The sequence below is a fragment of the Schistocerca americana genome, chromosome X (genome assembly GCF_021461395.2).
Source record: "Schistocerca americana isolate TAMUIC-IGC-003095 chromosome X, iqSchAmer2.1, whole genome shotgun sequence".
Classification (NCBI taxonomy): domain Eukaryota; kingdom Metazoa; phylum Arthropoda; class Insecta; order Orthoptera; family Acrididae; genus Schistocerca; species Schistocerca americana.
Window position 1 is genome coordinate 948,901,223 of NC_060130.1, and position 1,153,433 is coordinate 950,054,655.

At 42.3% G+C, this 1,153,433-nt stretch overlaps 3 protein-coding genes, 7 non-coding genes and 1 pseudogene across 13 annotated transcripts; 3 read left to right on the plus strand and 8 right to left on the minus strand.

Moving 5' to 3' along the window:
* Positions 1–7,834: 7,834 nt before the first annotated feature.
* On the minus strand, positions 7,835–7,909 carry Trnas-cga. The gene has a single exon. It is a non-coding gene; the product is annotated as a tRNA-Ser (tRNA).
* Positions 7,910–8,737: 828 nt separating this feature from the next.
* Positions 8,738–8,812, minus strand: Trnas-cga. Its single transcript has one exon. It is a non-coding gene; the product is annotated as a tRNA-Ser (tRNA).
* Positions 8,813–9,339: 527 nt separating this feature from the next.
* Positions 9,340–9,414, minus strand: Trnas-cga. Its single transcript has one exon. It is a non-coding gene; the product is annotated as a tRNA-Ser (tRNA).
* A 226-nt stretch (positions 9,415–9,640) lies between these two features.
* Positions 9,641–9,715, minus strand: Trnas-cga. The gene has a single exon. It is a non-coding gene; the product is annotated as a tRNA-Ser (tRNA).
* A 226-nt stretch (positions 9,716–9,941) lies between these two features.
* Trnas-cga lies at positions 9,942–10,016 on the minus strand. The gene has a single exon. It is a non-coding gene; the product is annotated as a tRNA-Ser (tRNA).
* Positions 10,017–10,242: 226 nt separating this feature from the next.
* Positions 10,243–10,317, minus strand: Trnas-cga. The gene has a single exon. It is a non-coding gene; the product is annotated as a tRNA-Ser (tRNA).
* A 106,638-nt stretch (positions 10,318–116,955) lies between these two features.
* On the plus strand, positions 116,956–284,523 carry LOC124556420 (solute carrier family 22 member 7-like). Its single transcript, XM_047130378.1, has 12 exons — positions 116,956–116,997; positions 126,158–126,396; positions 135,219–135,446; positions 159,522–159,679; positions 187,316–187,484; positions 217,260–217,481; positions 250,822–251,036; positions 251,985–252,172; positions 268,993–269,128; positions 269,798–269,937; positions 270,333–270,391; positions 284,202–284,523. Exons 2-12 carry the CDS (start codon positions 126,161–126,163, stop codon positions 284,521–284,523), a joined length of 2,073 nt encoding a protein of 690 aa, XP_046986334.1. The 5' UTR covers positions 116,956–116,997; positions 126,158–126,160.
* Trnas-uga lies at positions 171,689–171,763 on the plus strand. The gene has a single exon. It is a non-coding gene; the product is annotated as a tRNA-Ser (tRNA).
* On the minus strand, positions 222,542–222,659 carry LOC124556914 (annotated as a pseudogene).
* Positions 284,524–368,748: 84,225 nt separating the features above from the next.
* On the minus strand, positions 368,749–923,317 carry LOC124556828. Its single transcript, XM_047130843.1, has 14 exons — positions 923,268–923,317; positions 871,017–871,103; positions 806,899–807,100; positions 803,576–803,647; positions 688,009–688,678; positions 673,282–673,344; positions 566,816–567,041; positions 461,787–461,971; positions 418,945–419,107; positions 411,083–411,262; positions 401,294–401,614; positions 395,416–395,603; positions 387,803–388,126; positions 368,749–377,797 (listed from the first exon to the last, which is right to left on the minus strand). Exons 5-14 carry the CDS (start codon positions 688,405–688,407, stop codon positions 377,372–377,374), a joined length of 2,475 nt encoding a protein of 824 aa, XP_046986799.1. The 5' UTR covers positions 688,408–688,678; positions 803,576–803,647; positions 806,899–807,100; positions 871,017–871,103; positions 923,268–923,317; the 3' UTR covers positions 368,749–377,371.
* LOC124556829 lies at positions 625,374–736,440 on the plus strand. 4 transcript variants are annotated; one of them, XM_047130844.1, is made up of 3 exons: positions 625,374–625,505; positions 728,632–728,782; positions 736,130–736,440. In XM_047130844.1, the coding sequence occupies exons 1-3, from the start codon at positions 625,406–625,408 to the stop codon at positions 736,335–736,337; spliced, it is 459 nt and encodes a 152-aa protein (XP_046986800.1). In that variant the 5' UTR covers positions 625,374–625,405; the 3' UTR covers positions 736,338–736,440. The 4 variants fall into 4 exon arrangements, 1 of the variants encoding a protein (XP_046986800.1); XR_006968703.1 differs by lacking the exon at positions 728,632–728,782; XR_006968704.1 differs by lacking the exons at positions 625,374–625,505; positions 728,632–728,782 and adding an exon at positions 625,743–625,857.
* Positions 923,318–1,153,433: the final 230,116 nt, after the last annotated feature.

A 1,153,433-nucleotide genomic window follows, 5' to 3' on the forward strand; every position in this document is an offset into this window, starting at 1 on the left:
TAATAAATCATTAACAAAATTGAGGTTTATGTATTTTACTCATTTTCTGTTAATGAGAAAACAAAAAAAGTTAAATCTTCCTAACAAGGAAACAAAAATCAATATTAATATTGATTATGGTTGGATTCACACTTACAATACACCACTTTCTATGACCTTTGATGTTATTCAGACAAATGGACCGAATTTTTCACCATATAATTGTAAATCGAATGTTAATCTAATAGATAATTATGTGCCAAAATTGGTTGATGCTATTACAATTACAAAAGGAAACAGTATTTTATCCATAATAGAACACCTATTTATTTCTTCATCAACATTTATTTGATTAATTTCATCTCTATCAAATGAATTAACAATGGAAAATCATATTCTTAACAACGATTAAATTAAAAACTAACAAATGAAGCACTTTATCCATTAGAATTGTTTGGTGGTTTTTAAATGATTAAAAAGAAATCATTTGGGAAGGAGATTTAGCAGTAACTTTTTGGTGGTCAAGAAAAGATCAAGAAGATTCTATTTTTCGATGAACTACTGATAATGATAATAGTACACTTCCACAAGAAGTTAAAATTGTTGTCAAAAGTATGGAAATTCATGTTCCCATTGTTAAATGTGAATCAGGATATTTGCTTGAATTAGAACAAGAAAGACTAAAAAATCCAAAAATGCTAATTTCTTGCTTTGAACTACAGCCATCTGAATTTGCTGGATAAATGGAAAAAGAAATTTTGAACTAGGTATTAATAATTATTGTACATAGTTGTGCTGAATTTGATATGCCTTACTAGATATTAATAATTATTATCAATAGTTGTGCTGAAATTGAAATGCCTTACTTTAGTTATGTTGTTTTCCAAATTAATCGAAAAAATTCTTCTTCTTTTGATCATGTTAAATTAAAAATATTTGTGTAAAAATGGAAGTTATAAAGTCTTTCTTCAAGAATTATGGAATCTTGATCCCCAAGATAACTTTTTAAAAGCTTATGATGCTTTTACTAAATGTTCAAATGTGTGTGAATTCTTAAGGGACCAAACTGCTGAGGTCATCAGTTCCTAGACTTACACGCTACTTAAACTAACTTAAAGTAACTTAAAACTCTGGACAATACACTCACCCAGCCTGAGGGATGCTTTTACAGATTTTAAAAGACTAACACAATTAAATAACGATGTAAATGTAAATCCATACGATTCCATTCAAAGACACCTTATCTGTGGCATAAATATTACTAGAAGAATGAATGTTTTAACTACTTGGGAAACAAGTATGAAATTATTTGAAATTTTGATGAAAATATACCAGGTTTTGCAACTGTATATATGATTATACATGGAAAATGATTTGAACTTATGATTCACAATATAGTATTTTAACTAAACTTTTTAAGTGCCTAATTGAATAAAAAAAATTAGAAAATTTGGAGTTTCTAAATATTAAAACGTTTCGTCAAACTTTTTAAGTTTCATAAACCTAAATTTTCAAGAGTTTGAGCAAAGGTTTTAATTTTTGAAAACCTAAATTTTAAAATTTTCGGTTTCAAAAATTTTAATTTTTAATTTTCAAAAATTTTAAATCTGAATTTTTTCTATATAAATAAAAGCAAAACCAAATGAGTATGAACGACTTTGCTATTAGTCTATTGGTGGTTATGCAGAAGTGTTCACTAAATTATCAGACCTGAGAAAAAGTAAAACTTGTTGTAATGGTGACCAGAATGGTTGTAGGGTTGAAGTGATGGAAAGCGTGATGGGACCCGCAGAATGGCCCGCGAACAACGACACAATGGGAGAAGACAAACACGACCAACATAGGACAGAACAAACAACAACAAGTGCAAAACAATGGAGGCACAAGAAAACCTAACAACCATGTCCACTTGTACACAGAACAAGAAAGTAAATAAGCTGTCTAAGGTGAGGCGATGTGTCGGAGACGTACCCAAGGTTAGACTGGCTGGCTGAGCAAGAGGCAGGTGCTTAAATACTCTATCAGGGGCGCCGCTATTGGCCACTGGAACCACGTGTTCCACTGTGGCGCCCTCACAATAAATGCGGGCCAGGAGGTGTGCGCCGCCACAGCTTATGGCGCGATGGTGCAGAGACCTATAGGGGTCTTCGACTTCCATGACGTCTGGTCGGGATTCAAATTCTGCAGCGCGCGCTACCAGAAATCTTACAATATTTCAAATTCTGAAATTTTGCCAACTGAGTATGGAAAAAAGTTTTATACTTTTAGACAACAAACAAAAATATCTCTTCCACATTGTTTTACTAAAATCTTTTCAGAAGGTGAAGATAAATTAGAAATAATTTCTGGATTAAAATTTATTTATCGATGTAAAAGACAGAATAAAGATCGTTAGAATCATGTTATTGAATTTGCATAAATTTTAGAATTTTTGCTTTCTTAAATTTAGTTTCTTGAATATTAAATTTTAATTGAATAAATTTGTTTCTTAAGTAAACGAAGGTTTCGTTTGCTGATACATAAATTTTTAAATGGGCGAAATGACAAAAATACAATCTTGGTTTCAAATCGAAAAGTCTTTTAAAAGCATGCTCTCTGCGCTACAACTCTCATTTATATACTACTCTTGTTCCAGGATACACACTCTTTGTTTGCATTGTTTCTGGGGTACAACATGCCATCATACACCCGTTAATGTGTTACATTTCCTCTTGATTAGCACTCGCTTTTTCTCTTCATTTTGCTCTCTCCTGATGTTCATTATCATTCTTTGTGGCGCTCCTTCATGTGTAATCCCTTTTATAAGACAAATACTATTTTCTCTCGGCTGAGGCAGTGTTGATTTGTTCTCCAGTCCTAAAGAAAGATGTCATAGTGCATCCAGCACTATTTGTTGCACGCTTTGCATGTAATAAATACCAAAATCAAATTCTTGCAGAGCAAACATCCACCTCCTCGGTCTCCTGTGCCGAAGCGTACATGTTAACATAAAAGACATTGTCTTATGATTTGTTACAACCTCTGATTTTGGCTAGCCACGAAGTACCTAAGCTTTATGAATCCAAACACTACTGCAAATGCCTGCTTCTCAGTTGTGGAGTACTTTTACACATTGGCATTTAATACCTGATTACCTAAGCCAATAGTTTTTATCAGTTCTTTCCCATCTTCCTTTTCCTTTTGATATAAGTGGACGACGAGATCGTAACCAGATGCATCACAGCCTAGGTAGAATGTTTTCGTTATATCTGGAGGGCCAGTACTGCAGCATTACAGTTTTTGTTTTATTCTCTCAAAACCTGTCATACATCCTACCTTCCAAGGCCAAGTGTTATTTTTGTTCAATACTATATGCAGCACCTCGCTATTTAAATTTTGTTCATCAACGAACCGACGGTAGAACCTGCAGAGACCAAAATGCTCTTTAACTGCTACCTATTTCTTGGTGTCAGAGTACCTCTTATGGCTGCCAACTTTTCCTGGTCGTGTTCTATCTCTTCTGGTCCTATACTATGTCATAGCAAAGGTACCACTGGACTTCCAAATTCTAATTTTTTGAAAATTAAGCCTTTTGCCTGCAAGTCCACATTTTTCTAATATTTTTTAACGTCTTTATGTGTTCATCCCATGTTTCATTGGCTATCAATATATCATCCATGTAAATGGTAATTTTTCTCAACAACTCTTTTCATAGTACTCAGACCAGTGTACTGATTAAAGCTGATACCAACACTTTCAGTCCAAAACGCAGCACTCTATATTGATAATGTCACCATTCTTATAAAAAAAGCTGTATCTGGCCTCGATTCTGGGTCCAGCAGAACTTGACGGTATCCAGATGTTAAATCTAGGCTATTAAATATCCTTGATATATTTAAGTTTTGAATTAGTTCGTCTATGCTTACTGGTTGATCCCTTTCTGGTTCAAATACTTTGTTGGCTTGCTGTGCAACCAACGCAAGCATCACATTTCCATTTTTCTTTGCTAAAGGGCTATTGCGCTGACTTCGAGTCCTCTCTATTATTCCTGCATTCAGCATTTTTGCAATTATTTTTCTACTGCTTCTTTCCTGGTGCGTGGAATTGGATTAGGCCGCTTTAAATATGGTTTATGAGGCTTTATTTTTATACAATATGTGGGCATTTAATTATCCTCGGCCTTGTTTCAAAAGGCCTTCCTCAATCTTTCAATTAATAGGAATAGTTGTACAGCTGCTACAGGGGATAGAATAATGTCTGAAATAGCCCAACAGAAAAAACGTCGTTGGACTGGCGGGATGCCAGTTCAATACTATGTAGAGTATGTGAAAGACCTTGCCCCTCTTCCAGTAGCAGTGTGCCACAGGTCTCTGGAGGAGCGAAGTGCTCCTGATGTTTGCAAAAATTATGGATAATTCCCATTTTAAAAAATGGTCTCCTAATAGACGTACAAAACTATAGGCCAATCTTTCTGATGTCGATCTGGTGTACAATTTTGGAACATGTTTCAAGCTCGCGTATTATGACGTTTCTGGAGGAATGTAGGAATGAACATGGGTTTCAGAAGCAACAATCGTGTGAAACCCATTCATTCTCTTCATCCATGAGACCCATAAAGCAGTAGATACAGGTGTCTAGGTAGACACAGGACTTGCAGGAAGTGTTTGACACAGTTCTGCACAGCAAATACACAACTGAAAGCAGAGCTACAGTGCAGTTAAGTGCAGTCACACTGCCTGGAACTCATTCATAGACTACCTGCACAACACGCTGGTGTGTCAGGGTAGCCAAGATGATAGGCTTTACCAAACCCTTTTAACCCCCACCCCTATGAGAACTAGATGGATTAGACAGAGAAGAAAGCGATTTAACTAAGTCATGCCCAGCTAAATTACGGTACGGACACCTTAATGGCTGCAAGTAAACTTCGCTAGTGTTCCCCCAGAACTTGGACAAGTTTGTAGTCTAACAACCGACACTTTTAACGTACTGTCAAGGTTCCTACTGCTCAACATGGCCGTAAGAAAATGCAGAACAAGAAAGCAAACAAATATCAGTCACTCACCACACCGTTTTATTACAAACTACAACTTGTAGCTGTTGACCTCATGTTGGAGCTGTGTAGATGGTCAGCTGCTGTTGTCCTAGATGTGTGGATGTGGCATCAGGCATAGACATCTCTACCACTCGCAACCACTCGCTGACACCAGGAGTCCAGTCCCAGACTCCTACAACAGTCAGGAAAGAGCTGGGCAAGATGTGGCGGCGAGGTCCCAGTTACTCTCGAGAGCACCAAGAAAACGTCATTAACAATAACACAATTGTTAGGCAGTAACACAGGATTGTCTTCCAAAGTTCCATGCCTCAGCTGGGCAGGTAAAGCAGTGCCTCCTCAGCAGTGGGAGGCCAGCGTGCACTTGACTTGCAGTATTTTCAGCACAGTGAAGTGTCGTGTGCCAGCTGGTACATCACGTGGCAGGCGTCGAACTGCAGACTCTGGCAGCCTCCAACTCTGTGTATCGATCTCCAGACTGCTCTCATTGAAGTCGAAGACTTGCATTCAGGAGATCCTACCCTCTACTGCTGAACCCATGTGTCTCTTGGGTAACCTTGCTTCTCCCATGCGTGTAACATGACTCCACCATCTAAGACTGTTCCCCGTGACTGCTATTTGGACACCCTCCTGCCATTGTTCCCATCTACTAGTGCCTGCAATCATCCGAGCTACTTTCATATCCGTAACCTCAACCTTGTTGATAAGGTAACCTGAATCCATCCAGCTTTCGCTCCCATACAACAAAGTTGGCCGAAAGATTGAACGGTGCACAGATAACTTAGTCTTGGTACTGACTTCCTTCTTGCAGAAGAGAGTAGATCGTAGCTGAGCGCTCACTGCATTAGCTTTGCTACACCTCGCTTCCAGTTCTTTCACTATATTGCTATCCTGTGAGAATATGCATCCTAAGTACTTGAAACCGTCCACCTTTTCTAACTTTGTTCCTCCTATTTGGCACTCAGTCCGTTTATATCTCTTTCCCACTGACATTACTTTCGTTTTGGAGATGCTAATTTTCATACCATAGTCCTTACATTTCTGATCTAGCTCTGAAATATTACTTTGCAAACTTTCAATCGAATCTGCCATCACAACTAAGTCATCCGCATATGCGAGCTGCTTATTTTGTGTTCACATATCTTAATCTCACCCAGTCAGTCTATTGTTTTCAACATATGATCCATAAATAATATGAATAATAGTGGAGACAGGTTGCAACCTTGTGTCTTACCCCTGGAACTACTCTGAACCATGAACTCAATTTACCGTCAACTATAACTGCTGCCTGACTATCTATCTAAAGACATTTAATTGCTTGCAAAAGTTTGCCTCCTATTCCATAATCTCGTAGAACAGACAATAACTTCCTCCTAGGAATCCGGTCATATGCCTTTTCTAGATCTATAAAGCATAGATACAATTCCCTGTTCCACTCATAACGCTTCTCCATTATTTGCCATAAGCTAAAGATCTGGTCCTGACAACCTCTAAGAGGCCTAATCCCACACTGATAAGACACTGGACTCGCATTCGGGAGGACGACGGTTCAATCCCGCGTCCGGCCATCCTGATTTAGGTTTTCCGTGATTTCCCTAAATCGCTCCAGGCAAATGCCGGGATGGTTCCTTTCAAAGGGCACGGCCGACTTCCTTCACCGTCCTTCCCTAATCCGATGAGACCGATGACCTCGCTGTCTGGTCTCCTTCCCCAAACCAACCAACCAACCAACCCACACTGATTTTCATCCAATTTGTCCTCAACTAATACTAGCACTTTCCTTTCAACAATACCTGAGAAGATTTTACCCACAACGCTGATTAAAGAGATACCTCTGTAGTTGTTACAATCTTTTCTGTTTTCGTGTTTAAAGATTAGTGTGATTACTGCTTTCGTTGGATTGCAACTGGAACAATTATTTCCACGCGTAAGTGAAGCTTAAATGCAGTTATGTCAACTATTAAACTAGTAATTCCATGGTTCTTCTTTCCAAACTCTACAGTTATTCAGTAGTCAAGTAAAACATCAGAAAAATGACGTGTAAGTAGTAAAAAACCGATTCATCTCATTTTCTCACTCCTGGAGCGATCTGCTGGGACGAACATTCGTGGACCAATAAGTTACTATAAGAAAAATCTGTGAGCTGGCGGTCAACTCCTGAATCGAAGGCACCCAGTTCTAAACTCGGCCGTGCGTAGTGGCCACGATGTTAAGGCGCCATGTCACGGACTGCGCGACCTCTCCCGCCGGGGTTCGAGTCCTGCCTCAGGCATGGGTGTGTGTGTTGTTCTTAACATAAGTTAGTTTCAATTTGTTGTGACTTAGCAAGACAGCCAAGTCACAATGAGAGGAAGCCGAAAGGCACGCGTTAAGCTCACGCAGATTGGCGTGAGGTCTGGAACAGGACAATGTCTTGAGAATTGCAATAAAGTACGAAAATCTTGTAATACTTAACTTTAATCCATAATCGGTGTACATCGCTCTTGTACAGATATAATCTCCATTTTTATATACACTGGTAATGGCGCCTTGCTAGGTCGTAGCAAATGACGTAGCTGAAGGCTATGCTAACTATCGTCTCGGCATATGAGAGCGTAGTTGTCAGTGATCCCCTTCTGGCAAAGTCGTCTGTACAACTGGGGCGAGTGCCAGGAGGTCTCTCTAGACCTGCCGTGTGGTGGCGCTCGGTCTGCAATTACTGTCAGTGGCGACACGCGGGTCCGCCGTATACTACCGGACCGCGGCCGATTTAAAAGTTACCACCTAGCAAGTGTGGTGTCTGGCGGTGACACCACAAAATTAGTTTAAGTAGATTAAAACTGTGTGCCCGACCGAGACTCGAACTCGGGACCTTTGCCTTTCGCGGGCAAGTGCTCTACCAACTGAGCTACCGGAGCACGACTCACGCCCGGTACTCATAGCTTTACTTCTGCCAGTACCTCGTCTCCTACCTTCCAAACTTTACAGAAGCTCTCCTGCGAAACTTGCAGAACTAGCACTCCTGAAAGAAAGGATATTGCGGAGACATGGCTTAGCCACAGCCTGGGGGATGTTTCCAGAATGAGATTTTCACTCTGCAGCGGAGTGTGCGCTGATATGAAACTTCCTGGCAGATTAAAACTGTGTGCCTGACCGAGACTCGAACTCGGGACCTTTGCCTTTCGCGGGCAAGTGCTCTACCAACTGAGCTACCGGAGCACGACTCACGCACGGTACTCACAGCTTTACTTCTGCCAGTACCTCGTCTCCTACCTTCCAAACTTTACAGAAGCTCTCCTGCGAAACTTGCAGAACTAGCACTCCTGAAAGAAAGGATATTGCGGAGACATGGCTTAGCCACAGCCTGGGGGATGTTTCCAGAATGAGATTTTCACTCTGCAGCGGAGTGTGCGCTGATATGAAACTTCCTGGCAGATTAAAACTGTGTGCCCGACCGAGACTCGAACTCGGGACCTTTGCCTTTCGCGGGCAAATGCTCTACCAACTTAGCTACCGGAGCACGACTCACGCCCGGTACTCACAGCTTTTTTTCTGCCAGTACCTCGTCTCCTACCTTCCAAACTTTACAGAAGCTCTCCTGCGAAACTTGCAGAACTAGCACTCCTGAAAGAAAGGATATTGCGGAGACATGGCTTAGCCACAGCCTGGGGGATGTTTCCAGAATGAGATTTTCACTCTGCAGCGGAGTGTGCGCTGATATGAAACTTCCTGGCAGATTAAAACTGTGTGCCCGACCGAGACTCGAACTCGGGACCTTTGCCTTTCGCGGGCAAGTGCTCTACCAACTGAGCTACCGGAGCACGACTCACGCACGGTACTCACAGCTTTACTTCTGCCAGTACCTCGTCTCCTACCTTCCAAACTTTACAGAAGCTCTCCTGCGAAACTTGCAGAACTAGCACTCCTGAAAGAAAGGATATTGCGGAGACATGGCTTAGCCACAGCCTGGGGGATGTTTCCAGAATGAGATTTTCACTCTGCAGCGGAGTGTGCGCTGATATGAAACTTCCTGGCAGATTAAAACTGTGTGCCCGACCGAGACTCGAACTCGGGACCTTTGCCTTTCGCGGGCAAATGCTCTACCAACTTAGCTACCGGAGCACGACTCACGCCCGGTACTCACAGCTTTTTTTCTGCCAGTACCTCGTCTCCTACCTTCCAAACTTTACAGAAGCTCTCCTGCGAAACTTGCAGAACTAGCACTCCTGAAAGAAAGGATATTGCGGAGACATGGCTTAGCCACAGCCTGGGGGATGTTTCCAGAATGAGATTTTCACTCTGCAGCGGAGTGTGCGCTGATATGAAACTTCCTGGCAGATTAAAACTGTGTGCCCGACCGAGACTCGAACTCGGGACCTTTGCCTTTCGCGGGCAAGTGCTCTACCAACTGAGCTACCGGAGCACGACTCACGCACGGTACTCACAGCTTTACTTCTGCCAGTACCTCGTCTCCTACCTTCCAAACTTTACAGAAGCTCTCCTGCGAAACTTGCAGAACTAGCACTCCTGAAAGAAAGGATATTGCGGAGACATGGCTTAGCCACAGCCTGGGGGATGTTTCCAGAATGAGATTTTCACTCTGCAGCGGAGTGTGCGCTGATATGAAACTTCCTGGCAGATTGAAACTGTGTGCCCGACCGAGACTCGAACTCGGGACCTTTGCCTTTCGCGGGCAAGTGCTCTACCAACTGAGCTACCGGAGCACGACTCACGCCCGGTACTCACAGCTTTACTTCTGCCAGTACCTCGTCTCCTACCTTCCAAACTTTACAGAAGCTCTCCTGCGAAACTTGCAGAACTAGCACTCCTGAAAGAAAGGATATTGCGGAGACATGGCTTAGCCACAGCCTGGGGGATGTTTCCAGAATGAGATTTTCACTCTGCAGCGGAGTGTGCGCTGATATGAAACTTCCTGGCAGATTAAAACTGTGTGCCCGACCGAGACTCGAACTCGGGACCTTTGCCTTTCGCGGGCAAGTGCTCTACCAACTGAGCTACCGGAGCACGACTCACGCACGGTACTCACAGCTTTACTTCTGCCAGTACCTCGTCTCCTACCTTCCAAACTTTACAGAAGCTCTCCTGCGAAACTTGCAGAACTAGCACTCCTGAAAGAAAGGATATTGCGGAGACATGGCTTAGCCACAGCCTGGGGGATGTTTCCAGAATGAGATTTTCACTCTGCAGCGGAGTGTGCGCTGATATGAAACTTCCTGGCAGATTAAAACTGTGTGCCCGACCGAGACTCGAACTCGGGACCTTTGCCTTTCGCGGGCAAGTGCTCTACCAACTGAGCTACCGGAGCACGACTCACGCCCGGTACTCACAGCTTTACTTCTGCCAGTACCTCGTCTCCTACCTTCCAAACTTTACGGAAGCTCTCCTGCGAAACTTGCAGAACTAGCACTCCTGAAAGAAAGGATATTGCGGAGACGTGGCTTAGCCACAGCCTGGGGGATGTTTCCAGAATGAGATTTTCACTCTGCAGCGGAGTGTGCGCTGATATGAAACTTCCTGGCAGATTAAAACTGTGTGCCCGACCGAGACTCGAACTCAGGACCTTTGCCTTTCGCGGGCAAGTGCTCTACCAACTTAGCTACCGGAGCACGACTCACGCCCGGTACTCACAGCTTTACTTCTGCCAGTAGCTCGTCTCCTACCTTCCAAACTTTACAGAAGCTCTCCTGCGAAACTTGCAGAACTAGCACTCCTGAAAGAAAGGATATTGCGGAGACATGGCTTAGCCACAGCCTGGGGGATGTTTCCAGAATGAGAGAGTGAAAATCTCATTCTGGAAACATCCCCCAGGCTGTGGCTAAGCCATGTCTCCGCAATATCCTTTCTTTCAGGAGTGCTAGTTCTGCATGTTTCGCAGGAGAGCTTCTGTAAAGTTTGGAAGGTAGGAGACGAGCTACTGGCAGAAGTAAAGCTGTGAGTACCGGGCGTGAGTCGTGCTCCGGTAGCTCAGTGGGTAGAGCACTTGCCCGCGAAAGGCAAAGGTCCCGAGTTCGAGTCTCGGTCGGGCTCACAGTTTTAATCTGCCAGGAAGTTTCATATCAGCGCACACTCCGCTGCAGAGTGAAAATCTCATTTTAGCTTAAGTAGTGTGTGAGTCTAGGGCCCGATGACCTCAGCAGTTTGTTCCCTTAGGAATTCACACACCTTTGAACATTTTTTCAAAAACTCGGTGCGGGTTCTTACTCCACACCTACCCAACGTCTTTTCTTCTTGTGTTATAATTTCGCATCAGAATCTTCAGACAACCCAGATTTATATTCTATACTTGTGGCTGCCTCCCTGCGAATTCTGTGCAATTTTTGGTCTCTGAGATTGGCAATTATTACATCAGAGGCACCATCTGTACACGTTTATGTACAAGCTTCCACAAAGGGGACATCCTGAGTGACTTCCGGGGTTGGGAGCTGGTTTTCGGCTTGCACTACGGAAGGAACGGCTGTCGCACCTGTAGAGGTCCCCGTAAATGAGCAAACCTGTATGTCAAACGAGCCCTTGTCTAACCTCGGATTTGTCAAACAAGCCTGTACACGTACAAACATAGGTTGTCAGCTTAACCTCGAAGTAGACGCTGTTTGTGTTCGTGAATATTTTGACAGCAGTGAGAGTGGCCACCAAAGCCGTCCTGGAACTGACTCTGGTTCTCTGTTTAAAGAAGAACAAGACACCGGTCCAGCGAATGGCTTAAAATGAGAGAGAGATTTACCCATGAAAATCTGCTAAAGGAAATATTACTCTCACAAGGGAACCTCACCATCGCACCCCCCTCAGATTTAGTTATAAGTTGGCACAGTGGATAGGCTTGAATTACTAAACACAGATCAATCGAGAAAACAGGAAGAAGTTGTATGGAACTATGAAATAAAAAAGCAAAATATACAAACTGAGTAGTCCATGTGCAATATAGGCAACATCAAGAAGATTGCGAGCTTAGGAGCGCCGTGGTCCCGTGGTTAGCGTGAGCAGCTGCGGAACGTCAGGTCCTAGGTTCAAGTCTTCCCTCGAGTGGAAAGTTGAAGTTTTTATATAATCAACTTCGCTCTCCAAAATTCCAGGACATGTTCAGATTTGCTTGGACATATGCAGGATTTGACGGTCTACACACGGAAAAATTTGAAAACGTTAAAAACATATGTTTTGACAGAGCACAGAGAAAACTGTGCGACTGTGAAACTGTTGCATTCATTTGTTACAGTTTATCTGACAAACTCTTATGTTTTCATCACTTTTTTGGGAGTGATTATCACATCCACAAGAAAACCTAAATCGGGCAAGGTAGAAGAATCTTTTTACCCATTCGCCAAGTGTACAAGTTAGGTGGGTCGACAACAAATTCCTGTCATGTGACGCACATACCGTCTCCAGTGTCGTATAGAAGACATCAGACGTGTTTTCCTGTGGAGGAATCGGTTGACCTATGACCTTGCGATCAAATGTTTTCGGTTCCCATTGGAGAGACACGTCCTTTCGTCTACAAGTCGCACAGTTTTGCGGTGCGGTCGCAAAACACAGACACTAAACTTATTACAGTGAACAGAGACGTCAATGAACGAACGGACAGATCATAGCTTTGCAAAAATAAAGAAAATAAACTTTTTACTTGAGGGAAGACTTGAACCAAGGACCTCTCGTTCCGCAGCTGCTCACGCTAACCACGAGACCAGGGTGCTCTTGACCTCACAGCGTCCTTGATGTTGCCTATTATGCTCATGGACTACTCAGTTTGTATACTCGTATTTTGCTTATTTTTTTCATAGTTCCACTGTGTCCAAAGAGTCTGCACACGAACCGAGAAAGATTGTCAGTTTTATCTTACATATGAAGCGGACTCTTTTCGGGTATTATATATTTTGGCACTAGTGGGAATGGCTACAAATGCAGATAAGGCATTTCTAACATTGACTCTGTCACTTTGAAGAAGAAAACAAGACACTGGTTCAGGGAATGGTTTAAAATAAGAGAGGAGTATACACACAAAACCTGTTAATGGAAATTTTACACTCAGAACCTGATGATCACATCAAATTTCTGCGGAAGAAGAGTGAAACTTTTAATGACTTGTTTAGAGTTACTTCGCCCTCACACTTAAAAAGATGATATATTTATGCGAACATGTATTCTCTTCTACTTGCTCCTCTAATAACAGTTCATTAAAATACCACAACGCAGTAATATACGGTCCACGGTCCACATCGTCCGTGGAAGAACGGAAATTTCGATTTCTTTTATTTAATTGCACCCCCGCTTGTGTGTTATGCTAAAATAGTGATTTTTTCATGACCTCTTCGTGCGTAATATATGGATGGTAAAAGATGTGATACCTCTACAATTTTGGTAATTGTGGCTGCTATTTTATTTTTATCCTTGATAGTAGTTCTCATAGCTTTGGGAACCTAGGATACTCTGAGGTAAATTGTAATAAAACAGTTTTTCACTAAATCTATGCGGCAAATCATCGACACAAACAACGTCCGTTATATTGTCAAACTTACCGTCAATCAAAATCTCTCGCAAAAACGTCAAATACGCTTTATGCTTGAGAAGCACGTCAAACAGGACCGTACATATGTGGCAAACATAGTTAAGTTTGACAAAACGTTTGCCCGTTTACGGGGGCTTAAAACAGGCCTCTCTGCTTACATCGACTGGTCAGCTAGTGGCGCAGACGAAAATGTAACTGCAGTCAACTGCTGGGAGGTGACGGGCGCTGCCGGTCTACTTGCGATGGCAGTTTCATGTGTCGGGCTTCTTGCGCTGCAGTCGTTCAGACCACGGCTGATTACCTCAGCAGCATGTGTACGGCGTGAGCGGTTAAGTGGGCCGCGTCGTCGCCAGGCGGCAATGGGCCACGCCGTGCACTCGGCACGTACGTCACCACAAAGTCGCAAGCACAGCACTTTATCAGCTGGCTGTCGCGGATCACAAGTGCTCTATAGCCTGTAACACTGATGAGTGACAGGATGAGCTTTGTGAAATTAATTTTCACCTTACGATTGCAGTTAAGTCCAGGCAGTGGAAAACCGCTACCCCACTTCTTCTCAAAAACTGAAAATACACATCCACATGGACTAAGCGGCCATTAAAATTGCTACACCGAGAAGAAATGCAGATGATAAACGGGTATTCATTGGACAAATATATTATACTAGAACTGACATGTGATTACATTTTCACGCAATTTGAGTGCATAGATCCTGAGAAATCAGTACCCAGAACCACCACCTCTGGCCGTAATAAAGACCTTAATACGCCCGGTCATTGAGTCAAACAGAGCTCTGATGGCGTGTACTGGTACAGATGCCCGTGCAGCTTCAACACGATACCACAGTTCATCAAGAGTAGTGACTGGCGTATTGTGACGAGCCAGTTGCTCGGCCACCATTGACCAGACGTTTTCAGTTGGTGAGAGATCTGGAGAATGTGCTGGCCTGGGCAGCAGTCGAACATTTTCTGTATCCAGAAAGGCCCGTACAGGACCTGCAACGTGCGGTCGTGCATTATCCTACTCAAATGTAGGCTTTCGCAGGGATCGAATGAAGGGTAGAGCCACGGGTCGTAACACATCTGAAATGTAACGTCCACTGTTCAAAGTGCCGTCAATGCGGACAACAGGTGACCGAGACGTGTAACCAATGGCACCCCATACCATCACGCGGGTGATAACGCCAGTATGACGATGACGAATACACGCTTCCAGTGTGCGTTCACCGCTATGTCGCCCAACACGAGTGCGACCATCATGATGCTGTAAACAGAACCGGGATTCATCCGAAAAAATGACGTTTTGCCATTCGTGCACCCAGGTTCGTCCTTGAGTACACGATCGCAGGCGCTCCTGTCTGTGAGGCAGCGTCAAGGGTAACCGCAGCCATGGTCTCCGAGCTGATAGTCCGTGCTGTAGCAAACGTCGGCGAACTGTTCGTGCAGATGGTCGTTGTCTTGCAGACATCCCCATCTGTTGACTCAGGGATCGAGACGTGGCTGCACGATCCATTACAGCCATGCGGATAAGATGTCTGTCATCTCGACTGCTAGTGATACGAGGCCGTTGGAATACAGCACGGCGTTCCGTATTACCCTCCAGAACCCACCGATTCCATATTCTGCAGACAATCATTGGATCTCGACCAACGCGCGCAGCAATGTCGCGACACGATAAACCGCAATCGCGATAGGCTACAATCTGACCTTTATCAAAGTCGGAAACGTGATTGTACGCATTTCTCCTCTTTACAGGAGGCATCACAACAACGTTTCACCAGGCAACGCCGGTCAACTGGTGTTTGTGTATGAGAAATCGGTTGGAAACTTTCCTCATGTCAGCACGTCGTAGGTGTCGCCACCGGTGCCAACCTTGTGTGAATGCTCTGAAAACTCATTTGCATATCACAGCATCTTCTTCCTGTCGGTTAAATTTCGCGTCTGTAGCACGTCATCCTCGTGGTGTAGCAATTTTAGTGGCCAGTAGTGTATGTTCACGAGGAACTTCGAAAGTCAGTTCGAATACTGACTCGGTACGGAGAACCATCCATGCACGCGACCCTTTCACTTATCTAATGTTCCCTTCCACAAGTTCGAACTTCAAGATACCTCCATACTTTTCTACAATACTGTTACACAATTAATTATATTTTAATTTGACATAAATGACAGCGGCAATCTGTGACACTACAATACCAATGATATGGCCAAAGGAGATTTCTACCGTTTCAGTGGCAAAGTGAAGAATTTTGCGCGAACCAGGCTTACAACATTCACTACTGAACGATAACTTGTTGGTGTCTCTATAAGTCATCGTATTCTTCTTCAAAAACGATACACAGAAAGATCAGTCATTATCCTCCAGACGGCACTAAGTATCAGAAATCAAACAAAATACAACACTCACAGTATACAGCTAGAAACTGCAACTAGCGAAGTAAGCAAGCTTGCCTCGCGAGGAACAGCCACAAAGAGCTCCGCTGAGCGACTGCTCGCCACAACAGCTCGAGGCAGACTGAAGCTAAGAAGGCAGCAGCTCCCAGTCATTGTGGTCTCTCAGCGCAACGTTGCTTATAAGAACAGTTGTTACTTATGGGAAGGGCGGCACTCTGGGAGTTCAAAAATTAAATTTTCTCTCTCACTGGATCATCTGACATCAGGATTAATGCAGCGTAAGTCATCGAAGTGGAAAGGAGAATGCCAAGTGAATTTAGCGGGCCGATTCAGGACCACAGACGAAAGTAAATGCACTATCAGAGGGTTGCCAAATATTTGAAACTACATTACCAATTCTTATTTGTGCTATGTAGCGAAATGTTTGTCATGCTCGTATTACACGGGCTCTCAGAGGAGAAGCGCGAGGGCGTTTGGTTTTTATGCAGCGTTATCCCCTGATACTTTCTAATGTTTATTTAAGGCATTCAGTTAGATTTAGTCAAGAATTCCTCATTTTTTTAGCTTTCCAGTGTGGAAGGGCTGTCTCTTCTCTCACCACCACACTATCGTATATAAATATGTTACAATCAGCTCCACTCAACAAATACACTTAAGACACAACTTTCACCCACCACGAGGAAATGGACCATTCAGTGTGGAAGAAACTTCCGTATTAGGCGACTCAAGCTACCCCTCCGGGTCTGCCAGTCAACAATGTCATAGATCTCTTTGTTTCTTCGGATTACAATGTCATGTACAAAAGATTAACCATAAACTGTTGGCGCTCAGGAGTGGCATATGCGACTTATCCTGTGTAGGTCAGTGACCGAGGCCAGATACTACCATCCTGGCAACGCATAGATTTCGACAAAATCGACAGTGCTGGGTTCGTTAGCGGAGCTAACTTCAACTAACCAGGAGTTTGAGAACATATCTAAGACAAGAAAAACTATTGCCGTGCATTTCCGTCAAGTACATGGTAAGTACCAAGTGGATACTTGATGTCCGGCCAGAGTGGCAGAGCGGTTCTACAGTCTGGAACCGCGCGACCGCTACGGTCGCAGGTTCGAATCCTGCCTCGGGCATGGATGTGTGTAATGTCCTTAGGTTAGTTAGGTTTAAGAAGGTCTAAGTTCTAGGGGACTGATGACCTCAGAAGTCCCATAGTGCTCAGAGCCAAATTGATACTTAATGAGTCCCAATTTTCACAAGCCTCAAGTAATGCAAGAGAGGGCTCTCTGTCAGATGGAATAACTATGTTTCGATCTTATATAACACATCAGCCTGCTGTAGCAGAACTTCCTGCAGTGTTTTCAACTGTGGCTGCTACGCTAAAAATTGCACTAACTGATACTTCAACTGATATGTGTGAAGTCTGTAGTAGTATACGAGGGCAGTTCAATAAGTCATGCAACACATTTTTTTTCTGAAACAGGCGTTGTTTTATTCAGCATTGAAATACACCAGGTTATTCCCCAATCTTTTAGCTACACAACACTATTTTTCAACGTAATCTCCATTCAGTGCTACAGCCTTACGCCACCTTGAAATGAGGGCCTGTATGCCTGCACGGTACCATTCCACTGGTCGATGTCGGAGCCAACGTCGTACTGCATCAATAACTTCTTCATCATCCGCGTAGTGCCTCCCACGGATTGCGTCCTTCATTGGGCCAAACATATGGAAATCCGACGGTGCGAGATCGGGGCTGTAGGGTGCATGAGGAAGAACAGTCCACTGAAGTTTTGTGAGCTCCTCTCGGGTGCGAAGACTTGTGTGAGGTCTTGCGTTGTCAGGAAGAAGGAGAAGTTCGTTCAGATTTTTGTGCCTACGAACACGCTGAAGTCGTTTCTTCAATTTCTGAAGAGTAGCACAATACACTTCAGAGTTGATCGTTTGACCATGGGGAAGGACATCGAACAGAATAACCCCTTCAGCGTCCCAGAAGACTGTAACCATGACTTTACCGGCTGAGGGTATGGCTTTAAACTTTTTCTTGGTAGGGGAGTGGGTGTGGCGCCACTCCATTGATTGCCGTTTTGTTTCAGGTTCGAAGTGATGAACCCATGTTTCATCGCCTGTAACAATCTTTGACAAGAAATTGTCACCCTCAGCCACATGACGAGCAAGCAATTCCGCACAGATGGTTCTCCTTTGCTCTTTATGGTGTTCGGTTAGACAACGAGGGACCCAACGGGAACAAACCTTTGAATATCCCAACTGGTGAACAATTGTGACAGCACTACCAACAGAGATGCCAAGTTGAGCACTGAGTTGTTTGATGGTAATCCGTCGATCATCTCGAACGAGTGTGTTCGCACGCTCCGCCATTGCAGGAGTCACAGCTGTGCACGGCCGGCCCGCACGCGGGAGATCAGTCTTGCTTGACCTTGCGGTGATGATGACACACGCTTTGCCCAACGACTCACCGTGCTTTTGTCCACTGCCAGATCACCATAGACATTCTGCAAGCGCCTATGAATATCTGAGATGCCCTGGTTTTCCGCCAAAAGAAACTCGATCACTGCCCATTGTTTGCAACGCACATCCGTTACAGACGCCATTTTAACAGCTCCGTACAGCGCTGCCACCTGTCGGAAGTCAATGAAACTATACGAGACGAAGCGGGAATGTTTGAAAATATTCCACAAGAAATTTCCGGTTTTTTCAACCAAAATTGGCCGAGAAAAAAAATGTGTTGCATTACTTATTGAACTGCCCTCGTATTTTCATATACATTAGCACTGCTCGCAAGAGATAGTACAGAGTGGAATTCTAGCTCAAACTGCGAATAAGCTTTGCATAGCTTGGCACAAGTTGCTGAAGGTGGCCAATACTATTTCGCCTAATGACGCAGCTGCGCGAATGGCGTATACGGCTACGAGACGCTCACTCAAAAAACTGTTGAAATGTGTGTGAAGTTCTGAGGGACCAATCTGCTGAGGTCATCGGTCACTAGTCATACTCACTACTTAAACTGACATATGCTAAGAACAACACACACACCCATGCCCGAGGGAGGTCTCGAACCTCCGGCAGGAGGGGCCGCGCAGTTCGTGAGACGCTCACTCAGGCTCACACTGTAGTGTAGAGAGCGTGAAGTTTCAGTATTCGCGAGGATGATGCGCTTCCTTTACTAAAAATCTTAATGTCGTATCGCATTGTTGGCTGAGATATCGCACGGAGTGTGTTCCACCACCTTCCGGACAAGGTGTTCCACTGAGCAAATTGGCCCCTTTCGTTGAGGATATGTGAGAATTGTGCGTATATATTTATGGAGTGTAGATGCATGTTATGCATGCGTGTATAGTGTAATGTTACGTTTGTGTTGATTGATGATGATACAGTCCATCCTCTCGAATAGCACCAATGGGGCCCTCAAGACTAACGTCCCATTCGACGGACGGACCACCATCTATACTGTCGCATGCCCTCACTTCATGAAACACTGCCGAGATGTTTGGAATTTAGCCCATTTCTTCCTAGAGTTGCGTACACACGACACGAAGTTTTCAGTGTTCTTTTTTTCTTTTTGTTATTCACGAAGTGTTAGACTAATTGTGAAATATAAAAAAAAAACTCGACAGTGAATGCTTTTTAACACATAGATTATGAGTTTTGTATAATAAGTTAATTCTGACTGTATTTTGTGGAGAAGAACATCCATTTGCGTGTCGCACCACTGGGAAGAAGTGGGTTGATCCAGGACATTGTTGCGAAGACTGGTGATTTGGAATTTTACCCTACCACATCCCCTACCCTTGACGGCCAAATACTGCAAGTGAAAAATTCCTCCACCACCTGGAATCGACCTAGTTTACCTGCAAGTGGAGCACCGCCGCACAGGCGTGTGTAAGCGACCTCGTGTATGGAGGTGCGTGCTACCTCTGCTTCTCAGTACAATTCGCACTGTGGTGTGACGTAGTGTAGCTAGCGACCATGTCTCCTTAACCATGTGATGGTGAACGAGTACCGCTCACGTGGATTCTTTGCGTGGAAACCATTCACAGATGTACTCAGAGCTAGTATCACAGAAGTTAGTCGTAATATTGTTAAACTGATCATAGTTACTAGGAAAAGCGAAGAGACGACGGAACTCATTTCTGTGATCTTCAGAATAGGAGAGGCTGGTGATACAGCGTCCATATTAGTTATCAAGTAGGGTCTCCTGTTGTGGTCCCCGATCAAGTTCACAAATGCCAGTCAAGAAATGTATCCTAGTCCACTTTGTAGTGCAAATATCCAAACCATGTTAGAAATAAAATTTGTAATGTACGTGGCAGATTTATTATGTTTGACACTTGTTAAGCCTTTTTCTGCTTATAACTGCAATATGTAGCGTATTGTAAATTATAAGCAGAGAGTTGTAAATAAATCTGAGGTGACTAACTAAGTATGATTAAAAGATAAAGTCCGTTTCACTATCCCGTGACCGAACCATTGGACTGCCTGCAGACAGAGAACTGCCTTTCCACACTGCAACAGCCCACTCGCCGTCTTTTTACCCCCGGGAATGTTCTCATGTACTCATTTTATTGCAGGCTGAATGGATCTATGGACTCCTGGTGGGATGGGTACGAGTAAATACACATTTACACTACTGGCCATTAAAATTGCTACACCACGAAGATGACGAGCTACAGACGCGAAATTTAACCGACAGGAAGAAGACGCTGTGATATGCAAATGATTAGCTTTTCAGAGCATTCACAAAAGGTTGGCGCCGGTGGCGACACCTACGACGTGCTGACATGAGGAAAGTTTCCAACCGATTTCTTATACACAAACAGTAGTTGACGTACGTTGCTAGGTGAAACGTTGTTGTGATGCCTCGTGTAAGGAGGAGAAATGCGTACCATCACGTTTCCGACTTTGATCAAGGTCGGATTGTAGCCTATCGCGATTGCGGTTTATCGTATCGCGACATTGCTGCTCTCGTTGGTCGAGATCCAATGACTGTTAGCAGGATATGGAATCGGTGGGCTCAGGAGGGTAATATGGCACGCTGTGCTGGATCCCAACGGCCTCGTATCTCTAACAGTCTTGATGACAGGCATCTTATCCGCACGGCTGTAACGGATCGTGCAGCCACGTCTCGATCCCTGAGTCAACAGATGGGGGCGTCTGCAAGACAACAACCATCTGCACGAACAGTTCGCCGACGTTTGCTACAGCACGGACTATCAGCTCGGAGACCATGGATCCGGTTACCCTTGACGCTGCGTCACAGACAGGAGCGCCTGAGATGGTGTACTCAAGGACGAACCTGGGTGGACGAATGGCAAAACGTCATTTTTTCGGATGAATCCAGGTACTGTTTACAGCATCATGATGGTCGCATCCGTGCTTGGCGACATCGCGGTGAACGCACATTGGAAGCTTGTATTCATCATCGTCATACTGGCGTATCAGCCGGCGTGATGGTATGGGGTGCCATTGGTTACACGTCTCGGTCACCTCTTGTTCGCATTGACGGCACTTTGAACAGTGGACGTTACATTTCAGATGTGTTACGACCCGTGGCACTACCCTTCATTCGATCCCTGCGAAAGCCTACATTTCTGCAGGATAATGCACGACCGCATGTTGCAGGTCCTGTACGGGCCTTTCTGGATACAGAAAATGTTCGACTGCTGCCCTGGCCAGCACATTCTCCAGATCTCTCACCAATTGAAAACGTCTGGTCAATGGTAGCCGAGCAACTGGCTCGTCACAATACGCCAGTCACTACTCTTGATGAACTGTGGTATCGTGTTGAAGCTGCATGGGCATCTATACCTGTACACGCCATCGAAGCTCTGTTTGACTCAATGCTCAGGTGTATCAAGCCCGTTATTACGGCCAGAGGTGGTTGTTCTGAGTACTGATTTCTCAGGATCTATGCACCCAAATTGCGTGAAAATGTAATCACATGTCAGTTCTAGTATAATATATTTGTCGAATGAATACCCGTTTATCAGCTGCGTTTCTTCTTGGTGTAGCAATTTTAATGGCCAGTAGTGTAAATAAACATCAGTTTTAGTGAACCATATTTTTAAATCGGACGAAAAAGTATAAAACAATTTCTCAAAGCCTCATACAGATTCCTGACCCCATAGAGTTAGTCCTAAGAATGCGTGACTGCAAATTGTTAATAGTTATGAACATATTTATAAGATTTTAAAACCTGGTTCATATGCAAGGGAAAGTAGAAAGTGCGTTCAATAAGCAATGCAACCCATTTTTTTCTGAAAGCAGGCCGGTTTTATTCAGGAATCCAGTAGACCATATTATTTCTCACTCTTTTGACTACAGAACCCTATTTTTGGACAAAATCTTCGTTCAATGCCACGGCGTTACGCCACCTTATTGGGATGGTCTGTGTGGTACCACTCCACTGTTCGACGCCGGAGCCAACATCTTGCTACATCAATAGCCTTCTCATCATCCACGCACCTTTGATTGGTACAAAGAGATAGAAGGCGGAAGGTTCGACATCAGATCTATAGGGTGGATGAGGAACAGTTCAATGAAGTTTTTTGAGCTCCTTCCGGGTGCGCAGACTTGTGTGAGACCTTGCGTTGTCGTGGAGAAGAGAAAGTTCGTTTGCATTTTTGTGGCGACAAAGTCGTTTCTTCAGTTTCCTGAGGGTACTACAACACACTGCAGAGCTGATCGTTGCACCATGAGGGAGGACGTCAAACAGAATATCTCTTTCAGAATCCCACAAGACTGTCGCCATTAATTTACCGGCTGAGCGTACGGCTTTGAACTTTTTCTTCAGAGGAGATGTGGTGGAGACTCTGCATGGATTGCCATTTTGTTTCGGTTCGAAATAGAGAACCCATGTTCATCGCCTGTGTCGACAAAAAATTGTCAAATTGTCACGATCGGCGCGCGGGACTAGCCGAGCGGTCTCAGACGCTGCAGTCATGGACTGTGCGGCTGGTCCCGGCGGAGGTTCGAGTCCTCCCTCGGGCATGGGTGTGTGTCTGTCCTTAGGATAATTTAGGTTAAGTAGTGTGTAAGCTTAGGGACTGATGACCTTAGAAGTTAAGTCCCATAAGATTTCACACACATTTGAACATATTTTTTGCCACGATCAGCCTCGTAACTTGCAAATAATTTCGCACAGACGGTCCTTCGTTGCCCTTTATGACCTTCTGTTACGAGGCGAAGAACACTGCGGGCAAACACGCGTGAGCACTCTATCTGGCAGACGAGTGTGTCTGCACTACCAAGTTGTTCAGCGAGGCGCAAGATTGTGATCCACCGATCAACTCGAATGAGAGTGTCTGCACGTTCCAGCATTTCAGGAGTCACAGCTGTGTGCGGCCGGCCGGCAGGCAGCAGATGTGAGGAGGTTGCGTGACTTTGTTGTCAGACGCCTCGCCCGACGACTCACTGTGCTTTTGTTCACTGCTAGGTCTACGTAGGCATTCTTGAAGCACCTATGAATATCTGCGATGTCATGGTTTTCTGACAAAAGAAGTTCAGTGAGAGACCTTTGCTGGAACGCACCTGCGTTACAGACGCCAGTTTGAAGGCCACCTATAGCGCCGCCACCTATGGGAACTTCAGGGGACTGTAGGGGATGTAGCGGGATTATTTCACCACACAACAAATTCCGCACTCCCGCTCAGGCTGCAGAGAGGTACGGATCGCTGTTGTCGCTGTTGCTGCTCGAGATGTCGGGACGCGGAAGGGGACGTAAAGCTGCAGCCCTGGCGGAGTTTTCTGCTCACGCTAGCAGGAACGTCCGGCAACCGGAAGAAGACTGTAGCGCAGTGCTTTCACTGCCAAAAGCTTGACCACGGCGCCAAGCATTGCAGCGGCGCAGTCTCGTGTTTGAAGTGTGCGCGAGCACATGACACGCACGACTGCAAGAAGGAGAAGGATGCTCCTTGTACCTGCGACTACTGTGGCGGTGCACACGCGGCGAACGCCCGTTCCTGCGCCTACAAGAGGAATTGGCGCGGACCGGACAAGAAGACGACGCAGAAGCAAGTGGCCACCACACATGAAGAGGTGGTCTCTTGTACAGAAGACGTCGTCTCCATGCGTCTAAATGACGCTGTACAAGAAGCCATGTCCGCCTTCAAATCCGCCATGGCGTAAGAGCGGGCGGCCATGTTGGCGGAACTGGGCGAGGCTCGGCGTCAGATTGCTGCGCTGACGCAGGAACTTCGCTCAGCCAAAGAAGCCTCCGCCACCAGAGAAGACGCCGCCACCCAGACGACTCCTGCACGAGAGAGAGAGTTCGCAACGGTGGCCACGCAAACCGACGAGCCTGCCAAAGGGGAGGCGACACAGCAAAAGGACACCGAAGCAGCTGCACAAGAGGAAGAAGAGTGGGAAGAAGTACCATTCCTCCCGCTTCCGGACTTGTACAGCGCAAGTGCTGTACTGAAGAAGATTGCTAGTTCGCTTCGCGACGGTACATACCCCCACCACAAAAATCCCAATCCTTTCGTCCCACCAAACAATCCAACACCGACACTGCTACATCATGGACTTGACTATCCAGAAGGTCATATTGGACTCTCCAGGAAGGATTATGAGCTAATTAATTCCTACCCTGTCTTCGCTACCCTGCAGATGAAGGGTCTAATCTGTTCTGTGTACAACGGAGAACAACTGAAGACAGAATATGCTACGTATCAAACCAACACCGAGGAACAGTTCTCAGTCACCAGTAAGAAGAAGAAGAAAAAGCGTCACATCGACAAGAACAAGAAATAATTATCGGCACTCCTTGCCAGTTCCAGATATTATCAAAAATTCCAAGAAAGAAGTTTCATCCAGATTCTTAGGGGAGTGAAGGCCAACAGGCCACAAACTTCCACTTGAACTTCCTCACAGAGAGGAAAGTCAAAAAAGGAGCAGAGAGGACAAATTCCGCAAATTTTCAGTCGAAACTGGTCCTGAAAAAAAGCGTTGTATTACATACTGAATGTCCCTCGCAATGAGGTGAACTATTCACACATCAATTATGTCTTGTATGTGGCAAATGTTTTTCGTTTTAAACCTTACAAGTACTTTTATAGCTGTTAAAATTCACAATCAACAATTTTTATAACCATCCGTATGGGGTTAGTAATTTGTATGGGCTCGAAGAAATTATTATATACTTTTTTAGTCCGATTTAGAAGTGTGGTTTATTGAAAATTAGTTTCTATTTAAATAATTTTCTGCCTTGTCGTCTTGTGCGTGACAAATTTTTCTATTGATTCCAAATATTTTGATGAGATTACAAAAGAGACATTCTGGTTTATCTCAGTTTCTCTTCACCTGAGTCAATCAATATTTTGGTTCTACCTACATATATCTCACGCAAAGACCGTGTAGGCAAAAATTAGAAAGATTCGAGCTCACGCGTTGGCTTACCAGCAACTGTTCTTTTCGCTAACCATTAGCGACTGCATCAGGAAAATGGGAAAAAGCCAGTGCTACTCAGAGTACCATTGGCCACACACCAGATACGAAAGCGAATTAATATTACATTGTCATCCACTTGTGAGCTATGGTGAAAGGTCGGAAGTCTCTGGGTCATCGGGAAGTTAATTTAAAATCAGTTGCCAAATATATACCGAATTGAAAAACAGACAAACAAGAGAGCGTCTGTACGAGCTATGCCGCAGTCTGCTAAGCACAGCCATCGTGCAGGAACCCCAGTTGGACAGGAGATGCCCTGCGTTATGTTTCGTCACCCAGTTTTTTCACCCCGACGGCTTTCCTCTCACAGGTAGTTCTGATTACCCCCACACTACTGTAATATAATCCAGGTCTGAGCTATGTTTAAAAATTCAGATCTTTACCTCATCGGTTGGCAGGGCATATTCTGAGGCATCAAGGGATCACCAATTTAGTATTGGAGGGCAGTGTGGAGGGTAAAAATCGTAGAGGGAGACCAAGAGATGACTACACTAAACAGATTCAGAAGGATGTAGGTTGCAGTAGGTACTGGGAGATGAAGACGCTTGCGCAGGATAGAGTAGCATGGAGAGCTGCATCAAACCAGTCTCTGGACTGAAGACCACAACAACAAACAACCTCATCGGGAAGTTAGATTAAAATCAATTGCAATACTTGTACCGAAGACGCAGAAAGACAAGAAAGCGACCTATTAAAAACGTGGTAAAATCCCATCCCCTGCCTGCAACTGAAATGGGGAGTCGAGTGGCCCACCAGCTAGACCACTACAGGCACAACTAAGTATAATCCATGGACGCAATTGAATGCAAGTCATACATGTTGCGAAGATTTGTGACCGCTATAATGAGTTTGGACGTTCTACTGCGCAAATTATGTAATATGCACATTCGGGTATTTTTTACAGTTAGTAAATGAATGGATATCTCACAAATCTATACAGTGTAGAAGATACTACAACAGTGTTTTCCGGAAGGATGTGTACATTTTTGATTATATGAAACCCCGAAAAACAACGCATTTTCGCTGATGAAATGACACATACAGCATGATGGCGTTCTCTTCTCTGTATGCAAATGCATGACCGAGTAAGTCTTTCCACCACTGCAAAATGTTTCAAACAACGGATAGCTTTCTTGTTACTGTACATTGTCTTTAGATTGCTAAAATGTGAGTTTCATTGCAAGTTATTTATTCTAGATTGATTTATCAAACGAATGGTGAAGTAAAATCTGTAGCACAATCCCTCAAGTGGGTATTGGCCTGGCTGTATGTACAGAGCACTAGAAGGGGGCAGGTACACAGCACAGGTCCCCAGCTACCTTTCGCGTCTGGGAAAGTTGCCCTGCATTCATTTGATAACATGCTCAGGCGACCTGGGGTGCCCTGGGAGGACTGGAACGTTGGCAGGGTCTAATTCCCTCCCCGCTAGATCATTGCTTATTTCACACTACAGAAACTGTTAAGCACCAGTGAAAAGAAATGTATCATCATCTGCCATTTCTCGGGCGTAAATACAAGTAAGAGATAATAATCACGTCTGGGTTATCAGCCCGAAATACCAGTCATACTCAAGTTGCTTCTGGAAATACTGATAATCCTTTGTGTTTTGTTGCCGTCATCAATAACTATTGATGAAGTGAATATCTCACTAGAATAATATGACGCCGCTCTGTTATATTTAAACCATTTTGTTAGAGTTCATACTCATCTTTCTCCTCCGAATTCGAATATATTTTGTTGATTACCATTTTTATAGACTGAAATTATCGTCATAATGACTCAGGGCCCGCACAGAAATATTTAGGCGTCCATTTTTCTACATGATATTCTAGAGCAGAACTGTCAATAAATAGTCTGAAAGACTATGGACCTTTTGCCAAGCACTAAGATGTGAATTTCAGAATACTCGTGTAGATGCAGAAACCGACATTTTCGATTTCATATGCTCACAGAGCAGTTTGTCTCAGTGGCTCTGTGGTTAAGTGCTGAACTACTCACTCATAGGTCTGGGGTTCGAATTTTCGTCAGTCCTCTGATTGTCATCTGTCACTTATCAATTCTTTCACATATGGCGATATTTATTATGTGGAAAATTACGAGGTGCATAACTGACTGGGCAATAATTTCAAATTAGGAGGAAGACCAGGACACACCATCTCCAATACGATCCTGGCTAATAAAGCACCACGGTTGTTAAACTGACCTTAGGGTTGACAACAACATTGCTTTTTAACACTTTTTATTGGGTCGCTTTCTTGTCTGTCTATGTCGCTGCTTATTAGGTACAAATTTTGCAATTTGTTTCAAACTAACTTCCTGATGAACTAGGTACTTGAAATTTTGAACTTACTCAGAACTGAATGGCAGTGCAATACTATTACGTCCCGGGATAGTATCCCTGGCGTGCACTAAAATTTAGTCCAAGTTCTACCTTTCCAGCTCCTGGAAGCCAAACCACCTGTGCCAGTGACCGTAGACTGCCAGCTAGGAGGAAATGCTGAGCCAGTTGTGGTAAACACGGAGGCTATCACAGCATGCGGAACGACCGAGAGCCCAAGTCTCCCAGGAAACATAATAACATCACAGAAGCCGAGAGATACCGTCATACTAGTGACCGAGCAGAGTTTCGTAAGGAAGGTTAGGAACAGTGCAACAATATGTACTCAAGTGTCGAGCCAGCGGAAAAGAGACTCTGAAAGGTGAAGTTGTTAAAGTCTGAAGTCACTAGGAGAGCTGAGAGCGAGAGAAAACCAGGAAACATGATGTCATAGGCATCATCACCACCACAGGGCACATGGGAAGCGCAAACATAAATACCGCACCATTCTTAACAAATGCCTGATTGCTGAGTGCTGATTACCGACTAGTCAGTGCTTAGTCTGAGCCCTTGTGTCAGCTGTCCCATGTATCGAACCACGAGTCTGGCTGGAAGGGCACTGCAGCTGCTAGACGCACTGTCAACTTCTGATGCGACGCTGGTGGGGCGTAAAGGCCGCACATCGTCGTCTCCGGCATTGCCTCAGGCTGTTGTGGACGGACCGACGCCCTTGCCTCCTCCTACCGTGATGTGCAATGATGCAGGGGATAGACCTTGACTCCATGGTTGTGCCTACCGACGCTTTTGTGCTTGACCATCCGGCTCCCCAGGCGTCTTCGGACACTGAAGACCACGTGCGCAAGCAACGGTCGCCGAAGAGAAGTCGGAAACGGCGGATCGCCCCTTCAGACACTTGCAGGACGCAGTCTCAAGACGATGAGGTTCACAACTCTCAAGATGTTCCCCCGATGGGCAATTCCGTGGTGGAAGCACAAGCCTGCCCCCGTCTGAGGTGCAACCATCTTCGCATGCGCCAGGTGCAGTACCTATGGACGTTGAACAGCAGCTGAGCCAGCACCACTCTTCCACCGCCGATGTGACGCCGCCTTCGGACTCCACAGGTACTCCACTGGACGCACACTTCCACGCACCTTCGAGTGGACTGACGATGTAGACGACGAAACACCCACTGTTGTGACAGCAGCGAATGTTGCTGCTCCAACCCACGACTGCTAATCTACAGGGTTACTGGATGGGGATGTGCATCCTGCCGGGACAAAGTTCCTGTTCGCTGCTGCTCTTCGTGCCTCCATGAGTGTGCCAGTAGTCCCAACTCCGCGACAAGCCTACATGATTCGCTCCATCAGTGCCAAACAACATCATTGGCTGAGGGGGTCGGACCTCGATGTTGCCCTTCTGCAGGAAGTTCGCCTAGCGACGTTTCCCGATATCTATGGCTATGTTTCTTATCTCACGCCGTGTGCTGACAGTAGCAGTCGGACGGCTGTCTTTTAAAGGAAGGCATTGAGGTAGATGATGTAATTTATCTACCATCTTGCTGTTATTTCCACCGTGTCCGAATCATCAAAGTTTTCGCTCCCTCGGACACGGCCAAGCGATGGGAACGGTCGGCATTCTACTCACAAGGGAACCTCCCCATTGCACTCCCCTCAGATTTAGTTATAAGTTGGCACAGTGGATAGGCCTTGAAAAACTGAACACAGATCAATGGAGAAAACAGGAAGAAGTTCTGTGGAACTAGGAAAAAAATAGGCATGATATACAAACTGAGTAGTCCATGTGCAAGATAGGCAGCATCAAGGATATTGAGAGCTCAGGAGCGCAGTGGTCTCGTGGTTAGCGTGAGCAGCTGAGGAACGAGAGGCCCTCGGTTCAAGTCTTGCCTAGAGTGAAAATTTTAATTTTTTTATTTTCAGACAATTATCAAAGTTCAGGCACTCATACAAAATCAACTTCGATCTCCAAAATTCCAGGACATGTTCAGATTTGCTTGGACATATGCAGGATTTGACGGTCTACACACGGAAAAATTTGAAAACGTTAAAACATATGTTTTGACAGAGCACAGGGAAAACTGAGCGACTGTGAAACTGTTGCATTCATTTGTTGCAGTTTATGTGACAAACTCTTATGTTTTCATCACTTTTTTGGGAGTGATTATCACATCCACAAGAAAACCTAAATCAGGCAAGGTAGAAGAATCTTTTTACCCATTCGCCAAGTGTACAAGTTAGGTGGGTCGACAACATATTCCTGTCATGTGACGCACATGCCGTCACCATTGTCGTATAGAATATATCAGACGTGTTTTCCTGTGGAGGAATCGGTTGACCTATGACCTTGCGATCAAATGTTTTCGGTTCCCATTGGAGAGGCACGTCCTTTCGTCTACTGATCGCACAGTTTTGCGGTGCGGTCGCAAAACACAGACACTAAACGTATTATAGTGGACAGAGACGTCAATGAACGAACGGACAGATCATAACTTTGCGAAAATAAGGAAAGTAAAATTTTCACTCGAGGGAAGACTCGAACCAACAACCTTTCGTTCCGCAGCTGCACACGCTAACCACGGGACCACGACGATCCCGAGCTCAGATTATCTTTTATGTTGCTTATCTTGCAGATGGACTAGTCAGTTTGTAAATTTTGCTTATTTTTTCATAGTTCCATACAACTTCTTCCTGTTTTCTCGAGTGATCTGCGTTCAGTGTTTCAAGGTCTATCCACTGTGCCAACTTATGACTAAATCTGAGGGGGGTGCGATGGGGAGGTTCCCTTGTCAGAACAGGTCGCTCCTTTTTTTTGTGGGCCGCTTCGACCATATTATTCTTAGCGGCAACTTCAATTCTGTATTATCCAGGAGGACCAACATCCTCATTTCACTACATGCCTGGAACTCAAGCTGCTTGTGCATGAACTGAAACTCACCGAAAAAAAATTCAAATGGCTCTAAGCATTATGGGACTTAACAATTGACGTCATCAGTCCCCTAGACTTAGAACTATTTAAACTTAACTAACATAAGGACATCACACACATCCATGCCCGAGGCAGGATTAGAACCTGAAACAGCAGCGCGGTTCCGGACTGACCGCTCGGTCACAGCGGACGGCTGAACCTCATCGATACTTGGGACCGCGTGCATGGTGATGGACCTCGACATACGTATATCACCAGCCATTCAGCAAGTGGTCTTGATCATATCTACGTTTCCCAAGAAATCGTAACTGCCACGCTTGACACTGAATTATGGCCTACCGCCTTCTCCGACCATATCGTCTACGTTTGCATTGTTTCGCTCCAGAGGCAGAAGGTGTGGGGCGGTCGAGGCCTATGGAAGCTGAATATCGCCCATCTTAAGGATCCGAAATGCAGGCAGGTCGTAGAGACGACTTGGAACAACTATGAGAGACGCCTTCTAGCGTATTCTTAAACACCGTGGTGGTGGCTCGACGGCTTTACGTCGGTCGATGATGAATTATGCTCGCGACAAAATGCTGTGGCAACGACATACCATGGAATAATATTGCACAACTCTCCGTGAACTCTCCAACTATGCCCCCTCTGTTCAACGACTGGTTGAAATTCAATGGGTTAAGGCGAAGATAATTTCTCTTATGCGTCACCACCTTGAAGGGACACTAGTACCAGCAATATGTCACGATTGTGTACTAGAAGAACCCCCGTCCTAGCATCATATTATCCGAGGGAAGCATTGGTGTCGGAGAAAGCTGGTCAATGCCCTCGACATGCCACATGGTCGCCAGTTGACGTCTCAGAATTATATCGTAAACGCCTTTGTGGATCGCTACAAACAGTTCTATACAGCAGAGGACCAGAACATGACTGCAACGACTGATGTCCCCCGTTCCTTGACAGGTACCCTTGACGGGGCTGGTGCTGAGATTCTTACAGCGACAATTACGGCTGATAACCTCGCGATGCTGTTCATAAGGGTGCGGTGAACAGAGGCCCAGGTCCCGATGGGTTTCCGCTGGAGTTTTACCGCACGTTCCACGACATCAGGGTCTGACTCTAGACTGCGCTGTATGAAGAACTGATGACTTCTGACCTTCCCCTCCCACCAGAATTCGTAGAAGGCTTGCTTATCAAGATCCCCAAGCCATCGGGAGATCGGGGAGTTGGACATTATCGGCCGTTGACCATGTTAAATTGTGACTTCAAGTTTTTACCCGGGTTCTTGCCGCTCGCCTTCGGCGCGTAATCCCTCAGGTCATTTCACTGGATCAAACGTGCTTAGGTGGTGACAGTAACATTCAGACGGCACTAAGCGATTTCCGTGACGTAATTGCCCTGGCCACGACCTGCCGCAGCAACACCGACTCAAAGGAAGGCCTCGGCGCTTGTTGGTGACGTCACGTCAGCTAGGCACGGCGAACGCCAGGTCTGTTGCAGGCAGAAACGCCTGGGCGTGCTTATCACTATAAATCTCTTATTTTTGGACAAAATGATAGGTATTGTTTTGGATTCTGCACTTTTATTTAGATGAAAGATTTTCTTACTGTCGTAAAGCTACAAATGAAGATCATAGTTCTGTATTACTGAATCCTGTCGAAACAAACGTAGATCAATATGACAAGATGCTTTGCCCCATAGCAAGCTTCACAAATTTTACATTCAAGTAACTATATTTACTTGATCCATTTTGTTATCGTAACTTACCCCAACCCCCTTACAATGAACTCATTTCTTTTACTTATTTATTTAGTTTCGTTTGACATCGTCACTGGAAATGTGAACTAATTTACATGTGTAAATGTCCAACTGTTGTCAGTCATTAGATTACAGTCGTTTTCAACGAACGGAATTCTAAACGGGAAACAAAATAGCTTCATACATCGAAAATACTGCTCTGAGCGTGTTTTTTAGGAAACTGACTAGTTTGAACCTGGGACCTGTTGCTGGTAAGGAGACGCCAGACCACACATGACATGTAGAGTTCAGAAGAGTTCAGTGAGACTAGCGATGATATAACCAAATACTTAATGATTTCAGCGTCAGCTCCACTGCACTCCCTGTAAAAGAATCTTAATACTAACTAAATTTAGTGGAAGGGGTTCAAGGATTTCCTATTTTTAGTTAGCTGGTAAAATAACGTCGAAAAAGCAGTTAAGTTTACCATTGGAAATTTTATTCTACTCACAAAACATTGTTTATAAATTGCACTATTGATGAAAGGAAATGTTTTAATACAGGATGATAAAAACCAACTGCGTTCAACAAAAATGTGAACGAATATTCCCTGAATGGGTTTCCAAGTTCTACAATGGATCGAAGGATGACCTATGCCATATCACATCTATAATCTAGGTTTAAATTAAGTTTTACAAAAGAGAAAACTATCAAAATGGTCTACAGTGACCCTCAATTATCTTTAATTACATATCTAACTTGTCGTAAATTACAGTGGCTGATGTGGCTTCTCAATAATTATATAACAGAAAAATCATCGCGTTTCAGATTTTAACTTACGTAGCAAATGTGAATACCATGAGCTTTAATTGACGATCGACACTAGTATTACGCAAAACGGGGGTGTAACAGATGAGTCTTCTGCAGTTCTGAGTGAAGCTTTATGCACTGTTATGCGGCATCGCGTGCGTTCATTACCTTGTCGTTGGTTAGGCAGTGTCAGGGGGCGTCTGTTCAAATGGCTCTGAGCACTATGGGACTCAACTGCTGTGGTCATAAGTCCCCTAGAACTTAGAACTACTTAAACCTAACTAACCTAAGGACAGCACACAACACCCAGCCATCACGAGGCAGAGAAAATCCCTGACCCCGCCGGGAATCGAACCCGGGAACCCGGGCATGGGAAGCGAGAACGCTACCGCACGACCACGAGATGCGGGCGGGGCGTCTGTCGGCACAGCTCCACGCACCTCACCGACTCAGAAGCAACTCTCTCCTAACTTCTCCTTACTACAATTTACCGAAGTTGGTTTAAAAAAAAAACTATCTGGCTGTGTTTTCATCTGACCAACCAGGGTCTCAATGTTAACCTTAAGCTCCGCCTACAAAAATTCTGTCTATCCAATGAGAAACGTTATACTTTTCTTGGTGGGGCAATGTTTTTAAAGTTTGCAACGTAACAGAGACGCGAAAAAGTCTCACGCTAAAACTTGCAGCTGGTGTGGCCCTTTTAGTGTTATCGTAAGAAAACTTGCGGCTGGTGTGGCCCTTTCAGTGTTATCGTAAGATCTATACTGTTCTTCTGGGGGGCTCTAGCTTTTAACATGGGCTGGGGGGTGGCCCTGGCGGTTAGCTGGCGACGTGGGTGTCCGTCCCTTATCGTAGGGCCTTATAGCTTAACACGGTTCTGCTCTCAGCTTCTGTTCTCGTTTCTCCCCTCGGAACTGCGTCTGTCTCACGGTGGGAAGGTATGACATGCATTTAGGCATTCTTGTGTTAGTCTGTGGTATTCCATTTGCTCACTTGTTACTCGTATTACTTTGGTTAATTTAATGTCACGATTTATTCGGAGCTATGTGACATACTACTGGATTTGCTTATCATGTCAGGGTTTTCATGGAAGGTGTTGGATTTGCCTGACACCTTACAACATTAGAAAAGATAAACATTCCCTTCTTGCAACTGAAAGGAGAAACTTTACAAGATAAAAAAATTTTATTTTATAAAACAAGTATCTCTCTTTTGCCTCTTCTTCTGTCCCCCACCGCCCTTCCCCAACGTGTACAATCGCAAGATATTTCATTAACATTCAGTTCTCCTCATCCCATAGTCAACCAAGATACCTAAAGAAGAGCACCAATATGTTCACAGTTTCTTGTAAAAGCAACCCAGTACAAACGTAACTTCCTCAGATTTACAAATAAGGTAAAGAAGCACGAATTCTGTTGCTGCTGGACCATGAAGTTGTTTTTGTATGCCAATCCTTAAAACAGATGGAAATTTAAGTTCAGGAGTACACTATTTGTTAAGAAGTGTAATGAATTGCACAATTAATTGATTGCAGAAATCTCTCAGAACAATGTGTGTTGGTCAACTACCGCCAACAGTTTCACCTTTTCCTGTGTCAGAGAGGGAGACACCACCATTATGAATATGCCTGCAACAGACCTGGCGTTCGCCAAGCCTAGCTGACGTGACGTCACGAACAAGCGCCGTGGCCTTCCTTTGAGTCGGTGTTGGCCGCAGTCGCGGTGCCTTAGTGACAATATACTTCGACCACGCCTTTGATAGAGCGAGCCATAACTTTTTTGAAAACGTACTCCGACGCATGGCCTTCCCGCACAGATTTATACACATCACCTTGCGGCTCCTCCGAGGTGCCACGTCGCGAGTGCTGGTCAATGGCCGTTTGACGGGCCCTATCAATATCGTGCGGTCGGTCCGTCAAGCATGTCCGCTGTCGATGCTCCTTTTCGCCATCGACATTTGAGCCACTGTTACACGGTTTGAGAAGCCGATTGACAGGGATAACAATGAGGGGGCGTGCTTTCATGTGCCGCGCCTATGCAGATGACGTGGTGTTCTTGGTTCTATCGGAGGATGAATGCGAGAGACACTGGCATGGGTCGACCAGTACGGGACTGCTGCGGGTAGCCGTGTGAGCCTGACGAAATCCAGTGGTATATTCGTAGGTAGAGGTCTTCCAGCAGAGAGCGTGGCTCCATTGCCATTAGTGGACAAGCTCAAATGTTTGGAGATCACCTCTATGCGTGATATACAGCACACAATCTCATTTAACTATAAACGCCTTTCGCCATCGACATTTGAGCCACTGTTACACGGTTTGAGAAGCCGGTTGACAGGGATAACAATGAGGGGGCGTGCTTTCATGTGCCGCGCCTATGCAGATGACGTGGTGTTCTTGGTTCTATCGGAGGATGAATGCGAGAGACACTGGCATGGGTCGACCAGTACGGGACTGCTGCGGGTAGCCGTGTGAACCTGACGAAATCCAGTGCTATATTCGTAGGTAGAGGTCTTCCAGTAGAGAGCGTGGCTCCATTGCCATTAGTGGACAAGCTCAAATGTTTGGAGATCACCTCTATGCGTGATATACAGCACACAATCTCATTTAACTATAAACGCCTGTTTCAAGCTATTTGCGCGAACTTTCGTGGCAACCTCCTGAGAGCATTGGACATGATACAACGGGAGGATTTTGTTAACACTCATCTAGTCTCGCGACTACCCCACTTAGCAGAGATTTTACCGATACCAAAGGCAATGGCACACAGGCTGCAGGCGGCGTTCGGCTAATTTGTAAGCGAGGGTCTTATCTTAAAAGTCTCTACGATACGCTGACACTTCCTCCTCGAGATGGCGGCCTCGGCCTCGCCAACGTCCAAGCGAGAGCAGCTGCCCATTATGTAAGTACGATGGTTAAATCGTGGACCTGCCGGCGAACCGGATTATCGGGAAGCCCGATTGAAGATCTGGCCCCTCCCTCTCGAGTAGCACCCATTGCAGCGGGCCATTACTCTTCCTTTCTCTCACACGTCAGGACCTTCTCCATCGAATACAGGTATGTCCATGCCGACTTGCCTAGTACCAGGAACCATACGGCACGTGGTGTCTACCGCCTAATGATGAGAAATCATGCTCGGAATGTTGTGGAAAGCCGGTTTCCTACGATCGCATGGAACGTGGTTTGGCGTTTCTGTGCACCATGTCCTCCTCGACACGAGAGCTCATGCTACCTGGTACCTAGTCGTTAATAGAAAATACGTGACACAACTTCGACTACATGCCATAAAAATGACAGATTCGCCGTTGTGCCCTCGTTGTCACACGCTTGATATTGACGAACATCCACTGATGTATGGTTCTTATGCAGAGGTGTGGCATCTGATTCAGAAGATACTTGCCTTTCTTCTACATACAGCTCCCCATGCCATTACACCTAAATCACTTCTATTCCCAGATGAGACTTATTTCCCACGTATGAAGACCAACGCTGTGATCTGGATAAAAGGCCTCTCGCTCTCTTATTTGTTCCTTGATTTTTGGACGTTGCTGCAAGATCGCTTTACTTCTCTCGTGAACCATCCGCGATACCGTCAGTACTACACAGCTCTTTGGGTAGTGCCTTCTTCGATCCTCCCCTGCAGCTGGGGTGTCCGAGTTACTGTATGAGAAGGTGATTTCAGTGTGATCGTTTAATACCGGGACTCGATCCAATGTACCGGCCAAATGGAATGTTCTTTGCGAAGACGTACCTGGAACATGCCTGACTGCCTTGGGATTCAGAGTGCGTCTACCCACAAGTTGGCGAGACGTGGATGTCATTTTGTTTGTTCTGCCAGGAGGGCGTTTTCTGTAATTCCATTTATTTTCTGTTTGTTATTGATGCTAATTACACATCATTATTTTTCGCCTCCTCTGTGAGCTAAAAACAAAAAACAAAAACAAAACAAAACAAAATATTTGGTATGATGCATGATCTGAAAGAAAAAAGTCGGCAGAGCACTTGCTCGCGCAAGGCGAATGTCTCGAGTTCGAGACCATGTCCAGCCCACAGTTTTAATTTGCCAGAATGTTTCACATCAGTGAACACTCGTCTGCAGAGTGAAAATTTCATTTAAGAAAATTACTTGTAAAATTGTATGCACACACCTTCCAAAAGGACCAGAAACCCAATTACAGTTTTTCTCGTGAACTCTCTGACTTAAACCTGCAAATGAAAGATGTCTGGAAAGTAATATATCCATCTACTGTCAAGTTCACGTTATTTACCAACATGTGAGCAAGCGCTCTGGACAGAATATATGTAACACGCAATCCGGAACGAAGTGTTTCTTCTGATGAAGTAATCCCAGCTAGTTTTACAGATTATTGTGCAGTGAAATGTTATATTACACTGGTCAAACAGAAAACGTGCTGGCGGCGTGATCACTGGAAGCTGAATGATACTATACTCGACAACAACAAGTTACAAGAGTGCGAACAAATTATTTGAGGAAAGTGTCTTAGAACACGTCCCAAGTATAAATCTGATATCGACTGTTGGAAATTGGTTGCAAAGAAGAAGTTAAGGTCTACAATGATAAAGTGTGGGAAAGAGACGTCTTGTTAAGCAATAAAAAAAAAATTTAAAAAAATGTTCAAATGTGTGTGAAATCTTATGTGACTTAACTGCTAAGGTTTTCAGTCCCTAAGCTTACACACTACTTAACCTAAATTATCCTAAGGACAAACACACACACCCATGCCCGAGGGAGGACTCGAACCTCCGCCGGGAACAGCCGCACAGTCCATGACTGCAGCGCCCTAGACCGCACGGCTAATCCCGCGCGGCAGCAAAAAAACGCCATAGAATTTTTCTATAAGTGTCTCAGCAAGCGCTACAATCAACCTACGGTTTCCACTGCGATCAAAATGGAAATAAAAAAGATCAAAGCGAAACTAATAAATTTAAAACGAAACAGTTTGAGGGTCTAACAATACGATCTAAACCAAAAACGACACAACAATATACCATCTGCTGAAGCTCGCAAGGAACAAGAGGAAATCCTTCACCAACAAAATGGCGTTTCGAAACATCATCTTGCTGGAAGAGCAATGCGACATAATTACTGGGTTGCAAAATCTATGGGTTGCATCAGTTCTTCTCCAAAATGTACCGTGAAACTGCCTACGATGAACGCTCTGTGGACGAAATGCTTGAAGGGATGAATGAGAGCGTCTCACAAGAAAAGAACACGGATCAAAAAAATGTCTCTGAGCACTATGGGACTCAACATCTGTGGTAATAAGTCCCCTAGAACTTAGAACTACTTAAACCTAACTAACCTAAGGACATCACACACATCCATGCCCGAGGCAGGATTCGAACCTGCGACCGTAGCGGTCGCGCGGTTCCGGACTGAGCGCCTAGAACCGCTAGACCACCGCGGCCGGCAAACACGGATCTCGTGACACGTTTCGGTAGTAAGGATCTATTGGAAATGGTAGTTGATACGGCTTCGAAGAAAACACCTTGTCCTTATGGTTTACCTGCTGAATTTTGTAGAAAATTTTGGCACATTATCGGCTGTAAATTCACATATATTGTAAATGAAGTATTAAATGGCGAGCCAATTCGCAAACAATTTAAAGGGTATCAAATATGTCAATAAAAGAGGCCCATAATGCCTGTTCATAAGCGACTAGAAGCTCATAGCCCGTGCCACCAAATTACGTGTAGCGACATTTCTGAAGCGCATAATTAGTAACGAGCAAACCTGCCTACCAGGTCGCAGAATCGTCGCAACCGTAAGCGAGTACGGAGACGTTATCGCAATTTTTTCTTCGATAAAGTTAAAAGGAGGTCTAGTATTTGTCGATTTCGCAGAAGCGTTTGGCTATATGAGTCATAAGTATCTGTTCAAAACAATGATTAAAATGGGTTTTTCAAACAGATTCCTGTAAGTAATGGGAAACATGGTGAAAGGGATGGCGAAGAAAATAGTTATTAATGGCCAGTGTACAAAACAAATCAACATTCAAAGAAGGATCACATAAGGAAGCCCACTGACGATGTTGTAGTTTGTGATAGGTTAGAAGAATGGATAAGAAGATACTTGAAAGGTGGCTTGATACTTGAAACCATCTTGGGTACTCAAAAGTTAGAAATGCCTATGCTGACGTCTTAGGTGTGATAGGCCTCAGGAGCCGCGCTCAGCGAGACCAAAACTTCTTTGCTAAGCTTAAGAGGTTTCGCAGTGGTGAAATTAAACTGGATAAAACAGATCAATACAAAAATTCGAAGCAACACAGATCCTTAGGCATCGTCTTCCTTAGCTCCCCGCTTAAATTGAATGACGTAAATTAGAAGACAATGTTTCGTAATATTAGATCCGCAGCAAGAGAAAACAGGTGCAGAGACATAAACGTCTTGCAGAAAGTTCAGTTGGTTAATATTACTATCCTAGCAAAGGCCTTTTATTTAGGACAATGCTTGCCAATCCCCAAAGGGATAGCGAAATCGATTATGACTTAACGACGTAGTTATATATGTCAAGGGCACATATTCCGTGTCACTTCTCGTGTTTTAACACGAAAGATGGGTGACGGAGGCGTAGGTCTCACAGATATTCACAAAAAAAAACAACAGCCTTGTATTTAAAGGTAAGTTTAGAGTTCACTGAAAATATCTGGACACCATCACTACAGCATTGCTGAAAGTGACAGAGTCTCAATCCACCAAAAAATGTTGCATCGATCAGTTCTAAATTAAAACATGTAGAGCAATTTTACATCGAACTAATTTACATCAGAGTCAAGCAAAGAAATCAGTCAGACGCAAACAGTCGTTCGATCGTGTAAGCTATGATGCAGGATATGAAACTATACAAAATACGAGGTGCATTCAAGTTCTAAGGCCTCCGATTTTTTTTCTCCGGACTGGAAAGAGATAGAAACATGCGCATTGTTTTAAAATGAGGCCGCGTTCATTGTCAATACGTCCCAGAGATGGCAGCACCGTACGGAAGATGGAATTTTACCGCCAGTGGCGAGAATGAGAACTGTTTTAAATACTTAAAATGGCGACGTTTTCCTTACTTGAACAGCGTGCAATCACTCGTTTTCTGAATTTGCGTGGTGTGAAACCAATTGAAATACATCGACATTTGAAGGAGACATGTGGTGATGGAGTTATGGATGTGTCGGAAGTGCGTTTGTGGGTGCGACAGTTTAATGAAGGCAGAACATCGTGTGACAACAAACTGAAACAACCTCGGGCTCGCACAAGCTGGTCTGACGAAATGATCGAGACAGTGGAGAGAATTGTTTTGTGGGATCGCCGAATGACTGTTGAACAGATCGCCTCCAGAGTTGGCATTTCTGTGGGTTCTGTGCACACAATCCTGCATGACGACCTGAAAATGCGAAAAGTGTCATCCTGGTGGGTGCCACGAATGCTGACGGATGACCACATGGCTGCCCATGTGGCATGTTGCCAAGCAATGTTGACGCGCAACGACAGCATGAATGGGACTTTCTTTTCGTCGGTTGTGACAATGGATGAGACGTGGATGCCATTTTTCAATCCAGATACAAAGCGCCAGTCAGCTCAATGGAAGCACGCAGATTCACCGCCACCAAAAAAATTTCGGGTAACCGCCAGTGCTGAGAAAATGATGGTGTCCATGTTCTGGGACAGCGAGGGCGTAATCCTTACCCATTGCGTTCCAAAGGGCAGTACGGTAACAGGTGCATCCTACGAAAATATTTTGAAGAACAAATTCCTTCCTGCACTGCAACAAAAACGTCCGGGAAGGGATGCGCGTGTGCTGTTTCACCAAGACAACGCACTCGCACATCGAGCTAACGTTACTCAACAGTTTCTTCGCGATAACAACTTTGCAGTGATTCCTCATGCTCCCTACTCACCTGACCTGGCTCCTAGTGACTTTTGGCTTTTTCCAACAATGAAAGACACTCTCCGTGGCCGCACATTCACCAGCCGTGCTGCTATTGCCTCAGCGATTTTCCAGTGGTCAAAACAGACTCCTAAAGAAGCCTTCGCCGCTGCCATGGAATCATGGCGTGAGCGTTGTGAAAAATGTGTACATCTGCAGGGCGATTACGTCGAGAAGTAACGCCAGTTTCATCGATTTCGGGTGAGTAGTTAATTAGAAAAAAAATCGGAGGCCTTAGAACTTGAATGCACCTCGTAGAACATAAATTTCAAGACAGAATTGGAAGATAGTCTGGAAAAACTTTTCAAAAATTTCTTGTGAAGCGAAATAAAGGATTCCTGATACAGAATGCTAAAGAACGTTATAAATAGCAATGACAGACTACATTCAGTTGGTTTACGCAACATAACTTATGTCAAAACTGCAGATTCACAAGCGAAATTTATATAGTTATCTGGAAGGATATCAAAAGAAAAATAGCTTTCATTAAAAGAACTGGTGGTAAATATGCAGTAATATCTGAATTGTTGGTTTGTGATCAAGTAGCATATCAGTACATGAAAAACAATGCCATTGTGCTGCTTCACAGGACGTATGTCGATTGTATCATTAACAAGAAACAGGTGACAGCTTGGAGGAATACCGGACGTCCATCGAAAAAGAGTTCATAGAGACTGTCCATTGAAAGTTCATAAAACACAATGTGGAACTAAGCTGAACATCCTTTTTCAAAAGACGGTCGTAGGATAAGAAACATATAGCTCCACATTTTTACTGCGAAGTAGTGCAGAGGTGACGGCAACAAGCAGGGGGCAGCTGACGAGGGCGAAGTACCGTGGTGGTTTTCTGGTAGCCGTGTAGGCCTCAACATAACTCTGATACGTTATCCCTCGTACGAGCGTCAAGTAGCTACTGCAACGTTTTTATAAATGAAACTTGAAGAGAATTCTCAGATGGAAATCAAAACCGGAACTAAGAGTTGGACAATTCAATAACTGATACATAAATAAATTATGAAGAAGGAATTTTTAGTTTCAGTTCTAGTGATTGATTTCATTTCAGTTTATCGTTATCATGACAGAGAAAAGAGAACTTTTTCTACAAATGAAAGCAGTTAATTCGATTTAATTTCATTTTACCATACTAATGTCAGAATAAGAAGTAATATTTATTTTTCAATAATGGCGGAAGATCAGTTCTGAAGGAAAGAAATTTCAATGCCTTTGTAACCTCCCCTTCACTTATCGACCTTAATGACAGTGAAAAATTAAACAGCGTGTACATAATGGAAATTTGGGAAAAGCAATCGTCACTGAAGTTAATCTGTCGGTAAAGAGGGAGGAAGTGTTACATCTAAATGAAAGGAAAAATCCAAATGAAATTGGCGTAAATTAATTTTGAAAAAGGGTGAAGTTAATAAAGAAAGTAAATGTGCGGTCGTTACGTTAACAATTAACTGGCGCTAATGAGATATTTGAGATTTGGGGAAAATTACGGTCGCCAGTCCTATGGACAACTACTATAATAACTGAAAAAGAAAGGTTAATGCACATTTAATTAGCACTAAAAGCGTGGCAACTGAAGGTTGACACGTGCTGTGTGAAAACTGAATATTTGTCAGAAGTAATAAATTTCGCTACACTCTGACTTAATTTAGCAAAAGAATTAATAAAACCGGAAAATTGAGAGTTAATTTAGTGATTGAAATTAATAGTAAACTTTGTTTCTGAAGCACTACGAAATTAAATAAAATAAGGTTAATCTTGGGATAGCTCAACAATCATCTCAAAAGCAACTTGAATCTACGCAGTTTAGAAATAAGAGATTTAACTTTGAACTTGAATTAAATGATTTTGAACAATTAACAATAGTAAAATTTAGTACGTACCAAGCTGAGCTGCAGTCACAGGTAAGCTAAAATATGGTAACAAAACTCGCACTCTTAATTTGTGCTTGTGTAATCTACATATAGTTCTGTTTGTTTATTGTAGCCAGCTATGAATACTTTAACTGACCTTTGAAATTAAAGCAGTGAATTGGAATGATATCACTTTAATGCTGGCGTTTGAATTTCAACGACACTCGGGTTCATTTCAGAAAAGGAAGGGACCCTGCTTGGTAATGCCATTGGAACAATGTGCAACAAAGGTTCATGCTAAGTTGCTGTATTTTAGTGATGCAAATGGAACAGTTTGAAAAGCTGAGGTCTGCCATACAGTTCTAAAACTTAACGTACTTTCAGTCTTCCTTGTTGGTTGATTGAATGTTTGAAGTCGTCGATCGAGGAGGTGGCGACAATCGATTATTGTCGGCCGTCGCTGTTGCAGAAGCTGGATGTTGGCGCACCTTCCTCTTGACACGGTCACCTGGCGAAACGGGTTCTTGATGTGTGCCAGCTAATGTTTCCCATCCGCAACTCCGTGCCAGAAACTATGATACGCCGTGCCAGAAACTATCACAGCAAGTCGAGCGCAATTACATGCTGCCAAACCCCGAAAGCGCAGCAACTCGCGGGAGCGTCACTCAACACACCTGCTCCACCGCCCTACTCCAGCCAGACTCTGCTCTGCCCTCGCTCCACGGCAGAGTTAACACTACCCAAGATCCTAAACACTTCGGTTCTCTACACAACCTATCGATGTAATCGTTCGATAGCATAGTTTTCCCTAGGCAAGACCCAGCGTAAAAATACAAATAATATTTACAAAACAAACCAATTATACATCGACACACACACACACACACACACACACACACACACACACACACACACACACACATATATATATATATATATATATATATATATATATACTGTAAAACAATTACAATATATAAAGACACAGAAATGTCATTTCTTCAGGTAAACAAAATAAGGACAAATTTTATAGTACAACAGAAGGAAATAGGAGGATATGCATTTCCGGCGTTACACCTTCTCAAGAATTTTTATGTTTTACCTATGCAACCAAGGAAAAACTGGAAGTAGAAGAGGAGTACTATTATGCAGAAAAAAACAACTTTTCTTTTAACTTCAGATATCTCATTGTTTTTAAAGACAATGAAGTCGAGCCCAGAAGGAACACATGGCGAGAGCAAGGCGGGTCGGAGGAAGAAGGCCTTAAAAAAGTGGTTCCGCACATGTCTTGCGATACAAGGGCGGTGTGAGTAGTCAGTTCCATGTGCACTATGGGCCAGTGTATTTTAGGTTCTTATTTTTCGTTTTATTTAATGGAGCTGCAAATCCCTACACGAAATTCTTTAACGATATCTGAACATAACCTTTACACATCAAGTCTTCTCACAAGCTAGACTCCGTAAGATGAGTTAATGCTCATAGGTATCTGCTTTGCATATAATAAACTGATTCACTATACAAACGTCCCTGAAGAACTTCCACTCGACCGTCAACGATAAGAATTTCAGTTTTGTTCGTCACATAGGACCCATACGTCAGGGGAGTAGCTAAATCTGTGTAATAGCAGTTAGGAATCCCTGTAAACATTTGCTAACACCGTCGTTATCAACTGCCTTCCACTCTGGGTAGCTTCAAAAATTGACAGTTTGGTTAGCCTAAATCTAACTCAATACCTGAAACATCACTTTCGATCAGCGTTATGTTCTTTATGAATCCTTACGTGAACCTCAAACTGTGGGGTGTACCTGCGTTGCTATAGACTATAGATGCAAGGTATTCACACAGTTTATCGCATACATTTACCGTAAGAAATCACACAATGACAGTAAAACGCATTACACCACAGTTACTCACTGTGGCTTCACGAAAACAAATGTATTCCTGACCAAAAAATTGCTTGAATAACCGCTTCCAAAAGAAAAAGAAACGAAATATAAAGCGTTACTGATAACATCAAACAATGAAGTGTGGTTTTCTAGCTAGATAACAAACTATAAAATTAATTTTGAGCGATACTCATGTCTTTCATTTAGTGTAATCCAGTATTCATCATATTAAAACGGATCGCCTACCTCCATTGCTATCGAGCGTTAAATGAAAATCGCAGACATTTTTTGTAGAGCATCATGCAACAACAGTAAACCATTTTTTACTATACAGAGCGAAGGGTAAGGGGGCGCTGCGCTGCCGCGGAGTCGCTACCGGATTCCAGCAAATGGACCCTGGAGAGCTGTGGCCCACGTGGCGTTCCAAAGCAGACAGTCTACCGAAAAATCTTTCGCAAAAATGTTATTGGATGAAAGTGTCATTTCCCGTGTGTCATAGAGTAAATTACACTGCAGCTGTTCTACCAGTACATTCAGGACTTCAGTATTCAGACGAAAGGCGCTGTACAAATTTAGGCAACGAACGGCTTTGACCGCGAGACATTGCATTCAGATGAAGGGCGTCTTACCGCTTTTTTTATTATTTTTTTTTTCGCCACGCGCATTACCGCCCTTATTTTCCCCTCTAGAACTCTTCCACTTTAGGCGTTGGCCCTTAATACCCATACTACCCCACCTATCTAACATACAAGTAAAACCAGTGTCTAATGCAACCTACCACTTTCACCCAAAAAACTAACTAGGACGGATTGTTGCCACCACTTCGTGCTCCGGCCACGAACAAAAATGATCGTTTTGTTAAAAAAATTAAAAAGGAGGGAAGACAAGACTGCAATGGTTTTTATTTTTTGTTTATTTTTCTCTTTTTTGTCTTCTTCTGAGGGGTGTCCGTGGCAGCCACACGGTAGGGTATCCAGGCCGTCTTCTCTTTTGTCGAGAGTTAAATACCCTGTAATTACCGTCGCTGTCTCCCGTCAATCAATCCTGTGCTATACTTTCAATCTCTTCTTACACACTATGAGGCGTAGCGCCGTATACCGATCCTGCCTTGGAGGCGGTTAAGTGGGAGATGTGTCTCAGAGCTGGATGGTGACAGATGGTGACGCGAGACTGGACGCGCACGTAGCAGCCGATAGAGGACAGTATTGGATAGGGGACCGTGATTTGGTTTCGAGTGTGCCCACTATAGTGCACTAAAGTAATAGAATGTTTTTCATAAACTGTACTAGTACTTTCATAAAGTGTTATTAAGTCTTTTTGTGTATGTAAAATGTTATAAATGTGTTTTAGCAGTATGAATGATGCGTGAGTATGGTTTAAGGTGAATATGAAGATGATTGGGGAATGAGATTTTCACTTTGCAGCGGAGTGTGCGCTGATATGAAACTTCCGAGACTCGAACTGGGGACCTTTGCCTTTCGCGGGCAAGGCAAAGGTCCCGAGTTCGAGTCTCGGTCCGGCACACAGTTTTAATCTGCCAGGAAGTTTCATATCAACACACACTCCGCTGCAGAGTGAAAATCTCATTCTGGAAACATCCCCTAGGCTGTGGCTAAGTCATGTCTCCGCAATATCCTTTCTTTCAGGAGTGCTAGTTCTGCAAGTTTCGCAGGAGAGCTTCTGTTAAGTTTGGAAGGTAGGAGACGAGGTACTGGCAGAAGTAAAGCTGTGAGGACGGGCCGTGAGTCGTGCTTGGGTAGCTCAGTTGGTAGAGCACTTGCCCGCGAAAGGCAAAGGTCCTGAGTTCGAGTCTCAGTCCGGCACACAATTTTAATCTGCCAGGAAGTTTCATGAAGATAATTGTTTAACGAGTTATGTAGTGGGATTTAGCGTGGAAACAAATCGAAGAAGTATGGATGCGGACAAAGGGGATTTTTGTAGAATAGATTTGTAAAGTAAGTTTATGGTAAAGGGAAAATTAATTCCGGTATAAATAACAACAGTAACTAACTTTATGAATAAACAAACCTATAGCATATTAGATAATTACGTCGGTAAACAGTGCAGTCGTTAGGTTTACTATTTTGCGATTGGCTATTGATGAAAAGCGCGGACTGACGCGGGAGATTGTTGTTTTGCTATTGGCTGTTGAGTAAACTGACCAATGATAAAGCAATATTCTTATCGTGCCTTTCTCTACTGGTAGAGAAGACTTAGAGTATTCTAGAGAGGAGTCGGTGCCTAGCCGTGGAACAGTTCGGACGTGTGCAGTACTAGTTCCGATGGAAATGATAAGTTGCCGGATATAGCAGTGTTTCATACATCGAAAGTGTTGTAAAGTGACGGCATAATTATTCTGATGGGTGTGTAGAAATTTCGGAATTTTTAAGTGAATTTTGTGACGAGAAAAGACATAAATTCCGCGTGGCGTATTGAGCAGGTCGGTGGCTAAAAACTGTGACTGCATTAGGTACCGACAGACTTAATATTTGTCGAGCATTCTTAATCAAAAATAATCCGAATTTTTGTAGCTATTACATTTTCGGGAAATGCAACACCATACACTTGGTAACGTGAGTGTAAGGGATCGTGAGTGACTGACTGTGTTAAGACTAGCACGGGCTTGGCAGTGATACTTATTCACCTAAGTTTCAGAATATATTAATTAAGGACAAAATTTCCAACCTTTCATTTCGTGTGAAAACTTTCTCCCGAAACGTAGATTAGTGACTTTAATTGCAGCCTGGTTCACGTTGAAGTACAGTAGGTTTCACTCGGCTTCCCTACTGCTGATCTGCTGAGACAATGTTCACAGGTAGGTGCAGGTTCGTCGTAAAGGGACGGAAGGGACCGCGCCGCAGCAACTATACACCCCAATCCTCTGGAGGGTGCGCAAACATCGACCTCAAGTAATTAGCAAAGAGCGAACCATACGACGCCTTACACCATAAAACAGCATAGTTTCTCGTTAAATAGTGCCAAAAATCTACCAATTCTGCAGCGCCCTCACTAAAAATGTATGACAATGTCGCACTTTTAACTCATACCGTGGCATTGTGTCGAGTAACACGGAAGTAAGTGACGTCAGGATGGACCACTTTGGCGGGCTGTACGGACTGAGGCGTCCGTCACAGCAACAATGCCAACATGCGCCGTGTGAGGAGCCAACAGTCGGCAGCTGTCTCACAAACGAAACTGTGCGCGTCAGTGTCGACGGCGCCGTATCTGAGGCAGAGAGCGTGCTCGGCAAGATCTATAGTGTATAAAAGTTGTCGGGTGTGGAATTTTTCAGTTGTTGTCACATATCACAGTTCCCTTACCGCGGTGGTAAGGAAAGGTGAGTGTATGTATGTAACTCCACACCTGCTTCGAGCCAACCGCCGGTTGTCAGCGTTCAGTCACATTAGCAGGTGGTGTCCGTTGAAAGTAGCGGTAGAGGTCCTTGGTTCTGGGCGCCCACGTGGTCGGTAGGACATCTGTGGTGTGCGTACTGCAAGACCTTCAGTACACACACCACCAGATTATTTGACTTGTCGCTCTAACGAAGTAGGCGAGTGTCAGCAATATGTCTCGTGGTCTTATCAGGGCGTGTTTATCTTCTGCCGTTCGGTCAGACGATAGAAATGCCACTTGCACGCTTAGAGTAGCAGATTGACGGTGACCAACTTTAAACAGAACTTGATTCATTTTCACACACATTTATTAAAAGAGTAAAACGCATAAAAATTACTTAACTTGGTTCTGGATGCTATTTACAATTGAAAATCTGAAGTTCCTTTGGTATTGGTACGTTAATCTTATTCTCACATATATCTCTGATACTTGACAAAAGTGTCTATACATTTATCTTCGTGGCTGTGTACAGGAATATGGTAATCTTATTAGGCGCAGACTGAAACTTGACTATAGACTGGTACAGATTAATGTAGAACTCGCACAGACTGGTACAGACTAATGCAGACTGGTGCAGACTGGTGCAGACCAAATGCAGACTGACCAATCGGAGGTCTGTACACTCGTTATAATACCTCGCGCGTTCATGTATCACTGCACGAGTGTGATCCACGAGGAGAAAAGGTTCTACTTTAGCAGCCATCTCATTGGCTGCGTTACATATTAATACACGGATCGGCGGAAGCAGAATTTGGTCCGTCTCTATGGCAGCGCCATCTCGTAGTGCGGAGACGGACGAGCACTGGGCCTGTGCTGTTGTGCTTAGTAGGGCGCGCTCTAGTGGGAAAGTTGTGTACGCGCTGACTACGCGGAACTATGTACACAACAACATCCAACAGATATCTCGTGTAGAACAGATAGATGCGAATGTGATGTGGTGTGGCTGCGCGATATGTCCAATAGGAATTGGCGGCGGGAGGGATTGAGGCACCACCTCCTCAATCAGTTTACCAGTGAGGGTGTCCTTGTCCGAAGCACGTAGGTGATGCGTCATCCACATGCCATATTTTGCTCGTTCATCATGCCAATGGTGCCCACATGTGTGGGCAACGTCAGTGTCTCATAACGAGTCTTGAACACTCTAACATCGCTGATAAAATGACCAATGGCCGCCTGGAACTTGGCAGCCACTGTAGCGGGCAGTGTGAGAACGTGTGTATAATGATTAAGTTTCAGGGCGAGATAGACGTTCACAAAATATACCCTCATGATGAAGTCACAGTCTCGAAAGGTATGAAGATGAACTTGCGTGCGGATGATACTGATTAGTTTGCCATACAGAGGTGCTGCTGTACGCTGCACATTCTCGTGTAAGGTCACTCCCACACAGTTTATCGCCAGGGCCTTGATTATGAGCACTGGCGTACTGATAGTTAGTCCACTGCCCACAGCCATGTAGTGCGACCTCCGCAGTTTGATACGGCTGCCGGCAACCTCGCCATAATGCTGAAGCTGTACGATCGCCGTACAAACATCTTCTGGCGACCTCGCCAATAAAACTGCATCGTCCACATAGGCACAACATTAAAAATGCACATTGAAGAGACGAACAAATGCTGACGTAGACTATAAAGTGCAGGTTCGACGGCGACGGAGAAGAGAAAGGTTAACAGAGGGCAGCCTTGTCCCACTGTGTGCTCAGTAGTGAATGATAGCGAGTGGTAGCCAGCGACCAGTTCAGTAGCAGGGGCCCCGTGGATTAGACGGAGAACCACACTAGCCGATACTGGGGAGACGGACCTGATTTCTCTAAGCTAGCCTGCAAGAAACCGGTGAACAAGTGGTGTAGGTCAACCGCCTCGAGGGTGCCTTTTAAACGACACGGTGACATGAGCGCCACCACATCTCTTAACGCCACGTGTATATTACTGCCTCCCCTCAGACATCTTTGGTCGGCGTCAATGGCATCCTGGACAGTAGCAAGGAGGTGAGCACGAAGTATGCGTGTGAACAGCTTCTAATACCAATCCACTTACGTCAACGGCTAGAAGTTTTGCGATTTGCACCCTCCGTTCGGTTTTGGCACAGGGATTACCATGCTCTCCAAAAATTCGGGGGGGGGGGGACGACTGATCGAGTGAACATCCGCTGCACACGTGCTGCCGTACTTCCCCCATCAGGTCAGAATAATAGGTGCTATAAAATGAAAGTGGAAGACCATCAGGTCCAGGAGATTCATTTCTCGCGCCCTACGACGGAGCTACGAGCGATTCTTCCAGCGTGACGGGCTCTAAAAATGAGTCGTCTCCTTGTGCCCTTCCCGAAGGTGTCAGGTTGTGCAAGACGTCCTCAACGTCATTGTCAGGCCGTTGACGAACCAGATGTAGAGCGCGATAATAATCTGTAATGACACGGGAGATGGCGGTGTGTGTGCACGTTGCCCGTCCGCCGCAATAAGTGCCGTGATGAGTCGCCTCTTACGATGTCTCCGTTCTCTGACGATGTGATAGAGAGAAGCACGTTCATCTGGGATGGAATCTTGAAGTGTTGCTCGATACTACGTGCCTTCCAGTTTGGCCGCCGTGATCTGCAAGAGCCGCGCCCCTGTACAGTGGACGGCCGTTTGGCGCTCCGGTGAAGAAGATCGCGACGCTAGTTCCCTTAAGACTATATAGCAAAATTCAGTGGTCGAATGTGGCCAAAGCGCTCTGTCTCGCCCGTATGCCATGAGCGTGCAATGAATAGTTGGTTTGGTGAATGTCTCCACCATCGTGTCACAGAATCATAGGGACGACGTCGTCGTTCAGATTTGTGCCAGAAATCAACGACATCTAGACTGCCAGCCTCTTCCTAGAGAATGTTGACTTTAAGAGTCCATGGTCATCTACTACAGCTTGTCTGCTGTCGCTGCAGGTTCACAGCGCAAAGGAAGGCCTGATGGTCGGTGGATGTGGTGAGCCACAGCTCGGCACCAATAGTTGCTGCCCAAAGAGCTCATGAAACGTAAATCATATCCAGCCTGCTGGCCAAGTGGCTAGTGAAGTACTTATACCCACGTCGTTCGGCGCGGATGATTGTCCGTGTATCATGAAAAGCTAAGTCCCTGACCGTTCGATAAAGGGCCGGACACAGAACATGGTGAGGGATCTGATCATCAGGGCGTAAGACGCTGTTAAAATCTTCGCCCACCACTAAGTAATCTGTGGCACACTGAAACAACGAAGCCATCTTGGTAGAGTAATAGACTGATCGCTCACGATGCCTCACAAGGCAGATCACGCCGACGTCGAGGGCAATAACTCGCGCTGATAGCAGATATTGATTATCTATTGCTTCTATGCCATCATGTATTAGTACGGCCGTATACCACCCCCACCATCTGTAGTTGGGTTGCCATAAGAAGTTTATCCATAAATATCCAGGAGCAGGTCAGGCTTCTAACAATACCACCACTTGCAAAGTAGGTTAGAAATCAGATTAATAATGTTATTCACGCAGCATATGTTCGCTTTATCGGGCAACAACAAAGTTATTGACTGTGGATGGTATCGTCAGAAGATTATTACAGTCTCACAGAAATGAATACACACAAGAACCATATCACTGCAATATTTCGATACATCGGAGTACCTATACATTAATAAAACCAAGTGTGAATATTGTCACAAAAAATTTGTCTGTTACTTCGCAGAATAGTAGTACGATATTACTGCTATCGAGAACTGGGGTTGGAGTGCCATAATGGTCACGTGAATAAAGAACCATTACAGGCTGTACCTCTTGATGAAGGAAGACATCAATGTCCGCTGCCTGAATAATGTCCATTAACAGCTGAATTTTGATCGTGGAATTAATGCTATTGATATTGACTGTACCTATCCGATATATCTGAGTCATTGGGTAGTAAAAAGAGATGTCCTGCAGTCGCTTGAACCAGTGAGTGCGAAGTCACCCCTCTGACCGTCCCTGTCACCAGCGACATGCATACAAGTATCAGTGATCGGCCGAGATACGATATCCGTCCAATGGTCCGCCTGCCGTGGGCATCAGGTGGTCTCTCGAGTCTGACATCGTCCTTTCCATCTCCAGATCAGACAGCCATTCACCGAGCTGGAGGTGGGGTACGCTAGGCGATGGATTACGTCCATCTGGCGTCTTAGCCACAACATCGCCAGGGAGCTCGTCAGTGGGTGAGAATCGTCAAACTGTCTTCGTCTTTGGGCGGTCGTTGCCATTGTCGAACCAGGAACCGCTGCAGTGGAGTTCACTGCCTGAGATTTGTAGCAAATAAGTTGGATTGCTTCAAAAGGAACTGCCACAGTCACTCTGTGATCACTACAGAGAAAGACGATTTTCGCTTGGACAATACTTCTTTAAATGAAACTAATGAAATGCATTAAAACAAAATGAATGGATCGATGAAGGCGAAATCTGTAAATGTGCAAAGACATGAACTGAGATCAGTGCGAACTTTGTTTGTGTCGGGGGTCAGAAAATGTACAGGTTGAGGTCACTGCTCGCAAAGATCAGGATATCCGGCTCAAAGTTCCGGTCACGACGTATTCACACCATTAATCGCTGTATATAAAACGTGTGCACCATTCTGCAAGTTTCATTTTCAGAAACCTTTTAGCAGAACTTAAAAATATGAGGGCTGAACCGCAGCTTATCAAACCAAAGCTGAAAGACCCCCTTCTGACACCGTCATTGTATTCAGTATAGGAGTTCCTCCTAATAATTTACAGCCTGTCACTGTAACATAATATTTACTGTATAAAATATTGTACATCATTTTGGATTTTTTAAATTTTGTAGTCTGGTTTTCTTGGTTTTTAAATTTTCTTGAAAAAACGCTGACAAGAAGAAAGGACAGGCCGGTAGAACATCCGTTAAGACATCAGGGAATAACTTCCATGGTACTAGAGAGAGCTGTAGAGGGTAAAAACAGTAGAGGAAGACAGAGACTGGAATATATCCAGCAAATAACTGAAGACGTAGGTTGCAATTCGTGGCGGGCCACATCAAACAAGTAAGACGTCTCATTACTCAAAAAGCTATCTGTGAAGTACGAAATAACTCGTTACACGAAGAAGTAGCTTTGGGTCACATCGTCTCACGGACCCCGTACAATTATGAAACTAACATATCTTTACGAAGTGCGTGCGGAAATTGCGAATACGATTGCACAATGCTTATACGATTTAATAGCAACGTATGAAAATTTGTGCCAGACCGGGATTCGAACTGGGATTTGGCTCTTTACACGAAAGGTCGCCTTAACCGCTTTCGCTATCCGTGCAAAACTCACGGCCAGACCCAAACTTCCATACGTTCCAGTGTCTACGTCCACACAAATCCTATGATTCCTGCTCATAGAGAGACATTGTTTCGCTCGTCAGATTGCCTTGCTTGGGCGTGAAATACAGTAGGGCAGTGTCTGTATTTTACAGTGTTTGTACAGTACGATGCAATGCATACAACGGAACATTGTATCAGACTATACAGACACTGCAAAATGCAAATGCTGCACTACTGTAATATAACTTTGTGTAAAACCAAGTTAAAGAAGAGCCTGTGGAACAATCCCTCTTAAACTATGGAAGAAACGATTTGTTGTAATAACAGAACCTCGTGTTCCACATAATACTGGAAATTCCTGTTAATTGTCTGTAAACATATCAGTTTTAATCTAAGAAGAAAACTCATAACTGTTGGTGTTCTTTTTTATTTTTATTCTATTTATTGATAATATTCCTGTATCGACTCTTTCCAAACGACTTGTTTGCAGATGTGTATCTGCACACCGTAGTTAAGTGAGAAAAATTGGTGACTGAACCACCATCCTTCCTCTTCTTGGCGGGCAAGTCCTGACGATGAACGGTAGGGTTCGAACCGGCTACCTACATCTACATCTACATACATACTCCGCAATCCACCATACAGTGCGTGGCGGAGGGTACCTGGTACCACAACTAGCATCTTCTCTCCCTGTTCTACTCCCAAACAGAACGAGGGAAATATGATTGCCTATATGCGTCTGTACGAGACCTAATCTCTCTTATCTTATCTTTGTGGTCTTTCCGCGAAATGTAAGTTGGCGGCAGTAAAATTGTACTGCAGTTAGCCTCAAATGCTGGTTCTCTAAATTTCCTCAGTAGCGATTCACGAAAAGAATGCCTCCTTTCCTCTAGACACTCCCACCCGAGTTCCTGAAGCATTTCCGTAACACTCGCGTGATGATCAAACCTACCAGTAACAAATCTAGCAGCCCGCCTCTGAATTGCTCTCCCTCAATCCGACCTGATAGGGATCCCAAGCGCTCGAGCAGTACTCAAGAATAGGTAGTATTAGTGTTTTATAAGCGGTCTCCTTTACAGATGAACCACATCTTCCCAAAATTCTGCCAATGAACCGAAGACGACTATCCGCCTTCCCTACAATTGCCATTACATGCTTGTCCCACTTCATATCGCTCTGCAATGTTACGCCCAAATATTTAATCGACGTGACTGTGTCAAGCGCTACACTACTAATGGAGTATTCAAACATTACAGGACTCTATTTCCTATTCATCTGCATTAATTTACATTTATCTATATTTAGAGTTAGCTGCCATTCTTTTCGCCAATCACAAATCCTGTCCAAGTCATCTTGTATCCTCCTACAGCCACTCAACGACGACACCTTCCCGTACACCACAGCATCATCAGCAAACAGCCGCACATTGCTATCCACCCTATCCAAAAGATCATTTATGTAGACAGAAAACAACAGTGGACCTACCACACTTCCATGGGGTACTCCAGATGATACCCTCACCTCCGATGAACACTCACCTCCGTTTGGAACGCCATCCCACAAACATGAGGTCTGAGGTGGTGACATCGGATACGCAGACTGCTGTAGGAACAGGAATGTAATGTCCTCCAAGAGATATGCGCAAGCCGATGCCTCTTTGTTAATTAGCCTGTAAACGGGATTATTAAGGGGCTCCGGAACACCCTATACTTGCAATGTTGAAATAACGCTTATAAATTACATCTTTCATCACAAAGTATTTGAGGTAGGAAGTTGAACTTTTTACAGATTATTTATTGGAATGTGGGCTACAACTTAACACAGGGATTTTACAAAATTTTAGTTTAGTTATTAAAGACGATTTTTTTTCAATTGTAATGAAAATTCACAACATTTTTTTGCAATTTTTTATTTACATATTCAAAAATATACAGTTTTTTGGAAAAAGGCTGTGTTAAATTATGCAGCAGGTACTGTGTAACATTTACTGAAAGTTTGAAACAAATATGTTTGGAAGATTCTTAGAAAACATGTAATTAGTATGAGAAAATAAAAGTTTTGGGAATCGAGCGACAAAGATTGGATTAACTTTTTAGTGTATTCCAGGTCCATAGGATGGATTATCTTCATCCTCTACAAACTCCTCCTCCAGCTTCCTCTTGTTCCTCCTCTTGTTTACTCTTGCTTGTATTTCTAGACTCTTTACAGCCCTGTCTGCAGCCCGAAGGCGTTCCTCGTCTAAAGCAAGCATCGCTCGTTGTTGTGTTCGTAAATTTTCCTACCATTTTCTTCAGTTGCAGTTACTGCAACACTGTTCCAAAAGGTGGTCATGTATGAACACTTATCACATTTCAGTTGTATTTCACTAGCAAGTCCTACGTGCTTTATTATGGAGAGTTCCAGACCAACTTCACTACAATGAATACATCTTACACAGTTTGAAAAAATTCCTTTGAGAACCGACATATCAAATATTTCGTTCACATCCGATTCGCCCATAAAACATTCATAGTTTTCACTCATTGAACCAAGCTTCTTCTGTGAAGTATTTTCTTTCCCACTTTGACTGCTATGGGCAGGTGTACTTGAGAGGTTAGGTTCACTCACTTGGTTATCGTCTTTATTGTTTACAGTAATAACACATACCTTTGGCTTTCCAACATTTCTCCTTTTCTTAAAAGCCTTCAGAGGATTTCTAATAACTTTACTTTTACTCATTATTATACTTCAACAAAACAGAGACTCAAGAAACAGAATTAATTACGAATATTTTCGAGATAACGACAGAGTAAATAAACATGAAACAATCGAGAATCACACCAGCGATATATATATTGAACCATCACAGGTTAGCCACAACACATACTTTATCTCACATCACTAAAATGTACCTGATGAACACGGACGTTAATAATAACACCATTTGACAGCAGTTCAACAGCGCCACAGTGGGTCACGCCCATGTGGAACACATTTCAAAAAAAATTTAAAAATAGTTGTAGTCTTCGGAACTGAATAAATTATATATCTATTAAAAGGTAATAGTCTGCAGATTCAGAAAACGCAAAAAAGTAAAAATTGAACTTTTCATGATTTTGAGCCTTTCCGGAGCCCCTTAATAGCTCTGATGTTACGTGTTAAAGGTTTCACGTTCGATGCAAATTAGTTATGGAAGATAAGTAAAGAAGCGATAGTACTGCCTCAAATTACGGCACTTCTCGGTATCCCTACACATATAACGAGCCTATTATCGTGTGTTCGGTACCGGTTTTTAAGGGGACATTATAGATAGTAGGCTTCTTGGAGATATCACAGGTAGGACACAGCAATGAAACGCTAGGTAAGACACTGGCCTGCGGATAGCAAAGCTTACTGAACACAAGCCGAGGAGACAGCATCGGGGTTCGCAGACGCGCTCTTAGTGAGTAATATACACTTGATGAATATAAAGAATACTACGCTATGTTTTACCTTCAGATTCACCATCAAATATCCTTCGGTAAATCAACCGCGTTCTACTCAATCTCTCAGTCTGGAAGTCCCCACATAGACACCTATTCACTTCAAAGTTGCGCGAAATCGACAGGAAGGAAGGTTACGGATTAACGTGGTGTTGACTACCCATGTGACTACTAGAGATGAAGCACATGTTCATTTTGAGGAAGGATGGGGCGGGACAGAGAAATCGAACGTGTTCTCTTCAAATGAACCACCCAATGTACCCGTTCATTCTACTCCTCATTACATTCGTCATATTTCACGGATTCGGCAAAGAGAAGTCTCTAGCATTTGGAAAGAAGTCAAGAATGCACAGTTTATTTGTGTTCCATGGAATGGAATGACTCAGCTTTACGAATGTTGAAATATTAACGTGCAAATATCAAATATAACCTGATATATTAATGTAGAGTTTCTTTGAAGGCACTACACATTGGAGTAGAATGAGTTGTCCAACAGAAAGCTGTTTAATTCAGACATAATCCACTACATTGCCTACAATTTAACGTGCTATGACAAGTTGTTGAATAGACATCTACACATGTATCGACTCGGTTCTGTACTAATGATAAATCATTTAAGTCTCTGTAGAGAATTGTCATGCTTTCTTTTGTGTCTGTAGCTGGTAAGAGGTGGCGTGGTCAGTTAACCATAGAACACTAAAGGGAGGGAAATGTAAAATTGTTATACTAACAATCTTAGTTTTACTATTCCACGTTTCATTTAAAGGAAGTCGGCCGGCCGGTGTGGCCGAGCGGGTCTAGGCGCTTCAGTCTATAACCGCGCGACTGGTACGGTCGCAGGTTCGAATCCTGCCTAGGGTATGGATGTATGTGATGTCCTTAGGTTAGTTAGGTTTAAGTAGTTCTAAGTTCTAGGGGACTGATGACCTCAGATGTTAAGTCCCATAGTGCTCAGAGCCATTTGAGCCAAAGGAAGTCGTAATTTATAGTGTATGCACTACTTAATAATTACAATTGGCTCCAGTGGTATGTCACATACAAAGTAAATACAGAATGTCCTGTTTTACAACTTATACTGACAATACTAGTTTGGCGGAAACCGTGAATTGGTACCAAATGCAATTGCAAATTTTATGAGAGTTTAGTAATCTAGGTTTAAGGTCGAGCGACAAACATTCGATGGTGGTTTGAAGGGAGATGCCCAACATCTGACCGTGAGATGCATTCGCAATAACTTTCAACTGAACAACTAAATCGCACGTTCTTGGTGTGGTGTCACCGCCAGACACCACACTTGCTAGGTGGTAGCCTTTAAATCGGCCGCGGTCCGCTAGTATAAGTCGGACCCGCGTGTCGTCACCATCAGTGATTGCAGCCCGAGCGCCGCCACACGGCAGGTCTAGAGAGACTTCCTAGCACTCGCCCCAGTTGTACAGCCGACTTTGCTAGCGATGGCTCACTGACAAATTACGCTCTCAATTGCCGAGACGATAGTTAGCATGGCCTTCAGTTACGTCATTTGCTACGACCTAGCAAGGCGCCATTATCATTTACTATTTATCTTGTGATGCATGTACCGTCAAGAGCGATGTTCACCAATTATGGATTAAAGTATTCCAGAAGCTATGTACCTTTTTTGCTAGTCTCAAGACATTGTCCTGTTCCAGACCTCACGCCATCCTGCGTGAGCTTTACCGCGTGCCTTTCGGCTTCCTTTCATTGTGGGTTGGCGCTCTGGCCAATCCACAACACTTGGAACTGATGACACAGGCACATGTCCATATATTGCCATGAAAAGCATTTCAGTATCTACATCTAATGCATGGCATGCATGTTCTGTTGTATTATACAATATGTGATCTGAGCATTTGGTTTCATCAAATGCTTATTGTCTTCTTGAAGCAGTTTAAACACAGAATTATGCTTCCAGTGATTTGCATTTGCATTATCGCCTCAGTTTACAGTGAGGTTTTTTATATCTACTTTATGAAATTTCAGTGAGCACTTGATTACACTTTGAAAACCATTAGTTGTCTCATCAGCCTATACAGTGAAGTTCAGAAACCTATTTCTTATTACCCTTTCAGTATCAAAATACCTTACAACTAGACGAACATCTTTGTGTTTTTATGTTTGGAGGTATCAGCTGCAATGGAGAAAAAGTTGTTTGATTTAGAGGGATCTTTCAAGACATCAGCGATAATGACCTTGCTGTCATTATCAAAATATGTGAGTAAATTTGAGGACGCCTTCACTTCTTTTTCGTTCCTGTTATGTACATCTATGAAAGAATGTTGGCTGCAGAGTACGCGAAAGAACTTGCCCTCCTTCTATCACCTTGTACCGCAAGTCTCTAGAGGAACAGAAGGTTCCAAATGATGGGAAAAGAGCACAGGTAGTTTCAGTTTTCAAGAAGGGTCGTCGAGCAGATGCGCAAAACTATAGGCCTATAACTCTGACATCGATCTGTTGTAGAATTTTAGAACATGTTTTTTGCTCGTGTATCATGTCATTTCTGGAAACCCAAAATCTACTCTGCAGGAATCAACATGGATTCCGGAAACAGCGATCGTGTGAGACCCTGAAAGGGTGCAGTACCGCCCGACATTGAAAATAGGTACAACATACTTCATTATTTTTGTCAGAACAACACATTTTTTTGTAAAATAACTCAATTTCAATTAATACAGCGAAGCCGGATACCAGTGTGGGAAAGAATGACAATTTATTTATTTAATTGATCACATGTGCACTCTCACAAAGTAAATCCCTACATCCAGTTTGGTGAGATCTGTGAAGTGAATGAATGTATGGTGGTCTGCTAACCGCAGATAGTGAATGTGAATATATGATCATCTTTGAGACGATCCTTTGGCCACCTTTGGTGGGACCAAAGAGATGAAATTTACCTGATCTTTGAGCGCCTGAAATGTGGCTGATCAATACGGTAGCAAGGTGCTCCCCTACTTCAGCAGAGGTGCGAGAGGACCTGCAGAATGGCCATGTTTCGGCACTCTGCCGCTGGATCTGGTGCTGTTAAGACCTGTCTTAGGTGTGCTTCGTAAAGACAAAGGAGTGGAGACATGGTATGCATGTGGAATATTTAAGAGTAGTTTGAAATAATAATTTCTCTATTTCAGGAACTTTTGCGGGGAGAATTAAATGTCAGGCAGGTAATATTAATGGGATCGTAGTAATCTTCGGAAGTGACCAACAGTCACAATGAAACCACATGTAGCAATAAGTCGAAATACTTCCGTGGGCTTAAGTCAAGCTGAATTACTAGCGTGTGTACTATAAGTTGAAATATTTAAGAAATAGCGTGTGCAGAATTTGAAATTAGAGGCGAGTATTTCCACGTGGTGAGTACTGTGTGAGTCTCAATCTGTGTAAGAGACAAAGGATAAAGAGAAGTACTCGTCCATGGTATCAGTTGAGGACTCGCGTGTGTGATGAATATGCTCTTAATATTACTTTGCATGTTATGTTTCCGTGTGACGCTTGATTCAAACTATAATACTCTGAGAGAGAAGCAAGGTGAGTCAGCCGTCTATCCAGCAACGCCACTTGGCTTGCATTGCACAGGAAGACGTGCATAAATCTCCAGAGTTCATAGTAGGAAAGCAGAATTACAAAGTGGGGCAGTGTCGTGTGAAACTGGGATAAATACTAATTGGAGTGGGAAAGCTGAAAGTGATAGTGTTGTGACTATTTGCTGTGTTGGCAGAAGAGCCAACACCGTGTTGCTAGATGAGGCCGAAATGCACGCGTTTAATTACACGCAGACTGGCGTGAGGTCTGGAACATTACAAGGAAATGAGAACTTAGAAAAACGGACGCAGTTGCTGTAATACTTAACTTTAATCCATAATTGTAGAACATCGCTCTTGATGGTACATTAATATGCTCAATATAAATTGGTAATGGCGCCTTGCTAGGTCGTAGCAAATGACGTAGCTGAAGGCTATGCTAACTATCGTCTCGGCAAATGAGAGCGTATTTGTCAGTGTAGCATCGCTAGCAAAGTCGGCTGTACAACTGGGGCGAGTGCCAGGACGTCTCTCTAGACCTGCCGTGTGGTGGCGCTCGGTCTGCGATCACTGACAGTGGCGACACGCGGGTCCGACGTATACTAGCGGACCGCGGCCGATTTAAAGGCTACCACCTAGCAAGTGTGGTGTCTGGCGGTGACACCACACTATTTATTGTATTGTATTCCATGTTGTAGTGTGGTGTATGTCATGTAATTTGGGTATGTGTGGTTTGCATGGGGGAGTAGCAAGGTACTTTCAAAAGATTAGTGGGTTATGCTTGTTCCTTCAGTACCGCTCGATCTGGAGGAAAGTTTCTTGATGATGATTGTGAGAGTCGAAGTGTGAGATATAATAAAAGATCCACCATCCTATCCATAAAGTGCACTGTAGCGTTAAATAATTACGAGACCATAAGGTAGAGAATCACCAATGTAAAGCCATGCCCACTGGGAGGAATTTCTCATGCGTTATTGTTGTAGGTTATAGAATTTGTGTGTTTAGGTTATAGAATTTATCGGAATAAATAAGATAGTGAAAAGAAAAAGATTGGTGGACTTTCCTTTCGAATTGTATGTTGTCATGATGTCCCGAATTTATAATGTGTGCGTCATTCATATTCAGTGAGGTGGCCACGTGTTGATAAAAGCCGTTAAATAAAAGACAAAAAGAAAATGTGGTATTGCCAGTGCGTAGTGAACAGTCAGAGTTCTGTAAATCACTGATAGTCAGATGTGCGTTTCCGTTGCGTATTATTCATACAGGAGGATAATTTGTAACTTAATTGTGAGTACGAGAGTTCATGTTACTCAATAAATAAGAATGAATCCACTCGCTTGGCAGACCACTCATCTTGCAGGCCTGACCGCTTGATGCCACAGTATGAGCAAGGCATGTGGGTACCTCTCAACCCAACTCGCTTTATTTGTTCATGAGACCCAGGAAATATTAGATACAGGTTCCCAGGTAGATGCTATTTTCCTTGACTTCCGGAAGGCGTTCGGTACAGTTCCGCACTGTCGCCTGATAAACAAAGTAAGAGCCTACGGAATATCAGACCAGCTGTGTGGCTGGATTGAAGAGTTTTTAGCAAACAGAACACAGCATGTTGTTCGCAATGAAGAGACGTCTACAGACGTTAAAGTAACCTCTGGCGTGCCACAGGGGAGTGTTATGGGACCATTGCTTTTCACAATATATATAAATGACCTAGTAGATAGTGTCCGAAGTTCCACGCGGCTTTTCGCGGATGATGCTGTAGTATAGAGAGAAGTTGCAGCAATAAAGGAGGTGGCTTACAAAACACTCGTTCGACCTATACTTGAGTATTGCTCATCAGTGTAGGATCCGTACCACGTCGGGTTGACAGAGGAGATAGAGAAGATCCAAAGAAGAGCGGCGCGTTTCGTCACAGGGTTATTTGGTAAGCGTGATAGCGTCACGGAGATGTTTAGCAAACTCAAGTGGCAGACTCTGCAAGAGAGGCGCTTTGCATCGCGGTGTAGCTTGCTGTCCAGGTTTAGAGAGGGTGCGTTTCTGGATGAGCTATCGAATATATTGCTTCCCCGTACTTATACCTCCCGAGGAGATCACGAATGTAAAATTAGAGAGATTCGAGCGCGCACGGTGGCTTTCCGGTAGTCGTTCTTCCCGCGAACCATACGCAACTAGAATAGGAAAGGGAGGTAATGACAGTGGCACGTAAAGTGCCCTCCGCCACACACCGTTCGGTGGCTTGCAGTGTATAGATGTAGATGTAGTCGATATTGCTCTTGTGAGGAATGTTGAAGTTACGTTTACACAGCAAACAGTAAGCTTGTGTTAGTGATCTGAGAAGTATGTAATGTAACGAGTGGGACATGAATGTGTCTGTAATAGATTTTCGGGAGTCATTGTTATTTCCGTGCCTTACGTACACCATAACTGCTGATCGGTACGAAGCGAGCGCATCCGTGGGTTTCCAGTACTGATCGAGAAACAAGTAGGCCTAAGCATTCCCCCTCTCACAACCCCTCTAGACGCGTAGGCTGTCGCATTCTTTCTCCACTCCTCGCACTGTCTTGAGCCAAAGCGTCTTATTTCCGTAGAAGCATGAACAGAAAAAAAGGCGACATGTCGAAAATAGTATCTGTTATTATACGAAAATGTTTCCAGATTTGTCGATCACGGATTTTGAACTATCGGTAGTACTTAGTGAGATTAGTATTTATAACAGTGATCACTGACGAAATATACAGGAGAACGAGCCAGTCAATAAGAGAGCCTGGACGACTGAAAAAAATGCTGTAGTACGGGAGATTCGGGTAAAAACCTGAGAGTTGGTCGCGCTAGCTTATGGGCTCTCTGAACTTTTATTAAATGGTCGAAACATGAGCTTATTTATTTACACTAGAGACAAAGTAATGGAAAACTTACATAAAAAAGTCTCTTGGCTGTCTGTTACGTACTAGTGTAATGGTTCTCATACACTAAAGAGCCAAATTAACTGGTACACCTGCCTAATATCGTGTATGGCCCCCGCTGGCACGAAGAAGTGCCGCAACGTGACGTGGCATAGAATCGATAAATATCTGATGTAGTGCTGGAGGGAGCTGACACCCAGAATCCTGCACGGCTGTCCATAAATCCATAAGAATACGAGAGGTTGGAGATCTCTTCTGAACAGCAGTCATCCCAGATGTACTCAATAATGTTAATATCTGAGGAGTTTGGTGGCCAGCGGAAGCGTTTAAACTCAGAAGAGTGTTCCTTAAGTCACTTTGTAGTAATTCTGGACGTGTGTGGTATCGCATTGTCCTGTTGGATTTGCCTAAGTCCGTCGGAATGCACAATGGACATGAATGGATGCATGTGATCAGACAGGATGCTTACGTTCGTGTAACCTGTCAGAGCCGTATCCAGACGTATCAGGGGTCCCATATCAGTCCAACTGCACATGCCCCGCACTATTACAGAGCCTCCACCAGCTTGAAAAGTCTCCTGCTGAAGTGCAGGGTCCATGGATTCATGAGGTTGTCTTTATACCCGTACACGCTCATCCGCTCGATACAATTTGAAACGAGACTCGTCCGACCAGGCGACATGTTTCCAGTCATCAACAGTCCAATATCGGTGTTGACGAGCCCAGGCGAAGCGTAAATCTTTGTTATGTGCAGTCATCAAGGGTACACGAGTGGGCATTCGGCTCCGAAAGCCCATATCGATGATGTTTCATTGAATGGTTCACACGTTGACAACAGCTGAAACTGTTGAAATCTGCAGCAATTTGGGGAAGGGTTGCACTTCTGTCACGTTGAACGATTCTCTTCAGTAGTCGTTGATCCCATTCTTGCAGGACCTTTTTCCGGTCGCAGCGATGTCGGAGATTTGATGCTTTACCGGATTCCTGATATTCACAGAACACTGGTGAAGACTGCCAGTTTCGCTAGCGGGATGAAAGCAGAGCTCACCATCTGCAGCATCGTCGACAGGACTGACTGCGGACCTTTGGTACAGAGCCGAATGGAGGGTCTGAATCAGAGGCTGAGACGGTTCTGCGACCGTGTGGGCTGCAGATTCCTCGACTTGCGCCATAGGGTGGTGGGGTTTCGGGTTCCGCTGGATACGTCAGGAGTCCACTACACGCAACAAGCGGCTACACGGGTAGCAGGGGTTGTGTGGCGTGGGCTGGGCGGTCTTTTAGGTTAGATGGCCTTGGGCAAGTACAGAAAGGGCAACAGCCTCAACGGGTGCGGGGCAAAGAAAGGACATGCGGGGACCAAGCAGCAATCGGTATTGTAATTGTCAACTGTCGAAGCTGCGTTGGTAAAGTACCGGAACTTCAAGCGCTGATAGAAAGCACCGAAGCTGAAATTGTTATAGGTACAGAAAGCTGGCTGAAGCCAGAGATAAATTCTGCCAAAATTTTTACAAAGGTACAGACGGTGTTTAGAAAGGATAGATTGCATGCAACCGGTGGTGGAGTGTTCGTCGCTGTAAGTAGTAGTTTATCCTGTAGTGAAGTAGAAGTGGATAGTTCCTGTGAATTATTATGGGTGGAGGTTACACTCAAAAACCGAGCTAGGTTAATAATTGGCTCCTTTTACCGACCTCCCGACTCAGCAGCATTAGTGGCAGAACAACTGAGAGAAAATTTGGAATACATTTCACATAAATTTTCTCAGCATGTTATAGTCTGAGGTGGAGATTTCAATTTACCAGATATAGACTGGGACACTCAGATGTTTAGGACGGGTGGTAGGGACAGAGCATCGAGTGACATTATACTGAGTGCACTATCCGAAAATTACCTCGGGCAGATAAACAGAGAACCGACTCGTGGAGATAACATCTTGGACCTACTGATATCAAACAGACCCGAACTTTTCGACTCTGTATGTGCAGAACAGGGAATCAGTGATCATAAGGCCGTTGCAGCATCCCTGAATATGGAAGTTAATGGGAATATAAAAAAAGGGAGGAAGGTTTATCTGTTTAACAAGAGTAATAGAAGGCAGATTTCAGACTACCTAACAGATCAAAACGAAAATTTCTGTTCCGACACTGACAATGTTGAGTGTTTATGGAAAAAGTTCAAGGCAATCGTAAAATGCGTTTTAGACAGGTACGTGCCGAGTAAAACTGTGAGGGACGGGAAAAACCCACCGTGGTGCAACAACAAAGTTAGGAAACTACTGCGAAAGCAAAGAGAGCTTCACTCCAAGTTTAAGCGCAGCCAAAACCTATCAGACAAACAGAAGCTAAACGATGTCAAAGTTAGCGTAAGGAGGGCTATGCGTGAAGCGTTCAGTGAATTCGAAAGTAAAATTCTATGTACCGACTTGACAGAAAATCCTAGGAAGTTCTGGTCTTACGTTGAATCAGTAAGTGGCTCGAAACAGCATATCCAGACACTCCGGGATGATGATGGCATTGAAACAGAGGATGACACGCGTAAAGCTGAAATACTAAACACCTTTTTCCAAAGCTGTTTCACAGAGGAAGACCGCACTGCAGTTCCTTCTCTAAATCCTCGCACAAACGAAAAAATGGCTGACATCTAAATAAGTGTCCAAGGAATAGAAAAGCAACTGGAATCACTCAACAGAGGAAAGTCCACTGGACCTGACGGGATACCAATTCGATTCTACACAGAGTACGCGAAAGAACTTGCCCCCTTTCTAACAGCCGTGTACCGCAAGTCTCTAGAGGAACGGACGGTTCCAATTGATTGGAAAAGAGCACAGGTAGTCCCAGTCTTCAAGAAGGGTCGTCGAGCAGATGCGCAAAACTGTAGACCTATATCTCTGACGTCGATCTGTTGTAGAATTTTAGAACATGTTTTTTGCTCGAGTATCATGTCGTTTTTGGAAACCCAGAATCTACTATGTAGGAATCAACATGGATTCCGGAAACAGCGATCGTGTGAGACCCAACTCGGTTTATTTGTTCATGAGACCCAGAAAATATTAGATACAGGCTCCCAGGTAGATGCTATTTTTCTTGACTTCCGGAAGGCGTTCGATACAGTTCCGCACTGTCGCCTGATAAACAAAGTAAGAGCCTACGGAATATCAGACCAGCTGTGTGGCTGGATTGAAGAGTTTTTAGCAAACAGAACACAGCATGCTTTTATCAATGGAGAGACGTCTACAGACGTTAAAGTAACCTCTGGCGTGCCACAGGGGAGTGTTATGGGACCATTGCTTTTCACAATATATATAAATGACCTAGTAGATGCGGCTTTTCGCGGATGATGCTGTAGTATACAGAGAAGTTGCAGCATTAGAAAATTGTAGCGAAATGCAGGAAGATCTGCAGCGGATAGGCACTTGGTGCAGGGAGTGGCAACTGTCCCTTAACATAGACAAATGTAATGTATTGCGAATACATAGAAAGAAGGATCCTTTATTGTATGATTATATGATAGCGGAACAAACACTGGTAGCAGTTACTTCTGTAAAATATCTGGGAGTATGCGTGCGGAACGATTTGAAGTGGAATGATCATATAAAATTAATTGTTGGTAAGGCGGGTACCAGGTTGAGATTCATTGGGAGAGCGCTTAGAAAATGTAGTCCATCAACAAAAGAGGTGGCTTACAAAACACTCGTTCGACCTATACTTGAGTATTGCTCATCAGTGTGGGATCTGTACCAGATCGGGTTGACGGAGGAGATAGAGAAGATCCAAAGAAGAGCGGCGCGTTTCGTCACAGGGTTATTTGGTAACCGTGATAGCGTTACGGAGATGTTTAATAAACTCAAGTGGCAGACTCTGCAAGAGAGGCGCTCTGCATCGCGGTGTAGCTTGCTCGCCAGGTTTCGAGAGGGTGCGTTTCTGGATGAGGTATCGAATATATTGCTTCCCCCTACTTATACCTCCCGAGCAAATCACGAATGTAAAATTAGAGAGATTAGAGCGCGCACGGAGGCTTTCAGACAGTCGTTCTTCCCGCGCACCGTACGCGACTGGAACAGGAAAGGGAGGTAATGACAGTGGCACGTAAAGTGCCCTCCGCCACACACCGTTGGGTGACTTGCGGAGTATAAATGTAGATGTAGATGTAGAAATGGTCGTACTGGAAAATCCCCACTTCGTCGCTACCTCTGTGATTCTCTCTCCCATTGCTCGTGCGCCGACTATAGCACTTCAGACTTACTTACATCTTGATAACGTACCATTGTAGCAGCAGTAACTGATTTAACAACTGTGCCAGATGCTTGTTGTCTTATATAGGCGTTACCAAGCACAGTGCCAATTCTGTCTGTGAATACGCAAGCCTATACTAGTTTCTTTGGCGCTTCAGTGTACAATCATTGAACTGTAGTTACAATAACACTTACTGGAGAGAGCGTGGCTCGCGCTGGCTTGCTGCAAATGTGTCTTCTTCCGCAGAGGTGTGAGCGGCGCGGCGTGTGCTGTCGACAAAGACACCGTCAAAACTGCTTTGCTCTCGCCACCCCCTCCAAATTGCGCACAGCCACATAGTCTAGGTGCGGTGTTTTAGGTGTGAGCCCCTCCACGCTCGCACAAGCATGGTGACCAACTCAAAAGGTCTACTGTCACCTCTGCATTGTTACGTCTGTGTAGGGTTACCCATTAATACGGGCCCATCTGGGTGATAGAAATGGTCGAAAAAGCTCGACAGAGTCAAGCTTGAAAGAAGAGCGGTTCGAAGGGCAGAGGGAAAAAAGTGCCAAGGCAAGTGCCATGGGAAAAACAATCTCTGCGACAGTATCAGGTTGGGTAGTAAGGGCAGTAGCGGTTTCTTGCTATCTGTGACAGATCGTGCAAGGTAAGGTTATGTTAGCAATTGGGTATCATACATCAGTACCATAGAATCAATGCCAGATTGTCGTGGAACGATCAGTCCTGTCGAGGAGGTGAGCGCTGCTGATGCTGGGCCGACGATGTCTCCTGGGCCAGCTGCTGCTGCTGCTGCTGCTCCTGTAACATAGCCATGTTTTTTTTAGGTTTGTCAGTTCGATGGTCCTGAAGGAACTGGCGGTGTGATATGTGTTGGGGGTTTGTTTATGAGTCGTGTATGGCTTCCCTGCGATTGCCAGTTCTCGTGGCAGAGGCTCAGCTAGCAAGCTAGTCAGTGGCTGCTGTGCGGGGGCTCGCCTCATTGTGTCGTTTGCGTAGTTACGAAGTTACCACAGATGGTTAGTCCCTAAGGAGTGTCTTTGGGCGCTTGTGTTTCCATTTATGGTTGTGATCGTAGTTGCCCAGGTGTAGGATGTGAGGATTGATCGAGTGACTTGATTTGTACAGTCGTGTGGGGAGCGTTTGAATACCTCCTGGAGAGTCTCCAGTCGGTATTCTCGGTGAAGGTCCGCTGTCCGTGTTTATCGGGGAGCACTGCTTATGATACGTAATACCTTGTTCTGTATTTTCTGGAGGCGGTCTAGGTGTGTGGAGGCTGCGTATCCCCAGACAGGAGCTGCGTATGTCATCAGCGGTCTAAGCAGTGTCATGCATAATGTCCTAGACACCCTCCTATTCGGTGTACTATTGCTGTTGAGCGTAGGATAGAGTTGTTTGAGCCTCGCGTTTGCCCTGTTGGTCATGTATTGTATGTGGTCCCGTCCAGCCAAACACCGAGGTATCTGACTTTCGCAGTGAAGCGTATTAGGCTTCCAATTTTGGTGTTTGCGCAGTAATTTCGGCCTGCGAGTGAACAGAACTGCCTCGCACTCGTCGACGTTTACTTTAATACGCCACTTCTCCAACCAAGGCTCAACAGTTCTGAGTGCTGTCTGTAGTCTGTTATTAATGTTTGACGGTTTCCAGTCTTGCGCAAGAATGGCTGTGTCATCCGCGTAGATGGCAACCGTCGTGTTTTGTGTCGTTGGAATATCATTAAGGGGCTCCGGAACGCCCTATACTTGCAATGTTAAAATAACGCTTATAAATTACATCCTTCCTCACAAAGTATTTGAGGTAGGAAGTTGAACTTTTTACAGATTATTTATTGGAATATGGGCTACAACTTAACACAGGGATTTTACAAAATTTTAGTTCAGTTATTAAAGATGACTTTTTTCAATTGTAATGAAAATTTACAACTTTTTTGCAATTTTTTATTTATATATTCAAAAATGTACAGTTTTTTGGAAAAAGGCTGTGTTAAATTATGCAGCAGGTACTGTGTAACATTTACTGAAAGTTTGAAACAAATATGTTTGGAAGATCCTCAGAAAACATGTAATTAGTATGAGAAAATAAAAGTTTTGGGAATCGAGCGACAAAGATTGGATTAACTTTTTAGTGCATTCCAGGTCCATAGGATGGATTATCTTCATCCTCTGCAAACTCCTCCTCCAGCTTCCTCTTGTTCCTCCTCCTGTTTACTCTTGCTTGTATTTCTAGACTCTTTACAGCCCTGTCTGCAGCCCGAAGGCGTTCCTTGTCTAAAGCAAGCATCGCTTGCATTTTCTTCAGTTGCAGTTACTGCAACACTGTACCAAAAGGTGGTCATGTATGAACACTTATCACATTTCAGTTGTATTTCACTAGCAAGTCCTACGTGCTTTATTATGGAGAGTTCCAGACCAACTTCACTACAATGAATACATCTTACACAGTTTGAAAAAATTCCTTTGAGAACCGACACATCAACTATTTCATTCACATCCGATTCGCCCATAAAATATTCATAGTTCTCACTCATTGAACCAAGCTTCTTCTGTGAAGTATTTTCTTCCCCACTTTGACTGCTATGAGCAGGTGTACTTGAGAGGTTAGGTTCACTCACTTGGTTACCGTCTTTATTGTTTACAGTAATAACACATACCTTTGGCTTTCCAACATTTCTCCTTTTCTTAAAAGCCATCAGAGGATTTCTAATAACTTTACTTTTACTCATTATTATACTTCAACAAAACAGAGACTCAAGAAACAGAATTAATTACGAATATTTTCGAGATAACGACAGAGTAAATAAACATGAAACAATCGACAATCACACCAGCGATATATATTGAACCATCACAGATTAGCCACAACACATACTTTATCTCACATCACTAAAATGTACCTGATGAACACGGACGTTAATAATAACACCATTTGTCAGCAGTTTAACAGCGCCACAGTGGGTCACGCCCATGTAGAACACATTTCAAAAAAAATTTAAAAATAGTTGTAGTCTTCGGAATTGAATAAATTATATATCTATTAAAAGGTAATAGTCTGCAGATTCAGAAAACGCAAAAAAGTAAAAATTGAACTTTTCATGATTTTGAGCCTTTCCGGAGCCCCTTAATGTAGAGATTAAACAAGAGGGGCCCTAGCATGCTACCATGGGGTACCCCTGCTTGGATAATATGTTGTGTCGATTGTTTACCCAGAATGTCAGTGTTGAAACATTGTTGGTGAGGTATGAGTGTGCGAGAGATACGAGTCCGTCGGGGAACCCAGCGTCCGTGAGTTTGCGGATGAGGCCATTGCGCCAGAGACGATCGAAAGCTTTCTCGATATCAAGGATCACTGACCCAGTTGCGTTGTTCGTGTTGTAGCCGTGTGTTATGTACTCTACAACTTACAGTAGTTGTGTTGTTGAGTGGTGATTCCTGAATCCGAATTGCTCCGGGCGCAGGGTGTCATTGCAAAACCGAGTGGCTCGAAGTCCGTCACTGACGTCAGTGTGAACAGGAACGAATGCAACAGCAGCGGTTGCGTAGATTGATCTACAACAGGATCACAATAATCACGAAAACGAAGTTAGTTTCGGTGCCGTTTGTGGGTGCCTCTTTCGCCACGAATGGTGCAATGAGCTCGCCCAGTCGTGTCAGTGACGGTGACAGACTGCAAGTTGTGAGACTTGTTACAGACATGATAGAAAACTCTGACCTTAGTGCGAAAATTTGTTGTAAAGTTGGCATCTGAGACAAGTTGGCAAGTGCGGAATAGATGCAGCGAAGTGCGATGATGACGACCATGTAATAATTCAATCGGCGAAGCAAGGTGAAAGGGCAGAGTGCGATAGGCGCTGTGAAACAACAAAGCATTTTCCCCTCGAGTGCAGAACACGAAGTTTGGACATCTAAACCCTGAAAGTACGATCGCAGTTCGATTGTAACTCCCATTTTGTTACCAATATGATTGAAATCACAACGGCCGCGTGGATTAGCCGAGCGGCCTGAGGCGCTCCAGTCATGGGCTGTGAGGCTGGTCCCGCCGGAGGTTCGAGTCCTCCCTCGGGCATGGGTGTTTGTGTTTGTCCTTAGGATAATTTGGGTTAGGTAGTGTGTAAGTTTAGGGACTGATGACCTTAGCAGTTAAGTCCCATAAGATTTCACACACATTAGACCTTTTTTTTTTTTATTTTTTTATTTTTTTTTTTTTTTTTTTGAAATCACAACGAGGAAAACTGCGGACCGTGATCCGAAACAAAAGACAATACCGAGTGCTTTTATAGCGCTACCGCTAATTGAAGTCACTAGAATGGAAAACGGAAATCTACTGTATGCATCGATGAGATGATAACCAGCGAAATCAGTATGGATTCGTTGTCAACAACCGGCAGTTGGAAGTTCTCTGTTCAATCTACTTATCAACATTGGGCCACAAGAATGCTGGTGCGCTAGCTGTCTAGTTTTAACGATCCCCAAATATCCTCTATAGGGGTGGACAAAAATATGGAAACACCAAAAACACAATTCATTATCATGCCTAATACGATGCAATAATCTCTTTGGTAGTCGTCTCGGAACGGATAAATAAAGGGCCTGTATGGTTTCTAAAGGAATCTTACACCATGGTTCCTGCAAAATAGAAGCAAGTTCAGGTAACTATCATGGAAGTGGACTCAAAAAACCGGTCCTGGAGGATACGAGCTGTGTGAACACGCACTCCATCATCTTGGAAAAAAGCATCACCATTGGAGAATGTCAGCAGTTGTAAACAGTGTGAAACAGGGATCATCCGACCAAGTTGCTTTCTTCCACTACTCCAAATTCTAGGTTTTATGGCTTTGGTTCCACGTTTTCCTGTTACTGCCATTTACATCACCTATGAGCAGCTTTGGAATTGAAGGTAGCCCTGCAATTCCCTGCTTGTGGAGCTCCCTTCGCTTTGTTTTGGTGCTGACAGGGTCCGCGAGTGCGACATTCAGTTGTGCAGTGACTTTTATTTTTCGTCGCAAACCTCTTCAATGACCGGCTGTCACCATCACTTAACACACACTTTCGTCCGCATTGTAACTTAGCGTATGATGTTTTTCCGCTTTTCCTGTATGCGGTATAAATCTTCGATACGATGCCTCTTGTAAAACCAAACGCTTCTGCTACCTTGCTTACCGAAGCACCAACGATTTTCCCATGTTCGAATTCATTTAGCTCCTACAGAATGCACGCACAACTACACAAAACATTGTTCTGACCACGACAGGCACTTGTAACGTATTGAGGACACTGCACAGGACCTGTTCGTGATAAAATACAACAGCATAATTGCAGGGTTGGCAAGCGTCTGAATTTACGTTCAAGCATGAACTTCTTGCGGTGTTCCCACATTTGTATCTAGCCCTGTATGTACGAGGGTCGTTCAATAACTAATGCGCCACATTCCTTTTCTCAGGTCGTATTTATTGTTAAGAGTCAGTTTTGGTGACAGTAAACATCAACATGTCTTGTCTGTGTCCTGTTTTTCTACATAGTCTCTATCACGTTCTGTGGTCGTATGCTAACGTTGCGGAAGAGCATGTATTCCCTGCTGATAAAAGCTCTTATCCTGTAGGAGTAGGCATGTTTTCAGTACATGACTGACACTCTAGTCATTTTCAAAGTGTTCTCTGTAGAGAATTCTTAAGCGGCCCAAAGAGATGGATGTTCGTGGGTGCCAGGTCTGGACTGTAGGGTGGATGAGGCAATGGTGTCCAACCCAATTTGGCGATGTGTTCCCGGGTTCCCAGACTTGTGTGCGGGCGTGCATTATCGTGTTGGAGCAAGGTTTCTGTTGGATTCTTGTCCGATCGAACACCTCGGAAACGGTTCTTGAATTTATTCAGAGTCTTCACGCATGTCTCTGAATTGATGGTTGACCCTCTTGGCATCACATCCACGAGATTGACGCCATCACAAAGTAGGAAGACTGTCACCATGGCTTTTCCGGCAGAGGGGGTCGTCTTGAATTTCTTCTTTTGTGGTGAATGATGATGATACCACTCCATGGTCTATCTTTTTGTTTCCGGCGCAATGTGGTGCATGCAGCTTTCGTTCCCCGTAACGATCCGTGACAGAAAGGCCTTTCCGTCAGTTTCAAAACGCTCCAACAATTCAGATGAAATAGCCTTGCTTTGAATCTTGTGGTCCGCTGTGAGTATTCGTGGAACCCATAGTGAGCACATCTTTGAATATCCAAGAGTCTCGATCATTGCAGACGCACTTCCAATGCTGACCGACAACTGTACAGTCAATTGTTGAGTTGTGATGCGCCGGTCGGCACGAATAATCGCATCCGGCATCCGCACTATTCATTATGTCTGGAGCAGTGGTTGTGACGGGACGTCCCGAGCGTGCTTCATCATGGATTTTGTTTCTGCACTCCTATCAACTGCAGCATCGCCATACACTGCACAAAAACGTTTATGGATGTTCACCACGGTTTCTCTTTCTGCATACAAGAATTCAATAACAGCACGCTGCTTGTAATGTGAGTCATAAGTAGACGCCATTTTGGCGCTGTACTGCGGCTCTGCCGTCTGCCAAAACGGTTCGAAACTTCACCGGCACACAGAACAAACATCAAATTTGAAGCACCAACAAGGACGTTTGCCTATGTATATTAATGGCTTTCTTTAAAAGAAATGTGGAGCATTACGCATTGAACGACCCTCGTAGAAGTTTCAAAACATGTGCTGGAATTATGCGGGAATCATGACTAGCGTTTGTTGATTAGGAGTATGCAATAAAATGACATCGTTCTGTAGAGAAAGTTTGTCGCGATGAGCATAGTATTTTGGTACTAATGCATCTGAAAGTAATTTCCGATTACGAGGTCGACCCATCTGAATATAGTAGTTAAGCAACCATAGTGATTGATCCTGTTTAGCAGCTTGTGCGATCCGCCGACAATCAATATCAAAAGCGTGCAGTGCTTGCAAATGAGAACGATCAATTTCAAAACAAGAAGCTTCAGCTGCATCAAATTTCAGATCGCTTCCAATAAGTAGGCGTGATAGGCGCCTACGCTTGCACGCTCTTGCCGTAGGACGATAAAGAATTTCGTAATATGAGTAGTAATTCGAAAGGAGTATGAAAAACGTTGCAGCTTCTGAGATGTACAGTCTGGTACATATTTCGTTGGATGAAAAAGAGTAATCAATTGCTTATCATCGGTTACGAGAGAAAAAATTCTGGGATGATGATACTTACGAAATATCGTGATTCCATATATAACATTTAACGCTTCCTTTTGCAGCTGACTTCACTTGACTTGGGTCTTGTCGAAAGTTTCAAACAGAAATTCTGCGGGGTGTTCTGTGTTTCCAACCTTGTGAGATAAGTCTGCCCCTTTTTCCCTGTGACGATGCATCAACTACAAGCACCACCGGTTTCTGTGAATCGAAAAGAATAAGACATGGGCGACTAAGAGATGTAGTTTTCAACTTCTGAAATCGTTGATCGCTTTCTCCAGCCCATTGGAAAGGAACAGTTTTACGCCTGTGGCGATGCAACGGGCAGAAATTTGAGTTGCATTAGGAAGAAATTTAATGTTATAGGTAAGTTTTTCAAGACCCGTTGTTACTCCTGTAGTAAGAAGTCCTAAATATTTTATTTTGGTGTTGAAAAATGAGCATTTCTGTATATTGCATTTGAGTTCAAATGGTTCAAATGGCTCTGAGCACTATGGGACTCAACTGCTGAGGTCGTAAATCCCCCAGAACTTAGAACTACTTAAACCTAAGTAACCTAAGGACATCACACACATCCATGCCCGAGGCAGGATTCGAACCTGCGACCGTAGCGGCCGCGCGGTTCCAGACTGTAGCGCCTAGAACCGCTTGGCCACTCCGGCCGGCACTGCATTTGAGTCCTGCGTCAGATAAAACCTGAGGAAGAGATTCTAAATTTTTGATATGCTGTTCTGGTGTTTGTCCGAATACATTGATGCCATCCAAATAATTTAAGCAAGACGGAATTTTGGATTTCACTTGTTCGAGGTTGCATTGAAACTACGTAGGTGAGATACGCATCCGAACGGAAGGCACTAGTGTAGTTACAAGGCAACTTGTGTATTGACCACATTTTTTTGGGTTTGCTTATCCAGGGATGTTGAAAGTAATTATTAGCTAAACCAAGGTGATTCATAAGCTCCTCGATAGGTGGAAGTGGTTAAGCGTCATTAAGTGTTTGAGCATTAACTGTGGCTTTAAAGTCCGCACAAAACCTGATTTTCCAGATCGATTTTCTAGTCATAACTAGAGAAGATGCCCACTGAACTGCATAAATGAGTTTCAAAACACCAGTTTGTTCTGATCTGTTGAGTTCAGAAGCAACTTCATCGCAAACAGTGTAAGGTACCGGAAGTTCCCGATAAAATTGGTTTTGCATTGCCCCTGAGCGTAATGAGCACTTGAAAATTCTTTAGATGCCCCAATGTGCCATTGAACGAATGTCCATATTTTTCACACTCGATGAATGCTAGCATGGCAAATTTGAGAATCGATAGAACCCATTTATCCAGGAAACGTACCCGTAGCGACTTTGATTCATAATCAAAACGCCTTCGGTCCCGGGTTCCATCCCCGCCACTGCCTAAGTTTTGATAAATAATCAGCATTGGCGGCCGAAGACTTCCGGTATAAGAAGTCAGCCTCATTCTGCCGACGGCCTTGTCAAAGAGGGCGGAGGAGCGGATAGAGGTTCAGGGCACTCTCTTGTCCTAGGGGTGGGAAATTGCCCCTAAAGGCGGAAGAATCAGCAATGATCAACGACATGAGGATGCAGAAGGCAATGGAAACCACTGCATTAAAGACACGTAACGTGTATCCACAGGACATGTGGCCTGTAATAGAAGAAGTGTCATGATGATCTCTCCATTGGCAAAAGATCCCGGAATAGTCCCCCATTCGGATCTCCGGGAGGGGACTGCCAAGGGGGAGGTTACCATGAGAAAAAGATTGAATAATCAACGAAAGGATAACGTTCTACGAGTCGGGGCGTGGAATGTCAGAAGCTTGAACGTGGTAGGGATACCAGAAAATCTGAAAAGGGAAATGCAAAGGCTCAATCTAGATATAGTAGGTGTCAGTGAAGTGAAGTGGAAGGAAGACCAGGATTTCTGGTCAGATGAGTATCGGGTAATATCAACAGCAGCAGAAAATGGTATAACAGGTGTAGGATTCGTTATGAATAGGAAGGTAGGGCAGAGGGTGTGTTACTGTGAACAGTTCAGTGACAGGGTTGTTCTAATCAGAATCGACAGCAGACCAACACCGACAACGATAGTTCAGGTATACATGCCGACGTCGCAAGCTGAAGATGAACAGATAGAGAAAGTGTATGAGGATATTGAAAGAGTAATGCAGTATGTAAAGGGGGACGAAAATCTAATAGTCATGGGCGACTGGAATGCAGTTGTAGGGGAAGGAGTAGAAGAAAAGGTTACAGGAGAATATGGGCTTGGGACGAGGAATGAAAGAGGAGAAAGACTAATTGAGTTCTGTAACAAGTTTCAGCTAGTAATAGCGAATACCCTGTTCAAGAATCACAAGAGGAAAAGGTATACTTGGAAAAGGCCGGGAGATACGGGAAGATTTCAATTAGATTACATCATGGTCAGACAGTAATTCCGAAATCAGATACTGGATTGTAAGGCGTACCCAGGAGCAGATATAGACTCAGATCACAATATAGTAGTGATGAAGAGTAGGCTGAAGTTCAAGACATTAGTCAGGAAGAATCAATACGCAAAGAAGTGGGATACGGAAGTACTAAGAAATGACGAGATACGTTTGAAGTTCTCTAACGCTATAGATACAGCAATAAGGAATAGCGCAGTAGGAAGTACAGTTGAAGAGGAATGGACATCTCTAAAAAGGGCCATCATAGAAGTTGGGAAGGAAAACATAGGTACAAAGAAGGTAGCTGCGAAGAAATCATGGGTAACAGAAGAAATACTTCAGTTGATTGATGAAAGGAGGAAGTACAAACATGTTCCGGGAAAATCAGGAATACAGAAATACAAGTCGCTGAGGAATGAAATAAATAGGAAGTGCAGGGAAGCTAAGACGAAATGGCTGCAGGAAAAATGTGAAGACATCGAAAAAGATATGATTGTCGGAAGGACAGACTCAACATACAGGAAAGTCAAAACAACCTTTGGTGACATTAAAAGCAACGGTGGTAACATTAAGAGTGCAACGGGAATTCCACTGTTAAATGCAGAGGAGAAAGCAGATAGATGGAAAGAATACACTGAAAGCCTCTATGAGGGTGAAGATTTGTCTGATGTGATAGAAGAAGAAACAGGAGTTGATTTAGAAGAGATAGGGGATCCAGTATTAGAATCGGAATTTAAAAGAGCTTTGGAGGACTTACGGTCAAATAAGGCAAAAGGGATAGATAACATTCCATCAGAATTTCTAAAATCATTGGGGGAAGTGCCAACGAAACGACTATTCACGTTGGTGTGTAGAATATATGAGTCTGGCGACATACCATCTGACTTTCGGAAAAGCATCATCCACGCAATTCCGAAGACGGAAAGAGCTGACAAGTGCGAGAAATATCGCACAATCAGCTTAACAGCTCATGCATCGAAGCTGCTTACAAGAATAATATACAGAAGAGTGGAAAAGAAAATTGAGAATGCGCTAGGTGACGATCAGTTTGGCTTTGGGAAAAGTAAAGGGACAAGAGAGGCAATTCTGACGTTACGGCTAATAATGGAAGCAAGGCTAAAGAAAAATCAAGACACTTTCATAGGATTTGTCGACCTGGAAAAAGCGTTCGACAATATAAAATGGTGCAAGCTGTTCGAGATTCTGAAAAAAGTGGGGGTAAGCTATAGGGAGAGACGGGTCATATACAATATGTACAACAACCAAGAGGGAATAATAAGAGTGGACGATCAAGAACGAAGTGCTCGTATAAAGAAGGGTGTAAGACAAGGCTGTAGCCTTTCGCCCCTACTCTTCAATCTGTACATCGAGGAAGCAATGATGGAAATAAAAGAAAGGTTCAGGAGTGGAATTAAAATACAAGGTGAAAGGATATCAGTAATACGATTCGCTGATGACATTGCTATCCTGAGTGAAAGTGAAGAAGAATTAAATGATCTGCTGAACGGAATGAACAGTCTAATGAGTACACAGTATGGTTTGAGAGTAAATCGGAGAAAGACGAAGGTAATGAGAAGTAGTAGAAATGAGAACAGCGAGAAACTTAACATCAGGATTGATGGTCACGAAGTCAATGAAGTTAAGGAATTCTGCTACCTAGGCAGTAAAATAACCAATGACGGACGGAGCAAGGAGGACATCAAAAGCAGACTCGCTATGGCAAAAAAGGCATTTCTGGCCAAGAGAAGTCTTACTAATATCAAATACCGGCCTTAATTTGAGGAAGAAATTTCTGAGGATGTACGTCTGGAGTACAGCATTGTATGGTAGTGAAACATGGACTGCGGGAAAACCGGAACAGCAGAGAATCGAAGCATTTGAGATGTGGTGCTATAGACGAATGTTGAAAATTAGGTGGACTGATAAGGTAAGGAATGAGGAGGTTCTACGCAGAATCGGAGAGGAAAGGAATATGTGGAAAACACTGATAAGGAGAAGGGACAGGATGATAGGACATCTGCTAAGACATGAGGGAATGACTTCCATGGTGCCAGAGGGAGCTGTAGAGGGCAAAAACTGTAGAGGAAGACAGAGATTGGAATACGTCAAGCAAATAATTGAGGACGTAGGTTGCAAGTGTGCTACTCTGAGATGAAGAGGTTAGCACAGGAAAGGAATTCGTGGCGGGCCGCTCAGACTGATGACAAAAAAAAAACCACTTTGTCTTGAATATCCAAACCAAAACTTCAAATGTATCCACGCCAAAAATATTGGACTAAAGCTTGACTGAACAATCATGAATGGCACTAATGCAGTTTCTTTTTTATATGCTGTATCCATAGTGCCAGCCCCGAGAACGGAGATTCTTTCGCCGTTGTAGGCTGCGAGGTGCAGATACGATTTGTGTAGCTTATGTCGCGTCGCAGCATAGTTTCCCTACACCAAATTGTTTGCTTTTGGCTTCGGTGTTAACTTGTTTGTCAACCTTTAGCGGAGATAAGAAGGAGAAAATCTCCTTGGTTGGGATGAGTCTTCAACTACGACACGTTGATTATTTTCATGGAACTAGTAGAACTGATCTGATGAAGTAGCAGTATATTACATGTAGTCAATTCGTTTACTGTTGTATCAACACATTTGTTTACTGAAGTGTCAGGCCAAAACCCATTAACAGAATGCCAGATGCTTTCAATAATCACTAGGAAGAACCTGTAACAGAGACGATGCTATCACTGCCACTCGGTCTGCTAACTACTGGCTACTTAGCCTAAATCATAAAGCATCAACTCTTTGAAATAACTCACTATCAGTCTAGTGGCACTTGCCCTGTAGTACAAGAGACAAGTAACAAGCAGTAATTTATTCCTGCTATTCGCCGAAATTCCTCTAACTTAGTTCTTTTAGAGAGAGAGAGAGGCAGTCGCTCTTCAGTTCTATTCCAGTAAATACTGCAAATTGCTATTTAGCTTGCAGTTGCCGTGGCGATGGCGAGGTGTCAAGTGTACTGCTTGCAGGAGTGTTTGACCAGCCTCGAAGAAACAATGTTCAGCTGAGACTTTCCGGCGATTCGTTGTCATCTTATAGAATCGGGTGTACTGCCGGTGTTCCGCGTCTTTCCAACATGATATTTCGGCGTGGTAACTTGGCATCTTCACTGGCGGTAACGAATAAGATGGCCAGACTTATTGAGACAACAATAACGACGACCGTAATCCGAAGACACACAATACCGGTGTAGTTACCTACCCTACATCCACCTACCTTAAGAAGATTTTGGTACCAAATGTGGGAAAGCGTGTCCACCAGATCTGCAACTAATCGGACTTCGTGGAACGCCTCGAAAACCTACGAATCTCGAACACAGACATCATCTCCAGCTTTGATGGTGGGTCTATTTTCACAAGGTTGCCACTTCAGGACACACTCGATTTAATCAGTGAGAGGTTTGACAGAACTCTGCTGGATATTTTCAAGCATTTTTAACATCGACTTACTTCCTATATGGAGGCCAATTCTTTGAACAGGCTGAAGAAGTGGCGATGGGTAGCCCATAATCTGCGGTAGTGGCAAATGTGTTTATGGAGAAATTCGAGGATTAGGCATTGCCTACTGCTGCCCACTACCCTACGTGTTTCTTCATATATGATGATGAGACATTCGTCATCTGGCCAATTGGCTAGGAAAGACTGGGCAAGTCCCTGGACCATCTGAAATCCAGACACCCCAACATTAAGTTCACTATCGAACTAGAGAATGATGGTCAACTCCGATTTCCGGATGTCCTGGTGAAAAGAAAGGCAGACGGCACTTTAGGCCACAGTGTGTATAGAAAACCGACACTCGCTGGCTTATATGTGCAGGCCAACAGCTCTCATCACCCAGCACAAAAGAACAGGATGCTAAGAACACTTATACGCTCTTCAGTCCGGAACCGCGCTGCTGCTGCCGTCGCAGGTTCGAATCCTGCCTCGGGCATGGATGTGTGTGATGTCCTTAGGTTAGTTAGGTTTAAGAAGTTCTAAGTCTAGGGGATTGATGACCTCAGATGTTAAGTTCCATAGTGCTTAGAGTCATTTGAACCAACTTGTACGCCGAGTCAAAACAATCTCCAACCGAAACAGCTTGACAGAAGAGTAAGAACATCTACTGTAAGTGTTCGCAGACAACGGAAACTCAACCAGGGACATCCTAAAAGCGCTATATCCCACCAGATGACATGATACAACGGGAGAGGAGCAAGAAGAAGAGACTGGGAAGATAGCTTTTTTACCGCATGCAGAGCCTATATCTGCTAAGATCAGCAGAATCGCGAAGAAACACAAATCAGAAGTGCGTTCTGACAGCCAAACAAGATCAGGATGCTCCTTGGAACTGTCGAGGATGATCTGGGATTAAGAAAACCTGGTATCTATCATATACCATGTGAATGCGGTATGTCTTACATCGGTCAAACCACCACAACGGTTCAGATAGTTCTAATGGCTCTAAGCACTATGGGACTTAACATTTGAAGTCATTAGTTCTCTAGACTTAAACTACTTAAACCTAAATAACCTAAGAACATCACACACATCCATGTCCGAGGCAAGATTCGAACCTGCGACCGTAGCAGCCGCGTGGTTCCGGACTGAAGTGCCAGAACGGTTGACAGAAGAACTAAGGAGAACTAAAGACACACTAGGATACTACAGCCCACTAAATCAGCAACAGCTGAACATTGCCTGCATCTTGAACACATCATGATATATAACAAAACTAGGATCCTGGCTCAAACCCCCAGATTCTAGGAAAGTGTCATTACTGAGTGTATCGAAATCTAGGTGGCGGAGAACTTGGTCAACAGGAAAGCAGGACACCAGATCAGTACGGCGTGGAATCCTGCTTTGGAATTATTACAGAAACAACTGAAGAAAGTTCCCTTCGCCTGTAATGAACCTTAGACGACAAGAGACGAAATTAACAGGATGAAACCTTTTATGGAGCACCAGGAGGCAACTACCTTCTCGGGAAACAGCCACTGTGGTCACAGACCAGAAAGGAACAACATGAACCACTTGAAACCTCAGGCATCTCACCACCTGGAAGCAGACATACGACAGAAATCCAGACGGCAGCCACTGCCGCGATACATTGCTGCAGCGTTCGCGGACATAATACACTGTTGGCCATTAAAATTGCTACAACAAGAAGAAATGCATATGATAAACGGGTATTCATTGGACAAATATACTATACTAGACCAGACATCTGATTACATTTTCACGCAATTTGGGTGCGTAGATCCTGAGAAATCAGTACCCAGAACAACCACCTCTGGCCGTAATAACGGCCTTGATACGCCTGGGCATTGAGTCAAACACAGCTCGGATGGCGTGTACGGGTACAGCTGTCCATGCAGCTTCAACACGATACCACAGTTCATCCAGAGTAGTGACTGGCGTATTGTGACGAGCCAGTTGCCCGGCCACCATTGACCAGACGTTTTCAGTTGGTGAGAGATCTGGAGAATGTGCTGGCCAGGGCACCAGTCGAACATTTTCTGTACCCAGAAAGGCCCGTACAGGACTTACAACATTCGGTTGTGCATTATCCTGCTGATGTGTAGGGTTTCGCTGGGATCGAATGAAGGGTACAGCCACGGGTCGTAACACATCTGAAATGTAACGTCCACTGTTCAAAGTGCCGTCAATGCGAACAAGAGGTGACCGAAACGTGTAACCAATGGCACCCCATACCATCACGCCGGGTGATACGCCAGTATGGCGATGACGAATACACACTTCCAATGTGCGCTCACCGCGATGTCGCCAAACACGGATGCGACCATCATGATGCTGTAAACAGAACCTGGACTCATCCGAAAAAATGACATTTTGCCATTCGTGCACCCAGGTTCATCGTGGAGTACACCATCGCAGGCGCTCCTGTCTGTGATGCAGCGTCAAGGGTAACCGCAGCCATGGTCTCCGAGCTGATAGTCCATGCTGCTGCAAACGTCGTCGAACTGTTCGTGCAGATGGTTGTTGTCTTGCAAACGTCCCCATCTGTTGACTCTGAGATCGAGACGTGGCTGCGCGATACGTTACAGCCATGCGGATAAGATGCCTGTCATCTCGACTGATAATGACACGAGGCCGTTGGGATCCAGCACGGCGTTCCGCATTACCCTCCTGAACTCACCGATTCCATATTCTGCTAACAGTCATTGGATCTCGACCAACGCGAGCAGCAATGTTGCGATCCGATAAACCGCAATCGCGATAGGCTACAATCCGACCTTTATCGAAGTCGGAAACGTGATGGTACGCATTTCTCCTCCTTAGACGAGGCATCACAACAACGTTTCACCAGGCAACGCTGGTCAACTGCTGTTTGTGTATGAGAAATCGGTTGGAAACTTTCCTCATGTCAGCAAGTTGTAGGTGTCGCTACCGGCGCCAACCTTGTGTGAATGCTCTGAAAAGCTAATCATTTGCATTTCGCAGCATCTTCTTCCTGTCGGTTAAATTTCGCGTCTGTAGCACGTGATCTTCGTGGTGTAGCAATTTTAATGGCCAGTAGCGTATGCAGTTCCTACAGCAGCCCGATGCCGCAGGAAGCGCGTTGTAGGGGCACAACCCAGAAGGGCAGGAGATGATACGCCCACGAGAGAAACCAGCAGCGATGGCGAACAGCATAAGAAACGTCTAGACCGTTACGATAGCGCTAGGAACGCGACTGGATGGAGCGGACCATATATGGAACGCCATGGAACGGTTCCTCTCCTCTCTCCTTTTCCGAAAGGAATTCCCGAGTTCCTGTTTCTCGAAGTATCAGCGCTTGGTGCTCTTCCTTCCTGATCGGTGATGCTACGTATTTCCACTGCCGGTCGGAGTGGCCGATCGGTTCTAGGCGCTACAGTCTGGAACCTCGCGACCGCTACGGTCAGCCGGCCGAAGTGGCCGTGCGGTTAAAGGCGCTGCAGTCTGGAACCGCAAGACCGCTACGGTCGCAGGTTCGAATCCTGCCTCGGGCATGGATGTTTGTGATGTCCTTAGGTTAGTTAGGTTTAACTAGTTCTAAGTTCTAGGGGACTAATGACCTCAGAAGTTGAGTTCCATAGTGCTCAGAGCCATTTGAACCATTTGAACCGCTACGGTCGCAGGTTCGAATCCTGCCTCGGGCATGGATGTATGTGATGTCCTTAGGTTAGTTAGGTTTAAGTAGTTTTAAGTTCTAGGGGACTGATGACCTCAGAAGTTAAGTTCCATAGTGCTCAGAGCCATTTGAACCATTTCTACTCGAATTATTTTGCTTGTCGTTTCTGTGTAGCGATTTTGTCCTACTTTTCTAGCAGTGTTCACCATAGGGTGCTATTTATAATAGGGGTATTGACTTTAGATTACGATCGTCGTTATTGTTGTCTCAGTAAGTCTGGCCATCTTATTCCCTATCGCCAGTGAAGTCTTTTCCCCAAGGTGAGTATGGTTTCATGCCACCGCGGAAAATAGACGCAACGGGCGCCGACGTAAGGCAGGACGCAGACATATACCACCACTAGAAACGACTGCAGCCGGAGTGGATGGCATGGTGAACACCAGACACCGCCCACGCCTAAATATGGGACCCAGCCAGCTTGTCGACCAGTGCAGGAAACAACCGATGAAGGCGCCAAGTTACGGCGTCGGAATATCGTGTTGGGAGAACACCGGTAGCACACCCGTTGCTGTAAGATGACAGTGTTGAGCTGCTTTGAGACGTGTTATCTGCGTCTGATATACTGTTTAACTTCCCCCTCTCGCTGTCTTGCGTATCAGACCCGGCTCATTTCTTACATTATTATCTGACCTGTAATTAAAATTATTAACCTTTTCTGATCTGACATGTAAATATTAACATTTTCTACGGCCATGACACTTAGGGTGTCCCAATCGCTGGCATGTATTCCGATTAGAGTTGCGCCTCACCAAAAGTGCCACAAACTATGATCCTGTAGTTTTGGGACACTGTATAAATTACACAGTAAATAGCAGGATTACCGGTTCTATGAAAGCATTGGTAGGAACTGGAAGACGACGATCTTCTTTGTTTTTTCACATAATTAGAACCACACATCATTCAGTGTTAGTCCACGGTGTATTTTATATCCTTACAGAATACAACTTGCTTTTTATAAGTTATTTTATCACGTAACTTCTGTACTTTTATGTAATCAAAGCAATTACTTCGATGCAAGTACAGTTCACACGCACAAACGTTATATATAGCCAGAGGAACTGGTATAGGCGTGAGTATTTAAATACAGCTATATGTAAAGAGGCAGAATACGGCGCTGCGGTCAGCAACACCTACATAAGACAAAAAGTGTCTGACGCAGTTGTTAGATCGGTTACTGCTGCTACAATGGCAGGTTATCAAGATTTAAGTGAATTTGAAGGTGGTGTTAAAGTCGGCGCACGAGCGATGGGACACAGTATCTTCGAGTAGCGATGAAGTGTGAAATTTTCCCATACGACGATTTCACGAGTGTACCGTGAATATCAGGACTCCGGTAAAACATCAAATCTCAGTCATCGCTGCGACCGGAAAAAGGTCCGGCAAAGACGTGACCAACGACGACTGAAGAGAATCGTTCAACGCGACAGCAGTGCAACCCTTCCGCAAATTGCTGCAGATTTCAGCGCTGGGCCACCAACAAGTGACAGCGTGCGAACCATTCAATGAAACATCATCGATATGGGCTTTCGGAGCCTATGGCCACTCGTGTACCTTTCATGACTGCACGACACAAAGCTCTATGCTTCGCCTGGGCCCGTCAACACCGATACTGGACTGTTTATGACTGGAAACGTGTAGCCTTGTCGGACGAGTCTCGTTTCAAATTGTATCGAGCGGAAGGAAGTGTAAGGGTATGGAGACAACCTCATGAATCCACGGACCCTGCATGTCAGCAAGGGATTTTTCAAGTTGGTGGAGGCTCTGTAATGGTGTGGGGCGTGTGCAGTTGGAGTGATATGGGACCCCTGACACGTCTAGATACGACTCTGACAGGTGACACGTACGTAAGCATCCTGTCTGATCACCTGCGTCGATTTATGTCCATTGTGCATTCCGACCGAGTTGGCAATTCCAGACACCCCACACGTCCAGAATTGCTAGAGTGGCACCAGGAACACTCTTCTGAGTTTAAACACTTCCGCTGGCCATGAAACTCCGCAGACATGAACATTACTGAGGATATCTGGGATGCCTTGCATCGTGCTTTTCAGACGAGATCTCCAACCCATCGTACGTTTTTGGATTTATGGACAGCCCTGCAGGATTCATGGTGTCATTTCCCTCCAGCACTACTTCCGACGTTATTTTGTGCTTGGGAGGAGGACGACAGTTCAAACCCGCGTCCTGGTTTACGTTTTCCGTGATTCCCCTAAATCGCTTCAGGCAAATGCAGGGATGGTTCCTCTGAAAGGGCACGGCTGACTTCCCTCTCCATCCTTCGCTAATCCGATGGGTCCGAGGACCACGCTATTTGGAACCTTCCTCCCAAATGAACCAAGCAAACATTTGTACGTAATGTAACGTTCATCATGATCAAAGGGAAGAGTTTCCTATTGTTACTGGTAAGTGCGTAAATTGTTTATGAATAACAGAAACACGTTTTATATGAGTAACAGGCAAGAGAAAATCTATAGATAACAAACATGTTCTGTAGGTTATCTGGTCCTTTATATATCCTCACTCAGTTTCTAGAGAGTTCACCGCTTCCGGTTTTTAGGGAAATCTAGTAAAACACTGATGCATACGTAAAAAAAGGCGATCGTTATGAAGCAACGAGGTATGGTGGTGGTAAGTTCCTATGGGACCAAACTGCTGAGGCTATCGGTCCCTACGCTTATACGCTACTTTGTTTAGCTTAAACTAACTTACGCTAAGTACAATACACACACCCATGCCCGAGGGAGGACTCGAACCCCCGACAGCGGGATCCGCGCGAACCGTTGCAAGTCGCCCAAGACCGCTCGGCTACTACGCGTGGCAACGAGGTGTGCAACACACCTGGCGTACAGATAAGGCAGTTGCAACCTTAACTGGCATACATGAAATGTATGGCAGCTGCGAATAGAAACAACTATCATCTATATAATGGGATGACGACAATGAAAATTTGTTCCGAACCGGGACTCGAACCCTTATTTCCCGCTTATCGGGAGCAGTCACCTTATCCATAGGCTATCCAAGTACGACTCACATCCAAACCCAAACTTCATTATGTCATCAACCATGTGTCTACAAGCAGCACTAGTACATTCATTATGTATATTTCCGTGCAGGATAGACATATTAATTGTAAATCGCTTGCCCGATGACGGTGGATAAATACGAAATGCATGCATGTCCAAAGGAACACTGCATCATACTTCTGAACAACAGAGGCACTGCAATATCGTATTAACTGACCAACGCTACTAGGAAAACTAACGTTGTCTACCCTTTCTTAATTATAGTCTACAATAGCCTACGGTTATTTTACAACATTAATTCTGATTAATTTATGTGAGTGAAGCACCAGTTTAACTGAAATGGCATAGTTAGATTGTAAATCTGTAAGAGATTAATAGTAAGTGGTTATTCCTCTGAATGTCAATGTCTGTTCTGACTTTTATTTTTGAGTGACAGACCGTTTTGGCCGGCCGGTGTGGCGCTTCAGTCTGGAACCGCGTGACCGCTACGGTCGCAGGTTCGAATCCTGCATCGGGCATGGATGTGTGTGATGTCCTTAGGTTAGTCAGGTTTAAGTAGTTCTGAGCCATTTGAACCATTTAGACCGTTTTGGTATTTGTGTGAAGAGAGTTAATTTGAATGAGCAAGATTTTGCACTTTGCATTTTGCTTTGCGGTACTTGCACCTGCATCTATGGTTTCTGTGACTATTGCCAGGAGGAGCAGGTGACGATTCAGAATGTGGGACTGCACTGATTTCCATTTTCTCCGTTTTAGACTAATGTGAGATACAATGTGCTTTGTGATACTTTTGCAGGCACACATGAGGTCTGTGTACTGACTTACGACAGTGTCGGCATTCCGCTCTGCGGAAGAAGCAGTGCTTGCGTTCATGGGTTACATAGCACTTAAACCAAGACTTTGGAACCCGTAAACTAGCAGCAAAACTGGCTGGCTCGTCTACTGCTTGCACTACTGCTTGGGCCGTTATCAACATGTGCTACATGGGGTGGGCCCACTTAAGGATTATCTATGGTCAGCGTTGCAATAACAGGCGCGTTCAAGTATAGAATGATTGACGACACGTAAGAAAAAATTTGAAACAAAGCAGCCGTTACGTGTATGTGTGACTCAAAAATTCGGCTTCCTCATAGAGAAGAGTTTAGAATTCTTACTCGGAGAGCAATTTTCGACAGAAACAGAAGACGCACACTCCTAAGCATGGAAAAAAGAAAGAACGTCGTGAGCCACTTGAAATTTTGTAGGTTCCATCCGGATTTTATATTTCACCCAGTCCTCTTGTTTTGCATCAGTGGAATGAACAGGAGTAGGCGGTACCTGGCCGCCGGGATTCTGTGCTTCAGTTATATTTTATTGCTGGGCTAGTAGTGCATCCAACAGTCTGCTAATGCTCAACAGTAATGTCTGTATTTGTCGACTCTGAAACTGAATAAATACAGTGAGTGATGGCTATCCATCCTTTGGTTGCCATTTTATACAGAAAAGTATACGAACTTCGATAGAATATGAATACATTAGAAAATCAGACAGTGAGATTCAATTATTGTCTGAAACTGCTGCAAGGAAAAAATGTGTTAATTTGATCACAGATGATGATTAATATTGTTCCATGCATCCACAGTGATCACATAATCATTGCAAGAATTGTCTGTAACGTCCATAGTTGATAAAAGATGCCACTAGCAGTAGGACAACAAGGACACCACCCACTCTGCATTGTTATCAAATTTATTTAAGATGGTGGATTCAAGATGACGGATATAGATGTGACAACGCCACAATGACGTCATGGCGGCAAGTTCAAATTTTGGAGGGAAAATAGGTCAATTGGGCTGCCTCCACAGCCTAATTTTTTTTTGTTACATTAATATATTTTGTTACATTTTAGTATATCATACAGTCTTTCGATTTTTCACATTAACAAAGCCGAAATTATATTGTCTGCACAAAATGAAAAATCACGTCTGATCACATCACAGACATACATCCGATTGTCTCACTCAGTGGAAATAACAGTATCCCAAAGGGTTTACAATTTTTCTTGACAAATGAATTTCTATTAGTTTGTTATATTATTCTTTTCGATTATTATTTCATAAATGAATACAGAAGTAGACATAGTAACCAGTACAGTATTGCATAATTAATAAAAGAAATTTTAAGTGTGCCAATAGTTCATTATTTCAAATGTTTCTAAAAAAAATAGCTTTAACTGTCCATTCAGAGCTAGTACCTATCGATTATAACATCGAGACTAAGACTTTTTAAAAAGTAATTCATTATCATACATTTTAGCTTGAAAAATAACATACTGTGTACAAAATTATATGGAAGTTATCAGAGAAGCAACTGAGATATTGCTGACCTGTCGAAATATCGAAAAATAATATTGGTATTGACAACTATTGTTGAAGAGAAGTAATGCTAGAGGAGGATGTCCCATTACACAGAGACAGAGAGAGAGAGAGAGAGAGAGCTTTGCACACGACAACGCAAGAATATTTAAACAATTACACATTTCATTCCAAGGAATACTGGCACCGCAACACTTGGACACAGACTCTAAAATAAAATCGTGGCACGCTTGTGAAACCGTCCCAGAGGCACTTTCGCGTGCTTTTGTGGGAAGTACATTTGTCTTCGATAATGAGCTGCTTCAGGAGAGGAAGGTCAGGTTAGTGTACTTTATTTATTTTGGTTGGGAAACAGACGGTAAAGGTCGGTCCTAATTACGTAATTAAACTTAATTATCGGACCTAATTACACAACTATATGCATAGTACTACACAAGGACCGCCTAAAATCGCAATACAGTTCAAAAATTGATTACACCACACAACTGGTATTATTCTGCAGGGAAAAAATTTCACAGTGTCATTCGAATCTAGAGACAGACACAGTCAAACTCTACCCTTAACCTACAAGGTGCAGGGAAGCACGTTGGGGTGTAAGGAACTATCTTTATTCTTTTTGGCGGGAACTAGGTTAAACTGACGAGACGCTGGTGTTGGCCAGATGGGAGTTTAGAAAGTGTATTACCTGTAAGCATACACCTGAGGCCAGTGGCTATCGTTGTTTGATGTCAGAGTTCGCTATAGACGCCTGCTCAAAAATCACCCTGCAGCCCAGGTAATCGAAGACAATAGATGATACCACAAATCATGGAAAAAAATGCACCACTGTTCTAATTACACTTCGAAATTGTCGTGAAAAAACCAGCGCTCGTAATAAACGGGTCATAATGCAACACATGTACTGGAGAAAATCGTCGTTCAAAAGAGGGCAGAGGGGACTGTAGTTGACCACAGCTGTTTAATTGTAGACTATGGCACGTCCTATTTTACCAGTGCAGTGCTATATCATTCAAGCGTTTACGAAACAAATCGTGAGAGCCCGTCTCGCCCTGCGTAGGGAAGAGATTGAAATTTTGTTTGACGATATCACCGCAATGAAAAAGGAAAAAAGAAAGAAACGCCTGTCAAGAATCATTCTGTGGTACTCTAGCCATCTTTTCTTTCACCCTCCAGGCGACACGTCATTGATTCCAAATTGATAGGCTAATCAATTAAATTGATCATGAGAAACACTTTGCATGGAGAATAATTTTTATGTCAGTAGTCGGATTAGGGTAAATCGGGGTGATATGGTGAACAAAAAATTTGGGCCTCGTAGAAGGCAATAAATTGTTTATTTAAACAAAATAAAAACCCTCTCCTTTCACAAAATACATAAGTAACACATTAACAGTATCACATCCTCCTTAAGGCACTACAAAAGTTTAGAAAAATACTTATTTTTATCAGTTTCACCATTTCACCCTTTGGGTGAAATGGTGAACTTATTTCCCCTGCTTTTTGCCACATACGTCACACATAGATTCATATTTTGAACTGTCTTCATGCAGCCAACGTTGGCAGCTAACACACTTGATCCAATCCACATCCTTTTTAGTGCAACTGTACAGTTCACCGCACCCTACACAACAACACCCTTCATCATCTGCGTAGTCATCATCGTCTTGCAATAGGATATCCAGCGACGAGTCGGATTCGGTGTCAGAGGTAGACGCTTTTCGTTTCTTGGGCTGCTTCTTTTTGATAATTCCTTTGGTAGTCTCTTTGGTTACGGTTTTTCCTTTGGTTACGGTTTCTCCTTTGGTCCTCTTTTTAGCATTTACTCTACTCTTCACTGACTCATTTTGTCGTTTAGTGTTTCGCAGGTTGTCGATGTTTTCTGTAGAAGTCAAAACCTCAGCTACAGCTCAGGACTTCTTCTTTGCAGATGCAACTTTATCTAGGATAGGTATCGGCGAAATATGGTCCAAGAGTTTTCCAGGGGTTATTTGAGATTCTCTTGTTGCCACTGTCGAGGTCATATCTGTTGCTTCTGATGAAGACTGCATGTTTTCCTGTGGATTTTGCGCCCGTTGCGAACAGCCCAGTTGTGGTGAAGCTTGTATGTGTTCAAGTCCCTGATCGTTATCTACGTCTGCAGTTGCTTCTCCCAAGGGATTAGGTATCTCCTGCCAGTGCGAACAATTTGGTCGAGGTGAAGTAGGTCTGTTTTCATGTCGTTCGTTGTTTTCCTGATGTTGATCTGAAGCTAATGTTAAAAACGCGTATTCGGGGATAACATCAGGATTAAACGGGATGATTCCTGTGCTTCTGAACCCCGATATTGCATTCTCTGTCATAGCTGCTTGTACCCATGCCTTTGTAAGCAGTCCGAACACTAGTCTGGAAATTTTTCTATTTGGATTCATTTTAATGTACTAATCGCAAGCATTGAAATAATAGGATTTCAGAGCTTTAAAAAATTCTCTGTCTAGCGGCTGCAGGTAGTGTGTGGTGTGACTGGGCACACAGAGCAAAATTATGTTTTTTTCTTCTGCAAACTTTAACGTATCCACGCTGCTGCAATGAGAGCTATGTTCGTCCAAAACAAGCACGACTATTCCCTCAGGCTTCCTCGGTGCAAAATGGTTCCTTAGCCACAGAAGAAAAATATAAGTTGTTACGTACGCCGACTTTTGTGACATGAAAATCGTGGAACCCCGCGGCATACCGTCCTTGTACTCGGCCTTTCCATTTTTTCCCTTCAAAACACAAGCTGGGGGTAAAACCATGCCCTCTCCATTGCAGCAAGCGATTACAGATATGGTTTCACCCTTTTCACCGGATGTTATCGCTGGAACGCTCTTAGACCCCTTTGCTGCCAACACGTAACCTGGTCTATTATTCAGCTGAAGTCCGGACTCATCTATGTTGAATATATTTCCCGGCTTATCAAGGAGGTTATGCTCTACCAAGATGGTCTGCAGCAATGAAAAATAGTCTGAAACGTTTTTCATACTTAAAGCCCTTTACCGTGCTTGTGAAACTCCTTCCGATTTGCGGATTGAGAGTTCCGGATTTCTTTTTAAGAATAAATGTAGCCAGTCCGTTCCAGCAATTTCCTTTTCTCGGTTAAATTTCTGATGTTGGTTATATTTCTCAGCTAGTTTATAAGCCATGGTACGTACTTCTGTACTTGTCGGTGCAAATCCGAAGTTTTGTAATTTTATGATATGTATTACCAACTTTTTCTCACATTCTTGTATTAGTACAGGCGGCCCACCCAAAGGTTTTTTCGGAAAAGCGCCCGATTGCTAATCGTCTCTTCAGCGTTGACCATGGAACGTGAAACTCCTTTGAGGCTTTATTCAGGCTCATTCCATTTTGTACCGCTTTTACGGCATCGTTAAGTTGGTCCTCTGTCCAATCAGCACGGCTGGATCCTTTTTGTCTTTTGTAAAAAGTAGGCATCTTTGCCTGGAACGATGGCGGTAGTTAGAACATTTACTTTTTTAATCACTGACTAACCAAACTTTATTCGCAAAAAAAATATATATATATACATATATACACTCCTGGAAATGGAAAAAAGAACACATTGACACCGGTGTGTCAGACCCACCATACTTGCTCCGGACACTGCGAGAGGGCTGTACAAGCAATGATCACACGCACGGCACAGCGGACACACCAGGAACCGCGGTGTTGGCCGTCGAATGGCGCTAGCTGCGCAGCATTTGTGCACCGCCGCCGTCAGTGTTAGCCAGTTTGCCGTGGCATACGGAGCTCCATCGCAGTCTTTAACACTGGTAGCATGCCGCGACAGCGTGGACGTGAACCGTATGTGCAGTTGACGGACTTTGAGCGAGGGCGTATAGTGGGCATACGGGAGGCCGGGTGGACGTACCGCCGAATTGCTCAACACGTGGGGCGTGAGGTCTCCACAGTACATCGATGTTGTCGCCAGTGGTCGGCGGAAGGTGCACGTGCCCGTCGACCTGGGACCGGACCACAGCGACGCACGGATGCACGCCAAGACCGTAGGATCCTACGCAGTGCCGTAGGCGACCGCACCGCCACTTCCCAGCAAATTAGGGACACTGTTGCTCCTGGGGTATCGGCGAGGACCATTCGCAACCGTCTCCATGAAGCTGGGCTACGGTCCCGCACACCGTTAGGCCGTCTTCCGCTCACGCCCCAGCATCGTGCAGCCCGCCTCCAGTGGTGTCGCGACAGGCGTGAATGGAGGGACGAATGGAGACGTGTCGTCTTCAGCGATGAGAGTCGCTTCTGCCTTGGTGCCAATGATGGTCGTATGCGTGTTTGGCGCCGTGCAGGTGAGCGCCACAATCAGGACTGCATACGACCGAGGCACACAGGGCCAACACCCGGCATCATGGTGTGGGGAGCGATCTCCTACACTGGCCGTACACCACTGGTGATCGTCGAGGGGACACTGAATAGTGCACGGTACATCCAAACCGTCATCGAACCCATCGTTCTACCATTCCTAGACCGGCAAGGGAACTTGCTGTTCCAACAGGACAATGCACGTCCGCATGTATCCCGTGCCACCCAACGTGCTCTAGAAGGTGTAAGTCAACTACCCTGGCCAGCAAGATCTCCGGATCTGTCCCCCATTGAGCATGTTTGGGACTGGATAAAGCGTCGTCTCACGCGGTCTGCACGTCCAGCACGAACGCTGGTCCAACTGAGGCGCCAGGTGGAAATGGCATGGCAAGCCGTTCCACAGGACTACATCCAGCATCTCTACGATCGTCTCCATGGGAGAATAGCAGCCTGCATTGCTGCGAAAGGGGGATATACACTGTACTAGTGCCGACATTGTGCATGCTCTGTTGCCTGTGTCTATGTGCCTGTGGTTCTGTCAGTGTGATCATGTGATGTATCTGACCCCAGGAATGTGTCAATAAAGTTTCCCCTTCCTGGGACAATGAATTCACGGTGTTCTTATTTCAATTTCCAGGAGTGTATTAACTAATTTTTAAATTAACTATTGTACTGAGACGTCGGATAAAACAGATTATAACTCTCGCATGGGATAGAAAACGCTAACATTTCATGACTTGTCAAAAACCCTGGTTGGGATGTACCTAAATAAAAGCTTTACACTTTACACATAAGAAAAGTCCTTCACAGAATCACACCTGCCCGAGTTCATCATTTCTCCCATTTTTTGCTATGGGTGAAACGGTGAATGGCACGGCAAGAAGTTCAAAACACTGGATGCAACGATTTCTAGGTTATGTAGTACATAAGCAGTATAAGAAGGCAGAATATGTCAAAAAATACCCCGCGGACTACGCTACATGAAGTTGGGTTGGGTTGGGTTGTTTTTAGAGAGAAGACCAAACAGCGAGGTCATCGGATTAGGGAAGGATGGGAAAAGAAGTTGGCCGTGCCCTTTCGATGGAACCATCCCGGCATTTGCCTGGAGCGATTTAGGGAAATCAGGGAAAACCTAAATCAGGATGGCCGGACGCGAGATTGAACCGTCGTCCTCCCGAATGCTACATGAAGTAACTGCCTCAAATGTATGCAGCGTATAAAAATTATTTAGCATCGAAAACAGTTTTGTACAAAGTACTTACGGTTTTTAAAACGGAGCTGGTTTTCAACACGTGCACACCGCACAGATGATCAGAGACTGTTGGCATTCAGACATACAGAGACATATGTTTAACCAGTAAAGAATTAAAGCAATTCACCATTTCACCCGATTCACCATATCACCCTGACTTACCCTACAGTCACGAGATAGGTCAAATGGGAATCCATGGAGGGAAGACGATGTTTTTTTCGAGGAACGCTATTGAGAACTGACATTTGAAGCTGACCACAGAGGGATTCTACAGTCCACAACATACATTTTGTGTAAGAATCGCGCTATTAAAAACACCATCATAATGACTAATTGTAAGGATCCCATACAGCAAAAACTCCAGCTCTGTTTTTTAGACAATCCCTCTGCATCTTGAAACTGCACCTGTCTCTGCCCCGCCATCCCTGCAGATTAGTCCATGTGATCATCCCAATTTAAGTCGGAGCTGGATGGAAGTCAGAGAGCGCTATATCTAAGACCTTCTGCATCCCGTGGAGAAATAGAAAGAGCTGAGTTAATGCTACAGGACTGCGTTTTGACCACTCAGTGGAAATGGGAACATGTTGGCGTTACCATGTGTAAGGCCAGCGCCATACAAAGCTTTCCCCCTGTCTTCTTTGTAAAATGTAGGCATCTTTGCCTGGAACGATGGCGGTAGTTAGAACATTTACTTTTTTAATCACTGACTAACCAAACTGTATTCGCAAAATATATATATAAACTAATTTTTAAATTAACTATTGTACTGAGACGTCGGATAAAACAGATTATAACTCTCGCATGGGATAGGAAACGCTAACATTTCATGACTTGTCAAAAACCCTGGTTGGGATGTACCTAAATAAAAGCGTTACACTTTACAAATAAGAAAAGTCCTTCACAGAATCACACCTGCCCGAGTTCATCATTTCTCCCATTTTTTGCTATGGGTGAAACGGTGAATAGCACGGCAAGAAGTTCAAAACACTAGACGCAACGATTTCTAGGTTATGGAAGTCAGAGCGCGCTATAACTAAGACCGTTATTTCTCCACGGGATGCAGAAGGTTAAAGCGACAGGACTGCGTTTTGACCACTCAGTGGAAATGGGAACATGTTGACGTTACCATGTGTAAGGCCAGCGCCATACAAAGCTTTCCCCCTGTCTTCTGATATATCGAAAACAAATATAGTCTACATGCCGACACTGACCTTATGTGGCAATCCTATTAAATATACAGGTATTGCTTCAGTGGAGCAGGTGGCTCGTGATCAAAGTCCCTTCCACAGACCAGTGTAAAGCTTCGTCACATGTACTGTAGTAGGACCATATCCCATAGACTATCTGATGTGTTGGCAAATGTGCCAACACCTTGTAGATACAGGAGGCCGAAATGCACGCTATCTAACGCAGACGGGCGTGAATTCTGGAACAGGATAAGTAGTGAATTCTAATAAGAAAAGTATGCAGCTCCTAGAATACTTATCTTTATTCCATCCTTGTGGTACATCGCTCTTGATAATACAAATAATTCTATCTTCAGATACGGTTAATGGCGCCTTGTTAGGTCGTAGCCATGGACTTAGCTGAAGGCTATTCTAACTGTCTCTCGGCAAATGAGAGAAAGGCTTCGTCAGTGTAGTCGCTAGCAAAGTCGTCGTACAACTGGGCGAGTGCTAGCCCGTATCTCGAGACCTGCCTTGTGGTGGCGCTCGGTCTGCGATCACACAGTGGCGACACGCGGGTCCGACATGTACTAAATGGACCGCGGCCGATTTAAGCTACCACCTAGCAAGTGTGGTGTCTGGCGGTGACACCACACTATCAAGCACAAGAGAGGGTCCCTGTGTTGTTGTTCGATACAGTGTTTTTTTCTGCTGTATGACATCCAAGCAGTGCGTGAATATAGTTACATACATCGCCATCATTTTTTTTCCATGACTTCGAGATTTGTTTCAGGTGCGAAACTGACATTAACACATCTCGATCCATTGGCTCTCACAGAAAACTGGCCATCACATGGTGTAAATTATGCTCCTGCTGCTTCCACAAAACTCACAGGATGGTTGAAATAAAAGAAAGAAGCGGTGTTTCTTATTTACAAAAAATGCGGAAGACATCGCAACATATGGAAACTGGTAGAGTTTTGTGGCGCTGAGGGGCATTTCCAAACAGCTGTCTGAGGGTGATTGATGACCTCTAAATTTAAAGTCATCTTTCACAGCGACGACATAGCAGATGTCAAGGTGTCCCGGTACGATTGATCCGTCATGTTGCAGTCATGAACGCCATAACTGTTTCGATGCAGCCCATCCTCGGAGGGTATTGCTCCCAGCAAGACTCTCTCTCCATGTCAAAGAAGTGATGTCAGTCAGTCAGTCATCAAGTGGTAATCAACGGCGTACCAGAGGACGGATGGGACGGAAAGGACGCTGTCTACTTACTGTAATAAGAACCACAGTTGATAGTGCAATCAATTTTGGCAATTTTACAAGTGTTTCTGTAATTACAGCATTAACGAATGAGGCAGCAGCTTGCTTCCCAATTTCTGTATCATGTATGTCTGTGTCTGTGTATGTGTATGTGTCGCAGATGGCTACCATCACCCATTTATCCCACTGGCGAATTGAACTTCGGACATAGAACACATCTCTGAACGATATGCGTGTGGATCCACCTTGTAACCCCATCTCAGACGTGACGTATTGTGGATACGTCTCTGAACATAGCTCTGAATATAACGCCCAGCGCATCCACTTTCAAACCCTATCCCAGACGTGGCATATTGTGAATCTGCATCCGAAAATCGCTCTAGATGTAACTTGTGACGGATCCACATTCGGACAATCACTCGGGCTACTCCGGGTAATGGGAACCATTTGCGACACATACACAGACATCCATAAAATAGAGCAAAAGCACTGCATCTGTAGAATATGTGGTTGGCGGTGACTGCATGCATTCGAGAACAGTGCTGTAGTATGTCATCTGATCATAAAAATAGTACATTTGCACAAGGTGTTGACAACTGTACTGCATTTACGAGCAATTTTAGAATACGAAGCAAAAAGTGCCATCATGATCCTATGGGCAGAGGTGACATAAAATCGATAACATTACGAAAAATGAAAAAACCATCTTCCTCTAAACTGACATGGATCTGCGTTAAACGATGATGCAAAGTGTATGGAGTGATCAGTTGAGAGGGGTTGTGGCGAGACATTGCAGGGAAGCAGCCTACTCACGCCGTAGTAAATTCACATCAGTCTTTCCATTGTGTGCCAGCCAGTCCGCTGTAACTAGCTCTGACGTCATAAATCTTGCGCAATACTTTTAAAATCAAGTGAATAACCTGAAACGGTTCTAGCATGTCAGGAGTAACACTAAATTAATATGTGTTGAATATCAGTTCGATAACTTTAACCATTTTCGAAATTTGGACGTTTTTCTGTAAAAATCATTGGCGCAACAGAAAAGAGCTAGAGACTTAAAAATTTATATTTAGATTCCTTTTTCATAATAATGTAATAGAAACAGTACTTTGCATCTCACAAATTAAGATTTTAGTTGAAATTCATAATTTTCTGGTTTTTGTCTTAAAAATTAAGGAAGCAAGATAGATTAAGTAGGCTAATGAATAGGGCTAGGATGTTTATATTTAAGTTGAATGGAGATCCGCTATAACCATAAAGATATGAGAAGTTTCATTTGAATAACTATAAAACTATAGCGATAGCGTATCTCCAAAGGGCAAGTTCAGAGCTCGTCTACTGCGTGCAGTGTAATTAAATTAATTCTCTCGCCAAAAATATTTAACTTAGCCACGTCAAACTTTTATTATGATTACTTACCTGTGTGCTGACTGGACATTTAAATTGAGAGCTTCATCTGCCACCAGCAAAGGAAGCGATGATTTATTCAATAACTTGAAGTGGTGCATTACTAGCCCAGCGGCTAGTCGGGAGAGCAAATTTGATCAGGCGTTCCCTTAGTCGTCCGCACCGCGGCTTTATACTGTATATAAGAACGCTGCGAGAGGAAGCAAGGCCCCAGTTCTCTCCAGATGCTGTATAGCACACCATCTGTGTCGGGAGTCGCGTCGTGTCGGTATCATTGCTATAAACAGCCTCGGATGCCGTATTAAGTTACTTGGGATACGCGTAACCATGAAATCATTTTCGAGTGAAGTGTTAATTCTGGGATGACTTTAATTATCGATCTTCAGTTTGCGTATGTCGTATTTTCACGTGCCGCCGCGGGACAGACATTCTACCATTATTTAGCGTGGCGTTTGATGAGCATTATCATCAAATTATGGCGAGCATTCACTTAAACATTTAATTTGGACAGTTATAGTTGCATCAGCGCATTAGACTCTGAACTGCTCTGTTAGTCAGAGTGTGTGGATTCTTCTTTTTTTTCATCTGTGACTTTCAGAATACAGAATTTTTTTTTTTTTTTTTTTACACAATCGTTCTTTATTATGAATCCCGGACAATCTCCTAATTCCTCAGAGCTATAAGCTGTAGCTATAAGTGTATTTCTCAGATGAAGTGGGCAGTAGGAATTCTAATTACAGGCTTCACGTTTTGCTAATCACTTTCTGGTTGTCAAAATTGTAGTTGGGGAGAGCCAGTGTTGAGAACGGCAAAACAACAGCATAAATAATAGGAACACTTATATAACAGTTAATTCCACCCGCCGCTCCACATATGGTTAATCGGCCGGGAAATGCATCTGCAGTGTTTCTACATTCAAACATTTATACAACAGTAAATTTCCACCAGCCGCCCCACAATATCCTTTAATGGTAGACTGATGATGCATATTAGGAAAGGGGAGATGTTGCTGCATGACATTTATCATGCATTTAACCATTTTTCCCGTTGTTCTCTCGCGGTGTATCAGTTACGTGGTATAATCTGCGATCGACTAGTATACAATTACGTGTTCTGTAAGTGTGACTTACAAGGGGAGGCCGCCAATTGTGAAATTCAGATTCGATTCGTGCTGCGCATAATAAAAGCTCATGGCCAGAGGTGTAATGTGGCAAAGCACCAAAACGCACTTCGCAGCCGTTGTCGAGAAAATCGACAGTTAAAAGAAACCGTTGCGGTGAAATACTCTCTACGATCAATAATTTTCTACAACGTCGTAGCGTAGCGGTAAGCGCTCTTGTTCGAAATCCGAAGGTCGCCAGATCGAATCTCGAACCATGCAACCTTTTTTTTTTTTTTTTTTTTTTGGAATTTGTTTTTTGTAATTCAAATGTGTATACACACACACACACACATTCCCGGCATTCAGTTGCAACAATTATGCATATAATAAGTTGTTGAAAGTCGTTTGTCGTGGAAAAACTGGCGACTTCGAACATCATTATGTTTTCCGCAAACAAAGTTGTATTTCACAAATGTTATTAATTGTCTTCATAATGTTTACCACGTATAGTTAACGTAAGACGTAGAAACGATATTCCGATACGACATGAACATGGTGACGCATTCGTATACGGCACAATATTCAATCACGATGTCTGGACGAGTCTTGCCTCTTGTTTTCGTATGCCTCCCAGAGTCCACAGGTACGTTTGGACCCAGAGTACAGAAGACAGTCGACGAGTACGCCAAGAAGTATACCAACGTTGTTATTACATCCTCCAAATCCGGTAAACTAACAACGGGTTTGTTCATGGACTTCTTGCGTAATGCTTTGCAACCATACGTACAAAAGAGAGAATTTCTCCTTCTGATCGACTCTTGGGGTGGGCAAGCGAACCCGGCGTTATACGATGAGATGTTCCAGGACGATAAGAAGTTTCCAACGTGCACTATATAAGTCATTCCTCCAAAGAGCACGCCTCTCGTCCAACCGTGTGACGTGTATTTTTACCGCCAGGTAAAAAATTTGATCAAGCGCCTTCAAAATTGTGCATTTTTAATCGAGCGAAACCGTGACATCAACTCCAAGACGATTGTATAAAAATCCATCCCGTCTTCCACCACCAATTGTCTTCTCCGATTTTTGCCGATATGATACGATACGCGTGGTATGCATCAAACCTGTCGAACGATACAACAATTTTTCAGAATGTAAATCAGGTGTGTTCCCCAACAGACAATTTAAAAGACAACTGTTCTTGTCAAAACGCATCGTTTATCAGATGTGCTCGAGGTCGTGCTGTTTTCTGCTTTCCATGTTTCTATGATAACTATCACTCTGGTTCGTGCGATACTCCAGATACTTCTGGTCACTAATTGTTAATTATGTGCGAGTGTATACCGAACTTTTCAATAAATTGTATCCACTTGAATATTATTTGTGATATTGTGTTTTATTTCAAGTATTACGTTTCCACAACAAACGACTTTCAACAACTTATTATATGCATAATTGTTGCAACTGATTGCCAGGAATATATATATATATATATATATATATATATATATATATATATATATATATATATTTACTTACTTATCGCGAATGGACCCAGAAGGATCACGCAAAGCTTTCTGACGTCGTTTCTTCCATACTTCTTTCATTCGTTCTCCATGTTTTCTTTTTCTTTCTTCTGTCCATTTTGTTCCTGGTCTCTTTAGTGCTTCCTTCTCCGACAATACAATCCACTTTTCCACCTTATTTCTAAAAGTTTTTCTATCTTTGACATCTTTAAGTTCAATATTTGCTTTTTGTAAATCTAATTTTACTTGGCTAATCCATGGTGTTGTTGATTTGACTTTTTCTATGTAAGTGAGAATTCTGTTGGTGAGTCGTGTGGGGGGAAGTCTAGTGACATGTCCATAAAATTTTAATCTTCGCCTTCTTATGTCTGCTGCCAGGTTTGATATAGTTTCTGTGGTTATATATATATATATATATATATATATATATATATATATATATATATATATGTGTGTGTGTGTGTGTGTGTGCGCGCGCGCGCGGGTGTGTGTGTGTGTGTGTGTGTGTGTGTGTGTGTGTGTGTGTGTGTAGATCTGAATTACAAAAATCAAATAATAAAAAAAATTGCATTGCGCGAGATTCGATCCGGCGACTTTCGGATTACGAACCCGAGCGCTTACCGCTGCGCCACGACGCTGTAGAAAATTATTAATCGTAGAGAGTATTTCACCGCAACGGTTTCTTTTAACTGTCGATTTTCTCGACAACGGCTCAGAAGTGCGTCTTGGTGCTTTGTCACATTACACTTCCGGCCATGAGCTTTTATTATGCGCAGTATGAATCGAATCTGAATTTCACAATTGGCGGCCTCCCCTTGTTAGAGCACTGTTTACCTGCAATCAGTAATAGCAAACGTCTCCATGTCACAGTCATCCGTGGGCTTCCAACGCATGTGTGATGATGAAACATATCCATCAATGGAAAACCTGTTTCGGCCCCTTCGGCTAGACGAACGAAGATGTATGCTATGTATTCCATTTCTCTGTCACATCTTGAACGTAAATCGAGCCTCAGTTTCATATAGGTACGAAGCGGCTGTTACAACAATTTTCATGTTCGTCCTACGCAAAATGCATTGAAGAGGATCATTAGGGAGGGGGCAGGACTTTTTAGTAGGTTTGTGTATAAAATGCGCAAACATTCTCGTAGAAAATCAAACAGCACATGAGTATGTCAGCAATATGACCATATACATATGAAAACTGTGGAAAAAATATGGGAAATGACATAAAATCGGTAAAATTCGAGGAAACCTGGTATAATCACGAAAAATTGACGCGAGATACGTAAAAATTGAGGGAAGTAGCATGAAATATGTAAAACTGCGAAAAGCTAGTAAAATTATGGAAACTGACTGAGAATACTTAAACTCAGAGACAAATACCATGAAAAGAGGACTGAGCAAGATCAATAGCATTGTGTGTTCTGGTGAAAGAGAGTAGGCTGATGTTACATACACACCTTAATAGTGGAGAGAGGAGGCATTCTAGAGATGTGGCATCAAGGCGAAACGGCAGTATTATCCTGGTTCAAATGGCTCTAAGCACTATGGGACTTAACTTCTGAGGTCATCAGTCCCCTAGAACGTAGAACTACTTAAACCTAACTAACCTAAGGACATCACACACATCCATGCCCGAGGCAGGATTCGAACCTGCGACCGTAGCAGTCGCGCGGTTCCGGACTGAAGCGCCTAGAACCGCTCGGCCACCGCGGCCGACAATTGACGCAATCTTGTATGTGGTACTCGCAAAGTAGTGGAGGGGTGGTTTAGCGATGATACAGAAATTTAGAAGCACGCTGCCGCCTCGTCGAAATTACAGAAAAACTTGTAAGATTGCTAAAATTGAGCGCACTATCAACTGTGGTTCTTATTGCAGTAAGTAGACAACGTCTTTTTTGTCCCTGCCGCGCGGGGTTAGCCGAGCGGTCTAGGGCGCTGCGATCATGGACTGCGCTGCTGATCCCGGCGGAGGTTCGAGTCCTCCCTCGGGCATGGGTGTGTGTGTTTGTCCTTACGATAATTTAGGTTAAGTAGTGTGTAAGCTTAGGGACTGATGACCTTAGCAGTTAAGTCCCATAAGATTTCACACACACATCCTGTGTGTATTGTGGAAGCAGCAGGAGCGTAATTTACACCATGTGATGGCCAGTTTTCTGTGAGAGCCAATGGATCGAGATGTGTTAATATCAGTTTAGCACCTGAATCAGATCTCGATGTCGTGGGGGAAAAACAAAATAATGGCGATATACGCAACTGTATTTATGCACTGCTTGAGTGTGTTACAGCAGAAAAAACACTATATCGAACAACAACACAGGGACCCTCTCTTGTGCTTGATAGTCTATGGGATATGGTCCTACTGCAGTACATGTGACGAAGCTTTACACTGGTCTGTGGAAGCGACTTTGATCACGAGCCACCTGCTCCACTGAAGCAATACCTGTATATTTAATAGGATTGCCACATATGGCCAGTGCCGGCACACAGACTGTATTTATTTTCGATATATATCAGAAGACAGGGGCACGGTAATATCTTATCGAGTTCTCTAATGGATGACGCTAGCGGAGTTTTATACTTCATAGGTTTTCTCTGTTTGATAGTACAAAATAATGATGTGGGAGAGAATATTTGGATGACAGACATGAATGCACCTTGAGAGACGCAGATCTGCTTTACACTGTAGTACCTGTATGTAGTTTGAAGATGTATCCCAATGCAGTACCAAAATCCTCGTCCTACTTCCATTCCTATTTGATGTGGAGTCTTCCTGTTTTTTCCAATGAGAAACACCACCGTTACTGCTCTTACTAACTTTACCACTACCTCGTGTTGCAGGGGAAAGCTTCGTTTGGCGCTGGCCTTAGATATTGTAGACGGTTGGAGGAGAATTGACATCATATCCCCATTTCCACTGAGTGGTCAAAACGTGGTCCTATTGCACTAACTCAGCTCGTCCTGTTTCTCCATGGGATGCAGAAGGTCTTAGATATGACGCTCTCCAACTTCCGTTGAGGTCTGACTTAAATTAGGACGATCACATGGACGAGCCAGCAGGGATGGCAGGGATCAGACTGAGGAGCAGTTACAAGATGCAAAGGGACTGGGAAAAAAAAAAAAACGGAGCTGGAGTTTTGGCTGTATAGGGCCCTTAGCAGATAGGTTCGAAAAAGTAACTCGTTTCAAGACATCAGAGTACCAAGAATATGATTTACAAGTGGCTGTAATGATTAAAAGACGTCTCTACAGGATCCAACGCAAGTATGTGGTTGAATGGATAGACTTGATTCCAAGTCACAGACAGCATTTCCCGAAACGCTATCAGTGATCCGTGTGTGCCTGTAGCCTTAAGACCGCTTTTAATGCAGGGTGACTGTAACATAGTCATTATGATGGAGTTTTTAATAGCGCAGTTCTTACGGGAAATATATATTGTGGGCTGTAAAGTCACTCTGTGATCAGCTTCAAATGTCAGTTCTCAATAGTGCTCCTTGAAAAAAAACATCGTCTTCCCTCCATGGATTCCCATTTGTCCTACCTGGCGAGTATAATCCGACTGCAGAAAAAAAATTATTCGCCATGCAAAGTGACTCTCATGATCAATTTAATAAATTAACCTATCAATTTCCAATCAATGGCGTGCCGCCTGGTGGGTGGAAGAGATGGCTAGGGTACCACTGAATGATTCTTGACAGACGTTTCTTTTTTTTTTTTTTTTTGTTCTTCGTTGTGGCGCCATCGTTTAACAAAATTTCAATCTCCTCCCTACACAGGGCGAGGCGGGCTCTCATGATTTGTTTTGTAAACGCTAGTATGATATAGCATTGCACTGGTAAAATGGGACATGCCATAGTCTACAAAACAGCTACGGTCTATTGAATTATACTTTCGTTGTTGCCGAAAGTAAAATTATTGTGTTCTTTCTGACACAAGAGCTAATGGCATGAAAGGTTGTATTAAAAAAATGGTTCAAATGGCTCTAAACACTATAGGACTTAACATCTGAGGTCATCAGTCCCCTATACTTAGAACTACCTAAACCTAACCAACCTAAGGACATCACTCACACCCATGCCCGAGGCAGGATTCAAACCTGCGACCGTAGCAGCAGCGCGGTTCCAGACTGAAGCGCCTAGAACCGCTCGTCCACAGCGGCCGGCAGATTGTATTCTCTAATGTTATTTCACGGATATGAAATGCTTGTAACACACAGGTGTCTGAAAGTTTATTTACGGACAGGAATTTGAACGCGAGAGACGCTCTCAGGTAGTGTAATTTATCCATCAAGCGGAAAGAAATTCCTTAACATATATGTTTTTTCACTGGAGTTTAAATTCTCGGTTTTTCTTTATTCTAACAACGGTTTTGGAATAACGAGGACATTCTGTGGTGATAGGCCGTTTTAGCATCAAAATAGTGGAAGTTTTTTTTCAAGGTTTTAAGCAGGGTGGACATGTCTCTGCTGATCATGTGTAATCAGTGGCGGTGCACTTCGTTGGATGTCGCAAAATATTGAGATGCGAATTGTATCTTGCAGCTTAACATAAAAACTATACCGATTTTGCTCATAAAACTAAAAGAAAATGGACTCCGCCCACCCAAAGTCTCGAATGGTTTTCTTTTCCTTTTTTTTGTATGGTTGGTACAGACGCAATTAACTACCGGGTTCGTGCATAAGATCGTAATGAGAGGCACCCACATGCCTTGCTCATACTGTGGCATCAAGCAGTCAGGCCTGCAAGATGAGTGGTCTGCCAAGCGAATGGACTCATTCTTATTTATCGAGTAACATGAACTCTAGTACTCACAATTAAGTTACAAGTTATTCTCCTGTTTGAATATTACGCAACGGAAACGGAAACGCACTTCTGACTATTAGTAATTTACACAACTCTAACTGTTCACTACGCACTGGCAATACCACATTTTCTTTCTTATTTAACGGCTTTGATCAACACGTGGCCATCGCACGGAATATGAATGGCGCACACATTATAAATTTTGGATATCATGACAACATACAATTCGAAGGAAAAGGCCACCAATCTTTTTTCTGTTCACTATCTTTTTTATTCCGATAAATTCTATAACCTAAACACACCATTACATTTTCTACAACAATTGCACATGAGAAACTCTGCCCAGTGGGCATGGCCTTACATTGGTGATTCTCTATCTCATGGTCTCGTAATTATCTAACACTACAGTGCACTTTCTGCATAGGATGGTGGATCTTTTGCTATATCTCACACTTCGACTCTCACACCCATCATCACGAAAATTTCCTCCAGACCGAGCGGTACAAAACGAACATGCATAACCCACTACCTCTGAAACTATCTTGCTACTCTCCCATGCAAACCACACATACTTAAATTACATGAAATACACCGCACTGGCAACATGGAATACAACACAAGGAATAGTCAAAACGTTATAATCACATCACTTTCAGCTTTCCCATTTCAATTAGTATTCATCCCAGTTTCACACGACACTGCCCCACTTCGTAGCTTTTCTTTCCTACTATGAACTCTGGAGGATATATGCACGTCTTCCTGTGCAATGCAAGCCTAGTGGCGTTGTTGGATAGACGGCTGACTCACCTTGCTTCACTCTCAGAGTATTAGAGTTTGAATCCAGCGTCACACGGAAACATAACACGCAGAGTAATATCAAGAACATATTCGTCACACACGCGAGTCCTCAACTGATACCATGGACGAGTACTTCTCTTTATCCTTTGTCTCATACACAGATTCAGACTCACACAGTACTCACCACGTGGAAGTACTCGTCTCTAATTTCAAGTCCTGCACACGCCATTTCTTAAATATTTCCAACTTATAGTACATACGCCAGTAATTCAGCTTAACTTAAGCACTCGGAAGCATTTCAACTTATTGCTACACGTGGTTTGGTTTCATTGTGACCGTTGGTCACTTCCGAAGATTACTATGATCCCCTTAATATTACCTGCCTGACATTTAATTCTCCCCACAAAAGTTCCTGAAATAGAGAAATTATTATTCCAAACTACTCTTAAGTATTTCACATGCATACCATGTCTCCACTCTTTTGTCTTTACGGAGCACACCTAAGACAGGTCTTACCAACACTAGATCCAGCAGCAGAGTGCTAAAACATGGCCGTTCTTCAGGCCATCTCGCACCTCTGTCGAAGCGGGGGAGCACCTTGGTACCGTATTGGTCAGCCACATTTCAGGCGCTCAAAGCTCACGTAAATTTCATCTCTTTGGTTCCACCAAAGGTGACCAAAGGGCCATCTGAAAGATGACCATATCTTGCACCTTCACTATCTGTGGCTAGCAGACGACCATACATTCATTCATTTCATAGATCTCACCAAATTGGGTGTAGGGATTTATTTTGTGGGAGTGCACTTGTGATCAATTAAATAAATAAATTGTCATTCTTTCCTACACTGGTATCCGGATTCGGTGTATTAAGTGAAATTGAGTTATTATTACAAAAAATATGTTGTTCTGACAAGAATAACGAAGAATGTTGTACCTATTTTCAATGTCGGGCGGTACTGTACCCTTTCAGTAAGATCACAACTTTTTCCATAAGTTTATTAAAGGTTTATTAAATACCACAGATACACGTAACAAAGGCTTTAGTCATCAGTAATACGTTCTCCTTCAGTACGGACAGCAGACTATCAACGCTGGGGTAACTTTTCATTTCTGCGGCTGTAGAAATCACGTGGTTGTGAGTCGAAGAACTCGTCCACCCGTGTTCGGTTCGCATTTACATCCAGAAAGGAAATCCAAGATTGTTTTATAGGGAGCGGGAAAGGTGAATATCTGAGGGTACAAGATAAGATGAATAACGTGGGTGCGGAATGACTTCCCAACTCAGTTCTTGTATATTGTTTTTTGTCAGTGTAGCAGAATGCGGGCGGGCGTTATCGTGGAGTACCACCACTCCACACAGTCTTCCTGGTGTTGTTGTAGGACTGTGTCTGCAAGACGTCTCTGTTGTTGACAATAAATGTCAGCAGTGACGGCTACACAGCGGGGAAGCAATTCGTAGTACACCACACCGCTGCTCAAAATGGTTCAAATGGCTCTGAGCACTATGGGACTTAACATCTGAGATCATCAGTCCCCTAGAACTTAGAACTACTTAAACCTAACTAACCTAAGAACATCACACACATCCATGCCTGAGGCAGGATTCGAACCTGCGACCGTAGCGGTCGCGCGGTTCCAGACTGAAGCGCCTAGAAGGGCTCGGCCACACCGGGCGGCACACCGCTGCTATTGCACCTGATGCATAACATTATCTTTTGTGGATGCGTACAGGTCTTTGTATGGGGAGTTGCTGCATTGTTTGGGCTCAGCCATTCCTTTGTTTTCCTTATGTTAGCATAAAGACACATTTCTCGTCACCAGTAACGATACGGGATAGGAACGGTCGGTGTTGCTCACGAACCAACTGATGACGAGAAAGCTCAGGTGCACATATGGCCACCTACTGATTTTTGTGGTTTTGGCACGGATGGTTGCTTATGTACTTGACGTGGGAATGGACCATTATGGGTCACATTTAACCAAAATTATCTCTTGTTAGATAAATCTGACTGAGTTCCAGTTTGAGGTAAATGAAAATATGATGTATTTTTAAGCTTTCGTTCGCATAATGTGTTCACCTAACTCCAATATCAAAAAAGTTTTATGTATGTCGAAAATTCTGTAACATCGTCAGAAAACGCATTTTCATAAATTTTCCGTGTATCGACTTAATAATTTGTTGCCGTACATAAAACTAAAATCGAAACGTAGTGCAGCTCTTCCAGAACACACTGATGCCAGTTCCACTCTTGTGCTTTGAATAGTTTGCCTGTTTGAGCGTGTTTAGTGAAATACAAGGTCACGTCTGTGTTCTGTGCCGGACGCGGCATACGACAGGCTCAGAGAACCTTCTCAAGAAGGAGCTGAGGTACTGAAGAACTGCATCCTCAGAGAATGTGCTTCAGATATTTTATTCATACGAAATTGAAAACTATGTCACAGAATGTACTTTCGCTTTGAGATTCTTCTCTGGATAAAGTTCTTTTTTTCTTTCTTACGACTGATTATCATAGATATGACGAGCGAGTTGGCATGTCAATAAGTAAAACAGAGGCGTTTTTGTTGCGGCGAGATCTTTTCATGAAATTTTAGTCCCTAAAGGCTCGTTTACACTGGGGCAGCGTCTTGCAACATTGTGGCATGCAACGGAAATGTGGCGTGTGTCGTCTTGTGGCATGCTACAAGAGGCAACATCTTGCGACATGTTGCATGCGGCAGGTTAATTTATTTCAAAGCACAGTATTTGTGCCTTACTGAGTCGGTCTTGCAGGAGAATGGACGGTAAAGTGATTGCGGCGGCTGCTTACCTGGTCATCGCACATTCAGCTAACAACGGAAATCAAAATAAACGGGAAGGGAAACGATGGTGGAAGAGAAGAATATTTAAAGAAGGTGCACAAACTAGTATACAAGATACCTAGCAGCAGATGATAGAGCATTATTTAGTAATTTTACGAGAATGTCCAGTGAAGACTTCAATTATTTACTGCCGTTAACGACACCTCTTATTCTAAAGAAAGATACCAATAGCCAAGATAGTATTTCACTAACAATTCGATTGGCCATCATATTACGCTTTTACCCACTGTGGATTCGTACAAGTTACTAATGTGCTTATTCAAAATATCATATTCTGCTATTTCCCTTATGTAATTACGGACTTTTTCGGGCACGACGTACTGTCTAAAATGCTTTCGGAATAATGTCGTCGGTTTTCAGAGTGTTAGGGAGCCAATGTTATTTAAAGTTGAGAATATTGAAAAAGTTACAAAAGCTTGTACGTATCTCCACCATTTTTTAAGGCGAAGTGCAACGTCCAGAACCATTTCTTCATCTCCAAGTAGTTTGGACACGAAAGACGTAGATAATGGTGTAATTACTCGTGGAGAGTGGAGTGAAGCTACTCGCAGCTATACCGGTTTAACGAATTTACCAAAGGTATCTCGCAGACCTTCCAGTGGTGCACAGGCAGTACGAGAGGAATTCAAAGAATATTTTTTATGACACCACAATGGAACGTTGAGTGACGCGACAGACTACTGTTTATATTTATCTATTACATACTGGAATGAATTTGGTAGAAGGTAGTATGTGTAGCCTATTCATTACAACGATTTATTGGGACTTCACAAAAATACAATAAAATTTCCTATTTTACTAATATACTTACTGATAATTTTATGGTCATGGATTGATATACTACAGTATTCAGTTAAGAAATACTAATAGTTATTGAAATCGGGACATTTACAATTGAGCTGTCCATTCCTGCACGTGGTTCACTCACATCTAGAATGGATTTTAATGATTCATACTTACGAACTTTTTTTCCGTATTAGGCGCTGAGCTTTTCTTTTATTCGTCACTCGTGTGTGTTCGCAATGAACTGCAATTCTCAGATTTTTAATCTTATTCCTTACAGCGTTCTCACCGATTTCTTATTTTGAAGCGCGATTCCGTATAACGTCGCTTTTCATTACATTATTTTTATAATTATTATTACTTTCACGTAAGTTCACAAAATCTCAGCTTGTCTGTAGTCCTCTATGAACGCTAAATACTTCTCGTTCGACCTCCCCATATTTTACAATTTACCGCTGCCGCACGAACCCTCTCAACTAGGCACCCTGCGGCAGCTTTACGACAAGACGCACGGTGTCATCTAAGCCGCATGATTCAAGCGAGAATGTGCGTCATGTGACATGCGGCACTGTTGCATGCCACAGTGTTGCAAGATGTTGACCCAGCGTAAGAAATGTTTAACTTTCTCCTCCGATTGCGAAAATATTTTGTTGACATCCACCTACAAACGGAGAAATGATCGTCGTAATAAAATAAGAGAAATCAGAGCATGCACGGAAAGATTTATGTGTTCGATTTTCCCGCGCTCTGTTCGAGAGTGGGACGGCGGAGAATCTGTGTGAAAGTGTTTCGACGAACCCTCTGCCAGACACGTAAGAGTACATTGCAGAGTAGTCACAGAAAGCATTTGACTCAGCTTATTGTCAAAAGTACGATCATATGGGGTTGTTGTTGTTGTAGTCTTCAGTCCAAAGACTGGTTTGATGCAGCTATCCATGCTGCTACATCTTGTGCAAGCCTCTTTATCTCCAAGTAATTATTGCAATCTACATCCTTCTGAATCTGTTTTAATGTATTCATCTCCTGGTCTCCCTCTACGGTTTTTGATTTTTACCCCCTCCCCCACCCCCTCCGGCTTCCCTCCCGTACTAAATTGGTTGTCCCTTAATGCCTAAGAATGTGTCTTACCAACCGATCCTTTCTTTCTAATCAGGTTGTACCACAAATTTCTCTTCTCCCCAGCTGTATTCAGTACCTACTCATTAGTTACGTGATCTACCCTCTAATCTTCAACGTTCTTCTGTAGCACCACATTTCAAAAGCTTCTACTTTCTTCGTGTCGTAGCTGTTTATCGTCCATGTTCCACTTCCATACATGGCTACACTCCATACAAATACTTTCAGGAAGCGCTTCCTGACACTTAAATCAATACTCGATGTTAATAAATTTCTCTTCTTGAGAAATGTTTTTCTTGCCATTGCCAATCTACATTCTATACTCTCTCTACTTCGACCAACATCTGTTCTTTTCCTTCCCAAATAGCAAAACTCATCTACTGCTTTAAGTGTCTCAGTTCCTAATCGAAGTCCCTCAACATCACCTGATTTCATTCGACTACATCCCATTATCCTTGTTTTGCAGATTGAACAACATCGGAAATAGGCTACAACCATGTCTCACTCCCTTCTCCATCACTGCTTCCCTATCGTACCCCTCGACTCTTACAACTGCCATCTGGTTTCTGTACCAATTGCAAATAGCCTTTCGCTCCCTGTATTTTACCCCTACCACCTTTAAAATTTGAGTGTATTCCAGTCAAGATTGTCAAAGGCTTTCTCTAAGTCTACAAATGCTAGAAACGTAGGTTTGCCTTTCCTTAATCTTTCTCCTAAGGTAAGTCGTAAGGTCAGTATTGCCTTACGTGTTCCAGTATTTCTACGGAATCCAAACTGATCTTCCCCGAGGTCGGCCTCCTTCCATTCTTCGATAAAGGATTCGTGTTATTATTTTGCAACTGTGACTTATTTATTAAACAGATAGTTCGATAATGTTCACACCTCCCTTCTTTGTACTTGGAATTATAATATTCTTCTTGAAGTCTGAGGGTATTGCGCCTATCTCATACATCTTGCTCACCAGATGCAAGAGTTTCGTCATGGCTGGTTCTCCCAAGGCTGTCAGTAGCTCGAACAGAATATTGTGTACTCCTGGGGCCTTGTTTCGACTTAAGTCTTTCACTGCTTTGTCAAATTCTTCCCGTAGTGCCCTGTCTCTCACTGCTTTGTCAAATTCTTCCCGTAGTGTCCAATCTTCCTTCTCATTTTCATCTACGTCCTCTTCCATTTCTATAATATTGCCCTGAAGTACATCTCCCGCGTATAGAACCTCTACATACTCCTTCCACCTTTCAGCTTTCACTTCTTTGCTTAGGACTGGTTTCCCATATGAGTTCTTGATATTCGTACAGGTGGTTCTCTTTTCTCCGAAGGTCTCTCTAATTTTCCTGTAGGCAGCATCTATCTTACTCCTAGTGATATATGTTATCTTGGATGGAGAGTCATCGTCATATGTTGGAGTAACTTCGGGTGAGCTCCAGGGAAGTGTGTTGGGACCCTTGCTGTTCATATTGGACACAATATTAATAGTAACATCAGGCTTTTTGCAGATGATGCAGTTATCTATAACGAAGTACTATCTGAGAGAAGCTGCATAAATATTCATTCAGATCTTGATAAGATTTCAACATGGTGCAGAGATTGGCAATTTGATTTAAATGTTTCGAAATGTAAAATTGTGCACATCACAAATCGAAAAAAAGAAACGTAATATCCTATGGTGAGTGAGTCGCTGTTGGAATCGGTCAACTCATACAAATGCCTGGGTGTAAAGGTTTGTAGGGATATAAAATGGAATGATCACATAGGTTCAGTTGTGGGTAATGCGGGTAGAAGACTTCGGGTTATTGGTAGAATACTGGAGAAGTGCCACCGGTCTACGAAAGAGATTGCTTGCAAATCATTCGTGTGACTCATCCTAGAATATTCCTTAAGTGTGTGGGACCTGTACAAGAAAGGTCTAACAAGGGGTATTGAGCGTATACAGAGAAGGGCAGCACGAATGGTCACAGGTTTGTTAAATCAGTGGGAGAGTGTTACAGAGATACAGAAGCAGCTTGAAATGATTACTCTAGGGATAAAGTGTAACCTCATACTTATTACTCACACAGGGATCGTGAGGATAAGATTAGAATAATTACTGCACGCACAGAGGCATTCAAACAATCATTCTTCCCGCGCCCCATACGTGAATGGAACAGGAAGAATGATGTGTTGGCAAATGTGCCAACACCTTGTAGATATAGGAGGCCGAAATGCACGCTATCTAACGCAGACGGGCGTGAATTCTGGAACAGGATAAGTAGTGAATTCTAATAAGAAAAGTATGCAGCTCCTCGAATACTTAACTTTTATTTATCCTTGTTGTGAATACAACGTTCTTGTTGAGACATTTCATATGATCACTATCAAACTATGTAAGGCTAATGGCGCCTTGCTAGGTCGTAGCCATGGACTTAGCTGAAAGCTATTCTAACTGTCTCTCGGCAAATGAGAGAAAGGCTTCTTCGTCAGTGTAGTCGCTAGCAAAGTCGTCGTACAACTGGGGCGAGTGCTATTCCGTATCTCGAGACCTGCCTTGTGGTGGCGCTCGGTCTGCGATCACACAGTGGCGACACGCGGGTCAGACATGTACTAAATGGACCGCGGCCGATTTAAGCTACCACCTAGCAAGTGTGGTGTCTGGCGGTGACACCACAAAGAAACCCAAAGTACCGGTACAATTGGACACACCCTCTGTCATGTACCTCACGGTGTTTTGCAGAGTCTAGATGTAAACGTAGGTGTAGAATTTGTTTATGCGCTATGTCGCATGTTACGTCAGTTTATATAAACAACACCAAAATATTAATAATCCTATTGTTGCCTCACAGATTACGGTATAGTCAAATAACGTCTTAGTTTAAATTACACACAAAAACACTTAGTTAAATATTCTGCCTTTTGAAAAACATTATACCAAAGAAGCAGAAAATGTAAGTAAATTTACCTTTTTAAAAAAAATTTCTGACAACCATTTGATGATTAAAATAACTCCACGAAACAATCGAAAACTTGGGAACTGGCTCCGGAAACTAATTATCTGCCTGGACTTCTGCTTTTTATGCTTTCTAGTGTGCACGTCTTTCTTGGCGCCGGCGTTTGAAATATTTTCTGCCGTCCAGCGGGACCGCATTAACCCGCTATCCGCATGCAGTTGGAAATGTGTTTTGTTTATTGTTTGCATTACTTAATTGTAGAATGCTTGGTGCAAATACTGTACGTAGAACGGTATACTGCGTTTACCAGTGTTGTCGTTTTTGTTTACCGTTGTTTCAAGTATTTCGATGCAGGGCATAATTTGTATGTAAAGATGATTGAAGAGTCTCACGCAGTTCTACGCTGTACTTTTCTAAGCTGTAATTTGCACGATTCTAACAGAAAAGAACCTGAATTTTTATTTTATATTTCCGTAGCATACAATATTAGGAGTTTTGCTGTCGAAATTATACAGAAAAAACAATATGAATGGAGTGGACTGTCGTATATGATATCATTTCTAAGAGTCTGGTTAAGTAAGAAACATTCGTCGGTCATAATCGATGACATTATTGTATGGAAGTGTGTTTCAGATACACTATGTGATCAAAAGTATACGAACATCCCCCAAAACATACCTTTTTCCTATTAGGTGCTTTGTGCTGCCACCTACTGCCAGGTACTTCATATTAGCGACCTCAGTAATCATTAGACATCGTGAGAGAGCAGAATGGGGCGATCCGCGGAACACACGGACTTCGAACGTGGTCAAGTCATGGGTGTCACTTGTGTCATACGTCTGTAAGCGCGATTTCCACACTCCTTAACAGCCCTATGTCCACTGTTTCCGATGTGATAGTGAAGTGGGAACGTGAAGAGACACGTACAGCACAAAAGCGTACAGGCTGACGTCGTCTGTTGACTGACAGAGCCTGCCGACAGTTGAAGAGAGTCGTAATGTGTAACAGGCAGACATCTATCCAGACCATCACACAGGAATTCCAAGTTACTATGACAGGTGGGAGGTGAGAAAACGTGGATTTTATGGTCGAGCGGCTGCTCATAAGCCACACATCACGCCGGTAAATGCCAAACGACGCCTTGGTGTAAGTAGCGTAAACATTGGACGACTGAATAGCGGAAAAACGTTGTGTGGAGTGACGAATCACGGTACGCAATGTGGCGATCTGATGGCAGGGTGTAGGTATGGCGAATGCGCGGTGGACGTCATCTGCCAGCGTGTGTAGTGCCAACAGTAAAATTCCTAGGCGGTGGTGTTATGGTGTGGTCGTGTTTTTCAAGGAGAGGACTTGCATCCCCTTGTTGTTGTGCGTGAAATTATTACAGTGCAGGCCTACATTGATATTTTAAGCACCTTCTTGCTTCCCGCTGTTGAAGAGCAATTCGGGGATGCCATCTTTTTAACACGATCGAGCACCTCTTCATAATGCACGGCCTGTGGCAGAGTGGTTACACGACGTCGACAATAACATCCCTGTAATGGACTGGCCTGCACAGAGTCCTGACCTGAATCCTATAGAATACCTTTGGGATGTTTTGGAACGCCGTCTTCGTGCTAGGCCTCACCGACCGACATCGATACCTCTCCTCTGTGCAGCATTCTGTGAAGAATGGGCTGCCATTCCCCAAGAAGACTTCCAGCACCTGGTTGAACGTATTCCTGCGAGAGTGGAAGCTGTCATCAAGGCTAAGGCTGTGCCAACACCGTATTGAATTCCAGCATTACCGATGGAGTGCGCCATGAACTTGTAAGTCATTTTCAGCCAGGTGTCCGGATATGTTTGTCATAAAGTGTAGATAAATTCCATCAAGTACTTTGCCATGCAGTAGTGCTAGATCCCTCAGAAAACTGTCTTTGAATTAACTTTTGTTCTTGTGCATAGACGTAGAAACTTATTCTGAGAAGGGAGTGTCTTTAGAAACTTCTGTATAACACATACAGAGTGGTTCCCCACTATTCATCCAAAAATAATATAAATTCCTGCAAAATCCGAACATTCATCCTTCATACTGTCATGAAAAAGAAGTAAGCAAAGCAACTCACGTCGAAAAAGAACAACATGGTATGTTTATGCTGCTAACAGGGATTAACTAAATAAAAATTTGGGAAAATAAAAGTGTTGTAGAGAACTTCGACTCGCATCATAACTGTAATGCAGGCAGCGTAGCTCCTTAACTAACATGCATGTACCCCTCTCTCAAAACATCATCAAATGGAAATGTTTGCTTTTATGTTACGACATACAGTCCTAGATTATGATAAGCAATTAATGTATGTCTTAACACTACCGTATTGTTGTTTGACAACAGTTATATAAAATAACTGAAACCTGTCAATGGAAAAATGAAATGTTTAAGTGGATCTGGTTGATGTTTCTTGTTCTTGCCATACGTCTACAAGAATTTCACAACATTATAAGGCTAATAATGTGAAACTTTGGCATATTTAGTGCACTGCATGACAGCATTGCTGACAAAAAATGTAAACTCGTACTGTTTTTTGTAGGTCGTAGTGTGCAACACTTAATTCCTTGTCTTAACGTATTTCAGGAGATTCTGTTCCAAATTCCTGAATTTTTAAGTCAACGGTTGGAATTAAAACAAGAGACAGTGTCAAAATACGTATGTGAATATGATCTGTTACAAATGTAAGGGGCAAAACCCCATCTTAGGAAATGAAACCTTTTTAATATTGATATGTTTACACCAGTAGAGCAGTTTATATTTTAAAAAGGTGGGAGAAATCTTGTTCTTCACTGTGACGCCACAGTGCCCGCAAGTAGCAGAGTGGGTTGGTTGCTTGTCAAAATTTACAGCTGCCCCCCCCCCCCTTCGCCCTCGCTGGGTGTGCCCATGCTCTGCAATCAAGGCACGTAGTAGTAGTAGTAGTAGTAGTAGTAGAAGAAGATCTCTTTTTACAAGGATATGGGACATGTCAAAGTATTTCCAAGTTTAGACCAATTTAAAATAAGCTAATTTGATTACACATGAATTTACAGACTTCGTGTTGGTCTTACTTCTGCTATGCAATACTTTTTTTTACAAATAACTTATTAAATAGTGTAGTGCCACACTGCTCCCTCATATCTCACTATGTCACTGCACAGACTATAGACGCATTGTTTGATAACACACACACACACACACACACACACACACACACACACACACACACACACACACACACACACACACACACTCTGGTGATCTCTGGGCCATTTTCTGTACCACAACTTCCCATTTGCTATCCTGAAAAACTGAATCAGCATCCCTCTATAGTGAGTGAGATGCTGAGCTCAGAAAGAGAAAGAGGTGTTAGTATTGTGCAATGTGTAGCTTGGGGGTAAGTTTTTCTAGAAAAGGAAAAAAGAAGGAAAAAACATAATGTGAAGCTGTTATGTGGAATGTTGGATGTTCTATAATGAGTATTATTATTTCTTTGTATAACCTTTCTTTACCAAGCTCCTTCTCTATTTTATCTAAGTAATCGTTCAATGTATAAAATGTATTGCATAACAGGTATTTTTTAGCTGCCTTTTTAAATAAGTGTATTTTAGAAATTTCTTTTATCTCTTTTGGTAATTTATTGTACATTTTCATTCATTGGTAGAAAATGCTGTTTTGAGTTTTATGTTTATTTCTTCCTGGCAAATGTAAGTTGAGTGTAGCTCTTGTTCCATGGTCATGGACAGAACTGTTTGTGCAATAATTACTGATGTTATTTTTGATGTGTACAACTGCCTGGTAGGCATATTCACATGGAGTATTTAAAATCCAGTGTTTTGAACAAATATTTACAATGAGCTCGACTATTTTTGGTTATGATTCTTATGGCTCTTTTCTGGAGTTTGAAAATTGTGTTCATATTTTGTGTATTTGTTCCCCAGAAAAAGAATGCCATAGCTAAGAATGGAGTGTACATATGAACAGTATGTAACTAAAGGACACTGCATGTTACACACTGATGATAGGATTCTAAGGGCATAACATGCTGATGACATTCTGTTTGCAAGTACCTTTTTATGTTCACACCACTTTAACTGAGAATCAATATTCATTCCTAGAAATTTCATTGGGTGTTAGGTTGTTATTTTCTGCCAAAATATGCATTCTGCAAACTAGTTAAGGTTGGAAATGTAAGGATACCATGATCAATAGTCTTACCAATAGCTACCTGGCAGCATGCACTAACTGGCAAGCCTTAGAGTCTAGAACTTTGTTGTTTAGTGGCTTTTCCAGTCGACAGGGCATTGTCATGTCATGCCAAGAGTGATAGTTAGTATTAATCATGTGAAGGGAGTAGTGGGGCAAAGTCAATCTAGTGACCATTTACATTAGTTAGTATGACATTTGTGTGTGTGTTGTGTTACGATCTTTTTGGAAGAACTTGTGGCACTGCCTAGTGGAGAAACAAGACACCATTTCAGAACATGGTTTTGAATTTCTTCTGTCTTGTTTCTCCACTAGGCAATGCCACAAGTTCCTCCAAAAAATCGTAACACAACACACACATACAAATGTTATACTAACTAATGTAAATCCACTCGATGATGGAGGTTTAAACCTTTGAAACGTGTCATGGAAATAAATAAAACTGTGAAAATGTTCGTATCTGTGGATTTTTCAGAGTGAATCAGGTTTGGAATTTTAGTTTCATCAAAGTGAATGGGTTTGATATATTTCGAAGTTAAATAAACTATGTGCATCCCAGAACAACAATTTAATTTCCTATACAATTGTAGCTGCTGGAAGTCCCTCCCTCAAAGTCAGATAGCAAATCCTTAGGAACATGGTCAGGTCACTTAAAATTATTGGTTGGAGGAGAGCTTACATTGGTCACTCTACTTTTTATTATTTTCATGTTGTTTTTCTTGTTGAAAAAAAACTCTGTCCTTAAGACAGAACAGATCATCCAAAAGTAAAAGAACTAACTGCATGAATGTGCAACAATTCACTAGTTTCATAAAATTTGGAGCCTGAAACATCACTGTAGGTGAAGGAAAACTGTTTGATGAATACTTTTGAGTGAGTAAACATCTGGATTGTAATAACCAATCCAATATTAGTGTCAGTGAAAAATGGCAGGAAATTTTTCCACATTTCTTGCAGAGAATGGTTGTGTCTAGGAGAAACACAAATTTGGTTGAGTTTTATCAGACAATTCCAGGTTCCAAAGCACCTGTAGTTTGTTTTCAGAAATAATAACGTTTCAAGACATGAAAAAATTTCAGACTAATCTCAAAAAGAGTGAAAACACTAATGATAATAAAAAATGTGTTTGCCAAACTCTTGTGTGTGTATTTCCAATGGGTAGTTGATAAGTAATAAAAAAAAGCTTCAAAAGAAAATACATAAGCCTTAAAAGGCTGTTTAAGTGTCAACAAGACTACCCCATCAATTCCAGTTTAAAACTTGTAACAGTAGCATGCTCAGTAATGTTACCAATCTCCAATTTTGTTGAAATATAAATAGTATTATGCCCGTATAAATCAAACATTCAATGATGTACTGATTTCTACGTTTTTTGGATTTTTTGTGCAAAAAAATCTGATTTTGCCTAAAAATTACATGATAGCCCTTATATTGCAGTTTGTTATATCACTCCTTTCATGTCATGCAAAGAAAACTAAAAACATGTCTCATTAACCACTGACATAAATTTTCTGATTATCCACAGGATGTCTGTAATTAAAGTTCCAGTTTCATAACACTGTAGAAAGGCATCTACTGCCATTAAATTTGGGGAGCTTGTTGTTGACACAGGGGGAAATCACATGGAACAAAAACAATAGAAAATAAAAAAGAAATTAATCTGAATTTGACCAATACATAGTGCTGTAAGCATCAGAATACACACCTGAGTTTACCTTAAAGACAACCAACACAGCTGTCTCTATGGAGGATCATGCACTGCTGGTAAAACTCTTACAGTAATGGTGACTTGTGCCATTGGCCTGGAGAAGTTGTGGACACTCAAGGGCATGAAAAAGACATTGGTCCATTGTCTGCTAAATTAAAAAAGACAGGCTCTTTTAAAGTGCAGTGTGGCAGAGAGAGGAAAGAAGTTGATCCAGTGTCATTTGCAGTGTGCAGTGTGCAAACATACAGTGTATGAGGAATTGCCTGAACGTTGGACATGCCTGTGAGCACAGTGTATAAAACCCAACAAAACATTTTGCATTGCTATCCATACAAAAGCACACATGTTCAAGTGTTGCTTCCTCTGGCCTGCCAGCATCACAGATGTTCACTCTCGAATATCTTGTTTGTGTGGAAGTAGACAATGAAAGGCCATGGAACACTCAGTGGACAGACAAAGCCCATTTCCATCTCCAAGAACATATCAATATGCAGAACTGCAGAATATGGGCAATGGAAAATCAACACATACATCAACTGGTACCACTTCATCCTGCAAAACTGACTGTGTGGTGCTGGTATGCGGCACCATTTATTGTACGGCTGTATTTTTTTAGAAGATAAGACCTGTGGGTCTTGTCGCTTTACTAGCAATCATCATGAGACTCTTTTGCACACCAACATCATTCCAACCCTTCAACAGTGTGGATGTGTGAGTAGGATTATTTTTATGCAAGATGGCACTCCTCTGCACATTGCACATACAGTGAAGTGACTGCTGCATAGATATTTCAGAAATGCTAGAACTTTGTGGCATAATTTCCCTACCCGGTCATCCAGAGCACCTGATCTTAAACTGTGTGATTTTGGCTGTGGGTTTTTCTGAAAGATGCTGTGTTCAGTGCTCCAATTATGAGCATAGCAGAACTGAAGGCAAACATTGTGCAATGTATTCTGAACATGACACCTCAAGACATTCTGATCTATTGTGGAACATGCTGTTTCTCATTTTCAGCTTGTGTCAGAAAACAGTGGACAGCATATTGGACATTTCTTTTGCTAGTCTCGTGACAGTTAAAAACCAATGTCATTTTCCTTTTTCTGCACTTTTTGTCCCAAGGACAATTAAAAACCAATATCATTTTTCTTTTTATGTGGCTTTTGGCCTCAAGGGAATTAAAACCCAATTCTTTCCATCCACTGTGGTACAGTCTTGCTGTGGTGGGTGGGCTTACCTAACAATGACACAGCTTTTGACTGCCGAACTTGTGCAGTCATGCACATGGAACAGTATGGATGGTGTAATGTGCATCTCAAACTGTAGCCACAATATTTTCACTCATCTGTCATTTGTAGCTGATCCCATTTACATTAAGATGCTTACAGAACTATCTACTGGTAAAATTTTCATTGAATTTTTTGTGTTCCATGACATTTTCTCCTGCATCAATAATATGCTGTTCAAATTTGCTACCATTCTGAATGGTGGTTCTCTTTCTACAGCATTTTGAAACTGGATCTTTAATTATGGATACCCTGTTCATTCCTTGATGGAAAATTCCTATTAGATATATGATAAGTAGTAGTTTACTGTGAATAGGCCTCTGTTACAGACATAGGTAAACAATTTCCTTTAAAATTACCAATAACATTGAATAAATATTATGCTACTATGGAAATATAAAAGAAACAGCAGCTATTTGATATGGCTGAGCAAGCAGCTAGTGCAAGTGCAAATATTGTTAAATTGTCTAGTAGTAGTTTACTGTTAATACAATGTAAAAATCATGTTTTTATAATGTTCTTGTTTTTAGTTTATGTACATTGACTTGTTTCACATTGCACTTAACTCTTTGAAGGATCTGTGGGGCACAATGAAGTAATTATTGTCACTTTACACTATTTTGCATATAATTTTTATAGATTTTCCTTTCTTTTTTTCTAAAAGTTTAATTTGTATTATTATTTTATTCATTATTGCAGCAAGAAAACGAAATTGGTAGGTAACTGTAATGTCCTTTATTCTCTTTTATAATATTTTTGCAGGGAAGTCCTCTCTCATTCTTTTAGTAATTCTTAAAATAATGTACTGTAAATCATGTTCCATGTTTTAGAGTTTATACTTGTTGGGGTATTTAGCATTTACAGAAGGAAGTATTTGTGCAAATGTATGGAAAGTGACCTACCAGCCTCAAACACTTCTTTCATGATAACTGAGAGAAACTTCCCAATTTCTGTTTACTGAGTGGGAATTAAAATATGTCTGCACTTAATTTCTCTACTGATTAAGGCTTTAGTATGTATCTATTGTAACAATGTGTTTCTTTATTCTTTGCACTATTTTGATTACTTCACTCATAAAAAAGAACCAAAAATTTTACCTGATAAAAGTTGTATGAGAAGTTTGTTGTCATGAAAGAAATATTTCTGATGAAATGCAGGAAGTTAAAAGTGCACACTGTAAAATCTACCAAAAGAGCAATTGTATTGATAGAGTAGTTCTAAATTTGCTGTCTCTCATAGTAAAGCAAGAGCCAATAGTGTGAAAGTTTCATGGACACTGTGCAAATACTTCCTCCCCTTTAATCAGGTTATTCACATTCTTATCTCCTCTTCATGAATGTTCATGTTCAAATGCTATTAACAGGTCTCAGAAGTACTTTTACTTAATATTTCACTTGCCCACAACTATTCCCTGGCATATATAAACTTAATTATTAAACATGTGACTTCATATCTCAGTGGCTATATATTAATCTGTAGGCCTAGATGCAATCCCTGAATGGTATCAAGAACCTTATCTGTCATCCAAGACAGTGGCACTGTATCTGTCACTCGAGTGGGAACACTACCTTGGTGTCCCCCAACTGATAATGATGTTAGGCTGACTAGTCACAGAAAAACACATTTGAGTAACAGATTAGCTTTAAGTACAAATTAATAATTAGCTTGGTGGTGGATCACATGCTTAGCCTTTGGCACCCACTTCGAGCCATCACCTGAGGACTGTGCATGAGCTGCCTCTGTCATTTATTGTGATTTTCACCTCTGGTAAAGTTTGGCAATGTGAAAAACATTGCACTGCACCACAGTGCACATTTAACTGTAGGTCCCTCTATAACTAGCTGGACAAGTCAGTTCAGACATAAGGAGGAGGCATGGGCATACCACTTCCCATAGGATGATGCCTAGTAAAGTGCATAAGTTTTCAAACCAACCATCGGGCTAATAACAGCTTTACCTTGTTGCTTATTTACTAAACAAAAACATGGGACATAGTCAAGAGATATCACCGGACAATAAGATACTAATTCTAGCATACATAGATGAACTCACACCCAGGCAATCCCCTTATACAGGTACTGAAATTCAGAATCAGTTTGAGGGAAGCTGGAACATACAATTGATGAATAATGACTAGTACTTACAAAAAGTTGTCACAAAATCTCAAAACTGTTTTGCCATCACTGTTATTCTCCTTGTAATTGAATATACCAGATGTCTCTGGTTTCTAATAGCTTTCATTGCTGTTTTACCTTCCAATGCCAAAAACTACTATCAACATGAATATAAAAAGTACTTGCATCTATTTGCGTTCTTTGCCTGACAGCGAAATTATATGAACAAATCTAATTCATGTATAATATCTCAGTTAAGTGCATTGTATATGTAGTAGTAAAATGAAAATAAGACTGATGGGAAAAAGTAAGCAAAGTGTTCATTATTTCAAAAGTAATCACAATAATAGTTAATAAATTTATCCCAGGGTGAGACAAGATGGTCAATACCTTCATGGAAAAATGTTTGCTGTTACCCACAGAGTTGTGACTGTACCTAGACATGTACCTCTTTGTCTGAAGCAAATCAGCAGCCATAAATGTTCTTCTTCAGGGCTTTGAAAACATGGAAATTGCATGGGGAGAGATTGCGACCCTATCGAGGAAGTGCAAGTGCTCACATGTTACCAAGGTTGTTTCAACTACACTGCAGAAATTTTGCTGGAAGCCCTTACACATCCTCCATACAGTCACAATCCCTCCCCCCCCCCCCCCCCCCCCCCCCAGTGACTTCCATATTTTTTGAGCCCTGAAGATAGACATTCATAGCTGTCGATTTGCTTCGGATGAAAAGGTGCATGCCTAAGTACAATCATTGTTTATTAGGTAACCATGAACATTTTTCCATGAATTCACTGGCTGTTTTGTCTCGCAGTGCGATAAATGTATTGGCAGTTATGGTGATTACTTTTGAAATACTAAACAGTTTACTTACTTTTTCCATCTGTCTCCTTTTAAATTGACCCCCCATTATAGGTAGTACATAAAAATTATAAATTCGTACTTTTAATATGTCTTCTTATTAATAAACATAGTTTTCTAATAGTTTTGACTTATGTTCTGTAATAAATCATGCTCAGACGTGGGAAATGTCCTTCAGAGAGAGAGAGAGAGAGAGAGAGAGAGAGAGAGAGAGAGAGAGAGAGAGAGAGAGAGAATGTGTGTGTGTGTGTGTGTGTGTGTGTGTGTGTGTGTTTGTACTCTAGCTCATCAAAGGATTTCTTTCAAAAGCTACCAAGTTTCATTCTCTTTTGTGTGTGCCTGTTGACAACTCAATGCTTAGGTTGTTTGATGAGTGATACTCTTTATGCTTACATAAATATATATATTTACAACACTAGAACATCAAACTTTAAGTGAATCTTAACTGCTGTAATTTTGTTTCTGCCTATTCTTTTCAAAATTTCCCATGGTACTATGTCATTTTTGAATTTTTTATCATCAGTAATTTGAAACTGTCCTATTTCATACAGCACATAATTAGTTTTTGAGTTTTGATTTCTGATTTATTCTGTATAATTATTTCATTACATAGAGTCCATACAAGTAAAATATGTTGCATGTATCTGAAAATTGCTGAGATATTGAATAAAATACCATTTGGACAAACAAACATTATATATAAGTTCTTGTTTTGTAAATTGCTGTCACATTTTGTTGATATATCTAAAATTGAATAATTGATTATTTACTGGTTACATTGAATTGACAGGACATGGAAGAGACATTCCAGAATGTGAAGTTTGAGGACATTATTGATCAGATAGGTGGCAATGGAAAGTTTCAACAACAACATAACATAATTTTCATATGTTTATCTAGCATTTTTATGGCAATGGTAATCTACAGCAAAATGTTAGCTATTACAATTCCTGATCACTGGTGTTATGTACCAGGAAGAGAGGAGGCAAATGTAAGCACAGACATCTGGAAGAACATGACAATTCCTAGGCAAGTAAATAAAAACTTTGATTGTTAAAATGTAGTAGTTTTCAAAAGTATGTTAAAGTTTTGCATCATGATGAAAAATTGCCAAGAATCATTATTTTATTAATAATTAAATAATTAAGGGAGTGGTATTGACAACTAATGAAATTATTAAGTCACTGTATCATGAACAGGCACATGAGCAAGACTAGGAACATTGCTAGCTTTCAGAGGAACCCTTCTTCTGATCTATAGAGAACATGAAGTAAAAAGGTAATGCAGAAGACATAGAAAATTACCAGCCCATTTCCCCACTGTCAACATTCTCAAAAGTAATAGAATAAATTCAGAAAGACAATTTAATGAGTTAGCTGAATAAATACATTCTTTTATGTGAATCCCATTTTGGTTTCCAGAGTGGTAGAAGTACAGAATCAGCCATACTAGAATTCACAAAAGTGGTAGTTAATGCTCTTGACAAAGATGAGTGTGTCACAGGCATATTTTTAGATCTTTCTAAGGCTTTTGATACTGTTGATCACAGCTTCTTATTAAATAAGCAAGAAGCATTAGGAATAAGAGGAGTACCTAATAACTGGTTCTGATCATACGTAGCTGATAGGGTTACAAAGATTACATATAACAAACACAGCACATAAGTCTAAAGGTTAGTAAAACACATATCAGGGCCAAAATATATTAATATAGATAGATTTTTAGGATATAATTTTATGTTCAGTACTGTTCTTAATACACATCAATGACTTTCATTCTAGTCACACAAAACCTCCATCGTACAAACCATGTTTTTATCATTGGTATAAAAAAGCCTGAAATGTGAGACATACAAAAGTTTTAGACATACATATTCAGGAGTATTTGAAGTGGGAGATACATCTTAACACTCTAAATAAAAGACTGAGTACACTTATGCTTATAGAATTCTCACTCAAAACACAAGATGCGCATTGGTGGTGACAATGTACCACACCAAAGCCACTAACGATGTACTGCATAATTTTTTGTGGCATTCCACACTCAGTAAAACACATTTTTGTTTTGTCTCCTATTTGTTGTTATATAATTGATATCTTTCCTTTACAAATACTATTATTCTATGAACATTAGATGAATTTTATTGTTCTTTTTATTGGTATTTTCAAATTTTTGTGCATTTTGTGCATCAATCATGTAATAAATACTGATGACGAGTGACTTATTGCATGAACTTAGATACTACTGGTTGTGACATCCTGTTCTGTTTATGAGTGAAAAATCAATACTTTCTGTTTTGACTGTTGTCAGGTATCCAGTCAAAAAAATTAAAATAAAACAAAAGATTTTTCTAATATAGCACTGTTTCTGTTCTATAAAAGACTTTCTGAATACGTAAAACAAATGTTACTTAAAATTTAGTTGTGTGAATAGATGCTTAACTTTTAATTTGCCTACTCTTTTTCTCGTACTATGTAGTACTGTAACTTTTTTGACTTGTGCTTCAACAGTAACTGATAAACTTATACTATAAGAATTTCTACCAACTTACTTTCACTCTTTTGCTTATGTTTAATATAACTGTATCTATATTTTGACTTGTCGAATATAAGTTGTCTATGATGAAACTGGACCAATAAAAATTAGTCAGTCTTTGTGGTCAACAGACTATTTTGATGGCTTTATGTACCATAGCAGGGGGTCTAAAATGACATATCATTTTGTTTTTAGGTAATTATTGCTTCATAAACCACGATGTTATATAAAATTTGTATCAGGACCATATCACATTCATTTGTGGGTTTTGCTATCTTGGTGCCATGTTTTTAAATTAATACAAACCATACATTTTTGACATTCTTTTAAAAAGTACTAAATATGCTGTTTTAGACTGTTGTCAGGGTAAAATGGCATAGGAGTAAGGAAAGTAAGAAATGCAGACAAACATTAGATATTTGATATATTTAATATATAAGTAGTTAAGAACAAATAAAAGATTATTCTTGAAATAATTCTATAGCAGTATCGGTTAAGGTTTCCCTGTTCAGTTGTACAAAAAGTGAAGACCGAAAGTCGAACTAAAAATATTAATATATGAGACAACAAAATTAGTTTCCTTTTTGAAAAAGTAATTATCACCAATCCTATCTATTTGCAGACATCACAAACAAAAAATTTTATTCTGTGGCTTACTCTAGCACAGTGCGTACTCACAAATTACACTACTGACACCTTTACCATTGTTCTATGGGTTTTGCATGTGAGTATAATTCCAGGCAGGTCAAACAGTGACAATCTTTGGAAACATCACTGTTGTCACCTAAAAGGTCTTTTTCATACAATATTTATTTTCCAAAACAGTTTCCTCTTTGCTTTTTTTCTTTGCAGTGCACTATTCTTTTTCGCATTTCTCATCACCTCTCTGTTGAAATTGTTTTACATAGAGGCTACTGGTGAGTACAGTAGGTATAAATTTTTTTTTTTTTTTTCTTTGGAGTGCATCTCCAAATGAGCTGGAAGGAATGGGGCTGATGTCCGTCACTGCTACGTGAGTGGGAGTCACATTCACTTCCACAGCTTCATTACCTCCCTTTCCTGTTCCAGTCGCGTATGGTGCGCGGGAAGAACGACTGTCTGAAAGCCTCCGTGCGCGCTCTAATCTTTCTAATTTTACATTCGTGATCTCCTCGGGAGGTATAAGTAGGGAGAAGCAATATATTCGATACCTCATCCAGAAACGCACCCTCTCGAAACCTGGCGAGCAAGCTACACCGCGATGCAGAGGGCCTCTCTTGCAGAGTCTGCCACTTGAGTTTGTTAAACATCTCTGTAACGCTATCACGGTTACCAAATAACCCTGTGACGAGACGCGCCGCTCTTCTTTGGATCTTCTCTATCTCCTCCGTCAACCCGATCTGGTACGGATCCCACACTGATGAGCAATACTCAAGTATAGGTCGAACGAGTGTTTTGTAAGCCACCTCCTTTGTTGATGGACTACATTTTCTAAGCACTCTCCCAATGAATCTCAACCTGGTACCCGCCTTACCAACAATTAATTTTATATGATCATTCCACTTCAAATCGTTCCGCACGCATACTCCCAGATACTTTACAGAAGTAACTGCTACCAGAGTTTGTTCCGCTATCATATAATCATACAATAAAGGATGCTTCTTTCTATGTATTCGCAATACATTACATTTGTCTATGTTAAGGGACAGTTGCCACTCCCTGCACCAAGTGCCTATCCGCTGCAGATCTTCCTGCATTTCGCTACAATTTTCTAATGCTGCAACTTCTCTGTACACTACAGCATCATCCGCGAAAAGCCGCATGGAACTTCCGACACTATCTACTAGGTCATTTATATATATTGTGAAAAGCAGTGGTCCCATAACACTCCCCTGAGGCACGCCCGAGGTTACTTTAATGTCTGTAGACGTCTCTCCATTGATAACAACATGCTGTGTTCTGTTTGCTAAAAACTCTTCAATCCAGCCACACAGCTGGTCTGATATTCCGTAGGCTCTTACTTTGTTTATCAGGCGACAGTGCGGAACTGTATCGAACGCCTTCCAGAAGTCAAGAAAAATAGCATCTACCTGGGAGCCTGTATCTAATATTTTCTGGGTCTCATGAACAAATAAAGCGAGTTGGGTATCACACGATCGCTGTTTCCAGAATCCATGTTGATTCCTACATAGTAGATTCTGGGTTTCCAAAAACGACATGATACTCAAGCAAAAACATGTTCTAAAATTCTACAACAGATCGACGTCAGAGATATAGAAGGGAGGCAAGTTCTTTCGCGTACTCTGTGTAGAATCGAATTGGTATCCCGTCAGGTCCCAGTGGACTTTCCTCTGTTGAGTGTTTCCAGTTGCTTTTCTATTCCTTGGACACTTATTTCGATGTCAGCCATTTTTTCGTTTGTGCGAGGATTTAAAGAAGGAACTGCAGTGTGGTCTTCCTCTGTGAAACAGCTTTGGAAAAAGGTGTTTAGTATTTCAGCTTTACGCGTGTCATCCTCTGTTTCAATGCCATCATCATCCCGGAGTGTCTGGATATGCTGTTTCGAGCCACTTACTGATTCAACGTAAGACCAGAACTTCCTTGGATTTTCTGTCAAGTCTGTACATAGAATTTTACTTTCGAATTCACTGAACGCTTCACGCATAGCCCTCCTTAAGCTAACTTTGACATCGTTTAGCTTCTGTTTGTCTGATAGGTTTTGGCTGCGTTTAAACTTGGAGTGAAGCTCTCTTTGCTTTCGCAGTAGTTTCCTAACTTTGTTGTTGTACCACGGTGGGTTTTTCCCGTCCCTCACAGTTTCTCGGCACGTACCTGTCTAAAACGCATTTTACGACTGCCTTGAACTTTTTCCATAAACACTCAACATTGTCAGTGTCGGAACAGAAATTTTCGTTTTGATCTGTTAGGTAGTCTGAAATCTGCCTTCTATTACTCTTGCTAAACAGATAAACCTTCCTCCCTTTTTTTATATTCCTAGTAACTTCCATATTCAGGGATGCTGCAACGGCCTTATGATCACTGATTCCCTGTTCTGCACATACGGAGTCGAAAAGTTCGGGTCTGTTTGTTATCAGTAGGTCCAAGATGTTATCTCCACGGGTCGGTTCTCTGTTTAATTGCTCGAGGTAATTTTCGGATAGTGCAGTCAGTATAATGTTACTCGATGCTCTGTCCCTACCACCCGTCCTAAACATCTGAGTGTCCCAGTCTATATCTGGTAAATTGAAATCTCCACCTAAGACTATAACATGCTGAGAAAATTTATGTGAAATGTATTCCAAATTTTCTCTCAGTTGTTCTGCCACTAATGCTGCTGAGTCGGGAGGTCGGTAAAAGGAGCCAATTATTAACCTAGCTCAGTTGTTGAGTGTAACCTCCACCCATAATAATTCACAGGAACTATCCACTTCTACTTCACTACAGGATAAACTACTACTAACAGCGACGAACACTCCACTACCGGTTGCATGCAATCTATCCTTTCTAAACACCGTCTGTACCTTTGTAAAAATTTCGGCAGAATTTATCTCTGGCTTCAGCCAGCTTTCTGTACCTATAACGATTCCAGCTTCGGTGCTTTCTATCAGTGCTTGAAGTTCCGGTACTTTACCAATGCAGCTTCGACAGTTGACAATTACAATACCGATTGCTGCTTGGTCCCCGCATGTCCTGACTTTGCCCCGCACCCATTGAGGCTGTTGCCCTTTCTGTACTTGCCCAAGGCCATCTAACCTAAAAAACCGCCCAGCCCACGCCACACAACCCCTGCTACCCGTGTAGCCGCTTGTTGCGTGTAGTGGACTCCTGACATATCCAGCGGAACCCGAAACCCCACCACCCTATGGCGCAAGTCGAGGAATCCCACACGATCGCAGAACCATCTCAGCCTCTGATTCAGGTCCTCCACTCGGCTCTGTACCAAAGGTCCGCAGTCAGTCCTGTCGATGATGCTGCAGATGGTGAGCTCTGCTTTCATCCCGCTACCGAGACTGGCAGTCTTCACCAAATCAGATAGCCGCCAGAAACCAGAGAGGATGTCCTCCGATCCATAGCGACACACATCATTGGTGCTGACATGAGCGACCACCTGCAGATGGGTGCACCCTGTACCCCTCATGGCATCTGGAAGGACCCTTTCCACATCTGGAATGACTCCCCCCGGTATGCACACGGAGTGCACATTGGTTTTCTTCCCCTCTCTTTCTGCCATTTCCCTAAGGGGCCCCATTACGCGCCTGACGTTGGAGCTCCCAACTACCAGTAAGCCCACCCTCTGCGACCGCCCAGATCTTGCAGACTGAGGGGCAACCTGTGGAACAGGACAAGCAGCCATGTCAAGGCGAAGATCAGTATCAGCCTGAGACAGAGCCTGAAACCGGTTCGTCAGACAAACTGGAGAGGCCTTACATTCAGCCCTCTGGAATGTCTTTCGCCCCCTGCCACACCTTGAGACGACCTCCCACTCTACCACAGGTGAGGGATCACCCTCAATGCGGGCAGTATCCCAGGCAACCACAGTCTTAGTCCGATCGGGGGATGCGTGGGACGAGCTGGCCGTCCCTGACAAACCCCCATCCGGACCCCCACAGTGATGCCCATTGGCAACAGCCTCAAGCTGTGTGACCGAAGCCAACACTGCCTGAAGCTGGGAGCGAAGGGATGCCAACTCGGCCTGCATCCGAACACAGCAGTTGCAGTCCCTATCCATGCTAAAAACTGTTGTGCAAAGAATGTCTGAACTAATCTACAGAGAGCAGAAACAAATCGACAAAATTTAAACGGTTATTAAAATACAAGATTGCCTAGTAAATGCAGTAATGCTGCTACTTGCGCGCTGCTGACACACTGCTCGGCAGCGAAAGGAGACTACGCGATTTTACACTATTTAGGTACTAAAACGCGATGCTACAACTCTCAAATACTATAATACGCCCAGAATTTATGAATTAAACAATGCAAGTACCAAAAACATGCAAAGAAATTAAGAATTAAACTATGTAACAAATGAGTGAGCTAGGAGTATATGACTTGCTGCTGCAGCTGCTTATCCAACGGCGCCAGGGAGCACATTATTTCTTCAAGAATTGAAAAGAATTTTTTTACAACAGGTTTGTTAAAACCTGCAGCCCTAGGTGCAGATGTTGCCTCAGGTTTACGTCGGCTAATGTCTAGATTTCACTTTAAGAAGCAAGCAACCCAGTCCCACCCAGCCATATTTTTGCTTGTTGAATCTGTGCTCAATACAGATTTTCTCACTTATTTGAATGCAAGTTGTCTCACCTCCTTCATAGTTGTGAGGTAATGGGCGAGTTGTGGTGCCCTGAAAATATTCTATGTTCGGAGTTGGCGTGGCTGCATGGGCGGCTCGGCAAGCTGGGGCTCGTCATCAACTGCGTGGTGCCGAAAAGTAGCCGGAGCAAGGGGGGTAGCTCCAGGACATGGCCCAGGCTGACCGTGTGGTTGGGAATTCCATGTTGACACTGTGTCGAGGAAGGTGCTTTGTGTCTATGAAGGAGATTTGTATGCCAGTAGTGCCAAAGCTGGTGAACTTTGTGAAACAATAATGGCAGACATTTCACAGTTCATGTAAAAATTAATAGTAGCCAGAGGAAACATCATACCTCAAAAAGAAACATGTACATTACCATTATTTGCACAACGATTCTGATGGTGTAATCAGATTTTCAATATCTTTATTAGTTTAAAGTTTAGTATCTGACGTAGAATTTCCAAAATCTAAATGGTTCATTCAATTTTGTCAATCAACAAGTCTTTAGGAAGCTATTAGTGTAAACCTAAATTGGTATGAATTACAGGCATGTAACATGAATAGTACATGAGTTATTGGAGGTCAAAGTGGCCAATTACTATTGATCGTGTCGGGCCATAAGTACTCCAAAATTACACAAGAAAATGAGAGCAGCATGCTTATAAATATATATTTATTCGTCTACGTCTTTGTTTATATCTAATATATACTATTCATCAAGAAATTGGTCATATATTTACTGTGTTTTAGAAAGAACATTAACATTAAGCTTTATGTCTGAAAATGTCAGTGCTGCAGATAATGATCTGATAAGTTATTCAGCTCACTTTTCCAGCATCTTAGGGATATGGGTTTCCTAGCACCTCAAAAGGTAAACATTGGAAGGCCTCACTCACATCTGAGATGGATTAGCATTTGGACAAAAATCGTGGAACAAGTGTAAAAGAATAAGCAGCAACAGAAGGAATGAGTCATCCTCTTGTCTGACAAGGCTAGGTTCACAAGAGATGCTGTTAGAAACTTTCATAATTAATGCGTGTGGGCGACTAAAAATCACCACACATTTGCAGAAAAGGGGCATCAGAACCATTTCTCAGTTACCATATGGGTAGGAATTCTTGGTGAGATGTTAATAGGGCTGTTCATGCTAGTGCAAAGATTAAATGGGGCTCATTATCAGGATTTTCTCATGAATGTTTTGCCTACCATGCTGTAGAATATGCTGTGTAAGCTATGACTGTAGATGTGATACATAGACAGTGGTGCACCAGTACATTTTGGTAACAATATGTGTGTAACTCTGATGTTGCAAATTTAAGACAACTGGATTGATAGGGCGGGCTCCACAGCATGGTCTCCTTTTTCACAAGGCCTGAGTCAACTATACTTTTGGTTATGGAGAAACTAGAAGGAATTGGTCAGTACCATTCACGATAATGATGTGCAGACACTGCAGGATCACAAATTCTATGCATGCCAGCATGTAAAACAACAGCAAGGCCAACTTGAAAAGCTGCATGATTCCTTATACTGAGGAGCATAAGGTTGCATTACAAGAGATGAACACCAAATTGATAATCTCCTCTGAAAAAGTCTTCAGATCTCAAAAAGTATCACTCCCAGACATGTGTTTATTGCACTCAATTTTCTTGTTTCAATGAGTGCTACAGCCTCTTAAAATATGTCACACTTTTCTGATCATCCTCTGTATCCTCTTCCTCCTGCTATTTATTCCAGGCCTGCATAGCATGGACAGTGGAAGCACAGGATTGACAGCAAGAGGGAGGGGATATATAATATGATTCACAGAAGACACTAAGTCATCAGGACCACCTGAGGATGCCAACAAGTCAGGATGCTGAAATATTACCCTTTCTGTAGAATAATACTTGGTTCAGTACCTGAGAATATTCATAAACCAGCAGAATCTAAAATAACACAATATTTACATTTTTAATGATGCATTATAAGCTATTCATTCTGCATCTTTTATAGAATAAACTTATTTCATGGCATAACTTGTTTAAATATTCTTGTTGTCATTAAGGAATGGAGAGACCTACAGTAAATGCCTCATGTACAACGATTCAGATGAAAATAATGAGACAATTCCATGCATTTATGGCTGGGAATATGATGACACTTGGTTCTCCCTCACTGCTGCATCACAAGAAAACTGGGTGTGTGACAAAGCAATATATGCTCATACATCACTTTCACTGACCCTCTTGTTCTCAACAGTTATTGGAATAGCATTCTTCTATATTGGAGATAGGTTAGTAAACTGGGGTATTTCCTCACTACTAGCCTTAGTTCACATATTAAGAAAATAACTGAACAGATTTTCCAGCTTCATAAGTAATGATGATTATGTGGATTGCTCACAATGTGATGTGAACAACATTAGCACTGGTAAGTTTTGTCTTATCATGTAATGATACAAATAATCAGCAAATATAATCACACAATGCTCTGACACTTTTAATGAAGACTAACAACAGACTACAGCAAAAGATACTTGCTTACAATGGTGTTCATTTGAATTTCATATCTATTACTTGTTTCTGTGCATGTTTATAAGTGTATGGCTCTCTGTGGTAACAAAGTTTCAGCAACAGCTGCCAGAGAACTTTATTAACAACTCACAATTCACGCTACTTATTTATTTACTGTTTGCCATAGTAACCATTCAAGTACATCATTTTTACATATGAAATAGGACAAATCAGAAGCAATACAATTAATTTACAATTACGGTAGTTAATATATTAACCTAAAAGTTTTTAACACGCATCAAAGTAAAAAGTGGAATAATACATAATGATAATATAACAAACTATATTTTGGAACTCGTATTTATTTATTTATTTATTATTATGTTCCGGAAATTCAGGGGTGTAGCAGAGACAGTGGTGAAGCAACAATTCTTGATACTCCAAAAATTCAGAGACATAGTAGAAGCAGTGAGCAAGCAACATTTTTTTCAAATTTACTTTAACTATATTGAATGTCAGTATGTGTTTTGAATAAGGATGAATGTGATTATATGAGAACTCCAATGCAATTCTGTGTAAATTTTTACTTCTATTTTTTTGAAAATTATTGAAAACCCCAGAAAAAATAATTCTGTACACCAGGCTTTACTATTAGCAGCTGCAACATCTATGAGTGCATGACTGATTTTAGCACCAAATGGATTCTCACAGAATCATTTGCAGAATAATTATTAATTGCTTACATTGTTGAATGTCTTTACGTCAATACACTGTGCACAGCTGAGGCTGCTTCCCATAAACATTGTCATTGCATTCAAAATGTTAAATTTTAATTACGATTTGTGTAGTTAAGGGATAACAGATGTAGTCTCACCACTCCCCTCTCCCTCCTGAACTATGGATTTTGATAACGTGAGGTGACTTTCCTGTTAGAATGATAAAGACTGTTATACTGTAGGTATATGCTGTTGGGGTATCTGTGAAGAGATGAGACTAACCTGTGATTCATGAAAAAGGAGCAACAGCCTGTGCAGTAATTACAGGGGAGACAGTGTGGATGACTGACTGATCTGGCCATGTAACATTAGTCAATGTGGCCTTGTTCTGCTGGTACTTTGTATGGCTAAAAGCTAGGGAAAGGTACAGCTACACTACTGGCCACTAAAATTGCTACACCAAGAAGAAATGCAGATGATAAATGGGTATTCATTGGACAAATATATTATACTAGAACTGACATTTGATTACATTTTCACGCAATTTGGGTGCATAGATCCTGAGAAATCAGTACCCAGAACCACCACCTCTGGCCGTAATAACGGCCTTGATACACCTGGGCATTGAGTCAAACAGAGCTTGGCTGGTGTGTACAGGTACAGCTGCCCATGCAGCTTCAACATGATACCACAGTTCATCAAGAGTAGTGACTGGCATATTGTGACTAGACAGTAGCTCAGCCACCATTGACTAGAAGTTTTCAATTAGTGAGAGATCTGGAGAATGTGCTGGCCAGGGCAGCAGCTGAACATTTTCTGTACCCAGAAAGGCCTGTACAGGACCTGCAACATGGAGTCGTGCATTATCCTGCTGAAATGTAGGTTTTGCAGGGATCGAATGAAGTGTAGAGCCACGGGTCGTAACACATCTGAAATGTAACGTCCACTGTTCAAAGTGCCGTCAATGCGAACAAGAGGTGACAGAGACGTGTAACCCATGGCACCCCATACCATCACGCCGGGTGATACGCCAGTATGGCAATGACAAATACACGCTTACAATATGTGTTCACCGTGATGTCGCCAAACACAGATGAGACCATCATGATGCTGTAAACAGAACCTGGATTCATCCGAAAAAAATGACGTTTTGCCATTCATGCTCCCAGGTTCATCGTTGAGAACACCATCACAGGTGCTCCTGTCTGTGATGCAGCATCAAGGGTAACGGCAGCCGTGGTCTCCAAGCTGATAGTCCATGCTGCTGCAAACATTGTTGAACTGTTCGTGCAGATGGTTGTTGTCTTGCAAACGTCCCCATCTGTCGACTCAGGGATCGAGACGTGGCTGCACAATCCGTTACAGCCATGCAGATGAGATGTCTGTCATCTCGACTGCTAGTGATACGAGGCTGTTAGGATCCAGCACAGCATTCCGTATTACCCTCCTGAACCCACCGATTCCATGTTCTGCTAACAGTCATTGGATGTCGACGAACGCGAGCAGCAATATCGCGATACGATAAACCGCAATTGTGATAGGCTAAAATCCAATCTTTATCGAAGTCAGAAATGTGACGGTACACATTTCTCCTCCTTACACGAGGCATCACAACAACGTTTCACTAGGCATTGCTGGTCAACTGCTCTTTGTGTATGAGAAATTGGTTAGAAACTTTCCTCATGTCAGCTCGTTGTAGGTGTTGCCACTGGTGCCAACCTTGTGTGAATGCTCTGGAAAGCTAATCATTTGCATATCATGGCATCTTCTTCCTGTCAGTTAAATTTTGCGTCTGTAACACATCATCTTCATGGTGTAGCAATTTTAATGGCCAGTAGTGTATTATTGGTTCTGAGGGCAAGCAGCTCTTCTGTGTGGTTAAATGATTATGGCATCCTCTTGGGTAAAATTTTCTGGAAGTAAAACAGTGCTCCATTTGTACCTCCAGGTGAAGAATACTCAGGAGAATGCTGTCAACTGGAAAAACAAACTGGCATTCTACAGGCCAGAATGTGGAATGTCAATACCTTAATTGGGTAGGTAGGCCAAAGAATTTGTAAAGGGAAATGGGTAGGCTGAAGTTAGATACTGTGGAAATCAGTGAAGTATTGTGGCAGGCAGAACAGAACTTCAGGTTAGGTGAGTGCAGGATTACCAAAAAGTACAAAGCCAAAGAGGGGTAAGGCAGGAATAGGTATAACAGGAATGAAAGTAAACTTCTATGAACAGCATAGTAAACATATTATCATAGCCAAGATAGACACACAGCCAACATCCACCACAATACTACATGTTTATATGCCAACTAGCTTGACAGATGAGGAGATTGAAAGAATGCATGATGACAAAAAGAAATTATTCAAATACTTAAGGGAGATGATAATATATTTGTGATTAGGGACCAAAATCTGATAGTCGGGAAAGATAGATGAATAAAAATAGCAGCACAACATGGACTTGGGGGGAAAACACTGGAAGGTTCCAGACTGAATATACAATGGTAAGACAGAGACTTTGAAATGAGGTTTTAAACTGTAAGATATTTTCTGGGACAGATACAGATTCTGACCATAATTTATTGGTTATGAATTGTAGGTTAAAAGTAAATAAGTGTTTAATAAGCAAGTAAATTAAAGATATAGGACCTGGGTAAATTGAAAGAAACAGAGGTTGTGGGGCATTTCGGAGGAAACATTAGACAATGACTGACTGAAACAGGAGAAAGAAATACAGTGAAAGATGAATGACTTATTCTGACAGATGAGGTAGTGGAAGTACAAAGGATCAACTATATAAGAAAAGTCCTAGTAGAAATCCTTGGATGACACAAGAGACATTGTATTTAATTGGCAAGAGGAGAAAATATAAAAGTGCAGCAAATGAAGGTAGTGAAAGGGTATACATATGTCTAAAAATTGAGATTGTCAGAAAGTTCAAAACGGTTAAGCAGAAATGGCTTGAGGACAACTGAAAGTCTGTGGAAGCATGTGTAACTAGGAGGAAGATAGATGCCACCTATAGGAAAATTAGATACCTCTGAGGAAAAGAGAAGCAACTCTATGATTATCAAGAGCTCAGGTGGCAAGCCATTGCCAAGCAAAGAAAGGAAAACTGGAAGATGGAAGGAAAATGAAGGAGGGATGGATGTATATGCCATGCAGGATTAGCCGAGCGGTCTAAGGGGCTGCAGTCATGAACTGTTCGGCTGGTCCTGGCGGAGGTTCGAGTCCTCCCTCGGGCATAGGTGTGTGTGTTTGTCCTTTAGATAATTTAGGTTAAGTAGTGTGTAAGCTTAGGGACTGATGACCTTAGCAGTTAAGTCCCATAATATTTCACACACATTTGAGCATTTTTGAAGGGATGATGAGGGAAATGAACCTGACACTACTATTATATAAAGGTAACTGGAAGAAGAGGGAGGGGTGATATGATGCTGCAAGAAGCATTTGATAGAGGACTGAAAGGCATAAGTCAACACAAGACCCTTGGATTTGAATACATTCTTTGAAAGTTGTTGTGATCCTTGAGAGAGCCAGCTATGGTAAAACTATTCCACCCAGTGTGCAAGATATGTGAGACAGGAAAAATACTTTCAGACTCAAGAAGAATGTAGTAACCCAAATTCCAAAAATGGCAGATGGTGACAGTTGTGAAGATTACCAAATATTGGTTTAATAAGTCACTCTTGCAAAATATTGACAAGAATTATTTACAGAATAATGGAAAAACCACTGGCAGACATACTTATATGACATTTTTAGATCTGAAGAAAGCCTTTAACAATGTAGACAGGATTACACCTATTGAAGTGCTGAACGTAGCAGGGGTACTTGCAGGGAGTGAAAAGTTCTTTACAACTTGTATTCATTTATTTATTTACATGTTTAGTTCCATAGGACCAAATTGAGGAGCAAATCTCCAAGGTCATGGAACGTGTCAGTATATGAAATTACAACATAGAAGTAATAACAGATAAAAATAAAATGTTTATGAATCCAAAAAAAGTCAAGTCATAAGTTAAAATAAACACAATCAACAAAACATGAATCAGCTTAATTTTTCAAGGAACTCTTCAATAGAATAGAAAGGAGTGACCCATGAGGAAACTCTTCAGTTTTGATTTGAAAGAGTGTGGATTCCTGCTAAGGTTTTTGAAATCTAGTGGTAACTTATTGAAAGTGGATACAGCACTATACTGCACACCTTCCTGCACAAGAGATAAGGAAGTCCGATCCAAATGCAGGTTGGATTTTTGCTGAGTATTAACTGAGTGAAAGCTGCCTGTTCTTGGGAATAAACTAATATTGCTAACGAGAAATGACAGTAAGGAAAATATATATTGAGAGGCCAATGTCAAAATACCCAGACTCATGAACAGGGGTCAACAAGAGGTTCATGAACTTACACCACTTATTGCCTGAACTGCCCATTGTTGAGCCAAAAATATCCTTTTTGAATTGGAAGAGTCACCCCAAAATAAAATATCATACAACATAATCAAATGAAAATAAGTAAAGTAGACTAATCTTTGTGTTGATCACTCACTTCAGATACCATTTGAATAGTAAAAATGACAGCATTAAGTCTTTGAACAAGATCCTGAATGTGGGCTTTCCATGACAGTTTACTATAAATCTGAACACCTAGAATTTGAACTGTTTAGTTTCACTAATCATATGCCCATTCTGTGAAATTAAAACGTCAGGTTTTGTTGAATTGAGTGTTAGAAACTGTAAAAACCGAGTCTACTGTGATTTAGCGTTAGTTTATTTTCTACAAGTCATGAGCCTATGTCATGAACTGCACTATTTGAAACAGAGCCAATGTTGCATACAACATCCTTTACTATCAAGCTAGTGTCATCAGCAAACAGAAATATTTTAGTTACGTGTAAGACTAGAGGGCATATCATTTATATAAACAAGAAACAGGAATGGCCCCAACACTGATCCCTGAGGCACCCCCCACTTGACTGTACCCCACATCAAAGCCACTCTCAACACTGTGAATAATGACCTTTTGCGGTCTGTTGCTAAAGTAAGAGTTGAACCAACTGTGAGCCACTCCCCCTGTTCCACAATGGTCCAACTTCTGGAGCAATATTTTGTGATCAACACAACCAAACACCTTAGTTAAATTTAAAAAAAGATATGGCTAGCATTTGAAACTTTTTGTTTAACACATCCGGTACCTCACAGAGAAAAGAAAATATAGCATTTTCTGTTGTTAAACAACTTCTAAAGCTGAACTGTACATTTGATAGCAAATCATGTGATAAAAAATGATCAATTATCCTTACACACACGGCCTTTTCAATAACTTTAAAAACACTGATGGCATAGAAATAGGTCTAAAATTGTCTGCACTGTCTTTTTCTCCCTTTTTATAAAGCAGCTTAACTACTGAGTACTTTAATCTATCAGGAAACTGACCATTCCTAAAGGAAAAATTACAAATATGGCTAAATACAGAGCTAACATGTGCAGCACAGTACTTTAATATTCTGCTAGGAACTCGATCACATCCATGAGAGTCCTTAGTCTTCAGTGATGTAATTATCGACTCAATCTCCCCTTGTCTGTATCACAGAGGAGTATCTGAGACCTCACACTCGGAATGGCATTTTCCAAGAGAGTTATATGATTCCCTGTAGAAACTAAATTTTTATTTAATTCACCAGCATTGCTCAGAAAATGATTGTTAAATACTGTACATATATCTGATTTATCAGTAACAGAAATATTTTTACTACAAACTGACTTAATATTGTCAAACATGTGCTGCTGACCAGACACCTCCTTCGCAACTGACCATATGGTTTTAATTTTATCCTGTAAATTAGCTATTCTGTTTGCACACCACATACTCTTTGCCTTCTTAATAACATTTTTAAGCAACTTACAGTACTCTTTGTAATGGGCTACTGTAGCTTGATTGTGACTACTTCTAACATTCTGGTATAATTCCCGCTTTGACTACATGATATCCTTATCCCACTAGCCAGCAACTCAGGCTGCCTTTTACTGCTGGTACCCCATTAAGTTTGTTCTAATAGAAAGCAACTCTCAAAGAGTAAGAGAAATGTGTTAAGGTAAGCATTATGTTTGTCATCCTGCCACTCTTGTTCCTTGATAAGGTTTAAAAAACTGTCTATTGCTGTTGGATTAACTTTCCTACATAGTTTGTAATTATATCTGACATTTGTTTGGGTACAAAAGCCTTTTAGTGTTAAAATTTGTGCATAATGGTCTGTAAGGCCATTCACCCTTTTACTAACAAATGCCTGTCTAATAATGAAGAGTGAATAAAAATATCATCTATGGCTGTGGCTGTGCTACTGTTCCCCTGCACCTTATTTGGGAAAAACACAGTCTGCATCAGATCATACGAATTTAGGAGTTCTACCAACATTCTCTCTCTCTCTCTCTCTCTCTCTCTCTCTCTCTCTCTCTCTCTCTCTCTCTCTCTCTCTCTCTCTCTTTTTCACCATCATATACAAAATTTATATTGAAGTGACCACATATAATTGATATATTATGTATTCTGGTACTTCCTATAAACTGAATCAAGAGCCCTCTCTAGCTCGATCAGAAATGCTCTGAAGTCAGAGTTAGGGGACCTACAAACAACAAAAGTTAGAAGTTTAGTTTCACTAAATTCAACTACTCCTGCACAACATTCAAATACAGTATCTGTTCAGTGCAGTGCCGTGACATGTCTATGGACTCAAATGCAATACTGTTTTTTATGTACATGGCCACACCCCAACCCCCCAAGAAACTGCTTGAAAAACAGCCAGCTAATCTGCATCCTGGTAAAGGAAGCCTCTGAATATTCAAATTATTTAAGTGGTGCTCTGATATACCAATAATTTTAGAGCCAACATCTGTAAGCAGTTCACTAACTTTACCTCTAATACCTCTCATGTTTTGATGAAATATGCTAATTCCTTCTCTACCTGGATACCTGACCTCCTCTGAAGGTGATCCCTTAGTTAGAGGGACTTCCTTTAAGCAAGTATACCTATCATCAGACTAAAAAAGATTCTGCTATAACACCAACTACTACAGGAATTTTCCCACCACCACCACCACCACCACCACCACCACCACCACCTACTACACTGTCACCTACAAGCACTACACGCCGGAAGCGGCTACAAGGGTAGCGGAGTATGTGTGGAGTGCACATGGGTTTTTTTAGGTTAGATAATTCCCTCCCTAGGCCCGACAAGACGCCTCCTGAGACGCGGCAAGGTAGGAGTAGGCAAAATGCAACAGGGAATAACAATATTAATGTGCTAATAGTAAACTGCAGGAACATATTAGACCTTCTGGTGACAAACAGACCCGAACTATTTGAAACAGTTAATGCAGAACAGGAATCAGCAATCATAAAGCGGTTACGGCATCGATGACTTCAGCCGTAAATAGAAATATTAGAACAGGTAGGAAGATTTTTCTGTTTAGCAAAAGTGACAAAAAGCAAATTACAGAGTACCTGATGGCTCAACACAAAAGTTTTGTCTCAAGTACAGATAGTGTCGAGGATCAGTGGACAAAGTTCAAAACCATCGTACAATATGCGTTAGATGAGTATGTGCCAAGCAAGATCGTAAGAGATGGAAAAGAGCCACCGTGGTACAACAACCAAGTTAGAAAACTGCTGTGGAAGCAAAGGGAACTTCACAGCAAACATAAACATAGCCAAAGCCTTGCAGACAAAAAAAAAATTACGCGAAGCGAAATGTAGTGTGAGGAGGGCTATGCGAGAGGCGTTCAATGAATTAGAAAGAAAAGTTCTATGTACTGACTTGGCAGAAAATCCTAAGAAATTTTGGTCTTATGTCAAAGCGGTAGGTGGATCAAAAGAAAATGTCCAGACACTCTGTGACCAAAATGGTACTGAAACAGAGGATGACAGACTAAAGGCCGAAATACTAAATGTCTTTTTCCAAAGCTGTTTCACAGAGGAAGACTGCGCTGTAGTTCCTTCTCTAGATTGTCGCACAGATGACAAAATGGTAGATATCGAAATAGACGACAGAGGGATAGAGAAACAATTAAAATCGCTCAAAAGAGGAAAGGCCTCTGGACCTGATGGGATACCAGTTCAATTCTACACAGAGTACGCGAACGAACTTGCCCCCCTTCTTACAGTGGCGTACCGTAGGTCTCTAGAAGAGCGTAGCGTTCCAAAGGATTGGAAAAGGGCACAGGTCATCCCCGTTTTCAAGAAGGGACGTTGAACAGATGTGCAGAACTATAGAGCTATATCTCTAACGTCGATCAGTTGTAGAATTTTGGAAGACTTATTATATTAGAGTATAATGACTTTTCTGGAGACTAGAAATCTACTCTGTAGGAATCAGCATGGGTTTCAAAAAAGACGGTCGTGTGAAACCCAGCTCGCGCTATTCGTCCATGAGACTCAGAGGGCCATAGACACGGGTTCACAGGTAGATACCGTGTTTCTTGACTTCCGCAAGGTGTTCGATACAGTTCCCCACAGTCGTTTAATGAACAAAGAGCATATGGACTGCCAGACCAATTGTGTGATTGGATTGAGGAGTTCCTAGATAACAGAACACAGCATGTTATTCTCAATGGAGAGAAGTCTTCCGAAGTAAGAGTGATTTCAGGTGTGCCGCAGGGGAGTGTTGTGGGACTGTTGCTATTCACAATATACATAAATGACTTGGTGGATGACATCGGAAGTTGACTGAGACTTTTTGCGGATGATGCTGTGGTGTATCGAGAGGTTGTAACAATGGAAAATTGTACTGAAACGCAGGAGGATCTGCAGCGAATTGACGCATGGTGCAGGGAATGGCAATTGAATCTCAATGTAGAAAAGTGTAATGTGCTGCGAATACATAGAGAGAGAGATCCCTTATCATTTAGCTACAAAATAGCAGGTCAGCAACTGGAAGCAGTTAATTCCATAAATTATCTGGGAGTACGCATTAGGAGTGATTTAAAATGTAATGATCATATAAAGTTGATCATCGGTAAAGCAGATGCCAGACTGAGATTCATTGGAAGAATCCTAAGGAAGTGCAATCCAAAAACAAAGGAAGTAGGTTACAGTACACTTGTTCGCCCACTGCTTGAATACTGCTCAGCAGTGTGGGATCCGTACCAGATAGGGTTGATAGAAGAGATAGAGAAGATCCAACGGAGAGCAGCGCGCTTCGTTACAGGATCATTTAGTAATCGCAAAAGCGTTACGGAGATGATAGATAAACTCCAGTGGAAGACTCTGCAGGAGAGATGCTCAGTAGCTTGGTATGGGCTTTTGTTAAAGTTTCGAGAACAGTATATTTCTCCCTCCTACGTATATCTTGCGAAGAGACCATGAGGATAAAATCAGAGAGATTAGAGCCCACACAGATGCATACCGACAATCCTTATTTCCACGAACAATACGAGACTGGAATAGAAGGGAGAACCGATAGAGGTACTCAGGGTACCCTCCGCCACACACCGTCAGGTGGCTTGCGGAGTATGGATATAGATGTAGATGTAGAGAAGCTTTGCCAGCCTCCCCTTCCCATACCTATTGAGGTGCAGGCCATACCTAGTGAAACCAGATCTACTGATAGACTCAAATGGCACCACTGAAAAGTGACCCACAGCCTCTGCCATCAGTGCCCCTTCCAGCCCCATGTTAATGTGCCTAACAGCCACATTAAGATGAGGCTGATCATGGCACTGAAACAGTTGCATGAAATGCATGTTAGTGCCACCAGTTGGAGTGGCTGTCTTTACCAGGTAAGCACCTACATTACATTCCCTGTCCCTATCAAGACTGTTCCCTGTTCCACCTACTATCACTACCTAATCCTTCTTCGTAAAATTCCTACATAACTCCCCCATGTTGTCAGTCACGTGAGCCAACCCTGCACTAGGCTTCACAATGCTGGTGACCTGGTACTCACTCCCCAACACTTTCTGCAACTGCTGGCCCACACCTCTACCATGTGAACTACCTAGAAGCAGAACTTTCTATTTTCTGTTAGACTTTGCAACTGACCTAGGCCTCGTAACTGCTGAGGACTGCTGCATGTTTCCTACACTTACAGCCATAAGAGGCTCCTCTCTACTCAACTCTGACAGTTGGTCAAATATATTGCATATACACAAAGTATACCAATCTCCTCCTCCTAGCTGCCTTCTTGCCAACTGCCAGTTCCCATTCCCCACCACCATTCACCCTCCTCAACCTATCTAGTTCCTCCTTTGCACATTGGAATTGCACCTGACGGGCACAGATCTTACACTCGGCTCCTGCTCCGCTATCAACTTATTTCTACTACAGATTCTGCATTCCCAGGAGAAGATCTCGCTAGAAGACCCACTGTCTTTCCCACTGCATTCCCCCCAATGAAAAAACTTTAAACAAATCCCACACCATAACCCACACTTCTCACTCATGGTAAAATTTTACAGTTACTGAAAAAACTATATGTCTACATTACATAAGTTCATTTACACCAGTAGAACTATTTATAGAACTAACAATAGCGGTCTCAAAATTCTCTCTCTACTAAGAAAGCAACTATTTCTATTAATACTACTAAAGCACAACTAATACCTATACCAATAATACTTCACAAAATTATTAGCTAAAACCAAAAATTCAAGTGGCCACTGGAACACTCAATGAAGTTAAAACACTGAATGAAAATTTTACTGAAATATTTCACTAGAAACAATAAGAAACATCAGCTGAAAACTATAGCACAAAATTTACTAAACAATTTAAACACACAGAAAACTGCAGTTATAAAGAGCACGAGGATATGAAAGGGAAGCAATAGTTGAGAAATGAGTGAGAGGCAGAGTTGAAGTCTACTCCCAACATTATTTGGCCTGTGCATTGTGCTGTAGTAAATGAAACCAAAGAAAAATTTAATGAGGAAATTAAGGTTTAGGAAAAAGAAATAAAAATTTTAAGGTCTACGAATGGCAATATAATTCTGTCAGAAACAGCAAAGGACTCATGAGAACAGCTGAATGGAATGGATAGTAATTATAAAAACTCTAAAACACAAATGCTGGTATGGTGTTGATGGACTTTCAAACAGAATTCTAAAAAATTGTTCCATCTTCCCAAGTAACATACTTAATTATACATGTACTGCATCACTGGCACAGGGGGTTTTTCTAAACAGATTAAACTATTCAATTGTTAAACCTCTTCATAAGAAAGGTGACAAGACAGACTTAAACATTTATCATCCAGTTTCCTTACAGACATCTTTTTTGAAAATATTGAAAAAGTAATGTTCTCAAAAGTAGTCTCAAACTTAAGTAGAATAAATTACTTAGCATATCATAGTTTGGATTCCAGAAGAGTTGTTCAACTGAGAATGCTATTTATACAGTCACTCATAAAACAGTAAATACTTTAAATACTAAAATATCATTAGCTGGTATTTGTTGATCTTTCCACAGCATTTGACTGCGTAGATGATGTTACTGCCTTAGAAAAACTCAACTTTTATGTAACTGATGATTTTATGCACAGCTTGTTTGAATCATAATTAACGGACAGAATGCAGAAAGTTATCATGAATAATTCAAATAATGTTAAAAGGGGAGAAAATTTTAGTGACTGGGGTAAATCACCAAGGGAGTACTACAAGGTTCAGTTGTGTTCCTTACCCACACTGCTGAGAAAAAAAATCGTACACCATTTTAGATTTTTCCACCTCGCTCCAGATTTATTGTTGTAACAGTGCATATGGTGTAAATGATATGATTACATTTACAAATCAGTGGCACAATAAATTACAAACACTAGTGAAAGGATTCATAATTAAAAATCATGTCCTTATTTTTGTAAAGTCCAGGGTGTCATCATAAACTGCAGTGACTTCAGTGTAATTATTGTCTTTGACTAAAAGTGTCATTTACATTTGCCTCATTGTGTATTTCTTTCATTCATCTTATGTACTACACTGTAGCAGTTCCATCTCTGTATGGTCCAAGTATCATTCAGCTGTGTTACTTGACAGTGACACATTATGCAGAAGGTACTTTCATCCTTAAGTTTTGCACAATAGTGTAGGCTATTATACTTATTTATCACAGCAGATCAGCAAGTTACGTAAACTATGGGAAGCTTACCAAAATTCAAAAGTGGCAGTAGTCAGCATAATAACTCAACATCACTTCATCCGACTGATGACATAGTAACTTTACTGACAGAAAATTTGTCCATGACTGACTGACACTGGAGTTTGCATAATGAGTGATGAACAATAACTGATTAACGTAGATATCCATATTTTGATTACTGGGCACCGATTAACTTTGAAGTTTACATAACAACTAGCTAGCATGAAGAGACTGCTGCAGTGTACTCAATTTTTAATTGTGGATGCACATATTACAGAAATTACAAAATACTAAAATATAAATTAAAATATACAAAGATACAATAGGCAGTGATGTGTGTATCACAGACATTACAAAACATTAAAACATAAAAAAAGATACACTGTGCAAGAAAGTAAATGTGTTTAACCAATAGCTGTATCCTTTTAACCCTGGAGTGGTTACGCAGTATCTGACAGATGCCAGCTGCACTTCATTCTCTCACTGTTGTTCAGCCAATGTACTGAGGGACGTGTGGTGGCATCTACCTTTCTGTTAACTAAATACAGACGTATTCAGCTCATCAACATTGCATTAGTCACTGTACAGTGTTGGAGAGAAGAGCATGTTTCCAGAGCTGCATCGCTGGAGTCTACCAGATGCCACACGACCTTTGCTGCTACTGAAGGTATATATTACATTTTTATTTAATGCAGTAGTTTTTAATACTTCTTAGTAACAGGTGTTGCTAACGGGTATTTTTTTACCTTCAGATCCAACATGAGTTCATAGAAGACCTACAGTTTGGAACATGAATGTGATAGGCAAATTGTACTCCGACTCTTGTTCGAGGAAAATGATGAATCAGATGATGAGTTTGATATTTACAGTGATGTGGAAGAAGACAATGTGGAAACAAGAAGATTCAAACACTGAGTAAGGTGTTGGCTCCAGTGACAGTAACAGTGATGATCATGTTGATGAATGTTTTCTAGGAAGAAATAAGTCCACAAAATAGTCAAAAGTTTTCCCCCACGATATGTTCGTACTTGATGACAAAACATTGTTACTCATTTATCAGCAGTGAAAGGAGCCGCTAAAAATGACAGATCACTGCTGGAATGTTGAGAGTTATTTCTCAGTAGTGGATTACTTTCTAATATTGTTCATCACACAAATAAAAAGATTTCTGAAGTACAGAAAAATTATTTCAGAGAAAAGGATGCTCAACTGACAGATGTATCTGAAGTAAAAGCTCTGTTATTAATATTGTATTTATATGCTTCAATGAAAGATAACCATACTAACACCCAAGATATAGGGGCAGCCAATAAAATGGGAATTGAGTTATGTCGTCTAATAATGACTGAAAAACAATTTAGGTTCCTGTTGTATTGCTTGGGGTTCGACAACAAGGATATCCTAGAGGAAAGGTAGAAGGTGGATAATTTAGCCCCCATACGTGAGGTGTTTTCTTCTGTTGTGGAAAATTGTAAAAATGCTTATTCTGTTGGGGAGTAGTGTACTATTGATGAAAAGCTGGAAGCTTTCAGGGGGCAAGTGTTTCTTAAGACAGTGCATCCCTAGCAGCCAAATAAGTATGGGCTGAAAATATTTGCTTTTGTGGATGTTAGGATGTATTACACAGCCAACCTGGAAATTTATGCTCCTAAGCAGCCTACAGGTCCATTTGCAGTTAGCAAAAAACTAACACATGTTGTGAAACATCTCACTAATGAGATCTCAGGAACTGGACGTAATATAACTGTAGACTACTGGTTCACATCATTAGAATTAGCTGATTACTTGCTTCAAAAGAATCTTACTTTGGTAGGAGCTATGAGGAAGAATAAATCTGAGATTCCACCAGAGTTTATGCAAACAAAAAACAGGGAAATAAGAATAACACTGTTTGGATTTAAGAAAAACTCAACTTTAATGTCATATGTCACCAATAAAAACAAGATGGTTCTGATACTATCCACAATGCATCATGATAATGCAATTTATGCCACTTCTGGTTATAAGAAAAATACAGAAATGATAACATTTTATAATGCAACCAAATCAGGAGTTGATACTGTCAATCAGCTATGCGGCACCTACAATGTATCAAGAAAAACCAACAGATTACCAACGGCGATTTTTTTTTTTTTTTTTTTTTTTTTTTTTTTTTTTTTTTTTTTTTTTTTTTTTTTTTATGACATGATGAACATTGCAGGTATAAATGCCCAAATAATATACCATGCAAACAACAGCAGTGCTCATGACCAGGTGCAGTGAGTTTCTGAAACTTCTGGCATGTAATCTAGCTGATGATTACTTGCGTTCACATTCCCAGTGCTTATCGCTGCCAAGAAATCTCAGACAAGATATTTAGAACCTTTTTCCAGATGCAGCTGCTGTCCAACCCAGAGAAGAGGACCAAAGCTCAAAAAGACAGAGTTGTTGTGAATGTGGTCCTTCAAAAAACTGGTACACCAAGTACAGATGCTGCAGCTGTAAGAAATTTTTGTGTCACAACATGTGCAGCAAGTATACACTGACTGCTGAGAGTAGTGCTCACTGAATGTGATATTTCTGTTATAATTTGTACAACGCAATTTACTAGTAACATTTTCATACAAGGACTGTAATGCAAGTTTTTGAAAAGTGTATGATAGTTTTTCCCCTTTGTGATGAAAGGCATTAAAAATTATGTAATGTGACAGTCAACAGTTTTGTGATGCACATTTATACTTAAAAATAAGAAAAATAAAATATTTTCCATTGGTCATAATGTACTCATCTCTTTTAGAGTACTTGATTAGTGCTTTTACAAATATAAACTTGAACAGATTGAACTAAATGTACATTGTTGGCGAAATAATGCTTAAGGCATCTGAGAGATGCCACGCGACCTACAATGAAACGATATCCCACGCGACTACTGCAGGTTTTAACTGGTAGAAATGATGTGCACTGTTTCATGAGAGGGAAGTATTAACATGCACTAGAGCTACCAAAGCCCACCAAGAATTTTCTGGAAAGCTACATTTTATAATTTGGATATTTTGTTGAATCATATTATTTTCTAAAGTTGTACATTTTGCAGTGAGAAAAATCAGGACTATAAAATTATAACAGTAGATTTGGGAAAGGTTTAAATTTGAAGCTTGGAGCATTCTGGAATAACATTATTTTGAATACAGGTGTGTATTGAAACACAATATTTTTGGAAAAAGTAAAATACTTTGTTTGAAAAATAAGAACAAGGACCTTCAATCGAGGTATATCAATGTTACAGTGGAGAATTATTAAATGAGTTGAATTTTAATATTCACAGATGTTGTAACTCTAGGATATTTCCTTGAATAAAATATTTCTACATGGATTATTTACATTGTTATCATCAGCAGTCAGTAAATTATACTATGAACAATAACTTTAAAAAATAAAAAATAAAAAAAATATTGGCATCAGGAGTGGTATAAGGACAATTAGAATTATCCTATCTCATGCTATTATACTTCAACTTGTGCATTAATTTAGTTTCATAAATACCTTATGCCACCTTCAATTCTCTGACTGGTCGCTACAAATCCTATGTTACTGTTATTCTCCTCATGGCACAAATGTATGCAATAAGCATAACATGTTATACTCACATTCAATCATCTTGTAGACAGTTGTTTAAAGAGTTCATTATTTCAACTACAACCTCACAGTACATATTTCATCTCATAAAATATATTGTAAATACTGCTTTAAATTTCAGAACATAATAATTAAAATCTCCTTTTTATTCTTCTTCTTCTTCCTTGCGTTATTGTTATAGGGATTATGGCAAAGTAACAGACAGTGGATGGTCAGGTATCCATCCTGATGCTGTGACTCCCCTCAGAATAGAATCTGTGTACCCCATTTGTCTGCATGAAGAGTAAATCTCATGTTCATATGTGAGAACACTTTCTAAATCGTGGCATAATGTGTATCTGAGGTAGGACAAGGGTTGTTGTTGTGGTCTTCAGTCCAGAGACTGGTTTGATGCAGCTCTCCATGCTACTCTATCCTGTGCAAGCTTCTTCATCTCCCAGTACCTACTGCAACCTACATCCTTCTGAATCTGTTTAGTGTATTCATATCTTGGTCTCCCTCTACGATTTTTACACTCCACACTGCCCTCCAATACTAAATTGGTGATCCCTTGATACCTCAGAATATGCCCTACCAACCGATCCATTCTTCTAGTCAAGCTGTGCCATAAATTTCTCTTCTCTCCAATTCTATTCAATACCTCCTCATTGGTTATGTGAGCTACCCATCTAATTTTCAGCATTCCTCTGTAGCACCACATTTCGTAAACTTCTATTCCCTTCTTGTCTAAAGTATTTATCATCCATGTTTCACTTCCATACATGGCTACACTCCATACAAATACTTTCAGAAACGACTTCCTGACACTTAAATCTATACTCAATGTTAACAAATTTCTCTTCTTCAGAAACGGTTTCCTTGCCATTTTATATCCTCTCTACTTTGACCATCATCAGTTCTTTTGCTTCCCAAATAGCAAAACTCTTTTACTACTTTGTGTCTCATTTCCTACCCACCCAATATTTATCTAGTTCGATGTGATAATCTACCTGAAAAACCACATCCTGGCTGGCTGGCTCACCAGCCCTTGTCATTAACTCGTGAGGGGAATCCAGTCTGGGCAAGGCTCACTACAATAGTAGAAGATTAAAAGTACCTTCACTGTTCTTCATTAAAATTTTGTTTCGCTTGAAAATAAGTGAATAATGTTTCTACTAAACTTTTTAATCAGTTACCCAACATTAAATACCCGACACATAACAAAGTTGAATTTGAGAGTAAACTGTTAAATACCTCCTGGACAATTCCTTCTATTTTGTAGATGAATTTTCATTAGAAACTTGTAGCTTATTTAGTGCAAAGGTGTTATGGACTTACTTTTGTTATTAAAATAAATACTGTTTTCTGTTGTGTGAACACATCTGTACATTGCCAGTGTGCAGCCACACTTAACTACCAATTATGTTAATAGTCTGCAAACTAACTCACTCCACATAATTACAATATATCATACAAAATGGTAACATGAATAGAGCAGCAAAATTTGTGTTCCTTAGTTTGATTTCCAATCTTTCCAACACAAGATAATTATCTCTGGTTGTTCTGGTTATGTAAATACATTAAATTAATGTGAAATAATATTACTTTTTAGAAAATATGTGAAATAAAATATAATCTCTGTTTCACAGGTAATAAACTAAGTAAGTGGTGTAGACTTTCCTATCAACTCTAGAACTTCAGCATTAGTACATAGATTATTAAAATCTTAATTTACTTCACTCTTGCTGAATCATCTTCAATTATAATGACTTTTTATATTCAAAATATGACACAGTGTTTAATGACACAAATAACTAGTATTTATTTTGTCAGTGGCTTGATAAGAAACTGCCAGAGACATACAGGTAAGCATAATTCATGTTGCCATTGGCTGCGTGCCTACAGTGGTTCTCATTAACATCTCTGACAAGTTCAATAACAATTCACTTGCTCTTGCAGCTATATACACATAAAAACATGCTCAGAGACAACATATAGATAGCCTACTGTACACAGTTTTAATCTGCCAGGAAGTTTCATATCTGAGATGCCGTGCCAGCTGCTGTTCAGAAGAGATCTCGACCTCCTCATACTCTTATGAATTTGTGGATAGCCCTGCAGGATTCATGGTGTCAATTCCCTCCAGCACTACTTCAGACATTAGTAAAGTCCATGCTATGTCATGTTGCAGCACTTCTGCATGCTCACTGGGGCCCTACATGATATTGGGCAGGTGTACCAGTTTCTTTGGCTCTTCAGTGTAAAATGCCATGCATCTGGTGGAACAGTAGTCATGAGGCCTACTATGAATTGCTTACCTGAGGTGTAACCATCACTGCTGACATTTACTGTCAACAACTGAGATGTCTTGCAGATGCTATCCAAGAACAACGACCAGGCAAACTGCATGAAGTGATGCTACTCCATGAAATCGCCCGTCCCCTTTCTCCTAGAGGGGGAAAAAAACTATACAGAAGTTGGGTTGGGAAGTCATTCCACACCCACTTTATTCGCCTGATCTTACACTCTCAGATTTTCACCTTTTTCACACTGTATCAAACAACCTTTCCTTGCATATGAAAATGCACTGCAACATAGCTCAACAAGTTATTTACCTCAAAACCATGTGATTTCTACGGTCACGGAATTGAAAAGTTACCCCAGATTGATAGACTGTTGAAAATAGTGAAGGAGAATATATTATTGATGACTAAAGTCACTGTCATGTGTCTCTGTTATGTTTAATAAACTTATGGAGGAATGCTACAAACTTATGCACCATAATGAGAGTTAAATATTGCACTGGGACACACTTTCACTAGAGGCCTTAGTTTTCGAGTTACTCGAGAAAAATGAACAAAATATGCATTCAAATTCACCTACACACCCTCACACACCTGCAATGGTCAGGATATTGGTATGTCGATCATGGCACTCCCTCCTACCTCTGCACAAAAATTTGCAATTTTACGAATTATTCACATTCAACCCTTTTCGGTGTTCATTGACTGGGCTTATTGTACCGACAGCTCAATCAAGCACTTACAAATTGTGAAATTGACATTTGTGTAAATTTTTCCTAACAATTTTGTGAATTTTAACAGCGTACAATAAACAATAACGTTGTATTCATCAGGCCTCTTGACTACAAGAATACTGTGCTTGTAAGGGTTAAGTTTGGATCAAATTGTCAGTGTAAGTAGTTTTAGCATAACATTTACAAAAGTTGTTTTTCTTTCATTATTCTCAAGGGCCTGTTTAAATCAAGAATTTTAATGGAGTAGTTGACTATGTTAGTGGCATAATTGCCCATCAATAGAGACCAAATATTATCAAATACTGGGAACAGATAATGCAGTCAGATATTTTTGTACAGTGATAGGAGGGTGTGCCACAAATAATATAATAGAAATCCTGACTAGTGAGGGATGAGTGTAGTGATGGAGGTGCATTTGAGGGTAACTTGTCTACATTTTTCTTGAATAATTCAAAAATCATGGCCCAGCGAAAATGTATCCCAGTACAAAATTTAACTACATTAAATTTCCTACGAGAAGATCCTGTTCATTCCTTCTATAGGTCAGATAATTTGTGTGTAGCAATTCAGAGAATATGAAAATATTCCATGTGGGATTTGATCACCAGATATAACATTGTGGGTTTCATAAACTGAAATTGCTAATGGCAGTGGGATCACCCTGTATAACTATCATGCTGTGTTTATGTTCTACATCTACATCTACATTTGTACTCCACAAGCCACCCAACGGTGTGTAGCGGAGGGCAATTTACGTGCCACTGTCATTACCTCCCTTTCCTGTTCCAGTCGCGTATAGTTCGCGGGAAGAACGACTGCCGGAAAACCTCCATACGCGCTCGAATATCTCTAATTTTACATTCGTGATCTCCTTGGGAGGTATAAGTAGGGAGCTACACCGCGATGCAGAGCGCCTTTCTTGCAGAGTCTGCCACTTGAGTTTGCTAAACATCTCCGTAACGCTATCATGCTTACCAAATAATCCTGTGATGAAACACACCACTCTTCTTTGGACCTTCTCTACCTCCTCCGTCAACCCGATCTGGTACGGATCCCACACTGATGAGCAATACTCAAGTATAGGTCGAACGAGTGTTTTGTAAGCCACCTCCTTTGTTGATGGACTACATTTTCTAAGGACTCCCCCAATGAATCTCAACCTGGTACCCGCCTTACCAACAGTTAATTTTATATGATCATTCCACTTCAAATTGTTTCGCACGCATACTCCCAGATATTTTACAGAAGTAACTGCTACCAGTGTTTGTTCCGCTATCATATAATAATACAATAAAGGATCCTTCTTTCTATGTATTCACAATACATTACATTTGTCTATGTTAAGGGTTAGTTGCTACTCCCTGCACCAGGTGCCTATCCGCTGCAGATCTTCCTGCATTTCGCTGCAATTTTCTAATGCTGCAACTTCTCTGTATACTACAGCATTATCCGCGAAAAGCAGCATGGAACTTCCGACACTATCTACTAGGTCATTTATATATATTGTGAAAAGCAATGGTCCCATAACACTCCCCTGTGGCATGCCAAAGGTTACTTTAACGTCTGTAGATGTCTCTCCATTGATAACAACATGCTGTGTTCTGTTTGCTAAAAACTCTTCAATCCAGCCACACAGCTGGTCTGATATTCCGTAGGCTCTTACTTTGTTTATCAGGCGACAGTGCGGAACTGTATTAAATGCCTTCCAGACGTCAAGGAAAATAGCATCTACCTGGGAGCCTGTATCTAATATTTTCTGGGTCTCATGAACAAATAAAGCGAGTTGGGTCTCACACGATCACTGTTTATGGAATCCATGTTGATTCCTACAGAGTAAATTCTGGGTTTCCAGAAATGACATGATACGCGAGCAAAAAACATGTTCTAAAATTCTACAACAGATCAACATCAGAGATATAGGTCTATAGTTTCGCGCATCTGGTCAACGACCCTTCTGGAAAACTGGGACTACCTGTGCTCTTTTCCAATCATTTGGAACCTTCCGTACTGCTAGAGACTTGCGGTACACGGCTGTTAGAAGGGGGGCAAGTTCTTTCGCGTACTCTGTGTAGAATTGAATTGGTATCCCGTCAGGTCCAGTGGACTTTCTCTGTTGAGTGATTCCAGTTGCTTTTCTATTCCTTGGACACTTATTTCGATGTCATCCATTTTTTCGTTTGTGCGAGGATTTAGAGAAGGAACTGCAGTGTGGTCTTCCTCTGTGAAACAGCTTTAGAAAAAGGTATTTAGTATTTCAGCTTCACACGTGCCATCCTCTGTTTCAACGCCATCACCATTCCGGAGTGTCTGGATATGCTGTTTCGAGCCACTTACTGATTTAACGTAAGACCAGAACTTCCTAGGATTTTCTGTCAAGTCTGTACATAGAATTTTACTTTCGAATTCACTGAACGCTTCACGCAGAGCCCTCCTTATTCTAACTTTGACATCATTTAGCTTCTGTTTGTCAGAGAGGTTTTGGCTGCGTTTAAACTTGGAGTGGAGCTCTCTTTGCTTTCGCAGTAGTTTCCTAAATTTGTTGTTGTACCGCGGTGGGTTTTTCCCGTCCCTTACAGTTTTACTCGGCACGTACCTGTCTAAAACGCATTTTACGATTGCCTTGAACTTTTTCCATAAACACTCAACATTGTCAGTGTCGGAACAGAAATTTTCGTTTTGATCTGTTAGGTAGTCTGAAATCTGCCTTCTATTACTCTTGCTAAACAGATAAACCTTCCTCCCTTTTTTTATATTCCTAGTAACTTCCATATTCAGGGATGCTGCAACGGCCTAATGATCACTGATTCCCTGTTCTGCACATACAGAGTCGAAAAGTTCGGGTCTGTTTGATATCAGTAGGTCCAAGATGTTATCTCCATGAGTCGGTTCTCTGTTTAATTGCTCAAGGTAATTTTCGGATAGTGCACTCAGTATAATGTCACTCGATGCTCTGTGCTGAATGGTCCTTTTAATATTATAGATCAGCCTGAAACATGTGTCATCATTACTCCTTCAAAAGACTAAAGTATATATCTAAACATTTATTGTGCATATTAAAATGGTCTTTGTAGAACTCTGTAAAGGCAACAACAGAATTCTGTTCTGCGAAAATTTTAACACTTTTTTTTATACTAACTAGTGTAGTCATAGATAAATAGTAATTTCTACTTTTAATTTGTGTACCAGAGCTATATTCACAACAAAATTACTGAGACAACTATTGACAATGTGTTTATAAATTTGAAATAAAGAGACTAAAATGTTGGTAAATGTAATATAATAATTATCAGTTTTTGTTGATATAATTTTCAACTTAGCACAACAAAGTTAAGATCACAAGTTCATCATAGTTTGAAATTCCAGAAGGTCCTCTTCAATGAACATGTTCCAAAATATTTAAATGTAAAAAATGACCAAATCACCCTGTTTAAGATCTGTTTATAGAATTTGGCTGCATTAAAATTGGCATTATTTTGCAAGAACTGCAATTGTATAGTTCTGAATGTAGAATTAGTAACTGTTTCATGCTATGTTTAAATAATAGGAAGGATCGTATTAAACAGTACCCTCAGTTTTCACAGTTGGTGACAAATTATAACTGGCATTTCAATGTGTATTGGTTTTCTGTAGATATGCCATCATTTAGATCAGCCAAATACATGGTACATACAATTTTGAATCTCATGTTACGTTTATGATACAAGTACTGTGAGTGTAACTGTTGATTATCATGATGAAATTGTCAAGAAGTTATCTTAAAGGGCATGTTTTCAATTTTTAATGTCATTTCGTTTAATATGTTATGATAATTTGCATGACGAAATGTACATTGACGATAATATGCAGTGGGCATCCTTTAACATCATGCAGCCAGCAGTTTAAGCAAATGGTACTTTTTTAAAACAGATTTCCTAAATTAGAGAATGTGGTGTGATTTTAAATATGCTGTCAGAGAAGCAAAAGTTGTGGCTAGTCAACTCTGTACATATAACAGAGATGCCAATGTAATGAAAATTTAATTCAGTACAGAAATGAAATGAATAATCTATATTGGTCTTAAAATGGTAATATTTTAGTGGCTATACAAGATGTTGAAAACATCACTATTACTACTACTACTACTACTACTACTACTGGAATATTCATTTGGTTAAACTGATTCTTAATGTTGTAGTGTTTGTAGAAGATGTTTACTCTTCAAGTGACAATGTTATAGAGAGATCATATCAGCTGGCGATCCAAGTGTTTTTTCCATATATTTAAATAAACCAGGCTCTTATTTTTTTATTTAATGCAAAGTCTTATGTTTTGGCAAAACATTGTTACTTCAGTATAAACTTGGTCATGCAGTTACATGTTCACAAAATGTACTTCTTTTTATAGGTTTGGTAGGAGAAAGCAATACATTTTCAGCACAAGTCTGGCAAGCATATGCCGAGGAGTGCTGCCATTTATAGTTTCTGTATATCCACTCTTTATTGCAGCATCAGCAGTAGCTGCAGGAGCTGCAATGCCTGCTACAGAATCTGCCCTTGCTATTGGTGAGAACAAAATAATTATTCCAAATATTTATCTCATAAGACTGAGACATAAAAGATCTTACCCATACTCTAAGCTTTTCGCATTTTGTTTTTATTTAATTCTCTGTATAGTCTTATTCAGTGGTGTATCCAACCAATAATTCTGCTCCTGTCGAACCTCCCAATTGTTAGCCCATCTGACCTAATGAATTCTCAGGCTGACTGTGCACTGCAGAGGGAAAAAAACACAGACTGATCTTTTCACAAGCTCAGCCACCCACCAGCTTATTATCTGAACAGCACTGTGAAATGGGTTTGCTAGTTACTTTAGCCTGTTCTGTGTTGTGTTCTGCATCTGTTTTCAATGCATATCTTTGTAGTAACCAAGTAATACACAAAACCAATCCAAATAACACAAATATGGCTTTATTCATAGACCTCTGAATCCACAAATAATGAGACACAGAGCAACAGATGTAAGCAGTACATCTGGATGAACATAGAGTGAGTTATTCAGTGCTGCTCCATGCATGTATATGTGTGTGTCACTGGCAGATGGCACAGCAGAGACTTTGTTGCATGTGTACCTCCCACAGGCAACCTCCAGCAGCTGACCTGTGCTGATGTTGTTGGCAGCCAACTCAAGCACACACATGCGGTGACACCACACTTGGCACACTCACACACAAGTGCACTAGTAGCAGGATACTGCACACCTCTCTCTTGTGCAACGTGGGTGCTCAGGTGACAGATGAGACACTGATGGCCTGGTGAGAGAGACATCCATCACATCTGGAGTGGCGGCAGCCAGTTGCTACAGAGGGGACTGGATGATGTGCCAAGCAGACACCAGAGCATAGGACCAGAGTGTGTGGGGATGCAAGCACACCCAAAGATGGTGGACATATGCTGCACCCTATGACAGCACTGGAGAGGAGGGTGCCATCACCATCTCTCTGTTGTCATCAGCAGGCAGCTCCCAGTGAGGAGATGGGGCTGGACCCACCGGCAATGATAGCTCAGACGATGATGGTGATGGACCAGTGGAGGGCACCTGACTGGAACAGCAGGCTGTGGCAACACATTGAGGTCAGAGATGGAGTGGCACACAGCACCAGGTAGCTAGCACTCCAGGGTGCCGCACATGGAGGAGGCAGCCAAAGTGATGGAGATGCTTCACAACAGATGACGATGGGCTTGAGGCAGAGGGTGACAGGGTAGTGTGCAGTGACAGGGCCCAAATCTGCAAACCAGTAGCTTCCAGTAGGAAGTAGGGATGCAACTGATCAAAGTTGCATACCACCAGCCCATCGGTCTTGTTGACATCCCAAAGATGGTGTTCCCAGCAGTGGACAACAGTGGCTGGTATCTACTTGGGCCGGTGACCAAAACCTTGCCCACACACTCGTGATCCCGGCATGAAATGGCCAGACAAACCTGACCACAGCAGGAGTGGTGCAGGCTGCAGAAGGTATGGAGGAGCTTGTGTAGCTGCCAGCGATGATGCAGCTCAGCTGGGCTCCACTTCCCCATAGGATGAAGCAATAGGTGCTCAGAAAATGGAGGAGTGTTGTCTCTCAAAGAATCCAAAACAAAATTTTTCATTTGGGACTTGAACATATGCACTAGTCATTCTGCCTCACCATTTGATTGAGGGTGGAATGGTGGAGTTGTAACACGATGAATTCTGTGGTGGGAACAAAACAATTTAAAAGAGTGAGAAACGAACTGTGGCTAATTATCAGAAACTAAGGTACCAGGCAACCTCTCAATAGAAAAACCCTAAAAAGTGTATGAATTTTGATTTCAGCAACATTGATACACACCAGAGAATGTAAGGAAACCAGGAAAATGCATCCGCAACCAAGAGCCAATAGGAATTAAAGAAGGGACCATCAAAATCCACATGAATGTATTCCTATGGCTGGCAGGGAGTTGGCCAAGGGAACAGGGATGCCTTGTGAACCAAGGAAGTAGGGGGGTTAAACAAGGAAACAAATGGTTCATGGTCAGTAATAATGTGAAGCTTGGAGCCATACAAATAAACATGAAATTTCCAGAGAGCATAGATTATGGCAAGAGCTTCTTTTTCCACCTCAGAGTAATGCTGCTTTGCAGGAGTGAGAGATTTGGAGGTCAAAGCAACAGGTTGTCCAGAGTTGTTGACATATCGGTGTGCAAGGGCCATGCCAAGGCCATACTGTGAGGCTTCAGTCACCAAAACTGTATGCTCATCCAGAGAGAACATAGCTAAACAAGAGGCCAAGAGTAGTTTGTATTTCAACAATTGAAAAGCACATTCACAATACAGGCTCCAGCAAAAAGGTACATTCTTGCATAACAAAGTATGATATGGGTGGGCCAATGTTGCCACCCCAAGAAGGAATTTATGATATTAGGCTATCTTTCCTAGAAAGGCCTGAATCTACTTTGTGGATGAGGGATGAGGCATAGACATAACAGTGGAGATGTGGTCTGGCAGAGGGTGAACCCCATCTCAAAATAAATAATAGAAGGTTGAAAAAAATTGAGATTTTGTGAGATTACACTGTAAGCCTGTGGACTGTAAGACAGAAAACAAATTGAGCAAATTTGTAAATTTTTCAAGCGATCGAATGTGGAGGAGCCGATGACAACAATATTATCCACATAATTAATACAGCCTGGTACAGGCATAGTCAATTGCTCTAAAAATCATTGGAAAACAGCAGAGGCACTAGCCACACCAGAAACAGGGGCTAATATTGATAGAGACCAAAAGGAGTATTCAGAACTAGAGCTATCGGAGACTCTTTGTCCACAGTAACCTGCAGATATACTTCAGACAAATCAATTTTGGAAAATTACTGCTCACCCAATATTTTCATCAGAAGTTCCTCCTGGTGTGGAAGAGTATATGTATTCATGATCAACTGTGCATTGACAGTAGTATTTAAGTCACCACAGAGGTGAAATTTCCCTGACATCTTCTGAACTACAACCAAACAACCATTCATTAGCCATAACAGGTTTCATCATCCCTTGAGACTTGTTTATTCAAATCTGCTTTGGCGTGATCTTTGAGAGCAACAGGATTATGATGCGCATGACAAAAATGAGGTTGAGTCATTGATTTCAAAGAAATATGAGCAGAAAAATTTGTAGCTCATCCTATACCTCTCAAAAATAAGTCCAGAAACTCCTCACACAGTGTTTCCAATTGAGAGTATGGTAGCTGATCAGATCCAAAGTGAACTGTGTCGGTGATAGAAAATCCAAATGCCTGAAATGCGTTCATCCCAAACAAGTTCTCAACACTGGCACCAACAAACCACCAAAATTGTAATGGAACGAACCATTCACTCGTAAGAGACAGATACTGTAATTTGTCCCAACAGCACAATGTTCTGTTTGTTATAGCTGATCAGCTTCCGCATGACCAGTGTCAATGGCAGTGAGCCTAATCTCACATAGGTTCAATAATTCGATAACGTCATTGCAGCACCTATGTCAACCTATAGCTGGAGCACGTGGCAAAAACACTTAACTTGATAAACAACTTGGGAGAAGTCACAAGCAGTAGAGTCACACAGTTTACGTCCATGTCCATATCCTGAGCAACCTTTGGTGAAGGACACTTGGAGGTGATATGGCCTTTCCTCTGGCAAGCATTACAAATAGCTTGGTGCTTAAGGCATGCCAAATATTCATGCGGGACAAAACAGAAAGGACAAGATGTCAATGGATAACACTGATGTCACGGCTGCTGGGGATGGCCTTGGTCTGCTCAGTGGGGAGCCTGCATGTTTACCATTGCCACTGCTGCTTCTTCAAACAAGTTATCTGTCATCCTAGTGGGCACACTTTGTAACACTGCTGCTACACTACCCCAAACTGCAATTTGGTCACCTGCTGCCCAAGAAATTTCCAAAGATTGTGCTATTTGCAAAACTTCTGCCAAGGGGGATTTTCACAGAGTAAAGCCTTCTGGAACATTTTCTTGTCAGGAGGTAACAGATAATTGTGTCATGCACCATAGGGTCTGCATAAGAGTCATTATGGATATCAGTATTAATTGACATGTATGGCTAAGGCCATGGATTTTGGCTGCCCTGGCCCTGTATGACTCTTTTGGTTTCTTGCAGCATCGGTAGACTTCAACTTGTGCCACTATGACATGCATTTGTTTGTCATGGTAGTTCAACAAAAAAAGCACACGTGATTGAAAGTAATTGCTGCCAGTTCTTGTAAAGCAGCAAACTGACACAGCACTTATACATTTTAGGTGTAATCCATGAGAAGAAGAAGGCCTTGCACAAATTAAAGTCTGTCATGCCAAAAGCCAGCTGTCTGAGTTTCTTTTTGTAAGCTTCCCAATCCTCAGCTGAATCATCATATAGAGGAAAAGTTGATGGATGGAGCAGTGGAATGGTGCCCTGTCTGTTGATGTAAGCTGATGAAGTGGTCACTGCCAAAATAAGTTGTTCAATCAGGGTCAGCAGCACAGCGTCCACAATGACAACCTTTGATGAAATCATTCTTAAAGAATGGAAACTGTTCCAAACCTCTCACCAATCATTTAGTGACCAAGTAATACATGAAACCAATCCACGTAACACAACTAATTATATATATATATATATATATGATAGATCTGCATGTGATTATCTTCAGAAATTTTTTCCTTCAAACCATTCATAGCTGTTGCCTCTTATCATTCTATTATTTTTATGGCATTGTTATAAATGATTATATAGGATTTTGGAGATTAGATGTTCCTCTACCTGCAGCACATGACTGCTATGTAAGTTACAAATCACTTGTTTTTCACACTCCACTCCTTCAAAAAACTGCCACGTATCTAAATTTTGTTTTCACGTGTCTAAACATTATTTATTTTCTAATTTCAAATGAAATTATAGGATAAAATAGTTGTCCAGAAACTGCTTCATTCATTTCCTCATCGCCTTCTATGGCAACACCATATAGATACCATGAAGAAGCATACTAGTTGGAAGCTCTGATTTACTCACTAGTTAATTGCATCAACTAATTAAATATACTCTGGTCAAATGACTGCCTACTTCCTCTGCTCAGGCTGGTGTTTGATTGCTTATCAGCTCTTACCAGTGTACCAGTTATAACCTGAGAGAGAGCACTACTTGAAATCTGCTGATGCTTGCCAGTTGACCAGATCTGCTGACTAGCTCTACAATGTTTATTACACTGAGTGTGCATTACATTACCTAATTAAAAGTACCCAGAAATCCTAATTTAATATGGAGTTGACCACTAGATGTCATGAGATGTGGACCCCTCCATATAAATGAGACATGGAGTATTGTGTTGTCAGTAGAAAAGCAGTAACAGCAGAATGAGTCAGTCAGGAAAGCCCAAAGACTTTGACTGTGAACTAGTAATTGGATGTCACCTGAGTAACAAATCCATCAGGGACATTTCAATCTAGTAATGCTGTTATCAGTATCCCCACGTTCTGATTCCACAACTGTTTGTTGAGTTAATGACAAACTGCTCCTGTTGCTAGTGAAAACTTTATTGAGTCCACTACTGATTTCAGCCTTTGTATTGGGCCAATTACAAGTGGTTCTGAAAACTGCTTTAATGCGATGGATGTATAAACCTTGCATGAAAAAAAAGAGAGAAAACAGAGTTTACCTATGACTAATATAAGTATAAAACTTACATTATGCTGTAGAAAAGTAACATCCAATGTTACGTGCCCAATCGTATAATGACGAATGTGGGTGTGCCGAGATTATAAGGATTGTGAAATTAATTACATTATAAGTATCCTTTGGGGTTGTGAGGATGTATGTCTTGGGTATATTCAAAAAATCAATATTGCATGTTTTACAAATGAAAGACTAAAAATAGCTTTTTTGATTAAAAAAAAGTGTAAAATAAAAAGTTTAAGATAGTTGCAGTGGATGGTGCATCCAAATCCAGTGTAGAATTTCATACTGTTGTACACAAAAGTTGGACCATAGAGAACTTTAGAGGTCATTAGCATAGTTTGGATGCATCATGGAGTACTTACAGAACACGTTTATAAACTTGTAGATACAGCTATGAATTTGTGAATTAACTTTAAAGGAATTTATAAACATCCAGGCAGGTGGAAGATGTCCAACAAACAAGTGCTTTTAAGTGTGCATTGCTCATTGAGCAACTTTTGTTTGGATCTTTTAGGTGTGTGTAAACTTCTAATTCTTTGTATGAAGGATTACAAGGTTGTTTTCGATATTGTGCACTGTATGACTCTCTTGTCTTTTACATGTTTCAAGTCCGAGTGTGGCCTCAGTTGCCTGACAGCAGTCATTTGTGTGTGTGTTGCATTTGCATGAGTGTGTGTTTATTGTCTCATTTTGATGAAGAGCTTACTGGCCAAAAGCTATTTTTGTGACAGTCTTTTTGTTGTGCCTATCTGTGACTCAGCATCTCTTCTAAATGGTGAGTAGCAAGTTTCCTTTTCACAATATTGTTACATCTTTCAAAGTCATTTTTCTTCCTGAATCATTCCACCCTGCTCAGTATGAAAAGGTCTTCTTCCATTCTGCAATAAACAGGCTCCTTACACTGCCACTACATTTAATAAAATAGAAAAGGAACTTAACTGGTTATGAAACACAGCCCAAAATATTGTCTATAACAGTATGATCATTGGTGAAAGTTTTAGTTTCACAATGTCTTAAAGGAATTCATCTGACACAGATTGAGTTGCTACATAAAAAACAATTTGCATTGCTTGCTTTCTATGGTCATGTCTCATGCAGGGTAAGTAACCTTTCTAGAAACATATTTTACACATTGCACATGAATCTCAACCTTCACTCTTAGGTGATTTAATACATGACATTAACATAACACAAGGCTTCCAGAATGAAGGCAAAAAAATGCAGTCATTGAGCAATGTACACTTAAAAGCACCAGCTTCTTGGACATCTGCCACCACATTATTGATAAATTCCTTTAAAGGTAATCTGCAAATTATAACCATACATAGAAGCTTGTAAATGTGCTCTGAAAGCAGTCCATGATGTGGCCAATCTACCCTAACAGCCTCTTTTGGATGCTAGAAAACTTAATTCTACACCTGATTTGGATGCCCCATCCAGTGCAACCATTTTACACTTTTATTGAACCAAAAAAATCTATTTTTAGTCTTTTATTTGTAAAACGTGCAATATAGAAGTTTTTAATATATCGGGACATAAATCCTCTAAACCCTAAAGAATACTTATAATGTAATGAATTATATAATCTTTATTACCTTGACGCACCCATGTTTCCCATGATATCATTGGACGTATAACATTGGACATTATTAGTCTACAGCATAATGTAGGTTTTATACTTAAGTTATACATATTTAAGCCTTTTTTCATCTTCTATTATATACAATGTTTTTATATCTGTCACATTTGAGGCAGTTTTCAAAATCACTTGAAAATGGCCAAATATAAAGGCCAAAACCAATAGTGGACTCAGTAAAATTCTCAACAGCAGCTGAAGTAGTTTTTCATTAAGCCTTTAAAAGCTACCAAAGTTGTGTGTTGGTTATGAAGTGGAAATGCGATGGAACATCTGCAACTAAACCAATAACAGGTAGTCCTCATGTACTGATGGACAGGGATTGTCAAGCATTGAAGAGTATGGTTGTTGAGACATTCATATCGATATGATGTCACCAAACACCAATATTGCAGCAAATGCGCTTCCTGGTAGTGTAGTAATAGGGCATGCACCATGCCAAGAGATGATTTTAAGTTGGTGTGCAAGCATGAAAGAGGCAAGAATGGACTCTTGGAGGATAACTGGAAAAAGTCTAAGAGCAGTCATGGCCATGTGAATGCTGCATACCCACATTGACATAGATGGGTATGGAAAGACAGCAAGGCTAGCAGTCTGAAGCTGGTGAGAAATGGATATGTGTTTACACAGGAGGACATGGCATGTTGTTGCTGGCCTGGAGGTCATGTGTGGAGGAGCAAGTATGTTGTTGCTGTGGATTGTGGTGGCTGCCTTCATCCTCTGTCTGTTCAGATAAATAGTGAACTTCCATTTCTAACTGTTTTAAGCTTAGCTTCATTGTGCTGAGTTCAAATGAAACTCACTGACTGTGCACCAGCATAACAGCAACTCTCTGTGGAAGCTTATTAATCAACTAATATACTGAACTGAAGGGACTCATACAGCACAAAAGTGTACTGGCCGACCTCATCTGTTGACTGACAGAGACTGCTGACAGTTGAAGAGGGTCGTAGTGTGTAATAGGCAGACATCTATCCAGACCATCACACAGGAAATCCAAACTGCATCATGATCCACTGCAAGTACTATGACAGTTAGGCGGGAGGTGAGAAAACTTGGATTTCATGATTGAGTGGCTGGTCATAAGCCACACACCTTGCTGCTAAGTGCCAAACAATGCCTCAGTTGGTGTAAGGAGCATAAACATTGGGCGATTGAAAGTGGAAAAACATTGTGTGGAGTGACAAATCATGGTACACAATGTGGCAATCTGATGGCAGGGTGTGGGTATGGCGAATGCTCTGTGAACATCATCTGCCAGTGTGTGTAGTGCCAACAGTAAAATTCGGAGGCGGTAGTGTTATGGTGTGGTCATGTTTTTCACAGAGGAGGCTTGCAACCCTTGTTTTTTGCATGGCACTATCACAGCACAGGCCTACATTGATGTTTTAAGCACCTTCTTGCTTCCCACTGTTGAAGAGCAATTTGGGGATTGTGATTGCATCTTTCAACATGATTGAGCACCTGTTCATAATGCACAGCCTGTGACAGAATGGTTGAACATCAATAACATCCCTGTAATGGACTGGCCTGCACAGAGTCCTGACCTGAATCCTAGAGAACACCTTTTCGAACAACTACTTTGTACCAGGCCTCACCGACCGACATCGATACCTCTCCCCTGTGCAGCACTCCATGATGAATGGGCTGCCATTCCCCAAGAAACCTTCCAGCACCTGATTGAATGTATGCCTGCAAGAGTGGAAGCTGTCATCAAGGCTAAGGGTGGGTCAGCACCATATTGAATTCCAGCATTACTGATGGAGGGAACCATGAACTTGTAAGTCATTTTCAGCCAGGTGTCCAGATAATTTTGATCACATAGTGTACTTACAATTTCATCTGCAACAAATTGTCACAAAGAAGCACCTGTTGATACATGAGTGATTGCTTTGCCATGAGGCACACGGGTACACAGGTAGCGGAGGCTGTGTGGCATGGACTGGGCAGTTTTTTAGGTTAGAAGGCCTCAGGAAAGTACGGGGTGGGCTGCAATCTCAAAAGGTGCATGCCAAATACAGGACGTGCTTGGATCAAGGAACAGTCTGAATTGTAGTTGTAAGTTGTTGTAGTTGTGCTGGGAAAGTCCCTGAGCTTCAAGCGCTTATAGAAAGCACAGAAGCTGAAACCGTTATAGGTACAGAAAGCTGGCTAAAGCCTGAAATAAGTTCTGCAGAAATTTTTATGAAGTCTCAGACGGTGTTCAGGAAAGATAGAGTAGGCAGAATTGGTGGTGGAGTGTTTGTGTCTGTCAGTAGTGGTTTATCTTGTAGTGAAGTCGAAGTAGATACTCCGTGCGAATTGGTATGGGTGGAGGTTATACTTAACAGCCGAACTAAGTTAATAATTGGCTCCTTCTAATGACCCCCAGACTCCAATGATATAGTTGCGGAGAAGTTCAGAGAAAATTTGAGTCTTGTAACAAATAAGTACCCCACTCATACGGTTATAGTTGGTGGGGACTTCAACCTTCCCTCGATATGTTGGCAAAAATACTTGTTGAAAACCGGTGGTAGGGAGAAAACATCTTCCGAGATTGTCCTAAATGCTTTCTCTGAAAATTATTTCGAGCAGTTAGTCCACGAACTCACACAAATTGTAAATGGTTGCGAAAACACACTTGACCTCTTAGCCACAAACAATCCAGAGTTGATAGAGAGCATCATGACTGATACAGGGATTAGTGATCACAAGGTCGTTGTAGCTAGGCTCAATACCGTTTCTTCCAAATCCACCAGAAACAAACGCAAAATAATTTTATTTAAAAAAGTGGATAAAGTGTCACTAGAAGCCTTCCTAAGAGACAATCTCCATTCCTTCCGAACTGACTATGCAAATGTAGACGAGATGTGGCTCAAATTCAAAGATATAGTAGCAACAGCAATTGAGAGATTCATACCTCATAAATTTTTCATTTGCATCTACCTCTGTAATAGGTTCCACAACGAAACATTGTCTTGAAATTTGGTAGAAAATCCGAAGAAATTCTGGTCATATGTAAAGTACACAAGTGGCAAGACGCAGTCAATACCTTTGCTGCGCAATGCCGATGGTACTGTTACCAACGACTGTGCCGCTAAAGCGGAGTTATTGAACGCAGTTTTCCGAAATTCCTTCACCAGGGAAGATGAATGGAATATTCCAGAATTTGAAACACGAACAGCTGCTAGCATGAGTTTCTTAGAAGTAGATACCTTAGGGGTTGCGAAGCAACTCAAATCGCTTGATACGGGCAAGTCTTCAGGTCCAGATTGTATACCGATTAGGTTCCTTTAAGATTACGCTGATACAATAGCTCCCTACTTAGCACTCATATACAACCGCTCGCTCACCGATAGATCTGTACCTACAGATTGGAAAATGGCGCAGGTCGCACCGGTGTGTAAGAAGGGTAGTAGGAGTAATCCATCTAACTACAGATCTTTATCATTGACGTCGGTTTGCAGTAGGGTTTTGGAGCATATACTGTATTCCAACATTATGAATCACCTCGAAGGGAACGATCTACTGATACGTAATCAGCATGGTTTCAGAAAACATCGTTCTTGTGCAACGCAGCTAGCTCTTTATTCGCACGAAGTAATGGCCGCTATCGACAGGGGATCTCAAGTTGATTCCGTATTTCTAGATTTCCAGAAAGCTTTTGACACCATTCCTCACAAGCAACTTCTAATCAAGCTGCAGGCCTATGGGGTATTATCTCAGTTGTGCAACTGGATTCGTGATTTCCTGCCAGGAAGGTCGCAGTTCGTAGTAATAGACGGCAAATCATCGAGTAAAACTGAAGTGATATCAGGTGTTCCCCAGGGAAGCGTCCTGGGACCTCTGCTGTTCCTGATCTATATACGAGGTGTGGCTAGAAAAAAACCGGACTAGTACTGGTGAAACAATAAAACAAATGCAATAAGGCTGAAAGTCGCGTGGCCTGTCACGTGACTCTCCCTCCGCCTACTGCTCGAGTTTCATCTGCCTCCTGCACTCAGTCTGCCCGTGGCGTCTGTTTTAAGTAGTTGACGTTTTGTCTGTGCGTCGGAAAATGTTGAGTGTACAGAAAGAACAGCGTGTTAACATCAAATTTTGTTTCAAACTAGGAAAATCTGCAAGTGAAACGTTTGTAAAGCTCGGTAGCTCAGTTGGTAGAGCACTTGCCCGCGAAAGGCAAAGGTCCCGAGTTCGAGTCTCGGTCGGGCACACAGTTTTAACCTGCCAGGAAGTTTCATATCAGCGCACATTCCGCTGCAGAGTGAAAATCTCATTCTGGAAACATCCCCCAGGCTGTGGCTAAGCCATGTCTCCGCAATATCCTTTCTTTCAGGAGTGCTAGTTCTGCAAGGTTCGCAGGAGAGCTTCTGTAAAGTTTGGAAGGTAGGAGATGAGGTACTGGCAGAAGTAAAGCTGTGAGTACCGGGCGTGAGTCGTGCTTCGGTAGCTCAGTTGGTAGAGCACTTGCCCGCGAAAGGCAAAGGTCCCGAGTTCGAGTCTCGGTCGGGCACACAGTTTTAATCTGCCAGGAAGTTTCATATCAGCACACACTCTGCTGCAGAGTGAAAATCTCATTCTGGAAACATCCCCCAGGCTGTGGCTAAGCCATGTCTCCGCAATATCCTTTCTTTCAGGAGTGCTAGTTCTGCAAGGTTCGCAGGAGAGCTTCTGTGAAGTTTGGAAGGTAGGAGACGAGGTACTGGCAGAAGTAAAGCTGTGAGTACCAGGCGTGAGTCGTGCTTCGGTAGCTCAGTTGGTAGAGCACTTGCCCGTGAAAGGCAAAGGTCCCGAGTTCGAGTCTCGGTCGGGCACACAGTTTTAATCTGCCAGGAAGTTTCAAAGAGCTAGTTGTGTTTCACAAGAATGATGTTTTCTAAATTCATGTTTACTGTGTGTCAATAGAGGTTGAGGGAATATACAATAGTTGTAGGTAAACAACTAGAATTCACTCAGATACAGATTTATTCACACTTAGCTTCTACACAGATACAAGTCCGGAGGCTAACTGCCGTTAGCGTCCAACATCCTGCCCAAAGCCCTCTCGTCAAAGATAGCACACTTGCTTGCTTCGTCAGCTGGCAGGTGGAGAATCACCTTGCCAGAAGACCTAACAAAGGCATGCAAATTGCCACACGCAGCAGTTCTGCTCAATTTAAAGCGGCGCACCACACAAGATTCTGTACTTCCTCCCTCAATATTGTCACACGCGAGTACCACACACACCGTATCGCCATCTACGACAACAGATAATTTATGTATGTCATCAGGGTGCACATGTGTTGTGAATTCTTGGATGGCACCTGTACGAGCAATGGTAGGGAGGCAGGGAGGTGTGGGAAAGCCATGGCAGGGGGAAGCATCTGCTAAGAGGGGGGTGGCAGGTGCACTGGACTGCGCAGGACACAACTTCGGGTGATCAGCTGACAGACGAGGGAGCATGACCGAAGGCAACGAGGAGCCAGCGTGGATTGAACGGCGTGACAAAGAGCTGTCACACGAAGATGGTAACACAATGGTAGAATCCGAGTGGTTGGCAGTTCGACTGCGAGGGCTGTGAGGAGTGAAGCCCCGAAAAGATTGTCCACTCGAATTAGATGAACGCGGAGAAGGAGCAGTGCTCAGCAGAGAAGCACGCTGTGGGGAATCAATACCCGAATGCATGGTATGGGAAGATGGATGGCCGCTTGAAGCAGGAGTGGGAGAAATAGGGGCAGAATCAGGGAGGTTCACCTGAGGCTCAATGACAGCTGGTTTCACTCGGTTGAGTGAGACCGTGGTTACAGAGTCTTTTATGAGGAGATACATGTTATTCTCAGAGCGTTTGACGACCTTGTAAGGACCTGTGTAGGGCGACTGAAGCGGGGCTTTGACTGAGTCGTCTCTGAGAAAAATGTACTCACAAGAGTCTAGCGTGCGCGGTAAGTACACGCGTGGAGGTGTATGAGCAGCCAGAGGTGGCGGCTGAATTTTGCTGCAGTGCAAGCGCACCCCCTCGAGAAGTGAAGGAAGTTCAGAGGGCCGTGGAAGTGGGGTGGGAGTGACTAATTCTCCAGGCAAAACCAGAGGTTGGCCATACACAAACTCGGCTACGGAACCCTTGAGGTCTTCCTTGAAAGTCGCACGAAGGCCAAGAAGCACAAAGGGCAGTGCCTCTGTCCATAGTGAGTCATGGCAACGCAGGGCAGACTTTAAGGTGCGATGCCATCGCTCGACAAGCCCATTGCTTTGGGGGTGGTATGCAGAAGTATGAATTTTGACAGTACCACACATTTTACATAAGTCAGAGAAGACTGAAGACTCGAATTGTCGCCCCTGGTCAGTGGTGAGGTAAACAGGTGAGCCAAATCTAGAGATCCACGAATCTAAGAATGCTCGACTTACTGTCTCAGAGGTAATGTTCGGAATAGGCAAAGCCTCAGCCCACCGAGTCATCCTGTCAATAGCTGTAAACAAGTAACGGAAACCCTCGGAGGGGGGGCAGAGGGCCTACGAGGTCGACATGAACATGGTGAAACCGGCCTGGCAGTTGGGCAAAACAGCCAAGGGGTGGAGAAGTGTGCTTGGAAACTTTGTTCTGTTGACACAACATGCATGCCCTTGCCCAAGACTGACAGTCACGGCGCATGTCTCTCCAGACAAACCGTTCAGCTACCAGACGGGTGGAAGCTTTGACACCGGGATGTGCTAGTGTGTGTAGTTTTTCAAAGACCTGGCATTGAAGGGGCTTAGGAATGAATGGCCGCAACGTACCAGTCGATTCATCACACCACACTAAGTCAGATATGCCAGGGAAAGTAGAGCGTACCGGTTGGAGAGAGGAGCTGTGGTCCGAAATTAACTGCATGGTATCGGGGTCTGCCGATTGCAACCGAGGTAGGTCCGTTAAGTCAATTAAGGTTGTGACAGCACCAACATGCGAGAGAAAATCGGCGACCACATTGTCCGCTCCTCGGATGTAGCGAATGTCATTTGTAAATTGCAAGATGTAATCAATGTGACAAAAGCGTCGTGGGGGCGGATCAGCCGCAGGATTTTTTATGGCAGGAACCAACGGCTTGTGATCAGTGAGCACATAGAAATCCCGTCCCTCAACATCAGTTCTGAAGTGTCTTATGGCCTCGTAAACTGCAAGTAATTCTCTGTCGAATGCTGAGTATTTCTTCTGCGCATTGTTTAGCTTTTTTGAGAAAAACTGCAGGGGGGTCGTAACATCGTTGTGTGTCTGACTCAGTACTGCGCCGATAGCATTGTCACTAGCGTCAGTAGTGATAAACATTGTGGCGTCCGCTCGTGGGTGAACAATAGTGACAGCGGAGGCCAACAGCTGTTTGAGTTCGTTAAATGCCTTGTCCATGTCTGGTGTCCATGGTACCTGGCGGGTGCCAGAAGTTTGTGGGCCAGCGAGAGCATCTGTGAGAGGAGCCTGCACTGCAGAAGCGGCTGGCAAATGTTTCCGGTAATAATTACCTGTTCCGATGAACCTGCGTAATTCCCTATAGGTCTGAGGGCGTAGCATCTTGAGAACAGGCTTGATCTTGTCCTGTGGTGGTGTCAGACCATCCGATGACACAACATAACTTAGGAATGTGACGGATGACTGGTGCAATTGAGTCTTTTTATTGTTCAGTTCAATACCAGTGGCTGCTAAAATATCTGTCACAACTTGAACATGCTCCTCACTCTGTTCCAAAGTAGAAGCAAAAACCAATATGTTGTCCATGTATACGAAACAAAAGTCTAGATGGGATAAAGTTTGACTGATGAAACGCTGCCACATTTGGGGGGCATTTTTCAACCCAAATGGCATAAATTTGTATTGGAACAGCCCAAAGGGAGTGGTTATGGCAGTCTTTTCAATATCCTCCGGAGCCATAGGAATCTGATGAAATGCGTGCTTACAGTCCAAAACAGAGAAGTACTTTGCACCTGCGAGTGCATGATTGAACTCTGCAATGTGTGGGACCGGATATTTATCAATGATGGTGCAGGCATTTAAACGCCTATAGTCTCCTACCGTACGCCAAGTACCGTCTTTCTTTTGGTCAAACAGGATAGGACTAGCCCAGCTACTGGAAGGAGGTTCAATTATTCCCTTTTGTAACAGATCGTCCAATTGTTCTTTTGCAATTTTCATAAATTCCGGCTTGAGGCGGCGTGGGCGTTGTGATATGGGCAGCCCATCGGTTAGACGTAACCGATGAACTGTGCCATTAGTGACTACTGCAATACGTGGCGCGGCACGACAGTCAGATGTCCGTGAAGTGGAGCAGGCAGTGGCGGACAGGCCAAGCTGTGGCGCTGAGGGCACGGAAGTACAGGTGTGCCACCCGCTCATAGGCTGCGTAAAGGCCGCACACGTGTTAACATGGGTGAGGTTGGGACACTGGTTCTTGGTAGTGGGCCGTGCCGCTACGAGCACTGTAGGCACGAGTGGGCATGGCCAAACAGCAGATGGCCATAGTTCATTGCCACGAGCTTGGCAAGTTAATTGTCCATTCGGAACGCAAGGAGCATGAGCACTCGGGCATACCCTATCATTACAGAAGGGGGTGCTGACACAGTTTACAGAGTTCACAACATTGTCGTTAACGTGCGCGGGCGCGGGAACACCAGGTTGGCATGGACTGGCCTTGTCTGTAGCCGACGAGTCGTCTGCTTGTAGTGCCGCAAGGCGTTGTTGTGTGGAGGCCAACTCGTGGTGTGTGTCGCGGAGATGCAGCAGCATTTCCGTACGTTCCATCTGCAACTTCGAAGACTTGGCGCACTCCACTAGCCACTTGTTTGTCCAAGATTGCAGCTCCAAGGATAGGTTTACACACTTCTTAGCACAGCACACATGTTTGGTGTTAGCCGAACTGTCACTCGACGAAGCAAAAGGAATATGTTTGTTAAGGGGGAGGAGGGGGGGGGGGGGGTAAAACACAGTATTTTGCACAAAATCTAGTGGCAACTGATAGTGCTTGAGGAAATCAATTCTGAGAATAGGTTCTTCAATTGTTGACACTAGAAACGTCCACTCCAGCTTGCACTTGGGCGAAAGTTTCACTGTATACAAAGTGGAACCCGAACACTGTAGGGAAGACAAGTTCACTGCACGAAGTACTATTTTGTGTGGTTGCACTTTATTGGTTGCTAGGCGAACCGGCAGCAAAGAGACGTCTGCGTCAGTGTCTACCAGAAAACATACACCTGATCGTAAATCGCGAACATAGACTCGACCACACTTACTGTTATTGTCCGAAACAGAGTGCAACGTGGGATGGTGCCCGTTGTTTACATCGCAGGAGGTGGCACCGTAGCCTGCCTGTGGTTGGAGTTTGGGTAAGAACACGGTGACTGGCATTTGCGAGCTTGCTCCCCGAATCTCGCGTGGAAGAAACAGTAAGGTTGGGCGGGCCTGTGCTCCTGTGGGTAGTTGCTAGGTGATGGAGTATGTGCCCCAGAGTCTTCCACAGAGGCCGATGCACTGTCGTTGCGGGGAGTTGAAGGTGCAGGCAGGGTGGCTAGTTTAACAAACTTGTTATTAGCAGCACCAGACAAGGGTGTGGCGTCAGAAAGCATCTTAGTGTGGTCACGTCCAGAATGCAGTGCACGGAGCTCACGTTGCCTGGCGGAGTATGCTCTGTCGGCGGCACGTAAATGTTCATTTACTGGCCTATCTTCATACACAGAGGTTGCAGTCTGGACAGGCAAAGGGAGCTTTTCAGTCGAGATTTCTGCGAGCGTGTCATCAGGCATAACTTTCTCATCGACGAGAAGACGGATGCACCACCACAGCGGGGACGGAGACCTGTCGCCGAGACGCTCTTCGTAGATGAGCTGTCGCACATTTTCTCTCCTGGTTTTAGAGACGCACTCCAGTATCGTCTGTTTCGCCACAGCATACTTCCCTGCTAGGGGGGGTGCTTTGACCAGATCGTAAATTAAATCGACGCGGTCGTGAAGATGGTTCATGAGGCAGGCGAAGTGTGCGTCGTCGTCCAAAGCACAGACATTGAATGTTTGCTCAACCAGGCTATACCAGAACTCCGGGTGAGTGGGTTTGAAGTCTGGTAATTTTGGCAGATTTGGCACTGCAGTCACTGCGGATGTGCGGCTATTACTTCGGACGGAAGTAGAGCATGCAGAAGATTGCGAGGCCGAATTATTGGCGTCCCGTAATGCGGGAATCGCGAAATTCACTTGACGCCGGGGGGCGGCTGAGAAGCAACGGACGCTCGAACGGTGTGAGGCTCGTAGTCAATATGTGCATTCTCATTGACGTGGTAGCTCGGAGAGAAGCCACAAGTGCTTAAGTACGACAGTGAATGTCCATTATGCACACAGTATTCACTCGACCGTGAGTGGTGGGGCTGGTTGTAGATGTCGGAGTAATTTCTGTCCAGCACAGAATTGTTGACTTGATTACAGGCAACACAAGGATCCCACACACGTCCACTAGGATGCACACTCGGTGTGATATTTCCTGTTTGGCGAGCATTGAACACCTGTTGACTAGCCGGCGCGGAAGGATACACACGTGGTGGGAACTGATTCGAGTTTGAATTTACTACTGGATTTTCCAAAGTAGCACAACCTCGCTCGATGCCACGAACTGTATTGAATTGTGTGTTCGACACAGGAGTAGGAATGTTCCGACCAACACTCTGTGGAGAACACGTGGGAAGGTCCAGGCTAACAAAGCCAGAGTCCACGACCGTTGGTGGTTGGAAGAAACTGGCGGCACTCGATGAATCCCACTGCATGTTCTGGCTGAAGGATTCCGAAGATTCTTGCAGCATGTCCACTACGACGGCAGGAGTGCTGGAGAGATGTTGCTGGAATCCGGGCGGTGGTGAATGCTGAAAGGCCATTGTCTGTAGCTGAACAAAGGCCCTCGCGATCGCGGAGAAACCCGACACGCTAGGCGCGTAAATAACCTTCGGGCGGTAACTCGGACGTGTATTACACAAAAACGGGGTCACCAGTGAGGGAATATACAATAGTTGTAGGTAAACAACTAGAATTCACTCAGATACAGATTTATTCACACTTAGCTTCTACACAGATACAAGTCCGGAGGTTAACTGCCGTTAGCATCCAACATCCTGCCCAAAGCCCTCTCCTCAAAGATAGCACACTTACGCACAGAACAAATATCGATATTTATGGCGCTCTATGCCACAAGGTAATTCATAATGTTCAAACATAATATAGGTTCCAAAATCCTGCTGCATATTGACGTTAATGATTTGGGCCTGTAATTTAGTGGATTACTCCTACTACCTTCCTTGAATATTGGGTGACCTGTGCAACTTTCCAGGGTTTTGAGGAATGTACAAGGATAATTACCAACAGAATTACAGTTGGTAGCTAGGCTAAGCAGCCAGGTCAGTTTTAATCACTGTGGGCAAAGCGAGCATGATTAATAGTTCTGCTGCAGGTTGCTGACTGCCATTTTTAGACACATTGTAAATCAAGAGGTTGTGATAGGCTAGCACATGTGTGGAAATTCAGGAGTACAAAATGCATTGTCTGCCACAGTTCAGGCAATGGTCATTTAAAATTAGCTGTGGACAGAGCATCTCGTGTTCCCACCATACCTGGTGGCAGCAGCTTCCAACATTGCTCTGTGTTTAATGAACAGCATTTGAGCAATTGTGAAGTGGCTCACCATGGCTGCATGTTGCCTTTAACTGAGCAGTAGCAGATGGGGCAACACTGTAGCATCAAGTGATACATGGCAACTATCAAGTAATTTTAAATGAACTATAAATATATTCTGGTCACAAGAACTTGACCACTTGTCGCAGAGGATGCTGGGAGTGTTATTTGTCAGTAGAAGTCGGAATTAATCATTTTAGGAGCAGTTACCAACCTATGCAATCTAGCAGAAGATGGAATTCCATTATTACTAGCACACATTTGTTATATACATTGAAGAGCAGAAAATAACTGATGTGCATAAGAAAAAAAAATTAAATAAATTATTGTATCTATTGGAGCAAGCTGTGCAGCCTGCAGCTGCATACAAGAGTCATAGCTGCAGAACTATAAAGAGAATTCTGCAGTCTGGCTGTAATAATAGAGTACTGTACTGCATTTGAAGATGACTGTCTCTGTAACCTGCCAACACAAACCCTTGTTACTTCTGTGTGTAATTTATACCATAACTACAGATTGGTACAAGATGGACCCATCAGTGGGTTGCCAGCCCTGGCCAACAAACACTCCCCACTTGTGCCTGAGATAAGCTGCCTTCTTTCCATAATAGATGATTTGTGCCGTACTTCTCATTTTTACTCCAAAAAATATTAGTAGGCCTATAATGCTTTGCCATACGTATGCAACCTGTAAAAAGAACAAACTCTTGAAACAGCATGTTCTGAGTCATAACTTGTAAGCATGGGATGTTGTTAAAGTCATTAAGTGTGGCACCCCAAAGGTATATCTTTACTAGGATTATCATACATCTTTCACTACACACGTGTAATAAAAAATTAATACATAAAGGAGAAGACAGAATCCAGCATGGCAAATCAAGGGCATCAAACAACTAAATTACAAAAACGCGAATTATTAAATTAAGTACTGGTATTTAACTAAGGGACAGGTGCAAACCAATGTTAGAACACACCATTGGAAATTACAAATGATTTATGCACTTATACCATTCAAAGAGATGATGAACAAAATACAAATTCATTTCACTGGCAGTTTTTTCAAATTTGTTCAGAAACTTTCTCTTGTTTTGTTGGTAATGTAACTTGGTATTCCCTCTGGCTCATTTGTTATCAAGTCTTCGAAGGAAGCACTTGAAATATGAAATCACAACTTCCAGAAATTGATGGCTCCAGTATGCCTAAGTCAATACATTTGAGTGTCTATACATGAGGTGCGTATGGGACCTGCAGATGGCATATTGAAATGCTGAAACTGGTGTGTTTGTTGTGTTGTGGTGTTCAGTCCTGAGACTGGTTTGATGCAGCTCTCCATGCTACTCTATCCTGTGCAAGCTTCTTCATCTCCCAGTACTTACTGCAACCTACATGCTTCTGAATCTGTTTAATGTATTCATCTCTTGGTCTCCCTCTACGATTTTACCCTCCACGCTGCCCTCCAATGCTAAATTTGTGATCCCTTGAAGCCTCACAACATGTCCTACCAACCGGTCCCTCCTCCTTGTCAAGTTGTGCCACAAACTCCTCTTCTCCCAAATTCTATTCAATACCTCCTCATTAGTTATGTGATCTACCCATCTAATCTTCAGCATTCTTCTGTAGCACCACATTTCGAAAGCTTCTATTCTCTTCTTGTCCAAACTATTCATCGTTCATGTTTCACTTCCATACATGGCTACACTCCATACAAATACTTTCAGAAACGATTTCCTGACACTTTAATCTATACTCGATGTTAACAAATTTCTCTTCTTCAGAAACACTTTCCTTGCTATTGCCAGTCTACATTTTATATCCTCTCTACTTCGACCATCATCAGGTATTTTGCTCCCCAAATATCAAAACTCCTTTACTACTTTAAGCCTCTCATTTCCTAATCTAATTCCCTCAGCATCACCCGACTTAATTCTACTACATTCCATTATCCTCGTTTTACTTTTGTTGATGTTCATCTTATATCCTCCTTTCAAGACACTGTCCATTCCATTCAGCTGCTCTTCCAAGTCCTTTGCTGTCTCTGACAGAATTACAATGTCATTGGTGAACCTCAAAGTTTTTATTTCTTCTCCATGGATTATAATACCTACTCTGAATTTTTCTTTTGTTTCCTTTACTGCTTGCTCAATATACAGATTGAATAACATCAGGGGACTAATGACCTCAGCAGTTGAGTCCCATAGTACTCAGAGCCATTTTTGAATAACATCAGGGAGAGGCTACAACCCTGTCTCACTCCCTTCCCAACCGCTGCTTCCCTTTCATGCCCCTCGTTTCTTATAACTGCCATCTGGTTTCTGTACAAATTGTAAATAGCCTTTCACTCCCTGCATTTTACCCCTGCCACTTGTCATAGTTTGAAAGAGAGTATTCCAGTCAACAATGTCAAAAGCCTTCTCTAAGTCTACAAATGCTAGAAACGTAGGTTTGCCTTCCCTTAGTCTTTCTTCTAAGATAAGTCGTAAGGTCAGTATTGCCTCACGTGTTCCAATATTTCTACGGAATCCAAACTGATCTTCCCCAAGGTCAGCTTCTACTAGTTTTTCCATTCGTCTGTAAAGAATTTGCGTTAGTATTTTCGGCTGTGGCTTATTAAACTGATTGTTCAGTAATTTTCACATCTGTCAACACCTGCTTTCTTTGGGATTGGAATTATTATATTCTTCTTGAAGTCTGAGGGTATTTTGCTTGTCTCATACATCTTGCTCACCAGATGGTAGAGTTTTGTCAGGACTGGCTCTCCCAAGGCCATCAGTAGTTCTAATGGCATGTTGTCTACTCCCGGGGCCTTGTTTCAACTCAGGTCTTTCAGTGCTCTGTCAAACTCCTCTCGCAGTATTGTATCTCCCATTTCGTCTTCATCTACATTCTCTTCCATTTCCAGAATATTGTCCTCGAGTACATCGCCCTTGTATAGACCCTCTATATACTCCTTCCACCTTTCTGCTTTCCCTTCTTTGCTTAGAACTGGGTTTCCATCTGAGCTCTTGATATTCATACAAGTGGTTCTCTTTTCTCGAAAGGTTTTGGCCCAAACTCTTTGTCTTTAAATATGTCTGCTTGTGTCTGTATATGTGTGGATGGGTATGTGTGTGTGTGCGAGTGTATACCCGTCCTTTTTTCCCCCCTAAGGTAAGTCTTTCCGCTCCCGGGATTGGAATGACTCCTTACCATCTCCCTTAAAACCCACATCCTTTCGTCTTTCCCTCTCCTTCTCTCTTTCCTGATGAGGCAACAGTTTGTTGCGAAAGCTTGAACTTTGTGTTTGTTTGTGTGTCTATCGACCTGCCAGTGCTTTCGTTCGGTAAGTCACCTCATCTTTGTTTTTATATATAATTTTTCCCACATGGAATGTTATATATATATATATATATATATATATATATATATATATATATATATATATATATATATATATATATATATATATATATATATATATATATATATATATATATATATATATATATATATATTTTATTATTCTATTGTTACACAAGTTTCACTTGCTATCAACACAATCGATTTTTCAAAACTAAAGAGACACAGACAATTAATATTTCACAAACCAAAGCATTTTTTATTAGTTTTGTCATTTTGAATAATTTTAGATAAGTGTGATCATAATACTGCATCAAAAGATTCATAATGTGAATTTATTGTGAATCATTAGTAGTGTATTTTCATGTTCTATGGATCACTTTCATGATAAATTGCAATTATGTGGAATGAGTCATTTTAAGTTTGCATCACAAATTGTTTTGTAAATCCATCCACATGCTGGTCGTATATAAAGAAGGCATACAGATACGAGTTAGTAATTCCTACCCACCACCTTTTACACATTACAATAATAGAAATTCTTCTATGGAATAGAAGTTTGTTTTCAAATTTTATTTTGCTATCTGTCAGATTTTTTGCATCACTGGGTAAGTGATCAAAGATTTTAGTTGCAGCAGGGTGCATCCCTTTTTGTGCTAAATACAACCTTAATGTGCAGTAATGAATGTAACTTTTTGTTCTGGTATTGTAATTATGTACATCATTGTTCCCTTTGAACTGCTATAGAGTATTTACGAGAAACATCATGAGGGAATAAATATACTGCAAAGCAGTAGTCAGAATGCCCAACTCCTTAAACAAGATGATTGTGGGTGAGCACCACATATTATTCTTACAGCACATTTTTGAACAACAAAGACTTACTTTCTTAAAGATGAGTTACCACAGAATATTGTATGATATGACATTATTGAATGAAAATATTCAAAATATATAAGCATACTGATTTGTCTCTCCTCATGATTTTAAGTGATTCTGAGTGCAAACGTGGCAGAACTGAGTCATTTTAGCAGTTCCAAAAACTACCTTTTCTAGTTTAAATTTGCATCAGTATGGACACCAAATAATTCTGAAGTTTCCACCCTTTTATTATTTCCTCGCCATGTGCTACACTTATCATTAGTGTAGTACCTCTAGATGTGCAGAACTAAATATGTTGTGTATTTCTAAAATTAAGGGTAGATCATTCACATAAAATCAGTGAATTACACTTTTAAGGACATTGTTTGCCATTTTTTCTGTTTCTGTATGTATGAATGCATGAATTGATTACAACACTACTGTCATATGCTAAAAGAACTATTTTTCCTTGTTGTACACTAAGGAACATTGAAAATATCACAGAAAAAGGTGTGCAATTGATTGAAATTAAATTTATTAGACTTAATTATACAGATGAGAGATTCACTTGATCCCAAAATCAAGACAAGTAAACAAAGACAGTGAGTACAAGCAGAAAAATACAGTGTAACATCAATAATATGTTGGACCACCTTGTGCTGCAATACATGCCATAACATGGTCTGGCATTGAGTTGATTAGATATGTAATATCATTCTGAGACAGGTTGATCCACAAATCTTGAACAGCCACCTCCAAATCGTGCACAGAGAGATACTGTCACATCTGGCATTTCAGCTGGTTCCACTCATGTTAAGTCTGGAAAGCAGACCGGTCATGGAAGAGTTGGAAGTCTTGAGCAACTTGAGCTGTATGCAGACAAGCATTATCTTGCTGGAAATGTGCCCCTGGAGTCCATGCAGGGAAGATCCCACATGGGGTCAAATAATGTCATCAACATAACAATGACCCAGTAAGGTTCCACATACTAAAATTAGAGGGAACTGGCTATCATATGATGTAGCACCCCACACCATTAATTTAACTGTGTGGATGGTGTGGCATGCAACAGAATGGGTGGAACTGTACTGTTCAGCAGGTTGCCTCCATACTTTTATGCAGGTATCACATACCCAAAACAAACAAGGTCTCACGGTACTTATCTGCAAAGTTTCATGTTTACACTTTTCTTCTCTCTAGGTGTGCTGTTTTCAATGTTCCTAAGTGTTTATTAGATGGCAGATTGTTTACATAAATGAAGAACAATAGCAGGCCAAGAACTGAGCCTTAGGGGACTTCATATGTGATTCCTCCCCAATCAAAATCATGTCCCAAGACTACATAAGTTGAATTATTAAGTACAACTTTCTGCTTTCTTTTGGTTGGATGTGACATCATCCATTGGTTGGCTATACCATCAATGTAAATGGCATTCCCAGAAAAACAACACTTCTGAAAGCCAAAATGTGGTTTACTGAGGATATTATTGTTGCTCAGCTGAGAAACTATTGCAGAATTAATTACAGTCTCAAAAGTTTTGAAAAATGATTTAAGTAGTAAAACAGGTTGTTAGTTATTGACATCTTTCCTATCACCTTTCTTAAAGATGGGTTCAACAGCATATTTGTCTCTCTGGAAAAATGCCTTGACTTGCTGATGCATTACATATTTCTTACAAGATTAGGCTTATTGTATTGGAAGAAATATTTAGCATTCTGTCTGAAACAACATAAAATTCCGATGAGCTTTTATTTTTAAGTGAATATATAATTTCCTAATTTATGAAGAAGAAGTTGGAGACACATTCTCATGATTAAATTTTCTGAGAGTTGCTTTTTCAACATATTGTTGTTCTGTACTTTGCAAAAAAAAGGAGGTGTGTTGAGCAGTTTCAATAAAAAGTCTGTTAATAGATTCCCAGACTCTTGTGATCAGATAATGTATATTATGATTGTTGTTTCACTTTACAATAATACTTACAAACTTGCCTCCTATTTCTTTTGATCTGTGTTCTGATTGAACTGTCTAGTGTTTCTGTCTTCCTGTTTGCATATATTAATCAAGATGAATAAATCTTTGTTATTAAACTGAAAGATATAATATTTATTTGTTGGATTTTCTCTTGGCATTTTCAAATATTTCTTAGTATTCAGGTTGTAGATCAGATACTAATTCATTTATTCATTTTTAAGAGACTAATATTTGTTTTTATTGTCCTTAATAAGTTCATACCATATTTAACTGCTATTGTTTTTACTAAAAGACACACCTCACAGAAACAGGAGGCACAGCACATGAGCTACAAGAATGAAAAAATTGGAATTAATTATGCAGTGTCTAACAAATATTAAAACTGATAAGTAATTACATAAGAATTTAAAAGTCTCTAAAATTAATACAATTGTAAAAACGCAAAGACAAATATTGCAATTGACTATGACATTTCAAATAAATTCATTATCTAGTGACAATTACTGTCAGAGACAGTAGAAGGCCAAAGATGAACAGTTCTAATCTTTTACACCACTTCAGTAGAGGGGACAGAGTTAGAAGTAAAGATCAGTTAAGAGAAAAAGTGGAAAGAATTATGCACTTAATAAATAGAAAATAAGGATAAATGAGTGGCAGTGGAAAAATAAAAATAGAAGTAAGTAAAAGAATAAAAATTATAAAAATAATATACACTGAAGAGCCAAAGAAACTGGTACTCCTGTTTAATATCATGTAGCACTCCCACGAGCATGCAGAAGTGCCACAACGTGAAATGGCATGGATTTGACAAATGTCTGAAGTAGTGCTGGAAGGAATTGACACCATGAATCCTGCAGGGCTGTCCGTAAATCTGTAAGAGTACGAGGGCCTGGAGATCTCTTCTGAACATTTTGCAAGGCATCCCAGATATGCTCAATAATGTTCATGTCTGGAGAATTTGGTGGCCAGCAGAAGTGTTTAAATTCAGAAGAGTGTTCCTGGAGACACTCTGTAGCAATTTTGGATGTGTGGGGTGTCCCATTGTCCTACTGGAATTGCCCAAGTCTGTTGGAATTCGCAATGGACATGAATGGATGCAGGTGATCAGACAGGATGGTTACATACATGTCACATGTCAGAGTTGTATCTAGACATATCAAGAACCCCTTATCACTCCAACTGGACCTGCCCCACACCATTACACAGCCTCCACCAGCTTTAACAGTCCCCTGCTGACATGAAGGGTCCATGGATTTATGAGGTTGTCTCCATACCTATACACGTCCATCTACTCAATACAATTTAAAATGAGGCTCGTCTGACCAAGCAACATGTTTCCAGTTACCAACAGTCCAAAGTCATTGTTGACAGGCCCAGGCAAGGCATAAATCTTTGTGTTGTGCAGTCATCAAGGTTACACAAATGGGGCTTCAGCTCTGAATGGTCATATTGATGATGTTTCATTGAGTGGTTCACAAACTGACACTTGTTGATGTCCCAGCATTGAAATCTGCAGCAATTTGTAGATGCGTTGCACTTCTGTCACGCTGAATGGTTCTCTTCAGTCATGATTGGTCCTGTTCTTGAAGGATCTTTATCCGGCCTAACTGATGTTGGAGATTTGATGTTTTACCAGATGCCTGATATTCACGGTACTCTCATGAAATGGTCGTATGGGAAAATACCCACTTCATTGCTACCTCAGAGATGCTGCATCCCATTGCTCATGTGCTGTTTATAGCACCACGTGCAAACTAACTTATATCCAGATGACCTGCCATTGTAGCAGCAGCAACTGATCTAACAATGCTGCCAGACAATTGTTGTGGTATATAGGTGCTGACAACTGCAGCATTGTATTCTGTCTGTTTACATATATCTGTATTTGAATATGCATGCCTGTACCAGTTTCTTTGATGCTTCAGTGTACAGTCATGAGAAGGTATAAAAATAAAATAAAATAAAAATAAATTAGTAAATGACGAAGTAAGTAATTTAGAAAAATTATTCATCTCTAACATGTGAGCTTTTGTCACAGGATCATTATTACTTTATTTTTCTATTATTTTATTTATCTATACGTTTCTTTTTCCTCTCACTATCTGTTCTCCTGGCTTTCTGTTTCTTAACTGCATTATTCTTCCCTCTTGGCATTACTTTTTGTGTTTTAATCTGTCTCATTTCTCAATAACATCTCTTCCAGCATGTCTGAACTGAATCTGGCATAGCACCTACAGATGTTTAATTATTGACCTCCTGCTTTCTCTGATACTTTCTCCTTCATATTTACCACATTTGATCTGAGTATTCTGTGTGCTCCCACAGCCATATCCCACAAAAATTCCTTCTTTAATCTTCACTAATACACCTTTCCTACCTGAAGAAAGGAGTAGTAATTGTGTCACCTGATAATGAGTATTTACCAGGTTTTATGTGTCCCACTAATTTTAATGACTTTCTCAGTTGAATTTTCACTATAACATTATTTTTTGCCTTATAGATGATTTAGTTATGGTTTACTTAACATTAAACTTCTCTATTTTCTTTGTTTCAGGAATAGAATTATGTGGCGTCAAACATCGATCAGCCAACAACTTTAGATCGTGTCTTTGTTTTGCTTTTGGATTTATCACCATAATATTGCTAGCTTGGCTTTTGAGAAACTGGATTTATTTCATTCTTATTACAGCAGTTTTGAGCTGCATCCCATTATTGTTTGTCAGGTAATGTTAAAAGTTTGTAAAATAGAAATTTATTTCCTAATATTCTGTTAAACAAGCAGAACATTGAGAAGTGGTTATGAAAATTGGGAATACGTTGATAAATGGAAAACGAAGAATGCAAAATACCATCAGATTACGTTCATTACTTAAGAATGAACCTAAAAATTGCAGTTATGCTGGACCAGTTCTCGAACCCAGATTTTCCGCTTGTCGCAGGGGGTTGCCTTAACCACTGTGGCTATCTGAGAATATGCCAATATGTCAATTTGTCCTGGTGTCTATTCTCCTTTTTGCTCACGCTATGTTACCGTGATTACCATGTGGGGTAAGATAATGTTTCCTTTCATCATTACCTTGCTGTAGCATGAAATACTGCAGTGTTGTGTCTGAGACACTGTGTTGATGATCAACAGCAGCATTCAGTTAATAATGGACTTATCAATTGGGATTATGGTTTTGCATCACCTGTAGAATATTTCAAAACAAGTGTAAATATTTGCCAGAGCAGGACTCAAACCCAGACTTCCTGCTTGTCGTGAGCTGTTGCCTTAACCATTTCAGCTCTCTGAACATGCTTCCAGCAGCAGCCCGATCTCCATTTGTCCTACTGTATTCCACAAACCATTCATAAACTTGACTTTTAGAGTTGACAGTGTAAAGTCTAGGTCCTTTATCATAAAGAAAAGTGAGAAAGTATCTTTACCCATGCAAACCATGAATTGAATGAGTCCCATTCATATCAGTATGAATAATCTCTAATGTTTATTTTGTTTTGCTTCTATTGTTTTCAAAATGTAAAATTTGCATTTTATTTTCAGTAGAAATGTTACTTCACAAACTTTGATTCTATATTGGTTGGCAATCCACCTCCTAACTGATGTTTACACAACATATTCAGATTGTTAAAATGTACATTTCCAAGTATATGATGCTATTTCTGCTTTACTGACATAGTATCCTTACTACCCACACTATTAACATTAATCTCTTTCTTATAAATTCTACTTGTCATTTTGTACAACCTATGTTCTTTCAAAACACTCACAAGTAAATTATTGTCCTTAAAAAAAATCAGATATTGCATGCATAATAATTTTGTTTTTCAGCCACTTTAGCATAACTAATCGATTTTCTTTGATGTAAAATACATTATAAACTGGGATATAACTAGCTGTGTCTCCTGTTTTTGTATCTTCCAGAACTTTATCATCCATATAACTTACATCCACAGAGTCTTTTAAAGTTACGCACTCAGAAACAGAATTGTCATTATTAGCAATGCGATTTGTGCAACCTCTGTCTAATAACCAATTAATGTGTACATTGTTACCTGGCTCAACATTATTACATGTCACTGTAGGTTGTACCTCTGTTACAAAGCTGCTTATGCTTTTTTTGTTCTCCTGATATCCTGTGTGTCTTGGATGATGTCCACCTCTGGAATGACACTGTTTACTTCAACCACATGACCAGCTGTTTTTATCCCCACTACCCTGCTTACTTTTCTCAGATTCATGAAATGCATTGGATTTTGTATCCTCACTTCCATTCTTGCCTTTTAAATCAAACACTTTAATTTTGCTTTTAACACACAATTCTGTTTGATTCGTTCCCGGGTTCGATTCCCGGCGGGGTCAGGGATTTTCTCTGCCTCGTGATGACTGGGTGTTGTGTGATGTCCTTAGGTTAGTTAGGTTTAAGTAGTTCTAAGTTCTAGGGGACTGATGACCATATATGTTAAGTCCCATAGTGCTCGGAGCCATTTGAACCATTTTGATCTTCTTTTTTTGAAACATTGATCAAGTCCCTGATTTATCTCAAAGATTCTGGCAAGTTCTCAGGTTGTTGTTTAACTTCTCCCTTTCTGCTACTTTTGTGCACTCTAATTTTAATTCATTCACTTTTTTCTCAAAAATAATGAAGAGTATTGCCATATAAGAATTGTCTTTAAATCTCAGTTTGTCCAATTTGTTTCTGCAAGCAGTTTACAGTGCAGTCCATTCCTCTAAGTATAATTTGTTGAACTTTCTCATTATTTCAAATGCAGTTTCCTTATCTCTCATGAATTCTAGTTGCTCGTTTGAAATTGCTCCACATATGTAGTTCATTGCAGTCAGATTTTCTTCTTCCCAAGTATTCTCCTTGTCCATGTTTGTTTTTACTCTTGAAAACGTTTAACATTTTGTCATTTTCACATACTTGATTTGCTGTTTCCCATTTCCATAATCTTCTCTACCAAACACTGGTATCTTGGTGTCAGCTACATCCAGTTTTGCAAAACAAACATTTTGCATTACAGATTTCTTTTTTAGTTCATAACTTATCACTTCATTTTTGAATAAAAAATTCCTTTTTATTAAACAACTGTACTCTGCTACCTATTAATAGTATTTGTTAAATAAAAGTTAAATACAATGTACATCTCTCTTTCTAATGTGAACTCATGAATGGCAAGGAACTGACTGATTGTTTTGTGTCTGTGTGTATATCCCTCTTGATATTGTTGATACTAGCAATATAAATGTACCACATTCTAACACATTTAATGGCTTATGATGGTTCTGACCTTGCTGCTAATACTGCTCACGAGCCATTGCACAGTCCACAAATCGCCCTCCCCCTCCCCCTCACCCTCCACCCACAGAGCATAACTTATTGCTCCTATTTGTCTGTGCTGCCCTACCAATCCTAGTGGCTTGTTGTGCTACCTTTGCAAAGTGTATATTCATAAATGTACATTTAGTATTCCTGGTGATATCATTAACCTTACACTCAAAGTAAGTATGCTGATCATTTTGTACCTCACATTACATGTCTGGCTGAGGAATAAACAGAATTTAAATAAAAGTTAATCTACATGACAAAAAATGCACTTAAAACTAAATTATGCTATTTATCCCTATCGTATTCACAATATTACACTCTACATGCAAATAATTATTATGGTTTTATTTAATGTAGCAACCAAAATTGTTACTGGCCTCACTCGTTTGGCACTATGGCCAGAATTAATCATATATATGCTACTTATTCTCATCGTTAATTAAGTATAATGTCTGATTCATGCCTCATGCTTCAGTTAAAGGGGGTATCAACCATAGGTTGTGTTGCACACACACATTATTGTGGATGAGTTTCTTGTCTTTCATCTGAGTTATCACTGGTTTCCCTACATGCAGGGTTTTTGGAGTGCAGATGAAATCTTAGTCATGCTGCACTCATCACATTGATGTGGTGAAATTGGTGTGCTTGTATTATTTGTATAATTTATTCCACACGTTTACAGAAAGAAGTAATTTTGTTACTCCCAAACTGTGCCATTTTCTGTGGAAAGGTGCCACATTGGCATTTATCTTTGGGAGTTCCCAGTCTCTTAATCATCACTCTTCAGTCCTTTGACTGCTGTACTAGGGAGGATAGACTCTGCTCATGCCAACAGAGTGTTCTTCACCTATTAAAGTTTTCGCAGCCCTGTTGGCACTGAAGCGTAAGTGTAATCTCACAGGCTCATGTAGGAATTTTTTAAAAATTAATACAAAATCTTTAAATACAAATCACTTGCATTTTTGATAATAGGATAAAAGACTGGAGTTGTTGGCAATACTTCTACAGAGTTAGAAATAGAATTATTTTGTTTAACTATCGGCTGTGCATTCTTTAAACAGCTTTGATACTGGGTTCCACTTTTGTGGGTGGATTTACAAGCAAACATATTTAACCAATGTTTTCTAACAAAGCCCACCAAAATTGCTTTAGAAAAGATTTTGTATTTGAAATATTTTGCTAACTAACAGGATTTCTCATTAATGGTTCAAATGTGGTTACATCCTACTAATTTTACAATCTCTGTTTCATATGAGAACCTTATTTTTGCACATTAATATTCCCTATACTATGAAATTTTGGAAGTAGTCAAAGTTTCTTTTCTGGGCTGCAGAATGAGGTATTAGTATATTTTAAGTGCAGATGGTTCTTCTGGATTTTAAATATTGAATATTTTCTCATGTACCAGTATAATATTTCTGTATATCATTTTAATCAATCAGATGTGAGTCAAAATTTAAACAATAAGGAGTTTGAATAATAACTGTTGTTTAAGAATTTTTATGCTATTGCAAATACTATGTAGACACTATATATCAAAATTGGAGAATAGTGTAATGTGTTTATTAGCAGTGATATCAGAAGAAGTAGGGTTGTTCTATCTTCCTCAGTAAATGCTTTTTTATTCCTTATCCTTCACTGCAACTTTTGTCTATCAGCAAAAATATTGATAAATTTTGATCTCTACAAGTATTGTCGCATTTTGTGGTTCCTTATAATATATGGCTTGCACTTATTGTTGTGCAGTGTTTATTTTATACATTTTAAAGTTTGAAGGCGAGTCTACTGAATGTATATGGCATGACAGTGGTGATGAGAAATTGGTTACAGCTTCATTTTGTATCTACATTTTACAAAATTACAAGTCTTTTATTTACATTACTACTCACTTTTCTAGAGAAATGATACTTAATGGTATGTTAATACTATTTTATCATGGACCATAAAATTTCTCTAGATTAGTTAATCTATGATTTGATTCATTTATTTTTATTCTTCAAAGCCTTTGTTGTCCTAAATGTTTTGGTTTATCTCTTTCTTTTAAAACTGTGTACCTACATACAGTTTGTGCTTAAGAATCTACCCTTTAAACTTTAGCTAAGATACAAATAAAACATTCATAGCTAGGTATCTAGGGCATCCCAGGAGCAATATGCAACATATGCAACATATTTGGAAATTGTTATTGTGATTTAAATATTTGAAGCTGAACATCATCAGTTATTGTTTGTGTCATGCATATCTCAAAGATGTTTTATAGTACATGCTTATGGACATCAATCTTTATTTTAATTTCATTAATGTCACCATAGTACAATTAGTGTTTGTACACATGGAAACATTCCAGCTGATTATTACAGCTCCACTGAAATATCCAGGGTCATTCGACAGTAACTGTAAGACTTCGTAGGTGTAATGTATACATAAAAATAAAACATTAAATAAAGTTTATTCTGAAATGGCTTTATTTTAGAGTTATGCAACACATTAGAGATCACAAGTGCACACAAAATTAATTTATCTCAGAAAGCAAGGACACAAACGGAACTGAAATTCAACTCAACTGTTTACTGAATACAGTGGTGTGCTTGACTCCTTACTGCACTCAGAATGTTGCATACTCTGTTCATCTCATTCTTCACAGTGGCACAGCTATTTTCAGTTGGCTGCTGTAGTTGTGCTATATTCTCAATTCCAGCACCATACACAAACTAATTGAGATGATGCAAAGATAGAAGTCCGGGATGTTAAGTTCCAGAGATCTGGTGGGTCAAGCAACTGGTCCTGCATGACCTACACACTTATTGGGATAAAGAACTTTGACATACCCTCTTGTCTCCTGACTGAAATGAACAGGTACACCATCAACAAAGCAACATCAGTCAATATTCAGGCAAACACGACATACCAATAGCCTCTGCGGGCTCATGATGTTGAGGTGGATGTTCGGGTCAGTTACACCAAACAACACCTTATTATCAGGAGTTCATTTATTCACCTCTTTACACAAACAAGGCTTACAAAGAACTGGATAGTGGAACTGCACAAAGATAATGTTTAGCTTAGTTCAAAGACGATACTCAGATCGATACTGGTGTCGACCTCGAAGAACGGCAGTGGAGGGAGTGGTCGGAGCGTTGTGAGCCACGACAGTGAGTGGCGTGGTCGTCACCTGAAGGGGGATAGAAGCGTGCTCGACCTGAGCAGGCTTAAGTCTGTTGGAGAGACTGTAACAGCTGAATCTTTTATCTGGATGTCATAGGTGTTGGCTGAGTCCCATAGAACTAGGTACGGGCCGGTATATGGAGGTTGGAGGGGAGCACGGACAGTGTCATCTCGGTGCATGACGTATTCGTAATTGTCCAGAGATTTCGGGATGTGAACCTTACGGTGGGAGTGGCTGGCAGGCAGAGGTTGATGAAGTCGCATCTGACACGGTCCACGAAGGAAGGTAGGTCAGAATGAGGGAGAGAAGCGGAAGGGCTCACATGTTCACCGGGGAGAACAATGTTCTGGCTGTATAGGAACTCGGCTATTGTGCCCTTGAGGTCTTCCTTATAGATCACACAAATGCCGAGTAGCACAAGGGGAAGGGCCTCCATCAGTGTAGAGTCGTGGCATCGAAGAGCTGCCTTCAAATTGCGGTGCAAGCGCTCAACTAGCCCGATACTTTGCAGGTGATATGATGTGGTATGGATGCACTGGATGCCGCAGATATTACAAATCTCGTTGAATGGGGCTGACTCAAATTGTCTGCCCTGGTCAGTCGTGATGGTAGCTGGACATCCGAAACGCGATAGCCATGACTCGATGAAAGCTCAAGCAACAGTTTCTGCCATAATATTAGGGAGGGGGACAGCCTCGACCCAGCAAGTTGCCCCCTGCGGGTTCAGGGGTTAGAATAGGCCCGTGGTATTCCTGCCTGTCGTAAGAGGCGACTAAAAGGAGTCTCAAACGTTTCGGCCTTATGTGATGGTCCCCTGTCGGGTTTGACCTCCATATCTCAAAATTTTCCGAAGAGCGAGCCGATTGGGGAAGGGCGCCTTACTTGGTGCATTGTGTCCGTGTTGTGTTGAGAACTTTCGCCATCTTATTCGTCGTTGCATTGCAGTCTTGCCCGCTCTCCATCGCTTGGGCATGGATGCGCTCCTGCGTGCACTTTCTGACAAGCACTGTGCAGGGCCATTTTCTGCACTGATGACGCCCATGGACCACATGTCACCTAACATCCAGCACGGTAGCCAGTCCGTTGTGGTGGGGCCGCCATGTACCCTCTTGGTTGTAGCCCCCTGACAACACAGGGATCGCTCTACTGATGCCTGCGCCGTTCACTCCCCACGTATGCCAAGGAGTAGATGCCCATCTCCCTGGGGCATCAGGACTCCCGGCAATGGCCATCCTGCCAGGTGGCTATTGCTGTGGCTGGGTGGCGCCCGTGGGGAGGGCCCTTGGTCGGAGTAGGTGGCATCAGGGCGGATGACCCGCAATGAAGCGTGGTACATCATCTCTTGCTGGCGGCCAGCCGCCAGCAGTCTCTAAGCGTTCTCGGGCTCAATTTAATGCTCAGAAGTACGATCCGAAAACGTTCCCCTCCCTGGCCACGCCGTGGGAAGAGCGTAAGTCTCAGGATGGAGGTAACAGTTATTCGCCCCGATTCTTAGTTTGCACGAGAGCTGATGGGGAGTCTTTTCTCTCCACAAAGCCTCAGTTCTTCGTCGAGCATTTAGAGGACAAGTTTGGGGAGGTGGAGGGCTTGTCTAAAATGCACTCTGGGTCAGTACTGATACAAACGGCATCCTCCGCCCAGTCCCGCAGGTTACTTGCTTGTGACAAGTTGGGGGATGTTCACGTTTCTATTACACCACATAAGAGTTTAAATATGGTCCAGGGTGTTATTTTCCATAGGGATCTCCTTTTGCAGTCTGATGACGAGCTGCGCGCCAACTTAGAACGTAGAGGTGTTCATTTCGTCCGGCGCGTTCATCGGGGTCCGAGGGACAATCAGGTTGCTACCGGTGCCTTCATCTTGGCCTTCGAGGATGATACGTTACCGGAAAAGGTCAAGGTGATGGTCTACCGATGTGACGTCAAGCCCTATATCCCTCCCCCGATGCGGTGCTTCAAGTGCTGGAAGTTCGGCCATATGTCTTCCCGCTGCACTTCCAGCCTCCCATGTCGCGATTGCGGACGCCCATCTCATCCCGATACTCCATGTGCCCCGCCTCCCATCTGCGTCAACTGCGGGGAGCACCATTCACCTTGCTCGCCTGACTGCAAAGTCTTTCAGAAAGAGCGCAAAATCATGGAATATAAGACCCTGGACCGGCTGACCTATACTGAGGCCAAACGGAAATATTACAGACTCCATCCTGTGAGAATGACATCTACTTATGCAGCTGCTACAACAACTGTGCTAGCTCCATCAGTTTCGAGACTTCCAGCCAGCTCGATAAGCAGTAAGACTCCTCCTGCCCCCTTGCCCGTGGGGGGCTCTACCCAACCGGTTGCTCCTGCACCACCTACCTCAGGAGCAACCTCCTCCCACCTGTCGGGGACGTCCATCCCCGCTTCTCAGCCGGAGAAGCGTCTAACTTCTTCGGCTACTCTCGCCCGTAAGAGTTCCCTTGGGACCCTCCCTTCCCAGGGTTCCACCAGCGGGAATGATGACTGCCACCAGTGGCATAAGTCCTCACCAGCGGCCGGGCGTAGGGCTTCACGATCCTCCTCTGTCCCGGAGACTGAATCGGTGAAGCCTTCCCAGCCGGTGAAACCCAAGGTTCAGCGAGAGAAGTCCAAGAGAAAGACCTCTAAGGCCAAGGAACTTGCGGTGGCACCAACCCCACCGCACCTTTCGCGCTCTGCGTCTGAGGATGAAGTCGAGATTCTAGCGTCCGCTGAGGACCTTGATCTCGCTGGTCCCTCAGACGCCATGGATGCCTCTCGTACGGGTACTGAATCGGTGGCAGTGAGTGAACAAGCGGCGTAAATTGCCTTCCCAGTCCTTTCACGCCTTTCTCAGCCATGGACAATACCATCCTCCAGTGGAACTGCGGCGGTTTTTTCCACCATTTAGCTGAGCTCCGCCAACTTCTCAGCCTTCGCCCTTTCTTCTGCATTGCTCTCCAGGAAACTTGGTTTCCAGCGATGCGAACCCCCGCCCTCCGTGGCTATCGGGGTTATTACAAGAACCGAGCAGCTTATGAAAGGGTGTCTGGTGGCGTCTGCATATATGTCCTTCACACTCTGCACAGCGAGTCTGTCCCTCTCCAGACGCCTTTAGAGGCTGTCGCTGTACGCGTATGGACGCCACAGGCTATTACCGTCTGCAGTCTTTACATTCCACTGGATGGTGATGTCTCGCAGCATGTCCTGGCTGCACTGGTCGCCCAATTGCCGCCGCCTTTCTTGCTATTGGGCGACTTCAACGCCCATAACCCTCTGTGGGGTGGGTCAGTGGCCACAGGTCGAGGCGCCATCGTTGAACATTTGTTGTCGCAGCTCGATCTCTCGCTGTTAAATGATGGCGCCTTCACGCACTTCAGTGTGGCGCATGGCACCTACTCCGCCATTGACCTTTCCATCTGTAGCCCTAGCCTCTTACCGTCTGTCCAATGGAGTGTGCATGACGACCTGTGTGGTAGTGACCACTTTCCGCTCTTTTTGTCACTACCACAGCGTCACTCTTCTGGGCTCCCTAGCAGATGGACTATGAATAAGGCTGACTGGGATTTGTTCTCCTCCACTGCCGCTTTTGAGCCTCTCTCTACTGATGACATTGATGCGGTGGTTCAATCTGTCACCACCGGCATCGTTACTGCCGCCGAATCTGCCGTTCCCCGTTCTTCTGGGTCCGCTCGGCGGAAGGCTGTGCCTTGGTGGTCGCCTGAGATCGCTGAAGCGATTAAAGATCGCCGGCGGGCGCTCCAGCGTCACAAGCGACATCCCTCCTTAGCCCACCTTATCGCCTTCAAACGGCTGCGTGCGCAGGCCCGCCTCCTTATCCGCCAAGGCAAGAAGGAGTGCTGGGAGCGGTATGTGTCCACCATTGGCCTCCATGTCACTCGCTCGCAGGTCTGGGCCAAGATTCGACGCGTCTACGGCTATCGGACCCCTGCCAGCGTCCCTGCGCTCTCACTGAATGGAGCCGTTTGTACCGACTCCGACGTCATTGCAAATCGCTTAGCAGAGCATTTTGCTATGAGTTCCGCTTCTGCGAATTACCCCCAGGCCTTCCGCTCCATTAAAGAGCGGCTGGAACGTCGGAGCCTTTCGTTTCGCAGCAACCACCCGGAATCTTACAATGCTCCATTCAGTGAGTGGGAATTTCGCAGTGCCCTAGCTGCTTGCCCTCATACCGCTCCTGGGCCAGATGGCATCCACTGTCAGATGCTGAAACACCTTTCAGTGGACTGCCAGCGGCGCCTTCTCGATCTTTACAACCGTCTTTGGGTCGAAGGGGAGTTTCCGTCGCAATGGCGGGAAGGCATTGTCATCCCCGTTTTGAAACCTGGGAAGACCCCTCTGGAGGTGGACAGCTACCGTCCCATTAGCCTCACCAACGTTCTTTGCAAGTTGCTTGAACGGATGGTGAGCCGGCTCTTGCATTGGGTACTGGAGTCTCGGGGCCTTCTGGCTCCGTCTCAGGGTGGGTTCCGTAAAGGCCGCTCCGCCACCGACAATCTGGTGAGTCTGGAGTCGGCCATCCGTACTGCTTTTGCTCGCCGTCAGCACCTGGTCGCTGTCTTTTTCGACATGCGGAAGGCGTACGATACGACATGGCGTCATCACATTCTTTCTACGCTTCATGGATGGGGTCTTCGGGGTCCTCTGCCGATTTTTATCCGCAATTTTCTGTCGTGTCGTACCTTCCGCGTGCAAGTCGCGGCCTCGTATAGTTCCTCCCACGTCCAGGAGAACGGTGTGCCACAGGGCTCTGTTTTAAGTGTCTGTCTGTTTTTAATAGCCATTAACGGGCTTGCTGCGACCGTGGGAAATTCTGTCTCCGCTTCCCTGTATGCTGACGACTTCTGCCTTTATTACAGCTCTACTGGCATTACAGCTGTTGAACGTCAGCTACAGGGCGCTATCCGTAAGGCGCAGTCTTGGGCTGTAGCGCATGGGTTTCAGTTTTCGGCAGCCAAGACCTGCGTTATGCATTTCTGCCGGCGCCGAACAGTCCATCCTGAGCCGCGGCTTTATCTTGCCGACGAACTCCTTGCTGTGGTGGAGACCCACAGGTTTTTGGGGGTGGTTTTCGATGCCCGGTTGACTTGGCTGCCTCATATCCGGCAGCTGAAACAGACTTGTTGGCGGCATCTAAACGCTCTGAGATGCTTGAGCAACACCCGCTGGGGCGCCGACCGCTCTACACTGTTGCGGCTCTACCAGGCGTTAATCCAGTCCCGTCTGGATTATGGGAGCCTGGCATATGGCTCAGCATCCCCATCTGCGTTCCGGGTGCTGGACCCGATTCTCCACAGTGGGATACGCCTTGCCACTGGTGCTTTCCGCACCAGCCCTGTGGACAGCATACTAGTGGAGGCAGGTGTACCTCCACTGCGGTTCCGACGCCAACGTTTGCTGGCCGCTTATGCTGCCCATGTTCTAAGCTCGCCCGGGCATCCAAACTATCGCCTCCTGTTCCCGCGGTCGGTCGTCCGTATGCCAGAACGTCGGCCCCGGTCTGGTTGTACAATAGCGGTCCGCGTCAAAGAGCTTCTCTCTGGGCTCCAGGGTTTCACTGTTCCACCTCCTTTCCGGGCTACTTTGCATACACCCCCATGGTGTGTTCGTCGCCCTAGCCTTCGGCTCGACTTGGCACAGGGCCCTAAGGACTCAGTCCCTCCAGAGGCCTTCCGCCGCCGCTTTTATTCCATCCTGGCCACGTATCAGGGCTCTGGTGTTGTTTACACTGACGGTTCGATGGTTGCTGGTCGTGTCGGATATGCGCTCACTCTAGGGGACCTTTCCGAACAACGTTCCTTGCCGGATGGCTGCAGCGTTTACAGTGCTGAACTGGTCGCCATCTTTCGTGCCCTAGAGTATATCCGCTCCTGCTCAGGTGAGTCCTTCGTTATCTGTAGCGATTCCCTGAGCGGTTTACGAGCTCTCGACCAGTGTTTCCCTCGTTCTCGTTTGGTGATGGCTATCCACGAGTCTCTGCATACTCTCGCCTGTTGCGGCCGCTCTGTGGTCTTTGTGTGGACCCCCGGTCATGTCGGTATCCCGGGTAACGAACATGTTCACCGCCTGGCGAAAGAGGCCACCAGTAAGCCATCTCTGGACGTTGGCCTCCCAGAGGCTGATTTGCGGGCAGTCTTCCGCCGCAAAATCTTGGCGCTATGGGACGATGAATGGCGCGAACTGCCAATGCGCAATAAACTCCGTGCTGTCAAGGAGACGACGGCTGTGTGGCGGTCATCCCTGCGAGCCACTCGCAGGGACTCAGTAGTTCTTTGCCGGCTCCGCATTGGCCACTCCTGGCTGACACACAGTTATTTACTGCGCCGGGAGGACCCTCCTGTATGTCGCTGTGGGGCAGCTTTGACAGTGGCCCACATTTTGCTGGCCTGCCCCCTTTTAGCTGTGGTCAGGCAGACATTTGCGCTGCCTGCTACGCTCCCTGCCCTTTTAACAGACGAATCCACTATGGCTGACTTAGTTTTACGTTTTATTCGGGCAGGGGGATTTTATCATTTACTCTGAGTGTTTCTGTTTTATTTTATTGTTTTGTGTTGATTCTGGCCTTTGTCCTATGGTTTTACACTGATTTTTTAATGTGTTTCTAAGTGGTTGGCCTTTCCTTTTTTATGTCTATGGTCGGCCAACCACCGTCACACTCTGTGTGGTTTTAGTTTGTTTTGTCTTGTCTTTGTCTCAGTATCTCTTGTTCTGTATCGTCTGTGATCTCTTCTGTTACTTGTTTTTATTCTCTGTGGGCGTTCTTTGTCTTTGGAAAAAGGGACCGATGACCATGGCAGTCTGGTCCCTTTAATCCCCCAAACCAACCAACCAACCAACCCAGCAAGTTGTTCGGCCGATAGACGAGAGGACATAACGAAAGCCTTTAGAGGTGGGGAGAGGACTGACAATGTCAATGTGGATATCTTAGAAACGCCCAGGAGGGATCGAAAAGGCTCCGAGGATGGGTGAAGTGTGCTTGTGTACTATGCAACATTGGCATGCAATACAGGAGCGTGCCCATTGCTGGCAGTCCTTGTTGACATTTCTCCACACAAAGTGTTCCGCAACGAGGTGGGCGGATGCACAAATGCCGGGCGGGTTTGTAATGGCCGCAGCCAGGGGCTTGTGGTCCGTTAAAACGTAGAAAGGGTGTCCCTCAACGTCAGTCTTGAAATGCTTGATAACTTCATAGACCGCGAGCAACTCCCTGTCAAAAGCAGAATATTTCCATTGTGCGTTGTGAACTTGCGCGAGAAGAACTGCAGAGGCGAAGTCTGGCCATCGATTGTCTGGCTAAGGACAGCGCTGATGGCAGTATTGCTCACATCTGTGGTGATGAAAAGCTGTGCATTGGGATGAGGATGCGTGATGTTGCAGGCCTCGGCAAGAAGACTTTTGAGGGCGGTGAAAGAGTCAGTCATAGCAGGGGTCCATGGAACAGTCCAAGATCCAGAAGAGTGTGTGCCTGCCAAACCTGAATCTCCGCAGCCCTTCATTCATGAAGCATTGCCAGGTCTGGGTTGCGTTTTTCAGACCGAAGGGCATGAATCGAAACTGAAATAACCAGATTGGGGTGGTGATTGCTGTCTTCTCGATGTCTTCAGGTCCCATGGGGATCTGGTGCTAGGCCCATTTGCAGTCAATGACAGAGAACGTGGTCACACCTGTGAGGGAACTGGTAAAGTCGGCAATGTTGTGTATGGGGTAGGTGTCCATAATTGTTTGTGCGTTTAGTCGATGGTAGTCTCTGCACATGCACCAGGACCCGTCTTTCTTGGGTGCCATATGTCTACATCTGCATCTATACTCCGCGAGCCACCTTACGGTGTGTGGCGGAGGGTACTTATTGTACCACTATCTGATCCCCCCTTCCCTGTTCCATTCACGAATTGTGCGTGGGAAGAACGACTGCTTGTAAGTCTCCGTATTTGCTCTAATTTCTCGGATCTTTTCGTTGTGATCATTACGCGAGATATATGTGGGCGGTAGTAATATGTTGCCCATCTCTTCCCGGAATGTGCTCTCTCGTAATTTCGATAATAAACCTCTCCGTATTGCGTAACGCCTTTCTTGAAGTGTCCGCCACTGGAGCTTGTTCAGCATCTCCGTAACGCTCTCGCGCTGACTAAATGTCCCCATGACGAATCGCGCTGCTTTTCGCTGGATCATGTCTATCTCTTCTATTAATCCAACCTGGTAAGGGTCCCATACTGATGAGCAATACTCAAGAATCGGACGAACAAGCGTTTTGTAAGCTACTTCTTTCGTCGATGAGTCACATTTTCTTAGAATTCTTCCTATGAATCTCAACCTGGCGCCTGCTTTTCCCACTATTTGTTTTATGTGATCATTCCACTTCAGATCGCTCCGGATAGTAACTCCTAAGTATTTTACGGTCGTTACCGCTTCCAATGATTTACCACCTATGGCATAATCGTACTGGAATGGATTTCTGCCCCTATGTATGCGCATTATATTACATTTATCTACGTTTAGGGAAAGCTGCCAGCTGTCGCACCATGCATTAATCCTCTGCAGGTCCTCCTGGAGTACGTACGAGTCTTCTGATGTTGCTACTTTCTTGTAGACAACCGTGTCATCTGCAAATAGCCTCACGGAGCTACCGATGTTGTCAACTAAGTCATTTATGTATATTGTAAACAATAAAGGTCCTCTCACGCTTCCCTGCGGTACTCCCGAAATTACCTCTACATCTGCAGATTTTGAACCGTTAAGAATGACATGTTGTGTTCTTTCTTCTAGGAAATCCTGAATCCAATCACAAACCTGGTCCGATATTCCGTAAGCTCGTAATTTTTTTTACTAAACGTAAGTGCGGAACCGTATCAAATGCCTTCATGAAGTCCAGGAATACGGCATCAATCTGCTCGCCAGTGTCTACGGCACTGTGAATTTCTTGGGCAAATAGGGCGAGCTGAGTTTCACATGATCTCTGTTTGCGGAATCCATGTTGGTTATGATGAAGGAGATTTGTATTATCTAAGAACGTCATAATACGAGAACACAAAACATGTTCCATTATTCTACAACAGATTGACGTAAGCGAAATAGGCCTATAATTATTCGCATCTGATTTATGACCCTTCTTGAAAATGGGAACGACCTGCGCTTTCTTCCAGTCGCTAGGTACTATACGTTCTTCCAGCGATCTACGATAAATTGCTGATAGAAAGGGGGCAAGTTCTTTAGCATAATCACTGTAGAATCTTAAGGGTATCTCGTCTGGTCGGGATGCTTTTCCGCTACTAAGTGATAGCAGTTGTTTTTCAATTCCGATATCGTTTATTTCAATATTTTCCATTTTGGCGTCCGTGCGACGGCTGAAGTCAGGGACCGTGTTACGATTTTCCGCAGTGAAACAGTTTCGGAACACTGAATTCAGTATTTCTGCCTTTCTTCGGTCGTCCTCTGTTTCGGTGCCATCGTGGTCAACGAGTGACTGAATAGGGGATTTAGATCCGCTTACCGATTTTACATATGACCAAAACTTTTTAGGGTTCTTGTTTAGATTGTTTGCCAATGTTTTATGTTCGAATTCGTTGAATGCTTCTCTCATTGCTCTCTTTACGCTCTTTTTCGCTTCGTTCAGCTTTTCCTTATCAGCTATGATTCGACTACTCTTAAACCTATGATGAAGCTTTCTTTGTTTCCGTAGTACCTTTCGTACATGATTGTTATACCACGGTGGATCTTTCCCCTCGCTTTGGACCTTAGTCTGTACCAACTTATCTAAGGCGTACTGGACGATGTTTCTGAATTTTTTCCATTTTTGTTCCACATCCTCTTCCTCAGAAATGAACGTTTGATGGTGGTCACTCAGATATTCTGCGATTTGTGCCCTATCACTCTTGTTAAGCAAATATATTTTCCTTCCTTTCTTGGCATTTCTTATTACACTTGTAGTCATTGATGCAACCACTGACTTATGATCACTGATACAATCTTCTACATTCACGGAATGGGCATAGACCAGCTACTGGCAGAGGGTTCAATGACACCGGAGTTTGGAAGTTCAGAAATCTGATTTTTAAGGGCAGAGAGGCGCTCGGGACAAAGTCGACGTGGTTTACTGGAGATCGGGGGGCCTGGCGTGAGGCGAAGCTTGTGAACCGTGCCGTTGGTGATGACGGAAATGTGCCGGCGGCACTGGGGGCTGTTTCTTTACAATGTGTGGCGGGTGGGGCAGGTGAGGCGTGGTCCTGGTGTTCGGAGACACTCGGCGGATCCGACGGGAGCTGAGGCGGCGAAGTGTCCCAGGAGTCAATGTGACGAGATGGCTGCCGGCCCGAAGCAGTGGAACCGCGGTCGGGTCAGCTCGGTAGAGTTCGTGAGCCATTAGTGAGTGCATTGTCGGTGGGCATGGCCTGTGGCAGCACGGTTGCGTGCTAAGCGCTAGGTGCGAGTGCACTGTCTGTGTTGTCAGTGGCGGTCACACAGCAGCGCGCAGGAGCCAAAGTTTTATAGTTTGAGGTGCTGTCCGTGAGGGGAGGGGTAGGAGCTGTCAGTTCGGAACACGTCACGGTTGTCACGTTGTCACGCAGGCGCACTCGTGTCCAGCCGAGTGTCAAATGCTGCGTTGTTAGGGGGGTGTGGTCCTGTGGAACTGTCAGTATACGTTATGGTAGACTTGATAGCACAGTTGCGAGGGGTAGCGGGATGTAAGCACACGGAGGCTCGATTGCTGGGACTACAAGTAGATTTGGCGCACTTACTGACCTTGCTTTGCCCTTGCTGCATTGTCTGTAATTCCTTTGCTGCGTCGGAGAGCTGGAGCTGAGTTTCGTAGAGCCGGAGGGAGAGCTCAAAGTTTTCCTTGAGTAGGCGAGCGACATTTTCAAGCTCAACAAGGCACTTGTGCATTGTTTCTTGTAACGTCGACAGAGACGAGTATGTATGGATGAGATGAGCCCCGACCCACGTGTCACGGGGGGTTTTGCTCAACGGAGCACAGGGGAAGTGAGTTTTGGACGGGTGATGAAACACGGTGTTTCGCACTAGGTCCGGTGAAAGTTTGTGGTGTTGCAAGAAGTCAATGCCTAGTATAGGTTCCTCAATATCGCACACTAAAAAAGTCCACTCCAGTTTGCAGTTTGCGCAGAGTGTGACGACATGGGAGATTGAACCCAAGCATTGTAGTTTAGTTGAATTCACGGCTTGCAGTGAAGTATGATGAGGGCGGATGTTCGACGACACTAAGGACGTAGGCAGCAGCGAAACATCAGCGCCTGTGTCCGCTAGGAAAAAGTATCCCAACGAAATGTCTTTAATATAAAGTCGTCAGTAATTTCAGATTGTTCCTGGACAGAATGGAGCACTGGGAGGTGCCTGTCATGTTGTGCGCAGGAGGCAGCACCCGGACCTACCTGCGATTAGCATTTTGGAAGCAGCAGGGTGGGTTGCAGTTCCGTGCCCTCTCACCAAACTGTGTGTGGAAGTAACAGTATGGGTAGTGCGGTTGCATTTCCTGTGGAAAGTTCGTTGTCAGAGGCAGTGGCCGAGGTTCGGTGGTCGCAGCAGGTTCGGTTGCAGGAGGGGGTGTGTCCATGGGCGGAGCTGGTGACGTCCCAGCTGCTTGTTTACTGCTTCCCTGAGCGAGCGGAACAGTCGGTACAGTATGGCGCCGTCCGCGTGATGCAGGGAGGCTGCGGAGGTGCGGGCTGTCCAGAAGCACAGTGTGGAAAATGATGTCGAACGTCGGACGGAATGTGTGAATGTTCACTGTTCATAGTCACTCCACTCAAAACGGTGTGCGGATAAGGTGAATGTCGTGGCACAAAACACTGAGATGTAGCAGTAGGACAGAGATGGAGGTCAGGCACAGATAACAAGTTATTGTTCCTGTTGCAGGCTGAGGTATCGAAGCAGGAAGGCATGTGTTGATGCTGAACCGAGGCAGGCGCGGGTGTGGTCGGATGCTGAGGAGGTTGATCTGTGAACAAAGCGGTTCCGGCCACATGGCAGGAATCTCCGTGGTACTGCACGGATTGCGGCATGGCAAATTTTTGTCCTGGCGGTGGTAGGTTGTCCAACGAAGCATTTGCAGAAATCGGCATTGGTCCCGCACTGCACGGAGATCCGTAAGAGGTAACTGCACCGTCGATGAGGGAGGGCACATGTGGTGGGAACAAAGGCATTTGATAGCTGGAGTCATGCACACTCCTAACCTCACTTATTGTTGCAGGCTCGAAAACGTCTGTCGATATTGGCGTAATCGTCGAGTGAGAGGCATCGTGTTGCAGTCCTGGCAGGTGTACATCGCCCGCAACACGATGCATGTCGATTACAAAATCCGGCATTAGGCATTGGGCCAAAGCCATTGTTTGAATGTTTTGTTGATGTGATACACGTGAAAATAACCGATGCGTAGGCCGCGGACACAGTAAAACAGCAAAAACAGAAGACGTTACAACTCGGGGTCACCAGTGAGATGGAGTTTTGGGTCAGTTATACCAAACAACACCTTATTATCAGGAGTTCATTTATTCACCTCTTTACACAAGCAAGGCTTACAAAGAACAGGGGCCGCGGTGGTCTCGCAGTTCTAGGCGCGCAGTCCGGAACCGTGCGACTGCTATGGTCGCAGGTTCGAATCCTGCCTCGGGCATGGATGTGTGTGATGTCCTTAGGTTAGTTAGGTTTAAGTAGTTCTAAGTTCTAGGGGACTGATGACCACAGCAGTTGAGTCCCATAGTGCTCAGAGCCATTTTTACAAAGAACTGGATGGCAGAACTGCACAAAGATAATGTTTAGCTTAGGTCAAAGACAATACTCAGATCGATACTGGTGTCGACCTCATCGGTACCACAATGTAATTCCTACCACAAATGATATTATGTGTCATAAATTGGAAATAAAGCATTTTCAGAAAAATCTGTATTTCACATTTTACTCTTGTTTTGATTCATACAGTACATCCATGAAGTGTGTGCAGTTACTTTTGAATTATCCTATATATGTTAACAGGTAAATTTTTATTGTGGACAGTGTTGAGAATGATGAAATAGGCTACTGAACAAGTGTTGTGTAATTATGTGTTGGTGAAGGTATCTCACATCTGCACATGTGTGCAAGGTAGGATGAAGTGGCTAAAATGATCCAGAAGTCTGCTGAGCAAACCATAGTGATGACAACTTAGAATGAAAATCCTTTGTGGATTTATAAGTGTTATGCAGCACTGCAAAATTATGAACAGAGAGAACTTAGGCATTAAGATTTTATCCATTTAAAAAATTTAGAAAGTGTATGGCTAAAATATTCAGAAATGTATCATAAAATTATGAGAAAAAGAAACTGCCTGATAACATTAAGTAATAGACTAAAATGTTCATTCAAAGTTTAAAAAAATTGATTGAGGAACTTGAGCAATGATGAGATAATTGCTTATATCTTCAAAGAAAAAGTGAACATGATACAGAATTTTAATATATCTTTAAATGGTGTTCTGGATAGAGAAAAGTGTTATAACCCTCCAAAAGTACTCCAGATATCAGTATGTTGTTGATATAAAGTAAATGAAAGCTAATAAAGAAACAAAAATAAATTATTAGAAGAAAGAATGAGAACAGGAAAGCTTTTGAAGATACAAAACTCAGTGCAAACTTAAAGTATGTTGATAAAACTATGGTGAAACCTTTGAAATACTCTTTGTAGACAATTACATAACATAACATAACATAATAAAACATAACCCCATATGTTTCATGAGAGATGTTAAGACTTACAGAAGAAGGATGTTGAAAAATATGTTAATAACTAGAAATCATGTCCTTTACTACTCATGATAGAAACATATCAAAGGAAATGCATACGTCTAAAAAATGAGTCTCATGGAAAATGCAAAATGACTCAACAAGAATAGCTAGATGACAAATGGAGGGCTGTAGAAGCATGCATGACTACTGGAAAGGTAGATGCTACCTATGAAAAGATCAGAGAGACTTCTGGGGAATAGAGAAGAACCTATATGAATATCAAGTCCTCAGATGGCAAGCTGGTACTTGTAAAGATAGGAAAGCTAAAAGGAGGAAGAATTATATGGAGGACCTGTTCAAAGGAAGCAAACCTGAGAACAATATTATGGAAAGGGAAGAGGAAGTAGGCTGAAGATGAGATGAGAGATATGATACTGTAAGAACAAAGCTGGCAGTGCACTGAAAGACCTAAGTTGAAACAAGGATCCCTGGAGTATATGGGGTTTCTTCAAAATTTTTGAGATGCTTGGAAGAACCAAGCTTGACAAAATTATTCCAAGGTGTGCAAGATATGCAAGGCAGAGGAAATATCTTCAGGCTTCAAGAAGAATGTATTAATTCCAGTTTCAAAGAAGGCACATGCTGACAGGTGTGGATACTGCTGATACATCAGTATCCCAAGTCATGACTGTATTGACATAAATTACTTGCACAATAATGGAGTAACTGGTAGAAGCTGAGGTCAGGAAAGGTAAGTTTGTGGTGCAGAGAAATGCAAGAACACATGATGCAGTACTGACCCTTCATCAATAGACTAAACTCTTTGAAATTTTGAAGGCAGCAGGTATAAAATGAAAGGAGCAAATAGTTACTTACAACTTGTTCAGAAATCAGAGTGAAGCTATAAGGGTAGAATGATGTGAAAGGGAAGAAATGGTTGCGAAGGAAGTGAGACAGAATTGTAGCATATCCTCAATGATATTCAATCTGCACACTGAGCAAGCTATAAATCAAAACTGGGAGAAATATGGAAAGCAATTAAAGTTCAGAGAGAAGAAACAGCGAAGTTTGCTAATGACACTGTAATTCTGTGAGACATGGCAAAGAACTTGGAAGAGTTGCTGAACAGCTTGGATTATGTCTTGCAAAGAGATTATGAGATGAACATGAACAAAAATAACACAAGGATAATACAATGCTATAGAATTCAATCAGATGATTCTAAGGTAGTTAGAATAGCAAATGAGACACTAAAAGTACTCAATGAATTTAGTTATTTGGGCAGCAAAATAACTGATGTGGCCAGAGCAGAGAGAATATAAAATGCACACTGTCAGTGGCAAGAAAAGTATTTTTGAAAAAGAGAAATTTATTAATGTCGTATATAAATTTATATGCTAGGATGCTTTTTCTGAAGATATTTCTCTTGACTGTAGCCCTATGCTGCTCAGACAAGAAAAGGAAAATGGATATGTTAGTAAGGAGATTGATCAAGCACTCCATCAACAAGGAGAAGAGGTCAGATGAGCTGAGCGTTAATGGCTGCCATCTAGAAAACCTTTTCTCGCATTCATTAATAAAATTATGGATTGTGCTGGCAAAATCTTGGCCAAGTATAAGGTTGAACTGATCTTTATGCCCACCAAGAAGAGTAATGAATACTTAAGAATGGTAAAAGATCCACAACACTGCTTAGGAACAGCTGGGGTGTAAGAAGTTCCATGCAGTTGAGGACAAGTGTATATTAAAACCACAAAAAGAAGTGACAGCATCTGCATAGCTGAGCACAAAAGGAACTCACACCTGGCACATACCAAAAAATTGGCTTTAGCAGAACGTGTTCTTCAAGATGTACTAGTTTAACAGTCTTTTGGTTGTGCCTATCTGTGACACAACATCTCTGCTATATGGTGAGCAGCGTTCTATCCTATTTATAATATGGTCAAGAAGGTTTGAAGTTAGATAAAATATGGATGTTGACTTGATGTCAACAGAAGGGCAATCAATTACTTTTAATCAAGAATGATGATACCATCCAGACATAGTCACACAGTTGGCATCACGTGATGTATTATGGTGTCCCCTCTGCACTCTATAAATGTGAGAACCCCTCAAGCCTTAGTGGCACTAGCTATTGTATCTCAGAAAAAGTCCCCCACAGCTGGAGATGAAATGTCAGGAAGCAGTTTTATACCATCAACCATGCCCCCTCAGCCCAGAAGTTTTAACTGACAAAGACACCAGCTGTAAAAGCCTACATTGTAGGATTAAATGTCTCTACAGGAAAGATACGTCAGTTTAGGTTCAGAAACTGGTGAGACTGTGCAATAACAAAGCTCAACAACTGTGTATGCTCATTATCCTGGTATTACACTGCTGGGGTATTGCAACAGTTCCAAAATTTCTGAAGGTGATGAGAATGTTGCACTTGGCAAAAGCTAACTATGTTTACAACCACATGGAACCAGCAATGCTATGGGAATGGATCCACCAAACATGGTGAGAAATGGTGCCAACTAGCAGTAAGTTGTTATACCTCAATTTATACATCAGTAATGCATTGCGGTGTTGTGACTAGAATAAGGTGGATAGGGTAATGCTCAGGACTACGGAACTCGTTGCAGAAGTTTTAAATTTCAGATACAAGAAATCATTCACACACAAGAATCATACAAACATACTGTCATTTGACCATTGGACAGACTTCTGTATGGATGACATAGTAATAAGCATCCCTGGCATAGAGAAACAGCTGAAAGATTTGACAGAAAATAAATCACCATATCTGGATGGAATCCCAGTTTGATTTTACAAAGAGTACTCTATAGCATTGGCCCCTTACCTAGCTTGCATTTACCATGAATCTCTCACCCAGCACAAAGTCCCAAGCAACTGGAAAGAGGTGCAGGTTACTCCAGTCTATCGAAATGAAAAAGAATGTTCCCGCAAAATTACAGTCCAACATCCCTAACTTCTGTTTGCTGCAGAATCCTTGAACATATTCTCAGTTTGAATAAAATAAACTTTCTTGAGACTGAGAAACTTATGTCCACAAATCAGCAAGGTTTTAGAAGGCATCACTCATGCAAAGCCCAGCTTGCCCTTTTTTCACATGATATACTGCAAACTATGGATGAAGGGCAACAGGCAGATTCCATATTACTAGATTTCCGGAAAGCATTTGTCACAATGCCCCACCGAGCGGGGTGGTGCAGTGGTTAGACACTGGACTCGCATTCGGGAGGACGACGGTTCAATCCCGCGTCCGGCCGTCCTGATTTAGGTTTTCCGTGATTTCCCTAAATCACTCCAGGCAAATGCCGGGATGGTTCCTCTGAAAGGGCACGGCCGACTTCCTTCCCAATCCTTCCCTAATCCGATGAGACCGATGACCACGCTGTCTGGTCTCCTTCCCCAAACCAACCAAGTCACAATGCCCCATTGGAGGCTTGTAATGAAGGTACAAGCATATGGAACAAGTTCACAGATACACTCCTGGAAATGGAAAAAAGAACACATTGACACCGGTGTGTCAGACCCACCATACTTGCTCCGGACACTGCGAGAGGGCTGTACAAGCAATGATCACACGCACGGCACAGCGGACACACCAGGAACCGCGGTGTTGGCCGTCAAATGGCGCTAGCTGCGCAGCATTTGTGCACCGCCGCCGTCAGTGTCAGCCAGTTTGCCGTGGCATACGGAGCTCCATCGCAGTCTTTAACACTGGTAGCATGCCGCGACAGCGTGGACGTGAACCGTATGTGCAGTTGACGGACTTTGAGTGAGGGTGTATAGTGGGCATGCGGGAGGCCGGGTGGACGTACCGCCAAATTGCTCAACACGTGGGGCATGAGGTCTCCACAGTACATTGATGTTGTCGCCAGTGGTCGGCGGAAGGTGCACGTGCCCGTCGACCTGGGACCGGACCGCAGCGACGCACGGATGCACGCCAAGACTGTAGGATCCTACGCAGTGCCGTAGGGGACCGCACCGCCACTTCCCAGCAAATTAGGGACACTGTTGCTCCTGGGGTATCGGCGAGGACCATTCGCAACCGCCTCCATGAAGCTGGGCTACGGTCCCGCACACCGTTAGGCCGTCTTCCGCTCACGCCCCAACATCGTGCAGCCCGCCTCCAGTGGTGTCGCGACAGGCGTGAATGGAGGGACGAATGGAGACGTGTCGTCTTCAGCGATGAGAGTCGCTTCTGCCTTGGTGCCAATGATGGTCGTATGCGTGTTTGGCGCCGTGCAGGTGAGCGCCACAATCAGGACTGCATACGACCGAGGCACACAGGGCCAACACCCGGCATCATGCTGTGGGGAGCGATCTCCTACACTGGCCGTACACCACTGGTGATCGTCGAGGGGACACTGAATAGTGCACGGTACATCCAAACCGTCATCGAACCCATCGTTCTACCATTCCTAGACCGGCAAGGGAACTTGCTGTTCCAACAGGACAATGCACGTCCGCATGTATCCCGTGCCACCCAACGTGCTCTAGAAGGTGTACGTCAACTACCCTGGCCAGCAAGATCTCCGGATCTGTCCCCCATTGAGCATGTTTAGGACTGGATGAAGCGTCGTCTCACGCGGTCTGCACGTCCAGCACAAACGCTGGTCGAACTGAGGCGCCAGGTGGAAATGGCATGGCAAGCCGTTCCACAGGACTACATCCAGCATCTCTACGATCGTCTCCATGGGAGAATAGCAGCCTGCATTGCTGCGAAAGGTGGATATACACTGTACTAGTGCCGACATTGTGCATGCTCTGTTGCCTGTGTCTATGTGCCTGTGGTTCTGTCAGTGTGATCATGTGATGTATCTGACCCCAGGAATGTGTCAATAAAGTTTCCCCTTCCTGGGACAATGAATTCACGGTGTTCTTATTTCAATTTCCAGGAGTGTATGTGAGTGGCTCAAAGACATCTCAAGTAGCAGAACCCATTATGTTGTCCTTGATGGTGAGTGTTCATCGGAGGCAAGGGTATCATCAGCAGTGTCCCAGGGAAGTGTGGTAAGACTGTTATTTTTCTCCATATACATAAATGATTTGCTGGACAGGGTGGGCAGCACTCTATGGTTGTTTTCTGATGATCTGCAGTGTACAGTAAGGTGTCAAAGTTGAGTGACTGCAGAAAGATACAAGGCGACTTAGACAAAATTTCAGTTTGTGTGATGAATGGCAGCTAGTGCTAAATGTGGAAAAATGTAAGTTAATGCAGGTGAGTAGGAAGAACAAACCTGTAATGCTTAGAGGCAATGTGAGGACTGTGGTGGGGAAGGTGAATAGTAAATTTTGGTTTTTTGAGAGAATTTTAGGAAAGAGTGGTTCACCTGTGAAGGAGACCATGTATAGGATGCTGGTGCATCCTATTCTTGAGTACTGCTCAAGTGTTTAGCATCTGTACCAGGTGAGATTGAAGGAAAACATTGAAGCAATTCAGAGGTGGGCTGCTAGATTTATCAGTAGGTTTAAACAATGCATAAGTGTTGTTGAGATGTTTTGGGAACTCAAATGGGGAATCCTTGGAGGGCAGGTGACATTCTTTTCGAGAAACACTGTTGAGAAAATTTAGAGAACTGGCATCTGAAGCTGACTGCCAAGCTATTCTACTGCCACCGACATACATTGCACTTAATGACCATAAAGATAAGATATGAGAAATTAGGGCACATATGGAGGCATATAGACAGTCATTTTTCCCTCACTCTACTTGTGAGTGGAACAGGAAAGGAAATGACTGGTAGTGCTAAAGTGTACCCTCCACCATGCAACATACAGTGGCTTGCAGAGTATCTGTGTATGTGTAATAGGCAGAAGGGGAAGTCTGATGGCTTACAGAAAGGCAGATGTGAAACATCAGTCACTGAAAATTCTCAAACAGTTTTTAACTTGTCTGAGAGAGAATTAACCAAAGAATAAAATTCCGTTCTATTGAAAGGAGGTAATTTTGCCACTAAAGTTTCCCACAGAGGACATTATAGCCAATGTGGAAACAGGAATCCATCTGTTATCATCACAATCTGTTGATGAATTAGGACAGAAAAGGCCAGAATATTATGGAAACTGAAGCCACCTATCAGTAATTTGTCTCAATCACAAAAAAGGCAGAGATCAATGCAGGTAAGTGCATTGTTGTACGTACAGCTGACAAAAGTAATGGCACACTTTTGATGAAGAGCGTATGACTCACCAAAGTTTTCTTTGAGACAAATTGTCAGTGCCATAGGGTCTCCAACCCATGAGATCGTCCAATATCTTGCCTCTGTGCAGGTAGAGCAGACAGTTACAATAAAAACTCTGTACGTTTTCTTGAAACACTGAGGAAAATTATGTAAGCCAATGTGATATGCTTGTCAGCTTTGATATAGTGTCCCTCTTCACTATCGTTCCTGTAAACAAAGCTATTTCATTCAGATATTTTTCCAACTGACGTAGCTGCTTTATTTAGCCACAGCCATACCACAACTTATTTCCAGTACCACAATTAATTTTATGAACAAATTGATAGGGTGGCTATGGGCAGCTCTCTTAGTCCAGCTGTTGCTGATTTACACACATCAAAAAAAAGTTTTGCATTACCCAGTTCCCAGAACTCCTGAAGATAGACGTTGACTGTCGATATTGTATCACAGAGACAGTCCTTTTGGCTTGTCAACGATGTCACTAAACCCACCCAAAGATGTAAACAACCATGCATGAGCAGCTCTTATTAGACTGAGGGAGTCCGACAGCTGATCAGTTCCAGTCGTTCCACCAGGAAGGAGGTATACGGCTTGTGTTGTCTGTAGTTCAACCATGCCTAGATGGTCAATACCATGGTTTGATTGCATCCAAATTGTTACTTTGTACCAGGAATGGCTCTCAACAAGGGAACGACTGGAACTGATCAGCTGTCGGACTCCCTCAGTCTAATAAGAGCTGCTCATGCATGGTTGTTTACATCTTTGGGTGGGTTTAGTCCAACTTTGCAACCATGACACCGTGCAACACAGTACAGATGGGCCCAACAACATGCCAAATGGACCGCTCAGGATTGGCATCACATTCTCTTCACCAATGAGTGTCACATATGCCTTCAACCAGACAATCGTTGGAGACGTGTTTGGAGGCAACCTCGCCAGACTGGAAGCCTTAGACACACTGTCCAGTGAGTGCAGCAAGATGGAAGTTCCCTCCTGTTTTGGGTTGGCATTATGTGGGGCCCACATACACTGCTGGTCTGTATGATATGTGAATTCCATCCTCCGACCAATAGTGCAACCATATCAGCAGCATATTGGTGAGGGATTCACCTTCATGGAAGACAGTTTGCACCCCCATCATGCATCATCTTGTGAATGACTTCCCTTAGGATAATGTCATCACTCAACTAGAGTGGCAGGCATGTACTCCAGATATGAACCCTATTGAGCATGCATCGGATAGATTGAAAAGAGCTGTTTATGGATGACATGACCCACCAACCACTCTGAGGGATCTACGCCTAATCACTGTTGAGGAATGGGACAATCTGGACCAACAGTGCCTTGATGAACTTGTGGATAGTATGCTATGGTGAATACAGGCATGAATCAATGCAAGAGGATATGCTACTGGGTATCAGAGGTACTGGTGTTTACAGCAATCTGGACCACCACCTCTGAAGGTCTCACTGCATGGTGGTACAACATGCAATGTGTGGTTTTCATGACCAATACAAAGGGTGGAAATGATGTTTGTGTTGATCTTTATTCCAATTTTATGTACAGGTTCCAGGACTCTCAGAACCAAGGTGATGCAAAACTTTTTTTTGATGTGTGTATTTATGGAGTCCTTCAAACAGCAGACACTGCAAACAGCCAGTAAAAGACAAGCTAAGTGGTACTGCTAGGTGAATGACACATTTGTAGTATGGACTCATGGTGCAGAGGTGCTGGTTGTCGTGGTGTATCTCAATGGTATTAACCCAAAGGTACAGTTTGTGATGGAGAAAGAGAGCAAAGATCAAGTTAATTTTCTAGACGTTTCCATAATCAAATGGGTGGATGGAGCTCTGGGCCATAATGTAAACAGAAAGGATACACACACTGATTGATACCTCCATAAGGAATCACACCATCACCCTATTTAAAAAAAAAAAAAAAAAAAAAAAAAAAAACAGGTGTCATTTAAACTTTGGTGAACAGAGTCAACAAAATGTGGTAGCCAGTTTATTTGCAGGGTGAATTACAATCACTTACAGTTGGCTTTCAGAAAAAATGGATACGCTGGTAAGCAGACTGATCAGGCACTACATCAAGCAAGAGAAGAAGTTGGAAGTACTGAGCAACAATGGGTGCCATCTGGAAGAGTTTTTCTCCTGTTCATTAATAAAATTATGGAATGCATCATGAAAATTTTTGGCCAAGTATAGGATCGAAATAATTTTTAGACCCCCAAGAAAATCAATGAACGTTTAAGAATAGCAAGAGATGGACAGTTCCCTGTAGCAACACCTGGGGTATATGAAATTCTGTGCAGTTGAGGACAATTGTATACTGGAACCACAAAAAAGAAGTGTCAACACCCGCATAGCTGAACACAAAAGAAAGTGTTGTCTGGGACATGCTGAAAAACTGATTGTAGCAGAACATGTTTTTCAAGATGAAATCAAATTAACTGAGATGAGTATTTTAGCAAGGACATTTTATTACAATACATGCATGTATAGAGAAGCAATAGAGATCCATAAACACCATAATAATTTTAACAGAGAAGAAGAAGAAGAAGAAGAAGAAGAAGGTTTGAAGTTAGATAAAATATGGGTGTTGACTTTGTGCCAACAGAAGGACACTGGATTATTTTTCATCAAGAATGATGATGCACTCCAGAGATAGTCACAAAGTCGGCATCATATGATGTATTGATGTATGGTGGTGTCCTGTATGTGCTCTATAAATGAGAGAGCCCCTCAACCCATAGTGGTAGTAGCTGTTTTAGCATGGAAGATGTCTCCTGCAGTTACAGATGAACCATCAGGAAGCAGTTTTATACAATGACCATGGCCTTTCAACTCAGAAGTTTTAAATGAAGAGATACTGAACAGTTGGCTTTCTTTACACAGTCACTGAACACTATAAATTTCTGATAGCTCATATCAGTATGTAGATGTTCGTGTTACTGACACATGTTATCACAGTGAATGCTGCCCTCCAACTGACTGCTCAATGTCAAGAGGGGGTATATAAAGACAGACATGAGGATAATTTATGAATTCAGGAATTACGTTTTTCTTGTTATAGTATAAGGATCACATTTAATAGTGGTGTCCCTCTTTTAATTCAAGAAATAACTTTATTTAATTGTGTGACAGTTATTTATAAAAATATTAAAATTCAATCTACTATATGACTGATGCACTATATACCTGCGTGATGGATCACCAGTGTTCATGTAAAGTTATCAGCTTCATTATCTAAGGGAGTAGAATGGTATAATATGTGGTAAATCCATCTCACTATGTTTCAGGCTCCATTCTCAATATTTCTTCTTGTTGAGGTCCTCAGTCTAAAGCCTGGTTTATTACAGCTCTCCACACTCGTCTATCCTGTGCAAGCCTATTCATCATTGCATAACTACTGCAATTTTTAACTTGCTGATGGTAGTGGAACTTGCCTCCCTCTGCAATTTGACTATCTACAGTTTCTCCTTCACCAAATTCACAATTCCCAGATGCATCCAAATGTTTCCTAGCAACTAGTTGCTTCTTTTAGTTAAGTTGTACCTTTTTTTTTTAGATAAATGGCAAATATCTCAAGAAAACACTACATAACACTTAAATTTATATTAAATGTTCTTTTCAGAAATGATTGTTGTGGTAAAGCCAATGTGCATTTCACATCCTCTTTACTTTGGCCATGATCAATTATTTAACTGCTCAAATAGCTAAACTCATCTGTCACTTTTAGCATCATTTTTTGTAATGTAAATCCTTCAGTACAACATGATTTCATTTAACTACATTGCATTCTCCTTGTTTTGCTTTTGTTGATATTAATCTTATAGCTTCTATTTAAGAACATTACCCATTTTGTTAAAGTGACCTTCCAAGTCCTTTTCCATATCTGACAGAATTACAATATTGTCAGAAAACTGCAAAGTTTTATTTGTCCCTAAAAATGCTTTGTTCATTTTATTAATTGACCCAGTGACCCTTATGGAGTTCTAGGCTTGTCTTAGGATACATACATTACTATACACTAAAACCTCCAAAATGTATTAAAAAACAGATATTTTCATTGTACAGGTACCTACCAGAGTCTCCACGTTGGCTTGTTGCCAAAGGATATCCAGAGGATGCTCTTAAAGTGCTTCAGAAAGTGGCTTCAGCCAATGGCACAGCATTGCCAAATGATACCCACACCAAGCTAAAATGCTTGTCTGACCAAAGAACAGAAAAAATGGGTTTGAAGACCTTATTTGTGAACAGAGTGTTGTTTAAAAATACACTTCTTCTCATTTGGGACAGGTATGTGAAGTACTCTTGTTTATAATATTCTCCCTTTTAAATATACAATCTCTCTCTCTCTCTCTCTCTCTCTCTCTCTTTCTATCTCTCTCCCCCTCTCTCCCCCCTTCCCTACCTCCCTCTCCCTCTCCTCCCAACATGAAAAAAACTGAAACACCCAGACAGTTTTGTCAGATGTCAGCGTAACTTTATACACATATATACCATTGATGGGTATGTAAAAGATTAGAGCTGCAGTTCTCTGTGATGGCAATTATGGCCACTAGAGTTCATTAGCGTTGGCCATGTTTAGTGTTATCACCAGGCCTGTTATGGAATATAAGAGGCATGGGCAGTGTCATAAGTTGAAAGGGGATCGTGAAGGACACAGCGATGCCACATACACATGTGAAAAAGAATTATAAGCACCTGACAGGGTTTAAAGTTGTATCATTCTGTGGCTCCACTTGGCCATCTGGTTGAATAATTCAACATCCAGATTTTTGGGGCATTTTTATATGACAGTGGCTTGATGTTAGACTGCATGGGAAGCAGAAGGCAGACATACTCATTGTTAAGTTTCTTGTCAACCATGTTTGACCACTATAAAGGAGGGTAACTGTAAATTGCACCAAGCATACGGTAATCCCTTCATATCTACACCGTCCATCTGAGAACAAGTAGTGGACTCTCTGCAATATTGTGTGTAATCACACACCATTGACCAGAGACTATCAGCATCCAGAGTTGGAAATTAGGTGTAGGCTACCATTACCACCACTATACAGTTGGATGTGTTAGAAGTGGTGCCATGATTAGGGAACATGGACTGTTGATGAATGGCATTGCGTTCTGTTCGATGATGAATCACAGTTCTGCACTACCCTGGCCATCATCGACAAGCACTGTGGCAACTTGGGGATGATTCCCATTCTTGTAGTGTTTTGGGGTGGTAGAGTGGTGTTACTCCTGTCATTGTGGCTTGGAGAGCCATCAGGTATGACTTCATATCAATTCTGGTAGTGACTAAGGGATCTCTGATGGTACAACAGTATGTTTCAGACATCCTGAAACCTCGTGTGTTACCTCTACTGTGACAGTATCGTGGAGCAATTTTTCAGCAGAAAATGTTTGCCCACAAATGGGATGAACCAGATTATTGTTGAGATACACCTACAGCCAATGAGTTCCGCAGATGTGACCCCAACAAAACGTGGTTGGGACAAGGGTGGACATCAACTCCGCCCCAGCGCTAGTACCCAGGTTATCGTGGCAACAACAGTTGTGGACCAGTTTACTTCAGGAGAGGGTACAATGGCCTTATGATACCATTCTAAACTGAATAAATGGATGCATTTGGGCCAGAGGCAGTGCAATGTCACACTGATGTGGGCTCGTTCTGCCAATCTGACTCAAGTTTGTAATTTCTGGAATAACATCACATACCTTCTCAACCCATGTACTTCTGGGTGCTCTGGGCTTGGAGATCATCTTTGTGAATAAAGTGTTGTTTAAAAATACACAACTTCTTATTTGGAACAGGTATGTTAAATATATTTATTTATAAGACTTCTATAAACACTTGTTATGATATCTGTTGAGCTTGGAGCTAAACACAGTCAAATGCATGTGTAATATTGAATTAAAAGTGAGAATATATCAAGAAAAGAATTCCTGAGCAGTATTGGCAGTTGATGATGGGGCATTTCTTTTCTTTATTTACATTAATAACCAAGGTAGCAATGTTTGCTAATACGCAAGAATTTACATTAAGGCTAGCAGCTGCACTATGTAGTAATCAAGAAAAACAACAGTGAATACGTAATGTGAAAACTTGGTAAGCAATAGTTCGACTGTGTATCTTTGAAAAATTTATTTTATACAGTTGTCAGGAAACATTTTAACCCCAAATCTTTCAAAAACTAATCTTACTCAGCTTAATTAGTTCTTGGTCAAAGCATTAGCTGCTGTCACAGTAATCACAAAATATTTCTGCAAGGCATTTGCTTATCATCTTCAGGACCTGCTATATCTGCAATACAGTGGCAAGCTAATATATATATATGATGGTTCAAAAGAGAAGTATAGGCACCTGGAGGAGGGGATGGACTATAATGTCCTTTAATGGAAAGTTGACATACAGAGCGGCTTGTGCTCCAGTAATGAATCGTAGACAGTGTACTGAATAGTATATGTAACTTGACCACAAGCTACAGACTCTTGCTTATGGACCTGAACAAGTTATTAGTGGTCAGCCTGGGTGTGCTGTCTTAGAGATCCTATCAGTATGTTTTAACTGAATTTATTGTTCTGTAAATAATGGTGTCTTAGTTCCAACTGTGATGGTCCACACACTTTGGTCAGCTGTTAGCTCTTTCTGATACTGAACCAACACAATGATGTCAATAACTTTTTTCTGTCTACTAGCATGTAAACTCATTCATCTTGTTCTACTATCTTTGTTTATGAAGTCTGCACCAACATTTTTAAGGTCTATAAAGTAAGGACTGCATAAAATTTTGCTGGGAGGGACAGACTGTTAGTATATAAAGCTACTCAAATTGTTGAATGTTTGTGTAGAATGAGGATTGCACGCAGTTGAGTTGAAAGGGTCAGATAGGTTGCAGTAATACTGTTTTCCTAAGAAATAATTTATACCTTCATTACAGCACAGGACCAGAGACAAACAGTAACATTGGTTTAATATTAGTAAGGAAGTAGCTATACGAGGTGCGACAATAAAGTAATGAGACTGATGTGAAAAAAAATTGTTTAGTGTTTTAGTCAAGTTTAGTGTTGTCTCCTTCAAAGTAGTTCCCTTCTGCCATTGATGGTAACATTTCTGGAACTCATCTTCTGTAATATCCTCCAAGACATTCATCACAGCTTTTTGGACATCTTGTGTTGTTTGAAAATGGTATCCCTTGACACCCATTTTGACTCTTTGAAATAGAAAAAAGTCACACAGAGTGATACCTAGTGAAGAAAGTGGCTGTGGTAGTATTGACATTTGTTTTGAGGTTAAAAATTGCTGTACTGACAGAGCAGTATGGGATGGTGCATTATAGTGATGCAGAATTCAATTATCAGCAATATTTGCACGGACACACAGAACTCTTTTACGAAGTTCAGCTCCTCTTCAATCATTTTCACAGATAATCTTTGATCAGATTGTACGAGTTCACACATCCTGACCAAGTTGACACCCATTCGTGAGGTTGATTGTCGTCCACTGCCGTCTTCATCTTCAACATTCGTTCTGCCTTCACTAAACATTTTATGCCAACAAAAAACTTCAGCTATTGACGTAAACTCCTCTCCAAAAGCCTTCTGAAGCTTACTGTAAGTTGTCGAGGTGCTTTCACCCAATTTAACGCAAAAAGAAATGGCATACCATTGCCCAATATTATGCGGTTTCATTTCCATGACGAGAGAGACAAACACATATTAACTTATTACAGCACAACTCACGACTGAGCTGTTGCATCGATGTGCCACTTGGACTAGAAGCAGCTTGTAGATGAAGGTCAAAGATATTGTGCCTACACAAGCCTACAGAGTTGCCACATCTTGCAAAGAAAATCAGTCTCATTACTTTATTGTCGCACCTCATACACATAGCTACTTATGTATTCTGTCCCCTGCTGGGAAAAATTAAATGTACTATTGGTCGCAGAATGTAGTTAAGAAACTAGTTGCAGACCTGCTCATCTGCTCATTTTACTATATTGCAGGGTATTTTCCTAGGGACTATTAAAAATAATGTTTCATTTTATAAATATAATTCATATTTGTGCAATTATCTTCCTACATTTAATGATTCTATAATATTATATTGTACTGCACCTAAACAGAGTGAAGATCAATGACTTGTTTACAAATATCTAATATTCCCCTCACTACAATCTATGGAATATTAATGTACAGAAAGTTCTGGTTGAAAATTATTAATTATTTAGGAATAAAGGAGATGACTCACCAAAAGGCAGAAATGCTGCATTATTAACAGGCACACAAACAAAAGGTAAGGGCTTGGCTAGCTTTCAGAGTACACTTCCTTTTTGTAGCTATAGCAAAAACATAAAACATGCGCACACACACACACACACACACACACACACACACACACACACACACACACACACACACACACACACACACACTTACTCACATGCACACTCCTGTTTCTGTGCTCAGCTGACTGCCAGCTCTTTACTGGTAAAAGAGCTGGCAGTCAACTGAGCACAATGGACGGAGACAGTTGTATGCATGTGAGTGAATGTATGTGTATTTGTGTGCATGTTTTTGCTACAGCTAGAAAAAGGAAGTGTATTCTGAAAGCTGGCCAAGCTCCTTACCTTTTGTTTTTATACCTATCAATGACACAGAGCTTCTGCCTTTTCTGAGTCATTTCCTTTATTCCTAAATAATTCATAAGCAACAGAATATGATTTGTAAATAATTCATAAGCAACAGAATATGATTTGTATCCTGCAGTGTAGATGCTGAGACATTTGAGCATGCCTCACATGCCACATCAATGCTTCCGTGTACTAGGTGCAAACCCCTAATTTTGCATCAAGTGACCCATAATCACTAAGCAGAGCATAAAGCCACAAATAGGCAGATATTAATTTTTAAAAAGTGGCTACCAGAATGGAAATGTGCAAATCTGTCAACAACTTCAGTAGCAAAGTCTGTTTTCCTGATATTTTGATATTGTTGGTGGCACAAAAATTAGTGTCTTGATGACACAGGAACTGAAATGAGCAGTATAAAAAGGTAATATGAAATTATGTCTTGTGCGTTCCAATGCAGTTTCACAAAGGCAGAACAAATAACTCCCCTCTGTTCAATACCACTGGAAATGGAAATTCCATCTACAGGCACTGGCAGACCCAGCAGTACCTACCAGCTGCCATGTCATCCTCAGCCCACAGGCATCACCAGATGCGGATACGGAGGGGCATGTGGTCAGCACACTGCTCTCCTGCCAGTATGTCAGTTTCTGAGACTAGAACCACTACTTCTCAATCAAGTAGCTCCTCAGTTTGCCTCACAAGAGCTGAGTGCACCCCGCTTGCCAACAGCGTTCAGCAGACCAGATGGTCAACCATCCAAGTGCTATCCCATCCCGACAGTGCTTAACTTTGGTGATCTGACGGGAACCAGTGTTACCACTGAGGCAAGGCCATTGGCACATTCAATACCACTGCTGCTGCTAAAATAACAGCAATGTTAATCAGTACAATATTTTTACAACTCATGAATAGAGAGAGAGTGGTAGGGAAGCGTGGAGGGGATGAGGTCTGCTTATGACATAGTGGCACAGGAGGGGAGATACTGTCTTTACTGTGAGATCTTATGAAGTGTTACTGTGGATAAATTGTATCAGCAGCATATTATGGACATATCACATGCTAGAGGAGGGCAGTTATTCTGCATTACTTGAGGCAAGGCATCCAGGATAAGACTAATAATTCTTGTTGACTGCTTGCAATGTGGGGGTTGGAGGGTGGGTGGTGGGGAGCAGCGAGGGTGGCGAGAGGCTGGGATGAAGCAAAGAATGGTATTAAACAGGGCAACTTGCAGACGTGACTTGCACTAAAACAGTGTTGAAAAGTGACTAAAGTCACTAGTTATTCTGTTATCATGTGTGATAATCTTTAAAATCATTATTTCATTAGAGTGACTGACAAAAGTGACTATTTTTGTTATCTTCTTTGCCTGTTGCTTATGATGTACACTAAGATAACAGAAGTCATAGGATAGTGATACGCACATATACAGATGGTGATAGTATCACATACACAAGATATAAAACAGTGGGGCATTGGCAGACCTGTCATTTGTACTTGGGTGATTCATGTGAAAAGGCATCCAACTTGATTATGGTTTCATAATGGGAATTAACAGACTTCAGAGACAGAATGGTAATTGGAGCTAGACAAATGGGACATTCCATTTTGTAAATCATCAGAGAATTCAGTATTGTAAGATCCACGGTGTCAAGAATGTGCCAAGAACACAAAATTTCAGTGATTACCTCTCACCACTGACAACACAGTGGCTCATGTGTTTCACTTACCTAGAGCAGTGGCGTTTGTGCAGGGTTGTCAGTGCCAATAGACAAGCAGTACTGCATGCAATAAATGTACAAACCAATGTAGGATGTACAATGAACATATCCATTAGGACAATGTGGTGAAATTTGGTGTTACTGGGCTATGGCAGCAAATGATCAACACGAGTGCCTTTGCTAACAGCACAACATTGCCTACAGTGCCTCTCCTGGGCTTGTGACATTATTGGTTGGACTCTAGAATGGAAAACTGTGGCCTGGTCAGATGAGTTCCAATTTCATCTGGTAAGAACTGATGGTGTGGTTCAAGTGTGGTGCATGAAGACATGAACCCAAGTTATTAACAAGGCACTGTGCAAGCTGGTGTACACTCCATAATGGTGTGGGCTGTGTTTACATGGAATGGACTGGGTCCTCTGGTCCAACTGAACCAATCATTGATTGGAAATGGTTATGTTTGACTACTTGGAGATCATTTTCAGTCATTCATGGACTTCATGTTCCCAAAAAATAATGGAATTTTTGTTTGAAGAACATTCTGGACAATTTGAGTGAATGATCTGGCCACCCTTACCACCCGACATGAATTTCATCAAATATTTATGGCACAGACTTGATCAGTGACTTCATGCACAAAATCCTACACCAGCAACACTTTCACAATCATGGATGGCTATTGTGGCAGCATGGGTCAGCATTTCTGCAGGGGACTTCCAATGACTTGTTGAGTCCATACCACATCAAGTTGCTGCACAATGACAAGCAAAAGGAGGTCCAACATGATATTAGGATGTATTCCATGACTTTCATCACCTCACTCTATATATTTAGTCCACATTCCATTACATACTGAATATCATCCTCTGTGACTACAGTGTTAGTCATTGATACTCAGTGCAGCATTATTTAAAATGACACACCACATGAACCAAATTCTCCTGCAAATAGTTCTTCTTGGGTTGTCTGCTTCAGTTTAAAGAAAGTACACATTTAAAGAGCTCAATCCTTCCTTTTAGCCAATTAAAACACTCCATTTGAAACTGAAGTAAAATATTTAACAAAAAGATCTCTATAAATTGTAATTCCAGGACTTGCCTCTTTATGAGAAATGAATTGGTTCAGAAATGGCTTATACAATGTCAAACTCAAACTTTACTACACAACTATGAGGGTATGATTATAGACAAGCTTTCTATCCCTATGAACAGATTGCCAAATTCATGTTCAGTGGCAAATTTGACTTACCAGTTGCAAAGAATGCTGCTCAGATTGACTTTGTCAACTTTTACATCTTCTTTACAACACATGCCGTTTGGATCTTCCTGACACAGTGTAACACTACTGTCTCTCAACTCCAGTGGAAAATATACTTTCTACATCCCAGAACCCTCTTAGTCCAACCTCTATTTAACCCCGCCATCAATTAGTTTCTGCTGCCTTTCTAATATCTTGGGTCTGACTTTCCCTAATCCACAATTTTTTCTTTGTGATCCCCATTTACCTTTTGCTATTCTCTTCCATTTTCTTGTTTCCAAGCTACTGATCCCACATTATTTTCTGTGAAAGGTGTCTATGGCAATGCATTTCTATGCCCCTCTACACCAGACACTATCACTGCCTATTATGTATGCATATATTTTTTCATTTTCATGGTAACGGTTCATGCCAATACATGTGTATGTACATATGTTCATACATACCATAATGTGATCATGACACAAACTCTGGTAAGGAGAACATAGAAATAGGTATACAAAGTGGTGAAAAGTAACTAAAAAAGTTGAAAACAAATAAATGTACAGGTCCTGATGGAATCCCCACATACTTAGCTTGCTTCTATTGTGAATGTCTCATCTGGCAGAAACTCCTAAGTAATGGGGGAAAAGTGCTGGTGAGTCCTGTATATAAGAAGCGTAAGAGAGCAGATATGTAAAATTACACACCAATATCCTTAAAGTTGGCTTGCAGAGGAATTCTTGAGCATATTCTGAGTTCAAATATAATTAACTTCCTTGAGAGAGAAAAGCTTATACCTACAAATCACATGGATTTAGCAAGCACTGTTCATGTGAAAACCAACTTTCCCTTTTCTCACACAATATCCTGTGAGCTGCAGCTGATAGGCAGTGGGCAGAGTCCACATTCCTAGCTTTCTGAAAAGTATTTGACACAATGCCACACTGCAAACTTGTTACTGAAGGTCCTACCATACGGAATGGTTTCTCAAGTATGTAAGTGTCTTGAAAACTTTTCAAGTAATGGAACATAGTACATTGTCCCAGAGGTGAGTGTTCATCAGAGACAAAAATATCTGCTTCATTGACCAAATATTATTGACATAAAACATAAATGTGACAGGGAGAGAACCACTGAAATAGTTGCAGTTATTGAGGTGGCTTGCTTGCATTATACATTTAGTATCTTGAGTATGAAGATGATGGTTGGCAATACTGTTAAAAATTCACATCTTGTGCCCTAACTTTGAACACGAGTCTAGTTCTTAATCCAGTGAATGATAATGAATATAACTAGCAGAATGTCCAGTTGGGCTCTTCTGGGCAGTGACTGTAGAAGTCGTGGTGCTATCTTGATGCACAGTACTGATACTGTTGAACTAACTGTTCACACACTTTTCCATGTTCACACACTCTTCCTGAGTGGAGCCATGTGTCCGCTTACATTTGCATTTCCAGATGATTTTCCACATGGGAACTATTTGTGTGACATAACAGGAATTACAATGCAGTCCATGTTATGTGCGACTTCTATGGTTTCCGACCATACTATGTTGTGCCTCTCTAGAAGCTGGTCTTGTCATGTCTCACCCTCTCTATGTGTGGCTGCATACATATCTTCTGGTGGACACATCATCCCTCCCCTGAATGATGTGGAGAGGGGGTGTGAAGCTTCATACTTGCAGACACATGAATTATGCTAGGTGCCCTCATGTCACTACCCCTGGCATTCATCCATGACATCTGAGGAAACTATACCCAAAACCTGAATGAGGGAGCAGCCAGTTAAGCTGATCTCCCACATCAACATCCATATCTTCATCTGTGGGATAAGCTGCAATGACTAATTCTAAATGGACATTATGGACTTACTACTGCTGGTGGTGATGTTGCGGTCCAATGATGGATGCCATTGAAGAGCCCCAAAATGGCTAGCTGCACCAGAGTTGTGCAAGCCCGTATAAGGAAACAGCTTAGTGGTGCTCGCTTCTGATGTATGTGCGTGTTGCAGCCTCATTTGGTTTCTGTCTCAGGTTGTGACATCATTATCATTTTGGTCTCTCTATATTATGGGTCTGAGCTCTTGTATCACTTCCTCTGGTGCCCATGATTTCTTTCTATTTTTGTGTATGGTAATGAGTATCTGATCACTGACTTTGAAAAATTTTTTTCTTAATTGTTGTGTCTGCATGGTCTATGGGTGCATGAATGACTTGAGTATGGGCAGTAGAGTCCAGTGCAGTCTGCCATGCAATTTTTCTTCTAGTGATTTTGTATTATGTTGGGTGGCTCTGTACTGGGAAAAAAGTTAATAATCCGTTATCCTTATTGTACTGCCATGGTGAGCTTTGTCATATGAAATCTGAATGTCCTTAAAAATCTTTCAGCAAGGCAGTTTGCTCTCAGGTTAAAAGATGTGGTTTTGAAGTGTCCTGTGTCATTTCAATCACATAATAGTTTGAACTCCTGGTATGAAACTACTGATTTTGGCAACCCTTCAATGACAACCTTTACAAAGCTTGGAATGTTTTCAGAGAAGTTACAGGTGATGTTTGTATTACATATGGTAATTTAGAAAACTCATCCATGACAATTAGCCACTAACTTCCAAAAATGGTCCAACATAGTCTGTATGTGAATGTGGCAAGGATTCTGATCCCTATGGCCATGGAAAATCTTGCTGCAGGGGAGCTGACTGGAATTTTTGGCATAAATGTGGTTTAGCCCACATCACTTCTACGTCTTTATCTACATCTACATCGTTACTCTGCAATTCACTCTTAAGTGCTTACCAGAAGGTTCATCGAACCATTTTCATATACTACTTCTCTACTATTCCACCCTCGAATGGCACATAGGAAAAAGGAACACCTAAATCTTTCTGTTTGAGTTCTAATTTGTCTTATCTTCTTATGATGATCATTTCTCCCATGTAGGTGGGTGTAAACAAAATATTTTTGCATTTGGAAGAGAAAGTTGGTGACTGAAATTTTGTAAATACACTCCTGGAAATGGAAAAAAGAACATATTGACACCGGTGTGTCAGACCCACCATACTTGCTCCGGACACTGCGAGAGGGCTGTACAAGCAATGATCACACACACGGCACAGCGGACACACCAGGAACCGCGGTGTTGGCCGTCGAATGGCGCTAGCTGCACAGCATTTGTGCACCGCCGCCGTCAGTGTCAGCCAGTTTGCCGTGGCATACGGAGCTCCATCGCAGTCTTTAACACTGGTAGCATGCCGCGACAGTGTGGACGTGAACCGTATGTGCAGTTGACGGACTTTGAGTGAGGGCGTATAGTGGGCATGCGGGAGGCCGGGTGGACGTACCGCCGAATTGCTCAACACGTGGGGCGTGAGGTCTCCACAGTACATCGATGTTGTCGCCAGTGGTCGGCGGAAGGTGCACGTGCCCGTCGACCTGGGACCGGACCGCAGCGACGCACGGATGCACGCCAAGACCGTAAGATCCTACGCAGTGCCGTAGGGGACCGCACCGCCACTTCCCAGCAAATTAGGGACACTGTTGCTCCTGGGGTATCGGCGAGGACCATTCGCAACCGTCTCCATGAAGCTGGGCTTCGGTCCCGCACACCGTTAGGCCGTCTTCCGCTCACGCCCCAACATCGTGCAGTGGTGTCGCGACAGGCGTGAATGGAGGGACGAATGGAGACGTGTCGTCTTCAGCGATGAGAGTCGCTTCTGCCTTGGTGCCAATGATGGTCGTATGCGTGTTTGGCGCCGTGCAGGTGAGCGCCACAATCAGGACTGCATATGACCGAGGCACACAGGGCCAACACCCGGCATCATGGTGTGGGGAGCGATCTCCTACACTGGCCGTACACCACTGGTGATCATCGAGGGGACACTGAATAGTGCACGGTACATCCAAACCGTCATCGAACCCATCGTTCTACCATTCCTAGACCGGCAAGGCAACTTGCTGTTCCGACAGGACAATGCACGTCCGCATGTATCCCGTGCCACCCAACGTGCTCTAGAAGGTGTAAGTCAACTACCCTGGCCAGCAAGATCTCCGGATCTGTCCCCCATTGAGCATGTTTGGGACTGGATGAAGCATCGTCTCACGCGGTCTGCACGTCCAGCACGAACGCTGGTCCAACTGAGGCGCCAGGTGGAAATGGCATGGCAAGCCGTTCCACAGGACTACATCCAGCATCTCTACGATCGTCTCCATGGGAGAATAGCAGCCTGCATTGCTGCGAAAGGTGGATATACACTGTACTAGTGCCGACATTGTGCATGCTCTGTTGCCTGTGTCTATGTGCCTGTGGTTCTGTCAGTGTGATCATGTGATGTATCTGACCCCAGGAATGTGTCAACAAAGTTTCCCCTTCCTGGGACAATGAATTCATGGTGTTCTTATTTCAATTTCCAGGAGTGTAGATCTCGACTTTGTTTCAGTGATTGCCACCCCAACTCACATATCCTATGAGTGACACTTTCATCCCTAACACAAAATGAGCTGCCCTTCTTTGCACTTTTTTGATGTCCTCTGTCTATCCTACCTGGTAAGGATCCCACACCACTCACCAATATTCCAGCAGAGGATGGGCAAGTGTAATGTAGGCTGTCTCTTTAGTGGGTTTGTCGCATCTTCTATGTGTTCTGCCAACAAAGCGCAGTCTTTGTTTCGCCTTCCCCACAATATTATCTATGTGGTCTTTCCAATTTAAGTTGCTTGTAATTGTAATTCCTAGGTATTTATTCAAACTGACAGCCCTTAGATTTGTGCGATTTATCGTATACCCAAAATTCATCGGATTTCTTTTAGTACCCATGTGGATGACCTCACACTTTTCTTTGTTTAGTGCCAATTGCCGCTTTTCGTACCACACAGAAATTCTCTCTAGATCATTTTGTAATTGGAATTGATCATCTAATGATTTTACTAAATGGTAAATTACAGCATCATCTGCAAACAATCTAAGGGGGCTGCTCAGATTATCACCTAGATCATTTATGTAAATCAGGAACCGCAGAAGGCATGAAACTATCGTGCAGAATGCCAGATATCACTTCTGTTCTACTCGATGATTTACTGTCTATCACTACAAACTGTGACCTCTCTGAGAGGAAATCATGAATCCAGTCATACAACTGAGACAATACTCCATATGCACGCAATTTGGTTAATAGTCACTTGTGAGGAACGATATCAAAAGCCTTCTGGAAATCTAGGAATATGGAATCAATCTGAGATCCCTTGTTGACAGCACTCATTACTTCAAGGCAATAATGTGCTGGCTGTGTTGCACAAGAATGATATCAGTTTATTCATCTATGCCTTTTGAAAATCAATGCTCACTGGCAATGAATGCAGTACAAAAGGAAGGTAGGAAGACAGGGGTTAATGTTTGGTTGACAATGAGGTCATTAGAGATGGAGCACAAGCTTGGATTGTGTCAAAGAAGGTTGAAGGAATCAGCTGTGCCCTTTCAAAGGAACCATCTTGGAACTTTCTGGGAGCAATTTAGGGAAATCATGGGAAACCTAAATCTAGATGGTCAAATGTGGGTTTGAGCCATCTTCCTCCCAAATACAAGTTCAGTGTGCTAATCACTGGGCCACCTCACTCAGTACATTTGATACATATGATACCCCAGTGGCACTGATGTAGCATTTTGTGGAAGTGGCTATCTATTTGGAGGGAATTGTGTATAGTTTTTTGTTATTACTACTACTACTACTACTACTACTACTACTACTATTATTATTATTATTATTATTATTATTATTATTCTTTTTTCTTTATTTTATGAGTAGATTCTCTTTCATTCCAGTCAGGTATTGCTGGCTGCTGTGGGACCACTCCCATGGCTCACACTCATTAATTGGCCAATGTTGCTAGCCTAGCAAAGTTCTAACAGTTGGAGATTGCTGATCAATAATGAGAGTGTAGGATAATGATCACATGAGACCTCAGCAGAGGGAAGCAGAGTGATGGTTCCAAAATGGATGCTTTCTCTGCAACCATCTCTTAGCCTTCAGCACGCCTCCTCCTGTACTCTCTACATCTACATCTACATCTACATTGATACTCCGCAAGCCACCCAACGGTGTGTGGCGGAGGGCACTTTACGTGCCACTGTCATTACCTCCCTTTCCTGTTCCAGTCGCGTATGGTTCGCGGGAAGAACGACTGTCTGAAAGCCTCCGTGCGCGCTCTAATCTCTCTAATTTTACATTCGTGATCTCCTCGGGAAGTATAAGTAGGGGGAAGCAATATATTCGATACCTCATCCAGAAACGCACCCTCTCGAAACCTGGCGAGCAAGCTACACCGCGATGCAGAGCGCCTCTCTTGCAGAGTCTGCCACTTGAGTTTATTAAACATCTCCGTAACGCTATCACGGTTACCAAATAACCCAGTGACGAAACGCGCCGCTCTTCTTTGGATCTTCTCTATCTCCTCCGTCAACCCGACCTGGTACGGATCCCACACTGATGAGCAATACTCAAGTATAGGTCGAACGAGTGTTTTGTAAGCCACCTCCTTTGTTGATGGACTACATTTTCTAAGCACTCTCCCAATGAATCTCAACCTGGTACCCGCCTTACCAACAATTAGTTTTATATGATCATTCCACTTCAAATCGTTCCGTACGCATACTCCCAGATATTTTACAGAAGTAACTGCTACCAGTGTTTGTTCCGCTATCATATAATCATACAATAAAGGATCCTTCTTTCTATGTATTCGCAATACATTACATTTGTCTATGTTAAGGGTCAGTTGCCACTCCCTGCACCAAGTGCCTATCCGCTGCAGATCTTCCTGTATTTCGCTACAATTTTCTAATGCAGCAACTTCTCTGTATACTACAGCATCATCCGCGAAAAGCCGCATGGAACTTCCGACACTATCTACTAAGTCATTTATATATATTGTGAAAAGCAATGGTCCCATAACACTCCCCTGTGGCACGCCAGAGGTTACTTTAACGTCTGTAGACGTCTCTCCATTGATAACAACATGCTGTGTTCTGCTTGCTAAAAACTCTTCAATCCAGCCACACAGCTGGTCTGATATTCCGTAGGCTCTTACTTTGTTTATCAGGCGACAGTGCGGAACTGTATCGAACGCCTTCCAGAAGTCAAGAAAAATAGCATCTACCTGGGAGCCTGTATCTAATATTTTCTGGGTCTCATGAACAAATAAAGCGAGTTGGGTCTCACACGATCGCTGTTTCCGGAATCCATGTTGATTCCTACATAGTAGATTCTGGGTTTCCAGAAATGACATGATACGCGAGCAAAAAACATGTTCTAAAATTCTACAAGAGATCGACGTAAGAGATATAGGTCTATAGTTTTGCGCATCTGCTCGACGACCCTTCTTGAAGACTAGGACTATCTGTGCTCTTTTCCAATCATTTGGAACCCTCCGTTCCTCTAGAGACTTGCGGTACACGGCTGTTAGAAGGGGGGCAAGTTCTTTCGCGTACTCTGTGTAGAATCGAATTGGTATCCCGTCAGGTCCAGTGGACTTTCCTCTATTGAGTGATTCCAGTTGCTATTCTATTCCTTGGACACTTATTTCGATGTCAGCCATTTTTTCGTTTGTGCGAGGATTTAGAGAAGGAACTGCAGTGCGGTCTTCCTCTGTGAACCAGCTTTGGAAAAAGGTGTTTAGTATTTCAGCTTTACGCGTGTCATCCTCTGTTTCAATGCCATCATCATCCTGTAGTGTCTGGATATGCTGTTTCGAGCCACTTACTGATTTAACGTAAGACCAGAACTTCCTAGGATTTTCTGTCAAGTCGGTACATAGAATTTTACTTTCGAATTCAATGAACGCTTCACGCATAGCCCTCCTTATGCTAACTTTGACATCGTTTAGCTTCTGTTTGTCTGAGAGGTTTTGGCTGCGTTTAAACTTGGAGTGGAGCTCTCTTTGCTTTCGCAGTTGTTTCCTAACATTGTTGTTGTACCACGGTGGGTTTTTCCCGTCCCTCACAGTTTTACTCGGCACGTACCTGTCTAAAACGCATTTTACGATTGCCTTGAACTTTTTCCATAAACACTCAACATTGTCAGTGTCGGAACAGAAATTTTCATTTTGATCTGTTAGGTAGTCTGAAATCTGCCTTCTATTACTCTTGCTAAACAGATAAACCTTCCTCCCTTTTTTTATATTCCTATTAACTTCCATATTCAGGGATGCTGCAACGGCCTTATGATCACTGATTCCCTGTTCTGTACATACAGATTCGAAAAGTTCGGGTCTGTTTGTTATCAGTAGGTCCAATATGTTATCTCCACGAGTCGGTTCTCTGTTTAATTGCTCGAGGTAATTTTTGGATAGTGCACTCAGTATAATGTCACTCGATGCTCTGTCCCTACCACCCGTCCTAAACATCTGAGTGTCCCAGTCTATATCTGGTAAATTGAAATCTCCACCTAAGACTATAACATGCTGAGAAAATTTATGTGAAATGTATTCCAAATTTTCTCTCAGTTGTTCTGCCACTAATGCTGCTGAGTCGGGTGGTCGGTAAAAGGAGCCAATTATTAACCTAGTTCGGTTGTTTAGTGTAACCTCCACCCATAATAATTCACAGGAACTATCCACTTCTACTTCACTACAGGATAAACTACTACTAACAGCGATGAACACTCCACCACCGGTTGCATGCAATCTATCCTTTCTAAACACCGTCTGTACCTTTGTAAAAATTTCGGCAGAATTTATCTCTGGCTTAAGCCAGCTTTCTGTACCTATAACGATTTCAGCTTCGGTGCTTTCTATCAGCGCTTGAAGTTCCGGTACTTTACCAACGCAGCTTCGACAGTTGACAATTACAATACCGATTGCTGCTTGGTCCCCGCATGTCCTGACTTTGCCCCGCACCCGTTGAGGCTGTTGCCCTTTCTGTACTTGCCCAAGGCCATCTAACCTAAAAAACCGCCCAGCCCATGCCACACGCTCTCCCATCCTACTGTGCAGTTCAGTCTTAATAGCCCCCCTCAAATGTTTGGAATCTTCCCCGGTGTGCCCTCTGTATTCCTAATCATGAAATATACCACGTTACTTGTCTAACAAATATGTTCCCTGTTCTTAAAAGCTACCAGATGTTCACTCCTCAGCCTCAGCTTCCCATTCTGTACATCTGGTGTCAGTCAGTGGGATCTGACCCATGTTATGGTCCAGAAACAACCTATATTTTTGCAACTGGATGCTGCCATACACACAGTGTCACAGTTAGGTGAGAGGCTTGGCTGTGCCTAGTGATCGTCCCTTGATGCTGTGGTGTATGAGCCTATTTATTGTACCAGGTGCATTTTGTCTTCATTACCCACTAACAACAAGTGGGCTGAGAGCCATGAGATGCTCTTCAGTTGCTGGTCCACAGCAGCCATGTCCAGATGCCATTACTGAGATGCTACCTGCCTGCCCTGCCATGCCGAGTGGCACCGAGCAAAGTCCAGTCAGAGTGTCATGTACTGCACTTATGTTGCAGTGCAGCCTGCTTGACCACAGCCCTGCTGCGGACGCACCTGCCACCATTGCACCCTCACTGGTGCATGATTGGATTGAGAAAAGTCCCTGAGAACACTGCCCCGTCTGCTGCTGTGCGGGTGGTCCAGGTGATCACACTGCCTTACAGTCTTGCTATTGCACAGCCTGTTTGATGGCCATTTAGTCGACACTATGGACCGTGCTGTGTGACACGAGTCACACTGCAGCCTCCAAGCCCACCCATCAGTGCAGTTGACTGCTGTGCACATGCCTGCTCTACCTGAGGTTTCTATATTCAGTGCTAGGGGCACCCCATGCCTTGCTTCCATTGTAGCCAGCCCCTGCAGTCAACCGTGCCACAGCCCTACTGTCACAAATTGCTGCACCCAATGTAATTGTTGGCATGCCAAATATTGCAGCCACAGACTCATGAATGACAAAACTGTCTTAGACAATGGCAGGGTAAATCATTGTCTTTGCAGTAGTTACTCATTAGAGTGGAACATTTGCTCTGTTTTGCAATATTGCATTAGCAACCTTATCCCTAATCCATAGAAGAATGCCCATCACACATGCACACAGGGAGAGAGTGGTGCAGGGGAAGGTGGTAGTGAAGATCATTTCAAAACTTTGCAACAGTGTGTTGACACACTGGTGCGTAAAACTTTTGACTTAGAGGAGAGATTAGAGTAGTTTTACATGTTAAAGGAAAATGTGGAGACTCAGGCTACTGCTGTGGGGCCCAGAGAAACTGAAAGTAAGACTGCTGCTGTCCCAGAGTTTAGTATAGTGAGCAGCTTCCCTGCTTTTATTGTCATTCCTTCTTTCTGAGGGAACTCTCCAAAATTTCTACAAAATACCTGTGATGTTTGTCACATGTGCTTGTGGCTGGAGGATTTGCTGTTAAATGTGGCATGCTTAAACTTTTCAGGTGGTGTGCTTACCTATGTAGAGTCACTTGATGCACTGAAGCATGCCAAAAAGGCTGAAATTCTTGCATGGATGTTAACAGAGAAGAACACAGACAAGAGAATCATCAGTTATTATTGCAATAAGCTAGACGCTCTTCAGCAGAGGCTGTGGAAAGATTTTGAGGCAGACAACAGAATCCAGATGATTTCATGTTGTGTCTATTATATTTTGGGAAGAGACGCAACACATAATGATGTCTTACTAGAAGAAGCTGAAGTTTGGTCAGTCATTATATTTACCTAAAATATCAGTCATAAAATCAGTGGTGAAATGAAAGTTACATCACTCTTCCCTTTAAATGAAGCAGTCCATTCAGTGCCACTGCACAAGGAATCAGGCTTTTGGATGGGTCATACTGCCAATGTTGAGCCCCCTACTGCCACCATTGCTAAGAAATTGATCATTTGGGTGCTGACTGCCCTCAGTCACAAATTAGAGCAAATTATGCCTAGGACAGCTATCAGAAAATAAGGACCGTAGGAGAGCAAATCAAGAAAACAATAGGGGAGCAGTAGCAGCCATCTCTCTGTATTCCCAGTAAGATTCTTAAACCCTGTTAAATTTAGTGGCCTAAAAGAAGTGGCAGACATGATTGTATTGGGAAAGATGCAAAGATGAAAAGTGAGAATTTTGGTTCATAATGGTGCTCAAGTGCATAGTATTCTTATCCCCTGGTGATAAGCAGGTATTAAAGCCTTCCCACTATAGCATCAGTAGTTTAGGGGCTGAAATAATTAAGCATGTAGGAACTTGGTATGTCATATAGGCAACCGATGGGAGGGCATATGGATTTGAGGTGGCATCTTTGATGAGGCAAGGGCAGGGAGGATTTTGATGTCATTCTGAGGAATGACTTTCTTCACTGTTATCAGGTTGTGATTGACTAGCAGTCACTAACTGTCTGATATGGAGAATTAATTCACCATTTTTCCAGTGACAGCACTACATAGATGAGAGAAACAATAGAAAACAAGTCTGTTCCTTGAGTGACTACTGAACCATGTATCTTGGTGTTAAAAGCCATAACTCCTGTAACTATATGTGGTGCTATTGGAAGGGTTCTCTGAATGACAGCCAAAAGGAACTACTTTTCTGGTCAACCTGCTCAGCCAGAATGAGATTCTTGACAGTCTTCAGGTTCATGTTGAATGAGGCCTTTGTAGCGTGGAAACTGTGAATAGAAAAATGTGTATCCCAATTTGCCTAGAGAGAGATTTTCTTATAACACATGAAATTATGATGGCTAGTATACAAGAGATGGAAAGAGAAAAATTCCAAAGGGATAGTAAACAGAGTCATTCCCATGAGAGAAGTTTATACAATCCCACCACTCGTTAGGTACTATTTGCAGGAGAACTTGTCCCATTTGTCTGAATCAAACTGAAGTATCCAGTATTGGAAGAGGTAGCTTGGTTGCTATCTACGGATCTAGTCTACCACAAAATGCTGACTGGAAATGCTAGGCTAATAGCACAAAAACTCTACTAAATATCATATCACTTTTAATCAGTTGTGAAAGAAAGTATTCAGCAACCACTTGATACTGGAATCATACAAGCTTACTCTAGTCCCCAGGCCTCACCTACTGTACTCATTCCCAAATGTCAGTTAATGGTGATAATTCCTATCACCAGTAAATAAAGTCATCACCTATCTACTACCTCATATGGCCAATACTTTTAATAGGTGGGGGAATTTCAAATATTTTACTATCCTGAATGTGAAATCAGGCTATTGTCAGATTCCTATTGTGCCCCAGGGTAGGCTGAAAACTGCTTTTGTAATGTCCCCTACACTATACAAATTTTTGAGCATGCCTTTGATTTACAAAATGTGTGCTCCAAATTTCAGTGATTTGCTGATTTGTTGTTAAGGTGTGTTGCTAGTGAATCCATATGAAAAAATTGATTTTTTGTTTTTCGTCTTAAAACAATGTTTAGTGTTTTTTGAATAATATGGTAGTTAAAAAATTGAATTGGACATTGGGAAGTTGTTTAAAAACCAACTCAATGATCTTGTGCAGCCACACGTTTCCTCTGCTTTCACACATCAGATGTTGTCATTGGACACCTGTTTGAGCAAAGAATACTATGCAACCATTTTTTGAGTTGGTGGCCCTGTTACAGGATACACTTTGTGTTGCTATTGCATTTTCTCTTATGTATTTTTGGTTTCCAAGTGTTGATTTGCTTATAAACTTGTGTGTAGTTTGAGTTGTTACTAATCTGATATTCGTGGAGGTTATAATGCCTCCAGAAAACTGTTTTGGTAGTGGAAAATGTAAGTTTTATGGCAATTTGTTTATTGTGCCTGATTGCAGATACTGTGTAAGTACAATTACAAACTGACTGGATGTTAGGTTGACAGGAAAACATGTGCAACTAGTGAAGTTTGTGTTCACCATCACTCCCTGCCATTTGCAGCTTTAGATGCAATGAAGCCTATATACAGGGGCCTGTGTAACAGTTAAATCTTGTCATGGTACTTACAGAGAAAGACAAAAAATGTGAATGAATGTTGAACCAATTGATATTGCCTGCCAAAAACAGTGTTTGTTGGATTCAGAACTATGAAATTAGGTTTGTTGAATGCCATAATTTGTTTTAAAGATGATGCAAGTAGCATGTATCAAGTTCTAGAGTTGCTAGAAATATATTATGGGCTCAATATGAGACAATCACTGGTGGCAATTGATTCCATGAGAGTGGCTGCAGCTGAAAAGTGGAGCCTTGAGATAACTAAAGTTATTAGGATACCAAGGAGGAAAACAAAAAGAAGGAGAGAAAATGAAAACATGTAAACCAATAAGATTATGCAATGGGAATGTGTTAGCAACAACAGACTGTGTCTTAGATCAAATATAGCTTTGAATTGAATTTTCCAAGAATTAAAACGTCTGACATGTTTATTTTGCACTCAAAAACCTATTTGAGGTAACAATCTGAAAATTTTTGGATATTTCAGGATATTATTTGGAATGAAGTAGACTACAGACATTAACATACTATCAACAGCAAGAAAATAAATACTGATTAATTATTTAAAAAAGCAACCTTGATTTTGATTATCAGATGTAAATATTTCTAGAATAATAACTTGAGACTGAAATGACATTATTGTAGTCCGCTTTTTAGACAGACACATTGTTAATGTGCACTTACAATTTCAAGCCCCTAAGTGAAATAGTCATTCAATGCATAGCTTCCAAGTATGAACCGGCAAATAAAAAAGGTAATTTTCTGATCTTCACAAAAATATTGTAATAAAGTCAATGTGATGACTAATGTGATTAATTTTACGTCAAAATGTTCAGCAAGAAATACTCAAATTGTCCTACAAGTTTCATTCTACTAAGAGTTCACTTTTTTTTATTTATTTTTTTATTAGAGTAGTGTAAACTTTAGTTATTTAGGCATTCACAGACAAGTCACCTTAAGGGGTTCAAAGCCAGTTATGTGCTTGGTTTATTTAGATGATATTACTGTATTTTATGAAAGATGGAAAAACAGGCCAAATGACTAAGAGGCATATTGTCACAACTGCAAGAGGTACATTTGAGACTGAAGTTTTAGAAATGTTCTTTTGCAGAATTGCAGGTTCAGTACTTTGGTTATATTACCAGTTTTGCTGGATTAAAACCAAATCTGCAGTTAACGGAAGCAGTAGACAATTTTTCTGTGCCCACCAACATAAAGAAATTACAGAATTTTATCGGTCTAGTAAATTATTATCATCATTTTGTCAATAATTATGCTACAGTAACCAAAGCCTTAATGAAATTGTTCAAAAAAGCCATAAATTTGGGTGGATTATGGAATACAAGACTCCAGTGCAACAGGTAAAAGATGTCTTAACAAGTTCTTCCTTGCTGATACACCTTTATTTTGGGAATCTACTCCCAGGGCCTTGTTTTGATTTAAGCCTTTCAATGCTTTGTCAGATTCTTCATGCAGTATCATATCTCCCTTCTCATCTTCCTCTGCGTCCTCTTCCCTTTCCACAATATTGCCCTCAAATTCAGCTCCCTTGTACAGACCCTCAATATACTCCTTCCACCTTTCTGCTTTCCCTTCTTTGCTTAGGACTGGTTTTCCATATCAGCTCTTGATATTCATACAGTTAGTTCTCTTTTCTCCAAAGGTCTCTTTAATTTTCCTGTAGGCAGTATCTATCTCACCCATAGTGATATAGGCTTCTACATCCTTACATTTGTCCTATAACGATTACTGCTTACTGAGCGAATATGATTATGAAATGTGTCATTAGCTGGGGAAGCTTCATCAAAAAGCAGATGGTTTAAGTAGGAAGGTCTGTGTATTGCAAGCACATGAAGTGCTTATTGCAGAACTGAAAGCAGCTCAGAGACAGGATTGAGAATATCAGCAGTATGCCACCCTCTCCAATGTTATACCCAATGATGATGTTATTTACCACAAAACCCCACTTGGGATCCACTTAGTGACACCCAGAGTGCTTCAACAATGGCTAATATCCAGTGTTATGATAGCATGCAAGCCTGCCATAGAAGAAAATTTGTCACTAATGCATGAACTGTCACATACTACTGATGGAAAAATCATGGCCTGATGAGAATCATATGTGCTTGCCTTCTGTGTGCCAAAAGAGCACAGCAAATGTGAGCACAGATTCTGCTGCAAACTTTTTCAGAAGCTTCTATGCCCTTTAAGATTGCAGCATTAGATGCTATGAGACCCTTCCCACAGAAACAACAAGAGAATAAATAAATTCTATCATTTATTTATATTTTTTAGCAGTGCCTCATTTTGGTAATATTTGCTGATATGGTGGTAGAAACCATAGTAAAGGCCTTTTTGAATCACTTAGTATTATCGTTCGAAGTTCCGACACCATTCTGAAGGAACAAGGAACATGTTTTACGTATGCCTTATTTTTACATGTGTGCAAGTTGTTGAGGATTAAGACATAGAGAACCACACCCATCCAACTTAAAGCCAATCCCCATGTATAATGTGTTTGTAAGACTATTGTGAAGATGTTATCTTATTATGTAAATAACACATATAAATACTGGGATCAATATCTGCCATACATATTGTCTACTTATAACAGCAGAATTCACAAACCAATGGAATATGCACCTGTGAGGTAGTATATGGATGCCTAATGAGCTTTCCCTTTGAATTCAGTAAGTTACCACCAAGTGTTGCTTTGAACAAAGTGGAATGTTTAGCCCAGCTGCTTCAGATGATTTGGAGGAATGTCTAGAAAAGTGATTTCAAAGCAGCAAGGAGACATATTCAGAGAAACAACTAAGGTGTAGTGTTACCATCCTACTGACAGGGAGATGATGTTCTGTTGTGAAACCTGCCAATGAAAAAAAAGTAAAAAAAAAAAAAAACCTAAATAGCTTTTTCCACCCAATGAAAGGCCGTATCAAATGACATATTTGACATATCCAGTGAATGTTGAAATGCAGTTGACTGACTGCTCTGTGGCTATCCGTTTCAATAGACTGAAACCTAATCACAGGGCCACCATGAGACAAGTCCATTGTTTTGATTCAATTCAATTCAATTTGTTATCATCCATTTTATCATATACATGATATAGAAATTCTCATATAGAAAAAGAGAGAGAGAGAGAGAGAGAGAGAGAGAGAGAGAGAGAGAGAGAGAGAGAGAGAGAGAGAGAGAGAGAGAGAGAGAGAGAACATGATTTATATTTTTAACAATTAAGGGAAATAACGTGTTCTTAATTGCACTTTACACATCTTGTCTTATTTTTACGTGGAAGATGAAAAAAAATGCACAGTTTATACAAAAATATTAGTTAATGGAAATAACATTTTCTTAATTACACTTCAATATTTTCTTAATTACACTTTACATATTTTGTCTTCTTTTTACATGCAAGTTGGGAAAAACGAAGGTTTATGCAGAACAATCAAAAGATGAGCACTATCTGTTTAGATAGCAAAGAAATTCATAAACATTATAGAAACTTTGACCTAATAAGAGCATCTTTAATTCTTTTTCAAATATATGTAAGTTTTTTATGCTATTCATTTCTTTTGGCAAGGCACTGAACATTAATTTGGGTAGATACATCACACTATTTTGGCACAGGAACTTTGAATGTATGTTTCTATGGAAATCATGCCTGTTTCTGGTTTGATAATCATGTACTTCACTGTTTAGAGAAGAGAATTCTTGATTTGCCTTCAGGAAACATACTGATTCATAGATGAATAAACTACGGAGGTTCAAAATTTTCAACTCCTTAAAGAGTCCTCTACAGGGATCTTTGTAGGAAACACCCTTCAGAATATGAATAGCTCTCTTTTGGAGCTTAAGACAATACCATATCTTAGATTACTATGTATGTAAGAATAGTAAGCTCATAGTACTGTTTCAGAATTGCAGTTTTCTTTAAGTTTTCTTAATATATAACAGCATTTACTAAGCTTTTTATTCAATATGTTTTCCCCATCTCAAGTTATTGTCCAGCCATACACCAAAAATTTTGTATAACAAGTTTGTTTTGTCTGACATTTCCCAATCTCAACTCTTATATTATTTTTTACTTTGTTCCTTATGTGCCTAAAAATCATCCAAGTGTTTTTTTGTCATTTATAATTAAGTAATTGTCCTTGAACCATTCAGCTACTTCATTTATTGTTGAAGTTAAGGTTTCTTGTAGGTCAGCTTCACTAATTCCCTTGATAAGAAGGCTCATATCTTCTGCAAAAAGTGCTGATTTTGCTCTTGTTGGATGGTTAGGAAAATCATTAATAAAATGTAAGAAGAGCAGAGAGCCTAGAACAGAGCCCTGGGGTACACCACAGTTGACTTTCAGATATGTTGAGTAATATTTTGTGCCATTATGTATTATTTCAACACTTTGATATCTGTTGCACAGATACAATTGAAACCAGCTGTACACTTTTCCACATACTCCATAGAAATACAGTTTCTCTATCAAAATATCATTGCTGATGAGGTCAAATGCCTTGTATAGATCTAAAAATATTACAAATTTTAAGTCCGCATTATCCATTGCAGTTAAAACCTATTCCAAGTAGTGATATACAGCTGTTTCTGTAGACCTGTTTTTCTTGAACCCATTCTGTGCATTGGTTAGAATTTTGCATTTGTTAAGGAAACTCAACAGTTTCTGTGCTGCCACCTGGCCGAGCCAACGCATGTAGATGCCAAGACTACCACCTGAGACATGAGTATGGCCTTCTTTTTGTGCATGAACTTATTACATGGAGAGCTTATGGTCTCCTAATGACATGTATTCAGTTGTGAGACTTTACCCTGAGCAGTTCAGTGATTTCCAGTTGCTAACACATTCATTAGGAAGTTCTGAAATTGAAGTGTGAGTTCTAGGTTTAGTTTTATTGCAGTAAATTGTCCACTGTTGGGCTGTGCATAAATGAACAAAATGTTGTTAAAATTAAACCTAATATTCAATAAGAAGGTTGGAACATTTTCATTGTTTAAATGTATTTTGATCATGGTTTGTTTTTATGTGGGAAACTTTGGTCATAAGCACAAAGTGCATTTACCTTGGTACCACACATTACTTTTTGTGATACTTATGTCTACCTTTTGTCTTTGTGAAGCGTCACCATAAAGTTCTGTTGATTGTTTACAACTTCTTTATATATCAACCCCATTGCAAAGATGGATGGCTATGAGCCAGGAAGGTGCAAGCAGGTGATGGATGTGAGATGATATCCTATGATGATGATGATTAGTGTTTTAGGGCGCACAACAACGAGGTTATCAGCGCCCGATGATATCCTATGAGGATTCACAGAAAAGCAGCTGTAGAGGTAATAAGTTCTCTACTGAAGCAACTGTGCTGCATAATATACCTGGTCAGTGACCAGCTGGCCAATGAATTCTATGGGGCCGGCTGCTTGCACACCCCATGATGCTGACATGGATCCTCCACTGAATGGCAACAACTATGTTGCACAAGGCAGCACAAATCCTGGGCCAGCAGTGTGCACTTGATGATGGTGTCTCTGCTATGTCCCCAGGCAGTTCATCATAGTGATGGATGGCCATCATGATAATATGCCCATCCTACAATGGTGGAAGACAGGTGACGTGCATGGGGTGTGACCCATTGCCCCTGGGCAGCAGACGGCCATGCTGCTGGAGTCGACCTGGGATGGCCAACTGTGCTGTAACACTAAGGCTGGGTGGGGAGGTGGGGGGGGGGGGGGGGTGAGAGGGGAGGAGGTGGGGGGGATAGGGGAAGGGGGAAGTTGGGAGGGTGAGAGGGGAACCTAGTTCATAGAGTTGTTTCCGTGTCGTGACCTCAAATCTGACTTCTACTGGCGGGTCCATGTGGCAACCTCATCCAGCATCTTGGCAGGGCTTCAACAGAGAATAATTTCATTACAAAATGTTTAGTACTTACAGGCAACATCGGGCTTCTTGTTATGCATATCACCACTATCAGTAATGTATCTTAAAACACTACTGCCACTGTCAGTTAGGAAATCTACCTTGTCCTTTGCTGCACAAGTCTGCACAGCACCATTGCATTCACTGTTTCAGCAAGCATCACCCTTGCTGAATTATTAAAGTGACAACATCCCACACTCACTTGATGTCAGCACTGCTGCAGTCAATACAACATTCAGGCTAATGCTAATATGCCCATATATGGTTGGTACCCTACATTACCCATTTCAATGAACAACACCTGCTCCCCAGAGTCAACCCTAAAACCAGTTTCATATGTTTTGTATTACTCTACGTGTTTGTAAACAGAGAAATTTATAAAAAAAGACAACTGACAGCTTTCCCATTTGTGTTAGATAGCACATCATATCTTGCTATGCTGCTTATTTTATCTTTATCTATGTGTCTATTTATTAGCCTTGTTTTGTGCATCTGGAAATTTTAACTCCATTGCTAGTCCCATTGCTCCCATTTCTCTTAACCCTTAATTTACATTTTTCCACATCCACAGTACAATGTTACAGTCTGACTCTCCCTCTTAGGCCCTATGGATCCATTCTACTGGAATCGTGACTATTGATCGTTTACATTGACCGTCGGCTCTCTGTCTCAAAAGAATAAATGCTATGCACAGCAGATTTAGAGCCTCTGTGGCACTTGGTATTGTGGCACTAAAAATAACTGTCCTGCACTGTTGTTCTTCTCTTGACTGCTCTATGTGCTGCATTAACTGTTGAGGTTATACAGCTTGATTTAGAAATGTTATATTCAGTGCTGGCAATAATTCCAAAGGTACATCTGGCCAATACAACTGTTCCTGTGAGATGTTCACTTGTGTGATTCCTATAATCATGGTTGGCAGATGAAAGGTTGCAATGTCATGTAGTCCTATTGATTAGTAACCCATTTCCCTTAAGTTCAGTCCATCTGATCTCTGTGAGCTCCCATTGCTCATAAAAATCCACCACTATTACTATGTCATCACGTTGTTGTTGTGGTCTTCAGTCCAGAGACTGGCTTGGTGCAGCTCTCCATGCTACTCTATCCAGTGCAAGCTTCTTCATCTCCCTGAACCTGCTGCACCCTTCATCCTTCTGCATCTGCTTAGTGTAGTCACCTCTTGGTCTCCCTCTATGATTTTTACCCTCCGTGCTTCCCTACAATACTAAATTGATGATCCCTTGATGCCTCAGAATGTGTCCTACCAACCGATCCCTTCTTCTAGTCAAGTGCACAAATTCCAATTTTCCCCAGTTCTATTCAGTACCCCCTTATTAGTTATGTGATCTACCCATCTAATCTTCAGCATTCTTCTGTAGCACCACATTTCAAAAACTTCTATTCTCTTCTTGTCTAAACTATTTATTGTCCATGTTTCACTTCCATACATGGCTAAACTCCACACAAATACTTTCAGAAAGACTTCCTGACACTGAAATCTATACTCAATCTTAACAAATTTCTCTTCTTCAGAAACACTTTCCTTACCATTGCCAGTTTACATTTAATATCCTCTCTACTTCAACCATCGTCAGTTATTTTGAGACCCAAATAGCAAAACTCATCTACTACTTTAAGTGTCTCATTTCGTTATCTAATTCCCTCAACATCACCTGATTTAATTTGACTACATTCCATTATCCTCATTTTGCTTTTGCTGATGTTCATCTTACATCCTCCTTTCAAGTCACTGTCCATTTTGTTCAGCCAGTCTTCCAGGTCCTTTGCTGTCTCTGACAGAATTACAATGTCATCAGCAAACCTCATAGTTTGTATTTCTTCTCCATGGATTTTAGTTCCTACTCTGAATTTTTCTTTTGTTTCCTTTATTGCTTGCTCAATATATAGATTGAATAACATTGGGGGTAGGTTACAACTCTGTCTCACTCCCTTCCCAACCACTGCTTCCCTTTCATGCCCCTCGACTCTTATAACTGCCATCTGGTTTCTGTACAAATTTTAAATAGCCTTTTGCTTCCTGTATTTTACCCCTGCCACCTTCAGAATTGGAAAGAGAGTATTCCTGTCAACATTGTCAAAAGCTTTCTCTAAGTCTACAAATGCTAGAAATGTAGGTTTGCCTTTCCTTAATCTATCTTCTAAGATAAGTCATAGGGTCAGTATTGCCTCATGTGTTCCAGCATTTCTACAGAATCCAAACTGATCTTCCCCAAGGTCAGCTTCTATCACTTTTTCCATTCTTCTGTAAAGAATTCGTGTTAGTATTTTGCAGCCATGACTTATTAAATTGATATTTCGGTAATTTTCACACCTGTCAATGCCTACTTTCTTTGGGGGTTGGAATTATTATATTCTTCTTGAAGTCTGAGGGTATTTTGCCTGTCTCATACATCTTGCTCGCCAGATTTTTGTCAGGGCTGGCTCTCCCAAGGCTATCAGTAGTTCTAACTGAATGTTGTCCACTCCCGGGGCCTTGTTTTGACTTAGATCTTTCAGTGCTCTGTCAAACTCTTCACACAGTATCATATCTCGCATTTCATCTTCATCTACATGCTCTTCCATTTCCATAAAATTGTCCTCGTGTACATCGGCCTCTATATACTCCTTCCACCTTTCTGCTTTCCCTTCTTTGCTTAGAACTGGGTTTCCACCTGAGCTCTTGATATTCATACAAGTGGTTCTCTTTTCTCCAAAGGTCTCTTTAATTTTCCTGTAGGCAGTATCAATCTTACCCCTAGTGATATATACCTTTACATCCTTACATTTGTCCTCTAGCCATCCCTGCTTAGCCATTTTGCACTTCCTGTGGATCTCATTTTTTTAAATTCAATATTTCTTCTGTTATTCAAGGATTTCTACTACCCCCTCTTCTTTTTACCTACTTGATCCTCTGCTGCCTGCACTATTTCATCTCTCAAAGCTACCCATTCTTCATCTACTGTATTTCTTTCCCCCAGTCTTCTCAATCATTCCCTAATGCTCTCCCTGAAACTTTCTACAAACTCAGGTTCTGTCAGTTTATCCAGGTCCCATTTCTTTAAATTCCCACTTTTTGCAGTTTCTTTACTTTTAATCTACAGTTCATAACCAATAGATTGTGGTCAGAGTCCACATGTGCCCGTGGGAATGTCTTACAATTTAAAACCTGGTTCCTAAATCTAAATTATATAATCTATCTGAAACCTTCCAGTGTCTCCAGGCCTCTTCCCTGTATACAGCCTTCTTTCATGATTCTTGAACCAAGTGTTAGCTATGATTAAGTTATGCTCTGTGCAAAATTCTACCAGGTGTCTTCCTCTTTCATTCCTTACTCTCATTCCATATTCACCTAGTACATTTCCTTCTCTTCCTTTTCCTGCTATTGAATTCCAGTCACCCATGACTATTAAATTTTTGTCTCCCTTCACTACCTGAATAATTCCTTTTATCTCATCATACATTTCATCAGTCTCTTCATCATCTTCGGAGCTAGTTGGCTTATAAACTTGTACCACTGCGGTGGGCGTGAGCTTCATGTCTACCTTGGCCACAGTAATGCATTCACAATGTTGTTTGTAGTAGCATGCCCGCACTCCTATTTTTTTTATTCATTATTAATCCTACTCCTGCATTAACCCTATTTGATTTTATATTTAATACCCTGTAGTCACCTGACAAGAGGAAGTCTTGTTCCTCCTGCCACCGAACTTCACTAATTCCCACTATATCTAACTTTAACCTGTCCATTTCCCTTTTTAAATTTTCTAACCTACCTGCCCGATTAAGGGATCTGACATTCCACACTTAGATCTGTACAATTCCAGCTTTCTTTCTCCTGATAATGATGTCCTCATAAGTGGAGTAAATCCAATGAAAACCTGCTTGCTGGAAATGCAGTTTGGATTCCATGATATCCCTCAGACAAGTCTCTCATGTCTGCCTAAGAACAACTGTACTTTGCATGTGCTCAGGCTTGTTTTTATTCTGCTGGTCAGATGCACTATAATCCCTCCTTTGACAATGTTGTAACTCCTCCATCATTATTGGATGCCTGCTACCATCTTCTGAAATTAATAATATTCTGTGAATACTCACCTGTACGAATTTTCCATGAACTCCCCACTTTACTGTGCATGTCTTCTTGTTACTGGGAATCAAATTAGAATATACAATGGTGCTCAGTCAGTTTCCACCTCTACCGATGCTACATAGTAGTAGAAGGTTAACTTTTGTTAACTGTGTTGCATGATCAGGCATAACTCAGGTGATATCTTGCTCTGTGCTTTCTCTAACCATGACAAGTACTGTTCAGGTGAAAACATGAAACACTGCTATGACTTCCATTCCTTCCAGTCTGGCCCTCAATTATTTCAACCTGATGACAGGGTCTAATATCACCCTTCCTCACTCCTCAGATGGCTGCTGCAATAGCAAGCCCATTCACAAACAATAACAATAATACACTCCTGGAAATGGAAAAAAGAACACATTGACACCGGTGTGTCAGACCCACCATACTTGCTCCGGACACTGCGAGAGGGCTGTACAAGCAATGATCACACGCACGGCACAGCGGACACACCAGGAACCGCGGTGTTGGCCGTCGAATGGCGCTAGCTGCGCAGCATTTGTGCACTGCCGCCGTCAGTGTCAGCCAGTTTGCCGTGGCATACGGAGCTCCATCGCAGTCTTTAACACTGGTAGCATGCCGCGACAGCGTGGACGTGAACCGTATGTGCAGTTGACGGACTTTGAGCGAGGGCGTATAGTGGGCATGCGGGAGGCCGGGTGGACATACCGCCGAATTGCTCAACACGTGGGGCGTGAGGTCTCCACAGTACATCGATGTTGTCGCCAGTGGTCGGCGGAAGGTGCACGTGCCCGTCGACCTGGGACCGGACCGCAGCGACGCACGGATGCACGCCAAGACCGTAGGATCCTACGCAGTGCCGTAGGGGACCGCACCGCCACTTCCCAGCAAATTAGGGACACTGTTGCTCCTGGGGTATCGGCGAGGACCATTCGCAACCGTCTCCATGAAGCTGGGCTACGGTCCCTCACACCGTTAGGCCGTCTTCCGCTCACGCCCCAACATCGTGCAGCCCGCCTCCAGTGGTGTCGCAACAGGCGTGAATGGAGGGACGAATGGAGACGTGTCATCTTCAGCGATGAGAGTCGCTTCTGCCTTGGTGCCAATGATGGTCGTATGCGTGTTTGGCGCCATGCAGGTGAGCGCCACAATCAGGACTGCATACGACCGAGGCACACAGGGCCAACACCCGGCATCATGGTGTGGGGAGCGATCTCCTACACTGGCCGTACACCACTGGTGATCGTCGAGGGGACACTGAATAGTGCACGGTACATCCAAACCGTCATCGAACCCATCGTTCTACCATTCCTAGACCGGCAAGGGAACTTGCTGTTCCAACAGGACAATGCACGTCCGCATGTATCCCGTGCCACCCAACGTGCTCTAGAAGGTGTAAGTCAACTACCCTGGCCAGCAAGATCTCCGGATCTGTCCCCCATTGAGCATGTTTGGGACTGGATGAAGCGTCGTCTCACGCGGTCTGCACGTCCAGCACGAACGCTGGTCCAACTGAGGCGCCAGGTGGAAATGGCATGGCAAGCCGTTCCACAGGACTACATCCAGCATCTCTACGATCGTCTCCATGGGAGAATAGCAGCCTGCATTGCTGCGAAAGGTGGATATGCACTGTACTAGTGCCGACATTGTGCATGCTCTGTTGCCTGTGTCTATGTGCCTGTGGTTCTGTCAGTGTGATCATGTGATGTATCTGACCCCAAGAATGTGTCAATAAAGTTTCCCCTTCCTGGGACAATGAATTCACGGTGTTCTTATTTCAATTTCCAGGAGTGTAGAAAAGCCATACATTGTTCAATACAATCCTACACATATGTAAACATAAAAAAAGCAATCCTTGACCAACACCCTGCATTTTCTTGATCTTAACTAATACCATACTTCATGCACAGGCTCAATCATGTCTTCTTGTTGCTTCCTCTGATTCCTTGCCGGCCGGAGTGGCCGAGCAGTTCTAGGTGCTACAGTCTGGAACCGCGCGACCGCTACAGTCGCAGGTTTGAATCCTGCCTTGGGCATGGATGTGTGTGATGTCCTTAGGTTAGTTAGGTTTAAGTAGTACTAAGTTTTAGGGGACTGATGACCTCCAGAGTTAAGTCCCATAGTGCTAAGAGCCATTTGAACCATCTGATTCCTTCTCCCCATGTTTTTCATTGGCTCTGGCCTTGAAACTCCTGGGATCAACTCTGGACTATCTTGAAAAGGTTGTAGACATCCAACAAGTACTACCACAATTATTGTTGGCAAATGAAGCTTCACATTGACAGGTGAAGTTGTCTCCACCATCTGATAGGGTCCTTGGTACCTTGTGATGAATTTCTTCATCTTCCCTTTTGGCATGTAAGGACTAGATAACATCATGCATTGTCCTACATTACATTGTGGTAAACTTGCACATTCCACTGATTGCTCCTCTAACATCTTTGTTTCCCCATTTCTACTCATTTCCATAAGGCTCATACCATTATTGTGAAGTCACATACCAACTCTCCATCTTTACTGTAGAGTCACTGCATGCATCAGTGTGCTTCTTCAGATTCTAAGTCTCAATTACAAGGGTACAAAAACCAGGGATGGGTCCTTTTTTCCCATTTTGACTGCAGGTCATCATATAAATAGGAAATTGTACACCTGATAAACATTGCATTTAAAGTTCAGTGAAACATGCTCTTCTGCATTTAAAGGAACCATAAAAGGCAACAGTCACAGTGCTTTAACATACATTCAGTTTACTGTCTGACTGGACTGTTTTGCTATCACAGTTTGACCATCCTCTTCAGAAAAATCATGTTGTCTTTGTGTATAAGTTATCAAAGACACTTAGCAACAGCTCACTGTGAATTCTCTTTATTAAAGAATGCTAAAATATAAACAGTAATAAATCTGGCGAGGTACATAATTTTATTGACTGAATGACATGAGTTGAATACTCCTATAATGTGAAAAGTTTACTTTCCTTGTTTACTGCTGGACTACTGAGCTTATTTTTGTATATACTATAAATCAAATGTTTCAAATAACTGGTAGCACTCTGAGGTTCTCATTTATATTACACTGTTCTGTTACAGGTCAGCTGCAGTATTTACTATGCTTACTCTGCTGCTGAGTGATAAGACTTTTGGAGGAAATCCTTTTGTTCCTTTTATTGGACAAGCATCTCTTCATATACCAGCCATAAGTCTGTCCCATTATGTTGGCAACAAATTTGGAAGAAGATGTTCACATTTATTTATAGTGCTAACTGCTGCTATTGTATCCTTCCTTACTGTCTGCTCAATCACAGGTATAGTTTAAAGTACATTTTGTCTGGTGAATGAATGTTTGAACAATGGACATGAACAAGACAGGTGTCCCTCCATCATAAAAAACTTGTACAATATGTGTATATATTTTGCAGCTACTTCATTGCTTAAGATAATTTGTTTCTCATGTTGTTGTTGTTGTTGTTGCTGTTGTGGTCTTCAGTCCTGAGACTGGTTTGATGCAGCTCTCCATGCTACTCTATCCTGTGCAAGCATCTTCATCTCCCAGTACCTACTGCAGCCTACATCCTTCTGAATCTGCTTAGTGTATTCATCTCTTGGTCTTCCTCTGCGACTTTTACCGTCCACGCTGCCCTCCAATGCTAAATTTGTGATCCCTTGATGCCTCAAAACATGTCCTACCAACCGATCCCTTCTTCTAGTCAAGTTGTGCCACAAACTTCTCTTCTCCCCAATCTTATTCAATACCTCCTCATTAGTTACGTGATCTACCCACCTTATCTTCAGCATTCTTCTGTAGCACCACATTTCGAAAGCTTCTATTCTCTTCTTGTCCAAACTAGTTATCGTCCATGTTTCACTTCCATACATGGCTACACTCCATACAAATATTTTCAGAAACGACTTCCTGACACTTAAATCTATACTCGACATTAACAAATTTCTCTTCTTCAGAAACGCTTTCCTTGCCATTGCCAGTCTACATTTTATATCCTCTCTACTTCGACCATCATCAGTTATTTTACTCCCTAAATAGCAAAACTCCTTCACTACTTTAAGTGTCTCATTCCCTAATCTAATTCCCTCAGCATCACCCAATTTAATTTGACTACATTCCATTATTCTCGTTTTGCTTTTGTTGATATTCATCTTATATATTTTTCATGTAAATTACTCAAAACATTTCTCTTTTTTGAGTAAAGAAAAAGCAACAAAACTAATAAAAGTGTTACTTCTGCACATTGCAGTCTCTTCACCACAGTGGGTGATAACTACCAGCTCTCTGTTTATTCAGTTCTGTAATCAAGCTTCGCTGTCACTCACAAACTTACAGAGCATGGAGATACATCCAACATGTGTTAGACAAACCAGTGTGGCCATGGAATACATGCTTTCAAATGCCATTAGTTGTGTGGCTCCATATGTCGCATATGTGGTATGTATACAGGAGTTTAAATATTTACACTTGATAATAAGATAAAGCCCTATTAAATGTTATGTGAAAGCCTTTTTTTCTGGGTTATGAAAAGTGAATCAATATACATTTATATATAAAATCAAAGATGAGGTGACTTACCGAACGAAAGCGCTGGCAGGTCGATAGACACACAAACAAACACAAACATACACACAAAATTCAAGCTTTCGCAACAAACTGTTGCCTCATCAGGAAAGAGGGAAGGAGAGGGGAAGACGAAAGGAAGTGGGTTTTAAGGGAGAGGGTAAGGAGTCATTCCAATCCCGGGAGCGGAAAGACTTACCTTAGGGGGAAAAAAGGACAGGTATACACTCGCACACACGCACATATCCATCCACACATACAGACACAAGCAGACATATTTAAATATGTCTGCTTGTGTCTGTATGTGTGGATGGATATGTGCGTGTGTGCGAGTGTATACCTGTCCTTTTTTCCCCCTAAGGTAAGTCTTTCCGCTCCCGGGATTGGAATGACTCCTTACCCTCTCCCTTAAAACCCACTTCCTTTCGTCTTCCCCTCTCCTTCCCTCTTTCCTGATGAGGCAACAGTTTGTTGCGAAAGCTTGAATTTTGTGTGTATGTTTGTGTTTGTTTGTGTGTCTATCGACCTGCCAGCGCTTTCGTTCGGTAAGTCACCTCATCTTTGATTTTATATATAATTTTTCCCACGTGGAATGTTTCCTTCTATTATATTAATATACATTTATAGCTTTACACAGCCATAAAACATACAAATTTAATTAAAATATTTGAATATTCATCATATATTGCCATAAGCTAAGGCATACAACACAATGTGGTTAGTGGTCAGCAGTGTAGGTTGGCATGTGACTAGTTCAAGTGTTGCCATTTCCAACCTGCCCTTGAGCACCTGTTTGTATTTAAAATTTATCATTTCTGGAAAGTTCTTGAAATATTTTATCTTTATAATGTTTTTATGTTTTGCAATATTCTATGTTTGTGTAAATACCAGAATTCTGGAATATTCATTGAATGCATAAATATTTGCACTCTCCATCCAGGAGGTCAGTTCTATTCTGGCAGTATACTGGTGTTAGTAATAAATGTGCTTTCCCACACCAAGTGTTGTACTTCATTTACAATGCTGCACTCAGATGCGGACTTGATTGTTGTTTGGATGTGTCATAGTTTGATGGAGATGCCATGTACCTTAAAACAATCACTTCATTATGGCTACAATTTGGCAATGTAAAAGTCATCACCTACACAATCAGGAATTGGAATACAGTACATCATTCCTAAGCTCTCTATATTCAGGAGACAGATGGATTCAAAAATGGCAGTAAGTCAGTTGCATATTCCACATCTATCCATGTTTCCCAGAGATGCTGATCAGGACCCAACAAAATGGCTGAAAGGAGTTTGTGAGTTGACATATACAACAGGTGAGATGACATGATGTATTTGGCAGATGTGCACTTTCACTTGGGTGGCACAACCCAGCAGTGGTTTGAGAATAATGAAGAGAAGCTCAATAACTGCAACAAGTTTCTAGTCAAACTAAATAAACTAAACAAGTAGTACCAAGTCTGCTTAGTGGAAGAACTATTGAATCATTCATACAAACAACATTGTACATAAAAAAGGAGCAAATTTTACAGGAAGAAAAAAAAACACAATTTTTTCCTAACCTACTTGGGCTTTCTTGATGCAGGTGGGGTATATCAGGTAAAACACCATTCTTCATATTATTGTAACAGCTATTACACAGTTGTTAATGTTGTGTTTGAGAAACCAGTAATCCATATGCGATTCTGTCATTTAGAGCTGATTGAGTTCAAGTATCACAATGTGCATTGTCCACGTCAATAAGTAATTGTCACCATATGACATTGTCTTTTGTTGTCAGAACTGTTTAACTTTTAATGGTCTGCTCAGTGTTCATCTCCTTCACTGAGTCACCAACTGTGGGAACATTGATCCAGTTTAAGACCTATGCACGCATTATACAAAAAAACAAATGAAATTTATTTAACCCTCTATTGCTCATGCAGATGACACATGATTTTCCCACTCTATTTTGTCTGAGTGGGCTGGACTGCGTTTGCACCATTTTCAGTATCTTTCTGTTAAAAGTCCATCTGTTAATTTTACCTATCATTGGCTTTCAGTTATGCAACTTGCATTGTTTATGAAATGTTATTGTAGCCTGGAGCACACTGATCATCCACGTGAGCACTGTCCTACAGTTTAAAATGAAGTGGAGCTTGTTACTTCACTGCTTTTGTAGATTCAATACAATGTTCATGTGCATAATTGTAGGTGTTTCTAAACTAATTACAAGTAATTTACTTTTTACCTAGAATACTTACCTACAAAAAGTAAATATTCTCTATACTTCTAGTTTGTGGAATAATGTCAAAAATAAAAACTCTTAAGCCAGAGATCCTGACATATGGCAGGAGGCATGAATGGTTGTAAGAGCTGAGTTGTGAAGATCCTTACTATGATACTGCTGACTCAGAGAATGCATACTGTGTGCATGAAAATGGCCATGATCCAGGAACAGCATAGGAAGTGTCAGAAAATCATGAATTTGAATCACAGGAAGAACTAATTCTAGAGGACATATATCTTTTATGTAAAGACAGAAGAGCTAAAGTGATGAGAAATAAATATACTACCAATGTTAGAGTAGGAGTTTTTAATGTTCTTATGTATTTACCTCGACTGAAAAATGAAGATTGTATAATAAAGACAGAAATAGATATTACAAAGCTAACTTCAATGAAAATATAACATCCATTATTGCAACTTGTACTAATATTTACAACAATCAAGTTCATGGAAATTTTTCTAGGGAAAGGGATGCTAAAGAAATTTGATGTTATAAAGATCAGGACTTAATTGGTATGTAATATATGTGTGGCGGCTCTCTGAGATGTGCTAGAATGAGTTTATCAGAGTTGTGAGATCTTGAATCACACTATCTGTGCAAGAGTAAAAAGTAATTAAGGTTACACTTGAGATGTCTCAGGTTTGACAGTATCCTTGTCAGAGGTGTTCGCAGAGAAAATGATACATTGGCTGCTGTCTAGAGGTACTGCAGCATTTACTAACAATTGCCAAAAATATTTATCACCTAGAGTATACCAACCTGTATTTGTGTCTTAAATGTATTGTATTTACATCTAAAGAAAACACTTCTAAAATCCTTCATATATGCCATTGAAAGTGTCCAGATACACCATTTATGTTGTGAATGACACCTGTCATCCATGCAAGTAACCTTCTCAGGAATTATCACATGTGTAATGGAGAGTTAATACTTGAGCAGTATATGCAAAACAAATCACAGATTGTGATCAGGTCTGAACTAAATAGAAGTACAAAGACCACTGAGAAAAAAGGTTAATAAAGTCAAAGATGTCACCTTTCTCCTTCAACAGCTATGTTCTACTCTCAGATTCTGTCATTGCCACAATATTATTGAATGAGAACATGCTAAATAAATTAACTTTCTTATTTATTTCTCCACAAAATTTGTAATGATTCAGTGTGCAAATTTGGATGAACTAAGCTGTTTTAGGAGCTCCAAAATGTGAACCTGGAAGTCGTTGAAGTGCGCCGGGTGTCGTACTGGGCGTGCTGGTCGAGCAGCAACAGGTAGGCCGGCGGTTTGTGGGAGGAACGGAGTGACAACAACGATGTCTCCGGTGGGCGTGGCGGACACACGAAGCGTGTCCATGTCGACGTCAGGCGAGAGGGGAACACATTTCACCAGGTGTCAGGGAATGGCGGAGTTTGTGTCATGAGCACTGGATGAAGGGAAACACATGACGAACAGTGTGTCATCACGTAGTATTATGGAGATGTCATGGATTATGTCCGGTGGGACAGGCACAAACACCTCGAGCGAGGGCACGTTCAAGATGGGGGGTCATGAGAAACCTCGACAGGGCGAGGCAGGCAACAGGGGAGATGTCGAAGGGACTGGAGAAGGGCCCGGCGGTGAGGGCGTGATCATAGGTAAGCTCGATCTGGGGAGCATGTGATCACTCAACGGAGTGCATGAGACCGGAGTAGAGGATGAGGTCGGAGAAGAGCTTGATGATTGGAGCTGGAAGTCACTCAACTGAGTGTATAAGTCCGACATGGAGGGAGTGGTCGGAGCGTCATGAGCCACGACAGTGAGTGGCGTGGTCGTGGCCTGAAGGGGGGTAGAAGTGGGCTTGACATGAGCGGGCTTAAGTCTGTTGAGAGAGACTGTAACAGCTGAATCTTTTATCTGAATGTCATAGGTGTTGGCTGAGCTCCAGAGGACTCGGTACGGGCTGGTATATGGGGGTTGGAGGGGAGCACGAACAGTGTCATCTCGGAGCATGACATACTCGCAGTTATTCAGAGAATCATGTCGGGGTCACCAGTGAGGTGGATGCTTTGGTGAGATACACCAAACAATACCTTATAATCAGGAGTTCATTTATTCACCTCTTCACACAAGTAAAGCTTACACAGAACTGGATGGCAGAACTACACAAAGATAATGTTTTGCTTAGTTCAAAGATGATGCTCAGATTGATACTTGTGTCGACCTCATTGGCGCCACAGAGATAATTCACAGAAAACCACCTAGTAATGCTTAATCACTTATTTTGTTGCTTTATGTATATTTACATTGATTACGATACTGGTGCCACACACTTGAAGTCATCAGCAGTAGACCCAAAGGATGACCTTAGCAATGTTGGGCTGATACGATTCATAAAGACCCAAAGGATGACCTTAGCAATGTTGGGCTGATACGATTCATAAAGACCTTAAATGCATGAACTTCCACCCAGATACAGCCCATGATAGAGTGCAATGGAGATAATGGACCCATGTAGCAGATCTCGCAGGCACGCTGGACAAACACTGAAGGAAAAGAAGAACACAATACTGGTGCTATTGACCAAAAGAACTAATTCTGCTTGCTGTGTAATAGATAGGAGATTGTTTATACATATTAGAAAAAACAGTAGACCTAAGACAGTTTTGTTGCATCTGATATGTGATTTCTTCCCAAAGAGAAAAATCTCCTTTCCTTACATTGGTTAAACTATTAAGTACAATTAGCTGCATTCTTTTGGTTATATATTACATTATCCATTCATTGCCTATACCCTCAATCCCATAAAATTGCATTTTATCTAGGAGAGTACTGCGATTCACATGGTCAAATGGCGTAAATACTTCACAGAAAATGCCAACAGGTATTAGTTTTGTTCATTAAAGCTTGTAAAATTTGGTGAGTGAACATGCAAATGGCATTCTCAGTTTAGAAACTCTCCTGAAATCAAAACTCTGATTTGCTGAAAGTATTATTGTTGCTCATTTTGCAAAATGTCAGTAGTAAAACAGGTCAGTAGCTATTAACATCTTCCCTGTAACCTCTCTTATAGAGGGACATATTTTAGGAATGGCAGCAATTATTACTTGGTAACAAGTGTTTAATACTCCATTGGAAACATCATCGAATTAAGATGAGCTGTTATTTGTGGGATAATATATAATTTTCTTAATTTCAGAAGGAGAAAAAGAGGTGATAACCCTATGATTGAATCCTGCGTGAGATATAATAAATTCTAATGACTTAAAGAATCTGCCTTCTTGAAAGGACACGTTTCCCCCCCCCCCCCCCCCCCCCCCTGAAACATATTTTACCAGAGTTGTGGCATCCTCAGTGGATTTTTTCCTTTCTTTTTAGTGTTTCTGAAACACATAGAAGAGCCAATTTGAAAGTAATGAGCAATATTTTTTAAAATTTTTAATCTTTATTTTTTTATATAAACTAAACACAGTATCTTAGTATGCATTCTTTCTGTCACTTTACGACATTGTCACCATTTCTTTACACACAGTTTTTCCCATCATTCTGTAACTTTGAAAAATACTCTTATGATTGAACTCTATTCCAGCTTCCTGAAGACACTTGTGCACTGCTGTCTGATCATCTCATAGTGTTGGCCTCACATCTTTAACAGATCCAAAAAGATGGTAGTCAGAGGGTGCCAAGACAGGACTGTGGGAGGGATATGGAACAGTTTCCAACCCAAATGTCCTGATCTCATTCACAGTGGCATGAGCAGTACGAGGACACGTGTTACCATGTTGTAGGATGATCATCTTCACAGGACATTATTGACAAAGCACAATGTATCTCCAAAAGTGTCTGGATGTAGTGGGCAGCATTTATAGCTTGTCCAGGTTCAAGAAATTCAATCAAAATGCATCCCTGTACAGCCCAGAAGACAGTGCCCATATCTGTCCTAGATGATGGCAGTGTCTTCAGTTTCTGTTTTGATAGTGAGTCCAAGCAATTCCATACTATTGTCAGGCATTTTGTTTTATATTAATAATGGTGGAGCTACTTTCATTTCCTGTCACAATAATCACCAAAAATCAACCACCTTCATTTTGATATCTTTGAAGAACATTTTTGGTGATGGTTCTACCCTGAAGTTTGTGGTCTTTGGCCAATAAACATAGACCCAACAGGCACAAGATAACTTCAGCTTTGAATGATTTCTTGCACTCCACTGTGTCCTACTAAAGCTTTACAGTTATTTTGTACATTTTGACATACCTGTATGTCTTCTCTAATGAGCTCTTCAACTCTTTACTTGTTGCATTCTGTGAAGGCAATTCAAGGGTGACTGCTTTGATGCTCAACTTCGATACTTTTGTTTCCATCTTTGAAATGTTTCACACATCTGCTAAGACTGCTGGGACTCATGCAGACATCTCCATAGGAATACTGAAGTCTGAAGTGGAATTCAATGACAGCACATTGTCAAAACAAGACATCATTTTCCAAAATTTTTGAGAAGGATGATGTATTCTAGAATCTTAGCAACAATAATATACTCAGAAAATCACAATTTCAGTTTCAGGACAATTGCTCTACAGAAAATGCCATTTCATGTTCACTCACCATATTTTACAAGTATTAAACAATATGGTACCAGTGTATTTTCTGCAACCTATCTAAGGCCTTGGAGAGCACGAACCACAGTATTCTACCAGATAAATTGAAGTCTTATGGGATTGGTGGTATAGCCAACCAATGGATAATGTCATACCTAACCAAAAGAATGCAGAAAGTTGTGCTCAGTATGAATATAAACCAGGACATAATTCTGACTGGAGAGAAATCAAGTACGGGCTTCCCAAGTTCCAATCTTAGGTCACAATTGTTCCTCGTATATGTTAACAATCTTCTCCTAACACACAACAAGCAGAATCATTTCTTTTTGGAGATGACACTAATATTGTAACCAATCAAAGCATACATACCGAAACAGAAAAAATGGTGAACAAAGTTCTTAAAATTATCATTGACTGGTTTTCTGCAAATGGTCTCACCTACAATTTTAAAAAGATGCAACATACACAGTTCTGCACATCTAGAGATACTACACCAGTGATAAGTGTAACATGTGGTGAGGAAATAATAAATACTGTGGAAACTTCAGAATTCTTAGATGTCTATATTGATGAGAATTTAAATTGGGAAAAGCACATTTTGGAACTCATAAAACAATAAACCTTGGCCATATTTGCACTTAGAGTCACTGCAAATCTTGGGGAGAGGCAAATCATTAAGTGGGAAAATTTTGCATATTTTCATTGAATAATGTCATAAGGAATAATGTTCCAGAGTAGCTCATGTTTAAGGAAAAAAAGTCTTTACTACTCAGAAATGTAAGAACAATATATGATGCTTGCCCTTGATTGTTTTGTAGACATCTGTTTAAGGAGTTAGGCATTCTGACTACTGCTTCAGAGTATACTTATTCCCTCATAAAGTTTGTTGTAAGTAATCCATTAAATTTCAAAAGAAACAAAAATCTATATAATTACAATACCAGAAGAAAAAATTACATTCATTACTCCACATTAAGAATGTCTTCAGCACAAAAAAGAGGTGCACATTGCTGCAACAAAAAATTTGTTCACTTGCTCAGTGATATAAAATGTCTGAAAGGGAACAAAGAAAAAATGAAAAGAAACTTCTTGACAACTCCTTCAATTCTGCAGAATAATTCTATTACTGTACTGTGTAAAAGTTGGTGGGTAGAAACTACCAACTCACATCTGTGTATCTTTTTTTCTTTAAAAAAAAGTTATGAAATGTTTATCATGTAACCATATGTACAAATTAATTTGCAATGTGAATGTAAGATGACTTGTTCCACATAATTATGATTTATCATGCAAAATGATCCATGGAACATAAAACTAACTATCTTTGACATCAGCCATTTTGGAAGTACTGACTGTGGTCACATGATATATGCTAATTTCTGAAATAATGTGCATCTACTTTGTTTTTAAATAAATTTTCTTAGTACCTTTGAGAAGCTTTTATGGAGTTCAACTGCTGTAGGATCCTTACTTGTTCTTGCCAATAGATACAGTTCCTTTTTCCTCTCACAAGATACTTTAATCCCTATGGTGATCCATGGTTATTTACTTTGCTGTTTAATGTTGTTTCTGACTAGCTTATGTTAAAGTTGTTTTCAAATAATGACATGAATTTATCATGGAATCTATGGGTGGGTTTAGTGACATCTCTGAACAGTCAAAGGAACTGTGTCTGTGATACAGTATCGACAGTCAACGTCTATATTCAGGATTTCTGGATACTGGGGTGATGCAAAACTGTTTTTGATGTGTGTAGAAGGAAAAAAGTATTGGCATGCTCAGTAGTGTTAACACTGATCATGTTCAAATATCACATATTGTGTAAACTGGCCCATTCCAAATCATTTTGATGAATCATTCAAATCCCCTATAGAACGTTTAACCAACTGTGGGGCTGATGGAATGGGCTTTTGCAAGTACCTAGTGAATCTAATGGGGGCTGATGGCATAGGAGTGGCTTAATCAGTTGATGTCAATGTTATCAGTGTCAGTTAAATGGCATATAACAGTAAGGAACTGAGTCATGTACTCCTGTTGCCAGAACTGCCAGGGTGATAAAACCCTCTCATAAGAGGGCAGTGGTCAGTGAAGGTGGTGAAAGGGCATACCTCAACTGAGGGGTGAAGTACTACACTGCCTCATAGAGGATGAGCAGTTCCTGCAATGATTGTGAGGGAAGCAGACCGGTAGGTGTGTGCCAGAAGGGCTCCATTGATGAGGTTGTACTTAGCTCTCTTGGAACTGGGAGGCTCCATGGGAGGGGTTTCTTACCATTTGCATGCTCACCTGGCAGTCTGGCAGTGCAATAGTGAGATGTTCCTGAACAGAGACTGCATTTCTAAGGAGGCAAAAAAAAAAGAAGAAGAAGAAGAAGAAGAAAGCCATGCTTAGGAATCTGTGAAGCTCTTTATATATCATAGACTGTGGAAATTCAGAGATCATGCTGACTTTCTCAGGCGTGGATCATGAACTGGAAGTGGAAATGGTGTGCCCTAGGAATTCAATCATGTCTACCTGGAAAACACATTTTTCTAGGTTGAGAATGGCACCTGCTCTTTCCAGGTAGCCAAAAATTTCCTTGGAAGTGCTCACATTGTTCTGCCACGTCTTGGGAGTAGTGAGGAGTAGATAAGAATATTGTCCAGCAGGTAGGCAAAACAGCCTGGTGTGCCAAAGAGCACACTGTCTAAGAAATGTTGCTAGGTTTGTTTAGCATTAGGGAGAGCTGAAGGTCAGGTAGGGGCCTTTGAAGAGGCCAAAAGGCATGATATTGGCTATCTTATTGACCTCCTCCAGTGTGAATGGAATGTGTGAAAGGTTTCACATAGTCTGTCTTACTAAAGATGATGGGGCTGGAAATGTCATCACTATAGCTGCATAAGATCAGTGTGTGATAATGGTTGGGGATAGGTCTCATATGGAGCCACCAATAATCACCCCTACGGTGCCTCCAGATCATGTCCTCCTTAGGTGCTAAATGATGTGTGGAGGACTAATAGTGTTTGGATGGGTGGAGAGTTCCAGTGGCAATGGAAGTCTTGATTTCTGCCTGTGTAAATGTGTGCTTGTCTGGTGGGAGTGAACTGGTGGGCTGGGAGTGATTGCAGTGTAGCGCAGCATGTCATGAGTTGCACCTCACGGTGAGCAGTGTGGGAAGGTGGGGGGGTTCAGTTGAGGAGCAGGACTGCAGGACTTGGGAAAGGAGACTGGTGAAAGAAAGTTGTTTAAGGGCAAGATGAGCAGTGGATCAGGAATGGGGGGGGGGGGGGGGGGGGCGGCTCTGTGGAGAGACCTGTCAGGCCATTGATTAGGTGAAGTTGTGTGAGGTTATGGGGAAGACTGAAATAGGATATAAAATTTGGACTGAAGATTGGATTGCTAACATCAGGCAAGGAGAAAGTCCAAAGAAACTCCTGACATAAGTGGCAGTCAATGTGATGCATGTAGGGACTGTATGTAGTGATGATGGAACTGTTTGTAGTGGTTAGGAGGAAAGAGGAGGAGGGGTCTGGGCCAGGGCAGGAGTTTGCATGGGAAGATGGACAGGTCCCAGGTAGTGTCAGTGAGGTAGTGATTTGTGAGATGGGGTTATGGTGGTCATGCATGAATGGGTGCTGGAAATTGCTGAGCAACCAGGTGTCTACTGCTGGTCACGGGCTGCATTTCAATGCCATGAGAATGGCCATCTGATATTAACGGCATCACTGGCAGAGTGGTTGTGGTACCAGCACAGACATGCACCATGGAGGTCCCTGTGGAGGAGGGAAGCACAGTCACATGAGATGCAGGACTGGTGCAGGTTGGGGGGCAGAAACAGTTGGGTGCGAGCAGGTGAGGGCAGTAGTTAGCAGTTAAGAATTTACTCTTGCTGCTCAGACATGCCATTATTTGCACAAGGTCTGGCTGTGCATCCTGAGTTGCAGGCTGTTGGGGCACCACTACAAGTTGCACTTCTGGATGGCTGAGGGACTAGTTGCTGTGGTGGTGGGAGGTGGCTGGAGGAGTTGGTGGGGGGGCAAGGGTAAGGGGACTGGGTGGCAGTTGCAGCTGGCAAGCGAGTGGTCGATGGATTGAACACTTAGTCTGCTATAATGGTGGCAGCATCATTGCCTGTATGGTTGTGCATGGCATTCACTGTACAGATTTGTGGCAGGCAAGCAAGAATTCCGGTTATGGAATAAAAACTTGTTGAGCAAGACATGGGGTTTGGCTAAGGCATGCAGGTGCTGCAGGAATTGGGTGGACCTCATGTTGAAACACTCCTCCAGAGAAAATAGTGCCAAGGAACACTGCCATTTGGACAATGCCAATTGCATTATTAACTGCTTTTTTATAACACGGTAGATGTTGGGCTACAGAGGGCTGGTGATGATGGTTTGACACTCTGCTGTGACAGCAGGATAGAGCTTAGCAATAATATGGGAGAACTTTTTGTCACTCATTATTCTGGACCCAGCAAAGGTTAGCTTGGCAGAGAAAAACCACAGGTGTTATGGTGCATAGAAGTGGGCAGAAGCTCTGTTTGACTCGTGGGTTGGTGATGGGACCTGTGCCTGAGGCAAAGCAGCACTCAAGATTTGTGCAAACTGAGTGAGAAACTGATTTAAAGTGGATGCCTGAGCCAGCAGTTTGGACAGGCTGTGTGCAGGGACCTGACTTGACAAAACAAGTTTCCCCGCAGACAGCATTTCTGGGGTCAGTTCATTGGATGGCTTTGCAATGTAAATTGCATCTGAGGCATAAGTATGATATGAATCTGACTGGGAGGGAGAGGAAAGAGATGTATGTCTGGCACTCATGAGAGTGCAGGCACATGGTGGAAATAGTGAATTAACACCACATGGAGCTTGTGAAGCAACACAGATATGTATGAAGAGTAGCCAAATGGGGAGGGTGTGCTACATGGCGCATGTGAGAAATGGGGACAGTAGAAGGGGGGCACTTGAAGTCCAGGTCACCAGTGTGGCAACACTGGCAATGCACATCACAGCTGTCAGGTGAAGGAAATTAAGGGGAAAAGAAGAAAAAGTTAGGAAATGACATGGAACACATGTTTCAGTGAAGAAATAAAAAAGCAGAGGGGAAAATTTTTGGCAACACAAACTATTTATTAATGTAGACACTAATACATTTCATTTAACAAAAGCAAAAGGGGAATATGTGATCTGTTCACAATTTAGGTGTGATTTGCACAGCAAAGTTTATCAGTTTATCAGAGCTGGTACAGGAATGAACATACATTTAAAGTTCATAGATGGGAGCCTTCACTAAGATTCACACAAAGTCTGAAAGCTCATCATAAACATTAAAAGTTTGTCTCTAGCATAGGCAATGAATAAAAGTAAAGGGGTCACTGTGGTAATGCACCATCATACACAAATGGAGATATAAAGTTGCATTATAACTAATAGGGATAGTGCTTGAGGGTGCTCGGTGGTAGCACAAAGTAGTTCGACATACAGGGCATGTACAAATGTTACAGGACGTTGAATTTGTGGCCTCCAAAAACTGGAAGGCAGCTCTCCAAAGTATCTCAAAAAAATGAAAGAGCCATAAATGCTGGATTGTGACTGGCCCTGTTTGGGGAGCTATGCTCTCATAAACTATCTACCAGAAATTATGTACAAGGTTATCTCACACAATTTGTCCATGAATAATCATAATACAGCAACTCCTAGGTTCTTGTGGAAAGCATTGATTCACGTATTTTAACGGTGGTTCCCAACAGAAGACAAAAGAAGCATTTGTGTGGATACTGCATTGACCATTCATCACTCATGCATGTTGAAGAATGCTTGCCTCACACATGGATGGGAATTTGGGGCAGAAGCAGTGGTAAGCAGATTGTGGTAGTGGAGGAAAAGACATTCCAGTTGGCACATGTCCACTATGACATGGATGCTCAGAAGATTGTCCAGGTGTAATTGCAAGGGAAGAGTCATCTGCTAGGGCAGACTGGTGGGCTTCGTGAAATTTCCAAATTTACTGATGCACCACAAGATAGAAAGAGAAACACAAACAGTTTTTCTCACAATTATTCGGTGTGAATACTAATCACACATCGAGTCGATAGGTGAGCTGTACCGAAACCTTGATCACTGTGTCAGGAGTAACTGTTACAATAACACTGTTTCTAAAGTTGGACAGATTGGCTGGCATTGGAGGCACATACACATGATCATTTCAGATCATGTGCGAATGTGGAGGTCATGCATAAAATGCACCCAATCCACCTGTCAGATACATCGGATACAACGTCGTTTAATCAGCCGCGTACTGAGTTATGCCAGTGAGACGGTGCACCACCTTGCTCCCAAATAAAGATGTGTTGTTCAGCTTCTTCCCATTGAGGCACAGGCCAAAGCTGTAGCACATCAAGATACGAAACATCAGTTACAGTTGATTCACCAAAAAAGAAAGGCCCATAATCTTTTCGCGGGGATATTTCTTGGGGCTAGACGTGAAAGACTTGCACTCATCCAACACGTTTTTCAGTCACTCTTTGTCATTCCATACTCTTCCCATTGCACACAGGTATACAAAAAAACTGTTTGAGATGCTCTTTCATTTGGTGTATTATTTACAATTGTAAGTTGAACGTAATAAATGCTACAATGCCTAAAACTGATATGTTCATTTTGAAACACCCTGTATAGTTGGATATTGCTGTTGAAGTGCATCTGCCAATGCTGGAAAAACAAAACAAGTGCAGAAATAAGCAGAACTGAGAACAAACTCCCTAGACACAGACTAAAGTGAGCATTACTGTTGTCAACATCAAGTAATGCAATTTAATGCAACAATTTGTTTTTAGACAAAACACAGCACTTACCTTTGACATTTGCACTGTTGTGCAGATATTTTCAGTTCAATACAGATACAAAGATAAATTAGGGGAAGAAATCAAAGGAAATGCAATTAGTCTGCAATTAGCTACCAGAGATCATCCTTTTACCAAGACTCAGAAAATATCCCTGAGCAACTTCCAAAATTTCATTGATGGAGTTCAGATTCATCCTGTATAAATTGTTGGTTATCAAATAAAACACAGTACATTCATTTCTTTACTGCACAAGACCTGACTACACCTTGAAATTAACACGAGAGTGAATTTATAAATATTCTAAATTCTTGGGTGTAACAGTATGATAAGAATTTGATCATCTTTTATTTCTGAACTCTATAACTTTTATGTAATAGACAATATCAGAGCTCTGGAGTAACCCATCTTTAAGAAAGAAAGTGTTTATGCACAAAAGGATGTAAGGATGTAATACAAGTAATATGTGGTGTCTACTCTAGAGCCTCTTGTAGACAGCTCTTTAAACAGAAAAGAATTAAGATTGCAATTTAACGTCCTATTGACAAGGTCTTTAGAGATGGGCTAGGGTATACTGACCATAATCTTGTAGCACAGTTAATACTTTACGAAATTTGTTTTGCACTATAGCAAGAGATCACAACTGTGATCCATGGAACATGCATATAATTAAACTAAATTAAAGTAAATTGCACATTTTCATGAGACTGTGGTTCATATTGCCTGCAAATCTCTCAAGGTAAAAGTGAATTATTTTGTCTGTGCAAACTATAGAGCCTTTCTGTTCCTTTTTGCTAACTCACTTGTTTGATTTTGATACTTGTTGCTATAATTTTTTATCGTAAGTGTGTATATCTTTATGAATATTCAATCTCCTTAACAGGGTAGTACTGGTTACGTGCCAAGCTACAAAATCTATAAAAATGTTACACTCGTTGCTAATGTCAATCGTTCAACTTACTGCCTCTCAAGTTTCCTGTCATAAATTTTATTTTAGCACAGTAATTTTGTTTTAAAATAGCATTTGCTATATTCATTATTTTGTTCAGTTTTAATACAGAATTTTAGTGTTAAAATTTTCCTTAAACAGGGTGAGAGTTTCCACTTCATGACATCTCCTTTGACAACATTATCATAATATGTTAAAACATGCTCTGTTGAGTTGTTGTGTGTATGTACAGTTCTAATGACATTTGCACCACCCAATCAGAAATGTAATCAATACACGTATCAGGCTTAACATTAAGAACACAAATGATGGTGACTCCAAAACAAGCAGATGATAAATTTATTCAATAAGAGAAAAATTTAAGGTAGCTCAAGGGCTGTCTTCATAGTCTCCAGCTGAATGCAAAAGTGAGCAATGAACTTGTATGATGATCAGGATTCTGTAGCTAATTTGAAAAAAAGCTGAAAGAGTAGGAACAACAGCAAGTTATCAAAATGCAGATTAATAAATAATGAACTCTGAATAAAGCTAGTATAAGTTTCACACAATTCAATTTTGGCACTGATGACATGTGCTGGACAGTTCATGCCAAAAATTTCTCTTGATGACAGTATAGAGAAATTAAACCTAGTATTCACTTGTCTTGATCACAGAAACAGGAGTTGTGCCGTGCATAACAGCTGACAAAAGAGGAGAAATCAGGCTAAGACTGCATTGGGTAGATATCATGAAAAGAGAGACAAATCTGGAAGTTGCTGAACTGGTATAAACATGGATGGAATTTTAATTTCTGAACTGAAGTAGACAAAGATGATATTACACGCTTCACAGAAAAAGCGAGAATAATTCTCAATTGCTTCTCTTCAATGTTTCCTTTGATCATAAGATACAAGAAACCATGTCCCACAATTTGATCTAGATGTACATACTTACTTCTTTATTAGTCTCTGGGATTTCTGATTCATGATTATTTTCTCAGTGAAGATTTTGTATAGGGATAGATATTTTGATATTGTATTCTTCTGAGAAGAAGATTTTGATTAAGTTTGTAGAAAAAATGAGAGTACTAATTAAAAGTTATTTCATTGTAAACCAAAAGAAAAATACAGAGAGACAGAATATATAAGGGCTGATCAAAAAGCTTCCATTTGAGGGTGTTGCTGCAGTGTATATGCAATTTTGCATGATACTGATGTGGGTCTATAAGCACCGATCTGCAGGCAAGGAATTGTTGTGCAGTCATGCCTTTCAGACATGCTTGTGGTAAATGCAGAAACGTGAACATTGTTACCAAATGCATCCAATCATTACCAATGTGCTGTTATTCTTTTCTTGGCTGGCAAAGAACAAACATCAGTAGCCATCCATCTGAGAATGAAGAATCTGTATAGACAGCATGTCTGTCAGAAACCACTATTATGGAATGTTGCACCAAGGCATGCTGCTGATTCATGATAACGCACATCCCCATATCACAAATTTCGTAATGCAGAAGTTATACGAGCTCAAGTGGGAGACACTTGAGCACCCACCCAATAGCCCTGATCTCTCTCCATGTGATTATAATGCCTTAGGTCCCTTAGAAAAGGCCATGAAGGGTCGACAATTCCAGCCAGATGAGGATGTGCAACAGGCAGTTACAAACATCTTCATGTAGCAGGACACAAAATTTTACCAAGTGGGTATCTTCAACCTGGTCTGTTGGTGGGCTGATTGCCTCAATGCTTTGGTGCTTTTGCCTGATTAGCATACCAGTTGTGGATTGTACAACCTTCAAATGGAAACTTTTTGATTGTCCCTTTAATGTCAGGGATATTTATAGTCTTTTTGTTAATGAGAAAAAAGTTTTAAAATTTACAGCTCTCTCAACTATAACATGCAGTTATCAAAGTCCAACTCTGTGAATTAGCTTTTTTGAGACATGCAAATTTCTTCTTTTAACATTTTTACTATTTTTTCATTTTAAAACATATTTCCCATTTACAGTATCTCTCACCATACAGCTTAGTGAAAAACTGTTGTCATGTCATATCCTAATACATAGTAATATTAGTTATGGGTTTTTTTTCTTTCTCAGGGAACAGAAATTGAGCTCCGCTACATGTTTGGTATACTTGGAACTACAATGCTTTTTGCTTCACTTTCGATATCATTTCTGCCAGAATCTTTGAATCAGAAGCTTCCAGAAACAATAGAGGATGCTACTGCATATGGTCAGAGGCAGAAATATTGGAGACTTTCACAAAAGAAACATTGTGAAATAGAAACTGCTAACTTACGTTCACCTGATCCTGCAAGCTGACAATTTTCATACAAGAATTGATCTTTTACACTGTGAAAAATTTCAGAGTAACATTTCACACTTATGTTTTGCATCTTATCATTACTTCTTCACTGAGGATCCATATGCTACCAACTGGATCTTTAATTGAAAACAAGACATAGCTTAAAATACACAGAGAAAACATCAGTGATGAAATCAGCACAGTGAAGTTACTATGTGTAAAAAGGAATTTATTGCTCTCTTGGTAACTTCTGTTTAGGTGATCAAAGTCTTAGAGTAAATTACTGTTTGGATTAGCATCCCTAGATCTGGAGTGAAATGAAATATGCTGACAGTTTGTGTCACAATGTAAAATATCCAAACAACTAAAAGTATGTGTTTGTGATTGTTTAGTTAATCTCTCACTTATCAAGCTTCTAGGAAAATGTTGAAATAAATAAATTCACCATTTCAATATTTTTATTTTTGATTGAGATTGTAATTGACAAAAATTAGTAAATATTCAAGGAATATCTATATCAAGTGACAGAATATATCCATATTTTATGTTGGAATGGTAATCTATATCTTATTTATTGACACATTTCTCCATCCTCAGAATACTCTTCCAATTCAGTCAAGGCTGCTGTCAAGAAAGATTGTTCAGTATACAAAGTGAAACAAGTTAGTAGAGTTTGCAAAGAAACTGACTTGGAATTGGATACCCTCTGTGGTAGCACACTTCTTTATCACACAAAGGTGAAAATCTAATTGTATGTGTAATGGTGTTTGTTCACTGATGCACACAACACTGTATTTTGGTTGACAAGTACACACACATTTTATTCATATGAAGTTCAGTTATTAATTGTGGTGACCAGTTTTTATACTATGAACAATCATTAGCACGAGTCTACAGGCTAACACATGCAATTACAATGACAAGTAACTTGTTCCATTGAGCCACAAAGCCAATATTCCTATTTATATGAAAATATCAAAGTTCTCATTTATTATGACACAGTTCAAATTTAGCATAGTCCTTAAGTAATTTGTTACAGCTAATTGTACGTAGGCAGTTCATTTAAGTAAGTCCATCACATGAATCACTGACTCTAGCAATATCTCAATCAAATGATAATGACTGTCCACAGTTCTTGTTTATGACGTCACATTATGCAATGTTCATTTATTCAGGTCACAAAGATTACTTGTAAGTAATTAAACATGAAAGCTATTGAGTTTCATGGTGAATGGAGTGTGTATTTTCTTGAACAAAATATACATAATTTTGGTGTGAGTCAAACAAAGAGAGTGCCACAGGTGTTACCTGCTCACTTCTACATCACGGTCTGACTATTCTGAGTGATTTTTGAGTACTTACAGACTGACATAAGAAGAAACAGTTATTATGAAAAGTATGTAACACTTTGAAATATGAACAGGTTGGAATTTAATGTTTTTGATGTACTACAAAAATCAGTAAAATTCTGGATTACAGAAAATGTTGGTGGTTCAAGTTAAAAAAATATTTGGACACCATTTTTTCTGCATTATTATTCCCTGTGTTTACATGACTGATTGCCATATTGCAAAAAATAGCAAATTATGTGAAAGTGTTAATTAGTAACTTAATTAATCAATGCTGTATATCATTTTGTACAGAATACAGAATACTCCTCCGGTCAAAGAAAACCATCATAACAACCTGGAGAGTAGTGTGCTGACCACACTCCCCTCCTATCCACATTCTCAGCTGAGGATGACACGGCGGTCAGACGGTCCCGATGGGCCACTAGTAGCCTGATGACAGAGTGCTTTGAAACACTTGATACTTCTTTGATTTGTTAGCAAATGTTATCCTGTTATTTCCATTGGCCATTTGTCTGGCTTGTGTTACAAGTTTGTTGTGTATTTTGACCTATAAGTATTCTTGGGATTTGGCAGAGTGATAATTTTTTTAAATTGACAGTTTTGAATTATTGCTGCTGTGATATGTTACTTTAGGCATGTATTTCTTGTCAAATTTTGAAGATAGAACATGTAAATGGTAGAGGCTTTGAGCACAGTTATCACTAAAAACTCTAGCCATAGGATCTATTGACTGAAAGGGACTTGTAAGAATAATGACCTTAGTATCAAATATAATTTCTTACCTGTTGTTCAAGTTGTTGGTGAACATATGTTCATAGTATTTTTTTAAAAAACTGAGGCAACAATGGTGATAATTAAATTTCAGGCTATGTACATTTATTATCACAATCTCACACATTATGACTAGCTTGCAGTTCACACTGTTCATTATTTTTCACAGAACTATATCAGTAATGTGCATAGACTACTTGAAATCCAACCTATTAATACAAATGGTGGCTAATATCAGTTATCTACATCTACATTAGATAAATAGCTGTGACTTGATGATGACTTGAGTGCTTAACAGAGACTCTCACTTATGCAAGCTTAGTAGTCACTGACTGCAGCATTTTCCTTGGTGCCTATTTAATAAAAGCTCACACAATAAATTTTTTACAAATTATTCACAATATCTTAAAACACTGACTAATTAGATATTCAATAATGACATAAAACATGGGAACTATAGGCAATTCTCATACACGTTTTGCAATTCAGCTATTTCATTAACTATTGGCAGTGTGTCTTTAAATGGTTTTAGTTTTCGATTCAAATTTTATGGGCAGGTTTTTAAAAATGGACACTTCTCTCGTGTTTTCTAATAAATCCCTCCAAGATTATCCCAGAAAAAATCTTATATTTGAAATACACAAGCTTTATGCCTTGCCTAGGGCCCATCAATACCAACACTGGACTCTTGATGACTGGAAACATGTTTCCTGGTCAGACAAGTCTCATTTCAGATTGTATCAAGCGGATGGACGTGTACGGGTATAGAGAGTGTGTGAGCCATTCAACAAAACATAGTCAATATGGGCTTCTGGAGGAGATGACATAAAGCTTTATGCCTTGCCTAGGGCCCATCAACACCAACACTGGACTCTTGATGACTGGAAACATGTTTCCTGGTCAGACAAGTCCCATTTCAAATTGTATCAAGCGGATGGACGTGTATGGGTATAGAGACAATCTCATGAATCCATGGACCCTGCATGTGAGCAGGGGACTGTTCAGGTTGGTGGAGGCTCTGTAACGGTGTGGAGCTTTTGCAGTTGGAGTGATATGGAACCCCTGATACATTTAGATATGACTCATAGAGGTGACACATATGTAAGCATTCTGTCTGATCACCTGCATCCATTCATGTCCATTGTGAATTCTGATTGACTTGGGAAATTACAGCAGGATAATGGGACGTCCCATATGTCCAGAATTGCTACAGAGTGGCTCCAGGAACACTATTATGAGTTTAAATACTTCTTCTGGCCACAAAATTCCCCAAACATGAACATTATTGAGAATATATGGGATCTCTAGCAACGTGCTGTTCATAAGAGGTCTCCAGCCCCTCATACTCTTACATATTTATGGACAGCCCTACAGGATTCGTGGTGTCAGTTCCCTCCAACACTACTTCAGACATTAGTCGAATCCATGCCACATCATGTTACAGCACTTCTGCATTCTCGTGGGAAGGGGGGGGGGGGGCTACACAATATTAGGTGGGTGTACCAGTTTCTTTGGCTCTTCAGTGTATTTCATTAACTAACAGTTTTTCCCAGTTGTATACATTTTATCAACACAACAATTAGGACTCATGAATGGTATTTCTGGGTTTCTGAGCAGTTTGCACTCTATGCTTTGAAAAATCCATGTTTCTTATGACAGTGGTACCTTTTAACAATAATATTTGACAAACAATGAAATTTTAACAAAGACAAAATGTTCTTTGCATACTAGCAGGTCAGAATTTTAAGTGCATGTAGGTTTGCTGTTTCTTAAATTATGTCTATCATGTAGACACAAACATACATTATCAGTCTTCTGCATCTGACTCAAAAATTGATAGTATATGTTCTTATCAATGTGATAAATATAAATTAAGTATCAACTGTAGAAGAATAGTTGAACATATCAACTCATATTAATCCTAATTGTTTAATATTTCCTTAAGGAAAATGCTTTTGTACAGAATACTTCAGAGGTAAGTTACAGTTTGAACAATAAGGATGAAAAACACATCTTGTAACAGCATTTTGATATTTTATACAAACACTGTAATCGGATTAGATTAGAAACAGAAAGAAAAACACCAACAATACAGGAAAAAATAGATTTCTACTTAGAGTAAAGGTGGCATATTGAGTTTTAGACAGGCACAATTAAAAGACATTTACATAAAAGCTTTCAACAACAGCTTTTGTGAAAACAAGAAAGAGAAACATGTGTCATTCATTTACGCAAGCAAGTGCCCCTCAGGCCTACATGACTGCCAGCTCTGACAGCTTAAACTGAGCTGGTCTGTGCTGGCAGCCATGTGTGCAATGAGGTGTGCTTGCATGTGTGAATGAATGCTGGGTCTTTCTCTTTCTTGTTCTAACAAAGACTGTGGCTGAAAGCTTATGTGTAACTGTCTTTTAATGGTGCCTTTCTGCAACTTACCATGTCATCTTAATGGGAAGCAGCAATCTATACTGACCTGGAGTTTCCATTGTTAAAAATAAATACATATTATTTGAGTTACCTTATATTTCATCAGCCCAATCAGTTTATTGTCGTCATCAGTACTCCTGTTTCCCAGGTGCTGGTAGAGATCCTCTTTCAACTGTTTCTATATTTGCACGGCTTTCCCTCATGGATCATAGACCAAAGGAGAGCACTTTCAGTGACATCCTTCTTAACTGTGTTGATATATCCTCCCCTCGGCTGTCCATCATGTCTTTTCCCATTTATAATATTTTAAAGAAATTTCTTGTCCATCCTGGTTTCTTTTATCCATGTCACATAACCGTACGGTAATAATCTACACTGGTGGAGCGTTTTCAGTAGACTGCATTTTACACCTACATCCATTATGATCATTTAATAACTTATCATTTTTGTTTGCCTCACCATAGGTCTACCAAACTTCATTTCAGCAGCTTGGATTTGGTAATTCTCTCTCTTTATCAGAGCACAAGTCTCCAGTGATTAGGTCAAAATGCGAATACACAAGGGGCATTCAATAAGTAATACAACATATTTTTTAAAAGCTAGTTGGTTTGATCTAGGATTTCAATACTCCATATTTTCCTCCACTCTTTTCGCTAAAAAAAAACTTTTTCGTTTTTTAATGCCACCTTATTGGGAGAGCCTGTTTGCCCTCATAATACCACTCTGCTGGTCAATGTGAGAGCCAACATCTTGCTGCATCAGTAATGGTACCACCATCCATGTACTGTTTTCTCCAGAATGCATATTTCATTGGGCCAAACAGAGAGAAGTTGGAAGGTGTGAGATCTGGACTGTAGGGTGGATGAGGAAGAGCAGTCCAATGAAGTTTTGTGAGCTCCTCTCAGGCCCAAAGACTTGTGTGAGGCTTTGTGTTTTCGTGGAGAAGGAGAAGTCAGTTTGCATTTTTGTGGTGACAAAGATGGTGAAGCCATTTACTAAATATCCTGAGGGTAGCACAATACGTGCCAGAGGTGACTGTTGTACCACGTGCAGTACATCAAACAGAATAACCTGTTCAGAGTCGCAGAAGACTGTCACCAAAATTTTACTGGCTGAAGGTGCAGCTTTGAACATTTTCTTGGGCTGCCATTCTGTTTCCAGTTTGAAATGTTTCATTTGTTTGAAAACAAATTGCCACGATCATGCTTGTAATGCACAAGCAATTCCACATAGATGCTTCTTCATTGTTCTTTAGGGTATGCTGTTAGGCAGCAAGGAACCCAACGGGCATGCACCTTCGAGTACCCCAACTTGAGGATGAGTCTGTTAGCACTACCAACAGAGATGTCCAGTTGTGTAGTGAGGTGTTTTATTGTTCAATTCAATTCAATTCAATTTTTATTGTCACATAGCATGCCTTATACAGCCAACGATTGTAACATAGGTGACTTGTCAGTTTTACAGTATATATAATAATACTAAAAATAGACAATAAACTAATAATATATATGGTATAACATCTTCAAAGAGGTATTTTAATTACAATTACAATGCATTGTTGCCATTCATGAAATCTTCTACACTATAGTAACATTTATCTTTCAGATATTTTTCCACGTCTCTTTGGTGCCTTTTATATTTAACTTATCCCTATCTTTCCATATTTTATTTACAAATCTCATGCCCATATGGTATGGTGTTTTTTCATATGATATTAAATGGTGGGTAGGTAACATGTAACTCGTTCTATATATAGTATCATATTGATGCAAGAAGAAGTTGCCCTCAAAAAGTTGTGGGTTTCTTTTCATGAAAATGAGAGTTTCATAGATATATATGCTTGGAATGCTCATTAGATCTAGTTTTACAATGTTGCTTTAGTTTTGCTCCCACCATTGCTTGGACGATTCTTTTTTGTAGTCTAAAAGATCTAAATAAATTTGTCTTTTCAGACCCCCAGAAAATTATACTATACCTAATGAATGAAACAAAATATGCGTTATATACAATTTTTCTTACAGCTGAATCAATAATACTATACAAGATATTCATAATATATACAATGCTATTCAGTTGACCCAGTATGTTGTCCACATGGAGACTCCATAACAGGTTTTTATTGACTAATATGCCAAGGAATTTGACACAGTCTGCAGTCTCTAATTTGTTCTCCAAATACCTTATTTTACTTATAGACTGTGCAGATTGTTTTGTGGTGAAATGAACAATTTCTGTTTTTGTAAAATTTAATGTTAAGTTATTGTTTTTGACCCATGCCTCCACTTCCCCAAGTGTTTGTTCAATATGACAAATTAGGTCTACCTCATTTTTACAATAGACTACAGCTATTGAGTCATCTGCATAGAGGATAGTATCAGACTGGACCTGACATGGCATATCATTAATATAATACAGAAATAGTAGTGGCCCTAATATTGAACCTTGTGGAACACCTAATTGAGTGTGTTTCCTGCCAGAGAGAAATTTCTTGCCATTTATGTTAATAAGTACTCTTTGTTTTCTGTTTGCCAATTATGATGACATCCAGCTAAGAGATTTGCCTTGAAAACCATAATGTGCCAATTTTTGGAGAAGCAGGTCAAGATTTACTGTGTCAAAGGCTTTCGACAGGTCACAAAAAATGCCTGTCACACACATTCTATCATCAAGACATCTGCTGACTTTTGTGACTAATTCATTTATTGCAAGGATTGTGCTGCGGCCCTTTCTGAAACCATGTTTATTGCCTAAGATAATGCTGTTAGATGAATTGTCATTTTAGGTCTGATCAGATGCAGCTCTTTCAAATAATTTTGAGAAAATTGGTAACAGTGAGATTGGCCTATAGTTGCCCAATTCATCTAGTTTGCCTTTTGTATGTATGGGTCGAACTTCTGCATATCTTAATTGATCTGGGAACATTCCTTATCAAAAGACTGGTTGATTATGAAAGAGAGTGGATATGCAATACTGTGATGGACTATTTTTATTATTTCAGTGGGGACCTCATCCCACCCTGCAGATTTTGAATTTTGTAGGTAGACTATGATTTTGATGACATCCATTGATCACCTTGAATGAGAGTGCCTGCACATTCTAATATTGCAGGAGTCACAGCCAAGTACAGCTGGCTGGAACACAGGAGATTGTACAGGTTTGTGCTACCTTGTTACAATGATGATAGATGCCTTGCCCAATGATTCACCATGCTTTTGTTCATTGCCAGGTCTCTATAGACACTCTGCAAGTGCCTATGATTATCTGCATTGTTCTGGTACTCTGCAAAAAGAAAATCAATGACACCTCTCCGCTTGGAATGCACCTCTGTTGCAGATGCCATTTTGAAGGCTGTGTATAGAGCCACCACTCAGTGGAACGACATGAAACTATTGGGGCTGAAGTGGGAATATTACATGATATTCCGCAATGAATTGTGCATTTTTTGACCAAAATTGGCTGAGAGAAAAATGTGTTGAATTACTTATTGAATGCCCACCATAGTAAGTAGTGAAAATAGTTTTGGTTTATGCAGTTCTGGTTATCCTGCAGTATCTGGTTACTTGATTCTAAAACTGAGCAGCTTTATGGGCATGGTTTAGAACTTCACTACAAGTACTTCCCAAATATCCGGTATGTTGTACATTCTCCAGTGGTCTTCCACTCAATTGTATTTTGGGCTGTCCTTCTCTGCTAACCTTTTACAGTCTTTAATTCCCTAACAATGAGACCGAACTCCTCATAATGATTGTTCCATATATTCAGTTTCTGTTGGAGCCCAGATCATAACATCATCAGTGAACACCATTACTTTCAGTTCGTGTCTATACTGCTCTTTCAGCTTCTTTAAGTGTTACATGATGTTACAGTGTGCTGCACATGCTGGGGGATGAGTAATGGTGGTGACACTGGAGGACCTAGGTGAATGCTGTTGACAGTTACAAATGACTTTTGTTGATGTCAGTACATGACAAAGTCAGGCAGACATGAGTCTCCCCCTTGTCCGTGGCTGGTGCTGATGAATGGATGGAGGCTTCTCGCTGCACTTGCTGAACCAGTGCCCTGCATTGGTGAGGTTTGTGGCCTTAGGAGGCCTTGGCCATTGATATCAGTCATACTACATGTTGGGCTGCAATGGCATTCCATTGCAGGAAGGGCTCCTTAGCTATGCACATGGTTGCAGATGCAGTATGTGGAGTCTGCTGCATGTGGGTTTCAAACCACTGCCTTCCAACAGGAATCAAATGGTGGCTGGCACTGTGGGACCAAGTCCCACTAGGAACTCAGCATCAGTGGTGGCAAGCAAGAATGGTAGTTTAGCAGAGTTTTGTTACCAAGTCCTTTGAAGTACGTAGTGGTGATAGCAGGCACTGCACAATCTCGTACCCATAGCTGCTGCTTTTGTAGCTGAGTCAACTTGCTGTATTGTGGTGGTGCTGCTGGTTTCCAACAATGAGAAGTGATCCTTGCCTTAAAATCTGACCGTGTGAGGTGGCACAGTAGCTAGCACACTGTCCCCCATTCAGGAGGACGACGGTTCAATCCCGCATCCAGCCATCCTGATTTAGGTTTTCCGTGATTTCCCTAAATCGCTCCAGGCAAATGCCAGGATAGTTCCTTTGAAAGGACACAGCTGACTTCCTTCCCTGTCCTTACCTAATTCCCTAATCTGATCAGACTGATGACCTCGCTGTCTGGTCTCCTCCACCCACCCCCCCCTCCCCCGCCCCCCCTTAAAATCCGAACTTAATTATATGCCTCCAGCACCTATTTGTTTCACTAAAAGTGAAAATTTGTTTCTGTCCATAGACTGGGTTGTGGCACTGCACTGCCATTTCCTACTGAGAAGAGTCAGCCACTTGGTCCATAATTTGACCAGTCTTCCACCATTACCTCTTAGTCTACAGTTGAATTCAGTTATTACTAAATCAGTTACTCTTATTTACTAGACAACTATTGCACTCATCCTAAACTTCGCAAACTACTTTCCATCCATTGCTTGGGAAATACAATCCAAGGAATTCAATTTGTCCCTGGACCAGGGCTTCGAACATTGCATTGTCTCAGATACATAAAGGCTAAGATGAACAGTCAGACTCACTACTGTGCTAGGAACTGTGACACTTAAGTCGAGATTACCCAATGTCTTTGATCTAGATACTGACTTACATGCTGCGACAATTGATCTACTGTGATTCATCCCTCCTTCATGGCTATCATCTGACTTAGCAAATTGTTCAAGTTGGGTTCCCAGGTGATCATCTGGCCAATACAGCTGTGGTTGTGTTATATTTAACAGAGTCACTCCCATCATAGTAGCTGGCAAGTGGAATGTAGCCACCATAATATCATACTTGATCCTCTTGATCAACAGTCCACTACCCTGTAACTCTAAACATTTTGCTCCCATGAGTGTCCCTTGTTCATAGAAACTGGCTGTCACTATCACATTGTCGTATGCTGAGTATATACAGTGTAAACCTTATCCCTGAAAATACGGTTTTGATTCAGTCACCTCTTTTTGACATGGACGTCCTTCCATTCTGCCTCTGAATAACTTCCTGACATACGCACTTCCACCTATGGTGGCTCCACATGCCGGGCATATGGTAACCATCCCCTTTCAGCACTGCTGAAGCTCACCCTAGGTCATCACCACATGTTGATCCCTGTCTTCTGCTACTGACCATACCCCCTCTTCTCTCACTTGCACAAACTTCTCTACTGCTGTTAACTTCACTGGATAGGTTTTCACTGCATAAAATTTGAATAGCACATACTAGCTCATTACTGGTAGGCCCACTGACATGTACACTCACGCGTTATTCATCGTCACCTCAACTGCTGTATCATAGTGGTAGAATGGCAGGTTCTGGCTGCCCAGCTTGACTACTAGCTGCAGTTGTGGTGGCAATTCTTCCTGAACCTCCCTTATTCCCTCCAAATATTGCTCAGGAGCAGCAAGGCCAGATTCAACTGCCCATGAAGCACCTGATGCACAGCTTCCTGTAAGTTTGTCAGCTCCACTTTTGAATCCCCAGTGCTATTCGCTAAAGACTGCAACAATCTCCTCAGTGTTATCCTCACATGTGGCACCTGTATTCATGCTTGTACAGCTTCCATATCTTGATTCAAAGAACTAGGCAAGGCCTTGGCATAATGCATAACTTCCTTGATGAGCTGCCGAAGCATATGTATGTCATTTAGCATCCCATGCTCAAGATTCATGATGAACGTGGAATATAATTCCACTGTTTTTCCTTTCACCTCAGCCAACACTTTTGTGACTTCTATAGTTCCATTCAATCTATTCATGTCACTTGTGTCTGTTGTCTTGAAAAAGGTCTTCAGTATCCCACCTCCCGCATCTATCCACCCCTTTTCACCTTTCTAGGCTCACGTACCATTCCGACTGCTGGCACTACTCTGATTACCTCCTAAATCTACTCTTTCAATGTTCATATGCTCTGAGTAACTTCCTGTGCTTCTTGGCGACCTCTCTAAGCACACCATTGATAACTGCTAACTGCCACACCCCTGAGAATGCCTCTTCAAGCGTCCTTACCTCATTCCATATCTCCAAAATACTAAACACTAAGCTCATCTATGAATTATTGTTGGACAATACTATGTCCTGTTGCCTGAAAAATACAATTCCTCTGTCCAAATGAATATCCTGCAATGCTCCCACTCTGCCTCCGATGTAGGGATACAGCACAACACACACTAGGGTATTTCTCTTCTAGCCCTCCAACATATGGTAACCTGAGTACAAGGACCATTGTATCCTTCCCGCCCCTCAGAGGCCCACTGTCCCTAGCAGCATGTCTCCACATCCCATAAATAAATCCTAACATAAATCTTAACCAAAACAATGCAACCACCCATACTATACAGAAAAGAAAATGAAAGAAAAAAGAATCACAAATAATAATTCATAACGATTACTTCATAGGTGTTAATGCACATCAAGCATGAGGTGTCTGAACCTCCTCCTTTCATTGTCCATCCCTTGGTTTCTTCTTCCCTAGGTCCTTCCTTATTTTCATTCCCACGTCCTGTGGAATCACTTCCAGCACACCTTTGAATGGTCATAAATGACCAGCATGCACAGTTGCTGACCTTGTAGGCAACTGTAGCTTGGCAGTTACTTGGTATGAGGCCTAGTATTGTGTTACAAACTTATTGTTTTCCTTCAGAGTAAAAGGACTGGTTAATATCACCGACTCTCCCACTCCTTGCTGTGGCAATGTTCGCACATGCTTCACTGCATCCTCTTGTTTTTCCAGCACCTTTGTATTTGCACACTTGACCCTTCTCCACGCTTACTCAACTTTTATTTTGAATTTTTGGACTGACTCGTGCTTCTGCCCTCCTTTAGTCTACTCATATTGGATGGTGATGGCATCTCCTTTCCATACATCACCTCAACTGGCAAAAACCCTGTGCTAGTGTGTTCTTTGGAGTTGTATGCACTCACTACAAAGCTTAAATATGTGTCCCAATTCGAATGGTGTGCATTCATGTAATGACCCAGCATTTTTCCAATCATCTGGTGAGCCCATTCTGTCATTTCAATAGCTTGAGGATGAAGTGGACTTGTTCTTAATTTTTGTACTCTTAGTAACTGATACAACTCTTGCATTAGATCTAACATGAAGTTTGTCCTCTGCTCAATAATTATCATTCCCAACAGCTCAAACTGCAGTATCCACCTGTTCACTAATGCTTGTGTGATTAGTTCTGCCTGTCATTCTGTCATTGGTACCATCTCCACTTAAGAAGAGCAATGATCTATTATGATCAACAGAAAACAATTACCCACTGATGTCTAGGTGATTAGTCTAATACAGCCACCCCAATAAAACCAAATGGTTCTGTTGTCTCTAACAACCTTTTTAAAGCACCTGTTTTTGGTTCAGATCTGCCTGCTGCGCACACTCCATGTAATTCCTAACATACTGATCCATATTACCCTTTGTACCTCTTCACCAGTATTTCTCTGCCACTCTCTGATTCACTGCTCTGCATCCAATAAGACCTGATTGTGCATTGCACATAACACCTCCTCTTTCAACACCACTGGTACAATTACCAGTGGGCCTTATTTTGTCTCTCTGCACAACAAACCACCAGGCACGCTCAACTGCTTCTGCTTGCTGTACTTCTTACATTCCTCATTGTTGCTCTGTGCAGACTGCCACTTGTCATTTATTCACAGGTTTGTGGTTTATTTCATATTCAAATTCACTGAGTTTCAATGTCCACCTTGTCAATCTGCTGGATGGGTCCTTCATATCGAAATACTCCTTCAAAGCAGCAAGGTCTATCACTAATTTAAATTTTCCACCATATGCGTAACACCGAAAATACACTACTCTTAACACCAAGCTAAGCATCTCTCTCTCTCTTTCTCTCTCTGTGTTGTGAGTGATTCCTATCCAATCACTGGAAGTACCTTGATGCAAAAGTGGCAGGAAGTTCCTGACCACCCACTTCTTGATTTAAAACACACCGAGGAGCATAATTCAACCTCTCTCTGGCAGTCTTCCAAACAAACAAAACCAACACCCTTTGTTAACAACTGTGTAAGTGGCCATGCTATATCTGAAAATCCCCTCACAAATTTCTTATAACCATTTATGAAACCAAGAAAAGATTGCACTCCTTGGTTGCTCGTGGTATTAGAAAACCTTGTATTGTTTGTACTAACCTCACATCCACCCTCTAACCATACTTGCTAATGATATGGCCCAGATAGTTGACTTCTTCCAACACAAAGTGACATTCACATTCTCCCCTGCTACATGTCAAACAGGTTGCTCATAACCTCTTGAATATTTCCTGCAGACATTGTCTATGCTCTTGTACATCCCTAGAAAAACTATTATGTCATCAAGATAGACTAGACACTGCCATGATTTCAAATCTTTCAGCACCCTTTCCAGTAACTGTTGGAATTTTGCTAGCCCATTCTTTAACTCAAAAGGTATCCTTACATATATTGGGAACTATCCTACAGTGCAGAAAACTTTTTTTTTTTTTTTTTGAGGAACTTCTAATTTTACAAACAACCTTACCTACTTATGTCAGTCAATGAGTGAAGATCCTCTACAAATGCTAACACATCCTCAAACACCCTACCAGAGAAGGGAGGGACAAGGTTAGCAACAGCTTGATCCCCTCTTAAATTTTGTGTTTTCAATATTTCTACTTCAACACATTTCTCTAACAAACTATTATGTGAAATCACCTCATCAGCCCTCAGATGAGCTATATGATGCCCTAATGATTCTATAGTCTCATCCCTGGTAACACACTGTGTCTCAGGTTTTGCCATTGCCTTATCTTTACTCATTTTACGTCTCAGTGAAACAAGGAGAAACAAAAGAATTAATATAGTTAAAACACTTTCAAACTACTTTTATTACTACCCTACTTCCTGTGACGAATCATGATCCACCTTGATTTATGACATTGCCTAGCTGTATGTCCAAAACAATTACAAGTAAAGCAATTCATCACTACTGATTGACAACAAAGGGCAGATTGCCCAAGTTAATTACAGTGACAATGGAATGGTCCAGTCTGTCATGTGAAACCTACCCTGAAACTTTTCACTCAGGAAGGATACACTGAAAAAAATGCATTGTCAAAATTTTAGCTGCTAAGTTGCACTGCAAATATTTTAAAAAAAGTGTTAAATTTACTCATTTTTGTCACACTAAGAACCACCTATAACAGCAGTTTGTATAGCCCTCCCCCCATAGCATGCAAAGCAGCAGATAAGCAGTTGCAACTGTGACAAGACAATGTAGAAACATGTAGCATGAAACTCAAAGTGCACACACACAAATTTTAAGCACTTAAACCATACCAGAAATGTCTCAAATCATTAATTTACTGAATAGCTTTTAGTTCATTTTGACAGCTAAACTGTTGCAGTTGTAATTGTTAAATAAGTGACTAGCAGAAGAAAGAAAATCAAAGCAGTGTATTTTGTTACATTAAAGATGACTTTGATCAGTTGAAACTCTGATTTTTTGACATTAAATATTTTATAACAATTCCTGTAGCACAGTTTTTATGATAATTTTTGAATAAAATATCTTTTACTAAGAATAAAACCATTCCTTGTTTATTTACTGTAATCACCACAAAAATGCAAAGTATTTATATGATGATGAAAACAAACATTTTCCTCACACCAAGTGCACCTGATAAAAGAAAAATTAATGCATTGAGACACTTGACACTGATTATTAGTTTTATCTAGACAGAACTGAAATGGAGTAAGACATGGTCATAGCTGTTGTTCTACATATTGTGTTGCATACCAGGAACACTTGATCAAATTTGTAAAATGTGTTGATGCAAAGTGACAATGCAGAAACGATTGAAGTTTATGTTTAATTAGGTGTAAGTGCAGTGGGAGTGTACAGTCTGAATTGCTTCAGGTGCCGACACATTCTGTGCATACCTTTCTGTGTTAAACCATACAGCAACACCGGAAATGCCAGGGCTGCTTCCATGTCAAACTTGGGCATCGGTTCTGGTGATGGTGCTCACAGTGCTGGTGATACTGGTATGAGCAGTTGCTCAGGAATGGGTCACGGAATCACTGATGAATGTGTCAGAAGCAAGAGAGGAACTGCTGGTTCAGAAGCTGAGGATGGATGCCCTCGTCCACATGGAAGTGGAGAACCACCAGAAGCAAGTGATGTGGATAGGCTCCGAGATGATGGTGTGGCATCAGAGGATGCTGGGCAGTCCATATGAAGGTGAAGCTGATCATGGTGCCTCAAGCAGAGGCTGTGCTCCATGCAGATGTTGCAGAGACACCACCCATGGCATCTGGGGCAGACAGCTGGAATTCATTAAGGGTCACATTCGAAAACACACACCCATATAGCCACACCCAGATGGAAGATGCACAATGGCTGAATGAGTTGATGTCCAGGTGGAGGATAAAAGAGGTGTAGTAGTGTCATCAGCTGGAAACCATGGAGTAACTCCACCAACCTCTTCATGCCGAATGACATGAAAGAGTACAAGGAGGGAAACCATTTTAAGGCAACATCAAATGAAGAGTTGGCAACATACTTTTTCACCTGAGTTTTTAATGTTCACATTAGATGTTTCTCCTCACCATTAGAATCTGGGTGAAATGGCAGGGCAAGGATGTGAAGAATGTCATGCGATTCGCAAAATGCTGCAAACTCTTGCGATGAAAACTGTAAACGATTATCATACGTTAACATGACGGGCAAGCCTTCAGGTGGAAAACTTTTGAACAAGGCTGTGATGGTGGCAGTTGTGAATGTGGAAAAACAATGAATGACATATAGAAAACAAGGATATGCATAAACTACAAACAGCCAATAAGCATTGAGAAAGTGGCGAGTGAAATCCACATGTATAAGGTCCCATGCATGCAACAGCACTGGCCAAGGAGACAACGATGCCCAAGGAGCTGCTTGGTGTGTCACACACTGTGAACAGGAGGCAACCAAGTGGGTAATGTCACTGTCCAAGCCTGGCCAAAATGCTTTTGTGCCTGATACACCCCAATGATCTGCATCTGATAAACAGAACCTCCAAATGAAGCACTGAGGGGATCACTACCCTTGGTCCACAAGATCTATGTCTGAAAGAAAAACACCATCCACAACAGAGGATTCATGTCAATAGATGTAATAATTATGGAGGGAGTCATACAATGAGAAGGTAGTGAATCTGGCCAATTATGTTTTTCAAACGTTATGACCTTCCACAAAACGAGATTCAAAGCTACTACCTTCACAATCTGTGTGCTTGTTACAGGAAAGCCATCAACTGTCTGCTGTGCAGTGACATGAGTGTGGAAACAAAGAAATTCCTCCTGATCAAATCCTGGGTCCCAACCAGCCAGCAGGTGGGACAAAGCATCGGCATTTGCGAGCTGATTCATAGAACAGAAATGATTCTCGTAGTTATAACATGAAAGGAAAAGAACCCAATATTGAATGTGATATGCTGCTTTATCTGGTAATGAACCAGAAGCACTGAATAAGGAAACCAATTGTTTGTGATTGGAATGTGGTACTATAGTGATAAACATGGAATTTCTTCACAGTACACACAACAGTCAAAGCTTCCTTTTCTATCTGAGAGTACCTAGTTGAGCAGGAGTCAGCATTTTTATGGCATAATCAGTAGGCCAGTTGAAGCCATTGGGATATCTATGAGCCAGACGGACCCCGATGTATACTGCTGTATTGTGAAGTGTCCGTCGCAGCAGCCAAGTGGAGATCTGGTTGGTACATCACTAAGCAGGGTGCAGACTTCAACATGGTCCTAAGGGCAGAAAACACAGTTTCACAACCCAGCAATCAGTGAAACTGAGTCCCTTTCTGCAGAAGTGCATGTAACAGCTGTGCTATTGTTGCTGCCCCAGGCAAAAATTTATGGTAGTAGGCGACTTTGTTGAGAAAAACCTGAGGATGTGGAACTGACATAATAGCAGAGATGTGTTTATTCAGGGCCTTGAAACCCCTGTGAAAACTTCAAACCCAAGATAAATGGTAGAAGGTTTAAAAATCTGACATTTTTCTAAATTACACTTCTACATCTACATCTACATCTACATCCATACTCCGCAAGCCACCTGACGGTGTGTGGTGGAGGGTACCCTGAGTACCTCTATCGGTTCTCCCTTCTATTCCAGTCTCGTATTGTTCGTGGAAAGAAGGATTGTCGGTATGCTTCTGTGTGGGCTCTAATCTCTCTGATTTTATACTCATGGTCTCTTCACGAGATATACGTAGGAGGGAGCAATATACTGCTTGACTCTTCGGTGAAGGTATGTTCTCGAAACTTTAACAAAAGCCCGTACCGAGCTACTGAGCGTCTCTTGCAGAGTCTTCCACTGGAGTTTATCTATGATCTCCATAACGCTTTCGCGAATACTAAGTGATCCTGTAACGAAGCGCGCTGCTATCTGTTGGATCTTCTCTATCTCTTTTATCAACCCTATCTGGTATGGATCCCACACTGCAGAGCAGTATTCAAGCAGTGGGAGAACAAGCATACTGTAACCTACTTCCTTTGTTTTCGGATTGCATTTCCTTAGGATTCTTCCAATGAATCTCAGTCTGGCATCTGCTTTACCGACGATCAACTTTATATGATCATTCCATTTTAAATCACTCCTAATGCATACTCCCAGATAATTTATGGAATTAACTGCTTCCAGTTGCTGACCTGCTATTTTGTAGCTAAATGATAAGGGATCTATCTTTCTGTGTATTCACAGCACATTACACTTGTCTACATTGAGATTCGATTGCCATTCATTGCACCATGTGTCAATTCGCTGCAGATCCTCCTGCATTTCAGTACAATTTTCCATTGTTACAACCTCTCGATACACCACAGCATCATCTGCAAAAAGCCTCAGTGAACTTCTGATGTCATCCACAAGGTCATTTATGTATATTGTGAATAGCAACGGTCCTATGACACTCCCCTGCGGCACACCTGAAATCACTCTTACTTCGGAAGACTTCTCTCCATTGAGAATGACATGCTGTGTTCTGTTATCTAGGAACTCTTCAATCCAATCACACAATTGGTCTGATAGTCCATATGCTCTTACTTTGTTCATTAAACGACTGTGGGGAACTGTATCGAATGCCTTGCGGAAGTCAAGCAACATGGCATCTACTTGTGAACCCGTGTCTATGGCCCTCTGAGTCTCGTGGACGAATAGTGCGAGCTGGGTTTCACATGACCGTCTTTTTCGAAACCCATGCTGATTACTACAGAGTAGATTTCTAGTCTCCATAAAAGTCATTATACTCGAACGTAATACGTGTTCCAAAATTCTACAACTGATCGACGTTAGAGATATAGGTCCATAGTTCTGCACATCTGTTCGACGTCCCTTCTTGAAAACAGGGATGACCTGTGCCCTTTTCCAATCCTTTGGAACGCTACGCTCTTCTGGAAACCTACGGTACACCGCTGCAAGAAGGGGGGCAAGTTCCTTCGTGTACTCTGTGTAAAATCGAACTGGTATCCCATCAGGTCCAGCGGCCTTTCCTCTTTTGAGCGATTTTAATTGTTTCTCTATCCCTCTGTCGTCTATTTCGATATCTACCATTTTGTCGTCTGTACGACAATCTAGAGAAGGAAGTACAATGCAGTCTTCCTCTGTGAAACAGCTTTGGAAAATGACATTTAGTATTTTGGCCTTTAGTCTGTCATCCTCTGTTTCAGTACCATTTTGGTCACAGAGTGTCTGGACATTTTGTTTTGATCCACCTACTGTTTTGACATAAGACCAAAATTTCTCAGGATTTTCTGCCATGTCAGTACATAGAACTTTACTTTCGAATTCATTGAACGCCTCTCGCATAGCCCTCCTCACACTACATTTCGCTTCGCGTAATTTTTGTTTGTCTGCAAGGCTTTGGCTATGTTTATGTTTGCTGTGAAGTTCCCTTTGCTTCCGCAGCAGTTTTCTAACTCGGTTGTTGTACCACGGTGGCTCTTTTCCATTTCTTACAATCTTGCTTGGCACATACTCAACTAACGCATATTGTACGATGGTTTTGAACTTTTTCCACTGATCCTCGACACTATCTGTACTTGAGACAAAACTTTTGTGTTGAGCTGTCAGGTACTCTGAAATCTGCTTTTTGTCACTTTTGCTAAACAGAAAAATCTTCCTGCCTTTTTTAATATTTCTATTTACGGCTGAAATCATCGATGCCGTCACCGCTTTATGATCGCTGATTCTCTGTTCTGCGTTAACTGTTTCAAATAGTTCGGGTCTGTTTGTCACAAGAAGGTCTAATATGTTATTGCCACGAGTCAGTTCTCTGTTTAACTGCTCAAGGTAGTTTTCAGATAAACCACTTAAAAAAATTTCACTGGATTCTTTGTCCCTGCCACCCGTTATGAACGTTTGAGTCTCCCAGTCTATATCCGGCAAATTAAAATCTCCACCCAGAACTATAACATGGTGGGGAAATCTACTCGAAATATTTTCCAAATTATCCCAGAACTATAACATGGTGGGAAATCTACTCGAAATATTTTCCAAATTATCCTTCAGGTGCTCAGCCACAACAGCTGCTGAACCAGGGGGCCTGTAGAGACATCCAATTACCATGTCTGAGCCTGCTTTAACCGTGACCTTCACCCAAATCATTTCACATTTCGGATCTCCGTCAATTTCCTTTGATACTATTGCACTTCTTATCACTATAAACACGCCTCCCCCTTCACTGTCCAGCCTGTCTCTGCTGTATACATTCCAATCTGAGTTTAGGATTTCATTACTGTTTACGTCTGGTTTCAGCCAACTTTCTGTCCCTAGTACTATATGGGCGTTGTGACCATTTATTAATGAGAGCAGTTCTGGGACCTTATTATAGACGCTCCTGCAGTTTACTATTAGCACATTAATATTGTTATTCCCTGTTGCATTTTGCCTACTCCTACCTTGCCGCATCTCAGGAGACATCTTGTCGGGCCTAGGGAGGGAATTCTCTAACCTAAAAAACCCCCATGTGCACTCCACACGTACCCTGCTACCTGGAGGACATAAAGAGGGTTCAGATATTTTGTAAATTTTCCTCAGTGGAGGCACCAGAAACTACAATGTCATCCAAATAGTTTCCACAACCCAGCACAGATGCTGTAAGTTGTACCAAAAAATGTTGAAATTTGCAGGAGCACTGGTGACTGCCAAAGGTAACCGAAAGTATTGGTACAGAACAAAGGAGATATTGAAAGCTAATATACGTTGTGATCCTGTCTCTGAAGAGAGTTGTAAATAGGTATCTAACAAGTCAATTTTTGAGAAATATTGACCACCTGATAAATTTGCAAAGAGCTCGTTGGTGTGTGGTATCAGGTATATAATCACTGTAGATTTTATGTTCACAGAAACTTTAAAATCTGTGCAAAGGCATAACCAGCCTGATGGTTTCTTTACTATAAGTAAGGAGGTAGAACATTCACTTGATGCAATAGGCTGAACAATTCTGGATTCTGTGATGTGATTTAATGTATCATTGACTTGTTCCCAGAGTGCCAGCGGAACTGGATGGGCCCAGTAAAAACGAGATTGAGCAGAAGGTTTCATAGTAATGTGCACTTTAAAACTGTTGGCAGACCCCCAGTCCAGGAGAGAGCAAACAGGATAACTCAGAACATAATGCATCTAACTGTGTATATGGCACTTGTACAAAAACTAAGTTCGCTTCCTCTGAAATAGTAAAATTAAACAACTTAAAATCATTCAGTCCAAAAACATTCTCTGTACATGCATTATCTACAACAATAAATGTAAGTGACCAGACCACTGACTTGAGTCACTGGGGCAGAGAACTGGCCAAGAATAACAATACGCTGTTTACTGTAATTTACTAACTTCCTAACACAGGAAGAAGTGGAGGGGAGCCAAAGTCCTCATAGGTTTCTGAGTTTAACAAGGTTACCACAGCGCCTGTATCCACCTGCATGTGCAGAACTTCATGAAAGACCATAACATCAATGGAAAGTTTGTTTGGCACAATAGAAATAGCCGATACAAAGCTTACCTACATCTCCGCATCCGGATTGTTGTGCTGAATTTTTGTGTTACACGCAAAAGCAATGTGACCTTTTCTGTTGCAATTATGACAGGTAGTCCAGCATTTTTGGCATTTTGAGTGCTTATTGTTAGCGAAACAGTAAGGGCAGAACAGAAGTGTGGGATGCATATGTTGCTGTTTACTAGCCTGTTTAATTTGTTGGTGTGGCTGCTATTGGCAGTGAGGTCAGCTGTCCAGACACTGTGGACTGTCGCAATTATGTCTTTGCCCTGTGAACTATCTGAATCTTATTGTGAAAGAGTGGGTTAGATTGCTGATGCCGCACACTATGACTCAATTCGGTTACCCACACCTTGTGACACCTCAAACAGCTGTGCAACAGCTAAAACCTCAGAGAGGGATGGATTTCTACTATAAGGGGCATGCTCTTTTACCACAGGATCTGGAGCTAAATGATGGTAGCATCTGTTACCATATGGTCAGAATATAGCCCTTCATGCACGTCAGACAGAAAATGACAATCACAACTTAACCTATACTGTTCATGTTGTGGTTGGCAAGAGAGCCAACACTGTTTTACTAGAGGAGGCCGAAATGCACGCGTTTTAGCTCACGCAGGCTGGCGTGAGGTCTGGAACAGGACAAGGAAATTAGAATTTAGAAAAACGGAGGTAGTTGGTGGAATACTTAACTTTAATCCATTAATGATGAATGTCGGTCTTGACGGTACATGATTCACAATATCAATAGTAACTGATAATGGCACCTTGCTAGGTCGTAGCAAATGACGTAACTGAAGGCTATCCTAAACTATCGTCTCGGCAAAATGAGAACGTAAGTAGGCAGTGAACCATCACTAGCAAAGTTGGCTGTACAACTGGGGTGAGTGCTAGGAAGTCTCTCTAGACCTGCCGTGTGGCGGCGCTCGGTCTGCAATCACTGATAGTGGTGACACGTGGGTCCGACGTATACTACCGGACCGCGGCCGATTTAAAGGCTACCACCTAGCAAGTGTGGTGTCTGGCGGTGACACCACACTTCAGCCAACCATGCTCGACAGGATTAATGTGGTTGCTTCCAAAAGTGGTAAAATTCAACCCGGGATGCAATAACATGAGTGCACTTACAGTAGTATTTTGAAAGAAGTTCATGCATTTGGTGAAACATTAAAGAAGATGGATCCTGCATAGGAGCAAGTTGACATAGGACTTGATACATTCTTGGTAATATCCATGAAAGGAACAGGGCATGACATAAAATAGCATCAGTAATCCCAAAAAGCTTGAAAGTGTTGTCACAGACGTTTCTCATTTTTGTCTCATTCCTCAATGGACTCACCATATGTAGAAAATGGAGGTGGACAAACCATGAGGGCCATGAAGGGCAAAACAGCAGGAGACACAGAATGAGTAGCATACTGACTAGAGAAAACAGAAGCCAATGAAGGAAGTATCTGAAATTTGCACAGAGAACAGGACCACACTTGTTGCCAGTTATGTTGTAATTAGGTAAAAGTACAACACAACCAGTAGACTGAACACACCTTTATTCCATGGAAGTGTTAACAACAGCTTGAACACAGTACTAAAGTAACAATCCACAAGAACCAGTTACATACACAAGAGCTGTAGCAATGAACACAGAGAACTGAGGCTGAGTGCAGCTCACCTCACAGCTCAGCTAGTCTTGCACACACACACACACACACACACACACACACACACACACACACACACACAGAGAAGTGGGAAGCCCTCTCGGCAGACAACATACCACTGCTGCACGCATAGGCTTTCGAAAGTATGTGTACGTGTCACTAGTTACAATATATGACATAGCTCCATTCAGCAACACTAAACAGTCCTCCAAAGTAGTACGTTCAGTCAACGATTTAACAATTGCAAATTTCAGGGAAAGCCTACAGCAGTTAGACTGGGATGAGGTGTACCGTGAACCTGATGCCAATTTAAAATATAATTTATTTCATGACACTTTTGTAAATGCATTTGAAAACTGCTTCCCCAAGAAAATAGTTAAATATACTCGTAAGAAACCTTGTAACAAACCATGGCTTACTAAGGGTATAAAAATATCTTGTAACCGGAAAAGGGAACTGTATCTGACAGCAACAAAGAGTAGTGACTCAGAAACTATCAAAAATTATAAAAACTACTGTGTTATATTAAGAAAAGTTATTAAAAAATCCAGGAGTATGTGTATCATGTCTGAAATCAGCAACTCTGATAATAAAATTAAAACAATTTGGAATATTATTAAAAGAGAAACAGGTCAACCAAGAGCAGAGGAAGACAGTATTACCATCAAATTGAATGAAAGCTTTACGAACAAAAAGTCAGAAGTTGAAAATATTTTTAATAATCATTTTCTAAATGTTGTGGATATAGTAGGATCCAGGTGTTCATTAGAAGACGCTAGGCTGTTAATGGAAGAGGCCATACCTATGCAATTTGATACAATTAAAATCTCACCCACTTCTCCCTCTGAAATTAGGAAAATAATAAACTTGCTTAAAAGCAAAAACTCACATGGAATTGATGGCATTTCCAGCAAAATACTAAAAGCTTGTTCTCAACAGATAAGTAAGATTCTCAGCCACCTGTGTAATAGCTCTCTGGAACAGGGCATTTTCCCTGATAGACTGAAATATGCTATTGTTATACCTTTGCATAAAAAGGGGGATAGATCTGATGTCAACAATTACCCTCCAATCTCCCTTCTAATGGCTTTATCCAAAATTTTTGAGAAAGTAATGTATTCAAGAGTAGCTTCACATATCTGTAAAAATGAAGTACTAACAAAATGTCAGTTTGGTTTCCAGAAAGGTTTTTCAACAGAAAATGCCATATATGCTTTCACCAGTCAAATTTTGAATGATCTGAATAACCGAACACCACCCATTGGGATTTTTTGTGATCTCTCAAAGGCTTTTGATTGTGTAAATCATGAAATTCTGCTACACAAGCTCAAGTGTTGTGGCATGAGTGGGACAGTGCACAAATGGTTTAATTCGTACCTAACTGGAAGAGTGCAGAAAGTTGAAATAAGTAGTTCTCGTAACATGCAAAGATCAGCACATTCCTCAAACTGGGGAACTATCAAGAATGGGGTTCTTTGTTGTTCTTATTATATATTAATGACTCGCCATTCTATATTCATGAAGAGGCAAAGTTAGTTCTCTTTGCTGATGATACAAGTATAGTAATCACACCTGAGAAACAAGAATTAACTGATGAAATTGTCAATACTGTCTTTCAGAAAATTACTAAGTGGTTCCTTGTAAATGGACTCTCACTGAATTTTGATAAGACACAGTACATACAGTTCCGTACAGTGAATGGTATGACGCCATTAATAAATATAGACCTTAATCAGAAGCATATAGCTAAGGTAGAATATTCCAAATTTTTAGGTATGTCCATTGATGAGAGATTAAATTGGAAGAAACACATTGCTGATCTGCTGAAACGTTTGAGTTCAGCTACTTAAGCAATAAGGGTCATTGCAAATTTTGGTGATAAACATCATAGTAAATTAGCTTACTACGCCTATTTTCACTCATTGCTTTCATATGGCATCATATTTTGGGGTAATTCATCACTGAGAAATAAAGTATTTATCGCACAAAAGTGTGTAATCAGAATAATAGCTGGAGTCCACCCAAGATCATCCTGCAGACATTTATTTAAGGATCTAGGGATATTCACAGTAGCTTCTCAGTATATATACTCTCTTATGAAATTTGTTATTAACAACCAAACCCAATTCAAAAGTAATAGCAGTGTGCATAACTACAATACTAGGAGAAAGGACGATCTTCACTATTCAAGATTAAATCTAACTTTGGCACAGAAAGGGGTGAATTATACTGGCACTAAAGTCTTTGGTCACTTACCAAATAGTATCAGAAGTCTGACAGATAACCAACAAGTATTTAAGAAGAAATTAAAAGAATTTCTGTATGACAACTCCTTCTACTCCATAGAGGAATTTTTAGATATAAATTAAGAAAAAAAAGAAAAAAAAACAAAAATATTAAAAAAATAAAAATAAAAAATAAAGAAAAACAAAAAAACACAAAAAAATAAAGTTGTTATATCAACTTAAGTATGTTGTAAAATTAACCTAATTATGTCATGTATTGGAAAATTCGACTCGTTCCACATCATTACGAAATACCGTATTCATGATCCATGGAACTAGTATTAATCTAATCTAATCTAATCTACTACAGTTTAACTATACTGTTATGCTGAAAAACTGGAAGTGGCAAAGTATTATCAGAAATTATACAGTCCACCAATTTTCTGGGAAATACTTTACACTGATGAAAAATAGTTTTATCAAACAGATGAATCACACTATTATTTCTGTGTGGAATCAGCATTATATTAATATTGTTTTTGTTGTCCTCCGAAAGACAGAGGTGTCATTATGTCCAGACCAATAGTCCAACTAAGGCAATGAATTATTTTCTGTTATCGGTAAGAAGGTGTTTCGGATGTGACATCGAAAATTATTCTCTCCCATTTTTTTCAGGTTTTGCTACTTTGGTTGCAAGATTTTTTCCGTAAACAGTTCTTTTTTAGTTGTTGGTCCTAAACTGGCTTGATGTTCCTGAAGCCAGATATGAATCTAATACTTATCACTGGCATTGTTGTATTTGACTGCACAAGCGACATTGTCTTTTGTCAGCTCAATATGGTGAAGTGTGGTTTGCATGCAGTTTTTGCACACTTATTGGCTCTATTCGCAGCATCTTACAGGATAGCAAGGAGCTTTGTCTTCATGTCAGCTATGAATTTCTCTAAGTATTACTTATTAATGGCATCTGATTTACATGTTTACTTTAGGTAGGCTTCAGAATTTTGTGATTTCCTTTTCTGTATAATTTTCTGAATCCATGTCACCAGGTCAAAGAAGCCTGGAATCAGTAATGTTCATCTCACATGCAATTCAGAGTACCCGATCTCATACAACCACCTCAGTAATGGCCTATTGACTCACATGAGCAGTTCTAAATCTTCTAAATAATTTTTCTTTCACACTTCTGAAAGTTTCATTTTGGTGCAAACTTCATGTAAATCTTTCTTCCATATATATGTCATGTTGAGTTATTATGAAACAAAACCAGCTTTTCACACTGCTGAAGTTTAAGTACTTTCTCCTTCCTTCATTTAACCAAAAAATTTACAGCCCTTTCCTTATCACTGAAAGTTATTGCTGTACATGTTTTGTGTGGGATTGGAAGGTACTCTGTTTTTGTTCTTGACTTTATTACCACAACAGTAATCATTCAAACTATAATTCATGGTATCATCCAAGTTATTTCCTGTTTCTTCTAATGTTTCCACAATTTACAACAAAATGCCAATACCATTCAAATTAATGTCCAAGAAATTACCTAATAAATAATACATATGCACACCATTCAGATTGGGACGGAGATTTAAGCTTTGTAGTGAGTGCATACAACTCCAAAGAACACACTAGTACAGGGTTTTTGCCAATTGAGGTGATGTATGGAAAGGAGATGCCATCATCATCCAATATGATTAGACAACAGGAGGGCAGAAGCACGAGTCAGTCCAAAAATTCAAAATAAAAGTTGAGGAAGTGTGGAGAAGGGTCAAGTGTGCAAATACAAAGGTGCTGGAAAAACAAGAGGATGCAGTGAAGCAAGTGTGAACATTGCCACAGTAAGGAGTGGAAGAGTCGGTGATATTAACCAGTCCTTTTACTCTGAAGGAAAACAATAAGTTTGTAACACAATACTAGGCCTCATACCAAGTAACTGCCAAGCTACAGTTGCCTACAAGGTTAGCAACTGTGCATGCTGGTCATTTATGACCATTCAAAGGTGTGCTGGAAGTGATTCCACAGGACATGGGAATGAAAATAAGGAAGGACCTAGGGAAGAAGAAACCAAGGGATGGACAATGAAAGGAGGAGGTTCAGACACCTCATGCTCGATATGCATTAACACCTATGAAGTAATCGTTACGAAATATTATTTGTGATTCTTTTTTCTTTCATTTTCTTTTCTGTATCATATTGGTGGTTGCATTGTTTTAAGATTTATGTTAGTTAGGATTTATACTTATGGGATGTGGAGACATGCTGCTAGGGACAGTGGGCTTCTGAGGGGAGGGAAGGATACAATGGTCCTTGTACTCAGGTTACCATATGTTTGGGGGGCTAGAAGAGAAAAACACTAGTGTATGTTGTGCTGTATCCCTTCATCAGAGGCAGAGTGGGGGCATTGCAGGATATTCATTTGGACAGAGGAATTGTATTTTTCAGGCAACAGGACATAGCATTGTTCAGCAATAATTCATAGATGAGCTTAGTGTTTAGTATTTTGGAGATATAGAACGAGGTAAGGACGCTTGAAGAGGCATTCTCAGGGGTGTGGCAGTTAGCAGTTATCAATGGTGTGCTTAGAGAGGTCGCCAAGGAGCACAGGAAGCTACTCAGAGCATATGAACATTGAAAGAGTAGATGTAGGAGGTAATCAGAGAAGTGCCAGCAGTCGGAATGCCATGTGAGCCTAGAAGGGTGAAAAGGGGTGGATAGATGTGGGAGGTGGGATACTGAAGACCTTTTTCAAAACAACAGACACAAGTGACATGAATAGATTGAATGGAACTATAGAAGCCACAAAAGTGTTGGCTGAGGTGAAAGGAAAAACAGTGGAATTATATTCCACGTTCATCATGAATCTTGAGCATGGGATAATAAATAACATACACATGCTTCAGCAGCTCATCAAGGAAGTTATGGATTATGCCAAGGCCTTGCCTAGTTCTTTGAATCAAGATAAGGAAACTGTACAAGCATGAATACAGGTACCACATGTGAGGATAACACTGAGGAGATTGTTGCAGTCCGAAGGGGATAACACTGGGGATTCAAAAGTGGAGCTGACAAACTTACAGGAAGCTGTGCATCAGGTGCTTCATGGGCAAATGAATCTGGTCTTGCTGCTCCTGAGCAGTATTTGGAAGGAATAAGGGAGGTTCAGGAAGAATTGCCACCACAACTGCAGCTAGTAGTCAAGCTGGGCAGCCAGAACCTGCCATTCTACCACTATGATACAGCAGTTGAGGTGACGATGAATAACGCGTGAGTGTACATGTCAGTGGGCCTACCAGTAATGAGCTAGTATGTGCTATTCAAATTTTATGCAGTGAAAACCTATCCAGTGAAGTTAACAGCAGTAGAGAAGTTTGTGCAAGCGAGAGAAGAGGGGGTATGGTCAGTAGCAGAAGACAGGGATCAACATGTGGTGATGACCTAGGGTGAGCTTCAGCAGTGCTGAAAGGGGATGGTTACCATATGCCCGGCATGTGGAGCCACCATAGGTGGAAGTGCGTATGTCAGGAAGTTATTCAGAGGCAGAATGGAGGGACGTCCATGTCAAAAAGAGGTGACTGAATCAAAACCGTATTTTCAGGGATAAGGTTTACACTGTATATACTCAGCATATGACAATGTGATAGTGACAGCCAGTTTCTATGAACAAGGGACACTCATGGGAGCAAAATGTTTAGAGTTACAGGGTAGTGGACTGTTGATCAAGAGGATCAAGTATGATATTATGGTGGCTACATTCCACTTGCCAGCTACTATGATGGGAGTGACTCTGTTAAATATAACACAACCACAGCTGTATTGGCCAGATGATCACCTGGGAACCCAACTTGAACAATTTGCTAAGTCAGATGATAGCCATGAAGGAGGGATGAATCACAGTAGATCAATTGTTGCAGCATGTAAGTCAGTATCTAGATCAAAGACATTGGGTAATCTTGACTTAAGTGTCACAGTTCCTAGCACAGTAGTGAGTCTGACTGTTCATCTTAGCCTTTATGTATCTGAGACAATGCAATGTTCGAAGCCCTGGTCCAGGGACAAATTGAATTCCTTGGATTGTATTCCCCAAACAATGGATGGAAAGTAGATTGTGAAGTTTAGGATGAGTGCAATAGTTGTCTAGTAAATATGAGTAACTGATTTAGTAATAACTGAATTCAACTGTAGACTAAGAGGTAACGGTGGAAGACTGGTCAAATTATGGACCAAGTGGCTGACTCTTCTCAGTTGGAAATGGCAGTGCAGTTCCACAACCCAGTCTATGGAAAGAAACAAATTTTCACTTTTAGTGAAACAAATAGGTGCTGGAGTCATATAATTACGTTCGGATTTTAAGGGGGGGGGGGGGGGGCGGAGGCGACCAGACAGCAAGGTCATCAGTCTCATCAGATTAGGGAAGGACAGGGAAGGAATTCAACTGTGCCCTTTCAAAGTAACTATCCTGGCATTTGCCTGGAGCGATTTAGGGAAATCACGGAAAACCTAAATCAGGATGGCTGGACGCGGGATTGAACCGTCGTCCTCCTGAATGGGAGTCCAGTGTGCTAGCTACTGTGCCACCTCACACGGTCAGATTTTAAGGCAAGGATCACTTCTCATTGTTGGAAACCAGCAGCACCACCACAATACAGCAAGTTGACTGAGCTACAGGTTCGAGACTGTGCTGTGCCTGCTATCACCACTACGTACTTCAAAGGACTTGGTAACATAACTCTGCTGAACTACCATTCGTGCTTGCCACCACTGGTGCTGGGTTCCTAGTGGGACTTGGTCCCACAGTGCCAGCCACCATTTGATTCCTGTTGGAAGGCAGTGGTTTGAAACCCACATGCAGCAGACTCCACATACTGCCTCTGCAACCATGTGCATAGCTAAGGAGCCCTTCCTGCAATGGAATGCCATTGCAGCCCAACATGTAGTACTACTGATATCAATGGCCAAGGCCTCCTAAGGCCGCAAACCTCACCAATGCAGGGCACTGGTTCAGCAAGTGCAGCGAGAAGCCTCCATCCATTCATCAGCACCAGCCAGGGACAAGGGGGAGACGCATGTCTGCCTGACTTTGTCATGTACTGAAATCAACAAAAGTCATTTGTAACTGTCAACAGCATTCACCTAGGTCCTCCAGTGTCACCACCATTACTCATCCCCCAGCATGCGCAGCACACTGTAACATCATGTAACACTTAAAGAAGCTGAAAGAGCAGTATAGACACGAACTGAAAGTAATGGTGTTCACTGATGATGTTATGATCTGGGCTCCAAGAGAAACTGAATATATGTAACAATCATTATGAGGAGTTTTGTCTCATTGTTAGGGAATTAAAGACTAAAAGGTTAGCAGAGAAGGGGAACAGCCCAAAATACAATTGAATTGACAACCACTGGCGAATGTACAACATACCGCATATTTGGGAAGTATGATGGATTATAAGAACTTCACTTGTAGTGAAGTTCTAAACCATGCCCATAAAGCTGCTCAGTTTTACAAACAAGTAACCAAATTCTGCAGGATAACCAGAACTGCATAAACCAAAACTATTTTCACTACTTACTATGGTGGGCATTCAATAAGTAATGCAACACATTTTTCTCTCAGCCAATTTTGGTCAAAAAATGCACAATTCGTTGTGGAATATCATGTAGTATTCCTGCTTCAGCCCCAACAGTTTCATGACGTTCCACTGAGTGGTGGCTCTATACACAGCCTTCAAAATGGCATCTGCAACAGAGGTGCATTCCAAGTGGAGATGTATCATTGATTTTATTTTTGCAGAGAACCAGAGCAATGCAGATATTCATAGGCACTTGCAGAGTGTCTATAGAGACCTGGCAATGAACAAAAGCATGGTGAATCATTGGGCAAGGCATCTATCATCATTGCAACAAGGTAGCACAGGCCTGTACGATCTCCTGTGTTCCGGCCAGCTTCATTTGGCTGTGACTCCTGCAATATTGGAATGTGCAGGCACTCTCATTCCGGGTGGTTGGTTCAAATGGCTCTGAGCACTATGGGACTTAACATCTATGGTCATCAGTCCCCTAGAACTTAGAACTACTTAAACCTAACTAACCTAATGACATCACACAACACCCAGCCATCACGAGGCAGAGAAAATCCCTGACCCCGCCGGGAATCGAACCCGGGAACCCGGGCGTGGGAAGCGAGAACGCTACCGCACGACCACGAGATGCGGGCATTCCGGGTGGTCAATGGATGTCATCAAAATCATAGTGTCCCTACAAAATTCAGAATCTGCAGGGTGGGATGAGGTCCCCACTGAAATAATAAAAATAGTCCGTCAAAGTACTGCATATCCACTCTCTTCCATAATCAACCAATCTTTTGATGAGGGATGTTTCCCAGATCGATTAAAATATGCAGAAATTCAGCCCATACATAAAAAAGGCAAACAAGATGAATTGGGTAACTATAGGCCAATCTCACTGTTACCAATTTTCTCAAAAATATTTGAAAGAGCTGCGTGTGATCAGATCTAAAATCACAATTCATCTATCAGCATTATCTTGGGCAATCAAAGTGGTTTCAGAAAAGGCCGCAGCACAATCCATGCAATAAATGAATTAGTCACAAAAGTCAGCAGATGTCTTGGTGATGGAATGTGTGTGTCAGGCATTTTTTGTGACCTGTTCAAAGCCTTCGACACAGTAAATCATGACCTGCTTCTCCAAAAATTGGCACACTATGATTTTCAAGGCAAATCTCTTAGCTGGATGTCATCATAATTGGCAAACAGAAAACAAATAGTACTTATTAACATAAATGGCAAGAAATTTCTCTCTGGCTGGAAACACACTCAATTAGGTGTTCCACATGATTCAATATTAGGGCCACTACTTTTTCTGTATTATATTTTTTTAATTGCAGATCTGAATTTCAGCTAACAATGCAGCTATCGTCAATGCATCACAGGTAGTCATGCAGACTCAATGTAATTATTACAACACATATTCCTATATAACAGAATCTTGCACAAGCATTATTATTAGTAGTAGTAGTAGTGGGCTCACGCCTCCCTGACTCAGCCCCAGAAGTAGTGAAAATGTTATGGCTGTTATGATACTTAATAATAATTATACATTGTACACCACATACTTTCCTTGCAAGACACTTTCTCATTGCAGAATGTGCAGCTGTCGAAATACTGGCTGTTCTCAAAGATGTCACCCAGATGTTTTCCTGTAAGTTAATTAAACAATGTGAAGATATTTAAGGTACGTGGTAGGGAACTCTGTCTTTATAGTACTTCTCCTACAAGAAATTTCTATAAGTGAAATAATGAAGAATGTGGTAAGATCCAAATCACATAAGAATAAGAAGTAAATGTGAAAGGTATTTAAGAAAATAAATATTGACTATAGTAAATGATGAGCTCTATATGCAGAGGCTAAATTTAATTTATTTATGTAGAAGTTACAGCACTTAGGTTGGAAATATAATAGTATACTGTTTTCTAAAACTGCTGTAAATGCTCTTTCTGATTATTGTTGGCTTTCCTCATTAGGAGTTTGAATTTATCATAATGTTTTGTGTTAATGGTTTCTCATGTTGATTCACAATGGAATTTTAACTATGCGTATTCACTTGTATGAAAGCAGACTTCAAAGTGACATGAAACTTTTTTAATTTTGTGTAAAAATTACTCATTTTGATAATAGTGAGATTAATGTGGTCTTCAGGGATAGCTCCCATCCATTTTACTGGTTCATTGTAATGGTGGAATGTAGACTGTTTTACTAATTTAATAATGTAGTTATCAGTAAATACCCTTATGTAAATTCAAACAGCTACCATGTTGAACAATGAACTGTGTGATAGTTAGGACATTTATACATATTTATTAATGTAAGTTTTGATTTTCTTCTGTTTGTTGTTTATTGCAGTCAGATTATGGACACAAAATTATAGTGGCACTGCCAGAAAAAACCACCCCAAGGATTTGTGAGCAATGGTGGACAAGTTAAGTGAGAATGGAAGACAGAATGAGCTAATTCACACATTAAGTGAATTCAGACACATGTAAGTGAGAAAGGAGGAACTGAGTCCAGCAATAAATAAAGTCAGGCTAGTACACTCATAAAGTTTCATGTCATTTTGTCAAATATAATGTAAAAATACTTTATGTAAAAAAAAAAAAAAAAACTGTCATAATCTGTATAATTTTGTACAAATAATAATGATGATTATGCTTGCAGTACATAATCTGTAATATGTGAAATAGTGACATGGATCTTAGTTCTTTTATTTTCATTTCAAAACTGCACTATATTCAGTTCAGTAATATCTGATGTATCATCTTATGTTCCAACAGAGGTAAGTGTCTTTGAGGTTTTCTTCATTCGATTATCCAGCTAGCTACCCCCAGTAACTACCTGCAGTTAGTTAGATGATGTGGTTAGGTGCGAGGTTTTAGTGAAACAAATGGGCACTGGAGGCATATAATTAAGTCTGGATTTTAAGGCAGAGATCAATTCTTGTTACTAGAAACCATCAGCACCACCATGACATCAGAGCTACATTGAACAATGAGATGATAGGGCTCGGCCAGCAGCAGCCATGGGTTTGAGACTGGGATGTGCCTGTTGCCTGCACTAAGTATTTCACAGGACTTCGTGGCATAGGCCTGATGACCTGCCATTCGCCCCTGTTGCCACAAATGCTGAGTTCCTAGTGGGACTTGGTGCCACAGTGCCAGCCACCATCCAACTCTTGTCTGAGGGCAGCAGGTTGAAATCTGTACACAGCAGATTCAGCACACAATCACCGCACCCATGTTAGGATCCAAGGAGCTGTTTCCCAAATGGACCACCATCACAGTGCAACATGTAGTGCCACAGGCATCAACAGCCATGGCCTCCAAAGGTTGACAGCCTCAGCAATGCAGAGCACTTGCTTAGCAGCTATGGGTGGAAGTTCCCGCTCTTTCATCAGCACTACTGAGGGCAACAGGAAGAGTTGTGCCTGCCCAAGTATGTCATGTACTGAAGTCAATAAAAGCGTTTGTAACTGTCAACAGCATTTCACATGTGCCCACCAGCCTGTCCCTACCACTCATTCATCCCTCAGTGTCCAGATCATGCTACAGATTGGTGCCAGGGGTGCCGACTTCACCACGATCAGCAAGAGAGTGGATGCCACCCCTGCAGTGTGACATCAAAGCTACAGCCTGTGGTATCTTTATTAGGGTGAGGGAGATTATTTTTCCTTTGTGTGATTACTCTTATGGGATCAATGTGCAGGTGGTATGATTATATGAGGGTATCTTTTCTGAAGTCAGAGGAACCAGTGGACTTGTTGCAGTTTAGGGGTAATGGTTTGTACCTGTGTGTTATACTCACAAGGGAATGGTGCAATCTGACACAAGAAAACCTGCCCTAAGAATTTTTATATAGGAAGAATACACCAAAAGAAACACACTGTCAAAATTTTAGCTGTGAAGAGACACTGCAAGTATTTTAAAAATGTTGAAAGTCAAATATTTTTTACTTGCCAGGTGGCTACAGCTGTAGCAGACAGCACATGTACCACGTGGTAGTCACATATCCTTGATTGATAGCACTTCGGTGAACTTATAAGACAGCACAACATGATCTCTATTTTTAAAGCTAATATCCATTTCCATTGATAGTTTCTCTGGTATAGTTGTTCACAGTTATTATTTACTCAAATTTCCAACTCACTTAATATCTGCAATAACAACCAGTTTCCTTTGCAGTATTGCCAAGTGTTAATAAGTGAGATAAAACTGAATTAATTTTGTTTGTGATTTCCTGTTATGGTCTGCACCTCAACAGGTATGGAAAGGGGAGGTTGGCAATGCTTATAGGTGACAGCATAGGTGGGGGTGGTGGGACCACTCATGGGAAAATTCCGGTAGTTGTGGGTGTTAGAGCTGTACCTTTTTTAGATTGAAGCCAGCTGACAAGTATTCCTGCTTAAGGGAAGTCTCTCTAACAAAGAAACCACTTTCGACAAAGCTTAGGTATCCGGTTAATGAGGGAATTAGTATATTTCATCAAAACATACAAGGCATTAGAGATAAAGTTAGTGAATTACTTATAGATGTTGACTCTGAAATTATTGGTATATCTGAACACTTCTTAAATAAGGAGATAATTCAGAGGCTTCCTTTACCAGGATACAGGTTGGCGGGCAGCTTTTCTAGGAGCTCTTTGCGGTGTGGGGGAGTAGCCATGTATGTGAAAAACGGTATCCCATTTGAGTCAATTGATGTTTCAAAGTACTGCACTGAAAAGGTGTTTGAATGTTGTGCAGGTGTGGTTAAATTTAGTGGAGCTAAACTTGTTACTATTATTATTTATAGATCCCCAGACTCCGATTTCACAACATTTTTGCTAAAGCTAGAGGAGGTTCTTGGTTCACTTTATAGGAAATACAAAAAGTTAGTTATATGTGGTGACTTCAATATAAATTGTATAAGTGATTGTGCAAGGAAAAGGATGCTGGTGGACCTCCTTAATTCATATAATCTTATGCAAACCATATTCTTTCCAACAAGAGTACAAGGGAACAGTAGAACAACCATAGACAATATTTTTGTTCATTCGTCATTACTAGAAGGGCATTCTGTTAGCAAAATGGTGAATGGCCTTTCAGATCATGATGCACAAATTTTAAGTCTAAAAGATTTTTGTGCTGCAACACAGGTTAAATATAGTTACCAACTTTTTAGGAAAGCTGATCCAGTTGCTGTAGAGACTTTTGTAAACCTTATCAAGGAACAAGAGTGGCAAGATGTTTATAGTGCTGATACAGTAGACGATAAATATAATGCTCTCCTCAAGACTTTTCTCATGCTCTTTGAAAGTTGTTTTCCATGAGAACGTTCAAAACAGGGTACTAGCACAAACAGGCAGCCTGGGTGGCTGACTAAAGGTATAAGAATATCTTGTAGAACAAAGTGACAATTATATCAAAACATTCGAAACAGTCACAATCTAAATGCAGTAGCCCATTACAAACAGTATTGTAAGGTGCTTAAAAAAGTTATTAGGAAGGCAAAAAGTATGTGGTATGCAGATAGAATAGCTAAGTCTCAGGATAAAATTAAAACCATATGGTCAGTCGTAAAGGAAGTGGCTGGTCTGCAGAGACAGGTCGAGGATATAGAATCAGTGCGTAGTTGGAATGTCCGTGTTACTGATAAGTCGCATATATGTACAGTATTTAATAATCACTTTCTGAATATAGCAGGTGAACTAAATAGAAACCTAGTCCCAACAGGGAATCATATAGCGTTCGTAGAAAAAAGTGTTCCGAGACTGTTACCTGAAATGCTCCTCCATGATACTGACAAGAGGGAGATTGAGTTAATAATTAAATCACTAAAGACCAAGAACTCTCATGGATATGATGGGGTATCTAGCAGAATACTGAAGTATTGTTCCATGTATGTTAGCCCAGGACTTAGCCATATCTGTAACTTTTCCTTTAGGAGTGGTCGGTTTCCTGACTGATTAAAGTACTCGGTAGTGAAGCCACTTTATAAAAAGGGAGACAGGGATAATGTTGATAATTATAGACCTATTTCTATGCCATCGGTGTTTGCTAAAGTTATCGAGAGGGTTGTATATACAAAGTTACTGCAGCATTTAAATTCACATAATTTGCTGTCAAATGTACAGTTTGGTTTTAGAAATGGCTTAACAACTGAAAATGCTATATTCTCTTTTCTCTGTGAGGTTTTGGATGGATTAAATAAAAGATTGCGAACGTTAGGTGTTTTCTTTGATTTAACGAAGGCTTTTGACTGTGTTGACCACAAAATATTACTGCAGAAGTTGGAACATTATGGAGTAAGGGGAGTAGCTTACAATTGGTTCGCCTCTTAGTTTAAGAACAGAAAGCAGAAGGTAATTCTCCGCAATATTGAGAGTGGTAATGATGTTCAGTCCCAATGGAGCACTGTTAAATGGGGCGTTCCCCAAGGATCGGTGCTGGGGCCACTGCTGTTTCTTATTTATATAAATGATATGCCTTCTAGTATTACAGGTGATTCAAAAATATTTCTGTTTGCTGATGACACCAGCTTGGTAGTGAAGGATCTTGTGTGTAATATTGAAACATTATCAAATAATGTAGTTCATTAAATAAGTTCATGGCTTGTGGAAAATAATTTGATGCTAAATCACAGTAAGACTCAGTTTTTACAGTTTCTAACTCACAATTCAACAAGAACTGATATTTTAATTAGACAGAATGGGCATGTTATAAGCAAGACAGAGCAGTTCAAGTTCCCAGGCGTACGGATAGATAGTAAGCTGTTGTGGAAAGCCCATGTTCAGGATCTTGTTCAGAAACTAAATGCCGCTTTATTTACCATCAGAACAGTATCTGAAATAAGTGACATTTCAACACGAAAAGTAGCCTACTTCACATATTTTCATACGCTTATGTCATATGGTATTATTTTTTGGGGTAATTCTTCTGATTCAAAAAGGGTATTTTTGGCTCAAAAACGGGCTATTCGAGCTATGTGTGGTGTAAGTTCGAGAACCTCTTGTCGACCGCTATTCAATAGTCTGGGAATTCTGACATTGCCCTCACAGTATATATTTTCTTTAATGTCGTTTGCTGTTAGCAATATTAGCTTATTCCCAAGAGTTAGCAGCTTTCACTCAGTTAATACTAGGCAGAAATGAAATCTGCATGTGGAATGCACTTCCTTGACTCTTGTGCAGAAAGGAGTGCAGTATTCTGCTGCATCCATTTTCAATAAGCTACCACAAGAACTCAAAAATCTTAGCAGTAGCCCAAATGCTTTTAAGTCTAAACTGAAGAGTTTCCTCATGGCTCACTCCTTCTATTCTGTCGAGGAGCTCCTGGAAGAGCTAAAAAATTAAGCAAATTCCAGTGTTACATTCGTGATTTTCTTTATTTAAACTAACGACGTGTTGCCTCAATATGTTTCTTATATTTCATTTTATCTGTTTCTACAATTGTGTTATAATTTCATGTATTGACTCGTTCCATGACCATGGAGACTTCTCCTTAATGTGGTCCCACGGAACAATAAATAAATAAATAAATATGCTTTCTAATAGTTTCTGTGTTTATGCAGGCTCCAGAATTTCACAGTAATGTGGAATTCATTTAATGTTTTCAGTCTTACAAAGATTAAATATGAAGAATGTGGTATGCAGCCAAAACCATTTATAATTTCCTATATATGATCTTGGAGAGTATGATATTTTGTTGAAACAAATCAAACCATTGATGTGTGGGTTTCTATCTGTCATTTTTAATGTTGTTCTTTTTCCACAAATAGTTAAATTTTATCTTGGTGTTGTGATCATGTACACCACCACACTGGATAACTTCTGTTGATTGATTCATAAAATATGTAACTAATTTGAATATGTACAGAGAATATATTGTTTGGTTTTTGTGTGGGACAAACATTTCATGACATCAATCTCTATGAATAATCCCATGTCTAAGTCTTATTGCACTTTCTGCAGCAACAGTGTACTTCTTAAGTGTACATCAGCTGCACAGCCACATATTTCAGCCCCACAATTGAGGATGGAGTAAATTGTTCCATAATATACTATTCTCAGTGTTTGGTTAGGAAATGTCCTTACAAGCTGGCTGACAAAACATAAGGCATTACTGACTTTTCCACATAAAAAGTAAATCTGATTTGTCCTCCACAAATTTTTATCAAGATACGTGGCCAGGAATTTACAGCTTCCATTTGCTGTTGTTGAGATCTTATGTACATTATTTACAATGTTGTGGTGAGAACTGCCTGTTTAAATGCCAGTAGAAGATTCATAGATGGATCCTCAATACAATATGACTCCTGTTTTTTTAAGTAACCTACTGTTTACCATGTCAAATGCTTTTTCAGGTCCAAAAACACATCTGTGGTCTGCATCCTTTGACCCATCAGATACTAAATTTTATGGAAGAACTGTGTAACTGCTGTGGTTGTACTTTGTTCTTTTCTGAAACGATGCTATGAATCAAGCAGTTTGTGTTGTGCATGAAAAAGGTAGATATCTGGGATGGGATGATACTTTCAAATATCTTACTGCAGGTGGGAATTAAGCATATTGGTCTGTAGTTGGAGATATCTTCCTTGCTTCTCTTTTTGTACACTTGTTCCAGTACACTAATTTTTAGAACAGTTGGATACATGTTTACTCTGATGCTGCAGTTAATCAGATAGGTAAGAGGTTTAGAGATTCCTTTTAAGCACACCTTAGCAATAGCACTGGGTATGCCATCCCATCCTGATGAATTTTTTTCTTTAGTATGTATATTGCCTTGCATACTTCTTGCTCATTCACTCCCACAAATTCAAATTCAGTGCACCAAGTGAGGTGATATGGAGTCTGTACCTGTGCATCCATAATATGGGTTGACTAGTCAACAGAAATGAAATAGTTATTAAAAATATCACACTTAGTATTTGCCGCTTTTACAATGTTACCATCATGTCTTATGCTGAATGGTTCCATGTTCATTTTATTGGGACCTTTGCAGCATTTATCAGTCAGCTTCCAAGATGCTTTACTTATTTTGTCAGCTTGTGTCTATTCGTTTTGCTGTTAACATGCTTCCTCATGTTTGCAATTTCAGTTTTATGACATATACAATGAACATATCCATTAGTAAATTTGGCATGAATGGGCTAAAGCAGCAGACAACGAATGTGAGTGCCTTTGTTAACAGTACAACATCACCTGCAGCACCTCTACTGGGCTCGTGACCACATCAGTTGGACCCTTGGAAACTGGAAAACTATGGCCCAATCAGAAGAGTTTTCAATTTCAGTTAGTAAGTAGGGTTCAAGTGTGACACAGGCCCCACAAATCCATGGACCCAAGTTGTCAACAAGGCACTGTCTAAGCTGGTGGCGGCCCCATAATGGTGTGGGCTTTGTTTACACGGAATGGACTGGGTCCTTTAGTCGAACTGAACTGATCATTGACTGGAAATGGTTATGTTTGGCTACTTGAAGACCATTTGCAGCCTTCCTAGGACTTCATGTTCCCAGACAATGAAAGAATTTTTATGGATGAAAATGTCCCGTGTCACCAGACCACAATTGTTTGCAATTGATTTGAAGAACATTTTGCAAGGTTTGAGCAAATGAACTGGCCATCCAGATCACCCAAAATGAATCCCACTGAACATTTATGAGACATAATTGAAAGGTCAATTCATGCACAAAATTCGGCACTGGCAACATCTTTACAATTGTGGATGGCTATAGATGCAGCATGACTCAATATTTCTGCAGGGGACTCCCAGTGACTTGTTGAGCTCATACCATATTGAGTTGCTACACAACACCAAGCAGAAAGGAGGTCCAACGTGATATTTGGGTGTATCCCATGACTTTTGTGACTTCAGTGTATACTAAGAGCATTAGAACCAGTCTGACCAACTACACAACTAAGTCTATCCATAAACAACATTACACCAGCATCTGGTGGCTGATACACCCAAAACACTTCATGCTTCAGTAACTTAAGGTCATTACTGTGGAACGCAACACCTGCCATTTTGAGTGATCCTTCTTCGTGTGGTGCTCAAGAAGGAAAATTTTTTCAGCAGCTATGTCATTAATAACACAAATTGCCACACCAACACCTTTACGGTTTTGCCTACAATAACAATTTGCTTGTAAGTAACCTTCTAATGTACAATATATTATGTCACTGGATTTTAGTTCATGTTCAGTTATTATTAATACATGTGGTGAATGTTCCTCTAAGAATATTTACAATATGTCTAGTTTGTTTTTGAGATATTTCACATTTAAGTAAATCAGCTTTAAGGTTGTTATCCAATCCTGGCGATTTTCCATCTTGAGTGAATCACATTCATTGAAGTTGCACTGTTTATGGTAACCTATTACAAAAACTGGATTTTTAGGAATATCTGGCAATGACTGATCACTTATTTCACAGCTTAGCTTTTCTTCGAGTGACGGGGTCTAAGGCATATACGAGGTGCGACAATAAAGTAAAGAGACTGATTTTCTTTGCAAGATGTGGTAACACTGCAGACTTGTGTAGGCACAATATCTTTGACCTTGGTCTATAAACTGCTTCTAGTCCGAGTGGCACATTGATGCAACTGCTCAGTCGTAAGTTGTGCTGTAATAAGTTAACACGTATTTGTCCCTTTCGTCACAGAAATGGAACCACATAATGTTAGAGGAAACGGAAATCAATCCAGAATTGTTGAACCATGTTATCACTGGTGATGAAAGGTGATTTTTTCAGTATGATCCAGAGATATAACACCAAAGTTCGCAATGGTGCTCGAAGGGCTCACCCAGACCAAAAGCTCACATGTCAAAGTCAAAAGTGAAATGCTCGCTTGTGTGCTTCTTTGATTCCAAGGGAATTGTTCATAAAGAATGGGTGCCTCCTGGACAAACAGTTAACCAATATTACTACAAAGAAATTTTAGAAAGACTTCGTAAAAGAGTTCTTCGTGTCCGTGCCAACATTGTTGATAATTGGATTCTGCATCACGATAATGCGCCATCCCATACTGCTCTGTCAGTACAGCAATTTTTAACCTCAAAACAAATTTCAGTACTACCACAGCCACCTTATTCACCAGATATTGCTCCATGCAACTTTTTTCTATTTCCAAGAGTCAAAATGGCGGTCAAGGGACACCATTTTCAGACAACACAAGATGTCCAAAAAGCTGTGATGAGGGTATTGGAGGATATTACAGAAGATGAGTTCCAGAAATGTTACCATCAATGGTAGAAGCACTCAGGAGACAACACTAAACTTGACTAAAATGGTGAGCAACATTTTTTACACATCCGTCTCATTACTTTATTGTTGCACCTCGTATTTAGCTACATCCCTGAACAATAATATTGTGGTTCTTTATCCTAGAAAAAGTCTCATAGTTGTAGTGCAGAGCATCTGGATCCTCTTTATTACTATCTCTGTTGCACAGTCCACTTATGTGGGAAATTAGCTTGGCCTTTACCTTACCATTTACGTGGAATCCATTTCCTGCATTTTCTTCATGATTCATTTTACTTAAGTCTAGCAAATGTACATAGCTAAACTTAACATACAATTCACAAAAAGTGATTGCTTTGAACATGTACTTTCAAAAATGTATTTTGATAGGTCTTTTTGATGACTGTCAGCATCAGAGAGTTCTTTTTTGGCTCTTTATTCAAAGTTTTATCATTTACTTTCTGATTTGCCTATGTTTGATGTATTACCACAGTCAGCAGCTAGTGCTGAGAATCTAGTTGATAATGGTATCACTGGGGCTGTAGTTACATCAAACTATAAGAGGCCTCTCAAATAAATCAGGTCAACTGCTTACTAACATTAATGAAAGGACTGTCCAAGTAATGCACAGATATTGTGTTTTATGGAGAACTATGTCACTAATAAGTGGGCCATGACAGCTATAGTAAGTTATAAATTAGTAATCCACTATTTTAGGAAAAATATGGACAAAGACTGAGTAGCAATTTATGTTAAAGGCATTGTAACATACATAGCCACAGACATTAAGAAATATTGTGTAGAGTAACATTTTGAACCATGTGCAGCTGAAATGAAATGGATACGTAATTAATAATAGCACTTACTATTTACAGTCGTCTTTAGGTGATAAAACATTGATACATTCTATGCAACTTATGTTTTCAGTGTTGCAACCCAAAACAAAAGGTGTTGTAGTTTTAGGCAATTTTAATGTAAACTCTCTGACTTAAAGTAAAAGTAAAGGTAACCTTACAAGTGTGATGACCATGTGTAATCTAATGTCAGTAACCAACTTTCCCATCAGAATTACATTTGAGTTCCAAACTGTGGTAGACAATGTATTTCCATACATTAATAGATGCTGAAACTTCAATGTGAGTTAGGTTATAAATGTTAGTTTACATCATGATGGGCAAGTCCTGACTCATTACAACATTAGTCTGTTCAAAAAACAATCTCATCAATGTAAATTCATAAAACTAATGAACAAAGAGTAAAAGAAACTTTCAACCATAAGTTGCAATAAATGGATTGGTCTGTACTACATAGTCTTGATAATGTTGTTGATAAATTTAACTATTTTGTAAATGGATTTTCCGCTCTTTTGAAGAATCTTCTCCAGAGAAGTATGTTGGGAATAGTGCTTCCAGTTCTGTAAGTAAGCCTTGGTTTACAAAATGTATTAGACAACCATGCAGAACCAAAAGGGATATTTGCATTGCAAATAGAACATCTTAAGATGTAGAAATATGGGAGCACTACAGACTACATTGTAAAATTTTAAAGAAATTAATGCAGAAATGAAAAGTAATTTATTATAAGAAGAAGATATACAGTTCTAATAATGAAATAAGAACAAGCTGGAATATTGAAAATTAGAGATAGGTACAAATGCAAACAAATACATACAACTGAAAAAATCAAATATGTGGAAAACTCCAAATGTGTGGCTGAGATTTATAGCAGACACTCCTTCTCAGTCACTCAGGAAACTGGCTGTAGGCCCTCTGTTGATGAAGTCATAATTCTATGCCAATCTGCATACTCCTACATAAAAGCAGAAATGCACCTTAATCCTGTCTCTGTAGACGAAATTTAAGAAAAAAATCTACCATATGAGTAAAGAGTAAAAGTTCTGCAGGGTTAGATAATGTATCTACTAATTTATTGAAATATTCTTGCTTTCAGATAAGTGTCATCTGTGTCTTATTTTTAATGTTTCACTTGAACATGGCATTGTTCCATAAAGACTTGGAGTATGCCATTGTGAATTCCCTATGCAAGAAAGGTGATAAAACTCAACTCACTAACTATTGCTCTATTTCTTTGTTAATAGCATTCCATAAAATTCTGTAAAAATTAATGTGTACGAGAGTTACTGAACATCTCATGAAGAATGGACTTCAAGCAAGAACCAATTTTGGCTTTCTAAATGAATGTTCAACAGAAGGTGCAATATATGCACTTTCAAATGAAGTCCATGAGTCTCTAATCAAGAAAATGATAGCAGTTGGTGTCTTCTGTAGTTCATCAAAAGCTTTTGTCTGCACCAATCATCATATTCTCTTGCAGGAAGCAAAATTAGTTGAACTAACTGGCATTGCGGGTAACAGAATGCAAGTCTGTCTCCAGGACAGAAACAAAAATGTAGTGTTACACAGCTCAGGTGGGGCATGTAGTAGCTCTGCTCAATCCAAATGGAGTTCTGTCAGATGGGGGATGCCCCAGGGCTTAATTTTTGGGCCACTGTCATTTGGTCTTTATAAATGATCTAGCATTATGGGGAAACCTCCCTCTTACATTTACTTTATTCACTAATGATACCACCATTTAATGAGCAGTAAATCAATTGACAGATGTGAGGAATCCATTAACTATATGTATGTATGTATTAATCCGGGGACCTAGAAACGATGGAGAGGCTTTGTCCCACCATAGCCTCAGTGGTTCACAACCCCACAACAGGCCACAACAGCCCTCCCCACACTGAACCCAGGGTTCTTGTGTGCTTTGGACCCCAGTGGACCCTCCCCCCCCCCCCCCCCCCCCCCCCAGGATAGTCTCATACCAGATGAGTGCAACCTCAAATGTTTGCATGGTACAGTTATTATGGTGCATGCATACATGGAAACGGTGTTTGCGCAGCAGTCTCCAACACAGTGTAACTGAGGCAGAATAAGGGGAACCAGCCCACATTTGCCGAGTTAGATGGAAAAACCACCTTAAAAACCATCCACAGACTGGCTTGCACACCGGACCTCAACACTAATCCGCTGGGCGGATTCGTGCCAGGGACCAGCATGCCTTCCAACTCGGGAAGAAGCACGTTATGCCGTGCAGCTATCCAAGCAGTCTATTAACTACATACTATTAGATATGATTAATTGGCTCAGAGCAAATGGTCTCTAACTAAATTCTAGTAACACCTACTGCATTCCCTTCTGAACAAAAACAGAAAAAGAGAGAGAAATAACTGTGCCCTTTGGAAATCAGCTAATAGAAAGATTGGAAGTAACTAAATTCTTTAAAGTGCAAATAGATAGGGAATAATAATTCTTCTTTTATTTTGGGCCTCTGAGGTATAGGCCTCTTCTCAATTTGGCTTATGTGTTTTCAGTAGATATGGAGAACCTAATATTGTAAAAGCAGTGTACCATGGTTAATTTCATTCACTAGTCGAGTATGGTATTATTTTTAAGGGACATCTCACTAGAGACTTCTGCAGATATTTTCAGATATTACTTCAAAACATATAACATCATCTGCAAAAAATATTAAATAAATATTAACATTGTCTGCAAGACCACTAATAAACAGTATGAATTGCATGGGTCTCTACACACTTCTCTGGGGCACACATGAAGTTACTGCGATATATATGTTGACGGCTCTTCATCCAAAACAAATGCTGTGTCCTCTCTTCCAAAAATTCTCAATCCACTCACAAATTATTGTTTGATGCCCCATGTTGACGGCTCTTCATCCAAATCAAATGCTGTGTCCTCTCTTCCAAAAATTCTCAATCCAGTCACAAATTATTGTTTGATGCCCCAAATTTTATCACATTATCATTAATAAGCACTGATGTACTACTGAGCTGAATGCTTTATGGAAGTCAAGAACACTTCACCCATCTGGATACCTTGTCAGAGGCTGTGTGTAGTGTGAGAAAAGTGTGAGTTAGGTTTCATATGACAAATGTTGTCAGAGAACATTATAGTTTATGTAGAAGAATTCATTCTTTTCAAGATACCTCAATACATTTGAGCTCAAAATACATTCAATGATTTTAAACAGATGGATGTCAATGATACTGGATGGGAGTTTTGTGGATAACTTCTGCTACCCGTGTTGTTGATAAGTAGGAACACTGTGCACATTTTTTTCCTTGAGGAATCTAAAGTATATTAGTTAAACAAAGGTTTAACCCAGATTTAAATCATGTGTAGGGATTCCATTGGGGTCTAGGATGTTTTGAATTTTGTGATTTCATCTGTTTCCCAATAGTACTGACACAACATTAACATCACCCATCTTTGTAGTGGTGACATAGTACCCTAGACTTTCCTCTGGAGAGAAACATTCAAAAACAAATTTCAGCATTTGTGCTTTTGCTTTCCTGGCCTTAGATTCAGTGTCATCAACAATAGTGCTTAAGATGGGGTGAAGAAGGGTGGGCGGGGGATGAGGGAGGGGGAGAGGGGGGAGGCAGGCTTTTCTGAATAGAAAAATAGTTGGTACACCACCGGTCACCCATGAGTGTCTAAATGTGTTATGTGTTATGTAAAGCTGAGAAAGTGGAAGTCACATGATTACACTCAAAAGTTCTGATAAAAAGCATAGCATTGTAGATGAGAAAATACCTGAAACAGAAAAATAACTGAAACAGAAAATTACAACAAGGAAGAAAACACATAGAAAATCCGTTTAAACAACAGTAATACCAAAAATGCTAGGGAAAGTGAAACTGGAAGCAAATACATCAGTGTGTAAGTTGGTGAAGAAGAATTGATTGGTGATTGGAACTGAAGATATGTTCATCAAAGTTCTGAGCTACTGCTGTTGGAAGTAAAAACACAAATCGTCTGCTTGATGAAGCCAACACAAGATTCATAATTTTATGTAAGCAGTTTTTTTTCAAGAATATATTATTGTATTGTTTTATTGATGCTCTTTGTTATTCATAGACAAAAGATACAAACTGATACTAGACAAGTCAGTTGTTATGAGATGATGATATTGGGCAACATGACTTGATGTGATGATTATAAGCTGTACATTTATTAACAAATAATCTAAGTTAAACTGCATAAATCATTAGTAATATTGTTTTATATTAGTGTACATAAGAACAAATCATTAGAAATATTGTTTCATATTAGTGTACATAAGAACAAATATAAAAGAAATTATTCAGATAGTGAATGGAGACGAAAATTTAATAGTCATGGGTGACTGGAATTCGAGAGTAGGAAAAGAGAGAGAAGGAAACATAGTAGGTGAATATAGATTGGGCCTAAGAAATGAAAGAGCACAACTTAATCATAGCTAACACTTGGTCCAAGAATCATGAAAGAAGGTTGTATACATGGAAGAACCCTGGAGATACTAGAAGATATCAGATAGATTATATAATGGTAAGACAGAGATTTAGGAACCAGGTTTTAGATTGTAAGACATTTCCAGGGGCAGATGTGGACTCTGACCACAATCTATTGGTTATGAACTGTAGATTAAAACTGAAGAAACTGCAAAAAGGTGGGAATTAAAGGAGATGGGACCTGGATAAACTGAAAGAACCAGAGGTTCAAGGAGGACATAAGGGAACAATTGACAGGAATGGGGGAAAGAAATACAGTAGAAGAAGAATGGGTAGCTTTGAGTGATGAAATAGTGAAGGCAGCAGAGGATCAAACAGGTAAAAAGATGAGGGCTAGTAGAAACCCTTGGGTAACAGAAGAAATATTGAATTTAGTCAATGAAAGGAGAAAATATAAAAATGCAGTAAATGAAGCAGGCAAAAAGGAATGAAAACGTCTCAAAAATAAGATCGACAGGAAGTGCAAAATGGCTAAGCAGGGATGGCTAGAGGACAAATGTAAGGATGTAGAGGCTTATCTCACTAGGTGTAAGATAGATACTGCCTACAGGAAAATTAAAGAGACCTTTGGAGAAAGGAGAACCACTTGCATGAATATCAAGAGCTTTGATGGAAATCCAGTTCTAAGCAAAGAAGGGAAAGCAGAAAGGTGGAAGGAGTATATAGAGTATATAGAGGGTCTATACAAGGGCGATGTACTTGAAGACAATATTATGGAAATGGAAGAGGAAGTAGATGAAGATGAAATGGGAGATATGATATTGCGTAAAGAGTTTGACAGAGCACTGAAAGACCTGAGTCGAAACAAGGCCCCCTGGAGTAGACAACATTCCATTAGAACTACTGACAGCCTTGGGAAAGCCAATCCTGACAAAACTCTACCATCTGGTTAGCAAGATGTATGAGACAGGTGAAATACCCTCAGACTTCAAGAAAAATATAATAATTCCAATCCCAAAGAAAGTAGGTGTTGACAGATGTGAAAATTACCGAACGATCAGTTTAATAAGTCACAGCTGCAAAATACTAACGTGAATTCTTAGCAGATGAATGGAAAAACTGATAGAAGCTGACCTCGGGGAAGATCAGTTTGGATTCCGTAGAAATGTTGGAACACGTGAGGCAATACTGACCCTACGACTTATCTTAGAAGAAAGATTAAGGAAAGACAAACCTATGTTTCTAGCATTTGTAGACTTAGAGAAAGCTTTTGAAAATGTTGATTAGAATACTCTTTTTCAAATTCTGAAGGTGGCAGGGGTAAAATACAGGTAGCAAATGGCTATTTACAATTTGTACTGAAAGCAGATGGCAGTTATAAGAGTCAAGGGGTACAAAAAGGTAGCAGTGGTTGGGAAGGGAGTGAGACAGGGTTGTAGCCTATCCCTGATGCTATTCAATCTGTATATTGAGCAAGCCATAAAGGAAACAAAAGAAACATTTGGAGTAGGTATTAAAATCCATGGAGAAGAAATAAAAACTTTGAGGTTCACCGATGACATTGTAATTCTGTCAGAGACAGCAAGGGACTTGTAAGAGCAGCTGAATGGAATGGACAGTGTCTTGAAAGGATGGTATAAGATGAACATCAACAAAAGCAAAACGAGGTTAATGGAATGTAGTCGAATAAAGTCGGGTGATGCTGAAGGAATTAGATTAGGAAATGAAACACTTAAAGTAGTAAAGGAGTTTTGCTATTTGGGGAGCAAAATAAGCGATGATGGTCGAAGTAGAGAGGATATAAAATGTAGACTGGCAATGGCAAGGAAAGTGTTTCTGAAGAAGAAAAATTTGTTAACATCGAGTATAGATTTAAATGTCAGGAAGTCGTTTCTGAAAGTATTTGTATGGAGTGTAGCCACGTATGGAAGTGAAACGTGGATGATAAATAGTTTATACAAGAAGAGAATATAAGCTTTCGAAATGTGGTGCTACAGAAGAATGCTGAAGATTAGATGGGTGGATCACGTAACTAATGAGGAGGTATTGAACAGAATTGGGGAGAAGAGGAGCTTGTGGCACAACTTGACTAGAAGATGGGATCTGTTGGTAGGACATGTTCTGAGACATCGAGGGATCACCAATCTAGTATTGGAGGGCAGCGTGGAGGGTAAAAATCAAAGAGGGAGACCAAGAGATGAATACACTAAGCAGATTCAGAAGGATGTAGGCTGCAGTAGGTACTGGGAGATGAAGAAGCTTGCACAGGATATAATAGCATGGAGAGCTGCATCAAACCAGTCTCAGGACTGAAGACCACAACAACTACAACAGGAACAAATACTTAAATGTGCATACATGGACAACTATACTTATATTCTTCTTAAGAATTTATAATAGTTATTTGAGTTAAGAAACAGAACACACTTTTACCATTATTACAGTATCTTAATGATCATTTCATATAGTGCCAATTTTTCATTCAAAAGACAGAAATTTACACTACATCATAATACTCTTCTTATGGATTTACAGGGTTTTCATAAATACAAAAGTAACCTTTCACTGTGAAAAAGTTAAATAACCTACAGCTCGGAGTGCAGTATATCTTCAAGTTTTCCTGCCAAGTTCTATGAAGAAAATATTGATATATGCTGGCAACAGGTTGTATTACTTGCTGTTATAGCTAGCCAACATTTCCTGAAAGTTAAGGAACAAACACCCTGTCATTAATGTAACACCATACACAAAAGTCCATTGGGGTTAAATCAGGTGATCATGGTGACCAGGATATTGTTCTGCCATTTCTAATCCAAGTAGGCACTTTCCTACAGAGCGACATGACAATTTCACAATGATCAAGTGATGGCATGCCATTTTACTGTAAAATAAATTCTATGCCTATATTATGTTGTAATTGAGGCATCAGAAAATGTTCAGTCAGGTCTACGTATGACATGCCATTTATAGTTGACTTGGCTAAAAAGAAAGGACCGTAAATCTTGCTACAGCTTACAGCACAGGAAATATTTACCTTATGCAAGCTCCATACATGTTCAAGTATGTGAGGTCTTCTCTGCTCACCCCACATCTGAACATAATGTCAGTTCACTTTGCCACAGATATGGAAGGCAATTTCATCACTCAACACAATTTTATTAGAAAATCATCTTTAGGCTGCATTTCATTAAACATTTCTACACAAAACTCAGCTTGTTTTCTTTGTCACTTTCACCTAAAGCTTGCAGCGGTTCCAGTTTGTAGGGTTTGAATGACAGGCATTTCCGTAATAGCTCTCCCACTGTACAGCTAGGCATGTTCAATTCTAAGCTGGCATGTCTCAGTGATTTACCCAGACTATGAATATAAGACTGCCGAACTTGTTCAACTGCTATGCCAGAGACTGCTGGCCAACACTGACCCAGAGTCTTACGTGATACGCAGCCAGTTTTGGTGAAAAAATTGTACCAATTAATAGCAGTTTGTCTTTGAGGTGATAGCTTGCAATATTTAGTCCTGAACTGTCTCTGAACCATAGTAGCAGATTAGTATTAATGAAAACATAAACAACAGTTTTCAAGCTCTGTACTGTTATATGACTCCATGATGACTGTTGGAATAACTCATTCATGCATGCCACATAGTGGAAACATCAAGAACTAACAGTATTAGGTGAAATACACTCCTGGAAATTGAAATAAGAACACCGTGAATTCATTGTCCCAGGAAGGGGAAACTTTATTGACACATTCCTGGGGTCAGATACATCACATGATCACACTGACAGAACCACAGGCACATAGACACAGGCAACAGAGCATGCACAATGTCGGCACTAGTACAGTGTATATCCACCTTTCGCAGCAATGCAGGCTGCTATTCTCCCATGGAGACGATCGTAGAGATGCTGGATGTAGTCCTGTGGAACGGCTTGCCATGCCATTTCCACCTGGCACCTCAGTTGGACCAGCGTTCGTGCTGGACGTGCAGACCGCGTGAGACGACGCTTCATCCAGTCCCAAACATGCTCAATGGGGGACAGATCCGGAGATCTTGCTGGCCAGGGTAGTTGACTTACACCTTCTAGAGCACGTTGGGTGGCACGGGATACATGCGGACATGCATTGTCCTGTTGGAACAGCAAGTTCCCTTGTCGGTCTAGGAATGGTAGAACAATGGGTTCGATGACGGTTTGGATGTACCGTGCACTATTCAGTGTCCCCTCGACGATCACCAGTGGTGTACGGCCAGTGTAGGAGATCGCTCCCCACACCATGATGCCGGGTGTTGGCCCTGTGTGCCTCAGTCGTATGCAGTCCTGATTGTGGTGCTCACCTGCACGGCGCCAAACACACATATGACCATCATTGGCACCAAGGCAGAAGCGACTCTCATCGCTGAAGACGACACGTCTCCATTCGTCCCTCCATTCACGCCTGTCGCGACACCACTGGAGGCGGGCTGCACGATGTTGGGGCATGAGTGGAAGACGGCCTAACGGTGTGCAGGACCGTAGCCCAGCTTCAAGGAGACGGTTGCGAATGGTCCTCGCCGATACCCCAGGAGCAACAGTGTCCCTAATTTGCTGGGAAGTGGCGGTGCGGTCCCCTACGGCACTGCGTAGGATCCTACGGTCTTGGCGTGCATCCGTGCGTCGCTGCGGTCCGGTCCCAGGTCGACGGGCACGTGCACCTTCCGCCGACCACTGGCGACAACATCGATGTACTGTGGAGACCTTACGCCCCACGTGTTGAGCAATTTGGCGGTACGTCCACCCGGCCTCCCGCATGCCCACTATACGCCCTCGCTCAAAGTCCGTCAACTGCACATACGGTTCACGTCCACGCTGTCGCGGCATGCTACCAGTGTTAAAGACTGCGATGGAGATCCGTATGCCATGGCAAACTGGCTGACACTGACGGCGGCGGTGCACAAATGCGGCGCAGCTAGCGCCATTCGACGGCCAACACCGCGGTTCCTGGTGTGTCCGCTGTGCCGTGCGTGTGATCATTGCTTGTACAGACCTCTCGCAGTGTCCGGAGCAAGTATGGCGGGTCTGACACACCGGTGTCAATGTGTTCTTTTTTCCATTTCCAGGAGTGTAAAACCTGAAGATATACTGCATTCAGCGCTATATCAAAATTTCTGTAAGTTATTTGTCCTTTTCATAATTGATGGTAGCTTTTGTAAAACTAATTGAGAAACACCTTGTAGAATAATTAAACCAGTTAAAAAGGTAAAAGGATGTTTACAGCTCTCACAACATCTTGATAAACATAGTTTACAACTTCAGCTTTTGCACAAAGATCACAAATTTGAAAATTAAAAGGTATTCATATTATATTAGATCATAACAAAAACATGTTGTATAACATTCTACATCCTTATGCTGACAAATATTAATTTACCCTGAAAAAAAAAAGAAAATAAAAAAAATTACTGAGGAGGTAGGTGAGCGCAGATGCTTTCAGTTTCACAATTTGTTATGCAAATTTTATATGCTCAGGTAATTTATCATATATTTCCTTCCCTCTTGGAGTGAACTATTCTGCCAGAGGGTTGTACTGTCCTAGTCACATGCAGGTCTTTTTTTTTAAGTTGTATGCATGAAGGTCTTCATTTATGACTGTTAGATGGTTGACATGATCTAACATTTTCTATATGAAGCCAGAAAGTACCTTTTGCTAGCAAGTAGCTTTGTATGAAACTGACCAATTTTTGTAGTCTTCCCTCAGTATCACCACTCGTTATCACCACAAAGCTGAAAATCTAATTGAGTGTGGGATGACATTTGTTTATTGATGTACATGAAATCATAATTTTAATGACATACACACACATTTTATTCCATGTGAAGTTGAGTTATTATTATGGTGAGAAATGTTTACAATATAAACAGTTGTTGGCATAATTATCCAAGCCACAGATGCTATTTGTTAGCTCTCAGGCTGTTGACTGACTATTTCATAACTGATATGGTCTTATAAGTACCAGCATAGGAATGAACTGCAATTTTGAAAACTGCATAATGTTTTGAAATGTATCCAAGTTATAATTTACTGTTTTTGGTGAACTATAAGAATTAATATGATTTTAGTTTATAGAAAACATTGCTAGTCAGCAATTTAGAAAAATACATGAAACTGTTATCCTTATCCCATGTGAATCCCCTCATTTGCACGAACAAGTGCCATATTGCAAAACTTATTACACTATACAAAATTATTAATTACTCAGTTATTTAATTAATGCTGTATGTCAGATGGTACAGAAAGATTGAGGTAACAAAATTAAATAGTCGAAGTCCAGATTCTAACATTAGTTGTGATGAAATCTGTGATGGAAATTAGCAATTGCCAGAAACTTTGATGTTGATTATTGTGTAACATAATCAGTTTCCAGTCATTTAAAACACTTTACAGAAATGTGGGAATACAAAAGTTTTGAATGCTGTAGTTCACCCATCTGAAATATAAAAGTATTAGCTCATATGTAGCAAACTATTGTGTTAAATTTAAAAAACTCCAACTCTTAACTAACAGTCCACTAATGAAAACTAATTACATCAGAACTCTTTAAATAATAATCTGAATAATAAATTTAAATTAAATTAAGTTGTAAAGAGATTTTTATGTTATTTTCAGAAATTTTCAGAAAAATTTGCACAAATTAAAAGAAGAATATGAAAAATGGGGTCTTGTCATAAACACATCTAAAACAGAATATCTGAAAGTGGGAGAATATACTGTTAATAACTTGCAGCTCAGTTCTGATACTGTTACAGGGTGTCATAATTTTAAGTACTTGGGAGTGACACTGTCATCCAATGGTAGAAGTATGGATGATGTAAACAATAAAATAGGCCAGGGCAAACGAGCCATAAAACAACAAAATGGTATTCTCTGGAACAAAAACATAATGCGCAGAACAAAACATACCATCTACCACACAATTATTGAAAGAATCACAACATATGGTGCAGAGTTGTGGGAACTAACTCAGAGGCAGAAAGATCGCCTGCTGGCTGTCGAGATAGATTTTTGGAGACGGAGTTGTGGATACTCCAGACTTGACCATAATAGAAATAATAGGATCAGAGAGGCTACAAATGTCAAAAGCACAATCCTAGACTACATAGAAAGGAAGCTCCTACTCTGGTATGGTCACTTACAGCGTATGCCAGACACAAGGTGGCCAAAACGGGTATGGCAATGGACTCCACAAATAAGGAAACAACCTTCAAAACCTGGTAGCTGATACATCACAATCAACATTAGGGACATATGGAGAGTCATCTGAGGATACACCAGATACTGTAGTGGCTACAACCATTCACATCAGTATCAACAACAATTTCAGCACTGACAAAACAAGCAGCATCTACACCAAATTGAGTAAAAAAAATTAACATAATCTGCAGCACAAACAGCAGTGGTAGAAGCAGCACCAATTACAGCAGCTGTAGCAGCAACACCAACAGTAGTGGCAACAATAGTACCATCAAAAAGAGGGAAGAGAGCTAAGGTAGAAGAAACAGTCAGGTGTTATGGATAAGTGCAAAACAGTGCCTCCTCTCCACCTGAATAATTTTTTAGTCAAAGGCAGCAGTAGGAAGAAACCCATAAGGTAAGTAACTGTAGTGTAAAACACTATATAGCTCCTTGGCAAAATGTTCATTTGAAAGGAATAACAATTTGATTCAAAAATTTGTTATCTGAACATTCAAGGAATGAATGACAAACCATTTATTGTAAATTATTTTTGACTCAAGAATAAGTCTGATATTTTTTGTTTGGGTGAACATTTGTCCACTGAGAGTGAACGTACCAATCTATGTCGACCTACCACTCAGTTGCTCTGTTATTACATTTGATTTAATTTTTTATGTGAAGGACAGAACTTTGAAGCTGCTGGTATAGTTGTTGATAGTCTTTAGTTAGGAATAATATCCTTGTACAGATCACATAAGTTATCATCTGCATTTTTTTTATTTTTTTTTATGGGATAGTCTGTTAGCTGAATTTAAAGAGACTAGTTGGATCCATTATGACATTGTAATAAGTGGGGACCTGAATGCCAATTTTTATGTAACAGCACATAAATGTAGTCTCACAAAACTGAAAAATTTACTAAGACAGTGCAATTTACTCTCTATCCATAATAGGCTAACAAGAAATTCAGCTTGCCTTGACAATATTTTCATCAGTTTTAAAACTACTGAAGAATCCTGTGAAGTGACAGTGTTTTTATTTTCTTATCATAATTCTGTATCTTTAAATTATGTAAGAAGGCTTCCTCTTGATAAGAGTAACTATGCCTGTCCCAAACATTGTCATTACTAAACCTGTCACTAAAGGAAAAAAGTCAGGCTTTGTAGAACTCTTGCTGAGAGAGACTAGTTTGGCCAATGTTACAGTGACACACAATACACTTCAAGTAATGATTTGCCAGCAACCATAATATTTGATATGGTTTTTAAATCGTTTTTGATACAATTTGATGACAACTTACCCATAAAGAACTGCTTCAAAACCAAGGTCCCAAACAAACAAAATCAATGGTACACTAAACACCTGCCAAATCTGAAAAATTAAGTTACATTGTTGTACAATATATTTAATTGTCTGGAGACTGGCCACGGCATATTAGCCTATGTTGTATGTAGGAATGAGTATAAAAAAACCATAGTGGAAGAAAAAAAAGCACACAATTGCAGCAGTATTGAGAATTCCATCAATAAGTGCAAAGCTGCATGAAAACTAATAAATAATGTTGCCAAAAATGCAAGAAAAAAAATTAATATCAGTCCACAAAAATTCAATGGCAGCTGAAGAAGTAGGAAATGCTATTACCAAACTTGGTATCAGTTCATCAAAGCTACTTTCAAAAATTTATTTGTATATCATCAACAAAGACAAGTATGTTTACATTCTCCAAGCTCTCACCTCATTTCATTCTAAGAGTAATAAAACAGTTGAAATCATCAGGCACCATAGATGTATATGACTTGTCTTGCAACATGCTAAAGAAAGTAATCAGTTGTATTGTATACCACTTAATGTATTATATAAACAAGTGCATAACCAAGAAATATTTTCCTGATGAGCTTAAAGTGTCTAGGGTAATTCTAGTGTACCAAAAGGGAGATATAGACTCACCTTCAAGCTACACGCCAATTTCCATAGCTACAGTTGTCTCTAAAGTATTTGAATGTAATATTTACCAACAGTTATTTGATTATTTTGAAAATCTAGGTATAACTAGTGATCATGATATGGCTTTAGGAAAAACTTGTCAACAGTTGATGCTATAGACTCTGTAGTCAAATATGCTTTTGGGTGTTTGAGGACAAAGGCGTAGCTAAGTCAGTTTTTGTGACTTAAGCAAAGCCTTTCACTGTCTATGGCATACATACACAATTACTAGACAAAACAGACTTCTATGGCATCTGAGATGGCAGCCTTAAATTATTAAAATCTTATCTACAGAACTGTAAGAAAGTTGTGTGTGTTGGGAAATAAATTTACAGTGTACACTGATCAGATAGAACATTATGACCCTCTATCTCAAAGCTGGTATGTCCACCTTTGGTACAGATAACAGTGGCAATGCATCATGGCATGGAAACAATGAGTTCTTGGTAGGTTGCTGGAGGGATTTGGCACCACATCTGCACACACATCACCTAATTCCCATAAATCTCAGGGAGGGGATCAATGAATTCTGATGCCACATTCAGTCACATCTCAGATGTGTTCAATCAGGTTCAGATCTGGCAAGCTGGGGGGCCAGCACATGAATTGGAAATTGCCACTGTGTTCCTTGAAACAGTTCATCACACTAATGACCTTGTGACATGGCCCATTACCTTGTTGAAAAATGCCTCTACCATTGGGAAACATGATCATCATGAAGGGGTGCACGTGATCTGCAACTAGTGTATAATATTCCTTGGCTATTATGGTGCCTTGCATGATCTTCTCTTGGCCATGGATGGCCACATGAATGATCCCCAGAACATAAAGGAGCCACAGTACAGGCGTCAAGGAGAAGTTGCCCTGGAAGATGATAGATTCTCGTCCTCCCATCATCATGATGAAGAAGGTATTGGGACTCATCAGACTATGCAATGCTCTGCCTTTGCACCAATGTCCAGTCCCAATGGTCAAGTGCACATTTCAGTTGTAGTTGCCAATGTCGTGGTGTTAACAGTGGCACATGCATTGGTCAACAATTGTATTCTGCCCAGCATTGGAATCTGATATTAATTCCACTGCAGTTCGCTGAATGTTTTGTTTTACCAGTCTGCCCCACCTACGACATCCAACATCTATAATGAAGAGTTAGCCACCCAACCCCACAACATCTGGACATGGTTTCATCCTGGTTCTGTCACATGTTGAAGACACTGACCACCGCACTCTACGAACACCCAACAAGCCACACAGTTTCCAAAATTCTTGTGCTGAGCCTCCAGGCCATCACAATCTGCCCTTGTTCAAACTCAGATAGATTGCATGCCTTCCCCATTCTACACATGGACAGCATGCCACTGATACTACATGCACCATGCATGTGTCTGACTAGCATTCATTCCTTGCCAGGTGATGCTGGTATCTCCTGGTTGGTTTTATATCAGTAGTAGGCAGATGGTCATAATGTTCTGGCTGATCAGTGTAGAACAAATTAATGTAGGTGTTGGTCCTTTATTGTTCCGAATAATGAAAAATGACCTGCCATAATTTGTTAAACCTAGTACAGTGCTGTATGCTGATCATGCTACCTTTCTTCACAGTTTCGATGATTTTAGCAGTCTTAAAACTTGTGCTTCAAAGACAACTGATCAAACATACAATTTGTTTAAAGCAAATGGATTCTTGCAGATGGTTTTTAGTCTAAAAGACAAGCTTCCATCAGATGATCCAAGTTATGTTAAGTTTTTGGGGTATATTTAGATGACGAATTATCATTGGGTCAACCAGTACCAGGTGATTGTAATTAAAATTAAACTTTCAAACTGCTGTAGAAATAACACCACTGGTCAGAACGACAACAAATTGCAATGGAATATTATCAGAGAAGGGGAAAAACGTATGGGAAAACAGAAATAAATAGTTGCAAAGTGTTGTAACAGATGGTGCTGCAAGCATCATAATTTAATAGTGGTCGACTACAAATGATAAATGAATCATACAACAATGGCTAAGATGTATGTTTGACATTTAACAAACTGTACTACCCATTGTGCATGGGTGTATGGCTGTGATACTGTTAGTTACATAAGCCCATCCATCATGGCAAGATCATATCACATCAGATGAGAAAAATCAGCTTTTAATTGTCCTGAGGCCAAAAACCACATAAAAACCATCAACTACATAGGTTTTTAATTGCCCTGAAGCCAAAGACCACATAAAAAGTATCAATCACATTGACTTTTGATTGTCTTGAGACCAAAAAAACATAAAAAGCATCAATCACATCAGATTTTAATTGTCCTGAGGCCAAAAAGCACCAATAAAAATCAAAACAGGTTATTAATCTCTGGGTGACTGGCACAAAACATGTCCAATATACTGTCCACCATTTTCTGTACAACTGATCAAAGTGTTTCTGTGGTCTCGTTTAGAATGTATTGCTCAGTGTGTGCCTTCTACACAGCTAAGTTTGCAGTCGGAACACTGACCACAACATCTTTCAGATAGCCCCACAGCCAGATCTCACATGGACTAAGATCAGGTGATTAGGATGGCCAGGCTATAGGGAAATGTAGTAGTAGTAGTAGTAGTAGTAGTAGCTTTATTCATCCATAGATCTCTTTTTGCAAGGATATAGGACATCTCAAAGTATTTACAAGTTTAGACCAATTTAAAATAAGCTAATTCGTATACACATGTATTTACAGACTTCTAGTTAGACATAATCATTAGATTTACTCCTGGTATAGAATATTTTTCACAAATAACTTATTAAATAATGTAATGCCAAACCATTCACTCATATCTCACTATCAGTCATTGCACACACTATACACACATTGTTTCATAACACTTCACTGACTACACACACAAACACACTCTCTCTCTCTCTCTCTCTCTCTCTCACACACACACACACACACACACACACACACACACACACATACACACACACACACACACACACACGCACACGCACTGGTGATCTCTGGACCATTTTCTGTACCGCCACTTCCCATTTCCTATCCTGAAAAACTAAATCAGCATCCCTCCATAATGAGTGAGATGTTGAGCTCAGAAAAAGGAAGAGGTGTTAATATTGTGGTATGCATAGCTTGGGGGTAAGTATTTCTAGAAAGAAAAACAGAAGGGAAAAAAAACATAAAGTGAAGGCGTTATGTGGAATGTTGTATGTTTTATAATCATTATTATTATTATTTATTTATACATTTTTTATCAAACCCCTACTCTGTTTTATCTAAGTATGTAAATTTATTGCATAACAGGTACTTTTTAGCTGCCTTTTTAAATAAATGTATTTTTGCAATTTCTTTAATCTCTTTTGGTAATTTATTGTACAGTTTTATCCCTTGGTAGAAAATGCTGTTTTGAGTTTTATGTTTACGTTTTCTTAGTAAATATAAGTTGAGTCTATCTCTTGTTGCATGGTCATGCACAGAGCTGTTTGTGCAGTAATTACCAATGTTATTTTTGATGTGTATAACTGACCGGTAAATGTATTCACATGGAGCAGTTAAAATCCTCAGTGTTTTGAACAGATCTTTACGATGAGCTTGACTAATACTTTTGGGTATTATTCTAATGGTGCTTTTCTGGAGTTTGAAAATAGTGTTCATATTTTGCACGTTTGTTCCCAAAAATAAGAATGCCATAGCTAAGAATTGAGTGTACATATGAATAATATGTAACTAAAAGACACTGCATGTTACACACTGGTGATAGGATTCTAAGGGCATAACATGCTGATGACATTCTGTTTGCATGTACCTTTGTGTGTTCACATCACTTCAACTGAGAATCAAAATTCATTCTCAAAAATTTTGCATTTGTTACTCAGTCTATAGAGTTGACATCTACATTCAATTTAACATTGTCGTTTTTCCTTTTCAAACTGAAATTCATGACATTAGTTTCTTTATGTTCAGTGTCACTTTATTGCTTATTGACCAATCATAAAGTTCCTTGAGAGTTTCATTTGCTTTCTCAGCAAGGATTTCTCTTGTTTTCTCAGTCATCAGTGAAGAGAAGTTTTTCACCATGAGTAACACTATTGGGAAACTCATTGATGTATATCATAAATAGTTTCGGTCCTAATATGCTACCTTGTGGAACCCCTATATTAATGTATTTTGGTTCTGATAAGTGTTTTACTAAATGTTTAGATCTATTTGAAATGTGTGTTATCTCTACTCTTTGTATCCTATCTGCTAGGTATGACTGAAACCAGTCATTAGCTACCACTCTCCTTCCTAATGCTTCTAATTTATTTAATAGAATCTTGTGGTTGACTGCATCAAACGCCTTAGAAAGATCCAAAAATATGCCTGTGACACATTCATCTTTATCAAGAGCATCAAGTACAACTTTTGTGAATTCTACTGTGGCTGACTCTGTATTTTTACCACTTTAGAAACCAAACTGTGATTCGCTTAACAGATTGTATTTATTCACGTAATTCATTAATCTGTCTTTCATAATGGCTTCTATTATTTTTGAGAATGCTGACTGCAGGGAAATGGGTCAGTAATTTTCTATGTCTTCTGCATTACCTTTCTTAAGCAAAGGTACAAGTCCTGGCTGTTTTAACTGCTCTGGAAATGTCCCTGATGTGAAGGATTCATTTATATTAGTTAAGGAGCCTTGTATAATACCTATGCATTGTTTCAGTACACACATTGGTACTTCATCTAAGCCTACTGACTTTTTATGTTGTCATTTTTGAACAGTTTTATTGACTTCATTCTCTGTGTCTGGAGGTAACATTATTGTATTTAGTGCAACATTATTTACAGGTGTTATATTTGTTTTGGTGAATTTTGCTGTAACTCTGCAATACTTGAAAAATGCTCGTTTACATAGTTTTTTGCAGCAATCAGCACCTTCCTATAGATCTTTTTGTATCTCTGATGGAAATTTAAGAATTCTGGATCATTGCAAATATTTTTAATGGAACTGAGGTGTAAGTGTTTCGGAGAACTTCTTAATACCTTCCGTTATACATCTGTTTTTGTGAGATGTTGATACAGGCAAGCATACTTTTGAAAATGCATTTAAACATTGTGGAGAATTTAAAGAGTTTCATATTCACAGTGGTTCCCTTATACACTTCATCCCAGCTTTGTTTTTCTAGTTAGACTGTGATCCTGCATTGAGACAGCCATGGCGAATGTCGCAGACATGAAAGGAGGAAAAGCCATTTATCCAGCGTGTTTATACCAACTTCAATGGATTGTGTGCATGACAGGTGTTTTTATTTATATATTCTGAGAGATACAGCGCCATTTATTGATCTATTTTCACATTATGTTTTCCTTCTGCTGTATGTTTGCCCGCTTCTCTGATAATATTCAATTGCAATTTGATGTCATTCTGACCAGTGGTGTTATTTCTACAGTGTTTTGAAAGTTTCAACATAAATTATAATCACCCTGTATATTAGTGGTAAGTTCTCAAAAGAAATTTATCTATTAAGGCGATTTAGGGATTGTGTACCTTAAATATATGTCAGAGCACCATATAGATGTTTTAATTTATACAAAGAAGAAGTTACCAGAAGCACAGCACAGAGAAAATATGAATTGTCACAACGCAACAAACAACAGAGCCAAAATCACTTAACAGCTGCAAAATCATGGGACACAAATTAATTAATAAGCTTCCACAAACTGTACAAGATTTACCAGAGCAAGCATTCAAACAAACGCTGCGTGGCTGGTTAGTAGCCAATCCATTCTATGATATAAAGGATTTTACCAACTGTGTCATAAAACTGTCATGTTACTAACTAGCCTTTTATTTCTTTATAACTTAGCAACTATGTTATAACATGTATGTGACATTGCCTATTGATACAGTGGCCTAATAACAATAAAATTATTATTATTATTATTATTATCATTATTATTGACACTATTATTATATGTCTGGAGATAAATGTATCAAAAAGAAGATTACACTTTGTGAAGAAAATGATTATTTTTGGGAGTAGAAGAACATATGACATGTGAAGAATCCAACTGCTTTGTCAGAAGTTTCCCAAAAGGTTATCTCATATCTCAGTAGCAATTCTACTTGGGCAAATATACACATTTTAGTATTTGACTTAATGTTCAACCAGGTAGTATTTTGGGGTAAATTAGCTATGGTATTTAATTTTTACTAGTATAGTTTGTGTTTGTGTGTCCCATTTCAGGTTGTCCTGAATCTGCATCCCTATATGATTACTAGAGTTTACAATCTGAAATGGCTCAGTAAACAAATTTGTGACAGAAGTAAGTTGGTACTTGTTTTGAATAAGTTGCTCAAATTTAGATGGCATAAACTTGAACAGAATTAACAAGTATATTGACAGTTTTTTCTATATTTATGTCCAGACTGTTATTGGAAAACCATTTTTCAGCAAAAGATACACATGAATTAATTTTCTTGCATAGTTTGTTTTTGCCTTTGGTTTTACTCTACAATGATATCTGTGTCATCAAAAAATCTGACTTCCTTTGGATTGCACTGGAGGACTCAAGATCATTTGTCCTAGCATGGAACCATAGTGTGCATAATATTTAATATTTTGCTCTTTTGAATAGTACACTGGCGTGCGAAAGTTGTGGACAAAGGTAACTTTTGTATGATGTGTCACTGTCAAGGTAACATAGCTTGATGAAACTTGGACTAATAAATAGAAAATACTGAAACAGTACTGTACAGTACAGAAGGTAACTGAAAGAGATACTTCGTGAGATGAAGAATTGTGACGCTTTTATATGAAGACAATAATTACACTGAAGTCACTGCAATTTATGTTGGTCCCCTGGACATTACAAGATTTAGGACATGGTTCTTTTAAAGCGTGTACAATCACTACAAAGGCAAATCATGCTCTGCAATGCATTTCCATGATGGTTACAAGGATGGTAACGTGTTCTTCATTTATTTATTTATTTATTTATTTTCATAGAGTCAACAAAGATGATGACTTTTGCAATTGTCACTTTAGAATTCCTTGTATAATATAAACAAAATGGGTAATTTACATAAATTAACAAAACTGCAATACAAGCACATATAAGAGAATCTAAAACCACAAAAGTAGGTATACAACTAAAATATGTCTAATTTCTAATAAAACCAGAAAGAATACATGTTTTCAAGTGAAAATTCAGATAGTGAGTATAAATAGTACTTTGTCAGGAATAATTTAAGTTTTCCTTTGAAGATATTTCCATCATGTGCACATAAATCTTTTGGCACTTTGTTAAACCAGATTTGACTACTGATGTATGGGCTGTAATCTGTTATTTTTTGATTAATTCTTTGCCTAAAGTAGTTGTTTTTCTTGTGGTACACCGCCCCACATCATAACACCTGGACTACCAAAATGATCATTTTGACAATGCTGGATGGACTTTCATGTGGCAAAAGGTGAGAACATGTAATGCACCCTGGAACATTGTTGACCATAATAGTTTTGGGGCAGTCCAGGTTTTATAGTGTGGGGAGGTTTAACATTGTGTGGGTGTACTGACCTTCAAATCTCTGAACATGGTTATCACTGGTCAGTGTTATTGTGACACTGTACTCCTTCTCCTTGTATGTCTGTTCACAGGTGCATTTGGCTCTGACTTAACTTTTATGGATGACAATGTGCATCTGCATCAAACAGCACATGTGCAGGAGCTCTTGGAACAAGAGGGTATTTAGCAAATGGATTGGCCTGCCTATTCCCCCAACTTAAATCCCATTGAGCTTGTGTGGAATGCATTGGGCAGACATGTTGCAGCATGTCCACATTCACCAACGATCACCCAGAAGTTGTGAGATCCACTGGTGCACAAATTGAGTACCCTACCACATGAACTCCTTACCAACCTTATGGCCTTCATGGGAGTACATTGCAGATAATGATTTCTCATCTCTGGTCATCTCACATTCTATGAATAACAATGTTACATCTTTTGTGATGTCCATAGGACCATCACAAATTGCAGTGAGTTCAGTGAAATTATTATCTTTAAATAAAAGTGTCATTTCTGTTTGTATCATTGTGTACTTCTTTCAGTAACCCTCTATACTATACTGTAGCAGTTCTTTCTATCAATGGTCCATGTTTCATCAAGCTATGTTATTTGGCAGTGACACATCATGTGAAAGTTACTTTTGTTCTTAAATTTTGTGCACCAGTGTATAAATGCATATTATTGTTCTCTTTGAGTCTCATTTCCACTCTCTGTTGCTTATTTTCTAGATATAATTTAATCCACTGTAGTGTTAATCCTCTAACACCTAAATTTTACTGTTCTATCAGTAGCAAACTATGAATTATCAGATCAAAAACTTTTGTAAAGTCAAGGAAGGTTGCTGATACACAGGCACGTAGCCCTTCCTATCTAGTGTGGTTAACACCTCATTTCAGAATGTGACTATACCACTTTCTATGGATTTCAATTTCCTGAATCTGTATTGTGTACCACTAAATAAATTCTTTTTTCTATAAGAATTATTTGTCTTTTGCAGACTGTTTTCTCCACTATTTTGGCAAAATATGACAATAGGGCTACGTGCTAACAGTTCTTTACATCTGTTTCTTCCCTTTTTGTATAAAGGTGTTACTTCTGCCAGTTTCCAGTGGTTATGTAAACAGTATCAAGAAAAGCATAATGAAGATAGTTATACACAGAAGTAGCAACAGGCATCATCAACAGCAGGCATAATAAAAATTGTGTTGAAATAATCTCTGAACTCATAAAAATAGCATAATAAAATGAATTGTATTGTATTATATGTTAACCGGGGGCCTAGAAACGATGGAGAGGCACCGTCGCCGCCACAGCCTCAGTGGTCCACAACCCCCACGATGACTACCGCAATCCACTTCGCCACTCCACCACCCCTCACTGAACCACTCTTTCAGGGTTATTGTATGGTTTGGCCCCCGGTGGGCCCCCCCAGGGAACATCTCACACCAGACGAGTGTAACCCCTATGTTTGCATGGTAGAGTAATGGTGGTGTACGCGTACGTGGACAATTGTTTGCGCAGCTATCACTGACATAGTGTAGCTGAGGCAGAATAAGGGGAACCATCGCGCATTCACCGAGGTAGATGGAAAACTGCCTAAAAACCATCCACAGACTGGCCGGCACACCAGACCTCCACACAAGTTTGCCGGGTGGATTCATGCCAGGGACTAGGTGCACCTTCCCAATCCGGGTAATAAAATGAATAATGTAATATAAACTTGTCTACAATTTAAGAAATAGATGTATCTAATATGAATCTTCATGTGAGACATCCTGAGAGAACACACAATGACTGATGAGACATTTGAGGTGGCAGCACTTAAATAGAGGATCTCATTACATGTCTTAAAATATACATCAAATGGTGCCGTTGTGGCAATCTCTCTGAATGTTTCATACAGCAGTCTTTTTTGTTTAGGGATAATTGTGTACCTGAGATAATCCAACCATTGTTTTCATTATTTTTATTATATTATTTTTTTCTGGAGGGGAATCAAATTTTGAAATAGTAGCAAAAAGTCCTTAAGAAGTTATCAATCTTTTATTGGTGTCTTTCTTGTGACATAACTGTTCCCACATTTGCCTTCCCAGAAAGTACAGAAAATCTGGTCTGATTTTGTTCATTGAAGCACCTAGTACCACAGGCAGGTTTACAAAATAACAGTTATCAAGTTCCATGTTCCATGTGTTGAAAGTTTCTGAGTTGAAGTGTGGGGTTGTGATAGTAAATATCTGGGCAACAGTAGTGGAGGATGTGTTTGTGATTCATGTTGCCAAATTTATTGTAGGTTTTAAATTGAAAGCTAAGAACAAATTAAGAAAATCATATTATTGCTTTGACCCACTCAGGAAGGATATGTTGAAACTGCCACATACAATTATATATCTCTTTCTTTCTGTTAGTCTCTGAAGGGACAATTCAATATTCGTAACAAGATACACTTATCACTTCGTGGGGCTATATGAAACCATCTTACATCTACTTTTTCATTTATTATTTCAATTCCTAATATTTCTATGTTTTGTTTCCTGTGTGTTCCTTCTGAGAACTTGTAGGTACCTTAACAGATTGCCATCAAAATTGATAACAAAACTTGTATTATATAATTTAAACCATAGTAATACAATGTTCCTAATATTGTGTCTGTGGCACTGTTTTTTAAAAAAAGAAAAAGACAAATATATTGTCTAGCCATTATGATGAGAAAATTGAAACATAACTATGGGCATTCAGATGTAAATTACAAACAAGACACAGATTGTACCATAATATTGATATCCTTCCTTGAAGATAACTGCCCATTTATGTCCTTGTCTACATTTAATATACAGTGAACCTAATAATTTCTTTGTTTCCTAATATTTGTCATAAATATTTTTATCCTTCAAAATGTATCAGTGTTATATAATTTAATTCCACATAAAATTTTTATATTTCCATGATTTGGATCAATGTAAATAAAAATGTACCTTTATAATGCATTAACAATTATATGGGATTATCCATACTTTTTGCTGTATGATAATCCAGTCAATGACCACAGTGCCACCTGGTGGTTGTACATGGTGGCCACTGTGTTTACACCACTTCTCTGTCAGTGGTAGACATGAACACTTATACAGTTATTTTTGTGTTTGTACATAATAATTTTATGTTTGACATGTTGGTTTGTATTGATCTTCAAGTTAGTGGATAGTGTATACGCAATGTGGAATGAATTGCAACACTGATAGACAGCACATTGAAATATTTTAAAGCATAAGGTATGTTGGTTATCTTACAAGAAAATTTACTACATTATGGTATCATACTTGTGTGATATTTTCCTATCACTTTCTGTTCATCCTCTTGCAGATCTGATGATGACAGTATAGCTCTCTCAAGACTGTTCATCCAGTAAAATACTTTTTAGTGATCTTGGCTTGTAAAGTTTTCTTCAGTTACCAGAAACAATGTTAGTTGTAGTTAATCAAAATATCCACGGGTGTGCTGCCGGTCTATAGTGTCCAACGGGCACAATATTTCGGCGATCATACATGTCGCCGTCATCAGGTGAACTGACGGACTGAGCTCCTGTGAATGTGCCGGCACGGAGATCCGTACGCTATGGCTGCTGAGAGGGAACTGGGTTCGGTCGCGGCGGCGGCCGATTTAAATACCCTCCGCCCGCGGCGCGCTCCCTCCGCCGTCCGCACCCCGCGCCACTGTCGCGCGGTGGAACAGATTGCGACGGCGTCTGAGATGACGTCGGTGTGATGGCTCTGTCCGCCGTGGTCGTCACAGCTATACGTTTGCTCGATTTACTCTTGATTAATCCAATCGCTGGTTCCCAAGCCTTGCTAAGATTATAGCCACAGTCACGGTTAATGAGGTCGTCTTTGGTGCGAATTTCGATGGCCTCTCTAACAAGGCTGTCCCAGTATCTCGACGTCTGTACCAGAATCCTCGTGCAGTCATACTCCATGGCGTGATTTTCCGACAAACAATGTTCAGCGACCGCCGACTTGCTCGGATACATCAGTCGAGTGTGCCTCTGGTGTTCACGGCATCGATCCTTGACGGTACGCATCGTCTGACCAATATACGACTTGCCACATTGACACGGAATCTGGTACATGCCGGCCTTCCTCAAACCGAGGTCATCTTTGGTGCTCCCTACCAGTGCACGAGTTTTATTTGGAGGACAAAACACAGTTCCGACCCGGTGTTTCTTCAGAATGTGGGCGATTTTCCCCGAGAGTGCGCCTGTGTATGGAATAAATGCAGTGCCTACCTCCTCCCTCGTGACACTATAGACTGGCAGCACACCCGTGGATATTTTGATTATCAAATACGCCGGGAGAAACTCAAGAATCACATTAGTTGTAGTTGGTTGTTCATTGATTCATTTATGTTCAATAAATACCAAGTAGGAGAAGGATCTCCAGGCATAGTGAATGAGTCAAAACATACTTTAGTAAAACAGAAGTAACTCATAGAAACATAATTTATATATTGTACTGACAATAAACCTGCACTACTTTGTTTATAGTATTTATGGTTACATCTTTTAAATTTAACCTAGTAAATTAACATAAAAACTACTAGTTTGAAGGAAGCTGCTGCTTTCTGAGTTATTGATAGGGGGGTTTTCACAAGGCATGGCCAACACCTCAGTAGGAAAGGGAAGGGTAAACTGGCAGGGTTGTTAGCGAAATCCAAAAGGGGGGGATACTAATACACATGGATGTACCTCTTTTTTAGACTAATATCAGTGTCCAATGAGAAGTTCAGGCAGGCAGCTGCTAAAGAGGTCCAAAACTCACAAGATTCTCACAACAGGAAAGTAAATAATAATGTTACCATATTTAACCAAAATATTGGTGGATTAAAGAAAAAAGTAGATTCTCGCAAAAGTAAAGTAAAAAATAATGTTACAATTTTTCACCAAAATATTGTCTGAAGAATAAATTAGATGAGCTCCTGGTTTGTTTAGATGACATTGAATCTGATAATGTAATAGATATACTATGCCTGTCTGAGCATCACATTGTGTCTGATATGGAAAAGGTAAATATCAGTGGTTATAAACTAGTTGCACATATGAGTAGGTAGAATAAGGTGAGAGGAGGAGTTGCTATATGTGTCAAAAGTTATCACTGTGTAAAAAGCTTAGATACAAGAACGTTTTGTCTAGAGCAACATATAGAAGCATTTGCCTGTCAACTTAAACTTAAGGAGGGCTCTTTTAGAATTGTATCAGTATATAGGTCCCCTTCAGGAAACTTTCATTTACTTCTGGAAAACTTGGATGCCATGTTGCACTATCTGTCAGATAGGGGAAAGCAAATTATTATTTGTGGAGACTTCAATGTTGAGTCACTGAAAGAGGGTAATAGGAAGAATGACGTGGAAGTGTTGTTCGGTTCTTTCAATTTGACATCTGTCATTAATTTTCCTACTCGGGTAGTAAAGGACAGCAGCACATTGATGGATAACACTTTTATAGACCTAGATAAGTTTAAAAACATAAATTCTTGTCCTGTTGAGAATGGCCTTTCTAATCATGGTGCTCAGCTAGTTACAGTATATGACATAGCTCCATTCAATAATTCAAAACTATCCTCAAAAGTTGTGCATTCAATTAATGACTTAACAATTAGAAATTTCAGAGAAAATCTTCAGCAGTTAGACTGGGATGAGGTGTACAAGGAACCTGATGCTAATTTAAAATATAACTTATTTCATGATACACTTCTAAGGGAATTTGAAAACTGTTCCCCCAAGAAAGTAGTTAAATCTAATTATAAGAAACCATGCAAAAAACCTTAGCTTACTAAAGGAGTAAAAATATCTTGTAATCACAAAAGGAAACTGTATATAACAACAAGAAATGACCCAGAAACAGCTAAATGCTATAAAAACTACTGTGCTACATTAAGAAAGGCTATTAAAAAGTCCAGAAGCATGTGCATCATGTCTGAGATTAATACCTCTGATAACAAAATCAAAACAATTTGGAATATTATTATAAAGGAGACAGGGCAACCATGAGTACAGGATGACGGCATTACCATCAAAGTGAATGCTAACTTGACAAACAACAAGCCAGAAGTCGAACACATTTTGAATAATCATTTTTAAATGTTGTAGAGAAAATAGGATCTAAATGTTCATTATAAGAAGCAAGGCAGTTAATGGAAGAGACCTTACCCGCACCATTTGATACAATTGAAATTCCACCCACCTCTCCTTCTCAGATTAGCAAGATAATAAACTCTCTCAAGAATAAAAGCTCACAGGGAATTGATGGCATTTCCAGCAGGATAATAAAAGCTTGTTCCCAAGAGATGAGTGGGATTCTTAGCCACATATGTAATAGCTCTTTGAACCAGGGTATTTTTCCAGATACACTGGAGTATGTCATTGTTAAACTACTGCATAAAAAAGGGGATATGTCTGATGTCAACAACTACTGCCCAATCTCTCTTCTGACTGCCTTATCCAAATTCTTGAAAAAGTAATGTATTGTGGAGTAGCTTCACACCTTTGTAAAAATAAAGTTTTCACAAAATGTCAGTTTGGTTTCCAGAAAGTTTTTTCAATGAAAAATGCTATATATACTTTCACTAATGAAATATTAAATGCTCTGAGTAACCGGAAGTCAACTGTTGGGATTTTTTGTGATCTCTTAAAGGCTTTTGTTTGTGTAAATCATGGAATACTTCTAGATAAGCTCAAGTACTGTGGTATGAATGGGAAAGTGCTCAAATGGTTTAAATCATACCTAACAGGAAGAGTGCAGAAAGTTGAAATAAGCAGTTCACTTAATATGCAAAAAACTGGTGATTTTTCAAACTGGGGAACAATCAAGAATGGATTAATGACTTGTCATTCTGTATTCACAACGATGCAAAGCTGGTACTTTTTGCCAATGATGCAAGTATAGCTATCACACCCAACAGACAAGAATTAACTGGTGAAATTGTAAACAATGTTTTTCAGAAAATCATTAAGTGGTTCTCTGCAAATGGGCTCTCATTAAACTTTGACAAAACACAGTACATACAGTTCCACACAGTAAATGGAATGACACCATTAATAAATATAGACTTTGATCAAAAATCAGTAGCTAAGGTAGAATATTCAAAATTTCTAGGTGTATGCATTGATGAGGTGTTGAACTGGGAAAAACACACTGAAGATCTGCTGAAACGTTTGAGTTCAGCTACTTATGCTATTAGGATCATTGCAAATTTTGGCAATATACATCTCAGTAAATTAGCTTACCATGCCTATTTTCATTCTCTGCTTTTGTATGGCACCATATTCTGGGGTAACTCATCATTGAGTAAAAGAGTGTTCATTGCACAAAAGCATGTAATCAGAATAATTGCTGGAGCTCATCCAAGATCATCCTGCAGACACTTATTTAAAGAGCTAGAGATCTTCACTGTAGCCTCACAATATATATATTCACTTATGAAATTTGTTGTTAACAATCCGAATGAATTCAAAAGTATTAGCAGTGTATATGGCTCAAAACTAGGAGAAAGGATGATCTTCACTACTCAAGGTTAAATCTAACTTTGGCTCAGAAGGGGGTAAATTATGCTGCCACAAAAGTCTTTGGTCACTTACCTAATAGCATCAAAAGTCTAACTGATAGCCATATAGCATTTAAAAGGAAATTAAAAGAATTTCTTAATGGCAACTCCTGCTACTCATTAGATGAATTTTTGGATATAGTAAGTGGGTAATGTCCAACCCCCACACAAAAAAATAAATAAATAAAATAAAATAAAAATTAAAAATATTTGGTGTCATGTAATATTTTGTGTAATGTAATATCTTGTATAGACACCTTTTATTAACATGACACATTCCACATCATTACAAAGTGTCATATTCATGATCTATGGAACAAGTACTAATCTAATCTAATCTAATATATATTCACTTGTAACAGGGCTCTGGGAGATGGAAACCAGCTTTCGAAACCCAAACAAACCTTGGATCCAAAAGGAAACAAGAAATCGTACATAAACTTCTTCACAACTTAAAAAAATAATAATAAAAATTTTGTACATTATTAGAGAAGTAGAACAAAGCAAACATCAGTTAAAAGGTAATAATATAATCTTTAGTGACTTATAGGGACTCCATGCAGCACATGAAACAAATGGTTGTTCTGCAGCTGCATTGTATCTGAAGCTGTTTAGTAGAGAATGAAAGTGATTATCACTGTAATAATAACTGTGGAAACAGATCATATCCTCGATCTCACAGGATATCAATTAATGTTTATGAAAATTTAATCAACCTGGAAGAATAGTCGGAATGAATCTAGTCTTGGAGGTTATACAGAACAGTAGACCAGATATAGGTGGTTAAAAGTGTAGAGAAATAGTTCTCAGCATTTTTCCTTATGTGACTGTAAAGTATAGTAGACACAGGATAGGTGGATAAGGTAGAAATTTGAAATCAGGTGCCAGCACACCTCAACAACATCAAAGGGTGTCAGTCCTAAAGCTTCAAGACTGGGTTAATAAAAAGTAGGTAAATGTTAACTTTGTGATTTTAATGCTTCAGGTGCTCCATATAGTCTACCCTCCACTCAAGTACAATGCACAGAACATTCATACAAGCATGTGAAACTTCCATAAGTATCCTTCTCTTGAGTGGTGTTCAACTCATGCACCACATTGACTTGAATGTTGGTTGTGTCATCAAAGCATTGAACCTTCATGTGAATATCTGCCCTTCATCATTTTGTGATACTTTTTTTATTAATAACACCAAGTTTCATCATCCATGATGCCTTTTTCCAGAAAAGAATTGTCTGTATTCTGCATTTAAATCAAGTCATGGCAGGCTTCCACATGTTGTTATTTTTGTTTGGGGGCTAAGTGTGCAGGGTAAACTTTGCCCACAATTTTCTCTTCTTCAAAACATTCTGAAGAATGTCCTGAACACTTGATTTAGAGATGTTGCTCCATTGAAATTTGTGATACAAAGATGTTGACACACTATGGCTGCACATCCATTAGTTAACAAAGCCTGATCACAAGCGCCTTGTTGAAAGCACATCTGTTGTTTACAGTTGTTAGTTGAGGCTGTCACTGTAGTTACTGTACTGGAATTGCTTGTATGCTAGGTTATAAAATCATTCTCAGGATTTTTTGAATGCATGGTGTAATGTTGACATGTGAATGAGTTTGTGGAAAGGAGAATGAGCACTCTCTGAGAAATGAATTTGTCTTATGTTTTGATTCATATAAGTCATACAGATAAGATAATGATGCAAGTGTAAAAACAGTGGATAGAAGAAAATGATATGAACTGATCAGCTACAGGGAACAGGCTACCCACACTGACCATACTGTCATAATGAACCATACAGCTCAATTCTGGAATGCTTGAATAGATGTTGACCAGTCTGCACCGATGGTTTTATATCATTTGGTATAGGCTGGACTGGTGGGACACATTCCATTGCATTAGCTTTCATTTTCCAGAAACCACAAATGCCTCAGACCACAGAAGATTTGTTAATACTGCTGCTGGAATTCTGAGTGGCAGACTTCCAGCCTACTATCTCTTCAATCTACCCTACAGTAATGACAATGTCATGTGCTGGATACCAAAATGTTGGACACAGTGAGACAGCCTGAACTCAGGGAGGGCTTAGAGCATGCAGTTCCACACACTCTGTTATTCAGCACAACATTGTCTGTCCACATGTGGTGACAAATATGCAACAAGTATTTCTTGACCTACCTGTATACCTGAAATTTCACGCATTGATCTTTTATGGGATATTGTTGGTGAGTGACTTTTTCAGCATGGTACTTCCATAGACAGTGTGGTTCCTTTGTGGACTCATATTAACACAGCATAGTGAAATCATATACATTTTATTTTATTATTTATTTATTTACTTTCAAGTTCCAGGGATCCTTGAAATGAGTGAATCACTAGGATGTAGAATGAGTCAGGTTGTTACAATAATAACATGTAGGCCAAATGGTTATGACCCTTAGGCCGAGTGGTTCTAGGCACTTCAGTCGGGAACCGCGTGACCCCTATGGTCGCAGGTTCGAATCCTGCCTCGGGCATGGATGTGTGTGATGTCCTTATGTTAGTTAGATTTCAGTAGTTCTAAGTTATAGGGGACTGATGACCTCTTATGCTGAGTCCCATAGTGCTCAGAGCCATTTTGATTATGACACTTACAGTCTAAACCATATGTAAACATATACATGGAAAGCTATGTCCAAGTGTTCAAATAATAACATGTATTATAGTAATAATAATTGTCACACAAACAAATCACAGGGCTTACATTCTGATTCATATAAAAAAACATTCTGTCAACAATTGATATATCAATCCTACAGAGTCAGTTCTTATACAAATGCTTAAAATTTAACACATTTCGCTAATTATTAGACAATATCAAAAATTTCCTGTGAAGAACATAAAGACTTATCCAGAAGATGAAGTTTAAGTTGTTTTTCTTTTTTTTTTTTTTTCTTTTTTTTTTTTTTTTTTTTTTTTTTTTTTTTTTTTTTTTAAATTCATATTCCGAATGACTAATTTGACATTAATTGGAAGTTCGTCCACTTAGGATCAGACAGACGTAACTACATTTTTGCCATTTTTGAGTTGTTAGTATCATAATGTACACAGAATCAAGACCTACGTTATGATAAAACAAGTGTAACTCTATCTTATGTGGTGTCTGTTTTAGTTTTCAATGTATCTACATTTTACAAAAAATAGCAAAGATCAGACAGATGGAAGAGCTGATCTGTTTTTAGACCACTGGATGCAGTGTTAATTTGTGAAACAGATTGGGTCTTATGTTTCTCTGACCCTAACAGAACTGTTAGGAGTTGCTTTTTCTTGCTACTTCTCTTTAGAAGCATTGTCGCCATCACTCTGTGACAACAACGAAATGCGACTTCCTGACAAGGAAGATAAATACTGGTTCAGTTATGAATGGGTTTACAAGCGAGTAGGAGCGCTATGGAGTCCAGAGGAAGACGGATGGTGAAAATGTGCCTGGAGAAGGAACATAATTTAATGGAATGTTGTAAGTATTAGAACCTGTTTCTTAGTGTATATATTTCGGTAGTAAGTACTATAATAATAATAATGACTATTATTGTTATTACAGCTGTTGTCATTATTATTATTATTATTGCTATTACTGCTGTTGTCATTATTATTATTGTTTATATTCACAGCTGAGGAAGAACGTGATGTGGAGATGCTCAGGACATTCATTGGTCCAGATACAGATGATGATCCTTCCTATAAACTGGGCAACACTACAGATTCTGGTGAGTATCCAAACGATTACTAGACACTATAGCAGTTCCAGTTAATTTTCTATTCCCTTCCTCTGAATACCTGTCACATTATTGTTACAGACAGCAGTGTTGAATGTGCAATGTCCCTTGTAAAGAATGTCACAAAAACTGCTGAGGTTGCAACTAGTGCACAAGTAAATCATCACAACCAGGATGGGGAAATTGCAGATGACAATGCTGGTACTGAGAATAGTAACAAAACAAGAAAATGAAAAAGGGTAGCAATTAAAGAGAAATGAAAAAGAAATCAAAGAAAAATCAATCGACAGCATGGTAGGGCATATATTTCTAGAAAGAATTCCAAAGTTCCTGCAAGAAACGTGAAGCCAAGAGATTTCTCTAAATGTCCACAACAGCACACCAGTAAGTTTACTGAGCAAGACAGACAAAATATCCATAGAGTCTACTGGGATCTTGGATCAGTTGAGCTACAAAGGCAGTACCTAAGTAAGTTAGTGGAAGCAGAAGAGAAACAAAGTGTGAGGACACAATTGGATAACTCACAAAGGAAGAGGACCAAGAAATTCTATCTAATAAAGAGATCTGATAAGATTCAAATGTGTATGCAGTTTTTTCTCAAGACATTTAGCATTTCTGAAATCTTTGTAAGAAATACTATTCAAAAAAGAGATGAACATTATGTAATTGAGAAAGAGAGAAGAGGATGTCAGGAAACACATTAAGAGATTTCCTTACTTCTTCATTACAAGAGGAAAGGATGTACAGCAGATTATTTATCTGCTGATATGAGTATTAAGATAACATATGAGTTATATTGGGAACAACACTATGAGGAAGGAAAGACAGTTGAGAAATTATGACTGTACAGGGAAGTATACACAAAGGAATTTAATCCAAAATTCCACAGGCCACGAAAAGATATGTGTGATAAATGTTTAAGGTTTTCACACCTTTCAGCTGAGGAAAAGGAAGACAAAGATTTTGAAAGTGAACAGGAAGAGCATTTGAAAAGGAAAGAAATGACAAGGGAATTGAAGAACATTAAGAAAGAAAGTGCAAGAAAAGGCAAATCTTTACTAGCTGAATTTGACTTACAAGCTGTGCTTTACTGCCCTAAAGTGAATGCAAAGGCAGTATTCTATAAAAGAAGGCTCTCCATGTGCAATCTCACAGTTCTTAGTGTAAGAGAAAACAAAACTGATTGCTACATGTAGGATGAGACAACAGCAAAAAGAGGGTCCACAGAGATAGCTTCATGTCTGTGGGACTTTTTGAAAAATCATACACAAGGAAAACCAATAACCTTGCTTTCTGATACAGGTGGGAGCCAGAGCAGGAACACCAACATGAGCACTATGTGTTTGCATGCAGTGAATACGCTGGACATTCCAATGCTTTTTTGAGCCTGGACATTTACAGATGGAAGTAGGCTCAGTGCATGTGAGCATGGAAAGAAAAAGTAAACATGTGAATGTTTTTGATCCCATTGGCTGGTATACATTTGTAAAAATGACCTCCAACAAGTACATAGTGACGGAAATGGGTAACACTCAAATTTTAGATTTCAACCAGCTTCAGAAGAAAATAGTTCAGAATAGGAAAACTGCTGAGAATGGAGAAACTGTGAAATGGATTAAGATTGTTTGGATGAAATATAGAGAAGATCAGCTTGACATGATGTTTTTCAAGTATTCCTATGAAGATCATGACTTTCAAGTTTTGCACACCAAGAAAAGACCTAGCCTACTAAATTCTTCAAATTCAGGACCTGGAGACAATACTCTGTTCCCAGCATATGACAGTCCTCTGTGCATAAGTAAAGAAAAGAAAAAAGATCTTATAGATTTATGTAAAAGGGTATTATACCTCCGAGCTATGACACATTACAGGGACTCAATGCTGCTAACAATTTAGAAAATGTGGAAGAATGAAAGGAATAAGCTTCATATTTATTTTCGGTTTTTGTCTCCTTTATAACTTTTGCTAGTTCATCACCTTACCTATTTCATGTAAACCAATACTTTTGGCTCATTTAAATGTCTGTATCGTATTATTTTTGAAACAGTAATCCACAAACAGAGAAACAGGTGTGAGGGAGCAGTGTGTTTCATTAAAATGATTTTTATTATGTTTGTTATGTGGAGATTAAAAAACAAGAACATTATTTCTGTTACCTGTAAATTATTTATTGTAAATTTGGTGTTACTGCATACAAATAATACAAAATGAAAATAATAATGGCTTTTATGTATTCTCCATCACAGACTGATAATAAACTTCCTGAAAAACAGTTCTCTTGCTTATAGTACTCACTGACAGCACTGACACACATTCCCACAGCTTATTCCCTATAATCTGTATTTTTAAAGACATTATTAATACAACTGCAGTAATCTTTAATGTGATAATCCCACTTAAAGTTGCATATTATTTGTTTGACATTCATATGTTATACAGCAACAGCCATTAAGTTAAGGATCGGGCAAACTTAACTATGTGCATAATTTCATTAAATATTTCATTAGTGTCCACCAAGTGCCTAGAATATATAACACCTAGTAGAAAACAAAAGTCAATGAATAATACTTTTGGTTTACCACAGAAAGGTTTGTGAAAAACTGAAAGAAAGTATTTTATTATCCTCATAAAGATCATGTTTACTTCTTCTGTCATAATCATGATATTCTCTGCTTGTTAAGTAAATTGTATGATTATTGTTCACAAAGCACATTAGTGAAAAAATGTACTGGCATGGCATAGTGAAGATCCCCAGCTGTTTGAACAAATTTTTTAAAGAGAGTGACATAATATTTAAAGGTGATGATTGTAGTACTTATACATAGGGGCTCCACATTATTCTGAATTCTCAAACTCAGAGATCATATACAGTTATGCAATTATAAACATTTTTGCTCTCTCATATACCTAATGTGTGGTATACAATTATGTTCAGTTACATCTACCATTCTCAATGTGGCAGTTTTTACAAAATACAAAGTGATTCAGAATTACGTCACCACACAATTGAAATGAGTATATATGTATGTACCAAATACATATTTTTTCAAATTTAGCGTGGAATAATTTCTGTATTTTACACACGATGGCAACTAATTTGAGACCACAAGTAAATTACTAATTCTAGCAACCGTCATTTAAATTTATTTAAATACACATTTTAAAAGCTGGATCAGATTCATTATATCAGTGGAAACATAATTTTTAATCACCCTGTATTAACATACAAAGCTTTCACAGAGACTTTTATTACATTTTGCAAAAGCTGCTTCCACAAAGACACACAAAACATTATACCAATAGCGACAGGTAAACAATGTGGGTAATGCGAGGAATCATAATCTCATGGAAAATAAAGTGGGAACTGCATCAGAATCTATAGAACTATCAAGGACCATTTGCACTACATCATTACAACAAGTACTGTAAGATCTAAATAAATGTTATTGGAGAAGCTAAGAGTGCGAGCTCTGCAAGTAGGACAGATAAATCTCAGACTAAAATCAAACGGATATGGAGTGCAGTGAAGACACCATCAGGGAAGCATTCATGAGAATAGAACCATAAAGGTATTACTGAAATGTACAAAGCATTTATTGATAATTTGTGTTCTGCTATAGTGAAGCTAAATCAAAACTACTTGCACAACACTAATTATGAAGATTTCAAAAGAATTTTTTTTTTCAGTTTCATAAGGGTACATGAAAGATGCAACTAATGGAGGCTAATAGCAAGGAAAGTAAGGCACTTATTAAGCCTCCAAAGTGCAACAATCCATACAGATATGATCAGACTCTAAGAAGTATAAAGAAGATTTTAAACTTCCTTCAAACAGTGTGACGGACCAGAAAGCAACTCTGAATCCTCCCATCTTGGAAGGAGAGGGCGGTGGCAACTTCAATGTTCTCACCTATCAAGCTACCCATTCATGACACACAATGTGCCTTAAAAGACTCAGTCCTGCTGGTACTTCTCTCCTGCCTATCAAAGTCTATGGAATTTCTTCTGCACGTCTGTCTGCTTGACCACCACCACCAAGGAAAAGGATTTGTGCATCTGACATTAGTAGTGTATTTACCCATACAGGTAACTACATGTATTAACACAACCACTTCCAGAAGGGTAGGTACATTGGTCCCAGATCTAATCTGCCTGGCAGTTTAATGACAAGGGATCAGTGTGCCAGCCAGCATGGATGTAGTTTTTAGGCAGATTACCACATTCCACTAGGTGCATATCTACATCTGCATGATTATTCTGCAATTCACAATTAAGTGCCTAGCAGAGGGTTCATTAAAACACCTTCAAGCTATTTCTCTGCCATTCCATTCTCAAACAGTGTGCAGGAAAAAAGAACATTTTAAACTTTCTGTCCAAGCTCCGATTTTTCTTATTTTTTATGATGAGCATTTTGCCCTGTGTAGGTGGGGGGGGAAAAAAAATTTTCATACCCTGAGGAGAAAGTTGATGGTCATGAGAAGGTCCTGCTGCAAAGTAAAGTGTCTTTGTTTTAGTGATTGTCACCCCAATTCACATATCATATCTGTGGCAATCTCTCTCTTCATTGAACTTTTTCAATGTCTTCTGTCAGTTCTATCTGATCTGGATACTATACCACACAGCAACCCCAAAAGAAGGCAGATAATCATAGTGCAAGCAGTCTCTTTAGTAGACCTGTTGCATTTTCTAAGTGTTCTGCCAAAAAATCACAGTCTTTGGTTTGCTTTCCACACAACACTCTATATGATCATCCCAATTTAAGATATTCATAATTGTAATCTCTAAGCATTTAGTTGAATTTACAACATTCAGATTTGTGTGATTTATTGTGTAACCAAAATTTAGCAGCTTATTTTTGTTACTCATGTGGCTGACTTCACACTTTTGATTATTTAGAGTCAGTTGCCACATACTGAACCATACAAATATCTTTCCTAAATTATTTTGCAATTCATAGAATGATGGCTTGCATGACCAGATGACACAGCTGCTGGTAAACCTTTCAGGCTATGAGGTTGTGGTCTAAGAAACTCTTCTGTTCCTGACATTTCATCCAGGACTGTGCTGGACATCCTCAGAGGCACTCCTCCACTGAGTCTTGCTGACTGACTGGTCGGACATCTGAGAGTGACATATGTACTGTAGGAAATGGGGTATAGCCAAAGAAACATGTGATGAGCAGAGATAATCCCTGTCTAAGATAAAACTTAACTATTGATTGCCATCTTGTCAAAGATAAAATTGTCTAGTGATTCTGCAGAGCTACTCTCCATAGGTCACTATGTTTCATTGCCTCCTCTTTCCTTTTAAAATCATCCTGATACTGACCAGTCAGTCGGCAGGACTTAACAGAGAAGTACCTCTGAGGATGCCCACTGCAGTCCTGGATGAAACCTCAGGAACAGAGGAGTTTCTTGGAACATGACCTCACATCCAGAAAGGTTTATCAGCAGCTATTTTGCAATTGGTTTTGATCACCTGATGACCCTATGAGATTGTAAATGCCTGCATCATCTGCAAACAATCTAAGAGGGCTCCTCAAATTGTCACCTAAAATATTTATGTAGATCAGGAGCTGAGGGCCTATAACACTTCCTTGAGGCTGCCAGATATTACTTCTGTTTTGCTCAATTACTTCCTGTTAGTTACTATGAACTGTGACCTCTCTGACAAGAAATCATGAATCCTGTTGTACAAATGAAATAATACTCCATTGGCATGCAATTTGATTAGAAGTTTCTTGTGAGGAACAACAACAACTTTTTTTCCGAATCCATGTTGGCTGTTTGTCAATAAATCATTTTCTTTGAAGTAATTCAAAATATTAAAACACAGTTTATGTTCAAAAACCCTACTGCAAAATGATGTTAGTGATATAGGTCTGCAATTCAGAGCTGGTTCCCAGGGCTGGTTTCAATGTTCCACCTCAGATATGGGCTACAATAATGTTTAGAACACTTTATCACACTTGCACATAAAATTTACTCTATACACAGACTGAGTGCTCTGCTTCTGTTCTGGGGATGGGCGGGAGACATGACCTTAGTTGTTTGGTCTCCTTGAACACACACTTACCATCAGCAGTAGTATATTTTATTTAATTAATTTATTTGTTTATTTGTCCATACAAATCTCTTTTTCAGTACATATATTGTACACAGGATATTGGACAGAAAACCTTTCTAGTTGTTGGTTTTACAAACATGAAACACACCTCATTTAAATTTTTATAACAAATTGGATCTATACAGTTAATAACACTGTTCGACATGGGTTCTATTTCTTATATTAAAGTATTTGCTTCTAGACCATTTTACTGTGGGAAATTCAAATATGTAAATAAAATATCGTTGTCAGGGATACTTTTTATGTAATATGTATATATATGTATATTCACAATTCATGGCAAACACAGAGACGTTATAGAGAAATACGGGTATGTTGCCGCATCCAGTAGTGATATAACGTGATAATTTCTTGTGCAACAGCAGGTGGGAAGAATCAGACATCATTAGGTTATCCCCCGCCACACCTATGTCATTAAGACCACCTGAAACATCTCATTAACTCGAACGGCGACAGCCAGTTGCTGCCTCGGCAGTAATGCTTCATGCCTCCTAGGGGTAGGTGCATCGAGTTTACAACAGTGGTGTTAGCCGCAATTTGTGTCAGTATTAACGAGTGGGTGTTTTGGCTGACAAGTAACTGTCTGTCATATTTCCGAGCACGGTTGAATTTTTTAGTTCCTGTGTGTAAACTGATTGAGCTTGGTGCTGAAGTTAAAACGACTACTTGTTTTTACACATCAGTGTTCCTCTAGTTCCCTACTATTAATTTAATACAGGTGTATTACCAAAGTGGTATTTTTAAATTTGCAGAAATGCCACGTCGTCGTGGATGTCTATATAAGTCGGACAACTTCTGCTACATCTGTGGGAAGTTCACTTTTGCCAGAAATAGGAAGAAAATTTCTTCAGTCATAAAGAAAGCATACAAACATTACTTTGGAGTAGAGGTAGGAGACCAAGATAAAGAATAGGCACCACATTTCTGTTGTGCTACTTGTTACTGCAAACTAATTCAGTGGTGGAAAAATAAAGAGAATGAGAATGTGGCATTGTTTGCTGTTCCCATGGTGTGGAGGGAGCCTAAGGATCATGTTACTGATTGTTATTTCTGTCTAACAAAAATTCAGGTTTTTACAAACAAAGAGTCAAAGAGGCACATTGTTTACCCAGATCTGCCTTCAGCGAGAATGCCAGTGCAGCATTCCGACAACCTTCCAGTACCTTAAAGAGCTCGAGGTCAAATTCCGAGTGACAGTGAAATAAGTAGTACTGAAGAAATCACAGATGATGATTCTTTATATCACTGCACAAGCGAGTCATTGCCACATTTGTTAACACAGGCAGATTTGAATGATTTAGTACGTGACCTAGGACTAAGTAAACAAAAGGCGCAGCTGCTTGGTTCAAGATTATAAGAGTGTAATCTACTGCACCGAAGTACTAAAATCAGTGAGTTCAGGCCCAGAGAACATGCCTTTATTTCTTATTTTTCAACTGACGAAGCACTGACATTTTGCAGTGACGTTGCTGGCCAGATGAAAGTGCTGAACTTCCCTTATATTTCACAGGAGTGGAGACTTTTCATAGATGCATCGAAAACAAGTCTGAAGGGTGATTTGCTCCATAATGGAAATAAAATACCCTCTGTTCCAGTAGCTTATGCTAGTTTGACAAAAGAGAATTACGAATTCATACAAAGGATGCTAAATTCATTAAAATACAATGAACACAAATGGAAAATATGTGCATATTTCAAGGTAATTGCTATGGTACTGGGAATGCAACAAGGCTACACAATTGGTATGCCTATTTCCTTTGCGAGTGGGATAGTCGAGACAGAAAATCTCACTACGTGAAAAAGAAATGGCCTAAGTGAAGATGGAAAGTTGGTGAAAAGAATGTACAACGTGAAAGTCTGGTAGCTCCTGAATATATACTACTTCCACCGCTTCACATCAAACTTGGCCTGATGAAACAATTCGTGAAGGCCATGGATCCAACAGGCTGTGGGTTTGCATATCTAGCTACCAAATTCCCCCATCTTTCAGCTGCACAAATAAAGGAAGGTGTTTTTGTGGGCCCACAAATCATGGAGCTGCAGAAAGATGCAAATTTTGAAGGATATTTAACTGATGAAGAAAAAACCGCATGGGACTGTTTTAAGATGGTGTCGGGAAACTTCCTCGGAAGAAGAAGAGCTACTAACTACAAAGCAATGGTGAAGGATATGATCAAAGCATATCAGGATTCGGGGTGCAATATGTCTTTGAAGGTACATATGATGGACTCTCATCTGGACTGCTTCACAGAGAGTTGTAGTGACGTATCGGATGAACATGGGGAAAGATTCCATAAAGACATTTCTACCATAGAAAGACGCTATGAAAGGAAGTGGGTACCTTCTATGTTAGCAGATTATTGCTGGAATATCATTCGAGAGAAGAAAGATTCACAATACAAGAGAAAAAAGTTATGTGCATTACAAGGCAGTGGCTCATTGTTTGTCAATTTTCTGTAATTTCTCATGTCAAATAAATGCTTCAAAGTGTATACACAAAGGTTACTGTGTTAGATGTTAGATCCCACCCTCCATTAATGTGATGAACTTATAACATCATAAAGATGTGCATTTGTTTGTCGAATTTCACCTCACGTTTGCTGCACTATATCAGAAACTGAAAAGAGAAATGAAATTGCAATTACTCATAAACTATCCCTGACAGAAAAAAACCAAAAACAGTTTTCAATTCAGCACTCAAAATACAACTAGGATCACAATATTTTTTATCAGAAATAGAAAAAAAAGTTTTTTTTTTTTTTTTTTTTTTTTTTTTTAAATTACAAATTTTATTAAATACTGTACACTTATAACTAGTTCAAGAAGAGATTTTATATGTCTTGGTAATCTGTTGTATATTTTTGTTCCTGCATGATATACACCTTTTTGGCATAATGTGGTATTACAATGATTAACATGTATGTCACTGTCTGACCAGGTACTGTACTCACAGACAATTTTATTTTGAGAAAAAAGGTTTTCCTTTTCTCAGTATATTTTTTTTGACATGCATGACTACTTCCAGTACATAAATGCAGGGATGGGGTAAGTTCTTTAAATCTTTACAGAAAGGTTTGCATGATTTACTGCTGATCACTTGTTTCATTATTCTTATAATTGCCTTTTGTTTGCTGAAAACTGTTATGGTTTGGTGTACATTCCCCAGAGAATGATACTTCAGTATTGAATGTAGTAGTATTGTGGCAACGAATTCTTACTACATAGCTTACTTTTGCTAGTTTTGAATTTAGGGATGTGATATGAGAGCCTCATTTAAGCTTTCCCTGGATACAAATCCTAAGAAATTTAGTTTCAGTGACAGCACTAATAGTTTGGTTATCTGTACATATTGTCATGTAGAAGAAGGTGTAATTAGATGAATGACGAGCACTAACTTCACTTAACGAATGTTTGTTCAGCACTTGCACATGCAAGAGTATGGAGTGAACTGCCTCCAGCCTTTATATATATACAGCTACAGAACATTCCAGTACAATGATTCTTGACATTTGTGAATACTTCTTGAATCTACTCGAACTGAATACAGAATTAAAATTGTAGTCCAGGTGAGTTTTGAACTCATGACCCTTCATGCAACAGTTTAGTATCATAACCAGTACCCCATTGTGCTACTCAGCTTCTTGTGCAACATTGCTCCTTCTTTAAGTGAACAGCATCCCAGTGTTACATCCTCCTAGTCTGGAAATGAGTCATTGGTCCTGCATACTCCGACTCCTGATGACTGATTCTCACCCAGGTGGTGATCTGAGAACTTCTTTTGCTGCCACACTCTTCATCACCTTTCCGCTTGTTCCTGTCGCTGGAGCTTCAAATATGTCCTGGGTTGCAGGATCCTTATAGGGCTTCATTCAAAGGACGTGGACCGTATCTCTAATCTTTTGTCGTCTTGTGTTGGGGTCAAAATACTCAACTTCATAAGTAACATCAGACAACTGTCTTACAACCTTATAAGGTCCAAAGTAGCGCCTGAGGAGCTTCTCAGAGAGACCATCCTTCCAGACAGGGATGAAGACCCAAACGAGGTCACCAGGCTGGTAGACAACAGGGCGATGGCTCACGTCATACCTTCAGCTATCATTTTCTTGAGCCTGCAGTGTGCACAGTTGAGCTAACCGCTAAGCTTCCTCAGCTCTGGTTAACACATGGCCAATGTAGACGTCATCCATGTCATCAGGACATAACAGAAACACAGTTTCCATCATCATAGTCATCTCACACCCATGCACCAGGAAAAATCACATAAATCCTGTTGTGTCTTCTTTGTGGTGTTGTAGGCAAACGTCACGAAAGGTAGCACCTCATCCCAGTTGCTCTGCTCAACATTGATGAACATTGATAGCATGTCGGCCAAGGTCTTATTAAGGCGTTCAGTAAGCCCATTAGTTTATGGATGGTAGGCAGTCATCTTGTGATGAGTAATGTTGCACTGACGGTTTATCTTTGTCACAATATTTCCCTTGATCCATAATTAATGACCTTGGGGTACCATGTTTTAATGCAATGTCTTCCACAATGAATTTGATTACCTCGGATGCTTCGGCTGTTTTCATGGCTTTTGTAATGCCATAGCATGTCAGATAATCAGTGCAAACAATAATCCATCTATTGCCACTAGCAGACTTTGAAAATCATCCAAGGAGGTCAATCCCAACATTCTCGAAAGGCATTTCAGCTGGTGGAATTGGTATGAGTTGGTCAGGTGGTTTTTGAGGAAGTGCCTTTCTCCTCTGGCACTCTCGACAGTGCGACACATAGTGACAGACACTCCTAAATAAACCTGGCCAGAAAAATCTCTTGTGGATTCTATCATATCCAAGACTTTGAAAAGGTGTAGAACTGTTCCACCTAAGTGAAAATATTGACATAGATTTCCTGTATGAGTAGTTTAGCAGCCATCGAGGTTATGTTAGCAGCAGTGTGAACAAAGATGGTGATTATGTTGCAAACTGAGTTAAATTCTGTATCTGAGCAAGGTGTACCAAATGTTTCCAAGGGGTAAGATTTTTGTTCAGGATCCATAGCTCCATTGTCTTTGTAGAGCAGATCTTGTCATTTATGAAGAATAAGTGATGTGACACATGAAACAAATGTTCAACAGATTTAATTAAGGCAGAATTCCAGATGACAGGGAACTTTGAAAGCATGATCTGTTCATTTATCAAAACATGCCAAAGTTCAGTGAAATTCAAATAGATTCAGTCTGGATCTGACTGGCTGGCCCTTGAAAGTGATAAATATACACTCCTGGAAATGGAAAAAAGAACACATTGACACCGGTGTGTCAGACCAACCATACTTGCTCCGGACACTGCGAGAGGGCTGTACAAGCAATGATCACACGCACGGCACAGCGGACACACCAGGAACCGCGGTGTTGGCCGTCGAATGGCGCTAGCTGCGCAGCATTTGTGCACCGCTGCCGTCATTGTCAGCCAGTTTGCCGTGGCATACGGAGTTCCATCGCAGTCTTTAACACTGGTAGCATGCCGCGACAGCGTGGACTTGAACCGTATGTGCAGTTGACGGACTTTGAGCGAGGGCGTATAGTGGGCATGCGGGAGGCCGGGTGGACGTACCGCCGAATTGCTCAACACGTGGGGCGTGAGGTCTCCACAGTACACCGATGTTGTCGCCAGTGGTCGGCGGAAGGTGCACGTGCCCGTCGACCTGGGACCGGACCGCAGCAATGCACGGATGCACGCCAAGACCGTAGGATCCTACGCAGTGCCGTAGGGGACCGCACCGCCACTTCCCAGCAAATTAGGGACACTGTTGCTCCTGGGGTATCGGCGAGGACCATTCGCAACCGTCTCCATGAAGCTGGGCTACGGTCCCGCACACCGTTAGGCCATCTTCCGCTCATGCCCCAACATCGTGCAGCCCGCCTCCAGTGGTGTCGCGACAGGCGTGAATGGAGGGACGAATGGAGACGTGTCGTCTTCAGCGATGAGAGTCGCTTCTGCCTTGGTGCCAATGATGGTCGTATGCGTGTTTGGCGCCGTGCAGGTGAGCGCCACAATCAGGACTGCATACGACCGAGGCACACAGGGCCAACACCCGGCATCATGGTGTGGGGAGCGATCTCCTACACTGGCTGTACACCACTGGTGATCGTCGAGGGGACACTGAATAGTGCACGGTACATCCAAACCGTCATCGAACCCATCGTTCTACCATTCCTAGACCGGCAAGGGAACTTGCTGTTCCAACAGGACAATGCACGTCCGCATGTATCCCGTGCCACCCAACATGCTCTAGAAGGTGTAAGTCAACTACCTGGCCAGCAAGATCTCCGGATCTGTCCCCCATTGAGCATGTTTGGGACTGGATGAAGCGTCGTCTCACGCGGTCTGCACGTCCAGCACGAACGCTGGTCCAACTGAGGCGCCAGGTGGAAATGGCATGGCAAGCCGTTCCACAGGACTACATCCAGCATCTCTACGATCGTCTCCATGGGAGAATAGCAGCCTGCATTGCTGCGAAAGGTGGATATACACTGTACTAGTGCCGACATTGTGCATGCTCTGTTGCCTGTGTCTATGTGCCTGTGGTTCTGTCAGTGTGATCATGTGATGTGTCTGACCCCAGGAATGTGTCAATAAAGTTTCCCCTTCCTGGGACAATGAATTCACGGTGTTCTTATTTCAATTTCCAGGAGTGTATATTTTTTGTGTTCTTTAGATTTGTACTACTGCACTATTAATATTTTGTGCACTCCAATAAATATATGGAAGGGCTATGTACTTTTTGTATGATACATGTGTATATTTTAGTTTTGAAAATATTGTTATGAACAGATAATGAGCTGTCACACCTTTCTTCACTTAAAACTTCCAGGCTGATATGCCATGGTCGATGTATATCTGACTGCAGGAGACATCCTCCGAGGTAAAGCGGCGAACCAACACCCTAGACAAAAAAGAGTTGTAATGAAAACCTCGGTAGACAGGCCATACAAAATTTGTGAACCTGTTTATTTAAAAGATGTGATTGAACATCCATGGTCAACTTTCGTGAACAATGGCTATTCTAGCAAGGATATAGATCGAGCACTTCATTCTAGGCAGAGAATCAGGAGCAACGACAAACAACAGTTGCCCAAGGGCATGGTTTTTCTCCTATTCATTAGTAAGGTCACAGATCACGTTGGGAAAGTTTTAAGCAAGTATGGGGTGGAAACTATTTTCATACCCACCAGGAAAATAAAAGAATGTTTAAGATCAGCAAAAGATGCATGACACCCTTTGGCTACACCGGGGGTATATAAAATTTCTTGTAGTTGTGGACAGGTTTCTATCAGTTCCACAAAGATAACTGTGAACACCCCTTGTGTTGAACATAAGAGGAACTGCCGCCTGCATCACATGGATAAATTGGCTGTAGCAGAGCATGTTTACCAGGAAGGTGATCATGAAATAAAATTCAGCAAGACAAGCGTCATATCTAAAACATCGCATTATTATGCACATATGTATAGAGAGGCTATCGAGATTGATAAACACTGTAATAACTTTAACAGGAAAGATGATTTGGGTGTCAATGTTGCACCACAAGTGTGACGATCGATTACTTTCAATCAAGAATGTTGTCATTACCAAAGACAATCTCATAGCTGATGCCGTGTGATGAACAGTGGTGCCCTCTGTACTGCCTATATAATCGGCACTTCCTCGAGTTCTCTTTGCAGTTCTCCCCTTTACCTCAGAGGATATCTCCCGCAGTCAGAGACGAAATGTCAGGGGAGTTTTATACATCAACCACGCACAGCCTATCAGCTGGGAAGTTTTAAGTGAAGACAATACTGGCTGTGAAAGCCTACATTGTATGTCACTCCTTTGATTTTACAAAATCATGCAACCTTAGTATTTATATGGTTTTGACAATGAGGATCTAAGTTAAACACAACTCTAAAGTCAGTTGTATTGTTAATACAACAAACTCAGATTGATGTATCTTCATAGATCATAATAGAAAACATTCATTATTACCACACAGTTCTGTTAATGACATTACAATCACTTCAGCAGACCTGGAAACAACGAAATGAATACAGGATTAACTGCTTGCTAAGTCTGATTTAAAGTATCTTGGAGCCATAAAGTATTATCTGAGATCTGAACTTAATCAAATTAATAACAAAATCATATTATGTGAAGTCATTGTGTCAGAGAACTTTAGACTAATTCAGAACAGATTATTACAAACCAATAAGGACTTGACTGATAAATGAAGACAATTAGGTTGTAAACACTGCAGAAGACAACACTCCAAATCCCTTCAGTGAACTGATTGGTGCTGTGATGTAATCAGTGTGCAGACACTGGTGGATAAACCAAGAAGTAGTTATAAAATAACAGAACAAAAGGCAAAATGTTGAATTCTTGATTCAAATGTTCCTTTTCAAAGGAAATTCAGGTAATTTTGTCATCTTTTAGTGCTCATACTGATGAGAAGGTGACTCACGTAATGAACAGTGTTGGAGGTTTAGAAAATCAGCCTCAGTTATTAAAATCCAAATGGACTGAGGGCCATAAGTAGCAACTGTTGAGTTCTGTACAAAATCTGCAAGTGAATTATCTCATTTCATGAACCTTGCATAGAGAGAATGTCTTGAGCAGTGATATAGTCCTGTGATAGGAAAAAGAAGTAGTACTGATCTACATAACCCTATATTATTCACATATATTTATAGCTCAACACTAGAACAAATTCTGATTTCAAACGTTGTGACTTACTTGCAACAAAATAACCTTCTTCAAGGAAATTACCATTGAATCTGAAAACTTTAATTATGCAGAGTTCAACTCATTCACTTTACACATGATCTCTCCAGTGTCATGAATAGGGGAAACCAAGTCAGTTTGGTTTTCTAGACTTTTGAATGGCTTTTGATTTAGTGTCACATCAGTGCCTTCTAGAGTAAATATAGGCCTATGGGAGAGCTTATCAGGTTAATGACTGGATCAAAAATTTCCTCAGAGGCAGGACACAGCACATGGAGCATCATCCATAGTCACTTAAACGATATTTGGCATGCCCTGGAGGAGTCCCATAGGACTGTTGCTGTTTATGTTACAGGTTAATGACTTCACTGATGGTATACCTACCAGTTGCAGTTTCAAGTTGTTCATAGATGGTGCTGTTATGAGAGTAGCGCTCTACCAAACCTATAATTTGGTAGTTTTGGTACATTACATAAATGACATAGTAAATTTATTATTACCAGTAGCGGTGGCTACTGGGAGCTGAACCGCACAATAACCCTAGGTTCGGTGTGGGGCGGTGTTGGGGTAGGTGGACTGCTGAGGTCTATTGTGGGGTTGTGAACCACTGAGGGCTACAGCGGGGGATGAAGCCTCTCCATTGTTTCTAGGTCCCCTGTTTGATACACAATACATAAAGAAGTGTTTGAAAATGTTTACATGCATTTGTGACTGGTGAAAGAGTGTAACAGAAATTTTGATTCATTTTAACTTGCAGACACACAAAGAAAGGCATGCATCTCACAAGAAGCTGCTTAGGAAACTTCAGGAATGTGTTTCAGGGCAGGATCTATGCATACTCTACAGCTTCCTACACATATATCCCGTAGAGATTGTGGGTATAAGGACTGATTTTACAAAATGTGGACAAACAACAGGAAATGATCATTTAGAGGATAAAAAAATCATGGGAGCATATGGCCATAAATGTATCTCAATTGAAGTATACCCACTTGAAGTTGTAAATAAAAGATCTTTGACAATGTAGGTTTCAGTTATTGAAAGCACGCAAGGCAAGGGAGAATATTCTATCTCTGCTAGTGTTATAGTTCCACACTCAAGACGGTAATAATGCTGCACATGATTTTGGCACACTCACACACTGGTACTAGGGGACATCTGCTTCACTTTGTTACTGACCCAGTCTGCATCGTGTAGTGCTGTGCTTTAAGAAAGTTAATGATATTAAAAATGTCTTTTTGAAATGCAAGATGTAACTGAATTTTACTAACTTTGTAAATGCTTGCCTCATAAATTGTAGTCTGACACCTAAGGAACACTGCAGTCTAAACTATGTGCTACTCAATGAAGAAACATTTTAAATGTGTCTCTGCCTTCTTATTCAAATTTTGGTGAGGATACCATTTAAACAAATGATGTTAAATCAGGTTTTACTTTTATATACACATTTATAAACAAAAAAAGAAAGAAAGACCAGAAGAGAACTTGAATTTACTGTGAAAAAGAAACACAATGGGAGGGAATTAGATCTTAAATATGTAAGTCAACTGGAGCAGCTATGATAAGACGTTAATTAAAATTTTACTTGAGCTTAACAGTGAAATTTGAAACGTGATTCATTCAACTCATAATGCACAATTTTCAAATCATCTCATTTGATGTGTAGGAGGCATCTCAAGATTTACAATAAAGAACTTTTTTTTTTTTTTTTTTTTTTTTTTTTTTAAACAGATAAAAATCAGATGAGGCTAAATTGGGATCATATGGAGGATGATTGATGACAGGGAGCCCAATGTGTCAGATTGTTACAGATGTCACAGCACTCATGTGTGGTCTGGCATTATCATGCTCTACGAGATGATGCTCCATGTGTGGAAAAACTCATTGAATTCATGCTTTCAGTTTTCTGAGGATGTAATAGTACCTGTTTCTCATGCACTGACATAGTTACATTGCACATCTCCCTGTTACATGCTGAAATTCAAAGCCCTCTAGCAGTAGGGGGTTGCTACATGTGTCAGCAAAGTGAGAAAGTTGGTTAAGTAATATGCATGACATGTAATACCTGACCCAATATTGAGAACAGAATAAAAAATTTGGAGACAGTACTTTTCAGCACACCCATGTATACAAGTTTCTGAGATACTGCCACATAAACATAAACTACAGTTTCCAGTAGACAGAAATAAGATGTATACTTACCTTATTCAAAATATGAAACTGCCCTCAATGAGTTCTTCAACTGGATGATAACACTTTTCCACCAGACGAGGAAAGAGTAATCTTTTCAGTGAACCAGTCTCAGTGTTAAAAATATTACTGCCATTTGTTTTACTGTAAATTTCTGACCCCATCTACACTTTTATCTGAGCATAGAGTTTCAAATGGTGTATCAGGAGTTTCAAATTCTCTCTGTGGTAAATGCTGTAGTTGTGGTCAAAATGAAAATAGTTTAGTGTGTACTAATCTTTATATATGAATAACAACAAGTGATATATGAGGGTCACTCCAAAAGAAATGCACACTATTTTTGTAAAAATACAGTTTTCATTCTGCATGTGTGAAAGTTTTATGGTGTGTAGATACATCCTTCCCGCTTGTTTTCAAACTTACTTCAACCTGTTCCCGTGAGTAGTACCATCACAGCATGTCTTCAAGATAGCTGGTACACTTGACATTTGTCAGAAGCAACATGCTGTCATAGAATTCCTGTGCTGTGAAAACGAGACAGTGGGAAACATCCACAAGAGGTTCAAAAAAGTGTATGGAGACGCTGCTGTCGATCACAGTACAGTTAGTCGGTGGGCAAGCAGGTTATGTGATGAAAGCGGGCACGGCAATATTGAGGATTATCCTCAGAGCAGCAGGCCTCGTACTGCGCACACTCCAGACAATGTGCAGACAGTTAACGAATTGTTGACTGCTGACAGACACATCACAGTGAATGAATTGTCACGCTATGTTGGGATAGGAGAAGGAATTGTTTGTAGAATACTGAAAGTGTTGGCGTTAAAAAAGGTTTGTGCCAGATGGGTTCCCAGCATGTTGACAGTGGCTCACAAAGAAACAAGAAAAATGGTATGCAGTGAACTTTTGGAACAGTATGAGAATGATGGAGATGAATTTCTTGGAAGAATTGTGACAGGTGATGAAACATGGCTCCATCATTTTTCACCAGAGATGAAGAGTAGCATCACGCAAATTCACCCAAGAAAAAAAAAAATTCAAAACCACACCTTCTGCTGGAAAAGTTATGGCTATGGTGTTTTTCGATTCCGAAGGACTCTTGCTTGTGGACATCATGCCAAGTGGAACCACCATAAATTCTGATGCATATGTGACAACACTGAAGAAACTTCAAGCTCGACTGAGACGTGTTCAACCACATTGGCAAAAGCAGGATGTTTTGCTGTTGCATGACAATGCATGACCACATGTCAGTCAAAAAACCCTGGAAGTGATCACAAAACTCGGATGGACAAGACTGAAACACCCGCCTTACAGTCCTGACATGGCTCCATGTGACTATCATCTCTTTGCGAAACTGAATGACTCTCTTCGTGGAACAAGGTTTGATGATGATGACTCCCTTGTGCACGCTGCCAAACAGTGGCTCCAACAGGTTGGTCCAGAATTTTACCGTGCGGGTCTACAGGCACTGGTTCCAAGATGGTATAAGGCAGTTGAGAGGGATGGAAATCACGTGGAGAAATGAAAATATTGTTCCTAAAGGATGTATCTACACACTGTAAAAGTTTCAGACGTGTAGAATAAAAGATGGATTAAAAAAAAAAAAATAGTGTGCATTTCTTTTGGAGTGACCCTCATATGTAAAGAGAAGGAATAGATAGTATGCTACTATCTTGCATGAACTACTAAGTTCATGCACATGAATGGATGTTTTCTTTATGCTTAGTACAAACTCTAATTGAACCAAATACCTTTTTCAACTGCAAAACTTATTTATTTCACAATTCAGTTTTCATCTTTTTTGTACGATGTTTCCTCTTATAAAGCAAAATGTAGATGTGTTAATAGGCAGAGAGTTTCATACACTTTTTTCACGATATATTTGTAAAACAGATTAATATATAATTTGGAACTGCTTAAAATAGATAATTTACTTTTTAGTCACTGTTTAAATTTTTTATATTTCTTTAAACTCATAAGTGAATGAAGATCTTGTAGTTCCCAGCTACTGTATTGAAGCTGCATTTGTCTATGACACAGTTGCAATGAATCTGCTGTGAATGTGAAGCAAATTTACATAACACCTCTCATAACAGTTCATAGAAAGAAAGTGTTGCTCAGTGTTATCAACACATAAAATATTTACATCCGACAGGTGTGAGCAGTCTCAGTATATTTCGATGGTATCCTTTGAATTTATGCACATTTAGCACCTCTCTGGTTGTAATTTGGCAGACCACTTCTGACTCTCACAACAATGGACAGACTATGTTAGGCAGATATGCTGTATTGTAAGTTGGGTTGTACATAAAGGAATGGTAATCAAACACTTTGTCCATCATTTTCAGAGATAGCCTCAAGTTGAAATCCTTCATCCCTTGCAGTGGCTTTAATGTGAGAGTGGTATAGCATATGTTGTGTGTGCTACACTGTATATTTCTTACCATTATATCAGAAGGACTCCCCATCTAATGAGCTGCATATTTCAAATATGTTGAATCTCACACGTACTTATACTTACCTGTGAAATTCAGAAATATGTGGTCCTCCCACACTCCTTTAAGAAGTAGCTAAATATCTGAAAGAAAGAATCATAATTGTGGGGAGGAATGGACAATGGATAATAGCATGAAGGGACTTTATAAGGCAGCATACTCTAATGTCAGTTGGGTTGCACATAAAGAAGTGGTGGTCAAACACTTTGTCCACCATTTTCAGAGATAGTCTTCAGCTGAAATCCTTCATCTCTCACAGTGGCTTTAGCATGAGTGAAGTATAGCACATATTGTGTGTGGTAACTGCAAATTTCTTGCCATTACATCAGAAGTGCTCCTCGTCAGATTAACTGAATATTTGAAATATGTTGAATTTCACAAGTACTCATCCTCCTCTATGAATTTCTGAAATACATGGACTTGCTACACTACTCTAAGAAGTGAGTAAACATCTGAAAGCAAGTGTCATAATTGTAGTGCATTAAGTTTTACAAACTACAGCCACATCATAATATTAAAGATAAAATCTTGAGCTTTGTGCTTCACATAAATCAGGCTGTGATCAAGCAATTTTTATTTTAAAATTGTATCCTTTTTTTTGTTTCCTTATTAAAATTGTTGAGGTTCAAATTTTACTCCTTGGCTTCTATAGATGTTGCTATACACATATTTTCAAATCAATTGTCAGTAGTTCTGGGTTATTCTTTGTGCAGTAAGTTGCAAATGCAAATGTTCTGTAATTATGTGCCATGCCTGTATTGTCAAACCACATCACAACAAAACTACATGCCTAAGGCTATCACTTTTGTCTTAAAGGTTGAGACTATTAAATGCAGTCCCTCACCCTCAGAGTGCCATAATTAATTTTTAATCAATGTCTTATATATTACATACAGCCATATATGCATACTATGTTTTGTAACACTGTGATGTTACCTATAAAAAAATGGGCATACAGTACAAACTTTTCTGGACAGTGTTTACATCCCTGTTGATTTTTGTTCCTAGGGCATTAGACCACAGTCTAAGGCAGGCTTGTTTATAATGTGGCTATGTGAGCACGAGTTCCTGGAAAGTGAGTGCTAGTGTTTAAATGGAGTTGTTAGACTTCATGTAATGGGGGGGAAGTGTGAACTGTGCACTGTATTCAGAGGCATGGAAATAGAAATGCCTTGTGGCTAGGACCTACCATTAGGTAGACCATTCACTTGGTGCAAGTCTTTCGAGTTGATGGATGATTGATGACAGGGAGCCCAATGTGTCAGATTGTTACAGATGTCACAGCACTCGTGTGGTCTGGCATTATCATGCTCTACGAGATGATGCTCCATGTGTGGAAAAACTCACTGAATTCATGCTTTCAGTTTTCTGAGGATGTAATAGTACCTGTTTCTCATGCACTGACATAGTTACATTGCACATCTCCCTGTTACATGCTGAAATTCAAAGCCCTCTAGCAGTAGGGGGTTGCTACATGTGTCAGCAAAGCGAGAGGAGAAAATCTCCGACCAAGCTGGGAATTGAACCCAAGCTGTTAAGCATGACATTCCATTGTGTTGACCACTCAGCTACCAGGGGCGGACTTCAGAGGCATGATAATGCGTTAGAACTCGTCCTAATCATGATCTTACATGTTAGTTGCTGATTTTCAATTAAATTTTAAATAGAATTTTGATAAACATTTTTGTATGATTAATAACTTGAATACAATGTATTAATAAATTAAATACAATGTATTGTATGACTAAAAAAAAAAGGTCAGTTAGTTTCCAGAAGTCATTGTATGTAAGCAAATCTTTGACACTTTCTTAATACCTGTCACTTAGTATACATATAAATGTTATGATTTATATTGGAGGGCATCTTTTTTTTTAAAAAAAATAATTCTTTATTTTGGTGAAGGATATATAAACCTTCTGAAAATTGTGTTTCTGTCTTCTAGCAAAGCTGTTATTTTTATAATGTGCCTAGATACAATTTCCGTTGCTTGCTTTGTGATGTATATTGGTAAATCAAAAACCTCTAAATTTCTTGAAGGAGCAATTGCAGCATCCAAATACTAATGTTTTACACCACTATTTGTTTTTATTTCCCTTTATCAAATTCTGAAGCATGGTTCTAAAATATTATCCCAGATCTTTGAATACATACCTAAATGACTGATCATAAAGATGAATGAGAGTTTTGTATGTGAATTTTAATTTGTTTGGTGTCCATAAATCTAAATTTCAAGGCTTAAACTTTTGTGTGTAACTACACAAAGTTTGTTTTTGTGGCCACTAAATTATTTATGGAAAACATGTGTAGATATGTTACATTATAGTATTGTCCTAACTTTGTCTAGTGGAGCTGTAATGTGTGTGTCATTGAGGAACATTAATACAGGGTTATTACAAATGACTGAAGCGATTTCACAGCTCTACAATAACTTTATTATTTGAGATATTTTCACAATCCTTTGCACACACACACACACAAACTCAAAAAGTTTTTTTAGGCATTTACAAATGTTCGATATGTGCTCCTTTAGTGATTCGGCAGACATCAAGCCGATAATCAAGTTCCTCCCACACTCGGCGCAGCATGTCCCCATCAATGAGTTCGAAAGCATCGTTGATGCGAGCTCGCAGTTCTGGCACATTTCTTGGTAGATGAGGTTTAAACACTGAATCTTTCACATAACCCCACAGAAAGAAATCGCATGGGGTTAAGTCGGGAGAGCATGGAGGCCATGACATGAATTGCTGATCATGATCTCCACCACGACCGATCCATCGGTTTTCCAATCTCCTGTTTAAGAAATGCCGAACATCAGATGGAAGTGCGGTGGAGCACCATCCTGTTGAAAGATGAAGTCGGCGCTGTCGGTCTCCAGTTGTGGCATGAGCCAATTTTCCAGCATGTCCAGATACATGTGTCCTGTAACGTTTTTTTCGCAGAAGAAAAAGGGGCCGTAAACTTTAAACCATGAGATTGCACAAAACACGTTAACTTTTGGTGAATTGCGAATTTGCTGCACGAATGCGTGATGATTCTCTACCGTCCAGATTCGCACATTGTGTCTGTTCACTTCACCATTAAGAAAAAATGTTGCTTCATCACTGAAAACAAGTTTCGCACTGAACGCATCCTCTTCCATGAGCTGTTGCAACCGCGCCGAAAATTCAAAGTGTTTGACTTTGTCATTGGGTGTCAGAGCTTTTAGCAATTGTAAACAGTAAGGCTTCTGCTTTAGTCTTTTCCGTAAGATTTTCCAAACTGTCGGCTGTGGTACATTTAGCTCCCTGCTTGCTTTATTCGTTGACTTCCGCGGGCTACGCGTGAAACTTGCCCGCAGGCGTTCAACCGTTTCTTCGCTCACTGCAGGCTGACCCCTTGATTTCCCCTTACAGAGGCATCCAGAAGCTTTAAACTGCGCATACCATCGCCGAATGGAGTTAGCAGTTGGTGGATCTTTGTTGAACTTCGTCCTGAAGAGTCGTTGCACTGTTATGACTGACTGATGTGAGTGCATTTCAAGCACGACATACACTTTCTCGGCTCCTGTTGCCATTTTGTCTCACTGCGCTCTCGAGCACTCTGGCAGCAGAAACCTGAAGTGCAGCTTCAGCCGAACAAAACTTTATAAGTTTTTCTACGTATCTGTAGTGTGTCGTGACCATATGTCAATGAATGGAGCTACAGTGAATTTATGAAATTGCTTCAATCATTTGTAATAGTCCTGTATTTGTATCTACTAATTTATTGAATTAGATTGGATCCTGAACTGGACTTCAGTGGCTCATGTAAGTAGAGATACCATACCCAAACCTGAAGTTTGTATTTTATCTACACTGCCGTCTGTCTTGAGTATCCAGTCTTTTGAATTGTTTAATAGTTCATAGAAGCAAGAGGAGCTTCCAGTTTTTGCAGTACAAAATAAGCAGACAAAATGTGCACATAGGTCTTGTAGTATAGTTTACTTATAATTTCATTAGATGCACTGACTAGAGCTGTATTCATATGATATTGAGAAAGCATAATTGTGAAAGATTAAAAGAGTCATTTTCTCTGATGTGGCCATGAACCCATTCTCATGGAAATTTATCAAATATTCTGCAGAAAATATCAGGTGAGATGAGTTGTTAAAAGTAAATTGCCTAATTGTCCCTATTTTATCAGTTTGATTTATCTGGTACAAGCTTCACGCTGTTGGGGAATACGATGAGTTTTTCTGACACAATTTCAGCACTCATCATACCCAGAATATCCGGTATTTTAATGGCATTCATATCATCACCTTTACTTGAGAGGCCACTAAATATGAAGATCCTGGATATTTTTGTTCTGTGAGCAACAAGAGTTGTGTAATGTATACCAGTAGAGCAATCCATTCAGTTTTCAATTTGATTTGATCCCTCCAGAGAATATTTTCATAAGCAAAATAGATAACTGTACAGTTTATATATTCATTTGTTTATCAGTTTTAAGAAATTTGTTTATCAGTTTTAAAACTTGCTAAAAGTCCACAAAAATGTCTATGTTGAGTAAATCTGAAAACTGAGTACATGGAGTGACTGGGTATGATGCTTTCTAAATTTCTTTATATGTTTGACTATATGCTCACAAAATAACTTCCAAGTCAAATGACTGAATAGTTTTTGATACAGGGTTCATATATGAAAAAGTTGTTGATACAGGTTTTCTGTTCCTTTATAAATAAATTCTGAGTTACACATTTGTCAGACACAGAAGACAATTGGAAGGAAATGAGTGGAGTTATCTAATGAAGCAAAAGGAGTTATGGAAATGAAAATAAACATTTTTTTTCATGAATTGTCATTTTAATGTTTTCTTTGCATCATTATACGATTTCAAAGTTTCTATTAAACTTTATTACATTTAAAGACACACACACACAACAGCACAGGATAAAACATATCTATTACTTTAATGTCAAGAATTTTATATGCAAACTCTACCAACTGCAGGTTTGAAATGAAACATTTTGAGACAGTTACTAAAACAAATTACACAGATATTCTGAAGTTATTTCTATGGTAAAATAAACAGCAATGCAGAATGCAGTCACAGTGGTGGGAAAGTAAATATGTCTCTCCACAAAATGCACACTTACAGAGCTGAAAATAAATGCGTTGGCAAGTGACAAAATGCATACTTTAACAGAATTATAAGCAATTCCAACATTTTCATTCCATACTTTTACAATGAGGGATATTTTAGGAACCTGTGAACATGGCTTTCAGTCTAGTAACAATTACCAATTTTTTATACTTCATGGACTTGAGAAAAAGTATTTGCTCAAATTCTACAACTTCAATGTTACTCTGGAAAACATCATGAAGATCTCAAATTTCCTTCAAACTCGAACTTTGACTTAACTTTATATGGCAGTGTTAGTGGAGTGTTTTGCAGTCTGAAGGTTAAGGCTAATAAATGAGCAAATGCTAGACAAAATTGTATTTTTATAATAAATAATGAGATCTTTAAATGAACATCAAATAGTGAATGTAGGCTCAAATTTCAGTACACAGAATCTTCATAAAATTGCAAAGAAAAAAATGGGTAATGTCATAACTCTCTGAATGAAGACAGATAAAACAGTGATCAATTATTTATTTGTTGTCCAATATAGCAGTGTACTGTATCAATCTGTTAGCATTAAGTATTCTCATGCTTCTTGTTTCTTTAAATGTTATGAATTATTGGAAGCTAAGTTTTTGTTAAAACTGCAGTGAAAGAAGTGGTGTAAAATCTGTGATATGACTTGTGGTAATTTTATATTTATGTTTTAATGACTGCATGTATAATTTCAATAAGAGAGGATACCTACAGATTTATAAGTTTCACAGAAGTAGATTTCAGTTATCGGCTAATAATTTTGTAGATGTTGTAGCACAATCAAGAATTAGGAATTACATTTTTCAGCACACTTGTTTTGAATACAAAACACTCCACAGCTATTAAGTTTGGAATTTAGCTACAAAATCAGTTTCTCTACAACCACAAAACGATTGTCTTTGAGGTAAATGCTTTCTCATTTGTCAGCCCATACCCAATCTTCCTTATGATAACTTATCCACATTTGTTAAATAAATATAAACACACAGTATTGATTGCTGCAGAGATTACAAACAAATTCAGTGAGACCATTTAAACATGCATAAAACTGTGTTTAGGTAGTTGTTTAGCGAGAGAGAAATAAAAAGACACTCTCAGCAACATTCATGTTTTTGTGCACAACATCAAACTCACACATACAGACATACATGCTCACACTCTTATAAGCTAAAACAAAAATATCTAATTTGTAAAAGGCATCATCAATATTACAGTGATGAAAATAATTAGTTACTGAATAACTGTAATAATAATGTCATAATAATAGTGTCATATATTGCAATTATCACAATTGTAATAATTTTTACACTAATAGGAACTTAAATTAGAAGTAGCCAAACAAGTGTTTCATGGATCGTTATGAATTCTAGGAATGATTGTAATGGCATGATATAACAAAATAAAATTCTGTTGATCCTCAGTGTTTCTGTCAGAGTCCATGTTCTATAAATTCAGTTATTCCCAAATTACAAAATCGCATGTACTATACATAAACCAATAAATTTTGCATGAAAACTGGTGAATACAAAGTTGCAGTTTATTAAATTTCTGTAATTTTTTGCACCCTAACTCATATAATTCCATACAAATACAGACTTTGAGGTAATTTCAGCAACTGCATACATTTAGGCTATTTTCAAGAAAATGTTGGAGAAAATTAAGATGTAAAAATAAATATTGAAGTGTTTTAATGTAACAAAAGTCACTTTTATAGACTTTTAGCAACATGTATGAGTTTTGCTTTTTGATTACAAAATATTTATTTTTGTTATCATATACTTCCGATATCAGATGAATGTATATACAATATAATTTAAATAATTCTGTATATCGAATTTTCAAGCATTTTCTATGCTAGAACATTTATACAAATTAAATCTGATACAGTGTTAAAGTGTATGATACTGGTATGACTGCTATTTTTAAAATATAAATCACTATTATAGTATAATAGTGCAAAGTTCTTTATAAAGGAACATATCTTTTTATTAAATTTACCATGAACAAGCAGTTAGCAAAGCATTGTCATATGGATCCAACAGCTTTTTTTATAATTTCATCATGAGGCACAAAATATAGTTTCTTCCCCCTTACTATTTCTAATGACATAATTATAAAACACTACATCCACACTATAGTACATGTTAGATAACTATTTTTCACGTAAATTTTTTTACATACCGTAGCATTATCAATATTCTGAATTTTAATTTTTTTTGTTTAATTTACAAAAGAAACATAATGTGTTTTCCCGGAACTGCTTCATAGTGAATGAAGTGGCTTTGGAGTGGAGTGCAGCATTGATGGATCTTATGTTATGAAATCATACCAAGAATCAAACGACCATTCCTTTCAGTTTTGCTATTATAGGCAGAACACAATGATTTCATGATAAAATACATCAGTAATTACAACCTTATGTTTTAAGCATTAATAATGATGTTGATGGTAATAATAACAAATATAATAGTGACAATAATAAAGTTAATTGTAGTAGTAGTAATAGTAATAATAAAAGTAATAATAGTGATAACCATGAACAGTAATAGTAGTAACTGAACATCATACAGTGAATATAACTATCTGGCATTGTTAAGTGTGATGTGTCTATAACGTTGAACAATTAACTAACGGCATACAGTTACTGTTAATCATTTCTCCAGAAAATTATCAACTGTATAATGTGTAATGATGAACTGTATTAGTTAAAACTATTGACTACAACATTCTGTAAACTATAATTATGGTATGGCATGTTAAAAATGTTGGAAGCAAAATATTATTTGATTAGTAACATGGGTATTACAGTAATAATTCTGGTAAATAATCAGGAAATACTGAGAGGACTAGGTCCAAAGGACATTTGTACCAATTATACAATTCAATTTGGGCCCCACATTTTCCTTGCAAATCTGTATATTTACATAATCCATCTTTATTTCTCTTATAATTTGCCACAGAGTATTGTGTACACAGAAAACTATATTTATCCATCATTATAAACTGCTAAAAATGGTTCTTGCAAGATGGCCAAGGAAGTACTTTGGAGCAAAGGAAGAAGGTATGTACTTTATGATTTTTTTAATAAAAGTCTTCAGAATCACAAGTGTCAATTTGTAGTCTCAACAGAAAAGCAGCAGTCAATTTAATTTCAAATGATGCAGCATAGCAAACAGCATGTTTCTTTTGCATGGCAGGGTACTGAATACTGCATGCTCATTTTGTATTTAGGAATGTTCAGTCAAAACTACTGGTTAAAATAATGTGTATCAAAGGGAGGAACTGAAGCTGTTGCAGAATTAACACGCAAAAGGGATAATTATATTCGTTTTATTCTCATTTTATAAGAGGCATCTTGACATCCACTGTCTGATAATTCGTAATTTTACTGTAAATGCATCAATATACTGTCAGGTACAGCCCTTTCATAAAATATAGACAAAGGAGCTCTTGCTATGTAGTGTATACATTCGATTCTGTACAGTGCACTTTACCATACCTGATTGTTCAGTTAATAAGTTGCAGATCATTTCAGAGCTTTAATGGTGTTACATACTGCTACAATTTATTGTTGTGTTTAACTCACTAATGATAAGAAACTATGTCTCAATAGAGCAAAATTGTTTCATTTTACCTCTCATGCTGTCTTTGATCAGAAGCATTGAGGCATACTAACTGCAACAACTGATACAAAATTCTGAATTAATGTGGCAAATTAATAACTGAAATAGAGATAATGACTATGCTTAATACATGAAAAGAAAACGTTAAACACTTTAACTCTGTACTACATATGTATGTGCCTACTTTGATATAACATGCATTAAAATCTATCCTATTTATATGTTAATAGCAATATTGAAATAGCTGTATATTATGTGTACATATAGCCTAACTATTTTGTCACCTGTGTTATGCAATTCTGTGGACAGTTAACAAGTAAACTTAAATACATATTAAAACTGTAAGAGAAATATTCTTATCTCTAAGTGCACCTAAAGGCACACTCCAATGGAACACTGTAAAAACATCCATATGGTTTATCCAGTTTTCTTTGGTGTAATTTACAAGTAAAATGTGGTTTGCTTTAGTGGTCATCTGCATGTCCACAAATGTGGATGTGAATGAAGTCTGATGAAAGAAAACCGTTAGATACGAGATATTTTAAAATTAATTTTGCTCGTGTTTGAAGGACTGTACAAAAATTTGTATTCAGCAAAATCATTTCTCTGAGTGTCACTAATCAAATTTCAGAAAGTATATTACTTTAACGAAGAACCAAAATAGACACAAATACCTATGAGTTATATAGATGGGATGGTAGAACTTTTTAATTTATTCAGTTATAGTAAGTGATTAATTGGCTCTTAAGAGCAAAATACTTAATAGAACTGGACTCGTTAGTCCTCTCAGTTTTTCCACATTTCAGTGTAATACATATTATAAATGTTTAAACAAAGAGCTTGTTATGTGGGTCATAACCTCACAATCCTGTTGAAATCATGCAATGATTGAATGAAACATGAGAGATGGGGCCATAATCTGCCACAGATCAGTACTTCTTGATCAAGCATCTGCTCTGGGTACAGGAATGATTAAATCACGTCTGAGAGCAGTACACAATTGAAGGCATATATAACATTTAACATTTTTATTTTCTGAAAGGTGTCAAATGAGTATTTATAACAACCTACAGTTTAGCTGAAAGCACTAGGACTGTAGATAATAAAATTTAAAAAATGATGTGTAAAATTAGATTAATTGTGATACTTCAGTGCTTTCATAGGCAATCAGCATATCTTGTGAAACGCCTGTAACATAAATGGCATTACAAACTGGCTCAGAGAGGTTTATAAACCATAACAACCCAACTCTCTTGCCTCTTCTGTGTTCTTTTCCATCTCTACAGCTTCATTCTTTCATAGTACATGGTCCAGAAACATAAATCTTACAGAACTACATTTTTATGTTTTTTATTTTTGAATATTTTGTTACTCCTGCAAGTTTAAAAATGGACACTTTACATTACTCAGTGTAAACTGGGTATAGATAAATAAAGAATTTCACAGTATTAAACAGAAAACCAACAACAAGTGAAAAACTTAAACCATATAACTAATACATGACTTAAAACTTAATAGATAATTTATTTTCTTTCACATATTACCAATTTCGATACACATGTAGGCCAGCTTTGACAGGATATATGCTTTCATATTGGGCCAATAACATACAATTTCAAATTTATGTTCTTAATGCTTAATTGCTGAACAGTGAAATCTTTACTATGTATTCACTTTAAAGAAATGTGTGTTCCTTTAAGCACCAAAAACTAGGTTCCAACTTGGTAAAATTTTCAAAATGTACACAAATTATTTTAAAATATTCAAATACAGTACACTGTAGATAACTTTTAAAGTTTCTATTGCAAATTGTGATATTTATGTGTTACACACATTTGCCAGTGAAATCAACACTTTAATGCGTGTGTTTGGCTATTGATTACATAAAAAGTTTCCAACTCTATGTATTTCAATGCTATTGCATTTTAATTATGTATACATACAGACACATACATATTGGAGTAAATGTATGTATATATATGCACTGCTAATAAGTAATTATTTTTGTTGAGAGAAGTTTCCACATGTAAAACAAGTTGAACTTGTGTTGCAGTGTGGACTATTGCAGTTTTGTGGAACACAACATTTTAGTAGGTTCACATAAAATGCGTGTTTAATAAAAATTATGTATTGCACATTGAGTGTTAAACTCAGTGTGCATCTGGGCTATTGCAAATTGTGATATTTGAAATACAAGTTATCCATAACTATGCCAGCTTCAATCCTTGACATGCATGTTGACAACTTCCTGACCTTTCATATTTGTTGCTACTTTAAGTGACATTTATTATGGACAGCCTGCTTATGTGAGTATGGGTACACGAAGAATGTAGAACTCAATCGTGTATTGGGCTATTGTAATTCAGACTGTATATGTAGCCATACATCAACAAATATACAGTTAATGTGTTACATGCTGTGATACATAAAGTAGCAGACTTCTTATGTATTTGAATGCTATTCAGGTATGTGTATTGTGGATCTGCACAAGAGTGTAGCAACATCTTGTGCAGTTGGGCTATTGTACATTATGTCATATCAATCTGTTAAGTATCATACATATACATTTAGAGTATTTACACTCTGTATTATATATTTTGTAACTATTACTTTTACAAAGAGAGTTGTTTAGTGTATGTGGTACATATCGAGTGTCAGACTCGATTATGTATTCGGGCTATTGCAGAATAAAATACTGTAAAATGTCAGCAGTAAATGGATACATTCGAGTGTCAGACTCGGAATGTATTTGGGCTATTGTAAATTATTGTAAAACTGTATTTCCTTATTTGTAGTATGGTACGCCTGAGTGTCAGACTCAAACGTATTTGGGCTATTGTAAATTATACTGTTTTGTATAACGATTATCATATATAATACATAACATGAGTGTGTGACTCAGAATGTATTTGTGTTGCATTTTATTTAAAGAATGTAATTTGAATATTTTTACTAGAATACATAGCATTTCGCTCAGGGCCCTCAAATGTTTTGAGTTTTAAGCAAGAATATAAGGATACCGGTAGTATTTTTTCCGTTATTCTAGAACAGTTGACCTACAAGAAACCCGAATTAGCTTCAAATATGCAAACCACTACATATTACTCGGAGAGCTGCCGCACAAACTACAGTTTGGGAAATATTGCAGTGACTAGCTGTAACAGCTTACATGTTCCAATAAAATTTATAAAACTGTACATATAATTAAATAAGCAGAAACAGAGATTCAATATTTATAGGTGAAACAAACAATTATGTGTCAACTTGTCAGCTTAAAACAATTTTGCAAATCTACATTAGAAGATAAATTTGATTATCGTCTTCTCATTAAACTATATACAAACTAACAAAGAATTAATATTATCTTTGGTCGGTGTAAAGAATAGTTATATTAAATTAACTCCAGTTCAGACTGTATCTGATACGAAACTTAAACAAATTTGAAAAGAAACTACTACCTAATTAACAAAACCGCTTCACAGTATTGCTTCTTCCAATTGTTCAGTTAGCCTCGGTCACATTTTCTCAAAAACTACTATCGGTACCATTATATTGAAATTTAGTACAGGCCGAAAATTTTTACAGGTATTTTTGAATATGTTCCAGCACGTAATAAAATAGCTGTCGCGGTACCTACTCCTCCGTCACGGCAGAACACGACTCGAGCAACGGGTACCGGGAATCTATTCACTCGGACAACTAAATTAACGGGAAGTGTGCAACTCGACCTATAACGTACGTGTCGAAGGAAACAAATTTTTACTGTCGACAGTTGTTTCCGGACGATGTGCCGCGAACGAAAGATGACTTACACGTAATAGGACTGATACGAATTTCCACGATAAAGAAAATTACAGTTTACGAATGAGGTAGGGAACGCAGTAGCTTTATTTTATTACGCGTGGAAAGGAAATCGATCGATCCGAAGAGAGGGGATTTGTTCGAACAGATTTTGAGCATATTTAGAGGGAGATTATGTGTATCGACCAACTAAATATTATATGCAACCCAGTGTCAAAACTTTACACTACTATGTCCGTATGAGACGCGATGCAAGGTATCGAACTGCATATACGGATTTCAAATGGTCTTTATAGCAAATAACTACTCGTGTGGCACTGATTATAAAAAGTTACAGTTAATAATTACACGCGGAAGCGGCGTCTCGCGTGGAGACGAAACTAAAATTCTGCGCACCTAACGATCGTAACGATTTTGTACAAAACGGACAAAAAAATCCGGCGAATACAGCAACCTGGCGAGTTATAACAACTCGTAAGCAATTATTGTACAAGAGATTCACATTGAGCTCGTCAGGCGACCGTAACGGGAGGTGGCCGCGTACGGCGCGCCCTTACGGTCGTCTGACTATTCCTACGAAAAATATCCGGTATCACGCTGTACATAACCACTCGTACTGGTAGACTCGAAAACAAAGGAAAGCTGCGCTCGAACGCAGAGGAAGCGAAAACATTGGGTCGCGATTTCGCGAGGTTGAGCCGACTCTAGGAGAGAGGGCGGGTGCTCGCGGAAACGTAAGGCTGTCTATCCTAGCTACGAAATTACGATCACAGCCGACGTATACTTCCAGAAACTGAAGAGCAAAACAACGAGTACGTACAACGAAAAGGAGGAAAGGAAGGGGCAAGTGTGCAGTCTTTACGAACAGGAGATACTCGCCGGCTGGGGCTGGGCTGGAGGCCTAGGGGTTGGCGCCGCCGGCCGGGCCCTGCGCGTTGACGAGCGAGAAGCCGAGCGCGCGTGGGTCTCCGCCGTGCAGCCGCAGGGCCTGCTCCAGCCGCTGCTCCTGCAGCCGCAGCGCCTCGCTCAGGTCGGGCGACAGCTGCTCCTGCTGCTGGCCGTGCACGCCGTGCTGGCCGCCGCCGCCGCCCCCGCCGCCCCCGCCATGGTGGTTGAGGCCGGCGGCGGGCCCGTTGTGCGCCGCGTGGCCGCCGGGGCCCGGCCCGCCCCCGCCGCCCCCGCCGCCGCCGCCCATGCCGCCCCCGCTGGACGACGCGGCCGCCGCCGCCGCCTGGCTCACGGCCAGCCGCAGCGCCGCCTCCGCCTGCGAGCGCAGCAGCGCCTCCGCCTGGTGCATGCGCAGCGCCGCCGCCTCCGGCGACGAGGCCTGTTCCGACACACACACACATTACTTCCTCTGGCTCCTCTGCACAGTATTCGCAAAAAGGAGACACGCTGATACAGTGCAACACTGCTCCTATATGTACAGGGTGATCAAAAAGTCAGTATAAATTTGAAAACTGAATAAACCTCGGAATAATGTAGATAGAGAGGTACAAATTGACGCACGTGATTGGAATGACATGGGGTTTTATTAGAACCAAAAAAATACAAACGTTCAACATATGTCCGACAGATGGCGCTTCATCTGATCAGAATAGCAATAATTAGCATAACAAAGTAAGACAAAGCAAAGATGATGTTCTTTACAGGAAATTCTCAATACGTCCACCATCATTCCTCAACAATAGCTGTAGTCGAGGAATAATGTTGTGAACAGCACTGTGAAGCATGTCTGGAGTTATGGTGAGGCATTGGCGTCGGATGTTGTCTTTCAGCATCCCTAGAGATGTCGGTCGATCACGATACACTTGCGACTTCAGGTAACCCCAAAGCCAATAATCGCACGGACTGAGGTCTGGGGACCTGGGAGGCCAAGCATGACGAAAGTGGCGGCTGAGCACACGATCATCACCAAACGACGCGCGCAAGAGATCTTTCACGCGTCTAGCAATATGGGGTGGTTGTAATAAAACCCCATGTCATTCCAAGCATGTGTATCAATTTTTACCTCTCTATCTACATTATTCCGTGGTTTATTAAGTTTTCAAATGTATACTGACTTCTTGATCACCCGGTACTTTATTAACTTCGGTGTAGGACAATGGACAACGATGCTCTAGATATCAATTAAAATCCCCCAGTCTGACTAGAGAGGTTTCCCTCGGTCATTAGGCGAATGCCGGAACTGAAAAGCTCATCCAAAAGTTTCCCGTCTAGAATTCCTTCAGCCCCACTCCCAGCCTGTTGGGACGTTTGTCTGACGAGGGCCGAGTCCTACAACAGACTACGCTGCTAAGAGCTCCGAATGAGAGGTTTAAAACGAGAAAAAATAATAAATAATAGAATGGGTGCCCTCAGCTCGTCGAGGATGAGACTCCACAACGTTCTTCGGGTGTTTATTTATGCATTGACGTTACAGAGTGACCTGCGGCCTTGATAATATGGTGGGTTGTTTACTGATAAAAAGTAGTAACAGAGCTGCAGAGATTGCCTCCTCGTCTTATTCTGCAGCTTCTCACAGTGCTGTTTTTTTATTCTCTTTTACATAATTACATTGTTAATTAAAAACAACACACGTCATACATAAAGTAAATTTTAGAAAAGAAAAATAAATTTTGCTACGTTCTTAAGAAGAAAATAATAGGCGGCAGAAGAGAGCTAGATAATAAAAGAGGTCCCTTTATCTGTCTGTTTCAAGTGCGAGTGCTTCGGTAGACACTTAGAGACTGTTTCACCTCAGTTAGCATATTCTACTTTACTATGGTTACTGCTAAATACAGCCGCGCCGAGTGGCCGTGCGGTTCGAGGCGCCACGTAACGGATTGAGCGGCGACTTCCGCCGGAGGTTCCAATCCTCCCTCGAGCATGGGTGTGTGTGTTGTTCTTAGCATAAGTTAGTTTAACTAGTGTGTAAGTCTAGTGACCCACGACCACAGCAGTTTGGTCTCTTAGGAATTCACACACTTCTTTGCTAAATATATGTGTGACATGAGATTAGCTGTACGTGGTTTGTCAGTATGAAGTTTGTTACTGCAATTAGTTTCACCAATGCCCGCCGCATAAGCGGTAGAGGAGCCTCGGGTATGCTGTATCCATTCGAAGCCACCCATTGGTGATCAGATGTCGCAGAGCGACCACATTGTGTGGTTTCGATTGTTACGTTTCACCCGTTATCGCAAATAGACCCAGAAACTTTATATGGCGTCCATATCGGTGATTTGGCGGCTCAGTGTGCGTGACTATCCGTCAAACGAGTAGCGTATGCATACAGCCGTGTGAAAATGGTTGTTACCATTATGGAAGAAGGGAGTGTACACAACGAACTCATTGTGAAGATTTAGCAGACAGGGCAACATTTTGTCACCGACAATGTTGATATAAACAGCGTGTCTCACTTTCACGGCACTGAGAGGGTACAGCTCACTGTAAGGAAAACATCGCCAAAAAGTCATAGGCCCAGCTCCGACCTAAACTACACCCTCCACGCACCGCGGGTTAAACGTCTCATCTGTGCACTCGACACTTTGCGTCGTCTGAAAAGAGGCAAAATCACGATTCGTCGGACAACTCTATATGCATCCAGTCAGCTAGTGGCCAGTTTCTCTGTTGTTTGGCTCGTTGAAGATATGCAGCTTTACGTACTGATGTGACCAATGGCCTTTTGCGAGGCACACGACGCCGAATGTTCCTTGCATGCAGTTCCCCTGTGGAATTTTCGCTAAGAAACTCGTCTATATGGGCTTACATCTACTGACAGCAGCAATTTATGTAGCATTTCGCGGGATTGTCACCGGTAAGGCGTGACACTTCGGTCCCTGTCGATTAGGACGTTGTTTCGAGCGCTGTTCACACACGGCTGCGAGGTGTATATCATCCCTTGGAGACGTGTTCTACAGTCCGTGTTAGTAGACCAGCAAACTAGGCAAGTTCACTCAGGGTGGGATCATAGGCACATCCAAACACGACATCTCTTTTCTGTCGTTCTGTCACGTGTTCGCGTCACCTCATCGCACTGCGCCGATTCCATATACAAGATTAGCTCGGCATGGCTTACGTCAGTTTTAGAGGGTAAAATGACCGCCCGTTGACAGTTCTGCACAATCTTCAAGCGCCACACTAGTATTTCGGACGTTGAGTCCGCATTCAGAAAGATTATATAAATTGACCTGGACCGACAGTTGAAAATGTGTACTAGAACTAGGATTGTAAGCTGGAGATGTTGCTGTTAGCGCACAGTCACTCTGCCATTACCCTGCCTAACCACGCCTCTTCGCCTGACCCTAATTCTTAATGTCACTAGATGCACCTCCCAGATGTCTATTACATGTTCTGCCACGAGGCGGAAACCTTTGGATAATTTATCCAAGAAATATCAAACCAAATGTTTACGTGAGAGCAGGTAGGGTTGTTCTGAACGGACGAATATGGTCAGTGTATCACGTGCCCAGGGCCGGTTCGAGAACGTTTTTCCACACAAATGACTTATCATTTGGCGCTCCCCTCCCCTACCCCTCCCTTTTCCCTCGCGCACTTTCACTAATTGCGATACCCACTGTATACAAATATTACACTTGGGCGTCCCTCTCGGCTTGGCTCGCCGAGCGGCCTTTACTAATGATGATATGCCCTGTATAGAAATGTAAGACTTGTGGCATCTTGGCGCACCAAGCGGTGACACGTGTCACTTGCGCCTTAAGCCGACCCTGCGGATGCCTCTTTGATAAAAGTGTTCGTTAGAGAATTAACAGCACCGCTGAGAATAATCGTCGTAGAGAAAGACGCGATGTGGACATCACACATGAATGCCGAGTAGGACAACCTATGCGCGAGCGGAGAACAGTAAACCGGAGTCAGCCGTGCGGTATTAGCCGAGCGGTCTGGGCGCTGCAGTCATGGACTGTGCGGCTGGTCCCGGCGGGGGTTCGAGTCCCCCCTCGGGCATGGGTGTGTGTGTTTGTCCTTAGGATAATTTAGGTTAAGTAGTGTGTAAGCTTAGCAGTTAAGTCCCATAAGATTTCACACACATTTGAACACAAACCGGAGTCAACCAGGCCCGAGTGTGTCACAAAAGTTCGGCGAAATCTGCTGTCCGTGGAGCTCAGAAGCAGATGCGCGGCGTCTGTTCCCCATGCTAGCTACGCTGTATCGGCAGAAAAGATACAAATTTTCTCAAGAGTTTCGACAATGGATGTTACCGCTTGGCGACTGGTGGTCTCTTGCGACGAATCACGCTTTGTAATTCATAGAACAGTTGAGAGAGCGTCTGTTCCCCATGCTAGCTACGCTGTATCGGCAGAAAAGATACAAATTTTCTCAAGAGTTTCGACAATGGATGTTACCGCTTGGCGACTGGTGGTCTCTTGCGACGAATCACGCTTTGTAATTCATAGAACAGTTGAGAGAGCGTCTGTTCCCCATGCTAGCTACGCTGTATCGGCAGAAAAGATACAAATTTTCTCAAGAGTTTCGACAATGGATGTTACCGCTTTGCGACTGGTGGTCTCTTGCGACGAATCACGCTTTGTAATTCATAGAACAGTTGAGAGAGCGTCTGTTCCCCATGCTAGCTACGCTGTATCGGCAGAAAAGATACAAATTTTCTCAAGAGTTTCGACAATGGATGTTACCGCTTGGCGACTGGTGGTCTCTTGCGACGAATCACGCTTTGTAATTCATAGAACAGTTGAGAGAGCGTCTGTTCCCCATGCTAGCTACGCTGTATCGGCAGAAAAGATACAAATTTTCTCAAGAGTTTCGACAATGGATGTTACCGCTTGGCGACTGGTGGTCTCTTGCGACGAATCACGCTTTGTAATTCATAGAACAGTTGAGAGAGCGTCTGTTCCCCATGCTAGCTACGCTGTATCGGCAGAAAAGATACAAATTTTCTCAAGAGTTTCGACAATGGATGTTACCGCTTTGCGACTGGTGGTCTCTTGCGACGAATCACGCTTTGTAATTCATAGAACAGTTGAGAGAGCGTCTGTTCCCCATGCTAGCTACGCTGTATCGGCAGAAAAGATACAAATTTTCTCAAGAGTTTCGACAATGGATGTTACCGCTTGGCGACTGGTGGTCTCTTGCGACGAATCACGCTTTGTAATTCATAGAACAGTTGAGAGAGCGTCTGTTCCCCATGCTAGCTACGCTGTATCGGCAGAAAAGATACAAATTTTCTCAAGAGTTTCGACAATGGATGTTACCGCTTGGCGACTGGTGGTCTCTTGCGACGAATCACGCTTTGTAATTCATAGAACAGTTGAGAGAGCGTCTGTTCCCCATGCTAGCTACGCTGTATCGGCAGAAAAGATACAAATTTTCTCAAGAGTTTCGACAATGGATGTTACCGCTTGGCGACTGGTGGTCTCTTGCGACGAATCACGCTTTGTAATTCATAGAACAGTTGAGAGAGCGTCTGTTCCCCATGCTAGCTACGCTGTATCGGCAGAAAAGATACAAATTTTCTCAAGAGTTTCGACAATGGATGTTACCGCTTGGCGACTGGTGGTCTCTTGCGACGAATCACGCTTTGTAATTCATAGAACAGTTGAGAGAGCGTCTGTTCCCCATGCTAGCTACGCTGTATCGGCAGAAAAGATACAAATTTTCTCAAGAGTTTCGACAATGGATGTTACCGCTTGGCGACTGGTGGTCTCTTGCGACGAATCACGCTTTGTAATTCATAGAACAGTTGAACGAGGGCATGTCTGGCGAGACACTTGGAGAAACACCCTACTGGATGAACATTTCAGCTGCGGGAATCTCTTCAAGCTGCGTTACGAATCACCTTCATTCGAGTACGATGACTGCCTTCCTTCGTGAGAATAAAATGTTTCAGTGTCTCGAGTGTTCGAAACTGGTTCGAAGAACACATCCATTAGCCACGAAGGCGATTTCACCTTTGCGATATAAGCGATTTTATGATATATTCCATTCGCGTATGGAGCAAAGCAAACGTTACTGTCTATAAGCGTAGACGAGCACCCCAATTTCTCCTATCTTATTATCGTGATTCCTATGGGATACATGACGGCAGCAGACTACCACTTCTTTAGTTTACCCAGCAGAATTTCACCAGAACAGAGTGATCTTTCTTCTAAAGTTCCATTAACGTTCCTTGAGGACCTCTGTTGCACTTTCGTTAGTTGTTTATGAGCTGTTACGATCCTGGCATCGCAACTCTGAATCCGCTATTCTCTATAGTGTCAATGATTGAGGATGTTTTTGTTAGGCAGGACGCAGCTTATCATTGTCAGAAATGGAAGTAACTTCAGGCGTCCGCGGGTTAGTGTATTGTAACACTTGCTGCTCATTTACACACACCAAAAAAAGTTTTGCATCACTTCGGTTCCGAGAGTTCCGGAACCTTTACAGAAAATTGGAATAGAAATCAACATAAACATCATTTCCGCCGTTTTTATTGCTCATCAAAACCACACATTGCATGTTGTACCACCGTGCAGCGAGATCTTCAGATGTGGTGGTCCAGATTGCTGTACACACCGGCACCTCTAATACCCAGTAGCACGTCCTATTGCACTGATGCATACCTGTATTCGTCGTGGCACACTATCCACAAGTTCATCAAGGCAATGTTGGTCCAGATTGTCCCACTTCTTAACGGCGATTCGGTGCAGATCCCTCAGAGTGGTTGGTGGGTCACGTCGTCCATAAACAGCCCTTTTCAATCTATCCCAGGCATGTTTGATAGGGTTCATCTCTGGAGAGCATACTGGCCACTCTAGTCGAGCGATTTCGTTACCCTGAAGGAAGTCATTCACAAGACGTGCACGATGGGGCGCGAATTGTCCTCCATGAAGGCGAATGCCTCGCCAATATGCTGCCAATATGGTTGCACTATCGGTCGTAGGATGGCATTCACGTGTCGTACAGCCGTTATGGCGCCTTCCATGACCACCAACGGCGTACGTCGGTCCCACATAATTTCTTCCCCCCCCCCCCCCCCCTTTCCCCCAAAACAGCAGGCAATCTCCACCTTGCATTCGCTGGACAGTGTGTCTAAGGGCTTCCTCCTGACCGGGTTGCCTCCAAACGCGTCTTTGACAATTATCTGGTTGAAGGCATATGCCACACTCACCGATGAAGAGAACGTGATGCCAATCCTGAGCGGTCCATTCGGCATGTTGTTGGGCCCATCTGTACCGTGCTGCATGGTGTCGTGGTTGCAAAGATGGACCTCGCTATGGATGTCGGGAGCGAAGTTGCGCATCAAGCAACCTATTGCGCACAGTTTGAGTCGTAACACGACGTCCTGAGATTGCACGAACAGCGTTATTCAACATGGTGGCGTTGCTGTCAGGGTTCCTCCGAGCCATGATCCGTAGGTAGCCGTCATCCACTGCAGTAGTAGCCCTTGGGCGGCCTCAGCGAGCCATATCGTCGACAGTTCCTGTCTCTCTGTATCTCCTCCATGTCCGAAAAACATCGCTTTGGTTCACTCCGAGATGCCTGGACACTTAACTTGTTGAGAGCCCTTCCTGGCACCAAGTAACAATGCGGACGCGATCGAACAGCGGTATTGACCGTCTAGGCATGGTTGAACTACAGAAAACACGAGCCGTATACCTCCTTCCTTGTGAAATGACGGGAAGTGATCGGCAGACCCCCTCCGTCTAATAGGCGCTGCTCGTGCATGGTCGTTTACATCTTTGGGCGGGCCTAATGACATCTCTGAACAGTCAAAGGGACTGTATCTGTGATACAATATCCACAGTCAACGTCTGTCTTCAGGAGTTCTGGGAACCGGGGTGGTGCAAAACTTTTTTGATGTATTAACGATATTGCAGACAGTATTAATAGTGACCTCTGACTTTTTACATAAGACACAGTTATTTATAATGAAGCACTATCGGAAAGATAAGATTTGAAAGTGGTACAAAGGTTACCAGCTTGTTTTAAATAAACAGAAATGTTCCGTGCAGAAAACACAGATTAGAGTATCCTTTACCGGTTCAATGAAACAAAGAAAAAGTGATTAAGGCGTCTGACTTGAAATCAGATACCTTCTGGGTAAAAAGAGAAAAAAATAGAAATAAAGAAACAGGAAACTGCCAGGCTGCGGATCCAAAGGTCTCGTGTTGGATGCCCGGTGAGTTCTACGATTTTCATCTATCACGATGACTTCTTTCACCTCTGGCAATGTTTGTCGACTTGGTAAAGGCCGAACTGCACCGCGGTTCTCCTATAACTGGCTGGATACGTCAGTTCAAATGTGGAGGAAGGAAACGGTATACCATCTGCCACTGCCTTGTAAAGTACTGTGGTGTTCACACCGACCTTCCGATTGACGTAACCTTTACCTTGTGGGTACAATATCAATAAGACACAACTTGTTATTAGTGAAATGATACAAGTATATGTATGTAGCAATTTCTGAGGATATGAAATAGATTGATGACACAGTTGTAGGTATAGAAGGTGACAGACTTCGGTTTATTCGAGGAATACTGGGAAAATGTGAAAAATGTAGTCAGTCTACAGAGCAGATTGCTTACAAAAAGAGTCCTGTAGGACGTCCTAGAAAACTGCACAAATGTGGGGGATCCATACCAAACAGGACTAACAAGAGATATTGAATGTGTATGAAAAAATGGGGCCGCACGAATGGGCACAGGTATGTTTGACTCTCGGAGCCGGCCGGGGTGGCCGAGCGGTTCTAAGCGGTACAGTCCGGAACAGCGCGACCGCTAAGGTCGCAGGTTCGAATCCTGCCTCTGGCATGGATGTGTGTGATGATCTTAGGTTAGTTAGGTGTCAGTAGTTCTAAGTTCTAGGGGACTGATGACCTCAGAAGTTAAGTCCTATAGTGCTCAGAGCCATTTGAACCATTTTTGACTCTCGGGAGAACGTCACTGAGATGCTGAAATAACTGTAAAGGCAGATTCTCTAAGATAGACACAATCTATCCCGAAAAGGCTTACTTACAAAATTTCAAAAACAAATTTCAGGTAACGAATCTGGGAATACACCACAGTCCCCTCCGTACTGCTCCTGTAGGGATGCCGAAGACAATATTAGAGTATCTACATCTGCATGATTACTCTGCAATTCACATTTAAGTGCTTGGCAGACGGTTCATCGAACTACAATCATACTATCTCTCTACCATTCCACTCCCGAACAGTGCGCGGGAAAAACGAACACCTAAACCTTTCTGTTCGAGCTCTGATTTCTCTTATTTTATTTTGATGATCATTCCTACCTATGTAGGTTGGGCTCAACAAAATATTTTCGCATTCGGAAGAGAAAGTTGGTGACTGAAATTTCGTAAATAGACCTCGCCGCGACGTAAAACGTCTTAGCTTTAATGACTTCCATCCCAACTCGCGTATCATATCTGCCACACTCTCTCCCCTATTACGTGATAATACAAAACGAGCTGCCCTTTTTTGCACCCTTTCGATGTCCTCCGTCAATCCCACCTGGTAAGGATCCCGCACAGCGCAGTAATATTCTAACAGAGGACGAACGAGTATAGTGTAGGCTGTCTCTTTAGTGGACTCTTTGCGTCCTGCCAATGAAACGCAACCTTTGGCTCGCCTTCCCCACAATATTGTCTATGTGGTCTTTCCAACTGAAGGTGTTCGTAATTTTAACACCCAGGTACTTAGCTGAATTGACAGCCTTGAGAATTGTACTATTTATCGAGTAATCGAATTCCAACGGATTTCTTTTGGAACTCATGTGGATCACATCACAGCGCGCGCAGAGGCTTTAAGCAAACATTCTTCCCATATTTCGTACGGGAATGGGACTGGAAGAAGTCCTCATTAATAGTACAACTGGAATACTCTTCACAGAGGATTGCAGAGTATTGATTTAGATGTGGAAACCTCGCACAGCAAAGGGGAGAAAGAGATAATAGAGAATAGAGTGTGTAAGGAGGGGTACTGTCATTGTTCCTTCGAGAAATACAGGAATGGAATGGGCAAGAAAATGGAAAATATTGGTTACGTGTCCTCTACACTTGCACTGTACAGTGGCTTGCGGAATATTTATGTAGATGTATACTAACTGAAATTCTAAGCCGGCCGGGGTGGCCGAGCGGTTCTAGGCGCTACAGTCTGGAACCGCGCGACCGCTACGGTCGCAGGTTCGGATCGTGCCTCGGGCATGGGTATGTGTGATGTCCATAGGTTAGTTAGGTTTAGGTAGTTCTAAGTTCTAGGGGACTAATGACCTCAGAAGTTAAGTCCCATAGTGCTCAGAGCCATTTTTTTTTTTTTTTTTAATTCTGAAAAGCCCCGATTGACAGACGTCAACCGTGTCGCGAATGGCTACTAAAGAAGTTCCGAGTAGCAGTGCTTACCTGCTGGTGGTTGTGGTGCGGCTGGTGGCCGGGATGGTGGTGGTGGTGGTGAGAGTCGACGCCCATGGACTGGCGCATGGCGGCGTCCATGGAGCGCATGGAGTCGGCCATGGATGCGGCGCGCATGGCCATGGCGGCGGCGTGCTGCACGTCTGCGGGCGGCGTGCCCGCCGCGCCCGGGGGCCCTCCGCCGCCGGCGCCGCCCCCGCCGCCCCCGCCGCCGCCCCCGCCGCCGTTGGCGGAGGAGACTGGCGAGGCGAGCCCGGTGGCGCCCATGCGCATCGCGGCGGCCAGGTTGACCGCCGCCGCCTGCACCGCGACCGCCTGCAACACCGGCCACTCGTCGCTGGTAGGAGCCCGCTGCGACAGGACACACACCGCTGCGGCTCGCCACTCCCACACTCTGCCACTGGTTTCCACAAATCAGAGCCAAGTCTGCTTCCTAAACCACACCGAGTAGCCGGATACCCGGACTACGACCCCTGAGAGCCGCTCGCGAACATACTGAGAAGCTTAAGCGCCACTCCTTATTTGGAAGTGCCTGTGGACCTGTAAGACTTAAATCCCTCGAGAGATTCCCGAACGAATTACTGAGCCTCCAAACGACAGGAGATTGCCAGGGGCGAGCACTCGAGATCTGGAGCAGCCAGAACCGCGTTGGCGGGGGCTCGGTATCAGTGGAAGCAAAGGTGATCTAGTGAGGCCTTATAGATGAACCAGTAAACCCCCTATTCTTAAACACCCTCGCATGAAACAGCTTCGAACGTCTGATTACTTTAGAAATGAGTTAATGTGTTAAATATTTGTTTTTAAGCGTATAATAGAGAAAAGTTTAGGAAATGTTTGAAATTATGCTTAACGTTTGTTGGAGGTCGCTAACTGCTTTCATTATGAATGAATATAGTCTGGATGATTTGGACTCCATTTTAAGTAAAAGCTTGTTTTTCACACAACTCAATGTTTATGACTTCATATCTTCTAAACTTCGTTTCGTGCAATGATATAATTTTGCAAGTACATTCTGATACATGTAGATACTATCTGAAGAGCGAGTTGCAAATAGAGTTCGTAGTAAAGAAGTAATAAATTAAAACCTCATACCTAGTGCTGAAGTTTTACCGCGCATAAAGTTAGTTTTCGACACTTCTAAATGTTTATGACGTCATATATGCTGAACTATGTGTCGTAAAATGATTTAATTTTGCATGTACATTCAGTGGTATATGTGGAAACTGTCTGCAAACTGTGTTGGGAATAGATTCCATAGTAAAGAAGAAATAAGTTAAAATGTCATGCTGAAGTTTGACTGCATGAGCAAAAACGAAGTAAGCCATAAACTGTCTTCCTTTCATCATCTGCGTGGGGTGTCACCGAGAGCGAGTTTCGTAAAAGTTTGAAATTATGTGTAAATTTTGCTGGAAATCGCTAAGTGCGCTCATTCTCAAATACTGGATGAATAGAGTCCGGGTATTTCTGCACCGTCAGTTACGCTGTTTCAACACAAACACACAGTTTCTAACTCTAAAACTTGTCTTATTGTGTTAAACTTTTAATATATGGTTATATCTCTTAATGAATATATTAAGGCAGAGTATTAATTTCGGCCAATAATGACGCCAAATACTGAAAATTAAGTTTTTTTGGCCCTGAAAACTGCTAGACAGGCGACCTTCAACTGTTACCGGCTTCCGAGATAGCGGTTTAGTAATATAGATAAGACGAGAGATGTGACTCTGGCGGGTATCAGGATATGGAACATCTCCTGATCTACACTAACTGTCCCAGTAAATGTACACTCGATGAATTACGGTGGTTAAACAAGAAAGCATGGGCGCAGCTTAATTATAGGCTTAAAAGGTTTGATTTCTGGTCACGTAAAAACAAGATAAGTTGCAAAGCAGGGAACAGACAGTTAGAAACTGTGATAGCCATCGCCCAGGCACCACTTGCCGATCGAGCTGCGATCTACGACCGTTGGTGGTTTGCAGGCAGCCCGAACTCGGACAGAAATAAACGCTTTTTCGCCACTCGGAAGGAATAGTGTCACGATTCCTTGCCTTGCTGCTGCCAACGGAATGGTTACTGCATCCAGACATGTACTCTACTCTCAACTTTCACTGCTCCCCCCAGATCCTCGAAAGCCTCGCTTTCGGCAACCTGTATCCTGAGCTACTTTTTAAAGTTCCCTCACATAGTCAGACATCCAAAACACTTTCCCTGCTCCTATATCTGCCACTACTCCGTGCAACACACCGTTTTCTGGTAGCACCTGTGCGCTCGTCCAGTTGTGAAAGCCCTGGATCGATTTCCGGGACCCGGAGGAAGTAAGTTTTCGTCCTGCCTTCTCTAAACCCTACTAAATGGGTGGCTGTCCGGGTCGTCTGTACTGTTTCCAGCGCCGAGTGATTTGGCCAGGATGGCTGGTGTCTCGACACCTCCTGTGCGAAATAAAATTGAAGAGCCCTCGCAGGAAACAGTTCTTTGCTGACTTCTATTAGTGGTAACTGGAAATGGCTAATTGAAAGATTAAATTTTGTTCTTGAGGCTGACTGGTCGAAAGGCGTGAATGTCAAAATAATTTCTTGGAGAGGTTTTGGACCTCGCGAAATGGGGAAATCGACCGGCAGCCTTCTTAGAGTGCAAAAGGCATGTTTCGGTGCCTCTGGGCGCAGATAGTGTCGCGAAGTGGGTTTCGAAAGTCGGTAGTCATGATCCTCAGCGATCAGAAACGGTGTTCTCCCTGTGCGGGAGGTTTCGAAAGAGTTCGGTAGTACGTTCCAGACGATGGGCATCCCAGGAGCATACTACCGAAATCTCTCGGCGAAGTTATGTGCGGCTATCAAGATGAGGTGTTGCGGGAAGCTCCCCAAGGGCGTGTTTCGGTTCTACGACAACGTCCCAATTAATTCTGCACAGGACGCAGCAACACGTGCTGCCTCTTACGGCTATCAAGTGCCCCTCCTTCTTCTCACATGGCACGTAGTAACTTCACCGTCTTCTCTCATCCCTCAGATATAGACAGGTATCTGCAGAGTGACGACGAGATGCTTTTCGTGCTCGCACGTTCCCCGAACATCCAAAATGCAGACTTCTACAGTCAAAGCCTGCACGGAGTTATCCATCGTGGAGAAAAAATGTGGCGCGTGGAGGGGTGAATACACAGATAAGGACTAACATAAGCAGCAACTTTCATGGCTGCAGCCTGATTTGTGCAAGGTGGCAATTAGAACTTTATCATTACCCCTCGTACTTCAACTTGTCAGTACTAATAACACGGTAATTTTAACTTCGCCCATGCACCGTGTGTTGCTCTCGCTTCATGTTGATTTATCTGTTTTCTTTTACACATGCAGGGTATAGAATCTGGAAGGGGAAATAATCCCCTCACAAATATTTTCGAATGGGAACCTCGTGTCCTAATCCTGATAAATAAATGCGCAGTTACGTCGAGTTGTTGCAGCGTGAACTTCACAACGGCTAAATAACCGAAATTAGAATTCTGCGGAGTAAACATTTTAATAGTTAGGGGTGAAAAAATGTCGTTGGTTAGATATTCAGCGAGGCTTTGGACCCGGTACAAAAGAAATGCATTTTTTACTTTCGTAAATATGTCCTAATTTGAAAATGATGGCCGCATTGAATCAGTCCGTAAGGGGTACTCTTAGGGTGTAATTGTCCACTAGCGGGGTTGCATGCTCTTAACTTGTCACAAACAACTTGTTTCACTGAAACTGACCTTTCCTATTACTTTTATGTCATTTAATAGTGTCTACAACTGGGCTCAGTTTAATCACATACTAAATGTTTTTAGTTATACTTATTTTTGCAACTTCTCTTTAATTTATGGAAACCAGTGTTACTTTCTATCGTACAGTGACTTACAATTCTAACCTTCTTATCTAGTAGAATTATCGCTACTGTTACAAGTCAAACTTATTCAAAGGACAGAAAAGCAGATATACATCTGTGAAATGAAGGACAGAATGCAAAGAAGAAATAGTAGTGGAAATCTTACATCATGCTTGTCTCACAGTGTTTTACGTTCACATTCGTTGTAAGCCACGGTTTTGATCCGCTCTCTGTGTTTTTCTACATTTTGTTCAGTTTCCCGGCAAGATCAGAGATCATAACAATTATTTAAATTCCCGTGACTCAATGACGAGTTATTTTTGAAGAACTGTATGTTTACCATATATTCTTTATTTTCTACCTGTTTCGGTCGTTGCGAACATCTTCATAGGAAGGGAAAAGACTGTACATTAGATGGATACGGAGTTCAATTCTCCTTTGGATAAACTGAAAACCATCAGAGTTGAAATGCATATCCATCTGATGGACAGCTGTTGTTTCTTCCTGTGAAGATAGTCGCTACGACCGAAACTGGTAGAAAGTTGAATCAGTTCTTCAAATTCCTGATAGCTGTATAGGGTCACCTTATGAATTATTTTTGTTTCCTGTAAGATCTTTGCGTATCGCAGATTAAAGAAATGTGCGAGAAAAATGATCTTATTAGCGCTTTGTCCAACTAATCGTCTGGCCATATTCGTCTCCAGTAACTCGTTAAGGAGCTACATTTTAATTTAGTTTGAATTACGCTGTCTGTCGCCTGCCTCACAAGCAAGCACACACACACACACACACACACACACACACACACACCAGCCTCTCCTCTGCCGTGTGCCGCACGTGCACAAATCTAATGAAAGGGTCGTCCTTGTTTCGCTAAGAACAAACACTCGTGCAGCACGGCACAACTTGCAACACTGATAGGCGTTTCGAAAGGCGACCTTTGACCCGGGAGACGCATTGCTGTAATGAGAGGGCGCTAGCCACACGCTACTCGTCCCTTATCGAAGGGTCAAGGTCCGGTAGCCGTCGCTGTTTACTGTTTACCGTCCAGCCTGAAAATATCATCCCTGCGAAACAAAAGGAATTCCCTGGAACGCCACAATTGAGTATTAGCCGACGCACACCTCATGGCTACACACTTCTACTGCTAGATATAGAATGAGGCTGTGCAAACAGAGATAGCTCGAAAGGAGTGGAAGTTATAGTCATTAAATGGCACGTCGAACAAAGATAGTTTGAAGTTACTTCTCATAGAAAATAACCTAAAGTAATCACAAAATTGGGAACAATTACATTTTACTTAAAATCAATTTTCAAAATAGGGTACAGTTTGGCATGTTACCTAACACAGGAATAGAAGAACTACTGTTACAAATTTAGAGTAATGATAGAGTAAATAAAAAAAATACAGTGCCTAAAAAAGGAGATATTTCTCTAGGGGACGTGGTTGCTAGGTTAGTGGATGCAGAAAGGCGTGTTTTAGTGCAAGATCAGCATCGTTCAAGATACACGGTGAAAGGAGTTCATCAGTGGTCAGCGGAGGCTCTTGTAATTAAGTCTGGTGTCAGCTGGTTGCCATGCTGCGTCATAGATTTTGCCAAGTTCTGTACCTAAACATGTTTATTGTAATTTCACCTCCGTATGCAGGAGCAGGCTGGCAGCGATTTCGATGAATTTAGAGATCGCCTGCTTCATTTTAGTTCAAGTTTATCAATTTTGGAGCTCCTGCCAGGTACACTATCCACGGAAGTGCGCTCTTCTGGTTAGAAGAATCTGCATCTGCTTGCATATTCCGCAAGTCACCATACGGTGCGTGGCGGCGTGTTTTTGTATCACTGCCAGCCGATCCCGTTCCTGTTTCACTCGCAAATGGAGAGAGGGAAAACCGACTATCTGTGCCCTTCTGTTCGAGCCGTCATTTTTCTCATCTTATCTTCACAGCCCTCGAGTGAAATGCATGTCGGTGGCAGTAGGATTGCTCGGAAGTCTGTCGCAGATGCCGGTTCTCTAAAATGTCTCAATACTGTTTCACAAAAAGAACGCATTCTTCTCTCCACGGATTCCCATTTGATTTCGCGGAGCATTTCCGTAATACTCGCACGTTGATCGAACCTAACGGTACCAAATCTAACTGCACGCCTCTGGCTCTGAACACTATGCGACTTAAATTCTGAGGTCATCAGTCTGGACGCCTCTAAATTGCTTCGATGTCTTTCTTTAATCCGACCTGTTAGAGATCCCAAACACTGGAGTAGTACTCAAGAATGGGTCATAAAAGGGTCATGTATGTGACACCAATATTACAGAATATATTTACTCCGGATATGTTCTTTTAATAACGATTCCAAATTTCCAAAGCACAAATCAAGCATACGGGAACGGAATTTAAGGCACTGCGTTCTTGCAGGGTGGAATGGCCTGCTAGCCCGCTGTCTGCGGCTGGAACCTCAAACCAATCGTCACCCACATTTTCACGGCTTTCGAAACCGTTGGCTGAGTGCCAGGCGTCTTCAGTCAATTTCGACAGTCCTTTCTCAACATATCCAATGTCTGATTCAATCCTGAAAGTGGAAACCTTAGGAAGTTACGGCTATAAAACAATGTGCCAGAAATTAAAGGTATTACAAATGGAAAGCCTGTCCCTATTCTCTCATTTTCTTCTACCTCTTTGGTATTCAGGTCTCTAAAGGGAAAAAAGTGTCCGATTCCCATTTTATTATATACAGAAGTTTCTATTCGTGTATTTAACAATTCTTCGAAATTTGTAACAGAAGTTCTTTCCACGCATCGTACAAGGTTTCCCTAACATTTAGGATCAACCTTTTACCCATGGTGGACGATCCTAAACTACTAATGATTGGAAACCAACATTTAGTTTTTTTTCGTACAATTTTCACACGTGTAGCTACTAGAAACTGGCCAAAGGAGCAAACGCCATTCTCAACGTAATCAACATATAGAATTGAAAAACATCGCTTGAGGCCGGTACTCGCGCACTTCGTTTACAATAAGAGCGTACTTTCTGCTTCACTATTACTCGCCACGCTATTTCCTTCGGAGCGTGCATGACAGGCGGTTATTGATGAACCTTCTCCCACATTATCCAACACCATCCCCTTAAATTCTACTGTCGAGAATCTTGCTAGCTCTCTGCTGCTTCACTGCTCCGATGTATTTATTCGGAGCAATATATTTATTTGGTGCAATATATTTACTCCAACCAGGATGACGTCGATGACGAAACTGTTCTCCGTAAAATCATTCCGCTTTCCGAGACGGCACTTCGCAGATTCCCATATTAAAAGCGTGTCTGTAACGAGCAATGCTCCATTTTCGACAAATCGCTCTGAGTTGTAAACGGTGGAGAACACCATGGACTCGTCACGGACTATTTTCTACTGCTTTTCGAGGTAGCACAATGGGCGTCGATTCCACAGCCAGTTGTTTATCATGCAGCATAAATTGTTAACAAATATCTGCATCTGCTCATTCGAGATCTCTTACTGCCCAGAATATCCAATTCTGACCACTGGTAGACTACTTCAAATAGCCCACTTCCATCTGTATAATGTTGGGACACGACAAATTTTACACCAAGGACGACAGCAGGTCGTCACGGAGCATAAGCGGCAGGATTCAAAAAATTTATGTCCTGTCTGCTTATCGTGGAAGGTCCCATGTTTGTGTAGGCATCGTCATCGCCACAACCATGCACTAATTTCTACAGGCAGAAGACAAGCAAAGACATGGCCAGGCTACTGTACCTGCGGCCCGACGGCAGGACTGGCCACGCCGGACTGCCCCACGATGGCGGCCATGGCAGCCATGCGGCTCGCGTTGTGCAGGTCTTCACCGTAGCCTGTCATCTGATGTAGCCCGTTGTTGGGCCGCAGCAGCTCGCCCAGCTTTCCCGGCCCGTTGTTGTTGTTGTTGTTGTTCAGCAGCCCAGGACCTGTAACCACCATAGCACTCACATCTAGGGCAAATGCAGTCCGCCAAAGCTCACCAACTGCTACCGCCTATCGTTGAGCTGGATAAGTTGGACCAACCAACCTTTATTGTTGTTGTTATTCATCAACCTAGAAACAGGAACCAACCAGCCCCTTATATCCAGAACAAAAACAGTTGCCAGTCATCTGTTGCAGCCCATTGTTGGGTAAGCTGCTGAGTTGCCTAGCTTGTCCAGCTCATTGTTGTTTTTGTTGTCGTTTCGTCATTTGTTCTGTTTTGGATTGGATTGTCTGGGGGAGGAGACCAGACAGCGAGGTCATCGGTCTCATCGGATTAAGGAAGGACGGGGAAGGGAGTCGGCCGTGCCCTTTCAGAGGAACCATCCCGGCATTTGCCTGGAGCGATTTAGGGAAATCACGGAAAACCTTAATCAGGATGACCGGACGTGGGATTGAACCGTCGTCCTCCCGAATGCGAGTCCTGTGTGCTAGCCACTGCGCCACCTCGCTCGGCGTTCTGTTTTCCGTCGTTCCTTAGTTGCTTAAAAATTCATGGAGGTATGTTCCGTCTATGAAACTAAATGAAAGGAAGTTTGTTTATTGCCAGACTCCCTTCTTTTTACTTGTGAAGCATCTTCAGTGGTCTGTAATACATGCTTCTTTGTATACATATAACAAATGTATTATTACGCAGTAGTTACAACATGTTACTATGTTACATTTTGTGATGTTTTTCTCTTGTTTTTCAGATTAGAATCAACTTTTGTGGCAAAAATTTTGTGAGGTGAAATTATCGCCCGGTGCTACATTTCCAGTGCAGTTAGCCCAGATGTGTGGTCCTGGAGACGTGTTCATTAGTCCCCTTGCTCCAGCTGGCAGATTTACGGCGCTTTTTCACCCCCATTTGTTACAATACATCACTTACATCACTTGCACTTTTCGTTTTGTGATCAACACGTGTGTGTTTACGGTGTGTAGCGTTACCAACGGTCGCTGTGTTTACACATAACAAAATACACACACACACACACACACAAAACAAATGAAAAATATCAAACCACACAAACAACAAAAAACAAAACACCAAAGATAAACACACAGTGACAGTTGGAAACACTGTAAACACGTATGTTGATCAGAAAATTAAAAGTGCAAGTGATGAAAGTGATGTGTTGTAACAAATGTGGGTGAAAAAATGCCGGACGTCGGCCATCTGGAGCAAGGGGACTAACGAACACATCTCCAGGACCACACATATGGGTTAACAGCACTGGAAATCGTAAGTAACAACGAACGACAAATCCACCTCATGAAATTTGTGATACAAAAAATTGATTCACATCTGAAAAACAAGAAAAAGTGACAAAATGTAATATAGAAAGTTAGTGTAACTACTACATAGTACATAAATTATATGTATGAAAATAAACATCTATTACAGGCCACTAAAATGGCTCACAAATAAAAAAAGCGAAACACACATGACAATAAACAAATTGCCTTTCATTTAGTTAGATAGACGGAACATACATCCATGAATTTCTTGTCTTTATTCTTGTTGTTGCTGTTGTTAGCAGCCTGGGACCTGCAACCGCCTGACCACCTACATCTAGAGCAAAAGCAGACCGCTACGGCCTCCCAACTGGTGCCACCCTCTGCTGGACCACAGCAACTCGTCCAGTTCCCCCGTCCCATGCTGTCTTTGTTGTTCGTGTTTTCGTTGTAAGGGCAACCACGGACCTTCAACTACTCGAACGCTTATGTCTAGAGGAAAAGGAGTATGTCGTAGGCCACCATCTGATACAACCCATTGTTGAGCTGCAGCAACTCACTCTTCTAGCCCAGCCTATAGTTGTTGTTGTTCTTATCTAGCAGCACTAGTTTTTCAACCACACAAGCATTGACATCTAGAGAAAATGTAGCCTGCTGCAGCCTCAGATCTTGTACCGCAATCTGTTAGAATGCAGCGGCTCGTTTAGATTGTCTGGTCCACTGTTGTTGTCCCATTTGAGCAGCTCGCGTCCTGCAGCCACATGAGCACTGACATACATTGCGAAGACAGTGTGTTGTGGTCCATCGTCTGCTGCTGTACACTGTTGGGCTGCAGCTGCCCACCCAGTTTGCCCTCCCTTTTGTTACTGTTGTTGTTCAGCATCCCGCTACCTGAAACCGGGATACGTCCAGTTATATCCTCAGGGCACCTTCACCATCCTCGTCTACCCAAAAGTTCCTTCCAAACCATTGGTAAGAAAAGCAGAAAAACCCCATCTCTGATATGTTGTCTGGCAAAATGGTGACGAACATTACAAGTCAAACACTGGTGGAGACGTTAACGGTGGACGCCACGAATAGAGTGACAAACGATGGTCTTCATCGCCCTGTGGACTGGCGCCTGCAAGACATTACAGAGACATGAAGGGAAAGTAGGCTCCCCGTTTTTCGAGATGTAGAGCTGGGCACTCAAGCGTCCAGTGGTAATCGTATTTTGTGCAGGTGGTGGCCGACAGGTCTTAAGTATTTGCAAGAAGTCATATATGAAAACACGAAGAGCTTGTGATAAAGTTATTCTTTATTTGCAACTGGTTTGGGTGATCAGATCTTCAGGTATGATAACATTATTTAAAACAGTCTAAATGGCAACGTCCTTAGTGTGGTGTCAGATCAAATAAAATCCATCTTGCTTCAAGTATTAGTTGCCATCAATAGTAAAAAAATTAAAAAGTCAGCACTAAAATTTAGCAACACAGTTAATCAGTCTTCAGATGCTGTTGGACTCACGTTCCAGAAGTTCTGTTTGGACGCACTCTACAGTATGAAAATGTCATGTTTTCCTTCTTTCCTTCAGCAAGAGAGAATATAAGCTCACCGGACAAAATATTAGTTGCGCAGTCACACGCGCCGGCCCGTGTGGTCGAGCGGTTCTAGGCGCTTCAGTCTGGAACCGCGCGACCGCTACGGTCGCAGGTTCGAATCATGCCTCGGGCATGGATGTGTGTGATGTCCTTAGGTTAATTAGGTTTACGTCGTTCTAAATTCTAGGGGACTGATGACCTCAGATGTTAAGTCCCATAGTGCTCAGAGCCATTCGAACCGTTAGTCACACGCGACAGATCGGTAGGAAGCAGCTTCTGTGTTTGGTGGTATCGAGGCACACTGTCGAACGGGTGAACAAGGAATAGGGTACCGTTTAACACAGTGGGCGTAATAATATCCTGACCGACAGCGACCGGAGACGAGTGTTACGTGTTGACAGTGACAATCGGTTTCGATCCCGACGGGAAAACCGGCTGCCAGTGACTGGAGTTCGATCTTAACCACCTTCCGAGTGATCACAGCGAAGGGAACAGCATTAAATAGACGTATGAGGCCGGGTACCTCGCAGAAGGCCATTTTTCACACCGGAACGTAAAGCTGTTCCTTGTCAATGGGCCGAACGACACTGAAACCGGACAGTAACTTACTGGAAGAATGCAGTGTGCGCTGACAAGTCACGATTTTGGCGCTTCTCAAATGATACAGCCGAGCGGTCTAAGGCGCTGCAGTCATGGACTGTGCGGCTGGTCCCGGCGAAGGTTCGAGCTCTCCCTCGGGCATGGGTGTGTGTGTTTGTCGTTAGGATAATTTAGGTTAAGTAGTTCAAATGGTTCAAATGGCTCTGAGCATTATGGGACTTAACTTCTGAGGTCATCAGTCCCCTAGAACTTAGAACTACTTCAACCTAACTAACCGAAGGACATCACACACATCCATGCCAGAGGCAGGATTCGAACCTGCGACCGTAGCGGTCGCGCGGTTCCGGACTGTAGCACCTAGAACCGCTCGGTCACTTCGGCCGGCGGTTAAGTAGTGTGTAAGCTTAGGGACTGATGACCTTAGCAGTTGAGTCCCATAAGATTCCACACACATTTGAACATTTTTTTTTTTCATATGATACGCTGTGTCAAGTGCACCCATGTGGCGTTTAAATCACGCTGTGTGGAGGTTTCAGTTCATGTCGTAGCTGTTTATCTACTGTTTTTGGAGAGTTTTTCGTACCACGACTTGGCTCACTCATTCACGATATAGTGAACAGGAACAGAGATATTTATTTCGACCGTTTCCTCGACATTTTCGTGATGTGTATGCTGTGCGAACTCCCGTCTTCCAAGATAACAACACCCGTGTTCAGAGGACTGCATACACTCACGTTTGTGGTTTGACGAACTGTGAGGCACCCCACTGCACTACGGGTGGCCCGCTAGATCACCCGATGTTCAAATGTGTGTGAAATCTTATGGGACTTAACTGCTAAAGTCATCAGTCCCTAAGCTTAAACACTACTTAATCTAAATTGTCCTAAGGACATACACACACACACCCATGCCCGTGGGAGGACTCGAGCCTCCACCGGGTTCAGCCGCTGCAGCGCCTTAGACCGCACGGCCCACCCGATGTTAATGCCACAGGAGATGTCTGGGACTATTTAGGACAGCGGGTGAAACGTATCAGTCGACTTCCTCCCAGTCTGCCAGCTCTACGGTATCTAATCGTTCCGATTGCCTTCTACATCTACATCTACATCCATACTCCGCAAGGCACCTGACGGTGTGTAGCGGAGGGCACCTTGAGTACCTCTATCGGTTCTCCCTTCCATTCCAATCTCGTATTGTTCGTGGAAAGAAAGATTGTGGGCTCTAATCTCTCTGGTTTTATCCTCATGGTCTGTTCGCGAGATATACGTAGGAGCCGGCCGCTGGTGGCCGAGCGGTTCTAGGCGCTTCAGTCTGGAACCGCGCGACGGCTACTGTCGCAGGTTCGAACCCTGCTTCGGGCATGGATGCGTGTGATGTCCTTAGGTTAGTTACGTGTGAGTAGTTCTAAGTTCTAGGGGACTGATGACCTGAGATGTTAAGTCCCGGCCGGCCGGAGTGGCCGAGCGGTTCTAGGCGCTCCAGTCTGGAACCGCGCGAGCGCTGCGGTCGCAGGTTCGAATCCTGCCTCGGGCATGGATGTGTGTGATGTCCTTAGGTTAGTTAGGGTTAAGTAGTTCTAAGTTCTAGGGGACTGATGACCTCAGTTGTTAAGTCCCATAGTGCTCAGATCCATTTGAACCATTTTTTTGTTAAGTCCCATAGTGCTCAGAGCCATTTGAACCATTTTTTTATACGTAGGAGGGAGCAATATACTGCCTGACTCGTCAGTGAAGGTATGTTCTCGAAACTTCAACAAAAGCCCGTACCGAGCTACTGAGCGTCTCTCCTGCAGAGTCTTCCACTGGAGTTTATCTATCATCTCCGTAACGCTTTCGCGATTACTAAATGATCACGTAACGAAGCACGCTGCCGTCCGTTGGATGTTCTCTATCTCTTGTATCAACCCTGTCTGGTACGAATCCCACATCGGTGAGCAGTATTCAAGCAGTGGGCGAACAAGTGTACTGTAACCTACTTCGTTTGTTTTAGGACTGCATTTCCTTAGGATTCTTCCAATGAACCTCAGTCTGGCATCTGCTTTGCCAGGTTAATATGGCTTACCTGAAGAAAAGTGTGGGCTCTCTTCCTCGCCGAAGTGAGGTTGGAGTGTAGTTACACGGCGTCTCCTCAAGCGACTAATTTTTTCGTCCAGTGAGCTTATTACCATTGGGAGTTAAACGTATAAAAATGGAAGAGTGCACAGCTAAGTTGAAATAGTATTTAGAGGCTGGAGTACGTACCTGTGGCGGTGCCGGGCTCGGAGCCGGTGGAGGAGAGTCGGCCGCCGCCGGACGAGGAGTCGGACTGCGCCGACGGGCTGGCGCACATGGAGCTGGGCCCGCCCGCGGCGCCGGCGCCGCCCCCGCCGCCCACGCCGGGCACGCCGACGCCGACGCCCACGCCGCCCAGGCCGGCCAGGCCGCCGGAGGACGCGGCGACGGCAGCCGCCGCCAGCAGCGACTCGCGCTCGCGACGCTCGGCGGCCGCGCGGCTCAGCACGTACTGCGCCGCGAACTGGTGCTTCGGGTCCATGCGCATGTGCTCCATGTGACTCAGCAGCCCTGCGCAGTCAATAATATTGTGTCAGTTTTTTGGGTGGGCATCACTCTTCTTGACAGGTTTGACGCGGCCTGCCTCGAATTCCTCCCCCCGTCTCAGAGCAGAACTTGCACCCAGAGTCCACAGTTATTTGTAGAATGTATTCCAGTACCTGTGTTCTACAGTTTTTGCCCTCTACTGCTCCCTCTAGTACCGTGGAAGCTATTGCTCCCCCGTCTCAGAGCAGAACTTGCACCCAGAGTCCACAGTTATTTGTAGAATGTATTCCAGTACCTGTGTTCTACAGTTTTTGCCCTCTACTGCTCCCTCTAGTACCGTGGAAGCTATTGCTTCCTGTCCATTCCTCTTGTAATGTGTCTTGTGTTTCCCACATTTACATCTTCTCGTCGATTCTGCGGAGAGCCTTCTTATTTCTTATCAGTCCACCTAATTTTCAGCATCCTTCTACAGCATAATACCTGAAACCTTTCGTTTCTCTTCTTTTCCAATTTTCCCACAATCGATCATTCACTTCCATAATATGCTGTGCCCCAAAATTACATTCCCATAAATTTCTTCCTCAGTCTAAGACCGATATTTGATAAGCACGTCGATAAAAACTTTATACTGATGAAGATGTAATTAATATAGTCTGTTATATAAACTGAAGGTAGGTGAAAGCCCGAAACGCGTCTTTCCACAAAAAAATGATATACGAAAAAAATTTCTCCTTGCTATAGTTCTTAAAGTAACTGAGTCCACATCCTACGATATAAACTACGAATAATATGGATAAATTAATGTAAACATCTCTGTCGTTTCACAACACGTTTTCGCACTATAATGTTCTTTTTTTTCCTTCCTCGAAAACCTTACTCCAAAGCTCTGCCATGGATAACTCCTCTCGAACAGGCTATGAAGGCCCAAAGGTACCGACCGGCCGCCGTGTCATCCTCAGCTTACAGACGTCACTGGATTTGGATATGGAGGGGCATGTGGTCAGCACACCCCTCTCCCGGCCGTATGTCAGTTTCCGAGACCGGAGCCGCTACTTCTTAATCGAGTAGCTCCTCAGTTTGCCTCACAAGAGCTGAGTGCACCCCGCTTGCCAACAGCAATCGGCAGACCGGATGGTCACCCATCCAAGTGCTAGTCCAGCCCGACAGCGCTGAACTTCGGTGATCTGACGGGAACCGCTGTTACCACTGCGGCGTGGCCGTTGGCGGATAATACCAATACCAACATTTCATCTCCTTTGCCGTTGTCATTGTAATCCTGTTCAGAGACAGCAAAGGACTTCGAAGATCGGTTCAAAGCATTGGATAGTGTCTTGAAAAGAGGTTATATGACGATCATTAGCAAATGTAAAACAAAGACAATGGATGTAGTCGAATTTTGTAGATGTGGGTGTAGAATTAAATTAGGCGATGCTAAGGGAATTATAGTAGCAAATGAAACCCCAGATTTTGCTATTTGATCACAAAACTAGCTGAAGATGGCCGAAGCAGTGACGTTAAAAACGTAGCTTGGCAATAGTGGGAAAAGCGCTTCTGGAAAAGAGAAATTTGTTAAGATCGAATATAAATTTAAGCGTTAGAAAGTTTTTTCTGAATGAATTTGAAGTGTAGCCTTGTACAGAAGTGAAACGTGGACCACAAACACTTCAGGCCAGAACAGCCCACAAAGAGTAAAATGTAGCACAAGTATATGCTAATGAAACATCTCTGTCGCTTCGCAACACATTTTCGGATTTTTTTTCTTTTCTGGAAAATCTTACAACAAAGTTCTGCAATGGATAATACTGCCGACCATTCTACAACAAAAGCCGTTTTAGATGCGATGGATGCTTACCTCAAGAAGGTCCAAAAAAACTTTGTCAAAGATGTGACCCTCCCCCATGTGCCAAGTTTATCATTCTTTCCATAATCTTACGTAGCGTATCAATGATTCTACAAAAACTTTTGCGCAACCAGAAAAAATGTATGAAACAACTTAATTGCTCACAAAGTGGACAATGAATAGCAGCACATTAAATCACTTAAAGTGGTCTCATTTCTCCGATAAGATGCAATTTTTGAGCAAATTTTGTTCCTCTTTCATCGTCTTATACATTTGAATAATGTGGTATATTGGAACTAAATGTCCTACCCTCAAAGGTGGGCTATAACTGAGGCACCATCCTTTTCACTCCATATAACCGCCGCTTTGTTCTGTACATTGAGCAAGTAGTAAAGTAAAACAAAAAGAAATGTGGAAAAGAACTTAAGAGTCAGGAAGGAGTAATAAATACATGGATTTTTGCCGTTGTCATAGTAACTCTGTTTAGAGACGGCCAGGGACTTTGAAGCGCAGCTCAATGGAATATATGAGTATGGTAACCCCGAAAGAGCCTGTAAGATGAATATCAACATAAGTAAAACAAAGGCAGTGGAATTGGAGTGGATGTTGACGAATTATATTAACAAATAAAACACTAAAAGTAACAGATGAGATCTGCTATTTGGGTAGCAAAATTACTATGATGGCCAGAGTAGGAAGGATGCAGACTGGCGCTAGCAAGAAAAGCATTTCTGAAAAGGCGATATTTGTTAATATCGAATATAAGTTTAAGTGTTACAAAGTCTTTTCTGAATGTATTTGTCTGGTCTGTATTGATGAATGGAAGTAAAACGTGGACGATAAACAGTCCAAACAAGAAAAAAATAGAACCTTTTGCAGTACAGAACACTCAAGATAAGATGAATACCTCTGATATCTGATGGCTAGGTACTGAATTTGAAAGCAAAGAAATTTATGGCACAATTTCACTAAATGAAGGGATTGGTTAACAGAACGAGTCCTGGGGCATCAAGGAATAGTCGGTTTGGTAATGGAAGGAAACCTGGGGAGGGGTCAAAACATAAAGGGAGACTAAGCCTTGAGTACAGTAAGCTCGTGCAAATAGATGTAGGTTCAAGGAAGTATGTAGAGTTGAGCAGGATTGCACAGAATGAACTAGCGCGGAGAGCAGTTTATGGTTTGATAACCACAACATTCTCTTTCTGGATTCAATATCACACTGATTTTTCAGGCAAGCAAATGGGAGGTTGCAGACAAAAAGTACAGGACAAAAATATGGAAACTACAAAAACGCAACACATCATGATCAATACGGTGTAATAAACGCGTTGACATTCAAAACGGCGTCCAAACATCTCGAAATCATTCTTCCTGCAAAATAGTGGAAAGCTCAGAAAACGATGATGAAGGTGGATAGGGATCACGAAACCTTATTTCCAAAGCAGACCACAAAGGCTGAATAATGGTTAGATCAGGCGAGTGTAGTGGCCACAGGAGCTCATCCTCGAGCTCACAATAGCAGTCCCGGACGATGCAAGCTGTGTGAACAGGTGTCCTGTATCCTTGGAACACCGCATCAACACCGGGGAGCAAACAATGTACCATGATATGGAACTGATCATCCAGAATGGTCACATAATCTTTAACAGTAATGTATCCTCGCAGAGTAACCATGGGGGCCATGGAACAGTACGATATGGCTGCCAAAATCATCACCGAATCCCAGGCATGCTTCACTCTTGGGGCGTAAAGTCGGCTAGAAGTTGGAAACAGTGTGAAGCAAGTCATATTCGACCAAATGAAGTTCTTCTACTGCTCCACAGTCCAGGATATATGACTTCCGAACCACGTTGTCCTGTTACGAGCATTTGATCCACAAATGAGTGCATAATATCGGAGTTAAGTGAATTCTAAGGTGGTCAAATTGTTGGTTTACGTATGGTGGATGCTTCCGTAGCCAAGGTAGCCGAAGTATTTGTTATTTCAAGAGGCGCCGTATCGAATATTTATACCGCATACAGGGAAAGCTGAAAAACAACATCCACTAAGTCACAAAGTGTGTGTTGAGTGATCGTTACAGACGGTCGTTGAAGAGGATTGTGACGAAAAATAAGAGGACATTAGCTGTAAAAGTCAGCGCAGAACAGAATGTCGCACTCGTGAACCCTGTCAGGAGCAAAAGAACACGAAGGGAGCTCCATAAGCAGGGAACCGCAGGGCGAACTAGAATCTGGGATTCTAAGGCTAAAAGATTAAGAAGGGGCAGAAAAGGAGATTAGCCACAAACATGACGCCAGAATTGAGATCTATGTAGTAGACCAAGTGTAGTAATTATGCTACATTGAAAGCAAAATACCGCATGACGATCGAAGCAAGGAGGATAGTAGAATTAGACTAGAACAAAGAGGGCATTCCTCGCCAACAGAGGCCTCAAGAAAGAAATTTATGACCATGTACGTCCGTAGTACGGCACTACATGGAAGTGGCTCATGGACTATGGGAAAACCGGAAAAGGAGAGAATCGCCGCATTTGAGACGTGGTCTTACAGGGGGATGTTAAAATTATTTTGATTGATAATTCCTACGCAGAACTGGTGAGGAAATTAACACACAGAACACTTCAACCAAAAAAAAAGGGAATAGAATGATAAGACATGTTTTAAGAAATCAACAAATAACTTTCATAGTGCAAGGGAAACAAAGCGTCAAGCAAAGGCCACGCCCTTAGTTCTAATTTCTATCATTATGCAGTGGGAATGGGAATTCATAGGGAGTATATTTACTTGTATACGATTCACTAGAATCCTAATACTGCTCACTACTTCGAATAGTGGTCATCGTCCGCTTTCACAGCATACAACTAGAATTTTTAAGCTATATTTAAAGCACGCTAGTCTTTATAGAACCACTCCCAATTCTCACGAGTTTTGAGTATTATTTTCGCTTAATACTACATGTTTTTGAATTTGTGACTGACTTCAGAAATTTTAAAATATGGTTATCTTTGGCAGATTTCTGAGTTCTTCCTTTTTTAAAACTTGTCTACACATTAGATGATGACTCCATCTTCCAGTCATGTGTGGAATCACTTTAGAAAAAAGATAACTAAACTGCAAAAAAATGTTAGATACAATCACAACATTATTTATGTAAACATTTGAATATAAATCATCAAGACATTGATTTAGCTTCCAAGCCAGAGAAAAACTCTCCTATTAATGAATTCTTCGTCCCTTCTTGGTGAAACAGTTTTATATTTAAGGCTGAAAACCAAAACAACTGCGCTTTGCTGCATTAATATTTGCTGATTACGAACCAGTTTTTGGCTTAACAGGCGACCACCACTTCAAAACGCAGTTGCCGTTTCCAGTGGTCACCGTCAGACTGTCTAAACGCATGTACTGCAAGCGGTGACGTAACGTTGTCGACATAACATACACTCACAAAGCAACGGAAACATTACATCACCACCTGCAGCACATGCATTTACACAGTCTGACGGTGACCACTGGAACAGTTTTTAAATATATTTGTGACTGTTATCGCAAGGGTGTAAAAACGAAGACTATAGGCAAGACAAGGATGCAAGATTTTGAAATGTCGTGCTACAGAAGAGTACTGAAGATACATGAACGATTTAGGTGAGACTCTCAGCAGCCCTCTGAGATTGTTTGTGGATAACACTGTCGTTTACCATCTAGCAAAATCATCGGAAGATCAAAACTTATTACAGAATGAGTTAGTAAGACGTCTGCATGGTGTGAAAAGTGGCAGTTGATCCTGAACACTAAAAGAATGTGAGGTACGTCACACGAGTGCTGCAAAGTCTCGTTAAATTTTGGTTACTCGACAAATAACTCAAATTTAATGGCTATCGGTTCAACTAGACAGCGAAGGATTACAGTTACGAACAACTCAAGTTGGAACCATCACACAGAAAATTTTGTGTTGAAGGCGAGCCAAAGACTGTGTTTTACTGGTAGAGCACTTATAATGTTCGACAAAGCTACTAAAAAGACTACGTACTCGACTCTTGTCCGCTCTGTTCTGCAGTACCGCAACTCTTGTGCAGTACCACAGTGTCCGAAACGACCCTTACCAGATAGGATTGATGGATGACTTCGAAAGGGTAACTCGTTTTTTATTGCCACGAAATAGGGGAGAGATTGTCATAGATATGGTAAGCGAGTTGTGGTGCCAGCCATTACCACAAATACTTATTCCTTTTCCCTAAATTTCAGTGATAAACTTTCTCCTTCGACTGCCACAATACGAGGGCGTGCTGAGAAGTAATGCTTCCGAATTTTTCATGTGAAAACTCTAAAAGCTTTTTAAGCAAAAAAACGTTACTAACATTTTACATCTTAATTCTTCATGTCTACAAATTTTCAGCCCTCTGCCGCTAGAGGGCTCCGAATTGTATCGTGTAACATGGCGGTGTGTAACGTATCTTTAACGGTGTCTGAGAAACAGCGTCCTCTAATCGAGTTTCGAATTCGAAAAGTTCTTCCACAGATGAAGCACACTCTCCTTCAGCATAACAATGCCAGACGACACACGAGCGCTGCGACATCTGCAACAATCCGATTCCTTGGGGTCACTGTCATTGATCATCCTCCACATAGTCCCAAGTTAGCCCCATACGACTTTCATCTGTTTCCAAAACTTAAGGAACGCCTTCAGAGCGATGAAGCAGTGCAAATAGAGGTGAAGTTGTGACTCCTTCAACAAAGTCAGGCATTCTACAGTGACAGTATCAACAAAGTGGTCTTTTGTTGTGAGAAACATTTTTGCCGCCATGGTGACTATGTTGAGAATTAAATATCTAGACTTGAAGAACCAGAGATGCAGAATGTTGATAAAATTCTTCTGTGTTGTTGACTGCATTGTCAGTATATAAAACTGTGCAATGTTTCGGCCATTATTGCAAGTGTCCTTTCTCGCGGCTTTGTGCAGCTCAGCAGAAAGCCCCGAGGAAGACCACTTGCAATAGTGGTCGAAACGTCGGAAAGTACCGGGTGATCAAAAAGTCAGTATAAATTTGAAAACTTAATAAACCACGGAATAATGTAGCTAGAGAGGTAAAAATTGACACACATGCTTGGAATGACATGGGGTTTATTAGAACCAAAAAAAAATAAATAAACACCTCATATTGCTAGACGCGTGAAAGATCTCTTTCGCGCGTCGTTTGGTGATGATCGTGTGCTCAGCCGCCACTTTCGTCATGTTTGGCCTCCCAGGTCCCCAGACCTCAGTCCGTGCGATTATTGGCTTTGAGGTTGGTTGGTTGGTTGGTTGTTTGGGGAAGGAGACCAGACAGCGTGGTCATCGGTCTCATCGGATTAGGGAAGGATGGGGAAGGAAGTAGGCCGTGCCCTTTCAGAGGAACCATCCCGGAATTTGCCTGGAGCGATTTAGGGAAATCACGGAAAACCTAAATCAGGATGGCCGGATGCGGGATTGAACCGTCGTCCTCCCGAATGCGAGTCCAGTGTCTAACCACTGCGCCACCTCGCTCGGTGGCTTTGGGGTTACCTGAAGTCGCAAGTGTATCGTGATCGACCGACATCCCTAGGGATGCTGAAAGACATCCGACGCCAATGCCTCACCATAACTCCAGACATGCTTTACAGTGCTGTTCACAACATTATTCCTCGACTACAGCTATTGCTGAGGAATGATGGTGGACATATTGAGCATGTCCTGTAAAGAACATCATCTTTGCTTTGTCTTACTTTGTTATGCTAATTATTGCTATTCTGATCAGATAAAGCGCCATCTGTCGAACATTTTTTGAATGTTTGTATTTTTTTGGTTCTAATAAAACCCCATGTCATTCCAAGCACGTGTGTCAATTTGCACCTCTCTATCTAGATTATTCCGTGATTTATTGAGTTTTCAAATTTATACTGACTTTTTGATCACCCGGTGTATATTGAAAATATGGTCAAGAGCACAGAAGAATTTTATTGACAATGACAAAGGCCGCCGAAGCCTACGCTTACAAAGCTGTAGAATGTTAATAACATTCGTTTTATTTAAAACGCTTTGAGAGTTCGGAGGCGTTACTTTCCAGCATGCCCTCGTACTTCGTTGACTCCCACCTATACAGGGTGTTACAAAAAGGTACGGCCAAACTTTCAGGAAACATTCCTCACACACAAATAAAGAAAAGATGTTATGTGGACATGTGTCCGGAAACGTTTAATTTCCATGTTAGAGCTCATTTTAGTTTCGTCCACCTACGCTCAATGGAGCACGTTATCATGATTTCATACGGGATACTCTACCTGTGCTGCTAGAACATGTGCCTTTACAAGTACAACACAACATGTGGTTCATGCACGATGGAGCTCCTGCACATTTCAGTCGAAGTGTTCGCACGCTTCTCAACAACAGATTCGGTGACCGATGGATTGGTAGAGGCGGACCAATTCCATGGCCTCGACGCTCTCCTGACCTCAACCCTCTTGACTTTCATTTATGGAGGCATTTGAAAGCTCTTGTCTACGCAACCCCGGTACCAAATGTAGACCGAGCGAGGTGGCGCAGTGGTTAGCACACTGGACTCGCATTCGGGAGGACGACGGTTCAATCCCCTTTTCAGCCATCCTGATTTAGGTTTTCCGTGATCTCCCTAAATCGTTTCAGGCAAATGCCGGGATGGTTCCTTTGAAAGGGCACGGCCGATTTCCTTCCCAATCCTTCCCTAACCCGAGCTTGCGCTCCGTCTCTAATGACCTCGTTGTCGACGGGACGTTAAACACTAACCACCACCACCAAATGTAGAGACTCTTCGTGCTCGTATTGTGGACGGCTGTGATACAATACGCCATTCTCCAGGGCTGCATCAGCGCATCAGGGATTCCATGCGACGGAGGGTGGATGCATGTATCCTCGCTAACGGAGGACATTTTGAACATTTCCTGTAATAAAGTGTTTGAAGTCACGCTGGTACGTTCTGTTGTTGTGTGTTTCCATTCCATGATTAATGCGATTTGAAGAGAAGTAATAAAATGAGCTCTAACATGGAAAGTAAGCGTCTCCGGACACATGTCCACATAACATATTTTCTTTCTTTGTGTGTGAGGAATGTTTCCTGAAAGTTTGGCCGTACCTTTTTGTAACACCCTGTATTGAGAGAAACGTCCATCATGATGAAGTAAGAGGAAGCAGAGTTCGCATGGGAAGAATTAGGCGTCCACTTCTCCCACGCTCTATTGAAGAGTGGAGCGGTAGAGAAATTGTGGCCCTATGAACCCTCTGCAAACACTTGACAGTGAGTTGCAGAGTAATCGGGTAGATGTAGTTTTAGGTTATATGGGTAGATAGAGTAACAAATCAGGAAGTACTAAACCTGACTGAGGAGGGAAGCTCTTTATAGTAAAACTTTCCCGAAAGGGAGATAGATTTATATGGTACGCCCTAAGGGATGAACTGATAGTTAAATTTGTAATGGTGAGAAACGTGTGTGGCAGGGAGGGAGGTAAAAATTGTAGATGGAAACGCAGGCTTGAATGCAGAAACCAGCGGATGAATAATGGGGTAGTTATGCAGATAAAAAAAAAAAGCACCAGGTGGTCTAACATCATACCAGCTTCGGAGGGCTGACTGGTACAACAACAAATGCCGAGCTGGCGTGTACTCACCGGACTCGTGCGTGAAGACCGCCTGGCAGACGGAGCAGGGCCACATGCGCAGCGAGGTGGTGAACTGCGACGTTTCGGGGTGGCAGGCGAGGTGCTTCCTGAGGCTGCCCTCGTTCACGTAGTGCTTGCCGCACACGGGGCACGGGTGGTTCGCTGTCCTCCGCTTCGCTAAGTACGGATCGGCACGGGGATAAGCGAAAATAAACCAGGTCAATGCAGAAGCACGGGTTAGAGCGCCAACATACATACTTAAGAAAACACACACACAGCCCTCAACCACAAAGCGGAGACCCAGGACAGGTTACTCTGCAATCTAGAAAGGCGTGCATTAGTTTAAACATTTTCACTCTTTGCTCAAGCCATGAGGTTACAGCAGGAAGCTAACTTTCTTGTTCTTCCAGCTCAGTTCTGCAGCGAAAGGCACGGAGAAATCGTTGCATCGCTAAAGAGAGAATGGAAGAAGAAAATGAAGAAGCAAAGTAAAAGAGAGCTTCCAGAGTCGAGGAACAGCGGCAATGTAATTTGATAAAGATAGTCGAAGATGTACACGTTCCAGTAAGGCGAACAGTTCTGAATCTAAGTTATTGCTGAACTGATCTGGACACCTATAATGACACAGGATATCTCAAGTAACCGGTCAAACCACCAAAGAGACATCCGATTTAACTACATGTTAACTAGGACAAATGTAATCGTAGCCTAAAAAAGTATTGTCAACGAGTACAGTAACAACTACATATTGACCTTCGGCTCCAGCTTGGTAACGCATAATGATTTCAAAATCTTTCACACGGAGTAAAGTTTTCAAAATATGTTACTACCCAGCACACTGGTAAAAAAAGTTTGTTTGTATTCTGAAGGAAAGGTATCGCGAATCATAAGCGACAGAGCACTCGCTTGGAAACGCTGATTATTCGTGAAAAGTGAAATTCGATGACCGATGATTTTCTCCATTTCTATTTTGCCTAAAGTCATTGTTCTCTCTCAAAGACTCGGTACGTTAACTAGGGCGATCTTCCTTGGGGGAATATTACAAATTGTCATTAAAGTGATAATCTTGTGTTAGTGCACGCTCGCCTGTTAGTACAGAAGAGCACGTTTAGTGTGCCGGCCGCGGTGGCCGTGCGGTTCTAGGCACTTCAGTCCGGAACCACGTGACTGCTACGGTCGCAGGTTCGAATCCTGCCTCGGGCATGAATGTGTGTGATGTCCTTAGGTTAGTTAGGTTTAAGTAGTTCTAAGTTCTAGGGGACTGATGACCTCTGATGTTGAGTCCCATAGTGCTCGGAGCCATTTGAACCTTTTTGAACGTTTACTGTAAACACCTCTTTTTATATCTTGTCATAGTGCATGCGCTCATCAGGTAACTCGTAAGTGTCATTTTGCGACAGGTTATATCTCACTGCTACTTTTGTCTTTGCAGTATTTATCACTGTACCTTGTCGATGTTATTAATCTGAATGTTCCACAGAAAAATAATTTGCGGTGAGGCGGGAGATGTCAAAGGTTCTAAGCATATTTATGCTGAACAAGAACTGTGATAGTGAGGGACTTTCGCGAGCGTGCTTGTTTTCTAACAGCCACTAAAAAAAGGGACTGAAATGACGATGGGTAATATAAAAACTCCCATATGCGGAGGCAGACAGTGTTCTTACGAACGAAAGTCTACCATTGCCTCTACGCTTATTTAAAAAAGTTATTGTCAACAGAAACTCATTCGTGCCCTGTGCCCTGTTTTCACAGTGCGCTGTTTTCACGGTGACGGTTTACATATTGGACATACACGTTCTTCCCTCCTCAGTGCAAGATCGTATTTTTTCCCATTCACTCATTCCGATGTAATTTGCTGAAGACCGCAACATCCGCAAGTGAAACATCCGTCGGGTCTCCAGACGAGGTGAAACAGGAAATAAGTTCCGCGCTTCATTTAAAAGTCCATTCCAGATGTTTGGGAACAACTTTCCAAGAGAAAAGTCAATAGCTTTCACGATAAAATGAATAAAAGTTGTTTTTAAAAATCAGTTTACTATAGGAGCCGCGCAAAGTTGGACCGCAGAGAGGCTTTCAAGTAATCAAGCGTAGTCCGGGCAGCCGGCGCTGCTGCTCTAAGTGGCGAGTCGAAGCCACAGAAAAGGAGCGCGCTCCTCCGATTAAAACGTGGAATCTGCAGCACAAATAGGTTCCTTCCGGTAACATCTTGCCCGGCCACGAGAAATAGGCTTCTGGAATGTTCATATTAACGTCGGCCTTCTCGCTGGAGCCCGTACCCGAGGAATTTGTCAATCAAATAACAGCACCAGCTGCGCATGCGAGACACCCTTTAATATGGCCAACCTACCCTGCCGGCAACCGCATACACAGAAGAGATTCTTCTACGAAGGTAAACAACGACTGTTAGGGCATTCATAACTAACACAGTGTGGGGATTCCTAGTTGTTTAAATTGCCATGTTTCCTACGGAACATGTACACATTTTACTCGCCTACGTTATGCTAGTGAACACGATTTCCTTCTTAATTATCCTTCAGCACTTCTAGGAGCATTTGTGTACACAAAAGTAAAGTCGAAAAAGAACGAATTGTTACTCGGCAACTGCGACGTAGGGACTTCGGAAGGCACTTGGACGTGAAACACATAAAATTAAACATAACAGGGAGAATATCTTCGCTGGAAATTTGTTCGATGGAAACACATTAAACATACACACTCTGGCGGCCACAGTCCCCAGAGAGCCCGCGGCACGAACTATCTGCAATAAACAAAGATTAGGAAATACAAAATATGGAAAACATCGAGATATTCTTACAGAACAGGGAAGAGGTTTTGATGAGCTTCCGGTGCACTATGGAAGGCAAACATTGCAACTGATTATGCAGTTTTATTTTAAACGGCTACTACAACTAGCCTACTTCCGTATCTTCAAGATTATTTTTTAGTATAGTGATATTTCCCTTTGGTAAGGCAGCGCGGTCTCAGCCCCTTGTCGGAGGTTGGAGTCCTCCCTCGGGCATGGGTGTGTGTGTCGTCCTTAGCTTAAGTTAGTTTAAAAAAAATTGGCTCTGAGCACTATGGGACTTAACATCTATGGCCATCAGTCCCCTAGAACTTAGAACTACTTAAACCTAACTAACCTAAGGACAGCACACAACACCCAGTCATCACGAGGCAGAGAAAATCCCTGACCCCGCCGGGACTCGAACCCGGGAACCCTATCGCGGGAAGCGAGAACGCCACCGCACGACCACGAGCTGCGGACTAAGTTAGTTTAAGTTAGATTAGGTAGTGTGTAAGCTTACGGACCGATGACCTCAACAGTTTGGTCCCATAAGACCCTATCACAAATTTCGAAATTTTTCCCTTTTTTAAGTCTACTAAATTAAGTGATTGCAATAAGCAGTGAGTTGGAAATAAGTTGTTTCAATGAACAGTTCGTCTTCCACTCTGAAAGAAAGTCACGGGTTTTCTATTGTAGTTTCATTTCACGGTTTTGATGGCCCGCAGACAACATGATCGTCATAGGTGGAAGGCTAGTTTATATTGGCGAAGGCAAAGGAAGGGAATCGTTGACTGCACTGAAAGTAAAGGAGAGAATCCAGGAAAGAGCTGAATGAGGAAGACAGGAATAACGCTATGATATTAAATAATCTGCTGATGATATTGTGTTTTAGACACCGACCACGTAGCTCCCAGCAATGAAAAGACAAATGGATGGAAGGGTACAGCCCTTAAGATGCACTCCCTCTGTGTCGAAGCGGCCTAGTTTACCAAACTGCTGTACGGCGACGTTTTTCTGATTGTCAATCGGCACATAATTCAAAAGGAACTATTACGCGAAGTGCAAGTAACGAAGCAGTTGTAGCAGCAACGAACGTGTTTTGCAGTCCCGTTTGTAAAGAGACACTTGCTGGTTCCAGAATTTGTACAGATAAGTTCTCTGAATGCCGTCGCCATTCACAGCCCCCACAAAATCGAACCTAAAATGACTCATGATAGGTCTGAGAGAACTGGTAAACGGACCTACGAAACTCCACACATATTCTGGTGACGCTCTCTGTTTGAGGCAAAAGAAACATACACTCGGAAAGCGGTTATTTATCCTCTAGAGAATTCTGCAGTGGTTGACAAATGACAACTAAGATGTTCCTGTGGTTGGCTACACAGCGTAAACATTGGATTATTGTCGCCTGCCGGCCGCTGGTGGCCGAGCGGTTCTAGGCGCTTCAGTCTGGAACCGCGCGACCGCTACGGTCGCAAGTTCGAATCCTGCCTCGGGCATGGATGTTTGTGATGTCCTTAGGTTAGTTAGGTTTAAGTAGTTCTAAGTTCTAGGGGACTGATGACCTGAGATGTTAAGTCCCATAGTGCTCAGAGCCATTTGAACCATTTTTGAACAGTCGCCTGTCTAATGAGGCGTAGGTCCTTGTTCGGTAGAACAGCGTTTCCACACTGAAATGAGACATCGGAAAGAGCCCGATGGCACGGTCAAAAAGATTGCCTACAGTGCGACCTATTATACCAGTTGGTGATGGGAACGCTGGATGTGATCAAATGTATGGAACGTGTACCAAGCAGTACTCGGAACGATGAAAGTACATTCTGTGTGTTGAGAAGAATTGCAACACAGAATGTTCGTGATGCCTATGTATGCCGTCGTTTTGCAACATGCCTGCACCATTTTGGTGTCCGATAAATCCAGCTCGTACAAACACCATGAAAATAAGAACCGCCATCTTCAACCGTTGCCAGTGCACTGCACTGTGGCGTAACAAGCATAGAATCACGCGCTCATACGATTCTTGCTATTCGCGCACCGGTCAAAACACAACGTGGAATATATGACATCACTCTTCACAGCAACAGTCCTTTTTACTCCTAAGTTGTATAATTCGCATGACCTTTGTATCAGGTAAGTGTTTTTCACTAGTGATCTTGCGTGAGGAGGAAGTAGGGCAGTAGCCGTCTCCTGGCATAGTCAAACCGCGAGGGCTGTACTGGGTGACGAACTAGTCTCCAGCACTGGGTATCAGACCTCTTTTGTACTGAATACTTATATCGACCAGATATAATAATTCCAATCCCAAAGAAAGCATGTGTTGACAGATGTGAAAATTACCGAACTATCAGTTTAATAAGTCACGGCTGCAAAATACTAACGCGAATTCTTTACAGACGAATGGAAAAACTGGTAGAAGCCGACCTCGGGGAAGATCAGTTTGGATTCCGTAGAAATGTTGGAACAAGTGAGGCAATACTGACCTTACAACTTATCTTAGAAGAAAGATTAAGGAAAGGCAAACCTACGTTTCTAGTATTTGTAGGCTTAGAGAAAGCTTTTAACAATGTTGACTGGAATAGTCTCTTTCAAACTCTAAAGGTGGCAGGGGTAAAATACAGGGAGCGAACGGCTATTTACAATTTGTACAGAAACCAGATGGCAGTTATAAGAGTGGAGGGACATGAAAGGGAAGCAGTGGTTGGGAAGGGAGTAAGACAGGGTTGTAGCCTCTCCCCGATGTTGTTCAATCTGTATATTGAGCAAGCAGTAAAGGAAACAAAAGAAACATTTGGAGTAGGTATTAAAATCCATGGAGAAGAAATAAAAACTTTGAGGTTCGCCGATGACATTGTAATTCTGTCAGAGACAGCAAAGGACTTGGAAGAACAGTTGATTGGAATGGACAGTGTCTTGAAAGGAGGATATAAGATGAACATCAACAAAATCAAAACGAGGATAATGGAATGTAGTCGAATTAAGTCGGGTGATGCTGAGGGAATTAGATTAGGAAATGAGACACTTAAAGTAGTAAAGGAGTTTTTTATTTGGGGAGCAAAATAACTGATGATGGTCGAAGTAGAGAGGATATAAAATGTAGACTGGCAATGGCTAGGAAAGCGTTTCTGAAGAAGAGAAATTTGTTAACATCGAGTATAGATTTAAGTGTCAGGAAGTCATTTCTGAAAGTATTTGTGTGCAGTGTAGCCATGTATGGAAGTGAAACATGGACGATAAATAGTTTGGACAAGAAGAGAATAGAAGGTTTCGAAATGTGGTGCTACAGAAGAATGCTGAAGATTAGATGGGTAGATCACATGACTAATGAGGAAGTATTGAATACGATTGGGGAGAAGAGAAGTTTGTGGCACAACTTGTCCAGAAGAAGGGATCGGTTGGTAGGACATGTTCTGAGGCATCAAGGGATCACCAATTTAGTATTGGAGGGCAGCGTGGAGGGTAAAAATTGTAGAGGGAGACCAAGAGATGAATACACTAAGCAGATTCAGAAGGATGTAGGTTGCAGTAGGTACTGGGAGATGAAAAAGCTTGCACAGGATAGAGTAGCATGGAGAGCTGCATCAAACCAGTCTCAGGACTGAAGACCACAACAACAACAACTTATATCGACAATTTCACTGTTAATTCATTCAGTGGGCTAGTCGAGGGATATGTTTGCGATATGCATATTTGTGATGTTTGGTGAAAGCGAAACGGTGATGATTTACTTCAAAAGGATTCATTGTTTACATGATTCCTAAATATTTAAATGATGAATAAAATTTTATTTTTTAAAAATCTCGATGATACTATCTTTTTTAATTTTTTTTTCTCGTTGAGCTCTGGTGGAAATTGCGATAGTAGTGGATAAAGTATTTCATGAAGTGAAGGACCAACTTCATGGAATTGTGTTTTGGGAGAAGGAAGATTGTATGGTTGTGGGGAGGTACATAATGTCTGGCCACAGCCGAACAGGGCCGGTGGAATGTATAGGTGGACGTTATGTAAAGGGTTTGCAGTTGATAGGATGGGAGATGAGGTGGTACAATGGTAGGAATTCCTCGTTAGGATGAAAATGAAGGAATATGGAAAGAGAAGGATGAAAGGGAAGCACTGATTCAGGGAAGAGGGAGGGAGTGAATTAGGTCAGGTGGGAAAATCAGCCGCAGTAGCAGGCGATTTTGAAATTTCATACGGGAAGAGTTCCTGATATTGTAAATAGGTAAAATTAAGGTTTTGAATTATAAGATCAGGATATGGAGAGCTGAAGACGAAGCTGTGGAGGCAGCTGAAAGGAAGTGTACCAGCTTACAGGAGAACTTAGCTTGTCCACTTCTGGGTAAAATAGAACAAGCTACGTGAACGGCCATTTGTAGGCAGGGTGGCTTTCAGAAGACATGGTTCTTTGGTAGGACGATGTTCGGTTCGAATGATGTCTTTGGTTGTCGAGAATTGATGAAATCAATGGTTTGGATGTAGACAATTGTAATGTTTCTGTGATAAGCAGTCGATCTTGGCAGTTGCAGGAGTACTGACATCAGCCATAACAATCTGGAATTACACATCGCAATTAGTCGTTTACAAGATGGGGTAGGACCCCCCCCCCCCCCCCCCCCCCCCTCAGTCCTCTTTACCGCCCTCGATATCTAAACTTCACCTCGACCCAGTCCAGTCGCTACGCGCTTGTAGCTTGTGAGAGGATTCTTCTACACACGTCTGACGAATTCTCTTACTAGTGCCTCAAAACCTCGAATTATCTGTTGCAGAATGTTATCCATAGTGAAAAGCTACATACAAGAACAACATGAGTGTACCGCCGTTCATCACAGGATCTCCGAGACGCCTCATAACGACACCGATGCACACAATCGTTTTCGTGCATCCCTGCAGATGGAAATAGAGTGAATCACACTCGCACATGTAAAGCTACTGAACTGTGTGAGCAGGTGAGGCTTCTCGCCGGCCGGCTGCTAAGTGGATGCGTTCCGCTGAAAGGAAAAAGGCTAACGATTATGTAGACCGGCAGCCGCGCTGGTCGGACCAAGCTGAAAGGAGGTGAGTGGTGACAGAACATGCGCTGGGAACTTACTTGCCACTCCGGACGCGTTGGGGTCTTTGTGCGTGTGCTTCATGTGCTCCATGAGAGCTTCTCCGCCGAGGAACAGCTTGTGGCAGATTGGGCATGAGGTGGCGTTAGGCCCGCCGATGAGGGCCGCGTGTTGCTGCAACACAGGCACACGAAGCTGAAGTTCCTGTGGAGAACATAAAGTCTGGCCCAGCCACGTTTATAAACCAACTTCACGCTACATCTAGTTCGCGGCCTCGGAAACAGTGCGTGCTTTCGTCCCTCTCTGCAGCCGCGTCTAATAGTTTGCTGCCTCCCGATTGACGGGTTATATTTCTTGCACACGATAAAAAAATGTGTGATAAGCAGTTTTACGTTGAGTCAGGAAGCACGCACTGCGTTCCGAGAGCCGGAGTGTCATACAGTTTATATCATTTACTACCAATATAAAAAATATTTTTTTTAAAACTAAATATCAATAGCACACTAATTTTGCAAGTATGTGAAAGTCTAAAACTCTACTGAATCCTTTACATAATTCTGAAAACATTAATTGAACATTTCGAGTAACATTATTCCACAAAAATAAATTTCTATATATCAATTATCATTAGAATGAGCTATGTTTAGTTTGTAGACTTCATACCGATTTTAAAGAAATAGTACTTGACAGTTAAACTTTCATTTATAAAAACCAGCTGAACATGCAACGTAAAAAATTTAAAAACTACGCCACATAACAAGGTGGAAAGGATGTTATTGAAATAGTAATCGAATCACTAACATGGTAGAACTGCCTCGCCCATATCATCTTTTGTACTTAACTGTAGTTTATTAGTTATGGCATCATATACGAGAACGCACTTTTTTAGAACATTCTCGGACGCTAAGTAATTAAGCACACACCAAGCAAGTTAATTAGTTACACACACATTCACATATGAGGTTTGTCGCTCAGTCTGCCTTTGCATCTTAAATCTAAATGCATAATGCAAATTAAGAAGTGCAAGCAGGAAACGGACGTAGTCTTTACATGAAGACTGATTTGCTTTCTTATGGTAGTCTGGCTTACGGTAAATATTGTCTTGTAAGCGGACAATGGTTTTACGTTACACATAAACAATGGCCACAGGCATAACTGCTGGCGATAATGATGAAAACATCGCATCACGTGAGCAGCTTCCTGCTTTGGGAAGCAGCAAACGACAGTCACTGAACTACTGAAGCCCAAATGTACACAGCACGAAAGTTATTTCAGAAGACCCAATTTATTTGGTCACACCAGTGACTGTATTCATCCGCACTTTGTTTCGGCTTAAGACACCGTTAAAGAAGCGAAGACAGTTTACCCCTAAAGAAGGAAAGATTCGGGAAAAGGAGGCAGGTCGCAACTGAGGCAACTCTCGGTATTTTTTGGAGTGCAGGTTGTCTCCATCGGAAGACTTCCGTCCGGCTAACAGGTAACTGGGACGCGCCTTACACATAATTCAACAAGTTTAAGAGTGAGCGCTTCTCGCTTGTCGCTTTCAATCTCGTGCATTTTTAATTCGTTTTAAAGGTTACCCTTTGAAGGGAAAAAAAGGCGAGGAAGATTTGTTTGGAAGTTATTTTTAATTCATTTTCTAAGGTAAATGAACAAAGAAGAAGTATTGCTTTCCCAATTCATCCGCAAGGCAGAAGTGTTACTAGCCGGAGTACCACTTGCCACACACCTCCGAAGGGCGCTCAAATTTGATGAAACAAACCAATTAACACATTGATCTCAGCCGATGACCATAACATTATTGTCTTCGCTCATTGATGATGCCAGTTGCATAACACAGCAAGAGATAGTAACTGAAATTTCACAAAGTGAATTTAAAATAATCACCGTATGACAGAAGAAAGGGACCGATGACCTCAGCAGTTTGGTCCTTTAGGAATTCACACACATTTGAACATCTGAGCAGAAGAAAAATTATAATTTTCTTCAGTCTTTGAGAATTAGGTTTCCCTATCATTTAGCACAGTTCTTGAATGAAAATTTTTTTGTATATGTATTTGTGGGGGAGGGTTGTAATTAGAAAACACGAAATATACTTAGGTCGTCATTGCCTGCCACGAACAAACGTCAACACTGAATTACCTCGAGTGGAAAGCTTCGTAGGGACATGACATGAAATGTTTGGTCTCTGAAGGGGGTATGACGTAACCAGATTGTCAACGAGTGAAATTTTCGCTTAGGGAGAAACAAAAGAAATTATAAAAAACAATTCATGTTACATTTATGTCGGACAAGAACGAAAATCGACGACAAAATTTCCATGAAGGAAGCAGAAACGAAGGCCCTAGAAGTAGATGAAGTTTTGAACCAAGTTTACCACACAAACAGCGAGTCAATTAGAAAATAACAATATTTTTAGCAAATGAAACAGAAAATATATAGAAAAGGGGCACAAGGGAAACAGTACTGTAACTGGGCTGATGAGCCGTAAAGAAAGCTGTGGATACAGACCAAGAAGGGGAGACAGAAAAGTTAACGACATGTTCCTTGAGCTCACAAATAGATTTTCTGTTTCGTTTTACAATGTGACGTGGTAAGTGACGCTGAGTCTACCCCGCTGTTATTGCAGTCAACCCCAGCCCGGGTTTTATTCCACAGTCTGCTCCTGCTTCTTTCTAAATGCATCTCATTGTTCCACACGAATTAGATTGTAGCTGGGCGAGAGATCCGCTGAAGGTTTCCTGCAATAGGAGATATTGAATCTTAAGAGAATAAGTGGCAAGAGATACGACTACGGGACGTTCGGAGACGCACAGGGGGGATGGCAGCAAAAAATGAACGAAGAAGAAAATCTCTCAGGAAGACTCCGGCTTGTAAAGGGAATTATAAATTAAAATGTCGTACAGCAGATAGCCTTAAGTGCAAATGCTTTTTAAGGGGGAATTTAATTTGAGCGGAGCACAGTGTTATCCAGGTCGGCGAAGGACAATCCACGAGCCCGTGTAAAACGAAAAAGAGGAAATTTCCAGTGTTACAGCGCTCTAGCGGCTATCTGCGAGACTAAGTTGCTTTCATAAGTTTGCCGTTTCATGACCGTTCACGGAAAAGGATGCCGTCTAAGAACGCGGTATTAAACCTCGACTGGATCATAGTAGAAAAAACGCAAAGTGGCGGATTGTGTACAGGAAACAAAACAAAATCAGCAACAGTTGGCATCGCGCTAACTGCACAGCTATAAGGCTCTTTCAGAGAGATGGTGTAATGGCAGAGACAGTCTGAGGGAGAGGAATTCAAACCATCGTTGTGTCATTCCAGCTTACTTCACTCTTTTATCTGCTTGGGGTTCAGGAGCTCAGTGGGTAAGTCTCAAGCCTATGAACAGAAGGTCCGGGGTTCGATCCGCAATCACTCCCGTAAGTTTTTTTTTGTCACTTATCACTTACTTCATCTCTGGTAATGACTTGTGTATGTGAAAAATTCCGAGATGAATAGTGGTTCGGAGCGCACATTAGACTGTTAAGCCCCCTACAACTTGCTAGTAAGTAGGTTCGAAGGCAAGGGCCTAGCTGGACCAGGGTCTAACTAGACCATGCCTAATGAACCACTGTGATATTCAAACCAAATTCGCGGTTAATGACAACTCCACTTATTACATCATTGTCGGGATTCTTCTTGCCGCCCCTTTTCAAGTGAGCTCTGCTTGTAACTACGCCCGGGTTGCCGGGTTCGATTCCCGGCGGGGTCAGGGATTTTCTCTGCCTCGTGATGGCTGGGTGTTGTGTGCTGTCCTTAGGTTAGTTAGGTTTAAGTAGTTCTAAGTTACAGGGGACTGATGACCATAGCTGTTAAGTCCCATAGTGCTCAGAGCCATTCTGCTTGTAACTCCCCGCCCTCCCACTAAAGCCTGTATTCTTTTTGTGACATGAAACAAGACATGGATAGCGATCTTAATGCTTCTGGGGAACGTAACTGTACAGATTCATGTCTTTGCTGCCACAGTATTTGTAGCAGGGATCATACTGTCACATTTTATGAGTGCATTTTAAATTTATGTTTGGATTCAGTTTGCGTTTTGATGTCCGTTTGACGTTCTCCATCAGAGCGGTTAACGTAGATACATTGCGACGTATCGTCCAAGTCATTCGCGAATGTACTGGGGAAGAATTTATAAAATAACACTTCGACTACGATTCTTCGTAACGTAATAGAGCAGTTATTTTTTAGGGACTTTCCCTGCCAGATGGATAAAAGATGCTTTCCTGGTTTTCGAGGTTCATTTCTGCAAAAAATTACGTCTACTTTGTCGTCAACGCCAGGCTGCCGTCCAAACAGGGAGCACATCTGAAGTCTTTGTTCGCAACACTTTGTCGTCGAAACAGTGCACACGAGGATGAAATTGTCAGCCACGCTGGTCACTTGGAAATATATTGTCTGGAACCACTGTTAGTCGCTGCATGCAGTAGGCAAAGCCAGTAACCATGGGTGTCGAAATTGTTTAAAATCACAAGGTAATGTACGTATCACCGCTTTCCACGACACGAAACTGTAGAGATTGGAAAAGTAAGTTGCGAAACGTTGAAAAGACTAGAAAAATTATGAGATTTTCTGAAGTGATGATGAGACTGCAAGTGCCGAGTGTAACAGATACCAAATATGAAAATAGCAGGAGCCATGTTTCTGACACAATCTCAATGGAGGCAAATGTCCTCACCAGCATCCGTCCCTTGTGAGGACATCTGAAGTAATATCAAATTTCTCGGATAAGATGTGTTTTCCCAAATCATTCCAAGCGAATGTGGGGATATATACTACCAGTGGGTTATGGCTGTACGAGAGCTGGATAAAGAGTAGTGGCAACAGTGCCTTAACATGAAGGATGTGCATCAGATCGCATGTGCGCTGTTTGTAGCGGATAGCAGCATCGGCTGAAGCAGTGCAGTGAGCGGCGACAGCTGTGTTTGAGTCAGTTGCAGTGTGCACTGTCTGAAAGTGCAGAAGGCAGTTCAAGCACCCCAACAGTATGTTTAGGAAACACTTGCATCAAGACTGAAGTGGCACAATATCTTTAGGGACCGCGTGAGGCATGTGGCGATGCGGCGTTGCCACATCGTGCGATGGATAGATGTGTGAAACTGTTTCTGGACTATATCATTCAAGATCGGCAGCATTCGGGACGACCCCCCACGGACAACATGACAACTGAGCTCCTAGCCTCCCTACGGAATGTGGATCGCCGGTGGACTGCGCTTGAGCTAGACGTGTGCCACAAAAGGTGCTCCACATTTTGAGCGATATTCTTGAGTTCCGCAAAACTGCAGCGTGACTGAGGTGCAAAAGTGGCATCGTTTTGCACTTGCGGAGGATCGCTACCACAGTGGGGGAGAAGAGCTTCTTGGATGAAACTGGGCTCGGTCGAACAAACCACGATTAAAGCGGCAGTCCAATGAATGGAAACGCCCTGGTTTTCCTCGTCCACAGAACGTGCGCCATGAACCAGTTGGCACCAAAGTGATGGTTATCGTGGCTTACGATATCCTTGGGTTAATCCTGCCTCACGTTGTACTGAGGGGCAGACGGTCACTGCAGCTAATACTGCGGCTCTCCCGTACTGAGAAGAAAGCGACGGCACCTCCTGGGACTGCATACCATCATCCTCCATGGCAATGCACGCTGCCACACGGTGAACCCCGTGCAGGAGCTACTGCGTACGTGGCAGTGCGAGATAGTGGAACTTTGCCGTATTCCGCCCATGTGAGTCCGTGCGATTACGACCTGTTTGCGAAATCTTCGTGGCATGCGCTACAACACAAGGGAAGATATCATCCATGCCATAGGGCCGTCGCTGTAAGACATCGACAGAGGTCGACGCGCCGACAGTGTATGACGCCTTCCACGTATGTGGGGGAAGGAGATCGAGACGCGGGACAGTTACATTGAGGGCATGTAATGCGGTGAAAGTGTGTCAAGTAAGTCTGGAATGAATTATGACAGTATTGCCACTACTTTTTATCCAACGCATGTACTTGCCCCTTTGCCATTATTGAAATTAACGTCTTAAATACAGTAAATTTTCTATTATTTATTCAGTTTGTCTAATTGTGTCGTTGTGCTCTTCAGTCCAGAGAGTGGTTTGATGCAGCTAGTCTGTCCTGTGAAAGTCGCATCATCTCTGCATAACTAGTGAAGCCGACATCCGTTTCAGCCTGGTTACTGTAGTTAGGCCTTACCTCCTTCTACAATTTTTACCTCCAACACTCACCTCAACTACGTAATTAACGAGTACATTTTGCCTCAGGATGAGCCCTATGGACCGATCAATTTTAGTCAAGTTATTAATCATTTAACGTCGTAACACGTTCTCTAATTGGATGGCAGTGATACTTTGTTTCTGTGGAATAAGAAACTAATTAAAGACAAATAAAGTTCAAAAAGTCAAGCAGAGCGGAGCAGCGGGTCTAAGAGAAGAGTAGTTTCTGAGAGGAATGAGGAAGAATTGACGACGTCTGAAAGGCGTTTCGAGAAAATTCCAGCATGCAGTGTGAACAGTCTAAGAGAATATAGACGACGTCTGAAAGGCGTTTCGAGAAAATTCCAGCATGCAGTGTGAACAGTCTAAGAGAATATAGAAAATGTAAACAATACTAACATATTACAAGGGCGAGGGATTGTGTTTTGCGAAATGTAAAAAAGGACGTTAATGAATAAAACCCTCACGGTTTTCCTGCCACGTCAGTCCTGGGTAAAACTTCAAGCTTTCGACGGTGACATCCTTCTGGTTCGTCAGCGTGGCTGCTGCCGTGGTGGCCTTTCTATAGCCCACAGACGGCTTCTAATTGGTCGGTGTACGTTATCATTACGGCATGCTGTCATAGACGAGGCCCTCGAGAAAGACAGGCAGCACTGCGTACGTCACACCACATGACACTGCACGTGTTACGAGTGCCAGAAACTGTCTCCGGCAGAGAGCGAGTAACTATTTCAGACGATTCCAGAATGAGATTTTCACTCTGCAGCGGAGTGTGCGCTGATATGAAACTTCCCGGCAGATTAAAACTGTGTGCCGGACCGAGACTCGAACTCGGGACCTTTGCCTTTCGTGGGCAAGTGCTCAACCAACCGAGCTCCCCAAGCACGACTCATGCCCCGTCCTCACAGCTTTACTTCTGCCAGACGAGGTTAACAATTCTTGACTGCGTGTTTGAATGCTCTCGATAGCGCACTTCAAAATTAAGACGCTTAGAAGGTACCTTTACAATTAAATTCTGATTTCTGGGACCTGCACGAAGACGAGCGTTCGCGAAGTGTCGCGGACAAGCCGACTAGCGTGACGTCACAAGTTCGTTGCAGGGCCCGTATATATCGCTGGTCCCGGTCATAAAACGTGTCAGCTTCTGCGCTGGTGTCGCCACTTCCCAGTAGGAAAATTAACAATTCGACCCATTTCTCTGCATCTCCTCAGAATTGAGAGCTCGCTTCCGTGTACCACTAAGATTATAGCCACTGCTCGGGTTGAAGTTCCTCTAGCGCATTCTGATTTATATTCCTCCTTTGTTAATAGAAACCCAGTTAACCAAAATGTGGTTCAAGAATTTAGTTTCATCTAATATTATTCTGCGTTTATGTGAGAGGCTGTGCCCAAAAACAGCTGATTTCTCAATTTCCCCGTGGAAGTGATAGTAGAAAGGTTGAGGTTTTGCCCAGAAGTGATAAGAAAACGAAGAATGTTTATACATGTTATGTTGTCGCGAGAGCCGGCCGGTGTAGCCGTGCGGTTCTAGGCGCTTCAGTCTGGAACCGCGTGACCGCTACGGTCGCAGGTCCGAATCCTGCCTCGGGCATAGATATGTGTGATGTCCTTAGGTTAGTTAGGTTTAAGTAGTTCTAAGCTCTAGGGGACTGATGACCACAGATGATAAGTCCCATAGTGCTTAGAGCCATTTGAACCTTTTTTTTTTTCTTTTTCTTTTTTTTTCTTTTTTTTTTTTTTTCGCGAGAAACTTCGACTCGTAAGGAAGATTAGGTTCAAATGGCTCTGAGCACTATGGGACTTAACAGCTGTGGTCATCAGTCCCCTAGAACTTACAACTACTTAAACCTAACCAATCTAAGGACATCACACACATCCATGCCCGAGGCAGGATTCGAACCTGCGACCGTAGCAGTCGCGCGGTACCGGACTGCGCGCCTAGAACCGCGAGACCACCGCGGCCGGCGGAAGATTAGGGCTGCATGTGCTTCCGACGACGACGTTATTATATACGGAGCTGAAGTTCGGATTAGGGAACGAAATCGACCGTTTCCTTTCAATGGAACTATTGCGGCATTCGCCTAAAGCGATTTAGAGAAGGCACCGAAACTGTAAGTATGGACTGCCGGACAGGGTTTGAACTGCCGTCGTCCCGAATACGAGTGGAGTGTCTTACTACTGTGGCGCGCTCGGTTTTGCGAAATGTCACAGGACGGTTGCACCTCAGAGCAAAAGAAATTCGCGGTGGCGAACCCTCGAGGGCAGTGCCGTCGTTGGCTCGCTCGCCATTTTGGGGAGGGAGGGGAGCCTTTTTCTGCGACCGCCCACAGGCGAGAGGGTCCGCCCGGCGCAAAAAATGGCACGCAAAAAAATAATCGCGCCGATCGAAACGAAGGAGGCAGGGCGGGGCCAGGCGCGCCGCCCTTTTTTCCATCCCTCCCCCTCAGCGCTCCGCCACAAGTAGGTCAGCGAGGAGCGCTTTAACACGCCCTTTTTTATTTTCTCGCCTCAGTCTTGTACTGTACAGTAAGTACTTAATGTACACCAATAAATACTCCGCCAGCGAGTGCACAGTGGTACTAATCTCGAACCAATATTTTCGGTTTACTTTCCTGTTCCATTCTCGTATTTCACGACGATAAAAAGACTGCCTATATGCCACTCTACGCCCTCAAATCTCATTTACCTTTTTCTCATGATCCCTAAGCGGGATATGAAAATCCACAAGTATACTGTCTAAAGCACTGTCGAGTGCTGGCAGATGACATTTCCAACTGTGCCACTATCAGGGCTTCATTCCGTTCCATTCGGCGGGTAGAATGATTGTTTGAATGCCTCTATAATTAGTCTAATCTTGTCTTCGCGGTCAGAAACAGTACGTGGGGCATCCTAAAATATTCCTAGATTCCTCATTTGAAGCTGGTTCTCGGAACTTCGTAAGTGGGCTACACGGGGTAGTTTGCACATATCTTCAAGCGATTGCCAGTCCAGTTTTTTCAGTACTTCAGTGAGGTTGTCTCATGGATCAAAGAAACCTGTGACCATTCACGCTGCGCGTCCGGGCATACTGATTTAGGTTTTCAGTGAGTTCCCTAAATCGCTCCGGGCAAGTGTAATGTGCTGCGAATACATAGAAAGAAAGATCCCTTATCATGTAGCTAGAATATAGCAGGTCAGCAACTGGAAGCAGTTAATTCCATAAATTATCTGGGAGTACGCATTAGGAGTGATTTAAAATGGAATGATCATATAAAGTTGATCGTCGGTAAAGCAGCTGCCAGACTGAGATTCATTGGAAGAATCCCAAGGAAATGCAATCCGAAAAAAAAGGAACTAGGGTACAGTACGCTTGTTCTCCCACTGCTTGAATACTGCTCACCAGTGTGGGATCCGTACCAGATAGGGTTGATAGAAGAGATAGAGAAGATCCAACGGAGAGCAGCGCGCTTCGTTACAGGATCATTTAGTAATCGCGAAAGCGTTACGGAGATGACAGATAAACTCCAGTGGAAGACTTTGCAGGAGAGACGCTCAGTAGCTCGGTACGGGCTTTTGTTGAAGTTTCGAGAACATACCTTCACCGAGGAGTCAAGCAGTATATTGCTCCCTTCTACGTATATCTCGCGAAGAGACCATGAGGATAAAATCAGAGAGATTAGAGCCCACACGGAGGTATACCGACAATCCTTCTTTCCACGAACAATACGAGACTGGAATAGAAGGGAGAACCGATAGAGGTACTCAAGGTACCCTCCGCCACACACCGTCAGGTGGCTTGCGGAGTATGGATGTAGATGTAGATGTAGATGTAAATGCCGGGATGATTCCTTTGAAAGGGCACGGCAGACTTCCTTCCCCGTCCTTCCCTAATCTGATGAGACCGATGACTTCACTGTTTGGTTCAAAAAAATGGTTCAAATGGCTCTGAGCACTATGGGACTCAACTTCTGAGGTCATTAGTCCCCTAGAACTTAGATCCAGTTAAACCTAACTAACCTAAGGACATCACACACATCCATGCCCGAGGCAGGATTCGAACCTGCGAACGTAGCGGTCTTGCGGTTCCAGACTGCAGCGCCTAGAACCGCACGGCCACTTCGGCCGGCCACTGTTTGGTCTCTTCCCCCAAACAACCCAACCCAACCCCATTCACGCTGCCATTCTTTGTATACGTCCAACAACCAGTTAGTCCTACAAGAAGAGGTCCCACACAATTGCGCAATTTTCTAGAATAGTCTGTACGAGTGTTTTGTTCGTAATTTTCTTTGTACAGTGATTGAATTATCTTAGTATCCTAGTAATAAACCAAAGTCTGCCACCGGATTTACCTACCACAGGGCCTAAGTGCTCGTATCATTCCATATCCGAACAGTTCTTACACCCAGATATTTGTGTGAGTAGACTGATTACAATTGTGAGTCACTGATATTGTAGTTATACAATACAACGTATTTTGTTTTGTGAAGTGTTCAGTTTTACATTTCGGAACATTTATTAAGATCTGACTGATATGATGGTTGCACAGTCTACTTCGAAAACAAGTCCTCTACATTTACCCAGTACTGTTTCTCGAGGAACTACTTCATCTGTCTTCCAAATATTCCTCTTTAATTTCCTCGAGAATTTCTGTTACACTTTCGTATCGGCTATACCAACGTACTACGTTCCTAGTACCACGTCTCTGAACTCGATTGATGTCTGTTGGCATGCCTACTTCGTAAGAACACCAAACACTGAAACGGTAGAAATGGTCGCTCTAACGTCTTGCGTATGAGTTTCTTTACAAATGTAACGCACTTCCCGAGAACTTCTTCCAACAAATATAAATTTCATTCACCTTCGTTAACACTGATTTTACGTGTCATACCATTTCATATCGCTGTTCTCTGATATGAAGTTTATGTTAATTTTTCTGCACTTTTACTGTCTCGAACCTTACTTTTAACGTTCATGTTTCCAAATTTGAGAACGTTACTGGCAAATATTACAGACTTGCAAGGACATATCTTCAAATATCACATTCAGATATCTAAATCATTAAACTGAGAATATGGGCTAGATAGCAGGAACGAAAGAGGAGAAAGACTAATTGAGTTCTGCAATAAATTTAAGCTCTTAACAACGAATACCCTGTTCAGTAGTTAAAAGATAAGGAGGCCGGGAGAAATGGGATGATGTCAGTTACATTACATCATGGTTAGACAGAGATTCAGGGCCATAGATATGTGTTTCACCGCCGTAGGTAAGAATTGAAAAATGACGCTCCTTCTTTTTTACTACCATTCGTGTTCCCAATATACCCCCTCCCCTCCAGCACCAGCAACATCCTACGTCACAACAACACAAATCTCCTATTATGCTTTCAACCGTTAAACTAAGGAGAGCAGACGTCTTCATTTTCTGGGGACAGTCCTCAATTTTCATGTTTTGTCCTCAGTTCCATTACAACTGATTGAGGACAACAAATGTTCTCAGTTTCTTTGTTTTTGACCCCAATTTTTGAAATTTCTCAAAATAATTGAAATAGGAAGAAAGAGCTGAACATTTTAAACTGAAAATCAAATGAGTAGGGACCTATACCATTGCAACCAAATTTAGCACCAATTATTTATTTTTTTCAATTGCAAGAAAATTGACTAATAAAGGTGTGAAACTATTTTCTAGGGTGAATGAAATTTTCTTTCAATTCAGAAATTATGCAATACTGATAACAGACATGCCAAAGTATCAAACTAGATCATCTGGATAAACATGGTGTTGTTTCATTTGTATTTTACTGATCAACTTTTAACATGAGCAATAAATTTAATATTTTTCCGCATCTACTTTCGTGCTATTAAATGAATAAATGACACCTTGTTTGCATTTTCTATTGAGAGCACTACGCCTTTTATTAGCCACCCCGATGGTGCAATGATCTAAGGGATTGGCTTCTGATCATAAGCCCGAGATGGGTTCGGGTTCGAATCCGGTGGGGCATGGATGTTGTGTTTGTCTAAAGATGATCTGCAGAGACAAAAACAAAAAGAAGTACTGAGGGAGATTTGGTACCAAGTCGTCAGCGCACTTGCCGGGCATCTGCGCTCGACATATACGAAACAAGGTCATGTTTGTTTCCGTTTCGTACTCAGTAGGGCTGCTTTAGTTTTGAGGTAGGTAGAGGCAATGTGTCTACTTTCGTAAAAGTAAGTAAAGACTTATTAAGTAACCGTTCCGTATGCTTTTGAAAGCAATTTGTTGTTATAATTCTTCCTCTTTTTTATTTTTTTCCAGTCATTCGCTAAAATTTTTCGCTGTTCGATTTGAAATTAATCTTTTCCGCCCTTTGTCTCTCCTAAATTGTACCGTCCTCCGCGGCCGCCTAGTCTCGTCTAATGGTAAAAACGGCGAAGCAGAGATTGCGAAATCAGATACTGGATAGACTCGATCACAATTTAGTAATGATGAAGAGTAGGCTGAAATTTAAGAGACTAGTTAGGACGAATATATGCGCAAAGAAATGGGATACGGATGAACTAAGGAATGAAGATATAAGCTTGAAATTCTCTAATGCTATAGATACTGCGATAATGAATACCTCAGTAGGTGGTTCAGTTGAAGAGGAATAGACATCTCTAAAAAGGGCACTCACAAAAGTTGGAAAAGAAAAACGTAGGTGCCAGAAAGGCAACAGTGAAGAAAGAATGGATTGCAGAAGGATTATTTCAGTTGATCGACGAAAGAAGAAAGTACAAAAATGTTCAAGAGAATTCAGGCGTACAGAAGTAGAAGTCGCATAGGAATTAAATAAATAGGAATTTCAGGAAACCTAAGGCGAAATGGCTGCATGAAACATGTGAAAGTGTAGGAAAAAAAAAAAAGTATTGTCGGAAGGACTGACTCAATATACAGTAAAGTCAGATCAGCGTTCGGTGAAATTAAAAGCAATGGCTGTACCATTAAGAGAACCATGAATATTCCACTGTTAAATTCAGAGGAGATAGCGGATGGGTGGAAAGAGTACGTTGAAGGGCTCTATGAAGGGGAGGACTTGTCTGATGATGTGATACTTTCAGCGGGACAATCCTACTTCCGTACAACAAACACCACGACTTTCCAGGACCATTGTTTCCACGGACAAGTGATTTCGAAGAGTACTGTTTCGTTATTCATCCTCACCTGACTTATTCCTGCATGATACCTCAGAAACGCTACTTACAAAACTCTCCCTGACACTTTTCCCGAATTGCAGTAAGAAACTGAACGATATGTTTGTAAATCCCTCAACATGTATTCAGGAACATGTAGCTCAGTTTTGAATTCCATACATCGCATAATCGACGCCACTTTGACAACTTACGTAACTACCATATTTTTCTCATAAGGGTGCTTTACTTTCCAAACACCCTCAAAGTACTGGCTCGATTTCCTCTCCACATCACCTGAGCCGCCAGAGGATTCACCCCATCTTTATCAAACGACGAAGCTACTGAGAGAGAGAAAAAGAGATGATGATGATGATATTTGATTAGTGAGGCGCTCAACAGCAGGGTCATCAGGGGCCATACAAAGTCCCAAATTCACACAGTCCGATTTTTTTACACAGTCCAATCTAGCCACTGTCACGAATGATGATGATGAAATGATGAGGACAACACAAACACCCAATTCCCGGGCAGAGAAAATCCCCAACCCGGTCGGTAATCGAACCTGGGACCCCACGATCCAGAGGCAGCAACGCTAGGTACTGGACCACGAGCTGTGGACGAGAGAGAGAGAGAGAGAGAGAGAGAGAGAGAGAGAGAGAGAAGGTGGAGAGGAGGGAGAGATATAGGGAATGAGAATGATAGGGAAGATAGGGGCGGAGAGAGGAAAAAGGGGGGAGGGGGACTACAACGGAAGCTGATGTAACAGTTACCAACTACGATTAGGACAGAGCAAACAGTGTGCTATAAAAACTAATACATAATTCATTCGTGAATCGCTGCACGGCCGTAGTTAACGTTTATACGACGTGGGATAGCTCCTGAAGTAGCCGTTGCGTGCGCTCCTTAATATATGTAAATAGGCGTAATGAAAGTAACACGTTATGGCCATCACCTGGCGTCCCCATGGCAGCCTGTGCCGCATCACGTTAACCGAGACTTGGCGACATTTTAAATGGGAAGTAAGTGATGGATCTGGCAGATGCGATCTTCGTAGTCTATCTACTGGTGACGCGGCCGCTGCAATATACAGTTGCAACGACTATTATCGTTCGCGGTAGAAATTTATGATAGCTTCTTTTCTTGTCTCCATCTACTGCCGCCGGCCGGAGTGGTCGAGCGGTTCTAGGCGCTTCAGTCTGCAACCGCGCGACCGTTACGGTCGCAGGTTTGAATCCTGCCTCGGGCATGGATGTGTCTGATGTCCTTAGGTTAGTTAGGTTTAAGTAGTTCTAAGTTCTAGGGGACTGATGACCTCAGATGTTAAGTCCCATAGTGCTCACAGTCATTTGAACTATTTTAGACCATCTACTGCAAAGTCAACAACAGAGACGAAAAATCAGTGAGCACATCGTAGAAATCGTAGCGGGACATACTTTCCTTTCAGAGATCTCACAGAACTGTAAACCAGCCTTTGCGAGAGGAATCTAAATTGTAACTTGTAAAACGAATCAGCTTATAACTTGTATTTTCGCTTCCAAATATTATAACCATTTCTCATCAAGGCTAAAACAAAATACCTTTTCCAGATTCACGTGATATGCCGGTTATTGATCACTCCATCTTTCTCTAATCTCTCTTCCTGGCCGGCTTTGCTTGGGATATCTCAGAGCCACGTGGCGTTTTCAATTTTCTCTGTACTTCTAGACCCTGTCGCTTACGGAAACGACACCTAACTGCCACAAAAGTCTTCATTTTTGACATCATCCAATATGGACAGCCGAAAAGTAGTACTTAGGAATCTGGACCGCTGATTAGTCTTTAAGTGAGAATCCAGTTCCTTCTGTGCTTCGTTGCGTGTCACATTTTTCAAACGATAAAGGACTGTGTCATATACGTACTGAAACGCATTAAGTTGGCTGAACTCTTCACGTAGCCTTCACCAAGTGGCCCTCAGAGCTGAACGTCCCATCAGACGGACGGATCACCTTCAATAGTGTCACATGCCCTCACTTCTTGAGACACCGTGGAGAGGTTTAGAATTGAACCAAGGCATTGGCGCAAAGGCTGCTGATCAGAAACTGACGCTGCCACCTCTCCTCCCCTTGTTGGCCAAATATTGACAGTGAAAACTTCACCCATCACCAGGACGCCTCGAGCTCCACCGCATAGGCCCGTGTCTCGCTTCGAATGAACGAGTGAAGGTCGCCTAGACCACTTTAGGATAGTACGCTTTGCGTGTATTAGAAGCGTCTGGCCATTACGTGCGTTCTAAAAGATCGTTAACAGTATTTCAACCGTAGATTCGTATTCTGGAGGTGCAGGATTCCGACCTCTGGCGGCACGGTACTAGTTCTACAAATTTAAGTGATTTAAAATGGAGTGATCATATAAAGTTGATCGTCGGTAAAGCAGATGCCAGATTGCGATTCATTGGAAGAATCCTAAGGAAATGCAATCCGAAAACAAAGGAAGTAGGTTACAGTACACTTGTTCGCCACTGCTTGAATATTGCTCACCAGTGTGGGATCCGTACCAGATAGGGTTGATACAAGAGATAGAGAAGATTCAACGGAGAGCAGCGCGCTTCGTTACAGGATCATTTAGTAATCGCGAAAGCGTTACGGAGATGATAGATAAACTCCAGTGGAAGACTCTGCAGGAGAGACGCTCGGTAGCTCGGTACGGGCTTTTGTTGAAGTTTCGAGAACATACCTTCACCGAGGAGTCAAGCAGTATATTGTTCCCTCTTACGTATATCTCGCGAAGGGACCACGAAGATAAAATTAGAGGGATTAGAGCCCACACAGAGGCAACAATACGAGACTGGAATAGAAGGGAGAACCGATAGAGGTACTCAAGGTACCCTCCGCCACACACCGTCAGGTGGCTTGCGGAGTATGGATGTAGATGTAGATGTAGATGTAAATGCCGGGATGATTCCTTTGAAAGGGCACGGCAGACTTCCTTCCCCGTCCTTCCCTAATCTGATGAGACCGATGACTTCACTGTTTCGTTCAAAAAAATGGTTCAAATGGCTCTGAGCACTATGGGACTCAACTTCTGAGGTCATTAGTCCCCTAGAACTTAGATCTAGTTAAACCTAACTAACCTAAGGACATCACACACATCCATGCCCGAGGCAGGATTCGAACCTGCGAACGTAGCGGTCGTGCGGTTCTAGACTGTAGCGCCTAGAACCGCTCGGCCACTCCGGCCGGCCCAGATGAGTAGGGTTCAACGTCTCGTTGACATTGACGTCATTAGAGACGGGGCACAAGTTCGGACTGTGTCAAGGATGGGGAAGAAGACCGACTGCGCCCTGTCAAAGGAGCCATCCCAGCATTTGCCTGGAGCAATTTAGGGATACCACGGAAAGCCTAAATCTGGATGGCCTGACGCGCATTTGAACCGTCGTCCTCACGCACCCGAGTCCAGTGTGCTAACCACTGCACCTCCTCGCTCGTTGACATTTTGTCCGGTGAGTTTGCTGAAGGAGCTATTATTGTGAGAAAAATGTAATACTGGCAGTGTGAGTGACGTCATGGCGCGGGAAGTAGGCCGCGAAATTTTTGTAGGCGTGCGCTGGGGCCGGCGTGGGCTCGTCCGCGGCCGCGGCGGGCATGAGTAAGCTGCCGCCAGCACGCACGCAGCCAGCAACCCCTTCCCAGGCTGCGCGGCGCTGCACTTTATTTTTGCCGGCCCCTCCGTTCGTGATGACGCATCATCGATCTCTTTCAGAAATAAGAATGGAAATGCTCGCTGCTACAAATTTTAAAACGCGCTTGCAACGGCGCGGACACACACACAGAGCCGCACAGTTAGCCACTTTTCTCTCCCCTGTCATTTTCTTCCATCTTCCTGGAACTTTCTTCTTTTATTCCACTTTTTATCCACCGAACGTAGCGGTGCAGCAGCTAAGATACGAATGTTATTCAGATCCTCGAGGTTTGCCGCGATTTAGGTTTCGAGCGGATTTACTAAATCAGCCGGACGAATGCTGAGATGGTTCCATCCAAAAGACGGCTACCGATTTCCTGGCCCGTCGAAATTGTTTTCTTACGATGTACGGATAGTATTTCGTCAGATGAGTTTTAATGGAACTTAAACGGCTGATATTTACGACCAATATATCGTTGAACACGTGAAACACAACTACTGAGATAAAACCCACTTATGTTCCACGGCCAAAAGTGAAATTACAGCACACGGAGAAAGGGAAATATCTTCGATAATGTCACCACACGTGTAAGCCACATTCACGAAAACGGTAGTTGTATCGCGCTTGTTATTAATTTAATCGTCAGTAACAAAATACAGTTTTAAGTATTAACGATCCTTCCGTTTAGTAAGGCGTGATTGTAAAATACTCATATGGCTCTGAGCACTATGGGACTTAAAATCTGAGGTCATCAGTCCCTTGGCTTAGAACTACTGAAACCTAACTAACCTAAGGACATCACACACATCCATGCCCGAGTCAGGATTCGAACCTGCGACCGTAGCTGCAGCGCGGTTACGGACTGAAGCGCCTAGAAACGCTTGGCCACAGCGGCCGGATGTAAAATACTAACACAAACTATTTCTAGTAGGATGAAACCACAGGTAGAAGCCGACACGTGGGATTTCCACATAAATTTAGGAACATGCGAATTACATTCGGAGATTGATTAAAAGAGAGAGAGAGAGAGAGAGAGAGAGAGAGAGAGACCTACATTTGTAGCATCTGTAGTTATAGGAAGATGTTTCTGAGAATGATGGCTGGGAGTCACTCTCTGAAATCTCGAAGTTGTTGGAACGTACGGCCTCGTAAACTCCTCTGTGATACGCAAGATCTCTCTTGTAGCGTCTGCCGGTGGAGATCGTTGAACATCTCCGTATCGATCTCGCGCTTATCTAACGATCCCGTGACGAAACGAACCGTTCTTCTTTCTATCTGCTCTATTGCTTCTATTAATCCAACCTGGTAAGTGTTTCAACTTGCACAAAAACCTGACTGATGTTATAAGATTCGAGAGACATGAAAGGAGTTAATAGTTGAGAAAGGGATGAGACAGCGTAGAAGTAAAGGAAAGTACTATGAAATTGGGAAGAAGATAAGAAACAAAAGTTTTATGGCTTTGCAATTCTCTCATGGACGGCAAAGGAATTGGAACAACACTTGGCGAAATAGATAGTCTCATGGGAAGAGATTATAAGATAAATATAAAGAACTGTAACAAGGGTATCGGAATGTAGTTGAGTTAAATCAGGTGACGTTGAAGAAATTACGTTACGGAAGCAGAGGCTAAAAGTGGCATACTAATTTTGATATTTGTGCAGCAAAATAACTGGGGAATCTCGAAGTACAGAAAAGATCAAAAGTAAACAGAGAATGGCGAGAAATGTTTTACTTAAGAAGGGAAATTTGTTAATATTGAATATAATTGTAGATTTTAGGACGTCTTTTCTGAAATAAGTTGATAGCGTATACTTCTGTGTGGAAGCGAAACGTGGACGATAAACAGTGGAGAAGGTACGAGAATAGAAACGTGGCAAATTTGGTGATAGCTTTCAAGCGTGAAATCATCAACTATTTTGTATTTCTAAGAATTACGACCAATTGACGAACGCCAGTATTGCAAACGTACGAAGTCGATTACAACTTTAGCACCCAGAGGCTTATGCGTTCTACGACCGGGAAACTTACAATGAGACCATAGTGCAAGTAGTAGTAGTGGTGGTAGTAGTAGTAGCCGTCTTCTGTCCAAAGACTAGTTTGACGCAATCTATTGGTGCATGCTGAATAATTATGCCTCCGAACTTTTCATATGAAAAACTCTTAAACCTTTTTAAATAAAACAACTGTTTCTAACATTCTACATTTTTATTCTTTCCGTCTACAAATTTGCAGCCCTCTGTTGCAAGAGCAATCCCAATTTTAGCGTGTAACATGTCTGTCTGTAACGTAACTATGTCGGTGCGTGAGAAACAGCGTGCAGTAATCGAGTTTCGAATTTGAAGAGTTGGTCCACACATGGAGCACCCTATTCTTCAGCATGACACCGTCAGACCACACACGAACTCTTCGACATCTGCAACAATCCGCCACCTTGTGTTCACACTCATCGACCATCCTACATACTCGTACAGTCCCGTCTTGACTCCACACGAATTTGATCTTTTTCCAAAACTTAAAGAACACATTGGAAGACTTCGCTGTGATAGTGTAGAAGAGGTGAAAGCAGAGGTGAAGTTGGTGGCTCCTTCAATAAAGTCAAACATTCTACAATGACGGTATCAACAAACTGGTCTCTCGGTGGGAGAAATATTTTAGTCGCCAAGGTGGCTATATCGAGAAATACATATGTAGATACGAAGAATAAGGACGTAGAATGTTAACAATGCCTGTTTTATTTAAACAGCTATAAGAATTTTCACATAAAAAATGCGGAGGCTTTAATTTTCAGCAGGCCCTCGTAGATCCATTTAAACCTGCTTGCTATATTTATTCCTTGGTCTGCCTCTACAATTTGTACCGCCAACACTTCTTCCGTTAACGAACTGGCGATTTCTTGGTGCTCAGGATATGTCCTATTAACGTAGCCCTTCTTTTAGAAGCCGGCCGGTGTGGCCGTGCGGTTCTAGGCGCTTCAGTCTGGAACCGCGTGACCGCTACGTCGCAGGTTCGAATCCTGCTTCGGGCATGGATGTGTGTGATGTCCTTAGGTTAGTTAGGTTTAAGTAGCTCTAAGTTCTAGGGAACTGATGACCACAGATGTTAAGTCCCATAGTGCTCAGAAACATTTGAACCATTTGAAACTTCTTTTAGACAAGTTGTGCCACAGATTTCTTTTTCTCCAGTTCTCTTCAACATCTCCTCATTAGTTGTTCCATCTACCCGTGTAATTTTCACCGTTTTTCTGCAGCGTAACATTTCAAAAGTTTCTATTGTACCCGTTCTACCTCGGCCATCAACATTTATTTTGCTGCAAAAATAGCAAAACTCATCCACTCCTTTTACTGTCTCATTTCCTTACCTAATTCTGTCACAATCACCTGATTTAATTTACCTACATTCCATTATCATAGCTATATTTTTGTTGATGTTAATCTTAAAATTTCGGCCGGCCGGTGTGGCCGCGCGGTTCTAGGCGCTTCAGTCTGGAACCGCGCGACTGCTACTGTCGCAGGTTCGAATCTTGCCTCGGGCATGGATGTGTCTGATGTCCTTAGGTTAGTTAGGTTTAAGTAGTTCTAAGTTCTAGGGGACTGATGACCCCTGATGTTAAGTCACGTAGAGCTCAGAGCCAGCCAGTCTTAAAATGTCTTTTCGAGACTGTATCCACTCCATTAAACTGCTCTTTCAAGTTCTTTGCTTCTCTGACAAAACTGCAATGTCATAGGCAAACCGCCAAATATTTATTTCTTCTCCTCGAACTTTAATTCTCTTTCCAAATTTTTCCCTTGTTTCCTTTACTGCTTGCTCAGTGTACAATCTGAGCAAATCTGGAACAGGTTACAACCTGTCTCACTCCCTTCTTAACTAATGCCGCGACCGTATAAATAAATACTCAAGTATCCTTTTCCCCAGTAGGCTATTTTTGCAACGTCACTGTTCGGTTCGTCATATGGGAAGCTACGCTTCCCACTCACGATCTGTAACAGAACAGGAAGAAGTCTAATATGTGGCGGAGAAGCGCTGTCACTCACACAGTTTTCCGAGTGTGGCCGCAGGCGGCAGACGATGTAAATTGGAGGCGCCGGCAGATACGTACGGATTTCCGTGTAAAACCGTTCCCCAGACGCTTGCATATCGATCAGGCGAAACGGCACGAAGAGGAGGCTCCCCTCCTCCATTGAGAAGCGAGGTCCTCCCCTAAATTAAAAATTCGCGCGGCGCGGCCAGTTTGCTCTCGCGCCGCTGACCGCTTATTGTCGCTTCATTATCGGCCCCGGGTGCCACTTCTGCCAGTCTCCTCAATTAACGCTACTTTAATGGACAGCCGGAGACTTTTTAGGAGTGCAAATTTGATATGCACTCGGAAGGTTTCTTCCTCCTTTTCAAACTATTGGCATAATTTGCGAGGAGGAGGAGGAATACTAAGGAGAGGGTCAACACGGGCTGCAGAGGGAGAGAGGCGGCATCCCGGCCGGCAGCAGGCATATGGCAGAGGACAGAGGACAGAGGAGCTGGCTTCTGTTCCCAGCACGACCAATCGACCTGGGAAGGCAGCAGCGGCCCTGGTTTCGAACTACGACCGCGAGAGCCGTGTGCTAAACGCGTTCGCCTCCAACGAAGGATCTACATCTACATCCATACTCCGCAAGCCACCTGATGTTGTGTCGCGGAGGGTACCTTGAGTAACTATATCGGTTCTCCCTTCTATTCCAGTCTCGTTTTGTTCGTGGAAAGAAGGATTGTCGGTATGCCTCTGTGTGGGCTCTAATCTCTGATTTTATCCTCGTGGTCTCTTCGCGTGATACACGTAGGAGGGGGCAATATACTGCTTGACTCTTCGGTGAAGGTATGTTCTCGAAACTTCGACAAAAGCCCGTACCGAGTCTTGAGCGTCTCTCCTGCAGAGTCTTCCACTGGAGTTTGTCTATCATCTCCGTAACACTTCGCGATTACTAAATGATTCTGTAACGAAGCGCGCTGCTCTCCGTTGGATCTTCTCTATCTCTTCTACCTTATCTGGTACGGATCCCACACTGCTGAGCAGTATTCAAGCAGTGGGTGAACAAGCGTACTGTAACCTACTTCCTTTGTTTTCGGATTGCATTTCCTTAGGATTCTTCCAATGAATCTCAGTCTGGCATCTGCTTTACCGACGATCAACTTTATATGATCATTCCATTTTAAATCACTCCTAATGCGTACTCCCAGACAATTTATGGAATTAACTGCTTCCAGTTGCTGACCTGCTATATTGTAGCTAAATGATAAGGGATCTATCTTTCTATGTATTCGCAGCACATTACACTTGTCTACATTGAGATTCAATTGCCATTCCCTGCACCATGCGTCAATTCGCTGAAGATCCTCCTGCATTTAAGTACAATTTTCCAATGTTACAACCTCTCGATATACCACAGCGTCATCCGCAGAAAGCCTCAGTGAACTTCCGATGGCCGGCCGCGGTGGTCTCGCGGTTCTAGGCGCGCAGTCCGGAACCGCGCGACTGCTACGGTCGCAGGTTCGAATCCTGCCTCGGGCATGGATGTGTGTGACGTCCTTAGGTTAGTTAGGTTTAAGTAGTTCTAAGTTCTAGGGGACTGATGACCACAGCTGTTAAGTCCCATAGTGTTCAGAGCCATTTGAACTTCCGATGTCATCAACAAGGTCATTTATGTATATTGTGAATAGCAACGGTCCTACGACACTCCCCTACGGCACACCCGAAATCACTCTTACTTCGGAAGACTTCTCTCCATTGAGAATGACATGCTGCGTTCTGTTATCTAGGAAATCTTCAATCCAATCACACAATTGGTCTGATATTCCATATGCTCTTACTTTGTTCATTAAACGACTGTGGGGAACTGTATCGAACGCCTTGCGGAAGTCAAGCAACACGGCATCTACCTGTGAATCCGTGTCTATGGCCCTCTGAGTCTCGTGGACGAATAGCGCGAGCTGGGTTTCACACGATGAAGCAGTGGTCAGTCTCCATCGGTGAATCTTCTGCGATTCAGTGAGGGGTTAGGTTCATACTTCTTTAGTCTTAACAGCGACTACAGAGGACGACAAATGTGTTTCGTTGGCTGCTTTCCCGTGTTGGTTCAAATGGCTCTGAGCTGTATGTGACTGAACATCTGAGATCATCAGTCCCCTAGAACTTAGAACTACTTAAACCTAACTAACCTAAGGACATCACACACATCCATGCCCGACGCAGGATTCGAACCTGCGACCGTAGCGGTCGCGCGGTTCCAGACTGTAGCGTCTAGAATCGCTCGGCCACACCGGCCGGCTTTCCCGAGTTGTTTTAGCACGCAAACCGGGCAGGCATTTCATTCTCTCCTGGCATGTCTAATCGAAAACTCGAAAGTTGACTAGGACACTTCTCACTGAATTCACAAGACTGATGCTTTAAAGACTCTGACAGGAAATGCAAGTAGAGGAGTACATAAAACTTGCTGTAATCTCTCGGATTTACCAAAACACATCCGCAGATGTGAAAGTTACACGCGCTAAAGATGACCTCTGAAACAGATGGCGCACTCTGTGATCGAATCCTTCTAATGGAAGTCAGTGAGATTAGTGTTTATCGTCTCGCAGGTGATGAGGTCAATAGAGAGACAGCACAGCCTCGCCATGGGGACCGATAACGATACAAATCGGCAGCGTTCTTTCTAAAGAACCATCCCGGAATTTTCGTTATCCGATTTAGGGAACCCATGAAAACTTAAATCTGGACTGCCCAACTGGGATTTGTACTACTGTCCTCCCGGAGACGGGCTCGGTATCTAACCAATGTGCCACGCCTCTCGGTTTTTAGTGGAAATTTCAGGAATGCACCGTAAAAGATTTTGTTACACACAATCAGGGGTCCCTGTGATTCATTCCCTTCAGCTACAGTTATCAGCAATGACTCATGTCGTCATATGCGGTCAGTTACTCTACCTCTTCGATTTATTGCGTTGTATAAGAGGCTTCTTTCCGTCACAGGGCGTCTTCACTCCGTACTCCGCCAATTCACTTCATCTTCAACAGCCACATTTCTAATCATTTCCTTCGCGTCAACCCCACTGTCCACGATTTGCAACCATACAGGGCTGTTTCGAAAACATGGGCTTTCATGAATTACATTGGTCCCCAAGGCCTACAGTTTCTGATGTTATCGGCAGTCTCTTTTTACAGAAACCTGTTTTTTTTCTCGTACAGTCCATACTGCTACACTGCCGGGGAAAAACGCAACACCCCAACGACTGTATTCAGTGGCACTGAGTGCATAATGAGGGCATACTGAGGGATTACAGTGATAGTGGTTATCTTGTCTCGGTCATAGGCGATCAGATGACGCTGAGGAGACCTGTCTGTGAGCCTTCTGGTTTGACTCTGCAGGCAGCACCTACGCAGAATGAAGAGGTGAATAGTGTGCTCAACATTCCTTCTAGGGTACAACCATGTCCCGCTGAAGAATACGTACTCCTGTTGAACAACTTCAGCCATTTGAACAGAGTCGTATTATGGTCCTGTGGGAAGCTAGATGGACGTATCGACCAGTTTCCGCGCATGCTGGAGCCAATGAGTCGGTGATGTGACGCTGCTTTCAGTAATGGTCTGTGGAACAACCCTACACTGGCAGTCGACGTTATGGACGTCTACGCAGTACAGAAGCACATCTAGATCGACGCAATATGAGAGCAGCAGTGGCCCGAAGAACGTCATCCATGGAAAAATCTGGACACATGTTGCACCTGATGTGTTACCAAGCACCACTCGCAGCACGACTAAGATCACGTGGGCATTCGACAGGGTACCACTGACACCACTTTATTCTCCTGTCGCGAAACGGTCGACTGGAGGATGGAATGCCACTTTATAGTCTTCAGTGACAGCCTGTATGCGAGTAATGAACGTACACGTTTGAGGTGTAGACCTGGCGACCGGGCTATTCACGAGTGTATTCGCCCGCGACAGACAGGTCCCTCCCAAGCTTCGTGGTGAGGGGGGCCCTCAGTTACAACTCGCGGTCACATTTGGTGTTTCTGCAGGGTAAAGTAACCAATACCCGCTACATTGCACAGATTGTTATTCCCGTGCTACCGCCATTTCTTCGACAGGGGGGTGATGTGCTTTTTCAGCAGAACAACGCACGTCCACGTACGGCTGCTGCGATGCAAGTGCTCTTCAACTGCCGTTTCCAGTAAGAATTCGTTCTCCAGAGACTACAAAAACCTTTTGCTGGACTGTAACAAAAGGTGTAATATGATTGGGACGATCTATCTCAGGTTTCCGTTCGGCACCTTTATTATCGTTTGCTTGCGAGAATGCACGCCTGCATTGCCGCCAAACGAGGGTACACTGTGTATTGATGCGACTGTTTGGGCACCCTTTACTTGGCATATGGTCTGAATTTGCTATCATACGCTCCTACAATGACGAACTACCTGCCATATCACAATGCCCTATTCCCTGAGGAAGTTGTATTTCTTTGCGGCAGTGTACGTTTTCCATTTATTCTATTTCCGAGAGTTTCTTCTACAAGTTCAACATTTAGCCAGCCGGCGTGTCCAACCGCTGGGCACACCATTACCCTAGCTCTTCTGTATTCCTGAGCGTATTGTAGGCACGAGTTAGCACTCACGTCACTTCGGAAAGCAGCCGACTCAGTCGCTAGCAACTAGCTACATCGTCAGCTGATCACGGTGAGGTGTGAGGAGAGGGTGGAAGACTTGGTGACAATCACGCGGCTTCTGCCGACGACACATTCCGAGAGGGGCGGCCAGCAAGGCGCCGTGCGCATTGTTCTGCCCCCACCACTTCTCCCCCCGCTTCTTTTTTTAAACTTTTTTTCCCTTCGAGGATCACGGACCGGTCCTTTAATCACATTCATTCCTCGCCTGCCGCCACTCGGCACTCGTGTTTTATTCTCTTCGTTTTGTTTCTTCTCTATTGAGAATCTTTTTTTATACGCCCTCACCTAATAACAATTCTATGCCGAGGTATCCTCACTCACGCACGCCATTCACCAGTCGGAGAGAAAATCTTCCGAGGCCAGATGGCCGCCCGCGGGCAAAAACATAAAAGCTTTAAAGCTGCTCTATAATTATGAGTTCCCTTCTTTATTCCTTTTGGGGTGTGGAAACATATGTTTAGTTTAGGTGTTTGAAGGGCGGAACGGAGACGCATTGTGGCTCGCGAGTACAACGAAATCTCGGCGCCTTATTCGAAGCGAAAAAAAAAAGGCCGAGGCGTTTAAAAGTGTGACGACATTGGGAAAGTTTGCGGTCGGAGGAGGTACAGCCAGCCTGCAGTGACATCTCAGTGCGCCCGCGATGAATATATTTCCGGGCTTTTAAAATTTATTTCTCCGAGACTGTGCACCACGGACCGTCGAGGCATTTGCAAGAATCGTTCCGACCGTAACTCTCGACTCATTTTTTCTCTTTCCAGCCAAAAATAACTCAAAACTACTGCCTTCATTAAGCTGCAAAGTGACAGACACTATCTGCACGTACGAAAGTTAATTTCCGTACCTAACGCCCCGGCTATCCGCGGGACGTTAAAGCATAGCGCGAAAGAGAAAACAAGAACGAAATCCACCAGTAATGCCAATTAAAAGATATAGACGCAGTGAGTATTTTGTCCACACGCATTTCAGTTATGGTCGGTCTCAGATTATACGGTTTCTCAAGAGTATTCGGAAAAATTTCAAACGAACATGTAGACCACAGATTTATAATATGTAACCGGATTCTAGGAGCTGTAAAGTTTTCTGTTGCTTTCCCATTTCGTGCAGTATTGTTTCAGCATGTCTACAGAAACTGAATTCGGTAACGCAATGCCATCAAGTACCTTTCTTGACGTGCTAGTCGCTGACGAGTAATGCCGTAATTCCAGGTAGACTAAGTATCCATACGCAAACGCCATCCAGTTAAAGCTGCTGTCATAAGACGGTGAATTTTTCTGTCTGGCTAAACCCAGCGCTATTCACACAGAGAAAAAAAATAATTCGAAATAACCAGGACATTCTGACATCGACTAATTTTAACTCAAACAATTCTGCACTTGTCCCTGTTGCTCTTACAGAAACTACGATCGCTAGTAGACGTTTCGGCTGGGGCTTCATAATGAGAATGCAGGAACGCGCTTTCCCTCCTCATATATTCTGGCTTCTACTCGATGTCAGCGAAGCAAGGACGTCATGCCGGTAATTTCCTCGAATTTTACAAATTTTCCAACAGTGGAGTATTACTTGTAAACATGTAATCTAGCAAAAGACATGGAAATCTAAATTACTGAACAGTTTCTAGCTCTTTCTCAAATACATCGTGAAAACATCCTATGTTGCTGTGCAGGAGTTGATTTGGGCACTACTGAAAATCTAGATCTACGTTATTCCAAGTAAATTTGAGACTCTACTGCACAGATTTAACCCTAAATGACTACTTGTTGTGGATACATTGGCCACAGCAGAATATTCCACAACTGGAAATAAGTATAGAGTAAGAACAGTTAAAGGATTTTTATAATTCAAGGAACGGAAAAAATGAAGAAAGAAAAGAAAACTGAAGTCCGGTCATTTCGAGTATGTTACAGAAGATGAAGCACGAGGCCAATTCAGTTTCACTGAAGGAACACTCCCAGCGTTGGCTCAACTGAAAAAAAAAAAAAATACTGTGTCAGACTGAAATCGGTTTGGACGAAAAGGAAATAGAAATATGATCCTCGTGAATGTAACTCTTTCACCATACAGTGGAGTGTGTGCTGTTTTGAAGTTTTTGGTAGTTCAAAATTGTGTGCCGGACAGGGATTCGAACCTGGAAATTTGATTTTCGCGGGCAGTGGTTTTGGAGGCTTTTTTTCATAATTTTGTTTAACAAATTAGATGTTGCGACTGAGCTATTCAGGCACGACCAACTACCATCCCTCATATCTTTAGATTTTTGGAAACAATCTCCTAGGCCGTCGCAACGCAATTTCTCCACAATACTCTCGCATTGTATGCAGGAGAACTTCTGTGAAGTTTCGGAAAGAGGAGAGAGATGACATCGGAAGTACAGTCGCGAGTCGTGCTGGATGGGTTTGTAGACAAGAACATCGCCCGCCGAAGGCAAGGTTCCGCTTTCGAATCCCTGTCGGACACACGGTTTTTATCTGTCAGGAAGATTCAAATGAGGCATTGAGTGAAAAGTTAGTAAAGAACACCAGAGAAGACACGGTTTGAAGAGATAAGCACAGCGGTTACACAGGCTTCAAGAGAAATTGGTCGTACATCCTGCTGGCTAAAGTATGTGGACAAAGATAAGAGTCTAGCTGGTGTGAAATCAACGAGTGCTCCATACAAGGGAATCAGATCGCCAAACTGCGAGACAGTGCGAACAAAAATCCGAGTAAACTGCGAACATCTCGGTGGAATGAGGAACGGGAGGCTGAGGGCGTTTGAAAATAATGTAGATTAGTTTAGAACAGGAAGTTGAGGGCAGTTTGTTTTCTCGTATTTTACATATGGCGTATCGATACGAGTAAAATATAAGGGAAAGACAACATTCTGTGTAATATGGCACCGTACATCGCTTATAATCTCATCCGGCTACGCGTTTCATACGAAGAAATAAAACCGAAAAATATAAGCAAAGGCCGGGAATGAGGCGAGGAGTGGCAGTGACCAGGTGGGGCTGCGCCGGCCACAATGCGAGTCGTTAGGGCCTCCCCTTCCCTGCTCTTAATTACGCCACCGGCAAACCTTGTGACATTTCACTTCAAAATGAACAGCTAACTACTTTCGCGTCGAACTTGGCCGGGAGGACTTTTTTTCTATTTTTATCTTCTCTACTGTCACCTCGCTGCAGCCCTAGTGAACTACAGCCGCAAACCACGGGTCGCAGTTTCTTACACACGTTTCACAATATTTTATCAAGCGTAAAATAAAATCATTAAAAAGAATCGTATTTCAGAAGCAACAAAGCCGATCATGAAACAAACCTTAATCTACCAGTTTCGATTAACCAGACACCATCAGGTACCGTATCAGCAGCTCTTGGTGGTTCTGAAGAACGGTATGGTATTTCTAAAATCAAGGGGTAGTCATAAAGTTTCAATCACGACATCGAAAATAGTAAAGTTAGGTAATGAGCTTTTCGTATGTTGGTAGGTATACGTCTGCAGTCGTGGCACACAGTGAAATCCCCTTGTAGAGTACCGTAGCACATCGCTAGAGAGCCAAAATAAAACAGCGCAGTCCGTAGATAAAGAGGAGTACGTGCTCGTATTTACCAGCTGTGCAGCGACATCGAAGCAAAATGTAAAGCAACATGCCTGGCTACAGATTGCTGACTCAGTACTACGTTATACGTTTGGAAGTTTTATTCTTTAAGGTAATGAAGTCTGGAGGGATGCCGCAGAAACTTTTTCATTCCTCGACATAAAAGGCCAGATGAAGTAACGCGTGCACGTCTCAGCTCCAACAGCAGCACGCTTAGTTAGGCACTGTGCTGTTCTGGAATGGCTACTGCTTTACTCTGAATAGTAAAACCGGATATCGACAAAGACGTTGTGTTCATGCGTCATCTACCTCTAGATAATACTTCATAAGCTACTAGACCGTGCGTGTCGGAGAGTAATTTGTACCAATGTTGACGACTTTCTGTCTTATTTAATTCGCGTATGATGCAATGGAACAATGACTATCTATATGCCTTATACGTGTCGAAATCTCTCTAAGCTTACTCTCAGGATCTTTTTGCTAGATATAATTACAATGGTGTCATCAGAATCGTCGCAGATTATAACTAGAATACAGGTTCTCTAAATTTACACAACTGTGTTTCGCAAGAACAGCGTCATCTTGCTCCCACAGTTTCCCATTTAAGTTCCACGCTCACTCCTCTTATACCTTCATCTGCTGCGCCCATCTGATACGATCTTACCACCTGGTCCCTGAGTTCGTTCGCTACCTACGGCCATTCGCACTTTAAAACAGCGAGCAGCACACTAAAACCTCACCGTACCAGCGTCTTGTATGCTCACTTCCAAAAATCCTTCCAAAAGATCCGTTTGCCTTCCCTAACACCTATTTCATATGTTTTATTTCAAATCGTTTCTTAGTATTATTCTGAAATAAAGTATTAAAAAGTACCTATGCATATCTACAAACGCCGGCCGCAGTGGCCATGCGGTTCTAGGCGCTACAGTCTAGAACCGCGCGACCGCTACGTTCGTAGGTTCGAATCCTGCCTCGGGCATGGATGTGTGTGATGTCCTTAGGTTAGTTAGGTTTAAGTAGTTCTAAGTTCTAGGGGACTGATGACCAAAGAAGTTAAGTCCCATAGTGATGAGAGCCATTTGAACCATTTTTTATCTACAAACGCCTGGTATTAGAATCCAAGCGAGTGGAGAATGAAAGAATAAACTTTATGACAGTAAAAGAATAACGTTATTAAAAATGATACATGTGAAACCAAAATTTGATGCTGGGTGACATGCAATTCCGTGCTGCTCCACCTGGTGCACTGTAGCATTCTTGGATCCTCCTTAGCATGCTGTCCGAAATGTCGCTGCTCAGACTCGTTCCACTCTCTGAGGATTCCCGTGACACCACATGGCAATGTTCAACTAGGCCCCAAGCATTCTCGATTGGTTTCATGCTATCACATAGCGCACGCTATATTCCACTCTGTTGATGTCTGCCTTCCGGGGATGAGGGGGGGGGGGGGCAAGGTGTTCCTGAGGTGTACGCAGAATGTTCGTGTGTTATCATCTTGAAAGCCAGCTCGTCGCCGAAATGTTGACTGCAGGGCTAGACCATAGGTTGGAGGAGCCTGTCCTGATACTGCACATCCTACAATTTTCCTCGATATCGATGACAGGCCTCCAACATCCGTACACGATACCGGCCCAAAACATGGCAGATCCACATCCAGAGACGAGCATTGATACCTGGCCACCTCCACACTCTTCTAGGACGACAATCAACCACCAGACAAACCATGCATTCGTCAGAGAAGACTACCCGCTGTAGGTAGCAGTCATCAGCTGGTACTGTTGGCTGCGAGTGACCACTTCAATGCTTAGCCTCTCACGATAGCTACTGAATGTTCGAAAGACGTCGCTGTGATGTTCGCTAGGCTACGGTCACGGTGGCACCGACATCGGTTGGCTCCATCTACGACCGACATCGGCCGAGGATGGCTGATCTTTCTGAATCTGTACGCCTGTACGTGCGCGGTCACAATGTAGTCGATCCCATCGCCCGAACGAACAGACTTCGGACGACACTCGGTGAAATTCAGATCAATTTGTTTTCTTCGGTCGAATCGGCCGGCGTTCGTGCACACGAAAGTAGACTTTGAGAAATTGAAGTTTAGGTAAGAAGGAAGGAGTTTGTGGCATCCAGAAGACGAAAAACACCATAATCGGGATTTAGCTCGGAATCTATGGGCGGAAATCGCAATTTCATTGGAAACCACAAGTAGGCAAAATTTTTATCGGAAATTCTTATTTTCCTGCCACTCCAGGGTTAGGACTAGGCCTTGTTCCGGTCTCACCATCTCGTGCTCGGTTTCTCACAATTCTCTTGCCCCCTGGTTTATAATTCGTTGCTAGTTTAGGAAATTTTATCGGAAACATTAGGCGTAAATTACAAGCTTAAAAAATAATTTGTTCGAGTAAGAGGGGTGGCGTATCGTATGCTTAAAGATACTAAATTAAACTCCACCCGAACAGGCCATGAAGTCCCAACGAGACCGACCGGATGCCGTGTCATCCTCAGCGCACAGGCGTCACTGGATGGGGATATGGAGGGGCATGTGGTCAGCACACCGCTCTCCCGGGCCGTATGTCAGTTAACGAGACCAGATCCGCTACTTCTCAGTCAAGTAGCTTCTCGGTTTCCATCTCAAGGGCTGAGTGCATCGCGCTTGCCAACAGCGCCCGGCAGACTGGATGGTCACGAATCCAAGAGCTAGCCCAGCCCGACAGCAGTTGACTTCGGTGATCTGACGGGAACTGGTGCTTAAAGATACTAGTGAAACATATTTGGGTTGTGGCAGGTGGACGTCGGCTGTCTACAATTTATTATTACTGATTACTGCAGTTTTTATATCAGAAGGGTGATGATTCTGTTATGTGAGATGATTTGCGAATGTGTGTGTTTCGACTTTTTGCTGAATTTATTAGAAGTTGTGAAGAGTGTTTGTAATCTCGTTCTTCAATGTCACCACGAATAATCTCCAGTATGTAATAGAACGTTTGTCTCTTCATCTCATGTATTAATAACGGTCGTTGGGTTATTCCAACAATTGAGGAAAGAGTGTACAGTAAACGCCACATTCTTTTCGAAACAGATGTAGTTTATTCACACGCATTCGGTGGCGTTTTATGATCAAAACCGGAGTGCAGCACTCGTCGGCAAGCACAAGGGCGTCGTGGCATCCATCCCGCCAAAGGAGGTTAAAGTAGATCCTAACCTCCTTGACAGAGCAGATTCTAACCTAACATAACATGACCTCCTCGATCCCGCCCCCAAAAAGGACAAAAGACATCGGACGCAATGTAATCAAGCTGTCGGCCGACGTAACTGGACGGCCTCTGGCAATTAATTCTGCTTACCGTTATCGGTGCCACTCCGAACACGGCCTAGGTTCGGCGGGAAACATCATGCTGAAAACACTTCGTGCCGTAATCTGACAATCCTCTCACTATCATAGCTTGAAATCTCTGTACGTCCTTTTTTTTTTTTACCTTAGAAGTTAAGTCCCATAGTGCTCAGAGCCATTTGAACCAACCTTCTTTTTAGCGATGGTCGAGGGACTCGGCTGTTCTATTGATGATGTCAAATTAAACATCTTTCAGCCGTCGGTTTTCAACGTTATTTTATTAGGCAACCAGTTTAGGTGCTTTATTATGCTATCTTCAGGCCCCTGACCGACGTGAAGGAATAATCTACCTCGCTTGTGATCGAAGTAGGGGCCAGCAATACTGGTATTAGTAGAAGTGGTATTAGTAGAAGTTGTCACTGCAGCAAGTAGATATCTGTTAATACCAGTACTGCTGGCCCCTGCTTCGATCACAAGCGAGGTAGATTATTCCTACACGTCGGTCAGGGGCCTGAAGACGGCGCAATAAAGCGCTGAAACTGGTTGCCTAATAAAATAACGTTGAAAACCGACGGCTGAAAGGTGTTTAATTTGACATCATCAAAGCTTGAAATGTCCATTGGAGACATGTTGACAGACTGGACAATGTATCCTAAATGGCTCCAAGCAAATGGGATGGTTCCTTTGAAAGGCCACGGCTCATTTCCTTCCCCATGGTCAAACAGTTAGAGCTTGTGGACTGGCAAGACAGCCAATCCACTAGGAGGGAGCCGAAAGGCACGCGTTTAAGCTCACGCAGGCTGGCGTGAGGTCTGGAACAGGTAAAGTAATTGAGACTAGCAAATAAAGTACGTAGCTGCTGGAATACTTAACTTTAATCCATAATTGGTGAACATAGCTCTTGACGGTACATGTTTTACAGCATCAATAGTAACTGGTAATGGCGCCGTGCTAGGTCGTAGCAAATGACGTAGCTGAAGGCTATGCTAACTATCGTCTCGGCAAATGAGAGCGTAATTTGTCAGTGAATCATCGCTAGCAAAGTCGGCTGTACAACTGGGGCGAGTGCTAGGAAGTGTCTCTAGACCTACCGTGTGGCGGCGCTCGGTCTGCAATCACTGATAGTGGCGACACGCGGGTCCAATGTATACTAACGGACCGCGGCCGATTTAAAGGCTACCACCTAACAAGTGTGGTGTCTGGCGGTGACACCACAGTTAGAGCTTGTGCTCCGTCTATAATGACCTCGTTGTTGACGGGACGTTAAACACTAATTTTCCTTCTTTTTTGACGGTATAGACAAACCACACTGTCCTGTTCACGATTGGAGATAAAAAGTTCTCTTGTCAACTGCACAAAGAATGAAGGTTTACTTTTACGTCCATTGCATATCTGACTGTGTGTAGCGATTTTCTGACGTCAAAAGAGTGGTGAGAGAGAAGTTTCTAATAGAAAATCACAAACTGTGCGAGTCATGAGGGTTACTCACTCAAATATACAGTGCAGTTACAGAATTATACAAGATGGATGCGTACGTTATTAACAGTCATTAGCGAGTAAGCAGTTCGTCACATCACTGCGCCTTGTAGTCGTCTCTGCGGTGTCCTTACTGCTTAACTTAACTCACCGCCTCTCTCCCACCCCCAGCCACTAGTCAACGTTTACGGGTATGCGTGGCGGGGGGAGTGGAGGCGGGGAACCGAGTTTGACAGGGAATCAGAACCACAGTACAGTTGACTCTTGCATACACACAAAAAGCACCGACTGTGGATCGAATGGCTGCTGACACACTGCTGCTCTACCATCGAGCCAAAATATGGGATAGCTGAAATTCGAAGACTTGCTGGCTCGCATTTGGAGTTTCGCCTTTCCAGACGACCAGCTGATTGCGTAGGCATATATCCGCAAGTAGTTGGCCTACTTCTATCGTCGTCGTTGTCGTATGTTCCCCAATGCGTAGAATGGTCACAGCCGTATCTCCTTTCTTGTCAAGGAGGAGGTGCTGACTGCTAACCTAGCATGTTATCGTAACTGCCACTACTTGAACCCAAGCCTACTAGTAGACTTTTAAACGTCACTCCAAAGTGGCAGGAGTCGGGGTTATTAGCAAAACATTCAAACCTGCCGCAATACTTGACCCAAGTACAGGACGATATTTCACGAGCGGAAACGCGCATATCCCGTGCTTCGGCTCCGGCACACAGTTTACTCGGTTGGGATCTGCAGTGAAAGTTGCCTTTCTGCAACAGCGTGCTCTTTGCCTCACGAATTCCTGTGTAATTGTCCTTGACAATATGTAGCTTTATACAAGACAGTATTTTACAACCAACGGCGTGATCACAAGCGTTTCAGCATCTAACAAAATTAATCACTCAGGTCTTCGTCGGGAGTTAAAAACATCGAAACTTGCACCTTTGCGTGGTATTTTTCTTTTACTCTGAACAACTAAACGTTGACCTAGCTTACCTCAGTTCTAATACCAGAAGTGTTCCACAAAAGATGAAGCGTCCAAATCTTATCTTATTTATGTTTTAAAAATCGGTACTTACTCCTCGTCTTGTTTATAGTCTAGTTGCGCTGTCCGTCTAATGTAAAAATATAACGGCATTTTTCTTTTTCTTTTTTGCTTTCCTTGAGAGTAAAGTTAATGTAAGACGACATTTTCGGAGGCAGTAAAACTGTAGTTGAGATGGTGGAGCACTTCTCACTTTAAGCATGGTGGTTGTAACTAAACTTTCGCTACTTGCGAAGGTCCTCATGAAAAACGAATGATCGTAGGACAATGAAAGTTTGTGGAAACTTTTGTAAGGACATGCGGAAGATAGACAGCGAATAAACCATTGAAAGAAACACATTTTGCTTTCCACATGAGAGAGGAACATATGTTAATTGCGTGCCATGTTTGTGTTCCAGGTTACAAATGTTGCTCAATGTCACGAACACCTACATCCATCCACAACAGCCTGGAACCGCACTAGAGATACGACTTCACAGTTGTTCGCAGCACTTTTCGAACGGCAGACCATAGAAGTTTCAGCTGTCGTGACACAGTTCGCTCACTGCTTGAAGATCGCACATTGCTTCCAGAATTCTCAGCCATCAGCAACTTCTTCAACAATTTGTGGCGCAATTGGCCGGCAGCGTGTCGCTGGAGCAATTTCCAAATCGCCAGCTAATTCGAACTTCGGAATCATGTTCTTCAACCCCGATGTGGAAAGAGGACCTCTCCGTATACCTTTAATGTGTCGATACTCTTGAAGAGCAACAGTACTATTGCTGTTTTAGCTTTACTAGTAAAGCCGTGCTCACCTTGTCCAGACCCGTGTTGATTGTCTGCAACTGTAATGCTCACTGATGCTTGTGCTTCAGTACTACGTAGCCGTACCAATACCGCCGCCTAACGGCAAGCTATCACACTAACACTATCAATGCGCATTCTGCAGAGCACAGTATGAACATCGTTTTTATAAAGTTGTGTACCCTTACGGGACATAGCTTTCCGTCCCCCAAGTAGTGAAAGTTTAATTTTAATCACCCTGAATATCACCAAATTCATTAAGGCTTTGGCATCGTGAACTCAGAGCACTTTTGAAAAAGAAAAAAACTGTCAATTCGGCAGGTACAGACCGTCAACAAATCGGGTGTCTAATTTCAAAATCCAGTTGTGAACTTGTGCTCAGTCATTCCGAGGAATCGGATAAAATATGACATTTTGGAAATTTAACGCTGAATAAATAAATAATGGGAACACAGTAGTGCATCCATAAAAGGTATTAGGAATATAATTTAAAAACGAGGGAAAAAAGGAAAATGCACTAAATGCACTGTATCATGATAGATGGCGGCTACAAGGTGTCAGCCAAACCTGTTCCCTTTGCGGCACTTAAATGTTGTACACACGTATGATAGCAGCATGAAGCCGCAGCTATTGCAAGTAAGAGAAGCTGACGGCTTCCTCGGTGCCGACGTCCGACTAAAAAAAAAGTAAAATTGCCCGCGCCCTTGAGATAGTGGCTCTCGCGTGGACCGGCGGCCTGTATTTATTACCGAATTACCACCTCGTTAATGCGTAGCGCCTGTTTACTGAGATTTATGGCCAGAAACGATTTAAAACAGCTGCTTTAATTGAAAGTATAATCCAAGATTAGACTGGCCCCTTTGCGTTAGGGTGAAATCGCTCGTCTGCCAACTCTTTTGAACGAGAAACCGCGAAGCCTCTCTGCGATTCATCTCGCCTCAGACATTTCCTTTTCCCGCCGGGGAGAGGAAAAAAGAAGAAATCAAAAATAAACCACCGAATATTTCGCTTTTCGGATCCAAAAACCCACGCTGCAGGAGAGTTTTTACAGGAGAGGGTATTAACACCGATTGCGAAGCTTAGCCAAAGGTGATCCGCGGATGCTGTAGGTTCCTCCCGGGTGTAATTTGATGGCCAGGCGGCGTACCTTCTGTCTGAAAGTCGTCTTCCCTCGAAATTCCCTTCTTCGTGTACTCGGCCGACAGCCGAACAGAATTCTTCACAAAAATTTACTTCTTGCTCAGAACGATCAAACTTAGGCTCGGATTTAGTTTTCCAATTTAAATACTTTGTTGTTGTTCCCAGTCGGATTAATTATAATTTAAAATCGCTGACAGTTGTTTTTCCCAACGCAAAACAGAGCAAGAAAATTTCTGCAGAGGATATCTATTTTTACTTCTCATTTAATTAGCTTTACAGTAGATACTCGTCGTCGTTTCCCCGTACATATTTTTTTTTCGGAATCTTTGTCCAAGGATGAGTTGAACCATACAAGGGAATTTTTCATATCTTTCCGACCTATTTTTTCACATTTCTTCAAATTATTCACGAACAATAAGCGTGATATGTCGGCGTTAAGACTCTGAATGTAGATGTAAATTCATCGGAAATTTTTACGCGTAAGTGTAAAAACGTTCTTCTCATTAGCTCTGCCTCATGTGGCCATCTTTTTCCGATTTTTGCGCTAACTGTCTCCTTCTTATGTATTATAGTCGCGCGGACTAGCCGTACGGTCTGGGGCGTCTTGCACGGTTCGCGCGGCTCCCCCCGTCGGAGGTTCGAGTCCTCCCTCGGGCATGTGTGTGTGTGTCTGTGTGTTGTCCTTAGCGTAAGTCAGTTTAAGTTAGATTAAATAGTGTGCAAGCCTAGGGACCGATGCCCTCAGTAGTTTGGTCCTATAGTCCTTACCACAAATTCCCAATTTCTTACGTATAACAGTGTCTACAGTCCTCTGCTTGGTGTTCTATTTCTCTCTCCAATACTTTCCCATAATTTTAGTCATGTTCAATTTCTGACGAGATTATCAAACCGTATATAAATTCAGTTTTCAGATGTATCTAACATTACAAAGGTTTACTCTACTTCATTTCTTGTGTGGCTGAAATCGGGTGTTGATATTTGGAAGAGAATGGGGACCAAATCCGTCGTTCCCTCATCAAAGGAAAGATTGCAGGATTCGTTGCTTAGCGGAGGCCATTACAAAAGACAATAGCAATAAGATATATTTGAAAAAACTGTCTATTTGTGGATTTTTCATTGCTTTTCAAACCGAATACGCTTCACTGCAGGTTTCTATGAATGAAGTTGTGTAGTGTTTCACAAGGATTTCAGCACTTCCTACCTCTTACAAATTTTAATTTGTAAGAGAACTTACTTCGACCCAATTTTACAATCTCTTGATGCTTTTCATCGTCGATTATAACATAGGAACCGCATAACCCATTTTCTGGGTTGATAACATTAGTAATACAAAAAGAAAACAAGCAATATTCCCCTCTCAAAGCTTCTCTTTTTAGCTTTCAGAGTTTTCATGTGCTCTGCAATTATTGCAATGTGTCGTATTCACAGATGTCATAACAAAAATTTTGTTTCGTTAATTTTTTATCGACATTTAAATAATGTGCCTGCTAAAGAACTGGGTCTAAAATATTTACATCTTTCAGTACCTTAAAACAAAGCAATAAATGTCATCAGCAAAGTCTTTTCTGACTGCTGCGGTGCAGCATAGGAGGCAAATCTTCCTACCGCGAAACTGCTTCCGATTTCTCCTCGTAGTATTCTCCTTCATTGCATTAAGACGATTTTCTCTATGTTCAGTTCACTTAGATGATTTTGTTTTTGTCGTCTCACCGTAATTTTTCTGCAATTTACTTGATGAATTTCAGGAAAATATTTACTATATTCTACAATTTGATTAAGATGGAATGTAAAAAATTGTACGAATTGAGGGAATTAGCATTAAACGTGTTGCTGGAAGGGGCTCTCTGTCAAAGTGTGAACACTTCTTGCTTTTAATTTTATTAATCAGTAGCATTTCTGTGTTTCTATATGAAATCATAATCGGTGCTATATGCGATATTTCGTGAGTATTTCTGGTAACTACAGAACCGATCACAATACGAAAAAACTGATGAAATGTTAAGAAACAACATGCTCTAACCACAGTTAATCACTCAGAAAAACAGGCTAAAGTGCGCATACCCCGTTAGCCTAACGCTGAGGTACTTCTACTACATCATTAGATTACAGGCATATTCATGTCATTACCTGAAATACGGTACTGTTTTTAAAAAATAGCCCTGAATTCGTTGCAGTGTCAATTATATTTTAGTGCTGACTACCAGAACATTTATAAATGAAGTAATCTCAACTTTATTTCAGACGTATTTGGTTCTCACTTACGGGCGTTTCAACGTCACGTGGTTCCCTTGAGATATTACTCGGGATTTCGTCCTTTCAACTGCTGGGATAAGTTTTGTGCCTGGAATTGTAAGGCTCTCTCCAACGACTTTCGCAAGCAGGCGCCAAACATCTGTTTTTCTCATATTTATATGTCTTCTTAATTATGTTCAAATGTTTGAATTAATGCGCACAACGACCCGATTGGCAAACGTCAATGCTTACCTCGCAGTACCCTTACAATCTTTTCAGACTGTTTCTGACCACCCTGTAAATGAACTGAACTAGAAAGGGGTAATGCCCATCAAAGTCAACATCTGATAACTGTCTACCAGTCTTGGAGCCAGTTGCCTCTACTCACAAGAATATCCTTTTTCGTCGCAAGATAGTGAGCAAGTGAAATACGTGGAATTGACACGGATTTCAGAAGTGTTGTATGAAGTCTAGTAGCAGTAGATGGAACAGAGGTAACACTTGTCAAAAAGTTTGTGTGTGTATGCTTTTTTTCCGACGCTGCAGCTGCTGTCGTGGGAAGAATGTAGCACAACACTCGGAATACTGCAGCGTTAAAGCGTTGATTTGTGCCACGGGGAACATTGTACACAGATAGTTACTCGCTTTCCCTGCATCGCGCAGGACTGTGAAGCGTGGTAGATTACTTGTTCTCGATATAAGTGGATGGGTCTGAAGAAGGCGATGTTTCAGTTTTTTGTGCGCCTCTAGCAATCTCTTGGCCAGGGGCCCCAGCATTCATATCGCCGTGCCTAATTCTGTTAGGACGCTACAGTAAATGTAACACTCACTTCTTCTTTGGCTCGTATTATTCACGTCTCGCTGCAAGCATCTATATGCTCACGTAGAGGTGAAGTGCCCACCAGGGGTGAAGCAGTACCTGCACTTTGCAATTAGAAAGAGGAAAATATTAAAGTTTATGGTTTTGAATATTTCTTGAAAACGACTGCCAACAACCATTCCGTAATTTTTTCTGCACCAGCACTCAGCTGCTTAATTGCATTTTGTTTTAAATACCGGCCTCAGTTTGTAGCATCATCTCATCTTAGGGTCTAACACTCACTCATTCCTTTTTATTATCTGCACCTGTACGTTGTTCTATATTATTCTTACATTGATTCTCACATTTTACAATTTTCTTTTTCATTATACGCTTTTTCAACTGACTTGTAGTTTTATTGTAAATTTTTTATTCTTTTCCTACTTCTGGAGTCAATGTTTTCCGCAACGTCTTGTAATAATTTTTAACACCGGATGCATGAAGTGGCATTACTTATATCTCTGCTCTGGCTTGTTGCTCATAACAAGCATCTGTGGGTGGATACTCTTGGACACACGGCATTTTATGCAAGGATATCTGTTTAGTACAGTAGGCGTTTAGCAATTCAGCTGCGGCAGTAATTATACGGATTTCGATGTGAATATGATATGCTATAATATGTAATTAATATTTCATCATTTCTTAGTATTAATTTATACCACCTATGTATAATTGATTGGACTTCATGTATTTATAGTTGTTTCACGTTTTGTCTTGACGTAAACGGATACAGTACTGATGGTGTAAACCGAAGCCGGTAGTTATCAGGAAAGACAACTAAACAGATACGTCTCATGTACGGTTCAGGGAGCCCTCTGCCAAACACTTATGCGTGAATTGCACAGTGGTTATGTAAACGTAGATGTATTAAAAAGCTAATGCTTTTGACTAGTATCGCGTGTTCAAATTGTCTTTGACGTTAGTTAACATGCAGTGTGGAATTTGTCTGTAGTAGCTGACTTTTCTGCTATGTGGTTATTACCTCGTCTCACATCCATGAAGGTACGGAACACGAAATGTGAATGTACGACATAGTGAACACACAAAGAATCCTACTTTGTGGCACAGTTAACAGAGAAGTTACGATGAATACCTTTGGCGTAATGGTATAGTTATAATACAACTTTCTCGGCACTAGAGTATTAAAATAATTAAATTAATAACATTGACGTGAGTTCTAGGAAAACAAATGTGGGAAACTCCTGCATGTAACAGAGTTTTTACGAGTCGCATACCCAACGGGCAGCTGACATACAATGGGGAAAAAGAACGGAGGGAAGATAAAGAATTAATCTCTTATACAATGAGCAAGCAGGCACGTATGAGTCAAGTAACAGTTTGAGTACTTCTGGCTCAGAATAGGCGAACTCTGAGCCGACATCCGAGGAAATATGAATGGCCCTCAGAGCGTATTTGCGTCTTCGCTCGTTCCTGTCTGTTTTCACAATGGAGGAAGTACGTGGCACATGTGAATCCACTCTATTCCTCCCAAATGTTGTTTCTGTTCGTACACTGCCAACATCACTAAACCCGGGTTGTGCCCAGTAGAAGTACCGGGCTCGAATCCTATTAGTGCACATTTTTATCGTCACAGGATACGTGGCGGGGCATAAAGGGTGTGAGACACTGCTTACATCAACAACAAAAATCTGTTCTCAAATCGAAGTTTGTACTGAACAGCACAGTGTTTAATAGGCACGGATCTCCCTTGCCTTCCTCCAGCCTTACAACTGATTTATCCAGCCAGTCATAGTGAGACGCACAGATTAACATGGACTCCGAACTACGGTCAACTTGACATTTTCTGCGTTAAAAAATCAGTGCCAAAGATGAAAGAAGCGATGAGAGACAGACTTATCGACGACTCACCCTCGGACCGGGGCCCAAACTGGAGATGCAATTTTCTCCCACCTCCAAGATTCGAACCAGTTGCCTCCGGATAGAGCGCCACCACACAAGCGTGCGTTTGCTCACTCCGCTACGGAGGAGGGTCGATATGAATATCATGGAGCCTTAGCAACTTTTTACATGTGATGCTGCGGAAGACTGCTAAAGATTATGTGGGTAGATCGGAAAAATAATGAAGATGAGCTGAATCGCATTGAGGGGAAAAGAAATCTATTGTAGGACTTGACTAAAAGAACAAGTCGGTTGACAGGACATATAGTGAGGTATCAAGGAATCTTCAGTTTCGTAATGGACGCAGATATATGTGGAAAAATTATAGAGTGAAACCAAAGCTTGATAACAGTAAGCAGATTCAAGTCGAAGTAGCTTGCAGTGGATATGCAGAGATACTCAGCCTTGCACATAACAGATTACTGTGAGGGCTACATCAAAACCAGTCTTCGGACTGAAGACCGCAACAACAACAACAGATGTGTTTGTCAGTATTCGTTCCCAGTCCTCGTACCACTGGAAAGTACTTGATTGAAAGATACTCAGCACCACTTCCATCTTCCAAACCTTCTATAACGTGCCCCACCTGTTCATCCCAAATGAAGGCTCCAAGCCTCTCCATTCCTGCCTAAGCGAATTCGTACTATCCCCCAATTATCATGCTGAAACTATCTGTTCTTCGCAGCACGAACATCTAAAAACTTTTCCCATGAAATAGTACACAATACTGGAACGTTATCGTGTCTGGCCAGATTGTAGCCCTACGCCATCAGTCTCGAAAGACCCTCGCAAGCAGCTGTTGGGCGAGCAAGATAGAGAGCTACAGCGAGTCGTACCTTGGATGTGTGGGTGCGCAGGCTGGACTCGGTGGCGAAGCCCTTTCCGCAGATGTTGCAGTGGAAGGGTCGGTTCTTGGCCCGCTCCACCTGGGCGTCATGGTTGCGGAGGTGCTGCTGCAGGTTCGACAGCTGGATGAAGGCGCGCCCGCACTCTGGCAGGTGGCACTTGTACGGCCGCTCGCCTGCAACGTCAAAACACAGCGTACCAATCTCACACTAACACTTGCAATATTCATATGTTTTCATTGACACGAACAACTTTCACCTTGCACTCAAAGCAACTGTTCAAACTGACGACCGCCTAGTTACGGTTGGTCACTGATGCATCCTCTCCCACACGATCTGATAGCATCTACTCAAAGTATACGTTACAATCTCAGACTGACCTGGTGATACAGGCTGTCTCAAACCTTCAGGTTCAAAATTGTGCAGATGGTGGACCAGCATAAAGTGACAAGGGAAGCATACACCCCAACAGGACACCGATTTTACTAATCTCTCGCATGAATACACTACATACTTAACGGTAACAAATGCTGCTTTGATACGATGCGCTTCTCAACCCATTCTAAGAAAGCGAAGTTAAAAGTTTTACGAGCCTGTCGACTACCATACGAGGACACCAGCTGTCGAGCAGCGGCGTCAGCGTAACCGGTTATGGGGGGCAGCCAAGCAGTGTACTGCCATCCAGCCTGGTAACTTTTTTCTGAACCTTCTACAGGACACATGTATCGCTACGGTTATGACCTGTTTACAAACAAATCGATCACTTCTAGTATCGAAATGAAGAGATCTGCAACACAGCAGGTAGGAAAATAAGCAATCACGGCTCATTTCATTCGTTTAAATTCTGGGGAATTTTGCTGCCGAGCGAAGCTTCAAGTCTCTCGTTTTTACGTTGACTCGCGTGACACTATTGCCAACCTCGATGTTCGAGAGCTAGCTACAGATTGTGATTGTCGCTACGTCTGTAACTTGGCGAACTTGTCTGAGTACACTTATTTGTCCTAAAATAGAACTGAACTCCCATTGCATATTTCGTATTGTCTCAAACACGACAGAATATCGAACTTCCTGGCAGATTAAAATATATAGAGAACATCAGCTGAGAAAGTTTCATTTTCCTCTTACACTACTTCGTTGCTAGGAATTATATTACACGTCATCTGTTAGATCACTGCAATACGATCTTTGTATGTGTCACATAGTAATTCCACAAAATAAAGGTTTCTTTGATCAGGTCTGCCGGACGTTTGTGTTTACAGGGCAGAGAAAAGAGTCGTAAGGCTTGAGACGCGACAGCCTGAGGCTGGGCTTCCTCCTCTCATTTTCTCATTTATTTCTTTAATTAATACTAATCTGAGGTCCGATCGTTTGTATTAAGACGAGTTTGATTTCATGGGGGTAATGAGTGATTGCGAGATTTATCTTTAATTGGTTCTTTAGTTTATTTTGTCTATTTAATTCGTTTCATTTTGAATACGCTCTGTGCACGATTTTGGCGATACAGGGTGCACGTTTTCAGGGAAGCTCTGTGTGGGGTCCGGCGTTAGTGGGTCGGGCAGGTATTTACAGCCGCAGCCTACCCGTGTCGCGAGGGCCGCCCCCGCAAGAAGCCGGGAGGAGGACACAACGCAAGAGTTGGCCTGGGTCGCGTTCTGAAGAGACGGGCGCCACCACGTCGGAGCCTGCTAGCGAACGACGGAGGTTTCCTCCAGAAATGCGGTTGTAGACAACACGAGGGACTCAACTGGGAAATATAGTGTCTTTTCAGAGAACTCTCTATGGCGAGAGGGATCATAAACATCACTCTATTGCTAAAAAAGACGAGTCTCTGGAATGTGACTGAAGCACTGCTTTGAACAGATGTTTCCTGTGTTTCGTGAAACTGAAAGGCACTGTGGGTTTCTTTTTCTGCTTATGGGAGCGGAAATCGTAACCGATGTGCAGAGCCTCGGAACAGATTTGGGAGCCCTTCGATATACGCGGGAACGTTTGTGATTAGCTTTTCCTTATAGATTAAGTGGTAGTTGATATAATATTGTACAATCCTTTCATCGGTATTGACTTCTGAGACGGCTCTGGGAGTCGCGCAGCACGGAGATCAGGAGGAGAGAATCGAACAAGTCTGGAGGGCTATTCGGTCACAGGCTGAGTTGGAGGATGTTGGTCTATTCAGCAGCAAGCAGTCATTGACTTGGCTTGCTCACCGAAGTCGGTACTTTTCGCGTCGATGGCTAGCAGAAGTGGAGGCTCAAATGGTTCAAATGGCTCTGAGCACTATGGGACTTAAGTTCGTTGGTCATCAGTCCCCTGGAACTTAGAACTACTTAAAACTAACTAACCTAAGTACATCACACACATCCATGCCCGAGGCACGATTCGAACCTACGACCTTAGCGGTCGCGCGGTTCCAGACTGAAGCGCCTAGAACAGCTCGGCCACTCCGGCCGGCGGAAGTGGAGGGAAGTAGTTGACGATATACATCTTGTCAAATCGCGACTGATGTTGGCTCATCTTCAGCGACGGCAACGCTTGCTTTCCTACCGCAGTCGTCAGTTCAGCGTTACCCACAGAGTCAGTAATGAGGTTTAGGAGCAGTCGATTTATGATTTAGCTAACGTGGGTTTGTTAGATGGTGTACACGTGTGTTTCCGAGACTCGCCGGAGCTTACTAGCGTAGAATCTTGGGCTTGGAGCTATGTTTCTTACTTCAGTTGTGATTTAATTTCGCGTGTGGTATGACAGAATTATTTTTCTCATTCCTTGCAAGTTTGGTCTTACCTCCTAGTATTTCAGCTGAATGTTAATATCATTATTTTTGCTGTTTATGATGTGTTCTTGTGTACTGTCTTTTTTTTTTTTTTTTTTTTTTTTTTTTTTTTTTTTTACATAACTGGCATTTGCTTGAATTTTTCTAAACTCGAGGAGAGCCTTTCCAAAACATTAAAATTGAAATGTCCAGGACAGTGAATTTAATTTCGTGGTTATATTTCGCGCCTCCCCTTTACTGTATACGGGAACTCCATCGCCATAACTCTGTTACTAGCGCCTAGATTTTCATTATGTTAATTTCTTAGTCGCTGTGACCGAGCAGTTCTAGGCGCTTCAGCCCGGAACCGCGCGCCTGTTACGGTCGCAGGTTCGAACCCTGTCTCAGGTATGGATGTGTGTGATGTCGTTAGGTTAGTTAGGTTTAAATAGTTCTAAGTCTAGGGGACTGACGACCTCAGATGTCAAGTCCCATAGTGCTCAGAGCCATTTTAACCATTTGAGGTACTTTCTAGCGTTTCCGCTGCGCGCCACTTGTATGGTAACTGGGTTCATGGGAGCAGTCTATTGCACGAGAGTCCAGGCGTGATGGGCTCTTTAATCGAACTTTACTTCGAAGCTCAGACGGCGTCTCGCAGGTTAGACGACGACATGCACCCGTCTTGTTCCCTCGCCAACAGTTTTCCATACTTCGAAAGCTCGAGATCTGAAAATCAAATCTCTTTCGGAAAATCAATACAGCCAAGGCTCGCACAAAAGCTAAGAGGTATCTCTGCCACAACATCAGTCGCACTGCTCACCTGATACGGCCCTTCGTACAATTACCCCTTTCGTAGCAAGGAAATACTCTAACCACAGAACCCAGAAAGATAGCAACGGATGTTTCTGATCACAGCGACATGTTCATGTTTCCGTGTTCTGATTTCGAATGAACTCTGATATTACTCACCCACTGGGCTGCAACGACTTCGGAATTAGTTTGACTTTCTGCACGATGTACGTTGCACTAGTTAATCAGTGTGAGTGCTGTGGATCAGTGTACTGGTATTCCTTTAGCGGTGAGCTTAAATCAAAATTTTAGCTTTCTTGCGAGTCAATGGCTACGTTGTAACGGAATGTTTAGAACTAATTTAAGGGAGACTACAAGTAAACAGTCTTTTGACATCCAGGTTAGAAGGGACGGAGCACTACTTCCATCGAACAAGGACTGTGAAGGTCATGGGCCGGCGTCTTGTCACAAATCATCTGCGTACTGTTTTGGAGCACTTTAGAGAAGTCACTGGAAACCTAAATTCGAAAGGTCGGGCAGAGTTTCCGGGCACAGAAACAGAGAAAATTTCCTTTAAAAATGCGGCCGAGTACCGTAGTACAGAAAAAAAGTCAGCTGGTTAAAAAAATGGTTCAAATGGCTCTGAGCACTATGGGACTCAACTTCTGAGGTCATTAGTCCCCTAGAACTTAGAACTAGTTAAACCTAACTAACCTAAGGACACCACACACATCCATGCCCGAGGCAGGATTCGAACCTGCGACCGTAGCGGTCTCGCGGTTCCAGACTGCAGCGCCTAGAACCGCACGGCCACTTCGCCCGGCTCAGCTGGTTAAAGCTGCTTCACAAAGGAAACTATCTGTAGCCTACAGTAAATACTCATAACGTAAGAATTGCATTTCTTTATGATGTTATTCTCCTGCGTGAAGGTGTTTTTTATTTGAAATAAGCATTTTTCTCATTTTCGACAAGTTAATTTCGCTCTCTAAAGCATCATCAAGCGACCTTTCACAAGAATTGCATTATGTGCTTAAAGCACGTCATTTTAATTTTTAGATGTTGACCACGCCATGTGATGTTGCGTGATAGTACCCAGCTAAGCGAAATTTGTTAATCACAAATAAAATGAAATAAACTGTTTAATAAACAGTTTATTTAATTCTCGGGCAAGAAAACGCGTCCGGCCATCCTGATTTAGGTTTCCGTGATTTTCCTAAATCGCTCCAGGCAAATGCTGGGATGGTTCCTCTGAAAGGGCACGGCCGACTTCCTTCCCCGTCCTTCCCTAATCCGATGAGACCGATGACCTCGCTGTTTGGTCTCTTCCCCCAAAACAACCCAACAACCCAACTCGGGCAAGAAAAGAGTTTATTCAAGAAATGTACTGCGGCTGTTGGCCAAAATATAAAAAGGGATACTGCATTTGGAAACTGAAATACTCGTAAACACCGGTGTCGAATTGTTTGTCGCTTGATACAATTTGTTTACAATGCTTAACTGAAAGAAATCGACTTCCTGAAAGTTTAGACATGTGAATAGAAAAATATACGCTATAAATAATAAAGGTACAGAAGAATAACTTCATATCTAAATGCTGTACTACATGTCAGTAAACGTGTTATTTACACGCATACGCAGACCGCTATTAGACGATTTACGCTATACATACCAAAGACACAGTTCGATTGGTTACATCTGTAGAAATACACGACAAACATGGTAAAACCGCAGAGGCTGCTTTCTACGAGTCGCTGCAGACTGCAGCTGGCGCGGTGACAACAATCCCGTTGTCACGAATAGCTTACAGAACGCGTAACTCGCTTGCAGTTGAGGGCTGCGGCGGCGGCGGACAAGGTGAGGAGGCGCTAGCGTACAAAAAACGGGCCGTTGCGGTTCACATGTAAATTACTCATCTGCGCCGGAAGCGCTCTCGGCAACTCTTTCTTCGTGGCGCTCATGTGCGCCGAAGCAATTAAATTCGTGTAACTGTGCGTGGATTCCTGCAACGCCTCTCTCTAATTTCATCACCTAATTACGAGTAAAATAGAGTGAAATCGATACTCATTAGGGGTTCGTCAGGTGCCTTCACCGGTTTGGGAGAAAATGATACGTCCACTCGCAAGGGGATATAATTAATGGGGCTAAATATATGTTTTATCGATTGAAAACGCTCGTTCATTTTAACACCGATGCGCGCTAAATTGGGCTGTGTTTTAAGATATCACACCCTCTTTCCCGACCGATAACCTTTATTTTCAAACAATCACTTACGGCCAATTGCTTCTCCGAGACATTTCGCAAACTCCTTCGAAGAGGAGCAGCCACGCCGTTCCTATCCGGGCACAATGTCATATGTAAACAAACTTACTGCAAGGGAGATAGCTTACAGTTGCAGGTCGTATAATTCCAGCTAACTAGACGGAAGGATGGCAGAGGAAACTGGACGTAGTGTCAGCGAAGGAGCCCTCACAGTGTTCCTATCCTGTAACAACCAGTACCACGTAAGATTTAAAACTGCTTCAGCTACGTAAATTATGTACTGTATAAGCGACTGTACAGTGCACGATAGAGAGGGTGCGTGCCCCAGTCCTCCTGTTTACGAAAAGGAGATCTCGTCGTGGGTAAGTATGTGAAGGAACCATCGCATTATACGCCTTATGGAGTTTAGCAAAAGCACGGAAAATCTAAATCTGGATCTGAATCAGCAGTCCAGTGCCGCCTGAAGAGCGTTGTCTCCACAGTTATTTCGTACAACGCAGTTACTAGTTTGGGCCCTAAAAAGTACTCAGAAACCACGCAGTTTCCAATATAAATTGCTATACCAGAGCTGCAAACTACTACATTGGACAGCAATGTTAGGTTGTAAGCACACGCTGCCCTGTAGAGTAGATAAAAAAAAAAGAAAAAAGAACATAATGTAGATTTAAGACCACGCCAATTGAGGGAAGAGGCTCAAAGTCTTGCTGACGTAATCGCCTCGGATGGCGAGTAGTAGTAGATTGGGCGTTGGCTGACCAGGAGCAAAAGGCTGAGCGACGTGCTGCCTCTTAGACAGCATCAGTGGTAGTAGCCTACAAATCTAAACTCTTTCCTCTCTTCCTATTTTTCTTCCTTGCATACATTTTTTTTAAATTTTAAGCATTTCTGTTTTGTAATTAGTTATAAGTTTCCAAGTATTTAAAACTGCTACTTTCTTAAAACTCTAAGAGCCAAATTTAGCTTAATTTTAAGTACACGCACAATACAATATGCGAAAACACGACTAGTCTTAGTCACTAGGCGGCTGGTCAAATGTAGATGGCATCTAATAAAAATAAAAATTTACGAATTGTTTATAACAACATACGTATTTAAGAACATGCGCCAATTTTGCAAACGATACCAAACTGATCAGTCAGTAAGAAAAATATAAAGCTGTTAGTCGAGTAATCGTTGATTTATTCACCAACATAAAGCTCGTGAATTTCATTGGAGTAATCACTACTTTTCGGCATCACTCTTGACGAGACTTTAAGTCTAAAGTGCATAACAAAAAAAAAGAGAAACATTACCGAACTGAACGTAGGTCACTGACATAAGCACAGTTGTATATTTCATTCGATTGACTTTCGACTTTGTGTAGCACTAAAATGTCTCTAACATAAATCATAATTTATTTTTAATCCGAATAGGCGAAATGAGTAACGGGTTGGATCGGGATAACAAAAAGAAAGGGAAGTGCTTTCATTTGGTAAAGATTTTTGCAAAAAATCGTTATTTCGAAATAATAGTTTTACGCTTATTATTCCTTACAGTATAGATAATCTTGTGTTTGATTCCATTCGCAGTTCCGGTGAAGGTGGAACTCCGCTCTGCTCCGGCATTAAGCATATTTTGTCAATGAATTTGCCAGGCCCATATCACAGACATAAACACGAGTTTACGTCAACTGTTACGGCAAACACAGGTCGCTCTGGAACGGCTGGACACCCCTGAAGGTTCCCAGCATACGAAGGAGATGAGCATTTTTTTCCCCTTTTCTGTTTAAGAAATTTGAGATAGGACGCGGAGTATTTGTAAAGAACGGGGGGCGAGGGGACAGATTGCTTCCCTACCCTTTTAGAGAATTTTATGAATTAACAGAGCGTTCATCATTTGTTTCCATCACGAATACGTCATCGGGAACAAATGGAAGATAGCAGCGGGGGAATAAAGAATGGGAGCCGTGCAGCGGAGGCGCATCCAGCACTCTGACCTCCTCTTCATTTCTACCTAAGTGTGTAGAAATACGGCTGCTTGCTTGCGCCAAGATCTTTTTCCTGCCATCTGCAGGAATATATTCGTGTTCAGGCCTGAAGCGACAGTTTCCGTATGAACTAGGCTTTGCAAGTGACTCTCGTTGGTGTATTAAGCTCGCATATCTAGTATCACTGTAAAACGATCTGCGGATCAATAAACAACTAATACCCAGTCCCTGGGATATTAAACACAGATAAAATATATTGAACGTAACATCCCATTATCGGTGCGAACCTCATCCATCGCCTGCTGTTAGAGACGCAGAATATTTCAAAAGGCTTTCGGACTGATGATCCACACTCGGACGCCTTCAGAATCGTCTCTCTCGCCACTGGATGCGACATAATTGCACTCGGCCTTGCATCGAGCAAAGTAACAGTATTCAGAGAAAATCTAATAATTATATCATAGCATTAGTAGTGATTTTATTAGCTAGAAGTCGCGGAACTTGTTAGCTTCCATCTGACAGACAGCAAAGCAGCAGGGTACTAGATGACATGCATGGCTGATTACGCAGCCTCAAAGCAACCAGGCGACATGTAGAGAAACAAAAACAGTGGACAGTTATGAGTCTCGTCAACAGAGCGCTAACTGAGACGTTAAACCCAAATATATATTCTTCTTTAGTAGGTGGCTAGAATTGCTGCCTCTGGATCACGGGGTCCCGGGTTCGATTCCCGGCCGGGTTGGGGATTTTCTCTGCCTGGGGACTGGGTGTTTGTGTTGTTCTCATCATTTCGTCATCATTATCATTCGTGACAGTGACTAGATTTGAACTGTGAAAAACTTTGGACTGTGTAAAAACTGGGACTTTGCACGGGCGCTGATGAGCGCGCAGTTGAGCGCCCGACAAACCAAACATCATCATACTTCAGTAGGTGAACCTGCGATAACAGTCGCCAACATAATAATGGCGTCGACCGCTAGAACAACTGAATTAAACAAGTCAACACACAAAATTGCTGGAAAACATTCGTCTGCTAAGCGCAGTGATGGAATTAATGGAAATGGCACAAAATTGATTGCTGAATTTAACGAGTGTCTGGAGAACATAATAACAACGAAAACGGCGCGTAGAAACAAAATATTCGTGATAGGACTACCATTGTCAAACATCTTGTAAATTATACAGACGCAACAAAGAATTTTTGTGGCGCGTGAGACAAGAAGTCTGATGTAGTATTTGATATGGCGGACGAGTCTCTTCCATACTGCTGGCTGTGTTTGTATGGAAGAATGACACTGCCTTCTGTCACCGTGGAGGTTCGGAGCGGTGTAAGAGAAAGTAGCAAGTACTGTGTATTAAACGGTTTCAGTTGTCAGTAGTGTTCCCTGACGCAAACTTTCTCCGCCATGAGGAGCGCATCTTTCGCGACGATAATACTCCAACTCATATGGTTCGATTTAATTTTAATGAATACTAGAAAGAAATAACACGGCCTATCTAGGCCACAGGGGACGTTAGATGTGACGTGCATGTACGAACGAACAAATGATTACAATTTCAGAAAAATTCGATGAATTTTTCAAGAAAAAGTGAGTCACAAATTGAGCAAGTCAACAACGCGTTTGCGGTCAAAGGCGCTGCAGTCTGGAACCGCAAGACCGCTCCGGTCGCAGGTTCGAATCCTGCCTCGGGCATGGATGTTTGTGATGTCCTTAGGTTAGTTAGGTTTAACTAGTTCTAAGTTCTAGGGGACTAATTACCTCAGCAGTTGAGTCCCATAGTGCTCAGAGCCATTTGAGCCAACAACGCGTTGCTCCAGCACTAGCCCTTATGCGAGCAGTTATTCGGCTTGGTACTGATGAAAGAACTGTTGGATATCCTCCTAAAGGGTATCGTGCCAAATTCTGTCCGGTGAACGCGTTAGATCGTTAAAATCCCGAGTTGGTCGGCGGTCCCTTCCCATGATGCTCCAAATTTTCTCAACTGGGGAGGGACCCGGAGACCTTGCTGACCACGGCATGGTTTGGCAAGCACGAAGGCAAGCAGTAGAAGCTCTCGCCATGTGCGGGCGGGTATTATCTTGCTGAAATGTAAGCCCACGATGGTTTGTCGTGAAGGGAAACAAAACGGGGCGTACAATGTCGTCGACAAACCACTGTGCTGTAACGGGACTATGCATGACGATCAAAGGATTTCTACTATGAAATGAAATGACACCCCAGACCGTCACTCCTGGCTGTCGGGCCGTAAGCTGGGAGACAGTCAGATTGATTTCCCTCGGCTGTCCGGGTCGTCTCCATCAGAATTCAGTTCGAAGAGGGACTCATCACCGAAGACAATTCTACTCCAGTCAGTGAGATGCCAGGCCGAACGTGCCCAGCACCACTGAAAACGGTCTTGTTGGTGTACAAAGGTCAATGGTAGTTGGTTCATGGGGCGCTATGTGGTTAGCCACCTTTCTGTGAGCCAACTATTAATGGTCCTTGTGATCACTGAAGAACTCGTTTGATAATGATGAATCCGGGGCTCTGAGTTCCTCTCACGTTCTGTGGCCTCTCTAGGTAGACCGCGGTTCACCCGTTCCTGGCAGTATCGTCGCATAATGGCATCGCTTCTGTTCAAAGGCCGAACGATTCGCCGATTATTCCAACCGGCTTCCTTGAGTCCCACTACACGGCCTGTCTCAAATACTCACATATGCTTATATTCACGCACCTGTCTGCGAGGAGTTGTTACTGTCCAACTGAGTACACGGAATGAAATTCGCAAAGACTTTATGCCCTGGTCTCAACATGTCCCCTGTTTACTATCTTTATCAGCTGCGCGGTGAAATTGCTTGCAGCGTTACACATCCATCCGGCGGCCGCCAAAGTTTACAATATTGCATTTTCCAGGATACCTGTATGAATATCAGATTTGCATAACTCCTTCGAGGTGCGTCTTCTTTTTGTTTTTCTTTTCTTATAGTGTATTTCTTCTTCTTTGGTTGGTGAACTTGTGATAACAGTCGCCGATTTCTTGGTGTTCAAATGGCTCTGAGCACTATGGGACTCAACTGCTGAGGTCATTAGTCCCCTAGAACTTACAACTAGTTACACCTAACTAACCTAAGGACATCACAAACATCCATGCCCGAGGCAGGATTCGAACCTGCGACCGTAGCGGTCTTGCGGTTCCAGACTGCAGCGCCTTTAACCGCACGGCCACTTCGGCCGGCTACTTTCTTGGTGTAATGCTGCGAAACTGTCCAAAGTGTCTACAAAGAATGGTGTACCACTCGCAACCATTTAACACTGCAAAATAACAGCGGAAGTAAAAGGATCCTAACTAATAGCCATGGGAGACAAGCGTGACTCCTTGTCAATGATAATCGGATTTAAATCCAATAGGAATACTGCTGTAAGTGAATGAAAGGCTATTTCAACGCGTTTCCGAGCGAACACTAGGAACGGAACATCATGCACTGAACATCCAGAGCCGGGTACCACACAAAAGACGATTACTCACAGCAGCACATAACGCTGCACGTCTTAAATGGATCAAACAAGACAAAAACTGGGCAGTAACTGACTGGAGGCGTGCAGTGTGGTCCGCCGAGTGGCCACTTTGTCTCGACTCAAAAGATGCGAGGCGTCCAGTGCACTGAAAGCCCAGTGAGGCGTTTAACCCGCAGTATGTGAAGGGTGTAGTTCACACCATAGGTGGTTTTCTAATGTTTTTAGGATTTTTGTATCATTACCTGAACACACTCATTCAGGTTACCGTGAACATGAATAAGGATGTTTATTCAACGTCAGGTGTTTCTTCTGCATCATCATGATGACTCTGTTGTGGACATATCCGCTTTCCAAGGCGAGAACAGCCTGGTTCACAGGTCTGCAAGTAAACCATAGTTTGACGAACATACAGGTACCCTACTGCACCTCGACAGGCCCGCTGAAAAGTCCGATCTTAATCTCATTCAACTTGTGTGAGACTATGAACGTAACAGGCAGATGCCTAGCACTCGAAGAAAAATGAAAAAGAATAAGACTATATGGAACAGCAAGTTAAACGTAGAAACTGACTTTCCTGAAATTTGGTATCTCTATAGGCTCTGATAATGAATGAGTGCATTGAGGTGGATATGGCATGCCTGAAGAAACTTGTGGAGTCTCTTCCTCGCGAGATGTCTCCTACGGCGTGCTTATTACCATGTGACGCGCAGCACTAATCTTGCAGTCGGATACTAAAGAGTGCTTCTGAAGTATTATGGAGTCATTGTGGTCTACAGTGGTATTATGAAGGGTCTGTAGCTCTCCTCTGCAAGTCTACATCTACATACAAACCTGCATACATATTCGCAAGTCACCATACGGTGCAAGGCGGAGGGAACCTTGCACCATAGCTAGTCATTCCCTTTCCCGTTCCAATCGCAAACGGAGCTAGGGCGAAATGACTGGGTATTTGCTTCCATAGGAGTCCTAATTTCTTTTATCTCGTCGTGGCGGTGCTTACGTGAAATGTACGTTGGCGATAGTAAAATCGTTCTGTAGTCAGTCGCAAGAGCTGGTTCTCTAAATTTTCTCAAAAGTGTTTCGCGAAATAAACGTCTTCTTCTGTCCAGGGATTCCCATTTCAGTTCACGGTGCATTTCGTAGTACTCGCGTGTAGGTCGGACCAACCAAATCTACCAGCATGTCTCTGAACTGTTTCGATGTCTGCATTTAGTCCGACATGGTAGGGATGCCAAACACTCGAGAAGTACCCAAAAACAGGTGGCATTAGTGTTCTGTGCGCAATCTCCTTTACAGGTGAGGTACACTTTCCTAGAATTCTCCCAATAAACCAAAGTTGACCATCCGACGTCCCTACAGGTAACCTCACGCGCTAGTTCCATTTTACGTCTGTTTACAACGTGACTGCTACATATTTAATCGACGAACGCAGCACTGATACTATACTCGCACATTACAGAATTGCTTTTGTGACTCATCTGTACTTTTTTCAAATTTAGAGCACGCTGTCATTCATCACACCAAGCAGGAATGCTAATAGAGTCAACTTTAACGTCATACAGTCCCCAACAATGACACTTCCCCGTACAAGCGACTGGTTGTATGTATTTTATATGTCTCAGAATCACCATAGGGCTCTGTCCGCCTGACTTCTGGTATGAATTTGGATGTTTGGGACAGCAGTTTTTGGGATCTGAATGTGTGATGTGAGGGATTGTCCTCTGGTTTCCTGACAAGCTACACCGAGCTAGCAACTAGGTTCAAATGGCTCTGAGCACTATGGGACTTAACATCTAAGGTCATCCCGGGTTCGATTCCCGGCGGGGTCAGGGATTTTCTCTGCCTCGTGATGGCTGGGTATTGTGTGCTGTCCTTAAGTTAGTTAGGTTTAAGTAGTTCTAAGTTCTAGGGGACTGATGACCATCGATGTTAAGTCCCATAGTGCTCAGAGCCATTTTGAACCATCTAAGGTCATCAGTCCCTAAGAACTTAGAACTACTTAAACCTAACTAACCTAAGGACTTCACACACATCCATGCCCGAGGCAGGATTCGAACCTGCGACCGTAGCAACTAGGAAGGATTGATTGATGGATAAATAATGACTTGGAAAGCTGACGGCCGGGGACGTTTCGATAGAGAGCCTACTGCTCAGGCCTTGTCCGTAGTTCGACTTTCGTCGTTTCCCGTACATTACAGCGTCATCAGCAACAGTCTCAGGTTGTTGCTTACTGTAACCCTCAGATCGTTTATGTACGAGGGCGAGATGAAAAGCAATGTCTCCTAATTTTTTATGTGAAAACGCTTAAAGCTTTAAAATACACAAACGTTATTAACATTCTACATCTTTATTCTTCACGTCTATATGTTTGCAACCCGCTGCCGCTAGAGGACTCCGAACTATAGCGTGTAACACGGTGGTGTGTGACGTAACTATGTCGGTACATGAGAAACAGCGTCCTGCAGTCGAGTTTCGAATTCGAAGGGTTCTTCCATACATGGAGCGCTCGCTCGTTGAACATGACAATGCCAGACCACAAACGAGCGCTGTGCCGTCTGCAATAGTCTGACGCCTTGGATTCACTGTCATCGATTATCCCCCGTACGATTTTCATCTTTTTCCAAAACGTAAAGAACACCTTCGAGGACTTCACTTTGGCAGTGAAGCGGTACAAACAGAGGCGAGGTTGTGGCTTCGTCAACAATGTCAGACAGTGACGATATCAACAAACTGGTCTCTCGTTGGGAGAAATGCGTTCGTTTCCAGGGTAGCTACGTCCAGAAACAAACATATAGACACGAAGAATAAAGATTTTGAATGTTAGCTTTGTCTCCGACGAACGCCCGTTGTCCAGAACTACGGACTGGATTCTATTACTTAGAAAGTCTGCGAGCCACTGACGTACCTGAGAACGTATTCCGTATACTGGGACCTTCGATGGCGTTCTGCACCGTTGCACTGCGTCAAATGCATTGCGGAATACGGTGGTCAATGGACGAGAGGCGGCGAGAGATCCCATTGAGCAGTCGCAGGAGTTGGAGTGGGCAAGATGTGTCAGAAAGGACAACGAACCTTGGCCAGCAGCAGCGTGTGTAACGGAGCGCCGGGCGCCGGCCTGTGCGGCCGCGCATTGTTCGGACCCGAGCCATCTGGAAGGCGCGCGGCGGCTGCGCCACAAAAAACCCGCGTTCCCACACTGGCCTGCCAGCGCCGGCCGGGCCCCCGCCCCCGCCCCCGCTGCCTTATTTAAATTATTACGTTATTTACGTACTCTTTAAAATATATACCGTCTTATGACAGGGGCCACCCCCACATTCCTGTGCTGCCGGCCGCTCTCTACCCCGCTACCCCGCCACGGCGATCATCATCAGCAGACGCGTCCCTATCTCTCATTCCTACTTCCTGTTGCTACTGCCTCAGCGCTCGATACGCTCGACCCCTAATCGTACGTAGCACGCGGGCTTCCACTTTCCGTCTGGGGACTCGGATTTGGATTTGCCGTGCTTTCCCTACGTCACTTAAGACGAATTCTCGGATGGTCCCTTCACACAGGTCACTGTAATTATATCCTTAGTCCTCGAAAGATCCGAGACAGTGCCGCCTGTTATATAATTGGGACTTAATCTCTAACTTTTATTCCGTAATTCGAGTAAACAACACGTATTTGGTGTAGAACCAATCTTGGTGCTGATGAATTATTTACGTTACTTATATTTTCTGGAAACGAAAAAGAACAGGGCAAGAAGCCCTGCAAGCATTAGGGAATAGGTTACTTTTCCTTCCAAAGTGCGGTCATTAGGAACTCAAATGTTGGCGAAGACATACAAGATTTCTAGATTCTTAAGTACGTTTTAGGTAACTTGAAAACCATGTATAGAAGTGAATTCTACATCTACATCTACATCCAGACTCCGCAAGCTACCTGACGGTGTGTGGCGGAGGGTACCTTGAGTACCTCTAGCGGTCCTCCCTTCTATTCCAGTCTCGTATTGTTCGTGGAAAGAAAGATTGTCGGTATGCCTCTGTGTGGGCTCTAATCGCTCTGATGCAATACTATAGAAATGGAAGGGGAAGTAACTGAGGATGAGGTGGGAGATACGATACTCCGAGAAGAATTTTAACATAGGACTGTAAGATCTAAGTAGAAGAAAGGCTCCTAGAGCAGATGACATTCCTTCAGAATTATTGAGATCTTTTAGACAGGAAGCCGTGACAAGACTATTCTGCCTAGCGTGCACGATATAAGGGACGGGCGAAATATCTTTCTGCTTCGAGAAGAATATAATAATTCCAGTTCCAAAGAAGACAGGTGCTGAGAGGTATGAATAGTATCGAACTATCAGTTTAATAAGCCATATATAGTTGTGGAAACAATGGTTCTTCCTTGAACAAACACAAATTCTTCTTGTTTAACTACCAAACATGTTTCGGTGAAGTTTCACCACCGCCTGTGGGTTAGTTCATTTTGTTAGTATCCCACTTTGATGTTCATGTGGGTGTCTGACATTTGCGGCACAGTCGATATTTCGTTGCAGTGTGTTATTTTTTCCGATTTTTCATGCCTCTACGTCGTATGTAAACTGTTCGTTCTAACACGCACTGTCACTGTTTATCAGATACACTCTTACCATACGCCGCAACGAATGTACCACACTGTTTATTATTATAATTATTATTATTACTATTGTTCTTTCTTTCCTAAAAAACATGATTCATCGTAGCGATATTAGTGTGTTAGTGGATGCTTGGAAGTTAGAAGAAAAACAGTAAATGGAGTGACCAGAAACCCAGTATGGGCAGAGCTCTAGTCGGGCGCTCTCGAATGATACGTAACAGGTTCGTAAAATTTTGCAGTTAGATTTCTTGTAAATACTTGTAGAGAGGGTCCTGCTGGAGCAGCTAAGGTCTGTGACCCGTTGGGTGTGTGCTTCCCTTGTAAGTGACGAGCTGTCCCAGAATATGGTATTGATGAATGAAAATACGCAGAATATTTTAAGATGTTGATTTGTTTCTTTTCAAGAGTAGGAACTATACGAGGAGCTAAAATTGGTGAACTTAGTTGTTTGAGCAGCTCAGTAATGTATTTCTTCCAGTTCAGGAGGTACATCAAACAGTTTGTAACATTCTGCTCTATTTACTGACCGCTGTTTATATGCTACATTAACTATTGGTGTTATTAACACTTTATTTAGTTGTTTGTGTTGTGGTCTTCAGTCCCAAGACTGCTTCGATGCAGCTCTCCACGCTAATTAACCCTCTGCAAGAATCTTCATTTCCGCGTAACTACTGCAATCGACATTCATTTGAAGCTCCTCACTGTAGTAACGCCTGTAGTCAAGTCTACCTATATAATTTTTGCCCCTGTTCTTCTCGCCGTCAAGCCTGTAGTCAAGTCTACCTATATAATTTTTGCCCCTGTTCTTCTCGCCGTCAAGCCTGTAGTCAAGTCTACCTATATAATTTTTGCCCCTGTTCTTCTCGCCGTCAAGCCTGTAGTCAAGTCTACCTATATAATTTTTGCCCCTGTTCTTCTCGCCGTCAAGCCTGTAGTCAAGTCTACCTATATAATTTTTGCCCCTGTTCTTCTCGCCGTCAAGCCTGTAGTCAAGTCTACCTATATAATTTTTGCCCCTGTTCTTCTCGCCGTCAAGCCTGTAGTCAAGTCTACCTATATAATTTTTGCCCCTGTTCTTCTCGCCGTCAAGCCTGTAGTCAAGTCTACCTATATAATTTTTGCCCCTGTTCTTCTCGCCGTCAAGCCTGTAGTCAAGTCTACCTATATAATTTTTGCCCCTGTTCTTCTCGCCGTCAAGCCTGTAGTCAAGTCTACCTATATAATTTTTGCCCCTGTTCTTCTCGCCGTCAAGCCTGTAGTCAAGTCTACCTATATAATTTTTGCCCCTGTTCTTCTCGCCGTCTAGCCTGTAGTCAAGTCTACCTATATAATTTTTGCCCCTGTTCTTCTCGCCGTCAAGCCTGTAGTCAAGTCTACCTATATAATTTTTGCCCCTGTTCTTCTCGCCGTCAAGCCTGTAGTCAAGTCTACCTATATAATTTTTGCCCCTGTTCTTCTCGCCGTCAAGCCTGTAGTCAAGTCTACCTATATAATTTTTGCCCCTGTTCTTCTCGCCGTCAAGCCTGTAGTCAAGTCTACCTATATAATTTTTGCCCCTGTTCTTCTCGCCGTCAAGCCTGTAGTCAAGTCTACCTATATAATTTTTGCCCCTGTTCTTCTCGCCGTCAAGCCTGTAGTCAAGTCTACCTATATAATTTTTGCCCCTGTTCTTCTCGCCGTCAAGCCTGTAGTCAAGTCTACCTATATAATTTTTGCCCCTGTTCTTCTCGCCGTCAAGCCTGTAGTCAAGTCTACCTATATAATTTTTCCCCCTGTTCTTCTCGCCGTCAAGCGTGTAGTCAAGTCTACCTATATAATTTTTCCCCCTGTTCTTCTCGCCGTAAAGCCTGTAGTCAAGTCTACCTACATAATTTTTGCCCCTGTTCTTCTTGCCGTTGCCAAATTGAGAATTCCTCGATGATTCAGGTTATGTCCTATCAACCGAACCTCTCTTTTAGTCAGGTTGCGCCATAAATTTTTTCCCCCGGATCCGATTCAGCAATTCATGCGCTATCAGATCTACCAGTCTAATCTTCGCATTCTGCAGAATATTTCTAGCACAGGCTTCGATAAACCGTTTTCTTTTCAAAACTAAGGGAAAGTCCGTTTTCAGAGATCCACTCAGTAACTGTTCGAAAACATCGTTAAAAAGTCTCGTGTTGCTTCCTCTCTTCTCGGTTCAGATAGCCGAAGCGCAGTACTTTGGCCTTCGCTACAACAGACGGCGTTTCCTGCAGGCTGCCGGGTTCGACGCCCGGCACCCTCCCGACGCAGCTCATTTCCATACGAGCACAATATTTTTTCCTCCTTAATGGCGCATCATTTACATACTGGCTGGCCGGCCCGGAGGGTCCGGGAGGAAAGGGTTGCGAGAGCGGGGAGGGAGCCGCGGTGCGATAAAAAGTAAATCAAACGTGGCACCGCAGGGCCCGTGCGGACGCGCGTACAACACAGGACTCCTTATAGCTAGCGCTGCAGCAGCCAGCAGTTGGACACGAGGCTTCGTTTTCCCGTACTGCTCGACAGCATACGCTGCATACATCCTTACGATCGGTTCAGCGAGTGACGCTTACGAAGCTTCCCCCTCAGCTTTGACATTACGAATAAGTGGTAATACGGTGGCAGGAAGACGGAGCATCGAGCATTAATTCCCGGGCCTCCCCTGTCCTTTCCAGTTTTCCATGTTAGTATGTACTTATTCGTGTGATCGGTTCACATTATTTCACATGGAGCTATACTCTACGATAACTCTCCTTTTCGAAATGAATTCCTCAGTACACAAAAGCGTGTTGTGCAAGTAATGTATGGCGCTGGATGACGATAATCTTATCACCTAAAAGAAATCTTTTAAAGCGTCAGATATTTTAACTGCAGATTTACTGTATGTACGAGATTTCTTCTAAATGACCCATCATAGTTAATTAGGATCTATAATGTCCATAATTACGACGCTAGATGAAACAAATCGGTGTTTTTTGTTTTCTCTAATGCTGACTTCAGCTCAAAAAGTAGGAAATTAGACTGTGACGATGCTTTCAGCTCACCTTTCCAATGAATTAAAATGTATGAAGGATTACGAAGATAGTTTAAACGCAAACTGTCAATGTTTCCTCGTGGTAAGTTCTTTCACTCCACAAATTAATTTTTGTTTAGTCAGTTATAGCATATATTTCAGTAAACAGACAGCATGTATCCATGTTTGAACATTAATTATGTTAATATCTTGTAAATCATGCCAGCCGGAGTGGCCGAGCTGTTCTAGGCGCTACAGTCTGGAACCGCGCGACCGCTACGGTCGCAGGTTCGAATCCTGCCTCGGGCTTGGATGTGTGTGATGTCCTTAGGTTAGTTAGGTTTAAGTAGTTCTAAGTTCTAGGGGACTGATGACCTTAGAAATTAAGCCCCATAGTGCTCAGAGCCATTTGAACCATTTTTTTGTAAATCATGACAATAAGCTTGTCATAAACTGAGTAGTTACTGCAGACGTCTTGTATGTAACCATCCAAACAAGTCCTCTTACACCTCCAAAGAGGAATGCTGAACAACGATAAACCACGTCCTCGAGAAAGTGCAGGTAGAGGAACGCTACACTCCCGTCTGGAGACGGGAAGCAGGTAGGGCCACGAGACACTCCTGTTATCCAGCGGTCAAGCTTCATTATCAGATTAACCAGACTCCGACTCATGATGCTCTAAAAAGAAACTATAATCGGCGAAACTTGTTGCGGTAAGTAAAAGAAAAAGCAAAACAACACACACACACACACACACACACACACACACACACACACACACACACACACAAAACCCAATAATACGATTTAATTTTTAGCGTCATGATATAAGCATTTTGAATTAATTAGATCGTTATCAAACCGGCTGCTCCAGTCTGACTGAATAGCTGACTGAGTCGCCAGAAATCACGGGAAGACAAAGGATGCAATGTCAACAGCGTGTCGCTCCTTCGCAGCTGAAGCCTGTACGGTTCTTTTTCCTCCATACTGGCCGGCCGGGATGGCCGAGCGGTTCTAGGCGCTACAGTCTGGAACCGCGCGACTGCTACAGTCGCAGGTTCCAATCCTGCCTCGGGCATGGATGTGTGTGATGTCCTTAGGTTAGTTAGGTTTAAGTAGTTCTAAGTTCTGGGGGACTGATGACCTCAGCAGTTAAGTCCCATTGTGCTCAGAGCCATTTGAACCTCCATACGGTTCTGGTAGTAAAGGCATCCTGACGGACCATATACAAAACGGCGGCGATCTGAGTAACAGTGAATCGCCGATCGCGGGCGCACCGTACGGCGCTGTGGAGCTATGGTTACTACGTATCTGGCTTTTTAAGATCGCGTCCGGTCAGATGTTACAGGTCCAGCCTGTACCGCTTTTGTTATGCTTTCTAGCGATAAAATAAAGAACGCACAACCGTGGCCCATTCGAAGCTAATGACGTAAGCGCGAGGAATTAGTGTAAGGAGGAAAAAGGAGATATATTATAAGGTTCAAAAATGGTTCAAAGGGCTATGAGCACTATGGGACTTAACTACTGTGGTCATCAGTCCCCTAGAACTTACAACTACTTAAACCTAACTAACCTAAGGACATCACACACACCCATGCCCGAGGCAGGATTCGAACCTGCGACCGTAGCTGTCGCGCGGTTCCGGACTGCGCGCCTAGAACCGCTAGACCACCGCGGCCGGCTATTATAAGGACATGTAGATATACGAACCAATGCTATTCTTCCGCCTACATCTTATGTTTTTCTTCGAAGGTCGAGCGAGCCTAATACGCACTGTCACAACCACGCCAGGAGCAGAGCGAGCGAGGTAAAGAAGAATGAGCCGATCTGCCGATGCCAACGCGCCCCTTTGTCCGCCTCCATATTTGTGCGATCAGAGCGGTAGATTGTTAAGCTAAGTAAATGGTGCAAATGGCTCTGAGCACTATGGGATTTAACTGCTGAGGTCATCAGTCCCCTAGAACTTAGAACTACTTAAACCTAACTAACCTAAGGACGTCACACACATCCATGCCCGAGGCAGGATTCGAACCTGCGACCGTAGCGGTCGCGCGGTTCCAAACTGTAGCGCCTAGAACCGCTCGGCCACCCTGGCCGGCGTTAAGCGAAGTAGCCCAGGTTCGGTTCCTGGGTGCGTCGGATATTTTCTCCGCTCGGGGACTGGGTGTTGTTGTGTCCTTACTTTCGTGTCGTCTTAGTTGACATTACTATTGAATTGGCTGAATGGTCACGGCCCGAGAGCAAATAACTTCAAAAAAAGAAAAAAAAACTGGTTCCGTCACGCTCGCGGGACGCTCCTCCTACTCGTGTGGAGACACGCAAGTGTGAGCGAGAGTTCGTCTGCATTGCGCCTTCGCCAGAAGAACAGACAATTGTTTAATGAATAACTTCTATTTTAACACAAGAATATCTCAGGAAGAAGACTGAGCAGTTAAGAAGACTGTGCATTTAGTTGTTATCATAATTGCCAGATTTTAGGCCTGTTTACTGATTTTTTTTTTTTTTTACTTTAAGCACATTAAATGTATATCTCGTAAAAAATTGACTAAATGGATTATTAATAATCGACTGAAAACACCCACCTGACTATTTCTGTGTAAAATAGGTTGTCCAGCTTTTAGGGCAAAATGTCAGGCTAAATATAATGCCGAGACCGCCTTTTCTATTTTTGAACCGGCAACCCTACACGGAGGGGACGTGATATCCATTCGTTTAACACTTGCGGTCATTTGGTGTGCGTTTTAGGATTGTGGAAATACTGCCACTGCGTTATTCAAGATTCACCCTGGACACCTACACACCGTTGACCTCGGAAACCTGAATTCTTGTGGTTTTCATTACCCATGCGTATTGCACTTTTAATCGTACCTCGTTCAGAGTCGGGTGGATCGCGAAGTGCTGGCAAATCCAATACACGCCTACCTGTAACAGGCTGGTTAAATTCAACAGTTGCGCCATACGCCGCGTCTAGCAGCAGTATACGTGATACAACTTCAATTGGGACAACACTTCCCGTGACATTTGGCCTCTCAGTTTATAATTATTGTAATCTCTTCTAAGCCGTCAGAGTCTTTGACTCATCCGAACTGCGGAGGAGCCGTTTGCTCGACCCTGGCGCATAGCAGTTGGCAAATTCATATGGGAAGTAAAGAGAAGACCCGTACTGGGAAAAAGAGTCTTACTGGCTGGTGCTGTGGTGCAGTGATGTAAGCTGACGGTGACAAGGACGGGGGAAGAGGGCTAGGTGGACAGGTAAGCCAGCTGACGCCGGCCCACAGCCCAGAGGGAGAAGAGCCGCTCCATTACGGAGTCAGCTGCGCCCCACAAATTGAGCTCGCCTCGCTCCGTACGGGAAAAATAACGACACCGGATATAATCTGGAGAGCCGGCCCGCGGCTTTTTAAAACCGAATCGATACTGCCGGGCCGGGATCTCGCTCCGTCATTACGCTAATAAGGTGACGCAGCTGCAGGACCACCGCACCGTCGCTTCCGGTCGCGGGGGTCAAACCGAGGATCGAACGCGATTCTGTCCCCTCGTGCACTGCGGCTGCAGGAGGAAAACAACTTACATTTCCATAACGCTCACAGACAAATGCATCCCACCTTAACGCCAGTGGGATCAAGGGGGTAATCGGTCAGCAATAGACTTCCTGACAAAAAAAAAGTGATGTACCCAAAAGAGAAACAGGAAACGGTTGGTAACGGTGTTATAAAGCCGTTGTATCCTATGTTGTAACTGGTCATCCACACCCTGGATGCTGACACTCGGACGGAGTTGACGTCCGACTTGGTCCCACACATATTGGAAATTGGAAATTTGTGGTAAGTTCTATGGGACCAAACTGCTGAGGTCATCGGTCCCTAGGCTTACTAACTACTTAACTGAACTTAAACTAACTTAAGCTAAGGACAACACACACACACCAATGCCCATGGGAGGACTCGAATCTCAGACGGGGTGAACCGCACGAACTGTGGCAATGCGCCGTAGACCGCACGGCTACCCCGAGCGGCTCTCACACATATTCTACCGAGAACAGATCAGGGGACCCTCCTGCTCACAGGAGTACCTCAACATCACGCAGAAAGGTCATAGAGACACGCGCAATGTGTGGACGAGCATTGTCCTGCTGGAAAGTGACATCGCGGTACTGCCGCATGAGAGATAACACATAAGGACGACGGATGTCCGTGACGTATCGATGGGCCGCCAGAGTTCCCTCAATCACTACCAGCCGTGATCAGAAGTCGCACCCGAAGGCTCCCCACACCATGACGCCAGTAGTATAACATCTACCCCACTACAACATTGCGAGAATGGGACCACTCGCCAGGTCGCCGCCATACTCGAGGACGACGGAACCTAGATTCACCGCCACTCATTTGCAGTTCATGCTTCCCGGTCACGGCACGACTACAGACCTGGCCGCCGTATTGCTGTGTTATGCATGGGACGGTAATTCCCTGATCCAGCTGCTGTTAGTCTCCGACCTATGAAGCGCGAGGACAGCGAATGTTGCAGTGAGTCAGTCACTTGTTCTCGGATGGCAGGTGCAGATGTGAAGGAGCTACGATGTGTTTGCAGCACAATACGGCAGTTCTCCGTCGTGGTGGTCAGGCACGGCCGCGCGGAACATCGACGATGGGTATGTCTGCCCCCACGTTCCCATGCAGTCCAACAACGGGTCACTGCCACGACCGAAGACCCAACAAATCTCGCCATTGCAAGATACGACCGGCCGGCCTAATGAAGACCCACAATGAGGTCCCTTTCAGACTGTGACAGGTACTGATAACGCCGTCTCAACGACTACGCGTCTAATCGTGTCCATCACAGCGATCACTCATCGCCTGACGTTGTTCACGCCCCTTATATGACCTACCAGGCATGGTGATAACACTAATGCACTCTGGTGGCTGCTCTGCCTGTGACAGAGAATTGCAACTCTAATCATCTGCATAACCGGCGTTGGTCTGTACGTTTACAAAGTTACGTTGACGTCCCACCATGTCTTCTTAGAATGTCCCTTTGTTTGTGAGGCTGTGTAAAAATGTTACTTACAAACAGTTACCGCGGGTACCTAGTCTGAGAGCGATTGGATAGGATGTGATGAGTTTGCTATCAAACCTGACTCTTGCTATGACAAAATCGCGAAGAGAATTGTGTGATGTGTATGTGTGTGATTTCCTAAGGGACCAAACTGCTGAGGTTACACACTACTTTCAACTAACTTAAACTAACTTACTCTAAGAACAACACACACACCCATGCCCGAGGGAGAGAACTCGAACCTCCGGCGGGAGGGGCCGCGCAATCCGTGACATGGCGACTCAAACCGCGCGGCCACTCCACGCGGCGAAGAGAATTGAAAACTGATATTATGCATGAGGGAAATGAGAATAACTACGAAACGAAATTAAAAAACCTTTACAAGTGGGCCCCGGGATGCCAACAGGTCTTCTTGTCATCCTTGGCCTATAGTGTCATTACATATGGTATTGGATCAGCGCAACGCTCTTCAAGTCTTTGCCAGGTTTCCGAGCCTTTTAGCCGCTACTTCTTTAGCTCCTCTACTAGCCTTTCGAAGCTAAGTGCACCCTTACCGTCTCCTCACACCAAGGAAAAATCTTTGATAGTATTGGGAATCGAACCCGGGTACTCAGTGAAGCAGTCAGACACGTTGAGCGCTCAGTTACTTTTTCTATTTCACATTAGTTACTTATTCAGAGCCTTCGTTTACTTTTAAATTTATGGTACATCCACAAAAATGCGATGTTTGTATTTTCAATGACAAAATTCCTCAAAATAAAGAAAATTTAACATACATACAGCACCACACACATAACTACATGACACGGATGTGAAATTGTGATCCATGACACTTTTTTAATTCGTTATTTACATATCAACCGAATCTCTGGCCAAAAAGATAACGGTGCACTATTGGAGGAGATGTTATGAAAAGTTATGTGAGATGTGTGGGGGGAAGGAACTGGTAATTAGGATGTAAGTATTAGGGGATGATACGATTTCAGTTCGGCAGGAAGAAGATGGGTTGCAGCTTTCATTTTAGATGGAACAGGTGGAGCAGGTTCAATCGGTAGATCTCGGGGTCTGGGAGAAGGGGGCGGTTCTAAGCTACTCCCAAGCAAATCGTTTCCTGGGCCAGAAGAACTGATAAACACATGCTATGAGTACACCGCTACTTCTGCCAGTCGCATCTTCAAAATCGGACAGCTGAGTTACGGGGGATTTCGCATCACATACTACATGCGACAGTCAACACCTGCTGCTCCGAGTCGATCTTGCATAAAATATCCCTTTTCAAGTATAAATCCACATGCGACACATCCAGCCTCATTCTAGCTTCGGATGGTGTCAAAAATGTTACCGCCCTGAGCTTCGTATGTTACTGTAATAATCAGTCAAAACCAAAACAAATGGAAGAATTTCATTTCATCCACTGATCTTTCTTCATTCGACTTGTGAGTGTGGATTTCCACGTTTGACATCCTTCTAGTTTCTCTCTAGTCAACTGACCAAGGCATTCTTTCTCTTCTCATACGAACGGTTTCTCCGTTTTCCGGGTTCTGGTCCCGCTTCAAAACTTTGGTAAACTTGTCCTTGTCACTGTAGACATGTTTACCTAAGATCTTTTTCGTGTTCTCGCCAATAACTTCGTATTTTCTCTTTAAAGTGATAACACTCCATGTCTTCTTAGTCGGTCATATGGCATTCCAGAGATATGTCAGAGGAAGTGTAGTCTTCTTTTTCTAAGCGATGCTGCTACTGGTTCTACATTTCGACTGATTTTAATTTATCGGTCTATCAACAAATTTTTTGTCAAAATTGTTTCTCAGTACCTTAGTCTCTCTTTTCACTAACTGACTAATCCCTTTGTGCTCGCTGCGATCGTATCTGAAGTAGATAAACCCCATCTATTAATAAAATGTTCCTCGAGTCAGTTATGTACAGCATGAGCCACTAACTATTGCCACCAAGAATAACTCCGAAAGTATGATAGGAACTTAAAAATTTGTGGGACGAAAGTTGCGTCGGACAACGGGGGCCATAATATGACGTTGATTTTTTGTTGCTAGGTGGGGTCGCTTCAGAGATACGAAGGTCAACTTTATTTTTTAAATGGGATGCTACAGTTTGGTACTTATTTTCTGACAGCGGCTATTGAGATGAATCCAATGATGTGTAACAGTAAGGTCTTTGAAGGTCAACGAACGTCACAAAGGTGGCATGAGCGTCCATTTACAGAACGTGTTCGAAGTGATGACCATTGGTATCAATGCAGTGCTGCAATCTCCTTATCATGGATTGAGTGGTATTTCTTATCACATCGGCACTTACCGAAGCACATACTCTGACAATTCTCTCTCGCATATCTTCAGATGTAGCTGGAACGTCTTTATAAACAATGTCTTTTACGAGTCCCCACAACAAAAACTCATGAGGCGTCAAGTCCGGCGAACCAGCCGGCCACGACACATCTCCTCCGCGTCCAATCCAACGATTTTGGAATTGTCTCTGCAACTCGTTTCTAGCCATCAGCGAAAAATGTGCCGAACACCCATCGTGTAGATACAACATTCTATTCCTTGTTCCTAAAGGTATTTCTTCCAACAACAGACCGAATGTTTCTTACAGGAATGTGGTGTGCTTCCTACCATTAAGATTGCCTTCGATGAAATTGGGGGCCTATAATTCTGTCCTCCAGAATCCCACACCATACACTCACCGATCACGGTTTTTGGTGTCCAGCTTGCCGCAGCCAACGCATTTTCAGTTGCTCAATAATGCATGTTACGCAAATTAACATTTCCATGGTTCGTGGAAGTAGCCTTGTCAGTAAATAAAATCAAATTAATAAATGTGTCATCCCTCTGAATCTGAAGTTAAGCCCATCGGCAGAATTCAATGCGACGCATACAATCCGTACCAGTTAATTCTTGGTGGAGACTGATAAGGTAGGGATGATATTTATGGCGATTCAGAACGTGAACAACACTACTCTGGCTCATGCCAGATTCCCTTGCGATTTGACGCGAACTAACAAGGATCTCGAACCACAGTGGCAAGAGTACCTATTTCCGTTTTCTCGTTATATCTTTCCTTTGACGGATATGTTTCCGATGCGTTAAAGGTCCAGTTGTTCTCAATTTATCATACACATATTTAAATGTACGACGTGTAGGGTGAGTATGTTGAGAATGCCTTTCAGCGTATAAGTCTCTAGCTCTCACTGAATTTCGTTGGCATTCTCCGTAAATGAGAAGCATATCGACTTGTTCTTCGAAGGAATACATTATTCACTTTCGCTTGATTCGACAGTACTAGTCTTACCGTTCCTATTATTGTTGTACTGCGAAACCGTCGAATAGTGTTTACATGTCAGTGGCACGTTAGATGGAAACGCCGTATTCGGCGACTATCTACTATTCGCACGATATACGAGTGCCTATGTGATAAGGAATACCACTCAATCCATGATTAGAAGATTGAAGCACTACATTGATACCAATGGTCATCACTTCGAACACCTTCTGTAAATGGACGTGCATGCCACGTTTTTGACCTCCGTTGACCTTCAAAAACCTTACTGTTACACATCATTGGATTTGTCTCGATAGCCGCTATCAGAAAATAAGTACCAAACTATAGCACCCCATTTAAAAAAATAAAGTTGATCTTCCTGACGCAACCCCACCTAGCAACAAAAAACCAAAGTCATATTGTGGCCCCCGTTGTCCCATGCAACATTTGTCCCACAAACTTTCCAGCTACTATCATACTTTCGGAGTTATTTTAGGAGGGTTTAGTTAGAGACTCACCCTGTATTTGTGAAGATACTCTGTGTGCTCGTATATTGGTTAGTAGTCGACGATAGAGATGAATGTCCCCCATAACATAGTACCGCCACCTTGAGAGCGTATTTGAACAGAATTTGGTCGCAACTATACACTTGGTGCCACAGGCAGCGCGATTCATTCGACAAGGTATCTTATTTCCATTACCCAGCCTGCAACCGTGAAGGACGATCTCACTGCACGAAAAATGGTAGATGTACGGGTAATGTGCTATAAGCCTAATTGGTAAGAATGTGCTATTGAAGACCTGCTACTGTTGCAATGTTACACTGCACTGCCCGATTCACGTAATTCGCATTACAGAGCAGACAAGTCTTCGACAGCCTTGCTCTTCCTCGAGACATGCACGCCCAACGTCTTGTTGGATCTGCTCGATGTTTTACCGTCGTAGTGAACGGTTGTTGAATATTGATGAAGAAAGTACACATTCGTTTGACGAAGATCGCTCTAGGCAGCACTCGAACATTTCAAACAGACTTTTTCTTATTAGAACAATATTCCATACTGGAATCAGTGGCGGCTCATAACCACACATTCGTATTCATCTCGCAAACATCTTGTTTCCGTGCCGATCTCATTTTGCGTCCAGACCGCCACCTTGAGAGCGTATTTGAATAGAATTTGTATTTTGGTCGCAACTATATGGTTCAAATGGTTCTGAGCACTGAGGGAATTAGATTAGGAAATGAGACACTTAAAGTAGTAAAGGAGTTTTGCTATTTGGGGAGCAAAATAACTGATGATGGTCGAAGTAGAGAGGATATAAAATGTAGACTGGCAATGGCAAGGAAAGCATTTCTGAAGAAGAGAAATTTGTTAACATCGAGTATTGATTTAAGTGTCAGGAAGTCGTTTCTGAAAGTATTTGTATGGAGCGTAGCCATGTATGGAAGTGAAACATGGACGATAACTAGTTTGGACAAGAAGAGAATAGAAGCTTTCGAAATGTGGTGCTACAGGTGAATGCTGAAAATTAGATGGGTAGATCATATGACTAATGAGGAGATATTGAATAGGATTGGGGAGAAGAGAAGTTTGTGGCACAAGTTAACTTGAAGAAGAGATCGGTTGGTAGGACATGTTCTGAGGCATCAAGGGATCACCAATTTAGCATTGGAGGGCAGCGTGGAGGGTAAAAATCGTAGAGGGAGACCAAGAGATGAATACACTAAGCGGATTCAGAAGGATGTAGCTTGCAGTAGGTACTGGGATATGAAGAAGCTTGCACAGGATAGAGTAGCATGGAGAGCTGCATCAAACCAGTCTCAGGACTGAAGACCACAACAACAACAACCGTCTTCTTTGACCAAAATAATTCCAGCAAGTTTTTCGCTTAACCTTTCTAAGTTCATACACTTGAGATTAATTGCGGACTGGCGTTTTACGTGCTAACTGAGCTTAACTTCGCTCAGATTCACGAAACGGCTCTAATCAAGTCCTTCTTGTCGTGTAACAAGCAAAGTATCTTTATTCAGGAAGTTCACCAACTTTGTTTCTATTCTCTCGTCGGCAGAGATGTCAGACTGTTAGTCCCTTTCGGACAGCGATGGAGAAGATTCTGTAGAGGACTTGTTGAGGGGACCGCGCCCTCCTTCGGCTGAAGAAATTTATGGAAACTAGCAAGATTTGAAGCCGGTTCTTTGCTGCTGTGATGCACACGTGATTCCACCGCTCGGTACCAATCAAGGCACGATCTGTGGTACTCCAGACTGTGCTGGCAACGAATTACTTGGCTGTGTACAATTTGAGCAGTTTCAGACGGGCGTTAAGAGGCGGGCGAACCCCGCCGGCCTCACACGCATCGCTTGGCCGTTTTATTGCAATCGCTGCGTCTCCTTTCGATTAATATCGCTCCCCTACCTCAGCATTCATTACGCTGTGAGGACCACGCATCACACTCATCGCGTTTCCATTTGGAGTCGATACGACGGGAAGCTCCTGCTATTTTCATTGTAAATCTACGAATACAGGGTGGTCGGAAACAGTCTGAAAAGCTTGTATGTGTGTTGCTGGAGAGGTTGTGGTGATAAATAACCGTTCAGAAAAATGTCGGTACGTTTCGCTGAAGTTAGCAAATCAAGTCATCGCGCGCGCAAATTCAAGCAGTATGCTAGAGACAGCGGCGCCAAATGTGTTCTTCGTTTGGTTCCCTCAAACCGAACAAACGTAGCTTTAGCTCACTTAGCTTAAATTCATCACTTCCGATAAAGGCGCATTTTAACTAGTAATGAGCGTTCGAGCAAGTGATAACACACGGACCCACAGATGTCTGCGCATTACCGCATTTTTTAGTTGCTCGAATTTGCGCGCGCGACGACCTGATTGGCTAACTTCGACGCTAAATAACTCGGAAACGGCGCAGCGTATCGAATTTTTTCTTAACAATTATTTCTCACCACAACCTCACCTACAACACCGTAAGAGTTTCTCAGACTGTTTCTAACCACCCTGTATACTCCACATGCTACTGTAAGTGCATTCGGAGCCGGCCAAAGTAGCCGTGCGGTTCTAGGCGCTGCAGTCTGGGACCGCGAGACCGCTATGGTCGCAGGTTGGAATCCTGCCTTGGGCATAGATGTGTGTGATGTCCTTACGTTAGTTAGGTTTAACTAGTTCTAAGTTCTAGGGGACTAATGACCTCAGAAGTTGAGTCCCATAGTGCTCAGAGCCATTTGAACCATTTTTGAAGTGCATTCGGGTATCGAGCGAAGGGAAAATGACTATATTTATGCCTCAGTACGTCTCCTTATGTCCCTTTTCTTCTTATGATCTTTACACGGGCTATAAAATTGTGGTAGCGTAACGGTCGCAAAATTTTCTTCGAATACAGGTTCTCTAAATTTAAGCAAGTTCCCCGAGCATTTCTTGTACAATTTCCTGAGAGCTATATCGACCGGTTACAATCCTACCAATATGTATCTGAATGCCTTCTGTCAAACCTACTCGACAAGGACTCCAAACGCTCCGAGCAGTGAGAGCTCTGAAACTGTCACAGTAGCAAAATGACAAAAAAATGGTTCAAATGGCTCTGAGCACTATGCGACTTAACTGCTGAGGTCATCAGTCGCCTAGAACTTAGAACCAATTAAACCTAACTAACCTAAGGACATCACACACATCCATGCCCGAGGCAGGATTCGAACCTGCGACCGTAGCGGTCACGCGGTTCCAGACTGAAGCGCCTTTAACCGCACAGCCACACCGGCCGGCTCACAGTAGCATTCTGTATGCAAATTCCTTTACAGATGCACAGCACTTTCCCAGAAACCTTACAACAAATATAAGTTTTCCGTTATCCTTCCCTGCCACTGGTTTCACGTCTTCATCAAATCCCATTTCAACGACAAACACCACCTTCGTGAAATACGCAGGAATTGTAACCCTGTTCCTGTCAAAATTCCGGACGTTGAGCTAGAACATACGATCACAGATCGGAGACAGGATGGAAAAGAACTGGAGCCATTGGCAGGAAGTTTCTCAAGAGCTACAAGAAGTAACGTGAGAAATCTGCGTGCGACGCAGATATGGAAGGGGAGGGAGGAGCCACGGACATACGCTATACTTAAAAGAAGGGGAGATGAAATAGGCGGGAAAGCTGCTACCAGGAAACGCGGCAGTGAGAACTAGGGGTGTAAGGAGAGCGCATTGTGGGTCCCTCGACCGTGACAACGGATGGCTGCGTGGCGCAACAACGTCCATTGGGCCTCGGAAAAAAACCGGGGGCTATCACGAGCTATCGGCGCAGCACACGTGCACCGATAGGCGGTGTCATTACGGGACAATTACGATTGCGAGCGTCCAGCGACGCGGGCTGCGCATCCGTCGTAAAAGCGAACAAAGAAGGCGGGCAGGAGCACTGCAACTGCAACTGCACTCGCAGAAAAACCTGTTTGCAGATTGTGTTGCAACGGCGCGCCGCGCTGCAGACGACGCCAGCTGCCTCGTCTCTTCTAATTACAGCGCCCTGCATCTCGGACACAGGTGCCATACTAGAAGAAAGGACGACACGTCCCAGTCCGCGACTTTTCGCGCTTGACACGGCTATTCAGCTTTTTCCGGACCCTTAGGGTGCTAGAGGAGACTAAACTGCGTATAGCGAACTACCGACTAACCAAGTCAGTGCTGCTGCGGGCCTGCACGGATAACCGGAAAATACGGATAATCCAAAATACACAGGTTATTTACTACATTCACAAAACGTACCAAATGTCACATTTGATAGCCCACTTTATTCCTTACGCGTCACCCACAGCGAATTTACAAAATTAACTCATTAAAACACACTGTATTTCCTATCGCCTTTCATTCGCTTTCGGGAAATAATCGTCGTCATTATATCTCTGTCTGGTTTTCATCACTTTTTCCATAATACTGTTCTTATTTTTCTCGATCGCCTTCGCTTCGTTTTCTTCCTCTACCGAACATACTTTGTTCAATATATCAGCGTCGTGTTTTCGTCGTCTACGCCTTCACGACCAGAAATTTGTATTCTAAACGAAGAATACTCATTCTAATAATGACAGAATACTTCAGGCGAGGAGCGAAAAGAAGGTTTTGAAACGCGATGTTGCATAACTATGCTGAAGACTAAGATGGGTAGATCGAGTAACTAATTTCGGATGCTGAAGCGAATTGGAAAATAGAAATTTATGGTAGTGCTTGATTGAAAGAGGGAATCTGTTGACAGGATACATCAAGGAATCGTCAGTTTGGTAATGGAAGAAAGTGGGGAGTAAAAATTATAGAGGGAGACCAAGGAATGATAGAGTAAGCAGGCTCGAAGGCATGCAAGTTGCAGTAGTCATACGGAGATGAAAAGGCTTGCTCAGGACCGACTAGAGAGGAGAACTGTATCAAACCAGTTTTCCATCTGATGACAGCAATGAAACAGAAACTGGGACTTGGATTTTCGTTTTTCTCGAAAATGGCCGAATTATGCGCGGATAATCCGCACTCTGATAATCGACAGCTTGCTGTGCTTTTAGGGAAGAAAATAACGATACGGAATTACTATTCCACTTTTTCATTGGAATAAAAAGCATAGACCTTAGGCTAACAACAACAACAAATGCTCATAGAAGCTACTCAGACTGACGACCACTGGCCTCAGTTCGTGGATTAGAACATTTTTATGACGGGTATGTAACTGCTGCTCCATACTGAATTTGTTGAATTGTATATTTAACGCCTAAGTGTACAGCTGCGTATTAACGAATTTTCTCCCACGGGATCAAAATGGTTCAAATAGCTCTGAGCACTATGGGACTTAACGTCTGAGGTCATCAGTCCCCTAGAATTTGGAACTACTTAAACCTAACTAACCTAAAGACATCACACAATGGCTCTGAGCACTATGGGACTTAACTTCTAAGATCATCAGTCCCCTAGAACTTAAAACTACTTAAACCTAACTAACCTAAGGACATCACACACATCCATGCCCGAGGCAGGATTCGAACCTGCGACCGTAGCGGCCGCGCGGTTCCAGACTGTCGCGCCTTTAACCGCTCGACCACTCCGACCGGCTGGACATCACACACATCCATGCCCGAGGCAGGATTCGAATCTGCGGCCGTAGCGGTCGCACGGTTCCAGACTGTAGCGCCTAGAACGGCTCGGCCACTCCATCCGGCCCCACGCGATCCAACACAAGTTGCTAAAATTCTGCTGAGCGAAAAATTCTTTGTCTCTGTGGCTTCAATAGCCCAGTTTCTCTAAAGTTTCTATTCGTGATCACAAATTTCTTGCAGTGAAGATGAGACACGTTCCGGAAATTTGTTCCGATTTCCGGCCACTAAATCCTGCAGCATCATACATTCAACGCATGTCTGCAAGTTCGCGTAACGCGTAATGCTCCGTCTTCTACAGCCACTCATGAACTTCAACAGTGGCAAATTCCACCGCGGACACATCACGTGGGACTGGATACTGTTTATCGATTTAGGGATGCCAACATCGATGCTGTAGGCAATTGCTGGCCTTGAAGACCCGTTTGTTGTTCATTCAAAAACTCCTATCCCATAACACATTCGTTTTCGACCATTTGTTCATTATCTCAAAACACAGTTTTAACCTGGAAGCCGGCCGGAGTGGTCGTGCGGTTCTAGGCGCTACAGTCTGGAGCCGCGGGACCGCTACGGTCGCAGGTTCGAATCCTGCCTCGGGCATGGATGTGTGTGATGTCCTTAGGTTCGTTAGGTTTAACTAGTTCTAGGTTCTAGGGGACTGATGACCTCAGAAGTTGAGTCCCATAGTGCTCAGAGCCATTTGAACCATTTTTTTAACCTGGAAGTTTGGGTCACTTAGTATAAGACAAACTTTCCACCGATAACAGTTTTAGTAATCCTCACCTTGCAATATTAGCTCGGTGCATAGGATCGAACAAGTTATTATCGCACAAAAACACAATGCAATACATGTCACGAAACGTAAAATTCGTATCCTTTCACTGCAAGGTTTACAATTCAGAAATGTAGTTAGCCATGGCCTACAAGTTCCTGCAAGTAACAGTGCGTGCGGACATAAAGTGTAACGACCACAAACATTCAGTTGCTGATAAAGCAAATCGCAGTCTTCAGTTCCTTTGTAGGATACTGGGAAACTGCAGTTATGCGAACTGGCGGGTAACTGCAGAAAAGCGCGTCTTATCTCGCAAAAATTTCCAGCTACTGCTTTTGAGGACCAAATTTATGAGTACTCTTCAGCACCACGTGTATTGCTTGGCAGGGACCTTGAAGGCCAAATTACCTCGCACGAAGTCATATAGCCATATAAAGACTCCTTCTTTCTACGAATGAAACTTAAGGTACGTTAATATGGACCTGTGGTACAATAAGAAGGACATTTTTTCGCGCAATTTGCGAAACATAGGTGTAGTTGGCTAAGACATGCAGCTTCACAATCGGTTGATAAGATAGCAGTGTAACAAGTCGCGCCAGCACGACGCCGCAATCTTGAGTAACTTCGTCATCCTAAGTTTAAAAACTCTTGTGCCCTTTATTACTGTGTCCTGTCGTCACACGGACACGTTACGCTCATTTGAAATGGACGGTCGCGTACTTCATCATTCGGATCTCCGAGTATTTTTTTTTTTTTCGTTTTTAACTGCTTGTGTGTCATGTTTTTGAGGACGCTAAGAGAAAACCAGCTCGGCATTTATGTAGACAGATTGACCAGATGGACGATCGTTACGGTTGTTGCAGTTTACCTCCTTGGTTCGCTGGACAGCGTGCTACCGGCACTTCTAACAAGGCAAAATAAATTTCTGCGGGACTTCCGGATATGGCGGGTATATTGCCACGTTTATTCCAGAAATCATTGCGTCAGAAGACTTATAAAACGCCTGAAAGGAGCTCGTTAGAGATATCACTGCGAACAAGCTGTAATTATCTTGAACCTTACACACACATAAAGACAAATGAAATCCTGTTTCAGACTTTGGATAGATTAATAAAAAGTTGATGAAAGCTCTTTCTGTTCATAAGAGGTTTCAAGGATAAACCGAACTTTGCATGGGAAGATTCTGAATTAATTTAACAATACGTTAATGTCGCAGACGAATTATGCTGGTTCAGAAGAATAATGAAAGAATTACTGTCCGATAAAAACATAGCGACGAGGAAATAGATCCCCCGTAGAGAAAAGAAATAGAGACAGTGACTAAGAAACAGTCTAACCGTCTACGGAACCGTGCAGTCGCTAAACTGAGAACTAAGAGCTGATGGAGCGCACCATTTTCAATTACCAGAGAAATATATTCCTGCGCTTTACTGATACATTAATTTGCTGCTGACACTATAAGACGACCCAGCAGCATCATTTCGCCGCTCAACCGTTAATGGAATTATTCCTCGACTGTAGAAAGAATTTCAGCAGGCGTCGCGAAATGGTTTAACGAAAGTTTTGCTGGAGCACAAACAAACAGGCGCAATAAGATAGACGCCTATAATCCACACACACGTAATGCGGTGATTATATGACTATAGAAGAACTGCGACGAAAACACTAACTATTTACCTTCCGCGTTCAGCTGCGACATGTTATCAGAAAGTTTATATATATCTGCTTTTTGGTTTTCCACGCTTTATCAGAGCGACTGGTAACGGAAAACTACGGCTAATCGATCATTTGAGACCTTCTTATTTATGGCACTCATTTCTACAAATTATGAGTACTGGAGTTCAGACAGCGCGTACTGAGTTGAAGACGATTTATGGTAGTCAGCGAAATATTGCATACCAAAAATTAATCTGTAACGCGACAGCTGAACATAAGTTTGATTGTTTGCTTTGTGAAAGATATCAACTACAGCTTATCCTTGCCGGCTTCTCATTCGATGTAGGATGAGTCTTCCCAGTACTGCTAAACGGAAATCATTCATCATAACTGTATGCGCTGTACACGACTAGACTTAAATATTGTACAAGATATGTATTCCGTAGCGCTGACTGAGATGTGACTAGAAAGTTGGTAAGGATTCCGCATTCTATCTACGTACGTGCAATTAGATTACTTCTAAAGGCAAGGGGTGGGGACGGTTTCATCGTCGTTACTAAGGAATCAGGCAAGCATTCACCTGAAGTGATTCAAGGGAAGCCACGGAAAGCCTAAATCTGGACAACCGGATAGGTCGCAAATGATATTTCCGAGTCTTAACTTTCTCTATAAATTTAACTGTAATCCTGAAAATAGTGTACATTCTGTTCATTATTCCTATGCATAAAACTAACGGCAGTTCTGTGTGCATAACAAACAGCGGCACGAATACACATTTCATACCTTAAAGCTGATTTCTGACAAAAAAAAAAAAAAAAAATGTGTGTGAGAAAAAAATGTAACCGCGCAGCTACCAAATATGTCTATTTTTCTTACAAATTCAAGAGCAGTATAGCTCCATTTTCAATGGTAACAGTTCATTTCATTCGTTTAGGGTAGTAGTGTTCTAAAGCCATGTCAGATCATTGTCCACTAGCAGTCAAAAGCAGTACAAGCCCCCAAATGACGTAGTACAAGAATGAACATAAAAAGACGAAACAATAAAGGCCAGTTTCAAAATTTTTTGGCGAAGGAGCGTGTATGAACGGCAGTTGTTCAAGTATCCTGTTGAGCGTTGCAAAGGCAAGTGCATGACCTAAGAATCAACACATTTGATAGCACGGAGATTCTTTCTTCATTTATACCATGTGGGTCCACTGCATTGACCACAGTCTGGAGAACCGTCAAGTATTCACATTTCACTGAAGCATCCATCGTTCATTGTAAATTTGTGGTTCAAATTTTTCATCTGTTAAAAAATAGGGGAAACTGGCAAAGAGTACCGAGAACAGACTTTTCTGCCAGAGGACAGTCTGCTGAAGGAGCATATTTCATATATTTCAGACGGTGGATATTAAAGACCGCAGTTGTTGCAAACGTGACAGCGTCATTAACGGAAAGCTGATATAGTGGTGTGGACATTAGCGGAAAGGCTTTGTCTGATGCTGCTCGAGGGAAAAATGCTGACGTCTCCCTAATGGGCGAGACAGATTTTCAACAAACTCGCATAATATTTTGCGGGAAAAAATGGTCTTTTAGCGATAGTCGTGGGAGAAGTCATTCGAATAAAATAATGAAACGAAACGCTCGCGGCGAAGCAACGAATGTTGCGTTAATGGAAAGTAATAGCGGACGCGCACAAGAATGATGCCGCCCGCTTCAGGAAGGAAGCGAAAAAAGGAAACCGTGTCTTCTGATTTATTGTGCGCAACGGAAATATTAAGAAAACCCTCTCCTTCTCGGGGCGCCTCTACTCGGCTCTTGTACTTAGGTTACAAACCTCGCTTCCTCTGGCTGGCTTTTGTGCCCGACGAAATAATTTTACACCGAAGACACAAATCAATTGGCGGCGGTCTAGCTGGCACGCACTCGCCACAGATAACACTTCTCACACCCCAGCCCACGAAATGGTACACGGCGCCGCCCTTTTAATTAGCGCATAAGAAAAGTTTTTCGCTTAAGCGGACCGTATTATTTGAGGACTTTGAAAATGGAAGAGTTTGCCGGCGAAATTCTGAAGCTGTAGGATATTAATATTGGATCGACACACGCGTTTCAACTTGCGGTTATTTTTTAACGTAAAAGAAGGAATATAGTTCACGGAAGGTATTGTGAAAAATGGACTGTTCTAGTCAGAAGAGCAACCGGTATCGGTGCATGATATTATAGGCTAAATTATAGTGGGCATATTAATTGTCTATTGCGATACTCGTCGACCGTGATAGAGATTCCTGAACCGTGGACAATGTGGTTTCTCCGCGTCCGACACTGGTTGTTCATACCCGAAGATACTGCCTCTACAGGCGTCGCCAACTTTAGAACGACATTAAAGGCGTAAACGAGAGCAGCGGTGCTTGTTTTCAGTGCTAATAGAATTTAAAACAATGTCAAGCCTCACGCATAACAATTGCTAAAAACTGACAGCCCCACTGTCTGTATTGGAAAACAGCTAAAGAACACGTTTTGGGGGAGTACTTTGTTGACAAATATTTCAGTAGGCGACGGGGGTGTGGCTGGCTTTGGGGCGGGGTGTCCGCGGTTCGACCCCCGCGTGCGCCATTGCTGCGCTAGGCCACGCCCCGCGGGCCAGCCTCCGGCAAAATGAGCAGGGCAATGACATTTGGCGCGCTCGCGCGATCGATACAAACATCATCGCATCGCTCCGTCCTTATTGTTTCTCCTGCGAGAGGGGCGGCGTTAACAGTCTCGCGGTACCAAGGGCAATGTTTCCTCCAAACCACGCACGCGACAGCTGGACTAGTTCCTTACCGTTCCTTTCCTGAGCCTTCCCGAAAAGTGAGTTATGTCTACCATTTAAATTGCTAAATACGGGCACCAGTGGCGGCGAAAATAAAGGTTGCTTTAGTTGTGACACGTTGCTCGTTGGGCTCAGAATACGCGTGGAGAAAATGTTCTGAACAAAAAAAAGTATTCGGGGACTTGAACAATTCATGAAATTCTGTAATATTTACTATTGGAATAAAGACATTTGACCCAAACTACGACGTAAGATAATGCTCACACTACTTAAGTCAACACACTTTACACTTCAGATTGGCTACACAGCCGAAAGTACGTGGCAGTGAGCAGTATAAAATAAATGGATGGTTTAACCCAACAATAACAGCCAGTGCTGCACAGTCAAGAAATTTATCATGGCTGGGGAACCCACTGCAATTAAATTATTGAAAAAGTGGCTAGGAGGAGATTCTTATTTCAAACATCAGAAAGTGCGCATCAACACAGCGTGTATGAAAGAAATTTTAATTACTTTTAAGACAAGGATAACGTTTCTGGGAAAAGGATTCAAAACAGTTATGGTATACAGAGAAATTTAATACAACCACAAGATATCTCAAGTGATTAGTACGTCATAAAGGAATTGTTGCTGGATCGTCTAACACCCAGCAGAGAAAATTTACTTTTCAACGGCGAGTCTGTATTTTTTCAACCTAACAGTAATAACAGCTGTTACTGACAGTCAGATCAAAATTAGACACGTACAAGTTGAAATGATCTGTCCCGATTGAGATATACACTTCCCTTTCAACGCTTTTGTGGTATTTTCAGCACTCCTCTCCCACCAGCGACAGGAGAACTTTCTGATTCCTCATTTTCTTGGAATCGATACATAATTATTAAGTTACTGTTTTAACTCCAGTTTCTGAACGGGAAATATATTCAAAAATTTTTGACTCATTCAGCACCACTAAGGACCTATTTACTTACGATCTCTGGAAGGAACATTAACATATCGCTTGTTTTTAATACACGTTTCGTATTCTTGTTTTATAACATGTTCTCCATCCTTGATTGAATATCTCCTTAACATGGATCTATGGAACAAAATGCACATATTTTAAAATATTTCTGTCCATCATGTATGACTTCTCCATTTCCACTTTACTCCAATAAGTCCTTTATGTCTTTTTTTTTTTTCCTCATTTCCTCATTGCGTGACTGAATTCCTTTTTCTTTGTAATTTTCTGTTCTCTGACTCGCTGGAAGCGAAGCTTCTGACATTTTGTTTTGCAATCCATCAGTGGCGTTAGATCTGTTAGTATTATCAGTGGTGAACTTGACAAAATAATAAGCAACAGTAAATACCGGAATTGACATGTATAGACAGGTTGGCCAGCCGTCCGACTGGTATTCAGACTTACCGTTCAGAGGAAATTCTCCGTCGCGAGAAAAAATAACTGTCGTCAACGTTGTTGTGGATGTCCCATGTACTAAACTGTATAAACGAGTTACAGGCAGTCAAGTAACTGTAAAAGGAGCGGGTTATATTCGAAATGTTGCGTTAGAATTCTGAACTGACATCACCAGTGAACTTGAAACCTTTTACGTTCTGTGATTAGTCCGGACTGACATTACTTTCTCAGTTACCTTCTCGGACAGGTACGATACAATTGTTGAAGCGCGATGTTATTGCTGCGTTGTGATTAATTCTTCAGGTGATCTTCTTTCTCGTGTAGGAATTAATAGCCTGCAAGTGCCTCCCTGTGACCGCGCAGTGTATCTATATGAGAATTCACCACTAATACCGAGCATTGCCATGTCTGTCACTGTGCGCATTCTTTCTCTTGTTACTTAAAATTTATGTTTGTCGTCTGGTTAGCATAAAATTCTCACAGCAGGCACCGCCTTTCATCTAGAATCGCTGCTGTCATTACGCCTAGATAGTCTTCGCAGTCTTCACTACATTTCTTTTCTTGTTCACAAGTCCACAAACAGTGTTTGCACAGTCACAAGTTTTCGATTTGGTAGCAATCTAGTCCTTCACTCTGAACTCTACAAGAAATCTTTTCACACCCTTAGACTAAAATACTTTAAAGAGTACGATCACCTGTACTATTATCCTCCACCCGTAGCCTATGTAGAACCTATGAAATGTTCTACCACGGGATAGGGGACACTCGACAAGTAGACTGGCGTGTATTAATCAGTCTTAAGTTTTCACTTTCGATGCGCATCCATGTGGCGTACAGTGTATTACACCGTCCTTAAAACATGATGAACAGCGGTAGTTGGGCATCCGGCAGACACGCATCGACCAACTGGAGCCCACATGAATGAGTTCTACATGAAGATATTCGTTTACTTGGTTACTAAGTTCAGCTTAAACACATAATTATCCTCCTGAATTAATACTTCTCCAGAAGTAGCTGTGCTTTCAAATCCACAATAATTTTTCCTGTTGTTTTCTTGGTATTTTTCCTTTTCTCGTGAATTTAAGTCCTTTCATTAACCTCCGATTAAATAATTTCTTTTGAGGCATAAACTTCAGCTTTACTGAGGAATAATCTCTTTCCCATTCTCTCTACAGGGTTACAATGCTGAAAACTGTGGAAGATGCAGGACAAACATATCAACGAATGCAGTTTTCTAAAATTCTTCCGTTCTTAAATGTCTATTGTCTACGCAGGAAAACTATCCGTACCATATCTGAGGAGCGTGATTTTTATTTTTACAGCTATATTCTACAATCGCGTCGTTTTATTTAATTCGATGTACATTCTTTTTACTTTCAGTTTATTACACGATGAAAACAACAACTATATGCGTTGTTGTTATTTCATTGTGGTCGTTTTTATTATACAGTCTTCCACTGAAAATGAGAACACATCACCTGTAATTATAAAAGATAGAAGGAGTAACAGCTTATACTGAAAGGTGCTGAAAGCCGAAGGCTGTGGCTCGTTACATAAAACTCCGAAAAATAGCAGCCGTTCAGAAGATTCCGACATGATTAAGAGTTCTATGGTTTACTAAGCGAATACAACGGCAGAAAGACAAGATACAGTCAGCGTAGCAAAAAACACAAGATTTGTAAATCAGCGCAGCAAAAAACATAAGATTTGTAATTCAGAGAACAAGTTTCGAATTTTCCATTATTCTGCTACGCCACTGACGACGAATACCGGGATAGTTTGTCACGGGAGAATACTTCATAAACTGCGCTGTGAATGTAGCCTCGGGAAGAAGAATAGAGACTAAGAACTTGAAGATCGAGACGTAACTGTAGAGACAACAGTTGGGGGAACTACGTGGGAAACGCGTCACACAGTAACTAGTCTGCCCAGATCTAGTAATATATTCGCTACATCTCTATGTATGGGTGACTGGACCAGACAAGATCAACGATAGGCGATGAATTGGAAGAGACAACTTCCATGAAGCCAGGCCCGTGAATAGGCTTACGTCAGATGCACAGCCGTCGCCAACAGATCAAAATGCCAACTCGTTTTGCCGACGAAACAGAGAAAAAAATAGTGTATTTACGCACATTAATAAGTGTCGATGATATTCGACTACATGCTGTGCGAGCTACGGCACGGTGTTGCAGCAGTGACTCACACGACGGACTGCTACGTTTCGTCTCCAGCGATGTACTAGTACAAGCAATAAAACACAGCTTGCAGAATTAGTTTCGAGTCGCCGTCTTTTTAACGGCCTCTCTTTATGAAACTTTTACGCTTATTCGCTCAAAAAACTAAACGACTCGGAAATTATTTCGAGAGTCAGTTAGAATTTTTGCTGTCATATAATGGTTGACGGGTTTTCTAGATTTCTTAGTTATTAAGCGGCCTATAAAACGTGGAGAAGGAGCAGTAAGAATGCCATTACTTGGTAGGCCAGCGAGCACACACAAGCGCTCATTTATCTGCAGCGCAGTGATAATGTACTACTATATTCGCTGACACATTTAGCACGCATCACGAGAATGACACTCTTCAGCATTCGGGACAGGGGCTGGCTTTAAGAATACGGCATGTGACTACTTTTTTAAAGTCGATGTTAAAATAAGAGAGAGTACGGTAGTACCGTCACCACTTGAGGATTTATTTATTTATGCATTTATTTCACCTGGCATTTCTACCGTCTTCTAGTCTCCTCTTACATATGACCAGACATCCTCAGGGAGTTAATATTACAGTTTGTATCGTACGTGAGCAATGTATAATAATAACAATAAATAATAATAACAATAATAACAATGCAGTAATGAATATATGGAATCTAAATAATGTCAGTTTCATTAAGATTATCTTAAACAATTTCTGCATTACGATTGTGAGTGATGACATCTATCAGAAATGTATGTCTGCAGAACAGAAGGAATCAGCATGGAGAAGAAACTGACTGGTCAGAGGAAGAACGAGAACTAATAGTGCAAGATTAGCAGAAATAGAAGGGGTTGAGAAAACCGTGGAGAGATTACAGTAAGAAAGCGGTACTGGTTCCTTGTTGGACAGAACGAAAACAACGGTGATACACCGAGAGGGAAACTACGTCAATCATAACAGATAAATCTCCTCTTGAGTACAAATTGGTTTTGGATGAAACGCATGTTACATGGCAGTTTGTTCCAGAATCTTATGGCTGAAGCGGAGGAGATGCAGAAACATAAAACAAAACAATAATTTGTGTACTTGCAAACGGGCGGACGCATTCTCCATTAATTATTATAATATTTCGTGTTATTCAATGGCACAGCCAAGATGTTGGACGTATCCGATCTGAATTTATATGTAGCAGATACAAACACCACAGCGGAGAACAAAGACATACGCGCCACTTCGGTGGTCGGAATTATGTATGGGTGTGTCTCTTGCAAGGGTGGGATACATGAGGTGGAATCCCCACTGGAGGATACTTGGTATATGTGACATTCTGGCAAAATTGAAGTCAACCAGCTACCGCAACGCCTTCTGATAGAGAATCCCAATTATTTGAGCGTTCTTGTTTCTTTCATTGATACATCACAGGAGAAGTGAACAATGAAATGCTTGCCTGGAACGCACTATCCCTGCTTCATTACGAGCACTTAATTCCGGACTCAAATAGAAATAACAGCAACTGGTGAAGTGGTCACTCTCGCCAGAATTCTTTATTTTATTGAAACTTGCCGGCTGTATTACGCATCAGCACAGATTTGGAGAGTGTTTCGGACCGCCCATAACGCTTCCATTGTAAGTACCAACGAGACATCTAGCACGCAAACCCTGTAAAACTTCCGCCACACGCATTCTCTGGAGTACAAGACTGCTACATTTATTCGGGAATGGCTGGACGGTATACATCAACAGCGGTCGGCTACAAGTCTGCTTCCCACATCCAATGAGCAACTGCTCTCAGTTATAAGGGGAGATCAAAAAGTTTCCGCTCGAAGGCCGTACAGGCCGAAATCGGGATACCAATCAGGCAGAATCACCGTGAGCACTTAGGCAATCATCGCACCGACACACCAGGTTGAAGATTTCCGTTTGGTCAAACACCGCGTCCTGTTGCGTGAACAAGTCTGTAACTGCCTGCTGCACGTCCTCGTCCGACAGAAATCGTTGACCCGTCAAGGCCTTATTTAAGGGGATGAAGGCGTGATAATCGCGTGGGGAGAGATCATGACTACAGGTCGGGTGCTCGAGTGTCTCCCACTTGAGTTTGCGTAACTTCCGCGTTATGACATTTGCGATATGAGGACGTGCGTTATTATGAAGCAGCAGCACCCTTTGTCGCAGTCGGTCTTCGACAGACGTGCTGCTCCACACACATTCTTCATTCTCCGACGGATGTCTACCAGTGTTCGTCATTCGGCAACCAAGAAAAGAATAACGGCATGTTGATCCTGTTTGGACGCATAAAGACACGAATGCCACGCTAATCCCTTGCTACATGTCAGTGCTTATATACGCGCGTCGGGGTCTCGCTATGTTGTATATACGCTGCAACGGTGCCCTGAAACGGAAACTTTTTGATCGCCCCTGATATATTTCCACAACGAGATGAAAACACCTCTTATTAAGAAACACAACAAAAAGAGAACGCAGAGCTGTCACCTGCGGCACGGAGGACTGTCCATTTGCTGCGCCGGTGTAGGCAGCAGTGGGGCCGGAGAGGGAGTGTAACACAATCTGGCCAGTTATGAAGGTTACCGCCGCGGTTGCAGCGGTGCGCCAACGTAATTGAGTCACTCAATGCACTTACTGAGAGCTGTTGACACTTTTAGATAAAATGCAAATGGTGTGAATTTGGTTACCCTTCTCACGCCATTAAGTACACATGCGTTACAAACCGACTAAGTAGTACTACGTACGAAATACACGCTCTAAGATAAAAAAAAGGACGCAACACGAAGGAATTATCCGAATGCGACGGAAATCGGTAGATGTGGTGGACGTGTGCAGACAAACAAATGATTACAATTTCAGAAAAATTAGATAATTTATTCAGAAGAAAGAGCTTAAGAAATTGAGCAACCCAAAAACGCGTTGGTCCACTTCTGGCCCTGATGCATGCAGTTATTCGGCTTGGTATTAATTGTTAGAATTGTTGGATGTCCTCGTGAGGGATATGTGCCAAATTCTGCTCATTTGGCGCGTTAGACCATCGTTAGAGGGTCCTGCCCATAATGCTCCAAACGTTCTCAGTTGGGAAGAGATCCGATGACCTTTCTGGCCAGGGTAGGGTTTGGCAAGCATTAAGAGACAAACAGTAGAAATCCTCGGCATGGCTTGCCATGAAGGGCAACAAAACGGGGCGTAGAAATCTTCGACGTGCCGCTTTATTGTAGGGTTTCCGTGGAGGACAACTAAAGTGGTCCTGCTACGAAAAAAAATGGCACCCCAGACCACTGCGCCTGGTTGTCGGGCCAATGGAAGGCGAGAGTCAGGTTTCTATCCCGCTGCTTTCCGGGTCGTCTCCAGACGTGTCTTCGCAGATCATTAGGATTCAGTTCGATGTCACTCATGACTAAAGACAATTCTACTACAGTGAATGAGATTCCAGGCCGAAGACGTGCCTGAAGATTCTCTTGAGAGGGGTGGGATGCCAACCTGACTGTGCCCACATATGGCCCGACGACCAGGAACGATGGTCTGGATTGACATTTCTTTTCGTAGCAGGGCCCCTTTCGTTGTCATCCGTGGCAATCTTATAGTATAGCGGCACGTCTTAGTGTGTATTAAAGCTGAGACTGTCCATTGCTGGTGTACCAGTCCTCTCGCCAGAAGGTACACTTAAGTCCAAAATTTACAGCGGCACATTATTCTGAGGAAAATTTCAAAAATTATAGTTACGTTAAGCAGTGTGTAGAGGTGCATGGGGGCTTTATGTTTCCAACACCTGATCGGTCGCGAAATGGTAACCACTGCAAAAATGAAAACTGTTTGGTTTGCACAATTTAGCCACATCATCCAGCTGCTCCTCTGTATAGTCACCGTTACGACCTAGACGTCTATCACAGCGTGGTACCAACTCTCCAATACCCTCGTTATAGAAGGCAGCCATCTGTGATTTCTCCCAGTTCCCTACACTGGTCTGCAGCTCGTTGTCTGTGCCAAAATACTGTCATCATAGCCAGAGGTTCATGGGAGCGAAGAGATGAAAACCATAGGGAGCCAAGTCCGGGCTGTATGGTGTGTAATCAATTAAGTTCCTAACGAAAACGCTGCAGGAGCGTGTTCATCGCCCCTGCAACTTGCGGCCGAGAGTTATCAAGAAGGAGAAGAATGACAGTTACGTTATATGGGGCGAATGAAATCAGGCGAAGACATTCAGCAGGACTTCACACTTGGCGGGAGGCACTATTTTCTAAGCTTTTTACGTGCTCACTGTTCACTCATACCTGCAAAGTGCGACGTGACGCGATAGACGGGCATACTGGAGACATTGCGCAAGACATCTGCGCAAGCTTCGCCCGACTTTCACTGTCTTTTTTTTCATTTTCGCGATCGATCAGAGAGGGAGAAAAAAGATCTCTCGTAGGTGCTGGAGATGGTGCCGGATCCATCTTGCATCTAACGCTTTAATGTTACAAAACGCGAATTTCGCATTGATACGTAATGACGGCGAGAATTTATCAAACAGGTCATGGAATTATTTCTTGCACAAGTTGTTCAACAATTTATGAAGAAACCGCAATACATGAACTATGATGGTTAGTGAGCACTGTGAAGAATAGCACTCCCATACGACGACCAATTAACAGATTATCGAGTAGAATGTGATCAGTTCCATAAGTAATTGGCTGAATAATATCCACGATTCTTAGCGGAATGAAAGAATTGTATCATTTTACGAACTATCCAACCGTGCGTACAAAAAATGGGCGTTTGACACCATAACCACAAGTAATGGGTGCTCAAGAATCTACGAGCTGCGCCGGAGCCCCGGTCAATCACTTATTCATCACTCAGTTGCCTGCAGCATATGAAACCATTAGCTGCGAACCGTATTGACGATGAGCATTGAGGATGCTCCTGTTCCCCATCCGAGATGAGAGTTGTGGGTGATTGGTGGTACAGCGTTTCTCGTCGTCTGTGCGGTCGTGGCTGTAAATCTATATAATTTAGGGCTCATTTAGTTTCTGGGCTGGGCCACTACACACATCCTCGGCGTTGTTTGCTTCAGGAAGCATCCAGAGAACCAAAAATCTTGTTAAAAAAGTCTTGCATCAAGTTCCTTTATGTGCATTGTAGTGTATTGTATTTGCAACCCATTAGAGAGGCAGAACGCCTACAAAAGGTCTATATTTTTACTGTTTGTTGGTGATACATTGGGGGGGGGGGGGGAGGGGGGAATGAGGTACCTACAAGGGCCAGATCATTTTACTGACAGAGGATTTCACATGTAGTTTATCATTGTAGAAGTATACGATAGCAAATTCAAGCCAAATGGAACACACTCGTCGCAGTAAAGGGGGTCCAAACTGTTGCATCAACACCAATATATCCCCCTCTAGCGGGGACAGAGGCGAGTATACTCGCATGCAAACGATCGTAGAAGTGCTGAATGGCATCCTGCAATAGATTGTTCGAAGCATTTTGCACCATTTTTTGCAATTCGGTAATGGTTCTTGCAGACTCTGAAGAACGAGTAAGCTTTTGTGTTCAGCTGACGAGAGATCGGGTGCTCTTGCTGTCCAGGCAGTTGTTGTACACCACGAAGAGCGCGCAGCGTAGCAGCTGTCATATCGTGCTGCTGTGGAAGTACATCACACTCCTGTCGAAGAAACGGCAGTAACACGGGGCTTACAACCTGTACCATGTAGCAGACACTCGTTATTTAACTCCCCAGAAACACGAGATGTGACTTCGAGTTGTAAATGATGGCTCCTCACACCATGAGGCCCGTGGTGGGACCTGCGTATCGCGGTGCATGCTCACCGGAATAGGCTGCCCACCAGGTCTACCGCGTACACGTGTACGTCCGTCACTCGCACACAGACAGGACTTACTATCATCACTGAAGACAACAGAGCGCCGTTCCACCCTCCAGTCGACTCTTTCACGACACCAGAGTAGCCCTGCTTGGCGTGGTGTCGGTGGCTGCCTGGTCAGAGGCACAAGTGATTGTAGCCGTGCTGCAACAGACGGTTCCCAATGGTTTTCGGTGACACAGCAGGGGCAAAACGTGCCCGAATTTCTTCAGTGGACGATGTTCGGTCGCTCACCGTTGCTCGAACAATGCTTCAATCTTAACGCGCGTCTGTACCTGTTGTGCAGATGTAGGAATGTTCCACAGACCACTGCAGAAAGCAGCGGCACACCACCGATACATTGCGCCCAACACGAGTAGGAATCCGTCCACTCGTCCATCCAGCTTCCCGCAGGTCCACAGTGCGACCCTGTTCAAATGGCTGCAGTTTTTCAACAGGAGTACGTAATCGTCGGTGGGCATGGTTGTACCCTAGAATGAATGTTGCAATCACTGTTTACCTCTAAACTCAGCACAGTTACTGCCTGCAGAATCAAAGCAGACGGCGACAGACAACCCTCCTGGCGCCATCTGGTCACCGATGACCATGATCACTAACATAACAACCCCTCAGTATGCGCAAATGATACCCTGGTACTACTGAACACAGTCCTCGAGGGTATAAACGTCACCAGTGCTTGGTACAGACTGCCCAAGTTGCTGTAGCACATTCATACCGCTCAGAGAGGAATCTCATGCACTTTACGTCGTCCTTCTGCAAGGGACAAAGAACGTAGACTAAAGAAGATTCCTGGGGTTGTAACGCATCTACAAGTGACAAAGCTTTGTTCTTCCCTGTGATTGACAAGCAGCAGGCACAGATTTCCTCTTAATGAAAAAAGCGATGCTCAAAATATTCTGATGATGTTCATATTGTTACTACAGGCGCTTAATCTGAGAGTCACAAATATTACGCCAATGTTTCACTCACTCACCTTTGTATACCGAAAATGGTAGTGTGTAAAGACGAAAATGGCGGCTATTTTCTTCACGGTAAGGGAATTATTCAAACCTGTGAGTCTCAGAAAAGAGAGAGAGAAGTCAAATAGAACTGTTTCGTTGAACGCTACCTGCCTCAAGACGCAAAAGAGCATAAGACACCGCAATAAAATGGGTGAAGATGTTCGAAATGCTCAAGCCCGTACGAAAGCACATAAGTTAGTGTTCCTGCAGCCATGGTGCCGCTGCAACAGGTGTTTGGTTTGATTAGTGCACTCAAAAGATAAGAACGTGCCTTGAGTCGAGAAGATGTTTTTAGCCAATGAACAAATGGAGTGTGTTGCAAAACTGCCGCCGCTTAAAGAAATTAAAAACTGAATGCACCGTGTAAAATTGTGCAATACAGTAACCTAATATCTACTATTTTAAAAAGTTTATTTCTGTGCTACACTCCATTATTTGATACATTCTGTGGTAGCTGAAAAGACCACCGTTGTCCCTTCTTAAGAAAAATAATATCACTCATATTGTTTCATGTTGTCGAAAAGTTGTCTGGATGTGTCGAATCTGAAATCTGATGAGCTGCTGCTGAGGTTTTCTTGTAGGAGCACTTGACTGATTCGCAGAATGACTTCCTGAACCTTGCTGCTGCTTTTCCACTGGCTACATTTCTGTCGCAGGTTTCTGTAGTTTTCGATAGGGCAGCTCCGAACTTCGTTCACCCACTTTCTCACACAACAGAAAATAAATGTAATAGTAGAGCATGTACTATTATAGTGTCTCTTGCCAGTCTATGCTGCACAGGAGGGTGAAGTGAGTTGCAAAAAAATGGTTCAAATGGCTCTGAACACTATGGGACTCAACTGCTATGGTCATCAGTCCCCTAGAACTTAGAGCTACTTAAACCTAACTAACCTAAGGACAGCACACACATCCATGCCCGAGGCAGGATTCGAACCTGCGACCGCAGCAGTCGCACGGTTCCGGACTGCGCGCCTAGAACCGCGAGACCACCGCGGCCAGCAAGTGAGTTGCAGCTAACGTACCTAGCTCTAGAGAGTAACCTAGAAAACCTGGTCAGTAGACGCAAGGGATGCTCTTAGCTGCACATCTGGATCTAGACATTTTGGGATTCACACTCGGAAAACATTTTCTAGTATGTACCAGCTGCATACAGTCTTTCGACGCTTGTAAAGTGCTATTTTATTCGAAAGCCTTCGATACATGTACGCTCGAAAGATTTGAGAGAGCTGCACTGTACAGTTCGTTGGGCGCTTCTAAAAATTTAAGAAAATTACACAGTTTAGAAACATTACTCGCATCTCACTGAAAATATAATGTTCACTGTGTTCAGTGGAGGGGCCAAATAGAATTCTTTACCTTTATCATGCATTATGTAGGAAACACTGGAATTCGCAAAATTTTTTTAGGCTTAGATTTTGACGATCGTTCGACCGGATATTCCTTTCTTTTTGTTAACAGATAATGAATACGTGATAGAATGATACAGACCTTGCTCTTTAACAGGGCTGCGCTACATGTGCCAACTGTGTTTTGTTAAAAAACAAGAAACGTTCTGACTGCAGTTTGGTAGTCGACACACAGACATCACGCTTTCAGAATTCCGGTTCCTTTAAACATGTGCGCTCACTGATCGTAAGGGAGGCTGCGGAACGCTCTGTCGGCGTAGACGAGAGAAATCTCTAAGTATCGAGGAGGTCCTAACTTTCAGATAATCCTGTCTTCCGCAAATTTTCCTCTCCGCCAGCCCTCAAGCGCGCCTGACGAAATCATTCGATAGAATAAATCCATTATTCCAAGAAAATCACAGCACAATTCCAATATAATGAAAGAAGGGCCAGAATTGGTTTAGCACATTTTTTATCTCTTTCTTTCGGAGCGGAGGAAGGAAAGAATGAAAGAAATTATCTTTAGTTCTGGCCCCGCGCGGCGCGCGCGGTCCTTAGTTAGGCCTATTATTGAACTTTGAGGGGCGACCGCCACACCTTCCATTCTTTGCTTAAAAATCTTTTCAAAAATTAATCAGCTGGAAAAAATTAAAGGGGCAACAGACGTTAATTCTGAGACGCAATCGTCGGTGATGTGCTGCATATAAAACAGTGCGCTACGTTATTAAAACGTTAATATCGAGAACTCGAAAAGTTCGCCGTCAGGCGCGATGCCGAAGAAAAGTACGGAATGACCTGCCACTCTCACAAAGAGATACACTTTGGCACGTCGTGCAGCTGTGAAAGTTTTATTTGTACGTGCAAATCGACGTGTTAAAGAGCTTAATAACGTTTTAGATATCTTAATTTATTGCTAGACTGGGATGCGGAAACGATATATTTGTTTCAGCAGCCAAAAGTTTTCGCACTTGTCTCAACGACAACAGAAACCGAATTTGAAGCTCACCTAACACGTTTTATGTAGACAGAGTTTAATTTTCAACGAGAAACGTTTTCGAGAAGGTACGCCGTTAAATATGACCTTTTCTGGAAACGTCTCGGAGTAATGAAGAACCTTTGGACGGAAAAAAGGGAGATCGCTAATAAAGGGACGTGGTGAAAGGGGCTGGTCGCATCCCTGATTGTGATTTAATGCAAATTATACGCGGCCACAAGTCTGTGCCGAGCTTTTAAAATGCCCCGACCCCTTCCTTTATTATCGTTACATCTTTCCCCTCAAGTTCACGATGGTATGCTGCCATCACTGTGAAAACGGACAGAGAAAGAAAATCACCACGACGTCGGTTCCTGCGCCCACAAAATGTAGATTGCCTCTCTGCGTGGAAGAGTGTGACGTAAGCCAGAACAGATACATACTCTGCTTCGAATACACGGAACCTGTTTTTGTACGACCCCTCTGCCGTGTTCAATAGCAAATATCGCCACGTCTACAAAATAAACAGCCAGATTTTAACGCAATGATGCCAACTGAGATAAAAAGTGAAAGATAATTTCTTGATGGCAGTCAATGGCGCGAAGAATAACTGCTAGTTTATGCAAATATGGAGGCTGCCTGTAAGTATGAAAAAATCAAGTCGAGGAAAAAGGTGCTTCTCGGACACTTTCAACTTCGAAAGCTATGAGTTAAATTAACGGCAGTGTCCTCATATCCTTCCTCTTACAAACGCTGGCCAAGAAAATCTTTGACGTGGCTCTGCAACGCAACAGGAATTGCCTAAAACACATTCATTTTCCTTGAAACACGTAAAGCGCAATTGTCGAAACTGTTAACATTACTTCTTTTATGATTTATTCTTTACAGTCAATTTCTGGTTTCATTGGTATTGAAACCGCTTAATGCAAGACTTCCACGTGGTTTTAATCTAGTGCTGAGTTGTTATTCGCAAATAACCATTAGCAGAGGTTATCTTTGCTATTTACAGATTACAGAGTGTAGGACAGGCCACGTGAAGGAGATATTCCTGTTAAATCCAACAAGACTAGCACTTTGGCATTCGGAGCACAGTTAAACAATCAGCACATATGATCCAGAATAAATTTTCAGTCTGCAGTAGAGTGTGCGCTGATTTGAAACGTGGTGGCAGATTAGAACTTTGTGCCGGACCGAGACTCGAACTTGGAAAGTGGGAGAGGGGTACTGGACGAAGTAAGGCTGTGAGGAAGGGTCTTGTGTTGTGCTTGGATAGCTCAGTTGATAGAGAACATATTCGTGACAAGAAAAAGTGCCAGGTTCGTATCCCGTACCGGCACACAGTTATAATCAGCCAGAAATTTCAGCATACACATTTATGTCACACCGTATTTATTACTTAGAGGAGCGATAACAAGAGTTTTACATTGTCAGACCAATGATGGCTTGTACACAAAAAGGTTTTAGCAAATTAAAACACTTAGTGCAAAGTTTCTGCTTTTCTGGACTGCAATCTTGCTCTGATTCAATATATAATTGATGGAATAAATTTCGAAATACGTGGACCTGTCGGAGCTTACACTACCAGATGTAATGAGAAACTCGTTATGCAAATAGTGCAATTTCATGTTGTGTAACTTATTACAATATCTTATGAAAGTGTACAAATTGTCGTTACAATTACGTCCAATATATTTTTGCCTTACTGAAGCGTTACTCTAATACAAATAGTCAGTGATTATGTATAAAAACCAATACAACTTCCACGTGCTTAAGAGGCAGTTAAAAGCCTGTGTGTCATTATTTCAGTCAACACCTGCTAAAGCAAAGAGAAAATTTGGACCTTTCCCGAAAATTTCGAACATCACCTACCAAAGACCGTTATGGACGACCACGCATAACCTCCGGAGGTGGTTGTGGTTAGCGTAAAGGTACATAACTGGTTGTTTTGTCTCTTAACAACACACCACATTAAAGAATAAAAAAAAGATCAGGGAGACATAATAGGACTGTATGCTAACGTGAACAAATTCGTTAATAATCGAGTAACTCTTACGTGAAGTTCTGTTCACATAACGCAGCAGATATCATAATGAGCGTTAATTTCAAATGTGGTCTGGTGCACTAAAATGTCAAACTTTCCTCGATTACTTAAAAAGGTCTTGCTGCTATGCAGACAGTTTAATAATTGTTCTTTTTGAAAGCATATACGTTGAGCTCTGTACAGGTACATCTGTTACTTCTGTCGAAGTAGTATCACAACCGCACTACTCAGCGTTAAGCACTATGACAACGCAAACATACCAACAGGACACGCAAGCGAAATACTGCAGCTCCGTTGAGGAATTCTGCAACAGCCTAGTTAATTTCAAAACTACACTGTCCAGTCACATTAATGTGGCCACCTGTCAAAAGCCTGAATATCCACATTTTCGGAGCGCGGACCGCTGCGAGAGGCGCTGGAAGAGAATCAGTGATATTCTGAAAGGGGGTCCATGGTGTGAGCAGCCAGATCCTACAGATTCTCGATTGGGTTGAAATTCGGAGTTTGGTGGCCAATGGATTACGGTAAATTCATCCCGGTGCTCTCTGAACCACGTAAGTTCACCGCCAGCTGCGTGATCTGTTGTATTATCCTGCTGGTAGATGCTATCGTGCCGAGGAAAAATAAAATGCATGTAGGGGTGGACATGGTCCCCACGGATGGAAGCGTACTTTTGATGATCCATTTTGCCTTCCAGAATGACGAGATTACTCAGGGAATGCCATGACAACATTCCGCTTGCCATAGCGCTTCCTTCTCAGACCTGGACCCTTTCGACGATTGCTCCAGGGTGTTTTCTTTCAGGAGTTTCACTCCTTACAGGCCAACAGCCATCTGCCAGCGCTCAGTGGACGCCCAGCTACGGTACCGGCGCCCAGATTCCAGCCTTCGTTGCCGATGAACAGTAGCCAATATGGATGCTTGAACCAGTTGCCTACTGCGGAGGCCCATACGCAGCAACGTTCGCTGAACGGTCGTTGAGGACACACTGTTGGTAGCCCCTTGGTTCATTTGGGCGATTAGTTGCTCAACAGTTGCACATCTATTCGCCCGCACATATCTCCGCAGCCGTAGTTCACCCGTGTCATCTATGCCCCGTTGTGTACCACAGTTTCCTCGGCACCGGTTTTGGATAGCGCCACTTTGCCACGTACGGTATACTTTAATCACGGCGGCACCCGAATTTACCAGTTTCGGAAATGCTTCTACTCTTGACTCGGAAGCCAATGATCACGACCTCTTCGACATGACGTAAATCTCTCCGTTTCTGCATTACGACAAGCATTGCCGTCTTTTCCACGTCCTATCGACACGTTTTATATACCCGCCACTGCTAGTACTTCCACCTGCCGTCTAGGAGTTGCTATTGCGCACTGATGTCGAAGGTAGGTGGTGGTCACATTAATGCGACTTGTACACTGTTGTGTGGCCATAACATTTGTGCGGGTATAACTTGTGGAGTTATAGGTTCATTCTGAAACGTAAGGCCGAGTGTGTTCGAAAAATGAATGTGTGCTTCGTAACAGGTGTCTCGAGCAGAAGAGCAGTCACCTAACGCATGGAAAAGGCTTAAACGAAACGTTTCCCGCATCGAAAATACGCTGAAAGAATCTGACAGAATAAACTTAAAATGTAGGCTCAGCCACACACATTGCAAAAGCCCTAACTTAACACGTTTCGAAGGAACAATACATTCACCATCAGATATAGCTGTAAACAAGAATCTTCCCAGCATGGAATACGTTTAAAAATACCACACACAAAAAGTCCTCACAGTAGTGGTATTAAAGTGAAAAGGTAAAAAGGTGAAAAAGAAACATCCAAAACAATTTCGTGGTCACGGATTTATTTCTGCTGAATTACTGTTGCTGATGCTCTGCGTTTTAAGAAGAGGGCAACGTTATAAGGGAAGCGACCACAAAATGTTTGTTGACTTTTCCTTTCTTACCCTTACACAGCAATGCCATTATGGGTGAACGTTTGTAAATGTATTTCAGGAAATGTAGGTTGTTGTGTGTAGATATTTCATACAATGAAGGCATGGTCTGTCTAAACGCCTTAAATTAGCGATTTGAGTCAGCTTATAGCCTCATCGAATCACGGATAAATTTTTAAAAAATCTGACAGAAGCCTCAAACAGTCATCAATAAATTTAAAAAACGTGCAGATACACTTCGATGGACTCTATGCACGCTTGTTACTGTAGTATGGAAGTAAATCAGAAATTTTTACCATTCCAGAGCACTAGAGAGGAACGGAAGGTTACGGAAGAACGCACACAAATTCCGGGTCACATGCTGGTGGACTAACTGTGCGTTTGTCCGTAGTGAAAAATGCAGCGGTACTTGGGCGGCGACTACTGAGCACGCTGCAGCCAGTGTTCGGTCTTTGTTCGCTGCAATATTTGAAAGTTTGGTGCCGCTCCTCCAGCGCGCTGTGACGTCACGCAGGCTGCCACCCTCGCCTCTCATGAAAATTGCTCGGCGCGTGTAAAGTGTGCCAGGAATACACCGACGCTCGAGCCGCCGCCTCCGCGCTCGCCCGACAACTAATATTCCGTCTCTGTGATGTGTAATCAGTTTGTTACCAGTTTGAAACGAGGAAGGAAATGTAAGCTCGAGAAATAGTGCTACCTGGACTGTCTGCACTAATCTAAATCATTTCGCGAACCAGCATTGTAAGGTGTGTAGCCGAGGATGAGTAGTCTAAGCCCTTCAAATTTCATTTGTGGGAAAAAGATTGTCGGTGTATCTCTCTTATTTGAATATCGTACTCTTGACCCGAAATGTACTTGGTAGTTTTCAAACGTCTCCCGCTGAAAACTGACACGCGCAATGTTTTGACTGAAGTACTTCCGAATATCTGCGATGGCCTTGAGCTGAGTACACAACCGAACAGTTCTTTTGTATCGCTTCCGTTAATGCGAGATGGTAACGGTCCTGGACTGAAAAATAATTCTCGAGAATAGGTCAGATGAGAATTTTATGGATGTCCTCTTCCACAGACAAATTATACTAATTGTAACCACTAGATATTTAGTTGAACTGATACCGTTTAAGTTTCCGTGATTTACTGTATAACCGTAATTTAACGGGTTCCTTTTAGTGCTCATGTGGATGACCTCATCCTTTTTGTTGTTCAGAGCCAATTGCCACTTCTCGCAACATACAGATATATTGTCTAAATCATTTTGGAATTGGTTTTCATCTTCTGGTGACTTTACTAAACGGTAAACGACAGAATCATCTGCAAAAAATCTAAGAGGGCAGCTTAGATAGTCTGCTAAATCATTTATATAAATTAGGAAGAGCAGAGGTCCTGTAACACTTTCTTAGGGAAAGCCAGGTAGCACATCTTTACATTACATTTGCTTATGCTGAGTCAGCTGAAAGTCTTCACACTAAGCGATGTTCATATGAAATTATTCTTGCATTTTGTAAAAAAAAAAAAAAAAAAAAAAAAAAAAAAAAAAAAAAAAAAAAAAAAAAATTGTGTTCCACTACTCAGTCGGTGAACAGCGGCAAAGAGTTACTATCGATTCTTACTTGAATGTAACAGAGGAGGATGGCATTAACGATGACACGAACTACTATTCACTATGAATTACACAGCGATTTGAGCAGTGTACAAAAATATGTACTGTCAGGCCCGTTTTTAGTTACCATGGGCTCCTAATTTACATCACATTTAAGGTACGAAAGTTAACGTATTTCTTTTGTAAATAGAAGTAAAATGAATTAGTTTGATTTATAAAAAAAGTCCGCCACCCACGGTACAGTGCATGGCGGATCATGCTTCGTATTAATGTTAGTGACTCTCGTCCTAAGCGAGGGACACCTGTATCACAGACCACGGCCTAATCTACCTTTCCTTATTCTCATCGTCCCTACGCTGCATAGAAATAAGATTGCGACGGCGGAACTGCTGTGCAGTCTTCTTCAAACACCGTTCCCTAAATTAACCCAACAAGAGTGCGTGACAACAACGTCGCCTATCTTCCATAGACTCTGTTTTACGTTCCTTGAGTCTGCTATGGTCCTTGCAGTGCGTCTCTGCATTCATCCGGTACCTGCTATCAGGCATACTATAAGGACTTCAGTGCTGGAGCAATACCAAAGAACTGACTGTGAGAGCGTCTTGTATTACTCTTAAATATTTAAACGATTTGGTAGGCGTCATAGGTTTATGACTGGTCTTGTAATCGGTCTACATCTTTCTCTTTGTTACGAGTGTTATCTTGAATTTATTCACATCTAAAGAGAGGTAACATTCAGCACATCAATTCGAAATGTTGCTTTAGGGGTTCTGTATTTCTTTTCAAACGATGTGGAGAACAGAATCGTCTGCGAATAATCTGAGCGTGCTGTTGAGTTAAGGTCCGGTTATATTTCTCTCGTCTTACCTAATTGTGGAAATGCAGTTGTATGCAAGATCAGCGGACTCACAGAAAAATGACTGCATCCCTTAATATACACACTAATTTCGTTCATTTGGTTTCTATGCCCTTTACTCTAGTCGTAAGATACAAGCAGATCAATGTTATCTGTCAAAATTTACGATACAACTGCGATAAATAAACCTGCGTGACACACAGCGTAAGCCAATAAGAACGAACTCTCCATAAAATATCGTTGTCACGTGGATCCCGTACTGCTGGATACGAAGATCTGAGATACATGTAAGTGTGATGACACAAACAGAACTGTCCGCACCGAATATATACTAAATAAAAATACGTGGCTTGCGAAAATGTGCGAAGTCCGAAACTAGTCAACCAGTAAATATACGGCAGCTTTGGTATTAAACATTTAAAAATGTTCTCCAATATTTGATAACTGCAAGATTCGACGTACTGTAAACGTTTGTATGCTAAGACCATCGCGCAACACGAGTGGCACATTGTCAGAAGAGAATACATGTTTCGGGTTTCCTGCAGACACAGGTGCAGGAATGAAATAGCGCGGTGACTGGAAACATACTCCAAAGCTGAAATACGAGGGACAGTCGAATCTTGAGAGAAAAATGTCCAAACTGCATACAGACTCACCGTGAAATTATAGAGGGATGTGCATCAAATGCAGTCTCGTGTCCAGCTGTAGTTAATTGATGCTAACAGTTTGACAAAGGCAGCAAAGACGTGGGCGGTGCTGAACTGAAGGGAAGGTCATAGGCAACTGAGAAACCGATTCGTAGTAATCGCAGACTTTCCAACGGTGAGGACGGTCATAAACGGTTTTCGCATGGCTCCGTGACCAAAGAGGGGACGTCTGTCGTCGAGGGTTTGAACGATTGGTAGAACGTTCGTACCGTTCTCTCAGGGACTTGGTGAATATGCTGAAGAACAGTGTCATGTATCTGTGCGACTTTAAAGTATAGTGCAGCATTCAATATAAGTTACTTGGCTTGCTACAAAAATACGTATATTACTTGTTGCATTCCTCTTGTATGACTTTTGTACTGAACCCCGACTGCGATGTATAAATTATCTCGAGTACGCCAAGAAGTCTCACGTCTCCAAAGAATCTGCACTGTAGTACGATTTTAGTGAGAATGTCTCACGTATCCAAAGCGTCGGAAGTCTATTACTTATGTTCAGGCGACCCTCTCTCACCGTATGTGAAGCCTTGCCCCTGGCTGAGATTTACAAGCTTTCAGTGAATCGGGTAAGGACCCAGTCCCGACAAGAAATTGAGATTATTTATTTTTATTTTTTGGTTGCTACTTTTATATATGATCTACACCCTAGAAGCAACTTAAGGAAGTGCTACACTGTTATTATTATTATTGTTACAATCCACAGCATATTAATAAAACTGTTACCTTCATTTACAAATATTTATCCGCACAGGCCAAATTACTAACATCACATTGCACTACTAAACTATCCAAAAAATAAACATAAAGAGGTTTAACGAAAATAAATTGAACTAGAGTATGTGAAAGGATAGAGGAGAAGGAGAGAACGAGATTGAGAAAAGCAGGGTACTGTCTAACTACAATCAGACGTTTAAAAAACGTAAGACGTTACCAGTTGTTCTTAATTCTGTCATTGTTTCATCTGGACTTACGGAGGCCGGTCCAGCAATGGCGGCCGACGACTCCGTATCCGCAGCGCGACAGCAGGGAGCAGAGGTGTCGCGAGCAGAGTGACCTGGGAGGCAGTCTCTAAAATAAAAGTGCGGGGCATGCAGGTCACGCGCGCCGCGGCGATCCCCACATTCCGGCCACGTGCAGCCATCACTCAATGCGGCGCCTCACCCCACCCCTTTTATGGGGCGCCTCCAATTAACCACCCCAACGCGGGGATCGTTTATCATTTAAGGGCCCTGCACCAGACCGCAGTACACATTCGCAACAATACTTAGAAACGCAATGTCACGGCGCTTCACAAATCTAACGGAGGTTACAGCTTCATCTGTCGTTGACGTCTTCGTCCTTACAAGTAGGGAAGCTAGGTGATGTATTTAGGAAACATCCCGGCATTCGTCCATAGTGATTTCAGGTGGACGAGGTTCTCGGCCACTCTCTTCCCAGTATTCTAAACGTTTCTCCACGTCACCCATTCCCGCGCTCTAGGACGCCGGCCGTCCGCTGTCAATTGTGCAAGACACAAACCCGAAAACAGTATAACAGGGTTGGAGGGTAAACACAATGCTATTCACTCTGTACATAGAGCAAGCTAGGAAGGAAATCGAGAAGAAAAGTGCAGAGGGAAGTAAAATTCATAAAGAAAAAAGACAAACTTTGAGATTTGCCGATGGCGTCGTTATTCTGCATCTGCGTCCATACTCTGCAAACATGTACCAGCTTTCAGAGGTTCTTCCCGTTCCGTGCACGCATGGAGCGCGGGAAGAATGACTGCTTGAACACCTCTGTGTGCGCTGGAATCAGCATCTCCCCACGGGAGCCATACGTAGGGGCTCTCGTTCGTCATTTACTCGCAGTGCCGGTTTTTGAAACTTTGTAAGCAGGCTTTCACTTGATAGTATGCGTCTGTCCTCAAGCGCGAGCCACTTCCGTTCCTTCAGCACGACCGAGACGCTCTCCCATGGGTCGCCCTGTGGCCATTCGTTCTGCCCTTCTTTGTATACGTACAGTGTTCCTTGCTGGTCCTATCTGATACGGGTTCCTGTGCGGTCGCATGCAATGTTTAATTTACTAGGTTCCTGTAGAGACAGAGAAAGAGCTGCTGGCATGCGTTCTGGTCGCTTCACTAGACACTGAAGAGACGCCAGGTGGGATGTAGACTGTGTACCAAAAAATGGCTAAATAATGGCTCTGAGCACTATGGGACTTAACATCTATGGTCATCAGTCCCCTAGAACTACTTAAACCTAACTAACCTAAGGGCGTCACACAACACCCAGTCATCACGAGGCAGAGAAAATCCCTGACCCCGCCGGGAATCGAACCCGGGAACCCGGGCGTGGGAAGCGAGAACGCTACCGCACGACCACGAGTTGCGGACACCAGAAAATGCTTCGTAGGTACAGTGTGTGTAACAACGTTGGTGGTCGCCACTGTTGCAGTGCATCAGTACTGTTCTGCACTTACGGTATGCTGGGTTCTTTTTTCTTTTGGAATAATGAAAACACTTAATGTTTAAGTGGTAATACAAACAAATGTGCCCAGGTAATGAATGGCTGCTTAGTTATGTTTCCTTTCGTATTGTTATATTGTAATTGTACTGCGTCACACCTAATTCACTTCCTCAAGCAGAACTGGATGAGTTAAAACATCTCAATTGAAACTGTCGTAGAACGGAAACGGTACGTTTCCAGGCACGGGTTCCTATTCAAAATATTATATACTCACTCACCTCTACAAGTCCTGCAAGTTCGTAATGGGAATTAACAAACACCCTGTATAAGGGTCAGTCAGCTGAAAAGGAGACTGAGGGGAAAAAGTAAGTAAGCCGTTTATTATTTCAAAATCAATCGCCATAACTGTTAATACATTTATCGCACTGTGATAGAAGGCGATAAATGCCTTCATGGAAAAATTTTGCGGTTGCCTACGTAACCATGATTGTACCCAGAACTGCACCTCTTCGTCCGAAGCAAATCGACGGCGACGAATGTCTTTTTTCAGGGCTCCAGAAATATGGAAGTCGCTTGAGGAGAGATCGAGACTACATGGAGGGTGTGGGCGGGCCCGCATGTTGCAGAAGTTTCGCTGGGAAGTCCTCCATACAGTCCAATCCTTCCCCATGCAATTTCCAAGTTTTTGGAGTGTTGAAGGAAGACATTCGTTGCCGTCGATTTGCTTCGTCTGGGCACAATCATGGTTACGTAGGCAACCGCAAAGTTTTTGCAATCTTGACTCACAGTGGGATAACTGGATTACTTTTGAAATAATAGCATTGTAATTACTTTTTTCATCTGTCTTGTTTTCATTTGACTGCCCCTTATAAGATGAATATCAAGAAAAGTAAAACAGTGGCAAAGGAACGTATTCCAACTGAATCAGGCAAGACTGAGGGAATTATTAGGAACTGAGACAGTAAAACTAGTATAAGTGTTTTGTTATTTGGGCTGCAAAATAAACAGAAAGGACATAAATTGCGGACTGGCAATAACAATAAAAGTATGCCTGAGAAAGAGAACTTGGTTAACATTAATTAAATGTTAGTAAATCTTCTCTGAAGGTACCGATCTTCAATGTACCCTTGTAAGAAATCGAAACGTGAACGATAAACTGTGCTTGCAAAAATAGAATAGAAGCTTTTGAAATGTGGTGCTACTGAAGAATGTTGAATATAGTGGAGGTTCGTATAAGAAATGGTTCAAATGGCTCTGAGCACTATGGGACTCAACATCTTAGGTCATCAGTCCCCTAGAACTTAGAACTACTTAAACCTAACTAACCTAAGGACATCACACACATCCATGCCCGAGGCAGGATTCGAACCTGCGACCGTAGCAGTCCCGCGGTACCGGACTGCAGCGCCCAGAACCGCACGGCCACCGCGGCCGGCTGGTTCATATAAGAAATGAGAAGGTAATGTATCCTGTTGGCCAAAAAGAAGTATGATACTACTTGACAAAATGAAGGGATCATTTAATAGGACACAACCTGAGGCATTTAGAAATGGTGAGGTTGGTAATAGTGGAAAGTGTGGAGAGCAAAATGGTTGAAATGGCTCTGAGCACTATGCGACTTAACTTCTGAGGTCATCAGTCGCCTACAACTTAGAACTAATTAAACCTAACTAACCGAAGGACATCACACACATACATGCCCGAGGCAGGATTCGAACCTGCGACCGTAGCGGTCGCTCGGCTCCAGACTGTAGCGCCTAGAACCGCACGGCCACTCCGGCCGGCTGTGGGGAGCAAAATTGTAGAGGAAGACCAAAGCTTTTCCATAATATGAAAGTTCATTTACATGAATACTGCAGAAGTTAGGCAGAGATGACGAAGCTTGTACATCGTAGACAAGTGTGGAGATTTGCATCAAACCAGCGTCCCGAGTGAAGACATCAGTGACACAAACTCGCAAAGCTTACACGATCGGTACTAATATATTTGGTGATTTCTTTTTTATGGAAACTAGACCGTGGTCTAAGGCAAGTTTATAATGCTGGCACCTCACCGGGGAACCGCCAAATTCGATTCTCCTATGCTATAGTTTTATCAAGGTCCAATCATTATTGTGCTATACTGTACAGAGAGGCCATAGAAATTCATAACACACAGAAACAACTTCAACAGAAAAGGAAAAGCGCTGATAGCAAACAACGTGATGGACTTAGTGATAAATAAAGCAAAGAGAGCTAACTTTTCTGCAGTGCAAGCCCAAGAACCCAGGTCAGCGCAACTCCGCGATCTTTGGTAGCGGTCGGATGACGTCACGGTCCGACCGTTGAGCTATTACGCACACAAACACTTGATGAGCTTGGTTAATTCTGAATATCGACTAACTACGACTTTATAGCCTCCGTGGATGTCTTCAGCATTACGACACGAAACATTAGCCATTGAAAAATACCTTAGACAATGATTGGTTCAAATGGCTCTGAGCACTATGGGACTCAACTGCTGAGGTCATTAGTCCCCTAGAACTTAGAACTAGTTAAACCTAACTAACCTAAGGACATTACACACATCCATGCCCGAGGCAGGATTCGAACCTGCGACCGTAGCGGTCTCGCGGTTCCAGACTGCAGCGCCAGAACCGCGCGGCCACTTCGGCCGGCTTAGACAATGACCTAATGTTCATAAAATGCAAATCATCCAGAATACAAACCTGTAAGTTACAGCCTTTCTAATTAAACTTGTGGCGCACAATTTACCTGTATACTGAGTGACAGAATTTTCGATTTCTTCAATAGTCAACATACACGTGACTTCACTAGAAAGTGCGATGATCAAACAGACTGCTGTCGAGTATGGGAAATTGAAAACAGAGAAAAAGTTCCTCGAGTGTTCTTGTCTTCGTCGAATAAAACGTCGTTACGAATCCACCCCTGTGGCTGTCTGTCACACAAAAGAGCCAGGTCCAGTGCAGTACTACTGAAGCAGGGCCATCACAGCCTCATGGGGAAAACTGACGAGCTACTTGCAGGACAAGTAGCTCCCCAGGTTTCGAAAGCGAGCCTTCAAGATGGGGGAGCCCTGGGAACGCCATAGGGGGCTGTCACTGCAGAACCGGTGCTCAGAAGCAAACGTGGTAACTAGAACAAGGACACGGTGTTTCTTCCTGGATAAAGACGTTGCCTTAGGATCGGAATGCAGCTACTAAGCGCCGCAGCCCACTGTGGGATGGGTCAAAATGAATATGCCTGCGATGCTAGCGGTCTACTGCCGTGTCAGTCACTAATCTGATGTACTAGCACTGGCTTTTCTCGAAGTACTACCTAGATTCAAGGAAAAAACAGAGTCTCAGTAGCCCGAAATGAAAGGTCACAAATTTGAAGTACTATCCTTACAGAAACAATAATAATTGTCAAGGTAATAATAGTGCCTGAACCTATTCTGGAGATATTTATCAAAAACTGATCTCAGAGTTTCTATACAGGCTGTGAAACACAGCGCATAAACATAAATGAGCATTTGGGTCGAAACATCGAGAGACGTTCAAAAGCTACGAACGTATTTATTCTGTGTTTTCGTTGTTACCTTTTTATTTTTTTCGTTTACAGGAGAAGTCCTCGGGACAATCTAAACGGATAACAGAGGGAAAAATTGAAAACAATTCCTGAAAGCATGTTCTGTGGTTCTGAGAGCTCGTGAGTGTCACATCTGTGACGATGCATAGGAAATTCTGGTAAAACGGGAAGATCTCGTCGCTGTGCGACCTCTTCTCAACAGATGGAAATCATTGGAGCAGAGGTATCGGCACTCAAACATTCGCCCGTGCTCGTTTTACGTCCTGAAACGCTATGACGTCGCCAAACCCATTCGACATTAAGTCTTCGGTAGCCGAAGCTTTTCTTTTACATAAAGTGCTCGCAACTGCATTATTTCATCTTTTAGCCCGAATAAAAATCCGAAACTAACGCAGATATGACTGCTATGCTTCACGATAACCGATCTGATACATTAATTCGTCTATTGAGTAAAACGAAACAGTAGAAATGCGAACTACTGTTGCACAGTATGCTTATTCGCAGTGAAACAGTGCAAGCGTAAAGTTCCTAGTGACTCTAAAGCAACAAGTATTAAAATCTGCACTGGTTCCAGAGGGAACGCAACAGTGGTAGCTACTTGTTTTGACATATAACCAAGCCTACTCACTTCCAGGCGGATCAGTGGTATTCTGTACACTAGAAGAGGACATCTCACATCGCTGTGTTTCATAGCAATACTGCTGACTTCTTATCCGAAAAACAATCAGCTACAAGGAAGAGAATATACGCACAAAAGAAGATGCAATGGGATAGCAATTTCCTAGAAGAAAGAGATAAGCGGGCAGCGTCAAATTTATTAGGACCTGAAACAAAAATGATAGACCGGACCTAATACAAGAACAATGATGAACCTCGGTGACTGTGATAGTACAGGAAGGTGCGCAACAAATGAGAGCTCAAAATTCATAGAGCTCTTTAAAGCTGTTGTTCGGTACAATAATGTCAATGACAAAAGTCTGAGCTCAGAAATTCTCTTAGGATGTAGACAAAGCCACCTATATGGAAGGAAAAAATTTCAAACGTAGCCAATTGCGGGGAATGAAAAGGAGTTCATTGCACTTATTTTAACACAAAAACAGGTGACGAACGGAAACGTATATCACGCCCTCGGAATGATAACCGAGAACCATTTCTCGAACGGTAATGATATGTTTACAGACACTACACTGCGCAGGTGCTAATTTCTCTTTGAAACATTGGTATATAATCAAAACACATTAATGAAACGTAGCTATTTCACTCAATGTGCTACTGTACATTGTGTTATGTATCTGAAAGCGAATGAAATCTGGAAAGTAAGGCCATGTCGTTCTTGGAAAACACATGTAAAAACAATTTGACTACCTTGGAAACAATACGATTTTCAAGGCGATAGATAACTAACTTACAATGTAAAAAGGAAAAAAGTGATACGGGGAAAAAGAAGGTGGAAACGTATACATTGAGAAGCGGAAAATGTTTACAGATTGTGTCGAGCACCTTCTCTGTACTGTTACGCGGCTTACGTTTTTTTCCACTGTCTCTCGAAGTACCTGTTAAGCACGGTGCTTCGTGTCTTGAGGAATGTTTACAGCTGTATAAAAATCTAAACCCGGAGCCAGCAAAGAGGGAATGACACGCTGTCAGTGACGTAACGAAACGAGTCGAGTGGATTCTCAGCGTCCCAATGAAGGAGGAGAGAGAGCAAGATGTGTGGCGCGCGCGGCGAGGCGACGATAAGCACAGCTGCAGAGCAAATAACTGGGGGATCGCGTGCACAAAATGTTTGCCAGTACAGGCTGGAACACTGTCCTCCTCTTCGCGTAATAACGTTTCACATCGCGATAAACAGCCGCGTTACGACTGCTTCGCCTTTAGTGCATCATTTTTAAGAATATCCTCGAGGGGGAATAAAAAAAAAGACTTATCTAAGATGATCGGGCAATAAAATTAATGCACTCCGGGCAGAGGAAAAACTTGAGAGAATTACCGTCAGTCTGAATGCGGCCATGTTATTGGTAGCGCCCGTCTCCGGATGACTGTTCGACTTTATTAAACTTCTAACCGAAAAGTTTTTGTCTTTCTTCGAGAGAGATGCTCTATTTTTAAACTGTGGGAGGAGTTCCACTGAAATGAAGGCGGACAGATGTTGTCAAGTTTAATACTTTGGCTCTGTTTTCCAGCATATAAATTATTGAACTTACCAGTGCACGGCGAAAGGAATATTCAGTTAAAAATCGCCTGTATTCCGGTGCACGAAGCTGAATCAGCCCGAGGCCCAAAGACACCTGTTCCATTGATTAGAAAGATGCTGCGCAAATACCTCGCCGATCTCACTCTCCGATACTGATACTTCTGTACAAACAGTTCCCCCCCCCCCCCCGGCCGACGTAATACTTACAGTTAAATCAGTTGCTGTTGCTGATTTCACAAGCGGATGGGCTACCTAAATTGTGACACAAAGGAAAAATCTAAATATCGTGTTGTTAGTAGTCGATGATGCTTTTAAAACAGAGTGGCAAGTTGCATAAGCCTAGCGAACGGTCGATCATATTCACTGTTTCTGCTCAGAAGACAATAAAATCAGAAGTAAAAAAAAACTTTCCTTTAAAACCAGCATGTTTCTGCTGACGTTAGGACAAAAAGGCAAAAAATGGTTCAAATGGCTCTGAGCACTATGGGACTTAACTTCTGAGGTCATCAGTCTCCTAGAACTTAGAACTACTTAAACCTAACGAACCTAAGGACATCACACACATCCATGCCCAAGGCAGGATTCGAACCTGCGATCGTAGCGGTCGCGCGGTTCCAGACAGTAGCGCCTAGAACCGCTCGGCCACTCCGGCCGGCACAAAAAGGTATGTAGACAAGAACTGAAAGTAATTAGATACAGGTACAGTAACAAAGTAAGGGAACTAGCGTCTTCTTGGAATTTCTGCACGACACAACCGTCAGATCAAACGTGTCTCTGTGAACCGGAAGTCGCGTGCCATTTTTTATAGCATCACAGCGTGTTTATAGTGGTTCAGAAGGTCTCTCCGTCTCCTATCGAGGTTGACAGCATGACGGAGAACCTCAGTTTTCTATTACTAAACTGGTGCTCCGGTTATGCATTTACGATCCTCGGTTGTATTTGCACAGAAAGTTAGGAAGATAATTGACTGAGTAGTAACGTAGTGCAGAGCTTAGTAACGTGCGCAAGGGATTCTTGTCGACATACAGAGTGAAATGGAAACGGTGGGGAATTGTGTATACATACAGATAGTCATTTATTTCTTGTCTTACGCGACGTCCCCTCTTTCTCGGCGCGCAATGCAACACGAATGAGAAGGGATTCATCAAGAAAATAATTCTGTACGTGATCACAGCCGTGCAGCGTCTTCTGAGTGTGTTTGTCTTAGCATTAGTCTGCTTTGGTTCCAGTCTTGTGTGAGTTCTTTTTTTATTATTCTCAACGAATTTAAAATCTCGCACGTGTAAAATTCTTACACATCGAAAGTTGTAGGTCGATACTTGTTGATAGCTTCCAAGAGTTAACTTTTTATGTGTTACATGCAAGCGAATGATGTTGGAAAAGCACTGTTGTACAGAAATTCGAGTATGTTGTTCGAGTAAAGAGATATTTTCTCTATTACTTCTTGTGCAGCTTATGTATTGGCGTATGTTTCCGGTGTTAACGGTGCTAACATCTCAGTAGTAATGTCAAAGAAACCGCTTTCAAATATTCTACATAATGTTCTCATAAGTTTAGCGCAATTCCTAAACTACACAACGGATTTGTATACAGCTGTGATAGAATTTAAAAGTGTGTTTTGTACCCACAAGGATAAATCAGGGTTCAAATACTTCATAAATCTGAGGATAAAAGAACTGATACAAAAGTCTAAAGATAACTTTATCGAGAACGAATGACAAGGCTCATTGATGAATGAACGATTTGTTGTTGCAAGACTAATTATCTACGCTTTCACGAGGTACGTCCAAAATTCGGTTCCAAAAACTCATCATATGGTTAATAAATACATTTCCGATTGACATCGTCATTTTTACTTTTAATGCGAAGAGTTCAGTTTTAATGAACGAAATGAGTCAAAGCCACTACAGGTTTTGTGGACGGTTCTCAGGCTGCAACGAGTAAGATGACCAGAAAGAAATGAAGTATTTCACCTTATTGGCACTCATAAGGTAAATGATACAGAAATGTTACCTGAATAGTGCTGAAAGGCAACAGTCCATTCTAAATTTGGAGAGCATAGATTCAAGGAATCGTTGCGAAATATTGGACACTGTTTCTGTAACGGCATCAGGAAAAACGAAGCAGAGTGGGTTAGAAAGTATTCCACAGTTGATAAGAGAGAACACTGCGACAGATAAGAGTAAAGTAATGTATTTTCTATGGCACTGATTCGTGTGTTTAGGAATGTGCTGCACCACTCTCAGTTTAGGTGATGAAATCAAACAGGGTTCAGTTTTCAGTCCTGTTTTCCATAAACAACACAAGACTAGAGAAAAGTCGTCAACTGAGAACAGAGATTTCCTCATTTCTGTGACAATCTAAGGTACTAAATCGAAACATTCCCATAGGTGGGTAATGAATACGCCACATATCTGGCTGAAAAATGTACCTAGGTAGTACTTGATAATGTTTTAGTTTGTATAATACAACGACGTCTTCATTGCTTTCTTCCGACCATTTATCTCAAATTTCTGCTGCGAAGGCCGCTTTCCTGTCTTGATTTCCGGCAGTGAGCGGTTGCAAAACCTCCAAAAAGGGTGAGCCGATTCTAGATTAACAAAGAATTACATCTGCACTGTGTGTATTTGATACTACTAAGGAGCCACTGGATAAATCATCTCGTGTGGCATTTGACTATATTCATATAGTCGAACCTGGGATAAGAGCCAGCTCCCATATGCTTCGGGTACTAAGCCACGAGGATAAACTGTTCTAGATTAACTCAGCGCACACTGAAGCTGAGACGTGTGTTAAAAGCAGTCATCAACATATAAGTGCTTGTTCGGAGAAGCTCCCTACCCACACTGAGACAGTACTTCCCAAACACGCTGAGTTCGGCTGTAAGTGACAGTCGCGTCAAGTGTCTGATAAAATCGAAAAGCTAACCAGCGATACAACTGATTTACTTTCCTTACGGATGAAAACTTTGCGCCCAATCTGAATATTTGCCTTTTACGGACAATGCTGCACCTAATGGACCACCCGAGTACTCAAAAATGGTTCAAATGGCTCCAAGCAGTATGGGACTTAACATCTGAGGTGATCAGTCCCCTAGAACTACTTAAATCTAACTAAGCTAAGGACATCACACACATCCATTCCCGAGGCAGGATTCGAACCTGCGACCGCAGCAGCAGCGCGGTTCCCGACTGAAGCGCCTAGAACCGCTCGGTCACAGAGTCCGATGCCCGAGTACTCATCACGTACTGGCTCAAATCTTGAGTCTATCACATTTATCCTAACTTTTCATTCATACTAATAACGAGTATGATATACAAGTGAGCAAAACTGAATGCAGTTCCTTACGATCCTGTAATTAAGTATATGGAAATGTGCGAAATTTTTTACTTCTTTTTCTTTAATCTTTTTTATATCATTTACAGTAAAACGACCACTTCTACCGCATTTTAAACTGTGGTGTCACCGCCAGACACCACACTTGCTAGGTGGTAGCTTTAAATCGCCCGCGGTCCATTAGTACATGTCGGACCCGCGTGTCGCCACTGTCAGGGATCGCAGACCGAGCGCCACCACAAGGCAGGTCTCGAGAGACTGACTAGCACTCGCCACAGTAGTACGGACGACGTAGCTAGCGACTACACTGACGAAGCCTCGCTCCTTTGCCGAGCAGATAGTTAGAATAGCCTTCAGCTAAGTCAATGGCTACGACCTAGCAAGGCGCCATTAGTAACATTGCATGTATCTAAAGAGTCTCACTTGTATCGCCACAATCTCCAGATGTACCAAAAGGATGGATTAAAGTTAAGTATTCCAGAAGCTACGTACTTTTCTTTATAGCATTCATTACGTATCCTGTTTCAGACCTCACGCCATCCTGCTTTAGCTTAGCGCGTGCCTTTCGGCTTCCTCTCATTGTGTCTAGGCTGTCTTGTCTAGACACAACATAATCAGCGCCGGCAAAGGAACTCGTCTCCATAAAAATCTTATAAAAGTTTAGAATAAAGACAGTGAGCTGACCGTACAACGCGGGACTTGACTGCGTCTCTTGGTGAACAGTGAAATCTCGTTTAAATGTTGTCCTTAACTCAATACGTTGGTCAAGCAACAGAGTACACATACTTTGCTGCTCCGCTACACACTAGGAAACGACTGTCTGAAGCTATTATGTACGAAGTACAAGTTTGTAAGCATTTTTTTTCTGATTTGTCTTGTAATTTGATGAACAGTCGAGTAGCCGTTTTTTCCAAGTTGCTTTTGCCAGACTACATTATATACGTACTTTACTTTGACCACTGTCAATCATTTTTCTGCCCAAATAACAAAATTCGTCTCCTAGTTTTGGTGTCTCAGTTTCTAATCTAATATCCTCACCATCGACTGGTACAATTTGACTACAGTCCATTACTTTTGTTTTACTTTTGACGCTGTTCATCATATAAACTCTTTTTAATACACTGTCCATTCCCTTTAACTCATCTTCCAAGCCCTTTGCTCTCTCTGACAGCATTACAATGTTATCGGCAAACCTTGAAGTTTTATTTCTTGTCACTAAACCATAATTATTTTTCCAAACTTTACTTTAGTGCTTGCTCTATGTACAGACTGAATAACATGAGGGATAAGCTATAACTCTGTCCAACTCTCTTCTCAATTACTGACTCACTTTAATGTTTTCCGACTGTTACAACTGCAGTCTTCTTGCTCTAGAAGTTACAGATAAGTTTTCGCTCCCTATATTTCATCCCAGGTATCTTCAAAATTGTGAGGATTAACATTTTTTAATTTACAGTCAGCAGTTGAATTTACTTTCCTGACGGTTCCCAGCAGCTTTGTGTCTGAAACTATTTAAACAGAACATACATGAGACGCAAACGAGAAGCTCGCTTGTTGAGTAGGCACCAGACAGCGGACTTTAGGTTGATGCTGTGTTTCTTAATTCCTTCAATAAATTTGCGCACTATACCCTAGCAAGGGAAACACGTGCATGCCGAATATTCGAACTGACGTGCGATTGAATTCAAGACTTCCGAGTGAACTGAACTGTGTATATCGAGAGGCATCGTGACTAGTGAGGGAAGCGTCTGGTGCGCCTCAGGGTAGTGTGATAGTACAGTACCTCCGTTATTCACTTGTGGACGCAGTTTCTAGTTCCAAGTGGATCCTCGCAGATGACCCAGTTGTTTACAGCGATGTGACATCATTAGAAACTTGTTGCGAAAAGCAGAGATACGTGCAGATATTCACTGCGTGGTCTAAAAATTGGCAACTGACCTTCAACATCAATAAAGGTATTGTAACATAGTTGGGCAAAAGGATCTGGTATTGTTTCACTACGGGATCGCTGATCAACCACTGAAATCTGTCATTGCCTTTACGTACCCGGTTTCTGCCTGGGGTGCTTTGAAATTGAATGGTTTCATAAATTTAGCCGTGGGAAAGGCAGATGCGAGAGTTAGATTTATTTGACAGATCCAAAGAATGTGCAGTTCACGTAGCTGATAGAATCCGTGTTCGCGGAATACAAATAAGAACCGCATCACTCGAAAATGACGTTTTTGGAGAAATAAAATCTGATCTATAAAAATCAACATTGATTCCGAAAACAAAGAGCTTGTAAAACTATTTTCGCTATGTTTGTCCATGAGATTCAAAGCTCTGTAAACATTAGACATCGGCGCCTATGTTGACGGTGTGTTCCTTGACTTCTGTAAGGCATTTGATGCAGTTCCACACTGGCCTTTAGCGCACACAATACGAGCTTACCGAGTATCGGGCCAGATTTGCGACTGGATTCAGGACTTTCTTGCAGACAGAACTCAACACGTTGCTTTTAACGGAACAAAATCGACAGATGTAAAAGTAATTTCAGGACTACCCAAAGGAAGTGTGTCAGGACCGTTACTGTTTACAGTGTACAGGGTGTCCCAGGAGGAATGGTCAGTATTCAGGGATTTGACAGAAACCACCACTCGATGCAAAAAAGTCTGATAAACATTGGCTCTAAAACGCAGATATTAAGTGCTATGTGCGTTTGTTCAATAGAAGAGATGTATTTCAGGGCAGTGAAGACGGATGACTGTTATAGCTCTTAGGGTATGCATTTTACAGTTCATGTTTACTAGACTTTGCTTCCAATGATCGTCCCTGTCGTATCTTTGAAAATTCGCTACTCCTCCGGGGACACTCTGTATCTAAAATATCTAGAGGAATCTTTATGAGGCTTTTCACAGTGGATGCAGTTGTTTGTAAGACGGTAACAACACCGGAAGACTGTAGGGAATTGGGAGAGAGCTGTGGAGAATCGATGGTTAGTGCAGGAAGTGGTAGTCGACTGCGAACGTAAGTAAGTGCAACGCAGTGTTTAATAACAGGCGAAGAAATCCGCTACAGTTCGTTTACACTATTAACAAGAAACTACAGGGAACCGTAAAATGTTTAGGAGTAACCACCCGGGGAAACTTAAAAGTGGAATAATAGATTGTAGAAAACACGGATGCACTGCTGAGATTCAGCTTTAGAGAATTACACTGATCAGCCAGAACATTATGCCTACCTACGTAATTAGGTATTAAAATCCATGGAGAAGAAATAAAAACTTTGAGGTTCGCCGATGACATTGTAATTCTGTCAGAGACAGCAAAGGACTTGGAAGAGCAGTTGAACGGAATGGATGGTGTCTTGAAGGGAGGGTATAAGATGAACATCAACAAAAGCAAAAAGAGGATAATGGAATGTAGTCGAGTTAAGTCGGGTGATGCTGAGGGTCTTAGATTAGGAAATGAGACACTTAAAGTAGTAAAGGAGTTTTGCTATTTGGGGAGCAAAATAACTGATGATGGACGAAGTAGAGAGGATATCAAATGTAGACTGGCAATGGCAAGGGAAGCGTTTCTGAAGAAGAGAAATTTGTTAACATCGAGTATAGATTTAAGTGTCAGGAAGTTATTTCTGAAAGTATTTGTATGGAGTGTAGCCATGTATGGAAGTGAAACATGGACGGTAAATAGTTTGGACAAGAAGAGAATAGAAGCTTTTGAAATGTGGTGCTACAGAAGAATGCTGAAGATTAGATGGGTAGATCACATAACTAATGATGAAGTATTGAATAGGATTGGGGAGAAGAGAAGTTTGTGGCACAACTTGACCAGAAGAAGGGATCGGTTGGTAGGACATGTTCTGAGGCATCAAGGGGTCACCAGTTTAGTATTGGAGGGCAGCGTGGAGGGTAAAAATCATAGGGGGAGACCAAGAGATGAATACACTAAGCAGATTCAGAAGGATGTAGGTTGCAGTAGGTACTGGGAGATGAAGAAGCTTGCACAGGATAGAGTAGCATGGAGAGCTGCATCAAACCAGTCTCAGGACTGAAGACCACAACAACAACAACAACGTAATAGCCGGTATGTCCACTTTCGGCACGGGTAACAGCGGCGACGCGTCGAGGCATGGAAGCAATGATGCCTTGGTACGTCGCTGGTGGTAGTTGGGACCACATCTGCACAAAAGTCACCTAATTCCCGTAAATCCGGGAAGGGCGCGATGAGCTCTGACGGCACGTTCAACCGTATCCCAGATGTGTCCGACCGGATTTAGATCTGGCGGGTTATGGGGCCAGCACATCAATTGGAAACCGTCGCTGTGTTCCCCGAACCACAACATCGCATTCCTGGCCTTGTGACATGGCGCATTATCTTGCCGAAAAATGCCACTGCCGTCGGAAAACATGATCGTCATGAAGGGGTGTATGTGTCTGCAACCAGTGTATGGTACTACTTAGCCGTCATGGTACCTCACGTGAATGTTCTCCACAACATCATCGAGTCGCTGCCAGCTTGTCTCCGTCCCACAGTACGGGAGTCAAGGAGCTGTTCCCCTGGACGACGATGGATTAACGCCCTCCCATCGGCACGATGAAGAAGGTATTGGGATTCATCTGACCATGCATCGCTCTGCCAGTGTGCCAATGTCCAGTGCCGACGGTCACGCGCCCATTTCAGTCGCAGTTTCCGATGTCGTGGTGTTAATATTGGCACAAGTATGGGTAGTCCGCTGCGGCTGCCCATCGTTAGGAGTGTTCGGTGCACTGTTTCGTTAGACACACTTGTGCTCTGCCCAGTGATAAAGTCTGATGTTAGTTCCGCCACAGTTGGCCGCCTGTCCTGTTTTACCAATCTGCCCAGCCTACGGCGTCCGACATCTGTAATGAGGTGTGGCCGGCCAACACCACAACGTCTGGCCATGATTTTACCTCCGTTTCGCCACGCGTTGAAGACACTTACCGCAGCACTCCTCGAACACCCGACAAGTCGTGCAGTTTGCGAAAAGTTCGTGCGGAGCCTCCGGGCCATCACAATCTGCCATCGGTCAAAAGCCGGCCGAAGTGGCCGTGCGGTTAAAGGCGCTGCAGTCTGGAACCGCAAGTCCACTACGGTCGCAGGTTCGAATCCTGCCTCGGGCATGGATGTTTGTGATGTCCTTAGGTTAGTTAGGTTTAACTAGTTCTAAGTTCTAGGGGACTAATGACCTCAGCAGTTGAGTCCCATAGTGCTCAGAGCCATTTGAACCATCGGTCAAACTCAGATAGATCGCGCGCCTTCCCCGTTCTACACACAGACAGCACGCTCTGATACTAAATGCATCATGCGTGTGTCAGGCAAAAATTAGTAGCAATTTGTGCGTATGTAAAAAGATCCATGCACGAAGAATATAACAACTACCACCGTCATACTTTAGCAAAAGATCTTGCTAACAAGGGAACCTCCCCATCGCAGCCCCCTCATATTTAGTTATAAGTTGGCACAGTGGATAGGCCTTGAAAAACTGAACACAGATCAATCGAGACAACAGGAAGAAGTTGTGTGGAACTATGAAAAAATAAGCAAAATATACGAACTGAGTAGTCCATGTGGAAGATAGGCAACATCAAGGACTGTGTGAGCGTAGAGGTGCCGTGGTCCCGTGGTTAGCGTGAGCCGCTGTAAAGGTAGAGATCCATGGTTCAAGTTTTCCCTGGTGTGAAAATTTTACTTTCTTTATTTTCACAAAGTTATAATCTGTCCGTTCGTTCACTGACGTCTCTGTTCACTGTAATAAGTTTAGCGCCTTTGTTTTGCGACCGAACCGCAAAACCGTGCGATTGTTATTGAAGTCGCGAGCTATATTTGCTGGATTCATATTGCCCACGGAATACATCTCACGTATTTAATGCACTCTCGTCCAAAGTAGTGAACAGTCAACTGCCAGCCAGGGAGCCTCGTTAGCGGGAATACTCTCTCTTCCGTGCGCTGTAGTCGACTGACGTAGTGTGTTTCGATGTTTGTTTAGGTGTGGCGTCCCCATACTACGGCGCAGTTACCTCGCATCGGACGGACGGACGGATAATAATTGTCTGAAAATAAAAGATTAAACTTTTCAGTCGATGGACGACTTGAACCAAGGACCTCTCGTTCCGCAGCCACTCACGCTAACCACGGGACCACGGCGCTCTTGAGCTCACAATGTCCTTGAAGTTGCCTATGTTGCAAATTGACTACTCAGTTCATATATTTTGCTTATTTTTTCATAGTTCCACACAACTTCTTCCTGTTTTCTCGATTGATCTGGATTCAGTTTTTCAAGGCCTATCCACTGTGCCAACTTATAACTAAATCTGAGGGGGGTGCAATGGGGAGGTTCCCTTGTAAGAACACGAGAAAATTCTGGTCCTACGTAAAATCACTAAGCAAGTCTAAGATGTCTATGCAGTCACTCGTTGAACAATATAGTGTGTCAATATAAGATAACAAGACAAAAGCGGAAGTTTTAAATTTGGCGTTTAAGAAGCGTTCACGCAGGAGAATCGTACAAACGTACCGTCATTTGACCATTTCAGGGACTTCCGTATGGTTAGTAATAAACATCCCTGGCGAAAGGAAACAATTCAAAGAATGGAAATCAAATAAGTCGCAATGTCCGCATGGAATCCCAAATCGGTTTTGCAAAGAGTACTCTACGGCATTGGCCCTTTATTTAGCTTGCATTTATCGCGAATCTCTCCCCAGCGCGAAGCCCCAAGCGACTGGAAATCAAGGGCAGGTTATATAAGAAGGGTAAAAGAAGGGACTTGCTAAATTAAGGGCCAACATCCCCAACAGCAGAATTATTTAACATGTTCTCAGTTAGAATAAAATAAATTTTCTTGAGACGGGAACGCTCTTGTCCAAGAGTCAGCAGGGCTTTAGGAATCATCGCTCGTCCATAACTCAGCTCGCCATTTCCTCAAATGATATCCTGCGAACTATGGACGAAGGGCAGTAGGCAGATTCCATATTCCTAAATTTCCGAAAAGCATATGGCAGTGGGCCCAGCTGCAGACTGTTAACGAAGGTCTGAGCAAGCGTAATAGGTCCCCAGATATATGACTAGCTAGAAAAGGCGAATGTTCATCACAGACAAGGATATCGTCGGGAGATCCGCAGGGAAGTATCATAGTGTCGCTTTTATTTTATGTATCCGGCGGAGAGTGTGAGCAGCAGTCTACGGCAGTTTGCTGACGATGCTGTTGTGTGCGGGAAGGTATCGTCGTTGAGTGACTGTAGGAGGGTACAAGAGACTTAGACAAAATTTCTAGTAGGAGTGATGAATGTCAACTAGCACTAAATCTAGAAAAATATGCAGATATGTGGGAAAAACAAACCTATAAAAAACTTTGAGAGCTGTTTAACGTTTTACAACAAATCACTACGCGCTATCTCTCATAGTTCCCAAGCTATGATAGCGGGACTTTATGGACACCTCGTATTCCCTGCGTAATTAGCGCGGTGCCAAAATTAGGGGAATTCGGGCTCTTGCTGTGTCTTTGTTGGCCGGCCGTACGTACCCTCCGCCACACGCCACACGAGACGCGAGCAGCGAGGCGCGGGCTGGTAGGAGGAGGCGCGTCCAGCGCACGCTCCCCCACGCGGCCCTGGAATCGTTGCGATTTTTAATTTAAAAGCTGATGATGCGCGTACGAAAAATGCTTGGAGTGCAGAGCGGAGGCGCCTGATTGATATTGGAGAGCGCTTCCCCGGGCCGGCCGACGCCACTGCTATTTTCTTATTAATAGTCGGTACCGAATTCCTTTACATATCACAGCCGGACACTCAGAAAGAGGGAGACTTTTAATTTAAGAGATTAGGCCAGTCATTTGAAAAATGGCTGACCGTACGGAAGTAAGCCTTTGGGGAAACGCGGCGATGTTCGTAATGAAAGAAGGGCAGGCGAGGGCCGCCTTCTGCCTCCTGGCTAATCGCTAGCCCCGCCGGCTGGACGGAGGAAGAGCAGCAGACAGCAGAGGGGAGGAAATGAATATTCCAGGTAGTGCGAGCTCTCACATCTGCAATGTGTGCCGGCCGTGTCTTTCTAAACTGTGTCTGCCGAATCACTGGAAGAAAGGCGACGTAGCTGTCGCGAAACAGTGTTGGCTAAATTTAGAGAGCCTGTTATCGAAGAAACCCGTGCGACGATAATGCTGCCATCGTCGTATATACAACCGAGCGAGGTGGCGCAATGCTTAGTAAGCTGGAATCGCATTCAGAAGGACGACGGTACAGATCCTTTCCGCCCATACAGACTTAGGTTTTCCGGGATTTCCCTAAATCACTCCAGGCAAATTCCGGGAGTGTTCCTTTAAAAACGGCACGGTCGATTTCTTTTCCTATTCTTTCGTATTCCCAGCTTGTGCTCCGTCTCCGATGACCACGCTGTCGGCGGTACGTTACACTCTAATATTCCTTCCTTTCCTTTACCTCTATATACCTCGTAAGGGATCGTGATATTAAGACAAGAGAGATTAGGGCGCGTACACAAACACGTAGCAAGTCATATTTCCCACGCTCAATACGCTAATGGTTCAAATGGCTCTGAGCACTATGGGACTTAACATCGGAGGTCATCAGTCCCCTAGACTTAGAACTACTTAAACCTAACTAACCTAAGGACATCACACACATCCATGCCCGAGGCAGGATTCGAACCTGCGACCGCAGCAGCCGCGTGGTTCCTGACTGAAGCGCCTAGAACCGCTCGACCACCGCGGCCGGCAATACGCTAATGGAATATTCATAAAAATCATTCTGTCATTTACGTGAAGCGATTTAGGGGAAACCACGGAGAAGCTAATCCTGGGTGTCCCGACGGGGATGTGAAATTAGACGATCGTAAGGAATTACTGAAAGACTTGGACAAAGTGAATTTTCACTCGGTATAATGCATGACAGCTCTCTTTAAAAGTGGATACAAGTGATAACAAAGAGAAAGAACCCGATAGTATCTGATTACTAGATTAGTGATGAACAACTTCAGTATGTTGCATCGTGGAACTAAGAAGTGTTATGAAATGGGACGAATACGTGAAATTGGTTCTAGAGGAGGCGAATGGAAGACTTTTGATTAGAAGGCTTCGCAAAGGAAATGAAATAAAAAGGCAAGTGCGACCAGTTTTATAGTATGATTCTGGTGTTTGGAGTCCTTATCAAGCAGACATGCGATAGATTCAAAATGGTTCAAATGGCTCTGACCACTATGGGACTTAACATCTGAGGTCATCAGTCCCCTAGAACTTAGAACTACTTAAACCTAACTAACCTAAGGACATCACACATATCCATGCCCCAGGCAGGATTCGAACCTGCGACCGTAGCAGTCGCGCGGTTCTGGACTGAAGCGCCTAGAACCGCTCGGCCACCGCAGCCGCCTCATGCGATAGACATCGAACGAATTGAGAGATGTGCTGCTGGAGTCGTAACAGGTTTTTATAGCCCGCTGGAAAGTGTAATAAAGTGCACGGGGATCTCAAACGGGGATGTTTGGAAGAAAGACGAAATAGTTCTCTGGGAATCCTTTTTGGTAAATTCAGACACATCTTCCTGTTTTACCTGATACAAGTAAGTGTCTTACAAATTGTCTAGTTCGCAGTTACTTTTAAACAATGATAAGTTTGCAAGGACTGTTACGTTTGATAATGGGACAATATGTTTCATTACCATGAAAAAAATATTGACAATGATATATAATTTGTTTACATGCAGAAATAGATGATTAAATGATATTTACAGTGGTTTCCGTGGACATGATGTTTTATATCACAACAGAACCAATTTTGTAGGTTTATGCCTTTGTTGGCTGTGGATGTCATATGTAGAAAGTTGAAGAATTTGGATGTTCACCGAGTACGGTATTTTGGGTGAAAGCTTTCAGATATGGAGTCAATCGCTTCTGAAATAGTTTTAATTTTAGGTCGTTATGGATAGTTGTTTTTCTAAAATATCTTGCAACACTGGTTATTATTCACTGTGTATCATTTTAGACAGTGTGGAAGAGGTTCATGTGCATAGGCGCACCACACGTGATTGAGGAAATCACGGAAAACCTGTGTTAGAAGTGTTGGTTGACTTCAGATTCCTGTTGTTTTGTAAGTACGTGTAAATCTATCATCTCTCCAGGTGCAATTAGAGCAGTTTCCTGTTCGTTATAAGACTGCTTCTGTAATCTTTATAATTCACACCGAGCGAAGTGACGTGGTCGTGGGAGGAGGGTCGGTGGAGCGGAATCCAAACACTCTTTCGGTCATCCTGTAATATCTTTACCGTGATTTTTGTAAGTCACTTTACGTGATTCCCCATACGAGGCCACGGTCTTTTTATTTACCTTCCCTTGTCAAACAGAGTTTCTGCTACGTCCATATAGTGCTCGATGTCGACAGGGCGTTAAACTGTAAATCCACGCTTCTTTCTTTTATTGCCCGTAAAAGGCAAATGTTAGGACACAGATTGAGGGCTGAACCTCGGCGTGTTTGTTCGGTACTCACAATTAACAGTTACGCTTGTGCCGTAAGTTTTTCAGCACTCTGAATACATAGTTGGTAGGATACGCAGTTCTCTCTGAGTTACCGCACAGCTGGTATTACACACTCACATCCGTATCATTAAATGCGTTTCCGGAAAGCAAAAGTGAAGGAGGAGATGGGCGCTGCGTGATGGATGACATAAAGAGATAGCGGGTGATAAAGTATGCAACCATCAAAAATATTGTTCTCTCCGCTCAGATGACCTCGTCTGCGAAAGAAGCAGTCCTTCACTTTAAAATTAATCGTTTCTCGTTCTTCGGGACTTAAACGAGAGGTAGGGGTTAGGGGAGCAGGCCGCCAGATAAAAATGAAAATGGAAGGAAATGAAAAGGCCGCTAAGTAGAAATCCTCTTTAATTCGGAACTTATGCCATAACTTTTCTGCGTCTTATGTTTTTTCTTTGTACCAATAACTCCGCTAAAGAGAGACTAATGGGCGGATTCTGTGTCAATAGATGAAAGCGGGCCTGTCATCACGCACAGGAAGCTATCCTGCAGGGATAACGCCGGAAGTGGCATTGTCGGCTTATCCCAGTTACTTCATACAGGTACATCAGAAAAAGCGATTTTTTTAAATCAAGTATCTCACTGGCGGTGTAGTTCATAGAAAAGAATTAATTTAACCGGAGTTATTGAAAGTGGCTGGACAGTTGCGGTTCCGTATGCTGGATAATCGTTTGACCTGTGACGAAATACAAGGACTGGACGAATTAACACGAGCATTCGTGTACAGAGTTTTTCCCTTGCATATTTGAGATTTCTTCTCGTTCTATGAAATGTTTTCATGAGCCTATGCTCCCGTACGTGGGCGGTGCTGTGTTCTGTCGGACCTCACAGACAGCGACACGAGGAAATTGTTACCACTAAAACAAGAGCGCTCCCACTGAGCTTACTATGCGACAGTATGAAGAAACATAGTAGCAGAATCATTCGAAGAATTGTTATTGCCATACATCTTGTAAAATAGACGAATTTAAAGTGCTGGAACGAGCAGTAATCCTGAAATGCCTCAAATGAAAACATGCAGAGTTTTCGTCTGTACTGATTTGGCCTGCCAGTCATATTGTGAGGTCATAAACGGAACGATGAAGTACGTGAAACTATCTAGGTGGCTCAAATGGCTCTGAGCACTATGGGACTTAACATCTATGGTCATCAGTCCCCTAGAACTTAGAACTACTTAAACCTAACTAACCTAAGCACAGCACGCAACACCCAGCCATCACGAGGCAGAGAAAATCCCTGACCCCGTCGGGAATCGAACCCGGGAACCCGGGCGTGGGAAGCGAGAACGCTACCGCACGACCACGAGATGCGGGCACTATCTAGGTGAACACGTTTATACAGTGGTGCTGGTATTGCACCGATCAAAGAACTGAATGTTACAAAATGATAATACCAGCATTCATAGCACATTAAATGTCAAAGTTTCGTTTAATGAACAGGAGAATAAACTGAAACGTCCTTAGTGACCTCCGCAATCTGTGAATTTGACTATCGTCGATACTTTTCTGGAAACTGTAGATCGGTAGCTCCACTTTTATTTTTTATTTATGTTTGCTTCTTTGCTGCTAGTTTCGGGGTCATAGCTCCATTCTCTGTCACTCATTCTCGTTTAAATCTGCCAAGCTGCCAATATGCAAATTGATGACGCAATGACGCAACTTGACAGCTTTTTGGGTGATTACAAGAATGAACGTTTTAGAATGAGACTGAAGCCCCGGAACTAGCAGCAAAGAAATAAATGAAAGTCAAGAATAACGCGGATCTGAGGATCAGCTGTTTCCATAACAATACTTCATCGGCTACAGACGCAAAAATACAATTATTCTTCCAAAATAATGGAGAATATCATGAGAAAAAGGAATAAGAAGTAATCATCAGGTAGCATTCTCCAGCAACTCTGAAGTATATCAATGAAATTAGATTCGCAAGAATAAAATGAATCGATGACGCGGATAAAGTCAACGAAGATGGGACAAAACGAAATGACAGCAGCCATAAATGGTCAGAAATGCTGATTCCACAATGTACTGAACTTGTCTGTTCCAGACCGGGACTCGAACATTCACATCCTGCTAGCCCTTTAAAATATAAAGGCGCGAGGTACGCGTGATTTCAGGATGATCCCAGAATTCTGCTACATAGCTGCTACGGAGCGTAGGCAGCAGCGCATGTTCTGCAAAGATGGAGAAATGTTAGTGTCACTTGGCACGGAAGTGGGTTGTTATCAATAGTCCCGCAGCTATTCACAGATGCGTCGAGTCTTCGCCGCACGCGTCCTGCGATTGCACCATTTTTATGCCCTTTACGCCTCTCGCTTATCTGTCCACAAACGTACCGCAACGCGCTGTTTACTGTTACTATACGACGCTTAGAGCCGAGCAGAGAAACTGCCGTCACACGGTGTGCGACAAAGAATTACCACGCTTACTTCTGATTCTGCTTGGCCAATTAAAATGATTGGTTCCCTGCTTGCAAGACTGACAATTATCTACAGCGTCCGGAAACCAGTGATTTTCCCAATACGACGTATTACGACGGAGTACATGAATACCTTATAACAGAGTCCTCGAGGATCCAGATTGCAGATATGCGCCTGACAACAAAAGCGTTACAAGTGATCCACACGGCCATCGTTCATGTGAACGCAGGCTTCCCACGTCTCCTCATCGATGCACGTACTTGTTCAAAAATCCCAAGTGTATTCCGAATGCACTGACAACCATCCACAATGAGTTTCTGGAGTTCATCAACGCTGTCAACAGGGATAGAACACACGAAAGCTTTTAAACACCCCCGCATTACAAAATCCAACAGGTTCACGTTGGAGGACATGGGAGTTAATGGCACTAACGAGCCACGACCTTTATGCTTTGCTGTCGAAGATTCGTGCTTCGATCTCCCGAACAGTCACATGGAGGCGTGCTGGTGTGCCATCATGCACATAACACATACGTGTCCTTTCACCATAAGGTACGCCATCCAAATGATCGACTAGCTCGTGTTGCAAGAAATGAAGGTACACTCGACAGGTAAGTCGGCCAGGTAGGACATGTGGCCTTATCAACTGTTCACCAACGACACCTGCGAAAAAGTTAACGGAGAATTTTTGATGATGTGACGTCTCCATCGTAGTATGTAGATTATCATAAGCCCAAAAGTGTGTATGTTGGATGTGCATAACACCGTCTCGGGTAATGCGTGCTTCGTCTGTATATTACGAGGTACGAGGAGCTGCAAATCATTACCACACTGTGTAAGGATTCACTGCAGAAGTTAACCAAGGTTGGAAAGGCACCACCACGTCTTCTTTCGTCGTGAAGGCAAAGAGAAAGCAGCCAACAGGACTTCGTGTACCCAGGCGGTTACCAATCCAAGTACTGACCACACCCGACGTTGTTCCGAAAAGCACAGGAGTATTCAACGAGGCAAGGCTCTTGGTACGGGTGAGGAAGAGAGAGACAGAGTGTGTAAGTAGTGAGGGATGAAATATTATCGATCGTTGCACACTTAAGCTCTTCTCCTGACTGACTGGTGCCGGCAGAAATACATGAGGGATTGGTGGTCCTGCCCTGATGCAAATATTTTGTTTGTGGCATCTAAGGAATAGAAAAAATAAAATAATAAAAAGCCCATTGATGATGGCGAGGTAGCGTGGAAACAAATTTGGGGATAACAAACGAAGAGTCTGCATGAAGGCGGATTCACAAATCCCGTATTTAAGTATTTCTACTGTACTCCTACATATTGGTCACCTACTATGAGACACATTCCACTTCCTGATATCAGACGCGCGTGTGCGTTACTACCTGAATACCATAAGGTTGTTGATAATCAAGACATTGCAATATTGAATGGAGTGGAGCGAACAAGATTAAGATCAAGATATGTGGCATTTATCACAGCCAGGATTCTTACTGAAAATCAGTTCAATGCCATAAATGAGTTGGCAACAAAACTATCCCACACAAAGCCTGAAACTGCCCCGCATACAGAAGTAGCCCTATCGATTTGAACAGCCTCGGCCAATTTGGACTACTCTGAATGGCATCCGAACAGCACATGGAACGTGTGCAGACACTCTGCATCTGTGGGGCGAATCTTCGTCACTGTCTTGTGACTTTGGTGCCGAACGACAGACAGTTGCTCATGTTGTATCAACGTGCCTACAGGGGCCCTTCCAAACACTTATTGACAGTGACGGGTGGTGTGATCACTTACATACAACACCTAGATATTAGCCTATAGCTATTGTCATTTGTGTTATATGTACAGGAGAACTGTGTTGAAGTGTTTTAGTGATATTTGTATATGCAAAGCTATTCTCGTCTTTTATAAACTCTTAATGATGCCATACGATAAATAAGTAAAATCTGGTCAAAGTAGAAATCAAATCTGAGCGTCAGTGTAAACGACACCAATATTTGTTTTCCAAGACGTTGGATACATACGAGCTCGAGTGTAACAGAAGGCCACTAGAAGCATACAAACAGCACTTATGCAGAACTGTTCGATAATTCTTACCTTTGCAGACAAAACTCAAAGAACGTATGTAACAGTAAAGAAATCTCTACAGAAGTTCCCGAGAATTGTCTCCTTGTAGAACTTCGAACAACGAGGAAAAGTGATTCGTGGGGTCAAATTATCGTCCGAGCATTCTGACATAGATTTTCCGATTTCCCGAATAACAAGTGGTTCGTTCAACATGGTTACGATTAGGATATGCTGCACCAGCTTCAAAATGGTTCAAATGGCTCTAAGCACTATGGTACTTAACATCTGAGGTCATCAGTCCCTTATACTTAGAACTACTTAAACCTAACTAACCTAAGGACAGCACACACATCCACGCTCGAGGCAGGATTCGAAACTGCGGCCGTAGCAGCAGCGCGGTTCCAGACTGAAGCGCCTAGAACCGCTGGGCCACAACGGCCGGCGCTGAACCAGCACACAGTAACAAACTTCAGAAGCTCCAGGGCAAGACACGGTCAATAATATTCGGTGCTTCAAGTTCAAACCCCAACAGTCTATAATGAACTAAAACTTTTAACTGTTTCAAAAGAGGTCACTTCACATCTAAAAGATTTATCTTACATGGCTAACAACCAGATTCGCTAACTATCTGCACAAGACAAGTACAAAAGTGTAAAGTTGTTTACGTTCTAATATCAAATTTGAGGTTGACGAACAATACAATCATTATCTTTTAATCATATATTAATGAATTTAAGCAATTTGTATAACATAATACATATTTTTTCATAATAATGTAACGGTGGAAAACAACAGACCTGACTTTCTGACCGGCCGGAAACAGAGCACGAACTTATGGAAGGACTATTTCGAAGAACTGTTGAATGTCGCTGTGGGAAAAGGGCTGACTGAGGAAACTAAGACCAATGAGGACCACAACCAGAAGTGGAGGAGCCTGCAATGAGGGAAATGAATGAAGTTCTAAAACAAATGAAGGACAATAAGATCCCTGGAACTGATGTCATGGCCAGAGAATTGCTGAAACAGGGTAAACAAAAGAGTAAAGAAGAATGGGGAAAAGCAGCAGTATAGAATTATTTTGCAGTTCTGGAGAAATGAAAAGATGTCCAAGGAATGGCAACAAGCAGCAATAAATCCAATATAAAAGAAAGGAAAAAGAACCATGTATGAGAATCACACGGATGTATCATTATTTCGTACCGCATATAAGATCTTTGCACGCATTCTCTTACTAAGGCTGTTACCATGTATAGAGAAAAACCGCGAAGAGAACCAGTCCGGATTTCGGAGAAGCATGTCAATAATGTACCAGATATTCATTCTCAACCAAGTAAGTGAAAAGATGTGCGAATTTGATAACAAGGTATACTGCCTATTCACAGATTTCAGGAGAGCCTTTGGCAGTGTGCACTGAGAAGGTATATGGAGCATAATGGAAGAATCAGGGATACCTCCGAAACTAATCGGGCTAACCAGAATGTGCTCTGAGAAAACTAAATTTAAAGTGAGAGGTGAAGACAGGGAGCCTGAATGTTATTTTCGAAGTTTATAGTTATGAATATTAACCGTATAAGCAAAATAATCGTCCCTTTGTTTGCCTCCATTTGCTGAAAACGTGAGTTAGATATCTTAAAGATTTCATTATATATTAGGGGTCACCATTACGTGCGACATACTGCCTCATGCACTTGAATTGTCGTAATACACTTAACGCTTCATTTTCCAGTGTTTCGTTTTACATACGTATTAAATGTGTTGCCCCTATATTTACAATGTGTTAGTCATACTAGGCATGTTCGGTAAATGAGTGTTAGATCACACTAGATGAACGAAATGAAGAATAATAAAAAAGGCGACCCCTTTCCAGTCTGAGCTATTTTTCAATCTATAATGACGTCGCCGTCGACGAGACATTAAACAGCAACCTTCCTTTCTTCCGTGGAGTTGCTTCGTTAGAGAACGAGGAATACGTTAGCAGCTACCTTAAGTAGAGATCGTTTAATGTGTAGCATCCGGTAGCCGAGTTGTGTTGCCCCGCAAAAGGCGATGCTGGACTAGCGTCCTATGATTCAGACAGGATATTATGTTGTAAGTGTGACGTTTGCATTGAGTGTGCAGCGAGACTTTATTCCACAGCTACTGACTATGAGTAAGCTAGTCAGATGGCTCCGTATTCGTATAAGAAATGAAGACTGGTGCCAGCCCCGGTTAATGAAATGACAGCGATCGTTACTGGCCGATGGCAACGCGCAGCCGGTATTTTTGACGGTGCAACGTAGGCCGGCGCGGTGCGAACCCCGGACACAAATATTTTTGCCGGCCGTTTTTGTGCGGCAGACGCGCTAAATTATTTGCAATGTGTAGGGGAGAGCAGCGGGGAGTGCTACCCCTCCTCCTCCCGCCCCAAAATGGAAATCATTCGTATCGATTGGTCATCGTCATCATCATGAGGGCGGCCATTGGTGCGCGATGACTGTCGGCCATTTTGGAACAATTGCGCCACTGGTGGAGGGGAGCCGACCCGGCCGGGTTGCGAAGCGAGGACCGCCTGCTGCGCAGCCCCGGGGGGAGCGCGAAAAAATACATTCCCCCCCCCCCCCCCCCAACCGCCACCCGAGCGCGGCCTGGGATTCGCATCCCGATCGCTGCTTTCATACATCATTCCATCCAGCGTTCCCAAACAATTTTTAATTCGTTTTTCAGGTCGCTGGTATATTTAGTATAATAACTAAGCGCGGCATCAGAAACACGGGAATTTGCGGGGCTGGGGTGGGCAACGGCCACACGTGACGCCGGCAGCCGTAACGTGTTACCCCTGTCTGCCGTTACTCATCAGCCTTACCGCGTGACTTGTTCGGTACCGCATTCGCAGGAGCAGGTAAAAGGTACCTCACATCTTTTCCGTGTGATGTTTTTTACCCAAGGAAGGTTACAACGGAACGTCAAGTTCAGGAGAGACGGTGTACTAGCTCAGTTTGACAGAGGCTGCAAAGGAAACTGACTAATTGATTGGCTTCTCCATGGAGTGCTGTGTGCACAACGACTATATACGTGAAATTAGAAGGAAGGTCAGCGATGGCCGTAATATTGATGGTTTATCGATAGCAAAAACGATTTTCAATCACATAGTGATCATCTTCAGTGCTGTGGTGTACAAATTAAACTCATAGGCTCTCGTATCAAGTTGTTATCAGTAACCAAAAACGATCACAATAACTTACTAACTACCTGACTAACCTTGCATTTGCCAACTTTGATTTGGAGAAACCAAGAAAATTTTAAATCTGGATTGCCGGACAAGGATTGACTGCGAGAGCACCATCTTCCAAACATGCCTCTGTTACTGAAATAAAACTACTTTGGTAATATCGCAAACGAATGGTGCGAGATTTCCACAATGGCAGGTGAGCATGTTATTAAATGACGCTTAGGAAACGCAGGGCTAACACCATGACGCCATGGTCGTGCTCTGGCAGATTCAGTTGTGGCATAGTCTCGTTATATATTTACCTGACTGTATGAACAATACTGACACCGAAAACAGTTTCGGAAAGTTCATAAGCATATCGTGGCTATGCACAGACATCATTTTACTAACAGTGTTAAGGGGCTGCCCATTTTTAATTCTCGAGATATCTATTCGTTTCGCGACGACAAATAGTAAAGGGAATCGACAGTGCTGTAAACCGACAGTTTAACAACAATTGAACGTTTCTCTCACAGCTGCTACGGGAAGGCAACCAATATGGATAACAAGCGCCGCGCTGAATTAGCCGAGCGGTCTAAGGCGCTGCAGTCACGGACTGTGCGGCTAGTCCCGGGGGAGGTTCGAGTCCTTCCTCGGGCATGGATGTGTTGTGTTTGTCCTTAGGATAATTTAGGTTATGTAGTGTGTACGCCTAGGGACTGATGACCTTAGCAGTTAAGTCCCCGCATTCGGGAGGACGACGGTTCAATCCCGTCTCCGGCCATCCTGATTTAGGTTTTCCGTGATTTCCCTAAATCGTTTCAGGCAAATGCCGGGATGGTTCCTTTGAAAGGGCACGGCCGATTTCCTTCCCAATCCTTCCCTAACCCGAGCTTGCGCTCCGTCTCTAATGACCTCGTTGTCGACGGGACGTTAAACACTAACCACCACCACCACCGCCAGTTAAGTCCCATAAGATTTCACACACATTTTTTTTGGCCTATACACTGAGGTGACAAAGGTCATGGGATACCTCCTAATATCGTGTCGGACCTCCATTTGCCTGGCGTAGTGCAGCACCTAGGTTTGGGATGGAATTCAACAAATCATTGGAAGTCCCGTGCAGAAATATTGAGCCATACTGCCTCTACAGCCGTCCGTATTCACGGAAAGTGTTGCCGGTGCAGGATTTTGTGCACGAACTGACCTCGCGATTATGTCCCATAAATGTTGGATCGGGCCGTGTCGGGAGCTCGACTTGTCCAGAATGTTCTTCAAACCAGTCGCGAACAACTGTGGCCCGGCCACATAGCGCATCGTCATCCATAAAAATTCCATCTTTATTTGGGAACATGAAGTCCACGAATGGTCTCCAAGTATCTGAAAATAACCATTTCCAATCAATGATCGTTTCAGTTGGACCAGCGCACACCATTATGGAGCCATGACCAGCTTGCACCGTGCCTTGTGGACAACCTGGGTCCACGGCTTCGTCAGGTCTGCGCCGCACTCGAACCCTCCCGTCAGCTCTTACCAACTAAAATCGGGGGTCACCTGACCAGGCCGCAGTTTTCCAGTCGTCTAGGGTCCAACCGACGTGGTCACGAGGCCACGAGAGGCGCTGTAGGCGATGTCGTAGTCTCAGCAAAGGCACTCGCTTCGATCGTCTGCTGTCATACTCCATTAACGCTAATTTCGCCGCACTGTCCTACAGGATAAGTTCATCGCACGCTCCACATTGATTTCTGCGGTTATTTCATGTTGTGTTTCTTGTCTGTTAGCACTGACAACTCATCTACATCTACATCTACATTTATACTCCGCAAGCCACCCAACGGTGTGTGGCGGAGGGCACTTCACGTGCCACTGTCATTACCTCCCTTTTCTGTTCCAGTCGCGTATGGTTCGCGGGAAGAAGGACTGTCTGAAAGCCTCCGTGCGCTCTCGAATCTCTCTAATTTTACATTAGTGATCTCCTCGGGAAGTATAAGTAGGGGGAAGCAATATATTCGATACCTCATCCAGAAACGCACCCTCTCGAAACCTGGACAGCAAGCTACACCGCGATGCAGAGCGCCTCTCTTGTAGAGTCTGCCACTTAAGTTTGATAAACATCTCTGTAACGCTATCACGGTTACCAAATAACCCTGTGACGAAACGCGCCGCTCTTCTTTGGAACTTCTCTATCTCCTCCGTCAACCCGATCTGGTACGGATCCCACACTGATGAGCAATACTCAAGTATAGGTCGAACGAGTGTTTTGTAAGCCACCTCCTTTGTTGATGGACTACATTTTCTAAGGACTCTCCCAATGAATATCAACCTGGTACCCGCCTTACCAACAATTAATTTTATATGATCATTCCACTTCAGTTTGTTCCGCTATCATTTAATCATACAATAAAGGATCCTTCAAACTATGTATTCGCAATACATTACATTTGTCTATGTTAAGGGTCAGTTGCCACTCTCTGCACCAAGTGCCTATCCGCTGCAGATCTTCCTGCATTTCGCTACAATTTTCTAATGCTGCAACTTCTCTGTATACTACAGCATCATCCGTGAAAAGCTGCATGGAACTTCCGACACTATCTACTAGGTCATTTATATATTTTGTGAAAAGCAATGGTCCCATAACACTCCCCTGTGGCACGCCAGAGGTTACTTTAACGTCTGTAGACGTCTCTCCATTGAGAACAACGTGCTGTGTTCTGTTTGCTAGAAACTCTTCAATCCAGCAACACAGCTGGTCTGATATTCTGTAGGCTCTTACTTTGTTTATCAGGCGACAGTGCGGAACTGTATCGAACGCCTTCCGGAAGTCAAGGAAAATAGCATGTACCAGGCAGCCTCTATCTAATATTTTCTGGGTTTCATGAACAAATAAAGCGAGTTGGGTCTCACACGATCGCTGTTTCCGGAATCCATGTTGATTCCTACATAGTAGATTCTGGGTTTCCAAAAACGACATGATACTCGAGCAAAAAACATGTTCCTAAAATTCTACAACAGATCGACGTCAGAGATATAGGTCTATAGTTTTACGAATCTGCTCGACGACCCTTCTTGAAGACTGGGACTACCTGTGCTCTTTTCCAATCATTTGGAACCTTCCGTTCCTCTAGAGACTTGCGGTACACGGCTGTTAGAAGGGGGGCAAGTTCTTTCGCGTACTCTGTGTAGAATCGAATTGGTATCCCGTCAGGTCCAGTGGACTTTCCTCTGTTGAGTGATTCCAGTTGCTTTTCTATTCCTTGGACGCTGCTACTCTCGGTTTCTTGGTACTGAATTGTCTGTGGTGAGAGGTAATGCCTGAAATTAGGTACTCTAGGCACATTCTTGACACTGTGCTTCTCGGAATACTGAATTCCCTAACAATTTAAGAAATAAAATGTCCCTTGAGTCTTGCTCCAACTACCATTCGAATCCTGCCGCGGACATGGATGTGTGTGATGTCCTTAGGTTAGTTAGGTTTAAGTAGTTCTAAGTTCTAGGGGACTGATGACCACAGCAGTTAAGTCCCATAGAGCTCAGAGCCATTTGAACCAAGCCAACTACCATTCCGCGTTCATTGTCGTTGTGTCGCCATAATAATTTTGTACCTTGTGTGCGCGACACTACCGCCATCTACATACGTACATATCACCATACCACGACTTTCGTCACCTCATTGTATAGCAATGTTTAGGTAGCGGTCATCGCCTTCGGCAGTGGCCCACGTAACGTTACTCTCCAGTGCACGGAAAACACGAGGAGCACCTTGCCTCAACCAGTGTTCTACTGTATTAACAAACCAAATTCGTCCGAACAGGTGTTGGAGGCCCAACGGTATTGACCGTCCGCCGTGTCATCCTCGGAGAATGGGCGTCATTGGATGCGGATATCGGGGAGCATGTGGTCAGCACACCGCTCTCCCGGCTGTTGTCAGTTTTTGTGGCCGGACTACTATACAAACAAACTCACGTACAGCACAAACAGCAACTGACGATGGTAACGGATGCACAGGCGTGTCCCAGGAGCGATAGTGAATATTCAGAGACAGAACAGGAATGATTATTCGAAGGAAGAAATTACAGTAAACATGGGCCCTAAAATGCATACCTTAAGAGCTATGAGCACTTGTTCTGTAGAAAAGATGTGCTAAACGGTAGCAAAGATGAACAAGTGCTGATAGTTTTTAAGGTATGCATTTTAGATCCAATGGTTACTGGACTTTGTTGCTCCGAATGGTAGTTACTGTCATATCCCTGAATAGTGACCATTCCCCCTGGGACACCTTGTATAGAACATTAACTCGTGCTTCCTATTAGGAAGAAAACATTGAGCAGCATAGTAGTCATCTTCGTTTCAAGACGACAAATGGACTCTCCGAAATGATAAGGTGATACAGTTGTGAGAGAAGTGGCGATTGGTAACAAGTTTAAAATGAGCCTTAGAAATGTCGATGCACATTTCTGTTTTCTTTTATTAATATTTTGCCGCCGCCACAGAATCTACATAGTATCATGTTTAAGACACACATTCTATTACATAAGAGCTTCAACGACATTGCTGACAAAGTGGTACTATATAAGATCTGTTAAAGGCCGCTTGGTATAATGGCTAAACTTTGACATGTATACAAGGTGGTCAGATCAGTCTGAAAAGCTCATAAGGGTGTTGCAGGGTAGGTGGTGTTTCCGAGTTAACTAGCCAATCAGGTCGTTGCGCGCGCAGATTGAAGCAGCCCGCCAGATACAAATAGTGTCAGTTGTTCTCATAGCGTAGATGACAGCACACGAGACTTCCCAGCCTTTGGCTCGAATTCGATCCTTACTACCGTTCTATGTCCAATTTTTGTATCGCTCTCTTGTTCTGTTTTAGGAAACAAAATAAAAATTTGGCGACAACGTGTCTGGCGGGCCCCGTCAATTTACGCGCGCAACGGCCTGATTGACTAACTTCAAGGCTAATTAACTCGAAAACGGCGCAACGTACCGAATTTTTTTCTGAACAATTATTTCTCAGCACAACCTACCCTGTAACACCTTTACTAGCTTTTTAGACTATTTCTGACCACCCTGTATACAGGGTGTTTGGGGTTATAGGTGGAGATCTTGCGATCATAGGTACACTAATACGGGTCCACTACCCACTTCAATATGCTAGCTGTTTTTTCTCTGTGTCTAAGAGAGCAAACACGTCACATAATTTACTATCTGATGTTTCCTGCACCGTCGCTGCACAACTAAGTTCACTAGACTGTCAGTAACTGTTTTGCGTTCACGCGTCCATACTTCAACACGTGACCTGCTGCTCAGGGGAAAATAAGCATCAACGGGTTACTTTCGCCACATGGAGATACTAACCAACCTAAGAACATGCTACTCCTGATAACTATAATTATTATACTGCAAATAAAGGAAACACTGATGTAATGTTGTTGAATAGGCCGGCCGGTTGGCCGTGCGGTTCTAGGCGCTTCAGTCTGGAACCGCGTGACCGCTACGGTCGCAGGTTCGAATCCTGCCTCGGGCATGGATGTGTGTGATGTCCTTAGGTTAGTTAGGTTTAAGTTCTAGGGGACTGATGACCACAGATGTTAAGTCCCATAGTGCTCAGAGCCATTTTGTTGTTCAATACACTGTCCTCAGTGACCCTAACACCCTGACTTGTATAGGCAACAGATCTGTTAGGTTTTATCTATTTGAATGGATCGTTTGTGTCTCTGACTCTTCTGCAGAATTGTTAATGTCTCTTTCCAAGATGATCTTTGCCCCACTCATTCTACTGGAATCTTTGAGATCTGAACGACAAACTGTCAGCTGTAAAAGCGAAATTTTAACAGTCTTGGAATATCTCGAAGTTCTAAAGAACAGGTATGGTTGCCGCTTTCCAGGAAATTCGCCGATTGGCGAAACGGGTATATTACAATCCGTCACTGAAGGTATCTCGGCACTCGGTTCACGTTCGCGAGGAATGTGCTTCAAATCCGTGTGCGGTCATTCCGGTCTCAGATGCCTACGGCTTTCCAAATGCCGGAACAGCTCACGGAAAGAGGCTACAAATGGTCTGTTTCCTGCCGGAGCTCCCTCGTTTCCTTCGGACAGACGCGCAGGCCGGCCCACAAAAAACGCGGCAGGGAGCATAGCATTCTTTTATGCGGCGCGTATTGATTGACGCAGCGCCGCAGCGCGCCACGCCGCTCAGCGTACTGGGCCGGGGTTCGACCCCCGTAATCCGGCCCGGCAGATGAGTCACGGCAAGCTGGGGGAGGGGGGGGGGGGGGGCGACGGACGGCGTGTCTCTGTACCGCGCGCACAGCTCACTCTGCGCTGCAAAAAATTACACGGCCGGCGGGTCGATGCGTCGCGATGACCGTTGCAGAAATGCCCCATTACTTGCGTCTCAACTCTGTTATCAGTATGCCGATCGTTCAGAACAAGTCACGCACAATTACTCGGGATATCACATTTATTTAGTTACTTAGCAAGTTATCTGTGTGTTCCGTCGATCGTAATTGTGACAACTCGCTATTATATGGAACGATTAATTTCTACAATTAAAGCGCATCTCCTCAGCGGAACAGGTGGTAAGTTTATGGATTATTAATCAAAGGAATGAGGACATTAGCTGCTAGTGGGCACTGAATTAAATCAATGGGGAAAGTTGAATATTAGCACCGCACAGGGAGTCGAACCCGGATTTTCCGCCTCGGCTATCCGGACACGGTCGCTCAGCGACCCAAATTCCCACCTTATCCACACACTACTGAAGTAGGGCCCCTACCCATTACCTTCACTACTCGCAGATTCGGGCTTCTTTGTGCATCTGCACTGGAAGGATGCAGTTGTCATGCAGATATGACTTCAGTTTGTGTTTGAAGTTAACTGCATTATCGAATAAATTCGTAACATCACTGGATAGGTGGTCACAGATTTTATGGCTGAATACCTCACTCCAGTCTATGCCACAGAACGATAGATGGTGTAAATTAGTTCTCCTTTTAGTAGTATGTTTCAGACGTCGTAAATCTACTATGAGGCTATTTTCAGTAAGCCAAACTGTTTAAAGAACTAGCTACAAAAGGTTCTTGAATGGTCACAACGTTCTATCCTTATTAGTCGCTTCTGGACAGCCATCACTTTTCTTCGCCGATGTCGAGTTACTCCAGTCTCAAACGAAGGGAGTTTGGTAGTCCAGATCCGGGGGCGGAACCTCGACAACGGCTCTTGTAATGTGAAACAATACAGAACTCTACATCTACACTCTGCGGATTACTGTGAAGTGTGTGGCGACGGTTATTTCTGTAGTACCACATATTAGGGTTCGTTCCATTCACTGAAGGAGCTTGGGAAGAATGCCTGCTGGTACGCCTCTGTTATTTGTCTAATTTTATCTGCACGGTCTCAAAGAGACAGGAAGTTGTGAGCTGAAGAATATTCCTAGTTCGTGACCTGATTCCTGTAGTGTAGTAAGCAGGTCCCCGCGAGATGTACGGGATCTGTCTTCGAGTGTCTGCCGCTGATGATTTTACAACATTTCCTCCAGTCAAACAAGCGTGTAACATTCACACTGCCATTCTTTCTATATGTCCCATGTGTCCTATCAGTCCGACCTGATATAGATCTCGTACAGTTGAGACGCATTCAAACATGGTTCGTATAAGTGTTTTGTTTCCAATCTGTTTTACGGACAAATACCATTTTCCCATGACCCTGTCACTAAATCGTAGCCTGACATTTTCTTTGTGTACAATTAAGCCCATGTGGTCACTCCACTTCGCGTCGGTACACATTGTATCTCCCAAATATTTGTATTCCGTGACTCACTCTATTTGTGATTCATTAATCCTGTAGTCAAAGTGTAACACACTGCTACGTTTCGTTTAGTGCACAACTTCGCATTTATCTACGTTAACAGCTATTTCCAAGTCTTTGCACCAGGTTAATATTATGCCGAGTTCTAATTGGGTTTTACTACAATCTTTATAATTTCAAGTTATATAGACGCGTTATCTACGAAATGCCCGAGACTGCCAGTGACAAGAAAAGCACCTGCTAAATCATTGATTTATAACATAATCGGCAACACTCCACGACGTATTACTTCAGCTTCTATAGATGAATCTCCGTCCTACGCCCTGCCTGTCAGATAAGTTTCGATCCAGTCACTTACCTGGCTGGATGTCCCTTACTAACATATTTTCTTTAGGTAATGTCTACGTGGTACTGAATTAAAAGCTTTCCGAAAGTCTAGAAATACCGAACTAATAAGGTTCCCTCGCCCATAGCACTGACGACACCGTGTGCAATGAGGGAGATTCGAGTTCCACGTGATCTATCTTTTGGGAACGTAGGCTAATTTCCACAAAACAGATTATTTTGTTCCATGTAAGTCATAAAGCTCGAACCAAAAAACTGTTCTAGTATTCGGCTACAAATACGGTGAGTGATATAGAACGGTAGTTCAGTGGTTCAGATATGCTTCCTTTTTTTGTAGAGGGGTGTGACATGAACTTGGCACAAACTTAACTGTCATATACGTGCTTTGGGTATGTGCCTCTGGAAAGCTTCGTCAAGTATTCTTCCTTCAGTTTTTCTCGTCCTGAGACGAATTACTGACTCTAGTCCACCTTCAGAATTCTTGCGAGATATTCAAAGATTAGTTACAACTTGTGAGCGGTGTACAGACGTTAATGTTACAGATTTTGGTTTCTGAATGAGATAATATGTATTGGTGAATTCTTTCGAAAGCGGGTTCCTTAGAGACGAGGAAGTTAAACGGTTCCAAAGATTCATGTTCTTAAGGCCCACATAAATAAAGGAAAAATTAAGCGTTACTGATTTTAGTTTGTTTCTATGTGGTTCCAATTCGAATTCATTGCAGTTAAGAAGCAATCGGTAGCCCGTGGAGGATGACACACATTGCCCAATTGCCAATGCCTTATATACTTCTCAGAAATAACAGGTATTTTGTTGGAGGAGAGCAGCAATAACAGTAAGAGAATTGAATGATACGGCATATATCCAAAGGCACAGATTAGAAAGGTTCCAGAAGCTTAGAAGCGTTATCACGTACCGATGATTAATTTTTGTTCTTTTTCTGCGGAAGATAGCACCCAACAGCTAGACATACAAGAGGTGACAAACCAAATGGCTTATACCATCAACTCGCCCGGCTACGTGTTAAACGCGACCGCTTCCGTAACGCGGAGGCATGCTGGCACCGGGTCGAATTAGCTCAGCGCGCTAACAGCTTGCATGTGGCTTTTAGGCAGTTTTCCACATACCACTAGGGGCATACCGGTTCAAAAATGGCTCTGAGCACTATGTGACTTAACTTCTGAGGTCATCAGTCGCCTAGAACTTAGAACTAAGTAAACCTAACTAACATAAGGACATCACACACATCCATGCCCGAGGCAGGATTCGAACTTGCGACCGTAGCGGTCGCTTGGTTCCAGACTGTAGCGCCTAGAACCGCACGGCCACTCAGGCCGGCCGGCATACTGGTTTCAATGTTCCGCCTCAGATACATGCTACGCAAACATTTAGAACACTTTCTCATATTTGCAGACAGAATTTACGCTACACGCAGACAGATTGGGTACACTGCTCCTAGCCGAGCGGTTCTAGACGCTTCAGTCTGGAACCGTGCGACCACTACGGTCGCAGGTTCGAATCCTGCCTCGGGTACGGATGTATGTGATGTCCTTAGGATAGTTACGTTTAAGTAGTTCTAAGTTCTAGGGAACTGATGACCTCAGATGTTAAGTCCCATAGTGCTCAGAGGCATTTGAACCATTTACACTGGTCCTATCCTGGTTTGTGAATAGGAGACTGATGACCTTCGCTGCTTAGTCTCCTTAAGCATTTACTCAGAGTTAAACTTTTACCATTAAATCAGAAGTGCAGCAATCACCAATGCGAAGAGTTGAAAGGTCATCACGAGGTTTTACCAGGCACTACACTATTGATGTTACGGGCTGTTGCACTAATGTTCAAAAAAATGAAAGCTCAACCGTTCGCCAGTTGTTCCCAGGAATGAAATTATGTCTGGCACTAGCAAAAATACAGCTTTACGACCAAACGTGTATCAAAGTCTAAATTTGTCGCTTATCTAAACTAAAACTTAGCCAACATAGCTTCCGAATTACGTAAACACTATAAAAGAAAGTTTTGTTTACGGAGTTATAATTTCAGGTATATGGATGACAATAGTGACGATTTGAGCACTGAAATAACAGATACTACGCTGTTATGAGCAACCAGAAAACACAACAGGAAAAACAAATGAAAATTTTCCTTCTTTTTTCGTGATCACGGATTGCATGACTTACGTTTAGATTTGAAAGATTTGATAAGAAACATTCTTCGCTGTTGCTTGAAGAGCCATCGCAACGTTTTCCAGGATTTAGGGTTTCCTTAAATAACGGAGGAAGAGAGTGTTGTGGTCCCAGAGTCAATTGTTCAACTTAGATTTACGTCGTGTATCAATTTATTATAAGTCGAAGTGATAATACAGCTCCCTCAATCCGCAATGGTTCTCTCGACAAGCAGAAATCTACCGCGTGCATGTCGGTCTTCAGACTCACAGAATTCTCTTTTTCTGTTTCATGTTACGTGAAAAAAAATTTTTGTTGTGTGTGAACAAGCTGCTACAGTTGACAGTGGTCGTCGCTGTAAGCAGTTGATAGTGAGAGAGTCGTAGGTTGAAGTCTCGCTCTGAGGAATACTTAAATTGTATCCTTTCGTTTTCAGCTAAATTTCCTGTGATATCTATGTGGTGAACACATCATCTACTGCGGTTTAGTCAAAAGTAATTTAATCCGATGGTTAAATATATAAGATGTTGTACAAGTACAGAAGAAATGAGCAATGAAACAGATAAGCCACATCGCTAAATTCAGCTCAGCTTTAGAGGTTTAGAGCAGTTTACCAGATATGTATTTACAAAAAACAATTAACTTTCTAACGTAGGTCACTCAGATCAGTGTAGTAGGAAAACAGAGGAATCTGTCCGAGCCATGGCTTTCTATCACAGCTGCAAAAATAAGACAAACGCTCGTTTGTCTTCATACAAGTTATTCGATCTCTGAGGCTGAAATAGTTCCCCACGTACGCTGTGTCACGGTGAAGAATAGTTGCACTGGAGCTCCATCAGTTTTCGCTCTGAGTCTGAATTTGATCCATGGTGGTATGGTATTTGCGTAAAATTGGAAACCTTCTGATACAGTGCGAGACGCTACTATTTGCATCAGATGAGAAGCTAAATATTGTCTCCACGAGAACCTTTCCTTCAAAAGCATTATTCTACTATCTCAACAAAAATCTCGCAGCCCTCTAGAAAATTTGTGGGCCATTGAGTGATGGCAGTGACTTTACTTATCACTACCATTGACCCTCTAACAAACTGCAAAAGAAAGTTACATCTTCAGAGATGCGGTTTCCAGTCGTTCGAGATGAAGCTCAAAAAGAAAAACAAGTAAATAAAAGCGGTTGTACTAAAATTCAGAATTTACGAGAAACAGACATAGTTGCTGCGCCGACAGTGTCAGATAAAACAAAAAGCACCCCTAAATAAGTGTGTCTCGAAGAACTGTTAGTAAGGATATCCTGACGTGCCCGTTGTTATCATAACTGTGTAACAATTATCACATGTGGAGGCCGTTCGCAAATGTTAAGTACTCTATCAAAATATTGCCACGGCTTTGCACGATACATTTCATGCGCAAAACGAAATATCGAAACAGAAGAACTAAGAAGTAAGGAGATAAATTTAATTTTACTGCGTAATTAAGCGCTGCTGTAGCGCAATGCTCCTTCTATACGTTTGTTTCCCCTCCTATCGACGCCCCGAAAATAATGAGAGCAGAGGACGCCAAACAAGTGGACGATTAAACATTAACATAAGTACGATCTGTGCACAGTGTTCATGACAACATTCAACAAATTTAATATACCGTACACCGCTGACAGATTAACATGCCGTTTTCGTGAAATGGTACGCGCCAAAGGAAACAAGGTAGTAGGGGAAATCACTTTCGTAGAGATAGCCTATATGAGAAAACAACAGTCACAGTTCTAAGGAATTCTTAAAGCGCAAAGTTTTCCAGTGCTAAGTTCATCTGTTGTAGGTTTCGAGAACGTCTTACACTATCTGCACGCCTGCGGTACGGAATACATTTACCTCCAAATATTTGTGAAAATGGGTAAATTATTTTTATGCATTTATTCAAAATGTGTTAACAGATTTGTTTTTAATGTATCCACTGATTCAGTCTTTCTACTTCCGCGACACATCTGCCGAGACTAACAGCAGAATACGTCTGCCAATGCCTCTGCCAATGAAGGAATTCAGACACAGGCATTTTTTTTTTTTTTTTTTCAGAAAGTGATATCTCTGCACCGTGTATACTCGAATTTTCCACCTTACCGCTAGAGAATTCCAGATTGGATGAACGAGTTGTACTTTGCATGACGTCACAGCTTAGGGAGGCAGCAACTTGGATATCTATGTCTTTGGGATACGGAATAGGAAGATGAAGACGTAAGGCAGACCAATTCAAGAGACGTTGCCGGAGGCTGTAAGTCGTTTTGGATGAACGAGTTGTACTTTGCATGACGTCACAGCTTAGGGAGGCAGCAACTTGGATATCTATGTCTTTGGGATACGGAATAGGAAGATGAAGACGTAAGGCAGACCAATTCAAGAGACGTTGCCGGAGGCTGTAAGTCGTTTTGGATGAACGAGTTGTACTTTGCATGACGTCACAGCTTAGGGAGGCAGCAACTTGGATATCTATGTCTTTGGGATACGGAATAGGAAGATGAAGACGTAAGGCAGATCAATTCAAGAGACGTTGCCGGAGGCTGTAAGTCGTCCGCTGTGAGCCGAAACAATCTTTCGGTTTGAATCTGTCGGCAGTGGTGCTGCCAGAAGGTCGCTGTAGTTTGCAAAGTCAGCAGAGGAGATATTTTTCGAGTACAGCGAAATGACGTATAAAAGGTCGACAGAGTTTCCCATTTAGACATATGCATAGCAGTATACCAGCGGCAAAATGCTACTACCGGAGCACAAAAAAGGCTAATATGCTGCAGTTTTAAAAGACACTGACGGAAAAGTTGGGTACCAGCTGCCTCATTCTACCTTCCTGAGCATCTTCAAAATTTTTACAAAAATCTTGGGATGAGAACATACTCGCGCTCTTTTAACACGCAATTCAAATCTCACTCCCACAAAGTCCCCTAAGTCTAACTCGCCCACACCCACTAGTCAGCTGCCGTAAGTCCCTCATATCCATACACTCACACTTGCCTATTCTCATTCAGCCCAGATCATTATCATTAACTCTTTGTGTGTCTCTAACTGTCACAGTCTCCTGTCTCGCCGCCACAGTATCCTTCGTTCTGTCCTACTACTCGTGTCTCCTCTCGTTCTAACTGTATCCCTCTTGCTCTCTCTTGCTGTTACTGTATGATTTCTTCCTTCCCACTGCTGCTGTCTCTTCTCACAGTCACTACCTCGCTCTTCCTCTTTGTCATTGTCATACACTTCGTCTTTCATTATCACAGTCGTTTCTTCCTCGCTCTGTTTGCGAGTTGAACAGGAAAGGAAATGACTAGTAGTGGTACAGGGGATCCCCGCTACGCACCGCACGGAGGCTTGCGTGGTATGTAAATGTAGATGTAGATGTAGATCATTGGATCGCCCCCCCCCCCCCCCCCCACTTCCACTTTCTACTTCTCTCTCACTGGCACTGTCTCCTATACTCTTTTCCTAGCACTGTTCTGTCACTGTCAACTACTTTCCATTGCCACTGTGTCTCTCTCTCTCACTGCCACCGTCTCCTTCACTCTCTGTACCACAACCACTGCCCACTATCATCCAGTATTTATTACTTTTCTGTCTCTTTCCTGCTGTCACTGCCTCCTCTATCGACATAAAAAAGCATGCCAAGGTGCTGAGGAGGGTAGAATGAGGCAGCTCGTACTCCACTTTCGAGTCCGCCGTGCGGTTCTAGGCGCTACAGTCTGGAGCCGAGCGACCGCTACGGTGGCAGGTTCGAATCCTGCCTCGGGCATGGATGTGTGTGATATCCTTAGGTTAGTTAGGTTTAAGTAGTTCTAAGTTCTAGGCGACTGATGCCCTCCGAAGTTAAGTCGTATAGTGCTCAGAGCCATTTGAACCATTTGAACTTTTCAGTCCGAATCTTTTAAAACTGGAGCACTTCAGCGTTCCTCGGGCGCGATAGGAGCGTTTTTCCGCTGGTTCCCCTCTTGTCCCTGCTACAGCAGGGCATGTCACTCATATGAAAAGAACTTAATGGATCATTCAAAATTTTGATAGTTTACTTTTGTGAAATTGAAACTAATTTTACACTTCAGACCGGATGTTACGTGCAGAAAAATTTTGCATGTACTTCAGTACTACAACATGGGGTTCCCAAAACCCTTCTGATGATAACGGAGACACTTTACGGAAAATTTCTTCGGGCTGCGTTATTTTATAAACTATGTTTCCACCTCACACCGTAGGGTAACTTTGAATATCTGTATCTTGGAAACGGATAAAGATATAAAGAAAAAATTTAAGTTTGTTCGAGATGGGGTCTTAGGAAAATATCGTAAGAATTTCGGACTTTTTTCTGAGTATAGCAGTCTTGGAATCCGCAGTTCGGTTTTAGTGCCCAAAGCCCATGAACTACATGGTGCCTCCATAAGCCTCTTCAGACACGCCACAGATCACATCGAATTAAAAAAGAATCAATCGATTTTCTTCTATTGACTAAGCTGGAAGATGGTGTAATATCCAAATTTTGTCCCTGTGCAGTAGGATAGTTACAGTACGACGATCATTCTGTTGGGTATACAAATAGTCCCTAGCTCAGGGCTCTCCAAAAAACTTGACCCTACCTTTGTATCACCAACAGAACCCGAGATCTGAGCCCCGGAAAAATCCCATTTTTATGCGCGGTTTTTTGGAGCATATTAGGTAGCGCATGCTGTTGCAGGCGTGCCGATTACGAAGCATGCAGTAAGCTGTACCAAGAAAGTACTCAATATATGAGCTGGAAGGGGGAGAGAACAGCAACTCATTTTAGTTTCGCGGTGACGACCAAATAGTCTTTAGATTTCACGACCAATGCTCGAGGCTGCGCATCATGCTGCTCAGTGCCCATCACATGTCCTCGTTTTTTGCTTTTGATACTAAACTGATATGTCTGTGTCTTTGGTGGAGAAGAATAGGCGTGCGGTTTACCAAGATTTTTTTATGGGAGAGAAGGGGCTATCCTTCCCTGTTCCTCGTCCCCTCGCTGAGCTGGAATTCAAAGGTACCAATTACAGACTAAAAACACACAAAATGCGACGAAGTGGCCTTTCACCATCATGTCTGCGCAAATTGGCCTTACAATCTTTTTTTATTTCAACGCAACTTCAATTTTTTTAAAGAAATGGATATTACTAATGCACAACTTAAATACGAAATATAAAGGACTGCGGGGCTCCCCTAAATAGGTATTTGTGGCGTATGAAGTCCAGTTTTAATAGCTGCAGTTGGCTGTTAGTTTCTTATTCAGTCTTTAGCTTCACTAATAGTATCACATTAGTTTTAGAGAGGAGCTGACTCAGTTTTGTTTTATTTAGCGCTGGAAACACGTTCTCTTCCCTACATTCTGTAAATGACTAATTTTCTTAGACACGGTAACAGGAACATTGTTATGTGCGGAAAATGTTGCGCTAACAAGAAGCTGTCCTTCAAGCACGGAGGACCACGTACTCCATCTGATCAGCGTTTGGTCCAACCACTAAATAACTTGAGACGATAATTGAGAACGCGGGCACGGAGCGGACAACTTTCCGCGAGGATCCGGTGACCGGTCGCCAGGTCCAAGCAGTATTCTCCTGGCGTCCAGGTTGCCACCATCGGCGAACGCTGTCTAGCCCATTATTTCAAATAGTTTACACTGTGAAGCAGCTGAGGCGATCTAGAGCAGCGTAATATAAATTTTAAGTGTCCGACAACGAATGCAAATACAAGCACTAAACACGGTGTTACCAATTACGGAAGTCGTCAGTATCATTTTGTCGTGTTGGTAAGAGTAGACGATATAAAATAAGTTATCTTACGTTCGTCTAGTGCTAGGAGGAAATATGCATAAGTTTAGTCTGGTTTATATTAGCTGGTCCGAAGCTGCGATGTATTCGCGACAAGCACAATCACATAAAAGATGGTAAACATCTCTACAGCGTCTCTAATTATGTCAAAAATCTGATCTGAATTGCAGTTGGGGACAGTGTAAGGCATTTTTTTAAACGAGTGATTTTTTGCGCGTCCACGAAACAGCTTCAAACTTACGACATCGTACTTAAAAGACTATGGATTACAATGAAATACTTTTTTGTTGATTACCAAAACACCTCGCACTAGATCTTTTCTAAGTTGCGTATCGCGTACTATTTGACAAGCGTAAGCTTCGGTAAATAGCGTTACTCTTTTGCAGTTCTGTCAATATGTAACTTGTAACAAGTATGAAGTTTATATATCTCCTACGCGAATCACGTAATAATTCTGAAAGTCTCGTAGATCTCTGTAGTCTCTCTTAATACGTGAAAAATCTGTACTTAAATTTTAAACAGAGCCAGCGTTACGATTATCTGTAAATTAGCGAAACTTTCGTTTCCCTTTGCGCACTGAAGGTGACAACACAGTGACAGACAACTACTTTAGATTTGGTTACAATTTCAAGCAGGACTGACCTGTGTGGAGGCGCGTATGCTGCTGCACGTGGCTCAGCTGCTTGAAGCGGCGGTCACAGTAGGAGCACTTGTACGGCTTCTCTCCAGTGTGCACACGTATGTGCTGCACCAGCTGGTGGTTCGACGAGAACGACTTGAGGCACTGCTGGCATTGGTGCGGCTTCACCTCTGAGCGGTGCACCGCCTCGCGAGCCTGCATCTGCATCGCCGACTTGTGCATGAAGATCTGTGAGCACGCCCGAAGGTTAGGAACACCGCCGGGGGCGACAAAAACTTAGGTCTAGGGGCCCGGCCGGGACGCCGACTGGCGTGGCCTCCCGCTCGGGCTGGTCGCCGTGTCTCGCCGCTCGCCGCTAGTCCCTCGTCGCCGGCCGCAGCTCTAGCTAGCCACACGCCTCGCATCCGGACAGCAGAGAATAAAGCGCGCCACCGCCTCACTGTACCCACAAACGGGTTAGCCACCTCATTCGCTACCGTTTCCCGCCTCGGCGAGATAAAATTCCCAGTAAGTCGTCAAACCAGTATCCGTCTCACAATCCGACAATCTGAGGGTAACGGCTGAACGTGTTCAGCTGCAAAGTGTCGATATTCTCGTTGTTACTCTAGATGCTTCGGGAACCACCGAAGCTTCCAGTTTTCACTGTGTGCTGTCCGTATGAGACGGCTGTGCTAGCTAAGTGTTTTCTTACTGCAACATCCTGAAAAAGACAAATTCGAGGGGAGAAAGAGTGCACCGGACAGAGAATTGTTCGCGAGCCACTACGAGAACAATCGAATAGCGTTTGCCCTTTGCAGTTCTAATCGATCTCGATTATTTGGCGGGTCAAACACACGCAGATGTTCTGAAGGCTAAAACCTTTTTGTACATCATAAGCTGTTTAGTTTACTGGAACAAGTAGAACATTTCTTTCGACATTTATTTTGTAAAACAAATGTCGAAATATATGTACAACCTGTGTCATTAAATTAAAAAGTAAAAACATATTTTCCAACACCATAAAAACATTGAGGCTGAAGACGAGAATATGATGACATGTACATGCCTTGCAGAGAGCTGGAGCAGAAATAAAGACATGCACTAACCCGACGCTGGACAACTAACCACTTTTCTAAAACAACTGTATTAATATTTCACAATCCGTATCACAATTTATTATAAACTAAGTTCGAGACATTGAATCGATTAATTATAAAGTAAGTTCTATTTGGAGATTCATCGGAAGAATCCTAAGGAAATACAATCCGGAAACAAAGGAAGTAGGTTACAGTACGCTTGTTCGCCCACTGCTTGAATACTGCTCAGCAGTGTGGGATCCGTACCAGGTACGGTTGATAGAAGAGATAGAGAAGATCCAACGGAGAGCAGCGCACTTCGTTACAGGATCATTTAGTAATCGCGAAAGCGTTACGGAGATAATAAGATAAACTCCAGTGGAAGACTCTGCATGAGAGACGCTCAGTAGCTCGGTACCGGTTTTTGTTGAAGTTTCGAGAACATACCTTCATCTAGGAGTCAAGCAGTATATTGCTCCCTCCGACGTATATCTCGCGAAGAGGCCATGAGGATAAAATCAGAGAGATTAGAGCCCACACAGAGGCATACCGACATTTCTTCTTTCCACGAACAATACGAGACTGGAATAGAAGGGAGAACCGATAGAGGTACTCAATGTACCCGCCGCCACACACCGTCAGGTGGCTTGCGGAGTATGGTTGTAGATGTAGATGTAGAAAATCTTATCAGTTGCCGGGGGAGACAAGTATTAAGTAAATAACAGAGAACAATTTTCAAGCTACCGAAGTGCAAATATGTTCGTACCCCGTTGTAGAACTACTAGACACCTGTCGAACCGTAGTTCAAATTTAGGTGTTATTTGAAAGGGAAGTTTTGAAAACCGACATTAACGTCTCGGAGAACCGCGTGTCAACCCACTTGTGCGTGAGGCTTCCAATACGACGACTGCAACCTACAGTTTATTTTAGTTTAGACGCGTGAAAATCATAGCACTGGCTACAGTTCTTGAAAGAGAAGGGAAAAATCGAAATCTGACACTGTCAAACTGGAAAAAAACTTTTTATTGAAAACTGTCTAGATGCTTCTGGATTTGTATGCAACAGTTAACCGGTTTCGACTCTTTATATAAAAACTAAATTAGTGTATTTTTATTTTTTATTTATCTTGCACTTTTAACTTTTATATTTAATGCTAACTTTGCGTTTTCTTTTTTCTGTATTTTTTAGTTCTGATCAGGACTCATAAGATCAAGCCTGGCAAACTTTTGTACGTCCATGCAATGCGATCAAATTAGTGAATAAAAAATGTTGAATATGGTCGATATGCTGCAAAAATGTGGGACCCAGAGGGCGTGGGATCTACTTTGTCAGCCATTGAGAAGGCATTAAAGTGTACCAGTGTCCAACACCAATTTAAGATGTCACACCGATTGGTGTAATTGTAGTAAGTATTCAGTAGAATAATAATAATGACAGGAAGGATAAGTTCCACACTGCCGAGATTGTCTAAGCGAAGCGAGATTACCAAACGATCAGAAAAAGTGTTCCAGCGTGGGTTAGGATGCCTTTTACAGCACTGGGAGAGAATGCTACTTAGCACCATCTACAAAAGAGGGTAAAAATGACTTTATTACCAGAATGAGATTTTCACTCTGCAGAGGAGTGTGCACTGATATGACACTTCCTGGCAGACTAAAACTGTGTGCCCGACCGAGACTCGAACTCGGGACCTTTGCCTTTCGCGGGCAAAGGCAAAGGTCCCGAGTTCGAGTCTCGGTCGGGCACACAGTTTTAATCTGCCAGGAAGTATCATGACTTTATTATCCGGAAAAGTTCACGTTATTCGAAGGGCTGCGTGTAAACATCAAGCTTTTGCCAACTTTACATAGTCTATAATGATGCTGATGTAAGCTAAACGTTCGGAAATGGGTGTACTGTAGCGAGGGAGCCTTAAATTCACATGCACGCACGCACGCACACACACACACACACACACACACACATATATATATATATATATATATATATATATATATATAAGTACACGCTTTTCCGGAACACGTCTAGAAAGCCCACATCAAACACTTTGTGCCTGTTTCTGTATGGCTGACTAGATACGACTAATTCTTGTCCGGTGCACTGGTGATCCAACGCGCAAAATATCAGGTCCCCGACAGCCTCAGACCTATATACAAAGACAAAAATAGTCTCAAAGCAAATATCGTAGTACATATTATTAATATTTAAAGTGTAAAACATTGCTGACAGAAGCACAGGCAAAAACTAAAATTTTCTAAATTACAGGGCTACTTAAATAAAACAAATTTGTGCAATATACATTAAAAGCAGCAAAATAGTGCAGCTAATAACAAAGGGAAAGAGAATGAATGCGCAAGTCACACTTGCTACTGTTAAAATTCAGAGATTTTAAGTTAAGAGACCAGCATATTACGCATAAATCTCCTGCATGGCCTGGATGTTAAGTCAATGAAATTTGAGCTCATTAGGAGGATTACTACGGGTCGCTGTTCCCGCACACCGTTTGTGAATGGTGAGGGAAAGAAGTGAAATGGCAGCAGTATGTATGTCTACAGACGTAAATGATACGCCAGCAGTCCGTCATTCGGCTCTCCGTGTCACTCACGCATTCCACGCTGCCCCGCACTAGAATGAAATGCCTCCTACAAGCGTGGCGTCACTAATTGACGGACGGACCACAAGCTGAACGCGCTAAAGTGTTAAGTGATTCCTTCCGGCCGGTATAAAGAGATCAGTGGTCTGCCGCATACTTTACGGATTTAATCATACACGCCGCCGTTTCGCTTAATAATTACGCCAAATTACGAGTTTCTTAAATTACAGCGAAACGAAGGCGGGCGTCCCGGGTAGCGTGTTATTACGCGCGTGCGGCCGACCGGCAATTTTGACACTTTGTGTATCTTTTCATATGATAATCCGGTGACAGATGCAGCGTTACGCTCGACGCACGCAAACACGCCGCTCCCTGCGGCAAAAAAAGGACCTGCCGCACAATTCTTACGGCGAACCTGCGCATTCAGCGGCCGGACATCTCCGCTAATCCCAGCAAACTCGTTATCTCGTACTCTTTTCATTTAGCCGTTCAGTTGCAGTCCGTCTCTTGTTTTCCGGTTTTTTTTTTTCCTTTCCTTATCCTAGGAAACTCGTTATATCTCCACTGCTGCGTCCCAATATCGAGTGGAAAGTCTTTGCCTCACAGCCTCATAACTCAGCTCTTCACCTAATTGCGAGCATACTTCGGAAGTTTTTGATTTCTACTCCAATGTAATATGTCCTCGACAAAGCCAGAGCACGGGAAAAATCGTGTGTTGATGTTAGCGCCGCCGGAGATGTGGGAGTACAGAGACGTCCCGCGACAACAATACGTATTTATATTGAAACGACACTGATCGTTTCTCAGTTATTTCATAAAAAAATTAAAAAACACACCTCCGTATGAAGATGAATTTTATATACAGCATGTTCCAAAATAACACCGGCAAACTTCGAGACGATGTAGACGGTGTCTTGACGAACAAAATGAGGACAGGAACCCGTGTCCGGAAACGTACAGTGCGTCGAAGTTACAGGAGCCAGGTTCAAAATGGTTCAAATGGCTCTGAGCACTATGGGACTTAACTTCTAAGGTCATCAGTCCCCTAGAACTTAGAACTACTTAAACCTAACTAACCGAAGGACATCACACACATCCATGCCCGAGGCAGGATTCGAACCTGCGACCGTAGCGGTAGTTAGGTTTAAGTACTAAGTTCTAGGAGACTGATGACATCAGATGTTAAGTCTCATAGTGCTCAGAGCCATTTGAACCATTTGATTTTGAACGATTTTCACGTATAACATTCGCCTCTTTCGTTTTCGAACCAGGGTCACTTAAATCAGACTGATACATTTATCCTTCCCCATCATCCCTGTAAGTCTGTAACATCATCACGGAAGTACCCTGTATGTGCAAATACATCGGGCGCTGCCGCTTATAACTTCGACACTTTGTACCATGGCCTGTTCGGACACGGGTTTCTATCCTCATTTTGTTCCTCAAGACACTCTCTCGAAGTTCGTCGATGTAAGTTCGAAGCACTCTGTATATTGCAGAAATATTGTATTAATGTAATGCACTTAACTAACACCAAGGTACCAATACGATACATAGAAGAAATTTCTCCTCCAGGTCGTCTTTTTTAAGGTGTCAGACTGAAAAAAGTTCTTGTAGTACTTTTTGGATTTACGGACACTCCGCACTTCCACTTGCCCACTTAACCATTCAATCTTAATCTCGAAGAGAAAGCTGATGTGTACTTGGAATAGTGGCTGAAACCAGCAGTGAGCATACCCGAAATTTGATGGCTCTACGGGATGTAACCATCAGTGAGTGGCTTCAGTTGCATATGACATACAGAAGGAACTTGTCGACTCTGTCCCTTGTGGAACTGAGGCTGTTTGGAGGCGATGTTATGCGACATTAGCACCATGTCCCCTTGAGATGTCTAATTTTTGTCAGTATGTTTAGGTTTCAGAGCGAATAGGCTACAATGGGTAAATATTTCAGCACAAAGAGTGAAGATATAAAATACGGTACAGACAGAGGGGTTGGGTTGGGTTGTTTGGGGAAGGAGACCAAACAGCGAGTTCATCGGTCTCATCGCCTTAGGGAAGGACGGGGAAGGAAGTCGGCCGTGTCCTTTCAAAGGAACCATCCCGGCATTTGCCTGGAGCGATTTACGGAAATCACGGAAAACCTAAATCAGGATGGCCTAACGCGGGAGGTACAGACAGAAATACATTATAGTAATATCATTAATAGTATTTGATTCTTCTCCCTTCCCTCTCTCTCTTTTCCCAGACACTCCTTTGCATATTAAAAAGCACCGAAATTCCGGCATCTGGGAAGCCGGACTCTACGTCTGATAAGCTACGGAAGAGCAGGTATTCAGTAATGGAGAAAACATTTGCATCGTGTACGTGAGGAGCGGGCTTTGAATCCTCGTGCAGCTATGCAAGTATGCGTTTTTCGTTGTTTCCCTAAAGCATTTATGGTGAAAGTGGGAAGGGTTCCTTTGAATACGAGATGGTGCATTTGGTTCGGTGTTCCCGTCCAGTCACAGCTGGGCAGAAGGGCGGCCGCCTGCCGCTGCTTGAGGTGTACGGCAGGTCCCGGCGAGGTGTCGCGACCGCTTTTTCTCCCGGCCTGCTCACTCCACTTGTCCCAACAACTTCATTACCACAGACGCCGTTCGCCTACAAAATGCACCTCATCACTTCAGCCGTACCGATATATCCGTGCCCCTGCTGCCTTCCACACAGGAGAGCGGCGAGTGCTGATACGTGAGACAAACGCCAGTGCAATGACTCTATGTAATTCGCAGAGATTGGCAACTGATTGGCCTTATAATTATCAAAAGCAGAGATGAACGGGCATACAATCTGTGAAGGCCCTCTGTCTCCACATGGATAATGAGGTGAGGTGGGACCAGTCCCTGGTTGGACCAGAAAGCTCAGTCTTCTTGCTTTGCACTTAGAAATCTATCTCACTGTATCGACCTGCAAACGGGAAATAGTTTCCACACTTTCATTCAATCCTTCCCTACGGCGAAATGTTCTTGGAGCATTTAGCGAGGATCAGAAAGTAGTTATTCCAGGTAGTTTTGCGTGCCGATTATTGTGTGATGTTGAAGCCTTTCCAGTGTCATTGGGAGTCTTCCAACTACGTGCCAATCCATTTACTCCACAGCGTCATTTCTGATTAATAATAGGGGCGAATTTAGGAGGAGCTGTGAACAGCAATAATAGAAGGAAGTGAGCACCGTGGCGTATCTGAATGAGTTGAATATTAAATGAAGCATGAAAAATTTACAGAAATGCTATCAAATATTCTAGACAAACACAATGTAACGGCGGACTTACCGTGAACTCAAAATTAGTTAAACAAACGTAAACAGGACGCAAAAACTGCACTAAACGAGATAGTTTATCACTAACCTTAATAGAAACGAATAGCTGTCAAACGTAAGGTATGTTCCGGTTGTCCAAGTGTTTCATTGAGCGGTCTACGTCGACAAACGATATTTAGGCGATTTTTTGTTAACGATACAAAGCAACTGATATAAAAGTTTTCTGAGTACGGTACGGTGTCATAGTGTAAAAACTAAATTGGAGAAAAGTCATCATGACGCGGTACCATACCCAGAAAACTTTTATGTCAGCTGACTCTGGCCACGGAAGCCTACATAGCTATAAAATACATAAAGAAAATAATCTCTGTCGACAATACTGCGACGCACGTTCGTACTGATTCACAGCTGACGACAGTGGAGCAGAGTACGGAAATAAATCTCCTGTGCCAGTCCGTAATGTGTAAAATATGGTTTGATAAATTACTGTAATTACGGAGAATTTATTCTTAATACGCTCGAAAGTATGTCAGTGATGTATTATTTCCAGTGCTTTAAAGATACTACACAATTATGCGAAAATAATCCTAAACTGAGTTCTTATTTTCAATTCAAAACGGCTAACTTTCCGAAAAAATTGGCAGTGAGGTGTGGGGTCCATGAGAGCTTGTTTGTGTGCCACGTGGACACATCGACTGTGCTTGCGTGGAAGAGCGGAAGCAGGCTGAGTGGAGATCCTACCACTATGCGTGGGATTAGCGGCGGTAGCGGCCAAGCAAAGGCGCTGATTATAACGCCCTCCCTCGCTCTTCCCGATTTTCAGCTCAAGTCAACCCTCCGTACTCGGAGTGATATTCTGTAATAGTAATTAGAATTTTGAAGATTCTTAAAGGACTCATTCCATCTTAATTTGAATATTTCCCGCAGCCTGAAGGCGATTTGAGAGAGCTGAAGTCGCCGGTCCCACTCGAGAAATCGGAGAGCAATTAGAGGAGCAAAAAGTGCCCGACCAGCCTCCCAATAATATCGATGCTCTCTTCCGTTACCAATGTGAGAAAACTTTATCCTGTGAGGTTCGCTCGGTGGCCACTGTCTGCTATAATGAGGCTTGTCCACAATGTTTACTTTCCACGAAAAACGCGAAACAACAAAGAGGAAAGCTGGAGAGATTCTGGGGGTTTTTGAGTGAATGTTAGGAGACTACACCGTGTAGTAATTTATTTGGTTCCCCAGAATATCGACAACGCTATTACAGTTACGATACTTACGAGTATGCACTTTTTATCATTTGCCACGATCCATTTCGGTTTCCTTAGTTTGTAACTTATATTTGGTACTAAATTACTTTGTTATCAGATACGAAGGTTCGAGTCCTCCCTTGGGCATGGGTGTGTGTGTTACCTTTATTGTAAGTTAGTTTAAGTTAGATTAAGTAATGTGTAAGCCTAGGGACCGATGACCTTAGCAGTTTGGTCCCAAAGAACTTACCACAAATGTCCAAGTTTTTGTTATCAGATATAAAATTCCGTACGCCTTAAATCAGTGTATCGTATCAACTGCAAGGCAGTAGACTGTATATAATGTCAGAACAGTCCATGGAGGTACTGTCGGTTATCGTTATCCAACGGGCACAATATCGGGGCGAAAAATTGTTCGTTAGCGCAGCTGATGATGACCACAAGGTTTCTTCCCGAAATACTGTGCCCGTTGAACACCGGAAACCACAGCACACCTGTGGACTTTTCAGTCAGAAAGATTTATCGGGCGAAGTTAACGAATCACAGTATACGCAATGTTCCTACGTGCTAGCTTTCAGTCTATTGTCATCAAACTGGACGAGATGGAGCAGTGCCGAAGACACTACAGTTGCATTTGCTAGAACTGTACTGCGGGTTGCTTCCATAGGACCCAGATTTCGTTAACCATTATCCTCCAGTCTCAGTTTTTGCTTCGACTCTAATGATCTCAAAGTCGATTGGACGTAACACTACAAAGAGTTGGAGTCAAAGTGAAGTACGTCCGCATGCATACTAGTGTGGTCTATTCATCCAAATATCGTAGAATTAAAATTTGTCTCGTTCACGTTATATATTACAAATTTGTGCAACGTTCTTGCGGCGTCATATTCCACGACCAACATTTTATAGTTTCCTATGTCGAAACACCGTTAATATAATGCAGCAAGCAATGTAGACTGAAGTTCGATTTCATTACATGTCTCTGACATTTGCAGATATAGAGAATCTCTCGGTTTTACAAATGGCCTAACTACGATCATTGTTTTGACTTTGGAACACGGAACATCATTGTTATCAGCGCCTTGTGAATAAAATAGAACGTACTGAGAACAACAGCATAGGAGTTCCTTATATCAGTCATCTTACAAGTCGTAAATTGTCTGCAGAATGTAAACAATAGGGGAAAAGAAGCGTAGTACATGACACGAGGACGATTCAAAGAACATCGCAGATATGGCATAACGCTAATTGCTCTCAGTTTACACGACCGTCGGCTAATGAAGTGAACTGACCGCGCTTGTCGTACTTACAATAAACACAGTAAACACTAGTAGCCGTTTTCTATTTGTCACGTGTGCGCATCAATAGAAACAGATTCACGACCTACTTGTTGACAAGCAAGTTGTCTTAGGTCAGTATTCCCGTATCGTCCCGGTTTTTAGGTTCTGCTTCTTGCATAAGGCACATGTCACAGAAAGAATATCGGCCAAAGATCAAGGTCTGATTGCTCAATAAACGAGTACCGCTTTAGGATGAGCTGCTTGTCTGGTAGATACATGAGCAATTTTTTAGTATTGTGGATATCTTGAGTACAGGTCAGGAGTGTCACAGATATCATCAGCTGACGTAAGGCATATACTCGCCCTTCAGTCCTCCACTAAAGTGACTCCCCACCCCCGACTCCACCTTAAGTGATGCATACTTACAAGCTGAGAACTGTTGACTGTTGGACTCATTTCGTTTTTAATGAACTGATACTTACAGAGCTGGAAGACTGGCAGATTTACTCGAAAACGTTAAATATTATGTCAAGCTTCCCATTGTGTTATCGACAGCATCTGCTTGTGCTCTCGAGGAGCTACAAGATTAACAGCTCGAGGAGGTAAGGTGACGACACTATCTTTAGCGATGAAGCATTCGCATTTGGAAAGCTAGTGCCTCTGTCCGCTGCGAAAGCATCTGGCTCCTTTATATCGCTGCGTTAACACAAATTATTGTTTCCTCACAAATGAAAAAGAAAATTCGGTCCCTGGGTGTCGAAATATCGTACTGTGAACTGAAGACAGTCTATACCTGTATGTGTCTGGTGCATCATTAGCTGAAGTCTTTCCCTAACAGAGTCCACAGTTTAAACCCGAATTAGCCTCAGAACTTTGTCCTGGTGCTTAACGCCGGAGACACGTGTATGGGCAAATTCCAAGTTACGGTTAGTATCCTAAAGTATCTGTGGATCCAGCTCCTGTAACTGAAGGAAGATTAGTGTGTAACACAAGCCAGAAAAGAGCAAGGGCGGCTAAGGAAATCGACCGTGCCCTTTTGAAAGATAAAACAGGGTGGATAGGTTTAGGGAAACCACTCCCGTAAGTGAGTCAGAGGAAAGCAGGGAAGTATCTGCCTGAAAATGCAGGATGTTGTTCGAGATAGATGTGATTATGGAGGAAACGTAACTGCTGTAACTCGCACGCAGAAAGGAAGATTATAGCACAAACTCTCGTCGATGGTTATTAGAGGCGGAGTACGTATTCCTGTTTAGGAAATCATCGGGTGACTCAGGGCAACTGCGCAAAACCTAAACCTCTAAAATACGCCTGTCTAGCACTACAATGATGACACATTTTAGAACATTTTACTGTTTCATACCAGTCCCGGTTTCAAGCATTTTGTTCATCCTTAGGTAACTTCATTGCATTTACGGAATTAACTGTTAATCATCTGATAGAGTTTCGGAGGTTGAACGTCCATCTTGTTGTCAATTAGTAAGACATGTAAGTACTGAATACGACTTCTGGGTAACTTGTGGTATTGTCTCCAGAGGTCACAGGGTGCTTTTCCTGCCATGTTTACATCACACGCAACCTAAATACCTCTCGTTTTTATATCACATATGTCCTTAAGTTCTGTGTTGAGAGCTCCGCGGAGTGGCCGCACGGTTTGAGGCCACATGTCACGGATTGCGCGGCCCCTCTCGCCGTAGGTTCAAGTCCTCCCTCGGGTGTGTGTGTTGTTCTTAGCATAAGTTAGTTTAAGTAGTGTGTAAGTCTAGGGGCCGATGACCTCAGCAGTTCGGTCCCTTAGCAATTCACACACACAGACTCCTGTGTTGAGAGGAATTACGAATTTATGTGATCCAAACACAGCAGGAAAAGAAGCCTGCGATCACTGGAGATAGTACCACAGATTACCCAAAAGTCGCATGCACTACACCTAAACTTCTTTCTAACTGACATAAATCCATCTGATGATGGATGCTTAAACCTCCGAAACACGAACTGGAACAAAAAATAATTAAAAAATTGTGACTGGTTACAACAAACTTGCACTTTTAACTAATATTCATAACAGTCACTGTGAAACCCAAGCTAAAAAGTTCGCATTTAAATTTTAATCAGTTGCTGAATGTCTGGATTACCACGGTGGCCTGCAGGACGTATAGCTGGAATCTTCCTTGCTTCCTTCGTGTTCGAATGCGAGACAACAAAACTGATTGATTCGCGGTAAGCCTCTATAGGCTGATACATAGCGGAAACAGCTACTCTGTCCGTTCGATAAGAAACTGTGTATCTCTGAGCTGGGACGACGATGTCGACAACTGACGCCGGCCAGCTAACGTTGCGGAACAGACACTGTCGCCGCAAAACAAAAACATCGAATTCGACAGACACGCTGCTCGGGTACGTCTGAGACTGCGGATGAGATTTTACGAGCTGATCGGATAAGCATTTTCTTTTTCTCCTGCTGGAGATGTGGCACGTGGAACACGAGCAGCAGATAGCAGGCGCGGCCCTCCATAATTACTGCAGTACACGGCCGTTATCGCAATCACGGAGAAAATAAGCGGACGACAATATTTCGGCGCGGCGGCGGCCGTATTTTAGCGGAGAGATTTCCTTCCTGCCGTAACTCAGGGTGCGCTCCGCTTTCTTCGTCTGCGCAATCTGTCAGCGCGGCTTAGAGCGTGGCCCGCTGCAGCTCGGCGCATTCGCAACAATAATGCGACCACCTGCACAGCAGTGGCGCACACATGCCGGCCAGCCTCGTCTGCTTTTGTTGCACAGTCCAGATTCCCTGCTGTAGCGCTATCTCTAAATGGGCTTCTCCTGCCACTCGCTGCGAGACCCACTTCTAACAAGGAAAACGTATATTATCATTAAAAATCTTACGGTAGATGCAATAAATGGCAGAGAAGCTCAGTTCGCTGTGTTCGTTCGTGAGATCCAGAGCTCTGTAGACACCGGCACCTCACTTGATGCCATGTTCCCTTTCTTCAACAAGGCGTTTGATACAGCTCCATACTGTCGTTTAGTGAACAGAGGCGATGTTAGCGAGTTTCGGACCAGATTGGCGAATTGATTCAGGACGTCCTTGCTAATAAAGTTCGGCACTTTGCTCTTAACAGAATAAAAGCGACAGATGTACATGTGATTACAGGACTACTCCAAAGAAGTGTTTACAGTTTGTATAAACGATCTAGTGTATGACATCGGAAGCTACTTGAGGTTGTTCGCAGACGATGCAGTTGTCTATAGGAAGGTAACAATGCCAGAAAACTGTAGAGAATTGCAGGGAGATCTGGAGGGAACTGGCGATTGACATACCGCTCATTGACAGACGAAAAAATCCACTACTGTAGGATTTTACTATTGGAAACATGTTACTAGAAGCTTAACTGACGTAAAACACTGATGCGTAACCATTCGCCGTGGCCTAAAATAGAATGGCCACATAAAACAAACTGTAGGACACTCAGATTCCAGTCTGAGATTCATTGGAAAAATCTTAACGAAAAGTAATTTATCCAAGAAAGAATTGAATTACAAAACACTTGTTCGACCGATTCTTGAGAACTGCTCGTTCTGGGGTCCGCGCCAGGTTGGATTAACAGAAGAGGTGGCTAAGATCCAACGAAGAGCGGCATGTTTTGTCAGGTGGTCTTTCAGTCGGTGCGAGAGCGCTACGGAGACGCACTGGAACCAAAGTCTCTCAGATAGGCAAAAATTGTGTCCTAGCAGGAACTCAGAAGTGAGCAGTTTAGAGTTGATTCATACAACAGGAATGGTTGCTCGTGGTCGTTTAAATCATCACCTGACTTTCCTGCACTATGTTCCAGTGGCAGACTCTACAAGAGAGGCGTTCTGCATCATGTAGACTGTGTACTGGGAAAGAGAATATGTTCCGGGAAGAGTGGCCGAGCGGCTCTAGGCGCTTCAGTCTGGAACCGCGTGACCGCTACGGTCGCAGGTTCGAAGAAATTGTATAAACTGTAGCTCATGAGGAGGTTTGTCGACAATCTTTCTTCTCACGCGACATTCGCGAGTGGAACAGGGAAGGAAGACAAGATACGGTGCCAGAAGTATGTTCCGCCATTCACCGTATGGTGCCTCGCAAGGTATAGATATGGACATACTTCATGAGCTGCATGTTTACTCCGCTAAAGAGTTGGAAACAATAATCTACGTGTACTCACCAACTCCTGTCCGCAAAAAAACTATAGCCAAAACGTAAAGAACCTCAGCTTAGGAAACTTACATACTTTTTACTTTCACATCTTTCGTACTTCTTCTCAGTTTGCAGGCTTCAGTTGTAGTTGCATGAAGCACAACGGAGCGTGACGAAGTTGAAGCTCTAATTGAACAAGTATATGAAAGGGAGTCTCCCGTGATGTACTGAAAGAAAGCATCCCAGGTGAAACGATTTAGTGAAACCACGGAGAACATAGTAGAGGAAGGGCGGGTGATGATTTATACGTCCACGAGCAACCATTCCTGTTGTATGAATCAACTCGAAACTGTTCACTTCTGAGTTCCTGCTAGGATGCAATTTTTGCGTATCTGAAAGACTTTGGTTCCAGTGCCGTTTTCCAGAAGGCTACCCTTCACCCCGTTTCCCACAGTTCCTCGCATATCTTTCACCACACTCTGTTTCTCTCAGTCACATTTTCCGTCGGCACTGTAACAGCTGTAGCGAAAAACTGACAGTTATAGTAGCAAAGAATCTGCGACACGATTGCTCAAACGAACGGCGAATCCCTCGAACACGGGCACAGTCGAAACGAAGTGAAAAACTGTTCTTCAATGGGAGTTGCAATTTAGCATAAAGTAGCCTTGCTAAAGACGGCGTGGAGAATACAAGGCACGGAGTATCGTATCGCAGATGGTCGCCGGGCTTCGTACAGTCGGTCGTTACTACGGCTGTCTTTCATGTTTTATTTTCCACATTTATACGGCGCGCTACCTCCTCCCAGGACACAATTCTGTAAACCGATTCCGGTAATGACTCGATCCTTTTCAATAGGGCGCCATTTTCGTATTCAAAGGAGACATTGTTGGATTTGTATACAATGTAGTAGAGTTGTAGCCGCTCTGGCGCTGGGCCACCTGCTTCCTGTCCCAAAGGCGAGGTCTCAGCGCGCGTTAGCACTGCATTGTCGCCGTCTTCGACACGCAGCCAACAGGGCTGGAGCACGGTACTTCCTAGAAAGCAGCAGTCCCTATATGGCAGAGTCACTTACGTGTTTAGACTATTTTTTTCTTATTTTCCACGGTTAAATGCCGACAGAGGCCTGTCACAGCGTTGACTAAGGTCCACAGAGACAAAGCGCTGTCTCCGTTGGGCAAGCTGTTGTTGTTGTGGTCTTCAGTCCTGAGACTGGTTTGATGCAGCTCTCCATGCTACTCTATCCTGTGCAAGCTTCTTCATCTCCCAGTACCTACTGCAACCTACATCCTCCTGAATCTGCTTAGTGTATTCATCTCTTGGTCTCCCTCTACGATTTTTACCCTCCACGCTGCCCTCCAATGCTAAATTTGTGATCCCTTGATGCCTCAAAACATGTCCTACCAACCGATCCCTTCTTCTAGTCAAGTTGTGCCACAAACTTCTCTTCTCCCCAATCCTATTCAATACCTCCTCATTAGTTACGTGATCTACCCACCTTATCCTCAGCATTCTTCTGTAGCACCACATTTCGAAAGCTTCTATTCTCTTCTTGTCCAAACTAGTTATCGTCCATGTTTCACTTCCATACATCTATGGGCAAGCATCTAGACGAAAATCGGCAGCTGACCTTGTTCCAGCAATCATTCCGACATTTGATATACGTTAAGGAGGTTTGATCACCACTCCACTCGAGTACGGATATAGTGGTTATGCTACAACGCACCCCGCTTGGTAAATATCAGTACAATTGGCGGCAGCTGAACACGACCAAATTTCTATTGAGACCTGTAACCTTCGTTAGTATTGATCGGGATGTAGAAATTACTTACAAAGCAAATTAATCAATCTTTGACCTCACTGTTCTAAAGACATTCTGCGAACCAAGACTTGTTGACTGCATCGGCAGCTATACACCAAGCCTCGAGCTCACACAGCTTTGAAACAAGACAGTGATGTTGTTTTCGTGAGAGTGCTGTTGCACGATGGGCCGAAGAGGCATCGTTTTGGAAGGCAGAGGATGAAAAACATCTGTCTTTACAGGACAGTGAAAATACCTGCACGACAGTGCAAATATCGACGGTGTATGATGCGTATTTTGCTTGTATTGAAGCTTGTTCCAGACAGTCACAGTACTTACTGTTGGTAACAGTTTTTATTTTTTTGTAAGGTCTTACGGGACCAAATTGGTAACAGTAATACCTACTTTAGCCTTCACCCTCAAGTTTACTTTTAGTACTTCTCGGTCCTACCTCAGGTTTTGTTTTCCCTGCAGCATTAGTTGTAAGTTAATAGTGATACACAGAAATATGGACAGGCTTACTGATCCACAACATGCAAAAATTGGAGATGCAAAAGTACTGTGATGCCCTTGCCATCTCTGAGAAAACAGCTCAACGTAACCACTCTCCCTCCGCATTCAGAAACCCATAAACGACGTGCATATCGGCCATCTCCTCAAAAGTAAACCGGTCCATACTGTTACCGTACAACTAACACTGCAGGGAAAAAGCAAACCCTACGCAGAACCGAGTAGTACTGAACGAAAGCTTGCGGGTGAAGAGAACAGTGGACATTACTGTTGTCAACAGCAGGTAGCGTGAGTGAATGGAATAAGTTTGTTTCCAAACAAGATACACTGTGCATAATATCAACATTTGTTCTGTTGGGCAGATATTTTCGGTGTAACACAAATACAAACATAAATGGGGGGTAAGAAATGGTTCAAATGGTTCAAATGGCTCTGAGCACTATGAGACTCAACTGCTGAGGTCATTAGTCCCCTAGAACTTAGAACGAATTAAACCTAACTAACCTAAGGACATCACAAACATCCATGCCCGAGGCAGGATTCGAACCTGCGACCGTAGCGGTCTTGCGGTTCCAGACTGCAGCGCCTTTAACCGCACGGCCACTTCGGCCGGCCGGGGGGGTAAGAAATCAAACGAAATGCAATTACTCTGTAGCTAGCCACCTGGGACCTCAAATCTCATCTACGGTAAATCTCAGAACATATTCCTGAACAACTTACGAAATTTTAGTGGTGGTGGTACGTTTCTACGGGACTAAACTGCTGAGGTCATCGGTCCCTAAGCTTACGCACTACTTAATCTAACTTAAAGTAACTTGCGCTAAGGACAACACACACACCCATGTCCGAGGGAGGACTCGAACCTCCGACAGGGGGAGACGAAATTTTGTCTGTGGAATTCAGGTTCATCCTGTAAAATTCGGACAGTAAAATAAAAGAGATTATGGAGTCAGTTTTCAACAAAATGTTGCTGCCTGCTCCAAGTAGAACAGTAATGGCGGACAGAAAAGATTAGACGAACAAATAATGTCAAATAATCCCGGAACGTGACAGAAGACAGAGACATAGAGAATGGTTGTCGATGACAATAGTGACGACGTCGCTTACCTCACGGTAGTAAAGGAGGCGAGTCCTCGCTTTCCGAATAAACGGCCGGAGAGCTAACTGACTTGGCCAGCTTCAGTGCGAAAGCGTTGAGCCTAATCCGCATTAACCAAAGCACTTGCCTGGCGATGATACCTTTCTTAGTAAGCACGAGCTGTGTGCGTGGACGCATTGTCGCTATGCACCTCCGTTGCTGAATAAGGCGTCCAAGACAATGGCGAAATTCATTCGTAAACATATTTACTGTGAATTCTTCTCTGGTGTATGCACCTCATTCAGGTAACTCGATCCTACCCGCATCGTTGCCACTGAAACTCTCTTCGAGAAGAGCGTATTATTTTGCAAAGAAGTCTGATTTTCTTAATTTCGTTAGTCGAAATCGATGTTTTTGGAAAGCCTGCAGCTCTGTCATTCGTGATTTAAATAATGAAAAACTGCACCATCTACTTACTTTTTTAATGCTTAGCACACCTGGTTTCGAGGATTTATTCTCATTTTCAAGTGTGTTTTTTAACATAATTTTTTTTCAATATGTTCACGACAGTCAGTCCACGTATTTCGCGGTGCTTGCGCTTCATTCCATTAACTATTAAATAATGTTAGAAACATTATTTCTGCTAAGATATTTGTTAAGAATACTGGCATTATTATGAGGGTGAAACACTATCAAAATTCTGGCCTTTTTTGGTGCTCTAGGCTGAACAAGGAAACCGAGGTCTGTCTTTCCATTAGGTAAACATCAATTAGTTCCCATCTAATAAGCAAGCTGAGATAGCGGTTCATCTCTGGTGACCTGGCTGTCGACGCGAAGATAAGCATAAAAAATTCTCTTGACTTGAAGAAATGATTCTTTACCAACCTCAAATATAAACTGACGTAACTCCGACGTAGTTTAAGCAGAAGCGAAACTGTTGTATCCTCATGATTACAAAACTTCATGTATCCATTTTTTTCTCTGATACAGAGAAAAAGTGGGATTTTTTGGCACATGACATTGGACAGAATCAGTTGTGGTACAAACCAGTTTTCATTCTTAATCACCAGTCAATGAAGCAATGGCCGGACTGGAAATCTGATTCTCAGAGGCAGATTGCACGAAACCAACTGATTCATCAGATAACTTCAGTCTTTTGTACTATTATGGAAACTACAGTCATCTAAAATACGTTTTATTTCGATTTGACAACTTGCAAGTAAATCACTATAGAAGAATTTTGCACGGTTAAGAGCAGAAAAAAGCCAACACTCAGAAATATCGATACGAATAGTAAGTAGAAATAGTGAAAATGAAGATGGAGACGACGGTAGAAAAGGAGGAGGCCACATAAGAGAAGGAGAAACAGGTAATGGAGGAAACATCCAACTATTCTCTACTTCTGAAAACATTTGTTGTGTTGCATGCCACATGAGACCAAATCTAGACAAAACTCCTACAACCGTAAGGATTTACGGTGTAGATGAGTGCAAAAACGTGTCTCGTTCACTGAATGTCAACTGTTTACAAACAAGCACACGGAATGTGTAGTTCTGGGCGCCATCGCGTCCGAATGACCGAAAAAGTTTTCTTACGCTGCTCACAGCGACGAATTTAAATAAAATAACATGTTTATTAACTAATTATCCAAACTAAGAAAACAAATGTCAATGAATCGTACTGTTACTGCGAAATGTGTTCGTAAATGTAATTATCTCACAAAACCTAATGAGGTTTCTAAGCGCGTATACTACTACTATATGCTGTGTAAAAGTTCGATAAGCAAATACTTCTCAGTGTAGTGCCTATTTATAATCCATGAAAATTATCTCCGATTGCTCTTAGCCACTGAGAAAGTTATATATCTCTCCAACAAAAGGGGAAAAAAACGTGAAATGTGAAGATAAGCTACTGCAGAGAAAAAGGAAAGAATTGCTGTGATTGTACAATGTCAGAGGAGACATTAGCCTGACCGTTTTAAAATGAATAGCCTCGCTTTAAAAGGTTCGCTCCCAAGTGGCATATTATTTAAGGTAGTGTGAAAATTCTCTTCAGAGAAAGCGGGTGATAAGAGCGAGGGGAAAAAAGGAATTGGAAGGGAGGGGATGAAATAAATTCCTTTGATATTGGAGTGTTCGGCGTGGCGTCCAGCAGAAGCCGTCGTAGGGCTTGCTTACTGCTGTCCTTAACGAGTGCCCCAGAAATGGCTCCGGGAAATGTCTGAGAAAGAAATTAAAAAGAATCTGCCCTCTCATCTCGAATAAAAAGGAATTTAATGAAGTGGAGGTATTTTACTGTGCCTTATGTTCGGGAAGGGGAAACGATTGGCTGCAAAGATTTCAAAATTCAAAAGGTCTCGCCATTTTTGCAACAAGTATTCATACCCTCGAGAAAGATATTTTTACAGTTGCGTGCGCAGATTTTTTTGCGGTCGAGTATAATCTTCTATAGACTAGCAGTATTTCCCTTCAATGTGCGACTTTTCTGTCCAGCGGATCTTGTCCAGGAAAATGTATACAGAATAAATTCCATAATCGATTATTTAGAAAGTTGTACAACCCCTGGCAGCCGGAAAGGGCAGTTAAAATTGCATGTGCCTCGTAAAAAATTAAAGACGCCGTTGACTATTAGTCAATTCGTCCTCTGAAAGTTCATGGGTCAACTTCTTTATGTAATTCGCGTAGTGAAATATCAAAACCGAAGAAGTTCTAAGATACTGTGGCACTAGGGCTCGAATTTATTTACACCGATTAAATAAAGGAATAGCTACAGATGGAAATGTACTACATGGCAGAAAAAGAGGTAATGATTTTGGATATGGATTTTTATTTTCTAATTTTATTGATTTTTGCGAAGTCATAGATTTGGACTCGGTTTTTCTTGGCCACTGACGAAATTTGTGCGCATCTACGAGTAGAATGATCAAACATGTGTTTTCGGTGTTTTACCTTCTCTTGCCCTTGAAAAACCCTTTTCGAACGATCACGACGCTGTTCTAGTCGAGTTTCGCACATAAATAGTCAAAAAGATGTATACACTATCTGATCAAAAGTATCCGGACATCCCCAACAACGTACGTTTTTCATATTAGATGCATTGTGCTGCCACCTACTGCCAGGTACTCCACATCAGCGACCTCAGTAGTCATTAGATAACGTGAGAGAACAGAATGGGGTGCTCCGCGGAACTCACGGACTTCGAACGTGGCCAGGTGATTGGGGGTCACTTGTGTCATACGTCTGTACGCGAGATTTCCACACTCCTAAATATCCCTAGGTCCACTCTTTCCGATGTGACAGTGAAGTGGAAACGTGAAGGGACACTTACAGCACAAAAGCGTACAGGCCGACCTCGTCTGTTGACTGACAGAGACCGCCGACAGTTGAAGAAGGTCGTAATGTGTAATAGGCAGACATCTATCCAGACCATGACGAATGGCGGCACAGAATGTGGCGATCCGACGGCAGAGGGTGGGTATAGCAAGTGCCCGGTGAACGTTATCTGCCAGCATGGGTAGTGCCAACAGTAAAATTCGGAGGCGGTGGTGTTATGGTGTTGCGTTTTTCATGGAAGGGGCTTGCACCCCTTGTTCTTTTGCGTGACATTATCACAGCACAGGCCTACGTTGATGTTTTAAGCACCTTCTTGCTTCCCGCTGTTGAAGAGCAATTCGGGGATGGCGATTGCATCTTTCAACACGATCGAGCTCCTGTTCATAATGCACGGCCTGTGGCGGAGTGGTTACACGACAATAACATCCCTGTAATGGACTGGCCTGCAGACTCCTGACCTGAATCCTACAGAACACTTTTGGGATGTTTTGGAACGCCGACTTCGTGCCAGCCCTCACCGACCAACATCGATACCTCTCCTCAGTGTAGCACTCCGTGAAGAATGGGCTGCCATTCTCCAAAAAACCTTCCAGCAACTGATTGAACGTATGCCGGCGAAAGTGGAAGCCGTCATCAAGGGTAAGGGTGGGCCAACGCCACATTGAATTCTAGCATTACAGATGGAGGGCCCCACGAACTTGTAAGTCATTTTCAGCCAGGTATCCGGATACTTTTGATCAGATAGTGTACTTATAATTCTCTCCTTTTACTTTCGAGTGTAAGCCCGTTAGTATATTTTCATTCCAAGTAAGTGTAGATTCTAATTGGCCCGTGTCTATGAAATTCTAACTTATGGGCAACTGCTTCAGTTTCGTTGCAGAGGAGAGAACGATGACATGAATTGATCCCAGCTCAGTTTTCTGTGTCAGATCACAGTGCCGAGTATTGCTGGGATCCAGAGGCTAATCTATCTGCTTGGAAATGGTAAGTGCCAGAACAAAGTAAGGTCTTCCCTCACAGCTTCTATCACAGAATATTCCTCTTCATCATGTGCCTCTGATAAAGAAGTACGAAAAACTATTGCTATGTTTGGTAGAGAAATCACAAAATCTTTGTGACATTGGCGTAAGAAATCACTAACTACAAAGTAAAGAAGGACTATAACGGTGTAACTTCCCATCAACGACAGGTACGTAGAGATGGGGCCAATACTCACATCAGCTGAAGGATCGGGATGGAAATCGGCTGTGTCCTTTCAAAAGGAGCCAGGTATCTCCAGTGTAATAACCACTACGCCACCTCGCTCGCTTCAAAAGTATCAAATATAAACGTTCCACACATAACAGCAAAGTTTTTTGCTGCCATTAATTGCATGAACAAAATAAACAAGTGATAAATGGCCCAAATGACAGTGTTACACTGACTTTCATCCATTTATTTCACATCACAAATATTAGTTTACAAGCTTAAAAGCCCAAACTCTGATAGCGTGATCAAAGCAAACATTTAACGTAACAGAGCCGTATAAAATGAATATTTTCCATTAGTAGGTAACTGTGATGAAAGTGAAACCATCGAACTGCATGTTTCCAGTATCACATTCAAAATCGAAGAAATTCTTCGTAACTGACACACTTGTTTAACTTAAGCTTGTTTCAGACGAAACTGCATCCAATTTGTGGTACTTTTCATTTGGTGTGTTTGTCTGACAAGCGACTGTTCCTAGCCCGCTGTGAGGAACAAAGTGATTATGTTCGCACTTGTAAAGGGAAGAATGTACAGAAGGTAGAATGCCGAATGAATTTGTCTGAAACTCAGTATTTCAGATAAAGTGAACGGGAATGAGATTCAAGAAAGTGAAACCTTACATCTTGTTCTAATATTTTTTATGGCGTTCTCTCATACCCATAAGTGGCATCTGGTCAACCCCGTAAACTACTCAAATATTATTTTAAGGAGGCGGTGGTATACACCTTTTAAATATGTGACTCCGTAGGTTTTCCCAGGGTAATAAGTCTTGAAAGTCTCTTCGGGTTTGCTGCCGGGTCCTCAAATCATCTCGATTCAATATTTCGGTGGTCCGACTGTTCGCCATCTTCAGGAGAACGGTGCTTCTGCTGCTGAATTCCGCTGAGATTTGAGGACTCCTGAAGATGGTGAACAGTTGGATCGCCGAAATATTGAATCGAATTGATTTTAGGATCCGATACATTTTAAATACTTTTTTTTAAAGAAAGACAAGAAAAGAGGAACAATAGCGATATGTTTTTTTTAAATAAAGTAGCAGTTTCAGTGAATTTACAGACAATCTTCAGCAATTACATGATATGCATAATTTGTATCTAGACCAGTTTGACACATTAACTGCATCATAGTTACGTAATGCGAGAAAGCACCCGCCAATACGTTAACGGAGCACACGGGCATACCTAAGGAGGGGCTATTGTTTCACTGAAGTTGCAGTTTTAATAAAGTTACTATTAGCTGTTATGTCAAACCGCGGTATTTAAAAATTTCAGAATTTGTTTGTAAGCTCCGTTATAAACACTGAGTCTAATAAAGAACAGTGGAGACTCTCAGATCAAGCTACGCCTAATACACTTGTAGCACTCGTGGTGAACGGAGAAGAGGTACACAGGCGGAGTTTTCACACATCTTTTCGTACAACGTCCGACTCTAGACCTCTGAAACAGGCCTACCACCAAAAAGAGAATTCGCTAACGGCCCAGTCTCGCGGGGAGAGTTACCTGGTGGTGCGGAGGTGGGACTGGTACCGGCACGGGCACCGGTACCGTCAGCGGGTGCAGCGGTGGCGGTGGGGGCGGCGGTGGCGGCGGGGGCGGCGGGGGCAGCGGAGGCGGCGGCTGCGGAGGCGGCGGCGGCGGCCGCCAGTGGTCCTGCGGCGGCGCCGAACACTCGTGCTGGTACATAGCGCGCACCAAAAATGCCTACTCCGGCAGCGATTAATTCGCTGACTGAATCTTGACCGACATTTCGTTTTTCACATTTATAGAAAAATTGCGCGCCCGATAAGAGGAAAATCTTGCGGACTAGGTCACACGGCAGGGACTCGGCTTCCAGTGCGATAGCGGGCTAAGCGCCCTGTTCTACAGCCTCCCCCCTTCCCGAAGCCCCATCGCTGTTCCGTGACGCACGACGAAAACTTCCCTGCGCTGCCGTAAGTTGACAAAAAAGGACAATTAAAGGTGGTAACTAGTTCGAACGAAATGGCAAAGAACGACACGCTGATTCGCTGCAAAGATGCTACACTACGTGGACGCTAGGAGCGGCACTTAGGCGCTTTACGCTCTGAGTTCGGCCTACGATAAGAGGCGCATTTTTACGAAATGTCTAGGCGGCGCCATTTTGAAAGAGTGTCGTCATGACCGCGCACTGCACGATCAGAGGCAGTTGCCTGCTCCGATGGAAGCGACCAACATCTCGACCGTCCCTCAACCTGCTCGAATTTGGCCATCGGTAACTGTTTTGTCATTGTTTCCATTTGGGTAAGAGGGTAGTTAGTTAACATTTTAAATTGTTATTTGCGGTCCCTCCATCCACGTTATGGCTACATCAGCGTAAGGAAATAACGATTTCTTCAATTCTTCTCACGTAGTTTGAACGACAACAGCAACTCAGACGCTTTATTGGAGCCTGCCTTTTTTCTCGGACAGTTCGAGTGTGAATACGCAGAACTTACAGAGTATGTAGTGCATTGGCAGATTTTATTTTGAGGTGGAATGTATCGATGTTCTTCAGTCGTAGTTTTAAATTGTGCCTGCAGCTGTTCAGAAACTTACGTGATAATGCAGAATCGAACGCTGGTGAGTGGTCCTTATAAGATACGTTCCCTATCTAAAATTCCGGCGTGATCAAGGTATCCGCTGATTTGAAATTCGTCAGGCCAGATAATTCTAAAATTATGAAAATATCTTGACGTTCCAGAGATCGAGCCAATGTCCCAAAAGAAGCTTACAACTATGAAGCTCATACTGATTATTGGCTTTTTTATTTATCTCTAATGGAGAACCGCATACATTTCCTATTATTTTTGAAGAACAGGAGCCGACAATCCATTACCAGACATCCCTTAACAAGTCTCCGAACTGCACGACAGGACCAGCACGACAAACCGGGAGAAAAAGAAACTGATTTCACAGATAACTAACGAATGTACAAACCTTCATGCCAATATTTTCACATAATCAGTACTTTCTGAAAGAATTAGCCAAATAACAGCTACTACACACAACGACGCTGAGGATTTTGGTGTGCTTTTGCAGCATTACCTGCTTCGCTCATATCAACAAATGCTTGGGCGAAAGAAGGGAGGTTGGAATTTCACGGCAATAAAGGACGAAGTTAGCTACAGACTAGATGATGGCACCATCACGGTCTTTTCTTAAAGCACTGAAGGGAAATTACGAGAATGATAATCTGCTTAGGGAATCTGAACAGCATTGCTTTCGGCTACGAACACATTGTTTTAGCCGTTAACCACTGCGTTATTGCACAAAGTGGAATCTACCAAGGACCAGACAGCGAGTATCCATAATCAAAAATGGTTCAAATGGCTCTGAGCACTATGGGACTCAACTGCTGTGGTCATCAGTCCCCTAGAACTTAGAACTACTTAAACCTAACTAACCTAAGGACATCACTCACATCCATGCCCGAGGCAGGATTCGAACCTGCGACCGTAGCAGTCGCACGGTTCCGGACTGCGCGCCTAGAACCGCGAGACCACCGCGGCCGGCTATCCATAATCCATTTAATTTAAAGAACACGTCGAAGAAGGAAGGAAGGAATATTGCGTTTAACGTCCCGACGACATCGAGGTCATTAGAGACGGAGTACAAGCTCAGATTGTGTCAAGGATGGGAAAGGAAATTGGCCGTGCCATTTCAAAGGAACCATCCCGGCATTTGTCTGGAGCGATTTAGAGAAATCACGGAAAATGTATATCTGGATGGGGCAACAAGAGTTTGAACCGTCGTCCTCCCGAATGCGAGGCCAGTGTGCTCCACTGTGCCACCTCGCTCGCAGTACTTCACTTAGAATGATTCTTGACTCTACTGGACGAGGGAACCGGTTCACAACGCCAGTCATAGTTTGGCAGGCATTCCTAATCACGGTAAAATTCAACTTTTCACATACTGAAAGCACTGTGGGCGGCGAAAGTCTCGTTTAGTGACAGATACAATATAAGATAGGCCAAGGACTGAACCGAGCATCTTTGGAAGTGTAAATGGCATTAACGCAACAATTTGCGTGTAAAATCGATAGGTCAAAGAAAAAAAAATCCTGTCAGTAAGTTCAGAAGATGTTGAAGATGATGAGCTACATTTGGTTCGCATTTTTCTTATTGGAGTGGAGCACCACACGCGTTTTAATATAATTATGCGTTTCTGACCCTTTAAGTTGTCCAAAGCGTACGCGTCAGATGACAGCTATGTTGGTACCTCATCTCAGACGAATGACACGCGTGCCGATGTAGTGGGAAGCTCAAGAATGACAACTGTGTATGATTTAAAATCTGAACCTGGTCATGTTGTAGTGGGTCTGCACTGTTTCCCGAAATCACATCGGCAAGGTTCCACTGTTGTCCAGTCAGACCCTGTGCTCCGACCCTAAAGACCACGACGTCGACGGGACATTAACCTTCCTTCCATATAAATTATAGAGATTTTCAATTGACTCCCTACGCTTGACAAGTTAACAAGTTCCGGGCATATATTTCCAAATGGTTCAAATGGCTCTGAGCACTATGGGACTTAACATCTGTGGTCATCAGTCCCCTAGAACTTAGAACTACTTAAACCTAACTAACCTAAGGACACCACACACATCCACGCCCGAGGCAGGATTCGAACCTGCGACCGCAGCAGTCGCGCGGTTCCGGACTGAGCGCCTAGAACCGCGAGACCACCGCGGCCGGCCATATATTTCCACCTTAGTGCTTGTGTAACTGTGTACGAGCTGTTAGTCTAATTTTACCTGTGAAATCTCTATGGGGTCTGTACATAGGGGTTGAACAAAATTCTTAGTTTCTGCCAGAGAAACGGCTCTTGACGTATTCTAAGCAGGTTATAGCGAGATACGCGCCGTCTTTCTTCGTTTGCGTACGAGCTAAAACTATTCAGCTCTTACGTTACAGCATTCCTGTGAACATTCGCACTCCTCTTCTTTGTATAAGAGACAGTCAAATGAAAACGAAACATATGGAAAAAAAGTAAGCAAACTATTGCCCGCCCGGTTAGCCGTGCGGTCTAACGCACTGCTTTCCGGGCGAGAAGGCGTGCCGGTCCCAGGCACGAATCCGCCCGGCGGCTTAGTGTGCCGGCCACTCTGTGGATGGTTTTTAAGGCGGTTTTCCATCTGCTTCGGGGAATGCGGGCTGGTTCCCATATTCCGCCTCAGTTACGCTATGTCGGTGATTGCTGCGCAAACACTTTCTCTACGTACGCGCACACCATAATTACCCTATCACGCAAACATTGGAGTTACACTCCTCTAGTGTGAGACGTTCACAGGGGAAGGGGAGGGGGTCCACTGAGGGACGAACCGCACAGTGGAGTGTGGGGTGAGTTGACTGCTGTAGCCTGTTGTGGGGTCGGGGTTGTGAACCACTGAGGGCTACGGCGGGGACGAAGCCACTCCGTCGTTTCTAAGTCTCCAGTTCCATGCAATACAATACGATACAAGTAAACTATTTATCATTTCAAAGGTAATTGCCATAACTGTTAATAGTTTATCCCACTGTGAGACAAGACGCTCATGGAAAAATGTTTGCAGTTGCCTACAGAGCCATGAGTTTACCCAGGTGTGCACCGTTTCGTCTGAAGAAAATCGACGGCCACGAATATCTTTCTTCAGGGCACCAAACATATGTCAATTGTATGGAGACAGGTAGGGACTGTATGGAGGAACTGCAAGGGCCTCCCACATGTTGTCAGGTTGTTTCGACTACGTTTCAGAAGTTTCGCTGGTAAGTCCATACACTTCCTGTAGTGGACTGACCCGACAGCCAATCCACTAGGACGGGTAGCCGAAAGGCACGCGCTTATACTCACGCAGGCTGGCGTGAGGTCTGAAACAGGATACGTAATGAATGCTATAAAGAAAAGTACGTAGCTGCTGGAATACTTAACTTTAATCCACAATTGGTGAAGATTGGTCTTGTTGATACAGTATTATCATCTCAATATAACTTGGTGATGGCGCCTTGCTAGGTCGTAGCAATTGACTTAGCTGAAGGCTATCTTCTCGGCAAATGAGAGAGATTTCGTCAGTGTAGCATCGCTAGCAAAGTCCGCTGTACAACTGGGGCGAGTGCCAGGACGTCTCTCTAGACCTGCCGTGTGGTGGCGCTCGGTCTGCTATCACTGACAGTGGCGACACGCGGGTCCGACGTATACTACCGGACCGCGGCCGATTTAAAGGCTACCACCTAGCAAGTGTGGTGTCTGGCGGTGACACCACACTTCCTCCTCACGGTCCCTATATCTCGCTATACGATTTCCATAATTTTGGAGCCCTGAAGAAAGACCTTCGAATCCGTCGAATTGTTTCAGACGAATAGCTGCAAGCCTGGGTAAAATCATGGCTCCGTATTCAATCGCAAACATTTTAGCACGTCTCACAATGGGATGGATCTATTACCAGTTATGATGATTACTTTTGAACTAATAAAGAGGTTGCTTTCTTTTTTTCCATCTGTCTCGTTTTCATTTGACTGCCCCTTGTATATAATCGATGTCCCCTGTTAGTCTTACCTGATATGGGTCACGTACACTCGAGCAGCATTCAAGTATGAGACGTACAAGTGTTTTGTATACAGTCTCTTTTGTAAACACATTGAACCTGCCATCATCTTGCCAATGAATCATAGCCTTTCATTTGTTTCAGCTGTAACTGTAACTATGTGGTCGTTCCACTTCCTCTCTCTACACATTGTTACTCGCCAATGTATAAATGAAATGAATGATTCTAGTTATGACTCATTATTCCGGCTGACAAAGGATGTCACGCTTTTAGGTTGTGTGAAGTGCAAAACCTTGCATTTCTCTTCATCAAGAACGAGTTTCGGAACTTGACAGAAGGCTGACATTTTGAGGTGAAATATCTGAATGTTACTACAATTTATACCGGCTACAATTGACTCATATATGATTGCATCGTCTATGAAAGACCTGAGATTGCAACTAATACTACCCGCTAAGTCAATAATGTGTTACATGAACAAAAACTGCCCTGTTACATTCCCCTGGGACACAGTAGATGTAACGTTAGCATCTGTATCCTGCCTGTCAGGAAATTTTCAGTACAGTCGCAGATTTTGTTAGACATCCCATAGGAACTTAATTAATTTATAAGGCGTCAAAATCTTTTCGGAAGATTAGAAACAATGAATCAATTAAGTTTGCTTTATCCATAAATAAGAAGATATCACGCGTGGCGGCCGCGATCGATGTTTTCGGGAGCCATTTCTGGCAGGCAGATAGCGTTTCTTCCTCAGCCTGTTCATTGGCCTAACCTGCCGCCCACAAGTAAAGCGAGCGATAAGGTCATCTTTTAAATGACTAAGAAGTCCTATACTACCGGTGAAGAAATTGAAAGAGAGGTCCAGATAATGCTAGAAAACACGCTTCTAGTCGGATGCCCGGCGTCCCCAAGTTGCAGCACTGCAGGGCACTGATGTTAGTGTGGGACTTGCATCACCGTGAGGTTGAGGCTGGTCGTGGCGCGCGCTCGCGATTCAGTTATGCAGCGCGCCTTTATTTATCTGGCCATCGCGGACATATGCAAGTCAGATGGAGCGCGGATGCAGCCAGCCAGCCCTTTGTTCCCAGTCGGTCAGCGGCCGCGCGACCCGTCAACATCGCAGTCCATTCACATACGCGGCCAGCACGTGGAATCACTCAGCAAAAACTCTTTCCTGGTACCCTCGCGTCGAGTCACCCTCAATAATACATTTTACAGTTGTGTTACCGAGCGAGATGGTGCACTGTTAAAGTCTTTCCGCTCCAATGTCGGATCTCGCCCGACATACTTATTTTCCGCTTTGGCTCCATTGTTCTTGTATAAAGTATTCTCGTTTTACTTGTCGCGTCAGATCTGGGTACAATCTCTCGCTTTCGACGAAATCCTTCCAAATCCAGGAGCAACTAACTATCGTATCTGTCGTCGTATTTACTATTTATAACCCATAGATACTTTATAATTTGTAGGCACACGTCGTCGTTACGTCATGCTGTCAGAGATGGTGTCGATGTCTGTGCTGGTGGTGCCAGCCATCTCGTAGGAACGTAACCAATTCAACGCATATCTCTCTGTCTACTCAGCGTCGAGAGCTCATCTCCACTCGCTACTACGATTACAGCCGTTGTTGATGTTGTCCTCTCAGATTCTAATTTCTACTGCTTCTTTAATAAAACAAGCCAGTATCTACAACTGCAACAAATCTCGTCCTATAGCACCCACTCTCATCATTAGATAGAGCAACTTTTCTGCTCTACAGTATACTCATAGTATGCTACGTGCCTAGATGTTTGCAACAGACCGTGCCAGTTCCACGTTGTTTTTGCTTGTTTGAAGGTGCCAGACAGAAGTCCCATAAGTGACGATGATACTGTGAAACTGCTTCGGGGAAAGACCGTGTACGGTTCAACTGGCTCTAAGCACTATGGGACTTAACATCTGAGGTCATCAGTCCCCTAGACTTAGAACTAAGTAAACCTAACTAACCTAAGGACATCACACACATCCAGGATTCGAACCTGCGACCGTAGCAGGCACGTGGTTCCGGAGTGAAGCGCCTAGAACCGCTCGGCCACCGCGGCCGGCTAGACTGTGGATGAATTAGTGTTTAGGGATGAGAGTGGGCAAGAAGAATCTCTTCCACAATGCAGTGTTATAAGTCGCACTGAATCTGAAATTAACGACGAAGGAGTAAGCGGCGAAATTGTACAATCTGACGGATGTAAATGGACGGTTTACAGGACTGTGATCTTATCAACTTCGTGTACTCCGCCAGACAACAGGGTTTCATGCCTCCTCACAGTACACAGTAACTCTTCATACTTGCAGTCCTTTTTTAAGCGTGATCGTATTCACGAAATTGTACCCACAACAAATAAATACGCAGCAGAGAAACTATGGAACTGACTTCACGAACTAAACATTCAATGTCGCTCTCGTGGAAAGATATTTCATTAGAAGAAATTGAGGTATTTATTAGGGTAATACTGAAAGTGGCTCTGAATTCGAAGGAGGAATTGGTTACTATCTTACCGACCAAACCGAATCCCATTATTCAACGGTGATTTCTCCCGTCTCCGAATTTTACAGATATATAAAAAAAAATTAAATGAACGTATGGCAGTTTTGGCCCGAAGACTCCGTCTCGGAATGTTCACCCACGTAGTGCAAGTTTTTCTATTTGACACTACTTCTGTGACATGCGCGTCTGTGTAGTTAAGATCATATGAAGTGATTACAACGCAAACATCCAGTCTTCGAGCGAAGAAAATCTCCGACCTGGCAGGAAATCGAACCCCGGACCCAGCGATCTAATCGCTACACCATGAACTGTAGACTTTGTAGATATATACTGAGCCTATTTCTTTCCGAAATAAATGGCAGTATGGTTGGTCAATTGAGAGACCCGTCCGGCCACCCTGGTTCAGAATTTCATTCGCAGTGTGTGGCTGGCGTTCACATCTGCACCTCACAGTCTATTCACAGATGGTGCACATCCGCATAAGCCCAAGGTTCTCGAGCCTTTTCTCTTGTGGTCACTAGGTAACATCTATGTCGTAAAACTTTCAACAACCCGAAGGTTGGTTTGACGCCACAGTGCCTTGCTATGCATGTTACTACTGGGGATGGTATGCCGTCGCTTCCTCCGACCTTATAACTGATTTAGCCAGACAGTTATTGGGAGAATCTACAATCTAACGCAGACTCCGAATCACAGTACAACACGGGTTATTCACGTTAAAAACAGTGCTAGAGGTGAAAGAAGTAAGAAACGATGGATACAAATAATACGACTAATCGAGTCGCCGACTTTTCAAACTGTGATCTCTGAGGCTCCGAGCGGCACACCGGCTAAGTAATACGTTTCTTTATCCGTTTTGGAACATCCGGACTTCGAAATTTATATCTTTTGTAGCGTACTACACTTCTTTCGTAGTGTTCTTCACTAGACCTGGTTGATCAATATCGCTACGGTGGCGCGATTACTAAAGTCTTTCATCAATTCAACTTGATAATGGTTCCAGCGTGACTGTATTGTTGGTCGGAGAATGCTTTTGTATGCGACCTACTTCAGGCAAATGCAAAGGTACTTCCTCCTCAATCCAGGGGCAACTAAGGACATCTATAACAGCTGCGCGCTTTCCTAAACCGCTTAGGGCGAATGACTGGATGATTCGTTTGAAAAGGCACGACCGGCTTCCATCCCCACTCGGAGCACCTGCTCCGTCTCTGATGATCATGTCATCGACGGGACATCAACCGCTAAGCTCTTTCTTTATGCTTGGGTAATTGGGTACTTCAACTGTAATTTTTTTCTTTTTTCGAGCGCACAGGTATTTTCTTACCGATTTTGCACAGAGATGTATCTGATGTTTACTTTATTTGCAATCAATTCCGAAGCCTTTTGTAGCTTCATGTTCAGGCACTTAGGCACAATTGTCTACACCGCAGCATCTTCTAATGTAGTAAATACACACTCATTAGCCAAAGAAAGTGGTACACCTGTCTAATATCGTGTACGGTTCCGGCGAGCAAGCAGAAGTGTCGCAACACGAAGTGACATGGACTCGAATAATGTCTGAAGTAGTGCTGGAGGAAACTGACACCATAGGTCTTGCACAGCTGTCCATAAATCCGTAGGAGTACGAGGGGGTGGAGGTCTCTTCCGAACAGCACGTTGGAAGGCATCCCAGATTTACTCAATAATGTTCATGTCTGGAGAGTCTGTTGAACAGCGGAAGTGTTTAAACTCAGAAGAGTATTCCTGGAGCCATTCGGTAGCAATTCTTTACGTATGGGGTGTTGTCGCATTGTCCTGCTGGAATTGGCAAATCCGTTGGAATGCACAATGGACACGAATGGATGTAGGTGATCAGATAGGATGCTTACGTACGTGTCACCTGCCAGAGTCGTATCTAAACGTTTCAGGAGCACCACATCACCCCAACTGCACACGCCCCACACCATTACAGAGTCTTCACGAGGTTGAGCACTCCCCCGCTGACATGCAGGGTCTATGGATTCATGAGGTTGTAACCATACCCGTACACGTCTATCCACTCAATACAATTTGAAACGAGACTCGTCCGACCAGGCAACATGTTTCCAGTCATCAACAATCCAATGTCGGTGTTGACGGGCACAGGCGAGGTGTGCAGTCATCAAGGATACACGAGTGGGCCTTTGGATCCGAAAGCCCATATCAATGATGTTTCGTTGAATGGTTCGCACGCTGACACTTGCTGATGGCCCAGCATTGAAATCTGCAGCAATCTGCGGAAGGGTTGCACTTCTGTCACGTAGAAAGTTTCTCTTCAGTCGTCGTTGCTCCCGTTCTTGCAGTATCCTTCTCTGGCCGCAACGATGTCGCAGATCTGGTGTTTTACCGGATTCCTGATGTTCACGGTACACTCGTGAAATGATCGTATGGGAAAATCCCCACTTTATCGCTACCTCGGAGATGCTGTGTCCCATCGCTCTTGCGCCGACTATAACACCACGTTCAAACTCACTTAAATCTTGATAACCTGTCATTGTAGCAGCAGTAACCAACCTAAAAACTGCGCCAGACACTTGTCTTATATAGGAGTTGCCAACCGCAGCGCCGTATTTTGCCCGTTTATATATATATATATATATATATATATATATATATATATATATATATATGTTGTAAATCAAAGTCTAACGGGACAAATGTGTTATACACGAAAAGAAACTGTGTGTATTCAAATATATATATATATTTGAATACACATGCCTGTACCAGTTTCTTTTCGTGTATAACACATTTGTCCCGTTAGTCTTTGATTTACAACATTAGAGGATGCAACAACAACAATATACACATGTGGGTGTATATCCTTTCGATAGCTATGCATGACTGACAAAAGATGAAGTTATAAAAGGCTTCGAAAACGATTATAAATAAAGTACACAAGAAGCACAGCAGGGTACGAATACAGCCTGCGTGCTCGAAAACAAGGGCAAACACAAAGCTCTCTTCTTTCCTACTTCGGGGAAATGAGCTCAGTGGCAGACGGTCTGATGCGTACGACATAATGACTAGACACCCTTTTAAGGGCTGCGGCGCAGCGTCAAATGTAAATAGAAACGAAGAGGCGGACGGCTCCGCCGACAGGAGCCTACGGTTGTCAGTCGTTGCGGCTGGTCCAGGACCACGTGGAGGTGGTAGCCAGAACGCCAGGCGTTTCAGCGGAAGGGAAATGTGGTGGTGAGATCGCGCAGACGCAACGGGAGGCGGAGAGAAGGAAAGAAGGCTCGTCTGAGAAAATGTGAGAAACAGGCAGAAGGGGCAGAGGAGAGAGTGAAAGCCGGCCTCTATTCCTGTCGCGGAAGGTCGGCGGCCGTTCAACCCGGCATTTTATTTTTCGCGGGCCGGCTTATTTTGACCGCCGGCTCCTCGTTAGCAGACTAGACGGCAAGCCTGACCTGCGCCACTGGCCGCTGTGTTGTGCCTCGCCCCGCCTCGCAGTATTTTTAGGAGGGCCGGACCCACACTTCTCACGCGGCTCGCCAAAAAACCCGGGCTGCTGCGGTCAAGTGGACGCGCAGCGGAGGGGAGGTTAGCACCCTCGAGCCGGAGCTCCGCGCCTCCAGTCACTGGCGGAGAACACGGCCCCCACCTTCCCAGGGTGGCGTAAAAACGAGGAAGTGTCATCGTCCATTACACACCTCGGATGAAATTTGACCCAGAGAACGCAGCCCTATTCTTCTGCCATCAGAGCCGGCCGCGGTGGTCTCGCGGTTCTAGGCGCGCAGTCCGGAACCGTGCGACTGCTACGGTCGCTGGTTCGAATCCTGCCTCGGGCATGGATGTGTGTGATGTCCTTAGGTTAGTTAGGTTTAAGTAGTTCTAAGTTCTAGGGGACTAATGACCACAGCAGTTGAGTCCCATAGTGCTCAGAGCCATTTTTTCTGCCATCAGAAGGCTTCTAAGCAAATAGAAAATTTGCAGACGAATGTCACTAATGTCCGCCTGTTGTGGAGTCGCATTGTTAATTTTAGCTCGAACATTATAATGTTCCAGGAGGATGAGTAGCTACTCTTAAGGAATCGGCACGGCATGAAACACTGTTCATTTTTTCACTTACGATGTCTGCAAACTCTAAATTCATGTTAAGTCTTCCTAATTTTCGAAGGGCGTTCTGCACTGTACCACCTAGTCGATCAAGAATAAAGATACGATAATACTGTATCTACACAGATACGTGACTGGTTCGAAGTAGCTTTTATTAACAGCACTCAGTAAAAAATACTGGACGGTGAATATTCTGCAGTAGCGAAAGCAACTTCGAGTGTGCCCGAAAGAAATGTAATAGAATCACTGATGCTCTCAGAATACACAAGAGATTAATTAGGTAGGGACAGCAGCACTGTCAGGCTGTCCCCTGACGATGCTATTGTCTAAAAAAATGGCTCTGAGCACTATGGGACTTAACATCTGTGGTCATCAGTCCCCTAGAACTTAGAACTACTTAAACCTAACTAACCTAAGGACATCACACACATCCATGCCCGAGGCAGGATTCGAACCTGCGACCGCAGCAGTCGCGCGGCTCCGGACTGAGCGCCTAGAACCGCGAGACCACCGCGGCCGGCTATTGTCTAAAAGATGGCTTCTCTCTTTAAATGTGGAGAATTGGGACATAACGTCCATAGCAAAGAAAAAGTACCCTTAGCGTATGATTACAAGATTAGCGGCAAACTCCGGTAGCTTGGTGCAATGTTAAAACATTTGGGTTTAGTACGAACAAGTGACAGTAAATGAAACTTACGTTTAACAAGCAGTAGGGAAGGTGAATGGTATACTTTCATGTTTTATGCACGTTCTGAAAAGGGGAGTTCATTTCTAAAGGAAACAGCCTACAAGAAGTTAGTGCAACCAATACTAAACTATTACTTCAGTGTTTGGAGTCTATTTATCCCTCCGCTCAGTAGATGAGTGGAACAGGGTTGCTAATACTGGTACAACGTACTCTTCTCCATACACTGCGCTGTGGCGTGCCGGAATATGTATCATGTAGATACAGATGTAGAAGATGAAAGGATCGCTGTAGCCACGGGACATTAGAGTGTACAACACCGAAGGAAATTACAAATCATCGGATTGTGGAGAGTGTAACAGTAAAGGGACGGGTCCCTTCACGAAGCAGTGAAGTGTAGAGCAGTATGAAAGGACGAGCTTGCGACTAGCGAGAACAGTCAGCTTCTAGCTCAGGACGCCGTCGGAAAGCTGTGAAATCTTCAGTGGGCTCTCCATCTCCGTAAGGCCATTCTGATTATGATTTCCTATGGTTTCACTAAATCGCTTGAGGCGAATATCGCGAAAGTAGATTTCTATCTTTAATGACCTCAGTGTGGACGGAACGCTAGGCTCAACCCTTCTTTTCTTTCTTGAATTATATTAATACCTTCAGCTGCTGACTGGCGTTGATATATATCAGCGGCGACAGGTGAAAATGTGTGTCCCGACCGGGACTCGAACCCGGGATCTCCGGCTTACATAGCAGACGCTCTACCCATCTTATTCACCGAGGGCACAGAGGATAGTGCGACTGCAGGGACTATCCCGCGCACGCCTCCTGCGAGACCCACATTCTCACCTTAAATGTCCATACACTACATTCGTAGTGTCCCTACCCAACACACTCATTACTCGTGGAAGACATTCTTACCAAGTCCCGTAAGACTTAGGGTAATATGTATGCATCAGCACAGAGGAGGAAGGTCATGGCCGGTACTGCCAGAACTATATACTTGTATGGATATGGTGTCTGTTCTTTCGGACATGTCCGAAAGAACAGACACCATATCCATATAAGTATATATTCTATTCTTATGTTTTTAAACCGATTTTTCCCGAGTATGAACTAGAGTCTAGCCACCGAGCGTACTTGAGACAAACAGGACGTCTGGGTGCACGAAAAACTTGTTTGCCGAGTGAGTTATTAGATATTTACCTTCCAATCCCTCCTCCACTCTCACATGTACACAAACGGGAACACACACACCCGGTATTTTATTATAGTGTGATACACGTCTCTATTCTATGGAAAGAAAAGCGTATCATCGTTGCGCGATGAAGCTAGAGAGATACAATTTATTATGTGGACCATTTGTGACTAATAAGGAATACTTCCTGCTAAAAAAAAAAAAAAACTAGTAATTCAGTACAGGGTGCGGTAGTAAGAACTTGAATTCAGTGTACTATTGTCTGAATCTCTTCTTGGGACAGGAATTGCCCAAACTGCACGCGATGCGTTACGAAGTGGAATAATCACACGGTAACAGTAGTGGGAGGATAGCTGGAAGACTTCGGTTCACTGTCAGAATGCTGAAAGAAAAAGTTATGCAGCTGCGCAAACGAGATTTATTCATGTACGTCTTCTGCGACTGGGATATTTACAGATATAGCAGGAAATGGAGATAGATGAAGTTGGTACGCGAGATGCTAAAATTGTAAGCGCCCATTTCTGTCAGTACGAAAGTATTATGGTTTTCTCAGGCATCTTGGATATGAATCTTTAGAACAAAGACGAGGATGAAACTTCCTGGCGTATTGAAACTGGGGGCCTGATTGAGTTTAGAAGTCGGGATCCTTCTAACGACGAGGATATTTTTCACAAAACACTGTTGTAAAAAAGCGAACCGGTACTCGAGAGATCGTGAAATGATACCACAACATCCATAGAATAGCTCGCAGAATCGCCACAAGAACGGAATAACGCAGATAGTTTAATATGGAAAAAAATTTTAAGAAATTGGAAATTTGTGATAAGTTCCTATGGGACCAAACTGCTGAGGTCATCGCTCCCTAGGCCTACACACTATTTAATGCAATTGAAACACAATAAGGACAACACACACACCCATGCCCTATGGAGAACTCGAAGCTCCTAGGGGCCCGCCGGTCGTTGTGGCCCTGCGGTTCTAGGCGCTTCAGTCTGGAACCGCGTGACCGCTACGGTCGCAGGTTCGAATCTTGCCTCGGGCATGGATGGGTGTGATGTCCTTAGTTTAGTTAGGTTTAACTAGTTCTAAGTTATAGGGGACTGACAGATGTTAAGCCCCATAGTGCTCAGAGCCATTTCAACATTTTTTTCCTACGGGCCCAGCCGCGCGATCCGTGGCAAGGGGCCTCAGACAGCACGGGTACAGTTTTGATACTGGCGCGGGAGCATACTCTCTCATGTCTCACACTACATTTGCCAAGTGAACAGGAAATACCAAGAACGCTGTGCCATGTAATTTGCAGTAACTTGCACAGTATTTATGTTGATGTATACTGCGGGCCCATGTTGTTGGGAGATCAGCAATCAAACTTCTCACACTCTGACTGGACAGATACCTCCCATCGGTGACACATCTCATGAACTAGAAGGCCAAGAAAGAGGATGTATTCTCAACCCTCGGAAGACATTTCTACAATCAGAACGACAGGGAGTCTCACTTTATCATGTTGGGATACGAAACCATTACGAAACTACAATAATACTACGCCCGTAGTATGTCGCTCAGCAGCGAGATATTGAGCTTAAGTTTTAGTTAGAGCCCCGAAAGTCATCCGAAATGCGATACTGAGTCCTGGAAAGTATGCACATCATGGAGTCGGAGAGAAAGGGAATGAATGTAGGATGTAGCGCCCCGTCCACTACGAGACAGCACTTGCTTGGATATACGAAGGCTGGGAGGAACGTCGAGTCTTTTTTACAGAAGAGATCCCGAAGTTCGTCTGAACTGATCTAGGGAAAGCATGGAAAACGTAAAACCGAATGGACAGACGGGTATTTGGCAGCTCGTTCATCCACAGGACTAGCTCGCTCTGGTGCAACCAATAATGGATCAATGAGTCAGGAAAGATGACCTGTTGATAACCAGCACCCTTCGGTCAGTATTCACAGCGAGATGCAATAGGGTGCGTAGGTGGACGATTAATGCAGACTGATCTTTGTGTGACATACTGTCTCCAGGTAAATTCTTAACTGCATATTAAAAGTCAACTACGTTTTAGGTTTCTTCAAACGCATAGCTTTATACTTCTCCACACTAAGAGCTAGTTGCAGTAAACTGTTATATTACCAAAATTTAAGTGTATGTTACTGCAATATTTATCGACCATCGCTTCTTTATACGTGGTTCAGTGACATTAATGTGACCACCACCTATGTTCGACATGATCGTACAACAACCACTCACAGACGGCACGTGGTAATACTAGCAGTCGAGAGTATATAAAGCGTGTCGTGGTACGTGGAAACAGTACAGTCGCTGTCGTAATGAGGAAACGGAGCGATTTGTCTGGCGTCCAAAAGGGGATGATCGCTGGATTTCGGGCCAAAGGTGGATGAATTTCCGAATCGGCTAAGTTGGTGCCCAACAGTGGCTAACGTGAACCGTGCATGGCAAAATGGCGCTATCTAAAACCGGCGCCGAGCAGCTGTGGTGTACCGCAGGGTGCACGACGGCGGCGGAGATGTGTACGGGCTAACAGACGTGCAGCTGACCACCCAGATGAACCGAGAGGCTACCAACAGTATCTCCTCAACGACCGTTCAGCAAGCATTGCTTGTCCGGGTATCCACAGCAGACGCCCGGTTCGTACACCCATGCTGACTGCTGCTCACTGGCGACGAAGGCTGGAATTTGCACACCAGTATCGCAACTAGACGTTCACTGACTAGCTACAGGTGGCATTTCCAGATGAATCGCGTTTTATGCTCCTTCGTATTGAGGGCCATTGGTGTCTATGGTCGTGCAACAATCGTCGAAAGGGTCCGGGCCGGAGGATATGATGTTTGGTTTTTGGGGCGCTCAACTGCGCGGTTATCAGCGCCCGTACAAAGTCCCAACCTTGCTCAGTCCAATCTCGCCACTTACATGAATGAGGAGGAGGAGGAGGATATTAGTGTTTAACGTCCCGTCGACAACGAGGCCATTAGAGACGGAGCGCAAGCTCGGGTGAGGGAAGGATGGGGAAGGAAATCGGCCGTGCCCTTTCAAAGGAACCATCCCGGCATTTGCCTGAAGCGATTTTAGGGAAATCACGGAAAACCTAAATCAGGATGGCCGGAGACGGGATTGAACCGTCGTCCTCCCGAATGCGAGTCCAGTGTGCTAACCACTGCGCCACCTCGCTCGGTTACATGAATGATGATGAAATGATGAGGACAACACAAACACCCAGTCATCTCGAGGCAGGTGAAAATCCCTGACCCTGCCGGGAATCGAACCCGGGACCCCGTGCTCGGGAAGCGAGAACGCGACCGTGAGACCACGAGCTACGGACCAGACCGGAGGAGGGAACGATATGATGTGGGCAATCTTTTCATGGCATTCTCTGGTGATCTCGTCATTCTGGACGGCACAATGGGCCAACACAAGTATGGATCTATTCTTGGACACCATTTCCCACCCTACATGCAGTTTGTTTTTCCTCGACGCAATGGTATCAAATGGTTCAAATGGCTCTTAGCACTATGGGACTTAACATTTGAGGTCATCAGTCCCCTAGACTTCGAACTACTTAAACCTAACTAACCTTAGGACATCACACACATCCATGCCCGAGGTAGGATTCGAACCTGCGACCGTGGCGGTCGTGCGGTTCTAGACTGAAGCGCCTAGAACCGCTCGGCCAAGCCAGCCGGCCGCGATGGTATCCACCTGCAGGACAATGCAACGTGTCACCCAACTCGCAGTGGACGTGCGTAGTTCTAAGAGCACCAGGGTGAGTTTACCGTACTCCCCTGGCCACCAGACTCCACGTACTGAAACCCAGTCGAGAGTCTCGACTCTGCATCCTTGTCGGTAGCTACCGGAACTTCACTGACACCCTTCCTGCATGTCTGCGCTGGAACAGCTGGCTATTCAGGCCTTTGACAAGTGGTCACAGGAATGTGACTGGACCGTGTAAGTGAAAGCTTCATCTATCACTAGTCAGGTACAGCAAATTATACTAATTAATAACACGAACACTAGGGATACTACCAAAGTTCATGGGTATGCCGGAAGTGACATGTGTATCTGGGGATAGCTCTATCTACCGATACATCCTGTATCTAGTCGCAAATGTGGTTAAAGTCTGAAATGAACAAGCAGAGGTACTGAATCGCAAGATGGCTTCTTTCACTGCAATGACTTAATTTACCCTGCTGTGGGGATGACTGCACTATGGGAAAGTGAAGCGTTACTGGTAAATCTACTACACAGATGCGATGGAGGTCTATTTTCTAAATAAATGCTTCGGAGGTAAAAAATCACTATTTACAGACAAGAAACTTACGATAGTCTGAGTGCAATGTTATGACAATATAGTGACCAAGCGCCGAAAACAGAGGTTTGTTTGCTCGCTCCTAACCATTCTATTGCTGGCCAAGTGGCCAGGATGGGTTGTTTGAGAACCGCCACATTAGTGAGCTCTACTATTTTCAGCTAGGTGCCGCCCGGAGTGGCCGTGCGGTTCTAGGTGCTGCAGTCTGGAACCGAGCGAGCGCTACGGTCGCAGGTTCGAATCCTGCCTCGGGCATGGATGTGTGTGATGTCCTTAGGTTAGTTAGATTTATTTAGTTCTTAGTTCTAGGCGACTGATGACCTCAGAAGTTAAGTCGCATAGTGCTCGGAGCCATCTGAACCATTTTTCAGCTAGGTGGATACGGAGCGTACGAGGTCCCAGTTGGAAATATTGGCATGGTCATCGTACAACCAAGGAGAACTTGACTGGAAACAGGGGAATAGCTCTATTTTTACTTTATTTCACGTATAATATATCTCAGACAAAAATATGTGTGCAGATGTGTGTAAACAAAAGAATGCACAGTGTCGATATTAAATAAATCTGGTGCCTGATTCTGTCGGAGAGAACGAGAGAAGCACTCGCAAGACGCAGAAGTAGGTTGCGGAGCTGGGAAGATGCCAGCCGCAAAACCAGTGACCTAACCTTTAGGGCCTCTTTTGTCCCGTTCGAATTTTAACAGCCGACGGCAAAAAACGCCAGAGCTCGACCTTAAGCGACAGCGGCTGGTAGAGGGCGCGAATGCAAATCGCTTGTCGGGGAACACGGCCGGCGCATTACCACCCCGCGCGTACTTGTAAACAACGGAAATAGTCAGTTAGGCGCGACGGGCAGTCTCCTGAGGACTACACTCGATGTGTCCGTCTACTTAACAGCTGTCACGGAAAAACGCCGCGGTCACTGAACTAGTCACAAATCTGTCTGCGAACCGCGTCACGTCACAAAATAACCCGATGTCAGCACTCCACGCAAGAAAAATGTCGACCTTTTTTTGGGGCGTAAAAGGTATGTTCTGAAGATGTCAATAAGTTTTCATTTCCTACGCTCGTTTAATTTGACCCCCTTCTTGATTTCCTACGGTCAGTTTGCTTGACTACGTTCTACTCCTTTAAAATACAATGTACTCCATATACGTACTGAACTTATTTTAGGTGCGAGTAACGCTTTGACACATTATTTTTGAGCACTTACTATGTACCTACAAGTATAATTTGACGTTGATACCTAAATCAGAACATTTTACGATTTGAAGATGGCAGTAGCCGAAACCGGTAGTAGTGAAGTGTAAAAGCTTGTGTGATCAAGTCGGACATGTAAAATGAAGTGTCACAATATGGTCACGGACTCATTTTCAGACTTTGTGTCTTCAATTGATAAACTTGATTGTTATATCATGATTAACGAGATATTAGCGTAAGTAAAACGTCAGTACAAATTTAAAAATAGGCCTCCAGATGTCCGAATCTGCTAAAGAGAGATACATTGACGTTAGGACACTTTCCTTGTACTGGAGAGGAACGGGATTCGTAGCCCCCGATTAGTATTTCAGAGGTTCATCAAAATCAACAAAGGAAAGTGCCAGTTTGAAGCCGTGCTGGATGTTGTTCGATCGTGACTGTTTAATAATATTCATGATCAATTTTTTTCGCAGACCACCACCAGTCAAAATTTTTGGTTACCTTGCTTAGATTACTTAACCATTCTGATGGACAGTGGAACTCACAGGACATGCCAAGACAATACAAAACTGCAGAGTCACAGGGCAGGACAGCTCAAAAGGCGTCCAAGAGGAATAAACCGTAATAAAAATCCAGTCCTCTAGGATGGGAATTGGTCGTGGGGTCAATAACCCAAATTGTAAAAACGTCATATTATTTAACCACAATAAGAGCCTCGGTTACTGTATGGGACATGCATTGCACATGGGCGGAGGAAAGGAACTAAATAGTTGGCAATAGTAACTGAGAACAAACGAACAATGTTGAAACCTGAAAAATGGGGAAAATATTTGAAGAGGTCATGTTGTTTAAGTACAATATTGTGACACTGCATGAAGTGAGATGGCAAGGGCGACGACAGATAGATATACCGAAATATTCTCTGCTGTATAGTGGACAGAAAGAAGAGCAGCTCAATTTAGAACAGGATTTTCAATAAAAAAAGGGACTAGAAGAAGTCTTTTGAACTTTGAAGCTATAACCGAAAGACTCATTAGAGAGAGAATAAAAGAGAAATTCAGGAATACAACGAAAGTAACAGCATATGCGTCAACAAAGGAAGCATAAGAAGGAATAAAGTAACCAGTTTTATGAATATCTTGAGAGAACATGTAATAAAGTGTAATGACAGCACCTGATGCCAGTTTTGGACACTTAACTATACAGGCTGGGCTCAATGAATGTGGAAGAGTATAAGGGAGATACGTTTTACATGGGAAAAGTAATGATAGCGGAACTATGCTATGTTTGCTGCAAGAAATAATTTACTCAACAAGAGTACCTTTCCTCCAAACGAAATAATACATTTCTGGACATGTAAGTCAAACAGTTAACCAAACAGACCACGTGTTCGTAAAAAAACAATATGCCTCTTCAGTTATTGATTTACGGAGGTGCAAGGGTCCAAACAGTGATTTATACCACTATGGCTTAAAAGTTGTAGCGAGAAAGAACTTATCTGTAATACATAAAACTGGAATGGAAAAAAAGAAAACTGGAATATACTAAAAGTGAATGAACAGTTAACTTTAAAAACACATCAAATAAAAATTAAAGACGTCCTTACAACAGGCGAGGAAACAATATGAAATCAAGATAGGTGGAACAGGATACAGAAAGCGTGAAAGAGATAGCAGAGAAGCAACTGGGACAAGAGGAAAGGAAATAAATGAATTGTTTGATGACGAACGTACACTAGCAATAGCACATAAAAATCCAGCAGACTGAGAATGCTATACAGAGAGACAAGAAGATATATGGAGGCGTATGAACGTTTAAGGTTTAGTATATATTGATTTATTTGTTGCTTATTTAGTCTGAGCATATGATATATAAGAAAAAGAAAAAGGAACGGCTAAAAGCAAAATTACAAGAGACAGAACTCAAGAAGTAGAATGAAACGAGGAAATTCTATCACGGAACAGAGAAGACGAGGAAAATTTTCCAAAACCACAAAATTCACGTAAAACTAGAAATGGTACGATAATCAGAGACGAAAAAATATGTTTCAGAGATGGGCAGACTATTTTGAGGATATTCTCAATACTGAATACCGACTCAAACCTGGCATCAAGAGATCTAAAAGAACAGAAGGTGAATACAGAGGCAAGAGAAGAAAAGAAGCAAAAAGACCAACAATGCGACAGGTGAAGTCGGTGATATAGCAATTGACAAATATCAGTGCGCCTGATGAAGTAGGTAGAGTATCAGAACTTATAAAATTTGGTGGTCAACCTCTAATACATGAAATACATGCACTAATAAACAACATTTGGCAAAATAAAAGCGTGCCTGATGATTGGGAAACTGAAATGATACGTAGTACACAAAAGAAAGGAGAAAAGTTAACTTGCTGAAATTATAGAGACATAAATTTATTGAATACAGCCTACTAGATATTTTCAAGTGTGCTAAATGAATGGATAAAAAAGGGCACTGAAAATATCCTCGGAGAATACCGATGTGGTTTCCGACCAAATAGATACATTTCTGCCAGTTATTTTTCTACTAGACAGATAATAGAAAAATTCTGTGAGTATGATATAGATCACCAGTTGTTATTTTTGATTTTAAAGAAGCTTTTGAGAGTGCTAAAAGGCCAGCATTGTATAAAGCACTAAAAGAATTAGGCATCTGTGACAAGTTACGAAGTTTCGTTAAGTTAACAGTGGTCGTATAGGCAAAAGTTAAGGTGAACAACAAAATAACCACGAGCATTAACTTCAGAGACGGAGTGAAACGTATATTGCAACTGTGACAAGAGATGTAAATGTACGAAAGAATGGGAGCAGAAGGAGCAAAAACTGGACCTTACTGCAAACGAAAACGAGACAAAATACAAGGCAACCTGGAATTCTAAGGCCAGGAGAACATCACATGACCTGAAAGACTCTAATAAATGTTTAAAGCTATCAGCAGCTTTCATTATCTAAGTGACTTATTTCTTCCAGTCATCAGTCTTATGACTGTTTTCATGCTGTCCGCCACGAATTCTTCTCAGAGTAGCAATTGCCACCTACGTCTTCAATTATTTGCTGGACGTAATCCAATCTCGGTCTTCCTCTACAGTTTTTAGCCTCTACGGTTGCTTCTAGTACCATGAAAGTTAACCCCTGATGTCTGAACAGATGTTCTGCGATTCTGTCTATTCTTCTTGTCAGAGTTTTCCGTATTTTCCTTTCTTCGTCGATTCTGCGGAGATCCTCCTAATTCCTTACCTTATCAGTCCTACCTCATCAGTCCACCTTCTTTTCAACGTTCATCTTTAGCACCACATCTCAAATGCTCCTCTTATCCAGCGATAATAATATGAGACAATTTATTACAGAAAGGATAGAAGCAGGAAACAGAGCCTAGTGTGAGAAATTAAACGTATTTAAGAATTACCTATATTGGGGTTCTTTGGGGAAGGAGACCAGACAGCGAGGTCACCGTTCTTATCGGATTAGGGAAGGACGGGGAAGGAAGACGGCCGTGCCCTTTCAAAGGAACCATCCCGGCATTTGCCTGGAGCGATTTAGGGAAATCACTGAAAACCTAAATCAGGATGGCCGGACGCGCGATTGAACCGTCGTCCTCCCGAATGCGAGTTCAGTGTCTAACCACTGCGCCACCTCGCTCGGTCACACTATTCTTTTGTACGCCCAGTTATTTCATATGACATAGAAATGTGGACAATGACAGAAGTGAATATAAAGAGCCTAAGGGCATGTGAAAGAAAAATTCTGCGAAAAATTTCTGGGCCTATGAGAGAGGCAGAGGGCTGAAGAGTAAGTTACAACCATGAGATATAAAAGCTGATACAAGGGGAAGATATAGTGAAATTTATTAAATCTTACAGAATGCGCTATTTAGGACATATGAGGAGGATGGCAGATGACAGGATGCGCAAACGAATAATGAAAGACAGATCATATTTCTCCAGAAGGAAGGACGACCAAGAGCTTGATGGTCGACCCAGGTGTCGGCTGGCCTTACCAACATGGAGATCCAAGGATGCAAGAGAAAAGCAGAGAGCAGGAGGAGGAGATTAGCGTTTATCGTCCTGTCGACAACGGGTGCATTAGGGGCGGAGCACAAGCTCGGATTACTGAAGCCCGGAAAGGTTGGTTCAAATGGCTCTGAGCACTATGGGACTTAACTTCTGTGGTCATCAGTCCCCTAGAACTTAGAACAACTTAAACCTAACTAACCTAAGGACATCACCCACATCCATGCCCGAGGCAGGATTCGAACCTGCGACCGTAGCAGTCGCGCGATTCCGGACTGAGCGCCTTAACCGTGAGACCACCGCGGCCGGCAGCCCGGAAAGGAAGTCGGCCGCGGCCTTTCGGAGGAGCCATCCCGACATTTGCCTTAAATGATTTAGGAAAATCACGATAAACGTTAATCAGGATGGTCGGACGCGGGTTTGAACCGTCGTTCTCCCAAATGCGAGTCCAGGGTGTTAAACACTGCGCCACCTTACTCGGTAGAAAAGTTGAGAACAGAGATATATGGAGGCAGAATGTTGAGGCCAAGCTCATCAAGGGCTGTATTGCCAAAGAAGAAGTGAGACAGCACAGGAGAGACCGGACACGTAATTCCATACATACTCGTTCTATCGCATAGTGACCTCGACATTGACGGGGCGTAAATCTAAAACTTGACTCCTTTCCGCCAGTGTGGTCGGTAGGTCCCGAAGTGGTGTTGCAGAGTGGGCGCGGCCGGAACATGGAAGCATAAATACGTTTGTTGGGCGATGGCTGGCGGTGGTAGGGAAGCCGCGGCGGGCGGCGGGCGGCGAGCCGGCGCGACGCGCGAGGCCTTCGGGCGCGCTGACCTTGGCAGTCTTGCTCCTCTATTTCTGTCTGTTAGCCTGGCTCTCCTCTCCTCTCACGTACTGTTTAGCATGTGAACTCTTTGTACTCGCAGGCTACCTCCACAGATACCTGCGGCGGCGCCACGTGTGTATTAAATACAATGCTTGCTAGCCTTTCTATTGTACCACGAGTTCTTCTCTGCCCTCCGAGTGAGTTTCGGTGGCATGCCGTACTTCTTAGACCTGTGGAGGTAACTAATGAATCTGCACACCGTTACCCGGAGCCAAGACAACAAGAACTTTCTTTCCTTGGGCGACATTTTGATTTTCTCGGAAACATTGAAACTGCCGACACCGCGATATTCTTTGACCCATAATGTCGTAAAAATAGCGGTCATAGACCATCGAGAGAAATGGGATACGCGCAAAATACGTCCTACAGTAAGAATTTTAGTTACTCTCCTCATATCACATTTGTTAGCTTCGCTAACTGATAGCTATTCAGATTGCAGTCCAAAAAACACCTCTGGCTACAATAAAGATCAGCCACTCATCATGACCTACGTTCCAAAAGACAATACTTCATCCAAACAGGCCTCGGAAAGCCCAACCGTACCGACCGGCCGCCGTGTAATCCTCAGCAGATTATTAGGCGTCACTGCATGCGGATATGGAGGGGTATGTGGTCGACACACCGCTCTCCCGACTGCTGCCAGTTATCGTGACCGGACCGACCAAAAGACAATACAGACCAAAATAATAATTCTCAGTGTTCTGTTGCATCTTTGTTTGTGGACACTTAGGGAGTCAACGCGACAACATCATTTGGCACAGGTTAAAGTTGATCTCCTGCATCGGTAGGTTCAACCCACCCGACTCGTCTTCGACATCTTCTATAGCTCGACATGACACTAAACATTTCATAGTTGGAAGAAAAGTTTTATGTATTTTTAGCTTTCAGTCCAGCAAAATCTTCATTTTCTTATACGCTACTGGCCATCAAAATTGCTAGACCACGAAGATGACGTGCTACAGACGCGAAATTTAACCGACAGGAAGAAGATGCTGTGATACGCAAATGATTAGCTTTTCGTTGCATTCACACAAGGTTGGCGCCGGTGGCGACACCTACAACGTGCTGACATGAGGAAAGTTTCCAAGCGATTTCTCATACACAAGCAGCAGTTGACCGGCGTTGCCTGGTGAAACGTTGTTGTGATGCCTCGTGTAAGGAGGAGAAATGCGTACCATCACGTTTCCGACTTTGATAAAGGTCGGATTGTAGCCTATTGCGATTGCGGTTTATCGTATCGCGACATTGCTGCTCGCGTTGGTCGAGATCCAAAGACTGTTGGCAGAATATGGAATCGGTGGGTTGAGGAGGGTAATACGGAACGCCGTGCTGGATCCCAACGGCCTCCAATCACTACCAGTCGAGAGTACAGGCATCTTATCCGCATGGCTGTAACGGATCGTGCAGACACGTCTCGATCCCTGAGTCAACAGATGGGGACGTTTGCAAGACAACAACCATCTGCACCAACAGTTCGACGACTTTTGCAGCAGGATGGACTATCAGCTCGGAGACCGTGGCTGCGGTTTCCCTTGACGCTGCATCACAGACAGGAGCGCCTGCGATGGTGTACTCAACGACGAACTTGGGTGCACGAATGGCAAAACGTCATTCTTTCGGATGAATCCAGGTTCTGTTTACAGCATCATGATGGTCGCATCCGTGTTTGGCGACATCGCGGTGAACGCACATTGGAAGCGTGTATTCGTCATCGCCATACTGGCGTATCACCCGGCGTGATGGTATGGGGTGCCATTGGTTACACGTCTCGGTCACCTCTTGTTCGCATTGACGGCACTTGGAACAGTGGACGTTACATTTCAGATGTGTTACGACCCGTGGCTCTACCCTTAATTCGAACCCTGTGAAACCCTACATTTCAGCAGGATAATGCACGACCGCATGTTGCAGGTCCTGTACGGGCCTTTCTGGATACAGAAAATGTTCGACTGCTGCCCTGGCCAGCACATTCTCCAGATCTCTCACCAATTGAAAACGTCTGGTCAATGGTGGCCGAGCAATTGGCACGTCACAATACGCCAGTCACTACTCTTGATGAAGTGTCGTATCGTGTTGAAGCTGCATGGGCAGCTGTACCTGTACACGCCATCCAAGCTCTGTTTGACTCAATGCCCAGGCGTATCAAGGCCGTTATTACGGCCAGAGGTGGTTGTTCTGGGTACTGATTTCTCAGGATCTATGCACCCAAATTGCGTGAAAATGTAATCTCATGTCAGTTCTAGTATAATATATTTGTCCAATGAATCTGCATTTCTTCTTGGTGTAGCAATTTTAATAGCCAGTAGTGTATTTCCAATGGTTCAGAAACGAGCCAATTGAGATAGACTGTTTATTGACGAAGTATTGCTATTTTACTCCGCCTCTCGTCAAGTCATTACGTCTTGGACCAACCGACACTTATCTGTTAAAAAAAACGTCTCTTCTTGCCCGTATCAAGTGCGATGGCGCAGTGGTTAGCACACCGGACTCGCATTCGGAACGACGACGGTTCGCTTCCGTGTTGGGACATCGAGATTTAGGCTTTCCTTAATTCCATTCATTGTTCCAGGCAAATGGTGGGATGAAGTCCTCTAAAGGACACGGCCGATTTTCTTCCCCATCAGTGAAAGATACCGAGCTTTTGCACCGTCTCTAATGACGTCGATGTCGACAGGAAGTTATAGCCTGAACTTTCATCTTTACTTTTTTTATTGCCCCTCTCTTCGTTTTTCATATCGCCGTAAGTCATCTCTGCTGTATGAGTAATCCATGCGTTTTGAAACCTAAGCGAATGCAGGTAGACAGTGGTCATGGATTAGATGTGGCTGGAAATACAATTCATGCAGACCACATGTTTACTCTATTCCGTGGGCCGATCACGGTGCTCCTGTGCCAATATAAGCGTAAATGACGATGTCACCGGCTCGAAAAGGCTACGTGGTACGGTTGTTTGCAGGAAAACGCCATCTGTCATTTACATTAGAGCTTGTTGCCACAGCGAGAACCGAGTGTGCTTCGTGATAAGGCGTCGACAACTGATGAGTGCTGCCCCATCTCGTCTGAAACATTACTAAAAACGGCAGTGCGTCAACATTCTAGGGGCTCACTCGGTTACTATGGTGATCAGTTGAAGTTCCTGGCCCATAAAAAAAATGCTTTTGACACTGTCGCCTAAATTTGCACCTTTCCACTTTCGTTGTGCATGGAGCCGTTTATCGGCTTAGATTGGTGGCTGAAGCAACATCCGCAGTCCCTATTACTTAGTAATAAACTCTGGAGATTCGGTCTGGAACCGCGCGACTGCTACGGTCGCAGGTTCGAGTCCTGCCTCGGGCATGGATGTGTGTGGTGTACTTAGGTTAGCTAGGTTTAAGTAGTTCTAGGTTCTAGGGGACTGATGACCTCAGATATTCAGTCCCATAGTGCTTAGAGCCATTTGAAGCAAACTTCGGAGGCGGACGTTTCTTGTATTATCAGAGATAACCTTTAGTTTGATAGCTATACTTCTTTTTGCATTCATGCATGTAAATCTGAGTTTTATTATAGTGTCATGTATCGTTCTCGTTTCTGAGGATAACTTGACTGGACCACATCGCGATCAATGTGCTCTTAATACCAGACGGTTCGAGAAAACTTCATACCTGACTACCATTGCCCTACGCGGCTTCACAATAATAACTGCTCCCACAGACGGAAATTCAAGAACTACGTTCCTGATCCAACCAAACTGCCGTGTATAGTCTTTGAATGAAGAATTGTTATGTGTGTAGGAAACGTTGGATGAAGCGATTACTTTGGTCACTAACAAGTCGTTTTCGTGACAATATGTTTCCCGCGTTTGGAACTCAGAAACAGCTTTGTCAGATAGCATTCTCGAGGACACGATCTGCACATGCTGTATGTGTGAGCAGGTGGTTTAATAGAAAGGGGAAATCTTTACAGAACAGTTTCAGATGCAACGATACAACAGTTTGTGCAAGCTTCTCTCAGTGGGTAGCTCGACGGAAGCTACTTGAAAAAATTAAATGGCGTGGAGTTACTAAGTTTAGCTGCCGTTAATTCATTAGTATGCCCGCTGCCCACTGCTCCTGAACCTGTTCTTGTGTTCGTGCAGGAGACAGACTGAATTGTAAGTTTTATTACTCTCATATCACAATAACTTGGCAGACGCGGGAGGATGACATCTCTGAGATCCTGGCTGTTGACGGCCATTTAGGCGTATTGCACTTAACAGCGAGGCCACGCTGACGAGAAGAAACTTGTCAGTGTGCACTTAACTAGTTTCGCTGGCGTTATTCTCGGCTAAAATATGGAGGTTTTGCTTATTTTATTCCTGTTAGAAGTACTTTCAGTAAAAGCGATATCACATAAGAAGCTCATTGTACGCGTGCATTCAGCAGTGTCGGACATCTCTATTGAGAATGCTGCACGACTGTAGTAGGAACGGGCACAAGAATCACAGACATGAAGTTCCAAATTTAGATCGGAAGAAGTGGAGCCATGTGCTGGTTTAGTCACCGTACAAGCATACAAACACGTCAACATAAAACAGATACACTGATCTGTAATGTGTTGTGTGTGCAGGTATGGTGACTCATCCGCACATGGGTTGCACATTTTTCGTAATACAGATAGAATTTTATATCTGTGATCGTTGTGCCCGCACCTACTATAGTTGCATTCCATTATTAGTAGGAATCGCATAAAATGTTGTTCTTTCCGCAAAGATGTGAGTAAACCTACAACGTAACTTTAAGTGATGTCGCTTGATAATACCCAAGTGAGCGAAATTAGCTAATTGAAAGTGAAATGAATTGTTGCATACATTAATAAATATTATAGAAATTAGTCCTCAGCCGCGTCTTACTGTCTGTATGTACAGTCTAATCTCCGAACTACTGTAGGCATTTTGATATGCTTTTCGCTAATAGACTGATTTACGAGGAAGGTTTATAGATATTTCGTGCAAATTTTCCAACGACGAAGAGGCCGCGCCTTTTGATAACTTACCTGGTGTCCAGACATAGCCGGCCGGTGTGGCCGAGCGGTTCTAGGCGCTTCAGTCTGGAGCCGCGCGACCGCTACGGTCGCAGGTTCGAATCCTGCCTCGGGCATGGATGTGTGTGATGCCCCACAGTGCTCAGAGCCATTTGAACCATTTGTCCGGACATAGATACTTAATACTTCGTGCAACCAGCGAATAGCCCGGGGGGGAGAAAGGGGGGGCGGTAGTTAGTTTCAGATCAAAAAGAACCTCAAGCAGGAAAATGACTTCTTTCAAGCCATTGGAAAAGAGGCATGAAGGTAAGAGTTTGTAGTACGGCTGGCAACAGGTCATTAGAGATGAAGCACTAGACCGCTTGGGAGAATAATTCGTTCTTATGTTTTTAGAGGGACAGCGCGAGCTGAAATGATGTAGGGAAACCGTAGAAAACCCGTATCTGGATGGCGGAACGGGGATTTGAATCACGGTACCCGAATACCAGTCCTGTGTTTGCGAGATACCTAAGAAAGAAGGGAGATTAGGGTGTAACATCCTGCCCTGGACAACAGAGCACAGTATCGGACTGGGGAAGGGGAAACTGACAGCAGTGTCCTTTTCATTTGTCTTAGTCACCTGAGGGACAGAGGAATTTCTTAGTTGGACAAGAATAGTGGGGGGTAGGGGGAGGCTCGTGGAGGGGGACGGGGGAAGCAGGGGCGAGCGAGGCATTCCGAAATCTCGGGAACCTCAATTCCCCATGTCCACGAGGTGAACGGAAGTTGGTTACTCAGGATGAGTATTATTGTGTGACACATTAAACGTCCCATTTAAGAACTTTTATTTCCGCTTCAATAGTCATGTAATTGGAGCAATACTTTCACTGCTATATGATCCCACCAACACACTCTGTTGCTGTAACCATCAATCCGAAAGTACTCAGTTCGAATTCCCAGATGTGCTACACATCCCCATCGCTGAAATTTCGTGAGCAAGGGACAGAGAGTTTGTGACTGACTGCTCATGAGCACTATGGCCTGTGATAAGTGCCAGACTTCTACACACTGTGTCACGGAGTGCGGAAATGTGATACTGTTGATGGTGAGTCGCCCGCAAGGTACGGACGCTATGCTCGGTGACCGCTTGATGCTGTTCGAGAGAATTACGATATCGTCTGACACCTGGTTCACCCTAATCTCTCATCATTAACAATAAAAACAGCTTACGATATTATATACCACTGGGTTTGTACCGCTAACTGTGTATTCAGTGAATCTAACCTCACAACACAAAATATTAGCCACCCTTTAAAGAAACATACTGGTCACTTCGAGGCACTGTAGATGATGTAAGAACCAGATGATCATGTGAGCGTCTACCGCTGACGGATGTCATGACAGTGAAGTATTGTGTATGTTTTCCGGTCGGTTGTATAAAATCAGCGTACTAAGATGGGTTGAGACATGAGATAATGGTGGAGAGAAAGCATCGTGTTTTGGCGTGCCTATGACCATACCGTGAATTAAATTGCCCAATTTGTTGATGTACCGTTCCATACTGTCCAACGTGTCTAGAAGGAATGGTGTACCACTAGCTGCCACGCAATACTGCGTAAGAACGGTGGTAGTAAAAAGATCGTAACCGACAGGGACTTAAGACGAGCTTTTGCCTTGTCAATGTCAATCGGTTGTAAATGCTGCAGCCAATAAATGCAGGTCCATCTTAAGCAGCCGGCCAAGTGGCCGTGCGGTTAAAGGCGCTGCAGTCTGGAACCGCAAGACCGCTACGGTCGCAGGTTCGAATCCTGCCTCGGGCATGGATGTTTGTGATGTCCTTAGGTTAGTTAGGTTTAACTAGTTCTAAGTTCTAGGGGACTAATGACCTCAGCAGTTGAGTCCCATAGTGCTCAGAGCCATTTGAACCATCTTAAGCAGTTTCCGACCAAAACTGCGGAGCCTAACGCACGGAAAGGATCTTTGGAGCCTTGCTCACAGCGGTGTACGAAGCTACAGTCTTCAGTTGGCCAAACAACGCAAAAGCCAGATAGTAGTTGTTTGGAGGCGTGTAGTGCGGTCCGGCGACTCACGATTTAGTCTCTTTCCCTATGATGCAAGGCATCGAATGCACCGACTGCCCAATGAGGCGTCTAACGACCAGCATGTAGAGGGTTTAATTATGGTCAGAGGAAGGTCTGTACGATTTGGGCTTCTTTGTCGGAGGTTGATTTAGCCCCGCTCAGTTTCATCACAGTGACCGTGAACCAAGATATATATTTCAACATTTTCAGTGACCAAGTATTGTCTTTTCTTCAATTTCTTCATAACGACTATGTCATGAACATTCTCAAGGGCCGGCCCATGTAGCCGAGCGGTTCTAGGCGCTTCAGTCTGGAATCGCGCGACCGCTACGGTCTCAAAATGGCTCTGAGCACTATGGGACTTAATATCTATGGTCATCAGTCCCCTGGAACTTAGAACTACTTAAACCTAACTTAACCTAAGGACAGCACACAACACCCAGTCATCACGAGGCAGAGAAAATCCCTGACCCCGCCGGGAATCGCCGGCCGCGGTGGTCTCGCGGTTCTAGGCGCTCAGTCAGCAGCAGCAGCGCGGTTGAGGACTGAAGTTGCTAGAACCGCTCGGCCATCGGTGCCGGCTCAGATGTTGTCCCATAATGCTCAGAGCCATTTTAACCATTCTCAAGAACGCAGCAGCCGTGTTCACACGGCTACCGAGATAAGTTCTTGGTTGGACGAACACTAAGGTTCCCTATCACACCCGAGTAAGCCGATCTTAATCCCATACAAAATGTTAAAGACTGTTTGCACCAGCGGAAGAAATGTAGAAACCAACATCCTCGCAATATGGTAACTCTACGAGATCTATCAATGAGTGGATTTTGCTACATACTGTATACCCGGAGAAGCTTGTGGACTCTGAGGCCATCATCAAGGCTAGATTAGTTGTTACACGGTATTAGCTTGATGACTCCTGGAGCGGACTAATTTTTTGTCCGGTTCGCTCACTATTACTCAATAACTTAAGCTTTGGACGCTAACTACGAGTACACGACAAAGTGCTAAGCCAGTACCAGTCAAGTGCGGCAGAGTAATTCGGTGTTACGTTTCATTGGTGTACGAACTACCACGAATGCTACGCGTTCTACCCTCTAGCTTCTTACAAGAAACATACAACCGAGAATGGCGCACGAAAAAAAGCATTTGTAAGCAACCAGCGCTGGTGATGAAGTCCTGTTAGCCTGCGCTGCCAGCCCACTGCATGATACGCGTCGCTATCATCTGGCCGAGCTTACACATTGTGAAGTTTAGTACCGCCACGGAGAATCACACGAAGTGACGGCCGAAAATAACAAGAACAACATGCTGGCGCGGGGAACGATGCCGAGACAGCGATGAATCACATTTCCACTACACCGCGGCAACGCAAAATTCTACAAGAGCGCACTTGTAGTTCCTGAATTGTGCCAGAGTGGCTTGGAGGCCAGAGTCGCGAGCTCCGCGCCCGAGACAAAGGAGCGGCCATCCGGACAGAGGTCTACCTAAGGAAAATGCTGCCCGACCGATTGCCTTCCCCTTCGCGTCTCCACCTCCACCGAGCTCTTTTCGTGTTCCGTTTGAACAGAGTTTGAATTCCACCCAAGCTCTCCAAATAAAGGTTTTCCGTGGTTTTTAAAATCACTTCAGGTGATTACCGGAAAGAGTCCTAAAAGAAAATCGCGACCGATTTCCTTCCAGATCCTTGACGAAATTAAGTCAGTGTTGGATCTATAGGGACATCGATATTGACGGGATAATAAATTATAACCTACCATCATTTAACTGTACGCTGCTTTTACTTTTCTTTCATACCACTTAATGGCAAACTTATTTTTGGTTGTATAGAGACTAGTCTCTACATTGGTGCAAAACTATAAGCTGTACATTTAACTAGAGTTGTGGAGAATATATTTCGAAAGACTAAATTAAATACCGAAAATACTAAGACATTAAAATTCTCTTAATAACGCAGCTAGAAGTGAAGTCAATTCCTTACGAATCATTGACATATTAGCAACGGCGAGACACAGATTTTGGAGCAAACAACTTGATCCTTTTTTTTTTTAGGTTGACGTCATGGAGGTGACCACTGCAAATGATAGTGTCTCATGACGCATGACGCTAATACAGCAGTGTATGCCACTTCTTGATCAACGTGTGTCATTCTGTCATTCTCTGTCGGCCGAAGTGGTCGAGCGGTTCTAGGCGCTACAGTCTGGAACCGCGCGGCCGCTACAGTCGCAGGTTCGAATCCTGCCTGGGGCATGGATGTGTGTGATGTCCTTAGGTTAGTTAGGTTTAAGTAGTTCTAAGTTCTAGGGGACTGATGACCTCAGATGTTAAGTCCCATAGTGCTCAGAGCCATTTGAACCATTTCTTTGTCATTCTCTTTGCACGACAGTTGTGAAAGTAATGCTAGTCCAAAGGTATTTAAAAGATTTTAAAAGTTCTGAAAGGTGGTAATGTTTGTATCACGTTAGATCTTGAAGCTTTTCTCCATGTTCATAAGTTAGTTGTACTATGACTGAGATCTCTGACATGTAAAGCTGGTTGAAAAGCTTTAAGCTTATTTTACATCGTCAAGTACAGCGCAGCCGAAATGACAATAACAGAGTCGTTCAGAGCGAAATGTATCACAGTAACATATACGTTACGAAAACACATCACGTGAATTTTCGGGAAGAGAAAATAGGATACCAGGGTGACATTCATCAAAGAAACAAGGTAAGTTGGGGGGGGGGGGGTTGATTTGGTGGTAGAGACCAGCGAGGTCATCGGTCTCATTGGATTAGGGAGGGACGTCTGCCGTACCCTTTCAAATGAACCACCCCGGCATTTGCCTGAAGCGATTTAGGGAAATCACGGAAAACCTAAATCAGGATTGAACCGTCGTCCTCCCAAATGCGAGTCCAGTGTGCTAACCACTGGACTCGCTCGGTAGAAACTAGGAACCAATTCGATGTGCCTACTGCTATTACTCTTTCAACAATTTCACCACAAAATCATAAAATAAGACACTCATAGCAATTTACATAAGTGTTTCCTACTCACTAAGTCCAACTGCACGTCCATGATGCTCGATATTTATTCCATATAGGACATGTATCCATGAGACGAAACGCCCTTACACACCATTGCAACAACGTTCTGAAGGATACGTAATGAATCGTCATAATAAAACAAAAATAAGGTGGATAAGTACAGAACACTAATTTAAAAGTTATAGCTTCAATTCTCTGTCGTTTTTAAGATTGTTTTTATAAATAAACGTCACTTGCACCTGTCCAATACTTCTCGCTACGCCTTGGATAGTATTTAACATTAAGCTGTAGCGCCATTGCATAACTGGTTAGACGGGGCAGTGAGGCTAGTGTAATGTGAAAGCATATCACAACAAACACGATCACGCCTAGCAAAAGCCTTCTTCCCTACACCTTATCTGTTACACAATATCCACGTTTTACTTGAGATTTCACTCGCTATGTGAAATATTCAGAGGTGCACTAATATCTATAAGTACTATAACTACGTATTTTTAAAACTGTTCGATAAAAAGATTTAGGAGTATATTTAAGGGAATTAATGAGATGCATGGTAAGAGAAAATTAATAATTACTTAGAAAAAACGGAGTGTAACTAACTGCGTGTGGTATTGGTAGAACTTTTGTTCTGTTGCCTTAAAGAAAAACTCGCTCGCAGTAACTGTTCTTTGAAACAGTGTTAAATAGACGATATCCTGGAACACTAAGGGAAGGCTGGACGTAACTATGGCTAAACCGTTTAGTCCAGTGCCTTGTTGACAGAAATCCGTCATCTAATCTACAGGTCTGTATGCAGCGTACTACATGCCTGAAACAAGAACGACTGGAATGTACGTACATTTTTCCAAGTAGTATTATTTCATTTTATATCTTTGCTCGAGATAAATTTTGTATCATGTTTCGTTATTCGTTGGGCGAATACTTTTCGTTGATTAATGAATCTTCAGACAGTTGTAATGATAGCTGTGATGGTATTTGTTTCTATAAAAGACAAGAATCGCGTATTGTGGAATCGATTTGTATCTGAAAAAGACAATAGTAAGTTAATTTCACTTCACTTCTTTCAACTTTAGTGATGCTAATGACGTTTGGATTGTAGAGAAAGGTATCTTTGTCTCGAAGTGAACGAAAAGAACACAGAATTCCGGATTAAGAGTGAGCAGCGAGGGCACGATGAGGCGATTTGGCACAGAGAGTGGTACACCAGTAAAAATAGTCGCGAGCCAGAGGAGACGCGGGCTTCCCGAAACACTCACATCATCGAACACAAATCACACACGCGCCTGCGCCTTCTACCCCGATAGTCGTAAATCGTCCCGAATTTACAATTCTTAAAAATAGCAGTGGGCTTTTGGCAGCCGCGCGGCAAGTCGCGGCGCAGCGCCGGAGGCGAAAAAGTCTAAAAAAAAAAAGAGCGGTTCGCAGCCGCAGCCGCAGCCGCAGCGGGTTGTGGAACGTTTGGGCGGCGGGCAGCTTGAGGCAGGTCGGGAGCTGAGCGGGCCACTGACAGATGCGACACTTACCGCGACGTGACGGCGCAGCGGCTCCACGGCGGGCCACGAACCCGCGAGCCTCGGACCGGCGCTTGCAGAAAAGTGCACTCGACACCGGTAGGTGCACTCTTTTTGAAACGCCTTTCAAACATGCGGTGACCTTGTGTATGTTCCTTAACCCTGTGTAGGGGCGGCGGAGGGGAGGGAGGGGCGGGGAGGGAGGTGGGAGACGGCAGCCGGGGTGGGGAAGTGGGAGGGGGAGCGGCTCGGCGAGAGCTGCCTACGTCACGTGACGCCGCAGCATCTCGCTTATCCTTTTTTGGCTCCTGTTATTTTTTCCCTCGCAGACTGTGTGAATTAACGAGATAGCTGGCGCGCCGAGGAGTCCTGCCTCAACATTGCGATAGGTCGCGGCTGGCTGTGTCTCCGCGTGCGTGTGTCGGTGTGCGCGGGACTTGCCTGATTTCAGGTCAGTAACCTCGAGAAAGCTACTCGCTGGCCAGCCTAGTAAGCTGATTGTATTGGAGCGCCGCCATAATACGAATGCAAAACGTGGGAGCCTCGCCTGATAATCGACTTTCACAGCAAAAGCGGGACGAAGGCACAGTTCATCCCTGCGTTAACGGGTGCGACGATTGTTTCACACTGACTCAGTATTCGCAGTTAAGATCCCCGCGTAAACAGTGTATCGGAAGAGTTCATCTCCAAACTGATTGGATCTAGTTCGTTTCCCTACCGCGATCTCTTCGTCTTGTCAGCCATCGCTGGTTTACTGGACAGTATGCGAGGTAATAGAGGAAAAAGGTAGTCATTCAGCTTATTGATTGGAAGTGAACGTAGAACCGTGTCGTTCGTTAACAATAGATTGCATCTCTGTTCTATGTTAATCGTAAAAGTATGCAGTACAGTCGTCTACTGTTACAGGCACTGTCTGCTAGAAACGAAAGACATTTTGTTTTTATGAAATTACGAAGGGTCGAATTATAATAAACTTCCGCCAGTTAGAGATACAGGAGAAGTTACGATCTCCTTTTTTTGCGTACGTCTGAATGAGTGCCTCTTCCGCAGAGAAAGTAATTCGCTGTGTTATCAGGCAAGTGTGTGGTAGATAAAAGCCAAGCCAATGCCCGATAAAGGCGGCAGCTGACGGCCACGACCTGCCCCAAGCGCGTGCCAGCCATTCGCTCGTTCCAGTAAACAAAACCTCGCTTCGGACACTGGATTCAAAAACAGTGCGAATAACAGCTTTGTGGCGGAGAGCTTCATCGGTGATGCAGGTGCTGAGTTTTGGAGGTTATCACAACGACACTGCTACATAAGCCGTTAATTTCTGCGTGTATTATCGGAAAAAGATAAAATAATACGCAATGAAAAGAAGGAAATACGACTATTTCTGTACAGCTTGCGTTACTGTGTGACCGGCTGGAGTGGCCGTGCGGTTCTAGGCGCTACAGTCTGGAACCGAGCGACCGCTACAGTCGCAGGTTCGAATCCTGCCTCGGGCATGGATGTGTGTGCTGTCCTTAGGTTAGTTAGGTTTAAATAGTTCTAAGTTCTAGGCGCCTGATGACCTCAGAAGTTAAGTCGCATAGTGCTCAGGGCCATTTTTGCGTTACTGTGTTGCGGGAAATTCTTCTCGTACGCTGCAGGCACAAACAGATACACGCTTTGCCTTACACTGGAGGAGCACTATAAAATTCCGTTCCCAAGAACAATGCCATCTCTGACGTGTCTGCAGCTGATCCCTACGATAAAGGACCCGTGTGTTAGACAACACTTTCTAACTGCGCACCGCCATACTTCAAAAAAACCTTGTGAAAAACTGAGCAAATATTAGAAATAATAAAAAAATGGTTCAAATGGTTCTGAGGACTATGGGACTTAACATCAGTTCCCTAGAACTTAGAACTACTTAAACCTAACTAACCTATGGACATCACACACATCCATGTCCGAGGCAGGATTCGAACCTGCGACCGTAACGGTCGCGCGGTTCCAGATTGTAGCGCCTAGAACCGCTCGGCCACATCGGCCGGCGCAGCGTATTTAAAAGTGAACACATAAACATTAAAAACGAGAGCAATGTTAATGAAATATTATTGCTGTAGTGTTTGGCTATCAGAAGTGACACTATCACGATTGAGATATGGAAACTGAGTCTCTCCCCATTCGTTGTTATGAGGAAGGAAGGAAGATTAGGAGCACTGGAGACAGAGTTGTAGCCCGGAAGGGGTAAGAGTAGAGAAAAAAGTCGCCGATATCCTTTTCGAAGAAAATATTCTCATGTTTGCTTCAAGCGACTTAGGGAAACCACAAAAACTTATACATTGAAGGGAAAACCAGAAACACTGTCAAGAGCTGTGTTCAGTGGCACCTGAGTATAATATGTGCATACTGAGGGGTGAAGTGTTTGTGATCCATATGTCACGGTCATCGCTGATAAGGGGAATGCTTTCTGTGCGACGTCTGTTTTGACTCTTCAGGCAGTAATTGTGCTGTGGTCAGAGTTGAACAACATTTGCTACCTTAATTTTAGGGGACAACGACGCCCCACCAAAGAGTACGTACTCCTGCTGAACAACTTGAAGCATTTGAACAGGGTCGCATAATGGGTCTGAGGGAAGCTGGATGAACATATCAAACAATTGCTGCACATTCTGAGAAAAATGTATCGGTGGTGTTTCGGTGCTTTCAACTGTGGTCTGTGGAACATTCCCACGTTCGTAGACCAGGTTATGGACGTCCATGTAGTACAGGTGCGTCAGCAGCAGTGTCCAAGAGAAAATCATCCAGGGAAGAAATCTGGGCACAAATGTGCACCTGATGTGTCACCAAGGACCACTGGAAGCGCCTGCTTGCAGCCAGGCTACAACTGGCACTATCCCACCGCCAAGCGCGATTACTCAGCTGTCGTGAAAGGATCGACTGGAGAGTGAAATGGCACTCTGTTGTCTTCAGTGACGAGAGCAGAGCCGCGCGGGACTAGCCGAGCGGTCTCAGGCGCTGCAGTCATGAACTGTGCGGCTGGTCCCGGCGGAGGTTCGAGTCCTCCCTCGGGCGTGGCTGTGTGTGTTTGTCCTTAGGATAATTTAAGTCATGTAGTGAGTACGCTTAGGGACTGATGACCCTAGCAGTTAGGTCCCGTAAGATTTCACACACATTTAAACATTTGAACGAGAGTAGATCGTGTCTGTTTGCTAGTGATGGATCTACATCGGTACGGCGTAGACTCGACGGGCGGGCTATTCTAGAGTGTATTCGCCCAAACGAGACAGGTTCCTCCCCAGGCCACCAGTTACAACTCGCAGCACATATAGTGTTTCTGTAGGGTACGGTAACCGGTGCCCACTATGTTGTACAGGTTATTATCTTCATCCTACTGTCATTCCTTCGACAGGAAGATGATGTGTTATTTAGCACAACATTGCACGTCCACATACGACTGCTCCTACGTAACATGCTCTTCGTGGTGTACAACAACTGTCCTGGCCAGCAAGATCACCAAATTTCTTGCCAATTGAACACGTGTTGGTCATAGTAAAGAGAAACTTAGCCCGCCAGAGCCTGCAAGAATCATTGCCGAATTGCAACAAAAGGTGCATGATGCTTGGGACAGTCTATCGCAGGATACCATGGGGGCACCTTTACGATAGTTTGCTTGTGAGAATGCATGCCTGCGTTGCTGCCAGACTGGGGTGCACTGAGTCGATGCCAGTATCTGAGCAACCTTAACTGTGACATGTGTGTCTAACTTCGTCCGATGTGGTACCATATACTCCTACTATAATGAGCTACCTGTCACATCACTCGTCAATAAAACGTCCTTGTTCTTGGGCGTGTTGCATATTTCTCCGACAGTGTATCTGAATGGCCAGACGGGGGTTTAAATCATCTTCCTCATGAATACGAGTCCACTGTCTTACCACTGCGCCACATTGCGTTATCGTGGAAATGAATGAAATGAAGAGCTCGAACTACAAGGAAATCGTAATAGTGGACAGCAAAGATGGATAGAGGTTACAAAGTAGAGAAGTGTAGAGAAGGAAACTGCCTCGTCCTTCTTGTCAGAACCGTACAGACATTCGTGTAACGAGATTCAGGGAAGCTATAGAAATATTAATAACGATGGAAGGATGAGCATTACAATCTTAACCCCTGTAGCACTACGGCCCGTACGTGTACATCCAAGCTCATCGGAGGAAACAGTATAACCATCTTCTCAATAGAGCTACTGCTCCCTCTGGAGTAGTATAGAACTAGTACCAGGCAGCGATGTGACCCGCATCTGCTGACCGAAGTCATGGCAGCCAGTTAGCTGGAATGCATCTGCCAGGCGGTTGTATGGAATCAGCGCAGACGTGGAGACGTAGGAGGATAGCACAGAAACGGTACCGTGTCTGGACGTGCCCATGACCACATCGTTAATGAACTTGCCGATTTGTTGGTGTATAAACGCGAGCTATCCAACTTGTCCAAAAGGAATGGTGCACTATATAACACGGCGTAAGAATATTGGTCACAAAAAGACCTTAACCGACAAGAGCCGGAGATGTGCGTCATGCCTTATCGATGAAAGTCGACATGAAACCCGACAAGAATTACGGCTCTCAGTGAATGCAACGGACATATGGAGCCACGCATCTCGTAAAGTACCACCGCTCACAGCGGCGCTTAGATCTGCAAAAACAATACAGAAACTGCACAGTAGCTGACTGCAGGGGCGTAGTACGTACCACGAGTCGCGATTTTACCTATTTTGAAGCGATGCAAAGTGTCCAGTGGACCGACGATGAAGTCAGACGATATACTAACAGTACGTAGAGGGTGTTGTTCAGGACGGAGATGGTTCGGTGATGTTAACGAGGTCTTTTTCGTACCCTGACATGGACCCGCTCATTTAGCTTATCGCGAACATGAACCAGGATGTTCATTTCAGCCTTCTCGGTGACCCAGGGTAGCTCTTTATTCTCCTTCTCCACCACGAGTACGCTGAGGGCTCTCCCGTCTTCCAGGATTACAACAGCGGTTTGACAATACTGCTCGCATACGTTCCCTGTTAGACGAACCCTCAGAGATGCTCTCGCACCTCGACTGACCCGCTAAATCACCCGACGTTAATCCCACAGAAAATATGTCGGACTATTTGGAACAGCAGATGAAGTGTAGCAATAAAAACCTGCATATGTGTCTGTTTCCTTACGCTGAAAACCACTGTGAAATGCGTGACAGGAGGTACTTCCCATAGAGTGCGAGAAGAAATACACTATTGGCCATTAAAATTGCTACACCACGAAGATGACGTGCTACAGACGCGAAATTTAACCGACAGGAAGAAGATGCTGTGATAAGCAAATGATTAGCTTTTCAGGGCATTCACACAAGGTTGGCGCCGGTGGCGACACCTACAACGTGCTGACATGAGAGAAGTTTCCAACCGATTTCTCATACACAAACAGCAATTCACCGGCGTTGCCTCGTCAAACGTTGTTGTGATGCCTCGTGTAAGGAGGAGAAATGCGTACCACCACGTTTCCGACTCTGATAAAGGTCGGATTGTAGCCTAACGCGATTGCGGTTTATCGTATCGCGACATTCCTGCTCGCGTTGATCGAGATCCAATGACTGTTAGCAGAATATGGAATCGGTGGGTTCAGGAGGGTGATACGAAACGCCGTGCTGGATCCCAACGGCCTCGTATCACTAGCAGTCGAGATGACAGGCATCTTATCCGCATGGCTGTAACGGATCGTGCAGTCACGTCTCGATCCCTGAGTCAACAGATGGGGACGTTTGCAAGACAACAACCATCTGCACGAACAGTTCGACGACTTTTGCAGCAGCATCGACTATCAGCTCGGAGTCCGCGGCTGCGGTTACCCTTGACGCTGCATCACAGACAGGAGCGCCTGCGGTGGTGTGCTCAACGACGAACCTGGGTACACGAATGGCAAAACGTCATTTTTTCGGATGAATCCCGATTCTGTTTACAGCATCAAGATGGTCGCATCCGTGATTGGCGACATCGCGGTGAACGCACATTGGAAGCGTGTATTCGTCATCGCCATACTGGCGTATCACCCGGCGTGATGGTACGGGGGTGCCATTGGTTACACGTCTCGGTCACCCCTTGTTCGCATTGACGGCACTTTGAACAGTGGACATTACATTTCAGATGTGTTACGACCCGTGGCTCTACCCTTCATTCGATCCCTGCGAAGCCCTACATTTTAGCAGGATAATACACGACCGCATGTTGCAGGTCCTGTACGGGCCTTTCTGGATACAGAAAATGTTCGACTGCTGCCCTGGCCAGCACATTCTCCAGATCTCTCACCAATTGAAAAGTTCTGGTCAATGGTGGCCGAACAACTGGCTCGTCACAATACGCCAGTCACTACTCTTAATGACTTGTGGTATCGTGTTGAAGCTGCATGGGCAGCTGTACCTGTACACACCATCCAAGCTCTGTTTGACTCAATGCCCAGGCGTATCAAGGCCGTTATTACGGCCAGAGGTGGTTGTTCTGGGTACTGATTTCTCAGGATCTATGCACCCAAATTGCGTGAAAATGTAATCTCATGTCAGTTCTAGTATAATATATTTGTCCAATGAATACCCGTTTATGATCTGCATTTCTTCTTGGTGTAGGAATTGTAATGGCCAGTAGTGTAATTACTTAAACGCCTCTGTGTCGCTGTTATTAGGCTAGCATTGTCTTCGCGATACGGCGAAGGTTGCACTGTATTCCTAGTTTCCTCACTTATTGTTGGTTTTTGATACTTCGTAAGTGGCCTTTCACGGGATAGCTTGCCTCTATTTTCAGGCGTCGGCCACTTCAGGTTTTACACTATCTACGTGACGCTCTCTCATTGGTTACAGAAATCTGTGACCATTCATGGTGCCCTTCTTTGTATACTCACCCGAACCACGCAGTTTGGTATCTCTCTCTTATGGCATTTGAACATCAACGATTGGCTTCAAATGGATATGACGCACCTGAAGAAACTTGTGGGCTCTTTTCCTCGCATAATTGAGGCCATTCTCGCGGCGGTGTTACTCAGTGTTTGCCTCCCGTCTCCTGGGGTTAACTAATTTTTCGTCCGATGTGTTCACATCTACATCTAGTATCCTAGAATGCGAGCACAGAGCTTTGGTGTGTTGGCTCTTAGGTTGGCCAGACTGGCGCTAGTCTTGCCGCAGAAGCTTATTCTGATAAGCAGGGCAACGCAGTGCCTGCTGCCCGCGAACCGGTTCCGGTCGCAGCCGCCGGCCAGACGCTCTTTGTGCTTTCGCATTTTCTCTCGTCACTGGCGTCTCATCTCACGTCTCACTTCTTTACAACTAGTATAGCTTTTCACCCATTTCGAAGCGTATTTTGGTCAATATAATGATTTTTATTTTATTTTACGCGACTAGTGGCGTTGGACCAAGTTGAGGAGTGTTTCCACATGATCGTGGAACGTGTCAGTACATGAAATTATAACAACAAGTGAAAACTGATAAAAAGTTTATGAATCCTAAAAAGACGTCAAGCTATAAGTTTATGTTAACGCAATCAACAATATAACACAGATATCAGCTTAATTTTCCAAGGAACTCGTCGACAGAATAGAAGGAGTGACCCATGAAGAAACTCTTCAGTTTAGATTTGAAAGGGCGTGGATCACTGCTAAGATTTTTGAAGTTTTGTGGTTGCTTATTGAAAATGGATGCGGCAGAATAGTGCACGCCTTTCTGTACTACAGTCAAGGCACTGCGGTACAAATGCAGATTGGAAAATGGAAATGGCTCTGAGCACTATGGGACTCAACTTCTGAGGTCATCAGTCCCCTAGAAATTAGAACTACTTAAACCTAACTAACCTAACGACATCACACGCATCTATGTCCGAGACAGGATTCGAACCAGCGACCGTAACGGTCGCACGGTTCCAGACTGTAGCGCCTAGAATCGCTCGGCCACTCCGGCCGGCAAACGACAGTAAAGAATACATATACTGAGGGGCCAATGTCAGAATATCCAGACTAATGAACAGGGGTGGACAAGAGGTTCGCGAACTAACATCAAATATTGCCCGAACCGCCTGTCTCTGAGGCAAAAATACCGTTTGAGGACGGGAAAAGTCACCCCAATACATAATACCATTCCTCATAAGCGAATGAAAATAAGAGCAAAGTAGACTACTTTTCGTGTCGAGCTATCACTTATCAGATACTGTTCTAATAGTAAAAATGGTAGCATTAAGTCTTTGAATGAAACCCTGAACATGGGCTTTCCATGACAGTTTACTATTTATCTGAACAGCTAAAATTTTGAACTGTTTAGTCTCACTAATCATATGCCCATTCTGTGTAATTAGAATGTCAGGTTTTGTTGACCTGTGTGTGAGAAACCGTAAAAACTGAGTCTTACTGTGATTTAGCGTTAGTTTATTTTCTACAAGCCGTGAACTTATGTCTTGAACTGCACTATTTGAAACAGTGCCAACGCTGAAAACAACATCGTCAATCACGTGCAACACTAAAGGGCATATCGTTTATATAAATAAGGAAGAGGAGTGGCCCCAGCACCGATCTCTGCCCCCCCCCAACCCCCCCACCCCCTTTTAACTGTGCCCCACTTGGCCCCCACATCACTGTCATTGTCAATACTGTGGAGAATTACTTTTAGCTGTCTGTTCTTAAAGTAAGAGGTGAACCAGTTTTGAGCTATTACATAATGCTCCAATTTCTGGAGCAATGTTTTGTGGTCAACACCACCAAACGCCTTAGTTAAATAAAAAAAAAAGGCTAGCATTCGAAACCTTTCGTTTAATCCAGCCAGTACCTCACAGAGAGGAAAATATAGCATTTTCGGTTGTTAAACCACTTCTAAAACCAAACATTACATTTGATAGCAAATTATGTGATATAAAATGATCAATTGCCCTTACACACATAGCCTTATCAGTAACTTTAGCAAACACTGATGGCATAACAATAGGTCTTAAATTGTCTCCATTATCCCTTTCTCCCTTTTTATACAGCTGTTTTACTACTGAGTACTTTAATCGTTCAGGAAACTGACCATTCCTAGAGGAAAAATTACAAATATGGCTAAGTACTAGGCTAACATGTGCAGCACAGTACTTTGATATTACGCTAGATACCCCATCATATCCATGAGATTCCTTGGTCTTCAGTGATTTAATTACTGACTCAGTCTCTCCCTTGTCAGTATCACAGAGAAGTATTTCAAATATCAGTCTCGGAAAGGCATTTTCCAAAAGAGTTATATGATTTCCTGTAGAAACTAAGTTTTTATTTAATTCAACGGCAAAGTTCAGCAAGTGATTGTTAAATAATGTACATTTATCTGACTTATCGGAAACAGAAACTCTTTTCTTCAAAAATGGTTCAAATGGCTCTGAGCACTATGGGACTTAACATCTACGGTCATCAGTCCCCAAGAACTTACAACTACTTAAACCTAACTAACCGAAGGACAGCACACAACACCCAGTCATCACGAGGCAGAGAAAATCCCTGACCCCGCCGGGAATCGAACCCGGGAACCCGGGCGTGGGAAGCGAGAACGCTACCGCACGACCACGAGCTGCGGACGAACTCTTTTCTTATACTGACTTTATGTCCTTCACCTTGAGCTGCTGACCAGACACTTCCTGCACAACTGACCGTATGGTTTTAATTTTATCCTGTGAATTAGCTCGTTGCCTTCCTAATAACATTATTAAGCACCTTACACTACTTCTATTTGTAATGGGCTACTGCAGTTCGATTGTGACTACTGCTAGCATTTTGATATAATTCCCACTTTGTTCTACATGATATTCTTAACCGACTATTCAGACACCTAGGCTGCCTTTTACTGCTAATACCCTGTTTAGACAGTTCTAATGGTATGCAACGTTCAAAGAGCATGAGAAGTATGTTAAGGAAAGCATTATATTTGTCATCTATGTCACCGGCGCTATAAACATCCTGCCACTCTTGTTCCTTAAAGAGGTTTAAAAAAGTCTCTATTGCCGTTGGATTGGTTTTTCTGAGTAGTTTGACATTGTTTGTAATTATATACAGCATTTGCTTCAGCACAAAAATCTTTCGCTGTTAAAATTTGTGCATGATAGTCTGAAAGGCCGTTCACCCTTTTACTAACAGAATGTCCATCTAGAAAAGAAGAATTAATAAAAATGTTGTCTATGGCTGTGCTACTGTTCTCCCGCACCCTGGCTGGAAAAAATACAGTCTGCATCAGATCGACGTATAATTAATTATCCTCCACAACGTAGTTTCTCGCGACGATATGTTTCGATAAAATGACCTCGTTTTTCTCATCTCGTTGACTGTTAATAATGCCTCCAGTCTTCCCCGTCGGCACTGTCAGAAGATGCGGCTTTGCTGGTACTTAAACTGACGCTGTGCTGGCAATCTTTGCGTAGCATTGGTTCGTGACGCCACGCAGGTGACAATTAATGGGCATGCATATCGAGACACGAACAAATCAGCGGTTACTGAACTCTGTCTCTCAGAACTTAGGCTGCCCACAGTCCTGATCGCTTCAACGTCCTACTGGAGCCGGCGAGTCTTCGTCATCCTCCGACCTTTGAACTGCCTCACCCAGTCAGTCACAGTTTAACGTGGACTACGAATCATGGAAAAATATGACATTTTGAACAAATACAAATGATTTGCCAGAAGTGAGAGAAGTGATAAGAGATCCAGAAATACAAAGAGCCATCTGAGGATCGCAGCTTTCACGAGCGCACTCCGCCTTACAAGCGACTATGTATTATGTTCGTTGGACAAAAATCTTGAGGACGAAGGCGATCGACGAAAGCTTGAGATATCATTTAAACCTAAAGTGACAAGAAAATAGAGAGAATTTTACCCATTAATTATCCTTAATCGCCATATTTATCGCATCTTTCCTACGTTCGCTGTCTATAAAACAATTAGTTAAGCAGGTGGCGGTTACCTTGAACTTGTTGACTGTCAGTGGTCCGACCTGATGCCTCGTACATAGCAAGAAGTCAGAGTCTTGTAAGAACATGATTACTTAGGAGGACGGAACATGTAAATTCTTAGGAAGACATTGGGACCTCGAAGAACAGGAGACGGTCCATATAGGTGACAGGCGAACCGAGAACTGTATAGCCGAGAGGAAAGGATCTTCGTTGGATATCATTAAAAAAAGGGAGACTGCATCTTCGCACACATCAATGGAATGGAAATGGAGGGAATCGAACTTCAGGTACTAAAGTTTCTCGTAAGCGAAAAATCAAAGTTCGCTTGATTCAGGAGATACAACAGGATTTGGAAGAAATGGGAATACGAGACAGAAATTTACAACAGGGTAATTTTCAAATAGAAAATCGAGGCTGTCACAGATTATTAGGACAGAATTAGACCCAGGACCAGAACGGCATGGACAGAGGAGATTTTTGCAAATTGTGACAGTGACATGATTAACGTGCACCACAGAGGATCGAAATGGAAAGAAGAACACTAGCCTTTTTAGTAAATTTACAATCTAAAAACATCTTTCTAGGTACCGTATTCTTATATTCTGCTCGTAACGCCCATTCTAGCTCATATTGTCTGTTCTTGTGCACAGTGGAACAGTTGAGGCAGAAGGGCATGGAAGCAAACCCGCTTTTACACAACTCCCGCCTTTCACGTACATTTGTGGCACTCTCCCCATCTTTCTGACCGGCAATTCTCCTTTATTGCTTCCTGCGGAACGGTCTATGAAGGACTGACACGCGGAATCGGTTGGGTCCTGTGAGTTCAGTACGTCCTAGTGGCGTAAACATTAGTAGTATGGTGTGATAATAGCGTAGCATGCATTCTGTGCTCGCCCGAAGAAAGGAGAAAGCCGTGCGTAAGAAAAACAGCGATAGGAGTGGCCATCCGTTATTACCTTCTATGATTGCCGACGAGTGTGAACAGCGGCAGTAATGTCTACCCAGTCCTTCTCAACTTGCCAATGCGACTAAAAATTACACCAATTTCTGTAGTATTATAAGTTTGAGAAGAAATGGGTCGGTGAAATAGCTCGGCCAGAAGTTTGCTGCCTGATGACGGTGCGCTGGAGATATTTATAGCAGGGTTGTTACCAGCACGAGTGAGACCCCAGCGGTGGCCACTGCCTCCACCGTCGATTCTGCCAGTCGCCACGTAACACCAAAAAGAAAATAAAAAATCAAAAGAAAAATCGTTTCTGTCATCCGACCTCAGGTCATCAGACGCTGGACGAGGAAAAAAGGAGAAGCCATTTTTAGTCGGAGATGTGAGAATTTGATGTGATTAAGAAAGAGAATACAAGTAGATGTTGTGAGAATAACTGTAGATCCGAAGAATCAAGTAACAATATTCAATAAAAAGATTGAAAAAGCTATGTAAAAGAAATCGACGCTCATTCTAAACTCAGTGTTGGAGTATACAGGTTCGTTAGCGACGCTGCAAAATCTCCCTACATTTATATTCTGAGCGAAATAAATGTACCAGGTTAGTAAGAAAACGCCACGGGGAATTCGAATGGGAATCGTTGGTAGATGTGTTCGCGTAACCTTTCTGGATACTCAACGATCTTTATGCTCTAAATTTCTTAAGCAAATTTTAGAAAAAATAGCTTGTGATTTTCCTTAGTAGGTACACGGACTTATCTCGAGAAACGAATTTTTTTGCTTGTGCCTACCAACGATGCCGAAAAATACTTCAGCTTCTGCCTGATAAAGACAGAACATATTACAGGAGAGATATTATTCAGCAGAAACGAAAGTAACATCGGGTGTGTGTGTGGAGGAAGTGGGAATAAGAACCACTAATGTTTTCAGTGTTTCATAAATGATTTCACAGACATAGTCAACACCGTTTCGTTGACGATACATTTGTCTTCTGGAAAGTATGATAACAACATAATGCAGAAACGATCCAGACTATATTACCGCTTGCTGTCGTCAATGGCAGTACTCATAAAATGTGAGTAAATACTAGAAATGCATTTAAACATAGGAACTAACACGACATAGCATTAGCGATAAACATCTGGAACCTGTCACATCCATTAAACACATAGCTGTAACGTTGTGAAGCTATGTGAAACGGTACAGCCACATAAAGTAAGTAGCAGAGAAGGCGATAACTACAGTGTGGCCTGATCTAGGGCACTGCCCCAGCATTTTTTGTCCTATACCGTAGGTATGACAACACAAACAGGATCGTAACAGATCTGTACAATCCATATGAAAGTATACGAAAGATGGTCTGGGAACATTGGTGCAAAGGCAACAATATTCTCCTGAAGCCCTGTTGGGTAGCTTTATAGAACATCTATTCCAGGTAGACTGTGTAACGATTTTACTGCCTCCACCTCATATGTCGTGCAAGGACCATAAGACTAAAATGAAAGATTGCAGCACATAAGGATACACAGTGAAGTCATTTTCTCCCCTCTTAGGGCGTGAAAATAATAGGAGGGGAAGTGTCTAGTACGACACAAAGGCCGGCCGGAGTGGCCGAGCGGTTCTAAGTGCTACAGTCTGGAACCGCGCGACCGCTACGGTCGCAGGTTCGAATCCTGCCTCGGGCATGGATGTGTGTGATGTCCTTAGGTTAGTTAGGGTTAAGTAGTTCTACGTTCTATGGGACTGATGACCACAGCAGTTCAGTCCCATAGTACTCAGAGCCATTTTTTGAACGACACAAAGTAACTTCCGTCAGGCACAGTAAAATGGCTTGTAGATTATATGTGTATCTTTGATATACACACACGTTGCGAATTTTTCCTGCCAACAGGGCAGCTGCGGCTGGCTCAGGTCAGTTGAACACAGAAGCACTATGGGACTTAACATCTGTGGTCATCAGTCCCCTAGAACTTAGAACTACTTAAACCTAACTGACCTAAGGACATCACATACATCCATGCCCGAGGCAGGATTCGAACCTGCGACCGTAGCAGTCGCGCGGTTCCGGACTGAGCGCCTAGAACCGCTAGACCACCGGGGCCGGCAGTTGAACACAGAACAAGATGGCCGTTGTAAGCTTCACAGATGCATTTAATACAGTGTACTGATATTCTGAGGACTTTCATTATTGCAATGTTTCCGCGCCTCTATTCGACAGAACAATCAGATGTTTAAGGGTGCTTCTTTGATGTTGCTGGAGCACAGCAATCAATGTGAAAATGAATGGATTATAAATGCATGTATAATGTCCGCGTAGACTAAAAGCGATTTCCTTGTAACATACGACGATAACACCGTATAATGTCAAAAGTCACAGAGAAAGTTTGTGTCGGACAGGACAGAATCATAGCTCATATAATTCTGCTACTCCGATGGATGTTGTTTAGAATGCTCCCCTTTGTAGCAGACATTTTATGAGAAACGTCTGTTCTCGTAAGTTGTTGTACCTCTTGACTCTGGAGAAATGTGTTGCACTAATACCGACCAACAATGGCTGCAGAATGCCCATCTAGCACACGTCTTCGGTATTTCTTACAAATTCATCAGTTCCAGTGACCACAACAGCAGTCGTGTTCTGCGGAGCGATGCGCTCACGAAGGAAGTCGCTGTTGAAACAGGAGGTCTGTGCCTGAGTGAGGGCTCAGATGACAATGCCTGTCACATACCACGACACGACAGTTTCAGTGACCATAAGGCTGTGAGCATCAGCGAGAGTATAATCAATACAGTCAGCATTTTTTCGTGATAACGTATCTGTAAAACATGGTAAACCTCGATACCATCGGAAAAAAAGTGTTACGCATTTTTATTTTTTTGCCAATAAGGTAAGAAAATTAGGATGGTTAGGGTACATCAGAAGAATTTAAGAACGCAGATGGTCCAAGTGAATGCTTTCATGGCAACCTCCTAGAAGGAGAAAAAGAGGAAGACCACGGAAAGAGTGGCTAAAGAATGTACAGAAGCGACGGAGAGAAGAAGAATGTGGAAGAATGGCGAAATAGTGGCGTTTGCGGACAGAGGTGCGAGATGCCGAAACAGCTGGAGGAGCCCCGCGACAACAAAAAGAAGATAAGAAACCACAAATTTGAGAATTATAGGACGGTAAATATGACCATAACACATATAAGTTGCTGACTATAGTTCATAATCGACCAATAGAAAGAAAAGCGAAAAACATATTGGGCGAAGCTCAGAAAAGCAGTTCTGTGTTTGCACTTAGTAACGTTAATTAATACGATGACAATGGAGGGTATCTTTGTGCAACTGTTGACGTAGAACATTTGACAGTACAGAAGATCGAAATCCTGGGGAAACTGTAGGTAAAGTTCAAAGATGGACAACTAGTCTACAGTATACTATATGAGAAAACCGAAGGGGGCGGCGGGGGGGGGGGGGGAGATGAAGATTTGGGGAGGGGGATATATCAAAGACGAAAGTCGTCAGAATGACTAACTGCACGTCGAAATAGGGGAAGACAAAGTGAGAGATAGACCTCTGTTATCTAGGAAATAAGGATGATCCAGATGGTAGGAGCAATGACTACATTAGAGGCAGTATGTTATTAAATGTGTGTTAATGACTTGGCAGACAATATTAGTAGTAATGTTGGATTATTAGCAGCTGATGCTATCATCTGTGTTAAGTTACTGTCTGAAAAAAGTGGAAGAAATATTCGGTCAAAATCTGATAAGATTTCAAATTTGTACCAAGACTGACAATTTGCTTTAAATGTACAGAAATCTAAAATTATGCACTTGACAAAACGAAAAAACGTAGTGTCCTGTGACTAGTCCATCAGTGATTCACAACTAGAACCACTCAACTCATACAAATACCTGGGCGTAATAGTTTATACGGATATGAAAAGAAATGATCATATAGTGTCATTGATAGGCAAGGCAGGTTCATTGGCGTGGTACTAGAAAACGCAGTCTGTCTACAGGGTCTACAGTCTCAGAATATCGCACAAGTGTGTGGGGCCTATACTAATAGGAGATGTTGACGTTTAAAAAGAAAGGCAGCACGAATGGTCACGGGTTAGTTTGACTGGCGGGAGAGCGTCGCGGAGATGCTGAAAAACCTCAACTGGCAGACCCTTGAAGACAAACAAAAGTTTTGAGAACCAGTCTTAACTAAAGAATCCATAGATATCTCTCAGCCCCTACGCATCGGTTACGTAAGGGCTGTGAACACAAGATGGGATTAATTACAGCAAGCATAGCGGCATTGAAGAGGTCATTCTTCTTACGCTCCATACGCAACTGGAACGGAAAGAAATCCTAGCATATGGTGCAGTGATAAGTATCCACTGCTGTTTACTTCAAGTTGGTTTGCAGGGTATGTGTGTGAGATGTAGATATGGGCTTATAACTGAGGAATATGTATCTGCACCACAAAATCTCCGTATCGTATGATACAATAACAAAAACGGGACATAAAAAAAAACTGGAAGAATTGAAATGTGATGCTACAGAGTGATACTAAAAGCCAAGTGGGGAGATTCTAAGAGCTAACACGTCCTGGAATAGTTAATTTCACACTGGAAGAAGCAGTAGCAGGGAAAGTTTGTAAAGGAACGAAAGTATGTGAAACAGATGTGGCTGGTGCACGGACATGGGCGACAGGCAAGGAAGAGACGGAGGGTTGCACAGGACCGGTGGAAGGAGTAAGAAGCAGAAAGATAGCGCATCTCGGCGCGAGGGCGCGCGCGGAAAGAGGCTAGGCGAGGCAGCAACAGGTACAGTAGACGAGGCTAGAGGCTCGTACTTACGCGAGGAGCCGCTGCCCGCTGCAGCTGCTGGCGGCGTTCAAAAAATTCTCTGGCGCTCGCACACGCACAACTGAGGCTGCCTATTGATTGCGCGCTTCGAACCCCGGCCCGCTCCCCGAGCGGTCGCCATTACAAAACTCTGCCCTCCCCCGTGCTCGGTGCTGGCCGCTCACAGTTGCGATGATAACCTCGCGCCGAAAAAGCCGGTCGTAATTGTGCAGCTTGCCGCCTCCGTCCGGCCGGCTCTCTGGAGCTTCGGCCGCCGAGAGCGCGCGAGGGCGTTACCACTTCGCAGCCAGGGACCGAGTAACCAGCAGTACTCTCAGTAAAACTATATCTTAGCTAGGGTGGATATTTCACTCTTTAGAGGTGTGGTTCTGTGTTAAATTTCTGGGCATCTTAAAAAATGCGTGCCGGGCCGGGATTCGAACCCAGAGCCGTTCCTTTGGTGGACAATGTTCTTAGCGATCGAGCTGTCCAGGAAGGACCCACCAAAACCGTGGTGGCAGGATGAACTCCCAGCACGGCACACGGTTTCGACCTGTCAGAAACAGATGTGGTTCTGTGTTAAATTTCTGGGCATCTTAAAAAATGCATGCCGGGCCGGGATTCGAACCCAGAGCCGTTCCTTTGGTGGACAATGTTCTTAGCGATCGAGCTGTCCAGGAAGTACCAACAAAAATCGTGGTGGCAGGATGGACTCCCAGCACGGCACACAGTTTCGACCTGTCAGAAAGTGAAACTTCCTGGCAGATTAAAACTGTGTGCCGGACTGAGACTCGAACTCGGGACCTTTGCCTTCTGCATTCTGTCAGAAAGTCTTTAACACAACGCCACTCCCTTAAAAGTATTCACATCCTAGATAAGATCTGTTTTGTCGAAGAACTTTTTATCTGAAATCACTGCTACTGGTTACTCCAATGTCACAAACTGCTACTTTCGCTGCACATATGTTTCGAAATTTACTCTCTCCGTCTCACTGTACAAGAAAACGTTTCTATATTACCTACGAATTTATAACACGTCGGGGCTAAAACCTATAACTTTCTCCAAGTTTTGCAGTGGAATAATGTTGCTTGGCTAATCAAAGCGACACTCCTAATCATAAAAATTTACCCAAGACTTTATCTGGGGTGGTTTTTAACGATTGCTTCCACCCTACTGGTGAAACTGACAGACAACAACTGGAAATGAATTTTTACAGAGTCTAATTTGATTAGGAAATGAGACTCTGAAAGTGCTAGAGAAGTTTTGCTATTTGGGAAGCAAAATAGCTGATGACTGGACAAGTAAGGGAGACATAAAATCACACTGACAACAGCGAGAATTTTTTTTTACATCAAATCTGAATCCAAGTGTCAGAAAGACTTTTATGAAAATATTTGTGGTGCTGCGTTATATGAAACTGAAACATGGACGATTAATATTGCATACAAGAAGTGGACAAAAGTTATGAAATGTGGTGTTACAGAAGAATGCTCGAGATTAGATGGGTAGATCAGGTATCCAATGAAGGGCTACTCGAGCTAACTGAGCAAAAAAAAAGTTTTGTGGCGCTAATTGAGAAAAATAAATGTATTGTTAATAGGACACATCCTGAGTTATCAAGGAATAATTTGGTGATGAAACGAAATATATATATATATATATATATATATATATATATATATATATATATATATATATATATGTGTGTGTGTGTGTGTGTGTGTGTGTGTGTGTGTGTGTGTGTGTGTAAGGGAGAGGGGGTGAGAGAGAAAAACTGCACACAAAAACCAAGGGTGACGTATAGTGAGAAGGTTCTAATTGATGTAGGTTACAGCAGTTACATAAAGATGAAGATTTGTACGGAATATGCTAGCATGGAAAGCTGTATCAAACCACTCTACGGACTGAAGACGATAGCCTATGATTCACTGAAGGTTTCCGATATCATGCTCAGACAATTTTCGCAACAGGTTATTACTTCTTGCGAAGGTCAGCTGTGCGAGATGACTGTTCAACACCCGTAACGCTTCGCTTAGTTTACGTCTTAATTTATTATGTAAATATTTTGTGCAACTGATTACGCTGTCACCGCTAAACTTCAACTAATAAAAATGGTTTACAACTTGTAAACTGCCCGGTCAAAAATACTGTCAGATTTTTAAGCTCAATTTTCCTATTTTCTCCCCTGAGATTTTTTATCTATAACTGCGAATACTGATGTGTACGTGAAGAAGTTCGCTATGATTTCGTAAGGTTATTTGCACTGTCCTGAAAACACGTAGAGCCCTAGGAAGGTTGAACTGGAGTAGGTAACATCAAGAAGACTATCACAGTCTGTTCGTTCGACGAGCTAAAGCGCGTACGTTGGAGCTTCAGCCAGGCTAGTTGGCAAACATCAAGAACAAAACCGTTTATATTTTTACGTGCAAAAATAAAACCCAGGAGAGGATATGAAACTAGGTAAAAAAGGAAATTACGGCTATGTTGTTAAAGTAAATTGAGGTTAAAGTTAAGAAACTAGAAGAGAGAATTTATTTATAAAAACGAACTGACGACTCCAAACACTTTTTATAGACGGACGGCTGTTTATTCAGTTTTATTCTAAATATCTTTGTGCTAGACAAATAATAAAATACAATTCTGAGGACTTGGTAGCAAAAGTAAGAAGTAGGTTCATCCATTTAACTTCCTTTCGACATCGAGTTCATTAGAGACGAAGCAATAGCTGGGATCTAACAACGATAGGGAAGGAATTCGAGTGTGGCCTGAAGTGTGTAAATGTGCGGTTACAACTGAATATTGCCCCAAGTACTTTTAACAGATTGCGGCTAATTTTCACAGGGTGTACCAGGGGTAATGGTTAGTATTCAGGGACATGACAGGAACCATGATCGAAGCAAAAAAGTCTGGTAAAATGCATACCTATGCTATGCTATGCTATGAGCACTTCGTCGCCGATAGTGTGAAAGAAATATCTTCCACCGCAATCTCTTTGTTTTGCATATTTTGAGAGGTGGGAGCATTAACGAAAACAAGAAACAAATGTCCAGTAGACATGAACTCCAAAGGGCATACCTTACGAATTATGAGCACTGCTGGACAAGTGCTCGCAGCTATTAATGTCTGCATTTTAAAGTCCATGTTTATTAAACTTTTTTGCTTCGAATGGTTGTTTCTGACATACCCCTGAATATCAACGATTCCTCCTGGAACACCTTCTAAAATGTCTCGTTAGAATTTAAAACTGTAGTAAATGAGTTGCAGCAACAAAATAAGAGCAAAAAATCTTTTATATTGCATTTAAAACACTCGTGACGACAACAAAATGTTTATCGGCAACGACAACCGGTTTCGGCAAAATGTGACCATCTTCAGACAATATTACACCAAGATGGCTCTCGGTGGCGGTGAACGCCAACTGCTCATCCACGATATCTGCTCCGCTCACAGCCACCACTGCCGTCATGGTGTAATATGGCCTGAAGATGGTCTCATTTTGACCGAAAACGGTTGCCATTGCCAATAAATATTTTATTGCGGTCAAGACTGCTTTTAATTAAATTTTAGAATAGTTTATCAAGACCGTTCACTTTCTCCACGAGAAATGTTGTCAAAAATTATTCCAAATAAACGTATTTAAACCTTTTCTTAAAAAAAAAAAAAAAGATTACACGTCAAGCCCAAATCACGACAGACCTTTCCTATCTCTCGTAACTGAAAAAAGTAACCGCGCGTTTCCCCTATAAATTACGGAAATCGTTTATTACAAGATAAACAATTATTCCCTTTTTCTTTATTTTGTGCATAATAGCGATGAAACATTGAATTCTTCTTATACGTTACAGGGTATCAAAGCTAAGCAAATAAAATATTTTAGCCAAATAAAAGACCGTGATGCTTAAAAAAAGATCTGAAATCATTAAAAGGACACGTCTCTGCTTAAAATAACGAGACCGTGCGTGACAGCAAGGAACTAGAATTAGCGTAAACAGGTATCAGACATGTGACACGTCACACAGGAAACCAGCACTGAAATTGTTAGCGGTCTAAAACATTTCTTAAATTTGAGTAATTCATAGATCGTTACTGAGCACACAAATTTGTAGGCGTTCTCTAATTTTATGCTATTGAAAGCTGGCCTTCTGCTCCAAGGGGCAACATTCACTATATTTCACTCTCACCAATGGTTCGTCACAGAGAAAGCAGTTTTGTAACAGAACAAATCTCTTCCGGGCTCAAAAAGGTGCTGTCAACATGAAAAATTACAGTTCTTTTAGCACCTTGCTGTCCAAGATGTGCACATAACAAATGAACGAGGCCGTGTTCTATTATTTTAAATTTGTAACTCATCTGGCTTCGTAGCTAACTTTTTACCGTCACAACAGAATCGAGAATTCAGCGTAAACAAAAGTTAAAATACGAATGAGGAATTTGAATCTGCTTTCTACATAAATTTATCTGAATCACCCAGGCAACGACGAAGCACACTGAATCAAAAGGGGTTATAAAATTCACACGAGCATTAGTATTTCGAAAAATTTATAGAAGCTGTTTTGGTAACTGATTGAGTGTTATCGTTTTATGTTGCCACACACTTCTGAATAACTTGTTGCACGAGGAAGCGTGTGATTTGTAGTCATTTATCGGAATATATATTTGCTCAAAATAAATAACTTGTGCTGCAGGAAAAAACAGCGCCGAGCAAAGCTATAGCTGCTCACGCGCAACATGTTCTCAGCAGCTCGCTTTTGCTAGTGCTACGACTTCTTCGTCTACGCGTGACGTACCATCAGCAAAATGTCGGCTGTAGCAGGGCGCTGAGTGACCTTTGTTTAATTACTCGCACGGCGCAATAACGAAATTAGAAGCGGCCACTACCTGGAGGCGCACAAGTGGTCCATGAATATAAAGCATAGAAAAGCGAAACAAAAGCCAATACCCATCGTCATCGCGCCGCATTACCATACTTGACACACAGAGAGTGCGCCGGTATGCATACGAGCCGCTATTCTTTATATAAATAAATTGCTTTCTCATAATGAAAATGCAGACGGGCCGGGACCACCTCGGAAGGTGGCCGGTCGCGAATGTTTTTTGCCCACGAGAAACAAAAGGTGTGGCGCCGCGGTCGGCGGTCTAGCGAGCACTCCCTCTGCATTGTCGCCGGCTTAAGAAAAACGCGCCGCGCCTATTTAAAAACTTCATTCATTTGCGCGGGGATGGCTTTTTTCTGTCCGCTCCTAAGTCGCCGTGTCTCGAGTAGAAAATTATAGCGTACCCGGCTCCCAGTCCCCGCGGCTCAGCCGTTACAGATGGGCTACTGCCGTGTCGTTGCGGTAGGGCAGCCACGCTGCTGTGAAATGATGGGAAGCGTTCTAGACACAATCTGCTACGGACATCTAATCTGAGGAAATGCTCACTCGCATTGTCACTTGTTTTCCTCCTACACTGCAATGTCCCACCATTTTATTAATTTTTTAAATTTTTTTTAAATACCAGTATCTTTCGCGCAAGACCGTGGATGCTACTGCAAGACAGAGACATCTAGTGGTACACTGAGATATTTCTAGTAATGTTGTGCATTGTAACAATCTCTCACAGCATTCAAACCAATTCTGGGCGTGGAGATTGTGCTACCTGACTGTAGGAGACTGTAACGCGATTTTTTTTTTATAGTTGTCATATTGAGGAGATCATTCACAGTGAAATTAAGTATTTCTAAAGTTACTGTAAAGTCAATTTGAGTTTGTACTATTGCTGATATGAGTGGTTTCGAAATGAAACCACTGGAGCAGTATGTACTTTTGACAAAAATTTATTAAATTTTAGGCCCAGTTTTACTTGTCATTTAGGAGTATAATTTGTTTTAGGCTTTATGAGTTCATGGAAGTTTCGAGATGAAGAGTGTGCCTAGAAAAAATATGAAATTGGTTTAAAATATTCCTCATGAAATGATGGGTCGTTGAAACCTCTGTGTCCCAGTGGTTCAAAAGTGAAATCACAACTTTAAAAAAGTTGATTGTTTACTTTTAGCCTATTTCATCTTGTATTCGTTGCTTACTGCTATGATGCAAAAGGTCAGTTCTGTGAACAAATTTAAAATCATTTTTCCTATAGTGTTGGGACTCAAAGGATTAAATTGAATACTTTGAGATAAGGAACTAATACTTTATTGGAAAATTTGATAACAAATTCCATCTACATGATTATCATTATTATTATTGTTATTTAGCCAACGCACATCTCGAAATCACAGCTTCGTCACCGGGCCTTGAGTTTTTGTGTATGGACCTTCATTGCGAAGTCTATACCTGAAATGCGTATCTGCGAATTTCGTTGATTTCCTTTATGTATAATATCAAAGTCAAGTATTCCCCACGCGCAGTTTACACAACATGTGGGAATTACTTCATTGTACTGTCATATACGAAGGAAATCAAAGTGCTTCTGGTGGCTTAATACCGTAATGAAGGTCCTTACACAAAAACTGAAGCCCTGATGACGAAGCCGCCCGTGACTTCGAAATGTACGTTGGAGTAGTGGAAACGCTATAAAAACTCAATAGACGAAATTTGTTACTAAGGTTTCTATTTATTTCACTGTCTAGGTTTTAGCCATTATGGCTAACAAGAAACAATAGTTTTATTGTCATAAACAACTATAGCAACAACGCCAGATTGTTGTAATTCATCAGAGTGACGCCGTACACTCTCAAAGCACCCATTACAACGTTGTTTACAATTACTTGACCAGTATTCTCCATGCTGTACTCTTCCAAGTGTCCATTTCAGGGAGCCGATGCTTGTTCATGATTTTTTTATCCCACGCGATCAAACCCCTCTCCTGAAATTCTGCTGCGTGAACCATTTTTTGTCCAGAACCTTGGCCACTTGTCTGTAACATACAAGTACGACAATTTGTTCGTGACGATACATTTATGTCCCGTCGACGTCGACATCGAGATCATTGCAACCAGACCGCTAGCCCAGATGGAGGGTCGATCAAGGAGGCAGTGATGCACTGTCTGAGAAACCATCCAGTAATTTGCGGCTAGTGATTTATGAAAGCCGCGCGGGGTTAGCCGAGCGGTCTGAGGCGCTGCAGTCATGGACTGTGCGGCTGGTCCCGGCGGAGGTTCGAGGCCTCCCTCGGGCATGGGTGTGTGTGTTTGTCCTTAGGATACTTTAGGTTAAGTAGTGTGTAAGCTTAGGGACTGATGACCTTAGCAGGCAAGTCCCATAAGATTTCACGCACATTTGAACATTTTTGATTTAGGAAATCACAGAAAACATTAATCAGAACTGTAACTTGATCCGAATCCTAAAGCGCCTCTTTGGTCTGGCATTGTCATCGATAGTTGATCCTCAACACAAACAAATATAACGCGTTATTGTACGGTGACATGAAACTGGCACATGCATTCAATGTCTGAGGGTATGCGTACGGAACGACCACATAGAAACTAATCATAGGTAAGACAAATGACAGACAGGTTCACTGGATAAGCCTGAGACACTGTAAACCACTTACAGAGGTAGCTTACAGAACCCTCGTTCGACCGATACTTGAGTATTTCTCGTCTGGCTAGGATCCTTACAGATAGGATTGGTGGAGCAGACAGAGAAAGCCCAAAGAAGAGCAGCGCGTTTCGTTATAGGTTCGTTTACTTAGTGCGAAAGCATCACGGAGATGTTCATGCAATTCCAATGGTAGGCGCTGCAAGAGAGGCACTGCGCATCACGTTGTGGTTTGGTTTTGAAATTCTAAGAGCAGACGTTCCTACAAGAGTCAAGCAATATATTGCACGTTCTTACGTATATCTCGTGAGAAGATCAGAAAAGTAAAATTAAACGGTTTCGAGCTCACACGAAGGCTTCCTAATTATCTTTCGTGCCGCGCACTACTCACGACAGTGACAGGGAAGTGCGGGAATGACAGTGTTACATAAAGTATCCTCCGCCACACGCCATAAGGTGGCTCGCGGAATGTAGATGTCGACGAGTCATTGAACCTGCTTATAGTCAGTATCTGGAATGACTGAGTTCAAAAGCTTTCGTTCTACTGCAGGGAAAGATGCAAGTAGAACCAGGCGTGAAAAGCTCTGGTCAAATATTTACAAAATTATCTTTGGTTTTCTAAGCAATAGCAAACAGTGAGCTGTTAGAAATAGGAAAACTTCAGAGTGAGCACAGCTGCATACACTGGCTTCTGTAACACTGACATTATTGATGTATATTGTGCAGAGGCCTTTTAAGAATTCACTTCAGTTTGTTGCGTTTCTGGTGGGACTATGACGTCTTGTGGGACAGATATCTAGTAAGCAGTCACCAACTGTTCGCCATGCTTCTAAATCAAAAGGGGTCTGCGTTCAGAGAAGAAAATTCTGCACCAAACTATACCAGTATTTACAACATACCGTCTACTATTTAAATGGTGCAGCCATCTTATAACATACAGTTGTCCTGGAACAAGCTCTGGTCTGGAGTCGAAGCAAATGATTCATGGCCAGGGTTTACAGGCACGTTCCCTTAGGTTTATAACTGTTCAATATCTTGATCACAGTGCGTTTCGGGCATGGGTGTGTGTGTTTGTCCTTAGGATAATTTAGGTTAAGTAGTGTGTAAGCTTAGGGACTGATGACCTTAGCAGTTAAGTCCCATAAGATTTCACACACATTTGAACATTTTGAACAGTGCGTTTAACTTGTCCCACAATTTCTCGTATACCTTTGGAACTAGTAGGCTTAATAGATACTCACGAGGCAAATGGCTCATTTTGCCTTTGTTATTTTCGTTATAATCTCAAAGAAAAAAAAAAACCTACCTGTTGTACTATGCAGAAAGTATAGATTGGACTTTCTGAAAAGACTAACGGTCCCGGAAAACAGTAAAGGCGAAGTTCGTTTACTTTTCTGATTTCAAAGGCATAATTATGGGCAATTACGCGACATATAATCACATCCTGGGGTGAAGTAGAGGGAATTAAAAATTGACATCAAGCAAGAGCGCCCCGGGCTCGCTCGCATGCAACGGCAGGTGACCTGCCACTGTCTTGTAAAATGCACAGAGACACAGCGCACGGCCTTTATTACTACCCTAAGCAACCTGGACGCACAATTGTAATGAGTGAAGCTGGCCATTGTTGGCATGCCTGGTAACACAGGAAAGGGGTAAGTGACAGAGGTACACAAAATTACCCTCCGCCACACACCATAAGGTGAACTGTGGAGTATAGATGTAGATGTTTATGTCGATGTCACCACTATTTGTAAGACTTACTTCTGAGTAAGAGAAGAGAGGCTGATTTGCCACACGTTTTTATACTTGCTTGTGAAGAGCTATGGCTTTCTACGAATATGTAGCAGTGCTAAGTGATGCAGTGTTGTTGACAGCTGTTTTGACATATGAACGGGAACTGTGAAAGGTAAAAAAGATAAAACTTTCAAATACAACGAAGAAATTGAAAAGAATATCAGTCTTTGTATGAATACAGTTTGCGAGATAAAACTGCGTGAGACCAGTATGTGGTAAATGTGAAATGTTTTCAAACCTCTGTTCCCACGGTTTCTGGTTGCAGTCAAGCGACAAATCAACGAGCAACTGGGCAGCAGAAGCGGGGAAGTCGCCACCCATACTGTCGCAGTAAGTACAAAACTAAGTTTTCGGATCCAAATCGACTGTGAGCGGTCCGGAGTAGCCGAGCGGTTCTAGACGCTACAGTCTGGAACCGCGCGACCGCTAAGGTCGCAGGTTCGAATCCTGCCTCGGGCATGGATGTGTGTGATGTCCTTAGGCTAGTTAGGTTTAAGTAGTTCTAAGTTCTAGGGGACTGATGACCTTAGCAGTTAAGTCCCATAGTGCTCAGAGCCGTCTGAAACATTTTGGACCAAATCGACTGTGGACAACACTCATGGCGATGCATTAAAGCAAGTTCTATCTTGTTGTCACAGAGATAGCACCCAGTATTATGCTTGAAATATCTATGTAACTTCTAGACGACCATCTGAATAAGAGCCTGAAAAGGTTCGAAAGTCGGTTCATGGAATGAGCAAATAACTATTTCAAAAAAAAAAAGTGACTGGTTGTAGTTTTATGTGTTTACACTGAATAAACAGTACGGGTTCTAAAGCATCCGTAGTGGATAAGCTTAATCGGTTCAAAATGGTTCAAATGGCTCTGAGCACTATGGGACTCAACTGCTGAGGTCATTAGTCCCCTAGAACTTAGAACTAGTTAAACCTAACTAACCTAAGGACATCACACACATCCATGCCCGAGGCAGGATTCGAACCTGCGACCGTAGCGGTCTCGCGGTTCCAGACTGCAGCGCCAGAACCGCGCGGCCACTTCGGCCGGCCATGCTTAATCGGAAACAAATGTTTCTGTGGGGACGACTTGCAGTCCGCATACAGGATGGTTATAATTAAAGTTTCGCTATATGAGCCATTGTAGACGGAAAACTATTAACCTTATGGCTATCCAACTTTGTAGGAATGATGTTCAGACTGTGTGCTGCAGGTTTGCGTTTTTAGTAATGTTAATGTTATGATTTGCCTGCCGTCAGGTACTGGTACTGATACGGTGATGTAGGGTTGAAACACAAGAATCAGTGTGCATTACTGTTGCAGTCAACACGTGTCTAGATAAGGTGAGCAGGACTTTACAGGAATACGGGGAGGTTCTCTTTCCGCACCGGAGTTGAAGAACACGATTCGCGAGTTAGAATTAACTGACAATTTGGTAATTCCTCATGGGAGAGCCACAAATTGTCGAAGTTATTGTTGCCATGGCTGAAAATGCTGTATGCAATGTGCAGTATTCGAGCGCTGCACGACAGCTGAACATTTCATGGTCTACCGTTCGAAAAGTGCTGCGAACAATTGTGAAATGGTGTATCTAGTGCGGTTCGAGACTGTGGTGAATGCAGATGGTCGTCACATTGAGCAAAATTTGTAACCCGGGACGTAAACATGGAACGCATTAAACAAATTCAGTGACAGATCACAACAGGATACAGCAATTCGAAAGACACTGAAATTGGTTCACAGAAAAGATTAAATCATATTTTTTGGCATAGGTATACATGATGTGACATTCACCACACAAGAACAAGTCGTTTGGACTCGGATAAAAACTGCCCTCGATTACAACCACATTGAAATGAGGTGACGTGTTCACTTCTGTATAACAACAAATATCAAACGCTAGTCTTCTTATAGCGTAAACATGCCAGCTCGAATGGTTAAAACCGAACGAAAATGGATTTCAGATACGGAGATATGCCTCTTCTACCACCTATCAAAGTCTTTATGTGTAAAGAGTAGAGAGTAGAGAAAGACAAGTGGCTGAAGAAACTATACCGTGTACCAGACAGCTATAGCCAGCAGTTTTGCCACACTAATAAAAGGGATATCGTTAGGTAAAAAAACTTCACATTTGCTCGAAACAATAGATGTTAACACATGCACACATGCAGTACGTATAGAGTCATATTTCTGGAAACAGAAGTTGCTGTGTTGTCATATGTTCTTCCTTTATTCGTCATCAAAATGCAAATGTGGAGTTTCAATGAAGTAATTGAACCACAATGGAATGGAACAGATACGGTAGCAAAGATCTGGATTATTTTATCACTGTGACTTTTGATATCGGACTCCTACAGCGCGGATACGCAGAACACGATGTAAGACGTCTGCACGTTGCACTTGTCAAGTGCGCATGACATTCCATTTCTTGTTCAGCGATTTGAGGTTCGTAAACCTTCAGAAATCGATCGTACACAAATACGGAGTTTTACACATGTTTATTTATTGTGCCTATGGCAATACAAATGGTAGTGCAACTGGCATTCGAGAATTGCAAAATTTTACAAAATGAACAGAATTAAACAGCTACATTCACAAATTAATATCTAAATTTTCAGTCCATTCGATGGCGCTAAGCTCGTCTGCTACAGCTAGATACTATGTGTTTGCTGGTCTGATGTTCATTGCCGCTGTCATGTCGAGGAGATGAAGCCATTCCCCACCGGTGGGGGCCTTCTGTACAGATGTCGTGGCATGTACGATTCCTATTAATTGGTTTACAAGCACGTCTTGGTAATGCCATGCCGGCTGGCCTTGTGCCAGATCTCATGAGAGTTTGATATCCATCACGGGCGACATTATTCCACTTTTCTGACCCCTTTCGGCTCAAGCTGAGATCCACAGCTTGCAGTGTTTCTGCTAATATGATAAGTGACTACTTAGATTTTAATCAGCTCATTCTAAGTGCAGGCACTTCAGAGTCGATTAAAAGCAGAGAAATTTTAGTTAATTTTCCATACTCTTTGAGAAGGACAATCTGTCCTCGAAGATCTGGTGGCGTGATGGGCTTAGAGGTGGTAACCAGTGAAGAGTAGAAGACCTGATGCAACTTGTTATTGCCCTCATTGCTGCATTTAGCTGAAGATAGATGTTTTTCACATATGAACTACGAAACCACACTGGAGCACAGTAGCCGGCAGCAGGAAATGGTTCAAATGGCTCTGAGCGCTATGGGACTTAACATCTATGGTCATCAGTCCCCTAGAACTTAGAACTACTTGAACCTAACTAACCTAAGGACATCACACAACACCCAGTCATCACGAGGCAGAGAAAATCCCTGACCCCGCCGGGAATCGAACCCCGGAACCCGGGCGTGGGAAGCGAGATCGCTACCGCACGACCACGGGCTGCGGACCCGGCAGCAGAGCAAAAACTTTGTAGTGCTGTAGCCCTTCCAACCCATGAGGTACCATTCAGCTTCTGTTTGACTTTACTGCGGTATCTCAGCTTCGATGCGGCGTTTTCTTTGTGTTTCTTGTACGAAAAGGTTCTATCAAATATATCAAAGTCAAGTATAATAAATGACTATGACAGACTTTGAAGCACTTATACCTCCGCATGTTATAAGAATTTTTATTTGTGTTTAGCTCTTGGACCTGGAGTACTCCCTCTCTCAGACAGACACAATGCAGCTATTGACCTCGTGCAGGAAAGAATTTCAAATGTTCACAGTAGTCATGTCTGTAATGTAAGTCATACATATAACTGAACTAAAGTGAACCATGACTGTTCGACGATACGAATTCATACATTCTACAGGCTGGAAAATACTTTCCTTCTCACTTTTTTTAGTAACTCGAATACAATAACAAATAGACTAAATTCCACATATTTCTTGTAGAGAAAATGACGCCGTTCTGTCTTTCAGTTTCCGTAAATACTTCTGTGCTGGATTCATTAACTCTTGTGTGTCGTGTCACCAGTCATAACTTCAACCTTCAGGCAGTTTCCATAAGCCAGTGTCACGTTTCTATTCGATCATCCTCTTTCAAATTTTCGGCAGTTTCCCTAAACCACTTTAGTTTAATGCCGGTATGAAACATTATTAAAAATATATGACCAACTTCTGTACCCTGATGGTCAAATTACGCTAGTTTCATCACTGTCGCTGGGTTGTTTGTTATACACCAAAAATGGAGACAATAAGAAAATACTTCTCCAGGTGTCAAGCATCGAAGCTAGGTGACCCAGTGGTTAAGACGGAAAGGGCGATGATCGGATCCCCACACAACCGTAAAGGTTTCCCAACATCGATTACCGGTAAGGCGAATGCCGGAATGGTTCCTACGAAAATGATGCGGTCCGTTTCCTTCCACAGCCTTGTCCAACTAAGTGTAGTTTATGTAATGTGAAGTATAATATGTGTTGTTACTCATGTGATGGATTCCTGTTTACAAAAGTAAACATGTCATATGATCTACATCTGGATAAAAACAGTTCTCAACCTACCTCGTAACAAATATTTGTCCTCCTTGGGTTTCATCCCGTTGAGAACGAAGTTGTAGAATTTACAACCACTTCCCCGGAAACCACTCAAACAATCGCCCGAATGGTTTAGAGGTGCTGCAGAACATCTAAAACAGATCTGACCCTCAGGACAAAAGCAGATGTGTAACGATCTGATGAACATGCTAGGATGGAACGGCCAGCTTGACCTCGGGAGCTGTTGGGTTACTTGCGATAAAGTAACGATGACTTCGCGAAAACGCTATTGCAGCAAAAAAAGTTGCAACTGTTAATTAGACGAACAAGAGGAAAATGATATATTCAGAGTCGGAGGCTGCGGCCAGCTCAACCGGTCGGTAGGGCAGGGCTCCACGACGCCGCCTTCGTATGCACCCTTTGATGACGCTGCAAGAAAAAATTTCCCTAAGTCTTTTATTATATTATTTTTCACTGTTGCCTGTGCCACATTTACGATAGCTGAAAAAGAAAACCGGTTTCCCTCGCCTGCGCCGAGTGACGCCGCACGCACTGACACGCACACACACACCCCCAGTGTGACGAGGGTAGAGAGAGAAAGAGAGAGAGAGAGAGAGAGAGAGAGAGAGAGAGAGAGAGACCTAGGGAGGAGTGGAGAGACGTAGACGAAGCCGTAGAGGATCGGAAAACGAGTAAAAAATGGCTACATGCGGCGTACGTGAGAGCCACAGACGAGAAATGTAAAGAGCGTGGCGCATTTGCATATGTCTCCTGGCTTCTTTGTTCTTTGATCTGGATTGTCAGACGTTATAAAGAATGTTGTCGACGGGGGGAGATAAAGAAATAAAATGAATTACGCTCGAACAGGTTCCGTGCAGGTAAAAAAAAAGAAAAATGAAGCTTCTTGGGGATGGAGGAATTGCATCTCGGCTTAATACAGGCCGAAAGATCGGTAATACATTTCTGCTCGGATGGCGTTAACAGTGCACCCAGATACTAGAACTACTCCAATAATGGACGTGCATTTAGCTTGTGATGATCGCACGAGCAACAGTTATTTGCGCTGCAAGGCGGAGCGGAGCAGCTGAAAATTATAGCGACCAAATTCATTTGAATACCGAGAATTGTTACTAGTGTTCCAAGTCTGGCAGAGTTGTTTATTTTCTATTAAAACTGGAGATACTATCCCTCTAAGGGAGCAAAGCGTCAAACAGTGTGCTCAGTTCTACTGTATATATGATTAAAGAATGTTTCCAGTAATACGCTAGCCACAGTCACTAAACCTTTTCCTGTACGATGATAGTATTCATTTTTTGGAAGCCTTCGATACGAATATTCTGGTCCATGAAGAGTCTAAATGGAAACTGATTACGTTCAAAATATGAATGAAGAGTAGCCAGGAAGGTTTTTAGCGTCCCACCAAAGTCGAGGTCATCACTAAAGGAGCATAAGCTCGCACCTTTCAGCATTCGCCTAAAGTGAGTTAGAGAAATCATAGAAAACGTAAATCAAGATACTCGAACGGAGGTTTGAACTCTGTTCTTCCCGAATAACCGATTAGATACTGTAATTCTTAACACACTAAATTTACTTTTGGGAGGCCCGGGATTCAAAATCCAGATTCAGGTTTCCTGTGGGTTCCCTAACCGCTACAGGCATATGACATGAAAGCAGTCCTCCAAAAAAGATGCTTCTTATTTCCTGTGGCAACCTTACCTATTCTGAGCTTGAGCTACGTCTTTAAGGATCTCGTAGTCGCAGGGAGTTAAATCATAAAAAAATAAACAAAGCCGTTTTCAAGCTAACGGATTTTAACATTGTAGTGCATGGACCTCTTGGAGATAGTGTGTCCTTGCCTTGGCATGGTCGTATGTAGCCATTTATAGGTGGGCCAAAAGTTTGACGCATACTCCAAACCAAAATGCGACTTGGCTTTTTCAAGTTAAAAAAATCGTTCACAGAGGTAAAAAGGCGATAAAAGACAGCAAAAGGTACTAAGACAAACCGACGGTTGAACTTCCGGTCTTTGGACTTGTAGTCTGTGACTTATCTTAGAGGATAGACTGAAGAATGCAAGCCTACATTTATAGCATTTATAGGTTCAGATAAAGCTTTCGACAATATTGACTGGAATATACTCGTTGACACTTAGCAGGTAGCAGGCATATTATGCAAGGAACGATAGTTAACCTACAACTTGTACAAGAATCAGGCTGTAGTTATAGTGTCGAAGGACAAGAAATGCAAGCAGTAGTTGAGAAGGAAGTGAGATCTGTTGCATCTTCTAAGTATTCTGCCAATAAATTGCTGTCTTTGGTTCACCTTCCCCACGACATTATCTATGTGATCGTTCCAATTTAAGATGGTCGCAACTGTTATCCCCAGGTATTTAGTTCAGTTGACAGCCTTTAGATTTCTGCGATTCATCGTGTGACCGAAATTTAACGGATTCCTTTTAGTACTCATTTGGATGACCTCATATACCTCATTATTCAGAGTCAACACTTAAAACAGTATTAAAAATTGATATTTCATTCCACATAAAAATAGATTCATCTTGTAATACGTTGATGGTGCTCCCAACTACTTAAATTACCCCTCCCCCTTAATGAGAGCATTAATATTGTAATCCAGGAGATAACCGAATTTACGCTAGCCTGTCAATTATTCGAAGTTTTTAGTCATTGTGGTTGTAAGTGGTCAACCTTAACATGGTGCATCATCAGAAACTTGCACCAACACATATCCCTAAAATGCCACAATGTGGCTAGCGTGTGCAACTGCAGTGAGATCCACACAAGTCAGTATTACTGTTATGATTGCCTGACCCAGTACAGCCTCAAGGATCTCACTTCAAAAACTCCCAATGAAACTGGCGTCCGTCTCCTGTGGGCACACTAGTCTAACCACTCTGTTTTACTTTGCACATTCTTTACTATAATGGTTATAAGTGTTCTTGTCTGCTCTGCAACAATAACTTTTACTCCAGTTTTTCTTACAATCTGTAAACTGATGCTACTGTCACAAACATTAAACACTGAGGTTCGATACTAAATATAGACCGGTAATGATACGACTGGAGTTCTGGAGTTATCTGATCCTGGAATGTATAATTAAAAAACATACAAGATAGCCATTACGGCCGTATACCTAGTCTGATAACTATCATCAAAGTTACCAACTGCACAGGCAACGAAAAGCTTGTTGCTTTTATGACAGGCAATGCCTGAGCTATGCTGACAGAATGAAAAGTTTTATGCCAATGATATCCACATACTGCCTGAATAGACTGTGCAGTTCACAGCATCAGCATCTTCATAAAAGATATTATGGCTCCAGATGTCCGTGACTTTAACCTTGTAGCGCAAAAGAAATCTTTGAAATACAGCCGGGTTTCTAGTGCAGTATTGGAGGCATGTAAGAAACAGAAACGGCTCATGTTCTTTCAGCCTCAAATTTTCATCTGATGCAATGGGCTCATGTAATGATAAATTTTGATAGCTCATTAAAGAAAGGCCGAAAACTGCCATTTTAACAAGGATATGTGGCAAAAAATGGTGGAGTCTGTACCTGATGTTAGGACACCAGCGAATGCAACACATAGCATTTTCAGATATATATCGGTACACGCTGAAGACAGTAAAGAGTTTAAAAGGGAAACAAGCTGTGCTGCAGTAAACCTTATGGATCCACAGAGTAAGAGAGCATTAAATGAGGATTAGCCGAGCGGTCTAAGGCGCTCCAGTCATGGACTGTGCAGCTGATCCTGGCGGAGGTTCGAGTCCTCTCTGGGGCATGGGTGTGTGTGTTTGTCCTTAGGATAATTTAGGTTAAGTAGTGTGTAAGCTTAGGGACTGATGACGTTAGCAATTAAGTCCTACAAGATTTCACACACATTTGAACACTTTTTTTTCTTTTGAGGGCAACAAAACTAAGATGCAATGGCAATAGAGCAAATGTACAAGAACCACCAGCAAACACTATTTCTTCCCTTTTCTTCTTCTTCTTCTTTTTGTTGTATCAGATGGATGTGTGTGTATCATAAACTGAGTTAGTAATTCAGTGTATTTACTTGAAACATCAAATGGTCTTTCTGTGCAGTTATGTCTTTTAGTTAAGAGTAAAAACAAAGGATGCAAACCATTTAACGAATATCGAGGATTTCTACATCTTTGTTCATGCGTTGCAGTACAGTCACATTTGTGGCTTTATCTGTACGTCACATTCTTCACATACTTCGATATGCCCACGCTTCAAATACCTCGAATTTCTTACCTAATACTGCGGTAAGTGTCCATGCCTCAACTCCACGGAGCAGAATACCGAACATGTAGCATAGAAGTAGACGAGCGCGAAGTGTAACTCTTATGTTACAGCTAGTCAGAACTTCCTTAATTTTTCTGGAAAGAACCTCTGGGCGTTCAATTCTGCAGATAATTTCTTGGGAGAAGTGTCAGTTATCGTTCATTTGGAACCCAAATATTTGTATGGCAGTACTCATTCGATCTTACTGTTACCGGGTGCAAGATTAGCCTGAATTTCGTCTCAGTTTCTGCTGACACCCATCCGTTTTGCCTTTTTGATGTTCAGCCGCAACACTATGACATTACTCTAGCATATAATGGGCTAAAAGTCTAAAAAGGTGCGCATCCAGTACAAGCCTCCCTCCATCCCCCCCTCACCCCTCGTCGTATGGCAGCACTTGAAACAGTGCATATACACTTAAATATTTCAAGAAGAGATTTGGCTTTTCAGCTTCTCTTATCCTCGAAAAGATAATTAATTTACAGTAGGAAATGAGATACAAAGGTAATATGGAAGTATTTTGCAACTTTGCAGAAAAATAACTGACAATGGCCAAAGTAGGGAGGATATAAAATGTAGGATGGCAATTGCACGAAAAGCTTTCCCGAAAATGGGAAATTTGTTATCATTGTAAATAAATTTAAGTGTTCGTAAATCTTTTTTGAGGGTACTTAAAGTATGGCCTTGTACAGAAGTGAAACATTGACTGTAAACAGTCCAGATAAGAAGAATAGTAGCTTTCGAAATGAGGTGCTACAGAAAAATGATGAATATTATTTGGTTTGACCGTATAACTAATGAAGAGAAATGTGGTACAACTTGACTAGAATATGGGACTGACTGATAGGATACATCCTGAGACAGCAAGGAATCGTCAGATTGGTAATGGAGGGAATTATTGGAGATAAAAATTGTAGAGGAAGACTAAGATTTGACTACAGTATACAGGTTGAAATGGAAATGGGTTGCTGTAGTTATGTGCACAGGATAGACTAGCGTGGAGAGCTGCATCTGATCAGCCCTCAGACTGAAGACCACAACAAAAGCAACAAAAACGGACATTTTGACACTGAGCCAAAGAATTCAGAGTTAAGCCCTAGTTTTCCTCATTTTCTTTTTCCTCGTGAATACCTGATCAAGAGTGAGTAGTTAATACAAGGAGAAAACGGCTCAAAGTCTTGGCACATTGGCAGTAGCTAGACAACTAAAGAATGTATAGGTGCTGTACGTCAAAGAAACGCCAAAATTCCATCGGTGCCAGGAGGAGAAAGGACCCTGAAGTGACAAATGTTTAGTGTACCATCATTCACTGTGAAATATAAGGACCTAATGACAGGAATTTTTTGAGTTTCAGCAGAAGGTGACAATCGTGACGTTTTATTCTAAATACTGTCTCACAACAAGACTCTTCCGTTTCTGGCAGAGAACGCACTTTTAAAAAATGAGAGCACACTTGCAGAATTTTAGCTGCGTTATTTCTGAGCCCGAAACCAAGCATTCAGATGTCCGTGCCCCGGTTGAGCAGATGGCTAGTGGAAAACCTGCTCTGTGATTTGGAAGAATGAAGAAGGACAGTTCCTCGCATCTCTGTAACAGTCCGTTGTCATCCGAGCGTGCTCATCTGGTTCAAACAGATCGGAAAAGGAGACCATTGCCATATGCAATCAATAAATCCATTACCTGTCAGGTCAGCACAAGAGCAATGTAGGCAGATGTAGGGACTACAAAAATAAAATGCTTCATTAGAAAATTACTAATGATGTAGTGGCAAATAATGGATTGTCAATTGTCTCAGCGTATTTAGGACAGATAGCCGGCCGGAGTGGCTGTGCGGTTCTAGGCGCTGCAGCCTGGAGCCGAGCGACCGCTACGGTCGCAGGTTCGAAACCTGCCTCGGGCATGGATGTGTGTGATGTCCTTAGATTAATTAGGTTTAATTAGTTCTAAGTTCTAGGCGACTGATGACCTCAGAAGTTAAGTCACATAGTGCTCAGAGCCATTTAGGGCAGATAACAGCCACTTTGTTATTTTTAATGGCCGGATACTGTGTTCTGGCTCATAAACGTTCATGTTGAGAGATTTGGTAATGATGGTATGTATGTCTGCGAAGAATACACAGAGTGGTACCGGATCCTATTTGTATTACTGTAGCAGTTGTCTAGAATTGCTGAATCTGATGCTACCATGGTAACAGTTCTGAAGGTCTTGGTACAATTTGATGACATTCTTCCTATAACTGTGCTATGTCACACCATTATCAACGTATAAAAAAATCATTGTGCATTACGCATTAATAACGGTTTGATCACGTGAATGTTATACAATGAGCGACTTGTAAATAAATGTGTGTATTAGACAATCTTATAATAAGTACATTACACTTTTAATATTATGCAAAATATTTACGGTCGAAGTCTAGCTTCAAGTTACCATGCCGAATGGGTTAAAAATGAACAAAATTGTGTTCAGAATTTGTTGTTGATGTGTCCGAATCAACCGCCCGAAATCAGCTCAGATTCACAACGCGTACAATACAGTAGAAGTAAAACAGACCTAGCGATATAATGGGACGCTATCAGCAAAACAAACCGAATTTCGTAGTACAGTCAGGAAGTTGCCATCGTCTAAAAAGACGAAGTGATTTCTTCCGTTTGTTATCAGTTTGAGGCAAGAGGTGTTTGTATATGAACACAAAACGATAGTTTTATGAATGTGAAAACTTTATACGTGCACAGTTTGTTCGCAAACGTACCAATTGTGAGTGTACAATTGCGGAGATGTGTTTATGTTTTCTACAGTTTTTTTCTAGTATCTTAGGAAGTTTCAGATTCCTGTTCGTGTATTTTTAATACGTGTGTGAAATGCTACCAAAACGCCAATGATTTGGCGCAGAACCTGATAGATATTTGTCACTCAGTGTTTTCGTAGTGAAATAATACCGTCATCGGCGTCGTTGAAGGAGTTTAAACAGATGCACCCGGCAAGAGGTAATATGGGGATGAATGCAGAAGTATCTGGCTTCCTGGAAAGGAGCCATTAAACGCTAACGAGCTATATTTTCCTCCTGGCTTCTTCAGTCTTATACAACTCCGTTCCCCTGTAAGAATGCTGAACATCCATCCATCTGTATGAGTGAACATGGTACAGATGCTCAACGAAATGTCATTGTCATAATTTTGATTGGTAAATTGTTTGGAAACGAGAGAAAAGGGGTAACATCCTTTGCTTTGTTTATAACATTATAAGTTGATGTTATCACAAACAAGGATCCCGTGCAAACTGTTTTGGGACGAAATTCAAGTCAAAGCAGAACAATTCAACAGAAACCGGCTTATAAGCCGGCCGGAGTGGCCGAGCGGTTCTAGGCGCTACAGTCTGGACCCGCGTGACCCCTACGGTCGCAGGTTCGAATCCTGCCTCGGGGATGGATGTGTGTGATGTCCTTAGGTTAGTTAGGTTTAAGTAGTTCCTTGAACCATTTTGAACCGGCTTATAAACTTAGCAAAAACTGACAGAAGCAAAGGACCGATACATATACCGTAACATTAGATGCAGTTTTAAACAAAATAAGCGTAAAATAGTTAACATCGGAAGTAAAGAAGCAAAACCACTGTTCTGTCTGGTAGAGCATAGACAGAGGGGAGGAATACAGTAACACAGTGCAAGCATTTGTGATGGGCGCCTAGAAGCGGGACATAAGAAGTGCGAGCCACCAACAGGAGGGAAACAGAAAATTCAAAAATCGGAATTTAACACGACTTTGAAGAGTTTAAACTTAAATGCAGCAGCTGGAATCGACAAAGTATTAGTATATTAAAATCATCAATGGCCTTAGTAACTATGCCCGCATCTCGTGGTCGTGCGGTAGCGTTCTCGCTTCCCACGCCCGGGTTCCCGGGTTCGATTCCCGGCGGTGTCAGGGATTTTCTCTGCCTCGTGATGGCTGGGTTTTGTGTGCTGTCCTTAGGTTAGTTAGGTTTAAGTAGTTCTAAGTTCTAGGGGACTTATGAGCACAGCAGTTGAGTGCCATAGTGCTCAGAGCCATTTGAACCATTTTGAACCTTAGTAACTACAAGATTATGCAGTCTAATGTCAAATTTTTCTAATGACAAAGATATTACCAGACTTTCCATAAATTTGTATTTACATCCACGAGGAGATAAAACATTGCACAGCAACTCTCCAAACAAGCGCAATGAAGTTGTTAACTAGACAAACAGATAGGAGGAGAGAGAGACCAAGTTAAGACACAACTACAAACTTACGTCAGAATAAAATAAAAGTACACTACCATCAAGTTTAGCCTTGGTTAAGTGAAAACACTATAAATTTATAGCAGAGAAAGTTTGTGCCAGTGGTGTGTGGAACAGTATTAGAAATCATGCGGAACGTCGGACTCAAGTGCATTACTATAATCACAAAACAGTCGATGAGAAGCACATATAAAAACACGAATGGCTGATAGGATGAAGATGTAGTGAAGCAGAAAGAAGAAACATTCAGAACAGGAATGTGTATATAAGCAGAAATAAAATAAATGCCGAGATTCATGACATTTTTCATTTGAATGTTGGTAAAGAAGGCGCATTAGAACTCCTGAAAGTAGAAGAGGAACTATTCAGCACAAAATTCACCGGAGTAGCCTGAACAGAATCGAGGATTATGATTCGCAGCAGAAGGAGGTACTAGGAGATTTTAATAATGGAAACAGGAGAACGTACATTCGAAGAAGTGGTGTACAAAACTGACAGGGGGAATAAGAGAGTACTTTTGAGTAAATATGTTACACGGTAGTGACAAACAGACCATAGGAGAACACGGTGAGATGCCCTGGACGCAGAAAAACATCAACTGGTTCCATGACATCGTTATTAATTTGCACTATATTCTTTCCTTTCTGTTGATTATACATTATTTTAGTCGTGATATAATTGATTTGCGTGCCTTCTTTCAAAACTCGTCTGTTAAGATCATTCATTCGTTGTAGAAGTTTATCCGCACTAGAGGCAAGCAGTAGAATGTCATTAGCAAATGAAGCAGTTTTTCGTATGTTGTATTAACACACAGTCATTCTTTGCCCCATTTTAGTATCTGCCAGGGCTGCTAAGAATAGTTTTGGTAATACAGAATGTGCTTCCCGGTCTCTGTTTAAAGTTGTAAATTTTCTGATATACTGATAGTCTATGTCTCACACAAGGTGTAGCATTTTCTTCAGTATACAAGTACGAGGTAAATCAGTGGGGTTTTGCTCAAGGCCCGTCAGGGCACATTTTGACAAAATTAAGTCAAAAGTTTTCCCAAAACCCATGAATACTAAGCAAAGTCGTAATTAATTCCAATGTATTCATTAAATGTCACTAATAGTATTATTACTCACACCTCTAGTTTTTCTTTTTTTACCTTCATACGTCCTTTGACATATTATTTACATAGAGCGTGGTAGAAGTCTTATAAGAAGTTCCATACTACTCCGCTACGCGTAGGTTATTCTGAGTAGGAATGGGTATTGCGAGGAAATGTAGAGGTAATATTATTTGAGAAGAATATCACACATCCCTTCCAATAATTAAAAGACGCGAGTTAGCACCTCTCGTCTGATAAAAGCTTAATAAGCCACTTTGAAATGTAAATAAAATCCGTTAGTTCACTGCATATTATTATCGTATCACAGTTGTTTCCTTCCATGGAAATTTTAACAGGTTGTTCCATTTTGCAAAAGACTGTTATGTTCCATTAAGACAGGTAGAAATGACACTTTTTATTGTACTGAAGATATTTCGACCTTAAAAGGACTAAAAGCTTCAGCAGTATAACAGGGAGCAAAACTCTTCTAATAGGAAAAAAAGAAGAACTCTTCCTTCCCTTGACAACTCATTCTACATTCCGTACAGCATTTGGCTAGAAACATGGTGCATTTGTGTGTGTGTGTTTTTTTGCGTAAACACTTATTTCTATTGATGTTTTAGTTAGCTGTAAATTATCAACATGTAAGCAAGCACATGACTAGATGATATGGAGGCTTCTTCAGAAACTGATATAGGTCGATGTGATGCGAACATGCTTGAACTACAGAAGGTGTCACTCACTCAACACCAGTGAGAAAGGCAGAAAGCACAAGCAGATGGGTATTAATTGAAAAGATGCTCCGTGGTTCACAACTCGCGAAATCTACTGTGGAGTGCTGATGGGTAGATGAGATTGTTAATAGTTCAGCATTCAAAGTGAGTAGGAGTCTCTTCTCTCGTGACGAAGGTGAGTAGAAAGCCTCTAAGAGAGGATTACTGAAGTAAACGGAGGAACAATGTAAAAGAAATTGCAAAAATGACTGGAAGAAGTCAACAGAGCAAATTTGAAAGTAGACCTGACTTTCAGTTATGATACGACTAATAGTGTTTAACCAACATAACAAAAATAAAATAGCACAAGTTAACTACTAAGTCATACAATCAGTTGAGGAATTTTTACATTTAGAACGCTTGAAGATAACGACAGGGTGGAGGGCAAAAGAAATTAATAGAAGAGTAAAAATTATATGCACTGTTTCTGTGAACTAAATACAGTGTCTGAAAAACAAAAGCTTACGAGCAATGTGTATTATGAATTTTGACTTACGACACTATGACATGGATTAGCAACGCGAGTCCCAGCGGCGCATAAAGTCACTGCATTAGTTGCAGACCAGCAACCATATTGATAATAAACTTTCATAATTACGCATGTAGAAAAAAGTGTGAGGATGAGAAAATAGGAGTGGAAGTAAGGCTTAAGATCTCTCAATAGAAGAAGAAAAACGAATACAAGTGGGATGTAAAATAAGCAAAGTAACGAACTGCTAAGACAAATAAGTACCACAAGTAACAAAACTGAAGGCTGCGATAGAAAAGTTTCACAAAACTGGCGATAAAGCTGAATGTAGCCTGCAGGAGGCTTAAACACACAGTCTAGCAAAATTGCTAACCAAATTCTTAAGGCTAATAAACTCAAAAATTGTCATAAGTGTTCTGTACAACGCAGTTAATAAGTAAAAGAAGAAAATTTGAAATAGTATTACTTTTATGACCGAAAAGAGAAACGAAATTTTGCTTTGAAAGGCAATCCAATAACATTTCATAACAGAAAATCAGAGCGTGTAAGAGATAAATGGAAAGATGCTGAGAAACAAAAGCCACACTGTAGAAGAAAGGCAGTACATGGGCCAATTAAAATAAAAGTCATTCTGGATAAAGGGGATTTCCGTTATTTCTGAAACTGTGCAGAGAAATGTATTTGAGCTGGAAGAAAGAACACAGTGAATGAAAACACGAATATGAAGACACATAATAAGAATTCACTAATTCCTCGCTCCAGGTGAAACAAATAAGGAAAAATTGTGTAAGAAAATGGTATCATAAATGCAAAACAGAATGATATAAGAATAATTAATCTAAACAGAATATATGATACTTCGAAGAAGGCACCAAAATTCATGAAACTGATTACGTGAGAATAAAAAAGGCTACAAAATCTATGTATATAGTTGAAATAATACAATCAAATGCTTTGTAAAAGAAGCTACCTTAGCAAGGCAACGAAAACTGAAGTGGCTTTTTAGTTAACAAGAAATCTCTACAACAAGAAATCTATTTCCATAAATGCAACTCTCCAGCACTACAACGCTGTCATTAGACCATAATGCCTTTGTACTTCAGAATGTCTTTTTAATACAGTCAAACATTTCGGTGAAAGAGAAAAGAAGGAAAGGAAAATAAAGAGTACAATCTTGGGACCAAAATAAGAGAATGAGATATGGAAATCAAGAAGCAATGAAGAACTTTATGAAAGAGCACAACGAATATTAGGCATAATGAGCAAAGACTAAATGATAGAAGAATAACAGAAAGAAATTTTAACTCGTTTGACAGAAATCCAAAAACATCGGTGAGAGGAAAAATAGATAAGTACTGGAAAGAATGGAAGGAGAAAAGAAAGAATATGTAAGTCATCTCATGTGGTTTTCACTAGGCCAAACCCCCAAAAAAAAAATTAATGTTCCCGTAAAATGAAGAATGACTTTTTGAAATGTGAATCTACATTAGGTATAAAGACTTCATTAAAGTATCATGAAACTCAGAACTGAAATAACGATATAACAAGGACACTGAATATTATCTAAGGAGTATTCAGCAGATCTAGAGGAAATTTTCAGATTTTGAACTCGCAAAATGATGAAAGAATATGTGTTACACGAGCATATCCAAAGCATTTTCGCTTTGCTTTTGACAGTGTGCTGTTTGTCCCTTGAGCGGATAAACTTTGCAACGAATTGAAGATCTTAATAACGCAAGTTTGAAAGTAGAGAGTCAAAGAAATTATAACAAGGTTAAAATAATTTATAATCAACACTGCGAAAAGAAAACCTAATAATTTAACAATGAAGAGGTTGAAGCAACTGACCAGTTTTTCATTGTAGGACAGTTAAATGCATAGCAAATGAAATGAGCACAACAATAAAAAATGGCCTGTAACAATTTTGACAACCCAAAAACTGTTTTCAACTGTATGCTTTCGATGTGGCTGAACCTAAAAGCTTAAAATACGTGTACAAACAGTTTTGAATTACGGCAATGCGACTTGGACTTCGAACGCGAAAACCATTCAAACACAGAGGTTTACTCAGTGAGCAATGGAGAGGTGCTGCGATTACTGTATGCAGTGGAGATGGTCAGGACATGTAGCTAGGTAAATGAACCACGACAGTTCTTCACTGGATTTCAGTAGGTAAGAAGAGACGTAAATAAAGACCGGATGGAAGTGGAAAAATGACTTTAGAAGACATGCAAAAGCATCTTCCATGAGTACAGCTGAAGTTTATGCTGCATGAAGGACTATGTTAGAGGCCTTTATTCAGCAGTTTAGATATTAATGATGACTGTCCATTATCATGACAAATAAGTACAAACATTTAAAATGAGAAAAACATTGCCGTTATTCTGATTTAGATGTGACTAAGGCCACAATGTAGACCAAAAATATTTTTAGGGGCGGAAGTGTTCGGTGTATTTCCAAATAAATTGTCTTCAGCTAACGACGAAACACGAACGAAAGTATAATATGCGTACATAAAACATATCCTTGGCCAAAAAAGTAATTTTTAGGGAGAAGCATTATTCTAATTTTGATTTCCAGGCAAGAACAGTGGACTCATTTGTAACGATACAAGCAATTACCAAAATTTAATGTTTGAGCACTTCACCTGTTGTCGTTTATTTAATAGTGATAATACAAGGATATGCACTGCGATAACTAATTTATTTTAATATTAGCGTTTAGGGGGAGACCCACCCTAAAACATCACTTTTCCAAAAAAAAGGCTATTTCACGTCTTTGTAGTGTTTACTCTTAGATCCCAAAATGATTTGGCTATATTACAATTACAAGTACGTCTAAGAAACATTTGAAATATAGACTGCACGAGGAGTTGTGGCACACTGGCTGTTGCCACTGTGGTCAAGGCAATACCTGTCTATCAGGGACTTGCATCTGATGCACTACTGACCAGATGTACTGATGGCAAGACACAAAATTCAAATGAAAATTTGCATAGTGTCATTTGGTCCAAGTGTCCCAAAGAAAAAAAGGAAAGAAAAAAAGATACTTTTGAGTCTTGTAGAAGCTATTTCTCAGTTCAGTATGGGATGTTTGAAAACTAAAGAAGGCAGAAATTCCAAGACTCCTTTTATCGCCCTCACAGAAGAACGTGTGCTGATCTAGAGTTGGACGATGGATCAAGGAGTCCACAAGATTCTGGAGAAGGAAAAATTTAAGGTAAAGGCTACCCTGGTCCTGAAATTACAGCAAGAAGAAACCTTACAGGAATAGGAAGGAAAACATGTGGTGCTGGTGAATTTTAATGGGTATTCGTGTTGTACTAGCACTAATTTTCAGTAAAATTTTAAAATCCGTTTTGCTGTAAATTTGGTTTTCTATGTTCAGTGCCAACTATTTCATCCTGAATATTACCCAACCACAACGAAATTTTTTCAGGAAGTACTCTTGAGGAATCTGCATTCCTCTATGCATTAATATTATTGAAACTGTAGTTTGTTTATTTTATTAAAACGTTTATGTACCTATTATCACAGAAAATTTAATTTTGAAACTTGAAAAAAATACCTAAAAGTAAATTACTAACTTTTCTCATAAAATGAATGCATAGAACTATTGAACAATAACTTGCGAATGTGCCTAAAAATCTGGAATATGATAACTGATGTGTTAGTACTAAAAATTGGTTTTAAAATATCATAAAAATCATATTAAAAATTCAAAAATCAGCAAGTGTAAGTGATAGAGATGCGCTTAAAATTCGGCTGAAATTGGCAAAGAAGAAGAAAAGTTAAATTCTTGGGTGGAGTCACCCTGAAGTGTCGTGTGGCAGAAAATACAATACACATACACAGTAAGATGGCTCCATACAATATGTGAAGCAACAAAATAGTGTGAGATTTAGCCTGTGTGTATTAGTGCAGTCAGCAGTGACCACCAAGTTAGGCTTAGATGAAACCTTGATGTACTGAGGCACCTGAAAAGGTAGATTACTGCAAGATGTGTCAAAAAGTACAGAGACAAGTCAGTTAATTATAATGTTTACAAACAACAGATGTTAGTAGTGAATGTAGAAAATCGTGAAAGAGGAATGAAATAGCGTTTGTTGGTCTCACCTGATGCTAAAGCCAGAAATAATTATACTGCGATAAAGAATGAACACATAAACGAAAGCTAAACCAGACATACAAGGGAGAACATAAATGAAAACAGCAACTACTAGGCGTCATAGTGTAAAAAATTATAGGATTTACGCTGTTTGACGAGTCAGACTACAGAAGAGATTGGAATATGTAAAATACAACAAAATTCACCAGCAGAGCAAGGACATTCGTAAAATGGGATGTGAACATAGACGAGCCAGACGTTAAATATTACATGGCTCGTGAGAAAACCCAAGACGTAACACGATTACAAAATCTTACGAGAAGATGCAGTACGCTTATAGAACGCTTCGCTTCCTACTCCGTAGGAAAGGAGCAATGAGACGTAAAAATTGTAGGGGTTGAATATCTGGAATGTGTGGTGAGAGACGTCATGAGGCAATGTAGCAAAGGAAGGGGGATCAGCTTGCAGAAATAGACATCACATCACCTAAATTACAAGCTGTGGGCTAGCGGGTGTTTTAAAGCTACACGACGAGCGCATCTACTGAACAGAAAAAAATTCTTTAAATTTTGTAAAGAGAAACGTAGTTTTTATGTATCAGAAATATGGGTAACCTCTTTGGTTTTTGAAGAAGTGAATGTGTCCGATAAACAACAGTGTCGTGCGATTAATAACGGGGTAAAACATCAAGGAAATTCAAAATTAAAATCTTTCGTAGAAGTAAAATCACATGGAATTTGAATGCCTGAGGAAATTAACAATTACTAGAAACCACTCGCATATCTTTTGAGAAGCGGGCAACGAAGCTAGATGAGTGACAAAACTATAAAAGGAGCCGATAACTATTGCCAGACTCAATTTTAGGAGTGTACTGAAAGTTTATAGATGGAATGAATAAAATGTTCAGTGAGAAATTTATCTATTTAATAAATATATTTGAAATATTAGCTATAAAAAAAAATTGTAAAAATTATCTTAGTCGACGAGTATCGACGACTGACAGGATACATAACGAACGCTAGAAACAAATGAGAAGAGAACACAGGAAGCGATAACGCATACGAACATTAGCAACTGAAGCTCGTTAAGCACTGACGCGAGATTAATGTAGAACTTCGGAAAGTCTCGTTTCGGGCTCACACTGCACAAAAATATTTGCCTTGTTGAGGACGGTGCTGTGGATATCTTAACGTTCGTCATGCTGCTGGATCCCTCATCTCTTCCCCTCTGCTTCTGGCGTCCGCTAATGTTGTGCAGAAGAATATATTTGAAACACAGTATTCTGGGCTACTATACGTTGTCATTCTGTTGGCAGAAAAACAATAACTGTTAGTGATAAATTTTAGTAAGCAGAAATTCGAGAAGTAAGTGTGAAACTTAAATTTTATCCTCTGCGGAAACTTGCCACTCTTACGAGGCTAAAGGTTGAGTTTTAATTATCAGTGCAAACGATGTATGAATACCACACATTGCCTCTGCTAAACAGATGCGTACCCCCATGAAATTTCAGTGATATGCACTATTGTTAACAACGGTGTTCACCTCTCAAATAATACTGATCACCGTCAGCTCTCTTTCTAAGGAACAGCATAAAAAAAAAAGTTTTTGGCGAAATAATTGAGGCTCTACATGGAGCTCGTAGCAAAACTACGCAAGCACTAAGCAATGTCTACTGTGCGTGGTGAACTACGAGTGTTAAGTACGGTTACCTTCTCCAGGAAACCAGTCTCCACCACAAAGAAAATATTCGTGCAAGCTACTTACGTTTCCGCTCATCTGACCATCACAATAGCTACAGCGTTAGTAAAACTGCAATTACAAACATGATAAAATTGAAATGTAACTCCGAATTCATGCTCTACTTACGGCTCTCTGCGGCAGAGATAACAGAATGAAAGTAAATCTGTTCGGGTGAAGTCTACTCACCTCAACGTAGACGGCAATTGGCGACCCGTAGCGTGCTTCTATGTTTCATCTCACACCGCGGTCTGAGCTTTTATTTGTACAGTACATTAGGCGGCAATGGAAGGTGTGAGCAGGTAATAGATAAACCACCTCTGATTTGACTGGGCTTTAGAAGCTTTTAAAAGTGTAGCAAAAATGATGGTAATTTTTAAAGGAAATGTATGCCATTTTCTTTCTGGTCGGTGCTAAATGTAGACGGATGTCACTGCACGCTTTGAGCCTCAGATGGTTTAGTGCGACCAGTTAATAGTTACGTGTGCAAGCTAGAGTCAAGATCTAAATACTACTGTATTTACCATGCAGTCGAAAACACTAAAATGCAAATAATTATTGTAATTCGCCTTAATCCTAGTTATAATAGTAGTAATAATAAATTGATGGAAGAATACTATACACAACGGAAGAGATGCCAACTCACTCGTTGAAGCGTCGACCAGCATTCTTCAAGAGTGCGGTCGTTTATAGCGGAATTCGATCTAGACTGTTGATCCATGGTAAGCACAAGAAAAACGATAGCTTCCATTATTTACAGGTAAACACATGTCACGCAAGTAAACTTCTAATAGTTAGTTGAAACTACTTTTCAAAATTGTGGTAAAAATGAGACAGAGTCATCTATAATATTAGAAGCATGATTCCTTACACACTAAACACCAGCACAGTGAAAACAGTTGTTCGCAGCAAAATGAAGAATTAGTATATTTAGAGCGAGAAATACAGTGAAACTAAGAATGAACCCATAGTACCTTAAATCCATTTGCAAATAGTCAGCAATTTTGAGGAAGCTGTAATTATGCACTACTGATAATATATGACTAGTTTTATAAGGATAGCAAGAATGTGATGTTACTCTGCACAAAGACAAAACAGGTAAGTAAGGCACCAACACCGCAGGCGCGCTAATTTCAAAATACTGAAACCCACACCAATCAACAAGAACACTGCTCGGGACTCACGGGAGCATACAACGAGCTTTTATTTTTAAAGAAAAGAATGAAGAATACGTATTTATTCTACTGTCGTAAGTGTTTCTGGTCCTTTCCTGGACACAACAATTCTATTCAATCTTTACTTACTTGCAGGAAAGAGCTTTCAATAACCGCTAGCTTTCAGTTTCCTTACTCGTTCTCTCGTTATATCTTCCGCCGACGCGACCTGTAACCGTTGGCCGTGTCTGTATTACTATACACTGACGCTACAAGAAATCCAAATGTAGGAGTGAGAACACTGTCAGTAACGTCTCACTTCTAATTCCGATTGTGCTGATGGCGGAAATGAAACAAAGGAACAACTTCAAATTAGCAGTGGGACACATGCCCTTACTTGTCCCAAATTGTGCTACGAAAAGCCTGTTTCTGGAAATAAAATTGCAAATAAAATCTAGAAAAGGATGCATACGGTTTTACAAGTAAAGATAATAAAAGTCGAAGTATCTGGCTTGGAGAAAGGAGATTTACTTTTGCTTATAAAAATGTTACTCACAAGGGAACGTCCCCATCGCACCCCCCTCAGATTCAGTTATAAGTTGGCACAGTGGATAGGGCTTGAAAAACTGAACACAGATCAATCGAGAAAACAGGAAGACGTTGTGTGGAACCGTGAAAAAAATTAGTGAAATATACAAACTGAGTAGTCCACGCGCAAGATAAGCAACATCAAGAAGATTCTGAGCTTAGGAGCGCCGTGGTCCCGTGGTTAGCGTGAGTAGCTGCGGCGCGGGAAGTCCTTGGTTCAAGACTTCCCTCAACTGAAAATTTTACTTTCTTTATTTTCGCAAAGTTATGATATGTCCGTTAGTTGATTGACGTCTCTGGTCTCTGTTCACTGCAATAAGTTTAGTGTCTGTGTTTTGCGACCGCACCGCAAAACCCGATTGCTCCACGGGAAAACACGTATGATATATTCTATACGACACTGGTGACGGCATGTGCGTCACATGACAGGAATATGTTGTCGACTCATCTAACTTGTACACTTGGCGAATGGGTAAAAAGATTCTTCTACCTTGCCCGATTTAGGTTTTCTTGTGGATGTGATAATCACTCCCAAAAAAATGATGAAAACATAAGAGTTTGTCACATAAACTGAAAATAAAAAATTAAACTTTTCACTCCAGGACCTCTCATTCCGTAGCTGCTATCGCTAACCACGCGACCACGGCGCTCCTTGACTGCCAGTGTCCTTCTTGTTGCTTATCTTGCGCATGGACTACTCAGTTTGTATATTTTACTAAATGTTTTCATAGTTCCACACAACTTCTTCCTGTTTTCTCGATTGATCTGTGTTCAGTTTTTCAAGGCCTATTCACTGTGCCAACTTATAACTAAATCTGAGGGGGGTGCGATGGGGAGGTTCCCTTGTCAGTTAATCCGTCCCTTTCATGTTTTGCAGTCGTATATATGTTATTTACTTGAGTTACTCTTGTGGGTCTTAGCCATCAGGTGTGGTTACTGCCCTACAGACTAGACCCTGCGTACCCACATAATAGGACGCTTCGAATGTCAACTACGTGCATTTATATAAATATTTATTTTTCCTTAAGGCACTGGCAGAACTCTGGGACAGGGGCCTCTGTAAGTAACTGAGCCGTAGACTCTACCAGGGTCCAGTGAGGAAGTAACGAGTAATGTACCTCACAGCCTAAGCAAACAGGTTACGGGTTAATGGAACAGAAATTGTGCAGCAAGAGTGTGAACTGCCTGGATAGCAGGACTAAGCTGTGGTCTTATCTGACTCTGACATTGGCATGCTTTCCGTTAGACGGGCAGTGTGGCTTTGATTTCGCGGCGTTACTGCATTCAGCCCAGTTGCTTATCACTGCCTAGTTCCTTATCTGAGCCTTATCGGGAGGCCTCACACTGCACTCCTTGTGTTTAATGCCCTTCGCGGTGCACACAGGAATCGCACATAGTTTCATATACCGGTTTTCTCGCTCAGTGTAGAGTCTGCAGATGTTATTTCATCCCCGATGGGTATTAAAATGAACGCTGCTCAGTGCTGTAAGATGCCTCTTACAATTACTATAGTACACTACACTTAAGTATTGTTCGGACACCGAGCGAGGTGGCGTAGTGGTTAGATACTGGACTCGCATTCGGGAGGACGACGGTTCAATCCCGCGTCCGGCCATCCTGATTTAGGTTTTCCGTGATTTCCCTAAATCGCTCCAGGCAAATGCCGGGATGGTTCCTTTGAAAGGGCACGGCCGACTTCCTTCCCCGTCCTTCCCTAATCCGATGAGACCGATGACCTCGCTGTCTGGTCTTCTTCCCCACAACAACCCCCCCCCCCCCCCCCCAACCAATTGTTCGGACATCGCGTGGCAATCTGGCGAAGGACACCGAATCGATTATAAATTCAAATCAAATGCCCAATCACTAAATACTACTATTGACTATTGCGGTACGGAAAATAATCACTTTAGCCAGCTGTACAGTGGGATTCTGAAAAGGAGACTTTCGCCTGTGAAAACATTTTGCGCTAGTAAAAACTGTCAAACATCACCATTTTTTGGATTCACGTGAAAGTTAGGATACCCCAGCAATTTAGATCGAAGGACACCACGCCCACAGTGGTACTCGGATCACCCTCTCACTTAATGATGCTTGAATATTTTAATGGAATTAATCAGTGAATGATTCGGCAATTATTATACTCAAACAGAACAGAGACTATTTGCTCTGCTGTGTATGCCCTCGGCTTCATTACGGAAAGAAAGCTGAACTATTTCGCTGTTCTAAGTTCGGGAATGGGACTGCTATATCTCACCGCGCAGTGCTACTTTACCGATTATTTTCTTATCCACCGAGCTTTACCGCTAAAATTCACCCGATGAATCATTTCTTTCCATTGTTTACTATTTACTTCAATAAAGCAATGCTGTCCGCAATCGCGAATTTTTTTAAGACCTTGCGAGAAAGTACCGCCCAAAAATTTGGCCCACAGTTTCAGTAACTTCATGGCCGATTCATGTAAAAGTTACTTGGCGTCCTGCAACGTTTGCAGCTGTTTTTCGTGCATTAATGGTAATCTTGTGATTATCAGCATATAATCCACTTCAAGTTGGTCGTCATCAAAAGGAAGCGATTATCAGCATATAATCCAGTTCGAGTTAGTCGTCATTAAAACGAAATCAAACGAACAGTTAAGTGGGGTAAAGTGCCTGAAATTAACTTACGCTGCTAACGTGAGATAAATCGTCATTCACTGACGCCTTTTTCAGCTGTATTTGTTTTTCTTTTCTTTAGATGAGTGCAAATATCTAGTAAGAGATGACCTTACAACAGCAAAACATGGACGTTCTCTTCCGAGATGCCAAAGTGGCTTCCTAGATAGTTTATCTTCTTCCCACTGTACCAGAAAAGTGCTAGCAGAACTAGACTCTCAGAACAATATCCTACCGTAAACATGACCTCAGCTCCATCCCGACAGGATAGTTTCTGTCGTTATTGTTTCATACAGTGTAAAAGATTTAATCGGGGGAGAAATGAAACAGAGAAATTTAATTAAATTGGCTGTAACATGTAAGCTTCTAGAAATAATATCTAGTTTTCTCTGAGTGATATAAACAATAATTTTTTAATGGTATAAAGCGGACACTAAAGTATGTCTTTTTTCACGAAACTCGTAGGACGGTACTTATAATGTGTAATAGGAGCTGGTAGCTGTGGATCCCTGTTTCACTGAGCATTTCTATTTTTCATGTACTGTCTTGCATGATTTTGACGTATGTCCTATAAATATTTTACAAATTTAAATGGCTAATCATTTGGATGACTGCGGTAGTTTCAGTTGCTACCATCTGTATAGATAATAGGAACAATAATTCTTTGTTCATAGTTGTCCTTGGTTAGCAGTAAACGATAATACCAAATATATTGTTAATGTTTTGCAGGCATCCTATCTCAGTTGCTGTTCCAGTGCTGTTTGCCTTGTGCATAAGAACGGCTATTACTCCTCGTATGGAAAATAATTTAATTTTTTTGTTATTTCCTACAAACAGAAATAAAATTCAGTTTCAAAATACAAGTATCCTTATGCACAAAATAAACAGCAATAATCGCGAATCTAGATTTCGCTTTCTTGCATACAAGAAACAGAGATTTTAAGACAGAATATTTCAGTAAGTATTTTATAATTAGTGGGTATCGTGGTGTGATAAGTTATGACTTGGCTAAGCGAGCGATACACAAGGGAGGCAGACTCAGTAAAACTATATCGAACAGTTTCTCTCAACTTGTGGATGACAACGTTCCTTCTTGCTAAATTGAAAATGAACTCTACTCCACGAAATATAATACAAATCGCCCGATAGCTAAAAGTACATTCGTGTCGGAACAGTTATTGAGCGCGACCTTGTGTTTTTAAGGGCCTACGATGTCACTCCGTCCCGATTTTTGACTCGCGGTCTGTGATCTGTCAGAAGAAAAGAGGACGGGCGCTGTTTACAAGATGATGGATGAGTTCTACAAAGTTGAAGTACAGAAAGCAAATACAATAACTCTCGAGTCATAAAAAATCAGAACTAAGTGCCTGACGTGAACATTAATAACGAAACGAGTTTTCTCAAATATTATTTTTCTTCGAGTGAAATCTGTACGAACACTTTTCTTTCCAAAATTATCAAGGTTGCGGAAATAAGGATTATATATTATTTAGATGAAAACAAAAACAAAATTACCCCTAGTCCACCGTGAAACTGTATCATTTTTGATTGGCGTAATATCGAGTTTAAATTATATGTCAAAACTGGAGATAAACTTTAGGGGTGTTCTTAGTGTATCCAGTTTTATTTTTATTCTCAAACAACCGACAAGGACGTAATAATGCGTCCCACTAAATTGCTAGATGTCTCACCGTTTCTGATGTATACGTATACGTTTTTTCATATGCTCAAATAAAAATTCGGAAAATTCGCCGTTGTCACTTTTCCCATTACAGTCCTCATTACAAATGTATGAATCAATGTTATTGGAAATGCTCTTGTTTGAACGGCGCGCATTGAATTTCAGTTTCATTTACGAAAACCTCAACAGGCGTGCAATCTAAACAACAGTTAATCCTTTGTTGCTGTATACAAATTCTTGCAAAGGAAGGAAGAAGTAGGAAGGCAGCTGAAAAAGGGGGTGGCGGTGGAGGAGGAGGAGGAGGAGAGGGAGGGGAGCAATGTGAATCACATTTTGGGCTTCACGCAGTTTTTGAAAGCCGTCGGAGGAAATTGAATTCGTGGAGGCTGCGGGTGGACTCAATCACGTTACTATTACAAGGCATAGTCAATATCCGGCCTCCGCTGAGAACATAATTTAGTAATAATTGACGGAAAGGCGGTCGCGCGGCTACGCCGACAGCCGTCCGCTTCGAATTTCTTTTTAAATTTCTTCCGCGTATGGTTACCTTCACAGGAAGCAGCTTCTTACAAAACGGATCTTTCAAATTTCGTTAGATAAGACTGGTTATACAACTGTCAAACTTATAAACAGACTCGATGCAAATATTTACGACGTCAAAGGGTCAAGCATTAGACGTTACAAGGTAACTGAGAAGATGAACACGGTTTCTGTATTTAGCCTTTATTTTAAGTTTTTAGCACTTTTTTTTTTAACGGACAACGATATGTTGTTCGAATTTTGGAGTTGGCAATATAACACGATTACCAAATGCGATAATGAGGACGAAAACAAGCTGATCGAAAAGAGTTAAGATGTACAAAACAATGTGATATACGTCCCACGAGTTGAAGTACAAATACTGTTAATAGTACACTTAGGGTAACGGACCGTGATGGGTAATCAGAGTTATTTTTAATGAAGCAGATCACCAGGTAAGAGTAAATACTTATATCCCACTGTCCCACTAGGGGACGAAGTGTTACATACAGCAAAAATTGCCTCGGAAAACGATGTTTGCTTAAGGCACATAAACTCCAAATAGGTGTACGGCTGAGAGGGTGGTATGACAAGTGTGATACTGAAACGAATCTGCACGTGGGGCCTGGAACGCGGGTTCGGGTCCGCCAGGGGGGGGGGGCTGTGGTCCGGGGGGAGGGGGGGGGGGGGAATGAGTAGGGAGCGGAGCCGGACCAGCTCCGCAAGACGCGTGCTGCTCGGGCGACGCAGCGCGCTCGACTGCGGCCACGGCGCGTCTCTACGGCGGCATCGCTCTCCGCGCATGCGCACTCGCGCCCACAGCACGCGCCTCGACAACACACCCTCACCCTCCTCTTCAGATTTTGCCCGTTTCAGCGCGCTCCCTTACTATTTCGAACGGAACTCGGATGCGATGCGAATTTCCGCGATAGTCGAATATGTTACGGAAAGCTTTTGTGGTAGTATCACCAACTGTTCACCTAAATTCTACGCTGCGGCTCGTCCCGGATTATCTGACACGATTAAAATTTAATTAATCTTCCCAAGTTGTTTAAATACCCGTCCACTATTCTCTTTATTTTATCACAAGGCTATAATGAAGTGACCTCTGTCCTAAAATGATGACCGTATCTGTGATTATTATGCAGGAGAATGACGTCAACATGGATAGGAATTTGACGATTGTCATTTCGCTTCAGGCGTTCAGGTTTCCGAAGTCCCAGCCCACGAGGTCCCTAAACTTCACCTTAACTGGTTAAGATGAAAGGAATTTATCTCTTGTACTTTTGCTGAGTAGGATGCCTGTAATTTATCGGTTGTATCACATATGTTAGGAGAGTAAATCTTTATTTACTGCACGAAATGAATTGACATTATTCATAACGCTCATCAGTGGGTGATGAACATATTGACGACTGTCACTTGTTTCACTGCGTATCATAGTTCCTGTTGTTATTATCGTCTCCTCTTCTAGTATGGGGACTGAAAAATTATTGTTAAATGAGAGCAGCGTTGCAGATGAAATTTGTGCTTGGCGTGAACAAAATTACTGCACTGGCAAGAGTACTGCTTTTGTTATCGCGCTGTGTACAATAGTTTCAGGACCCCTTCAGGTCTCACTACACTTATCTCTGTCATTTTTAATGAATGTGGGCTCTGAAAGTGTCGGGGATCCGGGAATGCTACATCGCTCTTCCCGTACTTACTGCTTCTCAGGACAGCGCATTTCTAAGTTGCCATCAATTAGGAAACAACTGAAAAGAATGAGGAAAGATTAGGGTTCAGGGCACCGTCAATGATGCGGTCATTACAGGTGGAGCGCGAGCATAGATTGGGGAAAAGTGGGAACCACGCTGGTACTCGTCCTAAGTGATTCAGAGAAACCACGGCTAGTTGCCGTACTGGGATATGAACCCCAATCCTCCTGAATGTGAGTCCAGCGTATTACCGCGGCTCCACGTCACTTCAAGGCCGAAATAATATTCTCACGTATGTTCCAAGTCCCTTCACCCGAACAGATTTTTAATCAACTGACGTCTCGACTGTTGGGGGCACGAACAGTTTTCTGTATTCCTGCCACACAATAGTCGCAATACCGCATATTCATAGTTATCACTACAGATTCCTTCTGCATACAGTCCACAATTATGAAACTGTACGCACGATCGACAGTAACTGTTTTCTCAAAATTCCGCGAAATTACACGAGAACGCATCAAATCATTTTTTCATGTGGTGTGTTCAAAGTCCACTTTACATTTTTATGATGTATGGATTACATATCCAGCTATTTACACGTTCGTTTTCCATTTTATATAGCTGTGTGACGGATGGGTTGCATACCCAGCTACTCTTACACAATCTGATTATGCCCCAAAAGGGTGAAAAACGTTGTTGATATCAAATAACTTCACTACCAAGGCTGTTTTTAGTCTGAATGTTTATTTTTATTTTTAGTATTCCTAATATATATCCTCGACCTGCCAGCAACAAGGTACTTTTATTAGAATGTCGCTTCAAAGAGTTGGCAGTGGCGATTCCCAATTATGGTTGATCGATGGTAACATTTGAACTGCCTGTAATTTATACATCCAAAAGTGTTCCCTCGTAGCAGTGCCCCAGCAAGTCTTTCGATTGTGGAACATTTATTAACGACGCTTCATCTCTCCATTGTTTTGAATGATCTACTTTTACATGGACTGTGTATTTTGTAACACGACTATCGTTGGTCTCAGTTCCCGAGTTTTGCACCTGCATCGATGCCTGCAATTTCGTCATTATGGCCGTTACGCAATGGAGGGTAGCTTCGCTAAGGGTACCCACATTGCTTTTTGAACGGACAGAAATACAGCTAGCATTCTTAAATTATGACTCGTGTCAACATAACTTGCTATTAATTTCACGACGAACAGTAAGTATTTCAAGACATATTACAACAGAAAATTTCTAGTAAAATTATTTACAGAAACTTAACAAAGTACAAGGTACAAGTGACTGTTTGATCTCTCGCAGTCCCAACGATATCACCCTCGTAAAAACAACTCCATGTCTAAGAGAACACAAAACCACGCAGAAATATGTTTTGGAGTTTTTAAGAATTTAGTTCGAGCTGCCCGTAATTATTGCATTTTTCGATATGCATAATTTAACACTTGGTTTGAAGTTGGCGGATGCAGAACCGACGACTGCAATTTTCCGATGGACATTTGCTAATCGCTTATTAACTTCATTAATCATGAATGCCTTTTAGTGCTGCAGCTACTTTCACTGATGACGACATCAACAGCATTCGTAATTCACATAGCTGATCCGATAAAATGCTCGTGCCATCGTTCAAAAAAATTTTGATCATCACTGCTCTGTGATTGCGTGGCGCGGTTTGAAGGTGTTATTAGGAGATAGTTAGCAAGACCATGTCGTCTTACACCAGTCGTGAAACTCGGCTTCCATAAAATTATTTATATTAACGGAAGAAACTGTTTCGGTTATTAGCACAGCGGAGCCTCCTGTGTTATCCGAATATCACGTCTGTTGCAAAAGTACGGTTCCGCGCCGCCCTCCCTTCCTAGGTTCGATATTAGTTCTTCAGATTTTTTGTGAGAATGGGCGAAAAACTTAACAAAGTACAAGAGACTGTGTGATCTCTCGCAGTTCCAATAACATCACCCTCACAAAAACAACTCCAAGTCCCAAGAGAAAAAAAAACGCCCTTAGCTATGTTTCGGAGTTCTAGGAATTTAGTTTGAGCTGTCTGTAATTACTGTATTCTTTTTAAATAATAAAAGCATCACTAAGTTATTTGAGATAGTTCGGCGTTTTCATAATACTCTTTCCACGAGTAACATTCAGTGGCAGTAATTTAGCATGTATTAAATATTGGGCACGTCTTTTTATTCAGAATTGTCCTTCTGAATTTTAATCTCTCCGTCGTTGTTGATGATGGCGGGGTCACGCAACCGCTATGTATTTCACTACGTGGAAAATTACTGAGTCCCTCAGGCTGCGCGTTACTTAGGTTGATCATTGATACAACAGAAATGATCGTTTTAGGAATAGTCGTTCTAGTATCACATGTACCTGTACAAACCAAAAGAATCATAAGCAAACATCAGAAAAAAACTACTTCCTCGTTTTTAACAAAAAAGTTACAATGTGGAAAACGTAATACAAAAATAACATGAGTCAAAAAATTGCTACCTTCGTTACAGTCTGAAATGTATAGTCGTTCTCTTTCACAAGCAGGCATAAAAATAGAAAATAACGGTAATAATAAAAATATATAAAAAATGTAAATTCTTTTAGATATTTTTTGCCGGGTTACGTCATTACATGAAAAATCTAAGGTATCCGTGGCGGGTATATTACGTTGCGAAAACTGACTTCTGCCTAGAGCCCGTTTGCTTCAACGCATTATTTTTTTTATGTACCGTTTCACTACTCCTCCGATAGCCCATTAAGTATAGTAATGGCGAAAAATTTTTATTCAGTAGGAACACTCGTCTTGAAACGATAACAATAATGACAAATATACGAAACACTCTATACGGTAAATGACATTACGTTTAAAACCGCGTGGGACTATTCGTCGTCATCGACAAACAGTATAAAACTTTATCTTTGTTGAAGTAGCCGCGTGCAGCTAAGCAATGAAAACACGAATAGCATATCACACAAGTGGCGATTATCTGAAAGTAACAGAGAACTCATTTTGAATCGCTTTTCTTTTTAAATCTTAAAATTTATTGCAAAATGAGCAACGACATCCATTCCGAAAAGAGCCATTTTAACTGTTATGGAAACAAAAATTCATCTGAAATTATATCTAAATTGTAAGGAAAGGATAAATATCTAAGATAAAACATTATTCCAAGAAGTTCTGCAGGTATTAACAGCTTTTTTCGAAATACGGGAGCATCGTCTACGCTCTGCAGTGTTAGCGTCTCAGTGTATGCAGTTTCAAAAATTCTGAAAGACCTACATTATGAAAACAGTTAACTATATAGTTTCGCTCTTTCTCTTCCCTTGTTTCATTCCGAATACTTTTGCTTCATTCGGTTAAAATAATGACCTTTTTTTTCTCAAAAGCAAACATCAGAGGAAGTCGACAGTTCTGTTAGACAGTTTCTGTTGGTAAAACAAACTACTGCTTACAAAACGAACTGACATTACTTTTGTAAATACAGTGGAACTCAATATTACCGCGAGCTGAAAACTGTGCGTAGAAAAATTTCAGTATTGGAGATCAGAGAACCTGAAATAGTGAGTATTTCAGAATTATGTATGTAACTACTGCTTACAAAACGAACTGACATTACTATTGTAAATACAGTGGAACTCAATATTACCGCGAGCTGAAAACTGTGCGTAGAAAAATTTCAGTATTGGAGATCAGAGAACCTGAAATAGTGAGTATTTCAGAATTATGTATGTAACTACTGCTTATAAAACGAACTGGCATTACTATTGTAAATACAGTGGAACTCAATATTACCGCGAGCTGAAAACTATGCGTGCAAAATTTCAGTATTGGAGATCAGAGAATCTAAAATAGTGAATATTTCAGAACTATGTATGTAAGAGTTTCGTCATCTGTATAAATAAAACGTTAATTTTGTAACATGACATACAGTTCGATAGATATTAGGTGATTCTATTACACAGATTTAGCTACAGTGAACGGGACATTATACTGCGTCTAATTCTAGTTTTAAAATAATAAAAAACATACAACAAACATTGCTTGCAACATGTATTAGCAGAAATTGTATCATAGAATCGAGTAAATTCCAAATAATCTTAGAAAACTTGAACTCTGACTGGATAATAATTGCATATTGATCTTGTTAGGTGTATTTTCTGGAACAAGTGACTAGGCGTATATTTTCTAATTTAAAAATCTTACTAGCATGCTCTCTTAGATACGACAAGAAGCGCTGTTTAACAGACTCTTCTTACAATTGATACACAAAAGAAAACAACTGGGATTTTTAGACTTACTGATATGTTTCTGACGCTTTGCCGAATAAGTGATAGGGTATTATTATTACTGACAAACAATCATGCAGAAAAAATTTAATATTATTTACAGAGCTATCATAATGTTGCAGCAATGCAAACGTGAGTAGCACGTTCTTCATATTAAATATAGGATTGTCTTCTATAAATATATGAGATGTTTAGAAGCTAGCGAAATATAATAAAATCTCACTGCACAAACTATACTAACAGGTGCTAACAGAACAACTAAAGGATAAGGATACGATGGAAGCAATAATTGTATAGGGGCCTAGCTGTCTGTCTTCCTCTTCTCTACTATCAGGAGAAAGGATAGTTCTTTGTCACACTATTTTATTTATTACAATAAAAAAATTGTTCAAAAATTTTACAGAGTTACAGTACCAGATTTCCGATATTACATTAAATATTGCAGCTACAAGCAACACTCTATATTAGTGAAGCGAACGTCGCAGAAGAGCTCGGAACACTACAAAAACCGTTTTGCGTTTTCTCTCCCGTCGCGCGCACAGTACGAGGAAATTTTGTCGGAACATTGTTTTCATATAACAAGATTCTACTATTCGCGATATATCCAGATTGTACGAAGCGAAATGCTACACACGAAAATCAACGCAAAATATTTTATGCCTAGTTCTAAACTCGAGCAAGTTTCCTTGACAGTGGGTCACCGGTAAGAATTTCATTTCCCCACAGAATCATCAGAAAATCAAATTTAAATTTCATATGCACTATGTACAAAATTACTACAGTGGAATTTTATCAGGGTATCGTATTGAAAATCAAATCCGTCAAGCGTCTCTAGACTGCTGACGCATTTTATTGCGAGAAAGCGCAGTCTGACAGTACTTTTTGATGCAAAGCGCGTGACATATCTAAAAAGTAAGAATACTGCTAACTCATGTAGGCTTACCGGCATGCACTGAAATTGTAGTTCGCTTCATAAACATTGCATGATTGGTGACAGCATAAAACTAAATAGTATTTGATTCCGGGTATCTAAAACTCAACAAAATTCTGCAGGTATGTCAAGAGCGATGATTAAAAACCAGAGTTTACGTCACTCACAACTACCCTCTCGCGTAAAAATAATTTCCTCTATGTCAAGACCACAAATACTAGAAAAGTTTTAATTATTTGATTTCCTGTCTAACGACAGAGCGTCATCACACGGGGGGTCTGCAGCAAATTGGCATTTCAGTCCAGATTCGGTATTCTCCGCTTATTTTCTTATTAAATTTTAGATCTCATTTATTGACACTAAGTTCTCTTCCTTAATAACGGTAGAACACTTCACAACGTGTAAACATGGCACAATTTACACTGAATACGAGTCGGCTGATTCGACGCAAAGGGACAGAGTAAACTCGTTTTGTAAGCTCATTTCGTATAGTACATTATTCGTATAATGTTTGCAGAATAAAATTCGCATCTAGAAAATAAAAATATTCCGAACTCAAGATGAAAATTTCGGCCTATGTGCTTCTGTGCGTGTGGTACATAAAAAATTAGACGACATGCCTTTAACGGGAGACGGTAAATTCGCCAATTTCCATAGTTATCAGGCATCATTTTAATGGCTAATTCTACTCGTTGACTCCAGTATGAGAGTCTCGTTCAGATACGCAGAATGTAGAAAATATACGCCCACTTGCAAACTGGGAATTGCGTGCTACCCTCTGGCTGTCCGCTGAAACTATGTAGTCGCAGCACCCAAGTCTCATTTCCTAATTCTAAAGAAATGAACATGAACCTTTTTTAATTTCCCGTTGGACATTGCGACAATATCGGTGCTGCCGAGGCACAAGAGGTTGGAATATATGACAAACGAAAGTTCACAGTGACGGGTAGCATTAATTTTTAGACTGTTATTAGAATACAGTATGCGGTGGGTTCCGTAACGAGTATTAAGTTTTATTTAGTCAACAGAAAGCGTATTTCCACAGCGACACAATTCCTGTCAAGACCTACAGTGACGTACCTTCCTTACGCTTAGGAATTCGAGACTATGAGAAGACTTACACGAGCTAAGTCACCGAACAAGTATTAGACAGTAAAACCGCGCAATTTCACTCGTAGCGCTATTTGTAAAGCCACTTTACAATCAAACTGTAAAAGTTCCACGATTCTAGCTACAGATCGCGGAGTTCATTCTACTAACATTTCTTGAAAAATATTGAAACTGAAAACATACGAACAGAAACTGTCTACGTCTCTAAGTAATCATCTTTGTCTAAAAATCTTTGCTCAGCTTAGCTAAAGAGGCTGCCGGGGTGATAGAAATTGTTTCGAACGGCAAGCCTGCAAATTATTAGAATCACATACAGGTTTTTCTTACGAAACATAGATGACGAGGAAATGCATCGTGTCATCTTCACCGTGGCGATGAAGACGCTAAGCGCGGCATGGGCTAATCGTATGTGCCAGTGTGGTATTTGATTACATACGATATGATGCAGCATTATAAGTTGTGTAAACGAGCGATGCTACCAAATACAATAAATAGCACCGGCCCGTGTGTAAATAAGAAAATGAGTGTGTGTGCTTGTAATAATTTGCAAGCTCATTCCGGTAACCTCGTCATCGACAACTACAAGGAGCTAAGGAGGCGGGAGCCGCCGCGTCGAACGCGCTAGGCGCAAATGTTTACGCAGAGCGGGCGGTTGTCGCCCGAAATACGGTGACGTAAATAAGCCGGCGGATGACTGTTGGCCGAATGTGGAGGAGAGGTGTGAACTGTGAGGGGGAGAGGGGCGCGCAGCTCACCTGTAACTCGTTGACCAGCTTCTCGGTCATCATCTTGCTGTCGTCCGGCGGCGGGGAAGGCGCGCCGGAGCTGTTGGGCTGCTGCTGCAGCTGCGGCGACGACTGCGGCGGCCTCTGCTGCTGCGGCGGCTGCTGGGGCGGCTGCTGGCCGGCCTGCTGCTGCTGCTGCTGTTGCTGCTGCTGCTGTTGCTGTTGCTGCGGCGGCTGCTGCTGCTGCTGCTGCTGCTGCGGGCCGGGGCCCTGCGTCTGCGGAGGCCCCAGCATCGGAGGCCCTCTCGCCTGTTGCCAGAAGTCCGGGTCCATCTTGAAGACCGACCGCTGCTGCTGCTGCTGCTGCTGCTGTTGCTGTTGCTGCTGCTGCTGTTGTTGCTGCTGCTGGAGCTGGACGTCGGCCGACATGGCGTCGGGAACCGGCGTCGCTCGCAGATCCAACGGCGTCGGCAGCGAGTTGAGAGTTATGTCCGTAATCTTGGAAGGTGGCGTCGGACGTCTCGGGGGCAGAAGTGCGGTCCGCCGGCGTGCGGGCGGCGACGACGAGGAAGGACGCGGGGCGGCGGGCGCGCACTCGGCGCCTCAGTGTCAGTGTGCGGGCTCACTCAGCTGCGTCATTTACTCGCGCGTCGTCGTCGTCGTGAGCCTGGCCGGGCGGCGTCAGTTCGGTGCGGCGCTCCTGCAAAAAGAAGCAGGCGCACGCGGGCGCCGCGTTAGCTGGGAGCGAAGACGTGAGCCCGCCGCCGTCGCGCCACCGACTGCTAGGCGCCTCCTCCGGGACGACCGACTTATAAGTTGAGACGGTGCAACGCCGGCAACCCCCGAGCCCCGAGCCGGCCGTCACACGGACTGAAGGCGCAGGGCCTTTGTCCCCCCCGGAAAAGGAAGAGCGCGCGCGCGCGCCGCGAAGGAGAGGCGCAAAGCGGACGAAAGGAAGGGAGCGCCGCTGCTTAGACGTCGCCGCGACGCCGCGCCCCCGCCCCCGCGCCGCCCCCGCCGCCCCCGCCGCCGGCGCCGCCGCAGCCCCTCCCCGCCGGCCGCCTTTCCTTAGGACTTTGTGCGCCGCCGCGGACCTCAGAATCGTCCCTCCGCCGCCCGCACCCCCGCGCCGCTCCTAGCGCGGCCCCGCCGACGCCGACGCCGACGTCGACGCCCCTCACCCCGCCGCGGGAAAAAAAAGAGAGACACGCGAAAAAAATAAGCGGGGGAGGGAAAGAATAACTCGTAGGGGTAAAAAAGCGTGCGCCGGCGAGACTGGCGCGTCGCCGTCTGAGCGGGTGATTTTTTCGCTCCCCTCTCTGCGCTCCCCCTACCGAGGAGACGGGGAGGGGGCGCGCGGCGTGGCGGGGGCAGGGCGCCGCCGCAAGACGCTCAGCTGTTCACAACCCCGCGCCGCACTCGCAACTCTTTCGACGCCGTGCCCGCCGGCCACTGCCCGGTAAGCTCCTAGCTCCGTCTCTCTTTCTGTCGGTAATCGCACCCTCGCACTCAGTAGCTTCTTACAGCCTGCCCACTCGGTGTGTGTGTCTTACTCGGTGGGCAGGATCGGTATTGCGCCCGCCGTTTCCTCACATCGGCGACCGCAGCGCGCACCGAGACACGTAGGCAGCACGCCGTGCACACTCTCACCTTCCAAAACACTCGCACTATTGAGACGGCGACCGGGCCCACGGCTTACAGCTACCGTTCTGTTAATACGGGACGACACTCACAATTTGAGAATCACCCCTTATTGCATCTTCTAACCCTTCGACATAAAATAAAAAACACTCGGGCACAACTGTCGGTTCGCTTAAAACGCTAAATCGGTCCGAAAGGCACTCGGCTGCAGACAGTGGTGCCCCCAGCAAGTGCACTGCGCCGGGGAATCCCTGGTAGCGTGGGCCATAGCCAGTGTGTCAGTGTGCCGGCGACAAGTGGTTTTTTGTGTCTGGCCAAACCGGCTGGGCCGGCGGCCACTGACCCGCTCACGCGCCACACACGCCCCCCGCCTAATTGGGCGCTGCCAAAAAGAAGCCCGCCTCCGAGGACGTGCGCTCAGCTGCACTTGTCCGACAAGAATCGGAGTTAAGGTTGAAGCAGCTCGACCCGAGTGTCGATGTGCTAGAGCACCTGGCCAAGTTATATGCACATTTCCCATCGTGAAAAACATCGTCGGAAAGTAGTAGCACAAAAATTTTCTAGGACGACTGAAAAAAATCGGTAAATATCCGACGCCTCTGAGACCCCGAGAAACTGCTCGAGTCGATGATCGAGATGTTGCTACAAAAGTAGCATACCGTATTCCACTCGATTTTTTCTGGTTCAGAATAAACGCAGAATTGCAGAATTTTATCGTTTCCACTGACTGATTTTACACCGAACGTTGCGTAGTGTACCCGTACTATGAATAATATGTAAGGTATACAGTACTGCAGAATTAACGCATCCAGTACGGCGTTTCGTGCATAGCTTACGCTTTTGGCACAGCAGTTGTCTCATTACACGCAAAAGGCTCATATTACAGAGCAATACACAAATTTTTGCCTTCGACCACAGGTGATTGCAGGAATTGTTTTTTGAAAAAAACTGCGAGCGAGGCTTGCGAGTACGGCGCTGGCTGGAGTGGGGATGTTGACGGACTGGTGGCGCCTCTAGCGGCCGCAGCCAGTTTGAAACAGCGCGGGAACGCAGCGGCAGCAGGGGTGTAACAGGCGGTGCGCGCGTGCAGCCAACAATGTTTACTGTGTTATTCAGGCGCTACGAGCTGAAGATGGGAAAAGGATATTGCACTGTAAACAGTGGAAGCTTTAGGGGAGTTATTTGTGACCGAAGCAAAGTGGCGACAGTCTCGCAGAATGCTTTGAAACGTAGAAGTGTCATATTCAGTAGTAGAAACGTGCTGTGCTAGCGGCAAGCAAAACTTACTGTAGGCTATAAAAATGCTTACATTCTCTGCGCGTGCGCCTCGTAGGGATTGCAGTTGGGCTGTATTGCTGTTTCATTTCAGGTTAGCATTAATTATATCAAGTATCAAACTCTGCTTCATTAAGCACCAAACGTTACTACTTTGGAACACACGAAAGAATCAAATAATGTTAGTTTAAAATGCATGCACAATATTGTATTGCACTAGCTACTAGCTAACAACTCACATAAACACAGTAGATTACTTTTCAAGACGCGTAAAGCAAATCAATGGCAATTTGGTGAAATATGAAAATTCCTTGTCTAAATGTACGGCACTACAAAAGCAACTCTGCATGGCTATTGAAGGGCTGTGCGCATTTATTACAATATGGGCACTAGCGACAACATTTCGTACTTGTCTGCTTACGAAAATGGCAAAAAAAAAAAGATTAATTTAGCTTCTCAGTAAATATGGACTGTATTTAGATCATTATATGAAAACTGGTTTTAGGTACGTAGTACGCTACCATTCCAGAGAGAAAATATATGGAACTCGAGCTTCAGTTAACTCAGCCATGTCTGTTGTGAACCTAGAGGGCTTACAACCAACCATCCTCGGAAACAGGATCCGCTACACCGATGGTTTTGAGACACCTTCACGAAAGAGGTACAGTCTTCTACAATTCTATGAAGCAACTTAGCCATACTGCACACCTATAACTCAATTATGCGAAATTCTTTGGTTTTTTTCTTTTTTAAAGAAAAGACAACTCTGTAGATCTTGTCGGATTTGAAAAATCCATCTTCAAACAGATGTTACGGGCCTACATGTGTCTTCGGATTTCGGTCTTTTAGTGACGGGAAGGTGCACAAGAAGGTGAAAGAAGACCTGACGAAATCGGTGATGAACACGTCAGATAGCAAATAACGTATTTGAAGCAAATTTGTATCAATCTCCTTCTTTCAATTTCAAATTCTTGTATTATATTGTGTCACAGCCATAGTTCTCGTAAGACTTTATTTTAGGAAAATTATATGGACATTCATTGTCATCCTAAAGTATTTGCGCTAAGTTTCAGTGGTCACTCAACTTGTTAATAGTAAAGGAAATTTCATTTCTGTTATTAATTACGCACAGAAATGAATACTTTTCTTCATTCAAGCAAGAAGCCAGTATTTCCGTCAAGCCACAATCTTGTCCGGGTGGATTTCAAATAACAGCCATCCTGATTTGTTTATTCCGCAGTTTTTTTCAAACTGCGCAAAAGACTGGTCTGCTGGTCTGCATTACGCCAGTTCCTTGCAGATTACTAACCTTTCTAAAATGAAGTAAACTCTAAAGCAGAATATTTATTATTAGTCAATCTTACTTTCATTTCAGAATTGTGTGGTTCAATGTTTTGATATTTTTAATTTCAATTTTTTAAATGTTACGATAAATAATGGTGTGTTCGCGATCATGTATCATGGACATGCGGCACGATTTGGCTGCTTGACAGAATTCTAGAAGACTGTACTCCATTGCGTAAAGGAGTATGTGAGTAAAAAAGTAGTGGGACGCATTCTGCTTCTGAAGATCGGCGGCTACAGGTTTCTTAACAATCATCATCATAACAAAAATTTGAAACATTGATGTAGCAGATCAGTTTCGCTTCTTAATTCGGTGGCACATAATATTTTTCGAAACAGAAATACAAAAATTCTACTTATTTTTAAATACTGTTGACACTCTACAAGTCGACAGATTATACTGACGGAAGGAAACGAGGAAACTAAAAAAAAAAAAAAAAAAAAAAAATAAGGGAAAAAAAGCACGGAAATTAGAGATTATTCTCCTTTATCCACGTCGTAACCCTGAAAAAAATCTGTGAAAGTGATATTCCAGCAGTCTGTATCATTTGTTTTCACTCTGTCTTCTTACTTTATTTATGTGCTTGAGTTTGGGTAAGTCAAATGCCATTTAGAAAGATTGCTTATGTGCAACAGAAATAAAAATAAACATTTTTCGAAAGAAAATAGACAGTTATGTTCCTCCTACAGGCCTAATTTGTTACTTTTAAGCTAAAGTCAAATAAAAAACATATAATAAATGTAACGGCGTGTAGATCGGTGAATTCTTCTTTGGTTTTCTTCGAGGCTGCAGCATAAGGCATGGTAAACAAACCTTCATCTATAACCAAGTTTGATTCCATCAGAACAATTGTGTACAGCGACTGTGGTATACTTAAAAAAAAAAGAATTAAGCAATCGGTCGCAAATCCAGTCTGTATTTGACTGCATATCTAGATTTCAGCTGGTGCGCCTCGGTAGCTGTGCGGGGGAACTACACTGAATGACCACGGCCAGAAAGCCAATACACTGAAAAAAAAAAAATTTCAGCTATTGAATAGCTATCCCCATTGCCTTTAAACGGAGTCATATAGACTGTCAAGCTTATGACAACACACGTCACTATACCACTTTAACACGTAGATTTCCAGATTCCAACTCAGTCTGGCTATGCACATGTTAAAGTCGTATAGTAACATGTGTTGTCACAAGTCTGGCGAGTCTATATGGCAGGCTGTAAACGCACTGTGGATAGCTAATCAATAGCTATGATCTAGATCTGCCAAAAAATACAGATCGGATTTGTGACTGATTCCTAAACTTGTTGTTTTATTTATAACATCCAGAAAAAATCATCAATTTTTGACAAAATTGTACTGCATAGAATAAATGCACATTGAAACGAGGCAGCGGCTGCGAAAATGCGCTCAAAAGTGAAGCCATATTCAACAAATTATAAAAGTAATAATTATTTTTAAAAAAATCACGTAGAGAGGTCAGAGTAGCTACTCGCTCGGCCTTTTGCAAAGTGCACTTTCTCCTCTTTGTATTCTGAGCAAATGTTGCGAGATATTTCATCCTCTGGCAGTCACGACAGAATTAGAGCAACGGTGATAGACTTTAGGCTGAGCGAAGCCAGCAGCACCACGCGATACGTCAGAAGACGTGCGAGTTGTCTTTGCGCTGGGAGAGAATGCCCCAGCGAGACAAAGGGCCAGAACAGCTGAGCTGCGGGATTCTCCAGGAAGCAGGTGCAATGTTTACTGCGCGCTTCGCCTTACAATTAGTACGTAAGCGAGATATCGGCGATAGCGTACGCCAAACATTCCGCACGCCCGTAACAGACGAGCGGAACTGGAAATGACTATTTTTTGGCAGATGCGTCGAGTAATAATGGCGCGTTCCCCCTCCAGGTGGCCGCCGTCGAATGCGGCCGGCGTGCGCTGCTATCGAAATGTTACGGAGGGCGAGGCTCGCAATATCTTTGATCGACAGAGGTGCAGTATACGGGTAATTGTACAGGAAGCAGGTGCGCCTCGTCTGGGGGCGTATCGCCTGCGCATCTTGTGCGGCGCTTCCTCTCACAGGGCCACGTCTCTTTTCTTCTGCAACACGAGCTCCCCCTGTAGCGCATCAATCCGAGCTACTTTGCTGACAAATGTTTCTACCTCTATCCATATCTTAACGACACTATAGGTCTCCTCTCCTGATGTTTCTGCTCTTCCTTTCCTTTTCAGCCGGTTTCCCGACAACACTGCCATAAACACGTCTTGTACTTTACTTCATTTTCATCATCGTAGCGTTCGAAGGCTCTAGTTTGAAAAGCGGGCACTCTACAGCACAAATATCAAATGCTCCAATCTCTGCAGTACGGTCCCAGTATAGGCACATCACTTGGTATCATATTGTGCGAAAACTGTTTCTCGAAACTACATTTAAATATGAATTCTTACTCGCAAATTTACACCTGGGAAAATCATATAAAGTAATCCACGGAGTTGAATGCTGGAAGGGTAAGTTACTGTATAGTATGTGGAGGAGCGTTCATTGTATACTGGTATCATTTCCCTTCCTTCTCGTTCCGTTTTCCGTTTTTGTATGGTGGATTGTACGAGTGACTCTACACAACCTCTAATGCATGTAATTCATAACTATTACGTGGGACATATATGGATGGAAGAATTATGGTTCTTAGACCGTAATGGAAAACACAGTCTTTGAAGAGATTATGAAAAAAATGGAGATGAATGTCGGCAGTAAGATGACTGTCTGAAACTAATTGCAATAAACTGTGTGTTCTAAATAGTAGCTTTTTGGTGGCTTCATTTGGACACTCTTTTAACTTTTAAAAATCTGTGGCGCAGTGTTTCCACTATTCGAAGGGAGTGTGAGAGGAAGCGTTTACAATGTCTTTCCTGTAGAGTTTACCGATGGAAATTGTTGTGTATAACTGTGACGATCTCGCGCTGATTAAATTAACCCGTGTCGCATCGTGTGGCTACTCAATGGATCATCTTCCGTAAATGCAAACTGACGAATAATATTCAAGAATCGGCCCGTTTTGCAAGTGACCTCTTCCTCGGATGAATTAAAATTAGGTTTCTTACAGTGCATCTCACCGTGACACCTGTCTTTCCCTCAAGAGCACAATTAAATGTATGTGATCGGTCTGCCTTAAAGCAGTTAGGGTATGTACATATTTCACAGTTGATGCTTATTCCAATGACTGAGCAGTGCTAGTGTAATCAGACAATACCTGGACTTCCCGCCTATTTACAACCAATGACATTGCATTTGCGCCGGCCGGTGTGGCCGTGCGGTTCTAGGCGCTTCAGTCTGGAAACGCGTGACCGCTACGGTCGCAGGTTCGAATCCTGCCTCGGGCATGGATGTGTGTGATGTCCTTAGGTTAGTTAGGTTTAATTAGTTCTAAGTTCTAGGGGGCTGATGACCACAGATGTTAAGTCCCATAGTGCTCAGAGCCATTTGAACCATTTTTTGAATTGCATTTGCAAGTAAGATTTCGATCCCTGTATTCATTCGCGCAGTCAAAAACTCTTAACAGATCTCGTACGAGGAGTACAATTTGATATTTTGTTGCATTTAATTTTGTAATTTCCTGCAGAAAGCTTATTTGTATTAACCTGGGCATTAACATTGAGGGCGGAAAGTTATTTTTGTAATAACTGTCTTCTCGTTCTCCCACCACGTATAAAAGAACGTAAATAAGATTTCTGCTGAAAGAAAGGAAATTAAATAATCGGCCGTATCGGAACACGATCTGCTATGTAAATGTAGTGATTAAGGTAATGCGACAGCGGTGCGCGCTGACCGTGTCATCCGGCGCGGTCGGTCACGATATACAGCTGCCTCCGCTATGGTAAGACAATGGCAGTTTAAGGAACCGACTAAGCTGTTATGGCCACGTCTCAGTTCTGAGTGGACACAACCGTGACATGCAGCTGTGTCGTCGGTTCGTTCACTGTCGATAATGTTCCAACAGTAATCAACGACATTACCTGCTCACAAAGGAAGTACCTATATATATCGTTATTTAACATATATATTTGATACGTATATTTGTACAACCCACAGGCAACTCGCGGACGAAAGCTTTTCTCATCTAGGCATAACATTTCAAACTATCGAATAAGTATGGGCTGGGCTTTATATTCTAAGGTTTGGAACAATTTTGGAACAATTTATTAGCACCAACATCGCAGACGTTGACAAAGAGTGTCTAATTAAAAAATTCTTAACAAGAATAGTGCTACTTACAGTGTCTTACGGCATTGTTTTGGGTGGGAAAATGGAGGGTGGTCCACAAATAACTCGCGGAGAACGAAGATTTTTATTCCGTAAACCAACAAATAGGTATGCGGAGATGAAGAGGTTTGCCCAAGAGAGACTAGAGCTGCATCAAACCAGTATTTGGAATGAAGACCGCAACAGCGGCAACGCAAAGCAACGTCCGAATTCTTCCTGGATAATTGTTCCTAAAACGGAGCAATGACAGCGTAACTGACGGAGCACGGAAAGCCGAAAAAGAAAGCGACAGCAAAAAGACTGCGAGTAGAAACACGAGGGCAGCGTTGTGTGCTCCGGGCCCGGCACTGCTGATTCTACTAGACATCACCAAACAGCGGCAGTGGTAACTGCGGGGCAGCGGGACGGCGACTAACAAAGAATGTGCTGGGGGCACCCACGTACTTACCGACCGCCGCCGACTTGCTGCCACGCTGCCTGCGCTAGCGACGCGCACCCATTTCCGCGCAATCCGCACTTTTCCATGTGGAAGGAATGCCGCTCTCGCTGGCGACCGTTCGAAAGAGGTAACACCTGCATAATAAAACGGCCACATCTTTCGAAAAACAGACGACGAGGAGTTGCGCCGGCTCGCCTGCCCGCTGCCCCCACCACCGTCCCCTCCTCTCCCCACCCTCCCCCCTCCGCGCGGTCGCGGCTGCATCGCCTTCACCTTTTCTCTGCACCGCCACAACAAATACGCAGCCTCGCCTCCCGCCTACAGACTCCACCTATCGAGCAAATTCTGAATACGGTATCGATAGCGAGGGTCTCGACGGAGCTGTGTATACGCCTATCCACATACCCTCGCTCCTTGGACACACACACACAGGGGGGAGAGACAGAGGGAACGAGATTTAAGAAGGGTGTAGCTTTCACTTCTGTATGCACCACGGAATGTAAGTTTCCCATAGTAATAGCACGAGCTGCTATTCCACCACTACACATCGCTAATTTCAATTAATATTCTTCAAGAACCTGAGCAGGGACGTATTGAGCAAATAAGAATAGTGGATGTCTACATTTCCAAACCAATCTCCGACGTCATTTCCAGACAGCTGTGAGTTTAAATGCTGGACGGGAATCGCTCATACTGTTCCGCTAGGCTTGTCCGCAGCTCGTGGTCGTGCGGTAGCGTTCTCGCTTCCCGCGCCCGGGTTCTCGGGTTCGATTCCCGGCGGGGCCAGGGATTTTCTCTGCCTCGTGATGACTGGGTGTTGTGTGATGTCCTTAGGTTAGTTAGGTTTAAGTAGTTCTAAGTTCTAGGGGACTGATGACCATAGAACATGCTCCTCTACTAGTACGGCCGCAGTCAAAACTTTCCAACGCATCAGATATCGGCTTCTTCTTAGAAATACTGATAAAACATCGCAAACATAAGCTGAAGGCAGTTTAACATTGACAGGTAAGCAATCTTAAAAATAGGGCGGGGAAGAATTGGCACTTACCGACCGAGGTAATGGCAGTGGTGAGACAATGGACTCGTATTCGCGAGGACGACCCTTCAAATTCTCATACGTCCATCCAAATTTAAGTTTTTCAAGATTTCCCTAACTCGCTTAAGGCAAATTTCCGGATGGTTCCTTCGAAAGAGGACGACCAAATTCCTTCCCCCTCCTACCCAGCCCCAGTTCGTGTTTCAAAAATGGTTCAAATGGCTCTGATCACTATGGGACTTAACATCTGAGGTCATCAGTCCCCTAGAACTTAGAACCACTTAAACCTAACTAAGGACATCACACACATCCATGCCCGAGGCAGGAGTCGAACCTGCGACCGTAACGGTCACGCGGTTCCAGACTGAAACGCTTAGAACCGCACGGCCACTCCGGCCGGCAGTTCGTGTTTCGTCTGTAATGATCTCGTCATCGACGTCATTCTTCCTTCCGCTTGGAACCTATTTTATTTTAGATAAAAATGCTCGTCACGATAGAGGCTGGACCAGTTTGTTCGACTAAAGAATTACTGCAGTACGGGCCACAGCTCTAAGTCTTCGATCCCTGAGAAGAAGAAAATGGTGTTATCCCTACTCAGTCGTTGTAAATAGCTAGGTGCAGAGATTAAGCAGTCTTCTTTGTGGATCTGACCATCAGGACTGAAGCATGTGTCTAGGAAACGCTAAATTGCAACTTACCGTATACTGGCAGTAGGTCTCTAGAAGACGAATCTGAGAAGTGCCGATTTATTGAGAAGTGATAGATGCAACAGCCGCTGGACTCTGTGATGTCGAGGAATTGCGCATTCGAATCCTTCATCGGGCATGATTGTGGTTTTGAAAATATCTATTACCAAAGACGTCCTCTTTAGTTGAAATATGAAATGAATGACTTGCGTACAGAAGTGTGAGCGATGCACAGAAGTGAAGAAAGACTAAAGACACTCACTGTAAACGTTAATATAACATTAGTGCGTGTAATGAGTAAAAACAATGCTGTCTTAAGATTCTAAAACAGAAGATGTGAATAGATATATGCCCTAGCTATCTAATAGCAATTTCCTTTCTTTTTAAGAAGAAAATGATAGTAGTGTTAGTCAGTGTCAAAATTATTCGAGAGCCTGAAGTAACGTGGCCTATGGCGGGATGAGGTGAAGCCATATATTTAGAACGAAGTGAAGTTAATGAAATGTAGCGACGCGTGCCATCATTGTTATCTAATCTGACCGGCACCCTATCTCAGGCTTCTGCGTCTCTGCTCACTCTACGGTAAGGAAAGATGATCGATTTCTCGGCTCACGTGGCATTAAATTACTCACTTCGAAAGGTACTGCCAACGTCTGTGCGGTTACTGTAAACGTGCGCAGAAATCGTACAGAAATTTAATACCTCCCTACGATTGAACAGCGAAAGCATTTGTTACTCTAAGGTAGAATAAGATGTTCGCAACCCAGAAACGAGCTTTTATAAGTGGTAGACAGAGACGAGTAATCTAAATCATCCACAAAAACCCAGTAGTTGCAATAAAACTGACAGCTCAAGGAAGGATATTCCTTGTTGGGAAAGGTATAGAGCAGGTTTTCAACTCATCAATACTACTTCTTATCCTGTGCCTCGAAGCGGGACTGAAGAATATGAGATAAAACTTCTGAAGAGGAATGAAAGTGGAAGAGGAGCACATACTAAAGATGACGGCACACGTCTTAAGTAAGACGTAGAAGAAGACCTGCTGAACTGAATCGACAGAATGCGAGTTAACGATAAACAAAAGTAAGACGATATCAATGATTCATAATTAGGCCGGCCGAAGTGGCCGTGCGGTTAAAGGCGCTGCAGTCTGGAACCGCAAGACCGCTACGGTCGCAGGTTCGAATCCTGCCTCGGGCATGGATGTTTGTGATGTCCTTGGGTTAGTTAGGTTTAACTAGTTCTAAGTTCTAGGGGACTAATGACCTCAGCAGTTGAGTCCCATAGTGCTCAGAGCCATTTGAACCATAATTAGCATCAGTCAACTCATTTAAATACCTGGTTGTAAAAATCCTAACATATAGTATCATGCTATGTACAGTCTGCCATGCACTTAACAGTGGTTTGCAGAGTATGTATGTAGACGCATATGTCGTGCAAAGCGCGGCAACATCTACTTGAAATCAAAATTTATAATGAGACACTTGTGAAATAATTCTCCTACGTAATATGTAAGATCATACAGCACAGCCGAAGAAAGGAAGATGTCACAAGTCGACTGGCACATACGAAGAAAGTTTTCATCAATAAAAGAGCACTTCTGGTACGGAATATTGATGTGGAATTGAGGAAAACGCTTCTGAAAGCTTTCGAGTGTGACGTCTTCAAACGAAGTAATCAATGTGATGATGATAACATAGTAAAACAGTCATCCCCAACACAACTTCTGTCATTACGCCCAACCAACTATTTCCTTTTAACGTGTCGCGAACCTCAGCACGATTTTCGCTCTTTCTAAGTCTCGCACACTCGTTATTTTCATGTGTGAGTTTTAATATACATGACCGTATACCGTTTCTCGTTGACTGCGATTCTAACTCGAAGATACATAGCCCAGATATCAGTACAGGAACTTGGACATACACAAATGATAATCTAACTGTACGGCCACACTACTAAGGATAGAAGGCACACAACGATAAAGAGAGCCACTATCTGAACTATATTCATCTGCACCAAAGTTTTATTAATTTTGGTTACACTTTTTTAGATACTGGTCCCTGTCAAGCCAGATTATATGTCAAGCCTACTTCTCAATGAGTCAAAAATTGCGTAGAAATGAGAGGTGGCAGAGCGTCACGCCAATGAAAATCCACTTTTGTTTCGAGTACGTTATTAACGTTATTTCGTATGGCTTCTGTTCAGTTCCACAGTTAAAAATTTCGCCGTAACTTCGAGATGCATTGCTTTCATCTATGTGCCGAATACCGTTTCATTTTCGTGTTATACTAGCAAACGTTAAGCGAGGCTAAGTTTTCTGACTAGTGTCTGCAATAATGACTTGTATAGTTAACCAATATTTACACTGAAGCACGTTCTGTTACTCTACAAGAATTTTCAGGACTGGAAAATTTCATTTACAAGTCTGCAGTACACAAAAAATATAAATATCACCTGGTTAGATTCTTTTTGAGTGTGTGATAAAAATTTAAAGTGTGCCAACAGCGTACCAACGACCCAACGTCAAATGGTACTGCGATTTTGTCCTCTTAATAATTTGCTCAGGTCCAAAACTTAAGTGAAGTTTCTTTGTTTACAATCACTAACCACAGATATACAGGAACTGTAGGTAGGAAATTCATTCACGCCAGCCAGTTTTATTTCTAAGGTTTCAAACACAGCCGCAAGTAGAAGACAACAAAGTTGGAACTACTGTATGAAAAGAACATTGTTTGTGCAGTCTTCAACGTAATAATATTTGATGCAAATCTTTTCTGTGTGTAGTGAACAACAAAAACAGTTACCAGGCACTTCTTGTTATTTTTTTAAGCTTTTATGACTTTCTTGTTGTTAGGCAGGTTTCAGAGGTGATATATGCCCTATCATTCTACGGTAAATTTTCTTTTCCGTTCTCCTGTGTTGCAATACGTTGATGTAACTCTGCACTGTTGCATACACAGACTATGTCGTTAGAATAGGCTTATGCGGAAGATAAAAATATCAGCAATATACGATTCACATAGGCGCATCACTGCAATGGAACACTCAAGTTCGCGCAGATCAATTTACGGAGCCCAACCATATCTGTTAAATAATTAAATTGTCCCATATCCTACTAAATTACTTCACTTAAACTGTGTGGAATGAATATTCAATCCAATAATATCAATTCTTGCGTGAAACACATATTTTGTTACTGGTTTCTCCGACATGGCTCACATTCACAAGGACTTCCCACCTTGGACCTCTGGAGTAAACAATTTAATCTAACTTAAAAAAGAATAAACACTAAAATGTTTTAACAGAATCTTCCGTCGGTTCTTGGAAGAACAACATTATAACAATAAATGAAAAGCACCAGTTTGCTTTTGTTCTACAATATTGTAGAACAAAAGCAAACTGGTGCTTTTCATTTATTGTTACTAAAATGTTTCTTTGTTTTACGTGGTTCGTAATGCATTTCTTTATGGTCTCTTCGTAGAGAAGCACAAAGTTTGTTAGGGCATTATAACGTATGTGGTTCATTTTGCTGAACAGTCACACGCTGTCTATAAGGGTGCCCGACTAACAAAGGTCTTCGTTGTAAAGTTTGACTCAAGTTTTGCATTACTTCTTGTGTGACTAGACCGAGAGACGAGAAACGCAGTGCCGGCCGCGGTGGTCTCGCGGTTCTAGGCGCGCAGTCCGGAACCGCGCGGCTGCTACGGTCGCAGGTTCGAATCCTGCCTCGGGCATGGATGTGTGTGATGTCCTTAGGTTAGTTAGGTTTAAGTAGTTCCAAGTTCTAGGGGACTGATGACCACAGCTGTTACGTCTTATAGTGCTCAGAGCCATTTGAACCATTTTTTTTGAGAAACGCAGTGGTGGTGTTTATGAAGATGTCAGCTGAAGGTTACTGCTTGAAATTATAACAGAAGCCACGAAGAATCACTGATCACTTGTAAAACACATGCTACAACACCAAACGGACACGCTACATAGGATAATGACTGCCACATGACCACCGAATCCAAGAAACTAACGAAGGAAGGGCATTTTACTGTGACACGAAGAGCCTCGTTCGTTCGTAACCGTTTTGAAATCTCGATGGCGAGTGTCAAACCACTGGCAAAAGAGTGCTTCTGCGTGGGTAAGTATCAAAGTGCTAGGTTGCGGGAGCACAAGGTTATACAGGGTACTCACTCTTGTAGCTGCAGGAGACGCAGGTAATAATAAATGGCTGTCATACGACGCGAGAGGCGCATTGGATTTCTCGCGACTTGAGCCAGCGAGGGTTTGCGAGCCGTCCCCTGCGGCTGCCATTGCCGGCTGACTGGCCACGACCAGCCGTGTGGCCACCGCCGCGACTGCACGGCTGCACGCGCGCCGCCCAAACTGCATAAGAATCCAAGATGGCGGCGCGCCGCCAATGTCAACAAGTGAAGTGAGCCCAGCGTCCGGGCTGGCAGGGCCCCAAGCCTCTCTCAGCTGAGCACGTACAACAGCCCCGCCGCCGCCGCCGCCGCTGCCGCAATTGATTCGCGGTTATATATAGCGAGATGGTGCTACTTCTCAGGGCGCAGCCTGGTGTGCCTTCCCTTCCAACTCGCGGGTAGGCCACTGCCATTCAGAGGGTCAGCTGACACTCTCGCGATGGCATTCCATTTGACTGCGATAAGTACTAGCCCAATACACTGCCCAACCGACCCTTCAGATTGCACCCCACCACTGGCAGTGATGTATTGCGAATATCACTCAGATCCAGTGCAGCGCCACCTGGTTATAAACTGGCGTGTGAGCCTTGTTCACTGTGGTAATGCGCGCGAGTCAGTTTACCAGTCCACGGCTGTCAAGTAGACCCCAGAGAAGTTGTTTAGCAGCCCAATGGCTTTTTTTTTTTTACTACGCGCACTCTCGCCTTTTTTTTGCGAATTAAGAGGGCTGTGTCGTAAGTGTAACGTGTTTATGCTCTCAGAGAAAGAGGGAAGAAGGTGAAAATGGGTGCTCTCACGTAGACTACTCTTCAGTAATAGCACCTGGGAGGCCGCCGAATTTCGAGGCTCCTTTCGACGAACGTGCCATCACTTGTCACATGTTCATGACCAGTTTGGGGATTGATCCGGGTCACTGACCCATAATCTGGTGGTCGTCAGGAATTGTACACCAGCAGCTCTCCACACGACAGCACGCATTTGTTTTGCTTCGACGACTGCCTTTAATGCGGCCTCGTGACGATCAGAAACACTCGAAAGAAACTCAAGAATGTGTTGCACAAGCATTTTATACGCGGTCTCCTTTCAGGTGCGCTACATTTTCCAGAAATCGCCCAATGAACAGTAGTCGGCCATTCACCTTCTCTACAACTGACCTTTTTTGCTCTTTGCATTTCGTGTTGTTTCACAACGTTATGCCTAGGTATTTGATGAACCTGATGACTCAAGCAGCGTACCATTAATAATGTTTGTGAACATTTCTGGAAAGTTTCTCGTGTCCATTCGCAGCAAGTTGTAAGTGTCCACATTTAAAGTCAGCTGCCATTCATTTTTCCAATATAAATTATTACCAGAATTCCTCGTCATTCTGCAAGAATTTTCTAATAATGAGACAAACTTTTCTTCTGTTACAGATTTATGCTAGACTCCACCATTTTTTTTTTTTTTTTTTTTGGGTCTTACCACCTGCACACTAGGTCTGGACTGTAGGTCGAAACGGAAGATCGGTGGATGTCTCCTATGCGTGAAACGGGCTCAACCGAAGATAGAGCTTCTTACAGATGTCGCCACCGCCTGCGATGTGATGGCACGTTCCCTGGCTAGTGAACGAGACTTGTTTATCACTAGGGAAGAGTTACACATATCTCGCTCGAACTCGCACAAAGGTGATACGTTTCGCACGGGCTGGGTATGAACGCGCGCCGGGGTTGCACAATCGAGAGTAGGTTACTATCAGCGCGCATGGAACACGTGGGTGTTAAGGTGCGTCGTGATAGAGCTGGCGCGTGCGCACCACACGCTCGTGGCGTAAATAAGCCTCTTAGATAATGTAGCTCCCAGCTGCAGCTTTTTTCCTTCCCGCGATAGCGCCGGCAAGACGCTCTGGCAGCTGTGTTTCTGCAAACTGCGATACGAATTTGTGCCGCGCCCTTGACCGAGCTACCCGTCACGTGCCTGAAGGTGCTTTTCGTAAGACAGGGACGCGTGTGGGGCAAAGTGCGAAGCCGCGATGACCGGCCAGGCATTCGTGTAACGAGGGAAGCATACTACCAGCGGGGCGCCGATTTTGCTCACCTTCGCACGTTTGTATACTGAAGCGCGAAGGAAACTGGTAATGTGTATTCAAATACAGAGCTATGTAAACAGGCAGAAGACTTCGCTGCGGTCGGCAACGCCTATATATGACAACAAGTGTCTGACGCAGTTATTAGATCGGTTACTACTGCTACAATGGCAGGTTATCAAGATTTAAGTGAGTCTGATCGTTGTGTTACAGTCAGTGCGCGAGAGATGGGACACAGCATCTCCGAGGTAGCGATGAAGTGGGGACTTTCCCATACGAGTGTACCGTGAACACCAGTAATCCGGTAAAACATCAAATCTCCGACGTCGCTGTGGCTGGAAAAAGATCCTGCAGGAACAGGACCAACGACGAATAAAGAGAATCGTTCAACGTGACAGAAGCGCAACCCTTTCGCAAATTAATGCAGATGCTGAGCCATCAACAAGTGTCAGCGTGCGAACCATTCACCGAAACGTCATCCTTATGGGCTTTCGGAGCCGAAGGCCCATTAGTGTACCCTTGCTGACTGTACGACACAAAGCTTTACACCTCGCCTGGGCCCGTTAACACCGACATTGTACTGTTGATGACTGGAAACATGTTGCCTGGTCGGACGAGTCTCGAGCGCATGTACGAGTACTGGTATGGAGAGAACCTCAAGAATCCATGGACCCTGCATGTCAGCAGGGGACTGTTCAACCTGGTGAAGGCTCTGTAATGGTGTGGGGCGTGTGCAATTGGACTAATATGGGACCCTTGATACGTCTAGATACGACTCTGACAGGTGACCCGTACATAAGCATCCTGTCGGATCACCTGCATCCATTCATGTGTATTGTGCATACCACCGGACTTGGGCAGTTCCAGCAGGACAATACGACACCCAACACGTCTAGAATTTCTAAAGAATGGCTCTAGGAACACTCTTCTGAGTTTAAACACTTCCGCTGTCCATCAAACTCCCCAGACATGAAGATTATTGAGCATATATGGGACGCCTTGCAACGCGCTGTTCAGAAGAGATCTCCACCCCTCGTACTCTTATGGATTTATGGAGAGCTTTGCAGGATTCATGGTGTCCATTCCCTCCAGCGCTACTTCAGACATTAGTCCATCACATGCCACGTCGTGTTGCGGTATTTCTGCGAGGTCGCAGGGGCCCTACACGATAGCAGGCAGGTGTACCAGTTTCTGTGGCTCTTCAGTGTATAAGGGGCGATCAGATCGTTTCCGTTTGAGGCCGTTGCTGCAGCGTGTATGCAACCCAGCGCGACTTCATCGCGGGTATATGAGTATGGACATGTACGCAATGGGATAGCATTGCCTTCAACCAGAAACTTTTTAATCGCCCCTTGCACTACACTAATTTGCAAAACTTGAAGGAGAAAGTAACTTAAGCTTGTTGTCGCTCTTTTCAGTTCTGAGATCACAGTGAGAACGTCAAGATGCCTAGGAAATAGCGTCTCCCGCCAAGTATGAGGGCCTGGTGACATATTACGCCTGATGTCATGCAGCCCACGTAAGATAAATGTCATGCTGTTCCTTCTTTATGACATTCTCGGCCGCACTTTGCAAGGGCAACAAAGATGCTCCTGCAGCGTTTCACCCACAATACAGCCCATAACTGGCCGCCCATGAGTTTTATCTCTCCTCGCATGAATCACTGGCTTTGAAAACAACATTTTGGCACAGTCAGCGAGCTGTAGACCAGCATAGAGTATTGGCGGAAAAGCACAGGCGGCTGCCTTCCATTATGAAAGTACTGGAAAGTTGGCACAACGCTAAGACAAATGACTAAGCGGGAGCGGCGACTATGTAAAGTAGGGGGAAGGTGTGGCTAACTGTTGCAAATAATACGTTTTTGATTTTCACAGTGGTTTCCATTTCGCTACTGATCGGAACTTACTTTACTAACAGCCCTCGTAGAAGGAGCTGCTACAGTATAGTACGGAAGAAAACTGAAAGAAATGCGCAATGGGATGAAGCAGACTGACATTTTTAGTGAAAGATAATAACTACAGTGAAGGCATCGCGATTTACAATGCTCCCCTGGACATTACAAAAGGCGAGACGTGGTTCTCAGAAGAGTGTGTGATCACTGTGGACAGGAAAGCATACTCTGCAGCGCGCTCCCACGCTAGCAGCAGGTTGGTAAGGAGTTCTCATTATAGGGCCTTCCGTACCTCCACCAGTGCGGTTGACAACTGCTGGATCCTCATAGGTGCATGAATACGTGACAAAATACGCCTCCACAATGCATGCAGCACGTGCTCGATCGGACTTAATTCGGGGAAATGGGCAGGACATTCAACTCGCCGAATATCCTCTTGTTCCGAAGACTCCTCCACCTGCTCCGTTCGATGTGGTCGCTCATTGTCATCCTGAAAAGTGGAGTCAGTGCCGAATGCACCATTAAAAACATGCACACGGGGAAGTGGTACAGCGTCACAATAACGTTGATGGATGAGTGTACCGTGTTCAAGTGTTTGGAGGTCAGCTCGCCTATGCAATATTATGCCTAGACAAACGAAACAATCATGGTCGACAATGTTCCGGGGCCCATTACGTGATCCGAACTCTCGCCATATGAGGTTTCGTTCAGAATCACCACTGAGACTGATCTGCTCTAATCCGGAGAGATCACGCGACCCCACTCCTCGCTGGTCCAGTCCCTATGTCTTGGTATTGTCACGAACGGTGCCCCTGATGAGTTGTTGTCAACGGAACGCAACACACTGCTCTTTGGACAAACAGACGACTCTATGCAGACGCCTCGCCACTGTGGAGCGTGAGATTTGGTGTCTTTGGTTAAATGTGGTTGCAATTGCATCCGATCTCTTCTTGCCCGTTGCCCAATGTAGCGGTCATGGACTCAGTAGACCACCTCCACTCCTACGGGCAGCACTGCATGACGCTCTCCATGACCGTGAAACAATGTTGTAAACTATACCAGACTCGTGGGCTACACTCGTCACACTTTGTCAGTCCTGTTTCTCGACGATTGTTCCCCGTGTGACGTCATCCAAATCTTGTCTCTGGGCTATGTTGCAATCAAGAGCCGGACGAAGTGGCCGAGCGGTTCTAGGCGCTACAGTCTGAAGCCCCGCGACCGCTGCGGTCGCAGGTTTGAATCCTGCCTCGGGCATGGATGTGTGTGATGTCCTTAGGTTAGTTAGGTTTAAGTAGTTCTAAGTTCTATGGGACTGATGATCTCAGATGTTAAGTCCCATAGTGACCAGAACCATTTGAACCATTTGTAATCAAGAATACGACCACAGTGCACGGTAACTGCTCGCTTATTGACGCACACTGTCTTTTCAACTGTCTCGTGTTGCTTGCCCAGCCCCATTTGGCGCTACAGTCACGCTGATCTCACGCCATGTAATGTCCAACTTTCTGTGCACGACTGGGAGACCTCTGGTAACATGCTCCCGCAAAAAAAAAATGGTTCAAATGGCTCTGAGCACTATGAGACTTAACGTCTGAGGTCATCAGTCCCCTAGAACTTAGAACTACTTAAACCTTACTAACCTAAGGACATCACACACATCCATGCCCTAGGCAGGATTCGAACCTGCGACCGTAGCGGTCCAAACTGAAGCGCCTAGAACCGCTCGGCCACTTCGGCCGGAATGCTCCCGCACATCCATTTATTTCCGATAGCTGTTATGTTACGTTACTTTATCTGACTCGCCCTTAAGTACATATTTAAACTAAACTCCGCCCGAACAGGCCACGAAGGCCCAATGGTACCGACCGGCTGCCGTGTCATCCTTAGACCACAGGCGTCACTGGACGCGGATACGGAGGGGCACGTGGTCAGCATACCGCTTTCCCGGCCATTTTGGCAGTTTACGAGACCGGAGCCGCTGCTTCTCAATCAAGTAGAGCCTCAGTTTGCCTCAGAAAGGCTGAGTGCACTCCGCTTGCCAACAGCGCTCGGCAGACCGGATGGTCACCCATCCAGGTGCTAGCCCAATCCGACAGCGCCTAACTTCGGTGATCTGACGGCAATCGGTGTTACTACTGCGGCAAGGCCGTTGGCTAAGTACGTGGGTTGGGTTGGGTTGTTTGGGGGAAGAGACCAAACTGCGAGGTCATCGGTCTCATCGTGATGACTGGGTGTTGTGTGATGTCCTTCGGTTAGTTAGGTTTAAGTAGTTCTAAGTTGTAGGGGACTGATGACCACAGATGTTAAGTCCCATAGTGCTCAGAGCCATTTGAACCATTTTGAACCATCGGTCTCATCGCATTAGGGAAGGACGGGGAAGGAAGCCAGCCGTGCCCTTTCAAAGGAACCATCCCGGCATTTGTCTAGAACGATTTAGGGAAATTACGGAAAACCTAAATCAGGATGGCCGGACGCGGGATTGAAACATCGTCCTCCCGAATGCGAGTCCAGTGTGCTAACCACTGCGCCACCTCGCTCGGTTAAGTACATGCATAGAAGGAATAAATGCTGCTCTAGTATTATGCGCTTTTCAGGCTTTTTCGGAAAATCGAGATTCAAAGTCTTACGACCCAGTTGAACACCATACGAGAGCACCAGTCGTCGAGCATCGGCGTTATTGCATCCGGCCGAAGCGGCACGCTAGAAGTCTTCCAGTGGTCCGTTCGAGACTCATAATTTTATTTCTAACGGTTTCACAGCTTTCTTCTTTTCTAGTCTCAAGAAGCTGAGAGGAAAGGAAAGAGTTGATGTCGCTGGATGGAGACGCGGGCAAGTCGCCCCTCTGTGCGTCAGCATACTGTGGCCAGTGAAGAGGTGTGGCTCAGTTTTGGAGAGGTCGCCGATAGCATTATCCGCCCAATGGAGGCTGTCAAAAATGCTGCCCGCTGGCCCGGCCTCCTTATTGGGTAGCCTCGCCCTCGCCCGCGGAGACTGCAAATACTCTTATCGCCGCCGTTCACAGATAATGATGGACACTTACTTCTTTTTTTACGAGAGGAATGGCAGCAGCGCCAGCGATTATGGTGAGCTGCCTCCCGCAGAACATCTGCTTTGAGTACGATATTGTTGTCAAATTTTACTCATTTCGCAACAGACAAAACCAAATGCAGACTTTTAGCGTGACAGAAGGCTTTCGCTCTGGGGTTTGTCGCTTTTTGTAGATACGCCCTATTCCCTTTTTTATCGTCCTCTAATTATGAGCCGGCCGGAGTGGCCGAGCGGCTCTAGGCGCTCTAGTCTGGAACCGCGCGACCGCGCGAACCGCTAAGGTCGCAGGTTCGAATCTTGCCTCGGGCATGGATGTGTGTGATGTCCTTAGGTTAGTTAGGTTTAATAAGTTGTAGGGGACTGATGACCTCAGAAGTTAAGTCGCATAGTGCTCAGAGCCATCAAATTCTGATTAGTGCTTTTTCACACTTACAGCTACATACATATTTTTCAAACCAATGTGGAGTGTACGAGAGAGGGTACAGACGACTGTAGTACATGTGAGGGTTGTATTGAGCATGGAAAGAATGAACAACTCATAGATTCCGCATTTAAAACATGTTTTTGGAACTTTGTAAGTAGAATTTCCCCCAGCCAGTTCACATTTTTGGGATGACCGTGACGCTCTCACATGGGTCAGACAAATCTGTGACCATTCCTGTTGCCGTTGTTTCTATATGCTCAACATCCCCTCTGAGACATATTTGGTACGGGACCCAGAGAGTTATGCGAGCAACCTCCGATGCAGACTAACTGATTTTTCTCAGTATTCTACCAATGTACCGAAGTCTGCGACGTGTGTTACCTACCACTGAGTCGATGTGTTCATTCCATTTAATAATCCTACGTACTGCTACAACCAGGTATTTGTAGTAGTTGACCGCTTCCAGTAGTGGTTCATTGGCTGTTTACTGTTTTTTTTCATATCTTATGGTAGTTTCTTGATAACCAGCAGAGTAGTCGACTCTGATATCACTCCACCAGTTCCGTGAGAGCTCGACCGTCGCACATATACAGTGAAGAGCTCAACGCTGGTCAATGGGGTTCAGCTCGAAGTAAGCCTCATCACTGAAGACAATTCTACTCCAATCAATGAGGTTCCAGGCCCAAGACGTGTCTGGAGACCCCCCGGACAATGATGGTATACTAAACTGAGCAGTCCGACAACCGGGAGTGATGGTCTGGAGTGTCACTCCATTTCATAGCACTACCCGTTTGGTTTTGATCCGCGGCAACCTTACTGCACAGTGGCACGTCGACGTTATTCTACGCCACGTGCTGTTGCCCTTCATGTCAAGCCATCCTCCGTCACATTTCACCAACATAGTGCCTTCCTGCACACGGCGAGGGTTTGCACTGCTTGTCTTCATGCTTTGCAGACCCTACCTTGACCAGCAATGTTGGCGGATCTCTCCCCAATTGAGAGCGTTTGGAGCATTATGGGCAGCGCCCTCCAACCATCTCGGGATTTTGACCATCTAACGCACCAATTGAACAGAATTTGGCAAGATGTCCGTCAGGAGGACATCCAAAAACTCTATCAATCAACGCCAAACCGAATAACTGCTGGCGTGTGGGCCACAGCTGGACCAAGGCGTTACTGACTTGCTCAATCTGTGAAGCTCTTTCTCTCGAATAAATCATCGATTTTTTTTCAGAAATTGTGACCATTTATTTGTCTGTAAATTTATGTCACATATTCGGTTAATTCTGTCGTTGAGCGTCGCTTTTTTGTATTAAAGTGTATTATTGCTGGCTAAGAGGACACCTAGATAATGGAAGCAGCTGACAGCTTTTGAAATTTATTACAGTCCTTCAGGTCATGTGGCGTTCTTCTAGCATTAAAATTAGAAATTACCTCGTATTCCGTCTATTTTTCGTTTACAGTAAGTTCAAGTTTTGCTCCTTCTGCTTCGATTATTTCGTACATTTTTCAAGGGTGTTTACATCTCCTGCGCCGGCCGCGGTGGCCGTGCGGTTCTGGCGCTGCAGTCCGGAACCGCGGGACTACTACGGTCGCAGGTTCGAATCCTGCCTCGGGCATGGGTGTGTGTGATGTCCTTAGGTTAGTTAGGTTTAAGTAGTTCTAAGTTCTAGGGGACTTATGACGTAAGATGTTGAGTCCCATAGTGCTCAGAGCCATTTGAACCATTTGAACATCTCCTGCCACAGGTGCAGTATCATCTGATTTCACCATTATTGTTCCTTTCTTATCTACTTTTGTGTTAGACTGTACAGTGCCAAGTCAAACGGCACTACAGAGCGACGATCACTGTTTCACTCCATCTTAAAGTTAAAGCTCTTTGTCCTTTTGTCTCCTTCTGTACTGTTGCCTATACGTCCTTCGTTGTTAACTCAGCAAACCTTCTTAGCCTGTCACAGATGCTCAATTCCTTTAGTGCTTTATTCAAAGATGGCCTGTGAACATTATCAAATCCTTGTATAAAATCAATAAACAGGAAGTAGAGATGTATATCACATTCATAAAATGTTTCCATTATTTGTTTAACAACTAACAATTGGTCAGAAGTCCCTCTGTTTGGCCGGAAACCATATTGGTATCTCCGAGGGTATGTTCAGCGAACTTTTTTATTCTTTCATTCAGCACTCCTGAGAATATCTTGTTGATTGTATTTAATAAAGTTATGCCTCTATAATGTTCACACGTTAACATTTCTCCTTTCTTACATGTAAGGCATATACGTAACATGTAGCCGCAATATTCTGGCGCGATACTCGGCTCATCTTTACGTGAGACAATACCCTCCCATGACTTCCGACCACTCAGCCTACTATAAAACTATGACACAACTTCCATCAGTAGGAACGAAAAAAGGAAGAAAAATTATATTTTACGTCTCGTACTTCCATCTGAGGCAGTGCTTCCGTGTTGCACACGACAGTGCTTCATTAGGCGTGGTCTTATTCGAAGCAGCGTTTTCATCAGCTCACCTAGTCAGATACACTGTCTACTCAAACGTGTCCGGTCGCATATCAGAGCATATAAATATGGGGTGTGTCCACCTCTGACCTTCATGATGGCTTGGATTCTGCTGGGAAAACTTTAAATGAGGTATTTGAATGTCGTCCTTCCTCATGAGCCCAAGCCAAAGACGGTAGAGACGTCGTACACAGGGTCTGTAGCGAAGCGGATGTTCTCACCCATCCCAAAAGCGTTCTATCGCGTTCAGGTCGGGACTCTGAGCAGGCCAGTCCATTTTAGGATTGTTGTTGACCACAGATCATTGCCTCATGGATGCTGCTTTATGACAGGGTGCTTTGTTACAGCCAGTTGTGGTCTCTGAACTGTTCCACTGTTCCTATCTGTCCACATTTAGCGGTTTCTTAAACGCAATAACGGGACCACACCCTAATGGCTAGACTTCTACAAAAATTTCCCTGACACATTAAATCTGTATGCTCGACCACGAGTTTAAAGTAGCGACTGACCGACCTGACGGATCCCTTACCATTCACTAGTCCGCCAACTGTTTCTGAAACTCTTACGTTTTAACACTCCAGAGGGGTAGCATAGGCCTACTGTGTGGAGTTTGCAAAGTAATAGGGAAATAGTGTGAAAAGGGGCTCTGGATAGTTCAGTGGCAATGATATTAGTGGTGCTACGTGGAGAAAAAATACATACTCGTCTGTGGTATGTTCAGGTGCAGTTTACCACTGCTTACATTCCACAGCTTGTCGAAGATTACTCGTAAACAGGAACTTGCATATGTGAATGTAATAGGCGGCGCTGCAGGATGTAGTGCCCTGATAGCCGAACGGATATACAGAGGAAAATTTCACGGCAACCGACGTCCTATTTGGACAGAAACTTGCAAAAGCTTTGGTCGCTCAAGTCTCGAGTAATAACTGTTCGCGCAGTAGAATTTGAAGAGGAGGTGTCGGAACGTATGGGAGAAAATGCAACAATAAGTAGCCGTCAACTTGTCTCTGAAACGCCCACTTGGAAGAAAATAGTGTGGAGACTAGTACTGGATCATCAGTTACCCCCTGTCACTAACAACGATGTAATGTATGTTTTCAGACCGGCGATCGATGTTTTGAACTGTTGGTACGAGTGTAAGTTGTTGCTATGAAGCGTCAATTGTTTATGCCAATAAAAAAACTAAATATTAGTGTTCGACCATGAGTTCCTTATCGCAAAGAACTCATCTGTGGATTTTCTAACGTGTATATAATTTTGATCCTAAAGGCTACGGGAATTCAGGTCCGCCTGTTATGCAGACAGCTATTCTTTTTAATGCTCGAATGTTTTTCGGCTTCTTTGTGCCATCACCAGTGGTATTTTTAGTCTGCTCTCACTCTCTAGAATGTTAGGTACTAAAACACCGTTTTTTCATCATTTCGTGATAATCGACCCAAAATCTTTGGGACACTCCGTATAGGATTTTTACTCTCGCATTACAGCAGATTAGGTACCATCCCTCACATATTCTTTACCCCCCTCCCAAATTATTTGTTCCCAAATCATACGAGTTGTGGCTCGCAGAATGGACGTATAACTATGGAAACGGAAGCAGCAGAAGAAGCGAGCCCGATATGGGGCGTCGTCCCTTTTGTCCTCAGCGGCGGGCGCTGAGGCTGGGAGTCCGCCGATCGAGTCCCGAGCAGCGAGGAGCGGCAGCAGTGGCAACATCGGAGGGGCAGGTCTATAAAACACGTTAGAAAGTGGTCGGGCCCAGGCGAGCCGTGCCGTGCCGTGTGAGGTCGTTTTGCTCGTACGCCCAGGCGAACTTGACAGTCTGACCTATCCCAATAGCCCGCGCTTTGCGTAAGGCCGAGACGGAATCACATGTGTGGCCGGCTACAGTCACCGCCGAGCCAAGTGGGCCCGCGCCCGCCGCGCCGCGCCGCGGTCTTGTTCCGAACTAATGTGTCGCTCTTGTGTTACGGGCAGACACCAACTCGAGTCAGTTCCTCACGACTGCTAGTCGCTGTGCGTCACTAAAATATCTAGAAGTTGGACAAAATTTAGTACACTGCAGGGCCGGCAACGGTATCAGGGGATGGCTGTCTGTACAAAGTTTCAGAACTTAAGGGTCAAAATTATACACACACGAGATGCTCCTAATCGGAACACCTCGCACAGAATATTTCGAGTGGTTATTTTGTTGCGGTCTTCAGGCCGGAGACTAGTTCTGTGTGAATTTCGACGCCCAGCAAGCCCTTTCATCCCTGCAACTGAAAGAGAAACTGAGTGGTCCAAGCTTTGTGTCGGCTCCAAGTTTCAGCTCTGTTTTCTCTTTCATCAGCAGTAACAACGCCAACACGCCATTACTCTTGTCAAAGTCGCAGCAGCACTCACTATTTGAAGACGAGACGTAGGCAGAGAGTGCCATTTAACCCTCGGGGATAAATGCATGTACATTCATCAAACAGTCTGAGGGAGCCAATTGTACGGTATGGGGGCCGTGAGAACGTATCTCTGTGGTTTTACTTTTAGCACAAACTTCTTTCTTCCTTACATGTGTAGCTCCGTAGACACACATTCTGTGTCGATGGATAGTCGCGTCTCGAAAGCTCATGCGGGGTCTTGCTTACGAATTCTGCCTGTCTGTGTGGTTCACCTGACTGGCCTACAGCTTACCACATTCCAAAGAAGGATTGCACTTCGTGCCATCAGTTAATGTAATCGACAAGCCTTATTTGAGAGTAAACCACGTTGCGTTTGTTTCTGAAGCATACAGGTGATAGTAACGCGAGCTGCGTATTCAGAAAAGTGTGTAAGAGGCACGTGTTCTCACTGCAGCACACATGCTTCACTTTCTCTTAAAGGCGATCTTTAAAAGCACCATCTTTTTCTTCTTCTGAACGGTCTTTTTTAGACGAATATTTAGCTTTTTGGCAGAGTTGTTCTCCAGGTCTGTACCATAAAACAACTGTTTAATTCTGTTTCGCCCACGACTGAAACTAAGAAAAGCTCAAACCCGTCAGTTTCTCAGTTTGTTTTTGTTCTGTCCCGATTGCATGTGGCTTTATGTGATACTCCTGCACAACTAAGAGGCACTCCTGGGAACTGACGCAATGGGGGATTATATCAGTTCGTGCCCGTCGGGATGTTTGTTTGGTTGTGCCAGATTGAGGACAGGCAAGTGAATCTTGAGGCTGGTGCTTATTTGGCATCGGGTCACCTTAAACGTACTATACTGAGTATTCTCGGCAGTCTGTGATGCGTGCCAGGTAGGATTGACAGAAGAAATAAAGAAGATCCAAAGGAGGGCACAGCGTTTCGTTACACCTTCAGTTAGTATGCTGAGAGCGTCACTGAGATGCTCAGCCACCTTCAGACACTGCGAGAGAGGTGTTCTGCATGACGATGTCGCTTACTGTTGAAGCTACGAGAGTGTACGTTCCTAGAAGAGTCAACCAATATACATATCCCGCGAAAAGACCACGAACGTAAAATTAGAAAGATTCGAGCTCACACGAAGGCGTACCAACAATCGTCATTCTCGCGAACCACGCGTGAGTGGAACAGAAAAGGTTAAAATGATAGTGGTTCGTAAAGTACCCTCCCCACAGAGCATAAGGTGGCCTCTGGAGTACAGATGTAGATGTGTGCTTGCTGGGACTTCGTATCGAACGAACTATGGGGTCGCTGCCCTGGAGAGAGGTTCTTGCTCCACAGAACTACCGTGAGAGTAGGCTCAAAAACCCTCTGTAGGATCATTATCTTTAACTGCGTAACTTAACAATGTTGTTGGGGATCGGATTCTCTGACGCTTGGGGCTACTCGTCGCTCAGAACCAGAAGTCCGAACGCGTCATATACACTGTCTAACAAAAAGGTGAAGCTCCCAGAAGACATGGTCGGATGTCGATGTAAGTTCGTAAATGTACAGACCATAGGCGGGCATGTAAATATTAGTGTTGCAATTCAACCAGAGCGCATTAGTGCTGTTCGTGCTTGGTTTTGTTGTCAGGCCTGGTAGGGTGTATAAGATACGTGAATACCGAGATACCTTGAATGATCACTGTTGGGCACACTGCACGATTCGACCAGCTGTTCAAATTGAGACACACAATGAGTCTTCTTTCAAACTGTGTAGGGTACTGATAACGTTGTCTCACACGAGTACATGGCATATGTACTCGTGTGAGACAACGTTATCAGTACCCTACACAGTTTGAAAGAAGCCTCATTGTGTGTTTCAATTTGAACAGCTGGTCGAATCGTGCAGCGTCCAGAATTGTGGGGCAAAAATGGTTCAAATGGCTCTGAGCACTATGGGACTCAACTGCTGAGGTCATTAGTCCCCTAGAACTTAGAACTAGTTAAACCTAACTAACCTAAGGACATTACAAACATCCATGCCCGAGGCAGGATTCGAACCTGCGACCGTAGCGGTCGTGCGGTTCCAGACTGCAGCGCCTTTAACCGCACGGCCACTTCGGCCGGCAATTGTGTGGCATTCGGATGTAACAGTGGCCCGATGCTGAACTGCATGGGAACGGAAGGGCAGGCGTGCTCGCCGCCATTGTTCTGGTCGACCACGCCTGACCACCACGAGGGATAGTCACCAAGCACATCGTAAGCCCTTCACATCTCCGCCTACCAGCCGAAAACATGAAATACACTCCGTACAACATTCCGTCTCACACCGCACCATTGGTCGGAGGCTGTCAGTTGCCGGATTTGATAATTACCATCCAGTGTGTAGACAACACAGACGGCTGTGTTTTTGGCCGGGATTCGTGGACTGCTGCATGGCGTCGCACTGCCTTTAGCGATGAATCGCGCTTCGGCACTAAACCGGCGAGTTTGGCGGCAACCTAGGGAGAGACCCATTCTTCCAATGTTTTGGAGACACAGAACGGTGTTTACTCCTGGGAGCCATCGAATATGACTTCAGGTCACGGCCTGGTAGTGACTGAGGCACAACAGTACGTCACGGACATTCCACGTCTTCATGTATTACAGATCATGCGACAGTATGGTGGTTAAATTTTTCAGCAGTACAATGGTTGTCAACACATTGCACATGTCTCTGAGAACTTTCTGCATGATACTGAGGTACTCCTGTGGCCAGTAAGACACACAGGTTTGCTCCTGCTCGATTCTCTTTCCACTGCAGCCCCCATGGTGACTGCAGCTAACCTGAACAGATGTCACAGGATTGCTTCCTCGAACGAAGGCTGATGGTCAGCAGCGGTCACAGGCGTCTTCTAATGCATCGGAAGGAAGGAGAAACAGCACTGTTTACGTCGGCATCATTCCCGACGGATATGTAACTCGATGGGGAAAGGAAGAGTGGAGGAAGTAACAGTGGTCAGTTGACAGACGCCAGCGATTCATGGAAAAACTCAAGCAGGAGCCTGCCTGTCCTATAGTAAATACGAGGCGCAGTCAAACGAAAACGAGAGAGATGGAAAAAAGAAGGAAACTGTTTATTATTTCAAAAACAATCACTTTAACTGTAATACATTCATCCCACTGTGGCACAAGACGATCATATCTTTATGGAAAAATATTTGCGGTTGCCTACGGAATCGTGATTTTACCAGGGCGTGCAACTCTTCGTCCGAAGCAAATCGACATCCACGAATGTCTTTCTGCTAGGCTCAAAAGTATGGAAATCGCAGGCTGAGAGATCGGGACTTTATTGTGTAAGTGCTTCTTAGTGAAACATCTGCAACAAACTCGAAAGGGGCCCACATGTAGGCAAGGTTGTTTCGAGTAGGGTGCAAAAGTTCTGTTGGGAAGCCCTTTCACATCGTGGATACAGTCCCTATCTCTCCCCATGTGATTTCCATATTTTTGAAGCCCTGAAGAAAGACATTCGCACCCGTCGATTTGCTTCGAACGAAGAGGTGCACGCCCGGGTACAATGATGGTTCCCGAGGTAACCGTAACCATTTTTCCACGAACGCTTTGACAGTCTTGCCTCATACAGGGATAAATGTATTAACCATTATGGCAATTAGTTATGAAATAATAAACAGTTTACTTACCTTTTTCCACCTGTGTCGTTTACATTTGACTTCTCCTTAAACATCTCGCACTCGCAGCTATGGGCTTGCTGCAAAGAATCAAGATTAGCGGTTAACATCTTTCCGACAATGAGCTCATTAGAAACGGAGCATAAGGTACAGTTGTGATAGGAGCGGGAAGGACCGTGTTCTTTTGCCGGGAGACCTCGGCCTTGGGCGATTTACGGAGACCACTGAAAATCAAAATTTAGGTGGGCTGGCGGGGATTCGATGCTCGCTCCTGCCGACTGCGAGCTCCTGGAAGGCTACCATTTCTGCCCCCCTTGCGGCTGAGCTTGACAATGAGTTTTCGAAACAAGAACGGAAGGCAAAAATACATCGGGCTAACGATTCTTTAAAAGTCTAGTGGCTTGTAAGTAATCACGCTCAGTCGATTACACTCTGAAACACAGAAGTAGACGAGAACCAAGAACGCACTGGAAAGGGCTAGGCAGTGACTGTACGAAAGCGACCATATCTTTGATAAAACGAGGTGGCGCAGGTGCAATCAGTGAGCATCTGAGTGTCAGGAAGGGAACTGCGACGACGGCTCAAGCGTCTGCCTTATCCAGACTCCGAGCCTCGCACACACACTGGAGAGCTGTTACTCAAATCCCCTTCCGACCGTCCCGGTAGAGTTTTCCATGGATCCTCATCGCAAAGGGACAGATGGCTCCTCTGAGTCGAACATGGCTGATTTCCTTCCCCAAACCGAGCTTCTACATCTAAACATTTATTCCGGAAGCCAATTTACAGTGTGGAGCAGACGATTGATGTTGTAATTATATTTCACCCATCCTTCCCTGCTCAATTCACGAAAGGCGCGTGGTAACAATGACTGTCGATAAACCTCCCTGTGAGACCGAATTTCTCTGATTTTCTCGGTGTCGTCGCTACGTGACACGTATGTGGGCGTAAGTGGGAAGTTGTCCGACACTTCTCGGAGTACACACTGGCTGATTTTCAATATTAAAGCTCTCCGTTACAGTCAACGACACTCTTGTAGCGTCTGACAAGACAATTTGTCGAGTGTCTCCATAACGTCCTAGCGTCGACTAAATGATACCTTCGTTGGATCTTCTTTATCTGTTCTCGTATTTCATCTTGGTGAGGGTCTCAGACTGACGAATAATACTCAGATGTGTTTTGTAAGCCACTTCTTTCGTTGACGAATTTTACTTATTTAAGATTCTCCTAACGAATCACAGCCTGGAATCTCATTTTGCTACATTTCTTTTTCGTGCTCATTTCACATTTGTCACTCCAGATGGTCACTCCTAGGCATGTTTCGGTAGTTACCGTTCCCAGCGATTTGTCGCCAACAGTGAAATCGAAGAGTGGTGTCCCTTTCCGCCGGCCGGAGTGGCCGTGCGGTTCTAGGCGCTACAGTCTGGAGCCGAGCGACCGCTACGGTCGCAGGTTCGAATCCTGCCTCGGGCATGGATGTGTGTGATGTCCTTAGGTTAGTTAGGTTTAATCAGTTCTAAGTTCTAGGCGACAGATGGCCTCAGAAGTTAAGTCGCATAGTGCTCAGAGCCATTTGAACCATTTGTCCCTTGTCGCCTACTGATGTGCAGGACGTTACATTTATTTATGTTTGGCTCAACTGAGAGTCCCCGCACCAATTTCTGATCCTACACACGTCCTTCTGCGTTTCGCTACAACAGCATCGTGAGCCTCCCGCGTTATCCATTAGATCATTAATAAAAATGCAAACGGTAGCCGTTCTATGAGACTCCCTTTCTTGTGATCCCTCTTCGTGACCTGTCATCGGTGGGACGTTAAACGGTGAGCTTTCTCTCTTCCTTCGAAGCCCGGCACCGAGCGAGGTGGCGCAATGACGTGAGGACGGTGGTTCAAATCCCCGTCCAGCTATCCGGATTTAGGTTTGCCGTGGTTTCCCCAAATCGCTCCAGGCAAATGCCGGGAATATGAAGGGCACGTCCAATCTCTTTCCCCATCGTTCTCCAACCTGAGCTTGTGCTACTTCGCTAATGACCCTGTCATCGACGTGATGTTAAACCTGGATTTCGTTCCAGAGGTCCAGAGCCGAACCGACAATGATTCTCCCGGTGCGGCTCGGCGGCGAGCCGGTGTCCGGTGGCCGGCGTGCGGGGCAGCGAGCGTACCGCTGTAGCTGGAGCCGCGCTGGAGCTGGAGCTGGAGGGGGCAGGAATGCCGGCGCGCCGCTGCCGCCGGGTCGTTGCCCGCCGCGACCACCTCAACAACAACGCAACCGCTTTACGACCGCATAAATCCTAAAAGTCCGCCATTTATATTCGGCCGCGCAGACTGCCACAGAAAGAAAAAGGCGGCGAAATGCGTTCGAAAATAACGACGATCGCGCTTGCACTCGCTGCCCGGACAAAGTGGCCGACGGGCCGACGGGCCGTCGCAGTAACTGGGGGCAATCGCTGCTCGGGGCTGCAGGAGAGGGCCACAAGTTGTTATCGCCCTAATTCGCTCAGGTGGTTGCCGGGACAGTCGAGGAGGTCCTTGCATGGTCACAGTCGGCTCATCTCTACCTGTAGCGGTTATGTCTCAGCTTCCAAGAGAAGCAGCAGATTCTTCCTTCGTTTCCGAAAGCCCGACTGATCCTTCGGGCAGACTACGCACACTGTTCACGAGAGATGCACTCAACACCGCGGACGACGGACACCGCCGGTCCTAGTGGCCGAGCGGTTCTAGGTGCTATAGTCTGGAACCGCGTGACCGCTACGGTCGCAGGTTCAAATCCTGCCTCGGGCATGGATGTGTGTGATGTCCTTAGGTTAGTTAGGTTTAAGTTCTAGGGGACTGATGACCTCAGAAGTTAAGTCCCATAATGCTCAGAGCCATTTGAACCATTTGAACGACGGACACCAACTCCATAACTCAGAAATGGCCGAGAAAGGCTCCACTAACTTCTCTTCCCGTACTGCGCAACTTTCCTTCGGGCAGAAATAGCGTATACACACTGTGATTAGCCAAAACATTATGTCAACCTGCTTAATAGCGTCGTGGTCCACCTTCAGAACGCGATTCTGCGTGGCGCGGATTTGACAAGTTCTCGGTAGGTTTCCCGACGCACGTCTACGCTTAGGTCACACAATTCTTCGAAATCGCAGGCTGACGATTTGTGTGGGCGAGGCTGGCGTCCAATAGCGGACCAGGTGTATTCCATAGGGCTCACAACTAGGCGAATTTGGTGACCTAGACATAACGTAATTTCACTGCCATGCTCGTCAAACCACTGTAACACGATTCTGTTATTGTGACACGGACAGTTATCCTGCTGGAAGATACCATCGCCGCGCAGGTGCTACGGTCGCAGGTTCGAATCCTGCCTCGGGCATGGATGTGTGTGATGTCATTAGGTTAGTTAGGTTTACGTAGTTCTAAGTCTAGGGGACTGATGACCTCAGATGCTTAGAGCCATATGAACCATTTGATACCATCGCCGTCGGGGAAGACATCGAGCTTGAATGGACGCTAGAGGTCCGCAATAATATTCACACAGTCCACAGCTGTCACGGAAGCATAAAGCTGTCCCCACTGGCCTGCGCATGTGGCTCAGTGCATGTTTCGAGCAACCGTTCGTTTTGTTGACGGCGTATCCGGACAGGGTCTTCGACCTGATGTAATACGAAACGTGATTCACCCTACCAGCCGACACGTTTCCACTGATCCACGGTCCTTTCTCGATGATCATGTGCCTCTGCAATCGTAACTGACGACGCCGTTTTGTCAACACGGAAACACGTGCGGAGCCCCATGTTCGACAATGGGCGGTGACCGGTCTGCTCTGAAAAACTTGTACATACACCAGCATTCTACGCTGTCGTTATATTTACCCCAGATCGCCGACTATCCTGGTTTAGAGAGCGAGCAAGCCTCCAACACCCACGTTCTGTGATGAGTCGTGGACGCTCGACATCTTGTAGCCTACTCGTTGTTTCACCGTCCAGCAACCTATGCTCACGGGAGTCGCACACGAACAGCCGACTACCTTCGCCGATTGCGAGATGTTCGTTTCCAGGTGGCGACTGATAATAACCTGCACTTTGTCAAAGTTGCTGATATCAGTGGATTTCCTCTTTTGTGGCGCTTATCTTCGCTAGAACGATTTCCCATTTGTCTTAGCTCGTCTTATCTACTTTCCTTACTGCATCACTGCCCGCAACACTACCAGACCGCATTAAATGTCACGGTGGGCAGTGATCATAATGTTTTGGCTCATCAGTGTTTTTGGAAAGACGAGCCCTCACTTTGGAGAACGACAAATACCTGCAAGAGATTTCAATCCTCTTTCCACAGCGCGGGGTGACGATTTTTTACGTGCCCGACGGTCCTGTAGGCCTTCAGCTCTTAAACTAGGCAAACCAAATTCCACCGATAGCCGTGTTCACACAAAAAGGGCTCACTGAATATTATGACAGTGAAAATTTCAATATTTACCGAAAGAGGAACTGTTCGCCCAATACGGAAGGTCTGTCACAACATCCACAGTTCTTAACGGCGGAATAAGATAATTGGTTCAAACTATCAGGAGTGTGTGCGAGTCTATCGTGGAATTCTGTCAGCTCACTTTGTTTAGGATAGCAGTGATTGGTATTGACAATGTTTTGTGGTTCAAAATGGCTCTGAGCACTATGGGACTTAACATCTGAGGTTATCATTCCCCTAGAACTGGGAACTACTTAAACCTAACTAATCTACGGACATCACACACATCCATGCCCGAGGTAGGATTCGAACCTGCGACCGTAGCGGTCGCGTGGTTCCAAACCGAAGCGCCTAGAACCGCTCGGCCACAGCAGCCGGCTAAACATGTAGTATTGTGGTGGGTGTTGGCTGTGTGCCTCTCTTGGCTACGATAATATGTTTGCTATGCTGTTCCATACAGCACAGTCAGCAATACCACAACATCTGCTACCTACCAGGACAACAATTTGGGGATACGAACGTGGCAATCTGGGTTATGAAGTGAGGAGGTCGCCTGTGCGATATAACTCAGCAGCCAGCAACCATATCCTGAAAAGGGCAGGAGAAGCGAATGAAGCAAAGCGAGAGTCGTTAAACAGATTGTAATCCTCCGTACGACAGTCGTTTATATTCTATGTCTTTCGAGGTAGTCTCTTGAGTTAAAAGATAGGCAGCTACTTGTCTAGATTCGTGCTTGACTGCCGGATGCTCTGAATGCCAGATGAGCAGTGAGTTTGGGCCGATGAAATATGGAAATCTGAAAATGTTTTTATCGGGCAGTAGGAATGTGAGAGCGCTGATGGCGCATTAGCATCACACCGACGACGTTACCTGTCTCACCCTACAAGCAGCTACCGCGCCGTCTGGAGCAGTTTGTAAAATATTGATATGGTATTCTGAAGAAGCAGAGTTCAAATTCCAGTCCATCCAATGAAATGAAATGTCGTGTGGCTAGGGTCCCCCACGCGGAGTGGCCGCGCGGTTTGAGGCGCCATGTCACGGACTGCGCGGCCACTCCCGCCGGAGGTTCGAGTCCTCTCTCAGGCATGGGTGTGTATGTTGCTCTCAGCATAAGTTAGTTTAAGTAGTGTGTAAGTCTAGGGACCGATAACGTAAGCAGTTTGGTCCCTTAGGAATTCAACACAGACACATAGGGCCTCCCGTCGTGTAGACCGATCGCCTGGTGCAAGTCTTTTTGGTTGACGCCACTTCGGCGACTTGCGCGTCGATGGGGATGATATGATGATGAAGACGGCACAACACCCAATCCCTGAGCGGAGAAAATCTCCGACACAGCTGGGAATCGAACCCGGGCCCCTTTGCATGGCATTCTGTGGCGCTGAGCACTCAGTTATCGAGGCAGGCAGTCTGCACAATGCGCTTACCTCTGCATTACCATTTATTGGACTGGACCTCTGCGGATTTTAATGGGAAGTATGTTACACTTACTTATGTTCAAGATCAACTGCCAGTCAGTCTCTGCACAAACTGTCGATCCTCTGCAGATCTTCCTGAATTCTCGAGAATCTTCTGGCGTTGCAACCTTCTTATAAACATTGACATCGTCTGCGAACTGTATAGTCCCTCATAGCACTCTCCTGCAGAATAGAAGATGCCAGGTCTCTGTCCAGGGTAAGAAAAGCAGATGGCCTACCTCAAGGCAATGTTCTCGCTCCTGAGCTCTTCAATATTTCTATTAACGATCAGCCCACTATAGAACACTACAGGAATTTCATCTATGCTGATGATGCAGCAGTGACTGACCAAGGGAAAATGTTTAAAGAGGGGGGGGGGGGGGAGTTGATTTCACGGTTGGGTACCCTTGGTCTTTACTGTGAGCTCACTTATCCAAGGCAAAATCTGAACAAAACTTAGGAGTGCGCCTTTCAGTTGCGGACTAGAGAAGATCTGCGCGAAGTGGCAAGGTATACGACTTCAGCTTCGTCCAACTCTTGTATACCTGGGATTTAGTCTTGACCGTACACTGTTCTTCAAGAAATATTGCATAAAACCAAGCTAAGGCTTAGTGCAAGAAACAATACTTTGAGCCACGACCTGAGGGACTAGTCCTCAAGTACTAAGAACTTATGCTCTTTCTTTGTGTGTGTCAGCTGCAAAGTAGGCCTAATATGTATGAAGTTATTTGCTGACACCAAGCGGGTTGACACTGCAGTCAATGGAACTGCCCGAACTTGTCGGGATGTGTAAAGCCAGCCCCACTCGCCAAACTCTACGCTACTGTTGTAAAAGCTCCACCCTTTGTCAGAAGGGCCGTAGCTGAAAATACGGAGAGAGAGACGCGCATCAATGACCTCCGTCATCCACTGCATGATCAACAAGTCCTAGTCTGTCGACTGAAATCCAGAAGTCATCCACTAAAGGGAACACAGCAGTCTAGCCGTATCACACAGTAAGCTGTCGCCAGGTATCCTAGCAAAGGTAGAGCTAGTCCAAGGAAATGAACTGACCTACCCTGTGTCGAGATCACTCAATCGTCTTAAGGTTGGAGTCCCTCGTTGTAAGACCGACGTGCACAAATGGGGCATGGACCTCTTCCACATACGACCTCTACTGGAACAATCTTGTGAAACACAGGACTTGATCGAGGCAAATAACGAGGTCACTCGAGTTACAGCGTTCTGGAAATGCTGACCGGACACGAAAATGATGATGGTAGTCACTCAGTGACTGGAAAGGTAAATTCGATCCAACAGATTTTCATCCCTGGAGCTGAGAATCTGATGTTGAATGTTTATATGGTTTTCAGTTAGCTTCCGGCACTCTTGGTAAGCAAAAAGTATTTATCTACCACTCTTAACATTCCTTCTTATTCTTATAGCCACTGACGCTATAGCAGCGTTAACTGACTTGAAAAGCTCACGTCTGTTAGTTATTACGAGATACTTTATGGCAGTCTGGACAATGGAAACGCAAAAGCACCCTCTTTACAGTAGGAATGCGGACTTACCGCATCGTTATCAGTGCTGATCACTGTAGTACAGGACAGACTGTAATCAGGGTTTTCTCAGTGTCCAACTTTCACGTCTGTATTACTTGATCCACTTGATGTTGTAGGTGTAATGTTGTGAAAGTGGGAATATTGTTCCTATATCTAAAATACTTGCAGAATAGCAGATAATATTAATTGCAGATCTGAGACTTTCCTCAGATTAAGAATTAGTTTTTATGGAAATTCTGTGCTGTAAATATTACAGTAATATCTACTTATATATCGGCAAAATATCAGTCTGATGCAAAGCCAGACAAGTAGCTTTTAATAGCTACAAAAAAGGTTTTGCCTTTCATGAAATGTAGAGGCGTGGTATTCATGGACTACAAGTTTGTGTAGTGGCAGGGAGTACGTAATGTCATACGAATATTTGACAGTAACAACGTGGTGAGATATGAGCGCCATGAGTAAATCAAATGGCCCGCTACGAATCATTAGTAGGTTACAGGGAAACTGCAGTTATTGTGCAGAATACTTGTGCGGTCCATATTTGAATACTGGTCGAGTGTATAGGACCCATGTCAGTTCGGAATAACAAGAGACTTCGATCGCGTACAAAAAATGTTGGTGTGAATGGTCACTACCTCGATTCCCTGTTGAGAAAGTATAACAGAAGTGTTGTGACGTTTTAAATGACAGATACTAGAACGAAAACAAGAACCACGAAAATACTTCAGCCCCTACGTACCTATCCCGTAGAAGTTCAAAATAGCTCAGAGCACTATGGGACTTAACATCTGAGGTCATCAGTTCCCTAGACTTAGAACTACTCAAACATAACTAACCTAAGGACAGCACACACATCCATACTTGAGGCAGGATTCGAACCTGCGACCGTAGCAGCAGCGCGGTTCCGGAATAAAGCACCTAGAACCGCTCGGTCACAACGGCCGGCTTCCAGTAGAAGTCGCTCGGACGAAATACCAATTCGCATAGAGGCGTACAGGCAGTCATTCTTCCTACGTTCGATCCAACCATACACTTCATTGTGATTCACAGAGTGTGGATGAAGAAGTAGATGTATATAAACAGTGGGAGCCTAGGGCAGAGACCAGGATGTGTCGCGGATTTTATTAGTCACCGCGATGAGCTCGCAGAAATGAAAATCAGAAAAGTTATCATTCGGAAATGGAACAGGGAAAGGAGGCGATGATACTGGCGACAGAAATGCCCTCCGCCACACACTGTAAGGTAGCTTGCGGAGTATGGCTGTAGATACAGGCGCAGATTGAAATGTGCAATATACTCCAATGAGGGACACTGAAAATAAGATAATTTTGTGGAGCATACTCTCTTATCTGGCCTGATACAAGGAGAAAGTGAAAAGTTCTGACGAAGGCAATAACATAATTTTTACGTAAAAAAAATTCACAGTTTTCCGACGTACTCCTCTCGCTTTGCCCAACGTTTTTTTTTTTTTTTTTTTTTTTTTTGAGTCGATTCCATCCTCGAAGTGCGATTCTGGAAAACTGCTTAAAAGTCGTTGCTTTATTCAAAGCGTTTTCTCAGTCACACATTTCTGTAGGTCTGAAAATGCGTGCAAGTCAGAAACTGGATGAAGTGGGGGTTTCAGGAAAGTTTGCACTTTTCACAGTGACAAGTCAGCTTTGTGGGCAGGTGCAATTTTAATGAAGAAAAGGACTCCTTTTTCGTTTTCGAAGCCAGGCTTCTTGATGCTTACTTAGTCCAGACGGCTTGCATAATATAATGTTGGAGGTGTGTACACTGATGTTATCGTACTGGCCTGGATGTTAGGCATCTCTTCTGCCCAATAAAGAGGCCGAACGAGTGATGGCATACATTCTTTGCTTTATTGTGCTCGAACTGTATGTTAGGCATTTACTCTGTAGTCTCCAGCATACATACTTCTAAAATTTAATCTCCCATTTCAGCTGCAATCATCTAATCATAAACGATCAAATTAATCATTTAATTGAGACAATAATTTATTTTGAGAGTGCTGAGTGTTGTAGGGTCTCTATAAAGACATACTGTCATGCCATTCCGGACGAATTATTTTTCCTGTGACCATACGAACAAATCCAAGAACTGTACCAGCTGGAAAGCCCTGGAGACGAACACAGTGTGCTTTTCTCAGTGAGATACAATGGCTTTCATTCTTTCATGCTTGCGGTGAGACACGCCAGCAACATAAAGGCGTCAGTAATCGCACTTGTTGGTAGACTCAGGTTTCTGCCACTTCTGTAGCCGAAATGAATGGATTCTTAAAACTGGCATCTAAACGGCTCGGTGTGGTTCTCTAGTAATTGCTATTTGACGAGTAAGTAGCCTTCTCCCGTCTTGATAACTCCTTATCGATATTATTTTTCAGTTACCTACGAGACGCCAGTTGCGTCTGTAATGCGGGAAACCGCATTCCCACACGCCGACAAGCCGCGCGGAGTGGTCGCGCGGTTAGAGGCGCCATGTCACGGATTGTACGACCCCTCCCGCCGGAGGTTCGAGTCCTCCCTCGGGCATGGGTGTGTGTGTTATTCTTAGCGTAAGATAGTTTAAGTTGGTTTAAGCAGTGTGTAAGTCTAGGGACCGATGACCCCAGCAGTTAGCCCGCCGCGGTGGTCTAGCGGTTCTAGGCGCTCAGTCCGGAGCCGCGCGACTGCTACGGTCGCAGGTTCGAATCCTGCCTCGGGCATGGATGTGTGTGATGTCCTTAGGTTAGTTAGGTTTAATTAGTTCTAAGTTCTAGAGGACTGATGACCATAGATGTTAAGTCCCATAGTGCTCAGAGCCATTTGAACCCAGCAGTTAGGTCCCTTAGGAATTCACGCACATTTGAACATACCGGGACAGATGACCTTAGCAGTTTGGTCCCTTAGGAATTCACGCACATTTGAATATACCGACAATGTGGTCCCAGCTACCTCAGATAAGTAAGACGTGGCTCTAAAGGAACTCCTTACAGTTAATTTTTTTATTTGTAATTTCATTTTGCTTTTGAGTGGGATGGCAGTGGCTGTATCTGATCTTCAGAAATATGTATAAAATTTAGTTAGGAAGGGCCGGCCGGTGTGGCCGTGCGGTTAAAGGCGCTTCAGTCTGGAACCGCGTGGCCGCTACGGTCGCAGGTTCGAATCCTGCCTCGGGCATGGATGTGTGTGATGTCCTTAGGTTAGTTAGGTTTAAGTAGTTCTAAGTTCTAGGGGACTGATGACCACATAGTCAAGTCCCATAGTGCTCAGAGCCATTTGAACCATTTTTTTTTACTTAGGAGTGATTACAATAATATTGTAGTAAACAGAAGAAGATTGTTAAATAAGTGGTGTTTATGATGTGCGAATCGGTACATGAATTGGTTTCATAGTCGTTGATTTTGGGATATGCAGGGGTTGGTGGTAAGGTTTTGTAGAGTTTCGCAGTACAGTTTTCATTTTGTTTGTAATCATGCAGCTGTGATGCCACACATATAATCTTGAGGAAGTGTCGGGTTGCAGTGACGCAAGCAATGAGAGCGCAGCTCGTTGTTTCCAGTCGGTTGTCGGTAAAAGATGCGTCCGATAGTGACCGTATGTATTGTACAATACGACGATGTGCTTAACAAAATCAGAGAAATTCCGTTTTAAAAAGTCAGATTTTATTCCTGTGCCCCATTGCATAAGAAGGGGGCCATACTCGCTCCCTAGCACGCACTATAAGATGGCTTATGGGTTATTCATGCAGATGCAGATGCTCCGTCCGTTCCTCGTTTCGTATATTCTTAAGCCGAATCGTTTATCCGATACTGTAATCGTCTCATTTCACTTTTTACCTGCCCCTCGTCTTCGAAGCAAAAAGGAGAAAAGCTAGTGTTTTAACTTCACACTGGCGGCGTGGTCCTGATGCACGGAACATTTATTCAAGTTTACAAGAGTGCTCGAAGTAATTTTAGGTAAAACTATGGAAAGAAAGCGACTGAGCAGGGCACCGACGTCGCCGCCCCCGCAAGCTACCCCCGTACTAGGCCACCCGCAAAACACCTGCTGGCAGCTCGCATTTGAAATTCATTCGCTGTGCCAGCTGAGGTCCCGCTGCTCTCTCGATTCTCCTTATCGCTTCGCAGTTCGTTAACCGAGTCGGGCAGCGACTAGCTGTCAACAGGTACCTGATACCGTTTCTCTGACCACCTTTCGATTCCTACAGTCTTAAATGAATATTGTAAAACGTGGCAGAGAACAGAGAACCCACTTCACCAGGAGCGAAAACTCCGTCTCAGCGTCAACAGCTCACAAGAAACACATTGCGAGACAACACATTGACGAAGGTTTGATATTGGACCTAGAACGAGCTAGGTTATAAACAATACCTGTACCACAGTGGTTGACCTTGTAGAGCACAGTTTAATGGTGTGGAGGACAAAGACAGATTTCAGCCACGTATGGCTCGCAAATTAAAAGCGGCTCTACATTTCGGAAAGCAGATGGCTGGTAAAGCGATGGTTGAGCTTCGAATCTGAATGTAACTGCAAGAGAATGCTGGAAGTGATAAGAAACCTACAAGCGAGGTGCAGGTAAACAATCTTGAGTTTCATTCATCATGGCCTATCTGAAGCACAGGAATGTCACTGTCACTCATAACTAAAACGAAAAAATAAATAAATAAATAATAAAAATATAATTCTGCGACATTCATGAAGTTTTTACTTTATCCACTACATGTTTTATCAGGCTGGGACACTTGCTGTTCATGTTGCACATTAATTATCTGATAGGCAACGTTGACAATGAAGTACTATATGAATAAAGCTGCACAAATATTCGGTTGGATATGAAAAAAAAACAAAGTGTGCAAAGATTGAAAACTTGCTTTAAATGTTCAGAAATGTAAAATTCTGCACTTCACAAAATGAAAAACGATAATATTCTATGACTGCAGTATCAAAGAATCACATTTGGAATCACTCAGCTCAAACAAATACCTGGGTGTAACAATTTGTAGTGAAATGAAACTGAATTGTCACATTGACTCAGTCGTAGCCAAGGCAGGTAGCAACTTCACACCACTGGTAGCAAACTGGGGAAATGCAACCAGTCTACAACGAAGCTGACTTACGAAATACTGTTCATGAGAACCATCCTAGAACATAGCTTGCGTTAGGATTATTATGCGTCCGGGATTACCGGAGAGTCCTGATTTTTTAAGAAATGGCTCTGAGCACTATGGGACTCAATTTCTGAGGTCATTAGTCCCCTAGGATTTAGAACTAGTTAAACCTAACTAACCTAAGGACATCACACACATCCCTGCCCGAGGCAGGATTCGAACCTGCGACCGTAGCGGTCTCGCGGTTCCAGACTGCAGCGCCTAGAACCGCACGGTCACTTCGGCCGGCTGATTTTTTAACGCTGTTCGGTGTAATGTCTGGGGTTGAAAAATGTCCGGGGATTGAGAATTGTATGACTGGCAAGGATTTTTTTAAAATTTCAGGCTCATGTATTGGACATTCTCTTACAGCCTTGCCTCTTTCAGGCGAACCCGGAGCAAGCGCTGAAGTCGCCGGGAGTCGGGTTTTGCCAGAACTATTCACTATTGCAACACAACAGGGCAATGTGTTTATGTTGCTTTCATGTGTAAAGTAACTCGTCTTCATATTTTTGATCATTCTACCTCTATTCGTTTTCTGTCTCATCATTCAGCAATGGGTAAGAGAACGTGTGCGTTTACTGTTGACCTGCAAGAGGAATAATTGTGTACTGAGAGTAACAATGCACGTGTTTATGCAATTTTCTGCCAATGGAATGCTATGCACACTAAAAGAAAATAATGATGTTCAGGAACAAAATGTTTGCTCAAAGCGAAAAATTTTTTTATAATTCCGTCATCCAAGGCTTGGAGATGTGAAAATATTGTCTGGTAAAGTTAGTAAGTATCTGTGTATAAATTTACGAATTAGAATTACCTGGTCCGATTTAGAAGAGAGTGCACAGCTTGTTAGCAAAATTATAAAAGACATCATAAATTTAATGACTGTTTGATGGACATACATTATTGAACCATTTAATTAAAAAATAAAGGGCAGGTAGTGGTTCAAGTTCTGAAAAAGTACTAGATACTGCTGAAGTGAAATTGAAAGCAATTTTTAAGTTGTTTCAAAAGACTGATATTTCATGTTGCAATATTTCTAAAATGGTTAAGGTTGCGATGTTTTTGCCTGGGACATCTGCTGAAGTTGAGAGAGTTTTTCAGTTATGGGGAACATTTGGTCTGGAGAAAAGGGTACACTTTTTTTGTATTTACTGTTAAACATCTGCTAGATGTTAAAGTTAATTCAGAATTTTCTTCTTATGAAACTTTATATATAATTGAAACAAACAAACCATTTCTGAGAATTTTCATGTATAGCGAAAAGTACAACTGAATAAAGAAAGTTTAATGTTTCGGTAAAATGTTAAGACTTAAAAAATATGTACTAGCTTGGACCCAAAAACTATGGTAGTACGTCCTGTGTTGAACCCAAAAAAAATATGGTAGGTCTGGCTTGAGTTTTTGGGACCCATACCAAACAGGACTAAGAAGGGCAGCACGGATGGTCACAGTTTTGTTTCAACCATGGAAGAGTGTCACAGGAATACTGGAATTCCTGTCCTGACACACGCTTGAACAGCTCCAACTGTGCCGCGAAAGCCTAATTACAAAGTTCCAAGAAATATCATTAAGTGGTGACTAGAAATATACTACAGCCCCTATATATCGCTCCTGTAGGGAATACGAAGACAAGATTATACTAATTATAGCCCGCACGGAGGAATGTATGCAGTCATTCTTCTCTGTGCTTCATAGGCGAATGGAACGGGGAGGAAGTTCAATCCTTGCTTCCCTGGAAGTACCCTCAGCCATGGGCTTCACAATGGTTTGCTGAGCATGGATGTGTATATTGATGTGGAAGGCATCTTTTACATAACTGGTTTTAGTTGCAACTGCTGGCGATTTTTTGCAGCAGCGTGCGGGGTGGTCACGAGATTCTGTTGTTTCGCATTGATAATAAATAACTGCGTTAGCCACAGTATTTCTAGATGTGTGACAGCAAATAGTTTAAAGATATGAAAGTTACTTACAGGGCAAGAAGAATAGTATGTCTGCTGCATTCTAACACAGAAAATAGCATAAACTTCTCACTGTATATGGAATGACGCAATGTTATGATTGTTTTACAAAGAAGTTACATCTTTGACAAAATATATAAGTTCATTGCAACACAATCACAACATCTTTGACTAAAAGTAAAACTTCTTTCCACTATTACCGAAAAAGCATCGAATCCTCATTTACGAAACTGGACACTTAACCGGCGTGTCTCGCAGTTGCAGATCGTGCATCACATCGGATCTCGCATAGAGTAGCAGGAAATATTCATAAGTGTTTATGTTGTTGACTTGCCTAAGATGCTCCGCGGCTGTTCCATTCAACGTAATCTGCTTGAAGTTCTTCCTAATACAAGTGAACTCCATGCGCAGGCATAATTATTTCCCACAGGCACCGCCAGTGGTATGAAACACACCCATGCATTATTTTGATCTGATTTGTCTAGTTTTTAATATTTCTGAATCGAAGTAGTCCTATTGCTGCATTACATCTATGCTGTTCATAGAAATATTTCTGTACTGTGGTTCAAATGGCTCTGAGCACTATGGGACTCAACTGCTGAGGTCATTAGTCCCCTAGAACTTAGAACTAGTTAAACCTAACTAACCTAAGGACATCACAAACATCCATGCCCGAGGCAGGATTCGAACCTTCCGCCGTAGCGGTCTTGCGGTTCCAGACTGCAGCGCCTTTAACCGCACGGCCACGTCGGCCGGCTTCTGTACTGTGCACTAATTTGAAAAACTGCGACAAGAATATTAGCATGTGTATAAGTTATAGACGTAAGCGACGCTAGAAATAATTTGGACACTATAAGAGGCAAAATAGAAAAATCTCTCCTAAAAAGATATTAGTAAGAATCTTGCAGACCGCTGCCAGTGCCTAATTAAAAATGAAGGAGGAGAACCCATTTGGTAGATAAAAAAGGACTATTAGTTCAGTCCGGTGTTGATAGACTTTGTACGAAGTAATGATGTAGTTTCGTTTTTTCGCAAATGTGCAATGTCCGGTTAACAATTTTTAATTCAAATTTGAGATCTAAAACAGGAAGGCTTTAACGTCCCATCAGCGAGGAGGTCATTAGAAACGCCGCACAGGCTCGGCCTGTGGAAGGAAATCGGTCCTTTCAAAGGTAACAACCCGACATTCGCGTTAAGCGATTTAGGGAAATCACGGACAAACTAAGCCTTGTCCAGTGTACACTTGGAAGTGTTTGCAACAACCACTGAGAAACAAGTTCAGGAATGGTCAGAAGGTGACCGACGTTCTCGGCATTATGAGCTCAGTGTTTCAATGCAACGACATTTAGCTTGAATTTTTGTCACGGTGTTTCCACGTTAGCTGGCCAGACCAGTAATCCAGATACAAATACGGCGTACTTTCGTCGTAGCTTTTAGTTTCTATAACTCGCTTGTAAATGAGGCGGAGCGAATCTTGAGCGTTATAATCGGGCGCTGTGCACGACGAACTAGAAAACTCGGTGTAACTTGAGCCCGTCAACTTGCACTACCCCTGCCCCTACTGGACTGTCCGCTGCTGTGTGGGCAGCCACGTGGCAGCCCCCTCCCCTCCGTGACTCACTCTGTCCGCCCTCCTTGCCCCTCTCTGCATCCTTTCCCCCTCCCTTCACACTCTCCCGCGCTCAAAACAAATGACACAGTTTCGCTGCTGCTATCCCCCAGTACCCGAAATGATTGCTTCGCGCAAAACACACATACACACACACACAAACACACACACACACACACACACACACACACACACACACACAGAGAGAGAGAGAGAGAGAGAGAGAGAGAGAGAGACTCGGAACAGCAGTAATTTTATCACTTTTAGTTAGCAAGGTGCTTCCTACAGATACACGCACACACATTCTCTGGCTCTCACACTGAAATAAAAACTTTTTTCTGCTGCTTCCTGTCTCGGAAAGAAAGGTAGGAAGAGAGGGACACTGAGTACTGCAGCAAATGATCTATAGTTTTCGTCACCTACTTCATATTCTCATTTGCCGTAGTTTTGTGATTTTTTTTCTATAGCTGTAAACGTGTTAATGGAACTGTCTCTAAGTTAACAGGCTTAGTTTTCATTTCTCAAGTAAAGTATACACTAATACGTTATTTTTTAATTTCCCCACACACATGTATAACGAAATAATGCGACGAGCACGTTTCGTTTCTATGTATTCTGAAGCAGTGTCAACAGTTACATTTGTCAAATCTTACGTAAATGTTTGCTAAATATTGGGCGTCATTTCAGCTAGTTTAACATTTTCTTCACACTACAGCAAAATATTAACTACTAAAATCTCAGATTTAGAATAAAACAAAGTAAAAAGGATGTAAGATCACTATTCGTGACTATAGCAGCCAAAAATTCACGATTTTATCAGCAAACCTAGGAGTTTATAGAAACGGAACAAGTATTTTCCGGTAGTATTGATTTAAATCACTAATATGACACAAACATCATCTCGATGCAAATAATTTGTCTTACGCTGATGCCTAGTAAGTAAACCATTTGAGATGTAGCTGCAGGACGTTAGATGACTGTTGCTTTTTTTTTTTAGTAAAACAAGGGGCAAAATACTTTAGAGGATAAACCTTAAACTGTGATATACTTTTACTGTCATAATCGTAGCATAAAACAGTAAACTGAATTCAGTGTTTTATAAATTGTTCGTGTTTATATTGTTAATGTTATGTGTAGTAAAGGGGTCGTTGTAATACTGATCGTGTATCTTCTTACATTTGCAGGCGAGGCAATTCTCCCAACTCCTTGGGCGACGCTGCGGTTCCTGCTGAGGCCAACAGATGGCTCCAGCTGCTTGAAAGCTCCCCGCGGCCGGCTAAGAAAACGGTTGCGAGGCAACGCTGGCTGGCGACGCCGAGTCTCTGCCGCTGTAGGGTTTCCAGATACATCACCGGCTCTCAAAGACAGAATCTGACAGCGACTATTCAGTGAATAAAACACACAGTTCTTTTAATTGCCCATTTCTCATTCGAATGGAGAGCAAGACAGTTCCTCTTCGCCCTTATAAGCCTGTTACAATAATAATAAAAAAGAACAATACTATCTCGATAAAGAGCTCGAAAATGTTTGTTAATTAAATTTCTCCTTTTCGGTACTCTGATGAAGATGTTATATCAATACATGATGAGACGGGAGCGTTTTCTGACTTCACTTGAACGAAACCAAAGCGTTGTTCTATTCCTGCTACAGTTACCACATAGTTAAGTGCTGCAATTGTTTCTTGTTAACGTGGCAAAACATCAAGCATAGTATACTATTGGTGAACACGGAAACCGATTGAAGGCAGCGAAGAAAGACGCCATCGTCTCTTGTTAGAATTTTGCGCCTCTCCTCTTGAAAACTAGTCTCCAGACGAAACGAACCAAAGGCCATGCAACCCACGGCTTCGCAGATGTGTGAAACGAGAACCTAAAATTGCAATTACGTCGCTGCAATCGCGCTTAATAGAGGGATGTGCTAGACAGGGGACGGGATCATTCACGTGTGACTTTGTGCGATTTCAATCACGTCCCAAATTAAGTAGCAAATTATATCGAAAATTACGCAAAATTGGACGGCAGGGAGAGTGCGTGATGACCACGTTATGGCTTTAGCTACGCATTTTTCGCTTCAGTTGTCAATCAATTAACGTTTGTCCCGGAGTAATCGTTTACCTGAGTGTGGCTGTGACGGCCCAACTTTCCATAAAACACCACATTTCGTGAAGGTTTCGGCAGAACAGAAGGGCATTTAGTGAAAATCCAAAGCAGTTTACAACACGAGAAAGGCCTCATCGTGTCACTGGTCGTCGATCAACACCAGCTCGCTAACTAAATCAACATTTATCCGGATTTACTACAAGATTAGGACGCAGGACCTTATAGCAAAACTAACGGTCGTGGAAGAGATCGTTCACTTAGAAAATTACGTACTACAAACAACTTTACGCAAAACGTGCAGCGAACAATTGTCACTAGACACCACATAGTTCAATCTCTATTCGCTATTGACGCAAATGAAAGAAAACTGGCAACGATTATAGATATACTCTACCACAGCTAAGGAAAATGTCGAAGTGTTGTTAATACAACAAGATGAAAATACTTTACAAAGATGACACAGACTCTATCGACCAATTACTAAATGGACACAAACACTGGAATAAAATAAAGAAACGCCTAGAAGTTGTAACAGATAACAGCCTCCTATTCACAAAACATCTGCAATAGGAAATAAACAATAAAACAGGAATGAAAGTAAAATTACTGTTCCTCTTATATAGGAAAGTATATATCAGAACTAATTGTAGGTTGTACGAAGCAGCTGTATTAGCTGTAACAGTGCACGTACCTAGTCAGGGAGCTACCACTAGTTATTAACTACAAATTAAACGAGTGGTTAGAAATACGTGCCTAAGATGAACCGTAAATACGCCGGTTTCTTGAGGGACCGTAAATGCTCCATTCTCACTATACCATAAATCTTCACATAGAAACAAACAAACAAACAAAAAATCATCGGAAATAATTGAGAATAAACGGTGATAATGTGTTATGGTGTAGTTCAGATACAGAAAATAATAACATCTAAACCTCAACCTTGTTAGAGATTTATTATCCCCAAATCATAATTAGGAACACAAGATTGAAACGCAGTCGAATGCTTGACAAACAAGCGAAAAGCAAATTGCCAATAATGCGAATACCAAGAGATCAAAAGTGACCCACAAAACCCAGCATAAGAAATAAAAATAAAACTGTCCTTTTAAAATAACTTCTTGAATTAATAATGAAAGAACAATCAGCCAGTGGAGCTATAAACCTGGCACTGTTATATGCCCAGTCACGTCATCATCACTCACAAAGCGGCAAAGGCCTGTTTGTAGATATGTTGGTAAAATTTCGGGATTCCAACAACCTTTTCGAAATGACAGCTGAGAATATGGTTAATGTTATTCAGAGCACAAAACATGAATTGTTTCCTTTGACTGCGGCAAGTTAATCAATTCTGCATGCACCATTCAACATATAGTGGATAGTTCTCACATTTTCTGAAAGTTCTAAGTCACTGAAATATTTTTTACACAAGTGTTACTATCCAAAGGGTCCCAGAACATTTCTAATGTAATGTAATTTTTTCAGCACATTCGATAGTCCACGAAAAGAGAAATGCATAGATATGCGGATTAGAGTAAAACTTTTAGTACAGATATCCGGGCAATATGTTTAAGGAGAAAGCACAAGTTGCTGACACAGTGCAGTTGCACTCGTAAGCATCTAAGAGCGCGGCTCAACAGACTTGGACTTCACGTTTAGTGCATCTCACACATACGTTTCCCAAATATTAACAAGCGTTGTTTTCCTCTTATCGTGAACTGTCAAAAGCCGTTAAGACAGTGCAGTAAAAAAAAAAAAAAAATGCTTCTTCAGTGTCATAAACACATTCGATGCTTGAAGAAAGTAAGGCGACAGAGGATGATTGTGTTTCAGTAGAAATGATTTAGAAATGATTAAATCATTAAAGCTTGAGAAAGAGATACACGAAAGAAAATTGCAGAATGTTTGCGAAAGAGGAAGGTTCAAAGCTGTAACGAATCTCCTTCAGAAGACAGGTACAGACAAGATATGAAATACTATAACAACATCTGTGATATATTATCAGCAACTATAGAGAAGAGAATCAGGCAACGGAAGAAGCTGGATTCATAAGAGAATGGTGGCCATTTTCTAGTTTTGAAGCGGAGCAACGACGGTTTAAACAAGAACCTGTATTGTCAGCTCTTGAGAAACTGGGCACTGATTCAGTATATGTTAATATTATTTCATGATCTTCTCTATTACTTTCGAAGAAGAATTTTATTTGTGGCTCCGCAGCTGATTGAGTATTTTTTCTAGAAATAATAACTCCACAGATACACTTCAATACTTTGATTTTATTGGTTTACATATTTTTCTTTGCGTCAAGATTTGGGGATCGCAGCCCCATTCTCTGCGTTCATCCTTATAATCAACGAAACAGTCAAGCTAGAACTTGGCATCACTGGTCACAAATTGTACTCAAGAATACGCAGGGTGATTGCGTGATGATGTTGCAAACTTTCAGGGATGATGGAGAAGTGTGAAGTATCAGTTTGAGGTCACGGACACTGGTACAGGAAAGATTAAGTTGCATCGTTTCTAAAATGTATACCTTAAGAGCTACAGGGACTTGCGCAGTGGAAGAGGTGTGTTCCACAGTAGCGAAGATGAACAAGTGCTCACGGGTCGTAAGGAATGCATTTTAGAGCACATGTTTACCAGGCATTTTTTTTTTCGTTTTGGTCCGTAATGTCACCTCTGAAAATTGCCTAACGTACGATCATAGTAACAACAACATCGGTACTGTCAGAAGTATCAGAACGATTTACGATTATAAATTTTGACTCTGTCGTTTCCGGACCGCGGTCCCTTACCTGAAATTGACACATTTACCTTTCTCCATCATCCCTGAAAGTTTGTAACATCGTAATGGAGTCACCCAGTATACATCAATCTACGAGTTCATCAGGACAATGAAAAATGGAAAGTTAAAAGAGGAATAAGGCAAGGAGCTTGCCATAATTGTTCTCTGCAGTCCTAGAAGAAGTTTCTAGGTCAGTAAAGTGGGTAAATGAAGAAGGAATACGTGTTAACGGGACATTTCTGTAGCATCTACATTTTGGTGGTGATGTTTGCTTGTACTGCAGTTGAACCCCAACCACGAATGGAAGAATTTAATATATCAAGTTTGAAAGTAGAGCTGGAATGGAGAAGGAATACGTGTTAGCGGAACATTTCTGTAGCATCTACATTTTGCTGGTGACGTATTTTTTGCTTGTACTGCAGTTGAACCTCAACCACGAATGGAATAATTTAACATATCAAGTTTGACAGTAGGGCTGGAACTGAATTACAGTAATATTATACTATCCATGTTGGATTTTGTGAACTCCGTGACCGTTAATGATCTCTCGTGAATAAAAATAAGACTTAAATAATACTGAAACAACACAAACAAAACAATAGTAAAAATTAATAATAAGGTCATAGAAGAAGTTAATGAGTTTTTTTTTTATTTAGAGCTGCTGAAAACAATGACATACTGTATAGAATAGAATAGAAATAAAACAGTAGAAAGTGGCTACATTACTTTGGTAAAATAAATAGGATTTTCAAAATTAGTCTTCCGATTTGTGTGGAATGGAAGCATACAAAAATGGTTCAGATGGCTCTGAGCACTATGGGACTTAACATCTGTGGTCATCAGTCCTCTAGAACTTAGAACTACTTAAACCTAACTAACCTAAGGACATCACACACATCCATGTCCGAGGCAGGATTCGAACCTGCGACTGTAGCGGTCACGCGGTTCCAGACGGAAGCATACAATTAGTGTGTATTCCCAGTTTTGTTACATGGCAGTGAAATATTAATTTAATTATAAGGATTCTAACTTAAGTACAACAATCAGCCATACGTATGGTACACAAGCTTTGTTCACATTTAACCACTACCGGTCTCGAACTTTTTAAATCCTTGTAAGAGCCATCTGAGGGAGGATTGAAACCGGAAATCTGTTATGGTTAAATGTGAATCACTTTTCATGCGTTACTTATGGCTGGTTGCTATATTCAAATTATAGACCGTATAACTCTACTACATTTGCGTTTCTCATAAAGCTTGTTTTCGACAAGACAGCGGCTTGTAACTTAAAGTGAAAACCCTTAAAAAACTGGGGGTTTCTCAATGAGCAACAGCGAGATGCTTGTTGAGAATTACCAGCTGATACAGAAACAAATGGACCAGTGAAGACATTGGAAAAGGAGACGTCATGAAAAGGATATGCAGGTGAGAGGGATCGTAGCCGTGTGAACTGATGTGAAGTGAACCGAGGAGGTACTTTGCTGAATGTCAGGAGACGGGATTACATTGAGACGGAAGGTGGGTAGGCGCCATCAGAAAAAAAAAAAAGCTGCAGCAACAGGCTCCTATGACGCCGGACATTGGGGGACTTCAGCGGAAAATAAATTTTTATGGAACACAGATTCTATTTTCAGTGTTTTCACTCACCTGTGTTTGTTGTTTACTTCATCTGCAATCTATTTCGAAGTATTTTACTGATTTGTGTTCAGGCGCTGAGACACACTTACCGAAATGGTCTGCTCTCATAAGTATGTCCTGTTGCTGTACAATAACCTCTGCTAACGTAGCAAATGTAATTACGAGTAGTATGAAAATAGTCTTTGTGATCCATAACAGCAGGGATGTGTATATCTAAAGTCATTTATTAGGAGGAGATCTTTATCCACTGGTGTACGTCATATGGACGATGGTGACTAAAAAAGTAGAAAGCCTTTTTTGGATAACTTTTGGATAACTTTTGGTTTTAGGAGCACCCACGTTATTCACTGTAGCTGCAGCGCTATTGGCTTTGCTGCTATTTAAAATTTGCTTCAGTCCGACCATGTAGGGAAGCTTGTTTACGTGTTAAGCAGGACTACACAGTCCTTGGCCAGGCGTCGGCATGCGACATTTGTTAATGGCACTTTTCAGAGGATTCACAGCGGCGCTTGTCATCGTCGCTAAACGAAGCTGCGCCGATGCCAGAAAGAAAATTCCAAGCTCCGCTTCGATTTACGGTGGTTGCCATGGTGAGAACGACAACAGCTGTGTACCGGTGCAACAAAATTTCCCATTACCCTGAAGCTTTCTAATTTTTAAAAGTATCTACGGCAGCAGCTATTTATTATTCACTACGGATTTTTTCGTGTCGTCGCCATAGCTCGGATGACAGCTGTCAGGTACTTGCTGTCACCGTTTTCTGAAGATAAACGTTGTATAATAGAACTGGTCCATCACTGTTGTGCATTCTGCACACTACTATCTTATCTGTTTCGTCAACTAAACTCTGCAACACGTAGCTCCTTTTACATATTTATCATCTCATCATTCAGAACTCTAACAAATTGGACTTAGGTTAAAAAGCTACATTACAGCATTTAAAAGCGTTTTTATGGTTTTTTGGTGTAAGTGGCTTACCACACAGCTACAAAATTCCTGGATAAGCAACTTTTGTGCAAATTAAAAAATCTTTACTTTTATGGAGGATTTGGGATTAATGTACAGTCGTAACGATGAAGTTTACTGACCTACTGACGGAAATCTTCTCTAAACATTGAAATAGAGCTGACTCTTGTAGGACTGGAAGGTTTCATATAAAATACTTATTTTGTAGTACTTCTTGTTTCCGGAGTTGTTAATTATTGTTTAGTTCCCTGAGAAGCTGCCATGAAGTGGTGCAATTAACATAGCTGCTTTTTACGATTTAACTTTAGTTCTGATGTTTACTTTTCGTACTTGCGAAAAATTGTGATGTCACGTCCATTCTTGCATTTTAAATTTGTTTTCTGTTGTTCATAGTTACTGAATGCGATGCAAGAACCAAGTATAACTCCAAATTATTCGTTGTTTGTAGCTTGTAATAATTTTTATGCTACTGACGACTAACACAAACATGTACAGAAATGTTGTCCATTTGCAAGCATCCAAAGTTCATCACTAGAGTGTCACGGATGCACATTCGTCTCTTGAGCAGTAAATGCACGCTACGAATGTTTATTTCGTTTATGGAGACTATGTACTGTTATATGGCCGTCTGTTAATGTAACCAGGTATGGTTCATATTTTACATTACATTCATTATGACACATATGTTATAAGAATAACAGTGAATGTGGGAGCTAACACACAGAAATAATTATGACAGAAAGAGAAAAAAAAAACGTAATAGCTGTAGCAGAACACAACCGCAGTTGCCTTTTATCTGAGAACGGCGTAACAATAAAGATAATCTACAGGCTGGCGAATTTAGCTATGAATGTGAGAAAAGATTGGGGTGGAAATAGGAACGTCGTAGATCGAAAATAATGAAATGAAACCAAGAAGTAGGAAGTGACTGACTGAAAAAGTCAAACAGAAAGACACGTAAGTTTGAGAAGTGAGCACTTGTTTAACTGTTTGACAGAGATAAATGGCCATTCGTGCTAATCGTTGCTGTAAAAATTACAAGGATTACTAAACGAAGTTTCCAGTGCAACAGGGCATTGTATTAGCTCTTTCCAGAGGCGGACAGCAACAATGGACGACACTGATAATGTTATTGTTTTACGGATGTGCGCAGCCATTACAAGAGATAAGTGAGCTCTGGCGTTGTGATTGTGATGAGCTGCTAGCTGCTCGATCTGTGATGGGGGACGATGCCGATAGTGTATAATGTAGTTCAAGGATGGGTAAACACTGTTCAGAGCATGTTGGACAGCAGATGAAATGGGCAGTATGAACACTAATGTATGCTGCTAACTACATAGCAATGAAAGACAAAAAAGCTCGAACTATGCATGCGAGTGGTTGCAACCAATCAAATAACCCTTATTACCAGTTAACGAATTCAATTTAACCTCAATGAAAAAAAAATGCCGCTGTGCTGTTAATTAATAAACAGGGCACAGAGAACCGGCCTACACCTATCCACTCAGTATATCGAAATATTTTTTCCTCGCGATTAAAGTTGAGGCGAGTCATCACAGTATTCGCAGTTACACTTGCAAAATCTGTCAACCTCTGTCTGACTAGCGTAATGGACGGCCACACGTCGGCTATGAAGTGGGCACGCATTTTCGAAATAAGGACAACCAAGTTGCCGTACTTCCTGCGGCGGGCAAGACAATGGAGCAGCACCTGGCGCGCCAAGCGCCAACTGCTTGCCACCCATCTCCGTATTATTTATTGAAATGCACGAATTAGCTGGTGTGAAACGCACGGCTGCCTCGTCGGAGGAAATGCTTTCACTTAGATCTCGCCGCAACGAACTCTCCGTGGAGTTGTCATACACTGACCTCCGTTGTGACGTAGGAGCTCCCAGCAAAAAAACTTTGTATTAGGCGGCAAGTAAATTATTCGAAAGTAAACCTACATATAATCAGGATATCACACTCACTCATAATCCATAAAGTCTTTTATATGTCAAAACAAGGTTTTCGGTGACGAATAGTAAGCAAGAGGACGAGTGTCTATAGGATTTAAGATTTGCATCCCAAAGAAACGGTTTGAATGATACCATTGGCTATGATGCAAACATTCATTGCTGAAAGTATTTTCTACGCACAGTCCTGCGTAGCTCCTTTATATTAATTTTTTTAAAACTATAGAACCACCAGCAGCTGTTGTGATGAATATATATTCGCAGACAAATAGTCATAGTCACGCGATCATCAAGTCACATTTTAACACTACATTAAGTTCAAGCTACAATGCTTGGCGTCATATAAATAATTGCTTTTGTTTGGAACATTGGTCACATAGACGTGCTAAGTATACTGTCTGGTCAAAGTCGTACCATGTAGAAGAAAATGTATGTGTCAGATGCTACAACTAAAAGCAATGGTGTATTTGACGGTAGGGAATCTCCCTTAAACTTGATGTGGTGTTAATCCGTGAATTCGAGATGGTCGCTTCACAGAAACCCTTTGTCTGCGAATAAATATTCATTACAACAGCTTTTCGTGGCACCATTTCTCACACTGAACGTGTTTCACAAAGGTCAATTGTCATAAGTCACAAAAAAATGTATGAAACCTTATGTTAGCTCGGTAACCTCGCCACGAAAGTACGTGTTTTACAAGCTCCTCCTTAATATGAAACTTAAATGTTAATATTTTCGAGACGAGGCTCACGTAGATTCTTTTTTTGTCACGACGAAAGCTTAAAATGGGCTTTGGTTAGTTTTTAGAACTATCAGCTACTAATGATACATTTAAACTGTGAATACCTGAGTGATCCAAGTTAATCGAAATCCGAATGAAGATGTGGTTCGACGATTTGTGATATATGTAATCCACATCCCTTAAAAAATAAGAAACGATCTTAATGTCACTAGACCGAGAACTACGATACGTTTCATGGGTCTGAAAATAGTATTGCGAAGAAGCGATCTTCTAGAGTAGTCTTCAGAAACGTCAAGCAGAAGCAACAGCAACTGCTTAAAAGTATTATTTTGGACATGACGGATGTTTGTTTTAGTACTCGTCACAGATTAAAATTGTATTACGACCCAGGATTATAAACTGTTACAAACACGGATACGTTACATATTTGATGAATTCTACTCGAAACCTTTTCAGTCCATGGCTTATCAGGAAAACGTCCTGTTCATGCAGAAAATTACAAATTATAGTAGGAATTTATTTCAATTTACTTCACTAAGAAATACACAGGACAGCTAAAACTGAGATGTGCACTTGGAAATTCACTCCAAGACTACCATTTTTGGAGCTTCCAATGAGTTAGAAGCAGAACTGTCTTATACTAACTGACTCTATATGTGTTAATTAATATTGTACTGTCGAAATGCGAATAAAGATGTAGTTCGACAATTTATGTCTACTTTAAAAAAAGGAAGAGTTCTCAATGTCCTTGGACTGAGACCTACGACACCTTTCATGAGTCTGTCAACAACATTACAAAGAAGCCATCTATTAGAGGTGTATATAGAAACGTCAAGGAGAAGCAACGATAATGGCGTAATAGTATTGCTTTGCCCGTAAGACATGTTCATTTCAATAACTGTCATAGCCTAAAGATGTATAATGTATTACCTTGTAACTGTACGAATTCCTTTATAGTGGAAGGGGTTGCACAGTGTCAGCTGTGTAGTTTTCATTTCTGGTTGTGATAAATTTACTACGTTTAGATCGTTTTTATTTATTTTTTTGTCATCGCTTTCTCGAAACTGGCGATTGGGAGACGGCAACGGATTCATCCACATCCAGTGTGGATAAAATAACCTGAGTGGTGGTGATTTTGTGCGCGCGGAGGAAAAGGCGTACGTACACTGAGCATTTCAGTAAAGGAATGTGTCTGGTTGTACGAATCAAGCTGTAAAGTAACAACGAACCCAATATTTCTCAATATACTTTCTAAGGCACCTATTGTGAGTCCATCGTGAACGTATCCTGGATTTCGACATTGTAACATCTAATTCTGGCAGCTGCTACCCATTGTAGGCCTGGTGGTATGTGGCTGAGCACTATGCCTTTTATAAACAGTTTAAGAATTTAATAAATGGTTCAAATGGCTCTGAGCACTATGGGACTTAACTTCTGAGGTCATCAGTCCCCTAGAACTTAGAACTACTTAAACCTAACTAACCTAAAGAGATCACACACATCCATGCCCGAGGCAGGACTCGAACCTGCGACCGTAGCGGTCGCGCGGTTCCAGACTGTAGCGGCTAGAACCGCTCGGCCACTCCGGCCAGCTAAAGAATTTAATAAATGAGTTGTATGTACGAAGAAAAACCTAGAAAGTGACAAAGTTTTTCTGACTTATTCTTCAGAGAAAGAACAGGAAACGGAGAAAAATAATAGCATAACACATGTTCTCAATTGGTGCATATTCAATACAAAAATAAAAATCATATTCAGCATGCTAAAGACAAGATATTTGTTATACGAAAGTAGCAGGTGTACATCACTCTGAAACAGAAATTATTTATTCTCAAAGGGTACCGCGTTTCTCTCACTTAATTTGCTAATTTTCGCGTTCGTCTGCGTAATATCAGGCCCTCTCTTCTCGGCGTGATGTTGACCACACGGCGGTGTAGGCACACGTGCCTAACATATGGTGTGCTCCGAACTACATCGTGGGGCAAACTGAAAACTACGGACACAATTACACCGAGGTGGACAATGAGTCTTCACGCACAAAGCAAGGTTGCTTGTACTGAAAGTAAGCTCAATTTCGTCTTCCCATGCAAAAAAGGGTAACGTTATGCGACAGTGAAAGTGGAATCGGATCGGACAGTGAACTGTGTAGACCACACACTTCTCCTCTGTTGCAGGGAGCGTTTATCGGAAAGGGAGCCGCGGTCACGGCGAAAGCTGGGGAGTAAAGAGCGGCGCGTTATTAGTGAAGCTGTCGGAGTGCACGACAGAGCGTGGGAGGCGCAGCTGGTCAGTGTGTATCTGTGTTGTTTTATTGTGGCGTGCCTACTTGAAGAGTGCAGCTGCCTCTCAGTACACACCCGTGACATACAAACTTACCCCGCCGACCGGCGCCGCGCCGGGTGCGCTATCCGCTATCCACTTCCTCTCTCCAACTTTATTCTCGCCTTTTCCGAACATTTCGTAAGGAGGCGAGTGCCGAAAGTGCTCGCGCTCCGCGTGTGGGTCTACTCCGCAGTTTAGCTCCAGCTTGATTTGTGCCGTAGAAAATGCGCATCTTTTACGACGTAACACCGAGTTCCTTGCGGAAAGAAAGCGATGTTTTGGGTACGGTCTCCAGTCGGTCTTTATTTACTGCCAGCCAGGTATAAAGGGCAACGCCTCCGTGTGGAAGCTACAGGTTTCAGTCTTTGTCGTAGCTTCAAACTCGAGGGTAGTGACCACGGTCGTTGTAACGCCAACAGCTTCGTAACAGTTTGTATTGTATTCCGGTTAACACAAGCGAATTCGAATTTCTGATTCGTGACTATGATTCTTCTTTTTCCGTGCACATATTAGACTTAGCTTGTTTCTCTTAAATCTGTAACTAATCTAAATGTTTCCTTATGTCTTAGAGTCTACCTACACTTCTTCGTGCTGTCAGTTTGAATTTTCATACTACACTTGGTAAACTACTGAAGTCCAATATACTGTCTTCCCATTTTCTTTTGTATTATTGTTGCTTTTAATTTTCAGTAATTATTTCCATTTCAGCTCCTGTTCCTGTGATTCTTTTACGACTGTTTTGGGTATATTATTATGTGTCTGTGAAACCGCATGTCGAGATTCTAGTTTCTTAGAGCATCCTTTTTATTGCTACCCAACATTTGCTTTCATATATTACAAGTTGGAGTAATAATGTTTAGCAAAATTTCAGATGTACTTGTTTCCTCACTTTCCTTTGTAAAGTGCGACCGAAAGAACCAATTGTTACGTTAAATTTCCCAACCTTTGAAAGGTCTCTGTTGGATTCCTTTCATGTTTAATTTCTTAAATCTATTGTCATTAACGGCATAAATTCCTCTTCTAAATTTACTGTGGCGTTTCTGACTATCTGGGAGGAGACTGAGTAGTGGAACGTGTTACTTTTACACATAAACAAGAACGATCTGTCACACTACTACACTTTAAAACACAGTTTATATGTAATTCATGTCACACAGTCTCATACGGAACCTACATCCGTTTTCTTTTATATACTGTATATGATAAGATACTGTCATCCCCCTTCCCTTCTGTGTGAGAGGATGAATGAGCAAATGTATTTCTAGTTGCATGCTTGAGGGTAGCAGACAAGGCTGTCTGCTAGAGAACAGTAGGACCAACGTCGGAACAGGTAGCTACGCTTTCTAAAAGCAAAGAGGTTTCTATCCTTAGTATGGTCCTGTCCGTCCGTTGTCATGTTGGTATAGGAAGCTGCCCCTCTGGTCACTTCCGTTTGTATTTGGGAAGCACGCTCGGTAGGAGCGCAAGTCTATCTGTCCGTGGCGAGCGTCTGAAGTGGTAAGATCTCCAGCTAAGCGCGTGTCTGCTAAGTCCGTAGGACAATGGATTTCTTAAGTTCAGCCTAACTGAAAATTTAATCACCTTTATTTCAGGTTTAGCTCTAAAATATCTAATGTTATCTTAAATTGCAGCGCAGTGTAATTCTCGTGTGAAGTTCAGATTATTTTCCGGTAGTTGCTTTGTCACTACTTTATGAGTAAAGTGGAACTACGTGTTGATCAGTAACTCTAACTAAGATCAATCTTAAATGCGAATGCTTGTGTGATTATAACGTCTCGCCTTGACAATATTTTTCAACATAGCAACTTTTCTTTATGTTCAACCCACGTGGGGTGTACTTTACGAGACCAGTACCACGTGCTTATATAACTGTTTGACCCGTCAGGTTAACAGTAAGACGTTAGTAACCAGTTCGAGGTTTTTCTTTTGTAAATTGCTTTTCGATCTAATTTATTTTAATTATCAAAATTATTGTGGAGTTACACTCTTTGTGTAAACCAAGTTGACCACGTGAAGCATGTGGTGTAATCATCAAAGTACCCCTCAGCTATTCTTTTCGCGAAGATTTCACAAAGAGTTAATATGAATTTAGTATACCAGTGTGTGGTAATTACATGACGGACAGGATTGTGCTACGAACGTAATTTCTTTGGGTGAAAATTTGAATCTGTTGGTAGTGGTTAATTTTCTGTTGCATATGTTTCAATGTTCTTTGTGTGTTGTTTTATGAATGCAGTGTTGTATGCAGACTCCCAATCTTGGCTCTATATTTGATGTGTTCCGTAAGATTACAAACTCACATTTTCACAGTCCGAAACAAGGCACCAGCTCAGTTATAACTCACGTTTAATATGCTGAAATTTCAATGATCAATCTTAAAATAAATTTCCAAATATAAACTGATTTCTTTCTTATTATTTAAATTCTCTTATATATATATATATTACCGGTTGTCGTATGACTATTAAAAGATTATAATTAATGTTAGTCTGTTTGGAAATTTGGTAAACCTAGACTAGATACCTGGCGAAACAGTTGCTTAGTAATGCAAGATTAACTTCCCCAGACAGCTCACAGCTTTTAACCCGCTTTTATAGCCTATCAGTAACACTTTCATAGCAAAATAAAGTAACAAACTACACATCTATGAAAGGTCTCTGTTGGATTCCTTTCACCTTATGCTAAACATTAATGGCATATCAAATATTTAAAATTTGTTACTTGCACCACTATTTTCCGTTTATTACAACATTGGACTCATAAAAAGCCATCACCTTTGTTTCACTATCTGATGAATAAAAACCGCGCAAAAAGGAAGATTCTCTGTAATTGATTTGCTGCTCTCAGTATATGAGTTTTCCGTTTTACCGACAATTTCCTGGTCACCTGCAAACATCATGGTGAGTACAAAGCTCAGATATTTACGATTAATCGTCCCAGAAGGATTTAATCTATCTTCAACTTTTAAGTTTATTGTTAAACATAGTCTTTCGTTGGTTCCTCTTTTAAATCAGTCTATTCTTAGATTTAACGTTGTCTGCAACAACAGTTTGTAATACTGCTAAATAGAGAGGTATATTGCGAATGTTTTACAGTACGTATTTATCTTCCAATAACCGTACTTAGATAAATTATACGGAAACGATGAACCCATCATCGGTGAGGAGCCAATTGTCTTTCGAAAAGAAAGTATTGTAATTGATGGTTGGTTGGTTGTTTGGGGAAGGAGACCAGACAGCGTTGTCATCTGTCTCATCGGATTAGGGAAGGAAGTCGGCCGTGCACTTTCAGAGGAACCATCCCGGCATTTGCCTGGAATGATTTAGGGAAATCACGGAAAACCTAAATCAGGATGGCCGGAAGCGGGATTGAACCGTCGTCCTCCCGAATGCGAGTCCAGTGTCTAACCACTGCGCCACCTCGCTCGGTATATTGTAATTGAGATTGCTAATAGAAGAACATATAGAACTCAATATAGAAGCATATATTTTCTTCATCGACTACAAAAATTATTTTTTTTTAAGTCAAGAGAAAGAAATTATTAGATTCTGGCAGATGATCATCTTCCCCAGCAGCTTACAGACAATATATAGAGAAAATTTACACAAGAAATTTAATCTCTGTCAAAACGGTTCAAACGGTTCTGAGCACTATGGGACTTAACATCGGAGGTCATCAGTCCCCTAGACTTAGAACTACCTAAACCTAACTAACCTAAGGACATCACACACATCCATGCCCGAGGCAGGATTCGAACCTGCGACCGTAGCAGTCGCGCGGTTCCGGTCTGAAGCGCCTAGAACCGCTCGGCCACCGCGGCCGGCAATCTCTGTCAAGGAAGACGACAAGGTATCAGAGTGGGGCAGAATACATGCAGGCGTACGACAGGGATGTGGTCTTTCACCACTCCTGTTTATTATATATACGAATATGATCATGCTAGAGTGGAGAAAAATGCCACACAGCTTCATTCATGTCAACAGAAACGAAAAACTAGATGTTTTACTTCTTAGCAGATAATTCGACCCTTCTAGGATCTTCAGAGTATTACTTGCAAGATTATGCGCACAATTTACCGATTATATCCTAGAAATACAGTTTGGACATCAACACCGAAAAAACAAAACTATGGCCTTCTGTGGGAAATACCCAGTACAAAATAAGATATGTCTGAAAAATAAAATTCTAGAAAGAGTGAACACACTCACATGTTTAGGGTATACAGGGCCCAGCACTTAAACCCGGAAAAACAAAACATTCTTGTAAAAAAGCACCATAGCGGTGCGTACAGGTGCCACATTAGTGTGCCTCGTGTTATTGGTATGTCTTTCGATACTGCTCGAAACGTAGTAGCCGAGGGGGTTCAAATCCGGGCTATTCGGGGGCCAGAACTCCTTTGACCAGAACATGTCAACGTTATCCGAGAGCCAATTTTGGACTAAATGGCTCATATGAGCCGGTGCATCGTCCTGTTGAAAGACATATTGTCTCTTCGAGGCCACAGTTACTATCCACGGTTTCACGACATTCGTCAAAACTTGCAGATAAACTTCTTTTGTGACAGTTTGTCCCTTTTCAAAGAAATGTGGCGGCATGATATCACCCTCACTGGACACAACAGCTAGGACGTGAACCCCAGACTTATCCGAAACAGTATACTTGGCCACAAGATCTTAAACAGTTGACCTAGGGGACCCGAAGAATCGAACTATTTCAGTGGGCGAACACCCAGGGTGAAGTCTTTCGATAATCGCGGCTCTTCGGTTGTACCCCACACTTGTCCGTAGCATCTCGGCCATTTTGAGGTTCTGACCGTTTACTAGATGCCTATGGCTTTCAAGAACGCCAATCGCGACCTCCGTCGGAATTACGATATGCCGGGAAATTCAGATTGAAATTTCTCCGTATTTAAGCTCCGCACCTTGTCTACTAACCTTTCTGGACGAAACGGACCTAGCTGAAAAAGCCATCAGGTATACAAAGACAATGGGAGTCATTAATAATGTAATGGAACCTTCCCTAGTCCAGAAACACAATAGAATACGCCTTTATAAGACCGTAGCAGGAGTTGTGCTGTGCTGTACTGTGACAGTGAACTCCGGACAACAAAGGCATAAATTCTTGAGACGAACTGCTAGTTAAACCAAACGGGATCACAAAAGAAGATGTGTTGGAGGAACTTAAAATGGACCCAATTACACATTATATTCAGAAGTGTCGAAACAACCGAAGAAAAGATTTGCAACGAATGAGGTCGAACATACCCCAAAACCCATACTACACCATCACACCAATAATGGAAGATCGCTAGGTCGACCAATGGAAAGATAGCAGGGAACTTCAAGATGAGACCGTAACAGGGCAAGAGGCTTAATACATGAAACGAAGATGATGCTGATGATTAACCGTATTTTCCGTTTCAGAGCCATCATAAAACAATGTAGTCTGATCTGGTAAATAGTCTGCATGCGTACAACGTCTCTTCAGTTGCGTATAATTCTTCAGTTTTATTATTATACATTAACCCATAGTGTTATTTGTCACTTATGATAGTAGGTCATTATCCCTTCTGTTATTTCATTTTTTTGACCGCTTAGCTTTAACATTTTCTTCTGTGCTTATGTTGCACAGTAAAGATTTACTCTGCGCTTTTTTGTTACAAAATATTCACTTGTGATTTCTATCCTGAAGTCGTACACCAGCATGACATAGCAATAGCCGACCATTCTGATTTATTGTCTGAGGATGGTCTTCTAAGGAGAACTCCGCTTAGTAAGATAAATAGAGACAGTAGACTATACAAATTTCTTTGTTTTCTTTTATTAGTATGAAATTATTCTACCAAATAGCAACTGAAACATCCCTTAATATCACAATACGTAATATTTCTCAATAAATGTAGGTATCTACGAGTTTACCATTTCAAATAGATGTTTACACGAAACTGTTTTTTCCGAAAGGACTGGGAAGTGTCTAGTAAGTAAAATATAATGTCTCAAAAAGCCGTAAGGCTCAGCGTGTCGGTGAGCAAGGATAAGACTTGTGTGACATTTTCTTTAAGGCTACATAAGACGTGTAACCGAGAAGAGGTTTCTTCTACACTTATGGAACAGATAAAATCTGACTGGGAAGCGTACAGGCAGCCAGTCGTTCTCATCGGCATTACTTCAAGAAGGCGGCTAATCTTGCCGTAGAGCGATTTTAATAATACAGATCTACGGCACAGCGGTTCAGAACCAGACCTAATATGACTAACGAGTTAATTATATGATTTATTTACTTTTTCATATTATACTTTACTAACAGCTTGTTGCAGTGGGTCTGAAAACCAAAATTATGTCTAACAATTCCCACCCGACATTCTGACACCCCGAGCACGTTTTTACATTTTAGTAAAAGAATAGCGTATCAAAGTTAAGCCTGTGTGATACGTATTTCGTTTGACCCCCAGGCTTTAATTAAAAATATGTTAAATATGAAATGCATTAAATAAGTCCTCTTACTGGTTGCTTTTTCAGCATATAAACGACACATACCAAATTTCATATAGTCTGTAGCAATAAGTCGCAGTAATTTTTGCATTCTAAATCAAGACGGTGTACGCTGTGAAGTGGCGTAATTATACGAGCAGCAAAGAGAATCAGAAACTGTGAGTTGGAAGTATATCGTCGCGTTGGTATTGATCCGGAATTCTAAAATACAGACGCGTTTTAAAAGGTTTTTTTTTTCATTACTTGTCGCAAGTTGCTCACAATGCTCCCCTTGTACAATGTACAGACAACAGTTTTTTTCCGGAAAGTGGTAGTCACTTTCACATTTATGCAGGAAATAAGTAAACTCGATGTCTGCACATTACGTCCCCAGGGATACGGTCCATCTCTCTCATTTCTAGTAACACTTCTAAGAGCATTACTTTGCCACTTTGAAAGCATGAAGACCTAGAAAGGTCGACTGGTCTGTTATGCACGGTAAAATTCCTAACGCAACAGACGGGATGACACCCGGATGTCGTCACGAGGAAAGCTCAGTTACACCTCGGATTACACTTACAATTTTAGCCTCCTTGATTTATTGTTTCGCTGTTATCGAACGTTAACAATAGAGAGGAGATAAAAGGCAAGGCATTACTTTTTGTCACCGTGTTGAAGGTTTTACTAGTACTGAGCTGCTGCATCTAGTTTAAATTTATTGCTCTGCCGCCGGCCGGAGTGGCCGTGCGGTTCTAGGCGCTACAGTGTGGAACCGAGCGACCACTACCGTCGCAGGTTCGAATCCTGCCTCGGGCATGGATGTGTGTGATGTCCTTAGGTTAGTTAGGTTTAATTAGTTCTCAGTTCTAGGGGACTGATGACCTCAGAAGTTAAGTCGCATAGTGCTCAGAGCCATTTGAACCATTTTTTATTGCTCTGCCGTTACGATGGCGGCACACTTCCAGTGAGTCTTCTCTTCATGCTGCTTACATTTGTCACAACTACTGATCGACAGTTTTCTTAGTTATGAAGCAGCCCTGCAGAGTTAGTTTTTTTGTACGTTTACGGCGTTCTCGTTAACGTGTGTATGACTGTGATCACTCTCTCCAACCGTGGTACATGTATTACATCACGATTCATAATTTTTCGGCCCCTGTTTTCGACACAATTTAAAAATTTCAACAGAATTAAGTAAATATAATTGTACAGGAGAAATAGCAAAATAACTGTAACTTGCCTGTTGGTCGAGATGGCGAGCTGTGTATCAACCAAGGCTGTCTTAACAGATTAGACATTAGCACTGCATCACATGGCGTAACTGGTGTTATATTTCGCGTACTAGTAAAAGAAAAAGCACAACAAAAATGTGAAAAAGACGTCTCAGAATAGCAAAGAGTATTAACTACTGTGTTTAGTTAACTTGCAAAGGCCGGCTGGAGTGGCCGTGCGGTTCTAGGCGCTGCAGTCTGGAACCGAGCGACCGCTACGGTGGCAGGTTCGAATCCTGCCTCGGGCATGGATGTGTGTGATGTCCTTAGGTTAGTTAGGTTCAATTAGTTCTAAGTTCTAGGCGACTGATGACCTCAGAAGTCGCATAGTGCTCAGAGCCATTTTTTAACTTGCAAGGGTGCTGATTTTGATGCGTCATCAGTTGAATACTAGACACTAATAAGAGAAGTGAGTAGAATTGTTTGAGGTTAAGTAACGTGGTCCATTAACACTGAGATACCTCTCTTAGGCTGTCATAGAATTAAGCTTAATCAAGAAAATCTCCTTCCATTCGTAGGCTATTTGTGAATCTTGCTGTCACACCTATTGACGGACAACATAACCTGTGAAATAATAAACATGTCACTCATGACTTTAACCTGATTATCTCCAAATGAAAACAGAAGAAAACAAATCAGAAAATATTGAAAAAACGACACTATGTAATGTTCAGTATTGCTTTATATTTTATATTTGTACACCAGATATCCGACTTCCAGCAACAGATTCTCTTACAAAAGAAAATACCACATGTTCTTAGACATCCTCCACGAGAATCGCAGGCAATGCTGACGTGCTTACAGCCACGCCGCGTATCTGATTTGCAATTTGAAATGGGACTGTTCGATAGGAGGTAATTAAACTGTATTTGGGTACGTGGCCTTAAGAAGCCTCGATTGCTGCCGTGAAGAGAAAATTTCAGAAGATATTGACAGTTTTTGACAGATTAAATGAAAATTGTTCCAGCACGAGCTAATGATTCCAAGGCTGAAAGACCTACTCATGAAACGCCATACGCTAGAAACGCGAGGAAAGAATCGAATCTAGTGGGAGGAGAGAGCTGGGCAAGGAAAGCTGCTCGCGGCTCGAGTGGCTTCGACATAAAAGAACAACAGCGGTTATATGTGGAAAAAAAGGATGATGGCTCGCCTGTAGCGCACAAATGACGGGAAGCTACTTGCTGCGGAAATATCACATAATTCCATTGTTCAATATGAAGAAAAAAGAACAAAAGCGGCTCAGAAAGTCCGACGCATCGAAAACTTACACGAAGGTTATTTACATGGCGCGATTCATCATCCACTCGGTGAACAGATAAGTTGTTTAGATCATTCATGGTAAGGCTCCAGACACGTTTCTGTAGAATGAATTGCTATGTACTAGCATTTAAAGAGAGAGGATTTTGGTACATGGGCGAGGTTCGTATTTCTGACAGAATTTTTGGCTACTCCTCAGGAAAGGATCACCTCCAAAGTGATCTTTCTTGGCAGAGATGTCTTAAACCGAGAGCTGATTGACAAACAGCGTCAGCCGCAAGGCAGTTCTGCTGCTCGTAACGCAGCTGGAAGCCTGACCAGAGGCTCAGAAAGAGGTTCCAGTTGCCAGTTCTACAACGAGCATACGTTCCGTATGCACGAGTGATGTCATTTACTATTCAAAAGAATGCGGGGCGAGCCTTAGTGCTAAAACAGGGCCGACTCTGATGACGGACCTGAGGAGGAGCGAGGGGTTAAACAATTCATCACTGTGCTCACCGGCGAATTCAATGCAGAGAGAGGCCGTGATCACCACTTAGAGTGTGGCAGTCGTGGGAGGGGCGGCTGCCGAAGCGTCGATCGAGTTGGCATTTTCCGAGGATGCTGTCAAGTATTTTTAGGCGAGATGGTGCGTGCCCGGCCAGGTGCTTGTTTTGCTTGCGGGCTGGTGTCCGCACGCATTGTAAACTACCACTGCCGGACGCCATAGCCACTGTGGCATCTTTACCGTCCGGCTGAGCTCCGGGAGGAAAGGCCAGGTGAATATTGTTTTCAGTAATAAGAAACAGATCTCTCTAATTTGTGTAGCCCTAGAACGTTCACTATCGTATGATAATGAGACAGCATAGGAAAGGTTAAGACCAGAGTAGTGCTCCTGAATCCAGACTCTAATTAAACTTTAAATGAAAAATGCGAACGTCACAAAGTGATGGTAGATAAATAATATTTTCTTCAAATTGGTGGAGATAAAACTCGCATCTTTTTGTAGATTTTTTTTTCATAAAATCCAACAATGATGGCTGGCCGCAGTGGCCGAGAGGCTCTAGGCTCTTCAGTCCAGAACCGCACGACCACTACGGTCGCAAGTTCGAATCCGGCCTCGGGCATGGATGTGTGTGATGTCATATTAACAGAATCTTCCGTCGGTTCTTGGTAGAACAACATTATAATAATAAATGAAAAGCACCAGTTTGCTTTTGTTCTACAATATTATTTTTATTGCTAACCGGTTTTCGGCTTACAAGGCCATCTTCAGGCATTTACTGAGTCAGTAAATGCCTGAAGATGGCCTTGTAAGCCGAAAACCGGTTAGCAATAAAAATAATATTGTAGAACAAAAGCAAACTGGTGTGTGATGTCCTTAGGTTCGTTAGGTTTAAGTAGTTCTAAGTTCTAGGGGACTGATGAACTCAGATGTTAAGTTCCATAGTGCTCAGAGCCATTTGAGCCAACAATAATGAGCCCACGTGTCGATTAGTTCTGCGTGTTTTTGTACATGTCTTTTTTCTTTTAATTGCTATGATGTCAGCAGATACACATCATACGTCATGCTCCAGTACCTGGACACTGATCTGTAAGTACCTGCTTACTGGTTCGAGCAATATATGTAATTTGTCCAATTGTACGGGTTATAAAACATTTAACAATTGTGATTAAGGTGCAGAAGCACTTGACAATGGCCTGAGTACCGAAACTATAATCGTATATTGAAAAATAAAACACTGCAACCATCGGTGGAGAGACAACGTCCCTCAAAACAGTTCAATTAGACTGTCGATCAGAACTATCAGAAATTAGATTAAAATCTAGTTGCAAGTTGTAGGAAACTGAAACAGTATTCGAAAGGCTTTTTCCAATAATAGTCAATAGCAATATTTCGCTTACATGTTACCAGTTCTATTAAATCAAAAATCTGTTTTCAATGTGTCGTCTTTACGCAAACAAGGAAAATGCTCTTAGAACCTGTGTGTTTCCTTGCTAGTTTCCCAAATGAAGGAAATACTTCCTAAAAAGTTGTTGCTGATGAAAGATTGCTGGCTACTATGACAGCGTGGAGAGTAAGATAATTACAAAGAAGAGCAGATATGGCCTGAAGTATTTTGGTAAACAAAATAGGGTGTAAGAACGAAGCTTTCAGTGTGTCTGAGGTCGACATTTTATAATCACTGTTTCTTACCAATTCTGACTTTAGGTAGCGAGTCACGGGCTTTGGATACAAATATCATGGAAATTGCACGCTGACAATCGCTAGGAGAGACCGAGAAACAAACGAATGGATCGAAAGAACAGGCTACAATAAAAGACGTAAATATAAGACAGTATACGGCCGTCTGATATAGGCAGGCGAATAAATGGTAGAAGGTCTTTGCTGGATTCCAAGAGATAATAATCGCTACCTTATGATATATATGTAGACTACAATAAAATGCACTGGACCTACATAGATGCGTGCTGCTGATGACCATAGTCCGTGCGAAGTTTAGAAGAGGCCTTTATTCAGCGGTGGATGTCAAGTACCTGATGATGGAGACCTACTAAATATTACAGTCTAACTAAAAGTCGGGTATCAATATTATTATTTTAACATGACTAAGCCACAATCGCGCCCTTTTTTTAGCTCGGATTTGCAATCAGTGGTCAAGGCGAAGAAATAAACCGGAGGTGTGGAACAGTGGAACGATGCGTTTACTGTGTGTCTATGTAAAGTACCTTTTTTTAAGGAACATGCACAAATTACAGAATCGTAAAACTATAGTAATCCGTTAGAAAAGAGATCCGACAATAGCCCTAGAGGCATATGTGCGAATTTAGCTCACGGTTGCAGAGTTGCAGTAATAAAACATATTCACCAGTTATTTGCAGCCTTATTCTTCCATTTGACTGCATAGCTCAAGAGTTGTAGGTTATGTGATTGTTTACTATAAGAAATGACGCACAATCGGCGAGTAACAATGACCAATGAACGGAAAACATACCGGGCAGCCTGGCAAGGCGATCGTATCATGTCTTGGCATCCTGGATGACCTGTGTCAGTCCGCCAAGACTCACGTTCCTTTTCAGACAGCGTACGTTCACCTCGTTAACTCATTTCCCAGAGCCGAATGGAGGTCGCAGTCTCATGCAAGCTATCTGCAGACTGGTCAATGAAGTTGGACATCAATGCGACTTTAATTCGAATTACTCGTGCACAGGACCGGAAAGCCAGAAATGTTACTATCAGGCACAGTAATCGGAAGCTTGTAATAAACATCCGGAGTAGTACACACTTGTTAAGTAAGGTGGCAATGTTATTATAATCGATGTAGGGAAAATGTTGTAGGTGGAAACGCCAACGCACTATCAGTGCAAATTTGTCTCCTGCCCTAAAAATCGTTTTGTTATTCCTTCGTAAGTCAGTGATGATGTGGAATCAACTGAAATTAACACAAAACTACATATCCAATATAGTGGTGTTTGTTCACCACAACCGCAAATGCGTAACAGAATAGGAAGTTCACCCATAAGGTGTCATGGCTCCTTGTCTTATCCAGACTCACAGAGTTGGGATTCGTGAGACCAGTGCTGCATTTGAAACCATAGTAGTGGTAAATCGCCGAATAATCAGCTTATATGAAATGGATATTTGCCCGTGTGTTCCTGCGTAGATCTAGAACAACTCGAACAAAGCTTGGTACAGATTTTATTTATTTACACAAGTTCTGTGGGACCAAATTAAGGAGCAAATCTCCAAGGTCATGGAACGTGGCAGTACATGAAATTACAACATAAAATTAATAACAGATAAAAATAAATGTTTATGAATCCGAAAAAAGTTAGTCCCTAAGTTTAAGTAAACGCAATACAATAAGAATCAGCTTAATTTTTCAAGGAACTCCTCGACAGAATAGAAGAAGTGACCCATGAGGAAACTCTTCAGTTACGATTTGAAAGCACGTGGATTGCTGCTAAGATTTTTGAATTGGAGGGGTAGCTTAAGTCCGATCCAAATGCAGGTTTGATTTCTGCCGAGTATTAACCGAAAGAAAACTGCTTATTCTTGGGAATAAGCTAATATGGTTAACAATAAATGACAGTAAGGAATATATATTGAGAGGCCAATGTCAAAATACCCAGACTCGTGAACAGGGGTCGACAAGAGGTTCGTGAACTTACACCACTTATTGCCCAAACCGCCCGTTTCTGAGCCAAAAATATCCTTTTAGAATGGGAAAAGTTACCCCAAAATATAATACCATACGACATAAGCGAATGAAAATAAGCAAAGTAGACTAATTTTCGTCTGGAACGATCATTCACTTCAGATACCGTTCGAATAGCAAAAATGACAGTATTAAGTCTTTGAACAAGATCCTCAACGTGGGCTTTCCACGACAGTCTACTATCTATCTGAAAACCTAGAAATTTGAACTGTTCAGTTTCACTTATCATATGCCCGTTCTGTGAAATTAAAACGTCAGGTTTAGTTGTATTGTGTGTTAGAAACTGTAAAAACTGAGTCTTACTGTGATTTAGCGTTAGTTTATTTTCTACAAGCCATGAACATAGGTCATGTACTACACTATTTGAAACCGAGCTAATGTTGCACACAACATCCTTTACTACCAAGCTAGTTTCATCAGCAAACAGAAATATTTTTGAGTTACCCATAATACTAGAGGGCATATCATTTACATAAATAAGGAACAGGAGTGGCCCCAACACTGATCCCTGGGGCACCCCCCACTTGACAGTACCCTACTCAGATCCCACATCACAGCCGTTATCAACATTGTGAATAGTGACCTTTTGCTGCCTGTTGCTAAAGTAAGAGGTGAAACAATTGTGAGCTACTGCCCGTATTTCGTAATGATCCAACTTCTGCAGCAATATTTTGTGATCAACACAATCAAACATCTTACTTAAATCAAAAAATATGCCTAGCGTTCGAAACCTTTTGTTTACCCATCCAGTATCTCACAGAGAAAAGAGAATATAGCATTTTCAGTTGTTAAACGACTTCTAAAGCCCAACTGTACATTTGACAGCAAATCATGTGATATAAAATGATCATTTATCCTTGCATACACAGCTTTTTTAATAACTTTTGCAAATACTGATGGCATAGGAATACGTCTAAAATTATCTACATTATCTCTTTCTCCATTTTTATAAATCGGCTTTACTACTGAGCACTTTAATCGCTTAGGAAACTAACCATTCCTAAAGGAAAAATTACAAATATGGCTAAATTCAGGGCTAACATGTGTAGCACTGTACTTAAATATTCTGCTAGATACCCCATCATAATCATGAGAGTCCTTAGTCTCCAGTGATTTAATTATTGGCTCAACCTCCCTCTTGACTGTATCACAGAGGAATATTTCAGACATCAATCTCGGAAAGGCATTTTCCAATAAAGTTATACGATTCCCTGTAGAAACTTAATTTTTATTTAATTCACCAGCAATGTTCAGAAAATGATTGTTAAATACTGTACATATATCTGATTTATCAGTAACAGAAATATTTTTACTGCGAACTGACTTTATATCGTGGACCTTGTGCTGCTGACCAGACACTTTCTTCACAACTTACCATATGGTTTTAATTTTATCCTCTGAATTAGCTATTCTATTTGCATATCACATACTCTTTGCCTTCCTAATAACATTTTAAGCGCCTTACAATACTGTTTGTAATGGGCTACTGTAGCTTGATTGTGACTACTTCTAACATTTTGATATAATTCCCGCTTTGTTCTTCAAGATATCCTTAACCCACTAGTCAGCCACCCGGGCTGCCTGTTACTGCTAATACCCCATTTAGAACGTTCTAATGGAAAGTAACTCTCAAAGAGCATGAGAAATGTGTTACGGAAAGCATTGTATTTATCATCTGTGTTATCTCTCTATTGCTGTTGGATTAACTTTCCTATAAAGTTTGTAATTAAATATGACATTTTTTGAGTACAAAAGCCTCTTAGTGTTAAAATTTATGCATCATGGTCTGAAAGACCATTCACGCTTTTACTAACAGAATGCCCACCTAGTAATGAAGAATGAATAAAGATATTTTCTATTGCTGTGCTACTGTTCCCCTGCACCCTAGGTGGAAAAAAACACAGTCTGCATCAGATCATATGAATTTAGGAGATCTACCAACATCCTTTTCCTTGGACCGACATATACAAAATTAATATTGAAGTCACTACATATAATTAATTTCTGGTACTTCCTACAGAGTGAATCATGAACCCTCTCTAGCTTCAGCAGAAATGCTCTGAAGTCGGAGTTAGGGGAACTATAAACAACTGCAATTAGAAGTTTAGTTTCAATAAATTCAACTGCCCCTGCACAACATTCGAATATCTGTTCAGTGCAGTGTCGTGATACGTCTATGGACTCAAACGGAATACTGTTTTTACGTACATAGCCATATAACTTAATACCGAAAGACAGTTAACGACAGGGTAAGACACACCTATTTGTAGGTGTGAGTAAGAAAACAAACTTGATGTGTACACGACTTACTATCTAAGGAACAAAATACTGAGCAGCCGAGGCACCACTAGTACGGCTGTGAGTGGGTTTGGTGAGAAGTGACACAAAAAATAACCGAAACCGACCGATATTGCTATCGAATGTGGGGTTATCGGCTAATTGGTAGCAGCCGAATTATTGTCAAATTCATGGTTGTCAGCTAATTGTTGGCAATCCCGATAATATTCTGTTCCTTGGCGTGAGAGCACGCTTGGAATAGGACTGACATTTAAAAATAATTGAAAGGAATTGATATCAGTGTCAAATCCACAATTTTATGAATCTACAACTTTCAAGTTAAGTTAATATTACAAGAGAGAAATGTTGAGATTAAAAAGGGCTTAAGGTGAGATGTAGTCTGTCTCACCGTGTTATTAACCTGTAATCCGAAGAGGAATTGGCGAAAATAAAAGGAAGTTTTAGGTGTGAGATTAAAAATTGAGCTGAAAGGGTATCGATGATAAGATTCGCCGACGATATTGCTATCCTCAATTAATGTGAGGACGAATTGCAGAGCCTCTTGAATGGAATGAACAGTCTAATGAACACGGAATGTGGATAGAGAGTAAATCAACGAAAGTCGAAACTAACGAGGAGTGCCAGAAATGTGATTAATTATAAACTTGACATCATAACTGGAGATAGCGACGTAGACAAAGTGAAGGAATTATCCAGCTTTGAAGCAAAATAACGCATCACAGACGAAGCAAGGAGAATATAACAAGCAGACTAATACAGGCAAAAAGGGCATTCCTTTCTAAAAGATGTCTTCCAGCATTAAACGTAGGCGTCAATTTGAACAAGAAATTTCTGAGAGCGAACGTTTGGAGCAAAGTATTGTGCGGGAGTTAATAACTGATAGTGGGAAAACCGGAAAGAAGGCGATTGATATGTGGTTTTATAAAATGCTATTGAAAACCAGATGGCCTTATAAGATAAGATATGAGGAGGTTCTCGGCTGAATCGCCGAGAACCGGAATATGTGAAAAATACTGACAAGAAGAAATGACTTGATGATAGGTCAGGCGTTAAGAGATCAGGCCATGACTTCCACGTACGAGAGGGAGCCATTCAGGGCAAAAACTATAGTAGATGACAGAGACTGGAATATATTCAACAAATACAAATAATTCAGGATTTTAGTGCTACTTTGTCATGAAGAAGTTGGCACAGGGCATGAAGAGGTGTCGAACCGCATCAAACCTGCCAGAAAACTGACTGACAAGACAAAGAAGGAATTGTAAAATTCTTTACTTTATGATCTGTGTACGATATTCATAATTTTAAAGCATATGAATAAACTAAACTTCTTTTTTTATTTGTAGACTGATTTAATTCCTTTTCCTATCTAATATAAGACGGGGACAAACAGGGAAGCATAACTCATTTTTTAGGCAAGTAAATATGCTGTATGGAGGTGCATATGGTCAGCACTTCGCTGTTCTGGTCGGTATCACCTTGGAATCGCTACTTGTCGATCGAGTAGCTACTCATTTGGACTCACGAGGCTTAGTGCATCGCGTACCAGTCGTGCCATCAAGGAAAAATCCCCAGCATTGTCGGGAATCGAACCAGGGTCCTCCGCATGGTAGTCAGTTGAAGCTGAATCCCACCATGAGGGTAAGAGAATAATTTCGTTAGCGAAAGGAAGACAGAAAGCGTAAAAATGTTTTATAAAACTCAAAAAGATATGAAACGATCCGTCTACTGGAGCATCTAAAGATACGTCGTGTTATAAGAGAAATAATCGACTCCTGCCATAAGATTTACCAGAAATCTCTTACGGCGGTTACAAAAGGAGTCATAAGCAAGATACAGTTCTTAAGAATTACACAAAGGTTCATGGTTTAGAAAGAGACTTTCTAATAGAACACACTAGAGAAATAGTGCATGCAGTACTGTTTAGAATGCGGGGAACTAAACCGTGTGTGTCTGGAATGGTCAAGCTAGTCTTAGAGAAGAAGGTATTTGTAACAGTATGAACTACAAAGGCAACGGAGACAAGTTAATCTCCGTAACTAAAAAAAAAGATAACAAACGAGCATATGGTGGCTTTCTTGTAAGGCAAACTCCTATCGACTGCCACTGACAGAAGACTGTTGACACACAATGCTGTATTAGTAAGTGAACAAATTTATGCTATGATGGCCAGATTACGTTAAATACTTATATTCTTCTCCACTGATAATTAAAATATGACTGCTACGGTCGCAGGTTCGAATCCTGCCTCGGGCATGGATGTGTGTGATGTCCTTAGGTTAGTTAGGTTTAAGTAGTTCTAAGTTCTAGGGGACTGATGACCACAGCTGTTAAGTCCCATAGTGCTCAGAGCCAACCAATTAAAATATGTTATTGGAGATAAAGTGAAGAGTTCAACTAAATGAGCACAATGTATACATAGAGTTTGCTACAAGGCAATTTTAGTTTGACCTATAGTATTTTATTGTTTGTACACGAATGAGAAGTGGCATTAGTGATTTCACGATGATACTATTTACATCCTTCGTCTCGTTTAGCCCAGTACTCAAAATGTGTGTGAAATCTTATGGCACTTAACTGCTAAGGTCATCAGTCCCTAAGCTTACACACTACTTAACCTAAATTATCCTAAGGACAAACACACACATCCATGCCCGAGGGAGGACTCGAACCTCCGCCGGGACCAGCCGCACAGTCCATGACTGCAGTGCCTTAGACCGCGCGGCTAACCCAGTACTAATATATAATTCTTTATAATATGATGGTTTAAATTCCCGTCTGTACATCTACATTTCTATTTTCCGTTGTTTCCATAAATGTGTTAAGAGAAATACCGGTGTGACAACTTTGCAAAAGCCGCGGTCGAATGGTGCGCCATACTTCCCTAAATCCGAGCTCATGCCCCGTCCCTAAGATCTCGTAGTCGACGAAGTGACCTGGTACAGGCACTTCACTTGTTTTGGAAATGCGACAGATTTGTCAGCACAAGTAAAAATACATTAAATTCTGAGTTCATAATACTCATCAGAGTAGCAGACGGCGGTCCCACAGAATCAAAAAGAGGGACTCAACATACGTTCTATTGCTCCCGCAAGCCGACAAAAAATTTCTGAAAAACACCTCTTGTCCAGTAACAGATCCTTTTTTGTAGCTCGGACCAGTATAAACATAGACACAGTTTTTCTGGAAGAGATGACGTTCGCCGTGGTCTGTGCCAATGTTCTGTTGCTGCTGAAGAGAAAGATCAATTTTGCCTGACCGAGTTGGAAAGGCGGAAGGAACGCCGACTGAGGAAGAACTCTTAGAGATGAACGGAAACTTAAGAGGTAAGTTGTAGATAACTGCATCAGACAAAGCTGACATCATGCCAAGAGCGAAGAGTTTAGCCTTTTTGACCATCGCTGTTGATATTATGAGCAAGTATGTGTATTTCTAGCGCTTTTTTCCTTTCTCTAGTACGGAACAGGAAATTAAGAATTTACATGATCAATTGCACATTACTCGCTTATGCAAGGATCTTTAGAGGGAACACGATGCGTATATTTCGCTAATGAACTTCGATGCCTTTCTGGGTGGAATAATACGTTAAGAGAATGCATACCATAAGGATTGACCAAGTGCTCAAACAATTACATTTAGAGTAAAGAAAGGAAGTTGAGTGTACGCTACAAAGAGAAATTAATTTAAAGACATTTCCTTTGAATTCTCTGTATAAACGATTATATTTTCTTGAGAAAGATTATTTTCTCAACAGTAGACATACCATACCATAACTGATTATCTTGGATGCATTCTTGGTTGCAGATGATAAACTACGGTAACAAATCGTGTATATAAAATGAGACAGAGAGCTACATATACAAGGACTGAAGGGCATTCTTTGTACACATTCATATTTAACGAAATTACATCACAACTTTCTCCTCCGAATGCCAAAACATTTCGTTGACCACCTTCTACAGAGAGAGAAATTACTTTTGTGATAAAATAAGAGAAATTAGAGCTCGCACAAAAAGATGTAGATGTTTATTTTTAGCACGTGCTGTTCGAGAGTGGAAGGGTAGAGTAGTCTGAAAATGATTTTATGCACTCTCTGCCAAACATCAAAGTGTGAATCGCAGCGCAATCGTGTAGGTGAATATGGAGATGTAGATATATGGGCTAGTTTTATCAGAAAATAGCTTTTACGGCAAGAAAAGTATCTTCTGATTACGGTGAAATAATAGTGAAAAATTTCGATCTCCAAGTATTTTGTGACAACGTTTCGCTTTATTTTTTAATACTGTCAGGGATGACATTACATTGTGTAGCATCGCCCAAGTGTAATTACTATAGAATCTCATGAACAACGTGATAACTTCGCTACAAAGCGAACAGCGTCAGCAAGATTTAACTTTTTCCGCTTACTACCATTTGCAACTTAAAGCACACATAAGCTAAAATTAAAGAAAATCAGTGAAGTTGAAAAATGCGCCTTCCTCAAAATAAAAGTCGTATAAGTCGTAACTTTTACTGACGGTAGTTAGCTACAAAAGTAAATTTGAACATAATCTTGTCAGGTTCCTAGGAACATGAGTGCCGTCATTGAAGATCGAACCGGAAAGGCTCCAGCGTGAGGTAGTAGTGAGTGGAACAGTGGTGAAGTATGAGCTGTAAGGTGCGCTGGGAGGAATCTGAGGAGAAGAGCGCAGGTGCGCCAGCAGCTGCGGTTGTGGCAGGTGGCCTAAGATCAGGGGTCCCGTTACAATCTCTGTTTACTCCCACGCGACCCGCCACCCACCAGATAAACCAAATTACACGCTACTAACCATCTGCTTAGCACTTAGCGTCAGCTACGCTATGACGAGCAACGGTTATACCAGTTTAATTGCGGGGGATGGCGAGTTCGTCTCAAATTCCAGGATTTTAAGAGGCGTTAGAGCGTTCGAATTCCAGTCACGGTGCAGTTGTGGCATGCCTTCCTAATACAATGGAAAGCACAAATACGTTCTCCGTTTTTAAATTATTGTTGGCCTTCTTCTTTTTGTGGAGGGTATTTGCAAGTATCTAATTTAATGATATGAAAAGAAGCCATAAGGGCAAGGTTACGAAACACGGACGTCCCATTTTATTTAAAAAAAGATGTTTACAACAGGAGAAAGCAGTTACCCCAAATGGAAGAAATTCAACATTAAAACCACTTATTCCGCTAAAATGCACATACACTTAGAGGCTTCGTTTATCCTCTAGTACATTTACATCTACATATATCCATACCCTTCAGGCCGCCTTAAGGTGTGTGGCGGACGCTAGTTTGTGTACCAATGTCAACGCGAGTGGTATACAGGAGGAACGATTGTTGTTAATCATCCGTGTGAACCGGAAGCTGTCTAATTGTACCTTGATGGACTTTTGGCGACATATACTTAGATGGAAACAATATGTTAGTTGATTTACTGAGCATAAATATCTTGCTTTCTTTACATCTCTACTTACATCCATAATCATACTATAACGACTTTAAGATCACAGATTCCCTGCTCCACGCTGCTCCCTGCCAAAATATTCGGCCCTATGTGTAACCAGGATATCTAAGATGTCAGCCTCGCGAGTCTGTTCTCCGATTAACTGAGATGCGTAATTTTCGGATGAGGCATTTAGAACAATTTCATTCGTTTCCAAGCCCCTGCTAACCGACCTAATCACTTTAGTCTCCCTGTCTATAGCTGGTAAGTTGAAACCGCCTGCTAACGCTGTAATATGATCATAAAATTTACGCGCAACCTACTCAAACTTAATGATGTTTCAAGTGTTCACAGCTGGAGTAGTTCAGGAATTCAATAAAACGCACATCTGTCACTGTTGGCACTTTTTTGTTTATTTATTCACATAACGTGTTTCGAGACATTCAAACTCTTATGAAATAATAAGTGGAACTTTAGGTTGGACGGCCAAAAGTTTGTTAAAGTGAGAGAGTGCCGCTAAACGGACTTTCTTTTGTCTGCGTCGACCATAAACAATACTACGTACATTAAAATGAACTGCACCACTTAATGAAGCATGCATGTGAAACACAGAAACTGTTATGAGCCAAGTATAAAAAACAATAATGGCTCATTACAGTTTAAGCTCTTTAATGCATGGTTCATGAAGTGATCCACCTTACTTTATTGCACGTAGTTTCTGACCGTCGGAAACACAAAAGAAATCACCTAATAGTATCAACTGCTTTTAATTTTTGACCATCCAACATAATGATCCAGTTAACAGTTGATAACTAAACAGAATGCCTCGAAATACGAAGTGTGAATAAATAATAAAAAAGTCCTAGCAGTTTCTGTGAAAAGTTTTATTCAATGCCTTCCTGAAATACGTAACTGACGACAACATCATGGTCGTCTAAAGTAACACAAAAAAAGTCGTGTGGTAAATTTGAGGCAACAAAACAATAACAGAAACGTCTGAAAGAACCCTATCAAGCTGACAAAACAAATGTGTAGCTGTTAGAAAAATAACTGGCTTAGGGAAGTACACGAAAATCTGCGAGAGACTGGCATAAATAAGCAGTTTGAAGACAAACAGACGTAAAGATCAAATAAGAAGTAGTCAGGTTTCCAAGACCACGAAGTGGGAAATTAAATAGCAGAACAGAGTACAAAAAAGTGAAGAGATGTAAACAGTGTTGGAAAAGATATGAAGTTGATTTTGCTATTTAAGCGTGTTCCCTAGTTGGCTGGTAACGGAAAACAAGAATGATACTGTTGTAGCTGTTCAAATGTGAAACAGTTTTATTTTTAATTGCCTGGAAAAGAAGTCGTAACTTTCTGAAGATCACTTTAGTAATTTAATCCTCTCTTCCACTTTCTTGCATATCCTTTAGATTGCGTATTTTCCAAGTAAAACAAAGACTATAATAGGAGACATCCATCCATCGAGAGCAGCAGACCATTTCATCTGTTTATAAGTCATACACTGCCGATCCGTGTCAGATTAAGAAGTGACAAAAGGATGTACGTGATTTTGGACTGCAGGAAACGCCAGGGCATGTCGAGTGTCCATAGCACGATTATGTTGCAGATAAGGACTAATACTGAATAATTCGGAACGGCATATATTACATAGTTTGGACCGCTAATTGTGAAATATACTCTGTACATCTGCTGAGAGTTCTGTTGTCACAAGGCACACAAGATTTATTTGAAAGAAACAAACGCAACAAACAAAAAGAGGTACATCTAATAATTCACTTAGCAAACAGAAAAGGAAAAAGAGGAGCCACAGAACAGTACAACAAAGAGCAACTACAACAGATGTAAACATCTCAGTCTTCTAAGGCATCTGTGAGTTCATCGCTATTGGCGAAAACATAACTTTGAAACTCTACGCCTGAGATACTTTCGTATTTTGCATTGTTTAAAAGACGTACCGGGGGTGACCAGACATGGAAAGAACAAAAACACAATGCTTTATCATGCCTAATACGGTGTAGGAAAACGATTGACGTTCAAAACAGTTTCCAGTAGTCTCAGAACGCATAAACATAGGCATTTTGAAGGGAATGTCAGACTACTCTTCATACAGAAATAGTGGCAAGTCCAGGTAACCATGATGGAGGTGGCTAACAATCACGCACCCTTCTCTCCAAAGTAGACCACAAAGAGTAAATAATATTAAGACTGTGAATACAATTCCTCCTCGTGTTCACAGAACCAGTCTTGGGTGATCCGAGCTGCCCGAACATCGGCCGTATTGTCTTGGAACGCAGCATCACTATTGGCGAACAAACACTGTATCAAGGGATGGAATTAATCAGCCAAAATGGTAACACAATACTTGGCAGCAGTGCGATCTTGCAGACGAACCATGGGGCCAGTTGGATACCACGGTATGGCTACCCAAATCATCGCCGGACCCCAGCGATGTTTCACTCCAGAATTTGGAAACCGTGAGAAACAAGACTCATCCGACCAAATGACATTCTTCCATTGCTAGGTAGTCCAGGCTTTATGATTTCGGCACCAGGTTTACCCGTTACGGACATTCTCAACTCTAATGAATGGTTTTGTAATTCCAGCTCGCCCTGCAGTCTGCTTATGGAGCCCCCTCCCTGATGTTTTGGTACTGACAGTGTTCAGGTGTGCGACTTTTTCAGCTGTCGTACTCTCATTTTTGTTTACAATCCTCTTCAAAGACCGTCCGTCAGGGTCACTGAAGACACACTTTCGTCTGCGTTGTGATGTTTTTCCGCTGTTCCTGTACGCCGTATAAATCTCCGTTACGGTGCCTCTTGAAACACCAAACACTTCGGCTACCTCGTTACGGAAGCACCCACCATATGAGCACAAACAATTTGTCCAAGTTCGAATGCACTGAGTCACAACTTCACAGGACACTGTCGTGGCCAGGACTGACGCTTGCAAGTTATTGAGGACATTGCACATGTGCCGTTCGTATTCAAATACAGTAGTGCAACTTGCAGCCTCCGCTAGCATCTGCATTTATGTCCAAGCATGCATTCCTCACGGTGTATCCAGAATTTTATCGAACCCCTGTATGTCCAAAAATGGTCCAAATGGCTCTGAGCACTATGGGACTTAACATCCGAGGTCATCAGTCCCCTAGAACTTAGAACTACTTAAACCTAACTAACCCAAGGACATCACAAACATCCATGCCCCAGGCAGGATTAGAACCTGCGACCGTAGCGGTCGCACGGTTCCAGACTGAAGCGCCTAGAACCGCTCGGCCACTCCAGCCGGCCCCTGTGTGTCGTGAAGGTTAAATGATTAGATAGAATCACTAAAGAAGAAGTACCGAATCGATTTGGTGACAAGAGAGATTTAACCCACAGCTCTTTTAAAAGAAGGGGTAACCTGACAGGAAAAGTCCTGAGGCTCCCAGGAATTGTTAACACAGTAATGGTTGGAAGTATGGGGTAGAAAATTGTAGAGGGACACCAAGCCTTGACTTCTGCATCAGATCAGACTTTGGACTTATGACAACAGTAAGAGAACAAATATGTAGAAATACTACCACGCCAGAAAACGAAATAATAGCGCACAGTAATAAGCGTTAGGAGAGTATGATCATGCATCGTACGTGACAAGGAAACAAATGCAGCAATGTGGAACACATGTAATAGTCTTAGATACAACAACTACTATACTGATGATAAAGTCCAGAAACAAGTAACCTATAGTTTAAAATAGTACCTGCGTTGTTTTGGAAGGAATTGCTAGGGTAGTTGTCTTGGCGCGGTTGCTCCGCCGTCTCGCGCCTACGGTGGCTGACAGCCAGGAGTTGCTAGAAGCAGAATATGGTTTCAGGAGCGTTCAGACTGCTAGAAACAATTATCCAAATGACACAGATGTAGATATTCTTGTAATAATTCTGCTGTTTTTGCGAGACAAAGAAGCGGTATACTCTAGTTCCTTAATGTAAATATTCCTGTAGAGACTTGCAATTTTGACCAGTAGGCATAGGCAGAAAAAATTATTTGTTCATCTGAATACTCCAAATTTCAGCATACCTAAACGCACGCATCTGCTCTTCCTTACCACATGCGACTGACAGGAAGATGTAGAGGAATGACACCCCGCACCTCTCTCTCTCTTTCTCTCTCCCCTCTCCCCCCTCTCTCTCTCTCTCTCTCTCTCTCTCTCTGAGTGTGTGTGTGTGTGTGTGTGTGTGTGTGTGGATATCTTCTGAGACATACGCTACTTCTGTAGGAAGCAATGTGTTACACGTGAATGGGGCAACATGCAGAAGTGAAGTTCTCCAGCCCGTCGGAAGCCTTCAATTTTGAGACAGAGCCGCTGCCACTGCTGATCTGGAGAGGCTTATTGTGTAATATCGTCAGCTTTCCTTTTCCAGGACTTCTCTGATCGGGGCCTCCTCATTACCAAACAGAGACAAAGTTTTTTCAGCCTCGTTTCATTGTAGACATTGCAGACTTCCTTCGGTATTTTGAATATTCATTTTCTCTTCTGTTCACGCCAAATGTATTCAGCGATTACGCTGACCATGTGGCTTGCGTCGTGTTTCTGTTGCCAAATGTCGACGACGTAGAATTATTGGAATTTCAGTCATTGTGTATGACTGTGATGATTCACATTTTCCTTGGTTTTCTCAAATCTCTAAAGGTGAATGTCAGGATGATTTCTTAAAGAGGCCACGGTCGCTTGCTCTCTCATCCGTTCCTTAAGAAAACTCGTTGCTCTGTTGCTAATGACCCTTTAACCTTGCTGTCTTGTACCTCCGGGCCATACAATGTGCGTCTCTTTCTCTTTATGCACTTACACTCTTCCGTCTTTCTCGTCATTTCAGTACCTTTATGGATTTCATCCCTCAGTTGTTCCTGATGTTTCTCCTATAAAGACTTCAGATGTGTCTTCTTCTTTTGGACGTGTTCAGGCTTCCTACATTCTCCTTCTGAGCACCCCTTCTTTGCTAACAATATTTCTCCCAAGTCCTTCCGCAGCCCCAGATCTCTATATTTTCTCCTTGTATATGAGGTATACGAGCAACTCTTTGTGCTACTTTGATAATGTGCACTGGTAGAAGGTCCGCGAGAGGTAACCAGCCGAATATTTAAGCACGAGCTCCTCAGAAATACGGGAGGAGACTGTCTCCATTACGTTAGTGTTTGTGAGGAATGGAGAACAGGTCAGTATCGATAGCACATATTTGCTGTGAAAGCAATCATAAGCCGACAATACACGGTAATTATGAACCAGTTTATCAATCTTATTGTGTAATATGTATTTAAACCGGATTCGACTTGGCCTTTTTTGCGTATACAAGGAAATGACATACCTGAAAGCTACATTCCATTGCAGAATGAAAATCCTATGACTGCCAGGAATGTAATTATGACTTTTCGTATTACTCGCTCATCACTTAAAATAACGTAATTCTTCCAGACTGTCAGCGAACGTCAGCTGCGTGTTTGCTAACCAGCACTGACACAAACCCTCCCGTCTATAGTTGCTGGAGAAGTGGTGCTGATATGCTGCGACGAATATATTATCGGAGAATGTACGTTAGAGTTTAACCGACATCATAAGAGAGGGAACACAGGCTTCGAGTGAACAGGGATGGGCGAGGAAACCAGCTGTGGCCATATTTATGGTATCATCCTGAAATTCGGAAAATCTAACTTGGAATCTTCTTAAGGGTACATGAACCCGATCCTATCGAATATGAATGCGCTGTGATACTTCATTCGGTAAGATGTTATGGAATTATTTGTTCCTTAATGAAGATACTGCCAATGTATATATCATGCCTCATTTTGTCAGACTCTAGCCTCTACGATTTCCAGTGTACGCGTTTTCGAGGGTAAGAGATTTATTTGAGGAAACGTGTAAGGGAATATGAGCTCCATAAAGATTTGGAAAGTGATGTGAGAATAAGACAGAACTAACGCAGAAAGTTAGCGTTTCATTAAGCGGAAGGGCTATCAGTCGTACAGTTGTGCGATTCGCCGAGAAGGTAAGAGGATTATGTAATTGTTATTTTTTTATTTCTCTCCAGTATCACCAGATGTCGAGGTCTTTGATAAAGAGAGAAAATGGAACTACTTATCTGTCCTAGTGGCGGGCGTTACTAACTATAGCGAGCAGTGAGACAGACAGCGAGATGCGAGTCTCGCTTCATACAGAAATAAACGGATCCATCCGCTGCAGCAGGGAAGATGTTAGTTCAGAGAGCATTAATGCTAATGGAAATATGGCAGCACCGTGTCACTCCACACGTTTGTAACTGAAGAATTAGGCTGAAATTTATCCAACTCACTCGCTTTTTAGGCGCTTGTTGAATGAAAAGATTAAATTTGGCGAATAGAATCTTAGTCTGTAGGTCTACAGCCACAATGTGGATCGAAGAAAACATGGAGTAGGGGTTGGTTCTTACAATAAAGTAAAAACGGCAACATGCTGCTGTTAAGCCGGACGGAGTGGCCGTGCGGTTCTAGGCGCTACAGTCTGGAACCGAGCGACCGCTACGGTCGCAGATTCGAATCCTGCCTCGGGCACGGATGTGTGTGATGTCCTTAGGTTAGTTAGGTTTAATTTGTTCCAAGCTCTAGGCGACTGATGACCTCAGAAGTTAAGTCGCATAGTGCTCAGAGCCATTTGAACCATTTGAGCTACTGTTAATAATGCTATTTACTACTTTGAAGAAATAGCTCCGTTACCGATTTAGAACGGTCAGGTTCGTCCTTAGACGCCTGTTTAGGTTTAAAATGACTTTGGGCTTAGTCTGTACATACGATGTTGACTGTTTTGCGGTGGGACGCAAGTTTGTTGGTGTGGTGGTATCATCGAAAATCCTGCGCTTTCTTGTGTCACTGTACACTGCTTTTGAAGTATTTCATGCATATTTCGACGAATAGTAAGCAAGACTGAATGTTTTTCTGAACACACACGCACACACACACACACACACACACACACACACACACACACACACGCACACACACACACACACACACACGTTTCGTTCATTCGGATATTTTAATATTGGCACCGGCACCCCAATGAACTCTCTCCACAACGAATAACAGTCACCATAGCGCGTATAGCGTAAGCAGAATGTAATTTTAAACGTGAACAGTCGTCTGATTAACATGCCAGGACGAAACCAGTCATGGCGCTATTTTTTCTTATTAATGCCATTATTAACAGCGGTCGGGTGCTAGTGCTTTTGGTAAGCATTATCGTGTACCTTTATACAGTCTTGGTCTCACCACGTCAATTTCCTACAAAACAGAAATATACAGCGGGCGAGGAGATGTTTTCCTTAGACTCATTGGTTTATCAATTGCTGATGTGTCCTCTTCGTGTTTCTCGCGCATGAATCATCCTGCCAAGACGAAGAGAAAGATGCTTTTTAGGGGCTACAATTATAGTAACAGCACATACTTTCACATCCTTGGGTGCCGGTTTGTCATCGCAAAAATTAGTCCATCCTTTACCGTGATAACCGGCCGATACCGAGAAATGTCTACCGATTACCGTTACAAGTGCAACTCACATACACAACTCAACTGCAAAAATAGCTAAAAAATGGGTCTAGTGAAAAACGCGAGCCGTCTGTATACTCAATGAAGCGTGGCGTCAAATGTTACGTAGTGGCACCTGGGCTGTTTTTATTTGTATTTTTCCGTTGTAGACGTCGGTCGTATATTTTGTTTATGACAGGTCTTTTATTTCATGTGGGTGGTATTTTATATTATGTAGTTTATTAGATATATTTAGGTGTAATGGAAATGGCGAGCAGTATACCTGAAAATGATTGTCTATATGAGATGCGGTGACAGACCGCACTGTAGTGTAGCCCGATGCCTAGGTTAGCTTGGAAGGTGACATTTTAGTACGACCTGGCGTTGCCAAAAAATGTGCCATGATAATATTTTTGTTATACATATCGCTCATTCCATAGTTAAATTTACGTCCTTGATCAAACCCTCAATTTTTCTACTGTAATCTGATATTTTCAAGTTTTTAGTGTGTTTGAAGACGTCAATGACAAGAAAACTGTCGGTCCAATATTTTCTACTCCCGTGGCGATCCTGTTCACTTGTCGGATTGCACCTGGCAAATACTTTTGTGTTGTTAGTGACGCCAACCGTCGGTTATTTCTCAAGGCTCGTATCTCCATCAAATTAATGACGTCCTCGTATCGCGTTGTTAGCTAATCGTAGAACACTACTACCGGATAAGATGACAGTGCTTAGGATTGGGTATTCATTTCATTTAGATTTTCCACTGCTCATTTAAATCATTTGAGGTGAATGTGGTATGATTCCATAGCAGAGCTCACGTTGGATTTCCTTTCTCATCTGTGTCCAAACGAGCTTGGGATCCATCTCTAATGACCCCGACGTAGATGGGAAGTCAGTGTCCTTCCTTTCTTTTAACACATATAGCTACGAAACCTAGTTATACATTGTTAGACAGCACAAGCTCTTTTTCCTGCTGGAACATCCAGTTTACTAGTCACTGAGAACTAACTTCAGTATGGGAAAGTAATATTAGCAATACACAGTCCTTAGGAAGATGAGATGAGTAGAAAAACAAATTCTAATCTGTACGGCTACTGCAACGCGCACGTATTTTATATCACGGGACCGGTAAAGGTTCTCGTATAGTGCTCTTCACCTTACTGCTTTCTTGATCGTGTCTTAATGACTGAAAAGACGGAACAGGTACAGAGAAAAGATGCACGATCTGTGGTAAGCTTTCTTGGCCCGAAAAGAGTTGCAGAGGCGCTTAGTCTAGTATGAGAGACAATACAGAAAAAGTGTCGGCAAATGTGGTGAGCAGCTTTTCCGGAAACTCGTATTCACTTTTGTAATCATACACAGATCACAGTGACAATATCAGACAGATCAAACAACACACAAAAGCGTTTCAACCGTGCGACCTACATGAATAGAACAGGGTGGAGTGCAGATAATAGAAGTTTCACAAACCCTCAGCCAGAGATAACCTACAATGTTGCACAGGCGGCGCACACCACTATATTACGGAGAAAGTAGAAAATCTGATGAGAGCTCAAGCTGTCATAGTAGAAATGGAGTAAGCTAAAATGGTGGAGGTAAAACATTTTTAGTAAAGCACTAACTACAGGGAGTGGACAAAAATTTTGAAGACCGAAAGAAATGCATGCTTGAACATAAATGGAGATACCAGCCAAGCATGCAGTTTTCACTGTTGCATCCGACCACGAACGGGACATGGGCAGCTTCCTCAATACGTTGAAAGTCTCAGTCGAGGCCAGGTGAGTGTTCTGTGAAGCTGTGAGTGCATTCGAACTTGGACAAATTGTTCGTGGTCACAGGGTGGGTGCTTCCGTAACAAAGGTAGCCGAAGCATTCGGTGTTTCAAGAAGCGTATTATCAAAGATTTTTACGGCGTGCAGGGAAAACGGAAAAACATCATCCGAGCTGCAAAAGTCGCTGCAGAACCAAACTTCGCACTCGCGAACTTTATCTGCACCAAAACAACACAAAGGGAGCTCCATAAGAAGGGAACTGCATGGCGAGCTGGAGTCACAAAAACACCCATTAGTGTTATAAATGTCCATAACAGGTAAACGTGGTGCCGAAGCCATAAAACCTGGACTACGGAGCAATAGAAGAATGTCATTCGGTCGGATGAGTCTCGTTCCTCACGGTTTCCAACTTCAAGTTTACGTCACAAGTGTGAAACGTTGCTGGCGTTCGGAGATGATCTGTGCAGTCATATCGTGGTGTTCAACGGGACTCACGGTTACTCTGCAAGATCGCATTATTGTCAAGGATTATGTGACCATTTTGACTGATCAGGTCCATCCTATGGTACAGTGCTTGTGTGTGAAGATGACAGGGCCCCTGTTCACACAGGACTGGTTCTGTGTACACGAGGATGAATTGTCGCATTTCCGCTACCCACCACAATCTCAATATTATTGAGGCATCGTGGTCTACTCTGGAGAGAAGGGCTCGTGATCGTTACCCACTTCCTTCATCGTTACCTGAACTTGCCACTATTTTGCATGATGAATGGTATAACACCCTTGAAAACCATACAGGACCTACATTCATCCATTCCGGAGACGACTGGAAGATGGTTTTCCTATAATGTGTGAGGTATGGTAATGTGTTGAGTTCTGGGTGTTTCCACATTCTTTTGTCCCCCGGCAGTACATCATCTGCAAATGTTACAGTGAAGTGTCAGCTTCATCAGAAAAGTGCCTGAGTCAATGTCTCTATACTCACTTCGTAATAATTGGGTGATTAAATTGAGAAACCGTCAGAGCGAACAGAGAGTGTTGTAGTGTACGAAGCAGAGAAGAAATAAAGTAGTCATGCGCAGTGGTGTAATGAAGGCAAAGCGATTATCATTTTATGGAGATACATCATAAATTTTTCAAGATATGATAAGGAAAGAAGACCTGGAGAAGAAACGGTAGGTGTGAAAGTGACAAAAGAATCGACTAGAGATATCTCAAAATAAATAATCAACGTACAAATGTGGAAAATCCAGGAAAGAACCCAGACGCCAACAGATAATTCCGTTTCCGGGAAAACTTAAAGATATTGCACAAGTCAAGGTAAAGCTGTTAGCATTATAGAGTGGAAAATCACGTTAAGAAGAGAGGGCGAGTTGCTGTTAGAGTGATGGCAGAAACGACTACAGTCGTCGATGAAGGAATAGGTGATTCAAAGCTATGCTGTAAATTTAGAGCTGGTTTGGTAAACTTACGCTGAACCAAAGTTAATTTTACATTCATAAGGATTGCAGCATTTGTAACATTTTTGGACTTAGAGAAAGCTTTTGACAGTGTTGACTGGAATACTCTCTTTCAAATTCTAAACGTGGTAGCAGTAAAGTACAGGGAGCAAAAGGCTACTTACAATTTGTACATAAACCAGACGGCAGTTATAAGGGTCGAGGGGCACGAAAGGAAGCAGTGGTTGAGTAGGGAATGAGCCAGGGCTTTACCCTGCCCCCGATGTTATTCAATCTGTACATTGAGGAAGCAGTAAAGAAAACAAAAGAAAAATTTTGAGTTGGAATTAAAGTCCAGGGAGAAGAAATAAAAACTGTAAGGTTTGCTGATGACACTGTAATTCTATCAGAGACAACAAAGGACTTGGAAGAACAATTGGAAAGAATAGACAGTGTCTTGAAAGGAGGCTGTAACATGTAAATCAACAGAAGCAAAACGAGGATAACGGAATGTAGTCGAATTAAACCAGGTGATGCTGAGGGAATTAGATTAGGAAATGAGACACACGAACTAGTAGATGAGTTTTGCTATTTGGGCATCAAAAAAACTGATGATGGTCGAAGTAGAGAGGACATAAAATGTAGATTGGCAATGGCAAGAAAAGCGTTTCTGAAGAAGAGAAATTTGTTAACATCGAGTATAGATTTAAGTGTCAGGAAGCCTTTTATGAAAGTATTTGTGTGGAGTGTAGCCATGTATGGAAGTGGAACATGGACGATAAGCAGTTTAGACAAGAAGAGAATAGAAGATTTTTAAATGCGGTGCTACAGAAGAATGCTGAAGATTAGATGGTTAGATACATAACTAATGAGGAGGTACAGAATAGAATTGGGGAGAAGACGAATTTGCGACACGACTTGACTAGACGAAGGGACCGGTTGGCAGGACACGTTCTGTGGCATCAAGGGATCACCAATTTAGTACTGGATGGAAGAGTGGAGGGTAAAAATCGTAGAGGGAGACCAAGAGATGAATACACTAATCAGATTCAGAAGGATTTAGATTGCAGTGGTTACTCGGAGATGAAGAGGCTTGCACAGGATAAAGCAGCGTACAGAGCTGTATCAAACCAGGCACAGACTGAAGAGCACAATAACAACAAGAATTGTAAGTTCATTCAAAGAGGATGAAACTGGTGAAACAATTGCTTCTTCACCTTAAAAGAAACGAATAAATTTCAAATATGACTGGTTTTATGCTGCCCGTCACGAGTTCCTCACCTGCCCCAGCGTCTTCATTTCAAAGTAGTACTTGCAGCCTATGTCCTCAATTATTTGCTAGATGTACACCAGGCTGTGTCTTCCCCTACAGTTCTTACACTCCACAGTTCCCTAGAGTACCACGTAGGTTATTCCCTGATGCCGCAACACATGTCCCATCATCCTCTCTCTTCTCCTTGTCAGCGTTTTTCATATGTTCCTCTCTTCGCCGATTCTCCGGAGAAACTTCTCATTCCTTATCTTATCAATCCACGAGATTTTTAACATTCTTCTGTGGCACCACATTTCAAAAGCTTAGATTCTCTTCTGTTCCTGTTTTCCTACTGTCCATAATTCACTGCCATGCTGTGTTCCAAACGCACATTCTCAGAAATTTATCCTTAAATTAAGATCTACGTTTGACAACAATTGACTTCTCTTGGTCGCGAGTGTCCTCTTTGCATGTGCTAGTCTGCTTTTTAAGTCATTCTGCCTTCGTCATGGATTATTTTGCTTCCAAGGTAGCAGAATTCCATAACTTCCTGTGCTTCGTGACCACCAGTTTTGCTGTTAAGCTTCTCGCTATTCTCATTTGTGCTACTCCTCATTACTCTCCTCTTTTTCCCGTTTACTCACAATCCACATTCTGTACTCGTTAGATTGTTCATTCCATTTAACAGATCCTGTAATACTTCTTCACTTTCACCGAGGATAGCAATTCCATCAGCGAATCGTGTCGTTGATATCCTTTCATCCTGAATTTTAACCCCATTCTTGAACCTTTCTTTTATTGCCGTCATGCTGCTTCGATGCACAGATTGAACAGTAGGGGCGAAAGACAGCATCCCTGTCTTATACCCTTTTTAATCCGAGTGCATCGCTTTGGTATTCCAGAATTATTGTTCCCTCTTGGGTCTTGTAATATTGTATATCAGCCGTTTTCTCTGTTGCTTACCCCTGTTTTTCTCTGAATTTCGAACCTCTTACACCGTTCCAATTGTCGAAAGCTTCTTCTAGACTGACAAATATTATGAGCGTATGAGCGTATCTTGATTTTTCTTGAGTCTTCCTGCCATTATCGAGCGCAAAGTCATATTTGCCTCTATGGTGCCTTTACCTTTCCTGAAGCCAAACTGATCGTCATCTAAAAGACCCTCGATTTTTTTCATTCTTCTATGTTTTATTCTCGTCAGCAGTTTGGATGCGTGAGATGTTAAGCTCATTATGCGATAGTTTCCGCACATATATGCTCTTGCTATCTTCGGAACTGAGTGGGCTTGTATAGTCGTTTCCTTGCTATTTCTCCAAACTATTTTAGAAATTTCTATGCATTTTGGCTTATTTGATTCGAAGTCTTCCAAAGCAATTTTAAATTCTGACTCTAATACTGAATCCCCTATGTCTTCCATATCGACTCCAGTTTCTTCTTCTATGACGTCATCAGACAAGCCGCCCTGCTCATAGAGACCTTCAATGTACTCTTTCCACTTATCCACTCTTACATCTATGCTTAACAGTGGAATTACCATTTCACTCTTAATGGTACCAGCTTTGCTTTTAATTTCACCGAAGGTTGTTTTGACTTAAGTGTGTAGTGAATCAGTCGGCCCAACGACCATTCCTTTTTCGATTTCTTCATATCTTCCCCGAAGCCATTACGCCTTGGTTGCGCTGCACTTGTTATTTATTTCATTCCTAAGGGATTTGTATTGCAGTATTCCTGTCTTTCCGTGAACATTTTTGTACTTCATTCTTTCGTCGATCGGCTGAAGTATTTCTTCTGTTGCTCAAGGTTTCTTTGAAGTTATCTTCTTTGCATCTAGTCTGATTCTCCAACAACTGTGATTGTTCTTTTTAGTAATGTCCACTCCTCTTCAACTGAACTGTCTGTTGCGTTATTCCCTATTGCAGTATCACCATCCTTAGCGAACTTCAAACGCATTTCATCATTCTTCAGTGCTTCAGCATCCCACTTCTTTTCACTCCGATTTTTCTGTACGATTCTCGTAAACCTCCCTCTACTCTTCGTCATTACCAAATTATGGTTTCAGTCTATGTCAGCTTCTGGTCACACTTTACAATCCAATACCTGATTTCGGAATCTCTGTCTGACCACGATGTAATCCAGCTGGAATCTTTCCGTGTCTTAGGGTCTTTTCCAAGTATACTTCCTCCTTTTGTGATTATTAAGATAAAGAAAAGAGTTCTCGAGAAACTTTCTTGATAGCAGGATATGTAAGATGCTATTATAACATGCGTAGAAAGTTTTTCTTAATTCGGTACCGACTGAACCATTCATACTATGTTACTAACAGGGAGCTCTGACAATTCCGCTCCAATTAATTGTCTATTCGAGGAACATTCCAAATATTTCGAAAGAAAGTGCCATACTTCAGCTAATTAACACTTCGTCAGCTGCATGGATGATGCTTGACTTGATATCCCGTAGTTACTGAATAAGAATAGGGAAGCATTTGTTAGGCATTGAGTCTTTCTTCAATTATTGTACCTTGCGGAAGTGGAAAGATATATCTTTCTCGTTTACTAAGAAATCATGTAAGAGAGAGAGAAAGAGAGAGAGGAAGAGAGAGGGAGGGAGGGAGAGAAAGAATCACTATACATGGTCAGGGGTAATATTAAAACTCCACAATTAAGAAGGCACAATACAATGCTGGTTTCATTAGTCCAAATTACAAGTAGTTTAAATTCCTATAGTCGACCTGAATTCATACTGTTATGGAATAATCTAGCACAAGTATAGATATTTGCTCTCGTACTTCATTACTTTACGGAAATTGTTTTCTAAAGGACAGTATGCTGAATCCTTAGGCCAGAAGTGCCTCCGGGCAGGGTAGTACTACCAATATAATACATAATGTGATACAAATGTAATTTCACAGTCGTAAACGATTATTTTGTTAACTAAATAAATTTGAGGATCCGGCCTTAATCGAAACACAATTTTTTGCTGTTCACTATTTCCTATCTATGCTAGTGCTGTTGCACCGAAAAGCCTCAACATGAATTTAACTTTTGCCACAGCATCTTCAGTACCTGACAATGATTCAAGTGTGTCCATTGACCCACAGTTCTCCACATGTAATATTACGTAATTTGATGTAAGGTTGCGTTCACATTTATGTCCTAAAGAATAATAACATTTGAGGTCTTCTGCTTACGACAGGTATGCTAAGTTTCAGTAGTCATACTGAAACACGTCGAATCTTTAAATCAAATCGTTTTTTACTCTGAGTTTACCGTTCTGCATTCTAAGATTTATTTTATTCTACGAGCTACAGAGGCACCAACTGCAGTGACTCGAACGAATTTTCGTCGTAATATGTACAATTTCAAATTTTTCTTAGGGGCTTCGTGTCCTTTACCGCCTTTCTCGCCTGATGAGAGGCTGGTAACCTGAGTTATGCTTCGAAACGCTTTTTATTCTTAAATAATACGTTGTTCTACGAATATGTGACATATTAATAAATTCAATGTATGTTTTTGTCTGATTATGAACGTTTTGTGAAGTAGGCAGGAAGAAGCAATGTGTATTGTTATTCAGATAACAGTTGTCATTATGTATTTGTAACGAAAGAGAGAGCTCCTTGCGACTGTGACGAATATTAATTCCACAACTGAACAGCTAATACCCTATTAATATTTGAAAATGAAAAATTGTTTCGAAAAACAGGAATTTACAGTAAGTTCACGTTTTGATTATTTACGTTATTGTGACTGCAATTATCAAAGCAGGTACGATTGAAAAATGAAGGAATCTATCAGCAAGTATGTGGTAAAATCTTAAGGGTTTTCTGAAATAAATAAAGTACTAAAACATTAATGAAACTCTGTAAAATTAAAGCTTTACTTACATTAACTTACGTAAATTAAAATTAGACAACAGCAAAAAAGCAGAAACAGTCAGTAGTAATTCTTTAGGTATAATTAAATAGTGGCCAGTCTTGATCGATAGATACTTCAGAATATATTAGAAAGCATTTTTGTTAACTCATGTAATATGATTGGAAATTGACTGATTGCCGTTTCAGTTATTGCATTAAGTGTAATGTAGCCTTATGTGTAACGTGAAGTATTTTGTACCTGGCTACAAGTGTTACGCCTATCCAGGTGTTGATGGTGACCTAATAAAAGAAGTTCGTATTTTCTGTTGACAGGACCGGACTTGGATTATCTCAGTAACATTTCGATGTTACCTCATAGACAGATAATTTGTACATAGTGATAGGGTGTATGAGCTGTTCTCGCAGCTATCATTAGTTAAGAGAGTTCATGCTTTAGATAATGACACGGCGCTCCACACTTGGGCTGTGACGAAACAACTCCTGTTGCCAAGAAGAAACGATGGCAGTAGAACCGAACCTATTAAAAACCACAAGTAACATTCATAATTAAATAAGTTTGTTGATCAATTCAAGCACAATTGCCATACTTATACCATTATGTTAAATCGGCTGCTTCTATATAATGGTGTAATTAAAGAGGCGCGTAATTTCTGAGGAATTTTCTATCATTTTCACATCGCCGCGTTATCAGTTTAAATAGGAGGCAACAAAAGGACCTGAGACAACACCCAGCTGCTGCTGATGAATATTTTGCTGATGAAAAATACCAAGAATCTAACAAAGTTAGTATTAACTGGTAGTGACTCGATAGCAATATAGAACTAACGTCTCACATGTTATGTTTAGTGCGTGATGTTTATCTGTCTGCACAGTTTGCATATTGAGGATATCATCTTAACGAGAGGAGCCTGCCGCACGTATCAAGTTAACTTGCCTTGGATGGTTTGAAAATAGTTACATAATCTGCCCACTAAATATTCAGTACTCCATTAAAAATAAATTCTAAGATATGGTGAACAGCGCGTCGCAATTCACGCGCAAGTGTAGTTGATAAAATATTACAACAGAATAATACACAGTAAAAGTAATTTCTACTTGCACCTTAATTTCTGGTACCGTTGTGTTTTGTGGAGAAATTTCTTCCAAATGGCTTTGTTTCGCGTCCGTTGTCGATGACTTAAAAATTCTTGGTTATCTTCACTGGATTTGTCAAAATTTCTCAAGTTATTTGCTTGTACAGACGTTACTGATATAGATTTAAACTGTTTTGGTTCTAATTTTTTCTGTTGAAGCTGTAAAATAATATCACTCCAGTTTGGGAAGAAACCTTACGTGAAGTGTTTCGAATGCACAAATTATGTTCTGTACAATCAAAAACCGTAGAACATTTCATCGTAACCACCATGGAAACCAAAATAGCTGCTACGCTGCAGCACGCAAAGGCGATAAAATAATATATATGAGTTCTTTTTATTGCAATTGCTATCAAATTTTTAAGTGAAGAATTTACACCTGTCTCAAAGTAAATCATTCCCCCCAAAGAATTATGGAGCACCTCGAAAAGCTCTAAGCGAATAAGGCCACACGGTTTTCAAGTGTTTGTGTTTGATGCTCTTGGCTGACATTCGGGAGGAGAGAAGTCGAAATACCTTATAACGATTAACGATTAGGATTTCCGTGACTAATTTTAAACGATTCAGGCGAACAGTCAGATTCTCTGGAGAAATCACAGCCAACTTTCTGTTCCTATTCGGGCTTGTCTTCGTCGAACCCTTTCTCGCTGTTCAACGTGTAGCCGTAAATCAAAGTAATTGTTAACCACTTTTGTGGATCTGATAAAAAATCAGTAATGAAACCACGAACTAAAATGGTTCGAGGAAGAGAGCATGGCAAGCAACAGCAACACATTGGGCAGAATCAAGAAGTAGGCGTCGAAGATGAAGTTTTCCAGCATCAGCTTGGCTTCCTATGCCGATACTTTTACCAATATTTATGATAATTCAGCTTTTCTGTGTCCGCAAAACAACAAACGCTTTTTCTAGTTGTAGCAGCTATAGGATACGATCACAGATCTGAAACATGCCAAAGGTCTAGCATATTTACAGTATCAGCGTACTGTGCGAATGTACAATGTAGCACTAATATTTTACATTATGAAATAACTTCTTTGTAAGAACGTGTAAACAAAACAGTGTTGTACATCAGGGATAAGCCAAACGAGGCTGGGCTATTATTAACAGAGCTACACTGTATTTGTAAGAATGGTCGCTCTAATTCAAATCCACCTACCGTGGTTTTGGTTTTCTGCGGTTTCCCTACATTATTTCAGGAAAATTCATTGGTGGTTCTGCTATAAGTTCAAGGCCGACTACCAGCTCTTTTCTTGTCAAACTATACTTGTAAATATGTAAATGCCTTATATATTAATTATGTTTTTTTTTGTTCTTTACTGTAATATTGTTACATGTACTGTCTCTTGGCAAAAGCGGTCCCCCGATGCATAAGAATACTGTTACTACTACTACGATCAACAGTTCTGACTCGGTATATAATTTCAGTTGTGTATTTCTATGTGGCTTCCTCGGCAGTTTTGCATAACTGTTTATTTTGTTTAATAATTTTATGCCTTCTTGAGTTGAAATATATTATTTTTCTATCTGCGTCTATCGCTTCGGAGCTAGAATTCCACTTTTTAGGGCGACACTAATTTTCGAGCGTTTCACCTGCTTTAGTTTTACCGTCGCTTACATAGAAAAGATTTCCGGTCTATATCAATGATAAGCACCTACATGTTTGAGAATCTGTCATATTCTTCGCACATACTGAGACTGAGTGTAAAGTGTTAACTTTCGTGCAGCGTAGATGCAAATGTGGAGCTTGTCACCGGTGCAGAATGTGGAAAACTAAAGCAATTGTAAAGCTCTAAGGCATGAATGTAGTCCTTGAAAATGGAAATGTTTCAGACCCTTATAGAAAAATTAAACATTGTAACTGAAGACGTGATGACTTTAGTAAGTCAGTTTAAGCTTAAAACGTCGCAAATTTGCCTTGTCTGTCAATAATTTTATTTTTTCAGTAGAGGATCGGAAACGGTTTCCATCAATGAAAGAACAGAGTGAACTTCGAACACTTAATGCGTAGTTTTTCTACGGAAAAGGTCACATAGAGATCGTGAACGACGCAGAAAGAGCTGGCGAACCACTTTACACAGACTGCTGCTAAACTGAAGGAATCCAACTGCAATGATTCAGAATCCGTAAGTATGAGCTATGGACAGATACAGAGGAAATTACCGGTGTATGCATCGATAAGGTGCACCAAAAATCTAAGTAAAGACCGCAGATGACCAGAAAATCACAGATTTACATCCATTGTAACAAGTACAATGATACAACAAAAAATATGTGCTTTTATTCGTTAATCCAAACAGCATCACCAATAAAAACAGCTAAAATAGATGACTGTGCAATTGTTGATGGAGTTTCGAGCTGGCATACTTGAAGCCTATGTATCTGGACTTAATGTAGAAAAACGATTCATAAAAAAGTGTGGCTTTGCTCCGAAAATCTTAGAAAATATTTTAAGTGATGTTAATGGGAAAATGACAGCGTTGACTGGAGTATCAGTCTCAACATTCCATCATACTCAAGGAATAGGTCCCGACAGTAACGTGAAGGTGAGCCACATTTGGAAAACGTGTCCTTATTTTCAAGGATACAAATGCAACATTACGTATGTAGTACAAAAAATCGACGACAGTGGAATAGGACAGAAATGGTGTGTGTGCTAAACAAGCCTTAAATTGTAAACGAAAGACAAGAAATAAATACGAGTGATTTGAAACAGTTACAACACTCTATACGATGTGTTTCAATACACACCGTATCGCTAGCTGTCGTGGCATTATGTCTACTTTGAATTTCCGTCTTACGAGAAAGAAATCGTTAATCAGAATAGGAAACAGGGAAGAGTACCAGATACTTCAGCAAATCATAACAGCTTTGCCAATGAGCCTTTTCAAACTATTAGAGGAAAGGAGTAATAAAACTTATGCTAGATTTGACACATCAGAAATGCATTGTATTACGGCGGATAAAAAAACCAATTCACTGTCGAACAGAATCGAACTGAAATGCAGTTGGTGTTTTTGGAGCGTCGGCTGTGCGACGTACGAAATCGTGGAGATCATAGTTCCAAACGATTATTCGCCAGCTGCAATGTGAGAGTAGCATTACGACGATATCCACTGTAGCTCTTGAATTACTGTAACGAGGATCAGCATCAAAGGCGAACCAGTCATTAACGCGTTTCGGCTCAGGACTGGTTTCTTCGGCCTCTTGAGCATCAAAGACGATGCTAACAATTAGAAATCTACCACAGTACGGCAACGCCGTTTAATAGCTTCGATCGCTGCACTGGAAGACGCAGATGATTAGACATGTAATGGTCAGTTCATACTCTCTGCTGAGTAGCCAGCAATACTATGATACAGGTAAAGAACCTGCAAAGATGGCCAACCATCTTATGCTGCGTGAGAATGAAGAGGGTATTTAAAATATGACACTATTAATTATTGCTGGTATTTGAAAGTTATGAACTATAATAGACCTGTAAGGTAGCGACCAAATAAGTCCCCAAAGTCAAACTGTGTGTTAAATTATATTGAATGTAGCATATTATGTCACACAGCTAGTTAGTCATCTGACGTTTGGAGAACATAGAAAATTAAGCTCAGAATGCTGTAATTGCACCAAAAATGGGGTTCGACAGCCAGATTTACTGTTTCAATAACTGGTTGTTCAACTGGAAAAGTATTTTCTTCCACAGAATTTTATTCGACAGACGTCGAACAGAGAGGCTGAACCAAGAAACTAAATCTCATCTCGTTACACAATAGCACGAATACTATGACGGATAAGAATGTGTCATACAAGGTTGACGAAAGTTCTGCCACGGATTTTCTACGAGCTACCCGTGGCGAACATAATACAAACAAAGAGCGCAAGAGTGAGAATTCGAAAGGGACACTCCGTCAACACCGAGGTTATTGGTTCCAGCGGATTTGTTACATGTAAAATTAAATTTCAATAGGACAACAAATGAACTGTTTCAGTTGTTTCGAATAATTAAAAAAACCTGCGTACAAATTTGAGTGTGAAAATATTTGAAGCGTATCTACGAGATAAATGTATTAAGAAAGGAACCACAATATGGAACAAATCATATATCATCATAAAAATAAAATTAGAATACAGGTCGACGCCTCAGTTTGTTGTGCTACAGGGAAATCAAAGTACACAATATGATATACACGGCATCCCTTGTAAGGGTCATCAGGCACATTTTCTCTAGTGTTTCGGCAGATATTTGCAATTACGTTTTTGCAATGTGTAGCTGGAGTCAGCCCAAGCAAATACTGTCTCATCACGTCTTTCATACAACGCCCACGGTCGACAGAAGGTGTCGGTTTGCTGCCAGAAACAAACAAAATGATCTGAAACCGGAATTTTACGTGCCCATTCGATATTACGGTCTCAGGTCAGTCTAGTACGATATTCGTTTTATCGATGTGTATTAACAGCGACAATAAAACACTAAGAATAGCGAGTATTTCAGCAGTGACAGCACAAAGCCATTCCTGGAGTACCAGTTATTCTAAAATACATATCGGTAAAACGAATATCGCACCAGACTAATTAGGATCTGTCTGTCGAATGGACATGTGAAATTCAACTTTAAATATCATTTCGTTTGAAACGGTGAACAAACCGGCGCTTTCCGTCGGCACAGGTCGTCGTATGAAAAATGCGATGAGCGTCGTCGTATGAAAAATGTGATGAGCCGCACTTATCTGGGCTGATTCCAGCTACACATTGCAAAAACAAAATTGCAAATATCTGCCGAAATAGCAGAGAGAATGCGTCTGACGAATCTTAGGAGGGACACCCGGCTTAGTTCATGACTACCAATGGATGATAAGCGATTGAGTCATAGAATGAAACTAACGGAATGAAGAGGTTTAGAAGCAAAGCTCAGGAAAAGAACTGTTCATAGAAATTTATTTTCTAGGTAAGAACAGTTGCAGATTGAAATTGTTTAAATGATCTTGTAGTGTAGGTCTGTAGTCCAACAAATAAAAGAAAAGACGAGAAGAACAGTTCCTCGGAGGACTTTCGGGTTGAAGAAATTTTGGTATGTGACCATTAAAAATATTCTTACTCAAACGTGTGAGCAGGAATGCAACAGAGCACCGTGATACCGTAAAAAATGCAAGTCGCTTGCAGCTTGCAACTTGTGAATTCAGGGAAAACCAATTTCCACCTGTAGGTGACAATAGAAACGTACATCAAGTTACACGAATAACGATAATAAACAACGGGACGAAATCAGGCCTTTACATGTTAATAACAACAACAATTTCTCTGCTTGCGTGTCGGCAGGTACTTTCCAAAATAGACGTGTTGCTGCCAAAGACGCCTAGAAGTAGGATTAACGTCAACGCTTCGAACGCCCATCTGCTCATAGGCTCACACTAGCCTATCACTAATCTGTTATCGTTGAAACATGTTTCCGAATATTTCTCAGTTCAGTACGGGTAGATACGACGACTGACGTGTTTAATTATTAAATAACGAGTGGAACAGCACGGCAATAAATTGCAAATGGGCATACTACGAAAAAACAGATGAAAGTATACAATGTATAGTTACAGATTTAGAAAGAAATCCAAAAAATAGGAGTGTTTGGAAAATAAGAAAAAATGCAGTAACGGTATTAGTAATGTTCCAAGGCTTTTGATCAAGACTCCGAAGATAAAAAGAAAGTTTACGTGAGATGGTCGAAAAAAACATCTGTTTATTTCAACGGTTAGACGTTTATCATCAAATGAAATCCCTCTCATCTCTTTGCAAAACTACCCTAAAACAACATTGCGTCTATTTTTGCAAAGTGAAAAAGTGCACGATTTTGCACATCAGAATGATGCGCAACACGCTGTATCATAGTATGTCGCCCTCGAATGCTGATGCGCAAAATAATTAATGTTTATGCCAAAACCAGTAATTTAAAAGGAGGTCTTTTGTCTGATGACGTTGGGAAACCATTGAAATATGAGTAATATATTGTGGATAACATAAAATACTCGCGATTAACGCAGATTGTCATTCAGATCAGCAGTTACAGTCCTCAAGATACAGCAAATAATGGATTAAGTAAGTTATTCATCTATTTGTAAAATAATTGATCACATTCGCAATTCGATAATGGAGACACGGTGAACTGACCTGTCGATGGATACAAACCCACTTGTATACTCTGAAAGTCTTTGTTAAGTGCGTGGCAAGCAGTACATTTCATTGTACTGAGAGTTTGAGCTCTTGGTGTTCAGTTCTAGTCTCTGACGACCTCGCTATGGACGGTACGCCTTCCTTTCTCTTCAATTCACTGCTATTATGCTCCTGATATCTGTACAACATTCCTAGATTCCTGATTACAATTCCATTCTCGAAATATTAAATACAAGATAAACTGCACATTCCTGGCATCCAAACAACGAAACTATCTTGACAGTTCCTTTACTGGTGAAAAAATGTAAACGATACTTCCATTTCGTATAACCACGCTCCGTTACTCCAAGAGATCTGCGTGATCGTACGAAAAAATCACAGTTTAGTGAATCTTACACCATTTTTCGATTAAGTTGCAGGCTTTAAACAAGTTGCGAGTTGGGACTAAGTATTGTTGTATTTTCCAATGAAAAGTAGCACCAGCTTGCTGACAACCATCATCGAGATTTTTGTAGTGCTATTTTATCTCTGGCACATAATCTTGCTTTCAAATCCTCTAAAGACGCGTAAACAAACGCCCGAGATTTCACCCAGTTTTCATACATGATATGTATTCATGCAAAAATCGGAACACTTCCTGCACTGAAATTTCATTTCAGGCTCAACTGTAAAACATTACGTTCAGTTCAATGCCGTTGTTATGTCGCCCATTGTAGTACTCGTATGTAGCGATGGGCAGAAACCGTCGACATCATTAAACGGTGACGCAAAACTCTTGCTCGTTACTAAGATGCCGTTTTTACTTACGAGACAATCGATCGTTTTTAATTGCGTCCGAGAAAGAGGATGATCGCAGACTATAGAAGCAGTCGTCCATTTCTTGCCTTACGGTTTTCGATAACAGCTGCGTGAGGATGAGAACGTCGGACGTATCTCTGCGAAAATACCTGAATTTCACGTTATCGGTCAATTTATTTGCCAGGTAGTCAATACAATCGGTTTACGAAGCTACTCACCTACCGCAAATTTTTTTACGTAACTGAAGACTTTCGTGAAAACTATTCTGTATTCTCACGTAAATGCTTCCATATTATTTGGGTGCATTTCTAGGCTTGAAAATATCTCTCCAGAGTGGATGGATCTAGTAGCGTGTATTTCATAACTTTGGTAACATGCCTCATGAATTTTTTTAATGTGTCGTATTTTTAGTGTGTTCTTAGGAAGCTTCGAAGACCGAGGGTATTTCTGAGGTTCCTGCTTATTATAGCGCAGTCTCAGAACAGTCAATTCCCTTTGGATACAGGAACAACGCTACTTAGCCCATACTTCCACAGATTTATAGCTTCCATTGAATAATAATGCGTGTATTGTTAACTGTAGTAGACAGTGTTAGAGAACTTCTGTTATTCGCTGAAAAAAATACTTTCTACGTGTCGCCTTTCACTATTCGCTCCCTGCACATATGATTAACAAATCTCGAAATACTACATGTTCTTCTACATGTTCTTACACTTGACAAATTATAAGAAAAGAGTCATGAGATGTAGGCATTTCACTAAAAATAATCGAAACCCTCAGCGAATGTAATAAAAATTTAGTAAATTTCAAACATATTTTCAGAATGTCTGCAAAAATAAAACAATCCCTCAAAGTTGGAACAGTGCTGGTATAATCGTTTCCCACACGAAAAGTGACAGACAAGACATAAAAATGATGGATACATCAGCCTCCTATCCGTAATCTAAATGATATTAGCAAAAATAATTACTAACTGCATAAAAACATTGGAACAGAGGATACAGTACAATAAACCATTTCCAAGTCAAGTATGAAGTTGTGGAACGGGACCACTAGGGTGAATCTTCACTTTGCCCTGGATTCAAATATTCTAGGAAAGTATTTGATTCAGTTTTCACAAAATTTGTACTATCATGTCTTGAGACACAAGGTTAGATAGTAATTGAGTGTATATACTGCTATGGCGTAGCCCTATTAGGGTAGAGGGATATACGTAACTAGAAGAGGATTTTGTCTAGGAGAGTTTGTGTCTCCGAAACTATTCCCACAAGCCCAGCAGGAAGTTCTCAGCACGAAGTTGCAGAACTGGACCACAAGTGTGGATCTCCACTTCGCCCAGTATTCAAAGACTTTGAGAAGGTATTTGATTCAATGTTCACAAAATCTGTATTATCAGTGTAGGAGACACTGAGCTGAGTATATATGTTGCATTGACACAGCTTCATTAAGACAGTGGGATATTCATATTTGGGGGTTTGCCTAAGAGAGTATATACCTTCGAAACTATTCCCAGAAGCCCAGCAGGACGTTTCCACATCCCTAAACTGGAAAAATGAAGTATAAATGCAGGTTACTGGAGAGTAACTGAAGCACCTCTTTACATCTAATACAGATAACCTTCAACATCTCATACAAGAACTTGACAATGAAAATGAAGTGGAAGTGGACTGGACATATTGATGGTGGATCCACCAAAGAAGTTATGTGCTGGATTCCAAGAGATAAGAGAAGTCTGAGGGGAAATTACATTGATGACGTTAAAAAACACGCATGTGTATAACTGCAGACTGTAAAGCATGGGGCAGTCAGGGATAGATGTCAAATGGCTGATGGTGACCACGTATTTCGCTTCTCGCTCATTTCTGATAGCAGCTTATCAAGGGAAATTTGGGAATCTTAAGAAAGCACAGAATTTGAAATTTGCAAATATTTTGCAAGCTGTGGACCAGAAATGCGGGTGTAACGATGGAACACGAAGAGCCACAAACTAGCGTCCGGAGCGTATTTCGCTTTCCTAGAACTTATTGTCGACAATTTTGCATAATGGACGCAAAGTTAATTAATTTAAGGAAGTAGAAGATTATATCAGACCGATAAGATGGCATTTCAAGTAAAACATCATCGTACTTTTCGGTCTGGAAGTCTAAGAATGAATTCCCCATCTGAATTACTCACTTTTTACTCACATACTGCAGAAAGAACTCTGCAAGGCTCACACGCCTAACGGTGACTTAGCTCGCTTTTAAAGGCAGTAGCGACTATTTAATCAATCTCTTTAGTATCAGCAGACGTGCCCACCCAAATTCGAGTGTATGAAGATTCAAATAAACGGCTCTGAGTAGGAAATAATCATTCATGAGACCACAGTAACAAGAGTTTACGTAATCTAGAACAATTGCACAGCCCTTGGCTGTATCGTTTTCCAGAGAGAGGACAGCAATATAAACGATCGCTTTTCGCAGATAGTTCGGTGACTTTTGACCGTATGGCAAAAAAGTAGATCGCCATGCTCATGCAAAAGGTACAAGTAAAATTTTTATGAAGTCGACTGTATACTACTGTAGCACAAACTAACGGAGTTCACCTTGAGGAAATGTTAGCATTTTCATCTAACGCAATACGACAAAAACTACTTTCTACGGCACTACACATCCCTACTATCTAATCAATAAGACAGAAATTCAGTTATCAGTTTTACGTCAAATAAAGTTGAATGTAGATCCAAATAAAATAAGTTCAGACACAGACCTGTGAGCCGCAAGCAGACAGTCACTGACAGTAGACTGAATCACACCGCGATTTATTAGCAATCAACAAAATAATATTCTTAACAGGTACTCCGTCGAAACTGTGCAAATAATAATAATGAAGAGAAAATTTGTGTATCTATCGTAGAAAAGGCATTAATAAAGACATCTAAGCTTAACGTGAGAATAAACAGTTATGACTTCAATGGGAGAAGACCGAATAGTTGTGTAAACAATAAGGGAAGTTACAGTTGGGCTGAGATAGAAGTCTGCCAATACGAAAATAGAAGTATGTACATTAATTAAAACGAGAAAACATTAGTGCCCTAAAGGTGCCGTGAGTATAAATAAATGAGCAATAAAGACGTCTAATCAAAGACCATATGTGATTAGTGGAAGAAAGTAGCCAACGCAAGTATGTTGCATAAATTAAAACTGGAGTATTTTTACGACGTCCAGAAGACATATTAAATCACAAAAGTAGACTGACTACTAAAAAAACTTCAGTGAATAAATCATAAAAGACCTTATAACAAGAATAGTATCTTTAAAGGATAGCTAACAGTTATTTGGATTGAAGTCTGGCAAAATCGACGCCATTCAAGGAAACGACAGTTTTACATACACATAGGAAGGGAATGAAAGCATTGGTGAAAGAGTGAAAATTGGTGTGATACATGGGAGACATATAGTACAACAGAAGGAAGGAAGAGATGTGGTCTACAAACTAAATAAACTGCAGAGAGGAACGTAAACAGCTACTAAAACCATGGGAAATATTTCAGCATTTTCGGATTTGAACATAAAATACGAAAAAAGTGGAAACTGTCTTTTAAATTTTTAAAGAAAAGTATTTCATGTTAAATACACAGAAGGGAACAAAAGATTTAAAATTACAGTCAATAGCTGCCTTACAATAACGGTGAATTCTTATTTGCATACGGTGTAGAAAAGATTACAAGTATCGCCAACAAAGAGATGACTGTAAAACCGTTAGCCTTATCAGTGAAGGGACATATTTATTTTAAAACGTGTTTTCCATTTCATCAGTGTCAACTTATATACATTCTAAGGTTTCTGGAAAGCATGGGCACATGCGTTCGGACTTTACAATGATGTGGGATTATTGTATCGAGAAGAACGAATAGTTACGTTATGTAAAAGTCGAATTTGTGTGATACATGGCTAAGGAAAATAATGATAACTGTTGCAAGAAAAGTATGAACGTAAAACGAAGAAAAGGAGAGACATACGAGAGGACAAAAGTTAAAATGTTGTTGTGTACATTACGCCTCTACTGACAGAACAGCATCGCTGAAAGCAAGCAAACTAAACGCGAAATTTATGAAACATAGAAAATAAACTAAAAAGTATCCATCAGCATGAGTTTAAGCTACTGATGCTGTTATTAGCGAACCAATGCTATTCATGGAATTCTCGATAAGGGATACTTGTATCTATATGCGAGATGGACAAGTTATTCAGACCCTATAATTATCCATTTGAAGAATATTAACCCTTAAACACGAAAATCGAGCCTATGTAAGGACGGAAAATATTCCTGCCGGTTCCTGAGAGATATATTCTGGCAATATCAGAAATTAAATATCTCGCTGTAATGTGGAATGAGGTGTCACAGAGAAGAGAAACAGCGCAAACTGGTTGGAAAATCGTGCCAAGATATCGCGCTGTGTTTTCCCAAAACTGCACTGTTCATACGGCTCCAGCCTGTTGTAGTTCAAAACCAAGACAGGGAAAACTGATGAAAATTTAGATTTTATTGAGAGAGTAAGTTTCGGTGTTATCTGATGTATTATGGTTTCGTTGTTTCCAGGTGTTGGTACACATACATCTGCAACAGGCTACAACAGCTGCAAATCTGCCAGTGAAGCTCTCGCTTAATACGTTTTTCGCTGTGTTTATCCTCAGGTGGAGGAGATCTATGGTTCATTTAATACCAAACACTTACGAAAACACAACGTTACAACTTTTTTTCAAGTAAAAATGAACAAAAACTTGTTCATCGTCAGCTTGGTGAGTGACTTTCATAGAAATGAAAACGCCCATTACCATGTAGATAGCACGTACTTTAGACGGGAGCTGGCAATTACTTTGGCTGGCACTCTCGTTAGCATCAATGTACACTTTATCTGACACCGTGTGGGAAAGGTAAAATAGCTACGAATACTGACCAACTTGCGATGAAATAGTGTCACAGCTTCCTGAACGTGAACTACGAATTGTCTGTGTTTTCGAGAAGGTATCTCCAGGAGAGAATATCTCCGCCGTCGCAATAACGTCAATAAACTGACCGACCAAGTACAGTTTTATTTTTCCTAGAATGCGCAAATTTTTGGTGATAGCTATTCAAAGATCACGTCAGGCAGTTTAGATATCACGAGGGATTGAAAATGTTTTCGAATTTTCAGTGCTGTGGAACTCCTCTACTGAAAATTCTCTTTGAGGATATCGTCGTTTCTACGCCAAGGACAAAAAGACTGAATGTTTCCAAAGTGTAGCGTCAGTGTGCACCTGAAAATGTGTGTATGGAAGCAGATTTTCAGTACTTTCTAGAAATCTTTGTATGGTATAATGTTAAGGCATAAGCCTAGGAAAGTTTATCTCGTAAGAGTTTTTCTTCTTCAGGCCTTGAGATGCAACCGACTGGGCAACTGTCAACAATATAGCCGTATCTTTATTTAAAATCCTAGAAGAATTTAGAGTTGCTTGAAACATAATTAATACAATTGTGTGAGATTGAACTTGGCCTCCGTGAACCGGTTGACAACATAAATATAGTAACATGTGCAAAGCGATAAATATGAAATCGTCGTTCAGTTGGCGAGTGAAGAATCCGTTGACATAATTAATATACTTGGACAAACTCTCGAAAACCACGTTACAAATTCAATGATAGGTGCTAGACAAGCAGATGGGCTGCTCCAGATTCTCTCGGTGTGTGTTCTAAAGAAAGAAATATCTGTGTGGAGTGAGAAAGCGACTGTTAGGGCCAAAAATGTAGGGGACAGACATAATTTGCTTATCCTTTGCTGTATTTTTTGAAAAATATCTGACGGAATTTGTACAAGCACACCTCCTAAGTTCGTAAATCTGAGAAAGCTGAATTTCAAATATCTTTCGAGAAAACAGAATTCGCAATCAGTACAGTAACCTCGTGTAAGTTGTTAGTAACAGAATAAGGGAGAAAATGATACGATTGCTAAGTGTAAATACTTACGTGAAATAACACATATCACTCAGTTAAGCGAAGAAATTAAAAACCAAGAGCGGTCAAACTGTAAGTGAAATACGAACTGTCTAAAGAAAGAATAAAAGAGTCTCGCCGTCGACACCAGTGATCAAAGCAGTGGGTCTCCTTGCTACAGATATATACTGTCTACAAAATCAGACGAGTACAAGGCAGAAAAAGGAAACAAAAATTGAAAGAAAAAGAACGGAGAATGACGAGTCTAGATACACAAAAAGTGAAGACCCACACGAAAAATGAAAATGTCTTACATTAACGGCAAAAAGCGGAGAAGATGGACAATAGAACCCAACAAACTGAATTTTCGGTCATACTTACAAGAGTAAAAAAGGCAACCAGTGGATCCAAAGAATACAGAAAGACATGGCATAATGAGCCTAAAAGAGACACGACAGAAAGCAAAATTAAATTTACGAATTCGGTACAAAATTTCTATAATTTCCTAGAAAATAAATAAATAGAAACGACGGGTAGACGTAGGAAAATATGAGAAACCATCATAAAAAAATGCAGAGCTTTGGGAAAGGCAATTCGGAAAAGGACAACAAACGAGAATGAATGCTGTGGGCTGTTTTATGTGGTCTCTGAACGTCTGAATCTCAAATAATCAGAAGCGTAGCGAAAATGTTAGGGAGACACTAACACTGGGTAAGACACACTGATACTACAGACGAATTTCCTTGCGGATGCGAGCGCATTCTTTGTGAAGTTACAGCAACTTTCTCGTCTTTTGTTATATGCCGTGAATCATGGGTTCACGTCTATATGCATCGTTATTGGGTATGCAGAAGGTAGCTCTCCAAGCAAACGGTGCTGCAACTAAAATGCGAATGAAGGTGGTCAGTGCCGCTGCATTACAACTTATGAACAGGAGCGTTAGCAAGTCCATCGTCTGTTTTTACTCACTACACGCACAGTTCGTAGGGGACAGGGGCACGTAATCGGTTTTCCTACGTGAATGAAGCTATTTCCCAAAAACGAAATGTTTCACATCTTATATATAGTACCCGAAGAAACATACTTTTTTCAATAAGAGACTTATTTTCATCGCGTGTCGCCTAATAAATATTGTACAGAGCCTAGGAAATACACGCATATGTGTTGATTGCACTAAGAGACACGAAAAGTATACTTTCTTTTATCAATCAAAAAAGTAATCGTCATGAAAGGCTGCACCGTTCTACAGTAGTACCCTATAGTTTTCGTCGGCTGATTGATGAAGGGTATACGGGGCACGTTCATCTGTTTCATTCTGTCTTTGCAAATAATCGTGAATCCGTTGATTTGCGCTGAAATTTTTATTCGGACTCCAGTGAGAGCTGTCACAGGTTGTAAACAGTTTTCCGCTACAGGTAAGTCAGGTGTTCGTAAAACACGACACAATTCTCACGCTTGTGTTTGCTCGCCGCGAAAAGTAAACGAAAGAACGGCAGCAGAGGTAGAGTGCTTTTGATATTGGCAGCGAAGGGTTCGACGTCGCCGCAGACACGCTTCTTTTTCGGCTCAGAAATTATTGACCACTGCTGTCAAAGAGGTCCGCGTCGCTGCGGGGCAAGGTATAAACGTGGGAACATGATAAATTACAAAAATGTTTGACCGATAATCAAAGAGAAATTATCGCCAAATAACTGCCATTAACGGTGACCGTGGATTCGAATATATTTGTCATGTTTTACTTCTGCGACTCCAAAGGGAATGAATTAATTTTCTATCACCGTGTCGAGTTCTTTCTGCTGGAGGTCTTCCAGTCGGGCAGAGAATACCGAGAAAACAAAGGCGTGGGCAATTTCTGCAAATTGTAGACAGGCAGTCTGTCCTGGAGGGCTACCTTCGGAAACAAACGCGCCAATATGTCAACCGAAATATTTTTAATAATCAGACAACGCAATTTTGCCCGTTCGGCGATTATTCTACGCAATAAATATGTAGCCGAAATAAAAGGAAGCTCGCCAGTGGGGGGGAGGGGGCGGGGGTCGCGTAATTTATGTGTGCGAGAGAGAGGGAGCGAGGCAACATGGCGGCGGTCCTGGGTTCGACCCCAGAGGCCGGTGGCGGGGGCCGGCGCCATCATGGCCGGCAGTCATCGAGGCAGCCAATGACGATGATGATGACGATCGGACCAATACGGATGATTCCGCCCCCACCATCTACCCCGCACCCCTCCGCCCCGTCCCTAATACAATGTAGCATACATAAACAAATGATGGATGAGACACTCGGCAAACCCGTTAAATGATTTTTGTATTAGCTACGGTATTATTTTTGCAATGAGTATTATATGTAATGTAAACTGCATAGTGATGTATTTTGCTGTAAATTATTTATAAAAGCGTCATTCCTCTGACTGGCGCATTATCTGCGAGAAGAGCCTTTCTGAAGTTTATTTCGCAATTATTGGCAGGTTGCGCGCGGACTACTTGACATTATAAAACAATTCTTCTGGACGAACGAGCAGGCAAACAAATTACAAATGTGCCCTGCGGTTCAAAACCTTACACACATGCAAAGAAGCAGTAAAAAGAAGGCAAATATGGTAAACGAGAACCACATAGCTATTTAGGGAAAGACTAATTACCGTTGTAAAGCAACTCCGATTAGGAAAGAATGTTATCATGGAAGTTTGAACCAGAATAAATACGCATGGCTGTTATGCAGTCACCTATTTGAATCAGCCATAACGTACATGCTAAAATTGTTTGTGGCGCTGCCACTGTAAGTATAGTGAAGGAGGATGGACTTTTGGAAAAGACTAAAGATAGCTTAATGGAAAAGATCCAGCCTACTCGTACGAAAAACTAGACTGAGCCACAGTATTATGCACGAGGGCAGAATAAAAGTTTGCAGACGTACGAACACACTGTATGAAATCGAACTCTACTGCTACAGAAAGACATAGCTGGAAGACATCTGAGGTTTGATGCGTGACTCCCAAGCTGAATAACGAAGAGATGAGCATCTAACCTGTGAAGAAAAATTTTCAGCGAAAATTTTCCGAACTATTCGTTTAATGTTTTGAAATGTTTTTTGTGGGAATGAAAGTAGAAAAATTTTTCTGTAATGTGTTGGATCAGAGTTGGACACGAAATATGTAGACGATTGTTATCTGGTGGGTTAAAACGAATCGATGTGAGCGACGCTAAGTGTGTCCACGCTCGTAAGCTGAGGAAGTATTTACCGAAGATCACTTCTTGATTACAACTTTGCAACTACAATAACCTCTAATACGACACAAACGAAAACTGTGTAATTTTGTAACAGTTGCGGACATAACAAAACAGAATGAATTTGGAACGCATGTGACCTATCTACAGACATACAAGCAACAGTAACCATTACAAAGAAAAATTCTGTGCACTGAGGATCACAGATAGAAATATCGTTGCAAGTGTATAACAATAGTCGTATACCTAAAAACTTTTGTCGGGAAATGAGCGATGCTGTTACGTAAAACGAAAAGAAGAACGGAGCCTTGCATGTAGTAACGTTTCTCAATGTCTGACAGCAGTACTGGGACCGGAGTGCTTTTGTTTTCGTGATATGAGCTGTTCTACAGAAGACAAACAGACTTAATGAGATAATTTTATGATACTGAAAGGAAAAACGGTAACCTGAAGTCTCCTTAGAACTGAAAAAAAGAACGGGTGTCTTTTATAGCTGTTATCGGAGTCCTATTGAGATCAGTGTTCTACTTGAGACACATTTGTGATACTGTGTGAGAGTCTAGTACAGAATTTGGAATCATCCAGGGAAAAACCGAAATTCTGCAAAGCAAGATGAGCAACAATAACAGTTAACACGTATGTATCAATGAAGAAACAGCAGTTTACTCAGTTTTGTTCTCCTTAGTGAAGCATTCAGCAGATTATAAATAGTCAAAATACTGTTCCGTCCATTATCGAGGAGAAATGAACAGGAAGACAAGATGGTCTCTGGATGGAAGTCCACCAAAGATCTGAATAAGACTAAACCGGTGTAGGTGCATAGTTTTTCTTTTTTTCAATGCAACCGTTGTAACCTACAGATTCAGGTCCCTTTGATATTGAAAAGAGATCCATTCTACAGTAATTTACAACAAGACAGGAGTTTGGGTTTTATTCAAAATGTACTTCTGTACTTTTCTAACGGTATAGAATACGTTCCGCATTGCTGTTGTGTGTACTTAGTTAGTGGCAAAGTCGTACCTTCCTTCCCATTTATCCTATGCTAACTATCTTTGCCTTATCCATAGGCTCTTCGTGCTATATAGTTCTAGAAAATGCTTTTCTTACTATTTCTACTTCTGTGTGAATATACTTGTTGAGAATTCTCAATAAGCGAGATTTAATAACACAGGAAACATGCTAACCTGAGTGGAGAGCGAGTAGCGAAATAAGGCATGGCACGTGAGGGTAGCCCCGTTTGTCTGTTTTCTTAGCCGTGCAAGTCGGTGCAAGGGTGCGCGCTCTATCCATCATTGCGGCCGCTTTCGCACGCTTACAGCACACGCCACTGAGTTTTTTCAACTTGTCTTCCTTGCCACGTACTTTGAAACGAGGCGACTTATTTTTAATCGTACCAGCTCTGTATTCTGCCGCCTGAGTAGGAACTAAACTTGGTTATAAAGGTAAACCTGCGTGCCATACGGATGAGAGGACAATATATTGTAAATTTAAATCAGTACCGAGGAAAAATTTTAAGAAAAGTCCACGTAAGGTAATGGCAATTGGTGTGTGTCTAAACCTGATTAGAGAAAACACAGTTTGTAAACTGGAACAAACTCTTGCCGTTTAGCAATAACAGGAAGCGCATGTGGTCGACACCCCTGAACGAGTGAGCATCTTGCGGTATGACGAAGAACATTCCAAACGCTTGGAGCGTACATTTAATAGTAATACTCTCACGGTGGATCGCAGCTGGAGGGTTGAAAACTGACAGAAGGTCAACTCGCTGCCTATTGTAAGCCTCATGTCTGTGGTAACTATAAACGTAGGACAGTTTACCATTACTCGTGCACATTACGCAGCAACGATTACCAGTCGCGAAGGCAGTATCAGGGTGTCGTTTAGTGACATAATTCCCACACATTATTGCTTTACTGTAACACATTTCACACGAAGTCAAGTGTATGACAGCATCAATTCAAACAACAGAGGAGAGCGCTCACTGCGTTGAGGCGGCATTGCAGAAGGGACTGCGCGCAGCTGTGTTACGGAACACCACGTCTTCCTCGCAAGCTTACCGAGTGAGAGTCTTATGCCGTCGTTAGTGTGTCCATAGTTGGGTAGATAACTTCTTCAATCCGGGATTTACACTGAAATTAGAAAGAAACAAAAAGAATAGAATTAGGAGGTGACAGGTGATATTCCTTTTGTTATTGCGCGTGCAGTTGTGCAAATGCATGGACATGCTAAAAACCATGCTCTTAAAATGTTAGACAAAGGACCGATATATAATATATATACTTGAAGACAGCTAGAGCGAGTTAGACATTCCAAGAAAATCATCATATGTCAAATTTGCCGTCTTGGTACTTGATAAGTTGAGAATTTTCTTTATTTATTTACTTGAACGTGGCTTTGTCATTAAAAAATTTCTTCGCGTGCTATATTACTAGTAATTTTTCACAAAATTTCTATGGAAGACTAAGGGGTAGCTTGACAGGTATGAAGCAATAGTAAACCAGTTCAAATGGTTCAAATGGCTCTGAGCACTATGGGACTTAACATCTGAGGTCATCAGTCCCCTAGAACTTAGAACTACTTAATCCTAACTAACCTAGGGACATCACACACATCCATGCCCGAGGCAGGATTTGAACCTGCGACCGAAGCGGTCGCGCGGTTCCCGACTGAAGCGCCTAGAACCGCTCGGCGACACTGGCCGGCTAGTAAACCAGTCTACGGTTATATTGATCGAATTACCTAAGTAAAGTTAGGAGAGATACACTTGAAGAAGTTCCATTAACGTGAGCGTTTTCCAAATCAATGGCGAAACATGTTTAGTTTACGTTAGTACCGTAAACTCAGACCGAGAGGTAAAAATGAGCACAATAATATAAATATTCTGGAGAGAGAATGCGTTGTGTGAATATTCAAATAAAAATGATGAGGGACATGCGAAGAAAGTATCAGAAGTCACTAGATGATGTGCCACATGGTAAGCGCATCATATGTGGATGTAACATATAGAAGGAATTAGGATTTTAAAAAGCTATACAGGGGTGAAGTGTCAATTCATGGTTGGAGATCGTTCTCACGCACTTGTTCTTATGTTACACAAAACAGTGAGCTTCACTGCAGTTTTCGACGATTTTCCACACACAAATAGTCGACTGCTCCGTTGATACAGTTCTGGGGTATTCTTGAATATATGGTTCTATTCTTCAGCTTAATGTATACTCTGCCAAGTTTGAGACACAGGGCGCTTTTTATTTTTGGACATACAAATATTCTTTCCTGTGGGTGCCACAGATGGAGTGTAGGAAAACGGCAACTTATGTGACCTTATGCGGATTATAATTTGCCGTATTTCATTTGCACAGTCTCTGTGAGAGCGATAAGTAGAGAAATATTTGTAGGTTCCCCTCTGAAATACTGATTTTGGAACTTTATTGTAGTTTTTAGAGAGATGTTAGGAGTCTTTCTTGGAATATTTGACAATCCAGATTCCGCAGCATCAGCATTTCTCGGACGCTCTCTCGCTAGAGCATTCGCTGGAGCATTTGCCGGAGTCTTCGCGCTACCTCTCTATGTCTTGGACAATGACTTAATCGCAGCGTGGCGTTAGTACATAGATCTTGCCAGCTTGTAGCACTTTCAGCGGAGTCGACGAAAAAACAGAAAGTAGGAAGGCGAGCGGTTAAGTTCGGGTGCAACCTCAGTTGCCCAAGGTCGACGGCTAAGCTGCACCGCATCTCACAACAAAGCCTGCCTCTGAGGTCGTTATCAGCCTAACTTTGGCTGTCTCACGTATGTTTACTCCACGGTGTAACGAAGAGGAGATGCGGCGCATTTCTGACGACGACCCTCTTCTCGATTTACGCATATTTATGCTGTTAGATTCTCCAGCAATATCGGAAATCGACTCCAATTTCTTGTTCACGACATTATATTTTTGCCTAAATCACAGTCCTCCTGCGATTCGCTACACAGGTTCGCAGTCAGTTCTTCCCTGGAAGCTGGTCACATTTCAGCGCAGCGCTCGTAATGGTGTTATTATAGACGAAGGCCGAAATACCGATGGACGAGAAGAAAGAACGATGTGGCGGTATACCGGAGCGCAGGCCTGGGCATCTTCTGTCGGCGCCTACATCCTGGCGCCTATTTTTGAGCCGAGGTATCGGCAGAAAATGGCGAGCCGCCGTTATGACGAGAGGCGGCGTGGAGGTCTTCCCCAGGCCGTGCAACGAACCCTGTTTTAAAAGGCTCCTTCTTCGAGTGGGCAGTTGGTAGGCGAAGATGGGGGAAGCTAGCACTGAGAACTGGTTTCTTGTGGCGGCTGTATCAGTCGGCCGCTGGACGCTGCACGACTATTAGAAGCGAGCTTAGCACGCCACCGGACTCTCACTTGGCCGAGCGCAAAATTACTCTCATTGTCAAATGGAGTGAAACTGGCCGCGCTAAACATGGCCACCCGTACAAACTCGCATTTGCTGCGGCATTACGCGTGTCGTTTAACGGTTGCCTGTGTAAGCCAATAAAGCCCGCCAGCGGGTTAGGGTAGCAGATTTTCTCAGTAAAGGAAACAACACTGCTGAGACTTGAACCGGGCTGTAGGGGGTCTAGAGTGTTTTTTGGGAGGCCTAGACACGAAGTCCTTAATTAGGGTGATAAAGAGTCCACTACGTACCAACAACGCCGAGAGTAGTCAGATAAGGGTAAATGTCGAACCGTTCAAACTCTGAGAAACACTGCTGCTCAGCCTCAGAACTACTGTATTGTAGCTTTGCGGGCTTATCTCAAACCCCAGGTAACCGGCTAAACGAGGCCTTGTTATACATTTACAATTAATGAGTACAGAGTGAATAGGTCTCAGAGGTTTACTATGATACTTAACTTACATTTAGATTAGTTCAAAGCTAAATTATGAATGCTATATTTCTAATTATACGAAACCACAATTACAAAGCAATTTTCAGGTACCCTCTTCGTAAGGCTATAGTGTCAAATTCAAGAAAGCTAATTTGATGCGGAAACAATACGGTGAATTGAATTTAAAAAAAAAACTATTTTCAGCAAAATTTCGCAGTCTGCCGCAGGATATAAATTAATTACCAGAATGTATGTTATATGTGATCTAGAAACGTAACTACTGGATGAACAGAGAAAAATGTGATATCAGATGCACGAACAAAAGTAAATAAATAACAATTTTAAAAACTTCTCCGCGGAGAAACGTATAAAGACTGTTTTTTCTTTTGCAGAGCCACTGTTGCGCGCTTCCCAGCAGGCATCGTCACAGACATGTCTCTCGTGCCGCTGGGAAGCCGAATGTTGCACATAATCCGTTCACAGAACAGGCACTGAATGTGGGCGGAGCGCGCTGCGCGATGCATCTGCGTACCTTGCTCTCTTTCTTGCACGCACATCACCTCGACACTTGCACAGTCAGCCGAGCCTCTTCATGTTCCTTTTCGTCGCACTAAGAAATCAGTAGCGTACCGCTCACTTTCAACTTCACGTCAGAGTTCAGAGTGTGTCGCTGCATTCACTTCACGTCTTTTTCCACAAACAAGTCACTTCCATTTCGGTTTTCCAAACCGGCACTGCAACAGAAGAGATATATCAGCTGCAACGCGAATCGACACTACGCAACAGTCGGGTGAGTTTTTTTATTAAAAAAAAAAAAAGAATATCGAAGAAGAGGGACGGTCAACTGCTGTCGGAGCGGGTAGGGAGCGGACCAGATATTAAATACGTAAACGGCCGCGATCACGAGACGTCACAAGACCGGTGCCGCACGCAATTCGCAAAGTCGGAGCCGTCGGAAAACAACAATAAAAAACAAGTATTTAAACGGAAAAAATCTTAAATGCGGCGAACAGTATTTGTGAGAATGAGTCAGAAGGGAGAAAACAAGTAACGTGCAGAGAAAACGTTGCAAATTACACAGGTCGTGTTATGCAGTTTGGAGCCGGTGTCGGTGGTGGCTGCGCTGGCGGCAAACTGCATAGCACTACTGCATCTATGCAACTCGTCCGCGCCGCCACCAGGCCTCTTTCAACTCTGCCCCCATGTGATCCGAATATGAGTGAGTGCATGCGCTCGCACACACGCACACATACACACACATACACACTCGCAGGCGGGCGCTCGCGCTCTTCGCTCTCTCTCTCACTTGCATCCTGCACACACGCGGGCGACGGAGAGGGGGTAGTCGTGGGCACCGCGCGAGGGGGAGGGGGTGCCTGACCAGTGCCGGCCGCGGGAGGGGGTGCCGGGAGGGGAGGGGCGCCGGCGCAAAGTGGGAAACAACGGCACGTGCACGCACACGACGCACGCAGCACGCACCACAGCTGCGTCCGCGCCAGCGCGCTGCATCTTGCACCCGGCCCGCCCGCCGCTCACCTCCTCACCTTCCAAACGGTGCTAAACGGCACCGACGGTCGCGATCGCATCCGAAATTATGCGGCGAACCGCCTTCCGGCTGAAATTTGGCGCGTGCCGGAGTGGGGAGGGGGCGGAGGGGGAGAGGGGGCAGGGGCGGAGCGCGGCACCCCCTGCCATTTTTCGCTCCTTTTTTTATTTATCTGCTTCGCTTCCGTTTCGGACGGGCCGCGCGACAGACATGGCGAATGGGCGAACAATAGTGCACGGGACACTTTGCGATGGGACCGTCTACTCGTTTGCGATAGTTCTCTTTTTGTACCAAAATTGTTGGTAAACAGTTACACTATGTCGCTGATATTATAGTATTAAAACAAGGTTGACTTCTCCTTTGCACACGAAATACATAAGAGAATATCGGGACACCTGCCCTGACACGGCTGAAGCTTTGATTTCCGCTCATCATCAGGTCGTTATTTACGAAACGTACTAGGTTCTGTAAGAAGAACAATATGTTTTTCTTCATATAGAAGTCGTCTTCTTCATCGACAGCGGTGATTTACAAAATAACAGTGTAACAGGGTCACGAGGCAAACAGTGTCACTTAAGACATAAATCTGCGTCAGCTGTCTCGATCCTCCAGTCAGCCACAGGAAATGTGGATATTGCTGATCTGATTTGGAGCTACCTTCTGCCAAAGCCTGAATCCATTTGATTGTCGAATTCATCCATGTTTAAGATACGCAACCATTCAGACTTGGCACTTAATAAACTCTTGAAGTCGCGTTGGAGGGAGACAATTTTGTTACTGTGACACGTTTCGATACATCTTCTACATTCATGAGGAGTGTTACGATGTTTGTAAAAAAAATTGGCGTGACACTGAAAAAAAATTTCCAAGATAATGTTTCACAAACTATAAACTTCTGTGTTATCGCTTACACGTTACGGTGTCTGTGCGCCAAAATAAATTTTTATTCATGACATACGTTATGCTATTTGTAAAAGTAGATGTAACATTGGAAAAGATTTTTACTATTGTATTTCACAAACTGTAAACTGCATCATGTCGATATGTCATGTTTTCGGTCTTTGATATCATAGTCATCTGGGCCTTCATGAGTTTACTGCGTTCACGAGGTTGCTACCAACGACAGTTTGGACTCAAAGTCTCACGGTTAACAGCTTCTGAATCGCACTTAACGTGGACATCACACATGATAGCCTACATTTTACTTGTACTGTTTCTAGCGCGAGCATTTTTGACCAATTCGTAACTACTTACTTTTCGTTCTTGCTGCTACTTTGATTTTTCTTTATCATATACCCTCTCATGTTCTGTTGATTGCTTTTGTATTGTCTTTTATTGCCACGGTTTTCTGAAGACGATGCACCGAAACGCGCCACAATAAATAAATTTATCTTCCACCAAGATGTCTCCAAGAATTTATTACCTGCCAAAACGTGAATACACAGGTTTACCTGCCTCATATCATCGCGAAACGTAGCGTAGATTTTGGAGACTGAACTGAACGCCGCGACACTTCCGTCGACAAGACTATGAGTGAATCATTGTCCCATATTTTTCTATCTGTCACTGCCTCGTCTGTAAAGATTGCGATTGTAAAGCCTAACCTTCCCCTTCTTTCGCGCTCAAACTCCTTGACCCGAACACTTAGAAACCCCCCCCCCCCCCCCCCCACCCCCTGGGTAAAAGCATCCGTTACACAGGCGGCAGGCGGTGAAAGCAATTGAATTCGTCCTAGTGAAAGAAACTAAATCGTCCAAACATCCCCACAATCCCCTGAAACACATATCTTACATGGGGTGTCCGGAAACAAGGCTGCCTACAATTTGTATAATCCGGTATTATGAGTGTGCATCTTCAAGATACAGCTTTATTTTCCGACACTTTTCAAAAATAATGTGAGTATGTGTAAATTTTTCTGATTGTTCCGTTTCTTTTTGTATTACATCTACAGCGATATTAATGTGTAACATATTGGTCGCAATCATAGTAGTGTCTCATGGATGTCAATGTCTGAAGTATTCGACTGCCAATGTATAAAGTTTTAAATGACGGGTACTATAAATTTTGAAAATGCCGTCATCGGAAACTGAGACGCATGATAAGCAGAGACACTAAAGAGTGAAGTCTTGGCAGTGATTATATTCTTATTATTATATTCTTCATAGGCTAAATTAACTACTGCGAAACACTTTATTTACAAGAGAAAGTTGTTGTTGTTGTTGTTGTGGTCTTCAGTCCTGAGACTGGTTTGATGCAGCTCTCCATGCTACTCTATCCTGTGCAAGCTTTTTCATCTTCCAGTACCTACTGCAACCTACATCCTTCTGAATCTGCTTAGTGTATTCATCTCTTGGTCTCCCTCTACGATTTTTACCCTCCACGCTGCCCTCCAATACTAAATTGGTGATCCCTTGATGCCTCAGAACATGTCCTACCAACCGATTCCTTCTTCTGGTCAAGTTGTGCCACAAACTTCTCTTCTCCCCAATCCTATTCAATACTTCCTCATTAGTTATGTGATCTACCCATCTAATCTTCAGCATTCTTCTGTAGCACCACATTTCGAAAGCTTGTATTCTCTTCTTGTCCAAACTATTTATCGACCATGTTTCACTTCCATACATTGCTACACTCCATACAAATACTTTCAGAAACGACTTCCTGACACTTAAATCTATACTCGATGTTAACAAATTTCTCTTCTTCAGAAACACTTTCCTTGCCATTGCCAGTCTACATTTTATATCCTCTCTACTTCGACCATCATCAGTTATTTTTCTCCCCAAATAGCAAAACTCCTTTACTACTTTAAGTGTCTCATTTCCTAATCTAATTCCCTCAGCATCACCCGACTTAATTAGATTACATTCCATTATCCTTGTTTTGCTTTTGTTGATGTTCATCTTATATCCTCCTTTCAAGACACTGTCCATTCCATTCAACTGCTCTTCCAAGTCCATTGCTGTCTCTGACAGAATTACAATGTCATCGGCGAACCTCAAAGTTTTTATTTCTTCTCCATGAATTTTAATACCTACTCCAAATTTTTCTTTTGTTTCCTTTACTGCTTGATTGAACAACATCGGTGAGAGGTTACAGCCCTGTCTTACTCCCTTCCCAACCACTGCTACCCTTTCATGTCCCTCGACTCTTATAACTGCCATCTGGTTTCTGTACAAATTGTAAATAGCCTTTCGCTCCCTGTATTTTACCCCTGCCACCTTTAGAATTTGAAAGAGAGTATTCCAGTCAACATTGTCAAAAGCTTTCTCCAAGTCTACAAATGCTAGAAACGTAGGTTTGCCTTTCCTTAATCTTTGTTCTAAGATCAGTCGTAAGGTGAGTATTGCCTCACGTGTTCCAGTGTTTCTACGGATTCCAAATTGATCTTCCCCGAGGTCGGCTTCTACTAGTTTTTCCATTCGTCTGTAAAGAATTCGTGTTAGTATTTTGCAGCTGTGACTTATTAAACTGATAGTTCGGTAATTTTCACATCTGTCAACACCTACTTTCTTTGGGATTGGAATTATTATATTCTTCTTGAAGTCTGAGGGTATTTCGCCTGTTTCATACATCTTGCTCACCAGATGGTAGAGTTTTGTCAGGACTGGCTCTCCCAAGACAGTCAGTAGTTCTAATGGAATGTTGTCTACTCCGGGGGCCTTGTTTAAGAGAAAGTACGTATGATTATGGTGTTCAACCAATTTCCTTATTTGATACCAACAGTCGTTCAGTTCGAAAGGCTTTTTAAAAAAGAATTATCCTTCAGATTGACATTAGACCGACATTGCTCCACCCTAAATTGGCAAAAGGTGCGACTGTGCTCCCGGAGATTTGTGGAATACAAAAATGAAAATCCGATCCCATTCGTTTGCCATTGAGTATCTTGCTACGTATATGTCGAGAGGAATATTCGGAATGTGCCCGTTCTATGTGATCTAATGGACCAGTTTTACTGTAACTACTCGGTTTCAGTTGTACAGCCGGCTCACGATCTGGCACGACCCACATGTCCTTGAACTGAGTCTTACAGCACAGAACGTATCAGGAACGTTACGGGTTAATGAGCTGTGCCTTTGACATAAGTGAACCCAGTGGCTTGTTTTCGTAATACTTGCCACTAGGATCCTCAGCCGCGTGAGGCTTAACGTAGAAATGACATGTGGCATAAAAATAGTCTTCTACCTCGATGGGAATCGAGGAAGACAGGTGTGGAGCCCATATTGTCTTTACAAGTGATACAGAACAAAACGAGAAAAAGGTCCAGATGGTGAAGTCTGCAAAATGTTCAAATGTAAGTGAAACCTTATGGGACTTAACTGCTAAGGTCATCAGCCCCTAAGCTTACACACTATTTAACCCAAACTATCCTAAGCACAAACACACACACCCATGCCCGAGGGAAGACTAGAACCTCCGCCGGTGAAGTCTGCAACAGGAGTTCATAACGGTTCAAGAATGTTATCGTACGAGTTCCTCGTTCGATTACTTACAGTTCAGTCACAAAAATGTCGACAGGGGAAGGCTTTTGAAAACGTCATGGGGACTATTTATATATACGAGAAATCGGGGAAGCATGTAAAAATGGCTCTGAGCACTATGGGACGTAACGTCTATGGTAATCAGGCCCCTAGAACTTAGAACTACTTAAACCTAACTAACCTAAGAACATCACACAACACCCAGTCATCAGGAAGCATGTAATTATGGTGATTTATTGCACAATTGCGAAGGTATTGCCTGTTAAGTTGCGATTGATGGCGCCATGTCTGACAGAGACCCTTAAATGCGAGTAAGATGAAATAACCAGTTAAGTATTGGTTATTGTAATTCGAGATACATGGCGGAATGTGAGAAAAAGGCGGTGGCGACACTACCAGTACACAATTATTCCCTAACAACTAAAAAAATTCTCTGTCGAATTTGTCACCTCTGCAAATTTCTGTTAGCCCCGCGTTCGTCTTGTAGGAGCCCATATTGTCTCGGATTGTTTTAAGTTATTGCGGATTCTCGCCTGGTACGTGTTGTAATAGGGCAGAAACTTTGTGATACCAGCACTCTCCTAGCTGCCTCGTATGTAGCTGACGGCGGTGCGTCTCCCTAGGGCAGAAGCAGTAATAGAAGAGAAAAAGGGTGACTCATCAGCCGGGAGCTGCGCAGGGGGAGTGCTTGCACCGGGGGTCGAACGGGGACAGCTTTCCATTGGGGCGAGCAATTTTGCCGCCTTTTTCCAGTACACGCACGCTCGCGCAATATCTTCACGCAAAACTGCCCTCTGCAGCACCGGCGCATCGCCAGTCTTACTTCCTCCTGTCCGTCACCTCTAAAATTATTTCTTTTGCGCTGTTTTGAGAACTCCCTTTCTACCGAAATCGTTACGAGACGAAAGACAGTATACTTAAAAAACATGCACCACATGTATCTAAATATCAGACAAATCAGTGTAATATGCAGACACAGCCTAAATATTTCTTCTTCCGGTAATGAAAGCACTGCTTTTGGAAGCTATTGAACATAAAATGAGCAGAATATTTAAAATTCTACACCATGACATGCCTTGGTTTGACTAGGGTCTCCTTAAATATCAGTTCCAAACATTGTCTTCTACGTGCCATATTCTACAGCTTACAAATACTGAATATATTTAATGGCATTTTATCTAGATAGAAGTAAGATGCCCAATAGAGTGAACTTTTTGTTTTTTTATTTGTTTCTTTATTTGTTTATGTTTTGAACTTCAGCGGCACGTGCGTTACAGAAGACGAACTATCTTTTACAATATGTTTATCTCTAGCGTATACACAGCGTATAAATATTAAATATTCCCATAGCATAGATATTAAAAACTGAAAATGAAATTTTATAATCTGTCGTGTCAACAACTCATTCGTAATCTATGGATGCAAAGCACATTTTCTCTGCCAACTGCACAACATCAAAATTTCTTTGCCGAATATCACGGTCATCTAATTGGATATTTACATGAATTTTCTCAGTAAATGTCTCTGGCAAGAGAAATAGCGCATGTGAGGCATGTAAAAGTATGATATGTGGAAAAATAACAGTCACATTAGTTCGTACAAAACACTTGAAGCCTGAGACAAATATACTGTTAAAGCTATTTTGTCTTCCGTAATAGCGGAAGTCGCTAAACATGGGTGTGTGCCGTTAAAGAGAAAAAAATTAGAAGTACACTGTATTGAGGAGCTTATGTCACCTAAATATATAACACCAGGACCTATTTTCATTTACAAGTTTGCATTTCTGATTGAGATAGTAATTCAAAGCATTTCACTGCCGCTTATCTACAGAAACGATTAAGCAACTTAGATTTTTTTTTTAAATATACTTTTTAACGCACTGCTAGAGCAATTGGAAATAGAAGTACAACAATCTAAAAGTCGATCATGCTTGCAATGAAACTTTCCAGAGAAAGAGGGGAATAATTATGTTTTTAATGTCTAAGCCTATACAACGCCTCGAACTACCTTAAGCAGCGGATAAACTCCTATGCACACGACATACTTTGGAGTCTTATCAGAGCCAACAATCTGTATAAACGGATTCATTTAGAGTGGATACCGGATACTTGATATCGGGCGACACATTCCACAACTATTCCCAACTCTGAGTTCACGGGAAAGAAACTGTCATTATTTGCAAACTAAGAGGTCACAAAAATACTGATAAAAAGAAGATACTATTTAAAATTAATATACTCTCCGAAGTGCGACTTAAACCTCATGGAGGAGGATATTGTACGTATTTTAGCGGTATGTGATAAATACATTCAAGCATGACAAATCACTCTACACGATGCTTCAAAATTACTGATAAATTTTCCCTTAGATAAGCTCTTAGTTGCTTGAACAGTTCCGCTGCTAAACGTACTTTCTATTTGTTCGTCTCTGAAAAACGGCCCTCTAAACTTATATAGCTGAAATCTTTTTGTGTTAACTATGTATGCGTTCATATATGTTTATGTTTTGCATTACAAATTGTGTCTTAGCCTATATCTAAATGTAGTTGTGAGACAAATATATGGTTTTAGACTAATTACATAAAATTATTGTACGCAATGTCTGAGCAGCAGTAGAAATCAAACTCACTGCGTAATTTAACATTATATCTGACCTGAAACAGGCAAGGAAAGAAAAAAAACTATGTTTGGCGATTTTTACATAGCAGTAGACCTGAAAGTGCATCGTACCGCCATACTCATCGGCTATTTCATTTTAAATATGAACGAGCGTTACGTAACTGTATTCGTATTTTCACTGCTTTCAAAATGAATATCGTTACATTAAAAAAGAAAGTACTTGTTTCAATATCTCAGCCTATAAAAAAGTTACGAAGCTAACGATGCATATAGCCCTCATCCCTTGCCGAAACTTTACATATATATCACAGACCGTTTACTAACAGATGTTTCCTCGTTGCATAATACATCTTGTACAACAACTATTAAAATTATTTTAGAACTGTAAATTCTTGCTTGGGATAAAATGACTTTTTTTTGCGAAAATGTGGACACCAGTGATATAATAATTGGTCATTTACTGACAGTTACTAAATTTTTAATCGCGCCTGATGTAGTAGTAATCAATAACAAGCCCTGAAATCTGAATCATGAAGAAGGTACATTTGTTTTAGCGCTGCTTCCGTTCGATGTAAAGATTACTGTATTTGAGACAGTAGTAAAAAGTAAAAATAAAACAAGAATAAACTGTTTGCCGAAGGGAGGTTGCAAGGGAAATATTAGCACTCGAACAAAGTCCAAATAAAGTAACCGGTGGGAAGAAAATATGAGAGTTATTACTTTCGCGATTCGTAAGAATAACACTAGGAATACGACTCTGTTTAAGAAAATTGTTGTTGAAGCAATTTGGAGCAGGAGAGTTCGGCTGGGCAGAGCTTCCTGGAAAAAGGCCGCCAATCATAAAATCAGTGCGAACTCTGCACTGTACTTCATTTAGTTCTCTGTATATGGAGCCCGAATGATTTATGTTTCGTCTTAGCCTAGACGTTTCTTCAACAGCTGCTACCGAGTAAGACTGAGCGGTATTGAGTTCAAATGCTTGTCAGGGTAACAGTATTCAAAATCTTAATTTTTCTTTTAAATGCAGCATGCGAATCTTAAAAGAGCTCTTTTCACAACATTAGGTCGACATTTTCCTCATCCCTCTTGAAAACGAAGCTAGCGACACACTGCTTTGACACAGACCCTAGTAAAAAAAATAAACACCTGCTTCCGGATTTTCCGCTTGAAATAGCGGCATACTTTTTTTGTCTCTGCTGTCGAATCAAATTATAGATTCTAGGAATGATGAAGACGTAATAAGTGACTTTTTCTTGCACACAATACGTTAAGAGTCGTTTTTAAGAAAAAAATTATACACTCAATTGATATCGCATTACAGCATCTTAACGTAACCAACAAAATTTATAATTTTTTATAAAGCTATACAAAAGTTAAAATAATAAGTTATAATTGATATAGCGATGTTAATTTCCATAGTGTCTTAATGGGAGATGGTCGCGAACCTTCTCTAGTCAACCTAGACTTTATCAGAAAATACCTGAATGCTGACATCGTTTAGTTTCTCCCTAGAAAGAATGAAACGTGAGATCATTAAGATTTTTCACTATGCTATACAACGATACGTTTTAATTTTAGAGGTAGGTATTTCAATACAGCTTCAGCAAAAGTGAACATCATAAAGGTTGCCTACAGAAAATGGTGGCAGCCAAGTAAATCTTTTTACCTTCGGTAAACTGTAATAAAATACTACTGTAGTGAAGTCATACACTTAAAAACTTAACACGGAAACACACAACCTTCAACGAAAATCATTTTCACTAAGTCTACATCCTAAATAACCTCTTCATCATCTACATCGGAAAAATTAGATGGCGCTACAGTCAGTTCAGTTTCCGTGACGGATTTCCTTACAAGCAAAGCCTTTTTAGCTGAAAGGTTCTCGCTAGGCTCTTGATATTCGTTACTAGTGTCACATTGTTTTGCAGAGAAATCTTTAATTGTCAGCTGTGTTAGTGTTCTTTTCCGGTTGAATATAAACTCTTTGTAACATTTAAGGGAATACTCAACTTTTCTCTTCACTATTGCACTCCTTGCTCCTTCGGGATCACGTTCCTCAAAAATTTTCACTGCAGTGTCTATCATTCTAAAGGACTCGGCCACTATCTTCTTTGTCAGCTTTGTAACACGCTGAACTTCTTCGACTTTTGTTTCTTGTTTACTACTATTCTCACTGAAAACTATCAAATATTCGTTACTCAGATACATGGAAAGAGAGTTTAGGAGGGCACACACATTCTCTTGATCGACATCAGTGAATCCAGTTTGCCGTGCCATGTCCGCAGTCTTTCTCGTTGCAACGGTTATATCTGTGATCACTTCATCTTCTAGCACTGGTAGAGCATCGAGGCACGGTTTGCTCCACACACCATTCATACATGCTAGAGTGATGTCAGAGAACCTCTGTACTTCTCTATTTAGTTCATTAAAAATAGTCATTGAAAATATCAGAAGTCATCCGACCATTTTTATTCCATCTCCAACTAATTCCCAGCCTGCTCTTGTCACAACCATTTAGTGTCCAAGGATTTTGAGAATACTAGATCATAAGGGGTTTTAATTATCAATCCCCTCAACATTTTCTCCGAAAATAAGAATTCATAGGTCACTGGAAAGCTTAAACCCTGTCGCTGTTTTTTCTTCAATAGAAATCAACGTGCGGCTAAACATTCGTTTCAAAATAAACCCGTTTTATTAAGGTTGAAAATCTGCTTCACAGTATAGTCTTTTTCTGTGACACTTACTTCAAACGTCTTTTTAAACCTCTCGCCTGCAATTCCATTTGTCGCACCTACTTCTCCTCTTATTTTAATTTAACGAAAGCCAAAACGCTGCCTGAAGTGATGAAACCAACCTGGACTGGCAGAGGAAGGTGGTGGATCGTCCCATTCTTTCGTTAAATATGCTCACAAGTCTTGGCTTTAGATTGAATAGCAGGTCAAGGGACAAGCATGCGCTGCTGTTAGGATTTTCTTCCATTCTTTCCATCGCCTCCGGGCGATATTTGACCACCAAAATCACACTTAAGTTAGTTGAAGACTGAGCAGTTTTTCAGATTAAAGGAAATTTACTGCAAGAAAACGACTTTGATGGAACAAGGTGACATAGTTCCTGCAACAGCGAACATCCATTCTTCGCAAGAGGCCTTGGGATGAAAGTTGGTACCAGTCTCTACTTTTATTCTAATCTTGGAATTTGCTTAAAAAAGATCCTTTAAGTAGGCTAATTTGTATTATTTTATAGCTAGACTACTCTCGGAAAATATACCTCGAGTAAAGTCCATATTCTCTTGAAGTCATTAGTGAAGAGACATTCTCTGAAATTTAAGAACTGCACTTCATGTGACTGGGAACATATTTCTTATCGCTTAAATTTTTTCTGTATGACGGTGGAACTGATTGAGGTCCACGAGTGCCGTGCAATTTACACAAAAAAAAAAAAAAAAAAAAAAAAAAAAAAAAAAACACAACCTTGGCACTTTTCCTGCATCAGTCAAATTTGATTAGTCTCTCAAGATGTTTCTCGGCAGCATACTGCCATCCTCAGGCGTTCATATAAACTGAGCACATCTTTTTGTGTCGTATACACTCCTACGAAATACAAAAACATCATTTACACTACATCGAAATGTTTGTATTTTCTGTGTTGAGTGTGTCTGAATTAGATTATAAAGTTATAGTTTCTCCATGCAGGCGACATGTCGCCGCCTGCCATAACTTGTACACCGAAAGCAAACATCCTAAGTGATAGTAGTATATACAGCACAAATCAGTCAGTCATAAAACACGGGCACCTGAAGACAGAAGGTTGTCACATCATGACAATGGAAATAAAAAAGTAACTACAGCAGAAACTGTGAGATGTTTTGTAAATTTCTGGATGCGTCTCCCAGGCTGTCGCACTAACTAAGCAAAATCTACCACAGGGTAGGGCGAGTCTTTGTCGTGCGTTCTCATTCTCTCCAGGAATTCCCTGAAAACGAATAAAAGTGATTCGAGTATCTTGCAAGAGTCCCTGATACACCTCCGCACAGCGTTACCTTCGCGAACGGCACAATGACTATGCCGGTCAATAAATCCTCGTATATGACCAGCCAGCTTCCCCTTCGTGTCTAGTACGTTTCTTCCAGATCATCTCGAGTCGTCTAGCTTCTGTTCTGTCTAATACGGTTTTATCGGATCATTAAGCCTTTTACAAATATGTATGGAAAAAAACAGTGGCTTTTCATCAAACAAAGGAACGAACCAGTTCGTGGATAGACGACAATGGATTATTTACAATATGCGAGTGAAATTAAAAAAAAATACAGAGGAATGAATATAAATTACTACTTGAGCTTAGATTCATATATTTGGAGAAAATACAAACGTTGCTGAAGCTAAGGCAAAAATCTAAAATCCTTTGACATATAAGACTTTGATTATGCCAGTGTTAGTACGTATACCTGAGCCACTTTGGCTTTGCTGATAACACTGAAATTTTTGTTTCTATTGAAATTCAACTTCATAACTAATGAGTGAGCTTAACAGAACACGTATAAGAGTAGCCCTGGAAGTCCATTACAATAAGACAAAAATAATATGCAACGAACTCATGAAAAAGAAAATGACAATGAAGTCTTAGAAGCAGATGAAAATTTTTAATATATAGGATAATGATAACAAACACTTGATGAACAACAAAAGAAATAAACGGAAATAGAGAAATTGCATGAGGTGTTTTAACAAAATCTAGAATGTTCTCTAAACTATGCTTCCGCTGTGTCTCAAACGGATAGTCTGCAATAAATGTTTATTCTCAAATTAGATTTACCACACTGGGACATAGATATTTAACGTGAAAATCATTCAAAAACGGAGGGTTTTCAGAGATCACTCGAGATACACATGTCGGGACGAGAAAACAAAGCAGTGCTTGGGGTAACAGATTTATGTGGAGGAAGCAATAACGATTGCAACGAAAATTAAATGTAGTCTATGGTAATAGCTAGGCGAATGGATAGTAAAAGGACTAAATAAGTTTTGGCAGGTACCAAGACAGAATAAAAGACCTAGACGACGACTTATTGGAAGACCGTATTTCATAGAAGAACCTAGACGAGGCATTTAATTAGCAGAGGATGTCAAGTGGCTGAAAACGTCGAACGAATGCGCCTAGATGACGACGGGTTGCTTTGGGACACGAAGACCGCATGGGCTTACATTTCATACTCGATTATCTAAAGATATTCCTTACTAACTTACGATGAAATGTAAATTATAAATTTAATAGTCTAACCTATTACACGTTTGTTTATTTTATCTGTAATGGCCATTTCAGAGGAGACAGAATCCAACAACTTTCAAATAGGGAATGTTTTCCTCTAACATGATCATGAATCGGTAGATTGCAACGATAACAGAGATTTATCCTTTATTTTTAACAGCATATGGGAGGCACTGTTAAACAATTATTGATTTATTATTGACAGGATAGAGTTACTTACGTACTGGTGTTTACAAATTAGGAATCACCACGTAATGACGTTTCACTATAACAGAGGAATCGTGCTTACAACACATTGAAAGCGGTGAAGATAATAATAATAATCTGATGGGTTGCAATTAGGGGCCTGCTGCATTTAGGCTTGATGACAAATTCAACCTCGCCTCTGAAAGATAGTTGTTCAGGCAAAGCCAATGGTTACTCTGCCGACGTTTTCTGAGATCATCTGCTGCGTCACTGGGACTGAATTTGAACTGGAAGTTCAGCTAGGCTGTAGAATCCACCTAACCTGACCATGATCAACAGTGACGTGGAAGAAAAGCGCTGAACTCTGTAATTATCCATACCATAAAAATTCCATTTCAGGTAGCGTCTTCCAAACCACCTACTGGGGAGTGAAATCTGTGGCTTTATCTGACAGCTAATGGAGCACCCACAGCATACATCATTAACTCATTATGTCCAACGATTTTCTCCCTGGGGCATTCTCTTCCCCTTTTGACTATTTATGCTTATGATTTAAACTGAAATGTAAAAAAAATAATATGACAATAACGAAAACTTGTGGTTTTCCAACTGTTTTGTCCAATAATCTTTTTTGCGGCGCCGGATTTAAAAATTTATAAAACTTCTTCCGCCAAAAATAAAAAAATTCTGATCCTCTCATCGTTCATGCAAAATGTGTATGTACTTCAGTGATACAGTTCAACACGATAGTTGTAATATAAATTCCAGGCGATTCGCGCTAACAATAAATGATAGTGTAGACTTCGATATGTGTGTAGCATTCGGCTGATGATTATGTCAATATCTCTCATACACATTTAGGATGGATGCAACGTGATTATTATACGCTCTGTTTTATAATCCCCTCGCAAATAAAATATCTATCATCATTATACAGCACCAGCACAAGATCTTTCTTGGCTTTACCTATGCTTAACACTTAACATTTTTTCCAGACGTTTCTCTTTGGAATCGACTACCCAGTGGATGCGTTTCACCCTAAACTACGCTGTATCAAAAGGAAATCCAAGCTTTTCCTGTTGTTATCGCCGTGGCTTCCCTAACGTCGTTTTCCAGGTGTCTTCCTCCTGTCCAATAACGAACCAGTATCGGCCTTCCACTGCGTACATTTCCCCAACTTTAATCTGTTCGTATTTTATATTTCCCTGTTTTAAAAATAACCAAATATTTCTTCTGTGCTTGACAGAATACGACAACAATATCAGACGGGAAACAATTTTCTGGAGTCCTGTAAATTATTATGTATTTGACCACGAACCGGGCAAAGGCTTCTGTGACCACCGATAGGTGCCAAGTTGATTTCGAGAACGCAGATATTGGCTTAAAAATCCGAGAGCCGGTTCGTGACCAAATAAGTAATATTGGAAAAGTCGAATACACAATATTGATGTTCTACCATTATATTTTTTTTAATAGTTCGTTACGCACTGGCTTTCGACGGCCTGTTCCTCACATTTATCAGTTTGCCCATATAACATTGTAGTCTTTGCCATTACCCACTTACACAAAGTTTTTTCCTTATACATTCCTATACTTTTAATCTTTGAGTATGAAGTAATAAAACGTTTATTTCTTTAGAGCTTCTTTGTGGATTACATTATGCTTGTGTGATTGTATCAATATATAGTCACAAAATGTCACATATCTTTGAAAAACAATCTTTGTACAGCTGTGAACTCCCGCTTATGTTGTGTGGAATGTCTGTTTAGTATTAAGTTATCTGACGATGGTCTAGAAATCCGAAAGCCGCTTCATAACGAACTATTAAATGAATATTATTGTGGAATATCAAAACCGTGTATTCCACTTATTAATATGTCTTTATTACTCCAAGTAACTACAGAATATCAGTAAATGTCATCAAATAAATAATATTTTGTGGAACATCATGACAGTGTTTCTTATTTAATACTTTTTCTTCTAGTAACTTTATCCTGTTATTTCTGGAAGCTCCCTTGACTTGATTGGAATGTTTCGGTACTGATATCATATCTTTCTGTTACTATATCATTACTCCCTTTCGCTAGGAACATTGTATTGTGAGAAAAGTTCTTAAGACAGTTTAACTAGGACTGAAATACTGCAATACCTCTGTTCATTCTTGTAACTAATAATACTGCAATTATCATTATTATGTGTCTTTCATGCATTATGTAGATTACAATGGATAATGTATAGAAAAGTTCTAAGATTGTCTGTTGAGATGTGAGAGAGCCTCGCTAGCCAAAATAAATAGTAAAAACGCGGTTCTGTAACTACACAGCAGTTCATCTACATGCTGACTGATAATAGCTCTAGTGAGAAAAGACAACGCCACAGGGAAGGCTGAGCAAGTGCAGTCATCAAGACGAGAAGACAAGAGAAGAGTAATGAAGGTTCTGGAGGCGTTGACCACAGTATTACGCTGTGCTAAATTTACACAAGCGTACAGAGTGTGACAATAAATACAACCTGTGCCACTCAACTGCGTCTCGAGCACCTTCCGTAGTTCTGCTGATCAGTTTCAGCGATATATGGACACTTTCCAGACATGGAATTGCCATATTTTCTTTTGCTTTGTTAATGGAAAACTGCATGATTTGAACAAAAGAGAGTTGGCCTGTGTGTAACATGCGGTTTATCATTTCCAAGCCAGTAGTTCAGTTACTACTGACATTATCCTATGTCAAAGAAGAAATCCATTAGTTAGACAGAACATTTTTCCAGTTCACAATAGATGTGAAGTTCATTTGTTACTCTCGGAGTCAACACACAGGATACAAACAGAACGCGCAATTTTCAGCAGCAGAAAAGTGTCCATCCTCAGTTGCTCCGACACATGAAAGATTGTTTATCGTGCTTATTTGTGTTGTGTGATATGATATCATGACGTAGTGTCTTCTGCTGCTACTCGATTTGGTGCTATTCCTACGTGACTGGACTTATGTGCAGTATCAGCAGTACCGACATAAATAACAATGTGCAATACTTATAATTCCAGTCCTTCGGTTTCGGTAGAGAAACAGGAAAACCAGAATCTAAACAAGACCCAGATGGCAGATTTCATTCTTTTGAGCTCGAAAATAAAAGAAATCTGTAATAGTGCTCAAGCGGAAGATTGATAATGACAATATAATGAATTTTGTTCAGATTGGGAACAAGTAAATGCGTTAGACATGCATATTGTGTTACCACTGACGAATATTTTGAGAATTACAAGTTAGTGGACATATGTGAATACATTTAACCGACAGTAAAGGCAAGAGGATACACAGGAACAATGCCACGAATTTATTAAATTCCTAGGAAAGTGTACTGAGATGCTTGCATGTTAATGACGTGGCAGACTATATTGACTGTAACCTCAGACTTTTTGCAGATAATGCTATTATCTGTAACGCAGTATCATCTGAAAAAAAGCTGCAATAATATTTAGACAGTTCATAAAAGATTTCAAATCGTTGCAAAGATGAAAATTTGCTTCAGTTGTTCAGAAATGTGAAACTGAACTCTTAACATAACGCAGAAAAGTAGTATATTGTGACTAAAACATTAATGAATCATCACTGGAATCAGCCAAATCATACGAATGCCTGGGTGTAGTAATTTGGTGGGACGTGAAATGGAACGAGTTCATAGGGTCAGTCGTACGTGAAGCAGGGTAGCAGACCTTGCTTCATTTGTAGCATACGGCGAAAATGCAGTCTACAAAAGGGAATCCCATTATAGAACTGCTCAGTAGGACTAAAAGGGGGTAATGGAAGTATACAAAGACAGTCAATACAAAGTGTTACATGTGTGGAAAAAATTTTTTGAGTTAACAACTGTACAATTTTATTTATGTTCTACCGGTTTCGGCACTGGTTAACATCTTCACAGGAGATGATAATGTACACCAGCAGGTAAAAAATACATCTCTGCCAAATACGGCAGCATCAAGCATAGAATGTGATGAATTATCACAATAACTGCTTCATTGAATTTCCACTATAGCTGATTTACGCAATCGAAGCGTGGCAACATGTACACACTCAATCTTAACCTCAAATAACCATCACAGGCTCAGCCAGAACATGATTTTTGACCTACTGACGTACATTATTATCTCCTCTGACGATGACTGCCAGTACCAGAATCGGTAGAGAATAATTAAAATTGTACAGCTACTGGCACTAAAAAGGATTTTTTCCAAATATTTATCGGCTTGAAGAAAGGGTTGCAGGTTTATCACATAGACCCAAGAGTGTTACGAAAATACTGAATAACCTGATTCGGCAAATGCTCGAAGATAGGCGCCAGCTAGCTGTGATAGCCTATTTAAAATGTTTCAAGAACCAGTATCGAGTGAGAAATCTAGCAATATACTTGAAAGCCCTACGTACAGTTCGCTAGGCACTCGAACACAAAATGAGACTAAATACAGAACGAATAGGGAAATTTAAGCAGTCCTTCTCACCACGTGAAGGAAATCTAGCTAGGTACAATGGTATGTACCCTCTGCTATGCACTACCAGATTATGTATCTGGTTGTAGATACAGGTGTAGCTGAATCAAAGTAAGCTGATTTTTCCAAGGGTTAACTGGTATGTGCTGAAACAGCTTTCCGACAAGTTTATTGTAAAGTGCAGAAAATAATACTAACATGAACTTTATGGATGGCTCTTGAATCGAGGACCTTCTGAGGGGATTCTAACAAAAATCGAGAGTCCATCTTACGTAAATCTTCATTTGACGAAATAACGAAACGACTGATGGTTGCTAATATTTAGTTGTTTCAGTGGTTATGAGCTTGACCGCCATCTTCTTATCATGTAAGATTTTATCGAACTAGAAGAACTCTTGCGACCACGCTAACAAATGAAAAGATGCTTGATCAAATTGTCTGTGAATACAAATCGACAGAAAGTTTGGAGTTGGTCTTTTGTTGTATTTCCACTCTAACGTTTTCAGTATCCAGATTAAGAGCAATATTTTTTGAAACTTTTCGCTTAATGTAGCCCGAATTCAGATTCAAGAAACGTCAAAACCTAACTGAGAAACAAAAACTGAACGAAGTGAAAATGAGCGTGAGGAGAGCAATGAGATAAGCGTTCAACGACTTTGAAAGCAAAACTCCATCACCCTATCTGAGTAAAAACTGTGGAAGGTTTTGCTCTTATGTAAAATCAGTAAGCGATTGTAAATCATCTATTCATTCACTCAGAGACAATTGGCACCGAAATGGAAGATAACAGAGAGAATGCCGGAATAATGAATTCGGTCTTCCAAAATTGTTACACAGCGAAAGATCGTAACACAGCCTCTCCTTTCAATCATTGCACGAATGTCGAAATGACAGAAGCTAAGATAACCGATAGCGGAATAGAGAAGCAATTACAATCTCTTACTCGAGGAAGGGCATCAGGGCCACATAAGATACCTATGAGATTTTACAAAGATTATGAAAAAGAACTTGCTCCCCCTCTAGCAGCAGTTTATCTTACATCGCTGGAGCAACGAAGTGTACCTAGAAACTGGAAAAAAGCGCAGCTCATTCCCCTAGGATAGATCCACACGATTATATACCTATATCGTTGACGTCCATCTGTTGTAGAATCGGATCGGACGACATTTTACTTCCTTCCACATATATCTCAATGACCACGGCGAGAAAATTCAAGAAATTAGGGCCAATACAAAGAATTAACGACAATCATTCTTTCCCAGCGCCATTCGCGAATGGAACACGGAATGGTGGATCAGCCAGTGTAAAAGAAGTACCCTCCCCCACACACCATTAGATGGCTTACGGAGTATGATGCCCATGTAGATGTATCATTTTTTTCTTAGAAGCAGGTACCCATCTTCTTCCCTAGGTCCCCAATTCAGAAAAGAACACCTACGCTAAATGCTGGAGTGAGAACTTTCTTTTTAATATTTGTGGACAGCTTGAATGAAAGGCAGAAAATTTTTTATTGGTCTGCTTGTGTTCTCATATCAGCTCTCACAGATGGATGGTTCCTGCTTCCGGGCTCAGCATATTGAAATCCAGGCGAAAAGTATGAATATTAGGTCAAAGCGAAAACGTTCTCTTGGCAGTAAACACGCGCAGAGAGCATTTTGTCCTCCTACTATTTTATTTCCTTAGCAACAGATATCATTTCGGGACTCCCGTTTTCAGTAGGTTCCTATCGAACATAAAAAATGAAATCTACCAGCTACAAACTTTCTGATTTAATTGGGAAATGTAGCTTATGGCATATTTCTTCTTTTCAGTACTAGAACGTTTGATACAAAAACAAAGAGTTATTCTATCAGTTTCTCTGTAGTTAGACACGTGGGCCAAATTGAATTCTTCGTATTAGGTTTTAGTCCTGTCACCGTGAAAAAGGTTTGTGTTTATCATTAATATACAGATATGTTGCGCCCAGCGAAACTTCGACTTCTGTATTACGGTAAACACCTGAAGCTCTGGAGTTAATAAGATAAATATGTTTCTAATTTAGGCCTATATTTGGCATTTTTAGATAAATTCAGGCAGACCTACTGACTATGCATCAGGCTATTCGTCGCTTTTCTTTTCCGTCTATAAGACCGAAATAAATTCGACACGATGAAATTAAGGCATCTCTTAGTTTGCATCGTGAAATTGTTGCTTAAGTCAACTAATCTTTATGTTACAGTTTCGTGTAACAGTACCATTCATAAAGGACCAAGGCTCACAGGGAAGGCTCTGACCCTACAAGATAGTTTTCCATTTTTCCATCATAAACGCGGTTCATAATGCCAAAAAATGTTAAGTTCAGCTCTTCACAGCAGGTAAAAGTATAGTGCACGATCGCATAAATGCATCAGTAGGTAACGCAGATGACAAGCTTGGAATCATTGTAAGGTCAGTGTGTAGATGGATTTCATCTGCAAAATGATTGCTTATAAATTATCTGTAATCCTCGTAGTGGAATACTGCTAACGTGAGTGAGATCCACAGCTTTCCGTAGGGATAGTGAAGTCCGTGAACCAAATAACAGCCTGCACTGAGACCTGCAAGTCGTCATATTTCCAAGAGACTAACATGGAACGAAATGGCAGGACACTTTAAACATACGTCACAATAAAAATAACCTTCTGCCTCGATAGTTACTGTGATTTGCATAGTATAGGTGTAGATGTAAAATTACTCTGCCTCTAGTATTTTCTAAATGTCCATGGCAGATGGTGGTACAGTTCTATTACTTTTGTTGACTATGGTCACTCTGAATACGCTTTGCAGTTTGGTATTCATTAGTTTTTCCAACTGGGGTTTGTTAGAAAGGTGTCAGTAGGATTAAAATGTAACAGGCATCAATGAAGGTGCGAGGCAGACATTTTGTTACGGCACGATTTTGCAAACGAATGAAATTATAGTTTAGCCACAGCAAGCCAGAAACAATTTGACTTCGGTGTCAGTATTAGGAGCAATCGCCGAACAGACGACCAGGCTGTATAGTGTTCATTTAACATTTCAAGTTCATACGTAGTAAGGAAATGTACGTACAACCGATTAGAAAATAATCATTTTTTATTGACATAAGAGTTAGATGGCGGTATATAAAAACATACTAATCGATATGCTACAAGAATGATGCCATCAGGAAGAATTATCAAGTTACATACATGTTTTATAAATATTTAAGCTTTGTTAAACGAAAGGTAGTCCTAGCATTCTTCACATATAACGATTCGGACCAACATCCAGTGAAATGACTACATTTACACCTATCCATAAACAGCACGACTACTTTTGATTACAGCATGAAACGGAGAAACACAGACAGTATCAACCAAATTTGGTCTCCGTTTCTTCTAACTAGTAATTTTGAAACATATTCATGCCGTAATCGAAAGTATTCCGTGCTGTTCATGGATAGGCGTAAATGTGACCACTTCGTTGGATGTTGGTCAGAATCATTATGTGTGAAGTATGATACAAAGTGATAAACATAATGTAACATCAAAATAGTCTGTAGCATGAAGACAATCACGTCAGATTACTTCTGAAATGTTCATCAAACGCACAACCGATTAATAGGCATACTGTTCTATTTAATATTTTCACTTACTTTGGCAAAGGTGACAGTAAATGTAAAAGGGAGGAATGAAGAGATGAGTGTTCGTCTGGTCGAGGTCGAAATATTTACAGACGGAGCACCATTTCAGTTGGAGGAGGGAGGACGAATACTTATACGTGCCTACCATCTTACTATTCTATATATAGTTCAGTTAAGACAGAAGCAAAACTGTTTGTGGTGGGTGTTATGTACTGCAGAATTTCAACACTGCAAAAAGATGTATAATTAAATAAAGTTGCGTGTCATGCCTAATTTTTGTACCTATAAAATACCTATTCTTCATTCTATATAAGGCGGGATTTTCTTCTTTCTGTTATTCGATTCATATTTAGTACCACAATTGCTGCATAGCTCTGTTGAATGGCCACTGTTTCAGGGAACTCATGCTTTATCTCGACAAAAACTGCAATGACATAGTGTCAGTTAAACTATGAAACTGAGTATGCCTCAAATTGCGTAATAGTATAGCTACAATCAATCGCATCCTCAAGGCCAAAGTATAAATGTGGGATTCACTAATTAACTGGATCGACTGTCAGTAACGAAGTGACTTTCAATAAGTGACTGCTTTAGTGAGAGATTTTTTAAAATGTGCCCTCTGAGAAAACCATGTGGATTCGGAAGAAGATTGCAAGCTTATCTACGAAGTCCTCCCCGGGAAATTACTGAGCGAGATGGCTTAGTGGTACGAGACTGCTCTCGCATTCTGGGGGACAGCGATCCCAGCCCAGCCATACAGAGTTTCCGTGAATCTACCTAAATCGCTTAAGGCAAATGCCAGAATGTTTCCTTTGAAAAGAACGCAGCCGATTTCTTTGCGCAGTCCGAGATTTTCTCTGCTGTCCTCGCCGTAGAAGGGACGTTAAAGCCTAATCTCACTTCCTTCTTTTCCTCGAGAAATTATGAGTTCATAAAACTGAAACGAGTGATACTCGGATTCGGAAAACTTTTAATAATTTCACTTTAACTCACCAGCGAAAAGCAATTACTTTCAGTTTGGTGATAACTCCTCGAGTTTTCTGACAACTTCAGAACTTCGAGGTGATGCTGTGCGAAACTCGTCGGTACAGTTCGGAACAGAAATATTCTATTTCGATTTCTACTTACCAGGTTTCGCTTTCCTCCTTTTCTACTGACAATCGCTGTGTAGTTCATGTTTACGCCGATTGGTTGTAGAACGTGTTACGCAAGTCCCTGCTGTGCAAGCAGTTTCTCCTTAGCTGTCTGGATCAACTTCTAAGCTAAAGTACTTTCGTTTCCGGCTAAAGGGGGTGACTGGAGTAGCATTCAGCCACCCCGAGACCCTCGGCGCGGGTTCTCTGCGCGCACCTCACGAAAAGCGTGCCCACACTTCCGTAACCTGCCGCACTCGATTCACCGAATGAATGCGAGGGAGCTCAAGCCCACCTGCGTTCGGGGGCGAATACCAGTTTGGGAGATGATGGCTGTATAATAAGTCCCGTTCGGCTGGCACCCCTGCCTAAACGGCTCGCGAAAAGCAGCCGCGTGGGTCACCCGAAAATGGGGCCCACGGCACGCGCCCATCTGGCCGGTTTCGGCGCCCTCTTCACTCCTCATTCTGAAAGAGTGGCCCCCGCCCGTTGCCCCTCCCGCGCTGCCTGCTCAAAAGTACCCCTGAAGAATGTCGCAGGTGCATTTGATTCGCGGTCGCAATGAGATTACTTGTTACGGGCCGTTGTGTGGAGCTCATAATACGCACAGATTGAGCTGACACTCGCGCGGTGGCTGACGGGAGCGACCGAGTAAGCGTTTCCCTTGGCGATCGCTTCCGTCAACCACCGCCTCGAGTGTCAACTTAGTGTGGGCGTATAATAGAGATACAATACGATACGGCGGTTCAATGGCTAAATGGCTGCAGAAATATAGCCTAATTATATGAACTGCCCTTTTGTGTATCAGAATTAGAAAGAAATTGGAGGAAATTACCGCCTTATGTCCGCTCCCCGGTAGCTGATTGGCCTGCGCGACAGAATGTCAATCCTAAGGGCCCGCGTTCAATTACCGGCTTGGTCGGAGATTTTCTCCGCTCAGGGACTGGGTGTTGTGTTGTTCTAATCGTCATCATTTCATCCCCATCGACGCGCAAGTCGCCGAAGTGGCGTCAAATCGAAAGACTTGCACCAGGCGAACGGTCTACCCGACGGGAGGGCCCAGTCACACGACATACATACACCGCCTTATGGGAGACGCAGTTTATTTTTGCTTAACCTAAACATGTTTTAGCTCTTTCTGTGCTGTCATAAGTTGGTTTTTATTTGTTATTCTGTCTCTTATAACGATGCTTGTTATTTTGTGTGGTAGGCTCTCCAAAAGTATGGCAGATATATGAGGAATGTCTTACGATCTGGCCGCGCAGGATTAGCCGAGCGGTCTCGGGCGTTGCAGTCATGGACTGTGCCACTGGTCCCGGCGGAGGTTCGAGTCCTCCGTCGGGCATGGGTGTGTGTGTTTGTCCTTAGGATAATTTAGGTTAAGTAGTGTGTAAGCTTAGGGACTGATGACCTTAGCAGTTAAGTCCCATAAGATTTCACACACATTTTTTTTTTCTTACGACCTCTTAGTCAATGACGGGAAAAACACAATCTGTACCTCCTACTGGAGGAGAGCAGGCAATGTTTCAGGCAGTTGTCGTAGGTGAAGACCGAATGGTTCACAGAATAAGGAGTCAGCCTTTACCGAGTGCCAGCAGCTTCCTTGGATGGCAAATGAGTAGGTGGAGTAAGCACATCTCATTACCCCTGAGATGGTAAACTGTCCTTGAAGACAGATAAGCCACCAAGGTCAACGGCATGGATATGAGGAAAGCAACGGGAAACTACCGAATTAAAGATCAATTTGGATATCCCATGTATAGCAAGCATGACAGTATCAAATAATGTGTGTATCCTTACTGATCATGTGTTTCGGACCCCAACGTCTGGCAGGAGGAATGACGAGGCTTCTCAGGTAGTCACTCTAGAAAATTCTCGTAGAGAAGGTACAGGAAGACCAGAAAAAGAAGGAAAATACAAATTTGACATCGGCACATTGAACGAGCGGACACTGTTAAATCCTGGAAAACTGGGTAAAGTCAGAAAGACTGCGACAAAGTGTCAGCTTCATATTTTAGGACTATGTGAGACAAGATGGGCTGGAAATGGCGATTAAAGATCAAAAGGTTTCAGAATAATTCATAGTGGAAGCCAACAGCCACGACGGAAGATTGGAGTAGCTACTCTATAAACAAGGATATATATATATATATATATATATATATATATATATATATATATATATATATATATATATATATAAAATGAACACCTACTACTTGAGTAATATGATATTAATGAAAAGCTGGAAGCCATTCCAGTTGACATAATAATAATTTAAGTACATTTATCAACGACAAATACTAACGATGAAGAAACAGAAAACTTTTATGACTCCATTGAAGAAGTAATGGAAATGACAAAAACCAAAACTCACGTTATTGTCTTGGGAACTTTTCTCACAGGAGATCAGTAGGCATGCAGGAGGACCCAAAGTGTGCTGGTAAGTTTGGAGTGAGAAAAATGAATTCAAGAGGTGAGAAATCATTAGAATTTTGTGAGCAACATGAGACAGTTACAACAAACAGTTGTTATGAGGCTCCAAAGAGAAGACGCTACACATGGAAGACACCTCGTAATGGTGAGGGGTATATGACTGATTACATAATAGTAAAGCAGAAGTACAGAATTCTAGTAAAATCTAGTCATAGTTACCTGTGGAAATATAGTGATTATTCGCTTCTTACGGCGAATTGCTGATCATGTTCAAGAAATACCAGCTGAAATATCCAAAGCAATGGACTATGTATAAATTGAAGGATTCAGAGGTTGTGTAGAAATTAAAGCATGCAACAACGGACTCAGCGAGAGAAGAAAACTGTTGGGCTACTGTCAAGTCAAATACAACAAATGCGGCCATAGGTGTATTAGCCATAAGGAAGTTAAAACCTAGGAAGCCTTGGATGACTCCAGAAATATTGGAGCTTGCTGACGGAAGAAACAGACTAACAATTTTAAGAGAAAAGGGCCCTGAACAATATACAACAATCACAAACAAGATAACAACAATATGCCCCTCAGAGAAAGAGAAGTGTTTGGGAAAAACTGGCAAAGAAGTAGATTATGATTTTAAATATAGGAAACACAATGAAACTTATTTGAAGATTAAACTGTTGCTGCAGGGACAGACGACCAAGAGTAAGATAGTGAGAGATTAAAGTGGGAAGCTGATGACTGACATAGAAAATGTAAGTAAGAGATGGGGTGAGTACGGTGAAGACCTGTGCAGTGCTGATGAGACTGGAAGTACAGATAAGTATATTGAAGATGAAAAGCTAATTAATGAAAACAATAAAGGACTAGTGGTAGCAAAAGAAGACTTCTTCCTTGCACTAAATAGGTTAAAATCAAGTACAGCAAAGGGTATAGATGATATACCTGCAGAGCTCCTACAAAGCCGTAGCGACAACATCGAAAGTAAATTGTCTGCTGTGGTATCTATATGTTATGATGAGAATTTCATACCACCTGACTTCACGAGAAGGTATATTATTGCATCACCTAACAGGGCAGATGCGAAGGACTGTGCAAATCACAGAATACTAGGCCTTCTGTCACATGTACCAAAAATATTATTGCCAACACTTAATGAAAGAGAGTATTAAAATGAAAATTGATGATCAATTAGGGTACAGGTCAGGTAAAGGAACGAGAAAAGCAATACTGGGACCATGTCGCCTTTTGGAAAGAAGATTAGAAGTAAACATAAAAACATAAATAACATGTACTGACCTAGAAAATTAGACTGCTGTTTGAAAGTCATTATTAAAAATAATGCAAAAGCAGTACTACAGGTAGACAGGCGACTAAATTAGAGTATATACAAAAGTCAAAGTGCTGAACCGGATAGTAATGTAGGCCAGTAGGGGGGTCAGACAGAGCAGTCTTGTATCACCTTTTGGAAAGAAGATTAGAAGTAAACATAAAAACATAAATAACATGTACTGACCTAGAAAATTAGACTGCTGTTTGAAAGTCATTATTAAAAATAATGCAAAAGCAGTACTACTGGTAGACAGGCGACTAAATTAGAGTATATACAAAAGTCAAAGTGCTGAACCGGATAGTAATGCAGGCCAGTAGGGGGGTCAGACAGAGCAGTCTTTTATCACCTTTCTTATCTAATATGTTCATCGAGGAGGCAAGGAAAACAATGAAAGAAAAAACGACTGGAATCAAAATTAATGGTGTGAGCATTCACTGCACCAGATTTGCCGATGACTTTGGAATAGTGGGAGACTCAGAGAAGGCGCTAAATGAAATGTTTACAGCCTTAAATCAAGAGATAACAAAACCAAAATTGAAAATAAATGCCAAGAAGACAGAAGACTTGGCTACAGACAAGAAAGGTGGCTGGGACAAGACTGGCATAAGAATAGCCAGTGAGCAACTCGAGGAAGTAACCGAATTACACTTTCTCGGTAGCAATGTGGAGGAAAACAACAGAAATCTCCAGGAGGTGACCAGAAGACTATCACCGGTCATTAGTAGCTTCCAAAATAAGGTGAACCTTCTGCTGAACCACCTTCCACAGTAAGAAACAAATTTATAAAGACCTCAATGGAATGTCTTGACATACGGATGACAAAAATGGACGTTTGCAAAGCAGGAGAAAGGTCACTAAGAAGCTGTGGAAATATGGTTCTGTAGGAGAACTGCCTGGACCAACAGAAAGACGAATGAAATGTTTCTACAAAAAATAAAAGTGAAGAAAAAACTAATAAAAGTTATAAGCCAATGCAATTTAAAACTCATCGACAATTTAATTAGACGTGATAGTCCTCTGCAACACATCTTCGAAGGAATGATCGTAGGGAAGGAAAGGAGGGAGCGATCGAAAACATATTAATTAAAAAATATTGCCGGTGAGCTAGGATGTTGTTCACATATAGAGATGAAGATGGTTTGTGAAGAGAGGAAGCTGTGGCTGCACAGGCAAGGCTTAGCCTTTTCAAAGAACCTGTCGTATTGTTTCCCGTAGTTGTTGTTAGAAGTGTTAAAACATTTATTTTCTTCTCTATTACCGTTTTAACTATTACTCAGGCATTTCCTTTATTTCATCACAAAAGCTCAGGGTTTATACCGGCATCTCAGGTGTTATTGTAGCTATATAGGACTTTCTGTCATCTACTCACGTAGCTATATAGCTACAATAACACGAGTTCTTGTACTTTTACGATTAAGACCTTTCGTGACGAACAGCACCACCTTTCGCCTACAGAACTTTACTGGGTAATCCTGCGAGGATCTTGCGCTGACTAAACAAGTTCGTGGTTATTTGACAATTGCGTTTTGATTCTTCTGCAGGTAAGGAGCTCAGGCAATCGAGAAATCATACAGAATCTCATGAGCTCCTTCTGTTGCTGTGTGATTAGACTGTCTGGCTACCATGAAGAGCGCCTGGGTTCGATTACCAGAACACGCAGGGCCCATTCTTTGGTGAATCGACTGGAACCGTTGAGGACATTTCCATGACAAGGATAAAAAGCTGACGATAGGCTCATCTGCTCCATCCACAGATTGATACATTGTAAGCAGTGAGTAGTGTGTGTTGTGACGCTAGATCATAGACTTGTGACATCGTGGAAACCACACCACCAATAAAAAATTTAAAAGTGGCGAACTGTGTTCAATTATTTACACGGAAGTGCTTGTCACACTTGCGAAAGACAAATCCGTGTTCCAGTAGAATTGAAGCTGGATATTTCTCCTACAATATGTCTCCGAATATCGCTAGTGTGTGAAAGATCCATAATCGGTTGCACTAGCAGGGATGCCGAACATATGCAGGATGAACCCTAGTTAAAACGACAAAATTTCGGCGGTTGTTCAGGGATATTCTCCTTATATTTTGTATAAGGGAACCGTGGTCTCCGGTGGCTCGTTACAGACTAATTGCATTTCGTTTGATTTCTTGCTCCCATTTATCTTGGTGTTTGTATTGCACTGAAAATATCTGCACAATAGTGCAAATGCCGATACTGTGCAACTTGTGCCTAGTTTTGGTTCAAAAATGGCTCTAAGCACTATGGGACTTAACATCTGAGGTCATCAGTCCCCTAGACTTAGAACTACTTAAATCTAACTAACCAAAGGACGTCACACACATCCATGCCCGAGGCAGGATTCGAACATGCGACCGTAGCAGCAGCTCGGTTCCGGACTGAAGCGCCTAGAACCGCTCGGCCATAGCGGCCGGCCTAGTTTTGGTAAAGAACTTGCACCAGGCAGTTGGTGTTGAGACCAGCAATTCCCACTTTACTCTTCAGCATTAAGCTTACAATCAGTGCTGCCCGGTTCTATCTCGGAGTTTGTTCTCCCGGAATTGTTAGCTGTACGTTAACGGTGATAGGCAGTAGAATGGACGGGTTTACTTATGGATAGTTGGCCCACGTGGGCTTCGCGTATGGGTTCACTGAATGTAATGGAAGGGCAGCACGACTCCATGCCGAGCTGCTTCCCCAGCGACGGCGATCACTTAAACGGTGCTTCTGCGTCTGTCTTATGGTCGTTACATGTTCTGTGTTCTGCATTGTTAGTTTTGGTGATTGCATATTACAGGCCTTTTTCTCTGTTGTGCAGGTATTTCCAGAGAAACGCCGGTAAATGGGATCAAAATTGAAAAAAATAGTAATTACATTATTACTCTGAAACCAAACAAAATATTCAGAAAATATCCCTGAACCATCTCCGAAATGTTGTCGCTGGAGTTTATGTTCAGCTTCCCTAGAGAGAGATAGCATAGCGCACAATTTTGTTCCATTCAAGGTGAAGCTTCACAGAAAGAATTTGCCGACTCTCCGAGAAAGAAACCAGTCGTGTCACAAATAGATACTTTCTTAACTGTAAGAACAGGTTCTGAATGACTTTTTAATAGGTCCCTGCTACTGCTGTAAGTATCACGAGGATAACGTTATATTTACTGCGTCTCCTTCTGACTTACGAGACGGCAGCGTTTCTTTAGCGATTTCCGTAGTATCCGTAAAGACAAATAAGTTTATAAATGATATGCGTCTTTGGTTCTGAATGTTACACCAAACTTGAATATCACTTTACCAAACTGAGATACTGAGTTCAAATATCTATGCTCGATTTCTTTTTAAAGCTGGTGACTGGTTCGATTGAAATGAAGTACGTCACATACGTTTAAACGTTTTATTTATTATACCCACGATGCTTTTCAAAGAGACATTTTCTGAACTGCAGATGGACAGTGACGCGTTATTACTCTCCTGGTGTCCAGCAGAGCAGGATTTTAAAATTGTATGGTGGTCATTGGATCGAAACTACGGAGCTTTGTTACACGCATTATCATCTTTAAATTAGAGTTTCTTAGCTACAGTCAAAAAGAATGAATCTTGTGTTATTTCGCTGAGAGGAAGGGGAAGTTAGAATTTAAAGTACTGTCAAAACCGACGTTATCAGTTATGTGCAGAGAAAGAATGGAACTGACCCTGGTCTCTGTAAAGGAACGATCCCCCACATTCACCTGGCCTGACTGAATGAAAGGACAGAAAACGCATTTCTGCGTGTGATGGCTGGATGGAAATCCGAACGACGTTACTCTCAGAGCTATGGATCCTCCCTGTATCTTACATAATATCACAATATTTCAGGACTTCTTTAAGCGTTTGTATAGTTAAACAGATCAATCGGAAACAACCACAGTTGCCAATGAAAATGGTGGCATTCAGGAAGTCGTCCTAGATTACGTGTGTAAGTAAGGGAAATTGCCTGAACATTATGATGCTTCAGTACAAATGACAAAAGCTAGATGAAGAGTAACATGGAACGAACTAGCGAAATGGAAGTCTGCGGAGGAAGAAAAGCCTGAAATTGCAACAATGCTATAAGGAGGGAAACAGAGAGGCCATAAAAACCCTATAGTTTACCTCTACAAATTATCGACTTAAATTATCATCAACCGCGTAGAAGAATCTGTACTGATACTGTTTGTCTTCAGTGCAGCTATATTTCAGTTAATTAATGGAAGAACGGGATGGATGAAGTGTGAAAGTAGTCCTGAGATTGAAATCTAGTAAGGCAAAAATATAAACAACATATCGATAAGTCATAAAACCAACTGATAATTTCTGTATTTGGAACAGCTGAAGTCTGTAACTGAATGGATGGCAAAACAAAAGAAAACAAAACAAAAACAGGACAGTGTAAACTAAATACAGTTTTCAAAACCAGGTTTTCAACGTTTTTGTAACATAAAGTTTACAACCAGTGTGTATTACTAGTTTTCACGTACAACAGAAAAGCACTGACGCTCAATGCAAATACGATTCAGTTGTTTCACCGATCAGTGGTGAGATGCACGCTGGGATTTAGTAGGAGAGAGAGGCAAACATACAGAGGACAGACCGGGGTGGAAAACCTGACCTGGGGAGGACACAAGGGGAATAGATGGCAGCTGGGCTTAACCAAGTTCTTTGCTGGATTGCAAGAGACAAGAGCAGATGACCTAATGGAAGGCGGTTGGACACGTATAGCTGAGGAACCACCTCTATATATCCATCGTTCGCGCGTTCCTCATGCTTATGACTGTAATCGAGAAGGGCCGACATGTCTGGGTCTTTAGAGCATGAAGAACTCGTATCTTATAAGGGAATAAAAGGAAATAATAACGGGTCTCATACTACTTCTTAACGGTATCGGTTGGTTTTGCTGGAATCACAAGGAGCCAAAGCGCGCAGCAAACTCAGTTTGAGTGCGGGCAATAATGGGCCAAGACCACTATTGTTTTTATCTCCCTGTATCAATCAGTCACTCAAGGCTGATATGTAGCTATGAGTGCATTACACTCTCCTCTACCGCAGAGCTATTAGGTATCCGTCCTACAAGCCTGTGTAGCTTGTAAGGTTTTCTTGGAGAGAAATGTTGATCAGCGATATATACGCATAAGAAGAACAAAATTACCAAATCCCAATTTTTGGTGTAGTTGCTTAATATAAAAAAGGAAAGCCCAGTGTGTAATCAGTTAATGTCAAACTACTAATCCTTCGCATACAAACAAACATAGAAAACAGATGAAAATTATGGACAACGTTTACGTGTTCACATATGTTAACTAGTTGTGCGTTAAACACAGTGTAAATATTAGATAATTTACGGTGTGGACCCGAACATCGCAGAACAAATTTCAGAGCCTGCTAGGGAATATTTTCCGAGTATTTTGGTATAAGGGAGCTGCGGTCTCAGTTGGCTCGTTACAGAGTCATTTCATTTAATTTGATTTCTTTGAATATTTAGTGCATTGAAAATAACTGCATAGCAGTGCAAACGTTAACGTTGTGCGCTTTCTGTCTAGTTCGCAATGAACTTACTCCGGCCACTCGCGGTACTTGCTGTTGACTATAGTAAGACCTACTTGACTTTTCGTTCTTATCTTGCAGTCAGTACTGCTCGGGTTCTCTCAGGTTTGGTTTCCGGGCGACGTTAGTCGTACGTTAACTGTGATGTTTAAGAGTGTGGATAGGTTTACTAACGAAGAGTTGGTCAATATGTTCCTCGCGTATGGGTTCGCAAAATGCGATGGAGCCGCACGGAGTTGCCGTGCGGTTTGAGGCGCCACGTCACGGATTGCGCGGCCCCTGCTGCAGGAGGTTCGAGACCTCCCTCGGGCATGGGTGTGCGAGTGTTGTTCACCACTCCGCGCGGTGTTCGACCTGTTCTTTTGTATTGTTCGTTAATATTGGATCCTTATAAGGTAGAACTGACAGAAGAAATAGAGATGAGCCAACGTAGAGCGGCGCGTTTCGTCAAGGGGTCGTTTAGCCGGCGCGAGAGCCTTACTGAGATGCTCAACAAACTCCAGTGGCAGATGTTACAAGAGAGGCATTGTGCATCACGAAGAGGTTTACTATTGAAAGTTCGAGGGAGCGCTTTTGGAGAATAGTCGGGCAACATATCACTTCCTCCCTTACACATCTTACGAAATAATCACGACGAAAAGATTCGAGAAATTAGAGCTAATACAAGAGCTTACCGACAACCATTCTTCCCAGGCACCATCCTCAAGTGGAACAGGGTAGGGGGAATCAGGTAGTGAAGGCACAAACTGGCTTGCGGGGTATGATGTAGATTTAGATGCTGGACTCTCAAAACTACAATGCGTGCTCAAACGTCTAGTCAGAAACTCGAAGCACATCTCTTTTCAATTTAGAATTGCGTATGTGGAAGTTGACGTAATTCAATTTTCTTTGGTAAGGTTCCACTGTGCTTCTGTTTCGACCATCGTAATGATATGACACCATCACTAAGTCGATATTTCGCGTGACAGGCAGCAGAAAATAATTGCGAGTATCTGACATGTCTCCTCTCGGAAGCACACCCGTTGTTATTCTGGATGAAACTCGTACGCAGCTTGAGGCTCTTCGGCTGTGCATGTAAATTGGTTGTGTCGCTTATCGTACTAGCCAGCAGGTTTTGCCGAGGTGGAGACTGCCCGAGGTTCTCAGATAATACTGTGTGCAGCTACAGAGGTTTGTAGTGTTCGAGCGCTATCGAAAACTTCCGTAGGAAACTCAACCTGGGGGCAGGATACAATTCAGTGAATCGAAAAACCAGAAGCACAAAACTAATGTGCTTTGTGATACATCAAATATTAACTTATGCGTGAGGGACGCGCATAGTAGTGGGAAAAATGAAGACTATCCACACCATAAATAATTTTCGTTGTAAAATAACAGGATTGATCAACCTGACACTGCGCAACGAGAGATGTGGAGCAAGAGTATCAATATGATTACTTAACTGACTTTCTACGCTTTATTAGAAAGACAGTTAAATATGTTGTCAGTTTTCGCAACAGCTTCTTCGTAAATGATTTTAAAAAGTCTACTTGAATTATTCCTTTCAAAAGAAATTTTTCCTTACTTCTGTTGTGAAACCCACTGTTTTCGCCTTCATCGACGGAACTGCTGGGGTAATATTTAATCAGCGATATATTCAGCGCCTTAGAGGTACGATCTGTAGTAACTTTACCAGTAAAAAGGAGCAGCAATTTGAAATAAGAACTTGCTAGTCATCAGGAAAGATATTAGTATTTAATTCAGAATAAATTGCGAGCGCCTTTACTTCACAAAGCTACATTTGAGAAGAACATGGTTCCTATGACAAGAGCCAGCCGCGGTGGTCTAGCGGTTCTAGGCACTCAGTCCGGAACCGCGCGACTGCTACGGTCGCAGGTTCGAATCCTGCCTCGGGCATGGATGTGTGTGATGTCCTTAGGTTAGTTAGGTTTAAGTAGTTCTAAGTTCTAGGGGACTGATGACCACAGATGTTAAGTCCCATAGTGCTCAGAGCCATTTGAACCATTTGAACCATCCTATGACAAGAACATGCCCAGTTTCTTTCTCTATTCTTTGACAAGCAAGCTACTTCTTCGCTCTGTAGCTAAATTGTTGCCAAGAGGATGTTACAACGTATTTGCATTTACAGTGTGTAACGAAGGGTACAGTGGGTTTCTCAATCATTTCCCAAATTCCTTGCCTAAAGAACGGCTCCTGGTGAGCCTCTGTATAAGCTCTCAGTTCTCCCGTCAGGGTCATTTCACGAGATGTCTGAGGGGGGAAGTAAAACGTTGCCAAACTCTCCAGAATTTTAAACAGCAAACCAATCCGTAGTGAACAACAGCTCTTTCGGAGCGTCTGCACTGAAAGGTGACTCGCTTCTCCGCAACGCTTTCGGGCTTGCTAAACGAACCTGTGGAAAAAAGCACTACATCTTCTTTTCTTTCCCCATTAAGCTTACCCGCTGATGGTCCAGATTACCGAGCATTACTCTAGAACCAATCGGACAAGGGTTCTGTTAACTCCTACTTCTTTACTTAATATTGTTCCAGTGAATCTCAGACTGGCATCTTTCTTCCATAGACCTAGTTTTGTGTGGCTATTTCTTTTCAGCCTTACCTGGAGCATAACCCTAGAAACAATACTGCTGTGGTTGTTTACAGAAATTGACCAACAGTCGCGTAATTCACCAATAATGGCTCTCTCTGCCTACTTCTGTGCAACGCGTTACATTCATTTACGTTGATTCAAAACTGCCAGTCCCTGCATCAAACGTCACACCTCTTGTACATCGCTGTAGTCTCGGGTACTGCATCTTTTCCTATGTACAACAACATCATCCGCGAACAGCCTTACCTTTCTTCCGATGTTATGAAGCAGAACATTCATATTTATCGTGAATGGTAACGGACCTGTAACTGGTGACAGGAATGCATCCGGCCACCCCTTAACATTAACCTTGCCAAATCCGGCCCTAACCATACCGACTCTGCGAAACCGCGGGATAAAGGCACAAGCAGAAGAAGAAGAAGAGGTAACGGGCCTGTAACACTCCCTCGAGGCAAGCTCGAAGCCAGGGCCACATTTGACTATTTCCTTCTCTCAAGAGCAACGTACTCAGCTGTATTTGCTAGGAAGCGTTCAGTTGATTCACAAAGCAGGTCTGCTCGCATTTTGCTTACTAAATGGCACAGAAACGCCTTCAGAAAGACAAGGAACAGGTGCCTCATGGATGAAAGAGATAGTTAATTTTCACAGGATGGTTGCCAGCTGTAGGACATTTGCGGTTTCCAAATATTGCTGAATGCGGGAGACTAAAATGTGTTCAAATGGTTCAAATGGCTCTGAGCACTATGGGACTCAACTGCTGAGGTCATTAGTCCCCTAGAACTTAGAACTAGTTAAACCTAACTAACCTAAGGTCATCACAAACATCCATGCCCGAGGCAGGATTCGAACCTGCGACCGTAGCGGTCTTGCGGTTCCAGACTGCAGCGCCTTTAACCGCACGGCCACTTCGGCCGGCTAAAATGTGTTCCATAATTCTACAAGAGTTTAGTGTAATAAATTCCATTCTATAATCCCTCTTGAAAAGAGAAATGAGCTACGACTTTCTTCAGTCGATTTCTTCGAATCACTGCTATGAGCACTGTTTGTGTGTTTCTAAGACGCTTGTGTTACTGCCAATACAACAATGAAAAACTCTAGCTTAATAATTGTGTTGTTGTTGTAAAGGAGCGTTCCTTACTTGAGCCTACCGCTATGCAGGGTAAACTAGAACTCAACCAAAGAAATTTCGGAGATTGTTCACGGATAGCTTTTGAATATTTTGGTGTAAGAGACCCGTGGTTTCCAGAGGGGCGTTCCTGAGTAATAATGCCCTTACGGTTTATTTGGTTTGTTATCACAATTGCCTTTATTTTTGTGAAAATGAATTCACAATAGTGAAAAAGCTTGTAATATACAATCACCAAAACGTACAACACAAATCACGGAGACAGAAGCAAAATTTCTGAGATGCGATTGCCTTCACTACGATGACACCTAAGCATAGCGTCGTTACACCGGTCTTACACTGTATTCAGTGAACACATACAAGAGAGGCGTGTATCGACCAACTCTTCATTAGTAAACCCAGACGTGCTGCTGTGTGTATCGCTATTAACGTACAACTAATACAGTCGAAAAAAAAAACCGACACAGCACCGAACAATACTGAACGAAAGCCAGAAAGTGAAGAGTAAAGTGGGCATTACTGTAGTCAGCTGAGAGGACCGTGAGTGAGTGGAATAAGCTTGTTTCCGAACAAGACACACAACAGATACCGTCGCCATTTACAGTGTTGTGCATATATTTTCGCTGCAATGCAGATGTAAAGATAAATGTGGGTAAGAAATCAAACCAAACGCAATAACTCTGTAACAAGCCACCGGAGTCCTGAGTCACTGATACTAAAATACGAGGGCTATCCACAAAGTACATTGCGTTTTGGAATTAAAAATAAATAAAGTATTGGAATTTTTTTTTATTATATACAGATGAAAGCCACACTTAAATACTACTTTTCTACATAGTTGCCATTTAAATTAAGGCACTTATCGTAGCGATGGACGAGCTTGGAAATTCCTTCGTCGTAAAATTCGGCCGCCTGCACCTTCAACCACGTGGTTACCTCTTATTTTGGGACAGAAAAGGTGTGATTTTTGTGGATTTCCTGGAAAGAGGCACTACAATAAACTCTCAAAGGTATTGCCAAACTCTGTACAACCTCAGAAGAGCAATACAAAACAAGCGCAGGGGAAAGTTGGGCTCAAAGATCTTGCTGATTCACGACAACGCCCGGGCCCACACGGCAAATGCCACTCGTGAAGTTCTCGAATCTTTTAAGTGGGAGTTGTTTCCTCATCCGCCAAACAGTCCCGACCTGGCACCGAGCGACTTCCACTTATTCCCAGCAATGAAGAAGTGGTTGGCTATGCAGCGTTTTGATGACGAGGCACAGCTTCAAGAAGAGGTAACCACGTGGTTGCAGGCGCAGGCGGCCGAATTTTACGACGAAGGAATTTCCAAGCTCTTCCATCGCTACGATAAATGCCTTAATTTAAATGGCAACTATGTAGAAAAGTAGCATTTAAGTGTGGCTTTCATCTGTATATAATAAAAAAAAAATTCCAATACTTTATTTATTTTTAATTCCAAAACGTAATGTACTTTGTGGATAGCCCTCGTGCACAAAACGTATTTCTGAACAACCTCTGATATTTTTTCGGTAGAGTTTGATTGCACCCGTGCACGTAATTTTCAGGGGGAAGAAAATTAGTGTTCGACAACGCAATGACTCAACTGAGGCGCTAGGGCTCTGTCCTGCCGCACAAAAAACACTGTGTACAAGAACAAATGCTTTTCGTCGCTAAGGTTAGGATAAAAAACGCTGTAATTGGTCTGTGGATCAATGCTGAACCACCATCACATGCAGGAAAAGATATGCTCTTTATTCCTCTCTTTTTATTTACCTTTCTGTATGCTTATAGCTGTATTCACTGTTTTCCAGTTTAGTTACAATCGATTTCAATGACGAATGGCTCCGTACACAACCACAAAGATGCGAGGTTCGATGTACACCTGCAATATAATCATCTGATAGACAGCGTAACGAAACTGCTCAGAAATCTATGTCCCTGACGTAAATCTATAGCAGAGTTACGGACGCAGAAGGACGTTTTTGGGCAACAGAAATCTCGTCTAAAAAAGTCGACATAGATTCCGTAAACAGCGATCTTGAGAAACGCTGCGTGATCTGTTAGTCCATGAAATCCAGAGCGCCGAAGACGAACTATTTTGTATGGCTCAGTAGTCGGGGGCATGTCTTTCAAATGGATGCAACCTCGGAGACTTGTATGTTCCTCATACACCCCAGTTATCCAAGCGGGGAAATGGGACCTGTGGTTTAAATTGTAATTCGAAACACGTGTCGGACTTGGCGACTTACCACATCTCCACATCTCAGAAAGATGATGGCCAGATTAAACATATGCTGAGAAGTTCCTGGACCGGCAGGGACTCGAACCCGCACTTCTCACTCCTGAGACACGTGCATTATCACTAGCCCACAAGGCCCGCCTAGCACGAAAGACGAAGGCGGCCCAGGTTGGTGCTGACAAGGGAACATCCCCATCGCACCCCCCTCAGATTTAGTTATAAGTTGCCACAGTGGATAGGCCTTGAAAAACTGAACACAGATCAATCGAGAAAACCGGGAGAAGTTGTGTGGAACTATGAAAAAAAAAGCAAAATATACAAACCGAGTAGTCCATGTGCAACATAAGCAATACAAGGACAACGCTAGGTCAGGAGTGCCGTGGTACCGTGGTTAGCGTGAACAGCTGCGGAACGAGAGGTTCTTGGTTCAAGCCTTCCCTCGAGTGAAAATTTTATTTTCGCAAAGTTATGATCTGTCCGTTAGTTCATTGACGTCTCTGTTCACTGTAACACGTTTAGTGTCTGTGTTTTGCGACCGCACCGCAAAATAGTGCGATTAGTAGACGAAAGGACGTGCCTCTACAATGGGAACCAAAACATTTGATCGCAAGGTCATAGGTCAACCGATTCCTCCACAGGAAAACACGTCTGATATATTCTATACGACACTGGTGATGGCATGTGCGTCACATGACAGGAATATGTTGTCGACCCACCTAACTTGTACACTTGGCAAATGGGTAAAAAGATTCTTCTACCTTGCCCGATTTAGGTTTTCTTGTCGATGTGATAATCACTCCCAAAAAAGTGATCGCATCGGACGGACGGACGGACAGATATTAATTGTCTGAAAGCAAAAAATTAAAACTTTTCGCTCGAGGGAAGACTTGAACCAAGGACCTTCCGCTCCGCAGCTGCTCACGCTAACCACGGGACCACGGCGCTCCTGAGCGCACATTATCCTTGATGTTGCCTATCTTCTCGTGGACTACTCAGTTTGTATATTTTGCTTATTTTTTTCATAGTTCCATACAACTTCTTCCTGTTTTCTCGATTGATCTGTGTTCAGTTTTTCAAGGCCTATCCACTGTAACTTATAACTAAATCTGAGGGGGTGCGATGGGGAGGTTCCCTTGTGAGTTCTACATCTACATCTACACAGAGAATCTGCCGGCCACCGTAAGTTGCGTGGCGGAGGGTACACTGTACCACTACTTGTCATTTCCCCTCCTGTTCCACTCGCAAATAGAGCGAGAGAAAAATGACTGTACGCCTCCGTATGAGCCCTACTTTCTTGTATCTCACCTTCGTTGTCCTTGCGTGCAATGCATGTTGGCGGCAGCACAATCGGTCGCAGGCAGCTTCAAATGCCGCTTCTCTACATTTTCTCAACTGTGTTTCCCGAAAAGAACGCCGCCTTGACTTCCCCAAGGCGTTCGATACAGTTCTGCAACCTCGTTCAGTAAACAATATACGAGTGACTGATAGAACTAGCAAATGGAATTCGTGACGGTGTTATTAACGGGGCGAAATCTACAGATGTTAGGGGAATGTCGAGGGTATCCCAAAACGAGTGTTAAAGGGCCGCTATCGTTAACAATGTATGTAAAAGATCTGGGGGAGTACGTCGGGAGCTCCATGAAGCTGTTCGTGGACGTCGGAGTTTTCTGTAGGAAGGTTACAACGCTAGAAGTTTAGCGAAATGCAGAAAGACCTGCAGATGATCGACGATTACTGCAGGAACTGGCAGTAAGTAAATGCAACGTATTCCGGATTAATAGGCGCAGAAATCCACTACTGTCCGATTATGCTGTTGGTGGCAAATCACTGGAAACATTAAGTATCTTAACATACCTAGGACTAGCTGTCCGGAGTAACCTAAAGTGGAATGACCACAGAAAGCACTGTACGAAAAGCAGGTTCGAGGCTGATATAAACTGGGAGAATCTTTAAGAAAATGTAATTCATCTACGTAAGAAGTAAACTAAAAAACACTTGTAAAATACATTCTTAAATTTTGCTCATCAGTTTGGTATAGTTAGGATTAGATTTATTAAAAGATGCAATGCTGCAACAAAGAGCAAGAGATCTGACGAAGAGCGGTATGTTTCATCACGGACTCGTCGAGTCGGCGCGAGAGCGTTACGGAGCTGCTCAGCAAAATCCAGTGGCAGACGCTACGAATGAGGCACTGTGCAGCACGGAGAACTTGGTGTTGCGATTCTTACAGGACCAATCAGGTAACTTATACCTTCTCCCACACTCGTCTTACGAAATTACCACAACGAGAAAATCGGTTAACTTACGCCCACGCCGAGCTTTACCGGCAACCATTCTTGCCATGCGCCATTTACGAATGGAATAGGGAAGGTAGGATAACGTAGTGCCACGTAAGATTGCATGAGGAATGCAGGGATAGATGAAAACATATAAACGTCAACCAACAATTCGCGGTAGACAAGCAGCTAGCTTTCTATTTCCCCACAGTCAAATGGTTCACATGGCTCGGAGCACTATGGGACTTAACTTCTAAGGTCGTCAGTCCCCTAGAACTTAGAACTACTTAAACCTAACTAACCTAAGGACATCACACACATCCATGCCCGAGGCAGGATTCGAACCTGCGACCGTAGCGGTCGCGCGGTTCCAGACTGTAGCGTCTAGAACCGCTCGGCCACCCCGGCGGCTTTCCCCACAGCCACAGCAGGCTACAACAGAGTACTACTGGAAGCTTTCTAGTCAGGGATGAGGTATATTTTTGAGTGTACGTGGCAGAGCTGTTGCGTATTAGCCAGATTTCTCACACGAATCATAATTTGGAGTCCATTGACCTTAAGTTGGAGCTAACAGTTTACCTGTGGCAGGAAGGAGCACACAGGCAACTTCGTAAGTAATGACGTGTACGCCTCAGGGATATCTGATGAGGGACGTACTGATCGACATACATCTTAGAAACGTGACAGACAAAATTAGTTGCCCACTCAAAATTTAAGCATTTGCCTATGTGGAATTATTACCTCATAAAAGTGTAATAATATCTATAACGCCAACTGCATCTATAGCCCTAAGGCACCTGACAGAGTGTGGCAGAAGGTACCTGTAGCATTTACAGTATTTCCTGTCCCATTCGCGAGCGGAGTGCTGATACACCCACTGCTGGTGAGTCCTCATGTGAGCTTGAATTTATCTGATTTTTCAGCTATGATCATCGCACGAGGTATTTGTGTGAGGATGTAATGTGTTACTTGAAACGTATGTTCTCCAAATTTTAACGGCAATCTCCCCCGTAGTCTCTCTTGGGCCATCTGTCACTGGTGTTTCATGGCCGGACTCGCGCTAACTTAACTGTTCTTTGGTTCTTCCCTGTCTCCTCAAATAATTTTACGGGCATACAGTCGCCATCTGAAGAGGCAAGTAAACCTAGAAAAAAGACCAGCCTGGCGCAAAGAATGATAAGTAGCAGAGACATGTCAAGTCGTGCTGTGATCAACTATTCCACTATACGTCTAATGAGTCTTAACTGAAATCAGCCATTCTACTTGCGACTAACAATGATTCTGACTTCTGCGAATTGGAGGAAGTTTCTCTCTAAACAGCGTCTACCTACATCTTGACATTATCGTACCATTTACTAAATTAAGTGATTTTATTTGATGAAAACCTGTACAGTTTTTTCACCGCTGATGCAGGTTGTGGATTAAGGAAATACGGCATAATGGTTTCGAATGCTGTTACGGTAATGAAATAACGATCTGCCGCATGTTGCCCCTGGCAGTCTTCGTAAGCCTGTCTAACCGCTAATATACAGATCCTCTGCCTCTCTTCTCATTCTTCGAAATGTTACCCGCAGTCGTTATTAAACATATAAAAATTTCACGGTACGGTCAAAACTCATAGCTGTAATTTAGAGTAACAATTATAATCTACATGCTTCACTGTGTCGATAGGTGTATTGTACATAGCAAATGCTGCGCAATATTAGTTTCATCAGAAACATAGCATGTTCACGTCTTTGGCTTTGTTGCATATCATCCATTGCTTTGCCCCCATAACTTGTGCCGGAAAGTTTCTCAACTGCCACATCTCCCTTTCTCTTTTTTAAAGCGGTTCATTTCTGTTTCCATGTATAATAGTGCAAGTAGAAATAAGAGTCATACCACTGGGTATTTTGATTTTCATAGACACCTCTCATTCGAAAACATTTAGTACCCAAAGCCCCCGCACCGTCAATAGTATCAGTTTTAACCGTATAAGAGCTGAGGTAACAGCAATTTTTCATCATTAGATAATTCCTGAAATGAGTATCTTAATACTACATTTACTGAGAAGTTTAGAGAAATTTTCACAACGATAGCCATATGATGTGATAAAACTAAATTCAAAAACTGCCATCACAGTGTCCTGTCACCGCCGGCCTCGGTGGCCGTGCGGTTCTAGGCGCTCCAGTCCGGAGCCGCGCTGCTGCTACGGTCGCAGGTTCGAATCCTGCCTCGGGCATGGGTGTGTGTGATGTCCTTAGGTTAGTTAGGTTTAAGTAGTTCTAAGTTCTAGGGGACTGATGACCACAGCAGTTGAGTCCCATAGTGCTCAGAGCCATTTGTCCTGTCACCTCTATTGGCATGTAAACATGACATAGTGATGCCGAAATGCCCATTACAAGTAGATGTAGACTATGCTAGGGAGAATGTTTTCATTTAAACAAATGGACTCTACATTTCTTTTAGAACAACCACAATTGCTTGCAAATCGAGAAACTTAAACACCATACGATATCAGCCAAGCAACAAAGTAATAGTCCCGAGTATATTACCAACTGATGGAACCTTGTCAGATGTCTTGAGCGATGCTTGTAATATCACAGACGTCCGCGTTTCGAGCACAACAAAGCTCTTTTGAACGCGGAAGAATTTTGAATATCACAATGCTTAATAGACATTGAGCCATTGCAGGTGAAATATACTTGCCTCCCTTCCATCTATCGTGACAGAAATCACATACCTTGTTTGTCTGCAATGTGGCAAACTTAAGAGAAAAATGAAAACTGTTAAAAGTATCATACTTTATTATATAGAGGTTTCTGGCGACGATATTCTTGGATAAAACGTTCGCAGTGTACTTGTCACGTAAAATCTGGGTAGCAATCTCCCGCTTTTAACGAAATCTTTCTCAGGAACAATAACTGCCTTTGTTGCTATTGTGATAACCATTTATAGCTCATATATGGCTTGTGACTGATGGGCGAACGTCGTTATTTCTTTAGGTTTCCAGAGATTATGCGCTTTTATGCGCTGGTGGTGCCATTGTTCTCATAGGAAAGTAAACGTACTGGGATTCTGTTGTTGAAGAAGTAGTAGAAATTAGAATGTGCGAGAACAATCTCAACAGCGGCTATAATCTTAGTAATGGGTGGAGGTGAGCTCTCGACGCTAAGAAGGTACAGGGAAATGTGCTGAACTGTTTACGTTCCTACGAGATGGCTGGCACCATGAACGCAGTCATGAACACAATCTCAGACAGCATAACGTAATGACAACGTCCGCAATCATAAGCCATCTATGGATTATAAATGGTTACCACAACAGCAGTCAGTTGTTCCTGAGGAATACGGTGGAGGGTTTCGTTGAAAGCGGGAGATTATTAGCCAGATTTGACGGGACAAGTAAAGTGAGAATGTTTTATGTAGTGCCATATTTTCTTTAGATGTATAAGGCTATTGACACAAAAATTTTGATAAAGAGGGAATCGAGATAAAATAGCCGATCCCAAGGAAGTTTTAAATCAATGAATATAGAAGGTAGCGAAGAATTTCTCTACTACGAAGAAACGGGATGCTAATGAATGTTATTGCAGAATCGTTGCCATTCAGAAAGAATTACGCCACATGAAAAAGAAAAACAACTGCGGTTCCATCACCAGTACGCTCTTTACACTTTTGCCATGGAATGAACCTTATGAAGGAGCTTTGTCGTCAAACAGTGCTTGGCCAGGAACTGTCTGCGTGTAGCAATGGCTGATATCAGGGACGATTCTCAGGACATCCGCCATTCTCTTATAGATCACCATCCATCTAATCCATTGGGGTTTCTTTTAGAAAATCTCAACGGCGCTCAACACTGAGGCCGGTGAAAAGTTATTTTTCAGGACAAAAGAGAAAACAAAGAACAGGGCTGCGTTGTGAATTACTCTTATGTTCCATCAACTTCATTTTCAACAGCTTTGTCATCAAGAATACAGGCTTACTGTAAGGAAGTTCACTGCAATTTCGACGAGCTGTAAATGTTTATCTGCCAAATTTGGCTCATGTATGTTGGGAAAAACACACAGATTGCCGTTTTTGGAGTGTTGAAATCGCAGTGAAGTACTTACCTAAAAGCTGAAGCCTTAGTGGTGAAGCTGTGCTTAGAAATGTACAGTGATGGCGTGAGAACGTCCATTCATTTAATCATTTCGGTTTCGCAAAGAATAGCCATTATGGTACAATAGGAAAATGACTCAAGCATGGTTGTAGGACGGAAGTCATTTCTTACATCTGATACCTGCTGTGTAGCTGTCTTTTATCTGCGCTATTCCACTAAATATCGATACATTAGCTCTCAATTAACTTAATTCCGCCCGAACAGGCCATGAAGGCCCAACGGTAGCGACCGACCGCCGTGTAATCCTCACCCACAGGCGTCACTGGATGCAGATGTGGAGGGGCATGTGGTCAGCACACCGCTCTCCCGGCCGTACGTCAGTTCAGGAGACCGGAGCCGTTACTTCTCAATGAAGTAGCTCCTCGGTTTGCCTCACAAGGACTGAGTGCACCCTGCTTGCCATAAGCGCTCGGCAGACCGGATGGTCAGCCATCCAAGTGCTAGCCCAGCCCGACAGCGCTTAACTTCGGTGATCTGACGGGAACCGGTGTTACCACTGCGGCAAGGCTCTCGATTCACTCGTTATGTTCACGCAGTGAGAGGGCTCTTGGACACAAAAACGTAGAAACTCACGATCTGAGCATATGAAGATGAGAGATTACCCGCTACAAACTGATTATGTATTGCAAAACACTCACAACGAAAAACAATTATTTGTGGTAATCATATTAATACAAAATATTGTATTTCACGGTCACGGAATTGTGTCAGAGTTCTTGTTATTCTGTGGTCTTCAGTTCGAAGATTGGTTTGATGGAGCTCTCCCCGCTACTCTATCCTGTCCAACCCTTTTCGTCTCCGAATAACTACTGCAACCCACATCCACTAGAATCTGCTTACTGTACTCGTCTCTTGGTATCCCACTGCAATTTTCACCGCCCACACTTCCTTCGAGTACGAAACTGAAAATATCTTGGTGTCTCAGAATGTGTTCCATCAACCGATTCCTTGTTTTAGTCAAGGTATGCCACAAAATTTATTTGATCGGAAACGATTTTCTTGCCATTGCCATCCTCTCTAATACTGGTATCATAAGTAATTCTACTGCCCAAACAGCAAAAGTCATTTAATACTTTTAGTGCCTAGTTCCTAATCTAATTACCTTAGCACCGCCTGATTTAATTCGACTATATTCCATTATCTTTGTTTTGGCTAAAAAATGGTTCAAATGGCTCTGAGCACTATGGGACTTAACATCTGATGTCATCAGTCCCCTAGAACTTAGAACTACTTAAACCTAACTAACGTAAGGACATCACACACATCCATGCCCGAGGCAGGATTCGAACCTGCGACTGTAGCAGTCACGCGGTTCCGGACTGCAGCGCCTAGAACCGCGTGGCCACCGCGGTCGGCTATCTTTGTTTTGCTTTTGTTGATGTTCATCATATATCCTCCCTTAGAGGCACTGTCAATACTGTTCAACCGTTCTTACAAGTCATTTGCTGTCTCTGACAGAATTACATTGTTACCGGCAAACCTCAAAGTTTTTATTTTTTCTCCCTGAACTTTAATTCCTTCTCTAAATTTTTCTTTGGTTTCCTTTACTTCTTGCTCAAAGTAAAGATTGAAAAACTTCGCGGATAGGCTGCAACCCTGTCTCCTCCCTTGTCAACCGCTGATCCATTTCATGCCCCTAGACTCTAATAGCTGCCGTCTTGTTTCCATACATATTGTAAACAACTTTTCGCTCGCTGTATTTCACCACTGCCATTTCGAAACCGTTCCGTGCTATCTTTTCCGGTGGTTCGTGCTTGTCTTCTTGTAATAGAGACTGACAGTCGTTTTAAATTGTACAATGACGTCTTGCGTTGTATGTGTAATTTCTATTTCCTTTAAGCCGTGTCCCACTTCCATAAAAACAGAAACCCTCCTTATTAGGTTTTAATGAAAATAAGAAGGGGAATAAGAGTTTCTGTGTTCGGAAGTGTGCAGACAAGTAATTCCCATCTAACAGGAGAAAATATGATCGGGGTCATTAATGCGTCTTCTGTCTTTGACAAACCTTTTGGTGTATGAAGGGTACGAAACGGAATTATGTTCGAGATCCAGTTGCGAATACTGTGCCAAAAAAAAAAGTATTCGTGTACCTGGATATATCGACTTTTGAACGTCTTAGGTAGACGAAATTCTATGATAACAATAACGTACACTTTAGCATTATTTTCTATTGTGAAACACAAGGAGATTTAACATTAAACACATTGAGTCACATGAAGTAAAATTTGGGATAGTCCCCCGTTTTCGACATCTATTAATTGTTTGGGTAATTGACAATGCGTATTCAGACACCTAAATTCCTTTTAATACATTTGAATGGTTCCCGTGTGAAAATTCTTGTGCTGATGTACATCGAAGGTATCTATGAATTCACAAAATGGATTCTGCCACAAAACATAGACGTTGTAATTTGTGTTGGGACATATTACCGCTTGAATATCAACGTACGGAAATGGTTGAAAATGCGGGATGAATCCGTCTCACAAAGAAACTGTAAAGCCAAAATATTTGGGTTTACAACATTTTTACACTCACTGTTTGCATTAAACAGGTCAAAGCTCTGCGTCTTCGAGTTGATGGATATTTAAAGAAAAGTTACAATCACGCCAAAACTACCACAATGGTATGTTAGGCGTGGCCTCTGGTTCGTGCGCGGAAAATGAACTTTCCAGGCAGCTAATAGACGCAGCTTATCAGTTTTCACCTACTCATGACTTTGAAAGAGATAAAAGTCGTAAGTATGAGAAAACGGCCAACCTGGCATTGAACGCCGAACGTACGTATTCATAGTCGGATATTTACCTACCTATTCGTTGTTTCTCTTCGTTCCTCAATAATCTTCCTTTCTCTCACGATTTGATGTGTTTCCAGATTGATTCCGTTCCAGCTTCAATACCACATTCTTCACGCAATGAGAAAAATCATCTGCCAATAAAATGTCTACAGAAGCTTCAGGCACAGCTGAGGATGTCAATTATTCCTGAACTGGTGTATGTCCTGAAATTAACGTGTTATCTCGGAGTACACATATAACGCGACCATGTTCTTCTGAGCGCTTACTACCACATGCCAACGTTTAAGTGCTGCAGACAAAGATATTGAAATCAGTACCCCCTCTTCCCCTCCAGTTATTCAGAAACAGTTTAAGACTACAAAATGGGTCTTGCTCAAATTTGTCACATTTGATACTGAATTCGCTCCAGAATTAGGTGCTTTCCTTGCAGAATGAATCGGAAAGAACCAGGTCACTCCTTTTTTTAAATTTATTTTTATAAGAACATCTGTGTAGCCGAATGGTTAGCGTCGCTGCTTTAGGTGAGAAAGAACCCGGGTTCGATTCCCAGTACCTCCTCAGGTGTTTTCTGAGATAGGGAAATCTGAAACTGGGTCCACTCATCCTCATGAGGCTTAATGCGGAGCTGCTGGAATAAAGAAGCAGCGACAACACCAGGATTCATCTACTGGCAGTAAATGCTGGAGGCATTGGCGACATGCTGGTCACATGTCCCATTATCATAGATCGCTCCTCATACTGCCTTGTAGGCAGTAGTCTCCCACTCGGAACAGGCTTAAGGCCTAATCCGTCAGTGATGTTTACGCTATTTAAAAAAGAGTAAAAGAACGGGAGCAGACAAGCTGTTCAGTTTCCTAGAGAATATGCTAACTTCATACGTTATGATATTCTTGGAGGAAAAGAAGATCCTATCAAGGAAACTGCATAGACTGAGGAAAAATCACACTCGTATGAAAGAAAACTTGCTTTACACTCGATCGCTTGCAAATAGTAGATGCAGGTGAAGTAGCAGATTCTGTCTGCCTACATTTCTGAAAGGTCATCCAACACTCTGTCAAATTGGCAACTCACAACCAGGATACTATGATATGGAGCATGGGAAAAATGGTTCAAATGGCTCTGAGCACTATGGGACTCAACTGCTGAGGTCATTAGTCCCCTAGAACTTAGAACTAGTTAAACCTAACTAACCTACGGACATCACACACATCCATGTCCGAGGCAGGATTCGAACCTGCGACCGTAGCGGTCTCGCGGTTCCAGACTGCAGTGCCAGAACCGCGCGGCCACTTCGGCCGGCTGAGCATGGGAACATTTATGTGATTGACCCTAAGAATTTCAGAGGTCTGACAATTGTCGAAAGTGCCTTGTTTGTTGTTATAAGTTCATGAAGGTTTTTAGTTTGTGTTTTAGGAAGAAATGTATCGTACTTGAGGAGACAGACAATTTATTTTTGTTAAATCAGAGGACAGTTAAATCTGAAGTCGCAGAAACGGAAACTTGAGCCTCTTGTAAGAAAGTGATACGATATGTATTTCGGATGTAAGGTTGGCGACCTTGGTAATAATTATGTCCCCTTGGGTATGCTGTCCGCCATTACTATATTCTTCAAAGGCCGTCGTCACATACCTGTCCAATAATAGAGAGGGGCTGTTAGGCCTGTATGTCTCAGTGAAGAATTGCGTGCTGTGAATGTGACAGTGAACGAAGACGAATGCAGTGGCGAACACGCAGAAGGTGATGAAGAAGATAGGCACGCTGACATAACATTTCAGGACCACTGTTAATTAAATGAGCCTCACTACAGTTTCAGGGGATCACAGCAATATTTTTCGTGATTAAAGTTTCTTGCAGCAACAAAACTGAGATTTTACTTTCGTAATTAAAAGAATGCAATTGTCTTCTTCGAGTTACGAAAGTGATGGTTTATCGTGAACCATAGGCTTGGCTCTACTTTTATAATAATCGCTTCTTTGCTTCTTTTGTGCACTGACATACGTTTTTGCCGTTTGCATTTGGAAGAATTGTTGCGAGACACACTGATAAGCCAAAACATTATGACCACAGCCCACCACGAGGTTGGGAGCCGCCTGGTGGCGTTGCGCGCTAGTGATGCGGTAGCAAAAGTATGTAAGCGGAAGGGGACCACACTAGCGAATATATAGACTGCAAATGGGGAAATCCATTGTGACAGGCAGATTGTTATTATGCGGATCCTGTAAAAGAGTATCTCGATAACGGCGAAGCTGGTCGAATATTCACGTGCTACTGTCACCAGCATCTACGGAGAGAGAGGTAGGACAGCGAAACTACCACTAGGCCCTAAATCGTTGGACCGTCCTCTGCTCTTCACAGAACGTGGGGTTCGGAGGCTTGGTTGCTCTGTAGAGCAGACAGGGTTTCGGAGCACACCGTTGTTCATCGTACAGGGTTATTACAAATGATTGAAGCGATTTCACAGCTCTACAATAACTTTATTATTTGAGATATTTTCACAATGCTTTGCACACACATACAAAAACTCAAAGTTTTTTTAGGCGTTCAAAAATGTTCGATATGTGCCCCTTTAGTGATTCGGCAGACATCAAGCCGATAATCAAGTTCCTCCCACACTCGGCGCAGCATGTCCCCATCAACGAGTTCGAAAGCATCGTTGATGCGAGCTCGCAGTTCTGGCACGTTTCTTCGTAGAGGAGGTTTAAACACTGAATCTTTCACGTAACCCCACAGAAAGAAATCGCATGGGGTTAAGTCGGGAGAGCGTTGAGGCCATGACATGAATTGCTGATCATGATCTCCACCACGACCGATGCATCGGTTTTCCGATCTCCTGTTTAAGAAATGCCGAATATCATGATGGAAGTGCGGTGGGGCACCATCCTGTTGAAAGATGAAGTCGGCGCTGTCGGTCTCCAGTTGTGGCATGAGCCAATTTTCCAGCATGTCCAGATACACGTGTCCTGTAACGTTTTTTTCGCAGAAGAAAAAGGGGCCGTAAACTTTAAACCGTGAGAATGCACAAAACACGTTAACTTTTGGTGAATTGCGAATTTGCTGCACGAATGCGTGAGGATTCTCTACCACCCAGATTCGCACATTGTGTCTGTTCACTTCACCATTAAGAAAAAATGTTGCTTCATCACTGAAAACAAGTTTCGCACTGAACGCATCCTCTTCCACGAGCTGTTGCAACCGCACCGAAAATTTAAAGCGTTTGAGTTTGTCATCGGGTGTCAGGACTTGTAGCAATTGTAAACGGTAAGGCTTCTGCTTTAGCCTTTTCCGTAAGATTTTCCAAACCGTCGGCTGCTTGCTTTATTCGTCGACTTCCGCGGGCTACGCGTGAAACTTGCCCGCACGCGTTCAACCGTTTCTTCGCTCACTGCAGGCCGACCCGTTGATTTCCCCTTACAGAGGCATCCAGAAGCTTTAAACTGCGCATACCATCACCGAATGGAGTTAGCAGTTGGTGGATCTTTGTTGAACTTCGTCCCAAAGTGTCGTTGCACTGTTATGACTGACTGATGTGAGTGCATTTCAAGCACGACATACGCTTTCTCGGCTCCTGTCGCCATTTTGTCTCAGTGCGCTCTCGAGCGCTCTGGCGGCAGAAACCTGAAGTGCGGCTTCAGCCGAACAAAACTTTATGAGTTTTTCTACGTATCTGTAGTGTGTCGTGACCATATGTCAATGAATGGAGCTACAGTGAATTTATGAAATCGCTTCAATCATTTGTAATAGCCCTGTATATTGTTGAACATGGAGTTCCGCAACAGACAACTTCTTATGTTGACCCAACGACATGTCAATTACGATTGCAGTGGTCACAGAACCTTCGGGATTCGACCGTCGATCAATGGAAACGTGCCGGCTCTTCGGGCGAATCATGTTTTTGCTACCCTAGGTCGCTGGTCGTTCCCACAAACCCCGTCATCGAGGTGAACGGCGGCTCGAAGCGGGTAGCGCGTCACGGACGCAGGCTAGTGGAGCAGTGTTACACTGTGAGATACATTTTACTACGCTTGTATGGGACCTCTGGTAGTAATCGAAGAACGCTGAAACACCTGCATTCCTTCAAGCTTGATGTCTTCCCCGACGGTGAGGTCATTTTTCACCAGTATAATTGTCCGTGTCTTGGAGCCAGATCCGTGCTACAGTGGTTTAAGGAGCATTTCAGTGAACTCACAATGTCTCGGCGACAAAATTCGCTTGCTGTAGCTCCTATGGAACCCATCTAGGTCGGTATCGGACAACATCAGCGCTTACGCAAATCAACGGCCCGTTATTTGCGCGAATTACGACCTGTGCGTAGACATCTAATGCCACATGCCATCGCAAACCTACCAACAAATAGTCAATCCCTGATACGCAGAATAAGTGATGTATTTCGTTCCAAATACGGACAGACAAGCTACTAAGCAGGAGATCATAATGTTTTAACTCATCAGTGTACATACAGTATAATGCATAATGTTGCTGCTGTCGTCTGCAGTCCGAAGAATAGTTTGGTGCAGCTCTCCACGCTAGTCTATCCTGTCCCTCAACAATTATGGTACTTCCATGACCAAACTTATTATTCCTTGATGCCTCAAAATACGTCATAGCAATCGATTCTGTCTTTTAGTCAAGGTTTGTCATACATTTCTTTTTTCCTCAATTCCATTCGGTGTATATTCATTAGTTATTCTATATACCGATCTAAGTTTCAGCATTCTTCTGCAGCACCTACAGCTGCATGGTTACTCCGCAATTCACAATGAAGTGCCCGGCAGAGGGTTCATCGGACCATCTTCAAGCTGTTTCTCTACGGTTCCATTCTCGAACAACGCGCAGAAGAAACGAACACTTAAAACTTTCCGTGCGAGTTCTGATTCCTCTCCATGTAGGTGGGTGTCAAAAAATATTTTCACACTCTGAGAACAAAGTTAATGATTGATATTTCGTGAGAAGGCCCTGCCGCAATGAAAATCGTCTTAGCTTTAATGACTGCCACCCCATTTCTCGTATCATATCCGTAGCCCTGTCTCGCCTATTTCGCGATAATACAAAACGAGCTGCCCTTCTCTGAACTTTTTCGATATCCTCCGTCTATCACATCTGATACGGGTCCCACACCGCACAACAGTACTCAAGTATAGTTGTAGAGAGACTGAATATTGTAACCCCCTAATCTTCCAAAAGTAAACAAGATATTTACCTGTTCAAAAAAGCGGATAAAAATTCGCTTGACTTCCTGAGAGACAATCTCCGCTCCTTCCAAATTAACAATGTAAGTGCAGACCAGATACGGCTTGAATTCAAAGAAAGAGTATCGGTAACAATTGAGAGATTTATACCAAATAAATTACCAAACAACGGAGTTGTTCCTCTTTGGTACACAAAACGGGTCACAACACTGCTGCGGAAGCAACGAAACAAACGTGCCAAATTCAAACAGACGCAAAATCCCCAAGATTGGCGATTTTTTACAGAAGCTCAAAAATTAGCCCGGACTTCAATGCGAGATGCCTATAATAGTCTCCACAATGGCGATTTTTTAAATTTAGCGCGGATTTCAATGCGAGATGCTTATAATAGCCTCCACAACGAAACTTTGTCTCGAAATCTGGCAGAAAAATCCAAAGAGATTCTGGTCGTACATAAAGTATGCTAGCGGCAAGACACACTCAATGCCTCCTCTGCGCGATAGCAATGGAGACACTATCGAAGACAGTGCTGCCAAAGCAGAGTTACTAAACACAGCCTTCCGAAATGCCTTCGCAAAAGAAGACGAAGTAAATATTCCAGAATCCGAATCAGGAACGTCTTTCATCATGAGTAACGTGGAAGTAAATATCCTCGGAGTATGAAGCAACTTAAGTCACTTATTAAAACCAAGTCTTCTGGTTCAGACTGTATACCACTCAGAGTATGCTGACGCAAAAATTCCATACTTAGCAATCATATACAACCGTTCGCTCGACGAATGATCCGTACCCAAAGACTGGAAAATTGCACAGGTCACACCATTACTCAAGAATCGATATGCAGCAGGATTTTGGAACATATATTTTGTTTGAACATTATGAATTACCTCGAAGAAAACGGTCTACTGACACACAGTCAACATGTATTTAGAAAACATCGTTCTTGTGAAACACAACTAGCTCTTTACTCGCATGAAGTGATGAGTGCTATTGACATGGAATTTCAGTTTTATTCCGTATTTTTGAATTTCCGGAAGGCTTTTCACACTGTACCACATAAGCGACTTGTAGTGAAATTGCGTGCTTATAAAACATCGTCACAGCTGTGTGTCTGGGTTCGTTATTTCCTGTCAGAGAGGTCGCAGTTCATAGTACTTGACGGAAAATCATCGAGTAAAGCAGAAGTGATTTCTGGCGTTGCCCTAGGTAGTGTTACAGGCCCTTTGCTGTTCCTTATCTATATAAACTATTTGGGAGACAATATGAGCAGCTCTCTTAGTTTGTTTGCATATGACGCTGTCATTTATCGAATAATAAAGTCACCAGAAGACAAAAAAATTGCAAAACTATTTAGAAAAGATATCTGTATGACCCGAAAACTGGCAATTGACCCTAAATAATGACAAGTGTGATGTCATCAAAATGAGTGCTAAAAGAAATCCGTTAAACTTCGGTTACACGATAAATCAGTCAAATATAAATGCCGTAATTTCAACTAAATACCTAGGAATTACAATTACGAACAACTTAAATTGGAAGGAACACATAGAAAATGTTATGGGGAAGGCTAACCAAAGACTGCGTTTTATTGGCAGGACACTTAGAAAATGTAACAGATCTACTAAGGAGACTGCCTACACTACGCTCCTCTTTTAGAATACTGCTGCACGGTGTGGGATCCTTACCAGATAGGATTGACGGAGTACATCGAAAAATGTCAAAGAAGGGCAGTACTCTTTGTTTTATCGCGAAATAGGGGAGAGAGTGTCGCTGAAATGACACAGGATTTGGGGTGGACGTCATTAAAACAAAGGAGATTTTCGTTACGGCGGAATCTTCTCATGAAATTCCAATTACCAACTTTCTCCTGTGAATGCGAAAATATTTTGTTCATACCGACCTACATAGGGAGAAATGATCAGCATGATAAAATAAAGGAAATCAGAGCTCGTAAGGAAAGATATAGGTGTTCGTTCTTTCCGCGCCCTATACGAGATTAGAATAATAGAGAATTGTGAAGGTGGTTCGATGAACCCTCTGCCATGCACTTAAATGTGATTTGCAGGATATCCATGTAGATGTAGATGTAAATGTAGAAGAGGGTGGACAGGTGTAGTGTAAGCAGTCTCTTTAGTAGACTTGTTGCATATTCTAAGTGTTCTGCCAATAAATCACGGTCTTTGATGTGCTTTCCCAGAATATTATCTATGTGATCGTTCCAATTTGTTATTCGTAACTGTAATCCCTAAGTTTTTGGTTAAATGTATAGCCTTTAGTTTTGTACGTTTTGTACTGTATCCAAAGTTTTGCGAATTCCTTTTAATACTCATGTGGACGACTTCACACTTTTCATTGTTTAGAGGCAATGGCAACTTTTCATACCATACTGATATGTTTTCGAAATCGTTTTGCGATTCATTTTGATGATCTGATGACTTCATAAGACGATAACTGACAGCATCATTCTGCAAACAATCTAAGAGGGCTGCTCAGATGTCTCCGAAATATTTTTATAGACCAAGAACAGCAGAGGAGCTGTAACACTTCCTTGGGGAACGCCAGATATTATTCTGTTATACTCAGCGCGTTTCTGTCAGTGACTACGAACTGTGACCTTTGTCACAGGAAATCACGAATCCAGTCGAGCAACTGAGACGATACTCCACAGGTACGCAATTTGGTTAGAAGTCGCCTTCTGGAAATCTAAAAATATGGAACGAATTTGACATCCGCTGCCGATAGCATTCATTACTTCGTGAGAATAAAGATATAATTGAGTTCCGCAAGAACGACATTTTAAGAATTCGTGTTGGCTGCCTGTCAATTAATCGCTCCATTTGAGGTATCCGATACTGTTCGAACACAGCATATGTTCCAAAATCCTATTGCAAATCAACGTTAGCGATGTGAGTGTGTACTTCAATGGATAACTTCTACTTCCTTTCTTCGGTTCTGGTGTGACTTGTGCAACTTTCCAGTCGTTAGGTACGGATCTTTCTAGGAGCGAGCAGTTGTATATGATTGCTAAGCATAGGGCTATTGTATCAGCATACTCTGAAAGGAACCCGACTAGTATACAATTTGGTCTAGAGACCTTCCCTTTATTTAGTGATTCACAGCTTCACTGCTTGCTCAATGTACAGATCGAATTAACACTGGGGAGTGTTTACAACCCTGTCTCACTGCATTCTCAGCTGTTGCTTCCCTTTTATGTCCCTCGACTCTTATAATTGTAGTTTGATTTCTGTCCAGGTTCCGAATAACCTTTCATTTGCTGTACTTTATCCCTGATACCTTTAGAATTTCACGGAGTGTATTCCGGATAACACCGTAAAAAGTTTTATCCAAATCTACAAGCCCTGTAAACGGAGGTTTATTTTTATTCAGTCTTTCTTGTAAGCTAAGTCGAAGGGCAGTACTTTCTCTCGTGTCCCTATATTTTACTGGGCCTCAAACAGATCTTTCCCGAACTCTGAATACATAGGCCACCGTAATCGTATACGAAAACCTCTATTCCATCAAAACGGAGGCAGCTGCACAAATTTTGAAATTAGATCTGTATTCACAGGCAAGCTATGTTGCAGGAACAGAGTACATTGCTTTTGTAGCTGATTTTTTTTATTTTTTATTTTACTTTTTTAGTGGTTTTGTGGGATAGGACAGAAAAGGGCTAATATTGCTACGACGTATCATCCGTGACTCACTGCTTTTAGAAGCAGTATACTCTCACGTATTACTTATAGCTGATGCTGAGAAACATAGCACGTGGAGACGGGCAGATTCGCTAGGAGCGGCGGCAGGCGTCCCACGGCGCCGAGTAATAGGGTTGTCAGTTCGCTGATTTATGCCTCGCTCCCTCAGTTTCCCAGACTACAAACACTAGTTACCTCTGCTTTTTCTCAGATGAGAACATACCCAATAAATGGTGTCAAGTCTTTAGTGAAATCACGATACAACCATTCTAGCTTACGCTTCGTGTAGTTACTGAAAATGACTCGGCATTTCCGTGGACAAGGACATCGTCGGCTTCTTTCGTTATCTTTGGCCAAATGAATGAACTGTTCCCAATGATTTCACTCGCAATGCAATTTACTCATAGGAGGACAATAAAGAAACTGTTGGCTGGTATGTTTAGAGAATTCTTTATACCTTATTGTTGGCGTTTTTCGGTTTTATGAAGAGGGACATTTCGTTTGTCACCGGCGTTTATTTTAAATATGTACGCTCCCGCAGCCACTAACAGCTGTATGAATGTGAAAGTAGATATAGATTTGTTATTTGCCAGTAAACGTGAGATCAAAACAAAACATAGTATCTAATACGAAGGGAATAGGAACATTTACGAGAACCCAAGCTGTCTGAGGAGCTTTATGGATACCTTTTGAAAATCAACTGTAAATGAGTGATAAGAAGTTACGCCTAAATGCATTTTATACTTTTGTCCCAAATGTACACATATAATAATGTGAAGTTAGACAAAAGGTCGAGACAGGCGTTATTTCTCACTGGGGAACTGTGAACAATGTATGACCACGCATACGTGAACATTTGAAACGGAAAATATTGCGGTTCAATTTTAATTTAACTTATTTTCTTTCAATTTTATTAATTATCATGAGTTAAATAGATGCATCACAGCAACCAACATCGGAATTAAGAGGGAGAACTTTGAAATTTTGTTTTAGCGTACTTTCGTAGTCGTTTTGATAGTGTGAGTGCGAATATCTAGCTCTTCCTCGAAGTCACAATGTTCTAGTAGCCCCTCACCTAAAAAACGTTGACTCTAAGGCAGAGAGAGTAGTAGTTCGGACTAACAACTCAGGAAACAGGGCACGACACATATATAACAAACCGATAGACACATCACTTTGCAATTTTTGTAGTAAGTTCTTCCAGTATCAACGGATGAAAGCGGCATATAGTTCGGCTGTATGACGGAATTTGCTGTTGTGCGTAAGCAAACTAATGGGAATGAGTCCTAACAGAACTAGCATGCTCTAAAGTATCGAAAAGAGATATTGAATAAGACGTAACTTATAGGGTGCATACTTAACCGAGAAAATCAACACATCCAAATAACGGATCGGTGAGTGATATGGTACTCGAATGGGTGAATGTTTGCAATTATAATGTGTTCATCTAGAGTTATAGTGATGTAACTATGCTTTTTGAGCCGGCCGGTGTGGCCGAGCGGTTCTTGGCGCTTCAGTCTGGAACCGCACGACCGCTACGGTCGCAGGTTCGAGTCCTGCCTCGGGCATGGCTGTGTGTTATGTCCTTAGGTTAGATAGGTTTAAATAGTTCTAAGTTCTAGGAGACTGATGACCTCAGATATTAAGTCCCATAGTGCCTAGAGCCATTTGAATTTATGCCTTTTTAAGTCGCAATGGGTTATAATATAGTTGTATTCAGCAGAGCAGTATTAGGCCTACAAGAGCAAAATATGAAAGCGATCGTTGACGACACAGTGCAGTTTCAGTAGTCTTAGAAATCAACAATTTTTCCATTCGCCAGTTACTGCTACAAAAAGTCTGACAGTGAACGTCAACGCGTGTGCAATCTCATCTCTCCACTTGCAAGAAAAACATAGAAACTTACTTGCTTCGATGTATTGGGAGATACAAAAGTTACGCGTAGAGAATAGAAAGGCGTGTTGAAAAGTAATGCCTCCGAATTTTTCAATCTGCTCTCAATATCGACTAAAATACAACATCCCATGCACACTACTCAGTCAACCTTCCTACTGCGGCGACGCAAGTTGCAGTCCTCTGCCGCTAGAGGACTCCGAATTGTAGCGTGTAACAAGGAGGTGTGTAAGGTAACTACGTCGGTGCATGCGGAACAGCGCGCTGTAATCCATCAGAAAACTGAAACCACGAACACGAAGAATTCGTCCACACATGGAGGACTCCTTCCTCCAAAGCGCTGCGGCATCTGCAACAATCCGACGCCTTGAGTTCAATCTCATCGATCCTCCATACCATCCCGACTTGGCCCATCCAGTTTTCACCTGTTTCCAAAATTTAAAGAAAGTTTTCGAGGACTTCTCCTTTGATAGTGATGAACCGTTGCAAGCAGGGCTGAGGTTATGGCTCTGTTAACAAAGTGAAACATTCTACATTGACAGTACCTTCAAATTGGTTGGTTGATTGCTCTAAGGGAGGGGACCAAACAGCGAGGGCGTCAGTGCCATCGGATTAGGGAAGGATGGGGCAGGAAGTCGGGCGTGCCCTTTCAAGGGAACCATCCCGACATTTTCCTGAAGCGATTTAGGGAAATCACGGAAAACCTAAACAAGGATGGCCGGACGCGGATTTGGACCGTCGTCCTCCCGAATGCGAGTAGTGTGTGCTAACCACTGCCCCACATCGCTCAGTCTCCCCAAACTGGTCTCGCTCTGAAGGAAACGTGTTCGTCACTTGGGTGTCTATGTTGAGAAATAAATATGTAGGCAAGAAGAATAATCTACATCTACGTACATACTCCGCAAGTTATCGTAGAGCGCATGGGGAGGGTACCACATACCACTTTTAGTCATTTCCTTTCCTGTTTCAATCGCAGTTAGTGAGGGAAAAACGACTGTCTATAAGCCTCCGTACGATTCCGCTCGTCCTATCTTCGTGGTCCCTACGAGAAATGTACGTTGGCGGCTGTAGAAGCGATCTGCAGTCGGCCTCAAGAGCCGGTTCGTTAAATTCCCGCAATAGAAAAGAGCGTCGTCTTCCTTTCAGGAATCGCAATTGTAGAAGCATAACGTTAATTAAGTTTTTTATTTAAAAATCTCTGCCGGCCGGTGTGGCCGTGCGGTTAAAGGCGCTTCAGTCTGGAACCGCGTGACGGCTACGGTCGCAGGTTCGAATCCTGCCTCGGGCATGGATGTGTGTGACGTCCTTAGATTAGTTAGGTTTAATTAGTTCTAAGTTCTAGGCGACTGATGACTTCAGAAGTTAAGTCGCATAGTGCTCAGAGCCATTTGAACCATTAAAAATCTCTAAGAGTTTTCATATTAAAATCCGGTGGCATTACTTTTCAGCACTCCGTCGTACATACTCCTAATTACTAACACTTGCTGACTTTTTTATTTATTTATTTTTTTTTACAAAGGTAAGGACGTATGGTGTATCCAACAGAATTTATGACTAAACCGAGGATTTTCTGGCAGTGGGGACGCAGCATGTTACCTTGGATGGAGAGTCGACGACAGAAGCAAAAGTAATTTGAGGTGTGCCCGAGTGAAGTGTATTGTGCCACTTGCTGTTCATTTTGTATACTGCTGACCTGTGTAGGATGTATGCTTCGCCCATCGCCGGCGAAGCATACATCTTACACCTGTCAAATCTGTCAGACAATATTAACCCCGGACTTTTTGCAGATGAAGCAGTTATCTTTAAAGAATATTGCTCAAGTGTGAGAAATCCATATCAAATAGGACCGACAGGGTATACTGAACGTATTCAAGGAGGGCAGTACGAATGGTCACAGGTTCGATTGACTCGTGGGAGAACTTGACGGAATTGCTCAAAAATCCGAATTGCTGATCGCTAGAAGACAGACGTTAATTAACCCCAGAAGGCTAGTTGCAAAGTATCAAAAACTAATATTAAGTCAACAAACTAGAGATATGCTTCCGCGCATTGTGTATCATTCCCGCAGAGATTGAGTAGACCAAGCGAGCATAGAGATATTTAAGCACTAATTTTTCCCGTCAGTCATACGCGACTGAAACGGAAAGAAATCTTATGATATGGTACAGTGTCAAGTACCCTCTGCCATGAACTTCTCAGTGGTTTATATAGTATAGAGGTAGAGGCATATGTGAAGCCTAGCCGCTCACCTAATAAACATTGACTCTAAGGCAGAGAGAGTAGTAGTTCGGACTAACAACTCAGAAACCAGGGCACAACACATATATAACAAACCGATAGATACATCACTGTGCAGAGCAATTTTTCTAGTACTTTCTTCCAGTATCAACGGATGAACGCGGCATATAGTTAGGTTGTATGACGGAATTTGCTGTTGTGTGTAAGCAAACTACTGGGAATGACGCTTAACAGAACTAGCATGCTCTAAAATATCGAAAAGAGGTATCGGATAAGACGTAACTTAAAGGGTGCATACTTAACCCAAAAAACTCGTGAGAGAGCTTGATGGAATTGCTGAAAAATCCGAATTGCTGATCGCTAGAAGACAGACGCTAATTAACCCACGAAGGCTAGTTGCAAAGTATCAAAAACTAATATTAAGTCAACAAACTAGAGATATGCTTCCGCGCATTGTGTATCATTCCCGCACAGATTGAGTAGACCAAACGAGCATAGAGATATTTAAGCACTCATTTTTCCCGTCAGTCATACGCGACTGAAACGGAAAGAAATCGTATGATATGGTACAATGTCAAGTACCCTCTGCCATTAACTTCTCGGTGGTTTATATAGTATAGAGGTAGAGGCATATGTGAAGCCTTGACCTTAAACCGTTTATTTATTAAACGGTTTGCCATATGAGGTGGGATACTTCTAGGTACAGGAACTTCATTTTGCGTCAGATTTTAACGTTGTTTTTCTAGCTGGCAAAGTGGGCATGTGACGGGCTAGGAAACCAAAGACCTAGGTATCATTCGTCGATCGGTGGAAGAGTACTTTTTTCTCAATTATCGCTTGTTTTACCTCTGGCAATAATCAATTAGTGAGAAAAATGTCATATTGCACCCTAGTTTCATCATTCACTTTCGCCTGGGTGGGTAAGTCACTTCTAACAGTGGAGAAAGCCAAGGCTATACAACCTCCTCAAATAAGACCATACCTAGTAGGAATGGTTCAAATGGCTCTGAGCACTATGGGACTTAACTTCTGAGATCATCAGTCCCATAGAACTTAGAACTACTTAAACCTAACTAACCTAAGGACATCACACACATCCATGCTCGAGGCAGGATTCGAACCTGCGACCGTAGCGACCGCGCGGTTCTAGACCGTAGCGCCTAGAACCTAGTAAGGAGCAAGGGTGTTAAAACCAGCATTCGGGCTGATGACAGCATTACTGTTAATCGTTGGAGGAGTCCATGTGCTCAATACCGTGGAACGTGTCTCATCCAAGAAGGTAATAAACAGTTACAGTCCTACAAAGCCGACAGCATGTCTATTTCTTTTAGTTCATACTCAGTCACATAGAATTTCAACTCGACAGTTTATTTATAATTGCTAAAAAGATTCGAACTGGGGTTGCCACTAGTTCGTGGTGGAAAGTAGCAAGTAAGACTCGATCATTTGCCAATGTTTATGAAACATCTTGAAGTTATCGCACAAAAAATTCGTGTTAGGAACAACATTACATAAGGCTGAGTGAAATAAACTGGGCAGCATAAGGAGAAATCTTACGTGCAAGAGCATAAACGATTGAGTGTTCAGTTGCCGAATACTATGCTAGGTGTGGACTACAAGCAATTATGTCAACAAGATTGATATCCAACTAAACGAAACAATGAGAATTGACACTGGCGCACTGAATTAATACGAGTTCCCTGGAATCGTATCCTACCTGGTATAACAGCTTATGATCTCAGACCATCACAGGCAGTGGACCCAGAATTGACGAAGGTATGCAACAGATCAATACCTAGAATCCCCACAATCAACAAATTTCTTTCTCACATTCCACATACTGGGCTTAAATGTAGAACGACAACAGGATCTCTCAAGAGTCTCCATTCACCTGCTCCTTGCGATTTAGAAGAGCACTGGAGAGCTAAATGGTCATTGCGTGGGACAAGGGCTGCAGAATCAGACTGCTCCAACCATACCGCGTATAGGCGTGTACCAGTCAAGAGAAATGGAGCCGCCTCGACCACATCAGAACCAGATGCAAAGGAACATTTTATAAATGAGAATTCCATACAGTCCGGACTGTGATTATAAATTATAAATTACGTCACATTATTATGGAATACCGAATATGAAGATTTCAAGCCCACTGGAACGACTTCCTAAAGGTCTCTCCAGAGGCAGTTATATGATTACGTCGCCTGGTCATAAAGTATGATACTGATAAAATTTCTTAATGATCCCTTGCTATAATTTTACTCTGATTGTTTATATTTTCGTATGTCTGGTTAGTGTGTTATTTTTCATATACGTCATATTTTACTGTAGTTTTGCCATACACTTTGTAATAATAATTAGTAACTATCTTCAATGTTGTACACTTATATGAAAAATATAGCGTGGGCTGACAACGCGTTGCGCCAGAAGATGCTGCACGCTAATGGGTGATTGTGCTTGCCTCACTGTGTGTCGGAGCACGAGAATGTAAGGAAATAAGAAATAAGGTGCTTACATACCCTGCAGGCCTTGTCGCTGTGACACATCACATGGTGCTCTTTTTTCCGAAGTACTTGCAATTCGTGCTATTGCTTTTATGAATGACAATAATCAGTCGCAATGGTAATCGCAGCTTAGATTAGAATATCCCTTCGTTTTGTATTCTTGGCAAATGCATAATTTCGGCTGTGTAGGCATTTTCAAGTGTATGATACAACCAGTAAATCGAATACATATTGGCTACAGTCAAAACTTACGTTGGTCATTATGACAGTCAGTGTGACACATTATTGTCACTGAAATATTTATTTCGGCTGTGGCCTACTTGCAACTAAAAAAATAGTTTTATGCTGTGAAATGTATATTTAGATAAACTGTTGCTGAAACGACATCCATAAAAAGGACACTGCTATCATATCTGGGTCACCATATTGGGGTCACCATAAACTCTGTTTAAAGAGTGCTGGATACAAACTGTATTAATACGCCTACAAACCTATAATGCTTATTCAGAAAAAAACATTATTAATTGTCTCACTAAAAGCTCCATTCAATGAGCATGAGAAAAAGAGCCAAACTTAACTTACTCTTATCGGGAAAATTAAGCAAAAGAACCGTAATTTCTACTAGGGAATCAAAATGTTGCATAAATTGTCCAATAAAATGAAATATATAACTAAAAGCAACATGTTTAGGAACTCAGTTAAAGCATCTGTCTTATGCACAAAACTTACTGTACGTTAAGGAACTAATTACACAACACAAAGTCGTGTATGATAGAAAAAAATGTTGCTTTGTCAAAAATTTAAAAAACTAAACATCGCTCTCATTCCACAATATGCTCTCAGTGTATATTGTGTATTACTGGATCAACAGTATGATCAGGATCAGTGATGAGAAATTCTAACACACTTTCATCTTTCTGAGCTGCTGTATTTTGGAAGGATGACTCAGTTTTTCAGGCAGACCAAGCGATGGACACAGAATATAATGAAAAGACGGGGACAATTCTGTGGTCCTTACGTCAGACGGAATGATGTGTGTTTGGTGTGTACGGTGAGTGCGGTGAGTTGTGTGAGATGTGAATATATTGTATAATGCTAACTCTGGAATTAACTAGACCTGCATGTTTGTTATCTTTTATACTTATGTAGTGTTTTGTATGACGCTGACATGTCTACTACTGCTGGGAAATGATATGTGGGTGCCTAGGCATCTGACTAAGTAGCTAAATATTTCTGGTGAAGTAATTTGCGAAGAACTTAAAGAGATGTTGAAGGGAATGAGATGGTGCATTGTAGCTAGCACCAGAAGTCTGCTTACGTCTTCTGTTCAGTCCTCAACTGCTGCAGCCGCACCGTTGCTGGACAGATTTGGCCTTCTTTGTTGGATGTCTTCAGGGTTGATGTCCTGCAAAAACAATAACGTACATGTCACAAAAGCGTCTAAGACAAACAAGCAGTTAAATACCATTTATTTATCTTACGCAAATGATGGTGGGGATATGAGTTTTGAGTCAATTTTCTACTCAATTGTGAACTCGAAACTCCGAACGCATGTAAAATTGATCAATTAGTCTTCTTGAAAATTTTCTAAGAGCTGAAATCTCTTCAACGGCTTCTTTATACATAAATATTGCCGAAGCAGTATAGAGGTAGCCATTATTATATAAGTACATTGAAAATACTTATGATTTCTACCAACACGCTAGACCCAATCCTATACTTTCACCATCATTTTTAACGTGTGTGATTAGGTATAATAATGAATATTCAGTATTCGCAACGACGTGTGGGGCTTACAAAGCTTTGGTGAGAAAAGATTAGTCCATACTATACAGGGTGTTCCAGAAATGTTGTGACGAACTTCGAGGAGTTGTAGAGGGTGTTCTGAGGAACAAATCGAGGATAGGAAACCGTGTACGGAAACGTCATCCAACGAAGCTACAAAATGTCGAAGTTACAGGTGCCACCGCCTGCCACTAGGCACCGATTAGGCAGAGAAGGTGACTTTGTGCGCTGAACGTCTCGAAATGTTTGTTATTCAGTGATCGCGATTGATTTCGATGATCGCCAGTGCAGGAGATGGCGCTAGTTGCCGTGCAGAACGGCCCTGTCTCCTAGGAATGCGATGCTCTGTTGCCTCGTTGGATGACGGTTTCGTGCATGGGTTTCCAGCCGCAGCTTATTTTTCTCCTGACACGTTCTAAAATATCCAGTGTTTTTCGGTATACAGGAGAAAAATAAACTGCATACGGAAACCTATGTCCGAAACCGTCATCCACCGAAGCAACAGAGCATCACATTCATAGGAGACAAGGCCTGTCTTCGCAGCAGCTAGCTCGATCTTCTCCACTGGCGATCGTGGCAATCGATCGCGATCATTGAATAACAACAAACATTGCGAGGCATTCCGCCTACGGTCCGTCAGCATAAAAAGTCACGGTTACTACCGAAGAGGTGGCCTGCTGGCAAACGCTGGCGCCTAAACTTCGAAGAGGTTCAAATGGCTCTGAGCACTATGGGACTTAACTTCTGAGGTGATCAGTCCCCTAGAACTTAGAACTACTTATACCTAACTAACCTAAGGACATCACACACATCCATGCCCGAGGCAGGATTCGAACACGCCACCGTAGCGGTCACGCGGTTCCAGACTGTAGCGCCTAGAACCGCTCGGCCACTCCGGCCGGCCAAACACAGGTTCCTATCCTCTCGATGCGTTCCTCAAGACCTCTCTACAACCCCTCGAAGTTTGCTCACCCTGCGTTCAAAGAATGTAGACTCTTCACTCTTACACGTACTAGGCTGTCGTGGCTTCTTTACTTTCAATATAAATAAAAACTTCCAACGCTACATTGAAATCGTTCGAAATATAAGTGAAATGTAAGTTTTTCAAATGATGGAGCACAGCAATCATTCGTCCTTTTCTTTCAGGTTTTATTAGGCAAATATAGGTTTCGGCTAGTGCCCAGCCATTGTCAATGCACTATTTCATAGTAACAATACATATCCCGGTACGTCAGTCCCCTGTTGTTGGGGCTTCTGCCACAGTTCAGGTGCATTTGCATAAAATAGAGAACCAGCATAATGAAGTTTTAAGCATGATCTTCTGAAACACTGTTAATGCACGTACTGCCGAATTTGTGACTAATAATATGATGACTGCTGTGTTTCGCATCATCTGAAAAATTTATTTTTTCCAGTTACCCTTAGATGCTACCCAATTTCTGTTGCAGTTTTAGTAATAGTCTAAAGTTATTTGGTCTGAAAATATATAGAAACGCCGTAAGGTATTCTATTATATTACTGTAGCATTAACTTTAGTTAAATATAGGTTGACTCTTACAGAGGAGATAACAAGTAGCCAAATTTTACAAAGGTATTTATTTATTTAAAATAGCGTCGTTACCGGTTTCGCGCAGACAGGTTCATCTTCAGACTGTTTGTTCACGTTAAGATACATTTTAGATTAGCTTTCACTTTTTGTTTTCCCAAATGATGAAATTTCCCTGGGATGTGGTGCCCTACAACCAAAACAAGATGTGGGATAATATCTTTTTAACTGTAATAGTGTCTCACAACAATTTTGACGATGTAAACAAATTATTTAAGTGAAGGTGTTTTGGGTATTTACATTGAAAAACCTGTGCTGTTACTTTCCAGTGCTGCATGATTACAAGCAGTCAGCACTGGAATGTAAATGGCGCGGATTTGAAGTGTATCTTAACATGAAGGAGCTGTCTGAAGATGAACCTGTCGGCTGGAAACCGGTAACGGCACTATTGAAATAAATAAATATCATTGTAAAAAGTGCCTGGCTGCTGTTATCCTCTCTGTAAGAGTCAATTTGTCTCTTGTACACAGCCACGGGCTCAGAATATCACTTTTCGACAAAATAGCAATAACTTTAATTTGCTTATCGCTTAGTTCAGCGTTTGGTGCTGTTAGTGTTAGAGGTTTCTACAGTTTTGATGACGTCATGCTGCAGTCAGAGAAGCAAGTTTTTGACAAAATGTGTCATTATTCATTCACATAAGACAAGAAATTGGCTACCGTAAACAGCTTAAGTTGAAGCAATGAAACCGTGTAATGCTCTTATTGAACAGCAGAAATATCTGTGTCAGCAACTTGTAACACGTTATCAACCTGAGAATGGCAAAGCACTCTAGTTTTCGCGTCCGTGCAAAGGTTCCAGCCTTCTATAACACACAAGCCTTATCGCGTTACTCCAACATGTTTTCACACACTTTACCAGTGGATCTGTTCGTTTGAATTGCAGTTTGGAAACTGCAAGGGAAGGCTGAAAATGTTGATTAGTGTTTAAAGTCAGATGAGAAAGACGTTTATTGCATTTGCATCCGCACTCCGCAAGCCACCTCACGTCTTGTGGTGGAGGATACTTACTGATACCACCATCTTTTCTCCCCGTCCCTGTTCTACATCTATCTACATCTACATCCATACTTCGCAAGCCACCTGACGGTGTGTGGCGGAGGATACCCTGAGTACCTCTATCGGTTCTCCCTTCTATTCCAGTCTCGTATTGTTCGTGGAAAGAAGGATTGTCGGTATGCTTCTGTGAGGGCTCTAATCTCTCTGATTTTATCCTCATGGTCTCTTCGCGAGATATGTGTAGGAGGGAGCAATATACTGCTTGACTCTTCGGTGAAGGTATGTTCTCGAAACTTTAACAAAAGCCCGTACCGAGCTACTGAGCGTCTCTCCTGCAGAGTCTTCCACTGGAGTTTATCTATCATCTCCGTAACGCTTTCGCGATTACTAAATGATCCTGTAACGAAGCGCGCTGCTCTCCGTTGGATCTTCTCTATCTCTTCTATCTACCCTATCTGGTGGGCGAACCAGCGTACTGTAACCTACTTCCTTTGTTTTCGGATTGCATTTCCTTAGGATTCTTCCAATGAATTTCAGTCTGGCATCTGCTTTACCGACGATCAACTTTATATGATCATTCCATTTTAAATCACTCCTAATGCGTACTCCCAGATAATTTATGGAATTAACTGCTTCCAGTTGCTGACCTGCTATTTTGTAGCTAAATGATAAGGGATCTATCTTTCTATGTATTTGCAGCACATTACACTTGTCTACATTGAGATTGAATTGCCATTCCCTGCACCATGCGTCAATTCGCTGCAGATCCTCCTGCAATTCAGTACAATTTTCCATTGTTACAACCTCTTGATACACCACAGCATCATCTGCAAAAAGCGTCAGTGAACTTCCGATGTCATCCACAAGGTCATTTATGTATATTGTGAATAGCAACGGTCCTATGACACTCCCCTGCGGCACACCTGAAATCACTCTTACTTCGGAAGACTTCTCTCCATTGAGAATGACATGCTGCGTACTGTTATCTAGGAACTCTTCAATCCAATCACACAATTGGTCTGATAGTCCACATGCTCTTACTTTGTTCATTAAACGACTGTGGGGAACTGTATCGAACGCCTTGCGGAAGTCAAGAAACACGGCATCTACCTGTGAACCCTTGTCTATGGCCCTCTGAGTCTCGTGGACGAATAGCGCGAGCTGGGTTTCACACGACCGTCTTTTTCGAAACCCATGCTGATTCCTACAGAGTAGATTTCTAGTCTCCAGAAAAGTCATTATACTCGAACATAATACTCGACTAAGGTGTGTGGTAACAACTGTCGAGAAACCTCCATATGAATTCTACTTTGTCTGATTTACTCGTCACGGACATTTCGCGAGACGTGAGTGGGAGGCAGTAATATAGTGACAAACTGCCTATTGGCTTCTGTCTCGGGTTGCCCTACTCTTCTTAGGACGCCCGCTTTCGGAATTTCAGCATTAAGCCTTTGCATGATACACAATGCCTTGATGTAGTATCTGTCACTGGAATTTGTTGAGCATCTCGGTAACGCTTCTGCGTTTACAAAACCACCCCATAATAAAACATGTCGCTCTTCGTTCAACCTTATCTATCTATCCTAGTAATCCAAGGGTCCCAGACTGATGAACACTCAAGAATCGGTTTTAGGGTTGTTTGGTAAACTACCTCTTTTATAGATGAATTATTTTTTCTTAAGAGCCGGCCAATGAATCTCAGTTTGGCATTTGAATTCTACATTAGGTTGCTCCTGTCGGTTACGCCTAGGTATTTTAAAACAGTTACTGTTTCCAGCAGTGTTTGCCGAATACCATATTCGAACAGTAGCAGATGAGACACAAATTGAGATACGACAAAAATGGGGAAGATAATGACCCGTATTTTTATGAAGTAACCGTGCCTGCATTTTCTTGAAGTGATCAGGGAAACAACGGAAAACCTAAATCTGGAAGTTCGAGTACGGGTTTGAGTCCACTTCCTCCAGAACGCGAGTCACATGTCATACCACTGCGCCACATCATTGGGTCTCTGGAACGGGTGTTGATTGTATCCATAGTGGATGCTGTTGAACTCGGTGATTGTAGTGTGAACGTCGTGTGGTTATAAACAACTGTCTCATTTCATAATTCAATTGTTTTTAAAGGCTGTCGTTCCATTGTTGGGGGAACAATTTAAAGGCAACGATAGACTGAAGACGCCAGGATGGCGCTGAAATATCATTTGACAACAAAATATATAGAAGAAAAGAATTGCATTTTGAATAAGGTAGGAATCCGTCGTCCAATACTTCTAACTCACGTCATCCTAACACAGTCGTGAGTGCTAATGGTATGTTGTAGCTATAGTTGTAGGAAACTATAAAACTTGCAATGAAAAATAATGAGATATTCTAAATAACAATCTAGGTAATTTGTCTTTGCCAAAGATGCAAAGATGTAGTATTTTTCAAGGCTTCTTAATCTTTACAAAACAAAAGAGGACAATAAATGTTACTGATTGTGAAACAGCAGGAATGCAACATTTCTGATTGCTCTAAATAAACGTAAGTTTTACGTAAAGTGAACCATAACGATAAACGTATAAGTTCCATCACATAGTTTAAAACTTCCTGGATCCAAAGATATCTCCCACATTTTCCGGAGCATTCTTCACGCCACCGTTCTTTTAGTAATCACGTGACATTCTAAAACTAAAGTAACTTTCCCTCCAGCATTTTGTGACTGTTGTCTCGGATTTGATAGCAGAATGCCTGGCACTAGTACTGTGTCTGCTGCTAAGGATCGATTGTTAAGTAACAAAACGTTAACTTCAGAAGTTGCAAACTCCACGTTCTTTTGGAATGAAGGCGGAACAAAAAAGAACGAAAGACACAAGGAGCTTTCTCTTCGGGAAATGTCAACGCAGACGTCTCTTTAGTGTCAAAAGTATGTTGAAATGACTAACAGTATAGTAGATGGGCTCTATAACGGCAGCGAAGTATGAGGAAGATGGGAACTCAGTATGGTGTGGTACTATAACATTAACCATGGACCTTGCAATTGGTGGGGTGGCTTGCATGCCTCAGCGTTACAGATAGCCGTACCGTACGTGCAACCACAGTGGAGGAGTATCTGTTGAGAGTCCAGACAAACGTGTGGTTCCTCAAGAGGGGCAGCAGTATTTTCAGTAGTTGCAGGGGCAACAGTCTGGATGATTGACTTATCTGATACTGTAACACCAACAAAAGTGGCCTTGCTGTGCTGGTACTGCGAACGGCTGAGAGCAAGGGGAAACTACAGCCGTAATTTTTCCCAAGGGCATGCAGCCCTACTATAAGGTTACATAATGATGATGACGTCCCCTTGGGTAAAATATTCCGGAGGTAAAATAGTCCCCCATTTGGATCTCCGGGCGGGAACTACTCAGGAGGACGTCGTTATCAGGAGAAACAAAACTGACGTTCTACGGATAGAAACGTGGAATGTGAGATCCATGAATCGGAGAGGTATGTTAGAAAATTTAAGAAGGGGGATGGATAGGTTAAAGTCAGATATAGTGGGAATAAGTGAAGTCCGATGGCAGGAGGAACAGGACTCCTGGTCGGGTGGATACAGGGTTATAAATACAAAATCAAATAGGGGTAATGCAGGAGTAGGTTTAATAATGAATAAGAAAACAGGACTACGGGTAAGCTACTATTGACAGCAGCGTGAACGCATTAATGTAGCCAAGACAGACACGAAGTCCACGCCCACCACAGTAGTACAAGTTTATATTTCACCTAGCTCCGCAGATGATGAAGATATTGAAAAAATGTATGATGAGGTAAACGAAAGGAGACGAAAATATAATTGCGTTGAGGGACAGCAATTCGATAGTAGAAAAATGAAGAGAAGGAAAAATAGCAAGTGAATATGGAATGGGGAAAAGAAATGAAAGAGGAAGCCGTCTGGTAGAATTTTGCACAGAGCATAATTTAATCATCGCTGACATTTGGTTTAAGAATCGTGACAAAAGGCTGCGTGCGTGGAAGGGACGTAGAGACACCGGAAGGTTTCAGATTTATTATATAATGGTGAGACAGAGATTTCGGGACAAGATTTTGGATTACAGGAGCAGATATGGACACTCACTATTATTTATTAGTTATGAACTGTAGATTAAAACTGAAGAAAATGCAAAAATGTAGGAAATTAAGAAATTGGAATCTCGATAAAGTGACAAAACCTGCGGTTCTTGAGAGATTACAAGGGAGCATTGGGATGATTGACTGAAACAGCAGAAAGGAATGCAGTAGAAGACGAATAGCTAGCTTCGAGACATAACATATTGCAGGTAGCAGAGGGTCAAATAGGTTAAAGGGACAAGGCCTAACAGAAATCCTCGGATAACCCAAGAGATATTGAATTTAACTGTTGAAAGGAGAAAATAAAAATGCAGCAAATGAAGAAAGGGAAAGGGGATATAAACGCCTAAAGTATTAGATTGACAGAAAGTACAAAATGGTTAATCAGGAATGGCTAGAGGACAAATTCAGAAGCATATGTCACTAGGGTATAGGTATATACCGTCTACAGGAAAATTAAAAAGAGGTGTTTGCAGAAAAGAGACGCAGCTGTATAAATATCAAGAGCTCGGATGGAAAACCAGTTATAAGGAAAGAAGGTAAAGCTGAAAGCTGGAAGAAGTGTATAGAGGGTCCATCCATACAAGAGAGATGGAAGAGGACATAAATGAAGATGAGATGGGAGATATGATACTGAGAGAAGAATTTGAAAGAACAGTGAACGACCTTAGTCGAAACAAGGCCCCGGGAGTTGACAATATTCCGTCAGAACTACTGACTGCCTTTGGAGAGCTAGCCATAACAAAACTTCTTCCATACGGTGTGCAAGATGCAAGAATCAAACGAAATACCCTTAGGCTTCAAGAAGAATGTAATAATTCCAATTACAAAGAAATCAGTTGTTGACAGGTGTGAATATTACCGAACTGGTAGTTCAATAAGTCATAGCTGCAAAATACTGACACGAATTGTTTACAGAAGAATGGAAAAACTTGTTGAAGCCAACCTCGCAGAAGATCAATTTGGATTCCGGAGAAACTTAGGAACACAGCTTATCTTAGCAGATAGGTTAAGGAAAGAGAGACTTAGTTTATGGCATTTGTAGACATAGAGAAAGCTTTTGACAATGTTGTCTGGAGGATTCTCTTTGAAATATTGAAGATAACAGGGATAAAATACAGGCAGCGAAAGGCTATGTACAACTTGTACAGAAACCAGAAGGCAGTTATAAGAGTCGAGGGACGTGAAAGGGAAGCAACGGTTGAGAATGGAGAAAGACAGGGTTGTAGCCTATCCCCAGTGTTATTCAATCTGTGCACTGAGTAAGCAGTGAAGAATACCAAAGAAAAATTTGAAGTGTTAACTAAAGTTCAGAGAGAATAAATAAAAATTTTGAGATTTGCCGATGACATTGTAGTTATGTCAGAGACAGTAAGGGACTTGGAAAAATAATTGAGCGGAATGGACAGTGTCTTGAGAGGAGGATGTAACACGAACATTAACAAAAGCAGAACAAGGATAATGGAATGTGGTCGAATTAAATCAGTCGGTGTTGAGAGAATTAGATAGGAGAACGAGGTGCTAAAGGGAGTAGACGAGTTTTGCTGTTTGGGCAGCCAAATAACTGATGATGACCGAAGTAGAGAGGATATAAAATGCAGACTGGCAATGTCAAAAATAGCGTTTTTGAATAAGAGAAATTGGTTAACATCGAATACAGATTTATGTGTTAGGAAGTCTCTTCTGAAACTATTTGTATGGAGTGTAGCGATGTATGGAAGTGAAACATGGTCGATAAAGAGTTTAGACAAGAAGAGAATAAAAGCTTTTGAAAGTGGGTGCTACAGAAGAATGCTGAAGATTAGATGGATGACTCAGGAACTAACGAGGAGGTACTGAACAGAGTTGGGGAGAACAGAAATTTGCCGGTGATCTGACTAGAAGAAGTGATCGGTTGGCAGGATGCATTCTGAGTCATAAAGAAAGCACTAATTTAGTCCTGGAGATAAGTGGGGGAGGGGAGGGGAATTCGTAGAGGGAGATTAAGAGATGAATACACTAAGCAGATTCAGAAGTATGTAGATTGCAGTAGTTATTCGGGACGAAGAGGCTTTCGTAGTGTGGGGTGGCGTCGAGAGCTACATCAAACGAGTTTTCGGACTCAAGATCACAGCGACTATAACGTGAGAAACCGTAAAATTACGAAGTTGTGTAAATTTAATCTAGATTGCGAAAGGTTAGTGCCTTATCTCAATCATCACGAACTAATGAAAATTGTATGACACTCTTAACATTTATTTCGGATATCAGTTTACATGAACTGTTGTTTCCTTATGCAGACGAAAGTAGTGTTGTTGCACTCAGCATCACTGTTTGGAGGACACCGCTATACGATATGTTTTGCTGCGCCCACCTCGACACATTTAGAAAAATTGTCTAAGTTTCCCCGTGGCTGGAACACATTCAGGATGTTGCGCAGCCGTTGCGGGCTGCGGCCCTTGAGGCATCAGATCCGAGAGGCGTCGGATGTGTCGATGATGTATCACCTCGCATGGGAGGAAGGGGGGGGGGGGTACTGACGGGTGACAAGCTACGGGACCAAGTCCTACTCACGTCCGACCGGCGAATGCGCAAGCCATCTAGAACTAACTACTATTTATTTGCTTATTTTCGATAGCAGCTCCGCTGTCTAGATTCTATGACGGACCCCGCATTCTATTAATGACCAGATTAAAATAATAGTTACAATAATTTAATCATACAGAATTAAGCATTCAGTCACAATTCGTATGTACAATGTAGTTTTGAAGCACAATAACAGTATGAAGAACAACAGTTCTGATAGTAGTTAGTACAGCCTATTACTACTTAATCTAACAGATATGAACTATTTGGAAAACCGACGAAAAGTAACTAATAGACTGTAAGAGAGAAAGACGCATAGAAACCAGTAGGAGATGTGTGGGTAGTCCCATCGCAACCGCTGGGCCTTGGGATGTACATTGTGTGAACAGCCCGCGGCTAGTTACGTACATTCTGTTACTATTCCACTGTTACGCAATCCTTCAGATGTGACTATTTGAGCATTTGCTCCCGCTCCAGGGCAGCTGATTGTATTCACTAAGAAACACTGTTTTGATTATGAAGTTGCAGGTGTATTTTCCATTGAAAGGTGTTGTTATTATCACATTAATCTAATTTTGATAGCTTTCTAAGCCTAAGTGTTTGATCTGTTCCAGATGTGGGAAGAGCACATCTTTTTTCTATCGTCCAGGCAGCGTTGTAAGTATGGGTGTTGACACTGAACACTTCACTTTCGCTCTCTACCCACTGTAGGGTCCTACTCTCTATTTTGCACCCGCAACACTCTGGGAATTCCACGGCGACAATTTTCCCTATATCCCACTACCAATCTGTTACAGATTTAATGGCCAGGTCAATAGTTACGCACTAATTTTCGTAGCCTCTTACTGCAATGTAAATACTCGATGTAAACGGAATGTCCTGTCTAGAGGTGTGTAATGATGAGCAGTGAAAGGTATCATGTTTTGGTGTTTATTCGTCTCCATACTCTCAAACGCCGCTCTGAGTCGTTCAAGGTAGTTGCGTAAGGATAAGGTCTCGAATGGGCACGGCGTACGCATAGGTAATGGTGGAGCTACCTTGAAAACAATACACAATTATCTGTGATTAGTCTTCCATAGGTTTACACCTAGTCTAATAAGAGAAAATATGTAACGTGAGGCTGGAGTTAAAGTACCGAAGCCCTTAAATGTTTGTCTGCATGTCGCTAGAGGACGAACAGAACTGTGGAAGGGACAAATGGACTTCTGAAGTGCACATCAACCTTGTTCTAAGAAACAGAGTTAGATATTCATTCACTGCCGACGTCAGTGGCAATAGAAATAGATATGGGAAAGAACTGACCGTGGCCTAGTCGAAGGAAACACTCCACCATCCATCTGCAGTAACGTAATGCAACCTCTAAAAATTTTGCAAAATATGAACGTAACACAAGAACCAAAAACAACCTGTTCATAGATTTAATGGCGTTCTTATTAGAACCACAAAGAGTCAGTTAACGCACATAATCTCTGTCCACAGGACATACAGCCTGTAACTGAAGCAAAATCATAATCTCTCCACTGGCAAAAGATTCCGGATTTGTCCCCCGTTCCGATCTCCGGCAGGGGGCTGGTGAGGGCAGGTAGCCGTGAGAAAAAGAACTTTCGTCGAGTCGGAGAGTGTAATGTTAGAAGTTTAAACGTTTCAGGGAAGCTAGAAAATCTGAAAAGGGAAATGGAAAGGCTCAGTCTAAATACAGTGGGGATCAGTATAGTGAAATGGAAAGAATCAATTGAAGACAAAAAGTCTGTAAGTGAGTCCGCAATAATATTATGGAATTTTATTTGCAAAGGCCCGTCTTGAGTAAGAAAGATTTTACAAATAATATGGGAAGAAGACAAAGATTTCTGGTCAGACGAATATAGGGTAATATCAACAGCAGTGGAAAATGGTATAATGAGAGTAGCATGAATAAGAAGATAACGCAGAAAGTAAATTACTGTGAACAGTTCAGTGATAGGATTGTTTCCATCAGAATCGACAGCAAATCAGCGCCAAAGACAATGGTTCAGACATACGTGCCAATTTCACAATCAGAAGATAAAGGGACAGAGAAAGTATATGAGGATAGTGAACTGGTAATACAGTATGTAAATGGAAATGATAATCTAATAATTGTGGGAGATTAGAATGCAGTAGTAGGGGAAGGAGTATAAGAAAGGCTCACTGGAGAGTATGGGCTTGGTAGACTGAATGAGAGAGGAAACTGAGTTCTCCAATACATTTCAGTTAGTAATAGCGAACACAATGTTCAAAAGCAACAAGAGGAAGAGGTTTACTTAGAAATGCACTTGAGACAACGGCATATTATGGCAGGATTACATTATGTCGATACAGCGATCATGAATTCAGATACTGCATTTTAAGGCTTACTCATGAGCAGAAACAGAAACGGATCAAAATTTTGTAATGATTAACTGTAGACTGAAGTTTAAGAGAATCGTCCTGAAGAATCAATATGGAACGAAGTGGCATACTGAAATACTGAGGAATGGTAAGATGCGTTTGAAGCTCTCAAAGGCTGTAGATAACGAATGTCACAGTAGGAAGTTCAGGTGAGAGGAATGGACGTCTCTAGAAACGGCAGTCTCAGAAGTTGGGTGGTCAAAACTAAATACAAGGACACCTTGGATAGCAGAAAAATACTTCAACTGATCCACTAAAGAAGGAAGTAAAAAAATATTAGATAAATTCAGTAATACAGAAATGTAAGTCACTTAGATATGAAGTAAATAGGGAGTGTAGGGAAGCCAAGATGAAATAGCCGCAGGCAAAATATGAGGAAATTGAAAATAAATGGTCGTTGGAAGGACTGATTTCAAATAGAAAAGTCAAAACAACCTTCGGTGAAATTAAAAGCTAGGTCTTTAAGCGAAGAGGAGAGAGCAGATGGGTGGAAAGAGTACATAAGGGGCTCTAAGATGGAGAGGAACTGTATGATGAAGTGACAGAAGAAGAAACGGGAGTCGATACAGAAGGCATAGGGGATCGAGTATTAGAATCAGAACTCGGTAAGGATTTGGAAGACTTGCGATCAAATAAGGCGGAAGGGTAGTTAATATTCCTTCGGAATTTCTAAAATCATTGTGAGAAGTGATAACCAAACGACAACTCAAGTTTTTGTGTAGAATTTATGAGACGGGACACATACCATCAGACTTCATCTACACAATACCGAAGATAGCAAGGGCAGATACGTACGAGGACTATCGCACAATCAGCATTACGTCTAAGGTATTGAAGTTGCTAACACAAATAGTCTACAGAAGAATGAGAAAGAAAAGGAAATCGAGCAGCTGTTAGATGACAGTCAGTTTGGCTTTCTGATATGGAAAGGCATTAAACAGGCAAGCCTAACGTTACGCTTCATAATGGAAATACGACTGAAGATAAATCAAGACACCTTCATTGGATTTGTGGACTTGGAAACATATTTCGACAACGTAAAATGGTGCAACATGCCTAAATTTTGTGAATAAATAGGAGTAAACTATAAAGGAAGACAAGTAATATCAATATGTACAGTAATAAAGAGGGAACAATAAGAATGGAGGACCAAGAATGAAATGTACGGGTTCAAACGGCGTGGGAGAGGGATGCAGTCTTTCGCCCCTACTGTTCACCCTATAAATCGAAGAAGCAATGACAAAACTAAAGGAAAGTTTCAGTTGTGGGACCAAAATTCAGGGTGAAAGGATATCAATGATATTACTCGCTATCCTCAGTGAAGGCGGGGAAGAATTACTGAGCCTGTCGCGTAGAATCAACAGTCTAATGAATACAGAATATGGATTGAGAGTAAGCCTTAGAAAGACGAAAGTAATGATGTGTAGCAAAAATGAGATTAGCTACGAACTTAACATAAAAATTATGGACCATGAAGTTAAGCAATTCTGCTACCTTGGAAGCAAAATAACACATGATGGACTAAACACGAAGTTAAAAAGCAGATTAGCATGTGCAAAGGGGGCATTCGTGGCTAAGGAAATTCTGACAGTATCAAACTTAAGCCTCAATTTGAGAAATAAATTTCTAAGAATGTACGTTTGGCCACCGCATTTTATGGCAGTGTATCATGGAATGTGGGAACACCGGAAAAGAAGAGAATCGAACCGTTTGGTATGTGACTCTATTCGGGGATGTTGCAAATTAGGTGCACTGATAGGATAAGGAATGACGACGTTCTTCACAAACTTGGTGAAGAAAGAGACATATGGAAAACACTGTCGACAGGACAGGTTTGGAAAATGTCTTAAGATACCAGGGAATAGCTGCCATGGCACTGGAGAGTGCTGTAGAGAGTGAAAACTATATGGGTAGACAGAGACTGGAATACATCCAACAAATAACTGAGGACGAATGGTGGAAAGCCTACTCTGAGATGAAGATGTTTGCACAAGAGAGGAACCACGGTGGGCCGCAACAGACGACAGAAGACTGACGACTCAAAAAGAAATAAATTTGCGTCAGAGACGTGGCTACTCATGTTTTCAAGGACTTGCCAAAGCATTTAAAACGTATTGCAGGTAATAATTTCTTTTGAACAACTCCTTGAAATTGCTTTTCAGACGTGAATGCTGAGTATTTATAGAAAGTGCAAATACCAGGCCCTAATAAGTATCGAGAAGAATACATTCCTTGAAAAAAATCGAACCACAGATTTTCTATCGCTGTAAGAAAGGTAAACAGAAACGAGCTAATTAGCTACAACCCGAAATAACTAATCAACACGCTGGGTGTACGAAGATACGTGGGAATTGGATAAACAATAAATTATTATCCATTACGCAACTATTTGTCTACAAAACAACCTTCAAACGTCTCTGTTCAACCGTTTGTCTACGGAAAATTTTTTCTTATTAATGCAATAATGAAAATCTTCCAGACGTGGACAGTCCTACTGCGCTGATATTGGGAACTGCAGACATTTGTAAAATACCCGTCTTACATCATAGTGGAATTTCAGAATGGTAACGGGTACATTTCAATACTTGCCAAACAGTTTGCAAACTGTTCTTCATTTACACAAATAAAAAAGATACGATAATACCCATTAACTTAGCATATCTTTGGCTGGAAGTGCAGTTGTCCGAGATACATATTAAAATATATCTTCTTTACGGTTTCCGGTAAAGGATGTCATGACATTTTCCGTGGCTGTATGGCAAAAAGTAAGTACTAAAAATTTTCTGTTAAATATTTCTAACTGGGAACGAGTTTCCAGGCACCGCGAGGTTTTGCCCTGTCCTCTTTGTTGCGGAATCGATTGTAAAAGACCAAGATAAAACTGACTCAATACAGCTTTTATAAAATGGGCTATTGTAATTAATCTTAAAAATAAGGAACAGAACATTCATAGAAAACAGTAGGAACTTAACAATAAGCTTAACATGGTATGCTGATCAGAAAGGGAGTCACTACCAACTTGAGGTTTAGGCAGACGGTACTTTTAAGGTTTCTGGGACCAGTGAAGTTCGGGTGTAAAATACAAAGGATTAAAAAAAAAACAGTAGAATTAGAAACACAGTTTGCTTTGTTTGAATGGACAGTGGAAGTAAGAAAGCACTGCTGCCAACCAACAATAAAATTATTTATGTGGGAGTTTTAAACTGAGACAAAACTCATTTTTAACTACTTCCTTTGCTAGCCGATTAAACGTCTCATTGCCGGCCGGGGTGGCCAAGCGGTTAAAGGCGCTGCAGTCTAGAACCGCGTGACCGCTACGGACGCAGGTTCGAATCCTGCTTCGGGCACGGATGTGTGTGAGGTCCTTAGGTTAGTTAGGTTTTAGTAGTTCTAAGTTCTAGGGGACTGATGACCTTAGAAGTTAAGTCCCATAGTGCTCAGAGCCATTTGAAACGTCTCATTATCAATTGTTCCATAATGATTTCTATGCAAAGCGAATTCAGTTGCTTTTCTGTACGTTCCATTAGCGCCTCTGCTACTGTAATAATAAAATACTTTGCTTCTTGTTGCAGTTCCTTACTTCAAGAGTTTTCATTACAGACGTAGATTAAATTTTTTTTGCGGAAACTGTTATAACAAAATTCAATGCCTCTATTAATACAACACTTTTGGCCGTAAATATGGAAGTTCTCGAGGTAGTTGGAAAGCGTTGCTTACGGAGACTTGAAGACGCGAATAAGCACACCCTATATGACTTTCAGTTTTCCTTTGTAATCTGGCGCTTCTTACCACCGATAGTGTGATTATCTGTCAGACCGTTGCTGGTGTTGCAGGAAAATGTTTTACGATTTGCGACAAAATGACGTGTTTGTGAGATGTTAGCATGTCGTACGTGTAGCTTTGGAAGGAGCCAGCTTGTAACTCTTTTTACTGTTGCATTAATAATTTCCTGCAGAATTGTGAAGGAAATTAAGCGAAATGGTGATGAAGTCTGATACAAATGGCTGGCGAGTCTTTGAGCAGGGAAATATACAGGGCAACGCCAAACATGCAATCGACAGATGGAGAAGGGGTCGAACTACGTTATCAACGCGCACTAATCAAAATTCTTGCTAGTCATTTACAGGCTGTTTGGACACCATCGAAATATGCTCTGTAAATTATTTCTAAGTATGCTATATGAATATAAGAGACAGTGGTACTGTGGAACGTTGTCTGAAGTCGATAACACAACATAATGCAGAGTCCTCTTCATTGACACTGGGATTCCTATAGTCAAGAGTTTGTAAATATATTGTTTAGCGGAACACGAGGATGGCTTCAATGGTTCAAATGGCTCTGAGCACTATGGGACTCAACTGCTGTGGTCATCAATCCCCTAGAACTTAAAACTAATTAAACCTAACTAACCTAAGGACATCACACACATCCATGCCCGAGGCAGGATTCGAACCTGCGACCGTAGCAGCAGCGCGGCTCCGGACTGGAGCGCCTAGAACCGCACGACCACCGAGGCCGGCACGAGGATGAATTGTGAGTTACACAGCTGTAAATAAGAAATAACTATCTTCCTGATTTTTCCCATGACTGTCTAAAAATAGAATGTTACTATTATGGTTGTTTGCGTAGCGCGGAGAAGTACAGGGTACACTTTCGCTACTTGAGCCAGTGTAGGAGGACAAATATTTGCCATACGATTATCCAACTTTATGGAATGATGTTCAGACTGTGCACTGCACGATTTGCATTGTCAGTAATGTTAGTACCACGGATTTCCCTCAGGCGCCGGTACTGGTACGGTGACGTAGGGTTGAAACACAAACATCAGTGGGAATTACAGTTGCAGACAGTCAATGTGGTTCTGGATAAGGTGAGCAGGCATTTACTCGTAAAGCCGTTTATTTAAACAACAGCAGTAGTACTGCTGCTCTTCGCGGCTGTCGACGCATTAAAGGCGTACGGAGAGCTCCCCTTCCGCACCGAGGTTGAAGAATATGATTCGGAAGTTCGAATTAACTGGCGATTTGGAAATTTCTCCTGAGGGAAGCTGACGGCCAATTGCGCCACCAATTGCTGAAGAAGTTACTGTTGCCGTGGCTGAGAACGCTGGACCCAATGTGCGATCTTCAAGCAGTGCATGAGCTGTGTCACTACAGTTGAACATTCAGTGATCCACCGATCGGAAAGTGCTGCGACCGAATGCTAAACTGTATCCCTAATGCGGTTCCAGGCTGATGTGGCTGGAGATGGTCGTTATACTGAGCAACGTTTGTAACCTGGAACGTAATCAGGTACCCAGTTAAGAAACACTACCATCTCAGGTGGAATTAAAATGTGTGTCTTTCAGTGGTTTATTCGTTATTCTCTTCTGCATGCCCTTACAAATGTTTCCACGAAGTTTCATTGTCCTACGATCACTCTTTTTTCAAGCAGCGAAAGTTTAAACATAACCACCCAGTAGTTTAGAAACTTTCTTCGTATACTAGAATATCCCACGAGTCATTACATTTTCCTGAAGATTCCTCTTCACGATGGAAACTACGGTTTACGATGTGTTGATTAAGTCTGTTTCAGTGATTCATAGCTTCTGACCATTCAGGTCCCACCAACAAGATTTAGTTGATGCCCACCTAAACAGGGTGAAAAGACTATTACAATAAAACAAGAGAAATCGGAGCTCTTACGGGGCGATTACATGCTTATTTTCCCCCGTAGATTTGAGAATGGAGCTGTCGAAAAATAATCTGAGAGTGGTTCTATGAATCATTTGTAAAACGCCTAAATGTGAGCTACAGGCGAATCATGTAGATGTACACGTAGATTGTGATTAGGGACATCTCATGAAGCAAAACTAACTCCGGTAAGGTAAGGGTCATGTAGTAATTTACATTAGAAATCCAAGAAAGCAATGCAGATGCGATGGTAATATCTTTCTGCCTGGTACTTCTTCAAAATTTTGTTTCACCATAGGCAAAGGGTTTTAGTAACCAGCTTGAATCCAACATATGTTTACGAACTTCCTTCACTCAAATTTCGAAAAGTCTCAGCCAAACGTTTCCGAAAATTGGAGAGTAAGAAAGCTTAGGACTATCTCTCCTTTATTTATTAGTTACCCACATAGTATTTTATTTAGGAATGTGTTTACTTAAAAACTAGAAATACAGCAATATTGCTAGATAGCATAATCAGATAGACGATGCTTTGTTCGCCTAATCCACGAATTCCGGACCTGGTACCAAGAATACCGGCTTCTCTTCCGTCAAGGTGGTTCTGTTAATTACTGACGCAATGATAAGCACAGCAACACGTACTGTCCATTCATCGGCTTGTTCTTTCTACAGGCAAGAGAACGTATACGCTTTGTTATGTCTGAATCTCTTACTTTTAGTGTGTGAATATTCATCGAGGGGGTCGTTGAACCCCGATTTACTAAACAACAAAGTAAATGCGAATGAAGCATGACATCCAAGAAGTCCTCAGTTCTCCACGTGTATTAGAGTGACACGTTAGGTAAATTGCAAAGAGGATGAGGCAATTTATGGTATCAGATAACCCACGTGGTGTGGAATATCTTTGTGGACTCTCCAACAGAAGTCGGGTCTCAGCAATATATTGAGATAAGAAATATGGAATTTGTCTGAGGTATTAAAATGCGACCACATATTAAATTTGAAGGAGGGTCACTGAACTCAAGAACATTTGTGTATTTTGCATTTACTACAACGGAGGATCCTTCACAGAAAGATTTATTTTCTGCGAGTAAATACACATTTAAATAGACTTGGCAATGGTATTTAATATCCAAGCCTATTGACCAACAGAATAAGTATGAAACGGACCTGGAATTCGATTGTAAGAAGATTTAGTAATGTGTACACAACGTGTCAAAATTAGAAAAGTACAAACCAAGAAAGAAGTCGCATAAGAGAGTGCGAAAGGAATAAACAGAATAGTGAAAATGACCTGGAGAGATTTGCGTAAACTGTAGAAGGTTTTCAAAACTAGCCCTTCGATGTGTGGGACAATAAAGTTTACAGATAGTATGTACTACAAGTTTTGGCAATGGGACATGGACTCTCACTTAGAAAACATTCAGAAACATGAAGTTTGTTCCGTGAGAACTGAAGAGGTGCGTAATGGGAGCTATTAGCAAAGACAGGGAAACGAGTTAGTGAATCGAGGATTGAATTGGAGAGGAAGACATTATTGCCGGCCGGTGTGGCCATGCGGTTAAAGGCGCTTCAGTTTGGAACCGCGTGACCGCTACGGTCGCAGGTTCGAATCCTGCCTCGGGCATGGATGTGTGTGATGTCCTTAGGTTAGTTAGGTTTAATTAGTTCTAAGTTCACACACATCCATGCCCGAGGCAGGATTCGAACCTGCGACCGTAGCGGTCACGCGGTTCCAAACTGACGCGCTTAGAACCGCACGGCCACACCGGCCGGCGGCAACATACGACCCACCATAAGAAATTAGACGGTGAGTCATAAAAAATAAGCAGCTAGTGAAAAGAAAAAGAAATTGTCAGTTCGTCGTATCTTGATTACACATATTTTAAGTCAGGTTCCTTCTAATTATCAGCTTATTACTCACGCTTGCAGTAAAGAACAGTATTTTTCAGTTTCAGGTTCATATACGAATAACTTTAATAATGGAAAGCACGGAGGCGGTTTTACACGTGATCACGATCTGGAATGGTCGAGATTTAAACACCTTCTCTCATACCAGCGAGGGGCAAAACGAGGGGAGGGAGGAGGATTGGGTGGTTAGACTTTGCCGAGTGCAGATACAACAATTTTAGATACAGCAGTTAAAATCTTTCCTCTGTTTTTCTACGAAGGGGGTAAGGTATGACAGTAGCTACCGCTGACGGAGTTAAAATGTTGTGTCAAAATTACAGTAGTCGCAATCTCTTGAGTTCAAAAAATGGCTGTGAGCACTATGGGACTTAATATCTATGGTCATCAGTCCCCTAGAACTTAGAAATACGTAAACCTAACTATCCTAAGGACATCACACAACACCCAGTCATCACGAGGCAGAGAAAATCCGTGAACCCGCCGGGAATCGAACCCGGTAACCCGGGCGCGGAAAGCGAGAACGCTACCGCACGACCACGAGCTGCGGACAATCACTTGAGTCGACAGAGCCAAATATCAACAGTGCAACGATTGAAATTTTTTTAGAGAACCATCGTTTGCATGAATATGTAGACCAGAATAAGGAAAGAACAGATAACACTACTTTTTTCAGCCGATTATGATTTAACGTATGAGGAATACTATCCCAGGTGTTAAGAATCAATATATTTTCTTCTCCAGGCTTCTCAAAGCAGACCACATTTATGCTGTGAACTAAGTCATTTACTTTCCTCCAGTATTTCTGTATCTGCATAAATAAGCTTAAATTACGAGGTTCGCAACTCTTTGTTTTTCATATCCTTTACAGCAGTGCCAAGGGTTTCCTTTTAACAGAGGCTAATGTCGCTTTTTTGTTTCTGAATTCGTAAAACTCTTGAGAAGAGCTTCTTTCACAATTAAAAGTGTTGTACTAAAACAGCAAATGTCAATTTTCTTTGCGATGTTTGAATTGGCTTCGAAAGTTGATCAAAGTTTCCCTTTCAAAATCTTGAACAAAAAGAGATAATACGTTTCGAATGAGATAATTTTTTCTAACATCGAGAACAACTGTATTTGCCTTGCTCTGTAGTTCGTGACGGAGCTGATTTAGATGAGATAAAATTTTTTGATCCAGAGATCGTTCGTTAGTTCTGTATGCTGAACACACTTCTCAAGGAGAAATGCTTTAATCTTTGTTAATAAGGAAGCTAAACATTTCAAAACTTTTCCTCTTGGTAACTAGAGTAAATTGTTATGCTGCGGAAGAGCTGTGTATTCACCCTCCTTTTCAACTAAAAATTGTTTAAACTACTTTGATTAAGAGCTTTAGCTACAGTCTAATGAAGCTGATAATCTTAATCACCAGTTTCATAACTTTGCTAACTTCTCGAAATGTCTGCACACAAAGCTCTTCTCGATGAATAATGCAATGGTAGGTAACTATCTTGTGATTATTTTTTTCTTTTAAAATGTATCAAATCTTGGCCTTACGCCAGCCATATTTTTCATCCCGTCTGTTGAAAACGAGACAATTTTATCGAGTGGAAAATGATGGTTTTCAGTACCTTCCACTACAGCATTTGCTGTATCCTCCCCACGTGTTTGATCTTTGAGTGCGTATAAACTCAAAAGTTCTTTTTAGAACTGGTGGTTGAAATAAATCGTACAAAAAAATGAAAGTTACGCTGTACCATTTGTGCCACAAGATTCTTCAACTGCTATTGATAAAGCTGAAACCAGTTTAAGATCTTCGACTTTCTGATAGGTTATACTCGAAGACATTTTAACCGTTCCAACCTCCGCTATTTTTGCACTCAATGTTAAGTCTCTAATGTTTTTGGAAGAGCCACACTCAACAGGCCAAGATTCGCAACCGGATCGCCAGCTGCGGTTTGCCGACCACTGTACTAGTAGATGGAGCACAGAGGGAACCAAAGTCTGCACTACTCTGCGTAATACCCTATTTATATAACTTTTCTGACATCATCAGTACGTGAGATGCGTGTGGAAGGAAAGATTACGTTTCTAAGAATTTAAATAGTAAGCCTTCTCGTTGCCCATGTTGTCTTGCGCGTTTTCATTCTTAATGGAGGTTGTTGAGCACTTTTGTAACGTTTTCGCGCTGATTAAAGAAATATACGTGTACCTTCCTGGATTCTCTCTCAATTCCGTTATTTAATCCATTTTGGTAAGCCAAGCCTGATGCGAAAGTAAAAGAAAATTGATTGACTGAGAATTTTGTAAGCAGCCTTTTTGGTGGCTCATTGACACTTCATCAGAGCTGCATCTCTCATTCTATCGTTCAAAGCCAAGGCATCAAAGTAGAAATGAGACAAGACCTCTGGGATATACAATTTAATGGATTTGCGTCAACATCTATACACCGCCAGCCACATGAGTCTGTATTCCATGTATGGCTTGCGGATGCTGCGAGGACAGAAAATCTGTCAAGTCTCCGTATGAGCTCGAAATTCTCCCACTTTACCGTCATCGTGATTTCGCAAGAAGTATGTGGGAAGATGTAATATATTGCCTGACTTTTCTCGGAACATAAGGTCAGGGGACTGTAACTGTAAAAGTACCTGTCATGTAGTGCCATTAGTAGTAGCTTTATTCATTCTTGAACTACTTTTACAAGGATTCACAACACGTCTCTTGTAGCCTCTGGCACTGAAGAAGCACTTGCTAAATGAAACCGTGAGGAAACGAGTGGCCCCTCTTTGGATATTATCTACCTTCGCTGTTAATCCTACCTGGTGAGAGATGTTAATATTTGGTCAAACGAGGATTTTGAAAACCCTCTATCATACGTCAGTTACATGTCCTCAGAATTCTCACAATGAATTATGCTTATACTCACAGGTATTTTACTGTTGTTTCTGTTTCTGGTGTCTGATCGCCAGTCGTGGACTGTGAAAATAATACGTTACATTTATTCCTGCTGATGGTCACTAACTGCATACTAAGAGTCGATCCTCAGTCGTTTTTCCCGTATTCCGTGACAATTTAATGGCATTGTGACGTTGAGTGTTTCAGAATTTCTAATACGGGCTGACAGGGCTAAAAAAGAGACCTAGTAGACAAAGTTTTGAGAAGGAACCCACATCCGGTAATGTACCGTCTGGATGTAAAATAAATTTCAAGATCGGATCACTTTCAAATCTCCCGCTTTATGGTACGCACGCAGCGGAGACAATGTGCTCTACAGGAGCCCATGCACTGGACAACGTCACGAGTTCTTGTCGTCGGGTTCTCCAGTGTCGAGAGTGACGCGTGCCGTGGAGCACCACAACAACCCACCTAGTTGCGAACGCACCAGCTTCTCGCAGTCGTTGTTGTAGTCGGACGAAAGTGGTATTTGATGTCATAATTATAACAATGAATGACGACACCGCCCTCTTTTCAGTTTGTATATATACCGCGAAGCGGGAGGCTTGACTGTGATCCGATCTTAAAACTTACTTTAAATACAAATGGTACACGTCTGAACATGGGTTCCTTACCAAAACGTAAACTACTAAGTCCCCTCTGCAGCCCCTAGAACCCTGTAATAGGAATTGCGAAACACTCTGTGTACAACAGCTTCATACGTGAACAGCTTGATCGAGCTATTGATGGCATGCAGCAGAGCATTTTTGTGTATAATGTACACCCAAAGTTTTTACACGTGACGATATCTCCCCGTTAAAGTCTACGTACTGAATGTTATCTGCTAGAAAGTCGTGAAACGTACGGCAAGGAAGAAAGTTCGTACCTCACAAAAACTGAATATTTTATGAATTAGAATAAATTTTCTCCTCTTATATTTTATATGATTTGGACGTATCCGATATCTCTGTTCTCAGTAATCAGAATGTAAGGCACAGTGTACAAAATTACACCTCTTTCTGTGTGATTCGCCAGTCAGTCTGTATTGAGATAATGGTTCTGTAAAATGTCCGAAAATATATTTTGTGCAACTGTGTAATCAGAGAATAAGAGTCTTCATTTCTGATATTACAGCTTTAACCTGCGACGACGATGTCTAGTTTCATAGAGTTTGTTTCCCTTTAGCGTAGATGATACATTTGTATGCAGTTGCCATTCAATGACCACATCATTGATGTGTTGCGCGAAGACAATTACAGTGTCGGATATTGGAAGTTTCCCAGTATGTTACTCTGTCTCTTTTGTAATTTTAACTGAAATTTATAGTTATATAAACTAACTGTACTGCTGAGTTATTTAACCCGCGTTTCATGCGCCAGTTAAGTGCAGGCAAATATCCTTAACTTTAAGGTTGAGGTTGCTGCTGTTTACGCTACTAGTATTTCCCACATGTGACATGCGAATTTTAAAGAACAAAGTGCGTAAAAGGAATAAACTACGCAAGGACTGGTATGCAGAAAAAGTCAAATCTTTGTGATAAATACGAAATATCTGTGCTAAATTTAGTCAGGTGTGTTGGTTCTATGAATTTGGTGGAATAACACGCTTTTTGAATTTACTCATAGCGGGTGTACCTATTTAATTTGTGGACGCTATGAGGTTTTATGTTCTTTAAGGTGAGTTTTGGACTTGGAAAGCTTACGGAGTAAAGTTATGCATGCAATTTGGCGAACGATTCTGTGTATCTGCACTGCTGTCCACAGCTCTATTATCCCTAAACTACATCTTTCCTTTCATCACCAAATTATTATTTTTTTAAAATAAATTCTGGAAATACTATACGCGAAGAATACGAGCCTTACAGACCCTTCAATCCCTGATAGAAGGTCCATTATCAGATTTGTTTAAATTTTAGTGTGCGTTTCGCAAACTCTTCTTTTCCGGTAAATTATTGAAAAAAATAGCTCAGTGCTAAAAGCCAGGCCTAGAACACTGTTTTCAAGAATGGCTTTCATTTAGTCGTGACGCAGGTATAAATCTAAATTCTACGAAGATGGTGATTACGTGTCATGGAGTTCTATCTCAGAATGGAATACGTGTTTTGTGTGAGAGCATTCGTAAATGGAAGATGCTACACATTTTTATAGAATCAAAAACTGTTAATATGTCCGTTGCACTGTAGCTAGTTCCGTCAATATACCACCATCTAGCGCACTTTACAATTTTAAAATGATATCTACCACATGTCCATAACTTTAAATATTTTGTACGTGTATTTAGTGCTCTAAAAATAAATTGACCTGGAGTGACACAACATCATTTAGCCCAGCACACAGTATGTATGGGTACACAGCTCAAAGAACTTTCTTAAAGAAAGACATTTCACTGCGTGGGCTATTATTTTATTTTGAAATAGACAGTTTAATGTAATTATTTAACAATTAGCTAAATGTACTCCCTTGGGTATCATCAGACTACACTGCAATAAGAACTGTTATGGTTGCAGCATGTTATGATCCACACAGCCACGGCAGGAAAGAAACAACATGTGATGGCGGAGTTTTGCACAACAATAGCAGATACATGCACAGCTATCATTAATGTCAAGTCCATATGTAAAACAGAAAAAGTCCAAACCTTATGCAACTTTTTCAGTGTGTTAGCATAATTAACACATTGAAACACACTAGTGTAGCCACTGAAGTGGAAACTGCAGTAGCCTGATCAAAAGAAACTGTTTTGCAGACACACAGTAACTCCGTACGGAAAACTATTTTTCCTGACCGTAACAACATAAGTAACTGTTGTCGTCCCTTCGTCAAAGCAGATTTGTGGTCATATTTATTCAGTTTCATTACAGAGCGTCTGCTCACAGTGAAACCTAAAAATTGCCCGACAAAACAAAAATTTAACATTGATAAATAATTAAACAATGCAATTCGTCACACTGAGGATGAAATACAGATCTTTATTAAATTTATGTTCTGGCTCTCGGTTTACGAATCCCACTTCGAGTAACTAACAGCTGTCGTTTTCAAAGAAGCAACTTAATAACTATATTTGGAAATTAATCGCTATACGGGAGTACTGTTCGAGCTCCATGTAAAACAAAATAACATTTTACAGAGAAACTGTAACAGCAAAAATAAGCTCAAAATGTGACAGAAAAGAAAACATAAAGGATGCATTTTAGGATAAAGACAAAAATTAAGGCAGTTTAACTTAACTATTGGAAGTATAAGGTAGTTTACTAATGAAAGGTTACGAACCGCTTCCAGTTTCTTTTTACAGTTGGAAAAAAATGTGAAATATTCACTTCCATCTTAAGTGACACAATTTCTTGTATTTACTATTCTCCATCTGTGAGAAACTGTATAAAATGACACCTATGATAGAGGAAGTAGAGAAACGAGCAGCCTAATGTGAACCTGATTAAAGTAGAGAGAAACACGCTGAGAACGTTTTAACAGCTCAGAAACATCTGTGGGAAGGAGTGAACAAGAATTATTTGTATTTTGCTGCAGGCGGCATCTTCAAATGTAGACAGAATTAAATCACGCTAGTAAACGTATTTACATGAATTTCACTTAAGATGCCGATGGTCGACTAGCAGTTTAAGAAAACACTATTATTTCATTATTCATTGGGAAGATGCAGGCAAAATAATGAATTACTATCTCTTACAATATGTTTTTAAAATAATGATTTACTATCTCTTATAATATGTTTTTCAAATAATTCAGTTAGAAAATATCTTCATTCTTAGAAGACTCTATCACAGAAATTTTGTGTAACGTTACGGGAAAGTTGGGGACAAAATGTATCATTAATAGCACCGTGTTACTGGACACTGCAAAAGGTACAGAGAAGTTAAGGTTTTACGTAACAGTAGCGTGACAAGGTCGAGGTGGTAACTGACGTTTCCTCTACAACTCGTCACACATTGCAGTTTATGAAGTGTTTTCCGTCACAGAGTTTTGATAAAAATGTAATACAAATAGTTAGTAATGAAACAACTCTGTCATATCACTACACAATTCCTCTCTGATATGTTTTGTTTTCTGGGAAACCTTACACCGAAACTCTGGCTAATGCTAACACCTTATCCTCTTTCTGAGCTTGATTCTCTAGGCAAACGAATGGAAAGCAGTGGTACACCAAATGGAAACCAACCATCACCGCTGTAGTCATCAGGTCAGACGATAATGTATGTAGTGTTACATAACGAAATAACGTGTGTATAATGCGGGCACAGTGTGCAGTGACTGGTGTTGACAAATATATGAGCAGTGTAATACCGGATTTTTGCATTATTAAAAAACTTTTTGCAAGAGTGCATAAATAAAACACCATTGTACACTGGGGATAAAGGAAATGAGGTTGCTCTGTTCTAAGCAGACGGGTCTTGCGTTCGAGAATCTGGAAACTATAATCTCCACTTGGCCATCCTGCCTTAGATTGCCCGAGGTTTCCGTAAATTACTTCAGCCAAGTTCCGGGATGGGTCTCACTATAAGGCTATGGTCGACTACATGTCCCACGTCAGACTAAACCTGTAAGCATGTAAATGCCTGTATATATGAGTTATGTTATTTTTTGCTCTTAAACTGTAATACCACGACATTTACAATATGATAGGAAAATTCATCCCCTTATGATTAAAACTACTACTACAAATATTCGACTACTTCAAAATATTGCTACTGTCAATTGCGTTGGAATATCTTAGTTTATTAGGTCAAGCAAAAACATTGAAAGTAAGACAGGCAAAACGTTTTCATTGTTTGTTGTTGTTTTACAGCAGCTGTACAAAAATCGAGTTCGTACATTGAGATGGAATCAATAGTGAACACTGGTCTTTTGGTTCCCCTGCATCGCCATCAAAAGCTCAATGGAAATCCCTCTACAGCAGACGTTTCCCCAATAACTTGTTTTTCAATACCAGTTACGTGTTGATTTGAAATATATTTGCAACGATCGAAATGTACCAGATATTTCCTTCCTACGTAGTACATAATAGTACAACGTAATACGTGGTGGTAGTAGTAGGTCTTTGGCAAATTCCACCTGAGCGATGAATAGAAGTGATCAAAAAATCAAATTCACTGTAAGCCAAAAAGATAGTTATGTAGATACTGACGACGGATATTAGTCTTATTTCATTGACAATGAACGTAGCGAGTGATAAATATTACCTCTTCACCATTTCTGTGATTCTCTCTGGCAGATGGATCGTATCTTTAATCTCGTGAGAGTTCAAAAATGTGAACTAAATGTTATCCATAAATTCGCTGTCCGATGGCGAACCAATGCTGAAGCAATACAGGAAATCTGAAAGTAATGGAGTTTCAAGATAAACAATTATCATGCAGACAGATTGTTCCATCGCTTCTTGGTAGAACAGTTTCATACTCCACTACTAATTGTTTATTATTAGTTAATCGTGGCCTAATAAGTTAAGCCCCGTAAGTAATAACGAATTGTTTGTTCAACTTATATCGGTTTATTTGATTTTGAGCCATAGAAACAAATAGTCATCGTATATCGAAGAATCATGCTTTCAATTTCGCTCTTATCTAGAAATTCACACATACGTTTGTATAATATTTTCACCGTGGCGCGATATTTTTTATTTCGTTCACTATTTCGATAATCCTTTACTCCCCCAACTTTCAGAGGAATTGGTTGTAACAGAAAGAGATATTTAATAACTACTCAGACTCTAGAAGACATTACTGTCAAAATATAACATTACTACTACATTCCATATTTAAGTCGATCTGACAGAGTGTGTACCAAGCTATAGATTTACGCAGTTTTATTGCTAGAACACTCTGCTTTTAGCAACACACATACAACTGGATATTACAGATATCAGTATTTCCCAGCGGTTCCTTACCATCTTGTACATGTATCCACTGTTGGTGCATATTTACGAAAATTACGCTATTTTGTTTTTAAAAGAAAAAACTTTTGAGTAGTGCAAATTCATTTGAATGCATGAAAAATGAAACAAACAAATGGAATACAAAATAAAACACAATTTTGTAATATCTGCTGGTAAATCTTCCGGGCTGTGTGGTCGTAGTCCATTAATCTTTTTTGCCCTGACGTTCCGCTCAGAGCTGTGCTGGATGTCTCCAGAGGTGCTTCCAGCGCAGTCCCTGAGGAGAACCAGGAGCAACACTGAAGATATCAAACGGTGCTCTAAACGAAATGTCAGGACGAAAACTTTTCATGGAACACGGTCATGCAACCAGGAAGATTTACCAGCAACTAAGAAATCCGGTTGTGAAAGCCTTAAAGTTGGTAATACCAAAGAAGGACAGTAAATTTCGCGTCAGAATCGATAGTTATAAATTGTTTCATAATTTTTAAAATAACTATTCATAATACAATTTTGCGCAATCTATAAAATTTGTAACATCGTTATAATGATATGTGATTACTGATACACTCTTAAAGCAAGGAATAAACTGGGAAAAGCCACGATTCTATTGCTGTAAGCGTAGTGTTCAACATCCGTTGTGTGAAACATGGGATTACTCTTATTGAGGTCATTGAGCTTAAATTACTGAAGTTAATTTCATGAAATCAGTCTCGAGAGATGTAAAACGCCGTCTTGAATTTTGACTTGGATGAATCTTCTCCCGATGCCTTAACGACAAAAAGCTCACTCTAAAACGAGTTGATAATGTCAGTGAATGGTCAGAGTGGTATTGGAAATTCATCGGTGAGTTGTTAGTGCGGCCTATCGGGAAAGGGATGGGCTTGATTTTAAAACGAGCACTGAAAAAAATACTCGCTTTATGCCGTTAAAAAATTATCGTGTGGCATCGTGTTATCAGTATTTCGTGTGTATTACGTTACTTTTTGCCACCACTGCTAATGTCTTTGAGCTCCGTACATGACCCAGCACTCTAGCTCAGAGCTGATGCACCAAGCATCACTAATAGCCCATACAAGTTGCAAACGAAAGTGGCGATTGAAGGACAATGAAACAAGCAAATAATTTTAATAAATGTAGGTCCAGGACCCAATGGTTTTTCAGATATGATGTGTTACGACTGAGTACATGAGCACCTTATAACAGAGTCCCCTAGGATACAAATTTCAGATATGCGTTTGAGGACGAACGCGTAACAAAAACTGTTCCACACGATCACCGTTCATGTCAAGGCAACCTTCAGCATGTCTCCTTATCAATGCCGGTACATGTTCAAAAATTCCAAAAGTGTTCAGAATCCATTTAAAACCATCCTCAGTACGTTTTCGGAGTTCATCGACACTATCAGCAGCGCTGGAATACATCAAAGCTTTTAAATATCCTCATTTACAAAAATCCAACGGGTTCAAGTCGAGGTACGTGCGAGCCACGTCTGATACACTTGTTGTTGAAGACTGGTGCTACGTATTTCCGAACAGCCACATGGAAAAGTGCCAATCCATCATCATGAATGTATCATATACACATCCTATCATCGTAATATACAGCATCCAAACTGTCTATTAGCTTGCGTTTTGGGAAATGTAAGTACATAAGACCAGTAAGTCGGCCATTTAGGAAATGTAGCCGTATCGAGAAAACCATTGGTTTCCAGACCTGTATTTATTAATTCGCTTGTTCCTATCACAGTCGTACAACCTGTATAAACGATAACAGAACTAGTCTCTCCATCTGCACGTATTTCCGATTTTATTGCACTCTGCCCTTATGAATCGATCTGTCGAATCGCACTTCTCCTTAGCCCTTCCTCACCACCATGACTCAGACCTAGTGTCATACTGCATATAAAAATAAATTCAGTCTTCTTTCAGGCAATTTCTTAATCTAGGGATCTGAGAGAAACAAGAAAAGACAAATATCAAACTTTATTTGCAAATTTAACTTAGAATTCATCAAGAAGCATCTCTGGATAGCGAATCCATTCAGTTTCCCCTGATTCCTATAATAAAGATACAGAATTTCAAACTGTTCGTTTATCCGCTAATGCAAAGTTTACACAGAACCGCAACAACACAGTTTTGCTGTAAATGGAACATCTTTTCATCGTTGTTTCAATATTCAGAAGAAGTCCGTGTGAAAGAATACAAAAATATAGTAATCTTCACAGGCCTAGTATCAGCAACTTCTAACTCTTGCTTGCTTGTGTTCATAGATCTTAATTATTATTTCAAGTTGTGCTTCCACTCTGTCGGTTGAAAATTTCTAGAACGTATAGTATTTCCTTGTATTATGTCACTCAGTTTCAGTACACAATTAAAATTCTCCTTGGAAGGAGGAAGAGCGATTAGATTTTAGCGTCTCGTCGACGACGAGGTCATGATAGACGAACATTTTCTTGGAAATAAATCTAGACATCGACTACATCATATTTCATTGTGACCAAAAGTTTGAGGAAAGACGCAGTAATTGAGATTCATCAGTGAATTAATATAATGCAGTTTATATTCCCAGCTGCGTAAATAGATACCTTGAAGACCACATTTCAGTCAATGAGGCAGCTGCATATATTTACTGCCCACAAAATAAAATTTTAAAGTGGGGAAAATATCACGAGCTGGGATTTTCTGAGATTTATGTGATTCATGTAAATGTACCAGTCATGACAGTAAGGCAACTATTTTGCATAGTTTTATTCGTTAACCTTCTGTTGAATGATGTTTTTAGGTAACTATTCATTTAGGAGCTCATACGTGTCACGGCTTCAAGGTATCTATTTACGCAGTTGGGAATATTAACTGTAGTAAATTAATTCACTGGTGACTCTCAATTACTCCGTCTTTCCTCAAACTTTAATTCACAATCAAGTATACTGTTTCAATCTCTAGATTTATTTCTGTGGAAAATTCCGTCAATAATGACCTCGTCATCGACGGAACGTTAGCCCTAATCTTCCTTCTTCCTTCCGAGGAAAATTCCAACTGTCTAAGGCAACTGAAGACGTATAAAACGAAATACTATAGTTTGTAGGTGTCTCAGCTAATCGTTCGCCTCTCTTCTCAAGGAACAGAAATGTAGCACAACTTGAAATAATAAGTACAATCTATTAATGTAACCAACTAAGAGGCAGAACTTGTTGACGCTAGGCCAGTGACGATTACTATAACGTTGGCGCATCTGAGCATATTCAGAATGACGGCAAATCTGTGGACAGAAAGTATGGCCAAGGTATTTTCTAACGTAGTAATCTATATAATTGAAAAGCTGCTGAAAATGATCGATTTGTGTTTGGTGGAATACGCCGAAAACATGAGACAGCAAGAACGTTTATAGCGCAATTGACAGCTAATGTTCATGCTAAGTGTATACGCTAAGTCTTATGCTAAAATTCTATTTGGAATAACATCGGAAGACTATGACAACAAATTTAATAATACGTAGGATAAGAAAGTTGAGACGAAAATAATATTAACGACTTTTCTCACATATGTTCACCAAACACTCGTACACGAAATCAACAACCTGAATCTCTTACCATCACTTACAAAACTGTCATAAATTCTTAACTGAATTAAAATTTAAAGCCACGTGTCTGCATATAACGTGTAGTAACTACTCCGCTGTCTGACAGTCTGCGATAGTTATACAGGATGTCCCAAAGTAATACAGATCGTGGACGGTCCTAAACCGAGTACTTTTAGTTAAGGAGTCACCTACTTGTGAGCTTGTGGTTAGCATTACTGATTCGTGATCACGGGGTGGCTTCGATTCCCGGTCTGATCGGAAATTTTCTCCTCTCGGTATTGGGTGTGTGTGTTCGCCTCATCATCATTTCATCAGCGTTCAACGCGCAAGTTGCCGACATGGAGAAAATAAAAAGATACGTACCAGGTGGCCGAATTCTCCAGCAGGGGATTCTTGGCCAACAATGCCATCCCCACGTTTCATTTTTTTTATTTAAGGAAGCAAATATTTCGCTTTCTTATCAAAATAAACAATTTACACTGTATAGCAACAACTAAAGCTAGCAGAATATAGTCAAACTGATGGCCGCCTGTTTCGTTATGTGCATTACACCATCTCTTGACAGAACTGCTCTCTGGGTAGAAGACTCTGTTGATTTATTACCTGTATACTTTGCCAGTGACAGGATTACTCGAAAAGTATTTCCACACTGTATTTTCGCAACTGTACATTTTACGGGCAGGTTGCCATGTGGTTAGTGATAAATTTTTCTCACACATTGTAACACTATCTCATGAGACCTTACTATGCGAACAATTCTTGGACAGAGCTCCGACAGCTCTCTGTGGCTTTCGCGACCCAATTCCCTGAAGTTTCTATCCATGGCTATGAGCAGGGCAATCCAAAATGGACATAGCCATTACAAATGGTTATATCTACAGCACGCGTTGCGATACATCTATAAGGGTAACAGATAATGTAAAAGAAGATTAAACTTTTCTACATACTATATATATATATATATATATATATATATATATATATATATATATATATATATATATATAACTCTCCCTGGTCACACGGACAACATCTAAGCGATGATGCATTTCACGCCACACACTCTCGCATACATATATGGAGTAACCGATGCGAGCGAATCAAAAATTCGTATTATGAGTTTGGAACTCTTTTGTGCAAAGGAGTCACATACGAAAGATCATTCACAGAACCCAATAAAAAGAATACGGTGCGTATCAGATCCGGAGATGTAGGTGACCAAGAGCAGAACACTGCGTCGTCATGTCCAGTACTACCGACTCAACGGTTCACTTTAATTGACGTAACGGTCTAAATTTGGAAACTTCTTTTAAATTTACTCACTTACAGTATGCTGGATGGCAACAGGCATTAGCGTACTATGATTCAATGAAATTGCAAAACCGTCAAACTTACCCAGAAGTTTCTTTTTGCATTTAAATGGCGACCAGTTTCGGACTTTTATCCATTATCAAGCCATCCACATAAGTCCTACGATAATACAATAATGTGTGTACTTTTCTTCCGGGCAACAGTGAAGTTTTTGAAAATTCATTCTTTTACATTGTCTGTAAATGTGTAAATTCATTCTTTTACATTCTTTGTAAGTTTTATAAATTCACTCTTTTACATTCTATGTAAATTCTATCGATTTATCGCAATACGTTAAATAGTTATAATTGTTTGTAATTGCTATGTTTATTTTGAACTGCCGTTTATTTCTTCCAATTTGGATGACAAATGTAGCGAAATCGTTATCTATACATTCGTTCGGCTTTCAGGGCACTGCACCTCGCAACATTATAAATTAAACGCCCGTCTTCAAATTGGTCTAAAGAATAAGGCTTCATGTACGAGGACCAATCATGGACACTCAAACATTGATCAACTTTAGCCTGGACACGTCACAGACGATCGCATATAGCGTTTTAAGGTAGCATCACCAACCTTAATTGGGCAGGCCGATCTTTTGTTGTGGAACCATAAACAGTTTACAAATACATGGGACACATACACTGTTGTTCCCATAGATCGTACTGCATGAAACACTCATTCACAGCCATCTGTTTATCGTCCCAAAATGCTCAAATAGAAGATCATATGACGTCTGTATAATAGTAAGCTAAACTGTATAAAGAACACAATGGATAATTTAACGTATTACAGAATTGTGGTTTGCTACTTACATCACGTGGTACCCCCTGATGTAAGTTATTACAAGTAACTACTGAGTCGCAAAGACTACAACGTGATGTAAAACGCACTGTGCTTTAGGAGAAACTGTTATTATTTCTCTAAGAAAAGCTTAGACCAAAAATGATTAAGACACAAAGGAATTACAGATATTGGCTGCGAATGGGCGCATATACAAAAATGACTAATCTCTGTCAAGCCATAGCACAACTGTATCACGGTATCAGTAAGGAGATTATGACTCACCAGTTTTCCAAATACGTGATTTATTGAATTAAAAAGATAACACCTTCCGGGAAAATGTGATCATGTTATCAAGTTCTGTAACAAGGAAAACACAAATCATTACTTCGCGTTGTATCACATACTAACATACATGTAACGGATATCCGTCTATTCTACCCACGTAGTATTACGTATCTTCAAAGTATTATGCCTTTACGCACAGTCATAAATAAGCAGTAATATATACATAATAAGATACTACAGTTTTTGGTACGTGATTGGCAGCTGAATTTCGTCGAGTAGTAAACAGAGCTCTGTGAGAGTGTTAAGAGCCAACAGTAATTACGAAAGTCATATCATGATAAGTGGAGAGTCTTAAGGTGTGTAAAGTCACGTATGCTGTTTGCTTATTTTTGACTGTGCCTAATGGCACAATATTTTTAAGGTACGTAACATTACATGGACAGCAGAGACAGATTTTCATTACATGTGTTTTGATACGAGAAATAATGCGGAGTAACGATTTGTGTTTTCCTTGTTATAGAATTTGATAACGGGATCCCATCTTCCCGAAAAATAATGTTTTTTTAAATAAAATAAATTACGTAGTTGGACAACTAGTGCGTCATCGTGTCCATATTGATAAAAATGGTTAAATTAACATGCCTCCGATTTTCTATGTATATGGATCTCAATATTATACAGAAGAGAAATGTTCAAAGAATGATAAAGAGTACAGAAATCACTTGAGTTACTTAAAAATCAGCAGTTTCAATTCTAGTTCAATCTCAACACCGGTTTTTGGTCCTCTTTGCCAGAACAGCTCTTTTGTGCTCATTTTGGCGCTTTGTTGTGAGATTAATGGCAATCTTGACGCTTATAATTCGACTGTAGCAGAATCTTGTATTTTCACGCAAATCCACAGAATGTAATGGTGTAACATTCGGTACCTCGCAGTCACATGGCTTGATCACTGTTGCAGAGACATCCGACGGAAAAGAAATGTTATCTCCGGCTTAGTGTCAAGTGAATGCTGCAACATGGAGGAGATACGTTCAGCAGTGTTTGCAGTCGAAGGAAGCCGTTCCAGAAATAGCGGGCATCACATATGTGATCATTGCAAGGCCATTGGGTAAGACAGAAACAGTCTGTTACACTAGGGTTCGCACGGTTTCTCGACACGTCCATATAGGTAACCGCCAGCAGTACCGGACGTTGCTGATAGCATTAAAAGCCGGACGAGTAGTAATAGGTCTGGCACTCTGAGGGTTCCGTACAAACTTTGTTGTCCATGTAGGCTGTTCATCTATAGGTTTTGATGAGTGAGTTTGCAAGTATCAAAACAAGTGACACAAACTATCATATAGTTTGACTGCATTGACTTGAGAAACTTAATCTTTTTACACCACCTTCGGAACGTAGGCCGTAGTATTTGACATAAATTTCTTCTAGGTACCTCTATTCGCTCCTCAGAAAAAGGGGTCTTAACAAACGCACAATCAGACACACGGACAACATAGTGCTCCTATAAGGGTTAAAAAGTGATAATAATACCATCAGAGACATGAGTTACGAAATTAATCGGAGATAAACACCTGTACATCCGTCTAACTGCAGTTTAATACCGAAGTTGTTGCACCCGTTACCTGAAAAAATTGCGATAAAGAATATTCGAACTTTTCACTTGAAATCGTTTATATTTTCGCCTTTTCAAATATTTTCTCTTGATTCTTAAACAGCTTGTATAGTTGTTTCAATAGTCCACAATATTGCGTACATGAGAGGAAGATTGTCAACCCAGTTGATTGTCTGACTTGATTCAGAATGAAATGGTTAACACACCGTGGATTCGTTATCGGCAAAATAATGATGAGAATCGGAAAATTTGCGCAGTAGATGAATGTATTAAACAACCTAACCATAACTGAAAGCTGATGAACAGTTGCACCTTTATTACTAATAGTTTATCGTTTGTTTCCAAAAATGTTGGAAGATTTCGTGTCATAAGGAGAGACTCCATTCCAAAATTTCAATTTCTTTCAAAGAAATTTTAACGGGTTTTTCACATCTTTGGAGCGTTTACGCTTCGATGCCAAAACGATTTGGCTGTAATTTTACAAGTACTAGGTGAAATACAGTTACCTCATAGAGCAGAGGTAATACATTCCTCTTAATATGGATGTTGAGGTCAAGATAGTGACTGTCTGTCGGAGACTTACATCTGATGTACTACTGGCAAGATGCATTGATGACAATACGTAAAATGCAAAATGTTTGGACTGTGTCATTTTGTCCAAGTGTCCCCAAAAATTTTTGTGTCTAAAAAGAGGATACGTTTGGGTCTTGTGGAAGCTGTTTCTCAATTCAGTATGGGATGTTAAAAGACTGAAGAGAACAGGAGTCCCAACATTCCAATATCATCCTCCTAGAAGAACCGCTGCTTATCTATAGATCAACGAAGTAGTCCACAAGATGCTGCCTGGAGAGGGAAAGATTCCAGGAAAAGGCTACTCTCGTCTTGAAATTACAAGAAGAAAAAGCCTTAAAAAAACAGGAAGGGAAAACGTACGGTGCTGGTGTATTTTAATGGGCATGTTTCTTGTCTTAGCATTCACTTTTTTGTAAAATTTTAAAATCCGTTTACCCTCAAGTTTGTTTTTCTAAGTTCAATGACAACTTTTTTACAGTAAATATTAACCAATCTCAACGAATATTTTGCAGGAAGTGGTCTTGAGGTATTTGAATTTTTATATTCATTAATGTTATTGAAAACGAAATCTGTCTGTTTTATTATCACATTTTATACGGATAATTGAAGAAAATTTAAGTTTGAAACTTGAAAAAAATACTGAAAGCAAATTAATAACGTTTCTCAGAAAATGAATGCAGTGAACTGCTGAACTATGTCTTGTGAATACACCTAAAAATCCTGAATGTGAAAACTGAAGTGTGTATCCCAAAAGTTGTTTTTTCAAGAATGTCATTAAAATCATCTTGTAAATTCGAAATGCAGAATACAATGAAGTTCTGGACTTCGAAACCTGTATACTGCCGCATCTATACGTGATAGACATGATTTTAAACTTCGCTTGAAATGAACAAGATAAGAGAAAACTTAAATTTTTGGATGTATTCTCCTTTTAAGTAATGTGTTGTCATTATAAAATAAATGGGGCAGTGAATAAGCAATTTTCTTCAGACCGTTAGAAGAAGGAGTGACTGGTTCCTACGCCGGTATCACTTACATGTATTGTCTAAATGATCTAAGTGATAACACTTTACCGTATGAGCTGCCATTCAGTGAAGTTAGACTTGCGTTCATGTAGAGGCTGTCAAGCTGTCAAGCGATTTTCAAAAGTATGTGCAAGTACAACCCACCAGACAAGCTATTACTAGCTCAGAGCCAAAGAACTCATAAATGCACCCGTATAGCAGTGTCACCGCTGTAGGATGGTCACATTTTCAGACTTCGCGGTCAAAGCCATGACAAGAAGAGTATCTAGTAAGAAGTACAGTTGTATATTCTGTTGGGTTCTACTAGTGCGTGAATTTAAAAATGCTTTCATAGCCGACTCAGACTTACCCGTGGTAGTTTTTAATTGCAATAAATAAAATTCCACCTCTGTCACAATGACATTAATTTAATGCTGCCAGTTTCGGAGAATTAATCCTCTTTATTCAGGCATGTTGTTTTCGAAAGACGATATGCCGTGTTGTCCTATACGGTTGGTCTGTGGGCTCCCTGGTGTCGCGGCCACATGTGGCTGTAACTGTCCACATTAAAATGCTGAAGAAGTACGATTTATCTCCGACACAGGCAGCATTACTAATGAAGGAAACTGTGGCACAGGTGGATTTTTATTTGGAAAACTTAATAATAAAATCCGTTACTGTCTTTTCAATAGTGTGTTTTACTTAACCAATGTATATTTTGAAGTCACCTCTTGATAATCAACGCTTTAGTTGTCATGTAAGGACCTTAACAGCGATTCCAACACACCATAAACGTGTATCTGCCAATTGTTGTGTATCGTATCACAATTTTGTATAGTCAGCATGCTATTTACACTGTCATATTAACATGCAAAGTCTTCAGACATGACACTGTGTATGAAAAATATATATGTACGTATAGCATGTCGACGTTACTTCAGTGTGATGCCGTATACGATACAATCAACAAAATCCGCAGATACTCGTTTCTGGCCTCTTGGCATCGCAGTGGACATTTTCATATCACACTGAAGCTCAAAAAATGGCTCTGAGCACTATGGGACTTAACTTCTGAGGTCATCAGTCCCCTAGAACTTAGAACTACTTAAACCTAACTAACCTAAGGACATCACACACAGCCATGCCCGAGGCAGGATTCGAACCTGCGACCGTAGCAGTCACGCGGTTCCGGACTGAAGTGCCTAGAACCGCTCGGCCACAGCGGCCGGCTCAAATTGAACCACCGATAATGAAGTTGTGACTCCGAAATGTACGTTGGCAAGAAAAAACGCTATTGAAAAGAGAGCAGATCGGTTTTTATTATTAAGTTTTCCATTTATTCACTGTCTCCGCTTTGCAAAGAATAGCCACAATCGCTACCACAAAATAGAATTTTACTTAGCTAAAATAGGGATGTTACTATCCAGTGGCGGCTGTGTTACATTCAGGCAATTTGTGGTGGCTGTGGATACTTTTGCGACCGTAATAAGGGACTTACATGCATACCGTGCGGATTGCTGCTGTTCGTAGATTCTTCATTCACAGCAAACTATATTTCCGTCAGCAGGACTAACACCGGCACACGTGTCGGCTGCGTGGCAGTCTTTGCAACGGTTAGCCAGCACCCCTTCCCTCGTCGCTACGGAACGCAGTTCGAACCCCGGAGAGGGCAGCCGTTGGAGCCTCGCTAGCGCCCCGCCAGATGGCGGGCGCGCCTGTGAATGTTGTACGAGATGTGCGAACCGGAAAAATGGACGCCTTGTTCCGCTTTCAGCTTCGCATTACGAGAGCAGGATCGCTGCGATGTTCTGTTTGCGCGATGGTCCGCCGCCCACCATCTGAACTGCAGTTTACTTCCGTGTGAGTGTACCAACACCAAGTAGAACGAGCAAGCACGGGATTTCAGAGGAATACAGCCGATTATGAAAAGAAGAGCTGCTGTTTTATCTTGACGTTCTGTGTGACAAAAACCAGTCGAATCTGTAGTCCTACGGAATGTTTACTACCATGGAGCACTTAAACACGATGCAAATTGCGGATTTTTCAGTCGAACCGAGCTAGCCGTGAATGCTCGCGTAATGTAAGTTCGTAACATTGTGTTACCCGTAAAGTCAATCCTTCCAGTTCTCAGTTAATGTGGATGCGACCAGATAGGCGATTTCTTAGTCACCGTAGCCCTCAATACCACTTCTTGCATATGAACTACCAGTCATTCCACAGCTGTAATATAAGATGTAATAAGCTTAGCTTCTTGCCTGCATCTATGCATAACACTAATTTTTTTCAATATCCTCCCCTGTTTCTCTTAGACGACTGTGGAACGAAAAACGCACTGACCTTCGGCTAAAAATCACTCTACGTTCGAAACGAGAATAAAGCTTTAGCTTTTAACTTCCCTCTTGGCATACTCCAACTATTTTCTCCTGACCAACAGCGAACCAGCATTTCTGTCACACTGTTAAGTCCATGCATGCATTACTCGTCCCTGTCTATTCATGTTTTTTTTTTTTTGTATTTTATCTCAAGTTTTATGCTAATCTTACCCATTTATCTTTGTATGTCCATTCTTGTGATAGATGTCGCAAGGACTTCGGCTGTTCAGTATGAAACGAAAATTAAAACATCTGTAGCTGTCTCTTTTGTATTTAATTTACTTATGCGACCAGTTTCGGTGGTCCATTACACGATCTTCAGGCCCCTTGGCCAACGTAAACTAGGAGAAATCCAGTCTCGTGGGCATTCGTTAAAGGAGCCAATGTCAAATAACCAGTATTCGTAGATCTGTGGTTTACAAAACACAATCCCTTAGTTCATCAACCGACGAAGGGATAATGTCGCGTAAACCAGATACCTACGGACACTGGTTATTTAACGTTTGCTCCTGTTATGGCTGAACACGAAATTAGATTCCTTCAAATTTACGTTGGTCAAAGGACCTGAAGATTGAATAATGGAACACCAAAACAGATTGCGTAAATAAATTAAATACAATAGCGACTGCTGCAGGTGTTTTAATTTTCGTTGCATTTTTACCCAATAATTTCTCTTACTTCCCTTATACAGTCAACTACTCTTCCAGATTTGCTTCCTTCTGTACTGCTGCCAGTCATCTCTGCTAAAATGTCATTACTCGTCCACTTTTGACAGGAACCTAATGAGAAAATTAGTTAACAGAATGATAATAAGACTGACATGATTGTAACGCTATACACGGTGTTTTAGAGCTCGTATTACTGGCTTCTAGGGGCTGTAGAGAGAACTTAGCAGATAAAGTTCTGAGAACCTCATGTCCGAAAATGTGCCGTGTGTATGTAAAATAAGTTTCAAAAATGGTTCAAATGGCTCTGAGCACTATGGGACTTAACATCTGAGATCATCAGTCCCCTAGAACTTAGAACTACTGAAACCTAAGTAACCTAAGGACATCACACACATCCATGCCCGAGGCAAGATTCGAACCTGCGACCGCTGCGGTCGCGTGGTTCCAGACTGTAGCGCCTAGAACCGCTCGGCCACCCCGGCCGGCAAAATAGGTTTGAAGATAGGATCATTTTCAAATCTCCCGTTTCAGTTGAGACGGACAAAATGAGAAGAGGGCGCCGCCGTCGGACCATGTTGTAATTACATCACATACTGTTTTCGGTTGACTACAATAAGCACTGCGAGAAACCGGCAAGTTGGCAACTAGGAGGGTCGACAAAGACTCAACGTGCTCCCGACTTTGAAGAGGACGTTCTTCGCCACGTAGAAGACAACTTGATGACGAGTACTGGAAAAGTTCCCCATGCTGTGAGCCTCTGTAGAACACACAGGTCACAGCTCTGTGTGCGTACTGTGAAGTGGGAGTTTTGAAAGTGATCCAGTCTTCAACTTATTTTACATCCAAACGGCACATTTCTGAACATGGGATCTTATCAAAACTTTGTCTACCAATTACGCTATACGACTCCTGGAAGCATGTAATACGAACTATGAAAAGCCCTGGACATTCTTTAATATATCATATTATTATTGTTATTGTTGGGTAAAGATCATATACTATTCACATTACAGTCTTACTGCATAAAGATGTATATTTACATTTACAAATGATTTACAAGTGATATAGCACAGCAATCAGTCGTCCTTTCTTTTTGCAGCTTTTATTCCGCAAATCTAGATTTCGGCTAGTGCCTAGCCATTATCAATGCCCTGTTTCATAGTATTAATGCGTATCAGTCCCCTTTTGTTCCGGCCTCTGTCACAGTTTTTTCAAGGTTCTTGAAGAGTCTCGAAAGAACTGTGACTCTTCAAGAGTCTTGAGAGAACTGTAACGGACGTTGGAACAACTGGGGACTGACATGCATTGATACTATGAAACAGGGCATTGATAATGGCTAGGCACTAGCCGAAATCTAGATTTGCGGAATAAAACCTGCAAAAAAGAACGACTGATTGCTGTGCTCTGTCATTTGTAATTCATATCACAGTGGCTGAGTGCACCCACGTTCCTAACGCAAAGTAACCTGATGTATATTTAGATGCAACAGAACGCCTGAAGGCTCTGATATTTCCATACTAAACAAACGAATAAGTAAACAAAATATTTCCTATACACGTCAAGTATCCTTCGCTAAGAACTCATATCACGAAAAGCAATTCTTCAGAACCATTAACAACCTTAAAGTGACATAGTTTGGATGATACCCATAAGCCGTTATCTCGTGGGTGCATATCGCACTAATCAGGAAGACAAACAACGAGTTTCTCCCGATATGCGGTCTGAGTAAATGAATTTTAATAAGACTAAAATAATATGTAACCAACACATGGAAAAGAAAATAATACGAATTAACAATGGAGTCTTAGAACTAGCTGATGAGTTCTTTTTATTTAGGTCAGTTGCAGTAAACAACTGTATGGACAGAAAAAGTAAACGGGAGTGTAAAAGTGGCATGGTGTACTTTTGGTAAGCTAAATAAAATTTCCAGAACTACGTTTCCGATGTGCCTGAAGAGTGATTTTTTCAGTTGCTGTTTACAAACGATTCTTACTCACGACAGTGAAATATGGTCCTTTAATGCAAAACCTATTGAAAAAATCCAGGTACGCTAAGCGATCAGTGGTGAAATACAAATTGAGATTCTCTGGGAGAGATGAGAAAAGAAACTAATGGATCAGGGAAGAAACTGGAGTGAGACATGTAATTGTGACTGATAGAGGTGGGAGGGACAGAGAGTCGAATGGATGGCAGATGGACAAGGGAAGTTGTCTGCTGAATTCTGAGAGAAACGAAAACACCGAAAAGATGGGCAAATGGAAGGTCGGTTGACATCTGAAATCATTCAGGAGTGACATGAATGTGTTTAGCTCGACACTGTAGAAGTCTAGAGGAGGCATTTATTCTGCAGTGGACGTCAAATAGCTGATGATGGTATGCACTGCCGAGAAATGGACGCGAAGACCTACAATTGTTTACTATATTACTGTTATTCAAAAAATACCATATCTAAGTACGACTATCTGAGGCGACAATGTAAACATATGAAATAAAAACGTTTTCGTGAGACGACTGTAAGGGATGTGATGTCCAATTTATTCCACGACAGTTTCGCATGAAAGCTATTTTCAAATGATTTTGCAATGCCATAATATATTACACAAATATTTAAAATACACTTCGTATACTCAGAACTATATTAAACTTGTTTGAAGCTCCTTAGTGTCACATTGCGCGAAAAGTAAATGCAGTTCCCGCCAAGAGTAACTGAAGACGGGAATCATCAGAAGCACCCTAAAGAAGTTAACATCTTGCCGGACCGATTCTGAGTCGGCATCGCATTGTTTGTCACTCAGGGGCGCTTACGTGGGTGGGCGATGGAAGAGATGGGGAAGTCCAAAGAAGGGCTACCTGATCCGCAACCTGCTGTTTAGTCATTGGGAGAGCGTTACTGAAATGTCAAGCGAGCCATATCCAATCAAGACGTTATGTACTTACAGATATGCTTACTCTTGATCCCTACCACTAATATTTTTTGCCAACCTTTTCGTCCCTGGGCACTCTTTATTTTAGGCGGGAAACAGAAAGTGTCAACACCTGGGGAAATCGGAAACGAGAGTGTATGTAGTCTTTAGTAAAATAGTCACCTAATTATACCATAGGATGTAGACCAATGTTCAGTATTACCACAATTAAAGCCTTTATTTCATCTGATGAGGTAGCTGTGCTTGAGTGCCATATTGGATATTTTGTTGGCGGAGTCGTTTTCTGTATTTTTTCAGCTGCATGTACATATGTTGCTCTAACTATTAGCGAACTATACCGTCCGTAAAAAAGAGCTGCAAATGTCGCAGTTCCATAGCTGGCAGGAAACTCTGAGGAAATGCGAAAACATGTGGTAGCAGGGAGTATGGAATATACATAAGAACACCACCGCGATTAGCCTTCCATTTACATGCGACAGACTACACATCATCGCCACTTCCTTCTTTTTCGCTAATTTCAGATTCACTACTACTTATTTCATTGCATAGAGGAAAAGATTCTTCTTGCTCACTCCTATCACTAAAGTCTCCTCCATTTCACAATAACATCGTCACTTTTATGCTTTCTGCGTACAAACAAAAACCCCTCCCGAAAAGGACGCGATTTATACACACTTCTAATCACGTGGTCTGCTATTGTGTAGAGCTGACCACTAGCAATACCTGGCCTGTCAAACTTGGTACGTCATGATAAAACGTGTTGGAAAGCCTATTACGACAAACCAGGCGAGTAAGTTGCAAAAACAGAGGGGAGCCAAAGCGTAAAAATAAGGATATCGGACGACGTCAGACATTGGAGCGAAAAGGTACAGGATAGTGAACTAATTGGGCCGTAGTCTTTTTGAACGTATCCCGACAGTGTTCACGTAACAAAGGAATACGTCATTGTGGCTGCTCTTACGGTAGCCCGACATGGTCAATATTTGCAATAAGAGCAGCAAACATGTTCTAGTAAACGTGAGTTTGCAAACGAGCCTTTTAAGACATAACTGCGAATGTGGGGCTGCCAGACAGGCACTGTTTAAGTACTAGATATTCAGCTGGTTAGTACAAATGTATTTAAGTGAATTTTTCGTTTGAGCCCCAATCTAATTGGGATCAAATTTCACTCGTGGCCTACCTTAACGAGAAATACAATTCTGCTGCAGCACATTATATGTATGACTTGCTGTACACTCCGACCTAATAAAGGAGATGTTCCACGTGTCATTTTCTCATTCGGATGGAATACTGTGCTGGTCTCTGTAGCGAATTATGAATTCTTTCAAACACCCCCCGGATCATCTCGCAAATCTACAAAAACCTGTACAATTCGCTGCTCCAATTCATCAACCGTATCAGTAGGAGTGCTTTAGACTACACTTTTGAGATGCTCCAGACATAAAACCTCCAGCGGACTGAGGTCAGAGGACCTGGGATGATGAGGTACAGGTCCACCTCGACCTCTCCGTCTCTGGCCCGTTAGATGTCTGACATCTACGGGAAAACGAGACGGTACTTCATAATGCATCTACCAAATTACCCAATCGTGGTTTCTGTGTAAAATTTGAGCCCAGTTAACGGAAAAGTTGGATTAATTACGACAATATCTCATACTGGAGTCTGTAGCGGGTCTTAACCACACATTCGCAATTATGACCGTGTTCACTAGAATGTTTTTACTTCTATTAGCGTATGTTTTCACCCGTATCAATTTTCGCTATTAGTGACGATGCACCAAACATATGTACAGAGGCATTCCGACAGCCATTTTTATCATACACCACCCACGAATGGCGTAGTATGTGAGGTTGGTAATATTAGTACAAAATCTACAATCCATCACGCTTGGGCGTGTAGTGTAGATGGAGTAGTTTTGGTCCCACAGGTCGGATGACAAAGCTATAGTGGGAAGCATTTGTAGGATACGCATCAGGTCAGTGTTCGGCAACACGGTGCTGGCCAGGGGGCGATGGAAACAGTGGCTGGAGCCGTTTGCGGTTCGCGGTCCTCCCGACACCTCGTGGCGACAGGCAGGGCGGTTAAGAACGCACAAGGCCTGCGCCGCTTAATTTCATGTAACCACCCTTGACGGCCAGCTAGGCTACACACTGACGGAAATGGTGTGGCTTGTATTTCCTGCTCTCTTAAATGAATGATTGGTAAGCGAAGGATTGGTGTTTCGAACTCCCTTCCCTCTCCCCCCCCCCCCCCCCTCCCCACCCGTTCCCCAAATACCTGTATACACTTGCCCACACTCTAGCGGCTGTAAATAATCGTATGTCTGCTGGCAGTTGACACTGACACCTACTTAAGCTACCTAAAATACTTCGTTAGTTACGGAATACATAATTCTGTCTACTGTGGGGCATGTGCTTAAAGACGATTTCTATAATGGCTCCACGCTTTTCCCTCAAAGCACTACAAGGGAGTATTGAATCTCATCAAGCTTTCAGTATACATATCGGGATGATGTGCCACTTGAGACTGAACAGATTTTAAAAAAAGCACTTTAAAAATGGGTTAAAACAGACTAGACCGCAATAAAAACTTTATTTACAATGGTTACCGGTTTGGAACGGGATGTGTCCATCTTCAGAGCTTTTATACTATTATGGCAGGCGGAAGCGGTGAACGGAGCAGATGTTATGACTACAGGAACGTGAACGTCTACTGCAGGTCTGAAGGTGGCCACATTCTGACAAAAAGCGCTAACAATTGTAAATAAATGTCTTATTGCAATCGAGACTGTTTTTAATTCATTTTAAAGTACTTTTATCCAGACTGCTGTTTCTCAGGAGAAAGTTCTCAAAAATTATTTACGAAATCAGTACATTTCTTAATAACTAAAATACCATCATTGTGATGACATCTAGTGAAAGTATCAGAAGTTGTGCACAGCTCAGTTCAAGAAATTTTTCTGGAAAAATTTCACTGCCTTACATTTTTCCTCCGGATAGATTAGGAATATGCGTAGGCAGTACTTTTTTCATTCATTTCAATTAAAGAAAAGAAAGAGTGACGAAGGACTACAGTACGATACGACCAATAAGAGGTACTTTTACTTTCATTCGAATTGACAGCAGTCTGTAAAGCACTAGTGTAGATCCAGCAAATAGTTGTTTCCTTTCAAATTAAGGGTTGCCGAATATCGGTGCTACGGAGCAGAATTGCATCTGACTTACGGAGAGAAGTATGCAATAGCACGTAATGGAAGTGATTGCTATGAGTTTTAAAACTAACGAAGCTCTGCAATTTACTATCAGAACACATTCTTGCTATCGTCTGAGTACGTGAGAAAATACTTTATAAAACTGCTATTATTTGTTAGGAATACCAACTTTCTTTTATCCTCATTCATTTCATACTAGTGTCTAATGAAACACACCAATTACAGTGAGCTATCTCACATTACATCCGTTGGTAATATCACTAAGATATCGCTATGCAATAATATTCTTCACAATAGTTGCTGTGTCAGAAACAGAAGCTAATTTTGTTATGGCCATATACTTTAGTTTAAAATATTAATTATGTTATTTACAGTTGGATTTCATCAACTTAAACTCCTTTTCAACGAGGCAGCGCTGATAACTTTGACGTTGAAGGTTATAGCCCCGTTCTCTTCCATAAGGCAAACATGCGGACCAGTTGGTAAGGTAATTAATTTGTGGTAAGGTCTTATGGGACCAAACTGCTGAGGCCATCGGTCCCTAAGCCTACACACTACGTAACCTAACTTAAACTAACGTATGCTATGGACAACACACACACCCATGCCCAAGGGAGGACTCGAACCTCCGACCGGGAGAACCGCACGGACCGTGACAAGGCGCCCAAGACCGCGCGGCTACCCCGCGCTGCAGTTGGTAAGGAAAACGTCTCTGAGTGACATTAAAAGTGAAGGCTTACAACCAAGTTAGACGCTGTAACCAACATGACAGTTATTGTAACTATTTTGAGGACGGTTCCTAGTTCTTTTCGTGGAAGCTCAAGGTATATATTTCCAAAACATGGTATGCTAGTACGAAAGTTTAAGAAAAACCTAAAAAAAAAGGCTTCAAGCAAGTAAGTAGTTCTGTTTGGTAATACAATATTTTCCATTTGTATAGCGTATACGTCGGTGAACTTTCTTTCGCATACGACTTAACAGTACAATTTCTGGGATGTTCTGATGATACTGTAGTCAAACTATTAATTGTTTTCTTTGTTTTAAATTTATTAGTTTTCGGTACCTGTCCATACAGCCATCTCAACACAGTAAATATGATTCTAAAATTTGTTTTGACAGTGCAGAGTATGCATTAGATTAAGTCATACCATGGTATGAAGTTACGTAGGCTTAACAAAGGAAGAACTGTTCGTTGGTTTTTGTGAAAGAACTCTGAACTACTTCATCAAAATTGTAGGTATCATATACTGGAGAAACAATCGACCTACACGAGCTAAAGAATTCTAATGAAAAGGAGGTATTTGTGACAGACTCGACGTGAAAGCGTTAAGAGTTAACATTGTCATCTGTGACACAAAACCTTACTTCAGGCGTTTACAGATATGTGAAGCAAAATGTAACTGACGAAAGTGCACCTTGAATTTTGAAATTAGATGATTTTTCCGCTGACTGCTGTAAAATGTGACCAATAGTTTTCATACATTTTCACAATCTCAGCGGACCCATCAAAAGTTTTTGAAATTTTTCCTTATGTTAAGGAATTGTGCATGTTGTGAAAGAAATGTGACTACTTTTTACTTTCTGGAGTATAGTTGTTCTGAGCTACTTATCAGAGCAAATAATTACATTTGTCAAGGAAATAAATCCTGATCATATCTTGATAACATTATATTTGAAAAAATCGCAAGTAACTTGAAACAGAAAGATGTTAGAAATATGATTTCAAAGTTAGATGTAATCGGGAAAACAGAGTCCCATGTTAGATACGCTTCTTAAATAATTTTCTATGACAAGAACGATACGGAAGAGAGTTGAAGCAAAGAATGGGCCTAAATGAGTGACTGTAATGATATAAAACTACTGTCATACATGAAGATTTGTGCAAGGACGATAAACTGAACCTATATTTCTTCACGAGGAATCATGTTACCATTACCGCTATCAATGCATACTTTCTGTAATCGGGTAGCGTTCTGGATAAGATTACTGCTCACGACAAGCAGGAAACCAAGGTCCGAGCCTAGGCTCTAGTACCAATTTTCATGTGTCGTTTTAGATGTATAGCGCCGCGGTCTGTGCAATAACTGCCGAGATTCACAGAAAACTTACTTTTTCGATGTGACAGCAGAGTTTACATTTCATACATGACATGGATTAAAAGCAGGTCAATCTTCTGCTTGCTGTCAAACTGTAGTGACTCACAACCAGTCAGATTAAGAAAATTAATTTAGTCTGTATTTCCTGGTGTTATTTTATTTTTCAGTAGCAGACAAAGAAATGGACGTCACTGCTGTATTTACTACAAAGGGCGCCTGTACACAGTAAATTCTAAAACTCACACTGTCAGTTAAGTACAATGTTACCAGTAAATTCGATTAATGTGCTCTCTCTCGGCCGGCCGAAGTGGCCGTGCGGTTAAAGGCGCTGCAGTCTGGAACCGCAAGACCGCTACGGTCGCAGGTTCGAATCCTGCCTCGGGCATGGATGCTTGTGATATTCTTAGGTTAGTTAGGTTTAACTAGTTCTCAGTTCTAGGGGACTAATGACCTCAGTAGTTGAGTCCCACAGTGCTCAGAGCCATTTTTTTTTGTGCTCTCTCGCTTGCGTTGCGCATTTGTTTGACCGATTTCGCTAAGTAGGCACGTTATTAAGCTACAACGCTGGATATGTCACAAGTTTGTTGGTGACGAGGAGTTTCCGATCGACGTTTTCCTTCACTGAATATTACTTTACTACAGTATCTAGCTGACTGAGCATTAAATTAGTAACGGCTTGGAACACAAACGGTGCACATGACAGGAGCACCTTAATGGACAAGTATGTTCCGTGTTGATTACGTACTAGGTTTAATAATTTTTGTTTTAAAGATTTTATTATTAATTTCGAATGAAAGAAATGGCAATGAAAGTCAACAGACATTGAAACTAATACACGATCTACGGAATGCCTGCCGTGAGCACTGGATGTGCTGCCCACGGTCTTGGAGGATCCTCGGCGAGTGTTAACAGTCTGAGTAGTATCCAAGACATACTGCTGGGTAAAAGTTTACTATCTCTCGTTATAAAGGCTCCATTAAAATGTGACCTTTTGAACGTGGCTAGTTTGCTTTAGATGTTTTGTGGATTCTGTCATCTAGTAAGCCAAATCAGTCCATAAAGAGGTGCTGTGCTCAGCAACCCACACAGACCTCTGCTCTGATCGTATTAGTCCTCCCCGCCCCCCTCCCCCGGTCCTCGCAATGAAACAAGTTGCTATGGCTAATGAGCGCCCATTTGAGTCAGTAATCGGGGTGTCGTGGGTTACCCGAATCGCTACGGCACCCAGCTGGAAGTGGGATGCGAAGTAATGTTAGAGGCAAAGGCAATTTCTAATGCCACTGGTCTCACTACACGGTTTGTCGATGGCGCTATAGCAGACCACGAAATGTCATTCTAGACAGAATGTCAGAGAATGCCGATCTTAATATAAAAGTGACGACGAAGATTAGTAGCTTCAACACCTAGAGAAATAAAGCACAAATATCTCTTCGTGGGGGGAGCTTCTGGACATTAATGTGTTTAGAAGACCCACAGTAGACACCCGATGCAAGTATTTCATCTTCAACAACAGAGCTCTTTGGATCACACTAGTCCGGTCAACATCGATAAAATATCTCAAACAGTTTTCGGTTTAGTTTCTCCAACAGTATTGTCAGTCAATTAGGCGAAGAAATGTATTGTTATAGAGACAGAATGACGATCTGTTCACACCAAAAAACAAACACTCACGTTGCATTTCTTACAGTACGAAATATTTCATGAAACTCTTAAATCCCGAAATAGTTACAAGAGCTTTGTATATTACCCATTAGCTCAATAGAAAAAAAATGCAAGTTGGGCTATTGCTGGGATAAAATCATAGCTTAACATACACAAAAGTGATTCGCAATACTTCCATCACTCCACACGCGTCCAGAGGATACCGCATGATTCTGTCATTTTCTGAAACTTGTTACAATTTTTCGTTATGCATACAACATCAGCTACAAGGCTGTTAGCTTCAAGTATTTGCAGAACCGGAGTAAATATCGAAAAAAAAATTCGGCAAGTGAAAGTGAGCACAGTTGTACGATCAACGCTTGTATGTTATTTTCTTTATTTGTCGAAGTATTGAAGCAGCAACATTTTAAAATATAGCTATATTCTTGATTTAGCTACTGTTAATTGTGTAGCAAAGTATTCATTTGTAACATACTACAACCGGATTTCAGTGTCAGAATCCTTGCAAAAATTTTTTATAGGGCACGCCTAAGAAAGACCACATTCTATATGGCTTAAATACAAAGGATGAGTGCCAAAAGCACAATACAGAAGCGTCTGTGATTTTTTTTGAAATTAACTAAATAGCACTGTAACTGTAACGGCTGTTCTTGGCAAGAGCCAGACAGATAAATGAATGGAAAGCGTAATAATGAAATCCACCTGCTGTTTTTTCAATAGCGTTTTTATTTCTTTCGAAGCACAACGTGAGATGTTAGGCCCTTTGATAACAACCAGAGCCCTGATGCTGATGCTGTGCTTCGAAAAAAATTTCAAACACTATCGAAATAAAAATTACGGATTTCATTTTTAAGTTTTCCACAAACCAAACACTTCTTTTTAAGGGATTCGAGGTCCATCGATATCCGCCGTGTCTTAGTTGTCACTCAGGGTTTTGCTAAATATGCGAGCATCTTTGCACGGTAAATATCAGGAGGTAGGACGGACGTCGCACTACGATCGAAGTCATTGCCTCTGTATTTAGCACAAACCCCGTTCTTTTTGAAAACGTTTTGCCACTATGCGTAACAATTAGTCTTATCACAATACTCCTCTCTTCAAAAGCTTTCAAAACTGACAAAAAGTACACAGCTATATTTAAAAACGCTTTTGGCCACCCTGTGAAAGAGCGAAAAACTTCGTACAGCAGAAAAATTACGAAAACATAGTTTACTTTTTTCGTTCGGTTTCCATTACTATTTTTTACACTTTTGAAAATTTCGCCGCGTCGCACACACATTTCGTATGCGGATTCCGCAACGACAGATCTGGCGTAGTGACGTGCACAGACGAATCCAGCCGAACACGTTGTTTTCTTTTCTTTCGGATCTTTTTTTTAAGTACAGCGAACGAGTACGTGGCACAGATTCCTCGCAGCGAGCGCAGCGGAGGGGAGTGGTTTATCTGCGGTGTGAGTGGTGGCAGTAATTCGGCGGCCGCTATCTCCGGAAAGAAGCGATAGGAGCAGCGCGACTCGCACACATAATACGTTTTCCGATTGGGCGGCGCGAAGTCGGCGCCGGCGCCGAGCTCTTTGGCACACGTCGGCAGGCCGGTGCGCATGCCCGCGGCAGAGGCACTTACATGCGAGTCGTCTGGGCCAGCAGCGGGCGGCTGGCGGCGTTGAGGCACTGCAGCGGACTGCGCCGCTGCCGCGCCGCGCCGCCCGGGCTGCGAACCCGGGCCCCCGCCCCGCGCCGCCGCCGCCGCCGCCTTGGCCTTCGCCGTCGCCACCGCCTTCGCCCCCCGTTAGCCTCGGCGGCGCGGGAGGCGGGAGACGGGAGGCGGGCCCGCGATGACTCGCGCGGGGATCGAACCGGGCACCCGGCGCACACATTTGCAGAGCCAGCGCTGGCGGCTGCTGGCTACGCAATTAGCATGCGTTACGGCCGAGGGGGACGCGCAACTCGTTCTGCCCTAGCGCTAGCGACGCTGCCTAGTCTCCGCCTAGGGGAGCACCCTTTCATTTCTAGATAGAGTTTTTTTCCTCGCAGAAAAATATATTCTCACATATCCTATTCATCTCATTTCTCTATGCTCCGCCCTCATTCATCTCTAGATGTACAAAGAACGTTTCTTCCATCTCTCTCGCGTTATGGAGCATGGTACTTCCTAAGCACGTTTTGCAACTGAACACCACTTGACTACGAATATTGGCGTCTCCTCGTATTTTTGGTGGCTGAGGTGCCACCAACACAGGTCGAAGTTTTTCACTAAACACTTGTCTTCATCTCCAAAATAATTTTATTTCATTATCTCATGGCACATTCCGGAACAACCCGCAGATCGGATCTGTTTCGCGAAACATACATAGGATATAATACAGGATATTGAAATGTCGTGTGGCTAGGGCCTCCCGCCTTGTAGACCGGTCGCCTGGTGCGAGTCTTTCAGTTGACGTCACTTCGGCGACTTGCGTGTCGATGGGGATGATATGATTATGAAAACAACACAACACCAAGTCCCTGAGCGGAGAAAAACCCCGACCCAGACAGGAATCTAACCCGGGGCCCTTTGCACAGCATTCGGCCGCGCCGACCACTCAGCTATCGAGGCAGACATACAGGATATTAAAAAGCATACTCCTTCTTCTCCTTCTCCTTCTCCTTCTCCTTCTTCTTCTTCTTCTTCTTCTTCTTCTTCCACCTAGGACCACAGCTCTCGTTTTGACACATTACAAGGGTCTTCTGGTTCTTCTTAGCCCAGAAATCTTTCATTTTGTCACTGTGAGCAAGATTCTTCTCCTCTATCCAAATCGATATGTTGATTTTCGCCGGCCGGAGTGGCTGGAACCGCCCGACCGCAACGGTCGCAGGTTCGAATCCTGCCTCGGGCATGGATGTGTGTGATGTTCTTAGGTTAGTTAGGTTTAAGTCGTTCCAAGTTCTAGGGGACTGATGACCTCAGAAGTTAAGTCCCATAGTGCTCAGAGCCATTTTGTTGATTTTCCTGGAAAGGGACACTGGGAATACCTCCTGTAGAGTGACATGCCGGAATTTGGACAGGTCTGTACGGTTTCTCATGGAATTCCAAAGTTGCTCCAAGTCTGATTTCACTGTGCCGGCCCATTTGTTCCTGAAGGCTTTCTCTCTATCTGTCGTGCCGAAGATTCTATTCGTGAATCTGCAGGAGTTCGTGTGGGGCCAAATGTCTATAGAAGACCAGTCACCTTTACTTGAGAGATGCGATTATGCCTGCGTGGAGATGGTACAGCTCACTTTTGTGTATGATCTTGTAGATGCCATCATCTTCTCTTATTGGCCCTAGTACTTCCCTCAGGATTTAACGTTCCTTGAACCATAGTTTGCTGAGTGAACCCGTCCTGTTCATCAACAATCATTGAGAGGCATACAGTATAGAGGGCCTTATTGAGTTGTAATGTTTGAATTTAAGGCTATCGGAAAGGTACTTGGAGATGTAAATGCTTTTGAAGGAGTGGAAGACCCTTTCCAACTTGGAATATGTGGTATCTACTGCCAAGTTCTCACACTCGTTTGCTGGAATCCACTCTCCAAAATATTTGTCTGCAGGGAATTTATGAATGGTGGTCCTTCCTAATGGGATTTCACATGGGGCTCCCTTTATCTTAGTAATGAACTCCGTTTTTTGTATACCTACCTTCACACTTGTCTTACCTGCTATGCTGTACAGGCTCTGTAGTTGCTGGGTACCTTCCTCCACACTGTTGGCTAACAAGACCAGGTCATCTGCAAAGGCTGGGCAGGCTACATCAAGGCTATCTTTCTCTTATCTAGTCTTCGTTCCACTTCCCGACGGTAGTGTGCAAGTCCAATCCCTGATGATCTCCAGTACGCAGTTGGAGAGTACACACGAGAAGCCATCACATTGTATAAATCCCACCTGAATGGGAAACTCTCAGTGAGCTAATCTCTAAATCTGACTTCGGAGGTGGTGTGGTCAGGGCTGATCTGGTGGCCTTCTCATCTCGGTCGGTTCTTCCTCTTAATATCTTGTCTTTTGGCCTATGGTTCATGCCACATATCTGATGGTTCTCCCGAAACTTGTCATGAGATTATAAAACAAAATTATTTTGGAGATCGAGACAAGTGATTCGTCATTTAGTGCCAATATGGTCGCGGATCACCGATAAGGCGTTTTGTCTAAGGCGATAAAGTTAAAAAAATGTATACCAGTAAACATGCCAACAAGGACATATATCAATGTTTACAGAAAACTGGATGAATCCGCCTTCCTGGTCAAGGTTAACGTAGCTGTCTCCTTAGCGATAGTCCCTGCATCGTTTCTCGGTTATCACATTATTGGTGGAAAGGATTGGAAATGCGTCTTTTCAGCCTCGTAAGGACATTTGCGAAGATGCTGGACGAATAACTAAAAAGAAATTAACACGTAAACAGCCGAAGGGATGACAAATCAAACTGCTTGCATCACGCTGGAAGCAGTACGACATTTTCTTTTTTTTTTTTTCTTTTTAACGAAATAAGCACCGACAACCCATACGAACCCGTGACCTTTGCCTTAGTGAGACACTGAAAGTAGCAGATGAGTTTTGATTTTGGGCCAGTAAAGCAACAGACGATGACCGAAGTAGAAAGAATATACGCTGAAGAGCCAAACAAATTGGTACAGTTGCCTAATATCGTGTAGGGCCTCTGTGAGCACGCATAAGTGCCGCAACACGACGTGGCATGGACTCGACCAATGTCTGAAGTAGTGCTGGAGGGAATTGACAACATGAAGACTGCAGGGCTGTCCATAGGTCCGCAAGAGTACGAGGGGGTAGAGATCTCTTCTGGACAGCACGTTGCAAGGTATCCCAGATATATGTCGGAGATTTGATGTTTTACCGAATTTCTGATATTTACGGTACACCCATGAAATGGTCCTACGGGAAAATACCTACTGTCGCTAGCTCGGAGATGCTGTGTCCCACCGCTCGTGCGCCGAATATAACACCACGTTCAAAATCACTTAAATCTTGAGAACATGACCCTGTAGCAGCAGTAGCCGATCTAACAACTGCGCCAGACACTTATTGTCTTATGTAGGCGTTGCCGACCCCAGCACCGTATTCTGCCTGTTTACATATCTCTGTATTTGAATACGCATGCCTATACTAGTTTCTTTAGCGCTTCAGTGTTCCATCTTTCATTAGGTTGTCATCTCGGCCTTTCCTGATTTCTTGCAATATATCAATGAACTTCCACATCCATTCGGGTGGTCGCTGCCCCTGCCCACCTCCATATCAATTTCATAACCTATTTGGTTTATCAAAATCAGCCCAGTCCGTTTATGCTCCTTCTTTGCTTCCTCCATTGTACATCCAGTCGTTGCCTCAGCTGCCCTAGCCACTCATTCTATTAGAAACTTCCTTAACTCAGCTCAGTTACACAAGGATAGAGAACTAAGTGCTGTGGTCAACTGAAAGGAACTATCCCGAGTTTCTCTTGAAGGGATTCACAGATACCACAGGAAATCTAAATCTGGGCAGGCAAACGGAAATTTGAGTCTTGTTCTTCTTGACTGGGACTAGACTGCCTGTTACCATACTCAGTGAATCGAGACTAAATACAGCATTCATATTCGAGAAGAGTGTACTTCCAATCTCCATTCATAAAACCTGATCTAAGTTTTCCATGGTCTTTCTTATATCACCTGGAAACTTGTAGGAAGTTATTCTTTTTTTTAAAAAAAGGGATACTACCTTCATATATATAAAAAAAGGTTCTATCGATTCCATAGCCGAGTGACTTTGTGCCGGACCGGTAAAGTGAAGGTATATGTCATCATCCTGAGCTCTGTTTTTGTACCTACTGTCCTGTGGATTTCACGGAAGAACAGAGCGAAGTTTCATAAGTTCTATGTTAGCGGAATCCGTGTTGATTCCTACAGAGAGATTTTCGCACTCAACGAAGGTCAACCCCTTTTACATTTGTAACAAGGCACATTGTCAGACGAATTACTTATTTCTGGTTACACCGACATTGACATACACTCTATATGTCAAATATCTCCGTGCATACATCATGTTCATTCCAAATACACCAATTATGTAACTAATGACACTGAGTACTTCATTATACTGCTGTTAAAAAGTTACATTTTTAAGGAAGGCCTACCAATAAGTTTTGATACACGGAAGGCGCATTCCTCCAAAAGTACGGCCAACAGCTGTTACCCAGTTTTGGGAGAATTGATATAGCACGAACAATTCACCCTAGTACATTTCATTGTTGTTCGATGTTGTTCTTGGCTCTGTCGAGAAAATCTGTTTGATTTTCTTCAAACCAGTATTTGATACACGGAAGGCGCATTCCTCCAAATGTACGGCCAACAGCTGTTACCCGGTTTTGGGAGAATTGATATAGCACGAACAATTCACCCTAGTACATTTCATTGTTGTTCGATGTTGTTATTGGCTCTGTCGAGAAAATTTGTTTGATTTTCTTCAAACCAGTATTCAGTGGCGTCTTATTCCTCGACAGTAATACACATACAAGGATAAAATACAAGGTGCGAAATGACATCTGCAGTTTGTACAGTACGAGACTGAGGTTATAAGTTCCAATGACGTGAAAAGATAGCGGTAACTGAAGACGTGGTGAGACACGATTGTAGTCTATCTCTCCTGTTATTCACTATGTACACTGAGCAAGCAGTAAAGGAAACCAAGAAGAAATTTGGAAAGGAAACTGGAGTTGAGGGAGAAGCAATAAAAATTTTACAGTTTTCCGATGACATTTTAATTCTGGTAAAGACGGCAAAGGACTTCAAAGATCTGCTGGGCGGAATGGACAGTGTCTTCAAAAGAAATTGTACTAGGGTTGGAACTTAAATAGTGGCAACTATTTATTCACAACAGATACAAAAGAGTTACATATTTGCATCTGTTACTGTCCTTCAAAGTAGTCACCAACATTTTGTAGAACCCGTTGCCAGCGATGTGGAAGGCGTAGTATACCGTTATCAGAGCCCGTTCTGTTGATGGTGCGAATGGAGCGGTCTAAAGTTATGGCAATTCTCGTGTACGACTGCGTTGGTGTTATCCTAACGCATTACGTTCCTCCACGGCAGACCGTCAGGGCACAATATTACTGTTCGTTTTTTGGAGCATCACCTTCCACCAGCTTTGCGAAAGAAGCAGCGACACTTTGTGCACAACCCACCCATAATTTTGCACGACAATCCGCTGGTGCATACAGCGCAAGCTGTGGCTGCTCTATTCGGTCGATGAGGCTGGGAAGTACTGTACCATTTACCATACCCCGCGGACTTAAGTCCTTGTGACTTTATTTTGATTCCGAAGATGAAGGAACCACTTCGTGGCATTCGCTTCAGAACTGTTCCAGAGATTCGACAGGAAGTAGACCGCTCCATTCGCACCATCAACAGAACAGGCTCTGCTAACGGCATACTACGGCTTCCACATCCCTGGCAACTGAACGACAGTAACAGGCGCAAACATGTAACTCTTTTGTTTCGGCTGTGAATAAATAGTTGCCACTATTTAAGTTCTAACCGTCGTAAGATGAATATAAACAAAACTAAAACACGCACAATGTGACGTAGTGGAATTAAATAACTAGATTCTGAGGGAATTAGATTAGGAAATGAGCCACTGAAGATAGTACACCCGTGTTGCTATTCGGAAATCAAAGTAACAGACTATGGTCGAAATAGAGACGATATAAAATGCAGCCTTGCGATAGCAAGGAACTGCTCCTCTGAGAAAGAGAAATATTTTAATATATAATATAAATTTAGGTCTCAGGAAATCTTTTATGGGAGAGTTTGTCTGGAGTGCAGCCTTATACCGAAGTGGAACGTGGATGATAACTGTTACATGCAAGAAGAAAATAGAAACGTTCGGTATGTGGTGCTATAGGAAGTTCATGAAGATTGGATAACTATTGACGAAGTACTGAATCGAACTGGGAAGAAAAGACATTTGTGGCGTAACTTGATTAAAAGAAAGTATCGGTTGATAAGACACACTCCGAGACAAAAAGAACAATTAATTTGGTACTGTGGTGTACGATTGTCCATTCTTCAGCAACAGTTGAAACCAGAAACGGTAGTCGTAATAGACGATGGGGTCTAGAGCGAATTCGACCTTCTGTCTCATTCCAAAGCTGTTTCATTGGGTTCATATCGAGACTCAGGGCATACTTGTCCATTTCAGCAATATTATTGTCCGCAAACCAATGCCTCACAGAGTCTGCTCTGACAGGGCACATTGTCATGCTGATAACAGTCATCGTCTCCGAAATGTTCCTCCACTCTACGCAGTGCTGTAAATATGTTCATGTCCTTCCACATTTAGTGTTCTCTTAAGCGCAACAGAGGGAACCATACCCAGCCACGAAAAACTCCCCCGTATCTTAACAACACCGCCTTCGTACTTCACTGTTGGCACTATATATGACGGCGGGTAACGTTCTCTAGGCATTTGCTAATCCTAAATCCTTCCATGGATTACCACGGGGTATAGAGTGACTCATTACTGCAAATCAATCGTTTCCAGCCATCCACTGTCCAGTTACGTCTCGTTTTCGCCACCTCAAGCGTTGCTTATCTTTAACTAAAAAAACGTGTGCCTTATGAGGGACTGCACGGCTATTGTACCCTGCTCTGTTTAACTCGCTACACACACTGTCCTATCTGGTCTGCTGGCAGTACTTAATAACTCACGACTGTTTTCTTCCTCTGATTTCATGCGATGTTCTTACAACCACCCCCCCCCCCCCCCCTCAATGCTCGACGATTCCTGTCCTCCAGTTTATGAGGTCTGCGTCGTCTTGGTTTGGCTACCGTTGTTCCTTCGCGTTTCCACGTCGTAGTTACTTCACAAACAGTCACCTTGGACATCTTAAGGGTTGAAATACCGCTAATGGATTTGTTTCCAGATAACATCCGATGACTAATCCACATTCAAAGCCACTGAACTCTTCCGACCAACTCATTTTGTTGTTACCGCTTCTCCACTGATAACACAATACTCCCTGCTTTCTTTTATACTGGCGGGATCGCCTTTCGTGACATACAGGGTGTTACAAAAAGGTACGGCCAAAGTTTCAGGAAACATTCCTCACACACAAAGAAAGAAAATATGTTACGTGGACATGTGTCCAGAAACGCTTACGTTCCATGTTGCCCGCATCTCGTGGTCGTGCGGTAGCGTTCTCGCTTCCCACGCTCGGGTTCCCGGGTTCGATTCCCGGCGGGGCCAGGGATTTTCTCTGCCTCGTGATGGCTGGGTGTTGTGTGCTGTCCTTAGGTTAGTTAGGTTTACGTAGTTCTAAGTTCTAGGGGACTGATGACCATAGATGTTAAGTCCCATAGTGCTCAGAGCCATTTGAACCATTTTTGAACTCTCCATGTTAGAGCTCACTTTATTACTTCTCTTCAAATCACATTAATCATGGAATGGAAACACACAGCAACAGAACGTACCAGCGTGACTTCAAACACTTTGTTACAGGAAATGTTCAAAATGTCCTCCGTTAGCGAGGATACACGCATCCACCCTCCGTCGCATGGAATCCCTGATGCGCTGATGCAGCCCTGGAGACTGGCGTATTGTATCACAGCCGTCCGCAATACGAGCACGAAGAGTCTCTACATTTGGTACCGGGGTTGCGTAGACAAGAGCTTTCAAATGCCCCCATAAATGAAAGTCAAGAGGGTTGAGGTCAGGAGAGCGTGGAGGCCACGGAATTGGTCCGCCTCTACCAATCCATCGGTGACAGAATCTGCGTACGAACACTTCGACTGAAATGTGCAGGAGCTCCATCGTGCATGAACCACATGTTGTGTCGTACTTGTAAAGGCACATGTTTGAGCAGCACAGGTAGAGTATCCCGTATGAAATCATGATAAATGCTCCATTGCGCGTAGGTGGAAGATCATGGGGCCCAATCAAGACATCACCAACGATGCTAGTACTGTAGAGCAATGAGTCGCATGTCAACACAAGCACCGAAGTCATCATTAACTTCCTTCAATTGGGCCAACTGGTGGTGAATCGAGGAAGTACAGTACATACTGACGAAACTAAAATGAGCTCTAACATGGAAATTAAGCGTTCCCGGACACGTGTCGACATAACGTCTTTTCTTTATTTGTGTGTGAAGAATGTTTCCTGAATGTTTGGCCGCACCTTTTTGTAACACCCTGTGGTCTTCATTCCGAAGACTGGTTTGATACAGCTCTCCAGGCTATTCTAACCTGTGCGAGGCTGCTCGTCTCCGAATAACCTACAGCCTTCTGAATCTGCTTACTATATTCATCTCTTAGTCTCTGTCTACAATTTTTGTCCCCCACACTTCCTTAAAGTACTATATTGGCGAACTCTTGATGTCTCAGAGTGTGTCCTACTAGCCAGTCCCTTTTTCTAATCAAGTTGTGCTACAAATTTCTTTTCTCCCCAGTTCTATTCAGTACCTCTTTATCAGTTATGTCATTTATCCATGTACTCTTCAGCATTCTGCTATAGCACATAGCACCACATTTCTCTTTTTGTCTGCTCCGTTCATCGTCCATGTTTCACTTTCACACTAATCATTTCCACACAGACACCTTCAGAAAGGACTTCCAAACACTTAAATCTATATCCGATGTTAACAAATTTGTCTTCCTCTGAAATGCTTTTCTTTCCATCACCAGTCTATGTTTTATATTCTTCTTACTTTACACGTACAGACATAAATACTAGAAACAAAATGAAATTAAGCATCGACGTCGGAGTCTTTTAGGTAAGTTCCTATGATGTGGAAGATCGTTGTATCATTTGTACTTAAAAGGGGAGTAATTGACGCAGGTAATGGTACCTTCAATTCGTTCAGTTTTCGGGATAATTTTATTTTCTGTGTTCGGTACTTAGTACCAGTATCAAGTAATTGAATAGGCTTCTTATTCACTCTCATGGCTGCGCATAGAGAAGTCTAATATTGTAGAAGTGACTGAGTTAACAACTATCGTAGCCAAACCACATTCATATTATGGAGCTCTGGCACCGTTTACTCATTCTGACTCCATGGAACCCTGGTTTCCTCGATAGTTACGGCTGAATATGGCATAAAACCTTTCATTGTTCCTTTGGATTATTTTTCAATCCCTGTTCCATAATTTCCCGTGCTGGTGGGAGCACTTTCCTCATAAATTCACTAAGTGAGAGTCTGATTCCTTGGAATTTGCCTTCAGTAAAACCTTCTGTTCTCGTGCTTACAGCCTCCTGTTCAGTCGAACGATCTCGAAACAGCGATCTATTACTTCTCGACCAACTGTTTTATTACTGACCTGTGTATCTGGGCTGCAACGAAAGTGCCCTGCAGTGCGTTAGAAGAATGTCTGACTGTTAGTTCGCGTAATGCATCTATCGGTCATTGTTACAATCACGCCAAGTTCCAAGACCTCTCGTTTGACTCATGCCGACAGGAAGGATGATTGTGATATGCTGCCTCTATACAGAGTATCCTAACCCTTCAGTGTCAGCCGGCCGAAGTAGCCGTGCGGTTAAAGGCGCTGCAGTCTGGAACCGCAAGACCGCTACGGTCGCAGGTTCGAATCCTGCCTCGGGCGTGGGTGTTTGTGATGTCCTTAGGTTAGTTAGGTTTAACTAGTTCTAAGTTCTAGGGGACTAATGACCTCAGCAGTTGAGTCCCATAGTGCTCAGAGCCATTTGAACCTTCAGTGTCAACATTCTACGATGGTAACAGGGTTTTTAATTTAGGGAATTTACCGCCAGAAATGAATATTTAGTTTCTGATAGAATCAAATAACCTTTACCTTATAACAGTAACTTGAACTTATAGCATTTCTTTAAAGTGAAGTCCACCAAGTTCCTTACTTTCATTACAACCACTGATAAAAGTCTGCTGCACTTTCCTTTATAATGAAACGGGTTTACAGAACACTAACAAGGAGACCCTCTTTATTTTATACTGCGGTTTTATATATTAAAACCTTCATTTAGCCTCGTAGTAAAATCCATAGAAACGAGATCCGACGATTGCGCTAGCCATGGGACAGGACGTTGTCTTCTAATTCCGGTGCTTATGGACATTAATATCCTCACACCGCATAATGAGCACCATTCAGGGAGGCTGGCAACAAATAAGATCCTATTAGTTTCTTGTAAAACTTCAGCCCTCAAGCTGATAGAAATTTGTTGTTGTTGATCTGAGAGGTTGGTAGCGTATGACTTTTAAATACTACAGACATGGTTATTACGGCAACAATTACTGTTGAAAGATGCCTCATTTACGAACAAAGCAAACTTCAGCACGTTGGGTACAAGAGTGCTCCGCTGGATAATCCACTGATAGAGCTCAAGTGCGCTGGATAATCCACTGATGAAGCTGAACTCTGGGCTCAAAGTCATTTGGCTCAAATGTTTGCACCCAGTGAATGATATCGGTGTTAATCGTTGGAATGTGCATTTTATATTTCATGGGTACGTTGATAAGTGATTATTGATGAACCTTCTCTCATACTGTCCATAATTGCTCCTCAATGCCGGCCGCGGTGGTCGTGCGGTTCTGGCTCGCTCTGAGCACTATGGGACTTAACAGCTGTGGTCATCAATCCCCTAGAACTTAGAACGACTTAAACCTAACTAACCTAAGGACATCACACACATCCATGCCCGAGGCAGGATTCGAACCTGCGACCTAGCAGTCGCACGGTTCCGGACTGCGCGCCTAGAACCGCGAGACTACCGCGGCCGGCTGCGGTTCTGGCGCTGCAGTCCGGAACCGCGGGACTGCTACGGTCGCAGGTTCGAATCCTGCCTCCGGCATGGGTGTGTTATGTCCTTAGGTTAGTTAGGTTTAAGTAGTTCTAAGTTCTAGGGGGCTTATGACCTAAGATGTTGAGTCCCATAGTGCTCAGAGCCATTTGAACCATTTTTTGCTCCTCAATTTGTAATGTGAGGATATTCCTTTGCCGAAAATGTTGCTCTTGTCCTCTGTGCTGAGCGACACAGTTTTTCGTAAATTTTCTACGAATGGCTATAAATTTATCCCTTTTATAGACTGAACGTTTTATTCTGCAGCGGAGTATGCCCTGTTTTGATGCTTCCTGACAGACTGAAAGTGATTGTTGTACCGCGACTCGAACAGGGAACTGTAAAATGTTTAGGAACGAGCGCCTAGACACCACCGCAGCTCGTGGTCTTGCGGTAACGTTCTCGCTTCCTTCGCACGGGGTCCCGGTTTCGATTCCCGGCGGGGTCAGGGATTTTCCCTGCCTCGAGATGACTGGTGTTGTTGTGTCGTCTTCATGATCATCATTCATCCCATTACGGTCAGAGGAAGGCAATGGCAAACCACCTCCGCTAGGACCTTGCCTAGTTGGCGGTGCGGGTCTCCCGCATCGTTCCCTACGCTCCTCGGAGTATGGGACCTCGACCTCATCATCTGGACACCACGAACTTGAAATGGGAGACTTTTCAACATAGACGTCAACCATCCCGCTAAATCCTACTTACTAAGTTTCAAGCACTGGTATCAAGTTAAGAGTTTAGGAATATACTACAGCCTCCAACGTTTCGCAACCGTACGGATCGCGAAGACAAGAACAGGCTATACTGCGCGAACACATCATATCAACAGTTATTTTTCTAGCGCTCCGTATGTGAACGAGAAGAAATCCTAATATGTGGTACAGTGAGAAGTTTACAAGGTAGGAGAAAGGAACTGGCGGAAGTATACATGTTATGGGGTGTCGTGAGTCGTGCCCGAATGGCTAACAAATCAGTGCCGACAGTGGGCCGCTGCAGTTTGAACGAAGTGGTCACAGGCAAAGTTCCTAATACAGAGAACCCGTTTTGGACTCCGCTTAACTACACCCCCATACAAAACACGTCCTGCCGTGGCATCCTTATCCCGTCGTTTTCTTTGTGTCGAGCAATCAATGCAATGTCTGGAATGATATCCGGAAATAGCTTGGGTTATACCTACGTCAGCGCCACAAATGATATCGTGCAGTTGTTCATTTCCAGACTTGAGTTTCTACCCAGCATCCAAACATAATGGGGCATAATAGGGCATTTTAGTTGTTACCCATTATCAGTGAACAAGCCAGAGGTGGAAGACTACTGCACCTGGAGCTCTAAACTCTACTTGGAGGTAAGTATAAGATAATATTTCAGATAAGATAATATTTCAATCAAGATGAGTGAATACTCAGTTGTGATTAGAAGATGTAAGGAATGATGGATTGACACAGATTATACGTTTGTAGCAATGTGGTAACTTCTTGTACTTTTATTTTAATTTGTTCCGTAGTTTATTAACTTACATAATTAACTGTGCCCAACGGATTACTTGTATTTTTGTGTTCCTGACGGGATGAGCCACTTTAGCAGGTTCTAAATGCAGAAGGTAGAGTGGCCTCATCCAAGATATAAATTTATCACTGAAGTCTTCTACTTTCGCTCTTAGAAAAAACTATGGAATAAAAACATTTCAGTAAATCTTCTTGGGAAGAGAATTTTTTCAGCCAAGTGTTAACGCTGAGAAACCTATTATTGGTGAGTGTAAACTTGTCTAAATGGGGAGGTTGGAGGGAAGAAGGAGGAAACGTTCAGTCGGTAAGAGGATTTATAGCAAAACACAAGGTTGTGGCTTCGAATATCGATCCGGCACAGAGTTTTAATTCAACAGAAAGTTTGTTCTAATTAGTTTGACGCCTGTTGCGAAACTTTTCTCTGAATAATACGTTCGGCATTCCGGGTACTACATTACGCTACACCGTACATAAAATGCTTGACCGGAAGTTCCTGAAACTAGTAATACTCTATTTACGACAGCCAGTCCGCAACTGGAAACAACGTTAAACTACTACGAGAACGCATTACGCGTAGCTTTTCAAAGTGTAGCTATCAACGTCGAGGCGGCAGGCACGTGTTACATGCACGCGTCACTCATTCGAGACTTCGTACCGCCTCAGATTTTAATTTATTTATCTCAAAATATAAACTTTAGGGTCAATAGCCTCTGAAAAATTTTGGTTGTGCGTACCACATGAAATCACACAGTCAGATCAATGGCGTGTCCCGTGAAGTTTCACCACATAGAGGATGAAAGAGGAGCAAGCCGTTTGCCCAATAATGTACGACCCGTATGAGATAGTGCCATTCTGGACAAGTAACAATGAAAATACTACAGAACCAGACACTGACTTGATTTTCATGCCAATCTGTATCAGTTTAGAAACATCAATACGGTGTTTGGAAATGGTAGTCATTTTATGTAGTGAGGCAGGTTAGTCACTGAAACAGAGTTGTGGATGGTGTTAGATTTTTTTGAAAGCGGCTGCTTAACTAGTGTACGCACGCTGTACGAGGTGCATTCAAGTTCTAAGACCTCCGATTTTTTTTCTCCGGACCGGAAAAGGAGAAACATGTGCACTGTTTTAAAATGAGGCCGCGTTCATTATCAATACGTCCCAGAGATGGCAACACCGTATGGCAGATGGAATTTTACCGCCAGCGGCGAGAATGAGAACTGTTTTAAATACTTAAAATGGCGACGTTTTCCGTACTTGAACAGCGTGCAATCATTCGTTTTCTGAATTTGCGTGGTGTGAAACCAATTGAAATTCATCGACAGTTGAAGGAGACATGTGGTGATGGAATTATGGATGTGTCGAAAGTACGTTCGTGGGCGCGACAGTTAAATGAAGGCAGAACATTCTGTGACAACAAACCGAAACAACCTCAGGCTCGCACAAGCCGGTCTGACGACATGATCGAGAAAGTGGAGAGAATTGTTTTGGGGGATCGCCGAATGACTGTTGAACAGATCGCCTCCAGAGTTGGCATTTCTGTGGGTTCTGTGCACACAATCCTGCATGACGACCTGAAAATACGAAAAGTGTCATCCAGGTGGGTGCCACGAATGCTGACGGACGACCACATGGCTGCCCGTGTGGCATGTTGCCAAGCAATGTTGACGCGCAACGACAGCATGAATGGGACTTTCTTTTCGTCGGTTGTGACAATGGATGAGACGTGAATGCCATTTTTCAATCCAGAAACAAAGCGCCAGTCAGCTCAATGGAAGCACACATTCACCGCCACCAAAAAAATTTCGGGTAACCGCCAGTGCTGAAAAAATGATGGTGTCCATGTTCTGGGACACCGAGGGCGTAATCCTTAACCATTGCGTTCCAAAGGGCACTACGGTAACAGGTGCATCCTACGAAAATGTTTTGAAGAACAAATTCGTTCCTGCACTGCAACAAAATCGTCCGGGAAGGGCTGCGCGTGTGCTGTTTCACCAAATAACGCACCCGCACATCGAGCTAACGTTACGCAACAGTTTCTTCGTGATAACAAGTTTGAAGTGATTCCTCATGCTCCCTACTCACCTAACCTGGCTCCTAATGACTTTTGGCTTTCTCCAACAATGAAAGACACTCTACGTGGCCGCACATTCACCAGCCGTGCTGCTATTGCCTAAGCGATTTTCCAGTGGTCAAAACAGACTCCTAAAGAAGCCTTCGCCGCTGCCATGGAATCACGGCGTCAGCGCTGTGAAAAATGTGTACGTCTGGAGGGCGATTACGTCGAGAAGTAACGCCAGTTTCATCGATTTCGGGTGGGTAGTTAATTAGAAACAAAATCGGAGCCCTCAGAACTTGAATGCACTTCGTACTTAGTCCAATCTTATCTTAGGTGCCCCTATAGAGTGACACGTTGGAGGCTGTAGTGTATTTCTAGATTCTTCTCTGAAAATGGTGCTTAAAATCTGGCATGCAGACTTTCTGGGGGGAGTTGACATCTGTTTTCAAGTGTGTGGCAGTTCAGGTTCGTACTGTCCTTCTTTGTATAAGCTCCGGACGTATGCGTTTGGATATTTTAATGTTGTGTTCGATTCCAGTGATAAATCGTCAATCAGAAAGCAAACAACAACTAGCCTTCCCGTTCAAAAAATGGTTCAAATGGCTCTGAGCACTATGGGACTCAACATCTTAGGTCATAAGTCCCCTAGAACTTAGAACTACTTAAACCTAACTAACCTAAGGACATCACACACACCCATGCCCGAGGCAGGATTCGAACCTGCGACCGTAGCAGTCCCGCGATTCCGGACTGCAGCGCCAGAACCGCACGGCCACCGCGGCCGTCGCCTTCCCGTTACTTTATGCTGAAGACGCTACATTTGTTTATGTTGCTGCTCAACTGACAGTCAGTGCACCGATTGGTGATCCTGTACGGGTCATCCCGCTTAGCGCTCCAGTTCACTAGCATTGCAGCCTTCCCATAAGCAATAACAGCAGCATCAGCAGTTCCCCACCTACACTCACCAGGCCATTCACATGTGAAATGTAACGGTCCCATTAATCTCTCCTAGGCTACATTTGAAGTCCAAATACAAAACTGGTCCGATATTCCGTAAGTTAGAATCCATTTCTATAGGAAGCAATGCGGATGTCTGTCGTACGACTTCTGAAATCCAAGAAATTCGGCTGCAACGGCATTTCTCACAGATACTGGAGAAACAAGACTCACCATCCATTTTTGTAGTACTTTCGGTAGATGTGCATTCGCTATGAGTTAATTCTTACACCTCCCTGAACGATAATGAAAATTATTATTTCTTTGACCTGTCTACTTCACAAACATATGTCTAACGGGTTGCCGTGGGTTCACACGGCAGATGTGAAATTTGTACGAAATTCTCGGACTCCTCTGTCCTTACAGCCGTGCCACATTGAATCTCGTCCAATTCTATCCGTTGGCACATTCTGACGCCGTGGCTCTAACGTTGATAAACTGACCGTGAGTATAAACTCCAGTGCCCTGAGGCAAGACACAAGCCGTTCAGTGGGGATCCGGAGAGTATGCAATTTTGTCCATAGATGACGAATTAAAAAACCTTTCTGATTTTGGTTACAACACTACGAATGAAACCACCGCCGAGGCGTGCGGGTTGTGACTGCTTATTAATCAGAAGGTGTACAGTGGGATATAACGTAGAGTTCATTGCAAACAGCAATTTGCTATCGGTCTACGGCGAAGGCGGCATCGTATAATATCAGAAGCCGTCAAGCCATGTATCTTTTCTGATTGTAATCATCAAGCAAAAGTCAAAATACTTCTTATCATTTGTAACCAACACGGGTCTTGTTGTCTTGATCCAAGACACGTAAAAAGAAATACCATACATCTCTTCTTTCGAATGAAACCACTGTTCACTATTATGAAAAAGAAGAGCTATGGTTAAAATTAAGGATTCCATATGCAGTGACAGAGTATGAGGTACAGGAGGCTTTACCCAGACTGAGGAGCTGTGTATGCAATAAACGTAATTTTCCCAATATCGCATAAGAGGACCGTTGCTTTGTTCTATGCAGGCAGGAATAAATATATCGTACACTTAATACACGTCAGACATCTACATTAACTTCCTTGGGTCAGCAACGTCGAACACAAGGAAATAAATGAAGAAATGAAAAATTAAATCAATAATATTTAGAATCGTGAATAATGAGGACCATTGTGTCGCAGATAACGCGCGTGTCTAGGCCGGGAGACCCACCCGTGGGGAGCCCGGCTGCCTGGTGCAAGTCTTCTTAGTTGGCGCCACTTCAGCGGCTTGCGTGTCGATGAGGCTGAAAGGATGGTGAATACAACACAACAGCCAGTCCTCGAGCGGAGAATACCTCCGACCCGATCGGAAATCGAACCCGGACCTCGCATGGCATTCCGCTGCGTTGACTTTTTTTTCGTTTTGATAGTTATCGTCCCGGGCATCTGGTCTATGTGGATGTCGCATGACACTTGTTGGAGTTGATCGTTGAATACTTTAATCAGTCTTTTTTTATTACAGTGGGCAACCAACCCTCTGACCGAACACGCTGAGCTACCGTGCCGCTATGGAGGAGGATGGCAACGCAGTGAAAGTTAGATAAAATTCCAAAATAAAATCATATTACAAAAAGCTACAATCGTTTACAGCAGACTTTGAATTCACAACCTGTTGTCGAAATGCGCCCCAAAAGGTGGTATTCTTTTCTTCTAGGGTAAATTATCATCAGCAGTTAGTTGGAGATCTTTGATCTCGTAGTAACTGAAAGACAGGGACGTTTCGATTCAGTTAATGGACGAAATGGAAATCAGTGACATTAAAGCTGTTGTACCATCAATGAATGCAAGTGGTAAAAGGAATGAATGTTAAGAACGGTTGTAAAATATTTCTGTGTAGCAAGTAAGGTAGAAAGATGATTGCAAATTTTCTGATCAGTCTATACAAGACATTCATGTAGACGAAAATGGAGATTAACAGTTGAAGAACGCCAGAAACCAAAACGAGAGCGTTCAATGAATTCGAAACCAAAATAGGGATTACCGATCAGATAAAAAATCCTAAGAAGTTTTGATCTTCTGTAAAGTCATTAAACAGACAAATATCGTCTGCACAGTCGATATGCGATAGCAGTGATTGTGTAGGTACCGAAATGACGATTATTATACGATTCCGCATCTAAAACAAACACGAACGACGAAATGATATTGAAATATGTGACTCCCTAGTAGAAATTCAAACTAGCGATCAGAAAAAAAGCAATTGAACCTGATAGGTCACCTGGGCAATCCTACAGAGCTTATGCGGAACACATTTGTCAACGCCTAGCAGTAGTTTATCGTACATCGTTGAAGAAATAAAGCATTTGGAAACATGCACAGACATTTAGTGTTTTCAAGGCTGTCGGTGGACAGATGTATATAACTGCAATGAAGCAAGAAAAAATCGCAAGACCAAGAAAGAGCTGCGTGACATACACGAAAGTTGGTAGGCGTGTTTCTACATGTTAAAGATGATGTCTATTCAAATTTCGCGCCAGTAGCGTAAGAGTGGGGGCTAATAGCACCACTATGAGGACGAAAGTCAGGATTGCTTCAAATACACACTGAAACGGTCGTCATCGTTAGCACGCGGTGACTTGGTGTTAGTCAAGAATGCCTTTAAGGGGAGGTTTACTATCTTTTGGTTCAAAAAATCGACTTTTTTTTAATTGAAATTTTGGATCCATAAAAGTGTTTAGAATCCACCCCTGAAACGGTTTTTCCGAATACGGAACGAAAATGTTTGTTATTCACGGTTGAACATAAAAATGCACCTGCCTGAAATCGGCCTTTTTCACGGACCAGTGTTTTTCTTTCGGAGGACGAGTTATTGTACCGGTGCTTGGAAGGGAACACACAAAATTCAAATGAAAGTTTGAACGCGTGTGTTTGAAAGTTAGCCCCCAAGCATTTGCATTCTGGTACGAAGACTGTGGAGACTGCGACTTTCCTGGCAGTGAGCAGCTTCAACGAAGACCATGACAACGATGGACGTCACCCTGGGACTCTATTCGACGCAATTCGCTAAGCATTCGGACGACCATTGGATTCAGGCGGCCGAAAACCGCCTGACACCGGCCGTACGAGTGGCTCTGGAGCAGCGCAGGATGGCCCAGATCGAGCAGAACGTCCTCTATGAGGAAGAGGATGGACTAGTTTATGGAAGCGGAATAGTAGATTGAACGTAAGTTGCATAATATTGCATTTATATGTAGTAAAAACTTCAAACGTGTTTGTCTCGAAATGACTTTTTCTATCGCGCGGTATGGTAACTTCAAATCTACTGAACCGATTGGCATGATTCTTTGTTTCCGACGAAGCGAACTAAATTGTCTAGGAGTTGTACCACTTTTATTCCGATCCATCGACTATAAATATTTTTACTTAGCAGGCGAATTCGAAAAATCGATAGAAAAAACATTATTTTTTAATATGGCCGCTGTTTCCGTTTCCTATAGTCCAAATAACTTACGCGAGGTACATCTCTTAAAGAATCTTATATACTTCGCTAACGTCAACTCAATTTTGATTTCAGACGAGCCGGCTGACCTGTGACATACCGCACGTGGAGGTCTACATCGAAATTTTGTTTCGTTCCGACGGGACTTCCGCCTTTGCACTTCGACGTTCCGGTCGAAAAAATTCCAGTTTGTATAAGAAATAGCAATAAACATTTTGACCCAATTTGACACTGATATCTGTAACACATCCCGAGAAAAAAACTCCTCAAAGAACATGCTATTTTCGGGCCAAAGATAGTAAACCTCCCCTTAAGGCGACAAAGACACCAACACCCCAGTGGGCTTGAACGAGGTCGTGTAACAGGGCAACGAGAAGCTGAATGTTCCTCCTGAGATACTGCAGAAAGACGTGGCAGAATGGTAGCCACTGTGCACGACTGCAGGCAGCGGTGGTCACGAAAATGTACGGTCCAAAGAAGAACGGGCACTGCACAGCCACGTGGCACTACTGAGAGGGAAGACCATCCTGTTAGCTCTAGCGCATCGTACTGCGTCTGCAACCGCAATTTGAGCAGCAGCTGGCATCACAGTGACACAACGAACTGTTACAAATCGGTTACTTGCAGGACAGCTCCATGACAGACGCTCTGTAGCGTGCATTCCGCCTATCTCAAACCACCACCATTTGCGACTGCAGTGGTGTCCAACAAAAGCTCACCGAAGGACAGAACTGAAGTCTGTCGTGTTTTCTGATGAAAGTTGATTCTGTCTCGGTGACGTTGATGGCCGTGCGTTTGTTAGAAGGAGGCCAGTTCAGGGCCCGCAACCAGACTGTCTGCTAGGAGCACCCTCGTGTTTATCCCCAGCATCCTGACGGGAAATTTGTACGTCAGTCTGGTAATTCGACCTGTGCCATTCATGAACAGAATTCCAGTGGGTGTTTTCCAATAGGATATCGCTTTCCCACTTACCGCTGTTCTAACCAACATGCCCTACAGAGTGTTGGCATATTGCCTTGGCCTGCTCGATCACCAGACGTATCTCAAATCGATCACATATGGGACATCATCGGACTATAGTTTCAGCGTCATCCACAAACAAAATTAACCGTCCCTGTAGCGACCGGCCAAGTACAACGGGAATGGCACTCCATCCAACAAACTGACATCCGGCACATGAACAACACAATGCACGCAGGTTTGCGTGCTTCCTATTCTGGCCGTTGCACCGCTTATTAATAGTCCAGTATTTGAAATTTGCAGTGGTGTATCTCGAGCTGCCGGCCGCGGTGGCCGTGCGGTTCTGGCGCTGCAGTCCGGAACCGCGGGACTGCTACGGTCGCAGGTTCGAATCCTGCCTCGGGCATGGGTGTGTGTGATGTCCTTAGGTTAGTTAGGTTTAAGTAGTTCTAAGTTCTAGGGGACTTATGACCTAAGATGTTGAGTCCCATAGTGCTCAGAGCCATTTGAATATCTCGAGCTTACATGAACCTGCGACCTTTCAATGTTAATCACTTAAATATATTACCTAGACAAATATATTCCCGAAATTTCACTACGCTACATTAATTATTTTTTCGTGTTGCGACTTTTTTTTGTCAATGTATATGCCTACGTCGCAGATGTCGATGTGCAGTATAATTATGGAACATATTTTATGACCTGCTTCCCATGACCAGCGAAACTGAGAAACTCACAATGTCTTTTCGTCGATGGGACAGAGGAGGTAGCAAATAATGGCGCAAAGACTGATGTCATGTAAATTCACTTCTGGGAGGCATTAGGATCATTTCAGAACTATACCCTACTGAGTAAAATACGAGTATACGAAATATCCAACAAGTTTTGTGATTGCATTTATGATTTCCTAGCAGATGGAACATCAGGATGACAATAGATGTTGGACGCACTTAGAGGCACCCTGCTAGGTCGGCACAGCCCATAATAAACTAAGGCTGAAATGCTCGGGATACTTAAACGGGGATCCTTGGAAAAGAAAAGACGTCTTTCACATGAAACATGCAAATTTGGAGAACCTACACTATGTGATCAAAAGTATCCGGACACCTGGCTGAAAATGACTTACAAGTTCTTGGCGCCCTCCATCGGTAATGCTGGAATTCAATATGATGTTGGCCCATCCTTAGCCTTGATGACAGCTTCCACTCTCGCAGGCATACGTTCAATCTGGTACTGCAAGGTTTTTTGGGGAATGGCAGCCCATTCTTCAACGAGTGCTGCGCTGAGGAGAGGTGTTGATGTCTGTCGGTGATGCCTGGCACGAAGTCGGCGTTCCAAAACATCCCAGAGGTGTTCTATAGGATTCAGGTCAGGACTCTGTGCAGGCCAGTCGATTACAGGGATGTTATTGTCGTGTAACCACTCCGCCACAGGCCGTGCGTTATGAACAGACGCTCGACCGTGTTGAAAGATGCAGTTGCCATCCCCGAATTGCTCTTCAGCAGTGGGAAGCAAGAAGATGCTTAAAACATCAATGTAGGCCTGTGCTGTGATAGTGCCACGCAAAACAAGGGGTGCAAGCCCATTCCATGAAAAACACGACCACACCATAACACCACGGCCTCTGAATTTTACTGTTGGCGCTACACACGCCGGCAGATAACGTTCGTCGGGCGTTCGCCATACCCACACCCTGCCATCGGATCACCACATTGTGTTCCGTGATTCGTCAGTCCACACAACATTTTTCTGCTGTTCAATCATCCAGTGTTTGCGCTCCTTACATTTAGCGGCACTGGCATTTACCGGCGTGATGTGTGGCTTATGAGCAGCCGCTCGACCATGGAATCCAGGTTTTCTCACCTCCCACCTAACTGTCATAGTACTTGCAGTTGATCCCGATGCAGTTTGGAATTCCTGTGTGTTGGTCTGGATAGATGTCTACCGATTACACATTAGTTTTACACATTAGCTTTTGTGCTGTACAAGTCCCTTCACTGTTTCCACTTAACTATGAAATCGGAAACAATGGACCTAGGGATGTTTAGGAGTGTGGAAATCTCGCGTACAGACGTATGACACAAGCGACACCAATCACCTGACCACTTTTGCATTGCTTGAGTTCCGCGGAGCGTTCTATTCTGCTCTCTGACGATGTTTAATGACTACAGAGGTCGCTGATATGGAGTACCTGGCAGTAGATGGCGGCAAAATGCACCTAATGTGAAAAACGTATGTTTTTGGGGTGTCCGGATACTTTTGACCACATAGTGTATGTACGAAGGAGGCTGAACCACAATGCTGCCGCATCGTTTACCTCGCATAGATACCATGAGAATAAGCCACAGGTAAAGACAATCAGAGGGATGCAGTATATATAACTTTCGAGGAGCATTTGACTCCGTATTATACTTACGCTTATAAATGTAAGTACGATAATTTGGGGCAACAAACGAAATTTATGACTGGACTGGTGATTTCTTAGTAAAGAGGACACTATGTGTATACTTTCAAATATGTCATACATTATACGTAAATAAATGCAATGTATTGCACATAAATTGGGAGAAAGACGAATTAGTAGTCGATTAATCCATTGGCAATCGAAAATTGGAATCAGTTATAAACATTAAATATTTAGGATCATGCATATAGAGTGACTACAACGGCTAGACCACCTAGAACTAGATATACGAAAAACAAATTTTAATATAAGATTCATTGAGAGTATCCTAAGGAAATGTAACTCATCCAGGAAAGACATCGCTTACAGAACATATGTTCGACCGATTCATGAATATTTCTTATAGATCTGCTACCGTTTCCAGCTATGATTAAAAGATGAGTTAGAGAAGATCCAAAGAACAGCGTCGAGCTAGGTCAAGTCCATGCTCATTCAGCTCCAGTGGCAGAGATTTACTGTAAAAATTCCAATTTGTGAGACAATATATTGCTTACTTATAGAGAAATGACCGAGACAGAAAAATTATAGAGTTCCGAGGGAGGCTAATGGCTTATGATGAGCATCTCTTCCTGCAAACCGTTCGCGAATGGAGCAGGAAAAGGGGGAAATGATCATGATACAAATACCGTCCGCCACAAACTATGAAGTGTACATGTAGACCCTACATGTAGACGTGCATGAAATGAAACAGAAAAGTTCCATCTTCCGTTTCATAAATTTGAACCTCAGCCTTAATGTGTTATTTTTGTTGAAGCGGTAGGAGTAAAAGCAGAATATCTTCAGTTTTTGTGGAGGGCTCAAGAAGTTTGATGTTCTTAACTCATAAAGGACTGATGATGTAATAACTTGGAGAAGAATCTAATCAAACTGTCGGTTTGTGCTGTCTGACCTTATAATCGCTTCGGAGGACTAAGAACTGGAAGGTAACTTTAATTCCAAATAAATCGCGACTACTTTCTTATATAAAATTTCACAGGAAACGTCATTCGAGGGCAAACAGATATGTTTGACCTAGAAGTGTAATTTTTCGAGCGTGGGTGTGCTTGCGCACCCGTCCTTAGCATTCAGGCTGTTTGTCCGCAGCTGAGTGCGGCACCACGGCCGGGCATAAATCAGTGCTTGCGGACAGTTGGGTGTGGCTCGCTTCGAGGCCTGTGGAATCATTACAACAAGAAGAGAAGTAACCGCAAACCTCGAACGACGCAAACTGGCGTAGAATGAAACTCATACTATACTTGGCAGACGAAGACTCATACAAAGGACAAGGCTCATTTAATGCTCAAAACGAGGCTTCATATCTTGGTGAGCCTCAACTGCGACGAGAGAGGATATGGAACGTGAAAAACAGACAGCAGTGTTAGAAAGCAGTCGAGACAAGAGCGCTCTGAACAGCAAGCAGTCAGAAGACGCTCTACCTATATGGTGTTAACTGAAGGAATAAATCAGCGCTTAATGTCCACCGGAAAAGATTTGGAACAGATTCGAGTTGTTTACTTGTAAGTTACTCGAAATCAGACGCTTACCTTTCGCTTGTGGATGTCTTCGATGAGAGTTGTTCCAGCTAGCATCGATACTTCAACAGGCCTCTACTTTCTTAATTCTTTTGTGCTCTCCAAAGCAGGCATTGTACCGGAGAGGAAACATAACACAGCGACAATCACTTTGTATTAGCATTACTGTTCCTATTGAACAGATGTTTTTTTAATCAAAACAGTTGTATATACGTGAGAAGTAAGCAATCAATTGTGGATCACGACTCCAACACATGTAGATGCCTGTCTCATTTATCCCTCACCTGAGTAAGTCTCATACACAGATCACACCTCTATCTCTGTGTTTATCTGCACAGAGTTGACTCACACAGACGGACTCAGACCTATATCTACATATTTATCTGTACAAAGTTGAGTCACACAGGCAACCTCGCATCAACGACTGTATGTACAAGTTTATCTGGTCACTGCCAGTCACGTGATGAAGGCTGCTTCCAGTATGCCTACTAAAATTATTTCCTGTGCCATTCTCGACTAGTGTGAGGGAAGAATGCCTCCATATATGCGTGAATGTCTCTGACTTTCCCATCACTGCAGTTTCATGACATGTATGTGCCAGAAAATTGTATTTTTCCCCACTCTTCTTGTAGCATACGCTCGAGGAATTTTAAAAGTAAACCCCTCCGTGAAGCAGAATACCTCTTTGCCAACATCTAACACTGTAGTCTATTATTTTAGTGTTTCCTAAACAAACCTAAGTTAATTAATTGTGCTACTTCGATAAATATGTCGGCTACGTGGCTGTCACTAAATTCTTTGTTGATGAGTGTGTATATGCGGATTGTTGTGACAGAATAACAGAATTTGACATTTAAGAACAGTCGACTTTCTGAAATATATTATGTATATGCCTATTAATAGCTAGGACAACAATCTGAGCACGTTTCTTTAATCTGTGTCTCAATTATTACATCCACTTGAGAAATAAACCGAGCCTTCTGCATTTTCAAAAAAATGGTTCACATGGTTCTGAGCACTATGGGACTTGACATCTGAGGTCATCAGTCCCCTAGAACTTAACACTACTTAAGCCTAACTAACCTAAGGACATCACACACATCCATGCCCGAGGCAGGATTCGAACCTGCGACCGTAGCAGTCGCGCGGTTCCGGACTGAAGCGCCTAGAACCGCTTGGCCACCGCAGCCGGCTGCAGTTTCAATATATATAATTATTTGTGCATATGTAGCCGTCTTGGTGGCTCTTCTGGCAACCTCGAGCCCAAGGGGGATTTCCGGAGTATAAAAATTAAATAATTTTTCCTCTCAAAGTATTTATTATGAGCATCGCAGAGATCAGTATCGTAAAAGAGACGTATTTCTATCGTTGTTAAGACGGCGACTGTTTCTGATAATCAGTATTACGGTTTCTCTTCTCTGCGCGGTTTATTGCAAGACACACAGTAATCTTTGCCGCTCAGAAAGAGAAATGGATCGTACTGCATATCTTCACCATTCCCATGTTCTCTCTCCCGATGGCTGTAAAGAGTGCAGCACAGAATCTGTTTTCTTTCCGATTGTACTATGTTGACGATATTCCTGATCATTACACGCATGAAGGATGAGATGATTGCTTATCGGTTTGTAAGTAATGCGTACTTAACTTTATGTTGTTTCCATGAGGCCTACCGAAAAGGTTCGAAAATAACTGTGTAGTATTCGATTGATGGGAGGGAAGCCTTTGGAGGCAATCTTATCGTTCAAATATTTAGGGAAAATACACTACTGGAATTAAAATTGCTTCACCAGGAAGATGACGTGCTACAGAGGTGAACTTTAACCGACAGGAAGAAGATGCTGTGATATGCAAGTGACTAGCTTTTCAAAGCATTCACACAAGGTTGGCGCCGGTGGCGACATCTACAACGTGCTCACATGAGGAAAGTTTCCAACCGATTTCTCATACACAAACAGCAGTTGATCGGCGTTGCCTGGTGAAACGTTGTTGTGATGCCTCATGTAAGGAGGAGAAATGCGTACCATCACGTTTCCGACTTTGATAAAGGTCGGATTGTAGTCTATCACGATTGCGGTTTAACGTATCGCGACATTGCTGTTCGCGTTGGTCGAAATCCAATGACTGTTAACAGAGCATGGAATCGGTGGGTTCGGGAGGCTATTACGTAACGCCGTGCTGGATCCCAACGGCCTCGTATCACTAGCAGTCGAGATGACAGGCATCTTAGCCGCCCGGCTGTAACGGATCGTGCAGCCACGTCTCGATCCCTGAGTCAACGGATGGGGACGTTTGCAAGACAACAACCATCTGCAGGAACAGTTCGACGACGTTTGCAGGAGCATGGACTATCAGCTCGGAGACTATGGCTGCGGTTACGCTTGACGCTGCATCACAGCCAGAAGCGCCTGCGATGGTGTACTCAACGACGAACATGAGTGCACGAATGGCAAAACGTCATTTTTTCGGATGAATCCAGGTTCTGTTTACAGCATCATGATGGTCGCATCCGTGTTTGGCGACATCGCGGTGAACGCACATTGGAAGCGTGTATTCGTCATCGCCATACTGGCGTATCACCCGACGTGATGGTTTGGGTGCCATTGGTTACACCTCTCGGTCACCTCTTGTTCGCAATGACGGCACTTGGAACAGTGGACGTTACAGTTCAGATGTGTTATGAGCCGTGGCTCTACCCTTCATTCGATCCCTGCGAAACCCTACATTTCAACAGGATAATGCACGACCGCATGTTGCAGGTCCTGTACGGGCCTTTCTGGATACAGAAAATGTTCGACTGCTGCCCTGGCCAGCACATTCTCCATATCTCTCACCAATTGAAAACGTCTGGTCAATGGTGGCCGGGCAACTGGATCGTCACAATACGCCAGTCACTACTCTTGATGAACTGTGGTATCGTGTTGAAGCTGCATGGGCAGCTGTACGTTTACACGCCATCCAAGCTCTGTTTGACTCAATGCCAAGCGTATCAAGGCCGTTATTAAGGCCAGAGGTGGTTGTTCTGGGTACTGATTTCTGAGGATCAATGCATCCAAATTGCGTGAAAATGTAATTACGTGTCAGTTCTATTATAATATATTTGTGCAATGAATACCCGTTTAACATCTGCATTTCTTCTTCGTGTAGCAATTTTAACGGCCAGTAGTGTACTAAGAAGAGTTGTGAAACGACATGAATCTATAGAGTTTAAATGGTTCAAATGGCTCTGAGCACTATGGGACTCAACTGCTGAGGTCATTAGTCCCCTAGAACTTAGAACTAGTTAAACCTAACTAACCTAAGGACATCACAAACATCCATACCCGAGGCAGGATTCGAACCTGCGACCGTAGCGGTCTTGCGGTTCCAGACTGCAGCGCCTTTAAGCGCACGGCCACTTCGGCCGGCTATAGAGTTTATCTGTCCATGGATCCTTAATGTCCCTCTATACGCCATATTTCAAGTGCCTCCAGTTTCTTATACAATATTGGGGTAAATGTTCAGGAGTCAACTGCACTGAGTACGATACTGAACACGTAGCATCTAAGTAGTCGAATAGGAAGTAATACTTGTGTCACGACTAATCAGCATTTTCTTCACTTTCTGGAAAGAGCTTCTGGTCTGTTGAGTTCTGCAGCGAATTTCTTGAGAAAAATTCTAGTTATCATTGATATGACACCCCAGATATTTGTGTGCGGTAACCCTCTCGAGCCTATCATTAAGAATTGCAAGAGTACCCTGAATTTCATCTCGGTTTCGACTGACAAGTCTTGTTGACGCTTATATCTAGCCCGGGAGTGTTATTCCCTTCAGTAACAGCGATTAGTACTTCTTCCAGAACTTCCAGTATGGTTGCAAGTAAGAAACTGTGACCTGCATATCTGTTGTTATTGACGATAATTCCATTAACCATTATCCTATCTGGAATTGTAGTTATGTAACTATAGGTTCTTCATATCCGGGGGGGAGATACTGAGGACAGCAGTAATTGAAAAACTGATGCAGAGTGTGCGAAAATGACGTGGCTTACCTGGTCGCTTCTGTCTAATTGAGCGTCAGAATTAATATGGTCAGATAACGAAAGGATACGCATATATGTAACGTAAGCATTCATGAAAAGGCCGAGCCGACAGACGTTTTCACTGTTTTGCACTGATGAACTATAGTGTCCAGTCACATTAATGTGACCACATGTCAAAAGCCTGAATAACCACCTTTTGCAGCAAGGACGGCTGTGAGGCGTGCATGAGAGAGTCATTTAGATTTTGGAAAGTAACGACAGGGATGTGAAGGCATGACGAGTCTAGTGCGGTGGCCATCTGCGCTGGGTTTAACGGCTGAGGATCCATGGTGCGAAAGCCCGATTGAGGTGAATCCACAGATTCTAGATTGGGTTTAAATCCGGGTAGCTTGGTGGCAGTGGAATAAACTCATCCTGGTGCTAAGGTAATAGCGGTACTGAAACCAGGGCAGGATGGAGATAATCCAAAGAACTATAGACCGATCTCACTGCTTTGTACCTCTTACCAACTATTTGAGAGAATATTACTGGCCAGGCTAGCACCATACATTGAGGCGAACCTCCCGGACTATCAAGCAGGGTTCCGTGTGGGAAGGAACTGCTGTGAACAAGTTTTGTCCCTTACAACACATATAGAGAAAGGCTATCAGAACAAGCTGAAAACGGGCCTGGTATTAATAGATCTTACATCAGCCTATGACACTGTCTGGACCGAAGGACTACTGCTCAAGCTTACTCGAATTATCAAATGCAATCAGACGTACACATTACTAAAAAATATGCTGACAGGCAGGAAGATCAAGGTCTATCTCCATGGAAAGAGCAGCAAAAGCATGATCATAAACAATGACCTGCCGCAGGGGTCAGCCCTGGCGCCGACCCTTTTTAATTTATACATATCTGATATGCCGAGCACCAGGTCGCGTAAATTTGCGTATGCGGATGATCTGGCCATCGCATACCAAAGCAAAAATTTCAAAGATCTTGAAAAAACATTGAATGCGGACCTTGAAGCGCTGAACACCTACTACCTTAAGTGGCATTTGCATCCCAACCCCAATAAAACGACCAGTACCATAATGTACCTTAACAACAGAGCTTCAAGCAGGAAACTACAACTTTCCCTGAACGACCGGCATATCAGACATGAAGATAAGCCCAAATATCTGGGAGTAAAATTAGACCGCACACTAACGTTTAGCTCCCATCTGGAAGACACCAAACAGAAATTAAAATCTCGAAATGCCATTATGTCTAAACTGGCCGGAAAATCATGGGGGTGCGGAGATAATACACTAAGGACGTCAGCATTAGCCCTCGTGTACAGCGAGGCTGAATATTGCTAACCAGTCTGGGCGAAAAGTGCGCGTGTAAATAAAGTAGACACCCAATTGAAAGAGACGATGAGAATTATCTCAGGCACACTTAGGGCTACCCCATGTGACTGGCTCCCAGTCCTTGCCAACATAGAACCCCCTGATATAAGGCGCTCCATGGCGACCTCAAGAATATATAGGAAGATCGTACACAATCCAGAACTCCCTATACACCAAGACTTATCACCCATCAACAGGCTAAAATCTAGGTCCCCCTTTTGGAAGATTGGCAGGGAATTACAGGTCTTCGACCCAAAGGTAGCCTGGGGGGAATCATGGCGCAAAGGGACACACAAGAACCAAAAGCTTATCGGCGACCCCAGCAAGAAGGTAAATAGTTTTCATCTCCCTCGGAAGCTCTGGGTTGCCTTAAATCGCCTTAGAACAAGCGTGGGAAGATGCAAACATCTCATGAATAAGTGGGGACTTGCGGAGAGTTCCGTGTGTGAATGTGGTGAAATCCAGACAATGGACCACCTACTGGTGTGTGAAGTGGTAGGATATAGTGGTGAACTGAAGGACACACACTACCTGCCTGACCTAGCCATAGATTGGCTCAAACCTATAAGTAGCATTGTGTAGTGTTGTAATTTCCTGGTGGATTGTAATGACACTGTAATATTTGCCTTGTATATGCCGAACAAATAAATAAATAATCCTGGTGCTCTTCAAACCACTCACATACACTGTGAGCTGTGTGACACTTGGCGTTGCCCTGTTGGTAGGTGCCATCCTGCTGAATGTAAGCTTGGACATGGTCCTCGGTCCTCAAGGATATGTGCATACTTATGTTGATTCATTGTGCGTTCGAGAATGGCAAGATCACCCACGGAATGCTACGACAACATTCCCCAGACCATAACTGTTGCGAGCTGTTTGCTTTCAGGCGTTTCACGCCTTACAGGCCAACGGGCCATCTGTCCGATAGTGCATGAAACGTGATTCATCTGAAAAAGGCAACTGTTGGCACTCATTGGATGTGTAGTTGCGGTGCTGGTGTGCAAATTCTAGCCTTCGTCGTGCATGAAAAGCAGTCAGCATGGGTGCACGAACAAGAGCCATGCTGCGGAGGCCCATACGCAGTAACGTCCTCTGAACCGTCGTTGAGGACGCACTGTTGGTAGCCCCTTGGTTCATCAGTCCATACGCTCGTGCCGCATCCGTCGTTCAACCCTGTCATCTATGGCCGGTGCTGCACCATAGTTGCCTCGGAGCCGGTTTGGGATAGCGCCATTTTGCAGTGCATGGTACCCTGTAACCATGGCAGCCTGTGAACAGCTCACAAACATAACTGTTTCTGAAATGCTTACGTCGTTGGCCCGAAAGCCCTTTTGGACGTCAGACAAATCGCTTCGTTCCCCCATTACGACATCGACTGCACTGTTTCCGCGTCCCCTCGACTAGTTTTGTATGTATACCCTCCACTGCTTCTGCTTCATTTGCCGTCTGTGAGCGGTTATAGCACGTTGACGACAAACATAGCAGGTGGTCACATTAACTTGACTGGGACGCGTATATTACAATAGCACGTTTCGTTTAAACAAACTTCTCTTAACTATAAGTGGAAATATTCCTCTAAAGTTTAGGAATGCGAGTTGGCGAAAGGGATGTTTCCTACATGCATGTGACATTGTTTTCTTCCCAATTTGGATTCTATTATATGATTATGCCGAGATTTTTTACTGTTTTTGACAGAGTAATTGTATACCATTAAAGAATACAGAAAGAACTGTTGCACGAAAATGTTCGCTGATCAAGTTTCGTTTTGATGTAAGGATGACCTATGACTTCTCGTAGTTAGTTTAATATCTAGGTTTGGTATCCATCCAGACGCTTAATTATAGGTGTCAGTCATACTTAATTTGGCAACAGCAAGTATCTTAGGGTTGGCGCTCAGATACACCTGGATGTCGTCAGAACATAAGTGTTAGTTACAAAAATGTATCACAGATGTCTGTGCTTGAGGAACTGTACCGAGTACAAGCTTACAGCATTACTTCTCTAGCCCTAAGGTATGTCATTGAGCTGGCTGTTGAAGGAAAGTATTTCACTTTTTCTGTTGTTTCATTTTAATAAGTAATATGTCGAAGTCAATAGTGTCAAGCCTGCCGAAATAAAGCAGTGTTGAAATGGTTGCTTCACGTTTGCCCATCGAACATTTGACCTCGTTGGTCCCTTTGTTTAACACAATTGGTTGTGTGTGAAATGTTATGGGACTCAACTGCTAAGGTCATCAGTCCCTAAGCTTACACACTACTTAACCTAAATTATCCTAAAGACAAACACACACACCCATGCCCAAGAGAGGACTCGAACCTCCGCCGGGACCAGCCGCACAGTCCATGACTGCAGCGTCTAGACCGCTCGGCTAATCCCGCGCGGCTAACACAATTGGTACTTTGAAGTTTTCGAAAGGCTGATTAATATTTGTTATGGATTTCATAAGTATTAAGGTAGTCCATCAGCTGTTCATGAACAATTACTGTAAGGCTTTAGTTGCTGAGGGCACTTTGCTGATTGGCGTATGGTCTACAAGTGTTTTGGGATTACAATTCATTGAATTCGGTGAATTAAGCATTGCTCAGTAGGATGCGTACCACCAACAAGAGAGAGATTGAAGATCCCTGTTAGAACAGTAATAATAATATCGGCAAAGCTTTTAATCATACTGATGATCACTCCTGCATTAAATACTGCCCAAGAAGATATTCTCATGATTGTTTTGCATATTGTACGGTAAAAAATAATTTTAAGAGAAACGCATCCATCGTGAAGGTGCTACTTTGTGGTTGATAATTTATTGCAATTTGAGAGCTGAAATCTGTCGAGAAAAAGTCATTAATTCCTTAAGAAACAACATCAGATTATGCTTTTCTTATACCAAATCTCTGAAATGTTTTCCATTGGACTGCGTGAATCAAATCCTTGCATGCAACAGAATGGGATGCCTGATTTTGGTGATGCATGTATTTTTCTTCGTTTTGATCTGCAGCTTACTGTACATTTCATAAAGCACAGCTGTTGCATTCCTCTTGAATCATGCATTTGTAGGTACTTGTATAATCATTATCTGGTGTAGTTCCGTAGCGATGGAGCAAGCCATGAAGCAAGCACTGAAACTGAATTATTTTTCAACATTTCACTTTAGTTTTCTTTACTACTTGTTTACTGTACTGACTGAATATGAACGAGGATAGCTCTCTTCTCCATTACTGACTGGATTTCATATTTTTCGTCTCGTATAACTCAGTGTAGTTTCCGTGCAAGTTGCAGATTACCCTTTTCTACCTGCGTTATACCCCCTGACACCTTCGGAATTTCTAAGAGTATATTTCAGTCAACATCGTCAAAATATCTCTTTAAATACAAAAATGTTGTAATTGTTGGTTGAACTTCTGTGATCTGTTTCCGAGATCAGTTGTGTTCCTACATTTCTCTGGGACTCAGACTGCTATTCTCCAATATCGCCTTCTACCAGTCTTTTTGTTCTTCTATGAATAACTCATGTTAGTTGTTCAATGGCGATTTGTGCCCAAATTGTCATGCAACCTTTTTTATAATATAATGTGCACATCCCAATAATCAGTATAATGCCACATGAGAACTGCATATCAGTGATAGTACACCTAATTACTTCTTCCTTTCATTTTCTTTTATTGCAGTGTGAGGGACCTATTATTTTCTCCAGCTTTGGGGGCTTTTTTCCGCTGGGTCACGATAGGGAAGTTAACTTGGAAGGACTAGGGCGCCGTAAACTTGTTCAGCGCTGAAAGCAACCTCCGAGCAGGCGATATTGGAGAATGTCAGTTTGAGTTCCAGAGAATATGACAAGGAAGTGACCGTGTCGCATCTCTGCACAGGAGGCACATACGAGAAGGACCTGCATGCTATAAAACTGCCCTTTATGAGACAACAGAAGGAATCCGTTTTGGTGAGATAAAGATCTGAAAGCCAGATATAGCACGCAGAATACAGCACTCAGAACTTGGGCCATGACCGTGCCACAAAGGAATATTTATTTTAATCCAAATAACAAGGACTTTGATGCCCCGCAATAATTATTTTGCTAGAAGTCGTATTTTCCTGGTACTTGTTTATGTGCAAGCCATTTGGTTGGCTGAGGTTGCAACCTGTCAGGTATTGCAAGAGATTTTCCACCTTCCTTCCTGTGCCACACCATTATTGGTTAACCATGACAAAAAGAATATAATAATTCCAATCCCAAAGAAAGCAGGTGTTGACAGATGTGAAAATTACCGAACTATCAGTTTAATAAGCTACAGCTGCAAAATACTAACACGAATTCTTTACAGACGAATGGAAAAACTAGTAGAAGCCGACCTCGGGGAAGATCAGTTTGGATTCCGTAGAAACACTGGAACACGTGAGGCAATACTCACCTTACGACTTATCTTAGAAGAAAGATTAAGGAAAGGCAAACCTACGTTTCTAGCATTTGTAGACTTAGAGAAAGCGTTTGACAATGTTGACTGGAATACTCTCTTTCAAATTCTAAAGGTGGCAGGGGTAAAATACAGGGAGCGAAAGGATATTTACAATTTGTACAGAAACCAGATGGCAGTTATAAGAGTCGAGGGACATGAAAGGGAAGCAGTGGTTGGGAAGGGAGTAAGACAGGGTTGTAGCCTCTCCCCGATGTTATTCAATCTGTATATTGAGCAAGCAGTAAAGGAAACAAAAGAAAAATTCGGAGTAGGTATTAAAATCCATGTAGAAGGAATAAAAACTTTGAGGTTCGCCGATGACACTGTAATTCTGTCAGAGACACCAAAGGACTTGGAAGAGTAGTTGAACGGAATGGACAGTGTCTTGAAAGAAGGATATAAGATGAACATCAACAAAAGCAAAACGAGGATAATTGAATGTAGTCGAATTAAGTCGGGTGATGCTGAGGGAATTAGATTAGGAAATGAGACACTTATAGTAGTAAAGGAGTTTTGCTCTTTGGGGAGCAAAATAACTGATGATGGTCGAAGTAGAGAGGATATAAAATGTAGACTGGCAATGGCAAGGAAAGCGTTTCTGAAGAAGAGAAATTTGTTAACATCGAGTATAGATTTAAGTGTCAGGAAGTCATTTCTGAAAGTATTTGTATGGAGTGTAGCCATGTATGGAAGTGAAACATGGACGATAAATAGTTTGGACAAGAAGAGAATAGAAGCTTTCGAAATGTGGTGCTACAGAAGAATGCTGAAGATTAGATGGGTAGATCACATAACTAATGAGGAAGTATTGAGTAGGATTGGGGAGAAGAGAAATTTGTGGCACAACTTGACCAGAAGAAGGGATCGGTTGGTAGGACATGTTCTGAGGCATCAAGGGATCACCAATTTAGTATTGGAGGGCAGCGTGGAGGGTAAAAATCGTAAAGGGAGACCAAGAGATGAATTCACTAAGCAGATTCAGAAGGATGTAGGTTGCAGTAGGTACTGGGAGATGAAGAGGCTTGCACAGGATAGAGTAGCATGGAGAGCTGCATCAAACCAGTCTCAGGACTGAAGACCATAACAACAACAACAATGACAAAATCTAAGAGAGTAGGAATTTGTTAGACTTGTGTATACAATTGTTATTGGTCGGAACTGGCAAAGTCTTCTGCAGCTGGCCAGTGAAATTCCTATACTGTCGGAACCAGCTAAGTTTTGGAGAGAAATCAGGGGGACTTGCTGCCAGGAGATCAAAGAAGCCACTTGCTTCAGGAATATCAGAGAGAAAGCACTTGTGGTAGAGAGGTTGAAATGAACACCTGCTCCAGATCGTTGCAGAGAACTGCAGAGAGGGATGTCTTCGACGTAGGGTAGAGTACAGAGATCCAACTGGACTCAGAATTTCTAGCCCTTACTGCCACTATCTTCCACATTCACACTATTTAAGAATGGTAAGAATGAGCTGGCGAAACGGTCACCGAGTCGAGGTGGATGCGAGGCTAGTTAATTTACGTCAGAGTTAATTATGCAGTTTTAACGTTTTGAGCAACTTAGTTGCTGCCATAATGCACGTTGGCGAATATGTTGGGATTCGTATTTTCTGTTCTAGGGTCCTTTCTTTAAATCACTAACTATTTTCTCAGTCATTGGCCATATCTACTATTTAGTTTCATGTTATGCTTTCATGTGCCCACCCACCTGTGTCAAGACTGTAGATCATAATTACAGCCTTTTTTGTTATACTGACCGCTAGTTCCGTTTTTTTGTTGGATGAGCTCCATCGTTAATATGTCCGTGTGATCAAGCAATTTTCATTCAATAAGAATTTATCCGTTGCGCCACATTGTTTCTCATAAATTTGGATGCTCTTATGGGTAGCATCCCTTCACTGTATGTACCCGGTAATGGGACTTACAGCATCTCAGGCGAAACTTCCAGACAGATTAAAACTGTGTACCGGACCGAGACTCGAACTCGGGACCTTTGCTTTTCGCGGGGAAGTGCTCTGCTAGTGCTCTACTGCCAGAATTGAAGCTGTGCGGATGGGTCATGAATAGTGCTTGGGTAGCTCAATTGGTAGAGCACTTGCCAGCGAAAGGCAAAGGTTCCGAGTTCGAGTTTCGTTCCGGCACACAGTTTTAATCTGCAAGGAAGTTTCAAATCAGCGCACACTCCGCTGCTGAGTGAAAATCTCATTCTAGCATCTCAGGTGTTTACTAAATAGCTCAACTGGCTCCGTCCGTGGTGGCCGAGCGGTTCTAGGCGCTTCAGTCTGCAACCGCGTGACCGCTACGGTCGCAGGTTCGAATCCTGCCTCGGGCATGGATGTGTGTGATGTCCTTATGCTAGTTAGGTTTAAGTAGTTCTAAGTTCTATGGGACTGATGACCTCAGATGTTAAGTCCCATATTGCTCAGAGCCATTTGAACCATTTGAGCTCAACCGACACCTCGCTTTAACAAAACTAAAACAAGATTTTAATCTGCTTTCTTAGGAATTGTAGTTATTATATTCTTGTTGAAGTATGAGGGTATTTCGCCGGGCTCATACACAGGGTGAGTCAGGAGGAAAGATACATGCTTTGGGACGCAATAGCATTAGTGATTCTGAACAAAAAACTTCATATGGACATATGCCCTATTACGAATCGTTTCAGAGATAGAACACCTTTAATACCACTTTTGTACGTTTTTCTTTAATAACTCGGAAACCGCACACTCCAACGACAACGTCTCTCAGTTCTCAATTAAACTAAATTAAATTTGCAACAAAAAAGGTCCTATTTATTTTTTGTCTAGGACTAACAGTTTATGCGAAGAGATCGCTAGAATATTGGAAATCTCGTGCGACGCGCGTGCGCTGTAGCTTAAATACTTTTTGTAGGCCAGTTTGAGGTTGTTTTCCTACCTGATAGACCACAAGAGTCCTGTATCAAAATGTTCGACTCAACTTCCTCGATACTACTGTTGTACGTTGTTTACAATGACAGTGAATAATGCAGAAAATAAATAGAAATGCACATTAAAAGTGTTCTGTCTCGGAAACCATTCGGAATAGGGCATATGTCCACATCAAGTTTTTTGTTCAGAATCACTAATGCTATCACCCGTCAATTCACGTGCCCCTCCTCCTGACTCGCCCTTTATGTTGCATACCACATGGAACTTTCTGCCGCTATCTTAGTAATTCTTTAGGAAAGCCATCAACTCCAGGATCCTTCTTTCATCTTCAGTCTTTCAAAGCCAATTCACATCCTTCCATCAGTATCACAACGTTCTGAATAATTTATCTCATCTCATTACACATATTTTTCAATCTCTTCTTCGTCTGGGGAACTAGCAGGCATACTCAATGTGAGTCAGTTAAGCTGTTCCTGAACCATTCAAGATGTCGTAATTTTGTTTTCATCCAGATGAAATGTAATAAAATTCTCACTAAACAATGTAAAGTCACTTTTCATAGATATATTAACTACAGAGATATCAGTATCTACACTGCTCGAAATGCCCACCGTCTACTGCAATACACGTCAGCAGTTGCAGGTGCAATGACACCTGGACTGACTGAAGATATTCGTCCCGTACAGTTGCACACACGGAAATAATATGATATTTTAAATACTCTCGGGGAGTCGGAATTTGTACGTAGACTTCATCTTACTCGTACATTTCCCTCCAGAGAGTCCAGTGGCGTCAAATCAGGTGAACGTGGAGACCAAGTGACAACGTCTTCAAGTCCTACCCTGCGACTCGGAAAGAGATGGATGAACACTTACCTAGTTACAAGCGGGTAGTGAGCCAGGCACCAATCATACTGGTGCCACATATATCTACATATTTCAAGTAGTAATTCCTCTAGGGGAAGTAAGAAATTGTGCGTATCTTTTATCCGACAGGTTTATTTCAGTGATGTAACAAGCAATCGCGTAGCCTGCAGTAAGCCAGCATAGCACGTTCAGACTCCTCTGCCCCTGATTTTCTAGCTGCCTCTGCCAGTGCGGATTTTTAGCTGCCCAAGGGAGCACATTTCTTACATTCAGTCTTTCATTAATTACAGAAGTTTTATTATGGGTAAAGAAATTCTTCGAAGGAAAAACCTGTTGTCATGATGTCGCATAAGGACCGAGAGACAAAATTCAGGGTGTCTTCTGCAGTCCCGGTGGTTAATCTGCTGGTGAAGTGACACTTGACACCGGCAGAAGCTGTCTGCTCGCGAAATAACTAACGCTGTTCATCTGACTTATTCTCGAAGCAGTTATAATTTCTCTATAGCTAATATTTGGATTATGAGCTACAGCTGCCAGAACAACTATTTCGTTCGCTCCGCTCGTTGCAGGCTTGCTCCTTGTCCTACGCGTAACCTTCCAGTTCCCTTCCAAGAACTTTTTTTGCACATTCTCTGAACTGTCTTTCTTATCGGACACTGTCTGCCGGCCGGTGTAGCCGTGCGGTCTGGGCGCTTCAGTCTGGAACCGCGTGACCGCTCCGGTCGCAGGTTCGAATCCTGCCTCGGGCATGGATGTGTGTGATGTCCTTAGTTCTAAGTTCTAGGGGACTGATAACCACAGAAGTTAAGTTCCATAGTGCTCAGAGCCATTTGAACCATTTTTGAACACTGTCTCTCGAGATACCTTTGTGCATAAAACTCAAATTTTCTACTCGCGTTCCTTCTGCATTTTCCGTGATGGTAAACCATATGTAGAATACCGAATCCTAAAATCAGTGTTTTGAGATAAGGAAATGAATGTTTCTTACAGGGTCAGGTTTGAACGACCAATACATGTCAGGCACGCGTTTTTAAATAAATTTAAGTTTCATAACAAACAACTGCATTAGAAGAACACAGTACTATTGCACATAGGAGAAAGAGCGGCAATCGTGAGTTTTTATTGTGATATTTCATGAGGACACGCTGAACCTATCGATAGTATATGAAAGGCTTATTTCAATAGCGGTACAAGTCCATTTTTGTTCGTTCTGAGATACAGAGTCCTAAAGTTAAATGAGCGCAGAAAAATCTGCAGTTGAGATACCAGAATTATTCAAGTATATATATTTTTTTCAGCGCTCATTTAACTTTAGGACTCTGTATCTGAGCGCGGAAAAATCTGCAGTTGAGATACCAGAAATATTCAAGTATATATATTTTTTTCAGCGCTCATTTAACTTTAGGACTCTGTATCTCAGAATGAACAAAAATGGACTTCTACCACTATTGAAATAAGCCCTTTATATGCACAACTGTCTTGAAATCATTCACAATGCAATGCGTTTTCCTTAGTCATCACGGTACTTGTTTATTGTAACTTTACCGCTTGATTCCGATAACGGCCACAAGAGGCCAAGTGCAGTAACATCTTGGTCGCGTAAAATAAGGCATCGACGTCGGTGGCGCTACCTTGATGGACACCACCAGACCATCAACAGTGTAGAGTTGACCATTGTCTATGGTTTCTGACTGGTTGTCTAAGGTTATAGAAATGCTCAGATGTATAGTATAGGAGGATGTAGTGTTCGCAAATATGAACGGATGTAAAGAGAAAAGCTGCACAATACGTGTCATCGCAACGGATGCGAAGTGATTTTTACACGCCCCGTCTTCATCATCGGTTTCTTAGACACGACCACTCTGCATTCAGGTGGAGATTAAAGCTATATTTGGTATCGTCGGTGTAGCCTTCCTTCCGTCCAAGAGCGAACCAATGTCAACACCGTGATGTCACCGCCAGACACCACACTTGCTAGGTGGTAGCCCTTAAATCGGCCGCGGTCCTTTAGTATACGTCGGACCCGCGTGTCGCCACTATCAGTGATTGCAGACCGAGCGCCGCCACACGGCAGGTCTAGAGAGACTCCCTAGCACTCGCCCCAGTTGTACAGCCGACTTTGCTAGTGATGGTTCACTGTCTACATACGCTCTCATTTGCAGAGACGACAGTTTAGCATAGCCTTCAGCTACGTCATTTGCTACGACCTAGCAAGGCGCCATATTCTTCAAGAATGTATTCTGAACAGATCATATTGTGAATCATGTACCGTCAAGAGCGCCGTTAATCATTAATGGATTAAAGTTAAGTATCAAAATAATTACGTCCGCTTTCTGAATTCTAATTCCTTGTCATGTTCCAGACTTCACGTCAGTATAGTTCTTCCTTCCTCACGCCAACCTGCATGAGCTAAAACGCGTGCATTTCGGCATCCACTAGTAACACGGTGTTGGCTCTTCTGCCAACACAACAAACACTATCTCTGCTTCCCTCATTCCTATCTTTTTGTTTCCTTGCTTCCATCTCATCTGTTAACTTTAACATATTGTTTCACTCTGGCGACCTCTGGTCGGTGCGGTGGTCTCGCGGTTCTAGGCGCTCAGTCCGGAACCGCGCGACTGCTACGGTCGCAGGTTCGAATCCTGCCTCGGGCATGGATGTGTGTGATGTCCTTAGATTAGTTAGGTTTAAGTAGTTCTAAGTTCTAGGGGACTGATGACCACAGATGTTAAGTCCCATAGTGCTCAGAGCCATTTGAACCATTTGAACCTCTGGTCGGTAAACTTATTCTCCGCATTTGACTCCTTCTGTATAGCTGTCATACATGTCTGTAAGATGTAATTACTCACTTTTGACGAAGATGTAATAATATACTTAACACAGTGCTAATTGCACTGACGTTTATTACATACCTTATATTCATTACTGTAGCTACTGGTACTATTACTAACCTTATTTGTGATGTCCATATCCTATGCATATTGCAAACAGTACTTTATCTGTTATTGTCGCCTTCAGTTTGAAGATAGGTTTGATGCTGCTCTCCACGTTAGTATATCCTATGCAAGCCTCTTAATCTCTGCCTGAAGTACTGTAACCGACACCCTTTTGCACCTGTTTACAATACTCAGGTCTTGGTCTTCTTCTAAACTTTTTACCGCCCCTCCCTCCCCAAAGTTACTTCTTTTACGAATGTGACTATTTCTCGATGGCACAGGATATTTCTTGACAAACCATTCCTTCTTTTGGTCAAGTTGTGACATATTTCATTTTTCCACAGTATGATTCAGTACCACTTCATTAGTTATTCGATCTAATTTTCGACATTCTTCTGTAGCATCACATTTCGAAAGTTTCTACTCTCTTCTTGCCTGAACTGTTTATTGTGCTAAAGTCTTTGACTGTGTCGACCACAGTAAATTAACGATAGTACTCAAAAACACGGGAGACCCAGATCTCCTCATTTATCTCATAAAGAGTTTATATTCTGACGAAGAAGCCACTGTGAGAACTCTACATGAAGCAATTAAATGGGTCATGATTCAGAACGGAATGCAGCAAGGTTGCATACTGTCACCTTATTTATTCAATCTATATGGAGAGCACATCTTGAAGAATGCCAGATTAGAAGAAGAAGAACTCGGAATTAAAATAGGCGGGGCAAATATAAATAACGTTACTTATGCAGAGGGTCCCATCCTGATGGCGGAAAGTGAAGAAGAGTTGAGGTTCCTCTTACTGAAGGTGAAAGGAGAAAGTGTAAGACCTGGGATAAGAATAAATGTCAAGACAACGACAATTATAATAACTACACCTATAATTTCACTGCACGTAGGAGGAGAAACAATGGACTTAGTTTCTGTGTTCAGTTATGTCGGATACCAGATTTCTGCTGATGGTGACTGAAGTCACCAAATCAGGGGACGCTTTTTACTTGGTAGGAAGGCAATGTTCAACCTTACCAACGTTTTAGTGAGTAGAGACACAGCTGAAACAACAAAGATAGGTATAGTATATGCTACGGACTTTCCAGTAATATTTTATGCATGTGAGGCCAGAACCATAAGAAAGGCTGAACGTCGCAACTTTGAATTGTGGTGTTGGCAGACTCCTTTGAACTATGGTGTTGGAGGAAACTCCTTAGCCAGAATAGGTCTATAATATATAAAAATATAACCGAATTGCTCCAGATGCTGGAACAAAGACTGTCCTACTTTGGACACATCGTGAGAAAGCATGACTCGTTGGAAAAGACGTTAATACTGGGGAAGATCGAAGACACAGGGAAGAGAAGAAGGCAGCAAAGGATGAAATGGAATGATGGCATAGCAGAAGTAATCGATTCCAAGCTGGAAAGTTTTCGGGAAGTAGTGAAGGACAGAAGAAATTTTCCTTTCTGAACTACTGCTTCCATTAAATGTCCTTCGACTCTTTATAACTGCAAAAAATGGCTCAGAGCACTATGAGACTTAACTTCTGAGGTCATCAGTCCCCTAGAACTTAGAACTACTTAAACCTAACTAACCTAAGGACATCACACACATCCATGCCCGAAGCAGGATTCGAAACTGCGACCGTAGCGCTCGCGCGGTTCCAGACTGTAGCGCCTAGAACCGCTCGGCCACTCCAGCCGGCCTCTTTATAACTGCAGTTTGGCTTCTACGAAACTGGTATATACATTTCCACTCCATGTATTTTATCGCTGTTACCGTCAGAATTTCAGAGATATCTGTTGTAAATATTCTTCTTCTTCTTATTTCCGAATGGTTCGCTAAGTACCACTCGAAATCAACGCTTGTTGAGTTTTCTTTTAGTCCGGTTTTCTTTCATGAGCAACGAGTGATATGATTTTCATTGCTCCATCCGTGTATGTTGTTTGGTCCTTCTCTGTTCTTCCTCGAAACCACGCGTTTATGTGACTTCCCTTGTTTTATTATTATTATCATTATCGTAATTGTGTACAGCTCTAGCACTACAGATACTGTAATGTTAACCTACTGGTAAAATCTGTTTAGATGTAAGAGAGGGCCTCAAAAACATAACGAGACTGAGCAGATGTAACAAATGCATAAACAAATAAATAATTCCAAGAAGTTTTACGTGGTTGACAGAAACTTATGAGAAGTTGGGTCTTTTATGCCAGAGAGAGTTGGCCACGTTCCTCGACAAAAATTACCTTAGCAGACTAGTATTTGAAGGATGGTGTTGGATCGTGTGAGAGAACGTCAATAAGCAGCTGTCAGCTTGGCAGACCCTCTACCGTCTATGTTATTTTCACCGTAAACATTTGAGACCCCTTCTGCATTTCTTCTTTTAGGCACCAGTTGCCAAACATTACACAAGACTTCAAACTCGAATATATTTGGATCTGTATTCGCGCAGCTGACTGGGCCGACAGATTGTCATGCAGTTCTTAGCCGTGAGGCGCATGCGAATTGCTAGCTGCCGCCTTTCTTTCTTACATCCATTGTTTTTTTAATGCAGACAGCGGCTAGTAATCCAAGTGCCGTGGTGTGCGCACACTGGACGTAGAGCTGTCAGAAGTGGAGGAACTGTGATAGAATATTCGCTGAGCCCCATCGATCGTCTGGAGTGAGTGCCAAGACAAACGCCACAACATGCTCTCCTGAACCCCATTCGTATTGCCTGATCTCCAATAGTAATTATTTGTGTCGTATCTCGAAGAGGTAACTACGCTTCCGAGGAAAATGTAATATTACTGTCACTCTGCAATCAAAATGGCTCTGAGCACTATGGGACTTAACTACGGAGGTGATCAGTCCCCTAGAACTTAGAACTACTTAAACCTAACTAACCTAAGGACATCACACACATCCATGCCCGAGGCAGGATTCGAACCTGCGACCGTAGCGGTCACGCGGTTCCAAACTGACGCGCTTAGAACCGCACGGCCACACCGGCCGGCACTCTGCAATCCTTCGTTGGTTATGTGCGGAATGAATTTCAGTGCCGAGCTTACCCGACACCAACATTTGTGACTCGTGTGGAAGGATGTCAGCCGTGAAGCATGGAATTGCCCTCCATTTGCATTGAAATTCGGCATCATTTACGTGAGGAAGGGTCTCCTTTCTGGTACATTTCTTACAGATATTCACAAGATTGAAAACTGTCTCATTAAATTGATGAAAGAATAAACTAATTAACTAGTATTCAGAAATTACAGCTAACAAGCAGAAAGAAGTCCTTAAACATGTGCTTAAATACGTGGGCTACAAAATCTTTTTTGAAGAACTTAATTTAATCCATCAGAAACGATGTTTTACGGAAGACTGCAGCTGTGAGAATGATATGTTTTCCCTTGAGTAAACACAATTTTTTTTTTGTTTAATACCCAAATACTTTAATACCCAAATGAAGTTTCACCATGGTCAATGGGTTAATTTATTTTCTTAATATCACATACTGATATTTATGCGTCTATCTGACATTTGCGGTACAACTGGTATTTTGCCCCAGTTACGTAAACTATAAAATTTTTAAACTTCCTGGCAGATTAAAACTGTGTGCCGGACCGAGACTCGAACTCTGGACCTTTGCCTTTCTTGGGCAATTGCTCTACCATCTGATCTACCCAAGTACGACTCACACACCGTCCTCACAGCTTTACTTCTGCCAGTACCTCGTCTCCTACCTTCCAAACTTTACAGAAGCTCTCCCGCGAACGTTGCAGAACTAGCATTCCTGAAAGAAAGGATATTGCGGAGACATGGCTTATCCACAGCCTGGGGGATGTTTCCAGAATTATATTTTCTCTCTGTAGCTGAGTGTGCGCTGATATGAAACTTCCTGGCAAATTACAACTGTGTGCCGGACCGAGACTCGAACTCGGGACCTTTGCCTTTCGCGGGCAAGTGCTCTACCATCCTTTTTTTTGTCATTTTGTTCGATATAGTTCGTTGCGTTTGGTCTGGGCGGACGTCACAAGACATCCGTTTAAGTTGAGCGTTGATTCCTTGACTCAGTTTTTCTTTTATTACAGAGAGCACGCAACCCTCTGACCGAACACGCTGAGCTACCGTGCCGGCGACCATCTGAGCTACCCAAGCACGACTCACGACCCGTCCTCACAGCCTTACTTCTGCCAGTATTTCGTCTCCTACCTTTCTATAAAAATTTTGTTTTCTCAAGACAGAACCATATTTCGGTGACGATATACGTTATGAAGCACACATGGACTAAAATTGAGCTTCAGTCACAAGTTGGATTTGTCAGTAATGATGTAAATAACGAAATACTGCACCAAGTACCTTTTTTATGCACAGAACGATGCGTTTCAGTTCCGATTCCCATTTTCAAGTGCTGTAAAAGTTTATGTTGTTACTATGTGACGTCTGCGTTTTTATTGTTCTGATTCTTTTGACCTGAAGTCATGGATGTGTGTGATGTCCTTAGGTTAGTTAGGTTTAAGTAGTTCTAAGTTCTAGGGGACTGATGATCTCAGAATTTAAGTCCCATAGCGCTCAGAGCCGTTTGAACCATTTTATGCCATTTCCTTATTCGTGTCTGATGTATTTCCTTTTTTGTTTCTTTTTTATTTAATTTCAGATTTTATTGTTCATTACGGAAAAGCGTCAACATTTTTACGTGATATTTTTGTTCTTAAAACTGCATTTTAACCTACAGTTAAATAAATAAATGAATGACCTTATATGAGAGTTACATCTGAACATGCAAATTCGATTACAGAATTGAGAAGGTACGAGGAGTTGACGTATAACTGGCAGCCTGCGCGGTTAATCTAAGGCAGAAGCTACTGCTGCGCCTTCAGATGTACCGCCAGCCGCTCTGAGCGGCTCTGTTCCATCTCATACACGGAGTCACGACCTTACCTACGTACAGTCGTGGTTTCGTAGGCAACCGCAAACATTCTTCCATGAAGGCATCGGTCGTCTCGTTTTACAGTGGGATAAATGTACTAACATTTATGACGGTAACCTTTGAAATAATGAACAGTTAACTTAAATTTTTCAATCTAACTTTTTCAGTTGACTGGCACATATATTTTCTCTCATGAAATTTGTTACAAATAATCCATTAAACTTCAGAATCAATAAACATGTATGTCATTGCGATACTAAAGAAAAAAATGGCCATTATTGTTCATAACACTGACTCTCGTTCAGAAAGGGGCCAACAATTCTAAAGTCAAAATCTTTTATTGCTTATCCAACGATATTAAATGCTGCTTCACTGAAATGCAGTACTTAAAACTGAGCTACAGAAGTTCTTTCTGAGCAGTTTCGTCTATTGCAGAGAATCATTTTGGTTGGAAAGCTTGTAGTTTTTTAGCGCAATAGTATTACCTAGTTATGCTGTTATGTGAACCCATCTATAAATGGTCAACATGCATCCATATTTAAATAAAAATCCAAACAATAACCTGTGGATTTACTTGTTTTACGTCCTTACGGTACCTGGCGAAACTGACAAATGAAACACGTAACTAAGTTACTAATATGTTTTATTATACAGTGAAAAGACGAAAGACATGCAGTTGTTACCTTATATTTGACTGGGTGTTCTCATTCTCTGCCATAAGGCGAATCTTCGAACTGTCGAGTGTGTTGACGACTACTGCAGGCACACTTTACAGTTACCTAGTATCTTCCAATGGAAAATCATTATTATTGCCAGATTTCCGATTTTCTTTAATAATTCTCAGAGAAGTCTGAATATTGCTTACAGACTGCTCATAAAACGAAATTTGGGCAGTTATTTCGCTGTAAGCCAGTTAAGTAGTACGTAGGAGTTACTACACCGTTTTGAGCTGGGTGACCTCTGTATGGATTTGGCTTCTGTAGGGATTTGGCGATCTTCTAGCAGCGTCCAAATGTACGGATGTATAGTAAGAGAACACTTGCCACTATAAGCGTGCCCGGTGCTTAAGGCGGGTTTCCTCTGCATCTTCAAATGTTTCCAGGTTACAATGTTTCAATTAACGTCTTCATAAACCACAACGTCACACAGTTCATGTAAATCGGCCTTGACGGAGGCACTGCAACGAAAGATTCGTTGGTTTAGTGAGGTTTTCCTGTCTAGTGAAGCACACAGGAAGTAACTACCTCAGTTACAATTACAGAACATCGAGAAGATATTTGGGAAGCAAGCGGACTGAAATCCGTGTTAGATGACTACACAGATTTTGTCTAGTAAAAAGTCCTTTTTGCAACAGGACGATATAGTCTTCAAGGCTGCATAAAATTCTAGAACGTTCGTGAGCGAGTCATTCCCTTTCATCACCAAGATACCGACCGTACCAGTATATCACTATGTTACAAGCTATAATAAATGTGACATCAAATCGAGAAGGCTATTGGTATCTAAAATTGAATTCTGTGTGACCAAAAAAGTCCTTGGAGGTAATATTTATTTACACTGTTAATACTACAGACGTTATATTCTCATTTCTCCGGTCTATCTTCTTCTTTTCGGTCCACATGTCTTCGTAGGTCTGCCAGAACGTGTGTAAGTTTCGATCAAAATTGTATTGTCCATATTTTACTGTTTTCCACATTTTTTTTTACACCCTGCTAATAACACATTAACTGGAACGGCGGCTCGGTGGTGGTGTCAGACTACGAACCGAAAACTAATTTGGGTGAGTATGTGTAAGATATTAACAGAAGATATTCAGAGGTGAAGAGGTCTGTGTTCAAATGGTACAAATGGCTCTGAGCACTATGGGACTTAACATCTGAGGTCATCAGTCCCCTAGAACTCAGAACTACTTAAACCTAACTAACCTAAGGACATCACACACATCCATGCCCGAAGCAGGATTCGAACCTATGTCCGTAGCGGTCGCGCGGCTCTAGACTGAAGCGCCTAGAACCGCTCGGCCACACCGGCAGGCTGAGGTCTGTGTAGGATAGAATGGCGTGAAGAGCTACATCAAACTAGTCTTCGGATTGAAGATCTCAACAACAAGAACAAAAGAAATTTTCCGTGTGTGCCGCTTTGTTCTCTACGGCTGACAGTCGAAATATGAGAGTAGTTTAACAGAACGGAGCGCTTGCATTACTGATTCGTGCTAGGGATTTTAAAAATTATATGCACTATGCAAAAAAGTTGCCACTTTTTCGAAACGGTGTAGTTGTCTCCCATTCTGAAGCTTAAGTTTGAAATTTGGCTCAAAGTAGCCTGCAGCGTTCCTATGTAATGCTGCAAAAGCGTGTACCCTGCGACCTCACCCTCGGATTCGAAGACGCTCCAAACAGCAAGGTTTAGACAGATGGGAAAAAAGGTCACAGCTGAGGTGTTAGGTGGGTTAATAATGTCACATTGGTACAAAATTTCGCCACAATTCTGTCCAACGCCATCGTCGACGTGTTACACCGCCTCTTACCTACATTTCACTCTTTCTTCGACGCCTCTGCGATGGAAGTCAGAACCACGACACCCAGCGTCGAATTCACACATTTTTCTCATTGGTGGCCGAGGAAAACGTTTCAGACACACCGCAGCTCAGAATCGACATAAAAATCCGTCAAGAGGTGCCATAAAGGGCGTCAATGTTACCATTCCTAACCCTTGGGGCATTGATTCCCACACATTTCACAGTCGAAAACGACAGTTCGCAGTGTGATGAGCAACACTACGATGTATTTGCAATACTCAGATGACAACTCCCAGACGAATCGACTCTACTCCAAAGACATGGTGGGGATGCAACCCCATTGACCATGGTCTCACTCCTGTGGAATGGAGTGAGACGGTACTTTTTTGCTCTGGTATACAGGGTGTGTAAGTAGGCTGTTAAGGTTTTTATGTTGGTAACGCCACGTAGCGCTCTGTATGAAAATCACTGAATGTGCTGTGTGCAGTCTGTGGCTGGTTTGCATGGTTGGAATTCGCTATTGTTGTGTTGGGCAGTTCGATGTGAACAGCGCGTAGCGTTGCGCAGCTGGAGGTGTGCCGCCAATAGTGGTGGATGTGGGGAGAGAGAGGGCGGAGTTTTGAGAGCGGATGATCTGGACGTGTGTCCATCAGAGACAGTAAATTTGTAAGACTGGATGTCATGAACTGATTTTTTATATATATATATATATATATATATATATATATATATATATAATGACTTCTGAACACTATTAAGGTAAATACATTGTTTGTTCTCTATCAAAATCTTTCATTTACTAACTATGCCTATCAGTAGTTACTGCCTTCAGTAGTTAGAATCTTTTATTTAGCTGGCAATATTTGTGTTCGCTGTGTTGTAGTAGTTCGAGTAACGAAGATTTTTGTGAGGTAAGTGATTCATGAAAGGTATAGGTTATTGTTAGTCATGGCCATTCTTTTGTAGGGATTATTGAAAGTCAGATTGCGTTGCGCTAAAAATATTGTGTGTCAGTTTAGTGATGATCAGAATAAGTAAAGAGAGAAATGTCTGAGTACGTTTAGTTTTGCTCAGCTGTTTGAAAATCAAATAACATAAGATGTTTACCAGCACAGTAATTCATAAATTTTTCTAAGGGGATGTTTCAGGTGGAACCACTAGGGACCATTGAAAACCACTGGACGAAATTTGAACATGATCCGAAGTAGCAAAGGTTGTTGATGCTATCCTGTTCATATTTTTAGGCCACAGTCATGTAATAATGTTTGAATTATATTTATGCCATTTGACTCTACAAACTTCTTTATTTCGTATTACCATCACGATTTCTACTTTAAGCCGTTATCAGGTATAGAAATGTTGGGTATAATTTTACTCTGTTATGTGAACTCATCGACAAGATAAAACGAACTGGGTGTCCCAGAGTGTAGATAAGTACGAAAGCACTGAAATATGAAGCAGATTAATTCACGTAACAAAAGACCGAAATCATGATAGTAATATAAAATAAAGAAGTCGGTACAGTCAAATGGCATAAATATCATTCAAATGGTGTTCACGCTCTTTCAGCTCTCCTGTTTCATGCCATCCTCTGACATGATCATGGAGGATTGAACGATTGATATATGCATGAATAAATCAGCAAAGGGTCTCTCTAAGGTCTCCGAGTTTGGCAACATCCTCAGTGCCACCCACACACCTTTGTTGAATAGATTACAAATGTACTGTCAGAGACATCGACATCCGTTCAGCTGAGTAGTGCCTCACTGGTGCCCTAGCGCCTGAGAGCAGGCAACCCCTTCGACACTCTTTAGGTGACGTTGCCTGGCCTTGGCTGCGAGGCACCACTCAGCTGAATGGTGCCATGTTGGTATCCCAACACGTTCCAGGGCGCCTCCAGATGCATTTTTGTTGATCATCGGGGCTTAGTTCGAAGTGGGATTCATCACTGCAGACGATGAGATTCCAGGCCGAAGAAAAGTGTCTAGTAATGTCCTGGACGCTGGTGGGATACTATTTCATTCCACAGCAGGACCCCTTTGGCTGTCATCCGCCGCAGCCTTACAGTTCAGCGATACGTCGACGATATTCCACGCCCCGGTTTGTTTCCCTTCATGGCAAGCCATTCTGGGCTTACCTTTCAGCAAAATATTGTCCACCCGCACACGGCGAGGGTTTCTATTGCTTGCCTTCGTGATTGCCACACCCTTACTTGGCCATCAAGGTCGCAAAATGTCTCCCCAATTGAGAACGCTTGCAACATTATAAGCAAGGCCTCCCAACCATCTCGGAATTTTGACCATCTAATGAGCCAGTTAGATACAATTTGGCACGATGTCGCTCAGGAGGACATCCAACAACTCTATCAATGTGTCAAGCCAAATAACTGCTTGCATGTGGGCTACAGTTGGCTCAACACTTTATTGACTTGCTCAATTTTTTCTGAAATTGTAATTATTTGTTTCTCTGTACTTGTACATCATATCTACCGATTTCCGTCCCGTGAGTATAAAGTCGACTCTTTTCAGTCTGCTGGTACGATTGGATTCTGTTCAACATGTAGCAGATACCAATTCATCAGAAGTATAGTTCAGTAAATTACTTTCCTAATATACTTCTTTATTGCTTTTAAACAAATTTTACTTCTAAAGTGTGGTTTTGTGAGAAATCCATTGTCTGGTCAGATGTCATCACATTCTATTGCACAGGGTGCATATACTCACTTCGCAACTTGAGCCAATGTAGGCGGAAAACTGTTTAAGTGTGGGTGCCAAACTTTATAGGAATGATTTACAAACTGTTCGTTACAGGATTTACGTTGTTAGCAATATTAATGTGATGACGCCATTAGGCTCTGGTACAGGCGTGGCGAAGTATGGTCGAAATACGGGCCTCAGCATACATTACAGTACAGACAATCAGCATAGGTCTGGCTTGTTGAGCAGGGCTTTACTCGTAAAGTTGTTTTCATAAAAGAACAGCAATAGTACTGCTGCTCTTCGCAAGTATCGACAAATTAAAGGACTACGGACAGTTCCTATTTCCGCGCCGGGGTTGAAGAGTGTGATTCGGAAGTTTGAATTAACTGGTGATTTGGGAATTGCTCCCGGGAGAGGCCGACGGTCAACTGCGCCGCAGATTGTTGAAGAAGTTAATGTTGTCATGGCTGAGAATGCTGGACGCAATGTGCGATCTTCAAGCAGTTCAAATGGTTCAAATGGCTCTGAGCACTATGGGACTTAACTTATGAGGTCATCAGTCCCCTAGAACTTAGAACTACTTAGACCTAACTAACCTAAGGACAGCACACACATCCATGCCCGAGGCAGGATTCGAACCTGCGACCGGACTGTAGCGCCTAGAACCGTTCGGCCACTCCGACCGACTCTTCAAGCAGTGCACGAGATGTGTCATGACAGCTGGACTTTCTACGGTCCTCCGTTTGAAAAGTGCTGTGATCATTAATGTGAAATGGTAGACTTTTGGACTGAACTTAGGACCAGTACCTATCTTGGATTTTTTTGGATTTCTCACCATTTTAAACTTAGGGTATATGGACTAGTTGAGTCAGTTTTTTTGTTTTTATATTTATCAGCATTTTAAACTTACCACGAGAGGACTCTTAAATTCTGTATTTAGCACAGGTAACCTGGCAGCCTTTCTGTCTGTACCAGTGAGCTGCGATATCAGAGGGAAGGGGAGAAATCCAGTTTTAGTTAGTTAGTTGGTCAGTTAATTACTTTCACGTTCCATGGATCATTTTGCACAATAAATCGCCCTGATTTGGGACGAGTCATTTTACATTCATATTGAAAATTAATTTATACATCTATTTGTACTCTAAAAATAATTTTTTCCCGTAATGAAAACAAGATATACAGATTGAGTTAGCAATTCCTACCCACCACCTCTCACGGATTACAAACATAGAAATTCTTCTACGGAATAGAAGGTTTTGTCAGGGAGAAAAGTTTTCAATTTATTTTCAAATTTTACCTTGCTGTCTGAAACTTCCTGGCAGATTAAAACTGTGTGTTGGACCGAGACTCGAACTCGGGACCTTTGCCTTTCGCGGGCAAGTGTTCCACCAACTGAGCTACTCAAGCACGACTCACGCCCCGTCCTCACAGCCTTAATTCCGCCAGTACCTCGTCTCCTGCACTTGCCCACGTAAGGCAAAGGTCCCGAGTTCGAGTCTCGGTCCGGCACACAGTTTTAATCTGCCAGGAAGTTTCATATCAGCGCACACTCCGCTGTAGAGTGAAAATTTCATTCTAGATACCTTGCTGTTTGTTTGACATTTTATGTCACTGGGTAAGCGGTCAAAATTTTTTGTTGCAGCGTTGTGCACCCCTTTGTGAGGTAAAGACTACCTTAATGGTGATAATGAATGTCACTTTTCCTTCTAGTATTGTAATTGTGTATCTCATTGTTCCTTTTGAATTGTAGTGGATTATTTACAACAAACTTCATGAGGGAATATATATATACTGTGAAACAGTAGTCAGAATGCCCAACTCCTTAAACAGATGTCCATAAGATGATCGCGGGTGCGCAGCACACATTATTCTTACAGTACGTTTTTGCTAAACTTCGGACAAGGATACTACTGAAACTTCCTGGCAGATTAAAACTGTGTGCCCGACCGAGACTCGAACTCGGTCCCGAGTTCGAGTCTCGGTCGGGCACACAGTTTTAATCTGCCAGGAAGTTTCATATCAGCGCACACTCCGCTGCAGAGTGAAAATCTCATTCAAGGATACTACTCTTCGCACAAGTGACCTATTTGCACCGTGATATCAAAGGAGTTCAGGGAAATCCAATAGAACAAGTGATCTAGGTCCGCCATCTTGGATTCTATATTTAACAGAAATTATGTATTTACACTGTCATATCAGTGGGATGGGGTAAAGTGTGCTGACGAGATCTACTAATGTTGCATGATGCCATTGGGTAACATCATCATGAGGTGTCACCGAAAATGTGGCGACAGTGCAGGTTGCACCAGCATCGGCATTTGTCTACTACTGACGTTCGCGGTCTTCCTCAAATATGACAAGTGCGGTAGAGCATATTGTGTAATGGAGCGACTGCTGCTTTCAATAAATCATGTCACAAGGGTGCGACCTAGTCATTAACGTCTCTTTGACATACGCAACCTTCTGCAAGAAACATTGCACTTCTGAGAAGTTCGAGGGAGAGACTCGTCACCACGTTGATAGCCTAGCATATAGAGGTGGAAGTTCCATGTCGCTTTGCGCGGATGATACTGTTACATAAAAAGAAGTTGTAATTGAAAATTGTAGGAAGGTACGCAGAGGGTCAAGGGTTGGTGCAGGGATTGGCGACTGACCCACAAACTACAAAAATCTAACGTCTTGTGCATAAAAAGACGGAAAGATCCATTACTGTATGACCACGCGGCTGCAGAAAAAAATCAAAGGTGCAGAAAAACCATTAAATATCTGTGAGAATACGTTCGGAACGATTTAAAGTGGACCAACCACATAAAACTATTCGCAGGTAAGGTAGATACGAAACTGTGATTCGCTGGAATAATCCTCAGCAAGTGTAATCCGCCCACGAAGGAGGTAGCTTACACACCCTCGTGCGACCAGTAGTTAATATATTTCCGTCAGTCTGGAGTCCGTACCAGCTAAGACTGATGGAGGAAACAGAGAAGATCTGCAGAAGAGCAACGCGTTTTGTTACAGATTTATTTAGCAATCCTGAAAGGCTCATGGAGAAGATCCCCCAGCGCCAGTGGTAACGCTAAAAGAGAGGCATTGTGCATTACGTATTGGTTTTCTGCCAAAATTCCAAGACTGTACATTCCTGAAAGAATCAACCGATATATTGTTTCCTCCTATATATATTTCGTGAAAAGAACATAAAGTTAAGATTAGAGAGATTTGAGCTCACAAGGAGGCTTACCTACAATCGTTCTTCCCGCGAACTATTCGCGGCTGGAACAGCAGAGATGGGGAATTGACAGTGGTACACGAAGTGCCACAGCCACAGACAACAACGTGGTTCGCGGAGTATACGTTGGATGTAGAACTTCGGTCTTAGGATGTTGCAGAATTTAAATGATCAAAACGTGGACTATGTGTCTAATAAGTAATTGGATCTAGATGAATATACGCTGAAGCAACAAAGAAACTGGTATAGGCATGTGTATTCAAATACAGAGTCACGTAAACAGGCAGAATACGTCACTGCGGTCGGCAACGCCTGTATAGACAACAAGCGTCTGGCGCTGTTGTCAGCAGTAACCGTACTGCTGCTACAATGGCAGGTTCTCAAGATTAAAGTGAGTTTGAACGTGGTGTTATAGTTGGCACACGAGCGATGTTATACACCATCTCGAGGTAGTGAAGGAGTGTAGATTTTCCCATAGGACCATTTCATGTGTGACTCGTGAATATCAGCTATACGGTGAAACATCAAATCTCCGACATCGCTGCTGCCAGAGAAAGATCCTGCAAGAATGGGACCAACGACGTCTGAAGTGAATCGTTCAAAGTGACAGAAGTGCAACCCTCGGCAAATTGCTGCAGATTTCAGTGCTGGGCCGTCAACAAGTATCAGCGTGCGAACCATCCAACTAAACATCATCGATATGGGCTTTCGGAACCAGAGGCCCACTCGTCTACCCTTGATGGCTGCAAGACGCAAAGCTTTACATCTTTCTGAGCCCGTCAACTCTGACATTCGACTGTTGATGACTGGAAAAATGTTGCATGGTCAGACGAGTTTCGTTTCAAATTGTATCGAACGGTTGGAAGTGTACGTGTATGGAGACACCCTTATGAGCCCATGAACCCTGCATTTCAGCAGTGAACTGTTCAAGCTGGCGGAGGCTCTGTAATGGTGTGGGACGTGTGCAGTTCGAGTGATATGTGACCCCTGATACGTCTAGATACGACTCTGACAGGTGACACGTACGTAAGCATCCTGTCTTATCACCTGCATCCTTTCACGGCCATTATGCATTCCGACGATTTTGGGCAATTCCAGCAGGACAATGCGACACCCAACACGTCAGGAATTGCTAAAGGCTGGCTCCAGAAACACTCTTCTGAGTTTAAACACTTCCGCTGCCCATCGAACTCCTCAGACATGAACATCACTGAGTATATCTGGGATGCCTTGCAACATCCTTTTCAGAAGAGATCTCCACACCCTCGTACTCTTACGGATTTATGGGCAGCCCTGCAGGATTCATGTTGTCAGTGCCCTCCAGCACTACTTCAGACATTAGTCGAGTCCATGCCACATCGTGTTGCGGCACTTCTGCGTGATCGCGGGGACCTCACACTATATTAGGCAGGTGTCCCAGTTTCTTTGGCTCTTCAGTGTGGTATGCAGAGGATACAATATTTTTATACAAAATTTTTAACAGGGTGCGTAAAAAGCAGCAATGCCGAAATTGCGCAATAGTTCGGAAAACAAATTAAAAATTAAGAGTTGCAGGTGGCATGAAATCATTAAAAAATAAGTATTTTCGTTGTCGTTTCGGTCCAAGAACGATTGATCCTCTGGCAATAAAATGTCCTTAGCTCTTCTAAATTTCCACACCTCACGCAACGATGAATTATTCATACCAACGTGTTGAAGTTGTTGCAGCCTCATGAGCATTGAGCGAAATATTGTTGTAGTTGCGTGTTGTAGAGGCGTGTTAGATTGTACAGAAGAACGAACAGATGAGCAGACAACTGTTTCCTGTTGTGGACTCTTCTTGTACTGTCAGAACCAGTCACACGGTATCAAATTTTCTTAGCTGCTTCATCCCTTCCTGTTGCGCGACGCTGTATCAGATCTGCAACAGTCATTCTGGGCTTTTACTGAAACGAAATGTAGTAAAATTATTGCTAGGAGTTAGTATTCATTTCGGACGCAGCTGAAATTAGTACTGATTTTAATATGCCAGTAAACACCAGTACTTCCTAAATTATCTTTTCATCTTACATTTCCAGTCCACATAAGCTCTTCGACTTTGCATTCTCAGTCTTTACAGTACTCTACATTTCTCTTCATACTGGGCTGTGCTATAAAGATGTAATTCCAGAAAGATTCTCATTTATCTCTGGTCTTCTCGGGGCACCAAGAGTGGTCTTTGGTTGTTTCTTTTTTACGTGCGATCTTCAGTACAGCCTTAACCCCGCTTTTACTGCTCGTCTTAATTCTTGCCTTTCATTTCCTCGGTATTAAACCAAACTCTCCACTACCTGTCTCTCACAAACGATGCAAAAGTTGTCAGAGAACTCCCTCACATTTAAGAAGAAAGGCGAACTATAAAATTGTTGCCGTCTCTTCTTGCAGTTAAATCTACTTTCTGAATTTTTATTACCTCTACAGCCTGACTTTGTAGTAAGAGAGAGAGATAAGTGTTCGCACTTAATTATAGTTTTAAAAATATCGATATATCATTCCTAACATTCCACTTTCATTATTACGATATCGTTCTTGTGATTATTGTCTCAAGTGACAAAATTTTATTGAAGTCTTTCTTTTATCCAGATATCGAATATATTACTGCACTTTGTACTGAAAGATAGTATCATCTGACAAAAACATATACTAGTTTTCTCAGTCATGCAATCTAATATTAAGGTCGACATCATACGCCGGAAATCTTAACGGTTTTGAGGCCAAACTGCCCGAAGTCCAGACTTAGGTGCTTGTGGTATTCAACTGATTTTGGGCTAGTTCTCACAGGTAGCATACAACATTTCCTTCGCCAGTATAGATATATTTCATTTGTGTGCCTCTAGTTACTCAGTTCCCAGACTCAATACTCAGTAATGTATTGGCTCTGAATGATCTAAATTTTCTATTCACTGGATTATTCCTCTAGTTGGGATCAATTGATTTGATTGGGATCAGTTGATTTGACCTGGTCTCATGCTTAATTGTTTCCTTTTTAGTTGCTTCGTACCTCAATAACTCTGCCTTAAACGTTTTGAGTATTCTCTTTACCGAACTTTTATCTACCCCTACTCAGTCTAAGCTAGTACATTTGACAACGTTTCCACGAGTCTGAATATGTCTTCATTAAAGACGCCCGTAAGGCCAGGCATTCCTCCTCTAATACAGTACCTTCCCCTTTCGTGCCAGCGCTGTCAACGAATTTTTGTAAGCCATCATTTACAGCTACCGTGTTAAAAAACTCACAAGTTGTGTCTGATGCATGGGAAGGTAATTTTCTGTATTATTTATTTCGAATTTATTCCCTTTATCTCTAAGTTCCAAAAGGCAGTTACGTTCTGATACAGATAGTATCTTCATATTAGCATTCTCTGACGTCTTGTCTTTTGGTGAAAAATTGGTTTGGTGCAATCTACTGAAACTGTTCGTATAGTTCTAAAGGAACTTTCTCCTTTTATTTCTTCCTCTTAGTTCATTTACATATACACTGATGTTTTGCATGCTTCTACACTGAGGTGCCAAAAAGTCATGGGATACAATATGCACATATACAGATTACGTAGCATCGCGTACGCGAGGTATAAAAGGGCAGTGCTCAGATGATTCATTTGAGAAGGTTCCCGAAGTGATTATGGCCGCACGACGCTAATTAACACACTTTAAACGCGGAACGGTAGTTGGAGCTAGACGCATGGGACATTCCATTTCGGAAATCGGTAGGGAATTCAATATTCCAAGATCTACAGTACCAAGAGTGAGCTGAGAATACAAATTTCAGGCATTACCTCTCACCACGGACAACACAGTGGCCGATAGCCTTCACTTAACATCCGAGAGCAGCGGCGTATGCGTAGAGTTGGCAGTGCTAACACACAATCAACATTGCGTGAAATAACCCCAGAAATCAATGTGAGAAGTACGATGAACGTATTCGTTCGTGAGGTGAATTCTGGCGTTAATGGGATATGGCAGCAGACGACCGACGCGAGTGCCCTCGCTAACAGCACGACATCGCCTGCAGCGCCTCTTCTTGGCTCGTGACCATATCGGTCGAACCCTAGAGGACTGGAAAACCGTGGACTGGTCAGATAAGTTCCCATTTCAATTTGTGAGAGCTGATGGTAGGGTTCAAGCGTGGCGCAGACCGTAAGAAGCCATAGTTGTCAATAAATATCTGTGCAAGTTGCTTCGTAATGGTGCGAGCTGGGTTTACATGGAATGGATGGAGTCCTCTGGTCCAATTGAACCGATAATTGACTGGAAATGAAGATGTTCGGCTACTCAGAGACTATTTGCAGTCACTCGTGGACTTCATGTTCCCAAACGACATCATGTCATCGGGCCACAGCTGTTCACGAATAGTTTGCAGAACATTCTGGACAGTTCGAGGGAATGATTTGGCCATCCAGATCACCCAACATGAATCATACCGAAAATTTGTGGGATATATTCGAGAGGTTCGTTCAAAATTGGTTCAAATGGCTCTGAGCAGTATGGGACTTAACTGCTGAGGTCATCAATCCCCTAGAACTTATAACTACTTAAACCTAACTACCCTAAGGACATCACACACATCCATGCCAGAGGCAGGATTCAAACCTGCCACCGTACCGGTCGCGCTGTTCCAGACTGTAGCGCCTAGAACCGCTCGGCCACAGCGGCCGGCAAAGGGCTCAATATTTCTGCAGAGGACTTCCAACGACTTGTCGAGACTATGCCACGTCGAGTCGCTGCACTACGGGAGGAATAGGAGGTCCGACACGAAATTGGGTGGTATCCCGTGCCTTTTGTCACCTCAGCGTAATATTGCATCTTCAGACTTGTGTAATAACTGCGTGACTCGCACTGAAGTGCAACCAGGGAAGTTTTTAGTGACATAATTTTTATATGTGACAGAGATCCATTACATAATTAAAAAGCCTCTGCAATCGTGCTGATAGGTTTTAAGGGGACCTAGACGTCAAATGACTGAAATTTTCAAAAACTTTTTTTGTCAGACTCTAAAAGAAAATTTTGTCTCGTTTCAAAAAATGTATTATTATCTACTTTTCAGTTGTTGATTTGGTCTTCAACGCTCTTTGAACAAATGTCTGCCAACCAGCCACGCTCTTCCGACAGGCGAGAAATATCACCATAAACATTTCTTGCCTGCCACAGTCATGGAAACAATAAAGCCAATACACAGTGACCTTGCAGATACAAAATTACTTAGCAAATGTCTACATGGCCGTATAAAAAACCCTAATGAGAGTTTTAACAGCTGCGTGTGGCAACGAGTACCAAAAACAGTGTTTGTTGGATGGACAGTATTCAAAATGGGTGTGATGGATACTGTCATCTGTTTTAATGATGGTGTAATCAGCAGGACAAAAGTAATGGACAAATTAGGCATCCAACCAGGAAATAATATGATAGCTGCTCTGACTGCGCCGGCCAGAGTGGCCAAGCGGTTCTAGGTGCTACAGTCTGGAACCGCGCGACCGCTACGGTCGCAGGTTCGAATCCTGCCTCGGGCATGGATATGTGTGATGTCCTTAGGTTAGTTAGGTTTAAGTAGTTCTAAGTTCTAGGGAACTGATGACCTCAGACGTTAAGTCCCATAGTGCTCAGAACCATTTGAACCATTTTTTGCTCTGACTGCCATAGATCGTCAGCGACTAGCTGAAGCTGAAAGTGCTGTGGAAGCCACCACTAAAGAGTCCAGAGTGAGGAAAAGGCTCCTGAAGAAGTCCACAGAGGATAAAGAAGCAGCTGGCCAGCAAGATTATGCTGCTGGAATGTTCTGAAAGAGGCATACGATGAGTCAGAACCACAGTGAACATCCTTTTCTCATTTTCTCGAAACTACATTTTCAGTACCTTAGGTACACATAAATTCACAATGGTTTTATCCATGTTCACCAAATTTCTCTCAAGTGAAGAATGAGATAGTATCTTTGTATTATGTCTAATACAATGCAGAAATGATCTATGTTTGTCATTCTGTATATAATTATAGCAGTATTTTTTTAGACAAAATAGTAATGTGGTATAATACGGGTTTTTCTGTTTCCTCAGATATACTCCAAACTACAAAACGAGATGGATAATGTGTTCCTATGAATGTTGACAGCAGCCTTCCACAGTTTAACTGCTATAAGACTGATGATGGAGTAGAAAATGGTACCAGAAGGGGAACATGTATTATAAAAACATCTGTTAGGCAAAATACTGTAATTCTTAAACTATAACAGATATTTCAAAAACTTTCCTTTTACAGCTTGAGTTAATGTCATTCATTATTGGTAAATACCACAACTTCCTTGGCATTGTAGATCAAGAGTAATGTGCACTGAGAGTGAGGTATAAAAACATAAAAATGCAGCCCGTTCACGTCCAGGTCCCCTTAAGTCGTTAATGGAGCAGTTTTGCTTCCTTCACCAAAGTGTCAGTCCTGGCCAGCGCTGTCCACACACCGTGGTGGTAAGTTTGTCGACATTCCATGTTATGGAAGAGGTCATCTGTTTGTTAGAGAACACAGGACACACACCGTGAGCAAAAGAGAATGGTAAAGGTTATGTGTACCGCCTCCTGACGGTGAGACTGTTGTAGAACTTAACAAATCGAAAGTATGTTTAGACCACCCTAAGAGATGTTCCTCATACTTCAATGTTCCTGAAATGAAGAGGCAGCTTTGAGTGTCTGTATGTCAACTTCAGCCCAGTATACAGATCAATTTGTAGGTCGTAGGTTATCTCCTGCCGTCAGCTGACACTTTATCATCAATTAAATTCGAAAATGGGGCTATATACGGTCAAATATGTGCAGTCGTTCCTCTTTATGGAATTCTAATTTCCTTTATTTATTCATTATGGTTTACCGGGAATAAAATCGTCTTTACTTCTATATCAGCTCCAGCTTCCTAGTGTGTCTGCGTAAAGCTGTCGTAGTAATTCGGATATAGCAAGTCCATCAGAACTTTTCTTAATTTTTTATCTCTTCCTTCATACCAACTTGCTGAGGTTGGTAAATACACGAAATATACTGAATTGTTAGTTTTCAACGCAAATGCGCTGTAGATGCATATAAAATTGTACCTTAGGCACGTACCTACACCTGCATCTATCTCTACAATCTGCAAACCACCGTGAAATGCATGACAAAGTGTACTTCTCATTTTATCGCGTAGTAAAAGTTCTTCCCGTTCCAGTCGCAAGCGGAGAATGACTGTTTAAGTGCCCATACGCTTGTTGTGTTTAGTCTTAGCAGTTCCCGCGTCCGGCCATCCTGATTTAGGTTTTCCGTGATTTCCGTAAATCACTCCAGGCAAATGCCGGGATGGTTCCTCTGAAAGGGCACGGCCGACTTCCTTCCCCATCCTTCCCTAATCCGATGAGACCGATGACCACGCTGTCTGGTCTCCTTCCCCAAACAACCAATCTTAGCAGTTCGTACGTGAGCGATACGTAGGTCACTGAAATATATTGCTACATTTTTCTCTTACTAGTGAGTCTTGAAACTTTGTAAGTAGTCCCTCCGCCATAGTTAGCACCTCCTTTTAAATGTGTGCCATCTTAGGTTTTTCAGCATCTCAGTCAGGCTCCGCTGTGGATCAAACAAGCCCGTGGCCAGTCGTTCTGTCATTGTTTATATTCGTTCAATACACACACTTGACAAATATTCTAGGATGAGATGCAGAAGTACTATGATAGTTGTATGAAATGACTGTTTCCACTTGTAACAAACTGATGTTGTAATCACAGGATACTACGTTACTGCGTTTTGTGACGTGCAAGATTTTTTAATCATGAACATTAAAAGTAGTATGCTAATCTTCGCACCAGATTCAAACCTTAGGAAGATGTGATTGGATATTTGTTCAGCTTTTACCAGACAGTATTTGATTAAGAGTAACTCTATCATCTGCAAAATTTTGAGTTTACTCTTAATATTGTACGCCAGCTCATTGACACCGAATAGGAACAGCAACGGTTGCAGCTTCCTTGGGGAAAGAGCGTGTGGCATCAGCTTTCGCCTGACACGAGACACCGACATCTCAGCCGTCTCTCATAGCGCACTGAGACCAGCGCCCCGGGTTCTCAGTAGGACTGAGGTTGTGGTGTTGTTCGAAGAGCGAGGTGCCAAAGCAACGTTGGTACCTTAAGACGCAACCACAAGAGAAGATAGTGGCTGCAAGCCGCGTCCATGAATGAGCGACAGTGACGTAGCCACATCAGTTAAGAGTTTCGCTTCGCTGCTACAGCCGCTCTTCTACTTACGGCCGAGTACAGGACCGCTCAGCACAGTCCGCGATCGTTAACTAACACGAAAGCATCGTCTTCTAGTAGGCCAGCTGCGTGATCAGTGTATTAGACACAACTCTACGACAAATTTATTGTTAAATGTTCTCTGAGTGAAAAACTTCTATTTTGTCTGTAATAAGTGATATATTAATGTCCAGAGACAGTTATAAACACTCACAACACTCCTGTGCAAATGGGTTGTACAAAGTGAAGAAATTTTTCTTATCTGAGTTGTAATAAAGTGAACTAACTTTGTATATGTTACAGTGTCCACGCGATCTCCTCGCGGAGCAAAGTAAGGAAATCACTATTGTCCTGTAAAACATATGTCACGTGAGCTGTTGAGCCATACAAGAAGAGTGCTACTCAAACTATTCAAAAGGTATAGCACGGTGGATTGCGGAAGTAAGAAAAAAAAAGAGAGACTACTGATGCAACTTCTTGATGCATATCTGTTCCTGCAGCTATGTGCTTCATAGTGTGTGTTGAGTAGTGGAAGCTGTTGGATTTTCTGCAGTGAGGCCCACCACGTGCCAGTAGCCGCTGGCGTCACAGCAGCGGCTACCCTGCTCGCGGTCCACCCCCAATTGCACAGCCTCTAGTAGCCACGGACGGACCTGGTGAAGGGCGTATTGACGACGTTCAGGACAGTTCTGATGCTATACCGATCAGGAGCAGCATTCGATGTGGCAATAATGACAGCCATGGTCCGTCTCTGCTTTCATTGGGAAGGAGCCCCCAGCGTTGCAGTACCTCAAAAAAATGGTTCAAATGGCTCTGAGCACTTGGGACTTAACATCTGTGGTCATCAGTCCCCTAGAACTTGGAACTACTTAAACCTCACTAACCTAAGGACATCACACACATCCATGCCCGAGGCAGGATTCGAACCTGCGACCGTAGCAGTCCCGCGGTTCCGGACTGAGCGCCTAGAGCAGTACCTCAGTTCTGGACCATAGAGTGGTCGTTGTGATGCTTTTAAATGCCTAACGAGCTCACCTGCGCAAGGCTGAAGACCAGAGGTGGAAAGAGCAAACCAGGAACGAAATTTTATCTGAAAATACGCTGAAGAGCCAAAGAAACTGGTACATCTGCCTAATATCGGGAAGGGCCGCGGCAAGCGCACAGGAGTGCCTCAGCATGACGTGGCATGGACTCGACTAATGTCTGAAGTAGTACTGGACGGAATTCTGACCATGAATCCTGCACAGGTGTCCATAAACCTGTAAGAGTACGGGGGGGTGCAGGTCGCTTCGGAACAGACGTTGTGTTGTGTACATAGTTCCGCGTAGTCAGCGCGTACACAACTTTCCCACTAGAGCGCGCCCCGCTAAGCACAACAGCGCAGGCGCAGCACTCGTCCGTCTCCGCATTACGAGATGGCGCTGTCTTAGAGACGGACCAAATTCTGCTTCCGCCGATCCGCGCATTAATATGTAACGCAGCCAATGAGATTGCTGCTAACGTAGAACCTTTTCTCCTCGCGGATCACACTCGCGCAGTGATACCTGAACGCGCGAGGTATTATAACGAGTGTACAGACCTCCGATTAGTCAGTCTGCATTAGTCTGCATTTGTCTGTACCAGTCTATAGTCAAGTTTCAGTCTGCGCCTAATAAGATTATCATATTCCTGTACTTAGCCATGAAGATAAATGTATAGACACTTTGTCAAGTATCAGAGATATGTGAGAATAAGATTAACGTACCAAGACCAAAGGAACTTCCGATTATCAATTGTAAATAGCATCCAGAATCAAGTTAAGTAAGGTTTATGATTGTTATTATTTTAATAAATGTGTGTGAAAATTAATCAAGTTCTGTTTAAAGTTGGTCACCGTCAATCTGCTACTCTAAGCGTGCAAGTGGTATTTCTATCGTCTGACCTAACGGCAGAAGATAAACACGGCACGATAAGACCACGAGATATATTGCTGACACTCGCATACTTCGTTAGAGAGACAAGTCAAATAATCTGATGGTGTGCGTACCGAAGGTCTTACAGTACGCACGTCACACATTGCAAGGCATCACAGATATGCTCAATAATGTTCATGTCTGGAGACTTCAGTGGCCAGAGGAAGTATTTAAACTCAGAAGAGTGTTCCTGGAGCCAGTCTGTAGCAATTCTGGACGTGTGGGGTGTCGCATTGTCCTGCTGGAATTGCCCAAGTCCGTCGGAATGCACAATGGATGCAGGTGATGAGACAGGATCCGTGTCACCTGTCAGTCGTATCTATCAGGGTTCCCATATCACTCCAACTGCTCACGCCACACACCATTGCAGAGCCTCCACCAGCCTGGATTCATGGGGTTGTCTCCACACCCGTACACGTCTATCCACTCGATATAACTTGAAACGAGACTCGTCCGACCAGGCAACATGTTTTCAGTCATCAAGAATCCAATGACGGTGTTGGTGGGCCCAGGCGGGGCGTAAAGCTTTGTGGCGTGCAGTCATCAAGGGTACACCAGTGGGCCTTCGGGCTCCGAAAGGCCATATCGCTGATGTTTCTTTGAATGGTTCGCACGGTGACATTTGTTGATGGCCAAGCACTGAAATCTGCAGCAATCTGTGGAAGGGTTGCACTTCTGTCACGTATAACGATTCTCTTCAGTCGCCGTTGGTCCCGTTCTTTTTCTGGCCACAGCGTTCTCGGAGATTTGATGTTTTCCTGATATTCACGGCACACTCGTGAAATAGTCGTACGGGAAAATCGCCACTTCACCGCAGTCTCGGAGTTGCTGTGTCGCATCGCTCGAGCACCGACTATAACGTCAAGTTCAAACTCACTTAAATGTTGATAACCCGTCATTGTAGCAGCAGGAACCGATCTAACAATTGCGCCAAACATTTGTTGTCTTATATAGGCGTTGCCTACCGCAGCTCCGTATTATGTCTGCTTACATATCTCTGTATTTGAATACACATGCCTATAGCAATTTCTTTGGTGTTTCAGGGTATAAATGATTCTTATCTGTCCCAGAATGAATTTTCTATCTGTAACGTAGTATGCACAGATTTGAAGCTTTCGGAAGATTAAAACTGTTTTTACCAAGTAAAATCGCGAAACAGCCGTATGTTTTGAGAAGTTCTTTTATTTAGAAAACCGGTTTCGGCATTTCAGTAATGTCATCTTCAGGCCCCTATGCATTTCAAGTATGGACAATCAGATATATCGATACTTACGTACTGGAGCCATCAATAACTGAATTTCGTGAATTCGTTTTTTGGAATGTTTCCTTCGAAGACGTGACACCAAGTGTCAGTACTTTAAGGCGTTAATGAAAAGTTTTGGTTTGAAACACAGTATTCATACAAATGACTGATACAATGGAGTTTTAAATTACTTTCTAGCGTATCTATTATATCATCGATTTCATTATCTAACAATTAGCCACCTGATGTAAGAAGACTGCCAGAAATTATCGCCACAAGATGTCATCGATGTATAAATACGTAAAAAAATAAGTGAACGTCTCTATAGTAGCACCAAGGAGGACGTCGAGCCGAATGTACCACTCGCGCTGGCGGATCACTATCAACGGTGTCATATCCTTCAACTTATGAGACACTGCGGAGAGGCTTCGAATTTAATACGGGACATTGTCACAAAGTCTGATGATCAGAAATTTAACGCCACCTTCCCTGCCCCGCTTGACATGAAGGAAAATGGTAAGTAGCCAATAAAAAGTGGCGTACCCGGGTAGTTACCTATCCAAGTATTCGCCACGCCTGACGTTGCTTAATTTCGCTGATATCACCAGAACCGCTGTATTCAAGCAGGCAAGGCCACTGGCTGGTTTTCAGATTTTACCTTTGTTTCCTTTACTGCTTTCTTAATGTACAGACTGGATAACGTCGGAAGTAGGCTACAATCCTGTCACACAATCTTCTATACCACTGCTTCCCTTTCACGTCCTTGGATCCTTATAACTGCTATCTGATTTTTGTGTAAATTGTAGATAATTTTAGGTAATGATCCACTTCCTGTGTTTCATCCCTGCTACCTGCAGAATATGAAATCGGGTATTTCAGCAACATTATCAATCTATTATACACATGTGTTGGTAGAAGTACAGAATCACCCTAAGTAGAATTCATAAAAGTAGTACTTGACACTGTTGACGAGTGCAATGTATCTCAGGCGTGTTCTTACACGTTTCTAATGCAGCTGGCCATAACATTCTACTAAATAACCTAAAACAGTTAGCTAGTAAATGGTTCCGAAAATATGAAACAAATAGGTTACACAGAGCAGAGATAATACAAACCTCAAATGAGATTAAATTTTAGTGAAACACTTATCAGAGCCAAAATACATTATACATAGTAGTTCCTCAGGTTAGCATGTTAGGACTAATACTGCTCCAGATACTCATGATTTCCCAGTAGTGCTGGCTGTGGGGAAAATTTCTCTTTCCTGGTGGTGACAATATTATAATCACAGGGAAAATAAGAAAACTTCTTGCAGAGAAAACAAATGAAACCTCAAGGAAGTTTACAACTTGTCTATGCAATAAAGTTATGTTGAACACAAAGAAAACAAACGTTTGAATTTCAGTTTAAAGAAAGAAAATGACATTAATTTAAATGTCGATGGTGTCACTATAGAATGCATAACAAACAGAAAATTTGGAAATTTCTAAGAATGAATACTGGTTCCAGATGAAATGCTGCGAACATACGAAGACAGAAGGGCTTTTTTTTTTTTTTTCAGCCTCTGATCTGTCGCGAAATGGATATCACACTGAAAATCAAAAATGTTCATTTGCAACTTTTAGTTACACCTTCCAGAAACTTCTCTAAACCTTCTAGCAACTTCTCTACACCTTAGACATTTGACACCGCGTGGTACCAACTTTTCAATACCCTCGTCATAGAGGGCGGACGCCTGTAATACCCACCAGTTCCTTACACTAGTTTGGAACTCCTTGTCTGTGCCAAAACGATGTCCTCATAGCCAGCGGTTCAGGTGATCGAAAAGACGAAATTCAGAGGGAGCGAAGCCCGGGCTGTCTGGTGAGTGATCAAACACGTCCCATCGAAAACACTGGAGGCGCGTGTTCGTTCCACCTGCAGTGTATGGCCGAGAACTGTCATGAAGAGTGAAACGCATGACAGTTACGTTAAGTGAGCTGCATACAATCAAACGAAACCACTCAGCAGGGACTTCATACTTGGAAGGAGACACTATCTTTTAGGCATCTTTAAGTGCTCACTGTGCGCTCAGAACTGAAAAGTGCGACGTGATGCGACAGACGGGCATACTAGAGACACGGCACAAAATATCTGCACAATGCTTCACCGGATTAAATTTAACGACTGAGCGGAAGCTGAAAAAAATAGTTCCCATACTTGCAAACAGAATGTCATCAGCGTGTTGCGACATCAGTGCATAACAGCCAATGCCATTTAGTCACATACTATTCATATGTATACACAATTCTCAGCTCTGGAATGCTTTTCTGGGAAACAATGTACAAAACATGAAAGCAGGTTTCCAATTACAGAAAACAGTACATGAAAACAGTAACTAAAAATTGTAATTGTGCCTGTTGTAAAAAGCTGTTCAAGAATTGGGGATTTTAACTACGCTATGTGAGTACATTTACCACTCAATTATGCAAATAAAAATGACGTTGATAACTGCTACACAAACAGCTCTGTCCATGACCATGGGAGAAGACTGTCCAGTAACTTACATTTGCTGAGAAATGATAAACATAAAACTGAAAGGACGAAGGTGTACAAATGCGCCCTATGAGATTAAAGAGACTACTAAAACGAACTGATTCAAAAAGAAAGTTAAATGTACCTATTAAGCAACAGATTCTGTATAGTGACGGATTACTTAGCTAACACACAACGTAGATTTGATGAGAATGTGTAACAAATAATAATAACAGGAAGTAATGATCGTCATGTTCCTTTCAAGGATTTGGCTATACCTGTTCCGAGCTCTCACAAAAAATAATTCCCATCTTTCCTGAGGTCTTCCAATATTTCTTTTCCCATTCGGCTTGTAGTTCAGGATCTTCTGGGGAATTTTGTGACCTGGCATTCTGATGAGGTATTGTCTCCAAACGTCATGATGCTTTTGGATTTTTTCAGTCATGTTGAACATCAGTAATTCTGTTTCAATATCTTCATTTCCAGTTACGTCTGTCGTGTGCAGGCCTTCGTCCGCTTTCAGGACCTCATATCTACTGTTTGAATTTTATTTTATTTTTTGTGGTTTTACAGCTTTCGCTTCCATAGGGTAACACAGGAACGGCCATCATTTTATAGAATTTTTGACGGTTTCTTTTTTATTTTATGGCTACCAATGTTCTGCTAATGGTACCATAGAAAGCTGGGAATTTGTGTATTTCATTTTCAATTTACAAATAATATAATAATAATGAAACATCTCCGTCATTTCGCTTAACGCTTTCGATCTATAGTGTTTTCTTCTTTTCTTTTCTTTTCTGAAAAACCTTACCCCCAAAGGTCTTCAATACAGAACAGTAACGCGTTATCCTGTTTCTGAGGATTACATCTTAGTCACTATAGAGGGACGCCACAGTTTTTCGGGCAAGCAAATGGGACGTTGGTGGACGCAAAATGGAAACGAGACATCGTCGATATGGTCCTGATGTACAGAGTGCGTAGTGCTAAACTAGCAAGTGATGTGTGTGTAGCGTGCATTGTAATTGATAGTCATAAATGAATAAATGATGTTGCACTAGGTTTTAACATTATTAAATCAGTTCTTGGCGAAATAGCGTCGTACACTAGGGATACACCGGATGAGGTTGCACTTTTTTAAACAGACTGGCCTTGTATTCGGAAGGATCAATGTTTCAGTCTCCTACCGGTCATCTTGATTTACGTTTTCCACATTTTCTCCAATCTACTTCAGGTAAACGTTGGTGTAGCTCGTGCTATAAGGATACGGTCGCCTATCTGTACCACTATAGTCAAAATACACCAACGTAAAAGTACGTAAATGCATGTATATATGACTTATTTTTTTCCTTGTTCTTTAACTTAAATACCACGACGTGTCCAATATTTTTGCAAAAGTAATCACAGATGAATAAAATCAGTACTACAATTACTAAATATTAAATGAAAATGCAGACACCTGTAGCGATTAACATCTGTCTGCTTGACGTGCAAAATGCAATGTTATTGTCAGAGGAGTTTTTGAACCTTAACTGTATATGGCATTGACAATAAAGCACAAAGGTTTAATTTTACTTACTGAGAGTTTCGAAGATCTGCCACTGTGAACAGAGCTTATATAGAGTGAGGTGCCAGTGCATAAGTACGTCTGAAACCAATTAATTTATAATAATTCAGTTTCCATCCATACGAAATGTGAGAATATTATCATTACACGAAGTATAGTCTCATCGCTTTGTGTGCTTTCGGTCGTTACTTAGTCGCGAATCTGAATATTGGTTTCTCCTTAGGCTATGTATTTCGTCTAATGAAACGTTGTTCACTTGGTTGCCAGTCGCGTTTCTCTTCTCCTATATTTGTGAAGCATCTCCAGTTAGTAAGTCAGCTATTTTATTGTTCCGTGGATCATAACTGCCATTTATCGATATGATTGCAACTAAACAGTTTTTATGATTGCAATAAACGTACTCAGTAAAACATAAGGCAACATGTGCAACATAGTTTTAATCATTTTTTGATGCATTGACGTATGCTCAACTATGAACAAATCTCTGAAACACACACACACACACACACACACACACACACACACAACACCACCACCATCACATTATTATGCATTCTGAAACTCTTCTGTGTAGTAGGAGTTGTCGGGCATGTATGATTTCAGTTTGTGTTTGAAATTACTTTCCTATCTATAATATTATTAACATCACTGTCTCTGAATAACTGATTCCTCTCTGTACCTCTAAGCTGTGTGAAGCCTAGTGTAAGGCTTTCCTCTTTCTGGTGTTAGATTTATGAATGTTACTGATTTTTTTAAATTGTGACTGACTGATAACAACAAATTTCTTGAAGGCGTAAATGTACTGTGAGGTAGTATTCGGTATGAACAGCTGTTGAAGAGCTATCTGTTATAGTTACTAGAGTGGGAATCACAGATTATCTTTATTACGCTCGTTTATACAACATACACTTCCTTCCCCGGTAACGGGTTACCACAGAAAATGATGTTGTAAGACATTTGTGAATGAAAATCATCTGTGTCTATTCTTTATATTGGTTTATGGCGTCTTTAATAACATTGTTATTACTCAAAAATGTTTGCCAGAAAATTGTATTTCGGTAGTTACACGGCAAAATAACTCACATATTATCTTACTCGTGTAGTTATTTAATGAACAGTTTACTCTTTAGCCAGTGACTTTATTTGAATGTTGATTGCAAGTGTTATTAAAAACTGTGCTAATTTAAAAGTGGTCAGTGTTAGTGGACACCACTATTGAAAAGGGAATTAAAAGACTCTTCTGTCAAGAAGGCATAAATAATTGTTTAAGAAATATTTAGAGACAATTCGTTGTCATTTAACGTGAGTGCACTTTCGCAAGAAAATGAAAAAAAAACAACTCATATTTGGAACTCTTGTGGATGATCTGAGTGTGACCGAATATTTATAACATTTCTTTATTTATTGTCCTAATATATTAGTTTAGTCCAGGAACAAGTCATGCTGAGCCAAATGGTGTCTGTGGAATATAAAAACGATGTATTTCTAGCGGGGACGGCCATCAGCCTATGGAAAAGCAGACAGCAGAGGAACACTTCGGAAGTCAAGTGGAGGCTACGACTTTTCAGGTAAACAGGAGCTGAAGGGAGCGACTTAGGGGACTATATGTGGAGTTGTTGAAGATGGCAGACCTGCCTGACGTGATGTCCGTGATTCGGTCGTATAGGTGACTCATTCTGGGTGGTGAACGGCCGCTACAATACCCTATCTTCTAAAGAGACTTTATATTTCGAGAGGTTTTAATGTACTCCAGTATAGGACTCTTTTTCTGCTGAAGATGGACAGAGTATGAGTTACTATTCTTTGTATCGCACATGGCAGTTTGTAATTCACCGTGTTGAATTCTGAACTGTTTTGATATGGCGAACATTTCGTGTATAGAGATAAAAAAATAGACATAGTTCTTGTGTATTTTGATGACTATTTAATGTGGGGATTTTTCTACCATTCTCATAATGCTCTCAACGTAACTTTACTGCATTTGATAGGGGTTTCTCTGTCTGTATTTTAACTGAGTACTGTAGGACCACTTCCCGGTTATTTCAGATGTCATTTCTTGAATAAACTTTGTTCAACATAATTCTCTGACTTCATCAATTACAGACGTTAGAATAGAACCCTTGTTATTAAATTATGCATTTATCTTTAATTTTCTATTTCTGTGTATTTTATTAACTCGCAATTCTAGCTAATGCATAGACTATTTGATTGCAGGATCACAGCTACAAGTAATTATTGCATGAAAGCAGACGTGCGCTGCTCGATCCTGTGACTACATCGAACTATTCTCTTTAAACAGAGCCGAGAATAGCCAAAGTGCCTTAAGTACGAGAAACCACAGGTAAAGACGCAAGTTTTTTGGTCCTATGGGATGCTGTATAGAAGAGCAATTACTCAGCAGTAACCGTTAGGTACCGTCGAATCATCTAATCTTCAACAGTCTTCTGTATCACCAAATTTCGAAAGCTTCTATTCTCTTTTTTTCTGAACTGTTCATCGTCTACGTTTCACTTCCGTACGGGGCTACACTATAGCCAAATACACTCTGAAAAAACTTTCTCTAACACTTACATTTATATAAGATATTTACAAATGTTTCCTTTCAGAAATGTTCTTGTTGCTGTTACCAGCCTGCGGTTTATACAATCTCTCCTTTGCACATCATCAGCAATTTTGCTGCCCAAATAGCAAGACTCATCCACCATTTTTAGTGTTTTTAATTTGAGTAAATTCAATATCTATTGTTTTAATTTTGTTGATTTTCATCTTTTGCCATTTTTAGAGGTGCTATACATTTCGTTCAACTGCTCTTCCAAATACACTCCTGGAAATGGAAAAAAGAACACATTGACACCGGTGTGTCAGACCCACCATACTTGCTCCGGACACTGCGAGAGGGCTGTACAAGCAATGATCACACGCGCGGCACAGCGGACACACCAGGAACCGCGGTGTTGGCCGTCGAATGGCGCTAGCTGCGCAGCATTTGTGCACCGCCGCCGTCAGTGTCAGCCAGTTTGCCGTGGCATACGGAGCTCCATCGCAGTCTTTAACACTGGTAGCATGCCGCGACAGCGTGGACGTGAACCGTATGTGCAGTTGACGGACTTTGAGCGAGGGCGTATAGTGGGCATGCGGGAGGCCGGGTGGACGTACCGCCGAATTGCTCAACACGTGGGGCGTGAGGTCTCCACAGTACATCGATGTTGTCGCCAGTGGTCGGCGGAAGGTGCACGTGCCCGTCCACCTGGGACCGGACCGCAGCGACGCACGGATGCACGCCAAGACCGTAGGATCCTACGCAGTGCCGTAGGGGACCGCACCGCCACTTCCCAGCAAATTAGGGACACTGTTGCTCCTGGGGTATCGGCGAGGACCATTCGCAACCGTCTCCATGAAGCTGGGCTACGGTCCCGCACACCGTTAGGCCGTCTTCCGCTCTCGCCCCAACATCGTGCAGCCCGCCTCCAGTGGTGTCGCGACAGGCGTGAATGGAGGGACGAATGGAGACGTGTCGTCTTCAGCGATGAGAGTCGCTTCTGCCTTGGTGCCAATGATGGTCGTATGCGTGTTTGGCGCCGTGCAGGTGAGCGCCACAATCAGGACTGCATACGACCGAGGCACACAGGGCCAACACCCGGCATCATGGTGTGGGGAGCGATCTCCTACACTGGCCGTACACCACTGGTGATCGTCGAGGGGCACTGAATAGTGGACGGTACATCCAAACCGTCATCGAACCCATCGTTCTACCATTCCTAGACCGGCAAGGGAACTTGCTGTTCCAACAGGACAATGCACGTCCGCATGTATCCTGTGCCACCCAACGTGCTCTAGAAGGTGTAAGTCAACTATCCTGGCCAGCAAGATCTCCGGATCTGTCCCCCATTGAGCATGTTTGGGACTGGATGAAGCGTCGTCTCACGCGGTCTGCACGTCCAGCACGAACGCTGGTCCAACTGAGGCGCCAGGTGGAAATGGCATGGCAAGCCGTTCCACAGGACTACATCCAGCATCTCTACGATCGTCTCCATGGGAGAATAGCAGCCTGCATTGCTGTGAAAGGTGGATTACACTGTACTAGTGCCGACATTGTGCATGTTCTGTTGCCTGTGTCTATGTGCCTGTGGTTCTGTCAGTGTGATCATGTGATGTATCTGACCCCAGGAATGTGTCAATAAAGTTTCCCCTTCCTGGGACAATGAATTCACGGTGTTCTTATTTCAATTTCCAGGAGTGTAGTTCGCTGTCTCTCATAGAACTACAATGTTGTCGGCAAAAGTCGAAGATTTTATTTTTCTCCCTGGAACTTAATTCACTTTCCAAATTTCTCTTTGATTTCTTTTACTGCTAGTACACTTTACAGATTGAATAACATCGGGGATAGGGTACCACTATGTGTCGCTCTCTTCTAAACCACCCCTCGCCTTTCACATTCTTCGATTCTTATAACTGCTGACTGATTTTAGGACAAATTGTAGACAACCCGTCACTCTCTGTATTTTATCCCAGATGCCCTCATATCTTCAAAGAGTGTACTCCAGCCAAAAACTTTCTCTATGGCTACAAATGTGATAAATGAGGATGTCTTCTTTTTCAGCCTACTTCTAAAATAACACATAGGCTCAGCATTGCCTCGCGTGATCCCACTTTTCTCCGGAACCCGAGCTAGTCTTCCTCAAGACCGGTTCCTATCAGTTATTCCACGCTTCTGTAAATAATTCGTGTTAGTGTTTTGAAACAATGACTTATTAAACGGATGATTGGATAATATTCACACCTGTCAGCATCTGCCTTCTTGGAACAGGAATTATTACATTCTTCCTGAAGCCTGAGGTTGTTTCACCAGCCCATATATTTTGCACACCGGATCATGTTTGGCTCTTGCAAGGATCTTAAAGAAGACATTCTGACGCTGTTTTTACATGACAGTTGTTTGTTCGGGAACAGGTTGCAGGCAGAGTACACGCCTACATTTATAGCCGCAGCCACTCAATACGTTTCACGAATGTTGAGTGTTTTCTTTTCTTTTCTTTTTTTGTGCACGGGCTGAAGTTCCCCACTGGACTGGTGATCAACTGTAACCTACAATTATCATCCCTTTCACTACTGTTTATGATGTCATTTAATGGCAAATTTCTCCTTCTTGTCGCTCTTAGAAGTCGGAAGGAAGTGAGAGGTTCCAGAACAGTTTCGTTATTATGGTTAAACACATGTGAACAGCAAAACATGTCGTTTCACTGGGCAGGGCGTTCCCTCTATACTTGATAACGAACTGAAATTATTACAAGCTCCATCTGCATGCACGAATTACTTTCTTGCGCCAGTTTTTTTAGAGGTATATGTATCAACTCGGTATTAGTTATGGAGCTAAGTCCAACATATTTATTTAATAATTTATTTATTTATACGTCTTGTTCCGTAGGACCAACTGAAGAGCAAAATCTCCAAGGTCATGGAACGTGTCAGTACATAAAATTACAACATAAAAGTAATGACAGATAAAATAAAATGTTTATGAATCCAAAAAAGGTCAAGCCATACGTTTAAGTAAACGTAAGCAACAATATAACATAGGAATCAGCTTAATTTTTCAAGGAACTCCTCGACAGACTATAAGGAGTGACCCATGAGAAAACTCCTCGGTTTCGGTTTGAAAGGGCGTGTATTACTGCTAAGAATTTTGAATTCTAGTGGTAGCTTACTGAAAATGGATGCAGCAGTATACTGCAAACCTTTGTGCACAAGAGTTAAGGAAGTACGATGCAAATGCAGATTGGTTTTTTGCCTAGTATTAACTAAGTGAAAGCTACGAATTCTTGGGAATAAGCTGATATTGTAAACAAGAAACGACCGTAAAGAATATACGTATTGAGTGGCCAATGTCAGAATACCCAGACTAGTGAACAGGGATCGACAAGAGGTACGCAAACCACTTATTGCCCCAACTGCCCGTTTCTGGGCCAAACACATCCTTTGAGAATGACAATAGTTACTCCAAAATAAAGTATCGTATGACATTTTTTCTACCAGGGTGCAGGGGAACAGTAACACAGCCATGATACGTCTACGGACTCAAATGGAATACTGTCTTTTACTTACATGGCCACACCCCCACTCCGCAAGGAACTCCTTTGAAAAACAGCAGCTAATCTGCTTCCTGGTAAAGGAAGCCTCTGAATTCTCAAATTATTTAAGTGGTGCTCCGATATATCAGTAACATCAGAGCCAACATCTATAAGCAGTTCACTAACTTTATGTCTAATACATCTTCTATTTTGATGAAATACACTAATTCGCTCTCTGCTTGGATACCTGACCTCCTCTGAAGGCGATTCCTTTGTTAGAGGGACTTCCTTTAAGTAGGTAACCCTATCAGCTGACTTCAATCTAAAAAAAAAAAAAACCGTGTAGCCCTGACGTCAACTACTACAGAAATTTTTCCATGAGTAATCCCACCACCACCCACTGCACTGTCACCTATAAGCTTTGCCAGCCTCCCCTTCCCACAACTACTGAGGTGCAGGCCATCCCTACTGAAACCCGATCTACCCGATCTATTGATAGACTCAACTGGCACCACTGCAAGATGACTATACGTCTCTAACCTTCAATATCTTCGGCAAGTCTTTATTTCAACACTGACGTGATTCGCGTTACCACAGAAATGTTCTATGATGCATAGTTTCTCTGCTCTTTTGGGCAAAGAGATAGAGCTGACTGACTAACGGAAACGCAGCTGAAGTAGTTCTAATCGTGGGGTTCTGCATTAACCTGGCCGGAAAACGTGATAACAGATGCAGTTCTGGTGACCACCCGTAACTGGCTGCATTAGACATACAAAAGGAACGCTTTCATGAAGGACGTTACTTCCGTGTCTATTTCTCAGAAGCGACCAGTTATTTATCCTGTTGATTTATAATTCGTAGCAACAGAAACGTACTACCACTTCAAGGTAGGGTTTAGCCGAGCGGTCTAGCGCGCTGCAGTCGTGGACTGTGCGGCTGGTCCCGGCGGAGGTTCGAGTCCTCCCTCGGGCATGGGTTTGTCCTTAGGATAATTTAGGTTAAGTAGTGTGTAAGCTTAGGGACTGATGACCTTAGCAGTTAAGTCCCATACGATTTCACACACATTTGAACATTTGAACTTCAAGGTAGGAGTTATACTGAATCGGGATACGTATCGTGTTCTACAGCAGCTAGTTCTTTTTACTGTGTCAGGTGCTAAAGCTCCTGATGTTACATCACATGTAAAAGCAGTTGCAATTTGGTTCGTGTCAGTCCATTGCCGGGCTGGCAAGTCTCATGTATTACTCTTAATTGAAATAAATTCATTACTATCTTAACTCTGTCCCATCAAGTAAAAACTAGTTAATACTTGTAATTAATAACGTCAGTGATTGCCAGGAGTAAGCTATCTACTTCTATATTAATCCATTTTCTTTCCTAGTGGCTGTTTTGCATGTAATGTTCTCTGTAGTTTAGTGAGGTACGTGACGAGCCGGGGTGGGTTCAGTAGCCCAGGCCTGTGATCTGACGGTTAGACGGACTCCACTAGGAATTGCGGCCCGCCGTTCACAGGAATGCATGAGGGAATGAAACGAGCTGACCTTTTGGGGTAGGTAGTGGCCAGCGATCTGGCCATTGTCAGAGCTGGATTCTGTGAGTGGCCTCCCTGCAGTTTTTGCGTAATACTCCTTGTGCGATAAGAGGTCCTGGGCTACATTCACAGAAACCGTACAACGGAGCATGACGAACGCCTGTTCTCGTGTAGAGTCTCAGTTTTTACGAGCGACATTCATTAGGTAATACGACACACCTTTTCCTGAAAGCGGGTTTCCGAAACACCGTGTTATTTCCGAATCTTTCGTCTGCAAAACCATATTTTTCAACATAATCTCCGTTCAGTGCGACGGCCTTCGCCGCCTTACTGAGAAAGCCTGTACGCCTGGAAAGTACCATTCTAGTTGTCAACGTCGATCCCAACGTGCTGGCGCATCAAGAACCTCCACATCCTCCACGTACTGCTTTCAGCGGAGTGCATCCTTCAGTGGGCCAAACAGACGGAAGTCGGAATGTACGTGGTCATGGGTGTCAGGTGGATGAGGAAGAACAGTCCAAGGAAGTTTCCAGAATGAGATTTTCACTCTGCAGCGGAGTGTGCGCTGATATGAAACTTCCGGGCAGATTAAAACTGTGCAAGGTTCGCAGGAGAGCTTCTGTGAAGTTTGGAAGGTAGGAGACGAGATACTGGCAGAAGTAAAGCTGTGAGTACCGGGCGTGAGTCGTGCTTTGGTAGCTCAGATGGTAGAGCACTTGCCCGCGAAAGGCAAAGGTCCCGAGTTCGAGTCTCGGTCGGGCACACAGTTTTAATCTGCCAGGAAGTTTCATATCAGCGCACACTCCGCTGCAGAGTGAAAATCTCATTCTGGAAACATCCCCCAGGCTGTGGCTAAGCCATGTCTCCGCTATATCCTTTCTTTCAGGAGTGCTAGTTCTGCAAGGTTAGCAGGAGAGCTTCTGTAAAGTTTGGAAGGTAGGAGACGAGATACTGGCAGAAGTAAAGCTGTGAGTACCGGTCGTGGGTCGTGCTTCGGTAGCTCAGATGGTAGAGCACTTGCCCGCGAAAGGCAAAGGTCCCGAGTTCGAGTCTCGGTCGGGCACACAGTTTTAATCTGCCAAGAAGTTTCATATCAGCGCACACTCCGCTGCAGAGTGAAAATCTCATTCTGGAAACATCCCCCAGGCTGTGGCTAAGCCATGTCTCTGCTGTATCCTTTCTTTCAGGAGTGCTAGTTCTGCAAGGTTCGCAGGAGAGCTTCTGTAAAGTTTGGAAGGTAGGAGACGAGATACTGGCAGAAGTAAAGCTGTGAGTACCGGGCGTGAGTCGTGCTTCGGTAGCTCAGATAGTAGAGCACTTGCCCGCGGAAGGCAAAGGTCCCGAGTTCGAGTCTCGGTCGGGCACACAGTTTTTATCTGCCAGGAAGTTTCAGTCCAAGGAAGTTTTGTGAGCTCCTCTCCGGTGGGAAGATTTGTGGGAAGCCATGCGTTCTCATGGAGAAGAAGAAGAAGCTCGTTTGCATTTTTGAGGTAACGAACACGCTGAAGTGGTTTCTTCGTTTCCTGAGAGTAACACAGCTGCGTGCAGCTGGCCGGCATGCGGGAGAACGAACAGGCTTGCGCGACCTTGTTGCGATGATGACAGACACCACGCCAAGCGACTCGCAGTGCTTTTGTTAACTGCCAGGTCTCAGTAGAGGTTCTGCAAGCTTCTATGAATATCTGCGATGCTCTGGTTTTGCATCAAAAGAAACTCAATGACAGATCTCTGCTTGGATCGTACATCCCTTATAGACGCCATTTTGAGGGCTACGTATAGCACCGCTACCCATCGGAGCTTCATGAAACTATAGAGGCTGAAAAGGGAATATTCCACGATGACCCTCAACAAATTTCGAATTTTTTCAATAGAAAATGGTTGAGAAAAAAATGTGTTGCATTTCTTATTGAACGTCCCTCGTACAAGCAGTGGCGTCCGTCCAACACACACTTAAAAGGAACCTTGTTTTGTGACGACAAGTCGCCTTCCGAGAACACTGGACGAGGGGGAGTCAATCACAGACGCACGAGAAGTGACAGACCTGCATTGTGGACAAGGACTCTTTTTTGTTTTTAATGATATGACCCGACTTCTTTGCTTCGGTTTTCGTAGGGTGAATAACCCCTGGTCTAAGAAGTTGCAAGAAGACTGCTCATTGCGTAATCTAACAAATAACAGAGTAGGAGATGTCAGGACGCCAGTTTCAGAGAAATGCGCATGTGGAGACGAGCGTATTGGCTGATGGAGAAAATTTAGCTGAGGAATGGGAAAGTAACTCAAAATGGGTGTGTAACGATTGGTTCAAGTTGTAAAACTTTTGCTAGGAGGGGATGTAGCTGTTTTGTTAGCAAAAATATAATTGTCCATCATATTGTAGTGCCTTATAGTTGGAGCATGTGAGTTGTGCGTATCCGTAGAGAGGAGGAAGATGTCTATGTCAGGGGAGGAGGAGACTTCGCCTGGGGACCGTGAAGAGAACACTTAGTTTACAAATCTCGTCTGGAGATCTGATAGAGAGCTGATGTGCCGCAGTCTGAGGCATATCAAATGGTTCAAATGGCTCTGAGCACTATGGGACTTAACAGCTGAGGTCATCATTCCCCTAGAACTTAGAACTACTTAAACCTAACTAACCTAAGGACATCACACACACCCATGCCCGAGGCAGGATTCGAACCTGCGACTGTAGCGGTCACGCGGTTCCAGACTGAAGCGCCTAGAACTTGAGACATATCATGGTCCTCGCTATGCTCCACACAGCTGCGGGCTGAACAGGCTGAGAAACTGCAGCTTGGGTGTACAAGGGATGAAAAATACGTCTGTAGGCACGTTATTGTACTTAGCCACTTTTCGTGATTTCAACACTTTTCTTGAGTGACCGAAGGCTTATTCATGGCTCAATCAGCAATGCAGTTGTATGTGCAGTTCATCATTCTTCTGGCAATTTCAGACAATCACTGCGACACTACAGCGGATTTATGTTCCCATAATTATTGCGAAGATTACAGTCTTGACCCATTCACCTAAACTATCCAATCTTTGCCAGGACATTCAAGTTTTAGATTAGCACAGACCCATGTCAGTAACTGTTAATGTTCTTATACTCTGCATCTGAAACAGACCCTGTAATAATTTGTGTTCATGTATATCAATAGGGAACGTTGTAATAAACAGGGATTAACGTGGACCACTGTTTTACTTCATAATTTGAGGATCTCATTGTTTTTCATCTTCTGTGAGGTACATCTGCATTTCTCATGTTTTTTAGGGCCACCCTAGTCCTATTAGTTATCCGCTGAGTGACACTTTTTTGATGAAATTCATATGGGCCGATGGGGAGTGATTTGACTATTGGCCAGTCCAGCCGCTGCGTATCATTGCGACATCCATAGGGGTATGTCGAAAGTTCAGCTGTACTCTCACAACTTGTTCGCATTTATATTGGTTTCACAGCAAAGTTTCACACACACACACACACACACACACACACACACACACACATATATATATATATATATATATATATATATATATATATATATATATATATAGCTTTGAACCAACTGGAAGTAAAAAATGTGTAATTTAAATGTTCGAATTCAGAAGCATTTGAAAGATAAATTCTGCTCTTCTAGGCAGCCCCGCTGGATTAGCCGAGCGGTCTAAGGCGCTGCAGTCATGGACTGTGCGGCTGGTCCCGACGGACGTTCGAGTCCTCCCTTGGGCATGCGTGTGTGTGTGTTTGTCCTTAGGATAATTTAGGTTAAGTAGTGTGTAAGCTTAGGGACTGATGACCTTAGCAGTTAAGTCCCATAAGATTTCACACACATTTGAACATTTGTATATATCCTCGAAGCTTCTAGCACCTCAGAATTATTCAGATTACAATTATTAACTATTAATTTGCATTTTACAGTCTTAATTCTACAGTTTTGTTAAAAACATTTCGTGGTTTCCGGAATCAAATTTAGTTTTTAAGCTCGGAGATTTCTCACAATTGCTGTAGTTGCTTTACAGTGATGTTGAAACTATGAAAACCTGCACTCGCCCTGGCACACACCTGTTAAATTTCGATAATTGTGTTGAAAAATTCACACAGATGTATTTCAGAATTCTTTTATGGAGCTACCAGTTTCACTCCTGCGACAGACGTTTCTCAAGTATCTGCATATACCATAAAAAGACAATAATTGAGGAATTATAGTACAATGTGATAAAACACTATCAACCATCGTGCGTACTATACGTATTCAAAATTGACATACTAGCTGAAGGTGCATGTGTCCATACAGATTTCTACATCAGAAGTGAATCGGTAGGAAAGTTATTGGAGTCAAACAAAATTTCGAAGATTGTTATTGGTATAGCTATGCAAGACTTGCCATATTAATGAGTCAAACCCAATTAATAGCTCTGAGGACAAAACATTAAGTCTTTCGCAGAAATGTCTTGAAGTGACGCACTTATCTCTATACATCGTGGCACATATTCGTCTACTAAAACGAAATCCAATCCATAGTAATCGATTAATAAGTGTTGTGCCACAACTTCTTTTACTTGTCCATTGAAAACCCGTGGCCGGATGTCACCACAGGTTGACGAAAAGAAACTTAGAGAGTCGGAGCAGACGGTAGCCAACAGAGTGTACTTTCACAAGAAGTTACAAGAGACTCGGCTGACACAGCAAGAACCGCTGCCCGGTCCTCGCAAGTTTCCACATATCTGAATTTTACGACCGCTGATGGGGCTGTAACACCGTTACACCCCGGAAGTTGGTTGGTAGGTTGTTTTGGGGGACGGGACCAAACAGCGAGGTCATCGGTCCCATCGGATATGGAAATCGGGCATACTCTTTCAAAGGAACCATTCCGGCATATGCCAGAAGTGATATAGGGAAATCACGAAAAACCTAAATTAGGATGGCCGGACGCGGGTTTGAACCGTCGACCTGCCGAAAGCGAGACCAGTGTGCTAACCACTGACAGCGGAAGTCCAGGAAGAGATTGTAGAAATGACAATCCGGATTACCACACGACTAGGCCCGACACCGGGTCACTTCTTTGGTCTGTGTGACGAGTAGTGATGTCTAGGAAAAACAATGGCGGGTCGAACCGAGACAAATACTGTCGGTTTCCGCTATTCAATTTCTGTCACCGCCCGTCTACAGCCACTTACGAAAAATACTTCACACGAGTCATCCACCTGAAATGAGTCATCTAGCTGCTGGTAGTAGACCACTTTTGATAACAGTGGAATTACTGGCTTCGGCCACTGGGAGTCGAACTGGTACCATCCAGCCGGGGTACTACTAGCTGGTCGACATCTACCGCCCTCAGGCAGCCTAACTGGCGGCACATTGTTCACACCCGGGCCTGAATAGTTGCCGAACAGCAGCCTGCCCTTTGCGGGCGTACTCTAATATACAGGCTTCTCCTGTAGGCCACCGCCGAAGCACCCTACGCTGCGCACCAACGTGATAGACTTCTACGAGGTCTGTTATATCGGCACTCCGACCGCCTGCCTAAGCTCTGAATGGGACAGTGCCTATTAATATTAACAAATTGCAAGTAGGGTAAATTAGAATGTCAGTGGTGTTTGCTGCTTGATTCTAGTGCGAGTCGTTTACGAGATACCGTGTTTTGAGGAGTTCCCACACTGATACTTGTACAATACCCGTGGTACTACGCAGGTACGTACACTAGTTATGTGGATTCTTACTGGTAACGAGGTAACTGACCATCACAGGTTGCGTTCAAAATGACCGCCAGCAGGGACAATACATGCTTCTTCATTGCTGTTCACGTGCTAGCATTTCAGCGTAGATGTCCGAGCAGACTGCAGTAATATGTCGTTGCATATCATCGGGTGTAGCTGGTATGTGCTTGTGGACAGCGTCTTTCAGCTTTTCCCACAGAAGAAAGTCTACTGGCGACAAATCTGGGGAACGGAATGGCCAAGGTAGATCGAATCCAACGATTTGGAAACAATTCGTGAAGCCATTCTGTAGTACTTCGTGCACTATGGACTGGACAGTCATCAAATTGGTACCACAGGTTTCTCCTAGTCTGCAGAGGAACGTCTTCTAGCATCCGTGGTAGATGGTCTGTTAGGAGGCTGTGATACTTGTGCTCGTTCTGTGTTCCGCCTATAAAAAACGGGCCTGTGAGCTGATGGTTCACAACAGCACGCCATAAGTTTACACTCGTTGGACGCCCAAATTCCACCTGATGATTGTCAACAGACCAATAGAGCAAGTTTCGCCGGTCTCAAATGGTTCAAATGGCTCTGAGCATTACGGGACTTAACTTCTGAGGTCATCAATCCCCTAGAACTTAGAACTAGTTAAACCTAACTAACCTAAGGACATCACACACATCCATGCCCGAGGCAGGATTCGAACCTGCGACCGTAGCGGTCGCGCGATTCCAGACTGTAGCGTCTAGAACCGCTCGCTCACCCCGGCCGGCTTCGGCGGTCTACGTGGCCATGATTGGTAAATGCGGCTTCATCACTAAACAAGATACATGATACATCTGGAGTATCCTGTGGTAATGGTAAGTACAGAAGTTAACACGATTCGATTCAGCTCTTATTGGAGAGAGACGTTATAGGGATGAAACCTATGCCGATGGAGAATGCGTAGGACACTCGCCTGACTCACGCCACTTCCTCGTGCGATTGCACGGGAGCTAACGTGCAAATCAACTACAACAGCAGCTCCTCCTCTTCTGGTTTCCTTCTGTTACTTTGTCTAGGTGTTACGCTGAACTGTCACGAACTGGTAGAAGTGGTCGATAAATAACTGACTAGATGGTTAACGTCTATTGTGATATCTTGCTGGAAACACCATTTAGGAACGAACTGCATTCTTCCTAAACTCTTCATATACCATGAGCATGTCGGCTTTTTTTGCACTATTAAATCCCACCGCCCCATCAGGACCTGCTGTTTGGACTGTCGCATAAAAAAAAAGATCGTATGGCATTGTTGGCCGGGAGGCCCCATTCGTGGAAGTTCGGCCGCCATATTGTAAGTCCTTTTTAGATGACGCCACTTGGGCGACTAGCTGGTCAATGATGATGGAGGACACATAACACCTAGTCCCCTGCCGGGAATCGAACCCAGGCCCGTTGCGTGATAGGCGGTAACGCTACCGCCACGCTACGGAGGCGGACCACTGTCGCATAACTGACTAGCAAGTTGCAATACTCTCAAGGCACTCGCAAGCACACTGTAAGCAAATAATAACATCGCGCCTAGCAACTACGTAAGTTCGCCGGCCGGTGTGGCGAGCGGTTCTAGGCGCTACAGTCTGGTATCGCGGGACTGCTATGGTCGCAGGTTCGAATCCTGCCTCGGGCATGGATGTGCGTGATGTCCTTATGTTAGTTAGGTTTAAGTAGTTCTAAGTTCTTGGGGACTAATGACCTCAGAAGTTAAGTCCCATAGTGCTCAGAGCCATTTGAATCATTTGCACTACGTAAGTTCAAACAAGTGTCGGTGTGGAAATTCTGAGTAATACTGCATCTCGTATACGACTCGCACTAGACTCCTGCAACAGATACCACTGGTATTCTAATTTTCCCTACTTTGATGATATCAATAGGCATTGTTCCATTTAAAAAGTGTATGTTTGCACAAAAAAAGCACTCTGCAAGTATTATTACAACCTGTTTATTGGCTAACATTACCGGCCCATGACTATCAATACAGTCTGTGAAAACTGCACATCAATAGCATATTCCATTTCCGCAATTTCTGCGGTGCAAGTTTTAGGTGATCCACCTGGGTGGTCTACTGCACGACTAAATATTAAATCTGAGATTTCTATTACGACAAACTGTTGTATTACATCATGACTTTAGAAAAGTTCTTTAAATCTGTCAGCAACTCTTGCTGTGTTTTTGACGCACAACTTTGTATACCGCAGTGAGGAAAGGCCTTTTGCACGGTACCCACACCAAATGTCCATTGCATGTAGTTACCTGCGCAATTTCCGCTCGGAAACTGAGACTAGCCTTGTAATGGCTACAGAACGCCGAAGAAGAGAGTCCACACATTTCTTCAGGTATGCCATACCCAGCTGTGGCCACTCATTGATCATTAGATCTCATAAAGCAACCAAATTATGGACATGTTAATTGCGAAATTTACCCACTGTCCAAAATAATTCCACACGTTTACTATGGGATTCTGAGCGTCAATCGAGGTGCGGTAGGGTTCCAGAGTATTACTCAGACCAGGAAGGTATGCGTGCATCCTTGTGAATTCGGCTGTTGTCAGCTTGGAAGACAGAAATGTCCATAGCACACTAATCATAAGAGTATTGAAAAAAGAACAACACTTTGTCACCGAGAATGTTCAATTAAATTCAATTAAATTTCGTTGTAACCTGAAAGAGCGGGCCCAAGTCGTGATACGAAAAGCGTTACCACTACATCACAAAACCACCTATAGCAAGAAATGCACCGTACCACACCTTACGGATTAAATGTCTCATTCGGGCGTCGGTGCACTCCACGCTTTGCATCTTTGAGAAAAAAAGGCAAAACTGCGATTTTTCGGACCATAATAAACGCTACCAATCAGCTACTGTCTAGTTTCTACATTATACATCCCATTAAAGATGCACAACTTTGTACACTGCAGTGAGGAATGGCCTTTTGCACGGTTCCCACACCAAATGTCCATTGCATGCAGTTACCTGCTCAATTTCCACTCGGAAACTGATTAAGATGGACCTGTATTCATTTATAGCAACAAATACTGTCGAAATTGATAGCGATTGTCATTGACAAGATGTGAAACTCGTCAGGGTCGACATTAGTTAAATTCTTTTTACTAGTGTTGCTGTTAATCCGTGTTGAATGACTGCGAATGGTACCTCAGTCCCCGTAGACACTTCGGACAGACTGCTTTGAAACATTAAAAAACTGTAAATTCATTCACAGTGTGGACATAGGCACGTCCAAACACGATAGCTCCGTTCTGCCATTCTGTCACGGCTCCACGTCGGCCCATTTTACTGTGCTGATTTCAACAACCGACAAGAACATACATACCTCATCGCTGGAAAGACTTGCGTCAGCGGTTGAGGGTAACATGACCGTTGTACACCATCTAAAGCGCTTCAAAGCGCTCAGTGTGCTCCTTTAAGGGGTGACTAACATCTGATCTGGTACGTTATTCTTCTTATTTCGGTGGGTGCCTATCCCGTTCATGATGGCTAGTCTTCTCTTGTTTGTAGCAACACGGAATAGTTCTGTTGAAGATATACTAGACCAACATTTAAGGTTGTCAAACCAAGATATTGGTCGGCCGCTGTGCCCGAGAGGTTCTAGGAGCATCAGTCGGAACCGCGCGACCGCTACGGTCGTAGGTTCGAATCCTGCCACGGGCATGGATGTGTGTGCTGTCCTTAGGTTGGTTAGGTTTAAGAAGGTTGGTTAGGTTTAAGTAGTTTTAAGTTCTAGGGGACTGATGACCTCAGATGTTGAGTCCCATAGTGCTCAGAGCCATTTTTGAACCAAGATATTCGTCTTCTTCCAGGACCTCTTTTGCGGTTGATTTTCCCATGAAGTATGTTTTGTAGCGAATCATATTTATTTATTTTCCGCATAATATGTCCTAGATATTGCAACTTTGGCATTTCACTATCTTGATTAATTTAGGTGTAGTGTTCATGATTCTCAAAACTTGTACGTTGGTCTGTCTCAGGATCCACCTATAAATCCAGAATTAAAAGGCCTCCAGCTTCTTCTCCATGTTTTTATTTAAGATCCATGTATCTACCCAATATAGGAAGACAGGATATACATAGCGGTGCAAAAGTATGATTTTTATTCTTAAAGTTAGGTTATGGCTTTTGAAGACAGCATTCATTTTCTGAAACACACTTCTGCATTACCGATGGGAATGCGAGTTATCCCAAATTTTAATTTATTATGGTTCCAAGGGATGCACATTGTTTTACTCTTTCTATAGTTATTTGGTTTATGACTAAGTTTATTCCTGTAACATTTTCCTTACTTACGACCATGAGTTTCGTCATTGTGGTGTTTATTTCACGCATATACTGACTGCTAACTCGTACAATTCTATCCATTAATAATTTAACGCCTGTAAATACATTAGTATCATCAGCATATCGAATGTTATTTAATCTTATTCCATTTATTACAACTACTTCTTCTACTTCTTCCAGGGATTCTCTGAATATGAGATCTGAGTATGTACTAAATAGTACGGATGACAAGATACGTCTCTGACTTACCCTTCTCAGAATTTGGGCTGCTTCGGTGTGTTCTCCATCAATACGCAATACCACTGTTTCATTTCAGTACAGGTTCTTGATGACTGGCAGATCTCTTTCCTCCATTCCAATATTTCTCAGAATCTCCATCAGTTTGTCGTGTTTTACTCTATCAAAGGCCTTCTGGTAAACAATTAGCCAAGCAAATACATTTTTATTTACATCCCACGTCTCTGAAACAATATTTGTGCATGGAACAAGGCTCCTCTCGTACCCACGCCATTAACAAATCCAAACTGATTAGGAGCTATCTGTTCCTCACATAGTCCACATATTCTTTTATGTATCATCCTCAGAAACAATTTCAAGATATAGCTCATTAAGCTTATTGTACTATAATCTCTTCATTGTTTTGCGTTTGGCTCTTTAGGCAGAGCAATGAACTTTGATTTCAGGCATTCTAATGGAATGTTTCCAGACAGACAAATCTGACTGAAAATTTTGGATAACCATTTTACACGATTTTCATCCATCAATTTTAATAACTCTGCTTCTACTTTATCTAGTCCCACAGCCTTTCCGTCCTTCATCTCATTGATGGCTGTTTTAATATCTAGTATATCTGTACCACTTATTTCATTTGTAGTTGAATTAAAAGCACATCTACATCATAGAGTGTATTAAATATTTGCGTATTGCTTTCGGAAAAAAACTGTGTCCGGCACGTCACTATCTAGTGTGTTTCAAAATTTCTATTAAAGGCTTCTAGGAGTTGTAATGGTGACGACGTAGGTAATGCTTTTATAAGGAACTCACGTCTGAAACTGTACCGTCCTGAACTGTACCGTGTTGATGTAAAATAAGTTTGAAGGTCGGTTCACTTCCAGATCTCACTCTTCACTGTAGGCACACAGCGAGGACAATGAGCCTTGACGTTCGTGCTCTACAGGAGCTGGTGCATGTGCAAACTCTGATGCTCGTTGCACAAGGTATATCTGCGACGCATGCTTCCACACGTACGGTCCACGAACCCCGGTGTGTGCTGAGTAATTTCTGCTGTCGCCAGAACTCGTGCAAGGAGATCTTCTTCCGATTGTGCAGGGTCTCGTGCACAAGAAGTCGAGAGGATTTAAGTGTGGCGACCGTACTGGTCTAGGAGGTGGCCAATCTCGAGGTAGCCACCTTTCACCGTATGTTTGGTTAACATGCGTGTGTAATTTCGTTGCAACCACATTCGTGCTTCCTAAACTCCACTAATGCACTTTACGACAGGGAACTGAAGATGGGCCCCACTTCTCAGTTTGTGTGCGTTCGTGAAGCAGGAGATTTGAAAGTGATCTGTTCATCAAACTTATTTTACAACCAGATGGTACATATCAGGGCATGGTTTCCTTACCAAAATTTTATATATTAAATTCCCGCTACAACTCCTAGAAGTCTGTAATAGGAAGCGTGAAACGCCCTGTATCTGACTGACAAGGGGAGGCCGCCAATTGTGAAATTCAGATTCGATTCATACTGCGCATAATAAAAGCTCATGGCCAGAGGTGTAATGTGGCAAAGCACCAAGATGCACTTCTCAGCCGTTGTCGAGAAAATCGACAGTTAAAAGAAACCGTTGCGGTGAAATACGCTCTACGATTAATAATTCTATACAGCGTCGTGGCGCAGCGGTAAGCGCTCGGGTTCGTAATCCGAAAGTCGCCGGATCGAATCTCACGCTATGCAACGTTTTTTTTTTTAGTTTTTGTTTTTTATAATTCATATATATATATAATTCCCGGCAATCAGTTGCAACAATTATGCATATAATAAGTTGTTGAAAGTCGTTTGTCGTGGAAAAACTGGCGACTACGAACATCATTATGTTTTCCGGAAACAAAGTTGTATTTCACAAATGTTATTAATTGTCTTCATAATGTCAACCACGTATAGTTAACGGAAGACGTAGAAATGATATTCCGAAACGAATACGTACAGCGTAAGTCAAACGTTCGAATTAGAATAGAGACCCCACGAACACAAATTTGCTGGGGCAGGTATGAAATATAAACTCCGTTACTCGCTCGTTACACTTGAATGACAGATGTTGAATGGGCCGAAACGAGCCGCCGCATAACAGCGTAGTTGCCTGCTACCTTTGAAAGAAGGTAGATGCGGTCCCTAACGCAACTTATAACATCGTCGAAAATCAGTGCGGACGGGAGAGCTTTGGTACACCCTGTTAAAAAAAACGGAAAAATGGAGGCGGTACAATTGGAGAGCGATCCGCCTTCACCAACATGCATAAACAATTCATTAATACTTATATATATATATATATATATATATATATATATATATATATATATATATATATATATTATATATATATATATAAATTTGAATTACAAAAAACTAATAATAAACAAAATTGCATGGCGCGAGATTCGATCCTGCGACCTTTGGTTTACGAACCCGAGCGCTTACCGCTCCGCCACAATGCTGTTGAAACTATTTAACCGTTGAGAGTATTTCACCGCAACGGTTTCTTTTAACTGTCGATTTTCTCGACAACGGCTGAGAAGTGCATCTTGGTTCTTTGCCACATTACACCTCTGGCCATGAGCTTTTATTATGCGCAGTATGAATCGAATCTGAATTTCACAATTGGCGGCCTCCCCTTGTGAGTTAGTTTTATAAATGGCTGTTTCATACGATGATTAGCACACCGGGTGACAGCTGACTACAGTTATTGAGTGAGACAACGGAGCTGTGAACTGGGTGGCCAGAGCGACATGCAGTGGCGGTGCGGTGCGACGCAGGGAGGGCCATGGCTTTCTTTGAGACGTCTGCTGCTGAAGCTACGCACACGCCCGCAATATCGCTAATGAACATTTTCATTACTGCTAACTAAGTGCGCGCACATATTTTATAAGACCACTCACTGAAAGCATTTGCAGTAGTTTCACTTATTTGTGGTGTGCTTCGCAGGAAACATTGTAGCCCCTCTCAACAACTGCGTCGGGGGTTGCAGGCTACACTGTATATGGCGGAACGCAGTCGTAAAACATAGCTGGCTCGTTATTTAAACACAAAACTCGGCGAATTTTCTGGAAACGTGGAACATGAGTCCGATAAAATGCCGTAAAACTGACTTAATCGTGAATTCAGCATTTGAATCAATATCTGTTTAGGAATACCACAACACCGACCGAGGACTTGATGACCTTAGCCAGTTAACTTTTCTATCCTTTGATTTCGTCACTTGCTTTCTCGTGTGTTCATAAATAAAGTGCTTGATTTATAAAGTCGAAGTTTTTATTTGTTTATAGCTCTCTTGCCATCTCGTTACACGAGAACAGAATTATATGTTCATAAACCTCTTTATTGATTTTAAAATTAGGTGGGTAATGTTAACGAAAGGGAAGCAGCAGTTGAGAAGGAATTGAGGCAGGATTGTTGACCATCCTCCACGCTATTCAATCTGTTCAAAAATGGTTCAAATGGCTCTGAGCACTATAGGACTTAAGATGTGAGGTCATCAGTCTCCTACACTTAGAGCTACTTAAACCTAACTAACCTAAGGACATCACACACATCCATGCCCGAGGCAGGATTCGAACCTGCAACCGTAGCAGCAGCGCGGTTCCAGATTGAAGCGCCTAGAACAGCTCGGCCTCAACAGGCGGTGATTCAATCTGTACAGCGAGTTAGCAGTTAAGGAAACCAATGAAAAATTTGGAAAGGGAACTAAAGTTCAGAGGAAGAAATATAAGACTTTGAAGTTTGCCGACAATACAGTGATTCTCTCTGGGATTTGTAAAGCAGTTGCACTGAATGTCCTGAAAAAAAAAAAAAAAAAAGCCTGTAAGGAGAATATTTACCAAAAATAAAACTTGGCTAATGGAGCTTCGTTTTATTGAGAGAATTTTGGGAAAGAGACGGCGCATAGAACGTTAGTGCGTACCATTTTTGAATACTGTTCAAGTGTTTCGAGTGTTTGGGATCCCCGCCAGGTCGGGGTGTGTTGCTAGATTTGTCACCGGTAGCTTCGATCAGCACGCGGATATTGAAGAGATGATTCGTGAACTCAAGTGAGAGTCCCTGGCAGGAAGACGACACTCTTTTCGCGAGGCAATATTGCCGAAATGTAGAGTATGGTCATTTAAGGCCGCCTGCAGAACGATCCTACTGCTGCCAATATAAATTTGGCGTAAGGACCTCGTAGATAAGATGGAAAATTAGGGCTCGCACAGTGGCTTATAGAAAGTGGTTGGACATGGTGTCCTTCGCATGCACGTTACTTTACTTACGGAGAATGTATGTAAATGTAGATATGCATGTGCATGTAATTCAATGAAATCAGACGATGTGGAGGGAAATAGATTGGGAAATGATACACTAAATGTAGTAGATGAGTACCGGTATTTGGGCAGCAAAATAACTGATCATGGCCGAAGCAGAAAAGATATAAATTACGGAGTACCAATAGGAAAAAGACGTTTCTGGGAAACAAAAATTTATTAACATCGAATATAACTTGAAATGTTAATAAGTCTTTTTGAAAATATTTGTCCAGTTGGTAACATAAATGATTTGGACCTATTTATGGGGATACCTAATGCTGAACAAGGCTATCAGTTCCACTGACGATGCAGTAATTAATACTATTTGGAATAGCGATAGTGACTAAGAAGTAATACTAATAACCATAATACTGTTAAAAAGGAGTGGAATGAACAAAAATGCTTTTGCTCTGATGGAAACTAGTGTTACTGCTGTGTTTTTCTACTATTAGTAGAAATAGGTGGGACTATGTCGATAAGACCGCAAAGGAGACATTCTGCACTTGTCCACGCGTATTCTCGATAACTATACATACGATTGTGACATATGACAGACATACAGCACGCAGGTACTCTACACCAACCCCAAGCACTTTGAGCTTTACGAAAAATGCCAGCAGGACTTTAATGTCCAAAGAAAAGAGCTTTTCTGATTTTGTAACAAGGGGTGTGAATGATGCCTCCTTGTAACTGTGGGTTCAGCTCAGTTTAGATTATATTGCATATCTAGAGATTTCCATATAAACTAGGCAGTGTTTTACTACGCTTACCACATTTCTGACATCACTATCTTACAACCGTCGTGTGACAAGGAGTACGAGTAAAGAGACTGCATCAGACTGTATAAAGTAACGTTGTGGCCGGTCTGGCACACAGAAAACGGAAACGGGGATCTTGAAACGAAAAAAAACCTTACAAATGGAGCAAATCATCTGAGAAGTTAAGGGATTTGAAATACTTACCTGCTACCTGGAACACGAAGAAAGCATTTCGCTATCATACTGATAACTTTGGCTGTGGACTTTCCAAATGCTGCTCTTCTTCAAACGGTGGAGAGCCCAAGAAACCGAATAGCAAACATGAAATAAATGAAAAATGGCATGCCCCACATTGATTAATGATCTCTCCTGATATGCTGCAATCTCGCATAACTTACAGCAACAAGTTGGTGTCATCATTTATTTCTTGCTGTCTACGGAACAAGAGTTCAGTCGTTTACTTCGCTGTGTCTATGACTGTGATTATACATTGAGCTATCTGGGCTATGTTGTCACAGAAGAATGTGTAATGTAAGGAATGGATGGGGTATAAGCCGATATCAGCAAAATGCTTACAGTTCTCAGCAAGCAGTGAGCTGGCCACTGAAGGTAACGGATCCCTATTATCTGTGCTACTTGCACTCGTTCTGCACTCATCAGTATCTGAATAGGAGGTAGCTGCTGTTTACAGGGGAGCAGGCAGGGCGTGTCAAGGCGTCACGCCTTCCTCATGGCAGTCGAAGACAGGCTACACGTCATCGTCTACACCTGCTCTCCACAAGCCACTTTATGCTGTGTGCCCCAGTGTACCATCTCGTGAGGGTAACGTCTTAGACCTCCTCGGAACAAACAGACCTGAACTTATCGAATTAGTTAACGTAGAAGAAGCTATCAGTGATCATAAGGCTGTGACAGTGTCTATGACGACAGGTCCTACAAGGAATGTTACGAAAGGTGGGAAGATATATTTGCTCAGCAAGGGTGACTGAGGCGTCGCAGCTAGGGCGCGATCACCAATTTGTCTATTAAAGCTTTCTTGTATGAATGTATGTGGGCTCCAGTGTAACCAGTCAGAATCTTATACGATCTGCAAAGGGCGAGCTGTGTCCTGCAGACGTGCGTCATGACCATATGGCGTGACTGCAGCGTGTGAAAGTAGCGGAGAGGCGCTTACAGAGAAGTTACATTCTCCGGAATTATAAAAATTAATAACTGATCTAGAAATAGCCTGAGGAACTTCATATTAGGTACATAACCTTCTGTTGCGTAAAGGAACAACCTGTCAAAATCTGAAGTCAATAATTTGGAAGTTACAAAAAAGAAAAGTCAGTAAAAATCGTAATTATCCGACACTTAAAAAACTATATATATATATATATATATATATATATAATGTTAACATTTCACCAACTGTGACTATTTGAAAAGATATGATAACACCCTCAGTGTTTGGATTCAAATTTGGAGAGTTCTCACTTCAGAAAACCTTTCGTAATTTTGCTGTAGTAATAACTTTAAGAATTTCAAGTAGATATTTATGTTTTGTGTTAGGGTGAGTGTGAAAGAGAGTACTTGTGTGAGTGTATGTGGGACATTCGCTAATATTAAATTTTCAGTTTTTAATTCTCTGTAGGAACTTGCAAGTGTTCCAGCTTTGTATTGTGGGAACGAATCTACTAGTGGTTCTCCTAGTAGTGGATGACGGATGTCCAAGCATGTCTGACTATGTAAGATACAGCCAGAACGTTCGCGACTATATAGTTAAATTCCAGACGTAAAGTGCAGCTTAAAGTTTATTTCAATTTATTTGTTTAACAAGAGAGTTTTGTGTAGCTTATTTTAATGACGTCAATGAGCTGAGAGCAGTGGTTGGCTCTTGCTAGATTTTGGCGCGAGCCGCGCCCTGAAAGTCAGTTCTGATTGGCCGTAATTCTGTACAGTCAATAAGAAGTGAGACGGTTTTGTCACCTAATGCATGAGATAGAGGGTCTTGTAGAGGCAGAGAGAGAGAAGAAGGGAGTGGTGGACTAGATTTTCGAAGGAGTTGGTCATGCTGAAAGTGTCCAAACGCACTATGTGTAAAATGAAGTGATATTGTGACTTACGCGTTTAGGTACAGTGATAAAGGTAGCTGGTGTTTACCATTAACTATTTGTGAAATTTTAAGAGTCGAGAGATATTTCGTTCTGGAGAAAATCACGTGTGTAAACTTTCAAATAAAAGCGTCTCGGTGCCAAGTAAATTTTTTTCATTAAGTATTTATGCCGAGCAAGAACTCTACTTAAAGATAACCACTGAATGCCGAGTGCAAAAGTAAATAGCGGTTTATTGACTGTGTTACCTTCGTAAATGATTTCGGAACTGGACAGGAAAATTTCTGGCTGTTTGAGTGTGACGAGGACCGTGAACAGGAACTTTAATGATTGGAACACATGTGGGGTGATGATCTTGCTTAATAGCAATAAAAGAACTCCTAACGTAAGTTTAAAATGACCTTTGAACTTAGAAATTTGATCAGCAACCCATTTCCGATTTATACTTTAGAGTTCGCAAGACTGTTTTCAGCTTTTTATACTTATAGCGGCCGCCGACGTGTGGTTATGAAATCTCAGTTTCTTCAACACTGCTTTTCTAAGATCTCTTAAGTAGCTGCAGTCCGGAGTTACGTGTGTAGTATCGAGGTAGGTGGACAATTTATGTTGCAGAACCGCCGTCGATGTGCGAAAGAGCGCGTTACGTCTCAGTGACAGGATACAAATTTCAGAATATCTCAGAGTCACCATCAAATATTCGGTGATGAGGACGAAAATGTGGAGAACAAATGGAAAACATTCAAAGGCATTGTTCAATATGCTCTCAACAAGTATGTTCCGAGTAAGGTTTTAAGGGATGGGCAAGATCCACAATGGTTTAATAGCCGTAAACAAACAGCACTTCCTCTCAGATTCTAGAGAAGTAGAAACCTAGCTGACAAACAAAAGCTGAACGAATAGAAAATGAGCTTGAGGAGAGCAATGAGAGAAGCGTTCAATGATTTTGAAAGTAAGACGTTGTCAACCGACCTGAGTAAAAGCCCTAAGAGATTTTGGTCGTATGTAAAATCAGTAAGTGGTTCAAATTCACCTGTCTATTCTCTCAGCGACTACACCGGCACCGAAACGGAAGATAAAAGAGAGAAGGCCAAAATACGGAATTCGGTCTTCCGAAGTTGTTTCACCACGGAAGATCGTAACACTGTCCCTCCTTTCAATCGACGTACGAACGTTGAAATGGCAGATATTGAGATAACCGATCGCGGAATTGAAAAGCAGCTACAGTCGCTTAGTAGTGGAAAGGCGTCAGGACCAGATGAGGTACCTATAAGATTCTATGAAGATCATGCGAAAGGACTTGCTTCCCTTCCAGCAATAATTTGTCATAGATCGCTTGAGCAACGAAAGGTACCTAACGACTGGAAAAAGGCACAGGTTATTCCCGTTTCTAAGAAAGGCCGTAAGACAGATCCACACAATTATAGACCTGTATCGATGAGGTCAATCGGTAGTAGAATCATGGAACATGTTTTATGCTCAAGAATTATGACGTTTTTGGAAAATGAACATCTCCTCTATAAAAATCAATATGAATTCCGCTAACAGAGAACCTGCGAAACTCAGCTCGCTCTTTTCCGCCATGTGATCCACAGTGGACAATGGCGCTCAGGTCGATGCCGTGTTCCTTGATTTCAGTAAGGCATTAGACACCGTGCAGCATTGCCGTTTAATGAAAAAAATACGAGCTTGTGGAGTAACGGAGCAGACTTGCGTTTGGATTCAAGACTTTCTTGTAGAGAACTCAGCACGTTGATCTTAACGGAACAAAATCGACAGATGTATAGGTAATATCCGGAGTACTACACTCCTGGAAATGGAAAAAAGAACACATTGACACCGGTGTGTCAGATCCACCATACTTGCTCCGGACACTGCGAGAGGGCTGTACAAGCAATGATCACACGCACGGCACAGCGGACACACCAGGAACCGCGGTGTTGGCCGTCGAATGGCGCTAGCTGCGCAGCATTTGTGCACCGCCGCCGTCAGTGTCAGCCAGTTTGCCGTGGCAGACGGAGCTCCATCGCAGTCTTTAACACTGGTAGCATGCCGCGACAGCGTGAACGTGAACCGTATGTGCAGTTGACGGACTTTGAGCGAGGGCGTATAGTGGGCATGCGGGAGGCCGGGTGGACGTACCGCCGAATTGCTCAACACGTGGGGCGTGAGGTCTCCACAGTACATCGATGTTGTCGCCAGTGGTCGGCGGAAGGTGCACGTGCCCGTCGACCTGGGACCGGACCGCAGCGACGCACGGATGCACGCCAAGACCGTAGGATCCTACGCAGTGCCGTAGGGGACCGCACCGCCACTTCCCAGCAAATTAGGGACACTGTTGCTCCTATGGTATCGGCGAGGACCATTCGCAACCGTCTCCATGAAGCTGGGCTACGGTCCCGCACACCGTTAGGCCGTCTTCCGCTCACGCCCCAACATCGTGCAGCCCGCCTCCAGTGGTGTCGCGACAGGCGTGAATGGAGGGACGAATGGAGACGTGTCGTCTTCAGCGATGAGAGTCGCTTCTGCCTTGGTGCCAATGATGGTCGTATGCGTGTTTGGCGCCGTGCAGGTGAGCGCCACAATCAGGACTGCATACGACCGAGGCACACAGGGCCAACACCCGGCATCATGGTGTGGGGAGCGATCTCCTACACTGGCCGTACACCACTGGTGATCGTCGAGGGGACACTGAATAGTCCACGGTACATCCAAACCGTCATCGAACCCATCGTTCTACCATTCCTAGACCGGCAAGGGAACTTGCTGTTCCAACAGGACAATGCACGTCCGCATGTATCCCGTGCCACCCAACGTGCTCTAGAAGGTGTAAGTCAACTACCCTGGCCAGCAAGATCTCCGGATCTGTCCCCCATTGAGCATGTTTGGGACTGGATGAAGCGTCGTCTCACGCGGTCTGCACGTCCAGCACGAACGCTGGTCCAACTGAGGCGCCAGGTGGAAATGGCATGGCAAGCCGTTCCACAGGACTACATCCAGCATCTCTACGATCGCCTCCATGGGAGAATAGCAGCCTGCATTGCTGCGAAAGGTGGATATACACTGTACTAGTGCCGACATTGTGCATGCTCTGTTGCCTGTGTCTATGTGCCTGTGGTTCTGTCAGTGTGATCATGTGATGTATCTGACCCCAGGAATGTGTCAATAAAGTTTCCCCTTCCTGGGACAATGAATTCACGGTGTTCTTATTTCAATTTCCAGGAGTGTATATGGAAGTGTGATAGAACCGTTGCTGTTTAAAATTTATATAAAAATGATCTAGCACAAGGCGTCAGATGCTCTTTAATTCTATTCACAGATGATGCGGTTGTCAATACAAAAGTAGAAACGCCAAAGGTAGTAAGAATTTTCAGAACGACTTGCAGAGAACTGATGAATGGTGCAGGCTTTGGTAGTTGACCCTGAAAGTAAATAAATGTAACATGCTGAACATACATAGGAAAAGAAATCCACTACTATACAGCCACACTATTGATAACAAATAGCTGGAGACAGCGTCTGCCGTAAAATATCTGGCGTGACTATCCAGAGCGACCTTAAGTGGAATGACAACATAAAACAGATAGCGGGAAAAACAGACACAAGACTCAGATTCATCCGAAGAATCTTAAGGAAATGTAACTCATCCACGAAAGAAGTGGCTTATAAGGCGCTTGTTTGCCAGATTCTTGAGTATTGTTCATCTGTCTGGGATCCAAACCAGGTAGGACTCATAGAGGAGATAGAGAAGGTCCAACGAAGAGCGGCGCGTTTCGTCACTGGATCGTTTAGCTGGCGAGAGAGCGTTGCGGAGATGCTAAACAAACTCCTCTGGCAGACGTTACAAGAGAGGCGCTGAGCATCGCGAGGAGATTTACTATTGAAATTTCGGAACAGCACTTTTCAGGCGGAGTCGGACAACATATTACTGCCATCAACATACATCTCGCGTATTGACCACGAGGAGAATTCGAGAAATTAGAGCCAATACAGAGGCTTACCGACAATCATTTTTCTCACGCACTATTCGCGAGTGGAACAGGGTTCGAGGGATCAGATAGTGGTACCGAAAGTACCCTCCGCCACAGACCATTAGGCGGCATGCGGAGTATGATGTAGATTAAGTCTACTGTATGTACAACAGTCATTTCCACAATTTACTGTTCCAGTCGAGAATAGTGCACCAGATGAAAGATTATTGTTAATACTGCTCGTAATCCCAACTGTCTCTAACGGTCTTTATTGTTTTCTCGCGAGACGCACATAGGGGGGACTAATATATTGGTTCACTCTTCTAGGATAATATGGCCACGGGATTTTAATAGTAAACCACCCTGTGATGCAAAGGTATTTCTTGTAACGTCTTACACTATAGTTTTTAAGACCATCTCCATAACTCATTTGCAATTACTGATTAAACCTGTGACGAAATGCGCTCCCTACTATTTCGTAAACACCCCGAAATGACGAACAATATTCAAATCTAGACTGAATGACAGTTTTGTCTGCTATCCCCTCCAGTGGTCGCCTACAATTCGTAAGTATTCTGTGAATGACGGTCTGGCATCTGCTATTTCTACAAATAACTTTATGTGGCCGTTCCATTTTAAATCGATCCGTATGCATACTTCCAGCTACATCAGTGGTAACATTCAAAAAGCTAAATAAGACAGCTTGCAAAACTATTTCTTTACGAACTGTAATATCTTGGGACATAACCACATGCTGTAATCAGATAAATCCTAGCACATACAGAAATTTATGCACAGTTGTTCTTCTCGTGTGCTGTTCGCAGATGGTAAAGGAAATAAAGAAAGGATAGCCGCACATGAAGTACTCTCCGCCACACACTGTAAGCTGATTTTCTGGCTAGAAATATAGATATTTATGCAGACACACACTATGCTTAGCAAGGTTGTAGACGTTTGCTTCGTTTAAACGCACGAAAGACATTCGTTGCTCTAAAAATACTGCCACGGAATATACGAGGGCGTGCCGAAAAGTAGTGCCACCGAAAAAATGTAAAAACTCTTGAATTTTTTTTAAATAAAAGAAACATAATTAACATTCAACACCATTATTCATCATATCTACATATTTGCAACCATCTGCCGCTACAGGACACTGAACTGTGGCGTCTAACGGGGACGTGCGAAACATACACTACTGGCCATTAAAATTGCTACACCAAGAAGAAATGCAGATGATAAACAGATATTCATTGGACAAATATATTACACTAGAACTGACATGTGATTACATTTTCGCGCAATTTGGGTGCATAGATCCAGAGAAATCAGTACCAAGAACAACCACCTCTGGCCGTAATAACGACCTTGATGCGCCTGGGCTTTGAGTCAAACAGAGCTTGGATGACGTGTACAGGTACAGCTGCCCATGCAGCTTCAACACGATACCACAGTTCATCAAGAGTAGTGGCTGGCGTATTGTGATGAGCCAGTTGCTCGGCCACCATTGACCAGACGTTTTCAATTGATGAGAGATCTGGAGAATGTGCTGGCCAGGGCTGCAATCGAACATTTTCTGTATCCAGGAAGACCCGCACCGGACCTGCAACATGCGGTCGTGCATTATCCTGCTGAAATGTAGGGTTTCGCGGGTATCGAATGAAGGGTAGAGCCACGGGTCGTAACACATCTGAAATGTAACGTCCACTGTTCAAAGTGCCGCCATTGCGAACAAGAGGTGACCGAGACGTGTAACCAATGGCACCCCATACCATCACGCCGGGTGGCGATGACGAATACACGCTTCCAATGTGCGTTCATCACGATGTCGCCAAACACGGATGCGACCATCATGATGCTGTGAACAGAACCTGGATTCATCCGAAAAAATGACTTTTTGCCATTCGTGCACCCAGGTTCGGCGTTGAGTACACCATCGCAGGCGCTCCTGTCTGTGATGCAGCGTCAAGGCTAACCGCAGCCATGGTCTCCGAACTGATAGTCCATGCTCCTGCAAATGTCTTCGAATTGTTCGTGCAGATGGTTGTTGTCTTGCAAACGTCCCCACCTGTTGACTCAGGGATCGAGACGTGGCTGCACGATCCGTTACAGCCATGCGGATAAGATGTCTGTCATCTCGACTGCTAGTGATCCGAGGCAGTTGGGATCCAGCACGGCGTTCCGTATTACCCTCCTGAACCCACCGATTTCATATTCTGCTAACAGTCATTGGATCTCGACCAACGCGAGCAGCAATGTCGCGATACGATAAACCGCAGACACAGGCTACAATCCCACCTTTATCAAAGTCGGACAAGTGATGGTACGCATTTCTCCTCCTTACACGAGGCATCACAACAACGTTTCACCAGGCAACGCCGGTCGACTGCTGTTTTTGTATGAGAAATCGGTTGGAAACTTTCCTCATGTCAGCACGTTGTAGGTGTTGCCACGGGCGCCAACCTTATGTGAATGCTCTGAAAAGCTAATCATTTGCATATCGTAACATCTTCTTCGTGTCCGTTAAATTTCGCGTCTGTAGCACGTCATCTTCGTGGTGTAGCAATTTTAATGGCCAGTAGTATAATTATGTTGGCGGTTAAGAAACAGCATTCTGTAACAGAATTTCAATTTTGAAGAGTTCGTCCACACATGGAGCACCCACTCCTTCTGCATGATAATGCCAATCCACACACGAGCGCTGCGACATCTGCAACAATCCGACGCCTTGGGTCTACCGTCACCGATCATCCTTCGTACTGTCCCAGCTTGGCCCCATTCGATTTTCATCTGCATCCAAACTTAAAGAACGCCTTCGAGGAGTTCACTTTGGTAGTGATGAAGTGGTGCAGGCAGAGCTAAGGTTGTGGCTACGTCAACAAACACTGTATCAAAAAGCTTGTCTCTCGCTGGGAGAAGTGTATTCATCGCCAGGGTGACTATGTTGGAAAATAAAAATGCAGATATAAAGAATAAAGATGTAAAATATTAATAACGTTTGTTTTATTTAAAAAGCTTGAAGAGTTTTTACACAAAATATTCGGAGGCATTACTTTTAAGCACGTCCTCGTATTTGACGGATGTAGCTTCTTCATTGCTTTTATGGCAGTCGTGTTATCGCACTGTATGTGGTTTTTCCACATTTATGAGCATTAGATCACATTTTTTTATGTTCAGGGTTAACGTTCAATCCCTACACCAAGTATCGGTTCTTTTCAGGTCTTCCTGTGTGTCGCTACAATTTCATAGCGTTACGACTTCCTTTGTACACCAGTATCATTCGCCAACAGCCTCATGGAGTTTCCGAAGTTATCCACTAGGCAATATATACATTTTTAACAGTAACATACACATCTAAATTTACACAAATACTTCATAAGCCACTGTACAGTGCATGGCAGGGCTGCCGAGCAGTTGCGACCCAAATAGCACATCAGTATTGGTGCTATAACACTCCCTGAGGGAATTCCAGAAATTATTTTTACGTCTGAAGATATCTCTCCGTTAAGATTGACGTGCTGGGTTCGATTTGATCTTTGGACTTTTCAGTCCAATCAAAAAGCCATTCGCATATTTCGTACTCGTATTCTGGTCATTAGGTGACTGTGCGGATCTGTATCTAACGGTTTCCGGAAGTCAACAAATAAGGTATGAACCTAAACTCTGATATCGATTGTCTTCTAAGCCTCGTGTAAGAAGGTAATAAGCCGAGTTTCACACTATTGTTGTTCGCGGAATCCATGTCGGCCCCTGCAGAAGGGATTTTCAGTCTCCAGAAAGGTCATACTGCGTGAGGATAAAACACGTTCCATCAATCCACAAGAGACGGACGTCAGCGATATGGGCTATAGCTTTGTGCGTCTGTTCGACGGTTGCTCTTGGAAACGGGGGTGAGCTGAATCTATTTCCTGTCGCACGGAACTCTTTGTCCATTTAATGACCTGATGTAGGTTACTGTTAGAAGAGGAGCAAGTTCTTTGGCATACTCTATGTAGATTCAAAATGGTTCAAATGGCTCTGAGAACTATGGGACTCAAGGTCTGAGGTCATCAGTCCCCTAGACCTTAGAACTACTTAAACCTAACTGACCTAAGAACATCACAGACATCAATTCCCGAGCCAGGATTCGAACCTGCGATCGTAGAGGTCGCGCGGTTCAAGACTGAAGCGCCTAGAACCGCTCGGTTATGTAGATTCGTGTGGGTATATTATGATGTTTAGGTTCCTTTCCTCTGTCGAGTGATTTTAGTTATACGTGCCATTTCAGTGAATTTGATCGTGGAATCTCCAAATACGGGAGATCCCATTTCCGTGATGGTGCAGGCTCTGGGCTTCCCATGCCAACGTCTCAAGAGTGTGCCGTGAGTCCTTCGATTCGAGGAAGACTTAATATTTGAGCCGACTGACATGGTCTATAACGTATCGATGAATGGAACGCCACCGGTTATCGCAGCTTGTAACTGCTGACAGACAAATCAATCACCAGTTCATATCTATACAACAGATAACGAACGACTGTACCGTGCAGAACCAATTCCTCACTGTGATCGCCTACACTGATGAATCACACTATACGTTGGTTGACATCAATGTCAAGATCGAAAACCACACGAGGCGATGCATACCGCTTACCCACAGGAAACCATTCTGCCCCTTAGTGGGAGCAGTGGGGACCTCATCGAATCTCACTGGTGAACTATACAGAACCATTTAAGTCGTTCATACTTCGGTAAGCGGTCGCGGAATACGTAGAACATGAACCATATTGCTTAGTTATGTGGTGGTATGGCGACCGGATGAGGTGCCTGTGATTACAGCGGTTATGCAAGAAAACTTACTTGCCTTCCAGCAACAGTTCATCATAGGTCTCTGGAGCAACGAAGGGACCCAGAGACTGGAAAAATGCAGAAGTCGCTCCTATTTGCAAGAATGGTCTTGAAGGACAAGCTCGCACTCGTAATCATAAGCCTACATCGCTGACGTCAATCTGTTGTAGAGTTGTGGAAAATGTTTTATGCTCACGAATTGTGAGATTTATGGGGAACGAAAATCTGCTCTATAAAGGTCAACACGGATTCCAGAAACATATCCTGCGAAACTCAGCTCGCTCTGTTCCTCCATGAGATCCATTGCGCTGTAGACCACAGCGCCCAGGTTGATTCTGTGGTGTCACCGCCAGACACCACACTTGCTACGTGGTAGCCTTTAAATCGGCCGCGGTCCGTTAGTATACGTCGGACCCGCGTGTCGCCACTACCAGTGATTGCAGACCGAGCGCGGCCACACGGCAGGTCTAGAGAGACTTCCTAGCACTCGCCCCAGTGGTACAACCGACTTTGCTAGCGATGGTTCACTGACAAAATACGCTCTCATTTGCCGAGACGATAGTTAGCATAGCCTTCAGCTACGTCATTTGCTACGACCTAGCAAGGCACCATTACCAGTTACTATTGATGCTGTAAAGCATGTACCGTCAAGAGCAATGTTCACCATTTATGGATTAAAGTTAAGTATTCCACAGCTACGTCCTTTTTTGCTAGTCTAATCTCCTTGACCTGTTCCAGACCTCACGCCAGCCTGCGTGGGCTAAAACGCGTGCCTTTCGGCCTCCTCTCATACCGGGTTGGCTCTCTTGCCAATCCACAACAGATTCAATGTTAATTAACTTCAGGAAGGACTCTGATATAGTTCCCCACTATCGTCTACAGAGCCGAGTATCAGGCCTCGTTTGTGAACTCAGAACTTCCTTGGAGAAAGAATTCAACAGTTTGCTCTTAACGGAACAAAATTTGCGGGTTTAAAGGTAATTACAACAGTACTCGAAGTAAGTCTCATAGGGTCATTAGTGTTCACGATATGTATAAATGATTTATAAGATAACATTGGATGCTCATTGAGACCTGCAGAGGATCAATGATTTATGCAGAGTCTGCCGTAAACAGGTGACGAAATCACTCTGCTGTTCGATTTCACTAATGGTCATGTATTACTGGAAACAGCAAGTAATATGTAACATCTAGGAGTAGCCATTCGGGGCGACCTCATGTTGAATGACCACATAAAACAAATCGTTGGAAAAGCAGATAACAGGCTGACATTTATTGGAAAGACATTAAGGAAGTATGACTCGTTCACGAAGCAAGTATGATGAGAAACACTTGTAAAACCGGTACTTGAGAATAGCTCATTAGTTTGGAATCCTTATCACTTCAGACTGAGAGAGAGAGAGAGAGAGAGAGAGAGATAGAGAGAGACAGAGAGAGAGAGGCGGGGAGAGAGAGAGAGAGAGAGAGAGAGAGAGAGAGAGAGCCGTTGCCCTGGGATCGTTTTATCGACGTGAGAGCGTTGCAGAGATGCTCAGCAATATCCAATAGCAGACGCTACAAGAGAGGCGTTGGGCATTGCGGAGAATTTTCGAGAAGGGCTAGGCGATATATCACTTCTTCCACATACGTCTTGCGAAATGATCGCAACGAGAAAAATCAGAGAAATTTGGGCTCATTTAGTTTACAGGCAGTAATTCTTTCCTAGCACCATTCTCGAACGGAACGAGGAAGGGGAGAAAAAGTATAGATACACGAAGTACTCTGCGTCATACACCGTCAGGGAGCTTGCAGAGAATAACTGTAGACGTCGTACGCATACCTGATCATGCTTATTCGCATAATCACCCACACACCTGTACTATCTGCAAGGCACTGCACCACCACATAAGCTTCGAAATGAATCATAATGGTTTGATGTGAATAGTTCAACATTTTGAAACTTACTTCCAGATTGAAACTGTGTGCCGTCTGGGACTCGAACCTCCAACCTTCGCTTTCCACGGACAAGCACACTACAGACTGAGCTATGCAAATACGACTCACGACTGGCTCTTACAACCTTGGATGTAATAACACTTCACGCCAGTTTGACGTTAGCTGCATTCTGTCTTCATGATGTTACAGTTTTAATGGATAGCAGTGCACCATTGATTACGATGAAATACTTGTACACGACCTTTGCCTTTGGCAGTTCTGTACAGTGTGAGGAATTCAGAAGATCTCAGCGTTGTGGCAGGAATCAGAGTGTCTCGATACGTTCTTGAAGAATTTTCTTGCAAACACAGTGTTTGTCAGAAAACGCGAAGAACAAGTTGCCGACCAACAAACTGCCAGGCTTAGTGGGTGGGCAACATGCGAGGGGAACGTTTGGGTTAGGAAAGGCGTGGTGGCTATATTTATCAGAGGAGGGCCTTGTGAATTAACGAGCATTTCACTCTCATTTAAGTATATGGCCGAAAGAGATAGCCTTCATGAATTGTGAAACGAACCCTGTCGTCCAGGACCGTGAGTCACAAAGAGAGCAGATTCCCCACGAGATCGGGAAATTCATAGGCGTCTATTGTGCTGAATGAGGCCTAAGTGCTGTAGAATGCGAGTGAGACAGACGAGAACCTACGTCATAGGGAAAGCCTGTAGAAGCTGTTTATGGCCAGGGAGACGTAGCAGTGTTAAACAGTGCGGACCTAAGATCGGCTATAAAGGAAAAAAATTACGAAAACTATTTAATTCTGTAGTAATTCAGGGAATGAAGCCACAGTAATTTTAATCTACCATCCTTCATAAATTTTCTTGGTGATCCCAATAAAACTTGAATTTGATCATATCTATAATTGTTTAGGATGTGCTGTTAAAGTGAAGTTAACAAGTATTGTAACAAAGACTTGAATGCTAAATTCTGAACGCTTTGGTCGATCTTAACGATCGACATTTCATATATAAGCACATCATTAAAATGACAAATGTTGTAAATATCAACTCTGTAACTTTATTTGTTTAAAAGATACAATAAATTTGAATTATCAGTATTTTCAGTTAAGCATCAGATCATCATTTCCTCCACACAAAACTCATTGAACGATGACAGCATGACACCTTATTGAATCATTAGGTAATAGAATATTTGTTGTAAAGTTTAGTGCACAATTGTTACTTTTGTTCTTTATTTATGTATCAGAAGGTACATTGGTGCAAGGCTACTGGCCGTGGCATTCAAAGCTAAGATGGGAATTGTATTGGTTTTATGTAAAAGAATTTAACGTTTATTCTGTATTGGATATTATTGTTATTTTATTTAGAACGTGACAGTGGTCAAGCTTTGATTATTTAAATATGTTAAAATGTAAAATAATGTAGAATAAACTGTAGTCAATCAGATGGACGGCTTTAGGAAAGGGAACTGCCCCAGTCAGTTGAGCGAGGATGTTCGGCGCGCAGGAAACGCGACCGGGGACCGGCAGAGGGACAACGCTGGTGTAGACGCGAAAGCGCACAGTCGGTCTTTAGGTAGCTAAGAAATGAAACGACTTAGAAAATTTCGCGTTGTATGGTATCGCAGGACTTAGTCTGTGAGCGGTGAGCAAACGCGCGCCTGGTGTGAACTCTAACTTTTCGCGTAGTTAACGAGGTGGAGTATTGGACTTGCAATTCGCGGTGAGATTGTGAATGATCGAACTGTGTCAAATGGATATACGCTCGAGTGTAATAGTAATTCTAAATACGGTCACTTTCGCTATTAGTTAGCTTTCTGAACAAACATTATTCTAACCAAGTCGCAACTGCGTGGCCTACATCATTTATGGGTCGTTAATTTAGCCCCCGATATTATTATTACTGTTGTTATGTGTTATATTAACTTGCCATCAGCTAGACAATTTAACCAAAAGGTCACAAGTGTTTAATTTAGGGCGTGTAATGCGACACGTGAGGTTCAACCCCTAGGCGACTTTGATCCAAGACATTTCGGCGAAGAGGAACCGCAAGTGACCCCTAACATCTTTGGGGTATTAGCTCGCAACCTGTTAATTCCTAATCATATAGTCCCGCTGTAATGTTACATGTGGATCGGCAGTACCTCCCAGTTGCTGTTAATATTGGTAGAGTCAGTCTGTGGTTCCTACTTCCTGGCGCTTGAGGCTTAGACAAAGGCAGGCGAGGTGTCCAGCCCACGGTGGTTGGACTCTCAACAGCGTTATAGTGACCTTTTACGTAAATGAAACTTCCTGGTAGATTAAAACTGTGTGCCGAACCGAGACTCAAACGCGGGACTTTTGCCATTCGCGGGCAAATGCTCTACCTTTTTTTTCCATTTTGTTCGTTGTATTTGGTAATAACGGACGTCAAATGACAGCCGTTGAAATTCGTTGTTAATCCCTTCACTCAGTTTTTTATTATTACATTGACCAGCCAGCGCTCCGACCGCACACGCTGAGCTACCCTGCCAGTAAACCATCTGAGCTATCCAAGCACGACTCACGACACGCCTTCAGAAAATCAAAAACAAAAAATATGTTGTCTAGCCATTACGATGAGAAATTCGAAACATAACTGTGGACATCAGATGTAAATTGTAAACATGACACAGTGTACACCAGCATACCGACTTCCTACCTGAACAATTTCTTTTTAACATATTACGCGCCTAGTTCTTGTTCTCTAACGTGTGTCATACATATTTTATCCTACAAAATTAACAATGGTACATAATTAATTATATACAATTTTTTTATTTGTCTGACTTTGATTGTAAATGTAAATGAAAATGGTCCCTAATAATGTATTATAAATAGTATTATGTATCTACGTCTTACGCTGTATACAAGACGATAGTTCTGTCAACCGCCACATTGCCATCTGGTGGACGTACATGGTGGTCTTTGTGCATACACCACTTCTGTGTCAGTTGTCAGATGGTGGCGCAATATAATTGTGGTTATGTTTGTACATAATAATTTTATATTTGACATGCCTATGTGTTGTGATCTTCATGGAAGTGGGAAGTGGATATGCTATATGAAGCAACTTGCAACATTCATAGACAACGTGTTGTAAAAATTTTAAGGCGTAAGATATGCTATAAATCCATAGTTTATATAAAAATACAGTTTGTCAAGTTTTATTATCATGTCTATCAACTTCAGTTCATCATTCTGCAGAACCATTGATAAAAGCATAGCTATGACGAAACTGATCATCCAATAAAATGCTTTTTCAGCTATCTTGGCTTGTGAAGTTCTCTTCGGTTACGCTTCAGGCAAATGCCGGGATGGTTCCTTTGAAAGGGCACGGCCGATTTCCTTCCCCATCCTTCCCTAACCCGAGCTTGCGCTCCGTCTCTAATGACCTCGTTGTCGACGGGACGTTAAACACCACTAACCTAACCTAACCTCTTCGGTTATCTTTTGATAGAGCCACACCTACTCGCAATATCTATAAGATTTCAGGTTCTCATGCCAGAATGGGCTTACCCACAGTAGCCTGCAGTATGCCGTTCGATACACCGACGCCACAATCAGCTCGTCCGTCGAGATACCAGTCACCACCTTAAAAGAACACATTGGTCGCTTCGGAGCGCAGTGGATGGTACAGAACTGGTACGAACCTGCCATGTGAGTCTCCACCGGTGACGTAAGTCGAGGCAGTGAAGTGGTGTGTGCATGCCAGTCATGTGGGTGGAATCAGCACGACGTGGAGACGCGAGAGACTGGCAGGAAGAAGCTCTGCTGTGTGTCCACGATGACTGTCACGCGTTGTCAATGGCAGTCGCTTTCAAACTCGACCGAAATTGTTACTGTTAATGAATACAGGTCCATATTAACTAGTTCCCGTGAGAACACTGCGATCGGGCTGCGTGAAATGGACATTTGCAGTCGAGCGCCTCGCAAAAGGCCATTGTTTACAGCAGCGCACAAAGCTGCGCGTCTTTACTAGGCAAAACAATACGAAACCTGGACAGTAGCTACATGCAGACGTGCAGTGCCATTCGACGAGTCGCCATTTTGATTTTTTTTCCAATTATGTAAAGCGTCAAGTGCAGCGACAGCCCAACGAGGCGTTTAACTCACAGAATGAGGTGGGATGATACAGGCCGGAGGTGGGTGTGTGAAATTTTTTAGAGGTGTTTGTAGCACTTTGATTTTGGAACACTTAATCACGTTACCTCAGACATCAACTAGAATTTATATTTCAACACTAGATGAGCACCTGGCGTTGCCCAGAATGTATTTGTTTCATTTGCCCATCTCCTCTTTCCACCTCTCTTTGTCCACGTACTCCGACCTCCTGTCTCTCAACTCATCATCCCCTCTCTCTCGGTCCTCTTCCTTCCTCTCTGACTCCTCCTCCCACCTCTCTGTCCATCCACAGCTACCTTTCTCTGTTTATCTCCTCATCTGTCCATCTGCCCCTCTCCCTCCCTCTGTCCATCTGCCCCTCTCCCTCCATCTGTCCGTCTGCCCTCTTTCCTTCCTCTGTCTATCTTCTCTTGCCCCTCCCTCTGTCCATCTCCTCCCCTTCTCTGTCTCTGTCCATTTCCCTCTCCCCCTCATTGTGTTCACCACCTCCTCCCTTATATTTGTGTCCATGTCCTCCTTCACCCTCTCTGCCTCTCCATCTCTTCCTCCCCCCCCCCCCACCCACTTCTGCCTACACATTATCATGTCCAACCCAGTAGTAGGTTCCTGGTTCTTACACCCACACTATTTCTTTCCAGATTCAAATTTAGTTGAAATCGGTCCAGGGGCTTAGGAGGAGCTTAATTTCCACAGCTTTTCCAGAGTACGCACGTGTCCCATACATTTCATACATACAGGGTGATCAAAAAGTCAGTATAAATTTGAAAACTTAATATACCACGGAATAATGTAGATAGAGAGGTAAAAATTGACACACATGCTTGGAATGACATGGGGTTTTATTAGAACGAAACAAACCAAGTTCACAAAATTTCCGACAGATGGTGCTGCACAGCAAAACGTCAGTGCTACCGTGACGGGTGAGAGGTACGTCGATATGTTACAGAATCGCATCATCCCCAGCCTGGCTGATAAACACTTGCTGGAACGTACGATGTTTGTGCAGGATGGCGCTCCATCCCATATTGCTAGACGCGTGAAAGATCTCTTGCGCGCGTTGTTTGGTGATGATCGTGTGCTCAGACGCCACTTTCGTCATGTTTGGCCTCCCAGGTCCTAAGACCTCAGTACGTGCGATTATTGGTTTTGGGGTTGCCTGAAGTCGCAAGTGCATCGTGATCGACCGACATCTCTAGGGATGCTGAAAGACAACATCCGACGCCAATGCCTCACCATAACTCCGGACATGCTTTTTTATTTATTTATTTATTTATTTATTTATTGTTCCGCGGGACCAAATTAAGGAGAAGTCTCCATGGTCATGGAACGAGTCAATACATGAAATTATAACACGATATTAGAAACAGATAAAATGAAATATAAAAAAACATATTCAGGTGACAAGTCGTAAGTTTAAATGAAGAAAATCTACAATGTAACACTGCAATTTGCTTAATTTTTTAGCTCTTCCAGGAGCTCCTCGACAGAATAGGAGTGAGCCATGAGGAAACTCTTCAGTTTAGACTTAAAAGAGTTTGGGCTACTGCTAAGATTTTTGAGTTCTTGTGGTAGCTTATTGAAAATGGATGCAGCAGAATACTGCACTCCTTTCTGCACAAGAGTCAAGGAAGTGCATTCTACATGCAGATTTGATTTCTGCCTAGTATTAACTGAGTGAAAACTGCTAACTCTTGGGAATAGGCTAATATTGCTAACAACAAACGACATCAAAGAAAATATATACTGTGAGGGCAATGTCAGAATTCCCAGATTTTTGAATAGGGGTCGACAAGACGTTCTCGAACTTACACCACATATAGCTCGAACAACCCGTTTTTGAGCCAAAAATACCCTTTTTGAATCAGAAGAATTACCCCAAAAAATAATACCATACGACATAAGCGTATGAAAATATGCGAAGTAGACTACTTTTCGTGTTGAAGTGTCACTTATTTCAGATACTGTTCTAATGGTAAATAAAGCGGCATTTAGCTTCTGAACAAGATCCTGGACATGGGCTTTCCACAACAGCTTACTATCTATCCGAACGCCTAGGAACTTGAACTGTTCCGTCTCGCTTATAATATGCCTATTCTGTCTGATCAAAATATCGGTTCTTGTTGAATTGTGAGTTAGAAACTGTAAAAACTGAGTCTTACTGTGATTTAGCATCAAATTATTTTCCACAAGCCACGAACTTATTTCATGAACCACATTATTTGTTACTGTTTCAATATTACACACAAGATCCTTCACTATCAAGCTGGTGTCATCAGCAAACAGAAATATTTTTGAATCACCTGTAATACTAGAAGGCATATCATTTATATAAATAAGAAACAGCAGTGGCCCCAGCACCGACCCTTGGGGAACGCCCCACTTAACAGTGCCCCATTGGGACTGAACATCACTACCACTCTCAATATTGCGGAGAATTACCCTCTGCTTTCTGTTCTTAAAGTAAGAGGCGAACCAATTGTAAGCTACTCCCCTTACTCCATAATGGTCCAACTTCTGCAGTAACATTTTGTGGTCAACACAGTCAAAAGCCTTCGTTAAATCAAAGAAAACACCTAGCGTTCGCAACCTTTTATTTAATCCGACCAAAACTTAACAGAGAAAAGAGAATATAGCATTTTCAGTTGTTAAACCATTTCTAAAACCAAACTGAACATTTAACAGCAAATTATGTGAATTTAAATGCTCCAGTAACCTTGTATACACAACCTTCTCGATAACTTTAGCAAACACTGATGGCATAGAAATAGGTCTAAAATTATCAACATTATCAATGTCTCCCTTTTTATAAAGTGGCTTCACTACCGAGTACTTTAATCGGTCAGGAAACCGACCACTCCTAAAGGAAAAGTTACAGATATGGCTGAGAACTGGGCTAACATACATAGAACAATACTTCAGTATTCTGCTAGATACCCCGTCATATCCATGAGAGTTCTTGGTCTTTAGTGATTTAATTATTAACTCAATCTCCCTCTTGTCAGTATAATGGAGGAGCATTTCAGGTAACAGTCTCGGAACACTTTTTTCTAAGAGCGCTATATGATTCCCTGTTGGGACTAGGTTTCTATTCAGTTCACCTGCTATATTCAGAAAGTGATTATTAAATACTGTACATATATGCGACTTATCAGTAACACGGACATTCCCGCTACGCACTGATTCTATATCCTCGACCTGTCTCTGCAGACCAGCAACTTCCTTTACGACTGACCGTATGGTTTTAATTTTATCCTGAGACTTAGCTATTTTATCTGCATACCACATACTTTTTGCCTTCCTAATAACATTTTTAAGCACCTAACAATACTGTTTGTAATGGGCTGCTGCATTTAGATTTTGACTGTTTCTAACGTTTTGATATAATTGCCACTTTGTTCTACAAGATATTCTTATCCCTCTAGTCAGCCACCCAGGCTGCCTGTTTGTGCTAGTACCCTGTTTTAAACGTTCTAACGGAAAGCAACTTTCAAAGAGCATGAGAAAAGTCTTGAGAAAAGCATTATATTTATCGTCTACTGTATCAGCGCTATAAACATCTTGCCACTCTTGTTCCTTTATCAGGTTTACAAAGGTCTCCACAGCAACTGGATCAGCTTTCCTGAACAGCTGATGACTATATTTAACACGTGTTGCAGCACAAAAATCTTTTAAAGTTAAAATTTATGCATCATGATCTGAAAGGCCATTCACCTTTTTGCTAACAGAATGCCCTTCTAGTAATGAGGAATGAACAAAAATGTTGTCTGTGGTTGTTGTACTGTTCCCCTGCACTCTCGTTGGAAAGAATACGGTTTGCATTAGATTATATGAATTAAAGAAGTCTACCAGCATCCTCTTCCTTGCATAATCACTTATACAGTAGCTTTACAGTGCTGTTCACAACACTATTCCTCGGCTACAGCTATTGTTGAGGAATGATGGTGGACATATTGAGCATTTCCTGTAAAGAACATCATCTTTGATTTGTCTTGCTTTGTTATGCTAATTATTGCTATTCTGATCAGATGATGCACCACCTGTCGGACATTTTTGAACTTTTGTATTTTTTTGTTTCTAATAAAACTCCATGTCATTCCAAGCATGTTTGTCAATTTGTACCTCTCTATCTACATTATTCCATGATTTATTCAGTTATCAAATTTATACTGACTTTTTGATCACCAGGTATTTAACATATTACACTCATATCTGTATATGTATTTCACGTGTATCTCTAGCGAATTTCGTCCAGCAGTTTCGTTTTCACGCAGCTCAGTGTTTATGACGGCACATCTCCTGAACAATGTGTCATACAAAGATATAATTTTGCAGGTACATTCACTGATATATTTGGATACAGTCTGCAAAATGTGTTATCAATAAAGTTAGTAATAAAGATAATAACAAATTGAAACGTCATGCTTGAATCGGAAGTTTTATGGCATCAACAGTGAAAATGTAGTGGGCGATAAACTTTTTAGCTTGCATCATTTTGTGGAGGTTTCCAGGGAGAAAAATATTTCTTAAAGGTTCGAAATTCTGTGTAAAGTTTGTTGAAAGTCACAAAGTGCGCTCATTCTCAAATAGTGAATGAATAAAGCCTGCGAATTGGCACGTCGTGAGCTACATAACATTTTACCCCTACCCACGCCCCTTTGGCAGGTACGTGGTTCTAAGTGATATGGGTGTCGAGTTTGGTTGAAATCGGTCCAGTGGTTTAGGAAAAAATGTGGAATATACATAAATACGTATACACGTACATCCATCTTTATAATATAAGGGGTATTTTAAAAGAAACGAGCCAGGGCATTGTTACCGAAAGCAGTAACTGTATGTTAAAAGTATTGACCCTGTTGAGACACTTGTACCACTGTGACACAAGGCGGTGAATGGCTGTCTCATAAAATTCCCTGGGCTATGATGTTAACTAGTTCCGCACGTACAACTGGAAATCTTCGTCTGAGGTGAATCGTTTGCCCCTCAGAGCCTTTTTAAGGGGACCAAAAATGGCGTAATCACAGGGATAGAGGTCCGGACTGTGGAGAGTGGCCGAGAACATATCATTTGAATTTCTGCAGGAGACCCGGTGTTCCCCTTTCTCCTACAGATTCATGATGAGTAAGCTGAGATTATTCCGATCTTCTAGATGACAACAATTTTGTTCACAGGACTTAACACATACGTCCCTGTACGGTGAACACTGAGATAACCTATCGCTCTTCTACTGTCCCGTTAAATCATCCTGTCATAATCCCACGGAAAATATCGGTAACTATTGGAAACAGCGGGTGAAACTAAGCAATCAACATACCCTCAATTTGGCAGCTATATGGAATGTAATCATCAATGAGTAGCAGTGTGGAAAAGTATTAGCGTTACTATACCTTGGCGTGACTTTTTCTGTCCTGCCTCCTTACAACAAGATAGCAAAAAGAACCCTCAAAGCGCCAACTTCAGTGTCGATAAAGCGATTTGTATTTGGCGGATTAACACAAATAGACATACACCATTTTACACTACTGGCCATTAAAATTGCTACACTACGAAGATGACGTGCTACAGACGCAAAATTTAATCGACAGGATGAAGATGCTGTGATATGCAAATGATTATCTTTTCAGAGCATTCACACAAGGTTCGTGCCGGTTGCGACACCTACAACGTGCTGACATGAGGAAAGTTTGCAACCGATTTCTCATAACCAAACAGCAGTTGACCGGCATTACCTGATGAAACGTTGTTGTGATGCCTCGTGTAAGGAGGAGAAATGCATACCATCACTTGTCCGACTTTGATAAAGGTGGGATTGTAGCCTATGATTGCGGTTTATCGTATCGTGACATTGCTGCTCGCGTTGGTCGAGATCCAATGACTGTTAGCAGAATATGGAATCGGTGGGTTCAGGAGGGTAGTACGGAACGCCGTGCTGGATCCCAACTGCCTCGTATCACTAGCAGTCGAGATGCCAAGCATCTTATCACCATGGCTGTAACGGATCGTGCAGCCACGTCTCGATCCCTGAGTCAACAGGTGCGGACGTTTGCAAGACAACAACCATCTGCACGAACAGTTCGACGACATTTGCAGCAGCATGGACTATCAGTTCGGAGACCATGGCAGCGGTTAGCCCTGACGCTGCATCACAGACAGGAGCGCCTGCGATGGTGTACTCAACGCCGAACCTGGGTGCACGAATGGCAAAACGTCATCTTTTCGGATGAATCCAGGTTCTGTTTACAGCATCATGATGGTCGCATCCGTGTTTGGCGACATCGTGGTGAACGCACATTGGAAGCGTGTAATCGTCATCGCCATACTGGCGTATCACCCGGCGTGATGGTATGGGGTGCCATTGGTTACACGCCTCGGTCACCTCTTGTTCGCATTGACGACGCTTTGAACAGTGGACGTTACATTTCAAATGTGTTACGACCCGTGGCTGTACCCTTCATTCCATCCTTGCGAAACCCTACATTTCAGCAGGATAATGCACGACCGCATGTTACAGGTCCTGTACGGGCCTTTCTGGATACAGAAAATGTTCGACTGCTGTCCTGGCCAGCACATTCTCCAGATCTCTCACCAACTGAAAACGTCTGGTCAATGGTGACCGAGCAAATGGCTCGTCACAATACGCCAGTCACTACTGTTGATGAACTGTGGTATCGTGTTGAAGATGCATGGGCAGCTGTACCTGTACACGCCATCTAAGCTCTGTTTGACTCAATGCCCAGGCGTATGAAGGCCGTTATTACGGCCAGAGGTGGTTGTTCTGGGTACTGATTTCTCAGGATCTATCTACCCAAACTGCGTGAAAATGTAATCACATGTCTGTTCTAGTATAATATATTTGTTTATCATCTGCATTTCTTCTTGGTGTAGCAATTTTAATGGCCAGTAGTGTATGTCAACATCGACTGCCTTAAGTCAATAGTAATTTACACGTACTTGCGCAAATTGCGGCTCCTCCGATTAGCTGTCCTTCCCTTTGAACTCAGAGGCCTGAATGGATGCTCGCTCCCTTTGCTTCCGCGTTACCTGTGTGCAGATGGCGGCGATAGGCCGTCTCATCTACTTGCTAGCAACACGCAACTGCAGTGTGTCCCACTCGATAGTGGCTCCACAAACAAACATTTGCTGAATTTACACTTCAAGGCTTTACATATAAAGAAGAAAATGAAAAAAATGAACATCTCATACCTTGTTCATGAGGAAATAAAGGTGAATCACGAAAGGTGCTGGAGGCGCCCGCCCTCGACTTGTAACCAGAGCTCAACACGACGCTGCAGATTCTCTAATGTTGCTGCCAGAACCTCTGGTGTCACTACCTGGGTTTCACGGATTATGTTCTCTCGCAAATCTTCCAAATTGTGTGGTTTGTTCCTCTAGACCCTGCATTTTAGGCCACTCCAGAGGAAAAAGTCAGGTGGTGTTAAATTATGTGATCTTGGGGGACCACAGCCCTTCCGAGATCAGTCTGCCAGGGAGAAATGATTCGACATCAGCCGTGGTCACTAGAGACCTGTGGCACGTGGCGCAATCCTCTTGGTACCAGCTGAGAGGAAGTTCTTCATCGTCTAGCTTGTTCACAAATTCCCAAAACATTTCGATGTAAAATGCACTCGTCACAGCAAACTCGAAAAAAAAAAAAACTGGTCCTATGATGCAACGCTGTGATATTACACTTACTCGACCTGTGCACGTGGATTTTCATTACACCAAAAATGTGTGTTCTGAGAGTTTACAGAGACAGAGACGCCTCATCATTGAACCATGTGTACTGAAACATTCCTGACCTCTGAGCAATAAATTTCTGAAACCAACGGCAAAATGTATTGCATTTGTCTTTGTCATTGACATTCAGTTCCTGAGCAACTGTAAACCTGTTTGGATATACGCCAGCTTTCTTCACAGCTCTGTGTCATGTGCTCTGTAACATTTCACATTGTTGTTGTTGTGGTCTTCAGTGCTGAGACTGGTTTGATGCAGCTCTCCATGCTACTCTATCCTGTGCAAGCTTCTTCATCTCCCAGTACCTACGGCAATCTACATCCTTCTGAATCTGCTTAGTGTATTCATCTCTTGGTCTCCCTCTACGATTTTTACCCTCCACGCTGCCCTCCAATACTAAATTGGTGATCCCTTGATGCCTCAGAACATGTCCTACCAACCGATCCCGTCCTCTGGTCAAGTTGTGCCACAAACTTCTCTTCTCCCCAATCCTGTTCAATACTTCCTCATTAGTTATGTGATCTACCCACCTAATCTTCAGCATTCTTCTGTAGCACCACATTTCGAATGCTTCTATTCTCTTCTTGTCCAAACTATTTATCGTCCATGTTTCACTTCCATACATGGCTACACTCGATGCAAATACTTTCAGAAATGATTTCCTGACACTTAAATCTATACTCGATGTTAACAAATTTCTCTTCTTCAGAAAAGCTTTCCTTGCCATTGCCAGTCTACATTTTATATCCTCTCTACTTCGACCATCATCAGTTATTTTACTCCCCAAATAGCAAAACTCCTTTACTACTATAAGTGTCTCATTTCCTAATCTAATTCCCTCAGCATCACCCGACTTAATTCGACTACATTCCATTATCCTCGTTTTGCTTTTGTTGATGTTCATCTTATATCCTCCTTTCAAGACACTATCCATTCCATTCAACTGCTCTTCCAAGTCCTTTGCTGTTTCTGACAGAATTAGAATGTCATCGGCGAACCTCAAAGTTTTTATTTCTTCTCCATGGATTTTAATACCCACTCCGAATTTTTCTTTTGTTTCCTTTACTGCTTGCTCAATATACAGATTGAACAACATTGGGGAGAGGCTACAACCCTGTCTTACTCCCTTCCCAACCACTGCTTCCCTTTCATGTCCCTCGACTCTTATAACTGCCATCTGGTTTCTGTACAAATTGTAAATATCCTTTCGCTCCCTGTATTTTACCCCTGCCACCTTTAGAATTTGAAAGAGAGTATTCCAGTCAACATTGTCAAAAGCTTTCTCTAAGTCTACAAATGATAGAAACGTAGGTTTGCCTTTCCTTAATTTTTTTTCTAAGATAAGTCGTAAGGTCAGTATTGCCTCACGTGTTCCAGTGTTTCTACGGAATCCAAACTGATCTTCCCCGACGTTGGCTTCTACTAGTTTTTCCATTCGTCTGTAAAGAATCGGTGTTAGTATTTAGCAGCTGTGACTTATTAAACTGATAGTTCGGTAATTTCCACATCTGTCAACACCTGCTTTCTTTGGGATTGGAACTATTATATTCTTCTTGAAGTCTGAGGGTATTTGGCCTGTTTCATACATCTTGCTCACCAGATGGTAGAGTTTTGTCAGGACTGGCTCTCCCAAGGCCGTCAGTAGTTCCAATGGAATGTTGTCTACTCCGGGGGCCTTGTTTCGACTCAGGTCTTTCAGTGCTCTGTCAAACTCTTCACGCAGTATCGTATCTCCTATTTCATCTTCATCTACATCCTCTTCCATTTCCATAATATTGTCCTCAAGCACATCGCCCTTGTATAGACCCTCTATATACTCCTTCCACCTTTCTGCTTTCCCTTCTTTGCGTAGAACTGGGTTTCCATCTGAGCTCTTGAGATTCATACAAGTCGTTCTCTTATCTCCAAAGGTCTCTTTAATTTTCCTGTAGGCAGTATCTATCTTACCCCTAGTGAGATAAGCCTCAACATCCTTACATTTGTCCTCTAGCCATCCCTGCTTAGCCATTTTGCACTTCCTGTCGATCTCATTTTTGAGGCGTTTGTATTCCTTTTTGCCTGCTTCATTTAGTGCATTTTTATATTTTCTCCTTTCATCAATTAAATTCAATATTTCTTCTGTTACCCAAGGATTTCTACCAGCCCTCGTCTTTTTACTTACTTGATCCTCTGCTGCCTTCACTACTTCATCCCTCAAAGCTACCCATTCTTCTTCTACCGTATTTCTTTCCCCCATTCCTGTCAATTGCTCCCTTATGCTCTCCCTGAAACTCTGTACAACCTCTGGTTCTTTCAGTTTATCCAGGTCCCATCTCCTTAAATTCCCACCTTTTTGCAGTTTCTTCAGTTTTAATCGACAGGTCATAACCAATAGATTGTGGTCAGAATCCACATCTGCCCCTGGAAATGTCTTACAATTTAAAACCTGGTTCCTAAATCTCTGTCTTACCATTATGTAATCTATCTGATACCTTTTAGTATCTCCAGGATTCTTCCAGGTATACAACCTACTTTCATGATTCTTAAACCAAGTGTTAGCTATGATTATGTTGTGCTCTGTGCAAAATTCTACCAGGCGGCTTCTTAGCCCCAATCCATATTCACCGACTATGTTTCCTTCTCTCCCTTTTCCTACACTCGAATTCCAGTCACCCATGACTACTAGATTTTCGTCTCCCTTCACTATCTGAATAATTTCTTTTATTTCATCATACATTTCTTCAATTTCTTCGTCATCTACAGAGCTAGTTGGCATATAAACTTGTACTACTGTAGTAGGTGTGGGCTTCGTATCTATCTTGGCCACAATAATGCGTTCACTATGCTGTTTGTAGTAGCTTATTCGCATTCCTATTTTCCTATTCATTATTAAACCTACTCCTGCATTACCCCTATTTGATTTTGTGTTTATAACCCTGTAGTCACCTGACCAGAAGTCTTGTTCCTCCTGCCACCGAAGTTCACTAATTCCCACTATATCTAACTTCAACCTATCCACTTCCCTTTTTAAATTTCCTAACCTACCTGCCCGATTAAGGGATCTGACATTCCATTCTCCGATCCGTAGAACGCCAGTTTTCTTTCGATTTCACATTACTGAGATAAAAACTTCGAACAGAGTTTGGCTCAAATGGCTCTGAGCGCTATGGGACTTACCTGCTTAGGTCATCAGTCCCCAAGAACTTAGAACTACTTAAGGACATCACACACATCCATGCCCGAGGTAGTATTCGAACAGAGTTTGCAAGAGAGGCCAACAATCGTTGTTTCACGTCAGTCAAGTTTTCTTCCGATAGTGGCGGCCGTTCCCCGCCCCGAAGATCCAACACTGTTCCACTGCTCTCCATCTTGTGCACTAACTTTTGTATGCAGCATTTAGACGATATACAGGGTGATAAGTATTTAAACCGACAAACTCTGAGAGGTTGTATGGGACATCAAAACAAATATTTTTCCCTATGTTGTTTTTTCCTCTGAGGATTATTTAAACCGGTGGAAGCCGTATTACGCTCTTCAGTTGTTAGAGGGCTTATTACGCTCTTCAGTTGTAAGCAACTGCTGTCCACCAGCGTAGTAGTGCATTGTCTCTGTTTACTAGTGGAGCGATACACCTGGAGTGAGTACACTGATATGGTCGGTGCGTACTACGTAGTGCACCACAACGGACGAGCTGCACAGCGGGTTTATCAACAAAATATCCTAATCGCCGTATCGCGCATCATACGACCTTTGCTGCTGTGTACCAACGTCTGCGTGAGACCGGATCATTTAGCAGATTACCTTGACAGGGACGCCGTTTCACGGTAAGGACGCTGCAATTTGAGGAAGCTGTCTTGCAGCATGTGGAGCGGGATCCTTCATTCAGCACTCGTGCAATTGCTCGTAATATGGGGATGAATCAGACGAATGTAAGAACAGTCCTTCGAGAGCAATTGCTACGTCCATTTCACTTACAGCGTGTCCACAACCTGGAATCAGTTGACTGTCCACGCAGAGCACAGTTCTCGCAGTGGTACCTGGAACCGTGTAAAATACAGCCTACATTTCCATCCTCTGTTGTTTACCGATGAAGCAACGTTCGGGCGTAATGGAGTTGGTTGGTTCAAATGGCTCTGAGCACTATGGGACTCAACTTCTGAGGTCATTAGTCCCCTAGAACTTAGAACTCGTTAAACCGAACTAACCTAAAGACATCACAAACATCCATGCCCGAGGCAGGATTCGAACCTGCGACCGTAGCGGTCTTGCGGTTCCAGACTGCAGCGCCTTTAACCGCACGGCCACTTCGGCCGGCTGTAATGGAGTCTTCAACATGCACAATTCGCATGTTTGGAGTGAGGATAACCCACATGCCATAGTTACTAGCGCTAATCAAGTGCTGTTCTTCGTTAATGTGTGGGTCGGTGTTGTTGGGGACTGTTTAATTGGGCCGTATCTGCTACCTAGGCCATTAAATGGCAGGCACTATCACAATTTTCTCGCCAGAGCATTGCCAGAATTGTTGAAAGACGTCCCGCTCCCTACGAGACAACGCATGTGGTTCCAACATCGCCGGCACATTTCAGTCGTCGTGTGCGTCGATTCCTGGACCGACGGTTCCCAGAAACGTGAATTGGCAGAGGTGGTCCTGTACCATGGTCTTCTCGATACCCAAATATGTCGCCTTTGGACTTTCTTGTGTGGGGAGAGATGCGCAACCTTGTTTACGCAACACTTGTTGCATCGGAAGAGGATGTGGTTGCCCGGATAGTAGCAGCAGCAGGAACAATTCAGGATACTCCTGGGGTTTTAGCCCGTGTCAGACAGAACATAATCTGATGGTGTAACCTTTGTTTACGTGTCAATGGAGGCGTTTTTGAAAATATATTGTAATTGAGATTAGGTTGTGTTAATGTGTTGTCTCTTGGTCATAAAAAAATGGAAAAGTGTTTGTTGGTTTAATTTATTTGCCGCCAGAGAAATCTTCCTCTACCGGTTTAGTTACTCCTCACAGGAAAAAATTGACATTAGGGAAAAATATTTGTTTTGATGTCTCCTACAACCTCCCAGAGTTTGTCGGTTTACATACACTCCTGGAAATGGAAAAAAGAACACATTGACACCGGTGTGTCAGACCCACCATACTTGCTCCGGACACTGCGAGAGGGCTGTACAAGCAATGATCACACGCACGGCACAGCGGACACACCAGGAACCGCGGTGTTGGCCGTCGAATGGCGCTAGCTGCGCAGCATTTGTGCACCGCCGCCGTCAGTGTCAGCCAGTTTGCCGTGGCATACGGAGCTCCATCGCAGTCTTTAACACTGGTAGCATGCCGCGACAGCGTGGACGTGAACCGTAAGTGCAGTTGACGGACTTTGAGCGAGGGCGTATAGTGGGCATGCGGGAGGCCGGGTGGACGTACCGCCGAATTGCTCAACACGTGGGGCGTGAGGTCTCCACAGTACATCGATGTTGTCGCCAGTGGTCGGCGGAAGGTGCACGTGCCCGTCGACCTGGGACCGGACCGCAGCGACGCACGGATGCACGCCAAGACCGTAGGTTCCTACGTAGTGCCGTAGGGGACCGCACCGCCACATCCCAGCAAATTAGGGACACTGTTGCTCCTGGGGTATCGGCGAGGACCATTCGCAACCGTCTCCATGAAGCTGGGCTACGGTCCCGCACACCGTTAGGCCGTCTTCCGCTCACGCCCCAACATCGTGCAGCCCGCCTCCAGTGGTGTCGCGACAGGCGTGAATGGAGGGACGAATGGAGACGTGTCGTCTTCAGCGATGAGAGTCGCTTCTGCCTTGGTGCCAATGATGGTCGTATGCGTGTTTGGCGCCGTGCAGGTGAGCGCCACAATCAGGACTGCATACGACCGAGGCACACAGGGCCAACACCCGGCATCATGGTGTGGGGAGCGATTTCCTACACTGGCCGTACACCACTGGTGATCGTCGAGGGGACACTGAATAGTGCACGGTACATCCAAACCGTCATCGAACCCATCGTTCTACCATTCCTAGACCGGCAAGGGAACTTGCTGTTCCAACAGGACAATGCACGTCCGCATGTATCCCGTGCCACCCAGCGTGCTCTAGAAGGTGTAAGTCAACTACCCCAGCCAGCAAGATCTCCGGATCTGTCCCCCATTGAGCATGTTTGGGACTGGATGAAGCGTCGTCTCACGCGGTCTGCACGTCCAGCACGAATGCTGGTCCAACTGAGGCGCCAGGTGGAAATGGCATGGCAAGCCGTTCCACAGGACTACATCCAGCATCTCTACGATCATCTCCATGGGAGAATAGCAGCCTGCATTGCTGCGAAAGGTGGATATACACTGTACTAGTGCCGACATTGTGCATGCTCTGTTGCCTGTGTCTATGTGCCTGTGGTTCTGTCAGTGTGATCATGTGATGTATCTGACCCCAGGAATGTGTCAATAAAGTTTCCCCTTCCTGGGACAATGAATTCACGGTGTTCTTATTTCAATTTCCAGGAGTGTACTTTTCACCCTGTGTACTGGTCACTAAACCGTTCGATAAACATTCACTGACGTGTCTTAATGGAACCAGTAATCCAGTACTGTTGCACAAGAAACTCGCATTCGTCGACGGATTAGCGATACATTGTCACTGAACACTGAAGACTGACCTCTAGGCACAACGACGTGCGGAATCACACTGTTGCGTCGAACGAGGTTGCAGAGTGCAGTGTTGCCACGTCAAACGGTGCAATTTCAGCGCAATTGCTACTCATGATGGTGGGGCCTCTTTCGAGTGGGACACCCTGTACCACCCACGCAGCTGCGAGAAGAAATCAAATTCGAGCCGCTTGCTAGCTCTAAGACGCTGCGTCACAGCGCTCATCATCCGTCACAAATACTTGTGGAACCATCCATTGCTCATGCTAGAAACTACTGGATACGGGGGTCGCCTGCTGCTACCGGGAATGAGGCACACCCCGAAATGCAGGCCGTTGTAAAAAGTTAATCAGCTTTCACAAGTAGATGAATGAAGATTGAAACATTAGGTAATATGAAACTATAAATTTACCACTTGTAAGTTGCCGGCAAAGCCCTTGGCAGACAGACCGTGCTTTAGAACGTCAATGTTGAGCGTGCCGAGTTAAACGCGCGGCTGAACGCTCAGAATCGATGTGACTTGTGCATACGGTACGTCTGCCTCAACTTCGTACAGGCGATTGCAGCGCGCACCAGCGGCAGTTGTTGGCTTGCAAATCACACTGTTTGCAAAATGGACGGGTGTAAAACTCCTACGTTATCTCTACTAAAACGTGCAGTTCCTCCCTTTTCCATAAGTTAGTCACGTTGTGCTCTCTGTGTTATACGAGGTGCATTCAAGTTCTAAGGCCTCCGATTTTGTTTCTAATTAACTACTCACCCGAAATCGATGAAACTGGCATTACTTCTAGACGTAATCGCCCTGCAGACGAACACATTTTTCACAACGCTGACGCCATGATTCCATGGGAGTGGCGAAGGCTTCTTTAGGAGTCTGTTTTGACCACTGGAAAATCGCTGAGGCAATAGCAGCAGGGCTGGTGAATGTGCGGCCACGGAGAGTGTCTTCCATTGTTGGAAAAAGCCAAAAGTCACTAGGAGCCAGGTCAGGTGAGTAGGGAGCATGAGGAATCACTTCAAAGTTGTTATCACGAAGAAACTGTTGCGTAACGTTAGCTCGATGTGCGGGTGCGTTGTCTTGGCGAAACAGCACACGCGCAGCCCTTCCCGGACATTTTTGTTGCAGTGCAGGAACGAATTTGTTCTTCAAAACATTTTCGTAGGATGCACCTGTTACCGTAGTGCCCTTTGGAACGCAATGGGTAAGGATTACGCCCTCGCTGTCCCAGAACATGGACATCATCATTTTTTCAGCACTGGCGGTTACCCGAAATTTTTTTGGTGGCGGTGAATCTGTGTGCTTCCATTGAGCTGACTGGCGCTTTGTTTCTGGATTGAAAAATGGCATACACGTCTCATCCATTGTCACAACCGACGAAAAGAAAGTCCCATTCATGCTGTCGTTGTGTGTCAACATTGCTTTGCAACATGCCACACGGGCAGCCATGTGGTCGTCCGTCAGCATTCGTGGCACCCACCTGGATGACAGTTTTCGCATTTTCAGGTCGTCATGCAGGATTGTGTGCACAGAACTCACAGAAATGCCAACTCTGGAGGCGATCTGTTCAACAGACATTCGGCGATCCCCCAAAACAATTCTCTCCACTTTCTCGATCATGTCGTCAGACCAGCTTGTGCGAGCCCGAGGTTGTTTCGGTTTGTTGTCACACGTTGTTCTTCCTTCATTAAAATGTCGCACCCACGAACGCACTTTCGACACATCCATAACTCCATCACCACATGTCTCCTTCAACTGTCGATGAATTTCAATTGGTTTCACACCACGCAAATTCAGAAAACGAATGATTGCACGCTGTTCAAGTAAGGAAAACGTCGCCATTTTCAGTATTTAAAACAGTTCTCATTCTCGCCACTGGTGGTAAAATTCCATCTGCCGTACGGTGCTGCCATCTCTGGGACGCATTGACAATGAACGCGGCCTCATTTTAAAACAATCCGCATGTTTCTATCTCTTTCCAGGCCAGAGGAAAAAAATCGGAGGCCTTAGAACTTGAATGCACCTCGTACATAAACAAAAAGTGTAATACCAATTAATATCTTATGAGGAAAAAAGGAAACTAACATGCCCAGTCATTCTCACTTTTTAGTAAGATTCTAAGAGCGTTCATACCTGATCACTGTCCCTGTTCAGTAGCAGAATGTTTACAACATGTGAAGTAAATGGTTCAAATGGCTCTGAGCACTATGGGACTTAACATCTATGGTCATCAGTCCCCTAGAACTTAGAACAACTTAAACCTAACTAACCTAAGGACATCACACAACACCCAGTCATCATGAGGCAGAGAAAATCCCTGACCCCGCCGGGAATCGAACCCGGGAACCCGGGCGAGGGAAGCGAGAACGCTACCGCACGACCACGAGCTGCGGACATGTGAAGTACAAAAGCTGAAACAAGAAAGTGCAAATACATACAGCTGTCTTGTAGATAAAGCCAATAGAACAAACTCACTCCTCAGAATTGCGCGCTCGTGTTAATGCAACATCGAATATTATAGAATATACTTCTATTAAACTATTAGGAAAGTATCAGGACGTATTAGAATGCTCGAAGGTCAGTAAAAAATGTTTGGATCCAGGGAGAGGCAGACCAGTAACACATCACCTCTAGCCTAATAATTCTGCAACTCTGCTCAGTACGCTACTCCGACCACGACTGTTTTATGGTGATACTTTGTATCTTACCATCCTCTGAAAGCTTTAATCGTAGATATGTTTCTAACTGACATTTAGCTATAACAAACTGTACCGAGAACAATGCGCTTTTGACGGATCCGCAATGTGCCATTGCCTTTAAATGGCATACTTTCATTATACGCGAGTTACACTATCTGTTTAACCATCAACATGACGGGTGTTAGAGAGATTCTCAATCTGCTGGTGCTTAGAAAGGCCATATGTTTATATGCATATGGGCTTCAACTGAAAGCCACTATGGCATCTTGCGACTCTGTACTGAAGAGAGATGGCGTCATGTGACGTAAGGGCGTTCTTCCATCTGAATGCTTTACGTTCAAACGCGTGTTCAGGATATTTGACATGCTAGGTATTGCTTTGCACATCAGGAAAGTCTCCCCAGCGTGCTTTTTGCATGCTACGACGTCAGAAACTCGTCACACTGAACGTTTAACATTCGAATGCACGGTCCGTGTGCCAACGGCTTGCGGGTCTTCGTGGTGCAGGCAGCTCGCTTGGTCACTCGTTCATTACCCAGTGCGCTTCGAGTCGAGATGGCGATAACACAGTAACAAAAAGCGCTTTGTCTTCTCGGTATCGACATGTGATATTCAGTTGTAACTGTGCGGGGTATTGCTCCACTTTCTTCCAAGGCCGCCTGACGTCGCGGTATGGCCGTATTTTCTTTTTTGTTGCGAGATTTTTGAAAAACATCATCCATGTGCCTCTCTTCCAACAAATGTAGGTGAATTACGTCGCCATATAGCATCAGCAATGAGTCCTAAGACACGAAATGGTAAGCGCAAGGAAAGGCATCAGGTGAGGAACGACGTCCTAGGAAGTTCAAAAAAGGAGGAGGAGAAGGAAAAAAAGAAGATAGAAGAAGAAGTGGCTCAGTGTAATGCAGTGAGAGAGCGGCAGCTTCAATCCCTTCCGATCATCGGGGTTTTCCGTCCTTTCCTTAAATCTCCGAAGGTAAATGTTGGGAAAGTTACTTTGAGAAGGACATGACAAGTTTCTTTTCCTGTCCTTCCCCAGTCGGAACTTGAGTTCCGTCTTTAATGGCCAAGCCATCGACGGAATCATGAGCCCTAATTTTCCCTGTGATTGTTCCTTCCAGCATCTTCTTCTCGGGGAACAGCGCTCACTGTCTACTCCAGGAGGCCGGGGAATATTTTACGCTCTGGGATTTAACATGTGGTTGACTGAAATATCAATAGAGACGGAAACTGGACTCACTTGCTACAGACACAGTTGAAGGAAAGGCTTGTCGAGCTGAGAGAAGGGACAATTGCATCTAGAAGCGAACTTCTCTCTGTCGAAATAGATGTTCTGTATGGTACAACACCTTCTTCCTATGGTGTTTCATTATTAATGCGAATGGAAGGTGCGGACTTCAGAGTCTACGATGACAAAGCATAAATGAAAATAATTACTAATCGTTAATGGCAAACAGCAAATTATGAAGAAAAAAAACAGAAAAACTCTACGAGGAACGGTCCACAGGTATTCTGAAACTGCTAAGAAATTTCAACACTTCCCAAAAATTTGTGTTCTCGGAGAATAAGAAGAGATTTAAGAACTGGAGACTAACAATTATAATTTGTGGAAGAAAATTAGCCATGGAAAGGAAACAAAAGTAGTTAATGGTGTAGTCAGCATAAGTACGTGTACAAATGCTGGTGATTTCGCAATCCCAGTTCTCACACATATCTTCAGTATGTCTCATGTTTGTGGTACATATCATGTGAGAAGGCAAAACTTAGTTTGACCAGTACCCCAAATGATCTCTCAAAATCAGGAGGCAACCATTGACCGATCAGCATACAACCCAAAGTATCTAAAACCTTGGCGTACATTGTTCATGACCAGCTGACAGATTATCTTGCTGTTTATAACATCCACGTTAAATGTCAACCAGCCTTCCGAAAACACAATGGCAAAGGAACTGCATTAATCAAAGTGACTGACGTTATCAAGCATGCCATGGACAGACGTGAAGCAACCATACTCACTCTACCTGATTTCAGCAAGGCTTTTGACTCTGTTGATTACGACATATTATTTTTTAAAACAAAACAACAAAATTTTTCGAACAGTATAATATTTTCGGTCAACAGCTATCTCAAATTCAATTATCAACTAGTTGTCTGTAGATAAATAAAGCACTTTTGAAACGTGTACTCACTGGACGCCGCCAGGGTTCAGTCCTTGGTCCACTGCATTTCTCGCAGTATATCAATAATATTTCGTTGGTGCTGCATTCTTGTAACTACCAGTTACATGCTGACCACATGGAATTGTATATAAGCACCAGCCCTAAGAACATTGCTGCTGTCAAACCAGGTATGAAATACGACCTATATTCAGTATCACGATGGGCACAAAACCTGGGTCGTAAGCTAAGCCTTAAGAAGTTACGCATCATACTTATACCATACCGGAAATTTGACCAGTGGATATGTTCTTGAAACAGTCCTCTAATACCTCTTTGATGGTTTCTAGTTACCCTATAAAAAACAATAGGTATCGGCATAGTCTCGGATGAGCATCTAAACTGAAAATAAGAAACTGTTACAGCGTGATCCAAATCTCTATCTTGTCTAAATAAAACACAAAAATTTTGAAAAATATTTCCGTCTCAAATAAAAAAAATTAGTCAAGTCCTAAGATCACCCAATTTTTTTTACTGCCACGATGTAGTAAACACGGCACAGATAGTGAAAACTCCTGGCGACTCGAACTATTGATGAATGTTTGCGTAAGATACGTGTGTAACATTTGGATTTTTAATCACGTGAGTCCTCACTATGCTCATTTAGGGTGAAATAAGCGATGTGAGTTTCAGATGCTCCGGTTTTTTTTTTTTTTTTTTTCCACTAGCGTCCTCCCTACCTCTCCTCATTCCATAACTGCAATACCAGATCAGAAACATCCAGCATTTTGGCTGCAAATATGCATAATTTTAAATCTTTCTCCATCTTCTTTTCCATTTTAGACATATGACTAGGAAGCAAACCTATCCACTAACCTATGCGTTATCCAAAATCTCTAGCCATTATCATAGCATTTCTCTTGGCATATGCCGGCTGAGTTACTATCCAACAACAAGTCAGTATTTCTGTCATATTGTCAATAATCTCCATCCACTCCTCATTCCTGTTTAGTTCCGTTTTCTTTCATCGATCACATCTGTTAACCTTAACCTGTTGAGGCTCGCGCTTTCTACATCTACATCTAGATCTACATACATACTCCGCAATCTACCATACGGTGCGTAGCGGAAGGTACCTCGTACCACAACTAGCATCTTCTCTCCCTGTAACACTCCCAGACAGAAGGAGGGAAAAATGACTGCTTATATGCCTCTGTACGAGCCCTAATCTCTCTTATCTTATCTTTGTGGTCTTTCCGCGAAATGTAAGTTGGTGGCAGTAAAATTGTACTGCAGTCAGCGTCAAACGCTGGTTCTCTAAATTTCCTCAGTAGCGATTCACGAAAAGAACGCCTCCTTTCCTCCAGAGACTCCCACCCGAGATCCTGAAGCATTTACGTAACACTCGCGTGATGATCAAACCTACAAATCTAGTAGCCCGCCTCTGAATTGCTTCTATGTCCTCCCTCAATCCGACCTGATAGGGATCCTAAACGCTCGAGCAGTACTCAAGAAGTCGTATTAGTGTTTTATAAGCGGTCTCCTTTACAGATGAACCACATCTTCCCAAAATTCTACCAATGAACCGAAGACGACTATCTGCCTTCCCCACAACTGCCATTACATGCTTGTCCCACGTCATATCGCTCTGCAGTGTTACGCCCAAATATTTAATCGACCTGACTGTGTCATGCGCTGCACTACTAATGGAGTAATCAAACATGGTTGGATTCTTTTTTCCATTCATCTGCATTAATTTACATTTATCTGTATTTAGAGTTAGCTGCCACTCTTTACACCAGTCACAAATCCTGTCCAAATCATCTTGTATCCTCCTACAGTCACTCAACGACGACACCTTCCCGTACACCACAGCATCATCAGCAAACAACCGCACATTGCTATCCACCCTATCCAAAAGATCATTTATGTAGATAGAAAACAACAGCGGACCTACCACACTTCCCTGGGGCACTCCAGATGGTACCCTCACCTCCGATGAACACTCACCATCGAGGACAAGTTATTATTTACATTTGATTTCTTCCGCACTGCTGCCACACATTTCTGTTAGATGGCATTACCTACATTCGAAAAGAACGTAATTAGGAAATTACGTAATAAATTGTTAATAGATCTGACCTTTCTTAACTTCCATGTAGGCTCTACACATTACTACATCAATTATTTTATTATTATTACTGTTATTATTAATATTACTATTATCATCATCATCGTTATGCACTTCGCATGTATTATGCATATTGTAATGTCAACTCATAATTAACGCCTGGTTAACTGAAAGAGAAGGCTGAAGGCAATAAGTTTACTATGCGTAAATAAATAAATACAGTAGGGTCATCAGCACGCGTTCCTTCTGAAGTGCATTTATTCACGGAAATTTGTAGGAAATTATTCCTCTTTCACTGTCGTTTCTGCGTAATTTAAATCATCTTGCCACACTGACGACAACCTCACTGTACATTTACTCCTTTGTGAAATCTAATTCAATAATCAGTCACAGTTCTAAACCTACAATTACCTTAATAAATGCAACACTAAAAGGAGTAATTACTTTAAATACCCATCAATGAGCGTTAGCGCGGTGCATTTAAGTCTCAGTGCCATAGGAGAAAAAGGTAACTTATTATTGTAGTATTGTAATAGGCAGGGATGTAAGTAGTCAGCATGTTGCACTATGTTTCACTGAGGATAACTGTTACAATAATGTACTAACTGATTAATCACATGTCGTAGTGATAGATCACAAATAAAATCCATTGAAAATCCAGATAACGAATTAACGGATAAGGTGTCCCTTTCTTTGCGTTCTTACCCGTCCCTTCAATTCTTTATTTATCAGTGACGTCATATTCAGTCATTACACCGCTAAAGCATTGAACAAGAGTATACCACCTTTAATTGATTTTCACTAGTCTGCCACCAAATACACAACGCAATACAGTTCTCAAAGTGGAGACCACATCTGCCTCAGAAAGGGCTAGGGCGTGTCATCGAACTTTGGGCGGTCAGTATTTTTAGACGATGTCAGCGAAAACCTCGTTTTAAATATTGGATACAGAAGACTAAAAAAACCCACATAATTGCTATAATTTATAGAAAGGTGAGTCCTTTCTCCATTATTGCGTACCATACGAATGGTTTGTTATTTGACGAAGGCGATATAAGTGCCTTAATCACTGTACAATCTCTTTTGACATACACGAAATCTTTAACTACATACTACCCCTGACTGCAGCCAGTCAAAATGTCGCACGTTGTTTCATTTACAAGGTTATTGCTCCCTATAAAACCATTTAGTATATTATGCACTTCTTTATCACAACATTCAGGATACCTCTATTAATTACAGTCACTGGAAATTCGGAGACGTACTGAAAAATGTATTTAAGAATTTACTACCTCAGTTTCAGGTGACATAGACACCGTGTCTAAGAGTAAAGAAGTAGTGGGATGTGTTCATGTCAGACGAGCAGCAAATCTAGCAAGTGAAAGGCTTTCGTGTGGTTCTGGAGACGTGATATACCTCGCAACGTACTTATGCCTGTCAGTTTAACAAGAAATGATTGCAAAATACCTGCACCGATTCTCTGGAAGAATGGAAAAATTGGTAGAAGTCCATCTCGTGGAAGATAATTTTTGGAAATTCTGAAGGTAGCTAGTGTAAAATACAGAGCAAAGGTTATAAATGAATTGCGCAGAAACCAGACGGCTGTTTTAAGAATCGAAGGGCGTGAAACGGAAGTAGTAGTTGAAAAGGGAGTGAGCAGGTCTGTAGCCTATCCCCGATGTCATTCAGTCTGTGCATCGAGCAAGTAGTAAAGAAAACCAAAGAAAAACTTGGAGAAGGAATTAAAGTTCAGGGAGAAGAAATAAAAATTTTGAGGTAATTCTGTTGGAGACAGCAAGGAACATGGAGAGCAGTTGGAGAAAATGGACAGAGTCTTGAAAGTAGGATTTAAGACGAACATCAGCTAAAGTAATACAAGTGTAATAGGATGTGGTCGAATTAAATCAGCTGACGCTGACGGAATTAGATTACGAAACTAGACACTAAAAGTAGTAGACGGGTTTTGATATTTGGGAAGTAAAATAACTGATGATGGTCGAGGTAGAGAGGATATAAAATGTAGCCGGCCGGAGTGGCCGAGAGGTTCTAGGCGCTACAGTCTGGAACTGCGCGACGGCTACGGTCGCAGGTTCGAATCCTGCCTCGGGTATGGATGTGTGTGATGTCCTTAGGTTAGTTAGGTTTAAGTAGTTCTAAGTCCTAGGGGACTGATGACCTCAGAAGTTAAGTCCCATAGTGCTCAGAGCCATTTGCACCATTTTTTTATACAAAATGTAGGCTGGCAACGGTGACAAAAGCATTTCCGAAGAAGAGAAATTTGTTAACATCGAATATAAATTTAAATGTTAGGAAGTCTTTCTGGAAGGTATTTGACTGGAGTGTAGTCTTTTACGGAAGTGAAATGTGGACAACAAGTGTTTCAGACAAGAAGAGAACAGAAGCCTTTTAAATGTGATACCACAGGAGAATGTTGATGTTGAGATGTGTAACTTGCATGACCAATGAGAAAATATTGAATAGAATTGGGGAGAATATAAATATGTGGCATAACTTGTCTAAAAGAACGGATCGATCGAGGGACACATTCTGAGACATCAAGGGATCACCAGTTTAGTATCGGAGGTGCGTTTGTGTTAGAGACCATCAGACGAATACAGTAAGAAGCTTCAAATGTGTTTAGGTTCAGTAGTTATTTGGAGATGAAGAGGTTTGCACAGAATACAATAGCGTGGAGTGCTACATCAAACAAGTGTTCGGACTAAAGACCACAACAACATTGGTATTCCAGTCGAGTGCGTGGAATGCGTAGCGGATTGAACTAACTTATATATCGACGTACATCGACCGTATGAAAAGAAAGGCTATCCAGCAACCTCGGACTTATTTGGTTTGGGGGAGAGCTTAGAAAAAATGTTGAAGTTTGAAACATTTGAACAGACAAGGTACTTAATATCTGACAGAAACCTTCCCAAAAAATTCAAATATTGGTAGCTTCACGTTCCATTATATGTATGATTAATCATAACGATGTGGAGCCAGTGATTATACATTCGCGTTAAACATTCGACTGTAAATATGGATACATGCCGACCATTTGCAAGGTCTTTTTTCGTAAAAAAAAAAGGTGTAAACTAATAATTCCTGCGCACCGCTCTGAATAGCAGGAGTAGTCAGGGAGAAGCTGTTCACTTTTTGCTGTCTGTCAGACTTTTATGTCACTGGGAAACTGATCAAAAATTTTAGTTGTTACATTGTGCATCAATAAAAAATTAATACGATGTAATTAAGGCCTCTTTTCTTCTGATATCGTCATCATGTACATCATTGTTCTTCTTTAGAAAATTTGCAACATACCTCACGAGGGACTAAATATACGGCAAGACAGTAGTGGAATTGCTAAATTTCTAAACAAATGTCTGGAGGTTCATCGAGTGTAAGCACCACATATTATTCTTACAACATTTTTATGAGCAATGAAGACTTGCTTTCCTAACGATCAGCAACTCCAGATCGTTATTCTATACGATGTTATTGAATGAAAACACCGAAAACCGATCAGCTTACTGACTTGTCTCTCACTAAGATTTGCAATGATTCGAAGTGCAAATTTGGCTCATCTAATTTGTTTTAGGAGTTCCAAAATGTCTTTTCTTTTTCCAGTTACATTCTCAGTTCTACATCTACATCTGCATCTACATCCATACTCCGCAAGCTACCTGACGGTGTGTGGCGGAGGGTACCTTGAGTACCTCTATCGGTTCTCCCTTCTATTCCAGTCTCGTATCGTTCGTGGTGGGCTAAACCATCAGTTCCACAATCCCTCAGTTTGTCTAGGAAATATTGTCGTTCACACAGTCAAATGCCTTAGATTGTCACAGAAAATAGCAACTGCAGCTAGTATGTTATTTAATGCTTGCAAAATTTTTTGAGGGAATGTGCAATGGCATTCACAATTGAGTATCTCTCGAAATCAAAACTGATATTTACTGAGGCTATCACTGTTGCACAGGAGAATGCTATTCTACACACATCAAAAAAAGTTTTGCATCAACCCGGTTCCCAGAACTACTGAAGACAGACGTTGACTGTGGATATCGTATCACAGACACAGTCCCTTTGTTCGGAGATGTCACTAAACCCGCCCAAAGATGTAAACAACCATGCATGAGCAGCGCCTATTAGACAGACGTCCGCCCCTGGTAGCTGAGTGATCAGTCTGCCTTCGGCAGGGCAACAGGGCGGACGCGTACGTGTTGACTTCGTGCGGAGCGCGAGCTCGATTTGTTTACATTCTAACGGCCGTTGCTTAAGTGCCGGCTTACCTTGTACGTTCCATGGCGAACCGTTACGACTATGACCGACCCAAAGCACTCGAGGTGGAGCGTTTTCTGATAGAGGAAGTGAAGATCCCGGCGACCGATATTATCGGCATACATTTGTCAATCGTGAGCAGCACGATCTATGTGAAAGTCATTAACGACGCGGCGTGCGAACGCATACTACGTGAGACCAAACAGGGGCTCCGCTTCTGTCACGCTGATGGCAATGTGGGAGAGGTAACCGTCGACCACGCAGGCTTAGGTATGCGAACGATACGCATATTCGAATTGCCATTCGAACTTCCTGCTGAGGAAGTCGTCGCGGCACTACGCCCATACGGCACAGTCCACGGCCACACTGCGGAGAAGTGGACACAGTTTCGGACGTTTCCTGTCCTAAACGGGGTCCGACAGGTCACCATTGATCTTCGAAGCCACGTCCCGTCCTACTTACAGATCGGCGGATGCCGTGCAATAATTATATACGACGGCCAGCCTCGGACCTGTTCCGGGTGCGGCAAAGAATGCCACATTAGATCCGAATGCCTACAACGGCGTATTACGCAACTTCCAGCTGCCGAAGAACCACCCACGTCGCAACCTACAGTGCTACCGGTGACCTACGCCGCTGCTCTAGCTTCTCCTACCGCTTTGCAACGTCGCCCGGTCACCACAAACGACGCCACCAACGAGCCCGACCAGACACCGACGGAGAGCGCCTCGGACGGCCCGCCGCCTCAGCCGGCCGTCGACGCCGCTCCGACGATGCCGACGCGACCGACCGCCGACTCTTCCCTCGGCAACACGATGAAAATCGACTTCCTCATCGTCCCTACGGCGGCCTTCCTGCCAGAACGACGCGACTCCCTTCCGTCTTCGGACACGGAGGGACGCACAAGGAAACAACGTTCTACGAAACGTCGCAAGCGAAGACGTCGCACAGTTTCCGGCCAAGAGGAGACGTTACACGTCGAGGAGGATGCAACCGTCGACCAGCACGAGGCCTCAGAACCCGCTATTGCTGACGAAGACGTTATGAGCGCGGAGACATCTATCGGTGTGCCTGCGCCCCGTGCTGACGCTGAACTAAATCATAAACGTATCACAGGCGACACTACACCACGCACCATTACAACATCTTCTGCAGACAAAATGGAAGATACACCAGTGTCCGCTTCCACGGCGTGGCACGAGGAGGAGGTCGAGGAGCAGGACCCGTTACGGGACCCTGCGCCGTCACGGCCGCACCACTAATCATACTCTCCCCGGACTCCCCTGCGGGCCAGCGGGATAACGTTCCGCTGCGACGCCCACGCCCTTGCACGGACAGCGGAGTGGACCAGCCTCCAGCAATCCGACACCAGGCCTACCGGATAGCAACCATCAACACCAACAACATCCGTTCCAGGGTGAAAATCCGCCTTATGCAGGAGATGTTCTGGGCTTCGGATATTGATTTCGCCCTTCTGCAGGAAGTTTACTTAGCTAGTCTCCCGGATATCAATGGCTATACCGCCTATGCCTCCGCGAGTGATCCTATGGGCCGCGGAGTGGCCTTCTACGTCCGCCACGGGATTTCTGTGACCGATGTCTCCTTCCTTCCATCAGCTCAGGGCATGGCACTCACTGCCATGGGGACACGCATCATTAATGTCTACGCTCCCTCAGGCACCGACCGACGGCATGAAAGGGCCCAGTTTTATTCCGAGGAAATCGCTCCCCTGTTTTTAGGGCGTTATGACCATTGCCTACTAGGAGGTGATTTTAACTGCGTTCTGCATCCTAAAGATCAGATTCCCCACTATACTACATGCCACTAACTACGTATAGTGGTGCGAGACCTCCCGCTTCACGATACCTGGGAAGTTCAACACGGCGACCGTTCTGGCCATACATTTCTTACCAGTCATTCCGCAAGCCGACTAGACAGGATATATGTCTCATAAACTCTTAGATCTGCGATACGGGGCGCCGAACGCTGGCCGCTGGCCTTTTCCCACCATTGCGCTTACATCTGTACGGTCCTCCTTCCGCCGCAATCAGTATGGCGCAGCCGTGCGCCATGGAAACTCAATACTTCACACTTGCATGACCTGGCGTGTCGCCAACAAGTCACTGAAACGTGGACAGCCTGCGAACGACGCCTTCCCCGCTACCACTCGACATTGACATGGTGGTTGGACTGCGCCAAGCCGGCGATCCGGAGGACACTGATGAGATACGGGAAGGACATGGCAGACTGGCATCGAACAACTGTTGATTTCTATTATGTGATTCTCCGAGATCTGAACGCTCAACCGCCAATCCCGGACAACCAGTTCGAACGGCAAAGAACTAAGACGAAGATAATTGCACCGGCACGCCGGAAACTGCAAGGGGTCGTGATACGGAAGCGACGCCACGATCACGCGGGTTTAGAAATTCCATCTATGCATCATATAGTGTCCGACAAACGACGGCGTCGTCGACAGATCATCAGCACTCTGACCACGCCTCATGGCACGCAGGTGACCACTTTGAATGACATCGTCCACGCATTCGTCGAGCACTACCGTCGTTCTTATAGTGAAGAAGACGCTGAAACTGCAGCAGACGACTCCATTTTGCATTACGTCACGCGCACCCTCCCCCACGCGGAGGCGGATGCTTTGACAGTGGCGGTCACGCTAGACGAAGTCAACAACGCAATCGCCAAGGGTGCTGTCAACAGATCGCCCGGCATTGACGGCTTACCAGTTGAGTTTTACCGTACCTTTCGGGACCTCATGGCACCACGGTGGACGACTATGTATCAAGAACTAATGACATCTGACCAAGCAATCCCACCCACCTTTGCTGAGGGCATCATCATACCGGTCCACAAACCAGCACGTGGTTCGATGGTCACGAGTTATAGACCGCTCACCCTACTCAATGCCGATTACAAGATTTTCGCGCGCTTACTGGCAATGCGGCTGCGAACAATACTCCCTCATATCCTCTCACCAGAGCAAACGACGCCTGGAGGACAGGTTAACATACAGACTGCCACAGGGGAATGCCGCGACTTAATTGCGATCGCGGCGGCTTGCAGACTCCGTACAGCGGTCGTCACTATAGACTTCGACAGCGCCTTCGATAAAGTGCGTCATCGTTTCCTGTTTTCGGTGGCAGCCCGAATGGGCATCCCCCCTCCGTTTCTCGACGTCATCCGGCGTCTTTACGACAGTGCCAGTTCACGTGTCCAAGTCAATGGACGTTTAGCAGGGCCGGTACCTATCTGCCGTTCGATACGGCAGGGGTGCCCCCGCTCTACCATTCTGTATGCCATTGCCCTTGAGCCCCTTATTGGTGGCTTCACAACCAAGCTCTCTGGCCTCACCCAACGCCAACACACTTTTCGCTGTCGGGCATATGCTGATGACCTCCTCCTCATCATTCGCTTCGGCTCTGAGATTCGAGAAGTCCTCGAATTGATTACCCGTCCCGTTATGGGGCTGCCGCTGGCAGTGCCATGAATGTCGCCAAATCTCTGCAATGCTCATTGGACGAGGCCTCCAGGAGGGTGAAGTGGCACCCCTGCCGCTTGTGCGGACTTTCCGGTACCTGGGCATTACCTTTACCCCCACGGTCACACTCACAGCGGCAACGAATTTCTGTCGCCTGTTACACGTCATCCGCAACGACGTCCGTCAGAACCTCTTGCGCCGCCAGGACACACTTCAACGGGTTGAGTTTCTTAATCTTCATGTGGCATCAAAATTGGTTCACATCGCGCAAGTTCTCCCTCTGCCAACTGCAATTGGGCGCAACCTTCAGGCGGCTTTTGGCTATTATCTCACGGCTGGTTCAATGTTTAAAGTACGTTATGAGACACTTACCCTGCCCTCACGGTATGGTGGCGTCGAGCTCGTCAATGTCCGTATGCGAGCTGCAGCCTTGTACATGAGTACCATGAGAAAACAGTGGATGGGCCAGGGTACATCTCTAACACGCAGCTTGCTTGAGGTCCTCCTACCTGCTGCCACCTCACCACCGGTGTCTGTCGGCCATATCGTGCCTCATTTGTCCCATATTTCGGCCTTTTTCGTCGACTACAGTTACATACATACCAGTCTCCCAGATACGCGCCCACCCAGGACTAAGGGTTTTTACAGCCTGTTGCTGCGCTGTGTTCCCCGGAATGTGATGGAGACCAAACATCCCTCCATCCAGTGGCCTTAGTGTGGACTACCGTCCACCAGCCCTTCCTCCCTACGAACGTCCGGGCACTGTGGTATCTCATAGTCAACAGGAAATTTGCCACGAAGCAGCGCCTGCGCAACATTGGCTTGTCAGAATCCCCTCTTTGTCTCCGTTGCCAGCAACTGGACACTGATGAACACCGTCTGACATGCGCCTCATCGCAAGATGTATGGCGCTTCGTGCAGCAAATGATTGCCTGCTATCTCCGGGTGCCACCAGACACAATCGAACCTCGAATGTTTTTATACCGGGAGGACAGACATTTTCCCGCCGCCAAATGTCATGCTCTTACGTGAGTCAAAGGGTGGGCGGTCGCTTATCTCTTTCATGAGGGACCTAAATCCCGCCTCGACTTCTGGACCTATTTAGGAACAGAGCATGCAGCTCTAGAAAACATGCCATGTTACCGAACATTATTTAAAAAAAAATTCTTTATTATCAAACCATTATAATTATACAAATCAACCCACTTCCTTAATTCATTAGTGGGTCCTAGCAGTTATACATTTATATAAATTTTGCAGCTAGTTTAGTTTTAGTATGTGAGCTACTTATTAGTATAACAATGGGCATCTATTATCTACATATACTGTTTATACCTACTTCCTATAACTAATTTAATTTATGTATGTATCCTGCAGCGTCACATGTGTGCCAGTGAGGATATAAACCTACTTTCATATGCCGTGCTCTTCGAGCTAATCCCGAAGAGCATGCCCCTGGCACTGGGCAGGCCTCGATGTTAAATTCGCTGCAGTCCCTATCTTAATTTCCTATAACTAAGTCCTAGAAACTAACTTAACCTACGTCATGTTTGGTGTGTGTCGCAATCGGTGGTTGTTCCCTACTCCCCCTAGTCCTGCACGTGGCGGATTCCAACTTAGATGTAGTCGGCCAGTCCACGCACAGGCGGCATGGGAATAGGGCTTTTAGACGCAATCGGTGGTTATTGTCGTTATTTAGTGTATCTCGCCTAAATAGTCAAATAGAACTTTTCGAGATACCTCGTTTGCCAAGGTGTTTAAAGTCTGAAAGGTTTCCTCTCGTCTGAGTAGTTGGTATGTGTCTCGGTTGGGTAGTCTGTCTCGTAGTGTGTTTGCGATATCATTGAAGAGGGGACATTCGTAAACTACATGCTCGGCTGTACCTTCCGGATCGCCACAGTCGCACGCTGGTGTTGTCCTCTTCCCAAATCGACATAAATAAGTCGGGTAGGGTCCATGGCCAGTGATACCGAACATTATTTGCTAACTATCTTCGAGCGGTCTTTGTTAGACCTCCACTGAGTTGGGGGGTGCCTGGGTCAGAGGGCACCTACCCCTCCTCCCCCGGCGGTGTCTGAGTTTCAACCGCCTACGATCTATTCTACTTCTGACCTCCGCGGATGGGAGAGCGCGTCGCAGATTGCGCGGATTTTATTTCTTTTTGCTTTTCCTTTTTCCTTTCTTTTTCTGTAACCAGGATTTATATTTCTTTTCTCTTTCGCCGATGTGTTCACATAATTTCATGATATTAGTGAATATTACAAAAACACATGCAAATAAATAAATAACAACGCCTTCCACTACTGTTGATTCCTGTGTCTCCCATTTCCCTAAGCACCGCAGGCTCGGTGGTGGTGAGGAGGACACTGTGGCCAGGCCTCGGGTTTCGACCCCTGCCCACTTTGCCCCCCGAGCTCCCACCGGTCCACTACAAATATTAAAAAAAAATAAACAAAAGAAAAAAACAAAAAAAAAAAGACAAAAAGATGGTAGAGCACTTAAAAAAAGATGGATTAAAAAAGTGATCAGCGCGCCGGAATGTCATACCTAACGGCCCGGGTTCGATTCCCGGCTGGGTCGGAAATTTTCTCCGCGCAAGGAATGTGTGTTGTGTTGTCCTTATCATCATCATTTTATCCCCATCGACACGCAAGTCAGCGAAATGGCGTCAACTAGAAAGACTTGCACCAGGCGACCGGTCTACCCGACGGGAGGCCCTAGCCACACGGAATTTCTATTAGACAGAGGAGGTCCTACAGCCGATCATTTTCAGTCATTTCACCAGGAAGGAGGCACACGGTTCGTGTTGTCTGTAGTTCAACATGCCTAGATGGTCAATACCGAGAATTGATCGCGTCCGCATTGCTGCTTTGTGCCAGGAAGGGCTCCCAACGAGGGAAGTGTGCAGGCGCCTTGGAGTGAACCAAAGCAATGTTGTTCGGACATGGAGGAGATACAGAGGCACAGGAACTCTCGATGACATGCCTCGCTCAGGCCGCCCAAGGGCTACTACTGCAGTGGATGACCGCTACCTACGGATTATGGCTTGGAGGAAGCCTGACAGCAACGCCAGTATGTTGAATAATGCTTTTCGTGCAGCCACTGGCATCGTGTTATGTCTCAAACAGTGCGCAATAGGCTGCATGATGAGCAACTTCACCCCCGACATCCATGGCAAGGTCCATCTTTGCAACCACGACGCCATGCAGCGTGGTACAAATGGATCGAACAACATGCCGAATGGACCGCTCAGGATTGGCATCACGTTCTCTTCACGTATGAGTGTCGCATGTGTGTTCAACCAGACAATCGTCGGAGACGTGTCTGAAGGCAACCTGGTCAGGATGAACGCCTTAGGCACACTGTCCAATGAGTACAGCAAGGAGGAGGTTCCCTGTTGTTTTGGGGTGGCATTATGTGGGGCCGACGTACACCGCTGGTGGTCATGGATGGCGCCGCAACGGCTTTACGATATGTGAATGGCATCCTCCGACCGATAGTGCAATCATATCAGCAGCATATTAGGGAGGCATTCGTCTTCATGGTCGACATGTCGTGGCCCCACCGTGCACATCTTGTGAATGACTTCCTTCGAGATAATGACACTGCTTGACTGGAGTGGCCAGCATGTTCTCCAGACATGAACCCTATGTAACATGCCTAGGATAGATTGAAATGTGATGTTCATGGACGACGTGACTCACCAACCACTTTGAGGGACCTGCGCCGAATCGCCATTGAGGAGTGGGACAATCTGGACCAACAGTGCTTGATTAACTTTTGGATAGTATGCCACGACGAATACAGGCATGCATCACTGTAAGAGGACGTGTTACTAGGTATTATATGTACTGGTGTGTACAGCAGTCAGGAGCACCACCTCTGAAGGTCTCGCTATATGGTGGTACAACATACAATGAGTGGTTTTCATGAGCAATAAATTGGGCGGAAATGATGTTTATGTTGATCCCTATTCCAATTTTCTGTGCTGGTTCCGGAACTCTTGGAAACGAGGTGATACAATACTTTTTTTGGTGTGTGTAGAATACATTTTGGAAAATGCCGGTAGTGACTGACATATCCTCTACCACCTTCATTATGGAGGTGTTTAACAATAGCACGTTTCAGTCTCTCTGAAAAAGAGGTCCTGAGTTAGTGATGCTTTGCATATTTCAGAGAAGACTGTGCTTAATATATGGGAACAAGTCTTTAGTAATCTGTTGGAAACACCATCAAATTCAGATGAACTCATATTTTGAGAGAATATATATATATATATATATATATATATATATATATATATATATATATATATATATATATATATATATATTTCAGAAGGAGAAGTTGGTGGGACATTCATTTGACTGAATTTTATACAATGTCCTTTCTCAATCTACTGCTCTAAGCTTTCTCATGAAATGTTTGTCTCTGTGTTTTCTACTACATTTAATTAACGATTGTTAAATATATCTGCTACCTGTGACTGATCATTTATAGCCTTCGCCGGCCGAAGTGGCCGTGCGGTTAAAGGCGCTGCAGTCTGGAACCGCAAGACCGCTACGGTCGCAGGTTCGAATCCTGCCTCGGGCATGGATGTTTGTGTTGTCCTTAGGTTAGTTAGGTTTAACTAGTTCTAAGTTCTAGGGGACTAATGACCTCAGCAGTTGAGTCCCATAGTGCTCAGAGCCAGCCATTTATAGCCTTCCATTTAAGTCAATAGCGATGTTATCCTGTTCCATGATTTGTTGTCGTGTCTCTCGTTGTCAAATTTAGTAGTGCTTTAATTCCTCCAGAGATCCGTGGTTCTATTAAATGGCTGTAATAGCCTTTTTGAATAGCTTATGTGGAAAACTGTATTAATGGAACGTATTGAATTTTGTACCAGCATTAAGTCCATTACAAATTTCATTCTAGGTCATCTCTTATAAACTGTTCGTAAAAACATTTGTGTTGGTGCCATTAATTATTCTAACTGATTTCTACTGAGGAGTATCTGTAGTGGAAGGCACTACCTTATTTATCAAAACTAATTCTGCATCATGATCAATGAGAGCTTTTGCTACTGGGTACACAGTTATTTTCTTGGTTTGAGCTTCATCAAAGAATTAGTTATCAATTACATTCCTACTATCTTTATTAACCCAGTATGGAAACTTACTCAGGTCAAACTGTAGGATCCAAATAAGATTTCCAGATCATTTTTCCTGTTATAATCCTTTAGAAAATATACAGTGAAATCACCACTGCTGTCTGACAGACAGCATATGCCTGATAAGCAGTTCAAAATTTCACTTTGGGGATCTGCATATGGTTACAATCAAAAGCAAACTAATTTTCAATCTTAATTCACAACGTCACAATTGCATGTGCTGATCACTACAAAATATACTTTTTTCAATGTTTTGTAACGTATGTTCTGTGTTAACATATGTAGCAACCTTTTCCCACAATAGTTTTACAAGAGTGAGATGCTAAAGTGTAACATTTTATATTAACTTCCGTAACCCTATGGTTATGTGGTGTTCAGACAGGCACAGGATGTCTGTCTTTTGAGATTTCTCTAATTTTCAAAACAGACGAGAATCTCTAGCACTTTGTTGCTCACTACTGTTATATTCTGATCAAAGAACCTGACCTTACTTTTCTGCGCATTCGTAAGCATTTTGTTGGGCTCTTTTTTTTTTTAACTTCTTGCACAACGGGGTGCCTGTTTCCTGAGTCTAACCGAAAAAAGGTACCAATCCTGCACTAGTAACCACAATGATCTTAGTTTGTGCGATTTCCGTACATTTTCTGCGGGAAGCTTAGCCAGCCGATCTTTCCCTCTCTTACTGAGGTGCAGATAACGTCCACACAGATAAGCCAAGACATTATGAGCACTGCCCTTCGCGAGGTTGTATGCTGCGTAGTTGCGCTGAGGGCACGTGACGACGTAAGAGAAGTGTATGAGCGGAGCACAGACGAATGGGGAATCATTCTAAGTGGCGCAAATGGGGAAATCCGTCAACTCAAGTGACTCTGACAAAAGCCAGATTATCGTGGCCCAGTGCCTGGGAGCGAGCGTCTCGGAAACGGCGAAGCTTGTAACAACAACAACTGTACATACAATAATTTTTTCTTCTGATTTTCGATAAATTAGTGTAAGCGATGTTCTGATTTCATTTCTTTTTTCTTTTCATGTCATTATGTTAAAGAAACTGTAAACAATTTTCGATGTGAATATTAATGTTTATGTCAAATTGCAAGCAATATTATAACAAAATGGAAATGTAAGAAATGTTGAAACTGTTGTAAGATGTTAAAGTTGTAATTGTGCGCCTGGTCCATACGTCGGAAGTTCCATGCGGCTTTTCGCGGATGATGCTGTAGTATACAGAGAAGTTACAGCACTAGAAAATTGTAGCGAAATGCAGGAAGATCTGCAGCGGATAGGCACTTGGTGCAGGGAGTGGCAACTGACCCTTAACATAGACAAATGTAATGTATTGCGAATACATAGAAAGAAGGATCCTTTATTGTATGATTATATGATAGCGGAACAAACACTGGTAGCAGTTACTTCTGTAAAATATCTGGGAGTATGCGTGCGGAACGATTTGAAGTGGAATGATCATATAAAATTAATTGTTGGTAAGGCGGGTACCAGGTTGAGATTAATTGGGAGAGTGCTTAGAAAATGTAGTCCATCAACAAAGGAGGTGGCTTACAAAACACTCGTTCGACCTATACTTGAGTATTGCTCATCAGTGTGGGATCCGTACCAGATCGGTCCGACGGAGGAGATAGAGAAGATCCAAAGAAGAGCGGCGCGTTTCGTCACAGGGTTATTTGGTAACCGTGATAGCGTTACGGAGATGTTTAATAAACTCAAGTGGCAGACTCTGCAAGAGAGGCGCTCTGCATCGCGGTGTAGCTTGCTCGCCAGGTTTCGAGAGGGTGCGTTTCTGGATGAGGTATCGAATATATTGCTTCCCCCTACTTATACCTCCCGAGGAGATCACGAATGTAAAATTAGAGAGATTAGAGCGCGCACGGAGGCTTTCAGACAGTCGTTCTTCCCGCGAACCATACGCGACTGGAACAGTAAAGGGAGGTAATGACAGTGGCACGTAAAGTGCCCTCCGCCACACACCGTTGGGTGGCTTGCGGAGTATAAATGTAGATGTAGATGTACGTAGGCAATGTATTAGGATATGTAGAATGCAAAACCTTTGGTGAATACCCTGTCTGTAAGGGAGCGGTAGAAGGTGGATGGCAGGCGAGCGCGGGAAAATGCACACGGGCGCGGCACGGCATAACGGGCTCAGCAGTAGTAGTCGGAGTTGGGCATCGGTCTGAGCAACACGTTCTGGATCGAGGAGGCTCTCCTGGAAAACGTGATTTGAGCCTCGGATGTGCCGTTTCCGACGCCTATACAGCATGGCAAAATTCCATAGGCACTAAATGGAAAAGAATGGCGACGCTAAGAAGAAGCAAAGTGCCGATGCATCAAGAGCCATAGCTGTGATTGTATGTGTGCTTTGCGCCTCGCCATCTCGTCGCCCGCCAACCGCCGCATCGATACGAACAGGTTGAATCTTTTAGTACTGTATTTGTGTGGACCAGTGTTACTTTTGTTCCTTACTGTTCAATAACAACTTAACTTTTACCAGAACTGTCCTATCATTTAATTATCCTCATCACTAACCTAGACAGGGTCCTTTCCACATGTTGTGCAATCCGAGTGTCTCGAGATGAAGAATTAAAATTTATGTTAATAATAATTACCTGCAGACCTAGCTATGTTAGAATGATGTTTAAAGAACTTTGTTGTTAATGAAATAATAGACAAATAATATAGGTCTGACAAAGTTGGAAGATAATGTTGAAATTGGTTTAGTAATGAAGTTTAATTAATTTGAGACAAAAATAATGGTAGTTAAATGAGCAGGAAATATGATAAAAAGAGTAGTAATTCATATATTGGAAATCTTGAGTGCTTAATGCTTTCAATAGTTAATAGTTTCAATACAGTGATCATAACAGTTTCAGGGTCCCCCCCCCCCCCTTTTTCTTTTCTATTCATTTAAATTCTGAAGTGTACTGAACTGATTTGACCAGCAAAGTTAAAGTCAATATAAAACCAAAATTTATTAGTGTTTTACCTTTTTTAAAATTGATATTGTATGTGTGTTTCGAAAGTGCTATTTCTAGGGTAACCTATGCCCGATTTTGATCAGATCAGTAGACAGTACGAAGTTTGTAGTAAACATTATAGTGTATTGTTGTGTATTTATGGCTTGTCCATATTAGTACAGAAAGTGAAATCATTAGTTCAGTAAATTTTCTGGTTCTAAAATTTACCATAGTATGCAGTGTTATTACGTGTTGTTTTGTATGAACGTACTTCAACTTGTACTGGGAAGAAACTCAGTTAATGCCTAATTAGGCTGGCGACCGTATTATTAACAATTTGATAGCATCTGATGTGTTGTTTCTTGTCCGTCCTAACGTGTAGTTGCACTTCAGACTTGCGTGACGTATCATTGTTGTGACTGAGTGAGTGAAAGTCTGATTTTGCCTGCATTCAGGTACACGCGGTCAACATATATACCAAAATCCTTTCTTATAAGGTGAAGCCCGTTAACTTACCATAGTACACGCTTTAATAAGTATCGTGCGCAGTAGCGTAGTGTTACAAGCTGGTCGGCTGTTCGTGTGCTACTATCGTGAGCATCTACGGATAGTGGCGGAAAAATGCTGTAACCACGAGGAGGCGACAAGAAGTTGCACGTCTATACCCCATCATAGAACATAGGGATCGGAGGCTTGCTCGCTGTGTAAAGCATCTGTGGCAGATGTCACGTCAGAGCACAGTGTCGAACATGGTGTTTCGCAGCAGAGGACCCCCACGTGTTCCCATATTGACCCAACAACATCGCTCATTATCATTACAGTGGGCACGGGATCATCAAGTTTGGACCGCGGGTCAGTGGAATGGTGTCGCCTGGTCGGATGAATTCGATTTATTGCCAAACCAAGTCGATGGTCGTGTCCTGATATCTTATCATGCAGGCGAATGGTTGCTCGAAATATGTAGAGCGTCACGGACGCAGTCTGGTAGTAGAAGTATTCTGTTATGGTGGGACATTAACCTGGACTTCCATGGGACCTGCGGTAGTAATCGAAGGCGCTATGACAGCTGTGGACTACGTGAGCATTATAAGGGGCACCTGTAACTGCTTATGCTTGATGTCTTCCCCAATAGCGATGGCATCTTCCAGCAGGAAAACCGTCCCTGTCACAAGGCCAGAATCGTGGTGCAATGGTTTGACGAGCATGATAGTGAACTCACTCTTTGATCCCTTGATCATCGCCGGCCGAAGTGGCCGTGCGGTTAAAGGCGCTGCAGTCTGGAACCGCAAGACCGCTACGGTCGCAGGTTCGAATCCTGCCTCGGGCATGGATGTTTATGATATCCTTAGGTTAGTTAGGTATAACTAGTTCTAAGTTCTAGGGGACTAATGACCTCAGCAGATGAGTCCCATAGTGCTCAGAGCCATTTGAACCATTTTGAACCTTGATCATCAAATTCGGCTTATCTGAATCCGCTGAAACCCAACTGGGACACTATCGGGCGCCAGTTCTGCGCCGACAAACCAACGGACCGTAAATTACTGGAAGTGTGTCACCCGTGCGTAGGCGTGTGGTGCCACAAATCTCTGGAAACCTTTGAAGTTCTTGTCGAATCTATGGCACGCAGAATCACTGCTGAACTGCTTGCCAGAGGTGAACCAAGTAGGTGCTCATATTGTTTTGACTCATCAGTGTAGTATATGTTGATCCCACAATTGTAGCAACGGGTGCTCCACTCATACGATATTTCATTCCAGTCAGCGGCAGCCTGCTCAGCTCAGTTTTCAGACGGCTTTCATCAGTGTTCACCCAGGGCTGGTCATGACACTGTAGGACCTCCACAACAACCACTCTTGTACGTGTAGTTGCCTCTCCTATCTCATTCAGGTCTCCCCCTATCCTGTAACCTCCGTCTTTAGCCAGGCTGTTCCCTGCTCCACCTACTATGATCCTCTCTGCAAAATCGTTACACAAATTCGCTGTGTTCTCTGTTACTCGGCTAAGGTTAGCACTTGGCTTCACAGTATTTAAGAAGTGATATCCTATTCCTAATTTGTCCTATACCATCTGGCCTACACCCCTGCCACGGCTACTATCTAGCAGCAACATACGATTCTTCCTAATTTTCATCCTAATTTCCTTTGATACCGATCTGCACTACCTTTTGTAGAAGTCTGCTGCATCTTAAAATGACCTACAGCTGGATGAGCCTCCTCCCCTCCTACGTCAGGTAACAATAAAAACTTATTAAATACTGCAAGCTCAAAAGTAGTTGAAGAAATGCTCTCCTTTCGCCTATTACCTGTTACCTGTATCCATTTCCCATCGTCTTTTTCCACCTTCAATCTGTCTAGATCAAAAATTCACGCAATCTAAATGAGCGTCCTGGTCAGCGATTTTCTCATCCTCTTTCAGAGCTTACAGTTCCACGGGAAAGCCTCGTTGTCTTCCCCATTCAATTTCGCAGTACCATCGCCCAAATGGAACTCAACCCGCAATCTAAAGATATCCTACGGTAACAACGAATCTTATCACGAATTGCGGCACAGATTAGACACTTTAAAATTAAACTGAATCACGTAATACACTCTACGGCTTACGAATGTTTGACTTTTTACGGGCTGCAAAAATTAGGCCTACAGTTTTGCGCTTCAGGTGTATGTTACAACGTAAAAAGGTAGTTACTTCCGCTTAAAATTCAACTCAGAACTCACCTTACTTCAGGATATGTTAATTAACTTATTCCCAAGATAATTTAGCTTATAATCACTACCTATCACGAGTATTACTTGATTTTTCCTATAGGTAAAATATAGTTACTACGCGTGATGCGATTTTACGTGATACTTCAAGTAAAAAACCTCAGATGACGAAATTTTCAAATACTCAAATGAAAGAGAGATAAAGTAACGATCTTCGGTCTAAAATATGACTCACAAATCACTTTTTCCTATGGAGATTGTCTACTTTTCACAAGAAGCATAGACGTAGATACAGACGGTCACCAATGCTGAAAAGCCTACCAACAAAGTCCACACCTTTACACATCGCTTCCGTGGGGACAGTGGTGACAATGTGAGACTGTTAAATACCATCAAAAAAATTAGAAGCATTGTGCGCCCAGTCTCGATTTCACGTTCTGTGCCATCTCAGACTAGTACTTCCACCCAACATCCGCAATTACCTGTTCTATATTTTTCAGTTTCTATCTTATCCTACATTTTTGTCCTCTATGGCACCTTCTGTCACCATCGAAGTTATGCCCAGATGACTTAAAACACGTCCATGTTCCTTCCCCTTCTTCACGTTAACATGCTTTCCTCTCTTACTTTGAGGAGACACTCCACATTTCTTATTATGTCCTAATCGTGCTACCCTTGAAGCACGGAATACGAACAAAATTTCGTTTGTTCCATACGTTTCATCTCAGGAAGCCAGAACGTTAAGTTTGCGCGACTAGTGTCCACATCTAATCGCGTGTGACTTGCACATTCAAGTGACCAACGGGATAAACGGGATGAGTTTCAAATGGCTGTTTCCTCGGAAACCATTCAAAACAGAGAATATGCTGATCTGAAGTTTTCCATCGCTTCCTCATGTAAGACCCTGAGACATCTTAGAGAATGTGGTTCATTATGAAAACAATTACAATTCTGAGTCAATGTAAAGGTTTTTATTTCAAATACTACCTGTTTCAACGATTGACCCATCACCATCACGTGCAAGTTATCTCTTATATAGCTGATTTGAGTGGCAAGCATTCACGATTCCTTGCAACAGGATGCGAAGTGACCGTGGGTCCATGGGTCATTCGATTCTAGTGTCCAAGGTTCTGGTCGGGATATCTTACACAACGTGTAATAGCTGTATTTGAAGGCCATTACATCTATGACAACCCACTGCTGCGGGCATTTTACGTGAGTAGCAATATACGTGATAGAAAGGACAACCAAGGTTGCCAGTAACAGTTAATTTTAGCGACTGTGAAGGTCACACAATAAATTGTAACAACTAATCTTGCATATTTTCAACAGTGTGATTGAGGACATTGTCGTCTTGGAGATAAAATTCCGCGTTTAGGAACGTTGCCTGCACCATTCTAGCAAATACATATCACTTACCTTCATATCCTGTGCATCCATAGGAACCACTGAAATCTATTGCATGAGTTTGACCACATAGCCAAGTAAAGAATCTTACTTTGCTTCGCAGACGAAATAAACGAGCGGTTGTACGATTTCTCGGTCTTCCCTTTCGAAAATACGTCTAAGTAGTCATTACTGTCGTCGATGATCGAAGTTGCGTGCTCCTTGCACCACTGAAGCGTTTGTTATGCAGTGACTTGGTTCGCAGCAGGGTTTGCAAGAGCGGCTCTGAGAAGGTTAGTACATCGGAACACTATTTCAGTTGACACTATGTACTCTAGGCGCATATTATGCTCAGTAGACCATTTGATGTCAGCAGTCTTTTCAATAAAGGGAACAATCTTCTTCAACTCCATTTCTTACAGTAAGATTAGTTTTTCTACCACTGTTCTATTTATCGTACGAAATTCACCATGAACTTTGTACGCTGTCATGATACGATACATTGGCTGTAGATAACTCTGAAAGATGCTCCACTGATGTTACAGATACACCAACTCAGAGGATGCCTACAACTTACTCTCGCTGGCTAAGTGTGACCTGGTATGATGGTAGAATGAAAAGACGATGACAAAATTACAGGTGCCTCAAAAGACACCCACGTCGAGAGACGCTATAGTGAAGAAAAAATGTCACTACCATGCGGTTGAATCAGAAAATAACCTCCGTATGTAAGATATTTGAGCTCGAACTAAACAATATGTTAGTTCTACATTGAAAAATTAATTTTATGTGGTACTCTTTTGTTATTTACAAATATTACACTTGTAAGTAGCAAACTGCAATTGGACAGTCTAATCAGAGTAGTTAATTTGAGTGCGACGTTGCAATCAATAAATTTGGAGCAGCAGATGTGCCTGGTGCAGAAATTTATTTGAAGTACATCATAAATGCTTTTATTTCGTAATGAATTATCCAGTCTGAGCAACAACTAATTGTTAGTACTTACCCTCTGCTCAGTTACTTGATACCTTATTGAGAAGTACTTAAACCAAAACAACAAACATTTTTTCATCATAAATCAAGGATTAAAAACATTTCTGTTAATGATAACCACAGTGTTGCTTTCATGGATCTTAACTACTTTAAAGTAAATGAAACATTAGCAGCTGGGTTTTCACATGGACGCTTTACTGCCTGTCATCACCAGGTGGCAAATGATTTGTAGGCTGTCACATGGGTTGCACCAGAAAGAAGGCAGCATTCGAATGAGGCAGCCTTACGCACAGCTATGGCTGAATTTGACTGGACTGGACATCCAACAGCAATGACACTGATGTCGTCATCACTTACCCTCACGACCAAAGATATGAGAGACCTTCCAAGTGTTTGGATCAAAGTGTACGCCAGTAGGAATACTTCACATTCCATTGCCTCCACTGGTGTTATGCTATGGGCATGGCTTCACTTTTGACTGGCTAGTTCGTCTAGTCTATATAAGCATTTGTTAGAGCTTGTCGTTGCTCTTGAGTAATTCTCTCTTTCCTACATTATAAAACACACACTTTCCAATGAACGGTCCCTCCAATAGCATTCCACAATAATGTTTAGTTTGCCGGTATTAAAGCAAACTCCATGTTCCACTGGATTGCAATGTTTTCGTCTGTTAGACAGAGCTTTGCGCATTATGACCTGAAAGTTGTCTGCTGTTAGACACCATCATGATATGTACTCATGCACACACTGATTGGCACTTGTTCTGTCTCATAGAACCTTAGACACTTATCTATCTGCTAGAGTAACTTACCTTCGAATGGGAACTGCAAGACATGTTACAAAGAAGTTATCTAATGTTGAGGTGCGCCAGTCAATAGAAATGTTTGGCAGGCAGAACTGGTTAGCGTGGGCCGCATGGTCATTGGGAAAAGTGAAGCATTGTGTTCTGCCGCTTGGTGCGGTGAAGGCGTGCCCACCTTTTTAATATCGATGTTGTGTCGCGTGATAAAGAAATAGGAAAATTGAACTGACATTGTTCTAGGTTATGGTGAGACGTTTGCTTGCATGCGTTGCATTTGCGTTGTTTGCTCTGTGGAACATCAGATTTATTTACGCCAGACACTTTGCAGTTGTTTTCAGTGTGGGGGATGTTAGTTCTTTGTTGGAGTTCACAGTTTCGTTAGAAAACGTGTGAATCAATACCAGATGTCTTTTCGGTCATCTGGGCTTAAGAGTACATCATCTCATTGCTTTTCCACTCATTAAATAATACGACGAGAGTTAACACGAATATAAGGTATCTGTCCATGTCTTTCGTACATTCATGTAAACTAAATGATCCATTTAAGAGGACTTGTATGTGAAACTTGGAATTTTATATTCATTTTCTAAACAATATGTGTTCAGTACTTGTATAATATAGGATCCTTAAGAACCTACTTTTTACTCCTCCGACCTTTCCACGTATTCAGTTAAGAGCTACGTTCTCGAACGAACGTCTTTTCGCTTTCACTGTATTTCAAGCAGAGAGAGAATAAACGGCCTTGAGCAGTGGTGGCACTTACTTATTTTTAAATGAAATTTTCAGCTAGCCGGGTAAGTTCGTGCTACAGAGGAACCTCAAAGCACATGGCTGGAGCGACGGGGACGTCTATATTTTCTATCACACTAGCTCAGATCCTTTCAGTTTATTAGGTGTTGTATGTAACAGAGTGAAAACACCTTTACACTGCGCGAATTACACAAATGAGGTGTAATTCATAGAAACAGATGGCGAGTAGCTATACGAAATCATTTGCAAGGATTTTGGTTTCAGTTTTGTCTTTGTTTAGCTAATGCGAAGCCGCACTTTAAATATTCCGTTTTGCTTTGAGGATGTTGCTTGTTACTGCGAAATCTGAAACAAGGTTACTCAGACTGAATTTGTTCATGTATGGGTCAGACTTCATAAAAGGTGTCTATTTCAGGGCACTGAAAACTATGGTCATTCTCTCTTATGGATAAACAGATAAAAGTATCAGGTAGTAACACACTTTCAACTGTTGATCTTCTGGCAGGATTTGAATTCAGGGAATCTTCTGATAACTAATTTTCATTATTTTGTGAATGGTTCTGTGAGCAGTATGCTCAATGAGCGTTCTGCTATGAAGATTTTTTTATTTGGCAAGCATTCAGATTTTCCTTGGCGCCATTTAACTGCAACTTAGAGTATTTGTAACAGACTAATTAAGAAATTTTCAATGTGCCATTTATTTGCTTGGGAAAGTCTGTGATATTAATACATGCAGCAGCCAATTTCACCAGAACGTATTACTGTTTATGAGTGTACTGTTCATTTTATTTCGTCATTGTATGCATTTAAATTCTTTCCTGGCAAGTTTCTGATTAATTACTCAGTTTCACTGTAAATTCTCATTATTCTACATTCATTAGGCAGAGCCGTGTAATAGCTGGAAACATATTGCAGATTCTTTATAAGTAAGGCTGAGATGATGTGTGATTTTTTTTCAATAGCAGAACAGAATTACTACTGAGTGCATTTGCTGTTGTTCATGCTGGTGATTTTGATATTTTTATTGGGCTACCGACATTCCTATAATTACTTCAGGAGTAATATGTATCTTAGTCATTCAATAATCACTGTAGTACTTGAGGGGACAAAGAGGTATGCGCAATGTATTCTTTAGGAAACGAATCAGTTCAATGAATCTAATTTTTGATGTAGCGTCCACGAATTTTTGAAGTTCTGATGTGAAGCGCTGGAACTGCCGTCACTATATAGTTGCAATTTTCTGTGGTCAACTGATAATACTTCTGTCCTTGGCAGATCATCTGCAAACTAGAGTCATTGTGCAAACAGATGAGTGCTTAAAATAAATTCATTTCAATAGAATGTCAAGGAGAAATACGCATTAATTCTGTGCAACTGCTGGGATTCTGAGACGCCAAAGCTATGGAAACTGATGATTTCATTTCATGTTATCAATGGTTGGTGATTACTCACATTAGCTGTTGTGATGTATTTTATCAGGTGGCTGATAAGCAGTGTAGCATAACGCAGCTGATTTATTTTGAGTTACAATTTCCTTTCAATATTGACTTGCTTTCTTGAAACAGGTCTGAATGACTGAAATTGTCTTGATGGTGTGCTGCGAGTTGAGCATCCGGTGATCATACTTTTTTGCTTCATTATACTTCGTGTGTCTGCTATTCTGCAGCCTCAAAAAATACATGAAACGCAAACTGCTGCAACGATAGCACCAGTGCTGCTTGTTTGTATGAATAAAATGCATAACGCCTTCAAAATTACCACTGAATATGAAACAGACAAAAGCATACATTTCATAGCTCTAAAAACATCTGATGTCGATAGCGTTCATAAAATTTGAATATTCTGTAAACCAACCACAAGTGACTATATAATATACAACTTATGGTCCCACACACTTGCACGTAAAACAGCATATTTTCATGCCATGGTAGATCGTGTCATTAGATTTCCCCTTACTAAAGAAAACATGGAGGCATAATTAGATAGAAATAACGATTACAATCCTGATAGTCAGTAAAACGTATAGAAATAAAATTAGAGCCAAATTTGGAAACTAAAATGATGAAATAGCAATATTGTTAGCAGAAAGAAAGGAGAAAGGAAACTTCATTTTGCTACCATATATGGGAAATATTTCACAAAAATTAATTAACTCATATTCGTAAGAATAATTTTAAAATTGGATCTTGCACAAAGTATAAGTTAGGAATGAACCTATCACACAGAGCAGATAAAGTTAAAAAATACGACAATCAGGAATACATAATATTAAATGCAGCGACTGTGGCGCTCTGCATCAGACATAAGTACGAAAAAATACTGCAGCATACAGAGAACACATAAACAAAAGCTAAAATTGCCCTGGCGTAACCACAAGCGGCGGAACGAAGAGGAAGAACGCAAGACCAGAGAAGGCGGTGAGGAAACGTCAGCCCATAGCCCGCTGACAAGGACCTCGCCACACCAGGAGCAACCTCTGCGAGAAATGAATATAAGCCCTGCTCCTGCCAGCCTCGGCCGGACATAGTGAAAAGTATTCACGGAGTGTTAGAAAGTCATAGCAGAGAGTGCTACGAGAACAGTTGTGATTCACAAACTGTGTGACAGACTTGCCCGCACATTGCATGTATCACAGGACTCTGATTTATGTTGCATGTCGCCCATTGCTTGCGACACCTTTGTACATTAAGGTTAAGTATTGTCAAGACGAGTGGGCAAGACACAACAAAAATGACCTCTCCACATTTATTATGCATCTTTCAGAAAATCGTCACCACAGTAAACATAATCACTAATTTTTCCAGTCTGCATAGAGTCACAAAACGAAGCTACATGTACACCTTAGAGCACATTTAAAGATACACACATCTGCCAAAATCCAAAGAATACTTTAAACAAACAAATATAATTTAGAAATACAGAAATTGGGGAAGTTTGACAAAATTCTTATTGCTGATAAATAAATCAGAAGAAAAGACAGCACTAAATTTTATGTACAATAAAAATCAGTTTTTATCGAAGTGATGAATTTAAAAACAAACAAGTGACAATTATGCACAAATATGACAAAACGGAAATAGATCATAATAGAAATATAGCATTTATAATCATATAATGTTTGTAAAAATGACAAATACTACCGAAAGTTATATATGCTGATAACATATTGATTGTATGAAGATACTGCTTGAGAATAAGTCATTCCTCGACATGGTAGTGGTAAATAAAATGTAAAAAGGCAGCTGTGGTGGATTAGTGCTACAACAGTATGGACTTCACTGTGTTGCTTGGGTGCTTGAACGAAGAAAGAATACATGTATTATCGTGATTTTAATTAGAATGGGTTTAGCGTCCGTGAAAAATAATGTTGAGTCTGCATGCAATTATTTGACAGTTTACTTCATCCAAGGGAATGGTATGATTTTTTACAAGTGTATTATACAAGTGGTGAATTTGTTTAGTAGCGATTGGACTTTATCTTCAAGATACTGTGATGAGAAATTTTGTCTTTTTCATGTTAGTAACACATGTTGGTAACATCTTCTGCAATCAGGCCATATTAGAAGTGAAGTTATGAAGAGTTAAGGTTATATTAGAATATTTGATGTTCCTCTCTACTGGATTACTGAAGTTCAGCAGTTTTCAGGGTATTTGCTGTAGAGTGAGTAAGAACTGGTGTTGTGTTTCATGGGAGGTTAGGTGTGATCCCTAATTTCCTTTGAATTGTTACGTTATTCTCTTGGTACAGTACTTATGTTACTGATGTTGTTGAAATGACTTGTATAGTGGTGAATGTTGGAGTTGTCTATAGCTTCTCCTTTCCGATTGAGATTTTGTGATACGTTGTTGAATTAATGTATTTCATTGTGTGGATTTCTGTGTACGAATTCCAGTCTAAATTCATTGGAACAGTGTTTATTCTGTTGATTGTTGTTCTGAGTATGCTGTGTACCTGATACGAATGCGTGGTTTCACTCTTTTGGATGAGGTTTATTTTTTTATGTTCATTTGGCTTAGTGCAACAAACTGCAACGTGACAGTGTGATGATAGAGGATATTTTAAATGTAAGAAACGGTTATCACCCACAGTGGAGGAAAACTGGTGGTCTTGACAGGGAACTGCAAGCGATCAACACGATCACCTACTCAGACCACATTTGTTGGTCTTGAGTGATTTATTGCTACAGTGGAGTTTATAATTATATACATATACAGGGGTATTACAAATGATTGAAGCGATTTCATAAATTCACTGTAGCTCCATTCATTGACATATGGTCGCGACACACTACAGAAACTTTTGTTCGGCTGAAGCCGCACTTCAGGTTTCTGCCGCCAGAGCGCTCGAGAGCGCAGTGAGACAAAATGGCGACAGGAGCCGAGAAAGCGTATGTCGTGCTTGAAATGCACTCACATCAGTCAGTCATAACAGTGCAACGACACTTCAGGACGAAGTTCAACAAAGATCCACCAACTGCTAACTCCATTCGGCGATGGTATGCGCAGTTTAAAGCTTCTGGATGCCTCTGTAAGGGGAAATCAACGGGTCGGCCTGCAGTGAGCGAAGAAACGGTTGAACGCGTGTGGGCAAGTTTCAGGCGTAGCCCGCGGAAGTCGACGAATAAAGCAAGCAGGGAGCTAAACGTACCACAGCCGACGGTTTGGAAAATCTTACGGAAAAGGCTAAAGCAGAAGCCTTACCGTTTACAATTGCTACAAGCCCTGACACCCGATGACAAAGTCAAACGCTTTGAATTTTCGGCGCGGTTGCAACAGCTCATGGAAGAGCATGCTTTCAGTGCGAAACTTGTTTTCAGTGATGAAGCAACATTTTTTCTTAATGGTGACGTGAACAGACACAATGTGCGAATCTGGGCGGTAGAGAATCCTCACGCATCCGTGCAGCAAATTCGCAATTCACCAAAAGTTAACGTGTTTTGTGCAATCTCAAGGTTTAAAGTTTACGGCCCCTTTTTCTTCTGCGACAAAAACGTTACAGGACACGTGTATCTGGACATGCTGGAAAATTGGCTCATGCCACAACTGGAGACCGACAGCGCCGACTTCATCTTTCAACCGGATGGTGCTCCACTGCACTTCCATCATGATGTTCGGCATTTCTTAAACAGGAGATTGGAAAACCGATGGATCGGTCGAGGTGGAGATCATGATCAGCAATTCATGTCATGGCCTCCACGCTCTCCCGACTTAACCCCACGCGATTTCTTTCTGTGGGGTTATGTGAAAGATTCAGTGTTTAAACCTCCTCTACCAAGAAACGTGCCAGAACTGCGAGCTCGCATCGACGATGCTTTCAAACTCATTGATGGGGACATGCTGCGCCGAGTGTGGGAGGAACTTGATTACCGGCTTGATGTCTGCCGAATCACTAAAGGGGCACATATCGAACATTTGTGAATGCCTAAAAAAACTTTTTGAGTTTTTGTATGTGTGTGCAAAGCATTGTGAAAATATCTCAAATAATAAAGTTATTGTAGAGCTGTGAAATCGCTTCAATCATTTGTAATAACCCTGAATTTCTTGGGTGCTCAAGACCTTGTAATTATTGGTTTATACTGATTTTGACTAATTTGTTGTATTTTGGAGGAGTGTGTTGGGCTTCGATAATTTGTGAGATCTTCACTATTGAGTTTTTGGGGAATCTCTATCATCAGAGCTGACCACAATGAGGTGACAAAAGTCATGAGAGAGGGATATGCACATATACAGATGGAGGTAGTGTTCCATACACACGGGCAGAGCAGTCATCTGTACCCAGGTGATTCATGTGAAAAGGTGTCAGACGTGATTATGAACGCACCACGGGAATTAACAGGCCTCGAACACGGAACAGTGGTTGGAGCTAGACACATGGGACAATCCATTTCGGGAATCGCAAGAAAGTTCGGTATTACAAGATGCGCAGTGTCAAGAGTGTGCCGAGAGTACCAAACTTCAGGCACTACATCTCACCACGGACGACGCAGTGGCCGAAGCCTTCACTTAACGACCAAGAACAGGAGTGTCTGAGTAGAGTTGTCAGTGCTGACAGACGAGCAACGCAGTGTGGAATAACCGCATAAATCAGTGTGGGACTTACGACAAACTTATCCGTTAGGACAGTGTGGCGAAATTTGGCGTTAATGGGCAATGGCAGCAGAATACCGACGCGAGTGTCTTTGCTAAGAGCACATCGTCTGCAGCGCCTCTCCTGGACTCGTGACCATATCGGTTGGACCCTAGACAACTGGAAAACCGTGGAATAGTCAGGTGAACCCCAAGTTTAGTTGGTAAGAGCTGATGATATGGTTCGAGTGTAGCGCAGACCCCACGAAGGAATGGACCCAAGTTATCAACAAGGCACTGTGCAAGCTGGTGGTGACTCCATAATGTGTGGGTTGCGTTTACATGGAGTGGACTTGGTTCTCTGGTGCAACTGAGCCGATCATGAAATGGTTATGTTCGGCTGCTTGGAGACTATTTAAGCCTTTCATGGACTTCTTGTACGCAAACGAGAATGGATTTTTTTATGAGTGAGAAGACCTCAAGTCACCGGACCACAGCTGCTCGCGATTGTTTTGAAGAACATTCTGGACAGTTCGAGCGAATGATTTGGCCACCTAGATCACCCGACATGAATCCCATCGAACATTTATTGGACATAATCGAGTGGTCTGTTCGTGCACAAAATCCTGCACCGGCAACACATTCGCAGTTACGGATGGCCATAGAGGGAGCACGGTTCAGTATTCCTGCAGGGAACTTGGAACGACTTGTTGAGTCCAAGCCACGTCGTGTTACTGCACTACGCCACGCAAAAGCAGGTCCGAAATAATTTTAGGAGGTATACCATGACTTTAGTCACCTCAGTGTGCTACAGCATCGTCCTCAAAAAGCCTTGTTATCCACAAGGTCATTTATATACGTGTTGTGACTTGACACTACAGCCAAGCCACTATGAGATAGCCGAAAGGCACGCGTTTAAGCTCACGCAGGCTGGCGTGAGGTCTGGAACAGTTAAAGGAGTTGAGTCTAGTAAAAAAGTACGTACTTCTGGAATACTTAACTTTAATCCATAATAGGTGAACATCGGTCTGACAGTACATGCATCACAAGATAAATAGCAAATGATAATGGCGCCTTGCTAGGTCGTAGCAAATGACGTAGCTGAAGGCTATGCTAACTATCGTCTCGGCAAATGAGAGCGTAATTTGTCAGTGAACCATCGCTAGCAAAGTCGGCTGTACAACTGGGGCGAGTGCTAGGACGTCTCTCTAGACCTGCCGTGTGACGGCGCTCGGTCTGCAATCACTGACAGTGGCGACACGCGGGTCCGACGTATACTACCGGACCGCGGCCGATTTAAAGGCTACCACCTAGCAAGTGTGGTGTCTGGCGGTGACACCACAATACGAGTATATTGTGCAAAGTAAAGGTCCTATAATATTTCCTTGGGGTATCCTCGACGTTACTTTTACATCTGAAAATTTATCACGATTGACAGTGACATGCTGGTTCTGTTTGCTGGAAAATATTGAGTCGAGTCTCACGGCTTGTCTGCTATTCCGCACGCTCACATTCTGCTCATTAGGTAGCAGTGTGAAACTGTATCGAACATCTTCCGGAAGTCGAAGAACACGGCATCAGAGTGGTTCCGAGGCTCGACGACGAACAAAGCGAGCTGGATTTGAAAGAAAATTGTCGCTGGAATCCGTGTCGAATCCTTCGTAGAAGATTTTCGGCCGCCAGAAATGTCATAACACGCGGGTGTAAGTTCCAAAATTGTACAACAAACCGAAGTCAGAGATACAGGCCTGCAGTTTTTGTGTCTCTGTTCGTCGACCCGTCTCGAAAATGGGAATAAGCTGTCCTTTTCTTCCAATCACTAGTAACGCTTCGCTTCTTCACTGACCTCCGGTACACTGCTACTAGAAGAGGAGCCTATTCTTTACCAAATTCAGTGTAGAATCGTACTGGTATCCCGTCAGGTGTAGTGGCCTTTCCTCTGATAATCGATTTCGGTTCTTTTATATCCCATGGTCACTTATTTCGTGATATGTCAGTTTGGCGTTCGTGTGACGATTTAAAGCAGAAACTTAAGTGAGGCCTTCCTCAGTGACACAGTTTTGGAGAGTGATGTATAGTATTTCTGCCTTCGGTATGTCATCCTCCGGTTCCACGCCATTTACGGCTATAGAGGGTCTGGAGTGACAGTTTCGATCCGTTTAGTGATTTAAAGTAATACGATAACTTCTTAGGATTTTCTGTCAAATCGGCAGGTAGAATTTCAGTTTCGGGTTCACTGAACGCTTCACTCATGGCTCTCCTCATGCTAATTTTGGCTTCGCTCTGGTTCTGTTTGTCAGCGAGGCTTTGGCTAAGTTTAAATTTTCAATGAAGCTCTCCCGGCTTTCGTAGCAGCTATTTGACGCGGCAGTTGAAACACGGTGGGCGTTTCCTATCGCTCACAACTTTGTTCGTCACATACCTGTGTAACGCTTATTGTACAGTTCTCTTGAACTTTGTGGCGCAATGCTCAATTTTTCAGTGCTGGTGATATTTTCATGTTGAGCGCCTAGGTAGTCTAAATCTGTTCCTTGTCGCTCTTGCTAAGAAGAAATACTATATAGTCTTACCTTTTTTGTATTCTCATTATTTTTATTTGTATTCGTATCGGTAATGCTGTAACGCTCTTATGATTACTGATTCCCTGTTCTACGTGAGCTGAGTTGAAACATTGGGGCCATTTGGTTACTGGTTCTAATATGTTATTTTCACGAGTCGATCCTCTCATCAGTTGGTCTAGGGAATTTTCGAATAACCCACTTAGATTACTACTACCCGCCTTAACAATATTTTGTGATATTTTGTGAATAGGCCCGTTGGACTACACCTTGGGATAAGCTATTGTAGATTCTGTCTCAAGTATGAATACATGTAGATAACAGTTAATTGTGTCATACTAACTTAGATTTTGATTTCAGACAAAAACGGTGTACACCAAAATATTAATTTGTACCGTGAGAGCCACGTTGCTACTGCATGATTTTCTTGTGAAACGGAGGCAACGAAGTTGGATAATTCGCTGTATGTAGCAAATGAAGCAAGATGTCAGGTAGCGAGAGGATAAGGATTCATAAGGATCAAGAAAAAAAGGTCACTACGAGGTAAATATGAATCATTCAAATTGGATAATGTAATATACTACGGGACAGAAGAACGTAAGATTTTAACTACTGCACGTATGTTTTCATGATGATCATCTGAAGAATTTTTTATTGTATTATAATATTTGTGCTTTATATTCTCATGTTACTATTCATTTATTTTTCTTGTTATTACTGGGAACATCTTGTGTTGTTTTTGGCATTAGGTGATGAGGTTTTGTTTGTGTCGATAATGTGCTGTTGTAATTGCGTCTGGATTAGTTTATCAGTTTAGATATCCAAGGGTTCTTTGCTTATTACTTTACCAATTTATTGGCTCACGATTTTGGAGGAAATGCTCTATAGAGTGAGTACGCGAGTTCCATGTGATACTCGATGACTAATAATACCGTTTTCCTCTCTCGCATGAGGAGTTGTCCAATGGATATTTGATTCTATTTTTGTTACGTCATTGAGATGTTGTCACATACATCGCTTTACCGATAGGGAATAAGCACTCACTTATTTCTAATTCGAGCTACACCCGTGAAAATGATGATTTTGGTCTATGTAACTTGAGTGAATGCTTATCTCAACAGATAGAGGAATGATTTGCTGATTATAGCCGATGTCAGATTACACAGACTTAAATTTCAGGACAAATGACCGACAACCTACAGGTGGTCCACGTGATCATTAGTACTCAACACCACCAGCCCATGAGAGTGGGTTAGAGCAGTGGTAAATTTATGTATTGTAATCAGCCTTTCTATAGGTCGGGTATTCTGATGTGGCTTAGTAATTAGGGCGTCGCTTGGTGATGGATATGTGTTTTTATAGTGGATTTGAATACATAGTCGAGTGTTAGATTTACTTGTTGCAGCAGCATAACCATATCAGAGGACACCGTTTTCGTCTGTGAGCTGCCACAGTTTCTCACAAGAATCGACTTATTTTAAATTTCCTCCGTGCTCTTTAGTTTAAACTCGTTAATTCCGTACGTGTTTGTTTATTTGTGAGGCACAGTTCCGTGTTTAATTTACTGTGAAGTGCATAATCCGCTGTATATTCTAAGGAATGCACGTCTTAACAATACAGGTACTGCAATATCCGTCGACCAGGCAGCACCTTTCAATTAAAAATGTCCTTCCCTGCACGAGAATTACATAATGCGTGTGCCGTCCGGGGCGCTACAGTCTGGAACCGCGCGACCACTACGGTCGCAGGTTCGAATCCTGCCTCGGGCGTGGGTGTGTGTGATGTCCTTAGGTTAGTTAGGTTTAAGTAGTTCTAAGTTCTAGGGGACTGATGACCTCAGAAGTTAAGTCCCATAGTGCTCAGAGCCATTTGAACCAAGCTTCGTCGCTAAATAGAACGCGTGCAAAAAATCTGTCATCGGCCCGTAATTTCTCTTGTGCCCAGTGGCAAAACTGTACACGACGTTAAAAGTCGTCGCCATGCAATTCCTGGTGCATAGAAATGTGGAACGGGTGCAATCGATGTTGATGTAGCATTCTCAACACCGACGTTTTTGAGATTCCCGATTATCGCGCAATTTGTCTGTTAGTGATGTGCGGATTAGTCACGACAGCAGCTAAAACACCCACTTGGGCATCATCATTTGTTGCAGGTCGTGGCTGGCGTTTCACATGTGGTTGAATACTTCCTGGTTCCTTAAGTAATGTAACTATCCGGCGAACGGTCCGGACACTTGGATGATGTCGTCCAGGATACCGAGCAGCATACATAGCACACGCCCGTTGGGCATTTTGATCACAATAGCCATACATCAACACGAATCGACCTTTTCCATAATTGGTAAACGGTCCATTTTAACACGGGTAATGTATCACGAAGCAAATACAGTCCGCACTGACGGAATGTTACGTGATACCACGTACTCATGCGTTTGTGACTATTACAGCGCCATCTATCACAAAGCGAAAAAAGTGGTCCAACTAAAACATTCATATTTCGTTCCGTGCTACACGAATTTGTAATAAAAATGGGGGTTCCTACTTAAACAAAACGCAGTTGATATCCGTTTGAGCTATGGCAGCGCCATCTAGCGGGCCAACCATAGGGCCATCTGGTTTCCCCCTTCAAGCTGGACGAATTTCGTTCTTTGTAGTTTTTTCGTTTGCTGCTTATTTCGTAAGATATTTGGCCCGGTCACTATCAATGGACCAACCTGTATAAAGACGGCCACTGCATGTAAAGGACAGTTTGAGGATGCTTGGCTTTTAGCGACAGGAAGGCGACCTGGCCCCAAAATAAAATATATAAATTTTCTAAATCGTGAAAAAAGCGATCTTGTACACCAGGACTGAGAGGGAGAATACATGGCTTTCTCACGTTTCCTCTGAAACGTCAGTGGCTTTCCTAGAACTTCTGAAAGAATGTGTCGGAAAGAATTGATCTGAATTTCCTTCTGAAAACTAATCTGAGCTTTTCAGAAAAGCCAGTGTCAGTTTACGTTTTAAATGCCGTGGTTTCGTGTGAACAGAACAAGTTTTAAAATGATGGCCGTATGGGGTATAGGCAGTCAACACAAAATTCCAGAAATTTTTGGGGTTTGAAGCACAAGTCTAGAACGTGTAGGAGTGCTTGCCGCTTGGTCGCTGAGTTATACTGCATGAGTACAGAAGTCTCGTAATAACAATGTTCAGCAAATGTTCCCTCGCACGGTGTGTGCAGATTTATGTGAAGCCTTGCATTGTCATGGAGAAGAAGAAGTTCGTTTGCAGTTTTGTGGCGACGAACAAGATGAAGCCGTTTCTTCAATTCCTAAGGGTAGTCACAGCTTTCTGTGGCCGTCCGGCACGCGGGGGAACGGACAGGATAGCGCGACTGTGCTGCAGACGCCTCGCCCAGCATTGTTTTGTTCACTGCCACGTCTGTGTAGACATTCTTCAAGCGCCTATGAGTGTCTGTGATAGTCCGGTTATCAGGCAAAAGAAGCTCAATGACAGCTCCCTGCCTCGAACTAACCTCCCTTACAGACGCCATTTTCGAGACTACGTATAGCCCAGCCGCCTATTGGGACTTCATGAAACTATAGGAGCTGAAGCGAGAATATTACACGATGCCCGTCAACAAATTCCGCATATTTTCAACCGAAACCGGCCGTGAAAAAAATTTTTTTACATTACTTACTCAAGCCCCTAGTAATATTAAATTCTCTATGCGATGTTTCCAGATATTCGACGAGCTTGGTGATTCGGCTGGCAAAGGGTACAGATGAGGAGGGTAATGTATACAAAATATGAAGTAGACCGCATGACCATCAAGAGTTTGCAGGGAGTGGTAAGGCGTGGAAAGTGAGGTCCATGCAACATTTTTACAGTATCGACTGCATCTTTGTCGAGCACACTGCTCGTACCTCTCACGGCCACTCAGGAGAGCACCTCCAAGTCTCCCGCCAGTGCCCCGCCGAGTGAGCTCTCTATCGCTGGCTGGGTTGACCGAGCGGGGTCTAGGCGCTAGTCTGGAACCGCGCGACCGTTTGATGTCCTTAGGTTAGTTAGGTTTAAGTAGTTCTAAGTTCTAGGGGACTGATGACCTCAGAAGTTAAGTCCCATAGTGCTCAAAGCCATTTGAACCATTTTTTTGAGCTCGCACTACAGGACGCCGAGTCCACGTGATCTCACTGCCTGTCACGCTGATTGGCCGACACGTCTTTTTAAGCAGCCACAATTCAGATCTTCGCCACAGAGATCCAGTGAACTTAACGAACTTCTCAACATTAGTACGCAAGACTGCAGTGAGGACAATACATCGACGTAGTACGCCGCTACTAAGCTTTACCACGTGTCACTGACTTACCTGAGTGTATCAGCATTTGAGACTACTTTTTACTATAAACAACATAACTCTATTTGTATGTAACTCAGCATCACAGAATAACCTTCAGCACTTCGAAATTATGTATGTCTCAGTAAGTGTACATATTGTAAATAAAACTGTTAACGTGTTACCGTTTTGTAGATCTCTCATTTTGTTAATTGACCATCTCAAGTAGATATACATCATTTGCTATATCCCAGGACGGAGCGGTTCAGGCCTTTCTACATACGTGTGATGATCTTGGGATTTAGTTTCCCGCTTCGTTCAGATAGTAGTTTTAGTCTAGCCTGGTAGATTTAGTCTAGTAATTTTAGTCTACCCTTTTGGATGGTTAGTAGGTACAGAGTGAAAGACACTTTTTGGTCGAGTTTTTGTCCAAGAGCATTTAGTGTTTTAGTTAGGTGCTTAGTGGATTGGGTCGTTATGGACTGTGAGGCAGCGTTCAACAGGACGAAAAGTTCGTGTGCGTTTTCCTACGATGTATGTGAAATTACTGAGGAGAAATAGAGGGGTAGTAGTTGATTAAGAATGCAACGCACCGGAAGACAGCAAAAATAATTAAATTTTAATTATTGTGAGCATGCAGCAGGCTTGACACATAATTAAATGTATAGGCGATTTGGTGGTAGACAGGGTGAATTAGACTGAAGAGTCAAAGAATATAGTATAAACATACAGAGATATGTAAACAGCAGAATACAGCGCTGCAGTCGGCAACGCCTATATAAGACAAGAAGTGTCTGGTGCAGTTGTTAGATCGGTTACTGCTGTTACAATGGCAGGTTGTCAAGAATTAAGTGAGTTTGAACTCACTTATAGGCGGCCCACGAGCGATGGGACACAGAATCTCCGAGGTAGCCATGAATTGGCGATTTTCCCTTACGACCATTTCACGAGCGTACCGCGAATATCAGGAATCCGATAAGACATCACATCTCCGACATCGCTGTGGTCGGAAAAAGATCATGCAAGTATGGGATGAACTATGACTGAAGAGAATCGGTCAACGTGACAGAAGTGCAACCGTTCCGCAAACTGCAGCAGATTTCAAAGTTGGCCATCAACAAGTGATAGCTGCGAACCATTCAACGAAACATCATCGATTTGGGCTTTCCGAGCCGAAGGCCCACTCGTGTATCCCTGATGACTGCACGACACAAAGCTTTACGCCTGGCCCGGCCCCGTTGCCTGGTCGGACGAGTCTCGTTTCAAATTGTATCGAGCGGATGGATGCGTACGGGTATGGAGACCACCTCATAAAACCATGTCAGCAGGGGACTGTTCAAGCTTTTGGAGGCTGTGTAATGGTGTGGGGCGTGTGCAGTTTGAATGATATGGGACCCTTGATACGTCTAGATACGACTCTGACGGGTGACACGTACGTAAGCATACTGTCTGACCACCTCCATCCATTCATGTTCATTGTGCATTCCGACGGACTTGGGAAATTCCAGCAGGACAATGTGACACCCCATACGTCTAGAATTGCTACAGAGTGGCTCCAGGAACACTCTCCTAAGTTTAAACACTTCTGCTGGTCACCAAACTCCCCAGACATGAACATTATTGATCATAGAATGAGAATTTTCACCCTACAGCGGAGAGCTTCTGTAAAGTTTGGAAGGTAGGGGACGAGGTACTGGCAGAAGTAAAGCTGTGAGGACGGGGCGTGCGCCGTGCTTGGGTAGTTCAGTTGGTAGAGCACTTGACCACGAAAGGCAATGGTCCCGAGTTCGAGTCTCGGTCCGGCACACAGTTTTAATCTGCCAGGAAGTTTCATTATTGATCATATCTGTGATGCCTTGCAACTGACTGTTCAGACGAGATCTCCATCTCCTCGTACTCTTATGGATTTACGGACAGCCCTGAAGGATTCATGGTGTCACTTCCCTCCAGCACTACTTCAGTCTTTAGTCGAGTCCATGCCACGTCGTGTTGCGCCACTTCTGCGCGCTCGCGGGGGCCCTGCACGATATTAGGCGGGTGTACCACTTTCTTTGGCTCTTCAGTGTATTTAGTGCACAGAGCTGCCAGCTATCGCAACTGTTATGACTGTAACGCGACTGGAAATTGAGTCCAGCTGATCTTGAAAGACAGGTAGGCGTTGCAATCTCTGTGTAAACAATGAGCAGAATCGGATTTATTTTTTCAATTTTAGGAGAGATCTGGAGAATGTGCTGGGCTAGACAACCATCGAAGTCTCACCGTATAGAGGCAGATCATAACGGCTCCCAGCAACATGCTGTCTTGTGTTAACTTACTGAAAGACAACTTTACGGAGACCTGGGGGACAGGACGCAGTCACCAGCCTTAACACTTCAGCAATGTAACACGTCCTGTCCAAATCACTGTCTACGTGAACTAGGGGTCATCATGTTGGGTGCCGAATGCCATTCCATACCATCGCGCCAGGTGCTGGCCTGAGCGACTATGACGTTCGTTCTCCTCGAAGCCTCCACACACGGATACGTGTACGTGTACGTGTACGCAAACACGGGACTCCTCTGAAAGGATGAGGTGGTGCCACTCCTGTGTATGGTGTTGTCTACACAGCTATCCCTGTTGCCGCGACAAGCGAAATTTCAGCAATAGCCACTGTGCTGGCTATCCGTGGTGCTCCAAATGGTTCAAATGGCTCTGAGCACTATGGGACTTAACATCTATGGTCATCAGTCCCCTAGAACTTAGAACTACTTAAACCTAACTAACCTAAGGACAGCACACAACACCCAGTCATCACGTGTGGTGCTCCAGAGGTCGCCGTAATGTCAGTGTGAATACTTCCCATGTTGCAAACACTCTCATTTCTGAATTAAAGGTATGTCAGGGGCTGTAAGAACCTGAACTTCCGAGCGAACAAAATAGCTGTCTTCTCGAGCGCTAGTAGCACGTAGACGCTGAGATCCAGCACAGCGGTGGGTACGGCGCTCCCGAATCCGTAGATTCGATGCTGGAATCGTAATTGCTGGATCGCCACCAATGCCACCAGCAATGTCGCGAAACAGTAAACCGTCGTCTATGTAGACCACGATACAGCTGCTGTGGAATTCTGTCACCTGGTGGTAGACGTGGCTCCTCTTTACATGAGGCACAAATAACTCACATTCAAAAGCTACTTCTGATTGAGAAACCCATTGGGTAATCTTTCCTTACATAGAGAATGTTGATGGCGTTAATCCTAACTGCTTCGTACAATTGCAGAGAAATGCTAGCAACTTTCGTATCCAAGCACGTAGTATGTTATGTTATGTTATATTATGTTAACCGGGGACCTAGAAACGACGGAGAGGCTTCGTCCTCGCCGCAGCCGCAGTGGTCCGCAACCCCACGACGACTACAGCAGTCCACTCCACCACTCCGCCGCCCCACACCGAACCCAGGGTTATTGTGCGGTTCGGCCCCCGCTGGACCCCCCAGGGAACGTCTCACACCAGACGAGTGTAACCCCTATGTTTCCGTGGTAGAGTAGTGGTGGTGTACGCGCAGCAGTCGCCGACATAGTGTAGCTGAGGCGGAATAAGGGGAACCAGCCCGCATTCGCCGAGGCAGATGGAAAACCGCCTAAAAACCATCCACAGATTGGCCGGCACACCGGACCTCGACACAAATCCGCCGGGCGGGTTCGTGCCGGGGACCGGCGTTATTTTCCGCCCAGAAAGCCGTGCGTTAGACCGCGCGGCCAACCGGGCGGGCAAGCATGTAGTACATTTCATACCAATTTGACATTTTTTGCATGCCGTTTTCATGGAATTATAATACACTACTGACGATTAAAACTGCTACACCAAGAAGAAATGCAAATGATAAACGGGTATTCATTGGACAAATACATTATACTAGATCTGACATGTGATTACATTTTCACGCAATTCGGGTGCATAGATCCTGAGAAATCAGTACCCAGAACAACCACCTCTGGCCACTATAACGGCCTTGATACGCCTGGGGATTGAGTCAAACAGAGCTTGGATGGCGTGTACAGGTACAGCTGCCCATGCAGCTTCAACACGATACCACGGTTCATCAAGAGTAGTGACTGGCGTATTGTGACGAGCCAGTTGCTCGGCCACCATTGACCAGAAGTTTTCAATTGGTCAGAGATCTGGAGAATGTGCTGGCCAGAGCAGCAGTCGAACATTTTCTGAATCCAGAAAGGCCCGTACAGGACCAGCAACATGCCATCGTGCATTATCCTGCTGAAATGTAGGGTTCCGCAGGGATCGAATGAAGGGTAGAGCCACGGCTCATAACACATCTGAAATGTAACGTCCACTGTTCAAAGTGCCGTCAATGCGAACAAGGGGTCACCGAGACGTGTGACCAATGGCACCCCATACCATCACGCTGGGTGATACGCCAGTATGGCGATGACGAATATACGCTTCCAATGTGCGTTTACCGCGATGTCGCGAAACACAGGTGCGACCATCACGATACTGTAAACAGAACCTGGATTCATCCGAATAAATGACGTTTTGCCATTCGTGCACCCAGGTTCGTTGTTGAGTACACCATAGCAGGCGCTCCTGTCTGTGATGCAGCGTCAAGGGTAACCGCAGCCATGGTCTCCGAGCTGATAGTCCATGCTGCTGCAAACGTCGTCGAACTGTTCGTGCAGATAGTTGTCGTCTTGCAAACGTCCCCATCTGTTGACTCAGGGATGGAGACGTGGCTGCACGATCCGTTACAGCTATGCGGATAAGATGCCTGTCATCTCGACTGTTAGTGAGACGAGGCCGTTGGGATCCAGCACGGCGTTCCGTATTATTCTCCTGAAACCACCGATTCCATATTCTGCTGGCAGTCATTGAATCTCGACCAACGTGAGCAGCAATGTCGCGATACGATAAACTACAATCGCCATAGGCTACAATCCGACCTTTATCAAAGTCAGAAACGTGATGGTGCGCATTTCTGCGCCTTACACGAGGCGTCACAACAACGTTTCACCAGGCAACGCCCGTTAACTGCTGTTTGTGTATGAGAAATCGGTTGGAAACTTTCCTCATGTCAGCACGTTGCAGGTGTCGCCAACGGCGCCAACCTTGTGTGAATGCTCTGAAAAGCTAATCATTTGCATATCACAGCATCTTCTTCCTGTCGGTTAAATTTCACGTCTGTAGCACGTCATCTTCGTGGTGTAGCAGTTTTAATGGCCAGTAGTGTATATTAACGGCCAACAATTTAAAGTTTAGGTTAGTTGGAATGGACGGCTGTATACTGTGCGATGGGGTAGAAATTCTGGTGCAGAAAGCTCGAATGGTTTCTTCTACAATTTCTACAGAGGATTTTTTGCAAGGTTGGTTGTTGAGGAACCGCTGGTTATCCCACGAGTTGGACTCGAAGGATCTTTGCGACGAATGATGTGTGTGCTTATATTCACTGTAATGCAGCAATAGCCACCAAAATAGGCAACGGTAGCGTAGCGAGAAGTATTGAAGGCAAGTTGTGTTGCGGAAGTCTGTCTTAAGAAGGACAGACGAAGGCGCCGATTTCACATACGACGAGCGAAACGAGTGATCCCCGTTGTGAAACGCCCGGGAGGAGCAGAAGTGAGAGGGGAGACAATAATTTAGCGTTCAGTAATGGTGCGGGCAGGTGTGGCGCTTTGCATACGCCATTGTGCGGCGGGCCGGCTGCGCGGCAGATGGTCCCGGCGCCAATCTTGGGATCGTATCGCTCCGCCGGCCCCTGGCTCTTTTGCCAAACGACTGCATCGTTCGCGGGTCTGCTACAGAGCTGCGCAAACGTCTTGCAGTCTTGATTACTTACCCTCAAAAACTTCCGCGACATTTGGGAGGACGGCGGTCCAAATTTCTATCCTACCGTCCAGAATGAGGTTTTCCGTGGTTTCCCTAAATCGCCTAAGTCAAAAGCCGGGATGGTTCCTCCGAATATGAAGTGGCAAATTGCCTTCATATTCGACCCTTGCTAAGTCCCTAATGACCTAATCGTCGACAGCTTTAGGTCTTTATTTCTGTGCATTCATCTTCTGATAGATACTGGGATAGCAGCTGCCATATTTATGGCAATTATGATAAACCTTCAGCAGCACGTACTAGTTTTATTTATTTACGACCGGTTTCCGAGGTAGGATCCACCACTTTCAGGCCCCCAGACACAGCAAGACGTATCATTTTTCTTACTACACAAAAAACATCATTATATCTATATTTATACTTTTTAAATGTTAAATATATTACAGTGTAATAATACTTTTCATTGTATATGTTTGTGTGACCATTACAGTATGAATACTGTAAAGACATCAGTTATACTGTATGTAGTATCTCCACTGTAACAAATTTGTAATAATTATTAGAAAACCAAACAGTTTATACAGTAGGTAATAGGTAAAAAAGCTATGTATATAGGGTAGAAACATTATTTTGAATTTAATAGGTTACACATGCCAGCCTACAAAGTTCGAAACACTTCGTCAAAGTAAGGAAATTATGTGATCTGGAATGGGATTCCTGTAAGCGAGGAATATTGTAATAGGGAGATACAATTAATAACAATGCAACATAGCGTTAGTACATCTGATTTGTGGCGAGCCTCTCAAACTCTCCAAACACAAATGTTATTGCAGTAAACCTGAGGAGTAATTATTCTTCACGGCTCTGTTTCAAGAATACGAACTTCCGTACACTTCAGATGTCAGATATCGGCAATGGTACATCTATATCTTCAACTGTGTCACCTTACGTACGTGGCCAGCTGTTTTTGGATACCATTGTTCCCCCTTTCTTTTCCATTCTGGAAGAGCGCCTGTTGGTAAGATTCCGTATGAGATTAATTATAGGTCGGTGTATGAACGTAGTCGACAGTAATATTAAAAGGGAAACACTTTCCCGTCGGTCTACTAAATATAGTTTATATGATCACGAGTGAGCTATAGGGTTCACAGTCTATCTTTAGGTGAAAACTGAATGTTAGAACGTTGGACAATATCGTAAAATCGGTAGTGAGGAATGTGATAAAAGGTAGATTTATTTACTGAGAGGACTCACGAGTAAATGAAAGTTACAAGGGCGGCAAGTTCTGGAGTATTGGTTCCGAGTTTGATGTGCTTTGAAAACAAGCGTTACAGAAGAAACAGAACGAATTCCGATACCCGATGAAATGATTATAACAGCCCAAAAGGACGTGTTTGGGGAAAGGGTGACACTGCTTTCATGATATCCTGTACGGTAAATTTATGGAAATTCAAGGATGACTGTGGCGTAACTCAGATGCTTCCATAATACGAGGTGCATTCAAGTTCTAAGGCCTCCGATTTTTTTCTCTGAACTGGAAAGAGATAGAAACATGCGCACTGTTTTCAAATGAGGCCGCGTTCATTGTCAATACGTCCCAGAGATGGCAGCACCGTACGGCAGATGGAATTTTACCGTCAGCGGCGAGAATGAGAACTGTTTTAAATACTGAAAATGGCGACGTTTTCCTTACTTGAACAGCGTGCAATCATTCGTTTTCTGAATTTGCGTGGTGTGAAACCAATTGAAATTCATCGACAGTTGAAGGAGACATGTGGTGATGGAGTTATGGATGTGTCGAAAGTGCGTTCGTGGGTGCGACAGTTTAATGAAGGCAGAACATTGTGTGACAACAAACCGAAACAACCTCGGGCTCACACAAGCCGGTCTGATGAAATGATCGAGAAAGTGGAGAGAATTGTTTTGGGGGATCGCCGAATGACTGTTGAACAGATCGCCTCCAGAGTTGGCATTTCTGTGGGTTCTGTGCACACAATCCTGCATGACGACCTGAAAATGCGAAAAGTGTCATCCAGATGGGTGCCACGAATGCTGACGGACGACCACATGGCTGCTCGTGTGGCAAGTTGCCAAGCAAAAATGTTGACGCACAATGACAGCATGAATGGGACTTTCTTTTCGTCGGTTGTGACAATGGATGAAACGTGGATGCCATTTTTCAATCCAGAAACAAAGCGCCAGTCAGCTCAATGGAAGCACACAGACTCACCGCCACCAAAAAAATTTCGGGTAAACGCCAGTGCTGAAAAAATGATGGTGTCCATGTTCTGGGACAGCGAGGGCGTAATCCTTACCCATTGCGTTCCAAAGGGCACTACGGTAACAGGCGCATCCTACGAAAATGTTTTGAAGAACAAATTCCTTCCTGCACTGCAACAAAAACATCCGGGAAGGGCTGCGCGTGTGCTGTTTCACCAAGACAACGCACCCGCACAACGAGCTAACGTTACGCAACAGTTTCTTCGTGATAACAACTTTGAAGTGATTCCTTATGCTCCCAACTCACCTGACCTGGCTGCTAGTGACTTTTGGCTTTTTCCAACAATGAAAGACACTCTCCGTGGCCGCACATTCACCAGCCCTGCTGCTATTGCCTCAGCGATTTTCCAGTGGTCAAAACAGACTCGTAAAGAAGCCTTCGCCGCTGCCATGGAATCATGGCGTCAGCGTTGTGAAAAATGTGTACGTCTGCAGGTCGATTACGTCGAGAAGTAACGCCAGTTTCATAGATTTCGGGTGAGTAGTTAATTAGAAAAAAAAAACGGAGACCTTAGAACTTGAATGCACCTCGTATGAGGGGAGCACAAAATTAAAGTACTCGTTATCATGACAGGCCAAACAACTTTTATTGAACGCTACACTACGCTTCAAACTGACACAGCTACATAACAGTATTTTTCAATATAGTCGCTAAATCTGTAAGCAACGGTGAGAACGTACTGTTGTTGATCAGTTCCTAGATGATAGAAATCCGCTCCTTGGTCACGGAAACATTCGAGAAGCGTTGTGTGAACTTTCTCATCGCAGGAACATCTGCGACTGCTGCGAATCAGTTCCTCGAGTTTCTGGACGTTGTGTCGATGTCGATGGCCTTCCTTCCCGACCAGCATCACACTCGTGTCTGGTCGATTTGTCGGCATCATTTCACTATGACAGGGCGCAACATTGCATTTAGTCTGTACAGGGTGCTTACGTAAGAGCGTGCATAAACGTAACATGACATAGAGAGTGCTCCACTGAACAATATGAGGTACGGAACGTGGGATGGGAGAAGCCAGCTTAAGGAGTTGTGGAAGTAAACTTGACTACCGCTTTGTCTAGCATTACTGTTTCCCAGGTGATTTACAACTGACATGCGTACAGGTTTACGTGTACTGGGCTGTTTGTTACGTATACATTCTTTATTTCCTGCAAGGGAACAGGGAGGACGAGCCTGATTACTAGGAAATCGAGATGCAGGTTTTGTTTACTTTACTTGCGCATAAGGTGGCTCTGTTGTATCGTATTTACATTGTCCGATGACAGAACGTGCTATGGATCAGCGACAGACCAATTCATTACTCATTGCTATTCAGAGACGTACAGTGCAATATGATGGAGCAGTGTCGATATAGTTTCGCAGAACTCATTGAGATACACTTCGTGTGTGGGGAAGTACCGGGTGATCAAAAAGTCAGCATAAATTTGAAAACTTAATAAACCACGGAATAATGTAGACAGAGAGGTAAAAATTGACACACATGCTTGGAATGACATGCGGTTTTATTAGAACAAGAAAAAAGAAACAAAGTTCACAAAATGTCAGATAGATGGCGCTGGACAGCAAAACGTCAGTGACTGCGCATGATAGTCGTGTATAAAAGGAGCTGTAATGAGAGAGAGAATCAGATGTGCCAGCAGTCGCAACATGTTGACGTTACCTGAAAAGGCGCTTTTAGTGAAGCTGTATTATCAGAATGGGGAATGTGCTAGTTCAGCGTTACGATCCTATCGCCATAGGAAGGGGATTCGAAAGAGAAAAGGTCCGTTGACAAATGCAGCTGTGGCGAGAAGTTCGTAGCCACGGGTTGTTTAGACGATAGACCCCGTAGTGGCCGACCGAACACAAGGGGTAATGCTGCTGAGACAGTTCAGGAAGAAATGGAGACTATAGCGGGATCGTCTATGCACGGGGAAGTCAGCGCTCGTGCAGTCGCACGTCGCACCGCCATTCCACACACTACTGTTTGGTTGGCACTTAGGCGTACCATCATCCATCGGCATCATGAACTGTTGCCTGGCGATTTAGTGAAGCGGAGGGCATTTGCGGTGTGGGAGTTTCAAAAGATGGCGGAAGATGACGATTGGTTGAGTAACGTGTTGTGGATCGACGAAGCTCATTTCATGCTCCGAGGGTCTGTCAACGCCCACAACTGCAGAATTTGACTACCGAAAATCTTAGAACTGTCGTGGAAACTCCATTGCACGACGAGAAAGTCACGGTATGGGTTGGATTTACCACATCTACCGTTATCGGGCCTTTTTTTTTTCGAGGAAATGCGTGATTCTGGTTTTGTAACTGCTACCTTGACGGGTGAGAGGTGCGCCGATATGTTACAGAATTGCATCATCCCCAGCCTGGCTGATAAACACCTGCTGGAACGTACGATGTTTATGCAGGATGGCCCTCCACCCCATATTGCTAGACGCGTGAAAGATCTCTTGTGCGCGTCGTTTGTTGATGATCGTGTGCTCAGCCGCCACTTTCGTCATGCTTGGCCTCCCAGGTCCCAGACCTCAGTCCGTGCGATTATTAGCTTTGGGGTTACCTGAAGTCGCAAGTGTATCGTGATCGACCGACATCTCTAGGAATGCTGAAAGACAACATCCGACGCCAATGCCTCATCATAGCTCCGGACATACTTTACAGTGCTGTTCACAACATTACTCCTCGACTACAGCTATTGTTGAGGAATGATGGTGGATATATTGAGCATTTCCTGTAAAGAACATCATCTTTGCTTTATCTTACTTTTTTATGCAAATTACTGGTATTCTGATCAGATGAAGCGCTATCTGTCGGACATTTTTTGAACTTTTGTAATTTTTTTGCTTCTAATAAGACTCCATGTCATTCCAAACAAGTGTGTCAATTTGTACCTTTGTACCTCTCTATCTACATCTTTCCGTGATTTATTCAGTTTTCAAATGTATACTGGCTTTTTGATCACGTGGTACATTGCAAAGCTCGCTCTGCTGAACAGGGAACGATTTCCTAACAGATATCATCCGTCACGATGAGTGTTTATTTCTTTCGATCGATTAATGCGGGAGACTGGTTCAGTGGAAAGAAGAAACGAGGGACATGGCAACCTGAGGACCACTCACACACCCGATTTTGAAGAGGAGGTGCTGCAGCGTGTTGCAGCGGACCCCACTCCAAGTACCTGTCGTATTGCACGTCAAGTGCACATTCTAGCGTGTGGCGAGTACTCCACGAACAACAATTACACCCATATCACCCACAACGAGTCCACGCAGTGCTCTTGACTGACTTTGCGTCATGGGTCGCATTGTGTCAGTGGGTCTCCAATTGATTGACCAGATTTCCTCCAAATCGTGCTGACGAGGCCTCATTTGATCGCGATGGTATCTCTAACAGCAGGATTAGCCGTATGTGGGATGACAAAAATTGTCACGCTGTAGCAAAGTCACCCAATCAAGTACATTTTGCTGTGAATATGAGGGCCGGCATAGCAGGTGACACTCTTACTGGGCAATATCTTTTACCTGGCCGTCTGAATGGCCACCTTTTCTTGAGGTTCGTTCACGGAGTTCTACCTGAGTTGTTGCGGAAAGTACCCTTGGCTGTTCGTGAGAGGATGTGGATACAATGTGACGGTCCACCGCCTACCTCACTTCGGTGTGGATGTACGTAACCATCTCAGTACTACATTTCCTGGTCGCTGGATTGGAAAGGGAGTTGCTATTCCATGCTTTGGGAGGTCGCCTGACCTGAATCTCCTTGATTATTTCCTATGCGGATATCTAAAGTCACTTGTGTATGAGACCCCAGTTGATACGGAGATGGAATTAGTTGCCAGAATTGTAGCTGCCTGTGATATGATTCGAACGCACCATGGATATGTGTCAAAAGTGCGTCAGAATCTTGTTCGCCGACGTCATGCTCGCATTGAGGTTAATAACCGTCAGCTTCCGCACATTTTGTAAGATAAGGTACAAATGGTACGTTCATTGTGCCATTGATGTACTTGCAGTTAACTGTAACTAATGTAAATAAAAAAAGCACATAGTAATGTGATTTTTTTTGTCTCCTTAAGCTGGCTTATCCGACTCCAGGTTCCTCCCTCAAATAGTTCAGTAGGGCATCCTCTATGTTCTGTTAAATTCTTGCACGCTCTTACGGAAACACCCTGTATATTCGCAGAATTTCACGGTGAATATGTGGCGTAATTTATACGTTTTGCCCACAAGAATCGTACTGTCCCGTCTACTTGAGCTTTGTATTACGTTTACACTTTCTGTATAATTCAACTCCCACACTGTGTTGCATCGGTTAACCGAATGGTAGCAGAAATGTGTCTGCAGTCAGGCTGGAACATATACTCCCTTCTGACAATGCGCCGTTCCTTTTGCGCAGTATTCTTAGCGTTGTACGGCATGTGCAAGTTGCTTTTTGGAATCCCGTTGTATATCTCGCCTAGGAACATTAAACAATTTAAGTGAGGGCTGAATAAAATAAACTTTATAGGTGCAACATTGTCTGTTCCGAAATGGTGTCTGTGAGACTCTCATTTCCCCATAATGAAGTACGGGAGGATTAAGTGGTGCAGCGTTTCCCCATTGTATCGGTGTGTCGTTAACAAAAATGGTTCAAATGGCTCTGAGCACTATGGGACTTAACATCTTAGGTCATCAGTCCCCTAGAACTTAGAACTACTTAAACCTAACTAACCTAAGAACATCACACACATCCATGCCCGAGGCAGGATTCGAACCTGCGACCGTAGCAGTCCCGCGGTTCCGGATTGCAGCGCTTAGAACCGCATGACCACCGCGGCCGGCGTGTCGTTAACAGGAACGGTATATACGACAGGGGCTGCCATGGCACATTACGCACCTGACCTTGGAGCAGGATGATGCACAAGTGTACTACTCTATTTCATGAGCTTTCACCTACATGCGTCTGTCCATGACACTCTGAACTCACGTCGTGTCAACCTTTGAAGAGAGCAGTTCGTTAGCTGCAAGTCCTGGGCCAAGCCAGTCGACTGGTGCTGGTGAAGATATAGACAGAATGCTTCTCTAGAAGCCTGAAAGTGTGCGTGCTCTGGCTGTTCAGACCCATATATCGTGACTTCTTCCATTCAGATCCCCAACTTCCTCTATTATTTGTTCCATCACATCTGAAAACTTTTACTTTCGGTATACAGGGTCAACCAGATCGCCACCGATATTTTGGAGATGGTTCAACCATATTTCCTGAGTAGTTTAATATAAGGGACCCGCAGTTTCCAGTGGCTCGTCATAGAACAGCAATGTAATTATGATTTATTCAATATTCGGAGATGAAGATGCTTGCACAGGATAGAGCAGCATAGAGAGCGGCATCACACAAGTCTTTGAACTGAAGACGACAACCACAACAACAACAACAACAGTAACAGTTTCTTACGACAGTTACCTTTTATTCTGTGGAAGTACCTTAAGAACATGACAAAGTCTGTAATACGCAATGACCAAGATGTACATCTAAAAGCCAAAGTACTGCAACAATATTGGGGCAGATGTAAAAACTGCAGTAAATTAGTTACCAGCCCTGCAGAAACAGCGCAGCATAGCGTCGTTGCTCCGCTCTTCCGTTATAGTTAGCGAATCCATACATCGGGTGCACAGTGGCCAATTCTTCATCGGTAAATCTGCCCATCATTGTTGATATATAACCAACGCTGCCTGAAAAACAGTCTCTTGGCCCCCTCTATAATTTTTACCCTTAAACTTCCCTGCAGTGCTAAACTGATGATCCCTTGATATCTCAGAGCGTATGCTGTCACCCGAACCCTTCTTTTAGTCTCGTTGTGCCACGAATTTATTTTCTCTCCAGGTCGGTTCCGTACCCTTCTGTAGCACTACAGTTTAAAAGCTTCCGTTCTTTTTTTACCTGAAATATGCGTCGCTCACGTTTTATTTATATACAAGGGTAACTCCAGACAAATACCTTTAGAATAGACTTACTAACACTTAAATCCGTGCTCTATGTTAACAAACTTCTCTTATTCAGGAACACTTTCCTTTTCAGTGTCAGTCCACACTGTATATCTTCAACAGTTATTTTACCGCCCAATTAACAAATGTCATCTACTACCTTTAGGGTCTCGGTTCGTAATCTAATTCCCTCAGAATCACCTGGTTTAATTCATTTACATACCATTATCCTCGCTTTGATTTTGTTGATGTTCATCTTATATCCTTCTTTCAAGGCACTGTCTATTCCGTTCAACTGCTTTTCCAAGTCCTTTGCTGTCTCTGACGGAATTACAATGTTATCGGCGAAACCTAAGGTTTTTGTTTTTTCTCCCCGTACTTTAATTCCTTTTCCAAATTTTTCGTTGGTTTCCTTTCCTTCTTGCTCAATGTACAGACGGAATAACAGTGGGGGATAGACTACAACCCTATCTCACTCCCTTCTCAACCACTGCTTCCCTTTCATGCCCCACGACTCTTGCAACTGCCGTCTAGTTTCTGTACAAGCTGTAAATAGCCTTCCATTCCCAGTATTTTATCCTGGCTACCTTCAGAATTTCAAAGAGTTTTGCAGTCAACATTGTCAAACGCTTTCTCTAAGTTTACATATGCTACAAACGAAGGTTTGATTTTCCTTAACCTATCTTCCAATATAAGCAAACGGCCTTGCCGCAGTGTTAACACAGGTTCCCTTCGGACCAGCGAATTTAAGCACTGTGGGGCGTGGCTAGCACTTGGATGCATCACCGTCCGTGTCTGCAGAGCGCCGTTGGTAGGCGGGGTGGACTCAGCCCCTGTACGGCTAAATAGGGAGAGACTTGATTGAGAAGTAGCTACACCGTTCACGAAAGCCGCTCTTCCAGTGTGCTGACCACATATCCCTCCGTATCCACATCCGGCGACGCCTAAGGGCTGAGGGTATAGCTGGGCCTTCGAGGCGTGTTCTGACGGTGTTTGTTTGATCTTCCAATATAAGTCGCAGAGTCTGTATTGCCTCTGGTGTTCATACATTTATCCGCAATCCAAAATGATCCTCCCGAGCTCGGCTTTTACCAGTTTTCCCATTCTTCTGTAAATAATTCGTATTAGTGTTTTGCAGCCATGATTTTTTAAAAGTGATAGCTCTGCAAGATTCACACCTGTCAGTACCCGCTTTCTTTAAAATTCGGATTATTATATTCTTTCTGATATCTGAGGGTCTTTCGCCTGTTTCATACATCTTGCACAACAGATGAAAGAGTTTTTTCATGGCTGGCTCTCCCAAGGCTATCAGTAGTTCTGACGGAATGTCGTCTACTTCCGATGTCTTGTTTTGAATTAGGTCTTTCAGTGGTCTGTCCGGTTCTTCTCACAGTACCATATCTCCCATCTTATCTTCACCTACGTCCTCTTCCATTTGTATATTACAGCCTTCAATTTCATCCACCTTGTATAGCCCCTCTAGATACACTGATGAGCCAAAACATTTCAGCCACCTGCTTAGTTGCGTTTTGATCCACCTTAGGACGAAGTACAGCAATGATGCTGCGTGGCACGGATTCGGCAAGTACTTGGTAAGTTTCCGAAGGTATGTAGCATCAGATGTCAACGAACAGATAGGGCAATTCCCGAAAATTACGAGCCGATGGTGTTGGGCTGGTGCACGATAGCTTCCAGATGTGTTCCATTGCTTTCCTATAAAGCGAATTTGGTGGTGGAAACATCAACGTTAGTTCACTGTCATGTTCCTTAAATCGCTGTAGCACGATTCTGGCCTTGTAACACGGACATTTAACCCGCTGGGTAAGATATCAAATGTGAAGGGACACAGGTGGTCCAGAATAATGTTCACTAAGTAGACCGATGTCACGGTCGTATCGATTACTTCCACAGGTTCCATATAAGCCCAGGTCATAGTGTAAGACTGCCCCATGGGCCTGTGTGCGTAGTGCACTGCGTGTGTCGGGCTGCCATTCCTGTGGATGACTGCGTTTCCGGGCACGACCATGGACGTTGTGTAAGAAGAAACGTGACCCATTCGACCGGGCGATTGGTTCCATCGATCCACGGTTCAGTCTCGACGATTGCGTGACCACTGAAACTGTAACGGGCAGTGATGCTGGGTCATCGTGAAAACACACAGGGGTCGTCGGCTGTCGAGCTCCATGTTCAGCGCTGGACGCTGAACGGGGAGCTCCGAAACACTAGTCCCTGCACCAGCATTGTGCTCTATCGTCAGACATTCATCATACCACGGCCTATCCTGCTTTACAGAGCAGGCGTGTCTCCGTAAAACGTGTGTGCCCTGAGACGTGCACATCCAACACCTTGCCTCCTGGTGATGGTTTCACCGCCCTGCAACCCCTTTCCAGGGATCCTCGGGACAGTAGCACTCCAACAGCCGATGCTCGTTTTTAGGCGGCGGGATTAACAATCTCACTTTGTTAATGCTGCTTTTGTGAGCGGCTTTCCCCATTTGCGATGCGTTTTGCCGCTTTCTGCTCAACTTGTACACATTTGTTACCAGCTCACGTTCCCACAATGTTACCAGGCGGCATTCAGTTTCTCGGTGGGCGGTGGTCATAACGCTTTGACTCGTGAGGCCGGCCGGTGTGGCCTAGCGGTTCTAGGCGTTACAGTCTGGAACTGCGCGACCGCTACGGTCGCAGGTTCGAATCCTGCTTCGGGCATGGATGTGTGTGATGTCCTTAGGTTAGTTAGGTTTAAGTAGTTCTAAGTTCTAGGGGACTGATGACCTCAGGTGTTAAGTCCCATAGTTCTCAGAGCCATTTGAACCATTTTTTTCCCTGCTCTGTTTACGATTGTTTTTCTATCTGAGCTCTTGATATTCATACAGCTGCTTCTTTTTTCACCAAAGGCCTATTTCATTTTCCTATTGGCGTTATCTATCTTTCTCATAGTTAAACATGCTTCTAAATCCTTATGCTTGTCCTGCAGCCATTCCTACTTAGCCATTTTGCACTTTCTGTCAATTTCATTTTTAGTCGTTTTTATTTCCTTTCGCCAGCTTAATTTACTTGCATTTCCATATTTTCTCCTTTCATCAGTTAAATTCAATGTCTCCTGTGGCACCCAAGTATTTCTGCTAGGCCTTGTCTTTCTACCTATTTGATCCTCTGCTATCTTCACTATTTCATCTCCCAACGTTATCTATTCATTGTGTTTCACAGCCTTTTAGTGCACAATAATCTTTCTACGTGTCTCCTTACACAATAAACCACTTACCCGGGAAACATGTGCTCTGTAGTAGAACTAAATACAATATTTTTACGTCTCCTTTCACAATACACAGCTCACTCTGGAAGTATGTGATGTGTAGTATAACCAAATGCAAACTCCTATGAAAGCATTAAAGTCGGGTCAGCTTGGAACATTTTTGTGAAACTTCAAGTAAAACGAAGCAAAACCCAACAATAAAACTGCGGACGTGTAACGTAATACTCAATGCAGTAAGGCATTGCACACTTTCATAACAAGTATCACAAAAAATAAGAGATCTGTAAACATACTTGTCAAGAATTCTTATTGAGTGCTCTGTTCGATGTTACAGTTAAAACTTATTTTCCGGTGATTCTTCAGTGTTCCCTATCGTCCATGGTGGGAGAATAATTCTCCGCCCGCATCTCGTGGTCGTGCGGTAGCGTTCTCGCTTCCCACGCCCGGGTTCCCGGGTTCGATTCCCGGCGGGGTCAGGGATTTTCTCTGCCTCGTGATGGCTGGGTGTTGTGTGCTGTCCTTAGGTTAGTTAGGTTTAAGTAGTTCTAAGTTCTAGGGGACTGATGACCATAGATGTTAAGTCCCATAGTGCTCAGAGCCATCAATAATTCTCCTTTGTTTCACATTTCTTTTCTGCTTCGCATTTAATCGATATTATCTTCTATTTTCGTTTGGTTTATCCATATTATTAAAACGTCAATGCACAAACTTATCTTTCCAGGATTTCTGGTTTTCTCAGGCTGATCTCGCTCACGCGCAAAGAAAGACACATAAATAACAAAGTTTTATCTGAACGTTGTCCCAAAGTGCGTTATAACACAATACGCATCATGCTGGCTGAAAGCTGCAATTGCATGTACACTTCCTAAGTATATAGTGCAGTCTAGTTTACACATGAAACTAATATTTAAAATGTAATTAGAAAATCTGTGTCTCATTACACAGAGCTTCCTTACTGTGTCCAGGTCTCTTTAGACCACAAAATCATTTCCTCGCAGTTTTACTGTGTCACTTTATTCAGAAAAATTGTCATGAATAGTGTCTTTGCTCCGAAAGATGTGTTTTGCAAGGGTATTATTTTACCCATTCCTTTCGGCTCTCACTTTGCGTCGCTCTACAGCCATATTATTGTTTTTGAAGTTTCCAGTATCACGATAAAGAAAACTGAATCCTGAGCTAGAGCCAATAATACTACAGAGCTATCCGCAAACTGCGAATGCACACTATGGCGACACTAGACGTATTTCTGAGAAACCACCAAACGAGAGGTCAAATATGTATACTAGAGGTGACAGAACTAAATGTGTGTGGTAAGTTAGCACTATGGGACAAGTATACCGTCGAACACTTACTGTTACGGCAGGGATTTGGCACTCGCGCAAAATAAAGCCTTGTGTGGAAATGAGATTGGAGAAAGGAACCAACTCTATTGCCCACTACACGTTAACCGCAAACGTTCACTGCGCGTGCAGTAATCCACGGATCAGCTTGCGGAACAATTAACACTCCGACATTTCCAAAATTGGAAGAAAATAAGAAATTTGCGCTAATGGGATCTGTGCGGTGGGTTCTTGCGCTGTAATGTAGCTTAAGAGAAGAACGGTAAAATTTTACTACTCGAAGTATGAGAAAATAACGAAGTACAATGTAATGTGAAAAGTATAAGCACTTCAAGTTAAGCACCACAGTCTGCTGACGCAAGCGTAAACGTCAGTGATATTTGCAGATTACGCAATAAGATAAAAAGTACTACAGAAATATACTTTAAATTCTTGTTGAAACGGAATTATAGTCGTTTATTTTGCTTACGTAATAGCAGGACATGGGCAACATCGGTTTCGTGGAATAGATCTGTTATTATCGTTTTGCACTTTCGATTCACTTGATTTTTAACATCTTCCCAAAACATTACATTTTAAAAATCTCTTCCTTGGATTTCACATGGTCCACATTTGACTTCCCTACAGTCCTATACCCTTGATGTGTAATTTCAAGAAGACCTTCCTAAATTACGCGCTTTACAGTTGAATAAAACTTTCTTCGTCAGCTCCACTCTACTTCAGATATCTTGCTTACACCGGTCATCTTGTTTGTTAGGAGAATTATTTCAGTTCTATCAATATTGTTCCACCCCCAGTTTTGAAGTGAAGCAAGTTGCTCTCTGCTTTGTATTACCTTTCATCACTTTATTTATTTAGCAGTGTTCTTCTTAAGCCAATTTCTGAGAAAAATATCATGTCCATTCTCTTCAACTGGTCTTTCACATGTATATTTTGAGAAGAAGCTCAAAGTAGTCTGCGAATCTTAGCAATAGTATACTTGCGGGTTGCTTTTATTACTTTTTTCTGTAACTTGCTTCAATACTTGAAACGACAGTACAATAATCTACAATCCAACATTCCACTCTTGCAACACAAACACGTCTTTGCTAATCACGCATTATTAGTTCTTCCGTTTAGTTCTGACAGATGTTGTGTATTAATCGTATCAATCTGTACTTCGCGAGCATTTGTCTAAAGTTTTTGAAGATTTTCTCCAAACCTACAATGTTGAAAGTTTTCTACTCACTCTCTAATACTACACACACCAAAAAACGATCACCCCGGCTCCCAGAACCCCTGAAGATAGACGTTGACTGTTGATATTGTATCAGAGACACAGTCCCTTTGACTGTTCAGAAATGTCAGTAAACCCACCCAAAGATGTAAACAACCATGCATGAGCAGCACCTATTAGACAGAGGGGGTCCGATAACCGATCAGTTTCAGTCATTCCACCAGGAAGGAGGTACACGGCTCGTGTTGTCTGTAGTTCAATCATGCCTAGATGGTAAATACTGCGGTTCGATCGTGTCCGCATTGTTACTTTGTGCCAGGAAGGGCTCTCAACAAGGTAAGTGTCCAGGCATCTCGGTGTGAAGCGAAGCGATGTTGTTCGGACATGGAGGAGATACAGAGAGACAGGAACTGTCGACGACATGCCTCGCTCACGCCGCCCAAGAGCTACTACTGCAGTGGATGACCACTACCTGCGGTTTATGGCTTGGAGGAACCCTGACAGCAACGTAACCATGTTGAATAATGCTTTTCGTGCAGCCACAGGACGTCGTGTTACGACTCAAACTTTGCGCAATAGGCTGCATGATGCACAAAAATGGCTCTGAGCACTATGGGACTTAACATCTTAGGTCATCAGTCCCATAGAACTTAGAACTACTTAAACCTAACTAACCTAAGGACCTCACACACATCCATGCCCGAGGCAGGATTCGAACCTGCGACCGTAGCAGTCCCGCGGTTCCGGACTGCAGCGCTACAACCGCACGACCACCGCGGTCGGCCATGATGCACAACTTCACTCCCGACGTCCATGGCGAGGACCATCTTTGCAACCACGACACCATGCAGAGCGGTACAGATGGGCCCAACTACATGCCGAATAGACCGCTCAGGGTTGGTATCACTTTCTCTTCACGGAAGAGTGCCGCATATGCGTTCAACCAGACAATCGTCGGTGACGTGTTTGGAGACAGCCCAGTCACACTGAACGCCTTAGACACACTGTCCAGCGAGTGCAGCAAGGTGGAGGTTCCCTGCTGTTTTGGGGTGGCATTATGTGGGGCCGATGTACGCCGCTGGTGGTCATGGAAGGTGCCGTAACGGCTGTTCGATACGTGAATGCCATCCTCCGACCGATAGTGCAACCATATCGGCAGTATTTTGGCGAGGCATTGTCTTCATGGACGATAATTCGCGCCCCTAGAACGTAGAACTACTTAAACCTAACTAGCCTAAGGACATCACACACATCCATGCCCGAAGCTGGATCCGAACCTGCGACCGTGGCGGTCTCGCGGTTCCAGACTGAAGCGCCTAGAACCGCTCGGCCACAGTGGTCGGCCGGACCACCACCTGATGCGATGCCAAACTGTTTTTGATGTGTGTATAAAGTAATCCTGATTGTTCTTTATCTTAGTTCCATTAGCAACTGTATCACGAAGACTGTTTCTGTTCTACCTTCGCTTACAGTAACCAAACTGATTTACGTGTGGGATATCTTTAATTTCTTCTTCTGGTCCTATGTATATCATTATAATGAGCAGTTTGTATACATTATGTGTCAGACTGTTGTGTAGCTTGGACAGTTATCCATTCATGCGTTCTTTGATCGTACGATGACAAATACATTCTGGAAACATGAATGTACGTCTCCTTTCTCAAATATTTTGATCTAAGATCAAACACTTTGTACTAGCTATTACTCCAAATTAATTTAGTCACTATGATCGTCTGTAATTGACTCCTGCCTTGTCTGAAGTTAAGTTGTCTAGTGCTTTGTCAAGTTACGTTTCAGTAACTGACTGACCTGTTCCTAGTTCACCGTCCACTTGATGACAACTTTTGTCCTTTTACTGACCTAAGATGTCCCCTGTTGCACCTTCTTCTGTGCGTAACAGAGATTCCCCAACATTAACTCTTAAGAATTCTTCATGTTTTACTCCTCCAATACTACATTTAATCTTCCTATATGCCACGTTCATTTTTCCTAAGACCATTTCTTCCTGTATTTTCTTGCAGGTCCCTCTTAAATAATCTCATTTATTATGTTCTCATTTACTGATGGGTTCATTTCTAGGAACGCTAATCTTCTGATTTCCTCTTTAATTCTTTGTTTTCTTATATATTCTTCTTTCTTCGATTAACTGCAGTATTTCCATCTCTATGATGAACAGACAATGTGATGTCATCTCCAAGACGTCTTCCAGAGGAACAGTTAGAAGTAGTCAGGAATTAAAAACACTTACAATGATCTGAAAAATTTGAGACAGCGCTGTGCTTGGTAAGGTAGTAGTAAACGGTGGGCTGAAGTAAAAGAGTGAAATAAAAATGTATTATTAAGGACAAGCACAATACTGCAATGCCACTCATCTCACAGCTTGCTACGGAAACACTCTAACAGTTATTGCAGTTATTCGTTTTTATTATTTTTATTAGAATTTAACGACACAATGACCCTATGGGCACGATGTTTCTAAGCGCCTTCTACGTTTTTAACAGCACATTGCATTCACTGTGCTATGGATTACGTACATTTATTACATCTGCACAGTAAATTACAGGTACATGTTTGACGAATAAATTCATTACATGTGCTTTATACTTGTAATTGAACGCCAGTTAAACGAAGACAATCAATTTCGTTTGTGTCATATAATGCTTTATGGTCGCACTTCAGAGTGAAGATCGATCTCAGTCCATTGTCTAAATTGATTATGTATTTTGTGACTAAACCGATCAGTGCCTTATAAGCGAGAATGTGCCTTACTAAAAGTATGATGTATCTTCTAGAATAACTGAATGGTAGCTTTATTGTGTTTCAGGAGTGAAATATTAGCGTATCGTGAACTTTGGCCTGAGCATGGACAAGCAAGTAGAAATTTCCTTCCTCAAGATTATATCTTCTCCACTTCATCTGATTCTGACAGAGCAAATACTACAAACTTTTCATATTTCTCTTGCTTTTGTTATTAAACACAAGACTACTAATTTGCTGTCACTCGCTCTAAAGTGAAAATGATAAATACCACTGGTTTCTTCAGGTATTTCCAATATTCATCCCGAATCAGCTCAACAAGTTAGAAGCGCTGAGTGTGAAACGTATTATGTGACAGATTTCGCACCTGGCGTCTCGTGCTTGAATTGTAAATGAGATGGCTCTTCGGTTTCATGTGTTCAAGACTAAAATTGAATAACTCTCAGTTAGTCCAGGAACGCCAGTAATGCTTATTTCTTGGAACATCTTATAGTCTTGGAGGTTGCCTTTTTGGGAGTTATTTCTATCACTTAGGAAATTCTAACTGCCGCTTCAATTTCCTCTAGTTTTCTGTCAAGCTTGAAAGTAATTTTTTAATTTGTGTGGATGTTCAATGTACTATTCCCATTTCCTGTTCATTTATCTATGATTTATATTGGTGCTTGAGCTCTGGACACATTGTATCGCGTGTGCCCAGCACTTTGTTGAATTTTCACTTACGCTTTACGAGACATTCACTTATAATTTTTGCTTTGCGTTTCTTTTATCTTTTCCCTTTTCATACTTCTGCATACATCTCTCATCAATGTAAGTCTTCTCATTGAAGGAAGAAGTCTGGAAATAGGTTTCGTATTTCATGGCAGTTTTACCGCTAGATTTCTCCTACCAACTGTTTACTCGTCGGCTCTAGCTGTTCTATAGAATTTACTCAATACATTAGCTGTGGGCTCTGAAGATCTAAAAACTAACATCGTTGTTCTTTCATCGGGCTGTATTCCTCTGAGTCACTACAGATCCTTTAACTAGTTTGGTTTCATAGGTACGGGATTAAAATCTTGCACGTGGGCATCAGTTTTCGGAAAATATGATTTACAAGTTTGTATAAAATTCCTCGAAGTCCTCATATGCGTTCCTTATTTCATTTTGTGACTGTGAGATATCAGTTCGAATAATTGGTGATGGTGTAGTTTTAATTCTGAGGTAAGTAAATTGTGTTGTGTATTATTCGTAATAATTCATTTTGACCTCTACTTATGAATTCCTGAACATTCTTGTTGAGTAATTCGTTGTTCCAATCGTTTTTCATTTAGCTTCGCAACGTCGGCAGCCTTCTTCGTCTTTTTATTTACATCGCTTGTTTCCAACACAAATTGTTTTAATATATTAACATTTTCTCTTCAGGCACATTGATTTACGCGTGCCACTTTGATTATCAAAAATGTCTCCACCCGTATCCTAGAAACTTAGTTAAGCGATCTTTTTTCCTCTCAGTTGCTCCTTATCTGATAAGGAAACGAATGTTGGTCGACAGGAGTATATTCACCATGGCACTGAAGAGATATTTCCTACTTTATCTTTGCATTTTTCTTCATTACTTCTGTTGCTTTCTCCATTTCCATACTGTTTATCATCGACAGTTCTTTCGACTTCATGGATAGTTTCCAGACTTACGTCAACCTGAATAAACTGCTTCACTCTCTTCTGCAGTAGTGTGATGTGTCATGTCATCCGGCTGCCGGAGATCATCTGTGGAAACAAGAAACACCATATGAAGATGAGGCTCCAAGAGTCTATATGTGGCTTACGCAAATCGCTAAACACTATGGAAAGCGTGGAAATACGTAAAAGAGAGAATTTTAAATTATTACTCTCTGGAAGCACGTAGTTACAACATCGTTTAAGAAATCAGTTTCTTTTTGAGAAATCGGATGTAAACAGCTATATCATAGTGGAAAATTCGCAATAAAGATACTAAAAAATCAAGACGTAGTCGACAAAATACAATTCTGTAAATGCGTTTCCTCACATACGAAAAAATAAACCGCTTTCATGTCCAAAGCCTACAGAAGTGGGTGTTACACGTCAAGCTTCATTTGTTTGTGTGACACTGACATTGTTCCACATTTCGGTCTTTTGTTGTTTGTCTAAGGAATCAACATGATCATATACGGGAAAACTGACTGTCCTTATACATCCGAAGCTTTAAACCATGTTTTCCAGTTTTTTTCCACTTTCCTACAACAGGCATACGAACACAAGATGCTCTTTCTTTTGGTAATCATGGGGACATCGAATGATTTAGGAAATTCTGAATTTGTGTTATTGACATACTCCCCATTAGGAATGGCCAGGGTGCCTCTCTTCTACATTTGATGTACAAATAAAAAGAAGGGTAACTATAGACGTAAAGCTGTGAGGACGGGGCGTGAGTCGTGCTTGGGTAGCTCAGTTGGTAGAGCACTTGCCCGCGAAAGGCAAAGGTCCCGAGTTCGAGTCTCGGTCCGGCACACAGTTTTAATCTGCCAGGAAGTTTCATATCAGCGCACACTCCGCTGTAGAGTGAAAATTTCATTCTAGAAACATCCCCCAGGCTGTGGCTAAGCTATGTCTCCGCAATATCCTTTCTTTCAGGAGTGCTAGTTCTGCAAGGTTCGCAGGAGAGCTTCTGTAGAGTTTGGAGGGTAGGAGACGAGGTACTGGCAGAAGTAAAGCTGTGAGGACGGGGCGTGAGTCGTGCTTGGGTAGCTCAGTTGGTAGAGCACTTGCCCGCGAAAGTCAAAGGTCCCGAGTTCGAGTCTCGGTCCGGCACACAGTTTTAATCTGCCAGGAAGTTTCAAGGGTAACTATGATTTGCGCAACGTTAAAACCATTATGACACGCATGGTGTGACGATGGCAGTGAGCAGTGTTCTCTGTAGTATTTTTGGCGAATCGTGGCTGCTGGCAGCTGTAGGTAAGGAAGGTATTGCAGAGGCTGTTCTACGGGAGACGATCTACATATACATCTACGTGAGTACTCTGCTATTCACAATAAACAGCCTTGAAAAGGGTTCAATGAACCACTTTCAAGCTGTCTCTCTGCCGTTCCACTCTCGAACGGCGAGCGAGAAAAACTGGCACTTAAATTTTTATGTGCGAGCCCTGATTTCTCTTATTTTATCGTGATGATCCTTTATCCCTATGTAAGTGGGCCCCAACAGAATGTTTTCTCAATCGGAAGAGAAAACTGGTGATTGAAATTTCATGAGAAGATCCCGTCGCAACGAAAAACGCCTTTGTTTTAATGATTGCCACTCAAATTGATGTATCATGTCTGTAGCACTATCTCCCATAATTCGAGATAATACAAAACGAGTGCCCTTCTTTGTACTTTTTCGAAGTCATCCGTCAGTCCCATCTGATGCGGATCCCACACCGCACAGCAATACTCCAGAATAAGGCGGAAAAGGATGGTTTAAGCAGTCTCTTTAGCAAACCTGTTGCACCTTCTAAGTGTTCTGCCAATGAATCGCAGTCTTTGGTTTCCTCTACCCACAACATTATCTATGTGATCGTTCCAACTTAGGGCATTTGTAATTGTAATCCCTAAGTATTTAGTTGAATTTACAGCCTTCAAATTTATGTGACTTATCGCGTAATTGAAATTTAACGGATTTCTTTTAGTACTCATGTGAATACTGTCACACTTTTCTTTATTCAGGGTCAATTGCCACTTTTCGCACCATAGAGATATGTTATCTAAATCATTTTACAATTGGTTTTGGCCATCTGATGACTCTACAAGGCGGTAAATGACAGCATCATCTGCAAACAGTCTAACAGGGCTACTCAGTTTGTCTCCTATGTCGTTAATATAGATCAGGAACAATAGAGGGCGTATAACACTTCCTTGGGGAACGTCGGATGTTAATTCTCTTTTACTAGATGATTTTCCTTCTATTACTACGAACTGTGTGACCTTTCTGACAGGAAATCACGAATAAACTCGCACAACTGAGCGTTATTCCATAGGCACGCAGTTTGGTTAGAAGACGCTTGTGAGGAACGGTGTTGAAAGCCTTATGGAAATCTAAAAATATGGCAATCAATTTGAAATCCCCTGTCGATAGTACTCATTACTTCACGAGTATAAAGAGCTAGTTGTGTTTCACACGAACGATCTTTTATGAATCCTTGCTATGTGTCAATAAATCGTTTCATTCGAGATAATTCATAATGTTCGAACACAGTATATGATCCAAACACGTGGTGCAAATCGACGTTACTGATATGGGCCTGTGGGATGTATATGGATGAAGAAACTAGCAGTAGAAGAAACAAATGTAGGAATTAGGAAACGAGTAGGATTTCAGATAGGCAGGAGGAGGGTGGGCTGAAGCCTTCAAGAGCTTGGAACAGGTGGGATAATTACAGTTCATAGTACGGATAGATCTCAGGGATTACTTCATATTGTGGGAGGGAGAGGTGGTTAAATACCCCTGGGCGGCGATGCGAAGTTGTTTTTCCATCTATTTTTTGTAATACTTTTTATTTTCTTCATTACTCCTCTAATAACAATTGGGCGGCATCGAAACTTTCTCATAGTGTTACCAAGATGTCAAACTAGGTGTTGCATGTGTAACTGCTATAATACTGCTCCAAGATTTTTTAAGAAAAAATCATTATTTAAATAAAAACCTCTTAATTTAACACTTTTTTAAAACGGTCTAAAAAGGATTAAATAATTTCTCCTAGCCCCATACAGATTCCTAACTTCGCACAGACACTCCTGAAAAATTTGTGCTTGTGAAATTTTAATAGCTATGAAAATATATGTATAGTTTAAAACAAAAAACGTAGGTTTACATGATATAGACAATAGTAATGAGATGAACGCTTCATGCATCCATTATGTGTCCCATGCACGCCACGTTTTTCGTTTTAAGTGTTACAAGTATTTTCATAATTATGAAAAATTCAGATCCAATAATTTTCAAAACTGTCTGTTTGGACTCGGAGAAACAGTTTTAAACATTTTAGTCCGTTTTAAAACATGTTATAAGAAAAGGATTTTTATTTAAATAGTTATTTTTTTGGTTTTTAGTCTTGTGTGTATGAAATATTTCAATCGATTTCAAACATTTTGATGAGATTACAACGGAGACATGCAGTAAATTTCAGGATTATTTCAGTTTCTTTCTATCAGAGTCAACCGATAGATTACGTCCTCCTACGACTACCTCACGTAAAGAACTCAAAGGTTAGAATTGGAGAGACTGCAGCTCACATGGGAACTTACCAGCTACTGTTCTTACAACGAAATATTTACAAGAGGAACAAGAAAAGCCGGAAATTGCAATGGTATACAAAGTACACTCCACCACACACCAGATAAGAAAACAAGTTAATATTGCATTTCTATCTAGTTCTAAGCTGTACTGAAAGCTTCAAGTTTCTAACTCATAGTGAAATGATAGTGGTAAACAAAGTACCCTCGGCCACACATCGGGCAAGAGACGGAGTTCTGAGCTATGTTGAAAGTTTCAAGTCTCTGGAACAAACAGACGAGAAAGCGACCTAATAAAAACGTGTTACAAAACAGATATGGCGTTCTACCAATCGGTGCATTGAGTATTAGACCCCAGAGAAAAAAATAGGCTGAACTGTAGTTATTTTTAGTCTCCTCCCGTACGAGTCTACTGTATAACCACCAAGTCGCTCAGTATGTTCCTCTTTATTTTCTTAAATAATTTCAAACGAATTTGGGGCGGTTCATTCAGAAGTTCCCATCGGTAGCATTGTTTACCGTTACGCAAAGAGCTATCACTCCGTCTGTAGTAAATCTCGATGGCAAAGCAGGGCAAACCCCTCGAAACTGGCGGAACTAAATGGGGTATGAAAAGACTGCAAGTGAGGCGCGCGGCGTGACAGCTCCTGCCGTGGGAAGGCTTTTTGCCGGACGACAGCACACGTGCGCCGCACGCGTTCCAGGAAGCCGCGCTTTGACACGCCGCGTGCAAGAAGAACACTAACCGCAGATATCGCAAAGAACTACTCCTGATTTTATAGTAACCACATGTCGTTCTTGCAGAACAGAAATCTTCTGTTCGAATTACCAGACCATTACTGTTCACAATACATAGAAATGATCTAATGTATAACGTCGGAAGCCCCATTACGCTAAACGTGGGTGATGTGTTGCAAGTAGCGAAGCATCGACGCTAGGAAATTGTAGTGAAATGCAGAAAAACCTGCAGAGGGTCGACACTTGGCTCAGGAATTTGCAGTTGATTCAAAATGTAAACAAGTGTAGCGTACTGTGCATAAATAGGCCGACAGACTCGTTATTGTATGATTACAGGTTACCGAACAATAACTGTTATACACTACTGGCCATTAAAATTGCTACACCACGAAGGTGACGCGCTACAGACGTGAAATTTAATCGACAGGAAGAAGATGCTGTGATATGCAAATGATTAGCTTTCCAGAGCATTCACACAAGGTTGGCGCCGTTGGCAACACCTACAACGTATTGTCGTGAGGAAAGTTTCCAATCGATTTCTCATACACAAACAGCAATTGACCGGCATTGCCTGGTGAAACGTTGTTGTGATGCCTCGTGTAAGGAGGAGAAATGCGTTCCATCACGTTTCTGACTTTGATAAAGGTCGGATTGTAGCCTATCGCGATTGCGGTTTATCGTATGGCGACATTGCTGCTCGCGTTGGTCGAGATCCAATGACTGTTAGCAGAATATGGAATCGGTGGGTTAAGGGGTAATACGGAACGCCGTGCTGGATCCCAACGGCCTCGTATCACTAGCAGTCGAGATGACAGGCATTTTATCCGCATGGCTGTAACGGATCGTGCAGCCACGTCTCGATCCTTGAGTCAACAGATGGGGACGTTTGCAAGACAACAACCGTCTGCGCGAACAGTTTGACGACGCTTGCAGTAGCATGGACTATCAGCTCGGAGACCATGGCTGCGGTTACACTTTGTAAGTAGGCTGTTTATGTTTTCTTATTGGCAACATTACATAGCGCTCTGTATGAAAATCACTGGGTGTGAAAATCACTGGGTGTGAAAATCACTGGGTGTGAAAATCACTGGTTGTGCTGTGTGCAGTCTGTGGCTAGTTTGCATTGTTGTCTGCCATTGTAGTGTTGGGCAGCGGCAGCTGGATGTGAACAGCGCGTAGCGTTGCGCAGTTGGAGGTGAGCCGCCAGCAGTGGTGGATGTGGGGAGAGAGATGGCGGAGTTTGGAAATTTGTAAGACTGGATGTCATGATCTGTTATGTATATTATGATTTTTCAACATTATTAAGGTAAATACATAGTTTGTTCTCTACTAAAATCTTTCATTTCCTAACTATGCCTATCAGTAGTTAGTGCCTTCCGTAGTTTGAATCTTTTATTTAGCTGGCAGTAGTGGCGCTCGCTGTTTTGCAGTAGTTCGAGTAACGAAGATTTTTGGTGAGGTAAGTGATTTGTGAAAGGTATAGGTTAATGTTAGTCAGGGCCATTCTTTTGTAGGGATTTTTGAAAGTCAGATTGCGTTGCGCTGAAAATATTGTGTGTCAGGTTAAGCACAGCCTTATATAATTGTTTAAAGGGGACGTTTCAACTTGACGCTGCATCACAGACAGGAGCGCCTGCGATGGTGTACTCAACGACGAATCCGGGTGCACAAATGACAAAACGTCATTTTTTCGGATGAATCCAGGTTCTGTTTACAGCATCATGATGGTCGCATCCGTGGTTGGCCACATCGCGGTGAACGCACATTGGAAGCGTGTATTCGTCATCGCCATACTGGCGTATCACCCGGCGTGGTGGTATGCGGTGCCAATGGTTACACGTCTCGGTCACCTCTTGTTCGCATTGACGGCACTTTGAACAGCGGACGTTACATTTCAGATGTGTTACGACCCGTGGCTCTACCCTTCATTCGATCCCTGCGAAACCCTACATTTCAGCAGGATAATGGACGACGGCATGTTTCAGGTCCGGTACGGGCCTTTCTGGATACAGAAAATGTTCGACTGCTACCCTGGCCAGCGCATTCTCCAGACCTCTCGCCAATTGAAAACGTCTGGTCAATGGTGGCCGAGCAACTGACTTGTCACAATACGCCAGTCACTACTCTTGATGAGCTGTGGTATCGCGTAGAAGCTGCATGGGCAGCTGTACCTGTACACGCCATCCAAGCTCTGTTTGACTCAATCCCTAGGCGTATCAAGGCCGTTATTACGGCCAGAGATGGTTGTTCTGGGTACTCATTTCTCAGGATCTATGCACCCAAATTGCGCGAAAATGTACTCACATGTCAGTTCTAGTATAATATATTTGTGCAATGAATACCTGAGTATGATCTGCATTTCTTCTTGGTGTAGCAATTTTAATGGCCAGTAGTGTATGTCTGGCAGTAAGTTTACGGAACAGTATAAGTCTAACGATCACATAAAATTAATAGTAGGATAAGCAGATGAGAATCTTTAGAAGGATGATCAGGAAGTGTAGTCCAACCAAGGAGGACGTGGCTTGTGTTCAAAATGTGCTAATGTATGTGAAATCCTATGGGACTTAACTGCTAAGGTCATCAGTCACTAAGCTTACACACTACTTAACCTAAATTATCCTAAGGACAAACACAAATTCACCCACGCCCGAGGGAGGACTCGAACCTCCGCCGGGACCAGCCGCACAGTCCATGACTGCAGCGCCCGAGACCACTCGGCTAAACCCGCGGGGCAAGAGGTGGTTTACAAAACCCTCGTTCGACCAAAAACTTGAGTTTTGCTCGATAGTGGTTTGCTGTTAATCTCCCCAAAGCGCATGTTCTGGGAACCAATATATTGGTCCCTCCTACGTATATGTTACGAAAAAACCGTGATGGTACGAGTAGTTAGATTCAAGCTCACATAGGGTCTTAGCAATAATAGATCCTGCCACGCATCATTCGCGACTGCAACAGAAAAGGGTGGAGGTTACAGAGGTACACAAAATACTCTCCACAACACAGCATCCTTTGGCTTACGGAGTATAAGTGTACTTGTAGTTTCGGGTGTGTAGTCTTTCCTCGACTGTCAAGTAGACAGTCTGAGGCCACGACACATGCCTCACTCGTCTCTCTGTAAAATAGCAACTTCCTCTGATTCAAATACTGATGAGTGTAGAATATCACAGAAAATATTGATCCTTTAAGTTCACTGGCTAACTTATTACTTTCTGAGCACAGTAATAAACTTGCCGCGATCAGATTACATTCTATGTATTTCTCTCGTTCACACCCGTCCATAAAACTATCAGCTGGATTGCACAATACAGACATAGAGGTAGATGTAGTAGCAGATGGATATGTCAGCGTAAGGAGGGAACGTGCTACGAGACTTCCAGAGACGCATTGTCTCCACATTTCTCCGAGAACCCTCACGTTTTGAAGCCAGAAAAGCGAAGCATAATCACCCCCAGTGTGTTAGATTTATTCGAAATTCCTCCATAGCAACTTCTCGGGAGTTTGAGATGCTCTCCAGACGAAGAGACATGAATGTTCAACATCTCGGCGATAGCGATGAATTTCAAGACTGAGCGTCACAAGGATGGAGAATGTAACTAGCTGTGTCCTTTCAAAGAGAACCATTGCGGTATTCTGCTTAATCAGTTAAGGGTAATGGCGGTAAATGTAAATCTGACTGCATGGTGGGGACTGTAGTCCGCACCACATCGCAAGATCAACGGCTTGCTTCTGGTCTGTTTAGAAAGTTATAGATATTTTAAGGTGGTGGCCAGAGGACCAGTTTAGAGAACTATCACCCTCGGTACGTTGTAAAATCATTGTAGTTCATGTGTTTCCCGTAACCGTCAAAACATAATATTGGTTTAACTGCACAAAAATTCATTTGACACCCGTTTGGATAGCGAGCGGAACAGTCAAGAAAGTGATGAATATCGATACGAATTAGGATTCATCATACACTCTACATTAGATTGCGGGGCATATATATATGTGAATGCAGTGAAGCCAGATGTGTTATTTGTTGCAATATGGTGGGCATCAAGTAACATTACCCAGCTGGAAATTCGATAAGAATGGAACCAAAACGAAATGAACTTTAGGTAGCAGCAGGCGACCATCAGCAACAGAATTGACAACTGTGGTGGCAAAAAACTAACTGTAGATTCTTCTAATAACAAAGAAAGAATTAATTCGTAGGATGGTCTGAATACTATTATGATTTAAAAGTAAAGACATTCTTGATTATGAAATTTTCTTGTACATATGGGTCCAGAGAATGACCTCGGCCAAACAGAAACGGGAATTAAAACATACATTAACATCTACACACATTGAAATCTTCGTCTATTCTACATAAGCCACCTAACGGTGTATGGCGAAGGGTACTTCGTCTACTACAAAATTCGACATTTAGACAATAGAGGTACGTAGTGTAAAATTAGTAAAGGTATGCAAACCTTTTCTCTAGCTTCTCGCAAATTAGTTTGGTGTTGTAACTGAAGAGAACAGACAGAACGCCGAAATACTAAATTCTGCATTTCAAATTTAATTTCGCATACGGATACTACTGACCTACTGACATTCAGCGCCGCACTAATTTACCAGTTAGAGGTACTGAAGTAATCGCTCCCGGTATTGAGAAATAATTGAGACTGTGCATAGTTTTCAATGAACCAGATCCAGACGGAATTCTAATAAGATGTTGGAGGGACTACGCTGTACATTTAGCCCCTCTCCCACCTGATATATATCGACAATCTCTGTCTCAGTGAGTATCCCGAGGGACTGGAAAAGATTGCAGGTGACTCCAGATTATAAATATGGGAAAAGAACGGATGCACAGAATTAGAGTCCAATACCACAGACGTCCATTTCTTGGATGATCCGAAAGCATGTTGCATGTTCGGACGTTACAACGCTCGTGAATAAAAAGAGGTTTCTCTGAAAGTATCAGGACAGGTCACAGGGAAACCACATGAAGAGTCTGTGTTCCTAGATTTCCGAAAGGCGTTCGGCACTATATCACATTGTCGACTGATAGCTAAGATTTCAGAAAGGAGCGCATGCTGGGCATTTGAGTCATTTAAAAGTGAAGAGCAGACGAGGCAGTCTCTATTCTAAAATATCATAGCGAAAGTCATGAAATGGAGACTGAAGCATAATCGTTACCTCTCCACATTCCCCATTGCATTACGACTTATTTTGCAAACAGTTACACTTTCATAATTTGATTGCAATTTAAACAATATTATTTGTTCAATACCACTAGCTTGGTGATATTTTTTAGAGATGTTTATTACGATATGTGTTTTAGATTAACTTAGCTTAGACCGCACCTACCACAGTCAGACAGCAGCCCACCTTGTTCTGGGTGCTTTAGGAACCCTCTTGCATGGTGCTAAGTGACCTCGTATGTATAGGATTTATGAAACAATCTTTTTAATCAGCTGAGGCTACGTGTGCAGGAAGAAACTCCTGAAAGCCAGATGCTTCTGATGGAGTCTGTGTACAGATCGTGTGTGGCTTGAAAGATGAATTCCCAACTATACTCAAGTTTGTTTACTGCAGTGCTTGAAGAAAAATCTGAAGACTGTTCTTTCGAGTGATTCTCTTCTAGCGGACTCTACCGAGCTTCTCTGTGGAGCCATGCTGCTAACGGGACAAATCAGTGCTAACTTTTTCCAATACCCAGAAAGACGAGCAGTACTAGGTAATTGTACCTGTAAGCAATACCAGAGGATTGTGCCTCTAAGCAACCTCCTTGGCAAATAAACTGCATTTTTCAGCATCCTGCACAAGAACTGCTGTCTGCCGTTTTTGTTGTCAACTACAGTTAGTTACTCGCATTTTACATGCTTCTAACAGCCGACTGAGATATTTGACGGGTACGGCCGTCAGTAATGATTCTCTCCTTCTGCTGAAGCAAGGCAGTGTAGCATCTGTTCATTTAACCTACCTATAAAGTCATATATGCTGATAATCTGTAAACGTAATAGACAAGCGATTAGGGTACCATTTTTATGTTTCCGTACCAAACCTCAGTCAGTAAAAACGGAACCTTGTAGGATCACTTTCTTGTCCATCTGTTAAGGCCCCTTTTCTTCGGAAACGGGTCAGGGTACCAAGTTGAAACTATATCAAATACTTTTGGCTACTGTCCCTTGACGGTGTAAAAAATCAAAGTTTCTAACTCAATGCACAACTATTCAGGTAAAATACTTTGATACTCGCAAACTCACTCTTCAAAATCTATAGACGAACTATCTATAAATATAATTAAGTGTGTACTGAACCCACAGAGCGCGAGTCTCACTCACACTTATCCGGTTTTTTTGTTAGTTACCAATATCAACATCGCTCAGGAAATGTCCTAGAGAGACAACGTTACAGTCTGTATGTATTTAGTGATATCGATTGCATCATAATTTCACTGAACTAGAAGATAAAAAGTATATACAGGAAAAGAACAGAAGCTTTTGGAATACAGTCTTACACTAGAATGCTAAAGAGTAGATTGCTTGTTCGGGTAACTAATGAAAAAGTACTGAATAGAATTCTGGAGAAATAGTTTTATGTCACAATTTGATCAAATCATTTGGTTGGTTGATAGTACACATCGTGAGGCATAGAGGGATAGCTTGTTTGGTAAGTGAGAGAAATGTGGGAGAAGGAGGGTGAAAATTAATGAAGACTGACAACAATAAGCAGGTGCAAGTGGATGTCGGTTAAGTAAGTAGAGGTGCAGGGATGAAAAGATTTGCACAAGAGAAGACTAGCTTGGGGTGCTGCATCTAACCACCCTTCAGACTGACGACTACTACAAAAATAGCCAACCTAACGAGCAGTGTGTATTTAGAACCAATGTAGCCCTTCCATTGTATCTGTTTGTCGCACGTGACATTTAACCGAAATGGAAACTACTGATTTCAACAACTATAGTTATGAAATACTTTAGCAAATCCCATAATGGATTTCATTTTCTTCTCGTTACTAGTTTCGAGACATCTCTGTCTCATTCTCACGTGACACACAGAGGACGTTATTACACTAGTGGAAACGTAAAAGTGAAGATCCTGACACTATGCTCCCTAATCAATGAAGTTTTATCCACATGTTGTTGTTATTGTGGTCTTCAGTCCTGAGACTGGTTTGATGCAGCTCTCCATGCTGCTCTATCCTGTGCAAGCTTTTTCATCTTCCAGTACCTACTGCAACCTACATCCTTCTGAATCTGCTTAGTATATTCATCTCTTGGTCTCCCTCTACGATTTTTACCCTCCACGCTGCCCTCCAATACTAAATTGGTGATCCCTTGATGCCTCAGAACATGTCCTACCAACCGATCCCTTCTTCTGGTCAAGTTGTGCCACAAACTTCTCTTCTCCCCAATCCTATTCAATACTTCCTCATTAGTTATGTGATCTACCCATCTAATCTTCAGCATTCTTCTGTAGCACCACATTTCGAAAGCTTCTATTCTCTTCTTGTCCAAACTATTTATCGTCCATGTTTCACTTCCATACGTGGCTACACTCCATACAAATACTTTCAGAAATGACTTCCTGACACTTAAATCTATACTCGATGTTAACAAATTTCTCTTCTTCAGAAACGCTTTCCTTGCCATTGCCAGTCTACATTTTATATCCTCTCTACTTCGACCATCATCAGTTATTTTGCTCCCGAAATAGCAAAATTCCTTTACTACTTTAAGTGTCTCATTTCCTAATCTAATACCCTCAGCATCACCCGACTTAATTCGACTACATTCCATTATCCTTGTTTTGCTTTTGTTGATGTTCATCTTATATCCTCCTTTCAAGACACTGTCCATTCCATTCAACTGCTCTTCCAAGTCCTTTGCTGTCTCAGAATTACAATGTCATCGGCGAACCTCAAAGTTTTTATTTCTTCTCCATGAATTTTAATACCTACTCCGAATTTTTCTTTTGTTTCCTTTACTGCTTGCTCAATATACAGATTGAACAACATCGGGGAGAGGCTACAACCCTGTCTTACTCCCTTCCCAACCACTGCTTCCCTTTCATGTCCCTCGACTCTTATAACTGCCATCTGCTTTCTGTACAATTTGTAAATAGCCTTTCGCTCCCTGTATTTTAGCCCTGCCACCTTTAGAATTTGAAAGAGAGTGTTCCAGTCAACATTGTCAAAAGCTTTCTCTAAGTCTACAAATGCTAGAAACGTAGGTTTGCCCTTCCTTAATCTAACTTCTAAGATAAGTCGTAGGGTCAGTATTGCCTCACGTGTTCCAATATTTCTACGGAATCCAAACTGATCTTCCCCTAGGTCGGCTTCTACTAGTTTTTCCATTCGTCTGTAAGGAATTCGCGTTAGTATTTTGCAGCCGTGACTTATTAAACTGATAGTTCGGTAATTTTCACATCTGTCAACACCTGCTTTCTTTGGGATTGAAATTATTTTATTCTTCTTGAAGTCTGTGGGTATTTCGCCTGTCTCATACATCTTGCTCACCAGGTGGTAGAGTTTTGTCAGGACTGGCTTTCTCAAGGCTGTCAATAGTTCTAATGGAATGTTATCTACTCCCGGGGCCTTGTTTCGACTCAGGTCTTTCAGTGCTCTGTCAAACTCTTCACGCAGTATCATATCTCCCATTTCATCTTCATCTACATCCTCTTCCATTTCCATAATATTGTCCTCAAGTACATCGCCCTTGTATAGACCGTCTATATACTCCTTCCACCTTTCTGCTTTCCCTTCTTTGCTGAGAACTGGGTTTCCATATGAGCTCTTAATATTCATACAAGTGGTTCTCTTTTCTCCAAAGGTCTCTTTAATTTTCCTGTAGGCAGTATCTATCTTACCCCTAGTGAGATAAGCCTCTACATCCTTACATTTATCCTCTAGCCATCCCTGCTTAGCCATTTTGCACTTCCTGTCGATCTCATTTTTGAGACGTTTGTATTCCTTTTTGCCTGCTTCATTTACTGCATTTTTATATTTTCTCCTTTCATCAATCAAATTCAATATTTCTTCTGTTACCCAAGGATTTCTACTAGCCCTCGTATTTTTACCTACTTGATCCTCTGCTGCCTTCGCTACTTCATCCCTCAAAGCTACTCATTCTTCTTCTACTGTATTTCTTTCCCCCATTCCTGTCAATTGTTCCCTTATGCTCTCCCTGAAACTCTGTACAACATCTGGTTTAGTCAGTTTATCCAGGTCCCATTTCCTTAAATTCCCACCTTTTTGCAGTTTCTTCAGTTTTAATCTACAGGTCATAACCAATAGATTGTGGTCAGAGTCCACATCTGCCCCTGGAAATATCTTACAATTTAAAACCTGGTTCCTAAATCTCTGTCTTACTATTATATAATCTATCTGATACCTTTTAGTATCTCCAGGGTTCTTCCATGTATACAACCTTCTTTCATGATTCTTAAACCAAGTGTTAGGTATGATTATGTTGTGCTCTGTGCAAAATTCTACCAGGCGGCTTCCTCTTTCATTTCTTAGCCCCAATCCATATTCACCTACTATGTTTCCTTCTCTCCCTTTTCCTACACTCGTATTCCAGTCACCCATGACTATTAAATTTTCGTCTCCCTTCACTATCTGAATAATTTCTTTTATTTCATCATACATTTCTTCAATTTCTTCGTCATCTGCAGAGCTAGTTGGCATATGAACTTGTACTACTGTAGTAGGTGTGGGCTTCGTATCTATCTTGGCCACAATAATACGTTCACTATGCTGTTTGTAGTAGCTTACCCGCATTCCTATTTTCCTATTCATTATTAAACCTACTCCTGCATTACCCCTATTTGATTTTGTGTTTATAACCCTGTAGTCACCTGACCAGAAGCCTTGTTCCTCCCGCCACCGAACTTCACTAATTCCCACTATATCTAACTTCAACCTATCCATTTCCCTTTTTAAATTTTCTAACCTACCTGCCCGATTAAGGGATCTGACATTCCACGCTCCGATCCGTAGAACGCCAGTTTTCTTTCTCCTGATAACGACATCCTCTTGATTAGTCTCCGCCCGGAGATCCGAATGGGGGACTACTTTACCTCCGGAATATTTTACCCAAGAGGACGCCATCATCATTTAATCATACAGTAAAGCTGCATGCCCTCGGGAAAAATTACGGCTGTAGTTTCCCCTTGCTTTCAGCCGTTCGCAGTACCAGCACAGCAAGGCCGTTTTGGTTATTGTTACAAGGCCAGATCAGTCAATCATCCAGACTGTTGCCCTTGCAACTACTGAAAAGGCTGCTGCCCCTCTTCAGGAACCACACGTTTGTCTGGCCTCTCAACAGATACCCCTCCGTTGTGGTTGCACCTACGGTACGGCTATCTGTATCGCTGAGGCACGCAAGCCTCCCCACCAACGGCAAGGTCCATGGTTCATGGGGGGTTTATCCACATACTACACTGGTTATACGGTAAGCGTCACAGGATAATATACGTGTGAAGATATTGTCCTGGGTAAAAACTTCAGTGTCTTGTTACGCATTCTCTATCTGTAATGTGGTTCTGCAATAGTGCATAAAGACAAAAAAGGTGCCTGCGATCTTATCTGTTATCGTAACTTGTCAGAGGATGTTTGAAGGAATTCGAGCCGAAACAGAAGTTGTCCTAAAACTGCCACACGTCCGCACTGGAGGAAACATATGGTGATCAGAGGAGTTGACCAACGACTCAGAAACCTCCTTGGGTAATGCGAGAAGTGCCCTTACGTCGTTAGGCCACGACTGGGCTGAATGACGATTCAGCACTCTTCAGCTTTCTTTCAAGAAACTCGGCTAACAAATACATGTTTACGTTGTTAATGAAAAATACTCCACACTGTCTGGTAACAACTTGAGCTCTTATCAGTTCAAAAATGTTCAAATATGTGTGAAATCTTATGGGACTTAACTGCTAAGGTCATCAGTCCTTAAGTTTACACACTACTTAACCTAAATTATCCTAAATTATCCTAAGGACAAACACACACACCCATGCCCGAGGGAGGACTCGAAAGTCCGCCGAGATCCGCCGCACAGTCCATGACTGCAGCGCCTGAGACCGCTCGGCTAATCCCGCGCGGCTCTTATCAGTTGTTCAGATTCACACTCTAATAAATACACGCGACAGAAATTTGCCACCGTTAGGAGACATCACACTAACACCGCCTCTAGCCTTGATGATGATCCCAGTGCTGCGAGGAAGACAGGCCACAAATTTTATCAGGCGTGCCACACCAAGCTGAAGTCATTCATTGATTATTAGACCCTGAAGAGCTACCAAATTACGGCAATGTTAATTGCTACGAATCATCCTCTCATCCAGACGGTCCGATATTTCCTATGAGATTAGGTTCGTGTACCTTAGCGGGCCAGGTGAGATGCGACACGGTGCCTGAGGATACGTTAAACCGAGAACGTAAGAGAGCAGTTCAGTGAGCAGTTGTCAACTCGAATGGCGACAGTGTCCACAGCATACATACTCTGTAGATTTGGAAGAAAGAGTTACCGAGTAGACGGCCACGACACAAGCAGCAACAGGGAAGTAACCGATTTTGTCACTTTTACGAGTTCCTACCCAGGAGCGAATTTTATAATATCATCGGAGTGCTTTCATAGTTTAGTTTCTTGTATTTCTCTGTGTTTATTTAATATTTAATAGCCACAGTTCTCGCGTTTTCTTTTGCGCCGGAAAGTAAACCGATTTTGCGACACTTTACAGGTTCCTAACCAGGGGCGAATTGTTTAGTTTCACATGAGTGCTTCGGTAGTAAGGTTTTTGAATCTCTGCGTGTTAATCTAACTTATTAGGCACAGTTCCTGCGTTTTCGTCAGGGTTTACAGTAGAGTTCCGCAGCACGTGCCGATAGTCCGTTTATTTGCAGGTTTTAGTTTTCCACGGTCTTTAGTATGGACAGGGACTGTGATTGTTGTGTGCGGATGCGAGACGAGTTGGTGACACTTTGCTCTCAGCTTCATGCTGTGATGACTTCGGTTACACAGCTTGAGGCTGCGGTGGAGGGGCACCACTGTTGTGGGCCGGCCGTGGGGATCCAACGGACGTCCAGCACGGCCGAGTCCTTCGATCGGTCCTCACCGGTGGACAACCCAGTTACTGCTCGCACTGAGGCTGACCCCTCACCTGTGGTCGAGTGGGAGGTCCCCCAGGGCGAAGCAGGCGGCGACAGACTTCCCAGGCGGCCGCACATAAGGCCTCCCCGGTTTGTCTGACAAACAGGTTCTAGGAGCTGTCTGTGGCTGACACTGTCGCTGAGCCAGATGCTGTCTCCTGTCCTGTTTCAGAGGAAACCTCTCAGCCTGCAAGATCCGGACAATCCGGATTATTGATAGTTGAGAGCTCCAACGTTTGGCCTTGTTATGGGGCCCCTTAGCAAAATGGCTGCCAAGAAGGGAAAGAAAACCAATGTGCACTCCGTGTGCATACCGGGTGGAGTCATTCCATATGTGGAACGGGTCCTCCCGGATGCCATGAAGAGCACAGGGTGCAGCCAGCTGCAGATGCTTGCTCACGTCGGTACCAATGATGTGTGTCACTTTGGACCAGAAGAGATTCTCTCTGGTTTCGAGTGGCTAACAGAAGTGGTAACGGCTGCCAGTCTTGCTTGCAAGATGAAAGGAGAGCAGACCATTTGCAGCATAGTCAACAGGACCGATTGTGGATCTCTGGTACAGAGCTGAGTGGAGTGTCTGAATGAAATGGAAATGGGCGTTTGGCGTCATTGGCCGGGCGGCCCCTTACGGGGCAGTTCCGGCTGCCTTGATGCAGATGATGATGATGATGATGTTTGGTTTGTGGGGCGCTCAACTGCGTGGTTATCAGCGCCCGTACAATTATCCAATCTGTGCTCAGTCCAATTTCGCCACTTTCCTGGAAGATGATGAAATGATGAGGACAAACACCCAGTCATCTCGAGGCAGGTGAAAATCCCTGACCCCGCCGGGAATCGAACCCGGGACCCCGGGCTCGGGAAGCGAGAACGCTACCGCGAGACCACGAGCGGCGGACGCCTTGATGCAGGTCTTATTACATTCGACGCCACACTGGGCGACCTGCGTGCCGGATAGGGATGAAATGATGATGAAGACAACACTACACCCGGTCCCTGAGTGGAGAAAATCCCCAACCCAGCCGGGAATCGAACCCGGGCCCCTTAAGACGGCAGTCCGTCACGCTGACCATTTTCTTGTTTGTTTCATTTTTTTCGATATAGTTCGTTGCGTTTGGTCTGGGCGGATGTCACAAGACATTCGTTCAAATTGATCGTCGATCCCTTGACTCAGTTTTTTTTAATTTTTTTTTATTTTATATTATTTATTTTTTATTACAGAGAGCACGCAGCCCTCTGACCGAGCACGCTGAGCTACCGTGCCGGCACCATGCAGCTATCGGGGCGGACAGAGGGTCTGAATCAGAGGCTCAGACGGTTCTGCGACCGTGTAGGCTGCAGATTCCTCGACTTGCGCCAAAGGGTGACTTGGTTTCGGGTTCCGCTGAATAGATCAGGTGTTCACTGTACGCAGGAGGTGGCTACGCGGGTAGCAGGCGCTGTGTTTCGTGGACTGGGCGGTTTTTTAGGGTAGGGAGTCTCGGAGAGACACAAGAAGGGCTTCAGCCACAAAGGGTGCAGGCCGAACACAGGAAGAACGTAGATACAGGAACCATCGATATAATAGTTGTAAACTGTCGTAGCTGTGTTGGGAAAGTACCGGAGCTCCAAGCGCTAATAGAAAGCACTGATGCTCAAATCGTTATAGGCACTGAAAGCTGGCTGAAGCCGGAGATAAGCTCAGCTCAAATTTTTGCGAAGAATCTAACGGCGTTCCGAAAGGGTAGGCTACACACGGTTGGCGGTGGCGTGTGTGTTGCTGTTAGAAGTAGTTTATCTTGTCGCGAAATTTAAGTAGATAGTTCCTGTGAGTTAGTATGGGCAGAGGTCATTGGTGGCAACCGGAATAAAATAATAACTGGATCCTTTTACCGACCTCCCAATTCAGATGATACAGTTACTGAAAGGTTCAAAGAACACTTGAGTTTGATTTCAAACACGCACCCGACTCATACGATTATAGTTGGTAGTGATTTTAATTTACCCTCGATATGTTGGCGAAAATACATATTTAATTCCGGGGGTACCCATAAAACATCCGAAATTGTGCTAAACGCATTCTCTGAAAATTATTTCGAGCAGTTAGTTCATGAGCCCACTCGAATAGTAAACGGTTGTGAAAACACACTTGACCTCTTAGCAACAAATAATCCTGTGTTAATAACGAGCATCAAAACGGATACGAGGATTAGTGAACACAGGGTTGTCGTAGCGAGACTGAATATTGTAACGCCCAAATCCTCCAAAGATAAACGAAAAATATACCTATTAAAAAAAAAAAAAAAAAAAAAAGAAACAGATAAAAATTCACTTGACGCCTTCCTGAGAGACAATCTCCACTCCTTCCAAATTAATGATGTAAGTCTTGACCAGATGTGGCTTGAATTCAGAGAAATAGTATCGGCAGCAATTGAGAGATTTATACCAAATAAATTAACAAACGACGGAGCTGATCCTGCTTGGTACACAAAACGGGTCAGAACACTGTTGCAGAAACAACGAAACAAACATGCCAAATTTAATCAGACGGAAAAACCCCAAGATTGGCCATCTTTTACAGAAGCTCGAAATTTAGTGCGGACTTCAATGCGAGATGCTTATAACAGTTTCCACAACGAAACTTCGTCTCGAAACTTGGCAGAAAATCCTAAGAGATTCTGGTCATATATGAAGTATGTAACGGCAAGAAACAATCAATTCCTTCTTTGAGCGATAGCAATGGAGATACTATCGAAGACAGTGCTGACAAAGCAGAGTTACTAAACGCAGCCTTCCGAAATACCTTCTCAAATGAAGACGAAGAAAATATTCCAGAATTACAATCAAGAACAGCTACTAACATGATAGTTCAAATGGCTCTGAGCACTATGGGACTTAACATCTGAGGTCATCAGTCCCCTAGACTTAGAACTACATAAACCTAACTAACCTAACTAACTTTGTCTCGAAACTTGGCAGAAAATCCTAAGAGATTCTGGTCATATGTGAAGTATGTTAGCGGCAAGAAACAATCAATTCCATCTCTGAGCGATAGCAATGGAGATACTATCGAAGACAGTGCTGACAAAGCAGAGTTACTAAACGCAGCCTTCCGAAATACCTTCTCAAATGAAGACGAAGAAAATATTCCAGAATTACAATCAAGAACAACTGCCAACATGATGGTTCAAATGGCTCTGAGCACTATGGGACTTAACATCTGAGGTCATCAGTCCCCTAGACTTAGAACTACTCAAACCTAACTAACCTAAGTACATCACACACATCCATGCCCCAGGCAGGATTCTAACCTGCGACCGTAGCAGCAGCGCGGTGCCGGACTGTAGCGCCTAGAACCGCTCGGCCACAGCGGCCGGCCGCCAACATGGGTAACGTAGAAGTAAATATCCTCGGAGTATTGAAACAACTTAAAATGTTTAAGAAAAGCAAGTCTTCTGATCCAGACTGTGTACCAACTAGGTTCCTTTCAGAGGATGCTGATGCATTAGCTCCTGCTTTACAATCATATACAACCGTTCGCTCGACGAATTATTCGTACCCAAAGACTAGAAAGTTGCTCAGGTCACACCAATATTCAAGAAAGGTAGTAGGAGTAATCCACCTAATTACAGGCCCATATCATTAACGTCCATATGCAGCAGTATTCTGTAACATATATTGTGTTCGAACATTATGAATTACCTCGAAGAAGACGGTCTATTGACACACACTCAACATGGGTTTAGGAAACGACGTTCTTGTGAAACACAGCTAGCTCTTTATTCGCATGAAGTGTTGAATGCTATTGACAAGGGATTTCAGATGGATTCCGTATTTATGGATTTCCAGTAGGCTTTTGACACTGTACCACACAAGCAGCCTATAGCGAAATTGCGTGAATATGGAATATCGTCTCAGTTATGTGACTGGATTTGTGATTTGCTGTCAGAGAGGTCAGAGTTCGTAGTAATTGACGGAAAGTCATCGACTAAAGCAAAAGTGATTTCTGGCGTTCCCCAAGGTAGTGTTATAGGCCCTTTGCTGTTCCTTATCTATATAAACGATTTGGAAGACAATCTGAGTCGCCGTCTTAGGTTGTTTGCAGATGACGCTGTCGTTTATCGACTAATAAAGTCATCAGAAGATCAAAACAAATTGCAAAACGCATTAGAAAAGATATCTGAATAGTGCGAAAATTGACAGTTGATCCTAAATAACGAAAAGTGTGAGGTCATCCACATGAGTGCTAATAGGAATCCGTTAAACTCCGGTTACACGATAAATCAGTCAAATACCAAGGCCGTAGATTCAACTAAAGACCTAGGAATTACAATTACGAACAACTTAAATTGGAAGGAACACACAGAAAATGTTGTGGTGAAGGCTAGCCAAAGACTGCGTTTTGTTGGCAGGACACTTAGATCTACTAAGGAGACTGCCTACACTACGTTTGCCTGTCCTCTTTCTGAATACTGCTGCGCGGTGTGGGTTCCTTACCAGATAGGACTGTCGGAGTACATCGAAAAAGTTCAAAGAGGGGCAGCACGATTTGTATTATCGCGAAATATGGGAGAGAGTGTCATAGAAATGATACAGGATTTGGGCTGGCCATCATTAAAAGAAAGGCGTTTTCCGTTGCGACGGAATCTTCTCGCGAAATTCCAATCACCAACTTTCTCTTCCTAATGCGAAAATATTTTGTTGATACCGACCTACATAGGGAGAAACGATCACCACGATGAAATAAGGGCAATCAGAGCTAGTATGAAAGATATAGATGTTCGTTCTTTCCGAGCTCTATACGAGATTGAAATGATAGAGAATTGTGAAGGTGGTTTGATGAACACTTTGCCAGGCACTTGAATGTGATTTGCAGAGTATCTATGTAGACGTAGACGTAGAGAATGCTGATGTAAACATCCTGGCTTATGTTAATTGTGACCTGTGTGAGTTGATTTAAGTCATGGAACGAAATACAAGCCCAAAACATCAAAGGAGCACATCCTGCCTGTACTACACCCTGCAAACTCTGCGGCATAAACAACTCACTACTGTGGTGTCATTAGGGTTTGTTGTTATTCTCTTACGTAGAAACTCACGTACATTATACATCACTTACAGCTGACAGTCCACAATATATGTTAACAAAATAAACGTGTGCTCTGGACTGTCAACTGTATAAATGTATAATATGTGTGTGTCTCTGCATAAGGGAATAACAAGGAATCTTTAAGGCATCAAAATAATGGAGCAGCTCACACGTCGCAAACATCACGCCTAATACTGCGAATTATTTCCCTAAACGAGTCGTGCCGAGGATAAATGGAAGAAAGTAATGACAGACAGTAGAAAATATTATTTTGTAACAAACAAAATCATTGTTTTTACAGTCGCAGACCTTCACTTACCATTCCTAGTGGATAAAATAAAAACTGAATTCTTTTTGACTCTCTTGTACATCTTAAACATTTAGCAATTCAAGAAATTTACACAGATTCTAACAGACGTTCTCACAGATGTATTCATTCTGAAGATCAGTCAGCTAGTGACATCTTGTCAGTGAAAAGCTAAGTGGAGATTCCCACATGGAATTCGGCGGTAAAAATAATCAGTATGTCATTGAAGTGACAGAAAATGACCAAAGACTGCTTTTTATTGGCAGAACACTTAGACGGTGCAACAGATGTACTATAGAGACCGCCGACACTACGCATGTCCCGTTTTGGAGTACCGCTGCGCGGTGTAGGATCCTTACTAGATAGGATTAACGGACTACGTCGAGAATGTTCAAGGAAGGGCAGCACGTTTTGAACTATCGAGAAATAAGGGAGAGAGTGTCACAGTCATGTCCAGGATTTGGGGTGGAAATCATTGAAACAAAGGCGGTTTTCGTTGCGGATGGATATTCCCACGAAATTGCAGTAACCAACTTTTTCATCGGAATGCGAAAATATTTTGTTGACGCCGAACTACATAGGGAGAAACGATCGTCGTAATAAAATAAGTGAATTAGGGCTCGCTCTAATGATATAGGTGTTCGTTCTTACCATTCTGTTCGAGAGTGGCATAATAGAGTGTCAGTGTGAGGGTGGATAAACCCTCTGCCAGGCACTTAAGTGTGATTTGTATAGTAGCCATGTAGATGGAGATTCTGACCAGAATGTCTGAAATATGCTCCAAAAAAGGGAACGACCAGTCTGCTTGTTCCACAAATGTAAGCAGTTATCGTTGAAAGCCTCCGGAGATGGGCTAAGGCGACCGATATATAACGCTCGGAAGCTCTGTTGTCCCCTGCTCTTGCTCTTATATGACGGTTATTGTGTGAACAAGTCTGCATTTATATGTACATCTAAGTCTGTGGTAAAATGATGTGCCTGCCTTTTCCGTTTGTTCACAGATGGAGAATGAGGAGAGTAGATGGGTATATGCTTACTTATACAGTGCGAATTGTCATTCATCTCATCTTACGAACGAGATCCCGACGGATGCGACTAGATCTGTGATTTCTTGCCATAAATGGAACAGCTGATAGTAACTGACGAGGAGTAATCAGTTGAAATCTAAGTTATATGTCGGGATCCCCAAGGAAACCTTACAGGGGATCTGCTTTTTTAGTGTATATAGGGACTATCTCTCAGATTCTCTGTAGATGATGCCGTGTAGCAAAGTTACCACAAGATCGACACGATTTATAAAACGATTTAGACAGATGCCTGGTGGTATGATCTAGAAAAAATTTTAAAGTTCTCCAGACGAGTAAAAAAAAAAAAAAAAAAAAAAAAAAAAAAAAAAAAAAAAAAAACCGTTAAATTTCAGTTAACTTAAAAGTGGTCAGTCGAAGTAAATACCTACGGAGTACAATTATGAAAGTAGCCATAAAATAAAATAAAATTGAAATATGGGAGGGAATGTCAGGAGTGTGATAAGCGGATTGGAATGGCAATCCTAAAAACAAAGGCGCTTTTTGTTGCGTTAAATGTTTTCATGAAGTATCAATCACCATTTTTTTCCATCGCATGCCAAAGTATTTTATTGAGTCCCCCTGCGTAGGGAGAAATGACAGTTAAGGTAAAGTAAGAGAAATCACGCATGGAAAGATGTGGGAGTTATTCGAGTTTGGAACAGATAGAGAAATAGTCTGAAAGTGGATCATTGTAATTAATAAATAATATAATTAATAAATAGCTAAAAAACTAGTTTCGCGTCGCTTGAATATCTGTGAAAGTATATGGGTTTAGATTCAAGCAGCGCAGGGAATGTAAGAGTAAGTCTTAAGAAATGATTCTAGGTTTTCCCGGGATAGGAAAAGTCTTGAATAGTTGTCGGGTATTTAGGCGAGTGGCTTCGTCGTCCAGAAGGCGCCTTCTGGTCGACGCCACCTCGTTTAATACCCGAGAGATATTCAACTGTTACGCAACTAAACCTTGCTTTACTGTGATGCAAACACAAAATGTAACCGAAATAAAGGCAGTTTCTCCAAAAGTGCGCATCTGTGAAACGGAAATCTACTGCCGGATGACACTTAGTATCGTGGTGGTCCAGCTGGTGCATGGCTCGTCCTCGGCATTCTGTTCTCAAGTTGGATGTGACATTGCTGCCCGTGCGTGACCCATGCTCGAATAGTGGTCCTCCTGAAGTGATCCAGTGCCTGAAGAGGGTTCATGAGACGATGCTATACAAGTTCCTACTAGCACCAACCATGCTCAATCGGGGCCAGCATATTCCACACGTCATTCGATTCTGCTGATTCCTACAGTTGTGACATCAATTCTGGACTCTTTATTGAAATGTTCATTAGTTTTAATATCACCAAAACAAAGTTGTGATACGGCGACTAAGTCAGTAATTTATGCTTCAATTTTTTTGACTCTGAGGATTACGAGACTTAACATCTGAGGTCATCAGTCCCCTAGAACTTAGAATTACTTAAACCTAACTAACCTAAGGACATCACACACATCCATGCCTGAGGCAGGATTCGAACTTGCGACCGTAGCGGTCACGCGGTTTCAGTCTGAAGCGCCTAGAACCGCTCGGCCACACTGGCCGGCCTCTGTTTTTTTTGTTTACGATACGTATTTAATTTAAATGAGAACATTATAGGTTAGGTTTTTCGTGATTGTTACTGACATTGAATGAGGGATTTCATTCGATACGATATGTATAACAAATATTTATATTTTTTAAAAAAATAGGATGCGTTAATAAAAATAAATAAACAAACTCAAGTGACAACGAATAAAAAACTTCCGTATTTTACATGCTTGTGCGCCTGCAAAGCAATTTTGTCATTTGTTCTGTTCCTACAAGCCAAATAAGGAATGCATATTATTATTGCTTCATCCAGTGAGAAGAGTGTTCTGAACATTTTTGTAAGTGTAATAGTCAGCAATACATTGATACTGCTGAAGTGTAATATTTCTTTAAAGCTAGCTGAAATGAGACAGAAAACAATGTTTCTTTACAGAAACGTTACAGAGTAAGAGCAGTAAAGCAATAACACTCCGTGAAGAAGGTGACACTTATGCAGAAACAGTAAAAAGTTGTTGGAGGCGCTACAGTATCGGGTGTGAGGAAAGTATGCAAGCGAAATGATGAAACTGTCTCGACCAAGACTGGTCCAGAAACCCGCAGATAACGAATATTGACTATTGTGGAATCTGCTGTCTTCTCTGTAAGGTGGTTCATACCGTAAAATCTGTAAATGCTATCTTGAAGACTTCAGGAGTTGAAGTTTCTCATAGAACAGTCTAAGAACTCCAAAAAAGAAGTCGTATCTGAATAAAATGCATAGCCAGAACCGTATGCAATGATGCAATGAGCTTTAGCACAGAATGAAGGGCTAGGTTAGTGTCATCTGGAGTGACGAGACCAAGAACAGCAACTTTGGAAGCGACTGAATTAAATTTGTTCGTCGTCTACCAGCCGAAGACTCGCCACCATGAAGCATCCCATCAGTGTACTGGTGTAGGGCTGCATGGCGAGACACGGAATTGGGCGTCTGCAAATATTATAGCGCAACGGTGACGAAAATACCAAGAAGTAGTCTTAGAGTTGAAATTCTGACCTTTATCCGTGATTTGTTTCAAAGTAACAACGATCAGTGAATCTTTCAGCAAGACAGTGCGCTCCAGAGTCAGTAAGAAATGGTTCTCTGAACATCGGATTAGTGTACTGAGCAGACTGGCAAGCGTCCCGACCTCAATCCGATTGAGAACTTGTGGTCAAGGCTGAAAATAATGCTTATACGACGGAATCCCACTAACAAGAGGGACCTGCCAAGGCCATCATTAGTTCGTGGTCTAACGTGATCAGACCAGATGGTCTCAGACATCTGGTAGACTTGATGCCGCACATAATCGGGGCAGTTATTAAATCAGATGGATATCTCTCGAAGCACTGAGAAATATTGCAATAATATTTGTAGAAAACAATTTGTAGCTTCCAGGGGTTGTGAGTATTTTGTTTGATTTTCAATTGTTAAATTAAATCTTTATATTCTAACACGCATTTCCAGGCAGGACACGTAGTAACACTATTGAACACATGAAGCTTCTACAAGTTTGAGAAAAATTTCCAGCAACTGACAAGTTCGATAAATCCTTGCAGCAAGATGCAAGAAACTGTTTCCACTAATATGCGGAAGATACTTCAGCAAGTTGACGGCACTTGCGGAAGTCGACTCGCTGGGGTTTTTCCGCGTCAAACAACTTTAAGAAGTAACTCTTGCAAACGACTTGCAGAAGTTTAGTTGCTAGTGGACACACGCCTTTACGATTCAGGCAAGGAGAAATGTTCTTTGATGGATCTCTACAAGCGGCAGCCGAAGCGCCTGCAAGTGCGGCTACCTGCCGAAGCCCGACCGAGGTTCCGTAATCGAGCGGCTGCGGGCCTTGGTCTGAGCTTATAACAACTGAAAGTTGTGATTTCTTTTATGGAGCTGCGTAAAACGTACTCGTGGTTAAGATAAATGACTAATTTCACATATGGTGTATAATACTATGTTATTTCGACGCCAAAAGTAGCCTGAACAGTTCGTAATAAACGTCGGTAAGACAAACAACCGGCCTAGCTGCGTGCCGGCCGGAGTGGCCGAGCGGTTCTAGGCGCATCATTCTGGAACCGCGGGACTGCTACGGTCGCAGGTTCGAATCCTGCCTCGGGCATGGATGTGTGCGATGTCCTTAGGTTAGTTAGGTTTATGTAGTTCTAAGTTCTGGGGGACTGATGACCACAGCAGTTAAGTCCCATAGTGCTCAAAGCCATTTGAACCATTTGAACATAGCTGCGTATTGTACCGCTGAGGGGCAAAATCATGTGAATCTGGGACTCTGTGGCATCACTTTACTGCCCACAATTCCAAGATGTGAAGAATGCAATACTACTGGGTAGACCAACAACTGAATCATGCATGATAACATGAAATATTCATGCGACGTTTCAATAAGAATCTCTGCAACATAGCTCCAAATGACTGTCAGGATGCCCTATAATGCAAAGAGGAATAAATGCGGCTTTGTTGAACTGGCACCTCTTCTCAGTGACTATAACGGAAAGCTGATCCATCATTTAGAGTATTCTTCTGTTTTCTCAGAAGAGTAAAATATGATAGAGAGTGACTTGATCGCTTCTGTTTGAAACACGCTCACGAATAAAATAAAAGAAAAAAAATAAATGTATCGATTTTTCTCTCAGTCATTCGTGACGAAGTAACTGATGTACGTAATTTCCTCTAGGTCTCTTCAGTACTTCACTATGTCACAGCTATTGGTCAAATTGATGGAAGATTTGTAAAATTCATCAATATGCTCGGAGTCATGATGGAGCTACAGGTATGTTCGGTCTTTTGAATGGATTGCAACCAAACGTGATAAACACGTTATCTGCTACAATGCTCGTTCATGTTCGTTTATCAACTGAACTCAGTGCTATTACAAGTCTTGTCTAAGATAAAAAAATTCAAAACTTTTTCCCTTACTTCGACTGGTCTTCCTACTTTTTTCCCAGGTCAATCAAAATAACCTGGTCCCTAGATGAAAACGCAAAGAAACGACTACTTAACCGTCTGCCACGTGGAGTTATGGATCTCGTTTGATGAAAGATTTCAGCCTAGATTGCGACTGTTCATTGCTAATCAGGGGCTGAGGCCCAACGTTTCCAACTTTCAGTCGTTCTTGATCAGAAAAGACTGCTTGACGAATACTTTGGGGTGCAATGGCAGCAGGACAGTATATCTTCTCAATAGGGGTGGGATCTAGACATCTGATGTTTAACCTGAAAGTTTGCTCAAGGGAGGGTCCACAGACTTGGCGTGGGTCGACCTATACCACACGTGGGATGCATACTCTGCAGCGCACTAGCACAGAGCCAATGCTGTGGTTTTAATAACTTGTGGTTTTGCACCCCAATTAGTAACTCTTAGCCTCATTGCGATATTACGAGGGTTGGAACTTTAATAGTGGCAATTATTTATTTACAGCTCGTACAAAATAGATACGTGTTTCAAAGTTTTAATAACCTTCAAAGTAGCCACCAGCATTGTGTATAACCCGTTGCCAGCGATGTGGAAGTCGCACGATACTCTTAACAGTGCCAGTTGTGTTGACAGTTCAAGCGGCGTGGTCTATTGCCCGACGAATTTGTAGCAGTTCTGAAGCGAATGCCGTGAAGTGTTTCCTTCAGTTTAGAAATCGAGTTGAACTCACGAGGGCTTAAGACAGGGGAGTGCAGTAGGTGGTGGTGTAGCACTTAGCAGCCCCTTCAGTCAAACAAATCAGTAACAGCTTGCACTATACGTGCTTAAGCACTGTCCTGCAAAACGATGGTCAGGTCCTGCAGAAACTGTCACCGCTTCTATCTCTATGCTGTTCATTTTTGGAACACAACCTACCACCAGGCTGTGTTTTATTGGCAGAATACACAGAAGGTGCAACAAATCTACTAAAGAGACTTATGATACATACTTCTGCGCGGTATGGGATCTTTATCAGATAGGATTGACGGAGGACATCGACAAAGTTCAAAGACGGAAGCTCGTTTTGTATAATAGCGAAGCAGGAGGGAGGGAGAGAGAGGGGGAGAGAGAGAGAGAGAGAGAGAGAGAGAGAGAGAGAGAGAGAGTCCGGGATATGACGATTGAGTTGAGGTAACAAACATTAAAACAAAGGCGTTTTTCGTCACGGCGAGTTGTTTTCACCAAATTTCAACCACTAACTTTTTCCTCCGATTATCAATATTTTATGAACTCCAACCTACACACGGAGAAATGCCCATCGCAATAAAATAAGAGAAGTAAGAGCTCTCACAGTTAAGATCAAATGTTCGTTTTCCCCATGTGTCATTCAGGAGTGGAACAATCTAGAATCTGGAAGTGGTTCTGTGAACCATCTGTCACACACTTTAGTGTGAACTGCAGAGCAGTCATATAAATGTGTTGTAGCTGGTCTTATATGTGAAAGTAGTGGAATGGACCACCTTAAAGTCATAAATGAAACTATGAATCAGAGTCATGAGTACGAATTATCATCTTGCATAGGATTCCTAGATTCCAAGAAAGCGTCTGGCTGAATTTCAAAACCTGCACTAACAGCAGCAGATAGTTAGACCATTGGTTTAAGGTATGTTTCACTGAATAATATACACGCAAAGCTGTCGCTTCCATTGGACTTCATGAGATTAGCGGGAAATTCGGAATTGAAAGAGGAATCAGACAAAGTGGATATTTCAGCAAAGCTATTCCCAGCAGCACTAAGAGAGTTTTCATATCCTTAAACTGGACAAAACGTTACAGAATACTCGTGGCTGTAACATACATGAATTTCCTTCCTTTTTCTGATGTAGTTCTGCTGATTACGTCTAGTAGAGAACAGATATATTTAAAAACTAAATAGAGGACATGCGTTCGGCTCCTCAGAACGCATACACATCTGACCTCGCATTCCAGTTTAAGAATTTGTTACCTAAACATCTAAACATTATAGAAACAAGAGGTCTTGCATTGTATCCTAGCTGCGCCCATACATGAAACAAATATGTTCCCAAAACTCCTTATCCGTTGCTGCCGTTCCCTGTGGAACAAGGTACCGTGCTCGCAGCTCACGATACAGAAGTCTTTTGCTTATAAGAAGGAGCTGAAACACTTATTCTGTCAACCTCATAACGTTCCCCCAAAAATGAACGTATATGCTGGAATTCCTCTGCCACACAGTAAAGAAAATACCCCCTTCTTCTCCCAGCCATTCTTCTTCATCCTTTACTTTCTCAGTCAGTCACATCTGTTTCTTTTCTCTCTCTTCAGCACTTAAGTAGTATAACGTTTCCTTTCTCCTTCACTTCCACCCATTCTATCGTATTAAGTGATGCTGGAGCTCACAGTCTAAATCACCCTGCCTGTAACTTGTATTCTTTATTGCTGTACTTCTCATGAACGAATGTTGACTTTTTTGCTCTGTTTGTGTCATAGTAATTCCTAAATTTTGGATTCTGTGTAGTTGTACCTGTATCTAATAAAATGCTTATCACGATTACTGTAACGTAAAATCAGTAGAATTCCTAATTAGATGTGACAGAGCGTATGATGACTCTTAACTTGTCAGGAGAGATGAATAAGTTTGAAACTAATGTTGATATCAGTTATTGTTGTTACGTATTCAGTCCTAAGTCTGGTTTGATGCATCTCTGCACGCTAGCATATTCTGTGCCACTCTCTTCATTTGTGTATAACTGCTGCAACCTACTATACATCCATTCCAGTTTTCGAGTCTTTGTACCCCTCTACAGTTTCTGCCTCCCTTCCCCCCGAACTTTTCTCAATTAAAAAACTGACTATTCTTGATGCATCAGAATGTGCTCTATCAACTGATTCCTTCCTTTTTTTCCAGTTCGGCTCAGTACCTCCGTATTCGACCGACCCACTTAATCTTCAGCGTTCTTCTACATCACAACATTTTAGAAAAACGTCATTTCTGTTCTTGTCTGAACTATTTACCGTCTATGTTTGACTTCCGTACAAGTCTGCACTCCAGACAAATAGTGACTAGTAGATCTCAGGCTGATGATGATGATGATGATGAGAAAGAAGAACAAAGTTTGAGAGGTACGCAGGATATCAGGGTTTAAATTATACACTCCATACAGGAGCGAAAGGTGAGTGTTCTAAGGAAGATATCTCCGAATCTTCCACTCTGCGTCGGCGTGCGCACTGTTTTGAAACGTCCTGGCAGACTATAACCGTCGAGTGGACCCGAACCCTCACTCTTACCTTTAGCGGGCAAAATTCTTACTGAAAAAGTTTCTGGGTGAGAGTCTCGATCCGGCACACAGGTTTTAATCTGTTGGGAAGTTTCAATTGAGCGCTGGTCGGAAATGAATATTTCAGGCAGTTTGAGGTCGTGAATATGTGAAGAGTATGAGGCATACGTTTGTAAACAGTTTATTTTTCTTATCGAACAAGTGATAGCGACCTTGAAAGACAATAAACAGTCCCCTTGATACATCCACGGTTTAGTTTACGACTGTTTACAGTTCATGGCTGGCTGGCGAAGATGTGAGATTACTCGTTGCAGGAATTTGGAGACATGCATTTAATGTTTTGTGGTGCAAGATGTAGTGCTTGGACCTCAAACGAGAGCACAGAGAAAAATTTCGCAACATTCACAATACTAATTGGAAGAAATGTATCGCCAACAGTAGAAACGTAGGAGAAACTACGTCATTTTAGTCACATAAGTGCTTGTCAAGATTTCGACAAAAAGCTGCTCCGGCTCTACAATTGGAAGCGGTGGCGCTGGATGTAGAGCAGATTCACCCGTCCTTTTGGCCGTGACGCCCTCTTAGAAGAATGCTGTGTGCAGAGCACTACCGAGGTAGCAGTTACAGCCATATCATGAACACCGTGTGCAGCCAGTGGAGTCGAAAAGATTTTTTAATAAGAATTCATCTTTGTAGACTGATTACGTAGTGAGACAGGCGTCGATCACTTTTAACAATTGCTACATGCTTAAGCAGTTTCTGTAAAGTCTAAGTTCTTTACGACAGTAGAGATTCGTTTTCGACCATTAGCTACTTCTCTCGAAGTACTCACTTGTTCCTCTACAATTTTTCGTAAATGGAAGCTGAAATGTGGTGAAACCTCGTGTGTTCTTTAGTATGTTAATGTATTTATAATCTGTGCGTTCTTTCTCAGCACAGTCAAAAGCTGTATCAAAACCTATATATCCCAGACGAAGTTATCAATTACACACGTAGTTATGATCTATAATTTCGTTCACAAGTTGCAAATAAACTATTATGGCATTGCCACTTTCTTTACTTATACCGCGACTGGCTTCGCACACTTCATCTGGCATTAATTGTGACTTGTCATCACTAATTTTGTTCCGAATTAATCTCTTGAAGAATACAAACATTAAGCAAGTTTTGGAATGCTCGTACAGTTTTCTCTCAATCGTTAGTTAGAATATATCTGCTTTCTTAACTAAAATCTGCTGACGTAACAGGAGAAATGTGGCCGGCCGCTGTGGCCGACAGATTCTGGGCGCTTCAGTCCTGATCCGCGCTGCTGCTACGGCCGCAGGTTCGAATCCTGCCTCGGGCATGGATGTGTGTGATGTCCTTAGGTTAGTTAGGTTTAAGTAGTTCTAAGTCTAGGGGACTGATGACCTTAGATGTTAAGTCCGATAGTGCTCAGAGCCATTTGAACCATTTGCAGAAATGTGTTTACGTAGTACCAGGATACACTGTCTGATGAGAAGTATTCGGACTCCCATATGTAAGGCGGAATTGATCATTAGATGCAACGAGAGGTGGACCCGCCAGAAAAAAGGAGGTATGGAGTATTGTTTTGACCATAGAGAAGCAACAACTGAATGGATCGGTCAGGCAGCTCAGCGACTTAGACCGTGGAGTGGTCACTGGGCTTCACCTGACTGACATATCTACCACGAGTATTTCAACCTCTCTGAAGCAGCCCAAGTAGACTGCTGGTGATGCGATTGTGAAGGAACAGCCCAGCTAAACCAACACCGAGCAGACCTCACGTAGTGATGGGCAACGACCGTCGAGGATTGCTGCGTGTGGCTTTTAAAAAATCACGTAAAATCAGCGCAAAGAATGACTCATGACTTTCAGAGTGCTGCTAGCAGTCCAGGCAACACAATGACTGTGCGCAGTGAGTTAAAAAGAATGGGGTACGAAGATCGAGCAACTCCTCATAAGCCATACATTTGTACAGTCTGTGCTAAGCGACGCTTGAGAATGGTTGGAATGATGGAAAAGAGTGACTTGGAGTGAAGAATCACGATGTACCCTGTGGTAATACGATGAAATGGTTTGGATTTAGTGAACGCTTGTAGAACGTTGTCTGTCATCAAGTGTAGTGCCAACAGTGAAATACGGAGAAGGTGATGCTACGATATGGGGGCGTTTTTCGTGGTCAGAGTGTTGTCCCCTTATTACGCTTTAGAAAACGGTAAATATGAAAGGATATGAACACACTTTACAGCATTGTGTATTGCGTACAAGAGAGGAGACAATGACTGTTCCAGCATGACAATGCACCCTGTAATAAAGCAGCATATGTGAGGCGATGATTCGTGAACAATAGCATTGCTGAAATGGACTGGCCAGCTTTGAGCCCCGACGTGAACCCAGTGGAACAGCTTTGGGATGAGTCGGAACGTCGACTTCGCTCCAGACCGCAGGGTTCAACACACCTTTTCTAGTTTCGGCTTATAAGGAAAAATAAGCAGCCATTCCTTCACTGACATTCAGACACCTTATTGAAATTGTCCCCAGCATAGTTCGAGCCGTGATACGTCTACATCTACATCTACGTGATTACTCTGCTATTCACAACAAAGAGCGTGGCAGAGGGTTCAATGAACCACCCTCATGCTGTCTCTCTACCGTTCCACTCTCGTACGGCATGCGGGAAAAACGAGCAATTAAATTTTTCTGTGCGAGCGCTGATTTTTCTTATTTTATCGTGATGATCATTTCTCCCTGTGTAGGTGGGTGCCAACAGAATGTTTTCGCAATCGGAGGAGAAAACAGGTGATTGAAATTTCATGACATGATCCCGTCGCAACGAAAAATGCCTCTGTTTTAATGATTGCCACTCCAATTCACGTAACATGTCTGTGACACTATCTCCCCTATTTCGCGATAGTACAAAACGAGTTGCCCTTCTTTGTACTTTTTCGATGGCATCCGTCAGCCCCACCTGATGCGGATCCCACACCGCACAGCAATACTCCATTATAGGGCGGACAAGCGTGTGTAAGCAGTCTCTTTGGTAGACCTGTTGCACCTTTTAAGTGTTCTACCAATAAATCGCAGTCTTTGGTTTGCTCAACCCACAACATTATCTATGTGACCGTTCCAACTTAGGTTATTTGTAATTGTAATCCGTAAGTATTTACTTGAATTTACAGGCCTCAGATTTGTGTGACTTATCGCGTAATCGAAATTTAGCCTATTTCTTTTAGTACTCATGTGAGTAACTTCACACTTTTCTTTATTCAGAGTCAATTGCCACTTTTCGCATCATACAGATATCTTATGTTAATCATTTTGCAAGTCGTTTTGATCATCTGATGACTTTACAAGACGGTAAATGACAGCACCATCTGCAAACAATCTAAGATGGCTACTCAGATTGTCTCCTATGTCGTTAATATAGACGAAGGGCGCGCACACCCAGTATGAATGACCACTAATAAGGTCCGGAAGCTTTTGATCATATAGCGTATTATTCGCAAAATTATCATGACAGCAAAATGGATAAATTCGAACGGATGCTTACCCCGTCCTCTCCCCCATACACAAACACACACATCCACACTACTGAAAGTGAAACAGAGTGGAGGGAGAGCGTTGCAAAGATGCTGAAAACTCTTACCTGGCAGATTCATGGAGACACATCTCACAACAAGCGGCTTAGGAAACTGGAATAACCGCCTTTCACAGCAGAGTCATCAAAAATTATCAACCCGTAACGTTAACACCACTGAAAAAAGTTCGGAGTTTGTTCATGGATACTTCCTGAGTATTTTGGTAAAAGGGACCAGTGGTCAGCGGTGGTTCGTTACAGGATAGTAAAGTACTTATCACGTATTCGAGTTGTGACCTAAATTACATTCGTTTCTGTGAGAAAATCTTCACACCAGTGAAATATGCTTTCCTCAGATGGTTGCAAATGTACTGCGGTGTACCTGCTGTCGCTGAGGGGAAACCACAGCATGGCCTCATTGTGTCGTCCTTCTATCACATTCACTGTAGCCATATGAGAGGTTAATGTTGGCCAACTCTTCGTCAGTAAACCCACCGCTGCTAACGTACAGCTAACACTCTCCAAAACATATCCGAAACACAGTCTAGCTATATTGAATCCAAGCATGAGGGAGAAAGTGAAGTGGGCATTACTGATGTTAACTCAAGTAGCGTCAGTCAATGGAACAAGTTTGTTTCCAAACAAGACACGCAGCGCGCGTCATCGACATTTCCGCTGTTGTGCATATATTTTCAGTGAAATAGAGATTCAGACATAAATGGGAGTAAGAAATCAAACGAAATGCTATTTACCTGTAAAGAGTCACCTTAGGCCACAGTCCCTTTCACCAAAACACTTTGAAAGTATCCCTAAACAGCCTCCAAAGTTTTAGCGGAGGAGTTCAAATTCAGATAGTATTCCGTAGAGATTGACTAGTGGAAGCCAGGCAAATAACAGCTCGTACGGAAAATCACAAGTAGGCATTCTTCTTACGTTCTGTCCTCGATTGGAACGGGAAATAACCCTAATATACCTCCTGCCACGAACTTCACTTTGATTTGTAACTGAATAATAGGATGAGAATAAAGACCCATAACTTGTACCACTTTCAGCATTTCCATGATTTTACTGAAATCTAATACGCATTATCTGAATGTAATGCTAATAATGTATAGTTCAGTCTTTCCGTCACACATGGCGAAAGTTTCGAAAATAATTTTTCTACAATTTAAAGGGTATAACACAATAGGTGGAGAGCTACAAAGTGGTACAGTTGATAAGCAGGTCTTCAAAATTTTACCACTGGCGTTATAAATTATATAGCTAAAACTTTTATCCACTATGGTGGGAAATACTGAAATTATGTGAAAATGACAAATATTTGTTGTCATTTTTTGGACACTGGCTAACAGTTTTGAACCCTTAATACACATTAATTACGTAAAATTTTAAGCTACTTTTAGACTTACATTGAGCAGTTTCTACATTAACTACTGTAAGTAACCTGTTTAGGTTTTTATGTTGGTAACGCCACGTAGCGCTCTGTAGGAAAATTACTGACTGTGCTGTGTGCAGACTGTGGCTGGTTGACATTGTTGGAATATTCGCTATTGCAGTGTTGGGTAGTTGGATGTGAACAGCACGTAGCGTTGGGCAGTTGGAGATGAGCCGCCAGTTGTGGTGGATGTGGAGAGAGAGATGCCAGAGTTTTGAGAGGTTGCTATAAGCGGATGATCTGTGTATATATATATATATATGATGATTTTTGAGCACTATTAAGGTAAATACATTGTTTGTTCACAATCAATATCTTTCATTTGCTGACTATGCCTATCCGTAGTTGGTGCCTTCAGTAATTAGAATCTTTTATTTAGCTGGCAGTACCGGCGCTCGCTGTATTGCAGTAGTTCGAGTAACGAAGATTTCTGTAAGGTAAGTGATTCATGAAAGGTATAGGTTATTGTTAGTCACGGCCATTCTATTGTAGGGATTTTAGAAAACCAGACTGCGCTAAAAATATTGTGTGTCAGTTTAGTGATGATCAGAATAAGTAAAGAGAGAACCGTCTGAGTACGTTCAGTTTTACTCAGCTGTCTTTGTATCAAATAACGTAGAATTTTAGTATCACAGTAATTCATAATTTTTATGAGGGGACGTTTCACTACTCATTAAGGTTTGCACCTATCACAGTCCTTCGCACTTACATTCGTACACCGAGTGTGGAACTATTCATAATATTTCGTCCTCCTGGTCTACTTCGCAAATCTCGCGGAATCACCTTCAAGACGTATTACCACTTTTGGTTTCGCCAGTTTTAGTTTTGTTCTGCCTACTTTTGTCTTCCTCGGATTCTTTGTCAAGGACGAGCCTCGTGTAAGGACTAGCGGTGATCTGAACAGTAGACGATGTTAGTCTCTTTTTTTTATGCAAAGTTAGGATAGTGGAGACATCTTGTGGGCCTACTGACACTTTACTACTAAAGATTTATTGTGTAGAGTTTGAAGGATTAAGGCGTGCGTCATATCCATTATATCGTCTTGATTTTGCTCGGAGTTCTTAACTTCCCTTGTCCACTCATTTCACCTTCTTCATTTCTAGCTTCTGATCGAGGATTGGATTTAATCGCCACGAAGTCCGAAACCTGAAAAATGTGTGAATCCAATGGCGAGATTCCAGTTTTGGAGAAGCCACTAATATCGTTTTTTTTACGGTTGCAGCCCTACCATGTGACTCTCCGAACAGCTCAGCAATCGTTTTCTGAGTAAAATTGCTGTCAGTGTTTGTGCGAAGCCATTTGTCAGCTACTTGGTTGTAATAAGCTCCAAGGGGCTTAAAACTCCAACATTTAGTTACTGTAGCCTGTGAGTTGTGTGTTCAGGCAGACAAAGCACAAATACGCCACTATCTCTAGCTAAAGTAATAGCAGGCAACACAACTAGCTGTACAATTATTAGATAAAATCAGTTGTCAAAACGTGTATAGTGAACATTATTTTGAAATGTACTCGTAAAATATATAAGTAAGGTGATGGTACGGTTAGAGGACGACGCCGCTTTGTACCGCGCAAGAACTAGGGTGGTTTCCAGTGTTTCTACATTATATTATGAGGACTTTACATACCTGGAACTGTTCGGATGCTTAGCTTCAGAAACGAGTATTTACTTCCACAGGGCATACAATAAATGTGAACCACTCTACGACAAAATTCTGTACGGTCTGATGAAAAGGTCACGTACAACATCTAGATACAACAAAATACGCATTTTGTCCAGCATGCGATATCACCATAGAGATCAGGGATGTACAGACCGTGGCCAGCTAGCCGCATGCAGCCCACCGTTAATCTGTTGGCGGCCCGCTCCACATCGTTCATTCCCTTAATTTTTTTTTCTGCCAGGAATGGAGAGGGCGGGAGCATGTAGATCATAGTTCTCTTGAGCCATATGTCGATCGAAACGATTGCTAAGTTACTAGTAGATAATGAAATAAAATTTGCTGACCTCTTCGGGTGAACTTTTATACGTGAAAACACTTTTTCGACAATCAACATTACCAAATCAAAAAAACAGGAACCGAATGACCAATGACAATTTTGTAATTGTCTACGACCAAAACTTGGCCAAGGATTAAAGCAACTGTGAAATCAGTGGACTGTCACGTTTCAAATTAAATAGTGTAAGTAATGTTTCAATAAAAATACATTCTTGTAAATACATTTGTTATAATTATTAAGCTTGTGTCCGTTATGTAGTCGCAGTAAGCGGTTTGTGGCTCGCGGTACTAGCAAGTCTACACCCCTGACGCAGACAGTTCGCTATATATTTTGGTGGTAGAATTTAAAAAGCCCTACAATTTGTAAGACTCTACCCTAACAGATGTTCCTCCACCGCACTCCGTAAGCAGACTTGCAGATAGAATTGTAGATGTAGGTGATACGATATGACGTTATACAGTGGTGGCATATTGTTTGCAAGTGACGCAATCGCGTTCTCCTTCACTTGAGAAGCTGAAAGGCGCAGTCGTCCTCTGGAGGGCAAAAGAAGCGGCCGTCTGGAAGGAACGAGCTGCCAGCAAAAATGACGGCCCGCTCGGGTCGCACTTATCTCTTCCAGTCTCCATACTCTCAACACTCATCTACGTCACAGAATACGCTACGTACTTTCCCTTAGTAAGGTGGATTCCGTTTCACTGAAATAATATTCCTGTCTACCGTTATCACTTTAAATACACTCCCTAGTCAAGCGAGCAGTAACAGTTGTACGAGAAACTCAAAAATTACATAATCCTGTGTTCCAAGTAAGATATTAAATAAATTGCTAAGAATTACATTAAATGACGTTAAATTAGTTATTTTCTTTGGATAACGCGGAGAGTCATCTTTATAATGCCGAAGACGCACATTCAGTTTTAATTAATTGCATAACAGTGAAATGGCTTATTACTGTAAAAGACTATTGTATTACAGTGCTAATTTTAATTAAAATAACATGAAACGGTAATTTTGAGATTTTCTGTGAAGATACTCTTCAATACTGAAGAAGGAATTGCTCAACAGACGGTTCAATAATTTATCCTTAAGCTCCACCATATTACCGATAAGACATTTCTGTGCTATGGAAGGTTGTTTAACGTATGTGTATCCATGTATCTCATTCTTTTCTGCATTAATAGTAAAACCACTGAAGTCTTCGTAGACTCTGATTTAGGTCCTTCTGTTATATACATGATTTTTATAACGTCTCGAGAAAAGATAAATATTGGTAATGATGAAGTACCGTAACGAATACATGTATTGTGAAGTAACTCCAAATATCAAATTTTTTGAAGAGACCTCTACGGGATCTAGAATTAGCACGTCGTAGAATTCTTATAATTTGCTCGTGTATTCTAAAAATCTTTTCCCTGTGAAATGAGTGCCCAAACTGCTGATTCTGCAATACATCAGTGAAAGGAAATACTCAGAATAAACTAGTTCTGTCATTTTCAAATCGCCTATTTCTACTGCTAACGTACCTTAACTAAGACGCTTCATTAATTCTAGTCAGCGATTTTCACATTTAATGTTGTGATTTGTCATGAGTCTACTTTCCACCATTACTCAGAGTCAAGGAAATGCGTTTCAATAAATGACATGTAGCGTTCTTCTTTGGAGACATTTCATGAGTTTTTTAAAAAAATGTCTTCGCACGATTACATTTGTTCCTACATACACTAAATTGTTTCATAGTCAACTACCTATCGCGTAGTAATAAGATATTGGTACCTGTGCCATAAGTGGATCAAGATATGTCGAGAACGAAGACAACAGGTTTATTAAACATTACCGCGTTTGTGGAAGTGTAACTGAGCTAGTGACTGTGCCATCTATGTGTCGTAACATCCTAACCAGGAGAGAAAACCAAAAGCCGTTCCCACTATCAACAACACTCGAAAGAGGCAG

What these genes read in the sequence shown, in the direction of transcription:
- LOC124556420 (XM_047130378.1), top strand. Translation starts at nt 126,161, where the DNA reads ATGGAAGAGACATTCCAGAATGTGAAGTTTGAGGACATTATTGATCAG. An exon ending in TACTGTCTGCTCAATCACAG is followed by an intron (nt 251,037 to 251,984) that starts GTATAGTTTAAA and finishes TGCACATTGCAG; the next exon opens with TCTCTTCACCACAGTGGGTG. An exon ending in AGAGGATGCTACTGCATATG is followed by an intron (nt 269,129 to 269,797) that starts GTCAGAGGCAGA and finishes CTCCATCCTCAG; the next exon opens with AATACTCTTCCAATTCAGTC.
- LOC124556829 (XM_047130844.1), top strand. Translation starts at nt 625,406, where the DNA reads ATGCGACACTTACCGCGACGTGACGGCGCAGCGGCTCCACGGCGGGCC. An exon ending in GAAAAGTGCACTCGACACCG is followed by an intron (nt 625,506 to 728,631) that starts GTAGGTGCACTC and finishes ATTATTTTTCAG; the next exon opens with TTACCTACGAGACGCCAGTT. An exon ending in GAGTCCTCCCTCGGGCATGG is followed by an intron (nt 728,783 to 736,129) that starts GTGTGTGTGTTA and finishes TTACATTTGCAG; the next exon opens with GCGAGGCAATTCTCCCAACT.
- LOC124556828 (XM_047130843.1), bottom strand. Translation starts at nt 688,407, where the DNA reads ATGTCGGCCGACGTCCAGCTCCAGCAGCAGCAACAACAGCAGCAGCAG. An exon ending in GCTGGTCGACGCTTCAACGA is followed by an intron (nt 567,042 to 673,281) that starts GTGAGTTGGCAT and finishes GCGTGCTCACAG; the next exon opens with ATCTTCATGCACAAGTCGGC. An exon ending in GTCCTGCCGTCGGGCCGCAG is followed by an intron (nt 388,127 to 395,415) that starts GTACAGTAGCCT and finishes CCGGTGTTGCAG; the next exon opens with GCGGTCGCGGTGCAGGCGGC.